Consider the following 1,153,433-nt stretch of genomic DNA (forward strand, 5'->3'; position numbering starts at 1 on the left):
TGAAGAAAATATTAACTGATTCTTGATATAAAAATATTTTAATATGAATGCAACACACGGTTCCAGTTAATGATTATTCATCAATGGTAGTAATATGGGAAGATTGTAAAGATCAATCAATCTGATAATATTAGAAATCAATAATAGTTAAAGGTAAAAAGTGGGAGATATTGTTATGTGGTACACATGAAAGAGGAAAAAGAATTGTGCTTGCTATATATTATAGAGAGGGAGCTTAACAAAAGAACAACTGGAACTAACTATAATGGGGGAAAGTTAAACATTTGCAAAAAGTTATGATTCATTTAGAAAAATATTATTATAAAAACAGAATTTATATAAAAATACAAAATAAAATATGGGTAAAATTCAGAATAAAATGAAGACTGTAATATCAGTTCAAAAAGTTGCACATCCTTATGAAATTCATAATGTAGTCTGTTTCAAAGCATTAGTCCTTAATTTTTAAATCATTAAAAAACATACCTAAAAAATTAAAGATACATATATTATGTAAATTACTGTTAAAAATGTGCTTTGTAAGTAGAATATTCTTTTATGCATTATCTACATATTTAGTAAATAGAAAATTTTCTTTAACAGATAAATTATTATTATTATGTTTTTTATTTAGCTGGTTTTTAAAAACCTTTTTAGTTATATGGTTAAAACTGTCATTTTATCTTCAGATTCATGTTTCCAGTGTTCATCACAGAAGCTTGTAAATTATAATTGCAAATACACACAATGCATTAAAGTGTATTTATCTGAATTATCATTTTGAAATGTATAATCAGCGTAAGAAAATTACTTTGAAGATGTAAAGATTGTTTTAAAATTATCCATCTAGTAACAAAGAAATGATCGGAAAGTATTTAATAAAAAACCAAAGGAATAGATTTGCAAATTATTTGTGTTGAAAATATCATTTAGTGACAAATAAATAATATTATGGTAAAATATGTATAATTTATGGGTAATTTAAGATACTAAGACTTGTATAAGGCAGAAATTACTGATTTTTACATGTCTATAAAATCTATGCTCTAGTTTATTTATTAATAATAAAAATAAAATCAGCTATTAAATGTAAAGTTCATAGATTCTACCATAGGAAACAGGAAAATCAACACATTAAAAAAAGTATGTTTAAGTGTTTTTAGAAATGACAACTGTGCAACTTACAAAAGTGTATTATTTAATTTTCATTTCTTTTTTGCCATGTTGGGCCACAAATTGGGTAATCAACAATTGAGGAACTTACAGTACTTAAAAAAGTAATGATAAACATATTAATATATCTGATTATATTTCATAAAAGAAAGTAATTTCCAAATTTTTTTTTGTAAAAGAAACAAAAGAAAAGCTGATTAACGAAAAACGAGTTTGTTCGATGGTTTTTTTTTTTTTGTAATTACATAAGCTATTTAAGCTATTGTGCTACAACTCCTATAACTTTCTGTTGATAACACCATTCTATTGAATAATTAATTAGGCCATGAAATTCAACAGAATCCACTATATTTATGTACCATACATAAGTAATGTATATAAAATATTTTTTTATAATAATAAATATACTTATTGCAGAGTGTTACAAAAAGGTAAACAGGTAGATAAAATAATAATGTATAAATACTAATTCATCATTATAACGTCAATATAATAACCATAATATATATATATATATTTTTTTTTTATGTATGAATATGGGAAAAATATTTTATATTATAATATAAATATTTATTCATTATTATTATTATAATTATTATTATTATTATTATTATTATGTTATATAAATAACAATATAGAATTTTTTTTTTTAATTTTAAGAGTAAAAGTGAGCATTTTGTAATTATTACCATCATTGATCATCATAATATTTTAATGAGAATCTTATACAATTATAACAGTATTGGAGCATTGTAACTAAATGTTAAAACTTAAATATTTCAATATAGTATTATTACATTAAATATGTGTTAATTATATAAAAAAATACACATATGCGGTTAAATATTAATGATAATATTTTTTTTTTTAAAGTTATTATGCAAAATAATAATACCAATCATAATAATAATAATTATTATTTTATGAAAATAATGTTTACCTTATTATAAGCACACTGAAATCAATATAATTGCATTAAAAAAAATCTTAGATAAAAATTTGCAACAAATACATAATACATTAATGAATATATACAAAAATACATAAATTGTATTTACTCTCAATATTTAACTATACAGTTAATAATAATTAATAGAAATAACAAGATTTAAAAAATAAAACCAGTAAGTAAGAGACAAATAAACATTATTACAATAATAATATGGAATAGATAAAACAGCTTATCTTAAAAATAATTAAACCGCAATTGGTCCTTAAATATTTGATTATCAATGGAGCATTTTTATTGTTTATTATAATAAGAATAATTATAATAATTAATTAAAACCTCCTGAATTACCAATAACCATAATTAATGGCAATAATTAATTAATAATAATAATAATCTTGCAATAATAATAATAAATCACACAATAATAAAGATTTGAATACCCTGTGAATATATAAATTATTAAATTTTCATATTACATAAACTTCTTTTCTTTCAACAAAAATATTATAAAATATTTATTTATATAACAGATTTTTAAAGAAAATAAAGGAAAATAATGATTTATTTAAAAAACTGAAATTATTTATATATATATATATATAAATATATTAAAATAAACATAATTAAAATTAAAAAAAAACTTCTTTTATAAATTATCATGTAACTTAATATGAAAAAAAGTTAAAAAGTAACAACATAAATGTTACATTAATAATAATAATTTATAAATTAAATTTTTTTTATTATAAACTTTTAAAACTATAAACAGATATTCCTGTTTTTATTATTTTTATTTATTTATTTTGAAATATTATATATGTATATATTTATAGAAGAAATGCACATATAAATATTTAAATATTTATATACTGCCTATTGAATAGTTTATAAATAATAATATTATAATAATTAAATTAATAAAATAATTTTACCTAACCTAACCTAAACGTGCTTACTTAATTAATAGTTAATGATAATATAATCAACAATAAATCGAATTTTCACAAACTTATAATTAAACGTTATAATAACATGAATAACAATTGTAAAACATAATTAAAATATTACTAAAATATTAATAATAATAAAATAATAATAATAATAATAATAATAATAATAATAATAATAATAATAATAATAATAATAATAATAATAATAATAATAAAAGTAATAAATTAAAGAAAGGTATGTATTTTATTAAGAAAAAATACATTTTCTTTGCTTTTGTATTATAATGCAGTAATTATGCATATTTATATATTTGTACAGACATTATATAACTTTCAGAAAGGTTTTGCTGCTTATTAAAATAGAGATTTAAAAAAAATAGTAAATTACCATAAAAATGGCTTGATTATTTATTTATGTTTTATAAGTATATTAAGTCTAATGTACTGCAAACATTAACGTTTAATTCATACAAGTATTTTATTAAAATATAATGATTATTTTGTTGTATTTTGATGGTGTTTTTGTCTCCTCTAATCATTTACATTCATATACTGAAATAAAATCAGGGAATTACTGAATAATTTTAAAAGGTGAGAAAATGCAAAGGAAATGTGTTGGCAAATAGTCACACTTTTTTCCATTTAATAATAATAAAATAATAATAGTAATAATAGTGAACTAATTTAGTTACAAATTTTTAAAACAATCTTTTAATAATTTTGTATGTCTCTCATTGATATTGCTGTCCCATGTGTGAAGCTACAGTCAGGTAAAGAAACGGGAGGTCCTATGTCAAAAGAACAGCATATTTTTATGTTCTTACATATTCTAAGAAATTACGTGAAAAAATAAGAGATATAAGAGAAATTTGTTTACAGTGAGACTAGAATTACAGTAAAAAAGTAAAATACAAGCAGTAAGCAAGAGTTAGTGGTAAAAATTATTACTTCATAAATGAAAATACTGAGATAATGGAAAAGAGAAGGAATACTGTGTTATTAAGGATGTGTAATGAGAGAAATGAAGAGTATTTGGGTAAGAAGGTGATAAAAACAGGAAATCATAGAAGAAGGTGGAAGGGAAAATTTAATCAGTCATGCAGAAAAGTGCATAAAAGAATATAACTCTCAAGAGATTGTGGTAATAGACAAGGTTAATGTAGAAGATCAATTTACAAAAGCATCCTTCATTAAGTGGGACTAATTAAATATTGTTGTTTATTTAAATTTGAGTTTCTTATTTCTCAGATATTTATTCTTGGTATTACTAATTAATATTTTAGAAATAAAATATTAGTTAAAATATAATTTCCCATTTAAGAGAAAATTATTACTGTATACAGATAATGTGCTTAAAGTAACAGGTGTTTTTTTTAAACAGGAAAAATTCAACCTTTAATATAAATTACATAATTTCAATTATTTATATTGTCTCCAAGAGACATCTAGACAGTATTTGAACTAGAGACCATCTGATTAAATACCAGTTAACTGACTCTTAACTTGCATGGTATCTAGTTAAATCAGCTAATACAAAACAATACTATAATGTCTGTACATACAGTAATAAAAATAAAGATAATAGTATTATAATAATTAACATTTTTAAAATTCTTCGTATGTTTAATTACAATTATTCATTTTAATATTATTCTCAAGGGATTATAGTGGAGGGTTTTGGGTTATGGTATATATATGTATATATATATACATATATATATATATATATATATATATATATATATATATATATAAGTTAATCAATTGTACAATGGGTGAAGGCTAATAGTTTATATATATATATATATATATATATATATATATATATATATATATATATGTTTATATATGTATGACACATAAATGATGTTATTATATACTGACAAAAGTGCAGTGTATGTAGTAATTGTAAATTATTATTATTATATTTATATATATATTTATTTATTAATTATTATAATTAATTTATTAATAAACAATAACAGGGGTCACGATGGCTGCCAGTAAAACAGAATGATGGCACAGGGTGGCTTTAATTGTTATATTTACATATACATTTGTTTCGGTTTTCCTTCTATAACAAACAAACAGTATATATAATTAAGAAGTGCTGTTTATATATATATATTACGTTTATATTTATATATAATAATAAATAATATAATACACGTGTTACAACATGTGACAGTAGCAGATAACAATATATACTCTTTTTAACAGCTGATTCTTCTGAATTGTTTTATATGTTGAACATTCATTGTATATTTATAAATACCATGCACTGCATGTTAAAAAAATTTTCTGTCATGTTGCCAACCATGTGCCAATGACCTCTCAACAACCAGAGCCTATGGACACCTAAAAAAAAAAAAATCAAAAACAAAAAACACCAAAAGTGAGTAAAAATTAAATAAGTAATATAGTACTGTGGTGAAGAGATAAAATTTCAGATGACTGGCAGTGTATTTCGACCATTTAACATTTTGGATTCACCTTTATTCCTTGGTACATAAATAAAATATCAAATAAAAACCTTTTATAATAATGACAAATAGTAATATAAGATGAAAAAAGTTTATAAACACAGAAATTTCATACTCAATTCCATCCAACACACACAAGTGCATATGCACATGCTTTTAAATAGTTGTTTTTTGTGGATGATATACATATATATGCTCTCTACTCCTTTCTGTGTACATTTATCTTTACATCCCTCTCTTCCCAGCAAAAAATAAGATTTATAAAATGGAATTGTTAACATTAAAAACTCAGATAAGTTTAAAAAAAAAATAATCATTATAAACTTTTTCATCAGAGTTGAAGGATGGATCAATTGAGCTAAGGATTAAAAATTTGCACAATTCTCAAAAAATAAATCAGCATATTATTATTATTTTTTTAATTATATAGTGCTCAAATGTTAGGAAACATAATTTTTTCTTTTTTTAATAAAAGAAAGATTAGTTTGGCTGACAGTCAGAGAGTTTATTAACAAAATGAATTGGAAAAAACAGTTTTTATAAACCAAACCACACTTAGTACACTAAGAAAAGTTGAAAAGAATGAAAGAATTATAAGTATTAGGGTAATATTTAATACATGAACAAAAATTATGGTTTTATTTACTTTGCCGACTATTTATATTTACTTTGCATTCTTATTGGAAAACATAAAATGACATCTTAGTTAGGCAGAACATATTTGCTAGTTTCTTAAACAAAACATGAGATATCAGGCCAGATAGAAGTTAATGTCAATTTAGAAAGTGGCTGTTAAAATTTTTAATTTTGAAAACTTTGATTTTTATTGTAAATAAACTTAAGAATTGGATTTCAATAATAAACTTTTTTTAGTTTGTAAACCAGATCTTTAGATTTTCTCTGACTGCCAGTGATGTTCTTTATACTCGATTCTAAGGACTTCTGATTACAACTCCTATAACTTATTCATAATATTTAATTTCTTTGTTACTGACAAATGGAGTTTGAAACACGAAATGCAGTTTTCGTAATGAGTATATTTACAATGTAATTTACTATTAAGGGTACTCTGAGTACAAGTTATGTATATTTATGTTTTATAGTTCATTAAGATATGTTGAAGGGAGAAGAAAGCAAGCTAAGTATACAAGATACAAAGAAATTATAGAAACAGGGGAATAATTCTAAAAATTCTGCTGATAATAAGTGAAAAGGTAAACAAAGGAAAAGGTTTGGTTGATCTTTGAGACTTACTTTGTATATAAAAATATTACTGGTAATTATAATGCAAGTAAAGATAATGAACCGAGAAAAAGTGACAAAAAAACAGAGCTGTAGACAAATTTTAGACATGATGAATGAAAATGGTTAACTGCAATTTATAAATATGTTATAAAGAAGAGGTTGAGTAAACTACTTTTGTGCATTTAAGTAAAAGGAAAAATTATAACTGAAGCTAATAAAAAAGAGGTAAAATTACTGAAAAATATTATACAGTTATATGAAAAAAGTTTTAAATTATTTGTTAAGGTGACTATTTCTTATAGTTATCCTTCTTATAATTCTTTATAATAATTATAAGTTTTATATAAAATAAATTTCATGAGTAATAAAATAATATATGGAATGATTAAAAAAATGGTTGATAACAGATAAACTGGGTAAAAGGCAAAATTATTAAACAGTTTTGACCTAAACTCATATCTTTCCTTGAGAGTGGTCTACAGAATGAGGCCTAGCCTTGTTAAGCCATTTCAATTTTCAGCCTACTGGTCCTCTTGGCCACTATTTGTTGTTAGGATTTAATTAATGGCACATAATGATCTGACATAAGAGTGTCACACAGTCACACATATGTTTTCACTTCATAAATAAAAGATTAAGTTACATATCCTTATGAAAGGATGTAACCGATTTGTTGATTTCATACCGTAAATTTAAATGTATAGAAAATACTAATAAATTCCTTTGAAGTATATGGCTTGAAGAGATAAGATGTTAGTAAATATTTATTTATAGAATAAAATAAATGATCCTCTTTTTAGATTAATTATAATGTACATCTACATTTTTATGGAGAGTGTTAAACAATGTTATTGAGTCATACAAAGATGTTGTTTTAAACACAGTGGTACTATGGATAACTAAGTATAATTTATCTATGTTTCTTGTGCTGTGACTACATGTAGTACAATTATGCTCTATGTTTTTGGTAAAGTCTAATACTTGTGACCTGAAGTTAAATAGATGCAAGAATTATCAATGTTAAGTTAAATATATGTTTAATAAATATTTTTTGAGCATAAAAATTTTTAAGTACATTTTAAACCAACTGATAACAATTGAGCATTACAACTCAATTCCAGATCTCGGTATGACAGCAGAAAAAATACAAATTCACAATCCATAGTATATTTTCATTACAAAGATTTTTCAGCCATTATATTAGTCAATTAACTCATTGAATAATTTTAAACATGGTTAATAAAGTATAGAAGCATAAGTGATAAAAGAAATCAATGGAAGATAGAAATGGATAAAAATGTGATAACTACAAAAAAAACTTAAAGTTTTAAACAAAAATTTTACAACTTTAGTTTCAAGTAGATATTGTTCTATTATCAACAAATAGTTTACAATAAAGCTTCAGGAATTTTGGTCAAAAGGTTTTCTCTGACAGAATTTGTCTGCAATGGTTAACATGAAGTTTAATTCTGAGAGTATAAAATATTAACAATTTCTAATAAAATCCCATATTTTGTAACAAAAAGATCTAATTCATGTTCCATTTTGAAATTACGAGACTATTTTGTTGAAAATGAGCACTATTTTAGATTTTTTCAGCACATTAGGTATTAAATGTAGTTGATCATTTTCATTTTTAGTAATAAAAACATTACAAAAATGAAAATGTAATTAATATAATTAAAAATAAATAACATTATGCTTAAAAATATTTATAAATATAGCAAAATTAAAAGGTTTAGTTATTTATGATTTAAATATTTTATATAAAATAAAAGTTTATTCATATTCTACAAGATGATTTAAGATAAATAACTGTTTTATTACAGATGTAAAAACTACTATGATCTGAAGAGTATTAAAGTTTGTCAGAAGTGAATAATAGACAATTTTAAATGAACATGATTTGTCAAATTTGTTAGATAAATCTACTAAAACCAAGGAATGAATAAAATAAATTGGAAGACAGACGGATATTCACAGAAGCAACTGTCATTGTTGTTTATTTTGTTAACAATGAACACTGATGTCAGTGTCGCAGACTGTTTAATGATTGATTCATTACATTACTTCTGCTATATGTTAGAAAAATCACTCTTCTTAAATATTAAGTTAATAAATAAATTTGCTTAATTCTATATGAATATATTTTTTATAATATTAAATTATTTTATTATTATATTTAAACTTTTTAAAACATTATTTAATGTCTACCATCCTATATGAATAAATAGCTTCTGGTTGGATTAAGTATTGTAAAAGATTAATTTATATACAGGTGATAAGAAAATATTACAATACCACTCAACCTATTGTTTGAGTGAATTAATACCATTGTCATGAATCAGCTGTAATGACAGCGAGTTTGGTGACAAACCAATTTTATCTATGTTCAATGTTACCATTGAATGGTGTGGTTTGATAATGAGCAAGACCAAATGTGATAGACTTAAAAATTGTTAAGAGACAATTATGTAATCTCAAAAAAAATTATAAAAAAAAATTACCTGCAAATTGAAACTTCCTACTCAATGGTAGCCATTAGTAAACGCAGCAGGTATCAACGGACCCTGAAACAATTATTTATATAAGAATAATATGAACTACAAACAATATGAAGTACAAAAAAAGAATATAATAACAATAGAACTAATTATTTCACAAAAATACATGCTGATTTCAGTATTTTGGTCTACGAAGCCATTTTCCAGGTTGCATACTGATTTATACAGGATGAGCAACTTAAAACCGAATCTAGCCTGCTTGCACTACAGTTAATTAAGGGTCAGCATTACCATTGGTTGTGAATTTTCAACACTCGTTTACTGTTGTTAACAGTTCATGCTTCAGTGCAGTACAGTTTTGTTTTTTGAAGTTGTGTGGTATTTTCCAAATACCAGTATCCCAGCAGAGGAATAGCATGCATGATTTGATTAAAAGATGGCGAACAATGGAATCGTTTTCAAACGCAAAACGAAATAGGCATAGCCGAGTTAGGCTCCAGACGCCATGGCCGATTTGCAAAGAAGAATCTCTGCAAATCTGAAAAAATCTGCACGAAAATTATCACACCAATTTGCCGTAAAATACAAATTTGGCCGAAAGATTCTTCACGATTTAAATTTGAAAAATATTATGTAAACAACTTAAGAGAACAAGCTAACCGAAACGATTAATTATTACAACTGGAATCTCAAAATAATTGTCGATGAACCGATAGGCCCGCTTGTATTTCAAGTCAAGCGAGGCATGGTTTCATTTACCTGGGTTTTCACAACACCAGGTATTAGATAACTGAAAATTTTCTCCCGATGTTTGAGCGTCCACTTCACTATAAGAAAATCAGTGTTCCTGATATCGTACAATGGAGGTAATTTTTTTGATGGGACTGTCAACGTAGAAGTGCACTGTACTAATTTCGAAGAATTCTACGCTTAGTTAACAGATCGTGTAAAAACTACGGCTTCTTCCAAAAAGACACACATCAAACGATTCGCTAGTACGCATTTATGCGCCTTTTTCAGAAGATCGAACTATCAGTAGAAGGCAATGGCCTCAGGGTTCGCAAGATTTGTCTAAATGCGATTTTTTTCTTTGGAGCTATTTGAAAGACAGAGTTTATGAATCAAATTCCTACAATCAAATAGATTCCATCACTAAAAGTCGACAGCATTGTTTTCCGTCAGTCGACGCTCAATATAATTTACTTAAGCACAAAAGCGTATTGCTGAGCAAGGTACTTCGAACATCTTTAGTAAAAATATGGTAAAAAAATAAACTTTTACAAATGTAAATACCAAATTTAATTTATGTTTTCATTTTTTCAATTTATTCGTAAACGTGTATCGCAACCGTGTTTAGTTTATGGACTTTAGGTTTTAAGTTGCTCACCAAGTACATCAACTGCCAGTTCAGTAATAAGAAAACATTGTATAAGACAGATGGTATGAAAAAGTATCATCCGATTTCAAAAGACTTTTATTCCGCAACTATTACCAGTAACGTAAGAACCATAAAGTTTATAAAAGAGGGGATTCTAGAGTTTTTCTTGGTTGCCGGCAGATGCCTCCCTTGTGATGTCTCCTTTCAGTCTGAGTCAGAATGGCAACCCCACAACAGAAAGCAACTACGTTCTCTGCTTCAACAATTGTGAGTCCGGGACAATTGTGCAGCGTGATTTTCGTCGATAATACCTCAACATTACACTTCCTGATGCTCAGAGCATTCGTCGTTAACACCAACAGTCTCAAGAAACGGAAAATTTGGGTAAAGGGAAATCTTTAGATCGCCCCGTGTGACAGACAAAAAGATTGAGCACATCCAACAATTTTTTACGTTGCCTAAGAAAGTCCACTCGTCGCGTCAGCCGTTCCTCATGTAACTGTCAAGCCACTTGACAGTCTCCGCAAAACACGTTTGACTCAACCGTGTTCTGCGGAGACGTTTTTTATTCAAATCATACAGGCCCTCCACAGAGATTATAAACGACTTGTGAAATTTTGTGAATTCGTCCTCGACAAATAGGAAGAAGATGAAACTTTTCATTCAGTGACTAGGCTACCTTTCCATTTAGATGAAAGGTGAACCGCTGTACGTAAAGATATGGGAATCAGAGCATCTTTTATAAAAATTTGGTTAAAATGTAAAATTTTTCTACCGTAAATAAAGAATTTAATTTACGTTTTAATTTTTCTTTTCATTCATAAAATGGTACACATCGCATTTGTGTTTATAGTCTGTAGTTTCAAGTTGCTCACTACGAATTATGTCACTGCTTACTATTGAACGATATTAAAACCGTATTATGTATTAATTCTGATATATCAAGGATATGAGAAAAAATAGCTCTACAATGCTAAAAATGTACTGTCTTTGGTCAGATAAATCAATTTTTCCTGAGTTTAGGTTTTAATGTTTCTTACAATATGAATTTTTCTTTACATGTTAGGCAGTTTGTTCCTTTTTTAATAATTACTTAAATCAGTGAATGAATAAGTTTAGAGAAATCTGCAGGATGATTTTGCCTATGAATTAATTTTGCCGCAGTTTAACACTAGTATACTAGTGTTAAACACTAGTATACTAGTATACTAGTGTTAAACTGTGTTTAAAAGTACTAGTGTTTAAAAAAAGTAGAATCAACTGCTACGGTTATTAGCCGCTAATAAATGTTAAAAGCTTGCTGGAAAATTACAATAATTTTCATAACCAACTAATATTTTTATAAGACGGATGACACTTTTAGGCTATGTGTTATGACTCCAGTGTTAATGAATTAGTTTCTAGAAGTAAGTGTAAAAATTAAAAATACAATACAGGAAGACTAGTATTAGAATACATAAAACAGATAATTCATTAAACGTAGAATGATGCAGGTAAGTTAAGAAAAAATTTATTACAATAGATAAAAGGCAAGACCACAATTGCACCAATTATTTTAAAGATTAACAGAAAACTAAGTATATTTTCGACAGAGCAATATCTCATAATCTTGCAAGTGCGATGCATTCGTTTTGCAGGGTTGGTATCAATCTTCGACAAGTGCTAATTTTCTGGTCTTAAAGTTAATTGGTTTTTTGCACCTTCTAAATAACAAGCATGAATCGCAAAATGAAAACAGAGGAACGCATCTTCGTCCTACAATATTGGTGAAAAGGACTAGCGCTAGATAGGGAATCTTGGAGAGCTGCATCAAACCAGTCAAATGACTGAAGACAAAAAAAAATTACTATTTTTTTTTTTTTAAATAAAAATGTCTATGAATTAATTATTCTTGAAGTAAAAGTATAAAATTTTGAGGTACAAAATTATATTGATGATTTAATAAGTTAAAAAATAATTTATAAGAATTAGTAATAATTTATTTACTTTTATTATTACTTTTTAAGTGTTCAATAATTCCTTGGAATAGTTGCGTGACTTGAAAAACTCATAAAATGGTTTTTTGTACTCAACTTATTTAATATTTTAAAACAGGAGGTTCAACAAAACAGAGAGAAACTTTTCTCGTAAAATATGCTGGAGGAAAGATTCAAAATAATTTAGAATGTAAAACTGTCATTTTCTAAATGGCTCATCTAAAAGGAATTATTTTTATGCGACCGTAAAGAAGTAGTTTTTTTTTTTAATGTAAAAAAGTGATTAATCTTTTTTTTTATACATATCGTAATGTTAAACTATAAACGGAATACATCTTTAGTAAATTACAAAAAAAATACATAAATTTGTTTCGGAAAAATAATGATTTGTTAATCTTTTTGCTCTAATATTCAATGAATTTATTAAGTGTTTTTTTAAATATATTTTTTAAAAACCGATGTACTAGAGCAGTAATGAATTTTTAACGTTTATCATCAACTGAACACTCTTTAATGTTACTAAGTTTAAAGAATGACAAAAATAAATAAGATGTTAGTAAATTATACTGAATTTTTACGTTTTGATTAGTTATTGATCTCCGAGGATCAATAATATGTCGCATGTTATTCTCATAATGTTCGAAGTAAATTTTAATGTCGTACACGTTGTTAATTATATTCACATTATCACAGTTACAGTTATCAACAATTAACATTAACTAATATTCACTTTTAATTTTGTGTCGTATAAATGTTATATGTATGTATGTATAAGTTAAATGCCATATAAAAAGAGTGACAAAGTATTGTATGACTTGCACAGCTTTTTAATTACAAGAAATTAAGTCTTATTTTTATTTTCATAATAAACATTTAAATGTAACAAAAAAAAATTGCCTAAATTTTTAAAAATTTTGAGTCTTATATCATGGGGGGCTTTTTTTATTGATTATAATTATCAAAATATTATTTAAATTTTAAATTAAAAGGGAATTTCTAAAACTATTCATTAATAGATAAGCTTAACAAATTTGCTTAGGTAAAGTTTTTTCTAAATCTAACATTCCCTCCAATAAAGGCTAAAACAAGAATGCCAAAATTTTCAAAAAATTCTGTGTTAAAAGTTCAGGGTTTATAGTTTTGGAAAGTTGTAGAAATTTTTTTGATAGCTTTATATATGTTATATAAAATAACAAGATAATTATTTTAAAATATTAAAACCGAAGGGAGATATTCAATTTTAAGAGGTGTGGGAGGGGGGTTAATTTTTTGAAAAATAAACTTTGGATTACTTATATATTATGCAATGTAGGTAAAAAATTTGCGAAAATAGTCTTTTCTAAAGTGTCTTTGAAGAAAAAAACAAATTTAGTTTTTTCGTGATATTTTTTTAAAACTTTTTCGTTAACCCTGAACGAATTTAAAAAAATAAGATATGATTAATGCACCATATAAAGAAATATATGTGTTAAATTTGAAGAAAATCGGTTCCGTCAATCCTGAGATACAAGGCCAAAAACAGTGCGAAACACATATATGCTTATACATGCATAAGTTTTTTGATTAGATGAACTAGTTGGACCATAAAAGAAAAACATTTACGAAAAACTCGGAACTACATTTTTAACATGATCACTAACTATATTCACCGGGAAAGTAAAATCTGTATTCTTACCATTAGGTACTGCAATTTTGTATATCTTTATAACCAATCAATAATGAATTTAGATGGTGATAAACTCCATTAATCTCTTTGAAACAAAACAGTTTATGGATTTATTTCTATCAGAAGATAAGTTCATAAAATGTCTTACATTTAATTAATGGGATATTTAAAAAAAAAAATGCAAGTATGGTGTCAGTGACGTCATATAACCCAAATTTTTCTACAGAATTCATTACAGTTGTTTCTTCAACTGAACACAAGTTTGATTTCAGTTTATATTAAAATTTTTAATTGAGAAGTGATGTCTTAGTTCTGTTCCATAAAAAATACAAATTTTGATTATACATTATTGATTCACTTATAGATTAACAATATTTAATACAGAACTTTAATTTATAAATCTTAGTGAACAGTGTTAGATGAATATATAACCAAAAAAAGAAAGAATATCAAATGCTTTTAGTTATTATTTATAAAACACATTATAATTCTCAAAACATATAAAACCGAAGCTTAAGAGTGTCAGACGGTGATAAAAAGGGAAGAAGTATTAAATGTTGAAGTGTGGTACAAATAGATAATGTAAGTTGTAGAAATATCTCAGTAAAAACTAGCGAGAGGCAAAAAATTCAAATGGTAAAATATTATTGGCCATGGAGTTAATATATTCTATAAAATTACCATAAAATTCTATTAATAAAATGATCGATCTAACAAAATAAGATTTTAGAAAAAAACCCGAAAACTAAGATTATGAAACTTTACGATTTTTGTTTTAAAAACAGTCTTAAAAAATTTTTTTTTTTGTTATTTATTTTATTAAATTTTAACTTAACAGTTAAGGAATCGTAAAGAAGCTTTAAGAGAAGCTAAGGTGAACTGAAAAAAGAATATTTTTTCTTTCAACTTCATATTGGGAGGACTTTACACGAAAGCTTACTTCTTTGTTTGCAACATTTTGTGGAGAAAGTAGTTATGTCTATAACTACTTTTTTTTTATTGTAAGCTAGAAAAGATTGTATACTTTCTTAGAAATGTAAATATTTATGCTTCTTCGAAACTAGTATACGCGCGCGCGCGCGTACACTCACATATTTGTTAGACAACTTTTATATTTTTATGACCAAAATTTCATTTTTGGCAACATGGCGTCCAATAATAGAAACTTATTTTGCGTAATTTAGTAAATAATCATTAAGTTTTAACAATATCGTAAACTCATCCAATATCAAAATTAAAATTAATAGAATTTGGTAATGCTTAAATTTTATTTTGCTTTAGTTATTTAGTTATTTTATTATCATAATAAAGTGGTATTTTATTGTGTCATTAAAAAAATAAAATTTTCATTCCAGTCAGTAGATAATAATACATTATGTAGATCACGCCATCATATTTGACGCATTTTGGATATACTCCATTTTCAAATCTAAACTTTTTAATATATATTAATTTTTATGGAAGTCCATATTACTGAAAATAGTCTTTCGGAAATTATTTATGGACCGTTACTCTATAGTGGTCATTCCTTTAATTTTATTACAGAACAAATCTTTTTACATATATTACGATAATCAAATTAATTCTTTATAAACAATGACATACTTCAGTAAATAATTTAATAACTCTCTGAAGAAGTCGATAGATAATAATCGATATACGTGAAGAAATTATACTTACTAAAAGAAGTTCTACGTTATTTAATTTTGATTGATGAGGTTTTATCTACGGTAAAACATTCTGGGTCGTAAAGCTACGATAGCTACATAGTTAAATAAACTAAACTTAAATTAAATAATAACTACTACTAAATAATAACTTATTAAGTTAAATAAATAAATTACATAGCTACATAGTAAAAAAATAAAGCTACATAGTTTTAACTATAGTAAAACATTCTGGGTCATAAAGCTACAGTTAAAATTTCGTAATGATTGGTTCAGTAGTTTTCGCGGATATCGGAACAAAAGAAAAAGGTTGTCCCTTTATATAGTAGTGAGATGAGATGAGATAATATAGAGATAATGTTATGGTAAATGAATACATTAGGTGTAAATAAATTTCACAAAACAATCCTTCATTCAAAAGCCGTTATTGAAAATCAATTTGAGCACATATTTATGCACACGTTGGAAGGAAATCTTTTAATTGTATTTTTAATTATTTAAAAAATTTATTATTTTTTTGAACGGTTTGGTAAAATGGCAACTATATCATAAAGTCTTTCTCGTAAGCCAAAGAAGTATTACTGTACTGAATTACATGAAAACGGTTCTATTGTCTAGTTTGGTAGGGATGGTGGGTATTTTATTTTGTAAGAATAAGTGATAATCCTTTTTAGCGAAGATTGTACATTGATAGATATAAATACAGGAAATTTTAATAATTTTATATATATATATATATATATATCATTATTATTAATTATTCATATATATATCATCTACATTACAAATGTGTTACTTATGTTAATAAAATATATTTTCATTTTTATTAAATATTTTAAGTTGTATATAAACCTATTATTAAAAAATCGCTTTACTAAAAAAATAAATTAATCTAAATAAATATAAATTATATATATATATATATATATATATAATTAGTTCGGTTACATATATACACATAAACGCGTAGGCGCGCGCGCTCTTACACACACACACACTCTCTCTCTCTCTCGCGCGCGCGCGCGTGCGAGAGAGAGAGAGAGAGAGAGAGAGATTGACTGGGGTGGGTTAATATTTTATTTCTACTTTATTTTAGCTATCTTCTCAAACTATTCGTTTTTTCTTAGAAATTATAAGTGACAAATACCGTTTCACTTTTCTAAATTCTGAAGTCCAATTGAGCACATCCAATAAAAAATTCCTTGAAGAAGGGTCTAGAGAAATAAATAATTTAGACATTCTCCCATCATAACACAACTCAAAGACAAACTTTACTCAGATCTGTGAACGCAAGAATACTTTCTTAAAGCAAGAACTAAAGAATTATTTATATTTGTAGGAAAAAATAAAAACTTTATTTTTACAGTATATTATTATAAGACAATTAAAATTAAAAGCGATAATAAAAAAAATAACGTCAAAGTAAATAAAAAGTAAAATCTATTTATTGAAATGAAGTATTTTGCTTTTATAAATGTTTTCAGAGTAGCTGAATTGGAGAGTGTAAATAAATCTGTTATTGAAAAATATTTAAAGATAACGCAAAAATATTTGATAAGTGTAATTGTTTTAGGTTACCACAGCTTTTAAATATTTTTAGTAAATTTATTATCTGTTAGACATTTATATATTAATATGATTTTAAACTTTTTTATTTAAAAACCAGTTATCTAAGAGAAAAAAATCACTGTAGTAATATAGAACAATTGTTTTTAAAAAAAAAAATAATATGTTTTTAAAAATAAGGTACGACTCTGCTATAACGCGGTTCGAAATAACGTTGATTCGGCTATACGGGAATAAAAGGATGTACCCAAAAAAAAATACTTACCAGATATAAAAAAAAAATTATACTCTTTAATAGGTATATAAACGCTTTACGTACTCAGAACTTGTATTTTTATTTCTCTACATTTTATTCTACCTAATATATTCTCATTTTTAACTTAACATTCGGTTTGTGTTTTATTTTATTTTATCAGTTTAATTTCGAAATAATGCGGTTACTCTCAAGATTTAATTTTTATTTGCGGGTAATCTCCAACACAGATGTTGGTATGAAGATGTCACACTTTCCAGCCTTGAAACATATATTAGTAACTAGATTGGTAGCATAAATAACCCTTGAATAAATATAAATTTGAATTAAGTAAGTGCGTAGCGTAATTAATCATTAATAGGATGAGGGCCTTGAATACGTGGAGTCTTTAATGAGTAAATCTGATGGTGGCTGAATAATTAAGTAAGCAATCGCTTGTTCAGGTGGCAAAAATAGTTTATATTGTTATCACATTCATTTCGAGCATCATATTGGCGAGTGCAGCGTTAGCCGTTCAGATGTCAGCGGATTACAGTATACCTACAAGCGCTACTCCCCACCAAGCAGGCTGACCGCGTGTACAGGCCGCCTATATAAGACTGTGTCAGTACTGCGGCGGCTTAATTCGTTGCCGACCACCGCCTGAAGAAAAAGAGGTTCCCTGGCCCGGGGGACCTGGCCGGCCCGCCGAGGGAGCCGCTGGGCGTGGACGCTGACGCTACCCTCCCGCCCCAGCTTACCGGGCTACAAGTGCCCTATCCTGCGCGCCGATCAACGGGCCCATCAGGAGGAGCCAGCCCAGCGTGGGATCGCTCGGGGAGAACCGCCTCGGCCGCGCCGGCGGAAGACAACCGACGGCAATCCGACAATGCGGAGCTCTGGGGGCCACCACGGTCATGCTGTAGTGGGGTTTCTAATGACGCTGAGGGAAAGCTCGGTCCGATTCCAACGGACGAGCCGCAACTTTCCAACTACAGCTGAGCCGACATTACCGACATCGCCGATATCGCTAGAGACCAGTTCCCGGACCCAACAGCTCTTCTCAGGGCTACCTCACATAACACACAAACAGCCCTTTTCAGGGCCATCACTATAAAAATCTCAAAACGCCCTTTTCAGGGCGACCATAAGGTTTTAAGGTGCTACGTGCCGCTGAAGCCATTCAGCGACAATATACATTGTATTAATGGATCTCTTAAATAGGTAAATCGCTTGTATTTTGTATCTTCTAGCTTGTATCTTAAGAAAGAAAATCGCTTTGTAATCTGTAATGGATCGGGTTCAGATAAGGATCTACCATGTTAAGCAGATAGCTTGAATATAGAGATACAGCAAGAATTCAACTTCTTATAATTGGTAACAAACATAGTTTTTGTACTGGTCTGCGTAGTATTCTGTTTAGCATTTTGACATCCGCAACACGTACTAAATTGTCAGTTCCTGTAAATGTTTTCATTATAAAACCATGTTTCCACTGTAAAGGAAGAGTACTTTCATTTGATATTAATACTAAGTCTTCTTCACAAATATTCCTCTTAGAAGTTTACCATTTGTTACGTTGTTGTAAGTGATTAAAGTAATCTTTTGACCATTCAATCCAAATAAATTGTGTAAATTTTTGCAATTGCTGCCAACGGCCTAAAATATTTACAGAAATTTCAGTGACATAAGGGTCCGGATATAATGGGCATGAATTTAAACAAGGTTTAATTTGCGTTAGAAAGGTGTATAATTCTTCAAAGCTAAGATCAGTTTGTTCTATGACACGGTGAAGATGAAACGTGACACTTTATGTCGCTTTCCTACAATCCACCGAAATGTGGGAATGAAAGAGGGTTAAATGACCAATCTATTCCTTGTGAAGTGGAAAAGGACTGAACATTGTATTTACTTCCGAAGTTAAGTTGGATACCAATTCCAAATGTACAGCCTTAGTTGAGAGGCATATAAATAGGCAAACAAAAGTTTCTAATATGGCCTATGATCTCTGCTTGCCAAGACGAATCACTAATGGAACACCATTACTGCGCAACAAGAGTAATTGACGACGCAACAGATGGTAACTGACCAAGAAGCGAAAGCTACGAATGATTTTTCCCATTAATAATCTAAAATCTTTCAAGTAAAGAATTGTGAAATAATTAAATGCCTCCATGTAAAAGAAGTAAATATTCGCTTTCGATTATTAAGGGTGCGTTACGATGTAAGACAAGTTGATGTTTGTTATTACATTACAACTTGGAATTCTGAAAGCGATCACCTGCACAAAGCATACCTGGTGAATATAAATGGATAGAGAGAGAATAATTTACTTTGTTTTGAAATCTATCTCTCAGATTGAATGTCATTGATTTCTGAAATAAAATATCTTAATTGTGGTATTCGTATAAATACAATAAGAGTGTCATTTAATTCCTAAGTGGACAATGTATCAGTGGTTCTTTCAGAAGAATTTAACTTCTGTAGCGTTACGAATAGATCTGAAACAATAGCTGTAGCTACGAATTAATCTAGACTGTGAAAAAATCTTCAGTAATATCATTAATCAGAAGTAGTAGTAAACGAGATATTCCGCTCTTCAATACCACACTCGCGTGAAGAAGTAGTCGTAACAGAAACAATTGTTATTTTCCCAATGAATTGAATGTTGTAAAACCAAAGTAAACCGTGCTACCATAAATTATATTTTTGAAGCCTTTCAGGGAAACAACATGGAGACAAAATATCAGCAGGGTTGTTAGATGAATTAATGTGATGTAATTTGGCATTAAAATTAAACCGTTGATTTTACGAAACTCGATTAGAAATAAACACTTTCCTCCTTGATGATTCACCACGAATCCGATGAAGTGCAATCGTGGAATCGGAATACAGATGAGTCGACCGAGTTAATAATAAACAAGCAACATACTTAAAGTCTTTGTACTGAAATCTGTCAAATTTAAATTGCTGAGAAGTCTTTGTAGTAAAATCTGTCGCAAATTTAAATTACCGAGGGATATATGGCGCATCCTAGGAAATGACAAGAATGTACTAGGTAGGGTATTGTTACTTCTAAAAAGGTTTAATATACTTAATAAAATCTAACCAGTCAAAACTTTGATATTATTTTGTTCACGTTTGATGTATTATCCTAATTTTTACGTTTCTTTTACTATTTAAATTTTATTCCTATTATTATCTTAGCTGTCGTAATTTTTGGCCCTGTTTTTCTAATATTTTTACATTCGAGAAGAAGCCTTTTGTTATTATTTTGACCCGGGTGATGATAACGCGAAAACGTGTTTTGTGAGTGGTGAAACATTAGACTTGAGGTACAGAGTAGGTTGGATGAAATCTTTCAATTTGAATAAATGATTCTTACATATACACAACTCTCATAACCTTTCTGTGATGTATTTGCGAATCCATGAATTCGAGAAAATCTTATAGAATTATTTTTCTTAATTGATCTATTAATTGTATTATTGCTAGCTGACTTTAATTAGATGTATAAATTTCTCCATTCGAATAAATATGTCGACCCATTGACATTTAGTTTGTCAAAATCGCTGCATAATATGTTTACATAAAAATACTATCGGTCCAAGTAAGCCTAATGAGTGGTAAATTCCAGTAACGTTAGACGGACATTTCTTTTAGTCAAGACTTCTTTTTTCTTTAATAAATTCGAATATACATTTGTCTGATTGGGAGTTCCATAAGATTCCTAATGTGCGAATTTTCCATCTTTGTTTAATAAAATGTTACATTTACCGTTTAATGGAATTATATTTGAATCGTTAGAAAACAATTTATGTAATTGAAATTCATATTGGTTTAATAAATAAGTTATGTCTGTCTTCAACCTTTTTAATACATCTAAATTTTCACATCCTTTTACAAGATCATCTACATAAAAGTCATTTATGTACATGCAACAGGGAATTGATCTCTGTTACCTTTAGCAGTTTGAAAAGATATCAAGAAGCCAAGAAGGAGGCACTGTACCATAACTTAAGGTTCTTAATGAATAATGTTTTAATTCTTGGTCAACGGAATCCTGCCGTAGAATTTTTGGTAAAAATCCTTGGGCGAGAACAGAATTTACGTATATATCTTCTTTATATCAGCAGTGAAAACAAAAATATGTTGCCTAATTCTGAGAACTAATGAGAAAATATCTTGCTGAACAAGAGACCAACTACTAAATGTATCACTGAGAGATAAATTATTTAAAGATTTATCAGAATCATTTTGACTTTTAAATTCGAAATGATGTGGTAAATAAAAGATGTTCAATTCAGAAATTAACCAACGTGAGAATTAAGTTCAAACATATGATCTAACTTTAAATGTTTATAGAAGAAATCATGAAACTCTTTTTGAGAGATAGATACGGTTAAGTTGGTTTTCCAAACTTAAGAGTCTTTGCTTAAAATTTATTTAAAAATCATTGTTTAGAGACTCACCAAGTATTATTTCTGGTTTACGTCGGAGTGTAACAACGAATCTGTGGGTTTCACAAATTTTGTTTTTATATGAAAAGTTTTATAGGCAAATTAAGTTCGACTTCCCTAAAAATTTCAATGAGGTACGAACATTACATTTGTTATTTAATATTATGTATAGCTGTTCTTTAAAATCACACTGTAACTTTACATTTTAAATTACTTTATACGTATTAAAAACATTGTTATAAAAATTTATTAAAGTTCATTTCAAGTTTCCCTAATTTAGGTTAACGTTTCTAATTTAGGTTAATGCCGGTCTCCGCAGCGCGAGTAGTACCGATTTTAATGTAAATCTTTATGAGAAAAGCAATGACGAAAATCGTTTCTCGATAATTGCCTTCGTTTTCGAGTTATAAGCAATGAAATTTGTAAAAACTGTAAAATTGTGGTAATAAAAAACGAGGTAAACGCCTGGTAATAACTTTTTTATTTTGTATTACCTTTAGAATTCCATCCGGTAACAAAATTTAAACATTTAATGCTGGAATTCATGCCCCAAACACTAATAACAGTCTTAACAATAATAAATAAGACAAACAATAATAATTATATAGATTAGCGTGTTGCCAAACAAGCTGCAGATGGAAAGTATTTCGAAAATTTCTTGTAAAATGATATGCTTTCAAAATTTATTGCATTAATAATTTAGGACCACTAGATTTTAAAATTAAATATTGTGACAGCCATTTATTTTGTAGGAGTATCGAAAATTATTAACTATTATTTATTATTATTATTAATGTTATTTATTATTTAGTAAATTTGATGGAATTTACTTTTTTAAGTTTGTAATTTGATGTAATTGTGAAGGTAATCTAAATAAAAAAAGTTACTAAAAGGGGTTTTATCTAATTTGATTACTACAACGATTTTTCCATTTTTTAAAATTTGATTGTGTATAACTCAAACACGAAGGGATTTATCGGGAAACAGTTTCAGCCATTTTTTTTTTCTGATAGAATTTTACATTAAAATTATGCATCACATGCCCACTTTCCTATTTGATTCAATATGATGGAAAACATTTTCAAACACACCGTACAGTAGTAGTTTTGTAATTATGTAGATCCGCACTTGTTTCCACCTTCTATTACTCATCAGTTTTGCAATATGAAATCATTATTATACTTTAAAATCTTCCTGTATAATAAATGGCATAGCCAAATATCTTTAAGCGATCTGATATCAGACAAAATTCACTTCCGAAAGTGGTATACTTGTTCTTAGGAATAACAAAATCCTATGCCAAATTTAATAGCTTAAAGGGAGAAGTGAACTAATTTTCTGTTGTTGTTGTCTTTATTAAGCCTAATATTTTAAGTTTTAATTAATATTTTAAGTTAAGATTTGGCAGAAGGGACTCTCCGTGCTGCATGTCTTGCGAGAGAGAAGACACAGAGGAGCACACCATATTTATGTGTGGAGAATGACATCTTTGGCGGACCCAAGCAGGCATCGACAGATTAAAACCCGAAAATTTGGTGTCCTTCATGCTGTCCTCAGAAGAGAACTGGAGGGCCTTCGACACGTGTGCCATGAAGGTGTTACGCGCTAAGAACACTGAAAGAGACGCCGTGGACTTTAGCGTAGTGAAGGGCGGACAGCTCCATCCGTGAGGGCCGGTATGCTTAGGTGTGCCGGTTCCGATCAGCGGATAGGGACTCCGGGGCTAGCGTAGGTCAGGGGTAAAATTTAGACCCGGTCGTCGGGCGGGGCCAAACACTTCGTGCGGCGGTTAGAGGCAGGAAATTGTTAAGACCCAGACCCGGACTCTGTGGCGGGGAAACGACATAGTCGGGCCTGGTTACTCCCTCCCGGGGATTAGAAGCAGGCAAAATAAAGATCAGAAGATCCGGCCGAAATGCCGTGCCGGATTTACTGCCGGAAGCTCCCTTGGAGTAAAAGGACACTTCGCTGGGCTGAGCTTTACTTAATTGTATGTTCGGTCCAGGGGAATAAGGTGAAAAAAAAAAGTTAGATTTTTAATACTGTATTTCATTTCGGCTTAGACACTTTATCTATGTTAACTGTGTGAGAAATGTCTAAGTTTTTATGTTTTCGTGCTGTTTGCTTAAATTGTTTAGTATAGTAACATCGTGTTCGGGCGTTGATAACAACCCTTTGTTGTGTGCCCATGAAAAAGATTTTCAGCTTCTCTTTGTAGCTCTAAAAATCGAAACAATTTTTAAACAAATAATCACTGAAAAATCTTTGGATTCGATTAGTTCAATCCAATCGCAAAGGTATCAATCAGTCTTAAGAATGTTTTTTAATTTCTTTTTTTTGAATTTTTAGCCGAAATAAGTGAAAACTTTTTAAAATCATTCTCCATGCCAAATAAGAATTCTTTGACGATCTGCTATTCTTAACTACGTCGAGAATACAGTGGAGGTAAACAATCCAAAAGTTTTAAGGTTCATGCAGCTTCCTTCTGTTCTTACAAAGATGATTATTTTTTATTTCGTTAAATAATTTGTAATATTGCATTAGTAAACTTTCATTTGTTAATGATGAAGTAGAAAAAAAATAATTCTTACACTTGCTTACACAAATGAAATTTAATGATTTTTTTCTTTTATAAAAACAATATTATTCTACGGATGAATTTTGAAATAATTTTAATAAAAGAAATTTAAAGATAAAAATCCGTAAGAAATTTTCTATAAATCAACTTTTATTTAAATATGTGTTCAAATAATTTTCATTAACACAGTGCTAATCATTTAATACTTATTTTACTGTGTAATCAATATCCCTTTGTTTTTATTTTAACCAAACTTATTATTATTATTTTTTTTTTTATAATTGTGTTTTGTGTTGTTGCTATGATTAAAGTTTTTAGCATGGTTTCCCTGATCTGTCCAGGAAAAATTACTTTGCTATCAATTCCTGAAGAGATCTGTAAAATGTATTATTATGTACAGATCAGAAAATCTTATTTTTATTAATTTTAATTGGTGAAAATCGAATTTTGCAATTTATTTTGGGTTAATGATATTCTAGTATTGGTGATACACTTATGTAAAGAAATGACTGATTCAGTTGTTTAGAAACAGTTCATCACGCAGCCAAACTAAAATTTTAATAGATTGGGTCTTATTATTATTAAAATATCCTGATCTTTTGTATGTGGAGTGTATCACAGCATTAAGTTAGTGTAACTTAATGAAAAAGGGACACAGCTACCTACATGTCGAAAAAATAAAGTTGAACCTTATTGATATCCCTTGGATTTCAGATGAATATTTATGAAATTTACCAAATAATAAATTAGGCCTTATGAAAGATATTAAAAATAAGTACATCATTAGTTTAAATTTATAAGAATAAATTTAAATACAATTAAAAAAATAATATAACTTACCGGGTTATAGTTTATAGGAGCCCTGCTAACAGCGATAGCGGGAAATCCAGAAGGTTGAGGACTAGCGGCCTGGACATAACCCGCTACACTGTCAGGTCCACTGGAGCTATAAAGGTCGATGGCTGGTCCTGGACCAGGGGAGTTTGCGGGTGGGAATCCAGCTCTAGGTGTACCCGTATGCGGACTGGCAGGAGGTCCAAAACCCTGGGCAGCTGCCGCTGCTGCCGCCTGATAATTATTCATTACTGTAACAAACATGAAAAAAACAAACAAATATAATATAACGTTAATAATAAAACACAAAATCAACTTAACAGTTATAAAATAAACAAGTTACGAAGTTCGTTAAGCTAGATGAAAAAATCGAAATTTAAAAAGAAAAATATGCTGGATGTTTGAGATGGATACTAAAATAAAAAAAATCTGATGTGGACACAAGATGACTCCTTGTACACCTATTAAATTACATACTCGCATTTTTTGCTCACTTCTTTTAAACTTATTTCATTTGAAAGTGAGGTGAGACACAATCCTCCAATTCTTTAATAAAGTGGACAGTTATACAATTGCTAAAATATTACTTTTTATTAACATCAGATACTTATACAATTATAATTTCAACAATATTACCTGAAATATTAGAATAGAGTAAAAGTTCCTTTGCTACTTTTTAAATAAATGTCAGTCTCATATCTATTTAATACTACGCTTTTTTAAAATTATTATGTTATAACCATCAACAAAATGAAAACAAAAACGAAACAGGAAAAGATTACTAAATTAAAAAAAAATATATGTATATGAAGTTGTTAGCTTCCCCCTGTTAGAATAAAATTGTTCTAATATATTGAGACCATGCTTAATATTTAAAAAAACAAGATTGGCTTTGGAAATAAAATTATTTTAACATATTAAGATCATGCTTAATGTTAAAAAAAAATTGTTTTTTGTAGCAAATTATTTCTAATTCTGAAAGAAAATAACTGTTGTGAATCAGTATAAGGCACCTAAGATCCATATTACTGTAGCTAACAAGGGGAAGGCACGGGCTTCGGGACACCGATTTGAACCATATTGCGTGTGTTAATAGTACACTGTTTATCTGTCTTCATCACAAAATATAACACGCAATATTGAATTATATTCAAGAAAAATGGCCCTAAAAATTTCCTTAGCATTTTATATTAGTTTATATATTAATTTTTTTTTCACGTCGCTCAAGTAGATATGTGGTGTAAGTTAGAACGTGTCGGTTGCGTAAACATGCACATATCGGTTCGAATCCAACTTCATATACATATACTTAAAAAATTTTTTTTTTAATTTAAATACATTGATATTAATAATTATTAACCTCTGATTGTAAAAATCTTTAATTAAAATGAAAAGTAAATAAAATCTTCAGTAATAACTTCTGAGTTTTTTTGTATTGTTATTATTAGATTATTATTTATTGTTATATGTTTTTTAATAATCAGAGGTTAATAATTATTATTAAATCAATATATTTAAATTAAAAAAGTGAACAAAAATATATGTATATTAAGTCAGATTTGAACCGATGTGCCTTTCCCTTGTAACATCCAGATATTTAATTAATTAAAATTTTATTTGGCTATAACTCTGGAACCAATGAAAATAAGTAGCACTTATGATATATCGTTGAAAAGCTATACACGATGGCTTATTACTGCAGTTAAGAAAAAGTCCAAAATCAAAAAATTTCAAAATTGAAACCCCGCTTTATTTAGATATCTGTCTGTATACACATTTTTGGCCTAGTCGATTGCAATCAAAAGGGAAGATGCACAACTAGATGTTCCAACAGTGCTAAATATAAAATGTCATCATTCTGCGGCTAATCGTTTTTGAGTTACGCGAGATACATACGTAGATACGTATGTTCGTACAGACGTCACGCCGAAACAATCAAAATGGATTCAGGGATGGTCAAAATGGATATTTCCATTGAAATCTGAAAACCGAAATTTTTCGCAATTGCAATACTTCTTAACTTCGTACAAGGAAGTAAAAATTAAAAAAAAATGAATTTCGCAAGAATCTATCTGTCAAAGGACAGGCAGATAAAGAATAACTTTTTCGTTGTAGGATTACAAAAAAATTAGTCTAAGATTAATAAATTAAAAAAGTGCTGGAAAAATCAATTATTTGGAATTATTAATGCAGAAGAAATACTGGTCTGTACTCTAAATTTAACAAAATCTACACAGTTTTATTATTTAAAGGAAAAATTTCCTTCTACCATTTGATAACAAATTCTGAAAATATGACAATATTTTTAAAAGATAAGGAAAAAAACCGTCATAGTTTTTTTTAAGGAAAATTGTTTTATCATTTAATAATATCTACTTCTAAAAATATGACAATATTTTGAAAAGATAAGGAATAACATATTATTAATAACAATTTTAACTTAGATTTGGGATAACATTTTATATTTTAAGGTTTTTTAAAGCAAAAAAAAAAAAAAGGTGTAAATTAATGTACAATTTCAGAATAGCCTCATAACCATTTATTAAAGATGTAGTTCCTAAAATAAATAACAACAGTTTTCCTCACTCTCGCTCTCTCTCTCTCTCTCTCACACACACACACACACACACACACACACACACACACACACACAATACACACATATAAACAAATAAAAAAAAAATATATATATTTATATATATACTGTTTATATTTCAATCCAAAGGGTGAACAATAGAAAAATACAAAACGGTAAAATAAAGAGAAACTATCTTTCTAAAAAGCAGACCATTTGGGAGAGAGAGAGAAAGAAACAAAAATGGAATCTAAACAGTAAAGGTAAATAAAAATGATTCCATATAAAATGACAGATACATGGTTATAGTAAAATGGGTTTGATACACTTTACAGCACAATATGAACGGAATAAACAGTAAGCGACAAAAACATTAAATATATTTCTTCCTAAAAATACAATACACGCACGACACAGAAATAAAGAATTTAAAAAAATAACAGGGTGATTCATTTTTATAAGCTAGCAAGGAAGCTATAACCATAAACCAGTTTCACCAACAAAACAGAATAGCATTCAATTAAAAAATAATAATTTATATTACAACCCATCTATGCCTTACTCATTCAACAAAAACATTAAAGTAATATAACATGAAATAAAACTGTAGTTATTTTATATTTTATAAGGTGTAAGAAGTTAAAATCCATATTTTATTTTGTAAATCTATAAGAAAAATATACTAAATTTAAAAAAACCAAACACATTTCTCACAAGAAAATGTTGAATTCTTCATTTTGTTTTATGATAATTTAAAATATATTCCGCAATATTTGCATAAATCTAGAACTTCGAACATATGACATGGTCTGTGAAAGTCATTGTAACTAAATCTCCTACAATTAAATATGATTAGAGCATATTAAAATTTTCAACGAACGAACAGTTCGTTATTTAAATTCTATATGTATGTGTATATGTAAGTGAAAACTTTTTGTCTCAAATTTTGATCTCGGATTCGAATTAAGCAACATTAGAGAATTACAAATATACAAGAAAGGCCGCGATCGGCCATTGGGTTCACCTCAAAATGCAGATAAAATTAAAATTTTGTAATAATCATTACGCAATAACAGTGTAAGTCGGTTCAAACACACTAATGTAAGGTTAACTAAAATATAAATTTTATAAATCAAGTGTAAGACTCCAATACGGCAGAAAAATTAACTTTTTAATTATTGAAAAAAATAATATGCCATAAAATCGCAAACATACGAGATAAATTATATTAACTTAGCGTATGTAGGACCTTAATAGAGATTTATTAAATCCGTAACAAACTCATTTACGCTATCTGCTGATTATTAAAATAATATTTTTTATTTAAAATTAGAAAAATATGTAGTAACTTTTTAATCGTAACATAATGGAAACGAACCAACGTCATATAAGACTGTAAATTATGGTTTTCGTAAATTGGGAAATCAAACAATAATATTCAAATACATTATACAAACGTGTAATATGCAATAATCTGAATTAAGAAGTTATAAATAATAACTTTGTTAGTAATAAATTAATAATTAAGAGAACAGTAATAACGATAAGAATGTTCGTTCGGGAAAGTCATAATAGACTTTCCATTAATAACTGGTTAATCATTAAATTAATCTCTACATGATTGAAATTATAAAATGAGTTGTGAATATGTATGGGTAGAGCTTTTATACTTACGTTGACCGAATAAACAATACACGGTAATATAATTGTACCCATTCATGAAGATACATAGAGCCATTAGTATATAATAAAGTTCAGCAATAAATATGCTAATTTGACGATGTAGACCGAACAAGTTGTTTGACGAACCTCGAATATAACTTGTTTAGATTAAAAGCGAATCAGTTTGTTTAGATTTATTAGAATTTTTCAATGTATATATGAAATTATTTTATATTGAAAACTGGAAAAATGATACTTGATATAAATTTAATTAGTTTTCACTTCTGGCAAATATTAAAAAATAAATAGTAATAAAATATTAAGAGGCTCATATCGATCATATAATCTTATCGTATGGCGTATATCTTTGTAAGATTTAATATTATAATAAATAATTTTATCTGAAGAAAAGTACTAGACTTAGCATATAATCAAAATATAAAATGCTGCATATAAAATATAAGTGCTGGAACTTTAGAAGAGAAATGGGAATGAAAGTATAACTTATTTTTTAATATTTTGATAATCAACTTAAATTAACATTATTGAAATACTTATAATTTAAAAGGTCTTGTAAAAGTAATAAAAAAAATATTACGATAGGTTGGGGGGAGTGAGAGAGAGGGTGAGTGAGGGAGACAGAGAGAGTAAGGGGGAGAGAATTTGAGAAACAAAATAATAGGTAAAATTAACAGTTTAAGGAGATGTGTAAAAAATAAACTAGAAAGAGGAAAAGTGAAAGGTTGGAGGAAAATAAAAATAAACTGTAAAAGGTGAAGGAATAAAAAGAAGACGAAAAAATAAAAACAGACGCAGAGAAGATGATAACAAAAATCAAACTACGAGTAATACTAATGATGATGAAGATGACGATGAAAAATAAATAAGAATAACAGTAATAAAAGTAGCAAAAAGAAACCATTGTGGAAAAAAACAATAACAAGGTTTCCACCATTACGATTATTATAACAAGGATATCTGTCTGACAGTGTTTTATTATTTGCTACAAAATATACCAGTCTGGTGTTTTTTCCTGATCCCCTCATCATCCTTTCCGATTTTTATTGCAATAAAATATGACTTTATCTGATTACCAATCCGCTCAACAATAAGAACGAAAATAAGAATAAAAATTTCATGGCAAAATCTTAGTTTTTTCCTCTCATTTTTTAAACTCATTCTCTTGCCCTTTCTACTTTATATATCTCCTATTTTATTCAAACCTCCTTACACTTCTCATCTTGTACAATAATTCAAATTTATCTTATTTTAAAGAGAACCTTCCCTTAAGAATTATATTTTTTTCATTGTAAATAATAAAGCAAAAATTACAACGTAGTAACAGATTGATTTGTATTATATTCAGGTTATTTATTTATTTTTTTATATATGTCTAAATTATTGCGCATATCCTAATTTTATAAGATTTAATATTAAAATAAATAATTTTATCTGAAGAAAAGTACTTAGAATATAATCAAGATATAAACAATAAACCAATGACGTTAAAAACCACATTTAAACACACTTAAAAAAACAATATATAATAAATATCAAGAATGCCCTGACTTATTTTTAAAAACCACGAATGGAAAAACGGAAAATTGAAACAGTTTAAATATATCGATGAAATTATAGAATAGAAGGTCTAAGATAAATCAGTTTTAAGAAATCGAACGAAAAATGTTGAATTGGCGAAATTTTTTACCGTCTGACAGAAAATATGTACTACAAAAATTTAACTATAAATTCAAAATTTAACCATTTGAACACCATAATTCATCCAGCAATATTGAACGCTGTATATTGTTTGACACAGACTTTTTAAAAGAAATATTAAAGAAAGAAACGAAATGTCTTTAAAGAAAATATTTTGTCCTATAAAAGAACAAAAACTTATGTATATATATATATATATATATATATATATATATATATATATATAAGCTATTATCAAAAATTTATTAGAAATTTGATGCATGAAAGGAGACTGACTTTCAGAAACCAGATTTGAAGAATAAGCGATATAAAATCAAAAACAAAAAAAAAAATCCTCCTTTTATATCTAGAAAGAAAAAATTAAATTGTGATAAGTCAAGAAATATTTAAATAAAACAGAAATAGAAATGCCGGACTGAACAAAATTGAGAATTAATTTTAAAAAAATCAGGAAATCTCGGAAACGGGGAATTTCTACGAAGAAACTCCAATACAAAAAAAAGTAGTAATTTAAAAATTTAAGAAAAAGGCTAATGAGAGGTTTAAAAGTATGGCAACAGAGAAAGGAGAGGGATAATAAATAAGTGTCATAGCGAGCCAAACTGAAAATTTTTATTTAATGTTTATGTATTACATTACGTTATTCTATGATTAAATATATTTATCCTCGTCTCTTTATATCTTTATCAATGAGTTTGAAGTTAATAACTCGCTTTATAATACGTATAAACACTTGAAATTATCTTTATTTTATTTCACAAACATTTTTTTGTCAAGCTATGAAGTTTTATTTTATTAATGAAACTATTCTAAAAAAAAACCAAAAAAAAAACCGATTAACTTATTCTGATTACATTTTAATTTAACATGTATGAGGAACGTGATAAACTAATAAAAAAGAAAACTGCCTAACAACTTATTTCTTCTAAATACCCTTAAACATCGGAATTTTTTTAAAATTAACAATTACTACATTACAGAATTGACTTAAAAATTAGAAAAAAAGTCTGAAAATGTTAATTTTAATAAAGTTGAATAATATATGAATCCACGAATTAAAAGTAACCATGTAGCCTTGAAAATAAAAGTTCTTAATTATGAATTACTACATTAATTTTTATATATACACAGGTGATTCAAAACTTTAAAAGCACATAACAATTTATTTAGATAATTTAAAGATTCGGTTGAGATCTCATTTCATAGAAAACACTTCAAGTTTGTCATCCAACATTCACTTTGGTTCGATATGGCTTTTATTTCTGATGTGATATATCCCATCATCAGTAGTCAATTTCATTCCAGACTGTAGCCAGCAAGTCGGGCGTTACCTATGCAGCTGCGGCGTTAATTCGAAGTCTTAGCTTAACAACATCAACAGGCAAAATTGGTACATAAACTCGATCTTTAATTAAACCCAACAAGAAAAAATCTGGCGAGGTCAAACCTGGGGAGCTAGGTGGCCATGCAATTGGACTTTCACGACCAATCCACCGGTCTGGGAATCGAGTTCAAGAAAATCTCGGACTTCTAGGCGGTAGTGAGGTTGTGCTCCGTCTTGCTGATAGTAATAACATTTATCTTGGTCATCAGCGTATAACCGAAGAATAAGAGAATTTTGCAGCATGACCAGATAACTGATACCATTTACGGTTGCCTCGTGGAAGAAGAACGAGCCGTAATATCTTTGTTTACTTGTTGGCTTAGGGCATAAAAAACATTGACATTAGGGCTATCACGAAGGTGCTTTAAAGTTTAATGAGGGATTTTATACCCCATATTCGGTCGTTATAAGTGTTCACTTTGCTGCCAATGTGGAAGTTGATTCATCATTAAAAATGACATTGTTTAATAATGTATCGTTATCTGCAATTCTACCCATCATTTCCACACAAAACTGCATTCGAGCAACTTGTCATCGTCTGTAATGTGAACTACGGTTAGTTTGTATGGCTTCAAGTGCAGTCGTTTACGTAATACGCCCCAAACAATGGTTTATGGAATGCCAATCTCACGTGACGCACGTCAAGTTGATTTTTTCGGACTACCTACAAAGCTTTCTATGAGTTGTTCCACAGCAGCTTCAGGGACAAGCGGGCGACCTGGTGAATTTGTGTTTGACAGAACAACCTGTCTCAAAAAATATTTTCGGCCAAGAGAAAATTGTATGTTTACTAGAAGGCTCCCTATTGTACTCTCTACAAAACTTACGTTGAGCTACAGTTGCCGACTGCAAATCATGAAACCAAAATACACAACGAGCACGTTCCGCACCAGTAAATGTATCTATGTTTAACAACACCGGCGGCCGGATTCGATACTAATGAACTATGCGAATCAAGACTGTTTTTCTATGAAATGAGACCTCAACCGGATTTGTAAGTTATCTATATAAATTTCTATATGCTTTCAAAGTTGTTAAGTCCTTTTAGAATCACACGATTGAAACTTAAAAAATCTGTTGTGGACACCACATGACTTCCTTGTATGCATATTAAATTGTATATACACATTTTTTTAAAATGAAAAGTACATAAAAGTTTATTTCAGTTCATTAATAACTTCTGATATTTTTTCATAATTTTTCTTTTATTGTTATTATTGATTATTAATTATCATAATTTTTTTTTACAATCAGAGGTTAATGATTGTTATTAAATCAATATATGTAAACTAAAAAAAAAAAAATTATAAAAAAAGAGATGAAGTCTCATTCGAATCGATGTGCCTTACCCTTGTAAGATCCAAATATTTCATTAATTAAAATTTTATTTGGCTATATCTCTGGAACCAATGAAAATAAGTACCGCTTATATATCGTTAAAAGCTCTCAATGAGGGCTTATTACTGTAGTTAAGAAAAAGTCCAAAATCCAATGTTTTTTTTTGATTTTGGGCTTTTTTTGGGTCAGTCAATTGCAATCAATAGGAGAGGTGCATAACTAAATGTCAAAACAGTTTTAAATCCAAAACTTTCGTTGAAATCTGAAAACCTAAATTTTTCGCGATCACAATCCTTTCTTCACTTCATACAAGGAAGTAAAAGCTAAGCTATTTCTAACCAGTAAAATCTGGAGAACAACGAACTTTTTCTTATTTTTTAGCCTAATATAATTTAAATCAATATGAGAGACGCAAAATGTTTTTAATAATACCAAGTAATATAGCATTAAAATTATACTGTAAAAATAGTTATACAGATAAATAATTGTTAATTTTCATACCCCATGGTAAAAAATCATAAAATTTTTCAAAGTAGCTAACAATCCTTACAATAACGTACGCTATTGTCAAGATAATTATGCTGCTACTAGAAAAACATATGTATGAGACATGTCAAAACATGGTAAACTATTGAGGATAAATTCAACCTGAATAATATGTAGCAATTTATTTTTAAAATACCTGCAATGCCGTGTTTTCAATAACACTTAAATTTATCCTTCATATTTTTTCTACAGATAGTTTTATTTTAGTTTATTTTAATTACAAAATAAAAAGAACTTTTTTAAAAATTCAACAAGATGGAATAGTGTCTAATAATTTTCATAACGCTTAAGGTTCCAAATGCTAAATAGACAATAATATATTTTAAGTTGTAAGAAAATAACATTGTATAATGAGAATTTGTGACTGCGTGAGAATGCGCGAACGTTTAGCGTTTATATGAGAAACAGTACCCGATCCAGGCAATCGTGGAATGTATCAAGGTAAACTAAATTGATGAATGAACGAGGTGGTTACAGGGAAAAAATAAATAAATAAAATCGAATATTATGTGTGCGCGTATGATATCAGATAAGCGTAAACCTGGATAGATAGATAGACCGTTAGGTACAATATAGACAGACTGGTGCTTTACCGCACTGTTGTAGATTTATCATGGCTGCCTTCCAAGCCGTCAAATATCATAATAAAAGTTGGAAACATTTTTACCCCAAGAGACACACGGTAGAGAGGTGATTTCCAGCAGAATAAGCAGGGAAAGGCTTCCTCTAAACCCCCTTCTTTTCCCCTTTAAACCCGGTTACCTCACCTCTTCAATGTAATGGAAGTGGAACACACAGCAACTTGCACTTTGATTCTAACCCCTCCCCTATTCCTCTAAAACCCATTCCATTTACCATCAACCCTTAAAAACCTACCACCATCACATATACTATACCATACGTCCCCGATAAAACTATTCCCATCGACTTATAAAATCTCAAAAGAAAGAAAATACCATTAATTCTGTATTTTCTCTCTACAAAACGTATAGAACTGTGTAAGTAATGTACAGATCTTTTAATTCAACCACACGTCTCTATAGAAATCAAACAGCAAATATTTAAATTGTAAACGAAATTTTAAATAAAATCATTTGTTTACGTTCAATTATTTATATATTTCATGAAAAATTGACTTAAGATAAAATTTTACCTAATTTTTATTAAGTGAAGGGTTTTATTCTTCCAGCCATTTTTTTTTTTTTAGTTCTTAAACATTTATGTTTTTCTGGTATTCTTTTTGCTTCTGATTCGATTTAAAAATCAAAAGTGAATTCGTAATTTCTCCTACAGCACTGTTTGATTGTACCAAAATCAGTTTATCCTTTGATACAGGATTTTTGTAGTTATGTTATTAGAATTATCAGTCCAACCAGAATTCTCAGCGAGTCTTTTCGAAAACATAATTTCCTTCCGTCTGTAAATCTTCATTCGTTTTAATTTATTTATTAGCTTAAAACTCATACCGTATATTTCTATCGATATTTTCCCTTTTGTTTTCAGTTTTTCCCATTTAAAATCCACGTAAGAGTCTTGTATAATGTTTTGTGGGTGGCAATTTATATTTAGAATCGGATGCTGTAAATGAAATTTGTATACACTTTAGTGCATATTTAAAAAAATTATTAGTTAAACTTTCTTCTTTATTACTTTACTGAGATTTTCCGAGCGTAAATAAATTTACATTTTCCCCAAGTTTGATTTGATTCTATTATAACTTAACACCTTATAAGCAGAAAAGCCGCAAAGGTTAACTACACAAGTTTGAATTTCTAGAAGTAATATTTCTGTATTTTTTAAAAGTTATTTTACTGTAAACTTGAATTTTTATAAAAACACTTAATTTTTTAAAGTCGATTTTTATTCCAATATGACGTTAGATCTTAGTTTTATAAAAGTGTAAAGGTAAGCGTGAATGTAAAAGTTCGTGTACAGAAGCTAGAAAAATATACAAAGTATAGAATAACGCAAAATTTACAACACAAATGATTCACTACTTGCTAAATTATCTGTTGTACTGCATTATTGGCTGTGCCAATACGCCAACTACTTCAGGAATTCAGGTAGAATTTACCTCACATCTGTGTGTGTTTACGCTAAGTGAGTAAAAAAGAGAGGACTAAAATAGCAAAAATTATATAGTCAATCTACAAAAAAGAGCTAGGAAGCTCATAAATGTAGCTGGAGATAGAAACTACAAGACAGGACAGGTAACCATCATCAAATAATGACAATCAAATAACAACAATATTTTTAATGATTTAATTTATAAATTAAAAAAAATTAACGGATATTGAACAAAACTTGAGTAATTGGATTTTATATGAAAAAGTTCTGTTTATTTTTATAAATTTTTTTAACAATTTAATTTTTACAAGATATTGATTGGATTTATAAATAAGATTGATTTTTATAAAAGAACAGATTAACGACCGAAATAAAGGTTTCTATGTAGTTTTATTGCGAAACAATAAATGTACCAATTTCATTTTCTTAGTATAAAAGGCTTCAGCATAAAAATTCTACATTAAAATAAAATTGTACTTATTTTTATTGCAATAAATAAAACCAGTCTTTTCAAAAATAAATTTTATTATTGAAATTTAAAAGGAATCCAAAATAAAAAAAATGGATTAGAGTTTATTGAAATTGGTTACAAAATAACCGATTATTAAATATAAGTACAGCTATTGGATGTCAAAAAAGTCTGAGATGACTTTATATTACAAAACTGAATATAATTATACGGTTGAAACAGATGTAGATATATAAACCTAGAAAAATACTTTAGTTTGAAATTTCTATCTGCAATCGCGAATCCCACAATTTACTTTAAAATTAGCAAGACAAATACAAAACAACGATGGTGAAACTCATTTTTTGTAACTATTCCTGTTTTTAAGATATCATAACTCCCTACTTACATCTTTATTTATAATATTAATTACATTTAACTGTTCAAACTTATTCAATTCTTGACTTGACTTTTTAGCATTAACAAAATAATCACGTAGTTGGTTGCTATTATCTTTGCGTGGTAACGTCACGAAAAATTTGCGTTGATTATTTCGAGTAGTGTTGTATTGAAAATGTTTTTCACTTGTAGAGGTATTCACTGCAGGTGTCACTGTTGTAGAGGTATTCACTTGTAGAGGTATCACTGCAGCATCAGTATTAATTTCTTTAATTTTCCAGAGATTCTTGATTATAACTGAGAGATATTTATGAGTGTTACAAGCAAGAAAATATGCGAGAGTACTGTTGACTTTAACGTTATTAGGACGGCGATCGCTAAATATATATTCTTAATTTACTTTCCTGAATAATATGATATCTGGAATTTCGAATGAATTTCCCAGGTAAGAAAAGACTCAAATAGAATTGAGCTCAATCAGTATGTAGTATGTCAGTGTTATTTGCTATGTTGAAATTGGGATCTGCTAGAAAAATATTACGAGGAAGATTAAGATTAGTAATGTCAAATGTGGTTGATGGAAGGCTGCCTGATATGTCAGATAAAACAGCACATTGCATTATGAATGAAAAGTTCTTACATCGAGAGTGCAATGTAACACTGTGTTTGGATTGAGATAATGAGTTATATTTTCCTGAAATGGGGAGATAACTTTTAGCCAGTTTAAGTTCTAACTTTCGGGCAAATTTATATGTGTAAAAATTTGCCTGGCAACGAGAATCTAATAAGATTCTACATTGATGATGATTACCGTATATTTCATTGGCGTTACATATGGCTGTTGATAAAAGTGTATTTTCGTTTGACTGATTATTAAATGAACAGTAGGTATTATTTTCAGGCTTCCTGCTATCTAAATTAGAATCATTAATTTTGTCCATGTGAACGAGTGTATGTTTTTTAGTACAAATCGTACATAACTTTTCTGAGTAACACTCATTAATCGAATGGCCTTTAAAAAAACAAAACAACAATTATTATACCCCAAAAAGTTTCTGCGTTCAATGATGGACAAATTTAAGAATTCTTTACATTGTTGTAAATGATGGTTTCACTTACAAAACAAACATTGCTTAGAATTAAATTTTGAATAAAAACTAACATTTCCTTTATATTAATTATTAGGACTTAAAGTAAAGAATTTGGTTGAATTATAATTACGCTCTCCTTTGGTTTCGTTATCTGTTTTCACTTGCGTATTTGAAGTGAATGCATTAATATTTTCGAGTAGTTGTCTCGAATTAAGAATTCGATAAAATTTTTGAAGGCTGGAAATGTTTCATTTGACAACTTTTCCTTACATAATATTGAAGTATTGTAATCCAATTTTGATGTTAGAAATTGGACGAAAATAAATTCATACTTGTTTACTGGAAGTTTTTGCTTCAAGCGAATTCACATTTGAGGAATAAATTTGGATAAAGTATCTACGGAATCTCTTTTTATAGAATCTGATCTTAAAATGCACTCAGCATTATGAAATTCAATTATATAATTTGTTGTCAAATCGTACCTTTAATAATTCTAGAGCAATAATATACTCGTAATTTTCGTTAGTTATTGGCAGATCTTTAATGATAGCTAAGGCTTCATGCTTCAAAGAAGAATTTAGGTAGTATAAGTTTTGAACATTAAATCATCTCTATTATGTATTAAATCAATAAATATATTAAAACTGATTATTAAATGAAAAATAGGTATTACTTACAGGCTATCTAAATTATAATCATTAATTTTATCCATGTGAACGAGTGTTTTTAGTAGAAATCGTACAGATCGCTTTTGAGTAACTGATAAAAATCTCTCAACTATACTCGAGAATCTCTGGAAAATTGAAGAAATTAATACTGATGCTTCAGTTAATGAAACCCCTACATGTGAACAAATTTTCAATCCAACACTACTCGAAATAATCAAGGCGAATTTGTCGTGACGTTAGCACGCAAAAATAATAACAATCAGCTAGGTGATTCTTTTGTTAATGCTAAAAAGTCAAGTCAAGAAGTGAATAAGTCAGAACAGTTAAATGTAATTAACAATATAAATAAGCCGGCCTCCTTGGCGCGAGTGGTAGCGTTTCGGCCTTTCATCCGGAGGTCCCGGGTTCGAATCTCGGTCACGCATGGCATTTTCACACGCTAAAATAAATTGTCATTCATCCCATTCTCAGAAGTAGTACTTAACGGTGGTCCCGGAAAAAACCAAAAAAAAAAAACAACAAAAAAAAACAAATCTATCTAGGGAGTTAAGGATTCACTTAAAGAAAATTAATGTTAATAATTTGGTGAAAACGACTGTTAGTGAAATTAATCGGAAGAAACTGCGTAAAGAAATTTTGTTATCTAGAAAAAAGGAAACTTAAGTCATTTCTTTAAAACGTAATGAGAATAATAGTAGCATTAATATGAAATTGTATGCGGTAAAAAGGATTGATATTAACAATAAATTAAAGGACTGTTCCTGTTTTTAAGATATCAACAACCAAAGTTGAAAAAATGTAATAACTGTGAAGAAATGAAATTAAGGAAAATTTTCTGTAGGAATTATTTTATTGTTTAAAAAATTTCAAATATTCTTATAATCAAAGTTCTATTCAATAATTCTCAAATAAATAGAAAGTACCAAATTATAGATGGTTCAAAAGAAGATGGGAACTACACAGATCTTAAAAATAATTTAGCTTGGAATAGAGAAGATTGATAACCGACAGGGTGTAAAGGACCTACCGAAGGGCATATAACCATATCATGTTGATCGTGGAATACCTTAGCAGAGGATAAAATCGGCTTTATTAATACACTTAAATCTTAATTTATTTCAGTTATTATTTTAAAATTTAATCAAATATTTATTATTTTTTTTAATTCTTTGGGAGAAGCTAAACTGAAAGAATAAGTTTGTTAATGATGTAGGTTATGATGACGATGAATACCATTTATTTTCTTTTTCAGTTTTTAACGCTGTTGTGAGTATATAAAATCGGTAGATTAAATATGCATTAATTATTGAAATAATGAAACAAAGCAAGTATAATAATTGTATATAAACTGATTTCCGATAAGTTACTGAATAAAATTTTGAATTGATTTGATGATGACTCGCATAAAATAATTACTTACTTGTACCAAACTGATTAATTCAGTACAACTGGAAAATGAAATAATCAAATAATTCCTGTACCACATTTTCCCTTGCTTTATTACCTTGACACAACTTGCACTTTTTTGAAAATTTTGTGGCTGATACAAAAAAAATAATAATAAAAAATATACATAGTTTTTTTTATCAAATTTTTTTTAAGAAATTCTTAATCACATGTTAATCTTGCAATTTAAAAAAGTAAAGCTGGATTCAAGATGATGAAAGAATTTTAAAAATTTCTCTAAAATATTAATTTTGTGGCTGTAACCGTTTGTATCGTTTAGTTTTGTATTACGAAGCCGTAATCTAGACTTCTATAATACTCAGGACATCCTATATACTTTGTGTATTCTCTTGGGAAATATACATTTTTTTCATTTAAATATGAAAATTTTACACGAAGAGAAAATGATATTTAAAAATTGTATCTTTTGTACAATAAAAATATCAGATCGTATAATTGCTAATTGCTGTAAAATTTTACGTTCAGTAATTATCAAAAATAAATTAGATGCGTGCGGATTTAATTTAAAAAAAGGTTAAAAATCGAGTTTCCGATCTCAGCCTGATATAATTATATATATATATATATATATATATATATATATATATGATATTAAATCGATAGTTCATTGTAGTAAAAAGAAAGTATTTTCTTTTAATACTGACGGGGTTATCTATATTCAAAAATGAGCTTTACCCTACGTAAAAAAAACAGAACATAAAAGAACTTTTCGAGTTTGTGATTTACAGACAAATTTTGTTGACAGAAAGTTTCAAATAAAAGGTTTTTTTTTATTATCTTAAAAACTTTTGGATATACATTTTTGTTTTAAAAATTTAATTTGCATTCTCTCCTACAAAAACATAAAATATTGTTAAAATCTAACAATGGATAAAACCAAAATCTTATCCATCTACTTTGTGACATAAAAAACAGCTTTTTCATATTTTCAAACACACACACACACACACACACACACACACACACACACACACACAAACGCCCACGCTCGCACGAGTGTTTGTATGTGTAAACTCATGTTGTTTAAATATGCCAGTGACACATCGTTTACTTTTTTTAGATTTGTAATCAGCGATATCATAAATCTTATAACCACACTTTAGCCTGAAGCTAATTTAATAACTTTTCCATATAATTTTTGAAAAAAAAGCTTCAAAATATTATTTTAAATATTAATAGGGATTGCAATTTAAATAAAATCTTTCAACTTATTTAATGAATAAAATGAAATTTTTAATTAACTTTTTTTTTTGTTTACGCTGAATTTAATATGTACCAATTGAATCAACTACTAATTTGGCTTTAGAGATGTTTTTAGTTTACGAAATTAAATAAGCCAAGGAAAGGCAATTTGATCGAAAAAAATTTGTTTTAATTTTATATAAGTTAGAATTAGCGTTAGTGATTGTTGTGTTTTATTAGATTCTCAACATAATTTAAATATTTATGAAAAATATTAAGCAAAAAAAAAAAAAAAAAATGTATCTTGTTTTATGAACCGTCAGTTTATAATCTTGAGAATTTCAATGACAAATATTAACAAAGAATAAGTTTAAAACCAAATAATAAATTCTTATTTGTTGTTAAAAAAAAATTAATTCTCTTTTAAGCAAAGCACTAAAAATTATTGTTATGAATGAGCCGTTTAGTCACTAAAAAATCTCCTATTGAACCGATCCTTGCATAACTGTGATGTACTCTGATAAGATATGCTTTGCGAAAAATCGACTGAAGACAGCAGTGTGGGAAAGTGAGCGACGATAAAGTACGACAGTTAAAGATAATGAATTTACACGCAACACATTATTACGAGATAGTCAGCGTTAAGTCGTTCTTCGTCTTTTTTATTTGGGGGCATACCATTTACAGTATGAATTTATCATCTCATCTAATGATGCATCAATAAAATGTTTTACATCATAACTGACGCATAACAATTTCACCCTTCTTGATTTTGTACGTTTAAACTACGACCCTGAATTTGCAAATATATAACTGTTGAAAAAGACAAGCTGTTTAAATTTTAAAAAAAATTGCGAGACTATTGTTAACTATAGTTTATTTTAACATTATTTTTACACAATTTAGTGGAATGCTTTCATATTATTGTTTATATTGAGTTCAGTTTAGTAAAAACACATTATCGTTTATTTATTAAATTTTTGTTTCTATTAAATAAATTTTCTATTTATACCTACCTTCACCCTGGTGGGATTTACTATTAATTTCTTTATATCTATATAATACTGCTTGTAATTATTTTTTTGAATAATTTTATGGATTTCTTTAACAGGATTCCCGAAAAAATTTATAATTTTTTAAAAATTTTCTTGCATGAATAAGTTCAATAAGGTTTAATTTACCTTCAATTTTAAAATAAAAATTTCAGTAATGAAATAAAATACACGGATTAAGAAAAAATGATTTAAGAGATACACAGGATTATTTTTTATATTTTAATTTGTTGTGAAGCAAAGTATTGGACTAATGGTAAAGATATACCTCTACTACTACAGACATTTAAAATGTTAGCAATGGATGAAATTAACAATCATACAAAATATACTGGATTTGATTTTTTCATATTAATGGTATTTACATAATTATGTTTACAGAAAGCAAAGAACAAGAAGAAAGAGATAGTAAGAAACAGGAAGATTAAGAAAAAAGGAGCCATACCCTAAAAGAAAAAAGAAATCGGTGTAGAAGCAAGATAAACAGAAGGAGGGCCAAAACAAATAACTATAAAAAAGAATAATTTCCAACAGCGAAATAAATAGATAGGCAAAAATAGAATAATACAGTTAATTGGTAGGTACTGCGTTACAATAACAAACATGTCACATAATTTCGATTGAATAATTTATTTTCTTTTTTTAATAAAATGAGGAGGATAAATTACTACTCTTTTAATAAAAAAAGACACGCAGTCAATTTATTTTATTAAATTACATTCCACTGGAAAATATAATAAAATTAAAATAAAGTAGGCTGATATTTTTCGTAGGTATTAACTCAAGTTATGTATTCTGCATTACTCATACTAATTTTTCTGATAGGTCTTCTTTTCTTATTTGAAACTCTTCTTTTTACCAGTTTATATAGCCTATACAATTTTCTGCTCTTTAGAAGACTTAATACGGCATTATAATGTAACGAATGATTTATTGATCGATAAAAATATAACAATATAAAAAAAAGTTTTATCAAGGGACTTGTCTATTAATGCCTTATTATTAATCTAATACTCTTTCCTTGTTTGGTTTGGTAGCTGGTTGTCATCGCCAATGTTGACAATGATTGGAAATTAATTTTTGAAAAAATCATTTTTATCCTTTTTTCAATTTTCTTTCTCTCTGTTTTTTTTTTTTAAATTTATCCTTCAAACTGATTTATAATCATACTTAGCACAAAAGACAAACCAAAATAAATTATGTTAATTTTTTATAATAAAACAAAACTGTCAAAAATTCTAAATGGTTTAAATAATTTGACCTCGAAGAAAATATTAATTTTTTCTAATAAATATTTGTATAAATTTTGAAGAAAACCCAACTTTTATTAAACTGCTAAAAACATTTATTAGAAACAAATTTTCTTTAAAAAATAATAAATAAAACGTTATTTAAAAAAAAATTAAATTCCTTTAATTCAAGAAATTTAAATTTTACGAATAAAAATATTATTTATTCCTATCAATAACATTAAAAATACAGCTCAAAGAATAGTTAATACGGTAAAAGGAAGTATAGGGAGGGTACAAAAGATGTTAAAGAGGTGAAAAGAACATAGTAAAAAAGAAAAGAAACTGGAAAAGTATTACATGACTTTCCCGGTCACACCAATGAAGTTATGATTAACAAAATAAAATTTAAGTATAAAAATTCCCAAATTTCGAATAAATGACTTTTTGATTTTAGGGGCTCCTTATTTAGGAAAAGTTAATTTATAAAAAGTAATCACAAAGAAAAAAAAAGAAAGAAAAAATTTAACAGAAAATTGTTTAAAAATATTGAAAACATAAAGTATAACTTTTATGAAAGTAATGAAAAAATTTGCTTCTCACTTCGGGTCGAAAATATAATATAGGTGCCAAAGCTATTTAAATTTTAATAGCCCTTTAAGCGATGAAGAAAAAAATTATTTTTAATAATAAAGATTAATAGTCAGAGCAAAAAATAAAAAATATATTTTTTAGAGATGGGGAGTAAATTTGAAGAAAAGTTTTCTAAAAATATTTATTCATAGGTTAAGCTTAAAAATTTATTTAAGTAATGTTAGAGAAAACATTACACCCCTTTCAGTAAAGGTTAAAATAAGAAAAAGGAAATTTTCAAAAACCTTTTCTGCATTTCATGTCTGGGGTCTACAATTGAAATAAATTGTAGACATTTCTTTATGAAGTATAACTTTCAAAAAGTTTTCGAAAATTAAAATGTAAACTCAATAACAATTTTAAGATAAGGGGGTTGATTTTATCCTAGTAAAAACTTTTTTTTTTTATTATTTATATATGCAATGTAGTTAACAAATTTTCTTTAATAAGGTTTTTTCTAATATGCCTAATTTTGAAAAAAAAATTAGCATGATCAATGCTCCATATATAGAACAATTTGAGCAAAATTGAAGATCAGTCGATCAATCCTGAGATGTAAGGTCAAAAGTAGTGTGACATACAAACGTACTCACACATGTTTTTTTGGTTTAGATAAACTAGTTGGGTTCTAAAACGCAAAGATTTGCAAAAAACCCTATGCCTCATTTTTGATATGATGACCATACTTTTCCCTTTAATATAATTATTGTAATTAAATTCGCCGGGAAAATAAAAAATCAGCTTACTCAATCTTATTGTTTCAATTATAAAGAGCCTGAAAGAATATTACATTCAAGTCCGATGTGATCTAAATTAATAAAACTTTCAACAAATATTTATAGTTTTAACAACTTCATATTTTATAATGTAAACAGTAGAAAAATAGATAAATTAGTCTGAGATACTAGTTTTATTAACTTTTTTGTAAATATAAAATTAAAAATTTAGATCAGTTATCCTTAAAAGAAAAAAAAAGAAGAGATTGTTTGTTTCAAATATTAGTTAAAATAATTTCAGTATCAATAGGAGATATCTTTTAACAGAAAGACATGTGTCAGAAGTTTTACTTTTCTCCCTTTTTACAAATGTAAGATACATGTGAGAATATTTTCATTGGTATTATGATAAAGTTTAATATTTTTCTGACCTTTACAAGAAAATAAAAATAAAAAGCTGTCAAAAATTTTGAAAGTTATCTCTAAAAGTGTACGGTTTCAATATGTATGTGTATACTAATTTATAAAGTCATATAGGGAACTAGGTTTTTTTATGTTGTGTTGAACAGAAAACAAGCTACGATAGTAAAAAAAATGACGATGCGATAAAGTTTTAGGTTATGGAACTTTTTTTGAAAAAAAAAATTAGTGGACAGGAGAGTGTAGTAGAGGGTTCGAGAGCAGATCAGTATGTGGGCGAGAAGAGGGTAGACGAAATATGTCTGTAGTCGAATTTACCCTTACCGAAAGTGATTTAGATAAATTGTGGGTGCGCTGTGAACTGACATACCTCTTCTAGAAAAGTAAAGTTTATAAACTGTCAAACTTGCCCGTTGGAGTATTCTGTCTATCCATGTATCTTCTTCGAAGACCTCTTCCCCTTTTAAAACATTCTTACCCATTACTCCTCCCACTTTATTCTCACCATCCTCCGACACTCTCCAGTTTCCTCCCGATACGAAATGTTTGTTGATGTTCAAACAAATGCTTTAAACTTGTAGCTTCAAGTCATTCTGACTTTTTTCTACACTTTTTCATCACCTATTCCCTCTTCCATATAACTATCATCTGACATTTTGACACTTGACATGTCGATCGGAATTTTGTGTCACATTCTCCTTTTATGCTCTGTAAACTTATTTTTATTTTATCTGAATTCGATCATGCAATTCGTGAAGGAAAATAGAATTTCTTAACACAAAAAATGTAAGAAATACGCACTCGCAACCGCGTACAAAACTGAAAATTGTCAAAAGATAATGCTACAAAGTGTACTCTTTTGTATTTACGAATATATAAAAAAAAATGCTATAAGTTTTTTTTAAATTTATATATTAAATGGAAGTATAAGTATATAGCTTACACAAACGGCGGTTACAAAAAAAAAGAATTGTATTACCCGTTGTTTTCATGATATCAAACGTAAAACAGAAAAATTCAGTGACGTAAAATACGTTTTTTAGATTTGAAGTACAATGCTAAATGAATTTTTTTATCAAAACTTGTAGAGAATTTAATTGTTAGAAAATTTATGAAATAAAGTCAATGAAAAAGAAAGTATTTTTTATTATTAAAATGCCGTTACGGTTAAAAGTAGTTTCATCCGAAAATTCTATGAACGGAATTTAGTGGTAATTTGTTAAACCATGGATAAAACCGGAGTCGTCTGGCGTGGTCAATAAGCTTGAGGTGTCGAACTCTCTGAACATGATAAGGACGCAGTCCGTGAGAGTATGTAATGTCCACCATACTGTCGAGTAGAAATTTTTCGCGTTCTCATTGTATGACTAAGCTATACCACCAGAAGAATGTTTTCACTTTCATCACAATATACCAGTTGACATTCAGATGAAAAATAAGCGCTTGGAAAGTTACCATTCTCATGGAATAGAATTTGTGGAGAATAGCATTTCACCGGGGAACTAATATCCGGAAATTCTTTGCTAGCCGTAACTTGATAACAAAGCGTTTTCGGACATATGAACGTTTTTCGTTATTTCAAATCTTGAATCGGTTCCCAAATTATTTCCTTTTACTTTTGAATTACTCTGTACTGCATATGTTACAGTTGTTTATTTTATAATACAGGTGATTCAAAATTCCACGGTAATCTCTCTAATGATGAATCTATAGTCAAAAAAAAGAAAAAAGTCCATATAAATATAGGTCAGAAAACGGTTCGTTAGCGAGTTTCGGCTCGTGAAACATGAGCTAAATGTTTTTGAACGAGATTTTACGGTAAGCGGCTTAAATTCCTTGGATTTTGAAGAATGTATCAAAAGAAGACATCGTTTTCTATCCTTAATAAAATAATTTAATTGATTATTTTGTTGATCTCTTCATGTTTCTTGTAATATTTCTCTGTCTATTGTATTCCTTACTATCCTTATCAGCTTTTGACACAAGTCATTTTCTATATGCTTCTTATTTTCTCTGTACAACCTCTTTCATCTCCTTAGTCTCGTATAATTTCCTTTTCTTTAGATACCTTTTCGACATCCAAGGACTTAAGCCAAAAACCATGTGTACGTAATTATGTCGCACTGCTTTTGGATTGATATCTCAGGATTGATCAAACCGATTTTCTTCAAATTTAGCAAAAATATTACTATATATAAGGCACGCAATACTTTTCCTGGTTTTTTAATTGCCGAAAAACATTTTTGTTTTCATTTAAATTTCTCTGTATTATATTCCACAGCACTTTTATATTAGTCTTAAAATCGTTTGAGAAATATAAATCCGTAAATTCACTCCCATCTGATTAGCTAAAATATGATATCTAATACTGTATCATCTAGTCCATTAAATTTTCCTTTAAAATCTAATTGGTCGTCTTCAAATAACTTTATTATACTCAATATTTTCCTTTGTTTTTGATATTAACGATATGTCAGAATAAAACATAATGACATTCAATTACTTTCTGTTAACAGTTGCAGACAAACCGACATGACATGCAAGGTACATTCGAAAAAGACAAAGCAGGTTAAAAGAATTAGTTAATAATGGGTATTGAAGTGGTTTCTTGTAGCACTATTATATATAGGGATTCACACCTCTACCGCAGTAAATCATATTTGTTTTATGATACGTCCTAATTTATTATAATTAATAATGAGACGTTCAATAAAATCAAAATGTCCTATGTAAAAATTAGTAAAATACTTATACCTGAATTTATATACATGCACTCATGGGTAATGTTTTAAAATTACATTAAAAAGCTTTATTGAGATTATAAATAATATAAAATGTAGTGTTTTTGCATAATAAGTTTTTTAAGTACAGACATAGAACGTTACCTACTAACGCAAGTTATAAACTGAAAAACATAAAGAGAATTGACTAAAGTGCAAATCTAGGGTCTTATGGGTTATACGACCACGACTTGTAATACACGCATTTTAATTCATTTAGAGGTTTTTTTTAATAGCATGTTTTTTCCCCTTAATCACTTTTCTTTTATTTATTATCTTTTTTAGGTACTATTTTTTATTTATTAACATTTTATTTTTTAGTTATTTATACAAATAACTAAATAACTTATTTTATCAAATAGGATAATTTATATACAAAACCCAACATATAAACAAAACAACGGCTTTTAAATTTTCTATTTCTAGTTGTTTTTCATTTATTTTTACTAATAGGAAAATTTATATACAAAAATGAACATTTATACAAAACAAAGGTAGCACGAATACATGAACATTTATTCTGGTGGCCAAAATACAACGACATCCTGCAGAATCTGCAAAAATAAATCTACTCCTTTGCACTTTTGGCGCCACAAATAGAACTCTAGAAGATCCCTATCTGTTCCACATTCCTTATTGTTTCTACGCTTATCAGCAGCCCAGAGCGATTCAGTCCGCTGCGCGCGCGTGTGTGGTGTATAGCTCACTTTGTGGGTCAACGAAATTTTGGGAATGGTTTATCTGCAAATGTCTGTAATTTATACCTTCGATTTGCGGTATTCCCTCATATGTTCGCCAACAATCGGAAACCATAGTCGTGCCTGGTGACTACGTGCCTACGTGCTCTTGGAGAACGGCAAGTAGACATTCAGCTGTCCGGTTAGGCACCGTTTACATAAAACATTGGTTTATTTCGACGCAGATGCCTCCGAAAACCCACTGTGTCGAATAGACCCTGCTGACGTTACATTTTTGGCGAGCGAAACATGACTCGTTTATTTCTACTGTAGTCCTAGGACCTCCAATTTTGACCAGATTAATTAATAAGTTATTTGCGCACACCTCACGCAAATAGTTTCGCCAGTCTGTGAGTTCATTGTTCGAAATTCCGATCACATCAATACAAAATTTGTTCGAAGAAAACTCCTTTGAGCAAGCATAAATGAAAAAAAATAATTTTATCAAATGGAAGTCCTGTAACCATTTTTTTTTTTCGGCAACCGATTGATGACCTGCATTCTCTCCGATTACAACGCCAACGATCATGCGTGTCCGATAGTTTTAAAACCATTTCACGGTTGATCGCCCAATAACGACGATTATGCAGTATGTTAGTTACGTTCTTGAAGGAATTGCACTGCAACTTCTTTATCCTTAATCTCGCGTACTAGTTAAAAAGACGTGTTTAAGCTATGATTGCTTATTACGGAATGAACGGCTATTAGAATAATTACTATATTACAAAGTAAATCAACAGAAATAAGATAAAATATTGTTATTTCTAATTAAAAATAAGAATTTATTATTATAAACGATGAAACTATTATAAACAGTGGATGACGTTGTTTACAAAATAAACTAATTCTGTGATAATAAATTCATAGTTTAATTTGTTATTGCACATATTTTTATGTTTCTATTTGTTATTATTTTTCTTTTATCAATCTCATACACATCATATATACATATATGATGTATATATGTATATATATATTTTTTTTTATTTTATAGTGGTGGTTGTATTACCCATGAGACCCCAAATCTATTTCAAATTTAAAGAAAAACAAATCCAAATGTTTGCTAAGATCAAATAATAAATTAAAATTAGCGATTGTCACATTCTTTATGAAAAAATATCCAAATTCACTTTTCACCCAAAAATAAAAAAAAATATTTTGCTGATAAAAGTTTATCAAGAAGTATAGAAATACAAGTAATAATCATCTCACCTACACCAAAACTTAATTTAATTTCAAATAGGATATTATTGTATATCATTAATTTAATTACGACCAATAAAATTTCTTTAGAGATATATGTTGAAATGAACAATGAAAATCCCATTGAAAGTGTGCACTTTAAAATACTAAGCACTGAATGAATTTAGTTGAAGAAAAGTAGCAATTTAAGATTGCTGGCAATACAACATAGAACAGCTAGCAAGCAGTATCAATAGAGTTCAGCGCAGCTAGTATAAAAGCCATTCATACAAGAAGCTTGTCTCCTGTTTGAACGGTAAGGAATTTGACGTGAAGAGAATCTCGTGAGGCGTACGAGAAGGGAAAATGAAGATTGAAGTAAGAACGGTATAGGGGAAATAAAAGAGTGAGAAGGGGATAGAGAAGGCTGGATGAGGACAATGCGGCATCATTATGAGCGCTACAACGGGATGGTGGTGCCTCAAGTCGGTAGATGGGGTGGAAGAACAGAAGGGACAGGGTGGTTCATGAGGAATGGAAAGGAGGTTAAGCCGAGGAAAGGTTTCAAATGATTTGCCCGAACCAAACCTCCCTGGGGTCTTCTACGCAATAGTTACAACCGAAGAAGGAGGAAAAGAAAAGAGAAACGGAGTAAGATTTGAGAAGGAGAGGAATCGCATACACTACTCCTCTTAAATTTATCACTTTAGCACGCTTTACATTTATTTATTTTCTCACTAATATCTTTTTCTGGATATCATACCGTACCCAGATAAAAAATGTACTCTTAAAAAACTACACTCCAACATATCTCCCACTTTTATTACACTTAAATAATAAACCCCTCCGTAAGAAATAAATTTTTAATCACAAATCTCCCCCTTTTTATGAAATAAATTTTTAATCAAGCATAAAACAAAAAGACTTTTATTTTATAGTCCAATTAATTAATTTAGTTCAAATTCCAAATATCCAAATATTAATTTTTATAAAATTGCAAATTATTCTTAAATTTAATTAACACCATTTTAAAACTCGCTTTTAAATAACCAGCAAATTATATAAGTTTATTCATAAATAATTTATGGCTGTGTGAATGAATTATTTCTTTGATTTATGTTACACTGTTCACACAATAAATTAGTTTTTTTCAAATTTAACTTAAGTAGACAAAACTTTAATCTTATAATCAATGCATACACAGCGTTCGCTATGAAAAGCTTACATAATGCTTACCTGTAAAAAGTAAGAAATAATATTTTTTTTTAAATGTTTGATATCAACAAAACTGATTTCCTGATTTCTATTGATCTAATTAAAAAAAGAGTAATTCGTAATTTTTAAAGATGAAAACATATTTTTTATTATGAGGAAATTTAACAGAAATCTTAAAGTATGGTGAAGTTGAAAGGAAAAAAATTACGAAAGAAATGACCCTAAGGGTACGTGGTACCTTGTATTTTTTAAAAATTCGATTATTTTTTTACGTTTTTGCTTATTTCAAATGTTATTTTATGCTTGTAAAACAATAAAAAAGGTAAAAATAATATTTTAAGTGCCAAAAGTGGGTTTTCTTGTTAAGCGCTACTCATTGAAAAATCCGAAGTTTAAAGTTTTACTTAAAGATTATTTTTTTTGTTGGAACTGTATAGTTATTATGAAAGGGAAATTTAGTGTTTATATAGAGAAATTTTGGTAAAATTTGAAATTTTGGTCCTATTCAGAAGTGGATGTGCTTTCACAATCATGAGCACCATGATTGTGAAATCTCCGCGGAGACTTGAAGAATGTTTTGTTAGAAAATGGTAAAAAAGATTTCAGGAAAGGGTCAACTGACAGATAAACTTATCAATGAAATTCAGGGGGCTGTGGTGTTACTATGCTGTTGATATGGTGTTGACATGAAGCGTGCAATATGGGCTATTTATTTTCATAAAATCTCGCCAGATGAAAACCTTTCACATGGGCTTTGTCTTTGGAACGTCATAGACTATCATCAACATGATGGACTATCATCGAATAACAAGTGCTGATAAGGAATCAAAAATGGTTTATTAACATGGAACTAAGAAAAAAATAAAAAAAATACTCAACCAGAATATAAGGATGATGAGAAAGAAAACCCAGACAGTGAGTTTTTTTTAAGACCTGATGATTTATATTTTCTAAGGTACATAACTTTATGGGCAAAAAATTTGCTTCAAAAAATAGGAAAACTGAATAAAAAGTGAAAAAACTTTTGTAGTAAAAGTATGAAAAAACTCAATAGCTAAAAGAAAGATCTTAAAACAACTGTGCTAAATTTCCCTCTTGAATTCATCTTGTGTCTTGAGATAATGGGTCTGAAGTTTGAAAAAATAACATTAACGAGATACAAGATACCGGGTGCCCTTAAAAAAAATTAATGAAATAACAGAAAATATAATGAAATAGAAAAGGGTCTAGGACTTAACTAATGGTAGAATATTTTATGATAAATGTCATTATAATATATAAAATATTTTAAATAATTTTAGTTAAATAACAGAGAAATTTTCTTTTTAATGTTGGTAAAACTGAAGAACAATGATTTCATGTTATTTTTTCTTCTTTTAAGTACAAATTACGGTATATTACAAAGAAGGAAATATCTTTTCAGTGGTTGCTACTAATCTGAAGAGCAATAATTTTAACAGCCTTTTGCCACTTCATAACTTTACTGTTAAATTTATTATTATACACACAGAAAAATAAATTTCTTAGCACGTAATAATATTATAGCATTGTTCATATTTCAAGTAACTTTATGACGAGGGTGTTAAAATAAACTCCATGATATGCATTTTTATTTTTAAAGCTTAAAATTTTATATAATTATACGTAAGATTTTCATTGGTACATTAAAGATAATGTTTTCTTACATTTGCATTAATGCGCATGCACAATACACTCTTTTTCTTATACAACAAAAGAATATAAATACTTTAAAATAAAATCTTTTCATAACCTAACTGATGAAATCAATTAAAAATAGTATCGATAATTAAATAAAAAACTAATTGTTTACGCGAAAAAATATAATTACATAATTTAAATGTGAAGAAAGTAATGTGATAAGAAGATAATCTTGAAAACCCTAAGGGTAAGGAAAGAATAACCTAGTTTTAATTATAATTAGGAAGGTTAATTTCTAATTAATTTAAAAATATGTTTTAATTGGTTAAAAGAAGATTAAGAAATGATATTTTAAATATCCCGTAAAAAACTGTATATAAACAACTAACATACCGCACCAAGAAGGTACTTTGTAACTGCCTATGTGCTTCCAATAATGTATTTTATTACTTTAATTGTAGATAAAGTACTATCCTTAATGTTACCTAGTTTACAAAGTTGGTTATAATTTTAAAAAAAACCCATTATGGTTAAAATTAAATATAAAATTCTAACTAATAATATTAATATTTTATTAAATTTTCAACAGAGACAGATTGTTTAATTAGTTAATAAACCGCTCCTAGCCACGTATTTTTTTTTAACGAATGCATATAACGTAAGATATATTAGGAGTTATCATTTTATTAACATCAACAAAATTACTAACACAAGATTGTTTCTCATTATAAAGATAGTTAATTTATTTTTTAAAGTTTTATTCCTTAAGTGCAGATCTCAATTTTGTATTTATTTTCAATGTATTCATACCAAGCTTTGCTTAAAAAATAAATATTGTTATTCATTTATCTATTTTAATATTAAGAGTACAGAATCAGCAACTATCGTTGAGAGCTTTTATTATAAAAATCAATAGAATAACTGAAAATTATTCGTTTATTAAGTACAAACAACGAAAATACTTTACAAACTATTTCAAAATAAATCTTAATAATAATAGCCCTGTACGGTGTGATGAGTGATAATTTTCTACGATAATTAAATGAATAAAAATTTTAGTTAAATTATGGTAAAAAATTGAAGAAAAAATCAATATACGGGAAATTATTATTTCCGTATAAAAAAATATAATCAAAATAGAACTTAATTATTATTATTAAAATTATTCGATATCAGAATGCAGAATTGTTAAAATTTTAAATTATCAGTAACAATAACAGAATATATTTATGTTTGGTTATACAGGCATTCATAAAAGTCAAATCAAAATGTTAAATTTATAATATGCATCACCACAGATCTGTTGCGACCAATGATCTGTAAAACCACAATGATATTTAAGCAATATAAATGGTAAATGATGCATACGTAGCAAATGTTATGTTTATATAACAATAACTACATAAAAGCATTGTAATATTTTATTTAGATGTATACGTACACATGCAAGCAGTATTAAATATGTATAACATCACAACCAGTTGATAAATATTTTAATACATTAAATTTCAATAAACGAGATAATTATTTAAAATTCAGATTAAATTTATATGCTAAAAGATTTTTATTAAAATTTCAAAAGGGAAAATATAACATACTAATGATATTTAATATTATTATAAAAAAAGTAAATCAGAACAACGATATATCTTACTGATTTCTACAAATCTCCGTAAAATTTTCATGCAAACTTATTATACTTAATTTCTCAAACATGGTACTGCTGATATGTTAAATAAGTAAATTAACAATTAATATAATCCACCTTACTAGCACGTTCATACGTTCCCTAGATCTTTCGGCTGAGAGATCTAGAGAACCTATCAACGTGCTGGTAAGGTGAAATATATTAATTGTTAATTTAATTAGTTAATATACTTCTAGCCATTAAAATGAAATAATTATGAAAATGTTTTGTTCAATTCAAAATATGCAGTATTTTAAAAACCAATCTGTGGAGTAAGTAAAATATATGTATATATATTTTTAAACAAGATATGGAATAAAAATAATTTAAGGAAAGTGTTACAAATTAGCTTGTAAAGGAAAAATGCACCCTGCTCAAGATATATACCATAAATAATGATGTAAATTGCTATATGCTATAGGTTATTCATGCATATTAATACATTAAAAATATTTACAACGTAAAATAGATTAAGGAATAAAAAAACAGATTAAAAAAAAGGCTGACGATTTATGGTCAAGAAATATAAATAAAAGTAATGAAACCAGAAAGTTAAATATTAGAAGCCTTTGGTATATGGTATTACAAAACAAAATATTGAAAAAACTAAGGGACGTTGATTAGAGCTATGAAACGGATTAAGATATTTAGTGATAGGTATTTATTAAAATACCTACGTTTAATTAATTTAACAGTTCAGGGATTTTTAAGAAAGAAAATAACTAAGGAAATAAAAAAAAATTAATTTTAATATAAAGGAATAATTAAAAAAAAATAATTAATTAATATTTTTGGCAATTAAAATAGTTAAACCAGTGTAATCGGAGAGAAAAGTCACCATTTTCCATGATAGAAAAATCCATAGACAATATTCCAAATTGAGCTTTTAAAACAATTTAAATGTTTTTGACATAACTTTATTGGTGTTTTGTAAAATAAATATTTTTAGGATCCACAAGAAATTTAAAAACAGGAAAAATTAATTAAAGGATGTACAATGTATTAATTTTTAATGATAAACCAAACTAAATTTGGTAATTATAACTTCTTTGAAACTCTTACAACACTTTCAGTGTTGTTTTTAAAACAGTTTTCACTGATTGATGCTACTATTTTATACTTTGCAATCAACTAATAAATTACTGGTATTTTTTTATTTTATTTTAGGAAGATATATATATATATATATATATATATATATATATATATATATTATTTGAAAATAATGAATTGTATATTTTTATTTATAAATCATTATTTTTTGTTTTGTTTGCCAAAATTCAAAATGTAAATGACCGCCAACCAGAACAACTAAAAGCATTATAAGAAGAGAAATTAAAATGTTACGTTAACTAAAAATTTCATCTGGTTTATTATTTAAAATTAATATATTTACGTAATTTTCACAGCTAAAAAAAACCCATAATACGGATTCCAATTTTTTATGTTTTTTAAAATTTAAAGAAATAACTTTCAAAGTTTATAATTATTTTTCAATGACATGATTCGATAAAGATTTACTAAAAATAATGATTAAAAACACCTCTTATTAAAAAATGAAAAAGCTTGAGCGCTTTCGGAAATTCTGATCATCATTAGGAAAATGATAACTAAAAATTAGTAAAATGTAAAATAAAATGTTTGCAACAGTTTTAGTCTTTTTCATTATTTAAATTATTGAACAGAAATCAGATGCAAACATTTACTATGATTTTATATTTCATTATTTTATATTCAGATGGCGTGGAGTCGAATTGCTCGAAACAATTTTACATTTACTTTGTTATTAAGAGATAATAATTATTCATATTTCAATATTAATTATGCTAAACGATTATGCAATGCTTGTTAAAATATTTTTTAATGCCTTCAGTTGATTTTTAGAAAATTATTTTCGGGAAAATACATTTTTGTTTAGCGTTATTTTTATATTTTTTAAAGTTATTTTACATTATAGAGATTACAATTTTATAAAATACAGATTGGACGGATTTTCTTATCCATAAAAAATCAATAAAAAAGAATTGCTACACGAATAGATATGTAATGAATTTTTCTTTAGAATTTAAATGGGGAACTGTAATTTATTGTTACAACTTTTTTCCAATTAATGAAACATTTTTCGAAAATTTGACTTTTTTTGAGTCCATGATTATAAAGTATTATTTCTACACGCACCAAAAAAATAAAATTTATAGATCTACTAATTTTGCCGCAAAAGTTACTTCCATAAAAATGTTAATCAATAAATATTCCAAAGACAAAATACAATATCAACAAAAAAAATTGCAATTAAATATTAATTTATAACTGTTTTCAAATCATACCTGAAAGAGCCTGTGTTAACAATGGTGTGTTATTGTTAGGTGTCAGTTGTCCATTGGTAAGATCCACTGTTAGAGACAAAAAAATATAACACATAACTGTATTAGTAAGGATTAGTGGATATATATTACATTCATTCAAAATTGTTAGTAATAAGATATAATTAACAATACATAAGAATAAAAAGTATCTATATTGAACTAAAACAATGATTATAAATCAGTATACAGGAGTACAGGCAGTAGCAAATATTAGAGCAAAATTTAAGATGACATCCACTGAAATTAAAGATTAAAATTTAACAGGTATTAAAATATTAGAAAATTATGAATATATCGTGCACTTATCACAATCAGTATAAAACACACACACACACACACACACACACACACACACACACACACACACACACACACACACACACACACACACAGAGAGAGAGAGAGAGAGAGAGAGAGAGAGAGAGAGAGAGAGAGAGAGAGAGAGAGAGAGACACACACACACACACACACACACGAGCGCGCGCGAGTGCTCGCAAACACACACATATACAAGGAGGTCGTAAAACATTTGTTTTCATGATTAAAATAACGAACGATTTGTTAATTCAAATTTTACAACATTTTGTCATCATTTTATAAACGGAAAAATTACAAGTCATAAATAGATGTATTCTATATTCTATAAGATGTTTTTACATCAAAATAAATTACTAATGACGTTTTAAAAGAGCGAGATGAAAATATAAATCCTATGAAATACAAATCTTTATTATTATTAATAATAATAATATGATTTAAAAAATTAGTAATATAAAGACAAATCTGATAACTTTTTACAATTATACAAATTAAAATGAAAATATAAAATTATGAAATATTGGAATTTTAGTTTAGTTTTAAAAATTATTACAAAAATAAATAAAAAGAGCTCTCTATGAGAAATAATAATTGAAATGCAATTCCAAAAAAGGGAAAACGTTAAAAAGTACAGTTTACGAAAAGTAGAAATTTAAATAAGATACGCATTTCGATTGTAAAAAAACCATTATAGTATACTCAAAAATGTTAATAATAAAAGTAAACATGAATTTAAAAAAATAAATAAATATTTATGATGCAAAAAACACACATTTATTTTATTTAAAAAAAAAAACTATTAACCAAAAATTCAAATTTGCTTTGAAAATTGAAACAACGTTTAGATAATATCTACAAAAACATGTCGTGAGTGATTCATAATCAACGCCCAACTAAAACAACTGAAGGTAAATTGATGAAAATGTTCTTACAGCGAAAGTGAACATTAAGAAAGAATTTTTTCAAATTCCGAGTTTAAAGGGTTAAAATAGAGTAAAAATGAAATTTAATATTTTTTGAATTTCTCGGTAACAAATGAAGATACCAACTTGAGTTTTCGGTGTGTGTAACCTTCATGTGAATATATAAAAATTAATATCTAGATTTTTTGAAAATCGGACCTTGAAAGGTAAAATATTTTGAACAATAATTGCAAATTTTCCCCATTTCCGACTATATTAAATGAGATATTCACTAGGTGTGGGCTTGAAGATACTTTTCAGATAAAAATCTAAAAACCATTTTTAATTTCGTTTATTAAGGGATACAACGCTGTACGGCGCGGCGGCTCAACCAACATAGCTACTGCGACTGTTACTGTATGTGCGACGCGACTGGCTGCATCTGTCTCCGCTTACTTGACCAAAAACATAAAATAAAAAAAATTGACCGCCACGGGAAACGCAAGTAATCATATAGAACGGGCGAAGCCGCGACGGTGATGTTAGTAATCTATAAAACTAATCTTTTACTTATTATCAACTTGGCTTGTCTATCGTATATTTAAAGCTTCTTTTTTCTAGATTTATTTTTAATGGACAGAATTATTTTTTGGTAAAGATTCAAAATTTGCTTAAAACATTTTTTTCTTTTTAAATTCATTATATTTTTAATTTTTTATATATTCCATCTTCTTATTTTTTACACAAAATTTTTATAATTATATTCTTCTATTATTGCTTTACATGATGATGATGATTCATCAACAATCTAAATGCGTATTTAGTTTCAAATCGTTGATTTTTTAACTGAGTTAATTTATAATAACAAAAAACATTGAATGTTATTAAGGAAAATAAAATCACTATTAAAAATCCTCAAAATAATAAATTTTAATACTTTGATTTCTAGTGTATTAATGTATTATTTTTAATAATAATAAAAAAAAAACAACTATTAGAGAATACAGATAAAAAATAGTAACAGTAAATATAACAATTACATAAAATGATAACAGAATTTATAAAATATCAAATTAAAAATTCTTTTAATAATTCCATTCCTTAATGATATATATATTTTTTTCAAAATTTCTACAATTAAAATTATTTAATTATTTTGTTCAGAAGAAAGTTCATAACAATTATATATTTAGGTTAATTAAATATTAGAACATAATAGATATATAAAAAATTTATTTATATAGTATTTTAGGATCCAATCCTGCTCTTTTTTTAAATATATAAATAATAAAGTAAACCTCCTAAAATATATAAAATATGTCAAAAAAATGATTTCTAAGATTATGTTAAAATAAATTAATCAACCCACCGGGTTAGTCTAGCGGTAAATTCGTCGTCGTAAATCAGCTGATTTCGAAGTCGAAGTTCTCAGGTTTATATCTAAATAAAGGTAATAACTTTTATTCGGATTTGAGAACTAGATCGTGGATACCAGTGTTCTTTGGTGGTTGGCTTTCAATTAACCACACGTCTCAGGAGTAGTCGACCTGAGTTTGTTCAAGACTGCAAATTTACCGATACAGTTACATTACCCTGATAAGTCGCCAATTACTTTAATTGTAGTGCGACTATAAATAAAAGTATTAAAAAAAATATCGAATATATTAAAAAAGAAGAAAAAGAAATATAAACTTTATTTAAATATTTTAACCTCAGTCTGATTTTATTATTTTGTATTTACTTAGTGCCATTAAAAAAAAAAAAACTCTTGCCTGCAGTAAAGTTTAATTAAAGTGCATTTCAATATATTTTCAATGAGTAAAACACAAAAATTCTGATTTCTTCAGATGAGAACAGATTAAAAATTATTTCAATAAATTCTCTTATGAGAATCGATTTATATTTATTTTAATTTTTATGCCTATAAAATTTCCGTTAAAATTAATCCTTAGCGAGTAAAATACAAAACATTATATTCTTAATGAGTATACATTCTTGTTTCAATTTTCGAGTTTTTATTTTTTATTTATTTTTCTTATACTTTTACCTCTACAAAAAAAAAAGCTGCCAACAAAGTTGTTATACTTTCCTGATATTGGTTATTTATTTTTATATAATGGAAAATTAATGACGGATAAAAGAAGTTTAAACAATTTTTGAAATCGTCACCTCCCAAGAAATTTTTTGATTTGCCAACATTTATTACTAAATTGAAGAAACTAAAAAAATTCCACTTAAAAATGTACAACCAATAAAATTTTACCTAAGATTTAATTTTTTGGGGTGGAAGTGAATTAAGATAAAATTTTACAGTAATGTTATAATTAAAAGTTTAAATAAATTTAAAAAAAAATTTTAAAAATCAAAAAAATTAATGATTTAAACTTTGATCGCTTGTCCTACCCACAATATTGCCCTCAAAGTATTTTTTGTTTTTGCATAGTACTACGCCTAGGAAAAAAAAGATTCGATCAAAAAATATGCAATAAATAAAAAGATAACATTTTAGATTTTTGGGGAAGAGGGAGAATTTGGGAGCAAGTTTAAAAAAAAAAGTAAGATAATCAGTACGTGTATATGGAGTTTAATACAAAGTGGCGTTATGTTTGCAAAATTTTGAGAAAATTGACCACAAAGAAACTATCTAACCCCCTGGAGATACTGACTTAAAACCTTTAATAAAAAATTGCGCCATATACAGAGTCTCTGTTCCAAATTTCACTAAAATCGGTTTATCCAGTCATAAGTTATTAACCTTCAAATACGCCAACACACGTACATACGTACGCTTTTACGAACATTATCTCCAATCTATTTTTTGAAGTCCCTGAAAGGTTTCTGGCTTTTGGAGTTATGAAACGTTAAGAAATGCAAAGATCTATACCATATTTGTTGACTGATTACCGTACTTTCCTTCTTGCAGCACAGCTCTAAAGTTATGATGGAGGGGAAAAAATCCCTACAAAGATTTTTGTAAATTTAATGGGTTTTACACATTTTATTCTACAAGGTGTTTTTAAAGTATGTCCTGAATAAGCAAGACGCAAAAAATAACAAGAGGCTATCGACCATAAATATTTCAATTTATTTCATAGCTAATATTAATATCAAATTAAATGTATAATCTATGTTACCTATAAAAATGAATTAAATATAGCAATTTATTATACTCTAATCTGATATAAAATAATCGAGGTAATTGGTTAATAAATTACAAATAAGAAGCTTAATGAAATTTTAATTAAAATAAAAATATATATATATATTAACATAAATATGTTATGATTTAATGTTCAGTAGCTCAATATATGGTTACATAATGTTGATACAAAGTATAATATCGTAAAATATCCATAAAGAAGTAAGTTTATCGGAGAGACAAAATATTCTGATTAATATGTAATATACTAAAAATGTTAACCTATGAATGGTATTAGTATACCTGTGTGTGTTGCATGTATACGATCGTATGTATAACAGGAAAGTTATGAATGCAGATACCGTATGATAATGAAAAAGAAAGAAGAGAGTATATGGATAAAATTTACGAAGAGAGAGCGAGAGAAAGAGCAAGGAAGTGTGCAAGCGTATATGTATATATGTATGAACGAGAGAGAAGTAAAAAAGACCATTAAAATTTTAGTATACTAGAAAGGATGCTGCTGGGAGGAACCAATGGAAGTGGTAGCGAAGAACGGGTGGCCGAAGCTTTATCTCGCGGCGTTAAACATCCCTACCATACCTTATATATATATATATATATATATATATATATACCTAACGTAACTCTGTGATGTTGATCTCAAAAAATATTTCACCCCAATGTAACATGGTTTACGACTGCGCTCTTATTATTTGATAAAACTTCCTTGGTGATGATGGTGTTAGTATTTTGGGGAGTGAGGAAAGGTGAACTCTGTGGGTGGTTATAATGCTACATTGGTTGTGGTCGGATAGGATAACTGGTTAGTTACGTAAAAGTAGAATTACTGGAGTTTTCTTTAAAGAGGCGCAGAGTAACATTTTTACCCTTCCTTTAAACCTTTACATGTCACGTTATATAAACCATTTTATCCTATTTTCTATAGTGCTTTTTGACTACTGTTTATGATTGTCCTAACGTGGGAATTATTCACAAATAATATTTCATAACTTACCCCTACTGTTTTTCATATCTCTCTTAATCTATCCACCTCTTCCTATGAGATATTTCTAACTTCTTTTCACTGCTATTTAAACATTCTTAAAGTAGAAGAAAAATGTAATTTTTTTAGCTCGTTTTTATTGTATAATTTATTTTAAAAGATAATATTTGTTGTAAAATAGTAAACTCACAATCGCAAATGTGATTTAATAATAAAAATAATAAAAAAAAAAAATAATAATTTGAGAAAAAAAGAATTTTAATAATAAAAATTAAAAGAGAGCAAAAAAAAAACAGGTGAAATAAAGGAAATAAATTTTTCCAAAATTTTGAGAAAATTGACCACAAAGAAACTACGTAACCCCCTGGAGATACTGACTCCAAACCTTTACCAAAAAATTGCCCTATATACAGAGTCTCTGTGCAAAATTTCATAAACATCGGTTTATCCGATCAATTTATCGGTTTATTTTTTGGAGGTAGAGAGTAAAATTTAAAAAAGATCCTCTAAAAATATTCATATATAGGTTAAACTTAACATTTGCTTAAGTAAAGTTTTCTCTAAACTAACACCCCCCCCCTAATAAAAAAGAAGGTAAACATTTTTAAAAAAAATATTCTGTGTTTCAGATTTTTTATTTTGAAAAATTTTAGTCACTTCTAATAGCTCTATTTATGGTGTATAAAATACCAAAAAAGTTTTGAAAAATATTAAAAACCGAAGGGAAATGCGGCAAAAGAAACAAAACAATAAACACATACTTCGTAGACTGTTTTTTTAGCCCAATGTGTGATGTACAAAATACCAAAAAACTTTATTTATATATTAAAAGAAAGGGATATAGAGCAAAAAACATATTTCAATTTTAAGAGGTGAAGGTTGATGTTTGAAAAAGAATTTGAATTATTTAAATACGTAAAGTAGGAAACAAATTTGAAAAAAGTAGAGTTTTTTTAAAGTGGCTCTGAAAAAGAATCGAAATTGGTTTTTTCGCGATATCCCCCAACCTACTTAAAGAATTTTTAAAAACAATCATTATGATCAATGCTTCATATATGAAAGTATTTGGGCCATATTTGAAGAAAATCGCTTTGATCAATCCTGAGATATAAAGCCAAAAGTATGTGTGCAAGACACATACGTAAGCATATGCAATTCATACGTATGTTTTTTTTCTACAGCTGTACTACAACGTCTGAATTACACGGCAATGAGATCCATTATGAAACAAACTTTCATTTTGATAAAGGTATTCAACCAATAAAAAGCCAACGAGAAGTGGGTATTGTTTAATGTATCAGCTGTTTTTTTTACTCTGATTTTAATCCGATTTAGCAGAGGTTAATTTGAAAGTACATCAGCAAGAGGAAAGTTTCTATATTATACTTTGTATGTTTTTGTTAATTATGTCGGATTCTGAGGAAGAAATATCTTTTAACACCGATCGATATTAAAGAAAAGGCAGAACTTATGACTAATGAATCTATTGCTACAGAAATGCATTTTTAATGTTTTTCGAAAAATTAAAAAAATATTCCGTAAAAAATGTTTTCTATTATTGATTTAAATCAATAATCTTAATATTTCCTAGCCGTAGAAAAAATACGGTACGCAACTTTCTATAATGGCTACTCTTGCGAAGTTTATAACACTTGCCAAGCCTCGAATCGTAACTTACTTTGCATACGTGCATTAATGGCTATCACATTATACACTCGTTCCATAATGTGTATTTTGGATGAACTAGTTGGACCCTAGAATGAAACCCGACACCTAGTTGCAAAAACCCGACACCCCATTTTTGATATTATCATCATACTTTCCCCTTAACATAGCTATTCTAGCTATGTTCGCCGGGAAATTAAAACATTTTTTTTACTTATAAGTGCTCACAAATTACTTTTAATATAAGGAAAATCTTTTATAATTTCTGATGGTGGAATGATTGTTTGCTATGTGAATGATTATAAATAATACTTTTTATTAATTATTATTATTTCGTTTTTATTAAGACATACAAAATAATATATAATAAGAAAATATAATAATTAATCTGTATGTAATGTATTTGATATCAAGTCCACACATCATTGTTGTATTCAACATTTTCTATTCCAGGTGAATTTATATGTTTCCTTATATGCTCCTCTTTTAATCATTCTTCATTTTCCCTTTCTAACAACCTCCACATACCTTATAAATTTACCTTTCTTATTAGGAATTATATTTAAAAATGATTTTATTATCCCGGATTAAATTTTTCTCATTTCCTACTCTAACTACTCATTTTACTCTACACCTTTCGTCAAAATTTATATAAAAAAACTCATTTATTTTTATAAAAAAAACCTGTTTTTTTCTATTTATAATTTCTATTAATTATTTTAATTTTTTTTTTTTTTAATTTTTATGGGCATCGACTTCTAAGGTCATTAGCCCTCGTCACAATCTTTAAAAGAAACTACTATCACCATCTGGATCGTCATATGTAAGGGTGTAAAGGGCCCTTACATTTTATTTAAAAGCACAAACTACACAAAACATTTAAGACATAAAGACAAGGACAATCACAAACACTTATGGGGTGTAAAGGGCCCCAATATTAAAATTTGAGATAGGTTCCCAAAAGACCATTAAATTAAAATTAAAATTAAAACTTATCCTACCGTATCTTTCTTTCTTTCTTCTACGAGTCTCATTTATAGTTTGTTTAAGCACCCTCGGGGCGACCAGAACCGCCGTTGAGCAGTATATCAGTCGCGCCAGGGTGCCGTGGCAGTTGAATCCTTCTTATAAACAGGCTATAGGCATGCACAGCGTACACCCACAGCCTCGCGCCCTCAATCCACCCTTGAGGGTCCCCCATGCCATCATCGGACACACCCCGACTCACTGCTCTTGAATGCAGGTGAGCCAAAATGGCCTAGGCAAGAGGGCTACCTCCCGTCACTATACGTGCCACGTTTCAAGACTCCCTTATGTATATATGCATACATTTAAAATTAAAATTAAACTTATCAATACCATTTTTTCTTTATATATATATATATATATATATATATATATATATATATATATATATATATATATATATATAAAATACCGCTTAGAGTTTCTTTTGTCACAGCTTTAAACTTTCATTTTTATAGACTTTTAAGAAGTCCACTGGCGTGTAAAAATGCAACTATATTTTCTTCATTTCCATTATCCAGATCAGCAGTAATATTATTTCTAAAACGGAACCTCTTTCTGAGGTCCTCATATATGGTACACTCTTCTATAAGATGCTTGATTGTCAGTGTTTTATTACAAACATTGGTCTCACTTCGCCGGTTAACAAATATAAATTTGTTAATCGCGTATGACCGATTCTAAGTCTGGTCACCGCTACTTGTTCACGGCGAGTCAACTTATAGTCGCTTTTCCATTTATAAGGAGAAGATTTTACTGTGTTTAATTTTGTATTTAATCTCCTCCATTCAGCATTCCACTTGTTTTTTACTATGTTTGTTAGACGGTTTTTAACATCTGCCACTCTTACAGGAAATGCATCCAAATCATCGCAGACTGTTGCCTTTCTGGCAGCTTCGTCTGCGATTTCATTACCTGTAATACCAGCATGCTCCGGAGTCCATACAAATACGCATCGAATTGCGACGAGTGCACTTAATGAATCGGAAAATATTAGCACTCTCTCTTCGCAATAGTGTTCAGTGTAGCGAAGAGCTTGCTGAATTGCAGTGAGTTCTGCCGTGTAGACACTGGCCACATCTGGCAGTCTCCAAAAGTGGGCTTCTTCATTTACATATATCGAGCATCCAACACCATGTTCGGTTTTAGAACCGTCAGTATAAATTCTAATATGTTCTTCGTAATTACTGACGGTTGCCAAAAATTCCTGCTGGATGATCACTGCTGGTTTCCTTTTTATTTCTCCTTGAGAGAGATCCAAACTTGTATTTACCGCTGGCAAGAGCCATGCCGGTATTTCTCTAGTAGAAATTGCTAGAGTCTCTGGTATAGCAATTTCATATTTTCTTCTTAATTCGTGGTACCTAATTCCGGCTGGTCTGGAATAGGTAGCACGACGTTCGTATAATGCAGCCATGGGATGATTCGTAAACAATTTATTATTTATATGAGCAGGGAAAGCCCATATATTTGCTGCATATCTTAACAAGAGGATCTCTCTTCTATAATGTAGTGGCATTATTCCGGCTTCAGACATCAGACTAGCCGCCGGACTTGTGCGGAAAGCACCTGTTGCGTATCTTATTCCGCTATTATGAACTACGTCTAACTTTCTTAAGTGCGACTTTCTAGCGATACATCCGTAGTCTAGTTTAGATTGAACCAATGCTTTATACAATCTCAATAATGTCTCTTTTTCTGAGCCCCAATTTAAGTTCGATAAACATTTTATAATGTTTAGGGCTCTTTTGCATCTATCACTCAAGTCCTGTATATGTAATCCCCATGTAAGGGATTTATCCAATACTAGTCCTAAATACCTTACGTTGTCTTTATATTGTATTGTATTATCATCAATTGTCAACGCAGGACTTTGATGAGGAATTCTCTTCCTACAAAAGTGTACACAGCACGTTTTTTCTGGTGAGAATTGGAATCCGTTATTCTTTGCAACTTCATTTAGAGCATTGATCGCTCGTTGCAATTTGTACCTCACCATATCAGTCTTGTTGCTGGCATATACGATTGCCAGATCATCAACATAGACGCTTTTGCTGATTTCTACTGGAATGGCTAATATCAATTTATTAATGGCAATGGTAAACATGGTACCGCTCAACCGCGAACCTTGCGGTATGCCATTTTCCAAGATTCTTTCACATGAATATTCATTGTTGACGCGTACTTGGAAGGTACGGTCATTCATGTAGTTGCTGAGGAGTATAGGCAGATTGCCTCGAATGCCCCATTCATGTATCTGGAGCATTATATCATGACGCCAGGTCATATCAAAAGCCTTCTGAAGATCAAAGAAGACTCCGACACAATGTTTCCTTGAAATAAAGCTGTTATATATAATGTCCTCTAAGCTGATCATTTGATCAGTGGTAGAATGGTATTGTCGAAAACCTGCTTGTTACGGTGATATCAGGTTTTCTTTTTCCAAAACCCAGACGAGTCGATTATTAATAATTTTTTCCAATATTTTCCCCATAGCACACGTCAAAGAAATAGGACGGTAGCTATTGGGGTCTGTTAAATTTTTATTTTTCTTTGGTACTGGAACAACATGAACTTTCTTCCACTGCTGCGGGTACGTTCCATCCCGCCATATTTTATTATAAAGTTCTAATAATCTACGCTTTGCAGTGGTATTCAGCTGCCTGATCATATTATAGTGGATTTCATCCGGACCAGCAGCTGTGTTACCTGCTTTTTCCAACGCTTTCGCGAATTCTTCCATTTTAAATGGTACATTATATGAGTAATTATACTCAGTTCTAAAATTTAGTAGACCTTCGAGTTCTTCTTTTTTGGTTCGAAAACCTTCCTCGTAGTTGGCCGTTTTGCTGGCCTTTTCGAAGTGATTGGATAACAGCTCTGCAATTTCATATGCAGTATCTTTTATTTCATCATCTTGAAGGCTAGTTATGGGAGCAAAATCATTACGCACACAAATCGCCTTCACTTTCCTCCAAACATCTGATGCAGTAGTAGTTTTGTCGATGGATGACACGTATTGCTGCCAGGATCGTTTTTTCGAATCTATCATAAGAAGTTTTGCATACGCTCTGTATTTCTTAAAGGCAACAAGATTTTCTACACTAGGACGCTTCTTAAAGGCGTTATACGCCCTTTTCTTTCTTTTTATAGCTTCACTTATTTCATCGTTCCACCATGGAACGGGTTTCTTTGTATGTTTCCCAGATGTTTTGGTTATATATCTCGATGCCGACAGAATTATTGCATTTGTTATGGCGTCGACATCGTCTCCGATAACTCCAGTTGTTTCTGGGAGTATCGTTTTAGCTGTGAAGCTCGTTCAGTCTGCCTTATCAAATAACCATCTTTTAGAGACGGGATATGTTTTTCTTGTAACATCAGTTACAATTTGCACCGGGAAATGATCGCTTCCATGCAGATCGTCTATGACATGGAAGCTATACCTCGGTGCTATCGATCCGCTTATAAGTGCAAGATCTATACAGGACGTCGATCCATCTCTGGCATTGAAAAAGGTTCCTGATCCGTCGTTTAAAATAATAAGTTCTGAATTCATCAGGAACCCTTCCAGTTCTCTTCCACGGGTATCTACTCGATCCGATCCCCAGAGAGAATTATGAGCGTTAAAGTCACCCACCAGTAAGACAGGTGGGGGAAGCTCGGAAATTAGTCTTTCTATGTCATCCTTATTCCAATCGTAATTCGGTAAGTATATGCTGCACACAGTGATCTGGAGCGGTCGCTTCATTCTAACGGCGACCGCTTGTAGGTTGGTGTTTAGAACAACCGCTTCGGTGGTCTATTATTTATTATTATTAATAAATTCGGGTCTATTAATTATTATTATTATTATTATTATTATTATTATTATTATTATTATTACTATTAATAATATATTATTTCATTTTTTAGTTTATTTTTAAAAAAATTTTTGCTTTCGTATTCATTTCTTTAAAAATATTACCTAATCTCTGCTATTACATTATGTTTACGTCATATATAATAGGACAAAAATATTACTCGAATTACTTTTGACTTTCTCATAATTATAATTAAGTAAATCATAAAATTATTAATTTTTTTAAAAATATTCTTTTAAGAATATATGGAGTGAAAATATAGAGGGCAAGAAAGCGGATAAAAGAGAATGGATTAAGAAAATAGTAGAGTATGAAATATAATGTTCTGAAAAGGATAAATGAATACAGAGAGCAGGAAAAAATAACAGACTAATTACGCTGTTAAAAAAAATGACTTGGAAAAACCTCACATTATTGAAGCTTTTAACTAAATTATGTCAACAAAAATAACGTAAGAGTTAACAAATTATTTTTAATATTAAGGAAAACCTTTTGTAATTTCTGATGGAATGATTGTTTTGCTCTGAAAATGATTATAAAAGCTTTGTAAATGAGTAGTTTAAAATTGACAAAGAATTTGATACTTTACTAAGATTAAAAAAATATGAAGTCATTATTCGAATGATATGTATTTATTAACTTTTGACATTTCGTTTAACATTTTTTGTTTAGTACCATTTTTGTTTTTTTGCAATTTTTTTAAAGTTTATACTTCATATATAGAGCTATTAAGAAATGTCTACAATTATTTTTAAATTATAGACCCCGGGCCTAAAAAAAAGTCTACAATAAGAAAAATAAATTTTTTTCTATACAAATTTATTTTTATTTTACACTTTTTCGAAGAGAGTATTAGGTTTAGAGAAAAATTTACACAAGAAAATTTGTTAAGCTTAACCTATATATAAATGTTGTTGGAAAACCTTTCATAAAATTTATTCCACACCTCTAAAATATATATTGTCGTTTTTTTTTTTAATTTTTTGGCTGCAACTCTTAATTTTTGTTATTAGTAGCCGGAAAAATCACCCAATACTTTCTCAGCTTTTTTTTGTGCAATTAGAAGTTAAATAAAGACGTTTTAATATATTTTATGCAAAATATAAGATTAAAAAAATACATTTTTTTGTGTAAAATATTCAAACTAATATTTAAATGAAATTATACAACAATATAAAATAGGCGGAAAAAATGAGTAAAGAACATAATTAAAATAATTACCCCAGAAGTATAGTAGTAAAATAATAGAACAAAAGTTTTAACATTTTAGACTTCATTTTAACTTCATGAATAAAACAAAAAAAGGAAAATTTTATTTGTATTCATGTCAAACCATATTTATACGTTTAAATGTATATAAATTTAATACAAATACTTTAGTGTAATAAAAGATAAAAGTATTTTATTATATATGTATAATATTTCCATTTAATTTCTAATTAATATCAACAAACAGGAATAAAACAATTATAAAAAAGAAAAGACTAGAAGAAATTTTTAATTTCACTATTATACAAAATAGAGTAATGAAAAAAAATTCGTTTGTCATGCTGTGATAGTTAAAACATTTTAGTCGACGTTTTGGGAACTCAATCAGGGTCCAACATCAAGGATTCTCTTTGTCAAGTTTAGGTAAACAGAGGTAAAAGCGGGTGAATCGTTCAGGTGGTCTTTGATCACGGATTCTCCCGCGAGTCTGTTCCTGACAAGCCGGAAAAAACTCACCCTTTATTGAGAATATACCCTTTTCTAACTCTATATACATATATATATATATTTCATAACAAGCGATAAAACGGCCAGGTATTGTTCGTATAGAATAGAGAATATATATATATATTAATGTATTGTTTGTCTAACCTCCTCATGCTTATAATACAGTATATATGCATTGTTTTGCATACAATTCACATATTATACACGGTACTAAAAACAACCTAGATAATTTAGTAAATAGGTAAAGTTAATATATTCCTATAAAGTTCTTTATAAAACGAAATACAAAATTTATTTACCTAATTAGTTGTTTTTAAGTAATCAATTCAGAGAACAATAGATAACTAAATCAACATACAAGAAATTAATTGTGGAATTTTCAACTCGGTAATCAAACAAAATTTATATTCAGTTTTTGTAACCATCCGTTCCATTCTTATCTAACCTTTTCAGTCAGTTAAATAACAAAAGAAACTTTACTAATCTAATGACATAATAAATAATTAAATATATATATATATATATATATATATATTGTGAGAATTGAGTTAGACCAAAAAAAAGATTATATTTTAGAGGTGGAGAATAAATTACAAGACAAATCTTTCTAAAAATATTCATTAACAGGTTAAAAAACAGAAAATTTATCACTTTAAACTTTTCTGCATTTTAGATCCGGGCTCTAAAATTTGAAAAAAAATTATAAATATTTCTTGATAAATCTTTTTATAAATTATAAATTTTCAAAAAGTTTTTGAAAATTGTTTTTAAACCAAATGGAGATAGAACAAATGAACAAAAAAGATATATTTCAATTTTAAAAGGTGGGGGTTGATTCTTCGAAAAATATATTTTTTTAAATTATTTAAATACGCAATGTGGATAATAAATTTTCCAAAATAAAGTTTTCTTTAAAATGCGTCTGACAAAAATTGAGATTGGATTTATTTGGCGATATTTTCCCATGACCACTTAACGAATTTTGAAAAAAAATAAATCAACGCCTCATAAAAATATTTGAGCCAAATTCGAAGAGAATCGGTTTGATCAATCGTCAAATATAAGATCAAAAGCAGCGCATCACATGTACGTACATACGTACGCACATACATCTATACATACATACTCGTATGCTTTTTAGTATACACGTATGCTAGATGAACCAGTTGGACACTAAAACGTAAAGATTCGCAAAAAAACCGATACCCCATTTTTGACATAATCCCCATACTTTCCCCTTTAATACAGCTATTCTAGCTAAATTCGCAGCGAAAGTAAAATCCTAAATATATTTATCTAAATCAATTATCAATTTTAAGTTAATATTCTAACAAATAAGTTCAACATTTTTTAACTAAGCTAACTACAGTTATATAATAAAAGAAATACATAATATAACCTAGATAATATAATTTTGTCTGTATTTTCAGCGTAATAATCACTGTAATTTTATATAAAAATGTTCTATGATATTTATCTATTTAAAATAAACTTTTTTTATTATATATAATAATAATAATAATAACATTTATTTTCAATTAAATAAATAATAATAATTTAATCGTGAATTTATTTATCTGGATTAATTCGCGGGTAGCAGATCAGGAATTCGCCCTTCGTTCTTTTTTCTAACAAACTAGCATAATAAAATATTATCTAGATAAATAAGTTAAGAAAAAAAGCAAAAAAAAGCAGAAATAAATTGTTAAAAGATTGATATATAATAATGTTATCATGTTTTGTTTGGTAGTATTGTAACCCCCCCCAAAAAAAAAACAAAGTAAAGTAATAAAATGCATTAAAAAAGTATTGTTCAGTTTAAAAAATAAAATGGAATTTATTTAATGAAAATATAACTAAAGCTTCTTAATTTTTGTGATTCTTTTATAAACATAAATAGAAAATTAAAAAAACAGAAAGAGATCAACATAAACAAATCTATATAACAACTAGACCACGAAACTACTTAAAAAGTCTACGTATGGCTTATATCGAAGCTAAATGTTGTTGGCTATTGGAAAGTAATATGGTAATAGAATACCAAAGAAAGAAAGAATTAATGTTCGGTAAATAGTATAATATAATAACCCTCGTTATTAATTAACTCTTCATCGAGGAAGTGTTGCTAATGCGACATATTTATTTAAAAGCTGGCGGTAGTGTGAAAAACAAGACAGATAGATGTAATAAACAATGAACCTATAGTAATTGCAGTTTAATAGAGCTTGACTAAATATTTAAAACAAACAAGAGAAATATTAAAGAAAAGGATTTACACCAAGAAAGGATTTTTGAAGTTCTAAGTGTAAAGAGCTAAAATGGAGTAAAAAGAAATTTCCAATTTTTTTTTCTAATTCCTCGTTAATAATATTAACCTGATTTTTGGCGTGTGTAATCTTCATGTGAATATCTAAAACCAATTCTTTTGAAATTCCAAGTTTAAAATTGATTTTTGAATCTCTCCGTAAAAAATGAAGGTATCATCTTGATTTTTGGTGTGTGTAATCTTCATGTAAATATCAGAAAACAAATTTCTACTTCTTTTGAATTCCGAGTTTACAGAGTAAAAATGGATTTTGAATTTTCTTTTTTTTAAACTTTCGTTAACAAATGAAGATATCACTTGATTACTGATGTACGTAATCTTCATGTGAAAATCTAACCACCAGCTTTTACAATTTTCTGAAATTCGACTTTGAAAATGGGTGAAGGAACGTAAAAAAATTGAAACTTTTCCCCATTTTCGAATATAAAAACGATATATTCACTAGATTCGGGCTTGAAAATATTCTTCAGATAAATATCTATAAACTATTTTTGGGTTTTTGAAATTTGATTTTTTAAGTTTTGCGACAGTGTACGGCGTGGCAACTTAACCAACACAGCCTGTATTGCTAGATATGAGACGCGACTGGGTGCACCTGACTCCGGTTATTTGACTAAAAAACGTCAAATAAAAATAAATTGACTGCGACAGGAAACGCAAGTACCAGCAAGAGGGGGAAAAGACACGACGGGGATGCTAAAGTTTAATATAACAAATTTAAACATGTATTCAATACAACTAGTACGAACTGTTTTTTAACAAACTTCACATTTATATAGTTTCGTAAAAAAAAAATATGCGTGAATAATTGTAAGAATATGTAGCTTACATATATAGAAGAGTAAAACAAAAATAACAACTGTAATTATAAAAGAAGTTTTAAGATGTTTAAAATTAATTAAATATAAAAATTTAGCTGTAATATTGTAAGTAACTCTAAAAAAATATTTCGAAATTGAGATAGAAAAAAGCAAAAGAAAAAAGTCCCTTTAACAATATATATAATAACAAAAAATATTTTTAAAACGTTAAGGAAATATTGATATAATTATATGTTATTTTCAGCGTATTACAAATATCAAGCCTAACTGTGATTCGAATTCAGATCCGTAAAAAGAAAAAAAGTAAAAAAGAATAAATATTTATTTATGTTACTTTGATACGGAAAACGTTTATTATCAATCTAGATTTCAAGAAAGGTTACTTATAAAATGACAAACTTTTTATGATGTTAATCATACTGTATGAATTGGTAGTGTATCAATTCATTTTGGAAATATATAAAATTTACTTTACATTTTACCTAAAAATTCCAAAGTGTATTATGTATTTCGGATAGTATTTTTAATTGGTTATAATCCTGTAAATTTAATACAACTGAAAAATTTTCAAGAAAAAATTATCAAATGATTAGTTTTAATCAAGCTGAGGAATGATAGTTTGAGCCTCATTCAAATTATTTATTTATTAACATCTATTTTTCCTCGATATTTTCATTGTCCACCGTTCAATTCTGGTCTGTTGATCCAATGATAACAAGTTAAAAAATCTATTTTTGATAAACAAACATTCTATTCCGTTATCAGTTAGCTGGGTACTTGAACAATTAAAGCTGGGTAAACACATCCCAATTCTATTAACATTATTTACAATTTTATTTAATGTATAATATTAAATTGTTTATTCTAAATTAGTTTTCTTATCGCTGCAGACGCTAGGTTGTTTTGTAGGACAAACAATATGTACAGAATTTTGTCGGCCACAGTAGAAATGGTATTCTTACTCTAACCCTACTTTGCACAGGAATATTTTGTTTACATCACCACCTTATTACAAAAGACAAAATTGCCTCTAGCTATCTGAGGACTTACGGAATATTAGACTATACGAATCAATGAGAACTGCATATTTAAGATTTTAAGAATATTAAATCTAGTCTATGTTAGAGGCTATTTAATCCGATTAGAAAAACCAAAACTGATGCAAACTTATCAAGCGAGATAAAACATTTTTTTAATAATCAAATTAACTAAAAAAATAGATATCTATGACGATATTACCCGTGAAAATTGTTATCATAGTAAAAAAATGTGTATCGTTTACTAAGAATAGTAATGAAAAGAAAGACTATAAAGATGCTTTCGTTTTTCATTACGTCTGTGTTGCAATCTGTTCAACTAGTGAACAATAAGCAATCCCCAATGTCCCAATGAGTTGAGAATATATGAAATGCAAATGAAATATAGTCTTGTACAGACACAGGCCGACCATTCCCGAGACGTGTGGTTAATTGAATCCCAACCACCAAATTATACCGGTATCCAATGTCTGGTATTCAAATCCATATAAAAGCAATTAATTTTTACTGGAATTTGACCCTCAGAAGCTTCGACTTCGAAAATCAGCTGTTAAACAACTGATTTGCGACGAGTTAACCACTAGACCATCCCACTAGACTAGATAGACTAGTTAATTCATCAATAGAAACTGTTAATATAAATAGTTCGTAACTGGAAAGAAAATAGGAAGAAAAAAGTATTTGTAAAATTACACGAAATTAATGTGTTTTGTATTTAGAAAAGTTTTTTAAAATCTTTAATTTTATTAAAATCTTCGTTATAATGATTAAAAAGGATTTCTTAACTTTAAAAAATATAATTTTGTATTTGTGAAGCTCCTCTATTCTATTTCAGATAAAAGAATTCCACTATCAGAAATCAAACATTTTTTGAATTCCTCTATTTTAAAACAAAAATATTTGTAAAATTCTTTCCATAGATGTAATCTCTAACTTCTAAACGAATTCCGTCTTCTAAAGTAGCCTTTTATATAGTCAAGTAAAAGGATCTTGGTTCGAATATATTATTCTGTAATTATGAAATTTTAATTGGAGGCAGCCCAATACATGGGTTAATGTAATTTAGTAACGATTGATTGTAAACATAGTGTTTTTTTTTTGTATTTTTTCTAACATTAAAAATTTTTTAGTTTTAAATAAATCATGTTTTGTTTATTATTAATTATATTAAATTTAGAAACCGTTATTGATGTTCTTTTTTTAAACTCACTATTTTTTTGTTAACTAAAACGTTCCTGAAAGTTAGAGTAAAATTTACTTGTATTGGTGAATTAAGTTATATTAATTGTTAGTTATAACAAATGTTATTAAACGTTTTTTTTTATAAAATCCTGTCATAATAATTGTATTATCAGCCATATTTTCAAGTAGATAAGTGAAAAAACCTTTTACAACGTCTCGCCTCACTTTACAATAAATATACTAACGATTTTACAACTCTTATTTGTTAATAATTTTGAAAAAATAATCCTAAAACGTATTTCCCATTCTGTCATAAAACAACAATTTATCTCTTTTCCCACTCAATAAAGTAATACATAATTTATTTCAATAAATATATACACAGAAGTTACAAACTTATTCTATGTATGTGTGTCTAATGTATGCTATCCTAATGTTAAGTGATAAATAGGAATAAAGATAATGAAGTACATTTATTTAGAGTAAAAAGGAAGTAAAAAAAAAAAATAAATAAGATAATAGATGATGGGAAATGATATAGAGAAAAAATCTGATTTTTAATATGAATAAAAAAGTAAGATAAGAGAGAAAAAGCAAAAGTATAGTGATAATGCTTTTAGTATTAGAATAAAAAGTAAGGAAAGAACGACTGAAGACAGATGAGAGAAATGAAAATATAGCAGATGAAAAAATACAGATATATCGAGGGAATGTGACAGAGCGCTGATCATACCGGAATCGTGATGGAAGAATGTTGTAAGGCATAACTGAATGCGTCTTCCACAAGCAAACAAGTACGCGTATTATAAAAGAGACACAGCCAGATAGTGAAAGAAAAAGTGGTTTATTTTATTATGTTTTTTTTTTTTTAAATTGGAGGGGATAAGAGAAAGCAGTCAAGTAGTCACATGATCAAGAGACAGACGTCTGTAGTAGAATTTTCCTACCTGTTACGTATGTTTTAACTCTGTCTTCCAACGAGTACATAGCAGGTGTGGGTGCTTTCCTTCCATGAGTTGGTAAAGGCGAACTGGGTGTCACGTCTGGTCTCTGGTAGTCAGGATAATATCCGGTGGTGGCAGGCCGTGGGTGCTCAGCGGCACTCGGGGTGGATGGTGTGGTAGCGGGGTTCGGAACGTAGTTGAATCCGGAAAACCCTGCGAATGTAAACCTAACCTTGGAATATGGCCTCTTATTTATTTTTTAGTTATATATTTATTTACTTACTTTGGAAAAATCTTTAATTAATGGAATCTCAATACTGCTTTTTTAATTTCTAACCGCTATCGAATTTAATAATTAAGAATAAGATAGTAATATCAACATTAAAAACATTATAATAAAATCAATGATTATTGCAGTAATTACTTCATTAATTAAAAAAAAATTCAGGGAAGAAAAAATAACGAAATTGGTGGAATAAAATTTCGTAAAATAATATGAACTGTAGAAAATACTAAGCTGGTTAGAACTAGAATTAATTAATGAAAACTAGTTTAAACAAAGTTTATTCACCGTAAATTTTATGTTGTATTTTATTTAAATTAATATAGCACGATAAATAATATTAATAATAAATGCAAGAAAGCTATTAAAGAATAAATGAAAACAGCTTCTCCTATTTTATTAGTTTAAAATATTAAAATACGAGAAAAAAGCGAAGTTTTAAATCTACACCTTTTCCATACGTATAAACAAACCACAAGTGGAAACAAAACGCTGTTGATGAACATTAGTATGTATACCTAGAATTAAAAATATATGTTTTTTATCGATAATTTTTAGCAGTATGAAAAAAATAATGATTTAATGGTAATATTTTGTTAAAATTCTTCAAAGATACTAAAATTAATAATTTTACCGAAAGAAAGTTATTTTTTATTTCTTGTATAATAACGAGTATTTTTGGAGTATAATAAAATAAAGTTAATTTTTATTAAACTAGTAATAAAACGAATTAATTTATTTATAAATATCAGAAAAAAAATTAAAAGAAAAACTTATTAAGGAGAAGCTGGATCAAAAAAATATTTTTCTGGCCCTAATCTCAAAAAAAAAATAAATAAATAAATAAATAAAAATAATTCCTTGATTTTAAGATCACGGGTATACTCGTACGTCAATTATAAAGATTTCAAAATAAATAAATATATTTAGGATTATTATCAAGATTTAGCAATTAACTGTTTCAGAGTTTTTGATCGCGAACATTTTTTTCTAATTGTATAATTAAATAGATCTAAATATATTCTTTTATTACCTCGTATTTTCGTTCTTAAAGATAGTCATCGACGATTGTTTTATTCATTATAATTCACTGGTAAAAGTTAATTCTGGCAATTTGAATTTATATCCAAAATTCATATCTCAAATGAGATCCCTCTTGTTTATGTCATTTTTTAATGTGAGAAAATTTTTTAACATCAAGATATTGTAATGAAAGTTTTAGAAAAACTTTTTTCACAAAGAATTATGTATGAAATTTTGATAAATTATAAATCAAAGCATATCATTTATTAGGTCTGAAAAAACTTCCAAATAAATCAAAATTATATTAATAAAAATGATAAAAATTAAGAAATCTAATTTGAAATGAAATCTTATTACAGTTTTCGAAAAAATATACAAAGGTTATTTTTGAGTTAGAAAAAAAATACAATCTATCTTTAATTACTGAATAGCACCAACTGTTACTAAAATTAAAAATTATGGCTATAGGTTTATGTTAAATGTCGTGTCAGTTTTGCTTAAAATGACAGTAAAATCTTGAAATCAAAAACAAATTTTAACTACATAACTAAATTACACTGCGTAAATAGTGAAAGTAACCTAATATTTCTGTTAGAGGTAAGCTGAAAAAGTAATAAATCAATGCTTGAGAATTTATTATAATTCTATTACCTTAAAAAAGTAAAAATTTCTTTATAATATTAAATAGATTGCACATAATTAAGAAATTATAAACATTAATTAAAAGCATTCCATAACCTAAACTTTTATTTACGTCTTTCACGAGCTAAATAATAAAAAATAGAAGTTACCTTGGACTTCGAATTCTAACACCAAATTAATTTAAATTATTTAAATTTGTTATTACATTAAGAAATGTCAAAATTATATTGTATAATACAAAATTAATTATGTTTTTAAAATTTTTCTTCCCTTTCTGACAAATAATTTAAAATTACTTAAAAATTTAATTTGATCTTAGAAAAGAAAGTTTATTTTTTTAGTTATTTTCCTAATGTGTACTTCTGAATCTGTTTAATTAGTGAACAATAAGCAATCCCCCCACGTTTCAATGAGAATTGGGTGATATGTATGGGATGCAAATGAGTTATAGTCTTGTACAGACTCAGGCCGACTGTTCCTGAGACGTGTGGTTAATTTAATCCCAACCACCAAAGTATACTATTATCCAGTGTCTAGTATTCGAATCCTAATAAAAACAATTAACTTTTACTAGCATTCGAACCTCAGAACCTTCGACTTTAAAAATCAACTGTTAAACAGCGGATTTGCGTCGATGAGTAAACTACTAGACCAGCCCCGATGACTAAGAAAAGAGTTTTAATCGTTTATTCGTATGTAAAAGCTATTAAAAAATTTTTTATTTTCTTTAAAATAGAAAAAAGAAAAATTATTTAGTTCAAAACATTGGAGTACTAAGAAATAAGAAAAAAAGAGAAACAAAAACAAACATTGGTAGTCATTCGCTATGTAAAGGATTACAAAAGCGATTATAATGATAAATCTACAAAGCAAACGTATAGTTCAGAAATATTGGTAGAATGCGTTCGTGAATCTCCATAAATAACATAAGCTGAATGGTTTTAAAAATTAGACTTATGTCAAGAATAACTTTTCGAAAAAGTTTTTAATCAGTTATCATTCAGATCAGTTATTACTGAGATTGTTTAAAATGTATAATCTATTAAATATTATACATTTGATAAATTCTATATATAAGATAAAAAGTTTGTAATTAAAATATTAAATAACAGTATTTTTGTTCGATTTTTCGTGATAAAGAAAAAGTACTTTCGTTTACGAAATCATTAAAACACAGAACTTGCACGAATTATCTAACCAAACTCTTAGCTTCGATGCTTTTTAAAAATATTTTTTCCATTTCTCCGATTAAAAAATATATTACTCGAAATATTAATGTTTTCTCCAATAATATATTTGATATTTTTTGAGTTCTGAATGTAAAGAAGAATATAATTCATGAAAAAAATTAAAACTAAGTAAAACATTTAATAATCTATGAAAATACAGTAAATACTCAACTAATCATTTTTAAAGGATAGATTGATAAATCATTTTATACGTTACCAACTGAAGTACACATTCTTTACAAGTGAGAAATATAAAATCATTAATTTTATGGATTTTAAAAATGTAGGCTTATATTTTTGAGGATCCCTTTACGAATAATTATGTCAACATTTAATATTTTAGCTATAAAAAAAATAATTTTTGTTTGTTTTTCTAAGAGATCATTTCAAAGAATAAATGTGAAAAATTTCAGCTTTTTAGCTACTCGAAAAAAAAGGAAAATTATTATTGAATGCAAGAATTATTGTTGAGAGTTAACAATATATACGTTAACTGATAAAACTTTGTTATTACAAAATAAAACAAAAATAAACACAAAAAATTAATATGAAAATTAGAAAGAAAAATTAATTAGAAATTAAAAGATTGGATTGCTTACATTAATACGCACTATCAGCAGAAAAAAAAAACAATTTATTGTTGTTAGCAGTCCAACTACAATGGGTTTGCGTTCGAAAAATTAATCATATAATTCTACTCTTTTTTTCCTGAAGATGACAATGCCGAAATGCTGGAGTGTTGTTTTTCACACGAGATTGTTGTAATGTCTTATTTGTATAATGTAAAATCACGGATGTGTTAAAATAAAATTGACCTAAAAATTTATTTATTTTTTAATTCTGCATAAATAGTTAAAAAATTAAGCATTCCTTTTGATGTTAAACGGATATTAGAACGGTCGGTAAAATTGTAGAATGTAGAATAATGTATTATTTGTAAACAGATTTAAATCATGAACTTATAAAAAATATAAAAAGAATGGGCTTTTACATTAATAATAATAATTTGAACATTAAAAATTATTAAAAGTTTACCATTTCCTCTCCTTATAAACAGATAAAAAAATGAGTCTATTAAAAAAAAAAAAAAAAGGATGTCTGCCTACTTTAAAAAAGAATATTAACAAAAAAAATCCAAATTAAAAGTAAATATATAACTTTACAATATTTTATAAAGCAAGAAAAAACATATTTTTAAGATGTACGAAAAACGTATATAATATATTTGTTAATTACTACTAAATATTACAATTAAAACAATTTAAGTATTGGGAATAAAATTTTTTAAAATACTGATAAACGCGTGGTTTCCTTTTTTTAAAAATAATTTTGAAATATAAATGTTAAATATTATAGTTATTATAGGTATGTACCCTGTACTGCGTATTTTGTATATAACTTAAGATAATAAACTTTTTAAAGTTAAAAAAAATTATGTGTATTTTATATTATAACTAAAATTATTTTATTAATAGTGTTAATAAGTTTAACGGAATGATAAATACATAATAATTAAAGCAGATAATTTTACTTTGCTAATGATAAAACGGATGATTTTGTTTAACTATTAATTGAAGAAATATTTGAATTATTAAATTCAGTTGTTTAATTAAATAATAGATTATATCAACTCATATTAAAACTACGAAAAAAATTGTATAATTTTTTATAAATATTAATCTCTTCTGTAAAAAAAGAAGTATTAATAATAATTTGAGGTTTGAAAAGAGTATTTTTCACGAGAAAAATAATATCTATCCTTTTTTTCTTCAACTTTTTATTCCCCTCAACTAAACCACCCACCATTAGACCAGGATTCCACCACCAATGCAAACTCGACATGCGCTCGTGTAAAATGTGTGAAGAAGGTAATTAATTATTATTAAACATAAGAACAATACCTTGGTGACTGTAATGTTACGTATAGTATTAAAATGTGCTACGGTTACAATCATAATATTTAAGAATGACCTTGAAAATGAAAGAAATGGATTGACGTAGTATTGCGTCACTCATTTCACTGTAGTGGTAGTAATAACTATCAGCTATTGTTGGTTATTGTATTATTACAATTACTATCGCGCGATTAAGTGATAAAATGGGAGCATAATTCATAAATTCCGATCTTCTATGCATACAGTATTCATATGAAACGATTATATTATTCATTTAACGAATATTGACTAATATTTCAGATTGTTTTAACGTGATTTAAATTTAAGTAAGAAATTTTATACATGTTTGAAAAATAATATTAATTTATATATAATGAAAAAAAAAGAAGCTCAACAATTCAAAAGAGTATATTTCTACAAAAGTTATTTGAAAATAATTTTAAAAAACATAAAAAAATTATAAACTACTCGATGACGTTACTGTGCCTTTTATGTCGTTAACTTAAAATAAAATTTATACTACGATCAATAAATAAATAACAAAATTATAAATCATGAAGGAATCTAAAAATCTAGCTAAACAAAGAATAAAGAATCTTAAAGTAAAATATAAATAAATAAAAAGGAATAAAAGAAATATAAAAAAATAAATAAATTAGGTAGACGAAAACTACGCAAAATTTCAGCATAAAAAAATTTGTATCAACTTTTTTTTAAATTACTGCTTGCATGCACAGTTCTAACATAATTCTAATAATTTAAAAATAAATAAATAAGTAAATTATGAATAAGATTAACAAAATAATAATTAAATTCATGCAAGTGTAAAGATAAAAAAAGACATACATATAACTTTGTGGTCACCATAAAACTCTTCCCCTAAATTTATTTCACTGATGTCTGAATAAATTAAAATAAAAGTTATATATTTTCATATAATGTTTTATGAGCTGAATAAATTTTTTTTGTTTCCTTTCTTCTCTTCGCAACAAAGAATTTTATTTATTCTTAAATAAAATTATATTATTTTAATTTAAATTTAAAATTTCATTTAATTAAATTAAAATTAAAATTTAATTAGTATTAACATTTGATCTCAAATTAAAAAAAAATTAATTTATATTAAGATATACAAATTTAAATAACCAACTATAACAAAATATAAAAAAAACTAAAAAAAAAAAAATTTTATAAAAAGGAATCGCATAGTTTTAATATTTGAATCAAAACGTTGTGATTATAAAAGAAGCAATTTTAAACTTTAAACTCAAAGGTTAAGAAAAGAAAAGAAGATTTACATTATATATATATCTTGAAAACCTTTTTTCATTTTGATGAGGCCTGATCTTAAAGGTTGCAATGTAAATTTAGAAAAGATTTTTCTATTTGTTTAACAATAATTGAGATAGAATAATTTAAAAAAAAAAGACTAAATAAAATAATTTAACCTAAAAGGAAATAAATCGTTTTGGATTCTGTTTACCATAATCTTCGTTCTTAATTTGTGTAATGTTTAAAAAGCGATATTGGAAAATAAATAAAAGTTAGTACTAATAACAGATTTTTTTTCTAAAATCCAGGAAAACTGAAATTCATTTTTAAGAGAAAAAATAATGACATGGATTCTGCAGTAAAAATCATGAGCGAACTACCTTCTCGATAAATCCTCATTTATCCTATTTCACTCTTAAACATTTAAGTCATTTATAAGCATAAAAGAATAGAAAAAAATATATTTAGAAAATATTTTTTATAGTAAATATACAAGGGTGGATGACAGACTGAAGAAACTAGGAAGTATGTTACATTAGAAAACATTATAATAAATATGAAAACCATAAAAAAATTCTTTGGAATATACATACTATAAATAAATTTAATTAAAAATGGGTGGTTGTGTTAAAATGTGTGTATTAAAGGATTAATCAAGGAAGAAGATTTGTAATTTGATCATCGAAGTAGGACGAGACTGTAAAAAAATGCTTGTTAAAATCTGAAAATAAAATGAGCAGATAAAATAAAGATTTAACTTGCATAAAAAATTCCTGAGAAGGGTTAAATCTTATTTTTGTGATATGGCTGAGCTAATTATTTCATATTAGATTAAACTTACAGCAAGAAAATACGTTTAACAAACTCTATACATATGCATACATAGCCCACAAGGTTGGTCTAGTGGTTAACCCGTCGTTGCTGATCAGTTGTTAATCGAAAGTTCTGATGCCAAATCCTGGTAAATGTTAATCGCTTTTAAACTGATTTAAATACTAGACAATGACTTTCGGTGTACTTTGGTGGTTGGGGTTCAATCAATCACACATTTCAGGAATGGCCGGCCTGAGTTTGGTACAACACTGCACCTCTTCAGTGGATTTCGGTGTAGTTTGGTGGTTAGGGTTCAATTAACCACACCTCTCAGGAATGGTCGGCATGAGTCTGATACAAGGCTGCACCTCTTTACATGTTATACATATCATCCTCATCTCATTGGGACGTAGAGGAGGGGGTTGCTTATTGTTCACTAGTTGAACAGATTGCAACTACACATTAGAATTTTTAAAAAAATAAGCATACGTTAAAAAAAACAAATCTCTAGAAAAACACAGTAACGAAAAACAAAACATAAATAAATTTTAAAATTCACACAATATTTAAAGTAAGTCATTCGAAAAAAGTAAAAAAGAAATCAGGATAAGAAAAGTAAAGAAAAAAAACTATTTTTTTAAGTGATTTTTTTATTTTTGTATACTGTAAAAAATAAATATTCTATACTATTATATAAAGGAAGAGGTTTTTTGTTTGCTGGGGGATAAACAAAAAACTACACGATCAATCGAAACCAAATTTTTTCTCATGTTTCTTGGGATAACTCAGAAGGATTTTTAGATATCTCATCTCGAAAAAAATATATGTATATGTGTAGACTGGAAATTTTTCGGTTGAAGCACAAAACTTTAATGAATTTAATTAATGATCTGTGAACTGCGAGTCTCCATAACTGTGTGAGCTGGGTTTGAACTGTATGATTCGAATCGATCGAATGAATAATATTACAAAAATAAGAAAATAAGATTTATGTTAAATAAAACAATATTAAATAAATTTAAAAAAATTCTGTTTAGCAATAATGGGCTTCCCGTGGGGGACTGAATGTGAGGGTAGAGTGGTGAGGTATGCGAGCACCTCATGGAGGGACTAGACCAATCATCACCATCAACTGGTAACAAACGGGGTGCCCCAGAGGTACTGTTTTGGGAAGTGCAAAGCCCCCTCTTGAACCCGGGAGGCCTCAAGGAGCCTCTGAGTTGACTCCGGGATTCGCGTGGGTTGACCTGAGGCCCGAGGGTCCAGTTTCTGGCTAGACGAGCCGGCTAGTATATGCGTATGAAAATCAAAACGATTAATTACAAAATATAAAGTTGTAAAGGAGAATCTAATAATATCATTAAGTAAAAATATACTAGTACATGAGATATTACTTAAATTAGTTATGTTTTATGACACATTTAAAGCAAACAATAATTTAAAACTACATTTAAACTTTTGAATTTAAAACAACGAAAACATAAAATTTTCCCCTTGGATAAGCCTTTAATGATAACGAACAGAAGGGTAAAATAGAATTTAACAGGTTATCATATTATTTAAGTAGCGTAGTGTAATCGTATTATTATGGAGGAAATATTTACAAGTATAGCATTCATTTTTCACACTAACCAGTATTATCAAGGAGAGTTACTTAAAAACTAATGAAAATATTTTCATTAAAATAATTATCTAGATAATATTTTATATACAGTAGATTATAGATGTTATAAAAGGAAATAGAAGCTATCAGGAACATAAAGATTAGCCGAAAATAGACGAGAATAGTGGTAGAAATACACAAAAAATTATCAATCCATTTAATAGAATATTGGTAGTTCATTAATTTGTATGTGTGTATTTTTAAAACTTACAGTTTCTTTGGAGATTATCGATACATAAAAAAAGCCATACAAGATGAATTAAAAATGGTATAATTTGGTCTGAATCCATCAAAACATCTAAAAGTTTTTCCAATACGTAATAAGCAATCTTTTCATTTTATTTATTATAAGCTAATTATTTTTTTCTTGCTTTTTAATTGATAATTTGTTGCTTGATGATAGAAATAAAGACATTTATTAAAAATAAAGTTTACTTCAATAATGGAATATTCATTTGTATAATGTACAGGTTATATCAATATACATCCTTAAATCTACACCAGTTAATATGTTGAAAACTATTCTTATAAAACACATTGATTCAGTCAGATAGTAAAAAATAATAGCAGAACTATATATAATATCAAAGCATAACAAAAAATAATTATACAAATAAAAATAAAATAAACATGGTTTATAATCATCCATATGAAATAAAATCTCAAAAATTTCGAAATAAGATACATGTTTAATAATTCTTTTTTTTTTTTGTTAAAAAAAGAAAAGCGTCTAACTTTCATGCTGACAGAAAAGGCACGTTACTTACTTATTATCTTGACCCGACGACCATCCCAAAAAGAAAACTTATCGTTACAAGGAAACCTGTATTGACAAAAAATCTGCAATATTCTATACCAAAATTATTTAATATAATTACATTTAAACTCCGGTACGTTAATTAAATAAAAATTTCTTTTTAGCTTGAAAAGATAATGAAAATTAAATTATACAAAATCAATAAAACCAGAAAAAATATTGATTAAATCAAACAACTAGAAGTAAAGAAAGTTAAATATTAAATATAGAAATAAATTCTATAGTAACAATAATTAAAAAAAAAAATAATGGAAGTTGAAAAAAAATTAACACAAAATATATGTATTACACTCGTACGTAAACATTTAATAAATAATAAAGTTTATTATTTTTGTTTTAGGTAAATAAAATATTTATTTATACTTTTCCTAAATAACAAAATAATTACGATAACCATAATAAATATGACAACAATGCATTGAATCAAATATAACAACATTGCAAATAATCTTCTTCCACGACGTATTAAATAATCTATAGAAACCAATAAATAACAGCAAGATCTAACTCGAAATCTTCCTAAAAATATATAATATTCATTTACCTAAAAAAAAATATAAATATATATATATATATATATATATAAAAGAAGGTGGCTGAGTGTGTTTTGTTTGATTATTTAAAAGGTTGTAAGATATTTAATGGTACTGAAATATGTAAAATTCATTTTTTTAGCTTTATGAAAAATTATGAATATCATGTACACCTATTGTAACTAGAAAAATTATGTAGAATATAAAATTAATCAAAAGTACGGAAATAAATGTGTAAATTAAGTGTATAGAAATAAAAGTAAGTGCAAATTCATACATTATGTAATATTTTTAAATGTATTCCTTTATTGTATATTACTAATGTTATAGATGTATTCATAATAAGGGTATGGTTGCAATAAAAATAATAACAGTTTCAGTAATGGTACTCCTTCATAGTATTAGTATTGGGGAAGGGGATATTGCAGTCGAATTGTAAAAACAATATAATAGTATGCCATATTTTATATGAACACACATATACAAGTACAATTCTTTTTGTGAATAATAGTAAAGTATGCATGAAGGGGGATTCAAGCTTTAGATACGATACGAAAGGAGGCTCGCCCGCAAGGGGAATACGTAATGCTGACACATCCGTTACCTAATGGAATTAAAATTGCTTGCGTTAAGGAGGTCGCATTTCTTCTAGAAAAGGACAGAAATAAAAGAAAAACAGAATGGAAAAACGAAGGGAAATGAAGAAGAACAAGAAAATGATGAAGGAAATAGTGCCGGTGTCAGTTTCAACATTTTTTGCAATTTCTCAGCTTTTTCATCCCTCTACTGGGATGGTCAGTCATACTATTTTTTTTTTCTACCGCTAGAAATGAACAAAACGTAGCTCCATGTATAGGTAAAACATATATATATTATAAAAACGTAGAAAGTAGTTTAAAAAGGACAAAAGTATATAAGAAAGAAAAATGATTGAAAAAATGGGTAAACGTAAGGAATGGATAAAGAACCTTTACAGTAAAATGTCAGTATTTTTATAACATTTGAAAAGATATTAACCTAACTCAACGTGATAGTATCCCAATAATTCTTTATAACAGAATACCTAAACACGAATAACATTTCATTTTAAAATACAATATGACAGTTAGCACGTTCTTAATCATAAATGAATAAAAATATTGAGTTTTATAGTTCTAAGTACAAGTAAATAAATATAGGTTTTTACACTTATGTTTTCATAAAAATAAAGTTTTCAGAATCAGTTGTTTTACTTCCGTTAAGTTAATATCAAAAGTTTTGATATTAATCTGGCGGGATTATACGTCATTCACACAGAAAGAAAGAAAAATAACAAAATATGAAAAGTTATATTTATTTTATTAGTTAGATTAAGTTTAATAAAATTTATAATATATATAAAATGTATAATCTTTTACTAGTTTTATCTTGTTTAAAACGTTTATGTGTAATCCTTCAAAATTAACTACAAACATAAATTGAAGTTATATTACATAAATACTATTTAAATTTATTTACATCTTAAGCTTGATGTAAAAAGCGAAATGGTTCAGTATACTATTTTTAAGAATCATAATGGTGATTCTATTAAAAGCAAGATTTAAATTGTCAAGAACAATAAGACAATAATTGGGTATCTAATCCATATATTTAAAGTATAATAGGCTTTTCAAGATATAATATTTTTTTTATTTTTTTTTGATTTTTTATAGGTAAGTTTAACTAAATAAAGCTTCCATTTTTATTTTAAAATTATAATAAAAGTTTTTGTCTATGAAGAAATGCATGATTTTGATTGGCTAAAGATATTTTATTTACAGACCGATTCGGTTAAAATTCGCATGGAGGAAAAAATTTAGCATTTTAAAAACCATTAAAAATTTCATTATAAACGATTAAAAAAACCCTATTTATTAGTCAATTAAAAATGTAAAGGTTTTTGTTAAATAAACCACTATATTAAAATTATAATCATTAGTTTTTTATGTTATCAATCTCAACGTTTCAGAAATGAATTTGAATAAAATGTTTCGTTAGTTAAGCTGCTTTCAGTTAAATGTAAATTTATAACCGAACTTTTACACTTCGATTCAGATAATCGTGTATAAAATAACATGATAATTAAAATATTTAATATCTTATTACTTTTAGTGAGAGCGCGCGCGCGCACACACACACACACAGAGAGAGAGAGAGAGAGAGAGAGAGAGAGAGAGAGAGAGAGAGAGAGTGAGTGAGAGTGATAGAGAGAGAGAGAGAGAGAGAGAGAGAGAGAGACTTGAATATTGATAAAAATACGTAAACATTCAATTATAATTATAATACACTATTAAATCAATATTTTTTCATTATTATCATAAATATCTAACAAGACACACATAGGGAAGGGAGAAAAAACAGAGTATTCATGCCGATATGCATTAACGAGTTGATTGTTAGGTAATACGAAAGAGGGTGAAGGGTGAGGTATAAAGTGAAAGCACACAGTGAGTAACAGAGACAGTTAGAGTGAGTGTGTAGAAGTAGTTTGGCCATCCATCAAATCGACGCTTCAACATTCCAAAATGGCGGCAACCTTTCCAAAATGTAAACATATGAAACCTTGTTTCTGATACTGCTTTTCCCAATAATACCCTATACTCTCTGAATCGGTAAACGGTGTACTGAACGTATTACTGACAGTCCATTTATCTAATAAGTATGTGTGAGTTTATGTATTCATGTATATTAAATTTACGCATACAACTATGTCAATGCATATACCGTTTATATATATATATATACGAATATATTCACTCATTTGTGGAGGCTTTATTGATGAAAGTACTTAACACAGGAATGTAAAATTTATTGGAAATATCGTCTGTTTATAATGATACAAAACAAAGCACCTTTAATAAATTTATAATGAAATATACTTACAGTTTTTATTTAAAAAAGAAAAACTTCAAATTTACTCAATACGACAATGGTTGCATGTGAAAAACTTTCTTATGTTTAGCATACGACAAGCCCCATCTTCAACAATTCTAGCCATATCTTCCTCATCCCTTGCCGTAAGAATTGGTCGTATCAAAATTGGTTTCAGACAAAATTTTAGGTAACGTTTAGAGGACTAACGACCAGTTTAAACCGATTCGATACTGTTCCTATTAAAGGAGGGATGATATTTTTTGTGTTCAAAATCCCATTTTTTCTACCCTCTGGGCCAGTGGTCGGTGATATCAAAAACTTTTACTTATATAAGTTTTAGGCCCTTATCCAAAGAATAGTAAGAATTTCAAACGAATTCGATATTTTACTTAATAAGAAAGTTATAGCGATATATATATTTTTTTAAATCCCCCCATTTCCACCCCATGGTCCGAATTTGTCCATTAACGAACTGAACCGAGATTTTGGGTCGTTATATTTTATGTATAAATTTGAAATTGATTGGCGGGAAATTACGGCAGTTATCGAGTCCACAAGAAAGTGAAATATAAATATATATATATATATATATATATATATATATATAAATGTATAAATAAACTTTTGAACTGACTGTGGTTTTGGTGTCTGGGGAATGTGAAACGCGAAGATATGTCGACATTTTCCGGAAGTCGAATCATGGTACCCATTACAATAGTAGCTTTCTTATGAACTACTTAAAAGGTTAGTTTTGTTAGCGGGGTTGAAGAAAATAAAGCATTAATTAATCAATTTGAAGAAAATGTAATGGATCTATAAACAGTTATAGTTATATATTTGGTAATAACAAAGGTTATTAATTTAATAATTACGTTCAGTTGCAACCAAATTAAATTTAACAAGATGATATAGCGTGTGTTAAGAGAAACGTGTGTGTTAAAACTTAAACGAATTTGTAGCATTAAATGTTATTACACAGAACAGCAATCCTCTACAGTAAATAATTTATGCAGGCATTTGTATAGTTTGAATTACCCACATGATTATAGTAATACATTAATGGATAGGGAAAGATAGATCAGGGGAAGGATAGGCTAACTCATATCAAAAGGGCCAAAGAGGGTGGATTAAATCCCTTCCCTATTTTGATGGTGGATATGGGAGAGAGGTACTACATGAAATCAAACCTAATCACGCAACCCCAGAAGCGGTCGAGTTTGTATTGGCGTTAGTGTTACCAATATAGTGGTATTACAGATTATGATATCGTTACTAGTTACAGATTGGTGCCTGTACGTACTGTATATACAGAAGATATATATATATATATATATAAACATAGTTCATGGATTGTAGATAAACGCATCAAGAGAATGGACAAAAACCCCTGCATTCTGTCCATAACAGTACACTACTGTTATATCTACACACAACGCGAGCGAGCGCAAGCGCGCGCGCGCGCGCACACACACACACACACACACACACACACACACACACACACAATCTATTTACCTTACTATTACAACCTCGTTATCACCATTACAAATCATATTCACACCGAACTTTGTTATTAACACTAACCACATCCCCTCCTCTTACCTACAGCTATCACTTCATCATTTCATAAATACATTCTCACCAGAGATATTCCAAAACCGACCGTTAAATGTTACAAACAAACTAAACAAACGAACACAAAATGATTTTTTACAGCATTATGCAAAAACCGATAACTGACCAAATAACAGCTTTTTACTTATAACAAATGAAAATGTGTACTCGTTTACCTTTTCCTATATTTAATACGTACAGATCTGTATACGAATTTTAATGTACTTTAAAGGCAGTCTCTATATAATCTAATATTTATCAATGAATTTATAAAAAAAAGAATTATTACATTTTATGAAAATATTAATTAATTAGTTACGAGAATGAATAGTTTTATATTAATAATATTTTAATTATTATGCAGGCTTTTTTATATTAGTAATTTGGATTACTGGATTTTTGAAAAAAAAAGTTTTATAAATTAAAAAAAAGTAGATATATTGAGAAACTCTGATAGTAACGGACATGGATCTTAGCTTAGCATATAAAAAAGTCCCTAATTAAGAATATTGAATACCTTTCTTTAAATAAAAAAAAATATATAAATCGAACTAATTTAATTTTGTCGTTTCCATTTAAACATTTAAAATTATTAATTATGAAATTTTTTATTATTATTTTTTAAAATTACAAATAAGTAATTTGTTATTTTCTGGGGAAAGTATATAATTTATATATTAAAAACGACTAGCTCAATATTTTAGCACTAAAATTTAATAATAATGAAGGAATTTAGGTAACGGATAAATAAAAACCTATTTAATTTATTGTAAAATAAAAACCTACGTTTAAAAACATGTAAAGTATATCCAATATTTTTTTATACATCGGTAACAAGTAAGTTTGTTTTGTGTGTGTGCACGGGTGCGCGTGAGTGTGAGTAATCTCCATGCGAGCATGTGTTTGTGAGATGAAATATAAGACAAACCTAAGCGGGTTACAATGCAAATAGACTTACTGAATGTACAAAAAATTATTTCACAATTACACTAGAATAAACATAAAGCTGTTTGATGAGTTTCTTATTTATGTTATAGAAAAAAAAGCTATAAATTCAAATTTTATATTATACATAAATTAGATTTTAGACTCTAAAAATAGAGTGATATCACTTTTTTCCTGATTAATTAATTTACCAAAGAAACTGTGTAGCTTGTACGTGGGAATATGGAAACTGAATTTTTGTAGCGCATGGAAAACGCAATAGCTGACCAGGATTCGAACCCGTGACCACCGGATGAAAGGCCAAGATGTGTCACTCGCCATTCTGTTTCATATTTCTGATAAAAATTCATTTCTTTTACTTTTTATTTATTTTATTTTAAAAAATAAAATAAGTATTCTTTGATATTTCCTCGAGTGTTCTTCAGGGCTTAGTGGTCGAGCCTATCCTCTATTTGATCTTCACTGCGGACCTTTCAGTTACAGACATTACCACTACTGCATTTTTGCTGACGACATGGCAATCATGGGTGTCGATAATGATCCAACTCAAGCCTCAACTAAGTTGCAATCTGAATTAAACCTTCCAGCTGACTGGTTGAAGAAATATTCATGACGAGAAAACGTGATTACACAGGAATTAATTTAGATGGAGGTTACATCCCGCGAGCTGAAAGTGTACGGTATTTAGGTGTTATTCTAGATCGTCGATTAACATCGAAGGTTCACGTTAAGGAAAAAAGGAAACAACTAAATATCAATTATACTGGTTATTAGGCAGGAAATCCCTATTTATCTCCAAACTATACCTATCTAAACGCTACTTCTCTACAAAGTGATTTTAAACCCGGTTTCGGGGTACGGCGAGTACCAGCAATTTAGAGATTATTCAGTGATTCCAGAATAAATTTGTGAGATGCACTATACAGGTGCCATGGTTCTTATGGAATAACTTAATAAGACTTATCAACCACGTAAACTACCTAGCTGTTAACCTCTTAAGACAATGGGGAAGATGTAAGGCGATTAAAGCGGGTTATTTTACTGGATCTTGGAACCTAATAGTCGTACTCAGGACGAGGCCTCATTACGCCTCATCAAAGTGTTTGATATGTTTGATTACTTATGTTTTAATGTTATTTGTTTCTATGCTCTATTATTGTTTTTATGTTGTTTTATTCATAGTACTAGATATTATTATGATTTATAGTTAATTACTGGTTGAACTTTACGTAATTAAGGTGTTTGAAGGAAATTATTGTCATAGAATTCACTTAAGGTTTATAATATACGAAGCCGATTGCAGATATAATTTGAGATAAAAAAAACTAATAAAAATGCAAATTACATGTCGACCAGTAATTGGGCTTGAAAAGTATTAATTATAAAATAAAGTACGATAGAAATGGAAGTGAAGCAAATATTAAATTAATAATATATTTTTTTTAAATAAAATAAAGCACATACATAATTATTTTCATCAGAACCAAGACCCTAAGGTATTTTCAGTGTTGTAAAATACATATTGGTATAGCTTGACATTTGACCTCGAATTCATAACTATAAAAATCATAAAATTACTTTTTTAAACTACATAAATTTTTAATTATATAAAGCTTCTGGTATTTTCTTATTCACAAGAAAACATTCTACAATATTTCATTTTCACGAAAAAATACATTTGTTATTTTTCGATTTTTTTCCCTTTTTTTCAATTTGAACTACATTTTTATATTTTTTGTTATCCCTAATGTCCCATTATCTCGGTTTAGATGGCAAGAATTTTTTTTCATGGACGAATTTCCTTTTTTATGTCAACCTAGGTATTTACTGACCGGTAACAAAATTTAAAAAAAAATCTGACAAAGATAAATTTTAATTATTTTTAGTACTGTATTTTGTGTTTTATCTATTAGTTTTTTTTCATAAAAACTGCAATATAAAAAATAAATGTAATAAATTAAATAATCTGATTTATTTTTGCATTTAATATTAAAAATACCTTTCGTTACTTTTTAATTATGAATATAATAAAAGTTAAAATATGTAGATAATAATTTAATACGTTACATTTTATCACATAAAGTATATTCAGACTTAAATTTAAACATTAATTAATTAAATTATAAGGAATGGAATTAATATATAAAAAAATCGGTTTAATTAAATTAGCACATTAATAAATTAATTACCTAAAATATTATTAAATTGCAATTATTATACTAAAAGAAATTAAAACAAGCAATAAAGAGACTCCAAGCAGAATAATGTCAGCATCATGTACAAAATTCTTGCAATGCTGTAAATATATTATTAATAAAGGTTAATTAGATTGAATTTTTATTGGTTTAATTGAAAAAAGAAATAAACAATGTACTGTACTCGTCCAGCTAGATTAAATAATTCATAAATTTAGGTAAATGTAAATTATTAAAAAGAATTTACGTATTAACATATTTTATAAAATTAAACCATTTAGTTATGAAACTATTTATTACATTTAACATAATATCTTTCATTGATTTGTAAAAATATTAAAAGAATAAAAATTATATAGATTTAAATGTATAATAGTAATAAAAAAAAATATACTTACGTTCAGCTGATAATATGCTTAAAAAAGTAATTTTTAAGCACATTAAAATATCAAAATTAGTTTTATCCACTAAGGATTACATTTAAAACCATAAAATATGTTTTATTTTTCTATGGTTCGTAAAACTATTGAAATTAAAAAAAAAATATTACCAAAACGATTAATTCTTAATATACAATTTACGAAAAACTGAAATAAAAAATACACAGTACTGGCAAATGATTAAACTTTTGAGATATTCTCCAAAGTATTTGTAAATTCTCAAAGTTTTTTTTTTAGATAGTTTTGAGATTTTCTAATACTTTTTAGATATTATTCATAATGTATTAAAATTATTCATAATTTCATTTTGTTTGAATGTTGTACCATGTAATCAAATCTTCTTAGTACTAATAAAGAAGCAAAATCATGGTGGAGAGAAACAATGTTGATACATACATACACACACACACACACACACACACACACACACCCACACATATAATATATAAATATATATATATATATATATATATATATATATAGAAGGATTAATTTTTAAAGCACGTTCCCGTGAAGGTGCAGTTTTGTCGTAAAATCATTAATAAATTATAATCTAGCTGGACAAATATCCTAATATCTAAACAACAACAACAATAATAATAAGAAAAACAATCACAACAATAAAAAACGACATAAATCACACACAAAAATTTTCAACATGTAAATATTAAATTCAATTATATATATATATATTTTTTTTATTATAAAAACTAACTAAATATCTAAAACTAAATAAAAAATACACGTAATCTACTAACTACATGACACTTGAAGAGCTTTTCTTTAAAAAAAAAAAAACAACTTTAAAGAAATTATAGAAAAAATAATTATAAACTTTTTTTAAGTAGAAACTTATTTAAAAAAAATTATTAAATCTTAAGAATATTACGTTTATGTATTTTAAAAGAAAATACATAAATGTTCCTACTTACTTCATCAAAATTTATTAACTGAGAGTCGAGACTGTTTCAAATATTTAATGGTTGTCATTGATAACTAATTACGCATTGTTCACCAACAAGCATATATTAAAAAAAATTGGTAAACAAACTAAATAGATCTAGTTTTTCAGTAATTACTCGGTAACTAATTTAATTAAAGACTTCGTTGTGGACTTAAAACACTCATTCAGTCAATTATGAGGAGTTTTAAGGGAACATAGCTTTTCTCAAAGGGGACATAGATTTTCTTATATCCAAAGCCTTACCTCAAAGACATTCAAATCAAGATATCTCAGCTACTAATTAAGATACTTAACTAATAAGAAAGCACGTATATATGCTCTCTAAACGACAAAGCAACTGTATCACTCTATATTCTGTTGTTAGTTACCGTTTCGGAATTTACGGAACCACAGACATGTTGTCTGGAAGTGTTATGAATCACCAAGTAAATTATCTATTTTAACTTTATTTATTTACTGATGTTGCAGAGCAGCATAGGTCCCCTGACGGGTGCTGCTATAAAATATTCGGTAATGTACTTACTGGTAATTATATAAAATACATAATATTATAGGCACTATTTTTTAAAAATGTATTAATTTATCCAAATAACATTTAATTTACTGATCTGTATTGGCGCGAATTTTTTTCTTCTACTCGTAATTAATGAATTTATTCACCATAGAAGCTTTGAAACTTGTACGTGGGAATATTGAAATTGAATTTTTGAAGCATAAAAAAATGCTTAACTGGGATTCGAATCTGAGACCCCCGGGTTTCTAATTTTCATTTAGTCCTCAACGGGTTTTTATTTTTTAGATAAATAAATTAGCAAATATTAAATGGTGTTTTTGAAATTTAGCAAATATGAAGTGGTATTTGTAAAATTCTTGAAGCCTCTATTACGTAGGTTATTTTGAAAGGTAGATTATTTTTGAAAGGTATTCCTTCTTTTTGCTGGCAATGAAAATGAAACACGAAGAAATTTCATTTACTAACAGCACAGGAAGTATCCAAAAGAAAGTTCTCCAGGATTTCCATGAAAGTTAATAAAAAAAAAATCTTTATAATTTATATTCTATTGTGTATAATATATAATAAACAAGCATTAGGTACATAAAGTGATAATTAATGCGTATGGAAACAATGGTGTAGGCCACGTTAAAGTGGGGAATAATATAGTGTAAACAGATATACGAATTGCTTTCTTTATATAAATCAGCTCTCAACTCTCGATTAACAGTGTAAAATTTTAAATATTAATTATAAGTTAATTTTAAAATATTTAAAATTCTATTAAGGATTTTCTAAAGACGTGTAATTTTAACTCATATTGTTTGTTGTTAAAAAAATTGTGATATGCATCATAAAAACACTTTATTAGTTTTTCCTTGTTTAGTCACTTTGTTTACTCAGGAAAAATGATAAAATAAAAAACATGTACATTTATGTGTTCTATCTAAAAAAAAAGATACAACAAAAAGAGAAAAATTATTTTTTATTTATGAAAATTATAATTTAATGCAAAAATTAATGCAGAAAAAAATTTCCTTTAAAGTTGTTATCCTAAGTCTACAAACTACAAATATACCTAAACTATATATTTATTAAAACACATTAAGCAATTAATATCTTTATTTTTAATAAATATATTAATAGTATTAATAAAAAATACACACACATAAATATATATATATATATATGTAATTGTAAGAAAAACACATCTAAAAATTATTGACTAATAATAATAACGTTATCAGATTAAGGCTATTTTATTCTAATTTATATCTAAAACTACGACTAATAATATTTAAGTTATAAAATAATTAAAGTTAGAAAAAAATTAACACCTGGCACATTTTTATTTTTGGAAGGCAATGAAATAACATGTTATAGTTAAGGAAGGATTTATTAAATATCTAATAAAATAATATTCAAAATAAAAATCTAAAATGAAAAAAAAATTAATATTTAATAATTTATGTTATTACATGTATATTATATGTTATAAAAATTCATACCACATATAAGTGGTAATAATTAAAAAAAAAAAAAAAAAAAAAAAATCAAATATATTAGAAGTATTCAAAGGTAATAAATTATTAATAAAAATCAAATCCTATTATCTCATACTTTACTTTTACTAAAAACAACAACCCCTATAAAAAAAACAAAAAGAAACAAAAGAATACAAACAAAAAATATACGGCAGTTATAAGGTAAAAAAAACTATCTTTGATTAAATTATACTATATCTATATTCGCATCTACAGTTAAAAAAATAATTTATTATAAATTATTAGTAATACTAATAACACCAAAATTTTAAAATTTCTGAATTTCTATTGCAAAAAAAAAACAACCTATCAATCTACTAATTTGTTAGTAAATAAGTAATATATATTTCTACAACTTGCGTACAACTAAAAAAAATTAAAAAAAGTGATTATAATGTTTTAAAATAGATTATATATTTCTCCCCTTACTTATTACCATTATGCAAATTAATAATTCTACTGAGAAATTAATGTGTTAATTAGGTAGGGTAATATTTAATTACTCAAATTACGCGGATAACAATATAGAAAAATTAATCACAACACATTAAATATAGATAAATATAGAAAAATAAAACTCTAAAACTAAAAATAAAGATTACTGGTATTACAGTTTTAAATAGTTCTAAAGCATTATGAAAATACTATAAATCAAAACAAATGTGGCTTAAATAAAATTGAAAAGATTTCGTATTTTATTTTAAAGAATGATGTATTAAAAGTAGGTTTAAAAAAAAACTGTCTAGTAACTTTTAGACAAAAACTATTAATTAATAATTTTGAGCAAATAGACTTTGAACCGTCTTATCAAAATTTCTCATGCCAGACCTTTACCGTAAAATTAACAAAATTTTCTAAACTTTTACACTACATGCATGGCCTTTTAAGCTAAATTCCTGGCTAAATATTTCGGTAACCGTAAAATAAAAAAAAAAACAAAGCATTATCTTGTGTATATTTAAAAACTTTTAAAAAGATTTAAAAGTAAAATGGAAGTTTAAAACTAAAAATGTATCCGTAACATTGATTTACAACTTTTAGAACTTATGAAATGATAAGTTATTATTTTTAAAAAGATAAATAACTAAATCACTTAAATAATATTAAGTTGAAAAGGTTTTTCTACATCCTTCTATAATTCAGTTACGAAACCAATCTCTACAATACAATATTAACACATGAATCAAAATTTATGTATATTTTAATTGAATCTTGGTAGCTGAATCTTGGTAACTAAATTTTGGCTCCATAAAAACAAAATCTAAATTTATATCAATTTTAATAAACAACAATGATAATTTTTAAACGTTTAACAATAAAATAACATGGAATTAAGTTGTTAAGATTTTAAAAAAACAAAAAAAAAAACAAGATATAAAGAGTAGAAAACTAGCTTAAAATATAGTTTCTAGAGCTAAACTTGCCTACTGTTGTATTCCCAACGGGTATAAGCATAAAACCTTTTTACCACCACCTCTCTTTCTAACTCGCCCCAAGTTACGACCACAAGAAGGTTTAAAATTAAACCACTCACTTTCGTTAACTATAATATAATTAAATGTTAAACTTGTTATTATAAAAAAATAAATGAATTTTTTTCACACACAATTTTAGCACTGATATAAATAAAATTAAAAGGATATACTTATAAAATAATTTTATATATAATTAACTGTAACGGTTCATGGTTATTCTAAAAGATTCTAATAATGAATTACTTGCTATACCAAGATTCATGCTACATGAATAAATAAGTTTTTAAACAAATTAAAACTAATTAAACATCGTAAAATAATAAAAAACAACAGTTTTAAAATTGCAAAATGACACTTCAGTCAGCTGAAATAACAAAATTTCAACGAATAGCTTTTATACAAGAAATCATTTATTTACAATTTTCTGAAATATAAATTAAAAAAGGTCAAAAAGGCAGACATAATTTGAAATGGGAAAAACAAACGAATTTTAAATGGAATCTAATACGATTAAATAAAATTTATTCCTGAAATATTTTTTAAATAAAATAAAGAAAAATATTTGTAACTAAAAATGTTTGAAAAATTTATTTTAAAAAAATCCTAGTTTATTTAACAATTAAAAAAAAAACAGCTAATTTATTTTTATAAATGTAATAAAAACTAAGATTTCTTAAATATATTTTAAACATTATACTATTTTTTCTTTTTAAAAGTTGTACGCACAGTTCTAATCACTAGTCGATAAATCTTAAATTGACGTAAACAAAACAAAGAAAAAATAAAACGACGTAACACATAAAATAAATAAGATTTTCTATATCTAATAACAATTTCTCAATCTAATGACAATAATAAAGTATGGCCGCCATAACACACACACTAAAACTTGTCTATTTCAATCCAAAAAGATATTTAAAACACATTCTAACTTTTGTTTTCAATTCTGCTAACTCTTCCACAGCTGTCGATTCGTCCATGTCCCCATACACTCTGCCCATTCTTCACAAAATTTCTTCTTCTTTAAATGCTAAATCTTCTTTTTCATTGATATTTTTACTGCTGGTTGCTTCTGTTTTTACTATTTCTTTAAAGACACTTTATACTACTGTACTTATTTCTAGGTAATGCGCTTTTACATTTCCAGAAATAGTCAAGGTTTTCTTTGTAAATCTAATGAAAAAGATTTACTCGAATTTGTTTTTAGTAATAGGATTTATTAGAATCGAAAAACAATGACTCATTTAGTTATATAATTAGTAAAAATGTTTAATATTATTTTTAAATATTATTTTTAACTTTTAATTAATTTAAAACTCTAATTAAATTTTTATTGAATTTATATTAAAAAAAATATACGTATTCGTAATTGTATACATTAGAAAATATTAAATTTATAAAAAAATTTGGTTGTTTAACACGCAAAAATGTGTAGCCTGAAAAAATAATTAAAATAGAAAAAACTACCACCTCATGAATAAATAAAATAATAAAATAAAGTAAATATATTTTGTCATATCAAATAACCTATTCGGAATTATTATTGAAGTTTACAGAAATAATTTAAAAAAAAAAACGGGAACGATTATTATTATAAATTTTAATTGAAATCGACACTCTATTCCTATATAAAAGTAAATGTGCTGAAAATATTTAAAATACATGAATGAAATCGTGTACTGGCTTTTTTTTTAATAAATTTTATATTCATATTTTTCAATTTGTAGTTTTATTTATGGTGTAGTTTAAATTAAACGTTAACCATAAATTTTTGTTAAATAAACCAACCTTTTAAATATGATAATTTTACAACAATAAATTTATTGATGTTCTTTAACACCGGTTGTACTCTTTCAGTGTATTTAAATAATTAATGAGATTTCGCAAAATCAGCTGATTTTCGAAGTCAAGAGTTCTAAGGTTCAAATCCTTGTAAAGGCAGTTGCTTTTATATGGACTTGAATGATAGATTGTGAATATCAGTGTTCTTTGGTGGTTGGGTTTCAATTAACTACACGTATCAGGAGTGATCGGCCTGAGTCTATTCAAGACTACACATTTACCGGTACATTTACAATTACACGCCAGGCTGTGCACAGATGCCTTGGCAACTCTGCAAAGTACTGTTGACATCATGTCACTGTGCTGTTACTCTGTAACGTGGTATTAATAAATAAATTCCATTAATTATGATTCTGAAAAGGTAATAGTACTTTATAACGGAAATTTTAATAAAGTTAACAGCTGAAAACACTTTGTTTATTGTGTAATATAACAATAAAAAATACAAATCTCATGAATGAAAGAATATTTTTGATTTATTTACTCCTTTCTATTCTTGATTCGTGAAATAACAGAAATAGCATTTGACCGAAAATCGTACAAAGAGTTAGGGTTAAAAATATGATAAACAAATTTCATAAAGTAGATTTTGATTAATTTCTTATTAAAAAAGATTATATACTAAATAAATAATATGATTTATCTATAAAAAAAATAATATATTCACGCGTTTGCAATATACTGAAAACACGAGTAGGGTGTCAAACAACTGTTTATATCTTTGAAAAAAAAATATAGCTGATTTCGTTAAAAAAAGTATTAGTATTCCAAGAAAAATTTAATATAGGATTGAAATTTAACTATTTGTGGTATTAGTAAAAAGTGATTATCTACGATATACAATTTTAATAATCTTTGTATTTAAAATTCATTTTTTCTGACGGAACACCGAAATCTTGCAATTTTTTCAATATAATAATAAATAGCTTTAATAAATTACTTGTTCAAGATTCTAAAGGTATAATTTGTTCGGGTTTCTATTAAATATCTTTCACTAATTGATTAATTATGAAATATTAACAAATTTTTTGTAAATGTATTGAAAAATCTTGCTATAACGTCTTTTGTTGTATAAACAAAACTGATTTTTCGTTAATATAAATATCCTAAAACAAATTGTTATAAATAAAAATTTAAATACTGGAAGCAAGAGATTTATTTCTTTTTAATATTAAAGGAAAAAATCATTCAACAGGAAAAGGGTGGAAAGAAATTAAGCCAAAAGAAATGTCTGTCGTTTGACAATACTTGACCAAAGCTAAATAACTCTTATAGATTACAAACAAGAAAGTGCTATATACACGTGATAGTTTGATGCCAAAGCATGGTAGGTTTACAGTGCGAAAACTGGATGTCAACAGGAGATCACAATTTTAAACTGAACTTTTAATTTAATTAATTAAGAAATTTAATTTAATTAAGAAAAAAGATAGTGCAGGAAAAAAATTGAAATCTGAAAAAATCAAATAAAGAAAATAAAAATTATATAAAATTTGCTAATGTAATATTACGGATTCACTGATATGAGAAATATACTGGTATATTTCGAAAAAAAACACTATAAGAAAAATGAATATAATGTAACAAAAAGTAAAATGATATTGAGTTAAATAAGATACTAGAACGCCTTTCATCTGGAAGATTCTGGGTTTGTATCCCAGTAAAGTACGCAAAAAAATCTTTTATAAGTAACTGTAAAATTAGGCAGTTAGTCTGTAATAGTTAACCTAAATAAATTATATACCAATGTAGGCAGTAAATCTACAAAGAACGGGCAATGTAAGAAAAATGTTTTAATGTAAGTTAGTAAAAGAATGGAGTGCTTTAACACACAAAATAAGCTTCCAAATATCAAATGCAACGTTACAACTTAATCTTTAAATATTGAAGATAGGAAAAATAGATAAGAATTGGTATTACAATAAAATTTTAAATGTCTCAGTGAAGATTTGGTTTTGATTGAAAAAACACGAGTAAAACCAAAATAAAAAAAAATACCGAAAAATTCCATCTACAAGAAAAACTAATTTGAGACCCACATTTCTTTAATTTCATAGTAGAAATGTAACAATTAAAACACCTAACAGAATTCAAAATATACAAAAAATGGTAGCAGAATTAGCCCAGAAAGGAAATGGAAGTCATATTTAACCAGTCACATGACTAAACCCACATAAGTAAAGAAATCATATCAAAGATGTTAAGCATACCGGGAAAATATTTCAACAACGATCAATTTATTTAAAATTGTCTTAGAACTGGTAGATTAATTAAAAAAAAAAGAAAGAATTTAATGACAAAAATACGAGGGATATCTCTAAAGTAAACACCGCTGGGAAATTTCTCTCCTAATGAACGATGAACTTAAAAATGCTGTTAATCAGTGGCTAAATGGACTGGCGGCAGAAGAATACGACGAGGGTATATTGAAGCTGGTGTATCGCTACGATAAATGTCTTAATTCATGTGGCGATTACGTAGAGAAGTAGTATAAGGTATGTAGTTTAAGACAAATAAAAAATATAAAGTTTTCAGAATAAATGTTTTTACAATGAAACGGTCTTTACTTTAGAGATAACCTCTCGTATATTTCTCATTCACTAACTGAAGAATAAATTATCATAATACTTGATGGGAATTAAGAAGAGATTAAAGTAAACAGTTAAGAATAAATTGGGAAAAAATTTTATTAGCGCTAAAATATTTTTAACATCCTAACATTAGAACCCATAATTTTTTTATATAATTTTATGCAGAGTAAATTTAAAATTATTTTTTATTTAAAAAAATGCTGAATAATAAAGAATTAAAATTACAAAAGTAATTTATTATCAAACTATAAAATATTTTGATAATAAGATCTGTAAAAATCACATTAATTTAATCTCACTAAACATAAACATTTATACCTACAAACATTAATAATAATAATAATAAAAAACGGATTTTCTAAACAAATATGTATAAATAACCTATACATAAAAAAAAAAAAAAAAAGATTAAGCTATAGGCTATTTTATGTAACCTATCTACTACATCATAGAAATGTAGGCTAACGTACATAACAAATACATGCAATGTACACAAACCCTATAGAAATAAATCTATTATAAGTTGTATACAATAATCTAAAAAACAATATTTAATATAATAAATATTATTATTATTATTACCTCTAATATCTAACAAAATATGTAATTCTAACTATTTATGTATGTAGTATTATAAAAAGAAAATACAAAAACATATTTACAAACTTTTTAATGTTATTTACAACTATAAGTTACAAAAAAAAAATTTATAAAGGATTCATTAATTTTATTAAATAAATAAAATCGTTTATAATTTTTATAAAAATGAATGTTTTCTAGAAAAGTTGTTATTATTTTCGGTCGCATAGTAAGAGTGGGTTTTCTTTACGTTTTAAGGTATGAGTAGTACGAAATGTATATATATACATTTAGGCCTAGGTATAAAATTTTTTCGCTCAATAATTTCCAAAACTACTTGATTAATTTCATTGAAATTTAGATATGCTGTAATAGTTTATCTGAAGTTGTACATAAGAAAATTTGATGAAGATTGGTTGGGTCGTTCTTCAGTTATGCTCAACTTAGACTAGGTGTATTTTCATTCGTAGTTATGCAGCGAGTCACAGTAATGAGCGAATTGAAACTTGTTTTTCTTTAATTTTTTATTTATTTATTTAATTATTATAGTGATTTTTTGAAGTGTAACTATTTTTTATGGATCAAAGATTTTCTTCTTTTTTTAGTAAAGTTTTAGATTAGAATAAGTTGATACATTTCAAAATAAAACAAATATAATAAGGAAAAGACCATCTTCTTAGGCAGAACTGCGCAAACATTTTTTTTGTGTTAATTTTATTCAAATATTTAAATATACTAATCGAAACAGATAAAGAAAAAAAGATTATTTACATTTAAGGCATTAATGTAGTTTTTTTTTAAAATTTTATTATGATTATGTAATTTTAGGATGATCTATTGGTTAACCTCAAAACTATAACAATTTTTAAATAAAAATTATTTTATTTATTATTTCATGCTAATAACGAATTTTTTTTTTTATAAATAGTGATTTCGTATTATCTGTTTGTTAATAAAATATAATACATAAAGAAATATTCATAATTATTTAAGCAAGTTAAGCCTTCTTGGTTACGTTTACGTTTATAGAAAACGAAATAAATTTAAATTGAGAATAAGAATTTATTTTGGAGCTAACAAACGAGGGAATAAAATCAATGTAGTTTAAAAAAAGAAAGAGAAAGAGAACTCTGAAAACCAATTATTCATATTTTTCAATCTAAATATAATTCCGCTAAGGACTTTATTAAATTTTCCTTTTCTTTAAATAAATTACCAGACTCAGATTTCAACAATTACTAAGTGAAACAATTAATAAAATAAAATTTAAAAAATCGGAGAATGGAAGTTTCCAATTTGTGAAGAAAAAAATGGCTTTTTTTTATTTGGTAAACCATCCTTTCATTTTATATTGATCAACTCTTACCACAGGAGTAGAGGGATATAGCGGGTGGGGTAGCAATTAACTGGCAGCCGGGTGAGATGTATCAGTATATACAGATGGTTGGGCGACAAAGACAGAATTTGAGAAAGAAAATAAGGGATGAAATCGTTAAGCGCGTGTGCGTGTGTCAGATTTTAACAGACCCAGTAAAGAGAAAAAGAAACATGTACGTCTGCATGTCCTTGTACGCTAGTATAAGTGAGAACAAAATAGAAAACAACAGAATCTGTATGTGATAAAACGGAAGTCAATAACACATGTTAACAGGAAACAAAGTTAAAATGATCGTTGATTACTGCAAGTATTTTGGCATATAGCCAGGACAGATGGGTAGTAAGCCACTAGTTGTAGCTTATTAACTGTATAACAGTTAACATCGACCGTTATTTTATAAAAGTTCTAACATAACGAATGTTTCTTTTGGTCATATTTATTAAAGATTTACCCAGCTGAGTTTTTAATTCCCTAGAATATACCTAATTTTTTTTGATATTATCGATAAGAGCAAAGTAAAATTGGTACTCAACCTTATAGTCAATATTAACTTTTAATTTTGAAAAATCTGATAATAAATCTATATAAGTTGAGGGAAAAATAAGTTCACGATTTACACAGGAATATTTTAAGTTTCTACATATTATCCGTTATTAATGTATAAAATTGTTGTAAAAATATACAGTAATAATCGATATTAACATCGACTCGAAAACATATCAATAAGTTAATAAAATTATATAAACTGCACATCGATACATATTATTCCTATCAACCGAATATGGCTAAAATATAGCTGTCAAAGCTGGGGTATCGGGCTTTTTTGCAATTCTTTTACAGTTCAATTAATTAATCAAGAATTCTAGATCAAAACCAAATGTATGTGCGTCTTTTGTCTTTTTACCTCAGAATTGACCGAGCAAATTTTCTTAAAATCTGACTCAAATATTTCTATATATGGGACACTGATCATTTTATTTCTTTCAAAATTCGTTAAGGGGGTGGGGGATGTCGCGAGAAACCCAATTTCGATTTTCTTCAGAGGAATTTTTGAGAAAATTTCTAAATCTAAATAGCAGTTTTATCTAAATCTTTAGTTTTAGAGAAAACATTATTAAAGCAAAGTTCTTACTTACACAATGGATATATAAACAATCCAAAAAAAATTTGTTTGCAAAAAATCAACCTTCACCTCTTAAAATTAAAATAGATGTTTTTTGTTCTTTTGCACTATCTCTCTTCAGTTTGAATATTTTTCAAAAATTGTTTGAAAGTTTATACTTCATAAACTTTCATTTCTACATACATGTATATATATGTGTGAGAGAGAGAGAGAGAGAGAGAGAGAGAGAGAGAGAGAGAGAGAGAGAACAATTAACAAATATCTATAATTTCCTTAAATTACAGAACCCGGATTTAATATACAGAAAATGTTTTTGAAAATTTTTTACGTTCTTTTTTTAGCCGTTATTGAAGAGGGTGAGATTTAGAGAAAACTTGAACTTAAATTTGTTAAGATTAAACCTACATATGATAATTTAGAGTATTTTTTATAAAAAAAACAGTATAAAGGCTAACAGCTGGATGTAAAATTTTTTAGTTTTCTACTAATTAAAACACTGATCAAAGAAAAATATTTATATTAACTTGTTTATTCGTCATACGTACGAGTATATTTAATAAATTTCTCAAACATGGTTACCGCTGATATATTTAATAAATTATAAAAAAAATATTAAAATATTAAAGTCCACTTTACCGGCAAATTAAGGGTGACTCAAGATCTTTCGGTTTATTTCAAAACTATCATCAGCAGTTCAAAATGTTACAATAAGTTAAAAAATTAAATCAAAGTCATAGTTTAAAATACTTACACAGTCATGTCTGCATGCATTCCAACAGTATACTCAAAAGTCAAGTATACTCAAAATTAAGTAGTTTGAGTATACTGTTGGAATGCATGCAGTCATGACTGTGTAAGTATTTTAACCTGCGACTTTGTTTTCATTTTTTAACTTATAATATTTTTACTCCTGAGGATGGTTTTGAAATAAACTGAAAGATCTTGAGACACTCTTACTTTGCTGGTAAAGTGGATTTTCATTTTTTAATAATTTTTTTATAATATATTCAATAAGTTACATTATAAAAGAAATATAAAACAAAAAGCAAAAATATAATCTTTAAATAAATAAAAAGGGAGTTATTTTTTCTAAACTGGAAAGATGTACCCCGAAAACAATATCAATTATCCTAAAACATTAATTAGATTTCAAAAAAAAAATTAAAGGTTAATTAGGAAGCCTAATTAAAAAAAAAAATTTAAAAACTCTGTTAAAGAATCGCAAGTTTTGTTTGTTGATCTAATATTCTTTGAAAGCATTTAACTAGTAGTCTAAAAACAAAGTCCACCTACTCTACAAATTACTAATAAATAATTTCATATTTTATCATGCCCATCGGGCTGGTCTAGTGGTTAACTCGTCGTCAAAGTTAATTGTTTTTATAACAATTTGTATACTAGACAAAGAGTACCGGTGTAATTTGGTGGTTGGAGTTCAATTAATACAAGTCTCAGGAATGGTCGGCCTGAGTCTCTACAAGACTTCCACTCACTTATGTCATTAACATACTTATCTCATTGGATCGTTGGGGGTGTTATTTATTGTTCACTAGTTGAACAGATAGAAACATACACATTAGAAAAATAAATAATATTTTACCACGTAATAACATAAATATAGGCCTACAAGAATAATATTTTGTTAAGAAAAAAAAAATTAATTATTTTTATTTTTAAAACAAGATCATAGTGATGCAATGTTGTAATTAATTTATTTTATATATAAATCGTTTTCATTAATATAGATATTTAATTGTTATAAATTAATAAAGCTACTATTTGAAATTAATACAGAAAATTATGAAGTATTTATCAGATTAAAGCTTCTGGGTAAACGTAAACAGAAAACATAACTGTAATTATTATATAATTACACTGAAATTTGTATAGGTCTATGTGACAAAGAGCTAAAGGGGAGGATTACACAAATCCAGCTGAAATTGACAATTTATTAATTGCCACAAAAATTTAAATTTAAATAATTCATGCTTATATCATTTCATTAAATGAAAAATGTGTGTAATTTTCTTTTTATGAGGACAAGTTTTGGAAATATATACTCTGAAATCAGTTATTAGATTCCTTTTTTATTTTATTTTTTTTTTAGTAATAGATTAATTATATAAAAAAAATAATAAATAAATAATAAAGAATTCATAATGATAGAGTTAACGATTAATCTGATAAATTATTGTGGATGAATTATATAGAAATTTAAAATTTCGTATGAAATAATGGTAATAGAGATCTATAAATAGTTTAAAAAATTTATACACATTTTTTTATAATGCAAAGTATATGTAATCATTTCTGTATGGTAAAAAATCTTGGGGATAAATACTTTTAAAAAAAATTAATTAATATGTTTTGCAAGAAAATTACACAGGAGAAGATTTTCAGTGAAGCATATTCTGAAGGATTTTAACCTTTATAATATAGAAAGAGTTGCGTTAACGTTTCATCACCAAAAAATTACAGAAAAGATTATTAAAAAAATGAAAAAACAGTTTTCTAGATTCTTACAAATTATCTTTTGAGTGTACGATTCATTAGTGAATTAAATGTATTTGATTGTGCAAATTTAGAAAAAAACTCTTTATAAAAATATAACAGGTTACAAAATATTAAATAAAATTATCAAAATAACTTTTGTAAAGTTCTTTATTAATTATGGAAATAACAGTATGGAAAAACAGTTTTTTAAATAATTCAAACGATAATTGAAAATTTTTACAATTATTCACTCATCATCAGTTCTAGTATTATGAGTGTTAATTCTTTTAAATATAGGTGATAAAAATATAATAAAATTAAGTACATTGAAAATTATTTTATTTAGATTGAAATAAATATGGTATATAAAATACGTTATATAAACTTTTTAAAACCGTAATTTCTACCTCATATAAAACCCTTTGTAATTATAAAAAAAATAGTCGTTTAAAAATAAATTTCCCGCACAGAAATATATTTTACAAATATATTTATTAATTTATAATAAACATTTACGTACTTAAAAAATATATATATATACGACTTGAGATTATACTACCATCAGGATTTAAGCTGAATTATAGTTTGGAAGTTTATCTTGATCAGCCTCAGAATGACAAAAAAAAATGAATAGCGTTCCATTAATTTAACTCTAACGAAAAATAATAAATCAATAATAATATTAATATTTAAATAATATGTATTATTAATATTTTAATCATTTTTTCCTTAAGATACGTTATAAAAGAGATATTTCTATTTTTGCTGAATGACAACATTTTGAAGAAAATATATAGTAAAGATTTAAGAATTTTAAAAACAGATAAGAAGAATAAAAAATAATAGAAAAAAATGTAATTTTCAAATGAAGAACTGAAGAAAATTAAGATGGAAACAGAGGGGAAAAGTGTGTGTGTGTGCGTGTATATATATATATATATATATATATATATATATATATATATATATATATATAAAGTGAGAGAAGAGTTACGTCAAGAGGACATATGAGATCCTTGCGGTTGGATTACTACAGAGTAAACAGGACTGGATAGAATATTGGACTTGTAGTAATAAAGTGAAGTCGAAGCGCGCGATTCTGTGCTTCTACGTTATTAAGAAGGCTGAGGCTGACTGCTGTTGCCATACTGCATCTCTGCATCCAAGAGGAAGAGCGATAGAACGTTTCCTACAACTCTCTTTTCGTTTTGACAGGGGTTGGTGGTAAAGAAAACCGAGGGGTTAGAGAAACTAAGTAATTCTAGATCCTTCCATCATCATCGTCATCCTATCTTTCTCTAAAAATATCACGGTACCTCTTCCTATCCATTACAATTATAATTTTACTACTGCCTTCCTTCTAAATCATCAAAAAGACTAATTATTTCACATACATAATATTTATTATTTTTTTCTAATTAAATCCTTTAATATTAAGTAAAATAATCATAAAAACATTTTTGTCTGTTATTTACCAACCAAAAAGGGAGAAAAATTAAGTAACAAAATGAAAGCATTATGATGTTTTTTAATTTTTTTTAATTTTTTTATTTTAATAAATGTTAATTATTAGTTTTAATTAAAAATACTCTGTTTACCACTAAATTTTATAACTGTGTTATTATTTCATATTGTAATTAGACTCATAAATTAATGTAATAATAAAATGTATTTATCCAATGTATATTATCCTTTATGGATTATAATATAAAAATTATATATATAATATAGGAAATTAAATTTAATTAAAACGGAGTAATAAATAATAATAATCAATAATATTCGATAATAAATACTGAATAAAGAGTATTAAAAAAAGATTAAAAAAATTAGATCTAGTATTACTTTTAGCTCTTAAAAATGTAGTAAATTACGTGCCCATGTCATCCTAATAAGAAAATTGTTTCCTGGATTTTCTTTAAAGGAAGGTTTTATTTCCGTAACCGAAGTTAAATAACTGATCTCGTTCATAAAGTTATAAAAACGTTGACAAAATATAATAATGATCCAAACTACTTGCAAAAAAATCTTCTATAAGATATAAATTTCTATCGAAATACAAAAACTATCTATTGTAAAAAGATCAGATCAGTAATATATTCGTTTTATAAATTCTTAAATAACCCAAAAATTGAATGAAATATTTTCAACACATTTTTAAAAAAGTACAACTGGCGTGGATTTACATGTAAAAATAAAAAAATTCATTTCCGTCAAAAATTAAACATTTTCCCTTTAATTTAATTTTTATAAAAAAACAATTACAGCCTATGCCGAACACCCCGTGGCTGAAATGCTTCTCAGCATTTCATGCGGAGATCCCGGGTTAGATTCCCGGTCAGGCATGGCATCTTTTCATACGCTACCAGTTTCCAACTGGGCTATGACCATAACTGTTTGTGATGCTCGCTCTTTCATAACAAAAAAGAAAAAAAATAGTTTATGTATTTTAAAAAATTATAAAAATTCTATTTTTAACAAATAATTTTAAACATTTTTAAAATAAAAAATAAAAGAGTCAATGTTCATTCTAATAAAATTATAGAAGAAAAAAAATTTCTTCATTTTATGGGGCCAAATAAGTGGGAAAATATATTCGTATGATTATGGGATATTACAGTTTAATTTTAATATTTACGTAAACATACAAAAAAGTAGATTATTTATTAGATAAAATTTATTAAACCACATAATATTTAAATTAATTAAAAATATTTCTTAAAAATTTTTAGTATTAATGACTTGTGCAGTAAAAAAGACGTGGAACAGGGAAGTAATAGGGATATCATTGATTTTTATTGTTTGAAATTTTTAGTTTTGCTCACTTTAAGACTCTTGAAGAGTTCTGCGAAATAGGAGTGATCTAAGGAGAAATTAGAAGGGGGGATGATAAAGTTGTTAAAGTGATGAAAATTGCAGAATTTTTTTTACACAAATTCAAAGTAACACGTTTAAAAACTCAATAATATTACATTTTAAAATAATAAAAAACGCAGTAATGTTATTGAAAAAATAATATTAAAGCATTGTTTAGTAAAGAAACAAAGATCATATTCCTTTAAGATTAATGGTAGATCAACGGATCAATGGACCAATAGTGAATTTAGGATTAATGACAACAATCTGATATGAAATCAGATATTTTTTTACATTGGCAATTGTTAAATTGCCTGAATTATAAGAATCTAATATAAATCGTAGAAAAAAATTATTATACTGAACTGATTATTTTTTCGAGATTTAAAAAAAAATACTTCTATGAACATCAGAAAATAGAAAATCTATGAAGTTATATAAAAATAAAAAGGTTTTCAGAATCCATTAATTAATCCATCATTTATCATCATCAGTAAAATTACTATCAGATAATCCATTACCATCGTTAATAGTAAAAAATGATAGTTATCACTATCAATTATTTTATATAAATGATGATGAATCCATGAATCTGAAAAGCTTTTAGTATTAATTGATAAACAATGATAAATTGATAAACAATGATAGTATGCTTGATATATATCAAGCATACTATTTTAGTTTGTTCATAGATGATTTTTGTTAATAAAAGAACACATATAAAATAAACCGATTTTTTTTATACCTTTTTTTAAAACTTCAATAAATTTCGAAGGTTCAAAGAAAGAAAGAAAGAAAGAAAGGAAGAAAGGAATGTTACAAGAGTTGTAATATTTTTATTCCTTAGTTTTCAGTTAATCACAAAAGGACTCCATAAAAGTACTCATGGAGGTAAAAAAGATAAAAAACCTGAAAACTTGATTAAAAGTAAAATAGAAAAAAACAGATGTTAAGTATAATTTTGCAAGCTTTAAAATAGGTTTTGCAAAATATTTTTTACTTAAACCTCTTAAAATAATTCCAAAAACCAATTTTATAGGACTCTTAAGAATCTTAAAGAGCAAATAAAATTACATCTATAAAATTTAAAAGTCAAGTTACTTCCTTATTTATACGGTTTTATCTATTATTATTCTGAATATGAAAACTTCAAACTAGTATAAAAACAGCTTTTTTGATGTATTAATCGACGTAAAATTTAATTTTACTCGAATAAAATCTAATTTGGAAAGATTTATTATTTTATTTAAATCTATTTACGATAAACCTAAAAATGAATTTGTTCCTAATATCATCATCAATTAACAATAAGTAATATTAATAAAATTTATGAATTAATAAATATTTTTAAGAAAAAATATAAATATCATGATAGTAGATTATAAATTTACTCTATTTAGTCCTGTAATCCAATATCAGATTAAATCTACTTTGCTTTATCCTAATACGTATTCATATTCATGCGGGTCAGACAATAAGTACTGAGATCTAACTTAGCAAAAGGCTTAATAAGTTCTTAGGGTATTCGATTTCAAACTTATTAAGCTCGATAAAGGAAATAACGCTTAGAGAATTAACGAATTAGTTTTCTACTAATCTATGCAAATATTAACTATATATCGGTTAGTTTAAAACTAATATTACTTAAGCAATCCTTACATAATTAAACGATAGTATTTTCTTAGATATTTAGATATGAATAAAAATGCAAAATAGAGATAAAAACACTATAAAGAAATTGTTAAATGTGAATCATAGTTAAAAATCCTCAAAAACAAATTACTTTGTGTATGTTCAACTACATATTGTCAGTTTTAAATTAAATTAAATTGAATCAGTTTAATTGAAAAAGTATACTTATGTTGAATTTAAATTAAATAAATTCATCGAAGCAAAGGTTAAATCGTAGATTGTATGAAATAGGATGTTAACTTATCAGATTATTGATGAAATTGACCTAATTTTCCGGCTGAGAATGGTATTTAAATTTTTACAAACTTGAATAAGTGTTGGATGGTTAATTTTATATTAATTTTTTTTCATATTCTCGAGTGAAATTAATATACATGGAATTTAATATCGACAAATTTTTAGGTTTAAACAGATTATTATTTTAGGAGTATTTTAAATAATTCAGTCCAGTTAAAACTGATAGCAAATAAAGGAATAATTAAAATTCAGTTTTAAAACTATATACCACTACACAAAACTGAAAAAACAAACTTAAAAAATAGAGAAACCAACGAAATGAGTTTAAAATATGAGTTATTAACTGTAAGATCCCACAACCAATTTAAAAATAAAAAAAGAAGGAAGGAAACAATAATATAAAATGTAATTCAAACTCATTTTTTTTATTATTTATATTATATTTTTTTTTTGGGCTTTATCTTATTTATAATACAATTTATTTTAATAACTTGTTACATAGATTGAATTATTATATGTTTTTAATATAATAATAGTATTAGCTGAACATGCAGAGGCGACATTGATTAGTATGTAATTATATGCTTAATTATTTTAATACGTATTTTGATAATTCAGAAGCCGGCCGCGCGCAATCGATAAAATTAATTTGCTTAATATAATTATTTATATTATAATTATTAATAATAATAATGTGATAATATCACAAGCGATGAGTATACATTATAAACGATTATTGCAGACGGTAGGTAAAAAATAATTACCCATATAAAGCAGTGATTAAAATTTTAAATTAATCTTTATTATTAAACTCGATAATATGTATTATATTATCACCTATATGACATGACAACAACAACAATAACAAATATTGCTTTTATATTTATTTTAATATACATATATACTTTTATAAATAAATAAATCAATTAATAAATATTGTGGCGGTTAATACGCAATAAAGATATAAAATGGATTAGAGTTGTAATTGACTTTTAAAAAAATAACGTATAAAAATTATTAGAATTATCACTTGAGATAAAAATATCACAAGAATTAATTAAAAAACAATTACCGTACGTATAATTATTGATAATATATCGTTTATAAAATAAGGTTATGATTAATGGGACGAATTATCGAAAAAAGCTCTTATGGCATGGCGTTTCATATATTTTGTTTTTTTTTTTATCTTATTTTATTTATTTTTTTATTATACATATATTTTATTATGTGTGTATATATATATATATATATATATATATATATATATATATATATAGGAAGGATTTAAGCTTCGCAAACATATTATTAAAAATATATATTATTATAATAAATATATATGTTCACGAAGAACCAACACATTTCTGCAAAAACGAAAAATGAAATGGTAAAAAAAAATTATATACATATATTTTGGCGTTTCGCTGAGCAATTGTCTCGGATATCTCAGATAACACTGAACTTTATATGAACTCACAATTTAAAAAAGAAAATAAAATGAAATTTATTTCTTAAGTAATAAATATTTATATATAAATATATATAATACTTTTAAAAATTTGCTGCAAAGAGGGGGCCTTCCCTAGCTCGGACTAAACTATAAATGGACACACTAAAAATGGTTAATAAATAATAAAAAAATTAATATAAAAAGTAAACATAATAAAATAAATAAAATCATTAAATGGTTATGTATATACGTAATTAATAATATTAAAAGGTTAAAAAAAAAATTGAATAACATAAATAAATAAAAAAATTAGGAAAGGGTTATATTCTTTACTGCTACACCATGCACTGTGAACAACTGTACCCCTAAAAATAAAATACTATAAATTTTTAACAAAAAAAAAAAATTATTTAATATAATACCATATAATAATAAGCACGCACTTTATCCATTTCCTATTTTTAAATGTTTTAGTTTAAAAATTACTTTAAGTTTATCCGAGATCATAAAAAGTATTTATTTGTAAAAAATAAATTAAAATACAAATCCACTTACTCGAACGGGAAATTTTTGCACCGATTCTACAATGATCTTTTAATGTCAAAATTAAAAAAAAAGTAAACTTGAAATTGTAAATACCGAATTAAACCTAACCTAACATTCTTCAAAATTTCATCTTAAATCGATATAAAAGTTTTGTTATTAATATTTCAAAACATGATTAAAGTAAAAAAAAAAAATGCACAGATGTAACACTTATATTTTTTACTACTCATGCTTTATGAACAACATGTAGAAATTAAAAAAAAAATGTATATTTATGTATATATTTAGGCCAACATTATATTTATGATAACAATAAGTTAGGTTAGGTTAGAATAAACCACACGAATGACAGGTGCAAAATTAAAAATTTTCCCAACAATTAAATTCTAATTCATTTCTAAAACACCCAAATACTTTCAAATTCCATGAAAATATTTACATAAAATTACAATTAAAAAAAAACAAACAAAACAATACTTGCACACATTCTTAAAAAAATACACCCACTCAATCTTCATAAAATAAATATAAATTAAAAAAAATATACATATAATACACTCAAAATAAAACAATATTGTAATGAAAATAAATACATCGTTATTATAACACATATTTTACAAGTATTTTGCATATATCACAGGTTGATTTAAAAAAAATATAATAATGAAAAAGAAGAAAAATGTTGTTAATATTAATAAAATTTTCATAATTATAACACTGAGGTATATAAATCTTCATTAATACATTAATGGCTTATAAAAACATAATTAAGTGGTTTACACAGATATTTATAATTTTAAAAAAACTTTACAAACTTCTTAAAAACGTTTTCTCTGCTTCATTAAAACAATATAAACGTGGACGAATATTTATTTACATTATAGAATTAAAGAATGCCTTAAGTTTATTAAAAAAAAGTCCATAATATATCTTAAAAGCAGCTTAATTTAATAAATTATTTAATAATTTAAATAATAATAAATTCACGAATAATTTGTACTGATATTTTACTAATTAATTAGTATTATTAGATTGATAACTTTTAAAAGATGTTAATATATCTATGGTATACATTTATAAAAAAAACAAAATTTATATATATATGTATATATAGTTATTAAACAGGAATTAGAAATTTATTAGTTGGTAATAAATTAAAAATTTTAAGCCAAAAATTACATGGGATTTTATTTTTCTAAAATTTTACTAGAAAACTCGGAAAATCTTTTAATACTGTTAAATTAAACATATTATTTAAAGAAATATATTTGAATATGGTAATTACTGTGTGCATAAAACAATAATTTTCATATATTAAATTTGTTATCCCAACTGAGTCTTCTAAAAAAAGCTTAGAAGTTGCCAATAATTAATAGAAATATTCAAAAAGGGGTATATACCTCATTGTATTTTTATAACCTAATTAAACAAAAATAGGAAATCAAATTTCTTATACTAAGTATTAACAGATAATATCACCAAACTATGTTTGTTAATCGATTATTTTTTGTTTTATAAGTTCATTAATGTACGGAATAAAACTATATTAGAGTGGTTCAAATTGTATAAAGAAAGATAAAACTTCAAACGATTAATATTCAAATAAAAACAGTAAATTAAATAGGATAAAAACTGGGAAATTAGGGTAGTTACTATTTAGTAACTATCTCAGAAAAATTGCTAGAAAGTAGCTGGGACAACAGGCAATTCATGTCAACTGACAACACACGTTAAACTACCAATCCTAAAATATATATAAACGTTAGTATATATAGCAGAACAATAAGTAAACAAATGAAACGCCTATATCTTACAATCCAATTAACCTATAAACAATTAAAAGGGTAAAGTTTTATGAAAAGTAAGTAACCTAAAACAGATATATTTTATCATTAATAATTTATATACTAAAATCAAGCTTAATAATACATTTTTAAAGTTCATTAAAAGATAAATATATAATAAACAATTTGTTAACTTTGGAAATCTGTTAGCTTAAAATGCTTTAGTATATTGAATAATTTATAAAAAGGTCCGAGAGAGGCAAGACCCGTACAGTTATTATGAAATAGAAAATAAAATTCTTAAAACAAAAAAGGAAAAATCCTCAACTACTAAAACAAAAAAAATATAATAAAATAGATGTTATAGAAAAATTTATTTAACTCGTAACACCAAAAAAATAATAAAATAATTTTATTTTATACAAAAAGGGGAAGTTTTAAACAGTAGCTATAATTTAATTATGGAAAATTTTTAGCACATCTAAAGACTTCGTTTTTTTAAAGCACATATTTAAGTTTGTGTGGCGGGAAAACGGTAGGAAGATGAGTTGGCAATTTATGTTGCTAATTTAATGGATATATGAGAAATCTACAACGAAAGAGAGCTTGAAGATCTTCTCAACGACAGAGATTACGCGTACAAATAAACTATATCCATTTTGCATTGGGCGGCTGCAGGAATTACAACCGACAATAAGGATTGATGTGAAGGTGGATCCGTTCTTTGGGTGGTTTGAACGGATTTATTTAAAAGCGCGCCACATACACTTAAAGTATACAAATATTAAAAGTAATAAATATTTGAGCTGTGCAGTACGCATATTTTATAACAATTGAGAATTGAATCCTATGCCTAAGAGGTAGAATAAAAAAAACAGTTTAATAAGGATAAAAATTAAAGATTAGAAAAATTAATGCTCTAGAATTTTCTTTTAAACAAAAAAATTGTTAAATTAAGAATTTTTTCCTTATATTAACAGGTAGTAAGTAGGTAAGGGATAAAACATGCAGCTGTAGTTTAGACATTGGAAAAACCGCTACGAACTCTACTAAATTCTATTCAATTTTTACGTATATTCATTACTACATAAAAAATATTTAACTTGAAAATCTGGTTTATGAAGTTAAAAAACCTATTACTATTGATACATTTTATAAAAAGATTATTTTTACGGGTTTTAAATACATTGTCATTTTTTAAATCTGGATATATAATACCTGCTATAAAAAAATTGATCATTTTAACATCCAGGACACATCTTAAAACAAGTTTACTAACAAGAATAATAATAATGTTGTAGCATTATCACATTTATAAAAGTGGTAAAGTGTAATATATAAATCATTTTACTTTGCCAAATATAGAAATATTTATCAAGTTAACTTATAGAAATTTTTATTTATAAACTATGAAACGGAAGGTACGGCAAGTGGTTAAAAATTACTAACAAATTATACTGAAAATTAATTCGTTCTATTTAAATAGTTCTTTCTATTAAAATAACGGTTGATAAAATATCGTAACATATTTTCATATTATACTGTACTCAGCTCATTTATTCTTTACATATTTTTCATCTTTTAACACTTTCCTTATAATTAGATTTTACGGTCAGAAATAGTCATGTAACATAAAATAAAGTCATGAAAAGGAATAAATCAACAGTTGTAGTTGATAAAGAAACTATTTAACATTACATAGATCCTGGTTTCGATTTCTAGAAATTTCTAAATTCTTTAAGGTTTAGCTTCATCTCATTAACTACAAAAAATAGTTCCGCAAGCTAAAATTATTTATGTATTTCACAATGTATAATTCATACATTGAATTATACATTCAATGTATAATTCAATTGTAATCATTAATCACAGATTATATTTTTAAAATGTTTATGTATAGATTTAATTTTGATTTCTTCGATTTAAAATTAAGATGTTCATGGGATGCGGTAGAACTGACACTAAACTAGTATCAATAGTAAGAGATTCATTTTTTTTTTGAAAAGCAAAATAAAAGGACTTTTAAATTACAGATTTTCATTAAATTTAAAAAAGAAATCTAATATTGTAAAATTAAAAACAAATTTTTGACGCGGTTTAGTGTAAGAACAAAATAATGATTTTTCTAATAATTAATCAAGGGAATTTAAAAATTATTCTAAAATCTACTTAGTTAACCATAAAAATTGATTAATATTAATAAAATAGAGTAATACCTATTTCAAGATAATAATACATCTAATGTTTGTTATTTTACGAAAAGTTTTATACTAAGATTACTTATTTATTTAAACTAATTATTTTTTACTTTACAACACTAACACTGAAACGCTAAGAAAAATTTTAATATATATATTTTTTAACCCTAATATGAATTTTTACTAATTATACGTTTTCTACGACTAAGACAGAATATAATGACTAATATAATGAATTGTGTAGCAACAACAAAGTTGTTATTCATCAATTCATTTTAACTATAAAAAGATTTCAATTTAATATTGAATTCTGTCCGTAATATTACAAAAATCTAATATAGAATCTACACGTTATAATATACTAATATTTCTTCTAATACACTAAACACAAGAGATAGAGATTTATTGATTAACGATAGCAACGCTAATTATTTATTTTAATTTGATTACGCTGGGATAAATACTACAGATTAACTATGCGTTAGAAGCCCATATAAGAGATACGATTTCTTACATAGCAGTGGTAAATATAATTTTTAAAAATAAAAAATGAAAAAGAAAATATAACAGAATTTTATTATTTTTTTTAAGATTTAATAAAAAACCCCGAAACGGCATTTCTAATAATTAAGAAACAAATACTTCCTAGAAATATTATTTAGAAAAAAATAAAACATTTCTAAGTATTTTTAATTTTTTACCAAAAAATATGTTCATTCTTATACGCATTTTTAAAAATTATATGTAAAACTCACTTAACAACGACAAAGTTAAAAGAATTACCAAAATTATGATTAAATTAACAATTTTACTTTAAGTACAATTTCAATATGTAATGGGACTAAATCATAAAACTCAAACGAAGAAATAAATTTAATAAAATATATCTGAATAAAAAAAAAATATTTTCATTATATATATGGAAGGAATTGCTCATAGTATAATAGAAAATAATGTTAATAAGCATATCCAAATATTTTATTACATTATTTTAATAATTACTACAAGAGGATTTAATTACTGAATCAAAATGAAACAGAAACGCTATTAACAAATATTATGAAAAATTATTTACTAATCAAATAATTAATCAATAGAATCCCAACAATCTATGACGTAACTAGATAGAACAAATGAAAGACGTACATGGAATAATATTTAATTAGTTTTTCTCATAAAATCAATAAAATCTCTCAAAATTATATGTTTTAAGTCACTATAAAGCATTACTATCTTTTGTTCTCTAGAAAATAAAATAACAAATTTTCTACGATTTTGTTTAGTAAAAGAAATTCTACTTTAAAATAACTGCATGATTCAGTTAGAACAATAATTGTTCTAACAATTATTGGGTATTGGGTATGTATTTTTAGGAAAAAAATTACAAATTAACATTTACTAATTAAATTAATTTCATATCAAAAGATTGTCGTTTAAAGGCAATAATAAATGATAAAAATTAATTAAACAATATTTTGAGCAAACATGAAAATTATTTTTTTTTTTAATATGATGTACAATTTTTAATATTATTACAATAAGTTACATGTAAAGATATGTGTAATAATAAAAAAAATATTTGAATTAAATTTGGCTGAAATGATTAGGAAAAATGTATTAGATGAAAAGTTATTTTAAAATAAGAGCAAACTTTTAGAAAAAACTTAGTAATGAAAAACAATGGTATAATAACATTTTATGAAATACAATTATAGTAACTCCTTTCTATGGGTATATTTATAAATTTGTAAATTTGATCGATGATTTCAGGATTTTATGATTTTGATATTTTTATATTATTTATAATAATTTATCAAGGTCAAATAATAATCTTACGATATAAATTGATAATTTTATCTTTATCAGTACAATGAAATGATTAATATCTAAGTTTTTAATTTATTTAGGACTGTTTTAATTATCGGCAGGCCTGAAAATAGAAATTTATTTTATTGGAAAACTAGAAACGTTTTAAGATTGGTCACGGAATGATCCGAGTAACAAAGATGCAAAAAACACGGCACCAATCATTAAAAAGAAATTATGGGGCGTGGTGCAACCGAACCACGCCCGACAATCATTAACTCCTCCTACTTAATACTGAACTGCCAGTATAATTGGTTAATCACCATATTGTGAAATTCTATAATTTTTCTTCCATATTAATAAGTACCCTCACTTCACATTTTTTAAAAGGTTGGTACTTATGTGCAAGATAGATTTTGTTTTACAATTCTATCCTCGGATTAAATATTAAAAAAAAATGTTTGGTCTAGCGATGAGTTTTATCTTGGTGTACAGCCTAGTAATGTAATAAAACTATTATTTAATTTATATTTATTTTAAAACTACTGGCTTTATTAAAATGAAGTGAGATGATATATAACTAGTGAATATATTTGATGAAATTTTATTTAAATAAAAGAAACTAAATTGAAGAGTATAATTATTATAGACATTTTTAAGTAAATTGTCTTACAGAATTATTTCTAATATATTACAAATCATCCAATAAAAATCTGTTTTAATCTTGCAAAATAGTTATTTTTGTAAAGTACCACGACGAGGGTTACATTTTTCCCCAGAAAGATTTACCAAAAATTTGACTTTATATTAAATAAAAATTGATAAATATTTAAAAACAAGTTGGATTAAATACTATAAAGTTCTCTCTATTTATGAGGAATTCTAAAATGAAATAAATATCTTGTTATAGTTTTAATTTTAAACATAATTGTGTGCATTAAATTTGTTCTACCTAGTCGTTTAATGATAACAATATTAATAATTTTATAAAAAACAATTATAATAATTAATTTATAACAAAATAAAATTTTAAATTACGGCTTAAAGGTTGTTCACAGAGGCAAAGCGTGCAGGTAAAGAGGATCGAAAGGGTAAGGTACTAGTGCCAGGTGATTGTTACCTGTTGGGTATGGGAGTCCGAAACTAGGGTAACCTGAATATCCGCGGCTGGCCGCGTATGCTGCATAAGCAGCTGCGGGGAAACCTGCAAAAAGAAAAAAACAAAGTTAATACATAATTTAATAAAGATTACATACATATAATACAAATCTGTACATACATATAATACAAATCTGTACACTAATATTTTTAATTAAATACATAATTATATTTAGACTTAATATTAAGTGGTACAGGATTTAAATTAATATGTATCGTATAAATTAATAAAGAACCAATCACACACTGAAGAACATATGGGATATTTTAAACTTACAAGATCTAGGCAAGAGAAAATATTACAATAATAATTATTCTATACCAAAGCTTATAGCAAAATTCAATCTTTTTTTACTTCATAAATTTTTTTTTGTAAAAATTTATTTGAAAAGTTATTCTTTAACTTCTTGGAAATTTTCTTTAATCGCTCTCAGTTTTTTGATCAGTTTATTATAACACCTACAAATATATTTTTTGATCATATTTTGTTATATCTAAAGAATAAAAGTTTCTTAAAAAAAACAGAAGATATTGCTGTAAAAAAAAGTAATACGCTGTTATAAACTATTTTTATACTTTGAAAAGATATATATATATATATATATATATATATTTATTTATTTAAGATACACAACATACTTTATGAATGTTAACTTAAAAAAAAAAACTCTAAGTTATAAAATATAACTTAACTACCTGTAATAAGTCATAAATAAAAATTTAGAAATTTTCATTTAACGAATAATTAAATTATTATTTGTATATAAAAAAATATATAAATATAGTTCACCTCCTGAAAAAAAACAAAAAACAATAAACAATAAATTTATTTAATTATAACAATATTATAACTAAATAACCAATATAAATATACGTTACATGAAAAATTAATGCCTGCAACATACCCACACAGTTAGAAACTATTTTTCAACACAGTAATTTCCGTATTAAAACTCAAACTAAAAGATTTTTTTAAAAAATATTTATATTTTATTTAAAACATACATATTTTATATAATTTTTAGTTTATGTAAGAGCATACACAAAAATTCATTTTAAATACGTATTTGTTATTCAGTAGGTTTGCAACTTATCAATAAATATGATAAGCTATTTAATTTATAAAAATAGTAAAATAAAAATTCAATATTTACTGAAATATAGCTTACTATAGTCAAAAAGCTTTAATGTGTAGCTATGAAGGAAAATGATAAAGATAAATAAATAAATTTATGTGTTAAGTATCTGTTAAGTAAATAAATTCATTTACTCGTTAAGTATAAGCAGGGTATTAAGGAAAGATATTAAATGAAAGTAATAAGAAGAAGGAAAATGACATGAATTAGAAAAATAATGAGAAAAATTGTATAACCAAAGATTAAAGGAGAATAAAAATGAATAAGAGAAAGGAATAGGAAAAGGATCGGTAAACTGACCGATCAAGTTGAGAATAGTTAAAAAGGAAGCACAGTATTGTAAAATGTGTAGAATCTGCCCTAGGATAATTTTACAATGACGAAGAAGAGAGTTATAAAAATTAATTTAAGCAGCATAAACTAGATTTATACAAAACAATAGCATAAATTTAACTAATCTTTATGACAATTATTTCTTTACAATTAATCTCATAAAAAAGTAGATTACAACAAAATATGTAATCAAACAAATGTAAAAAGTTTGCTTTTAACTTACTGTAAAATCTTTTAAATAATAGGAACATGCATATTGAAGTTAATGAGTCACTGTATTAAAAAATTCTGATTTGACAGAATCTAACACATAATAATTTAATATAATACTTATAAAAATAAATATAGCACTGCTAATATATGAGGAGAGTAGATGAGACTGTTAACGATTCACTTTAATGGCATTTTAGTCCCACATACTACAGTGTAAGGTCTTCATCTGGATCGTCGTTTGACGTGGAGGGTTCATGTGAGGGAGAAGAGAAAGCAACTTAACATAAGTTCAAGGAAATGTACTGGTTGTTGGGCAGGAAGTTGGAATTATCTTTGTCTAATAAGCTAGTTTTATAGTCAGCAATTTTGAAACCAATGTGGAAAAATGGCGTCTAACTATAGGAAGCAAGGAAAAAATTAAAATCATGTAGCTCTTTCATAATAATCTAGACAAATGAAGTGCTGTGGTTTGCTAAAAACACTGAAATCCTCGAATATTAGGGTTTACGGTTCCGTCAAAGAAGAAATACAATATGAACTTTGGTTAAATAACCAGGTTAAACACTTGACCGTAAACCTAGATAACGGTGAGGATGTTAGAAGACTTAACCGGCTACACGTTGTGAAACATAGTAACTCCGTAGTGTAATTACATCCGCTAAGTGTTATGCATTAATAAATCCTTTATTCCCTTTCTCTCTGTTTTCATTTTCATTTCTTCTTATCTAAGTGTTTCATCAATATGCTGTTTTTATGATTCTTGTTATTTTACAACGAAAAATGTAAAAAAATAAATTCTCACATTATTTAATTTGTTTGACCATAATAAACAATGAAACCTATTTGATAAGAATTTTAATGTAGAGTGAAGTTGATAGTCTCAGAACATTTTAGCGAAAGAGAAGAGAAAGAAGAATTTTTTAAGGGCAATCTTGACAAAGAGTACGGGAAAATTAAAAATATAACCTAGTAATTCCATATGTTCTATGAGTACAATTCTAACATTAAAAAGTAGAAAATTTGTTGCACACACAACTGACGTAACCAATAATATTTTTAAATAACTGGGAGAGCAATCTCATTTTGTACTCAAACAAAGCAAGATCGTATCAGTATGAATATTTATGATCGCCTAGAAATAAGATATTTGGTAATTGCCATACGCATTGAGCTGTAAATTTTTACACTATAATTAAGGAGCAATAAACATGTTATTCAATGAACATGCCACCATATGCAGTTTTACAACAAATTAAACTTTTTTAAGGATTTGAAATTTACTTTCTTGTCACTAAGCAGTAATTATTATCTTACAAAAAACTGTAATATTACATATACTATTTATTAAATAGCCGTAATTTCCATAGAGATAGAGAAATTTAATTTTCGTAGTAACAAAATATGTAAACATATTTTTGGTTATAAACATACAAAAAAATAACATATAATTAAATAGTAATAGTATGTTTATATAAATATAAGTAATAATAGGTTACATATAAAAAAAATACTATTTATTTTTATTATTAGATAATTATTAGTTATTAGTACCAATGATTTATATTTTTGAGAAGAGTAATTAAAATAAGAAGAGTAATTACTAATTATTAAAAACAAAAGAAATAATAATTTATAGTAAGTTAATGAGACCATCTTATATATATATATATATATCCGGAGCTCCCGGGTTCGAATCTTGGTAGAACATGTTATTTTACACACGCTACAAAATTCCGTATCCACCATATTCCACGTACAAGCTGTAAAGCTTCTATGTAATTTCATTAACCAAAAAATAAATATATATATATTTCTTGAGACGTAGTTAAATATAAACCAATGTGTAAAGCATATTAACCAGCCGGGTTATTCTAATAGTTAAAACTCGCCGTCGTAAATCAGGTGTTTTTGAAGTCAAGAGTTATTAGTTTTAAATCCAAATAAAGGTTTTGGATTTGAATGCTAGATTGTGCATAGCGGTGTGCTTTGCTGATTGGGTTTCAATTAACCGCACGTCATAAATAAAAAAATGAAGTATAATTAATTTTGCTAAGAAAACAAGATACCTGTGTTTAAGTTGAGGTAATTTTCTTAAAAGTGCAGGACAGAAATCATATTACTTATGTGACCTGTATTCTCCTGTGCCTTGTTTTTTTAAAGCCTTATTAATCTTTTTAATCGCAAAAAAAAAAAAATTTTGGCTAAATTTGGTACATGATATTATCAAGCATCATAATTTCTATAAAACAGTTACATAAAAGTCATGAAGTTCAAGGAAACCAACATAGAAAAAAAAAGATAAATTATAAGAATCATACAACAGTTCTTTAAAAAACCTATGTGTACAATCTATGATCTACTCTCAGAAGTTGTATATAGTGCTGGAATGTAATTTTTGAGGAATTAAATCACGAAAAAAGCTTTTAAGTTTTATTTTCTTTGATTTTTTATCAGGACTGTTAATAAAGATTTTTATAACTAATAAATTTCACGTCATTTCATCTTTTATTTCAAATTTTTGGTAGATTCTTTAGAAAAACAAACTGATATGGTTACAATCTTTCGATTCTTACATATTAATAAACAATTTAATAAGAATGATTAATAGTTAAAAATATTTTTAATGGTGGTCGGAAAGAAATGGAAATTGAAGTTAACGGAAATTTGGCTGAAACAGCGTAGCGTATTTTCGTGTAAAGTATAGTAACTGATCTAACATAACTGATCAAATAAATAAATTGTGAATACATATTCCGCAGTTAAAAAAATATTTTTTCATAAATCCACGTTAACTGAAATCCATCAACTCAAGAGTAATAAAAGAGAGTGTTGAATTATGAATTATCAAATTTATTTTTTTATGTTGCATTTACAAGTACTGATTACAAATTTTATCAATAAAGAATTCCAGGAGGTTCCTGGTAGATTTTAAATTCAGTTCTGATTAAAATAATAAAAACTTTGTTTTGGGACTGGAAAAATCTTTTTACTTCCTTGTACGAAGTAAAGCAAGTATTGTGATCGCGAAAAATTTCGTTTCTCAGATTTCAACAGAAATGTCAATTTTGACCGTCCTTTAATCCATTTTGACCAGATTCGGCGTGACGTCTGTATGTACGTACGTACGTATCTCGCATAACTCAAAAACGATTAGTCGTAAAATGTTGAAATTTTGGATTTAGGAATGTTGAAACATCTATTTGTACACCTCCCCTACCTTATGATTGCAATCGACTGAACCAAAAGTGTCCAAAAAAAGCCCAAAATTCCAAAAAAATGTTAATTTTGGACTTTCTCTTAACTGCAGTAATAAGTCCTCATTAAGAGGTTTACAGCAATATATCATAAGTGGTATTTATTTTCATTGGTTCCAGAGTTATACCCAAATAAAACTTTAATTAATGAAATATTTGTATCTTGGAAGGGGAAGACAGATCGGTTCGAATCAGACTTTATCTCCTTTTTCTTTAACTTAAATATATTGATTTATTAATAATTATTAACCTCTGATTGTAACAAATATTTTCACAACAATCTTCAATAACAATAAAAAAAAATATGAAAAAATATATGAAGTTATTAATGAAATAAAATTTTATGCACTTTTCATTTTAAAAAAAATGTGTATATATAATTTAATTTAATAGGGGTACAAGGAAGTCATGTGGTGACCAAATCAGATTTTTAATTTCGTTTTTGGTTGATGAATTATTTCACCACGGAAGCTTACAGAGAACATTGTATGTGGAAATATGTGAATGGCCATTTGTAATATATGAAAAATACTATCCTGACCAGGATTCGAACCGGAAAGCTCTCAGATGAAAAGCTGAGACGATACCACTCCGCCACGGAGATCCAACAATAAAATTTCTACTCCATCTTTTTTTTGGAAGATTAATTTACCATATAAGCTTGCAGGACTATATTGTAATCCTTCGGACTAAAAAAAAAAAAATTTGGGAAAAAGTTTATGGTTTAATATGTTTCCCATAACTGTATTTTCAATAATTTTAATTTCAATCAAAAAACACAATTTTATAGATTTGGTGTGAATTTGCATTATTAAATGATCAGTAAGAAAAATAATAAAACCTTATAATAAAAATTTGTACACATTTAAATTCTGAAAAAAATTAATGTTTGTTGTCATCTTAAATGCAACTAAACACTAAACAATATTCTCGAAAATTCCAGAAGATATAATGGATCTAGGATCCATTTTTAAATAAATGTTCTGGTTGAAAAAGACGTCAAACTACTAATTTAATGTGCAAACGCAATTGTATCCCTATGGTCCATAATTTATCTTACGGATTTCAGTATATCCTCATTTTACCGTCGTAGTAGAAATAAGAGCACAAACTACACAATTTTTTCGGAAATTAGTTATACAGTTTTGGGATCCATTTTTTAAAATTTTAGGTAAAAGAAATACGGAAAACGATCAATTTTGGCCCAAAAATATTTTTATACCCGTGCCCTGTAATTACGATTCAATAATATCAATATAGTCTCATTTTACCGTTAACAAAGAAATAAGGACGATATTTTCGTAAAGTGTAACTCAATCGTATTTATCTGAACATTTTTTATAATATTAATCAGAGAATTATGACTGTAATGTTTTCCAGGAACTTCTTGATCATTCTGTATAAAAGATTGTTTCTCACTTAACAATTATGAATAATCAATTGTTTATGATATTTATCACACATGCTGTTTGCACTGATGCAAGTTTCTTTTAAGTACTTTTTTCTTTGAAATCTTTACTAAAAATCGCCCTAGATGTAATTTATACAGACAAATACTACGTATCAATATAAGTAAAATCAATCCAATATATTTTCCAATGATAAAAAAAAGAAGTCACCATATATTAGGAAAGATTTTGAAAAAATCCAATTTTGCAAATCTTCCCGGATTTTCTGTAGCTTTTTTGAAAAAATTTACTCATACTATACAAAAAAAGGAGAAAAATTGGCATAAATCTTCAGATATAGCATCAGTAATATGTGTTTAATCCTAAGGTATCTTTAATATATTAAATTGTAATATTTTTACGAGTTAGAAACAAAAATGCTTGGATTATTAGGTATTGCTTTATTTTTAACTTCAATTTCTTGTAATTACTGTAACTGATATAATGTCGAATAATCTACCAATTCGGATGAATCCAGACTATTCGCCTTCATGTTTCGAGACCTGGATCAGGTTTTCCATAAAAAATTAGGAGGGACATTTTTCGGGATATTTCAATTAAAATATAGGGGGGTTCCTACAGTGGGATCGAAGTTTAAGAACAGCTTATTTAACGTTTAACGCCGAAAATAGTATAAAAATAGTATATGCATACATGATGGTAAAGAGGGTTGAGTTCTGTCGATTCATACAACTTGAAAAAGAGAGAGCTGTGTGAGAGATTGGCAAGAGAGGTAAAAAGAAAGATAAAAATACGCCCGTCTGAATTGGTAGATTACTCCATCGCCCATCCATTTGACAATTTTATAGAAAAACACGGAGTTAGAATACTCTGTATTTACAATATTAAAAAAAGATTTTTGCGTATAAAACTATAAATAAAAACTTAATATAATGCGTAACATTATATACTCACCGTCAGGTAGAGCCCCCAATGACCACATAAAATCTAGAATCAAAGAAAAAACAAAAACAATTACTAAATATGCAATAAAATGTAAAATAAAAATATTAGATTTATATTTTATTTCTAAAAATAAATGTGTATATAAACACTCCATGAAATTTCATAAGTACAAAAGAAAAAATGTTATTTAAAAATATATTTCATTTATATTTTTAATTAAAATATTTAATTATTTTATTTCGATTAAATATATATTTAAGAGAAGTGATTCAGAGCACATAATATAGTTAAATAAAAATAATAAATAATATTAAACATTTAAGCAATAAAAAATAAATAAATGAAAATTAAATATTTAAGCGATAGTGAAAAATACCATGCTTAAAAGCATATTAAAGCTTGAAAGTGCAGTAAAACTTTCTATACTACACAATTTTCAGAAAAGTCAAAGAAGGTATGTACTACAATTATCTAATTATATGTGAGTACGACCACTCGCTAATGTATTAAAATAATTTTTTTAAACTATAAAAAATACAAAAATATAACTATTAAAATACTTAAAATAAAATTAAAATTATAAAGACGAAAATCATTATTGATTTCATATGAAATTAAATTTATTTTGTATAATCTAATGCTAGAAAAAACTAACGTTACAATTATTCTTTGTTTGTATAAAAAAAAAAAAAACATTAAGATTTACAATATGTATGCAGTGCATAAGATTTTGTAAGTAACGTTTATTTTAAAAACCTGTGTTTCCTTCATGATTAAGTAAAAATCACAATAACTAGTAGGGTCTGAATGAAAGAAAAATTAGAAATTTTGAATTAAAAACGCTATTAAATTTGTAGTTAACAGTTATGTGAAATTTAAAATTTATCCGCTCATTAGTAGAGCGGGTAACATACTTAAAAAAATTATAAAACGTTTCCTATGCTTTAAGAGAAAACTTTGTTAGCTTGTAATTTAGCTGAACAATTGGTAATTTACAAAAATTTATACAAATATTAATTTCTAAATCAAACATTTAATTTACGAATTATTTATTAACTGTTTAAAAAATACTAAGAAGAAACGCAATCTATTCTAACCAATAAATTAACAATCTGTTTTCTAATTATCTGGCAAAAAATAATTAGAAAAAATTTCAATAATATACTCTAACAAATTTGAAAATCGCATGCGCAAATCATAAAAAATAATGTCTTATTGCGCATACAAGAGGGAACAAATATCTTTTGACATATCTACTAACATTTGAATGCTACAAAAAACTGTATGCCATACACATAGCAAAATACATAACTTTCTTCTCATTTTGTACTATCATTCTATTAGTAGATGATTTTAGAAAAAAATTACTTTAAAACTGCATAGGGTTTTATTGATTCCACAATTTTCGTTAAAAAACTATATAAAATAAGTTCACCATTATATCAATCAATAAAATAAAATAAAAATGAGAAAAATAGATTTCAACAATGCACTGTTTGTTTAAGAAAACAAAAATATTTTCAAATACTGCAAAGAAAAGTTAAAAAACGATAAATAAAAAAAGGAAAACAAAAAGGCACTGAATCACAAATTAGCATTGAGTTTTTAAGTTTTCTTTTTAACATAACAGTAAACAATTAAAATTTTGCAAAGGCCCAAAATCTGAGATATCCAAAAAAAGCAGTAGAATCAAAAATTTCCAAAAAATTTAATATTGAAACTATAATTCTCTCAACAATTATGTTTAAAACTTACATAAAACTCTTCATCAAGTTTTTTTGTTTTTGTTTTAAGTAACTGACGACGATGAAATTCTGAAACAATTTTAATAAAAAATTCTTTGTTTTTTTAGTAATGTAAAATTGTATTTTTTGTTAGGAATGACAATGACATAGGCAAAGAAAGGATTTGCAGCCTACTTCTACGGAACTACTCTACAATCTACTATCTACAAAAAGCAATTTGATTTGATAACAACAAACAAAAAAAAAAAATAATAAAAAAGAAAACAAATATTTTACATATAAATTTTTGCAACATTTATTAAGAAATACCTCTGAGAAAAAACAACAAAAAAAAAAAAACAAAAATCATTAACAATAAAAATTATACCTATATAAAAAATCCTTCTATAATATGTCCACTTAATAATTATAATAAAATTGACTAGTTTCACTACTTGGCTTAGAATACACTGAATTTTAATAAATTTTAAATGTAAATATAATACTAAAATATTATGAGTGATTGCTGTCAAAAAATAAATAAATTCAAAATTTATATTTAAATTCCCATAAGTATACTATAGCGAGAAATTTTGCTTTAAAAGATTATACTTTTTTTATTAAAGTGTTATCGTTAGAAATTATTCACTTACACATGCAAAGCAATAATATTAGAGAGCGTTATACAGCGACTGACACTTGGACCTTGGAAGTGAAAATGTGGCAACTGTTCTAACCACTAATTTTCAGTCACTATGTATCCAATTTTGCGTGTTTCGCTGTGGAAAAATTCCCATATCTTCGTTTATCTAATTAAACCAGAATTATTGTTTTTTTTTTAACAGAATATTATTTCGATGTTTATAAAAAGGCGGCTGTACACAAAAATAATTATTTTCAACAAGTCGCCTATACATTAAAACGTTTCTGTTACCATGGTAACTAAATTTTTGTAGAATTTATAGTAAAAAAAAAAGACAGCAAGCAATCATAAAACCAAACATTACACAATCAATGACTTTTGGTAATAGTCACTCTATTGATTATTGATTTTAAAATAAATTTAATAAGTTAAATTCGATTTTTATTTTATAAAATTTAAAGCAGTTAAAAAATATTTTATTGATTTAAACATTACTGTTATAATAATTTTAATTTTATTTATTAGACATACATTTATGTACATATATATTAAATCTGTACAACACCAAGAGTCACTGAAAATTCTAACAAAATTATTAATTTAAATTAAAAAAAACAAAAAAAAATCTAATCACAACTTTTTTTATTATGTATAGTTTCTTTAATGATGTCAGTTTCTTTATTAAATTACAAAAAAATTATTATTTATAAACTTACAGTGGGAAAGGGATTAACTACAAACACATTTAACACATACTTCTGTAGTTTGACATCTGACGTATTAATTGAGGAACAAATGTAGATTAACTATCATATGAAAATTAAATTCTCTATTGTTTAAAATGAAAAATAAACTATAATCAGTGGAAGAGTTCTTTATTTTTCAAGGCTTTTTCTTTAACAAATATGAAATGTAATCATAAGAAAAATTACGGAAATCATCGGTTTATTTAATTATTCAAAAAATAATTATAGATGCGTTTTTGACTAAAAATATTTATAATTTAACGTAATTGAATTACTAGACGTTTCTATTAGTGGTTTTTTTTTACACAGATACGTTCAGTAATATATTTAAATTGACTACGATCCAGTATAGAAAGTAAAATTTTTACAGTTTTGTAACGAGATGAACGTAGTAGCATTAATTTTTATGACAGTATAGGTGGGACTAAGAAGTCTCCTTTGACAGTTATGTTACGAAACGATTATTTTTTAGTTGCTATTTAATTTTTTAACTTTCAAAAAAAATTATAAATAAAATGGACGGTAAACAATCCATTTGATTATATAACTAGTGATGATAAATGTTATTTTTTATAAAAACTACAAGAGTGGAGTACTATGTTACGACAGTTCATCTTCACCTTTTTAGGAAAAAATCAAGTAATTTTGTTAACTGCAAAAAAAACTGACACCATTTTGCTAAATTCTTAAAATATAAACACCAATTTAAAATATAATTAAGACTATATTAGTTGAAAACTGATGCTTATATAAAATACAGAAACATGATTCATACCTAACTATCTGGTAAACAAATAACCAATCTAATCTAATTCATGGCAATAAATCATTATATTGTTATAATAATAATTTAATTATAATTATTAATATCAATATTATAATAGTAAAGTTATATCTAAATATTTTTATTTATTTGATTTCACATAAATATGCCAAAAAAAGAACTATCTAAAACACTAATAGATTGAATAAATCAAGTCTCTAAATTGGAATACTGTTTTTTTTAAAAATATGTATGAAGAATATTATGTTCTTTAGAACCTAATAATTTGAAGTATATTTCATAAATGCCATTTGAGATAATACATAAATATATATATATATAAATATCTTTTAATAATTACTTAATATGTTATCATATGAAATATATTTTGATAATTTATATATTATTAATTTAAAAAAAAATTAACTTTTATTATTACAAATATACACACATAATCAGGTAAAATATGTAATAAGACATCAATATTTCATATGTAACAATTTTTTCTTTAAGTTTATGTACAAACGTAGGTGTTCAAAATAAAAATTAGAAAAGAATGAGAAAGCGAAATTTAGTGTAATTTTTTTTAATGGTTTAGATTAATTTATTTATATTGAATATGAATATCATAATGATTTGATGAAATATGAAAAAACGAACAAACATTATTGATTGCTTTGTTTATTTAAAAAAAAACCCAAATTACTCTGGTTTATCGCATTTGATTACTTGAAATTATGAAACGAAATCGATTACTTGATTTTATGAAAACAAGTAAAGATTTTATTATATAAAATGTTAACATCCAGGGACAATTAAAATTTGATTTGGTAAATATTTTAAAAGATGAAATTGGAAAAAGATAAAAAAAATGATTAATTTTTTAGAGAAATACATCACAGTATCGTAACTAATTAAAAAAAAAATCCATTAAAAACACGTTACACGTACAAAAAAAAAAAATGATCTAAGATAATGTAAGAATGTCCTGTAACCTACAATTAAATTTTAGTATTTTAAACTAATGAACTAGCAACAAAATTAACACCTAAATAATACTGTTCGTTTCTACTTAAAAAAAAATTAAATACTTATTCCTAATTGTCACAGATATGTTAATAATTTTTATCCTCATTACCATTAATATGATTTAACCACTAATTAATTATATGCTACAGAAATAAATGTTCATAGCTATATAATTTATAATTGCGGTTATTTAAAAAAAAAAAAATTGATAAAAATGTAATTTCATAAAGAAAGATCTAAATAAAGGTAACGGAAAAAAATAAGGGAATGATAAAATTATAGTATACAATTATGCTTATACAAAATCATGATTAACTGCACATATTTTAATAGTAATAGATAATCAGGAACAGTTAAACAGGAAACCGAACACATCTTGTAAAATTACACAATCATTCTTGAAAATATCAACAAGCTTATACCAAGCTTAATAGTTTAAAGTAAAAAACAAAATTATCAATTTTGCTTTAACTACTAAAAAAAAAAATATATATATATAATGTATAGGGGATAAGTTACATAATGAACATAATTATTCTAAGATAAGCTGCCTGGGCAATTATGGTGCTTTAGTTGATTTATAAGCATCACATCTATAAAAAAAATACTGGAAATAGACTTGTAAAGCAACAAATTAGTATATCCCTTTTTGGGCAGAAAAATGTTATTATAAACACTTAGTGAGAATAAATGGATCAGGTTATATTTAAACAATAGGAAAATATAGAAAGGGTCCTTTCATTACAAATGACACTGAAATTACATTGGTATAATATCTAATTTCTGAACCCTTACACATTTTTGTTTTTAATAATTTCGAACTACTACTAAATTGTGTATTATGTAATATCCGCAATTAAATTTTAGCAAGTCAAGAAGATATTTTAGTTTAACTATAATCTATATTAAATAGAATTTAAAATAAAGATATTCTGGAATGAATGAACAAAAAAAAATATGCTATGCGAATAAAGAAAAAGCTGACTACAAAGTTGTTATACTTTCCTGCCATCGGTTATTTACTCTTATGTAGTGGAAAAATAGATACATAAAAAACGTTACCTAAAAGTTAATCGATATTTTTAAATTTTGATCAGTTCTCCTACCACCAATATTGCCCCCAAAGTATTTTATTTGGATCACTTGCAATACTATTATGCCTAGGAAGAAATTAAAAATAATTCTATTAAAAAATATGTGATAAATAAAAAAATTTTCCCATTTTTGGTGAAGGGGCAATATTTTTTTTAAATGGTAAGATAAGAATGCATGCATGTACTGAGCTTAATATAAAGTAGGGCTATTTTTGTAAAATTTAAAAAAAATTGACACCAAGAAAACTATCTATTCCATTCCCTGGAGATGTTGATCCCAAAGTTTTACCAACAAACTGCCCTATATACACGAGTCTCTGTGCCAGATTTTATCAAAACAGCCCAATCAATAGTTATTAAGCTTCAAACACATCAATACATGTAAATACCGCACGTACGTACAAACTCCCCTTTTTTTGTTTGTTCGGGTCCCTGGATCGTGGAACGTCGAGAAATGTAAAAAACCTAATACCCAATTTTTTAATATACTTTCCGTCTTGCAAGATAGCTTTATGATTCCAGGAAAGTAAAAGTGAAATATAAAGGGAAGAATCCTGGGAAAATAATTGATAAATTAATTCATATAACCATTTTAAACAACCCATAAAGATATTATCTAAAATATAATTAACATATTTAATATGGCAAAGCTATGAACATTGATTTCTTTATTCTACAATATGTAAATTTATCATACACAAAGAAAAACAACTAATTACTTTTTCTAAATTAACAATTCAAAATTTTACAATAATTTCACATAACACATTATGGCAGTGATAGACTGAAAAAAAGTAAAATTCAACACTGCAACGTGATTTTTATTATATTCCAATAATAATTATATTCCTTTTTTTTTAGAGAGCAGAAGAGATAGTAGTAAAATTAGCACTAAAAAATCTATGTTAATTTTATAATGAACTAATTATTTATTACAATTTAATAGTTAAAACGGAATAATAAACTTCTATCTAATATTTTATTATATATAATTATATTTTTAAAGAGATAAATATTAGTATGTAATAAATATTAACAACTTTTCTACACAGCAAAATATATTTCATTCATTATTTTCTCACTAAATATATATTTATATAAAATATATATATAATCTAAGCTAAATTTTCACATTTAAGAAAAAAATACATGTATAAAAAGCATGTCATTCATACAATTTAATATACCAAAAACATAAAATATAGAAAAAAAATAGATGTACGAGAAACTATTTATTACAAACATTTGTTTCCTTTAATTTATTAATAAAGTCCCCGCATAACTTACGTCAAAACGTTGACCAATCATTGTTGTGATTAATTGTTGTAGAACATGAACGTTATATTCTGCACACATATCTGAAACTCAGTTACATCTTTTCCAAAAGAAATAAACTTAAAAAAATTATAATTTGTGTTTTTTTAAAATAAATCAATAAAATCTACCCAACTACTTTATATTATTTTATCAATTATATGTTATATATACACATATATATTTATATTTTTTAATATAATATCGAAAAGGGGGAAAGGATAGAAATTGATTAATTATTAATTAACTACATATAATACACTGTTATACATTATATATTTTTATTATTACAAAAGAAATAACCATAAAAATAAATAAATTATTTTAATTATGAAATTTCATGAATGATATATTTTTTTATCATTCAAATAAATTTATGTGTAATATATAGTTGGAAATAAAACAGAAAGCTAAAAATAAAAGTGTTATTAAATGCTGGAAACAAATTTAAAAAAAAAAAATTATATCTCCTGTGTATTATATGTTTTCATTTTAATATGTAAAATAATAATTTAATTATTAAGTACATTTAATAAATAATAAAATGGAAGTTAAAAAAAAATTAATAAATAACGTATGTACAAAATAATATTATTAATAACTCATAAAAATACCAAAATAAATTCAAAATTATTTTCAGTTGGAATTACAAAAAAAAAGAGAAGAAAAGAATGAATTACTAATACATTTAGTGCTATATATAATTGCAGAATATTATATATATATATATATATGCTCAATAAAATTACATAATTTACTCAAAAATGTATTTACAAAATTATAAACTAATAATTTGTGACTACTAATAAATATTTCAAATCAAGGTGAAATAATTATTGAAGATTATTTATTTAAAGAAATAAACATTTATAATGATAATAATAATGATATAAATAAAAACAATGTGGTAATAAGTACAAGCGAAAATAAAAATTAGAACAAACCAAATAAGATTATTTTGAATTATTTTGGGACCATGCAAGGCGTAATAGTGAATAATAAAAAAAAAAAAAAACAAAAGTATAATCATAATTCATTTTTTTTATCAAAGTTTAAAAAAAAGATTATGTTATTTAAGATATGCGATAAATCACAGATATTAATTAAGATTAAAAAAATATTTTTTTAGTTTACTTTCTTTTATTATTTTATTTAAATATGATTAATACTAATCGAATTTTACTAAAATTTATTATTATTAAAAGATTTTTTTTTATCGCTAAACTAATAAATCTAAATCGATCTACTGTCTCAGAATGTTTATTTCTGATTTAAATCTGTATACAAAGAAGAAATATGTTAGTTGTATAAGCACAACTAAACTTATAGAAAATTTACCCGTAAATACAATCTTTTCTACAAATACTTATCTTGGTAAATTGTTAGAGTAAAAACATTATTTACCTTATCTATACCTTCACTCTTTATTAAACGAGATATTCGAAATTATTAAAACTATTTTCTAAACCTTTACTCTGAACTACTAGGGAAAAATTTTGAATAAATTTTCTGATCCACGTTAATTTAATTTATTTTTCTAAACGAAAAATTGTCTGATAAGGCGTTTTTCACAGTCTTCATTTTTTTTTATTATATTACTATGTATTAAATGATCTTTCCACTACTAAAAATAACTAGGTTTTCTAGGAATACAACAAAATTCTAAGTTTTGTTTTTTTTCTCTAAGAAAGGAACTGACTCCGACTAGACTACGAATAAAATGAAGGCAAGATTTGTACGATTCTGAAATTTTAACCTAAACATTTAATGATTTCTATGGTTTATTAAATTACAAAATAATATTTAAAAAAAGAATTTATTAACACTTCATGAAGTTGGAAATTAGGTTATTAATGTACAGTTAACGAGATACGAAAAAAGTGTATTATTGCTTTGCAAAATATTTTGGAACCAATATCAGTATTACCAATAATATATAACTGTCGAAATAAAAAATTGTCCGATAAAACACATCCATCGAAAAGCAAATTATAAAGTTGTTAATTTAATTATGGTTTTTTCATGGTAATAATTCGAAAGGTTAACTATAAGATTTTAGACCAACGTATATTATACAATTATTTTAATTTAGTGGAATTTTATTTTATTCTTATCTCTTAACAAAATTATAATTGAAAGCATTCTTAAATAATACATTTAATAACTGTTATACCAAAATTGATGAAACATAAAGAAAGTTTCTGTTTCTTTTGAAACAATCATCATTTTCCAGTTATTGAATTTATAGTTTCAAATACTTCTATCAGAAAAATATAAAATGTGTCAGTTCTAGAGAAAAAATAATTTGCAGACAGATGAATCAAAATCGAAATATATATTTGAAAAAGAGGGCTAGGGCTATATCACTTCATTTTTCCTCTGTCCGCCATTTTGAGAATTTTTCAATAAAAAGTTAGTTTTTAGAGCAAATTAAGATATATATCTTAATGATGTATTTATTGTACATATGAAAATTTTACCAGTAAATTCCAAAATAGCAATCATTTTAAAATCGTATAAAATGTAGATTCCAAAATGACGACCATTTAAATATTTTAGTTATTAATAGTTCCGTGAGTATTAATTGTCGAATTATACAATTTATTAAATAAAATATTAAGTTCTTATTGTGAAAAAAGGCACCTGATTTGTTCACATCGATTGACAAATATCTGAGATGACTGAAATTGTGAAAATGGATATCAAAATTATGACGTTAGAGAATTTTGTGCCTGTTTTTACATTCTTTACTAATTAAATCTAATTATATTAAAAAAAACTTCTATTACTAGAATATATAAAATTTCAGGCTACGTAATTTTTGGAATTCATTTTAACAATTTCAGCCATATATAAGCTGTTTATCAACCGATTTAAACAAATAAGAAGCCATTTTGTTAAAAATTAAAAGCTTAACATTTTACCGAATAAAAAATAATTCAATAAAAATAATATTATTTAGGGAGTTATAATTGATTAAAAAATTTAAATGGCCGCGATTTTAGAATTTAGAAAGGTTAAATTTTCAAATTTATTTCTTTTTATAGAAAATGTTGTCGGGTACTTGTACACCAAATGTCATTAATATATCTTAATCCTTTCTTAAGACATAAATCTTTATTGAAAAAAAACTCGAAATTGAAGTTAAAGGGAAAATGAAGTGAGATAGGTTGTTTACATAAATTCTTTTTTTGGACTGATATCCTAAATCAATCACTTAAGTTTGGCCCTCCCGGGTCACTCTGTATAACGTTAAGATAAATATACTGAAAAAATATAAAATGAATTACTTCTAAGAGATAAGGTATTTGATATGTTAAAGATTCTTTTTTCTTTACAAAAAAAATTCTATTTAACAGTAGTCCATAACTATTTGAGTAAACATTTTTCGTATAGTCTTGAAACGTGTACATCAAACCTATAATTCCTTACTAATATAAAGAGAATAAAGAAATATTGTTATACTTTTAATTTAGGGGAATATTATTATTTCTCCGTCCATACTACCAAAATATATTTAAAATGAATAGTTCTTCTTTTTTTTTATATTTACTTTTTAAATCAAGTTAAGCCAATTTCATTATTGTTATTTTTTTTATGAAAATTATATTTTTATTATTTAGATGGAAATAGAGCAGGTAGGAACAGAAATTTCTCACGGCATAATATTTAAATAAACAGTTTAAACTAAAACATAATAAATTTGGCTTTCTTTATTGTACTTTATTACTTATATTTAAGATAGGCAATATCATTAATAAGGAATGTGCATTTACCTATCTATGTGATAAAATAATGTAACATTTTAATAGTTTTATTATTCAGATACGGAAAAAATAAAAAATAAAGTTAAAATTATTGTATATTATAAGTTTAGTGCAAAGTATAATCTATTAATAGCAATAATTTCGAAGTCGAAGTTCTCAAGTTCAAATCCTAATAAAGGTAGTTTTTTTTATTCGGATTTGAATACTAGGTTCTTGAATACCGGTGTTCTTTGGTGGTTGGGTTTAACCACACGTCTCAGGAATGGTCGGCCTGAGTTTGTTCAAGACTACACATTTACCGGGAAAGTTACATTACATTGATAAGTCGCTAATGACTTTAAATGCGACTTAATATTACATTTATTATATATTTTATCCAATAAATTGAAAATTAATATGAAAAATATAGCAAATAAAATTAAAATTTAACAATTAAATACATTTTTTATGGGGTTTAAATTTCGATAAAAATAATTAAGAAGACTTTTAAAAATGTTTTTTATTCTTAATAACTAAAAAAAAGAAGCAAAATCAGGGATTAAAATACGGTAAACAAACCGGAAGCAGGTACGCATGAAAATGCATCTTCAAATTGAAATAAATTTAATAGAAAATAATGAAAAGAAAATCTTGAGAAAAATTCTAGGACCAATAAATATAGATGAAACGAATACAAATTCTGAATTAATAAACATCATTACAAACACAAAGAAACTGAGATAATGTCTGATTCCATCAGAAAAAAAAGCCAGAATAAATGATAACAGGTTCACAGAAACGAACAGACAAAAAAAGAACGAAAATAAATGGACCTCAAACATTCAAAAAGGCCTAAAAATATCTGAAGAAATAATACAGGATACAACTTTCAGAAAACTGGTTCGAGATTTCAAGAGTTTCCAAGATAAGGAAAGATAAAAGAAACAAATTCAACAACGTGAGGTTAGGAGAGAGAAAAAAATAACAAAGCGAAAGAATGAATAACTATTAGAAAACTAGGAAAGAAAATGCTAAGAAGAAAGATAAATAAACATAAAATGTTACTTTATTTGGTCCTCAATCGACACTCAAAAAAAAAAAAAAAAAAAAATTGAAATGCAAACATTTCTTTGAACTGATATAATATAATTGGATTAATATGAAATAATTTGAAAGATTTCACTAAAATTAAATTAAATATTAAAAAGAAGAAAATAAATAAATAAAAGAATAATAGAAAAATAAAGAAATCTAATATTATATGGAAAGATTTTATGAATAATTAATAATGATAAAAAATTAATGTAAAAAAACTATATAATACAGAGGTAGAATAACCATTAACAATTAAAGTTACATATATCAATACAATAAGAATTGAATATTTATAAAACAAAATTAAAATTAATTCATTATATTTTCATGTTAAAAAAAATCTCTCAAATCTAAACTTATAAAGGTACGCGATTTTTTTCTAGGGGCTAGTAGTACTGTTAATTTAATTCTTATTTCAAAATCAAAATGAAACTCATATATTGAATAAACAGTAAAATTATATCGTATTATATGAAATAATAAAAGAAACTGACGTCAGTATTATAAAAAAAAACAATTATTTCACGATAAAAATTATACGTTAAATGTCATCAAGGGGAAAAACAATAAAATAAATCATGTATGATGAAATGTATGATAAAATGAATAGTTTTTAAGAAATTTAATCATAATATTGTTTGCAAAATTAGTTACAATGAATCTGTAACATAATTAATAAACATAAAAATAAATATTTCAAATAAAATTAACGAATAGTTGGTGCTATTTAATGATTAAATGGTGAAAGTTGAAAAATTAAATGAATAGGAATTAAACACTTAACCTTGTATTGACTTAAAACTGATACAATATAAAAAATTGAGTCCAAAAAGGGGGACAAAAATATCACAATAGATTGAAATTGGAATTAAATTATAATGGCGCTAAAAAAATTTAATAAGTTTAATAAAAAAAAAAAAAAAAAAAACGTAAGAAAGGATAAGTTTAGTGTTATTAAAAGAAATTAAATTCTTTAGCGATACATTTATTTGAAAAGTAATTATAACAAATATTATAATAGAAGAAAAATAGATTGCCGATGATCCTGTGAAAATGTAGGAAAATATGTAAAGTTTATTTTTAAAAAAAATAAAAAATCTTTGTGCAACTATATGTTGTTTATGAATTTTTATGTCTATTCAGTAAATATATTCATTTTGTGTTTTATGATATTTACTGAGGTCTTGGCAAAGGAGTAAGGACGGGTCAGAGGGATATAGCAGCTGGTATAGTAGGGTGATACAAAGCAGACATATCAAGACCCTGTACACCAAGGAGATCAGTCATAGAATAAGTAAGTGTTGGTGGTGGAGCCGGTGCGGGAGGAGGTCTAAGAGCTGCGGCCGCTGCAGCAGCGGCAGCTGCAGCAAATACCCGTTTACAAGAAGCGGCTGCTTGCATGGCCCCAGTGACAGAATACAGCGAAGGGGTGCCCTGTGGGGCAGGAAACTGCAGGTAAGGAGTTGCGGATGCCGCTATAGGTGTCGGCAGGGGGTATGGAGTGTACCGATAAGTGGCTGCCGTTGAGGCAGTCCCAGAAGCAGTTGGTCCACTACCCGTCGGATTCACCATTACTAACTCACCGTATGCTCCGCGTCCTGCCGATCGTGTCTTCGCCAAGTTCGCTGGCAGCATCACTTCTTTTGGCTGTGCCTTCTTGCATTCAACCTGCAAAACATATTTAACTTCGTTATTATAAATTCAGAATCTATACAACAAAAATCCATAATTTTCCTGACCGTTCAGATCTCACGTCTGAACATTCGTACCGTGAAACATTTATTGGATAACATTTCAAGAAATATTTCTCAAACACTATAATATCTAATTTTCCATATTTATCACAATACTTTCTATCAGAAAAAAAATTATATCCAATAGTTCAATATTTTAGGAACAAAGTTTTATTAAAAATAACAAAACTAGACTGAGTATAAAAACTAACGGGGGATGAAGGCGGAGCTTAATTTTTAACTCTATAGTGAGTACACCCAACAACATCGTCAGACGTTGCCAAGTTGAAAACGTTACGTGATGCATTACCGACTGCTCCGTCAGTTTTATTTACGTTTCTTACAGCGCAACAAATAATAATACTTTTGATATTTTATTAATCCTACAGTAACTGCAATAAGGAGAACGTAGTTCTAAAACCTGTATCTGTTGTACAATTTTAACAGGAGTTAAGCATTTTTTATTTTTATTTGATTTTAAATAAAATGTACTTATTTATAAAAACCGTTAATTTCTACTGTAAATAGTAATCATTTATTTTTCTTACGTTTATAATCACGATTATGATATTTTTTTTTATATATCAGCCCACCGGACTGATCCGGTCTAGTGGTAAAACTCATCATCGCAAAACCACTTGTTTAACAGATGATATCAGAAGTCGAAGGATCTGAGATTCGAATTCTAATAAAAGTTAATTACTTTTATATGGATTTGAATACTAGACAGTGAATACCGGTGTGATTTGGTAGTTGAGGTTGAATTAACCACACAACTCAGGAGTGGTTGGCCTGAGTCTATACAAGACTGCACCTTATTTACATATCATATATATCATACTCATCTGATTAGTCCATGGAAGTGATAGCTTATTGTTCACTAGTTTAACATATTGCAGTTTAAACTTAATAATAAATATATATACTTTTTTTATTCCCCGTAATTTTACAAAAATTACATGTAATTATTTCACTATTAATCTGCTGATACAAGGAGAAATGTTCAAACTATTGGAAAAGAACCAGATTTAGTTATGTTGACTCATAAATTTTCTCTTTAATAGTTAAATAGAAATAATTACATAGAGCATGCCACTGTAAAAAATATTTATATTCATTTAAATTTTAATGAAGTTAAGTGATTTAAAATAATTAATTCCTAGTTTTGTTAAATATCCACAATAGTCGGCTTAGTTAGATTATTTTTACGTTAGATTTTTTTATTTTAATTCTTTTCTTTGTCTATTGTATAGGATTAATGAGATTTTAAAAAAAATTCTGTATGGTAAAAACCACGAAGAGTATGTAAATAAAAATGATTTTCAGAGTATTCGTGTTCTATATATACTTTTTTCTTTATTTTTAACAATTATTTCTAAAATCCATGAAGCCAAAAATTTACAAAAAAATTCTTCATCTGCTTCTTTGCAGAACATAAAATAAGTACTCTTCAGAAAGAATCTATTTCTTTAATATTTTTTTATTGTTTTTAATATCGCATTTATTTTTTCAATTTTTTATTATTATATTAATTTGAAAAGATAAAATACAAAACATTGAATTGGTTCACGTATTATTGAATAAAATGATATAAACTTGAAACTGGTTTATATACAAAGGTCATTCAATAATTAAAGACACAAACTGCTCTAGAACTGAAACAATTTATTTAATCAAAGCGACTTTTTTTAACTTTTCAACATAATCTCCAGCAATATTGATACACTTATTCAATCACTGAACAGCTTATTTATGTCTGCCGCAAAGAAATGTGCCTGGACGTTTTGAAATTTGTTTTTGACCGTTTTGTTTTTGACATTGTCAAAGCTATTAAACTTCTTAATTCGTAGTTCCTCATTGAGTGAACCAAACAAATGAAAATCCGATGAGGCTACGTCAGAACTGTATTGGAAGTTGAGGTAGTACATTCCGATGTAATGTTTTTTTTGCTTTCTCGAGTTACCTGAGCTATATGTGGCCGGGGGCATTATCGTCAAGCAGAATGATGCCTTGCACTGAGATCCATGGCGTGTTTTCAACACTGCTAGCTTCACTTTGTTGTTAAGCATGTGACAGTAGTATATGGACTGCTTGTTGTTAGTTGATATTCAAGAAAATCGACGAAAAACGGGTCTTTTCCATTCCAAAAGACTGTCATTATGATTTTTCCTTCTGATGGTCGGGTTCGAAATTTTTTTGGACAGGTAAACTGATGTGCTTCCACTCCATGCAGTGTCTCTCTGATTCCGGTTCATAATGGTTAAATCCACAGGTTGGAATACATGAGTGCATCACTTTTCTGCTTTTCACTTTGTTTTAGCTCTGTGAATATGAAAAGTCTTTTCTCCTTATGGAGATATGTCAACTCTCTTGGAATCCATCTTGCCGTTGTTTTATGGTACTTGGACATGTCAATGACAATAATACGAACTGAAAAAAAAATTACTAATAATTTTTCAGCTACAATCTCAACTGTAATCCGTCTGTATTTTGTATAAGAGAGTCAATGAGTGTTTCATATTGTGGAGTTGAAACTTCAATTAGACGTCCAGAACGGTGCTCGTCAGTCACCGAAGTTCAACTGTGTTTAAATATTTTTACTCTCCTATAAAAATTTCTGCGGTTCATGTAACTTTATCCGTATTGTATGGTTATACGAAATTAAATGATAACCAGTTTTTCACTTTCGGAAAGCAAAAAAAGAAAAAACGGATCACTGTACGCATTTCAACAAATTCGTAAAATTCAAGAAGATTCGCCATCGAAAAAAGGATTTTGAGGTTATAAACAAAACAATTCTTCTCAAAAAGCAGATCAAAAGTCAACACAGGATTACTAACTTTTTCTTTTTTTTTTAGCCTCCGGAACCACCATTATGTATTACTTCTGAGGTTGAGATGAAATGACAAATTTTTGTGAAAATGAAAGGCCGAGACGCTACCCCTCGCGCCATGGAGGCCAGCAAAGTTACTTTCTTACTCCTCTGAAAGTATCATAATCCTGTTACCATCTGTTTCACCTCAACAGCTATGTGTGTCATCTTATTGAATGACCCTCCTACAATTAAATAATTAACAAAAAACGAAGGTTTAAGAACAGTTGAATTTAACTGTCGGTATACAACATGTACGTATGAAAAGTGTAGAGATTCGCTTAGCCCAAAGTCATAACCACGCATATTAATTTTGCGTGAAAAATTCTGTTAATATTCAAGAATAATCTAATCGTCTACTAACAAAAAATTAATACAAAAATAATTAATTTATTAGTACTGTATCAGTATATGCATTATTATATATAAGTAGTTAAAGCACCGAAATAAACTAAATAGTTTAAACAATCTATTTCTCTTAAGACGTTTTTTTAGATATTCATACATTAGTCAATTTTTTTATCGTAATTAATTTTTATAATAAATGATGTCAAAGAGAAATTTAATAAAAGTTGGGTTTTGACAGAAAACAAAGTACTAAAACCATTATATAAAATATGATGTTATCCATTTATGTTAAAATATGTAGAATAAAGATAGAAAAATAATATTAACCAACGTTTTTTCAAAGTATGAAATGTGAATGTATCTCTCATCAGGTGATGTGAGGCATAGTATACGAAAAGAGTTGATGAGACGGCGGTTTTGGTAAAAGCTTAATATCATTTCAAAAAGAGAAAGATAGAGTATACGGAATGTATAGGAACTCATTTCTTTTTCTTTTACTAAAGGACGTCAAACCATTGTTGAAAACTGACCATAGTAGTTTCACATTTATGTGTGTATATGTGTTTGAACCGTATTATACGTATGTATCCGTTATGTTTTGTGATATTTGACAAATTCCGAGTCGGGCCTTCTCGCAATAACAATAACAATGGATCATCAATCAGAGGAAGGGTAAGAGCGAGTGAGAGAAATGCCCGCACTTGTGACGTCATCAGACTAATATATCACATTTCTGTCAGAAGACACGACAGTTCTGGCATGTTAACCACTCACTGCTACGCTCGTTCCGACATACCGTTCTCTTCCTTCGTATGATATGTTCTATTCCCATTCCTCTTTGAGAACGCATTATCGGTTTTTTTTTCAACCATACACTTTTATCATCTTGTCTTTACAATGTTTTCTTCGCTAATTTAATTTTCCTTACTTAGTTTGTTGTGTTCCATATTTATGTTGTTTGTATCGGACGACGAAATCATTAGCTTAACTACGTCTTATAAATTTCACTACCTAATAAAGAATTGGAAATAATTTTTTGTTTTTTTTTTTGCTAGAAACATCTATTATATAGACTTCTTATTTTATAATTTTAATTTTATTACTTTATATACAGATATTTTTTATTGCTTTTGTTATTAAATTTCCACTACAGCATTACAGTAGTTATCTAAAGAAAAGATTGCACCTAAGTACATATTTAATCTGTCACGTACTAAAGGTTTTGGGGTAAGTTTTGATTATAATTATGAGTTTATTGTCTGCGATTACAGTTAATTAAAAATAAAGTTAAGACAAATTTATGGTAAAATCATTGGAATTGATGACAGCTATTACACTAGTATAAGAGAAAGAAATCAGTTATTTTTTATTATTCTTTTCATTTCATATTTTTATTTATAGTAGCATCAATAATTAAAATTATTAAAGATTTATCAGTAATTGTAATGTATCTCTACCAGTAAATGTATAGTTTTGAAGAAACTCAGGCCGACCATTCCTGAGAAGTGTGGTTAATTGAACCCAATTATCAAAGAACAACACGATATAGTATTCAAATCCGTATAAAAGCAACTACCTTTATTAGCATTTAATTTGAACCTGGGAACTTTCGACTTCAATATCAGCTAATTTACAACGATTTAATTCGTTTTAAATCAGCTGATTTAAATTTTTTTGTGGGTTGATTTATTTGGAGTCAATTTCCTGAACAATGAAAGTATAAGTAAATTGTACAAACTAATAATGGGAGACATCCAGTGATACTTTCCAGGACAGTATAAAGATTTAAACAAAGTACGATACAATAAAAACGTATAACGAATAAAAATATAACTAAGCTTAATAAACTACAAACAATACTATAATTAACTGCTTTAAGAACAAAAATGTAAAAATGTAACATAACTTAACATAGCTATAGAGTACAATAAAATTATATAACAAATTAATACGGTCAGATATAAACTAATGTGCTAATAAAGCACATATAAGAAGAAATTTGAAACTACGAAACTTAATTAAAAAATAACAAAACAAAAGAGTTCATATTAATAAATTAAAATAATTCATAAATAATATCCGAAAAATTTCAGTAAGAAAAGTATGGTATTCAACGCACAACAACCTCTAGATCCAATACATGCAGCTTCTTCAGTCGTCTCACATCTTCAAGATCATTTAAAAGGTTATTAACCAGATAGTTTTCGTGCGGGTTAATCTTAAGGAGTATGTTGAACTTAGTCGGTGAATTTCTTCACGAATAGATGGCATCCCTAAGTAATCGTGGATTTTTTTGTTCTTCGCAAACTACGGCGCCTCCGAAATGTTCCTCAACACTTTGCTCTGGAACCTTTGGATGACTTCGATATTGCTATTGCTTTCCGTACCACAACATTGTATCCTGTGGGCCGTTATTAGCTTTAAAAACGTCTTACACAAAAATTTGCTATTTAAAGATAATATGTGTCTTATTTATTACAACCAGTTCAACCGTCTAAGCTTTATATTTAATTGCATTCTCTTTTCTCTCACGTGATTTTTCAATGTTAGGTGACGGTCCAAATGAAGTCCTAGGTATTGTAAATTGTCCAAATGAGGGCTGTGAAACTTATAAATAACAATTTTTTTTTATCCTCCATGAACATAAAATAAAATACTTTATTTAAAATAAAGTGGGATTTTATATTACAGATATTATATTTTTCATGGTATAAAAACACATTATAATTCCTCATCATTTCATAAAAGTTTTTGATCAACGTAAATCCGTAATGCGTTTGATTCGGAAATGGAAACAGTTATAGAAAGGTAATGAAAGAATGTGTGATAAAAGGGTTACAGTACTGATGAGAAAGTGGAACGGTGGTGTTGGGTGAGGGATTCTGTTAGTCCAGACAACGGAATTGATGGGGTTAATATGCAAGCAATCTAGTCCTTTCCAAGCAATAGGAGTACAAGGGAAGGGAAACAGGAGATGGTGGTGATGTTTGGCAAAACACGTGATCAATCTGTATCAGAGGGAAAGTAGTAACGTACTTCCCTTATACTATTACAAATCATTCAGCACGTGAATTTAACTATATCGTTCTATACACCGAAAACTAATACGATTCTAAATTAAAATTGGAATTTATAAAATATTTGGTTTTAATAAAATCCATTGAGGTACTTTTTTAATTTAAAAATCATTTGATGTTTTCTGAAAAAAAATTGTTTGTAATACGATGAATAAATTTTTACATTAAATAAAAAAAAAATTATAGTAAATATAAATGAAGCAATTTAGTAAACTCCCCTTCTGTATAATGTGTACTATTTTATCTATTTTTATCTACGAGTGTTTTATAGGATAGAAATGATAATCTGTAACATGTATAGCTGTTTAAAATATCTGGTAATGAAATCATTATTTTTCACTTCAATATTTAAAAAAAAATAAATGAAAAATATTCAGACCACGATATTTAAAATAAAATTAAAAAATTTTCTTTCATTAAAAAAAAATTATTTTACTTTCCGTCAAATATAGAATAGTTACATTAAAGTGGAAACTATGGTGAACGTGTTAAAAATGGATGTGCGAATTTTGCCTTTCGGTGTATTGAGAGGCTAATTCATTCCCGGACAGCCTCGTCCGGGAAGGGTGGGAGGATCCGCCGTCCCATCATCAACAATCGGGCGGGGACTCCCTTGTAGCACCTTTGGGGGGGAAGGTAAGACCGTAGTTCCGGTGAGGAATCCCTTTGAGGGTTCCTCATTAGAGGCGAGGCATAAAGACCGGAGTCCCGGGGGGGGGGGGACTCCTCTGGGGACCCCTAATTATAGGCATGACATAACCAACCGAATTCCGGCTGTCTGGGTTTGGCTTTGTTCCCGCCGAGGTAGTTTCAAGGCGGTGGCACCCCTCGGAGATGAGTTTATGTTTGATTGCGTGTCCGGCTCCGTGGCGAGGGGAAAATAAAGATGCAACGTAAAAAAAAAAAATAGTTAAAAAGAAAAAATGATGTACATGCTTCTATGATCGAACATATTGCCTGCCAAAAATCATATGATTTTTTTATCTATTTATAAACATAACAGCAAATAATAATAACAGTAACTGAACACGTACACATAGTTATGCAGAAGCACATAATAATTCTAGAGTAATAATTTCTGTATTAGTAAAGTACTTTAAGCAAATCCTAAATTGGACGAAAGCTTACTACAAATAATTCTTGGATGAGATCAATACTGAATCTACTGTCTATGTAACTGACAGGTCTTAAAAAGATAGAGTAACCATCTGAATATATGAGGAATAAGTAAGCTCTGAATAGCATAACTGTTGATTGAATAAGTGCATGGATTACACAAGCCACGAATAAAAGTCGTAGTTGATCGAATAGGGGTAAAGGAAAATAAGTGTAGAATAAACATAGATTCAAGCTTGAATACTTACGTAGAAAAGTAATCTCGTACGTAAACATAACCTTCAAATTAATATTTGAGTAGCATAAAATATAGTCTTGAGGCGAATGGCGTAAACAGCCTTGTATACATATTTTGATAAAATTGTTATACATGTATTACAGGATTTACAATATAAGTAAGTCGCTTACTAAGGGTAGTAAACTGCAAATACAACATCTGGACGAATTTATTTATTAGGAAAGTCACGGTAAAGTTGACAAAACTTCCTAATAAGTAAATCGCTTGAGAAAGACCAGAAGATTCAATCTATAATGAACAATTATGTATTGCTTCTCTTGTAAACTTGACGAAGAAAAAGAGAGCTTTTCAGCCTTTAATTGGTATTTATCAGTATTATTATCACAACCATGAATTCGAGTATAACAAACACAGTTGGGGATCAAGGGAGCGGAGCTCCGTGGCTAGCTTTTACCGGCTAGTATTCATAAAAATGAAACTGAACATCTAAAAAAAACTATGAATATCTTAGATTTCCTTGATGGAATGTACTTCTTGGGAATCAATTATGGAAATATGTCAAAGATTTGACTCTGGAAAAGACATTACGTTTCATACATTTTTAAAAATTATATTAACCTTTCAGACTTATCAAAATATCATTGAGTATTTTGTAGAACATCTGAAGAAAATCAAAATTTTATGTTAGAAAATTTATAAAAAATTCAAATAAAGATTATTAGTTAAAAATAACATCAAGATGTTGTTTACAATGTCGTAAAAATCGATATATCATTTTACAATGACTTTATATTCAAGCTGAAACTGAACATTTCAAATACATTTCCAATCAACCTTTTATAATAAGTATTGAAAAGTTGTAAAGCAAATTTTGATACGTATGAAAGATATACGGCATAGTTAATTAATTTGATTACGGTTTGTAACTAAATACCTTTAAGGAAAATAGAGAAATTACTACAATCTTCTCTAAACATGCTTCATTCTGGCTTAGATAGCCTAAACTTCCAACTTTACAATTAATATTAGCAGAAATTAAATACAATATTCTACAACAAAAAAAACCAACGCTTAATAAAATAATAACAAAATAACAATAAAAAGAATACATTCACTTTGTGTGGATGGATTCTTACATCTTACGTCATCTGTAGTGTCTGTGTCTTACATTCCAATCGACTAACATCACAGCACATTTTCCTCAATTTCATTTCTCTTTTGAAAATCCTCTAACAACTACAGTGAACTGTTTACATAAGACTTGTTAACATCATTCGTTCCAAAAGAACGAAGGAACATACCGTTGTATTTGAAGAATAAGAAAAAAAGAAGAATAAAAAGGAAGGGAAAACCGAAGAAGGCTGTATTTTTCAGACATAAATCACCAAGCATCTGGTCCCTGTTTGCCGCAATCCTTGAGGGATTACATTTCTCCTTTCAATGTCTTGTGCACACTTACTTTCTCTTGTTGTAAACGACATTCTAGTATCATTTATATTATTTTGTGAGTACATGGAGAGTGACAATATAAAAACTGATATAATTTATTACAATTTTGTACAAAGCAGAAAAAGAATGATTAAATAAAAACATTAACAATATCATAATTTAATAAAAAGATTGTATTTTGGGTTATGAACCCCAAAATTTAAGACCAAATAGTCAACAAAAACAAAAGAAGTTTTCATCAACATTAAATTCATGGAATACTGTTAAACACTACTGTTAGAATTTTAACAATAATTATTATAAAACGGATAATGATTTTTATATTTTAGAAATTTTTCCTTAAAGGAACTCGGTTTTGGAAAACGCTATGAAAATCATATATTTTTTAAAAAAAGATTACACTCAAAAACTTTTACGGAAAATTTTTTGCACATCTAAAACCTAAACTTAGAGATGCTATTTCGATTGTTAATCATCATCAATATGCACTGTATACATAAAAAAAGAAATAAATGAAAGATATCTTCTCCTTTTTATAGTAGGGGTGGTTTTTTTTAAAGAATGATCTAAATTGGAAGTTTAAAGTGGTTAGATGTTTTAAGCTAAATTTACAGTTACTATTGGAATTACATCTCAGACAACATCTGTTTATTTTTGTTTTAATTCTTACTTCAAAATTCCTCCTAAAAATACTCGTTTTATGGAATTTCGTAACAATTGTTTGTTTTTTATTTAATATATATGTATTTCCATTTATTTATTTGCATATCACATAAATTTGTTGTAGTGTCTACTGATGATGATGATGAATCTAAATGACGCATCTACGTTTATATGTTACGTGAAATTCTGTAAGGGATTTTAGTGAAATATTATTTTACAATTGATTACAATAATAGTTTAGAAAAAAAAATATTTGTACGGAAATCACAACATACAAATTTACCAGGAATGAATGCTGAAAATAATATTAAAATTTATTAGATCGAAGACTGTTGACGTACATATTGTTTATGTTCTGTTACCTAATCCGTTTTATTCTGTAAAAGTGTAAAATGTGAAAGAAAACACAGTAAAAGAGAACAGTTAGACGATTATTGAGTCCTCGTCATTGTCATGGTTTTGTTTTAATCATGTGTAAAAGACTTTTAGTAAAGTTATTATGCTCCAATACATAAGCGGGTAAATCGAATTCTTTCCTAATTAACACCTTACACCACATACCTAAAATAACAAATAGTGGACGGTTCTAGCAGTCAAACTCCTGCCCCAACTCTTACGAGACGTAAAATAAAATGTTAAACATCACTCGTTCATTAAATCGATGTTGTTTATTTTTATATAATTAATAATTTGCTAGCAAACGTTTTCATAATGAAATATATTCGCTTTGCAAAGACCTTCAAAAATTACTCGTGTAATTTTCATAATCTGCTTGTAACCCAACGAAGGACCTAAATTACATACGATCAGTGTAGATACATGAATTAATTTCTGTCCCTATGTATAAAGACAAAAACTCTTGCGCCGTTCTGCGCTAAAAGACTGACTTTTCGTTTACTACGCCTCTAATTCACAGTCAGAAACTCAGTGATTTTCAGAGAACAATGAACTATACACGTTCGATTAACAAGTGGACCCTAAAAACAAGCATCAAATTTAAACTCATTCCCCACTGTGACTCACTACATAAGCGCGTATGAAAAATTACACCGATAAAAAGTCAATATATCCTATGTTTTCTGCTGTCGAACTTAAATAGAGCGTAACTCAAGAACGATTAACCAAACTTCATAAACACTACTTCAGAAAAATTAAATTTCAGAAAAATTAATTTAATAGTTTCAGAGCCACAAAATTTTATACATGAATGGAATTTTTGTAATCCTCACGTACCTCAAAACATAAAGAAAATTCAATTTCACCTATAATTCTACCATGCGATCGAAAGTAATATCGTACGTTTCATCGAAAAGTCTGTAAAAAGGAACTGTTTTTTATTCTTGAACGTTTGCTTAAATAAAGAAAATTTTTCAAAGTTTTTTTTTACTTTTTAATTAATTTTTAACAAGCAAAAATTAAAAATTTCCAAGTAATTTTTTTTTTTAATTATAAAATATTTTTGAATTTTTTGTCTTTGTTGCATCAATAAAAAAAAAATAAAAAAATATTACGAATACAAAAGAAATACCGAATGAAAATAAACGCAAATAAAGCGATCGTAACGATTGCAGTTCATGTTTCAAACAATTTCAGGTTCAATGTAAAATTCAACAAAGTATTTGAAAAATCACAATTTCTTTGATAATAGTCATAAAATCACGACATCAATATAAATTAAATATTCAAAATTATTAAATATAAACAATGTTATTGAATTAGAGTACTTTAGGGTATATTAAAGGAACAGCGGTTGGTAGTCATCAGCAGAGATCATTACGTTAGGATGTTAAGATAGAGACAGATGGGATAATCATGCGATTTAGCGGAAGAAGCAAAAGTAATAAGAGAGAAAGAGAGAGAGAGAGAGAGAGAGAGAGAGAGAGAGAGCGTGAAAGAGAAAATTATAAGAGGGTGAAAGGGGATTGATGTTGAGGGGTAAACCTTTAATATAGAATGTGTAATTAAATGAGCGACGAGTGTCACAGGGTAACGGTACTATATATATACAGTACAGGGTGAGGTAATGTTGGAGAGTAACTAAAGTAGATAATGCTTTAATGATGCGCCCAGTTACTCTCACGTCAACACATTTCCTCTATCGTGTACATACGCACGAACTACTGCACCTACATATACATACTGGTTAAAGTAAAACCGTATTACAAGGTGAGTGAGAGACAGTTTAACGTTAATTTTCACGAATTGTACAATACACTGATAAAATTTTAAATAATATTTAAGAACTTATTCATATGCAGTAAATTTAATTATTAAATTATTAATTTGCAGTAAATTTATATTTAAAAATTAACTGTAAATTAAATTTCTTGTGACTAATTAGAGGGGTTTTTTTAATAATAAAGATTTTTCCCCAAATCACTTTCTCAGGTTATAAATTATTTTATTTAACGTGAAGAATTTTTGTTTATTAATAACTAGCTGACTCGGCAATGCTTCGCCATTGTTAGATTTGAGTATATATATATATATATATATATATATATATATATATATATATATATAAAATGTAAATGAACACAAATATTGATAAAACATTAAATAACTAACATTACGGAACTTCACAAAATGTAACCTTTCCCTTTTTACCATCTTCCCTTTTTTCCTTTTTCACTTTTCCCCTTTCTCCCTATTTCCCTTTTTCCATTTTTTAGCAAAAATATTTTTTTTCACGTAATTAATATATATTCTGAATATGAGTCAAATCGGACCATAAATACAATTTTCCGAAATACCCCAACGGCACCTAGAGGGTGCAAACTAATTCAGAAAACTTCGCTGGCGAGCGCACAACTCACCAAAGTTTCATCGCAATCGGATGAATGGTATAAAACCGCATACGGACAAACAAATAATCATATATATATAAGATTAATCTTTTAATAATAAACACTAATTTTAAAGGGATTAACAGATCGTAAGGTATTGCAACCGTAATGTCAATTTTAGTGTTAAGATTTACGAAGAACGATTTAACGGCAAGCTGATATGTAAAGATTGCTTGAACATATGTCGGTACCTAAATTACCTTAACATTCAATTCTTTGAATTTATCTATTCCTTTAAAAATAAATGATTTTCTTCAGAAAAAAATTCTTTGCAAGTTTTATTTAAAATTTGTAGTTTCTTATTAGCCATTTAATAAAGTTATTTTACGTCAAACATACAATAGTGTGTTTTACGACCCCAATATTTTGCCTTTTATCACAGGTTTCTTAAAAACTACTAAAAATACAGTTTTGGGACATATTTTTTTCAATTTACTAGGTCAGATTTCATTTAAAAATCACTAAATTTACCCTTTAATTTGGATCCCAAAAATTACAATCTGGCATAATTTTACTGAAAACGCAATGAACCGGGCGAAATCATTCGCCAGCCGACACTCTGTAACGAAGCGCGTTTTCGAACCTATGTTTGTTTGCACTTTCTTCTTTATCTTCACCAGTAGGAGGTGTACTCAAACGTCTTTTAAATTCTTCGTGATTCACTTTGTAAAAAAATGTATTATTTAATATTTAAAAAAAGTTTTTTTTTGAAGAAATTTAACGATTGTTTGTTGTAGTTTGGCTAAAATAATAAACGAGAGTAAATTCATAAGTTAAGCTTAATTAAAAAATATTTGAACGGTAGATATTTTACTACTTATTTATAGTTAGCTGTAGAATAAGGGCTGAATTACCAATGGGATTGGATATTGTAGTTGTAAGAATAAAACTAAAAGGCAGGCAACTTACAAAAAATAATAAACTACCTATATGACATAATTTTTTAAGAAGGCACTTGATAAAGTAAAACTCATTAAAATATTAACTGAGATGAAATTTAGGGAAGAGGTCTTGTATAAAATCTGGACATTAATTATAAAACAGTGAGAGAAGGAGAATATGAAAAACTCAAGTTCTTAATTCAGAAAGTAGTGCAAGGATTAGCCTTCTACTATTGCTCTTCAATTCGTGTATAGAGGTAATATAGAACGACACATTTGAGAGTGAAGTAATTAGGAAGAAAAAAAAATATATAAAGATATTAACATTCACCGATGCCTTTGTCATCGATACTTTTATCAGAAACCAGCAAATAATAAGTGACACAGAATTATTGTTAGGTGTACGTAATAATAAGGTAAATAGGTGTATATAATATACCAGACGTTATACAACGTTGCTATTTAGAATATTAATTGCAAATAATGGATGATTTAAGGTAGAGATCAAAAGAAGGATAATTCGAGTGAAAACTTTATATTGAAGTGTGAAGTTCTATTTTGTGATATAAATCTACGAATTAAAAAGATCTTGTAAAAAGATATTTGTGTTGAATGTAACAGTTTTTAGAAAAAAAAGGTGAACAATAGTAAATAAATATAATAGATACATTATACTTCTACGATTGTAGAAGTTAAAAAAAGTTATCTTGTTGAAAATTTTGTTGATCGTTATTTCAGGATTTTTAATGAAATAAAGTAAGCACTAATTAGTGGTATCTAATAAGTACGATAATAGTAATCATAAAAAGCCTTTTGATGGGATTATTAGACTTAGTAATAGTATAAATAAATTCATCACACAACCTAAATGAGACTAAGTATCATGAAATATCTTCATGATGTCATAAAACTTTGCTAACGCTTTTCGCATAAAACTTTAACTGATATACATATTTTTGAGGGGTAGGCAACGAAGGAACAAAGGAATAAAAAAAAATAATAATAATAGTAATATTACTAAATTAAACTTTGTTCAAAAACAAAAATAACACACATCGTGAGCGGCAACATAGACTGGAAAGAAAAGGGGATAAACAGACTCTGGGTGTTTCTAGTTGCAAGTATAAAAGTAGCAATAGAAGCCATTGTGTTAAGATTCATTACAGACTGCTATGTACTAAAGCTTACTTTGAAGCAATAGAGCGCTAAGTTACCATGGATCGTTGTTATAATATGTATTAACTTTTTGCTAAAGCAACTTTACTTGCTAACTGTAACGCAATCTTAATTGGCGGCAAAAGTTGAAAACAATCTTTCATTAAACTTATCGAACGAAGCATAACGGTTAATTGGGAATTAATAGCTCTCGACCAAATGACGCTGTAATATTAATTTACGGAAAGAAATATTAAAAAGAAAAAAAAACGCATTAAAATTAATTTATAAACAAGCAAAAAGTTTTATAAAAAGATCTACACAAACTAACCATTTCTTTCTTTAGAAATTATTTTACTTAAAAAAAAACATTAAAATTACGTAATTTATATACCAATCCAATAATTTTATTTTGATATTATGTTGAATTCACGTTCTATGTAAATTTATGCTAAGATTAACATTCAGGAAATTTTTTTAGCCTTATGATAAATTTTTACCAACTTCATAAAGGATGTTGCTATCCCAACCTTGATATCAGAATTTTAGATCGTTCAACATCATTTGGAAATCGCCTTTTTTATTTTTACTAGACAATTTTATTCAAATATTAAAAATTAAAAGTTATTTTTTATTAGAGAAGGTAAGTTTACATTATTTAATAATTGAGTTCAATAAAAAGGCAATGCCTGAGTTATAGGTGAACAATGACTGATCAATCAAATTGTAACTACACCAATATTTTTCAAATATGAAGGCTAGATTTTGGTAGGAGAAAACCAAGTCTCCTCATAGGCATTTGCTGTAATCATACAAACAAGCTAGAATTACCACTCAACTGGGAGCAACATTGTAAAATCGTCGTGCACGTGTAATAATTATTTACCGTATTTTCTCCAGTCATTTGGAAGCTACTCGCATCGAAGGAAATAATGGGTGAGCAAATGAGATGTTAGGTATAAACAGTTTTCCGATTATATTTTTAGGCAAGTCCAGCCCTTATCTTTATACCAGCGTTAATCTCTGAAATATTACAGTAGCAGGTTTACAACCTGTTTTGAGACATTATGCTATCAAAATAAATATACGTGTGTGTATGCGTGCATACAACACATACTCGTACAATCTTCAAAGACTAAAAAATAGGATAAAGACATTTCATAATATAAATAAATAGAGAAAATAATTAAACTTACCATTTTATTATTTATTTCATGGAAATGTATTTCACAAACTTTATCTACTACATCTTCACACTGAAATGTAACAAATCCGAAACCTGAAAAACAAAAAAAAAAAAAAAAATTATAAATATAATCATACGAAATAAATTTATGATAAATAATTATTACTATATATAATAATTAACAAGAAATGAATTAAAGTTCGATATGAAAAAAAATAAGACACTTTTTTTATTTATTGCCTTTCGTTATGCATTTCACTTCATTTGAAATAATATATCTATTTAAAAACTTACAGGAAATATTGAAAGATCACTTGTTTTTATAATTTTTAATTTTTTTAACTTAACTTTTAATTTTTTTATAGCACAATTATTTTTACGTTAAAATATTTTTCTATTTCCTTTTAAAATAATATTTTTTTAAAACAAAATACTATTAACTAAACTTAAGCATCAAAATTAAATTGAATGGTAAACTAATTCATTCTGCTTCTAAGTAAGCATTAAGATAACATAAATATTTAAAATAACCTTGAAATGCTTCAATTAGGGAAGTATTTTGCATAGATGGGTTTCTTAGATACTATTTTTTAAGTTTTATAAAAAATTAAAGTAATTATTTTATAGCATAAAAACTACAAAAAACTCTTTTCACGGAGAATTTCCAATAAAAATTTTCTACAGTATAATAAATTTCGGTTCACTTTAATCTTTACGTGTGAAAAACGAGGAAAATTCATTAAATACCTTTGAATCATTTTTTATTATACATTTACATATTGTACAGGTAGAAAGCATCATACAGTTTCTTTTTACAAATGTGTAAACTGCGAGTCTAACCGTTATTAGTGAACAGGTTATTGTACTAGTTCTACGGAAATCCTTTAAGATGTGGAAACTATTCTCAGAATGGATTAAGGACTACGTGCAATTGATTTAATTCTGTTTTCTGTTGCTATTTTTTGGTAAAATTTTAATATTCTTTATATTTTTGATTTTTACAAAGTTTCTATGTTTTTACGGTCCAAGTTGAAGGGGGAAAAGTTTTTTTTGTAGGAGATAAGTGGTTATCAATTTGTTACACAGTTCTTTCAGAAACTGAAGATCGACTTTGTTTAGTCATACCGATTGTAGGATAAATTTTATTCATTTTCTTTTATTTTTCAATGGAAAAAAGTAAAACTAAATAAAACGATTATTTTTTATTCAATAAGATAATTCTCAGAATTTTACAAATAATTAATTTTAAAAGATATTTTTTATCAAAACGGAAGTATATAATTAATATATTTATAGGTTATTAAGTATATAAGAGAATTATTTGAAAGATGTACCTCATTTAATACTGAAAATACGAAAAAACTACTGTTTACGTAAAAATCAAGTCTATGATTTGTGAAAAATTATAAAAATACTTCCGTTAATATGATTCTATTTTTGAAAAAAAAAACATGCTCAAAAATCGTTTCACCGGATATCTAATTTGTTTGTTAAATAATCATGATTGGTAAATAAAAGGAATTTAAAAAATGATATAAATAAATTTAAAAAAAAGTACAAAATAAAAATAACTATCAATGTTCATAAACTAAAATTAAAGAAAATGTTGACAAAAATTATACAGCATCCAAATATGAAATTGATATAAAGAAAAAATGACGATGATAAAATAATAATAACAAAATTACAGGTGTCCCAAAATCTCCACAAGAGGAAAAAATAAGCATTTTAAAAAAAATGAATTGGTAAAAATAAAAAAAACATGTTAATTTTTCCTATAAATGGAAACTTATGGGACACCTATGGTATTAGTACTAGTGTGTGTAACATAAAAATAAACTGTTGATCTGGGTTTCATAATATTTATGTTGAAACTGCACAATTTTTTTGTGAACAATTTGTTTGTAGGAATACTACTTTTATAGTGTTTTTCGTTCTTTTTAATTATTATTTTATTAGTATAATGTATTATTTTTACATTTACATTAAGTGTCGGTTTTTACATTCTCTTCTTTAACTTACAATGATTCAACCGTGTACTGAACTCTTGCAACCTTAATTAAACTCAATTCCGACGTCATACAATGGTGAAATTTTACCCAGCGATGTAAGTCTGGTGACAATATTCCATTTTTAATTTCATCTATATCTACATTTTATAAATCGAACATTTATATATAAGTTGCCGGAGATATAAGGGTAACATCTTGAGGAACATCAACCGATGAGATGTAGCTATCAATCTGACTGATTTGAAAAATATAATCTAAAGGTAAATTAAATGAGATATTACCGCTATATTAAAGAGAAACCCTTCTATGTCACTAGGTAAAATAAGAAAAAACGTTTTTTACAGATTCTATAACCAAGATACAAAAAGTAATAAATAAAGAGGAAAAATGATTTTAAAAAAATTCATTTAAGCATCAACTGTATTGAACATTAACCGAATCGAAAAATGGAAAAATTCAACACTATTTACAAAAACTGAAAATCTAGTTTTCATTCCTGTGTGAAACAGTCATCCTCAAACTTACCAATTAAAAATAAAGATAAAAAGTAGAAACGGTTGGATAGTATTGAAATGTGCCAATGGTTTGTTGGCGAGCGTATTTCTTTCAACTTGTGCCGCCCATAATTCAGTTATTCTTTAAACATATACACATTTTTTAATTTTCAATTTTCTTGGTTTATCATAAATATAGAAATATATGTTTTTTTTAATTAATTTGTATCGTCTTTTTGTATCTAATGATTTTATTATATTTACTTCAATAAATTCTGAGGCATTACTTCAATTTAAATAACGAGACTAATGCTGCTGCAGAATAACTGCGCATGCGCCAAATTCGTACGACCGACACTTGTGTAGCGTGAAGCCTTCTCTTTTGACTGTGGCCACTCCACTTTCTGTAGACATATTAGTTTGACCGAGCCTTCGTTTGGATAACACCTATCTTTTTGTTTTACCATCAAATTATAAGTGTTTTATTACCTAGGGCACTGTGCTCTTCCGGAGCACAGGGCAGCCAATTGCCTTGCCAAGTCTGCGCCTGCCAAGTGCGTCACCTGTACCTTGTTGAAAGGCAGTGATGCTGGACACCGGGACGGGGGTAGGCAGTGCAGAGCGCATGATATTTCTTGGGCGAGAGCTGTTAAAAATACAGCTTATGGCGACGCCTGAAGCCTTTGAGGACGGACTCTCCACCATATTGAACGCTTACGCCGGGACAGTTAAATCTGCATCATTTCTGGACGGCTATCAGTGAAGCCATGAGTCTTGATGAGTACAAGCTCGCGGTCCTATTGGTCCAGGAACCATATACCGTCGCGGATAAAATGGTTGGCTTCCACAGGATGGATGTTATTCATTCTCGTGGGGGACGGCCGCTCTCCGCGATCTTAGTTGGCTCAGATTTATTGGGTGTCTTCTGGCTGTCCCACTGGTCGATGAGCAATTCACTGTCATGCAAATCACGAGGGGCACGCTCGATCTCGTACTAATGTCGGGATACTTCCAGCTTGGATGGAGTATCGATGATTTGCTGGGGAAGTTGGAAAGGATTCTGGATGGTCTCCCGGGTACCAGAGTGCTGGTTGCTCTGGACACTAACGCCAAGTCTCCCGCCTGGGCTTCACCACTCACTGACCTCAGAGGCGCTGGTCTCGAACAATTCGTTAAAATCAGGAATCTCTACTTGATTAACGACGCAGAACAACCGCCAACTTTGTCTTGCGAGCTGGGGGAAAGTTACATCGACGTCACATTAGTGATGGCCGACTTGATCAGACGTACAAGTAGTGGGACTGTCTAGCCCGAGGCCAGTGTGAGCGATCATAGGCTTATAACCTATGAGATTGTTTACGAAGGCGGTCTAAGTGCTGCAGATTTGGGTTGTTATAAGCTAAGGGGCCTGGATCAGGACAGGCTGCGGCGCGATTGCGCAGCTGCGTTGCAAGGGTTGGAATGGTGCATAGAGCACAGGGAGGAGGTGGAATTGGTGGCTGAGCAATTCGGCCGGGCCATCAAGACTGACTGCGATAGGGTCCTACGGCGGTCTCGACAAATGGACGGACCCTTAAGCGGTGGCCAGTCAGCTGATCAGAGAGTGCCTGGAGCTATCATGACCGCCGCTTCCGGGGAACCATCTATTAGACGCAGGCGGAAAAGCGGGAAAAAGTGGTGGCCCTCTGACCTTAGTGTGCTGCGCGCAAAAGTTAGGTTCGTTAAGAACGGATACCAGCGTCGCCCCCTAACGGGAATTATCGTCGACGACGTGCGCGCTGAGCGTCTGCGGATCTACCGGCGGGTCTGTAACGAGTATGTTCATGCCATCAAGGAAGCCAAACTCAAGTTTTGGTAAGACTCCATGCGCGAGTTGCAGCCCAACCTCTGGCAGCTCGCGAAATCACGTTGCCGGCCAAAGCCATTGCACGTGCTATCCACGTTGGATGCGGGTTTGGAATGGCACCGCGCTTAGTCCGCTCACGCTGTTAGATAGCTCTAGGAGCTATTTAGGACACTGGTCGCTAAAGTGTTCTAGGTTCAGTAGCTTTTTGTGGCACTGACATTTTGTCGTATGCTTTAGGGCAACCGAATGGGGTAGTGGCGGGAGAAATGCCAAGCAAAAAAAAAAAAATCGCTGTTTTATTAGAGAAAAGAATTGTCGGGAAATTTCAAGCGAAACTTAGAAAAACCGCTACTGAAACTTATCTATTATTAAAAAATATGTGGCAATGAATGTTTACCACTTGCGCGGGTTTTTGAGTGGTTTAAGCGTTGGCCGAAGCTGAGGAGACGTTGAAAATGATGATCAAAATTCAAAGCGATGGTCAATTTTTTTTCCGATATTCATGGGATTGTGTACCTTCACTGGGTTTCTGAATTTTAGTCTGTTAATCAACATTACTACCTTGAGGTCCTTGCTCAACTCCGTGAAAAAATAAGAAAAAACCACCCGAATTGTGGAAGAACATGTCATGGGTTTTTTATCAGGACAACGTACCTTCTCACACTGCATTATCTGTAAACACGTTTCTATCCAAGTATAACATCCCAGTGTTAGACCATCTGCCATATTCGCCTGACCTGGCACCATGTGACTTTTATCTGCATTAAAAGGGATAAAATTTCAGACCGTTGAAGCTGTGAAAGAAAAAGCGGCACGCGTCATGAAATAGCTCACAGAAGAAGACTTCCGGCAATGTTTACAACAATGGCAAATTCGCATGGAGCGTTGTAGGGATAGAGGAAATGTGTATATTGAAGGGGATAATAACTAAATATGCATAAATTTAAAATAAAATATTTTACAGCATTATTCTCGTTATTTATTCTCCACACCTGGTATGTATTTTATTTTTAATTTAGATTCTAAATTTATATATTTAATTAATAATATTCTAGGTGTTTTTTTATAATATATTTTATGGTTTATTTAGCTATTTTATGGTTTTTTTTATCAATTTAGCTTTTCCTTTACTTATTCATTAATCACTAATAAGTGCCATTGAGGTACAGTAAATCAGGAGGATTGTTGATTCAGTGATTAACTGAATCGTTAATACAATTATAAATTCGTTTTGTCTGCAATTATATTTAAAGTTATGTTAAATTCTTATAAATTCCAGTAACCGTCAGTTTAAGTGAACAATATTTAGGGTTTTTACTAGAGCTGTAAATGTATTATTAAATCTCAAGTTCTAGAGAAAAAAAAACTTGTAATCTTGTAAATATATTTTATAATATTAAAATATTTTTATATTTTTGTTATGTGATCAATGATAAATAAAAATTTTGAATTAGCATAAAGAGACCAAAAATATTCTTGATTCTAAGCAATACATTTAATAAATAAAATTAAAAAAAATTAAGATAAATTCATATGCACATGAAGACAAAAAAAAGATGTGACTGATACTCGTATACAAAAATGAAAATAAGGATAAAAAATTATTAAAAAAAAAAAAAAATGTAAAGATTTATGGTGTGAATCGGTTTGAAAGGGTTTTGATACGTAGGTAGAAAAGGGTGGAGGTGAACAGTTTAGGATAGGGAATACAGCCGGAAATGGAACAAACTGTTATCAATGGTAAACACTTAACAAGGTGCGTCCACTGACAGCGCTTCAACAAATCAATAGCCACCACATTACATTCTCACACTCTAGCCCTTTAATTTCCCCCCTCCCCAAAATAAAGCTATCTCTCACTCTTCGTGGATTTACATCGTGATAAATCGAATGACAGCCGCATACCCTAGTCATACGATATTGAAATCAACTGCGCAGGAGTACCGACGGAACATTAAATACAATTAAAACCATTTAATATTAATGTAACGCTAAGTGTGAAATAACAGTTATTATGGTTGGAATAAAGTTATCCTGCGTAAAAGATAAATTTGAAAGATATTCTGAATTATATTTTTTCGTATAAATTTATAAGTTCTTTCACAATGTGAATCTGTCGATCGGCATGTGAATGTGATAAGGTGCACACGATAGGTCTAAAATCATCTTTATTCAATTTGAAATACTTAGTTTTACAATTATTTTGATAGATTACATAGTAGTCTGAATATTAGTTAGAAATATATCAAGTCACCGACTTGCACCGTTTTCCAAATTCCTTAACTTTATTCTTCTAATTATTTAAATTTGTACAGAAATTAAAATATTATATCACTTTGAAATATAGAATAATAAAACAGGGAAATATTAATAAAGAAAGAAAGGAAAAATCAAAGAAAAGGAATATTTTTTGTCACAAGAATTTGCTTACTAAATTTCTTTAAAAAATAATTTTTGAGAAGAAAAAGGAAAAACTAAACAATAAATTTTATTTCTAGGGGTAGAAAATATTGTTATAACTTATACACTTTAGTAAAACTAAAACGCAAAATAGAGATATACGCTAAAAATAATAAGGAATCCCTCTTAAAATTTATACTGAATGAAAATGTTGAATTTATACGTTGGTTTAGTTTTACGAAGTTAAAATATGATTTAAATGAATAAAATAAATCATTAAAAATTATTTTTTATTATTATTACATTTATATAATTTTATGCCTAATCTACCGTTTATTTATTCAGTTGATAAAATTATTTATTACTTAACTTTAATTAATAAGATGCACGATACAGATTTAAATTTATATTATTGTCGTAGGAAGAAAACAAAGTAGTTTGTGTATTTAGCCTCTTTTCGTTTGTCCTTTAACCAACCGTCCTATCGCAATTTAAACGAAATCTCCAGAATAATGGCAGTTTGAAAGTAGTGTATGTGAGCTCACAAGAGTAGGACGGTTGGAATTCCAGGTTGCAAGAGGAAACTTTGTTCTTAAGACGGTTTGTGTTCGCATTCAGATAGCGCGCTTTCTCATCAAATGTCGACCATAAAGTTTCAACCTCTCTTTTCCTCTTCCACTCGACTACCTACCCTCTACAACAAATACTAGTATTGCTATTGCTAGCTCTAGATGAAATCCCCTTTTGCAGAAATCCCCCATACCCTATATTTCCTCTACATCACAAAATCCTCTAACTTTCCTCCCTTATCCAACATTCCCATAACATTCCAATGTACACGGACAGATACGTGCAATCCTGTTAAACACCGGGAAATTTAACGTTGCGAGGGAAATTATTGTTCGTATGTCTTTTATTTAAACACACGTTCCTGCTAACGAGAATTACCTTGTAGTTAAAATTTTCTCATTTATTTCTCATTCGTTTTATTTTTCCTTTCGTTTTTTATTCTTAAAGAATAAAATGAAGAATAATTAAAAATAATTAGGAATATTTTCTTTGTTAATTTTCTTAATATTAAAATATAAGTAAATAGTTATTTTAACAAAATATTACATCACCAGTTTTTTCTCTTTTTTTATACTGATATGAAACGTTTTACTTAAGAAATATATTCCCAAATACTCTTTCAAAAAATCTCAGCATATTATGTTAAATAAAATATCGGATCTAACATTTAAAGTAATAATATAAAATTTTACAATATTTTTTTTAAATATTACATAGTCAAAGTTTCATTTACTTTAACTGAAATTTATTAATGTCAATATATAATGTTTTTACTATCACAAGTTAACATTTCACATATCAGTGTAAATTTCCTTTTGTTTCATTTTTATTGCGATGATTTTATTTTATAGGTAACTAGTGAAAAACTGTCAAAAACTACTTCACAAAAAGTAAAAAAAGAAAAAAGCTTAAACATGGTTTTCATAAACAACAGAATTATGTAAAAAAAAGAAATTGTAACGTTACAATACGTAACTGTACCCGATTTTATTCTCTTTCAGAAAGAATACTCCTGATCTATCTGCACTCCTGTAAAACTAAATTAAATGTAATTTAAGTATATGCTCCACACAACTATTTAAGTAACTGTACTACGTACATATATGTAGTTGTACTTTGCTTACATCTTTGGTACAGTAATAGAACCTATATTTTCACTAAGTAGGTTTTGAGTTCGAATCCCAGTTAGGTTTGCATTTCTCATACTCTATATTATTCATCTATTTGTAATTATATTTAATTATAAGTGGTAAGATTAAATAAATTATTAAAATTTGTAACAAACTAGTCTACTAAATTTGAAGCAAAAAATACAGAGTGTTTATAAAGAAATGTGGCAACCTTTGTATTTTAACATTGGGTGTCTATTCTGACTATAATTTCTAATCTGTATATCAAATTTCAATTCATTGCTACAGATATTTTTCACCTTATTTTCTTCATTTGTATGACTTATGTAAAAAAAAATGCTTTTCATAATTTTACTTCGTTTATTTTTCAATATTAGTCAAATTTAGGTGTTACTTTTTGTATTTCATAACAAATATAAAACTGAAAAACTGTCGAAAAAACTACTTGACAAAGAAAATACTTTTGAAGTTCAAATTAAATAATTTGCTTTGCATTTTGTTAAAAAATATAAAATTCTTTATACTGTAGTATTACGAGAGTATGCTTTTGTAACAAGAAGCTAATTAATAGTAATTTTAAACAATGTTTTGACGCGCTGTAAAATTGTTTAATTTCTCTAAACCAGGATGCTAGACTACTTTTTTTAAAAACATAACTGTAGAATTCATTTAACAACATGTAACTGTTCCTGCTCTTTCACTTTTGCATTCTCTCTTTCCTCTGGATTGTTAAACATAAACATGAGAATGACGTAAAAAAAATTTAACGTTACAATACGTAACTTTACTCAATTTTATTCTCTTTCAGAAGAATACTGCTGATCCGTTTGCAGTCCTGCAAAACTACATTAAATATAATTTAAGTATATGCTCCAATGACAGACAGATCTGGCGAGAATTTTGAGAAGTTTTATCATAAAAAGAATAAGGCGATAAAGAGTATAAAAAAAACCTGTATGAAATATTATATTAGAAAGTTTTAGTTAAAAGGAAGGTGAAGAGCAACAGAAAATTGTGTGACTGAATTTGGTCTTGGAGTTAGGTCTTTACGAATGTGAAGAAAAGTTTGATTGAGTGTCAGACGTCTAACCTCGTGGAGTCTATTACCACTGTTAATTTAATTTTAGTAGACTTTATTTATGCATGCAAGTCATCAGTGGACTAACAATTTTAATTAGTAAGAAATCATCATTGACGCAACGGGTTTTAAATTAAAAAATACTTGGCTAAACTGTGTTGAGGTTCAATCCCTTGAATTATATAAGCGTATCGTTTTTTAAAATTCGTTAAAAAAATTATGGAAAATGCTATCCAACAGGAATGATAATTTCCAGTTGGAAATTGGAATAATTTGTTATTAAGTATTTTCTACTTTCTTGTATAGTGTTGAGATTTAGGAAATAAGCAAAAACTCTAAAGTTTTCAACACAGTGAAGAAAAGAAGAGTATTTAGGACATACTCTGAAACAGGAAAAATGTTCTTTATTTCATTTAATAATACAGAGTAAGTTAAAAATGCAGTTGAAATGGCAAAAGAAGTGTTAGTAAGAGATTATTGCTTTTGAGATTGCAAGAATGGTTCCACTGTTCAACTTAAAAATTACTTAGAGCCGCCGCACATAACAAATTATGTTTGTCAGTGTGGTAGTCGACATTCAGTAGATGGTGACTTGTAAACAAGAAGAACCAAATCAGGAAAAAGCTAAATAACCCTTTTCACTAGAATGCTTTCCTAATTTCAAGTCGGTATTTTTCTGCACAATTAAAAAATTATAGCAAATTCAGAGTATCTTTAAATTTCTGTGAAAACTTATCAGAAGTAGTTGATTATTAAAGTTGAGGAAAATAAAATTAGAATTAGCGGTTATATTCAAGGAAATTTATAATTATTATTAAGCACTAAATGGAAATAACTTATTTTCCATAATAGGATAATAGGAATACACAGACGACCGAATATTTCTACAGACAATTGTATTTCAATTTAATACTAAAAAATTAACCAAAGATAGGACTATACTAACCGTTTATTACTAACCGTTTCTACCAATTTATATCTGTAGATATAAATTGAAAAACAAGAAAATGTTTAAAAACAGTTTATAAAAAATTACTTAAAATTTAAAACTAGGCGGCGACTTTTATTGGTAGATCATAAGTAAATACTGAAAAATTAGCATTTAATAAATAACATAAACAAATAACACAAAAAAGATACGTAATGATAACATGATAATGAGGATATAATAAAAACCAATATTTACGATTTTTTAAGATAAAGCAGTATAATTATTATTAAAAAATTAATTTAAATTGTTTTTTAATTTGTTTTGTTTTTATTTAATAATGAATTAATGATATAATTTATTTTTATAAATACATTAATTAATTTTCTTTTAATATACTAATTTCTAGGTCACTGGTTCTTTAACAATTGACATGGCCATCTACTTTAGATTTTAAGTAATCTTTTATAAAGAGTTTCTGAAAACTTTCTTATTTTCTAAATTATTTTAAGAAAACAACAATAATTAAATTAAAAAAAAGCTAATAATCTGTCTGGTTAATAACTGTATATACGGTGTGTAGAAGTGTTAGCCAAACTTAAAGATTGATTCACGATATCAAAATAGACAAAAAAAATTCGTGGACAAATTCCTGCCTTGCTTCATGTTTCTTACGGCCACCATTTTGAGTTTTTTTTTGAATAAAAGAGTACGAATATATCTTAAGAAAGGATTAAGATATTTTAATAAAATTTGGTATACATTTACCCAATATCATTTTTTACAAAATAAACACGTCTCAAAATTCAAAATGGCAGCAATTAAAATTTGTTATCCATTTACAACTCCATAAATATTACTTTTATTGAATCATCTTTTATTAAATAAAATATTAACCCTTTTATTGTGAACAAAACTACAACTTATTTGTTCAAATCGGTTGAGAAACAGCTGAAATATGGTAGAAATTGTTAAAACTGCAAAAATAATGCAATCTGAAGATTTTGTGCCCGTTTTCTCTTGCTAACAATAGAAACTATTATTAATTCAAATAGTAAAGTTAGGAATTTTTCATTTCAAATTTCTTTCTATGCCGCCTTCTTTGCAGACGTCAATTATTGTTAAAAAATTTTTGTTTTATGCAAAACCGCTCAAATTTTTCAAATAATAACTAACAAAATAAATTAAATAAAAAATACTTTAAATTAAAACACTAAAATAATAATAAAAATATGTTGTTCTTTAAATTTTAACATTTTTAAAAATAACTAAATTAACAATTCGGGACGTCCGGATGTAAGGCCGAGACGCTACCACTCGCATCCCGGAGGCCGGCCAAATTAACAACTACTAACAACTTACAAACCCCAAATTTGTCGCCTAGTGCAAAACATCGAAGTGACAGAAGAATCGAGTGAGTATATAATTATTCGCTTTACGTGGCAATTTTTTTTTAATTTGGTTTTATTATTTTTGAAATAACGTTTTCACGTTTTGTAAGTTTTTTCATTTTTATTTAAAATACATAGTTGTAAAAATGCTGCCTTTACAAAAAAAGCCGTTTACAAGAAACACAAATTGAGAAACATACGTCTTGATACAAGTAAGCAACAGTATACAGAAAAAAAAACGGTGAAAAAATTACTATCGAACCTGAATTAAGTCTTTTTAAGAATCTTGAAATATCTATCTTAAATTCACATATTTACATTCATTCATATAAAATAAAAGACTTAAAAAGGGATTTTTCAAATCGTTTTGAAATCAAGAAATGGATGTAGAGAAATGACTAGTACTGAGCATGAGCTAAGGCTCTCTGGAAAACGGAAATATTTTTTTAGTAAAATTTTTCCAACTGATCATCAATTTAAACAAGTTTAAATAAAAAAAAATGACAAAACAGTAGAGCCTACAGAGATATTCTAGTCATCGTGACAAAAAAAAAAAACCAAAAGTTATGACGACCAAAATAAAAGGGAAAAATATTTTCAAATTCTACAAGCTTTACAATATAAATTTTCAAAAAAAAAAATGTTCCGCTTAAATTATAAGAAAAAGTTTTAAAACAGGCCGTCAGTTGAAATATTTTTAAAAAAGATAATATAAAAAAACATTTTTTCTTTTCTTTTGCAGAGTTCTCCATAGAAGAGAAAAAGAAGAAACTATTGAAGATGATCCATTTGATGAAGAGTAAAGCTTAAAAACGTATAAAAAAGATAAAAGAAAAAAATCATACCACTTAAAATTGTTACCTTCCTTTCTTGAAGTCTGTAAAAATATTTTACATAGACCTTGCAAATTAAAAATCATAGAAAACGAGGTATTTAGTAAAAGATATGATTTGAACATACGAAAAATAAATACGAAGGGCTCGATTGAGAACCTCTTCCATTTTTTTTTTAAATTGGTTAATTATAAGAATTTTTCCCTAAATTTCAGGATACAAAGATAAAATTAGATGGTTACGATGGTTTTAGATAGATATAAACACAATGGTGCAGTTTTTAAAATTTATTAAATCACGCGAATAATTTAAATTACACGCTACAAGCAAAATAGATTTGTTGCTCATTTTAACTCTATTTATCGCTCTTTTTTTCGATTCTTACCACCGTATATACTTGGTTAGCATTAAGTTTAATTAAAATAATTTAAAAAAAAAATTTATTTCTCTGAATTGCAGAAAATATTTCTTTAAAATAACATAAAAATAAATATTTATTCTCAAATACGTATAATTTTTTCTCCGGTTTAATTTAAACCTAGATAGTTCAAAGGGCATACAAAAACATACACGTGGAAATATCCAAAGTATTGTTTATGTAACATATACAATAAATATATAAATATATGTGGTGAACAAACACACATGTGAACAAATAACGCCACACCTGGGTTTTCTAACAAGGTTCACAACCCTATACTACGGTAAAACACTACGCTGCTAACAAGTTCTCTAACATAAGTCTAGAATAACATTTCATTCATAACACCCTCTTGCTGTAAAACCATAAATAATATGGACGGCGTAACATATTCCCTTAGCCCTCAGCCCTTTAAATAAACAACCCTAAATTGCGCCACCACTGGTACGACCATCATCACTATTTTCAAACAGAAAATCCTTTCTAACACCATCCCTTCATTCCTAAGGGAGCGATTCTTACCATCTCTTGTCAAACATTTTTCAGTAATAAAGTTTTAACCGTAAAGTTGTTCCAATTTGTTTTTTAAATTATTCTTTATTAAATCTCCAAACATCTATTTTTTTTTTACACCCTGCCCGATTAAATATTCATATTTTTTAATTTTGAACGGTATATTTTTTATTGTTAAGTTTTGTTAATAAAATAATTTATCCGGTTAAAAATTTAAGACCGAAATTCATCAGAAATAAATAAACCAATAAGTTGTATTAAAATTCATTAATAGAATTAAAACAAGATTTCAAACAACTGCCTTCCTTCGGATATAAATGAATAAAAATGTGTGTAGAAATAACATCTGGATTATAAACAATGCTGTGTTAGAAAATATTTGGTATATATAATGATGAAGTCTAGACTTATTTACAACAGAACAGAGGAAAAAACCAGGCTATTTCACTTCTTATCGATTTTATCAGAGACCATTAATAAGAAATTTTTGTTTTAAGAGTTTTATCTTCACTTCACCGCAGCTCTAATCTTTCATGAAACGACGCTGAAGAGAAAAAAGAAGAGCTCTTGTCTTCGTTTCCTTTTTTCAAGCAAGTGAGAACCTTCAAACACAAGAGCACATAAACTTGATAGGTGTGATATTAATAATTAAAAATAGATCTCCAAACTAGAAACATTCAGAAAAAAAATTGTGAAGACAGAAGATGCATGATCTAAAGAATCAATAATCGCAAATAAATTGGTAATAAGTGTTACATCGATCCCTAATGTAAAATGTAAATATACTTCGGAGGGTAAAAAAAGTTACTGCGCTAAAAATTTTGTTCAAATTTTTCTTAGAACCTTTTATAACTTGAATGAGCTTATAAAGTTGAACCCAGGACCATCAGTTCAATAAATGACCGTAATAAATTTAATATTTTCTGCTTAAAGTCCGTTTAATTTTCTGGTTATGTTTTTTAATTAGATGTTGGCCTATTCAGTTAAATCATTTACAACATTTTTTTATAAAAATACTTCTCTTTTATTACGCAATAATAAAAAAGAGGTACTTTAATTAATTTTTTATTAGCATTACTATTATTATATAGCTACTTTTGTAAACCCGTTTCATGTTACGCAAAATTAATATTATGATTAAAGGGTTTTAATGCGTATGAGGTTTAGTGAAATGGTATTTAAATTACAAAGCTATTTTCTCGTATAATCTGCGAGAACCAGTTTAAATTAAAGAGGGTTGGGCTGCCTTCATATATAATGTAAAAATATATAAATATGGTAAGCGTGAAACAAACAAATGGTGGTGGAAAAGTATTTTTAATAGAGACTGTTTACGAGCCTGATTTACGTTAACTAAGAGATAAAGGGGTGAAAAAAAAGAAAGATCATATGCCTTCCAGTAAGATAAACGAATCGTGTAAATATAGGAATGTATTCAACAAGAGGTGGATGCCGTTCTCACTTTTTTTTAAATTTAATATACAACATTGATTTAAGCTTTCTAACTTGACCAATAAAAAGTCAGCAGGCTATATACTAGTTTTATTTTTACAGTACTTGATTATAGGTGCTTTTTTTAATAAGTATTCCCTAAGCCCTTTTAATCACAACCCTTTCTTTACGATCCTCTCAACTTTTGCGGTCGGTAAAATCGTATGCGTTATGCGGTTTTACCCTTCTTCGATAAAGCCTTTTATCTTTCACTACCACCGTACTTGAGGATGGATTTTTTTCACTTAAGTACCTAATCTAACAAACATTTCTTTTTTTTTAATTATACGGCACGGTAAATTTCTTGAATAATTAAATTAACACCAATCCTCTTTTTTAAAATGTTACAGTAAATGCAAATTCTGAATGAGAATAACAGAAATTTCTTCTGTTTTTTTCTCTTTGTAAAGGTTTGCTTCAGTAACAGTAAAACACCGAAATAATAATTATTTTACTAATATGATAAAAAAATTAAATTTCTAATTAAATTTTAACTTCTACTAACTTTTGACATAGCGATTAAATATAATATATTTTAAAGTAACCGATTTAATTTCATAATTAATATAACATTTAAATAAATTGTAAAACTAAAAATATTAAAGTTATTTTTTAAAAGAATTAAAATTTTTATTTTTATAAAAGAATATAAATTAATGAGAACATGTAAAAAAAATCCTTGTTCATCTCTGCTGCAAAAAGACCGACTATCGTTATTTTGTTTACCTTGAAAAAGTATCAACTAATTCTTATATAAAATTTTACAAAAAAAAGAAACAAAAAACAAAACTGATCCTTGAAAATATCTACGGGTCAAAAAGCACTACAATAAAAAAAATGTTTCAACTCACTCACCATTCTGACTCACTGCATAACGCGTAAAAATATACACCACAACACACTCAACATAACCTCAATTTTTGTTTTCGACCTTAAATCGAGCGTACATTTTACGCTAAATTTATATTAATATTATGGCACCCAATAAAAGTTATTTTTCTTTCAAAAGTCGGTAAAAAAAATACTGAAATTTAAAAATAGTTGGATTCCTACATTCCAAAATTTCGTGTTACCACTTTCATCAATTTTTTTCTTCGACAAACTTTATCCTATCCAAGATTGCAGAAAAAAAGAGTTTTTTAATGTAAATGACATTAATAGTTTATGAATATAATTTGTTTATTGTAAATTTTCCGAGTGTTATGATTAATAACAATACCGATCACAAACCATCATTTTAGCGAAGTTATGTCCACATCTCGTGATAATAACTTCACCATTCAGTAGTGGAGTGACTGTTCAATTATGATTTCACATGGACTTCTTTCTTATGTAAAAAAAACTAATTAATTATTTTATATCTATTCAATTTTGTATTCTATTTATTTTTGTATTTAATTTCCTTTTTTTAAATAATTTCTTAACTCGTATTCTATTATACTTATATGCATAATTTATTTTAATGTTTTTTCATAATAACCTTTATATTCATATCGTAGTATTTTCTGAACCCTCAGAGCTAGCGGCATCTGACGGAATGTACACGGAAAAATGGGAGTTTCAATTTCTCTTGAGAAAAAAGTAAACCATGTGATTGTAATCTGCGCCATAAGTTGGCTTGCTTTCGGAGAACAATAAAAATGGCAGACCCATTTTTTGCGTTAAGAGAAATATTATAAAAAATATGGAAAACGTGTCAATTAATAAATATTTTGTAGGGCAATAACTGTTATATAAAGAAAAATGCACAACAAAGTGGTCGTATTAGCAGTTATCATGTTAGTGTATGTTTTTTACTTCCTTATACGAAGTAAAGGAAGTATTGTTATCGCGAAAAATTCGGTTTTCAGATTACAACGGAAATATCCATTTTTACCACCCCTGAATCTACTTTGACTAGTTTCGGCGTGACGTCTGTACGTACGTATGTATCTCGCATAAATCAAGACGAATTTTCGTAGGATGATGAAATTCTGGATTTAGTACTGTTGTAACATCTAGTTGTGCACATTCCCTTTTGATTGCAATCGACTGAACAAAAAGTGTCCAAAAAAGCTCAAAATCCAAAAAATAAAATTGGATTTTGGACTTTCCTTAACTGCAGTAATAAGCGCCCTTATTGAGAGATTTTCAACGATGTATAATGAAAAAAATGTCAACCATGACCGGGATTCAACCAAGAATCTTCTCCGCTAACAATATGCTACTTCGTGGCGGAATGGTTCTTTTATCTTTTCGGTTCATTATTTTTTTCTGCTCTTTTAATTGGTACTTATTTTTATTGGTTCAAGAGTTATAGCTAGATAAAAGTATAATTAATGAAATACTTGGATCTTACAAGGCACATCGGTTCGAATCAGACTTCATCTACTTTTTTTTTAAACTTTTTTTAATTTAAATATATTGATTTATTAACAATTACCAACCTACGATTGTAAAAAAAAAATACAATAAATATTACTTCAATATCAATAAAAAAAAGATATGAAAAAATATCAGAAGTTATTAATAAAATAAATTTTTATGTAATTTTCGTTTAAAAAAATGTGTATATGTAATTTAATAGGCGTACAGGGAAGTAGGCCACATCAGATTTTTTTTAATGAACGAAAAGTCGCGAACTTTCATAAGAAGCTATAGAGTTACTGTGAATAACACACGTTAGTCGAGTTTGTATATAAATATATATATTATTCTGCGAAAAAAATTATTCTCAGTTTTAAAAGTGATACTCTAGTTGCATAGTACAAAATTGTACCGATTTATTCTGATTAGTAGACCAGCGTTCTTCTTTCGTACTTTCGTATTAAACATAGCAGCTGCTTTGTTATTGTTTGAATTATTTGCGCACTACATATTTTTAACTTTAATGATGGAATTTAATAAAACGCTAATTTTTTAATTTGTTTTTGTTGAAATTATTAGTTAGTACAGTATTAATTAAGTATTAGTCATAATTACACTTCCAGGAATTTTCACTTGGTACGTTTGTAATACAGAATTGAGCTTGTTTGGTTACTGCCTCATATTTGTAGAAAGAAAAAGGTATACTTATTAGTAAAAACATTGAATTTAATTACACGGCAACTAATTACATTATTTATCCAAAAAGAAGTTCGTTTAGTTTCTGATATTTACATGATAAGATACGATAAAAAACAAAACTAACATTTGATCATTTAGAATAATAACCCAGAGTAGAACAATTTAAATTAGTTTATTAGGTTTAAATAAATTATTTAATTATTACAATTTCATAGAATAACGTAGAAATCAGAGAATTCGTAACAGTAGATTAATCTCGGTAACTGATTGGTTGGAATCTCATATCACTATAAACAGATAGATAAAACTTTCTTTCAACCTCATTGGTTAAGTGGATTTTAACAATTTTTACTTTCCTACTACCCACTCCGTTACATACTGTATGAATAAAATTTTACTAAAAAATAATAATAATGTGACATGAAAATGTGAAGAAAAGAATAAATTGTTTCCTCTGAATTGTTATTTTAATGAGTTTTAATTTCAAAATTAAATTTAAATCTTAAAAAAAAGGAATAATCCTCATACTGATAAATTGCAAAAGAATAATTTTTATTAGTGTAATTAATTTTTATAATATTTCAAGGAGTTAAGGAATGAGAATACAGAACCGACCAACCATTTTAAGATTGGCATCAATGCCAAATGGCAGGAATAATCTCACATATTAAGATAAAAATTTTTGTTAGATTACATATTATCAGGGTATAAAACCCAATAAAGTTTTGTTTTATATATATATATTTAGATTATAAAATATCAAAAAGACATACGAAGAAGAGTAGCCAGTCGATTGTCTACTTCAATGACAATTTTTTTATGTTAAAGTAATTAGAAAAAAAAGACTGGTTATTTTAATCTTTTTATTCATTCAGTAAGATTTAATTCATTAATTTATAACTGTATAAATTGAATCTGTTTTATTTTCGTTTTTGTTTTAACTGTTTTAAATGATTGATCTGTTCCATTAATAAATTTTATCCAATCACAAATCGAGAGACTTTTTCAAATGACTAATTCATCACGTAATCTTAAGGGTTGTGCGTGGGGAATGAATATGATATGAAATTATATTGTAAAAAAATGTCAACCATGACCGGGATTCAACCAAGAATCATCTCCGCTAACAATATGCTACTTCGTGGCGGAATGGTTCTTTTATCTTTTCGGTACATTATTTTTTCTGCTCTTTTAATGCACATTATAAAAAGATGCATCACATTATGTTTTCCATGTAAATCTATTTTCTTCATAATTTTAAAAATGTCTTACTTGATCAATTCAATAAGTTTTATGATTGATTTGATAATGATAAGATCATTAAAAAGTTTCTAAAGGAAATTCTGTGAATAAATCTCAAATAGTTTATATGTCAACATATCACAAATCTAACTCAATATTTATAAAACTTTTAAATATACTAAAAAAGTAACATAATATAAAGGTTAAAATAATTATAAAACAATAAATGAACGATTAGAGATGGAAATATAAAAAAAAAGTTTTTAAAAAGTTGAAAATAAAGAAAAAGAAATCTGTTGTTTTTCTGCATAACTTACATGTAGTAAGGATTGTGTTAAGCGACCTACATCAAATTTATCTATCTTTTTCTTCAAGTTGGAAAACTGCCACACGGAAGAAACTTTGTACGAGGAAAAAACTGAAGGGTCACGCGGAGACGCATAAGTACGCGCACACTCACACACACAACCATGTTACAGTGAATTTATAAAACCAAAAGATATTTACGGGCAAAGTTTAAATAAGAAAGTAGTAGGAGTAGTGTTAAAGCCAGAGCTTGCCTAGGCTAAAGCAAAAGCAACCTGAACTCTGGTCGCTGTTGTAGATAGCAATGTTACTAAACTCATTGGCTATTTCTCTCACGTACTTCTTTTCACTAAATATCTTCAATTTTTGAGCTCTGCACAACCTCTGTAAATAATAAGATACCTTGCCTTACTTTATCATGGTACAATCCAGACTTCATCTTTTTTAAATTCCGATACTTTTTTCCTTACTACTAACTAAACTATATACTTTTTAAAATTCCGAGCAAGTAAAGTTCAAATTCAAATTAAAAACGATATGTATAAACCTAATCTTTCTTTTTAAAATGTACGTACAAAAAAATTTAAATCTCTGCTTCCTTTTTTTAAACATGTACAATAAAAATAATAAAAAACTAATGAACTTACAAATGTACTTTGCTTCAGCATCATTTATTAATAAAAACTATTATCTATTAAACACAATAATAAAACTGCATAAAAGCTAAACTTTCTATAAAACGTCAACCCATATTGCGAAACTGATCTAACAAATAAGTATTTCTTTATCCATAGATAATTATTTTATTTTATTATGTTTTAATTACTATAATTATTTTTAAAAAAATAAAAAAAAAATAATCTGATTTGACAAATTTTATAATTTCACTACTATACTTAAAAGAAAATGTACAGTTCGTTCGTTCCCGATAACTGTAAAAACTACTGAATCAATCATTATGAGATTTTAACTGTAGCTTTCTTTTGGTTCCAGAATATTTACAATAGTTCAGTCCTTAACAATTTCACTACTATATAAATCATAAATAAAAACAGGAAAAAACGTATAAATAAATAACGTCGAACATCTGTTAATAAATTTAATGTTGTCAATATCGATCGTTGTTTTTGTTAATATCTACTTTTTCAGGCATATATAATGATATTTGATAGATTACTAATATAAAATTTAATATTAGGATGAGTTCTAACGGATCGCCACCAGTTTGACAATGACCTTAAATTTAGTAAAACAACATTCTGAAGACGTCTATATCGATATCGAAATTTAATATTCCTCAAACCACCAAATTAATTTGTTTTTTGGTATATTACGATAGTTATACAAGCTTATATTTTTCATCATTTTATGTTATTAAGTTTAGTAAATCATATTATATTTCTCTGAAAAAATCGATATTAAGAAAGACAACGATCGATGCAGACTACACAAAATGATATAAAATATCAATTTGTATAGTTATTGTAATATACGTAAAAACAAATTAATATGATGGTTTGAAGTATACTGAATTTCGATATCGATTTTTTTCAGAAGGTTATATTATATATTTTCCTAAATTTAATGTCATTGTCTAACTGGTGGCGATCCGCGAGAACTCATCCTCACACGGGCAAAATAGCACTCTGTATACTTTTATATCATGAACTAAGAAGTTTACATAATTGTTGTAGGTTCAACTTTCTACTTAGTGCATAAAATAAAAAATAAAAAATACAAGTTTCAACTCGCTTATCACGTGACTAGCTGCATAAGCGCCAATGAAATAAACATCACTACACAGCCAACATTACCTCAAATTTTTTTTCGACCACAGATTGGGCGTAACTCTAGAACGACTCAACCAATCTTCATAAAATGTTCATATTCATAACTTCAGATACACTACTACATCATATCTAAATTTCAATAAAATTTAGTTGTTTTGCAGATTTTTGAGCCACAAAACTTTATACACGGGCCATATTTATATATATATATATATATATATATATATATATAAGGAAATCCCAGTTAAGTGAATAGTATTTTCGTACTCCTAATACCTCAAAACGTAAAAAAAAAATAATTTTCTCCCGTCACTCCCACCATGGGACCGAAAGTAGTGCAGTACTTTTCTTTGAGAAATCAGTAAAATAAAAAAATAATAACAACAAACATATCAACCTTTGTTTTTAAATAGTTTTACTAATTTTTTCATACAATCGTTTAACGAAATAATGGACCGTTGAAGTTGAACTACGGCAAAAAAATAAATAAAAAATGGAGTACAACATTTTATTTATAATAAACAAACATTCTTACAGAATTTTAAAAATAAATTGAATCTTTTAAGTATAATACAGTAAACGTTTAATATAGTATAGAACTGAATTATTTTCATTATTGGGTTTAAAATTAAACTCTTGAAAAAACAAGGTTTTTATTGCGTGACGAGTATTTTATAATTTTTTTAAACGTTTTCAGATCGTTCTGTTTAAAAAATATTTATAAGAAATTTTGCACTAAGATATTAGTCTTTTCTAGTCTAAAAGCGTTTAATTTTGAGGTAGTGCAGTTAACTGAACCAAAACTAAAACAGAATACACCATCAACATGATAATGGAATTAAACGACTTTAAACCAGGATAATTTAATTAACTCTTGGTCATACTTTTTACTGGGTCTAAATTAGTTTAATGCGTTCTACATCAACCGATAAATTGGATTTATTTATTTTAACGGTACGGAAATGCTATTCTGTATTTTCTTCATATATTCAAAAATATCTTTTTATAATCAATAAAATATAAAATATCTTTTTAAAAATGTTTTGAAATTTATGTAATATTTTAAAGTAAAAACGATATGCAGTAACGTTATTTATATATTAAATTATTGTAACTCTTTGTATAACAACACGTAAATTTTATTTGTAAATAAATTGCAAAGTGGTAACATCTTTTGATTTTAATATAAAATGTAAATACAAAAATATATAGATGAAGTTGTCAAGTTAGAATAAATTACTGAAAGTATGAAAACCATAAGGCCAGATAATTTTATGTATAAAATTCAGTCGGATTTTGATGCCACAGAAGGTAGAGGATGGATAGATGAAGAGGAAGTAGGTGGTGGTAAAAGCCATGATGGTAGAGCAGAAATGTTTGTTATTATTTTATGATATTCTTGAAATAAATATTACATCAGTTCTAGTACTCTTTCCCATCCATTTCCTCTCTGTCTTTATTTCTTCTATTTTTGTCAGTATATATGTCTGTCATCTCTCTGTCATACAGTAAAAGAATGATGATGATGATGGTAAAACAGTAATTCTCATCATTGCTATCATGCTACTGTGGCATTGAATATCATGCTATACCATGCTATGAATCCTATTTCAAAATACGCAGTGCTGTTGTACCGAAAAAGCAACTTGTAGTAAACTTGTCTTGGATATATTAAAGCTGAACTTGAGATGACAGCTTGTTTCTTATATGGAATTTGTTTTGTTGCCACTTTTCTCTATAACTAGAAAGAAAGAGAGAAGAGTAAAAAAGAAAGGACGAAGAGTTACAGAAAAAGAGAGGATGAGTGGATGTAAGAGGCCAAAAGAGAAAGATAGAGTGAGATTCCGTTGATTCGATTACAAACTCGGCTGTGTTTTCTCTTTTCTCCCATTCCATTTCATACCCGGCTCACAAACTCTTTAATACATTCGAACAGAACCAACTGGTAACTCCCTCCTCGCTTCATCCAAACTCAAAACTCACCCTTCAATCCGTCCAAAAACTCCTCCCCCATTCAAGTTAGAATAATTAACCCTATATCTTCTTCTATTTTACTTATTCCTGTCCTTTTCCTTAGAAAATGTCTTATTTTAAAGCAGTAACAACTTTCAAAATTCTAAAAAGCAAAAATCTTTGTTTGTATAACTTTACTCCCACTGATCCTTTCAGATTTATATTATATACCATATTATCCTACTCTACCACTCCTTTTGTGTTATATTATATACCCGTACATAGCTTCTCTCTATTATTATTATTATTATTATTACTGCTATTTTATTTCATAACTTTCTCATTTCTTCAAAAATGAAATCCTTACAATATTTGTTATTATTTTGTACTTATATTATGTACAACTAAAAAGGAATGAAAAACAAATTACATTACAAAAAAATAAGGAAGTGAGATAAAATCAAAATTTTTACCTTACCGTTTTGCTTATTGGAAATAATATACAAATTTGCTAATTAAAGTAAATTCTTAATTATATGTAAATAATGTTACGAAAATTTATTAAATAACATTTATACTTACATAAATAATAGAAATTTATTTTATTAGAATAATTGTTTAAAGATATTAAATGAAATTAAGAAAAATTATAGGAATAAATTACTAATACATTCTTAGGTTTTAATCCTTACAGTTTACTAAATTAATTTCATTAGAGATTAAACGAAATAAATAGTCTAACCTCTATTTCTATTAAAATGAATGTTAGCAAGCAATAATTACAGTAATTTATTCGATAAAAAATTTAATCAATTTGTTTTTTTTTTACAGAGTAGATTTAGAGTTTCTCGACAAATTGATTCGTAAGACAGCTGTTACCAAACAACATAAATACCAAACTATGCTCTACAGGTTATCATATCCATAACATAAATGAGATAAATCAAATCCACAGAACACCCAGGGAAAAATATATCAAGGGTAGAGAGTGTGATAAGGAATGAATGATAAATCTACAGATGGCTTATGAAACGAGACAAAATCCTATGAAAAAGAATATTCTAAACTTTTTAAATATTTGGCTGCTCATCTCTCTCACTATTCCTCGAAATATATTTTTACAGTAGCAGTCAATGATTCTATTTAGATCAACTCAAATTACTTTAAGCTGGAACAAATTAATTTTACTTTAAAATAATAAACAGTCTATTTATCAGTCTCATGGTACCTTAAGGAAATTTTAAGCTCATCTGACAATTTTATAATATTTTAAATATTCATTTAAATTATAAACCTTTCACAGAAATGTATTTTTTATTTTTTTTAATTTCACTTCATTTTATTTTTCTTTTAGAAAAAAGTTTCCAGAGAAATCATCAAGAAGACATTTAATCTTGGATGATTTCTGTGTACCACAACTCTTAGACTAAATTCTTAAGAGAATTTAAATGACCTTAAAAAAGAATACCACACTACAATCAGAATTTAACCCAGAATATCCTAATTCGAATTTAAACAAAAATTTACACCAATCGATACATTAAAAACATTCTATATGGATAATCATATTTGGTACTATGATCTCATACTTACATTTAATAATACTAGGCCAAGAAGGAATAAAATGAAATCGATATAATTGTAATGAAGATGAAAATATAGGGAATAGAAGAAAAATCATTTATCATAACAGTAACAATGAAAGAACTCTAGATATAAATCGCATGGGAAACAGCGAAAATGTAACAAAATAAAATTGATAAGGATTCATAATTATCAGGAAACCGAGCCAAATAGCTGAAAAACGATAAAAGATAAAAGAAATAAGGGTCCATTAAATAGAAAACAAAATATGTTGGAAATTTTACAAAATCAAGAGGAAAGAGTTAACAAGAATTAGGACAACAGGAAAAAAATGAAACATGTAGAAAAGGATGCGTTTATCTGTTGTATAGAACGAAACAAAATATGTTATTTGATCTTCACAAAAAATGATTTTTGTAAAAATCAAATAACATGTTTTCGTTTTCTTTTGTTATGGTGGTTTTTCATCAAGTAACGACTTCATCCATCGATTATTATTATTATCTAGGCCTGGTATCATTTCAAAAGCTACCAATTTCCCGGGCTAATGACTATAGCTGTTGATGCTCGCTCTTTTATTAAAATAAAAAAAAAAAAAAAAATTCGGTAGGTTATAAAGGTATCAAGATGTAATGGCAGAATTTTCAAATTTAAATTAATCCACTTAATTAAATCTATCTTAATTGAAAATGTATGAATATGTTTCCATTCTTAGTTAAAAAAAGATTAAAAAAATAAATTACTACATGGAAGACTAATCCACAACACAATGTTGTAAAATAAAATTAAAAGGAATATTGAATTCAAGAGGCTTGACTTTTAATATTAAACAAAGACTTATCTAAAGATATTTTCATTGTCACGAGAATTACACATTAATTAATAAATCGGTTCAAGGTCATTCATAACTGTTATGGATATTTGACCTAACAATATTCGTATAATAAATTGATATTAAATCATTTTAAACAGTAAGCTGAATTTTTCTAAGAAAATTTATGTATTTTTTATTTCAAGAGGCAAAAATCAAAAAGGGTAATTAAAATCGTAACGCCAAAAAATAATGCCGCAACCCTAGCCTATTAAAATGGATATTTATATACCCTTAAATAAAAAAATAAGTTTTATGGAAGCTATTGTAAAAAAAATTCTCTGCGAGAAATGAAACTTGGATAAAAAAAAAAATAATAACTTTGTTCGTAATGTAATAATTTTACAGTATGTATTGTAGCAAGAGGTTATGTATTCATTACGTAGAAATTTTACAACGATGCAAAGTTAATTATTTTTTAATTGAAATAATATTTAATTACTTTTCCATTTATTTTCAACTCTAACTGAAACATAAAACTAATTCATATTTATTATTAAAACATTTTTATTAACTATTCTCATAAAATATATATATATATATATATATATATATATATAATATAATTTAAGCAATAGTCTTTTTCCCGTTACAAATAACTGAATATTATTTCCCGTCTTCTTTACAGCTACACAAAAAATTTGTAAATTAGGATTCCTTAACACCCGATAAAATAAAAATCAGAAATGTTAACATAATATCACCGTTTTACAAAGATTTGTGACACCCTTACCAGGCTTTTATCTTAGGTTCTACGAATAATTTAATTCAAAGAGAAATGTCTTATTAAATATTTATCTTATTTAATTAAATTAAAGTAAATTTTATGGGCATAAATAGAAATTATCTTTAATTTTCTTAAGCATTCCTAAGGCGACGATTTTTGCGACTACGTAGGATAAATAGCAGGTAGAATTTAAAAATTAAACCATGAAAAACTCATAGGTTAAAATCTTTTTTTTTTGGTTAAAATGTAAAATATTCAAATATGTTTGATAATCATTTTAATATGAACTTGAAATTTTAATTTTTTTATTTTCTCGAGATGGTAGCCTTAAATTTATCTCGTCAATACAAGATTATTTATTTATTTTCAAGAATTTGAAAATAATAATGACATAAATATTGAAGTCATTGCAAAAAAAATATAGTTTGTACTTCCTTGTACGATAAACGAAGTATTGTGATCGCGAAAAATTTCAGTTTTCAGATTTCAACGGAAATATCCATTTTTACCATCCCTGAATTTATATTAATTAGTTTCGGCGTGACGTCTGTACGTACGTATGTATAACTCGAAAACGATTAGTAGTAGGATGTTAAAATTTCGGATTTAGGACTTAGGAATTTCGGTTTTAGTTGCGCACCTCTCCTTTTGTTTTTAATCGAATAAATCAAAAGTGTACAAAAAAGCACAAAATCCAAAAAAAATTGGATTTTGGAATTTTTCTTAACTGCAGTAATAACCCCTCATTAAGAGCTTTTCAACGATATATAATAATAAGTGGTACTTATTTTCTTTGGTTCTAGAGATGTAAGCAAATAGAATTTTAGTTAATGAAATATTTTTTCTTACAAGGGGAAGGCACATCGGTTCGAATTTGACTTCATTTCCTTTTCCTTTTTTAACTTTTTTTTTTAATTTTAATATATTGATTTATTAATAATTGCTAAACAAATGTGATTATAAAAAAAATTACGATAAATAAAAATTCAATAAAAACAATAAAAAAAATCAAAAAAATTCATCATATTAGTGAAATAAAATTTATGTACTCTTAAAAATGTGTATATGTAATTTATTTAATAGGTGTACAAGGAAGTCATGTGATATCCACATCAGATTTTCTAATATAAATATATTGATTTATTAATAATTATTAATCTCCGATTATAAAAAAATTATTACGATAACAAACAATTCAATAATAACAATAAAAAAATATCAGAAGTTATTAATGAAATACAATTTTATGTACTTTTCATTTAAAAAAAAAAGTGTATATGTAATTTAATAGGAGTACAAGGTAGTCATGTGGTGTCCATATCAGATTTTTTAATTTATTATCATTACTAAAGAATTATTTTCTTAAAGTTACTTTTACCCGAATGCTTCTCCTTCAGTATGGGAGCTCGCAAAATGAAAAATAATATTTCCCCGATTATAAATTTTTAATGCTCAAAACGTATTTTCTTAAACAATAAATACACTAAAATAACTTAGTACTCCTCCTCTGACGAAGAAGCTCCCAAATTTAAAAAAATCAAAAACGGTTATAAAATTTCGATTTTAATTTATTTAATATTAATCGTAGTAAATATTTTAATCATAAACAACAATCAAATTTTCACAAAGTCGATAACATATTTTTCAAAATTAAGTTCTACTAGTATTAAAGATTTTTGTTGTTGCATTTTTTTTTTGTGCATGTTAGCTTCAAAAATTTAACGATTTAAATATAATCTTATGAATAATTTTGTATTTTACGAGTATAGAAATAATCGGTTTTTTTGTATTTATTTATTTAACTCAGCCAGGACCCTCGCTGTATCTGTTATCTCTAGGGTTGTGAGAATAATACTGATAAATAAAAATTAAAGCCTGAAAAGTCCTCTTTCCTCCCTCCAACCTTTTCCTCGTTCTTGACGTAGAAGCTATGATATGCTCCTGTTGTATTCGAAGCTCCCGTTTGTTCAGGCGTTTCCAACGCACGGATTTTATTTTTCCACTTCTAGTAGTTCTATTATTCGAAAATAATTTTTTCAGTAATGATAGATTTCCATAGTAATGACTTTATTTTCTTGCTGTATATTTGTAAATTTAAATGCAAAATTTGTGGTAGGTTAGAGGCTACACTGAACGAGTAAAATTGATGATGGGGGTCGTTTGGTTCCCCTTTCAATTTGATAATACGAAAACACTTCTATCGTGGTGACAATATGTCCATGATTGGCATATTTAATTTGTACATTAAAGTTTCTATCCTTACGTGACCATGGTAGTTCTACAATTACATCCGTATGAACTCGAGAGGAATTTAATTGCTACTCGCGTCGCAAATTTATGCAGCTCGAGTTTGGGTCTAGCGTTCACTATTCCTGCAGATTAGATGATTTCGGTCGCCGTACAGGAACGGCGACCGAAATCATCACCACTAAATCCCGTACGCCTTCATTATCCTAATGATTGTGAGAATATTAAATACTTAAAGATATTCGTTGAAGAAAAAAAATAATCCTTTTACTTCATTATATTTACGTTGCCATGGTGACAGGAATATTATACTGAAGTATTCAATTTATGGCTTCAAACCTTCCCTGAGATAAGTATGCTGAAAATTTAAAAGTAATGGGTTGGTTTTTTCTCACGTGATCCTGTAGCAAAAAGATAAAATTTTGCATTTATATATAAGCTATATTATAAAATTAGACATAAATATTTTTACATAAAAATGTGTGAATAATTCAAAATTCTGATTACTGTTTTTCAATAAAAAGAAATTATTTTAAAACTACAAATAAAGGTTAAAATGATTGAAACCAAAAACTGAGCTGCCGGCTTTTTTCTTACCGTTCAGAAAAAAAAAAAATTAATAAATAGTTAAATTCTGAAGAAAATTGAACATTTCATTTTTATTTAGCGATTACTTGTTGACTAATTAATTATATATTTAATGAATAAAAATGGCATTTAAAAAATATTTAAATATAATATCATAAAAAATATACATTACATCCAAAAATAAATAAATAAAAAAAAAAAAAAAAAAAACTGTAGTATTCCAGAAAGGATAAACCAATTTCTATTAAAAATTAATAAAAAAATAGTCTTCCTTAAATATCTGACATGGAAAATGAAATCATTAAATAATAATAACAACAATCATAATAATATGATAAAAGAAGAGTATATGTAACTATAAATTTAAAAGAAATTTCGAGATGATTGAAATGATGAATAAATAGCGAGTTGTAATAATAAAAAAAGAGAAAACAACAGAAAGTCAATGTTCTCTACAATACAGAAAAATGTTTTATATAATATAGCTAACAACAGATAAAAAAAAGAAGACGGATATGATGAGGGAACTGAAAGAAACTGCGGTAGTGTCGATAAAAGAAGTAAGACAAAGAAAGAAAATGATAAATCCAAGTTAACAGACGCTAGCGAATGAAATAAGGGTAAGCTGAGTGGATGAGTGAGAAATACACTAAAGGGGGAGTAAAGAAGAAGGAATATTAGATCGGAAAGGTAGGGAGGGCAAAAATGAGAGGGTGTGATGGGTGTGTGGTGGTTTGAGGGAATGCGAAATAAGAGGGAAGGGATAGAGGAGTTAGAGATTGCAGTGTGAATTATTGAGATGTTCAGTACCATTCTCCCGTCCGTGGGATTAAATGAAAATGGAAATTAAAGTTTCATACTTGACCGTTACGTAGGAAGGGTTTTCTGGTTTGTAAACAGCATAGTGGCAGTGTTGGGCAGCGTGATAGTGCGGCTAGCAGTTAGAGCTTGTCGGCCAGAGAGAGAACTAGAATGGTGTTATGATAACCGAAGGGTTGCATTAACCGGTTATGTTTTCGCAATCCTTCTTTCTACTTTACCATTGGTACTCCTGTAAGACTATTAACAAAACGAAACCTATTTTCTCAATTTAACCTGACGGTTCCCAATTCCAATCCAAAATACTTGTAAATCCGTATAGTTTCATCGTTATTAATTCTACAAATGTAAAATCGCTGCACAGAACGCAGAATTAAAAATATGATATTACACAGAAAATATACAATTACGAGATTGTTCTAAAATAAAATGTTGTTACTTTTTAATTTTACCAGTCTAAACTGAAGCAAAAGCTACTAAAGCAAAAAAAGTAAATAAAAATAACAAATTTAAAAAACGAATTTCTCTTTAAGAGTTAATAGAATTTGATAAAATTACAATATATTATAATAGTTGTTAATAGGAATAAAATATTTTCTGTACATAATTTTTTTAAAACCTGCTGAGAATTTTCATTATTATTATTATTATTATTTTTTAATAAAAATAAAATAACTTACTAGTAATATTTTTAATTATCATTAGTTTATAATATAATCTACTGATGCAATCAAAATTAAATTTTCAGAAAACAAACCAATAAAAGATAAAAAAACAAAATAAATCAAAAATAAAAATTTCCATACGAATTGATACAAAATAATGCCTTTACGTATAAAAACCTACTTAGAATATCTAGAAGTGTACCTCTTCTATGAGGATGAGGTTGCGAAAATTAATTTTCTTAAACTGTAATTTTCAAGATTGTTTTATTTTTTATGATACTTTAATTTAAAAAAATATGATCATCTCACTAAATAAACAAAGGAAACAGCGTCATTTCTATTGTATAAAACGTTATTTCAATAAAAATTAATTATACTAATTAAAAATCACCTATACCCAGGCTTACCACACGTCGGAATTAGGTCGGACAGTCCTGGTTTTTTAGTGCTGTCCGGGGTTGCAAAAATGTCCGGGGTTTGAGAATGTTATGACTGGCGAGGATTTTTTCAAATTTTAGACCTATATGTTCGACATCGCGTTTTTTAAAATTCTCTTACGGTCGAGCATCTCTCAGCCGACCTTGGGGCAAGCGCTGATGTCGATTTTGACGGAGGCGTGGCTACCGGTCTCTCCACAACCTTTTACTTATTCATTTGGTAACACAACAGGGGCGATGTGTTATGTTGTTTTCGTGTGTGAAGTAACTCGTCTACATGTTTTTGATCATTTAATCTTTATTCGTTTTTTGTCTCATCGTTTAGTAATGGGCAAAAGAAAATGGGTGTTTAATGTTAACCTGCAACAGGAATAAAAATTGTTTAAATTGTATAATGACAGTAACAATGAACGTATTTATTGCACACTACGTACCGGAGAATTTTCTGTTGCACATAAAGGAAAGAGTGATAGTGAAGACCACGTGAAAACAGCTAAACATGGGTGCTATTAATGTTACTGCTTCAGCAAACATAAGAGATTTTTTTAAAGCCAAAGATGGGTATAACAATAACAGTGATCTGGAGTTTGTGCTGCCAAAGAAGCAACAATTTTATACCACATTGCCAGACACGAACTCAATTTCAAATCATCAGACTGCATATCTAAACTGGTTAAAAAGTTGTATGACCCAAACTTTTCATCTGCTAGAAGCAAAACCGAGGCAATGATTGTTAATGTTATTTCGCTATTTATATTTGATAATGTGTTGCGTTCTTTGGAAAACATTAATTATGTAACAGTAACGATGGATAGGTGAAACAGAAGTAAAGTAAAACTTGTTCCGATTGTTGTAAGATATTTCAGTCTGGAGGAGGGAATTCAAGTTAAACCTTTAAATTTCGATGTAGAGTCAAATGAAACTGCTCAAATTTTGACTCACTATCTTTTGCAGTGTATGAAAAAATACAAACATGAAGATAAGTTGGTTTGTTATACTGCTGATAACACTAACAGTAATTTTGGTGGTGTGAGGAGAAAGGGGGATGAAAATGTGTTGAAAAGTTCAAAGTGATTTAAATAGACCGATTTTAGGAATTGGTTGTTTAGTTCACATTGTATACAATTCAGTAAAAAAAGCATGTGATTCTCTACCCCTCGATATAGAAGTTATTGCTATAAAAATTTATAAATATTTTCACATATATACAGTAAGCGTAACGAAACTTAAAGAGTTCTGTGAATTTGTGGAAACAGATTATAAAAACGTATTATCTATAGCAGCACTAGGTTCCCTAGTTTGTTACCTAAAATAGAAAGAATTCTTTCCATTTTTGATGGCTTAAAATCATACTTCTTAGCTTGTGACAAATACCCAAAATTATTATTTGATTTTTTTGAAAATTTAGAAAGTGAACTGTTTTTGAAGCTTTTATATGGTACTCTACAGTTATATAATAATGTAGTTCTGAAATGTAGCAACAGAAACATTTCAGACATATTCTGAATTAATTTGTCAACTTCAGAAAAGAAAAACTCACAATTTTTTACAATCTTCTGCCATAGAATTGCTATGCACTCTAAAAGAAAATAATGATGTTCAGGAACAAAAATTCTTCTTAAACGTAGACAACTTTTATAATTCTAGTATCCAACACTTAGAGTTGTGGAGAACTAGTTTTGATAAAGTTAGTAAGTTTCAGTGGATAAATTTACGAAGTGAAATTGAAAAAAATAATACATCAATTTCATTGAAATTTAGATACGCTGTGGTAGTGTAACTTAAGTTGTGAATGTGGAAATTTTATGATGATTGGTTGAGTAGCTCTTGAGCTATGATCAATTTAAGGTGGAATAAAAGTTGAAGTTATGTTGATTTTGTAGTAGTGTATTTTTATACGTGCTTATGCAGTAAGTCACAGGAGTTGAAACTTCAAAAAATAATTTAAAAAATTTTTTTTACAACAGAGTTTTTTGACGTGTAACTTTTTTTATCGATCTTTTTTGTAAAATTTTGGATTAGAATGAGTTGATACTTTTTTTATTATTTAACAAATACAAATCCAACCTCTTACACTTACACAACACACCTACACACAACACGTACACCAATTTTATACACACACACATATATATATAGAGTGTGTTCTAAAATGATGGGCTGGCTATACTTTTTCGGATTCTACTTGTAAAACTAAACAAAAGATATCCTTAAGAAAAATGGCAATTTCTCCTTCGTTCTCCCTCTGTCCGCCATTTTTCTATTTTTCTATAATAATTTATATCTCAAGTTCGGATTGAAGAATCACACTAATATTTAGTAAGCGTCTTGGTAATAAAGAATTGAAATTAGCAAAAAATCAGGACTTAAAAAGTTTCGAAAATTACAAATGGCGGCCATGTTTATTTTTTAATCGGTTATATCTCCATAAATATTAGGGTCTTCAAAATTTATGTTATTGCTAAAATATTAAGACTTTTATTTTGAACAAAGTGACATTTTATTTTTTGAAATCGGTTAACAAATAGTCGAGTTATGGGAGAAAATTGATGTAATTTTTTGTCATAATTATTAGGTCTATTATTGTGAGGAAATTATTACTTAATTTGATACTAATACAGTAATAAAAAACTAAAATTAACAATAAATAAAAACAATTAATATTTCATCGAATTAAACGTAAAGTGGACATGAAAACAGACACGTAACTACATTAATTTTCTGCCATAACTCGGCTATTTGGCAACAGTTTTTAAAAAAAAAATCATTTTTTTTTAAATAAAAAGTTTAATATTTTAGTAAATAACATAAATTTTGATAAAACTAATATTTGTGGAGATATAACACATAGAAAAATAAAAAAAAGCCATTTTGTAATTTGCGAAGGTATGCAAGTCCTGATTTTTTGCTAATTTTAAAACTTTATTACCAAGACGCTTATCAAATATTAATGTGCTTCATGTATCCGAACTTCAGATACAAATTTTTATATAAAAATAACAAAATGGCGGACAGGGGAAGAACGAACGAGAAATTGCCTTTTTTTCATAAAGATATTTTTTATTTAGTTTTACAAGTAGAATCCGAAAAAGTATAGCCAGCCCACCATTTTTGAAACACTCTGTATACAATACATATACATGCATATAAATTGTTTAATTATCTGCTTCTTTTTGTTAATTAGAGTTTTTAAATTTAATATATAAATTTTATATATATATATTTAAACTTTTAAAATATTTTTTTTTTTTTCTAATTGAAGTACTGAGAATCTTATATAACATGTAATTATTTTTGAAGAACTGAAATTACTACCAACGTGGGACAAACCTGAAATGGAATTATGGAATTGTTTCTTTTTTATTTATTTATTTATTTTTTCTACAGGATATTAATCGAATTATAACATCAGTCAGTCTGATATCCCAAAAGTACGGGTATGACGTATCACAGTATCGTACGGTGTTATCGAATAAGTCGTTTATCATTTAGCTAGGGGCTACACCATAAGGTCAGTACAGAAGTTTTGAAGAGGGATAGCGAGTTGGGATTTCCAAAATGTCAGACGGACGAGGGTTTCAGTACGCCCCAGGGGGGTTCCAAATGTCACCCCCTCTATCTGCCATAGCTCAAACCCCCCGAGATCACCCCTTTCCAGTTGTCTATAATGTCAAGCAAACAAAGGTCACAAGAATTTAATCTGAGACAAAAGGCAGTACGGCTTTCTCTCTCTAACAATCTAACTGTTTTACTCTAATGTTACTACACTGTGATTTAGCGTTGATTCGATTACAGTATTCAAACGTATAAAGAAAAAGAAAGGAGGGCAACGGGTCCGGGAGGTGCAGGCATAAGAAAAAGAAAGATAAAGAGCTGCTAGCAACATTTTACCCTGTCAAGATCCAAAGCCAATTTCTTCTGATTAAATTAAGCAGAAATACTTTCTTCTAGCAGCAGTACAATATCTTTTCTCAATTTGATTCTAATATACAATGTATAGGAATTTCAAATAAACGTTTTCAAACATCAAACAATGTACGTGTATCGTCGCTTTTGGCCCAAAAATAAATGCGTAATAAACAACTTTAAATAGTGTAATTTATTTGTTTTTATACAATAGAATCTTAATAAAATTTATCTTTTCAACAATAAAAGATTATCAAAAGTGCATGATTTTTATTAGTTAAATAAAAAAATTAATATCTAAACTGATTACTATGTTTATTAAATGCATTACAGTATACCTAAATACACAAAGTTTTAATTTATTTACAAGTTGTTTGATTATTTGTGTGAAAAAAGTAACTCGTATACTATTTAGTTAAAATGCAATGAGAAATTTAAGTGAAAAAATTTTTTTTTTAGTGACATTCACTTTTTAATGTATATTATGTTGGATATTATAACTCATCGGTTGTATTTTCTTTTATTTTCTATGAAAGAAAGAATGACCAGAATCGTACCATCTAAAATACAACTAGCAGAAAAATTCTTTGCTATTACATATTATGGGAAAGAAACAATTTACAGAATTTTTTAAAAAAGGTATAAAAAAGATAAAAATACATGCTTATTAATTACGTCATATAATAAAACGAAACAATAAGGCACTCTAAAGGGATCGTACAAAACAAAAAACAAAAAAATAGGAGTAAAAACCTACCAATTAAACATAAAAACTAACCAAAAATAAAATTTTTTAATTAAAAGTGAATACAATTTACTGTGATATACATTAAATGAGGTAGGAATATTAAAGTGACCTATTAAAAACTAGTAAAAATTCAAATAATACCGACAATTGTGTTTCCTAGTTAAAATGATAGACTCATGTCGGATGACGAATACATTCAAGCGAATTGAGACGCTGTCACGTTTTGCTTGACTGATAAGTAAATATGTTAGAACGTACGAGTAACTATTACAAGGCAGTTATACAACGATTGTAAAGGAGCAACTTACGATGTCGAGAAATTGGTACGTCAACCTGGTATCCCTCAAATGCAAACGGCAAAGGACGATCTATATTTGACAACAGTTTTGCAACTGAGGATTTTTATAGCAATATATTATTTTTAAAGTTTCTTCTTGAAAACGACAAACTGATTATTTTACCATATTGCCATTAAAATATTTCATTAGGGGATAAGACATGAAATAAAACTAAGACAAAAAAATGGAATAATTATTCAAAAAAATAATTAATAAGCATCCCATTCCAGGATAATAATAAAATTAAATATAAATGATTTGCCTTTTTTACCGAGCTAAAAATACAATTATAAATCTGCACGAGAAGACCGTCAAAATTCAGATGATATTTAGCCCTATAAACAATACCCTGGTTTTGATCCCCGTTCACTATATGCATAAGCTATCATTTATCAATATGAATATTTATCTATATGAATAAGCTATTAATATCATTTCTCAGAGAAAGAATCTCTGAATTGTATCTCTGATGATTTATATATTTTTTAAACCTAATAAATTACAAACCAACAATTTACTGTATTTTTTTCTGATGAAAACTTACTTTTTTTATATTCCTTACGTATTTATGCTTATATATAAACCTAAAAAATTCCCTTTCGGCACGCCGGAAGGCGGAGGTAGATTTCACTGGTGCTAAGTAGGAGATAAAAAAGATTTTCACCTTAAAATTAAGAAAATATTCAAATTTACTCAAAACGTTAATGGTGCATATGAAAAAATGTTTTACATATTTAGCATACAAGCCCATCTTCTTACAATTCCAGTAAAAGTTTGGTCATTCCTTGCCGTAAGGGTTGGTCATATCAAAAATTGTTACAGATAAACGTTTTAGGCAATGTTTAGAGGATTAACGATCACTTTAAAGCGGTTCGATACTGTGTCTATTAAGGGAGGTATGATGGTTTTGTCTTCGAAACCCCATTTTTTCCACCCCCTGGGCCAATGGTTGGCCCAGGGGCCAACCATTGGCCAAAAAAAACATTACCAACAAAAGTTTTAGGCCCTTATCCAAAGAACCGTACGAACTTTAAAAGAATTTGATATTTTACTTAATAACAAAGTTAGAGCGATTTTTTTTTCCGTAAAAGCCCCTCATTTCGATTCCCATGGTCCGATTTTCGCCGTTAATAAACTCGACCGAGATTTTCTGACAAGTTATTTTTAAGAAACAATATGAAAGTGACTGGCGCAAAAACTACGGCAGTTATCGTATCCACAAGAAAGTGAAATATATATATAAACTTTTGAGTTGACGGTGGTTTTGGGGTCTGGGGGATGCGAAACGTGAATATATGTCAAAATTTTCCGGAAATCGAATCATGGTACCCATTAAAATAGGTAGCTTTCTTATAAAATCAACCTAAAGATCCAACCTGATATTTTGTTGATTTTAAAAATAAACATTTTTACTTTTATAATTAATTAACAAATAAGTTGTGTAACGATACTTTATAAAAATGATATAATTATATTAAACGAAAAAAGGACAAAAATCACAATATTTATAAAATGTAAAATATAAATTAATTTTGGTTTAATGAAAATGAAAATAAATCATATATATATATAATAAATATTACTTTTTTTAATTCCTTTTTATTTATAGTCGCATCAACAATTAAAGTCATTAGCGACTGGAGTGTAACTTTAAATTTACTGGTAAACGTGTAGTCTTGATCAGACTCAGGCAAACTCATTCCTGGGACGTGTGGTTAATTGACCCCAACCACCAAAGAATACCGGTAACCACGATATATTATCTAAATAAACAAAAGCAACTACTTGTATTAGGATTTTAACCTAAGAACTCTCCTCTTCGAAATCAGAGAATTTACGTTGACGAGTTTTACTACTACTAGACCAAACCCCGGTGATTTTAAAGAATTTTATTTGATAAATAACGTGATGATTTGTTTTTTTACACTGGTTTCTTAACAAAATTAAATTTTGGAATTTTATTTTCTAAACAAACCTATAGTAAAATTACTGTGGGTATATTTTTTTGAAATTTAAGTAATATTTCTACTACTATACATTACTTTATTTCATCGGTTATTATTTTTTTTTATCTAAGATTTCAGCAACAAAATTATTTTTCTGCTTTCAAAACAAACCGATCTATTTTTTATCCGCGATAAATAATAATAATAAAGTTCATAATGTTTAATAAAATATCACATTTTATCAACTATATTTTGTTAAAAAGTTAGAAAGGAAATAAAAGAGATAAATTCCATTAAAAGATCTGAGAGTCATAATGTCATATAAATTTTACTTATACATTTTTCTTTACTGTTACGTAACCTCTAAGAAATTTCATAAAATAGAACGAGTAAAAGTCTTTATTAGAATTAGAAGGACAAATTAATGAGGAAAGCACCGGAAAATTAACATGTCTTTCTTGGAACGGTCCCGTTTTTTTTTTTTGTTTAATTTATATAAAAGAACAAAATCATATATCAAATAAATACACTATATATTTCAATGGGATTAATTTACATAGAGTAATCTATAAAAATTATAAACGTCATTTAAACGACTAATAGTATTATAAGAAAATTATTAAGGCAGTAATAATTTACATATAGTTTATATGAAATACTGCAACGGGAGATAATAAAGAATAAGTACTGTAACCTTACACAGAAAAAGGATATTATAGTAACTTAAGTTATTATTATGAAGTAAAGGATAAAATTTTGAAGGTAAAGTTAGGTCCAGCAAAGAAGCTTTAAGCAGTAATTTTTCTCCGTAACCCGCACGGAGGTGAAGAGCAAAAAAAAAGAAAAAAAAGAAGGTTGCCGCTGTTCTTTGGATCCGGTCCTCGCCGAGGGAATCGCGTATCTTCCACTAACATAATTCTTGTTATGCCAGCCAACTACCCGTACCCAATACTCATTTTCTCCTCTCACTCACTGTAACTTAATATTACAAGATGCTACCCCTAGATACTCCTTTATTTTAATATTTATCTCCTTAATTCAATATTTCCTACCCTTTACTTATAAAGGCATATATAACTTAAAATGGCTTTTCACCAATTGAAAAATTACTATACTATTGAAAAGCCTGGATGATATATATTAATATGGTAAAATTATTACAATAGGCAATGCGTTTTTCTTAAATTATATTGTATAATATTTTTTAAGTCTTTTTCTCTATCTTTATTGATATAACAATTATTTAATTAAAAACAAAGTTATTCTTAACGCCTGCGCGCGCTGTATCTTTACTTTATTGCTTAATAACTTGTTTCATTAAAGCTTGGTCGATTTTTACTTCTCAATCATTTTTCTGGTACAAATAATTAATTTTAATTTCATTATTAAAAATTTCCCTTAAATAGAAGAAAAAAGTACCGTTTTCTTCATTACTTTTTAACTTCTATGCTTTACACAGGTATGCAAATACAAAAAATTCTAAACTCTTATCTTTTCCTCATTGTAATCGCTATATTTAAGTATACTTCACCTACTGTTTTTTTTTTTGCTACTTTTGTTTCAAGGAAAACGCTATTTCAGTCACAGAATATTGCTAAAAAAAAGTATTTAATAACCTGACAATTAAGATAACCACATTCATTATATACCTATCTACATCTATAAAACAATTTTTTTTTCACTGACTGACACCCTCATCAGTGCACAGCCCATACCGCATTTGAAATTTTACAAGTTACTTTCTATATGGAAGTAAGCATCCACGAAGAAAGGATTTTCCAAAACTTATCCCCTAAGGAGTGTAAAGGGGCTACATCCTCTACAGACGGGATTATTTTTCCGGTTAATTTCTGTACCATTGTCTGAGTAAAATGATTAATCTTTCTCTTTAATGAATATCTTTAATATCGCTTACTTTAAATTTAAAATCATCAAATTAAATTTCAAGAAATAAAAATGGTTGAAGAGATCTTATAGATTGATGGGAATATGGTTCCTCACGAAGTTTACATCCAGGGCGATGGATGTTGCCTGTACCGATCAATACCAATATTTCGGAAAATCAGACAAAATTAACAAATCTGATTACTGCATTATCTAAAATAAATTTGGTTTTGTAAAATAAGTTTGATTGATTTACTATTTTTATTTCCATTAAAGAAAAAAATTATTTTTTTATATTAGTTTACTATGCATACCTGTGTGATTCTAACCATAAATTCGTACTGAAATTACTATTTAATTTAATAATAACACATGAACCGATGTAAATGTCAACTTTACTTCGAAATATTTAAATATTTTATTGTTAATTATTATAGTAATTAGCTTAATTAGCACATTTAGCGAACTTTTGTTGGTTTTGATTTTTCATTTGAATGTCTACACTAGATTGAAAAAAGAAAAAAAAATATGCCTTCAAGAAAGAGAAGTAACCTTTCTTATTATTCAAAGCATGGTAAAAGAATGAAAGTATCACAGTCCTCTGAAACAGCTAAAGCGCGTGATGTTTGGTTAGCTGCTGACCGAGATCGCTACGCCCAGACTCGAGCTTAGCTTTCCTTTAGAGCAAGAGTATATCAGAACTTCTACGTCAAGAACGAGGAAAACGTTGCAGGAAAAAGAGCTTTTCAGGCTTAAATTGTTACTTATCAGTATTATTCTCGCAACCATGTATAGTATACCGAACATAGAGGAGTTCCAGGGGACAGAACTCCCTGGCTAGACGAGCTCTGACCGGCTAGTATACGTATATATATATTTAAAAATTGTAGGTACCAAAAAAAAAAACTGCTAAATTTACTACAACTGCGGAGAAAATATTCTAAAAATCAACTTATATTAATCTCTGTAATGGCTATTTTGATCTAATAATAATTGTTAAGCATGAAGATCGTTGGATCATAATCGTTAGACGTTTTTATAAATTTTATAAAAAAACGTATACTTGTCACATTATATAAGACGAAATAACGGTGTTTTTAATATTGTCAATTCACATTTTCATTATCAGATTTATCAAACCGAGCGAACCTAAGTTTATATTTTTTAATTTTTAAAAACATTTCTAACTGAATAAATGCCCTAGTAACTTATAATACTTCAAAAACACCCAAATTTTACACGGAAAATGAGAAAATATTATTTTATAGTTAATAGGTCATATTTTTAGAATTTATTGTACACTTAAAACGAGCGTGCGATCAAGTAAAGTTAAAACATAGAAAACCATACTTTTGTTAGTTTTTTTTCAATTATTTGAACAAATAATTTGAAAATGAGATAAAACCTTCACCCAAATTTCACCAATCTCACTACACCAATAAATCATTAAAAAACCGTATAAATAACCTAGAACTTCTTTTACTAAATTTAAGTCGTTGTAAATTATCTCTATCTATCACTGTTTATGTAAATAACGACTTCTTCAGAAAGTTATTGTCTTTTACTAAATTTAATGTCACATTATAATATGGCAGCGACCCTTTTTCTTTTTCTTGTTTAGACTCTGGGAATTACCGTTCAGGTATTACTTCGGAGGATGAATGAGTATGATATGTATGAGTGTAAATGAAGTGCAGTCTTCTACAATCTCAATTCGACCATTCATGAGATGTATGGTTAATTGAAACCCAACCAATAAAGAACACCGGTATCCACAATGTAGTATTCAAATCCGTATAAAAGTAAATGCCTTTACTAGGACTTGAACGCTGGAACTCTCGATTTCCAAATCAGCTGTTTCAGGAAGACGCGTTTACCACTAGACCAACCCGGTGGGTTTATATGGCGGCGACCCGCGAGAATTCATCCACACGATAGTAAAGCAGCATTTCGTAGATTTTTATATTTTGAAATAAGAATTTCCATGACATATTATCACATAATAAATGAAACAATTAAGCCATACGCATAACTGGCATAGATTCGACTTTAATTTGGTATTAATATTTCATAACGCCTAAGTCGGCGAAGTCACAGATAGGTAGAACTTCTAGGGCTACTAGAATTTATGATTGTAGACAGCATAAATCTATGCAAGAGGGTTCGCAAAGTATTATATTTATTTTATTTTATCATGTTATACGAAATTTTATTTTATTGAAAATTCGTTTTCATCTAAATTAATCTATTTTATTCGGCAAGTTGTGGATAGCGATTACTCTGAGGGAAACAGCCCACAAGTAATTACTAAAAAACTATTTTCAAATGTTAAAATTCTATACGCATATATTGCGCGAGCGAAGCCGCGACGGGAGTTGCTAGTAGACAACTAAAATTATAAATAGAATATGTATGATGAAAACTATTTGTTTCAAGATTGAAACATAAATACCATTACTAGGTAATTTTTATTTTTAAACACTTTATAACAATCAAATGAATTTTTATGATGTAATAATATTATTCCGTTATTAACAAACCTACATATTTATTAATTTTCTTCTCAGATTAAAATAATTACATTTCATACTCGATTTTTAATCATTTCCAGTAAAATCTTCCGGTGTTATGTAGTTTTTCAGTCTATAAGATATTTGCTTGATGTAAATTAACATCAAAATAAATTACTGCAATATTTAGGATTATATAAGGATCTTTCTCCGTTTATTTTCTGTTTTAATAAAATTCTTCATTAACTACGAATACAGTCATTCATATTGTTATTGAGAACTGGCAACAATAAAGAAAACATGATAGGATATAACTAGAGAGGAAAAATTAACAATAGTGTCATAAAAGAAAATGAGAATGAGATGGGTTTTAGGGAGAAACAGAAATTTATATTATTTAAATAAAGGTGAGAAATAAATATGAAGAGATAGAAGAAAAACAAGACTGAAAATGGTTGGATGGTTGAATCAGTGATTATGTTTTGAAGGTTGGCAGGATTGTAGCTTACAGTAGAGTGGAATATATATATATATATATATATATATATATAAAGCATAGCACTGTACAGGCAAACAGAGCTTGAGCAAGATTGTTAAATTAAGCCATTAGTCCACCAAGTTGTAGAAGGATGAAGCGGGGTTGCAGGATGGTAGGATACAGACCATCTGAGCATATTGAACTACAACTAAGGAATGACGGAGGGTTATAGAGTAGCGGGTAGGGGAAAGACTGGAGAGTGTATTTTGCCAGCTCTACTTGATGCTGCATGTGCTTACTTGCTTGCTTTTGCTTTTACCTAACAAGCCTCTTAATTAGACCTCGACTGTGACGTGTCTATTATATCTGCTTGGAATTCTATTTGTCCTCCGACATTATATAGAATATCTGTATTATACGTGTGAATATGGGTAGGTATTACAGATTGAAATTGCATGTTATTCTACGTATAATATTAAAATTTTATATAAAGGAAGACAAGAGAAATTCTACAAAATTATATTAATTTTATTAATAAATGATTATTTATTAATAAATAAATAAAAAAGCAGTAAACAATTACTATGCAAACATGATCCTTAGCAGTCCAGAAACAAAAAAAAAAATGGAAAATCAAATTAATTTCTTTTAATAGCTTTCTTTAATGTCACTGGGCAGGAAAGAGGCTGACATAATAATAAAATACAATTTCATTATTTTTTAATAGGTTACCCATTTTTAGAATTCATTTTTAAAATTTATTAAAATATCTTGTATTAATATATATATATATATATATATATATATATATATATATATATATATATATATATATATATATATATAAACTGAAAGTGAATAAAAAAGGCCAGATAAAAAAAAAAAAAAATAGCACTATTTTGATTAATATTAATGGATAAAACCGACCTCCAAGGCGGAAACTGTCTGCCTTTACCCGAAAGATTCTGGTTTTGAACACCAGTCAGAATTGATATCTTTCACAGTTAATTAATAATATCTAATAAAAAAAATGTATGATAATTTGGCTCAGCCTGAATTCTTTTCATTAATAAATAAATAGATCAATAAATAATAAGGAATGTCGAATTAATAAAGGAATTAGACAACTGAGTGGTGAATTATTAGTGAACATTAAATTTATGCAATGAGTTATTAAAAAATAGTACAAGGGTTTATTCAATTAATATAGGTACAAAATTATTTGTTTATTAATTAAAATAAAATAAATTAGCACCAATGAAAATTGAAAATGAACCAATAAATAAATTAATGAACACGTAATACGGTGAAATGAGATTAAAAGATACAATCATTTAACAAGAACGAAAGGGTGTGGAGATGCTTGGTTATTAGCTGACTGAAAAAAAGGGAGTTTTATAAGAGGAAAGTAACTTAGGAGTGCAGAAGGGTAGAGGAGAAACGACTCAGCATCCTGACCAGAGATTAAGACTTCCTGCGGGTTTCAATCTGCAGAGATGAACTGAAGCCCCGACCGAGCTTTGCAAGCTCTTGTTATCTGTGTCGTAAATACTCTCCCAAACTGCCAATAAAATCCACCATCAGTGGTACCACCTTACCACATACAAATACACATATCCGGGGGTTGCACCATACTGCAGTTGGTAAATAGATGTTCTTTTATGACGACATGGTTGCCAACCGAGCATAATATAATCTTAATTATTTCGATTTATTATAAACTAATAGAACCAAACATGGACTGTACATTATCAAATTTATACAAATATTTTCTAAATATTTTGCCAGAAATATTTTTTTACGAATGTTATTTTTTATTAAATTTTCATCACATTTTAGAAAATTGAAATTCATAAAACTTCTAAAATTAAGAATTTAAGTTTATTGTAGAAAAATCTTTCCCTAAAAGTACTATGCAAATATTTAAAAAAAGTCATTCCAGGAAAATTATTTAACAAATAAATGTACTTTACTCTTGATTTAACATTTTTTTAATTTTTTTTTTTAGAAATTCATCCTATTATACTATACTGTGTAAAAAATCTTTTTTTTTTAATATTAATAATATATCAAACAGTTTTATAAAAAGTACGTTGTCATTTGAAAAAAAAACTATGAAATTTTAATTTGTAAAGCTTTGTATTTACATAAAAAATGACAATTTTCGTTTTGTGTGTACCCTAATAGTTCAAAAACTATTCAACCGATTTTGCTGAAACTTTCACAACTTATTATTATTTGTCCTGGAAATGTTTACATGCTATTAGTTATCTAATATTTAATAATTTAATAACATTATATTTAATCACATAATAACTGTTTGAGGAAGTTGATACTGACACAGACAACGACCGTTATATACAATGACAATCTATATAGTCTCTTGATATATACGACAATAAATTTAGTAAAAAAAATTTTTGGCTATTAATTAAAATTTTTTTTTAATGATTTATATAGTAGTGGCACTGGTGAGGTCTGAATTGCTGTAATCATTCTGGCAATAGCGAATTATTGCCGGGTCCTGTAGTTAAACATAAAAAATCTATTTCCGTAGTAGAACTGGCTTAAATAAGATTAAATTTCCTATAATAGAAGTATCACTTCACTTACTACCGACAATATTTGTAACTAATTATACGAAACAGAATCGAAAATCATTCCTTTTTATCGTTAATGAATAAACAGTGTATAATAATCAATCATTTAAAAAAAAAATTCTGCTCAAAATAAATGAAGGCAAATCAAAACGCATAGTTAAAAGTTATAATTCTTAGAACATACTTCACGATTTAAGTATCGTAAGTTATGAACCCAATTACATATCAAATTTATATTTTATCAATTTCATTAATGATTCAATATTATTTAGACGTAAGTGTTTCATACTAAAATAAAAATTATAGCATAACTGATATTAATAAATATGTAACCTTAAGTAACAAAAAAATATAAACAAATTTTAAACAGACCTAATATTTAATGATTGGATTGCGGGATATTGTACATTGAATCTAAAAAATAGTGTAAATAACTTAGACGGAAAAACATACTTCACTGGTTAACATAATAGTTGATGATATCCATTTCTATAATAACGATATGCCATAGAAATACATCACGAGTAACAACGTAGCCATGGAAATACATATTTTTACATGACACTTAAATTTTTGGACTCCCTTTTACCTTCTTAAAATGCCATTTTTTAACACAAAGAACTATCAAAGAAAGGGTACATATTTACCACAGCGCAATTTATGTTAGGGTAAATTTAAAAACAAATATATATATATACACACTCAAACATCCATATATGAATATATTTGTATATTAAAACTAAGTAAGAGAAACGTACTACTTTTGTCTTACAATGAACGCATCCATTCACTGAATTGGTTAGCGAGGGGTTATGATAAATGTATATTTTAAAGTTGTAGTCCCAATTTACAAATATTTCATTAAAGAATAATCTTTATTGATGTGTTTTTTAAGAATATATATTATAAAATCTTAGAATTTAGAATATATATTTTAAAGAATATATCTTAAAATATTTTAAAATGTGTATCAATAATAACATCAAAGTTATTAGTAAAACTTCAAATTTGTTTTTCAAGTAGTATTTCTAACAGGAAAAGCAATGTACGAATGGAAAAAATGGAGTATAAGTACTGAACAAGGAGAAAAGGTGAAGATGTTAAAATTAGTTAATTTTTTTGACAAAAATCAAAAGTAATTTATAAAAAATAATGAATGATGATTTTGTGTTTAGGAAAAAAAACAACTTCGAAAGTAAATAAGCAGTAAAAACAGTTAAAAAAAGTAGTAACAAAATATGATAGAAAACATGACAACTAAGAATTAAATATTTAGACAGTAGAACACAATATGCTAGAAGTGGGGCAATTTTGTTTCTTTGGTTGTAAAATGTCAGAGTGGACGAAGTAATTTAGGCATAAAAAGCAGACAGGCAAAAAGAGTTTTCATGACAAAAAAGAAGTCTCTAGTAACAGAAGCTGTCACTCATCACCCTCTTCAGAAAACAGATAAGATCATCAGAAACAACACGATTAGTGAAAGGAGGTTGGAATAAAGCCTCTTTTGTCGCACTATCAACGCGTTCATTGCCTGAAATTCCAATATCGCTGAAATCCAGCAGAAGCTCACAGTTATGTTACGCTGTCATTTTAGATATAACAGACTGTATATCACAGACGACAGGGTGTCTGGAGTATATGTTTCTAATCGCCTACTAAAATCTTGAGATTAAATTTCCAGCATACAACTAAGAATAGAAAATAGCAAAACAACAGTCAACTGATGACTTTACATAAAAATTCACCAACCAAATCACAAAAGCGAAAAATCTTAACTCTTCTTTAGAAATACAATACTTAAAACATTAGAAAATAAGACATTTAAAAGAGCAATATTAGGAAACATTGATTTTAAAAACAAAGTTAAACTGAAAGACTAGCATTCCAGTCGACATAGATTGGCATCATAGTGTAGTTCAAAGAATGTAATAATGAACAATTCTTTGGCCTTTGAAATGTGAATATAAATAAGACTGACGTAAAAACACAAAAATATTTATTACCGTACGGAATTATTTTCTGTAAGGAAGGATAAAGGTAAATTAAATAATGTGTCTGTACTTTTTTCAATTTCATTCTAAATAGAAAAAAGCAACAAACTTTGTTGTTCCGTAATTTTATTTTTCTTTAATATATAACTGCTCTATCGAAAAACAATCAAATTCGATGGCTTTAATTGGTTATATGGAGTGAATACAAAAAGAGACGACACCCAGTGGTGCATTTTTAGTGATGAGTGGCTGCGGTGTACGGATACAATTCAACCAATTGCCTCAACGAAATAGTATAACTATATATAACCAACTTTAGAATCACCAACTTGGGAATCTATCTAATTAACTTGGTACTAAATTTTAACAAATTTGCCAACAGTGCATAACGCAATTTTTAAAACTATATAGAAAAGAGTAACAAAACTTTATATTAAAGAAAAAAACAAACTATATTATAACATACGAGTTCAATTATATGTTGCTAAACCTAAATGTCGTAGAAATATATCCATTTATGCAAAAAACAGATCTAATCCAAGGAAAAAATTAGCCACAGGCAATTCATAATTTAAAAATAAAATGGTTTCAACGTTTAGATGCGATATAACATTTAGTGTTGTATTATATTTAACATTAAAAAAAGATTCTTGTATTAAAGATTTGTTATATTAAATAATCTTTATTGAAAATATTATGTAAATTTTAGGAATTAACCAAGTAAGGAAAAAATAAATTATTTCCCAAGTTTATTTTTGTTTTAAAATTCATACCTTTATTCATATATTTATTTATATAAAAAGTGTTTCAGGAAGACTAACAAATTTTTAGGGCATGTTCTACAGGTAAAAATAAAGAAATAACTAATATAAATATAGACTAAATTCAAAATTACGAATTTCGAATTATTAAAAACAAGATATATTAAAATGTGACAGATTTTAAGTAGGTATTTAGTGAAAAAAACTTTTCAATATTACAAATCAATCGAAATAAAACAATAAAATCGACTTTAAAACAATTAAATAAACAGCTGAAAATGCCCTTTGCCGCAGTGAAGACATCTGCTCGACAAACAATATTTTATTTAGTTTCTGTAGAATTTATTCATGCCATTTCATTTAATAAAATTCGATGAAAATTTGTTTTAAAACATTCGTCTATTTATTACCAATTTAACAAAATTATTTTATGCCAAATATGAAATAGCATATTTTTCTACCCCAATTTTTTTGTCTTTACTGTAGATTTCACACAATAATTCCAAAAATACAGTTCTAGAACTACCTTTTAGATTTTTCGAATCGGGTTTCATACAAAACCGCTAAATTTATCCCTTAATTTTGATCCTAAGAATTACAGTGAAGGCGCATTAATCAGGCCGAAATCTTTTGCCAGTCGACACTCACTAACGACTTTCGCCAGTCGACACTCGTTAACGAAGCGTTTTCGAACCTGTGTTTATATGTCAACTTTCTTCTTTATTTTCATTCATAGAACATTATCTGAAAATTTATTTATTTCAATCTAAAAAAATTGTCTGAGTATGTTTGAAATTTAAAATATTCGTTATTTCACTTCACATATTTACCAATATGGTCACCCCCCCCCCACTATTGATCAAAAAAGGATTTTCTCCTTTTACTATTTTAAGATTAACAAAAAATGTCGCAAGGAAACATTAAAATAGTTTGCTTCTTCTTTTAATTTATAGGCATCCCTGTGCCTATAAACATTATATAAAAAAAACAAACGGACAAAAAAATTTATCTGTAAAAACTTTTTCATGAATTTTTATTTTAAATGTGCGCAGAGGGTAATTCCCTCAGATTTTTAGCGGATTTCCAAAGAATGGTTTGCTTGGCATTTCTCCCGCCACCAACCCATTCGGTCGCCCTAAAGCATGAGACCGAATGTCTGTGCCACAAACGGCTACTGAGCCACAAAACAGTTAAGCGACCACTGTCCTAAATAGTTCCTAGAGCTTACCTAACACGCGCGCTGACTAAGCGCGGTGCCATACACCATCGGCTTACGTGTCCCAACCGCTCACTTGTCATATATTTACTAAAATGGGTAGGCGCACCCCGTCAACTACTAAAAATATACATGACATCCATAAATTAAAATTTACTTCGTCTAGACAGCAGTTCGTTGCCACGCCTAGGTCGCTGAATGCCAGAAAGTACCTATCCACCATATTAAAGCGCTTGGAGCTTTAAATGGCTAGTTGTCAGCCATGTATCTCTAGGTTAGCTTCCGACAGCAGTGCGGTAAGAGTCTTTTCCCTTAAGTAAACTATTGATATCTGTTGAACATAGCAACCGCATGAAGGAACTCCCACACGGTCCGACAATGCGGCTCCTGCTACAGTGACTCGCCGCTTATGAATGGCCAATTTTCCCCTTGACTTCTAAGTTCGAGGGTGGCCCGGTCTGTGCCCCCCTCCCCACCAAGAGCAGGGCAGTGAAACATCAGGTGTTCATTTGACTGGACCTCCCCGTAGACGCACAGCTCATCAGTTGCCAGGCGGAACCGAAACAGATATTGGTTCAAATTAACATGGTTGGTGAGCACCTGAGCACCTGTTACCCTTAAAAACGAGCTCGAGGCATACCATCCCTCCGGATCCCGTATAAACTTGTACAGGGATCTTCCTTTAGTCGTGGTGTCCCATTGCAACTGCTATAATTTCATCGCGAGGCTCTGCAGCCTCTTCCGCAAGCGGGTGATGGGCAACTGAACGAAATTTAGATCCAGTGCATTGTAATCACCGTTCCGTTCCGGTACTAGCCCGGCCCGAAACCGCATCCTAAATACCTCGGCCTCCTGGCCTCTTCGCAATCTTTTCATGGCTGCCTAAACTTTCACCGCTAAGTCGATTGAGAGAGCCTTTCCCAATACGGTGGCAGCGTCGTAGGAGGTTGTTTTAATAACATCAGATCAAACAATTAAGGGTCTGCGCTGGACATTGTGTATATCTAACTGCATGATCGCTCCTATCTCTCTCGTTTTCCACGTTCCGTGCGTAGCTGATCGAATTACATTCATCATTCAAACCGATCGCATTAATCGCCAAGCGTCCGGGCCGAAAACCAAATTGGTCTTCATGAAGTCCCCCTGCCATATCTACACCATCGTTGGCCTTTTAGATATATTTTTATATCGAAAAATTTTTAACAATTGTTATTTTCTGTTTCCATAGTAAATTTTATCTGATTGTCAATTTTCTTAAATTCATATAATATTGAACATTAAGTTTATTTTCATTATATATGATTATAGTATCATCAACATAATATTTATACAAAATTATTTTATGGTGGGTTAGGATTTTTTTGATGTAAGTATCTTCTAAAAATTTATATATTTATAAGTATATTTTTGATTTAATTGCCGATAACGGTTCACCCAGTGCTAAACCAAATGGTTGTTTGAAAAACTGATTATTAAAAGTGAAAAAACTACATTCGCATCATAATTTAATTATATCAATTAATTCATTTATATGTTGTGTATTTAAATTTATGTTATTTTTTAAATGTTTTTTTTTTTTTAATGATTGTCCAACACAGATCATAATTTATCTTAGGCAAGCGTTGGGTCATCATCGATCGCCAAGATCGGCAAAATCGTTTCCAGAACTGACCCCTGAGGAACACTTGACTGAACGTCAAAATCTCAAATAATTCGTGATAACGTTTAACCTGGAATAAACGGCCACTCAGGTAGTTACGAACTAGGTAAAATGGTTGTGGTAAACTCAATTTCAGATCTTATATGTTGTTCAATTTCCGAAGAAAAGCGCGGTGTTAATGGCTTGTAATAAAATAGGAAATTAATATTAAAAAATTTAAAAGATACGATGAAAATAATGAAATGGATTTTCTTAGTCATTGATTCATATTGCGGAATATTTATTTTACAAAGTCAGCTTAACAAAAATTCTATTGTGGGTAACTAAATAATATTTAATAAGTTATCAAAACCTTTTGTGTTCATTGTTTTTTTTTTTGTTTTTTAACAAAAACAGAATTATCTCTCTTACGAAAGCTTTGATAGGTTTTTTTGTTATAATAAATAAGGGGTATTACATTTTCAGTATCTTTAATTCCTACGGTATGCCTTTTTTTGTTGTACATTATCTGGAAAAAACAAAGCTGAATACTAGAAACTAACGTCAAGAGGAAGTTGATTTCGCTTTTTATTTAATGCAGAACAAAAACGAACAAATACGATAGCAGTCGGGTTGAATTTTTTAATACAATGGTCTATCCGTTTTAAAAATGTTAGAGCTAACAACGATTTATTGTTTTAAATATTTAAAATAAATCCAAACAAAATATATATATAATCTTTATATTTACAACGCTGAAGTAAAGAAAAATAAAAATACAAATGAAAATAAAATCAGCATATATATAAAATACAAGGCATCTGCATAATGTCCAGAGCAGAAATACGCATCGAAACTATTGAACAATATTTAGAGCTTTTATGGCTACTGAAAGTGACATTTCAAATCTCTATGCCGTATTCTGAATTTAAATAACATTAAATTGTATGTAACTGCTATAAAAACTTTCTTTTTTTTTTTAAAAAAAGAACATCAAAAGGAAATATATTAAATTTCCATAAAACGTATTTTATTACGATATTGAAAAATATTGCCTACCAATAAAATTTATAATGCTAATTGTACTTAATGCTTCTTCTGCTTACCAATAATTTCAAAAAGTTTTATCATAAAATACATGAGAATACTCACTTGAAAAAGGAAAAAAACAAAATTTTCAAACCAATACTTCGATTTTCATGGTAAGGAAACTGTTTTTTTTTTTACTCAAAATGTTACTCAAATAATACTTTTATGAACATTTTATCAATAATTCCATGATTCAGTTAAATAGTTAATGAGTTAATTTTATAATAGTTAATTTATATAGTTAATAGTTAATTTAAAAAAAAAAATTAACATTTTGAAAATTTCTTTTTAATTCCGGATTTAATATTTTTCTATTAGTAAATTTATTTTTCCTGCGTGAAATATCTTTAATATTTTATTTACTTTATTATTTAATAAATCATTCATCCTACATACATATATATTGATTTTCCTTCAAACTTTGTATCACACGTAATTATACTGTTATATTTAAAGTGATAAAGTTGCTATTCCATTTCTCAGTCTGTTAGCATATATAATGATTTCTAATTGGTTAACTTAATTTAAACGTTTTTAGGAATTGAGTGACCGAAGTCCGTGTAGGGTCATTTAATGGCGCTTGATGTGGTGAGTATTTTAAGATTCATTTGAATTCTGTTTCTTAATTACTTGCTGAGATATCTCGATTTGAATGGTACTGAGGTAAGGTTTTGAGTATGAGAAAAGCTGTTTTCCCTTAAAACTCCTCTCGTAATTGAGTGAGCGAAGTCGGTGCTTTGCTGGTTATCTGAATTTGATGTAATGAATATTTTAAGATATTCATTACAGACCAAGTCTGTTACTAAATTAGTTACCGAGTAATTGTAGAAAAAAATGTAATTGTAAAAATTGTTCTACAAACATTTTTTTAAATAAATAGATGATTGAATAAAAATCATTGAGAAAAAAGTTTCATTTAAGCCGTTCTTACAAATGTTGAGCTAAACTCAGACACAAACCAGAGATCATTTGTTTAGTATCATGAAAAAAAAAGAATTTTTAAACATTATTTTATTTAATATAAATGTAAAAAGAAAGAATTAAAGATGAAAAGAAATACATAAAAGGAGAATTACTAAAATATGAAATGATTTCATAAAAATATCTTCTACAGTTTTTTTTTTTTTGAGTATAAAAAGACGTGTTGGTGGATTATAGGAAAACGTACACAAACACAGGTCCAGCAAAATTCCATGTCTTTGTGGTCACATTCCTGACTAGCGAATACACGTCCGGATTCTATCTAGTAACCCTCCCTTTCCTTTTCCTATTCACTACTTTACTTCCCTATAATATCCTAACCTTCTTCAATGTCATCAAATGATTTTCTGAGACAGATTTCATATATTTTATAACATGTCAAAATTTTTTATTGCTTATAAACCTTTCCTTAGTGTTACAACTTTCAATCAAATATTTTCAATCCTTTATTCAGTATACAATCCCACGTTTGTAGCCTACATAATATTTTTATATAAAAACATATATTCCAAATTATAAGGTATTTTTAAATATCTAAAAATATTTTTATTGATAATGTTTCTTCAATATAAAAAAAGGAAACACTTTTAAAAAAAGAGGAAATTTTATACACCTAAGTCTATTAAATTCTATTAAAAATTTTATTAAAAGAAAATTCTATAAAAATGAAAAAATAATAATTTATTTTCTTTCAAAAACAATATTAAAATAAAAGCTAATAATTCTAATAGAGGTTTGTGTTTATGAGTGGGTAGGTTTTTAAAGTTATCAAAACTTGGTGAAAGAATATTTAATAGCAAAATATCAGAAAACACAGTGAATAAAATAAGACGTTCATGATCCCATAAATAAAATTTTCTTGAGTGTAAAATAGGTAGAAAAATATTCTTTTAATGCTTTTTTTAAAAAGGCTTACAAAAAGTAGATACGTTCCGATTAAAAATAATATTTACTTAGTGAAATGTTCCATTTCTGAATATATCGATCCCGCTCACCAATTTTCATCTTGAATCACTTTTTCCCCAGTTAAGTACCACTGGATTCCTTTAATTTAAGATGGAAATATGATAGTCTCAATCTACGGTATCAAGTCAAATCTGGGCAACCGCTTCCTAACTGGAGTTTAATGGGAGGCAAAAGTATAATGTCCTTTTTGTCCTTTTTTTATCTTTTTGTTTTTTGTAATTCTTTTCTTATTGAAATTATTTGAATACAATTAAAACTTGTATATAACCGTTATATACTAATTTCCAGACGGTTTACAAGAGTGAATTCGAGTAATTCAGTTTAATAAAAATGATTATAACTTTCTTTTCATAAGTAAAATAGGATGTATCATAGCAAGGATGTATCAAAAATGATTCATCCTTGCTATGAGCAGGAATTTTATTCTAACAGAAATAAAAATAATAGCTTAAACATTTAATCATATTTTTATTAATATTTATTTTTCAGTACCCAACACTTTAGAACTTATACAAAATCTATTTTATATTCATTGAAGTTTACCTCAGTAAAATTTTCTCACTGATTTTCTGAATGAAAGAGAACCATTTTATTAATTTCAAAGTTTACTTAAAATTTTAAGGAAGCAAACAATTTACAATTACTCTAAATAATGTTGAGATATAAGTGATGTTTACGTTTTAATAGTTGCTTATAAAAATCTCCCGAACAATTAAATACGTACATGTAATAGTGAACGCAAAAAATATTTCCATCTGCAAAGTCATTATAACAAAAGTAACATCGTTTTTAAAAATTTTAAATTAGAAAAGAAATTTAAATACCTTCGGGAATTAAGCCCTCTACGCCATTTTTTTTTTAAACCATGTAAATATTTTCCTAAAATTTGACCAAACGTTGTATTGTTCTTTTTTAAAACAATAACTACTACAATTGTAATAATTATTATATACTTTTTAAAAACATGAATGCTGAATTGTTTCAACACTTCCAGAGTTACTAATAAAATTTTATTTTGACTTTTACAAAACTGTAATGGGATTAACATATTCTACTGAAAATCCCCTACTGACTAGATACACACTGTTTCATTACAGATGGGGTATATTAATTAGTTTCATTAAATTATTTGTTGTAATCTGTTATTTGTTACGACAATGACAAATCTGTTGTATTGCTTCAGAGGATGAGATGAAATGAAATTTTGTAGCCTGTGAAAATGCTATGCCCGACCGGGATTCGATCCTGGGACCTTGTGTCTGGTGGCCTAAAACCGTTACTTTATTGAAAATAACGTACGTTATCTATAATTGTTTTGCTTGAGAATAATCATTTTCATTGTAGAGCGTGTAGGTTGTTTTCGTTGTATAGCTTAGGTTAGTTGATGTATAATAGTATATTCTGCTCGTAATGGAAAGTAAAAGAACTATAGTTGCAAATCAGCAAAACATATGTATTCTCTGGTAACGAAAGGTTTCATTTAACGATATTTTACATAAGAGTACTATAAAAACGTATCATGTATTAAATTGAAAAACATTATAAAACGTTAAAAAATGTATTTCATTACTTCCATTTCATATTATCTGTATAAATTAAAACGAACAAGAGGGGTTTTTAGAACAACGTACAATTTCAGTGTAAATTAAAAAAATATTTTTACGCTTTTCCTGTTTTACGGCATTTTTTCATAGATATATTGGAAATATAAAATATAATTTATAAAACTGATTTTATAATTTATAACTGTAAATAAAATAAATACAAACCTGACTTTTAATCCATTGTAAAAAACGCTATCTTTAAAACCATTTACACGTTATAAATCTACAGAAAAAGTGTTCGTAGAAGGATTTTTGGATACAATTTTTTTTAGTATACTGCAAAGTATTGTAGTGTAAGGAAGTCAGATGACAAAAACAAAAAAAGAATATATTCCCATTGCTGCTGAGCTGATTCAAATGCCGGGCGTCAAATGTTTCACTGATATTAATTTTCCAAATTTCCATAATTTTCTTTTTATAAAGTTTCCATTAAATTATCATAAAAAAAGTTATAATAATATGCAATTAACAACGGTAAATACGTTTACTCGATATTAAACACGTAATTAACAATTTTTGAAACTATAATAAAAAACAATTCTTTGAAACAATCATAAAAATTAATCTAATAATTTATTTTATTACCAGTCGCCTAGAAAAAAAAGTTTGTAAGCTATGTTACGTGAAACAGAAGTTTGAGTCAAAAGTGGGATATAGTTAGGGTCAAACAGTCTTCATAAATAGAGCTTCTCTACAACTTGACCTCCTTTACAACACATCATTATTCGTCTCTAATCTGCGTCAACTCCCTCCATTTCACAACACTCATGCTCCTCAAATCTATAATCATTTTCTGCAGCCATCGTGTTGTGGGTCTATCTCTTCTTCTTGGTACCCTCATTTCTGCATCCAAGATTTTTCTTTTTTGTTCATATACTGCAATTCTCTGTAAATGACCCAGCCAACAAATTCTCCTACGTTTGATGAATATTATAATATTTCTTTTGCAATAAAGTTTGTTTCTTCATTATATTTTAATCTACAGGTTCATCATCTTCATTGAAAGATTGTTTACTCTCCTTATTAATTTCCTTTCAAATATTAGAGTGATTTTATGTTTGGTGCATTCAGTGTCCATGTCTCGCTCCTAAAAGTTACCAACGGTCTTGTTAATGTTTTGTACCTTTTAATTTTAGTATTACGGGAGAAATTAAATGGAGAGATAACGTAAAAGGTGAAGAAGTAATGAAGAAAGTTAAACTCATATCAGGGTCTTAAAAGTCTAATTGTGAATAAAGGTGAATGGAGACCGACATAGATCTTCTACCCGCGGCCTGAGAGCCGCCCATCTCAAAGGATTTTATGGCCCGTAGAATCAAAAAAATTAATTTGTCGCAAAATTGAATTTAATCAATTGGTAATAGTTTACGAGTTTCGTTAGCCAAGTGGATTAGAATATCAATTTTCTTCTCAAATAAAACTTTTAATAACTTAACGTTTTATGTAAAAAACAAAATGTTAATGAATAAATTACCTAAGAAATAATTAAAAGAAGATCACATAAAAAAGCGCTGAGTAAAAATCTATAAAAACTTCCCGAAATTCAAAACTAGTATGTATTGAGGTACGCTCTTTTGGTTAAGAACGACATGTAGGCATGTAAAAGTAACATAAATATTTATATATTGATTAATTTCTTGTTTGTATTAGATTGCGGCTTCAAATCAATACAGAATAGAAATATTAACCTGAGGGTGAAAAAAGATTGAAGATCCTTGGTGTAAGTGATCTCCCTTGGGGCAGGTAACTATAATATGAAGTAACTGGTAATATGATGATGGTAAATGAACAGGGGATCTAGGAAGATTAAAAAATGTAGTTTTAAAAAAAGTAGGAAAATAATTAAATGTAGTTATATCTATAATTAATAAATAAAACTACAACCATATGTATTGTAAATTCGGTCTTTCATTTATTACATATTCTGACGAGGGTAAACTTCAAATTTTTTTATAAATTATAAATTTAAAATAAATTACTGAAATAAATGTTTTAAACGAAATTAATATCTACAAACTATACATACGATTTTAATGTTTAATCAATGAACTATTTTCCTTCAATCGAAAAGAGGAGGATACCGTAGAACACACGATGTTCGTGTGTGCCTTATGATAGCAAGCCGGAGAGAATTCAGCGTGCTTATTGCAGAGAACATCAATAGGACTATGCTGCAAACCGATGTTGGTTAAGTTCATCCGAACAACGATGACAGAAGAGGTCATGGGTGAATAATTTCGTCTGAGTCAATAAAACTCCAGGCCAAAATTTGGAGACCGTTATAGTGTTAAGATTAAGGAATTTTAACAAGGGATATTGAAATATGTCTGTTGAGCTTTTTAGAGCTGCTTAATCCAGGGTGAAAATGACAGTTTTGATCGCTAACGTCTACATAAAATCCTAAGATGAATAGTAAAATTTCCACTATCTCTTAGTAAAACTTTTTTAAATTCTACACAATCTTTATACTAAACCATTTTTAAAATTTCAAGCAGACACTCTATTTCTTTTCTACCTCTTGAGAAAAAATTTTTTTTTAAATTAATTGACAAGAATGCTGTAGGAAAAAGATTTTAGATGAGAAAAAATTAAAGCAAGGTATAAAAAAAATATATTTTTAATCATGAACAACTGTTTTCTTCTGGGGTAAAAAGGTAATAATTAATACTTTAAGGAAAGTTCAACTGAAATATTTATAAAACACAATCACTTATGCACGAGTTAAAAAAGAAACTATTCTAGATAAAGGTTAGATGTGTATATGCTATTAAGTGTTGTGAAAATAAGGTATATCCCATTCAATGTCTGAATGTCCCATTGATTCGAATGTTATCAATTTCCGGGTGCCAAGTATCAAAGTCAAAACATACCAATACATATACTGTATATAATGATTGTAACAATATGTGTACATATGTACGTATTATACGAGCACGTACCTGGAAGCGAAATTATTCCAAACGTAAACAAGCAATATCCAGTCAATATGTAGGCCTTCAATGTAACAGTATGGTGCCCGAAACAAATACACATATCACATACAAACGTACATGTATAATGTTGATCGAAATGTAGATACACATATGCTGATGAATACAAATATATACTCTACAAACATTTTGTTATTGAACTAAATCAGTTACAAAAAATTTAAATAAAAACAAAATACCATGTGAACTATAAATTGTTAAGCAGTCATTCGTGTCCATTTTAGACTGTTAACCACCAATAATTCCTTATTATTTCTCTAAATATTTTCTAATTCTTCCCGGTTTTTACCGTAAATCTACATTTTACAGGATTTTAATTTATGTTTCTTTAATTATCTTTGTTTAACTGAATGTGCTAAGAAGAAATATAAAGTCTATTACACTTTAAAAAAAAGGTCTTAGCTTTTCTCTTTCAATTCCATATTTTCAAGATCCATACAATATTAAAATTGTAGTTCCATATTTATATAACAATTATAAAATTTTACCTAAATTTATCACATAATTTCATTAGAGTTGTGTGTAAATTTAAAGATCCAAATTCTCATTTAACAAATAATTGATAAAAGCTACAAACATAAAATCTCTTATAATTTAGTATACTGAAAAAAAATTGTATGTATAAAATATTTTAAAAGTTATAAAGTACCAGATAAAAAAAGTACTCTTTAAATTAATGAGGTCCCACGTATTAATTTTTACAGCTTGTTTCACAAGTGGTCTACAGTAAAGAAAAAGTAAAAAAAAAAAAAAAAATCACTATTTGGGGGACCATATTGAAACTAGCTGTAAAAAATACTAAATGGCTCTGATTTTGTTTATGTACATGTAATACACTATATACATAATATATAGAGTGATATTCTGAAAGAAATGGAAATAAGTTCATACAAACATATGTCCGAAAAACATTTTAACGAGTTACAGCTAGCAAAAAATTTCGCCCAGATTTCAGTTCCCCTGGTGAAATGAGATCATACTGAAATTTTTAAGGCGTTGCATAAAGGGTAAACTGTAGTTTTTATGATATTCAGCGTAAAATAGAAAAAAATTAATGTTGAAAAACACGTTTTGTTAGGTTTGAAGTACTAAAACTTTGTTATAAATTACTAATAAATCTACGTTCAAAAAAAAAAATCACAAAAAAAATCAATGACAATAAAATCTAACTACCAAATGCGTATTTTGCCCAGATTTCAGTTCCCCTGGTGAAATGAGATCATACTGAAATTTTTAAGGCGTTATATAAGGGGTAAACTATAATTTTCATGATATACAAAGTAAAGTAGAAAAACTTGGTGATGAAAAACACGTTTTGTTAGGTTTGAAGTACTAAACCTTTGTTAAATGACTACTAAATTCATATTTCGCCCAGATTTCAGTTCCTCTGGTGAAATGAGATCATACTGAAATTTTTAAGGCGTTATGTAAGGGGAAAACTGTAGTTTTCATGATATTTAGCGTAAAACAGAAAACTTCGGTGATGAAAGACACGTTTTGTTAGGTTTGAAGTACTAAAACTTTGTTTGTTAAATGACAACTAAATGCTTAATAAGTTTGAGATTACCAAAAATTGTAGAGAATTTAATTTTGAGAAACTAATGTAATTACGTCTACAGGAAACAAAAAAATTAATCATCTTTTATTATTTGTTAAAAACAAAACAAATATTTTTCTAGTAACTGGATAACAAATAATTTTTTGACATATGTTTGTATGAACTTTTTTCCTTAATTTCAAAATCTAGCATCTGTTCTGTTTCCTCCTGAATCATTTCTGAAAAATCCTTCAGGATTTCAGGTGATAAATGGATACGGAGTACAATTTATACAGTTAGAGGTAAAGTTGTCCGTTCGGATGGAAAGTGACTGAATCGTAATTTAATATATTCTTATATATTTATTACTTCAGGTGATGCTTATTACATAATATGAGATCATGTATTATAATAGACAAATAACATAAAGATCATATATAATTCATAAAGTTACTTACTAAAGTTTTCTGATCATAAATATTAAACATAATTTTGTTTACAAATAAAATATACTCGTGACTTATTTTTAAAAAAAACAAAAACAAATAAATAGTACATTAATTTTTTTCTTTTAAATTAAAATAATTTAAAAATAAGACTTCTTTGAAGAAATAATTTAAACTATTTCTTTTTTAAAATGTTTAATTTATTAAAGATAATTCCGTTGAATAGATAGTACGTAAAATATCAAACAAATTCTTTTGAAATGTTAAAAACAACCTGACTTTTTTTTCAATGATCTTTAAAAGTTTTCTTTATCATTATATAAAATTTGTTTGAAATCAGTATTTTATATTTTATTCATCCAAGTCATATATTTTTCTTAAATAAATACTATAGTGTTGCCAGATACGTTATTTGTTTTTATTTTTATCATTAATATAAGCTTCTTCCTTTAAGTAATTAAAAACAGTTGGTTAAAAATAGGCTGTCAGTATTACAACAATATGTTCTTTTAACATTTTAATTGGATAAAAATATTTTTGTTTTATTTTTTTGTTGTTGATGTCATTTTTATCTGAATTGATTGTAATTAATTACTGTTTTTGTTGGCTATTATTTTGATTTTTTTAATTCATTTATTCAATTAAATCTATTATACAACATTTCAAACAATGCGTCTACCTGATAATTTCTAAAATGAACTACTGTTGATTTACACAGTCGTATTTAAACAAGCTAATATTTTTTAAAGATCTCAGTTTAGACATGTAAAAAAGAGTTTTAATTATTAGCATCTTATTTATACGTATATTCATCACCTGAAATAATAATATTTTAGATATTTTTAAACTTATACTCACCTAATTTTAATGTCTCCATGTAATATTTTCGTAGAGATCCCTGCTTTATTAAAGAGATTTATTATTTTAATAAATTAATTAAAAACATAAATAAATTTTAAAATTACAAAGGTGGAAGTTTACTGTCTCGATCATTAAAAATAATACAATTAATTGTTTATTTTAAAGTTCGTTAATTTCAGTGACTGAGATAATTAACATATATTTCTGTAATTTTAATATTTATTAATGGTTTTATGAAAAATAATTTGTTACAATAAAAACATATTAGCTCTTAAGTAGCAGTTACCTCTAAGAAAGTAACACACAAACAAAGAAAAAAATTTAATAAAATAATATTTTTTATTACTAAGTTGTTAAGATGTTACTCGTAACATAACTATTGTTATGTTTATACAAATATTAAAAATAAACTCTACAAAAGGACTTTCAGTTTTACTAAAGTTGTAAATCTTATTAAACATTAAATCAAATTTATATGTATGCCTGTCTTCGATGATTCTATTTATGCAGACAATAAAACTAAAAACATTAAAGAATTTAATGGATTATTTTCATTTTAAGAAAGAACATATTATTGTAAACTAACAGTCCCTTCAATATAAAACGTAAAGTTATGAAAAACACCGGATCACGGTGACATAATCATCATACGTTCTCCTTTAATATAATAATAAAGTTATTATAACTTAATTATTATGTTATTTAGTACAATATAAAAAATCAAACTTCAAAATAGGTATTTCAGTTTTATTAAACTTGTAAATTGATAACACGAATTATAAACCAAATAAATTAAATAGATTTATTTATGCAAACTAATAAAACTACTAACATTAAATAATCGAATGGATAAATACCTCTTATAAGAATGTTGAATATGTATTAGTAAAATAAACTCCTACATAAATTTCACAATAATAAATATAAAAACGTAGAAACAATTAAAAAGAAATTGTAATTTAAGAATAATGAAAAAATTGTGCAGAAAAAATCAGGTTACGTAATTTAGATACAAAAAATGCATAACCAAAATATAATAAAAAACAAACTAAATGAATTCGATCTATAATTTTCAGACTGTTCATATTTTAATGACTAGGGAAAATCAGATTTCATATGTTAAAAAACATGAAATATATTCAAAATTATAATAAACATTCGATATGAACAAATACTATTTAAATTACATACGTATACCATTCTAATTTATCAATCAACCACCAATCTCACATCCAGTAATATAAAAAAAAACATACAACGCTTCTAGTGGCATTCTCTAAAGAAGCTTGATTAAACAGAAAAATAATTCAGAATGGGTAAAGAATTTTTATAATTTTTTTCGTACAGTAAATAACACTGTACCGTAATCAATATACAAATTATTTTAAATCACATTAAAATAATTGATTGAAGTTCGTTTCCTGTCAGAATATCCTTTGTGAATTATTTAAAATAACAAACAGATGAATATAAAAACCCAACCAAAAATGTAAAAAAAAGTAACAATAATTTATTTTCATTAGCAAAGTAAAAGACAAAAAATTGTAATGCAGGCTGGGAATGACTCCACATTTAGGATAATATTAACCACATTTAGAGTTTCTCTTCATCTCACTCTATTTGTACGAAAGTATAACTAAAAATTCCTGATGTGATTTATATAAATGTATTATTATGTAAAGATCAGAATAAAATAAAGATTTATTTACATATAGGTGCCTCAGAAATAATAAATTTTAATTTTTGCCCCATTGAAATTTGTGGTAGAACCTAAATATTGTATCTACTTCTAATAATTAATCAGAGAGTTGAACATAATAACCTAATTTTATTTTTAATATAAACATTTTTGTAATTATTAGATTATAAAAAATGTTTATATATATTAAAAGATAAAACTATGAAAGAAACACAAAACAACTTAATTTAACGAAATTATTCTTCACATAAATAATGATAAAGAAAGTATGATTTATTTAAAAATATATATATAATATTGATAATATTAAAATCATCTTATAAACTTGCAAGTTTATGATTTCTGGTAAAATTAACAAAAATAATCTCTTTTTAATAAAAAAAAAAATATACCGTAGAGAAAATGTTATTCTATGTCTAAGTTATAATGGATAATTTTCCTCCAGAGTTACTGTAAATTTACGCTCAATGATCCTGTCCTACCCAGAAGTTAAATTCTGTTCGTATACATTAGCGTGTTTGCGAGCGAAACAATAACCCACAATTTTTTCAAGCGTAAAAATGGATATCAATCAACATAACGTGACTTTAGAAATAAACCAAGTAATGAAGTGAACTATTTAAAAATTTTCAACTTTTGCAATTAATTTACCGAGAATTAAATCTAATATATATATATTAGGAAATTTTAATTTTATGTCACAAACATTTCATTTTGAAAAAAAATATATAATAATTTAATTGTGCTCCCTGAAGTAAAGTAAAATCTCATGATTTAAGCATGTTTATGGAAATAACATGTAATTAGAAAATAGTGTAACAGCGATTAAACAAAGACCAATTTCGGCTACAAACGCAATAAATGGAATTTTCATTCTAGTTTCAATTAGATATCATTAATATAATGCATGTATTTACAAATATGTCTTTTTTTCATATTAACACTTGCATAGTGATTTTCCATTATAAAGGGATAAGAAAAAAATTCTACAACTTTTTATGGGACGTTTCAAAATATATATATAAAAATCTTCTACATATATCAAACAACACCTCCTGTCTGTTAATCAATGCCCAGAAAAACTACTGAAAATAAATTGACGAAAATTTGTATACACGTACTTCTTACAGTGTAAGTGCACAATAAGGAAAAAAAATGAAATTCCGAGTCTAATGAGTTAAAATGGGGTTTCAACTTGTGTAATTTCCATGTGAATATATAAAAACCAATTTCTAGATGTTTTTTTAAATTCCACCATGAAAGGATTTAATGGGGTGAAGTAAGCGAATTTCGAATCAATCAATTATGAGATTTTGTAACATTGTGATAATTTAAGTTTTTTAATTCTGATTACATGTTTCGCGATCGAAGCCGCGACAGGAAACGCTAGTTATTAATGAATTAACGCCAACTTCAATTTAATCATTAACGTTTATTATTTGTTAACTTTATATTTGATTTCCCGGTTTTACCAATGAAAAATTCCTGATGTGTGTATGTTGGCCTGTATTTTGATCGATTCGTCAGACTGAATTGATTGCTTTGGATGGATTTTGGCACAATGATTTCTGTAAAATTTTATCCATAGGTAAATGTTTTCAGATTAATTTAATACTCCATAAGAAGCTATATCACTTTGGTTATGTACTCGTATTTGGGCAGTTTATTCAGAGTGGTGATTAAAAGCCTAATTCTTTTGATTAATATCTTCAGACTGAAAGTAACCAATTTTCTACGATAACTTGAATTCGGATCATTGATGACATTTAATTTTAATAAAAACTGATCAATTGGGTTGAGAGATGGTTTAAAAGCAGATCAGTTGTAATGAATCATACAACATTTATATGTTGTATGCATATTTTGCACGCTCCGTTGCTTTATTATTCTATTAGAGTAGAAGAGTAGCTTAGAAAATTCTGCTCTAATAGAATAATTTTTAATTTCATTAAATTATCCACCTATACAGTAGTTTGACGAAATTAGCCACAGTTTGCATGTACCTTTGACGAAAAAGTGAAAAATTATAGCACTAAAATATCAGTAACTATGTTTTTAATTAAAAACTATTACATAAAAATTATTTTATTTTAAATTATTTAAATTACTTTATTTTATAAAACTATTTCAATGTTATATTATTTATGAACAATAAAATAGCCCTTTTGACTATTTATTTAAATCATATTTTTCACCAAGAACTATTTAAAAATTAAGATTATCAATTTTAATTTACAAATGAATTAAATCGGTTAATATGAAATTATTTTTCTAAATAAGAAAATCCTTTCGTTATTATGGAATGTAACTGAAAAAATTTACTTTAAAATTTTGAGATAGTTATAAATTTGTTTGCTTTTTAATGTAATATATTTTGTATATTATAGGTGTTTAAAAAAATTCAAAAAGTAAATATTGCAAAATTCATAAATAAACAGGTGATATAAAAAAACTATTGAACCATTCCTTTTTATTCGAAAATAACACATTACACTCCTTTACGCAATAAATAACAATAAAAAATAATTCAACTTAATTAGCCTAAATTATTTAAATAAATAGTTTTAAAGAATTTATTCCCCATAGTTATTTAATTACAGTACATAAAGTGTAATGTAGTTTTATTAAAAAGCCATTACAATTTTAAAGATAGAAGAATCTCGAAAATGTTATGCATATTTGAATAAAATTTCGTCAAAATAAATAATACATTTATTCTGCTTCAGTACTTAATTATTACACATTATGTAGGTCACGTCAGAAACGGATAAGTGTGTAATAAATAAAAGATGAGGGAGTAGTACAAATAATATTAAAAAAAGAATTGTCAAGTTTTAGCTTATGTTAAACGAAAAAGTAAAAAATCTATTTTTATTTTAAAGAAGGTATTCAAAATTGTTATTATTTACTAACTTATCAGTAGTGATACTGAACTGTAATCAAATGATTTAATTACGTTTTAAATAAATGTAATGGAAAGATCTTTTTAAAGGGTCTCAAATAAAATAAAACTTGCCACAAATATTAGGATTCTTTTTCGCACTTCAAAGTATTGCATAATTAATTTTTCGTACATATCCGTAATTATATACATCATAAAAAAGTGAATATAATTATTTTTTGGAAATAATCAAATTTTGAAAAAAGTTAAGCGCACGATAAAATTTTTATTTATTAAATTTTGATCAGTCTTACACGATTCATAAATACGTGTCTAAAACAATATTTTCCCCTTTTTTAGTTCATCTTTGTATATACAAAATTTTTAAAACCCGTTAATCTGTAACTTAAAACGCTAATGTTTTACTTTTTATCTTCAAGTTTTGAATTTAGTGAGGTTTTACCAGTTTTCAATTCATATTTTCTTAAATAATTGAAGCACATATATGTAAAATAAAAAAACAATTATAAAAAAAAAAATCTGTGGTAATATAATATCTTAAAAACTTGCTATTGATTCTCTCACACGATGTTTTGTATTATATGTTTATAAAAAACCTAAGAACAATCGATATTAAAAAAACAAGCATTATATATATATATATATGTTAAAAAAAATTCTACGAATAACCGACATTAAAAAAAGAAAACAATATGGTTTTAAATAACTAATAATAATTCTTAAAATGATTTACTCATAATAACAGTAATAATACAAAAATATATATATTTATTCTTTAAGTGCTGTAATAATAAAATGTAGGTCTTATAACTACAATAATCGTTATAAGACCATTTTTGTTAAAGTTAAAAAAATAGAAAAGAAAACTAAGAAAGACAAATATTGAACAGACGAAGTTAGTTGATTGCTTAATCCTATTAGCAGAAACGTTGAAGGCGAATTTTCCCATCCCATCTTATTGCTTTCTCCACCGATACAAATAGCCTACAGATTTTCTCTAACTGTCCTAATAATGTAATTAGCTTACAAAGAATACAATAATAAAAAACAAATAAATAAAAACAGTTTAACAATTTTCACTAAATAAATCATTTTTATAAAATGTTAATAAAGATCCCTAGCAATTTATTTGCGTATTAATAAAAATTAATACACAAAAATTAACAAATATATGAATATCTCATTCAAAACAAAAATTACTTAACAACTAAACTAGATTTTATTACATTATTTTTCGTAACACGCCATTTAAATAAATAACTTAAATATGAGGATATCAAATGTAAAGAAACGATTATATATATATTTTTTAAATCAGGCGGTCTCTGTTTATTTTTATAATTGTATTATATTATATTTGTACACTGTCAATCCTTGATAGAATAATTGTTATAACCTACCGGGTTGATCTAGTGGTGAACTTGTCATCGCAAAACAGCTGTTTTCGAAATCGAGAGTTGTCAGGTTCAAATTTTAGTAGTCCCTTACTTTTAAACGGATTTGAATACTAGATCGTGGATACCGGCGTTCTTTGGTGGTTTGGTTTCAATTTAACTACATATCTCAGAAATGGTGGACCTGAGATTATACAAAACTACACTTCATTTACATTCAAACATATCATCCTCATTCATCCTCTGAAGAAATACCTACGGTGGTTGCGGAGGCTAACATAAAAAGGAAGAGTAATTATCTCTCTTATACATAAAACCGAAAGTTTATCTGTTTTTTTTTCTCCTCGCATCACACAAGAACAACCGGCCGATTGTTTTAAAATTTGTAGAAAACATTCTTTTTATCCAAGAGGAAAGATTTTAAGCCACAGATCGATTCCCTAGCTCCCCTTGGTGGTTGCGAATTAAAGATATTTGATAAAGAAACAAAAAGATTAATTCTTTTAATTCATTATTGTATTTCTGTCACCCTGCCAACAGAAAGTTATGAATTTTCCGTCATCTAAGGTTGTGTACTTTAGTTACATAATTACTATTCTGCTTTTTGTAATTTAGTTTCGTTTTCAGGTTCATAAGTCTGAATATTTTTTATTCATCAATATTATTCTCAACCGTGAGGTTAACGAGCATTGTAAAGGTCAAAGGAGTGGAGCTCTCTGACTAGACGAGAACGACGACCGAAGCGAGCTCTGCGGCTCTGGGGTAGGCCCAATAAGCCCGAGAGGCCTCTGGGAGCACCTAGGACGACGGGATTTGCCTGGGCCTCTGGAGTCCAGGGAGTGGGGTCCCGACCGGTTAGTGTATGTATTATATACACTAGTCGGCTTGTTCAACAAAACTATTTCTAATTACACATTCTGATCAATCCGTGACAAAATGGTAGTATCGCACCTTTCTTCTGGAAGATTCCGGGTTAGAATTCAGGTCAAGCAAAGTATATTTAATACTCTAAAAATTTCCTATTCGATATTCCTCACAAATCTTCAAGATTTTTTGGTGAATTATTCAATTAAAAAATAAAAAAGTAATCAGGACACCGAAGTAAATGGACGAGTTAAAAAATAACTAAAAAAAGAATCTTCCACAATGCTGGCTAATGTACGGTATTTAAAATAATAAAATGGAAGTTCGTTTAAGAAATCCTAAACCTTACTTTAATGGAAATAATTTAACAAAAAGTTATTCTTTAATCATTTCTATTTTTTTAAGGCAGAAGCCTTCATTTACCAGAAGCCCATTCACTGTTACAACTTTCTGAATTCGCAAGGATTTGATTAAGAGTTACATACATTATTATCATTATCATCATCATCATCATCATCATCATCATCATCATCATCATCATCATCATCATTATTATTATTATTATTATTATTATTAATATTATTATTATTATTATTTTTATTATTATTATTAATATTATTATTATTATTATTATTATTATTTTTATTATTATTATTTTTATTATTATTATTATTATTATTATTATTAAATATAGTAAAAAATAAAGGATACTTTGTGTCATTAATTAAAAACTTACGATTCTTGCAAATAGTAATGAGTAAAAAAACATAAATAAACTTATGAAGAATGGAATTAAAATATATAAGATTTTCTTCTTTGCAAAGAATTATTCGTATATTTAAAGAATATTATATTTAAGCTACCCAAAATATTCTCCTCATTGACTTAGGAATTAAACGGATGATAAAGGTTAAAAAAGTTTCATCTTTTAATAAGGTATTAATTCAGCCAAACGTAGACAGTCTTCTTGTCTACGTATTTTCCAATATTTTCATTGGCTTAGAAATTAAACAGGTGATTAAAGTTAAAAGAATTTTATCTTATAACTGGGTATTGACTCAGTCATTTTTAGTCTAGTAAAACCGATTTAAAACAATATTTTTTGTATGGTTAACTATTGAGGTTTTAATATTTTACTTTAAAAAATAACTGAAATAATTTAATAAACTGAAAAAACAAATTAATTCTCTCTCTTGGGTGTTAAACACTCCCTGATAATGAAATAATATTTAAGCTTAGTGCCTATTTCTTTGCGAGGTCTACGCAATTCACTCTGCCTTGAGAGTTATTGTGGTCCATAGTGACGACAGCTTTCTCATATTAACTGAGTAGGGGTGTTCTTGAGAGCTTGAACTGCAGACGATCTGAACCCATCATTCAAATTATCTATGACACCCTCTTAAGAGTAGACAAGACAGTGGAACTCGTAGGGGTCCCGGGCCATCGCGACATGCTCGGGAACAAACGCGCTGATGAGGCTGCCAAGAGAGCGGCAACAAATGGCCTTCGATTAGAACTTTACGAAGACAGTCGGTGTTAAACTAAGTACTCAGTGAAATACGTTCTTGCTGCTGTATCCACCCTCGGATTTACATGGCATCCGGGAGAACCTATTATCCCAAACAACAGAAGAGACCAACTCATCCTAACGCGGCTGAGGATCAGGCACACAAACATAACCACTCCCATTTATTTGGCTTTCCTTAGCAGAACTATGAGACGTGCCATGTAAAATTGTCCGTAAAATACTTCTCATATATTGCTTAACGTTTGAGTCTATTTTTCTACAATTAAACCTGAATTCAGATGTGAAGGATTTACTCAACCGGCAGAAATAGATCAAAAGATTGTAGCGGTTTCTCTGTGACAGAGAAAATAGTCTAATGGTGATGTTCCTGTTTTGATATTTTTTATCCCAGTGTTTGGTGTTTATTGTTTAAATAATTCTATTTCTATAGCAATTCTAAATTTAAATGACATACGTATTATATTTCTAATCCTAATTTTCCCACTTTTCTCCCTCTTGGGAGAAGCATTAAACACATGCTTTTTATGGAAGGTTATCCTTAAAAGTTTTACGCGAAATAAAACTTGCACGTTTTCACTAACGTACTTAGAAAAAGATTTCAAACGAAAATGAATATGATAACAAAGTTTATTTGATTACCAACGGATTTTCTAATAATTATACTCTTTGTAGCTACTATTTCAAAATGAAATATGTGTTTATATATATATTCATAAACTAAACAAATTAAACTTGAAAACTAATAGATGTAAATGAAAATGATTAGGATAACAAAGTTTATATGATTATCAACGGATTTTCCAATAATTATACTGTTTGTAGCTACTACTTCAAAATGAAATATATATATATATTCATAAATTAAACAAACTACATTTGACGATTTAAAGATTTATAAACATTATGCTCTCACGTAAAGTTTTAGGTACGTTTTAAATTTAATATACTTGCTATGTAATAAAACAATAGTTAACACAATTCTCTACGTATTCTCTACGTAATAATTTAATTTCAAAGTTTAAGTGTTAACTGGTACAAAAAATGTATATAGTGCAGTCTTACTGAGTATGAACGATTAAATGTTTTCAATAGAAAAAAAAATAGTAACGTAATAATAAATTTAAATGATAAAACGGGGTGGTTAAGGGGATTTTATAATGGTAAATTAATTTGACATACAGAATAAAAAAAAAAGGAAAAGAGGGGATGATAAAAACGTGAAAGAGTGAGACAGAATGACGAACAGAGTTGTAGATAAATAGAAAAAAAGACGGACGAGGTTGGTACAAGTTGTTTATATCTTGGCTTGAAAATTAAAACGTGTAGAAGGTAACGGTGTTGAACAGGGATATTAACCTATATTCTTGAAGCCCTGTCTCGAGGGACGTGTTAAGACCTTCCCGGCCGCAAAGGGGGTGGGAGCGAAGCAGTAAGCTGCTCCTACGCTATAAATAATCTTTAGCGGGCTACTTCACATTTGTTGTATAAGGGAGCTTTTTGTAACAAGTGAGAAATATCACACCATATACCCACACTCTTGCCTTTATGTCTTTACCCACCCCTCGTCACCACATACCCTATCTGACTTAAGTTATTCAAGTCACAACGAAATGAAAACGAAATTGCCGATTTGAGTTATGGCAATACCTCCCCAATCTTCCTCAAACCCCCTATACTATCAACCATCATGTTCTCTCCATTACGTCTCTACTTACTTCTTAAACACTACAAATGTATTTTGTTTTTTTATTTCAATCTTAAGTTATTCTTTTTTTACGATTTCCATAGAAACTGATTCTACTATATGCATCAGCTAACAAAGAAATTTAAAAAACTATTCCCTTTTTACAATTTCATAAAATTAATTTATTTTTATTCGATTTTAGTTAAATAAGAATCGTAAAGATTTAAATCTATTTCCTAAAGTAAGTAAATTTATAAATTTGCTTACATATAAATTTACTTTAATTCTTTAAATAGCCAAATTTTTAATTTTTTTCCAACAGTAAATTTGTTTGTAAGCCAATAAAAAACGTTATACGAAATTAAACATACGGTACTACAGTAAAATTAAAAAGAAAGAAAGGAAGAAAAAAATGCGTAATAAAAAATATTTCAGTTAATTTAAATCACTGCATGCAGTTAAAATATGGTAACGAACTGACTGAAAATATTGATTGAAAAAATTCATTGGTCAGTACCAATGAATTTTTTCATTGTTACTGACCAATGAAAATTTTTTCCTGGCAGCTGTGCCAGGAAATATTACATGAACTATTATAGGTAGTTCTTCAAAAAGAGAAAAGATGGTCACCGTCTTAGGTAACTTATCGTGGGACGATCGTACTAAGAGAACTTCAAGAAAATGAAAATTTCATTAATACGTAGAATATTGTACTTAATATAAGGAAAAGGCTCTTTAACATTGGCTTTCTCTTATGTCGAAACGTATACATTTATATCAGGGATTAAATTGTTAATTTATTATAAACGTATTACCCAATATAAGTATTATTATTTTATACAAAGTTATAAAATAAAAATAACTTTTAGAAAAAAATTAAAACAACGATTTCAATGTAGTATTTTTTTAAACGAAGAATAATTATATTAATAGCATTATATCTTTATTGATGAATCTATGGATCAATCAATAACTGAACGAAAATTAAAACAAAGAATCCTTTTTGATTACCTTTTAAAATTAACTCGAATTCATACCTGAGTAAAACGCGTAAAATTATTATAAAAAATACTGCCTTAAACCAAAAACTATTAATAACCTTTTATTTGTTTAACCCGATTCAGACGTTTACCAACATTTATCCATATCGATATTTTTTTCTTCAAATAATAGCAATTTCAGTCAGAAATGGGCAAAAAAACAACGGGTCTGTGATTAAATTAAAAAAGAAAGCTTGTACAGTAATGAATAACAAACATTATAACGCCAAAGACATAGTAGTACTAGTAAATAAAACTGTTTCAATTCTTTTTATCAGTGCAAAAATTTAAAATAATTTTCATAATTTAACAAGGCTGTCGTCTTGTTTTATGAGTAAAAGTCTATGACTACAAACTTTACTTTCCATTGAATTTAATTTAAAATATATATATTCGTTTTTATATTAATTTTTTAAATATCACTTTATTACCATTGTAATGATTAATTTTAATATCTATATACATTCTTACTTCCTTGTACGAAGTAAAGAAAGTATTGTGATGCGAAAAATTTCAGTTTTCAGATTACAACGGAAATAGCCATTTTGACCATCCCTAAATCCAACTTGACTAGTTTCGGCGTGACGTGTATATGTACGTATGTATCTCGCATAACTCGAAAACGATTAGCCGTAGAATGTTGAAATTTTAGATTTGGGACTGTTTTAACATCTAGTTGTGCCCCTCCCCTTCCTTTTGATTGCAATCGACTGAACCAAAAGTATCCAAAAAGGTTCAAAAACCAAAAAAAATTGGATTTTAGAGTTTTTCTTAACTGCAGTAATAACCCCCTCATTAAGAGCTTTTCAACGACATATGATAAGTGGTACTTATTTTCATTGGTTCCAGAGTTATATCCAAATAAAATTTGAATTAATGAAATATTTGGATCTTACAAGGGAAGGCACATCGGTTCGAATCAGACTTCATCTCCTTTTTTTTAATTTAAATATATTGATTTATTAATAATTATTAACCTCCGATTGTAAAAAAATACGATAAATAATATTCAATAATAACAATAAAAAAAAAATTAAAAAATATCAAAAGTTATTAATGAAATAAATTTCTATGTACATTTCATTAAAAGAAAATGCGTATGTGTAATTTAATAGGCGTACAAGGAAGTCATGTGGTGTCCACTTCAGATAAACACTTTATCTTTTATTTAATTAATAAAAGTACCTTTCATGACTGAAATTTTTGTTACAAAACTATTAACAATCAAAAAAATCATTTGTTAAAAGATATCCAAATTGGATATTTTTTATAAAGAAAAATGAGGTAAAGATTATTTATTAAGCAATTAGTACAGTAACTTTTAAAAATTTATTCATCTAATGTTCTAATGAATCTGTCTACTTCATTTGTAACGGAAAATATAAATTTCAGTGCAGTATAAAAACAAGCATGATTTAATCAGTTTTGCTCATTTAGTTCTATTTGAAGTTCTATTTGAAAATAGGTCAATTTGTATTTTCGTAACCTGATTATTTAGTTACCAATATAAAATGCAGTTATAAATATCACTTTAATTTTATGTTATAAAGGAAAAGTAAAATATATACGGTTTCACAATATAAACATCAAATATAGAATAAAAGAATAAAAAATTATAATTGCCTATATATGAATCTTCTCAATTAGCAAACAAAATATAGGGCGAGCACGCGCGCGGGCGCACACACACACACAAAACACATAACACATAAATTAAGTAATAAAAAGGATCCACTAAGTAGTACGGTAGAAATGAAAGAGGTAAGGTTCATCTCGGTGTAATTTGACGAAATGGGTTTTCACAAGATCCATGTATTATTCTTTAACTCCTTGAAAATTCCCTTCCTCTCACCTATCTTACTTCTTTAACGAATCACTCTAAGAATATAACGCCCATCAAAAGTATAACTAAAGGAAATTTAAACTTAATACTTTCATCTGTTCATTTCTGTCTAATTTTAATTTAATGTTTAAATGTAAAGGATATAAACGTTAACGTAAAATACTTCTTATTCTAATTTATCACTTTTCATTCTTTATACATGATTAATACAAATGACTTGACTTAGTAAGAAAAATAAACTTTCAAGAAAATTTTATAAGTTTTAAAGCTTTCACTTAAAGTTTATATTGTAATATTATTATCTCGTTGAAGATTTATTTTAGAATATTAAGTTAAAAAAGAAGTTAGTTTACAAATTACCACGTTGGTAGCGCATTAAAATTTATGTTCGGACACTAAAAAAAGATCAAAGTGAATAAATTTTTTACGTTATGTATAAATTTTAGTTTATTTTTTTTCGATTATTAGTTTATTTATTACTTTTTTATCCCGAAAAATAAGAAAAAACTAAGTACTACTGTACAGTTCATTTTTTTTCAACAATTATATAGAGATATAAATATTATAACGAAGAACAACTGAACTCGGGTAAACGAAATGCTCAAAATTTCGGTCTATCTTTAAAAAATTATGAAAAAGAAAAAGGAAAAAAAATTATTTCATGATTGTTTAGCGGCTAGACAATCACTGAAACAAATTATTTTTATTATAGATTCTTTTTATATTAAAATACTTATGTCTGGCTAAATATGTTGACACTAAAAGCATAAAACCTATCTTTTTTTTACAATATTTTATTAGAAGATCATTTAAGTTGTAATACTAGGCGCCTATATTACAAAAAAAAACCTTTGAAAGAACTTCACCACCTCATATAGATGTGTATGTAGATAAAAAAACGCGTTGTAATAAAGCTTTTTATCTACACCTACCTTAAATTTTAGACAATTTTTGTGAATATTTTAGCAAAATTTACCCTTTAAAAAATGTGAAATGTACCTTCAAACGTAAATATATTTAAAAAGTTTTTCACCGTTAAAAACAAATCTGAAGTTATCGTAAAAGTGACTTTTTTTAAATGAAGCTAAAAATTATATTTCTGTTACACAGAAAGCATGAGGGATAAGACACCAAGAAAATTAGTATATAAGTTACTAAAATGAACGGGGTTGAGGAAGGAGGTAATAAGACCACAATATATCATAACTTAAAGAGCTGTATGAGAAATAAAGTGGGATTCTAAGAGAGTTTTGATGTTATAACAGGGTTAAGAAATAGTGATGTTACTGTCAGAGATCACCGGTTTTGTAATAGTGATGGATGAAATTTGTTAAGAAGTAAAGGTATGACTAGAGAAATAAGTGGGAAGAAAAGCATGGTTATTTGCCGACTAAATTTTTGGATGGGGAGAAAGTGAAAATTAAGTTAAAAACATTTCTGATGTGTGGAAAGAAAGGATTAGGGCATGATGCGTGAAAAGAAGTAAGGAAGCAGGGAAAAAAATAAATAAAAAATGGAGAAAAGTCTTGCAAAAGATGAACTTCATAATAATACTTCCATATGTATTTATTTATTAAAATTATGATAGGTAAAACAAATAAAATTAGTGTAAAAAAAGAACAGCCATATTGTTCTTGTGAGAGAGCTCATAAGTAAAAAAAGTGCTTTGGATAAGACAGGAAAAGCAAAACTACGAGGAAATGGATAATTTAAAACAAAAGGCATAAAAAAATCTACAACTTAAGTTACCTGAAAAATATTTATAATAGGACCATTAAAGGAACTTTTTCTATAAAATAAAGAAAGAACAATCGAAATCGGTCCATTTGCTCAAGATTAATGCTTGAAATACAAAAAGAAAAACCTACTACATACGTGTAGGAATATAGAACTTTCTACTATTCCCTTTTCAAAATCAGTTAAAAAATGACTTTCCAGTTCTGTTAGTCTTAAATCTATCACAGTGTATTACCTGTGTTGTTATGATGTAATTGCTGTTCGATACAGTTAACGAATTATAATTTAACAATTAGCTATAAGATATTGAACTGAAACAAGATTAAAATTGCAAGTATACAACTAAAATTTAAACACTGCTAAAATAAACTCTTAAGGTTTAAAATTTGTAACAAATGTTGAATCATTATGTAGGAAAATCTTTAAATAAAATACTATTATACGATATATATATAAAACCAATTACATAAATTACAAAATAGTAGTATAATAATGTATTGCTTTTTCTTTTATATCCCCAAGTACTTCGCAAAGATATTTAAAGTGGTTTGTTTTTTTCATATGATAACTAATTAATCAAACGCTAGTTAATTGAAAAACTGTATAGATAATTTTTTCTTTTTTTTTAGTTTGGTTTAAATAACTCTAACAATATTAAAGCAACATCATAACGAACCAAGATTCTAACTTTTCCCGCTTTTTCAGTTATAAAACTGAGCGTAACTCAAAAACGACGACCAATCTCCATCAAATTTTAGCATTTACATCTTCAGACCTACTACTCAGCATATTTAAATTTCAATGGAACTGATCTCTTCCACTATGCTCTTGTACTTTTCTTCTAATAGCTGAGGTAGTAAAAATCTGACTCAATAGTTTTATACATTGAGAAAAACACAAAAGATTTTTATCTTTCCTGTCTACAGCTCTATGTCTGTTGTAGCAGCATAGCTATAAAGGGGAATTTACAGTGGTCGGCCAAAATTTTGGATTTTGGAGTGTTTGCAAATTTAGTTTCAAGACGTTATCGTTATGAGTTAAAAAAAACACAAAAAAAAGTTGTAGAAATTTCAGGAAGTCATAACATATATTTTTTGTAAAATATTTATATATAAATATATATATATATATATATATATATATATTTATATATAAATATATATATATATATATATATATATATAATATATATATGTAATATTCCAACGTGTATTGGCCAGTATTTTAATTAATATCTTCGGGTTGGTTAAACATAAATTCGAAAAAGCCTCTAAACATTTCTATTTATTGGGGTTTTAATGGCATTAAATGGACAAAATTAAAAAAAACGGGATAGTTTTTCCTTTTTGTAAAGGGATCGTAAAAAACTGAGGTGTAGTAGAAAAAAGTACTTAAACTATTTAAAATTTCAAAATATAAGAATGGGAAGCATGTAACAGTAATTCTGAAAAGTTTTTGGCTTATTACTCGTAAACCTATTGACCAAATGGCTGAACATTTTCCAGCTTTGGCCCGATTTTCGACAAAGAGGCATCAAGATACCAACTTTCTTTATTTGAGTAAATATAATAGTTTTAGTCTTTGAATAATAGTGACCCAAATTGGGCCAAATTTTTGTAGTAAATAATAACTCCAATAAATACATATTTAAGCCTCAAAAAACAAAGAGGTGAATATTATTCGTGCTTAAAATATCATTTTTTTCAACCTTCGTTTTCAAAATTGAAGATCAAATAGCATTAGAATTAATGTATACAACATGAGGGAACATTTTATAAAATTTGGGTTCCGCAGGGCTCGACTTAAGAATTTTAAACGCTTTTGAATTTTTTATAATTTCTTATGATTTTTTAAACCGTGGCTGTTATTAGAAATATTATGCAAGGTAGCTGCCGAACAATAAAGTTTGATTTTTTTTAGAAACTATACTCTAAATATCTAAAAAACGTTATTTGGTCAAGGGGTTAACTGGGATCCGACACTTTTTAATAAGATTTTTTGTTTCTTTTTTAATTATACTTTTAATGTAGGATAATTTTTATAGTAAAACTTAATTTTAGCAAGGGGGCTAAATTGGAAATAAATGTTTTTTACTAAGCATTTTGATCGTTTACGCAATTGTACTCTAAATAGCAATTTTTTTCATGTTATAAAAAACCTGCTAAATTACCCGATGGGGATAAATATTTAATTAATTTTAATAAATTTGATATGCATTTAATATAATGAATGATAATAAACAAGGCAAGGGTGGATGAACTTTTTAAGGAAGATAAATATTTCTTAATGTTTTACATAAAATCAAACTTCTTATCTTATAACGCATAACATTATCATATGTGTTTATAAGAATATTTTATTATGGAATAACCAGAATATAAAAACTAAACGCATATATTAATTTAGGACTAGTGGATAAGTGTGTTAAATGTTATGGAAGAAGTCAAATTTAAGTACTAATCACAATTTACCGAAATTTAGTGGTTTATTAAAGGAATCTTGCGATTGGTTAAATTGAAAATCGGGCGTGGTGATTGCTATCGTTGTATAACGTTAGAAAATAAGGGACGGGTAAGGAAGAGTGATAGAAAGATAGTACATGCAAGTGCGGTGGGTGGTCGGGAGCAGTACTAGATAGCGATGGTAGTAGCGGGAGGAACGAGTCGATTGAGGGTGGGAAATAACAGTGATTACTTCCGCAAACGGTACTGCCTTCAAATTAGATTCAATCCAGAGTTACTTAAACAAATTAACTGTTATGGTACACTAAAGGCAAAACGGAGAGAAGGGGAGAGGCAAAGCAATATAGATAGATTATAAACTACCTCATTACATCGACATATCGAGTCAATGTCATATTAATTATACGTGAAATTGATATTATCATATAAACAAAAGGAATGTAAAAGAAAAATAACAACTTAACAGCAGAAGTGTGAATGTACTGGTTGTGTATTTAAAAAAAAGTAGTTACTAATATATACGTTAGTAAATGGTATAATAATTTAGTAAACTGTATAAAAGTTACCAGTTTGGATAAAAAAAATTATTTCCCAACCCCAAAAATAAATCTACATTAAGTTTCAAAAATGTGGATTCAAAAAAACTGAGTGTCTTTAAAAAATTATTTAAAGTCAAAGTTACCTCATGTTCTAAAAGATTAAAATTCTAACAACAAATATCTTAACAATTATCTTCTAAATCCTTTAGAAAAAAAATACGGTTTAAAAAAATATCATTTACCTCATTTGTAAATGATATTTTTTATTTTTCTTCAACCCTAATCATTGCTAAATACTGAATTTTAAAGCATAATGATACATGGTCTCTCGCGATTCTGATAATTGAAGAATATTAAATATATAAAGAGTTACCTTTTCCGTCTGTAGTCTTTTTAAGGCGTTTTTCTCCAATTCGTTTTTTTTTTTCATCAAGTGTATTTCTTAAGTGCAACTTTTTATAAGGGCAGCGTTCTTTTGTCCCATCCATATTTTAAATTAAAATAAATTATATAAAGTTATAAATATTATACTAAAAGTGAAATAATAAAATTAGATAATAGTAATCCTTTTTTAAATTATTTTAGAAGAAAATTTATATTTTTGAAATCGGTGGCAAATCAGAAAGTTTTATTAAAAACTTATTCATGGTTTTTAAACTGCCATCAATTTTTGAAAGTAAAAATTAAAAGAATAGTTTAAATAAAGTTCACTTTTTAGCCAATATATAAAAATATTAAAAACGGTACACTGTATAAAAACTGTCTTAAACTTTTTGATGTGATTTTATTTAGAAAGCAAATAACATAGTAATTATTAAATTAACGATAGTAAAAAAATTAGTAAAAATTTAAGAAAAATATATAAAAAATGTATATATTTTTACGTTTAAAGAAAATCATAGTGTCTGCAAATAAAATTAACGTTATTGTTGATAAGAAGCTGATGATCTTAAAAATTTAAATGAAAAATACATATATATATATATATAAAATTTAAGGTGTCTAAAATCAATAAATCTAACTTTAAAATCATAGAATTTTTAAAAAATAAAATTTATTTCAACAAAAGACACTAAAATATAGGCATAAAATATTCCAGTTTTTAAATTCTAATTTTGATTTTTGAAATCGGTACCATATTAAAAGAAAAACGAAACTCTGTAACCTTTAATGCCCATTTCTGAGAGTTTTCGCCCAGAACGAAAACCCCCCAAAAAATATAACCTTTAAATTCTTTTTCCTATTTATTAGCATTTGCAATCGGTACCTCATAGGGGACCGTAGAAAAATTTGATTAATGATAATCAGGTGAAGAGAGGTTCCCGACGAAACGCCTCATTAAAACAGACAAAGGATCAACGCCTTATAAACTTTATTTACTACTATATACTTCATTATTATCATCCCTATACACCCACGTAATTTTATTTTTAAAATGTATCTTTTAATCTGTATAACTTGTGAACAATAAACAACCTCATGGTCCAGTGAGATGAGGATAACACGTAAATGAGGTGTAACCTTGTACTTAGGGCTACATTTCCGAGATGTGTGGTTTATTGAAGTTCAACCACCGAAGTACATTGGTATCTACTGTTTAGCATTCAAATTCGTATAAAAATAACTTAACTTTACTCTAGGACTGAACCTCAGAACCTATGATTTCTGACGACTATTTTACAACTAGACTAACCCGATTAATTTGGTTATTCTGATATGAAGTGACTATTAAATTGCCAGTTGTTTATTATTTTAATGATAATTTTCTTAATCTATCTTTTTTTAAATTTATTTAATAAGTTATTGTTTATGATAACAAAGAAAATAAATTGAGTTTCCTGCAAAACAAGTTTTTATTAGTTTAAATAACTAATCTGAACTTTTATACAAAATGTAATCACACAACTTTGTTCTCCTATTATAGAATTAATGATACTTTAAAAGTAGTTATAGTGTTGTTTCTTTTAAACGTCAGAAACATTTTCAAAAATCTAAAAATATATAAATCTTTCTTTTAGATTTTTACAAACAGTTATAAAAAAAGTAATAGTTATTTTACTTCAAAAAAACCTATGCGTAAAAGTTTTATAGTAAAAGATGCAAGGGTTGATCAATTAACTTATCGATAAGATGATAGTCGTGTATATGTCCGTTAAAAAAAAAAAGTACGGCGTTTAGTTTTAATAAAATTCTAAAGATTCTAACAACAGTTAAGTTAGATAGTTTTTTCTATGTACAGAAATAATTACTAGTCATAAATGGCAGGAAAAGAAGTTTTTAATGAATAAAAACTACCAAATTAAAAATGCAAACGGCCAGTAAGCAGAACACCAAAGTTGATTTTGTTGTTATACTACCAGTTACCATAACTATAGAATAGCGCTTGGGTGGTAAAATACAGTACTACTTGGGTCAATAATTCCGGTTACTTATCGATAATAAAGTTCTTCCTCTTTATTAATATAATAACTTACGGTATTTTAGTACTGCTTTAACAAATTAGACAATTTTATCATCAAGTTTGTCTGGTAATTACTACGATAAAAGCATTCTTCTTTAATGACTGTAAAATTAATATTAAATTTATATTACATAATAACAAAAACATCTTCTATGTATATTTTGTAAAGCGTGCAAATTTTACACATCATCATTCCAAAACTTATCAATAATCATAAATTACCATGTTTAATGTTACGTTAGAACGGTTAAACAATCTCATTTTACTAAAATAATTTTGCTCTTAGGAAAACCACATAATGTAATTTCATCCCATTAGATATTCTTCATCAAAAACCGATAAATAATATTATTTTAAAAAGTAAAATATTAAAATTTAAATCATTAAGCAGGATAACACCAAAATAAAAAAAAGTATTTACGTTATGGGTATCCAATTTTATGATGAATTCACCATAAAACCTCTAAGCTACATGTACATGTACATGTACATGGGGGATTATAAAATGGAAATTTTGTAGCTATAAAAAATTCAAACCAGGGATCTCCGGCTGAAAGGCCGAGACGCTACCGCTCCACCGTGGAGATCGACTTTTAGTTTATAAATGTTAGCCAGGTTTGTTATTATTTTTATTTAGAAAATGTTATACTTGTAATTATTTATTTATTAATAGCGTCTCTTATAAAATATTAGTGCTTAATATATGAAGGGGAAATAACTTTTAATCACATAGTAGTAGTCTTCACGATCGTAACAATATATAGTAATATATTACTATATATATATATATATATATATATAGAGCAATCGCATACGGATATACGGATTCTACTCGTATATACTTTACCTTAGCGTTGTATGCGTGCGAAACAAAAAATTATTTCAACATAGAATATATAAAAAATAAAATTAATATTCCTAATAAAACCACTAATATCTCTTTTTTTATTTACAAAGAAAAATACTATACGTAAATAGCATACCTCAGGAGGTTTTCAGAAAATAAAAAAATTATTTGAGGGCTATAAAAATCCTAAACAAGTATTATTTGAACGCTTAATTTTTCAAAATCTCATAGAATAGTCTACAGGTAATATACAAATAAATAGAAACAGGTTACGTTATCTAAATAACTAATTAATCAGTTTAAATACATAAATCGTATAACGATAAATCGAATAAGAGGAAAGAGAAAGAAGGATAAAAGGAAATAAGGGATAAAAGAATCCTTTTTATTTATTAATTTGTTAATATTTTACGGAACTAAAATGTACTATTTTTGAAATGTTATATTTGATGAGAATTTTTTTACAGAAATTTTACGTTAACCTTATCATGGTAATTTAAAAAAAAAACTTAACAAAAGTTTTTTTGTGAATTTATATCACACAAACTATTGTAACAGAGGGTGTGATCCTGTTAGAAAAATACAAATTAACAGTTAAAAATGTAGCTAATCATAAATGAATCTAATCGTTTTTACCTTAGAAAATTCACATCATTTAGTTAAAATTAGAACATCTATGAGGAATCCTTCATGAAGTTTATTGAAATAAAATCTTTAAATTATTTCAATTAATCGATATTAAATTTATTTGCTTAATGTAATTGAAGGTTTTCATTTTGTTAAAACGATGCAATAGATTTAATTTCTTATAACAAATGCATTTGTCTTTTAAACAAGTTTTTTCGGTACTTACGTATTAGCCCGTCCAAAATAACCAAAATGATCCCGTAACTTTGATAATACTTCAAAGTTAAGGGGTCATTAATATATTTTACATATTCAAAATATAATCATTATTGTTTATAATTATAGATATAAATTAACCAAACTTAACTATGTTCGGTAACCTCGACTAATTAACAATAATGTTTTCATTATTTAAATAATAATTAATTGCAATTAATAAATTCAGTCATTTATTATTTAAATACTCAAAACATTACTATGTTTATTAGTCAAAGTTAGCGAGTGAAGCGAGTATAGGTAAAGTGGTTGGTTAAAGGATAGAGGGCTGACAATCTCCCCGGACAAGACATCATTCCTATGTCCGGCAGATAGGTGCCCATTACATCCACTACGTATTAAGGTTGGTGATATTGTTGTATTTCAGATGGAGCTGCGAAATATTTAGGTGTGTGGTTGGATCACCGCCGCTCCGACACTGTGCATGACCGGGAGGTATCAGAGAAGACAGCGGCGATGGTGACTGCCTTGAGTAAGTTGTTAGGAAATGTGGTCGGCCCTCGGGCCTCCAAGCGGGCGCTTTATGGTAATGCGATTAATTCTGTACTATTATATGGTATTGAGGTCTGGTCACAGGCACTGAGGAGCGATTGAAATCGACGCATGTTTGAGAGCGTGCAGAGGAGGATAGCCCTCCGCATAGTATCTGCGTACTCTTCTGTCTGTCATGGCGGTGCTGCTTATTGCTGGGATCCCCCCAGCAGCTTGCCGCCATGTGGATTAAACTTCTCTAAGGGGGTATGGCTGAGATGCAAGATCGGATATTCTAAGATTGGCAGGCTCATTGGGATCGCTCCTTCACCGGGCGGCGGATTCACTGCCTGATTCTGCAGATGAAGCCATGGGTCAGCCGTAAGTGCGAGGTCTCCTATCGGTTGACCCAGGTCCTGTCTGGCCAGGCCTTTCCGGGTATATTTGAATGCACGATAGAGGGCTGAAAAAATTATGAGTAGATCCGGTGAATATTTTTTTTGGATATATTAAAGTCGTATAACTTAAAATCTACTAGTTTTCCAACTTCGATACGTGCTCATCGGTAAAAAAATATTGAAACAGGTCTAATGATAACCTTTTCTCGAAATTACTATTTCCAAAAATTTGAATTTAATCTATTTTTTCAATATTAGTAGTATAATTTATAGTTTATATATATTAGTATTTTTATTTATTTATGTACAACCAGTATTCTAATAAATCTTTTGTTAAGCTTAAAATTGATAGAATTAGATTGATGAAAAATAAAATTACTGGAAAAGTAACGTTTAGTATTTATAATATTTCAAACAAAACTCTGATTAAAAAAAAAAATTAAATGAATCATACCAACATATTATTTAAAAATTAGTCGAACAGTTACACCGAAGAAGAAATATTTGAAAACAATGGCAACTGACTTTTACCATTCGATTGGTTGTCAGAGGAGTGCTACTGCTGGTATTGGTGCTGTAGTAGCAGCACTACTGTTACGAGTATCATTTATTCATTTAGGGTTTGTACCATTAATCAAGGTCGGATATTCAATCAAGGTGTCGTCATACAGGGCATTACGCCATTATGTCGGCCCGTACGCTCACCATTTGTCTTCTCGTCACAACTCCGTCTATGCAGGCTACACTTCTCACAGAATCGTCATCCTTCTGCTTTACCTCCTATTTCTCATTCTTCTTCTCTTACACTCCCTCTTCTTCGCCCTTTCAACCCTCTCTGATACTCGTTTTCCTTTCCCACTCTTGCTTTAACAGCGGTTCAAATCAATTCCTCTGAATCTCTTCCACCAACCGATATAATGTTTACCATTTCGACCGATATAACCATCTAAAACATCAATTGAAAATTCGTATAATTCTTTCCATCTAGTGTAGTGTATGTAGATAGAAAGCCTATAAAAATATTTCAGTTTTTCAAAAAACTTTCACAAAAAATGAAAAATAGTTTACGTATACGTCCGTAAAAATTTATTTAAATGAAGTATCAATTAAATTAAGCTTCTACAAAATTAAAAAAAACAAAATTAATGATGCAAATTAAAAAAAAGGAAATTTTAAACATATCAATAAGTAGCGAGTTATTAAAAACATTGAATTGTAGTCTAAGCTATAAGAAATTGATTTTGAAAAAGAAAAACATTAAATATAAAATCTAAAAATAAAAAGAAAAGCCTATTATTACTAGTATTATTTTATTGTATTCTGGAGCAATACATATTCTACATATTAGCAGTTACATTTATTTCATCTTAAAATGTATAGAGTAACTAATATAAATAAATTTTGAATTTTGTAAAGTTTTAAAACTAGCGAATTCAAATTTCTTTATTTGATATTTTTTTTTTAGAAAAAGTCAGAAAAAGTCTTCATTTCAATAAATCAATCGGTTCACAATTTAAATTTGGGGAAATTCATGCATTTTATACAGTAAACAAAAAAACTATTGATTTTCTTAAAATTTAAACCGAATTAACACACGCATATTGTAGTGGGGGTAATGAATTATCAGAATATAACTGCAAATAAACAAACACCTTTATAACTATTGATGATATAAACAGCTACAAAAAGAAATTAAATAGAAAGGGATAAAGATATTAAGGTAGTCATGTAACATATATCTAAGTTTAAATAAAATATTAATTGAAAAATACCAAGAAATAAAGATAATGCGAAAAGTTTCTCCGATTTGCTACAAAAATAGAGGACGGAGCAAAATAACTTGGTGTACAGGAAACCGGGTTAAATACGCATTTACCCGCTAGCCGATTATAGGACAATTTTAAGTTTGAAAGAAAAAGATAGCCAATCAAAAAATAATCTATTATATACTGCAATACATATAGACACAATCACTTGTGCATAACAACCTACACTTAAGTGCGCTAATTATAAACAACTATCTTGTGTTTAAATGGAATTATACATTCGTTGCACTATTCTAATGTATTTTCACGTATTCACAAAGTTATCAATAAGAATAATAATTTTAGTTTAATTTTTTTTCTAAATTTTGATACTTTCAAGTAATAACTTATCTGTTTTCAAAACTTTACAACAAATTATGCAATAAAAATGTAGAAAGACAAAAGTTTCTTGAAGTCATTTTAGAAAGTTATAATATTCAATAAGTTTATGAAACGGAAACTTTGATAAAACTTTTATTTTTTTCTTAGATAATTAACATAATGTTAAAACAACATGTCACATTAGATAGGAAACTCAGCATTCTTGAGGCAAGAAATTAAACTTGTTATATCCGAAATAATTTCCAGTTAATATATATAGTTTTCTTTTTTGTAACTGATGATGTTTTAATGATTTATAAAAAAGTAATTTAATTTTCTTTAGTGTCTTAAAAGTTTTTGTTTACAAACACAAGTAATTGATAAAGAAGGACCTTGCCTCCTACTCGCTACGCTCATCAACGCTAAAGATTTGTAACTTTAGTAATATTATTTTTTAATTCATGAATTCAGTTCTATATTTTTGCTTTTTTTTCGTTAATACTTATTTTTTTATACTATGAAATCTCACTCTTTTTAAAAAAAATTCATTTAATTTTCTTGCTTTTAAGAGCAATTTCTTATTCAAATTATCTACCTTATTTTTGGTTCATTTAAATTTATTATTGATCTTTCAAGTTTATTCTTTTCTTCGGCAATTGTTTACAATTGAAATTCTTTAAATGATTTTTTTTACTTCCTTCAACTCAGCTTCACCTTTTCTTCAATATTTCATAAAAATTTCTTGCTTTTATTTTGTCTTTATCTTTAAACGTTGTGACTCGACGAAAGTTTTCAATATCAATGGTTATTAATATTCATCTAGTTATTTTGATACTTTTAGTTTTTTAACCAGATTTTTTTTGTATTTACTTGTGTTGCCAAACTGGGGGTGGTCTTGAACACGATTACGACGGCGGAAGCGGTATTATATAAATATAAAGAGAATATTACTGGTTGGTAACACTGCCAAAAATTTCTTTCTTCCATATTGCAAGTACATAAAAATAAAACTATTTTTAAGTACTGTAAGTACATAAAAAGATAAGTATTTTTTCAAAGGAAATACTGGAATCATCCTTTAGTTTAAACCATTACCATCCCAATTAACCCCATTACACCAAACAAGATAATTCTTCTCGTTTTACAGAAACAAAAAAAAAAAACCATTAAAGTTAATCGACTATTCGCGCTATGTTAATGAATCAATTATCTTCTACATTACTCCAAGAAAATTCCTAGGGAGCAAATACTGGAAATTATTTGAACATATTTGACCAGAAATTAATTTCCTCTGAAAATGTTACGCAACACTGTAATAAACCATTAGCGGCGTGCGCTGTTACAGTTCCTAGTGGTAGTTAATAGTTTCGTTTATAATATTTTAAGGCAAAGAAATTCAAATTCCTTACGAGAAGCGAAGCTATAATTGTTTCATCAAGAAATATTTTTGCCCCAATTTGTTTATCGTGAATCATAGTAAATAAATCTTCAATCTTTTATAAATTGAATAGAACCTCATGGAATAGAAGAGAATTTTATGAATAAAAACATGTATTTTGATTGATTTCACATGCTATTAAGAAACATGGCCATTAAGAAACACTGAAATATTTTTTCTTTATTAATTTTGTGATCATTTGCGATATAAATCGAATAAATACAGTTTTAATTCGTAGCTCAGTATATATGATTTTAAATGTGAAATATTTTTCGGCGTTGTATGATTTTACGAATTCTCCACAATAAATAGATTTAAAATCAATTTTATTAAAATAGGAAAATATGAATGAAATTGACAAATTTTAACTTGGAAAAAGCAATTTGTAAAACTTCTGCTTCTTTTAATTTTAATGACCACTCCAATTTGAAATAAAATTCAAGAAATTTGTACGGTAAGCTAGATTAAACTTTTTTATTATTCCCAGAAATCAATCGCTTTTTACTTACAACAGAATGGAAGAAAAATACTAATGTGTACTCAACATACAATCAAAAGATTTTTCGGGTCTATCCTGCTATAAATCAAAAATAAAGATTCAATATTTAAAAAGAAAGATTAATTTAACTAATTTCTTCTCATCTTAGTAAAACATAAAATAGAATACTCACAACAGAATTGCACAGTTATACAAAGAAATCTAAAAACAAATTATAAAGTTTCAGGGAGTTTTTAATTTTTAAAAGAATACTCAACTAAAAAAGAACTGTAAAATTTTTTTTCGGAAAAAAAATTCCCGTCTGCTAGAAGTGTTGAAGTATATACGTGAGTTGTATTCATAAAATAAATTTCATTATTTCATGCACGAAATATTAAGTTCATACTTTATATAGAAAAAAAAAGATTTCTTAATCAAATAGTGAATAATAAATATGAATTAAGACCAAGATTTATCTTATAAAAGAAATATAATTCATTTATAACATCAATTAATTATTCAAAATTATTTAAAATTTAAATTAAAAAAAAAAAGAATTGATATATGATAAAAATATTATAAATCAAATAAAAAAAGGAATGTTATTTGACGACGAAAATAGTAAAAGGGGGAGAATAAAGAAACTTTTAAACAGCCACTTTAGTAATTATACTGTTAATAAGAAGTAACTATTTCAGTTCACAACTCTTAAACAGTTAAGGCTAAAGTCAGAAAAGGACTTTGTTCTGTTCTTGAATAAAAGGCAGCTGTTGTCATCCAAAGTACTGGATAAAACTTATTTGCTGCTGTAAGTGTTTCTATCTAGTTTCATTCTTACTAAAACTGAGAGCAATTATTGGTTGGAGACAAAGAAGCGGAACTCAATTGAGCTCTACTTACAATCGAAGAAGATTTGTTAAGATGTGTTGATGGGTATTTATTCAAGTATAATAAATTATCGGAACTGTATTTTGCATAAAATATTACACAACACGATCAATAAAGTAAAATTATTAATAATGTAAAATTCATTTTAGAATAATTTTTAACAAATTGTTTTTAATAGATTTTTTTTCAGACCAACTACGAAGAACTACGCTCCTGGTCAGGGTTTGAACCAGAATCATTTGTGTGGCAGGTAAGCAACCAACCGCTTGTGATACAGAGATAATCGAAATTATATGCACGCGTATGTATATGTGCGTATATCTTTTTAATTTTAAAACTACACCTAAAATTTTCATTATTCCGAATGCTTAATTATAAATTACATATATAAAATAGAATTTCACATCATTTTGTTAAGTTCTTGTAAGCGTGTACAATCCATTTCATAATTAAACTTCTACAACTGACTTAGCTGCTTAGAATTGTTAACAATTATGAAACGAGCATTCCTTAATTAATAACAAACCACAAGAAAAAAAATTGCGATTTTTTTGTTGTTGTAACAATAAAGGTTGTTGATAATCTGGAAATTATTTAGGGTAATGCACGACTGTAATAAAATTTAATATTATATACATGTTTATTTTATCTCGTAGTTCGTAAATCACTTAAAATAGATTCATGCAATTTATAACACATATTTATCTACTTCCCAATTGTTTCATATTCACAATAAAAAAAGAATTCATCAACCTAAAATAAATATGTATACATACAATAAGATATTTTCATACAGTTATTCTAAAGCTATAATCTTGAACCTCCCTTTATTTTTGTCACTGCATAGCTATTATCCGTTGATGTATACACTTGCATTACAATAAAATTATGCAACGATGACGTAAAAAACATATTACCTTTTACTTAATTTATGCTAGTAAAGTAATATAAAAAGTTAAATAAATTCATCTCATTAACGGTAAAATAATCATACAATTTAAATTAGTAATCTGTAACAGACTGAAAATAAAATGTATACTTACATATTTGAATTAAATATTAAATTTGTGAGTTGCTATTTTTTTAAATGAATAATACAACACTGTACTATTACAAATCTATAATTACTTACGAAGCATTATATCTTTCATCATAAAAGGCAAAAAGTCTTACCTGAACAGAAATTATGAATTGTAGAATCTCATCACAATATTTATTACAATTTTATTTTAAAGTAATTTTTCTATGTAAAATTATTAATAATAAACAAAGTTTACGTAAAATTATAATTTATTCTACTTTCCCGGTGGATATAGCTAGAATATTAAAGCGAAGCGGAAAATATGGCGATCGTGTCAAAAAAAAAATGGGGTATATGGTTTATTGCAAATCTTCAGGTTTTTGAGTCTAACCTATTTCACCAAGACCAAAAAACATACGTACGTATGTATCACACTGCTTTTTGCCTAAGTTATAACTTAATACCTTATACATAAGGCCTTATAACTTAATACATTATACCTCAACCTTATTATTTGATTCTGAGAAGTTACTTAGATGATTGCTTCTCGAAAGTTATGTATAATAAAGTTCTATTTAACTACTTTGAAAATGCCTCAGGAGTGCCGCAGAGCTCGGTATTGGGATCAATTTTATTTCTAGTGCATACTGTTGACCTTCTTTGTCCAGGATCTGTTGCAATTGCATCGCATGCGGATGATACGCTATTTTAGCAGTTGATGATGACCGGTTTATAGCCTCGGAGAAACTTCAGTCGGCGTTGTATGCAATCAGTACGTGACTGCACAAATGGAAGATGAAAATCAATCCGGCAAAATCTATCCACGTTACCTTTACGACTAAAAGAGGAGTTTGCTCTCCAGTCTACTTGAATAACGTTGGAATTTCTCATACACCTAATAGGAGATAACTTGGCTTACACCTACATCGACGTATGACGTAGAGAGATCATGTACTAAAGAAGAAAAAACAGATTGACGAGAAATTATGTATTGGCAAATGGGTACGGGTTCTCAGTTTCAGTTGTCTCCGTCTAACATGGCCCTTCTATATAAGACCTTGAAACCGATATGGACATATGGGATTCAGCTATGGAGGATGAATAGTGACAGCATATTAACGTGGTCCAAAAATCATCGAACATGATATTGAGGAGAGTGACCCAACCGCCTTGGTTCATCAGGAATTCTGAAATACATGAATACCTGTCGATCCCGTATGTTCCGGATGAGATGACCGTTTCAGTTCTAAATACATGGTTAAGCTAAATAGATATGTAAATTCCTTTGCTTTGAACCTGCTAGACAACGTTGATGACATTAGACGATTAAAAAGGGATCATCTCCTAAGCCTTAGTGATGGTCATTGAAGATACGTTTATTTCCCGGTACATATCTTGTTATTATTTTTAACCATTTATGTTTACTATTGCTTTAACACTTATTTTTGTTGTTTTTACGCTATTACTGTTTAATGCTGTTCGTTCGTTTACTTTTCATTAGTTTATCTTCCTTTATTTATCTTCTATTTGATAAAAAAATTCCGTGCGATGTGGTCGACTTATAGAACCTAGTAATGATAGTACTTTTGACGTGAGTGTTTATTGGATCTTAGTTGTTACTATAAAGGTTTTATTAACATGGACGTTTACGATATTATAATTTTTTACTGTTTGTTTTCGCGGGAGGGTCATCATTAGGTTATCCTCTTTCATGTGATATTTTAACTTATTATTTATTTACGGTTTCTTCAAAAGACACAGATTGTAAATTTTTGTTCTACAAAAAAAAAAAAATTATGTGGGGGGAATATCGAGAAAAAACCAATTTCGTTTTTCTTCAGAGGAATTTTAGAAAAAAACTAATAGAGCAAATTCGTTAACTACAGTGCATTGATAAATAATCCCCAAAAAATTATTCAAAAAATCTACCACCACTTATTAAAGTTGAAATATATGTTTTTTGTTCTTTTCCTTTATCTCCCTTCAATTTAAATATTTTTCAAAAATATTTTGAAAAATCCGTACTTTACGTATAGAAAAGAATCTATAATCAAGAAATTACAGAGACCCCGTAGTTAAACTACTGATACGTTTTAAAAAAAAAATATTTTTCTTATTTTAGCCTTTATTGAATGGATTTACTGATAAAAGGGATTTACTGATATTGAAGGGATTTATTTATTGATAGATTTACAGAAAACTTTACTTTGCAATTTAAATAAATTGCAGTTTTTATTTAATAATTCACTGTAAATCTATGAATTTTATTTATTTTTATATTTATTACGTAGTTTATAATTTTTTTACTTTGCATATACGAGTAGTACTGTATACTTAATACAGTTGATGCCGTGAATATCTGCTTCAACCGACGTCTATTTGTGTTCAGTCTGTCTTCATGATAATTATTAACTTTTGCAAATAAAAAACTGTGCAAGGTATTCTGTGTGACTAGACATGACCAGAAAAACCGGGAAAGTCATGCAATACTTTGCCAGGTTTGTTATTTATATTATTTTTATTAAGCAACTGACAAAAAAGTAAAACATTTTTTTTTAATACTTTAATAAAAAATCGATATTTTACAAAAAATATCATGAGTTTTTAATTTTTTGCTGACAAAGTAGTGCACACACTACGAAAGCACTTCAACAAGAAAGATAGATAGAAATAATCAGCATTTAAAACATATATTTTATTGAATTATTATATACAACTGACGTTTTGTGAGCTATTGAATTTCATATTTTCCAATTAAAATCCTATAAAAAAAGAAAATTCACAAATTTATCTTGATTTTCTATTTGATATTTTAGTATAATGAAAGAACAGCTGCAGCGATTTAAACAAAATTACGTATAAATTTATCTTTTCATTGAAATCTTTTACAGTTTAGCATATACTTTCTACAATTCAAGAACATTCAAAAAGAAGAGCTTTTAGTAATTTACTGGTTTAAAATGTACTTTGGCATAAATAATAATATAAAAAAAGTTACTTTCCATAAAATTGATAAATTATTGTAATAGTTGAAATGTTCTTACAGTTAAATCAAGAATGTTCTTATCTGGGAAATTTCTATTAGTGATAACATCCTTAGATTGATTTAAGAAAAAAAAAGTATATTTAAATATACACATCAATTACAAAAAATGAAACGCTTATTAAAGTAATATACCACAGTTCATCAGTAAAAAGTTTTAGGTCCATAGATACTTGGCTTTCAGTTATAACTTACATTAAATCAATAAATATATAGTTTTTACATTTACTTACTAATAATGCATTTTGTAAAAAGGATTTTAAAAGAAAGAAAATTAAACATATATTAAAGTGGTAAACAATTTTCGTAAGAAAAAAAATGTTGAAATTTTGAATAAAATAGGAACTAGCAGATACAGAAGAAAATATATTTGGACATTAGGTTTCAATTAACCTAACATTGATGAACTATTATGAAAGGCAGAACAAATAAAAATATGAATTGTTAACTGAATGTTGTCATTTGTTCTCAAAATAAATATTACCCACTAGATATAATTCAATAAATTTTTTGTCTGTATAGAAGTGACAAAATATTAATAGAAAATGATAATTAAAAGTTAAGACTCAAGAAAATGATGAGAAGATATTTTCTTTGAAATAAGCTATGTGTTGTTATTGACAAAACATAAGTTCAAAAACAAACGAAACAGCTTTGAAGACCAGAGTAACTAGAAAAAGATAAAAAGGGGAAACAGATTGAAAGAGAGAAAGAGAGCTAAATAGACTGTAAATGGAATAGGCTGAGATTTTAAATTGCAAAATAAGGCGTAGTATAGCATAGAACATTGGTGGTACAGGAAGAATAAGAACTGGGGGATTGTAAATAAGTAAGGGGGATAGAGAGGGAGATTGAGAGAGAAAGAAAGTGATAAGGGGAGAGAGAAAGTTGGGTGAGTGGGCAATTACCTGCCCCAAGTAATTTGCCGGAATCTGTGATTAACGCAGCTACATCAGAACAACTTCCCAATCCATCTCTATATCCTGTACGTGTGTATGTGTACGAGAGTTTTGGCTATTTTATTTCCTTCTCACTCTCACAACTATCTCTATCTACTTATCTGTCTCTTTCCATCTATCTTCTACACCACTCTCCCCTGTAACCCTAATGTCAGCTTCATACCACCACCAGTAGTACTACACTTCTCTCAAAACTCAAATATCAGACTAAGAAGGCTACATTGTAAACCCACATTCTCTCTTCCTCTATCTCTCTGACTCTCTATTTAGCATATGAGAATATCAATACGCAAATATCACACAACCATATACCATATATTGATATTTACATGCACGTACAAAATGTAATTTTCCCTCTCCTTGATAATATATTAGTAATTTTATGCTCAAAAATAGAAATGAATAAATTTAAATTATAGATGAAATAATTAAGTTTAGATGTTCTGATCATTGGTAAAATCCTGGCGCCATATATAAACAAAATTATTAACATTAGGCGTGAGATGATATCTTGCCGTATTTCACTTATTTGTTTAGTCAGTCTGTCGGAAGAACGAATTAATTTTACTTTCCGGCGAATATAGCTAGAATATCTTTACTAATGGTGAAAGTACGGTGATCGTGTCAAAAATGGGGTATCGGTTTTTTTGTAAAATCTTTATATTTTATGCTCCAATTATGACATGATTTAGACAAAAAAAATTATGTATGTGCGTGCGTATGTGTGACGGAATACTTTTGGTATTATATCTTAGGAATGACCAAACCGATTTTCTTCAAATGTGGCCCGAATATTACTGTATGTGGAGAATTGATCATATTCAAAATTCGTTCACGGAGTGGGGAGATATTACAAAAAAGAAATTTAAATTTTTTTCAGAGGCACTTTAGAAAAATATTTTACTTAAAGAATAAAAGTATTTCAAAATTATGGAGTTTTATTTTTTGCTTGTTATATTTTCTGACTGCTAAAATAAGAAATTCGTACTTAAAAATTATAAAACACTTTCATTAATGATAATATAAAACTCCTGCATTCTAACTTCCCCCGTAAAGAAACCATATCGTCTTAGCCTTTCATTTTAAAAATATTATGTTCGATTCCCGATCAGATTTTCATTCCATATTGCCACAACCCCTGTATTTTAAAATTATAGTATTTTACAATTTTTATCAGTTTGATTCATATAATTTATAGGAAATGAAAGTGACTGTACAGAATATGGTATCCAAAACTTCTTTTTTATATTTACAAGATACCGAACTCCCCTTTCCAAAACACATTCTGACAGGTTTTAGCATCGCCAGCAGGTATTTTCCAATTAATTTGCATTAAAATTCACAAATACAAACATCAATCTAAAAAGATAATATTCATTGTATATATATATATATATATATATATATATATATATACCTTGTACTATTCATTTATATGCATGCCACACAAACTACACAATTTTTAATACTGTCAAACCCAGAAAACCTTGTTTAATTATTAAAAATTGTGATATTTTTTCTCTTTAAATCGTGTTGTAGTGTATAAAGGGAAATCGTCCGACAATTTATGATTAAATATTTAAGAGACCTCTATTATATATTACTAGTAAAATATGTGTATTTTACTTTCAACACACATACACACACACACACACACACACACACACAAATATATATATAAAAATATTTTATTAATATTTTTTTATTTTATCTTTTTGATTTTTCAAGCTAAAAGAATAGAATAACTTATCTAACGATATTATTTAGGGAAGTTAAACAATTTGTATTAAACTACTACTTTGAAAAATCTTTATCAATGTTTTCTAATTTAAGCTTATATTAGGAGGGTGTGAAGTCACCAACTATCAGTAATATGTAATATTTACAGGTACAAGTGTTATGAGATTATATTATACAACAATGTTTTGTGTAATACAGTAGGACGCTATGATATATTTTATAATATGTAAGCATGGTTTTTAATTTAATAAGATGATTTTTTTTCTTATTTACACGTTACGTGTAAATAAGAAAAAAAAAATTATAAAAAAAATCAACAAAATTACAAAGCTTGGAAAAATAATAAATCAAATTTATCCGTTAGGGTTAATCAATTAATATAATATACAGCGGTCTATTAATTTAACAGTTATAAATAAATTTCAATAACGTATTAAAACAGTTATGTAAAGGGAAAAAACATGAATAGAGTAGGAAGTTTTTTTAATAATAATAATAATACAATCATAGTTAAATATTCGATTTCGATAATAACACAGTATTTAACTGTATTTTTAAATAATGATAATGAAAAATTATAGTTAATTCATTTTATCTTATTATCTACCTACATGCCGGAGTTTATTTGTTTGTTTGTTCGTTTGCATCAGCATCATGTGAGAACCAGCCGATCGATTGCTTTCAAGTTTTCAGGATATACTTGTGTTATCTCAAGGAAGATTATAAGCCATAAATCGAAGTTCTAGTCCCCTTTTATGGTGAAGTTGGGAATTAAAGATATTCATTAAAGACAACAAAAATGAACCTTTTTCTCCATTAGATTCCTGTCACCATAGCAACAGAAATATAAAGTAAAATTACTAATTCAGTTTTCTTTAATAAATATCTGTAAAATATTTAATATTCACACTACTTTATTTACTTCTATTTAGTCTTTTGCAATTTAGTTTTTTCTTTTCAAGTATTTCTAAATTCTGTATATTTCCTTCTTTGTCATTTCCGTTCTCTTTTTTCTGCACATAACATCCCGTTTATTTATAATTTTTCTTTGTTTTTTCCATGCAGTTTTTTAAACTTTTTTATTATGCCTTCTAAGAAGAGATCGAATCTAGGACGATCAACTTCTGCAAAGCGTAGCCGAGTTTCACGAGAACAAGAAACCAAAGAGGAAAGAGATCAGCGCTTGGAGGCTGAAACGAACGTATAAATGCGAATGTTACACACAACTATGAAAATAACGAATGTGTCGGGGGTCCAGGCTAGGGAATGGTCCGAGCAAAGCGAGCTCTGACCTGCAGGGAACACATCTAAAAACTGAAAGAAGTGTAAAACCTGTTTGTCAATAAAGACAAATAAGATAGAGAACTAAGACGGATATAATTGTAAAAGTTTTCAAAAGGTATTACAATGTAAGCCACATTAGAACAATATTTAATATATCTTTCCTTTGTTAAATAAACAATAGAGCAAATAATCGCAAACAATCATAGTAGTAATACTGAAATTGAAATAAATTCTTGAATTTGAAATGGTAATTTACTTTGGAAAAAATGACGGTCAGGATAAGTCCGATGACAAAGAAAATATCATTTGTTTTACAAAGCGAAGGGAACACTGAAAGTAAATGAAAGAATAAATATTTTAAAAAAAAAAAAAATTCGAGTAAGTAAATTCATATACGTACTTTTAATTAATCATTTTAGGAATTTTTTTAATACAGAAAAGTAGTTATAATATAATGTAAATCAGAAAAAAGCGTAATAAATAAAGAAGAAGACCCAAAAGAGAAGTTTTGTTTTGTATGTTTGGAGCCATCTTGTTTTAAAAAAATGTGGAGCATGCATGTTGAAAAAAGTGACAGAAAAAGGTTAGAGACATTTTAAATGTGGGTGTGTAGTTAAATAACAAAAATTTAAGGGACAGGAAAATTTAAGAATGAGATAATCCTAAAAAGGATAAAGGAAAGTTAATTTTCTTTTCCGTAAATGTCAATTGCGCACAATTAAAAAGAGCAAAAGTCACTGGCTGGGTCATGTCCTAAGAAGAGGGATGTCTACTGACGGTTTGATTAGAAGAATTAGTTAGAACAGAGAACTTTACTATAATCATTACGGAAAAATTATTCTGTAACTATTTGCTTTATATATGCCATCAAAATCTTTAACTGTCGATATTGGGTCAAGATCTACATCTTTATCTGAAAATAAGAGAAAATAGAAGGGTTTTAAAACAAAAGGATTGTTTTTAACATTTTATTTTAACTATATAACTAATTCAGTAGAGAATGAAATTAACGAAAATACCAGTGATATACTCCGACATAAATAGTCCATAAACAAACAAGCAAGTAAGAAAGAAGCACGTGCATACAACGACCCGCCCATATATGTAAATTTATACAAAAGAAGCAGCAAAGAGAGGGGTATAGTCTGACAGAAAAGGAGAAAGAAATATATGAACTTTCCAGAATAGAGAGGGTGGGAAAAAGAATCTAGCTGCTGATCACGAATGAAAAAAAAGAATATTTCGCGTTATTTCATTTTAATTTGATCATATTAATTAAGATTTTAGTATCATTTTTCAGCTTTCTTAAATATTATATCATTACTTTTACCAAAAAGCCATCTTGTAATGAGTAATTTAATGTCATTTAATTATTTATTTATGAATTTTCACTAATATTAAACTACAAAACAACACAAACCATACTTTATGATCTTTACAGGACAAAAACAGCGTAATATGAATTAATATTGCTATCTCATTTCCATTAGGTTAAAATTAATCCATTTTTAAGCTTTTTATATCAAAAATTAATGACATTTTCATTAATTACGTCACCAACTTCTATTAAACTCTCATATATTTTTGGGAATAATGATAACTAGGACATGTCAAGTGATCCGTTTGACATTACGTGGGTGTAATGCTTACACAGACACAGAGCAGAGTACCATTTTCCATACATAATCACTTTATCATTAAGTGGGTGTTAGTTGTACTCCTACACAACGCTAACTTTGTTTTGTTATATTGAGTTTCCATTGGGTTAAAATGTAAAATAATGAACAGAAATCACTCAACTTCCTCTTCCTTTTTCCTAACTTGAAGCTGAAATTAAAATAGAGGGAGAAATAAATTAAAATTAAAAATTACATTATCTTTTCATAACACGTACGCATTGGCATTTCCAATTTACCACAATAGAAAAATTCCGATCTCCGTGACGTAGTGTCCCGGTATTTCATCCGGAAGTCCCAGTTCGAATCCCGTTAAGCAAGGGATTTTTTATACGCTATTGAAATCCCATTTCATATTTTCATGGCACATGCTTAGAGTTAATGTGAAGTATTAATCATCCTAAAAAAAAAAATATTTCATTTGAAGCGTGATCTGACGAAATTTTAAATAAGTAACTTTACATAAATACATTACGCTATTAGAATGCAATATTTTAGTAATTTTAGGATATTTTCCTATTAATTTCTCTATTTCTTTTCGAAAATCAATAAAAAATGTGTTAAAAGTTTAATTTTTAAATTACTTTTGAGAAAATTATCGGTTCATCTGAAATGATCTCTTCAATACGATTTTTGAGGGCAAAAAATAAGGTGAGACGATGCAGTTTTAAAATTCTTTCATTAAAATGACGGAGCAAAAAAATGACATACGAGTATATAGACTGCTATAATAACGGGTGAGATACTGATAATTTTTCTCCTTTTTTTAAAAGTATAAGCAACATTTTTTTTATTGTCTGAATGAAGTTTTAATTACAAACCTGTAATACAGAATAGAAAGGACTTTTAACATGGTAAATAAAATTATTACATACACTTTTAACACTTAAAAAAAAAAAAAAAAAAAAAATAGTAATAAAAAAATAAAAATAAAACCGGTGAAATATTGATAACTTTACTGCATTTTTTAAAGTACAAACAACATTTTTGTTGTCTGAATGATGTTCTAATTACAAACCTGTCATATAGAAAAGAAAGAACTTTACATGGTACATAAATGTATTATTACATACACTTTAACACCTAAAAAATAAAATATAAATATTATAGCTCAAATTCATGTATTCGTTAATTCTATTTGTTTTAAATAATTATTTTATACATTTTTAAATTTAAAAAAACTATTTATCTTCATTTCAGCGATAAAAATTTGTTTATTTAATATAAAAGTGTTGAATAGTTTACGCTGGGCCATACGCACAACGTTATTTAACCACTGTATAACATACTTAAATATTTATATGAATAGTTTATTTTAATAGCTAAACTTATTTACACTCATTTTTTTAAACTTGCTGTTTGGAGTAAAGTAAAATTTTAACTGAAAATTTTAGTGGCCTATCAAATTTTAGAATATGCATATATTTTATTACTAAATCCATTTTTGCCCGAAAAAATACAGCAGAGACAAAACCATGAGTTTCACGTCCAGTCTTTATCGCGTTCGTCTATCAACTGTCTACATACTTACGCATATCTCAACACAGATGGGACAAGTTACATCCTAAGGGGATTACGGAGTAACATTAAGATCTTCCGTGCTACAGTAATGTGATTTTTCAACTCCATGTCCAATTTACAACTGTACTTTCATGGAGCGTTAACATCTACGGACATGAAACAACTCTTATCTGACATTAATCTTAAACTTCTATTTCATCGAAAAAGATACATAACATATATTAATTTTTAGAAGCATTATGTAATACAATTTGAACAAAGTCAATTAACTAATTGCGAATAAAATTTAATTATTTTATATAAATTGTTGATTAATAAATATTACTTATATTTTGAAACTAAAAATATTTTATCATTTATTTCCCCACAAACAAAAAATGTAACGTTTTTCAAAATGTAATTTACTACTTTTTTTAAGGAAAAATTATAATACACAACAAATTCCTACACCCTATTTATTTGTTTAAAAATCCGTATCGTTATAGCTTTCATCACGCTTTCAATAATGTGCTATAAATATATACTACACATACAATAAAATGATAACTAAGGTCGTCTATGTGCAAACATCACGCAAAAACAACTGGATAGATTTTTATAAAACTTTACAGATTTATACCTTAGAATAAAAAAGAATGTTAAAACAGCTTACTGTTTTAACATTCTTTTTTATATCTACTAACTCTAAAAACAGATTATACTTCAATTTTCCTTCGTTCTGCTTTAAAGTAATATTATTCTAATTCCTCTTTAAAATAATTGTTATTGTTACAAGAATTGAAGATCTTAATAATTAAAAAAATGAAAAGTTCTTTCAAAAGGCTGAATAAAAAATGTGAATATCCTAACAATGAAAAAACCCCTGATTTGCTTCGAGGATGAGTTGATATTTACAAATAAAAATGTTTTTAACTATGACACAAGTATAAACCGTTTACTATCAGAAGACAATCATTAACCGGTACATTATCTTATGAACACCTGCACACAATAGCAATTATATGGCTAACTATTTATTATATGATCAATAAAAACAAAAGCACATCTTCCCGTAATACTTAATGTTCTATTATTTAGAAGCTTTCTTTTTTCAAATACCGCTTTATCTCGCTATTGATAAGGATTATTACGGTAATGATTAATTGAAACTTTTTATAATTTTTATAACTAGCCATCCTGACAAAAATAATTATCACTATAAAAATGATAAAGTATGATTTTAATTCTCGTATAATTTAAGTATAATTAAATTCTCGAATATAAGTAGAAAGTCATATTTAAATAAAATCTATATTGGTTTCAAACATAATTATTTTTTCAATGCAAAGTGCACTTATCAAACATTGATAAACATATATAGCATTCGAAAATGTAAACCACAACTCTGATTTTGTATAAACATGAGGTCGCTGTGTAAATTAAGCCTTCAGGCAATATTATCAGCGGTATTTTCCGTATTTTAATAATAACGCCCACACTTGCAACGCATAAACAAGTACAGGCGTTCTCTTCTACTTCCCTCTTTATTCTATACATACATAAATACACGTTCACACAAACTGAAAGTGCGTTCCCATCTGGATTATCCCTGAATATATGCACCTATGTATCTGATATGCGTAAACGTGTACGCGTACAAGTGTATATGTGTAAGTAAAAGTACGGCGTAAGCTTATGTGTATGTATAACATGTATAAGGTATATTCGTAGATTTCTGAACATCACATATTCAAAAGATGAGAACTACTTAGCTTCCTTAACGTTACCTATTTACAAAATGTTATCCTTTCCTATATATATAAACACACACACACACACACACACACACACACACACACACACACACACACACGCGCACATATATACATTTCTACTTGGTTTGAGGCGTCAAAGAGAGAGAAGCTTGTATAAACCGCAATTAAGGTACCCTGTATTCTCTCCTATCTAGTCTCGTCGCCTTTACTTCACAAAGCACGATCAACGATACAGAATTATAAACATAGAACTTTTCTTCCGGAAAAATTTCTTTCCAGCTTTTAATCTCTTATCCATTTAACCAGTATAACTTTCTCCCTCTTTATTTCTTCAGTCTTTCCTAATAATAATAATAAATATATATATATATATATATATATCCGTTTTTCAATTCATTATTTCTTTTATTTCGTTATTCATTCATCACTAATGGAAATTTATGGTTATCAATTTCAAAGATATGCTTCATTAACTCTGACCACAATAATAATTTAAATTTAAATTTATTTATGGGCAGACTACTTAATTCTTTTTTTAAATTATAATATTACAAATCAATATCGTGTAGTAATCTACATAATATATATAAATTAGATGCATAAATTTAACGGCGATAAAATAAATTATGAAATCAAAAAATAAAAAAAAATTTTTTAACCGAAATAAATTTATTAGAAAATAAAATAATTAGTCATTGTTAATATTTTTCAAAATACAACTTTGATGTTAATTTTGCTAAAATTACAACAACCTATAGGAAAATAGCTGCTGTTCTAGAAAACGCTAATGTTAAAACTAATTTCGTCGAAAAGGTGGGAATAAATAAATAAATAAATACATTTTTAAAGGCAACAGTCACAATTTAGGATACTTAGGGTTACCTAAAAGAAAAAAAAAATTGAAACTAAAATAAATGAGCATTGACTCTCTATAAATATAAATGACAACAGAAAACGATTATAGTCCAACACTGATTAGAAACATTTCACAAAATTACTTTATAAGAAACGAGTTTTATAAAATAAACAATAATAAACGGGGATTTATTTGGAAATCTATGTTATCAATAGTTATGCTTAAACATCAATTCTTATCAATTAAACGGGACCAATAATCAATAATCAATTAAACGGGAACTTATAACCTTTTTGAATTTTAAATTTATTAAATAAATTTTTATGAAAGTTTTCACTCTAAGAAAATTAGACGGTTATACCCTCCCGTAAAATTTGCTCATATTTCTTTGATTGTTTTAAAATGCACCCTATTTTTACCTTTTTTGAGATAATTGTATATATTCCATTTATATAAGAGGAGTACATTATGCTGGAAGAAGCAATATGAACTAAAAGTTAAACTGGTTTAGATATTTTTAAGTTAAAGTTCATCTTTTTTTTGGAAATGGCGTCAACGATAATAACAGAATATATTTTTTAATTTTTTTCTAAAACAAAAAACTGTTAATATTTGTACTACAGCGTTTCGTTCGTACGTTATTGTCTACAAATTAATTTTTAGATTTATATATATTATATACACGCGCGCGCGGACACACACATAATTCTATTAACTAATTTATATTTTTTATCTAATGACTAATAATTATGATAATTGTTTAAGAATTGAAATCGCTGTATACTTTTAGATTTTACGTATAATTTCTATAAACGTTTTTCTTTTTAATCTAGTTTACCTACTTACTATACTATTCTGTCTTTAAAAAAACGTATCTACCACCAGTAATAATAATAATTATATATATATATATCTGTATCTCTAGCTACTGCCGGGTTTGGTTGTGTGTGTGCAGGGAAATGCAGTTACTGCTACCGGCTTGTCAGGTCTAACGTAGCTACAGATGTAGTGCAATGTAATTGTAAATGTACCGGTAAACATGTAGTCAGGAAGAGACTTAAGTAAACCACTCCTGAGAATGTAGTTAATTGAAACCCATCCACCATAGAACACCGGTCTCTACAGTCTAGCATTCAAGTCCATATAACAGCTCCTGCCTTTACAACGACTCAAACATTACAACTCTCATCTTCAAAAATTGAGATGATTTTGCGATGACGAGTTTAACCACTAGACTAAGGGTGGGTTAATAATAATATTAATAACAAAAATATATAGAGAGTTTCAAGATCGGGGATAATTATGTAAAATTAGTCAAAGTTATCCTACCATAGACAATGATTTAGAAAATCACCATTTCCAAGGTCTACATGCGCTAATATTAAGTCGATGGAGGGTACACAATAAAAGGGGATGATAATATTACAATCTAATGGAAGATAGACAAGATGTACAGTATTAAAATGTAAAGAAGATTTAAAAAAAAAAAATTCCTCCCTTTAAAACTCTGCGTAACCATGCTGCTCCCTAACATTAACATATACTTGCACTTATATTGGAAACAGGATACTCGCACTCTATCTAGGTGGCAACTGCAGTAGAATAATTTTGACGAACAGAACATTGTAGATTCCATATTGTTTCACATACGAGTAGTTCTACTACTAAACTTTACTAAAACTGCTTGTTTCTTATAAATAAAAAAAAACACATTTTCTGATTTTCTGTATAAATTAAGAGCAGGTTTTAAGTTTCTTAAAGAAATAATACAAAATTAATAAACAACCCATTATTTGCAAAAATAAAAATATTTATATTTCATAAACAATATGGAATAAAAAAATGGAAATATTATTTCATTTATACAATATATTCTGATGTAACAGAATATCCTCCAATATTATTCAAAAGGCAGTGGTTTGGGTTCATTAATTTTTTATTTGAGCACAGTAATTAATCCTTCCTACAATATTCTATTAACCTGATTTAACTGTATTTTATTTACGTGATTAATTTTATTGCAGTTAGATGTTTTCTACATTTATAGGAATTATTTAAGTTGTTTGTGTAAAGCTTTACCTTCCCTAGGTTTTACGTACAGCTGTAGTTATATTTAAGCCAGATTAAAAGATATTATTACCGCTATGCTTAACACGGTATGTGTACTCTATAAAGAATTAATGATAAATTTTAATGTAAGAATAAATTTAATGTGAATTTTAACTATTCGCTTAACTCTTTATTTTGCACAGAAACAGTTAAATATATTACAGAATCAAGAAAGGGCTAAAATCCACCTCATCTGTGAGCACAATGTTATCTAAAGTTATTTTTTTTTACGTTTAATTCTTAAATAAAACAGAATTTAATGAACAGTAAAAAGTATTCCTAATAGTATTAAAAAACCCATTATTATCATATTTAAAATTTCCTTCTTTCTTTCTCTTTCTTACACACACAAAATACATACGCGCGCGCGCAGTGAGAGTGAGTGAGAGTAAGAGTGAGAAAGCTTAACGATATTCATTAAAGTATAATATAATAATAAAAACAATACAAAAGTCAGCATTATTTAAACAATGTAATGTATTATAAAAAAGGCAACGTTTAAAAATGTTAGCCTTCATGTTTCAAATATAATATTTCACATTTATTTTCTAACATGTGTCATATCTGTTGTAAAAAAACATACAATATATTTATATCAAGTTGTAATTTTTTTTTTACTTTATTCTCCAGTAAAGGGAAATTTACAAATCATTTACATAAAAGCATTCATGTGAATGAATTCCGTATTTAACTGTTGATTCACTTCCGAATTGTTTATTTTTTTCTTTCTTTTGTATTTATTAAACGGCCATTTTAATGTACAATATTCGGTGTTAATTATCAAATTTAAAAGTCGTTTCAAGGGAAAAAAGTATTCGTATGAAAGTTGGATATAAAATAACCGGAATTAGTAACAGTAAAATACATTAGCAAACACATTCAGTCTATATTACGATAAACATTAAAGGGTATCTAAAACAAGCAAAGCTGTAAAAATGCTTCGTTTATGTTCTCATCTTGAATTTACACTTACAGTTTATATACAAAATAAACCAAGGAATTAAGATCTGATTTAAATGCTTCTAAGCAACTTAAAGTGGTATTTATTAATTTTTTAGAGAATTATAATTTGTTACTAATATAAATTTTTTTTTTTATTAAATTTTCCTAAATAGACAATTCTTAAGAGATACTCTGACACTAACAGTGAAATTTTTTTCCCTACAAAGATACGTAAAGCAGAAAACCTATCAGCAGTCCAATTACGTAAACTGTAATACTAGTAATGTACGGTGTTGACTATGTTTACTCTAATTTCACGTGGAGTTATATAAAATGATTAGTTATATTTACTAAGTGCAATTATAATTTGATGCTTATTTGTCGTTAATAGTTAATTTTTCTGATCAACTGCAATGGTTGATGCCTTACCTAATTACGTAATTTTATTTTGGATCTTATTTTGAAAGCAGACATCCTTAATTTTCATTTTCTGAATTATTAATATCATTCTGTAAATTATAAATGCGTTAATAATTATATTAAATAACACAATTCAATTAAATTACAAATTTTTATTTTAATTTTAGTTATAGAAATTACTTTTTAACCTGTCTTATGTTATCATAGCTGTATCGCTGGCTGTGTACTAGTCAGTGTAGTCAATTATTTTAATCGTGTACTGATGTGCTTGTCACTATTTGTTATTTTCATCCGAAATATTTGATTGTCTTAATTTGAGGTGCCAGATAAACAACATGCTGTTAGTTTTTAAGAAGCCAAAGGAATTTTATATAATCTTACGTTTTGCTAAATTGTCACAATTTTTTTTTTTTTTGTTAAGCGAAAGGGAAGATAAATAGCGTTGTGCAAATTCTGCAAGTTTAAAGAGTGGTACGTGGCTGTAATCTAGCAAACTGAAACTGGAAGATTTTATTTTCTGCACGCATGAAGTATATAATATACCAGTTTTAAGTTTATAACGAAGAATTTTACATGGATGGTGTCGCGTAACAGATTGAAAGAGATTTGTGTGAGGACATGTTACTTTTTACCCAGTAATAATATGTGGTAATGATCTGTACATGGAAAGAGACGAATGCACTTTTTTAAGTCGAAAATACAATTTGAGTACGGTTTACTCTCTACAGTGGACGTTTGCGGAATTCTTCAGAAAAATAAAAGAACGTTTCGTATATGCGGTCCCCCATCAAACGAAAGACACGTTACAAAGTGTTACAAAGGAGTGTATTAGATCTGCGACGAACAAGTTTCTGATTGCTGGCAGAGTTAAAATGATGTACAGATATAGAATCTTACAAGTTTACAGATCAAATTCTTAATCACTCGGTTTTGAATTTCGAGAACCAATTACCGGGGAACATACAAGAACAGTGGAAATTGTATGGGCAGCAGGAGGGAAAAAACGGAATCGAAAGGAATATAGTACATCAGATCTACGATAGATTCCTAATTTTACGAATTTGTGGTGACAACATAACATCGAATGGACCCGTTCGAGCAAATGCTGCAGGATATTGCCTAATTTTGGCCTCCATAACAGTAAATATAAGAAAGACTTTTTTCACTATTATAATAGCAATTTAGGAAATCTGTGCGCTTCAAAATAAGACGTTTTATTTTTTATTAATCTTATAAATAACTTATTATTTTTGTATATGTATATATAATATATATATATATATATATATATATATATTACAAATTTTTTAATTATTAGTATCATTTTTTTGATATCGCCACATAAGCTTGAAGTCTATACGTGGAATACGGAAATTTTGTAGCGTATGAAAATGCAGTGACTCACCGGGATTTAAACCCACGACCTCCGGATGAGAGGCCGATACGCTACCACTCCGCCACGGAGAAAATCCTTTCAAATTTGGTGGAATGAAATAATTATGAAAAGTAAAATGGATGTTAAACAAAAACTGAATAAATTTAAGAAGAGAAGAATGCAAATTCTGCACGAAAAGTATGTGTAGATAAGCTACTTATCTAAAAAAGAAATCAGTGAAGCCTTTATAAACGTACAGGGGCAAGAAAAAACAAATGCTTTTTACCGAAAAAAATTACCATCCTCTTACTACATGAGCTAATGAAACTAATATTATAAAATTCTTACATGAAAATTCTTGTATTAACTATTAAAAAATTTGTTTTACAATGTGTTCTTTAACATGAGAATTTATTAAACAACGGGTGTTTTAACAACGGTTAGACGGAATAATATTTGTAATTGTGTTTATCTCCGAGTGTGTTTATTTACGCATAATTGATTCCTTTGTTTGTATATACCCATGTGATTCATACGAATAAGAAAGGTTCATCCGTTTTAATTAATCTTTGACGAGATATTTATTGATAATATATCGTAAATTTAATTAAAACCTGACACCAGGACTAGTTTATTATATTATAATATCTAACAAAGGGAAGTATTACAACTGATGTATTTTAATATAAATTATTTGTAAATTAGGAATGAAATGGCCAAAATAATTATTATGAATTTAATTCCTCTAATAAATCATCCACCTATCATTGGTGACTATATTAAGCAGTCTTAATATAACATAATTACAATATACCGTAAAATTAACACAAATCTGATATAATTAATATATAAGTTAGTTCCTGCTTTGTTATTGCTTTAGCTTTTACCCTGTGGACGTAACTATAATAAATCTATCTTTGTTAAATTAATTTAGCTGAAATAAATCAGTGGTTTTACGAAACTGTTTTACAGAAAGTTTGTCTTTTATATTAATTACTCTTTATTTATTAGTAGATACAATATTATTTAGCATTATAAATGACAATAACCTTTCATGAAATCATTCATTCCTTTTCTATAATTTACTGTTTCACAGATAAAATAGCTAAATAGAACAAACAGATATATCTTCTAATATACGCAACAATTAACGTAACAAATAATAATCTGAAGAGAAAAAAAGAATATAAAGTTTTGTTTAGGAACTTTTAAGTTATCTAATAAATTGTTTTATTGATGTATTGTTTTAATTGATTTTTCATTGTTTTTTTTATAAATTTTGATTATTTATTTTTCTAAAATATTTATTAATTTCTTTTTTAATATTGAAATTATTGTTTCGTTTAATATCTGGTTAAAATCTTCCACATTTTGATTTGTTTTGTGTTTAAAAATTCAAATTTGTAACGTTTATTTTTAGTTTATGTAGATTTTATTGAAATAATTTTACTCAGAATCAAATTTTCTATAATTTTGTTTAAGACTTTTATGTGTTTATTACCCATTTAACAAAGTTATTTTAGGTCAAAAATAACATAGTGTGTTTTGTGATACTTATATTTTACCTCTGATTTCTCGAAAACTACTAAAAATACATTTCCGGGACTTATTTTTTCAATTTTAATTTCATGTAAAACCACTGTACGTTTTGTCCCAAGAATTAACCTGGTTTAAATTTACCAAAACGTAGGAATCAGAGTAAAATCTTTCGCCAGTCGACACTTGCTAACAAAGCGTTACCGAACCCATGTTTATATGAACTTTCTTTTCTGTTTTCACTAGTAGAACATGTCCTGAAAATTTAAAAATAAATCTGTGGAATAAATTTGTATTATTTGTGCAAGAATCAGTTAGTTAATAGAGAGGAAAAAAGAAAGCACCGATTCTAAAAGAAATGGGATATTATATTCTGTCTTCACTGCTTTTCAATCTGTGGAATTTTCAATATGTCATAGAAGAACTGAAGAAAAATTTGTGGACAAAGTAACAATTAAAAAATTAAAAAAAATATATTTAGATTCTGATGATAATTTTATTTTGGCAGAAACGGAAGGTGAGTTAAAAGTAATAATCAATTGGTACGAACTGACTGCTAGGAGAGAACTTTACTTTAAAATAAGAAGAATAAAAAGTAATAAAGTGTGAGAGAAAGCATTATAATGAGGAAGTAAATATAAAAGAAGTAGTATAACAGAAAAGTGAAAATTTTTTTATTTAATGATAAAATTACTTAAGATGAACAAATTAATTTCGACATCAAAAACAGGTTGGCACAATCAATGAATGCTTTCATGGAACAAAGCAGTCTATTAGTAGCAAATATAGATCTCAATATTAGAAAGCCTCTACCGGAAATACGTTGAGTCAAGCGCTTTTTTTTTGGTAGTAAAACATGAGTAATAGTAAAATCAGAAAAAATAAAATAAATTACAGCGTTTACAGGGGTTTTTAAAACATGTTGATCGAATAAATTCAAAACAAATAAGCCTTAGACAAAAGAGAGAAACGAATCTTGTAAAGATACGAACTAGGTCGGTGGATCACAATATACTGACAACCAGGTTTAGTGAATTTAATTAATTCGGTTTAGGTATTTTGGATAAAGAGACGTATAAAAGGTAAAGAAGTTAAAGGGGAAAAAAGATTTCATTAAACGATTTTATTATAATTGAGGATGTTGGACAACTCCATGTGATAAATATTTTGAGATTCATAAGTTGAGCATAGAACAGAAAGAAATTAAGAATAACAGCCAACTGACTTATGATTCCAAAACAAAACATTGTTTAAAATAAAAAAAGAAGTTATTCCGGGAAAAAATTCAAATGATATTAACTATATAGGCAAGATAAAGAGAATACAAGTCACCCTCCAATAAAAAAATTCAGTGTAAAACAATTTATTTACAATAAAAAATTCTTAAACGTTATTATTCTCACAATCCCGAAAGCCAAAATTCTTAATCAAATAACATGAAGGTTTTATTTTTTGTAAGAAATTAGATTAATACTCTAATTCAATGCTGAAGATATAACATATCAACGAAAAACTGTTATCCGTATCTAAAAATAAAATCATTTATTTTATATTATCTTTTTTATTTAATTGTATTTACGAATATGGATCGTAAGGGAACCCCGTTTAAAAAACACAAGGTTGGTGATTTCAGGATCAGAAAATTGTTTGCAATATGTTTTAAATTACCCATAAAAGAACCTGCCTATCCTCGCACAACTCATTAAAAAATTATTTATGGGTTGATCTTAGAATTCACATCTCTCCCCCGCTCCAGGCAAGTAGATTATTTATAATTAAATATTGAAAAAACTCTTTAATATAATGTATTATTCACTCAGTTTATTGTTTTTTAGCATGAGTTGTATGTTTTTAATAATACATGATTATTTTGACGTCATCCTCACGCATGCAATAATCTTTTTTTTTATAGGTCATGTCTATTACAACAGCAATCGACTAATAAAATGAGAAACATTAAAATTTTCACAAAAAAACTCCCTTAAAATTCTTATGAATATTTAAAGACGTCTAACTTTTTATTTACAAAATTACTTAAGTAAAATAAACACGACAGTAGTCACTTTTTCTTACACTCTTCTCGTTATAATGAACTCTCGTGTTAAATGATTACAGAATGTTACATAATGTACGCTAAATGATTCAAATGTGTGTATACCTTCGCTGAAAATGACAGAATGGGGACCAACAAAAATGTAGAACAGGTTATATATTTTTAAAAAATAAAGTAAACTTAAGAAAATGAGATAAACATCTTTAAACTTAAAAAAATTCAGGAAAATATTATCGAAATTCTTAATTAGAAATAACAAAATTTCAGATGCTCACTTTTGTGACGAAATAATAGCATATTTGTCTTTCATTTTGAAGCTTCTAGGTTCGGATCTCAATAAACTTCTTAACTGTTATACGATAAAAATATTAACATAAATTTCCATGCATTATTCTTGTACTTATACGGTGAACTAATCATACAACAAAAAATAGGATTCAATGAATGAAATTTATAACTCTAGTAAAATTGAAACAAATCGCTTTTAATATCTTAATTTTTTGAACAAGAAAAGGGATTTTTGTAACAAGAAAGAGAAAAACCCAACAAAGGTTTTCCTAACTTACCCAGCTTTTTCGAAAAGTTAGAACAGGTATCTATTTAATTTTTCTAATAAAAAAAACTTAACTATAATATATGAATGAAAGATAATGGTAAAACGAGATATTTAAACTAATAGTCTAGTGCAAGGAAACAACCCTGCTGCTTTATGATTTTAATTTAAAAATGTATTTTAAAAGTAATTTAAAAAAGCAATTGCCCTTCCTCCATTATGGGAGTTTGATTAAAATCAAACACCATCAGTCAACTACATAAAAAGTATTTTTAAATTATGTGAAAACGTTTACCAATTCTGAGTAAAATTTTAAGGTATGGGACTCATGAGATCTATATTCCGCTGTCCTCTTGATCGATTGTGATCAAAATTAAATGGCATCGATTCCTAACATGCAAAAATCATCGAGTCAAATTTAATTCAAATCGATCTACTCACTTTGAAGTTATAAAAAAAAAAAACCTTATGTATATTACTATATATATTCTTCCAAAATTTTTCAATACTAAAGTTGTAGTTTTTCTTTTGTTAGAGGAAGACATCAAAATCTACAACACATCAACATTCTAGATTTTAATCCGATTAGTATACTTTCTGTTATATAGTACTCTGACATGATAAAATGTAACTATATAGTCGGAAAAGTAAAAATGATATAAACTCACAAATGGGTAATATTTATTTTAATAAACTAAATAATAAATGTTATGAAATTACAAGCGTCCAGTTTTAATAAAAAAATAATGAATAATAAACAATAGATATGTAATCAATAGAAACTCAAAATGTAAACAAATATATAACGTTACACAGATATGAGATCACATATTTAAATTTTTAAAAGAAATGGGTCAAAACAGAATGATATTTCGTGATTTCATAACGATTATTTGATTACATTTGTAATATGTTTATTTAAAATAACGAGTAGATTTCCCTTCGGTAATATTTAACGTAATGTTCGGATAACAAAATAAATAAACACTATTATATAAGCAACAAAATGACAATTAATCAGATAAATATAATAAATCTGATAAATAATACAAACGATGTCTAATTCTGGGGAATGCAATTAATTCATTTGTTTTTAAAGTTATACCAGATCAGGGTTACCATTACTGTACCTGTCGGAAATGTTAGCGCGTTGTAGCAAGCTAAGACCAATGATAAACAACACGCAGGTCTACACCACTTTCATTTACAGTCTTAAAAACGATTAGATCAATATCAAAACTTCGTACACAATGTTTAAAATAACCTAATATTTATGATAAAATTATTTAGGGGGATGAATAAATTTCTTATAAGTAAAGAGGGATGTGTCTCAGTATATATTACCTTTAATCTGAATTATTTAATTAAAAATGTGTTTTGTTTACTAATTTTTAAACGATCAACAGAAAAATTAAGTGTATTTTAGAGAGCTCGTAAGACAACATTAACAAATCTTAAATGTTATAGAAACATAAAATAATCTAAAGCAAATGCAATATTAGAATGGGCTACCACTCACCCAAACTAAATAATTGTTGCGGAATCTAAATATATATATAAACGACCCAGCCATGAATCCCGAATTTAAAATAATAAATAAATTTTATGAAAAAAAGTGACGTGTAACTTACCGGTAAAGTAAATGCTTACTGTTTTATGTAAAAAAATGTTATATGACACTCACCTGAAACAAAATAAAATTGCACGTATTAAAAACCAATTTTACCTGTAATAGGAAACAGCATTCATTAATATTTTGAACTAATCAATACTAACAAATTTTGCAATAAAATTTATGAAAAAATCTAACAAAAAGTTTACTTAAAAGTTTTTAAATCGTATAGGTCAATAATATATTTAATTCGTTATACAGATATCAACGATACATATTTAATAACATTAGTTTTGTACATATATAGTTCAGTAATGACTTATTTGCCAGTGCTGGTTCGATGATGTAACTGTTATTAATTATTATATTTGAACAAACTTGTGTTTGTTCATTTCTTTCTTTCTTAAACATCGTATTACTTTTCCTTTCTTTTTCTGTTTATCCTCCGGTAATTACCGTTCAGATAATACTTCAGAGGATGAATGAGGATGATATGTATGAGTGTAAATGAAGTGCAGTCTTCTACAGTCTCAGTTTGACCATTCCTGAGATGTATGGTTAATTGAAACCCAACCATCAAAGAACACCGGCATCCATGATCTAGTATTCAAATCTGTGTAAAAATAACTGACTTTACTAGGACTTGAACGCTGGAACTCTCGACTTCCAAATCAGCTGAATTTGGGAAGACGCGTTCACCACTAGACCAACCCGGTGGCTAAACATCGTATTACTGGAGTAATAATTATATTTAAATAGGTTTTTTTTAAAAAATTTTATTGTAAAATATTATTAATGCTATTTCAATATTATAAAATAAAATAGCATCTGAGGACTTTTTAATGTTTAAAGGCAATTTTTCTACAGATATATCTTTTATATAACTTTAAAAACATTAACACGTGTAGGTCATTGATATCTGACTGTAAAATTTATTGAAATGAATTCACTTTTATCAAAAGAAAACTTACATAAAAGTTGACGAGAAAAACTTTTACAGTATACTGACACTGATACAATATACAATCTACTGATTTGTTTAACAAGTAAGTAAAAGAAAATAAAAATACAGAAAAAAATTAATTTATATAAAATTTCGTACTTTTAAGTTTTTAAACTTAAAAATAAAACTTAATAATACATAAAATAATATAACACTTTATAAAATATAATCTAACTATTTGTAATTTATTTAATCTATTTATTTATCTATTTGTATTAGTTACTTTTTGTAATTTATACTGTATTATTACATTAAGTAAAATTTGCATTAGTGGTACATTTATTTATCTAAATCTCATTATGAGCACGTTCTTGTTTTGCGGGAACCTCTTATATATATATAGAAGGGTGCAAATTGGAAAGAAACGGGATTATAGGATAGTATAAGAGCTGGGACGGTTAGGCAGAAAAGGGGTTATATCTGCAAGTGAAATAAAGGGAAAGCAAATGCAGCTATCCTAAATAGAAAGAGAAGGAAAGAAAAAGAGACAACGAGAGAGTATTTGTGTGTATGTGTGAGAAGTGAATGCGGTATGGTCTATTGAGGCTTCTGAACCCTCAAACCAAGACCCAAACCCTTTGCTCTCATCCGACCAAGTCTTATTACCCTATAAACGAATAGGAGAAAGGATAAGGGCTAAGGGCCAGCGATAAGGGGTAAGAATGATGATAAGGGACACACATACACATAGACAGACTTAAGCTCAATTCTATAAACAAGCCATGTAGTTATGCGGTCAAATTTTTTGAACCATCCCCTAATTAATTTACCAAGATTTTATACTTAAAATTGCTGTTTAATATTTTTCTATTCAAATTAAATTTGATTAATAAAGATAATTTTTTTTACGTTAATATATATTTATATGAATTGATCTCGTAATTGACGATGAAAATTAATATATTACGAATGGTAAAATAAAATAATTTTCTGGCTTTCAAAAATAAAAAGCTAAAGATTTTTCACCTTACTTTACGCAAAGGCTTAATTTTGAAAAAAAACTGAAAAATTAAGCTTTAAAAAGAAATAAATAATAATTACCTTAAGGTAAAGTAAAAAGAAAAGTACTTTTATTTTTCTCAACAGCTTAGATCAATTTTCATCATTCTTTCCGATGATGTTAAGTGTAAAATGTAATTTACAAAAAAAGGAAGAATTTATGTTTTTGCCCTGAAGAATTGTAAAATATTAATGGAAAAGGGTAAGATGTTAAATGTCTTATAATTTCACCTACTTTAAAAATTCTCAGTTTCTTTTAAAATAATTTTAACTAATCAAAACGTATTTTATAAAGTAGTATATACATCAGGTTACAGGCTAAGTATTACAAAAAAAAACTGTTCAAATAAAAGTTTTTAGATTACACAAATATAGTACAATAATAAAATTGAGGAGTTAAGAACTTTTGATTTTATAGGATAAGAGTTATAAGGTAAACTTCGATACACATTACGCGAGCAACAATTCTAAACTAAAAAAAGAAGGAAAAAACAGCATGTAAAGACGGCAACAAACTTTGGTATTTCTACAGACAAAACATTACAGTGAAATCTAGCTCTACGGTAGAAAAGATATTGCATTTAAATCTAATTGGTTGGTCCGTGATAGTTGTTGAGAGCATTTCATATGGTAGGGTAACTGTAGAATAGCTCGCATTGTAATACATAGAAAGTCTCTGATTAGATTCGTTTACTAAAATGTACAATACCTAAATATAATAGATATGTTTTGAAAGGCGTTCAAAGTAAGCAGTAAAATTAAACGAAAAGGAATTTGTAATTTACAAAAGAACTTATGTATTAATTCTTATCTTACACAGGAAATATTAATTTGGATACATGCCTAGTACGAATTGGTTAAAACTTACTTTCATAAAGCTTACTATTAGATCATTCAATAAGCTTTAACTGATAAAACAAATTAATAAAATTTACAGTCTGGGGTGATTATAACAATATTAGATTTAATAAAAATAAAAATTAATAATAACAACATAATATAAAGGAAAAAATAAATTTACATAATAAAACATTTAATATTACGAAAGAGACCCTAACAGAAACAGTTTTAAAAGTTAAATTTTAATTAAAATATCAAAACCTTTCGAGACTATACAGGTGTAAGACAAGATGTGGTGTATTGCCAATTCTTTAACTGTGTTACAGAAAAGGTTATCAGAGAGTGGAATAAAAATTTCAAAATTTAAAAACTGATGATAACGATCAACACAGCCTTTGCATATGGATTAGTGTTACTAGTTAAAGATAGAAATGAAGAAAATTAAAAAAAAATAGTGGAATGTGGAAATAAAATCGGGCTTGAAATTTCTTACGATATAACAGACTGGTTCTCAAACAGCTAAAAAAACCCTTAAACAATTAAAATCTAAAAAAGAAAAACAATTAAATAAGTTCAAAAATTTAAATATTATATTTAGAAAATAATACATTATAATATAATATTATAAAAAAATATAATAATAATAATATTATAAAATTTAATAATTATATTATTTAAATATTTATTTGGAAATAATATCACCAAATAAAAACCGAATGTAAGCTGATATAGATAACAAGAAATCCCTTTCCAAAAATAAAAACTGAGACATTAAAAGACAGTAAACTTCGAGAATGCCTGGGAAGTAGAGAATTTAAAAAAATGTTAAAATTAGAAAAAAATGAATTTTACGAAAAATACACGGTCCGGAATGTGAAAACAATATTTACAAATTAAGATAAACAGAAAAAATTAATAAAAATTAAAAAAAAAAAAACAGGACATACAATGAGAAAAAAAAAATTATGGACACCTGTCTAGCAATTAATGAGGGCAGATTAACTAAAAAATTAAAAATTTTTTTTGTAAAATAAAAATAAGCTGTTTAGAGAAGCAGAAAAGATTTGAAAATACTCAATATACTAAAAAGCATAATTCTTAACACACAAACGTTTAGAATAGGGATAGATAAATCAGAATTTCCCGAAGAACAAAACCTAAAGCAAAATCGTAAATGGAGTGATGAGATGAAAAGATAGGTGATTGAAAGAATGAAGAATTTTTGCAAAAGAAAATTTCTGAACGATAAAAACGTGATCCTTAGAGGTCAGATCGAAAGAAAGATAAAGTAAAATGTTATAAATAATTTGATTCAGATGATGTAGTTGGTTTTCACCGAATAAAACTGAAAAATTTAATTTCAAAAACATTAGTTTAAAATTATTTCTTCACGATTAACTTGTGTGCTAATCTGAATTTTCGCTTAATATAAATAAAATATAATATGAAAGCTTCAGATGAGAGTTACAGAATGAGCAGATGGACCGTTACTAGACGATATTATATTTATGAATATTATTCTCCAAACGTTACAAGCGATTTAAAATAACTTCTACTTGTGACCTCTTAATTACTATTTTAAAAATTATTGGATCTGTAGTTTGCTATTACATGACAATGGCCAACCACACCTTGTCACTTAACCAGAAATATGAGAAAGTAGACAGATATCTTTTCCCGCTTAACAGATATTAAATAACAACTTTTAACCACATCAAAATAAAAATTAGCTACAGATAACGTAGTGAACAAAATTCATAACAGCCGCCAATAGTAATAATTCTATACTTTTCTCATCTATTATAGCGTCAACAAAATGTAAGGTGTAGTCAGTTTCCTTCCTGACAGTAGTTAAAACTCCTTTGCTAGGAGAAGGGAGCGAAATCAATCCCTACTTATCACAATTATTTTCAATTGGTATTAAACATTTTTCGCAAGAATAATTGGTTGATTTTTACAGTTTATAATTTAGTTCATCAGACACATAATCTAAAGATCTTATTTTAGTAAGTCTGAACAATTTCTTCGGTTGCTGTTAATTTTCAGTACACATCGATCCAAAGTTTGTTCCGATTTGGGCAGATCAGTAGTAATCAACATGGATTAGCGATGTTCCAAATAAATATTGCTAAAGTTAGGATAGATATAAGGAATATGGACATATAGAATTAATTTTTAAATGGAGTTACTTTTATCAACCTAAGGATCTGTATAAATAATTCTTCTCATAACACCTATCCATTTTTCTTATGCGTAATTCAACTCGGTTATGCTTCTATAGGTTTGGTTTCTAAATCCTGCTGGAGCCTAATCAGAACCAGTAAGTGAGTATTGCCTGAGGAATTATCTTATCTCTCTGTTTTCTGTTTAGTGGTAATACAAAAAAAAATAATGGTAACGTTTATAAAGTAAAATCAGCTTTTTTAGCGACCAAAAATAAAAGTAAAATTTTATTACTATAATTCCACGAACTTGTAATTTTGTATTAATTACCTCATCGTAAAATTACGGCGTTTAATTTTATTTAACCGTTAACAAATTTATTTTATACAGCTATCATAATTTAGTTTAAATTAACGGGAATAAAGTAATTAATAAAATTAAAATAAATAAGAAAAAAGAAATGGGTAACGGGAATAAACGTAATTAATTAAATTAAAATAAATAAGAAAAAAAGAAATGGGCTGCATTAGTAAATGATAAAATTCTTTTTTCATTCTTGAAAGCTCCACCTAATAGTTTTATTTCTTTGTTTAAATAAATGATTAAATTAAAATTTATTGGTCATTTCATAATATAGCCATATGAATATTTATAAATACAGGTAAAATAAACTAACTTAATTAACATTTAATTGAATTTCAGATTATTGTATTTTACATTATTGTTGGAGGAGTAAAATCGACTATTCTGCGTAGATGCGAATGTTGCATTAACCATACATAGATAGATAAATATGCATCGATTGTATAGTTAATATTATTGTATGTATATAATCATAATTAATGCAAGCACGGTGGTTATATATATATGTATATATATATATATAATATATATATGTATAATCAAATGTATGTATGTATGGGTGAAACCGATGCATCATCCGAGCCCTGGGGAACAGTCTGCTCCTGTCAGATTGTCTACCAACGAGGCTGAAAATCCAGTTAACTTAATTGAACCCCTACCCATAAATGCATATTATATAAATTAATGTATAGTATACTATATTAATAAAAAGTTTTAATGCGCAAAATATTCATTTAATATAGCGGATACTATTGCAAAGTAAGATAAAGAGGGACTTTTAATTGAAGAAAATTACGTTAAATTTTTCTAGGAAGATATTATAACAAAAATATGACTTTATAGTTGTTGAAAAAAATGATTTTCAGAAGTTTTTTCAATAATTAGATATTAATCATTAAAAAAACTTATAATCTAGCTTAAGCAATCGACTAGCAGAAATAATTTGTTTTTTTCTATAAAATCCTTTACCTTGAGACAAATTTACAATTCTAACTTTTTTTTTTGTATTTCGAAAGAATTGGAAAGCTCAGATTTAAGCGATAGGAAATATGTAGACCCTGAAATGGAAGCACAATCTCCAGATTGGTTCTTAAAGTTAGCCTAATTCCAACAAATCATAACAAGGATTTATTGGTTCTAGAGATAATAAAACTAGGCAAAATCCCGATTTCTATCCATAGAACCCAAAATGGGAAAAGTGCTATCCAGATAAGGAAAACAGATGGCTAGTAAAAAAAATTACAAGAAAGTCGATCGGGTAAAAAATACTTTTTATAGTAAAGAAAATTTTTCGAAATGTTATTTCTCTTTTTTCCTTATTAAACTGACAAAATTTAAGGTATGTTAATCAATCAGGTGTAACAGCTTTTCATATAATATTGGAGTTAACTATTTAATATTACTAGAATGTCAGAATATATTGGTGAAGGCAGAGCTATTAATTCCAAAATTCAATAAATTTTTTTAAAAGTAACGCACAAAAACTCATTGATTAAACTTAATTATACAAATTAAATATACAACAGGCGATACATGTTGTCCTAGATTATATTTAATAAATGGTATTAATAAAGCTGTAATAACTACAGGTATTCTATGTACTTCAATAGTCTTATGACAACCAAATGATTAGATATTTGGTGATTCAAGAAATTTGAAAATTATTTCGTTTCAAACATAAATAAAAAAATATATATAGGTAGATAGAAATGAAATATCAGTATAAAAGTAACAGAAAAAAATAAATTTCTAAAGTAAGAGTAAAAATAAAACAAAAAATAACTATGTTTATCAATAAGTTATGTATAAACATATGAAATTTATTTCGGTTACACATATATATAATTGTAACCGAAATAAATTTCACTAAAATAAACTCTATTTTCCTGATAATACATACAAGCTGAAATATGAGATGAGGAAATTAATTCAGACCAGGTCTGCGGTTATGGGAATTGTAAGGAAACAAACTAACTGGAGACTAGTAGCTTGGACTAACTGTTACAGTTTGATAACTGAACCGTGAAATTGGCCAATCCCAACCATCCAACGGGCTACAGATTGTACACTCTATACTATGCAGAAAGCGAATAGCCAAGAAGGTTGGTGCACTGGATTTTGACTTGCCCCCGTTATCCTTAAATGCTTGGCTTTTAACCTTTATAAAGGACTTCCTTTTTTATGACCTGAATATTAAATAACTTCAGTACAACAATTGAACACTTTTATTTTATCTTTTCTTTAAAAATGCTTTTATAACTTTATAAATTTGTCCTTTTATAAATTATGAAAACATGTACTTCAATTTTTTAAATTAATACATGACAAATACAAAATATGTTTTATCATTTATACGTAAATTTTAAAGATTTTAGTATATATCTATTCGTGAAAACATAATGAAAGGATAAAAGTTTTAGTAATACTATTAATAGATATAGAAGATTTTGTTACATTTTAGGATTATATATATATATATTAGTATAAAGCTTTAATTGCAGCAAGCGTTGAATAAAAAAAAAAAAAAACTATGAAACAAATAGTTCGAGTATGATTACTGAACATGTTAAGTATTTCTATTATAAGAACGAACTTTATAAATAATCTTTACTGCAGAGTGGTTTATAACTGAATTTTTCCTGTGAGGAAGATGTAAAACAATAATTCTTTTCAAAGTAATTTAAGAGTTTTGAGAAAAAACAAGGACTTCATTAACATGTTTTATTCGCTGTTGATATAGGGCAGATATACTGTATTAGGTTGAAAAAATAGCATACACGAGAAACAGGGACTGTTAAAAACGCAAATTTTCAGGATATTACATCATGATTTTTTGTAATTTTAACATCTGCAAAAAGTACAATATTTAAGATCTCAAGATGTTCCCAATCGATTTGAATTTTTAAAATTAGTTTGAAATTTAACTTTTGAAGCTTATTAAAAACAAAACATATCAAAATGTGGCAGATTTTAACGAGGTTATAATTTGGGTCAAAGAGTTACAGTCTGGCTTAATTTTACCGAAGACGCAGAAATCAGGGAGAAATTTTTCGTCAGCCGATACTCGCTAACGAAACGTTTCCGAATCTATGTTTATATGTACTTTTTTCTTTATATTGCCAGTAGAACATGTCCTGAAAATTTGTTACCTTCTTCGTGAATCACTTAGTATATATATATATAAATTTGTTTTAACATTTAAAAATTAAATGGGGTTCAATTAAACACACATGTCAGAAATTGTCGGCCTGAGTCTGTACAAAATTACACCTCATTTACACGTCATACATATCATCATCACATTATCGGGCCGTAAGTTGGTTGGGTATTGTTCGCTAGTTGGAAAGGATACAACGTAAACGTTACAAAATAAATAAAAAAATGTAAAAAAAGTGGACCGTTTCGTATATTTTGGATCCATAATAGATAAAGATAGGGGCTCGTCGGCTGAAATACGAAGTATTATCTTGAAGAAGAAGATGCTTACGATGTTGGCTGTTATTTGGAAGGATAAGGCAATAACGATGAATACAAAGCTGAGACTGCTCAGGTATTAGTCTTCCCAGTAGTCATCTACGGCATTGAGACCTTATCGATGAAGTTGGAATATCGGAGGGGAATTGATGTCGACATGTGGGCTTACAGAAGAATGCTCCGAGTCGTATGGACGGAAAAGTGAATGAACAACTCGATTATACGAGCTGGGTATACAGAAGAAGTTGTCCACAATATACTTCCAGCGAATCCTCCGCTTTTTTGGCCATATAATTCGTAGGCCCGGCAAAAATCTTAAGAAGCTAGTAGTACAGGGAAAATCGAGAGCAGTAGGTCATGCGGAGACCGCCAAAAAAGTGGCTGGATCAAATTGAAGGTGCGACAGGAGAAACGTTAGGTACACCGATTCGAATGAAAGAGGAATGTGAGCTATGGCGAGAAATTGTCAGCGGGATATCGGCTCACCAGCTATCAGACATTAGAGGAGGAATCACAGATTATATTAAAAAAAATTTAAATGCGTTTAATTATTTTAAAACGCTTTAATTTTTATTATAGATATTAGTTTCACAACCAAGAAAATAAAAGTGAAAGTGATATGTTGAATAAGTTTTGTTTAAAACACTTGCAGACAGAAGGAAGCAGCAAAACTTGCTTATTACATACGTATATTTATATTTGTCTAATTATAAATATACATACGATATAAACTAAAGCAAAAGTCATGTCAACTTCTAAGAATAATACACATAATATTCAAATAATATTATAATGTACGTAAGCAGAATCACAAACGGTCGAATCGTTACAAACAATCTTCCTGTAAGATTTCCCATTAAGATAATTGTTAGTTAAGCCTACTTCGAATGGTAGAAAATTTCCGACGCAGCAGAACTAAATGTAAGTTGGAAGGAGTACAAGTGGATTTTTGATATGAGATACACAAGAGGGGAAGAATATGAGATGTACTTCACAGGTACTTAAACGTTATTCCCTTTCCACATTCCCTTATTCCCATCACAACCCTCTTTTACACCTCCTTTCCCAAGTAGAACTAGGGTATATTTCCAAAACTGACGTTATCTCGAGATTCTCTTCAAACATTCCCGTTTTACTAGAATCAAGCTCACCCAATTAACACTTAACAGACACTGTTAATATCATTATAAATAATTTGATGAGGTCAGTCATTACCATTTCATGTAATACTTGATTACTGTGTTCGTAATTGTACTGCTCAGATATAATTTAACAACTTCTACCAAACTTTACAGTATACAAAATATATAATTTTTTCTTTACATTTTTATTTTATTAGACCTGTCTGAGTTAATTCTTTATAAAAAAAAAAAACATATGGCTAAACCGACTTTGATAACTTATAAATAAAATTGTTTCGAACTTTGGTTTTACAGAAACGATATAAAAATAAAAATAAGTTATTCACAAGAGAACATGATAAACATATTTATAAAAAATAATAATGGATCTTCATGAAAATATGAAATGAATAAAAAGAGATAACATTTAATATAAGAAAATGAAAAGAGATAACATTTAATAACTAAGACTAGAGTATGATAAGGATGTCTGGAATGCGAGACCAAGTATAATTTTTTTAAATATTTTTTTTTGAAATTTTATGTGAAAATATTTATGTATCACAAAAATTTAAACGCTTTTTTTAAACAATCGTAAAGATTATGTCCGAACATCAATAACATTAAAAGAATACTAATATAATTTGTATTTTCATCATCATCATTCTGTCTGTTGGTAGCTACTGTTTCAATCTGTTTCTGTCCCATGCTTTTCTTCTCGTCTCATCATAACCTTATCATCATAATATGGGAAAAAAAATTGTTTACAGAAATTTGCCTAAGAATTTTTAATTTGACGAGTAAAAATTTATCATTTCATCTAATAATGAATAGAATTTTTCATCATCCTAATTTAGGAACCGCCAAATATTTATACATTTGAGCTTTACATTTAAAAATAATGTTCAACACTTCCTCTATAGTCATTATTCATGAAAAAATTCCTACTTAGGTATTATTTGCTAATGTAAAATTAATATTTTAAAAACAACAGAGTACAGGATAAAGATTGTTCAAAATATTAGAAATTTTATGATAAATGTTACATCAAATTTAGAAAAATTAATAATTTAGAGACTTACTTATGTAAAAATATCTTTATTTTAATGACAAAAGAAACTTTTAATCGATAAAATGATATGCTGTATTAAACATTTAATAATGAACCCGATTATTTTAGCCATTACCACGAAAGAAATAAGAAAAAATCCTCAAAAAATATTGAAATTAGGAAAATTGTTCAAAAAAATTAACATAATTTTTTTAAAGAAAATGACATTAAAAATGTGAATGGTACCATACTGGCCGAAAAACTAAATTAAATATAAAAACCAAATAAAATGAAGAAACGTAAAAAAAAAAAATAACAAACAGTATATATATTAAATAATAAACAGTATTAATGTAAGTGTTTATAAAAATACACAAAACAAAACGAATGTAATCTGGTCGGAATTGTAAAAGACTACCTGAATTGAAAACAAACGAAAACAATATAATAAATTCAATAAAATTCAGACAGCTATTAACTAATTTAACTGCTATAAATAGTTTGTCTATTTCATCTCTATTTTTATGAAGAATACCACCAATTTTGCAAGCTAGTTTGTCATTTTCACTGCATAATATGAAGGCAAAAAGATATGATGAAACATGATGAATTATTTAGTGAGTGACGTATAATAATTTGACGAAATAAAAAGTTAATGAATTGACCATTACATAAATTAACAAAAAACGACGATTTCTTTATTTTGACATTCTTAACATAAATTTTCCTTAATAATGATTAGTCCATGCTCTAATTAAAAGAAATGCAGTCAGTCGATATTGTGATAGTAGAATATTTTTGTGTTAGTAATGCTTTTATTAGAGCTCCCATTGCGGCGGTAGCGACAACGATCCGACTCCGAAACGGACTGCTGCGTATATGTGTCGTTAATCAAAATAATGTTTATGATATGAATAGTACTAGTACGGCTAGTACTTCAGCTTACCTTACTCTTCAACCGCACCGATTCGGAGCTTGCATTCAGACAATACATTATGTTAGATACGTCGTATTTTCTTGTCAATCACAGATAACTATTCAAATCTATCGATTTTGTTCCGATAGTCTAAAATTAACCGGAAATATCGAATACTGAAAATCGTGTTCCGCGAATGTTGTTACTTAAGTCCATTATTTAATATAAAATGATGATATTTTAGTCCATTTATTTCGTAGATAGTTCTTATTTCGGGTTATATTATAATTTTGTAGTGTTTCTACATATATTTCTTAGTTATATTTTTCACTTTGTTTCTTTGAATTTTGGGTTTTTATTGTGTAAAATGTCCGCAACACAGGGAACTAATATAGAACCTAACCGATCGCGATATTTGTGAATATTTCGACAACGAGAGTGATAGTGAGTACACTTCGAGTAAAACGGAGAATGAATCAGACAATGAGGCACTCAATAATATAATCGATGATGAAAGAGATAATAAATTGGAAGATAATGATTACTTGGAAGTCAATCCTCCTGAAGAGTTGTAGCTGCTACCTCTTGCAAACCAAGAACTGCCAGAACCAAAACACATGCCACCCGTGAGATCTCCAACAATTGAGTATTTCAATTTATTTTTCACTGTAACTCTGTTAGAATTCTGCTGATAAAGAAACGAATCGCTTTTCAAAGGAGTTTAAAATAAACATGCAAGTTTAGCAGCTCAATGGCTAGAAGCACAGAATGCTGGTGACGATCCTTGAGGTGAACTAGGGTTGAGGAAAGTACCAGAGAATAAAGAAGCAAGATGCTATGTTTGCACATAAGAAGATCAAGAACTGTCTGTACCAGATGCAGTAAAGGATTGATTACATGGGGAGTGTTTTCCGAAACATAAATATTAAGAAAACATTTCAAAAAAAATAATGTGTAGGCTACGTACTATCAGGCTTCCGGAAGCTATAATTTTGCAATTAGTGATCCAATTTTCATAATTTTTTTTTTATTTTATAAAAAAAATTGATGTAGATATAAACAGTTATTAGTGCATTTTTGTAATTGTTTGGGATTATTTAGAATATTCAAAGAAACAACTATTTTAGTAAATTTAACCGTCCAAAACTAAAGTATATGATAAATAAAAAATAAAAACAGTAAAAAATATTATAATTTCTGGTGATAATCATATTCTGCAGAATGGTTTTTTTTAAGTGAGAAGTTTCTCATATTTTTAGATTCAATACTGCATGATTTATTAATGTACTGAAATACCACTACATAACACATAGTTGAAAAGCCTGACATTTTTAGCACATCCCAGTCCAAAATGCATGACGGCGAAAAGAAGTTCAATTGAAATTTCGAAAAGCATTAATATCCATAAACGTAAACTGAAGTCCAGGCATATTTCAAGACTAAATGATTTCTATAACTATATTTTTCTAACTAGGAATCCAAAAAATAACAAAAAAACCATAGATCCTTATATTACCAAAATCTGAGATAGCAGTATTCTTTCGAAACTAATGTAAAAAATTGTAAATATATCAAATATCGCATACTGCTTAAAGCGTTTTTACAAAATCACAAAAATAATAATATTGAAGAAAATTTTAACAAAGTAAACTAGGGAAATAGATACTCCATAAATCTCACTGATAAATATGCTATCTTGGGAGGATATATTATAAATCAAATGATGTGTTCAAACTAGATTTTTAAAAAGTTTCTTATATGAGCTTTTCCAACTTAATTTTTTCGGTTGAGTCAGTCTCTTTCACTGAATTTATCTTTCATTATTATTTCTTCTTTATTGAGATGAAAATAAACTTCTACTGTCTTTCTAAGTAAATTTGATTATAGCAAGACCTTAATGTAGATTTAAAGAATAAATTACATGGCATATTGGATGGCAGATTAGCATAGAAAATGTTTTTTTTTTAAGTAAACTTAAATTAATGGAAATGTTATAAATTTTTTTAAAAGTAATAAAAAATATTTAATAACAAAAAACATAATATGTTAACGAATTGATAAAAAATAATGAACCAGATTAAATAATAAATAGACAAATAAAATAAGCAGAAGAAAAAGAAAAAGAATGAACTTGTGTCGGAAAATAAGTCCATCTTTTTAAGGGACAAATTCTTTCATTTGGTAACTTTGAATATGAGACCTGAACGCAATTCATTGAGCCGTAGGAACGAGTTGTTCCACCCGTTCAATGAAGAGCTAATTTGCAAGTTAAGTAAGTTCCGACCCTCTACTACACTAAAGACAAAAAGATAAAGAGAGAGAGAGAGATAGAAAGTGTGAGGAGGAGAACATTAAAGCATAGATAGACTACTTGTCTTATCCTTCACCGTGTACCCTGAAAAAGCTTCAAAGCGTAAAGACGGTACTGAACTTCTGAATAGCATTTGCTGTAAAGCCCACTTATATTACTAACTCTTTCTGTGAAAGAATTAATGCGTTACAAAAAATTAATTTTAAATCAAAATTTTAAAAAAAATTATGAAATAAAATTAAAAAAATGAGATAGGTTATTTTATCTTGAAATAAGCACAAGATTTTTTAATTAGAAATGTTACTAATTTCATTTATAAGTTATTTACTAATTAAATATAAATAATGAAGGAATTATTTACTCCTTTAGAGAAGACACTTTAATACTAAAATAAGAATAAAAAACACGAATAAAATATAACCAAAACCTGACAGTGATAAAGGTATAAGTAACCAGTTCGTCAGATGAAGCTTGAGTTAATGATAAAGTAAGTGTATTACAATCTATCTTACGGAAACTTTCATTATTAAAAAAAGGTATATACTAATAAATGATATTAATTTAATTGGAGATATTACAAATTTTAATTTCTATTTCTTGCTTAATAAAATTATTTAACTGGAACAAAATAATAGTCTGGAGTACGAAATATATTAACATTCACAATTTTTCTTCTTTTTATTCTTAAAGATAATAAAATTTTTTTCATTATACACAAATTTTTATTGATAACTTCATTTTTTTGTCAACAACAACAGCATGAAGGATGAAGGAACTTTTCTATATTTATACAAGGCACTTCTGTGACCTGGTTTGGAGTATAGTTCGATTATCTGAAACCCATACAGTAATAGACTGTTAATTTAAATATCTGGCCTCTTTGATTTCCTTTCGAGTTCTGAATAGTTTATTAGATTTGAAAGTTAGCCACTGTGACAAGGAAAGTACTTCAACTTGTTTTTATATACAGCCAAATTTGGTTTGATTAATTCAGCCATCCGGAGTGTCCAAATTTGGTTTGTATCCGGAGTGTAGGGCAAGCCCGAAATACGAAGTACCAAAATAGCTAGAGATCATGCGAGGATCAATTCTGGTTTTGATCTGTACGTTAATTGTAAAACCAAAAGGGAATGGAACATAGTTGCTGGATTTCTTAGATTCTTGGCCCAGCGGAGGATAGCTGAGGGATTCTGATGATGTTATGGATGTACAGTAACCTGGGTAGCTAGGGGCCCGCTTGGTTGCTTACTTCGTCAAGGTAGGCGTTTTGGCATCCAGTAGCGGTTAGCTGAAATATTCGCTGTTAGGATGAGAATGGAAGCATGAAGAACTCTAGGATGGAGCTGCGGTGTGGGAGGTTGTAGGTATTGACCTCGCTCCAGAAAACGGATCAGAGCAGAGAGAGATAGGGTATGTTTTCATTAGAGGTTTATTAAATTCGTGAATCTGTTTCTTGATTTCTAAATAAATCAAGAGGATTCGAGTAAATTGAATTGTAAGAAAAATTTGTCGTTGCGATCAACACTTGTTTTGTTGGCATGAGGATACTATTTTTGGTGTTTAAAGATTCAATGAAGAAATGTTCTGAGTGCACAGTCTAATTGAAGTTAGATATAGGCAGAATTTTTATTTGAAACCTTCGGTGTTAGAGGAAGGCGCGGTAATCATGCTTCCGCGAATCGGTTAATTTCATAGTTGAGCGTTGTAAGTTATGATAGGTGGTAGTGGTTGAAAAGGCCATACGAAGGCGATAATAAGTTGTGTAAATACACTGATGGTAATGTCTGCCGAGGAATTAGCTTCGGTGCATCTTGACAGACGCAAAACTGATGACTATTGTATTACCAAGTTTAGAGGGTCTAAAAGACGACCTCCGGTAAAGCCAATCAGAGGTAGGAACAAAGGGGTTGGTATGGCGATCGTAAACGTCACAAGGTGGTGTCTTCTCCTACAGGGGTCAGGATATAGCGTTCTGGATGGTACAGTGAATAATCTTTTTGTTTGGTATTTTAATTTTTGTCATCCTTGAGGTATCTAAACGTACCACTCCAGTTTCTTTGAGAAACGTTCAATCACAACCGGTCAATATTTCTTTACACAACCAAGATTCTCATGTTAATTTAATAGAATAGCGAGAATGAATCTGGATACATTGTGCTTATTACATAAAAAACTTAAATCTAAGTGTCTGCGGCTGATTTTAAACAGATAGCAATAACTAAAAGATACGATTTAATAAAATTACCCCTCATTTTAGTGATGTAAATTCGTTCTGCTTTTGTTACTGCATTATTTTCTAATGTAAAAATATATTTATTACATTTTTGTTTGTTCTATTTATAATGTAAATTATTTTCTTTCTGTAATATGTATAAGTCAAGAAAACAAATTTTCCTTCTGCCAGTGTTTTTAAATTATTGTAGATTAATCAACTCATAAGAAATAATTATATACGTATAAAGGTAAAAACAAACAAAAAAAAAAAAAAAAAAAATTTATTAATACAAATCCAAAATTCTTATAAAACACAAATTATATTTTTCTTTACTTACAGAATTAATTTTTTTATTTTTCTTTAATAAATACAGGGAGAAGAGGTTTTTAATTATGATATCTTTTAATATAAGTTATATATATTAAAATGTTTCTACTTTTATTATTTATCTTTACCTTTTACCTTTGTATTTAAATTTAATTTTAATTTGTTACATTATATCTAATGATGATGACTATCTAACTTTTGAAATAAGTAGGTAAAATGTTCATATTCTGTAATTTTCATATATTTTGTGCGTTTTTATTTGCTACTTTTTTTTCAGCTAATATTGAAAGTAACGAATTTATTTTTTAATATCATTAGAAAATGTTTTAAGTAATAAGAGAAAAATCAAAATGTGTATACTCCTACATATATAGCAATTTAAAAGGAAAAAAAAACAATATATGTTAGTCCTAACAAAAGGAAATATAAATTGATATATTTATGTATATAGTAAGACAAAGTGACGTAATTCGATATACAGGTTATATTTTAGCTTATATTATGTTTTAAACAAGAAAATAATTTATAAATCTTATACGTATCATGAAAGAGTTCGTGTTGTTTAGACATTTCACAACGAAGACGAAATGAAAAAACAAACGGAAAGCATTTTCAGTTTATATATATATATATATATATATATATATATATATCAGAAAATGCAACGATGTACTATTCCAGTTATTCTAACCTGTTTTTTTTTACAATACTAAAATAAGAAAATTCATGCACGGACGAAAATAAATAGTTTTTATCTATAAAAGTAATGAAATAATTTTTAAATAATTACATTTTTAATGTTTACTGGTTATCTATCGATTACTTTTCTATCTAATACTTAACTAAATAAGTATAAATTAGATAAATAGTACTTAGTGAAGTATTCTTAAATAAGGAATACTTAGAAGGTTTCTAAGTAAGTTTAAATAATTTTCTAAATAGTATTTTGTTCTATTTAATTACAAGTTAAGCATGATTGTAATCCACTTTGAACGGGAAGAGAAAGAAATATTGAACATTCTAAAATTATATTGTTATATTTACATCTTTGTTTATTTATATCCACGGAAACAGTTAAAATAGTATAATATGTTCAATTAAAAATACAAATTAAAATATAATTTGCCTAAAATATAACCTTTTAGATGCAGCAGTGTTAGGAGGGGATAGTAAGACATTTAATGAAATAATCAATGAATTTTGCATACCCACTAAAATATCTTGTTACTAAAATTCAGGGAATAACAGTTTGACATTGATTATTAGCTATTGGATCAACCTACTTCTTACACGGTAGCAACAGTATGTATGTTGCGGAAATTCACAATGTTATTAAAATACTTCTCCATGTAAACTTATTCAGACAAATATGCATATGATCATGATCAAGATGCATATGAAGATGTAAATGAATATTGATGAAGTCGTTACGTTACTTCCCCTCCCACTCAACAAAAATCAAAACTCATTGGCGGTTTACTAGGTTAAAAAGAAATAGTTGTATTGAAGGGAGGATAATTCTCCTTTGCCATTGGTCATCAGATTCAAGTCCAGAACACCATTCTTTCACTACATTGGCTTTTTTCGAGATAAGTTACAAACAGTATGTTGTCTAATGATTGACTGTAGTGTACCTATACTACTGTAAAATTTTCATATACAAGCTACTAAAAGAAGGCTTACCTATATAAACTGATTTTTGACAGATACTTAGTATTTTCCTTGGGTATGTAGATATCGCATAAACATTAAAATATGTTATATAATTTCACAAGTAAAAAGTAAATAAAATAATCATAGAATCTGTAAATACTTACAATGTGGCAACAAAATTGTAATACTTTACTGATTTACTTATTTATTCTATATAGTGGAAAAATAACTGTACATGAAAAAAGTTACCTAAGATTTAGTTTTTTGGGGGATAATTTGTGAGGTAATTTTATTGCAAAATTATCATTATACGTTTAAATAAACCAAAACTAGTTTTAAAAATTCAAAAAATCGTTCTTTAAAAAGTTTTTCTGCACCTCCACTTCCAAAATCACCTTCCTAGAAAACGTTGTTATTTTTCTACGTTTACTATGTTAAATTGAAAAAGTAAAAAAAAAATTCACTAAAAAATGTACAACCAACAAAAATTTATCTACGATTTCTATTTTGGTAGTGGGTGGGGGGGGGGGGTAAAATTATGATAAAATTTTATTCTAATATTATTATTACTAAGAGCTTATTTAAATTTTTCTTGTTCTTAAAAAGAAATTTTATAGTTAAAAAATTCTATATTTTTAAACTTTGATCGGCTCCCTCACAACCAATATTGTCCCAAAACTATTTTTTTTTTTTTTTGGAGTCACTTGCAACAGTACTACTACAACCACGACTAGAAAGACATTAAAAAATTCGGTTAAAAAATATTTAATAAATAAAAAAAGGCTTTCTTCAATTTTTAGGAAAGGAAATGTTTTTTTTTAAATGTTAAGATATGAATGCACCCAACTACTAAGCTTAATATAAAGAGGAGTTATGATAGCAAATGTTTGAGAAAATTTACTCTTCCAAAAACCTTCCCTCATTCCCTGGAGACATTGACCTCATAATTTTACCAACAAATTGCTCCAAAATTCACAAGTCTGTGTACAAAGTTTCTTCAAAATTGGCTTATCCAACCAAAATATAGGGTTCAAACATGCCAACACACGAAAATACGTACGGACATTACTCTCAGTTTTTTTGTTGTTTTGAGGTTCCTGGTCACGTCGAGAACTGCAGGAAAACCCGTATCCCATTTTTTGACTGATACTTTCTTTCTTTCAGCGTAGCTATAGAGCCACGAGGCCAGGAAATAATCAACAATGATTATTTTTAATAATAATAATATCTGACGTAAAACACAAAAATTGGGAGTATAAAATAACACGTTTTTGGGTTTAACGTAAGTAAACATTGTTAAATGGTTAATTAAGTTAAATCTTTTTCAATTTGAAATGTATAAAATTTAATTCTGAAAAGATTCTGAAAAATTTTATTATTATATTAATACAATAAAAATAAATGGCCAATGTATTTAGTAAATTGGTACAAAATCAATATAATTATCAAACGAAAGTCGTAATCAGAATTAATTAATTAATTTAAAACAAAAATTTTCAAACTTTAAAAAGTTATTTATACAAATTTTAGGATAGACTTTAAATGTTCAGTATTTTAATTCCTTATTTCTCAGTAAAAAATACTAAATGCTCAGTATTTTATTTATAAGTTGCACAGATTTTTAAAACATTTGCACGGCCAAAATATTCAAACTGTTAAGTAAACAGCGCATAATATTAAACTGAATGAACGCAGTAAAAAACAACTTAACTAACATAGTAAAAAACTGGGCTTTTAGTGTGACAATTCTATAGTTATGTTATATTATATTAAGCTTTAAATACTCATCTTTTTTATTTTTATTTTTGTAAGTATGTTTAGCGAAGGAGCCACTTTATATTAATAAATAATGTAAAATAAATAAATAATTATTAAATACTCACCTAGTCTAATTTTTTCCCAAATATTTTAACTTTTTTTTACTAAAAGGTTAAGCATTTTTACTAAGCGTTTATCATCATGTTTTACTGGTGTTTATTAAATTACCGAATATTTTTCGAGTTTACCCAACATTTAGTTTTTATATTGAGTAATTTGGTATTTTACTGATCAATTAAATAAAATACTGTATATCTGTACTTTGTGTTTGGATAAAGTAATGGGGATTTAATTTATAATGATTTGATTTAAATTTTACGAAAAAAACTATTTCTCTTTTTACTTGAGTTATTTAAATAACATTTATAAACGTCTGTAAATTAATTCCAGTAATGAGAGACATCATATATTATTTTTCTCGCAAAATAAAGATACTTTTAAAATGTATGGAGATGGTTGTAAGATTTCAAATAAAATTACCAACCGTATTTAATATTTTATTTTAAATATTCAACCGTTTAGGTATATATTCTTTTAGAAAAAAACTGCAGGAGAAAGATCAGGTAAACTAGCTGGCCACAAACTAGTCAGTATTACTCTTTCACCAAAGAAATTCCTTAAAAGGTTCATTGTTGCTTTTGCCGTTTGTCATGTGGCTCCAGCTTGTTGAAACCATGAATTTCTCTCATTTAATTCTAAATGCAATAAATTGCGTTACAATTTCTTAGTATAATTCTGCAGTCAAAAGTGTTTTCAAAGAGTATGAAGTCAATTATTCTTCACCTGGAGATTGTACATCACACACCCAATTTTCAGTGGGTGTAGAGATCGTGAATGGATGATGTGAGCATCTTTGAAGCTCCAGTATTGGTCATTCCTTATATTAACTTAACCACTCAAATGAAACAAAATCTCATCTATAAAAAATACATTATTCAACACTTTAATGTTCCCCGAAAAAATGGATTAAACCATTGACAGTATTGGAGCCTAGCAACATAATTATCTGGGTGTAATTCATATGATATATGAATTTGGTACGGTTTTAAGCAGCCGGGTAGCCTTAAAGGCACAAATACACAGATATTTCTTTTAGTTGCGCAAGTTTTCGTAATGATTTGTTAGGCGAGTTTAAAAAACTTGCCCTAACATCTTCCAATATTTCGTTATTAAAAACTGAACTTTTCCGGCTACAGTTCTGATTTAAAACAAAACCAGTACAACTATATGTCTTTATCAAACGATGAATTGAATATTTTTCGGTGCATTTTTACCCGGGAACTGCAATTGCAAAGCTCTTTACCACAAAACAAAAGATTTAGTTGTTAAATAATTTTCCACAATAAAAATTGTTTCTTCCGTGTTCAAAACCATTTCTTCTTAATGAAAAAATACACATTCCCAAAAATAACTCACTGTTCACAAAAAATAAATAGAAAATTATATCAGCTGATAATAAAACAACAACAATAGGTAGTGCTGCCAACCTCTTCATCCGGAATTATTGTATTAACTTTTCTAATCGTGTTTTGCTAGGATTGGGTTTTAAAAGAAACACCCAGTATATAAAACATCGGTTAAAAAATGAAAGCAGCAATTTGCTATCTATTCTTTGAAAAAAATATTTTACTTTTATAAACTAAAAAAGAGCCGTAACATCCATTTAAGATTTTCAGTTTATCTCCGATTCAACCACTAAAATTAAATTCTAGTCACGTCGTTTAGTGCAACTATAGTACCTGCCTCAACTATCAGAGCACATCGTCTCTGCCAGCCTGAACACTTCAATTTTATCCCTTCCATTCGAATCAAGCTTCACTAGTCTCCTTCCCTAACAATTCCAAACCCCCTGACTCCAATTTATGCTACGGCCGCTCGCTTGAACTAGACCAAATTATGTCAATATATTTGACTATCAATTTGTACAATGTAACTTGGTACGGCCATTTTAGCATGCATAGATATCAGTACGATCCAGTTTGAAATGGTTTTATTTTTTATTCTTAAATTATGTCATGGGATTCAATAACAATAGGAATGAATTTATTGCTGAAATTACCATAAACAATGCATCTGTTACTTAAGAAATTTATAAGTCGGCACTAATTTGGTTATTTTATAATATATCAACTATGTTATAAATTTTCGTTAGTAGGCTAATCTCTTTTTTAAATATTTATTTTAAAATTAAACATTATATCATTTGTGGTTTACGGTAATTGGTTGCTTTTATTCAAAAATGATAAAATTTTTTGACGAATTCATCGGAAAAACTCAATCAATAATAATGGCAATTTTTATTTATTAAACAAACAAAAAGTAATTTCTCCACCGTTTTGAGTAACACTAATTATTAATCTATTCAGCGCGGTGTGGTAAAATAGGTGTACTGGCTAAGCCTAAGCCGTATGTCGATAGGACGAAATTAGCACTTCGAAAAAAAGTTAAAATTGTCAGGGTGAGATATCCATGGACTACTACCTTATATAAAATAAAGATTTATTTAATTTTAATAAATTATAAATATAAAAACAAATTATAAAATAAAAAATAGATGTATTTATAAAGTCCATATTAATTATTTAAATATAAAAATGAATTAATGGTATGGTAAATACCTTAAAAATATTCAAAAATTACTACAAAATAATTTACAATTCGGAAGCCGCTATTGAAGATGATTTTGAGCCATACTAATGGTACGTTAAACGAGATGAGATTAAGCGAGCTGTTTTGTTTTGTTTTTAATAAATATTATTTAAACGTTTGTCACTAAAATAATAATGTTCTCGTAAAATAAAAATAGTTTAATTGTATTTTAAATCAATTAGAAGATTTTTCATATGGTTGCGCAATTTATTAAAAACGGCGACGGTAGTATATGTTTAAGTTGAATTATACGAAAGCAGTTCCGTTTTCTGATCTGATAAAGGTGGGTTTTGCTATATTTTAAGAATAACTGATCAGCTTATTTAGCTAAGATTGGATATACATAAATTTAAACACAAGGCTAAGTTAAAAATTTAATTTTTTTTAAATATAGGTGGACAGGATTCATACTTATGGGTGCCAGATAACGATCTGACAGCCCATTTTTATATCTTAAAAACTTGTTCAGACTTTTTGAACTTTATAGTGATAAATAAAAAATTGATTTTTCATAATTTTTTTCTCACGCTTTGGAAAGTACCAAAACTGATTTATAGTTAAGTAGATTAGGTGTCAAATCTTTCTTAATGATAGGCAAAAAAACAAAAATCTTAAGGCAACGAGGGATTACAACGTTGCTGAAAGCTTTATTAATTAAAGGGGATAACAATAGTGTCTAAAATTTCTTTTAGAATACTAGCAGGAATATCATCAACACTCATTGGGAATATTTACCCTTTATATGTAAAAAAAATAATTAACAATAGCATTGAAAAAACATTTCTGATTGACGGAATAACTTAGAATAACCATAGCCAAGTGCATGAGATCGAATAACAGCAATATAAAATACAACAGACTCGTCAACGCGACATTAGTCCCTTGGTAGAGATCACTACGACGCGTTTAGTCATTAGCGCTGATTAAATGAGGTTTTTCTACCGGCTTCAACCCGAAAATTCTAATCAGAATAGAATCCTAATTTCAGTTAAAATTTATATTTAATCTTTTTAACAAAATAATATGTTTCTTTTAGTCTGTTGGTTTCTTTCATTTTATATATGCACTTTCCTTGAGGAAGGAAAGTATATATTTTTCACTTCGATATTTCCTGCACGATTGTTTTTGTGCATATATCTGAAATCAATTTCTTGAGAGACTAAATTAAGAAAAAACAAAATTTTCAGATCAACTATTATTTTTCTCATTACAAAGTAAATTTTTCCAAAAACGTGATAAAAAGTTTTTGGAAAAAACTGTTGTTTTCAAAACAGATTGAAAATAAAAGTATGGTACTATGGTATATTCATCTCATAAGCTTCACGTAAAATTAAGAAACGTTTTTTAATGTCAATTCAGCCGTTAAGTTATGCTGTGAGACCCACAACATCACTGCTGTGTATATTGTAACAGTTTACAATATAACTAAGTTATGTTACAACCTATAAGATCCATTAGCAGTTTCTTAATTCAGCAGTCATTTCGCTCGCTGTTAAGCTCTGTTTTCAATTGACAACCTTCAACAACAATTGACAACCTAAATTCTCCCAACCGAGATCTTTCTAATATTAAATTACTTGTAGTAGTCTTAAATTAGAATAGTACTGGAAGTTGTTATAAAACAGGAAAAATATTATCAAGTAACACGGTCTATTAGTGTATTATTTAAAAAAATATTTAAATTTTACAACTAATACAAATTAATATGAAAATTTTCTAAATATAGAAACAATAAGGAATTTTTTTAAATTTAAAATGACCAGCATCTATAAATTGTACTTAGGAAGACACAGAAATTCATTTATTTACACGATTATTCACTGTATAACTAACTGTCAGTATGAAACTAATTTTAGTATAATTATGCATAGGCTATGCAGAGATATAGTACGTCAAAGCTACAACAATTAATGAATGCACAGTAGTTCACTCGTAGAAGGCTGTGCTATTATGATAGTGGCGGGGTATTAATGTAGTGGGAGAATAAAGACAACCGATGGCAGAATAGGTTAAATCTAAATTAGTATTGGATTGGCAGGCCTGCTCTCTCAACGTATCCCCTCTATGTTTGACTCTAAGCGTTATACCTTCACGATCCGATGTAACTTACTGACACCAGACATATTCAATCTCCTACGCAGCAACTATTTTAAGATAACAGTCACGTGCTATACAAGGTTGTGGAATAAATATTATATATTATGTATACTGATAGTAGCACGAATCATTGGCAATGAACATGTTTGTTATTTATTTAGTTATATTTTTAGTATAAAAAGACGTTACCGATAGTAAACGGCCGTCCTGAAATTTTAAGCAAACAAAATTTAACCTTTTCCATTTCCCCTTCTCTTTTTCCCCTTTACCCCTTTCCTATTTTCATTTTTACTATATTCCTTTCCCTTGTTTCCCCATTTCCTTCCCTCCCATTACCCCTTTCCATTTCTTACCCTAATTTCTCTTTTCCTTATTTCCCTTTCCCCTTCCTCTTTCCATCTTTCTCCTTTTCTCCTTTCCCTTTCCATTTCCTTTTCCCGTTTTTCCTTTTACCAGTTTTCCCCTTTTTTATTTTACCCTTCTTCCCTTTTACCTTTTTCGATTTTTCCCTTTCTATTTCCCACGCGTAAATCGGTCCAGTAGTTTTTTAGTCTATAGCGGACACACATATCGGAAACATTGAAATCGTAAAATATTTAGCGTTTGTTGCTTTTACGTCCAACAGATAGCGCTGTTTTTAAAAAAAGTATGTTACCTTTCACAAGTGTGACATCTTAGGTATATAAATAGTAGGTATATAAAAACACGCGCGTATTCGAATCCAACGTTGTGTCAAAATTTCAAAGCAATCGGTGACGAACTTTCGGAGATTTAAGATTTTGAACAAACGAACATTTACATTTTTATTTATAGAGATAATTTATTAGATCATAAATGCTATTAAAAAATATTTGGTATGGTAAAATTGTATTATGCGTAAAAGTATTATTTTTTAAACATTTACAAAAGATTGTGTTTAAATGAAACCTCAGATATAATATCTTACCAACACCCACACGTTTTCTTCAATGTTATCCTGTACCACCCGTACTGCTCAGTTCCTGTTAGAAAGAGATACACTATTTCATAACCTTTGCCACACATATTCAACCCCTATTTTCTTGAATTTTACATTTATTTACCCGTTTACGCTGCAGAGACAGAAACAATAGACCATTCTAAATCCCCCTTTTTTTCTCTTTTTTTTAAAGAAGATTTTCTAACGGTATTCTGCCTCTTTCCTCAACGTTATTTTTTACCGCAACATTATTTGTCTTGAATAACATTCTGAATTTAAGGTGCACATCTTCGTGAAATATATACAAGCTACATAAAAATAATAAAATAAAGATAAAATTAAAACATTAGTAACTAACTTTACTGTCATGATTTTTTATTTCCGCACATTTTTTCAATATTCTATTTGTTATTTTGTATATATATATATATTTTTTTTTTCTTCTTAGCGATCAAATCTTCTAAAAATAACATTTATATAGTCCTGATTTCTATCTTTTCCAAATTTTTCTCCTTAACATTTCTTCAGTCCATCCACACTGTGTTTCATCTTCCGTTTCTCTGAATTCATTTACTATGTTTCTGAAAATGTTGTTTGTTGAAGATTTTAACATATTTAATAATTTAAAATTTTTTTCAATTTCTTTGAATTAGTTTATGTTGGTTTTCATTTTTTCGAAAAAGTTAAATATTTGTTTTTACAAATTTTACTACTTAAGTAACCATCATTTTTTTCTGAATTCGTTTATTTACAATCAGCAGCCACATTGAAGCTATAAGTAAGACGTATGACAGACCATCACTGAAACAGGATCATCCAGTGATAATCCTGAAAGAGTACAAAAACAACTAATATGAATAAATACAAGATAAATACTATAAAATAACTTAATAATTCATAGTGTCTGAGAATATAGTTAAATATTTTCCCACTATTAATCAAGTCAGGTCCGTAAATAGAACAGAAATAAATAAAATATTAACTTTAAGATAACCATACATAAATAATAAACGTAAGCATCCATAAATTTGAGTAACCGAAAATAAAACAAAAATAATAATAAGAAGGGTTATTTATTTTCAACAAACCACATCATCATAACGGTCCATCAATCAGATCAAGCACATGCAGTCTTTTCAGTCTCCTAACGTCCTCACTGTTTTCAATACATTCAAAGCTAGATGATTAACATGCTTCTTCAACCTGGACATATATCTCAAAACTAGGCGTTCAAGTTCTTCTCAAACGTATGGAATGCCTATGTAATCGTGGATCTCAGTATTCCTCGCGAACCACGGCGCTTGGGTTACATTACGTAGTATATTATTCTGGAATCGTTGAATGATCTCTACATTGCTGTTTCTGGTTGTGACCCAGAGTTTAATCTCCTAAGTCCATACCGGCTTCAAAAAAGCCTTGTAAAGCAGAATCTTATTAGATAAAGAAAGTTAAGATCTCTTACTCAATATCCAGTACATATTTAACACTGGCCATAATCTGCGCAGGAACAGTTTCTCAGACATTTTAGATAAAATCAGTAGTAGGCTTACAGGCCTACATGAAGATACTTCCTGCAAAGGTTTGCCAGGTTTCAAGATCATTGTTATCCGCGATTTTTCCATTCTGATGTGTAGCGAGTTGTCCTAAGGATTGCATTAAATAGTTTCTGTATGTAAGAAATAGCTCAAATTTGAGTTTTATTTTTCTTACTACATAACCTATTGTTTTAAAATCCACGGCCCAAATGTTCGAGTTTTGGGCCGTGGATTTTCTTAAAATTCTTTTTTCAAATTTACGAGATTTTTTCCTGAGAAATTCCACACCATATAAAGCTTCCAGAATAACTATTATTCTATCTTCACGTTCTTGTATAAGAATCTTTTATTGTAAACATTTCTTGTAAAGTGACAAGCCACTTCCATTTTCGGTGTTACGGGTTTATTTCCCTCTTTTCTAAAACATTCCAGATAATTATTTTGCGTAAATATTTTAATTTTTTGAATTATTCTTTCATTGTTTTATATATATTTTTTATTTATTATTAATATTTTTACTTTTATTGCATCTTTGCTGAGGAGGCATTTTCAAAAACATAAAGACAAAAGAATCTAAACAAAAAAATATGTTTCCTTGTAACGATTTTTCGAAATCTGTCCATTCTAGTTTCCATTCCAGTAATTTATAAGAATTGATAAATATAAAGACAAGGACCCTAAATGCATTTTAAAATTAAATAAATTGAATACTTTATTTTTTTATTGCTTATTGATCTCGCAGCATAAACTTGAAGCTTATCCGTAGATATGGAAATGAATTTTCTATTTATGCATGTGGTACGGGATAACATTGAAAAAACGTGTGGGTGTTAATGGGCAAGATATTATAACTGGGGTTTTGTTTAAATCCTTTCATCCGGAGATCCCAGATTTGAATCCCGGTCAAATGTGGTAATTTTCATACGCTAAAAATTTCCATTAGGTTTAAATGACTACAACAATCGATGCCCATACTCTCAAAATTTAAAATCAATAATTCACCACAGAAGCTTACAGTAAAGCTGATACATGGCAATAAGGAAATGGAATTTTTTTAGAATATGAAAAATTCCATTCCTGGGTATGATTCGAATCCCGGACGTCCGGATGAAAGGCCGAGACGTTACCGCTCCGCCACTGAGATCGGCATGGAAATCACACAGTAGCTTACTTTTTCCTTCTTTTTGTACTTGTCCGTTATCATTTTGGCCAAACTATTTTATTACCTAATTTCCAGAAAAACATAAAAAAGTGGCGGTAGTACATCAAGTTTACTGGTTTCAAAGTTTACCAATTCGTCTTCGACAAAGGTCTTTTTACCTTCTCTTGATAAAGATAATTTATTTATGTAATGTAACTTGTCCCATGTAATTTAGGATCTCTCATCACATGGTTTAAAAAAGTTTTACCTCTTTCTTCATTACTCTAATTGTCTTCGCACCTTTATCAATTGTTCTTAAGATTTCGCCATTTTTAAAAATTATGAAATGTTTAAAATGCACCATAAAACTTCATTTCAAAAGACTTTCAATTTCCTAAACGGGGTTATTAGACAATCTCCAAATCTAGATAGCAGTATTAAAACATCAAACCATCTCTAAAGCCACAATTTTTTCCCAAAATAAAAACCGATCTATTATTATCGTTTTATTTTCTTTAATTCCAAAGAAAGGTCTCATTATTAATTTCCGACTTACAAATTAGTCAACTCTATCTATTTCAGAATTATTTTAAAGAGATCTTTTCGAATTAACTTGAGTTTTATTAATTACAATGATTTTGATAATTTCACAGTTCAATTTGAGACCACTTTCTTAGCTTGCTGACGGCGAAATAGTCGTTTTTATTGCTTCCATGGAATCAAAGAAAATAACAGCACTGTTTAGCATAGCTTATGTTGTTTAAGTACATGTAATTCGCACTAAATTCCTAGCCCTTGCCTTATAATATATGTACTATCTGTATTACTATCATTTTAGAAAACAAATTAAAAAGCGTGATTTCACTGTGTGTTCATTCTTTTATGTTTATCTTTACTCTTTGATTCAAGCGGAAGTTTTAAAATTACCTCGAATCAACATGTTAAATAAAGTAAATTAATCATTTTAATGTAGATTTAGAGTATTGTTAAAATTAATAATGTTTCGAAATAATAAAGAAAAACAAGCTTCCTTAAATTACAATATAAGTTAATAATAAAACGATACATTTTATTGTTTTGAATGAAAAATTTTTAATAATTCTTTCTTATTTTTTTTTTTTTTTAAGAAGGAGAACGTTAATTTTAAGATAAAAAATATATATACAGTCTACATAAAATAAGAAAGAAAAAGACGGCGTTTGCTTTTATTTTATTCTACTTTTTTTTTCTTTTTTTTTTTTACAAAAGATCTGCCTAAAACCCAATATATTTTTTCCAAAGGCGATATTCCTTTATCCAACCAAAGGAAGTTCCTTTCCCAAAGGGCAATGAAGAAACATCGTAATACTTTAGCACCTCCTTTTTTCCAACGTACTTTATTCTAAATAATGTATATTCTTTTAAACAGACTTATTTTACTCCGTAAAAAATAATTTTTCTTTCTTTTTCCAAGGTAAGAAAAAGTTGTCAGATAAAATTGAGATAATACTTTTATACTTATTACAGCCTATATTAAATTAAAGGGAGAAAAAACTTACAATTGTTTATCGAGTCATTTATAAATGTTAACAAGTGGCACAACAATTTTAAACTCGTTTATTTATAATACAATAATATTTCAGTTAAACCAGAAAATATCGTTTTTAGTTTTATTTAATATTTCTACCATCTGTGCTGTTGCTAATAGAAATTTTGCAACGTTCCACTTTTTGTAGAGAGATAATTTTAATCCACTTGCAATTTATTGACTACATACTTTTGTACGTTATTATAAAACAAGATAAAACTAACTACACCTGCAATACTATTTATTTGTTAGTTAACAAACTTTAAAATATTAATTTCACTAGCTCTTTTTTGTAAATTAAAAACAATAGCTTACATTTTTATTAAAAAAAGCCTTAATTTTTATATCTTTATTTCGCACTAGCTAGTCAGGTTCACTTCGCTCGCTCTTCCCCTCTAGTCAGCCATTAACTGGACCCCACTCTATTCATTGTCCTCATACTTAGCAGAATAATATAAATAACAATTAAAGCTTGTATAATTTACAAAAAAACTATCAGTGAGTTGTAATTTCATCACAACAGTTTGGCCGGTACAGGATTCGAATTTTGAGTAATCTGAAGTATGCGGGTTTCAGAATAGTCACCCCCATCTTAAAAACAGAAGGTATAGGTAAAAAAAAAAAAAATTTTACAGTTCTTGGCGTTGACCGACAATCACCACGATGGTGACTACTTCGTTTCAATTTTTTTATTTTTTAAGTAACAGGAAACATGCGAAGCCAGTTGTGTTGCATACACAGTAACAGTGGCTGGCTGTGTTGGTTGCCAGCCGTCTCTATAAACGAAAGAGATAAAGCTACTTTTCTCTATAAACGAAAATTTAATTTAATTTTAAGTACTGTACGTAGTTTACAAATTCCATTTGACCAAAGGTTTGGTTATAATCCAGTTGTTATCCGGATGCAATATAAAAGCTGTGGTCATGCTAAATTTCGGCTTAATCAGTTGAGTAGTTTATGCGTGAAACAGTAACAGACTCAAGAGACCACTCACTCTCTCTCTCTCTCTCTCTCTCTCTCTCTCTCTCTATGTATATATATACATAGAGAGAGATATATCAGTTTGGTGTGTGTCTGTATGTATATATACTGGCTCTATTTGTCTATACATATCCCCCAACGATTTGATGAACTATGATGAAATCTCTTTTACTAACAACAATTTAAAAAAATGCATATCAAAGAGATTAATTTTAGTCATATTAAATAAATAGTTTAAAAAATTTCATCCTAGTAAAAGAAAGAAAAGTAAATTAATTTAAAAAAACTATTATCACTTAGTTTTTTCCTAAAAGAAAGAAAAGAAAGTTTTCCTTTCTTTTGTATCCGTTTGATAACTTTATGAGATCGCTGCTTCTTCAGAATGAATTTTTTTTATTGTAATAAATTATTTAAAAACACAACTATATTTTTAAATTGTAGAGAGATATTTTCTTTCAGAATTATTGCAAAAATAAAATGAATTTATCCTGCTGCTTTTATAAAATATTGATTGCAATTTCTGGATTCTGGCTAAAAATGATATTTTCTTGCCTACTTGCGAAGGGGAATATTAGATTTAATTTAATTAATAAGATTCATAAATATTACATTTAACAGTAGATTGTAATAGTATCAGAATTTTAAAAACAAATGACTTATATCAGAATATAATGTAAAATAACAGAAATACAAACATCTATCTTTATAAAACGGGAAAAAAATACTTATGCGTTTATTAATTTATTGTAATAAAAAAACATTTAAGAAGTAAATATTGCTGCAATAGTAATTCAACAGAGAAACACCAAAGAGAAGGCCATAAATAATAAAATAATTAGTTTTATTCGCACATTTAATAAATTTTCTTATGTGTGAAAAAATTCAGTGATGATTAGTGAAATATTGAGAATTTTGTTGAAAAAAAAAAAATTAAAATCTTAACGTGCGTGTTTTATAAGCAATAAAAAAATTATGAATAAATAGAAAATGTATTACAGATACAAAAAGAATATTTTTTTTTAGATTTTATATATGTACTTTAAACAGGTAAAAATCTGACTTTTATAGTTTTTATACGACTGCCCAAAAAGGAGTGTAATGGATATAGAGTGTATGTATATACTTTTGTTCCATCGTAGCAGATTAACGGCTGAACCGTTTTGAGTTGCCACGTAAGACATGGTCAACGCTAAACAGAATACGGACTCAGCATGGTAGGTGCGCCCATTTCCTGCATAAATGGGGTAAAACACTGACTCCCCTTTGTGAGTGTGGTGAAAATCAAACTATCAGACACATCACAAAAGTTTGCCCTAGTACAGCTTATGAAGGGAATCCTGAAGATTTCCTGATGGCGACTCCAGAATCGATAGCATATATTAGTTTGTTAAATCTTTGTTTATAATTTTCACTGTAATTGGTGTTATGTTTTAGTGCCATACGCTAAATAAATAAATAACGGCTGAACCGATTTAGGTATGACCCCGCGTTGAAATTCTTGTGTTACCGGGAGTGTCATAAGCTATATAAGTATGTATATGATATAGAAAATAAAACGATGCGAGATATTCGCTAAAGTTAACTCTTGCAAGTAGTTTATTAAATATTTATGTAACTGTGTTTGTTGTTTTCTTTATTATATCATATTATCAATTAACATAGTAGTAACTATGATAACAAAATATTTGAATTTTCCAAAAAATATGCATTTATATGTTAAAATAAATTAAAAAAATTATACTTTATACAAAATTTTCACCGAACACTCTTTATTCATCCTATATTAGTAATTGTTCTATAGCAAAGAGCAATGTTAGTCAGCAATGGTTTTTTTGGGCAGTGGCTTTTTTTAAAATTTTTAATATTTATCTCTTCTTTCAAATTTTTAATCATTTAACCTATTGAGCTAAATACATGTATTTGTCTTGTCTGATACAGCATCATAAAAAAAAATTTAAGGGATTATAATGCTTAGAATAATATGCGAAGCAAAGGACAATACACCCTGATATAAACGTAGTAATTTATAATAAATTATTGATAAGTTATAAATTTTAAACACCTTTTAAAAGAAATATTCTAAAATATTTATTGGTGTTTCATATTTTTCAAAAAAAAAATAAATAAATAAATAAAAATAAAATATGATTCGATAAGTATAAATTTTTAATTACGAGATTTCCGATTTTCAAAACAAGGCAAAAAGAAGTTAGTTCGAATAAAATTGAGAAACCAGTTTCTCAAAGTAAAAAATATTTTCCCATAAGGGAATAATAACAAAAAAAAAATAAACAAGCCGAATCATTAAAATATGGAACTCTTAGGCTATATATTAATCATAAAATTTTAATTAAGGCCTAAAGAAACGCATATAATTACTAACAATTTTATGAATATAAGGTGAGCATGCAAATAAAAATACAGGCAAAAAGAAAATCTTTGTTTAAACTAGAAGTTGTAAAAAAAACAATGAATTATTAAATTTTGATTCTTCGTTGTTAGCTAAAAAATAAATTAAATCTCAATGGGATGATTGACAAATTTTTTTGGTTGACGTTTTTTAATTGTAAAATTTCTTCATTTTTTTTTTAAATTAGAATGTTTTAAAATCAGTTTTAAGAAACTTTATTGCGATAATATTATTTTTATCAAATTAACGCCAAAAAAGAAAAATAACTCGCCAAAAAGAAGTTATCATTACAAAACAAACAAAAATTTTATTTAACTCGCCTGAAACTGAAAGAAAATTGCGATTTAAAATTTGCTGTAAGAAAATCTATAAATTTTATCAAATACAAACTATGGTACGATAATTACGACAAAACTCATTGTATTATTCAGATACAATAAGAAAATATAACTTATACAAAAAGGTTAAAGTAACAACAAAAAAGTAAAAATAACAAAAAGATGCACTGAGATTGCTCTTATATTAAATTCTTATAGCAAAACTCGAATTAAAATTAGTTAAAATATATCATTTTTACGGATATATTTATATAGAAAACATTCAGGTGAGCAAATAACGCCAAACACTAAAAGGAAACATAATGTCTTTTTAGTTTTCCCTTAAACTAAAGTTTTCAGTTTTACTTATTTTACGAATATCATCCAAGTCAGTGAATAATTTTTTTTTGTTTTTTTTGTTTTTTTAATGATAACATTCAAATAAGAATTGCCCAGACCGATAGAGTGGATTAAATTTTGATTAAATCATTAAACTCACGACATGTTTAAATTTTATAATTTCCCAAGTACATTTTCTATATCTCAAGAAAAATATGTTCTTTATAAAAAAATAATGTAAAAAATAACGATAAAAATGCAGACATACAGATTTCCGTGAGATATGTAGGAAGTAAATACGTACAAAGGTACAAAGGGCAATGATAGCGAACTCTGAATTCAAGTGAGATCGAAAGGAGCAGAGGCGTTGAAACAGGAAACCATTCAAAAAGTGGAAGGTGTCGCTGTCAGAGATGTTGGTGGGCGATCACACCCGATTTTCTTTCACATAAACAGTAAAGAAATTACTGCTGATGAAGTAGCCGCCTCGGTGGCAGCAGGTGCCGGCTGTGCCACTGGGGAGTTGAGGGTAACCTCACTGCGGCCGGCGTGCGGAGACACTCAGAATGCCACACTCAGAATCCCTGGTCCCGTGGCTCGAAAGTTAACTTCAATAAGAAGGATCCAGATTGGCTGGGTTAACTGCCGTATACTCAAAAGAGAAGATAAGTTGAGATGTTATAAATGTGGTGAAGGTGGTCATGTTGCGATGAAGTGCAGGGGTCCAGACTGTACCAAATTATGTTTCCAATATCATGGCGAGGACCACAAGAAAGGTGAGTGTCTCCAACAGGTCAGAAACACAGCAGACAAGACAGAGTCACGAGTCGGAGGTACTGGTGGTAAATATCGAGGAGAAAGCATGTCTCAGTAATGCGTTTACAGCAAATTAATGCAAACCGGAGCAGCAGAGCGATGGATGTCTGTTGGGAGGTAGCTACTAGGCCGACTGCTGACATCATCGTAGTCAGCGAGCCTAATCGACAGACTATGCAAGCACAAAGTTAATAGCAGAGGCGAATACGGATTTGGCTATATTGGTCATTTCCACTACAATGGCTGTGCATGGAACTGGTTCTGGGGTCGGCTATGTGTGGGTAGATTTAGCGGACCTGGTGTTGTATAGTGTCTACTTCTCACCCAACTCAGTTACGGAGGTATTTGAGCAGATGGTAGAGTTAACTGACGATATTGCGAGGTGGAGAGCGAAAGACGGACTAGTAGGTGGAGATTTCACTTCTAAGTTTCAAAGCTGGGGGTACCAAGTCAGCAACGGGAGATGTAACGGCTGCCAGGCTATCACAGACATGCTGATGATCATAGACATACGGATGGTGGTGGTCCGCCAGCCTCTGGGAGTGAGCAGCTGGTGCTCCTCGGAGTGATCGTCCGTCAATGGCCCCCGAGGGCTGTGTACATTCCCCACAGAGTAGGTCCCGCCCTTGTGCGACTAGAGGGGGAAGTCTTTTTAGCGGATGTTAGCCTCACAGTAGCCGTTAGAGCGGGCTTGCAGGAGGCTGCTAGAGCTTTTTCCTCCCTCCACGGAAAACAAAAACATACACAAAAAAAGGTACAAAATCAACTAGTTAACTGGTTTTTAATATATTTCTTCAAAAAGAAATATACTCCTGCATTTTTTCTTGGATGATCTGAACGATTCTTTTCAGTATAATTATTGGATAGTTTAAACTTAAATTTATCCAAATAACTTAGACAAATAGAAATCACATCCTTAGTTTCAATAAATGGAATTAAGAAAATAGACTGAAATTAAATTAATAAACTTATCAAAACCAGCTATAGCATTCTCAAAATGTCACCAATTTAATCAATTTACTGTACCACAATTATCTTAGGAAAACGAGCCCAGTAATTTATTGAAGCCAGCGGTATCTTTAAATACATGTACGTAATTAAATTTTCCTGTAATGGAATTCTTAAATTTTACGTTCAAATCCACTCAACGTGCGCACAAATAAAAATAATAGAAACAAGTCATGTACTTATTTCTAAGTTAACCAGTTAATATTTCTTGTTACTATGTCTGTATAAATGTAGATTTGAAAAATATATTATATAAAGTATATTTTCAATAGATTTCATGTTAATTATGTTAATACATATATCCATTATATTAATATATATATACATACGTTTTACGAATAACATATATTTTAAGGGTGTTAATATTAATTTATAATTGTAAAGTAGTACGGGTTAATATCCGGTTTTTCCATAGCATATATATCTATACATATACATCTACAAAGTAAGAAAGGACAGACAGTGAGTGAGAGAGAGGTGGGGATTGATATTATAGATTATGTGGCTGGGAGAGGAGTAGTGAGGTGGTAAGCGTACAAAAGAGGAAGGGTGGTTCACAGCAGAGTTGTAAAGGATCTGAAATACCATTAATTATAGGATCCTTTCTCACTCCACACAACTAAAGCGAGCAGAAAGGATGTACGGGAGGAGTTGGAGGAATAAAGAGGGGGGAAATAGAAGACGTGGTAAGGGGGTGATAGGAGGTGGTACGTGGTGTAAGACGAAAACAGTTTAAATTAAAACCCACCTCTTGCTGGGCGGGAAAGGGCTGTGATGGATTAGTATGCCAGTGTCTCTCCAGATTATATTATTATAATATTCGGCGGTAGTGATAAATGCTTTTCCTTCCATGTTTTCTTGCCTTGCTTGCTCCATCTTCTTCTTCTACTTATACTACCACTACCACTACTAGTACTATTACTACCACTACTACTTCATCTACGAACCTTATCCATTCATTCATCTATACCTATAAACTCTTTTCATCCGACTATTTGTTTCATGTATATTTCTCATTCTTAAAACAATTTGTCATAACAGATCATTTGTTCTACTTTTATTTTCTTTTGTAAAGAAAAACAGGAGGTATACACACACACACATTCATACTCATATCCACAGTTACATATAAAACTATGATAAAGCAGTTATATTATTCTGCTAATACTAACAGATAATCCAGCATAAAATATACATTATTAATTTATTATAAAAATATAGTTTACTAAAATACATTATATGTATACTAAATTACATAATACATACCATTATATGTTTTGCAATTGTGTGGAAGTAAAGAAAGCATAGACAATGCAGAAGAGAGGAAAGGTACTGGAATGAGGCTTTTGAGATATGTGTATAAAGAAAATAAGATGGATGTACGATGTGAGAAATGAGTAGTAATGAACTGGATTATAAAAGAAAGACCACTTATACGGGAAGTACACGAATAAAAGAAACTGGTTAGGACACGTTTTTAGAGGAAGTAGAATTTTTAAAACTGCATTAAAAGGAAAAAGAAAGAGACGAAGGGTGTAATAAATAGATTAAATGAAGATTGGAAACTAAAAGAGAATGAAGGAAAAATGGATGGAAACAGCGGTGACGTAAGGGTACTGCATCCAGGCAGAATATCAAATGATGATGAATAAAATACATATAGAAAAACTTTCTAATGAACTTTACATATCATCATAAGTTAGATGAAATATTACGCAAGGGATGAGGTGTGAAGATGAAAGTGTTATGTACTACTACAATGACCAAGCACTGAAATTTTAATTAAGTGCATAAAAATATCTACCTGGAAAACTTTCGGCAAGATCTTCGTCTACTTCTATAGGTGACGTATTGTGTATAAGTCAATTTATTTTTAAAGGTATAATAATTTATCAGAGAAAGGGGCGTAGATATATTAGTCAATATCTTTTCTTCATATTATTTGTATTGTTCCGTCTATGAGCACAATAATAAGACTTAGAGAAGAAATGCCTGTAATAATCTAACTTTGTGTTTATTTATTTATTACTTGGCAAAGCTAACCGTTTATCTATACAAGAGCAAGTAGGTGTGGTTTTGTTTATCTAGTCATAGAATCAGTGAAGGAGGGAGACAAAGAAAGTGACACACGATCTTATGAGGTGTAGTAAAGTAATTATTTGCATGTATACTAATTAGTTTAAGTTTGAATTCCAAATATATACCACAGAGAAATAAATGTAATCTTTTATATGTGACGAAATTGTATACCTTTGACACATTATATGTGACTTTGTAATTGGAGGAACTGACTTTTAAATGTTATTAATTTACACGAAATTATTTAACATAAACATAATATTATTTCAAAATAAAAACATTGAAAATGTTGTGAGACTATTCATAATTTTTTACAAATATTTAATATTTTCTAATCTAAATTTCTTGAAAATTATACATACATTTTAACAGTAATTTAATTATTTATATTTGTACGCGATACTTCAGTTTCGAATTATTTTATTGGCCCTGGTAAAAAATCTGATGTGAATACCACATGACGTCCTTGTAAGCCTATTAAATTATATATACACAATTTTTTAAAATGAAAAGTATATAAAATTTTATTTCATTAATAACAATGTGCCTTTCCCTTGTCAGATCCAAATACTTCATTAATTAAAATTTTATTTGGCTTTAATTCTGGAACCAATGAAAATAAGTACAACTTATGATATATCGTTGAAAAGCTTCAATGAGGGCTTATTACTGTAGTTAAGAAAATGTACAAAATTCAAATTTTTGGATTTTGGGCCTTTTTGGACACTTTTTGTCCAGTCGATTGCAATCAAAAGAGGAGGTGCACAACTAGATATTACAATAGTCCTAAATCCAAAATTTCAACATCCTAAGGCTAATGGTTTTTGAGTTACGCGAGATGCATACATACGTACAGACGTCACACCGAAATGAGTCAAAATGGATTCAGGGATGGTCAAATGGATATTTCCCTTGAAATCTAAAAACCGAAATTTTTCGCGATCACAATACTTCGTTCAAGGAAGTAAAAATAAATAAATAAAATAAATAAAAATTGTTTCTTACATTAACAAGTCTTAAATTATCGACTACCATTTTAGAAATGTTGGCTGCAAAAACGTCGTAAAATTGAATTCTTTCAAAAAATTTTATTAAAGAAAAGAAAAATTAGGTTTAAAATAATTGTAATTTAGTGTGTAAAAGCAAATTAACTCTCTCAATCCAACAGACTACCAAAGAGAAGCTGTGTAAAGAATTTTTGTTTACTTAATTTTATTTCTTTTAATTAAGTTTGAAGTTCACCATTTTCAATGAAATTAAACTTCTAATAATCCTAGCCAATATAATAATCTATTACATTTGGTTTTGAATAAAAACTGAAGTAGGAATGTTATTTACATTACCAAGAGTAATTGCACACTAAATAAATTAGATATCAAATGACTTTGATGGCGTTCAGTACGTTGATACAAAAAAAAAATCTAAATATTACGCAATTTTTATCCCCAAAAATATATATTTTAAATACAATAATGGTAATTTCTCAAAAAAAATCTCGTTTGTTACAATTTCCATAAAAAAATACACTATTCTTTAGATGAGAGAAAAAAAAACAGTTTATCAAAACACTGCAATGCGCAGGTAGTACGAAGAGTATCTAAGCTATATCAGTATATGATGACCAGCAATACAAAGTAAACGGGGTATATTGTAAGTACAGTAATGGTATATATAAACACACACACACACACACACACACACACACACACACACACACACACACACACACACACACACACACACACACAAACACACAAACACACATAAAGGCTGTTAATGGTGATTGCGGTTGTGATGTTACAGGTCCAGCTAACTGATAAACCCGTCCATTAAATTCTAACCCTTTACACACACCCGTTACCCCCCCTTGTACCGTTCCACTTATACTCAACGTCCTCTGATTAAAACCAACCACCCCGAACGCCGTTTTCATTTTCCTCCCAATTTATTTCGGGCATTCCAACTTAACGGGCTTTTCATTATAAACGCTATTTTATGTTACATACTAAACGGTTCGGGGAACACACATTATTGACAGTGTATATCGCATTAAAAAATGCATGCATTATGAAAAAAAAAAAACAATTTTAAAAATTGCAAAATATTCATTAAATCTAACACTTGCAATGTATACAAACGTATAACAGCCTATCCACGCCATTTAAATACACTTACTAATACGTTAAGCGACTGGCTTGTACATTATATTCTGTTTTACATTTAAATACCGGATGTCTGAAAAATAACTCTACATTCAAAATCGAATGTAGTTTTTATTTTTCATTTAACAAGGTATTATGCGTAATCTTGAAGCGACAAAAATTAAATTTTATTTCACGCATTCTTGATCAAATAGCATCTGCGTTACTGTTGCACAAGTCAAGATGTAATGAACCCGGGCTTCAGTGTTTTGCATATATAATGGCTCTTACAAACAAAATCATTGACTATCATACAAATAAATTATATCCGAATCTATCGTAGAAATTTTCCGAGTAACAGAAGCATACGTAGTGGTGTGAACAGTTTTTCGAAACCGAAAGCGTTTTGAAAGGATAATCACCAGTTAGGTCTAAAAAATGTGCCGAAAGCAGAGAAAGGATTCGACTATCTTTTCAATTTACAGTTCTGTAGTGGCAATAGTTGATTAAACATTTCTAAACGCATTGTGTCGTAAGCTATTGAAACTTTGTAGTTACAACTTCAGTTACTCCCAGAAATTAAACTTAACGATAAACAACAAAAGGTTCAACCTGTTACGATCATGTTAGATTTCATTTCTGCTGATGAAAACTATATGCAGCACATTTTATTATCTGCTGAAACAACATTTAATGTTCATAGAGTAGTGAATAATCATAATTGTCGTGTATTGAGCTCAGAAAATCCACACGAATCGATGAAATGCGTCTTCAATTGTCCGAAAGTTAATATCTGGTGTGGTAAGACGCATAACAGATTACACATTTTGGGCAATTTTTCTTCCATGAGCTGACTACTGCGTCTACTGGGATGTCTTAGTAAGTTTTTGTGTTTCCGCAGACTGAAAATAAGGCCATTATGAAAGAGTTGTGCGGACTGCACTCAACGACAGGTTCCTGGATGGACGGTGAGATACAGAAGTTTAATCATTTGCCCACCGCGAATTACCGATTTGACACCGATGGATTCCTTCTTTTGGGGCTACGTAAAAGACAAGAAATATTTTGGTGACGTAGTCAACTAACGTGGTCAATTGACAAGGTGCGCCAAAGAATTACAGCAGCCGTGGAAGCGATTCCTACAAATATGCTCTCCAGACTGTGAAATGAGATGGATTACCAGTTTGATATTTGCTCATACTGTGTTATATTAAGAGTTAAGAGGTAAAAAAAAACTTTAAACTTTATAATTTCATGCAATAAAACACATGCATTTGTAATTCTAAGTGTAATAAAGTAGTTTATTAAAAAACTGTAGAGTTATTTTTTTAGACACTCAGTATTCCTAAGGAGAAGAAAAATTTATATTAAAATATTTTTTAAAGTAAACTATTAGGAAAATTATTTTAAAACATTTAATTTTTAATTTATCGTTTTCAAACGATTATTATCGTAAATTAAAATATATAACCCCATTTATAGGCATACACCATTTCAGAAAATTTATAAAAAGAAAAAGAATTAATCATTCACTTCCCCTCCACCAAAACGTGTTGAATATATTCATCCGATAAACAAACTTCCAAATAAAATTAGATAATTGAAGTTAATAAGCAGTTTAATAAAAATAAAGATATTTAAGGCAATAAATGTGGGTTGAAGAACTCTAGTATGAGGTTTTAGTTGGAAAAAATGAAATAAAATAATTGAAGAAAATAACCACCTAAAACTGCTGTCATTCTTTCTTAACTGAAATCCTTTTAAAAGATAAGAACAATATAACCAGCTGCTTCTTCACTTAGTTTTTAAAGGAGTGTGTAACTTTGTACGTGCGTGTGTACGTGTGTAAATCTGTACTAATACATAAAGATGTATACACACAAGCACATACAAAATACCTCATGTATTTCTTCATGTGCGTCCATTACAACACTACCTAGCATCAATTCTACTAGTTCATTAAAGAAAATTTACTTCAATAATTAAAATTTTATCTTACTGTAAGTATCGAAAATATTCTCACTGACATTATATTTAATGTTCTTAAAAATAATAAATAAAATCATCCATAAATATTTATCAGAATGTCATATAAAATTAATCAGGTTGTTCCAATAAAATTACTTTAAATATTAAAAAACTTTTGTTTACCAATTAGTTTTTGTCATTAATATTTTGCGCAAAATTACAATTCTGAACAGCGTAACTGTCTAGTGGAACAAGCCATAGGGCTTCTTAGCAACCTAACAGAGTATATTTACTTTTTTTAATTTAAATTATTACATCATTAAAAAAGCAAAGCAACATTTTATTTTAATTCGATTTTTTACCGGTTAGTTTCTTGTGTATTTTAACACAAGACCAAGAACATTTCCGATTTTTTTATGAAATTTCGCAAATACGTTTACTTTTAATTAGCCGGAAAGACTTATTTGTAACGTTTTTCCGCTTTAAAATGGTAGATGCTTATTTTTTCATAGACTGGATGTGAAGGACCGTTTTGGTGATGAAAAAATTTTTTTTGCCTTGTTACAGAACATCTATTCCTTTTCGCAGCGGCTACGTGTTATGTAATTCAGTCTATTCGTTGTTCCTAAAAAAATCTACTTAACGATGTTTTTAATATAGTATAAATACATTTTGCTACTGGCTAAACCTTCTACAATCAATTACGATCAAAGTTTATGTTTTTGAAGTACATATTCTAACTTTGTTGTCGAAATCAGTGTTTTTTTAATTCATAAAAAAAAGAAACAAGAACTGCTCTTCAAAAAACTAAGAATATTATGTGTTTTTAATTATATTTGCATATTTTATATTATTATATAAATATTAAAAATATTTTTATGATTGAAGAAGGTCAAACTTTTCTCGTATATTTAAAATGTGCAAAACTATTTTTACGTGCAATCGTTTTTTTTTTTTTGTATTTGTTATCTTCTTGCCATTTAATAATCACTTGGAAAAATTAAATCATTCATCTACCGAAGGACTGATTATAGAACCATTTTCTACTGTTAACCAATAATATCTGAAGAAATATCGTGACGAATTGAGAATAATTATACAATTATCTGATAAACCAATGGATATGAAAAAAAAAATCTTTGTTATATAATAAAATGTATATTTTTGGTTACCACAGATCACTGTTGTTAAATAATACGGGATAAATTTTTTTTTCTGCATGCTGTTTGAATTTATGCAGGAATAATTACCACAAAAGTTGATGCAAATTAAAATACAACAAAAAGAGACGATAATTTGCTTTACATGTTGTAATACATTCTTATCATAGTCTTCAAATTAATAAAACTGATATTGTATCAGTTAATGTAAAAAAAAATTAAATTTAAGATTTAAGTATGCTGTAACATTTTCAAAATTACAAAAGACGGCTAAAAATTATATATAAATTAAAGTTTTAAACCGTACATGGCCAGAATTTTTATTTTATCATCAAGTATAAAACACTTGTAATCTAATAATAAATTTATGAAAACAGAATTAAAAATTTTAATATAGTTCTTTTATTCAGTATTAAAAACTAATAAGGAAAAAAATAAACTACAAAAAAGGGGCTAAAATCTGCTACCGTAATGAAATTTACCTTATGTTAAATTTAGAACTTTAAGATTAGATATTAATTTATGTATTCTCTCTAACGGCTGAACTGAGAATTATTTTATATAGCTTGTCTAATAAAGGTTAACTGACTAACTAAGTATACTTTAGCAGAGAGAACTGAAGTAGTAGTGACTACTAACAGAAAAGGGTTTTGTAAAGGTTGTTGCAAAAGCAAGCAACAGAGATGGTTGCGGATGCGAGAAAACGTGAATTTTTAAAAAACCCTCTCCCTAAACCAGGATAGTAGTACTACTGGCAAACGTACTGCAGGAAATTACCCTTGGCATCCACTGAATAAAAAACAAATCCCTAAACTCACGGAACTGCGAATAAAATCAGGAATACAGGAGGGTATCCGCTTTCCTGCGGTATGAAATTTTAGTTCCGGTATATTTAAATTTTATTAAAAAACAACTGTTTAATATGTTTTACTTTGATTTTAAATTACTACATCTATATAAGCATGATACACGTACTTAAAACACGAAAAAAGAAAGAAATAATTCAACTGTATTTTTAAACTTCTGCATAATAAATCATTATATAAAACATGTTTACCATACAAACATATTTACATAATTCTTATATAAAAATGTCGCAACATGCTGAAAATGTAACGAAAGGAAAGGTGAAATTGCTGACACGTAATTTATTAAAAATGAAAATGAAGTTCTTAGATATTTATTTAACAATTCGCTTTTACATTAATGGATAATATCTAAATACATTATCTGGAGAAGTTGGTAATAAGCTTTGAAGAAAAATTTCCATTACTTTGAAAGTAGGTTAATTAATATGTAATAATTATCAAATCTTATATCATGTTTCATCATGCTGTTAAAAAAAATTGTTTTATACAGGTTTTCAAAAATAATGATTACAATTGCTAATTAACTAAACATTATCAATGCTAATATTTAAAAAAAATTAATCTTTTGATGTCTAAAAACAAACGAAATGGGCCCGAGTGGCAAGGTAATTTTAATTAAAAAGAAGCAAATACAGGTGTACTACAATAGGTTTACTTGTTTGATTTGACTGATCTACCAACCGATCTTACAAATTTTATATTAAGATTCGAGTCAAGCTATAAAAAATATACCTATGTAATTAATTATTAGTGTATTTTAAATTCTAGTTAAAGAAATTTAAATTGTATTTTTTCTTTCAATCGAATAGTAACTTTTTTTTTTTTAAAATGATGGACTAATATTGGGAATAGTGTTTTTTTAAATACGAAATCAACTAGTTCAACTTTCCTCCTGCTTAAGAATAACAGAAAATACAATTGTCAAGAATTTTTAAACATTATTGCTTACAATAAATTCCCAAATAAGTTTTTCCAATAATTCATTACCTTAACCTCTTCCCGATTCCTAATGTAAAATTACATTCACGCTGTGGTTCTTAAGTTTTAGCCAGGTTTTGTTTTCTGTAGAAATATTACACTGGGAATATATATACCCCTGAATTAGGCATCATTCTTGTAATAGTGATTTATTAGTTTGCCTGTTAATAAAACTAATATCAACATAAATTAGATATTGCTACAGTTCCATAGCAATGTTCACCGACTGAAAAATTGTAAGTATTAACGTGTATCGTTTTACTGGTAACTGAACTGTATTTAGTACATGTTCAGATATTATTTTGACTTTCTTTAATATTTCAGTATCATTTATGGAAAATTTTATTTATTAAAATATAATAGTGTCGGCTGTTAATACAACATTTAGTGGCAAAAAGGTACTATCTCTGGCACACTTAAATTACAAAATCTTTTTTCGTTTCTGTATTATTATGAAAAAGGTTCACATTCATTAAAATTGTATTGTAAGACTAACGATATTTAATTTCATACAACACAATAAACCATTTAGAAAAAAGTATGTAGGAAAATATGGACAACAAAACAAAATTTCCGGTGAAAGTAACTGAAATGGGAAGGAGTTAAAGATCCATTTTAAAAAAAAATCAAGATCATAGATTCTAATTCTGTTGAACAGCTTCTACTTTCCGTTGTACAATCATTTTCTAAACCTAATGTATTTTTTTTTGCGTCTTTACCTTAGAAGGATTATGAATTCCTACTTTTACAAACAGGCAAGCTAGCTTACTCCGCAACATGCTGTATTTCAAATACAGCCCTCAAATCGCTTCCATATATCTCCAAAAACTCAACTTAGATATAATGGAGGCCTAGCTCAGACCTATTAGTTCAAGCAGGACCTTATGATATAGCAAGTTTTATTTAAAGGGGAAGGCTTACTGTCCTGATAATATAAGGCAGATCGAAGAAAAAAACAATTATAAACAATTTACGAATAATCAGCTAAGTTGCAATAAAATGAATTTCCCTCACAAAAATGTTCGAGCCACTAAGGAGCTCAGCTTTATTAATATTAAAATGAATACCTTAGAATATTCCTACAATTGTATATGTTAATATATATATTTTAGTGAAAATATAAATATTACTACTTACTACGTTTTATAAAAATAGTTTACCTTTTTAAAAATCAATGTTTTTCTTTAAAAAAAAATAAGTAAAATTCAATTATATATTTTAAATTAAAAATAAGTCTATATTGTATTTGTATAACTAACTCTGTAGTCTGCCATTTTTGTCACTTAAACTGCACAAAAATGAACAATCTTTTAATAAGTGTTTAAAAATGAAGTCTACCCTAAAAAGTAATTAATATTACATCTGTAAGATAGAAATGGATTATAAAAAGAAAGAAGAGATTTAAATATTAAAGGCATTATAAAATTACCAAACTGAACTTTTATAAAAAGTTAAACGCATCTAGGTTAATATTACATGGAAATATAATGTAATTTTTTTTTTCATATATAAATTGTTAAATACACTTAACCTTATTAGTATACAAACAAAAATCTTTGCTAAAAGGTTATTGAAATAGATTATAACTCTAAATTAGCTGAAAAAAAACCATCAACAAATATTATGTTTAAAATGTAAAACTAGATGACATTTGATTACTAACAATCATTATCAGTAATTAATTTTAAAAAATCGGGAAAATGAAACAATCTATTTATATAATTATAGCCAAAAGCGCAAAATTGGCCTAAATATGACCTAAAAGTCAGCAACTCCCTCCAATCAGATTGTCAAAATTTTATTTAAAATTTATGTATTAATTTTATTTAATATTGTTATATCTAAACTTAAATAAAACAATACTCGTTTTGGAGTATTCTTTAAAGGCTTGATTAGTTATTATTAATTATTGTTATATTATTTATTATGATTATTTTTTTTTTCTTTTAAACATTTTTTAGTTATGAAATTTATGAAAATTAATTAAATAAATTATCGGAAATTATTAATACTCGGAAATGTAAAATTATAAAAGAACATAATGAAAATATGAATAATTCATTAAAAAAAAAATATAATTTTTTATATTAATTAAAAAACTGTATAAATAAATATAATAATTAAAATTAAAATAATTTGTTTAATTAAAAATTTAATTAAAATTTTATTGAAAATTCCAATGAATAATAAAGTTTCATATTTACTCAGATAGAATGAACACAAAATAAAACAAACAAAAATATGAGAACAATGTAACAATAATTTTTAAACTATGCTTACGTAAATGTTATCAATTTAATCTATTAAAAACAAAGAAAGAGATGAAAGGGTTAAAAAAACCATGGAGAAGAGGAGTAATGTAAATGTACCATTAATGCAATACAAAATTCAATGGTTCGATTTAATTGTCTATTCTGTATCAATTATAATAGTAATCAGGGGTATGTACTGGTTCAAAACAAAAATTGAGTTCGCTGTAGATGATGATGATGATGATGACGACGACGACGACGGTGTTGTTGATAATGATGATGATGTGGGGCGTGCATGAGTGAACAAGTAAAACAGTAGCGGGCGAAGAGTATTGGGAGAGGATGGATAGATGGATAGATTTTTACGGGGAGGGGTAAGGTTAGAATGGACCCCAGACTCACATTTATTGTTGTTAAGTTGAATCGATTTATTAAACTGTCACAATTTCCGTACACCACTTTATAACAGCGTAATCTGCAATTTAAGCTGAATAGCAACGTTTGCAAAAGGTCGGGAATGCGTAATCAAAAGGCAAAAATGAATAAACAGTAGTCATAACGAGATGTATACACTGCACAACACATACACTATCATACATGTAAAATGGTATATACATTCATTCACGCTTGAGGTTGTTGTGTGTCTGTGTATGTTTGTGCGTTAAAATAGGGAGAACCTATTGCTAACAGTCCATCACTGAAAACAAAACAATTCCGATCCCCTCCCAACCATATCAAGTGTACTCCTTTCGAAAACCTCACCCTGACAAGCAAAAACCATCTAACCCATACCGTCAGCTGCTCATTACACTCGACTAACCCATTTTTTCCTGTGTGTACGAGCAGGATGAAAAATAAAGAGTTAACTCATCCCAATATCTATCATTAATCTGAACCCTAGATAAAAAATTCTTTTTTTTATTTAACATGTTTATGGGCATGTGAAATATTTTTAACTCGTGAATTTTTACGGACTTGTATAGAAACATAAAAACAAACAATTTAAAAAAACCGACCAGTAAAATTCTATTTCCCGCATACACTATAGCGCGCCCAAGTTAACTTACTATACAGTCAGAACGTTACCGCTAATCAGTTCTTTATTTTAGTTATAATACTGTACAATCATTTCCGATAAAAATATATTCCCAATTATTTCGTTACACTTAAAAAAACACAATTCATAAGGAGCCCACCGGGCTGCTCTAGTGGTCTTAACTCGTCGTCGCAAATCCGTTGTTTAACAGTTGATTTTCGAAGTCGATGGTTCTGAGGTTCAAATCCTAGGAAAGATTAGTTGCTTTTATACGGATCTGAATACTAGACAGTGGATACAGGTATATATTGGTGATTTGAGTTCAATTAACCATACGTCTCAGGAATGGTCGGCCTGAGTATGTACAAGACTACACCATTTACATATCATTCATAACTCATTGGGCTACGGAAAAAAAAACTCATAACTCATTACAAAAAAAAAATTATTAGTAATACGAGTTCCTTTTTGTTCTGCATCATAATTTGTTTTTAAAATTCGATGGAGAACATCTTCAGAGGTGTTATGATCAATAGGTTTTGATAACCGGAGAAGATGTTAACTAAAATCATAACCAAAGCATAACCATAAAACCTAAACCTTTGTTTATTAATTAATGTGAGCAAAACCAGCGTAATGATTGAAATATTGATATTCAATTACAGTCATCGTATTTTGTTTTTCTTTTTATGATAACAGATTATTATACGTATAAAAAATGTCATATCTGATCGTTATTTATACCCAGAACATTCCTAATGAAAAATATAATTTCAAACTTTCTGTTAAGATGATCAAAATTTAAATATTGATATATTAACTATTAATATGATTTTTTATTTTTATTTTACAAACAAAATAAAAAATTATCAATAACAATCGTTAAACAGTTGGAAAGAAAATCCACCAAAAATAACAATAAAATAAGAAGTATTAATATCAAATTAAATATTTACTATTAACAAATAAATATTTAAAAAATTTCTCTTGCTTCTCTGTTTCCTGAATGGGGAATTTTCAATACAATATGTGATGAGCAGCATCTTTCTATGCCTTGATGTGGAGATTAGCCTCTTTCCATTTACTTCCATGAGCTTGTTACGTTACTATTTGTTTGTCTTTGTCTATTGTTTAATACTGCTATAAGTGTTTTTTTTTGGTTTTTCATAAGACCTTTGTGAACTTGTACCTATTTGGTCGTATTCAGTACGAGTGTATTTATATATATGTATGTACTTTAATTATACCTTTATGTATATACATTTTATTGAGGGTATTTTTTGGAAACCAATCACATCATTTGCTTTTTGTAAAACGGTTTATTTGTGGCTTCTTACTCGAAACCAATTGTAACTGAAGATATTGTGAAAAAAGTTAATAAGAAAAGCAGATACGAAACGCAAATACAAAACAGTTAGATGACTAGCTGGCATGTTGAATATCATACATAATTGTGCTTTGAGGCCAAAATAAGACTGTAAGGATTACTTTCTTTAATATTTCAAATAATAGGTATATTACAGATAGAATTGTGTTAAGATTAACATTATTGACAACCGTCTCTAATTACTCTTTTATCAGTTTTATTTCAAAAGTACGAACAATTAGAACTGACATAACATAAGTTTATTATGACCACTTGATTGCGACGATATATATATATATATATGTATGTGCGCGCGCGAGCGCGCGTGTGTGTAGAGATTAGCAGTAAGTTGAGAATGCATTCGTTAGAAATAAAATTAATCAAGAGAATCATTCCATTTTTTCAAACATATTCTCAAAGACTTTCTTGTTTCTATCAAATTATTATAAATGTCTTCAATGTGCAATTATTGTTACTAATGAAACTGATGATGTTAAGAAAAAAATTAATATAATTTTACCCTATTCGTTTATATTATTATAATAGAAACTTTATTATCAGACTTTCTAGATATATAAGAGAGACATTCTTGTCTAAAAGCTGCGAGCAGTCAATTATACTTAATGTACAGAAAGGAATGCATTAACATTAAACAGTGAAACTAAAAAAAAAGAAACACACTCACACACACACATACACACACATACACACGAAAATAGAACACTTACACGCAAAATGTACATTAAAAGACACTACTTCATAGCTTATCGGCATAAAATGATCAACGAAAATTACTTTTACAGAATAAATAAGAATATTAAAATGAAATACGAGTAAAAGATGGATTAGTTACAAATTGATAGGTCATAAATTTTATATTTAAAAGAAATTTTTGTTTTGTAAATGAAAAAAAAGTAATCTAATATAAATATTTATGTAAATAAAAATAGAATAATAAGAAATTCTGTTTTTTTATACGTCAAACCTATTTTGATAATAACCAAATCTAGATATTTTTTAAAAAAATTTCGTAATATTTCAAAATTAAAAAGTATATTTTATTTTTTATTACTTATTCCAGCGTACACAGGTTATGTGATCTAAGAGAACTGATTTATTGAACATGACGTTTTTTCATTGAAGTTTTTCCTTATTTTATACCTCCACAATTTTTACAAGATGATTTTCCCTGACACGATGCACGTATTGCAGAATCATCAGTTTGTAGAGGATTCAGTTTACCTTCTTATCCAGCACTTTTGTGCTTTTTTTTTTTAAACATAGGAAAACGAATTAGTAAAAATATTACATTAGCATAACCTAAAAATGAAATAAATGTAAATATTATTTAAAAAAATAATTTGTTATCATAGACCAAAATGTTATTAGCAAATTAAAATGATCCGGTAATTTAATTTTAATTCCGACTAATGTATAAGCGTTTCTATTTATCCTATGGTTATAAAAATTGAAAAAAAAAACCGAATGTCAATAATTTTTAAAGTTTTATATTTCTTCAGGTAAAATCAATCATCACGAAAAAAAATGATCTATTACAGAAAAAATTCTATTTTTATTTATAGTCGCATCAACAATTAAACACATTAGCGACTTATCAGTATCTTTGTGAATTTATCGATAAACGTGTAGTTTTCAACAGTCTCAGGTCGACCATTCCTAAGACGTGATTAATTGAAACCAAAATACCAAAGAACACCGCTATTCACGATCTAGTAATCAAATCTTTTATACGTATTTGAATACTAGATCGTGGATACCGGTGTTCTTTGATGGTTGAGTTTCAATTAACCATACATTTCAGGAATGGTCGACCTGAGACTGTACAAGACCAGATTTCATTTACATTCATACACATCATCCTCTGAAGTAATACCTTACGGTGGTTCTGGAGGCTAAACAGAAAAAGAAAGACAGTAATCAAATTTACGATTTACGAGGACAAGTTTTCCATTTGACCAACCCGATAGGTTTAATTAATTTTTTTTAATCTTTTATTTGGATTTATAATTTTTAAAAGATTTTGCCATTCAGATGATTGTAAAAGAAAAAAAATTCCAAAACTGAAATAATTCACCATTTTTATATTCGGAAAATATGGTTGCATTTATTTTTAATTTAATTTTTGTGATAAAATATAGAATAATATGTATGTAAGTTGAATTAACGCACGTGTCTATTAGAATATCAAATAAAATTTATTTATTAATATTTTGTATATCGAATCATTTGTATATCAATATTTAATTGAACATGTTACACGTAAAAAAACTTATTTGTCTGACTCTAATATAATTGTAATGATCATCCAAAAAAGATTAAAAATAAAAAAAATTCTGAATAACTTTATATTTATTTGCAATAAAATATCCATGTTAATTATTTATTTTGAGTTTAATAGTTTTAAAGCTTATATAAATCAATAAATATTAAGTAATTTTTCTTATTAAATTATACTTACAATTACATACGCAAATAATTTAAATATCTTATACATAAAAGCTCTCTAAACAAGATTAGCAAATTTTCTATCTTTTTATTGCGTAACCAATCAAAAATCGACATTATGTTATTTAAAATTAACCGAAATCGCCTAAATTATTCTTATTTCTTTAGTATTAATATATTGTGTAGAATTGTATTAGAATAAGATTTAAAATAATTAATTAATTTTATTTCTTGAAAAAGCAAGCCAGTTATCTAGAAGCGGGACCGACATTGGTTCCTTATCTTGTCAACATTTTAATAAATAGATATAATTTTATAAGGAGTGGTGCAATAGCTTTCATTGCGTGTAAACGATTAGTTTTTTTATCGTTATTATATACCAGTAAATAATATTTTCATCTGCTATATTATATATGTGGTATTTTACTACTTAAATTGATTTGATACTAATTATAAATTAATCTAAATTATGAAATATGAGGAAAAAATTGATTTTGTACAATAAATGTAAAACAATTTTTAAAAAATTCGGTAAATAGTTTGTTCCTGCGTTAAAAATTATAATTTAATATGTGACTTTAATGAAAATAACACAATAGAAATATCATGTGATGTACATTGAAATAGAAATGATTGATATAGAAAGATATCGTATGTTAAAAGGTTATGCAGTCTATATTTTACATAATGATTGATGCTGCATTAATAACGTGAGATTCCTGTATAATTTTCTTAAATGCGGATTTGTCACTTAGTTTTGACAAGTAATAATTTATCGTAATATTTCATTATTCAAATTATTCCTAACTATAGGCTGATATGCTCAAATTACAGTTTTTTTTATTTTTAAAAAATTAATTAAATACGTTAATTGACATATATATCAATATTGACATATATATATATTGACATATATATGTCAATGACTGAAATGATTTTTTTTTATTTTAATACCTCATTTGATTTGTTTATTGTTAAGTTGAGATGAATAGGAGTTACTTTCTTCAACGGCTTATATATTACGGCTTATATATATATAATCAACGCCCAGCAAACACTAATGAAGATAGATTTTTGGAAATTTGTATATAAGTTCTTCTTACGGTAAATATTAAATACATATTAAGGAAGGATTTTTTGAAATTCCGAGTTTAAAGGGTTAAAATGGAGTAACAGAGATTAACAATTTTTTAATTTCTTAGTAATAAATGAATGACATCAACTTGATTTTTTGTGTACAACCATCATGTTAATATTTAAAAACCAATCTCTAAATTTTCCGAAATTCCGAGCTAAAATGGATTTTTGTTTTTTTTTTTTAAACCCGGCTATTTTTCTGAAATTTCATAGTAACAAATGATGATATCAATTTAATTTTTAGTGTAAAATTTTCATGTGAATATTTAAAAAACGGATTTCTAAATTTTTCGAAAATCGACCTTGAAAGAAAGTGAAGAAAGGTAATAAAATTTTGAACAATGATTGAAAATTTTCCCAATTTCCGACTATATTAAAGGAAATATTCACTAGATTTGGGCTTGCAAATACTCTTCAGATAAATATATTAAAACCATTTTTGGGTTTTTTGAATTTAAATTTTTTAAGCGGTGCGAATTTACAGCGCGGCGTTGGCGGTTCAGCTAACATAGCCACTGCTACTATTATAGTATGCACGACACGATCTGCTGCACCTGAATCCGTATATTTACTAAAAAACATAAAGTAAAATAAAAAATTATATATATTTATATGTTAAAATTTCCCATAGAAATATAAAATTGGTTAATAACTAATAAATAAGTTATATATTTTACCTTAATATTTAACTTTTAATTCATTGAACAAGTGATATTCACATTTGTTTTGTACATTACACAAAACATTTTGATTTTCAAAAGTTAGATAATTTATTTTAATCTGATTTTCACGAGACTTTTACAAGTGATATTATATTTTAATTAGATAATAATTTGCTTTTATTATATTATCGTAATATAATAAAATATACAGTATATTTCCTTCAATTCATAATAAAATAAAATGATATGAGCCCAAATATCATTTATAATAATAATAAACATAATAAATGTAATGATACTGTAGAATAAATACCACCAGTCCGAATCAAACTGTTATTAAACGAAAACGTACTGATTGAGCTAACATGTACTTTAAAACAGTAACATTTAAACTAGTATCGTAAAATGATAGCCTTCATTAATTATGTACATCATTTAAAAACAAATATAATTATTATCAATGTTACATTATTATAGGTTGAATCCGCGCGATTGCTTGCTTATATTAAAACCAATATCAATGAGCTAATAAATACACAAAGAGCAGGTTTATATATCATATTATACACTATAGATCATAAATTCATATTAGATCAATACTGTTTAATAACAAACCAATATCAGTGAGCTAATAAATACACAAAAAACAGGTTCATATCATATAATATTACATATGTTGCTTATTACATATTATATATGTAATAAGTAACATATATATTATTAGGTGTATTGCGTATTACAGAGCCTAAATGTAAATGCGGTCAGTACTGCTCAATAATACTATTCAATATAGTTTAATAAAGAATAAATTACAGTAAATGAATCATACTAACTGGAGCGTGTAAAAATGCATGTTCAGAATACGTGAAGTTATTAATTTTGCAGTAGGTTTTTAATTATCAGCCTACATGACAGTACATTCATATAAAAAATTGATACAGTATCGATACATACAGTAAACGAATTGATCTAGGTATTGGGAAAAAAAAATTTATTTCAGAAAATGACTCAAAAAAATAAGTTTCTTAAGTGACAAAACTAAAACAATTGTGCAATCAACTTGATATGAAAAATAAAAAATATCATAAAATGGATACATACTTATTCAAGACCAAAAGCAACCAATGTTTACTAGAGAAAGGTTGGAATTATTTACAGTTTTCTTTTTCACATAAGGTAAATTTATTGTAAGGCAACAGTATACCAGGACAGATGCCATCCAGCCGTTTAAGAGACACATTTTTACTGTTGACTAATTAAATTTTATTTGTTACGGTTTCGTAAACAGTATTACTCTTATAAAATTAAATTTGTATTACTTTCTCATGTACCTGAAATGTTTTACACACCTAAAATTCATAAAAAAAGACTGCGACATATAGTGTAAAGTGACATGTTAATTTACAATTTCCTAGAAGGTAAAAATATAAAAAAAAACGTTACATCAAGGAGAAAAACTTTACACTCAAAAACCCAGAAAAATCAAGAGCAAAGATTTGAAAGATTTATATAATAAACTTTAAATTACTGAAAATAGAAACGGATTATGCAAAAGAGAAGATAATAGATACATTAAAAAAAGAAGAAAATATGTCTTTTAAGTTTAGAAAGGGAAAAAATATAAATCTACAGTAGTTCTACTCGAGGTTTTTAAAGTAGCGTTGGTAATGCTAATAGTACAGCGAAGGGGCTAGTGTACAGTGATAGGAGGTCGTAGATAGCAAGAAGCCTATCATCTATTTAACAATCGATCGCCGTACCTCGCATCAACTGATCTTTCTAAACTTTGACGAATAATTTTATATGTAGAGAATTTAAAAATTAATAGGTGAAGCTAGGTATGGCAAAATGCAAAATTTAAGGCTGTTTGATATCTGAAAAGGTCTGTTAAAGTAAAGGTAACGTATTAGTCCTTATTTCTATCGATATATCTAAATTCTCACTTTCGCTGATAAACGGAAAAGTTTTGTTAACATTTATATTTGTTTCATCGTTCTGATCTACTTCAGAATACATTTAAATATCCCGTTTTTTGTAAATATAATAAAACATTGTTTTACTTGTTCGGATTAAATGAAAAAAAAAAAAATGCAAAAAGAGAATAAAATGTATAATAAGAGTTTTTACAATAATTCAAAACAACGGCACACAAATGTTTCTTGCTGGATCGTTACGTTACACGGTTAAAAGAAAGAGGACCAGAAAAGCTTTATTATTATATATAAAGTAAATTTTTCTTAAACTGAGTTTTTTATTACCACTAACTATAAAATATTCAAAGCTTAAGATAATTACCATAAAAGTGCTACTAAAAGGAATCTTTTTAATAACGTAGTAATACATAATAAATTAAGAAAAGCGATACGGTTCTTTCACTAAATGGATCACTTCATAAATTCATCCACATACTGGTTTATGGATTAAAATCAGTGCTAACTTGACATTTATAAAAAAAAGAAATTAAAAAAATAAGAAAATTTCTTGATTCACATCGTTAAAGTTATGATTTTGGAAAATTTTCTTATTACATCCCAGTGAAACTAGAAGTTTTTCAATATCCAACATCCCGTGAAATTAGATTTACTCGATTCATTACTTAAGTAAGAAAATGAATAAAATGAAATATATATATATCAAAAGAAAACATAGTTTAAATACGATTTAAATATCAACAATATTATTTTTAAATAATATACATTAGATAATATGAAAGCTTTTTTATAAAAGGTTGTAGGCTACAATTTAGGTATGATAGATACATTGAAACTAACAACATAACTAACCGTACTGGATAAATTCGCGTGCATTGAATGCTAGACAACAGTAAAGTAGAATAGAATGCTTTCAGTATATTATTGTTACTACAATAATAATAGTAGTAATAATAATACTAGTAATAATAGTGGTAGATATATTAAACAGTTGACTACGTTTCTAGTTGCAGAGTAAATTTCAAAAGGAAGCAACCTGGCAAGCTAGCGGACATCACAACGAATTATTGTTGTTTCTGTTGCTTATGAACTATTCATAGGATGATCTGTATATGGGATACACACACATATGTATATAAATATAATATACATAAAGCACAAGATAAATCGACAAATTATATATATATATATATATTATATGAACTGGAAATTAAATGATTTTTTACTGTGTGCGATTTGGAAATCATAAAACCGATCTTCAAAGAATATTATTAAATATGTTTTTGTAATCAAAATGGAAAGTATAGATAAAAATTGAAATTTTTAAACCAAGAACTACTACTAATAATTAATTATTATTTTAATTTACAATACGTAAATGATCAGAATATTATTACGCAGATGTATATTCTACGAATATTAAACAAGACCATGAGGAATACTTTTGTAATTTTCGGATGTCAAAAACGCAATTCTATAAAAATGGGTCAGTTAAAAATAAATCTATCTCTAATATTTTTTTAAGGGATTGTTGTAGAAAGATACATATCGCCGAAAAATATTTACAAATTACATAGTTTTTAAAAATATATAAACAGTTAGCGCTTTCGATGGCTAGCCATCACCTTCAGCATTTTACTATGGAAATAATGCTTTTTAAAATATATAAAACTAAAATAAATAAAAATTATAAGTTAAAAATTATTTTAGCTTATTTATGCATTGTCTTTGGGTATAAAAGTCAATACATGAAGCATACATACATTTTTAAGCGAATGCACGACTCTTGAACATAATATATATATTTTTTTTTTTTATTTTGACTTATTTTATTTTTATCTTATATCTTAAGAAAAAAATTATTACAATAATACAACTCTAAAGATGATAAGTAGCCATCGAAAGAGTTGAATGAAAACCTAAGGAATTAGTAATTTTTAATTATTTCATATTTGATGAATATGTGTGTGTGCATATATATATATATATATTTATGATTGTGGAAACATACTTTTTCTTGTCTACATTACACAATTTTTTGAGAAAGTTAACGTTAGAAAATATCGATACGTTTGTAGAAAGTATTTACAAATACACACCCATACACACACACACACACACACACACACACACACACACACACACACACACACACACACACACACAGAGAGAGAGAGAGAGAGAGAGAGAGAGAGAGAGAGAGAGAGAGAGAGAGAGAGAGAGAGAGAGAGAGAGAGAGAGAGAGACGTCAATAATTTATTAAAGGATTTTTTTAAATTTTATCTGACAGAAATCACACAATAAATCATCTAAATAGCAATATAAAATTTTGTTACAAAATTCTGTATTGAAATAAAAACTGCCTAATATGTAATTTAGATAAAATTTGGTATTTTATAAACGTTAATTACCGTTTCATGTGAAAGATTTTAGCCTAAAATATAAAAACATTATTCTGCTATTTACAACTTTCAAACCATTGGAGATAAAATATGACTATTATTAATATATTCGTCAATTATATATATAAAAAATGAGAAAAATTGTTAGATATTTCTTCTGAAGAAATGATAATATAAACGTAATACAAAATTCTACACAGCGATACTTACATATTATTAATATTTTTAAATAAATAATTTGCATTCGACTCATACAAACTTTTAACAAATATGATGAATGTTGTTGTTATGTGAAAAAAACACCATTAGTAAGCTTTACAAAATTATATATATTTTCTAACTAAGTTAAAAATAAAATTAATACAAATCAATGATTTTTTTTTTAAATAGAAAAGATAATTATCAATGGGAAGAATAAAGAAAAATGCCGTGAATTATTTGAATGACAGTTCTTCTGTAAAATGTATTGATTTCAGCGCAATCTGAGGAAAAAGAAGATATATGAAACATTTTTTCTACAACAGCTATATATATGGGCAAAAAATAACAATAAGGGGATACATAGAAACCCCAACAGAATACAACAACTGAAAATTCGTGTAAAATATTCAATAAGAGTGATCCCTAAACTGAAACGGAAAATTAAGTTAACGAAACAAATGGAATTACTAAAAACATTATATACGGATGAAATTTAAAGAGAAAAATTTTAATTTTGTGAGAATTTATTATTTACTTAAACGAGATCAAATATTACATCATTTTGATATCTTTCATAATTTAATAAGTTTATTCTTCAGAGAAAGTCATTTTAAATTGTAAAAATAATGAGAATGTAACAAAAATTTCCTTCTCTTGTATATATTTTGCGAAATCTCGAACGAAATTTTTCACCACAGCGTTAAGTCTTTTTTTGAAATGTAATTTCAGTACCGTATTGGTAATATGATATACTATTTTACAAGTATAAATAAATTCCAGTAAAAACAATTATAAATTGTAAAATAACATAATTTTAAAAATAATTTTGAAACCTGAGAAATGGCTATAGGAATTTTTTCCAAGATTTTCATATAATTTAATAATACTGAATGTGACTTCGGTTTAAAGCAATAAATCTCAAAGGAAAGAATAGGTGATATTTTCTTCGGGTGTGAGTCGAGAAGCTAGCAAAAGCTACCAAAAATCGAATCATTCGAAATCCTTCTCAAACCAGCTAGTTCTCTTCAGAAGTCCATAACAAAAGTCAGTTGATACAGTGACGTTCCCTGGTTTCCGACGTCCCCTCTTCTCAGTTCCATTCCAAAGCACCCCCCTCAAAGTAAGGCGAACAAGGGGAAAAATTGAAAAGCGTTCCACAGTAATCTGATAAAACGTCATTTCCGTCCCTGAGACGTCCAATAACAACATGGCCGACGTCAACCGCTCACTTACTCTCAGTCATACTATCCTTTTCCATTTTATCTCGGTTCTCTCTCTTACATTACTCTTTTTATACTTTTTTCTCTCAAGAATTCCACCAATAACCTCAACATCCTTTTCAAACAGCTCTGCATATTGACAGTCAAATATTCAAACAACCGTGTGCTGCTGTTTGCTACCACCTACTCTTACCAACCCCCTCCTCCGCTTTCCGTTCTATCAAGCTATTGACTCGTCATTCTTGGTGACGCCTTATCCATTTTCCAAGAACTATAAGGCTTATATGTTTTTTTTCTTAAATAATACTCTGTTTACAACCCATTTAAAATTTATGGAAAAAATTAATATTTAAACAACTTAAAAAGCTTTTACCATTGTGAAGAGCTTTTCTATTTAATATTAAAAAGAGAAAATTATGTTTTATAAGAATGATTTCTTTTGATAACGTTTTTCCATTAAGTGTTCTTCGAAATCTGTGCTTCTCTTAATAAAATCATTTTAAGTTCAAACGATTGTTTTATTTAAAAAAGTTACTAGAGGATAAGTATATATACATATATATGGTTAAATAACCAATATATATTTTACGATTGAATAATTTACCTAGACTGATTTTTAAATTATCTTTACAATAAATATATGATATATGAAAGGTTGATCAATTAAGATCTATTAAGAAAAGAGAATGCAAAATTGTGTACTACCGGTAAAATTATGTTTTATAAGAATGATTTCTTTTGATAACGTTTTTCCATTAAGTGTTCTTCGAAATCTGTGCTTCTCTTAATAAAATCATTTTAAGTTCAAACGATTGTTTTATTTAAAAAAGTTACTAGAGGATAAGTATATATACATATATATGGTTAAATAACCAATATATATTTTACGATTGAATAATTTACCTAGACTGATTTTTAAACTATCTTTACAATAAATATATGATATATGAAAGGTTGATCAATTAAGATCTATTAAGAAAAGAGAATGCAAAATTGTGTACTACCGGTAGTTGCATTAATATTATTATTACATGAGCAGCTTAAAAAACTATTCTTTAATGAAAGAATGCCTATTATAAATAATAAATCGCAAACTATAATTTTAAACATACACACAAAATATTTATTATTTAATCATTAAAAAATCGAAATACGCAAATTAAAAATACATATCATACAAAATTACAAATAGGAATCAAAGATAAAAAAGTAATAGAATTTAAAAGTTATATACGCAAAATTTTATTTATAAAGGATTATCATAACCTAAAAATCAACAGACGGAATTCGTATAAATATATTCCTTACAAATAATAAAAACTATGTTATTCATACAGATAGATATAACCTAATAATAAACATTACACTATGGTTAAAACGAAATATCGATACACAATAGAAGTTAAATTAAAAAAAATATCGATTACCGATCAGATATGTGAAAATTATTCAATTATATGAGAATTTTAAATATTAAATAAAAACGGCGGTGAACTTTTTTTATGTAACAATATATTAAAAAATTCATATGAATATAAACCTTTTCTTTTTTAGAGATAACATATAAACTCTCTCACAAAAATTCACAAAATTCCATTTCCATATTCCTACGTACAAGCTTCTCCATAAGCGTCTGGCGAATTAATTCATCAAGCAAAAAAAAATGTAGCAGGCAAAAATTTGTGATCAAATTTCTTAAAAAGGGATCCAGAGCAATAAAGCAGTTTCATATTTAAATATTCGGAGTTAATTTTTAACAAAAAATAGCGAAGAGAATAATTAAATTGATTAATTTTATTAGAATAAAAATCTGTTTTTTTTATCATTTGCTATTTCGTACATTGAAAAATTGTTAAATTTAAAGTTGGAATTTCAAGGGAGAATAAAAATTAGATCAAATAAAGGTGAAAATACTGATACGTCAACTGAAGATGAATATTTTTAGTAGAAAATACGTTCAAAAAAAATTATGAAAATTCAACGAAATATAGAGCAAAAGAAAAGAATGATGAAATTTTTACTCAAATTAAATTTTAAGTAAAAAAATATATTTACACATAATTTATATGTTTATAATCACTTCACTATTTCAATACCAATATTATCATCATTGTTGAAAAGAATAATTCATCCGCGTAAAGAAAGTAATTAAATCTTAATTTTCTAAAAGAATAACGTTGTATAACGAAGTATAACTACTTTTTTTCTAAAGTAGTCGCTTCCAAAATACAGATTTTGGAAGCGACTACTTCATTTGTCCTTTGCCAGAGCCAATATTGGAATGAAAATCGTTTAAAATTGAACATAGCGGCTTTTAAATTTACAGTCGACATTTAACACGAATATTTATACAGATGCGTGAAATCTATTAGAAATAGCTTCATTAAAACGTAGTAAACAAAACATAATTTGTTTTTACAGTGTGTATTTGTTCAGACAAATTAATACTTTTTATAATCTTAAGTCACGATATACTGCTATAATAAATAGAAGATATTAATCTTACATATAAATGTAAACGTTTGTGGGTATATCTGATTGTTTGCAAAATTATTACGCTAAAACCAACCGACCGATTGCTTAAAAATTTTCAGGATACGTTTGTGTTTGCCAGGAAAGGTTGTAAGACATATATTGAGACCTAGCCCCCTTGGGATAAGGATTTAAGATACGAAACAAAAATTAATTATTTTACTTCATTTTATGTACATCATCATGGCAACAGAAATATAATTAAATAAAATGACTAATTTTCTTTTTCTTTAATGAATATCTGTAAAATATTTAATATTCTCACAACCATAAATGTAACGAACGCGTCTAGGGTCCTACTACTTCTGGCTAGATTACTAGTATTAAACGGCTAAACAGATAGTATTAATATAAATTTGATATTTTCTGGATAAGAATTGAGTAATTACAAAAAAAGGTCTGTGCTTGAATGTATGAATGAATAACCTTTATCTTTCCACAGAAATATACTTAAAAATATTAATATTTAAAAAATCAACTTATTTATTATAAAGCCAAACGATTAAAATTATCACCTGGAAAATATGAGTATAAACATAAAAATATTTCAGTCACTGATAAAATTTAACCAGGTTTTCGATGAAGAAATGTACGAAATAAAAACAGTAATTTATGATCAAATTAACCAGACAGAATTAAGTAGATACAACGTGAAGGATAGTTTATACTAATTATTAATAAGATAAAAGTTGCAATGCCCACTAAGGACAAAATTTCGAAAACTAAATTTATATGAAAATCGATCATTAAAAAAAATATCCAACTCTTCAAATTGCATGATGCATAGGTAATAAAAATAACCGATTAAAAATTATGAAAATAAAAAGTAGGAAATTTATAGAAGCCAATTTACAAATAGATTAAACGTTCTGATCCAAGTAAATTATATTATAATTTTAATTAGATCTGATCGTATATTAAGAATTTATTTTCACAGGATGAAAAATTGTAAGTAAATTTAAATTTATATTCATTTTTCATATTTTAAAAATTCGTAAATTATTAAAAAATAATAGGAAACGTAACTGTACACTATGAATGATAACAACGTATTTAATATTCAGTAATAATTTTAAATAATAAAAATTAATCATTACGATTCACTGAATATAAGAGATAAAATTATTTTATTTTATAAAAGTTATAGGCTTATTTGAAGTATTTAACGATAAAACCACTCATCCATTAATCTATTATTTAATTATAGAGAAGGTATAATTAAATTTAGAAGAAAGGTGTATTCATCGCATTATACGAACGTATAATTGTTAATTTAAATCCACCTTATCACTTCAAACATTCCTCATTCTTCTTTATTTATTCTCTTTATAATTTTCTTCTCTTTCGTTTTATGAGCAAATATTATTATTATGGTTATTATTATTACTTCACTCATACTAGTTGATCTTCATTTTCCTCTATAAGCTAATTCCCAAGAATTTTATTAAAAGAGAAGAAAAATCATGAAATGAGTTTTCAATTTACATTTTCACGCCTAAATAGTTGTATAAAACGATGAAAGAAACTATTGTAACCAATATCTTTATTTTAAATTACTAGTACAATTTTTTAATTTACAGAAAAATATATAAATTATCTTTCCAAACTCTTAGTTGTACTTTAATGTAAAAAAATTCTTAAATTTCTTTCTCATAAAAATTATGTTTTATTATCTATATTAATATCTAAAACGAACTGACCAAATTAACAAGCCTGATTCTAGTTACCTTATATTACCAGAGTAATTCGGCATGTTGTAGCCCTTACACAATGATCGATCAAGTATGATTAAATAATTACGATATTTGTCAACTATGATCCTTTAGATGATGTGCTCCAAAGTTTCAAAGATGTGCGTGTACTTGATCGTTTGCGATGATCAAGGAAAGCAAACAAGTTTTGACATTTTCCGAAAAATAGATAAAACTGGAGTTTGAACTAGTATAAATACTTTGTTTGAAAAGGACGTTGTTGACGTACATTCAAAAAGAATTAGATTCTACTTAAAAAGATTCTTTTCCTTCGATTTAGTAGTAAAAAAGAAGCCGCTGAATTTAAACGTAGTAAAACATCAATTCAAGATGATGAATACGCTCAGGACGTCCAAAAACCTCTACGATCGACAATATCGTCGAAAATGCATTCATCTGCACACTTCTCAAGAATGTTTCGACTTTTTAAACAAGGTTGCGTTGAGTTTCATCGACGTTTCACAATAATATATGAAAGATATATTCACTGCTACATGCCAGAGCCAGAAAAATGATCATGGTTACAGGCTTTTGGAATTCTCGTGTATGGTGCTGATTGAGTATCTGGAAAAGGCAGGACCGCCAACGAGTTTTACTACTGGACCGACTGAAGGTTGCTATTCAAGCCACACCTGGCTAAAAAGAAAGTGCTATTTTTCAATAATAATGCGCCTGCATACATGCGGGGTCTGTTTTTCAACCCCAATCAGAGATTTGTCTTTTACCCCAGATTTCTCAAAAATTACCAAAAATACTTTTTGGGAGGTTATTTTTTCAATTTTTCAAGTCAGATTCATATAAAATGATTAAATTTACCCCTTAATTTAGTTTCAAAGAATTACAGTCTGCTAAATATTACCCAAGGCTCAGAAATCAGGGCGAAATCTTTCTCCAACTGATACTCGCTAACGAAACGTCTGCGAACCTGTGTTCATATTAACCTTCTTCTTTATTTACCCGTAAGACATATCCGGAAATTTCGTTATATTCTTTGTGGATTAGTCTACATTACTTATACTGCATACTTATTCCGTGGAGTCTGATCACTGTTTAAAAATTAAAATGACCATTTAGTTTTAGATTTTTTTTAAGTAAAACCTTTTCCTTAGTCAATTTTGTGTGCGATTTTGGTTTTCCAGTTAATGACATACTGAATGACTAATATTCGACTTACTGCAATGATATAATTGAATATATAACTGGAAAATTTATTATTTCATTTTAAACTGAATTAAATGTAACAGTTAATTCTACATATGCTTGAACTGAATAGTAGAAACTTAACAGATTAGGCAAGATTTATGTACTTATGTATCCGTTATTTTTATCTGGTTATCAGCCCGCTTTATCTAATCGGTTAGTAGAAGGGGGCTGACTACATTATCTGTAGTCATATTATGTGATTGAAACAGTGAATAACACAAAAAATTAAAACAAAAATGCAGCATAACAAAGCGACCAACAGCTTTATGTCGTAGTAATCAGTGAGTAACTAGGTATTTTCCCTTTATACAGTTTTAGCAACCAATAACAAGTAACGGTAATAAAATTATTATTATTAATAATAAATAAATGTTTGTTTGTTATTAAACTGATTAAATGTTCATTGACAATTAAAATCACCATCTCATACAGCCTAGACAGGCACCCAACTACAACATAGAATGTAGAAGTAATATTAAATTTCTCATCGCTGTCTAACTTACTGTACCCGAGAAAGTACCCTTAACGAAAGAAAGAAAAACTTGTTCAACTATTATTTGTTCGTTTTTCATAATTATTGTAAGTAGATGTGCAAAATTAGTAGTCATAACTTTGCTAACACTATACATCTAGTTACGATACTACCATAACGCATGTATGTGCTAGCAGCGTTGCATTCCTGCTTCCTTTTGCTGAGCAAATTTCTCGCTTTATCGCTCTATCTGAAGAACAATGAATTTCACGAAAAACTCACAAGAAACATACAGTGTTTTTATCGTTTAATGGAATACAGTTATTAACATTTGAAAACGGCGTAATTCTTAAATGTTGTAGCTCAATGTAGCGCCCCCTTCTAAATAAGATAATTTAAGCTATCCTTTGTTACTTCCGGACCAAAGACCTGTTACTATCCAAATGTTGGTTGTAATTAGTTGGATCTGTGAACCTGTAGAAGGGAACAAACAAACATTCGTAACAGTTAAATACATTATCACTCGCTCCTCTTTCTTTTTCTGTTTAGTCCCTGGAACTACCGTAAGGAATTACGTCAGAGATTATTGAGGATAATACGTGTAAATGTAAACTGTGTGCAATCTTGTCAATCTCAGGTCGACCATTCCCGAGATGTATGATTAATTTAAACCCAACCACCAAAGAACACCGGTATCCAAGATCTAGTATTCAAATCCTTATAAAAGTAACTGCCTTTACTAGGATTTGAACCTTAGAATTCTCAACTTCGAAATCAGCTGATTTGCCATGACGAGTTCACTACGAGACCAACCACTCCCTTCCATCAAAGTAGTTGGGTAATTATTCATACTTATAGGTAGGCAACGGGATTTCACAGGTCCAATAGTGAAGTAGATGAGAGTAGAATGATAATATTTGTGACTAAAGAATTGCTTACTATTACAATCAGTTTACTATTGTTGTATTTATAAAAAAAAATGAAATTAAGAATAGATTTTCTCCTTATTTTCAGAAAATAAAACTTCTATACTTCTAGAAAATATATCTATTATTTATTAGTGAATTAAAGAATCCATAATACATTTTAAAATATCACTTTAAAAAAAATCTTTATATAAATTTAATACAATGAAGTACTGCTTTGTAAAATACTAGCTCAACAATTTCAAAATTAAATATGAATAAACAATATGTATTTTTCTATGACTGACGTGTTTGAAGTATAATATATAAAAATATACTGTGTTCAACTTGTATAGAAAAGATATTTCTTTTCAAATTATTCAAAATAAAATAAAATATTACACTACAGATAAGGTACAGACAAGCAATTCGTTTTTTTTTTTACAATTTTTAACATTTTTCATTCCAACTTTAACCATGAATGGTTTTAGAGGCTGAGTACCTTATAACATATACTTATGTGCAGGAGTACTTTCAGAAAGCATTTGAATTACGATATTGTGAATGGTATTCAAACAACATATATTCGGGTTTCGGTAATATATCTTTACATGTGAATAGGAATAGAAATACAGCTTAAAAAATAAGAAACTTCCGTTGAAAAAGTGAAAATAAATCAAACTGTTTTTTTTTTTTAATTTATTTTTTATTTGCGATTTTCATGAATATTACATAATAATTTAATCTCAATAAATACAACCACCAAAATAAATCTTTTCTATCTATTATTTCATTAACACTAATATTTTCTTATAATTTAGAGGCATTAGAATAAACATTTCATTTTCAGGAATATTAAAATCTTGACACGACAGCATTCTTCCAAACAATAACATAATTTTTTATTTCAAATATTTTTGAGAACGTACAAATATTGTTCTCTTTTCTCCAATGCTACCGGTGGAGATTTATACAAAAAAAAAAATACATTTTTTATTTTTAATGTGTCACCCCTACTGGTCTTTAGCGACATCTACTGGGTCACATGTATGTAATATTAAATTAAAAAAATGCTGCATGTAGCAGTAAGAATAATTCAAGGGATTAACACAGATTTAAAAGACACATGTCTGATTAGAATTAGTTACTTATAATTGACATTTATATATAATACTGAAAATTCAAGTCCTTCAATAATTAAAATTTTATCACAGTAGGTCACATTACTTAAGCAAATTTGTAAATCTTGATGTATTTTGTGTTTCATTCTTTTCGTTTGATAGCACGCAAAGGCGGAAATAATGTGTTTCACAGATATAGTCTGGCAAATATTTAAATAGATTTCGTTTCTCTTTCAATATATTTTCGTAGCTGATGTTAGCTTGTCCTATTCTCAATTGAGTTATGTTACTTCCTGCGAAATGACCATGCAGGATTTTCTTCATAAGCACTTTTTCGTGTATGATGGAGTTTTTGAGGTTTGATCTGTTATTAATTTTCGTTACAGCTACTGATTACTTTCTTTATGGATAGTTTTTGAGCTTATTAAATTCGGCAAATTTTCAATTGTATAAAGAATTCGTGATATTCAGCAGCTTGTTTAGGCAACTTGTCTGCTTCTTCAATCGGTTTAAAGCCTAAATGGGATGGTATTTAGCTGAGTTTCATGTCTGCAGAAGATCTTATCGCTTTGATTAGGCTGTACATTTCGTTTATTTTTTGGATAATAGCATTGTCCGTTAATTTACGTTCTGTTTAATTTTATTAAATTTAGATTTAATTTCATTTTAAATTCTGATTTTTTTAATATTTAAATTAACCTTTCCAAAATTTCTTGTTTCTATTGATAATGTTTATTTAACAATCGAAATATATATTTAGTCTGTTGTACGTTTTCTAGTCGACAGATGGATGGAATATATTGAAGAGTTATACGGAGGAAATAAATTAGAAAATTGTGTTATAGAGGAAGAAGAGGAAGTCGAAGAGGATGAAAGGGGAGAAACAATACTGAGATCTGAATTTAAGAGAACATTAACAAATTTGAATGGCAGAAAGGCTCCTGGAACAGAGGGAATATCTGCATAAATACTGCGCAGTGCAGGTGAAGAGTCGATTGATAGATTATAAAACCTGGTGTATAATATTTACGAAAAAGAAGAAATACCGTCAGACTTCAAAAAGAGTGTTGCAGTCATGATACCAAAGAAAGCAGGAGCAGATAAATGTAAAGAATAGAACAATTAGCTTAACTAGTCATGCATAAAAAAAACTTAACTAGAATTCTGTATAGAATAATTGAGAGAAGAGTGGAAGAAGTGATAGGAGAAGACCAATTTGGTTTCAGGAAAAGTATAGTGACAAGGGAAGCGATTTTAGCGCTCAGATTAATAGTAGAAGGAAGATTAAAGAAAAACAAACCAACATACTTGGCATTTATAGACCTGGAAAAAACATTCAACAAAGTAGACTGGAATAAAATGTTTAGCATTTAAAAAAATTAGGGTTCAAACACAGAGATAGAAGAACAATTGTTAACATTTGCAGGAACCAAATTCTTCTTTAACATCACTAATAGCTAGTTCTATGTAAAGATTAAAAAGTAACGGGATATGGAACATCCTTGTCGGACTCCATTTTTTATTACGGCTTCTTTATGTTTTTCAATTATTATTGTTGCTGTTTGGTTCCTGCAAATATTAGCTATTGTTCTTCTATCTCTGTATTTGAACCCTAATTTTTTAAAATGCTGAAGATTTTATTCCAGTCTACGTTATTGAGTGTTTTTTCCAGGTCTATAAATGCCAAGTATGTTGGTTTGTTTTTCTTTAATCTTCCTTCTATTATTAAGAAGCCATAATAAAAAAGGGAGTCCGACAAGAATGTTCCCTATCTCCGTTACCTTTTAATCTTTACATAGAACTAGCAGTTAATGATGTTAAAGAACAATTTAGATCCGGAGTAACAGTACAAGGTGAAAAGATAAAGATGCTACGATTTGCTGAAGATATAGTAATTCCAGCTCAGAATAAAAAATATTTAGAAGAAACAATGAACGGTATGGTAGAAGTCCTACGCAAGAACTACCGCATGAAAATAAACAAGAACAAAATAAAAGTAATGAAATGTAGTAGAAATAACGAAGATGGACAATTAAATGCAAATTAGGAAGAGAAAAGATGATGGAAGTAGAAGAATTTTGTTATTTGGGAAGTAGAATTAGTAATGATGGACGAAGCAGGAGCGATATAAAATGCCGAATAGCACAGGCGAAACGAGCCTTTAGTCAGAAATATAATTTGTTTACATCAAACGTTAATTTAAACGTCAAGAAAACATTTTTGAAAGTATATGTTTGGAGCGTAGATTTATATAGAAGTGAAACTTGGACGATCGGAGTACCTGAGAAAAAGATTTAGAAGCTTTTGAAATGTGGTGCTACAGGAGAATGTTAAAAATCAGATGGGTGGATAAAGTGACAAATGAAGAGGTGTTGCGGCAAATCGATGAAGAAAGAAGCATTTGGAAAAATGTAACTAAAAGAAGAGATAGACTAATAGGACACATATTAAGGTAACCTGGAATAGTCACTTTAATATTGGAGGGACGGGTAGAAGGAAAAAATTGTACAGGCAGATAACGTTTGGAATATGTAAAACAAATTGTTAGGGATGTAGGATGAAATGGGTATACTGAAATGAAACTACTTGCACTAGATAGGGAATCTTGGACAGCTGCATTATCAAACCAGTTAAATGACTGAAGACAAAAAAAAGAAAGTTTTCTACTTACGATTTTACTGTAACAATCACTTAATATAGTTCCTTCTTTACACGTAATTTTACTTTTATTAAAAATTAGTTAACAAAATTTATTTATGGTAAAAAAATTATTCATTTTATCTAATTATATATTGAAATTTATTTTTCCTTATTTAGTTGTTTCAACAATTGTTGAATTACACTTTTACCCACAAAAAAAAAAAATGTTCGAAACAGAAATTATAATAATAATGTTACTAATAAAAAAGATAAATACGTTCAAAAATCACCTGAAAACCTATTTTTTCTGGATACTGATCTTTTTAAACACACGACCATATATTTTTAATTAAATTTATTTATTTTTATTAACATACATTTATTCTAGCTCAAATTGTTTGTTGATTTAATAGATTAACAAACGTTTTCACAATAAAACAAATCACTAAAAAAGATACTCGTTATTAGTTGGTGTACACAAGGATAACGCATAGATTTCTCATGGTCTACCAACACTAAAATATAATACAATGCACTATTCAAAAAATTATTTTCATGACTAATATTTTATACAGGTTGCAGATGCGTGGTAATGTTTTTGAATATGTGATAAAGTGTTGAAACTGATAAACCGTTTAAAATTTGTCATATTTTGCAATGTTTTTGAACAGAATAGTGAAGCCTAGTGAATACGCTTACCTAGTTTATTTAATTTTATGCAATATATTTTCAAACTTAATTATTTTAAATTTTTTTTGTTTATTTAATTTTTGTTTGGTTTGTAAATTGTCTTAATTTTTTGTTGAATGGATTTTAAATTATCATAACGATATTAACTTCTCTTGTGTTAGCTCATAAAAAATCCAAAAGAAATTTAAAGAAGATTCAATTATAAAGTAAATAAAAATTAAATAAAAGTAATTAAGCATGAAACAAAATAGAGTAATAATAATTTAAATAACATAAATACGCTGAAATTGTAAGAATGTTATGTATTATTTAGACAATATGAAAATAAAAAACATACGTTTTTTTTTAATGTTTTATATTAACAAAAATGTGAAACGTTGGAACTTTAACATATTCAGGATTAGTTGATTATAATAAAAAAAAGGAAGTATACATGATAAAAATAGTTTAAACAACAATCAAACGATATAAATCAGATAATTCATCTTGTTAAGTAAAAAATGTAAGCCGAGGTAAAAAATATTTTTAAAAAATGATTACAAATGAATGGAATTCATTTAATCAGAATAAAAAAATCATTATTGAAAACGGTTCGCTAATAGAGAATAAAATTAATCTTTTGCTAAGCGTGTTAAAGTAACTCAGCTAAAATAAATATCACTTAAAAAATGAAAAACTATTAATATACAGGATTTTATAATAGTGAAAAATAATAGTAAATAAATAAATTTATCTCTTAATATGCATTTAGAATTGAGTTCCAAACATTTATTTGTTAATTTCCTTGAGTTATCAGCTTTTGCTGATACGGAATGGTACAGTTTAATTTTCGCTCACTTAGAGAAAATAAATAAAAATATACCAGTATTCCTGAAATTGTAAATCTGTTTATTTAAATTTGTGTAGATTATAAAAAACTAGAATTATATTAACTGTTAAAAACTTCAACAATTTCATCCTAAGATTTAATTTAATGTACATCAAATTCTTTAATTTTTTATTTCTGGGAGAACAAGCTACCATTTTCTACTTTTAATACAACATTTTAATACTTTTGAAATTCAATTTTTATACTGTATTGTAATCTAGCAAAACACTAAACATAGATGATATTGGTAAAATATATAACGAAGAAAAAACTAGAAGAGTACGCGTAAAAAAAAAAGAATGTTAAAAACTGAAAGAGAGGTTTGAGGGCAGTATTACGTGAAAGGGGGGCTATATATGAAAACAAGTACTGAATTCTGGCCCAATGGTATTACAGTAGAATCACCTTGTTTATTTCTACAACTCCGCATTTGCATGTAGACGGCAAATTGTGTTCCTCTAACCGGCTGCTCCTGCTGTTACAGTTTTCATATTTAAATTCCGTCTTACGTGGCTCCACCTCTCTGCAATTACCTGGTATCTGAGTCCGTCCAGACGTTACCCCTTACCATCAACCATCCAACCATACTCAACCGAGCTCGCTATTTTCTTCACATTTAATATTAAAACGGTTTCCAACTTCTTCTCTTTTGTTGCCTACCTCCGACCATCTAAGCAGGTTACCCTTCTTCCCACTACTTACTAAACAATTCTATTTCTCTCTTGAATTTTACTGTTAATCTTAATAATAACAAAATCTTTTTACCATTTTATAATAAAATAGTACTTAAAATTGAATAGAAATCTATTATTGCTCACTTAGGATAAAACTATTGTTAATGCATAACAGTCATGGAAAATTATGAATTTTAAACCTATTCGTATATTAGTCACATTTATTTCTTGACCTATTTTAAAAATAACTCTATTAAAATAAATTCCATTTAACTACACTCCCCGGTGTAAAATACATTTGTTATTTATAAGTGTCTTTATTTTTAAAATAAAAAACAGGCTGATTCATTATTTACTTACGTAACTAAAGCAGTAAGAAAAGCGGAATTACAGGAAATGTTTTTACGTTGTTTTCATTTTTCGAAAATTGTTCTTTACCTCTGTTGGTATTATTGCTGGGATATTTAAAGCATTATATTTAACTAAAGAATATTTTAGGATCCAAGATTTTGTTACACATAGTAGACTGATGTGATGATTCTTCAATGAATTAAAGATTAATCCATTAACTAAAACTTTACTAATAAGGAAATATGAAACATTATTTAGTAAAAATAATATTAACTTGGTTTCTAAACGTATAAAATTATGAATAAAGTAACAAATGTTGGTTTTCATGTACAAACTAAACATGGGTGTAGGTAATACAAAATATTTAAACACTGTAATGCATGGAGAAAAAAGCCAAGAAACATTTTTGAAATTCAGTATTACATGAGAATTTTACGAATTACACACTGGTTAATAAATAATAAAACAGAATTAGGGCAGCAAGAAGAAACGAGTTAATGAGCCATGTACTGCATCATACTATATTATAATAATAAGTATTACTGCACCAATACATAAAAACTGTTAATGATAGGACTTAAGATAAACATTGTAAAAACTGAAGGAAACCAGATGTTAGAATACAGTATTAAAGGAACAACTTAGGATGTAGGAAATTGCAAGTTAAACTAGAGCGCAGAATTGAAAGAGAAAAGGAAACCAAGAAATGCACAAAATCAATAAAATATAATATAAAAAAGTTAATTTCATAGGCCGATTTATCATTAAATTTAATTTGTTTCAAAGAAAATTTATTGATAAAGAAATTACGTAATTTTCCGAATGTTTTTAAAAGGAAATTATTTCTTAATATACTTTATATTATAAATAATATCTTCTATTATAACCATATTTTCTACTTTTAAGGGGACTAAAAACAAAATCTTTAACAAGAAAGCGTGAAGATTATGAAGATTAATAATATTAATATTATAATATTAGAGGCAAGGCATAAAGACCGAGTCCCGGTGGGGGGTCCCTTTGGGTTAAGACCGAGTCCTGGCTGGTATTTTGTTCCCGACGAGGTAGTTAGAGGTTATGGTATTCCTCGGAGCCGAGTTTATCTTTAGTTGCGGATCTGTCTGGGGGGGAAGAAGAAAAAAAAATTAAAATAATATATTTTTTGAGCAATTTGTATTTATAACAATTAATTCAATTTCTACAACAAAACTGACTCGAGAGACTAATGTGTGTTGGTATAACGAACAAATATGGTAAAATATAAATGTAATGGGGACTATTATTTATACAAACTCACATAGTAATTCAATGGAAATCGAAAATAATATAAAACTAAAAAATAATATATACCGTTTGAAAACGCACATTTACGTCAGTTTTTGGTTGTGTTGCCGAGACGTTGACTATTCTAGAGAAAATGCAATATTATCTTTAAAGTGCGGAAAGATGTTAAGTATATTTTCAAAATTTTTTTGACAATAAAACTGTGATTACATAATTAAAAATTTCTTTAATTTATTGCAAGCTTGGAGCTAAATTGTAATCAAATTTTTTATGGATAAGACGTTCGTTGTCTGTCAGTTGCATTAGTAATAAATCATAAGATTGAATGTTTGTGGTATTGTTTTTGTAGGAAACCATGATTGTATACAGTTAGTAGTTTTGATACTAGAACTTCAGCCAACTGTAAGCTGTTCAGTTTACGAAGCTTGAAAATTTTAATTCTTACATCAATAACATTTTAGTGCAATAAACTACTTTTGTATAAGAAAGTTTTTTCAAAATTTAATGTCTTGCTGAACTTTGACGTAATATAACGGTCCAAGTAATATTATAAAAAAGTTCGATGACGTATTATTACGTTTTCAGTTTACGTGTCATTTTCTCTACGATTTTTCTATTAAAAAACATAATATTGTATACGCATATATTCCTTCTTTATTACAGTTTTTTTCGAAGCTGGTCTGCTAATGACAATCGTTTCAATTCGTTCGTTTATTATTGTAATTCACTGATTTCAATTATAGCACACTAATGTGTTTATCAAATTAAACACTCGTGTTTTTTATTAGTACAAGTTATATTCTGGTTGTAATAAGTTGTTTAACAAGCTATTTTGGATTTATTTCATAGTAACTAAATTATTTCTCATTTTTATTATTGCATAAAAATCAAGAAATGTCTTACTATATATAACATCTAAAGAAAATAAAACTTATTTTTTATGAAAATATGAGAAATAAATAAACGTAGAGGATTTTCACAGACAACATAATTTTTATATAAAATTTTTCGACAAGAAATATATTGAATAAAGGCGGAATAAAAGAATTCAACTATGAAAAAAATAATAAACACATAAATAATAATCTAAATCTACTAAATATATGAAGTACATCTGATACAATGAAGAGCGACCGAATTAATAACAGAATAAATAAACATATCCATCATTCAATAAAAATTTTAAGCTTATAATAAATAATTATATTAGCTACGACAGAAAACAGAGTTGTGTTTTGAATCGAGTTGGCGAAGAGGTCGATTTATGACATAGCAAGATAAGGGCTTGTACGAGTAGCGCATATTCCAGGGGTATGAGCATCGTTGAGGGTTCTCCAGCCCAATGATATACAACGTGACAGATGCAGCCGACATCCATGTCCGCGTAAAAATGTTTTCCCTCGTTTTGTTTTGATCATGACGAACTTCTTGCATTAATAAACTTTTTAAAAAATCTGGTGTATTTTGGATTTTTTTATAAACATAGAACCAAATATATATTTTTATGTATGTTTTTAAATAAATAAAATTTTTTTTGGGAAAAATAATGAACAAAAAAAGAATGATTTTAAAACCAAAATATCATTAAATAAATTTAAGAGAAAACTATTAAAATATATTCCATGAACATCGTTTATTAATAATGAACTAAACCAATTTGGTCACGAACGTGAAACGATTCAATTGTATTGCTTCCACAGGGAAAATCTAAAATTTATTTTTGTAGACTTTTATTTAACTTTGTGCACTGTATCGCATGACGGGATAGTCAGAATTTTGTCAGCAATATTTAATCTACTTCCAGACGAGATAGAAGGCTAAAATTTTGCACCTATGCTTGTTGTCAATGACAATGCATTGCAATAACAAAAATTTAATAAAAAATCTTATTTTCATACACAATTTTTTGTTTGCAAATAACGGAAATTCAAACAAGCGCACATGCGTTGGAAATACTTCGACGCATAGTGTGCTTTCAGCTACGCAAGAAAATGAGTAGCCTATAATGTGAAGATAGGTTATGTATGCGACAGCTGTTAACTAGTGCCAGTGAATCACTGTTCTTAGATTAATTTAAGTACAAATGTGTTTGGGTCAGTTATTCATTTTTTCTCCTGAATCGTCGCTATATGATGTTTCTTCAACATCAACTTTTAATAATTAGTAAACACGACACTCTTGATTTTTAAGGAGAAATTCTTCGAGGGAGCAGTTAATTTATTTACAGTTAGATACGTATAACCTGCATTTGTGTTTTTTCACATATTTCCTTTTTCTTAAACAAGAATGTAGATTCTTTATGTGCTACTTTTTTCAGGCAGAAGTGGAGGTGGAATCGGAATTAGTTTATCAATACGAATTTTATGGACCGAGTAAAAATTTGTCTAAAATACTGTTGTTCGCACTGGACTTGACTGTGTAGGGCAATAATTGTCATTTCATGCATGCAGTATTTATGATTCTTTGAATAGAAAAAAATCAAATATTTGGCAGGAATTGTTTTTGAATAAATTATTCCCATACCTACAATCAACGAAACTCTTTTTTCTCATTGTTCAATATCAAAATAATTCAATTAATTATGGATTATTTACTATTGCATTTGCTACATAATTATATTTCAGAAGAAATCCATCTACGATTGTCTACAAGTAAAGAGTTACGTAATCATTTATACAATATGCTTAAAAGTGATAAATTAACACATTTCCCTGAAATTGTGTCCGAGAAGTTTCGTAATAATATACTGACTAATTGAGACTAAAAAGTATAAATAAAATAAAAAAATTAACAAAATTTTAAAAGTACGTAAGATGCACTAAAAAATTTTTTAAAAGATTTTCACTTTCAAATTAAATCAAGAATAAATGCTTATAATACACTCTTTGATTAAATCCAAATAACATTTTACATTAATAATGATGATCTACAGATCTGTTTTCTATTCACGGTAGAGAATGTGCTTTTATGTGAATATTTATTTATTACATCTCAGCTACATTTTATTATAATAATGCATTAGTGAATAAATTTACTAAGAAAATTCCTTTAGATTTTATATCACGAATAATAAAAGAGTGGGGCGCCCTTCTTATATATATAGGTATGTATAAAATTTGTGATCGAAAATCTCTAAAATTACTTGATCAATTTCAATTTAAATTGGACATACTGTAGTAGTTTATATGCAGTTATGCATGTAAAAATTTGATGAAAATTGTTTGACTACATTGTTGAGTTACGCTCAATCTAAGATCGACAACAGACAACATAACCTCATTTTGAGGTTAAGTTGACTTTTTATTGGTGTATTTTTCATACGCACTTACGCAGTGAGTCATAGTGGTAAATGAGTAAAGTTGATGCTTATGTGTAGGGTCTACTCGTTATGTTTAATTCATTAATTAAAGGTTATAATAATTTAATTATCTTGTAAAGAGAAAATATATTTTAATATTAAATAATCAAATTATACCTCTTTTAATTTTCATATTTAATTAATGTTTTGTATATTTCTCGTGTAAAAAGTTATAGAAAATAAAATAACAAAAAGTATGTCTTGCGCAAAACTGCGCAAGAATGTTTTATATTAATAAAATTTAAATTTTATTAAAACTAAACGGTTCATTAACATAAAAATAAAATACACTGCATTATAAAACTGAAGTAATATAATATCTAAAATCGAATTATTACGTTCGAGTTTAAACAGATACATTTATTTTTTTGGTTGAAAATAAAACTGTTCGATTCAGAATAAAATTGTAATAAAATAACTAAACCACGGCAGAATTAATACATAGTTAAATAATTAGAGAAATCGTTTACGGAAGAATTCATTGTTTTCAATATAATAATATATTGGACTAAGTGGTTAGAATAATAGTAATTTTAAGGGTACAGAGGAGTAAAGGGAGGATTGAGGTAGTAGTAATAGAAGTGGCTAAAATATTTCAGTAAATCCCATTCAGTTTCCAATTACTAAACTGGAATGAATGCAATACAGCCAGGAAATATCCAATATAATCCTGGTTCATACGATTATATAAAGCCGTCATAAAATTTATATGCAACTTTGTTCTATTTAGGTCTAAAACATAACCATATTACACACTTTTACTACACTCATTACATATAGTTAAATATGTGGAACGTGTGCACGTATAACTTGACGATTCGTTTATGTATACATATACGATATTTTTTATAACAAATAAATATATATATATATATATATATATATATATATTTTAAATTATGCCTTTCAACCAACAGAAATAAATAATTTAATCAATGTAATAAAATTTTCCGCTAACTCAATAAATATAAAAACTATAGAAAAGTAATATATAAAATTTAATTTAAATGTGCAGTGTATCGCTGTACAATAAAGTGATACAGTAAACCATTTTATATGCTTAAGATAAAACAATAAAATAAATATAAAACTACCATCAATAATATAAGATATTAAAAAAAAGCTACAAAAAAAAATAAAAATATATCAGGTTATAGAAAAAATATAAATATTTTATTGAAATATTTATGCAAAAATCTAATAAAAATTTATCATCTTTCACTGACTATTATTATTTAAGTTATAACAATAAAGAGCGTTATTAAAGTTATTGCAATAAAAAAAAATTAATTAAAGAAATATTGTACTAAATAAATGGATAACAAACGGAGATAAAATAAAATAGTGTACAAAAGTAAAATAATTTATTTAAAAAAAAAATTATGCAACATTATTTTGAGATTAGATTGCCCAAAACAAACCGTTACACCGATTATTACAGATAGGGTTTAGTTTTAGACAGGACAAACAAGTGTTAACTTAAGTCAAAATATGTCATTAATTAAATTCAAATGACAAAAAATAAAATAAAATTGTGTAATTTTTGTTGGCAAGAATCTCTAAATTAAAAATTATACGGAATCATTATTATTAACTTTTTTTAAAGAAAAATCAGTATATATATCAAGAGTTATTTATAGTATTTAAATAAAAATTTAATACTGTCGTAAAATTAATCTAACCAAAGTTGTCTTGGAAAAAATATCACATATCAAAATATTTACCAAAATTAGAGGATAGAATATTTCAATAATATTAATATTCAAGTAAATATTATTTCCTAAAATAAGCAAAATGTTATTTAAAAAAAAAAATTTCTCTTTAAAATTGTAAATAGCAGTAAACTTTAATACAAGAATTTAAAAATTAATTTATGAAACCAAGAATATGAGTCCACTTTTCAGTAACGCCCATACAACTAAGTAATATTTAATTAATGAGATATATCTTCGTTAAATCATAACTCATGCCCAATAATACCGGTTTAATGAAGAATTTTAGTTTTTAATTTGTGAGAATTAAAGAGAAAAAAGGACAGTTATAGTTGCGCGGATGATTGTAGATTAATTCCTGTTGACTGGGCAACTAGCAAAGATTGTTGATTCCCGAACCGAAAGCCTTCTGTGTTTGCATTTTGCTAAATGTGAATTTGTATATAGTTCAACGTGAATTCCCCCGTTTCTAAGAAATTTTATTGTGATCTTCAAAGTCACAATAACATTCGTCGATGGCATAATCAGTTTGAAACAATCAGATCTCTGTATAAAGGGAAAGGGAAGCGTACGGAATAACTTATGGTATCTAAAGAAACTTTTAATTGTGTCAGAGAGCCTAACCACGAATAAGGAATGCCTTGATGGCAGTATGGAGTGTTTTAAGATAATGCTTACTTTCCGTCCAAATCGTTACAGGTGTTACACGGCTTTGAAACCTACAGATTTAAAAAAAAAACCTAGATTTCTTTGAATTCTGATGCTGTTTTTTTTCTGTTATTTTCGCTAATTTCATCGAAACCTTTTTATTCAAAATCATTTTGGTATCATAATTATGGGTGTTAATATGATTATTCAGTTTATTTGTAAGGCTATTTTCTTTTTTATATGCTATTCTTGCCGATTTCGCGATCGAAATGCTGCAGCATAAAGACAACTTTCTTGATCGTATTGTGTTTACTGATGAGTAGACATTTCATCAGAATTTAAAAGTTAACATATATAATTCCCAAATCTGGAGGTTAGAAAATTCTCTATGGACTCTTAAACTTCTAAGGGACTCCCAAATTTAAATGTTTTTTGTGCCTGACTTCCCGGCTTCAAGTTTACGGGCTATACTTTTATGCTGAAACAAGCGTAAAAAAAGTTGGATTTTTGGATATACTGGGTACACGGATCTTTCCTCCTTTGCAAACATGGACCAGAGAATTTTTTTGCGCAATTAGATTGTGCGCATCCTAGCTGGTATAACTTTATACGGGACAGTTGAAAGACGATTTCCTCTACCATTGAATCGGTCGGCAGGGACCCAATGTGAAAGCTGGTTTGCAGTGACTTCCATGGTCACCCGATCTGACACTATATGGTTTCTTTCTTTGAATTTTATAAAAAATCTTTTATATGATTAGTTGATTAGACGAACTCTCCGACCAGTTCGATGTGTGCCCAATCCGGTTGAAAGAAAGAATAATTCTTGGAAAAAACTCCTTCATTTTAATCGTGATTCATCACCGTAAGTGAAAGTTCAGAGACAACGAATAGCTCTAATATCCCGATTGATATTATTTTTTGCATACTTGTATATCCATTATGATGGATGATAATGTGTTTTGTACAAGCGAGGAATAGTATAAATGAATGGAACTCGAACCTGGGACTTCCGGATTAAACTCAAATAAACAGCAATTAAGGATACTATCTATTCAATTATTTTAATAAATATGCTCCATCGGATTCGCTTTTAATCTTTAGCTTTTAATTCTTTTTCATAATGTTTCCTAGAATAAAATTAAAAAAATAGTTGTTTTAATATGTAAATAATAATTGTTTTAATTATATTAACAATTAACGTGGTTATAAAATACTCAAACGAAGCTATTTAAAATAAATCTCATCATTCGGATAATTACGGTGAAAGTAAAATCAACAATAAAAGATTTTACTTGAGAATAAAACGAGCTATTTAAAAACAAAATATCTTACCTCTATGCCTGTTGGTCTGTTTATCGAACATTAGCATAGCATCCTCAATCTGAAACAATAAAAATTATAAATCAGCAAGTTATATAAATAGTTTTCAGAATAAATAAGAACTACATTTTTATTGAATAATTAATAAAAACAAGGAGAAAAAAACAAAAATAATGCAGATATTTATGTATGATTTTATGAGGTAAAACTTATAAAAGCAGCGTCCTAAAGAGAATTTGTGTTATATTTATTTTATAAAATTGTACTGCTACGTATCTGTAACCTTTGCATATTTTTTAAGTAATAAATATAATAGTTTATTAAATAACAGAAAATTATTTATTGGTAAACTCGTCGTCGTAAATCAGTTGATGACGAAGTTCTCAGGTTCAAATCCTAATAAAAGTAGTTATTTTTATTTGGATCTGAATACTAGATCGTGGATACCGGTGTTCTTTGGTGGTTGGGTTTAAATTAACTACATGCCTCAGGAGTAGTCGACCTGAACTTCTTTAATACGACAAATTTACCGGTACAGTTACATTAAACTGATAAGTCGCTAATGACTTTAATTGTTGATGCGATTATAAAAAAAATAAAAAAATAAAAAAAAACAGCAAATTTTTTCAGATATATTTTAATGAAAATTTACTACACGTTTCTCCTTGCAGCTTTTCATTGTTAAGAAAGCTTCAAAAAAGTAATATAAGCTTTAATTGAGCTTTGTTAATAAAAGGTGGAATACAAGAAGAAAATCAGTGTTCATTGACATAATATCAGCTTAAAATAATATTAATGTTGTTATAAAGCAGTCTATTTGTTTATAATTTTTTTTTAAAGTAAAATTAAATTATTTTTAAAGTATTAGAGGAAGTTAAAGACAATAATTATAAAAAGAATATATGAATAAAATAATTTAAAAAATAAAAACGGACTTCAAAAAATAGTAGTACTAAAAAGTTACAAATAATTATATTTTTATTTATTAAATAAAGTAAAAATATTTACAACAAATAACTATTTTTGAAGTCGGTGCCAGCCAAAACAAGTTAAAACAAAAAAAAAAACCTATGATCTATATAATACAGATCCTACTTTAAATAATGCAAAATTGGTAATGGAAGGTTTATTACAATAAAATGAGATCTACAAATATGCGACATACAAAAATATGACGTAAGAATACTTTAAAGTACGACGTATAACAATTGTAAACAATAATAAATGTTATAACAAATATTTTAAACAGAGGAATAAATTTACATGATGCCAAAATTACATTACGGACGATAATAGTTCACGAGTTATAAAAAATAAGTAAAAACAAAATCACAATTTTCAAAATATACGCACTAATACGTAGAAGTAGAATTATTCAAAAAATTTATAGGATGTTAACAAGAACAGAGATAAGTTAATGAGATATTTAAATAATAATCAACGTAAACATAAGTGCAAAAGGATTTCATTAAAAGGATTTTGAATGCCATGAAGTAAAAGCAAATATAATCTCAACTCTATACAAAATAAGTAAACGTTAGATTTAGAGATGAAATTTTAAGGCTCGAAACCTTAATTTAAACACAGCGCACAGGTATACGGGTGAGCTTCCTAAAGTGAATTAAAAATAGAAAATGATGAAGACTGTATAATTTTGAGATCAACTTCAATTTCAGCCATATAGCGCTAGAACAAATTCAGCCATATCTCCGCTGTTTATCAACCGATTTAAAAAATAAGGGGTTATTTTATTCACAATAAACAACTTTGTATTTTATATAATAAAATATTATTTAACAAAACTAATATTTAATGAAATATTAATGATTAATAAAGTTTAATGGCCGCTATTTTGAAATTATCAAATGAAAAATTTTCAAAATTATATTGTGGAAAATGTTGGGTAAGTACCGGGCCTGCAAACACTTTTAAGCACGATGCTGTACATTCCTGTTGACATCATCCAGAGCAGTCAAAAGGATTGCTTCACAATCTTTTCAATTTCTTGGTGTAGTTCCACTAGTGACCGTGCCTTCTTACAGGTATGTCCTTGACGGTACCCCGCAAGTAAAAATCTAAGGGAGTTAAATCAGGTGAACAGGGAGGTACTCAATTGGGCCCATTCGTCCTACCAAACGGTCCGGTACATATTTATCCAAGTAGACACGCAGGTCTGAATGAAAGTGCGGTGGGGCGCCATCTTGTTGAATAAGAAATGAAATTGTCACCAAACAAAGCCTAATAGATGATAAAATTAATGTGTTCAGCATCTAAATAAGCCTGGCCAGTAACCTAACTTTAAAAAAAAATTGATGTGGATACCCTTCCTTGTAAACCTTTATAGCTTCCTTGTACGCCTTCATGGCTTCTTTGTACACCTATTAAATTACATATACACATTTTTTTGCTACACTTCATTTAAACTTATTTCATTTGAAAGTGAGTTATAATCCTCCAATTCTTTAATAACGTGGACAGTTACACAATTGCATTGTGGTGGACACCACATTGCGTCAAATTTTTTTGTGGTATCCGTATCAGCATTTTATATTAGTTCAGCTTATATTAATTCAGTTTAAATAAATGTAAGTCTTATATCTATCTAATACTATGTTTTTTTTAATTATTATGATATAACCTTCAACCAAATGAAAAAAAAAACAAAACGATTAATCGGATGTTTCAACAAATCTGATGCGGACACTACATGATTTACTTGTACACCTATTATATTGTATATATATATATATATATATATATATACATTTTTTTTTTATATTGCATTATTATTTTTGTAATATTTTTTACAATCAGAGGTTAATAATTATTAATAAATCAATATATTTAAATTAAAAAAAAATGTTAAAAAAAGGGAAATGAAGTCTGATTTGAACCGATATGTGTTCCCATTGTAAGATCCAAATATTTCATTAATTCAAATCTTATTAGGCTATAACTCTGGAACCAATGAAAATAAGTACTACTTATGATATATAGTTGAAAAGCTAATGAGGATGTATCACTGCAGTTAAGAAAAAGTCCAAAATCTAATGGATTTTGGGCTTTTTTGGACACTTTTGTTTCAGTCGATTGCATTAAAATGGGAGGTGAACAACTAGATGTTACAACAGTCCTAAATCCAAAATGTCAACATTCTACGGCTAATCATTTCTGAGTTATGCGAGATATATACGTACGTACAGACGTCACGCCGAAATTAGTCAAAATGGATTTAGGGATAGGCAAAATGATATTTCCGTTGAAATCTGAAAACAGAAATTTTTCGCGATTTTACTTCGTAGAAGGAAGTAAATAATGTTCCAATTAGTCACTTTTCCTTTCCTTCAAAATTATTTTGCAAGCGCCAGCGAGCAATGCTTAGGCGTATAAACATAAACGTTGTTCAGTTTCAAATTCGTGTCTCCGTTGTCGTTGTCAAATATCCAATACTTAGAATTTTTTTTACTCCTCGAATGACACAGCTGTGTTGTGTGCAGCGATAGCCCATATCGCTGCACATTATCAAACGATTGGATCGTATTGCATAGATTAACACTAGCGCTATCTCTTGCTGTGCCTGAACGATAGCACTACAAGTTGAACCCGAAGCCAACGCGAACTGAAGAATTGTATGACACTTTTTTAGTGTGCGTACATTTTTTTTGAACAGCCCGTATTATACGCCGAATTTCATTAAAATAACTCAAATATACACATTTTTATTGAAAAAAAAAACACAAAACGAATGGGAAATTTAAGCGAGTTGGGACATTTTTTTATTTTAATGTCCTGAATTTTCTGGACCCCTTAAATTTGGCCAGCACCTCTCGGTATGCATAGTATAATACTAGGAACATTCCATTATCAATATTAAAGATCATAATTATTATTCCTATGTAATAGCGGTCTGCTCTGTGTAGTTATATTTATGCTTATAATGTGGTTGGTCATATATATGAGACTATGAGACATAATACTGGTTAACCCATAATATCAGTTGTTAACCTATGTGGCTACATGGTTGATTGTTAAGCATAAATTTACATTTCAGATATATCCACCCTCTGATATACTCCAACATGCTTATTCCCTTTCTCTATTCTAATATCTCTGTCACTCTCTCTCATATTCACCCTCTTATAATGCTATCTTCCTCTATTGAATGATCTCCTAACCCTATCCCATCCCTCAAAGTTATGTAAATGTAACGGAGAGCAATATATCTTGAACACATCCTTCTGTCATACTTGCTCTTGATAGTACATTGTACAGGCATACATAAATAAAGGGTTATATTTAGCTGAATGTATTAATTAATTTATAATGTAATTATTTAACGCTAAATAATTTATATACCTGATATTCTTTGAGTGTTCGAACATATAAATAGGAAAGCTAAAAATAATAAATAAGTAAAAATAAAATGAATATGTAAAACAAAATGAATTGCTTGGACTAGGAAAATAAAACAATAAACATTCGTATTATATATGTTATGATAATAAACGGCGTTTACTTTCTAGTTGAGACAAAAATTATTTTAAAAAAAAATACTTTACGTTATTTTTTAACACCGAATAAGCTGTATTTTTATTTTACACAATACTAGTTTTTATAAAAATTGTAACCCACCTGGTTGGTCTAGTGGCAAAACTCGTCATCGTAAATCAGCTGATTTCGAAGCAAAAGGTTATAAGTTTCAAATTCTAATAAATGTAGTTATCCACGATACAGTGATCGTGAATACCGGTATTCTTTGGTTGTTGGAGTTCAATTAATCACAAGTCTCAGGAATGGTCAGCCTGAGTCTGTTCAAGATTAAGCGTTTACCGGTACATTCACACAAATATTTATGAGTTGTTAATGACTCTAATTGTTGATGTGACTATAAATAAAAAGATAATAAAAAAGTAAATAAAAAAAAAAAAATTATAATAATTTTAAAACTAACAGAAATCATTTTATTTGGAAAAAATGTACTAACATCATTCTATCACAGATGACTACAAAAAAAGTTTTTTATCACAGCGCTTTAAAATTAAGTTTATGAACGAATTATACCTCCTTTTATTCTTATTAGATACTACACGTACACGCTTTTCTGGAATATGCATTCGTTATTAGAAAAACATCTTTTGATTGCGGATCACAACATTTTTATAATTGTATTTTAGTTTTAAAAGTTCATTTGAATCGTAAATAAATCAAACAAATAACTCTCTTTTTGCCCTCTTATGGGTAGAAATCATAATTACGGCGGAAGATCTTTTTTTTAAATAATCATATTACAAGATGCAGTCATAAGTAATAACTTGTATTACTGTTAATCTTTAATGAATTAATTTATCCTAAAATGAATGTAAAAGTTAATAAACTTTTTTTTAAAAGCAATGATAGAATTTTAACTTATTTTTGACATTATTCTTTTAAAAGCATTGATATGCAACATTTCCAAGCTAACTTTCTCAAAAATGGTTTATAAAGTTTTAATATGTTTACGCATCTACTCTCTCAACAACAAATAATGTGTAATTCCATCAGTTTGTCATGGCGCCAATATGGCCACGATTGACGTATTTAATTTGTACACTGCAGCTAAAGGCATTTCTATCCCTATGTGACTTGGTTACCTCTACGAAGACATCACTATGAACTCTTGAGGAATTTAATAGCAACTCGCGTTGCAAATTTATTGCAGCTAGAGTCTGAGCGTAGCGCTAACCGGGAATCACGGATTTCAGCTGTTTCAGAGGACCGAGAATACTCTCACTCTTTCAGCATATTCTGAGCAATAAAAAAGGTAACTTTTCTTTCTTGAAGGCGTATTCTTTTAATTTTTTGCAATCCAATATCGACAGCTAAAATAAACAATCAAAATGTTCGCTAACTTTATTCAATTCCTTCATATAATAAAGAATAAAGGATTAATGTTATTTTTTCAATGAATATTTTTATTTATATTAGGAATATCGTGTTAATTCTAATTGGAGATAATACCAAGCCTCTACGGTATAAATTTTTAAAGTTTTATTAAAATCAGTCCAGTAGTTTTAGTGTATTGCGAAGACAGGGACGACCCAAGTTATCATTTTATTATATGTAGTGATTCCACATGCGAATACTTAAACATCTTTGTCTGTTTATGTAAACTTGTATAATATATACACATGTTCAGCCATGTACATGTATAACTTATTAGATAATAATAAATTTCAAAATTAAAAATGTTATTTTCACTACTTTTGAAAACTAAGTTTACTTAGTAATTATTAGAGTTATGTGATAATGATGAAATAAAACTAAGAAAGGTTTAAATAATGACACTAGTGTAAATGGATGGATGTTTAGAAATTGAAGAAGAGTAATAATTTTGATTAAAATAAGGGTTGAGTGTAGTAAAATAAAATATTGGATAGGGGTAGGTTTATGGGTAAGGGAACTAAAAAATGTTGGGTAAGAGCATAGTGAGAAAGAGTTATAATAGTAAGAGTAATCTTGGTGGGGATGAGTACTGGTAAAGCAAGAAGGGCGGGGGGCGGGTTGTACTATAGGAAGGACAGAACCGTGTTGATTTAACCAGTCGTCATTTCGCACTGAAAGCAAGAGCGAAAAATAAAAAAATATAAAAAAAAACCGAATGAAAAGAGAGGCTGGGGAATGAGACTGACTAGCACCTTTTCAGATTAAACTGCAAGGGGAATAAGATAATTCACATCACAGCCCATTAAAACCCGGGCACTGTAATCCCACTCCGACCACCTAAAACCTCCCCATACTACTTTCTCCACCCGACAAACTCTAGGCTCTCTAACGCCGACAAAACGAGTTGAGGGGAAAATAAACGAGAATGAAAATGTTGTGTTCATTGGAGAAAAGAGAGAGTATAAGTTAAGAGAGAGGTTTTAGGGTCTAAAAAGAAAGAGAGTTAGAGAGCACGAGAGACTGCAAACTCAACAGCAAACTCTACGACGACCTCTCTCCTCCATTAACAGAAACAGAAGAACGGAAATTAAAAATGAATGTAGACCGCTTTATATTACTTGTATTGATCATACGTTTATATAATCATATGATTTTGTCCCTTTCTGTTAGTCTATTACTGTTCATTCCTTTAGCTCTGTGACCATTAAACAGATAAGATAACCCCTTTTAACGAAATAAAATAAGAAGGAAATAAAAGAAGCACAAGCAATGCATCGTCTTATCTATTTCCAGACCATTTAAAAAAATATCAACATTTATTTATAACTCTTGACATCAACAAAACAATCATTTTGTACTAAAAAAAAAAAAAAAAAGTCTGTATAGATACTATACAATACGTACTCTGTTTCATAAACTTTTACATAGTACAGACTCCTATACCACAACTTATAGTCACGTTTTTTAATGACTTTTCGAAGTAAAGAAGGGTGTTACTTTCAGTTGCACGGTTTGAGGGGGGTAGTGAAAATTTTCTTTACGTTTTAAAATATCAGGAGACGAATTACCATTCACTTAAATTTGGGTTTCCTTACACACATATATATATTTTAGGCCTATATATAAAATGTTGTGGACCGACAATCTCCGAAGCTACTAGATCGATTTCACTGAAATTTAGACATTCATAATAGTAAATCTGAAGTCGAGCATTAGACAATTTTATAAAGGTTGGTTGAGTCGTTCTTGAGTTACGTTCAAATTAAGGTCGAAAAAGATTTGAACTTACGTTGACTGTGTAGTGGTGTATTTTAGGTAGATTTCATACGAAAGCTACCTATTGTAATGAGCACTATTATTCGACTTCCAGAAAATTTCGACATATCTTCGCGTTTCACATCCTCAGACCCCTAAAGTCGAAGTTTTGTATATACAAAACATACATATATATGTATGTATATATATTTCACTTTCTTGTGGATACGATAACTGCCGTAATTTTGCGCAAAGAACTTTCAAATTGTTCCTTAAAAATAACGCGTCCCAAAATCTTGGTTGAGTTCGTTAACGGCCAAAATCGGACCATGGGGGGGCTTTTTCGAAAAAAACAAAATATCCTATAACTTTCTTGTAAAGTAAAATATCGAATTCTTTTAAAGTTCCTACTATTCTTTGGATAAGGGCGTAAAACTTGTCTAAATAAATTTTTTTTTATCGCGTAAGACAGAAATACGTTAATTTTCACAAAATAATTTTAAGAAATATTGTACCTTTGGTTAAGTAAAACTATGACAAAAATCTGATATAATTATAATAACGTATTATAAAATATTTATGTTGTTGACATTACGTATTGTCTTTTTCTATTTTTAATCATAGGATTATGATTTTAATGACCCATCAATCTTATTTCTTTTTTAATAGGATTTGACTTAAAATTTTCTCTTATTTTGAATTTTATCATTATTACCTAATTTTCATTATTTTTTTCTTTACATCACACTTAAAAAGCCTCTATTTTTTGTTTTTGTTTTGTGATTTACCTATAACTTTCTTCGTTTTCTTGCTATAAAGCGCTTCATGTAAACAAATATCTAATAAAATTTTTTTTTAATTCCTAAATTTACGGTAGATTTTTTCTACAATACATTACAACTGGGTTACACTAATCAAAAAATCTCTTTTCAAGCTTCTTTATTTGATAACCCACTTGATAAATATTAAATAATGTTTGATTTTAAATTAGAAAATTCCTTCTTAAATCTGTTAGTACGTATTGTTAGTCATTTTACTGTTTTTTATAACAATGAAATCCTGGAATGTCACTTACGTAGTCAAAAAGAATAATTTTTATTGTAATTCATTAGTTCCTAGAATCGCTAAAATCATAATCCTGTGTAAAAATAGAAAAAGACAATACACAATGTCAACGACATAAATATTTTATAATTTTTAATTGTATATAATTTATATGAATAAGTATAATCCTAAACAATGTACTGTCTCGCATTAAATTCACGTCTTTTAAGGTGTTTTAGAAGCATCAAAAGAAGGTACTTCACCTCATCTGTACTTCCTATCAGTCACAGAAACCGGTCAACTTCAATATTTGCTTAACCAGCATCTGGTAAAGTACGAAAATTTATTTCTCAGTAATCTTTTTGAAACTCCTATTATCTTTTGAGTTTTGAATTTTTATAATTATTAAATGAATCTTGATAAAATATTTTCTGAAAATGTGTTTTTATAGAAGGTCGTAGCATTAAGATCCAAAATGGAATTAGAAAACCGAGTACTCATAAAATGATCTGCTATAAAACTGATTTATCAAGTTATTCTTAACTGTTGAAAAACGAAGCAACAAAATGTTAATAATAAGATTTAAACGTACATACATTTATCTAACAATGTTCAAATCTGAAAAAACTTTCCAATTGAAATTTAAGTATTTTAATTCCAAAGTTTTTGATAACATTATCCGTTACGATATCGACAGAAATAATATTTCTTTCTATGCCTTTGTTACAAATAACAATACTATTGTTCTTTCCAAGTTACATTTACTGTAACAATCTAAACAACTTAGGTCAAATTGTATAGAACAAGAAGAAAAACAGCGGCATTAAAGTGGCATCAAAGAAAATCCTACTTAAATACATGTCGAAAAATAATCTAAAAATTGTATTATATTATACAAAAACGAAACGTTAACAGAAAACGCCAACCGGTTATCTTTTAGTCGGTAGCAGATATCATACATAGACAGTCACGTTAGTTGTTATACTACTAATCCTTTTCCATATTTTGGATCTAAGAAAAACAGTAGAAAGTTTCTCTACTTATAAAGTTGTTTTGTTCGTTGAGGAGATTTGAGATGTTTATTGTTGCGTGGCCGTGTAGTAGAAGTTCAGGTTTATTTCTTCTAAAAGAAAAGTTAGCGGACAGCGGGGCACACTTTTAGGCGCCACTCGCTCCCGTTCACCCAACGTTTCCACTCTTTCACCATTTTTTGTATTCTTCTCTAACCCCCCCCACACAAATACACCCTCCATCTACCAAACTAACCCTGTTCCCTTTAACACAACTTTGATTTCCCATGATTCTTTTAGCTACTAGCAAAACAATCTAACGACCATCTTTTACCCTTACAGTACCATTACTTTCAAACTGCCTTTGTTTTGGTTGCTCGTTCTTCGTATAGTGATATATTTCTGGTAATACTTTATTTTAAAATATTCAAGGCAGTAATTCATACCTATGAAAGATATCGTCAATAAAATGTATTATTTGTTTCTGCGTATATTTTAACTTGATGAATATTTTAATTACATATAATAAAAGTATACAAAACCATAGTATGGGTTAATTCTGTTAAAAAAGAAAATCTTGTATAAAAAAGTGTGTTTTCAATTATTAAATAACAGAAATTGAATATGGACACAATGACTAAGGATACAACAAACGAATTAAAAAAGCTGGCGAAATATGGCATTATTTTCCTGGCTGCGCTTATCAAATCCAGATTACCAAAATAAGATTTATGCACCAAAATTCCCAAGTTTCGAATAAAATAATTTTGTTTTTAGGAGCTTCCTTACACTGTGGGGAAAATTTAAGAAAAAATATATTTATAAGGAAGTGATCTCTAACAAAAATAAATTGTTTAAAAATATTGAAAAAATAAAGTATAACTTTTATGAAAGTAATGAAAAAAACATTGCTTTTCATTTTGAGACCGAAATGTAATATAGATGCCAAAGCTACTTTAATTTTATAAGCCGTTTAACTGTTGAAGAAAAATTAAAAAAAAAAAAAAAAAATTAATAAAAGTTAAAACAGTTAGACCAAAACCAAAAAAAGTATATATTTTTTATAGGTAAGGAATAAATTTTAAGAGAGATTTTTCTAAAAATAATCATATTCACCCTAACAAAGCTGCTTAAGTAAAGTTTTCTTTAAATCTTACACCCCATTCAATATGGACTAAAATCAGAAAAAAATATTTTGAAAAATCGTTCTTTCAAATTTTCAGCGTCACTAGGGTTCAGATTTTCCATCGTTGAAATTTCAGTCATTGCACAACGTTTTAGGCGGGTTAACTTATCTCAATAACAATGGCGACTGACAAAAAATGAGGGGGCGTATGTTAACGTGTTTTGGAATGTTAGTAGTAAGGATATGGAACTGCAATATGGCAGCACATATCGCTTTGTGTGATATTATGTTCTCCCGTGACGTTCCAGTGTACATTACATTTCAGCCGCCCCTCGTACATAATTTTCAAATATTTGCAAGCGTGATCATAGGGTAAAGTAGAAAAAATAAATTAATATAAATATCATTGGAAGAATAATAAAGAAAGAATTTTATTATAATAAATCTGGTAGCAGGTAAAAAAAAAAAACTAAATTATTTTTAATAAAAATTGTATCTTGGTGACGTATGTTTTAGTCTTGAATGATATTTCAGTCTCGGTGGTGAGCTCATATTACTTACAGCCATGAAGTAAGCTAAGGAAGGGTTGGCGCTCAACCCTTCCTTCTGCGCTAGAAGAACATCCGATTATTCATTTGTTTTTAGTAACCTCTGGCAATATTGACACTGAGTTACAATGACAACTAATTCTACCGATCGCTCCTGTAATTAACAATACTTCAGAAGTTATCTTAATAATTTCATCATTTACATGTTTGAAAATCATTAAATTTGTTTGAAATTTTATCCACCTTACTGCTTCTAAAAATTTGAATGAATGTTTTTAACGACGGTGCTTTTTTGTCAGAACAGAGGTTTTTAATTTATTACGAAACAGACAGAAAAAACAATTCTTAGCATGATTGAAAACAACCCTAATAACACTGAAAAACTCCTAACTCTTAAGTTTTATTAACATACATATTATTATTAATAAAAAATAAATAAACGAGTAAAATGTATATATATATATATAAATATATATATAAAAATTACGTAAAGAATTGGAATACAATTTAATTTTAATCTGTATTTTCATTTTAAGGATTAAAAATATTTTAACATCATTTAGTAATCAATTTAACCAAGCTAGCAAAACCACTAGATAAACTCTATCCCATTCCTGTACGTCCATTTCAACTACCACCCTTTTCTATCCTACCTTTTCACAGGAAGGATACCGCAGCACAGAGGACGCTCTGAATAATTCCTAGAGATAAGTGCCCACTAATGAACGTCATTGTTCTCCTCAATCCCTTTTGTATGGGTAGTGGCAGTAAAATTTCGCGTACGGTAGCACGGTTTATTCCAGTCGTGATGGTTACACTAGAACAAGCGGTAAACGAACCTTCCTTCTGTTTTAAATTACTTTTTTTCAAATTTTTAATCATTATATTGCAAATAGTAAAAAAAATATAAATAAACATTATTTTATAATCAAAACTGTAGTTTTTTTATTACGTTAACAGTATTGTTTAATATAATTGTTTCCTTTTATGTAGTTGTAAATACAGATATTTCAGTTTATTTAAACTTAACATTTATAATAATATTAATATTTATCATTTATTTAAACTAAATTAGTATGTAATATTGATTTTGGACAATTAATTCGTACAAAATAAAATTGCATGTATATTATTTCTGTAAAATACTTAAGCTCTATAAAATTATTTATATATATAAAATAGAAAATAATAAAGTGCACAAAAAAATTCTCTTCCAATAAAAATTGTTAATAGTTGGAACAGTAAAGAATATGCTAAAATGGGTGATAAATTTCTAATTAAAATTAAAAAAAGTACCGAAACTAATTGGGTGTAGTAATTTTTAAGAATAGTTACTCTTGTTTACATTAAAACTTCCGTATGTATGTCTACTGATATTCATTTAACACTTAAGAAATTTTGGGCCAATTTTAATGATATGCTGAGTTTTAAATAAAATTTAAAAATAATAGTAAGTGTAAATTTATTCAGCTAAACCCATTACTGGATGAACAGTAAATATTAAGTAAATTGCAAGTCGGAATCTTTGCTATCATAGTCAGCGCAACCTAGGTACTGAATATAAATGGTATCACAAATAAAATTTTGCACCAATTTTTATGACGTTTAATTTATTATATTCAAATAACAATGATAGACTCGAAAATTATAAATGTTATAATACATTTTTATTTACAGGTGATGCTCAATATGGGTATCATTTGATCTTTAGGCATGCCTGAAAAAGTATCAACATGTTCGAAAATACTAGGTTTAAGTAACAAAGGAGTGATTGCATTAAGAATTTATGTTATTTTTCAGTTCATCCATGATGTGAGTATTTTAAATGCATTGCTCTTATAAATAAAAATCTGTTGATGTAAGAACTGGAGATCTCGGTGGCCAGATGTGCTTTGAAATAAGCCTATTCCTGAAAATTCCGTCTAGAAATTTTAGTGAAAAATTGGTTGCGTGCGCTGTTGCTCCATCTTATCGAAATATGCTCCCGAAATTTCTTCCGCATTTAATTGGCAGATGGAAAAATAAATGATTATTTTGTTACACAATAAATTATTAACAAAAAAGCTCCAATTTTTTTAATAATTTTTCAGAGAACCATACTCGACTGTTCTGGCTGCTGACATGTCCCGATAAAAAAACAAATTTTATTTTAAAAAAAAGTTACATCAAGGAAGTCTTCTCCTTTAATCATTTATAAAATCCAAAATCGACTTTTAATATTCAACACGTTTGAGAAAATCAATATTGTGAAATTGATGCAATGAAATTATTTTTTTACGGGTACATTTCTAAATATTTAATAAACTTTCTGTTCACACTCCTCCTGGAGATTTCTTTTTGTTGTGCCAAGTTTCTGATAGATCTATTTTTTTTAACTTTTAAGTTATACGGTCAGAAATGTCATCTAACTTTCCCTCTCAGGATGGATGGTCTTCTAGACTAGGAGGCAATTTTAACAGATTCAGTCGGTCAAATTTCGCACAGCATAGCGAAGTAGATCACACTGTCTGGAAACCTTTGGTGAAAAATTTATTTTACACGTGTATTCAACAATCTAACGAAACACATTTTTAAACATAAAAATGCGCTGCATGCGTTAAAACCGTTATAAAACAATGAAAATAAAATATTAAATGAAAGTTTCAGTGGTTATTGAAAAAAAAACTAATATTAGCAATGAAATATGGAATTACCTGTTAAAATATTAAGCTATTAGTTTCATTACTGACACTATCAAAAAAAGTTCAACTGTATCTTATTGTTTGAGATCCTTTTTGTTTAGATGCACGATTACATTTGGGAGGCTCTTTATAATTAAAGTTAAATTTATAATTAATTGATAAATTTCATTAATTTTTTATTACCTTTGCATTTCGTAAAAAACTAAAGCAAATTGGCATTTTTATTAATGACTATGTTTATTTCAGTTGCAGCCAATTATTTTTATTTGTATCTATTTTACTCTTTTTATTGCATTACATATTAACGACGAAGTAAAAATTTGAAGAATTTGAAATCAAGTTCTGATTTTGAACCGAGAAATATCTGCTATTTCTTATCGAAAGTATTTGACAAAAGATTTTTCTTCTTGACAAGAAAAAATAATTACTATCATTTACCAAGAATGATTAGGATAGTTATAAAAAAGGGAAATAACATGATAAAAAATTAAACCCGTTCATCTTTGACGAAATGATTTTTAATTTCTTCTTAAGGTTTTATTTTTATAAAATATTACAATTTATGAAAATTCAATCAAATTCTACAAATCTTTTACATAAAACCTTTTGTATTTTATTAAAAATTAATTAATAATTAAAATTATTTGAATTTTTGGAAAATGATTTTTCTAAAAATATTGATATATAGGCTGCGCTTAACAAATTTTCTTAGTAAAGTTGTCTCTAAATCTAACACTCCCTTCAATAGAGGCTAAAATAGGAAAAATAAAATTTAAAAATTCCTTTTCTGTATTTTAGGTTCGAAGTCTATAATTTGAAAAAGTCGTAGACGTTATTTGGTAGTTTATATATGAACTTTTAAAAAATTTTGAAAAATATTTAAACCGAAAGGATTTAAAATGCCTCTGAAGAGAGTCGAAATTGATTTTTTCGATATTCCCCACCCCCTGACCGAATTTTGGAAAAAATTAAGACGATCAATGTTCCATATGTAGAAATATCCGAGCCAAATTTGAAGAAAATCGATTTGGGCATTCCTGAGATAAAAGCCAAAAGCAGTGCGACACAGATAAAAACATACATATGTTTTATTTTTATCTAGATGAACTAGCTGGATTAAAAACTGTAAAGATTTACAAAACCAGATACCCACTTTTCACTAGATCACACCTTCAATGGACTTTACCCTTTAATATAGCTCTTTAGTTTGTATTCGCCGGGAAAGTAGTAAATAAATATATATCAATTAAGTTAGTATTTTAATTAATAGGAAATTTAATGCTATAAAGAAGTTTATAGTTATTTTATCTTTAACAGTTAGGTAACAACAAAATAAGAATTGAGAGAAAGATACGAATAAAGGTGATTGTAAATGAAGCACTTAATGATCAGGGTATGGCAATATCAGTAATATTCACCGCAGCAACCAGGCCGCTACGGTCGCCCGACTGAATTGAAATTAGCGTTTTATGTTAATGGGACAAGACACTAGGGGACTCTGATCGGTACACAATGATCACCAACCGCGCAACGGGCTATAATCTACAAACACAAGCACACTAATATACCATATAAATACATACATGCGCTAACATTTACACGCTGAAATGCAGATGCATGAGACCATTTCAGTTTCAGTAATTCAAATTCAACTACTTCTGCACACTATTATTTCCAGTTGTTTGCAATTAAGTCACACTTGAATCTCTTTAAAACGTTTCAAGCGAATAGCATTTAGGAAACTATCAGATTACATTCTGTTTTCTGTCCGCTTCTCCATTACTAATTATAATAAAAACCAAGTTATCCATCCCTAAAGAAAATACTCCTTTCTATTATTACATTGCTCGTTAAATGAAATTAGCTTATTCAATTTAAGCTGACAATATACTGGTTTATTGAAGTTACTTTGATGAAAACGTTTACATTCAAATTGTTATTACTAAGAAATTAAAAACTGCAATTTCCTATAGCAATTTTAATATAATTATTTAAAAGCGAAAATATTATTTTCCTTTACTTTTTTTTTTATTTAAACGTTTATTTATTTCCAGTAAAAGTAGAAATACGTATTAAAAAACAAAACAATAAAAATATTTTTAATTTTTCTTTCTTGGTAGTTTTTTGGGGTAGGGTGATATGATGATGTTTTGTAATATTATCATTCTGCATTTAAGTAAACCAAAGAAATTTTTAAAAATTCAAAAAAGCAGTATTTTTTTTTTGCTCCCCAGTCTCCAAAAATTCCTTCCAAGAAAATCTTTTTGATTTTTCTACGTTTACTATGATAAATGGAAGAGAGTAAAAAAACAATGTTTTAAAAAATCGACAACCAATAAAAAAATGCCAAAGATTTGTTTTTTGGGGGTAGGGGTGAATTATGATGAAATTTTATTGTAATATTATTATTAAAGTTTTAAATAAACCAGAAAAAAATTCCAAAAATCGATATTTCTCATTTTTATCGACTTCCCCCTAATATATCTTTGGGGGTCAATTGCATTAATACAATGCTTCAGAAAAAAAAATTTCGGTTAAAAAATATGTCATAAATAAAAAGATAAGCTTTTTTAAATTTTTGGGAAAGGGGGAATTTTGGGGAACATTTAAAGAAAAACGATAAGATAATAAGTATTCTCGCATATACTGAGCTTAATATAAAGTGGGGTTGCAAAACTTTGAGAAAACTGATCCCGTAAACACCCCCCCCACATCATGGATATATTAACCCCAAACGTTTACCAATAAATTTCTCTTTATATACGAGTCTCTACAAAATTTCATCAAAATCAGTTTATACAATCAAAAGTTATAAAACTTCAAACAAGAAACCCAAAACCTATTTTTTGACTGATTAATGTACTTTCCTTAACAATTTCAAAAACATGAAAAAAATAGAAACAGAATGTGAAGATATAAAATAAGGAGGAATTTAAAATACATTGTTACTCTAATAATCGATGTATATAAATATACCAACCTCTTTGGCGGAGTGGTAGGTGCAGCGTCGATTATCCGGAAGATTCTAGGTTCGAATCACAGTAAAGCTTAGCATTTTTTTAACGCACTATAAACTTCATTTCTTAGAGATTAAAAAGAGAGTAGATTAACTGCAATTTCGCGTAAGCCGGTTAATATGGGAAGGAATAAATAAATACAGTTGGTAGCTTATTTTTTATGAATAAAAATATTTATCCAAAAGTTCGTTGATTTCGCTCGCATCATCAAAAATACTCTCAATTCTGTGTATTAACTAAGACCTACGATGTAATGTGAAATAACTCGTAGATACTCAAGCAAAATGTTATAAACCATTACCCAGCAGAATTCATCCGTCAACCCAGATGCATGCTTTCATTGTCTAGCATTCCTAAGAGAGTACGAAACCTGTAGAAACTGGCGTGTGTAGTGTGGCTGCTAAAAAAGCATGAATGTCTACAATATTGCATGTGTTATAGAAATATCAGATAGTGGTGTCTGAAGAGCACTTAATTGAATTACAGCATACCAGAATATGGAGGAAACCATACCTGACTAGCATTTGAATAATGGTACGTATGTGATTAAGATTAGGTATAATGGTAGAAATTTCTAGATTATATTAAATATTCAGAATAAAAGCATTAAAAGTGTTATCTATAAACCCCATCACGTACAAGTAGATCCTTTGGAAGCAATCTAGGTTATGTGAGATTTCATTTTTTGCTAGACAGACATATTTTAATAGTTTATTAAAACAAACAAAAGATAATTACATCAGTTTTCATAAATAACCTTAATGAAACCTATAAGTCGTTAATTAAAAAACTAATGGCCAAAAAGTACCTCTCGGTAAACCAAGCGCAAGAAAGTTTATCACGAACGCCTTTGTATTTAGAAGAATTAGAATATAAAACACTTTATTTCGATCTAAATTGTTAAAATTAGAATGAGTATAAGGTATAGTATCATTTAGCAGAAAAACTGGAAGAGATTATGAAAATCAATTATCAACAAACCAAGCCTACCCTGTTTTTCAGGATGACCGGGATGCAATATAATTAAAAATAAATTCATGTAATTTACCAAAATAGAATGTAATCATACAATATGTATAAACTTTTTAAATGATATCGGATTAACTAAATCCAGGAAATAGTAAAGTTTTATTTTTCAATAATTATGTCAGAGGATATGATAATTATTTATCATACAAATGATAAATATTGTGTATTCTTACAATAAAAAAAAGGATATATAAATTTATCTGACAGCTGTAGGTTGATTGTCTAATGCAATATAAGCTACTGTTGTACGACAAATAGTTAAAATAATCAGTTAAGTTGAAAAGTGTTTGTTTATGACGTAATTAATTAGTATGATGGATTACTTAATTCTTTTGTTGATAAATTATAACCTAGTAAGAGTTTATACATCATTCATGTTCTCATAACTCTCTTTTGCTTGCTGGATCTTTCTCGTTCTACATTAATTCCTTCTTTCTCTCATAGTTTTACCAATCATCAACTTCCATTCATCTTTTACGCTGTTAAACATATGTTTGAAATACAGGAGAGAGATTAACATTTTTCTGTAAACACACACACAAACCCCACCCACAAAAGAAAGAAGTAGGTAAATTGGTTACAGACGTCGTATTGAAAAATATACAAAAGGAGATAATTGAAAAAACTGGTGGCGTTAATAATCTGTCTAATATACTATGTTTTATTAAAGGTACATTAGATTAGAACTATTTCAGATTTTAAACAATTTCAAAACATCAACGAGAAGGTACTCAAATAGAACTTATTATTTTTAGTTTGTACTTATTTTATTGAATATTGTTTTGATAAAACTTTATTTTATTTTATACAGGAAGATATTCAATATAAAATGAATAACATTTTTAAGAAAATCTAAAAAACAAAATTAGAAGTGATCATTAAGAAACGTTTTTATCATCACGCTAGAATGTGATTTTAATCATTTTTTAACAACCTCAAAAATATAGCAAAAGCATTAATGTGTTTTATTTTTTATATATTTTTAAATAAATATATGTTGGCTCAGCTTCTAATGAACACTGTATTAAATTATAATTTAATTATTTGAATAGATTTCCTAACATATTTTGTTACAAAAAAAAAAAAAACTAAATCATACGAACGTATACCTAAAAACTCTTTTATGCGAATATATAACTGAGGTAAAATATCACTTGAAGCGATTGAAAATAAATCCTTTTAGATTAATGAACATATTCTTTTACATACCCTTTATTTTATTTATTTGATTAATTACTTCTTTAAATGTAACATTGGATTTATTTTAAATTAAAAGATAAAAAAATTCAATGAAACGGATTGTTTATTATTATAGAACTGTTACTTTGAAAAATTTATATTTCAGTTACTTTTTTCCATTTTATAAACAAGATTTTAATTCTTGATTAATTTTTTAAATTCTTATCGCATGTTTCGACATGCGATAAGAATAATGATAGTTTTTTTAAATTTTAAATTTCATGTGATAAAATGTACTATTTAGTAATAAAAATGGCAACGGTTCAGTTAATACGAGCAATAATCTCAATTGGACATTAAATTTTAGAATGATCAAATAAAATGATAGTTTTTTAATATACAGTTCTCATTTATACTATTATTATCTATACCACAATAAAAAGTGCATAATTTATTCTTAATAATTAGGGCAACATTAATGAAAAATAAAACATTATAAATCTTTACTTATGAATAAATTTATAAAAACAAAAAATGGCAAAGTATTGCATGACATTTCCGGCCATTAAAAGTAAAAATTTAGATTTAGAGAAAAAAAGAATTATATGCATTTTTTAGAGGTGGGAATAGATTTAAAAAATGTTTTTTCTAAAAGTATTTATGTATATAGGTTAAACTTAACAAATTTGCTTATGAAAGGTTTTCTCTAAATCTACAGCCCCTTCCAAAAAGGCTAAAATAGGAAAAAGGCATATTTTTCTGTATTTAGGTCCAGGGTTTGTAATTTTAAAAAATTGTAGATATTTCTTCATAGCTCTATATATGAAGTATAAACTTTCAAATATATTTTTAAAAATATTTAATCCGAAGGGAGATAGAGAAATAAAAGGAAAAAAAAACAATATTTAAATTTTAAGAGGTGGAGTAGATTTTTTGAAATTTTGTTTATGTTTTGTGTTTATTTATATATCCCCAGCATTGTAGGTAACACATTTGCTTTAATAAAGTTTTCTATAAAATGCCTCTGAAAAAAATCGAAACTGTTTTTTAGCGATATCTTCCCATCCTCTTAACGAATTTTGAAAAAAATAAATAATATAATCACTGCCCCATATATAGAAATATTTCAGCCAAATTTGTAAAAAAAATCGTTTTGGTCAATCCTGAGAGATAAAACCAAAAGCAGTACGACACACACAAACGTATGTCCATCAGATATGTTTATTACGTACGTACGTAGATATAAACATATATATGTTTTTTTGGTCCAGATGAACTAGTTGGATACTAAAATCTAAAGATGAATCAAATTGAAAACGAACAATTACGAAAATGTAACAATTTTAACTGTATTATCCGGAAAAGTAAAAATGTAATATTTAAAAGAATATTTAAGAAAAATGGGGGATGTAATTCAGGGACAAAAACAGAAAATTATAAAAAATGATGGAAGAAAATTCATTTCTTATATTCATATTATTTAAAGTTGAAGCTAGATTTTTCTAGAGGAGATGTAACCTGCACTAGGGGCTCTATCCTCATTAGCTTTAATGATATAAATGAGCCACCACCATTACTCTTCCAAGCGTAGCGCTGATGGTTTTCGGACGACATTATGGAAAGGTAAACTGTCACAGCGAACCTGGCCTATAGAACATGATTTGTCGTGACCTTCCCAAATTAACTCAATGTTAAAAGCAAATGGTTTGTAAACCTCGAAAAAATTCACCTTATACTTCTTGTATAGGGAGGTGATTGAATATCTCTGGAACAAAAGTTTAGCGAATTTGGAAACATTAGAACATCTACCAATTTCCATGGTAATGATACTTGATTGGTTGGTAATGGATTGATAATTGTTTAACTTGCCGTTTTCAAATAAAAGTTTGTTTAAAAAATTAACCGAGGGTATTATATTATATTGTCACTGAGAAGACGTGTAGATTAAACATCGTTAAAATTATATACTGCACTTGACTCATTTTTATTTAACAATCGAAATAAAATTTTAGGACAAATTTAATTATTTAAATTTGTCGTTACATTTCCTCTTCAAGTTTCAAAAAATAATTGTTCATATAATGTTTAATGGATTAGAAATTAATGTAAATCATTCTTCTAGAGCCTTCCGAGCCTGTTACTTCCCTACCAATTGTTGCTATATATAGCAGCTAACTATACCAAACATCAATATCTTCAACCTACTCACACTTATCTAACCAGAAACAAGCCGACTATGACTAACTAACCAAGCCGTAAAACCTCATAATTTGAAAGTTCTCCTTTTTACACTGTATTCGTCAGTATAATAAACTTTCATTGGATGTGAAATCAATAAATCTTTTCAAGAGAAATTTTTTTAAATATTTAATTGAAAAGTGTTATTCCATGGGCGAATTCAGAGTCTTTTATATATTAGTGAAGTGTTGATTAGAATATCATGCAAAACATCTTTATGCGTCATGATTCACTGACAATATTATTTTGTGTATATATATATATATATATATATATATATATATATAAATAATATATATGTGTGTTGGGTGCGCGCGCGCGCGCGCGTATATTCTGTATTCTTATTACCACGTTATTTGCTTCAGATTCTTGTGTGGCTTTATTGAGAAATAAGATTCATAATTATGATGATATATATATTTTTTTTTACTGTACTAAGTTCTCAGCTTTAATACAGCTGAATAAATTTAAATCAAGATGAGTAATACAATATGCATTTAAATTAAAAAATAACGCTAGAAAAATACATACTTCGCATACTTATAATATTATATTTTTATCAGTTTACGGAGAAGAAAATTACTTTTGTAGGAAAATCACGTTTTTATGTTCTGGTTAATTCACATAACTTAAACAAAACTGAAAACAAAAAATTACAAAAGAGAAAACGAAACAAAAAAACCTAATATAATAATAAAGTTAAACAAAAGCTTTGGTGTAGCTGAAATTGCAGCTAGAGTGGAAAACAGTTATGCGGTGCTACATTTTTTTTATAGTCCTCTTTTTAAGCTTACTCTCTACAGAATAAATTGGAGGGGAGAGCAGTTAGTGGCGGGAAGCTATTCATAAATTCCCGGAGAAATGTCCCGGAACATGCAAAATTGTCTAAACAATAAATAAACGTCTTAAACCTTCCAGTACAAAAAATCGGTAACAAACTAACATACTCGTACACTATTCGAGTTTCATCGATGAAGTCTATGGTTTTAGGCGCACGCACCACACACGCACAACCACACACACAAATATATATATATATACAGAGTGTTTCAAATAAACGTATGCACTGTCAATGGTTATAGCTAGAAAACGAACAAGGATAGAAATGTCAAAGCTATATCAACTCGGTTCAAAATATCTGTTTTTTATTGTTGTCACTCACTACTAGATTTTGTGTTATTTATGTCATAATAAACACTACTGAAATTCAGTTATCATTTTACCAGAAGATGTGAATTTTTAAATATTACTCGATAATTGAGAATGTTAAACAGATACAAAGGCATTAGGTAATGGAATTTCGTTCGCCACTGCTCACAAGACAGTTGAAAAAATTCGTGACACGTTTAAAGATAATGGAAAATAGTGGAAAATGAAAAAAAGGAAATTTCAGCGAAGCAAAACTTGTACGGTTAATGAAAATCTGCTTTAGTAATGCTAACCTTTACATGATCTTCTAACAAATCAATCAGGCAATGTTTTAGTAAGACAGATATGAAAAACACAAGTGTTTATAGAATTTTACGAACTAGTAAGTGGAGACCATACATCCCGAGACTTCTACATACATTAATGAAAATGATCCAGATAAGGCGAGTACAGTTTTGTGAATGGTATCGGGACAAGTGTAAAACAAATGTAGGGTAAACAATTACATTGCCAGTAGAAGGTCCAAAAGAGAAGCGGGAATATAGAATATCAAAAAAGAAATATGAATTAAAAACGTTTTATTGAAAATAACGGAAAATGGTAACGAAAGTAGGCAACGGCCTGGTTTATATGCAATGATAAATAATAGGATGTACATATATACTCGTTTTTTATTAATTTTTTTTATTTTTACAAATATATAATAAATTGTACTTAAAACAATACTCTACATGGTAAAATAAAAATACTTTTATCTTAATTTTGCAGTTTAAAAAAAATTATTTCTCATGGGAATTAAATAATAAAAGGCGAATCTCACTACTATTATACAGATTGCAAGGTACCACATTAGGAAAAATAATCAAAAAACTACTATACAAAGAGACAAATTATTTTTCGTTTGTTACCGATAACCGCTAAAACTACTGAATCAACCATAACAATATTTTAACTGTAGCTTTCTTATAACGCACGAAATGTTAACCGCAGTTCAAACCTCCCCAATCTCACTACATCATAAATAAAAGAAACTTATAAATAACCTAGAACTTAAATGTCGTTGTCTCTATCGATAGATGTCGTCTATATCTTGTCTCTGTCACTATCGATTTCTTCAGAAAGTAATGTGATTTAATAAATTTAAATGTCTTGTATATAATTATCATCAGACCACTGAGCTGGTCTAGTGGTTCTAACTCGTCTTTATTTAGTTGTTTAACAGCTGATTTCCAAAGTCGAAGGTTCTGAGCTTCGAATTCTAGTAGAGTTTAGTTGCTTTTATACGCATTTGAATACTGGACAGTAAATACCGGTGTACTTTGGTGGTTGGGGTACAATTAATCACACAAATCAGGAATGGTTTATACAAAACTATACCTCATTTACATGTCATATATATCAATCCCATCTCATTGCGTCATAGCGTGAGGGGGGTTATTGTACACTAGTCTATTAAATAAAAATTTGTGTTATTATCGTAATATATGTAAAAAATAAAATAATTTTATAATAAAATAGTACGGAATGGACGATTTTTATATATTTAACAAACTTTAGATGGTTTGAATTCGTTAAATACTGAGCTAAGAAGTTCTGTTAGGGTAACCTATACACTGACTCTTACTTTTAAGTTGGTATTAATATTTTCATAACGCCCGAGTCGACGAGATTAAAGAAAGGAAGAAAAACTTCTAGGGCTACTAGAATTTATGATCGCAGACAACATAAATCTACGCCAAAGCATTCTCAAACACTTAAAGAGCAACGTGTACGCTCGATTAAGAATCGAGTTTAACATTCGAGAAATATGTAAGGTCTCAAATCAGCTTTTGATTATCACTCTGAAATTGACTGTCTGAATTTGAAAGATATTCAAATCGTTAATATGATTAAAATATGTAGGCCTAACCATTGCAATGCCAAAAAATGAAATTATAAATCCTAGACTTTGCTGTGCTAGAAATTTGATTTTGGGAACACACCTTTTAACTTAAAATTTTATTTTTCTGCTAAGTTGTGAATAACGATAACTCTTGAGAACAAAAGAAAATTTTCCATTTATAAGGAGTGATTTTAATTACATTTAATTTTCTCTTTTCTTTATTCCTAATGTTTCTAATAATGTTTGTCTGACAATTTTTGACGTCTGCCAACCGTCAAAATTAATATAACACTATTTCAAATGTTTGTAGTTCCAAACGCATTTAGCGCTGGCGAAGCTGTAACAGGGTATGCTAGTTTATTTTTAATAGCATTACCTGTGAGATTTCATAACTAAACAGTTCTAGGTGATTTGATTCAAGATAAATCTCACTCCATAAAAATGACATAGAAACTGTTAAAATAATAAAAAAAATATCATTAATCCCAGAGAAAACATTTTGGGCTAGTTCATCTTTTTTTATTGTAATTCGTGTTTCTCAGCCTGAACAAAGATAAAAAAAATAATTTTATATACATACTTTATATATACATACATCAATGGATTTTTATTGCTTTAAAATAAGGAAGATTTTATAATTATCAATAAATTTAAGAAAAACATTCAAACATTCTTTCACGTTATTGCAAATAGTTCAACCACTCGTAAAAATATACACTTAAGATTAAACATAACGTTATCTTAAGGTACGAACACGGTTATAAAGTCTACATTTAATTATTAAAACATAGCTAAAAGATCTATGTACTGTTTAGACTGCATACCCGAAAGCGCGACGGTTTTAGACTGTTAAATAGAATAAGTAACAGTAATTTACATATAAGGTTAACTAATTTCGTTAAAAGTAACTTAAATTCGTCGTGAAATTTACTAATGAAATAGAAACTACCGTATAAGCTGTAACATTTTAACAGACACCTCATCCTTTGAGAATATAAAATATATTGTTTTATCTTACTAAACACTTTAACTTAAATTAATTTCATGACTAAAAGAGAAATGGCAGTAAGTTTATTAAACTTTGTTTATACAACCATAATTGTATACAATTTATTCCGCCTGCATTCTTTTTTATTTAGGTTTTTTTTAAACTGATACTGAACCGATTTTAAATAAATAGTAATTTTTTTCGTACTTTTTCTCTGTGCCAAGCCACTACTTACAGATCTACGATAACTTATTTTTCTTTGTTCATATATGTTATCGTTATAAATTGCTCTTTTACTTAGCTTCAGCAAGTAAAATTTTTCATCTATGTACACAAACAACCGGGTTCCAAACTCTCCTGTCGACAAATTTCATTAAAACTAAAATAATTCTTTTCTACAAAACCTTCAGTAATAAGTTTAAAAAAAAATAACGAAAGGAATATACATGTGTATATATAAATTGAATTAAATTGAATTGAATTGTACATGATGAAATATTAACGAAACAAATTCAGTTTATTATTTAAAAAAGTAGTATTTATACATATTTATATACTAATTTATTTAATTACTAGCCAAGCCAACTGGACCCCGGGGCCCAGATTGGCCCAGACGAATCTCAGAGCCAACCCAGAGGCTCCCCCGGGGCTTTCCGGGGACACGGGGCCTACTCCAGGGGTGCAGAGCTCGCTTTGCTTTCCATTCCCGTCTAGCCAAAGGGCTCCGCCCCCTGATCGCTCGTAGTGTTCATTACTCTCATGGTTGTGAGAATTATACTGATAAATAACAAATAAAGTATTCAGACTTTAAAGAAACCTGGAAAAAATTAAACTAAAAAAGCAGAATAATTATTGTGACTAAAGTACACACACCTTCGACAACGAAAAATTCATAACTTATTTTTATTGCCATTGTGACAGAAGTATAATAATGAAGTAAAAGGATTAATTTTCCTTTAATCAATATCTTTAATTTACTACTTCAGCCCCAAGGGGGCTAGAGCTTCTTTCTATGGATTAAAACCTTTCCTGGGATAACACGACTTTATCCTGAAAATTTGAAAACAATCGGTCGGTTGGTTCTCGCGTGATGCTAGAACAAACAAACTGTTCACTTTATATATATGATATATTATTTTTTTGGGGTTCAATTAACTACACATCTCATGAATGGTCGGCCAAACTCTGTAAATTACTACACCTCATTTACATGTCATACATATCATCCTCATCTCATTGTGCCGTGGAAAGTTTCTTATTGTTCACTAATTGAACAGGTTGCAACGTACACATTAAGAAAAAAATTGATATATATTTTATGTTTTGGGTTAAAGTTTGAAAAATTCGTGAAAGCTGATAAATAGTAGTTGGATAATCCAGTAATAAGATAATCTAGTAGGATAATCCAAATCCAGTCGGTTGTACATTAAAAAAATTTACCTGTTAAAAGTAAATTAAACCAATAATTAACAATATACTGTACGTAAATAAAATTTTTCCAACTATTTTAATGATACTTATCTAAATCATATTTAATAAAAATATAATTTCATAAAAAATTTAAATACCCTATTTTTCATTAATCAAAAAAATTTATCAAATATATATATTTATATTTATCTGATTTTCACAATTAAAAATATATTTGGTATCAGGAATCTTTAATCCTTTTGAATAGTAAAACAGTTAATAAAATATATAATAAAAATAGAAACACATTCTTGTTTATAATTAAAAAAATAACTTCTTTTCTAAATAAGGAATATCTTTTAAGATGAACGAGTATTTTAGATTAACAGACTACGAATATTTTAAAAACAATTATTTTTATATTAATTAATAATTTATTATTAAAATTTATTTTATCTATTAAATTATTAATAAGATATTAATTATTGTTAACGCAAATATTTTAATTTTATATACCCATATGTACATAAATTATTTCGATGATACAGTTTTTGAGATGATGGCTAGTAAGAGATCATTTTTTTTTTAAGGAAACCTGCATGAGTAATAGTTGTCAATCTATTTACGACTGGTTATAATAGTAATATGAAATGAATTACAGTGGCCGATTTTATAAGAGAGTTATATAATTAAAGATGAATATAATTGAGTTTTCTATTTATTTTCGTTTTTTTACAAAATGGCTTTCTTATAATAACTGCAGAAAATGATATTCAAAATTTTCTAGTATAATGAATTTATTATTTTAATAAGTACTTAATTTTATTTAAAAACAAATATTTGTAGGAATTTTTCTGTTAATTTTAAAGTGCTAAATCAATTTCCGTCAGTTTACTGTTCATTTGTTTAATTAAATTTAGATATTTTGTAAATGGTAACAAAAAAATTATGCTGCAGATAGTTTTATACATGAATATAAATTATAATGAATATAAAATTAAGAAAAAACTATTATAACAAAAAAAATAATAATTCAACAGTAGTAATAAAAGAAAACTAAAGCAATAAATAAATGAAAAAATAGTATATTAATATAAAAGGTGATAAAAAAAAGGAAATCCATGATATGAGCTAACTTAAAGACTGACGTCAACATGCGTCAATGGATCAAAAAAGGAAAAGCTGTATGATAAAAGCAATAAAAGAAAAAGATATAGAAATAAAACAAGAAGGAAACATAAATAAACGATAACGAAAGGGCAATACTAGCTAGCATAAACTATATCGGAACATAATTCAATGGTTAATGACAAAATATTGTATTTCTTTTTTTTGTTATAAGAGCATTCAGTTAGTTAATGTCAGGAGTTTCCACCAAACAATAGAGCCTAAAACTTGTTTCTTCTAGGTTTTCCGCCATTTTTCCACCACATTCATTCTATAACCCCCATACCATAACTCGCCGTTTGTTTTTCTATAAATATTTCTCCACTTTGTCCGACCTAACTCAGCTCGACCGGTAGTGCCTGGCCCCACAATACGACCGACGATCGACTGCATTCCAACAGTACTGAATCTAAATTCTCTACCCATTCCAATATACCCCTTACTTATATTACCAAACACTCCTCATAACGAATCTCCCCCTTCGAAATAGAAACAACCTTTGCGTATAACGCATTCTAACTGCATACCAAACATACTTTAATTAATATGACGCGAACACATACAAACACTTGAACTTTAAAAGAAAAAATTATACATTTTTAATTAAAGAAGATTTCAATTTGTTTTGCAAGTTATTACTTTTGTAAATTATCAGGGCTTAAAAAAATATTTTAATAAAAAAGATAAACGAAATTAAAAGAAAAAAGAAAACAAATATATTTAAAATAAAGCGGATGATTTAAAAATTAAATCGCCTTTATTTTATTGATGAATAACTAAATTAAAGTTTTTTTTTTTCAAAGTCCAATAAATTTACTTATAGAGTTTAAAATGATTATTGTGTAATGTGAAACCAGAAAATTTCTCACATACAAAAAAAACAAGAATTACGAAAAATAAAACTAATTTAGATGGGTTTGGAAAATCAAGAAAACTAACTACACTGGGGAACAAAAAACAATTTTTTTTTATCTCAGGAAGAAAAATACGTGATTCTGATAGTGTTTTTTCTCCTGAATTCAAATATGATATCGGTTTTCCCCATCACGCAAGGTTTCCGATAGACAGGCATTTATAATTTCAAACAATTCAATACTTTCTGCATTCTTAACTACACAATATTTAAACATTTGACTCACCTAGACAGTAAGAAATTACGATTTTCTGCACTATATCGCCTGTCTATATTAGCATCTCTCTTGATGATTCAACAATAATCGGCCAGCATATCAGGATTTCAGTCGCCTTTATACCTCTTTTCCATAGCCGAAATCTCCTGATGAATGTGTTCCCCTTGCTCTTCGTTCACTGAGCCAAGATTTTCTGGGAAGAAATTTAGGTGCAAGTATTACATATTACAAACCAAATTTTTATAAGATCGTTGACAATATCACGGTAATTTTTTGCCTTTCGATTTCCCAAAAAAACTCTGAATAACATTTATGAATGCTTGCCAAGCTGCTTTCTCCAGTGGATTCAACAGTTCCTCAAACTTTATATGATGCATTAGAGTTCGTATCTGTGGACCCACAAATATTCCTTCTTTAATTTTTGCATCACTAATTTTAGGAAATTTCTGTTTTAAGTATATGAAACCAATAGTATTGTCCATGGTCTTGACGAAATTCTTCATTCATCTCAGTTTGATATGTAACGGAGGTAGATACACATTTTCAGGATTACACAATTGGTCATGTTTCACATTTTTCTGTTCAGGAATGAGTGATTCGCGTTTAGGCCATATTTTTCTAATGATATAGTTTTTTCTCTCCCTACTATCCCATACACACAAAAAACAACAGTACTTTATGTAACGAAGCTGCAGACAAAGAATAAGTGCAATGATCTTCAAATCACCACAAATATTCCATTCATACACTGAAGCTTGAAGCTTTTCCAATATAAATTTAAAGTTTTCATATGTTTCTTTCATACTAGCAGAGTGAGCTACAGGTATTGATGGGAATTTATTGCCATTTTGCAGAAGCACAGCTTTTAAACTAAATTTAACATAGATATTCTGTCTTTTCTAGGTTCTTTTCAGGTTTCTACTAAATCTGAATACTTTAATTGTTATTTGTCAGTATTATTCTCACAACCATGAGGGTAACGAACAATGGGGGTGGTCCAAGAAGCGAAGCTCTCTGGCTAAACGTCAGTTCTACGGACCTGGAATAGGACACGTGCCCCGGGGAGGGGTTCACCTGGATCGACCGGCTAGGATAGGACCCGTGTCCTGGGGAGGGGTTCACCTGGGTTGAACGGCTAGTATATACAAAGATTTTTTACTGAACCAACTATGAAATAAAATACAAAATAATTGTATTTAAAAAATTTTAATTTAATAAAGATTAAAATTTATAAAAAGAAATAGATCTGGAAAAATTAATTAATTAAATTAAACTGTTGAGTTTTGTAAAGGGACGAAATAAATCTTAATAACACTACAATAACGAAAAACAATTATTTCAGAAAAATCATCAATTGCAAAAAAAAAGTAGCTTTTTACCAACAATGCAACGCTTTTTTGAAAGTGATTTACTAAACGGTTATGTACGCTCAAATGTTTCAGTTGATATCTTTTATGAATTCGTTTTTTTGTTCCATTTGGTGCATGTAAAACGAGATGAAAAAAACACATATTCTCAGGTTTATGGACTCGTAAAACGCATATATATTTTAATCAAAATATCTAAAAATATAAATTTTCAAGATCTTAGTTAATACCATACTACTTAACTTGAGTAGATAAAATCTTACAAATAAGAAACGAAAAATAATCAAAGCCATTAATACTTTGAATAAAACTTTTATAAATAAAAAAAGAAGGAATAAAAATAATAAAATAATTTTACATATTAAAAGATAAATGAGAAATCTGAAACATATATAAATTCCATTTTAATACGTCGCAGATTAATTGTCGCTGTTACATGTGTGAAACAGAAGTAACTTATACATACTGCAGCTAACGGCTGCAAAATTCCTCTCATATTTCAAATAAAACAAACTGAACATTAAACATTCCAAATTAATCGGAAATTACAACTATCATTATATATGATTTATTAATATTTTATCAATGGAAATACATTAATAATAATAATATCCATTAGTAATAAATTTTATATATATATATATATATTGTTTTATAAACATACATTGTTATATATACATTGATTTATAAATTAAAATACGGATAAGCCGAAAGATTGCAAAATAAATAAAGCTGTAAATAAATTTGTTATTATTTCTGTTTAATTTTTATTACATTCTCTAATCTTTTTTTTATGAAGTTTATGTATTTGTAATTTTTTGTTAATAAAATGAACAAAAATAACTATGGTGCGAGAGCCATTGGAAAGTTCCCGCCCTGATAAAGAAAATTTGTATTTTCTGAATAAATAAATAGGTTAAAAGAATTTAACCTATTTAATGAACATATATAATTTACAAAGGAAATTAAGATTACCAATAGTATAAACTTTTTGGATTCTACAGTAACTCATTTCGAAAAGAAAATATCAACAAAATGGTATATAAAACCAACATCGTCGGGGAGATACCTAAATTTCCTATCAACACAACTAATATCACCAAAAAAATCAGTAGTCAAGAATCTTGCAAACAGAGTAAAATTTACATACCCCAATATTATTTTTTTACATAAAAAAAATCTATTAATAAATAATAATTATCCGGAAAATATCATAAATGAAATATTTAAAAACACAACTTATAAACACTATAATATATCAGCCAACCATAGTAATAAAAATAATAAAAGTGAGAATTATGTTGCATTACCATATGTCGCATATCTGTCTCAAAAGATTAAAAAATTGCTACGGAAGGATTTCACAATATCCCATCAAAATTACAACAAACTGAATAGTATGTTTTCTTAATTAAAATCGCCGATAGAAAAAAATTAATAAGTCACCATAGAACACAGCATTCCGTGTAAAGATTGTAACGCTGTGTACATTGGGTAAACATCTCAATATCATAAAAAAAGAATAGAAGCCCATAAATAAAGAAAAAATGAAGTGACAGCACTCACTAAACGTACAATAGAATATAAACACTCGTTTGATTTCAACAGTACCAAAATATTAGACAAAGAACAAAATACACATAAAAGGACCACTCTAAACATGATATTCATCAAGAGAAATACAAACGCTCTCAACAATAGAATGGACATAGCCGGCCCAAGCAACATATATGTTAAGTTAACTTAATAAATAAAAAAAAATCATATATTTATATTAAAAAATTTAGTTTTAAGGAAAATGTTTAATGTTTGTAATTTTTCAGAAATATGTGCATTGTAAAAGTCACAGTACACAGGAAATAGCAATCGGGTTATATAAAGATATACATATAATTACCTAAAGATAAGATGAGTCATGTTTGAGTAGGGGGATCTTTTACAATAAGGATGGGGATAAAATATTGTTTCTAGGATAGGTTGATCAGTTAATTTCTTAGTACGCAAAAAAATTCTGTATGATGAGTGTATGAATGTGTGTATTGTCACCTGAGGAAGCAAACGTAGTGAATTTAATTTATAAGTTTTTATCGTTGATTGGTTAACCCAAGAGACAACATAGACCTAAGAGACTAAATAAAGATAATATTTGCAAGTGAAATATGTCTTGTTATATTTAATTCTATCCAATCAAGAGGAAAATATACTTAAATAAATTACATTAAAGTTAATATATATGTGTGTGTGTGTGTATATATATATATATATATATATATATATATATATACACACACACACACACACACACACACAAACAAAAACATTTTAAACCGAACTATTCCATAATTAGTTGATGCCACGTTAAAATATTCATAACATGATATTTAAATGTATATGAGTTTATCTGGTTTTCCAACATTTTGTTACGGAAGAGAGTCACTCAAAACTATATCTGAACTTTAATTTCAGTTAAACTGAAGTTGTAGTTTATTTATTAACTTTTATTTGTTTTATACATATATGTATGTATGTTTTTAACACAATTTATTCTATTACAATTACTATAAAATAATTGTAATATACAACTGAAATATTTTTACTTATTTTAGCATTATATTTTATTTTTCTTATGATAGTTTTATATAAAAACTCTTATATTATCTAAAATCCTATTTATTATTACTTAATTATAATTATTACATCATTAATACTCATACTCGTATTACCCATCAAAAAATAATAACCAAATAAGTTAAACCAGATGTAATAATAATAATTAATAATAGGTTTCAATAAAAAAAGAACTGAATAGTCATAAATGTTGAATTGCAAATGATGTAATTGTAAATATTTTAATTTGCGTTATTAGCGTCTGAATTTACAAATACAATCAAACATTATGAAGAACTTCAAGTACTGAAATACGTATTTATCGAAAAATTAATTTTTAGTAAATTATTGAAAATAGCAACGTGTCAAACGGTTACGGTATATATAGCTGGATACTGTAACTTTAGTAAACCTTCACTAAAGTATATATCATTTCTGTGAACAGCTCATTCACACATCCTAATTAAATAGTATGAAATATATTAATTTAATTCAACTGAAAGAAACAAATTCAGTAATATTCATTAATAAGAAGAATTTTTTAAGAAAACGTTCAGCTGAAATATTCTATTATGGGTGAACTAAAAATAAATCGTATTCAACAAAGTGGTAATGGAACAGCCGGTAAAAACTTCAAATGGTTTTTTCTACAAACGATGTAGAAAATTATTTCCCATTATTTTTTATTGGAAAGTATCGTTAACGTGAAGTCTCCCCCAAAAAATTAAAATGAAAAATGTACCTTATTCAAAATACAAGGAATCCATTGTTTTTTTAATCAATTTGCTATTTAAAATACTGGTTTCAATGCTTGTGTCATCATCAGTTTCAATATTGTTTTGTCTGAATAAGAGTATCTACAGAAGTCATAAAAAAAAATTATTGACATACTTTAGCAATATTTTATGCAAAAAGATAATGAAGGAAGCTCACTAGTAAAACCTAGAAGAACTGCGAGTCTGTCAAGTTTTTAGAATGCCAGCTCATGAAAGGGGAAAACAGAGCAAACTAGAAGATTTTTTTCAAGAAGTTTATATAAGTAGGAGTCATTAAAGTAGATATTTTTGTATTTTACTAAAAACAAATAAAAGGCAGTTATTATTTTGACGTGTATCTCCTCTATTTTATCAAGCTATGTTTTTTATTAATGAATTAAGACTTTAAAAACAGTTTATTTTTCAATTTAATAATGTTGTTTATGTAACGTTAGTACTATATTAGAAATGAGATTAATATTAATCGTTCCCATAAAAAAGGATGGTGCGTGGATTTTTATTTTAGCTGCTATTGGCGCAGAGCGGACCAGTGGTAAAGCGCCAGGCGGCTGTGCGCAGCGCACGAACGATTTATACTTCTTGATCCGAATGATTTATTAAAAAATTATATTTATGTTTTGGGGATAAAAAAGGAAAACACTGGGCTTAGAGCTGTGTTAAAAAATCACAACTCAAGAAGCAGTAAAAATGTTCAGGTTTTGAAATTTTTCGTTGTAAAAGATGTTGTTCTTGTTAGTACGCTAAATTCATCAACGTTATTTAGTTAGAACTGGCAAAAAAAATTAATAAAATCATGTGTAATGAAACAAACTATGTAACATTTTCGGGCAAGCCGCAGGCCCGCTTTTTTCCTAATATTGTATTAGAAATAAGATGCCGAATAATACATTAAATTGTTTATTTGTGCATATCTCCTCATTTTTCGTTAATTTACATAAAAGGGCAAGCCGGTTAATTGGGACTTCTGGTCCTGGTTCTGAAGTGGTTCGATTATTCTTAATTCACTGTATGTGTGGCGTTTTATATATATAAATATATATATATATATATATGTGTGTGTGTATATTACACACTTATTAATACGGTAATAAAATTAGTGAAATTTTGTAAACTTATTTTCTTACTAAAATAATATATAAAATGTTACAAATTATGTCGATTATTTCCAGTATATTTATCTAATATACTTATAATAAATTATATTAGTTTAAGATGACCATTAGATTAATATACGGGTAGCAATCTATTTTAAGTATTTCTAATTCATTAGTAAAGAGACAAAGGTAAAAGAAATACCAGGACGTAGAAATTAGCAATCTCCAGCAGTCTAAAGTCAGTCTACTCTAATTAATGATAACTAGTATGCTATTACAAACGTAAACCGCAACGTTAAAAATAATACTAATAAAACTAAGGCTTTTTACTATGATTACGCCTCAGTTCGCAGTCGCTTTTATTTGAACAGGTCACACAGTAATAGTGTGAAAAGGTTGTTTAAAACCCCTTTAGGAATAAACGTCCTAGAAAAAAGCAAAGAATAAAGGTTAAGTGGTTCCTACTAAACCTAATAGAGTTTAAAAATTGATATTAATTTTTATTAATGTTTTAATATTAAGATTACAATTATTGATCTATTTTACTTATTTATTTTTTATAAATATTTGGTAAGTTTATAATAAATAATATTACTTTAAGTTAAAAAATCCAGCAACTAAAAAATTTTGATAAAAAAAAAATAAATAAAATGATTATTTTTGCAAAATTTCGAGAAAACAGAACATTCATTCTCAGAATATGAAGAGGAAAAACATTTTCAAAAGTAATATTTTTTTTTTCATTTTCCTCGTATTTTAATTTTACAAAACAATAAAAGAAAAAAAATTCTATAGTTTAATCAGTCAATTAAATTATTTAATTCTATAGTAGCAAATCGCACAATTGAAAATAAACAGTTAAAAAATATATAAATTATAGATTATATATATATATATATATATTATATATTATTATATATTTATATATATAAATAAAATAATGGTTAAATAATAAATAATAGTAATATACGTCATCATCCTAACCAGAAGTTCTATACGCTGTAGAAACAGTAGCACTAAACAGAAAAGGACAAATTGAAAAAATTGGAAAAGAAAGAAAAAAATAATCAGAAAAACCTTTCGGTGAAAAATCAAAATCGACGAAAAAACTGACGTCAAAAATTTTGATTTATGAATTTACCTGTTTATAACGGGAAATCAAAAAAACCTATCCGACACGATGAGGAAAAGAAGAAATAGCTTCTACTGCCGCATCAAAAAGATGCCAAAACAGATTTTTGACTTCTTTATGGTCAGAAAGATCAAGAAATACTGGTTTAAGTACACTCATGAAGACATGAAAGAGCTAAAGATCCACCAAAACAACATAACCGACAGATAAAAGCTCAGAACGATACTGAAAAACGAAAAGATTTCAAGAAACATTCTCACCAGAAGGGGATCCAAGACGTCGGAAGAAAAGAGGAAAACTACCTTAAAAAGAATGAATGATATTAAAAGAAGAGAAAAGAACAAAACATTTTTATAAACAACTTTATCGTTTACCCAAATCTGGTGAATTTAAAGCATAATAAAAAATGATTACAAATAATATGAAATTAATAATTTAATTATATAATCTTCAATAATTTCAATTTTTACTCCGGAAATATATATATATATATATATATATATATATATATATATATATATTTATTCTTTTTTTCTTTATTTCTTTTTGAGATATCAATTAGTTAACTGGTTTAAATATTATTCTCCATTCCTTTTTGTTTTGTCCTCATGTTTAAACTTCAAAACACTTATTTGTTTCATTTATATCTTTATCAATATATTTACCGTCTAAACGTCCTTCTATCACCAAAATATCTTAATACACGGAACTGCAATATGTCATTTTACGAGATTTAATATACATTTTTTCCAATTTTATCCGATCGATTTGCATATCCTTTTTATAACACATTTCAAAGTTCCTATTATAAAACCTTTGAAATTTCCAATTTTCTTCTTTTTATTGTACCGTCCTCAACCGAAACTTGGTAAACATCATCATGAATATCTGCATCTTATTCACAACTGTCCTAAATAATTGATTTGATGTACAATTAAACCATTATCTGAGGTAAAGTGCACCATTCTTTGTCACTCTACAAATAACTTATAATATATATTTTTTTAATATCAGCAGGTTTAATTAAGAAAATCATATATTGATTTTATCAGTTAGCTTTTTATGTTCATTATTTCATTTATTTTTATTACTTATTTAAGTTGTAAAATAGTAAATTTTCTTACTTCTGGTCTATTGTATATTTTCTTATCTTAATATTTGAATTGTTTATTATCCTTTTTTTATCACATAGCAGGTCTTATATTTCGAAAGTGGACACATTCCTTAATTTTTATTTTCTAAATTATTAACATCGTTATGTAAATTATTTATAGATTATATAATAATATACATTATTAAATTAAATATTTATCTTATCTGTCGTAGTAATTATATTTCAGCCTGTCATATCTAATCACAGTTATATTGCTGACTGTGTACTAGTAGACGCGGTCAGTTATTTTAATCTCAAACTGCTATACTTGTCAAACTATAATTCATATTTTCTTCCATGGTTTTTTCTTTTTCATGTTTAGCCTCCGTTAATTACCGTTCAGATATTACTTCAGAGAATGAATGAGGATGATATGTATGAGTGTAAATGAAGTGTATTTTGTACAGTCTCAGTTCGACCAATCTTGGGATGTGTGGTTAATTGAAACCCAATCACCAAAGAACTCCGGTATCCACGATCTATTATTCAAATCCGTATAAAAGTAGTTACTTTTATAAGTCCTAGTAAAGGCAGTTGCCTTTACTAGGACTTGAACGCTGGAACTCTCGACTTCCAAATCAGCTGATTTGGAAAGACGTGTTCCCCACTAGACCAACCCGGTGGGTTTCTTTCCATGAGGTAGATGGACTTAATCTGTTAGATACCAGATAAATATAACATGCTGTTCGTTTTTTACAAGACAAAGGAATTTTACAAAATCTTTACGTTTTGGATGTAGGGTCATCAAATGTCTCTTTCGTTAAGCGACAGAGAAGATAAATGGCGTTGTACAAAGGCAAATTGTCGCAATTCTCGTTTAAGGATCGGTACTTGGCTGTAATCCAGTAAACTGAAATTGGAAGTTGTTGTTTATTTTCGGTACGCATGGAGTAGGAAATGCTTCGGTTTTAAGTTTTCTAACGAAGAGTATGATATAGGTAGGGTCGCTGTAGCTGTTTGGTAAACTTTTGTAAGGGAAATGTGAGCGGATATGTTTTTCCGTTACCCAGTAATAATAGACGGGAATGGTTTGAACGTAGAAATAGGCGAAGTTTTTTTTTTCAAGATCAAAATGCAATGTTTTGCCCTTGTTTTACGTTTTCCCGAGTTTGAGGGAGGAAATTTGCAAGGGAACAAAGAATGTTTCGTATATGCGGTCTCCGATTGAACCAAAACCAAATTACGTGTTTTTTTGTAAATAATAGCTATAAAGTAGTGTAGCAGATAACGAACGAATATAATTTCTGATTTTAGACGGAGTTAAGATGATCTTTAAATTTTATGTATCAAACTATTAATTACTAGGTTAACTTTAGTGATATAATTACTAGGGTGCATACAAAAAAACTAGAGAGTTTGTGGTTAGCAGCGAAAAGATGGACTCGAAAGGAGCGTGTTACATGAAGATCTACGCTAGACTCCTGTTTATGCGAATTCATGTGGCGCCAAAAAAAAAAAAAACAAATCGACAAGGAACCGTTCCATCAAAATTTGCAGGATGTCGCCTTGTTTTGCTTACAAAAACAGTGAATATAAGTAAGACTTATTTTTTATTATGATAACAGCAGTTTAGGAAATGTATCCACTTTTAAAATAAGACCCAACGTTTAATTTACCTTAATCTTAATTTTATTTATTTATAAATTGAATTTCTCTCTTAACAATATAATATCAAGTTATTTCATATTTCTTCCAGTCATTTTTAGATTCTTTTGAAAAAAAAAACAATGATATAAACGAATCTTAATATTTTGGTTTTTTATAAAATTTGTCTCCATATTACTTTCTTTAAAAATACAAATTGAAAAATATTGAGGACCAGTTGTATTTTTATCTTGTTTTTTTTTCGGAATGAGAATTATTTTTAACTTCATGTGAAACTATCATTCTTATCACAACAGTGACCGAGTAAAAAGTGAATATAACTATTAGGTGAAACACGCTTAATATTTCATATTTTATATATTTTAATAAAAAAATGTTTGCAGACTGCAAAATTGCTAGTATAAAAAAAAATCATCAAATTTTAAGCTTAAAAATGTTTTAAAATTGCTTTCAAATACTGGAGAGAGCGTCTGAAAATTTGCCAAAATCAATTTGTACATTTATTATGTTACATGCAATAAACATATTTATTCGTATGAATAATTAATTGAATTTATTATTCATATAAATCGTATTTTATTAATTTGCCTTCATTATCGAATCCTATATGTCGAAAAATATCCATGGAGATAAACAACCTTAATAAACTTTAATAAACAACTTTAATAAAAACGTTTTTCTTTTAAAATTCATTTTAAAATTATTGTTATATTAACAAAATTCATTAAACTGATGCATAATAATAATAATAATAATAATAATAATAATAATTATAATAAAGCTTTACTATAATGCTCCTTTACTTTGATAGTTTCTATAACAAATTTTTGAATTTATATAAAGGGTTTTACATGCTTTTGGCTAACCAATTTATCGAGTTAATGTTAAACCTTGTTCCAGATCGTTTTTATACAATTTATTAATAAATTAATTTCTTTTTATTATTACTCTTGAAATAATTACTAACATGTATAGCTACTAGTAGAAATAAATGGCTTAATAATTCAAATATAGATAAATTATTTTATTACGTAGCTCTACGGAAATATAAATATTCCGAATCTTTAAAAAAAAAATTATGCATCTAAATACTTCTAAAACAATAAAATTGTTGATATAATCAAGTGGAAACAATTAAAGGGTGATTATGGTTAAGTAAACCCCCGTGAGGATTTTAGTAGAAGAGAATTTTTATTTTTTATAAGTGAAAAGGAAAAGAAAAAAAGAAAAATCATGATAGGGTGAGGAACTTAGCGGATATATAGAGTTTAGAAGGAATTGAAATCATGGGTTTAATATTGAAAAACCGTTGGTTTTTACAAAGCTTTTGGGGGTGTAAGGGTTGAGTGTGTTGAATACATTTAAAGAATGCTTAAATAGAATAAGCTTTAAGCGAAGGCCCAAATCTAGTGGAAACTTTACCGGAGAGGTAACACCTTTATATTTTTCTCCTCTTTTTTTCCATTTATATCCCTTCCAACGATCGCTTTCCTAATGTTTAAACGGCTATAATGCACTTAAGTACCCCCTGGACTTTATCCAACTATACTTTACTTGCTCGATTTACATAATAAGAGGAAGAATTAAGTTAACCTAATTAAAAATTTACCTCTGTTTTTAGTCGATTTAAAAACAAAAGGCAAACAGATAATTAAATACGTAAATAGGAATTTAGTTCGGCGTATGTTAAAAACAATGGAAATTTATTGTTAAAAATTTACGATGTTAATGGGTTCGTTCGATTAATACATAGTGTATATATAACGCACAGATTACAAGCGAGCGAAGTCAGGTTTGGTATCAAAAGGGATGGTCGGTTATTGAAGTTAACAGTAATAATAGGAAAGGAGAAGAGAAGTTGCCGGAAGAGCGTTGATGGACCAAGATGGCGCCACTTCCGGGGCGATCGCCTTACTACACAACTACTACAGCTTGCCTTTCTAAAAGGATCTACTGGCGTTCGAGGTTATCTTTTTTCCACGCATAAAGAAAAAAATCCGTAAAAGCCTCTTTAAAAGGTTAAACTGACTTGAAGGCTATCAAGATAAACATGCAGTTATTTACACAAAAATGTATATATATACGTGGGTGTGTGTGTGTGTTTTTTAATTATATTTAAAGACTGAGCAAACATCGATCGAATTTTACGAAAATTCTGCCCCCCCCCCCCACACACACACACACACACACACGATATATATAGATCAGTGGCAAAAATTCAACTATATTGTAAACAGTTAAAGTCGAATCCAAAATGTCTAGTTTTGTAGGATAGACACAAAAGCTATTTGTAAAATGAATTTCACATAAACATATTTACAGACTTATCAAAGAAAAGTATGATATTACTTTTGGTCGCATGATGGAAGTTAGGATGAAAAAGAATTTTCTTTATATTTTAAGGTATGAAGAGTACAAAAATACCATTCACATAAATTGGGTTTTCTTATATATTTATATGTGTATGGGCCGATGTTTGTAGTGTGAAAATTTCCTAAACTACTAAATCAATTTCATTGAAATTTAGAAATATTGTAACTGTGAATCTGATGTTATCCATGTGAAAATTTGATGAAGACTGGTTGAGTTGTTCTTGAGTAAAGCTCAATAAATACGAAAAATTTTAAGCGGGACAAGATATAAGCGAGGTTTTTTATCATGCTGCTAGTTTGATCTAGTTCACTTTCTTCTTATAAATATTTTCAAAATTTTAAATATTAATGTTTGAATAAATCATTTTAAACATAGTATTTATTTTACATAAGAAAATAAAACAATTTTTTTTCTTTAATTATTTCATTACATTACAGCCATAATAATTTAATTTTATTATAAACAGAATATATATTTTAATATTAAAAAAAAAAAAAATCATTATTTTTTTAGTTGTCTCATTTTTTGTAAAATTTATATTAGAATGACTTGAAACCTTCTCAAACAAAAGGTCGACGGTCGTCTTGCGCATTTCTGCGCAAAATTATTTTAAAAACATTTTTAAGTTTTTTAACGTTTAATAATATATTTGTCAAAACCTTATATAAAAATTGTTATTAAACTATAATAATATTTCTTAGCGGTTCCTAAAAATATAAAAATTTTCAAAATTTAATTTTTCAAAAGTTTATTTATTTAATATATGCCATGTTAGCTTAAAAATATATGACACACAAATATTAGAATGGGCTAATTTACATGAAGCATTATCTTATAAAGCAGATACTATACAGTATATAAACTAATTATTGGAAATTAATCGATTTCTATATAACTATATAGTATTCATGAAACTAAGTATTTGTAGTGAATTTTCATACATCACGTATTTTTCTACATAAAGTTTCTTACATTTTTTAAATATCTCGTAAATTATATTACTAAGTAAATAAAATACGGTGTATAGGATTCTATATATTTTAGATTTTTAATTACCCTCAATATATTTTTTATTTTCATATAATTCTGCTACTTCAAATCAATTTTAAAAAAATATATATTAGGGAAAAATCTTTTCATTTTTAAGAGATTTAAACTGGTTTCCATTAACAGATTTCATATTGATATAATATCGATTTCTTTCTACAATACTCGAAAAAATACGTATATTAATATATATATTACGTATATATATATATATATATTAAATATAACTTAAAACAATAATCAGAAAAGCAAATTGTTACATAATTATGCAGCCGACAAATACATAATTGTTTTTATCTTGCCGATTCAAAACACGTATCTAAATCATCGGAACTATATGTATATTTTTTATAGATAATTTTAAGAAACTTTTATATTCGTTTTTGCCCTAAAATATAATTAATTGATACTGAAATACACCTTATTACGTTACCTAGCTAAAGATATAAAAATTAACTAATGTATATGATATTAATGCAGTTAAAAAAATAATAGAAAATTAATTTAAGACTGCATCTAAAAATATTGGATCAAAAATATCTCTGTGCAAGAGTATAATGTCAAAAATCACCGTAAATTAAAAAAAAAAAAATACTAGTAATTTAATAAAAGTATTGTTAAGTTAATTTTTAATTATTCTTTTATTTTAAGTAAAAAACTGTGTTTAATGATGAATTCATACAAAAAATTAACTATTTCACATACATACATGATTGCCATGATAAAAGATTTTAAATTTACGGAGTTTACGGAAGTTACGAGTAAATAATAACGGGTTAATGAAGTTACGGGAAGAGTGATGCAATTAGACAGTTAAAGAATGATATACTTATTTATTTATGTTTTTTAAATAATAACCGTTTACATAATTATGAGTTTAAATATATTATCGGATGAAAAAATAACTCCAAAACATGAGAAATACTTTTTGAAAATTTAGCTTCTTGCAAATAACTATGGAGAATTATCAATATCTTCTAAACCTTTATCTTCAAAATCTGATGTGGACACTACATGACTTCCTTATATGCCTATTAAATTACATGCACACATTTTTTTAAAATGAAAAGTACATAAAATTTTATTTCATTAATAACTTCTGATATTTTTTCATGTTTACTTTTTTTATTGTTATTATTGAATAATTATTTATGGTAAAAATGTTTTTACAATCACAGGTTAATATTAATAAATCGATATATTTAAAACAAAAAAAAAAAATAAGAAAAGAGTGAAGTCGAATTCGAACCGACGTACCTTCCCCCATTATAAGATCTAAATATTTCATTAATTAAAATTTTATTTGGCTATAACTCTGGAACCAATGAAAAAAGTACCACTAACGATATATCGTTGAAAAGATCTCAATGAAGACTTATTGCAGTTAAGAAAAAGTCCAAAATCCAATCTTTTTGGATTTTGGGCTTTTCTGGACACTTTTGATCCAGTCGATTGCAATCAAAAGGGGAGGTGCACAAGTAGGTGTTACAACAGTCTTAAACCCAAAATTTCAACATCCTGTGGCTAATGGTTTTTAAGTTATGCGAGATACATACGTAAATACAGATGTCACGTGAAACTAGCTTCGTAAAAGGAAGAAAAAAGTAATGCAAGACTTTCCCTGCTATTAATAATAAAAATTAGAAGAGTTAGACTATATTTAGACAGAACATATATATATATATATATTAGAGTTGGTGAATAAATTATACGAAACATTTTTCTATAAAATTCATATATAGGTTAGGCATAACAAATTTGCTTAAATAAACTTTTCTCTCTAAATCTAATATTTCCTTCAGTAAAGGCTAAAATAAAAATAAAAAAATTCCAACAAAAACATTTCTGAGTCGAGTTTGAAATTTTTAAAAATTGTAGACATTCTTAATAGCTGATGTGTTAAGTATAGACGTTCAAAAAAAATTTAATATTTAAACCGAAGGGAAATTGAACAAAAGAAAAAAAAGCATATCTTTCAATTTTAAGACATGATTTTTTGAAAAAAAGATCTGTTTGGGTTATTTATGTATTTACTGTAGTTACAAATTCTCTTTAATAAAATTTTCTCTGAAGAAATTGGGTTTTTCGTGATATCCCCACACCTTAAAGAATTAAAAATAAATTAATATGATGAATAACCCACATGTAGAAATATCTGAACCAGATTTGAAGAAAATTGTTTTGTCAATCCTCATATATAAAGCCAAAAGCATGCGACACGTATACATACATACATACACAGATCTGGGGTTTCTAAAACAACAAGTTGGACCCTAAAACGTAAAGATTTCCAAAAAAAAAAAAACGATACCTCATTTGTGACATGATCATGATAATTTCCACTTTAATACAGCTATTATAGCTTTATTCGCCGGGAAAGAAAATATACCTTGTATCGACTGCTAAAATTTTGTTGGACACATGTAGACAGACTTACACATGCATTTTTAAATGGCGGAAATGCGTATTATATGGAATGAAAAACGAAATAATTATGTTTCTATAGGTATTAGAATTTTACTTTCTTTAAAATATACATGATAACGAAACAAAAATTTTAACAATATCAAATTAGTATTTGAAATCTATAAACTTTCCTCTCCAAAAAAAAAAAGAAATCAAATTTAACACAAAGCTGAAGTATAAGAAATTCCTGCGAATAAATTAGATAATCCGACCATTTATAAAAAATATTTTTCTAACTATTCCATAAAAGCTGGAAAAAAATATTAAAAATTTTTTTTTTTAATATTAAATTATTTAACAGTTTAAAGGAAGAATATATTGAAACAAAGGGATTTTTAAAATTAAATTGATACCTATAAACTATTCTCACAACTTTAATAATTAAAAAAAAAAAAAAATTGAATTTCATACGAAATAACTGGATAAACTTTTATCTTTTAAAAAACAAAATAATAATAATAAAACAAAGGAAAATTTAAATGCTTCCTTTTTATACTTCTTGTAGCGAAAACGAAATGAAAAAAATAACAAAAATAATAGACTTATTACAAGGTTTACGAGCTATTAAATAAATTACAAAAATAATAATAAAAAGAAAGAAAAGAGAAAGAAAAGCAATTATATAAAACAAAAATATAATTAAAACTAATCGACATTATTCGTACAATGATGTACAGACATTTTTAGAACAGTAAAAACCTAATCTTCTTTGAAAATAAAAAGAGCGTAAAATAAAAATAAAAAAAAAAATAAAATAAACGGGAGTTTGTTTCTTCTGCCTGGATAGAGTTAATAGAAGAATAAAGAAAAGGATGGAATAAAGAAAGTAAGGGAGATGTTAAAGGGTAAAATAGACGAGAAGTGGGAGGTGGTAAAAAAAAGGAAGCGTGGAAGAAGAAACAGCACTTGAAAAGTGTAAACTTTCAAGCCTCAGTAGCAATTCTTTTGGCTAATTTAAAACAAAAAAAAGTTCCATTTGTAGAGTAGCGGCTCAACATAGCAAGAACAGCGCGATACTACTGTCGAATAACACTACTAAATAGGAAGTAAACAGTAAAAATAAAAAGGTAAAAAAAAAAAAAACAACAAAAATAATATTGTATAACAAGAAATATTTTCAACAATAAAATTCAACAATAAAAAAAGAAAAACACTACGGTTTCTCCCTAGAATACATTTCTAAGTTTCAGAAAGGCGTAAAAGGATGAAAAAGATTCAGGATTATATGAGAATTTTTAAAACATTCTGCAACGAAAAGGTAAAATGTTCATGAAGAAAGATGTTATGCAACGTCCATAATAGAGATAAGAATCGGCTTAATAGGAGTACAAGAGTGTTGTAGACCTTTGCCCATTCGCCCGGAACGAGCAAGCGAGACTGGTGCCAGCCAACCGAGCAGGGCTCATATATTTAACCTTCATCAGATGCAGTAAAGTTTACCGTGATAAACCCAAGACAACCAGTACAAAGGAGTAACACCAACCCGGTGAGAGAGAGTGAGAAAGGAGACCGTCAAAACTGAGACTACCGAATGGAAATGATGGTAAAGGGAAGGAAGAGAGAAGACTCTCTCTCGAGAATCCCAAGAGAAAGACAAAATGATAGGAGAGATAGATCCTTTGTTACTGAACCGTAATTAAACGTAAGACGATCAAGAACGGCTAAAACTTATCTTCTGTGTACCCTTTCGCTATTGATGCCTTAACCACAAAATCTTAGGCGACGTATGCTTATGTTAACACATTAAACTAGTAGTATAATCACTGAGAGCTTTTTATTGTAATTAATAATGTAAATAATTAATTATTCATATAAATTAACGATTATATCATATAATTATGAACAATTGGTATATAAAGATATTAAAAAACACATTACATTAAATTCCAGTTTTTATTTATTTTTTTGGGGATAAGTTTTCTTATTGAACAGTTAAAATTAAATTTAATTCCACAATAAAAATTAAACTATTTGAACTAGACAGGAAACGTAAATATTTTTATTTTAATATAAAGTATTAAAAATAAACGTAATGCTGAATTCTTTTCTAAATTTCAAGGTTTTAATATAATTTTTTGTTTGTGCCATTACATGGGCAAAATGTCTTGTAATCTAAAAAAATAAAAATAGTCTTTGGCAATTAGTAGGAAAGTCCCTACGTACAATGTCTCTGAAACTGAAGATGATATGCGCACTTAATTGAGGAAAAAAATCATTAGAAAATTATCTTCAATTTTTTTTTTATAAAACTGAAAGCAAATGTTGAAAATTTTTGCAAAATTTGAATATACAAAATACAGTTTAACATCTACAATTTTATTAAAATTATATGAGAAATTTTAATTTTTAGGGAACTACTAAACAATTTGTAGATAGAAAAATATTATACAGAAAATAAGGTGTATGGAAAATAATTAAGGATTGAAGGAAATCAACTATAACTTGATATTCATGTACGGAATAGAATAGTTTTGTACATAAATGGCACTTAAAAATATTGGTTACTTATATACTGTTAAGCATTTATTAATAGCAATATACAATACCAGTCAAAGACAATTAAAAAATAAAATACTTTTTTTTGACGAAACACATATTAAATGATTACAATGAAGCTTTCTAAAAATACTCAATAGTATTTTTGAAAGTAAATTTTCTTCCGGGTGCTCAAGTATTTACAATTGTAAAAATAGATTTATTTAATGTAAATTACTAAAAATAGTAGTCGAATGTGTCATGCAAAATTTAGCTTATTATCATTATTATTTTTAAAATAAATGATTCCTACATTAAATCAATATGAAGAAAATAAAAATCTATACTCTTTTTATTACCGAAGTGAAGTTTCTTCGGTATTTTAACTTTTTCAACTTGACTGGAGACAAATATTACAGTAATTTAATAAACCCCAAAAATAATTTAAAATCTACCTGGAATTCAAGATATGGACTCCGTACACACAATCTACCTTTAACAAACCTACTTCACATCCGGCATTTAAACTTGTTCTTGAACTGGAGAATAAAAGGGATAGCTTGGGTAAACTTTTACAAAGATAACAAAATTTAACTTTTGAGGGGGATGAAAATAATCCAAATTAGTGATTATAAAGAAATCATGACTGTGAATTTACGATGATATGACAAGCATCTCCCCACCAACCAGTTTCTTCTTTCAACACTTCAACCCCTTTTCTCACTACTAACCCCGTAACTGAATAAAAGTTATTTGACGTATATTTCCGCGTGTGTATTAGTGGAAATGATATATGAAGGGGTATTGTTCATCAGTAGTCGTTATTTCTCCTTCTCTTGTTAGTACTTTATGTATTTTTAATATAGTTTCATATGTATGTAAATTTTTTTGTATAATTATTATTTTATTAAATTAATCAATAAGTGTATTGGAGAGTATATATTTTCAAGATTTCAATATAAACATTTAATAAGCAAAACTAATTAAAAGAAATACAGGAATGATATTTAAAAACGTATTTTTCATTAAAATGAGTAAAAAAGAATATTATTTATGAATCATAAAATAAATAACAACAATAAAATAAGAACTAATAATAAATTGATTATAATATGTCAAAAGATAAAACGAGCTTACAACCCGCCTTCTTCTTGTTATATATTGGAAGGAACACAAAGGAAACGCATCGGCGTCGTTTTACCCCTCTTTTAACGTCCCGTACCCCCGTAGAACTATTCACTTTCTTATCCCTTCCATGAACTCACCCCCCTCAGTAATACTACCACACCCTTTGTTAATACTCCTTATTTAAGTTAAGAAGACTGAAATGCAGAAATAGAAAGAGCGAGAGAGTTTTAAGAAAGAGTGAAAGAGTAAGTGGCGATGTTGGTAGTGGAGTTGGTCTTATGAGATGGGGGTGGTAAAGAAGAGATCTCAACTGAACTAACTGCTTAGCTACAAATTTTCAGCAAATAATCCGTTCCTTCTCAATCCCAGTTTAAACAATCCAGTTGCTAGCTTATCTAATTAAAATTTTGAAAAGTAAATTAATTTATAATAATCACGTTAACAAAACTTTTCTAGAATGTAAATATTGTTGCTTTTTGCTTATAGCTAAGTCATTCTCTTATTAATTTTCATTAAGCTCAACTGACGTATCAGTTTTCAAGAAATGTAACAAAAAAAAATAACAACTGAAATAATTTAATAAACGAACGGAATTATTCATTTTAAAAGTTTTATTTAAGCTTACGTCAACTAAGTAGATTTACAACATTATTATTATTATGATAATAAATACTTTTTTCTTGTTATTAAGATCCTTTTTTATATTTTTTCCATCACCTTGTTGTTAATAGTTTTAACAACTTGTAAGTTGCAAGAAATATTTCCCGTGTTTCAATAATGTACAACTAACTTTAGTTAACTAAGGATATTTAAATGATAAATAGTATTGAAATTTTTTAAACGTTGTTAGGTATATATATATATATATATATATATATATATATATATATATATATAAGGAGGAGATGAAAAAATTTGGGAACTGATTCCAGAGCTAAAAAAAATGAAAAACGTTTATACAAACATATGTCCGAAAACGTTTTGTTATAGAAATAGAGCTAGCGAAAAGTTTCCATCGGACTTTAATTCCTCTGGTGAAATTAGGTCATACTGAAATTTTTAAGGCGTTTCGTAGAGTGTAACTTGATAAATTTTTATGCTTTTTGGCTTGAAAAATCGAATAAAACAAGTCCCAAAACTGTACTTTCCGTAGTTTTCATGACATCCAACGTAAAAGAGAAAAATTAGGTGACAAAAGACACACTTTCCTTAGGTTTGAAGTATAACTTTATTAAATGGCTAATAAATTTTGTTATCAAACCTTATATAAAATTTAATTTTGAGAAGATTGATATAAGTAATCTATGAAAAAAATCAACTTTTATTATTAAAAGCAAAAAAAAAAAAAACAAGGGTTAACAGAAAAATGTTATGGATTTGTAAAAATGAAAAACAGTTATAATTAATACACCATTTCATACTAAAACAACTTGTCAAGGAAAAGAAATTATCTGGAATTGTTTAATAATAAATTTCTTAAAGTGATTGAAAATTTCTCATAGGCGAAACGAATTGAAATGTACTATCAACATGATGGAACACCAACGCATTTCACAAATGAAGTAAGACAAGTCTTAGATGAAAAATTTACTGGTAAATGGATTGGAGGAAGAATTGGCCACCTAGATCACCGGACTTACTCCCTAAGATTACTGTTTATGTGGGTGGATGAAATAAGAGTAATGCAAGCAAAGAGTAGAAATACATGATAAACTATTGCTCACATTCTCAATCCTGTTGCCCTAGACAAGTAATGCAAAGATATCGTTAAGTTGGCGACAAAAAATGTAACGAAACCAGATGAAAAGTGCATCGATGTTCAATGGTGAAAGTTTTGAACATTTACTGTAAATTAATAAACCACAGTGAATATTAAAAAAAAAAATTAAAATACCTTTTGTTTAAACATATGTCCGAAAACGTTTTGTTATAGAAAGAGAGCTAGCGAAAAGTTTTCATCGGATTTTAATTCCTCTGGTGAAATACGTTCATACTGAAATTTTTAATGCGTTTCGTAAAGAGTAACTTCATAACTTTTTATGCTTTTTGACTTGAAAAATTGAATAAAACAAGTCCCAGAACTGTACTTTCCGTAGTTTTCATGTTTGTTTTTTTTTTAACTAAAGGTATTTTAATTTTTCAAAGGTGTAATTTTGTTGTACTAAAAACAGCTATAAATAAATAATTTACGTTGCTATAAAAATACATTTACTGTATTTTAATTTTTTTGTTTTACGTTGGATATCATGAAAACTACGGGAAATACAGTTCTGTGACCTGTTTTATTAAATTTTTAAGCTCAAAAAACACAAGAAACCGTCAAGTTTACCCTCTCACATAACGCTTTAAAAATTTCAGTATGACCTTATTTCACCAGCGGAACTGAAATCCGGCAGCAATTTTTCTCTAACTAACTCTATAACAGCGTTTTCTGGCATATATTTTCATGATATTTTTCCTTATATCAAACTCTAAAATCAGTTCCCAAATTGCTTCCTTTCCCTCCTGAATCACTCTGTATATATATATATATATATATATATATGTATATTTGTAACGATACGGATATAAAATATTAAACAAGTATTGAGTAGTATGCCTATCGTTCCACTAAATACGAATTCATTCTAAAGTAATTCCTGTTTTAATATTCCTTTTAAAAATCATTAAAGATAAAGGAAAGCGAGTAGATAAAATGGCTCACGCTCAAAAAAAAGTATCAGTATTAAAAAATATTATGCAATCATTTTTAGTATTTTTACCTCTAATTACAGTGTTCAAAGAGTGGTGCAATCTTATAGAAGAACGTTTCCTTCTTTTATTGCTGGTTTAACTGAGAAAAGCTAGGTTACACAAGGCATCAGAGAATATCCATTGTTTCCCAATACAATAGATATGCCAGTTAGTTATGCCCAGACCTAAAATGACTTTACAGAAAATTATGGTGTGGTCTCACCAAACAAGTCCTCCAGCAAGCGACTGTACGACAAGTTCCAAGAGAAAGGGAATGTGGCAGATGCAGCCAAAAGTGGTCCACAAAAAGTGCTAACAGCAGAAAAATTGATCGACGTACAAGCTGTATATTCTGTTAGTCCCAAGAAGTCTGTGCGATGCCTATCACTATCTCTTAGTTGGTAGTACCCACACGACATTGCGCAAGTGTTTAAAGATTCATTGGAAGATGTGCAGCTTTTTGTCAGTGGTTAATGTCATCTATGACACCTGATAGGAAATAATTCGGTGATAGGTTTTGGTCTGACGAGGCATGGTTTCACCTTGATGGATAAGTGAATACACAGAATTCATGGATTTTTTGTACGAAGATTCCACATTAGCTGCACGGGTCTCCTCTGCACAGAAAAAAGTTGGTGTTTGGTGTACAATTTCGCTTAGGTGAATTTTCATGACAATCTTTCATGGCACGTGGACATATAAATGGTGCAACAATTTATAAACATTATACTCGCAGACCGGCAAGAGTACACATTGTTTGAGCAGGAAAGTGTTACGGCTCATACAGCCTACAACACTATACCTCATTTGGATCAGTGTTTTCAAGGACAAGTTCGAAGGGGCTGTGGCCCCCTCGGTCTCCTGATTTATCCCCTCCTGACTTTTTCTTGTGAAGATGCCTTAATGATGCTGCTTACAAAACTCATCCTCACAAAAACTCAAACTCAAAACTCATTCCCGAATCCGTAAGCAAAATTGAACTATGTGTTACTGCAATTCATCAAGAAACGTTACAACTATGTTTAAGAGCATGCAACGTCGTATTCAATTATGTGAAACGCATAATGGAGGCCACTTTCAACAACTATTGTAACTTATTCATTTTCTCATAAGGATACATCACTTTTTAAACATTCTGTATTATACAACTAGCCGGTGGGGCTCGGTTCGCTTGCCTGACCATCTAGCCAGGGATCCTCGACCCCTGATGCATTCGTTATCCTCATAGTTGTGAGTATAATAAATACTTTACAAACACTCAGTAAACTATATAATATATATTAATTCTTAATACTTCATTATATTTCCGTTGCCATGGCGAAAAAAATACAATAATGATTATTTTTTTACCGACTTTTTGAAGAAAATTATGGTGTTACTTTAGGCAGCACGATGGGATTGAGGGTGAAATTGAATTTTGTTTACGTTTCGAGGTATGAGGAGTACGAAAATAGCATTCAGTCAAAATGTAAATATATATATATATATATATTGTTCTTCAGTTTAATTTAAGGATAACCTCAATTTGAGGATGTGTTGACTATGTAGTGGTGTGTTTTTCAAATGTACTTATGCAGTGAATCATAGTGGTTGGCAAGTTTAAACTTGATGCTTGTGTGTAGGTTATATTCGTTATTTACAATTGTTTCATAAAATTACGGTTATAATTAAATTTTCTTATAAACAGAAAATATAATTTAATATTAAATTTAAAAAAAAAATATTTAATAGAATCAGTAAAATCTCAAATTGAAATTTTAAATAAGATAGTTGTAAAAACAGGCCTAAAGAGATTTCATAAAAAAAAACAAAACTAAAATTATGGCAAATATTAAAAACCCTACAAAATCAGTTCGAACAGAAATAGGCCAAATTAAGATGGTTTATGAATTCAATTTTTTGAGGGAATAATTCAGAAGAATGGCCTTGACAAATCTACGATTAGAAACACAAAATCACAAAACTCAAAATTACACACGGAATTACAAAAAAATTATTTATAATAAAAATGCCTTTCTAAAACTCAGGTACTGTAATACGGTTTTAAAAACCACAATGTCTTTAAACCTGCGAATACCTAAACGTAAAAAGTAGAAGAGTTAAAAAAATAAGAATAATTCGGAAAATTCTCGGGCCAGTTCATGAAAACGGCAATTATAGACTGAGAAATTATAACCAAAAAATTTACCAACACACAATGAATTTAATAACAACAATGGAAAAAAAAAAATAATTTTCTTTTGACACCTTTTAGAATAACCAATAATCATCTTGCAAAAAAAAATTATTATTTTTATAAACGGGAACTGAAATTAAATGGATGAAAGAGGTTAAAATCAATATAAAAAACAAAAAAATCTCAGAAAATTAAATATTTGACAGGAAACTGTGTACAGACAAAATTTAATCAATACAGGGTTTTCAAGAAAACGAAAGAATAAAAGATAACGGTACTTAAGAATGGTTGAAAAAAAGAAGAGAACAGCAAGCTCAAAGAATGAGTGAAACTGCAAAGAAGGTGAAGATTGGAATTTGGTATTTCAATGGCCAAAATCGAAAAGAAAAAAAAGAATTATATCTCTTTTAGCTTCATCATTTAATTTTAGTTTATTTCTTGCGTAAAAAATTATACAAAAAATATTATAACAAATAAAATAATGAAAAGTTGATCTTCCGCAGAACTGCGCAAGAACTTTATTTTTTTAATGAATATCTTTAATTCACATCTTCATGCAAAAGTGGGCTAGGTTCTCAATTTATGAATTCAAACCTTCCCTGAGGTACCGTGAACGTATCCTGAAAATCTGAAAGCAATCGGTTGGTTGGTTCTCGCGTGATGCTGTTACAAACAAAAAACTTTTGAATTTATATATTCTCGTTAAGATTATTAGTAATTCACGGAGATCTGTTTAGTATTTGTTAGTATTATAAAATAATGATAATAATAACAATAAAGAACAATTTATAACAAAAGCAAGAAAATTAAAACAAAAACTAGTATTAGATGTTGCAAATATTTTAAATATTGTTGGGAACAATAATTTTTAAATTTACCTTCGTAGAGATTGAATCCTAAAAACATACGTGAAATTTCATGCTTAACACCTAGCATAAAAATAAATAAATATAGGATAAGCACGAGCAATAATGATTTGATATCAGCATAAACAAGCGGTACAAGATTTTTCACCCTACTGAACATAAAAAATAAAGTAGAATGCTGACGATGAATTTAAAGAAGAAAATATGAATAAGGTAAAAACGACAGAATGAGAAAAAATGATTGAGGCGTAGAAAAGTAGAGAAGAAAATATAAGATAAGTGATAAAGAGTAGGAAGTGAAGAGGTAGACGTATAGTAGACCACGATAAAGAGAATGCAAATAAACGATAAAAGTAAAGGTAAAAGCCTGACGATGACTAGTATAAGCTTCACACTCCTACTTTTCATATCTTATTGGACAAAAAACCAGGTGTAATGAAAATGGAAGTAAGCCGCTAAACTAAAGAATGAAAGCTCGTCAACCACATCATACTGAGCGGAAAATTTTAATGGCCCCCAACACACCGGTTCTTAACATTTTTTTCTTGTTCAGCAATATATAGATGGCCTCTAAATTAAAAACATAAACAATATGCAATGTACAAAAATAAATAAAATAATCAAACTGAAACCAAATCTAAATTTTTTAATTAATTATCCCATACAGGAAAATGAACGCAATATTTTTAGTTCCACATTCGAAGTAAATACTTTATTATTTAAAAAAGAAAAAAAAACTTAATCAGAGAGAAATAAAGATCCTGTCTTTATAAAAAAATCTTTTATTGCTTTTCATAAAAATAGAACAATACTAAAGGAAACGTTACTCGAAATAATTAATAAGTTGAGTAACGTTTTGTATTATAGTATCACATAAAAAGGATTTGAGAAACAAAAATCAAAAAACAACATATTACGGAGTAATTATTATTTTTACATATATTAGTTACGAGATATCTACCTATTGGAATAAAAGTTAATAATAATTCCCTAAATGGAAATAAATATCCACAAATGGAAGATTGTATTATTTATATGTATTGTATGCATTTGTATTGGATTATTTAAATGTTATTTCATTTTATTACAAAACTTTGTCCACTTTTAAGTAAGCACAAATGAGTAAGTAAAACATATAAGTGCTTATTTAATCATTTGATCATACTTGGCTTGATTTTATGTAGTGTATTGCTTTGAATTTAAGACGCACCTGTTTTACAGATTAAAGAATCAAAACTTCAGGTGCGTGTTCAATTGGAGGTGTAATGCCACATGACATAAACGCATAGTTAATAGGTGTAAAGCTGAAGTTTCTTAATTCGTACGCCTGTTCAATATCGAATGGTAAACAGGTGTATAGAACGTATACAAATTTCTAGAAAGATGACTCATCTCGATCTCAAAGAGTTTTACACCTCAACAGCTATGTCACTGTTGTTAATTTAGTGATTAGTCATCGTTCTGGAATTTGTACATATGCTCTATGCATAATGACAAACAATCTTACACGTTTCCTGTCTAATCTCCATTCGATGTTGAACAGTTGTACGGTATACCACTATAAATAGATCCGTTTTTTCATAACCGTTCCGTTCACTTATTTGTTGTATTTTTCTAGCCGTTTCATCATCATGGAAAAGCGTTTCATATACGATGCAGACTTTAAACGAAAAATTATTTTACACGCTAAACAGATTGGAAATCGTGCGACCGGTATACGGTTTTTGGTAAGCGAAGCGAATGTGCATCGGTGGCACAGTATGAAACAGAAATTATTTACGTGTAAACAAACGAAGAAATCTTTTTCGGAACCAAAAACGTAAAATAAACGGAAATCGATGCTGCAGTTTTGGCTTATTTCAAGGAACTCCTCACAAAAGGTGAAACGTTTCTTGAAATCACTGACAGGAGATGGACTGATGTTAAAGGTCAAGGAAATTACCAAGAATAATGGTCTTCAATTACAGCTAGTAATGGATGATGTGAGGAATTCATGAAAAGGCAATGTCTGTCATTGCGTCGCAGAACCTCCATTTGCCAGAAGTTACCAGCAGATTACGAACATAAATTAGTGCAATATCAACGTTACGTAATCGATCTGCGATTAAAGAAACAATACTGTCTCAGTCAAATCGGAAATTCTGATGAAGTTGTTGTTTGATATGCCACTAAATTACACCGTAAGTAAGAAGGGACAAAAACAACTAACGGTAAAAACAACTGGATATGAGAAATTGTTATGTTGATTACTACTACCGACGGGAATAAATTGTCGCCGTATGTAATTTAGAAGAGGAAAACTGCCAAAAGAAAGGTTCTGTGATGGTGTAACTCCTTTTTCTTTTTTCCTGTTTAGCCTCCGGGAATCACCGTCATGTATTACTTCAGAGGATGAACGAGGATAATATGTATGAGTGTGAAGTGTATGTAGTCTTGTACAGTCTCAAGGTTGACCGATTCTGAAATCTGCTGTTAATTAAAACCCAACCACCAAAACAACACCGGTATCCACGATCTACTATTCAAATCCTTATAAAAGTAAACGTAACTAGGACGCAAACGCTGGAACTCACGACTTCGAAATCAGCTGATTTGCGAAGACGCTTTCACCACTAGACCAACCCGGTGGGTTTGTGATGGTGTAACTGTTCGAGATCAACAGAACGCCTGGATGACGAGCGATCTAATGCAAGATCGGTTAGGATGTGTATGGGAACGTAGACCGGGTGGACTTCTGAAACGAAACAGTATGTTACTGTTGATGTTTTTGTAGTCATTTGTGTGACTATTAAATAAAACTGAAAAATGGGAAATGTAAACTGAAAAATGGGAATTTAGTCGTAATTCCTGGAGGTATGACAAGTCAGTTACAATCACTGGATTTCGAAGCTAATAAATCTTTTAAAGATCGTATTCGTGCACAATACAGTGGTTGACTGAAAACCAACATTTCCTTACACCGAATAGCAAAATTAAATGAACGTCAACAGCTACAATTGTAAAGTGAATTTCGAAAGCTTGGAATGATTTGCCATCATAAATAGTTAAAAAGTCATTCTTGAAATGCTGCTTGTCGAATGCACTGTGTGGTTCTGAAGACGATGTACTTTGGAATCGCAGTGACGCAAATGAATCCCAGTCAGATGAAACTGAGACAACGACTCGAAAACAACATAGAAAGTTAACGAGACATACTGTTTAGTCACGAAAAATTACTGTGATTAGTGATAAAATACCATACTCATAAAGCTAAATACGTACGTAGCTAACTACATTACATTTGAGGTACTATAATACAAAATTTAGTGTTAAGTGCTTTCGATTTAGATGTTTTACTGCATATCTGTATTATTCAATAAATTGTTGTAAACAGCGACTATTTAAGTTTTTATATTAATTTTTTAATATAGGATGAACTTAATGAAAAATACTGATATATACAAAATAAATATGATATATCGTATCTTACAATAAATAGATTATACAGAATTTTAATATTTCTATAGGATATTTTTATTTTATCCAGAAATCTAATAAATTTAGGGTTCGTCTTAAACTGGTAGAACAACGGTATATGAAAATATAAAAAAAATGTAAAAATAAATCTTGTTGATTAATATTTTCTCATTGTCTCAGTCCAATTGGGTAATTTTGGGTCAACGGTTTCCATCTATCAGTCGTTTCCAAGGACAGTTATTTCAGTTAGTAGCCCTTATTTAAAAAAATTAAAAACTGATAAATTTATGTTGAAAAACTGATTAAGTACTTGTATTATAAAAGGAAAATTTACCACGTTACGAATGAATTAGTAATTGTAAAAAATGCGCTTAAATTTTTCGCACCAGTCGGGTGATATTCAGTAATTTCCAAAGATAGAACGATTAGCTTTATTTTATTTATCTTTGTAATGATTACTCTTATGAGCAACAATTTACAATAATAGTTACGTAGTCTATTTATTTTTTGATCGTTACAGTATTTTAATCTCCACAATAGTTATGTAGTAGTTATAGAAGGAAAAAATTGCTACTACATTTCGTAGCAAAATACATAAAATTTCCAACAAATATATTGTCGTATGGGTTGAGCAGGTAAAATTGAACGAATCAACTTTCTACTAAACATATAATTACACTCAAACACTTTCGATAGTAGATTCATAATCAGTTAGTAAAATGTTTACAAAAAATCCTTTGTCACGTATAAATTCCCTTGTATTACATCCCAACAATTTGGTTAGGGTACGAAAGCGCTTTTAATAATAGGTCCATCTGTTTTATATATAAGTAAATGGTAATATAATAAATATATACCCTTAAATAACTTTTCAATTGTTAAGCATAGAATGAAGATTGGTAGTGTAGTGGTATGAAACCACTACACTACCAAGCTCCCAAATAGAGCAACCAAACAAATCGTAAAGGGAAAGTGTAGGATTGTGACAAATCACTTTAATAGAAATTGAAAAACAAAATATTGAGGAAAAAAACTTCAAATAACTTCAAAACTAAAATAACGGCCATTTAATATTTTTCACAGCTAGTTTTAACTGTGCGGTCTAAAGCACATTCCAAGTTAATATCTCATACCAAAGAATAGATCGTTTTGAGGTAGGATGATTCACTAAATCTCTTTTTTTTTCTATGTTTAACGTTGAAAAATTATTTAACTTTCAAACTTTTCCAAACTTTCTTGAGAATTAAGTATATTATGCATTCATTACTTTAATTTATATTCAAGCAGATATTACTTCAGAAGAATTTTTCCAGTTAATTACAAGATTATTTTCAAAGTAAAATAATAAAAATAACATTTTAATTGGTAATCACTAATATTTTTGTTTGTTTGTTTGATAAGGCGGGGCTACGATAAACAGCCTATCATGGATACTAAAAGAGGCGTGGCCTTGTCCAGCATTACAATCAATCATTGATTGCGTAGAACTTTCAACAGATCATAATATAATAAATTACAGTTAAATTTTATTTACAATTACTGTATTTATCAATTAATTAAAAAAAATTAAAATTTATTACTGTTATATATTAATTTATTAGTTAAAACTTAAAAAAATATTTTCTTTAAAATTCTAACAAGAACTATATACGATGATCTTGGACATTGAAGATAAAAAGTTTACTTTTTAATTTACATTATATTATCTGGATTTATATTATTTTCTTTATATATATAAATACATACATTTTAATTTCTACAACCAAATTTTTTCTGTAGCTGAACAGATAAAGAGTATATTAAAAAACAAATTTTTAGTAGTTTTTGAAGGATATAATATTTCAATTAATTTTTAAGTTATTCAGAACGCACTGATATTCTGATATGTTAATAGTAAATCTTATGTTAGTTATAAAATCAAAAATATATTAACTGCCACAAATAATTTAATACTTAGAACGTGTCATTATATTATATTTCATAAAAATAAAACTACAAAAATACTATTAATGAATTTGTCAGGTAAGTTAAACTCACAACAAGGGAGAAAAAACTTAAGGGGTAAAAGTGGAAGAGTTTATATGAGCAGAAAAAGAACCAGTGACCGGAATTAAGGGCGATTTTCCTTCCCTGTATCTCGCTAGATGCTGATCACGACCATGTTGTACAGTGTTTACCCGCCCGTGGAAGTAAGAGGACTGTAGGAGCATTGAAACTTCATAGACAAATGCTTTTTCGACCGCGACACGCACACTGGTATAAACACATATACACCCACGCGCGCGCACACACACACGCGCATGCACGCAAACACACGCGCGCGCGCACGCACAAAACACTCACCCATATTGCCGCGCAATGCGGCTGTTGTGGCTAGGTTAACACATCTAACCCCCTCGACAAACCTTACGTACAACAAAATTTCTGATTCCCCTTTACAGTATCTCTTCCCTGTTTTAGGAAGGAAGCATACTACAGGAAACCATTTAACTTTACCCCAAGGATAATACAAATTATTCAAACAAACTTAGGCTTACATAAAAGCATGTTCATATATTATAGTTCAAGATGAGTATTAACATGTAATAACGTTCCCAGACTTTGCTTTAAATACTTTGTTATATTAATACAACAGGATATAAAATTTAATTTATTTCATTCGAATCAATAAACACATAAAAACAAAAAATAAATAAAATTAATAAACCAGATCATGACTTGTTTGACTCCTTTAAGAATGTAAATTATTCTATCTGTAATCGTAAAATAATGTGATATACAAGTAAAAATTATTGACTTTCTTTTAATGTTATTTTTCAGCCCTTATCTAGATATAGGGTTGGAAATTTACAGAAGAGAGTAAGTCTAAAATTAGACGAAAATCTTTTTGTATATTTTCCGATATGTTGTTCTTTTTTAATGGTTTATTTTGTAATGATTTCGTATATTATCAGTTGGTTAACGGATTAACCAACAACTTAACAATCCATTTTTAATATGAGTGCATATTAAAATCCACAATAAAAAAGGTTCTGAGCGATTGACAGACAATTCATGCATAGGTATAATAATATTTTCTGGTTTTTCAATTCAGGCATAGTAAGAAAAGTGAGGTAATTTCCCGTTCCAAACATAACGAGCCAACTATAGAAAGCTACAATGCCAAATCCATCGAAATGGGAGTGTACAGGCTATAAATGACACCTTATTCTGTTAGTCACAGTGACTGGTTGTAGAATATCATTTTCAGATAACATGTGTTTTGTACAGGTGTTTTATATGACTTATAAATCAAAGAAAAATTGCTGCAGACAGTAGAAAGTAAGAAATTAATGTCTTTTCTGATGGTAAATATACCTCTGTATTTTTAATATTTTATACTATGTTTTTATTAGAGTTTACCATAAAATAATCTGATGAAGTAGACAACTCTGAGAAAGCATTAAACTTCAAAGAAATAAACATTTTCATTAACGTAGAAAATTAATATTCTGAACAACAAAATAAAAGCGAGAGTAGGAGACGAAATGACGGGAAGAATAGGGATTTGTTGAATGAAGCAGAGATTCTGCGTAAAATAGGAAATGAAGTTTTAGAGCAGGTGAAGAAATTTCAGTACTTAAGGAAGTTTATAACTGATGACCTGATTTACACAGTAGAGATTAAAACAAGAATATCAAGAGGTAAGCAGGCATTTAATAAGAAGGGAAGACTACTGTGTGGAAAGCTAAAAACGTAGCATAAGGAAGAGATTAATGAAATGTTTTATTTGGAGCGTGTTGCTCTGTGGGGCTGAAATGTGGACAATGAGAAAGGCAGACAGAAAACGAATTGAGGCGTTTGAGATGTAGGTGTGGCGCAGAATGATAAGTGCCACATAGCAAGATCATGTAATAGATGAAGTATTAATGAGAATCGGAGAGAACAGGAAAATGTTAAATGTGATAGAATTTAGGGAAAGAAACTGGCTAGGATGTTGTATGAGAAGAAGGTATGAGATAGAAGGTATGAGGTTGTATGAGATAGAAGGTTTGTGAACGGAAGGAAAGGAAGAGATTTCAAATGTTGAATGGCATTAGGAAAAGGGATAATATGCTGAAACAAAGAAATTAGGCAAAGAAGAGAATAAGGTGGAGAGCATCAGCCGTGGCAGGACCTGCCCTAATGGCAGAACAGTATGAATGAATGAATGAATTACAAAAATGGGAAACTATTCTCATGCATTTTAATAAATTTTTTTTAATTTAAATTTTAATAAATCTAACGTGTTGCATTGAAACAATTTACTAAACAGTACAAAATAACAATTTATAAATAAAAATCTTTAAAAACATAAAAGAATCGAATTTAAAAATATAAAATACGAGTTCTTTTACGTGAAAAATATAATCTGAGTGCTTCAAAAGTCAAATTTTTTAGTGAGTTATGCGTATGTAATAGATATAAATTAATTTTTATAAATTTACGAACTATTGGCAGTAGGTATGCAATGATAATTGTCTCTCATCTTTATTGCTATTATTGCTATAGTAGTGGATGCATTTACCTTTTATTTTCTTTTAAGTAAGAATTTATATAAAAATTAAGGTCAAATATAAAGTTCAAAACTTTGTTCGACGAATAAAAAATAAACCAAAAAAAAAAATAATAAACTATCGTTTTAGACAATCAAAAAACCATTTAAATTTTTACCACTCGAGACTGTCCGTGTTATTATTTTGTTAAATACGGTGAGGTTGATAGTTAGGAGTTCCTACGCGATGATTATTATTTATTAAAATTATACTTAAGAATAAAATAAGACAGTCGCGTTACAGACCCCAGTGTGCTGGGACGACAAGCATTCGCTATATGTGTGTTCAATTCACAGCCCATTACAACTGATATTGAATACTAGTATTAGTTTTTGTTGAAGCATTGTCATTTAATTATTGTAGCAGTTAACCGAACCATATGGTGTTTAAACAGTCAAGTGTTTAAAATAGATTTAAGATAACTTTTATCTTTCAGATTGAACTGTTTAAAGGGGATAGTTTATAAAAATTTTTGGTTTAATGTTATTTCCATTAAAAAAATATATTTTGTATATATATTCCCGTATATATTAGTGATTCACGCAAAAATTACTCAACCGATTGAGTATACCTGAAAAGAACAAAGAACTATAGTAGTTACAAAATGTTTCCCCATTTCAAGATGGTGGCCGTTTAAAGGTTTAAGATAACTGTCCCTTGCCTATATTGAACTGTGGATAAACCGATGGTCAAATCGAATTCAGAAACAACTTGCGGTATTTGAAATTAAATTTTCTATGAAAAAGGTCTTTTAAAAGTCTTTTTCGATATCTTTTTCGGTTATCTAGAAAGGTGCATTTAACGGTTCGACGGTATACAGCCAGGTAGCTCAACGAACAGAGCCACTGACATTGTGTGTGCGACGCGACTGGCTGCACCTGCCTCTGGTTACTTGACTAAAAAAACAAAATAAAAAAAAGCACCAAAATTAAAACTTGAGAAACGAAATTGGTCACCTCTTCGTGGTGTTTGTCAGGTAACGCTAAGAACCGTGCAAGTTAATTTTTTATCGGTAACCGGGCTATAACTATTATTTTTAAGGTGGGGCCAACTATTATGCAACCCGCGTCCTTCAGTTGATGTAATGTTAGTCTGGTGCTGACCAAACTGCTGCTCTGAAGCATTGAATAGGCGTTGTAAACTGAACAGGCTTTAGTTGTTAAAAGGCGTACTTGTATATTGTTTATCTCACAAATCATACATACTTGTGAGATTAATAGTACCTGTTGTATAGCCCAGTGGGGGTCCTTCTGGTGCTATCAAACTTGCTAGACTGGAAGTGAGCCCTGGACAACTAGTAAATAAATACAGATAGAAATACTTCTTTTATATATATATATATATTTTTTTTTTTAATTCAGTGTCTTTTTTATTTACATTTTCTAATTCCTCTAATGATGAAAATATTTTAAGATCAAAATTTGCATCAAATTTCAAATATTTAAACGTATTTTTCGAGTTTAATTTAAATAACTGTTTATTTAAAAATTAAAAATAAAATAAAAGAAAGAAGTCTTTACACATTAAATAAGTTAAATTATTTTTTTGTTACTGGTATAATGTAGTTGGTCCAAAAATTTAATTTTTTCAGTATGATATCCTCTGAATTTTAATACAAAATTCTATTATCATTTAAAAAGTTTAATTCGGAGAAAAAATAATTAAACAAAAAGTATAATACGCATGGTGCAACAAATTGAATTGTACCAGCTGTATATCATAATGCCTTATGAATAACTAAGGCTGTTCTGACATAATCTAATAAGATTAACAAACATGTATCATTGAATATAAGCACATATATAACCTATATGTATTCACGTGCGACAAAACTATACGTACATATATATTCACATATAAATAAGGGTTGCACGAGCTACAGTCAGTACGTACCAATTTCACAGATACATTGTAGGCAATTCTGCTTACTGTTTATACAATAGGCATATTGGGCTCAAGAGTCAAATGCTTTGACATAACAACCTACGCGTAGTTATTCTATATGCTAAATAGAATACATTGATAAAATATTGATGTATTGGTCTCACTCCTATTAATGATATCTAGGTCACATTGTGCATGAATTTAAGCAATATTCAATTAACTTTACTGTACGTAATTTAAAATTAAATAGTAACCGTTACATTTAGAATTTTGTTTAAAATAATTATTAGTAAAAAAATATACTTTATATTAAGCAAAAAAATTAATTTTTTTCCTTTCTGAACAGTTCACCTTGGAAACACTTAGATCATTTATTTATTGGCGGTTGTTTGTTTCCTTTATTTGTTCTTCTATAGCCCAGTAACTCTTCATTCTTTCTGATATTTCTTTCCTTCGTTCTTCAGAAAGTTTAGATCTGTTGTTTATTCGTTCTGGCTATTCTTGGAAAATTCTGTTTTCATCTTTTAAGATTCTCTTTAAACTTTCTCTTTCTCTTATAATTTCTTCAGTTTATTAGGTCTTTTTGGACTTATAAAAGACAAATCATAACAAAAATTCAATTAGCAATTTCATTTAAATAAACTACCGATGACTCTCGAAGTTTTGTCTATACTATGTATCTTTTCCAAATTTTTCTAAAAATAAATCTCTGTAAAAAACTTAGCTCATTAAAATAAGATTTTTTTACGTTACAACGAAAACATGTGATATTTTCTCCGAATAAATTTTGTTTTATTATTCGGATATTCATTAAAATATTATTTCGATTTCAGTAAAATATTCACTTAAAACTTTTCTTTATATATACAAGATAACATGTCATGAGTCAACGCTAAGATAATTGATGAAAAAGTTTTTCATAATTTCGAGTTTAAAGGGTTAAAATGAAATAACAATGAAATCTATTATTTTTTTTTTTTAATCTCTTGGTAAAAAATGAATGTGAATATCTAAAAACCAATTTCTATCGTCCTCGAAAGGAGTGAAAAAAGGTAAATTTTTTTAACAATTTTTGAAAATGTTCTCCCATTTCCAGTTGGTGAAACATCTGATTATTTAATAGTATTTGAAAATTATAATTTAGAATCATATTATTTTGGGATTTTCTTAGCAAATTAAAATTGTATATTTATTTTTTTTAAAATCATGTTATTTAATTATTTGACAGAAAAACTTTTGAATTGCATTCAATTTAAAGTAATTGTTGTGTGGAATATGCTTCTTACAACTCCTGTAACGTAATGTAGTATTCTAGATGAGTATTATTCGTATCTTCGTGACTTGCTGATTAACAAAAGTTTCAGATTTCTGGTATGTCGTATAATTAATGTTAATAATGATTAAACTATTCCGTTTAGTGAACTCCTGTATACTGGTTACAAATATTAATTTGACCTTACGGTGTAGAATAATCAATTTTATTATTGGATTATATGGTAATCAATTTATATAGAGTAATCATGGGACTTTTACTCTAACTTAATATTTTAGGTAAGATTGTTGAATTAATAATTGTGTAAACATTTGATGTTAATAAAAACTAATATTTTATCAACTGTGTAACTGTCCACTTTTATTCAACAACTGGAGGATCGTATCTCACTTTCAAATGAAATAAGTTTAAATGAAGTGCAGAAAAAATGGGTAATTTAATAGACGTGCAAGGAAGTTATGCGGTGTGCACTTCAGATTTTTTCATATTAATGTTTAAAAAAAGAAGATAAAACGTAAATGAATTTTTTTGAAAAACTGAATAATATATGAGAATTTTAGAACACATGATCTAGTCTTTTGGTCAATGACAACTCACCAACAGTCAACTCACATTTCATACTGTACCGAAAATATTGATTACAGTTTAAGTCTATGGTTGATATACCGATATATGACCATACATTGAAATATGGGGAATTTATCCCCATTACATTTTTCCTATAGTTTATTAACTTTACCATAAATTTAATTTTCGTTATTGTTAAAGGATTGTGCCTCACGGTCCCCTCAAACCCTTCCTGTAGATATATGTGTGTTTACAAGAAAATGTAGAAAAAAAGCACTACATCCTACGACAGCGAACTCAGCCTACCTTTGACTCTGCTGATGTAGAGAATGAAGAAGAATCTACAAAACTTACATTCACCATCCACCCTTCCTTCATCTTACAATTATTGGCCAACTGACAGCACATGTCAGTAGGCCCTTCCCTTCGCGAAAGAAGTGCATAGCACGCTTCAAAAACTAGGAACCAATTATGCGCATTCCTTCTAGACCGAAAGACACTACCACCGAAAAGCCTTCAGTGGATGGCCTGATCGTGTTGTAAGAAAAACGCAAATAACCTAATCTTTACGTTTCAACGCACAACGATTAGCGTTTTAAATTATATTTCTCTTATTTGCTGAATAACATGAGTCGATTCTCATGTTTGTCTTTAAACCACTATATATCATATTTTTTATGCTTTTTTCTTATCAAAATGTCTTATCCAAATTTGTTGTATAAAAAAATTATACTACATAATAATATTTGTTATTTCTTGTAATTAAATTAATGTTTGACACTAACCCGACATATTTTATAAATACGTCAACTTTCATTAATTTATCTATCCTGTTTTTAATATTTAATCTTTTTTATTACAAAATAAATTCAATTATTGAACGATTTTAATAATATTATTTTCCTATCTTATATCTTTTAGTAACATTTTGTTTTATTTATTTATATTACTATTGAATTTCTTTTATGTACTTTTTTCTTTTTTTTTTAATACAAGAAGATATAAAATGTTATACAAATATAAATGTAACATGATCAAACAATTTTTCTCATTTCCTTATTTCCGTTATCCTTACAAAAAAAAGAAGAAAAACTTCAGCTTAATCTACTCTGAAACATTTGATATTCTTCAGTAAAACGTAACGTGACTACCGATAGAATAAAAAGTGAATTAACTTTTATCTGATGGTCCATTACGGATATTCAGCAAAAGGATATTTGCCCATATAATCAATTTTTATTTTATCAGTAAACGAATAATGAATTTGAAGAATTTTTTTAAATAGACTATAACCTAATAAGGTAAATAAATAATATTTATAATTTTGTTTCAGTTTATTGTAAGCAAATTAAAATAAATCAATGAGGATATCCTAATAAAATTATATTAATAAACGCTTATTTTATTTACAATTGTTATAAAAGTATAACCTATAATAATATATCTCTAGGTTACATTAAACGTAGTAAACAAAGTAATTTTGTAAAATTTTTCGAATGAACTGACATTATTTTATCTTTTTTATTGTTATTATTAATTTTTTTTTACGAAAGAACTACCGTCCTTTCTTATTGTCTGAAAGTTGTTTTACCTCCATTGGAAAATACGAAAGTAAGTTGAGATAATAAGGCAAGGCGCCACAAGGCTTAACTTGATCACCGCTCTTGGATAAATTTTTCCCCATCCAATTCTTCTCTATATTTTTTCTTACATTCATTTGGGACCACGAAGATTGAAGGCCGACTCATTGATTTATAAATGGAAATTTTATATTTATTTATTTACTCTTAATACAAATTTTTTTTCTATTTTCTTTTTCAACATGTACGAATAAAAAAATACACGCATGAATACACATCCGGCGCGCACGCGTACACGTACAAATAAACAAAAATATATGGAATTTCTTCACCGAAAACGCAAAAATCTATTCGAAAAATAAAATTAAGTAAAAAAAGGAAGCGAAAATGTTTTAAATCTATTAATTGCCGTTAGAAAGCAATATATAAGTAATATGATTATTCAACGAGCATTTCAAATAGTGTATTTAAATGAAACGTTGGTACAATGTCTGCAACCAAAATGGCAAAGGGATAAATTTTCAGTTTTTAAAATTACTAAATTTAGTAAGTTCAACTAATAAAATAAAATAAAACATTAAATTAGAATTTAATTAAAATATATTTAAAAAATTCACAAATTTTTAAAATATTATATTTATTTAAAAAAATGAATTTTAAAACTTAAAAATATATATATTTTAACACAAAAATTGTTTTTATTCCCACGAGTAAATATATATAAATATTGTCATCTAATCATGCTGATCAGCTGATTTTTGATGGTCACTTATCACTATTGCAAAACTGAAGCTTACTACATTCTTGTGAAATATTCCATTTTGAGTATTTCATTACTACACTGTTAGTTTCTTATGAGAGTTTATTGTGATCGGTTTGCTAATTGATTTTTCTACCTCTGGCGCATTTGTAAGCCAATTTTGTTATTTACACCTTTTTGCCTTTTTTGACGGACTTATTTTTTTCTTTTCTGCCTGCAAACATCACTATCAACATGTCACCAATAGAACAGGAGAGGGTCACATTTTTAATGATGAGAGGCTTTGGTGTTAAGTCGTATAATGAATTTTTTTTAATTGTTCATTGCAACATTTAATAATCGTAACCCTATTTCAAAAGAAACAGTATCAAAAACCATCAAACGATTTGAAGAAACTGGAAGCATTAATAATACAAGGAGGCCTAAATTTCCAACAAATAATAACAAATCGTTAGAGATTACGCAAGAATTTTTTGAGAATCCTCATTCCTCCACTCAAACAGCAACACGAGAACGTAATATGAGCCAAAGTTCAGTGATTCATACATTAAAAAGTGAAAATTTCCAACTCTTCCAAATTCGTCTTGAGCAAGAACTTAATAAAAATGACTACGATCGAAGACTTGAGTTCTGCGAAATTATAATGAATAATATTTTTGCAGATCCTAATTTATTAAACAACATAGTTCATGATGAGGCCACATTTTTTTAAAATGGCAACGCTATACGCCATAACTGTCGACGCCGGATCGATATTAATCTCTACTGCTATCGTGAGGCACATACACAATATCCAGTCAAAGTAAATGTACGGGCAGGTATTGGTGGACGATTGATAGGGCCTATATGTATTGATGAAAATTTAAACATAGTGAAATATGAGGCTTTGCTTCTCGACCATATCATTCCAAATATTTGGTTTCATCAGGATGGTGCCTCGTCTCATTTCAGTCTTCAGGAGTGTGAAATTTTATATCCATTTTTTCATGGAAGATGATTAGCCAAAAACAGAATTCGAGAATCAGCACAAAATAGGGAATCATTGAATAATGTAGTATCATTCTTTTATAACTCACTGTCACACTGTCATACGTACAACAGAACGTTTCGAAAACTTATTAAAATGAAATTTAAGTAAATAAGCAAACGTTATGCTAAATATATAAATATTTTTTAAAATAAATTTATTTCATAATACCCATTTAATCAAATTTTTATACTTCCGGGTCAATATACAATAAATAGTAATGTAATCAAAGAAATAAATCAATGTGTGAAACACAATACGTATTTTAAATTACGAAATTGAAATACAAATATAATCCATACTTTAAAAATAAATTTAACATAGTATAATGATTAGAACAGAACAAAATAAATTAATATACTACTTAACATTAAAAATGTAAATATATAAAACTGTGAATGTTTAAGTGAATGCTAAGAATACATAAATTCATAAGAGTATTCAGTTGTCTTATCTTATGAATATTTTTTGATGTCTTATCATATGTTATCTTACAATGTAAATTAGTTATCTTAAAATCTAGTTAAATTAGAACGTAATGTTATCTTCTATCAGTAATGTTATCTTACAATGTAATTTATTAGTTATTATTTCTGCATTATGAAATTTTTTTTCTCATTCTTTACATCACAAATTTATTGTGTTTTATTTTATTTAATTTCAACGTCAATTTAAATAATTTTACATTCTGGTTCTATGTATTTTTCTTTTAAGTCTATTTTATTTAACTTAATTTTTCAAATTAAATTTTTTATGTTTTATTTTTTTTATTTTTATATATCTTGTTACAAAAATCATGTATTTTCATTTTTTATTTTTAATTAGTTTTTTAATAATCATCCTGTTATTATGATATGATCGCGGCTAGCGCCCAAAGCTTCTTTTGCTAGCTGCGTTAAGGATAAATATGTTGAATAAAATTGTATATGTAAGTTTCAATTGATAATAAATAAATGTCAAATTAGTTGAAATTTAAGAATAATTATTGTTCAGTTGCTAAAATAAATTCACAAAGCAAAACATGCTTAATAACCGATTATAAAAGAAAATCTTTAATCTAAAACTGTGACCATTTAACTTGTTTTTACAGAATTAATCAGTTAATACAGGTAAGTTATTAAAATTAAATAGTTAAAGTCAAAAGTAAAAGGACAAATTTAATGGAAAACAATAAAACTTCAGATGGACAATTCGAGTCCGGTGCAATAATGTACAATTTTTTTATTAACAGTTTGTATAAACTGTTAATAAACTGTTTATCTTTATTAATCACAGCCCTCTATGGACCGTGTTAAATAACTTAATGGAATAAGGATTTATTCCTTTTTAAACCACTTTTCTTCTCTTCCCAGTACTTCCTCATCCTCTCAAACTGGGTTATTCCATTTTTCCGACCAAGTGCTAGGCTATGTTTTTTATTTTTTCATTTGCGCAGTCATTAAACCTTCGATAATCTGGACCGTTCCGTTGTACTGATTACTTTAGGTTGTATGTTTTGTTACTTTCATGTCAACAGTTATTTCCTATTAACCGGTATTTTTGTGTCTTTCGATTTTTTATTAGTTATAAAATTCTTTTAACTAACTTGTAGTGGGCATTCTTTTGATGTCTTGAGATCATTTCCTTGATCTCTTAATGCATTCTATTGAAGGTTATGCTTCTATAAGCATAGCCTTTTTTTTCCAAAAGGGTATGAGTTTTTCTATTGTCTGGTATGTAGATTTCATTGAATTTTATTTTATATTCTTTCTGGGTCTTGGATCTTTCTGAGGATCTTTCTAGTAGACTTCTACTTCTACCAGTTCTTCTTTCGGAGATTCCTTTTTCTTTCTGGTTTGATTACTGAGGTATAGAGTCTTATTTTGGATTACATCGAAAATGATTTCTTGCTAAACACATCAAAATACAGCCGGTTTGTCAAATTCATATGTCTTGCTTTATCTTTCAGCGCTTCTTTTGGCAGGCCTATTGGTGTTATTGTTTCGCCAAGATATCAGAACTTCTTGACTCTATTAATAATGTATGTACTGTATTGGTATTGTCATTGTTGTTCTCAATCATAATTTTTCGAAAGAGATCGTTTGTTATTAATATTTTGCTTAATGGATAGAGGTAGAAATCATTAACTGTAATATTTTGTAAGAACTATATTTTTTCCGTTTATACTTAATAAATGTTTTACCATTATTATTTTTTTTTTATATTCATACATTTATTTTACGTTGTATTTAGAATTGCTATTAATAATTTCTAAGCTACTCTTGATGATGGGTTTAATAAACGAAATGAGTATGTATTATTCGATTTTAAAATTGTTCGTTAACGGTTTCTGTTTGCAATTTTCATACATTCAACTTTCAATTATAACTTTTTTTTTAAATCACTATCACATGAGATCAGTATTACTATTAGCACCGAATGTTTCAATAATTTACGTAGAAAAACAAAGGTTTGATTTCTTTTACTTGAAATGTTTCCAATTATACCGACAGGGTTATATAATACCGCATTTTCAAATAAAAACAATAGACGGACTCCTAAGTTTGTCGTAAAATTCTCGAATATTTAAAAATTAATGAGATGTGTTACATTTAATTCTGCAACTAATAATTACAATTTTTTACACATTTTATTTTAGTACTCAAGAATAATGAATGCCATTTCATGGTGCCATAAATATGCACTTTTGTAGATCTTGGTTGAACAAACCAAAGGCTGCGTACTTACACTATTACGTTAAAAAAAACAACTGTAGCTTGGTTTTATACCAACTTGCTTTGATAAATAACAACGTGAAAGCATATGTAATATTATTTACGTTTCGAACAGAGATTTGTTTTTACTTTTAGGAGTACCAACTAAGAAATCTTTACCTTTAAATGATTAACGTGAGATGGCGTAACGAAACAATTAAAATATCACAACATAATTAGTAAGTAAACAAAAATTAAACGTCCTACTCATAAACGTAGATCTTTATGGTTTAAACACATAATTCCCAATTAAAAATAATAATAATAATAAGCTCATACTATATTATAATAATAAAATAATTCTACAATTTTCAAGTTAAAAACAATCTTTCATTGATAAAAATGTATTATAGTCTATAAAACCCAACCAAAATTCAGGACATGAAGCAGAATAAAATATAATTAATGCATAAACATTATTTAAACAAGAAATTTTATTTAATACCAAAAATATGTATGTGTAAATAAATAATGGTCTTATACCACGAAAAATACTGAGTGATAAGAGTTTAATATTTATTTAACGGATAATATACCGAAGTGCACTCCAACCTAAAACTGGATTACACAACAGCTGAATGAATGGTATTTTACTCATGGAAGTTCACTGTATTTGGTCACGGCCTATACAATAAACAAAATTTGATTACAAGTAATTGACTTAAATGGACGCTGTTTCCACTTCTGTTTTAATATATCTCGTACCATTAGAGGTAAATTTATCGATAGACTAAGGGCGCTTTGACAAATATAAATAAATTCAGGGTTAATAAATTTTCATACTGGAATTGTTTTAGCAAAAAGAAATTGTTTTTTGATTGTGAAAAAAATTTAATTGTAAATTGAACAGTATCTTTACATTTTTCTATTAAAATATATAAATTTCATGAACTAATTTCACGAAAAAATAAAACTTAAAAATTAATTAAAATGAACACAAAAACAAAAATTATATATAGATATAATAATTTACTCACGATATGAGATCTTAAAAATAACCATAATGATATTTTTTTAATGCCAACTCACCTGTAACAGATAAAATAAATGAAATTAATAATATTTTAATAAATAAACAATATAAAAATAAAATATTAAAAAAAATATATAAAACATCCTTAATGGCACAAAACGTTCCACCAATAATCATAGAAAAAGTTACCAATCAACCGGCCAAATACATAGATCAATTAAAATATAGCTTTAAAAGTACTAGGAAAAACAAAACAATTTTTATCTTTTTTAGAATTGAGGAATAAAATAGTAAAATAACTCTTCACCTTTAGTGCTCATAAAAAAAACGTGAGTGATTAGCAGGAGTAACTGAATAACTATTTTTAAGTGAATTTTGTTATACAGAATATCATATATATATATATATATATATATAAAATCTAATATAATCTAGTCTATTTATATTAACGAAAAGTTCTGTGTTTTATTAATCAGGAATTACAATGTTTTTTTTAAAAATATTAACAGAAAACGAATAAACAACTAAATGTTTTGGAAAAAAAGAAATTAATGACAAAAGTCTCTGATCACCACTTAAAAAGGTAAATACGACAGGATAAATTGCTAAACTAATATACTGCTGGCGCACCAGCAGTTTATGAAAAATCTCACTTTGTTGTGTCTTTCTCTGAAAATTAATGGGTTTTCTCCGGCCAATAATGATTGTTTTTTTCGATTGTGCATTCCATTATTGGAGAAAATGGTTTCATTACACCAAATAATATTGAACAAAAGATTATTGTAATTTACAATCTGTTCTGCAATTCAGCTGCTGAATTTACTTCATCACCAGGCTTCTTAATGTGAAGAACCACAAGTTAATTTGCGTGGTAACTGTTCTTCCGCAACACACTTGCTATTGAGTCATAAGATACGGGTAGCTTCCCTTATGGAAGCTGTAGGACATTACTTCAAACAAGGCCAGTATGTTGAACTCAATATTTTCAGTAACAAATTTTTTCTGCCAATGTTGCTTTTTTCTGAAATGGCCCATTACTTCGTAGTTTTCCAACAAATCTTGCAAATGTTTATGGTGATTTGGTGTATATCAGGGTAAAGCTGTACAAATGTATTTTTCGCTATTATTGAATTCCTATTACTTAAAAAATAAATATTTAGCATATCTACTTTATCGTTATTATTAAACTGCATTATTAAAATAAAAATTATATAAATAACTGATAAATTAATATTTCAAAAAATAAACTAATAAAAATAAAGAGCACCAAAAACTAAAATATTAACTTCTGTACAATTCAAACTAAAAATGAATAACGGCGACACAATAACCGTCAATGAGTGCATTGTAACACTCAGAATTATTTTCAACAAAGCAAAAAACAGCTGATAATTATTTCGCATTAAAATTGTATTTATTATTTTTGTAAGTATATAATCGTCAACCCGTAGCTCCGTAACAGCTGTGTTTAGAGAAGAATAAAAATGTCTTATTTAGTATTATTTTATACTAAAAATATATATATAATGAAAAGAAAAAACCTACAGATATAAAATTTATTAATAAATTACTTCTTGTTAATTCACATAATAAATTATATCTAGATGAAAAATCTAAAAGCAACTTCTAAACATAAATTAAGCAAATAAAAATATTTTTACCAACTAAATTCACAATACATACTTGTACATGAATTCAAATCAGTTATACGTAAGCATTCAACTTAATTCAGCCGACGTATTAATATAAAGATTATTAAACAGGTATAAGAAATTTATCATTAAGATAATTATTATTAAACTGTAGAGAAAGATGCTGAAACGTTTCATTTTAAGAAAAAAAAGGAGATCCGAAACGTGAATTGATGAGTTGAAGATGCTAAAGAAACGCTAGTAAAAGGAATGGAATAAAAAGAAGATTGTGGAACGGGTTAAAAAAAAATATATAGAGGGAATTAAAGTAGGTACAGAAAAGGAGAAAACAGTTAGGGGATAGATTAATATCAAAATGAAAAATGACGTCACCAAGGACGATAAGAAGCACTGAACGAAAAGTAAGAAAGAAATAGTTAAAAACAAAACCAGCTAAAAGAAAGTGAAAAAAAATTACAGGGGGGAAAATGGTGATGGGTGGATTAGTGAAAAGAAATAAAGAAAGAGAGAGAACGATGGTAAAATGAATCATCAGTTTGCCTTCTCTTTCTCTGAACCAATATAATCATCAACATATATTTGTAGACGCAATGATAACATACGATCTTTATCAGTAGAACCCTCTTCTGTTATACGTTTTGGTAGATAAAAGTGACAGTGATAACTGAAAACAAATATGATGAAAAATTCCCTCTAACCCCTTTATTTACCGATTACACGTGCATGGAAACACAAAAACATAATATATTATAGCTCCCACGCAGACTATGAGATAAAAAATTTCTCAACACAATAAATTAAAAGAATGAAAAATCTGAAAATGAGGTATACACAACTTAACACAGATATGACATTTACGATTTATTGTTATAAAAAGGTGGTGTATTAATAGAAACTTCTTTTTAAAATAGAAAACGCTCAAAAAAAGCGTTTATGAAAATATTTTAATTAAATTTACAAATAAATGGTCTTTGAACTGATAAGTAAAAGATAATTACATTGTTTTTTCTTGCAACTGTAAAATAATAATTAACTAATAACTAATCATTACACAAAAAAAGTAAACATTACTAATAAATTTCTACTGAAGTTATCAAATAAAAATAGTCGACTAAAACCTATGCAATATGGTTTATCAACAATCCCAGTGGAAATAGGGAAAAGTTAGCTTATATACCACATCATTTTCCCAAGTTATTTGTATTACTCTTCTCTCTCTCACTCTCTCTCTCTCTCTCTCTGTTCCCCTACCTATCACACTGTCTCTCTCTCTCTATATATATATATTTAACAACATGTCGTGAGTGGTTGATAATTCATAATCAACCCCCAGTAAAAAGTACTAAATTACGAAATCTTGTAACAATGAAATTTAATATTTTTTTTTTAATTTCTAGGTAAAAAATGAAGATATCAACTTGATCTTTAGTGTGTGTAATGTTCATATGAATATCTAATAATAAATTTCTAAATTTTGATATTCCGAGATTAAAGAAGTTTTTGAATTTTTATTGAAACACCTATTTTTTTTTTTTAATTCTTCGATAACAAATGAAGATATCAACTTGATTTTTGGTGTATGTAATTTTCATGCGCATATCTAAGAACCAAATTCTATTTTTTTTTCAAATTCCACCTTGAAAAGGATGAAGAAAGGTAACAAACTCTGAATAATGATTGCAAATTTTCCCCATTTTTGACTAGATTAGGGCTTACAAATAGTTTTCAGATAAATATCTAAAGACATTTTTCGGAATTTTTTAAGGGTTGCGACGGTGTATGGTGCGGCAGCTAAACTAACACAGTCATTGGCACCGTTACTGTAAGTGCTACACGACTGGCTGCACCTGTCTCCAGTTACTTGTGTAAAAATCAAAAAAAGTTTTAACAAATTTAAAAGAATGAGAAACGAAGTACGATAACCTCCTAGTGGTGTTTTTCGGGTACCGCTAATAACTATGTAAAATACATTTTTACCCGTAATAAATACGAGTAACTAGTTACGACTTATATTTTTAAGATGGGGCCGACTATTCTGAAACCCACATTCATAGATCACTCAAAATTTTGGGTCCTGTACTGAACAAATTATAGCTCTGTAGAAATTACAGTACACTAACAGGCTTTAATTGTTATTTATCATCATTACTCTAACAAGAATGAGTTTAATGATCACTGGGGGGGAGTGGATGCAGGCGCGAGCCCTGACCGCGACAGGAAATGCAAGGAACCATATAATGCGGACGAAGCCGCAACGGGGTTGCTAATTTATATATATGAACACGAGTATACATAGGTTTGCATTGGTTTAAGTTAAACATTTTAATATTATGTAAAATAATATTCCAATTTAAAAATTATCAAATTCTGTCCCAAAGAATATAAATTCTCTCCTTTTTTTTTCTCGCACATATACACACATACAAGAGAACAGAGAAGGAATTTTTGGTAACGTACCTATGAAGATTGTAGTCAGTAAAGTATTAAGAGCGCTGGACTGTGAATGCGCCTTTCTAATCATACTATCTTCACAGTATTATTTCAGAATCTAATGATAAATAAAGTTTATTACTCACCTATATCAAATTTTGTTGGGATAAATAAAACACAGTAAAGTGATTATAATTTATTTTAATAAGAGTTCCATGGGCTAAGAATTAATAAGAGTTTTATATATTCATAAAATAAAAATACAAAAACATTAAGAATAAACAAACCGTAATATATTAAAAAACAAAAAAAAAAGTTTATTTTAAAGTTGGTACACTAGTTGTCCTGCCACAAGACCGTGGCTGTTTACTTTGTATAATATATCATGTTCTTAGTAACGGAGGAGAATCTTTTTTTTTGAATTAAAGAAAATTCGATTTTTTTCCAAGAAAAAAAACATACATCACTGCTAATAACCTTGAAAGTTTTAACTTTGAAATTCCTGTTTTGATATAAAGTTTCTTTACGTGAAATGTAAATTGTTAAGTTTATTTTTATTATTTAAAATTTTGAACGAAAATCGGTTATGGAAATGGAAAAAACTTCAAAAGTTTTTTTATACAAATAAACAGTAAACTGTAAATGAACAGTTACAGTATATAGACTGATGTTTTAAAGATTTTTAATCCAAACCGATAGAAAATCGATTACCATTTTAAATCATAGGTCATTTTTATACCTATATAGATATATAAGTATTTGAGTGGTAATTAAGTATATAACAATTTATAGAAACGGCTTGAAGTGACTAAAAGGATATTTGACATACAGCTTTTATAATTGGAATACGTGTAGAATATGAAATAAAGCAGGACTTCAACCGTATCATTCAGGATTTCATCTGTACACGCGCATCTATTGACATGCTACTCTACATGTGTTCAGTGACACTGGTTGACGATATTACTGAATGAAAAATATTTTTGATTAAAAAATCTGTTTGCATGTTTTAAGAAGTCATCATATTCAGAATTCTATGTAAAACGCGTATTCATAAATGTGAAATTTATTTTCATAATTGTAGATATCGGTTTGTTTTTCTCTTTTGTTTCTTTTTTATTTAGGGTTACATTTTTTAATTATTACACAAAGGTCACTTGTTTTTTAATAAGTTGCTTTTTCATACCGTTTTAATTTTTTTATTTTTAGTTACCAGATTTTTGCATAGCATGATTTTAATCTTCAGACTGAGTTTATGGTGGTTAGTAACAGTAAATATTAGTAAATGTCCATTATAATTCACGACAAAAAATATTATTAACTTACAGAAATTTTTTCTCAATAAAATAAATAAATAAATAATGTTTCATTAGATTAAATATAGATTAAATATGGTTTTACGAGAATAAGAAACCAAAAGAGGAAAGAGGTCAGTCCCTGGAAGTTGAACGAATATGTAAATGCGAAAGTTTTCACAATCATGAGGATAACGAATGTATCGGGAGTCCGATACATTGAGATATACTAGCTGTTCAGGGTTCGCTTCGCGAGCCCTGAACAGCTAGTATATTTTATATTTTTAAGTAAATATTGAAAATATTATGAGAGGTAAATTTTATATACATCCCTTATATCCATCGAGGATAAAAGAAATATAAGAATTTTTATAAAAGAGTTGGAAGCAACAGTTAAATTTTACTAGACATTTTGTTTCATTCAGAATGACAGAAATATTATAATACAAGAAACTTTTCAGCTGTAAATAATTCTAATATACATGCTCGATTAAAATATTGGAAAAAAAGTTGAATTTATTTTCTCTGATAGATAGTTGAAATTTAGAGATGAGACCATTAATGACAAGATTTCAAATTTCGGAATTGAAAGAGTCTTTCCAGTTGACGAAACAAGGCAACAGTTGTGTACTCACCCATTGAAACGTCTTTAAGATATATTAGCCTGATCTCTTAAAGAGTTTTCAGTTTTTCAGTGTAAAACTTTACACTACGCATTCGCAGTTAAAAATAAAATATAAAGAAAATTTTAAAATGGAATACAAGCAAATAATATATATATAGATAAATTGAATTATATTTGTAAATGGGTTAAACACATACTTAATTAATTATTTAAAAATTAAAATAAAACTAATAATAAAAAGCAAGCTGTCATTCAAATTTAGAATTGGAAAATTATTTGGAAAGTTTTCTTAATGGTATTTTATACTCTTCTAATGATGATGAAATAAAAAAAACAACAAACATATTTCTTTTGAAGAAAATTAAATATTCTATTACTATTATTCAATAGCAGTTATTATATCTTTAATATAACATAAGATCATTATTAATATAGTACAATATTTCAACTTATTAAATCATAATAAATTATGCAATTAGTCAGAAATATACAAAAATAAACGTCCGGGGGAAAAAAATAAATATATATATATATTTTTTTTAATTTTTTTTTTTTACCAACAATTTAACTAAACCGCAATGTGTGTACGTAGTTGGGTTTTGAATTGGCTTCTGTTGGAAGACTATTCACGTTGTTTTCATGCACAGGAAAGAAGGGTTTGGCGGGTGGGGAATGGATGGGTGGTTTTTCCCTAGACAGAGCATTTATGCATGACCAGGGAGGTATGGTTACGGGGTGGATTATAATAGGCATAATAGATAGTAATTAGCCCAGAGGTACATGGCTGCATTCACGATTACAACACACAACCGGCAACTCCTCTCTACTACCCCTCTTCTTGCAAACCATTCCACCTTTCCCGAACTTACTCACTTCACAATTTCTCCTCAATCCCCCCCCCCTCCCCCCTCAAACCGACCACACCGTTCAACCATTTCACATCCCTTGGGTTGAAACATTGAAATACAAAAACACCAAAAACACACATTTACATGAGCGCGCGCGCGCACACACACACAGGCGCTTACGCGCGCGCGCGTGACCAAATGTAATACACTCATCATAAATTCTGTTCTGTTACCGAAATTTTTATAACCTCTAAAACACAATTCAAGCGCACATTTTCGCATATGCGACATAATTTTGTACAGAACACTCCCCCCCTGATAATAAATATTAGTATCAAATGCTATAATACTCTCTTAGCAGAAAAAAAAAACATCATATTAAGTGAACGTCAGTTTTTTTTTACAAAATGTAAATTAAATAAAGGTAGATATATAGAATAAATGTCATAAAAAATAAAATAATTTACCTAAGAAATATAACACGTAAGCATATTAAAATTAGAAAAAAAAAATTTAGTTTGCTTTATACAAGTTGTATATCCTTTACAACGTTTCTGCAGGCAAAGATTTTTATTACTTTAGATGTATTGTTAAAAAATATTAAAATATATATATATATTTAATACAAAATTTATTAAAATTTTTATTATTTATTTTAATAGTTCTATTTAAAAATATTTTGTTAAAATATATCCCTTGTTAGAATTTGTAAAAATATATTACATCCCGAACAATATAATTCATTCAAAAGTAATTAAAATAGTGTTAAATTTAAATTCTGAAATTTGAAAAATGTTTTCAGTTTAAAATTTTTCAACAACTTTGATTTTATTTTGTCCTTCCAAATCCTTTGGTGAAAATGAATTTGAGTGAATAAATGATTAAAAACTTTTAAGAATCACCGGATCAGAAGTAGGTGGTTAACGTTATAAATCAAATTAAAAACAAAATAAAAATCATTTCAGTAAAATTAGCAAATTTTTTTTAGTCGCTAATTTTTTTTTTATAAAATGTGTTGGATAAATTATAAATCTGATTTCTTACTGAAACTCAACCCTTCGTTGTAGCGTTCTCTGGTCGTTGTCTCCATCTCAAAATCACCATTATTGATTTAATCTTTGAGAATCTAATTAATAAAGTGTAAGTGTAATTTTAAATAACCACTTACATAAAAAAGTATTTTAAATTCTGAACAAGTAAGTCTTTATTTCCTTTAATAAAAGTGATGTTTTATGATTTAATCGGTTGAGATATATTTTAACAAAATATTAAAAAAAAAAAAAAATTATTAAATAAATATTAAAAATTGAAATAAATTTTATACGAAAAATATTTTTTATTACCAATGGTAAATTGACAAAACAACTGCTTGTTTAAAAATTTGTTGTGAAGATACTATCTTCATTGAAAGAAATCTTCTTATAAGTTTTTTATCATTACAACCATTAATGTTTCAAAAATTTCTTACTTCAAATTATATTCCAATAAATTCCAGATACGTCTACGTATTAGTTACACGTCAAATATTTAGTTTTTTGGGGATTTATGTTTTAAATTCAAACCAAAAAAAGGATATTCCAAAACAAAATAGAAAAATGATTAGCCTAGATAAAACAATAAAAAATTTAACATAGTAATTTTTATAGCAAATTCATGAATTATTATATCTGTATATGGACGTGTGTGTATTAAGTTAATAGTCACAGTTCATTAAATTGCCTTTTTATTCATCAACTTATAATAATACCAATTAGGATAAACACGATTTTGAATCCTTTATCCGTAACACATTTTTATTGTAGTAATCAGAATTTAGAAATACAAATTTTTATAATTAACCACTTAAATAATTTTTTAAATAAAAACACAAAAATATTTTCTATCGGCTTTGTGCAATATTATGCGTGATTTTCTTACTTCATAGAAATTATGATTTTTGTTAGTAATACAATCAACGACATTTTTCAACACCTGCTTTAGTATATACTGCATTCGATAAACTTCTAGAATTTTTGTTGTTCCCTTACAAAAATTTTAATGCACTCATCTTATCTATCATACATACGAATTAAAAAAACATGCTATATTTATTTAATATTTTTAACCTTGTGCTATAAATTTAAGATTAAGCTAAATTAGAAAATCAGATATTCATTATAAAATAATTCATCATACGATACAGTATGCTATTTCCAACGGATTCAACCATCCCGTTGAGTACTATAATTTCTACGTTACATTGTGGTTTGCAGGTGAGAGAACGGTAGCAACGATAACAACCGTACAAACAAACAATATTTTGACAGGTTGTCTTGTTTAGACTTAACAGAATGTTATAATGCTACACCAGCAAGCACTCTTAAGTCCGAGGATGAATTGTTGACTACGTCCACAATAAACATGTCTCTGCGGTGACTGTTCCATGCATTTACAATGCTCAACCGAGCTGCTATACTGGTTTAGTATTCTCGCACAACTCCCCCCCTTCTTCAGCCTCTCATTACTAACCTATCTATCCTTCTCTATCTCATTCCATCTTTATCCATGTCTTTCTCTTTCTCTCTCTCAGTTGATACATGGTTGTTTAAGTCTGTCTAACTCACCTGTTCACTCCAACCCTACTGTTTTGTGGTCATGTTGTACCATGTGCCTCCCTATGCCGTACAGAAGGGAATGGGGGAATCGTGAAGAGGAACAACGGCGTTAGCAGGATGGGTCAAAACCAACGTTAAAACCGATTACTGCAACAAACGGATCTAACCCGACTTTCCATCACAAAGAACGGTATTCCAGCATTTGTTAACCGCATTCAGTATAGATAACCACTTTATATACTGTCTTGATTCAGTTACTTTGTAATCTTTTTACTTATTTTTTTTTTTATTTAAATCAAAAGGAGGAAAATGTTATTTAAATATTAAAAATAAACCTAATATTTTGTAGATTATTGTTTGTCATTTTTCAACTCTGTTATTTTTTTACGAATTATCTCTTAAATATTTTTATAAATAGACCGGCATTACAGGACTTTTCAGGGAAACCCAAATGTGTGTTTTTAAATATACGAACTAATACAGATCATCTGATACAAATTATATATTTTTTTTAAATTTCCCTCTAGTTTACATTAATAAAAAAACAGTGATTAATAATATGTAGGGGTTTAAACTAAAAACATTTTGTTAAAAATTACCTGCGTGGAAAATATACTATTTTTTTTTTTTAAATTGCAATCACCCTTTTAAAAATATAATTATTTTTCAGTAATATTTGAAGATTGTTTACTATCTAAAATATATTATAAAACAATAATCTTAACTAGATTCATTTTCTTCCTTTTTTTTTAATCACGCAATACAAATTCAAAGAATTCAGGAATTTTTATAATATGAAATGTATTGGTCACACCCACGAAATCAATAATATTTAAATCATTTCAATCTGAATTAGGTAGATTATATAATTAAAAATTATTTTTTGAACGGAAGACAAAAAAAATAAATTTTAATATTCTAGAAAAGTTGAACAATAACGGTAAGAAAATTCACCTTATTAAAAAAAAAAAAATTTTGTTTTTACGGTTTCTGACTATTAAAAAATGTTGAAGAATGCATAAGTACCTGAATACACAACTTTAATGTAAGTTTAACTGTCAACAACAAGAAACTATTTTATTTAAAAATAATTTAACATTAATTCTGTTAGATAATTTAGCATTGTAAAGCAAATTCCATTGTAAAAACCCCTTAAGAAACTAGGTATACATTTTTATATTAATATTACAAGATTTTTTTTTTATATGGAATCGAGTTGGGAGACATGTAAAACAATTTGAGCATCGAAATTACTCAGTGTTTTTAGTCGAAATTCTTTCGATCACTGATCGAAACACCATGATAAATAGGGACAAAAATATATAGATAAACATCTTTCAACAGTCAAAAGAAAAAAAAATTAAAATTCAATGCTAATTATGTCAAATAAAATCCAAGAATTTTCACCAATATCATTTAGCAATAAAGCTATTGGGTTACGAAAAACCTGCAAGAGTAGTCAACGGACTTATTTTAAAAAAAATTTAATTAATTATAACTCTTTCGTTTTTATTTTACAAATTTTAAACTCATTATTGCTGCGTTGGAAAACTTATTAACTTAACGAAGTATTAAAATTTAAGACATAATTTCACAAAAAAGATCTATTAATAATTACTTTGTTTTTAGATGAAAAAAAAAAAAAACAGGAAATTAAAGGTATCATTTTTGTTATTTAAGTAATACATATGTAATAACATCTTACTGCACTGTTGCCGTTAAGTTCTGTCAGTAATCCATCAAATGAGCAATCGAGAAATATGCTATAATTAAAACAAAAAAATACAGCGAAACCTTTTTTTAATCTTAGTTTAACGCGAAATTTTCAGATATGCTACACATTTACTAACAAGATACATGAAATGGATAAATGATGAACCGATTAAAAATTTAGAAAACCTTGAAACCACTATACCTACTGGTGAAGATACCTTCGTCGTAGTGTACAATCATTGTACAGATTAGTTATTGTTATTGTTTTAACATTTTTTAGATTTTTCCTTCTTCATTTTTTAAATAAGTAGTACTAAAAAATTGACGTAGCCGGAAAAGTTATGCAATTTTTCACAAAGCTTTCTGGCTACACCACAATATTTTCATTTCAATCAATTTAAACTCTATTTTGTTCTTTATGATAAACTATTCCTTTTTATTGAAAAACAATAATCAAAATTACGGCTTTCTTTTTAAACATTTTTGTGTAAAAATATTTTTTTCTGATTTTATGACAAATAGTTAAATAAATACAAAAAAAAGATTATTTCTATAATTGTAAAGGACTTAGTTGGACTCTGAGACTTGTTTAGAAATTTGGAATAATTTTTTTTTTAATAAAACAAATATTTTTGGTTACCACAGACCATTGGAATGGGATGGGCAAAATATTTTTAAAGTGGGGTGAAGGCATCCTGATGTATAAAATACAGATACAAAAACTCACTGTAACTCCTTTTCTGAAGCAAGATATAACTAATAAAAAAAAATATATATAAGGTTTTTTTTAGGAAGGAATGAATATTAAATATTTATTTCACCCTTTTTCCAATTTTTGCAAAAACTGAATACAGGTTTTACCCCCGGTAGTTCCTGTCTACCAAGTTTGAATAAAATCAGTTAATGGGGGATCCAGAGTTATACGACCAATTACAGGCCAACAAGGAGGTCTGATAAAAATAGATTTTTTGGCCTTGGGAACATTTGAATAAACTTTTTTTCCCAGATTATTTACAATTTATCTTTATCTATTCTGTTATTTTTTTGAATATCTCCTTAAACCACAAAACTTAAAAAAGATCAATTCTTTTACCCATCTATATATTTTCCCGTGTTAGCTACACCTGCTATTGTCGGGAAAGAAAAAAGAAACTAACTATAAATTATTTTTATGATATCCCGTCAATATATCATTCTATCGGCAGACTAAAAATTAATCTTTTATTATTGAAATAGGAATAGAAACAGCAATATATTTTTCTAATTTCTGATAGTAGAATTCACTAACCTGAAAATGGCTACAGATTTTTTCCAAAAATACTAAATTCTATTTTCAGAGAAATTTATTTATTTTTTAATAAGTGATACCCACTTTAACTGTCATAGAAAAAGAATTTAAAAACTTAATTTAAGTTTTTAAATTCTAAGTAAATACTAAGTAAAAAATTTTATTAAAATATCTTAATCCGTTCTTGAAATATGAAATTTATAAAAATGTAACACAGATAGAAAGCTAAGCCTTACCATTTTACGTTTAAATTAATTTTTACTTAGTTCTTGTTAGGAATAAAAAACGAAAACCTTCCGTTAACTTTTTTGTGCACCCGATATGTATTTTATAATATGCTTCCATTAAATAATTTTCATCACGTTCTATTAAAATTGATATATGACAGACAAAGCTCAGAAGACAAAATGTCATAATTTGGATAATTAATAAGCAACACATATGACCGTGACATAGTAATTATAACCGATAAAGGCAGTAGAAATAATGTTAATAAGAGAAAGAAAGAGAGAAAGATAAGTCGGATATTTTTGTTTGGAAGTTAGGATAATCAACCAGATTAGGGGTTGAGAGAACGTGAGAGCTGTGATAGAGAAGGAGTCTGTGAGTAGCGGTTAAGGAAAGAAGACTGACAGGATGAAAATGAAACCAGCAGTTAGGAACAGGTTGAGGAAGACAAGCGAAGGGTAGCGAGTTAGATGATATCCAGAGAGGAAACTATGTTGTAGAAGAGAGAAGAGAGGTTTAGTGGGCAGGCAGCTGGCGTTATAACGGTCAGGCTAGCGGCAGCAACGAGCAAACGGGTAGGACGATTAATTATATGCAGTGTGTAATTACCGAGGCGAGAAATCTGCCGGACACGTCAGCCACTTAATGGATGACCTACCTCTGGATCTACTCCCCTCTCTGCAGCCTCAACCCTTATCCCCCATCTATATCTGGATGAGGTGGAAAGGGCCAACTTTCAACGTTTAATTTAATCAAAACGTCCCCCCAAAACCCTTCTTCCTGCCACCAATATATATATATATATATACATATACCAAAATCCATCCTATCAAAAAACCCCAACCCAAGATACAAACTCCGAAATATCCACTAGACCGTGGAATTCCATATATTATATGCATATATACACCTCAACATCCGGTAATTTTAACGAATGTGGTATATTCGGTTAAGAGGAAACATGACTGGACCAATATTTATGTAAGAGCATGTATGTATGTAATTAGCAGATGGCCACGTCAAATCAAAAACGAGTTGCTTTTCCAACCTTTTCCATACTGTTCTCTATTGTTGGCCAAAATGTTTCTCTATGTACTATTACTATTATTGCTTGTGTGATATATATATATATATATATATATATATAACGAATCTGCTCACAACAGATGTCATATCGTACATAATGTTAATTCTCTTGTGAAAGAAAAGTCACTATAGAACACATTTAACAATTTAAAATAATAATAATAAACAAATATGACTAAAAATTCAGTTACTATGTGCTAGACAAAAGGTTTTTAAATGTTTTCAAAAATGGATTTTTATCAGTAAATAAATTCGTATATTCTGCAGTTCTTTAAGACATATAATGCAATTATATGTCAAGACTCATGTTTACAATTTACATTAGCTAAAGATCTGTTAAATAAGAGATGTTAATAAATTCAGAAACTAATCGCATTTAAATCTAATTCTACCTCTATCCATTCAAATTTATTTAATTTGATCAAATATAATTCATAAAAAGGTGTAAAGATATTAAAAAAATAATATCATTAAAGAAAAATTCCCCAAAAATTGTTTTTTTTTACTTCAGTTTTTAGTTATTTGACTAGTCTTATTATACATGTATATTCTTTCTTTTCTCTTCTACGCAAATCAACAAACCTTAAATAAAGATCTAACAGTGTAAAACCTCTCAATATCTATTCCACACAACCTAATCGATACTTATTATACTATTATTATTCAATAATTTTCTATTAGAATTAAATTCACTACACCTGGTTGCCATAAAATATATCATTAGTTACGTTCTACTTTTTACAACATTCTACCCGTAACTGCTTTTTAATCCCATTCATCTTAAAACATTTTATTTGGTATAGCGTACCAATAAATCTAATTTATTCATTTTATTATACATAACACGACAGTAAAAGTAAGGAACTGCTCCAGAATTTGGCTCTGAGGATCAGGAACACGTGAAAAAACTTAGATGAGACCAAGTGTTTTTAAACAAAGACTTGATAGGACGTTAACTGAAGAGGATAAAAATAAATTACATACGTAATAATAAAATATCAAATAATAATAATAATAAAACACGTATATAAAAATATGCATCGCAAAATTAATAAAAACTTAATTATTTTAAACTGAAATTATTTTTAGAACTTAATTATTACATGTATTTTTTAAACGAGAATATGGAAAATTCAGCTTTTAAAAAATTAGTATTATTTAAAACTTTTAAGAAAATAATACTGATTTTGTAAAAAAAAATTGTCTAATTTATTTTAATTTTTTTTCAAAAACTTTACTTAGAATCTAAAACTAGATTGACATTTCCATTGCTAAGCAACCATCATCAGTAGCTAGTGAGAAAAATACTACAAAAATAAAAATTTAATTAATTAAATAATATATAAATTATAATATCTTATCTAGACATATAATAAAATAATCTTGCATCGTTTCTGTCATGTGCATTACGCAAAAACTACTGGAAGATAAAACGTTGGAGGTTTTATATCTTAGAGACTTTACAATTTACAATTACAATAAAAAAAATTTTCACGGTATTCCTAATACGGATTAATATTAATTAAAAAAATAAAGAAATAATCTTTTAACTTCATAATATTTCTGTTACCAGGAAAAAGAAAAATATCTCGGGGTTCAGATCTATATACTAATCATCTAAACCAAATCTGCAAAATACTTATTATTTTATCAGTTTATTATTATTATTATTGTAGCTTAACGTAGCACATTTAGCGAACTTTTAAAGTTAAAAAAATATGCCTTCAAGCAAACACCTTTGTTACTATTAAAAGTATTCTAAAAGAATGAAAGTATCTCGGTCCTCTGAAACAGCTGAAGTGGTTGAATCTCGGTTAGTTGCTGACTAAGAGCGCTAAGCCTATACTAGGAATAGCAATAAATTTGCAACGCGAGTTACAAATTAAATTCATCAAGAGTACTGATGTCATTGTAGAGCTAAAATAGTCACATAAGGCTAGAATTGCCTTTAGCTATAATGTACAGGTCATGTACAACGGATCATGGATATATTGGCGCTATGACAGAAGCGCGTTCGTATTGTCGTGCTCGGAAATAGAAAGAGAAGGAACTAAATGCTCCCACCCACAATTTTACTCGCTCAGTGTACCCTCAACCCAACCTCTAATTTTGCGATTAAATTTACAAAAATACAGCTAGAAAATAAAGACGTTTTTATCGAAATAGATGATTAGTAAAAAAATTAATAGGACAATTACAAGTAGAAAAATACTATTGGGAAAATAATTATGTTGGAAAATGAATAATTTTGAACATTTTTCATGGAAACTTTTGATTCCGTACCCTTTAACCTATCGAAATGTCACCAAAGATAAGAAAGTATTTTTAAGCTACTCATACATCCAAAAAAGCCATCCGTGCGATGGAAACATCTGAATAACGGGGGCTTCGTCTATAGCAGGAGAGTATCAGAGGTTTTACTTCAAGAACGGTGAAAACGTTAGAGAAAAGACAGATTTTCAGGCTTTCATAGTTATTTATTACTATTATTCTCACGACCATGTGGATAATGAACACAGCGGAAGCGAAACGAGCCCTGACCGACTAGTTTATCAACAAAAAAATAAGTTTTATATTATCAATTAATAAAATGTTATTTATTATCAATAAACTATTTATTATATTTATGTATGATTTATTATAATAAATAAAATTTCATTTATTATCAATAAATAAATAACACGAAAAAGTATACATTTTTTAGTAAGAAATTATTTTTCTGTAAGGTTTCGTTAATATTGTTTATTTGTTAATTATTATTACGCATCAAAATTTAGAAAGTGTGTATACATTTGTGCCCAGTAATTTTACACGGGTGTCTCAACTAATGTTGAAACTACTATTAGCAGTTAATTAATGAATAAACAAATATGTAAATTACATTAACATAACGATTTTATTATTTAGAGAAAGCATTCAACAAAAGTGGTTAATATTCTTATTCAATATATTCAGCGATACGGACACGCGTTAACATTTTCCTTTTTCTTCAATGAGATGCGAACATCAAAAAAATGAAAAATTTCTGCAAAAAAATTAGGAGATACACTATAAAAATGTATGATTACTAAAACAAAAATAATAATATTATTATTTTTTTTTCTTTCTTGAATTTTTACGGGCATTGACTACTAAGGTCATTAGCCCTCGTCACGTTCTTAGAAAGAAATTAGTACCACCATCAGGATCGTCATATGTAAGGGTGTAAAGTGCCCTTACATTTTATTTAAAAGCACAAACTACACAGAACATTAAAACACAAATAACAAAGACAAGCACAACACTTACGGGGTGTAAAGGGCCCCGATATTAAAATTTGAGATAAGGTTCTCAAAAAACCATGAAATTAAAAATACAAGTTATCAATACCATTATCTTCTTCTACCTGTCTCGATTATTTGTTAATTTTAGCACCCTCGGGGCGACCAGAACCGCCATTAAGCACAATATCAGTCGCGCCAGGATGCCGTGGCTGTTGCCTCTCCATATAAACAGGCTTGCATGCATTTCGCCCACCCGTAGCCTCGCGCCCTCAGTCCACCCTTGAGGGTCCCCCATGCCATCATTGGACACACCCCGACTCACTGCTTTTGAATGTAGACAAGCCAGGGTGGCCTAGGCAAGAGGGCTACCTCCCGTCACTACACGTGCCATGCTTCGGGACTCCCATATATGGATGAAACTACCTCTTAGAGACTCTTTAACACAGCTTTAAAATTACCATTTTTATAGACTTCTAAGAAGTCCACTGGCGTGTAAATATGCAACTATTTTTCTTTCATTTCCATTAGCTAAATCAGCAGTAATATCATTTCTTAGACGGAACCTCTTTCTGAGGTCCTCATATATTGTACACTCTTCTATTAGATGCTTAATTGTAAATGTTTTATTGCAAACACCGCACATTGGTCTCTCATCGCCGGTTAACAAATATGAATTTGTTAATCGCCTGTGACCGATTCTAAGTCTGGTCACAGCTACTTGTTCTCGGCGAGTCAACTTCACGTCATTTTTCCATTTATATGGAGAAGTTTTTACTGAGTTGTTTTTAAATTTTGTTTTTAAACTCCTCCATTCAGTATTCCACTTGTTTTTTACTACGTTAGTTAGACAATTTTTAACATCTGCCACTCTTACAGGAAATGCATCCAAATCATCGCAGACTGTTGCCTTTCTGGCAGCTTCGTCTGCGCTCTCATTACCTGTAATACCAGCATGCCCTGGAGTCCATACAAATATGCATCGCTATCCTCGTTGATTTAAAACGTATAAAATGGACAGGATGTTTGACATTAAGACGACATCCTTAATGTTTTTGTTCCAAATTTCAACAAGTGCACTTTGAGAATCGGAACAAATTAGCACTCTCTCTTCGCAATAATGTTCTGTGAAGCGAAGAGCTTGCTGAATGGCAGTAAGTTCTGCCGAATAAACACTGGCCATATCTGGCAGTTTCCACCAATGGGCTTCTCCATTTACATATATGGAGCATTCAACACCATGTTCAGTTTTAGAGCCGTCAGTATAAATTCTGATATCTTCTTCATAGTTACTGACGGTGGCTAAAAATTCCTGTTGGAATAATATTATTATAGTTATTACTATATTATTTTTTTACGGCTAGACCATAGCAGTAAACGACCATAAACCTAAAAAAAAAATAATAGAGGGTTGGAAAAAACTCCTTATTTTAATGAAAAAGTAAAAAAAGGTTTTTTTTTATATTTAAAATGAAGGTCCTTCATCCGGAGGTCCTGGATTTGAATCCCGGTGAAGCATGGCATTTTTCGTACACTACAAAATTTCATTTCCATATCCCACGCACAAGCTTCAGGCTTATCTAGCTATATAAAAAACGCCGTTTTGATGGACCATCTTTTGTTAGTTTTGAGGTAAAATCATAATCCTGTCACTGTAGTACTCCATTATTTTCTTGAAAAAAAAATGTGATTAATGATTTTTCATAGGCTTCTTTTGAAGCAAAATTTATACTCTTAAGAAAGTTCTTCAGAGACAGAAACAAATGGTCTCTCGGTGTAAGATCAGAATTATATGGTGATCCATCAAAACTTTCCAGCCAAGCTCTCTCAATTTTGAGAGAGTCTCGTCGCCAAAGATGTGTGGGTTTGGTGTTGTCGAGATAGAAGACGACACATTTTCCTATTGATCTCTTTATCTCGATTGTTTAGACTGATCATTCAAGTTAACAGTCGAGCTTAGAATCACTTATTTGACCAGGCGCTCATAATGAAATATTACTTTCCCATCCCAACATACACGCACAAACAATATCACTTTTTGGCGTCAATCCTGGTTTTCCCATCGCTTTGCTTCGAAGGATTTTTTCTGTATATTATTATCGAACGTGATCAATTCTTCATGAACTGTTTCAAAAATGGTTTGATTTCTTCCGTTTGAAATTTTAATATTTTAAATTATGTAGCACCCAAACATCGAGTTTTTTTATTGTCTTTTTCAAATGATTTAAAACTTTATTTTCGTGGATAATTAGTTCGTTACTGATATCACAACTATTAATATGCCGCTCATGCTCAATTCTTTCCCGCGATTTCATCGACTTTTAGTCATTGGCTGACCAGAGCCACGTGAATTATTGATATAAAAATCTCCTAATAGAAAACGCTTGAACTAGTTTTGGGAATCACGTACTAATAATGCATCATATCCATAACATCACAAATTCTTTTAGCACTCTGAGCCACAATCTTACTTTTTCAAATAAAAGTTTTAAAAATTATCGAATTTTACTTTATTTTCCCTCATTTTTAAGACGCAATAACTTGGGAATACTTTCAAAAGCACTTCATATTTGATTAATATTACTAGAGTTATGTGATCCTAAAATCATCTACCGTGAGAATTCGAAGAAAATTTCTCCCTAACCCCTATAATAAATGGAACAAAGGCCTAACAAAATAAATAAAAAAGTATAAGTAATTTTCAAATAAACTCATCTTTAATAAACAAATTCTTCAAATAAACTCATCATAAGAAAACAACCGGGAACAATACAACGAACCAGAAAAAAAGATTTTTAATTTCCATGGAGAAGTACGAATATTAAAGAGAAAAACTACACGACAAACAATTATTGAATATTTATATATAAAATTTGAGAAATGGAATGGGAAGGAAAGTCAAAGAGAAACAGAAAATAACTGAACGATATGGCACTGAAAATAGAATAGGGGTGAGGTTATACATTACACAGATTAAATGGTCGACAGCAATCATACATCCCATCTGTCATTGAACTCGAATGGAACTAGTGGAAGCAACTTTCTTTATCTAATTACGGTACCCAATCACTTCTACCAACTGATTTACTCTCTTACAATTTTCCAACCCTGTTTCTGTTTCCCCATTTTATAACTCTAAAAATTCCCGTTTAGTCATTTAGAATGAATTCGACGTAAATTTCGGTCACACCGTTCGGTTTTAATTGAATAGAATAAATATACAGAAAACTGTTTTCTCTGTATTTTATTATAATAGTCAATTTTCCAAATTTAATAATTATCGAACCTTACACTTCATTTATCAGTGAACTGATGCACGTTAACTGATAATTGTTCAGTTTACGACTGAATGAAATTCCTGCCTATAAAATATCAACAATATCATTCAAAATTCATGTTACAAAATGTTCAGTTCAACAATGAGTAAATTATCTGGAGAAACCATTTAATTAATAACAAATCAGGCAAATATAAACCTACATTGTAAATACTACGCTCTATTTAAATAAATTTACTATGTATTATAATTTATAACGCTCTATTTAAATAAATTTACTATGTATTATAATTTATAACGCTCTATTTAAATAAATTTACTATGTATTATAATTTATAACGCTCTATTTAAATAAATTTACTATGTATTGTAATTTATAACGCTCTATTTAAGTTAATTTAATATGTATTATAATTTATAACGCTCTATTTAAGTTAATTTAATATGTATTATAATTTATAAAATATATTTCTAATTAATAACATAGAATTTGGGATTTTATATTGTAAATTTGCGTAGAAACCTATTTATTTTTTAGAAAACCTAAAACAAAACGGGCAAAAACAAATAACAGTTAAAATAATAATAAAAATAACAAGTAACAAAATCCATTTTCCAAGTTTTTAAATTATTCGTAACCTAAAACTTAATTAAAAACATCTACATTATTTGGAGCAACTTTATGTAGTTGGGACCAGTAGGTAGCTGCATCTCTTGAACGTACATATACTTACATCACCACATACGTTCACCAGAAAAGAATGTATAGTTTAGGAACCGAGAAATATATGGTAAGCGGAAAATAAACCAAGAACGGATAATTAAAAATTTAATTGTATGACAAAAACCTTGATCTGTCAAAGTTAAACCCGGATAAATCGACAGTAAATCTGTGTCCTATCCTAACATTATACGTCTTGTACAAAAGTTAGTTAATTTATGGCTAACAGCAATGAAATCGAGGTATGACATATTTTTTTGTAAAATAATTATTCCCTATAATAGTGTTATAAAGTACAGGTAATATTATGTTTACCAACAAAAAAAAGATAGTTGGAAACCAAACTATGAAGAGCTTAAAATAATGGAAAAAGAGGAAGGGCTCTTCCTCTTTTTTAAGATTTACGTTTAAAATGGTAAATCTTGATACATTAGGTATGTATTAAGATCAATTAAAGAACCAAAATTCCTGTTACCGATATCGTAAAATTCTCCACTTGTTGCTAATACTGCGTTATCAAAGTGCTATCAACCTTGATATCTTCATGAAAAGGTTTACCAGATTTCTACTTATAAAAAAAGGTATAAATACTTGGTGCGAAGTCAGAGGTAGTTCGAAAATTGTTACATCTACGAGATGCGACTGGAATACTATAATTAGGAAAAGTCTTTATCGACGATCAGTTTTGTTTTTTTTTTTGCATTTACTACCACATTTTTAGGTCCTTACAGAAAGAATTAGGATTTATGATATTTCCTTGAAAATGAAACCGCGAAAATTGAATTCTTTGTTAAAAATTCAATTATTGTTTAACACATACTTGCCTGATTTTTTTTTTTTAATATTTAAAACATTTACCTGGTTGTGTATGTGTGCGATTTCGCTAAATACCTTTACCATGTACAAAAGAGAGTTATTCCTGAACGTCAGTATAAGTTTCCTAAATAGCATAAAGGATTTGAATTAGTGAATGTACCGTAAGTTTCAAGAGATTTGGAGCTAAATGTCTTTAGTTTCAAGATATTTCGAATTAATTGATAAAGTACTTTTAAACGAACAATAAAATAAACATCTATATTAACTATGGCATGTTAAAACCGCCGCATCATGTGAACCTTGTTAAAAACCCCCAGTCTTGCCAATTACGTAGAAAAAACTTTTCCCTTGTTTTTCTGCTAGCAGTGTATTTTTACAAATCTCCCGATACTAGTACGGAAAGGAATTTGATTGGAGGGAAGGAGCAGTAGTTTTAAAACAGGATTCACGTAAAATCGGTTGATTCGGAAGGTGTAGTACGGGAAAGGAATGACAGTAGAAAAGAATAAGAATGATGTTTTTGGTCTACTACTCACTCCCTCATACTGTTCCACCGATTGCAGTACCATCCCCAATCTTCTATCAGTGAAGGCGCCCTTTAGGTTCCTTAATGGCCTAGTGTCCTGTGCCCTGTCACCATGGTCATCTTTTCATTACTCTGTGATGAATTGCTCTCCCTGATTGCAAACTCTGTCCTTTCCTTTCTCCCCCATATCATCCTTCTCCTATGTCCTTTACCAATCTAACGTCACTTCGACCACCCTTCGCACCCTTCGAGCACCCTTCTTCCCCTATTCTGTTAACCACCGCTCATAAATAACACGACGGAAACACAAGGTCGAGAAGAAATCCTTCTCATACCATACCTTTACAAAATTTCGTTAGACGTTTATGTAATACAAAAAAAATATATAAATTTTTTTAATATTATTATAACTATCTTCTTTTAACGTTATAATGTTTATCATTAATCTATTTTATTTAAAAAGTGTTGCAAACGAGAAATTTATTTTTATAAAAAAAGTAATAGGTTAAGATAAATATGATTTATCCTGTTGTGCATTAAAATTATAATAATGGTTCTTCAAAACTTATCTACCCACTTAATAAAATTTATTTTTCTCTCATTGTTGTTCTTTTCAATTAAAAAAAAAAAAACTTCTATAAATAAACTCTGCTAATGTCTTGTCATATTAGGACGACATATACAAAAATCATGATGTTAAAAGAACAACCGGTAGTTAAGACTTTTTTTTTTCATAAATATTAATCTACTTAACATATTATTAAAAAAACTTACATTATTTAAAAAAAAAGTAAATAAATAAATAAATCTGTTATTGTTTTAGATATATTTTAATAAAATAAACTTTAAAAAAGTAAAACCAATCTTAAATCTAAACTAATTTTTTTTTTTCAATTCTTCTTTAAAATTTGGCATGAAGTTGGTGCCGAAAAAACTAACTATAAATTATTAACCATTAAATACTAGATCCTGATACCAGTGTTCTTTGGTGGTTCAAAAAAAACATTAACAGTTTTGATGGATTTCAAAAAAAAATTTTTTTTTCATATATTAGACTATTAAACGTATAAAAAAATAAAAATAAATATTTTATAGAGATTAGTTTTAAAACTTAAACAAATTTAAAGTTTTAAAATGTAATAAATTGTTGGGATGATCACACACACACACACACACACACACACACACACACACACACACACACACACACACACACACATACACACATATATATAGTTAAAATTTAAGGCGTACAGAGGAATTATAGACTATATAAAGATTAATTTAAATAAATTTTTATATATATATATTGTTTTTTGTTTTTGTTTTTGGTTTTTTTAATTTCAAAAATAACTTAATATCACAATCACAACTTTGAAAATCTTACCAGGATCGGCATAATGTAAAACTGGATGTAAAACATAACAGCTTATGTTTGTAATGCAGAGGAGTGTTTTAAGAACATGTTACGTTATGGATAAGAAAACACTAAGAAGGTTGGAAATTACTCGTATAAGACTACACTACAGCGTGCGTACGTGAACAGCTTCTCACTACTTGAGCATACAGACGCACACAAAGTCCTCCTAATCTTGCTGCCTGCACTTGTATTTACTTTGTAGCCACACTACAGATTACCAAAACGCACAAACATACCCGTGTATCAACTCATGAAATGATCTCCCTTAAGCTAAACAAGCTTTACGAAGTAGATTTACCTTCTCTCCTACTGAACATGAGTTTCGTTGTTAGTCAACCAAACATGAATTTCTTGACCTACTTCGCAACTTTTATTTTTAACATTTAATTTAACAAGATGTAAATTCTGTAACTAACTCATAATAACGAAAAAAATAGTATCATACGTAGTTATAATTCTTCAAATTTTTACCAATAACTAATTTAACCATTTAAATGATGTTTACATGTAAATATGCCATTCTTATGCGGATTTGTGTGGCACATGTAACCACCAATTATATCAACACTGTAAGTCTGTTAAATCGTCGTATTTCTCCTGCTCGCTATTCTCTTGGTCAGTAGTTAAACTTTCTATTTGTCCGCAGGATAAATACAGTAACCTGATGTTGAAATTTTATTGCATTCAGATTGGTAAGCGAGTAGAAGGGATCTTTTCTGAAAAATAAACAATTTTAAAAACGTTTTATATTATTTTACACGTTAATCTCTTGCTAATGTAATATAGAAAGCAAACAGTATTCTAACACCAATTTTAATGTTTTCGTTTTTCAAAGCCACAAATAATTCTCGACTTAAGGAATTAGTAATGTAGCAAAACTATACTTGAAGTCTTCACAATACGTCAAAAAATGTTGCAGAATAGCAGTTAGTCGCGCTTTGGCAATCACGTATATGATAAGCAAACTATCTTCATCTCCATATAATTTTCTTCTCTTACCATCAAATACTCTATTATTATATCGTTTAAAAAGTTTTAAATAAAATATGGATTTTACTAGAATAATTATATTACATTAATAATCACTTTTCATTGAACAGATGTGCAAGAGCAGTAATTGTAAAATAATTAGAATTTCCACTGACGCTCCTTCCAATTCCAAGCTATTGAAATTAAAGTGATGGGGAGTTGTGCAGGTTATAACAATATGAGATTTACGCCTTATCTTTATTCCAATTAAAGATTAACAATGCTGGCTGTGAATTGATGCGAGGGTGTGGCTATTTATATGACGTCTCATAGTTTATTTTCTTCCCGTAGAAAAACTTACTATTATTTCAATTCTTAGAATTAAACGGTAGGTTTTACTAGACAAGAATTTTTCTTTATATACATCAGATCATTTCTTCTTTATATGTATTGGCAAAAGTTAAAATAAGCCATTAACACCATTTTAACGGACGCAATACTGCTAAATCATCATACTTGGTGAAAAACGGAGTTCTCTGAGGGAAGGCGAGTTTGTGCAAAATGTACTCTACTTTCAGTCTTTAAGCAAGTAAATGAAAAAAAAAATAGGAGTATGACATACAGTTTGGCAAATAAATTCCAGACGAGCCCTGCGCTCTACCTTTTCCACGCGTTTGTATAACTATGGAAAACATCCATAGTTATATAAATCGTGAACTTTTACTTTTATACAAATATCTCATAAAAATGCCTAGTAAAAAATAATACAGCCTAAAGGATCACCAAACTGTAATCAAATAAGGATTTATAAAAATATTTTATATAAAAAATGGAATTTATAGTAAGTATTAACAGACACCTGTAAATTTATAATAATTTTTGAAGATGGCACATGGAAAAGTAGTTCCGCTTATCGTTTTAACATTTCATTAATATATTTCATTGGCAACATTATACGACGTAAATATATTAGAAGAATAATTTATCAGGATTTTTTTCTAATTTCTCGCCATACTCATTACTTTATGTTACATTTGGGATTTGTTAAATGCACATCACTTTACAGAATTATGTAAAATGACCTATTCGGCGAAATAAGGATAATTACAAAATTATAAGTGAAAATGGGTTAGATCAAAGAAAAAAAAATGGCTATTTGGAGTACATTTTTAAGCAGAAGAAAGAGTATAAGCGATTAGAGGTATACAATTATTAGTTAAGAGTTGCCGACTTTTCTGTATAAAAAAAAGTAAGAACTGGTAAATATTACTATAGTTGTCATACCGAATGTTAGGAAAATGAATTTAAGAAAAACGTAGGAAGGGTAGGAGAAAATTATAAGAAAATAGTACAGAAAATCAAGTAAAAACACTATAGATACTTAGGTACTGTGTTGGAACGACATTATTTAAATTAGAATGACAAAGTAATTGGTAGAGCAATAACTAATGTAACACTTTATAGAAACTGTTATGTAGTAATACGGAAACAAAGGTGAACGTTGTGTGAAATTTTTAATGAACGGAGTGTACTCCTGCATGGATGTGAATTATGACCAATAAGAAAAAGGGAAAAAGAAAAAGGCTGAAATCTTTTGGAATGCGAATGTGGAGAGTATTAGAAATCAAATCGACAAAGGGAAATATTAAAAAAAATATTGAACGAGAATAAAAGCTTAGTTAGAAAAATTCAGAAGAGAAAAGGTAAAGAATTGGAAGTAGTAGAAGATGCAATAAAGAGTAAAAATTATAAATAATTTATAAATAATAAATTATTATTTAGAAAATGGCTGCTATTGCAACTCTTAAGCTGGGAATTAAATAAAATGGAGCTGGACATAATATAAAAGACCTTAGGGCAGGTATAATGATTATGATTGGAAGCTATTTCACTTCCAAATATGGAATATGAAAATTCCAAAGTAGTCACTCTTAAAGGATTACGAAGTGGAACTAATATGAGGAGTTAAATCAAAAAGGAATTTATGAAAAAAATTTAGAATTTTAATTTTTATATATTACATTTATTCTTATTTGATGTTTTAGAATGAAAAAATAAATTACTTATTTACAAAATGAAAGACAAATTGTTTATAAAATATCCAAGTAAAGAAGGCACTCATTACGTTTGTAAACAAATTCAGGGGGTTGAGGATATAAGGCAGTTCGATTGTTAAACAGCAACAAAGTGTAAACCAATTTGCGGAGACGATAGAGGATTACTATGCAAACCCGATCAGACAGTGAGCATCTCCAACCACACCAAACCAAACCTAAGATACCCATTACTATTGCCTCCCTACAAATAAAAGACTAAAAACAGAAGCGCAGACAGTTTCTGTTACACCATATTATATGAGGTAGAGAATTTAAAAGAAAAAAAAAAAGAAAAAAGGAAATGAGTATTTCATGCTCCACTGGATTTTCTCACTATTACAAAAGAGAAAAAATATAACCTTAATTTTCTTTCTGTGTAAGTACAAAAGTTACATTTAAATCTCGAAATCAATATTACAATAAAAAATAACTTTGCATACAAGTACTTGCTTAATAAAATAAAACTGATTTGATACGCAAATCATTATTATTTATTTAAAGAACAAAAGAAAATTTATCTCAAACTTTTTCGAAATTGTTTTAATCCATTCTGATACAAAAAAAAAAAAAATTTAAGACACTTATAACGTTTATTTCAATTTTCGAAAATTTTTTCCTCAGATTTTGAATCTTTAGATGAATTAAAAAATGAAAACGATCGATCGGTACGTTTTTTACGTATTTATGCATGCACTTCTAAGCGTATATAAAAGAAAAAAAACTTAAATCTGTACCTTCTATTTAATATTATGAATATTCTAATAAATTAAAAAATGGAAATCTACCTTTTCAAACAATCAATTATTTACCAAAAACTGTTAAAACAAAATCACGTGAATAATGATCTCAAACTGCAACTGGGTAAAATGCACGCTCGATTATTCAGAACACGTACATATAGATAAATTTTTTTTCCTTAATTATTTTGTAGATCTTCAGATGGATCCATGGCCATATTGGAATTTCAGGCAATGAACGCGGAGATAATGAGTCAAAAGAGGACTTTTACAAATCGCGTTGTTTCTAACAATAATGTCTATTTTTTTAAGTGGGTGGTTTGTGATGAGTAACAAAGTGAATGGTATGCTACCAGCAACAAACTTTGTCCAGTGAAGAACGCTGTCAACGTTGAGCTCTTCATGCAGGAGTAACAGTCGAGAGGAAGTTTTTATTTGCTGTTGGCGAATAGGGCATACTAGACTCACTCATAGACATCTCATGACTCGGATTTATGCACATGGTTGTGTTCGCTACGACTAACAACTGACTGTACATCACATACTTGTGGACTGTTATGCGGCGTTGCATCGGAAAATTAAATTAGAAGCTAACATCCGATGTACTTTAGAGTGCAATATGGCGATGTTATCCAATGTCTTGTTGTTTGTTAAGCTCGCGCTTCTGTATTCGAACATTAAATAATTATTGCGATTTGTTTTTTATAATTTTATAATGTGTTTTAGACGTTTACTATTTTGCTTATAGTGCGTTTTGATTGTTATTTTTATTTGTTTTATAATACTGTTATTAATTTATATTTCCATGTTACCTGACGTTCATGTTTTCCTATTTTGTCTATTATAGAATCATTGCTTCCGGGCACTTATAAGGAATCTTCGTTATGCGCCCCAATAAACAAAACAAAAATCAATTTTTTTTTGTCTCGATGTTTTGCCATCAGTTCCAAATATATAGAAACCATAAGAAAATTTGATCACAAAAAAATGATATGAATAGAAGTTTCCACTGAAACTCTTCAAAGGAGTACATAGGAGTATTCGTATACATTACATGTATGATAAGCAACATTCAGTGATTAAATTATTAACAAAACTATGAATAACATAAAAATAATAATAATAAGAGATAGAAGAATGGAATAACAATACTAAACACAATCAACTAACTACTAAATTATGAGAAGAAGCACAATAAGACTTGAGGGCAGAAACTTCATTAAAAATATAGAGAAATGGAAATTAAAATGTTTTATTAATCATTAAGAGAAAAACTATTTTATATCGAGGTGAATAATTTAAAAACTATAAGGAAAATTACTAAACCCTCTTCGTGAGTTAAAAAAACAAGAGTATTCGTTGCATTTTAATATAATTATTTAAAAATCGGAAATACTTGTGTGTTATTTTTTTATACGCCCATGATAAAGATTCTAGTTAATATCAATACTTACATAGAATCAAAATTTCTATGTTGGAAATTGAAACGATAAGAAGAAAAAAGTAATTAATACATTAAAGGAATGGCCAAAATGTTATGGCTAGATAACTTGAAGAACGTAGACTTAAATGGTTTGGATATGTAGAAAAAATGTTACAAATCAGACTCGGAAGGTGGAAGTGATGATGAAAGACAAGAAAACCCAAATTAACATCGAAAGATAAGATTGTAGTGGACCTAAGAAATAGGGGTTGAAAAAAAGGGAAAGCTATATTAAAAAGGAATGGAGGAGAAGGAATAAAGACAGAAACGCTGAAACCATGTAACTTGAGATAAGATGACAAAAAAATAAAGAGGAAGCATTTTGAGTGGACATGAAATCACATATTATAATTGACTATAGAGTGATTCAGAACGAAAGGGAAATAATTTGGAAAATGATTGTAGAGCTTGAAATAAGGTAAAACGTTTATACAAACATATGTCCGGAAACGCTTTGTTATAGAGTTATGGCTAGGGAAAAGTCACGCCCGGATTCCAGTTCCCCCGGTGAAATAAGGTCATACTGGAATTTTTAAGACATTATACAAGGGGTAAACATGAAGATTTATTGATATGAAAATCGAATAAAACAGGTCAGAAAATTGTATCATTCGTTGTTTACATGACATCCAAAGTAAAGCAGAAGAATTCTGTTACGAAAAACACGCTTTCTTAAGCTTGAAGTACGATAACTTTATTAAATTACTAATAAATGCATAAATTTTATCATCAAAACTTGTGTATAATTTAGCTTTGAGCAACTTTATTCAATAAAATCTATGAAAAACAAACAAAAAATCAACTTTTATTATTAATCTTAGCAGAAAAATGTTATGAACTGTAAAAATTAAAAACAGCTGTTTTTAGTACAATATGAATAGATTTAGTTATTTGAAAAAATAAGGTTTGCATCAGTGTTTGCCTATAGTTCTAACTTAACTATAGATAAAAAACAACTAAACCGCCCATCGTTTATTATTAATATCCACAAATTTATGATAAAAATGAATAGTATTCAAATTAATTTCGAAGCATTCAGTTTTTAATTGCTATAAATTCTGAACATTTTTCCGTCAAGTTTTGTTTTTAATAATAAAAGTTGAGTTTTGTCTACAAGGTTTGGTTATAACATTTACGCATTTATTACTCATTTAACAAAGTTATTCTGTACTTCAAATCTAAAATAACGTGTTTTTTGCCATCGAGTTTTTACTTTGGATATCATGAAAAAATCGAGAGATAAAATTCTAGAACCTAATTTATTCTATTTTCAGGTAAAAATACATAAGGTAAATTTATGCCAGGTTGATAATCATGTTTTGATGCACAATATATTATTTTCTTTATGTTCTTATCATCCAACCGTAGACTCACTCCCTCTTAATCTCTAAATACAAAGAGGAATATCCTTACCAATAAATATATTTATATGGAATAAAACCTTTTTTAGAAAAAGAACGACATTGTTGAAATTTTGAGTTTGTTCGAAACTTAACAATATATTCATAAAAATGGAATTTATTTTATTTTATCTTTAAATAAAAAAAAAAATTTACTAAGTTCAACAGTATATTGAAGATTATCACTGATAAACAAGTAGATTAGAAGAGATTACATATTTGAAAGTCGTACTAAATAATTTTAAAATAAAAAATTAACAAATTTGTATAAATCAACAATGTTACTACAATAATAAATTCTATGTATCAATTTTAATAATTGTGAAAAAAAACTTACAATATCTAACAATATTTGCAGGAAAAGTAAAAATATCTGTATAGTTAAGCTGTCATATACAGTACAACCGAGTCACAAAAATATACGCAATAAATAAACATTATTTATAACGATTCCGTTTTAAAAATGAAAGAATTTTCATTGCTACACTGCTGTCTAAAACATTAAATCATTTACAACAATGAAACGTAGAAATATATTTTTAAACAAGGCGGTGTTCATATTTTCGAAACAGTAAAAATAGAACGGGAACCAAAATAACAACAAAATAAAGGTAAAAAGAGAAAAAAAGATTGCTATAAAAAAATCGTAATATTCGTATATGTTATGAACCGATTAAAGATTTGTTATTTATGTTAATCCCTCCTCAATCTTTGTAGAACTATTTGATCTGGTTAAACGAATACCTTTAAAAATATTAGTAAAATAAAACAATTGGGTATCTTATCTTATTATTTATGTTACTTTCATAATTATAAAAACTGAAAGTTCATGAAGGTGTATTTTAACTGAACACGTTTTAAATTTTAATAAAATTTCATTGCTTATTTACGAGAGTAAAAAAAAAAATTTGGAAAAATTCTAAGGAAGCATTAAATTTATGTGGAATAAACAAAATGCAAATAATATTCGTAGAGCATAACTTCTGGTATTTTAGTTTTTTAAACTATACGAGTAAGGACATATCTTAGATTAACATCTATTTATTATTCTATTATTTACTTCAATACAACTATTATTTATTTACAATTTAATATACAGATATTTTTATGTGTAGTTTTTCACATAATTTAAGGAATAAATAAACTGGATAGAAAACCTATTAACCTTTAATTCTGATTGATTGGTTGGTAAACACAAGTGATATCTCATTTTGTTTACCGATTTTAAACAATTTTAATAATTATAACAGAAACCGATAAAATTAAAACTCAAAATTTCACAAATAAAGGCAAAAAAAAATATAACAGAATCCTAATCAAACAGCACAAAATAAAGATTTTTTTTAATATTTTAGTATAACAAATATGTTGCCAAGTACAACACAAATATACAAGTGTATCACGAAGTTCTCCTGGGACTTTCACAACCTATTCTACTCGTAAAAATAATGAAAAAAAGTTCATATAAACATAAGTCCAAAAATGCTTCATTTGCGAGTTACGGCTAGTGAAATATTTCGCTCGTTTTTCAGTGAAATGAACTTGTAAAAAATTTAATTTTGTATAAAATGCAGTAAGATAAGTTTAATAAAACAAAGAAAAGTTAGAAAAAATCGAAATTTATTCCGATACAGTACAATACCACATGTGTCAGAAAAGTACTAATTTAATGTAAACAAATATCAGATTCTTTTTTTGTGATGTGAAAAAATTGTATAAACAAGTTTTACTGTTAAAAATAGAAAAAAAACTGAAAATTAGACTAAAATTGTAAAATCAAAATTATTTCATAATTTTTTTTTATTAATGACAAAAATACAATAAATTATTTGAAAAATTATTATTTCAAAGTTGGCAATAAAATAACAGCTGATCAACAGTGCGCAATTCTCCACAAGGTACATTAAGTATACATCAGGTACTATGAACTGTGCTGTCGTTACCGAAGATTTTCTGTGAATTTTAGTTTGAATCATTTTCTGTGATCGGTTTGCAATGAAGTTAGCCATACTTATTTATAACAGAGGAATAGGCTGATAAGGTATTCATTTTGGCTATGTAATGATAAATTGCTGTAGTAAAATGCTGTGGTAGAATATGAAATACAAATTCCGAATCGCAGGATTCCAGATCCCAAAACAATTAGCACAACTTTTCACAATCTTCGGAAAACAGATTCACTACCTTGTATTCGTACCAGCTACGAATGATCTGTCCAGCACGACGATCTTATTTATGAAATTGTTATCGATGCAGTTCAACGCAGTCAAGGCGTCAGTACACGAAATTTTTCTAAGCGGATCGGAGTTTTGCATTCGATGGTTTAGAGGACACTTAAACAAAACAAGTTTTATCTTTATCATACACAATCAGTTCAACATCTATATCCAGGAGACGATCAGCTTGGAGTTATGCAACTGGTGGAATAAAAATCGACAATTCTAAAAGTATATTTTATTTACCGACAAGGCAAATTTCATTCGAGATGTCGTCAACAACTTCCGCAATTAGCACATACTCGAGTGGGCAGAAGTAAATCCTTATGAGACGGTGGAAGGTAATATTCAAAACCGACTTAGCATCAATGTGTGGTGCGGACTTCTTTACAATAAGCTGTTTGGACCATTCATATTACCTGATCTCTTAAATGCTGAGAACTACTTGCACTTTCTTCAAGAAGAATTCCGCAGCTGCTGAAAGACGTTCCTCTAGCGCTGAAACGCAAAGTTACTTCTAGCAAGATCTAGCATCTTCCCACACCTCTTGTACCGTTTCCACTCGCTTAAATCAACATTTCCCTGCGAAATTAATCAATCGTGGAGGTCCACCGGACCAATATTGCCTGAACTAACACCTTTAGATTTTTTTATCTGGGATGGATGAAAAACATTTATACAAAACAAAAGTACATTCTCGTGAGGAATTAATTATCCGCATTACGAATTACCCTGATCAACTTAAGGACATTACGGAAGAATTTAAAAGATCAAGTAAAGCAATACAGAAGGGTGTCTAGAAGTGTGTTGAAAATGGCTTGCTGATTTTTGAACATTTATTATAACTGGTACCTAAATATAATACATTTTTTTCTAGTGTAGTGTTTCTAAATAAAATTGGAATTTTTCTTGTTTTCCTATATTTTATTACACAATTTGTTCAGAATTAAATTCTGAATTAATAAAGTTTAGAATTAATTCAACCTAGATTTCTCAAAAACTATTGGAGATACAGGTTTGGAACCTATTTTATTCAATTCAATTTCAGGTCAAACCCCATAAGAAATTGCTAATTTTGTCCCTTAAATAATGTCCTAAAAATTCCAGTATGATGTTATTTCATCGGGTTAGATGAAATCCGAGTGAAATCTTTCACTAGCCAAACTCACAATTCAAGCACTTAGGACATATTATGTTTAAATGAACTTTTTCCATTATTTTCACGTGTAGAATAAGTTATGAATATCCCGGGAGAACTTCGTTATACGCTCTGTATAAGTAATAAAATTTAAAGACAAAATAATGATATAATAAGAAAAACACAAGCCTTATTACAATTTTGATTAAAAATTATCTTATATAGTTACTCTAAAAGATAAAACAGTACTTTAGGCTCCCTCAACATTTTCAAAAAAAAAAAATTGGTTACAATTTATTGGACGATTTTCTAAAGTATAAATATGCATTTAAAGAAGCAAAGTGTTAAAAATTTGTAAAACGAAAAAAGTAATTTTAAAGAATTATATGAAAAATTATTTTCTTACTTTTCCCCTTTATAAGTCTAGGATCTTTTCCGAAATATCTATTTCAGTTTATAATAACGTATTAATTTATAAATAATTTTAGAATATAAAGGAATGTCATTTTTTGCTGAAAGAATTTTACGAATGAAATTATTAATGTAAAGTTTTTTATTTTAATTATATGAATATAGCAACACTTGTTTATTTAGATATAAAAAAAAACTTAAATATAATGAAAATATTACATACGTTTATAAATTAAATCGTTTAATGTTCATTAAAAAAAAATTATATGAAAACATATATTAATAATATGGTTAAAAGAAGAAAACATTTTTACTAAAATACAAAGTTGAACAGTAAAAAAAAAAAAAAAAAAGCAGCAGGAGATGATGATAACGCAAAGAGAGAAACCTAACAACACTAAGACCTAACTCGACGACCACAGGTAATTAAAGAACCACTTTTTTTTTTAATTAGCGACGCAAGTTATTTCACTGAAAAACGGTTTTGTGAATTCCCTACCCGGTTTTTCCTGCTAAGTTTCAACTTTTAACTTTTAAACGTCATTGAATTTTAACTTTAAAAAATATGAACGAAGATAACCTTTCAATCGTTACTTTCTTTCCATCTTTTTCATTAGTTAATTGCTATATTTTGTGACAATTGTTAAAAAAAAGAATCAAACTTATAAAGCTTATATAGTATTTTATTAAAAGAAGGAAAAAAAGTCACACCAAAAACTGCTGCGACTGTTCTTTTTTTTATATATATCTTCTACTTTTCTATTAAATTTCTGCTTTATATTTTCTTTTTCAAATAAGTTTATTACTACTATTATTATTATAATACTTTATTAATTTTTCTACCAACTTTTTAATAACTTATTCTTAATTGAATCAGTACCTTTAACACAAGAAGAGAAAAAACTTTTCACAATATTGTAGAGACTTCTTAATTTTATTAAAACATAGCCTGTAAGTTAATAAAAACTTGTAATTAATAAATCAATTAATTATAACTTTAGTTAATAAATACTTCAACCGCAAGCATATTTACGGTAATTAAATATTTAACAAAAAGTTAAAAACAACAAATTTACACAAAAAACCAATACTACTTTTATTTATTTACTTATTTTAATTATGTTAACCTGCTTTAGGTAGATTAGATTAATCCTATGATTTTTAGCATTATATAATACAATAATAATATTTATTGTAGCTTTCGTGATTCGGGGTCCATCACAGATGCGTCGCTTGTTCGTGTAATAAATTTACTGCAGCTGGTTACACGAATCAATTGCTAGATAACAATGCGTTATTAATTATTAAAAAATAACAGAATGAAGATCGGAGACATATTGGAATGATAATCGGGGTAAGCTTTAAAATATTTGTTTTAGCCGAGCCAGAAACAGTCAACGTTCTACATAGGAGGGTGATAACAGTCTTCAGAATTTCGACAAACTACAAATAGATAAAATTTGTATCAAAACTTTTGTTACTGTCCCTTAACAATGAATATGATTTTTTTAAAAAGCAATTTAATGAAAATTTTAAACTTTTTAAATCTTATGTCAATTTTCTCTTTATTACGGAGACGTGCATTAAAATTTTATACGAAAATAGTAAAATAAAAAATAACAGTATTGTTTACTGACAATTATACATGTTACACTGATAACTTCGGGACTGAAAATTTACATTCCAAAGGGCAACGGTGTTTTCTGTGAGCGCTCTGCGCCCTGTTTTTTGTTATTTCTCTCGGATTCATAAAACTAAATTTAAAATTTATATTTAAATTTAAGGAATATTTATTTATAATTCAAGATTATGATGTAATATCGTTTAAATCATCATATTACATATTTAACGTAGTAGATAAATAATTTTGTAAAACTGTTACCTGTATTATCCAGTACGGCTTACAGATAAAGTAGCAATCTGGTATTGTATATTTGTTATTTTTCTGTGCTCAAAACTTAATGTGCCTGGATAATATTATTCTGTTGTTTAGGTTACTTTAAGTTAAGTGTGTAGAACAGTTTTTAAAAGTTCTTTATAGGTTACTTTTCTCAGGACGGCAAATCTGGTTATGGATGACCAAATTTCAAAATGGTAAGTGAAAGATTAATTTTATTAATAGTCGACTACTGCGTGTTTATTTGTGAGTTAAGGTGATATTTCATTAGTTGCCATGTAACAGTAACCTGTAAAATCACTGCTGAAAACATTGTTATGGGCGACCATATCAGTTAAACGTTTTCCCGCTTTACTCGCATTGTCGTACTGGAAAAGTGCTAGTCTTATATTCGGATGGTCTTAGATTCTAAACTCACTGAATATGTGGAAAAAACAACAAAAATCCCTAAATAGTGCATAAAAAATTAGTACGAGGCCCCTAACAATAATGACGCAGGATATCGAATGCTGATTTCCACATATTATCGTATGAGCAACATGAATTTTATAAATACGTATCTTTGTAAAGGACATTTTAAGTTTTAATTGAACTGATCCGTTTTTTATTGTTTTTCTCGATTTTCATCAAACTGTTATGTTCCTCATTTATTTTACATTTTTTATCTAAAAAAAATCCTATCTTTAAAATATTTAAACCGAAGAGAGATAGAAGGGTTTGATTTTTTGGGAAAAAAAGATTTTTGGATTATTTATATATGCAATGTAGATAAAAAAATTGCTTAAATAAAGTTTTCTCTGAAATCCCTCCGAAGAAAATTAAAATTAGTTCTTTTTGTGATCCCCACCCACTAAATTAATTTTGAAAAAAAATATTATTGTCCCGTTTATAGAGAATTATTTAAGAAAAAGTTTAAGAAAATCGGTTCAGTCAATCCTGATACATAAGGCCAAATGTAGTGCGACACACATACGTTCGCAAAGCACATACGTATATTATTTCGGTTTACATGAACTAATTGCACACTAAAACGTGATGATTTTCAAAAAACAAGATTGACCATTTTTAACGTGATCATCAATCTTTCGCCTTTAATATAGTTATCTACCTATATTCGGAAGTTAATATATATATATATATATATATATATATGAATTACCACTGAAAAATCTAGAAAGTTAAAAATGTTTAATGCAAAACTATTTTCCCTTTTAAATAATAAATACATAAAAAAAATAATTTTATTTCTTGCAGAAGTAGACTACTTTATTTTTTTACATAGGAATGTTGATGACAATAAAAATTGAGAAAATTTATTAAATATCATAATTCTGGACGACCTACAAAAAGATGAACGAAGAAATGGTATAAAAATGTTGAATAATGTATATATATATATATATATATATATATATATATATATATATATATATATATATATATATTAATAAAAATTATTAAATGGGTGAACATCACTGATTAACAATCTCTATTGGCCTATAGGTCCCAAACTATCAGTGGGCATTGAATAATATACAAGCTGGGAATTTGCAGTTTTCCCATTTGACGTCGTAACAATGACGACATTACAGAAATTAACTACAGCTTACCAATAAACATAATATAATTATCTAACAATGCAATTTATCCGAATGAACAATAATTACATAATACGCTTTAATTAATTAAGCAATCTAGTTAATATGACAGACTACGTATTTAACTGTTCATTTATTATTAATAAATTTCATGTTTGGTTCTGAATTTTTAAATTATTTTAGTGAATTTAATATAAATAAATAAATATGTTATTAAATGTAATTTTGATTACAAATGTTGCATCTACCACTCGGAAGATAACACACTACACCAAAATTTAAATCTTTTTTTTAAATATATTTATCACTTATTACATAAATTATCTAAATTTTTATTTAAATCTTAATCGGGATTAGTTTTTTGTTCAAATAATTTATCTGTGAAGTGTAAATCATGAAATTATACCAAAACGATAGAGCCCAATTTGTAATTAAAGATTAAAAAAATTATATGTAAGGGAATTTTGCTAAAATATTATCTTACATCACAATCACAATCTGCAGCTGGGTTAAAACACCCACTTAAAATTACAAATAAAATGTTCAATTAAAGTTGTTTAAAAAAATTACATATACATCCATATTTTTTTAAAGTTCTTTCAATAAAATACCACCTTTACCACATAAATTACAAATGAACGGAAAAAAACAATTTCTGGAAGTAGGGAGGTTAGAATATCTGATACTAATAACAAAAACAAAAAAAAAAAACGGTTATTGTAATTTATTACTTCAAATTTCATTATTTTCTGTTTATTCATTGAATCCCTTGCAAATAAAAAGGTAATAATGAAGGGGTGGAGTCCCCTGTAAATGATTTTTAGGGTTTAAAAACTTATAAGGTAGAAATTCATTCTGCATTTCCATTTAAAAGTTTTGTTAAAATTGTTTTGTCAGTACTTGCGTGATGATGAAACTACAACAAAAAAAAAACCGAACGAACACAAACTTAGATAAAAGCCTAATTTATTTCAATTTTGCACGAAACGCTACGAAATAACGAAAAATGTGTAACCTAAGATATTTTTGAAATACGGGTGTTTCGTGTAACATTCTTATTATTTGGGATTTTGTCTAACTGAAAAATAGATTAAATAAGATTTGTACAAAACTCTATTAAATGAAGATCCAGAATTTCCTAAATATGAAGGTTATAATATAAGGAAAAATTAAACAATAAGAGAGTAAAACCTTATACACTCAATCTGCGAAATGAACCCAAGACCTTCCGTCCTACCAAGCCTCAAACATATTAAAAAAAAAAAAGATAAGAAAAAATTACTGGATAAAGTAGATTGTCTATGATTAATAAAAATTATACGCTAATAAAATAAATTAGATGTGTAAAAGTAGTATAGTATAGTTGTAAACAACCAATCTCACCTGTAGAAAGCAGTCAATGTACCGATGTACGTACGTGTTTTTTTCTTTCTTTCTGTTTAGCCTCCGGAACCAGTAAGGTGTTACTTCAGAGGATGGATGTGGATGATATGAATGAATGTAAATGAAGTGTAGTCTTGTACAGTCTCAGATCGACCATTTCTGAGATGTGTGGTTAATTAAAACCCAACCAACAAAGAAAACCGGTATCCGCGATTTAGTATTCAAATCCGTAATATACAATAATATGCAGTTTAACAGGAAAAACACAATATAAGTAAAAATATCCCAGTAACTATTCACTTTTAAGAATAACATGAAGCAACGTTACAGAACACGTTAAAACTTGTCGTTATAATCCCCAGGTGAGTTGCAATTAGCTGTTTATCTAAAGTAGTTTTACTGCGCAACTGGACGACGCATCCGTCAGAGACAGTAGTTACCAGTGCCCACTTAATACTACTGTTCTGCCTCCTAACCTCTATTATGCGCGTTATTTTATAAATACTGCAAACTAACCTCTTAATAGTATAACATTAAAATTTTAATTTGTGAAACAGCGCAATTGGTTGTTACAAACCATAACCCACAATCATCTAACTATGCCCGCTTCAATTATTGTCAAGTAATCATTAGTAAATATTTTTATAAACTTAACTTATATTCAAATACACTAAAAATAGTCCTCTTAATTAATTTTTTTGTATGTCCTACAATTAAATCAAATCTTGAATACAGTTCTAATAGTTATTAAAATGTTTTATTTAAATAAAATTGATTTACATTTTAAACCAAATGTTGAATCACAATATTAAATCAAATATTAAATTACAAATCATATTGTATACTTAAAATAATTCATTCATTCGAAACAAAATATATTTTCCCTATTAATTTTTGATCCAATTATGGATAAGGTTACGAAATTCAGTCATTCATTTACAGTATTAGTCGGTCGTAATACTGCCTGGCTAGACAAGTCCAGAGCTCCGCTCCATGGACCACCGCATTTTACCTTTAATAAATTAAACTTTATTTTTTTAGTTTTTGTAAATATATTTAAATTGGGGTTACTGACACTGGTTACCAAAGTTTTTGTTGTTATTTAACACAACCAAATAAATTTTAATATTTAATTAAATTTTTATTTAACTTCTGGTTGTTACTGAAAAATAAAATTTAAAAAGTACTATTATCATCAAGTTACGTAGTAAACCGTACTGCTTATACTTTTCTAATATATATATATACTTTTTTTTTCTAAATAAAGAAAGATAAATGAATAAAACATTGTATGCTTAAGTAAGCTGACATTTATAAGTAGTTTAAATAACCGTTTACAAATAAAAACAAAATAAAAAGAATCAACAATGTATTAAACTTTAAATTAATTGTTCAGTATTATCAGGGTAACAAAAACAGTATCTAGTGATTGATCAGCACAACTTTATAGTAAATCGTCAGAGAGTATAAAGCGTATAAGGCTTGTTTATAGTAGTCGGCTTTAGTGATACGGGTAGTGATGGAACTAACTGCAGAACAACTTTTAGAGAGAGTAAATCCTCCGCATTCAATCATCAATTTTATACAGTATAGCTATAGAGGGAACAGTAATGGGGAGACACATATACCCACAGCTTGCTACTTGCTACACCATCACATACTCCTGCGCGAGCACACACACGAGCGCGCACAATTTTATATATAAAACAAAATTAACATGATAGATATTCTACTCCTGAAATCAATACCTACTAAATAAAAATAAATATACCATGTAGCTGAGTAAAAGATGAGATATAAAATCCAACTTAAAATAACCATTTATTTCAACTATCGATATTCGAAGATAAATATATAAATAAAATAAAAGGGACATTTTAAAAAAAGATAAATGTAAAATATACAAAACGATAAAACGTATTCTAATCTATACAGATCGTTACGTAATATCATAAATCATGTTTATTACAGTATCACAAATCAAAAACATTAAACATAGTAAATTTCACAGATATCACGTATTTCATAGCATTAAGCGATAATATTCGTAAATGTATAAATGTTAAGAGTAGCTTATATTTATAATTTTGTGTTTAAGTATGCATCTGCCAGGAACATTATAAAGTAAAAGCTGAATATAATTACGTAAAATGTATGAAGAGAATTACGGGTGAAACAAATATCAATTCTAAATTACACAAAATAATTATTCAATTATTTTTTAACTCAAAGGTTCTTACCATAAGAACCATTAATCTTGTAAAAATAACTGCTTATATTATAATTAATTTAAAAATAAAATTTTTAAAAAATTACATGATTTTAACACGAGTACTATCTTGAAAAAAAATCTCCGAGTCATTTCTCAGACTGATGTTAGCAAATCTGCAAAACTTGATTTTTTTGGACGTAATTTTCCTTAGTCTATCACTTACCATCGCTCAATAAGAACTAACATGCCATTTATATTTTTAAATAAATAAGAAAATCCATTATGTTGTTATAAATTTTGAAATACAGGCAATGATACATTTATTTGAATTTAAAAATATAATAACGGTTGAAATTTATAACCATTGAAATTTATTTATACGCACAGTGTTAATGGTTTGTAAAACAAATGGATAAAAACTGTAAGAAATTTTTTAGATTGTTAGATCTCACAATTATTGAACAAACTACCAGAATCGAACGAACGCAATACGAGTATATTGGTGGGCATTCAAACCGATTTATGGTCTAGAAGAATTGAATCTCCCAAAACCTGTCTTCCATCTATTTAAAGGTTACGAATACCGGTATCGACAAAAAATATAACTGATAATCTAATATCAAAGGACAAAAATTTAGGCTCTACGGTATACAGAGATGTAACGGACCTGCCCTACATCTCTGTATACTGTTTCCTTGCACTAACTGCGTTGTTTCTAACGATCTTGTCTATTTTTTGAAGAGGGTGGTTCGTGATGAGTGGCAAAGCGAATGGAATGCTACTATCGACAATAGACTCCGTCCGATAAAAACATTGCGCGTCACCGTGAAGCTCTTCATTCAGGAGTAGCCGTCGAGAGGAGGTTATTATTTGTCGTATGCCAATAGGGCACATTAGACTCACTCATAGACATCTCATAACTCGGACCGATGCACCTGTTTGTGTTTGCTGCGACTGCCATTTGATGGTATATCACATACTTGTGAACTGTTTTTATTATACGGAATTGCGTCGGAAATTTAAGTTAGAAGCTAACATTCGTAATATTTTAGAGAACAATACGGTGATGTTATCCAATGTCTTGTTTCTTAAGGCTGTGCATCTATATTCACATATTTGATTATTCCTGTAATGTGTTTCGCCCACGCGACGATGGGTGTTTCAGCCATACGCCCGTTTATGCGCATTAAAATTATTGATTTTAATTATTTTATATTGCGTTATCTGAATTTTTATGTTCGGTTTTGTTTGGCTAAATTGCTTATTGTAGTAATTTTGTGTTCGGGGGCTGATAACGACAATTCGTTGTGCGCCCAGAAAAAAACAGAGATTCATATTTCAAATACTTTTCAAAAACTCAAAATGCTTCCCACACTTTTCAAAAATTATTGAGTAAGGGTGTTTATTGCTCTACTTAATAAACAATAGTAAAGGTGTAGCATTTTATTTATGAACTTCCAAATTTTTAAACTCAAATCCCTGCCACACAGTCCATTTTTATCTTAATGATATTTACTTGAGCTTTTTAATATAAATTATCCGTACTTTAATTTAAAAAAACTCACCATCTATTTAATTTTTTACATCAAAGTATCTCTCGATTCACTGTGAAAGTTGCCAGAATGTTTTGAATATTTTGAATTGTTATTCCCTGAAGGGCTGATTACAGTAATACTCAACAAAAATTTACAAACAGTGATAATTTCTTCTTTCCAGCTGATTGATATATTTCTACATAGTTTGCTTTTTTTCAAATAATCTAACTTAAATTTTAATGAATGTTAACATATTAACTGTGTATTTAACATATGTTCAAGTATTTTCAACTAAAATCTTCAAAATTATTTTATTCTACTCGTGACTTTATTTGTTTATCTTTATACATATTTATTTCACAATTGCTTCTTCGAATTATTAATTTTTTATCTTCGTAATCGTAATAATGTTTTGTGCTATCAAAATGCTGCTCTGATCAATGCTTTTCAATGATTTTTCTAGATATTTCTAGACAAAATGTATAAATAATAAGTTTAATAACAAAATGAATTATGATCTAAATTGAGTAAAATATTTATTTACTTAATATTATTGTATTAAATTCATACTATTAAAAAAAAGTGGAAAGTTCAGTTTTTTCCGTAGGTGTAAATTTGAATTTAATTATTTTTATCACATGAATGTTGTGAAATTTAATTTTAATTTTGTCAATAAAACAATTAATATATGTATTTGTTACAATAATAATAAATATGCTTAGGTAACCTTATATAAAAAATCATAATTAATTATAAAGTTAATTATTTAGGTCAGTTTTTTCTCTTAATATATATATTAGAAAAAAGGATTATAAAAATGTAGTTAATTTTTTACTAGTAATCCATGTTGTTAGAGTTCTGCTTTTAATATAGTTTTCAGTATTAATTGATATTCTTGATGTTTGCTTTCTTAATTCCTTGTACGAAATAAAGGAAGTTGTGATCGCGAAAAATTTCGGTTTTCAGATTTCAACAGAAATATTCATTTTAACCATCCCTGAATCCATTTTGACTAGTTTCGGCGTGACGTCTGTACGTACGTATGTAGCTCGCATAACTAAAAAAGGATTGTGCACCTTTCCTTTTGACTACAATCGATTGAACCAAAAGTGTCGTAAAAAGCCCAAAATCCAAAAGAATTTGGATATTTTTATTTTTTTAACTGCAGAAATAAGCCCTCATCGAGGGCTTTTCAACGATATATCATAAGTGGTACTTAGTTTCATTGGTTACAGAGTTATAGCCAAATAGAATTTAATTAATGAAATATTTGGATCTTACAAGGGGAGGGCACATCGGTTCGAATCAGACTTCATCTTCTTTTTTTAGGTTTTATATTGATTTATTAATAATTATTTATCTCAGATTGTAAAAAAAAAATTCGATTAATAATAATTAAATAATAACATTAAAAAAAGAAGAAAAACATGAAAAATATCAGAAGTTATGAATGAATGAAATAAAATTTTATGTACTTTTCATTTTTTTTTTTTAATGTGTATATGTAATTTAATAGGCGTACTAGGAAGTCATGTAGTGGCCACATCAGATTTTTTAATTTAATTGTTCTGACTAGAGAATAAATCTAAGTTGTCCTCAGTTACCTATTATAACTATAAAACATAGTTATATGAACAGTTTTTAAAATAAAATAAATAAAAACACTGACATGATATTAATTAAATGAACGTTTTTTTTTCATAAATAAATTAATAAAAATATTGATAAAAGCAATATACAGTACAAGTATTATATTCAATCATTCTTAAATTGTAAGTACAGCACAGACTAACTAAATTGTCGATGCGTCTCGACTATAAATCGTTTCCTAATAATAGCATCTACTAAGGATTTCCTAAAAAAAGCAGAAAAAAGAAAACGAAGAAATGGAGCGACGGAATTCCAAACGGTTGGAACTCTACGTTGATTGTTTTCATTCTCGAGGGGCTCTTGCCTCACCTATCCTTACCCAACAACAAACCGAAAAGCTCTCTTCGTTCCATCCCCCAATGACTCAAATGTCTACGAAGTACTCGTATAAAATTGAACCTTTTTACTCCTTAAAAAAAGAAATCAAAGAGCATCCTGCTTATTATTTTAAGTGTTATTACACACCAACGCTCACAACTTATTATTATAATCTTACATTTTTATTTTAAATAATGCAAGCATTTTGTAATATTAGTAATGATAATTCTGTTAATAAGAACATATTGTTTTTCTGTCTAAAAATCAATTTTATATTATGTATGAAAAATTAGCAACAGTGGTAATACGAGTATTTCTAGTTTATATTGTCATTATTTATTTTTTACGAGGAATGTTTTTTTTTAATATCAGTGCGGTAGATTTTCAAATTCAATAAATATATGTTGTTATATTTAATTATATACGAGCACACATAAACTGACAGACGCCAAGTCTTATTTTAACTTTTATTTTATCACTTTATTTTTTTTCGTATTTTTGCTAGAAAAGTCAGAAATTGAAAAGAGAATAATATTTGCTTCGTATGCAAAATTTAACATAATAAAAAATCTTTTGGCTTTGATAGTAAAGGTAATCGATGTATCGACACATATTAGCTTTACAGTATATTACAATATACGAGAACTTACTGGTCGATAAATTTATATACATTGGGTTCATTTTCTTTACGATGTAATTCCTTATTACTTCAAAAGTCACATTTACAAAGACTTATATTTAATTTTTTCACAGTAGAAAAATTAGTGGTTTTATTTACATCATAACTTTTATTATCTCTAATATAAATTCAATTTTTGCTAAAAAGTAACGAAAGAAATTTTTCTTTCATATTACCTATAGTATATTATTTGGATTGTAGAGTAACTAATTACATTATTATCAAATTACACCAATTTACTATTTTAAATTTTACCTCTTGGACAGATATTTATAATTTTAATAAGATCATTTGTTTATTGACACGAAATTAATAAGATTGCATTTATAAATAATACAATACATTTAGTTTATAAATTTGACTATAGAGCAGTTCTAATGTTAAAAATGAAATATATAAAGAGTGATAATATATTATTAAGAGAATTTTAGGTGTTGATAAATAAAATAAAGCAATGTACATTCGTGTTTTATTGTTCAACAAGGCATTTAAAAATGTTTTATTTACAACACTTATTAACTTCAAACACGTTGTACATGAGCACCATTTGTGACGCGTAAAATTTCTAGATGATATTCAATTTCACGCCATACGTTACGAAGAATATCAAGAGTTATTCCATTAATTATACCTTCGATTCTTCTTTTTAGTTCATTGATGTTGACCACATTCGTTGCGTACACCCTGTTTTTGACAAATCCCAAAGAAAGACATCGAGTAGGAGTAAAATCAGGATCGAAGTGGCCAGGGAATTGGTCCGTCATGGTTAATCCGACATTGAAGAATTGTAAATATAGGTAGTCTTTACATGTAAACCACAGTGCGGTGATACACCAACTTGTTGGAAATAAACGTTGAATTGCCGATGTTCAATTTGTTTTATTATATCCTTGTGTAATATATCTAGATAACTAGCGGTAGTTACCGTTGGCTTGGAGAGGAAAAATGGTTCGATCACTACATAAGGAGTCAACGTAGACCAAACGTTAATTTTCGGGCTATCACATTATGCTTGTCGAACGGTATGAGGGTTCTCGCTATTTCAAATCCAACAATTATGACAGATAACGTGACCGGAAACATGGAAAACAGCTCGTCAGGGAAGATTACTTTCTCTAAAAAAGTATTATCTTCGTTCACTTTATCAAGAATGCCCATGAAAAAATTGTAACGGTGTGGTTTATCGTCATCTTCAACCGCTTGTTCCGACTGAATTTTTTACGCATGAAGTTTTAGACGATTGTGAAAAACCTTTACGATTGTCAATCGCGGTATTTCCAATTCAACACTCGCACGACGAATCTATTTACCAGGGCTTTTGTGAAAAGTTTCTCTTATTCGATCCGTAAATTACTGGGAGATGGGAGGTCTGCCAGCACCTTTTTTGTGTACTAAATTTCCTGAATCCTTAAACTGCTGATACCAACGTTTAATAGTCTTTAATAGGAGGAACACGCCCGTATTCTAATTGAAAACGTCTACGAAAAGTAATAACAAATTCTCTTTAATGTAACCATATTATGCACATTGCTTTCTTCTGCACGTTAGAAATTGCTCAAGTGACGATACTCGCTGTAGTGACCTCGCGCCGGCGTGTTGATTCAAGATCAGTAACTCTTGTACCTACACTATTTTTTTATTTAAATCTACGCTGCACTGTACTGTTTTTTTAATTTTTTATTAATCCTTAAACTGCGCAGAATAATTTATGTTCATCCTATACAGTAGAAGAGAAAAATAAAAATATATTAAATTCTTAGGGATATAGCTAAAACTAATATGTTCCTATATCCATTCATCAAAGAAATCCTTTTAAATTACAGTTTAAACATATCTTTACAAAAATGAAAAAAAAAATCAATTGACGAATAATATACAATAAAATTTTATAACAATACGTGTAATTGAATTACATGTTTAATAAGGAAATGAAGATAGATTTACATGTAATTATTTAAAAATTGGGTAGTGTGGAAAAACCTAAATGAATGTTAAAGTTTGATGATACCCTTAGGAAGAATGGTAAGTGAATGAAAGAATCCGTAAGAATAAAAGAAGTAAATGGTTAAACACCGTAGATGGAATGTTATAAATGGTAGAGGAAATAGAAAAGGTTAAAAGGAGTAGGAAAGAAATGATAAAGTGGGGGATAAAACAGTGACTAAAATTGAGATGGGTAACGGTGTGACATTTCGAAAAAGAGAGAATAAAGAGTTTTGTAGTAGATGGACCTAAAATTACGTCCGACGTACTTAAAGAAGGGAGGTGGCGCCATATCGTACAATAGTATAATAAGTAAGAAAGAGAAAAAAAAATAAAAGGGGAAGAAAAAAGTAGAAAAGAATAAGACAAAATGACTTAGGGATTAAATCCGATGTAAGAAAAGTTATTCTTTCCAGGGAATTTTTTATTACCCCCTAATGTAATGTAATATAATTGTCATCAAACAGCAAGCAAAACCAAGCTGTACTATACCACCTCTCCAACTTCTAACTACTTACTCATTCTCTACCCCTCTAATTTCTTTCTCCCCTCTCCAACACTACATGTCTCCTGTTTTCGTTTACAACAAACCGTAACATAATATAAGCTTTTATATTTACTGTCGTACTAAACTCAACAGTATTTTATACTATTACTTCAATTGTGTAAGGGTTTTATCCTAATTGTTCTAGCGTTTATATACCCACCAGAAATAAAAATAAAAAATAAAACAAAGAAATATAAAGTGCACTTCATTAAATATAAATCGTATCTACTTTAAAACGATAAATACGTAATATTCTTTAATTTATCAATTTTAATAAACATAATGGAATAAAAATAACGTTCTAGTATAACTTTGCATATAATTTTTATACTTAAAAATTTATAAAAAAGTACAATATAGACTAAACTAGTCTAGTTTTACACTTGTGTGTGTGTGTGTGTAAATATATTATTATATATATATATATATATATATATATATACATTAAAAGATTAATGATGTAAAATAAATAAAGTAAAAAGTGATATGGACATTATTGTAATTTTAATTACTAAATTTTTTATAGGCTCTTTTCTTTTGAAAAAAAATACTAACACTATTATTGTTGATATTTTTTTTAAGTCACAGCTCCAACGCGCATGCGAATGTGTGGGTGGGACACTGGATGTATATTTGGCTATTGATTACTTGGGTTAACGCTTTGTACTGTGTATATTATTATTATTCCTAATGTGTACCTTGCAATCTGTTCAACTAGTGAACAATAAGCAATCCCCCATGGCCCAATGAGATGAGAATGATATGTATTGACATTTGAATGAGGTATAGTCTTGTGCAGACTCAGTCCGACCATTCCTGAGACATGTGGTTAATTGAACCCTGACTTCGAAAATCAGCTGGTAAACAATTGATTTTTGACGACTCGTTAACAACTAGACCAGGCAGGTGGGGCTTTACATAAAAATATATTAAGAAATAAGACGTTAATTTAAAATTAAAAAAAAGTAAATAAATAGAAATAAACTGGATTTGAACAATTGGATATTGCTAATTTTGCAGTTTATTAAGGTGTTCTGACAGCTTAAAACCTTAAATTATTTTCATAATAATTTATTTTGAAGGGCGGTAACATTTTTTATACGGTTAAACTGTGGATTAAAGAAGAACAAATTCTTGCATAGTTCTACGCAAGACGACCAAGTCTTCGTTATTTTGTTTTCCTTTCTTTTCAAGTATTTAATCATTCTAATATAAAATTTAGAAAAAAGAACCTTTGATGCATAAAAATTAGTTCACGTCAAAATAAAGCACTGCAATTAAAAAAAAAAAAAACAAGTTTCAACTCACTCGCCTTTGTGATTCACTGCATAAGCGCACATAGTCAATATAACGTTAACCTTTTTTCTATCTTTAAGTTGAGTGTAACTCAAGAACGATTCAGTCAATCTTCATAAAATATTTACATTTCCAATTAAGACGCACTGCTACAGTTTATTTAAATTTCAATGAAATTGATCTAATACTTTTGGAAATTTTCAAGCTACAAAATTTTACACAAAGGCTTTTGTATACATATATATATAAGGAAACCGATTTTAAGTAAAGCATTTTCGTACTCTTACCTTAAAACTGTAAAGAAAATTTATTTTTCCACCCACTCCCATCATGTGATCGAAAAAATACCGAACTTTTCGTCTAAATTCTGTAAAAAATATTGGAAAGAAAAGTAATTTTGTAATTAAGGACATAGAATTAACTCTTCATGAAGGTGAATTTTTTTTAGGAGTATTATTGCATTTAATATTACTGTAATGATATTTTATTAATTTACTAGGATTTAATTACTGGTTTAAACATTTTAAAGTATTACTAATTAAGTACAAATAAATGTAGCATTGCTAACAAGTATTATTATTATTATTATTCGCTTCAGATTTTTATGGTCTGTAAATCGGTAAACGTACAAGATGACCTGTATCATACCTAAAAATCTAAGATAGTTAAAATTTATTAGTTACCAATATACAATTATAATGCTGTAATTTTTTTAATTTTTTATAAATTAAAAATATTACAGTTAATATTATTAATAAACTTCCATGGCCTTTTTTTTTAACTCAATCAGTCATTAAAAAAATTATATATACCTTAAAAAAAATTATTTTATTATAGAATTACAGAAGGAAAAACTTGGAAATGTGATATATCAATATCTGATATATATCCAGTACATCAATCAATCGATATCAATTTGACCCAGGGAAAGATTTGGTACTGTATGAGATGTAAATGAAGTGTAGTCTTGTACAGACTCAGGCCAACCATTCCTGAGATGTGTGGTTAATTAAACGCCAACCATCAAATCACACCAGTATCCATTGTCTAATATTCAAATCAGTTGTTGAACAAGTGATTTGCGACGAAGATGATTTGCGACGAAGAGTTTACTCTAAGATTCGATGGGTTAAATTTGAGGAGCATAAATTTGAAACTTAAAGTTAAATACGAATATTTTATATACCTACAGTTACATCACAGTATAAAAATTTGATAAAAAACAATAAAATAAAGGAAATAATTTAAGTACAGATTAAGTTATGCTGTCTGAGCCAATAATCATCGAAAGCGCAAATAATACCCCGTTTTGTCAATAGAAAAGGCTATTTGAAAACAATATTAAGTCCCACTGCAAGTTAATAGAAAGGATCGATGGAAATGTGTCAGAAATGCAAACTATAATAGTTAAAAAGGAAGTTAAAACTTTAAAAACACAATTATGTATAAATTTTAAATTAACGCGGTCATTCATCATCTATTAAAATCATAGTTATCTGTAGTTTATTGTTTATTAAATGTAACACATAAATGACGTATCTTTATATAAAATAAACAATTCATGTAATTGTAAATTCACTAATCAATCTATTATCATTCAGAAATGAATAAATATTCAAATTACGGAATAAAATAATTCTCATATATATACAGAAAAAAAAATAAAGGTATACAATTTTTCAGAATTTTCAAAAGAGTCGGATTATAATTCGTTCAAAAAAAAATGTAAATTTGGTAATGACCAAAAATTCAAGAATTTTTGGTCATGTAAAAATTAATACTTAAAATTTTTTGTCGTGTGACAAATATTAAAGAAGATACGTATGTTTTTTTTTTGTCTATATAGTTGTGATCTCTGCATGATATTCTCACGCTCTTCAAAGTAATATAACTGTTTTATTATTATTTACCATTATTATTATTTATTTAAAACCATTAAATAAATGGTTTTCGTACTGCGCTAAAAATTGGCGGTTTTCATTGAAGTATATTGAATTAAGCATTTTAATAACTTTGTGTTAAAAAATACATATCATTTTGGTATATCCTATAAAAGGAAAATTAATTACTGAAAGGAATAATTTCATCTTTAATACGCAGAAAACATAATTTTCTAATTACAAAATTAATTTTGGTTAAGCATACACAATTAAATAATATAACACTAACTATAAAGCTAGAAAAGTAAAATCATACGAAGTAACATAGTGTAAACAGCATAATCTAAACTTAATAACTTGTGAACGGCTAATCCAAAGTTAATTCAGATAAACATGAACCAGAACACTAACATAAAGGTTAAAAGAGACGAGGAAAAGAGAGAGAGAAACCAATGTGATAAAGTGTGGGTACATGAGGAAAGGGGTATGGTGAAGTTATCGTTATGTAGTGTTCGTGATACTGCATTGCATTGCCCAGCATTAGCTTAGTCTTTACTAACCAACTAGTACCAACCCCAATTACTTCCTTTTCCTAATTTACATATAAGAGTAATAATTTTGTACGATTCCTCTAATATTCTTTCATTTTCTCTTGTTATTACTGTATATCATAAGATTTTCTCTTCTGAAAATAGAATTACCAATTTTTAATAAAAATAGAAAATTAAATGAAACTTAATTTAAATTGGGTAGTAATAAAATAAATATTAACAAGAACAAAAATTAGTAAACAACATATATACACGAATATACATATTTTCTTTTTTGTTCATAATAAATTAATTTGCATATTTTTCCTAACGTGAATATTTTTAAAATTATATTAATGGGATTGAAAGAATTTAAACTTTCTTAAACATATATATATATATATATATATAAATATATGTAAAATATATATATGTATATGTGATTTGTTATTCTTTCATTCAAAAACTACTCAAAACACTGAGCTGAAATTTTGCATGAACATAACTTTTATACCTAAAAAGAACATAGAAATATTGCTGTTATCAAATGTTTCGTTGTTTCAAAATCGTGGCCGTTTTTAAAGGCTTGTAGTAACAACCGGATTATGTTCTTTGCCAATATTCAACTTTACTATGGCCAAACCGTTGGTCAAATCGTATTTGGAAACCACTTGCAGTATTTGAAAATAAATTTTCTAAAAAAGAAAGTTCCCGATTGTCTTTTTCTGTATTTTATTTGGTTATCCGAAAAGTACCTTTAAAGGTGCAACGGTGTATGAAATGGCGGCTTAACCAACACAGCCACAACCACTATAAGGTGTGTGCAAGTGACGAAAAAAAAACCAAATACGGTTAAATACGGAAATACGTGGTGTTTATTTGTCGGGTAACGCTAAGGACCGTGAAATACTTTTTTATCGGCACAAAGGACGGATGACCAGCTAACACTACTATTTTTAAGATGTGGCCGACTATTCTGAAACCCGCATATTTCAGATTACTCAAAATATTGAACCGTGTGCTGACCAAACTGCTCTGAAGAAATTACAATATACTGATAGTTTCTATAAATTTATCAGCCTTTAATTATCATTTTTTAGTATTATTCTAACGAGCTTGAACATAATAAAGACAGAGGGGATCCTGCGGGCTTCGTCTCCTGCTAGGAGGGCGAACAAAGCAAGTCCCCTGACCAGCTAGTTAATAATTAAAATAAAAGTAATTTTGAATGATCCAGAACGTCTCTTTAGATATCGAAAAGTGTGAACACACGCATATATATATGTTGTATGTTTTCTACTGACTTCTCATCAATTTTCAACGATAAAAATTCTCTAAAAATTTAGTTAGATATATTATTTGTTTATTGGCAATTTTCCAAAATAAATTTACGACAAAACTAAAAGAGCATTTTTTTATTTAATAAAAAATGCATTAATTTTCTTGGAAACTATATTACAACAATATCTAATTTGTTTTAAAATACTGTTATAAAATAAATAAAATTTAATGTATTCAACTAGGAATTTCATCCCCTAATAAGTAAGGAAAACTTTAAACAACAACTTTACCGGGATTTGAAGAGAATATCGACAAAATCAGGCAACCAGTAGTTCATTAACGACACAACCTTAACAATGGTCCTTATTTAATCATTTACTACATTTTTATTTTATTAATTCTTACCGAAAATTATTTTTACTGAAATAGTGTCAAATGTAACCTGTAAAAAAGTACGAATATTCAAGCATACGGTTGCATGAGAAATGACCATGTGTCTATGAAGTTTCCTTATTATTCCTTCACAAGTTTTTACTAGGATTTTCAATTAACTTAACTGTACTTAAGATTAAAGAAAAATTAGTTTAATATAAAGTTAATATGCGTAGTTATGACAAGATTACTTTTATTTCTTTTTCCGAAATGTATGTTAAAATCAAAAAAATTAAAAAAACTAGAAGTTAAATATATTTTGTAATTTATTTTAAAACATTTTACTAATATTTATTATATATATATATATATATATATATATATATATAAATTAAACAGAAAGATTTTAAAATAGGCTTAACTAATCAATCAAAGTTAAAAATAATTCTGTTTCATTGTTTTTAATCGATATAAAAATAAACATTAATAAAATTTATTTACTGTACTATTTTGTTATTTTAGGCAGTAATATTTTCTACAATTTTGTTTTTAATATTTATTAAACAAAACCTAGTAATAAATGTAGATTTATAATCGAAAAATACAACAAATAAAATTATATGTAATTTTTTTTTTTTAATTAAGTGGTACTTTTTCATTATCAGTTTTTCCTGCGAAAAAATAAAAGCTTCTTTTTAATATTTTAAGAAAGCAGTATATCATATATTTTCATAACTGCTATCTTAATTAGTCAAATACAATCTATAACAGCAGTACTTAAAACTTATATATTGACCTTGAACATTTAAACACGCTATCTTCTTCTCTGACGTCAAAGCTCGAACAAATAATTTCCATTAAGAAAAAAATCAACAACTAATAAATTAATGCAGGGTATCTCATAGAAGGAAATAAATATAATATAAAAAACATCATAAAAAAAACAATAACGGTATCATGCAATATTTTCTTCTTTATTTTGTTCCGATAGAATTTAATAAAGTTAAAATAAATATTTTTGGTTTTTAGTACCGAGTCACGTTAGAAAATTAAAAGAAAAATCTTGAAAATTATTTTTTTATTCATTTTTGTATTGATCTATTTTAAGTTCCACGCAATGATAATTCCGTTATATAAATATTATACAGGAAATACATTTAGAAACGAGTAATTTAATTACGTTTTATCAAAGCAAGAAGACGGATAAAAAAAGGTACATAATTTTTTTTTTTATTAATAAACTTATTGTTTCTTACAATTTCTATGAGATGTTTTATAGTTAATATTAGCGTTATGTAGTATTTCCAACTCGATGTAAACTATTCTTTTATAAAAATTTTCAAGTACAAAAATATTAAAAATAAAAATGACTGCTTCTGTAAATTAGGAACAATAAAATAAATATAAAAATATTATTATGAATACGTAAAATGTATGCGGGTCATAATCGTTTTTTATTACGAGAGTGGAATTGTCTAAAGATACAACCAAAAAATATTTAATTTCAATTATTTTGTAGCTAAAAATCTTTCTCAAGACAATTAATTGGTAAAACCGCATTCAAATTCATCTACCGTTAGATTTAGAGAGAGAAACATTTAAAAAAAAACATATATTTACTTTTAGCTTAAGTAAGCTATCAGGGATAAAATACAGAATAAAATTATAAGAAATACTGTTAAAAGCAAATGAAATATTTTTACACAGTAAACTGTATCTATTTACTACTATTGGTTCCTTGAAAACATTTGAGGGAATAAAATACTAGTAAATAATTAGTAATACTAAAGTAAGGATGACAAAATAAAAACGGATAAAGCCACTGTATAATAAACCGATTTCAGTAAATTTAATTTTTTTTTTTTAAATTTCATAAAAGCATTTATAGAGGTAGAAATAATCTCGAATTTAGAGAGGTAAATATGTAACAAAAAACACGCATCTGCTTAACTCAGTATTTGTATACCCAGCGTAAAAAGTAAATTACATTAGCCAGATTTTGTAAAATATCAATTTAAAAAAAGAGCCTTTCGAATATTTACCTTTTAAAATTTATTAAATGAGATTTAACACGTATCAATAACTCACATCCTGTTAGAGTTGAAACACCCTCTTATCAGTATTTCTCTTACCAGTTAGTTATCTTATTTTTAAAAAAAGGACTAAAATCCATTCCCCTAATATACTGAACATAGGATCGCATGATAAACTTTGAAAAATATAGGTTAACTCTATCTCAAGATATAAGACACGCGTAATTTTATACGTAATATTTTACTATTTTTAAAATCAATAACCTCAAAATATTTCAAATACAGTATACTGAATTGGTCCCGCATTTTTACCATCAACGTTATTTTTTTTATTGTTTATCTTCCCTCAATATAGTCTTTAAAAAGTTTATAACCTACGTTTGGAGAAAAACAGAAACTATTAAGTTTACATTATTATTACAATTTACTTAGCTCTAAAAATGATCAAACATTGAAAATTATCAAAAGAGCTCTCAACTTATAAATCTTTTGTCTAATGTATACGTTTCAGTCTGTCCACTATTGAACAATAAGCAACCACTCCGGCACATCCCAATGAAATGAGGATGATGTGTATTGTATTACATTTAAACGAAGTGAAGTATTGTGTGGTTAACTGAACCCCACCCAACAAAGTACACCGGTATCCACTATATAGTATTCAAATTCGTATTAAAGCAACTAGGATTTCAATCTCAGAACCTTTGACTTCAAAAATCAGGACTTGCGATGACGAATTAACCACTAGACCATCCGGTAGGCTAAATTTATGAATTGTAAATTAGTAAAAATACATTCTTAAGACGTATATAAAGCGTTACTAGATATTTCTTTAACAGCTAAGAAAAATTTCCAAGTCTGTGTAATTTTCAAAATCAAATGAAAAACTATTATATTATTTATTCTTAGAGATGATTTTTTTTTATATCGTTAAGTACTGAATTTAAATTTACATTATCAATATCGATAACAGTAAGAATGCTTTAATGGAGCATGCAATTAGGTATTCATTAGTTTTCATCTTCCAGCAAACTCAAGATGCTATAATAGTAGTGAATTTCACCGAAAATACTGCTATCCTAACCGTACCGAAAGAATCGGCAGACGTACTGAAAATTAGTAATACAATTTTGATAATGTTCAAGACTGGTAGAAAAAATGGCCAAAAGTGAAACAGAAATCATACGTGTTAACTATCATTAATTTACAATTTTGAATGCCTTACTGATTTCTCATAAACTAAAACGTCAAATATTTTTAAATAGATTTAGTCACGAAAGTATATTCAAAGAAAGAGCAAATAATTCACACAAAATAAAAAAAGAAACAAATTTAACGACTTCTGGGACTACCAACTAAATTATTTCTCCCCGAATATATACAAATCAGTAGTCGAACAAATTGACGTAAAATCTTTAGTTGTTAAAGAAGTGGGTTAGATCAAGCAATTGATATAACCCACAAAGTTCTTCGAATAATGAAGCAGCATCGTTATTCTGCACCGTCATATAAAAAAAGTAATATTTACAGAAACAACATATCCAATAATCAAAGACAAAATTTAAAAATTCAGAGCTAATTATGAAAAATAAAAATTATTTCCCTAAAACTATTTACCAATAGACGTGCTGATTAATAAAGGCAGTAATAGATTAAAATGGAATCATACATCATATTTTAACAACTATAAAATCAATAATTACCGTATTGTTTTTTAATTTTATAAATTATCAAAGGTGAGAGGTAACTCAACAATATTTTTGTTCCGTGGACAGCATGCCACCATTTTTACCATATAATAATGAAAGATTTTTGATTTGAATCTAAAATATACAAAAAATAATTACTAATAAAAAAATTAGGAAATTTTTAATTAAATGAGTATAAAAGTAAACGTATAATATAAAACCCAGCGATATAATAATAAAATTTTAGTGATAAAATATATATTAAAGAAATAAATATACGGGTCTATGCCTATACAAAGAAGACTAGGTCTAGTGTTCGAATTGGATAGAAGAAAGTAACGTAAGATATAGGACAGTAGACTAAAAAACAAAGTAAGGTAAGAAAAAAAAACAAGATGAAGGTAAAAGAAATAAGTATGAAACTGAAGACAAAAAGGTAAAACAGGATAATGTCGAGTATTTCATCAATGACTCGGAGAGAAAGAATTGCTCGTAGTGAAAAAGAAGAGAAAAATAAAGTACAAGCATAAAGGCAAAGAACAATCAGATAGAACGGCGGAAAGAATAATCGAAGGAAGACCGAGTTTAAAGTAGAAGGAGGGGAAAACACCCTTCCAAGAAGAGGGAAAAGCGTTTTCTGAGGCGAAGTACTTTTGCTTCTGCTGCTGCTTTTACTACTACTAGAATTACTACCACTACTCCATCGGGTTGACAGGAAAAACCCAGAGGTTTTCTTGGGAAACTCATCACTTTAACTCTTTTTATCCCCCCCCCCTTTTTTACAACAGTCTATACGTCATGTAGATCTTTTGAAACTATATATATACTTTTTACGATTTATTTTCCGCTTCTACAGCCGTGTGGTAAGCCGACTCCATAGATCAAATGAAGAATTTTGGGCCCACTGCATTTCGACGCTAAAATATGAGAGATAAAGGAGGGATTTCCTTTAAGAAATTGTTATATTTTGGAAACTATCATAACGCTTTTAAGATCTGCTTCATCACCCTCCTCCTCGCTAACAACCGTCACCTACAAAGATTTATTATCTACGTGTTTATAAACACACATCCCACAGGTCTAACAATATTACCACAACAATTCTTTCAGTATATTTACGTAACAATTCAAGAAACAAAATCATAACAGATATCATTTATGCAATAAAACAAAACATAAAGAAAAAAAAATCATTCATACAAATTGTAAATAATGTTAAAATAAAGTACTATAAATCATTCTTTTAAAACAAAGTAAAAATGAAAACCGTAAAATCTTCTTCAAGGTATTTTATTTTGGTTTCAAAAATATTATTATACAACATATACAGAGTGTTCATAAAAACCGTTTAAAGAATTAGGTAATGGTTCCTCATATCGAAATGAAGAAAAAACTTTAATCAATATATGTCTGGAAACGCTTACTTTACCGGCTATCCGCCATTTTATAGTTTTAAGGTAATTTTAATAGTACCGAGCTAAAATTTGGTATCCTGGTAGGATACCCAGAGGTTTATGTATAAAAATAATGAACCTGATCTCTCTATCCATTTCAAAATGGCGTTCATGTAAACTTTGGCACATTGACTTATTATTGATTTTTCATAAAATTTTCAGTTTTAAAATGACAATGATATTTTTCTTCGACTGAGATATGATAAAATGTAGTAGAGGGAAAGTTTTGCATCACCAACCCATCAAATTGTGGTCTATCATCTGTTCCACTCTGAGACCGTTTTCCTATTACGTAAGCATTTAGTTGCTCCTTTTTAACTTTCCCGGCGAATACAGCTAAAATAGATATGTTAAAAGGAAAAGTATGGTGATCATGACAAAAATGGCCTATAGGGTTTTTTTTTGAAAATCTTTACGTTTTAGGGTCTAATTAGTTCATTTAAACCAGAAACACATATGTATGGATCTTTGTTAAAAGAAACTTGTTACTTACAATGCATATATAAGTAAGCCAATTTTTATTTTGTTCTTTTGCATTGTCTTCCTTCGGTTTATAGATATTTTTCGAAAATCTTTTGATAACTTATAATTCATTATAGAACTATCAAGATATGCGACTGCTGACCTAAAATTCAAAAATGCTTTTTCGTGAATTTACTTTTTCTTATTTTAGTCTCAGACTCATTTTTATTATTTTAATCTCAGATTTAGAGAAAACTTTATTAATGAAAATCTGTTAAAAATTATGATTGTTTTTTTTTTTTTTGTTTCTTACTCTTAATTTTTATTGGTAATAGCTGGGAAAGTCATGAAATACTTTGCCAGCTTTTTTAGTGTGCTTTAAATTATTTAATTTTACGTTAGTTTTCGATAAAATTTATTTTTGTAGTTTTTCTTTGAAAGCTTTATTTACAAAAAAAAGGCATACAATATGTGGAAGTTATTTTTAACAGTGCTTACGATTGTTAGTATTACCCTAAAGATTTTTAAATAAATTACGATCATTAATTTAACATTGTAGTTTGTCTTTGTTACTTATTTTTTGTAGAGCTCAATTTGTTAAATTTAGTAACTATTTGTTTAACTACTAATAAACAGGACATTTATTGCGGAAATAAAATGAATAAAAAATACAGGAAATAAGATTAAAACCCACGATACATTTTTATTTTATATATAAATTAGCAGAGTTTATTTTGGATCAGGTAATATTTTATATTAGTCTATTAAAAACATAACATCAAACTGTTACAATAATTTATGATTTTTCTTATTTATCTTTTAAACTAATTTATCTTACAAATTTATTCGGCGAATAGTACGTCAAATAAATTTTAGTATTACAAGTATACAAAGAAAGTCTCTGTAAAAATATAAAATAAAATGTAATGAACAATATATAAATAAAGGAAGTGGCAAGTTAAATGTAAAAAGAAACGATCTTTTTACTAATCAGTTACGGTTTAGTTGTGTAATACTACACTATCTATTCATTCAGTATTACAGAACAGGTGCTTCATAAATGTCAAGTTTAAAAAACGATGATTTACTGGATCAAACATGCTGCATCAAACCTTTTTTATATTTTTGTATACATGTTTTTAAATTGGTTAAGAGATAGCAGCACTGATTAACACCTATAGTGACAAGATTTATCCATTTAAATTCTAGTTATTAAGGTAGACCGTATTATTATTATTTGTGTGTGTGTGTATATATATATATATATATATATATATATATATAAATAATAGAGATATTCATTTATTATTATGATTTGTAATCTGAGTTATGTATTCTGGTTTATTATTTTTTTTTAGAACATCAATTTTTCTGTCTTGTTGAAATACTATTTTTATACTTAATAATATTCTATTTTAGCAAATATTTAATAAGAAACACGTTAGAAACATAAACATATTCAGACAAACGATGTTTTTTTGTGAAACCTTATTTCTATCTCGAGATAAAAAAAAAATGATTTCTATCTCGTAAAAAAATATGATAATAAATTTTGAAAAACTAATAAAAATCAATAAAATATGAGAATATTTGTTTCTAATAACAAATATTCAGTTTTGAATGACACTACAAGCAAAGGCAAATGCGTGTTACAGTTGAAATTTACCTTTTTTTTGGATTATATTTGCATTGAAATTTTGCTTTAGTAGGGTTTTCTTTATAATGCTTCTGAAGAAAATCGAAATTGGTTTTTTTGTTGTCTCACCTTAACAAATTTCGAAAAAAGATCCACATATAAAATTATATGAGCCGAATTTGAAGAAAATGGGTTTTGTCAATCCCGAGATATAAGGCCAAAAGTAATGCGACATACATATGTACGTATCCTTAAACGTACATATTTGCGTAAGTACTAACGTAAAAAGGTTTATTTTGATTTAGATGTATTTTTTCGACCCTAAAAACGTAAATATTTACAAAAAGGTTGACATCCCATTAATGACATATTTTCCTAATGTCTACGTTGGAACTTGTTCATCTAGTGAACGATAAGCAACCCCTCCACGGATGACGTATGACACGTAAATGAGGTGTAATCTTACAATAACTCAGACCAACTATTCCTGTGAGGGTATGCTTAATTGAACCCTAATCCACAAAATACACCGGAATCCACTGCATTGTATACAAATCCATATAAAAACAAGTAATGTTTACTAGGATTTGAACCTCAGAACTTTCGAGTTCAAAAATCAGCTGTTAAACAACTGTTTTGACTATGAGGAGTTAACAACCATTAGACCAACCCGATCGGCTATTTATGACATCACCATATTTCCTCCCCTTTAATATAGCTATTGTAGCTAAATACATATTGTATTATAATATGCATGATATATATAACAATATATTATACATTATAATAACAATAATATATTATATTATTCGCCGGGAGAATAATAGTTACAAACAAGGAAATCTTCCATTTCATATGAAATAAATCAGTACGTATCGAACGTAGATTTAAGAATTATATAGTAGTAGTATTTAAAAAATTTCCGCGGGATGTAACGCACTATGTACAAGTAAAGAATCTGAAATAAATACCGATACCAATCTGTTCCTGTCCGTGAAAATAGGAATGTTCACCAATCAGTACTTCTATAAATGAAAAGTTTAACGTTAATGTCTTCATGGGTTAAACTACTTTCCATGTATTCTTAGAGTAGTAACTTGTTTTTTATTTGACCAACGTATTTCAAGGTAGATTAGTTTTGTCTTAAGTCAGTCATTTTCAACCAGTAATTGGAAAAAGAGTATATTTGTCATGTAAAGCATAGTGTAGCATACCGGTTTTCGACGCCGAATATTCGACGTTCAAATCCCGAATATACTTGAAAACTAATTCTTTCTCAAAACTATTTCAACTTATCAGGAAATACATTATACATTTAATATAAAAATAATTAACAGATAACATAAAAGAGCAACAAACACAGGTTTTAAGAGGTAAAAAAATTGCAGAAATATTTTGAAAATAAAATTTATACTAAAGTTACGATAATTACTAGAAATAAAAGAAGCTTCCCGTTATAAGAAGTAGAATGTATCACAAATTTTTCCCGGGACACTCATAACTTATTCTACTCGATAAAAAAGATAATGTAAAAACTACATATTATTATATGGCCTAAAATGTTTTATTTGAGAATTACGGGAAAGATTTCGCTCGAGTTACAGCGTACCCGATATTGAGATCGTACTGGTATTCTTAAGACGTTAAGGGGAAAAATACTGATTTATTACGGCTACTGACCTGAAAAATCGAATAAAATAGGTCCAAGAACAGTATTTGAAGTAGTTTTTAAGAAATCTAGGGGCAAAACCAATAATTTGGAGTAAAAAAAGCTATGTTTTATGTTTGATGAATAATAACTTTGTTAAATGGGTAATAAGCATAGAATTTTCAAACAAAATTTGTAGAAAATTTAATTCTGAACAAAATGGTGTAACATAAGTTGAATAAAACAAAGATAAGTCAAAAAAATTAAAAACTTTATTTAGAAACTGTACACTATGTTGCTCTTTTTAGTTCTTTAGGGCTGTACTTAAGTTGCTCAGCCGCATCTAAAGTGCAGACAATTAGTTCCGAAAAAGAATGGATTTCTGTTTTGTATACAATATTCTTCATCCATCCCAGACGAAAAAATCTAAAATTTTTATTTCAAGCCATCTTGGTGATCAGGAATGTGGACCTCTACGACCGATCCATTTCTTAGGAAAATGATTAAGTGAGTGGAAACGGCACAGGAGAAGTGGGGAGATGCGCCATTGTGCAATATGTATACTTTTCGTCTCAACTCTACAAAATATCTTCAAGCTGGCGTAAATCTTCTTGAAGGAAGTGCATCTAAGTAGTCCTCAAAATTTAACCAGTTGGTAATATGAACGTTCCAAACAGCTGATTGTGAAGAAGGCCGCACCATAAATGGACGCTAAATCGTGTTGAAAATTACCTTCCACCGTTTCATGAGGATTTACTAGAACTAAATCCTCATGAAACGATGGACGGTGAAGAAGGACTTACTTCTACCCGTGTATGCTCATTACGTAAGTTTTTGATGTCATCTAGAGTGAAATTTTCCTCGTCGGTAAACAAAATATACTTGTAGAGTTGTCGATTTGTATTCCACCAGTTGCCGAACTCGAAGCGAAGCGGAACGTCTTCTGGGTGTTGATGTTGAAGTGGCTGTTTATGGTATGGGTAAAACATTTTTTGTTTGTGTCCTCCAAAACAATCGAATGACCACCGATCCGCTTAGAATGAGTCGTGTACTGACACCTGGGCTGCGCTTAACTGCATCGATAAAAATGTGATCAATAACAGCGTCGTGTTAGACAGATCATTCGTAGCTGGTACGAATAGTAGATAGAAAATGTGTATACCGAAAATTGCGGAAAGTGGAACTAATTGTTTTGGGATCTGGAATCCTGCTACTCGAAAAACATATTTCACATTCTACTGCAGTATCTGTAGCATTACCATTACACATACCCAAAATGTCAGCGTATTCTTCAATTGTAAATAAAATAAGTACGGCATTACTTCAATGGCAAACCGACCACGTTCAAACTAAAATTCTCAGAAAAATCTTCGCTGACGACAGCACAGTTTACAGTTCCACATACTCAATGTACCTTACAGAATAATGCATTGTTAATCAGCTGCTGTTATTTTAGTGCCTACTTTGAAATAATAACTTTTCATTTTTTTTTTATTAAATTTTTGTTTACATTAAAAAGTAATTTCTGACGTAATAATGTATTGTTTATAAATAAAATTAGAATTTTTAGAACTTTTCTTTGTTTTATTCAACTTATCTTAACATCATTTTGTTCGGAATTAAATTCTCTACACGTTTTGTTTAAAGGTAACAAGGATTTTTACTACAAATTCTTGGTTTTCATCACTGATTTTACAAAAACTACTGCAGAAAACGCTTGGAATCTATTTTATTCGAGTTTTCAGATCAAAAACCTTATGAAATTATTAATTTTAGTTAACGTCCTAAAAATTTCATTACGACCTCATTTTACCGGGGTAGATCAAATCCTAGTGAAATCTATTATTAGCCGTAACTTACAAACGAATCTTTTTAGGAACCCATACGTTTATATGAACTTTTCCCATTATTTTCGCGAGTAGAATAGGTTGTGAAAGTCCCAGGAGAAATTCGTGATACAGCCTGAATTCCAGAAACCAGAATTTTTAATTTGTGTGAGATGCGATTATTCACAGCACATTTTGTTAAATTAAGCCAAAAATATCATAATTTTATATTAAAATAAGTAGCAATGTAGAACGGTATCAAATAGATTATATAGAGATGTGGTTGAATAAATGGCACTGTCACAGGAAATAACGGGACAGCTTGTATCTTAAGAAATCGGTTGTAAGATAGTTGTAGGTAACGAACAAAAGAGTATTGCCTGTCCAGCTGGGGTTTATTCAGGTCAAAGGATTATTTTGAGCCAATTTTTAGTGAATCGTATGTATTTACTTTGGTTTACCAAAAAATTGAAAATAATTATTATCATGCAATAGAAGCTTTATTTTTTTATTTATAAACAATCTATGTAGAATTGTTCAACCAATTACAAAATTCTTTGTCAGTCAGTTTAATGGTTCTCGAGTAATAAAAAAAATAAAAATAAAAGAAATGAGAAATTTAACTTTCCTAATATCACAGTTCTATACCTATGTCCCAAAAAGAAAAAAAGTGGGGGTAATGTTTGTACGTACTACGTATGTATGTTGGAGTATCTGAAGTTCAATAACTTTTGACTGGACTAACCGATTTTAATGAAATTTCGTAGAGAAACTGATGTATATGGGGCAATTTGTTGGTAAAGTTTTGGAGTCAATATTTTTACATATAGATTTATGGATCAATTTTCTCAAAATTTTGCTAACATAATCAATCCTACTTTACATCAAGCTCCGTACCTCTGTAGATGCGTACATGATATCTTACCATTTTTAAAAAAACTTTGCCCCAAAATTCCCTCTCGTTCCCAAAAATCGAAAAAAGCTATCCTTTTATTTATCTCCTATTTTAAACCGATTTTTTTATGTCTTCCTAGTCATAACAGCGGCGCAAGTGACCCAAAAAAAAATTTGGAAGCAATATTGAGGTTGGGGAAGCCGATAAAAGTTCAAAAATAGCCATATTTAAAATTTTTTTAAAATGTTTTTAGATTATTTTCATTATTTTCCACTATGTAAGAGTAATTAACCAATGGCAGGAAAGTATTACAACTTTGTTGTCAACTTTTTCTGGTTACTCTAAGAAACATCAATTTTATAGTTGCTTACATTCTCATTTATCTAACACTTATTAATCTAGAAAAAATTGGTCCTTAAAAAAAATTTAAAGAAAACCCCAATTACTGTCAATTCAGTTTTACACAATAAAGTAAAAATTATGTTTTTATTCCCTTGAGAACAATTTATACTTGAATAGTCAACATTTAAGATTAAAAAAAGCACCCATGTACCTTATTATATAGTACTACAAGATCAAATATAGTAATTTACACATATCTTGGAATAAGCGTCTTTATGACGTTTTTTTTACTTTAACGTTATATTGGTTAAAATAACAAAAAAAAATTAGGTATTTTTACCTAACGTCTGTTTATTCTTTTTTATTTAAACAAAAAGGTATTACCAGTATTTTACTATATTGTTTCTACAAAACGGTATAATTTATTTTATGTGAAGATAAAATATTTAATTTTCAACTAAATGGAATATTTCAAAAACGTGAGAAGAATAAGGAAAATACAAGTAAAAATATTAAGGGATTATATTTAATAATTACTGTTTTACTGTTTATATATAGAATAAAACAATACGTGTCAGTTATTGTTTGCTTAATGTAAAACGTGCTAATATGACCAATGAATGAATTTATTTTTTAATTTTTTATTTATTCAGGTTATATACACAGATTAATGCAAGGCTTATTATGATTAATATAAACATTGCATAATATAAAGCATGGAATCATTCATATGCAGAATGACAATTTTATGGCTGTATTCACACATAATTTTTACGATCCAACAATTTGTCATATATCAACTATTTACCAATCGATTTGAACAAATCACATGTCATTCTGTTCCGTGTCATTTTGTTCCCAATAAGACTTAAAATTTTATTTAATAAAACATAATTCGATAAGATTAATATTTATGGAGCTATTAATCCCCAATTTGGAATTCTCAAAGGTAAAATTTTTAAACTTTATTTATTTATTTTGAGTAAGATGTTGGGTGGATGTATAAGAACCTAATTAAAATTTCCCAATCTTTTCTTAAAATATACATTTTTATTAAAAAGACAAAAACAAAATAGCGAAAAGAAGGAAAAGGAGTGAGATAATTCAACCAAATTTTTTAAATTTTAAACCTCTAAGCCAGTTCAATAAGTAGCTCCCGGGTTCAAATATCGGTCATTTTCCAAACTTTACAAATTTCTATTTCACATTCCTACGCTCAAATATTTTTGTTTCCTTCTACGAAGAATTATGTCAACAGTAAATTTTTTTTTTCATAATTTACGTAACATTAACGATCACAATTAGTTATAAATATATTAGCATATCTGATAAAAATTATTTTCGTTATTAATTACGGTCATGCAAACATCTTACAGTGTAATTATAGCTACATTTTTAGAGCGTTATTGTATTATGTTGCCTAGTATATAAAATTATTTTTTAAAAAATCATATCCGAAATTTAATAAAGTTTTTTTGTGAAAATTATATGCAAATACTTATAATAAATAAAAGTGTATATGTTAAAAAAAAATTCCAATTAAGTTAAATAAGTGAAATCACCATGTCTTTAAAAAAAAAATTGCCATATTAAACAACTGTTTAACAGTCTCAGAATAGTAGATTTAAAAAGTAAAATAAAAATAAATTCTACACCTTAATTTTCTAAAGCGTCACAAAATAATGCCTTTTTCACGGCGGTAATAGCAAAAGCGCAATACAAATTTCTATCAAAATAAAAAAAAAAATATACTTTTAATTTAAAATGAAACCATATGTTGTACCTTTAATCACAAATATATTCGAAAAAAATTTTTTATTCATATGTTAATTAACCAAGGGACATATTATGTATGTAAATGTTTTGCGTTTTAATAGAATTGTCCAAGGTACAACTCTAATAAAAAACAATCGCTTAAATCCTTTTCTTTTTTTTCATTATTTAGAAACTTTGAATACACTTTACTAAGGATTTTAGCAACAAAACAAATAAATATGTAACACGATAGAAAGCATATAGAAAAGTGAATTACAATGAACAGCTTTAGTTATGAAAATTGCTATCTGAAATTATTAAGAACTGAACTGAAAATAACATTTGGAAATTAGAAGTGCTGGTGAAAATAAAGAAAAAAAAATATACGTTAATAAGGAAAGATGGAGTAGCAGATTACCTTAGAGAGGAGTGAAAAACTGCCCAGGTTGTGGGAGAATTACTTAGAGAATTAAAGATTGAAACTGTACAATATGTTATAAGATAAATATAATGAAGAATAACAGGAGTTTGGTAATTAAATATAAAATTTGTTTATAAGATTGACAAAAAAACATAAGATGTTTACACTGCACACAACGTGGTAACAGTACGCAAGTCCACTCCTGAACATTAAAATAATATATATTAAATCGTCAATGCGCCATCTACAACGCTCTGACTATAGTGACTTCAAAACCAGGTTTAGTAAAGTTTACTGGTGCCTAAGTATTTCACGTAAACATGAAGAGATACCTGTATTCTTTATAAAAAAGTTAAATTAGAATAACTGATTTTGAATTCTATTTGAAATTTCTAGAAGGTTTTTATTATTATTTTATTTTTTTTTTGCTGTTGATAATGAATTCATTTTATAAAATTCAAACTGGTGCGAGGAAATATGTACTCGAAATAATTTCAATAATAATGTATCAGTAAGGGTTATCTTCGTGAAACTTAGGTTCTGTATCTGTTGAAATTTAGAATTTTATTTATACTAATCCTTTTTTACAATATGCGTAAAAATCAATTATTGAAAAAAAAGAAAGGCTAAAAGAAAGATTAAAAAAAAAAGTACATTAGACATTTATTTATAATAAAAATAAAAACAGATGAAATAAAATTTCAAAGTATATAATTTAATACAAATATTTCGTTGTAGAAATAGCTAAGAAATCTTTTAAGATTTCCAAAAGGTTATATTTTTATGAAGACTTTAAAATATGTATTTTCGACAATAAAACCAGCAATAATGCAACTATATACCGTTCTGATGTAATGTACGTGTATAAAGCAGTTGTAAAGCTTCTGAGTTCAAGACGGAAGCGCCTTCACATCGTCAGTTATGCAACTTGCGTGACCGAGCTGCCCAACAAACTACATACCGGTGCGCCGTGCTGCACGAGCACCAATAACGAACGGTAACTGTTAACCCTCAAGTTTATTACAAACTCCATAAAACCCATGTTCTTGTTAGTCCTTTAAAGACTAAATTCTTTTTTTTTTCTTTTTTATTACTTTATTCATTCAGAGAAAGAAAAAATATACCAACCCAAACTGAAAATGTATAGGATAATGAAAATTTAAAGTGTTACAATAATAAACATTAAGAAGAAAAAAAAACATTAAATAATACTACTTGAAATATATAATTAAGTTAAAAATAAAATAAAAAATACAAAAGCTTTTTTATAACTAAGACTTACTGATGTATACTTCGGCTGTAGGTGTTCAACTAAAGTAATTAGGTTAAATCTTAAGAGTGGACTAAAAAATAAATTATATCTCATAATAAAATAAAGAAGATAACTTAAATCAATTCCTATTAGGTTTGTTGATTCGTTATCTAAATTTACAAAACACTATTCTTGCAATTTAATGACGTGTTTATAAATCAATAGGACTTTTCATTTTTTTATACTCATAAATATCATGCAGTTAAATTATTTAGTTGTGTTTCATGGTAAACGCATTCTATCAAAAAAAGTAATTTTGCATTGTTTAAAATTTGCATAAGCTTTTATATTTAAACGATATGCTTTATATATTATTTTAATTTCCACTGGCTATTGTTTTTACAGAAAAAAATTGGAGAAGATTTCAAGTATTAGATAACACTTGAAATAGTTAATACGGTTGTTGGGAGTTCAAGCGAATCACTAACACGAAGGTTGAATAAAGGTAAGGACGAAAGAGTAAATGAGCGAAAGAAAGAAGAGGGAGAGAGAAAGATAGGTTAAAGGAACAGGAAGAAATAGGGAGTAAGAAAGAGAAATTATCCTTCCAGAGGCTGGCTAGATGGTAATAGGTGTTGGACGAAGATAAATACTAGCTCTGATTGCAACATCTAGCCGTGTAATGAAGATACGACCCTCGTTTTTCAGTTAAATGAAATCGAACTATCAGTTGGGTCTTACATCGACAGTTACTCCATTTCCATCCCTTTCACCCCACCCTCTTCTTTCCTACTCATCCTCTGATAACCAGGATCCTTCTTCTAACCCCTCGCATTAAATTGGAAATCCAATCCACCTCTACTCTTTCACTAACAGTACGGTACCACCACTACCTAAACCCTTTATTATTTTAACGGGTGTAATTAGTACTTTTAGAAGGAGAAAAACATTCTAAACATTCCTTCGTCACGGCTTAATAATGGTAATATTTATAACAAAAGCAATAAAAAAAAAAATAATTAAAGTTGACAAATATACGCTATTAATGCAATAAAAATTAATTACTACCCTTATTTTATAAAATAATAAATTTACAAGTAGTTCTGGGTAATTTTAAACTGTAAAAAATATAAATGTAAAAGTAATATTTTAGATTACATTTATAAATTAATTAGTATATGTTGAAAATTTATCTAAGACAAGAAATATAAAAGCTGAAAAAATGTTTAACATAGTATCCTTTATGTAAAAAGGGCTATGCTAATAATTACTTCAGTAAATAGGAAAATAAGATTACGTATAAATTCGTATACAAAAATTCTAATTAAAATTTTATCATAATTGGTGATTATGATAGTTACAATCATCAACAGTAGACCCTGCTGAAAAAGTGTAAATAAAATAATAAATAATCGAATAAAGAAGAAATAATAATATTTTCCATAAAAAAAAGATGGTGCGTGGATTGGTTTGTTTGTTTGATGTACGTGTACACATTTTTATTTTAGCTGCTATTGGCGCAGAGCGGACCAATGGTGGTGGCCGGGCAGCTGAGCACACCTCACAAACGATTTATACTTCTTTATAGGAACGATTTAACTAAAATTATACTTTTGTTTTAGGGACAAAAAGGAAAAAATTGAGGTTAGAGCAGTGTTAATAAATCACAACTCAAGAAACAGCTAAAAATATTCAGAATTTTTAAGCTTTTCGTTGTAAAGATTTTTTTTTGTTAGTACGCTAAATTCATGAACGTTATTTAGTTACAGCTGGCAAAATAGTCATGTGTAACAAAACATAAACAATGTAACATTTACGTGGCGAGCCATAGGCCCGCCTTTTTTCTAGTAATAGTAAAAAGATCGATTGCATAAACATAAACACTATTTAGAAGTGCTATTAAACGGCTATAATAATAAGGAATACCAGACGTTTCAAGCACTTCCGATAGAAAGCATAAATTTATCTTAAAACCCTCTAACTATTTAAATCTCCAATTCAAATTATCTACTACTTAATGCTCGCCTCTTATATAGGTAAAACAGATAAAACTAATCTTAAGAAAGATCAAGATATTATAGAAACCTAAACCAATCAAAGAGATATCCCCTCCCGTGAACAAAGTTTTGAGGAGGGGAAAACCGTTTAATGTTGTTATGGCTGAAAACTTTCACAAAAGGATTTTTAATAAATTAAAAATTCTAAAAGACCATCAGATATTGGTTCCCTATTATTATTCAACGCTGCAATATCCTTATTACCATTATAAAGTAAATTTCTTAATTATTTAATTCCTCTTTATTTAGCACATGTTTACCGATTCAAGAAAAAACTGTGTAATCAATTTTTTTTTTTTTTTTTTTTTTTAAATCACTGTCTTTATGCGGAAGATTCTGGTTTCGAATACTAGTCAGGTTATTATTTTTTTAACCTCCGGGTCCGCAGTCATGCAATTCTTTCCGCAGAGGATGAGATGAGTGTTTTGTAGCGTGTGTGAAAAATGACATACCTGACCAGTATTCGAACTCAGGACCTCCGGGTGAAAGGCCGAGACGCTACCACTCGCGCCACGGAGGCCGACACATTTTTATATGCTAAAAAGATTTATCTATTATAAAATAACTATAATTTGACATAGCCTTGCTGTTTCTTTGAGAATAAAAAAATTATTTTATGTTTATTTTTGCTTGGAATATTATATTACTGCAAATTTTTAAATCAAGCACTTTCATAAGGCGGTAAAAGTATTTTTGAGATTTAAAAAAAAATAAATTGTTTTTAATATTTACGAGATTATAATTTTTTTATATTTAAATAAAATATTTAAGTTTTTCCAAATTTTTCGCTATTTTTTTATTATTTTTCTATCACACAGTTAGCAAATGGTAAATATTACTTTGAAACTGTCCATTTTAGATCATTTCAAAGTGAAAATAATTGTACTCATGTTATATGGTGTTTGTTTAATAATAGTGTTTTTGTACGATAGGATTGTTTTGGTTTCTTTTAGCTTCTGAAAGCTATTTCGTGTATTGTTTTTTTTAAATATGTAACCTATTTGTCTGTAAATTTGCCGTTCATGGTATTATATAATATATATAAAATGTGAATTTGTGTTTCTATTTATTTAAAAAAATAAATTTTACAGAATATGACTTGAATTTTTCCTAATAATAATTTTATTTTTACGACTATTTTAACCTTCGTGTATACAAAAGAGTTGAACATTTCTATGTATTACATTACTTTTTTTTTAAATTACGTGTTTTATGAACAATAATATTTTTTTATCGAGAAAAAGGACTGAAACAATTATAAAAAAAATTTGAAATTGTTTTTATCAGTTATTGAATTGGTCTGTATAGGCTACGTTTTATTCTAAAATTTGTATTTATTTTTGGGAGGAAAACAGTCAATTAATACGCAGAATTAAAAAATAATCTAAAACATTTTTAAATATTGTATTTAGAAACTGGTATAAGTTGACGTTTCTAAATAAATTAAACTGATTTTATGGTAGGATCATAAATGTCCTGTCTGTTTCTTTTCATGTAAAGTGCTACACACAAGAATTTGCTGAAAAAATTAATAGACACGCTGATTATTAATGTTTTCATCCATCTGCCATAACTGATTATGTGAAATATAAGACAATATTTTTTCAGTGAGCTAACTTTACAAATCAATATTAATGTAGAGGAAGATAAGTTTATTAGTTATAAACATAAAGGAGTTTTATGAAAAATCATTAAAAAAAATCAAATATATTTTAATTAATTGTCCTCTCTACTACCTACGTGGCGGAATTGTAAAGTTTTCATCCTTTCACTTGGATGATTTTGTATTCCAATTCCAATTAGGTATTTTTTTTTTAAGAAAATCGTTTCACACACCACAAAGGTTGATTTCTCATCTTATCACAAAAAAACTACTTTAATTGCTCTTTCAGTTGTTAAAACTAAAATTAATTTTATTGTTATTGAAAAATGTATAAGCTTGTGTAATTTTCAGCCAAACTAATCTAAACTTGTTCAAACAAAACTTTTATCAATATTCTTGGACAGAATACTGAACAGTTAAACCCTTGAATTGGATTCTTACTATACGCGTGTTTATCACAGTGTTTTAATTTCAATTTAAAGGTACCATTCAGTACGATTGATGCCGGTTTACAAGAAGTTATATCAACTTGTTATTTCCCACTTTTCTTATGTTCTAGGTAATTCTTTCGTTTAACATACGGTTGTTCATTGCAACAGACAGGTTCGTTTTTAGATGAAGAAATATTCCTCAAATTTTTATTACTATATAAGAACTTTTATTAGTTACCTGATAAAGTTATCCGTTCCACGTATTTTTTTACTTTTTAAATTACTGAATCAAATATCGATTAAAAAAGCGCTCAAATGCTCAGATTAATATTTTTGGTGGTTAAAATTTATAAAAGTATATATATATATATATATATATATATATATATATATACTTATAAAAGTATATATAAGTATATATATATATATATATATATATATATATATATATATATACTTATAAAAGTATATATAAGTATAAAAGTATATACATATATATATATATATATATATATATATATACTTTTATCTAACTTATATCTAAAAAAATCTTATTAAATCGTTCATTCTTATTATTGTAACGGGACAATTTTAACCACTGCCAGGAAAGGATAACAACTTCGTTGTCAGCTGTTTGTAAATATACTTTCACACAAATGAAAAGTTTTCAACTTTTAAAACTGAAAAATGATTCACTTCGGTGAATAATTGAATAAAATGTATTTAATTATCAGTAAGTAATTAATTAATTGCATATAATCAACCATTTCTGAATGTTTGAAATAAAAAAAAACTCGCATGAAAATTTAACCTTTATAAGTTGAACAGTTACTAAAGCTACAATAAAAAAAGTATGTTTACAATAACAATTAAATAATTAAAGAGAAGAAATAATAATATTATTAATAAAATTAATAAAAACAATGAAAAGAAAGAAAAAATGGTACAGAAATAAAACGAAGAAAAAAATCCGTAAATTTTTTTTACGACTTCAAACCATTGGCAATATTATGAAAATGCAAGCAAACGTTTATATGATTCGTAAAAATTATTATTTAAAAACACAGTCAATTAAAAAAAAAAAAAGAAAAGAAAATTAAAACTACAATTATGTAATTGAAGTATACGAACGATAATTAGAATCGTTTATAAACACAGATGTGACATGAGTGTGAATTATTTGTTATTGGAGTAATACATTACCCCAGTGTTAATCAACATTTTAATGTTCCCATTCAATATACGGCAGTTACCCCCTGCTCTGTTTTATTGAATCAGTATTATGTAACTCACTCTGTACATATATGTATGTAAATTTCCAAATATATATATATTCTGGTCTCTGTGTATTATTTATAACGAGAATCCACTTCCACTGATTGTTCTAAACTGATTCAAATATAAGTGAATGTACACAGAAAAAAACAAGCGCAACGAAAATACTATATCTCTTATCAGAATAATGTGTTCTAGCAATTTTATTTTAACAGGAAAAGTAATCTGTGTATGTTTATATAATTAAAAATACTAAATTATTTATTCAGAAAGACAGAAAAAAATAAATACATAATATTTTTTTAAATTATAATTTAAGTTTTATCAAAAATGATTTGGTTTTTTAATTTATTCCTTATTTCCCACTTTAAATAATAAATCATATTTTGAAGAATGAACTTAAAACTTGAAATTCTGGCAAAAAACAGGATATTTATATAACAACATGTAAATAAAGATAAAAGGTGGTTACTATAAAACAGAAAAAAATTTAATCTTAATGAAAACTAAACTGAACTATAAATAAAGACGAACTATACAATATAAAGAAGAATGAAGTGATAATTATGATAATAATAATAATAATAATGAAGAAAGTTAAGTAGGTATTAAAAAAGGAAATCTGTCATCATGAATTTTTACCTTTTCATAGAAAGATTGTAAAACAAATTTCATACTTATGAGAACGATCTAAAAAAAAAACATATAAAATAAACATATTAAGATAACTTTGTTCTTTTATTAGAAAAAATGTGAAATTTAAACTGGTTTATATTTACTGCTAAGAAATAAATTCAATCATTAATTAAATTGACATGTGACAGACAGGAAGAAAATTAGGAATTAAATATTACGTTGGAGGAATTAGACGTGAAAGAATTTTGATATTTCTACAGTAGATACTACGAAAAGTGGAAGTAACGGAACATCAAAATCAAGACTGGTATAACAAAGGAGACCTTTCCTTGTAAGAAATACTTTCACTAGTATTAAACATAAATCTAAGTATTAGAAAGAAATTCTTGTTAGTATGTACATGAACCGTATATATTTGCGCTGTAGTGAAACAAACACCATAAAAAATATATAAATTAATATACATGTATATAAATTTAAAAAAAATAATACTGTAAAAAATCAAAAAAATCTGATATGGACACTACATGACGCCTATTAAATTGTACGCCTATTAAATTACTTATACATATTATTTTTAAATGAAAAATACATAAAATTTTATTTCATTAATAACATCTGATATTTTTTCATGTAATTTTTTTTTAATTGTTATTATTGAATTATTATTTATCGTAAAACTTTTTTTACAATCAGCGGTTAACAATTATTAATAAATCAATATATTTAAATAAAAAAATAAGTTAAAAAAAGGAGATGAAGTCGGATTTGAAGCCATGTGCCTTCCCTTGTAACATCCAAATATTTCATTAATTAAAATTTTATTTGGCTATAACTCTGGAACCAATGAAAATAAGTAAAACTTATCATATACCGTTGAAAAGCTTTCAATGAGGGCATTTTATTGCAGTTAAGTCCAAAATTCAATTTGTTTTAGTTTTTGGAGACTTCTGGTCCAGTCGGTTGCAATCAACAGTCGGCGCAAAACTGGATGTTACAACAGTCCCAAATACAAAATTTCAACATCCTACGGCTAATAGTTTTTTTTAGTTTTACGAGATACGTACATACATACGTACGTACAGACGTCACGCCGAAACTAGTCAAAATGGATTGAGGGAATGTTCAAAATGCATATTTCCGTTGAAACATGAAAACCGAAATTATTCGCGATCACAATACTTCTTTACTTCGTACAAGGAAGTAATTATAAAAGAAATAGAAACATTCAGGATATTTTAAAGTTTAACTACGAATAAAACGGGATGGTGACGGACATGTAAGAAACCTACATTAAGACAGATATAATAAACATGGAATATTACATCTTTTATTCTACAGATAATTTAGCACCTATAAGTTAATTATTCAAACAAATTATTAAAAAAAAAAATCTTTATTTTTTCAAATTTAATAACTTAATCTGTTTTCTGCTTAATTAATTAGACATATTCCTTACTGATGAAATGTTTTCTTTTAAAAACATTGTAAAATAACAAAAAAAACACTGTAAAGAGTGTTTCCCCTTTAATAAAAGTCTTTCAAATTTTCTAAACTTATCGATGGACAGAAATATACAAAAATAGAGATCGAAAAATACTAAAAAAATTACGCGATGAGATTTTTCTACTTATAATAAATATAATTTATTTCAGACAAATATAGCTAGAAAAAAATGGAATATCGGTTTTTTGTGCAAATCTTAATTTTAAGATCCAACTAGTTGATATAGACCAAAAAAGAATTTATGTACGAGAATGCGTATATGTTTTCTACGTATGTGTGTGTCGCAGTGCTTTTTACTGTATATCTCAGGATTAACAAAACCGATTTTCTTCAAATATGGTTCAAATACTTCTATATGTGTGAAGCATGTGAGCAAAAGAACAAAAAAATTATTCCTGTTTTAAGAAATTGGAGTTGATTTTTGTAAAAAAGTCTTTTTGGTTTATTTAAATATGCATTGTACTTTAATAAAGTTTAAATAAATTGGTTTGAATTAAGTTTGCGCTTTAATAAATTTTCTAATAAAGTTTTCTGTAAAATGTCTTTTTGCAATATCTCATACCCCCTTAACGAATTTTGAAGCTTTGATCAATTTTTTTTCAACATTCATTTCTTAAAATTCATTCCTCGCCTTTAAAAACTATATATTCTGTTTTTTGGCTCTCTTAATTTTTATTATTAAAGGCCGAAAAAGTTACGCAACAATTGAGCAACCTTTTTTTAAATTTTACCTATTATAAAGAGAAGTATAATCAAATAGTATAATATTAAAACTTTGTAAATAAATTTATTTCAAAGCGTTTTTTGAGTGATCTTTGTAACCATCTTAGATTACAAAGATGGTTTTATTTTGTTGTTAAGACAACCGTAAATGTTCAGAAATAAGTTCTTTAATAAAGATTTTATTATTGAATTTGGTTTAGTCTGTCATTATGCAAGTTTAAATAAATAACGTCACTGACCGCTTCTCTGCATTCAGAAGAATATAAAAAAAATAATATTATTTTATTTAATAATGTAACTTTTAAATAAAAATGTCCACTTTTGCGACAAGTGTTATAAAATATACTCTTTTTGGTCGTGGCTAAAAATCAAATATGATAAATTAAAACGAAAAACCCAACATATTAAAGAAAAAAACACGGAGAGAAATATAGTTAGTTATATAAATATGAGGCCATGAAAAAACCCAAAAAACTCTACGATGGAGTTACTTATATAGAATTATTTTAACATAGGCAATATAATATACAAAAATATATAGCCTACATGTTTACTGTATCATTTCTTTCTCGACAGAGCATACAGTAACCAAGCAGAGATTTAGAAATACGTGAGTAAAAATATTGTGGTAGTGAAATAAGCAAAAAGTACTTTACTTACATCACGACTATACAAGTAGAGCATATATATATATATATATATATGCACAGAAAGAGGTGTAGTGGAAATAACGTAGTAGAGGGTTTACATATATTCCCAGCAGATCGCGCGCTAACCATTTGTATAAAGCTTACATACGGAGGGACCAAACAACGTAAGATTTCACAACATGTGTGTATGTGAGAAAAAAATATATATATATGTGTGTGTGTAGTAAAAGAAAAAACTTAAGATTGAGAGCGAGAAGAGATTTTGGTTAGAAAAAAGGAATGGAGAATTATATCAGTAAAAAGAGATGAAGAAATATCTCCCTAAGCGATTCAATGATTTGTGAAAAATATTGAAATGTTCCAATGAACATTGTATGTGATGTCGGGAGGAAAAGGGAAAAGGAGGTCTAATACGCTATACCAACGTCTGGCATTTACCTACTTCGTAGATCAATCGGAGTGGAAGCCACGCTACTCCCACCATACACCCTCCAATATACCAACCAAAAGAGCAAACCAAGAAAAGAAGAAAGAAATAAAGAAAGCACGTTATAGCAACAAATCGATGCTCTTTCTTATTTTTCTTAAATCTGTACCGAATACCGACTCCTCCCTCCTCTACACACCCGCAAATGCTGAGTATATTGAAATTTCATATTTACATTCGACGTCACCGCACCACCTGACTCAATAACATATCTAACATATATCTACTTTTCTTCTTTTTTCCTTTTATTTTTGTTTATTTAATGGAAATAAATTTGTTCTGTAACACATTACTTAAAGTGAGAAAAAACAAACAATTTATTTTTACGATAAAAATATAAGAAATCATATTATATTTCCTTTTTATGAATAATGCGCTTGATATCTGACGCCTACCTGATATTAAATTATAGTAAACAATAAATAAAACAACCGAAAATAATTTTTTAAAAATATTTCATTTCTTTTATTTATCCGCTATTTCGTAACGGTTGATTAATATTTATTTTTACATTGTCTAAAAGGAACCTTATAATTCATTTAATGTAACAAATATGATTTTTGCTTAATACGTAATTATGATAGAAACATAAAAATATAGAGTAAACCACGTCTATGTCAAACATATTATTCATTTTGTAGTTCATAAAGTATAATTCTTAAAGATATTAATTTAACTACGATTCAAATTCTAAGTATGTGAATAACTTTTCAGGATTATATTTCAGTTCCATCTTCATTGGTGTTGTAAATATTGTTTATCTTCGTAATTAGAAGTGATGAAAATCTTTTAGTACGTGATAAAGGAAGTTGATTTTATAAAATTTTATTTTGTTTGGATCCGCAATATCTTATTGGATGGGCTATGTATGGAAAAACATTTTTGTTTATTTATCAAATTTTCAATGAGGTAATTTATAAATACTGATTCGATTATGTAAATGCTTTCGTGTGTCTTAAATATATTTGCATAAATATAAATTTTAATATTTGTTTTTAATATCTGGATGAATATATACATCCAATTGTCCAATGTAATAATTTCTATTCCATTTTTATATAACAATAAAACGTAAATTAAATTTTGACAACTGATTTTTATTTTAAATTAGGTACCCTAATTTTGTTTTAGATTTATCTTACTGAAACACATCATTTTTACATAGAGATTTATTACTAGATAATTTGGATAGTTTTTAAATAATTTTTGGTAAATTTTTTTCGTATCTTTATGACATTTTATTTTAAACTAACGCCTTATTTAAATATTGCTAAATAAGTCTTTTACTACTATACCAAATATATTCAGATCTGTATTTTTCAGAATTATTACAGAATTTTCTTATACATTTCGTTCAGATATTTTTTTTTTTAAATTTGTAAACAAACTAAATGTTTTACCCATCGAATAATTTATTTAAAAAAGAAAAGTTCTTTAATACAATAAAATATATTTAAAAAAATTTAAGAGAAAACAAGGTTATGGTAATGTAACATCTCATAAATACGGTATATAAAACATATGAATTTATTTTATCTTTAGTAAATTGTATAACGTATCATTTTACCTTCGATAAAAATTCTTTTTATAGAAAAGCAAGATTACTAAGTTATGCAAAAAGTTTAACAGAATTTTTAACTACAAAAATAACACTTAAAAACATTCTTTGATACATTTTTTAAATTTAATTCAAAGAAGAACAAAAAGCAGATTATCAATTCAACGAATCAGTATTTTTTTCCTCTGTTTTTTAAAACTGTTTTGCAGAGAATATTTTTTGACTTGCCCTTGGTAAATTTCTTCTAAATAACATCAGTGCGTAATTTTTTAACAAAAAAAATTCATTGACATTAACACTGCAGATTTCTTCGTTTATTGAAGTGCTATTTAATGAATGATATATGGCCTAATTCTAATATGATAGCTATTTCTACGTGAAATTTTTAATTAAAAAAAAATTGTGTATTCCAGCAATTCGGAATAATTTATGCTTTTCTGCGTACATTTCTTATTTTTATTAAGACATAGGATTCTCAATAATACTTCACCGTAAAAAACTGTTTTATATGGACGGATATATATGGATACATTAATACTAACAATTTTATTAAATTAAACACAAACAAAAAAATTAATTTTAAAAACACACAATAAAAATAGAAGATTAATATTTTTATTCCTTCCAATTTTGAATTTCTTAAGGGTGAGATAAATTTAGAATATTTTGGTATTTATTACCGACTTTTCGAAGAAAAGTACGTTATTATTTCGATCCCAGGGGGTGAAAATAATGTTCTCTTTAACGTTTTGAGATACGAGGAGAACGAAAATACCATTCACTTAAAATTCGCTTTCCTTACATATTTATAAGCTTATATATAAGGGTGGACAGGGAGCGTGAAGGGAGGACAGATAGCCCTCTGCAGAGCTGGCGTTCGTTCGTGGTTGCATGGATGGAGGACGGTGATGATGCACGGGGACCCTGAATACACTGAGCTGGAAGGCACCTCCTGGGGCTGACTAATGCTTAAATACGGTTTCCGGCCTCTGGTGGTGGGGCGGGCTGGTGAGGTGGAGGTTTAGTCTGTAGGGCACAGGCTACATACGCCGTAACATCTGCGGAACCTGTTAGCGAGTCCGACATTTTCACCGTAAATGGGATTACTCCCTTAACCAGGCCTATGTATAAACTTTTTTGGCTCGAAAATCTCCAAAACAACCAGAAATCAATTTCATTGAAAATTAGATTTGCTGTAACAGTGTATTTGAAATTGTGCATGTAAAAATTAGATGAATAATGGTTGAATCGTTCTTGAGTTACGCTCAATTTAAAGTAAAAAAAAATTGAGGTTATGCTGACGGTATGTCAGCAAAACACCACTGACATCAGTAAATGTCAGTGGTACATTTTTCACACGCCCTTATCCAGTGTGTTACAGTGGTGAGCGAGTTGAAATTTGATGCTTGTGTGTAGGATCTATTGGTTAATCGAACGTATGAAGTGTCCTCTGGAAATCAGTGCGTTTCTGATTGCAAATAGTGATTGTCAGAAACGAAAATTCGGTTTACTTGCGCACAACTGAGTAAGAGGTTTTTTTTTAATTTAGTACCGACTTCAAAAAATCGATAATTTAATGAGTTGAAATTTTTCTTTTCAGTGAGTTTTACTAAAATCTATTTTTCCTTGAGAACAAAAGCTGTAAGAAATGATATTTATATTATATACAAAACAATTTCCATTAAAATAAAATTACGTGTAATAGATCTACTGTATTTTAAATACAGCTTGTAATCCTTTTTTATTCTAAATATAAAAGAAGTAAGACATATTTAATCTTTTTAAATTAAGATTATATTTTTACCTTAAAAGTTTTATTTCAGTAAAAAATGTGAAAGGAAAAAATTAACGAAAAGCAATATATTAGAATAAACTTTCAGTTTTTTTTTTTTTTAAATTCAGAGCAAACGTTAAGTGGTATACAAATTAAATTGGATTTAAAAATAAGTAAACTTTTTTTATAAAGATTGAAAAAATTTATAAACTTATTCATACTTTACTAAACCGATTAAATTATGTTAATTTCATGTTTTTAAGTCTAATTTTATTTTATAAAAAGAAAGAAATATAGACTTGAACTAAATTTATGTTTTGCTTAAGAAATTTGTTTAGAATTAATATAAATCTTATAAATAGAAACATGAATCACAGTAAAAAAAAAAGAAAGTATAAAAGTATTATATTGTATTTTACGGTAAAATACTAAGCACATTGTTACTACAAGAACTTACACCAAGTAATCAATATAAATTACAAATCGGAAACTGAAATTGAAATACATCTAAGCAATGATTGATTAATTTCATGAATAGCAAAATCATAAAATTAGATAAATATGAAATATTCCCGCAATAAGGAGAATTTTATTTTTCAAATTTAATACCAGTTAATAAACTTTAAAATATACTTTCATTACTTCTAGTGAAAGAGATATTAGCGATAAAATGGTATGTAAAAAACGTATGGAACAGAATTAACTAGACTTTTTCTAAAACTATGTTTACTACTGACCTATAAATCAACGTTTACTCATTTAAATAAATTTTCTTGAGAAACGTCACATTATCAGACACATTGGTATAAATTTTTACGCTAATATGAATATTAAAGAGTTCAATGCTAATCAGTTCGATTGCCAGTTAGTTCACATCATTTGGATTTTGTCAACCATTTCATCAAAATGATGATGATCCTTTGGTATATAATCAGTCAGGGAAAAAGAAAAAAAATGATATTACTCAAACAGGAAAATAAGGGGTCGGTGGGAACATTAAAATAATTTTCCTTATGAGAAGGGGTAGAATCTGCAATTTTCTGCAGTTTTTGCTGCAAACTACGAACTGTTTTCTTCATAACTATATTTTCCATTCATATTTTCTACTTTACACCCAAATTCTTTATGAGCAATTAATTTGATTTCGTAATTATTCATTGTAGCTTTCTTGGAATGTAATGTCTTTGTGTATCTCTTTCTTGATTAAGAAATTTAATTTTGTGATAGATAAAAAAAAATCATTTATTCGTCATCCGTTATAACAACATTTTTCAAATAATTTCTTTACTCTGAATGCGGTTTAAGTTTTACTTGAAGATGAATGGTATGAAATTATAGTCAGAGAGATTAAACTTATTTATCCGTAACAAGTGCGGTAGAAAAATTGGAAAGGTTCGTTATTTTTTTTGCTAGTATAAAGTAGGCTGCACGTATTTTCAACTAAAATTTACAAAATAATTTCTTTTTTATTTAAATTATAACTATTTATTTCTAGATATTATATTAAATATACACCGTAAAAAAGTTATAAGGGTGTAGCATACGTCCCAAAAATGTATCTTTTAGATTAGAAGTTGAACTTTAATTAGTAATTACGAACAGATCTATGAATTTAACCACGTATTCTGTTTGCGTATATGCAAGGGTGATTTAGTTTAAGTTTTGTGTGTGTGTGTGTGTGTGTACGCGCGCGCACATTTTATACGTATACAGGTAAAGGAATTAGGCAGAGAAATTCAGTAGTTGTGATGGTAGGTCCCAGATCAAGGACCACCAACTTTGAACATTAAGTGCCCTGTGGTACGGTTAGATTTCATAGGAGGGGAATAGAAGGCCTATAGGGGGAAGAAGGAACGTTATAAGGTAGAAGTAGTAGGGAAGGTTGTGGAAGGGTAGGAGTGATGCTGCTTTTAATAAAACCACGCATCTCCTTTCTCCTTTCTCAACCTCATCCTTTAGGATTACGAATAGAATACCTCACTTTCTATGTATAACCCCTGTAGAATCGAACGTCACCTTATGGCATGAAATCTATACAGTAAAAAAAAATTCTTCATAAAGATGGTAAGGGAGCAGCAAGTAGATTAGATGATACCAGAGTATCCGGAGATGTTTAAGCACCCGCGTGCACGCAAACACATACACACTGTGTGTGCACGGGGGAAGAGAGCACGAGCATAAACTGAATGAAAACATGAACCCACTTAGATAAAAATATTACCTCTGTACGATTCCTAAAATATGATATTAAAACAATAGCTTTTTAATGTTATATTAGAATAACATTTATCTGAAATATATTAATAATTCTATTTATGTGTAAGGAGGACAGACAGAATATAATTAGAAAGTTTAGTTTTTTGATGAGATTTTTTTAAGAATATTATTTATCTTAATTTTAGTGGTATAACATTACTTTTAAGTTCATATAATCATGCTATTACTTTACTCACGTATGGTTATCTCTTCTTTAAATTATATGTAATTTAGAATCCTTTATTTTAATTTAAAGCAATTTAATTTATTTTATCCTCTTAAAATTATAAATCTTCATAGTATTCTTATGAATGTTAAGGATAACAATAAGTTTTCAGGAAATACTTCCAGAATATCAAATAAAACGCATTTGACTGAAATTTTTATTTGTTATAATTTCATTTATATAGATTTTAAAATGAATGACTTAAGCAACTTGATAAAAGAAAAACATTAGAAAATCAAAATTTCATTTCATTTTAAAAATATACTCTTGTTTTGGGAATTCACATACAATTTCCATACGAACAAACAAATATAAAACTTTTTGAGATATTTGCAATACAGATATAAAAATGTATCGTTTCACCGATTTGATGTATTCCAATTATTATTTAGGATACTTCCTACAAAAAAACTAAGTTTTAAAATTGTACAATTATTATTAATTAATTAATAATATAGTTAAAGGGTGGATGTGATGACAAGAAATGAAGTAGTATTTCATTACAGTTTTCAGTATAAAAGGTAAAATTATTTAAAAAATCATCAAAAAGTGAGCATAACACTACATATAACCTTGACGTAAAAATATTTCAATCTCATGTTGTTAATAAGCCCTATAATAGCACCTTGTGGAACTCTTGAAACAATGAATATATATTTATGATTTACAAACAGGTAACTCGAGGTATTGTTGAAGGATATATTTATAGAGTTATAATAATAGGTCAAATATTTATTAAATTTAAAAAGTTAAGGAAAACAACCTGAGCATAAAGTGCTTTTTGTAGAAACGCTTTCATGTAAACTACTGCATCCCAATTTTGTTATGTGAGTTGGTAATCTTTTAAAACATATTTTTTATAAATCACAATCCAATTTTTATTTTATTTATTTATTAGTATAGAATAAAATCAGAAAAATAAATGGAATATACTCATACAAAATTTAATAACAATATGTAGGTTGTTATAAATTAATTTTAACAATATTATAATTAATTTTAATCCATTTTATAGTTAATAAAATTAAAACCACAAAAAATATCTTTTACGGTTGAAAGTATAGTGATAAATAATGTAGAATACTCATGTTATAATAAAAATATCAGCCCATTAATTGATTTATATTTATAAATAGACTATTTTTGAATAAATAAATCGCATCCCAGTTCTATCAAGTATAACAGTCTATATTGCCTCATAATTAATTGATTATACTTTTACTAACCGTCACAGAATTTATTGAAAAATAATAATAAAATATATTCAAATTAATGTGTAAAATTTTAATAAATGTAGTCTATAAAATCATACAATTAATAATTTATCACAATACGTGTACACCAATAATTCATATTAAAAATTAAAATAAATATAATTAAATATTAATAAAAATAAAGGTACAGCTGTTATATATTATGAAATAAATTCACACATAATCATAAAAATAAAAATAACAACGAATAAATGAATGTAAAATATAAATTTTTTATGTAATATATTTTTAATAAAAAAATAATGATAGGAAACAATATTTGAAAATATAAATGTTTAAAGAAAAAATATCGTGCGACTTCACTAGATCCCAATAAATATAATTCCATCGACACATCAATCAAATATGAAAACAAAATTATTTTTTAATCAGAAATGTAGGTAACGTTAGTGAATTGGTATGAGGGGAAAGGGTGAAGTGAATATATATATATATACACACACACAGACAGTCGAACACGAGTACATATATATATATATATATATATATATATATATAAATTGGGATGAGTTTTGATACAGTATGGGTTGGGTTATCAAAGCGAATTATTCATTACCTTGATGGAAATGGGAAGGTCATTTTTCATCAGAAGAAAATCTTTTATTAAAACCCTGGTTGGCTGGATAGAGGATCATAACAATAACCACTACTACTACATCTAAGTTACTACCACAACAACAATACAACAAACAGCTATATAAAAAAAATCAACCAAAGCAAAATAATTTTGTATCGTACTTCCAAACGAAAAATCTGATATCAAATATCAATTTTTTAATATTTTATTACTACTCGCTTATACTGTAAAGCTATTTTCATTTTTACATAAACCCCCTTTTTACGTAATACTTTATATATATGTAATATTTGTGAAAATATTACATTTATTACTGTAAAATCAAAGTAATATATTTAATTCTAGTATTTTGCAAGACAAGATGAGTTAAAAACATACTGAAAACCACAATTAAATCTGAGACTCCGGTTTCTAATTTTTTTTTATGGAAAAATTTCCTGTTTCAGGAAATATTTTCTGCAGTTATTTAAATTATAATTTGAAACTGCACATATTTACAGGTCTTTTCCATGGTTTTTATTTAAATATATAATTATTTTTCAGTTGGTTATTATAATAATATCCTACTGTTTAATTGGAATATCTGATTTTTTTTCAGAATATGTTTATTACTTTTATCGGTTTTAACAGTAAGCCTAGGATTTTTTTTGTACCCATGTGGAATATGTGAACGATTTATTCATTGTTTTAGCTAGTTTTTAAAACTAACTAAACAGAAATTAAAAATTTAATTAAAGAAATTAAAAATATTATTGAAAAAATACTTTTTATAAAATTATATAACTTGATAGTTTGGTTTACTATAATACGATAATGTAAAGATATAATAAAGCACCGTAATGTATAAAATGAGGGAAAAGTTGATTTCCCAATTATTATATGAAAACAGTTTCATAAATTTTATAGAATAAAATTAACAAAATCTATCTGTTTAAGCATTCAATCTGAAGCATGCTTCATACGAATTAAGCAGTAGAAACGTATTCTGTTTCTGAACAATTAATAAATTCCCTCTTCAATCAAAATCATCTTCACGAAGTGTATGAACTAATCTTGACTGATAATACTTAAAGTTTAATTCCTTTACAATCTTTTGCAAACCTTTTTTGAATATTTTCAAGCTAATGTAGCCCTTTTTGGTTGAAGATTGACGGCTCTTTCCTAATATCTTCGTAATAATTTTTATTTTCTAAAGTACAACTTTATAAAACTTTAGATTAGGTTTGCCTGATCGTCCCGCATATTAAAAGCTTCAATTTTTTTCAAATTATTATCAGCTTACCCAAATATTAACAGGAAGGAATTGATGAATTACGAAATTTCACACATACTTCCTTTATTAACAGGACCCCTATCATTATTTTTTTACTAACACTGAAGCATAAAAGCTCCTTCTTGTTTTATATACTCTACTTATACTTTGTTTACCTAAAATACAATTATTTTCAATAAGTTAACAAGATGGAAGTAATTCTTCCTTCCTTTTTTCCTGTTTAGCCTCCGGAAATCACCGTCAGGTATTACTTCAGAGGATGAATGAGGATTATATGTATTAGTGTAAGTGAAGTGCAGTCTTGTACAGTCTCAGGTTGACCATTTCTGAGATTTGTGGTTAATTAAAACCCAACCACCAAAGAACACCGGTATCTACAATGTAGTATTCAAATCAGTACAAAAGTAACCGCCTATACTAGGATTTGACCGCTGGAACTCTCGACTTCGAAATCAGCTGATTTGCGAAGATGCGTTCACAACTAGACCAATCCGGTGGGTTGATTACTACTAATAAAACTTCACACCTATTACAGATTGTAAGAGAATTTAAATACATGTACCGGAGGAACTTACTTATATCATACATCATAATTTTATTAAAACTTTTAAATTACTAAGATAGAAAAAAAATTTGGATATATCTTTTGTTTTTTAAAAATTAAATAAACAAGAATAAAAAAAAATAATATACTTAAAAATAAATATATAGAAAATTATTTTGAATAATGTAAACACTGCAACTGCAAGTCATTTTAACTTTGACGACTAGAGTCTATAATTAACTGTATGTTTTATATATATATATTTAATTGTTCTACTATGATTATTATACCTCATTTATCAAACTTCAAATAAATTTAATTTGGAAAAAATTGATGAAGATACAACCCCTTATTTGGGAGACTAGAAATAAACGGGCGAAGCCGATTATACTGAAAGTAATAGTGAAATTTCGTACATATTTTGCAAATATTCATGTTGAAACGTTTATAAATGATTATGACGTCATTTACATAGTAACTTAATATTTAATCAACACCATTGACTACTAATGTATCTATTATTAATGTAAGAGATATTATTGCATGCACGACTAACTATTTGCTTTTCGTATATATATATATATATATATATATATATATATATATATATATACACACACGGGTATATAATGTGCGTGTTTATATATTCGGTTATATAAATATATATATGCATGTATGCGAGTCTGTACATGCAACGTATAATGCATTATATTGTATACTTGTAGAGTAAAGCACAGCATTGGCGTACAGCTATGCCGTATGTTGTGAGCGAACAGAATAATATAGAAGAGAGGGGGAGTTTAGGGGTTGGAACAGACGATATTTCAGTGTCCAGAAATGCTGCTGTTGTGGGTTTCACTATCCAGGAGTGTGTGTTGTGGACACTTGTCCCGCATTCCAGTGGGGTTTAAGGGGAGATACAATGAGAAGGGGTTTGGAGTGATGTTGGTCGAGCTTATTGGAAATACCTACCAGCTCTAGCGCAGCAAAGCAGCTCTCCGCCACCAATACAACAGTACTAGGCACTTGTCCCCGAAGTGATCTTGCTTATTCCAATCCACACATATACACACAAACGCTTACAAAAACAGGTCTAGACGATGGCTTAGGTAACAGGTTTTTCTTCATAGATTTTTTTTAACATCATCTTGTATTTTTATCGTGACATAATAAATGTGAAAAATCGCCTTTTATTTTATAATATTACAGGGAAAATAAAAAAAATAAAGTGAAATTTAAAAACCCAAAATTTTTATTTGTACTAACGGAAATTAAATATTTTTATTTCCACCACAATTCCCTCTTACGTCTCCATTATCTGTTTCAAAAATGAAGTCTTCTTCATCATCTTTATAATGTTAAAGCACTAAAGACTTAAGATTAAAGAATCAAGGATGATTGAAAATCATCCACGATTCTTTAATCGGCCCATAATTTATATTCAATTCATTTGCAATTTCATCAATTTTAATTTGTTGAATATACTGAAACAATTGTTTACCCGCTTTGATAATATCATTGTTGTTTGAAATGGAAGGTTTACCTTTCTGTTATCCATCAAAGAGAAAAAACCTTCCTTTTTTTAAAATCATCAATCATTTCGTAAGCCTTCTTTTAACTCTCTCAGAACGGCTACTGAATTCTGGGAATAATATCTGTGGTTTCATCCTTTCTGAATTGAGTAAACGTATTTCTGCTTACATTTCTTTCTTGGCTGAACAGGACTCATTCTAAATTGAATTTTAAACATAACTATAAACAGCTAATAATGAAACAGCACTACTAATGAAAAAATGACTTACAGACGATGATTCTACATCTGTTAGGATAATTAGTGTTGCGAGATATTATTTGGTAGAGTAAGAAAAGTTTCACTTTACTTTTTGATTTTCTCCAAGTGTAAGACTAAAATATTGATTCATTTCTATTTTTATTGTTTTTATTTTTAAACAAAAAAAGAATAAAATAAATTTTAAAAATATCTCTTTTTACCTTTATTAACTTATCTTTTACATTTTTTTATTAAAAAAAAATTGACTAATTTTCATTGTTAGAGAATAAAAAGAAAAATCCTTCATCTTTTTTAACTGATAAAAATAAGAAAAATAAATTTACATAATTGCAGTCTAGTTAATCGATATCTGGTTGATCAAACATTATTAAATCAATTTCATAATATGCAATCTATGTTATATGTATATTAAATCAATCAAATAAAACTGTTCCTCAATCAGAATTTCTTTTAATCTTTATAGAATGTTATAAAATATTTAGTTATTTATTTACGAATGATATGAAAAAAATTGATATTAAAAACAATTTATGGTAAAATCTAAAGAAAAAAAATATTATTTTTGTGGTTAGTTGGAAAAGCCAGCTTAAAGTAGAATTTAATAGCATAAAATCAATTTTATAAATGAAAGATATATATATATATATATATATATAAAATACAAATATCCTTTTTTGGAATCTTACATGAAATCATCTGTTAAGGTTTTATGGGCGTTGATCTAGAAATGAAAAATTACAATGACTTGCTGAATAAAGTGTGATTTGTGAAATATAATATTTTACTAAATGTGAAATTAAAATAAAGACAGAAAAAGAGTGAATGAGTGAGAAATAAGTTGAACTGCTTAAATTTAAACAGAAGCCAGAGCTCGATTATCGGCTTTAATGTGAAATTAATGTTACCTCCTTCAAAGCACTATATTGAAGCATCATATTGAAGCCCAGCGTTATTGTACTACCATAACACGGAGTGATCCATGAAAAATGGATTTTAGAGGGAATATGTCGTGATTTATATGAAGGGCACATAACGTTTCTGGAAAATCTAGTGCTCTCTGATTCCTCGCTACTCTTTCCACCCCCTCTCCAAACATTTTCAGGGCATCAACCTCATCGCAATCTACGACTTTTGAAGCATCATTTCCGTGCCCTGTCAGCTGTCTACTTAGTTTTCTGTCTCCTCTCCCATCCACTAACCTCATCTACCACGCCTATCTTATAACGACCATGCAAATCCCATTCTGTTATTACAATTTCAGTCAAAATTTTGTTCAATCTTACCTTTTCTATAGTTTATTTATTGGCTTAATAGTTTAATCTCACGTCATTCAATTTAGAATATTCTGACATAATAATTATTATTATAAAAAACTTTACAAATCGTTATATACCTATACAAACACAAATGAATTTATATGCACTCTATTCATGCGTACGAATATCATAATACGTAAATATCCTTTAATTTACACAATTATAAATATAATCTCATACAAAATAAAACCTTTCTTAGTACTCAGTTCTCACTCACATAGATTATTTCCAATGATATAAAAAACTAGGTAAAACTGAAAACGATCTATCTTCAAAAAAAGGAGACTACAACAATAAAGATTTAAAAAAATATACAATGAAGTACAGAAACGGAAGATATTTTGAAAAAAAAAAGTGTAACTCATGTTAACTGCTCTCATGTGGACAGATCTTATTCCAGAATGAAATTTTTGTTAATCATATTTTTAGATTATCCAGATCAAAACAAAAAGAATGTCCTTTGATATCCGGTGATATTTTATCCCTCTATTCGTTGCAGAGCCTGGACAGCAACAGAGCGTGGACAGCAATCCCTTGCTTTTGGGTCTTTCTATTTATCTGCCGGGTAGTTATTTAATTTTTAGAGGTTATAAATATTAATTTTTAGTTTAATATGGACGGAGTTTTAGATTGCGTTCCAATCCTTTGTAGATCGTTTTAGTATAGAACTTTACACGTTATTCCTTGAGAAATTAGCAAGAAACCTGCATCCTTCTCCCGGTGCGATTCCCATTCAGTCCGCCCATTGAAGGCTTTTCAGTGCTAGTGCTTTTGGTCTAGCAGCAATTCACCTGGTGTTCTTGAGTTCTGTGAAGGGTCTAATGCATTCCCTTATCCTAATGATAATAGGAAACAATATATTACTAGTCTTAAGATATAAGTATGACACTTAAAGTAGAAGAGGATAAGATTTCAATTTTTCTAATTAATATAAGCACAAATAATAATAGATATGATAATGTACAGTAACCGGTTTATTATAGATAGATTCAGCAATTATTTTATTTTCATTTCATACCCTAAATGTTTCCAGGATGAAATGTTATAAAACATGTTGTAAGGCATACAGATTAGTCTTACTTGAACCATTTTTGTTATTATTGACAATTATTTTAAATATATTATCTTAAAAACCAAGTAATTCATTAAATATATGAACTATATATATATATATATATATATATATATATATATATATATATATATAATTTTTATGCTTAAAATGGATAGAGTTTTAGATTGCGTATGTAAACAAGTATATTTATACTTTTATATAATAATAGGTATATTAATTGTTTTAAATTATTTCTCCCCTCCTTTCTTATGTTCTGAAACATTTGAAATACTTAAGATGTAAATACATTGTTTCTTAAAATATACGTTCTTCGCTGAATTTCACTATTTGTCCCAGTACTTTGTACCACTGTTACCAGTTTGATGTCAAAATGGAACTATTAGCTTTCTCCGAGAGATCGATGAATACAACCAATTCTTATGGTGAACAGAGTGACAAGTATTATCTATTGGACTGAATATCGTCTACATTTTGAACATGTTTGCATGTTGGTATGCAAAAGATACATTTAACAAATCAATTAGAACCTTTTGTAAGCAATTTTACAATTTACTTCTCTAAGTAAACCTGGTATAGGTTCTTGTTATTTAATCAATCATCAAATTCAATAACAAATTGTGGCTTATCAGATTGTCTGCTTCATAATACACAACGTACATACATACAAGCTCTTTTAAATTATTTTATTAGAAAATTAAAATTCACATGATATTGAATAAATTCGCTTATAGAAGAGTTTGTGTATAAAAATTTAATATTTAAAAAAGAGTCAAAGATTTTTTTATCGGGACCAATTTTCAGTCATTATTATACAAAATATATTTTTTTACAATTAGGTTTTTTTTTATTAATTAAAAACAAGTTGTATACAATTTTCAATCATGAATTTAGTTTGTCAGTGCTTATATTAATACAAAATAAGTTCAGAAATAATTTTGGACAAAGTAAAAATCTAATATAAAACTTGATATTTACTTATATTTTGAAATTAAAACAATACAATTTCTGAAGTTCAGCTTTTCAATTAAAAAAAAAATTTTAATTATTTCAAAACATATATTAAATATAAAAATAAATGATTACCTTTTCTATATTTCAAACAGATTTAATAAAAACATTTTTGACTACTTAAACAACATATATTTGTTTTTAAATTAGACCGTTCGGGAATTTATGTTGATTTTTACAGCTTCACATTCATGAAGAGCATAGCTGATTTGACTGATATTAAAAAATAAAATTATTTTACTATTTGAGGATAGTTTTAAGTGTAAATTTGACAAGGTAATCCACTATTAGGTAGATAACAAGTTTACACGAAGTTTTTTATTATTATTTTTGGTTGCTGACTAAATCAGGTTAATAGGTTCTTACGTGGTTGCCACAATTAAGTACTAAAAAAACGATTGCTTTTTATTTCGATATTTCAGTTATTAAATTGAACTGACTGTACTCAAAATATGTTCTTTTAAACAGAAAACTTATTGCACCAGGATTTCCATAAGCAATCGAGTAACCAAACTAAAGCAAAAAAGGATTCTGGTTTAATGATTTTGTTTATTTCTTTTATGCTCATAAATTTTTGTCTGTATTTTTTTGGATGATTAGTTCTAATCACATAAGCTAGAAGCTTGTGAACGGGAATATGAAACGGAAACTTTGTAGCGTATAAAAATGCCTTGCCTGGTTGGAATTCGAATCCGGGACCTCCGGATGAAAAGCCGAGACGCTACCAAACTCCGCTATGAAGATTGGCTTTTTGTAACAGCATGAATAATACAACCTATTTTATGAAGCTTGATGGAATAGATTATTTTGATGTAACAATTTCTTCGATTGAAATCTTAACAATATCAGCTTTACTTGAAATACTTTCCATTGAAAATACTTTCTCTTCTTAACACATTTTATTTGTCAACGATAGGGTTGAATTTTTACTAACATAATTCAGAGGAACAGGATTAGAAAAGAAAAATATTGAAATAATTTTTTTTTATAAAATAGTTTTGAAAATTTAACAGAAGGTTCCATTTCAGATAACAATTATGCTATGTTATTTCAGGACAAATATTTGTTTATATATGAAAAAGACTACTGAAAATTTAACATAAAAATTAATTAAGCATTTTTATCTGGATTTTCTTTTTCATTTAATTAAAATTTAAACCAGTGCATATAATAATGCTTTGAATGAAATCAAACAATATTAATAAATATAATTATGCTTTAACAGTAGTAAATGATAACAATTATTTAAATAGTAATAATAATAATAATAAAACCATCCGGCTACCAAATATAAGTTAACATTTATTAAAAAAAATTATAATAAAAGTAGAAAAAGGTTAAATTAATTTAACTGATTTAATCATAATTAAATTAAATTACGAAAAGAATTTTTTTTTGTTTTGTTTAAAAGAGTTAACAAAAAATTAGTTATTAAGAAGATAAAATAGAAACATTTAATTTATGTATGAAAAGAGAGACAACTTGATCTTTCGTTAGTATACTCCGAAATAACAGATTACTTTTAAATGAAAATACGAGGAAAACAGTAATGTAGATTAAAACTTAGATGCGAACTTTTAATGGAGAGAGAGAAATTGTGGGAAAAAGAAAGAATTATGATATAAGCGAGAGAGAAGTAGAAGAAGAAAGTCCATGTAGTAGGAAAAGGAGGTCTCCTATTACTGCAGTTGAGGTTTATAACAAAACTTTGTTGAAATTTTAAGAGTAAAATCTGTTTCTAGATCAAATAATAAAGTAGTTAGTAATAAAGATATGCGTTGGGCAATAAAGTACTTCTTCTGTAATGGTGAGTAGAAAGGAAAAAGAAAGAGATACACAGATAAAAAAAAAAGAGAGTATGATGTTCGTAGTAAAGGCACGAGAAAAGGGTGTGGATGCGGTAGGGGTGACAATCTGTCGCAAAATGAAAGACTTAATCTAATTGCAAAGCAGATCCTCTGCGTACACACTGACTTCCCTAGGGTGCTGTCACCCTCTTGTATTACTCTCTAACACCCCGTTCTCCACCACCCATCTACCGACCAGATCATAACTCTACCAAACCTCACATTGAACTTAGACATACTACCTTAACATCGTAACTAACGTTGACAAAAATTTCAAAATTCCATAATCTGGGATTAAATTACGATAAATCTACCACGTAAATAAAACTATGTATACTGACTGAATTATAATCTTACTGAAATTAATGTGTGTGTTGATTTAATTTTATTTAAAATAAAATATACAGGAACGAGCGTGTGTATACGCACGGATGGAATAAAAGTAAAGGTAACATTACAGAAAAAATCTGGTTTAAAAATACACTGGTTAAATTACATAAAACTTTTCAAAACTCATTACCAACTAAACAGTTATATTAATAATTACGTAAATTAATAACAGGCATATAATATAATATATTTGAAAAGTTCTAATTACAATGGATAATTTACAACATTTAGTCATTAGTAATATCTTAATACAATAAATCTTATTATCAGCAAAAGTTGTTCTCCTCCATTTAAAAAAATCGACGCAAAAAAACTAAGCAGTTAATTTGGACACTCAGTTATTTAATACCTTGCATGATTGTAAGAACTATTCTTTAATATAACGTGTTTTCTGTTTTCTTGATAAACAGTAAAATCATCTACAACCACAAGGTGGTTGTAGATGATTTTCAAGCGATTTAGAAAAATGACGTTATACCAAAATATGACAATAATTCTATAACCGACTAGGGGAAAAGACGAATGGTTTAGTTTCTATCTACATTTTTTTATAATATAAATACCGTATATAATATACCGGATATACAAAAAAAGGATATCGAGATTTTAATTCGTTATAATAACTCTTGAATGAGGTGTACAGGGCTGATTTAAGGTTAGAACCAAAGAGAAAAATGACAGTTTTATTTGAGTGCATAACCCTAGATTGATTCCCTATTTTTCAGCTTGACAGCTTCACTAGCAAAGATGAAAACAGCATTCATCTATGGCATAATAAATTTTAAAGTTCGGATATCTGTAAAGAGAAGAGTACGGGATGACCTAGGGTGTCTGAAGAAAATACTGTTTGTGTCAGGGAGGTATTTTGGACGTAATCCTAAAAAAATTGTTAAGAAGACCAGCCGCGATAAGAACAATGCCAGTGATAATAGAGAGTAATTTTTAAAGAAAACGCTTCAATATGCGTTCAGACTGTTTAGAATTGTTTTAGGCTTTGAAGCACAAAGACTACGCTACACGTTTTAATTTCGCAAACGAAATGTTGCAACAAAAAGATGACGACATTCTCGATCGTACAGTGTATAGTGATGAATCATCATTTAATTTTAGTGGTAAAGTTAACATAGATAATGTCCGTATCTGGGAGTCAGAAAATCCACATGAACTCTTAAAATCTGAAAGGACTTCCCAAAATTTAAATGGTTTCTATACAATATACCGACGGCAAGATTACTACTGGTCGTTCTTTTCTTTTGCGCTGAAGCAAGCCTAACAGGAGTTGTTTATTTGGATATGCTAAGTACATCGGCTCTTTCCTCAATTGCAAGATGGACCTTAGAATTTTATTTATCAACATGCTGCGTCTCGTCACCGACATAGTTCTGAATACATGATCGGTTGAATGACATTTTCCCCGGACGCTGAATCGATCGACATGGACATGATGACAGAGCTTTTTCGGTGACCTCTAAGATCATTTTCCATTTAACTCCATGTGATTTTTTCCTTTGGGTTTTATAAAGGTCTTGGGTATATGCCTCCGCTACCTACTGATCTACTCGATTTGAGGCACAGGATTGAAGCAGCTGACGCTTCTATTACTCCAGACATGTTGGTTAAAGTAAGGGACGTACTTTCCTATCGGTTTTATGTGTGCCGCGTGAAGAAAGGTGCTTGCATTGAACACTTGGCAAAACACTGTTACTCTTTCATCTTTTTATTTTATTCATTACTACAAGTCAAAGTTAAGAGATACTAAACTGTTTTTAACCCCTGATATTCTATTTGTTTGTTCTGCATATAAATATAGTATAATAAAATCGGAATTAAATATAATTTAGCTGAAAAAACCAAACCGTCGCGGCAGTTCTTGTAGCCGGTAGGTTCGATGCTTTATTTTAATTTTTTTGAAAAATAGAGGAGAGTTTTGTACATATTTTTACCCAGTAAAATTCGATTTTATCTAGCATTAACCTTAAATTAGGGAATTTCACAAAATATGTCAAATTTTCCAGTGTTTTTAGAATAGTTCAAGAAAAATAATTTTAACTTCAAGTATTTTTACAAATAATACACTATATTACAAAAATAAGAATAAAAAACTTTCTAAAAATCTATTGCTTTTAATATTAAATTAGAAAAAAAATTAAAATTACAAACTCAGTCACATTTATTGTTCATTAAATTAACTAATCTTTTTTTTTAAATTTATCATGTACTATTGCATTATATTAGAATATAATGTATTATTTTCTTAAAAGAAAAAATGTTTATTAGCTATATAAAATAACTTAAATTTACACAAATATCGTAAATTTAAGAAGTAGAAACTCATGAAATTTAGTACGGAATCCAAAAAGACTGTTTTAAAATATTCAGTATTAAAATTAATAACGTGTTTACAACAGTTAACATGTTTATTAAATATTATTTCCTACAGTTTTACTTTCTTAATTCAGCAAGTATGAAAAGTTATTACAGTTATCATATTTTACTACCATATCTTTTTTCTGTGATTTCTTGTATATTTTTAACTTGTGACAAGTTTTTATAATTTAATTTCAGGGAATTAACTTAAATTAAAAGTTTAGATATATTACAATACATCAGGTTCTTTTATAATATGAAAGTGTATTTATAAAATCTTTTTAATTTTAAAATTAAATTAAAAATATCCTTATTTAAAATTCTATTTAAATAAGGGTAATACAAAAATAAAAACGATGGACAGATTTATTACTGCTTTTACATTCTTTTCATAAGTTACCGTCACTTTATTTGTATAAAAAAAAGTAAATCAAATTTATGATGAAAAATAAAAACAGTTATTCATAATAGAGAAGACAACGAACAATATCAAGAAAGACATCTGCAGGTGACAACCCTCTTTTACAACAAAAACAAATATACAAAACAAAACAAACGAAAGTTATAATAATCCAAAGAATAAACAAGTGAAATGAATAAACTAAACAAGAATAACAAATAATGTAAATGAAACAAAAACGGTAAAAATATGATATAAAAATAACGAATAGGAGAACGTCATACAATAATAATAATCTGTTCTTTTTATATATATATATATATAGGATTCCGCTAATGAAATTTAAAAAAAAAATAATTATAGAGAGTGTAATAAACAGATGCAAATCTGATGAAAAAATATGCCTAACAGTTCGTAACGTGATCTATATATTTTTATTAATTTATATTTAGTAGAGCGAAAAATAAGACGGGGGGCAAAATGAATAAAAACACAAAAATTACTAAATAAAACCAAGAATATATTATGAATTTGTGCATTAAAAATTCAAAATTTTAAGAAGGAAATATGCAAAAATTAAAAACATCTTCCTTTTTTATAAATTCAAATATATATTTTACAAGTCAAATGGTTAATTTTAGTGAGGGTTCATTGTAGTTTAATTTTTTTAATTGTTTGTCAATAATTAAGTCATTAGCGACTTATTATTGAAATGTAACTGTACCGGTAAACCTGTAATCTTGAACAACCTCAGACTGACCATTGCTAGCCCACCGGGCTAGTGGTGAACTCGTCATCGTCATCCCAAATCAGCTGATTTCGAAGTCGAAAGTTCGAACGCTCAAATCCTAGTAAAGACAGTTACTTTTATATGGATTTGAATACTAGATTGTGGATACCGGTATTCACTTCATTCACATTCATACATATCATCCTCATTCGTCTTGTGAAGTAATAACTTGCGGTGGTTCCGGAGGCTAAACTCAAAAAGAGAGACCGACAATTCCTGGGACGTGTGGTTAATTGAAATCCAACCACCAAAGAACACCAGTATCCTCGTTCTGATATTCAAATCCAAATAAGGATTTTATCGTCTATATTTAGATGAATCATTTGAAAGGACAAAGCGAAATTATGTTATTTTTTTGTTTTGTTTTATATAAGCATCCTTTAATATTTTTAACTCAAATTTTACAATTTAACTTTGCCTTTTAGTTCACATACATAATCAGTATATCTTAGTTTGCTTTAAATGCGGGCTGTTCTCTTGAAAAAAAAAATAATACACAACTAACGCTTTTAAAATCTCCAATAGAAAGTACTATAATGTATATTTATCGAATAAATGATAAATATAACGTACAATCGGTAAGAAATCATCTTTTTGATGTATATTTTATCTATTGGTCGAGTTAGTTTCAAACAATTCTAATAATTTTTTAGCGGAGGCATTAAGAAACCTTAAATCTACGATACAATTTTACTTTAAAACATGTTCATATTAGTACAAAGGCTAAATCGATAGGTTTAAATAAACATTATAGGTTAATGTTTAAAAAAAAATCATATGAAAAAATAAAAAGGACAGCTAAAAAGGAAAAAGTGTGAATGATTGCGTGGTATCAGCGCCAACTAAATCCAACGGGGAAAAAATCCTAGAATAGGATCAGAAACTAAAGCAAAATTGAAGAGAAACAGTGGAAAAACAAGGATAGACTAGGGAGAGAAGCCTAGTATTGAAGGAAGGGAACTATGGCAGTCAAGTTTTCCAATTTAATTGGAAGAATTCCAAGGTCCGTAACAAGGCCAATCCCCAGCTGGGCCAATCACGATATCACTAGTACGCGCAACATCACGCAAGCAAGCGAGCACAGACGAATTATCCTGTCAACGATAGTAACACACTCACACAGACGCATGCGCACACCTGACAAACATAAATAAATAAAGGAAAAAAAACATGAGCCACAAGCGATGCATCGTTTCGTTTGGCTTCGTAGACAGTGGTGCGCCTAGTGGCCAATACTAAACATTAAACAACACTACACTACACGACATCTGGCACTATTCCATTATAATTTCCTATCCACAACCGACCAGACCTACATCAGGAACAGCACTACGCTTAAACTAAGAAACAACGCACAGGACATCCGGCAAGCAGTCAGTTCAATCTACTAAATCATTTTTTAAAACATCTACGAACGCACATTTATAACATAAACACTTCTACAACAATAGACTGTTTCTAATAAAGAAAAAAAAAACACGAGCAAAAATAGAGTACAAGTTAACATGATTAGAATAATTAAAAATTAATTATGCTGACTTTTACCTTTTCTTTAACTTTGCATGATTAAAATAATTTAGTGACGCTGTGATAAGATATAGATAGGTGTATATATACTTTATTAAGATCAATAAAAGTTACTATGAATTCATTTTGAGAAAGTTTTACAAATTATAGATATGAGCTTGTTAATTTATCAGCTAAAGTTACAGGGAGACACTCAGAAAATTAAAAATTTATAATGAAAAAAGACTAAATATAGTCTTAAATATAGTCCAACCAAATTACACAAACAAAAAGAAATTGTTACTTTGACTTTTATAAGTGGAAATATTATAAATAATAAGATCGAAATAATAGTTATTTCGATCAGTCTAATTTTACAGTATATAATATATACTAAAATAAGATACATTATGAAAAACCAACTGGGGGGCCGATCGGTCATGTATGTTGCGTTTTTACTACTCCCTTGTTCGTTCCCGTTTGGATTATGGCTGTGTCGCCTATTCTTCAGCTCGTCAAACTGTACTTAAAATGCTGGACGGTGTGCATAATTCTTTTCTTCGGCTTGCTACAGGTGCGTTTAGATTGAGCCCTGTCGCAAGCTTACTTGTAGACAGTGGCGAGCCATCACTTTGCGATAGACGTGACCAGCTTTTGTTAACCTATTTTGCCCGTCTCAGCGGACAGCCGAATCACCCAGCCTTTGACCCAGTTCTTAAGAATCCTAATTTGAGGAAGTATGAGGACCGTACACGTTGTACTGCGCCTGTGGGTGTCCGTACACGACGTCTGCTGCAGCGTATGAATGTTGACACTCCCTCGTTCTTTCCATCATGTCCGTGCTCGAATCCCCCGTGGGGAATAAACCAGGTAAAATTTACGTTTGATCTTACAACGTATGATAAACGATCAACGCCACCTATTGTTTACCAGCAGGCATTCCAGTTTCTCCTCACCAAGTCGAACCCAGACGTGGTAGTATACACTGATGGGTCGAAACATGACGGTAACGTTGGTTGTGCTTTTGTTTTCAATGAAAAAACTTATATGTTTGGCCGACCCGGTGTTACGAGTGTGTTCACCGAGGAACTACTCGCTGTGGATAGGGCTCTAAGTATCGTTGGCCCTAAATATAGGAGCATTCTTATTTGCAGTGACTCGTACAGTGCTCTCCAGGCGTTGGAAAACCTTTATTCTGGACATCCTGTCGTCGTTGGCATATATGATAAACTCGCTGAGTTAGATAAACGAAACAGGGGGGTAGGTTTTTGCTGGATCCCTAGCCACGTTGGAATTCTTGGTAACGAGAGGGCAGATTCTGCTGCGAAATAAGCGTGTATTCAGCCTACTTTCACCACCCGAGTTACTACCTTTGATTTTATTAATCATATAAAACAATCACTGAGAGCAAGATGGCAAAGTGGCTGGACGGCTGCCGTCGATAATAAACTTCGACGGATTAAAGACTCAGTGTTGCCGTGGGGCTCCTCTTGCAGAAACTCTCGTCGCGAGGAAGTGGTCCTCTGCCGGTTACGGTTGGGGCATACGAGGATCACACACGAATATCTAATGTCAGGAGGAAACCCACCCCTGTGTGCACGATGCAACTGCCGCATGACTGTGCACCACATTCTCGTGGACTGCGTATCTTATGCGGCGTTGCGTCGTCAGTTTAATATGCCCAGCAGCATTCGTGATGTCTTGGGCAATGATGACAGGATTTTGGAGCAAATGTTTCTCTTTTTGCATAGTACTGAGTTACTGCAAAGGATTTAATATAATTATATATATTTTTTTGTAAGGAGAGTTTTTAATAATTTTAACCTTTATTTTCGATTTGATTTTTTAGTTCTATGTGTTTAATTTTACTATCTGGGGTGGGGATTTTTGCACTACCCATCAGAGTTAGGTAAGTCTTTCTACTTTCTTTATTCTATTATTTTATCTTTTGTATTTTATCAACTTTGTGATATTGGTTTTGGGTTTTATTTTGCCTTCTTATTTGTTTTAGTAAAATTTTATTAAATGATTGATATTACGTTTACACCTAGTATAGCTTATTATTTTGGAGTTATTTTACCGTTTTAATGATAACTACCGGGCGTTGATAACACCCAGGCGTTTTTCGCCCACAAAAAAAAAAAAAAAAAAAAAAAAAAAAAATCAAAAGCGCTTTTGTAATTTTCTATTGCGTCGGATTAAATATTTACTTTTACAACAGTGTTACCAATTATATCACGTAAAATTTCCCTTTACATTACATTTTGTAGTTCATGAATTTGCAATTTTTTTTACATATATATATATATATATATAAATATGATAGTTTAAGTTGGTATTAATTTTAATAGAATATTAATTACTTCCAAAACTTGTATTGTAAAACTTCAAATTGGTATTGAGCAACTTTTTGAAGCATCTAAAATGTTTATTATAGGTATGTTTTTTATACCTTGTTTTATTGTAGCATTAATCACATTTTAAATCAAATGTTCCATGAAATTTTATGTATGTAACTTAGATTGTAATTTAACATTGTTCATTTTCTTATATAGGTTTTTATTTAAGGATTATTCTTTTTAAAAGTTGTTTTTATCATACAATCCTACAATTTTATTTATATTTTATATTTATATTTATATTTATATTTATATTTATATTTAGTTACCTTAATTTTTTGATGAAATAAATTTCGAATCGTGTAAGAAATGCCAAGCTTGTTTGCAATTTGAACCCATAACCATGTGGTTGAAAGACAGAGGACAGAGACACTTCTACTCCACCACAGATATCACAAGTTATCATAAAGATTTCGTTCAAATCTTGTTTTTTAACTATTTTGTTTTTATTTTCCTTTCTATAGCGTTATATTATGCCGTAACTATAGTTATAACGGGAAAGAATATAGAACGGTCAAAATAAACAGGCCTATTTTTAAGTTTTGAGCCTCAAAAAAACATTAAAAAAAAATTTAACAAAAAAAAAACTAGACTAAAATAGATTGTAAATAATCTGCGAAAGAAATGTTCATCCAATGCTCTCAAGTACAAGAAATCTATTTTTGTTAGACGGACGGTTGTGCGTATCTACGAATGTATGTTGACCTGGTATTTGGTCTTATAATTCTGGACCCCGTTAACCGATTTTCAGTCTTGGTAGACACGTATTACCTTTGGCGGGAAAGAAGTTTTGCAAAAATTTGAAAAAGGGACAAATACTGGCCAAAAAAATTTCAAATTATTACTGGAGCACTTGGATAAATCATTTTTCTTACAAAAATTGACTTTTTTTTTCAGGATCACATATTCCAACAAAAAAAAAATTTAATATTCACCCCTCCACAAAAAATAATTTTATATATTTTTATTTTGTTAGCTATATCTTGGTTCAGAAGGTAACGGCAGTTTTTTGCATCTATATTTTCTACAAAAACTGGCCATCAAACTACTACAAAATCGTTTTGCCCATCCCACTCTAATGGTCTGTTGAAAACAAAAAAAAAATGTTTCTCCTGATTAGAAAAAAAATCATTTTAAATTTAAATCCATCTTGTAAGTTACCCATTGCATTTAAAATGTAAAAATCTTAATTTCTTGATAACTAACTCTTTAATATTTCTTGGAAAAAGATTATTTAAAAATTATCATTCCCTTCTTAAAGAATTACAACATTGTTAATTTTAGAATTTAGTTTATTTTCCGGCTACACCGGTCAAGTTATGAAATTCACTGTCGAATATTTTTATATTAATTTAATTTATTAAAGGGCTTTGATCTTTTTACTTGTTACAATCAAATGAAATTGCAATTAAAAATTGCGAAAGCACATTTAAAAGGCAAATCGTCTTTGGTTACTGATTTGATAATAATAAAATATAATAAATTTGATAATTAAATAACATAATTTATAAGTAAGTTGCTAAATACGGTGGACAAAATTATATTGCCTACGCAATTAGAATATACTAAAGATTCACAAATAAAAATCCTTGAACAGCTATGTTAGGTTAACTAAATAAAAATTAACCTTATTAAAAATAAATTAATAAAATATTGAGAGGAAGGTTTGTAGAATATGTGGATGATTATTTTGTATAGTGCAGGAGTAGGGTGGAGAAAATTTATGCATGACTACCGCTGGTTTAATCCAAATCTTGATTGACCTAGCCTCAGTTAATGATGTTTGTGATAAACCGGCTCCAAACAAATTACAAGGGAATTCAAGATCATTGTTATCTTTTCCAATTTAATGAAATTTTACCCATAATAGTACACTATTAAGAGTATTTTCCATGAAAACATTATTTAATTGTAATAATTTTATAAATGTAATTAAAATAAAGGTTTTTACAAAATTGAACCAAGTGAACAGATAACTTCGATTTTTAATGTTTGCTCGAATCATTATGGAAAAACAAATTTCATTCCTTAATGACAACTCCTTTTAAGAAATTAATAACCCATTTTTTGTTGTTTTATTATTATTATTATTATTAATCTTATGAATTAATTATTTTTTCTATAATTTAATTTATTTTTTATTATTGAATCATTTCCCAATGTTAGAATATTACATTTTTTAAAAATATAAATTGTAAATTAGTTTATCCCAAAATAATTAATCAGGATTTAATTTATACATTTTTAAAATTATTTAAATGCTGGTTTATAACCAACAGAAAAATAGTGTATAACTACCCTTAAAAATTTCTTTAATGAATCCTTCCAACGAATTTGCATTAATAAAATTAATATTCATATCCAACAGTAAATAAATATATAAAGATCACAACAAAAAATGCAAAGAATTAGTTATACATAAAAAACAGTAAATTTATATATCCCATAATATTATTAACAGAGAAAGAAACAGTTATAAGAAGATTAAAGCTGTCAAACAGCAATACACATACGATCTGAAATTTTCTTAGTAAATAAAGCGATAGAAAAAAATACGCTTTTAACTGTTAAAATGATAATTAATTTGAAATTGGGGATTCTATACAAAATAGATGATTCGCTGAAAGTTTTATAGGTTATAATAGTAAACATCGATAATTATAAAAAAAATAAACAAACTTCGATATATCTCGAACAAATCATTTATGCTATACGCAACGTAAATATTATTAATGTTCGCTTATCTTTCTTTTTCTGCTTAGCCACCGGACCCATCGTAAGGTATTGCTTCACAGGATGAATGAGGATGCATGTGTGAATGTAAATGGAATGTAGTTATAAAGTCTCAGGTCAACCATTCCTGAGATGTGTGGTTAATTAAGAGATAACCACCAAAGAACACCGGTGTCGACGATCTAGTATTCAAACTCGTATAAAAATAAATGCCTTTACTAGGGTTTGAACCTTATTACTCTCGACTTCGAAATCAATTTCGCTTATCTAGTGTGATACTTTATAAAAATTTAAAAGAAGTCCTTAACACAAAATCTACAAATTTTATTTACACATTATTTATTTAGGCTTCTAGTTATTTTTAAGAAAAAAATGATTTTTTTTTAAATTATCCAATTATTTGATCTAACAATAAAAAATTCTTATTGTTAAAAAACTATAGATATATCATCATATTAGAAATAATTGGAAAGCAACAGGCAACAATACACTGGAAAGCAACAGAATTTTTTTAAATAAATCCGAGTAAATGATAGACATCAAACTATGTAAAAAATTTTACAAGTAGTTACATTAAGTGATATGGAAAAACATAGTAAGGGATTTCTACTAAAATAAAAAACTGAAGACAATTACTCTAAAAATCCAGTCGTCAAGCAAACAAAAACAAAATAAAAAAAAAAAACAATATTTAAAGTATAAGTAATTCAAAAAAAGTGTTTCTTAAGAGCTCTACTAAACATGAAAAAGTAAAATAAATTCAAATAAAAATCAAAATTATGTCAATTTTGTCCACAAAACATAAAAATATCACTTACCCGGTTTTCTAGTTAGTATTCTAAAAACAAAGCATCTTTATGTATATAATCAAGAAGGATGTGATACACCGTTATGTAGCACAGTTATCCGATAAACATGTTGAATTATCATCAAATGTCTTGAGATAACCATACATTAACCTAGTGAATTAACCCAAAACACAAACGATAAAGCACAACTTCTTCACCCGAATGCCCAAAATAAACGATTTCCTCAAAATGAATTCGGTTTCTTAAGTCAGCCATCGATTCTACCATATTTGCTTCATGAATTACAGTAAATAACATAATGTATGAAAATCGGCTGAATGGAAACAAAATTACCGGGGCTATATCAGATCCTTTATTGTTTGAGACTCCTACAATGCCAGTAATCCAGCAGAAACTAATTGTATCGTAGTTACAAAGGAACGGAGGGGGTGGTGTAGCAACCGGACAGGCTACTAGGCGGGATCTTCTCCCCTCGGGGGACGGGTGGGAGTGAATCGAGATGTATCATAGTTACTGAGTACAGCGATAGATGTTTAATATCCGAATGATTAAATATATTAGTGACCAGGCAGTTAGTTCTTGAATAGGACTAACTGAATTACAGCACATAAGAACTGATGGACACATTTATGATCTGATGAATTGCCATGAGTGTGGTACACAGTTGGGTAGTAAATAACTGTACCGGTGAAAAAAAACCGAATATGTAAACAATCACATAGGAATTAATTGATTGATTTGCGTGCATTTCTCCCGCCATCGCCCCATTCGGTCCCCCTAAAGCATAAGACCGAATGTCTGTGCCACAAACGGCTACTGAGCCTTGAATCAGTTTAGCGACCAGTGTCCTAACTAGCTCCTAGAGCTAACCTAATTGCATGAGCCAACTAAGCGTGGTGCCACACACCACTTGCTTCGTGTCCCACCGCTCACTTTTCATATATTCTAAAATGGATAGGCGTACCCCGTTTCCTACTAAAATATATATGATATTTAATAAATTAAATTTATCTCGTCAAGACAGCAACTCGCTGCCACGCCTAGGCCACTGAATGCCAGCAAGTACCTGTCCACCAATATTAAAGCACTTGGAGCTTTAATTGGCTGATGTCCAGCCATAACTCTCGGGTAGCTTCCCACAGCAACGAGGTAGGAGTCTTTCCCTTAAATAAACTACTGATGCCGGTTGAACAAAGCAACGGCATCAAGAAACACCCACACAGTCCGACAATGCGGCTCACGCCACACTGACTCGCCGCTTATGAGCGAACAATTTTCCCCTTGACCTCTAAATTCCAGGGTGGCCTGAGTTCCCCCCACCCACCAAGAGCTGGGCAGCCGAACATCATATGTTCGTTCGACTGAACCTCCCCGCAGACGCAAAGATCATCAACAGCCAGGCGGAACTGAAACAAATATTGGTTCAAGTTCGCGTGGTTTGAGACCACCTGGGCAGCCGTTGCCCTTAAAAACGTAGGAGAGGCATACCATGCCCCCAAGTCCTGTATAAATCTAAAAAAGGACCTTCGGTTAGTCGTGGTGAGCCATTCTTGCTGCCACGGATCCATCGAGAGACTGTAAAGCCTCTTAATCAGGCGAGAGGTGGGCAACTGAACGAATTTTAGAACCGGTGCATTGTGATCACCGTTCCGCTCCGCTACAGGTCCGGCTCGAAACCGCATCCCAAATACCTCGGCCTCCCTGCCTCTTCGCAACTTCCACATGGCCGCCCGAACTTTCGCCAATAAATTGATTGGGAGAGCCTTTCCCAATATGGTGGTACCTTCGTAGGAGGTTGTTTTAAAAACAACAGTGCATACTATTAATGCTCTGCGCTGGGCACTCCTTAAAAATAATTGCTCAATTTCTGTCCAACCTATGCGCCCGAACGGACGCAGTATAAGAGGCCATACTTTCGAAGACACCTCAGTACACCATGTACAAATGACAGAGACGACGTCCGACGCTACTTGCCTAATGTGGTTGATAAACGGCAACTTCTCATCAAAGAAATCACCTAGGTAATTATGAACTTTAACTCGGCTGATCACACAGCCTTTATACTTAATGTGGGGGTTACGACTGTACTATAATTTGTCTGCACCCTTGAGAAGCATAAACTTCGTCTTGGCACAGAAATCTTTAAATTTTGCATGTCCATCCAGCTCTACGCAGTCGACAAAGCCGCATGCGCCCAGTCTTTTAACTGCGGTAGTGAATTACCACGAACACGAGAAAGTTATTGGCAAAAGCCTGGGCCGTGACCCATTCCGGGAATGCCAGTCTCAGAAATCCGTCAAATACCAGGTTCCACAGCAGGTGACCGAGAACGGAACCCTGCGGACTTCCTCTGCTGACGGACTTTTCCACAGCCAGGTGGGCATCTCTAAACAGAGCCGTACGGTTAGACAAATAGTCACGCACTACGGCCTGCAGGGCTACCGGAAATCACAAAGAAATATTCAACAAAACCACCCAAGCTTAAACTTATCAATATAAATTGTTTTAGTTTGATTCATCTGGAAAAGAGATTTAGAAGTCCTCGCATCAGATGATTAATGTCGGTTTTCTAATTATAACATGAAGCTGATGGTGTTGTAAAATTTTCCTACACAGAAAAGCATACTTCATATTTTTTTTTTTTTTATTACAGTAACATATTAAATAAATATATTTTTTTTAAACAAAAAGCTTTCGGCTAAAGATAGTTGTAATATTAAAATTATTTAAAATAATGGTGGGTAATATTTTTTAAAAATTCAATTTATTACTTTATACTGCATGTTTACAAATTTTCAACTGTAAAAATATTACATTATCTATATTTTTTTAATAAAAAAATTAATGAATAATAATAAAATAATAGATGTATAAATAGAATAAACAGAAAATAGATTAAGCAAAATAGAACAACAAATTTTCATAATAATATTAGTTTTAACGTAGTACGGATAATAATGATAATAATTATAATAATAATAATAATAATAATAATAATAATAATAATAATAATAATAATAATAATAATAATAATAATAATAATACGGGTAGCTATATAAAATGCAGGTACAGGAGTAAGGTACGACAGTCAGAAATTGGAACAAATTGACCCAGTTCAACACAACGTATATAGAAGAAGTAGATGAGGAAGAAGAGAGCGTTAAGGGTGGTTTGAAGGGGGTAGTTTTGTAGCCTTACCCCTTATCTTGTGCCACAGTAATGACTGTCCCCGCACAGTAACAGTAGGGACGGACGAACAAACGTTACGAGTTGAGGACGGTATATCGAAGAAAGAATGGGAGGAGGACAGTTAGAAAAAGGTAGGACGACAAAGAAGGGTTTACTGAAAAGGATGAGTAGAGAAAACCAGACAGAGAAAGGGTGACCGGAATTGAATTGAATTGAATTTCTACCAGATAAAACTCGACCACCATTGGCTTACAGTGCACCTTTAGCCACCCTTGACTAACACCATCAGGAGCCTACTATTACTTCAACCATACTACATTTGGATAAACAAAATCCCGCACATTATACAAGAAATCTTATCATAAGGCGTATATTTGTATTATAACGATAAATTACCAACCAATCCTTTATTTACGATTTAAGAAATTGATCAATTGTTACGACAAAAAGATACATTTTAATGAAATTTTATACAAAATATCGTCGGTCTCTGTTGAACAAAACTATGAATTATACCAGCCAAGAATTTACAGATTTAACATGAACTAATTCCATTCGACTGGAATTAAATCTAGATTGTTTATTTTTAGATTCGAATAAATTTGAATAAATAAGAATCAATTTAAGTGAAATTCTTGTATATTAAATGTTCGTCGTTGCTTTGCGTGGACCATCTTTCTCTTTGTGTACATCAGCAAATAAAATCAAAAGAAAACATTATATTATAACTAATTCATAGATTCGTAAAGATTAACGAGTATCGTAAAATAAAATTTTGTTACTTTAGAAATTATTACTTTACATATTAAGATACGATAAATAATTAATTCATGATATAAGATCGTTTTTTATATATGATATTCGTACAAAGAATTAATTTATTACTTGGATCTAACAAAAACGTATATATACGATGTATTTCATGTACCGCATGAAATAACTAAATTAGAAATGCTAATTCCTGCTAAATTAGAAATAACTCGGTGAAAAAATGAAACGGAAAATCCTTCACGCGTTCAATTTATCTGTTAAATCTGGAATGGGATGCTTACTATTCTTAACAACATATTCTTTCACAACAGGAAGACAATTAATTTGCTACTTTATGCTATCCAAACCAGCGTTTTTACAACAAGAAGCACCTGTCAAAGTTGCTTTCTCTGTTCAGTTACAGTTAAAAACACATGCTTGATGAATAATCTTAAGGTGTCACTTATAGAGTTTAACACTTGTTTTTTGTGTTATTTTATTTTGTGATATCATGCTGATATCCAACCGTTTATTTGGTTAATGAAAAGAAAGGGAAAATTCTTTAAGCCTTCAGTTTTGTTATTTAACTTGGGATGGGCTATTTGTTATTATTAAGGATGGGTGTGACACGTTGGAAGTAATTTGTGAGTTATTACAGGTTACCTTTACGTTTACGGGTGCTTAACATTTAATAAATAAATTTTATTTTTGACCATTTTTTGTCTTATTTAACTAGAAATAAGTTAACTATATAACAGAAATATTTAATGTAACTGTCTTACTTACAGATATCGATGTCGAGGAAACTGAATTATTCGTAGAAAAAGAAGGAAATTCAATAAACAGGGATGTATATAATGTTATTTCCTATGCATAAAAGTATACTTTAATGAAGATACTCTTTAAGAACTTTTGAAAAGTTAACTTATAAATCAAGGAAGATAAATTTTATACTTAGTTTTATAACAAGAAATGATAGAGTAAATACCTGACACATTAAATACGATATCTCCAACATGAATTTACGAAATACTTAAATATCGTGCTAAGTGAATTTTGAAGTCTACTAAGATATACTAACAAGTAAGTGTAAGCGAATGAAATTTGTTTCAAAGAAAAGTTGCAAGTCAAAGATTACTAAGGTAACTTTACTATATATTTTCTTGTAAAATGTCCTTATAAGTAACTAAATTTCAAGAATATTAATAATTTCGGTATGTTATTGTTTCAGTAAGGTATTATTATTATTATTATTATTATTGCGTCTTCCATTAATATTTAAGGACCACGAACACTGTGTATAAAAGAGTAGGCTGCTGTATGAATATTTGTATGTATGAGTGTGCATGTAAAAGCGCGGGAGAGAGAGTGAGAAAGTGTTAGCATTATAAGAGTGAGTAGCATATTGTATAAAGTTGAATATTATATTTCTTCTTTTAATATAAAGTGAAAAGTTAGCCATCACTCAACTTGCTTTATTAAGTATACGCTCCTTAAATTTCTTTACACCAATATTAATGAAAATCCAGCTCGATTTAATCTTTCTTATCTTTTAAACACTATGCCTATTTCTAGTCTTATAATTACAATTATAATAGTCTATAATAATCTTCACTATAATTATAATTATAAATATCTTATAATAGTAATTATTATTTGCAGCACCATCTATGAATAAGTTGTGTGTGTATATTTATAAATATGAATAAATGATTTAAGGACTCGTATTCTAGAAGTAAAACAAAAATATTCATTAATTCACTTAATTACCTAAATTAATATATTTTTAATATTTTTAATTATTATTAATTTTTCTTTTCTTTTTTTAAATGTTCAATCACATAAAGATCTCTGTAAATGTAATAAACAAATAACTGTAGAAAAATGATTATTAATTCAATGACAATGAAATTAAATCTCCTCTTCAAAATAATCTTCGGTACATTTAGGTGCTTGTCCAATTTTTCTATAAGCTTTCTTATTCCAGTAGTAAAGAATCTTTCGTTTCTGTGTCTTTCTTTCTTTGTTTTTCTATTTAGCCTCCGGAATAACCGTAAGATATCACTTCACAGGATGAGTGAGGATAATGTATGAATGTAAATGAAGCGTAATCTTGTACAATCTCAGGTCGACAGTTCCTTTTTTTTTCTTTTTTTTTGGGGGGGGGGCACCAAGGCTTGTATTCAGAGAACTTGGGGCAGTCCCCTGAGTACTGTGACACATCATGAGAAGACAAAGTTCGCTCCCGCTGGAAGCTACAGCCATGCAAAGCACCAGTGTGCACAGAAGTTACCTCACGTCAAGAAAACCGACGTTAAGGGAAAAAAAGAGAGCGCGGCAAGGGTCCACAGATGAGGAGGATCCTTTGCCAGAGCCATTGGGAAGTCTGATTCACCAACTAGGGCTCACGATGGCGGCACTTAAGCAACATATAGGGCCGGCTTGCCCAAGTATATAGGCACCCATGAAATGGAGGTAAAGAAGATTTATGAAGGCTTAAATTTAAATGCCTTGACTGATCTGTCGGCGCCTTTGAACTTAATTTCGCAGGCCACACAAACGACGTCCACCTATAGAGAAGATGGTATTGAACAAATACTCGCAAGAGAGCTAGATGATCAAGAACTTATTGAGTTATTACATAAGAGATGGCCCAACGTACTTAAGGCTAAATTGAGTTTGGTTTCTGAGCTGCCTTCTGGAGTAGGGGATACGTGTAGCTTGAGAGATGTTTGCAGAATTCGTGTCAGTGAAAATGATGATACAAGGAGTCCCAAATATAAGGCGGGGGATATTATGAAGGATGAGCAAACTGTCTTTGGAGAGGAGACAGAAGTGAAGCGGAGGAAGTATAAAATTTACTATGACTCTAGCATGGATGAGAAGAGTACTATGCTTACAATACTGAAAGCTCTGAGAAGAATTAAAAGAAATAATTATGAATTAGCATATATACTGCCTAATAATAGTATAGGAAACTATACTAAAAAGATTTTGTCGTACCTCTATAGGGAAAAAGAAGAAGCTATCAAAGTTCTGACTCTACATACGGACAGTGCTGATACCCAGGGTAGGCCCGGGCAAATGCGTATTAAGAAGTCAACCCCTCCTGCGGAGGATAGCAGAACATTAGTCGTCAAAGCTGCGGGTAAATCATATGCTGAGCTTTTGGGTGCCATGAAGACGGCGGTTGCAAAAGATGACTAAAAAAGATGACTAAAATCTTTTGCGGTTGCAAAAGATGCTAAAGACATAATTTCACTAAAAAAAGGAAGAAATGATGGGGTACTGGTAAGAATTCAGGGTTCTAAAAGTGCTGAAGAATTTAAGAGTATTCTAAAAAGTAAAGCTGCAGACCTAAAAGTGGATCTTAAAACAAGAGCCGGGCGTCGAACCATTGTCCATATCAGAGATGTCGAAGTAGATACCACTGAAGAAGAAATCTTAGCGGCAGTAACGGAAAGAGTTGGTGATATGGAGGACGTCAGGATCTCTTCAATTAGACCCGGAATCGCGGAGACTAAAAATGTTACGGTGATCACATCCTATAATGCAGCTGGTAGGATGGTGGAGCAGCGCTTACGTATCGGCTGGGTGAACTGCAGAGCCTTTATTAGGGAAGATGACGAAAAGTGATACAGATGCTGGGGCTCTGGGCACCGTCGTCAAGACTGTAAGGGCCCAGACAGACTGGACCTATGTTTTAACTGTGGCGGCAAAGGGCATAGGATTACGGAGTGTCGAGAGCCTAAGACCTGCCTCAATTGTGGAAGTCATGACCATCGGACTGGTGCTTGGGCGTGTTCTCATCATAAACATGACTAAACTCCTCTTAGCTAATGCGAACAGAAGCACGCTGTCGCATGACTTGCTCCATGAACTGGCTTTTGAACGTGATGTTGACCTGTTGGTGATCACGGAACCTAATAGATATGAATCGGCGAAATCAGCATGGATCGCTGACACAGTGGGTGACGTGGTCATCAGGAATGTAAGCAATAGAATGGCCCTGAGCTTTAAGGAGAGAGCTGAAAGCGTAATAGCGACGGAGTTGGATTCCATAATTATTGTAGCGGCGTATGTTTCCCCCCAACATCTAAATCATCGACTATGAGAAGTTTTTGGATAGCATTTATAAAAGGCAGAATAAGAAGTTTGTTTTGTTGGGGGACTTCAATTGCAAAACTGTTTATGCTGGCTGCTCGCACAGTAATAGACGCGGTGAATTAATGGAAGAGTTTATGGAATCGATTGATGGTCACTGTATAAATGATGGCACGCCGACCTATGAGGCTCGGGGTCATTACTCGATACTTGATCTAGTCATCATTGACAACAGATGGTTGAGGGATCAGTGTGAATTAACCGTCCTGGACAATGATATCGCTAGTGACCATTTATCATTACAATTGGTCATAAGAGATGGCACCTATACAGAAGTAGAAAGACCTATCGTGATTAGACCCACGGCTCGCCAGGTGGATAAAATAGTCGATAAAGTGTCACAAAGACTTAGCACTATAATTGAATTGACACCTGATACCCTCACATCAATTATTCAACAAGAGATGGACAAGGAGATAAGGGCCACCAGGAGTTGAAGACAAGTATACTGGTGGTCCAATGAGATAGCGTGCTTTTGCAATACTCTACAACAAGCTAGGAGGAAAAAGCAAAGACTAAGGATCAGAGGCGGCTCTGAATATGACACCGCAGTCAAGTGTTATATAGAGGCAAGACTTCAGCTTAATAGGTCTATCAAGAGAGCCAAAAGGGTTCATTGGGCCAGACTCTGCGAGGAGTTGGACAATGATCCCTGGAGCCAGGCATACAAAATCGTCACGAAGAAGTTCGGCAGGCGTTTACCGATATTGAGCGAGCATCACGCCAGGGTCCAGTTCGACGAGCTATTTCCGTGCGAAGAAGAAGCGATTGTCACCTTACCTGATTTTGAGCCCAGGAGATTTACACCTGCCGAACTGAATTGTGCCATTGGCCAGCTTGGCAATAAAAGAACCGTAGACAGAATTCCAGCCGCTATACTTAAAGGACTTTTTAAACAACGACCTTGGGAAATGACGGACATTGCCAGCCATGGGCTAAAGAATGACTGCTATCCGCGGTGCTGGAGAGAAGCAAGAGTTGTTTTTCTCCCCAAGGGTGGAAAGGAACAAGAGCAAGTTCGATACAGGCCGTTAAGCCTTTTAAATAATATGAGCAAGGTGATCGAGAAGATGCTTGCCGCATGGATTATTGAAGAAATTGAGCAAGGAGTGGGGATTAGCCAAAAGCAATATGGGTTTTGGAATGGTTTCTCCATAGTGATGGCCGCCAAGAAAGTAGTCTCCTGGATGACAGATGTAAGACCCGGCACCTGGAGGACGAGGGGTGTTCCATTGCTTGTCTTATTGGATATCAAGAATGCGTTTGGCTCCATTAAATGGAGCCATATACATAGAGCGCTATTAGCAAAAAATGTTAGTCCATATTTGAGGAGGCAAGTAATGCGATACCTCTCTGTTAGAACATGCAAGGTGGCAACGCAAGAAGGAGAAATGGAGATAGATATACACGGTGGAGTGCCCCAGGGCTCAGTTTTAGGCCCATTATTATGGGTCTTAACGTTTGATGAGATCTTAAATCTAGACTATCCTGCTGGGGTTGAAGTTATGGCCTATGCTGACGATTTGGTGGTCTTGGCGAGTGACAAGCATGAATTGGAGGCACAAGAAAAGGCCAATTTGGCATTGCAGATAATAAATGGTTGGCTATGTGAAAAGAATCTAACGCTAAATACTGGTAACTTACATTTTCTGGCAGAAGGATCATCGAACGGCTAAATATCAAGGTCAATGAACAAGTAATAGCAGAAACAGATAGATTAAAGTACTTGGGGGTCACCTTTCAGAGAAATGGTGCATTTACGGAACACATACACAAGGTTTGCAATAGGGCTGATAAGATGACTAAATCTCTTAATATTATTATGACTTCTCAAAGAGCACCTAAAGCGTCTAAAAGGAGGGTTGTTGCGTCCTCGGGTATGTCGTCGATATTATATGCTGTCCTTCAGTACGGATAAAGAAGAACTTGGCACGCTTAGTTAGGACCCATAGGAGACTGTTGCTTGGCGTGGTTTCCGCGTACAGGACAGTCTCCTATGAGGCGTTATGGGTTTTATCAGGAGTGCCTCCGATCGACCTTATGGCTAATTTCAGAGTCGAAAGAGATCAAGGTGTTGAAGTTCATGAAGCGAGGCATAGGCTAATAGAGAGATGGCAGGAGAGATGGAGCACAGCAGGCCCTGGAGACAGGACCAGAAGGCTAATCCCCAATCTAAGGAACTGGATACATAGAAAACACGGTGAAATAAACTTTTACACGTCACAGTATTTTACAGGACACGGTAGTTTTAATTACTATCTGCATAGAGTCGGTAGAAGGGAAACTACAGGCTGTATGTACTGTGACTGTGATGATGATAACGAACATACTTTCACTGTATGTCATAAATGGAGGGAAGAGACAGACGGTATTGACCTGTCATCTGATGGAACTGGCAGACTAATCAATAGCATGTTAAACAGTGAAGAAACTTGGAAAAAAGTTGAGTTGGTCATCAAAAGAATACTTATGCAGAAAAACAACGATGAGAGGAGACTAGGATTTTAAACTTTAGCATAGGGCAGGGTGGACAGCCTGAGTGGTGAGGGCTGACATGCCGAGGTGTGTCGGTTCCGATGATCCACTGGGGACTCCTAAGGGTTTTCCGTTAGGTTAATACCAAGATCTGAAAAGACCAAATCGCTACGTCACGACAACACATGGTATTGACGTGGCGATATACGGATGGGGCAAAATAACTCAAAAGAACTGACCGGTGGGCCGACCTGCCATGCCGGACTTATAGCCGGTAGGTGGGAAGGCCCATTAGGGTAGATGAAATGTGTGGGTAATAACCCAACCACCTAAGAACACCGGAATCCACGATCTAATAAATCCGTATAAAAGTAATTGCCTTTACTAGGACTTGAACGTTGAAAATCTCGAATTCGAAATCAGCTAATTTGCGAAGACGCGTTCGCCACTAGACCAACCCAAAGTAGCTTTAGACGCATTAAAGGTGACGCCATGATACATATAAGGGTGAATGATGATGATATTTATGAATGTGAATGAAGTGAACACTGATATCCACAATTTAATATTCAAATCCGTACAAGTAATTGCCTTTATTAGGATTTGAACCTTAGAACTCTAGACTTCCAAATCAGCTGATTTGCGATGACGAGTTCACCACTAGACAACCCGATGGGTTTCATTTCTGTCTGAGCCATTCTTGGTTTACTCAAGGTTGCCGAACTCTGTGAACGTAAAAACTCTTTAAGAAAACCGGAAAAAAATACCGACAGTTTGAAATCGGGACTATAAAGTGAACGTGGCTACACCTTCCGACCCGATTCTTCATAGCTTCCCTTTATCTTTTAGGAGTCGGGTGTTATTCTGCAGAGGAATAGGCCTTTTGAGAGAAAACCGGGACGTTTCTTTTCATTGCGGGTTTTATATTATTTTATAGCATGTCACAGTAGTATTCGTTACGGTTTGTACGCTGTTCTTCCAAATAATTACAATAAATTATGCCCTTCATAGTCCTAAAATACCGTTAGCATCGCTTTACCAGCTGATGCGTAGAGTTTGAATCTTTTCCTGGTAAACGAACTCAGATTTCCCACTCTATCCACAGACGTTTGAATTACAGCTAAAAATACTGAATCCGATTTTCATCACGAGTAATTATGCTATCTACAAAAAATTACCTTCCGCTAAAAACCTATTTAAAATTCGTACAAATGTGAATTCAGGTGTCTCTGATTTCAACCGTCTCAAAATTTCAATCTAAGAAATTTTTCGGTAATTCAGCTTATTATAGATAATGTAAATAACAGTGCCGATACTAGCACTACAAATTTCAGGAATTTCCTAAACCTTTATATGCGGCTCTTCTTGCGAATAAGATCATTAATGCGGTTTTGCAAAAAAATAAGTTAAAATCATGCCACCAGGCTTCGATTCGATGAAAATTCGATAACACTCCTGTCTAATTTAAACTGTTCGAACCACTTATAAAAATTTGGACGGTTAACACACCACTTACCGTATTGTTTTAACATCCGCAAACCAATTTAGTTTTCAGAAAATAAGAATCTTATTACAACACGCTAACCTTTCACGGTACATGTTGCAAGCGGAGCCGAGATTTTAAAATAAAACAGGTAATAATAAGGGAAATTCTTTACGAATAACCAATGATTTTATGTTAGGAGTGCTGACTGAACATTCAGACAATTTCAGGATATTCTATTAAATAGTTTGCCCGGTGTCTCTTTAATTATTGAACGATAACTAATTATTGAGATTTGTCTCGAATTATTGAACGATCCTTGTGTATATCACTTACTAATTCACGAAAATATTTTCTTAACTTAACCTTAAGGGAAAGGACCTTTCCGTATAACTACTTTTCCCTAGCTTTTAAATCTTAAAAACAATTATTTGGTATTTAGCACTGCTTTACAGGCATTTTATCGCTATCACTAACCTAAGACGACGGTGCTCGATTTACATACAACCGAACATTTTTAATAACATTAACTAAATAAATTAGTGCCAACCTTCGAACTATTTTTAAGGTCATAATTTATCACGAAAATAACTAAAAATTAAATAATCGAAAGTAATTAATAATTAATTCATCACCAAAGAAATATTAATTAGTAATTCAGTTAGTCAATTTATAAAAAAGATGTCGATGTTTCAAATCCATAAAAATTAATGTAATATTATTTAGATATTTTTAAATTTTCATATAATAGATAAAGAAATTAATTTTTATTAAATCTACACATTATTTTTTCGATTGTTCGAGAAAACTAAATATATTTTGGATGTACATTTTGTATATAATCAAAGTGTTTTCTTAACATTTTTTTGAAAACTTGATTCAAGGCTTAAACGAATAATCTATTAATTTAGACAACAAAAACTATATATATTAGAGATAATGTTTGAACTAAATATATAACATCTAAAAAAATAAAACATGTTACAAAATTTTTAATTTCACTATTTCAATTTATTTCTTCCATTTTGTTGTGAACTACAAAATATGTTTTTTGTAAAAAGGAATCATTATTTCAGAAGTAATCGAAATATATTTTAACATTAACGATTTTTTTAAAGAGTTATCGTAAAAAAATTGAAAATGATTAGTGCTATTAATATATCAGGTATATTCTGTTTTTATTAAATAAAATCTAATCTCGAAAATACTAAATTATTTTTAAATGTACATTAAATTAAATATTTATTTTACTGGACATATTATGTTGAATAGGAATCATTCATTAAAACTTTTTATTAAGAGGAATACAAAAAAATGTTACCTAGGAATGTATTAATATATTTTAGTCACATATAATGATGGTTTTTAAATTAATAATTGTACAAATGGTTTTAACGGATATAAATAAATGTTTACAAAAATAGAACATTTGTTTAGTGTTTAAACCATATTACTCTAACTATAGAACATTTATATATATTATTAAACTTCGTATTGGCAAATAGCCATTAACTGAAATTAGTGATGGCATATACATTATTTAATTTAATTTATTCTTTTAACTTTGCCAAAATTTTAAAGGAAATGATATGCACAACTTTCGCTTCCATTTTGTCATTTGTATTTATGTTAAATAATACATCTTTCTGATACGCAATGTGTACGTTTCTTCTTTTTTAATATATATTATATAGTTCAAAAATACTTTACATGAAACATCCGCCAAATTTTTTATTATTATTAAAATATTATTATTAGAACGTAGTAGAGTTAAGTAGATTTTACACCTGTAAAATTCAAAGAAATATGTTTAAAATTATTCAAAAGATGGTTTATTTAAAATTTATATCTTAAGTAAATAGGAAGTATCATATATTATAAGAAAGAAAATATGGGTGGGAATTAGTTAAAACACTATGCAAAAAAATACAAAATAAAAAGAACTTTGAGGTATAGTGGAATTATCTTTACAGCAGTCATCAGTAATATCATTTAAAAATACCGTATTTACTCGAGTACCCCACACTTTTTTTCTTGGAATTGAAGAAAAAATAAGGGTGCGGGGCTTACCTGAAACATAGCCTTTAGCCAGGATAATTTATATAAAGTAAACGTTTTCTTAGAAGTACCTAAATTCAATCACATAAATATAGTTACATTAGGCTATCGTTTATCAATACCGGATGCCGCTTATACAGAATACATCCTTAATTATTAAAATCCTGTTCATATTATCGATAGGAACGAAGTTACGGTATTTTTATAAAACTGATTCATTCTGTATAGGCTGCATCCGGTTCTAATGACACTACAGTTACAGTATCAGTTACCCATCGTCGTCTTGTCTATTCGCCATAGTCATTTGTATATGTGGACGGTTATGTGCATTTTATCTGTTTAGTTTATCTTGTAAAGTTTAATACGGTGATTTATTTTAATTAGGGCATTAAAATGAGTACAAAAGAACGGCGTCTATGAACTTTACAGTAAATGAAAAACTGCGCATTATAGAAGAGCCTGAAAAAATTGGAAATCGGGCGGCAGGAAGAAAATTTGACGTAGATGAAAGCTGCATTAGAGAATAGCGTAAGAAGAAACAAATTTTGGTGAAAGGCACTGGTAATAAAAGGGCTATTCGTGGCTTAAAACCAAAATACACAGACATAGAAAAAAAATTGTATGAGTTTGTTATGGAAAAAACGAAATGCGGTTATGCTGTCATGACAGAAATGTGTCAATCATATGCTCGTGAAATCGCTAAATCTTTGAATAAAATTGATTTTAAAGCAAACCGTGGATGGATAACACGATTTTTTGCACGAAATGATTTGTCAGTAAGACGAAAAATGACCATTTCTCAACGACTTCCAGACGCCTATGAACAAAAAATATTACATTTTCAAAAATAAATAATAAATCTTAGAAAAGATAAAGGCTATTTGCCTTCTCAAATAGGAAACGCTGATCAAACCCCCGTATATTTTGAAATGCCATTTGACAAAACCGTAAACAAAAAAGGTGAAAAAAGTGTTACTATTCGCACTGGTGATAATACAAAACAAAGGTGTAGTGTTACGCTTTGCATTACTTCTGATGGATCAAAATTACCTCCGTAAATTGTTTTTAAAAGAAAAACTCTTCCTACCGTACAGGTAAATGGAGTTATTAACAGAGCACAGGAATCAGGTTGGATGGACGAAACCTTAATTTTAGATTGGATCAGATGTGTATGGCAAAAGCGATCATGAGATTTACTTAATCAAAAAATACCGGTATGCTAGTAATGGATAGTTATCGGGGGGCATACGACTGATAAAGTGAAAGACATTTTAAAAAAGGATATGACAGACCAAGTAATAATTCCAGGCGGATTGACATCTCCATTGCAACAACTAGATGTCTGCATTAATAAACCGTTAAAATCTGCATTAAAAAACAACTATACAGTAAATGGATGGTTGATGAAATTTTCTTTCTCACGCGTACAGGAAGAATCAAACTCCCAGATCTTAACCAGATTTTTGTTTGGATAAAAGATGCTTGGGAAGGTATTTCCATGGAATTAGTAAGGAAAAGTTTTAAAAAATGCGAAATATCTAATGAACATGATGGTAGTGAAGACGATCACCTTTGGCAAAGCGACGTGGAGACTACCGGTAACTCTTCTACAGACATTGACAGTGCCAGTGATTAATTAAAAATAAAATCCCACGTTAAAAAGTGTATTGAAATGATCCTTTTCAACATGATACTTTCTTTTCGTTTTACTGGCCTACTGATTCTGAACTAAACTAGTACTTACGGTAATTAATTATTCATGTAATATTAATATTGTAATTTAAATGAACGAATTAAATGCTTTACATTTCGTATTTACGTATTTTTTTATCTTATCTGTTGTACTTTAAAATACCAATATATACTAATTTTTTTTTTTAATTTTCGGTCCGGAAAATCGGGGTGCGGGGCTTATTCGGGGGCAGGGGGTACCCGAATAAATACGGTAGTCATTATTAAAGTAAGAGGATGATTTGGCATTAGTTATATTCTGTTAAACCTTCTGACAATGGTGTTAGAAAACAGTGAAATGTTTTGCAAAGTTCACAGAAAACAATTTGAGAGTTTCACATAAAACTATCTAGCACACTATTAATAATATCTCGATATGTAAAATTACTTAAAAATGGATGAACCAACTTTGAAAAAATTTTAAAGATGAAATTGAATTACTTAATAATGAATTATTTATATAATCTTAAGCCTGGTACCCCGTTAGAATTAATATTTTCAATGATAATGATCAGAAATTAAGTATGTGATGGGACTTAAATATGACAAATGAATACAAAACCTTTCAGAAGAAATATACCAATCCATCATGGAAGGTTTATTAATTTTAAAATATTTACAGGAGATGTATAATGCTCTTCAAAACTGATATTTAAAAAAAGTTGGCAAAGTATTGCATGAATTACCCAGCTATTAATAATAAAAATTAAAAGAGTTAAGAGCTGAAAAACAAAAATCGGAATATTACATCTTTGGTGGGAAATAAATTCTAAGAAAAAATGTTCTAAAAAATATTCATATGTAGGTTAAGCTTAACAAATTTTCTTAAATAAAGTTTTCTCTAAATCTATACACCCCTTCAATAAAGGATAAAATTTGAAAGAGGACATTTTGCTACATTTTCAGGTCCAGGGTCTATAGTTTTGAAAATTTGTAAATATTCCTCGATAGCTCTATGTATGAAGTATAAACTTTCAAAAATTTTTGAAAGATATTTAAACCGAAGAGAGATAAAGCAAAAGAACAAAAATAAATTTTTGGATTATTTATTATATATGCATTTCCTCTGAAGAAAATAAAATTTTCGTTTCACGCCTCTGAAGATTACCAACATCCACTCACGATAACGAATTTTGAAAAAAAGAATAGATTAATTCTTTTTATATAGAAATATTTGAGTCAAATTTAAAGAAAGTCGGTCAATCCTGAAATCTGAGGCCGAAAGCAGTGCGATACACATAGATAAGTATGTAAAAACATACACAGGTATGCTTTTTTGGTCTAAATGAATTATTACTGTTCTTCTTGCTTTAATAAAACTACTCTAACTGTATCTTAGGAGAAATAAAAAAAAATTCCAAGGAAAAATTCAAACATGATAAAATTTCAACCTAAGAATGGAAATATCAGTTTAAAAAAAAATAAGTTTTTTTGTGTTTTTTAATTTTAATTTTTAAGATTGTTCAATTTATTATCATTCTAGTTAAACGATACTTTTTTATTCATATAAAAAAAAAAATATAAAAGTTCTGCACATTATAGTTTATTTTTTAAATGTTAAAAAACTAAACATTAACGAATACACAGTAGAGGTATGTATTATTATGTACGCTTGAGTGTTTTAAAAACTGAAATCTACACAAACAAAAAAATTCTTCATTTCAACATTTACTATTATGTTAGCGAAGCATTTTAGAAGAAAAAATATGCATCTTTATAAATGATGAAGATTTATGCAAAAACATAATAAAAAAAAAAAAAATTAATATATATGTAAAAAAATTCACCTGAAATTAAGTGAAAGACTGAGAATGTGAGAAAGTAATATAGAAAATGAAGGTAAAAAGAAAGAAAATGGTGAAAAAGAGTTATAAAAAGGGAAAAATGAATGCATTACGGAGAATGGTTCACGTTATATGATGGATTATACTGAAGCGTGTTGTATTATTTCCTGAGTATGTAAGTACGCGCATGTTTGTGTATGTGTCTATGTTTTTTATACTTTACAAAAAAGAAAAACGAAGAGAAAGAGCGATGGGGATTAAAGTATGTTAGGTTGCCTATATACTAGATTGCCCCCGAAGCTGAAGTTGAGTGAAGTTGTGAAAAATCAAGCAGTGTTATTACTACTACTACTTATGATTCCTACTGGTGATTTTGTTATGCTGCCGTACTGTTACACACTGAAAAAGCTAATAACAAAACTTTTCATTAACTTCGACTTTCAAACAAAAATTTTTTCCTATACTCACGTGAAAGAGTAATTTTATAATACGACACAGAATACCATGTACTGAAAAAAACTCTTATTTCTACAACATTTTCTAATTTAGAAGGTCAAAAAAAAATTGTAATAATTTAGATTAATAATAAAATAATCGGTGGTAATTACTTAACCTAAAAAATTAATAAATAACATAATTTACAATCTAATTTATTCAAACATGCCAATTCACATAAGGAAACAAATAAATCAATTTAAAAAAATAAAATATATGATTTCTTGTAGAATTCTTTAAAAAATTTTGATTTTTATTATTACAAAATGTTCTCTATTTTTTACCATTTTGTTTACTCTAACATATTTTATTACGCAGTCTTTTTCAATAAATTTAGACAAATACTGTAATAATACTAATTTCACGTAAAAATAAGTTTTTCGATAATAAAATTATAGTTCTATGAAGATATAGCCATAAAAGTTTAAGAAACTTTGGTATTAATAAATACTGGCAAACAAATGTTATTTATAAGCTGTAGGAAAATCAATAACAGTTACAAGATTAGTAATAAGGAAAGTTTAGACAAAGATGTAATCTATCTCCATTGCTTTATAGCATAAACATAAAAAAAGAATGAATAAAAAAAACTTAAATGAAAGAATTGATAGAGTCCAAGAAGGAAATAAATTCAAATCTACTGATAGATTTTTTTGGGCAGACACCAAAACTGAGTTGAAAGAAATATTAAATCAAATTACTTGGATTCATTAATTCGTATAAGAAAAATTTAGCTTGAAAATAAGAGAGAGGCTAAAATAGTAGTGGTATTAAAATACGATAAAAAGAATAATAATTAGGAAATAAAATATTAATATAGTGGTGGTACACAAAATCATAGAAATAGATTTTATGTAGTGTATTTAGATTTTTGTAGTAAAATTATAAATGATGGATGAAGTACCATATCAAAAGAAGGTTGGTAGATATAAAACAAAAGAAGTCACGCTAAATACACAATTAAGAACTAGAAAAAAATTCTTGAAAATATTTGTAACGAATGTACCTTTGTATGGCAGCTAAATATGGATAACAGAGAATATAGAAAGGAGAAACATAGAAAAACTTTGAAAAATCAGGTAAACTGATGAAAAGATTTCAAGACCAATCGGTGAGAAGAGAAATTTTTGACAATCTTAAAATTTTTGGCAGAATTTTAACATGAACTATGTTGTTGGGCCACGTATTAAGACAATAAAGTTTATTTAAATGTGGTAACTAAAAGTAATTATAGTAGGTAAAAAATAATAAGAAACAGACTGGAATATAGAAAGATATTAAAGTATGGAAATTGCTTCATATTTCAAAACTGAGGGCTATTAGGAGGTAAAAACTAGGAGATGGTAGAATCTACATAGTTAAAATGTTGATATTTAATGGTGAATTTAAGATTTTTGCCCTCCGTCTTGGATCAGCTACATTGAATTGAAATTTTTTTAAGCAGGAAGACGGAAATGTAATATATGATTTTAATGTAAAGTTTTACGCGAAAAACGATGGCAAAAACCGTTTCTCGATAAATACCTTCGTTTTTGAGTTATAAGTAATCAAAGTTGTAAAAGAAAACGAAAAAATCTTGAAAGTGATAAAACGAAGTAAAACACCGCGAAGTAATTCTTTTATTTCGTATCACAGAATTACATCCAGTAACAAACTTTAAAACGTTAATGTTGTCATTAATGGTCTAAACACTAATAATAACAGCCTTCACAGTAGTAAATAATAATAATATACAATACTATTAATTTGCAACAATACTACAAACTAAATGGCTAGGTCAACTGATATTATTTACTTTATCACAATATTTAATTTTAAAGTTTAGTTTAGGTATTATATTGGTTATAAGTTACTTAATACAATTGGGGCTGTATGATGCAGTTTATAAGTTGAAGTCATTACTTAATATGACAAAAAATTTAATCGTTAACATGGTTACAAGTAGAATTAGTATCGAATACATTATTAGATTTAATTAAACATCAATACTAATGAAGTAGATTTAGAAAATTTCATATTATAAGAACTTATTCTTTTGTAAAATCGTTTAAAAAAAACGTATCTATATAAAATTTTAAACGATCTCCAAGTAACTCACCAAAAAGGTTGTAATTTTTAAATTTCTTCAGTTTTCATTAAAAATAAATAAATACAACTTCTTTTTTGTTTTAAAGTACGAGTAGTATTATTAACTTAATTCTTTACATTTTTCAGCAGTATTAACATTTACTACACCGTAAAAACATTTAATTTATAGATCTACTCCAGTAATTTACATGAATAGTAATATATTGACTGCTGAAAATAATTACTATACCTTTACATCGACAAATTTTTACATAAAATTCAAACTAATTCCCTTACATAGAAGTTATTTATTCTACTACGATATTACACGTATTGTATTTTATCATGCTATTCGCATTCCAGCTAAATATACTTCACTAAAAGTAATATCCCACTTCTTTAAACGTATTTACTTATTTATTTTTAAGTGAATGTGATGAATGGATCCGTATATGTAAAAATAAGCTGTAATATTGTAAATTATACGAAAAATATTTACTAAGTATTGCAAAACAACTGTGATGAATACTAACGTGTAAATCAACTATTCGTTACTTCAATAACTCCTTAAATTAATTTTTACTATCATCAAAAATCATATTTTTCACCATTATCGAAAAGAATTAATTTTTAGTTTGGGCATAACTACACTTGTAATATAAATTATTAACAAAATAAAAAAGTAAAGAAATCAACGTTTTTAGTGAAATATTTTCTTTATTTAATTTAAAGCTTGATAACGTCTATTTATCATTAAGTACCGTGTGTTTCAAAGTGAATATCGGGGTTTTAAAGTTATGTAATATTTGTTACTTTTGACTTACATTGATAAATTATATGAAATAAAAGAGCAACTCAAACAGTTTTTTCTATGTGATCAATGTCAGCATTATTCGTCACACGCCACACATCCAGCAGACAGGAAAGTCCATCCCATACTTTATTCAGAAAGTCTGGAGTAATTGATACGACAGCTGCTTCAATCCTGTGACTCAAGACGTAGGTCAGTTGATAACGGTGGCACACACACTTGAACCTTCATAAACTTCCCAAAAAAAAAAGGGAAGGGGCAGATCGGGCGAACGTGAAAGCCAAAGCAAACAAGCCGTGTCATCTGGTCTCCGGTGACCAATTCAGCAGTCGGGGAGAATTTCATTCGACCGATCATGTGGAGCCACACCATCTTGCCAAATAAAGTTCTGCGGTTCGTAATGCAGTTGAAGAAAGAGCCATTGTTGTGGCATATCAAGATAATTCGGGATACGGCAGCAAAACATTCGGTTTTTGAGAGTCTCGTTCACGCTGCAATATTTCGTGAGGATTTTCTAATCCCAGATACGCACATTATGAGTGATTACTTTTCCATTAACATGAAATGTTGATTCGTCATTGAATACGACACCATAATGAAAGTCTCATCACGATAAAGAAAGATCATCACTATGTATCATTTCGTTTGCGAAGCTAGCGCGCAAACCATAATCTGTAAGATTTAGAGCTTGCAACAGCTGTAAACGATATGGATGCCGTTGTAAGCGTTTCTTTAAAACCCTCCACACAAACGTCACGGGAATTGCTAATTCACGGTTAGCCTTTCTAACGGATTTCCTAGGACGACGCACAAAAGATTCTCTTAGATATTCAAAATTGTCTTCGCACAAACTCGGTCGTCATGTGCTCTTCCCTTTACAAATTGTTTATACCATCTACGATGTTATTTTCATTCGCGGGATCACAACGAAACTTCAAATGGAATGAATGTTGAACAGTAATTACAGGTTCACCCTTTGCAAACTATAAAACACAGAACGCCGCTTTCTGGTGGGTGGTCGCTATCTTTGGGGTTCAGGAAACAGTTTGTGGGCTTGCGCACAGCTAAAACCTTTTGAGTTGCTCTCATTTCATATATAAGTAATCAATATACATGAAAGTTGAGAAATATTACATAGCCTTAAAACCCCGATATTCATTTTTGAATACTCTGTATTAAACCATTCTTTACATAAGAGGCACATGTATATTGTAATGTATACAGTTAACAGTAAAGATATTGAATATAGGAACACAATGAGCAGCCAACAACAAAATATTGTTTATTTTTTAACGAAAGTATTTTTTAAAAAATGTATTTTACAAAAAAAGTGAATGTTAATTCATTTAACATAAATGATTCATAATATGATTCATAATCATAAATTAATGAATTATGAAAGCTAAGTATAAAATATTATTATAAATGGACGCACAGTTTTTTTTTTTGGATCAATCCTCTTCTCTGAGTAACAAACTCGATAAAAAAAATGTTTAAAACGGGCAGAATATGCATACAAAATAGAAAACATTACGGCTTCATGTATCCTATATGTTTTATTCCAAATGTTATGGACAGGGAACAGGACGAATGAATACAATTGATAGAAAGGCGTAGTAAGAGTAAGAGAGTCAATGGAAAAGGAGAGGAAAAGCTAGACAACATTCCTAAGGGTAAACAGAGCTCAGCACAGAACAGGATGTTGCTTTTTTCAATATCGCATATGGAACGCGTTCCGTTCCCTCCTCTCTTGCCGTGTCGCTTCCTTCACCATCCCAAACCCTTCCCTATACTAACCCTGTTTCAAAACCGGGAATGCATAGAGCAACAGAGCTAAATTTAAATCGCGTATTTCCTCTGTAAACTGGACTCGTGAGCCTATGATGGAACGACGTATATGTATAGTAATGCATTTTGAAACATACGATGTTTTTGACTCAAAAACGTTCGTATAGGTAAAGAGATTCACTTTTCTTTCATATCAAACTATGTTCTCTCTTTTTAGCGGTACTTACATCGAAATAAAGAGATGGGATGTTGGGAGAAAGCAGTTCTTCTATCCATATAATACTATCTGTAACTTATTAAATATTGCAAGACTTATTTCAATCTGGTTTCAATTTCTCTAACGAAATTTTACAATTTAATAATAATAATAATAAAATTTAATTTATTATACGCATTTACAAAACTTTTTTTCAAACACTGTAATAAAATTGAAGCTCTTCTACTGATATACATCGAAGAAAGCAGAATCACCAATTGAGAGGCCAAGAAAGAAATAATATTTGTAATGTTATCTACATTAGCCTACCGGACTGGTCTAGTGATAAAACTCGTCGTCGCAAATCAATTGCTTAACAGCTGATTCTCGAAGTTGAAGATTCTCAAGTTCAAATCCTAGTGAAAATTGTTTTCTTTTAAACGGATTTAAATACTAGACAATGGATAATGATGTACTTTGGTAATAGGAGTTAAATTAACCACACATCTCAGGAATGGTAGGCCTTATTCTGTAAAAGACAATTCATTTACTTCTCATAAAAACATATCATCCTCATATCATTGGGCCGCGATGGGAGTTTCTTATTCTTCACTAAAAGCACAAGCGACAAAAACACAAATCATTTAATAAAAATTTAATTTAGCCTAAATTAATTAAAAGAATCAAACTTTTAAACATTAATTTAGGGGTTCGAGAAGAGTGTTCTTTATCGCCTATTTAATCTTTATTTAGATAATTTAATTTTATATGGAAAAGACAAGTACCACTATTATTTGCTGACGATATAGTTAAATCGTATTACAGTATATGGTTATCCTTGCTGAAACTGAAGATGAATTACAAATGAGTCTACGATCGCCGTGGATGTACCGATAAATTCTATCAGTAAAACGAAATTAATGGCATTCAAGGGAAAAGAAATCGTTAGCAGTAAGTTAATATTAAATGAGGTAATCCTTGAACAGGTTCGATCCTTTACTTACCTGGACTCTTGTTTAACTTTTGATCAAGACAATGATATAGATAATAAGTTGTATAAATTTCGAGCAATGTCTTGAACTAATCAGAAGAATCTTCAAAATAAGGCTAGCATCGAAATCCAACTAAACGTTTATAAGATAATGGTAACGACAATTTTATTTTACGGAAGTGAAGCCTGGGTGATGAAATCTCGAGATTACAGAAGAATCTAAAGCAGAGATGAATTTTGGGAGGATTACAAGGATTGAGTCACATGGATATAATAAGAAATGAAGGTATTCGAGCACATATTGTCTTCGTTAATGAAAGGCCGATTTATATTGGAGTAAATGGATATTTGAATCGGATGGAAGAAGATGGTATCCCGAAACGAGCTCTAGTGTAATCCTCCTTGTGGAAGACATAATAGAGGCCGACCGAGGAAATGATGAAGTCGGAATAGGTCAATGACCTAACCCGAGCAGGAAATGATTATGATTAATTTTTTTATTATATGTTAATAGAAGAAATTGAAATCTATTATAATCAGTCATAAAAGTTTACATTTGCATATATCAAATCGTTTGTTCTCACGTCGTTATATTTAAAATACATTTTATTTTATAATTATCACATAGAATTCAGGAATAAACATTAGAAATTTTAGAGGTTCCAACATGATGTGTACGTGTTCCTTGTAACTTGGTCTGTTTGTTTAATATTCACGTGAGATATTCACATGTTCGAACATGCATACGATACGTTTGAACCCAATATGCTCTGAATAGTGTAAAAGAGGCATAAGGAATTGGAGAACGTCAGTTTGGATTCAAATACAAAGCGTGCGTCTGTTGCCTTTATTTAAGATTTTAAAATCGTAGTTAAATTGAAAACAATAATAATTGAAGTTACGATTTTTTACTGTGCAGTCAAACGGTGTAACTATTTCCGTTTTTTTTTATTAGATTCTCACACAAAATGGATAAATCTGCGAAAAAAATGAAGTGAGCCATCTACATCCAGTGGATCGATTGGTAAAAGACAAAATTGTACAATGACATTTTAACTATGGTTTTACTTCACTGGATAGAAAGCCACAGTGGGTTGTTTACTTTCAAGTCCTCTCCGATGAAAACATAAAGCCATCAAAATTAATTCGACACCTGGAAACTAAACATCCTAATATAAAAGCAAACCCTTGGAATTTTACGAAAGAAAATTACTTTCACAAATCAACAAGCTTCTATTAGTAAATCAAGGTATACTTATGAAAATAAACTTAAAGATTCTTATCTAGTATCATTAAGAGTAGCTGCAATATCAACTGCAGCAGATAGTAAGGTTTTTCGTCTATGTTTACGCTAAAAACTAAATATAGGAATCCTCTTTTATTACTTGGAAACAATTTTCTTTTGTGTGTTTCTAACATACTCGTAGATCCCCATAAGGAGAAACTTTTAAATGATAAATAAGCGCAACCATCTCATTAATTTATTTTATATCTATACTTATAAATGTAAGTAAAATGTTAATGGTTTTTTTCCTCATAAAATATTTCATTATTGTTTACGAGTTGTAGGCTAATTTTGCGACTCCTTACTTTGCTATCACCGTGACCCACAGATTGAGAAATGCTATTTATGAATTCTTACTTTTACCTCAAAGTGTTAAAAAGTGTTAAAAAGTGTCAAAAAGTGTCAAAGTTAAGTAATCAGGATCAGTTTCTACAAATAAATAATGATTCTCTTTATTTTGTCACAATGAGAAAGTACCTATTTCTGATTTATAACGATGTGTATTGCATAAATTGTAAATATCGCATCACTATTTTGTTTGTAATAATATTGGAAAAAATATACATAATTAAATTTGTAAGAAAAACCTTTTTTATAAAAATAATAGAAACTAATAAAAAATGTAAGATGCAACCGTTCTCTAAAAATAGCTTTTGCTCCGCATACCTTGCTACCGATAGTTTATTTTTTGCCAAAGCTTCGATTATCAATCTCAGATAAATTTTAATGCGAAACACGAAATGTATGAAAAAATAAATAACTTGCTTTTATTTTAAATTAAACGTGAATTAGCTAATTTAATAACTAGTATTGTAAACACATCAGTGACTATAATCAGTTATAAAAGGCTGATAACTACTTAAAATGACTGAAGCTAGAGATATTGTTTATCGAGTAGTATTTATTTACGTTAATATTAAATTATTCAATTTTTCTTGTTTTTTTCGAAGATTTTTTTTAATCCTATCAAAGATTTACTTATGTAAAATTCGCATACTATCTTCTCTTCTATATCTTACGTTTTGTATTTGTTTGCATTATTTTATAGTAAACGTTCTTTCTTAAAATCCAGTCTAACGTGAACTAAACCACAAGATATTACACTTTTATTATCCATACACAACTACATAATCAAAACCTTTTCTCAATTTATTATTTACTTATTTAGTGAACTGAATAAATTTTTATAATTATAAGAATGACATGATTGTTTAATAATAAAAATGTAAATTATAATACAATTACAATATTACTCGTTTACTCAAAATTACCCAAAGAAACATAAAATTAAATTAAATTTCCCATATTTTACTTAAACATAAAATAATCTTGCAATTTAAAAAAAAAATCAACACACCTTTGTTTCTTGAAAAATATATAATGAATAAAGAACTAAAAATAGAAGTGAAACTCACATCTACTTACTATAATCGATTTTAAAGTATTAGAAATAAGTTCAAATTGGGTTGTATAGTGAAATTTATTTCACAATACTATTAAAAACCATATACGATATTTACTTAAGCATCAATAATTAAAGAAAAAATACTAATTAATACGTAATTTTATAACCACAATAGTCATGTTATACCTTAGAAGCGGTAGGTTAGCATGTACGATTTACGTGTTTACATGCCGTGAGTAAAATGGGGAGAGGTCTTATTTCATAGTTAGATTTCATATATATGTAAAATAATAGCGGAAATGACAACGTAGGTAAAGAGAAAAAAAAAACCTTTGTGGGGGCAGGATACATATGTATGTAATAATTTAGACGATAGGAATGCGTAATAGAATTAACGCAATGAAACGTAACACATTTGAAATTGTCGTGTCGCGTTAGTCGTGTATAGGAACTGAGAACAAATCTGCAGGTTGGATGTTTCGGTGAGCTGGATTGTTAACTCACAATGCCGTGTGTCGATGCGGTATTTGGTGAAGTAGGAAGGGGGTTAAAGTTGAAAAGCAGAGGTAGAATTTGTGAGGCAGAAGGTATTTTTCAGGTTGTGCTCTTTTCAAGTACTACTATTATTATTATTAGTAGTATTATTATTGCTGTTAGTAGCAGTAACAGCAGCCTGTACTCTCCGATATTCATATTCGAGCCAGAATTACGTCCCATTTATAATACAGGGGTTTGCGTGCACCCCATTCTATCTCTCTCTTCCTCACCCATGTTTTCTTTTTCTGTAGCAAAAATTACATTCACTAAGACTAATGGCATTTGCATAATACTCTGACTTTATTGTTTAGTAGGAACGAGTTAACACATAACGAATCGGTTACATGCGCAAACAAACAAAAATAGTACGCACAGTTATGTCATTTAAAAGAAGGAATGCAAAAACAGAGGTGTCACGAAGATGTCACTGTTAAAACAAGATATTTTCATAAAATTAAATTTATGTAATAAGAATACTTATTTACGTAAATAAATATATATTTAATCAAGACTCCCGTTTGGAAGTCGAGTAAATCTCCGTCAAAAAAAAAAGGTGAAAAAAATACAAGAAAAATAAAAACGGGTAAAACGGTATAGCCTCTTACGAATGTTCGACAATTTTCGTTCACTAAAAAAAAAAAAAAAAAAAAAAAAAAAAAACAGTAATATAATAACCGGTAATGACTCTTTCTTATCATTTTATATAAGAATGTATATATATATATATATATATATATATATATATATATATATATATATACATATAAAAGCTATTTTCAATATTAAATATTTATTAATTGACACGTTTTATATGTTTTTAGTATTTCTCATCATGTAAAATGAATCCACCATTTGTATTCTTCTCCGAAAGCAATCCAACTTAATTCGGCTTTACAAAAAAAAAAATGATGTTTCGTCTGTGTTTTGTCAGATAGCGCAGGCTACAATCAATCACATTTTTTACTCTTTTCTCATCATGAAAAATTGAAACTTCCATTTTTCCGAGTATATTCCAGAAGATGATGGCCCAAGATATCAGGGTTCAGAAAATACTAGGATGTATCAAAAGGTTATTATGAAAAAGCCTTTTACTAAATTATACAAAACATGAATATGAATTAATGAATTAAATTAAAAAAAAAATAATATAAAATTATTATTAATATATATAAATTAAATTAGCATTAATGAAGGATTATTAATTAACAAAAATCACAATAAAGAACATTATATTTTTTGTGTATTATTTTGATGAACGGTAAACACAGTAAAATTACAGATGAATTACGATCAGTTCGATGGTAAGGTATCAGATAAATGGAAACAATAATACACGTACGAGTATATTAAGTATATTTATTATTAGTAAATAATAAACAACAAAAATTAAATAATACACTATATGAAATAAGTATTTTTGCCAGGATCGACAACTACAATCTAAAATGTAAAATTATCCACTTGTTTTTAAAATAACTGATGTTTTGTTTCAAAATAACTGAAATTACAACCACCAAAAAATAATTCCATTGTAAAAGTGTTATTTCCTTATGACAAAGATTATTTATTAAATATCAGAATATTAATATCAAAAAAATTAGTGATTAGTAAAAACTCCCAGCAATGTAAAGGTAATCCTGAAAAATAAATTGTTGTCCCGTATCTGAAAAAAAATCATATTTTTAAAATTTTAAAGCTTCACTCGCCACAAGGCTGTTTCAAAATATTACGAACTGGTTTAGAAGACGACAAAAGCAACCTACTAATTCGTTAAGAACAATATCTAATTAGACAACATTATTTTGCTATTTATTATTTTGTAATTGAAACAGTTCCGTGGAGAGTGACCTTTTTTTTTTTTTAAATATCAATTTTTTTCGGATTCGGGACAAACAATTAGTTTTGAGAAATACCTTCACACTGTATGTTTCTGGGGTTTGTATTACTCACAATTTTTTTACTTCATAATGTTTTTGTTATAAGGAGATTCAGTAACACTTTTACAATGAGATTATTTTTTTTTTAGGTAATTGTGATTTATATATTTAAGAAATAAATAAATATTTCTTATTTATTTCAAAACTATGGAATTCAATAAAATTAATGCTGGGAAGATGATTTAAAAAACATTTTTTTTCAACATATTTGTATTAACACAGATAGATTTTTGGAAACAACTAATAAAAAATTATGTATAAAAAATATTCTTACAAAGACAAATCGGAGTCAATTAAGTAGAATATTCTAAAAAAAAAAAAAAAATCATAAAATGAGAGATAGAGAAAAACGTGAAAAGAAGCATTTTCTTCAATATAAATTCTGGTGTTCCTCCAGTAGAATATAAAGGCCTTCTTTGTTTACACTTTATTACGTTTAATATCCAGGACATAAGTTAGTAATTGTGGATCTATGTGAACTTTACAATACAATATAAACAATAGCGTTGTGATTGCATGCATAACCGCACACGTCAATTGCCATGGATCCGCAGATGAAAGCACAATGGTTAGCATGGTCTATTGAAACAAAAATCAGACACACAAGTTCGAAGTAATTTTAGAACGCGGTATAAATTAGAGTCACCCATTACAACATTTATTTGTTCACGGTATAATAAATTTACAGAAACTGGCAGTGTTGAATAAAAGAAGGGCATTTTCTAGGCAGACCTAGAATATCAGATGAAAAAACAGAGATCGTTCGTCAGTCTTTTGTTGGAAATCAGCTCGGAGTGCAGCGTGTGAGTTAAATCTTCCGCGATCTACCATTCAAAATGTTTTGAAGAAACGATTAAAACTGCATCCTCATAAATCACAATTACAGCATATTACACCACAAGATCTCACTGCTAGAAAGGAATCTGCGGAAATGATTTAAATAACTGAAAATGATGATTGTTACTTTAAAAAAATTATGTTCCCAGACGAGGTTACATTTAACGTGTTTAGAAAAGTGAAAGCGCAGAATTTTCGAATATGGGGATCAGAGAATTCACATCTTACATTTGATCGTATTATCTCTAGATAACCCAAAAATTAATGTTTGGTGCGGACTGCTTCATAATCTTATGATTGGACCTTTCTTCTTTGCAGAAACAGCAGTTAACGGGAATATATACATCGACCTGTTAAAAGGGTTTGTGTAACCTCAAATTGAAGAGTTATCATCGGTAATCATACTCCATAAAAATGGAAACTGCCACATTGGGGTATATTAGTGCATGAATCCCCCAACAGCACGTTCCCAAATCGCTGAATTGGACGTGACAGACCAACTGCTTGGCCACCTCCATTACCGGATATAAATCCACGTGATTTTTTTTCCTATGCAGTTTCATCAAGAGTAATGTATACAAAACTCGTGTAGTGAATATTAATGACCTTAAGAAGAGGATTGTTAACGCATTCGAACTCACAGATGTGGATATGTTACAACGGACATAGCATGAAATTAACAACCGGTTGGATATTTTGCAAATTACTAATGGTGTACACATTAAATGCCTTCGATTACAGGTAATCAAAAAAATTTCAGTTTTAGTGGCTTTAAATTCAGACCATACGTTTTTTTCTTAATAAATAAATTATTTACTCAATATCAAAGTTGTTCAGTCAATTCTTGGACACCCGGTATCACCCACTCGGGCCTCTAAAAAGATATAATTCACTTTAATAACATCGAAAAATAATAAAACAAATGGAAATTAAAATTTAAGAAGATATGTCAATACTTTCTTTGCTTTTAATAGCTGGAAAAGAGTTCAACTTTAAATTGAACTGCAAACATCTTTAAATAGAGGAAGTAAAATATTTAAAATATATATATGAATACACTTTCCATATATATTGTAAATTTATTATTGTTTTAAGATACATTACTTAAAAAATTTTATTTTGATAAGTAAGATAATATAAGACAAATTTGTCCTGAATAATGAACCAGACATTATATAAAATCCCTACAATAAAAGTATAAATTAGACTACGAAGTAAAAAATACCTCCAAAATTTACTTTCTACTTTATTTCTGTTCGGGGGAACAACTATGTGGCCCAATAACGTCAAAAAGTCACGCCAGAAATACATCAAAATTCATTAACAAGCAAACTCCTACGAAACAGCTAAGTCATTAACAGAATAAAACGTATAAAATAATCGATTTTCTACTGTAGAGCTTCATTTTGGAAGGCCTTCTCTTTCTATTATTACTTTTTTATAATTTTACCTTTACTTTGATTAATAAAATTGGCTTCAATAAAAAAAAAATACAAAGGTAAAAATTTTTTTAATAAAAATTAGGTAAAATTATTCTTTACATTTACGAAAATATTTAAATATTCCTAAATCAATGGCCCGATTATCAAAATTCAAATCGTAGTATACTTGCCAATTGCGTAATTAAATTTCCGTTTCATCATCTTTAAGAGTTTTCAAATTGGCTGTACGGCAGAAAGCAAGTTCCGTTATGTAAGTGGGAGATTAAATTTTTCATGTCTGTTCTATTGTACTTCTAACTTAGTTAGGTCATCCTTCATTCCCGCTTAGAGTAGATTTTTTCATAGAGGTTGGATGTAAGAGGAGAAAGGAGGCCATTTATAAAAAAATATTATTTTTCAACATGTTAAATTACTTAAAAAGGAAATTTTTCTACAAGTTCAGTAAATTTATTTTTCCCCTTTCCCTAATTAGACATCGTACGTTTTTGTTTCAAACACGATAATTTTATGCTTAATATTTTCGCTAGTCTTCCAGTCTTTCTCAGCCTTTTTCCAGTTAGCTGTACCCTAGCAAATTTAGAATACAAAATATACGCGCATCCCAACCATTACTAAAGAGCGTTCCCTTTCCGATTGAAATAAATCTTGTTGTAATCGACGCAGCTGTTTATCGCGGTGATACCATGATGTTGAAAAAGGTTTTAGAAAAAAACCTCAATCTGAAAATTGTCAAAAACGTTTTTGCTGCCCGGCGGGTATGCACGGACATCTCAATTTCCCCCCGAGGGGAGAAGATCGCGCCTCGTAGCGTGTCAGGTCGCTACACCCCTCCCTCGTTCCTTGCCAGTAATGGCTTTAACGGAGGACATCTTCTTGCCCACAAACTGTAACACATTCCACAGTGTACAGCCCGGCCACGGGGTATGCACGGACAGTGGGAATCCTGATGTTCTATATGTATAATTCACGTTAGATCAGTGATTCCAAAACTGTGCGCCGCCGGCAGCCGCGGCCTCTTCACAGGGACGCCGCGAAATATTGTAAAAGCTTCATAATTAATTGAACCAAGATATCTATAATTTTAATTTAATTTAATAAAGTAAAAAAAAAAAATAATGAAGATACACGAGTTTTATTTATTCTTATCTCTTAAGAGTAGTCATACTTTTACTTAGGGTAGGGCGCCATTGAAAATTTTTAACTGAAAAAGAGCGCCGCGACTCCGAAAGGTTTGGAAACCTCTGCGTTAGATGATGTTATATGGTCTTCTATATGGCAGTCAACGTGAATTTCTGCACAAGATATGTAGCACCGTTAATAAAATCAATAAAAATCTACATATCTCGTCTTAAACCTTTCAGATCCAATATACATCATATGTAATATAATGCGTTGTTTATATGTAATAAATGGACTATTAGCGCATTTTGATATCTATTATTATTCAAATCAGAATAAAAGTAACTACCTTTATTAGAATCTGAACCTTAAAATCTTGACTTTGAAATCACTTATTTACGACAAGTTTTACCACTAGACCAAATGGTGGGTTATCTGTTTTTATTTCAATAAAAATTGTTTAAATTATTGTTTGTTTTTTACTAAATTAAAATAATTTAAAAATTAACAAAATAAACCATTTTTAATTTAAAAGTCAGATTTGTTCTGTTTTCATTATATTTTATAACTAGTCTTTTCACAACACCAGGAGGAGTTCCAGAGACAAATCCCAGGCACTTCAAACAATATATTAGTTAAAAATTGATTTTAATAGAAAAATAAATCAATATACACAAATACTTTTTATTGAAACAAAAGGGAACATTATAATCGTACAAATTTTGACAAAACTATCCATTCACCTAATTAAGACATTAACGATATTGAATTTATGTAATTAAATATATTTTTCTATAAAGACACTGCGTTTTAAACTTCAACGAAGTTTAAACATTCATCATACTAACAAAATGTTTTTACAAATAAACAGATTGCAGAATGATTTTTTTTATTACAAAAAAAAAAACTTATCATACAACTGAGAAAAATGTATTTAAAAATATTGCAAATAAAATTTCTTATAATAGGGTAAAACACGATATTTTCCTATTTTTTCCATTGTATTGGAACACTTACGCTTAATTTTTAATATCTTCAAAGAGAAAGTAAAGGGGAGATACAGGTAAGGTAAGAGTAGATACGTAAAAAGACGAGAATAGTTTTTTTATACAAAAAAAAGAGAAATAGGAAAAAAACAAACTCTGTTCAAATTAAAACTTTATTTCAACGCAACGCACTGCTGCAGCAAAGATGCGCAATAAAGCTGTGTTCTTTGTTAAAGGATAAAGCTTCAATACTTAAAAATGTTATTTTACCATAGCGTCGTATTATTCCATTCTATTGTGAAATTTTAGTTAGATTTATTATAAAATTCACATACATTTTCCTAAAAAAAATTGTTTAGTAAAATTATTATTATACACTTGCTTAAAAAAATATTTGATAAAACTTTAGATATTTATGAAATTAAATGTCTTTTTTGCCTATAATATATATCTTACAAAATAGTAATACTAATAAAAACAGAAAGTAATTAATAAAATTGAAGAATAATAATTTATAATCATTCATAAACTATATCGATTCCTAATCTATATCTGTATATATATATATATATATATATATATATATATATATAGAGAGAGAGAGAGAGAGCGAGAGAGAGAAATTAAACTTTTTTGGAAAGAATAAAAACGATAGATTTATTATGGGGAATTCTAGAATATATATATACATATAATTCTTAAAATTCCTAAATGTATGCACGTATGATTTATTTCAGTGTTCATTTTATGTGCTCTAGAAGGAAATTAATTCCGAGCTATGGGAAAGGGGGCCGGTATTATTTATTACGTTGTAATGTCTTCTTGTTTTAAAGAGGGAAGTAGTTAAATGTTATTATGAAAACTAAGAAAAAATGAAATATTTATTAACCGTATAGTGAATAAATAAATGATCGACAACATATGATTTATATTAATGAAATAATAAGGGCCTTCATCCTTTTGACCGACAAAAATAACTAAAAGCGAAAATCCATAATCAAAAACTATATGTATTTTTTTTTTTATTTTCACAATTTTATTTAAATATGACAGCTTTTTCGATGAAAAGTGCCATCTTCATATTTTACGAATAGAATACAGTATTCTGTTTAGAAAAAACTGTTAAAAAAATATGTTGTTTTTATTTTTCAATTACTTCTTATATCTATAAATCGTGTATAAGAAACTTTTTTTTATTCGTTTACTCAAACATCTACCAATAAAAAATAATATTTCTTATATATATTAATTTCTGAAAAAAAAAAAAATATATATATATAAATTAATGTTTGTCTGTCCCGCATACGTTCCTATACCATTCATCCGATTTCGATGAAACTTTGGGAGTTGTGCGTACGCCCGCAAAGGTTTATAAATTAGTTTGTACCCGCTAGGTGGCGCTGGGGTTGAGATATTTAGATGTTGTATTTATGGACCGATTTGGCTCATATTTAGAATATATATTAGTTACGTGAAAAGAAATATGTTTGCAAACACTATACTCGCTATATAGTAGTCGGTGTCGAGATATTTCCGAACAAAAGAAACAAATATACAGACTTTCTTCTTCTACATATGTAAAAGGCAATGTTCGTATGTGTGTCCGCTATATACTGAAAAGTGCTGGACCGATTTACGCGCGGGTTTTTGCAAAATGGCCCGCATTGGAGAAGGTTTAAAGCTATTGAAATCCTCAATCTGACCAGTAGAAAGAAAGTTAGCAGAAAGTCAGCGGAGAAGCATGATCCCAGTAGTTTTACATAATGTATTTCTATAGTGGTAAAATGTATTAGAGGAATGAAAAGTGGATGGAAGCCATGAATCCAGAAAATCTACCTATAATGTTCTTCGTTAGACCTTTAATAATTCGCAATATAGTTAAAATAACAATAAAATTGGTTAAGAAAAATTTCTTTTTGAAAATAAAATTTTAACGTACTATAAATTAATAAATGGATTAAAAATAGAATAAAACATTATTATTGTTAATGTATAAAGCGTTATAAACAATTAAATAAAAACAAAAACAACGATTTTTTTTCTCTATTTAACTTGGATAAAATATAAATTATTTATCAGTTAACAGTTTGATAACTCAGCACCTTTTAACTGATGTTAAGTAAATCTCTTATTGTTTATATTGTTATCATTTTGAAGATTGAATAAAGAGAAAAGTAAAATAAAAGAAAGTAGAAAGGGACTAGATCTATGAATCTGAATTTGGATTGAGACAATAAGAGCTTTGTAGTCTCAATTCACGACTTTTCAATTATTCTCTTTTCCTTTTACGAGTTGTTTGCTCGTTCCTCTTTATAATTACTCTAGGTTTTTAACATCAAACCAAATTGAAGAGTGAAAATGTCAAAGAAAAGTGCGATTGTTGCCGCTTTGACCAAAAATAACGAGAAAGAGAGAAAAAAAAATAAAAAAGGGAAAAGAGAACAGCGGGATTTGAATGAAAATAAAATAAAGAAAGAGATACTGCAGAAAAAAGGTTACGTCTTGTTTCTTTAAAAGGATGGATGGATGGATGGATAAATGGAAAGAATGGGGAATAGGATAAGGAAAGAGAAATCTTATGGAGAAAGAGAGAAAGGATGAACCGGCTGAGTTAAAGAGGTTGTGGAGATGGGGCTCAAGAAGTCTTTAAGAAGTATGCAATTAAAATGAATAATGTAATGACCTGTCCTCAGTCAAGAGGCAGACAAAACAGGGCAAACACCTCATCCCTTTCTTTTATATCCCTTACTATAGCACCCATCTTTATAAGAAAAAAAAACTCTACGAAAACCCCTTCTTCTTCACTCTACCTCTCCCTTATGTCTAATACTACACTGCCTTCACCGATGTGTAGAAGTACAATCCAATATGCAATTAGGTCATAATCATTAGAATTTCTCTCTCTTCTTTAACATTCACTTACACACTATCTTTCCAACTCAACATCGTTCTTTATTGATACATACCTTATCCTTATCCTTAACCTTATCTCACCTTATCCTCCCCTAAAAATTTTTCATATTTTTCTTCCCCTTCATTGTTATAATTTTTTAAGTCTTAAAACCGTCTTTTCGTTTAGTTTCCATCTATTATCTCAATTTTTTGGTTGAAAATTTTAACAACTTGCATACTTATATGTCAAATATTATTATATATTATATTATATTATTATTATATATTATTATTATTATATTATTCGTATATATAAATATCAATAGAGCGAATTTGTTTCATAATAAACTTTTAGGATAGTAGTTAAATTACATGATTTAAGTGGTTGAAATAATCTGATGACTTTATGAGTAATGTCTAGTAAAAATATAGTTTTTAATATTGTAGCTCGAATAACAAATTTATATCAATTAAATAAATATTTTACTATCCCAACAAATATAGCTAAAATATCTATATTAAAGGGAAAATATGGTGATCCTGCTACTCCTATGGGCTACTGAAGTTTTTGCAAATTTTAGTTTTAGGATCCAACTTGATCTTTTATATAAAAAAACATATGCTTATATGTACAAATATACGTATGTGTCGCACTGCTTTTTGCCTTAAATATCAGGATTAATCACACCGATTTTCTTCAAGTATGACTCACATATTTCTATATACTGGGCATTGATCATATTCATTTTTTTTTTCAAAGTTCGTGAAGTTGTTGAGGTATATCGCAACAAAACAAATTTCCGTTTTCTTTGGAGGCATTTTAGAAAAAACTTTATAAAACCAAAATGTTATCTACAGAGCGTTCGGAAAGTTGCTGTGCAGTGGAATTATGGAACTGTTGTAACGAAACGTTCTTAATTACTACTTTGTATTTTTATTTCATTACATTATGGGTACGGATATACAGTAACTGGAATAATTTATACATTGCGTTATTGCGGTTTTTATTTTGTCAATCCTGCGTGGTCTCTTGCGATAGACTGCTTATTAAAAAAAAAATATAATGACGAGGATACCTACGGTATTTTAGTCAATAAAACGTTTAAACCATTGTCAATAATTTAATCCTTTGGCACGATCTATAGGTTTCAGTTATTGAACACATTACTTTGTAGGGGAAAAGTTTCAATTATTTTCTTAAAGCTTTACATTAGTAGCAAGTCCGATATCTTGCTACTGTGCTAACTTACGCATTAACTTTGATGGACTTCCGGTCATAGCATCCGGTCAAGCTGTTTCTGTTTGTTTAGTTTAGGTGGTCTTCCACTTCGATCAACGTTTTCAACAGAGCCTGTTGCCCGAAACTTTTCAGGAAACTTGTGCTTCACTAATCAGTATACTTATCACCTTCACGTATTTCGCATGTTCAGCAATATTTTTTTACGTGTTCAACGAGAAAATGCATTCCTCTACAGAAGAAACTATTACGTTTCTCGCAGTTATTGATTTCTATAAACGAAAAAATACGAAACGAAACGGAACAAGTTCAATCACAACTCAACAACTGACGTCTGGTTTATTACTGAGCAACGCCCAACTATTTCACAAGGCAACTAACCTAACGCCGAAAGAACAGAATGCACCACATAATTATAAATCATACTGTACAGCGTCTTTCCTAACGCACTGTACAATGCATATTTAATCCAAATAAACAACCCAAAAAAAAATGTTTATATATCCAAACATTTTTTTCAAAAAATCAACCCTAACCTTCTAAAATTAAAATATGTGTTTTTTGTTCTTTTTCTCTAACTCTCTTGGTTTAAATACCTTTCAAAATATCTTTGAAAGTTTATACTTCATACATAGACCTATCAAGAAATATTTACAATTTTTTTAAAACTACAAACCCCGGACCTATATTGTAAAATGTAAAAATGTAAATGTAAAAAAATATATATATTTTTTTCTTATTTTAGCATTACTGAAGGGGTTGTTAAATTTAGAGAAAATTTTACTTAGAAAAATTTGTTAAGTTTAACCAGTACATGGATATTTTTAGAATAATGTTTCTTAAAATTTACTCCTACCTCTATCAAATATATATTTTATTATTATTTTTCAGCTCTAACTCTTTTAATTTCTATTATTAACAGCTGGGAAAGTCATGCAATACTTTTTTCCAGCTTTTTTACTTATTTATATTGAGATTGGTAACGTCATTTGCTGGACAATTATAATTTAATTTTGTTAAATAATATAGCCTACTGTACATCAGCAACATTAGTGTAATTTTTTATTTATTGTTAAAAATGAGCGATATAATGTCCGCTTAAATATGCATTAATGTTTCTAACAATTTCTTAGTGAAATTACTGAATACTGAAACTTCACTACAACGAAAACAGGGGAAAATCAGAATAATTCACATAGTAATTTTTCGTTATAATGTACAGCATTTCTTCCAATAAATTTTAACATTCAAGAATCCAGAAAAGGAGTAACTATTAATAATATATGAAAAATTTTGTTTTTATTCTAAGGTAAAACGATTAATTTTAACGCTATAACTACTCTTATCTTCTTACTTATTTATTATTTTCACCTCACTTTTTCTTCAAAGCCAAATCTGCATCAGTGTGCCGAAACATTTTAAAGTAGTTTTTTTTTTTTATAATTATCGAATAAATGCATGTACATTTTTTTATGTTTATGAGAAAGTAAAATTACATCACTTTAAATTACGAATAAATAAAACAACATAAAGAGCTCTACTTCTGATTAATGAAGTACAAAAATTTAATTCTCCCTAAAAAAATTACTCTAAATGTTTTATACAGTACACTAATTTATACAATACATGTAAACATTTCATCTACAGTCTATGATCAAGGGTTTTTAAATTTAAAATAGCGGCATATATAATCATAATTATTTATAATTAAAATAACCTTAATAAACCATTTATTCTCTCTAATAAAATAACGTATGAGCCCTATAGAAAAGAAATTTTCTTTTATTTTTCAGTCTGTTTTACATAAATATCAAAAAATTGGATTCCAAAATGCAGTGACATACTCGAGTCTACATCGGATTAAAGAATAACACTTAAAAACAATGCAGCAATTTTTAAATTAAACTCGTACCAGAGCATGATCTGGCCTTTATATTATTAAAATGGACATTAAAAGGTAGATTTCATTAAAAAATGATCCTTAAGTCTCTCATTTAGATGACCGATACAAAAATATTTCACACATGTAAAAATTGAAAAACAATTTGTTTTTGCTCCTAATAAACTGTATAAGTATTTAAAACTTTGTTGAGTGGTTTATTCGCTTTTTGATGATTTAATATACATTTATTTGATAAGTTTATTAACTAATATTATAGAATTTTCTTTTTTAAATCGGTTTTAATACCAAAAATCAATATCTGATTATTAATGTAATCGTGTTGTGTTAAAAAGAAACTTTCTTAATGATCAATCTTTAACTTCTCATAGGTGTTGGCAAGCGTTCGAATTCAACCATAGGTAGTTACTTTTTATAATATTTTGTCGAGACAAAAAAAATTACAACTAAACTTTTATGTATCATACAACTCTACTTAATACGATGGGATTTAGTGTACAGGTAAAATGAAGGCCATTAAATATTGAAATTCACCACTTACTTATATTTTACCAAGAAATGTAATGTACCTAGAAAAATCGTTTAAAAATATCTTTCACCAAGAAACTTGAACGTGGTCAGTAATTAATACTTAATGATATAAAATATTATTACGGTAAATTAAATTAAAAAAAAGAAAATAAGTATAATAAATTTCTCATTTAGTCTATTTCTGAATATTAGTTGTGCAATTTATCTGAAATAAGTTCTCTACGAGAAAAAGAAAAAAGGATGATCAAAATATTAAATAAAATTTAAAGACAAACTTAAGAAAAAGAAAAAGAAAACAGAAAGATATCTTTTTAAACTTTAAACTGTTTTTGATGTGATTAATATTGTGCTTGAAGTAGCTTTTTCTTTTTTTTTATATTCCTTTTCTTTTTAAAATCAACAACATGAATAAACTCACAACGAGTGGGTAGAGAGAAGATGGAAAGAGATAGAAAATAACCAGGCAAAACAAAAACAAATACGGGCGTTTGAAATTTTTAATTTAACTTGTGAAATTAAATCTCTAATGGTTGTCTTATGCAAGCTTTCGTCTTCCTTATCAATTTTAAGTACTACTTTTGTGACAAAGAGGAATTACTTTTAAAAAGATAAAGACAAAGTGGGTTGAATGAGTTAGAAAAAGATAAAGATATATGGGGGGAGTGAAAAATAACTTGATGTAAGAGTAAGTAAAAAAGAAAATAAGAGATTTTATTTCATTATACATTAAAAAAAATAAATAACAGTTTCTTCATTTTTTTTAAAAGAGAAACATTACAAATAAGTAACTTAAACGTAAAGGCACAGCTGTATTTTTGAATGCTCTACAGTAAAAATTCGATTAATTTATACATGAAAGTAGGATGGGTCAGTGGGATGGTAAAGCTGTACACTTGCTTAACGTAGGGGGAACTCCTGAATTGCAGTAATATTTATTACCTAAACTCTGCCACCGTTCCCACTACCTCGAAAAGTAGCATGAAGAAGAAGGGTGAAACACTGGTGAGAGGTATAGCGGTGGTTCCTGAACATAAAATGTAGATCATAGAATACATTTATTCATTTTGTATTATATAACTTGCAATATTTTTTTTTTGTTTTAGCAATACAGATAAAATTAAAATTCCTTGTCCTTTCTTTTGTATTAAAACGGAATTACTGCGAATTTGTCATTACAGTAAATTCTCTCTCTAACGAATCCGACGGGGTTGCGTTATAAAGAAATTTCGTTACGGTTGAGTAATAATATGTTATGTCACAAGACAACGAGGAAAATAAATTCATTGGAACAGTATTTTAGTTATAATTACCAAAACGTTTTTTGATTAGTAAAATTCCAAAACATTTCTTAATAAAAACTGCACTGTACGTAATTAATTATTACACTACCTGTAATGTAATGAATTAATACATCACATGTAGAAATGTTGATCTAATTAGGCCAACATTTACAGCTTATACGAGGAAAAACGAGGTGTACATACAGTTTTCACTGCATTCTTGTTATGTAGTAAGTAAAGTTATTTCTAAAATTTATAAAAAGGAATAAACTAGCAAAAAAGATAAAGAGTAACTCGTTTCTATTCAAAGAGTTCAAATACTTTTATTACTAATACTCACAAAACCATCGAATCAAAAGTATTTATAGATAAATATTTTTCAATCGTTATAGGGGAATTTTGACTTTTTCTTTTTTGTAATAAAGAGCCTAAAATTCACTGAATGGAACAAAAATTGTAACAGGATCATTCAGTTCTATAATAATGAGGAAAGTTTTATTAACGAAGGGGTCTGTTAAAGAATTTACTGTACCTCGTATCATAACTAACATATATGTTATGCTACCATTTTATCAAAGATTTTCAGTAGAAAAGAAAAGGCGATACACAATTGAAATTTTAAAATATAATGTCGTTAAATTAATTCACAAAATTTGCAACATTAAATTTTATATCTGTGACATAAAGAGCACTGTCAACGAGAGCGCTAAGTGCTATGGTGTCGTTGAATTTATTACTAACGTTTGTATATCCATCGATAGATCTTTTTACCTAATTTTAATAGAAATGTTATTTAAATTTTATTTTTCATTTAGGAATTTCAAATTTCTCATTTGAATCTAATCGGCGTGGTTAACTTTTTTTTTAGGTTTTTATATTATTATTTTTGCTTTCACATATTTTTATATATTTCAATCACATAATTTTCAGATGATGAATTCAGTAGTGAATAACATATATATTATGTATTATTTGTATCATTGTGCAAAATTGTTATATTTTTCCTACACAGAACTTATTGTAGTCTGAGCAGCCATGTTTGGATGCCGCAGGTATAACAAATCTTTCGGGTTATTTATGGGAGTTTTCGTCTGATAATGTCTATTTTGTTTATTGTACTGTATGCAATGTTATATGAAGCTTTCTTATAGAATTTATTTTACGCTATGAATTTATTATTTCAATTTATCTTGTTCTATTTTTATCGTACAATTTGTGTAGAAATTTATCTGTCATTGTTTTATTGTATCCATTTGCTTCGTTTATAGCTATACTTTCTTGTGGTTTGTTCATTTTTGTAGTTTTTTTATGCGAGTGAAACACTGTACAATCTTTTTTGAGTAAGTCTGAAAAAATTAAGTTTTGTAACTATTACAATATAATCCTAAAAATGAGAGAATGTATGGCTAACAATCAAAATATCCTCATATTTCACATAATTTTGAATTTCCAGAGTCAAAAGTATATTTCGTTTAAAAACTTACTTATCCATTAAGTCTATATACATTTAAAGGCTTATATAATATAATTTAAGTTGGTCTCTAAATTAGTTTAATATCTCGGGAATGGTTAAACATACAAGAATGAAGGTATTTTTTTTTTCTTTTGCAAGGAAGGTAAAACATTTACAGAATTAAAAAAAATACTGATATATAGTATGAATTCACCAGTAGTAAATATATATAACCTACATAAAAAAATAAATTAGTAAAATAATAAATCTACATGTTTATTTCAGCAGTGTATACCACCAAAAAAACACAAAAAATAAGAAAAAAAGCAGCAGTAGTTATATAATTAATCATATCTCGGTGCGGAGTTGAAATTAAAAAATAAATTAGGCATGCAGAAGAGCTGAGCCGAGAACTTACTCGGTAAGCCCCACAGGATGAACAAGACTGCGTTCAACGTAGAATAAAGTTAATAACACAGCTGTTCTCAATATCCAAAAATATACATAAACGCCTATTTATTCCTAACATTACGAAAAATATAATAAAAATTAAAAATGTAAATGTGTTTATTAAAATAAAAATATAAGTCACGATAAACAAACGCGTATTATTTTTGTATAATAACAGAATGAATAATTCAGAATTTTGAATTGAATAAGAAATATTTTACCTAAATTTAGTAAAAAAAGGGGTAAATACTTATTTAATATGTAAATGATATAATTCTCAAATATACACTGAATTTATTATTTAGTTAATAAAAAATAGAATCTTGACAGAATTATAAATCATAACAAATTTTAAATTTTAAATAAATAATTTTAATTATTGAAAATAATCTGTAAAAAAAACAAACAAAATAAATAGAATTTCCATGAAATAATAATTTATTTTTAAGTAGAAAATTATTCATGGAATGTATTCAAATTAATATATTCATTTAAATACATTTGAATCAACATTTTCTAATTTTGAATTAAAAAACAAAAAGGTTGGATTTGATACAGCTTTATTTAGAATCGTATTTGAAAATTTGTTTTTAATCAATAAGGTAACCTAAATACTGGAATTTACTATAATGATAGATTATTTATTTATTTATTTTTTTTATTAAAAGGAACTTGGATTAATTTTCTAATTATTGGAGTGGTTTTATCCATTACTATTTTATGCAAAAAACACATGCTTCGATAAATGGTTATTGAAATAAAATTGCAAAAAAGAGAAACGCAAGCAATAAAAAAATTATAACAAACTACTTATTACGACTATTAAGCTGCTATTATTAACAGATAGTAAAAAGTTACTATAATTAAAATTAAAAAAAAAAAATACAACATATACCCTCTGACTATGTAAAATGTAATAATGCAATTAAACTGAATTTTTTTTTACTTATTATCCCCAGCTAGTGAAGAAAATGCATGTTTAATAATTGTTGCTTTATTTTACTAATTAATTTTTTTAGTCATGTTCCTATATTAATTACTTATTTTCATTAAGAACTAGTGTAAAACTGGACTGCATAGTCCGTGTTGCTATCTTGTATTCAGCAGAACAGAAAAAAATTAACAGAATACTCCTTCCCAACATTAAGGTGACAAAAAATTTTTTAAGAGTACTCTGTTTTGAGTTGGAAAACAATCGAAAAAATTCTAAGATAACCGTTGTAAAACTAAAAATTGACGACAATTTCATTTGATACCTTATTTACAGTAGGTGTTGAGGAAATAGAATATAAAAACAACAAATAAATGAAGAACAAAGCAGAAAAAAAATTAAATTAATTATTCAGGAGTGACATATGATTGAGTGAGTATTTTACAATTATATAGGTAAACTTATCCTAAATATTACAAATAATTGAAAAATTAATGTAAAAACAAATTATTTTTATCGCAAAAAATAAATAGAAATAAATAATAAATAAAGAGTAAAGTAATTTCAATTAAAAATATTTATTGCAATAACGAAATTTGAATATAAAATCTAAAAATAAATTTAATTAATAAATATGTTGATATAGAAAGATAAAATCATAAAAAAATAATCAGTATTTAAATAAATAATATATTTTTAAATATTAGACCCTGATCAAATAAACTACGGATATAACTTTATAAAATCGTCCAAATATGTCTATTAACACGGTAAGAAAGAAATTTATTGCAAGCAAAAACGGCTGTAAAGTGGTTGTAAGAGAGACAGAAAAAAATAAAGGAATATGAGGTAGATTGTGAATATTTGAATTAAAAATAGAGAGGAATATAAACAAAATGAGAATGAAGTGAAAGAGAGAATAAATGCTAGTCGAATTCATGAGTATAAAGTGATAAAGAGAGGTGTAAGCCGGACGCATTATCTATAGGAGGTTCATTGTTGGCTGACCTAAATGAATGACCGATATATTTAAGCCACCCGTAGTTGCTGAATTTAATGGTACCCTCCCTTTTAACTGGACCTGGAGGCATAAGGATAGGAGGGTACCGATGGCCAGTAAATCGGTTTTATAGTACCACTATTAATCTTGAGGGCCAGAGTAAAAGAAGGTTTTTTTTACAATATTTCACGAGATAATACCTTTAGTATAGCAAAAAGGATGGTACCATTGGAAATAGATGACGGTAAGAGAATATTGAGTTGTATTTACGATATGAATGTTCTTCCTTATGAATTCTAAATATGATTAATATAAATAATACGAAAATACTATAAGATAAAATTGATTAAATAATAGGTTAATAAATCTGTAAACTAATTACGAGAAATAGCATACCTCATTCTTTAAACAAAGATAATAATTTAAATTTTGTATCAATCCGTATAAATTTTATCACACATTTTCGGTCTAATCGTTAAATTGATAGGCAAATAAATCAAAGTTTCGTTAGCACAGTACTTAAGTAGAACCATTTAATGGTAGGATTTTTTTAAATTTATGCTGATTGATATTTGTAATATGGAAATATTATTACGGAGTATGTATTATACGTACATACTTCAACTATTACTTACTAGGCAACTGCGTAGCGACATTTTTACACCATTGACAATTTTGGTACGATAAATTAGGTATATTAGTAACACTGTTGAGAATCTAATAGAAGAATAACTATAATGGTTCAGAAAGAAATTAAAACTATATATTTTTTTTTTTTTTAGCAATTTATTTAGAGTCAACTAGCTTTAACATATGCCAAATTCCAGTGTAGATCTTTAAAGTTTAAACATGTAGTCTCCTCAATAGTCTTATTTTCCTCTCAATTTCCAAGTAAATTCAGCGCCAGATGATTCATATGTTTATCCAGTTTGGATATGTAGTCTTACTGATCCTCCGTACTAACACGTCACACCCCAAGATACCCGTGCACCTTGTCGTTTTTAACGAACCATGGAGCCCCTGATACCATCTTGAGCACTATGTTTTGAAACCAATAGATGATTTCAACGTTACTATTACAAACAGTCCCCGAAATTTTTAGATCATATCTCTATATTAGTTCAGGTAAAACCTTATTCAGCAAAAATTTATTCGTCAAGGATAAATGAGACCGTTTATCAAAGAGCCAGTGCATTCGTGCAAGTTTAGTATTCATTTGTCTGCTCTTCTCTATAACGTGATCCCTCCATGTCATTCGACGATATAACCCTACGTATTGTACCTTATCCCCCTCAAGGATGATAGTATTGTCCAGTTGAACCAGAGGACATTTGTTCCTTCACATGGTAATTATCATGCGACTCGATTTTGCAGGATTGACTTTCACCCTCCATCTATGCAGTCATTCGTTTATAAGGTCGAGTGCAGCTTGCAGTTTGCCCAATTAAGAACAAAAAGAAATATGATAGTCGCTCAAGTAAAATTATTATTTACGAGTGATGAATTTATATTCTCAATTATAATTTTTCTTCGTACAGTTTAAAGGGAGATTCTGAAGTATCCTAAATTACTTTTTTAGGGGAATCGTACCCTTGATCTTCAATATATCCGACTGTTACTCAACCAATGAACTTTGCAGTTCAAAAATTTCCGAATTTATTCCTCATTAATTCATATAATTAAATAAATATAATTTCTGTCAACTGTTTTTATGAGTTGTACCTTTACAATTAATTTTTTATAAAAAAAAATATAAAATTAATATTATATTTTTTATGATAATTCAACATTGAGAAATTTTTATTATTTCACTTACTAAAGCTGGATAATAGTTGTAAATTCAAAATTAATAAATATTAAGATGTACATCCGCACTGAAATAATATTAAAGATTTTAATAATATTTAAAAACAGATTTGGAATAGCTATGCCTAGAATCAGAAAATATTTAAAAATATTCTATTTTTCAAAGTAGAATTATTCCACTGTGACAGCAAAATCAAAGCATAGCGTAATAAACTCATTAAGTACACTGAAGATCGTTCAGGTAAAATTTCTATAAATTGCAAATATAAATTATGCAATGTTGAGTACACTTTTCTTGTAGACTTGACAAACGTTTAATCTGTCAAAAGGAAAATGTATATAGTTATTTAATCTCCCTTTACATTACAAAATTTATAACACTTGCATTTAAATAGTTCATTTTAAAAGTAAGAGGAAAAAATTAAAGTAAAAGAAGAAGTACGTGTTTCAGTTAAAAAGAAAAAAAACAGTTGATTTAAACGATGTAAGATATTGCCATCTAATACTTAAAACGTAATACTGTATGTTTTATTTTCCCTAACGCGCACATTGCAATCTATTAAACTAGTGAACAATATAAACAACCAACCCCCCTCACGGCCCAATGAGATGAGGATGATATGTATGATATGCAAATGAGGTGTAATCTTGTACAGAATCAGGATGACCATTCCTGAGAAATGTGTTTAATTGAATCCCAACCACCAAAGTACACCGTTATCCACTGTCTAGTATTCAAATTCGTATAATAGTAACTAACTTCAGTTAGGATTTTAAACTTAATATGACATATTTTATTTTAATATAATATCATATTAATGTTATAAACATATTTTTCTTGCGTTGAAACAAACATGAACGAATGTTTTCTTTTCTTAAGAGAATTTTATACATTCAACAATATGAAAGTCAAAGTTTTTATTTTTTTATTTATTCTGTTAATGTAAAAGAATAAAAAAAAAATCCAAAAATATAATATATTTATTAAAAGATATATTTTCTATCTGTGTTCTTTTATTTTCGATTTTTGCTAATTTGGTGACCAAGGAACTTCAATCTTCCTTTTTCATTGTGTACGTAGCGTATTTTTTTCTACATTCTGATACATTTAATAGTTGTTTCTAGATTAAAATATTCTTCTAAGAACTATATTTTTCATAACTGTGTTCATGTTAAACATTACACTCATATGTTATGTATTATTTTGTTTTAATTTTACTTTTTGACTTTATGGGAAGAGAAGTGAACGTAAGTTTTTTGTTATCAATAATTTATCAGTTTCAGTAAGTTTGATGCTATTTTACGTTCCTTTCTGTCTGTTAAACTTTTAACATCAATACATTTACTACATCCTACATTCTTAATTATCTGTTTTACATATTCCAATGTTTGTTTTTATATACATTACCTTCTACAAGTCCCTCTAACACTAAATTAAACAACGTGAACTTCTTATTATTATTATTATTAAAAGACTTGTATTCACATTTAAATAGTCATTAATTTTCATTATGAAACAATAATGACTTTTGCAATTTGACTTTTTTCTATGTCTTTCTACAACAAAGCTCTTCACACCAGACAAATAATTTTAAGAATTTCTTTCTAATTAGTTGATCTACATATGTTTGACAATAGTTTTTTTGTATGTTCTCTCATCTTATTTTCAACAGTCTACATTGGGCATTTGTATCACTTCATCCTTCTTAAGTTTAACCAAATTTAAAAGAATACCAAAATATTATTTTTTCATTTATTTCTGAATAGACTGATTTAATTTAAAATAATTGTGTTACAATAACCACCATTCACTTCCTATAATAAAAACGATTGTAATTAAAAAAATTATGTAAAAAAACAAACATTTCATGTAGTGTTCCTTAAATCTTTCTTACAAATTTAAGGTTCTACATAAAAAAATCTTACTCTATAGAACTCCATACATACAAATTTCAATCGCTTAAAGGATATTTATAATATAAAATATTAATTATTGAATAAAAAAACTAAAGAATAAGTAAAATATTCGTAATTAAAAAAAGTCTTAAAATTTAATTAGCTACGGTTTCCTTTTAATTATGTATAAATAATTAATGTATTGCATAATTAACAAACCCTAGTTTAATTGAATAAAATAAATTCAATATTAAATTGTTAGAGAAACTCTTGTAAAGTTTACGAATAACAAAATACTTCTCCAACAAAACTTACACAAAATTTTATTACGTGAACCATTAAATTAATAATCAAGAATAATTGATTCAAAAAAAAAAGAAGAAATACTATTCAGATTATGCTCCCTGTTACAAAATATTTTGAACTTTATCGATTTTTTTATCGGAAAAAATTATTTTATATCTTCTTAAAATTTAACCGGTCGTTACCGTGTAATTTCTTTCGTTTGTATGTTCTTCCAACACGACTACAGATTTTAAAATAATAGATATTAAAAGACTGTTTTTTTATCGAATGAATGATGTAGAATGAACAAATGTTTGTAGAAATAAAATGACAAACTGTGTTTTTCTTTCAAGTTCATAAATAAAAATTATCTGAAATTCATCAAATAGAGGCTGCTTTTCATTAAAATAACTTAAAAGAAAATTTCAAATATATATACACTATTTTATATAAATCTTTAAAAATATGAATCACGAAAAAGAATTATAAAATAAAAGATAATTTGTAATTTATATGAAAAAAAAAAAATAGTAAAAATACCAACAAATACAATTCAATAACATTTAAAAAAAAACAAGTAATAAATTAATTAAAGTTTTAATTTGTAACTAGAAAACGTAAAGTATAACAGAACACTAGATTAAAATTAAATTATTGAAAAATTTAACTATACTTGTTAAAACTAAACACATTTTACCTGAATTAAATTATTCTGAAAATAAAGGATACTGGAAGGGGATTCAGAAAGGGAATAAAGCAATGGTATTTGTATTTCAAACCTTATATAATATGTATATTAAAGATAAAATCAAATACACTCAAGAATATGATGAAGGATTACAACTATATTAATATTACTTTATATTATTTTACTAAATTACAACTATATAATTGTAGGAAGTAAAATAAATTGTATAAGGATACGAGATGATGATACAGCGATTTTAATAGAAGAGAGAAAATAAGAAAATTTAACAATTTACTTCAAAAATAAGAACTATCATAGAATACGATATGAAAATTACTAACAAAACATAAATAATAATGAGAGGATAAAAAAGGAATTTCTACGTAAAATAAATAAAAACGTTTCATAGGAAAAACATAACTATTTTTTAAACATAATAAAATTGCAAAAGTGTTACATAAATAGAGATTACAATGGCTTAGAAGGTATAATTTTTTTTAATTCAGGACGATAAATCTAATGGTTGTTTTCATTCATAAGGCAGACTAATATTAACGATTGACAACATTTCACAATAATTAAAGAAAAAGGATTCAACACGGAGGTTTTAAAAGACACATCAAAAAGAATGCAAGTAGAAGGATAATTTTAAAAAAAAGAAGGATATAAAATCCATAGGTATGAAAAAACACTGTAAGAAAACAATAATGTATTAGTTTGGACTTGAAGAAATATCTTGTGGAATATTATTTTTATTGTATACTTCTATATAAATGTAAAATATGAACATTACAGAAAAAGGTATAGGAAAAAGTCAGAAGAATTTGAAGTGAGAACATGGGGGAGCTAAATAAAATAGGCGGACGTAGTGAAAATGATGACCTAATAAGGAAAGGGATAAAAAATTAAAGCTTAATTAGAATAATTAAAAATATCAAAACCTACAATTTTAGACATGCTAAGAGAAGGAAAGGGCTGAACAATTAATTGAATATAGAAAAAAAAGTGGGCGAAAAATAGTAAAATAATCTACAAAAGAAATCTAAGAAGTGTCTTCAATCAGGAATTCCAAAGATGAGCTGAAAATAGTAGAATTAAGACAAAATATAGAGATGGATTTATGTAACGCTAAATTACCGTAGGAAAATGATAATTTAAGATACTTGGAAATTTATGTATGGCTAAAAATAATTTGAATTAATAAACATATTCCTAATACTGAACCAAAATTTAATCATAATAAGATATTTGATGGTCTTGGAAGGTCAATTAAGAATGAGTTTAATGGGTTTATTTTTCGTAGAGATTTATCGCAGAGATTATTATTATTTATTCGCAGAGATTTAATATAAGTTTATTTTAGTGGTCCTTCAAATGTTCTTGCAATGTTAGTTACTGAGATTATTGTGATAATTAAAGTTATTATTATTGTGATTGTAATATATATTTTATATATTCTAAAGAATTTACATGTTGATTTTTCTTCTACTAAATCTGTAAAACTTGATATTCTTGAATCTTTTAAGGCCACAAAAATATGTCACTCAACTTATAGTACCTAAAGACTTTTGTACTATTTTAATATTAAATATCCGAGACAAAAAAAAGGAAGTTAAAAAACAAAAACGTCAAGTGTAATAAAATATGTTGTCTACTCTCTGATGGGAAAGAATCTGGTACATAACAATTAAAGCATATATGTTTTAAATATTTATTAATTCGAATCGATTTTTGAAAATTCTCCCAAGAGATTTATTTTTCTTTTATAATAAAGGTAGCTTATAACAATTATCATTTAATAAATTTAAAAGTAATTTATTTACCCCTTTTGACTATTAAGCTGAAAGAAATAATTCCAGTGAACTAAAATAAATATATTATAGATTTATCCTAACGGAAAATATTTCAGTTGTCCAGAAAGTTTCATTAAATATATTTTTTCATACTAGTATAAAATCTAACGGAAATATTTCAAAACTCAAAACCTTTTTTACTGTATTTTATACAAATACACACAAGACTCAGCAAGATTACGTGGTTATGTAATGATGTGATGCGAGAAGGGACCGATAAATTATTATATCTCCACCTCCCATTTTGCTACACTAAAATAAATCTTAGATTTTAATAAATTAAATAAACATTCCTTCTTTTATAAAATATTTCAAGATAAATATTTTAGAATTTTTTAAGGACAGAAAAATGGTTGTCACACAACTTATAATATTTAAATACTACTTTAATATTAAATATCCTGGACAAAAATAGGAAGTTAAAAAACAAAAGAAGTTAGTTAAGTATAATAAAATGAAATCTTCAATAAAATAAAAATATATTTGTATATAAAAGAAACCTTTGAATGAACATGCATACAAAAAGTTCGATAAATATATTCTTGGATAACAGAAAATTGAATCAACTAAATGTGTCTTATGGATAAAATCAGATATATAAAGTAACTCAAATATCTCAAACATGCTCAATGTGAAAACGAATGAAGTAGATTTCAGATAAATATGAAATCAACATGTCATGTTAACATACAAAGTTTTTTTTAAAAAACACTGCCTCAGGTAAAATAAAAAAACAATAGAATTATGTATTTCTTTTATGAGTTTGTATTTCAGAGGGAATAAATATTGTGAGAGAGAAAATAAATGATGGAGAAGAGGGTATAACAAAAGTGAGGGGAAGGCGAATAAGAGAGTAATATATATATATATATGAGAAGAGAACGGAGGGAGAGGAGTTGGTATTCTCTTGTTTTAGCTACTACGGTGCTATGCGTACTGTTAGAAAATGACATCCTCTTCTCACCCAACAATTCTCTCTCACTTTCACACTCCAACAGACTTCCCCCACTCATTCTTACTCTAACTCTCTCATTGCCTATTTGCATTGCTGATGTACCATCTATTCAGATGTAGTGCAGTTCCGTGTTTTCAATTCCAATTCTCTGTCCTCACCTGAGTCAACACAGCATGAGGATTATACGTACTATGAACCAAATGATAATACTTTATTGAGACGTTCTGCTACATTTATCGCATTACATTTCTTGCAACAACCTCTCTCCTACTACTGTCTCTCATTCCAGTATATCTTAGTGATCTTACATTATTATTATTATTGTTGTTATTATTATATCATTTCCTCCCTTACACACTTAACAACTTATACGAATCACAATGCAGCTCAATGTGAAATTACATCTATATAATACGATTAGCAATATAACAAAAATAGTATAAAACAAATCATTAATACATGTATAATATATATTTATTTTTATTTTTTTAGTACGAGTATTAAGAAATGTTCATAACTGACTACTTTTTTACAGTTTACGTATTCTATTTCTCTTTTAGTGCTAACTGTTAATATTAAACATTGATAATAAAAAAAAATTAATTAAAAATATTGAAACTATCAAATAAGATAAGAAAAATAAACAAGTTTTGTTAATAATTGTAAAAGATAATAAATTAAAAGCTATAACTACGATTTATGTATACATTTTGTATATGTTATTATTACATGCTTTTCTAATATACCTAATTAACACGGAGAATTAAAGTTTAAAATCTAAAAAGAAAGGTTGAATTTTGAATAAACAACACAAGAACGAATTGATTAATAATAATAATAATAATTTTTTCACCCTTACATATGACGATCCAGATGGTGATAGTAGTTTCTTTTAAAGATTGTGACGAGGGCTAATGACCTTAGCAGTCGATGCCCATAAAAATTCAGAAAAAAAAAAAAATTTTTTATTTATTTACTTTATTTGGGATTACAAATTTCGATTGAAAAAACAGTGTTCATCTGCTCCAGAATAGAAATCCCAAATTTAAACACAAAATATGGAGTAATAAATAAAGTCCCTCACTTTAAGTACCTTGGGAATTTATTACGCCCAACAGCTCTGAGAAACCAAGTCAATTGGACCGTCTGCAGAAGGTCAGGAAAGCTCTAGGTTTAGTGCAAAATCTCTATAGCAAGTAATCCCTCTCGCGCCAAACGAAAATCCGGCATTACAACACAGTTATTAAACCCACAGCATTATATGCTAGTGAAAGATTGACCTTAAATAGGAAAACCGAAATAGAAGAAATAAAGAAACAGGAAAGGAAAATTATAAGGAAAATATTGGGACCGAGACAAACTGAAGAAGAATACTGATTACAACCGAAAGAAATTGTTGAAATATACTCTAATATCGAAACAGACATAAGGAAAAGACGAATGAAATTGTTCGGACACCTTTGCAGGCTGCCGGAAAACGACTGACCAAAAGAATAATCGCGTACTTAACATCATTAAAAGTTGCAATCTCCTGGCTCGTAGAAACAAGAAAAGATTTAGAACACGCCGGAATTACGCTAGAGGGATCATAGACAGAAACACATACAGAAATAAAATAGATAAATGGGAAGTTAAACCAGAAAATATACAACATCGTTCGAATTGGTCTGAAGAACGGAAGAAGGCCTTTTCTGAAAGAATGAAAGAATTTTGGAGGAAAAGAAGAATGCCAAGCAAAAGAAATATGAATCATGAATGCTTAACCTCTTCCATTGGGAAGTTCTCGACTTATAATAATAATAAAAATACCAGTTTAAAAGATACGTAAAAAATTTTAAAAAAGTTAACAATTAAATCATGTAAATACTAATATAATAACCTAGAACCGAAGTTTAAAAAACTTCATTCAGATTAATTTAAGAAGGTGGAAATACAAAATAACCGTACAATTTTGATGACTTTATTGGAAAATTTTATTTTAAGTTTTAATAATACGTAATTTATAAACAACGATAATAATTTGCTTCTTGTTACCAACATTCTACTCCCTTATTTATCTCCTGATATCCAGTATTTCTATCGACAAACTCATTAATGAAACTAACACCTACTGGTGTTAAAAATTCATTTGTTAATTTCTCTAATCTGTGTTAATAACGGATGTATTTAGTGAGGATAGTAATTTAGTAATATTCCGGTTTTTATTATTTTAATAACGCTACAGTAAAGTTTTGTTATTTGGTAATACTATACTAGATAACGATGTACATAACAAAATAAAATAAAAAGATATATAACTTTTCATCCAAGTGATATTGCTTCAGCAAATATATATGTAGTAAATTTTTAAAATGTGAGAATTAAAAACAACTTTTTGTCATCTATCTTTAATATCTGAAAAAAAAAAAAATATAAATTTTTATTTACTTACCGGGCCGAACTGCTCAAAGTAGTTCTTGACGTCTTCTAACGTGGTGGGGGCAGATAAACCCCCAACGAAGATCTTCTTAGTCCTCGTAACCATCTGAAACAATGATAAATTTATTAATAAAACAAGAGATTAATATTAAAAATTAAACAAAACACGACTTCGAAAAACATTGTTGCTGACAAAAATTGCTCTTTAATATAGAATAATTACTAAAATAAGATAATTAAAACATTTAAGATGGTGCGGGTGACAATTTTGTATATAGTATTTTTATATGGTGTAATTTATTTTTTTAAATTTATTTCTCTATATTATATAAATATATATATTACATATTTATATAGCCTATAACACCCTCGGTAAAGTATGGATTCCAACGCGGGGTCATACATCTAAATCGTTTCAGCTGTTGAGCTGCTACAGTGGAACAAAAATACATACATACATTGTACTTTACACTCCTTTGTAAGCAGTCGTGAAATAAATAAGTATTATAAAGATCATCTGCATACTTAAATCGACTTCCTTAAAAGACTCATCTTGAAAATATTAACTTTAAAGAACTGGGGAGCAAAGTAAGAAGTTGCAATTAAAACATACCGTGCCCTTGTACAACCTAGACTAGATTATGGGTCATAGCTTATAACTCAGCGAAATGTAAGTTTCTGCAATATTAGAAACAATACACAATGCTGCAGCAAGGCTGGCGACTGGAACGTTCCGTAGTAGCCCAATCGAAAGCATATTATACGAAGCAAATCTTACTCCACTAGCAGAGTACCGTAGAAAAATATTAACATTAAATTATGCCATGTAGATAAAATCAACAACATCTATCCTAGTTAATGAAATTATACAATCCATACAGTCCTCATTTGAATTCAAAAATATGAAAAAATCGCCTAAACCATTCGAACAGAGTAATAAAATACCGCAATGATCTCAGCATTACCAATCTTAACACAATGAAACGAGAATTTGCTAAAACACCTCCTTGGCTTCAATAAACACCTGAAATACTGAAAGAAAATATGGGCATATCCACACACGATTATGGATTACACAGACATACATATAGCCTACTAATTGACAATTACGCAGATAATGTACATGTTTCTATCTTCAACAGCGAAGGAGTTGACATTCTGCACGTACTGAAACAAAGTGACGAAGCAAATACAGAGAAAGTAATAATCTTCTCAGATTCTCATAGTACAATATCAGAAATAAAAGATAAATTAAGGGATAATGCAAAAAAGAAAAAGTAAATGAAACGTACAACCTAATCAAAGCCAAGAGACTTTCTACAGATATCTCATTCAGGCTGGATACCATCCCAATTAGGCATTAAACTGAATGAAGAAGCAAACAAGTTGGCTAAACAAGCTGCTGAATCTCAAGAACTCTCTGTACAATTGAATATTTTTCCGGCGCTTAAAGAATCTCAAAAACTTACCAAAAAAAAAAGTAATCAACAGCTGGAACGAAAAATGGCAATAAATCATACCTCAAAAATTCCTATCAAATACGAAAATGTATTTCTAAACAAAATCCTATTTGCTTACTCCCAGGAAACAGCAAATCATCTTAACTTGATTAAGAGTAGGACACGTTAACTTCAACCACCTAAGTTTCATTATGAAAAAGAAGCTAAATCTATGTGAATATTGCCAGGGTCAAATATTAATAAAACACATTACCGACTGTCCATATTACCAAATGAAAAGAATGAAACAAGATACCTCAAGATCTATAAAAGTTCTTAAAGTGACAATTTGCGAGAAAACTTTAAATTATCTGAAGGACTTGAATTTTCAGCGTTACATGTGTAAGTGTAATTAAATTACACCAAGTAATGTCGCTAATGACCAATAAGGTTGATGCGACATTAAATAAATTAAAAAAAATAATAATAATAATTAGAATAGAATACAAAACATTTTAAAATCAGGTATCTATAAATTACTTAAAGTTCATAAAATTGAAAAAAAAATTAAGTAACTGTTTAAAGAATTTAAAAACTATTTTTTTTATTTTTTATTTTTATATAAATAAAGACCCTAAAAGATAACAATGAAAATTATTTATAAAAAAAAAAGTATGACAATCAAACCATTTCAAATTAAAACTATACATTTTGTGCGAGAGATAATAAATTTCCTTGAATATCTCCTTTTGTTTATAATGGTAGTGATTTCTCAGCTTATCCTCCTAATTTGTCTTTTCCCCCTCTCTTTTCTTTGCTCTAATTACACTAATTTTTATAGGGGTAAAAATATATAATTTGAATATGGAATGTAATAAAAAATAAATAAAGTTAATGATGATTCCTTCTCTTTGTGTCTCACTGAATTTCTTCTACAATTTGTAGGTCTTTCATTATTTTTGTTAAGTAAAAACTTTACTAATAATTAATGTATGAAACTATTTTAATATTATATCCTATTTTAATTTTAAGAATAAATTAAAGAAAACTGTTTATTCACTGGAAAATTTCTTTAATACTTAAAAAATAATTTTAAATAAATTTAACAACGTGAATTTTTCAAGCATTATAAATACAGAATTAAGTAAAAATGGTTATGTTAGAGAAAACTTTTATAGTTAGAAATATTTTTAGTAATATTTACATCATTAAAACCAAAAACAAGAAATATAATACCATCTAATGAAGAAACAGAAAGAATCTCGTTACATATTCTGTAACGAAAGTAAAGAAAAAAATTTCGGTCCGTTTTGCTTTAATAAAATTAAAATTTCTCAAACACTTCTTCATTTTCAGTTGACAATTCTCATCTCTCAAATTTTTTTACAATATTTTATTTGGTTACTGGAAATTTAATAAAGTTGCCCATCAAAACCTTAACAATTGCTTTGCGACACCAGTTTTTTGAGTTTTGCTACAATTTTCTAAAAAAAACAACACATTTTTGAAAAAGCTTTCTGTTTAAGGTCCAGGGTTTATTTTTTGGAAAATTGTAGACCTTTTATGATAGCCCAATTCATAATATATAAAATATCAAAACATTTTTTTTAAATCATTAAAACCGAAGGGAGATAAACAAAACAAAAAAAATATATGTTTTAATTTTGTGAAGTGGAAATTGATCTTTTTTAAAAAAAAAAATTAATTTTTTTATTTTTCATATATGTAATGTGAGTAACAAATTAGAGAAAAGTAAAGTTTTTTCTAAAGTGCCTTTGAAGAATCCCAACACCCCCTTAACGAATTTTGAAAAAAGTTAATATGATCAATATATATGAGCCAAATTTAAAGAAAATCGGTATGGTCAATTCTGAGACATAAGGACAAACGTAATACTACACACATACGTACATGCATACATAGGGACATAGATATGTTCCTTTTTTTATCTAGAGGAATTAGTTGGACCCTAAAACGTAAAAATTAAAAAAAACCCTGATATCCAATATTTGATATGATTATCATACTTTCCCCTTTAATTCTAGCTATATTTGCCGGGAAAGTAAACGTGATGAAAAGTAAGAGACGCAGTTTTACAGCCTATTTTATGCAAGTATTCAGATAAGAAATCATATAAAACTATCAAATGTATCCCTTAAGTTAAAAATATTTCAAAATAGCTTCATTTTACTCTTTGAGCAAAGATCAAGGGAAAATTTTTCACAAGCTGAAACGTTCATTTCCACCTGTAGAAAATGTTTTTAAATATATCCCGTTTCTTGATTGGACATCATGCAGTTAATTAGATACAAACTTCATTAAATAGATTGTTATAAGAATATTTTCTTTATACTGTTTTTAAATGTCAAAAATGTAATTACAATGTTATAGAGAATATTTTATATATATATACGAATCCCAACAAGAGATCAGATTATATCACTTTTAAATAAAGTTATTGACATTAAAAATACTGTACACAGATAGATACACACAAATAAAAATAAAAATTGTTTTTAAACAAAACATTTTTTTCAAAGTTAGAATTAATTTATTGAAATTTTAAGTAACTACAGAAAAAGTCTAATAAGTTAAAAATAATATGTTGGTAGATTTTAGACGTATTACATTAATTGTACAATTTATGAGTGTATGTTCAATAATAATAGATGAAAAACTATACGTAAGATTGTTTACTTAGAAAATACTCTAAGAAAAGTCTCTCGGTTACTAGTAAAAAAGGGCAGAAGAGAAAGAGGAAATATAAGGAAGTATGTCACGAGACATACTTCTCATTCCAATTTGAGGGGATCTTTTTTGTGTGAAATCCATAGAGAGCTGTAGTAGTAGAAAAAAACACAGAAGAAAAAGAAATGTTTGGAAAGAATATATGTATATAGTATGCATGAATATTTTGTTATAGTAGAAGAAGCAGTTGCGTGTATGTACGAAAAAGAGGTAGTAGTACTAGTCGGTGAGGGAGGAGTGATAGGTTTAGAGGAAGGTCATACGTGCTAGTTATGGCATATCATTGTTTTCATATAATAAACAAAAACAAAGCATAACACAGAACATGGTTTTCTGCAACAATAAGTGCTGGTCCCTTGGTAGAAAACCTGCTTTTGATATTCCTATAAACGAAGAATAGGTAAGGTTCAGTTAAACGGAAACAGAGTGTGTAGAAACCCGCGTGCACGGAGGCCGACAATTAGTACATTTCTCAAGAGCGATAAGAGATGTAGTTGTATAGAAGAGGTGTGTGGAGGAAACAACGGTACGGTTTGTGAACTGTAGAGAGGGAGGCGTGCAGATTGTGTAAATCAGTTCTTTCTCTCTACCCCAGTTGCCAAGGCAACAATAAATGCGAATACCGCCGGCTAATAACTCATACTGTTACGGCTATTGCCTTTGTATTGGCCTGACAAAGGCCGTGTAATGACTGTATAAATTATATCAAACTCAACCCTACTCACATTCAGTATTTTCCATCTCGCTTACACCCTCTGTATATCTCACCCTCAGTCGCTGCTAACACTACAACTAGGTGCAATTGAAATTTATTAAACTGCTTTATGCTATCATTGCGAATTTGTATCCCAGCTTTTCCTTCCGAATATAGCATACATATATATGAATCTATATACGTATATAACATTCATTCCAGTCGGTCTATCGTGACCTGTGTCGGGTTAAAAGGAGGTTAGGTTAGAGTTAGACTAGGGTTAATTTCGTTTCTAACGGTTCACTGCTGGTAAACTCCTGAATTTCAACCCTCTTCTAACTCTATCTATATACACCTAAACTCCCTTTAAACCTCTTCCTTCCACGCAACGCCCCTTTAGCTTAAAGTCCGGTACAACGATTACGGGTCTGGATAGACTATAAAGTCGCCGCCGGCTTCGTTATAAACGTCACGTTTCCTAATCCAAGGTACGACCAAACCCTCCCACACACTTTCCTAACAAACACACTGCTTTTCTGCTTCCCTGAGCTACTTCTACCGGCACGATTCACCCCGTAGGAGTTCTTCCTAAACTCATAGACTGGACCTCATTCACAATAATATAAACAGTAAACTAAGCATTATTATATCCTGCATCTAGCAGTACTACAACCATTTTCTTCCGACTTATATAAGCAGACATTGAAACATACAATAACAATAATATTAATTATAATAACAACAACAACAAATAAATTTATAAATCTATTCACATATATATATATATATATATATATATATATTCTTTAATAAAATTTTAACGTATTCAATTAATAATAAATTACGTTGTACATAACTCGGTATATTTAGGCTTCGTGAAATTAAAGTACTAATTTCTGAACAAAACAATTATAATACGAATTATTTAGTTCACTGTATGGAAAAATCAATTAAATTATAATAAAATATTAAAAAATAAATTATAAAAAAAACACGACTGCCAAAAAAACATTTCTGACAAATATTGCTTTTTAAATATAGGGTAATTACTAATATAGGATAATTAAAGAGCATGTGGGTGACAATTTAGTATATAGTAAAACTTTTTTTTTAATTTTTTAATTTACTTAAACATTATATATATATATATTTTTTAATATAGCCTATAGACACTCCCGGTAACGTAAGAGTTACAACGCGAGTTAATACATCTAAATTGGTTCAGCCGTTGAGCTGGCACTGTGGAAAATCATAGGATGTATGATTCAGGGATGGATGATCCCAATGCATTCCTTACGTACACTACTTTTTGGGCAGTCGTGTAAAAATGGTACTTCCTTCAACATTTTTGCGATCGCAAAAAATTTCGGTTTTCAGATTTCAACGAAAATATCCATTTTGACCATCCCTGAATCCATTTGGACTAGTTTCGGCGTGATGTCTGCACGTACGTGTTCATATCTCTTATAACTCTCATAAACGATTAACCGTAGGATATTGAAATTTTGGTTTTAGGACTGTTGTAATATCTAGTGTTCACCTTCCCTTTTTTTTTGCAGTCGACTGCAACCAAAAGTGTCCAAAAATTCAAACAAATTTGGATTTTTCTTTGGTTCCAGAGTTATGGACAAATAAAATTTAAATTAATAACATATCTGTATCTTAGGAGAAGACACATCGGTTCAAATCAGACTTCATCACCTTTTTTTAACTTTTTTTTTTTTTTTTTTTTTACTAACATAAGAAAATAATAGGCTGTAACTGACCATAATTCGTTTCTTATTAGTACAAATTTTAATCCTTCACTCTCTGATAAAATTTAGTATTATTATTATCTTAATGATACTATGAATTGTTTTTATTTTCTTAATTAAATAATCAATCCTTTTATTAATATCCTGAAAAGATCAATGATATGTTTAATCAGTGAACAATAAACAATATGATACAAGTAACAAAATTATGAATGATAACCCCCCTATAAAAATGAACAAAATTAAATAATAAATAAAACTTAAATTATTGAACAGAACGGTAAAAATTTCACAGAATTTCTGTCTCATATATAACAAACAATAAAATAATTGTTTCATCATCTTTTAACATTAAAGGAGAATGAGGAGATATTACTGCATTGTTTGCTCATTATATGAAACGGATGTAAATAAATTTTATTGTATAGGATTCGGACAATACCAAACCCTTTGAATCGTCATCGGTTTCATTTGAATTTTACACTTCATCACATTTAGAATTCTGAACTTGATGAAATGTAAAACGTAAAAGGTTCTGAGAAGTGTTAGATGTATATAAGGTGTTTACATTACAGACACTTAAGTAATCACATCGTAGAATTGTTGCACTGTTATCTAATAAGACGATAGCCAAAAATTTTTTTTTAGGTTTTAGGAGCATTGACTTCTTTGGTCATTAGCCCTTGGCACTTCAAAAAAAAAAAAAAATAGAGAGAATATTTCTCTCCCCCCTGACAAAACACTAGCAACTTAGTCAGTAGAATAGACTTGTCAGTACAGATAATCTAATAAGTATAATAGTAATGGAATTAAAACCCCAAAAGAAACACAACAAAGAAAGGATGTAAAGCGTCCTTGCCACTTCAAATCACTAAAAGTTTTCACATTGAAACACTTCAGAAACACCTAAACCATTTCCAGGGAAATGTCAAATCTTCAAATCCTCAACATCACACGAATATAATTTCTTTCTTTACGCTATCGCCTAGGCTTCCCCTTAGGCCAACCTGTTTTTGTTTCCTTTTTCATCTTCCTGAAGGACTCTATTGCAAATTCCGAGGTATCTGAGACCTCGGAGATGGAATCATCTGATCCTCCGCAGTAAACCACTTTACTGCCGGCATCAGATGATACCGACTCTGATGGTGCGGTCAAGAGTGAATCAGAATCGAGAGACTCGATGCACCTCCCCCCCCAGAACTGCTAAAGCATGTGGAGCGGCTGAAATACTGGCCCTCTCCCCTATAAGCCTCCATGCTTACCGTGTCTCCAAATGTTTTTCTACATTTTCTTTTTCTAATAATTTTACTTCTATTTTCTCTGTTCCCTGTATAGGGATTTTTGCGATTTCTACTTTAGCTACAGACTTCTTGTCCATTTTCACTTCACTCTCCTTCGCGTTGGAACTTTTTGAAGGCTCATTCCTTGTTGGAGATGAACTATTTTGTTCAATAACGTCTGTTTTCGTCTTTTACGACTTTGGGCTGCTTTTTCTACTTGGTGGTTAATAGTTTGTACCACTAAATTATATTCACCTGAAGCGATTCCCTTTTATTCTGACCACTGTGCGCAGTTAGTGTCTATAGCCGGTTGCCTGGCTAGTTGTTATAAGATTAAGGAATTGGGAATTTAGTTGCGGAGATTCTTCTTGCAATCTAGCCTGATCTGAGTTCGCTGACGTAATATGGCTTTCTTGTTTCTTTTGTAACTTCTTTTTTCTTTCTGCCTGACTACGTGTTTTTGTTGGTTGTAAATATTTACAACTGTAACTTTTGAAAGACCTGTGAGCCTTGAGAAGGGCTTCACAAAGGAAAGTGCAGACCTCTTCTTTCTCCTCGTTTTACGGCTACTGGATTTCTTCTGTTATTAGGATACGTTATTGGATTATTTCTTCTGATGTTAGGATATATGTGTATAGGGAAGATTTATAATTAAATATTAGTTTAATTTATTTGCGTAATTTAGGGGGTCAGCAATCGCATGTTAGTGAATTTTCACAAAAAAAAAAATAAAACAAACTTTTATAACTTTCTTTTAGACACACATGCATATAGAAAGACTAGAGTTGACAGAGTTATTGCATAAAATGGGGTGTTGTAGAAAATTCGAAATCATCAATCATAAAATTATTAAGTTTATTACAATTACTTAATTATTAAAAATTATTCCAAATGTTAGCCTTTATCTAATTGAATTTTTAAAAATCCAATCATTTCACATAACTTAAAAAAATAATTTTTAATTCCTAAATGTATGTTTGATAAAAACAAAAATGTATTTCTGCGTAACTGATCTGATTGCCTGTGTCAGTGTACTTGTGATATATATTTATTTTGAACATCTTTTTAATTTTACAACCATGTTGTAAAATTAAAATACAAATTTCCGATACTTATTGTTCTGTTATGTTATATAATTAAATGTTGATCATTTCTTTTTCATCGCGTTTCATTGCATTTATTTAATATTTGTTCACTTTAATTTAAATTTTACTCTTTAAAGTGAATCCATATGGTCCATAATTGCTTTTCAACCAGAATCGGGAAATTACGATAAAAGTTTAATTTTTCGCTCCTGGACTGTTGCTAGTTTATTTTTGTTTTTTTACCTTATTCTAACATAAAAAAGTAAAAATTAAAGAAGAAAAGCGACACCCTTATCAATATTTTATGTTTTTCCACTGTTCATTTCAATTGTTTTTTACTACTATTATAAATTCCTGATTCTTAAACAAATCATAAATATATATATTCGACTTCTAAATCTTAATCCAAGTTTTCCTCAAACTTAAAAATATTATTCAATCTTACTACCAAATAATAGTTTGCAAATCTCTCTTCAAAAAAAAAAGAAAAAAAAAGTAATTTAAAATAAACTTATATGCCTAAGATATACTCATAATAAATAAGCTTTCTATATTTTAGAAGTCAAATATTCTCTCTATCTTACGATACGAAGAGAATTCTAATAACCAAGATTCGATAAGCAGATTTGAAGTCCAACTGACGTAATGGATGTTTCACCGCTACATAGATTGCGGCTTATACTGGTGTTCAATAGAGTATTTTAATTGAATGCTTCTTGTATTATTATGGGTAAAATTAAATTAGCTATTTTGCGTATAATGAGTTATACTTATCGATATAAATTTTAATCTCATTATGATATTTTTTCTCATTCTCGTTAATATGAAAAGATTTATGACAAAATATAAACAACAAAATATTAACTTACAAAAAAAAAAAAATCTCACTAGTATGAACGGATATATATTCACCATTGTATATCATTATCTTGCTTTGATTCTTATTTTATATGCACAACTTTATTTTCTCCTTCTTAATACTGTCCTCTTTTAATAATTTTTTCCTGTGCCATTGAAATAACTGAAATTTAATGAATAAAATGGAAGTAATAAGTGGTTATATTATTACAGGACAGACTATTTTCTAATTTATTAGTTAGCTGGGTAAAGAAATTTTCACATACAAAAGAATTCCAGTCGAGCTCAACAACGAGGTTATAAGGGAGAATGGAAAAAGTACGCCTACAGTAGGTGGTTTGAATATATGTATGAAAATTAATACGTTTAATATAATTTAAGGTTCTGATTTATAACTTACGTTAATAAAAATTGTTTAGATATTTTGCAGTAATATTAAAAAAAAAAATCTTCAACTGTTAAGGCCATTTCTACGTGTATTAAAAAAAGTGAACAATAAGTTAATACAGAATTCAAATAAATACAAAAATATGCATTGAGAATATACGAATAGAACGTAAGTATTAATATAATAAAATTATAAAGGTTTTTTAATGTTTGACCACACCAAAGAGAGGAAAAGGGAACTAAGAGGAAGTTCAAAAGAGAAAGCGAGAAAGAGTTACGTTTAAAATTATTTTCAAATTAATTACGATTTTCAGAGTCAAAGGAGGACTTTAGTTACGAGAAGGGCTAACTAAAAACAAAATTGAACGTTGGTTTGGACGGTTTTATATAGGGTTGTAAAGGGAAAAGAGATAGAATATACAAGAGTGAGAAAGAAAGAGTGAGAGAGAATGAATAAATTACAGGGGGGAAGGGGCGGATCAATGCGTTAGGTTAGTCAAGGGAACACTAGTGACCCCTAGCGGCATTTTAGTGGCATTACTCTGCATTAATTAGCGGACATTATGACCTAGTAGGTCCATGTAGTTTAGCGCGTAAAACTTGTCTTCAATTTGTCTATACTGCTGTTCAAAATTCCAATCGACAGTTACAACGCCCGTTGACAACTACCTTCTCTATGTAACGACCTCCCTACCCGTTCATCTATCTAAACCGAGAGCAGTTTAACTCAAAACAACAACGATAACAATAACAATAAAAACTGAACCGCCATACACAGTACTTGTACGGTAAACAAAATGAAATATTTTTTGACAAAAAAAAAAATGGAAAACAATATTCTCATATCCGTTTGAAACTGTCCCGTTTTATTAGCTGTTTAATAAAATATCTCGACAAACTGTAAGCTACCCAAAATTATTTAACCATTCTAAAGTTACAAGAAAAAAATACAATAAAAATGACAATAAACTAGAGTATCACATAAAACATTAATAACTTCTCATTACCGAAACATTTGTAACTCCAAAACATATCAGGCAATTCCAATAAATACGAGTTATAAACGAAAAGTTTAATAAGACTTTCTAAACGAACATTAGTTATTATTACTGTTCTCTCAATTATTAATTCATTTCTAACAAAATTATTATCTAACTTCTACTTACGCTATATACACTAAGTTAATATAGTTTATCTCTTTTTTTGGCAATTTTATGGCATCTTTATTCAATTATTTAAAAGTTGGTTTTCCGCCACTTTGGGGGCCATACATTTGTTTTAAAAAATAAATATCTATATATTTTGAGCATTTTAGTAAACCTTATATTACTGTTTTTGAACAAACTTGATAGCTTACACTGTAATTACGTAATTATTACAAAATTTTAATTTTGGCGGACATTTTGAGATGAACCGATGGAAGACTGATGTAGCTGCGAGGCTTAACGCACCAGGAACCGAACCAAACGGACAATCGAGTTCAAGACCCAGACAAACCTATATTTTACACTTTGAATATTATTAATTTATTTAATTATACTGCTCACCTGTGACCTCAAAACATAGCAGCAGTGGTTTAAAGCATTTTTTGGGGTGGGGGTGCGATTTTGCATATTTTTTCATATATTGTTATTTTTTTAAAAATGTGCCTAAGAAATATGACTTGAAATAGGCAAAATATGGAGATACTGAAGGTGATCTTGCTCTACAGCTTCACCCCCTTGACCTTCTAAATTGAAAATTTAATGACATCAATGCCCCATACATAGAAGGAATCTGACCAAATTTGGTCAAAATCAGTCCAGTAGTTTTGGAGATATAAGATAATTTAGAGGCCGAACATATGTACATCCGGGAAATTACCTACCAGTTTTTTGGGTTCCTAAGGTGTCAAAACGTCAAGATCGGTGAAAACGCAAATACCCAAAACTGGACCAATTACAATATTTTCCCTTCTAGAGCTATAGATCTGCTATAGGCTATCTGGACGAGAACGTAATATAAAGTACGACTGATATATTTTGTTAATTGTTTTCCCTTACTAATAAGGTTTTAACTAAATCGTTATTTATAAAAATAATAACCGTAACTAAGTTATTTTTGTAATACTTATTGCATTATATTTATTATTATTGCGTAAAATAAAACTACTAATCACTACTCATCTATATTTACCACTTACTAACGTAAATATTAACATTAATTATTTAAATAACGTTTATTATGTGTTATAAAGAAACATATATTTATTGTTCATCGATAAGAAAGCAAAATTATAGTTGTTATTAAAACGCTATTGCTTAAAGCATTACTTAAAATGAGGTATGTAATACATTTTTTATGAAATAAAAATATGAGGAGATTTATTTGTTGGCTAATTAGATCAATTTATTACTACTAGAAATATGGATAGAAATACAAATCTATTTGTAAATACAAAACATATTGTTTATAAACTTCAAAACAATATTAAGCTTCTATGACGAAATAATTAAAAATAATTAGCCAGAGAGCTCCGTCCTCTGAACTGCCGCCTTGTTAGTTATACATATGGTTGGGAGAATAATATTGAAAAATAACAATTAAAGTATTCAGACTTAACAAATACCTGAAAAAGAAACTAAATTACCAAAGACAGAATAGTAGTAACTAAAGTACACAGTCTTTTGACGTGGAAAACTTCATCCGCAAGGAGGCTAGAGCCTCAATTTATGGCTTAAATCCTTCCCTGGGATAACACAAATGTATCCTGAAAATTTGAAAGCAATCGGTCGGTTGGTTTTCATATAATGCTGTTGCAAACAGACAGACAAAACGCGCAACAAACTTTCGTATTTATATATTATATATGTATAACAATAATAATGGTAATAATTATAATAATAATAATAATAATAATAATAATAATAATAATAATAATAATGCACTTCGAAAAGGCCAGCAGAACGGCCAACTACGAGAAAGGTTTTCGAACCAAAAAAGAAGAACTCGAAAGTCTACTAAATTTTAGAACTGAGTATAATTACTCATATAATGTACCATTTAAAATGGAAGATTTCGCGAAAGCGTTGTAAAAAGCAGGTAACACAGCTGCTGGTCCGGATGAAATCCATTATAATATGATCAGGCAGCTGAATACCACTGCAAAACGCAGATTATTAGAACTTTATAATAAAATATGGCGGGATGGAACGTACCCGCGGCAGTGGATAAAAGCTCATGTTGTTCCAGTACCAAAGAAAAATAAAAATTTTACAGACCCCAATAGCTATCGTCCTATTTCTTTGACGTGTGCTATGGGAAAAATACTGGAAAAAATGATTAATAATAGACTCGTCTGGGTTTTGGAAAAAGAAAACCTGATATCACCGTATCAAGCAGGTTTTCGGCAATACCATTCTACCACTGATCAAATGATCAGCTTAGAGGACATTATATATAACAGCTTTATTAAAAGGAAACATTGTATCGGAGTCTTCTTTGATCTTCAGAAGGCTTTCGATATGACCTGGCGTCATGGTATAATGCTCCAGATACATGAATGGGGCATTCGTGGCAATCTGCCTATACTGCTCAGCAACTACATGAATGACCGTACCTTCCAAGTACGTATCAACAATGAATATTCATGTGAAAGAATCTTGGAAAATGGCATACCGCAGGGTTCGCCGTTGAGCGGTACCTTGTTTACCATTGCCATTAATAAATTGATACTTGCCATTCCAGTAGAAATCAGCAAAAGCGTCTATGTAGATGATGTTGATGATCGGTAAATACAAATTTGGATCTCTCTCAAGGAGAAATAAAAAAGAAACCAGCAGTGATCATCCAGCAGGAATTTTTAGCAACCGTCAGTAGTTACGAAGAACATATTAGAATTTATACTGACGGTTCTAAAACCGAACATGGTGTTGGATGCTCGATATATGTAAATGAAGAAGCCCACTTTTGGAGACTGCCAGATGTGGCAATTCAGCAAGCTCTTCGCTACACTGAACACTATTGCGAAGAGAGAGTGCTAATATGTTCCGATTCATTAAGTGCACTCGTCGCAATTCGGAACAAGAACATTAAAGATTTCTTAATTGCAAACATCCTATCGATTTTATACGTACTAAAACAACGAGGACAGCGATGCGTATTTGTATGGACTCCAGGGCATGCTGGTATTACAGGTAATGAAATCGCAGACGAAGCTGCCAGAAAGGCAACAGCCTGCGATGATTTGGATACATTTCCTGTAATAGTGGCAGATGTTAAAAACCGTCTAACAAACTTAGTAAAAAACAAGTGGAACGCTGAATGGAGGAGTTTAAATACAAAATTAAACTCGGTTAAAACTTCTCCTTATAAATGGAAAAGCGACTTTAAGTTGACTCGCCGAGAACAAGTAGCGGTGACCAGTTTAGAATCGGTCACACGCGATTAACAAATTTATATATGTTAACCGGCGAAGTGAGACCAATGTGCGGTGTATGTAATAAAACACTGACAATCAAGCATCTAATAGAAGAGTGTACCATATATGAGGACCTCAGAAAGAGGTTCCGTCTTACAAATAATATTAGTGCTGATCTGGATAATGGAAATGAAGAAAATATAGTTGCATTTTTACACGCCAGTGGACTTCTTAAAAGTCTATAAAATGGAAGTTTAAAGCTGTGGTAAAAGATACTCTAAGCGGTAGTATTATATATATATATAAAGAAAAAATGGTATTGATAAGTTTAATTTTAATTTTAAATGTATGCATATATACATAAGTGAGTCTCGAAACGTGGCACGTATAGTGACGGGAGGTAGCCCTCTTGCCTAGGCCATTTTGGCTCACCTGCATTCAAGAGCAGTGAGTCGGGGTGTGTCCGATGATGGCATGGGGGACCCTCAAGGGTGGATTGAGGGCGCGAGGCTGTGGGTGTACGCTGTGCATGCCTATAGCCTGTTTATAAAAAGGATTCAACTGCCACGGCATCCTGGCGCGACTGATATACTGCTCAACGGCGGTTCTGGTCGCCCCGAGGGTGCTTAAACAAACTATAAATGAGACTCGTAGAAGAAAGAAAGAAAGATACGGTAGGATAAGTTTTAATTTTAATTTTAATTTAATGGTCTTTTGGGAACCTACCTCATATTTTAATATTGGGACCCTTTACACCCCATAAGTGTTTTGTGATTGTCCTTGTCTTTATGTCTTAAATGTTTTGTGTAGTTTGTGCTTTTAAATAAAATGTAAGGGCCCTTTACACCCTTACATATGACGATCCAGATGGTGATAGTAGTTTCTTTTAAAGATTGTGACGAGGGCTAATGACCTTAGCAGTCGATGCCCATAAAAATTCAGAAAAAAAATTAATAAATAATAATAATAATAATAGTAATAACATAATTCGCATATACTTGTATCAACGTTGTGTATGTTAATAAAAATCATTAATTATAATAAACTAAAATTATAAATTAATACATAAGAAAGCAGTTCCTATTACTGTTATTACTGGACAGTGAGTGTTCCTTCAGAATGTAGAGGAAATGTTGATACGACAAAGTTAGCGCAGGACTCAATATTTTAAAATAAATTTCTATTATCATTAAATTCATTTTATTTTAAATTACTCATCAAAATTTATAAATGGTAACAAATTGTTATTTCTATTATAAAATTGTTTAGTACTTAAAAAAATCCTTTCCAGACAAATGTATCTTCTTTTTTAAAAAATGTCCACTATTGCAAAAATAATCACGAAAAAGATTTGAAATTTTGTGAGTGCAAAATTATTAAAATCAACATTTTACTGATATATGTTACAGCCTTGATTTATAGACGTTATATAGACATTAGGAGATTGCGTATGTAAAGAAACAAAAGGCAGTAAAATATTGTGTTTTTTCTTAAAATAAACGACGAGTTTATTTGGATTTTAAACAGTTCCTAATAAAATAACGTAATTAAAAAATAGAATTTAATATAGCGAATATTATAATATTTTTATTCCTATTGCTTACAGAATACTTCAAAACTTAGTGCATTTCTTCATTAATCAGACTATAATCATATTTAAATATCAAGATATTTTTCCTAAAGTTAGTATAAAAATATGAAACACGCTGAATATTCAACAAACAGTGTAGCTTTTTCAGTTCTTGTTAAAATTTATGTTTGATGTATACAAATCCAGGGCTTTACAAATTTCTGGTGTTAAAATATTGATTAATTGTTCATCATAATCGAAAGCGAAAAGTGTTTAGTTGCATGAAAGACCAAGGTCATACGACTAAATACGGTTATTACATGTCGGTCGCTTTGTAAACACTTTAAGATAAAATGTCTTGTCTCATTCAATATAGCTTTATATAAGGCATAAAAGGAAGACTTTCGCTTTTTAATCCCTATTTGTTGGTCGTTTATATTCTATGAAAAAATGAAACGATTTCAGCACACAATTTGAAAAAAAAACGAAAAGTAGTAATCAAGAATGGTAAAATGAACCCCAATGTTAACACTACTAGCTGCGCACAACAAAATTTGATACATCTATATTTATAGGTGTATAGGTGCATATATATATATATATATATATATATTATTATTATTTATATATTAATTTTATTTTTATAATCTTACATTGGGTGCATTTAGAGTACATGTAACACCAGTACGATAAATACGTATGTAACATATAATTATTTCAAACTGAAGATGTAAGAAAACTACGAATATTTTGCTCAAACAAATCTAGAAAAAGAAAGTTATTTATGATTTATATACAAAAAACAATATCAAACTAACGCCTAATTAGTCATTTTACTTTTTTATGATTTATGAGAAATTAATTTTATAAAATAATGTTGACATTTATTTGTCTGAAAAAGTCAAGGATGACTAGAATTCGAACCTGACAGTTTCTGGATGTAGCTTTCTGACAGAAACTGGGGGAACAATACTCGTAAATATAATAATAAATAAATATACGAATAAAATAATATATGCATATAAACATGAATCAAATTAAAAAAAAAACATAAATAGAGAAGAAACGGGATTTTCCTTTAATTGCATTAATGAAATACAGAAACAACAAAATCAGTTGATTTTTATTTATTTTACAAATATCCTGTGGTAGTGAAATAAACATTTTCTGTTATTTTGGCGGGAATCCAATCGGTGTGAACAGGACAAAACATACGGCTGATACGTTACTAGCGTAAACAAACGTAAACAAGCAAGCACAAGTATTTTAAACGGATTATGCATGATATATAAAGAGTAAAATAAGAAACAAATGATACAAGAAAAAGAGAATGGCATTTTAAAGTAAAATGAAAAGAGTAAATAATATAAGGGTAAATGAGGAGAAGGATAAGGAAGTGAAAGACGAGAAAACAGAAAGGACAAGTCTATCTGTAATGGTAAAGCAAGTAGAGTTTATGCAAAGCTGATGACACGGATGGAACATGGGATGCAGAGAATAAGGGTAAGTTCTAAGAGACGGAAGACGTGGGTAAAAGGACCTAGGACAGAGAGTTACTCAAGGAAAACTCTGGAACACAACAGCTTAAAAGTTAATCGGATTGAACATCCCTTTTCCGTGGCTAATAAGCTGAGATCTCTTGTCTAAATTTCCACTGTAACTTATCTTTGTGCACTAAACATTCAGATTTATATTAAATGTCGCTGTTATGTCTGTTCCTTTTTAGCTACTTATCTTTCTCTTTTCTTATTTCTCCAGTACCTATATCTTCGTCTCATCTCTGTTTTTCCTTTAGAATGGTTTATTTATTCCTTCCTTCCTTCCTTCATTCATTGCATACTTTCATTCTATCCTGTACGTACAAGCTATTTCCAACAACATAGAGTACATAAAGATGTTGTTATTCTTATCTTTCTCTATAAATCGCTCCCATTGTTTTCGCTATTTAAGTTTTGTTTTCATTTAAAATACTATAATAACAATAATAATAAAAATAATGTTAACTATGCAATTATATCGTAGTAGATGTCTGTAAAAGATATAAAAATACAAAACACAGTGCGTTCGGAAAAGTAACTTTCCGAATTTTGAAAGTGTAACGATGAGACTTTCTTAATTATAACTTTGTATTTTTATTTTATTATTTTATAGAAACGGGATTATTATTTTTATTATTTTATAATAACTATCCCAGTTATTTTACAATAACTGGGATAGTTTATAAAAAAAGGTGTTGAAAATAACCTCCTCCGACATCAATACAACACTGTACGCGTTTCAATTTGTTTTCAAACACGTTAACTACTTACGTAAATACCTTTTAAAAAATGTATGTTATAAATACCGTTACTGCGGTATTTCGTTCGCCAATCGTGTCTGGTCTGATACAATACAAGGTTTGTTTTGCTGTCTCCCATAGAAAGTAATTTGGAGGAGTCAGATCGTGCGTATGTGCAGACCCCAAACCCCTCGAAATAATTTGTTTATCAAAGACATTTCGTAAAAATTCATTGACTTGTTCGCTATGTGATTCTGTTAACTGACTAATGAACTTTGTTAAAAAAAAAGCACTATAACGATCACTACTAACTGTATTTTCAAAAAAGATTGGACCCACAATGCGCGTTCTACTCACACCAACCCAGACTCCAATTTTCGCTTCGTGTAAAGATTGTTCGAGTAATTCATAGGGATTAGCTGTCAAATACAGTCATACATTTTGTAAATTAATATATCCGCATTTAATTAGTGGTTTACAAAAATAAATAATAATCGAATAAATAGGAATAACCACGTATGTACAATCGTATATATGTGGGGTCAACGAATCCCACACAATACTATAGTCTATTACTTTACTATACTTTTAAGTTAGCTCGTTTTCAGTTTGTTTTTTATTTAAACTTAAAAAAGTCTATAATAAATAAAGTTATAGTGAATAAAGATTATTTGATAAGAAATATATGAGGTAAAGGACTAGCATCTTGATAAAAATGAGAAAAGGAATTCACAAAAATGACTTTTATTTGTTAACATGAAGTTGCCTGAAACGCGGGAATATATATTTATGAGTCAATTTATTTAAAATATCAGAATATTTTAATGTAATCTTTACCGTTAAAAAAAAAATTATTAAATTTATTTAGAATAGAGTTTCTACTGGACTACCAGTAGAACTTCACCTACTTAAAAAAGTAATAGAATTTTATATATTTGATGATAAAGTTTCAGTGCACTTAAAACAAATTCTAGAATCATTTTAAGATCATATTTTCTTTATGAAATCGGTAAATAAAAGAATTATTTTTTTATATACATTCATTTTATTAAATTTATGTTGATATATTTAATTATGTAAAAAACTATTTTTTCGTAACTAATTTATCATTACTATTTGGCAAAAGTACATTTTAATTAAAAATACTACATAACATTGGAATCTTTTGTTTTAAGTAAAAATATTAAGTCAAAGAACTCCACGCTACAAAGAATTCTTTGTGATTATATCACACACATGATCATTTATTTTAAGAAAAGCAGTCATTTTTCTGATAAATACCTTTTACGTAAAAAAAGAAATTAATAATAAAAAGATATAAATAAAAATTATAAATAATCTATTTAAAAAATACTTGGTTACTAAAAAAAAAAAAAAACAAAAAAAACATATTTGTAGCAACAGAAATGAAGTATTTTTAATTTTTATTTTTACCATCCGTTATTTGATGAAATCTTGATTTTTACAGAACTAACGTAGTTTCGTACGGTGTAAGTGCCAACAACAAGGTTCGTATGTAATCTCAAACAAGCTATTTACGTATAAAGAAACTAAAAGTTTTATTCTGCTTTTATTAAGTTAATAACAAAAAATAGTTCAGGAATTTTAAGAGTTAAGAAAAAAGTATATATATATACATACATACATACACACACACACATACGCAGAATATATATATATTCTGCGTCTCATCGAAAGGTTCACTTCATTTATTTGATATATATATATATACTACTGTACCTACCGAACCAATTGGATATATTCGAAAACGCAGCGATAGTTATGAAATATTTATATTCGTTAAGTCCTTATCTTATATAAACCGCACCTAAAATTTGAGAATTGTATTTTGTTAATAAAAAGAAAATGAAAACAAAATAATACATGTTTATATATTTTGTTTTTAGATTCTTTCTCTTTTTTTATTATGGATTTTCACAAAGTTCATCTATCGATTATAGGAATATGTATACTAGCGCTATGGAAATACCGAAAATAATATGATGAATGATCGTTAAAGATATTCTTCTAACTGTGAGGAATTTTTTCAGTTATTTATACATCGTTTGACAAACAATTCTACCATCATATAATAAAAGGATATTTTTTTAAAAGTTTTTTATGGGAAAATTAATGAACTTTTAGATAATATAAATGAAGATATTATATTTGTTTTTTACAAAAAAAAAAAGGAAACTAATTTTACAGGAGGTTGTTAAAATTAATCATAAAGAGTTTTAAAAACGAGTAGGAAATTACAATAAAATTATCTGTAATAAACAATTTATCAGTTGGTATGGTTCACTTTCTTGTCCTTTAAACCTCAGTGTCCTAATTTATAATCCAATGAAAAAAAAGACAATTTGAACGTAATTCAAATGAACATAAACTTAATTAAAAAAACTCACTCGAACAGACTCTTCATAATTTTAAATAGGTAATTTTTTATTTATTTAAAGTAACTGATATAAATGATTTATATAATCTAATTATTTTTATAAAAATTATTTAAAGATGCCTAAGTAAACAAGAAATTACGGATATCTAATGAAAAGTTGGCAAACTAATAAATAATTCTTGAATCTTTATTAATCGTAGAGAAAATAATGAACCTGCCAATAGACGGTAAAGTTACACAACAAATAAACTTGGAAAACTAAGCTAAAATTATTTCAATAAAACAACAAATTAAACAAAATAATGAGACTTAAATAATGAAAGAGCTCAAATACGTACACTTAACTGTTACTATACATGTCTTATGTCATTTTACTGACAATTTCAGATATAATTCTATAACGCGTGAAAACGGTTTCCATCTTGATAATGCCTGATTTCGAAGAAATAATGTTAAAAAATGTCAAGCCTTTAATTTGAAATAGTTTTTAAAAAAAACTTATATAAATTTTATTTACGTGCGTACTAATATTTTGTTAATCATTTGAAAAAAAGAAGATATCTGGCTCTCGTAGTGTTTACATTTAAGAAAAATATAAAAACTCATTTCCCCGAGTGAAAAATAAAATCTTTGTTATAAAATTATTTACATGCACATTCATTCAAGTGGTCTTTGACCGCCTTTATTTAATTATTATATTTCAGGAGCGTTTTAACAACCATTCATTATGTCTACTGTGAGCACTTGTATATTAGAAGAACTGAATTAATTCCATTTATTAAAAAAAAAATTGAGGTGAACTTTGGGAAATATTGAGTGAATTCTTTATCCCAAAGAAGAATTAGATATAATTAAAAGTATTCATGAATCCTAGGATAACTAGAAACCACAGATAAATTTAAAATATATTTATAAGTAAATAAAATAAAAAGGTTTTTATCATCCCAAAAAACTTTCCAATCTTTTAACTTTTCTTCGATTTTGACCGTTTCAAACTATCAAATTATGATTATTGTTTTACTGATACAGTATGAAACTAAAACATCGTTGTTTTTTTTTTGACAGATTAGCAAATAAATCTACATACAAAAAACAAATTTTTTCTTTATTTTTACTACAATTATCTGTGGAAAATCTATGGAATGAAAAAAGGTAAATTTTCCTCTTTTTTAATTTTTTTTAAAATGCCTAAAAATATTGTCATTTTAAATGTATTGACATAAGGTTTAGTGAACAAAGTACCTTATTAAAGACTTGGTTTGAGTTAATCTTTATTCAAATTTTATTATTTTTAACTAAATACTAAATATTATTTTTAACTAAATACCTGACGAAGATCCTGGATTTGCTTGACTTTTTTGTTACCTCGGGTATATCATCTGCATACACTCTATGTATGCAGAACGGTGGAGAACAACTATGATTAATCGTCGGACCACTCGCCCGTTCTACTTACATTGAGCACGACGGTGCTAAGGAGGAAAGAGAGGTCTATTCTTCATACGAGACGAACAGATTGGGTTTCTTGCCAGAATTGGATCGAAGAGAAACTGACTGACCCGTTTCCACTCGATACCCCTAGGGATATTGATTACGCGACGTACTTTTTGACGTCGGTCATGCAGGAGGCAGCATGGCGGTCTACACCTGATGATTTGCACTCAGCCAGACGCAATACCTATCCGAGGGAAGTGACAGAACTAATTGTCTCGAAGCGGCGTCTTCGGCGGAATTGGCAGCGTTTCAGAAGGCCAGAAGGTAGGACTCTTCTTAATAGGACGGCGCGGAGGCTGAGGAGGTTGTTGAGGACTATCAGGGACGAGACATTCAAGGGGTACATAGGAACTCTTTCTCACCTGAATGGGGACGGATACTCCTTATGGAAGGCTACAAAGAGGCTGCAACGATCATCAGGAACGTTCCCCGCTGTATGGAGGCGTACTGGATCGTGGGGGCGAGGACTGACAAAGAAAAGGCCGATCTGTTTGCTTCACACCTAGAGGTAACGCTCCGATCCCGCGATGCAGAGGGCCCCTGTGATGTGGATGTTAACGACTTCCTTGAGAGTCCGATGCCAATCAGCTTCCCTATTAAACCGATCTCTGCAAGAGAGATACTGAAATTAGCCAACCTAGGAAGACGATTAAGGAAGGCCTCAGGCTTTGACTTAGTGACGCACAAAATATTTGTCATGCTACCCCTTAAAGGCATCGAGTACATCAGGAATTTATTTAACGCTGTTCTGCGGACGTCTTACTTCCCAGCGGAATGAAAGGTGTCACAGGTGGCGATGATTTTGAAGCTAGGGAAGCCTGCACAGGAAGTTTCTTCTTACAGACCAATTAGCCTGTTACCGGTCTTATCTAAATTGTTTGAGAAGCTACTACTGCACAGGCTTAGGCCAGTGTTGGAGAGTAAGGGGATAATTCCGGACCATCAGTTTGGGTTCAGGTGTGGCCATTCCACAATCGAACAATTCCATAGAGTCATCAGTAGGTGTCTGGAGGAGCAAAAATTCTGCTCGGCGGCGTTCTTAGACATCCAAGAGGCCTTTGATAAGGTATGGTTACCTGGCTTACTCTAAAGTTAAAGCTACAACTTCCTCAACCCTATTTCCTAGTCTTGCTGAATTATCTTGAGGGGCGTTTTGCTCAAGTGAAATGTAATGACAATTTTCAAGGTTCTTTGAGATTGGATCGGGTGTCCCTCAGGGCTCTATGCTGGGCCCTGTGTTGTATTCCACATTCGCTGGGAACATTCCGGTCCTGGATGAATGCATCGTCGCCACGTTCACTGCTATCCTGGCCGTTAACGAATACCCTAGCCTAGCCTCGCAGAACCTACAAATGGCGCTGGATCGTGTGTTCGTGTGGCAGAAAAAGTGGAGGATTAAGGTTAGTCAAGGTAAGTCGAGGCACGTAACATTTGCCATGTGGAGAGGTGACTGTCCCGGTGCGTACTTCGATGGTGTTTTGATCCCGCAAACGGAGACTGTGCGGTATCTGGGACTTCACCTCAATCGTCGTTTGACCTGGAAGTGTCATGTGGTGATGAAGAGGAAACAGCTAAAAGTAAGGTACAGGGAACTTCATTGGCTGCAACGGAGGAACTCAGGCCTCACGTTATCCAACAAGATCTTTTTATAAGGCTATCCTGCGCCCAATCTGGACGTACAGAGTAGAATTGTGGGGAACGGCTAGTACTAGTAATGTGGAAATTATACAACGATTTCAGAACAAAATAGCGAGGGTAATTGCCGAAGCTCCGTGTTCATGCGGAATGATGAGATTCACGATTATCTGGAGCTCCCATCGCTTCGTAAGACTGCATAACAGCGCAATGTCAAATACCTGCAGAGGCTTTAGAATCATGTAAACCACTTTGCAATTAATCTGCTCGATAACAGCAGAGACATCCGACGGTTAAAACGAGCCCATGTACTCAACTTAGGTTCTGCGTAACAGTTTGGAATCTAACACCGTCAAGTTTAGTGGTGTCGTATCTAATTTCTTGTTACTTCTATTTCTTTTTCTTTTTTATTTGATATTAATGTTTGTTTTGTGGACTAAATTGTGCTGAAATTAATGGTTTGTGATCTATGACTGCGCTTGAAATTTCATATTTGACTTTAAGTTTGCTTGCAACTATTTATTTTGTATTATTTATTTTGGGGGTATAATTATAATTGTTACTCAGAAAAAAAAAAACTAAATACTAAAAAAGTATATTTTATTACTTTTCTTTTGAGAAAACGTAAAGAAAATAATAATAAGTAAGGTCATAATATTAATTTAAAAGTTTATCGTTGGTGGCTGAATTAAATTTAAGCTTTCATTAAATGCTTAATAAAAGTTCAAAAAAATTATTGGCGCAATCTTTTTTAAATAACTTAAATAAATTACACAATATTAGATTTTCTATTATTTTTCCTGATCATATATATATTAATAATTTTATCAGTTTAATGTAAAAAATTATTATTTTTTTATATTGGAATTAAGATTATTTATTTAGGGTCAGACGATAACTTGTTATAGATATGAAATTTCTGTTTTTAATTATACAGTCACATTTTAAAAATATGTTAGATGACGGTTTACCTGAATCATGTAACTTTTTTTTGGTATATTTTTTTTAAGTAATTTTATTTTAATACTCGTATATGACTAATACATCAAAAAATATTTGTTTCCTTTTTGAATTTCGAATGAAACAAAAAGTCTTATAAGAAAAAAAAAACTGAAAAAGTAAATAGAATAAATTTAAAAAAAATGTCTATATGTACTATTAGAAAGGAAATTTATTTTCCCTGTACAATTAACCTTTTAAATTAGAAAAAAAAATATATATATAATATAATATTAACAGTTACGTTATTCTTATTCATTGGTTTTAATAAATTATTAAAATTTCCATCTACTGAAAAACATAATTCTTATAAGAAAATAAAAATTATTTCTGAACTTATGGGCATAAAATGTAAGCCGTTTGATAATAGAAAGAAAAAAATAACTATTCTTATTAGAAAGTCAAGTTTGACAATAAAATTAATGATGTAGAAGACAACCATATAACCAGATTCAATATAAAAGTCCCAGGGTTTTGATTCCACTAAGCCTTCTTCAGTACATTAAACTACAAAACTTCTAATGAAAATGCTTGCGGATGATAGTTGATGCGCCCTGTTACGTTACAAACGAACCTTTACATCAATAACACTTTATTTCCCCTTCTGTGCACGCTTCAAGTAAAAACACTGCATCAACGGTAACCACGTTATTGACATCACTCTACTTCCTAGGAAACCGCCAGAAATGATTTGGAAGGAGATTTAAAATTAAATTTATACTCAGGTAAAGTATATTGATGTTTCATTTTTAATTGCAGTTGTACTATAGAATATTTCATTCACTATATTTTATATCATCATTTCTACTTGTTGTTTAAAACACAATAAAGAAATAAAAGTAAAAAAAAAACAAAAAAAAAACGAAAGAAATTAATTTCAAACTTGTGTATAAAATGTAATTATGAAACAAAGGGTAATGCAAAGTATTTAAAACATTACTACAGATTAATAACAAAGCGAAACGGTTTTAATACATGGCAACGTACTAGATTTTTATCAATATATTTTATAAAAAGTAGTTTTATAATATAGGTCAATATAATAATTAATATAATAACATTGTCAATAACATAATGGTGATAATAAAGACAAAATATTGTAACAATTAATTTATATTAAGAGTATAATAGGCAATGTACTAATAGATATGTGGACATTCTGTATAGATTATTATAATGCAGCCACTATTTGATAAATAGATATAATATAGGCTTGACTGGTGGACGGTTAGCGTCGTTAATAATTCAGTAATTGGTCAAACGCGCACGCACGCGCGCGAACACACACACAACCATGATGTGGATAAGGGTTGTAAGGGGGACGTATGTTGCCAATATACGTTGTCGACGTACAAGGGTAATGGAGGGGGAAATGACTAGGGTAACTGGACATTGCATTAGTTGCAACTAATCGGCGTGGGTTAGGGATTATGTAATAATAATAATATAGTAATATTAATAATAATAGTAGTAGTAATAGCAATAATAATTAGAAGGAGCAAACAAGTATCCCTATATGAGTACTTCAGCAAATGGGGTATTGAAATGTAATGAACAGCTCATTATGTAATGAATTATCTCATCTCACTACTGTATAAAGGGGCGTCTTTTTCATTTAACTGTAACTGCAAAGACTACTGAACCAATCATTACGAAATTTTATCTTTACCTTTCTTATAACTCTCAAACGTTTATACCACAGTTCAGACCTCCTCGTCAATCTTACTGCTATACAAATCATAAATATAAAAAAAAGCCTAACCTAGAACTTCATTTACTAAATTTTTGGTTATCTCAATCGAATGCCAATGTATCTCTATATATTGCCAATGTAGATTGTCATTGTTTATGTGAACATCGACTTCTTCAGACAGTTATACGGTTTTCTAAATTTAATGTCTAATCTGACGGCGACCCGCCAGAACGCATAGTAAAGTAACACTGTAGATTTTTTTATCTTGAACTATAAAATTCGATCAGGGTAAGCCATAAACATAATTGACATTGATTCGACTTTCAGTTTGGTATATTAATATTTTCATACTGCCTAGATTGGCGAGATCACAGATAGAAAGAATAATAGGGCTACTAGAATTTATGATCATATATAATGCGAATTTTTGCCAAAGCATTTGAAAGATTTGAAAAGCAACGTATACGCTCGGCTCAAAGTCAAGTTCAACCGTTGAGAAATATTTTATAAGTTGTGAGTATCGATAAATGAGAGCAAGAGCCTACATATAATTACTAAAATACTCTTTCCAATTTTTGAAGTACTGTACGCATTCAGCACGGGCGAAGCCGTGACGGGGGATGCTATATTTAATAATAGAGAGAACAATTTTCCATTTCATTTATTAAGTAGCCCACCAGGCTGGTCTAGTGATTAACTCGTCGCAAATCAGTTGTTTAACAACTGATTTTCTGAGTCGCAGGTTTTGAAGTTCAAATCGTATTAGAATTTTTTTTATACGGATTTGAGTTCTAGACAGTGGATACACTTGTACTTTGGTGGTTGGGATTCAATTAACCACACGTCCCAGGAACGATCGGCCGGAGTCTGCACAAGACTATACCTCATTTATATGAGGATACGTATGAGGGTCATGCACATCATCCTCATCTCGTTGGGCCTTGGGGAAGTTGTTTATTGCTCGCTAGTTGAACAGATTGAAATGTACACATTAGGAAAATAAATAAAATTATTAAGTAATGTTTTAACATTTTCCAACATATTCCTATTATTAATAATGCATTGTTTATTGCATGATTAATAAAAAAAAGTACAAAGATATGTCTTAAAATAATAATCTAAACAGAAAATCTTTACAATTAAAAAAGAAGGAAAACCAGTGATTTTGTGTGATCACCGTAATTTATATTTAGTTCATGTAACATAAAAAAAATCAGAATATTAAATATTTCATATTCATACATTAAAGAGTTAAAAATGAATGTAAATTTTTTAAACTGTTTATAGTGGGAGGAGTTTTAACGAATGATAACCAGAAAGTAATTATCAACCATAAATTAAAATATAAAGAATGAAATCATTGATAAGTTTATTAAACACACACACACACACACACACACACACACACACACACACACACACACACACACACACACACACACACACACACACACACACACACACACACACACACACACACACACACACACACACACACACACACACACACACACACACACACACACACACACACACACACACACACACACACACACACACAAACAAACAAACATGTAAAATGTATTGTGAAACAAAACTTATGTGTCTTGGAAGGATAAAAGATAAATCACCTCGATTTGAGTATAAAAAGCAATAAGAAAGACATAATAGTAAAGATAAAATGAATATGCAAATAAATAATAAACTAATTACTGATGTGAAATACATACAGGTTCAATAGAAATAAGCCCACCGGGTTGGTCTAGTGGTGAACGCGTCTTTCCAAATCAACTGATTTGGACGTCGAGACTTCCAGCGTTCAAGTCCTAGTAAAATCAGTTATTTTTTCACGGATTTGAATACTAGATCGTGGATGCCGGTGTTCTTTGGTAGTTGGATTTCAATTAACCACACATCCCAGGAATGGTCGAACTTGAGACTATACGAGACTACTCATACATATCATAGACTTAATTTACTTGAGACTATACATGACTTAATTTATACTCATACATATCATCCTCATTCATCCTCTGAAGTATTATCTGAAAGGTAACTACCGGAGGCTAAACAGGAAAAAGAAAGAAAGAAAGAAAGGTTCAACAGATATAAACAAATAACATTTAAACATAATAAAATCTACAACGAAAGTAAAGATAGAAGCAATCGATGATCAGCCGCCAAGATACTGGAGCAAACGAATCTAGATATTCTAACTCAAACGATTTTAAATGTATAAGTTATGAGTAAAGTTTAATAATGCAAACATGTGAAGTACTGATGTAGTCTTCGAAAAGATTAATATTCATTAATTAATAAAAATATAATAGAAAATTTAATTTAAGAAAAAATCCAGATCTTACAATCTATGTCACATTTTAATCTTATTATCTACTGATAAAAACGAAATATTGGGACCTAATTTAAAAAGAAATAAATATTAGGCGTTTGTGTTATCCATCCGAGGGAATAAAAATATAAAATTCTGACATCAGCCAAATTATTAGGTTTAACGTCAAATATCAGAGAATGTTGGAGACGTTTATAGGTTAACCCTTCTTGTTGTTCTGTACGGTTTTAATGGTGATATAACCTGTAATTAATGTCTATAAGTAAATTTTAAGAATATTTACTCAAAAGTACTGTATGATTTTTCATTTTTATTCTAGATTACAAAACTTTACATCGATATTATATGTAGAGTTCTAATTTAGTAATTTTTGAGATTTGTTGTTCAAAACGAAAATTCTAGATAAAATATTTACTGGTGTCCCTTACAAATAAATATGAAAAATTAGCTGTCAAACAAATTCAATCATATAGAGACTTAATTATATCTTAATTCAGGTTTAACCCCTTTTCACCTCATTGTACCCAGTTCTTTATCAAATTCACAGAATCAATCACTTTTTTATTACTTTTCCAAAGATAATTTCAAAATATTTTATTTTTCCAAGTATCAAAAAAAATAGTTTTTCAAGATTTCACTTTTTTAATCACTTGAAGGTTATTAAATAGGATAATTTATTTTTAGTATTTTTTTTTTTGTCATAAATTATTATGCCAAATTTCCGTTATTTAAGTTTCAGGAAGTTGCGGAAACATTGATAAGGAATGGTGGAATTGAGTGAAACTTTCATGAAGGAGTATGTGCATGTCCGTGCATAGGTGTGTGTGTGTGTGTGTGTGTATGTGTGCCTAAATCTATCTCTGCATAACATCTAACTCTCTTTCTATATATATAGAAAGAGAGAGAGAATGAGTGGGAGAGAAATTAATCATAGAGAAATACCTTCATTAATAAATAACATTAAATTAGTAAATTTTGGATGATAAAATTCATCTTCAAAAAAAGATCTCACATAAGATAATATAATATAATATAAGATAAGATAATATAATAATGACATTTATTAAACTTTAAAACCATTGAAAAATTCTTAAAGATACATTACATGAATTGCCGGACACAAAAAACACGCTGACTCAATATATTTATGTACATATTCATCAAAATTCGGTTATTATATACGTAGTGTACTTAATTTTGTGGGAAGAATAGAAAAAAATGCTGATTACAAAGTTATTATACTTTCTTGGCATTGGTTACTTATTTTTATCTACTAAAGAAAATATTATACATGAAAGAACTTTAAAAAGTTCAAAACATCGATATTTTTAAATTTTTATTGGCATCCCCTCTCCAAAAATATATTCCCCCAAAATTTAATTTTTGGCTTACTTATACTACTACTATGCTTATGAAGCCAAAAAAAGATCGGTTTAAATGTATGCAACAAATAAAAGATAGTTTCTGTTTTTTTATGTTTGGGTTAAGAGAATGTGGGAAAAATTCTTTTTTTAAATGGTAAGATAACCATGTATGCATCTACTGATCTTGATATAATGTGGGGTTATGTTTGCAAAATTTTTTAAATATTGACCTCACAAAAATATCTACCCCACTCCCTGAAGATATTAATCCCAAATTTTTACCCACAAATTGCTCCATACATACGAATCTGCGCAAATTTTTAAAATCTGTTTAACCAGTGAAAAGCTATTAAGATTTTAACACGCCAACACACGTACATACTACGTACGAATATTACCCGGCTACTTCTTTTTGTTTTTTTTTTTAGTCTTTGAATCATAAAACGTCGAGAAATTAAAAAAAAACCATACTCCATTTTTTGACTGATTAATACGCTGCAAGAAGTTTGAAGAACTACGATGCCATGAAAGTAAGAGATGTGACGATAATTTTCAGTTTTCTTGTCTATATTAAGTAAGATATTGCAATATTTTGTTTGGTTTTAAAAATTCAGACAGTTTTTTGAAGGAGAATAATTTTTACAATCCGCATCAAAAATAATTATTTAAAAAAAAGATGGAACCTACATTATAATGCGCTAAAATATAAGACATAATTTTGTCCAAATACTTAATCCCTTAGACAATTTTTTTGAATCGGCGCCCGCTTCTACAAAATTAATTTCTTCATGTAATTTTTGTCTATAATACCATATACATATACTACATAAAAATCAATACCGATATTACATCAGTGGAATTCATATTTATGTGCTTTGATTGCTTTTCAGTTGGCGATTATTACATCGTTTTATATACGCCATCAATTTTTTAAATAAAATAAGATACTGACCAAAGATAGTAATCTGATCCAGTTATAATTATGTTTATTCTAACTTTTTTCCTAATTGAACACTAAGTGAGGTGAAGGTTTCCCCTGTCTTTGTCAACCGAAGTATCGGCTGGCTTTAGCGAGACGGGTGAGCGGAGTTTGTTCTACTATCTAACTAGATGACATCATCCGATTACTAATAACATGACACATTTGTATATAAAATACAAACACAACACACCAGTACACTACATACAGCAGCTGGCGAAGAGCAAACTTTCAGCTCGCGTATTGCTTTCGATAAAAATGCGAATAAATAGTATAAAACTTTGGAGATGGCAAAAAAAAATATTTTTTTTAATTTTATCAATGAGGGGAATGATTTGAATGTAAATTCACAAAAGCACAAAGAAAGTACAGAAACATCATAAACAGCTCTTTAAATTGACAAATAATTATTAATTACTTCTTTTTGGGTAGGTAGAATGTACGTAAATACATTTATTCACATAAAAAGATATAAATTTCCTTTCATTGTGCAATAATTTCTATAATCATTTTTAAAATTCCTTCATTAATCGCATATAAAGTTGAAAGGTAGAAATTTAACAACAATAAAGGAACACGCAAAAGTCTATAAATTCTGATTCATTGTTAAACAGATATTTTAAAACATAAAATAATAATAATAAAAATAAATGAAAAAATAACTTAAAACTTTTCGCCACCAGGCACTGACTGACATAGCTTCTACTTAAAATACAATGAAATATCAAACTGTTCGGTAGGTAGGTTGTTAGATTGGTAACACTGAAAATTCTATTATAGATCGGTTTAATATTGTATTATACATTTCGAAGAGTTTAAATAAAGCTAATTACAAATAATTGTGTAATATTATAACAGCGGATTTTACAATTTAGAATGTTCCTTTTTGAAATATTTATTAAAACTGTTTTTAAGGTGGAAGTTTCATAGAAATATTTTATAGTAAATTCAGAAAACAATGAAATTTTTATAGCTTATTATATAGTTAGTTAACGTAATAGTACTAAAAATATTGCTATAGGAAAATTTTAAATTATAAATTTACCAACGAGTTTATTTTTACCGTATTCATTTATTTTATTTTGTTATCTTTTCAAAAATAACTTTGTGTTTAAGACAAATCTGAAAAAATTATCGCCTACTTAAGTAATTTTTTTTGTTCGTGCATTATTTATAACTAGCCAATAGTTAGTGTATTCGTGTTAACATAGATCAGCTCGTCTTGGTTCGATTGCTGGCACTGGTGTGAATTTTTTTCACCCTCATTTCAACTACCTAATTGTTAAAACACGTGATTGTAGCGTTACAACATCATAATATCAAAATAAATATTTTGTTCTTCAAGTAACATTAAAAACAGTAGGCTTCGTTTGACTTTAAAAAAAGTTAAGCTTTCAACAAAGTAGAATATGTTTTGTGTTTTTTTTAAATTTCTTTTAAGAGTTCCTCTCTTTTTACTTTATTAAATGCTCAGTACGAATTGAATTTTTAAATATTATAAATAAATAATATAAAAGGAGTATTAAATAAGCAAATATTTTTTGAAAAAGTTATTTTATTATTTATTTAGTCAGATGAAATTTAGAGGCTGAAACTGATATGAAAACTTTAACACACACGCATATAAATATATGAATATATATATGCATATATATATATATATATATATATATATATATATGAAGAAATAATTTAAAATTATCAAAATGTTTTTTACCGCTGTTGGATAAAAACATTTCTTTTATATGATTTACTTTTGCGATGTGAACTGCAAAATTAGCTTTTCCTACAAGTAAAGCAAAATTATTATTTTAACTATTTCTTCTTTTTAATTCTAATATAATTTCTTTTTTACAAAAATAAATAATAGATTTAAAACCAATAAGATCCTTTAAAAAATGACAAATTAGATTAAATTTTACGAAAAATATATATATTAACTCACCCACTTCCAATTTGTTGAAAATATATTTATTTTGCTCTTTGTTCTACTTGTATAAGCATTAATAAAATCTGTTTTAATATCATCTATGCGGTTCAGTAAGGTTATTTACCACTGAATTAAATTCATGCGAATTAGTTGGATAATAAATATCTCAGAAATTCACGGAAAACCTTTTGTAAATACTCGTAATACGTAAAATATTATCCTGGCTTGGGTTTTGGAAATTAACTTAAAACTATTTTACCCGTTACAAGAGATATTCTAAAGTAAATCATGGGAAAAAACATATGATATTTTAAGAGCAGTTATTCGGGAAGCATTTATAACCAGTTTTTTTTCATTTTGAAATATTATTTTCCAAAAAAAACAATTTGAATATATGAACCGTATGTCAAATTACAACTTTTACTTATGAATAGTTTTTGTAAATCTGCGATACCTTTTCGCCAACTCTCAGAGATATGGGATAAACTGTGTTGGCTTGTCACTAATTTAGTGTAATAGATTAATAAAAACAATGTTATAAATACATTTTTTTAAATATTTTTTTGTGGAATTTATTTTATTACATGGATGATTGGAATTAAATACGTAAAAATAATAAAGGTATGTATTTCAATAGAGGTAGAACAAAATTTTGTAAAATTATTTTACTTTTTTTTAAAAAAACGAATAATCATTACATAAGGTTATATAATTACTTTTTTTTTACACCTATAAGTTTTAAATTATGAACCTACAATTTCCATGAATACGCATATTTAGATAATAAAATTATGAAAAAAATAAGAATTACTTATAAATAAATCAAATTCATTCAAAACTTTTTTAAAACAAGCATCAATTAAGATAGAAAGAAATGTAAAACTGTAAAATGAAGGGGAAAACAAGAAAATATATAGAAATAAGTAAAAAGAGGTGAGTACAGAACTTTTGACACTTAAAATTAATTTTGACTGTTAGTAGGTGACTGAGGACTCAAGTTTGTTTCGAATGATAAACTGCTTTACCCCGGCAAACAATTTAAGACACTTTTTGTTCTGTACTGGACCTACTGCTTGCTAACTTTTCACCTAAATTCTCTTGAAAACAGCCTTTGTACCGTAAAACATTTTTCTTACTTTTGAATTTGTTACTGTTTGCTAACTCTCTCTTACTCTTTTGCTCCCAAGAGATAATAATCTTTCCTCTTGGAAGATAATACGTAGATATATTTAATTTAAACAGAATATAATATCTTAGAATAACAAGAAAATTTGAATCAAAATTATAACAAAAACTTTCATTTTAGCGTAAATTATACTAAGTTTAACTTTTATTATTCACTTATAAATTAAAATAATTTGTTTTCATACCCTGTATTCATGAATTTATATTTCATTAAAATTAATTATGATACAAAACAACAATAAGTTTGCCGATCTCCGTGGCGGAGTGGCACCGTCAGAGCCTTTCATCCGGAGGTCCCGGGTTGAACCCCGGATAGACATGGCATTTTTTCGTACATTACAGATTCCCATCGGGCTAATGACCGTAGCAGTTGATGGCCGTAAAAATAAAATAAAAAAAAAAAAATAATAATAAGTTATTACATTATAAAATAATAATAATGGTACAATTATTAAATAAATAAATATTTTATTCAAATCGCTATGTATTCAAGTGTTACATAAAATAAGTCCGGTAGAGATAGGCGTCTTGCTCAACAAATCAACAAAAAGAACTGTCCCAGTATTTTCCGGTAATGTTCAACCGAAGACAAAATACAAACTGTACTCAAGGAAAAACAGTGCTCTAAAATAGAGAATAATACGTAAAAACAGTTAAATTTCATAATAACGCTACAATTAATAAGTATATGTAGTAATAATAAAAACACACGTGAAGATAATGAATAAACTCAATATAAAATTTAAAAAAAATTTGAGATGCTTTAAAAAAAATTATTCCGTAGATAAAACAGGTTATTTTAATTACTGCTCATTAAAAGCTCAATGTAGTATTGTTTTATAAAATAAATCCTTTAATTTAAATAATATGCGCAAAGATTTTTTTAAATAAGTACTTGTAATCTCTTTAATAGTGTTAATATGAAACTTTTCTATTGTATAGTTTAATAGAGGTGTATTTATCTTTTATTAAAAACAAGATTCTTTTAAAATAATATTCATAATATAAAAGAATGGAAAAATAAGCATTTTTATATTGTAAAATAATATTAGCGTAGCGACTCGGGCTTTCATCCGAAGATCCCGGGTTCGAATCCCGATCAGGCATTTTTCGCACGCTAAAGATTCATTATCATCCATCAGTAAGCGGGCGTAAATCTTTTTTTGGTGTGTAATAAATATTATTTCTAAATTATTTGTACCTGTGCCTGGAAAATAACGATCTGATTAAAACAAATTTTGGTTTATAAAGTAGCCTCATGTTATAATACTGTATTTTATTTATATATACATAAAATGTATACATATCATAAAATCTATACATATACATAAAAATAATATACGTATATTTTTAATAATTACAGAAATTTTTCAAACTGGTAAACAAAACTTAAAAATCATTAATGAAATTACTGATTGTAAAATTACCTAATTTATCTCCAACTCTTGAGTGTAAGTATATATCAGCGAGGATTCATCCATATTTTAACTTACACGGCTACAACTTATGTAATTAATAATTTCTAATCCTGTTAAATAATTAACTTCGGAAATAGGTGCAATGGTATAATTTACAAAAAAGAGGGGAATGATGAATATTCAAATAATTTTAAGAAAGATCATACTAGACAATATAAGAACACGAAACCGAGGACAACACTCCTGTAACTCTCGCACGAGGACCTATAATAAAGAAGCGAGAATGGAACTTGATATAGAATGGAGAGGATCTGGATTGGAATATTCTAGCAATCCAAGATACTTAGGAGTCAGGCCAGGCTTTACCGTATAAACAGCACTGCCTGGAGTTGAAAGAAATCATCTAATAGGGATGTCGATGTGGCTCTGAATAATATAGTGCGCCTAGTAACCAATTGTCTGAATCCAACACCAGTTCATAGGATTTAACCTTTAGCTGTTATAGCACCTCCTAGAAAAACAGGGAAAGTAATCGAGAAATGGAAAGAAAAAACAAGTGACAGAAGCTAAAAATCATATGTACAAACATGTGGTTGTCAATTCTCGGCTTAACTCGAAAAGAAATAGTTTCATTCAGAGAACAGCATCTCTGGAGGTTTCACCAGAGATTTAGCGCGAAAGGTTGTGAACGAAGATGGCAATACCAAATGAAATGGGTCTTGTACCAACAAAAATAGCTGGACTTAGGACTAGAGCGATAGGTGTGATTGTGGGGAAATTCAGACAATGGAACTCCTGTTCCCAAGTATTGAATAGGCTTCTACGTATGAGGAACTGCTGTACCATGTGGCTAGGCGATCAGAGCTCAAATGAGTACTGGAAGTGGAGGGAAATAAAAATTAAAGTTTCTAAAGGCGGTGTAGCCCAGAACATCTAAGAATAATTTTTTAAATGAAGAGATTTAGCAAGATTTGAATAGATTTACCAAGTATTGAATAGGCTTCTACGTATGAGGAACTGCTGTACCATGTGGCTAGGCGATCAGAGCTCAAATGAGTACTGGAAGTGGAGGGAAATAAAAATTAAAGTTTCTAAAGGCGGTGTAGCCCAGAACATCTAAGAATAATTTTTTAAATGAAGAGATTTAGCTTCTTTACAATTATGCTTATTTAGCGTGTTCACATTGCATTAGAATCCAGTTAATGTTAAAGTAAGCATAAACAGTGGAGACAGTGTCATTAGTTATGTATAAATGCCTTTCTAATAGTTTAGCGCCCACAACCTAAGTGAAAAGATTAATGTTTGCTTAACTTGAAAATACTTCCGTAGAATGAAATAATTTTCTATTATTAACGTGGTATATGAACTGCTCAAAAATATCCTGTTGAATTATATTTTTCGTTACCGGTACCGATCTTTATGAAAAAATTATCTCAACACAAAATGAGGAATGAAACGATTGATTGATAAGTTTTGACTTAAAGCTTTAACATTATATTGACTGTATTTGTTATTCACTTTTAGTTTATCTGGGTTGTACTTTATATTAACTATTCTGTCATTTTGACATACGAGTAAATCTAAATGACAACACCAGATAAAAAGCTACTTTCTGTTTTTCTCTTTTTACATTTTTCACCCTAATTTAATAGATTAATTCCTCGTCCTCTTTTATTTCCTGAACTCAAAAATAGATTTCTTTAATTTATTATTACCTTCTGAAATTCTTCTTTGTTATTAGCTTATATCCTTGTATTCTGAAAAACTTCTTGTATTACTGAATTTTTTAAAGAAATTTGTAATTAAAAAAAAACAATACTAGGGGTGATATATATAATTTAACTGTCTTTAAACAAATCTTGTCCCTATTTGAAATACTATGTCATTTATTCGCTATTATTATTGTTGTTGTTATTACTATTATTAATATTAATTGTCATTATTATTTATTTATCTTATTTTTTATGTTCTTAGACTCATAAATTGTATTTATATAAACATTTTTAGTTATTATTTTATGGATATTTGTTTAAAAAAATACATAATTCTAAAACAAAAATTCACCTCTAATCAAACTTGTCGTTTAACGCAGTATAAAACTTCAACCTATTATAAATTTTAGTTTCTTCTAATTTGTCTTCTCTTCATTCAAATTAAATGGTATATTTATTTTTATTCTGAAAAAATTCTTAGTTTATAATTATAGTTTATATATAAAAATTAAAAAAAACATTTATTCTTCTAAAACAAATTAGTGAATCAAATTTTAGTGAATTAAATATAGGTGCCAATAATGTTTTAAATTACGGCGTATGGAATTCTAATAAGCATATTTTAAATATTGTTTACTTAAATAAATAACTTAATCTACAAATTATAAGAAAAGACTTGGCTACAAAAAGCAGAATTTAACTATTAACTATTTAGCATTCGCAGATGACCCTCTCGGACTGGTTGAAAACCACCCAGCAAATTAACATTCTCAAAGAAAAAGCTGAAAATGTAGGAATGCAGATCTCTTTTGGAAAGTCTGAATAAACGATCAATTTAAAGCCATCCCAAAAAACATTTGAGACGAAATACGGGAAAATAAGAAAAGCTTATATATTCAAATACTTAGGTGAATTAATTGAAAATAGTGTTTCAGAAAAAGAAGCGGTAAGTCTAAGAATCAACAAAACGAGACTAGCTTACCAGTTCACCAAATATCGGTACAACAAAAAACCTCTTTCTTTCTAAACAAAATTAAGATAATATATGACAGTAGTTTGACCTGAAGCCCTTTACGCAGAAGAATGTTTAACCATTGGGAAACAGGATGATCAAAGTTAACTGGGAAAAAGAAAAATACTGAGGAACATATTGGGACCAATCAAAGAAAATAGGCAGTACCGAAGATGAAATAAATTGTATACACACATTAAAAAGATTACACGCACTATCAGAAATTGCATTGTATTGTATGGACATCTACGAAGAATGGACCCAAACAGAATCGCAAATAAAATTTTCACACATTTCTTTAACAAAAAAACAACAATAACTCGTTTCAATAAAATGTAAACGAACACGGAATAAGGAATACCGAATAAACAAATTATAGCAGTTTTTCAGGAGAAAACAAGATATCGGACCGGAACAACTCGGGCTGAAGAAAGGAAAGAGAAAAACAGGAAGATTATTTGATAGAAACATGGAAGAACAAAAATTTCCAAAATGGATTGGATTAAATGAATTTCATGGTCCAAAGAGGATTATTTGAACAAAAAAAAATACGTTGTTTAACAATAATTTTTTGAAACAATAATACTTACTTTTTCATCAATATTTTCATAATTTTTTCCTATATATTGAATATTAAATGAAATAATAAAAAAAGGAATTTTCAATGAAAACACATAATTTAATAAAGGAAAAACAAAATACCTTTTTTTATTACTCAAGACTACTTTATGGATAATGATCAATCTTAATAATAAATAATTAATTACGTTACTTCTATAATTTAAAAATCAATACGATACAGAATCGTCCACATTATTATAGTATGTATTGGTTAAAATCACCAACTGTATTAATTGTAAAGCAAAAAACGTTCGATAAATAAAACAATTCAGTTAAATTGAAGTATCTAGTTTCGTGATCCGTCTGATAGATGAGAGATAACCCTTTAGGAGATCTGTAAAAGACTGAGGTAAGCGAGAAAGCCAAGTCAGGGCGTTTAGTTTGAGATAACTTGAGTGGAATGTTTCTCTTTTAGTTCAGAGTAATTGCAAAAGCATCACTATTACGTAGAGGGAATAGCAACACACTAGTAAAGGATAGTGATAGCGGTATCGGCAGAAGTAATAATAATTGCAACAGATGTGTGCGGCGGTGAAGAAAGCAACGGGAGAGGCGCCAGTAGTTGTTAGTAGAAGAGTGTTGATTAACCTAACTTAATCCAACTTGTACAGTAGGTTTGCTTGAGGGTTTGTTGTATCTTTCTGCTGTAGCTATGTAGAGTCCTACACTACTCAGAACTTGACTTTGCAAAAGAGAATGATAGAGTAAGAGAAATAGAAAGAGAGAGAGAGAGTGAGAGAGAAATAGTGAGCGGCTAAACTGAACAACTCTGTGCGGGAAGTAAACCGATTCCTTCTACCAAGTCGACCCCTTGCCTATTCTACGATGAAAACAAAGTCGACACAAATTATCCCTACGGATCGTTGCAACCCACTACCCGTCTATCCTTCCTTATATAACAAACCAAACTCCCTTTAAAACAACTTTCACCCCCCGACAGCGATCGGGTAAGCTAGAATTTAGGTGCAAACTTTATACCGGAAAAGCGCACGCGTACAAACCAGCATTACAGCTTCGTCCGGTAGGTCGGCTCCGGAACAAAACGAGGTTAAGTTGTTTGTGGGGTCCACAACCATTTATCATTCCCACCTCGGTACTAGTCAAAATTAATTTTAAGTGTCTAACTAACTTTAGATTCTCCCTCCTATGCCGGTGTCTATCCCTAATTCCACGAGTGGCAGCGATAATATTATCTCCATCATCTCACTGTTAACCCTTTTAAACCTTACTATATTTATTCCCTTGATAACCTAAAGCAAACATTATAATTTGAATGGAATTTATAAGATAGCTGTGCATAATGGTTATTTATTTTGGTCCTAAAATTGTAAAGAGAATATGCAATTAAAGAATATGTAAAAATTAATCAAGCGTATACGTTTTTTAATAAATAACAACAAATTAATTTTAAAGTTATCTTTGGTAAATGTTTATAAATTTTTCTGAATAGGAAATATAATCTGAAGGGAGTTATATTAAAACTGTAATTTTCATTACGGAATTTATTTAAAAAAAAGAAAAGCAGGTAAGAGATATCTATGTACTGTTATTGTAATAGGATTTGTAACTTAGCCTTATATACTATACTGTTTAGAAAGACTAAAACTTTGCATCATTCAAAAAGGGAAAACAAATTATTTATCCCTTGCCTTGATTTACAAAAAAAGCAGTACATCAGTTTTCAGCGAAAAAAAATTATTGTATTTAATCTAGAACAGGCAAGAAAAGAAACTCATGACCACAAGGCCAACGAATATCTAGTACAAAAATTATTTCGATAGAGTAATCTTTAAAGAGGTAAAACCACAGCTAACACATTCATATATACTAAAATAAAAATAATAATGCAAACTGTGTCAGTAGGAGTATGACTAATATAGAACACAGCATAGGTATAACTTTTATCTACCACCATTAATAAATCAGAAATACAGTACTAAAATATGATATTTGTTTTTATTTTTAATATTTTAATTTCTTATTATAAGTACCATTTTTGTACTTAGTAAAAAATCGTTGGTAGGTAATTTTACACTTTTCTAAAATAGTATTATTGCTTAAAACCAATTAAAATATGAATATTAGAATTTAAACATTCCATATACCATAATTTAAAAAAATATCTTTTGACAGCGCCTGTATTTAATTTAAAAAAATATATGTTTTTTTTCATTTTTCTATATAATGTATAATTTAACCAAGAATTTTTTTAGAATAAAAATACGTCTCGTTTATTTGAATGATTGAATAGACAAATCAACAAATTAACAATTTGAATAAATGGAACAAACTATTTATATATATTAGTAAATAAAATTAATTCTGGTGTGATTGAATCACTAATTTCCTGGAAACGGGAGCATATACAACTTTTTTATTAAATGTACTATTATTGTACGACCAGAGTGTAAATTTGATAACGGATGTGTTTGCAATACTTCTGGAAATTAAAGTATTATTAAAACATTTAAAATATTTTACGGTAAAAGGACATGAGAAAAATCATAATCCAAATCATAGACGAGCTCAAAAAAATTCTAAATAACACAATAATGAAAATTAATCTTTTTTAATACAAATTAAGACTAGGACATAGTGATACAGAGAATGTTAACCGAATGAATAAAATACAATGTGATGAAATTAAGGAAATAAATAAACTTGTAATGACCATGTTTCTGAAATTTAAATTGAAAGGCTAATGGATAAACTGTAGGGAATTCGTGTCATGAGAAGGACGCAGGCATTATTCTAATCTCCCTATATTAAGGAATAACCTGACTAAAAATACTTTCACACCCGTGTTCTACAAAAAGGATCGGAACGCAATCCAAAATTCTTTCACCTTAAAAAATACACAAGTCATTAAAATTAAATACCCGCCTGGTAAATAGAGAAGACTCAACAAACAAGGAGCTGATGTCCAGGATCTGTGATTAATAAGGGAATAAAACATCTATATCCTCGCGTTCCGTTAAGTTCTGACCGTTTACATTAAAACGGCTCCAATTGGCAAGTCCTTTACTGGAGGTAAAGGACTACTGGTTGGTTCACCGGAAGAAAATCGGACAGGCGTGTCTATAAGCGCTCTGTGTGTATATTCTGGCTACCGTGTATACTAAACATCGTCCCGTTGAAACACTGATCATTTAAAGTACAAAAGCAGTCATGATTTTATTACATCGATACAATAATATAATTTAAAATAATTTAGGATATAATCAATTTACTCTGATTTAAAACTCGTTACTGAATTAAATTCCAATAAGTGAGACTTAATGCTATTTTTAAGCAGATTAAAAATTATTTCTTTGTGAATAATTATCACTTTTATCCCTATCCCTAATACTCTCTTTCGTAAGGGGAAGATATTGAAAAAAAAGAAAACATTTTAGGAGTTGGGCTAAAACTTTTTAATATGGAATAGTAAACATAGCAATTAATTTTCTTTCGTAACGAATACACTTTCTACTAACTTTCAAGGACAATTCAGTAACCTTTTTTTTTTCTTAAAATTCGTTTATTTTAAAATTTATCGCTTAACAAAGCACAAACAAATTTTATTCTCGACAATGGATAACGTACTATCTAAATACGAGACCTTAGGCTACTTTTACATTTAACTTAAGAAACTGTTTGCTATTTCAACATAAAATAAGCTAGTCGTTCTCTCTCTCTCTCTCCATATATATATATTTTATAAATCTCTTTGTTCTAATAAATAATATTATAAATAGATCTTATAATTTTCTCATAAAAAGCCTAATAATAATTTTAAAAATCCATCACTATTATGGCTCTGGATATTTTAAAATATCTCCAGCATTTTTAACATTCATAATGCGTTGATGGCAAGCAGTATATTCAATATTAAAAGTAAGTAAAATGTGAATTTTTTCTGTGTTTTATCAATGCGTTTGATAGCGTAATAAACTTACATAATAGCAGTAAAAATGATTCTACAATAACTTTTAGATACAAGCAGCACTAAATTTTGTTGATAGAGTGCGAATAAAAAGAGTAATGAGAACAAAATTTAGAAATATTCATTATTAAAAGATAATTTTTTGGGTCCGAATGAGCCATTCATTCGGACACAAAATATTATTCATTCAGTAATCAAAAATATTTTTATTTGTAAGATTATTATTATACGAAAACATTACCTGTATTTATATATTAAATATGGACTAAAAAATGACATTTTCTATATTAATTAGAGGATTATCCGTAGATGAGCAACAAATTGAAATCTCTTTATGCGGATCCAGCTCAGTTCTGTGATTTCATAAAGCAAGATAATAATTCTTATAAGTAATATATGGAATAAATAGTATTACGTTTAGAAAATATAAATAAATAAAAATGAATTAAATGTTATGATGTAATATAATATAAAAGTAATCGATGATGTTACTAGTGAGAACTAACAACAATTAACAATAATAGAATAAAATTAAAAAAATATTTTTTATTTAATTCAAAAACATTTAAAAAATAAAAATAAACAAAAACAAGTAAAACAAAACAATTCGTACTAAAAAGTAAAAAATAAATTTGTTTTCAACACACCGGATTGGTCTAGTGGTAAACTCGTTGTCGTAAATGAGCTGATTTCGACGTAGTTCTCCGGTTCAAATCATAATAAAAGAAGTTAATTTTATTCGGATTTGAATACTAGATCGTGGATACCGGTGTTCTTTGGTGGTTGAATTTCAATTAATCATACGTTTCAGGAGTTGTATGCATGTACCCTTGCGAATGGGTTCGACGGCACGTGGCATCTTACAAGCTTATGGTAGCCCTGAAAAGGGCTGAATCGAGCTTCCCCTCAGCAATTGGTGGGAGCCCACTACAGCGTCAGTAGAGCCTCCAGAGCCTCGTTGTCGGGTTAGCGTCCGCCGAGAGCTTCCCCTCAGCAGTTGGTGGGAGCCCATTACAGCGTCAGTGGAGCCTCCAGTCTCAGTGGAGAGTCTCAGTGTCGGGTTAGCGTCGCTCGTTCCACCGGCGTGGCCGTGGCGGTTTTCCCGAAGCCATCCCATGTCTGCCCGGCAAGCTGGGACGGGAAGGTAGCGGCTCCGTCTGCGGGCCGGCCAGGCCTGCTGCTCCCGCTGACTTCTGAACGGCTAGCGTTGCGCTAACCACTATGAAGCTCGGCATGTATGAGGCAACAGTACATACACACAAAGATGTAATGCTATACTTATTAAGCCGACTGGAATTTTATATAACACTAAGATTTATTTCTGAGGAAATATTTTATCCCTCTGAACTGAGTTGGTTGAAATCATATTTGAACAAATTAAGTTTCCTTAAGCTACTAGTTTACTTCATAAAATGCTAATTTTACAGTTTTTTTTATGGCATCCAGTTTATGAAGTCAGGATTTATTAATTAAGGTCGCAAGATCTGAGGACACGACTGAACCATTGTAAGTTAAAGAAACTCACGTAATATTAAAAAGAAACAATTTTAAATTATTAACATACACAATAGCATGTTACGTGGCAGAAAATATACGCAATTAAAGTCCAGAAAATTGTTACATATTTTGATATACACCTTTTCCATGAAAACAATCTTTTCAAAAAAGACAGAACATTGTGAATGTATGTAGATATATATATATATACACAAACACGTGAACATCATGAATGATTGATTTATTCCTGCGTTACATTTCGCACGATTCAATATTGATGAAATAATAAAACAAAAACTTATGAATAAATATAAATAAAATATAAAATGTCAAATGATTTAAAATAGTATATTTTTCGATATAAATGAAAGGCATTATTTAAATTTCATATATATATATATATATATATATATATATATGATAAATAGTCTGTAGAATATAGTGACTGGTAGAGATGGGAAATATACGTTACATGACGGCGTAACGTCACTGTACTGTTGAACATGTTGCATGATACAGAGCAGCTATGGAACGAATCGACCAATCCGAAAAATGAACGAAGGAGCAAAGGTAACAAACAACAGCAAGCAGCCTTTACCCATCCACGTATTACTGAACAAAGTATGAATAACACAATACGTAACAACCCGATACACCCATCCTCCGATCCACTAATACATACACAAAGAAACACAAACACCGCTTTCAACTAACTACTAGTTTTCAAGTCGGAGAAACTTTCTTTGGATACAATAAAATCAGATCGATACTATTACACAGTTAAATAAACAAAACAGGAAGATATATGTTAAAACCAAAAGAAGATATCTCTAATAAAATAAAATTTATTAATTTATTGATTAATAAATAATTTAATCTCAGGATAATATTCTAATCTTTTTCAGGAAACAATGAATGTACCGGTTGTTTTATTTTAATAATTTTATGTATTTTGTAAGAGTTTTAATTTTTTTCTTTTTTTGATAAATTAATTCACCACAGAAGCTTACAAAGAAGCTTATATGTAAAAATATGAAACAGGATTTTGTAACGTATGAAATATGCCCTGCCTGACCGGGATTCAAACCCAGAACCCCCGGATTAAAGGCTGAGACTTATAGAGATGTGCGGAGTGAAATAAATCTATTTCAATGAAATCAATCAGTAAGTTAATGAGTACTTAATTTTTTTCTGCTTCAAAAAAAAAATGCAAATTTAATTACAAGAGATTTTTACAATTATATATAATATAAGCGAATTGAAAAGTTATTTAAAAAGTTTGATTTAGAGAGGGAAAAACGGGTTTAATCTATCAATAAGGCAGGAAAGTGTAACTGATTTAAACAAAGCTTGTTTTCTCAGAAGTTATTAACTTTATTAAAAACCTAGAAGATATTATTATTATTATTATTACTTATTTAAAATTATTACAGAAAATTCGATTCTTATATCATCATTATATATGAGCTGAACTCATTCCGATATTGATAGTATATTTAGGTTTAATTATAATTTAAAAACTTGAGACCAAAAAACTAATTACGTATTCTCGGATTAGAAAGACAACACACACTCATTAGTTCTTCAAATTAATGAATTAAATTAAAACATAAAATAAACCAATTCTTAAAAAATTCACGAAATACTAATACTCAAAATTCGACTTGGACCAAAGTTAACGGAATTTTTTTCCTTGCCATCAGTTTTCCTAAACACATTTTTAGGGAAGACAATTTTATTTAATCGAATTATTATCGACGGAAATTAACAGACAATCGTAATACATCTGATAACATTACTGGCATCAGAATTTATAACTAATAAAAATTAATTAAAATCCCCTTGTTTATTGCAAAAATCTTGTACTCGGCAAGAATCAACCGATTTGTACCAATGAATTATTTAATAAATCAATGATCTTAATTTAAAATTTCAAGACATCTACAGTAGATACCATATCCTTGATCATCGTTGGGATTAATGATATTATCTTAATAAAGGCTAAATTTTATAGAGTTAAAAATAAACAGTATGTTATTTCCTTCATACTTATTCGGATCTTAAATCAAAGATACTTTGCTGCAAAAGGACTTCATCGTAATTTAATACGTAAACAGGAATTATATATTATTTTTAATTTATTATATTTATATAATATATAATTTATTATATAATAAATATATTATATTTACTTATTATATTTTATTTCATATATTATTTTAAAGTGGGTTTTAATATGTAAAAAAATGTATATGAAAAATACAAGAAAAACGACTGACAGTCTTTTTTTAATGAATTAACTTGGTGGATTATTTTTACTCGATTAGTGATAATTCTCATCTAATACAACTCTAGTGAGGTAAATTTCTTTTATTTTGATAGTCCAACCTCTCCAGAACTAAGTAAGTTTGAAACTATAACAAATATCACGAGGGTAATAAAATATATTATACAATTAGTCTCTGTGATCGTTGAGTTAACCTTTTCCAATTTGTATTTCAAATGATATCTATCTGTTTTAAAAATAAAAATAAAATATGTTATTTAATTAATTATTAAAATTTAACCGTCATTTAAAAACGTAAATTGATAATTTCATATTACATATTAAAAAACTTAGTACATTATTGTCACAAACGGAATAATTTCGAAAACTTTCGTTTCACTTAGAAAACCAACTTAGTTTTGATTCTATTACACTTTACCCGAAATTTTTACTAGAGGTCTTAAGTGTGACAGCTTTTTTTGTCATTAAAAAGCTCAATATGCATAATTTAATATGCTGTGAATTTCTGTGACATAAACACAGGATCTAAATCTAACATGTTGATAATTTTAAATTATACTGACCTCTGTGGCGGACTGGTAACTCCTGTTTTCCACTTGGTTGCTGATTCGAATCCCCATTAGGCATCACATTAATCAACGTTAAAAATGCCATACTTCAATTATAAACTTCCGGCGAATTAATTATTAAAAAAAAATTTATTCCAAGTCGAATATATTTTAAAGGGTATCCTTCAAGGTTATACTTTTGGTCTTTTATCCGTTAAAATATAATACCAATAAATGAAATTTAAAAAAATAAATAAAACATTAATTCGTTGACAATTGAAAGTAACAAATAAAAGATTCTACAACCAGAAAAAAACATAATTAGTGGTTCCATTGCAACCGTAAAAGAAACATTTTATATATACGTTATTCTAAGAATTTTTTTGGGGGGGCGAAAAATGGTTTTGCGTTATAATCACCCGGACATGATGTATAAAAGGTTGTAGATAGCCCGATCTGAGGTACAGTTCATCCCTGAGCCAAACAATCCTAAGATAATAAACATCCTATATCAGGTGTAAGAGGGAAATTAAAAAGGTAATAGTTTCCCGTTGCCGTTTGTCACTAAATAAAAAAATGTAGTGACATATCTACTTTTCTGATAAAACATAAAACATTCTTTCCCGAAATAAAGGATAAATTAATCGGATGTTATAGCTGTTAAAGAAAATACACCTGAAGTAAGACAAATTAAAACATATAATTAATTAAATATAAAAAAAATAATTTAAAAAAATAAATAAGTTTTGGATTTTTATAACTACTAATAAGTATTACAAAAACTAAATTTATAACTGTCTAAACACAGGGAAAAACTTAGTAACTGTAACCAGAATTAAAATCGATGTTTTAATTACGTTTGCAAATTAGAGAGACGTGTGTATACAATTTCGCACGTACGGTTATAAACTAAACATGATTGTCAGTGTATTGCAATATGCACCGATAAGTGCATTACTTCAGGTAGTTAAACCATGAGAATAGTATGTATATTTGGTCTAAATGGAGTACAGTTATTGGTATAATTTTATGTTTGTGTCGCTAAACGTGAAATTAGACGGTTCACTGCTTTTGAGTGAACAATGACTTTGACAGATAGAAACTAACATATGTGTTTCAGTGAATACATTACTAGTCATTTTGTTAGATTACAAGTAAATAAGGTACTAAGAAAACAACTATCTAAACTAAGTACTCAAAATGAATTAATTCAAATAGTTTCATATATCTGGTATAAATATTTTATTTAAAACAATATTAATCACATCAAATAGTTTCATAATTACTCGTATTTCTTTTAAATACGAACTAAAGGTTTTACATGATATACTATTTAGTTTTCATACAAAGACTATTGGTGTTTGTAATGTTCATGTGAATATCAAAAAACTAATTAAAGATTTTTTGAAATTCCGAGTTTACACAGATAAATTAAATTTTTATTTATTTATTTGTTTTTTTTTAAACCCGGCTATTTTTTAAATTTCTCTGCAACTCGGATATTTCTCCGTATCTTGATTGTTGGTGAGTGGATTTTTTATGTTAAAATCTAGAAACGAATTTCTAGATCTTTTTTTAAATTCGACCTTAAAAAGGAGGAAGAAAAGTACAAAAATGTCGAATAATGGTTGCAAATTTCTCCATTTCGGAATATACTCAACATGATATTCACTCGATTTGGGCTTGCAGATAATCTTCAGATAGATTTATTTAAAATTCGATTTTCGTTTTTTTTTTAATTTTAGTATTTTAGGGAGTAAAAAAAAATTGTTTTTTACATTTTGCCGTTTTACGCTACCTATTAAATCAATCATTAAAAGATTTGGTAACACTATGATGGCAATTTGTTTGTTAATTCGAATTATGTATTTCGCGAGCAAAGCTGCGACGCGAACTCTAAAACCCAGTTAGGTGGTCCTGTACTTTCCTTTCTTTTTCCTGTTTAGCCTTCGGTAACTACCGTTTAGATAATCCTTCAGAGGATTAATGAGGATGATATGTATGAGTGTAAATGAAGTGTAGTCTTGTACATTCTCAGTTCGACCATTCCTGAGATGTGTGGTTAATTGAAACCCAACCACCAAAGAACACCGGTATCCACGATCTAGTATTCAAATCCGTGTAAAAATAACTGGCTTACTAGGACTTGAACGCTGTAGCTCTCGACTTCCAAATCAGTTGATTTGAGAAGACGCGTTAACCACTAGACCAACCAACCCGGTGACCAACCACCAACCACTAGACCACCAACCACAGACCAACCCGGTGGATTAGGTGACTAACCAAACTGCTGCTTTGAAGAAATTACAATAACTGATAATATTTTATTAATTAAACAGGCTTTAATTTTTGTCATTCCTACTCTCACAAGCACGTTTTAATGAACACAGGAGGGCACGGGTGGCAGAAAGCCTCTGGCTACACGGTAAGGGCAAATACGCGACGGGATATGGTCTTTTTATATAGAATCACTTAATAGAATTAATAAATCTACACAGCAGGAAACAGCCATATGTTCTTACTCCATGAATATTTTACTATGAATAATCCATAATATTTTTTTTGTAAAAAGTAACAAAAAAAATCGAACGAAAGATATAATAACTACAGTAGAACTAAGAATAAAAAACAAAAAGTACCTAAGGGATAACTAAATAGTGTAAGCGAAAATAAATTAATATAAACAAAAATTGTGTCATCTTAGCAACGTTTTTATGGTTATTATTTAAAGAGTTAAAGATTATTCTTAAATTTATAAATAAAGCAAGTGAGTTAAATTATTACTAATCGTCCAACTCTTAATAGAATTTTAATATAATCAAATAATATTGTAAACAAATTTTAAAAAATAGAACGTACAAAAAAGTCATCTCTACGTTATTACTTTGCATAAAAGTTAAAAATTAATAACCCGATTAATAATATGATAATTTTTGGAAGTTGAAAAATATTCTTTAGTGATAGTTTTCTTAATGTAGATAATTTTTATCTATATTTTATTAAAAAAAAAAAGAAAAGTATATTATATAATTTATTCTTCAATGAAGAATTAGATACGATTTTGTTCATTTATATTCATATATTATTTTATTTTATATTTAAATACAAGAAAATTCTTACTTTGTAATAAGTAAATTAATTACTGAAATATGTAAACTTTCAGAGAAAAAAACAAACGTGACAAAAAATTCAATATGCTAATTAATTATATACGCAAGTAAAATCCAGAAAAAAAGATTGGAAAGAATAACTACGTTGATGTAAAATTTATAATTCCAAATACAGTTGAAAACAGTACACAAAATGTACTTGTAATTACACAAAAATGAACTAAAATTTTTCCTTAAAAAACTATAAAAAAAAAAAAACATAAAACATTAACTTTACACAAAACACAACTATTGTTTTACTCTTTATAATTGAAATTTAAGAAAAAACTATTTTTATCTAATTATAACTAAACTTCAGTGTTTATAATTCTGTAATATATTTGTAGATATATTACATAATATATTACCCTATTACTCGTATATAATATAATAGGGTATTTATTTTAAAAAATAAAATTGAGAAAAATATTTATTAGATCTAAATTAACAATATTTTAAAACAAATTCCACGCAAAATTTTTATATTTCATTAAATCAATTTAAAATTAATAATTTTTAAATTCGTGGCTGCCATATCACTGAAAATTTTATTTTTAATGAAGCAGCATTTTACCAACAGATTTTTCAGCTATAAAATTTTAAATAAATATTTTTTTTTAAATTGCTGATCATATGATTAAAATTAAGATGGTACTGGTAGAAATCAACACAAAGCCGCACAGCAAAACAAAATTAAACAATACTAAGTACTTGAAGGTATTGAATATATAAAATAATTTTAAAATAAATTGCAATTGAGATGCCACTAATGAATAACGACTACATTATATTTCAGCAAATGTCATTTTCACATGATGAAGGGGATATAAAAAAATTTAGTTTTTCTTTAATATCTTTAATTATATTTATATAATCTTTAATTATAATTCATTGAATGAGTAGTATTTTTCTTTTTCTCTCTTAAAAAATGAATCTTTTAGTTTGATTTTAAATACATTAGGGAATCTTTTAAATAGTTTAGTAACTTATTAAAATTGACAACGAAAGCATAACGTAAAATCTAAACATTTTTAAATAATAAAAGTTGAAGTTACAATGATCTGGCTAAACAGTTTATAATTAAACTGAATGCTTCCTATGTCACGCACAAATTTATGTTTCGGAATACATTTTTCTTTCAGAACTATAAGTCTTAATTTCTAGAATCTCTTTTGTGTAGAGGAAAGGCAAATTGTCGCAAGATATATTTCAGCTAGCTAAAAAAAATCTTGATTTGCTCTTATCATGGATAACATGATCTGATTTCCCGAAAAATTATAGGTCAAAAGAGGATCTAATAAAGAGAGGAATTTCCAAAGACTCTAGGTGGATTTAAAATGTTCACCTGGTTCTACATTTTTCTCACTTCTCATTATTTATCCTTTCCTCTTATCCTTGATTATTAATTTACAAGGAGGTCAGGATATTCTAACTCGACGCCCAATCATCAGTTTGAGCCAAGGAGTAAAAATGAGTAGAGCTGTACAGCAAATGGGTCGTTGATATTAATGTGGTTTTCTGGGTACAACTTTGTTTATAGGTATATTCGCGGACTATTTTATTTCTGAAAATATCGAAACCGCAGTTCAAAACCTCAAAATCATTCAAAGAATCACAGCCAAATCTGGCCTTCCAATTTCGTTTGAAAAACACAATTCATTACAAACATTAAAAACTCTTCCCCAAACATATTCGAATGAACAACGATCAAATTTCTAAATTCAAGTAACTCGGGGAAACCACCACACCCAACATCTCTGAAAAAAAATCAATGAACGAATTTGCACGCAAACTGGGACTCGCATACCAACTCGCCAAAACTTCATAATAAAAAATGCATTTCATTACTACCAAGATTTGTTTCTATAAAATGTCATCCAACTCAAATGCTGGTATGCAGCAGAATGGCTAGGATCACTAACAAAACGCGACTTGAACTCAAAGAAAGTTCTTCAGGAAAATCCTAAGTCAAAGGAAAACTGATGGTAACTGTAAACTCTGAATCAACAAGGAAATCTATACACATTGTGAAAAACACACCGATTTAATCCGAAAATGCAAGATCCAATTCTATTGCTACATTTCTCGCACGAGTAACATAACTCCTAAAATACACAATCATGTACATTAAAACTCAAAATAGCAGTAGATAGATCGAAGTTATGCAAAACATAAACATTACCAATGAAGAAACAGAAATACGGAACACATTTCGAGACGAAATCAAGCACTTCAGTGGGTTTCAAGAAATAAAATAAATAACAACTTAGCCTGGTATGAAGAGAGAAAACAGCTTCAGTCACAAAAAAAATGAATAACTACTGGAGAAAACAATTGAAAAACATAGCAAAGTTGTTCAGGCGGTTCCTAGATGGCGTACATCGAGAGAAAAGAAGGTAGAATTTACATTTGTGAGATAGTGAACTTTTTTCTTTTGAAATATAATTTTTCCAAAATAATGTTTTATTTGGAATCGGAATAGTAATATTTTAACTAACAAAATATAACAATATTTAATACTTCCAATGTTAACGTGTATAAAATATTTTCTTAAGAATGACGAAATATTTAACATAGTTATTTCATAATTTTTAAACATTTTTACAATTCGTTTTAATTTTAAACAACCTTTCAGCTAATAAATAGAGAGAGCCGGTTTACCTTTTGAATATTTGAAATTGCAATTCAAAATAAGTAATAATTTATTACTAATTTTAAATCTCGTGTGCGTGTCCCACTATAACTATCGAAAGGCTAAATATATTTAAATTTTAATCCGTATTCTGCATGGATCGAACGCTTTCGCAATCGTTACGATATTGTGTTCAGAAACATATCTGGTTTTCCGTCTGAAGCAACCGAAAAATGGTTAAACACCGTTCGGCCTAAACTAAGGGAGAGATACTCCACTAATAAATTTAACGCAGATGACACGGCTTTCTTCTTCAAGCTCACTCCAGATAAGACCTTCAAATGTTCCGAAGGGAAGATGTCAAAGGAACTAATAACTCTCGTGATGCGGAAAACATGACAGGTACAGATAAAAGAAGACAGGTAGTTATTGGTAAAGCAAAGAGACCTCGCTGCTTTAAAAACGTAAAATCCTTGCCAGTGCAATATGAATCAAATTCTAAAGCATGGATGGCGTCCGAGTCGTTTGAAAGATTACTTCACGAGAGGGATTCAAGACTTAGAGCTAAAAAACAAAAGATATTTCTTGTTGATAATTGCGCTGCTCACTCAAATGCTTCAGTCGATTAAACTTATTTTTCTACCAACAAATAGAAATTCTGTTTTACAACCGTTAGACCAGGGCGTTAATCATTCATTCAAGGTTCATTTCCGTAAACTTCTAATGTTAAAGATGTTAGAAAACATAGAATTAAAGTTGGAAAATAATGTCAATGTACTTCAAGCGATTTTAATGGCCTCCGCAGCATGGAATAGAGTGACAAAACACATAGTATGAAACTGTTTCGCACACGCCGGTTTTTTCCTAGAAAATTTAACTTTAACAACGGATGGAAACGATTTTAACCGGTGGGTTAATGAGTTAGATTTGCCTGAAAATTACTGTTCCACGACTTAAACTTAAATTTAGTACAATTTATGATCAGGTAGAGACAGCTCCATCACTAACAGATGACATATTGGCCTGTGTAGAAGTTGCCGAAAATGGGAGAGAAACGGAAAGTTTGACGACGCCGAAGAAGAATTAAAATTTCCGATTGTTATGGAAGCTTTTTGTTGTTGCTTCAACCCTTCAGTGGTTTCTTCTCTCTGCTGAAAAAAATCAGAATTTAAAGAAGTCCTGAATACCATAGGTAAAAATATTGAACTTGCCGTTTACAACAAACATTCAAAAAAAAAAGACAGACATCACAGAATTTTTATCAAAAATGTTTTAATTGCTAGTTAAGTACATTTTTAGTACTTTTCCTACGTTAATTAATTTTTATAAAAACTTCTTTTGTAATTGCATTGTTAATTTCATATTACTCACACTGCACTGTTTTATTTTAACTATTATGTATTAAAGTTTTTTTTTAAATCACTTTACGGTAAACGATGTTAAATTTTCTAATGAAACTTAATGTAAAGTATAACTGTGCTTTTATTGTATTGTTCTATTTTATAAGAAATGTGTTTCTGAGAAATATAAAAACAAAAAACCTTACGGAGAATATAAAAATTATATTGAATACTGTACTGTATATAATTATTATACTGTATTCAATATACAATTATTATATTTGTAAATACAAAAATAAAAACCAACAAACATATAATACAGGAAAAGTAAAAAGTAAATTTAATGGTATTCAGTACAGTACTGGAAATTCTATTATTACGTACATGTATGTATATTGGCCGATATCGTTTTTAACGGCAATCGGCTATAGCGACCGAATTCACCCTGTCCCATGAGCAAAGCATCTCCAATGTCATAATAATAAATGAATGAATAAATAAATAAACCCAAAGAAATTAGCGTTAACTAATTTCATTATTAAGAAATTATTTCACTATTAATATAAACTCAATCAGAAAAAAATAATTTTTACAAAATTTTCGGAAAAAACTTTTTTTTTATTTTTAAAAATAAAGCAGACGAAAAATTATTTTGATAAATATAGCCACAAATATTATAAAAACGTCTATAATATCAAAATTTTAAATGAAAAGTTTTGGTAATACGATATTTATGTTATTGGACTATTTAAAATTAAAGTTTTAAGGAGTTTAAATTTCATTCTAAGATTTATTTTAGGTAATATTTGCGTATTGTTTATCGATTTATTACATTAAATTGAATTACGTAATATGACCGAGTAGTTGAAACATAACACTAATTAACGTACTTGGAAAAAAATCTTTTAATTATATTACTTAGAGAATTTATCAGACAACCAGATAAAATTTTAAATAAACACATGCGCAGTAATATTTCCGTAATACGGGTTTTACTAAAACAAAATAAATTTTCCATGAAGTACCATCTTTCCGCGCATGCGCTTGTAGTTCTAAACCATAATATATATAAATACACAACTATCAAAACATTTACCTTAAATTACAGTTTAAAATAAATTATGTTGATTAATATTTCTTTCAAATATACTTAATAAAAAAGTAAAATATTACAAAAGTTATCGAAACTTGTAAAGTAATAACAAAATTAATTATACTAAAAGATTTATTTATATAAACAACAAACATAAAAATTTAATACCTTAATGATACGAATACGAATGAATAATAAAAATATTGATGATAATTAAAAGGCTTCATGTAATTATAAACTGCAAACAAAACTCCTAATTTTTAAAAATTAACCCAATATTATACTACACAAAAATTAAGTTATTTAAATCGGTTTATAAATTAGTTTATAGTTGTAGATTTATGAAAATAACACCTGATATTCTATTTAACTATATTCTAAAAAGTTATATTTGCAAATAAAATATAAAATTGCATTCATCATAAAATTAAAATCTCATATATATATACGTTCATAGTTAACCCTGTAAATTGTACTCCGTTTTTAAGACAAAATTAAAATTTCTAAATATATCAGAATGATGTATAAATTAGAGAAATTAAAAAAAAACTTAAATGTAAAAAAAAAAATATTGTAAATTAGTAAACTTGCTAATATTAAAATCAATAAATTTTACTATAATTGTACAATATTAATTACTGTGATGAAATGTTTTAATTTTTGTCGAGAAACTAGAAATTATTCTACCATCAACAATATAAATTTTAATGGAATAGAATAAATTAGAATAATATATTTTTAATTTTGTTCATTTCATGAGGTCAACATGAACCTTTATTAACCACAAGGAAGAAGATAATATTATAAAATTATTAAATTTTATTTTCAATAAATTTATCACTTTACATTAAAAGTTATTTTTGTTAAAAATTAAAAGGCACAAACAAAATTGAAAAAAATAATGTTAATAAAAATATTAGTGTCATTCTTATATAATATTTAAAAAAAAAAAAATCAACAGTGTAAAATGTGCATTGTAATTTACGGTACACCAGAAGGAACTTGTTTCTACCTAGATAGAAAATGACTTCAGCAATAAGGTGTATAGTGAAAGGTATAGAAGCATACAGAAAGGGTTGCGGTTAATTATTGCATAGGGTTAAAAGAAAGAAGAAAAGAAAAAGGTGGCGAAGAAGAGGATATGAGAGGGGATCGAATGTTACGTAAGTTGGAGGACAGAGACACTTGAAAAGTAGGTTAAGAGGGCAAGTAGTGGGGATGAAGGTGTTTGGAGTGGGGGGTTTGTAGTGTGGATGGTGGGGGTATGTGGTATCGGAGTGGGAAAGGTAGGAGAGTGGGGGTAAAATAGCTGAGAAAAGGAAAGGCTAGAGATGAGAGGAATCTGATGAGGTGTACGTACGGTGTTGTGTTCTAGTCCAATACTGGTACTCACTGCCAGAGAGGGATCCGTGGTGGAGGCTGGTGTGTGATACGAGGAGTGTATCAGACGAGAGACGATGTGAACTGAGGCAGAGCCTGGCTGAGCTTCAACTGAATCCCGACTACAGAGGAGACGCGGGCGCGGGCCGTGGCAGTCTGTGCCCGGCGCACCATGGTACCACCCCCTTCCACGCCGCACAACCCTCTCTCTATCCCACCCTGTCACTGCCTCTTTAACCCCTCCGATCATTCTGTCTTTGTCACTCATACGAACATCCCTCTACCCACTAACGCCGCGGGCTGCACGATCACGTTTGTTGGCGTAAGATTCCCAACTGACGACTGGCTGGCCCGACCTTGCACTTACTGTGGAGCTATTTTACTTGTTTACAACATTTACCTTATTAACAGACCCTAACAATTTAAACTAGGATTACATGACATTCAAAAAATAAAGTTTCATTAAATAACAAATCAACCAATTCTATGAGTATAAATAGTTAAATGTTTTGCGAAAATTAACACAACAATAACAATTCAGTAAAAGATACAATTTAATAACAGGAATAAAGAAAAAAATAACCATGATTATTGTTTTTGTGAATAAAACGTAAACTGCTCAAATTTAAAAGATATACCTCCAATGAAAATTCCGTAAATTTTAAGATAATAAGAATAACATTTTTATTTATATAATGGCATTATGGAAAAATAATAAAGATTTAATGCATTACATAAAATACTTTAAAATATAAAGATTTTACAAAAACAAAGAATACGTACTGCTGGATCAATATAGTTTTCCATGTTCTATCATATATTCTTTAAGGAAGCTATAAAATATATGTAACAAGTATCGATACCCAGAATATAGAATAATATTAGTCGATAAATCTAGCAATGAAGTGTTCTTTTTCTTCTATTTTTTGAAACCATTATTATTTTATTTTTTTAAATAAATGTTCGTAGATAAGCGCTAAAAAGTCATAGAAAAATTGAAAAAGAAAATTACATTAAACATGTAACAATAAACAATTAGTAAAAAAAAATAAAATAAATAAATGAAATAAATGAATCGCAAGTAAAATTAACAGAGAAGCTTTGTGAATGGACAATTTTTATGAAACTTCACGGATGTAAGGTTTATTATCGCATAACTGCGCGGGTGAATTGTAGGAGGGGCTAAACCGGCACTCTTACTCTTTAACCAATCACGATCCTTTCTATACATCTCTCTTATAACTTAGAAACTACCACTTCCTCTCTCCCAATCATTTCATTATGAAATTTAGTATAAAGATAATAAATATTACAAATATAGATTTAAGATATTATCATACGAAACGTACTTTGTAAGTAAATAATAAAAAGTATGCCCGATTTATTGAGAAATCAATATACAAGTTTTGAGAAATACCAGTTTTTAATTTATCTTTTATAAAAATATAATTGAGACATTTTTTTCATAAAAGACGAATTTTTTTTTATAACAGTCCTATAGGTAACAACAGTCTAAACAGCATAACAGTAACATTTAAACAAAATTGCATAATTTACTTTCTAAAGGGAGGATTTTATATTTAAACGAATTTTCACCATTAAGCATAGAATGTCAACCAAAACAATCGTTATATGTTAGGATTACCTTTTTTATGAGTTATTTAGAGGTAAATATAAATTAATACCGAATAGGTGGATTTAAATCAGACGTTAACACTACTAAATTTCATATAAATTATGAGTTATTTTTATATTACTAATCTGTTACTAGTATTCCATCTCATTTGCGTTTGAGAGAATAATGTTGAAAGAAAATGGCAAAAGGAAACGTTTTCCAGTCACTGATCTGATCAGTGATTAATCAGATTGAGAAATATAAAATTACGTTATAAGTAGTTACGTAAATGTTAAAAATGACTTATAATTATAAAATAATATTTATCATAATATATTCTATATGATTTATAACATAAATAAATTTTAAAGAAATAAACAGAAGATGAGTGGGAATGATAAATAATAAATTAAAGAGGTTTAACGGTCTTATATAATCAAACTTTATCGCGATTACTATCGACAAACCAATCTTATCTTCATTACAGTCGTATTAATTCAATGCTAAACAAAGCGCTTTGCTTAGGTAATGTTGTTAAACTAAACAATCGGCTTATATTCTGAGATATTGTGTAAATACATACATATGTAAGCGAATATAATGTCGCTAATTTGATAATAAATTTACTGGAATATGATACTGATAAATATAGACTATACCTACGTTTCTAGGTAAACTTCATCAGTTAAAGACAAGATATCCCATTAGATTAAATTTTCTAAATCCGGTGATGTTCAATAGAAAAACATTTTAATCCCATGGTTACGTAATGTATTGACTGATGAATTTAAATAAATTCAATTTTGTAATAAATAATAAGTAATAATGCTAGATCTTTTTAAGTGTCACTCAGTCATTAAAGACAAATTGTTTTGGATCTAAAACGATAATGTAATCGCTTTAAAAAATGTAAAAAAGTAATTTTTTTATTTTTCAATAAAATCTTCAGCAACACATACTCGTACTTCTCTCAAATCTGAATCGGCTTATTTATGCCTGTTGCAAATAAATATTTGTCTTGATGTCGAAGCCAATTTATCATATTTTCTTCGACATCGTCATTAAACTTCTTACCACGTAGCACCTCTCTGAGTGGAGTAAACAAGTGGAAATCCATTCGGGGCCATGTAAGAACTGTATGGGTGTGAGGTAGTACTTTCCGATCAAATTTTTCGATGGTTTCTTAAGCTACCCGAGTTGGGAGAGCTCGGTTGCTATCGTGAAGCAGAATGATGCATTTGCGCTGAGATCTAGGGCGTTTTTACAACCTGTTGGCCTCGATTTTTTTCGATAATTATGTCAAAGACATAAGCGGTGTTTAATGTTCACTGAATTTCAATTGGATGTGCAGAATGTGTCACTGAAGTTTGAACGACATTGAATCTCTTTGCCAGCTGGTAAATATTTCTGCGGTTCATGTATCTTTGTGAAAATTGTTTGGTAATATGCGAACAAATGTTGACCGTTTTTCATCTTCCTAAAGAAGAACACGGATCACTGCCCGCTGCTCAATTAATTTACAAACTTCAAGAGGACTCGACAAGTAAAATGATATTTTGAGGTTATAAAAAACAATTTTACTCATACAGCTGATCAAAAGTCATAATAGAGTTCCCAGCTTACTGTTCTGAAAGTACTCTTGTTACCATCTGTTTTGTCTTTGCAGCTATTTACGTCTTTAATTAATGAATGACCCTTGCAGAAATTATTATAAATACATTCACATTATTAAAATAAAATTATATAAAACCGTTAAGCATGTTATGATTTAATTAAAATATATTTCATACAGATAAGTTTAGAATGGCAACAAAAAATAGAAAGTTTTTTTTATAGCTACGAACCTATCAATTAAATATATCAAAAAACTTCGGCAATGAAGAAAAAACAAATTAAATAAAAAAATAAAGCTATTTCCAATTTCCAGTTAAAAGAAACAATACTGACGTGGTGAAAAAAGTTACATAGTTATTTTTGTACAGTATCAGCACGTTTTAGTTAAAAGAAGTATAAACAGAAGGTGTCAGACTCCGAGTTGTATACCTGTGATATGACTCTTGCGTGCAGTCAACACTTAGTTGCTTTCCTTTTTTTTGCTACTAGAAATGTTAAGGGAAGGTGAGATAAATAGTAAAAAAGTGTGATCTTTTTACCCTATTCTCCTGGCACAGATAGTGTATGGTTGTAATTCAGACACGCATATATTATTTAATAGGGAAAATAAAGTTCTACTATTTTTATACCATATGTGATACATACAAATATAATATTTTAATACTTTTCATATTATTACATTTTTACACGCACTTCAGTGAATGTTATTACTTTGTATATAAATTTAACTGAACTCCAATAAAATATATGGAATTTTTTACAATATACATTTACTAATACAAAGTATAGAAGCAAGTACATTGAATCAACGTAAGGTAAAAACTTATTTCACTTAAATTTAAAATAAAAGGATTCTAGACACGTGAATACATACTCCTTGAATTTTTTATTAAGAAAGAATATTTATTAGACATAGTAGGAAAGAAATTTCACAAACTTTTTTCCATAAATGCGCACGAACGCCTGCATGTCATTTACTTGCATATAAAAAACCCACTCGTTTTCATACAGAATATTTTTCAGTCATTAATAAAATAATTTCGATTCTCATTTAAAATAATTTCGTTAAAAAAAATAAATAAATGTTTGTTATTATTTTCTTATTTTACATTGTGTGTGATCAATTGCTTATGACTGCTGTCCAGTAATAGTTAGTCTGAACGGTCTCTAATTCAATTGAATATTTGCTATAATGGAACGTACCGAATGTTTTAGGTTTGGACGAAGTTGTTCCTGTAAGTGGTTAGGAGAATTTTTTAATTTCTGGAGGAGCAGATTATATTAGTTGGAACAAGTAGTTATGTAGGCCAATGAAAAATAGTTCTTAAAAAAAAACGGTCAAATTTATGGATAAAAATGTCCCGAACGCTTAAAGAATTATTTTTTCTTCAGTTTGGTTGATATGCTTCTAGGGAGTTAGAGCATTCTTTTAAGCTGGGTTGTTTATCTTGAACCGTAGTTTCTCCATGAATAAATTGCTTTGTTTAAAAAATCACACCAATTTCCTTTTTTTTCCTAACCGCTTTTTTTACAATTTTGCGACGAGTTTTACAATGTTGCTTTGGAGGATACATATACCGTTAAAGTAATATATGTATCATTGTATCTGGGATTGATATGGTCTCGTCTCCTACGGCTATAGAATATGAATATTATAATAAGAGTGTGAAAAAATTAAAGTCTAGAACAAAATTAATTTTTAATATTTAAAATACAGCAGGGTAAATGTATTAAAATAAACACCATTATAAATATTAGTTTTACAATTCTATAATTATTTTATTACAAATTATAAAATAATTATAGTACACATACATTCATTAAAATATTAACACTAAAAATAAAAGGAAAACTTTTAATTCCATAAGTAGTTATTTTACAATTATGATAAGTTTAAAAATTTAAAACCTAAGTTAGGGCTTTAAACGAATTATATATGATAAAATAATACGTTTGGAAAACTTCATCTAGTAGAAATAACATATAGTCACCAAGAAATTCTTCAATGTATGTATATTTCAACTGTAGATATGAGTGTATAAAATATCCCTTAGGTATAGAAAAGACATCTTAGAACCCTCATAGGATAACCATTTAAACTGCATTTTTTTTTAACTTATCGATCAGTCGAATATTTTTTTCAGTTTTCTATTTATCTATGATCACTTCCAGTATTTTATGTTTCAGATATTAATTAGCATTCCTATAGCTATAGCGGCTTCGCCTGCGGTATATGATTCATTACTTGCTTTTAGAATGTTTAGCCGGTCATCGCTCGCTTCATTTGCCTTTCCATCTAACCAGGAGGCTCTGCCCTTTGGACTCCCCTGAATTCATTAAACTTATTATTATCAAAGTAAAAGCCTGATCAATTTATGAAAAGATATCAGTGTATTCTAATTTCTTCAGAGTAATGGGTTGGTCAGTACAGGACCAAAAATTTGAGTGATCTCAAAAATGCGGGTTTCAAAATAATTTTTCCTCCATCTTAAAAATAGCTGTTATAGTTAATTACCTGTGCGAAGGACGGAGAAAAATGTATTTTACCTGGTTCTTAGCGTTACCCGACAAACACCACTATAAGGCGAAGGCATTCGTTTATTTTTATATTAATTTTTGTTATTCAGTCAAGTAACCGGAGGCAGGTGCAGCCAGTCGCATCGCACATGCTGTACAGCAATGGCAGTGCTGTGTTGATTGAGCCGCCGTACAGCGTCGCATCACTTAAAAATTCAGAATTAAACAAAAAACCAAAAATGGTTTTTAGATATTTATTTGAAGAGTGTTTTCAAGCCCAAATCTAGTGAATGTCTCATTTAGTATAGTGGGAAATGGGGAAAGTTTGAAATTATTGTTAGTAAGTTTGCAAGTATTTTACCTCTCTTCACTTCATTTAAGGTCAAATTTCTAAAGCATCTAGAAATTGGTTTTTAGATACTCATACAAAGATCACGTAAAAAAAATATCAAGTTCACATCTTCATTTTTTAGCAAAATGAAAAAAAAATTAACTTGTTTTATTTAGCTGAAACACATCACATATGATCATCTTAAATATATTTTAATTAAATTACTTGCAGGTATTTCATATTAAATTATTTGTAAATGAGGTAATAATAAAATTTACTGAAATGAAATTTACTGCTATTTTAATTTTTTGCTAACAAATGAAGATGTGAACTTGATATTTTTTGTATTATAAAAATTTCATTTCAGTAAATTTTATTATTACCTCATTTACAAATAATTTAATATGAAATACCTGCAAGTAATTTAATTAAAATATATTTCAGATGATCATATGTGATGTGTTTCAGCTAAATAAAACAAGTTAAATTTTTCTCAATTTGTGAACTAATAAAAAATCTTTCTTAAAAATCAGAAGTTTGATTAAATAAAAAATCAGAAAATATGTATAATAAATTAAAAATTATGTATAATATATACTTTTATTTAAACGAATTTTAATTAATCCGATTTCACCGTTTCAAAAAGTCCATCTTTGAAAAAAACTTTTTTATAATCCATATTATACAGGGAGATTAGTTTTAAATACGATATCTATAATCATTACCAAAGGGAGGTATAAAAAAAAAACGGGAATTAAGATAGTGCTTGAGGCACACCATGTCTTAGATGGTAAATAGCTGTTTTATGCTTGAAAAAGTAATTTTATCTCAATTGTAAACTCTTTATCGTGTAACACTTACTACTACTATATTATATTTACTTCTTTTTGTCTCTTTTTTAAAATTAACTTTTTTTCTTTATAAAGAAACTGAGATAGGAAAGATGACAGTAGCGATTTTATGATTCGACATTTCATCTATCATTTTTAAATATAATTGTTTTTCAAGAGTTTATTTTCTTTAAGAAACATAAATAACAAATATTAAATATGATATAATAACAAATCCAATTATTTTTTAACTCTTATTTCGTATCAGATTTAATGTAATGTTAGTTTTTTTTGAGCAAGTATCAAATTATGAAAATTAAAAATTTATGACTATTTTTGCTATAAATTGTATTAGTAATAATGATGATGTGTTGATATTATTACATCCATTACTATCATGCATTTTTAAGACAATAAAATATTTTTCTGTCATCTCATTGTAAACAATACTGAAATTTCTCTATTTTATTTATTATTAATTTTATATCTAAAATTTATATTTGTTGAATGAATTAATTCTTCGTTAAATCTAAAATAAAATATCACTTTCTAAAAAAATCTCTAAAAAAAGTTTAGGGATTTGACTAAATCTTTTTAATTATTTTTTTCCATGAAGATATTTGGGCTTTTCATAAAAAATTTTGTATTAAAAAAAATCCCTTACGCAATTCTGTACAAGAAGAACGACTTTTCGCTTCCGACGCACTTACTAGTCAGAAACGCACTGATTTTTAAAGTAAAACGCACTACATCGATTATAAAGTAAACCATCACACAAGAATCAAGTTTCAATTCACTTACACTGTAACTCTGTATAATCGCGTATATAAAATACACCACTACTCAGTCAACATAACCTCAAATTTAGATTATTATATTAAATTGGGAGAAACTGAAGAACGGTTAAACTAGTCTTCATTTAATTTTTAAAACTTTAAATACTACTAAATAATATCTAAAATTCATCGAAACTGAAGTTATGGAGATTTTTGAGCCAAAACATTTTTAAACAGACCTATATAAAAATATATATTTAAAATAACATTATAAGTTTATGGTGTTTTCATACTGATACCTTAAAACGTAAAGAGGATTCATTTTCATCCCCCAAGTAATGCAGTACTTTTTTCCTAAAAGTGGGTAAAAGATTAATTTTACCAAACTTAAGTATATGAAATTAAATTATATTGAATCTGAACTAACTTTAAAAAATGTGAATCATACTTTAAATTTATTTTAACATATTTGAATTATAATAAATGAAAATATTTATTTAAAAAAATACTATTTTCCTGATTATATAAATAGGAAAAAGTTTCATAATAATAATTAGAACAATAAACCAAGAAAAAGTATATATATATATATATATATATATATATATAAACATTTTACAACAAAGAAAGTCACTGGTACATAATAAACTATAAAAGTTAGCAAACTTTTAAATTTCAAGAACTCACAATCACGTGATAAAAAGTACTAATCAGGTATCTCAAGTAGTCTCTTTTTAACTGTAATTAAGTGAAAATTAATTAAAGAAAGACCTATTAGAAATTCCTATTACAAAATTTGAAGTATTTCACATGTGACGTGCTAACTTCATAAGTAAATAATAATTTAAAGCTACACAAATAACTTTCACCTAAAATAGAAATTATAAGTTCGTAAATTTATTTTTCTGTTGAAAACTGCCGAACTTTAAACAAAGACCTTATTAATTCTCACTTTCAAACGTTTCATAAAAACAGGATACGTCATTCATACCTAATAAAAATGTATGAAGATACAGAAAGACAGATAATTTGAAAAATAATTGGGCTGACAGAATAACATTCGTATTTTTCATCATAATCCTACATTACATCAGCAAATATTTTCAATTGGAACAGCACAAGTTGTTTTTCAAAAATCTCAACCGAATTTCCGATGTGTTTGTGTGTGTGTGAGAATTTTAATAACGGCTGTTACAGCAGATTTTTATAAAATTAGTTTTATAGAAATTCCTCAGTTTTTTATAGTAGATGTACAGGTTATAAAAAACTAATGAGTGGATGGATGTAATTTATTTTTACAAAAAAATCCAAAACTTAAAACGCATAAAAATTGATGTAAAACAATTTTTTTTTAAAAGTAAAATCAATTATAGGAATACATACACATAACGTACATATAGAATATTTTTTAAATTAACATAAAAACAAATTGTTTCTATAAACATATAGAAATATATATGTTTTTCAGAGCTATTTCGAAACTTATATGCTGTTACAGGTGCCGTTGTTGTGGTGGTGATGATGATAAATAATAATTTTTTTTTTTTTCGGCGGGAGGTGGAAATGAAATTACGCACGGAGTGTCGGGCTCACGCTGATGGTATCACTATCAGCAGACTACCGACTAAAACCACTCCCCTTTCTTCCAGGACTCGATCCGGAACCCTTTAACACATTACTTCCGGTCGAGTTCTCCTATACTAGCCTGATTATGCTACCTAATTTTCAGGACTATCCAGGTCAACCTTTTTGGCCCCAAGAATGGTGCCGACGAATCGGGCTACACTTTCGGATTGTGGGGACTGTGCCCCAAGACCCGCCTCTAGTGTCCCTCGATCTGCCGCCCACCGAGCACATTTGAAAAAGGTGTGCTCAGCGTCGTCCCGTACACCGGGGCAATACAGGCAGTCGGCACTTTCCCTATGACATGGAGGTAAGCGCGGAAGTACCCGTGACCCGTTAAAAATTGGGTCATGCAGTACTCCATCTCTCCATGCCATCGCTCCGTCCACGGTCTGACCAGAGGAATAAGCCTTGCGGTCCATCGTCCTCTGGTCTCGTGGTCCCAGATCTCTTGCCGTGCGAGGAACGTGCGAGTGCGTACCTCGTTGGCAATGTTCACCCGGTCTTCGCCTGCCCGTCGCCTCCTGTAGATCACCTGGTGCTCCCTTGCTAAAGTAGCAATGGGTATGAACAACCACAAGTACTGCAGGCTCGGAGACCGTCCGATACGCGGGAGTTTCCGGTCAATCATCATACAGAAGTATTTTGCGGCCGGCTTGGTCTCGACAACCTCTACCCCGACCCGCAGGGAGAGAAGGGTGTCGATACGCTTCTTCGTGAGAACTTCGATTTCCGTTTTCCTGAGGGCTAGAGACAATCCATGGTCGTCCAGCATGCACAAAGTCGAGCCAGGCACCGATTCTGTGCATGGCTCGACTGAGCCTCAGTTGGGCGCGCTCCACGTCGCGGTCTGCAATAATAATAATAATAATAATAATAATAATAATAATAATAATAATATTAATAATAATGATAATAATAATAATACTGATAAAATAAGTAATAAATACTGATTTTTTATAAAAATGATTCAACTTTTCATTAATACAGTATCAAACGTTTTTCGACATTGGTACATTGTATTTTATTATACAATTGAAAAAAATGAAATATTATTGGATTCATTATTCATGAAACATTTTTTTTTTATAACCGCTCTAAAAATTACCAAAGAATATCACCATCAGTAATAGTATGCACTATCTTTGCTTAATTTTCCAAAGTATTTTATAAAAAAATGTTTGAGAAAAAAAAATCAAAGCATATCATAATTTTATCAATACAAAGTGCTGAATTACGTTATTTTATTAAACATTTTGTGTTAGTTTTTTTATTTAAAAAATATATATGCCAGAAAATTGGAAAATCATTTTAGAGTTTGAATATTTTAGAACAGGAATAAATATTTACAACCGTTTATAATTTTGTAAAACCTTCATTTCAGGGCTTCTGTTTAAAAAGTATCAAGATGCCTGCTTTTATTACACTCATTCCTTTCAAGAGCAACAAATATAATTTTCTCTCATCGGAAATTATTCAATTATTAGCGGACAGGCGGAGAAACTGGAAATTAGTAATAGAGGTACTTGTATTATAATAAAAAGATATAAACCAAACAAATAGATCTGTGATAAGAATACAGTAAAATCCTCAACTAAAAATACATTTTTATGAATAAATTTGCTTAGTATGTTTTTACATAAAAAAATTACATAAAATTTCAGGATAATAAAATTGGCTTTAGGCATACTGTTTTTTCACTGATTGCTAAATTAATTCTCTGAAACATGATATCTTTTTTCCATCTTATTTTATGTAAAATATAAATTTTCATAACATTAATTAATTTAAAAAAAAATCAATGTAAAGGATTTACAATGAAGAACGAAAATTCCTATTTGTTCAGTGTTAGAAATAGTAAAGAACCAAAGTTACACGTACGTTAGTTATAGTGGAATGTAACAATAAAGCAAATTGCTAGGGAGTAACCAAGCCAAGTTTGAAGGGCCATTAAGTTGTGAGTGGTAGATGTCTGTGGGTAGGTACGGTGAGGTAGTAGTGAATTCTGAAGTCTTTCCGGTACATCAAATCACATCACATTTCTCTAAAACACTTCAACAAGATGAAATATACTGAAAGATTCATCATTATTTTGATTATTATTATCTCGAATAATAATGAAGTATAACTTTTACTCGTAAAAAAAAAATTTTGAAAGATGTTTGTATTTAAACAAGTAATTTTTTCACTTATTAAGTCAAATTATATTAGAAAATAATTTTACGTCTAAGATATTATTTTCATAAAAATTTCAAAATTTACAACATATAAGTCAAAGTTTAATATAAGATAAATTTTAGTTAACTTTTCATCATACTAATATATGATAAATTTAATCTTTTATAATTATATTTTTCGAATACAATGTACTCCATTTAGTATCATCAGCCTTTAAAAAATAAAATTACTCTTTCAATCATAAAATTAGTCAATACACTATTTCAATAATTGTGAAACATTTGTTTATAAATTTGTGAAAATAATTAATCGATTTATAAAAGCACATTGAAATATAAAGTTTAAGTATATTATTATTCATTAACAAAACTTGAATATTCAATTATATTTTTTGTTTTTAATAACTATATTGTAATGCAATTATGACCAAAACCTCAAAAATCAATTGCTGGGTGAAAAATGAAAACTCGGCGATTAAATAAAAGTGAAAAAAGTATGAAAAAAAACAAAAATATAAACTAAAATGTTTAATAAAAAATGCAAGAGAAAAGTTCTTTCATTAACATCAGGTCTACCAACCACTGTGATCACCACATCCCTATAACAACGTAACCACAGAGCATACTCTGGTTGGTTAGAAGAGGTATAGTCTGTTTTAATAAATAATAAATGTAGGATGACCAGAACCGGGATGAGGATCCCTTTTGTATAAAAAAAGGGACTTATATCCTTTCATACAGTAATAGTATTTTCTTCATCATCATCGTCATTACTCTGTGTTTCTTATTCTGTTATGTTGTGGTTATGTTAGTGGTTGGATCTTAATATTAATATAGACATATATATATACATTTCAGTACACCATGAATAGTTCATTTTAAAAAAATTAAGTCGGCTCTTTTGAACAGTACTCTAACTTTTTCCCTTTCTTCGGCTGTTTTAAAATCACAAGTACTAAGAGAATATAATGAAATATATATATATTCCATTACATTATTTAAACTTGGTGAAGAAAAATTAAAATAATAAACACAAATAATTTTCGATTAAATTATATTAAAAACATGTTTTATTTAAATCCTTACGATGAAACTTCTTTGTATGTCTATGGGTTAGTTAAGAATTTCAATTTAGCTGCTGAATTGAGAAATTTTGTATACAAGTGTACTAATATTATATTTTAAATGTAGGAAAAATATGCTAACACAAAATATGTGTTTTTAGAAAAATATATTTTAAAAGACTTGGAATACACCTATTAGGCAATATAAAAGAAGCATAGACATTATATATTATTTTTAGAAATACAACATTATAAGAAAATATAACATATAGACTCTAATATTGCCCCCAAAGTATTTATTTTTTTTTTGGGTCACTTGCACTACTGTTTGCATAGAAAAACATAAAGAAAATTTGTTTTAAAAAATGTGACAAATAAAAAGATTTTCAATTTTTGGCGAAGAAGAAATTCTAGGGGAAAACGTTTTTAAAAATGGTAAGATAAGTATGCACAGATGTGCTGAACTTAATATAAAGTCGGGTTGTGTTGGCAAAATTTTGAGAAAGTTGACTCCAAAAACCATCTACTTTCCAGAAGATCAAAAGTTTACCAACAAACTGCCCCGTATACACGAGTCTCTACAAAATTTCATCAAAATCGGTTTAATTAAACCAGTTTCATGAAAATAAGTAAAAGATTATTGAGCTTCAAACACTCATACAGACCTACAAGTGTAGTTAAGAGCATCATCCCGCAACGCCCTTTTTTTTGGTTTTTCGAGTCCTGGGTCATGAAATGTCGCAAAAAACCCATACCCCGTTCTTTGACTGATTATCATACTTTCCTTCTTCCAGCATAACTCAAGAGTTTCTTGTGTTTTATATCTTAGATAAACTGAAAAAAAATTAAGATTTTTTTCTGTTTATTAGCAACAATAATGATTGTATGAAATAGAAATGTTTTAATGAAAATATAATAAAATGTATAATAAAAATAATTATATTCATGTTTAGACTTTTTCTTAAATCTTAAACCCTTTGTTGTCTCATATTTATATTAACTGTAATTTCTTGTTCGGTATATTTAAATGACGTCTGAAACTACTACCATTAATTATTTCTTACAATCCAATGTGCTTTTAAAAAATAAACAACTTTTAACAGAGGAAACAAGAAAAAGTAAAATTGTAGTCAAACATTTTTTTAATTATTTAGAAATTGGGTTATTTTCATCTAAGATTAAAGAAGCGCATAAATTAAGAACGGTAATAATTCAATCAAAAGCCCAAACAAGTTATTTTATTCAGACTTCAACAAACATAACATCTCGGTACCTTTCATAACTGATTATGTAATTAACGAAAGAAGGTTAGCTATAATCGTCCTGAATCTGTAAAATATTGCAGATAAATGTTCAAATTAAACTTATACACTGAAATTATATAATAAATTTGAAAAAAAAATATGCAAGTACTTAAGTGTATTGCTTAATATATTTTTTTTCTTTAAGGTTTAAAAGAGAGTGAAAATTCAGTAGAACTGTGAAATAAACATCTTTCTTGAAATATGTTTTACATTATTTCAAATAACAGTGTCTCGTAGTATTTTTCGCAAAAAAATACATATTTTTCCAAGAATATAAATCTTTATGTTCTTTATAATATTTTTACTTTATTATCTTTTATTAATAATATAATTTTAATAATTTATAAAAAAAGATATGCTTGGATTTTCTATTTTAAACAAAATAAAATATTTTCTTTCTTTATTAAAATAAAACCAACAAAATATCTAAAAAATATTTTCTACTTTTTTTATATGCACTTCTGTTATCATAAGGTAGACATTTCTTCCGTAGAAAAGTCAGTATTATTTAATATACATGCTTTCAGAGAGTTTTCAAGTAAAACATTTATGTGTTATCTGCAGCTTCTACCTTCCACTACCACTTTCCTTTCCAAGCTATCTATCCATTTCTGTCACTCACTTTTTTCTTTTTTTTCTATACACAAACACACGCATGCAAAACGCTTTTCTTACACCTTTCCTACACTGTAATGTCTATTCTTCACAAAATTTATTTTCAGAAACAATTTCAAACGTGTTTTAATAGAATACAGCAAAAGCTTTTCATAAATTTTATTCAAACCTTATCTAATTATTCATGCAGACTATACAATGTAAAGAATTAATCTGCATCTCTTTAATCTTTTTTAGTACTGCTAAAAGTACTAAAAGTAATAATAAAACCAATAGCAGAAGCCAACCATCAAGTTTCATCTAGTCTTATAATACAAGAAAAATAATTTTATTTATTTTTTTCTGTTTTTTCTTTCCAAGAAAAAATTACCTTTTATATATATATATATATATATATATATAGGAAAATATAATCTTAAAATCCCTGATTTAAAAAACAAACCATCACATTTAAAATTTTAAAATGTGATAAATATTTTATCACTTTTTAATTTTAAAAACATTTTTAACCACTATTTTTATTTATTTGTGGGAGGGGGTTCGCAAAACGTTGAATATATAATATTCCGGTCGAATGAAATGTTTGAAAAGTAATTTTGAGTAATAAATTCCCTTTTCTACTTAGTAAAATAGCATACAATATAACAAGAGACAAACGATTTTTAGCGCTCAACTTCCTCTAAAAGTAAACTTTCCCAAAATTTCCCGTTATATTTTAATAAGTAAAATTATGGATTTGAATTAAATTTGTAATTAATTTAGTACATTTTTCATAGAATATTTTCCATCTCAAACCAAATATGCTATTTTTTTTTATGAATTTGACTGATCTGACGAAAATATAATGTATTAGTTTATTATATTTTAATTCTTCCCATGTAAACAATTTTTGTATTTATAATTCAAAATTTTCAACATAAAATGAAGAATTTAAAGTATTAGATCCACCCTAAAAACCTCATGCATAAATCAGAGTAAACTATATAAACCTGACAACAAATAAAACCAATAAGTAAAATTATTAACGATTAGAATTCTGATGGATGGTTTAATAAATGGAAGAAAAATTAGATTTAAAAAAAGATATGTGGCTCTCAGACTAATCTTGAAAAGCACCCACAACAAAAGTAGTCATCTATTTGTAAAGTAAAGGAACTTATAGATTTGAAGATGACATTTAAAAAACATTTTTTACATTGGTAAAAAATATTTAAAATTTAATCAGGTATTATTGATAAGAGTATATGAAGAGATGTAAGGTTAAGACTTGTAAGGTGTAAAACTAGATGTAATATATCGGGTTTTTTCATACGTAATTTTTTTACGTATGAAACAGAAAAGTAAAACATAAGTAATTTTTTTTTCTAATGTGTACATTACAATCTGTTCGGACCATAAGCAACCTTTTCATAGACCAATAATTTGAGGATGATTTATGTAAATATGGCGTAATCTTGTACAGACTCAAGCCGACCACTCCTGAAACGTGTGGTTAATTGAACCCCCACCACCAAATTACACCGGTATCCACTGTCTAGTATTCAAATCTGTATAGAAACGCTAACGTTTAACCAGGATTTCAACCTCAAAATCTGCAACTTCGAAAATCATTTGTTAAACAACTTATTTGCGATAAGTTAACCACTGAACCAGGACCGGTTGGCTAAATGTAATATTTAAGGCAAAAGTATTAAGTTTAATGCATCAAGTTAAGGAATTAGGATAATAAAATGTTAAATACAAAAGTAAATGTAAATAATACAACAGAGGTTGAAGAATTTTATCTTTTAATTAGTAAATTTTCAAAATTTGCGAATTATGCTAAACAAATCCACAATATTACATACAAAAAGAAGCGTTATATAGAAAAGAAATCTGTTATCAAACACAATCTAAAAATTAAAAATAAATTTAAAAAAAATCTGTATGAAATGTAATATTTTTATCGAACACAAACAATAAGATATAAAAGAAGCCTTTCCAAGCAAAAACACATTTTAATGGATTCTTTATTAGCTGTAATTTAAGTATCTAATTTGAGGTCTTTTGAAATGAAGAGATTTTAAGAGACATTTATAAATTTATGGCAGGATCTTGTACAGTGAACTAGGCAGTTTAGCTAACTCTTAAAAAACCAAAATTAGTTTATTTTATTATAAAGGTATCTTTAGAGGATAAATACTGATAAATATAAATAGTATTATAAAGGATATAGAAAATAAGATAAAAAAACGTTACTCATCATTGTGACTAAATACCAAACATTTTGTTATGTTTAGTGGTGTATGAAATATATCCAACTTCTACTACACTGACAACACAAGCTTAAATTAGGTTATGTTCTCTGGTGTCAAACTTAAAGTAAGCGTAACTGAGGAATGATTCTACCAATCTTCATCAGATTTTCATATGCACAACTTCAACTAACTACTACACTATATCTAAATTTCAATTTAATTTATCCAGCACTTCTTTATATTTTGGAGCTACAAATTTTATGTTACATATACATAAATATATATATATATATATTTATTACATCTTATGTGAATGCTATTTTCGTACTCCTCATACCTCAAAACGTAAAGAAAATATAATTTCATCCACCAATTCCACCATGCGACCGAAATTAATACCATACTTTTATTCAAAAATTCGGTAAAAAGAATTAAAAATAGCATTATTGCAGTCAAAGGCTAACGATAAGAAGATAAAACCCTCTTTTGAAAAATGAAAATATAGGGTATTTGGGGTCATGACTTGTTACGTTTGGGTGATATTATCCATCCAAGTTTTCAACCAATAAAAACATACATCGATATCAACAAGATTTTTGAAATTGGGAGATATCCTCCACACAGTAAACATCTTTACTTATAACATATTGATAAAATATTTAATCACAAAAAATTCAATTATGTGTAAAACCAGAATTTATACAAATCTATTTTTATTTTTTAACAGAAGGTCGTTTATTTTTTCCCTCAGTATAGATTTTAGATCATTTCTTTTTTTTATTTCATTTTAAAATATTTAATTTAATTTTTCTCCACAAACTCGCCATTCTCCTTCTTAAATAAATTGTTTGATATCTATTTCGTGAAAAAAATATGTATACGTTCTGGAGTTAACAGAATATAGTACATAGACTGCCAAACAATGTAACAGTTTTGCATTATGTAAAATAAGCGAAAATAAACAGTTTACTTTCTAAAAGGAAAAAGAATAATCAATTAATAAAAATTAAAAAATAAAATAAAATAGGGACTTTAAAAACACATTTAAATTTGAATCCGGAAAAATTTTCTTTTAAGTTACCCTTTAATGTAAAATCACTGGAAAAAAAGAGTAAAGTATTGTAAAATAAAAACAAATTTTAGAGTTTCTCAATTAAAATGTTTTATATTATTTATTAAAACTTTTTTCTACTTTGTTATGCATTCATTTTTTCCAATTATTAAATTCCTGTTGCAATAAAAAATTCTAGTATGGTTAGAAATAATTAATGAATCTTTATTCCTTTTCCTTCTAAGCTATACATTATTAATTTACGAAAATTAATTTCATTATTTGTAAAAGAAATTATATTTTAATGTTTAACTTAAACTTAGAGGGGAACAAAACACTAAATTCTAAGAATTAGTTGAAAAGAGATTTTAAAAAATGGCCTAAATTCTTTTTTAAAAAATTCATATTTTTATGAATCAACGAACCTATAAATTTACAGTAAAGAAGTCTTTAAACATAGTACATTTAACTACAAAAAGAAACGAGTATTTATTCATTTAACGGCTTATTGCAAATAAAAAAAATTATAAGGGGGTAATTCAGGATGAAATGGAAATAGTTTTGGAATTGATGTTAAAGCCCCAAATGTTTATAAACACATAGTATTCATTGTACTAAAAACAGCTATTTGTAATTTTTATAACCTCACAACATTTTACTTTTAAATTTTACTCAGTTCAGTTTTTTAATAATAAAAGTGGATTTTTTTTTGTTTTATTCCATCAATTTTGTTAGAATGAAATACTTTATTAGTCCTTTAACCTAACAAAACGTGAATTTCTTCACAAAAAATATTTTTACGTTTGATATGAAAACTACGATAGATATAGTTCTGGAATCTCTTTTATACGATTTTTAAGGATCAAAAACATAAGCAACCATCAAATTTACCCCTTATATAACGCCTTAAAAATTTCACTATGACCTCATTCCACCGGGGGAACTGACATTTTTCGCTAAAACTCGATGACAGCGTTTTCGGACGTAGGTTTATAAGAACAATTTCTTTATTCTAAGCTCTAGAATCAGTTCCCAAATTGTTTTCCTTTCCTCTTGAAACATACTGTACATATACAAAATAAAACGACTAAATAAAAAAAATATTTATGTTATTAAGCTCTTTAAATTATTATAAATATGAAAAATAATTAATAAAAATGAGGATTTCTTTCTAAAAAAATAATGAAAATAAAACGCTTTGAATATTTTAGCCATACTCGTTATTTCCGCTTATATACCTACAAAAAAATTATATGCTTAAAAAAATCATAATCAATTCTAGCGCAACACATGATGTAGGATAACAAAACAAATGCAAGCACGAACATATGTACCGTACGTACGAACATACATTTATGCAGTCCATTACGGCGTTAAAAAAACCAGCAATATGAATACGGACAATTAAGGGTTGGAGCTATTATCAACTTTATTATGAGAGCGTAAAGTGATTTTCTCTTGTTTTCAAACTCATAGCTATATGCTAGCACAATAAAATTATAATATATATATGTACACATACATGAACGCAGTCATCCATCCATTAATACATATATACTAAACAGAATGTGCGAGTGGTTATAAACGTGTATGTATATGTATTTTTGTAGATGTATAGTTGTAAGAGTGTGTATGCGAGTTTATGAAGCAACAGAATTTGAAAAAAAAGCGTTATTGTCATTCAGTCAAAACTCACAGTCTCCTGCAATCCGCGTCACCTATTCGCATACTCCCACTATGAACCACCATTTTAAACTCTCACACAAATCCACTTCCATTTAATTGGAAAATTCAATGTAAAACGTTACCAGATCGTTCTAAACCACAATATGCATTATCCAACATTGTCTGATACCGATACCTAAACCAAACTACCCTTCCTATAATACTCCTAGCCAGTAATAAACACCAATCCACAACTACCCTCCCCTTTTTCAAATATAACTACGTAACCGAGTGACAGTACTACATTTTATAACAGTAACAATGGTATTAAAGGGATCGGGTGGAAAATGCTTTTCACTGGATCCAAAAATTTGCATAAATAATTAGAACTCTAACAGGCAGCTCTAAAACCCTAAAAATTTCTGTCTAATCCGTGCGTTCGTTGTTGTCAGTAAAGTACAATCTAAACACGAAACTGTTTTAAACTAGGCAGTCAAAATTATTTAATACAACAGCACTGTAAACCCGCCTACTGAAAACAATTCCGTCTATTAGTAACCAAATTAAATAAAGTAGTTAAAACATTTGAAACTAACTGTATTATAATCGTATCCAAGTAGACACGTACGGTTTAACACATACATATGCACAAAAAGGATCATCCTATTACAATAAAAGTAAATATTGCTAAATAAACATATCACGTTTTATGTAAAATTTTATGAACATATTATTGGCTTGAATATTTTTTTTATATTACTCGTAATTTACAATAAAAGTAATTTTTTTTTATCCTGGAAGCTTTTTCTAAAAAACATAAGAATTTTAACCTAATTTGTAAATAAAAAAATTAGCGTTAAAAACAAATCATAGTCAGTACAAACGTTATAATTTATTTTAACAATAAACGATGTAATAAAATAAGTTTCAAAACCTCATTACAACAAACACTAAAAGAGATCACTAATAAGATTTTCTTAGTTCCTTTAGTGCTATCAATGGAAAATCAACCAACAGATAGCCAATAATAATTAACATTTAAAGTACGTTATTTTAATCCATAATCCTTAAAAAACAAACGTGAGGAAGTAAACGATGCCTAATTCTACAAATGATTGGCTGTGATTGCTGAATAATATATTTATGGTTCTTTGAAGAAAAAAGAACAGGCAACCTTCACTGCAAAATAAGATTTTGGTGATCAATTTTAGATGAGAAAAAGGAATTGGTACCATGATTAAATAAAGTCCCAATTGATGATACATAATCTTAATAACAAAATTTTGGAATATCTATAATACTAGTATTAAAATTCCGGAAGTATGAGTTTTAATAGGATCTTTCTCTCTTTCTGTTTAGCCTCCGGAACCAGTGTAAGATATTACTTCAGAGGATGATATGTATGAATGTAAATGAAGTGTACTCCTGAGATGTGTGGTTAAATGAAATCTTGCTACCAAAGAACACCAGCATTCGCAATCTAGTATTGCGAATGCTTAGTGGAAAAAAAAGAAAATATATTGTGATAAAACATGTTTATTAAATGCCGTAACTGTATTCAGATGAGTAATAATCACTCCTGTTAATAATAAAGTCATTCTCAAGAATAACAAGGATACAATACTAGAATAATAACGACAAGTGAGAAACATTTATAAGTTTTTACCGTTGAATTTTGCATTAAAGTGAAAGTTACAAAATACAGTGCAAAATTCATTGAAATTGAGTCTTACAACTCCTTTCATCCTTTTTTCACCACATAGACTTTCCGTATATTTAACAGCATAATTTCAACAGAAATCAACTAATTAATTCCTTTTGTTGATCATTTGCTTTACAACCGTCATAGATATAATAAAAAGTGGGATAGATAGTGAAAAACAACAAACTAACCCTCTCCAATGAGAAACAGTATGAAAAAAACTAGGGTAGAATTTCGAAAATATAATAATATTTAAGAAAAAAATATTCCCTTCCAGGAAATATTTAGAAAAATATTCAGGCAAAATTCTTGAAGGAAAATAAGTAAAGTTGCCAATTCTTAGACAATTTTTTTGGTGGGCAGGAGAATTTGCCTGTCGTGTCCTGTTTTATAATTGACATTAAAAACTTTAAATTTACAACAGAATCGGAGAGGATAATGGGAAAACAGAACTTAATTTTAGATTGTTTATCTAAAATAAATTTAATACAATACACTTAAAATTAAAAAAAAAACGCTTAAAATCTACCTTACATATATTGTAACGCATATATTTATAATTATCAACAGTGTATTTGTCAAAAAATAATAATGTTAAAAGTTAGCCGATAGAAACCCGTACCAAAGAAAACGAAAGGAATAAAACGTGACATAAAATGAAATGTTAGGGGAGGAAAAAGGAGGTTAAAGTTCATAGTAAAAAGGAAAATACGAAAAGTTTCTTCAGTCGTTCGGTGAAGATTAAAGGAACAGAAAAGCAAAAGGTAAAAAGACGTACAGGTGGACAAGTCAGGTTATGAAGTGACTCAGGAAAAGGGAAAAGTAGGAAAAGGGTCCTGAAGTATGACTAAGTAGGGTGAATCGTTGAGTAGGGGAACGTTAGAGTGAGGCAAGGGATAAAGAAAGAGGAAATCTACGACAAAGAGAGAAGAGAAATAGGATGACTGAGTGAACAAGTAGGGGAGAACCGATCATAATATCCTACCTATGCTCTTTTATGTCGAATGTCTGACCGAAAAGGAACTTTTCTAGAAAAGGGTGGTCACTCATTCTACATCTTATTGTCTAACATTACCACGAAGCACCCTCGAGCAAAGTCAATTTCCGGTAACTCGGGATATTACGGGTCCGTATTACGCATCCTTTGTAGAAATCCATTTTCTATTTTCAACCCTCATAGAGTTAACCTAAAGTTATATTCTCCCACCATACAGTAGTTTCAATTTTAAAAAAATAAATAAATAAAAACATTGCTCAAAAATTTAGAAAATTTCTTTTTCTTTTGAATGTTTTTTTTCTATTAATCTCCTAAAAATATAAAACCAATTACTGAAATAAATTGGGTAATGAAAACCTCCTAAAAATAGTTAAAAGAAACAATAATGCAATCTAAATCTAAACGAGTATTTATATTGTTGAACAGTTGTCATTAATATTGGTTGATTCAGGGAAATTATTAGTAAATGTAGGAAAAATCATAAAACATAATTCAAATAAATATAACATATACACAATAAAAAAATAAACAAATAAAAAACCAATACCTACGAAATATTACAAATAATATTTCTACTTGTGTTCATAAAATAAAATATAATTATTAAATTAAAAAAAAAAATATTTTTATTGAAAATATTATAATAATGATTTAATCGACATGCAGTAGAGCACATCGTAGACTACACATACGTGGAAGAAGGATTTCTTTGTTTTGGGCATCTCATGAGGACATTAGAAACCATATTAATAAGAAGATTCATAGAAAAGCTATAGAATCGGAAGTAAAATAATAGAATGGATCACGGAAATAAGAGAAGGAACTGAGACTAATTCTATAAGATTTACAAAACAAAACAACAAACAACAGGAAGACGAAATTATGAAACAGATAAACGATACACAATGAACAGAGTATTTATGAATTTGGATAGAAGAGAGAAATCACAATGAATGAGGAGGTACTGGGAAATTCGAAAGAACAGAACAGTGCTCTCATTGAAGGAGATGACATAGATTGACTAAAGTGGTCCAATGAGACCGTAAAACTAAAATAATTTAGTCAACAATTGCTTGCATTATTATTATATAAATAAGTAATACATATAGTTTTTGTAGTGTACAATAAGTACTAATTATTTATTTAGTAATTATTATTAGCATTGTTTTTTGTCGTTAATGTCTTTTACGTAGTTCATATGTTTATATTTTATATATATATATATATATATATATATATATATATATATATATATTAAACACACAAAGTATCACGAAGCTCTCCCGGAACTTTCAAAACCTATTCCACTCGTGAAAATATTGGAAAAGAGTTCAATAAACATATGTTCTAAAATGCTTCCTTTGCGAGTTACGGTTAATGAAAGATTTAGATCGGATTTCAGCTACCTCGGTCTACTGAAATTTTTAGAACTTAATTAAGGAGCAAAGTTAGTGATTTCTTATGGGTTCTGCCTGGAAAATCGAATAAAATAGGTTCCATAACCGTATCTACAGTAGGTTTTGAGAAATCTGGGATGAAATCCAATAAATTATGGTAAAAACTAATTTTTATGTATGACGAACAATAACATTCTTAAATGGGTAATAAACGCGTAAAACTTTTGTCGGGAATTTAATTCTGAAAATCTGTGTAAGTTGAAAAAATAGAAAACATAGAAAAATTCGAATTTTATTTAGAAACAGTACACTAAACCAAAGTGCTACGTACCAATTTATAATTTTTTTTTTGCCCAATAACAATTATAATTATAATCGGGCTCTCCTGCGGAGCCATAAGTAAGTCTCCTGACAAAAGCATGTGATAAGAAGGTCCTTAAGAAACCCACAAAATAAATAATACACAATCGATAAATAGTTACAAGTCAAATATGAAATTTCAAGCTCACTCGTAAACCACAAACCAATAAGTTCAGGACCATATAGTCCACAAAACAAACATTAATACCAAATAAAAAAGAAAAAGAAAGAGAAGTAACAAGAAATTAGATAAGACACCACTAAACTTGAGATTCCAAACTGTTACGCTGACCCTAAGTCGAGTACATGGGTTCTTTTCAACAGTCGGACGTCTCTGCTGTTATCGAGTAGATTAATTGCAAAGTGGTTTACATGATTCTCAAGCCTCTGAAAGTATTTGACATTGCGCTGTTGTGCAATCTCACGAACCGATGGGAGCTCCAGATAATCGTGAATCTCATCATTCCGCGTGAACCACGGAGCTTCGGCAATTACCCTCGCTACTTTGTTCTGAAATCGTTGTATAATTTCCGCATTACTAGTACTAGCCGTTCCCCACAATTCAACAATCCAACACTAGCACGCCCAGCTGCCGCAGTATACGTTTTACGGAGAGATTCAGGCTCCGCATTGGCTGTCCTCGGCACCCCACGACAAAACGAAGGGAAGTTCTTATCATCGAGCGCTGGGCCGGCCACCTTGCGGCTAGCGGGTTCGATTCTCGGAGCAAGTTGCGAGTTCCAATTCGCCTTTCGCCTACGCTTCCTCTCCAATATCTCTTGATATACTCTACAGCCTCGTTAATTTGCGGATGGTCGGACTGACACAAGGCGCAGGTTGCAGGAGTGCTCCTGTCTTCTCTGGGACAGTCAGCTGTCCGATGGCCCTCCCCACATTTCACGCAGCGGAAAGACCTCATGCAATTGTTCTTAGTGTGCCCATACTGCTGACCCATGCATTGCACGAGGCCTGTAGGCTTCAGTGGCGTCTCGAATGACACCCTGCAATTGGCAATGTACTCCAGTTCAAAAATGGTCTTATTGTTCTCCTGTGGCGTGCATTTATCAAGTACTTCACCCGATGCCCATGGCCTTCGATTTCGTTCTTTATCATCTCTAGTGGAATAGAGTGGTGCAGGTTTCTGATTAAACACGAAACACTCGTTGATCCTTCCTTGTGAAAGTATGACCTACCGGACCGTGTTCTCGAACAACATGTATAATCTTCTTGTACGTCTCGATGTCCCTAGAGATTATTCTCAGCTGCTTACCTCCAACCAGTCGAATGCTGTAATCACTCTTGCTCACGTCCGCTTCCAGCAGCTCGTACAACTGCAGCGCGTCGTTTATTCCGTAAAGCACAATTGGAGGAGGCTTGACTGGCTCAGGTTGGGTCAAAACTTCCGCATCCTCTAGTGGAAGGCCACTAATCTTATTCGATAGTGGTAAGTCACCATTGCTAGGACTCGACTCACTGATTTCCTCCTTGGCACAGGTATCGTTCTCCACTGACTAGTAGTAGGCTGGGACTCCATGGCTACACTCTCGTTATCACTCGACGCACCTGACAGATTGTTCGCCAAGTCGTCTCTAATAAGCCTTCTGCGCGCAGCTCTCCTCGAGTCCCTATCCAACGACGTTACCGGACCACGTTTCCTGGACGGTACACGATAATCTACGCTATCAGATAACCCTCGCCTACCATATCTGCCGAAGGCAGCTGATTCATATCGTGCAAAAACTGAGCGTACATAAGCATAAACTTGAAACAATAAAAAATAAACAAAAAAATAAGCAAAAAGTAAACAAACAATGAACAATCTTGTTCATCTTGTTCAACACTATTGCTTGTTTTTTTTAAATCCGTTTTGCTTTAATATAAATAATGAAATATTATATACGTACATATTCACCAATAATCAGAAAAAAATTGTTAAATTATTTTAACTTACGTTATGTACAGTAGATGTTAATCGAATTAAACTCACCTGAAACATAAGATGAAACATTAATTACAAAAGATATAAATTTTAATTATATTAAAATTATCAAAGCTTTATGATAAACAACCTTCAAAAAATTTAACCTTTAAAAAATAAAAAGCCTGTATAAAACTTCAAATAATAACGGGTTCGTCTTTATTTAATCTACTAAGTGAATTTGTTTTACATAATTACTGCTAACAAATTCCTAAAAAAAATCATCAAAGAATAAGAAAATTATTATAAAATCATGTTTTACATAGGAGAAAAAAGATAGAGAGATATTTATATTACATTTTTTATTTAATATTCAACAAAATACCATGCGTTTCTTAGCAACATTATAATATATAAACATTATTTTAAAAAATCTCTATTTCAACCTTATTAAAAAATTGAACGATTTTTTAAGATGATATAAAAAAAAAATAAGAATAAATAAGAATAAAAAGAAGAACTGCTTATATCTCTTTAAATTCACCCTAGGCTTTATTTAAAATTTAATAAAAAAGAAATTACGTCTGACGGGCGAGGATGCAAAAAGGAATATTAGCGTCAAGTGAATGAAATAACCAACCCAACCGGCGTTCTTCTCTTCCTGGAGGAGGTGCTATATTATTGAAGAGGTGGTAGGAATGGGAGGGTGAAGAGCAGAAGAAGAAGATTATAAATTGGAGCCAAAAGTAACTCGGATGTTTCTAAACAGAGCTATTAAAAAAGAACAGGAGCATAAAAAGAGAAAGATAATGTAAAATAAAGATGGAAAGAAATAGTTGCTGGCTGTTTGTATATAAAAAAGGGATAGTAGAACAAAACATGTACAAGAGTAAAAGCTAGCAAGCAAACACATGGGACAAGGGACAAGCGTGCGCCGTAGAACAATTTATAATATCCACAGATGTGTCTCATTCGGAGACCTTAGGAAAATAAAAATTGGCTCAGTCCGGGTGATAAATCATCAGTTTTGCCCCCGCCATCAACATTCTTACCCAGCGCACCAAACCATCCACACGCTCATACTTACATACACACGTCAACGTACAATACTGTTCACCCATAATACATAATAAAAAAAAAGAAAAAAATACAAGGACCTATTTGCGACTCTTTAACGATTCAATTAATTAAACACCGAAATTCCTTAATAAAATATTACTGGTACCTAAACAATTTTTGTCTTGGAACAAAAAATAAAAACAAAATCGTTTCAAACTTTTAAAATTAATGACTTCAACTGTAGATACATTACAAAAAACGCGAATTAGATATTATGCTTTTAACATAATGATGAATAAAAAAAATGATAATAAAATTCTTACGGGTTAAGTACATCTGAAATATCATTCTAAAATAGAAAATTAATTTTTTTTTTACTAAATCATTCTGAATGTTAAATAGTACTTTCTAATTAATGTATCCAGAAAATATTGAATAATTTTCTCAGTGCCCAACAAAAAATTATCCTATTTTTTAAGTACATTATGAAATATTTGAGTGACTTATGTCAGATCATCTAAATCTGTTTCAGTTACACTTTATGAAAGTTCCTTATTTTGATTAACTTTTGAGGAACTGGTGAAAAAAATATATATAAAAAAACCATTTCTGATTTCAATTTTTCCTTTTTATTTGTCATTATTAAAGGGTAACTAATTGTTACCCTTAAATTATTAATTTGTAATGATTAACATTATCACTTAATAGATATTTCTTTAATGAATATCCTTTGAAATTTAATGGATTCTTGTATTTTTTGTACGTTGTTAATCTGGAAGTGATACAAGTATTGATTCTGATAAAAATCCAGCAAAATATACACAAAACCAGAATAAGTTGTTAATTTTTTTTTTTTTTGAGGTAAATTTTGCTGTTTAATTTTAGATTGAGCTCATGTAAAAGAAGATAGGAACACTTTTCCTATAAGAGTGATAAGGGTAATTATTGTAGGTTTCTGAACAAAATTATATATACCTGAAATATCATTCTATAATAAAAAACGATTTTTTTCTTTGTCTACCATTCTGGATATCTAATAGTAACTCTAGTTAATGTACTAGAAAAATACTTCATAATATTCTTAATGACTAACGAAAAATGGTCTTATTGTTTAAGTACATTGGGAAATAACTTTAGACTACTTATGAAAGATCAAAATTTGTTTCGGTTACAATGTATCATTGTATACACTAAAAAAATATAATTAAATAACTGAAAGTGAATGAATAAGGTAACCTCAGATTATTTCCTTTCAGGAAAATAAATAAACAGTTTTAGAAAGGAATAAAAAATTTCAAACTGAGGAAAAACTGAAAATCTTACTTTTCCAGAGAGTTGTTCTTGCTTACTGGACATTTTGATTTAACAAGTAGGGATATAATTGAAAATCACTGTAAATATGCGTGGAATTAAAAATAAAAAAATTGATTCTTTTATCGTTGTACAGGAACAAATTAATTTTTTTCCATTAACCACCTCGAAAATGTCTTCAAATACTTTTAATAAGGAAGAATAGATTTATTAGATAATATATGAATAAATTATCAAATTATTGATAGAAATTAAACGAAAAACCAATGTTAAAAGCTAAATCTTATTTAATATTAATACTTCAAAACGCATTCGAAATCAACACTTGTAAAGTATTATTAACAGGACTCATTGCATCGTTAGAGTAGTTTAAATAGAAAAAAAATAAAAAATAAATTGATATAGGAGATAGAAGAGTCAATATTTCAAAAAAATACAGTGAAATATTCTTCTGTTCATAACAGTATAAATTTTTGAAAGATATTAGAGTTTACAATGATTCTTTAAAACTTAAGCTTTAAATCTCATATCGCTTATAAATTGTTATCTGCTTCGATAAAATACAAGAAACAAATTCATGGAATATTTATTACAAAAGAAAGCAGAAAAAATAAAGTATATTATAACTCAACCGTAATTAAAAAAAACAACAAAATAAACATAAATTTATTTGTTTAAATATTAAATCTACAGCTGCTGAATTTATAGCAATCATCGTCGGATAGTATAAGATGAATTATATTTTCAACGAATTTTAGTTTGTTATTTTGGACCGGGATTTCTTGGAATTTCAAAATTCTAACCAAATTCGGGTAAAGAATAAAAAAGTATTACAAAAGGAATATCAGAAGAACCAACCCATCTGGTCGGGATGTTGGTCAAAATAAATTATTTATTTAATTAACTATTTTAAATAACAGAATTCTACAAGGTAAACTAATGTTCGTTCTGGTAATGCATGCTTGCGCATTCTCAACTGATTTTATATTAGATGGAATTTTATATTTTACTATAATATATAAATATGTATAAACAGACAGTATACAATTGTGCAAAATTTAGGGAAGCGCAGAGGTTGACTTTTGAACCAGACTGTACACAACAAATGGGCTGGATGTGATTTTGACGTGGGGATTTATCATTGCGTTATCCTCCTCCCTCAGGAGTGGGGAAAAAACACTTTAAGTACAAACAGTCTGTGTTATGGATCATGATAATAAGAACCTCTTCCCTCATTCACAATCTCACTCCCTCTCTCTCATTTTATTTCCATCGCTTTTCCTCCCGGCATCCTAAAATTCTCTTCCCCGTCTACTTTCCACCCTTATGTCACGCCTGATAGCCCTGCCTGCATGGATGAGGCCAAAACCTCGACTACCTACCTAATTCAATGCAAATCACTTCAGTAAGGCACTATTTACCTCTCCATTCCCCCTTCTCTCATCAATTTCTCCCCCCTCATTTTATCCCTACCACAAGTTAACCCTCCTTAAACAGCACATCTTTCCGTGCACCAAAATATCTTCTTATCTCCTTAACTGCCATTAGCACGTACGCCTATTTGCTTTATTCATTCTTGAGAGAAAAAAAAAAGGTATTAAGATAATAAGGGACTGATTAACCTAAATATTAATATATTTCATGAAATTTCATCAGTTATTTTTTTTTTATTTCTTTTTTATTTAAAGTTTTAAATTACTAAATCAATACTTAAGCTTTATTTTAAATTAATTAACAATGGTGGCTGTACAAAAATATTAAAAGAACAAAAAAAACTGTAAAAGCAGGATTAAATATAAAAAAGATGATATAAGGACTATAAGACATAATGGTTACTACAAATCAATAAAAGATATTCCTAAAAATTTAAATGTTAATCGAGAAAAAGAACATATTAAGATAGATCAGCCTGTTGGCATAACTTTGGTAAATTTAAAAACTATATTTTTGAATTGGGTTCAAGTCTTAATAAATGTAACAAAAAAAAAAATGACTGAAAAATAATACTTTATCTTATCAAGTACTTAATAGAAACAAATTAATTTGCTTAGCAAAAAAAAATTTCTTTCTAATAATGCTTCATCAACACAAATATTCTCTTTTAAGAATTTTTTATAATATCGAGGATTAAATAATTTAATAACTGATGGATTTATTTAGGATAACTGTCGCAATGTCATTTCATTTAATTAAATACGTCTGTTTTATCACAATTAACATATATATATATATATATACACACACTGCATAATAAAAACATAGGTTGCATCATTAATCCTTCAATTCACTAGGTGTGTGGGGGTACTCAGAAGTTAATAGCTGACTTTCTGAGTAATAAGAGATCAAAAATGCTGTTTGTTAATTCTGAACCTGTTCATAAATCTATCACAACGTTAGTCCAAACAGGATATGAACAATCGTCATAACAAAAAATTTAGAAAAACTAATCTGCGATTCAAAAATTTACAAGTTTGTCATTCATACCTTCCTTTTTGTTATTAACAATAAATCAGTAAAAATTATTATTTTTCTTGTTAATATTCTAACAGAACTTCAGGCTTTATAGGAAATTCCTATAGAATTTTATAGGAAAAATTCATAGATTAAACCCATATACTAATTAAACTGTTAGTCATCTGTTTCTGGAATATGATGAACGTCAAAATAATATAAATTTTAGTTTTAATGAACATTTTTCCTCATTTAGAATTACAGATAAATAATAAGTTTTAACCTAAACTTTTAGTAAATTATTAAAAACCAACCCATGATATACTTTTCATTTGGAAATTTACTAGATAAGATTTCATCTGGACATCATAGAACAATCATCATCAGGAAATAATGAAAATTCGGACATATATAACTTCTTTTTTTCAAATTGCAATTTAAGGTATTCTGGGCAAGTGGGGCAAAAACTATACCTATAATAAAGGATTATTTGACTAATTGTAGTTATAAAAATCTAAGAAAATCAGTCATTACCCGATATTAACTGATAACCGATTATAATATTGGTTAATAAGAAACTAAATGTTTGAAAAATGATCATGTTACGAAAAGTTGAATAACAGACTTCAATAATAATACAAAAATTATATTGTTGAACAAAAATAAGAACAAATAACTAATAGAATTAAAACATTTTCCATTTTGATAATAGTTTTCAATTACATGAAAATTAAGCGGCTATCCCCTCTCTATTTTTTGTTCAGGAGAGGTGATATCTATTTTATTAATTTAAGTTTCATATTATCTCTAAATCTTTTACGAGATAAATTATTATCTTATCCAATCTTTATAAAAAAAGGTGTACATTAGATAGTTGAGCAATCTGAAGTAACAGTCTTAATGGTTTATTCAGCTTTTATTCTAACTTTACGCTTTCGATTGGGATTGCCTAAACTAAATTTTGTATTTTTTAATTTTTTTCTATAAAAATTATCAACAATATTCGTTTTTATAAGAACTATTTACGCAATTAAAATTTATTATTATTTTTTTCGTTTAATTATTATTTTAGTAATAATAAAAATTAATTTTAGTTTAACAATCGAAATATCTATCTATTTTATGATTTTCAAAAACCTTCATTGAAACTGGTTTTGTGTGTTTTCTAATTCATTTAAGTAATTATTTATAACAGTTCTTTCTTTTTATTTAAAATAATTGGTTTATAAATAAAACCGAGTAATTAATAATATTAAAATTTTGTATAATTTGGCTTCGAACTTTACATCCTCTAAATAGAAATATAAAAATCTCAACTTTAACTCCTTACCAACAAAAACCCTTTAAAAAGGTACATATGTATTAAATAAAGTTAAGATTAAATTTCTGTTTCTAAAATCATTGTATACGACCTGGTAATAGCAATGAAAATTTATACAACGCCATATGATACGGTACAACGATGTAAAATTTTTGACAAAAAAGGAAAATTCTTAAATTTACTTTTAAAGATCAAACCTTTTTATTTTTAATATTTTATAAATTCTATCAATAACACTTACAATATCAATAGACAAAAAGTTAAACTGTTCTTACGTAAAAGTTTATCATAATGCCGTAAAATAGAAACTTTAGGAATCAATCAAGGATAACGTGTGTTATAAAAAAAAATACCTTTCCTATATAGCGAACTATAAAAATAACTTACGAAAAGATAAAAATAGAGAAAGATACTGTAGTAAATAGATAAATATAGAAATGGTAAAGAAAAAGATGGAGTGAAACGATCAAACTCTTCTGAACAGCACTTACAGATTTATGTTCATTTGAATTTTCAATTCTCAACTCTTGCCTGGCTGTAAAATGAAGCTTTACGACTTTTCAAGCAGGATTTTCCAACGGAGAGTAGTAAACTAGTAAAACTGTATAGTAAGGTTAGCGCAAAAGTAACAAGGGAGTAACACTCGGAAATGTTTACACCTAACGCAATTACCTACGTAAAAGTTATAAATTTATTATGACCTGTATATAGTACAAAGTAGACTTGACCAGAAATAATTTTCGTCCTCTAAAAAATAAAACATAACTTGAAACATAAATTTTATTATTTTCTCAATATTTTTCTTTCTAACTAAATTAATGTAATTATACCTATAACATAACTCATAAAAAATTGAATATATAAACAGATTCATTTTTAAAACATTAAAAAAAATACTTTTAACATTTTTTTTTAACATATACAGAATGTTTAAAATGTATAAAGTTAAATTCTACGAGCGAATTAAATAAACAAAAATTTACCTATAGTGATATGATCTAAAAAACTGTGCTTTGTCTGTATGTTTTAAGTTTTTTTCGTAGAAATTCATAAATAAAAAACGGACAGCGTATATTTTAATGAAATTTTTAAAAGTTAAAGCTGTTTTCTTTTTGACTTATGCATATATAAACAAAACTTATGCCTTCTAGATTCAAAATGAACGGTAACAGTGAATTTTCAAACCTATCACTTATCTTTTAATTTTGTTAAGTTAGCTACATTTTATAAAATAAAGATCAACGTAAGCATTTTGTAGTGAAAAAACTTATCCTAAATATTCAATTACCATAAAAAATTAAAATTAAAAAAACTGGCAAAGTATTGCATGGATTTCCTAGATATTAATAATAACAATTAAAAAACGTAAAAATAAAGTTTAAATTAAAAAAGCCAAAAAATAAAATATATATTTGATACAGGTGGGAATAAATTTTAAGAAACATTTTTCTAAAAATATTCATATGTAGGTTAAACATAAAAAATTTCTGAAGTAATGTTTTCTCTAAATGTAACAACCCCTTCAATAACGCTAAAATAAGAAAAAGAAAACTTTCAAAAACCTTTTCAGTATTTTAGATCCCCTGGATCTATAATTTTAAAAAAAACTTGTAGACATTTCTTGATAGCCCTATATATGAAGTAAAACCTTTTAAAAATATTTAAATCAAAGGGAGATAGAGTAAAAGAACAAACAAATATATATTTCAGTTTTAAGTAGTTGAAGTTGATTTTTTTTAAAAATGTTTTTTGAATTATTTATATATGCATTGGAGGTAACAAATTTGAAGGTAAATGGCTCTGAAAAAAATCGAAAATCTCCCTACCACCTAAACGAATTCTGAAAAAAAAAATGATCAATGCTCCATAAATAGAAATATTTGAGCCAAATATGAATAAAATCGGTTTGGTCAATCCTGTAGATAAGGCCAAAAGCAAAACGACACATACATCCGTACATACATGTATTCGTACATATATTTATACTTACGCGCATACATAATATTTTGTTTTTTTGCTTAGATGAACTAGTTGGACCCTAAAACGTAAAGATTTACAAAAAATCCGATACTCATTTTTGACGCGATCATCATCCTTCCTCTTTTAATATCTTGCTAGTTTTCGAGCTATATTCGCCGGGAAAGTAAAATAATCACAAATTAAAAAACTATAAAAAGATCCCTTTACAAGAATTCTATTTAAGATCTAAAACTAATTAATAATTAAAAACTAACCATCTGTAGACATTAAGGTAAAATAGAGTATACAAGAATATAGATACATAAAGGAAATAAAAGTATTGCCAAAAAAAAACTTTTTTAAATATCATAAAATTAATATATGTAACGAAGTTTTAGATTCAGGGTAACAAGAAAAAATGTTTTGTTTTAGGTAATGTCTATCACTCATTGGATCTATCAACGAAGAGCAGGTAAACCGCAGATTAATTAAGACCTCCTGAGATGGCTTGACCGCAAGCACGGGGAACTGGGGAACGAGTTGACCCGCTTGCTTTTTCTGGTTACTGGTGTTTCAAAGCATACCTGTACGCGTGGACGATGAGACCCTCAGCGGAATGCGACTATTACGGGAAGCGGATACCGCAGAACATACGGTGTTCGTTTACAATCGGTTCCTGCAGCATGTTGGAGGGAATTCGTCGTGCTTTTTCCAAATAAAATTATTAGTGCTATGCTGCAGAACGAAAGAACGTGGCACACGGTAAAACGCGATCTTCGTGAAAATTATTCATACGAAGTTGGTGGATGAAGTTTAGTATTAAATCATTACCATGATTTTCCCGTGGGGCTGTGTTCATATTAAAGCAAGTCCGGCCCTAAGGAGGAGGTAAGATAAATGTAAAAATCAAAAACCTATCACTAAAACTGCTACCCAAGTTAAAATTTTAATGGTTTACTTGATTTCAAGCGAAATTTAAGCTTTTGATTGGGATTTCTTAAAACAAGAAAAGCTTTTTGCTGCAATTTTTACTCTTATTCTAAAATCATTGTGAGAAATACTCGTTTTATAATTCGAAAGTATTACTTATTTGTCAATGTTTTGTTTCACATCTTCAATGTAAATAAATAGAGGATAACAAAAATATACGCTGCAAATTTAAAAGCAATCGGTCGGATGGTTCTAGCATGGTGCGAGAACAGACAAATATTCGGCTTTATGTTTGTATATTTCGTTACTAACTCAGTATCTACAGAAGAAAATAATCGAAACATCTAGTTTAGATTTTAAGTAAAATTTTTGTAAATAATTTTGTAGGGATCCCTTTCTCAAATTTTTAATTTATGTACATAAATTTTGATGTGAATATATATATATATATATATGAATATATATATATATATATATATATATATATATATATATATATATATATACACTACTGCCAGTCGCGATAGCTCTGGGGCTCCATCACCTGGACCCCTGGGGCCCAGGCAAATCCCGTAGCTGGACTTAGAGGGTCTTCGGCGCCTACTTGAAGACCCGCAGAGCTCGCTTCACTCGCCATTCTTGTCTACCCAGAGGGATCCAGCCCCTGAACCCCTCAATGTTTTTACACTCATGTTTGAGAGGAGTATTCAGGATTATAGAAACCTGAAAAAGGAACTAAATTATAAAATGCAGAAAAGCAGCGATTATAGTAACTAAAGCACACACACCTTTGACGACGAAAAATTCATAACTTATTTTTGTTGACATGGCGACAGAAATATAATAATAAACTATAAGGATTAATTTTTTTTACTTAACGACTATCTTTAATTCACAACTTCACCCCGCAAGGGGAGTAGGAACTCATTCTATGGCTTAAAACCTCCCTGGTATAGCACGAATGTATCCTGAAAATTTTAAAGCAATCAGTCGATTCGTTCTCAGTTATTTTAGTTTTTATTTTTACTTTCATTTTTTCTATATTTATAATACTATTGCCTATTATCTGTTTATTATCAGACACGTAGATGGAGGGAAAACAGTTTTCAGACATGTATTTATAGAAAACTATTTCTTTTTTTTGGATTACCAGTCACTTACTAGAATTTCGATAAATAACTTTGTAAATGCGGTATACGCACGTGGGTTCATCTCTGAATATTTTGATTATTTCATAATATTAGAGTTATTCAACATTTAGATAAATTTACAGAAATAGGAAACGTAACTGCACAGAATTTGTCTAATTTTAATCACATTATCACTTTGAGCAGAAAAATCGACTTTACCCTACAACAGTCATTTGGTGGCAGGTTCTCAATTTACCTCATTAAAGTTAATTTTTTAATGTATGCTGCAAAGGGAAAAAGAGTGAAATAATAATCTGAGGTCAAGAATAGATAAAAGTGTACAGAAGAGAGAAGTGTTGATTCCGAGAAAAACAGGCGTATAAAGAGGCTGACCTATATTTGCAATATTCCAAGTAGTAACGGTAAGCCATCCGAATCCGTTGAATACTAAGAACCAACTTTTCCGGCTAGTTCTATTTTCTAATCCACTTCATAAAAAATTTGCTATTTCACATATATAAGCCATTTCGTAGAGTTTTTTATAAAGTGAAATTTTCAAATTCTACTTTATCAATATCACTTATAATGTCTGTATTGTTTTGTTTTTAAATGCAATTTTTCAAACCTGATCAAGCCGTATCAAGCAAAAATTTATTAGAATCAAAATTTCGGTTGAGAATTATCAGTAGTATCCCGAATGCTTTACATTCTATAAACCTTTGGAATATCTTTTTTTAATGAAAGATGCTGAATCAAAATCAATCGTATCCAAAAAGTCAGTCCCATTTTCCCGATCATTATCCTTTTTATTATCAATTTTCAAGACAATGTTAAATATTGATAAAAAATAAAAGCTCAGTGTATAACTTTAAGGAGGTACTAAAATTCGATCTTTATATGATTTTCTTTGTTTAAACTATTATTCACCTACAAAATAAATTAATTTCGTTTTTTTTTCTTGTGAATTAAATTTCATAGTGTTCCTTTCAAAAACGTTTTTCTTACATAATTCAGTAGAAGAATTTTGAAAAAAAGCAATATCTACAAAGATATATTTTTTTGACATCATAGATTATTGTTGCTTAACAATATTTAAATGATGTCATTCTGATACTCAAAACGTTTTTCACGTAAAAATTTAATTAGGTACCTGAGATAACTAGAAAATTTTATTGAGAAAAATAAATATGACATTCCCGTATTCAATACGTTAACCGTTCGGTAGCACAGCTTACATCATTTTTATTTACTGATGGATTATTTCGCCACAAAAGCTCATATAAGTGGGAATGTGAAAATGTAAATTTTTAGAGTATAATTCCCAAAAAAAAAATTTACAGTTTTTACACAAAAATAATTTCTTTAACAATTTAATTAAATTAAACTTTTATTGTAATACTATCAAAATATGTACAACCGGGGGTAAATTTATAGAAGGAAAAATTATCAGTGATTACTGCGTAATATCTACATTGCAAACAACTCCTGGCTTCTGTTTAACTAATCGATTAAAGTTTTAAAAAATTTGTTAAAGTACAGTCCCTTTTTAATCAGAATATTTTTAATTAAATATAAGAATAATAACAAATATATTTTTTTAATCATTTAAACAGTTTACTATATTTTAATTTTTAAATTACCGTACCACAAAAAATTAATCATTAAAAAAGTCTATATTTAGTGTTCCTTAAAAAAAAAAATGAATAAATGAATGAATATAAAAGGTAAAATTCATAATAAAAATTCAATAGACTGGTAACAGTGGTTCTATATTTATACAAAACCAGTTTTACAAGTGAGCTTGCAGTTCGTCGTTCTCATATATTATTATGTTTAGGTGACTCAGACAATAAGAACTAGTTGTCTGTTTCCTGAATTAATTTTCAAGGTCAAGGTAAGAATCAAAAGACCTTGTACTGTCTTGATCTTGCCTATATTTGTAGATTAAAATATTTATGCATCTATATCTGGTCAGTAACGACGCGCTAAATTTTGACAGCTGATTGGCAATCTACAAAATTACCTTTTTTTCTTTTCTCTACATGTACGTATTAATAATAAAATGTTTCATATATATTTTAATCGTTTATTCAAACTAGCTTTTTAAACATCTAGCTTGCTTATATTCAGCAACCAACAATGTCTCTTTTTTTGGCCTGTGTGAGAACTAATTGTTTTTATTTCATTCTCTATATCTGTCTGTTGCCTTTCGTATTTGAATACTTTATACCTGGAAACGAAAACTCAGTTTTCCCAATTACTAATAAAAATAAAACTTTTAAAAAACCGATTTTATTATTTTCATATTAGATATCCATCAGAAAAAGTTTTAAATGATGTAAACATAATTACGACAGTTTAGAACATTAAGTTTGAAAGCTTTTAAGTATATCACTGAGGTAAAACATGAGGAATGCATCACAATGAATTCATAACAAAATTTCACCCTGTTATCAAATTCATCTACAGAAAGTGATAAACGTAATTTTGATGGATGACGTTTAAACTGCAATCTCTTTTTAGAATATAACCCCTTTGATCGGGGTTATTTACATCATAACGAAAATCATTTTTGGATGATGTTTGAGGATTCATTACTAATATATTCGTAACAAGTTTTTTTTTTAAATCAATTAGTTTTAGGCATATCTGATTTGGAGTATTTCCAACACTTTCGCTATTTTAAAATTTTATGTTGAATTTACACAAGTAACTATTTCTTAATAATAACGGAATAAGAAAATCTTGTATGGAATTCTTCATGGACGGAGCGTCCATGAAGAAGTATTATTTTTATTATTACGACTATTATTTTTCTATCTACATTGACAAAAAAATTCTTTCTCATTTTTATTCCTAAACGCTATTAATTCAGTACACATACAAAAAGAACGGAACACGAGAATAAGAGTTTTATCAGCTAATTACTACTCGCAGCAAAACCGAAATTTCCCATATGTTATAGCATCTTAATCTGTATGAAGGGTAAAAATGACTTTCAGCTCACCGTATATATATATACAGAGTAATTCACAAAGACGTAACAAACTTTCAGGACATGTTCTACTGGTGAAAAGAGAGAAGAATGTTTCCGTTAACATAGGTTTGAAAACCCTTCGTTAATGAGTGTCAGCTGGCGAAAGATTTTGGCCTAATTTCTGCGCCTGCGATAAAATTAAGCCAAACTGTAATTTTTGGGACCAAATTTAAGAACTAATTTTAATGGTTTTATGTGAAATCTGCCTGAAAAAGTAGGTTACAGAATAGTATTTTTAGTAATTTTTTTTTTATAAAGTTTTAAAGAAAATTTGTATAGAATTTGATTCTGAGTAAAATGAGTATATTGAGTAAATGAGTATATTATTTTTAATAAACTACGAAATTCTTACTTCTGTATTTAGTTTCTTTGGACTTTATTCAAATAGTTTTACTCAGAATCCAATTTTTAAAGAGTTTTGTTTAAAATTACAATGTCTTTATTACAAATTCTTTAAAATTATTTTCTTCCTAATATGTACGTTGCAATAGGTTCAACTATTGCACAATAAGCAAGAGCCCTCCCTTGACACTATGAGATGAGGATGATATATACGACATGTAACTGAAGTGTAGTCTTGTATAGATTCAGCTCAGCCATTCCTAAGAGTGTGGTTAATTAAACCCCAACTACCAAAGTACACCGGTATCCACAGTCCAGTATTCAAATCCGTATAAAATTAACCAACTTTTACTAAGATTCGATTATTACCCATTTAAAAAAATTAATTTAAGCCAAACAAATACTAAAAAGGCATAATTGATTTTCTATTTTTTTAAATTAAATATATATTTTTTTCATTTAATGTGTTTTCCGTTTTAGTAATCTGTGTTAAATACTTTCTAATGATATAACACATATTTAAATATGTATAATTTTAAAGGTTTAATTACAAAATCGATATAGTTATTTATAAAAAATACCATATATGAAAAATTTAAAGATAAATCTTAATAAGAACAATAATTATACTTATTTGTTGTTGACAAGTTACTGTAGTTTTCAGAATAAATAGAAATATACTAAATTTTACTGCAGTTATTTAAACATCACGTCATTTCAAACGAAATGGGAAAACATAAAAAATATATATATAAGTTTTATCCAACATAGACATACACTTACTTATATTATCATAATCGAATCCTGGTCAATCTTGGCATTTTCTGTAAACTACAAAATTCCTCTTCCATTAATAGTTATAACAGTGTGATTACTCTGTAATAAAAAAAGGTTAAATATTTAAAAATAATTTATTTCATCCGGGTGTCCGGGTTTGAATCCCGGTCAGTCGTCTTTTATCACGGGTTAATAATTATTAAATCAATATATTTAAATAAAAAAAAGAAAAGTTAATAAAATATATTAAAAAAGATAAAAAAAAAACAAAAAACCAAGGAGATGAAGTCTGATTTGAACCGAATTCTTTCGGAAAAAGAACCGAGTTCTTTTTAAGATCCGAATATTTCATTAACTAAAATTTTAATTTTGATTTCGATTGCAATCAAAAAGGGAAGTGCACTACTAGATGATATAACAGTGCTAAATCCAAAATTTCAACATACTACGGCTAATCGTTTTTGAGTTATGCGAGATATATACGCATATATATATATATATATATATATATATATATATATATATATACGTACATACAGAAGTCACGTCAAAACTAGTCAAAATGGATTCAGGGTTGGTCAAAATAAATATTTCCGTTGAAATATCAAAACCGAAATATTTCCCGATCACAAAAATTCCTTGACTTCGTACAAGGAAGTAAAAAGTTATTTCTATGGACAAGGGTTATTTTCCCCCCCTACTCCCTCGGGCCGGTTATCCAATTAAGTATACGCAGCCCGAGGAAGTGTCCTTTTACTCAAAGGAGGCCTCCCCACCCACCGACTGTATGTCCGGCACGGTAGGTCAGCCCCCCCGGTCGGATCTTTTCTTTTTTGTTTTCTTTACATTGCTTGCCTCAAATTCCCAGGGCAGGAACCGAGTCCGACTATGCCGTCCCCAGCCCCAGCCCCGGGAACCGGGTCTCGGTCTTTTGGTGTTGCCTGCCTCTAACCCCGCAGAAGGTAGGCCAGGCCCGACTATGTCGTTCCCAACCACCAACTACGAAGCCGAGTCTCGGTCTTTACATTCACAGTCCGATCTCGTAACGCCTACTCGCGGTCGTAGGTTTCATAAAGAGACAATACTCATGAATATCCTAGTTCTACAATTAATTCAGTCTTTATTAGTACCCCATACGTCTTTCAGTATCATTTTTCTCTTTTAAAACTAAAAAGGAGAATTTTTCAAAATTATTCCAATTTTGTCTAGAACTCAATATGAAGCTGATTAGTTCCTCGGGTGTGAGATTCTGTATTCCCGTGCGAAACCTAAGTGTTGTCCATTTATCGCATTCAAATATTGTATGCTCAGCTGTGTCATCGCGTTCACAGTACCGACAACGTGGAGAGCTTCTTTTGCCAAAGCGGAATAAATATTGCTCGAAATTTCCATGTCCAGAGAACATCTGAGAGACATAGTAGCTGACCTCGCCATGCTTTCGTTTGACCCATTGGCTAATGTCTGAAATCAACCTTTTTGTCCACATAACCCCCTCATGTTGACTCCATCTACGCTGCCATGCCTGTATAACCACTTCAGAAGCATCACCCCGTTCCATACCCTGAAAGCGAAGCCAGCGTTCCAAGACCTGGAGTTCTATGGGTTTTGTGGACGCCAGAACGCACGCCGTCTCATAAGATATTGTGCGGTATCCGAACATCACCCCAACTAGAGCCTGTCTATGTAGACTCCTCAATCGTTTAGCATTCCTTTGCGTGAATATGGCTCTATACCAAACAGGTGCAGCATACAAAAAAAAGCCGAGGTGCATGCGGAGACTATAACCCTACGTTTAGATGATCTTGGGCATCTCGGCTAGCTAATAGCCTTTTGAGGGCTTGTAGTAATCCTTCGACTCTCTCACATCTATATATTATATGAGCACTAAAGCTCAAGGTTTTATCAATTATCACTCCCAGATATTTAGCCTGATTGACACGTTCAAGCCTATGTTCCCCTATCTTAAATTCAAGTTCTCGCAGCCGTCTCCTTCCCGCCAACATAATATATTGACTTTTATCTGCTGAAAGTGTTAATCCTTTGTCGGTTAGCCAGTTATTTACGATCTCTCTATGGAGAAGGGTTATGCAAAAATAATAACACTAAAAAATCACAAAACAGTTAAAAATGTATTCTTTTTGCTCTTCCTTTCTTGTGAAGTTATTATTCAGAAAAAAACTGATAGTTTTATTTGTTATTTCTATCTTGCTAAAACGTGAACCGTACATGGGCGTAAGGAAGTTATAAGTGTGAGTGTGTAGAGTTCTATATGTGTGTGCTTGTGAATTACGGAGTATTTACTAGTATAAAAACTGATTGATTTTTTCTGCGGTCTGAATCATGTATTATTTTTATAACACACAAATAACAAACATTAAACATTAAATAATAACACATTTTTTTTAAACAAAATTCAAACACCATAGCGTGCTTAATTTTTTTACTTTTAATAAATACGTCATTTCTTCATTTCAGATATGTAATTTCTTCCAGTTCTGCAGTAATTTAAGGTATTTTAATAGAAATTTTGAGATGATAAGTTACATAACAATGTGCCGAATATTTTCACTGTAACATAATTTATTTTCATAACTTTTTTTTTGTTTTTTACTTTTACATATTTTTCTTTTGTCTACAAAGACAAAAAAATTAACTTCCTTCCTCTGAACTTTCTATTCATTACTGATCATTCCTTGTCAAACCCATAGTTAACGAAAAATTTAATTGTTTTCCTTTTGACTGTTTGGTAATGTTCCAGATTTTTAGTAGAAACCTTCTTTTCTTTTTTTACTTCTATTATTGTATAAGTTTTCATTTAAAACAAAACCATATTGTCATTTTCATCGTAACTGTCAATGTCATCGTGTTCTTTTTACTCTATCTTTCTTGTGAAGTTATTATTCAGAAAAAACTGATACTGTTTTAATTGTTATTTCTATCTTGCTAAAACGTGAACCGTACATGGAAGTTATACGTGTGAGTGTGTAGAGTTCTATATATGTATGTTTGTGAATTACGAATTATTTACTAGTATAAAAACTGATTGACTTTTTTCAGAGGTGTGTATCACGTATTATTATTTTTTTCTTCTAGAAAAACTTTCATACTGAAGTCTTATTCTCACGGTATGTCTTGTAATACTTTCCCTCAGATGTTTACATTTGTTTACTCTTTAAGTAACACCTGAATGTTACTTTAACATATCAACTGTTAAAAGTAATAGTCTCAAATCTTCTGATTTTACATAAATAGGTAATAAGTTTAGTCACTTTCAACCGGAAAGTTAAGATAATATGTTTTATCTACATCTAAACGTTTATATAAAATATATGTTACGTTTTATCATGATTTAAATTAGAAGAAATAAATAAAAATATAAGACTTGCCACTCTCCATTGGATCTATTTAATATTGTACTATTCTTTTTACCTTCCTCTTTATCATTTATTTAAACAGCAAATACATTTATTTTTATTTAGGTGTTAGCTTAAAATTTTACACTTAAAGTGGCCCAAACTCCTTAACAATTTGTACAAGCATAAATATACTTAACTATGTTAAGAATAATGAACATTTCAAAATACAAGCAAGGTGATGAAAAATAGTTTCTCTTAGAATTAGAATTAATTATTTTCTCCAGTCTTCTAATTATTTCTTTCTATCAAAAGAGGTGAATTGTAAATTCTACAGTGTATATAGATGTGCATAATACCCGGAAAAATGTGATTATAAGAGAGTATACAATAATATTGAATATTTTTATGACATATGTTATTGAATATTTTTTTTGTTTTAATTGTTTTGTTAAGACTCGATGTAATAAAATTAAAGAATGGCAGGATGGTGGAGCAGTCTGCTCTTACCTTTGTAGATGGATGATAGACAGATTGAGGCCAGGAAAAAATGATTAATTCTAACTTTTTAAATTCTGTTCTCTACTCTTGATTATATTCAGTTAATATATTATGTTACAGTCTACATTACGTAACTTAACGATAATATTCCTATTTTAGATTCAGAGTTAATAAATCTATCACAATTAATTTTAAGTATAATTTTTAAAGCATAACTTAAATTATTAATTAATATTAAATGGTTAAATATAAATTATAACAATGTAGCATAAAGATATTCATTACTTATGTTGAAATTGGATAACAACGAGTGAGTAACAGAAAATATAATAAAAGTAAAAGAATATTGGACAAGATTATGAAGAGAAAAAGTAAAAAAAACTTGATGAAGGGAAAAAATATGATGAGAAAACCAAAAGAATTAGTTTCGCATGAGTAACTTCTTTTTGCCAGAGGAAGAGACGCTGCAGAAGCAGAATGGTTGGTTAAATTTTTAACCCATCCTTTTAATTTTTATCGATAATTACTCGTTTGAAAATTTTATACTTTACCGAAGCAGCCAGTCCATAGATCATAACACTAGGGAATATTATCCAGGTTTTCCCCTTACATTTTCATGATTCTAACTCAGCAGCAACTCCCTTCAGCAACAAAACCAACGGCAAAGCTAGAGAGAGCTATGGGGGTAAGCTAACGACCTTCTACTGGGAAATCTGTTCAGTTATTCTCCACCCATCGGTTTCGCGCCAAATTTCATCTTATAAACTTTTTCCCTATCAACATGATTTTCTGAAGTCATATTCCATTGCGGTTTATAATTTTTTTCCTTTTTTTACTATATTTTACAGTAACTTATTTTTATTATGGAATCCATATTCAGTACATCGACAATGTACATTTTAACATAATTTTTAGAATACAACTTCATATATTTTCTTAATTATACTTTTCTACTAAAAAATATATAAAATACCAAAACGATAAAAGTACATCCTACCTACACTAATCAATTTAAATATTTCTAAAAAATGCATGAATTTATTTTTATTTTATTTTATGTTTAATTTCACAAAGTTTCAAGACAAAAGTTTGGTTCATATTAGAATTTTAACAATGAGACTTTAATAATATCAAAATAGTAGAAAAAGTTTAGGATCTTTATTGAAAATCGTACTCATGACACGTACATTTATTTACAAGTATCATACTAACTACTATACACAAAATGGCCGGTAAAATCTTATCCTTAGCCTAAAACATGTTTCAGACCAAAATTACGAATGTTCAGAATAAAATAGTATAAATCTTCCAATTATATATTAATAAGAATTATGATACTATAATTATCCAATGTATAACTGGATAGTCTGTTCAACACATAGATCGACACATACATATATCACGACGGGGAAATTTGTTTTTTTAAAGGAAGCTTAAAACAGCTTTTGGATAATATTCTAATATCTAACAAAAAAAAAACAACAAAAAAAACATTTTTTGTAGATATTACTTAAGCTCGAAAATACAAAGCCACTGTTTATTTTTAACATACTGTTGTTTTTTGTTTTTTTTTTTTTGTTTAACCTTCGGGACCACCGTTAGGTATTGCTTCAGAGGATGAGATGAATGATTGAATATAATGTTATTAAATATACTGAATGAGATGAATATACTGTCGATAACCGGAGTAAAGTTAAATCGAACATCTAATTTATTTATCTCGAAGGTCTCAGGTTTAAATCCCGATCAGAAATTGTATTTTTCATAGGTTAAAAAGTTTCTACTCCGTATACCCGCATAAAAACTTAAAAAATTTCGTGGGTGAAATCATCCACAAAAAAATTATGAAATAGACATCCTTATTTTTAAAAACCCCTCATGTACCCCTTTGTATGGATTTGTTTTCTTTTGTGGGCGCTAATTGTTATTAATTATGCTGTTTTATTATTTTTGTTTCAATTCTTGGCTGCCATTATTTAAAGTTTGATTAAATAACTATTATATATTGTTAAGTTGTAAGATCCTGAGTATGCATGCGGCTTGAGTACTGACTACGTCATTGAAATAAAATAAATGATTCTACTGATATTAATTAATAACAAAATTTATAAAAAGAATTATATAGAATTAATTAACAGAGGTTAAAAATACTAAAAGAACATTTCTATATTCCGTTTAATTATAAATTAAAAAAAAAAACTAATTATTTTTAATTACTATAAATAACAATAAAAATAATAATAATTAAAATATTTACAATAAAGCAGTTGTTTATAAAATAGAACGCGGAAAAAAAAATATATATCAGGAAAATTTATTTACAAGCATGTAAACACAAATGAACAAAAATCAAATTATACTGATCAAATTTTGAAAAAATAAAAACATATTTTCAATTATAAACATATCAATAAAAACAATGAAAAAAATTAAATCCCTTACAATTGAAAATATAAATGGTACTTTAAATAGCGGCCTTACTGATTATCTGTTTAAATACCAAATTGATTTCATTTTAAAATTTAGGAATCCTACTTGAATTAAATGCCTCAAACGGAAAGAATAATATAATAGGAAATTTCTTTATCACAATGACGTATATTAATCTCCGGTTATCAAGGGATGGTTATGTGGGTTTATTGTGAAAGCGATTTAATTTCGCTACCGACGTTAATATGAATGTTTGGAATTAGCTGACTAACAAACAAGATGCCAATGAGTGCCTGCAACTGCGTGGCAATCTACCAGGAACCAGGACATGTAGAAACAGACACACTAAGCATCTTTACGAAAATGACGGGTTTTGAATGACGTTGCGAATAACGTACTTGCCGATTGAAAGTCAATATGGGTGTCGGTACGTGGCCGAAAAACATTTGGACCTCGGCTTCGTAACCGCCATACGTTTTCTATAGATTAGGAGTTCGAACTATCTAGTGTAGCTCGGTGTCACCCCGAATCGGGTACAGTTTCGCATAAAGGAGTTGACTGGAATAATTTCCTTAAAGAAATGTGAATCGACTATATTGAACAGCACAGGCAAGATAAAATGGAGAGGGGAAACGGTATGGTCGTCGAAATCAATGAGACGATGTTCTCAAAGCGCAAAAATCGTGCTGGTAGCGTCTACTAGCAGCAATGTGTTTTCGGCAGCATTTGTCGTGAAGACGGCGAGTCTTTCATTAACAAAGTTCTGATAGATCGATTCGAACGTTGCAAAATGCTATCAGAGACGACATTAATGGTGGGACCATACTGTACTCGGATTTCATATAACGTAATTTCTGTCAGGACACGGTGCCTTTAGGGAAAGATTAGCTAGGTTCGGCTTGGTTGATTCGGGTTTGTTCGGACTGTAGGGCCGATGTCACTGTGGACATGTCTAAAGGACCATGTCCTTTATGTCTGCCCGTGGTACGTAACTGAACGTACCAGAGTTGGTAGGGAACTTGAAAGAGTAAATTCTTTCCTGGATTTGCGGGTTAATAGGAAAACCCGTAGAGAATGGTCAATAGCGGCTGGCTTCGTTAGGTTTCTCGCCCAGCGAAGATAATTTAAATGATAATCGACGATTTTTTGTACCTTTAATTTCTTGTATATCGTTGTCGTTGAATGTAGGTGAGGGGGTCTGATTATGCTGAGTAAAACCCCTGGTGCCTAGGGATCCGTCTGGGCGCTTGATTGGCCGAAGGTAGGCGCACTGGCATCAAGCCCCGGTTAGTTTTGATTAAAGTTTAAGGTAATTAGTTTTTAAGGTAATATGTAGTGTATCGTGATCGGTAGGGTGATATTCACACTACCGAGAACTAACCAATTTGTTGCTAAAGTGATAAACCCTGCGACAGAGCTGTAATGGAAGGCGGCAGGTCTGTTCTCGCTCCAGCAGACCAGACCAGAAGTCCCGTATCAGTTAAAGTAGAGTGTTAATTACGTACAATGAAATAAGGGCAAAAATTAAGTCTAAATTACCGTAGTTGCGAACAACATTTTGTGTGGTATGAGTGAGTTAGTACTGAATTAGACTCGTTTATAAAGTTATGACATTTACAGTCATTCGTAGCTAGTTTAATAAATTATTTGACTAGGCGCGGAGTTTGCGTTTCCGCGAACTCCGTTAGCTAGTTCTGAGGGTAACAAGTAAGACAGAATATAGATGATTTTCGAAAGAAGCCAGCAGCGAAGCCAAAGGCTGAGCGAAAAATCACTGATGTAAATATCTACCGAGGCATTTGCACCGAGGGCATCCCAACTGAGGCCTGGCTGATGATTGTCATATGTAATCAGTTAGAGGTTTAATGAAACGATATCCGATAAAGCCCATCAGGGCTATGAAAGGGGGAGGAATGTGGCGATCGGGATTGTCACAAGGTGGGTGTCTTCCCTTACAAGGGTTGGGATGTACACAGATTCCTGGCGAGCGTACTAAAGCAAAGACCTGGAGGGTCCCGTCATTATACTATGAATCATCGGTACCATTTTGTTGATCCTAACAGCGGCACTCATACTCAAACCATAGAATGTTTATGGGGGGTCACTGAAATAGCGAATAAAAAGCACAGGAGAACTGATAGGCATTACATGGAATCCTACTTCGCTGAATTCTTGTGACGAATACTCGAAGTAATAAGGCACACTTGGCCACCGGAAATCGTCATTTAGAAGTCAGTATGTATTTTTTATTTGAAATTTTTAAGCCGCGATAACGAAATAGCACTTAAATTAACCATGATAAAAAAATTAGTCCGAAAATGCTACTGATTTAATAGGAACAAGTGGTGATGCTGGTATTAATAAAATACCAAAAAAGGAACAGAAAACCACAATGAATGTAATTAATGAATAAGTAAAATTTTGAAAGAGATGATTAGTTAAGGGAAATAATACATTTAATTAAAATTATTCAAAATTATATAATATAATCTTAAAAATATAATCAAATGTTTTACAAAAAAACAATAATTTCATTATATATTTTAACACCAGAATAGTTTTATTATATACCAATGACTGAAATGGGAAACATACATCTTCTGTGTGTTTGAATATATTTAAACAATTTTTTAATTATACTTCATAAAACAATGTTCTGAAATAGCAAATATTTCTTCAAAAGTACTTATAAAATATAATAAATAAAACACGTAAAAGATTTTTTAAATTTTAATAAAATACATATATGCATTAACTTAAGTATCACATAAAATTAGTCTTTCATGGAATAAAAGTGAAATCATAAATAAAAAAGAACAATATAAAGTGTCGATACACTCACTTTTATTAAAGAAAGTGAAAAAAAAATTTTAACGTTCAAATGGAACTTAAAAGATCTCATTCGTGTATATTATAAAACCTTTGTGTGTGTATGTGTAAGTATGAGTGTTTGTGTGCATATAGCTGTATATAGCTCATGTGATTGAAAAGTTGGATGTAGGATAAGGAAACTTGAAATATTAAAGAGGTGTCGTTATGCAAAATAAATGAACCATTCCAGGAATTGCAGTAGCATACTGCTGCGGGGATTGAAAAGACGCTGATGTGATGTGAAAGAATGGGGTGATTTGTGACAACTGCAGCCCCATTAAGGGGTGAGTGCGAGGGTTAGAGAATATAGAGAGGTTATGGTGGGGATAGACCTAGTGGTATATGAGAATTGGTGTGGGGTGAAAAGGGGTCAGGAATACATTCTACTATAGCCTATAGAAAGTAAGGTGCTAGAGGAAGTTATATAAAACCCTGTAAGTATTTCCTTGTTTAACTCAAAAACTTTCTATGTCGATTTAAACTGAATCCGTTTAAATTTAAAAAAAACCATCTCCCCAAAACTTAGCTTATATAATAACATCATCAATAAACCGTATATAGGATATTTTATGCTACTGGTAAAGCGTGTAGAATAAATATAACCAGAGTATTATAAAATTAAATCTATTATTTTCTATACCAATTTTATTAGGACTAATGAAATTAATTATAAAATAGTTTATTTGATCACAAAACCTTAAAACTTGCTAGTATATAACATGAACATTTTGTACACTCTCAATTATGACTAACATGATGGGGATTGGTATCTGCATATTTATCGCTATTGTATGTATCTATGCGTAGTAGATATACAAGTAGTACATAACTAATCTATAAACATTAAAATCAAAAGACATCTTTTTTTAAATTTTGGTTGTAATTATCCATGGTCGCTGAAGAATTAATTTATCCCTAGAATCTTTATAAAATTTCTACAACTACATCCGCCGTCGCGGCTTCTCCCGTGGTAAATACATACATAAATTAAAAATTAGAAATATTTTATTACTAATTATGTGTGGGTTGTTGCTCTGAGTCATCATTATTCACAAATTTCCGGATAAAATAAGATATTTAGCAAAAGAATGTTCTCCCAAAATCGAAATTTTTAATGAAATCAGAATCAAAGTCCAGGAGTCTCATCATTCAATCTTTTAGCACTAAAATGGTTTTTTAAGTCCGGGTGTTTCATTATTCCATATTTTAGCAATGCAATGGTTTTATATTTTAATAAATTTATCGATTTAAATATCTTTAAAATTTAGATAGCCAATTTCAGAGTGATAATAAAAAACTGATTTGATATCTAACACATTTTTATATCTCAAAGATATATCAGCTTCATTTTCAACCGAGCGTATATGTTGCTATTCAAGTCTTTGAAAAGATTCTGGCGTAGATTCACGTTGTCTATGATCATAAATCTAGCACCCCTAGAAGTTCATCTTTCTATCTCGCTGACCTCGCCGATCCAGGTTCAAGAAAATATTAATAACAAATTGAAGTCGAATCTATGCCAATTACAGTTGGCTTACCCTGATAGAACTTAGTTGAGGATATAATAAAATACAGAGTGCTACTTTGCTTGCGAGAGGATGACTTATCGCGGGTCGTCCCCAGATTAGAAATAATATTAAATTTAGTAAAACACCTTATAGCTTTCTGACGAAGTCGTTTCGATTTCGAAATTCAATATTCCTCAAACCATCAAAAGTTTGTTAAATATAAATATTTGTCATTCCCTTTAATTTTATTATCAAATTGATCTGTTTTTATACTTATAAACAATTATACAAATTGTATCTTTCATAGAAAATTACATTAAATTTAGTAAGTCACATAGTAACTGTTTGAAGAAGTCGATATTGATTTAATCAGTGACAATCGTTATAGACAACAATGTTAAATTTAGTAAAAGAAATTCTACGTTATTTATTTATACTTTTTTTAATCTATGATTGAAACAGTTGTGAGATTGGAGAGGTTTGAACTGTGGTAAATATTCCAGGGGTCGTAAGATAACCGCCACAACTAAACTTTTATTATTGATTCAGTAGTATTCGCTGTTAGCTGTCGGGACAAACGAGAATGACATTGTCTGTACGATGGTGGGTGATGGAGCGATTATTTCAGCAGTTGTACAACTGTTGTTTCGATGGCATTTTAATATTAATCGAAACGATTAAGAGCCATTAGCAGATACTATTTAAATCTGCAAGAATTTTGAAGAAAATATTTCAGTATTAATCAAGAAACCTCCTAGTAAATAAAAGAATGTACTTACACCTGAAATCATCGATACTGTAACTCCTTAATAGTTTGAAGTCCCAAATAGTTTACCATCGTCATTTAGTTTCACTTGACTTGTCCAGCAGTGTTTAAAGAATTTCTCATTCGGATTTACAGATTCATCCGTGTAGTCAAGAATAGAATACATTAAATGACAAAGGTTGAATTACTCGTGTGTCTTTTTGTTACCAACTTTTGAACTATAAATATTAACAAAGAAATTATTGAAAATAAGCAAAAAGGTAATGAATCACATTTTCACTTATGTGGATATGTGAATAAACAAAAGTTGCGGTATCGTGCGACAAATTACAGACACACAAGTAAAACTGAAGAATATTAAAATTATTGTATTGTATACAATAATATTCTCTGAAATAATGACCATTTTATTTTGAGGGCAATCATGGGAGTACTTTTACAGTGAAATATAATCAAAATGTAAAACTGATTGAAAAATTTCAATCAGTTTTCTCAAAAAGCGGAAAACCCTTGTTATGTAGTACAATCAATCCAGTTAAGTGGTTTCAACAAGATACAACGATCAGCAAAACAGCTAGGTAATCAATGTACAGTAAAATAATTGTTTTAGACCCCCTTATTTCCAAATAAAATGATTTTCATTGGCCAGAGATCTTCGGATCTTACTGCACGCAATTTTTTTTAGGCCTGTTTTAATGTAAACTATTCACTGAATTATCTCAATGAAAATTTGAAGAAAAAATACGTCTCGACTTTACCGAAATTTCTGTGGATATTTACATCGAGTGATCTAAAATATAAAATCACGACTTGAAGAATGAATATATTGAACTGGTAGTCATCTTTAAGATGTAGTATTTAAAACCAAAAATGATTTTAGGTATAGTTAGATAAAATACTAATGTTTTGAGAAAATTATTTTTTAAATGTACAAATAAAAAACATTTATGTTGGAAAACTTACTTTGCCTGGTGTACTTGGCCTGACTTATACCGAAGGAGTCTCAACTGTCCATATGCCGACTATTTAGCTCTCGTAGTAGTTGCCAGGTTTGAAAGAGATGTTATCTCGAAAGCGAATTGTTCAATAGTCATTGTTGACGAGTGATTGACTAAGCAGGGTTCGAGTTTATCTCCCCGCAAAACTAAAACGTTGTCTTGGCTGGAAGGAGGCGGATAGAGCCTATGAGTTTCGTGGTGAAGGGGCACTCCATAGTTCCGGACAATGATGTAAAATACTTGGGCTTCTGGATCGATCGTAGGCGTTCATTTTCTGCATATATCGGCCAGGTTGCGAAGAAGGCTGAGAAGACGATCTGGGCTCTGAGTAGGCTACTCAGAAATGTGGTGGCCCTAAATCTACCAGTCGTAAAATACGTACATGTAGTTAACTCTATAATTCTTTATGGAATACCTGTGTGGAAAAAAGAAATGAGTTCAAAGAGAAATGTACGTAAATTGGAGGGTTTACAGAAGTTTATGGCCCGGAGAGCGTGCTCAGCATACAGGATTGTCTCGGCTGAGGCAGTCTTTGTTATAGCAGGAACGCTACCAGTCGAGTATCTTGCTAAAATGAGATGCGCAAATTGTTCAGATATGAAGAAAAGCAAGGCGTACGACCTTTTGTTAGAGCGAAGGCAGGTCCGTTGGAGTGAATCGTCCATCGTTGATCAATGAGGTTAGACCATGGGTTCTGAGAAGAATTTGTGAGCTCGGTTAAGAGCTCATATTGTTCTTGACGGGCCACGGCTGTTTCCGCCAATAACTCCACAACTTCAAGAAAGTGGATGATAATGCGTGTCCATATCGCGGAGACCTGGATGCCGTGGAACACGTTGTGTTCTACTGTTTACGTTGGGAACCCTTGAGGCATAATGACAGACATCTGGGTCCTCTCAAACCAGAGAATATAATAGAGAAGATGCTTTACAATGAGAAAAGATGGGATTCCTTCTCTCGTATGGTCACCTGTATTATAAGGAGTAAGAATAGCCTGATAAAGTCGTAAATATTCCAGCTGCTACGTGAAGAATCATATCGGTAGCGAGGAGGGATGGACAGCTTTCTGCGGAGCTGTAGTTCGTTCGCGCTACACTATTAAATACCAACGGCGATTAGAAAATCATGTCAATCACCTGGCAACCAGTCTGGCTTATAACAGCAAGGATGTCTGAAGATTGAAGCATCTCCCCGTGCTGACTTGGGGAATAGTGAATGACAGATTGCAATTACTATCACCGATACTATTATTATTTATGTTTACTTTTTTACTATTCTGTTTATTGTTACTTATTCATTGTTCTTGTTACTGTTTACATTGTTATGTGTCTATCTTCTCGCTAACGGCATTTGTTGAGCATAACTATATACGTGTGCACACGTGTTAACTCTTATTTATTCGATTGATTATTTATTTGTTTATTGTTTATTTTTGTCAACCACGAAGTGAATGCGGATATATGTCTGTGCGTAAGAACTTTGCGTATAAGTTTAGTTATCTTTTTGTTTATCCTTAGATATTAACTGAATTATTATGGGAGTTCATTAAGAATCCCGTATCGCGTGATTATTATTATTATTATTATACGATTAACATGTAGTTCCGCTTTAGGAACCGACTGTAAATAAATTAGTTGTCGAACAAAAATAGATTTATTTAAAAAAAAAAAATCAAATGGAAATACAGAATTTTCTAGTTTTTAGACAGAAACAGATAACAAAAATTTTAAATAAATTTCAATACTTGTTCAATAACATAATTTTAAAAATGAAGAATGTAGGATAAAAAAATACTTACATTCAACATAATATTAGAAAATGTTTAATTTGATTGAAAATTCAACGAAGTTATAAGAAAAAATATATTACATAAATAGATATAAATCGAAAGTATTTAACTGAAATTAAGAACATAATTTTGAAATAAATATATAAATAATATCCATTTATTCATTTCATCTGTCTTAAAAAAAAATTTGATCCCTACAAACTGAAAATTTTCGGGAGTTTCTCTTTAATCTAAACAAACTAGCAATAAAACGTTTTTTAAAATTCAGCCACAAGGTAACCACTCCTGAAAATTTGGTCATACTTCAACTACTAAACCGAAAGATCAATATCAATGGAAAGGAGGACGTTGTATATTTCTTAAGACATGAAAGTCTCTCAAGCAATTAATATTAATTTTTTTTTAAAATTTCAAATAAATTATTAAAAAACTAAATATAAAGATAAAATAAAATAAGATAAAATATTATAAAATAAGTACCTAGGGAAAAATTACTTTAAAATAATAAAAAATATAAAAACAATCATGAATATACATAAAGGATGTAATTTAATACTCCATAATTGCTTTCATTAATAAAAAAATCATTAAATAGATTTTTAAATAAAGATTACAACTTAAACACAGAAAACAAGATTGTATAAGTACAATTATAAAAATACATAACATAATAATAATAATAGTAATAAAACTAAAGAAACATTAGAGTTCAGCAATTTATCTCGTTGACTATTATTCGTTGTTCTTTCTGTCTCATGGTTTTTTTTCTATTTATAAAACATTTAACTATAAAAGCAAAGCTTATTCAAACAACAGAAATTGTATTTATTGTCCCTTTTTTTTATTTTAAACACTTTTTTTCTTTTACAAACATTTAAAAGCACAGTTTAAAATGAAAAAATAAAAAACTATAACAACAGTGATACAGTTATAGTAATGTTGCAAAAACTGTAACTAAATCCTTCAGTTAGAGTGTAAAATGAAATTATAATTAAAAATCCGCATATGGTTTACTGCATAATATAATCCTTTAATTAAAAAGTAAAAAAAATAAAAAAAAGATAGGATATAAAAAATGTTGAATAAATAAGATTAAAAAAAATTCATAAAATTTCCTGTACTCATTATGTACTTAATTTATTTATAAATTATAATAGAGTATAATAATCCCGACTCGATTAATTAAATTTCCCGGTAAATTTTAAAAATAGTCCTTAATAACTTTTTATTACATACTATTTTTAGAAATAATAAGTATAAATAAATAAAAAAATGAAATAAATTTAATGTATATTCTTTGCTAAATTAATAATTTATGTATAAAAATGATTCTTTAAAATAGCATAAAACATTTTCAGATTATAAAAATAAACCGAAAAATGACTGTTAGGCGCCACTACAAGTAAATTATGTATGCAGGCAAAAGAAGCTATCAATGCATTTAAATATTAATAAAATAATAATAATTAGACATTAAAAATATAAATTAAATAAATAATATTAAAACAGTATTTTTTTCTTAAAAATAAAAAGTTCATTTCTACAAGTAAAAAGATTTAAAAAAAACATGATATTTAAATGAATAATGAAAACATCGGTTTATTTCTATTGCGAATTAAAAAAAAAGCCGAAAAAAAGTTACACAACTTTCCCGGCTTTGGCCTTGAAAGATTTATATTTAAATCTAGCTGGTCCCCCTGGACCTTTCTGTATTCATTAGGCTCATGCTTGTGAGAATAATAATAATAATAAACAAAAATTAAAGCCTTTTCAATTTATACAAAATACCAGTGTACTGTAATTTCTTCAGAGCAACAGTTTGGTTAGTAGAGGACCCGAAACTTTGAGTAATCTGAAAAATATAGGTTTCAAAAGAATCGGGCTTCATCTTAAAAATAATAGACATGCTAGTCATGGCTAGTTATCCATCCTTTGTGTGGATAAAAATGTATTTTACCCGTTTGTTATAGTTACTCGAAAAACATCACTAGGAGGTGACCGTACTTCGTTTCTCCTTTGTTGTAATTTTTATAATATGTTTTTTATCAAGTAATCGGAGGCAGGTGCATCTAGTCGCGTTTCACATACAGTAAAAATGGCGGTGGCTGTGTTGGTTGAGCCACCGCGGCCATACACCGCCGCATTCCTTAAAAAATTGAAATTCAATAATATCCGAAAATCGTTTTTCGATATTTATTTGAAGAGTATATGTAAGCCCCAATCAAGTGAATATCTCACATAATATATATAGTTCCACATATATAGCGGAAATGTGGAAAATTTTCAATAATTGTTCAAAATCTTTTTTACCGTTTTGAAAAGAATGAAAAGTTTTTTTAGATAGTCACATGAAGATTACACAAACCAAAAATCAAGTTGATATGTGATTGATTTATACGCACAGAAAAACTGTAGTTTTTTTTAATATTGATGGCTTAATTTTGAAATATTAAGCGTAAAATTATGTAAAAAAACTAAATATTCAGTAAAAAAATTTGGGTCCGATTTAACCCCCGTAATAAAAACATATTTAGTTTAAAAACTTTACAGTATTAAAAGTATAACTGACAAAAAATGTTAATGCTCACTAAATCGTGTCCAGTTTCAACTGATTCCCCGTTGACTAATGACTTTTAAGTTATCTAAATTAAAGTGTATTTAAAGTATAATTGCTATAAAATTAAAATAAAAATTTTTAGTAAAAGAATTTGGATCCATTGATTACTTCTGCTTGACACAACTTATAAAATAGATAAATTATCAGAAATTATACAACTTTTTTTTTAAATTCTTAGCCGGATCAGATGAGACCACCTTTTATTAAAAAGTTTCCATGTCGTCTACATTAATTAGGGATACAAATGGATGATTTTCAATCTTGAAGATTAAAGTTTAATGAACAGACGTTTTATGTACGCATACAATTCAGCCCCCTTTTATTTTTAAAAGGGGGAATTTAAACATTTTCTTTATAAGAGTAATTTTTTATTTAAGTTGGCCCCATTTGGTACAATGTTATTCAACAAAACTAAAAAAATTATAGTTTAATAATAATAAAAAAATATAGATATCGTGATTTCCCATTATCTAAATGGGTTGAAATTTTGTGCCAAATTTCATTTATTTTGATCTACGGGTTTTCGAGATATGAAGCAAAAAGAGTTTAGAGATAATCTCCTCAATCCTTAGAAGAAAGTGCTTTTATTGTACCAAAGGTTAATTTTCTACGACCATTATACATAACGTTCAAAATAAAAAATATAAATCTACTCTCCCACTGATTTTAAATCTGTTGCCATCAATGGCAAAATATGAAAATATTTTGAAGAATTTATGTTGAGCCAGACCAGGTACAATAATTAAAATAAAGGCCAATACATGTAAAGTACGTAGATAGTAAATTTTCCGTAAATTTTTACAATTTGTTTTGTGTTTTTTTCACTAAGGGAATTTTTACATATCGATATTATCAATAACTCAAATACTCAAAAAGGGAAAGTTTTTTTTGTAATATAAAATTGGCCGTTCTTCAAATTTTTATCAAAAACAATGAAAAGTTTGGGCCCATCACTAGACTTTCCGTTTATAACTATGCTGCTGTTCTAACAACACAGCTCTAGCCAGAAAGTAAAAAAAAATATCCAAAAAAAATCTTCAGAACAATCGACTGAAAATAATTTTAAAAGATTTAAAGAAAGCAATATTATAAGTCTAATTTAAGAAAAAGGTGTTAAAAACAAGTAGTGTTGTCAAAACTTTCATTTAAAATTTATTTCAGCTATTATTAATTATAAATAGGCCTTTTTAAGCTCTGCTGAAGTAATTTACCAGGCCGGTTGCCTCGTCTGTCAATTTTAATCAGTTATGAAACTTTTAGCTTCAGTAGTAATAATATGAATACATCATAATTAAAATATATTAAAAGAGAATACTGCATACCATGGTAATCTAATAAATAAGAGCTTTTAGTGTGCGACTACTTTAAATCGTGATAAATTTTTAATCCTTTAAAAATTAAATAACTATAAATTTTTAATGAAGATACAAATATACACCTGATGATAAATTTTATAAATAACAAATTTTTGAACAGTAGTCATTTAAAATAATTTATTCAAATTGTGTCTGTAAACCTGAGTAAAATTATAATTATATATTTTTTACATAACTGGTAAAATGGTAATTTTAAAACTTTAAAGTACCTGACAAAATATGTTTTTAAACATACTTTAAAAAAACTATATATTTTTAAATGTTTATTTCATCATAGAAAATTACAATAAAAACTCAATAATAAAATACAGTAAGATATGGGTAAATCTTACCACAGTAATAGTATACGACTCTGTAATCATTATTGCATTCAAAGAATATTATATTTTCCATAATAAACGTTATTCGCTGTTTTTATTCAGTGAATAAAAACAATAGTAAACACGGTTAGTAAACATAGTGAAGTTATGAAATGTTATATAGTTTCTCGTCAAACAGTAGCCAATGAAAAAGAGCAATTCGCTCAGACACGTTTCGGGACTAGAGCTAGTTCCGTCAAATTCATTGTATACTCGTATATGGCTACAATATAAACAACGTGCATATGTATGTTAGTAAAATGAGTCGTTTGAAATATGACTAGGCCATAACTTAACGAATCCAGTTTCTTTACATAAAGAAAAAAATAAACTTGAGAAAAAATAAAGTGTAACTGAATCTTTCCAATAAATTATGAAAACAATATTAATAGATAGTGCCATTTATTCTTATTTGTAACTTACTTGTCACAATATAGTCTCTCTTTTTTCTAGGTAAATCATTTATAATAATTATTTTATTACAAGATAATAAACCAATAAAATGTTATTTCTATACTACAAAATTTCATATTATTATATAATTATTCTGGATGGTATCGCTCGTTATGCAAAAAAGGCTCCGTTAATACATGGCTAGAAGGTATGATTATGGCTTTACGATAAAATCATTTAAATATCTGAGAAATTTAGTAACTTGAAATAGAAGCTGTAGAGAAAAATTAAAAATCAGAATGTTTACAGCGAAAGAGCATTTGAAAAGATAAATATTACTGAAAGAAAGAGACCACCTTTTATCATATATTTCTGGATCGAAGACGTTGAAAAAAAAAGAAGAAAATCGTATTTGAAGCTTTGAAATGTTGATATGGAGAATAATGAGAAATTAATATTATACAGGATAGGTGAAAAGAAGAAAATCATAAGAAAGAGTAAAATCATTTTGTCTGGGCGTATCCTACGTAGTTATCATCTTCCATAAAAGATTCATAGACAGAATAAGGTCAGGAAAGGGAAATAATAGTAAGTAAAATGACTGTTATGCGTGTAGACAATACGAAGCGAAGAAGCTGTAACATAAAAAAATAAATGCCACTGACTGAGAAAAATGAAATTTAATACCCATCGAAAAACTCACCTCACCTAGATGATTTTGAAAATAAAATGCGGAGAGTTATTAATAACAATTATAAATAATAACTTGTTTAAATTTGATTTTAAGAATAAATTAATAAAATAAGTGAATAGAATTTCAAAAATAAAGTTACTCTTTAAAAATTAAGTTGTAAATAATTCCCAGAAACAATTATTTTTTAATTAACTTGAAAATTTATCACATTATTAATTTAATATTTACTTATTAAAAAAAATACTAAACAGTAATGATACGTAAACAAATTTAACGTCAAAGTCTCCAACTATAACAACTGTACTAAACGAACCGACCGTATAACTTCAACTTGTATGCCTCAAGTCACGGTTAAATAATTGAAAATTTGTGAGAAGTATAAGTTACAATTTCCAATTAGAAATCAAAATTTTGTCAAGCCATCAGAAACTCGAACATCGAATATCAATTACAAAATAAATCTAAGTTTTACTTATAATAAAAAGTTACGTTTATTAAAAAAACAAAAAAAAAAACTATCAAACCATGAAATGAAACTTTTTCCGTTATAAAGTCTTTTCTGATCACAAAAAATGATCTTAAGCTACTGCAACCCCGTTTTAATAAAATTTCTGTAACTAGCGAGACAAATTTATAAAAAAAATATAACGTAAATATTTCATTTCGCAACAAATTAGATTATAAATAGATTTTCTTTGAAAACGAGAGGTAAATTTGTATAGTAGAATTATTTTCTATTAACACCTTAAATATATTTATCTTTTGTTTACGAGTACATATACAGAGTATCTTCCGAAGAAACAAAACATGTTTTTGGACATATTCTACGTTTGAAAGTAAAAGAAAAGTTAATATAAATATAGGTCTTAAAACGTTTCATTTAATAGTTAAACTTGCAAAATATTTCCCCCTGATTTCTAATCCGAGGTTAAAATGAAAGTACACTAACATTTTTGGAACTTAAATTAAAGGATAAATTTAATGTATTTTCTGCCTCAGTGTTTAAATTACAATCGGTTCCAATTTACCGGAATCATAAGTAAATTTGAATACAAAAAAGGACATGCAGAGAGATTCTTGTTGAAATCCCTCAAAAAGCTGTATATGTATACAAATCTTATCCAGTACACATAAATATATAATAAACAAAAATAATTACATACAGAGATGAGTCCAAGGAACACTGAAAGAGTTCAGAACACAAAAAACAAAGAAAATACCAAAACAGTATTATTAATCACACAAAATTTTTATTAATAACACAAAGAGTAACTAATCAAACAAAGAAACAGTGAAAGGAATTAAAGAACCAACAAAACAAAAGTTCTCAAAAGAATATTTACGATGCACAATACCTAGAGGTAGCCAATTCACCTCAAATCTCGTAGAATTTACAGATTTAATACATGCAGTTGCTTTAGGCGCCTAATGCTCTCGCTGTATTCAGGAGGAATATAATTTTTGACCTGAAAAATTCAGTGAAACAGCCGTTCCCAAATTGTACCTTGAATAATTCTTGAGAAAATTAATGTAAAACATAAAAAAAATCGGTGCCAAAAAAATCACGTTTTTTATATTTAATTTGCAATAAAATAGCTTTTTTAAACTGCTAGAAAAATTTTACAAAAAAACTTTTGCAGAATTAAATTCTACCGAAGCAAAAGTCAACTGAATGCGAGTGGTTTAAGAAATTTGACTAATTAAAAACAAAATAACTGAAACGTGATTAAAAAAAATCTGTATTATTTATTACTTTTAACTAGACCCCACAAGAGTTATAGTTCCCTTGATTTTCAGTTTCGGGGGACCTGTTTTATTCAATTTTTCAGGTCAAAAAACCATCAAATTTACTCCAAAATTTTAGTTTATAAGAATTTCAGTAAGAATTAATTTAATCTTGGAGCAATCAAAGCAAGCTTTTTCGCAAACTGTAACTCGTAAACGAAACATTTCCGAATTACACTGAACGTTTTCTTTATTTTCACTTGTAGATCAAGTCCTAAAAAATTTTTTTGTTTCTTTCTGAGATATTGTATAAATTATCTCTTATTTCAGACTATATAGTACCTAATTCGATCAAATTAAACCGAATTTTTTTATTAACGTTAATTATTCCGCGATTTTTTGTGGATAGTTTTCAGATTAAATGATATACAATGGATGGTGTGAATATTTAAAGAAAACATTTTAAGCGCCTCTTGTTTTGGTTTGAGTAAAAATAAATGAAGCCGTCTGGAACTATTTAGAAGAAAGCCCATCTGCCTCCGAATTATTTATTCTAATCCAAATAAAAATTATTAAGATAATTTTTAATATAAAATAATTTAATTGGACATTTAGGAACAGACAGAAATACTTGTTTTCTGTTCACTTAATACATTTTTAATAACAATATCAGTATCATAGAATTTTATTATACCGTTCAATAAAAAGATACTTTAAATGTAGTAGACACTTACAAATATTTGATAAAAAATAAACAGTTTTATTTATTTTTTATTTATCCGTCATAAGAAATAAATTTCTTGAATACAGATCTCTTTCTCTATTGAGGAAATGAAATGAAAAAAAAAGAACAATTAAGACAGCTAAACAAAGATGACGTGCTTCTGTTCGACAATCCCACAGCATTATTTGTGAAGCATATAAAGGGGAAGGGAGATAATTTCTGTTCGTCGAGACCATCCCCCTATCGAATGGTGGGGAAAACCAAAAATCAAGTAGAAAATCCAGAAGGAGATAAGAAATCAAGTACTGAATTATATTTTTAAAAAAACAGGTCAAAGGAAGAAGGATGAAAGAAACTTAGAACCTGGAATTAGCGTTAGATGAGGGTGTGCACTAATTGAGCACATACAAAATAGGTAAATCTTGTATCATATCAATAGATATTGTATTGGAAAATAATTTAATGCACTCTTTAATTTTTCCTTATTATATGATAAAACATATCCGATTAAAGAAAAAAACAAAACAAAATTTGGTGGAGGTCGAAATATATCTCTTTGGTACATAATTCTAAAAATTTCTTCTTCGTAGCATATACAAAGAGGAAATATACCAAAGTAATTGATAATATTAGTACCGCTTTTGATAAAATAGGATACATAAAGGAAAATGAAACAGAATACATAGACTACACAGACAAACGAGCGCCTTTAAATGTGTAAATATATAAGCACATTAAACAACGCAAAATATTTGGAGTAACTGCAGCCACTGAAACAAAATGTAACCAAACAAAATGTTATCCCTACTAGAGTTGTAACGTAGTCTACACTTAGTATCCCATACCACAAAGCAAGATACGGGAAACCTAACCATCCCTACATCACAACACATACACACAAACACACATATCCCTTGCATATAGTTCGCAGACAATGGATGTAAAGTGTAATGGGTAAAACAAAAAGGACCATAAGACCACAGCGGAAGTGCAAGAAAGAGGAACCGGAACATAGTAGAACTTCCCTCATTGTCGTTAAGAAGGGAGCATATAACCTTTTTATTCCTTAAATTCCTTTTATTTATATTATAACCTTTTTATTCTTTTATTATATACCATTCCTACGTCAGTTAAGTCATTATAAATAATTACATTTTGTTAAAGAATATTAATTATATGACTTAGAAGTGAAAAAAAAGGAATATTTCATAATCATTATGAAATAATGAAATTATAACAAAAACATTTTACATAAATTATTATAGTGTTATCTTTCATTAATAAATTTTTGGGAACTTTTTTAGATTAAATAAAAATTACTTAATTCTTGATATCCTAGAACAGAACTTCATATTTACCAGTTCAAAAAAAACAAATAAATTTTCAGCTGTAATGAAGAAAAACCAGATAAACCATAATAATGTTATTGGTAATTTATTCCAATTTTAATGAAATATTATCAACATCTATAAATAAGTAAACTAAAATTTTCATTTAAAATGATGTAAACAGTTAAAATCATGACATAAATTAATTAACTTATTAAATTCAAAACGTTAACTTCATAAAGCTATAAATCCCTTTATAAAATATTATAAACATCTTACTGTATGGTATACTAATGAAAAATTCGGAACTTCTACCGCAAAGTATCAGCAATTTATATGTAGAGATGTCCTTGAGATTATCATGTATGTTATCACGGCTGACTTTGATTGGTGTATATTGTTTAAACATGCTCTACTTTTCGAATAATTTCATAAATATTAAAAACAAAAATTATTCTCTGGGGAATAAGTGGTTAATTTAATTTTGTACTATCGATTAAAAAATTAGAAATCTAATTTTTATTTGAAAAATACTAAATTTCAGAACTTCGACACACACACACAGAAAACAATTTTTTCTATAAAAATAAAATACGTTTTAAAAAATACTTATGCTGTATAAATATATGAAATTTACAATACAAACACACACACACACACACACACACACTACATAAATATATAATTCGTATGGCGACAAATGGAGAATTAATCTCTCTTGAATTAGATAATTGAAAATTAATTAATCTTTTGAACTACGGTTCGGATTATTATAACAGAAAATTAATAAAATATTATATAATTAAATTGTTTTGAAATAAACAAGATTACAAATATTTGTCAAAAATCTTACCGCTGGAAGTTATTTTGTTAATATATGATGTTTTTATGTAAAACAATATAAAAAATTATTTTTATTGTAAAAATAACTTTTATTTTTAAAAAATCCAGAGATTTATTTAAAAAAATCTTAAATTTAATTAATTAATTATGAATTTAATTAAAGCCAGAAAAAAGTATCTTCACGGTGTTTTTTTTTAAATTTATTAGCAGAGAAGTTTTCTTTCTGCACTGATTTTAAACAGAATAAATGATTATTCTGTTTAAAGCAGAATAGGAACAGAATACAAACAATATAAATAATTCTTCTGTTTAAATTAAAAAATCAAATTCGTCATCGTAAATCGGCTGATTTCAAAGTCGAAAGTTCTAATGTTCAAATTCTAATAAAAGTAGTTGCTTTTCTCTACGGATATGAGTAATAAATCATGAATACCAGTGCATTTTTGTGGTTGGGATTCAATTTACACACGTCTCAGAAATAGTTGGCCTGAGTCTGTTCAAAACTATACGTTTACCGGTACATTTTACACAGATTTTGAGGAGTAGCTAAATGACTTTAATTGTTATGCGACTATAAATAAAATATTAAAAAATGAAGGAATAAATAATTAAGAACTCATAATATTGTAGTACAAAATTATAGAAAAAATAATGTGTCGTAAAAACCGTTTTAAAAAATTTGGTTTTAAATCTCATGGGTTTTTAATATCTACATATATAAAAGAACACGTCCTGACTGACTGACATCAACGCCTACCAAAAACTATTGAAGTTAAATGGATGAAAATTCTAATTACAGTGTAAATACATGCTTGAAAAGGATTTTTTTTGGAAATTCCGAGTTTAAAGTATAAAAATATGACAATGAAATTTACTGTTTTTTTTTCTCGGAAAGAAATGAAGAAATCAAGTTAATTTTTAGTGTGTGTAATTTTCATGTGAATATCTAAAACGTTTTGTTTTTTTAAATTCCGAGTTTAAAAGGTTAAAATAGATTTTGAATTTTTTTTTAAACTACAAGTTTTTATTTCTCGGTAACAAATGAAGATATAAACTTGATTTTTAGTGTCTATAATTTTCATGTAAATATCTAAAAAGCAATTTCTACATGTTCGAATCCTTGAAAGTGGTAAAGAAAGGTAAGAAGATCACTGCTTACAAATTTTCCTCATATCCGCACTATACTGAACGAAATATTCACTAGATTGGGACTTGAAAATACTCTTCAGATTAGTATTTAAAAACGATTTTCGTTTTTTTTAAATTTTAATTTCGATTTTTAAGGGATGCGATGGCGAATGGCGCAGTAGCTCAACCGATACAGCCCCTGTTACTGTATGTACGATGTGACTGGCTGCATCTACCTCCGGTTACTGACTAAAAAACATAAAATAAATGTAATAAAAAAAAAAATGAAAAACGAAGTACGGTCACTTCCTAGTGGTGTTTTTCGGGTAACGATAAGAACCGGGCAAAATATATTTTTACTCTTACGAAGTACGGGTAACAGTTATTATATTTTCAAGATGGAAGCCGACTGTTTTGAAACCCACATTCTTAGATCACTCAAGGTTTCGGGTCCTGAACTGACCAAAGTGTTGCTCTGAAGAAATTGCAGTAAACTGATATTTTTTATAAGTTGAACAGGGTTTAATTTTTATTTTTTATAATTATTCTCGCAAGCATTAATTTAACACCGTGGGGGGGAATCCAAGGAGCAGAGCTCTGTTGCTAGACGCAAGGATGAATTAAGCGAGTTCTGACCGGTTAAACATTCCCTTACCGCAACGGGAAACGCAAATAACCACATAGCGCGGGCGAAGCTGCGACGGATCTGTTAGTTTAATTATAATATTGATAGGAAAATAGATGAGATAAGAATTGAACAACATTTTGTAAAAAATAATTTTACTTGATAAAAGAAACGTGGAATCTCAGAATTGTTTTCCATTGAAAAAAATATTCATGTAAAATCATTCTACATTTGTTACCACTTGCATATTTTTGAAAAGCTACGTAGCTGACAGCTTCTAGTAATAAATTCGATTACAATAATGATTGAAATTTTTTCTTAAATTATAGCGATAAAAACGAAGGACAAGGAAAGACAATAATTTTAATAATGATGAAAAATTATTCAACAAAACTGTAGATTCAGTTTATAGACGCAGACTTTAATTTCATTAACAAAAGATTCTTAACAGAAAAACAATATATAATTTTTTACTATGAAACTATATAAAAAATAATGTCATACAAACTAAAATCTTGTCCGAGAAGATCTTTCAACAATTACATATTATTACCATACATTATTTAAAATATGAAAATTTTTAAATATCAGTATTGTTATTACGTAATAGTCAAAAAATGGATTCTAAATCTCGAATTTCTAGGTTAATCGGTTTAACTAAATTGAATATAGAAAACGTGATTTGAGTACCTCCATAAGGTTATAACTGGTACTCCAGAACGGAGATTATATGAAAAACCTCTTCCACAAGTACGTATAAAACATTCCATTGTACTCATTTATGAAATAATTATAAAAAAAGAATGAATTTAAAAAAAAATAAATAACCAATTATCTGAAAGTTTATTGCAATTCAATTCTCATGAAAATAATTAGATAATTTTACTGATTTAGTCAGCTAATTAAAAAAACACAAAAGAATGTACCGTTTAGAGTGGGTGTAATCATTATATGACCTGTTATTTGGTGGTATGAAATAATAATAAGCGTAATTTAATTTTATCGGAAATTATAAAATTAATTACAAATCTAACAGTAAAAGAGCAAACGCTCAATTTTTTTATTTTTAAATTAACCTTGATAATCAGTAACAGCTGAATAAAAAACATTAATGTCTACATTAATTGATATTAGATTATGACAAATAAAACAGTAATAATGATAATAAAATACATAAACTGATATGAAATTTATTTTCAACTGCAATATTATACGTTAAAAAAATACATTACAAAAAAAAAAGTAGGTCTAATATTATTTTATAGGTTCCACCATTGGTATAGTTGCTAAATTGATTTTAAGGGAAAAAACGATCTACGTGTTATGGGTTTTATTACAGTTAAAATAGTACTCTTACTAGAACGTACCTAAATTGAAAGGCAGCGTAAACAAAAAGGTTTGACTTTGCTATGGTTATGATATATGCTCGTATAAACGACTTTCTAATAGTGTAGCTTAACCTAATCGAATAAATTTGTTAAATTTATTATCTGAAATCAAAATTACTTTTTCGTAGTTAAAGTAAATTATTAGTTATAATCTTAAAAGTATTCATTTAAGATAAGGATATATTAAATTATAATAATCAATATAAGCCGATTTTGAACGATATAAATTGGATAGAAAATGTATTACGTTGATGTTTATCTTACATTTTCATGAAGTGTAAAAAAAATTTAAAGTACAAACTATTAAGATTTTTTTTTTTTAAATGGCGTAAAATCTAAATTTAGTAATTCAACCTCAAGTTTAAGAAGTATAGCCTTACTTTCTATTTAAAATTTAGCAAATAAAACTAAAAGATTACATGAAACTGAAGAAGAAAGATAAAAATATATCAAACCAGTTAAGTAATATGAAAATAACCTTAATCATTCAATTACGATCGGGCTGTTGTTAAAAACATCAAACCCAACAATTATGAGTTTAGTTTACATACGATTTACGCACAGAATGTATTACGATTTAATTTAACTTTTTTTAATCCTGATATAATAAATTCTGTATTTCGTATCTCCTCTATTAATAACTTTTTTATTACTACTATATGTAGGGCAATTCTTTGGTAATAATAAAGTGTTTTTTGTTTTTATTTTTTATCGCAAATACTCTAATTATGATACAATGTCATTCATTTCCGTACCCGCCAACAAATCATTTCAAAAGTATGACATTCCAAGGAATGTATTCCTTTACAATTTTTAAAACAATCACATTCATTCACTATGCTTCCAGTTCATAACACTATTTTCCGCCTTACAAATGACACATCTAGATGTAGGACACATATTTATTCAGTACACAAGAGCACCAAGATAATCATGGCCAGTTTTTATCCTGAACATGGCCTCACTCTCGTTTCTAGAACTGTCAGGTATAATAACTTTATCCTTTACCAGCGAAGACCATCTTATATTTTCAGTATACGATAGGGAATACTGTCGATTAGAAACTCTTATTTTAAAATAAATTAATAATAAAAACGGATCATCAAATATGAGAGAATTAGAAAAAGGAGATCTTAGCAAAAAAAAAAGGTTTTTACAAACTGTACGCTATGTATTTCTGGACACTAAATTAAAAATATGTTCTTAAACACATATGTAATCAAGCAAAAAGTACTTAAATAAAAATTGTATTTGTAAAGTTGCATCCTAAACTACAATTTGTGAAAATCTAAAAAAATAATTTTTTAATGAAACAAGATCTTTGTAGAAAAGTTAGTAAAAAATACAAAGGCATTAAAAAGAATATATCTCGAAACAATCGATAGGCTGAATTTACAAATCAATCAATTAAGTACATGTGAAATTAATAAAACATTTTAATAAGCAATAGGAAGTGTAAAAATTCATTACAATTTATATGAGGTTCTTAACGTTCTAAAACCCGTAATTTTTAACTGGGAAAGTGGATATAACTTTATAAGGAAATACAGATTACACTTCAGTATTAGATAAAAATTACAATTTATCAAACTAGTTTTTAATTTCCCGCCGAATACAACTAGAATAGTTAAATTAAAAGAAAAAGTATGGCGATCATGTCAAAAATGAGGGATTTTTTTTCAAATATTTACGTTTTAGGATCTATCTAGTTTATCAAGACCAAAAAAACATATTATGTAGGTGAGTAGTTATGAAGGTCGTGCGTATGTGTGTTCCATTGCTTTTGACCTTATATTTTATGATTAACCAACCTATTTTATTCAAATTTGGTTATAATATTTCTATATACTCGTATGAGGCAGTGATCATTTTCTTTTCAAAATTAGTTTATGTGGGGGGGGGATAGACCTTCGAAAAATGCAATTTCGACTTTCTTCAGACATTTTAGAAAAAAAAATAATTAAAACAAATTTTTTACCAACAATGCATACATAAAATAATATATATTAAAAAAGAATTTATCAAAAAATCAATCGCCACATCATAAAACTGAAATATATGTTTCTTGTTCGTTTGGTCTCCCTTCGGTTTAAACATTTTCAAAACTTTTTTGAAAGTTTATATATATATATATATATATATATATATATAAACATATATATAGATGTATTAAGAAATGTCTTCAGTTTTTAAAATTATTTTTGTTATAAGTATAAAATTTAATTTTATGTTTAATATTATAATGTGTTATTAAGAACATTAAAAGATTTGGTTACAAAAAAAGGTTTTTTATCGTGTTAATAAATTTTTGTGATAGTTTTGTAAAACTATGAAATTATTTTATTATAAAAAAACAAGTCAGACTTTTTATGTTGGAACTGCAAAAAATATTTTACAATGAAAAAATGTATGTCACGCAATACTTTGCCAGCATTTTTTACATTCTATCTGAACCTGTTTTGCTACATTACAGGTAAAAAATAATGGTTGGTTTTATTACAATTTTCTTTACGTTATTTAATATTTGGTTAACTAATGTTGTAGAAGCCTCTGAATATCTTTAACAACTTTGTTGAATAGAGGCATACACTAGTATTCAAATCCGTATAAAATTAATTGCCTTTGCTATGATTTGAACGTTGGAACTCTCGACTTCGAAATCAGCTGATTTGCGAAGATGTGTTCATCACTAGACCAACCCGGTGGGTAGAATATTAGTAATTATGGTAACTAAAGTACACACCTTTGACGACGAAAAATTCATAACTTATTTTTTTTGCCATGTTGGTAGGAATATAACAATGAAGTAAAAGGATTAATCTATTTTTCCCTTAATGAATATCTTTAATTCACAACTTCACCCTCCTTGGAGACGAAGAAATAATGAATATTTTTAATATTTTAATCTTCAAGGGAGCTACGGTCTCGGTAAATTGCTTAAAACCTTCCCTGGGAAAACACGAATGTATTCTGTAAATTTAAAGGTAATTGATCAGTTGATTTTCACGTGATGCGATAAAAACAAGCAAACTTTATATATATATATATACATTTCAGAATAACCGTGATATATTAGATCAAGAGTTTACCTGATGCATGCAAAAGTTGGCCTTCAATCTACTAACAAATATCTCGTTTGAACATTGAAAATTCAGTGAATGTTTGTAGAAATATTATAAGAGCACCTTATTGCATCTACCAAAACAGCGCGCCCGGGAACACCCTGTTTATTAGCAGTTAATGGTGATTGGTTTAGCCTCCCACGAGGTGCTCGCATACCTCACCACTCTAGACTCTCACGTAGAAGCCAAGGGAAGCCCATTACAGTTAAAAAGAATTTTTTTACAATTTATTTAATATTATTTTATCTAAGATAAATTTAACACTATTATTTTTGTAATAATATTATTCATACGACTGATTCGTATGATTTAGTTCAAACCCAGCTTACACAGTGATAGAGACTCACAGTTCACAATTCGTTAATTCAATTCATTAAAGTTTTTACTTCAATCGGAAAATCTCTACTATTACATACACTCTTTTTCTTTCTCTCTTCAGTTACTCCAACAAATATGGGTAAAAATTTGGTTGTGGTTGATCAAGTAGTTTTTTGCTTATCCCCAACAAACAAAACTCCTCTTTCTCTTTATATAATAGTATAAATATTCGTATATTAGTAGTATATTCGTATAGTATAAATATACACTTGTGTTAGAGAAAATACTTTAACATAAAGAAAAAAATGAAATTGCTTTTCATAACTGAAATTAACCATAAATAATAATATTAAGTTTTTTTTCTAAAACTAACCTAATTCTGTTAATAGTTGTAAGTTTTTCCTACATAAAAATTTAGGGTATAATAAAAACCACTGCAATAATATAAATATATATATATATATATATATATATATATATATATACACACACACACACACACACACACACACAGTATCGAGAGTATATGCAGTAAATGAATATGAACAAAAAAAAAATATGTATTTTTATGTCAAATAATCTCATCTTGATAATATGTTTGAATGGGAGAATTCTATTAAACCGTTCCTCAACAACAACTATTGTTTGGTTTGACTCGTTAGAATTAAACTGTGTTCGAATCTCTCTTGCACACAGTATGAGGGAGTTATATAGGTAAAAAAAAAAAAAAATAAGAGAGAAGGATAAGGGAAGTGGTGATGTACTAGATAAAAGAGATAAAAAAGATAAGGGAATGGTACTCCCCTTCCTTTACCCACCATAGTTCATTCTATTATATCTCAACCTTTTGTTCATCACATTATTCTTCATTCCCATTACCAAACTCCATTGCAATTCTTGTATTTTATCCTGATAGAAACTAGTCATATTTTATATATATATATACTCAACGACCATTTCTTCCCCATTCCCTTAAAAATACACTAAACTTTTCATCGATATATGATGAATTGACCAGCCATTTTTTTTATTCCTTTTTCTAACCACCATTTTCTATTTCATCAAAAACAATTCTATAATTTATAAATATCAGATAATTTATTTGTTTTCAAAGGTTTCATTTTATTTATTTTTTTCTTCATTTTAATATTTCCAATGAAAAGAACTGTCAAATAAATTTTATTGGAAAATTTATTCTCATTCTCTCTTTGTCCGTTTTGTGAGTTTATATAATTATCATTAAAAAAATTGCATAAAAAATATTTGATTCTCATACTGGAATTTTTGAGTGACATATATCAGATATGAAATATATCAATGATAAATTATTTCAAAAAAATTAAACACATGAAACTTTCGATGACGTGTTACCGTTTTCATAGCAAGATTACTTTAATTTTAATTTTACATACTTTGTTAAATGACATAGTTCTTAAGATAAATGTAAAAGCACTGAATCTTAAGAATTCTGTTTCTTAGAAAAACCAATGTAAGTAAATAGTTTTAATAATTTCATACTTTATCAGGTAGGAGACAAAAATAAACATGTAACAGAGAATGGCTAGAAATTTTTGAAACGCAACTAAAGAGAAAGATGGTAAAGATTGAATGTACTGATAAGGTAAGAAATAGAATGATTCTAGAACAAAATGAAAAATGGAAACAGTCTACTAAAAGTGTCAAGAAATGAAAAAAAAACAATAAATAACAGAGAAAAAACAATAAAATCTATTATTAGAAACCTGCCTAATATAAAATCATCTTTCATTTAAATATGCAAGAAAAAAATTTATTCTAGTTAGGATTAAGTAACGAAATGAGGAAAAAATCAAAATATATTATGAAAAATAAAAAAAGGAAATATAAAGTTTGTAACATACCATTACAAATTAGTTAATATTTAATGCTTTGTATGGGATTTTTTTTTATAAATGTGACATATAGATGTTAAGAAAGAAATAGAAGGATTTTAATAAAATTTTGTGAAGTTTAAATTAATTTGGGAACACCCAAGGTAAGACCAAAAGATGATGTAACTGAGCACCTAAAAGAGAGTGTTTGAAGTAACAGAATAACCGGCAAAAGGTTGCATAACCTTCCCTGCTTCGCCCTTAGAGACTTATACTTCAAATACGTCATAGGGGTTTAAAATATTAATAAGTTAATTATGCCTTACTTAGAGAACGTATGCTTAAATCGAAATGTTCAAAAATGATCGAAATGTTCAGAAAATACATTTGGGTCCGGTTAAATTCCATTGATCAAATGACATTTTACCTAAAAAAAATTATGAATTATTAAAAGTATAAGTGAAAAAAATTCTTAGTAAAACATTTTTGGCTCCAATTGACCCCTTGATCAATGATGATAATAAATGACTATCATCAAATTATATTGTATTTAGAGTATAATTGCTAAAAAAAAAAAAAAATGGCACCATTTGAGTCCCTTTACTCGACAGTTGCCTCATTAAACATTTTTAATAATAGCCAAGACTTAAAATCAAAGTATCAGAAATTTTAAACATTCAAACTATATTTTTATTTTATAAGACAGGTGCCATGAACTCCTCCTTTAAATATTTCCCATATTGCCTACAATAACGCCAGATACAGTTTGATTAATCTTTAAAATTAAAGTATTAAACAATATTTTAATTACGGATCCATTCAGCCTCCGTTTACTAAAAATTGTGTTAATTGGAGTAATTATTTATTTTAATACGTTAGCTCAATTTGGTACAATGTTATTCAGGAAGGCTAAAAATAATAATTATGATTAAAAATTAAAAATAAAATAAAAATAAAAAACGTATGGATACCGAAATGAACACTTATCCGACAGTGTCGAAAATCACACCAAAACTAGGATATAAAATAAACAAATATTTTTGCCAACAGGTTTTCGAGATATGAGACAAAACTGTTTAGAAATAATATACTAGATATCCCTCACTAGGAAATCCTAATGACTTAAAGCATTTAATATTTAAATACTCGCAACATAAGAAATACTACCATTGTACTAAAGTTCAATTTTCTACAACCACTGCACAAACATTTAAAATGGCGAGAACTACCTCTCCCTTTTCTTAATTTTATCTAAAATTTAATCCCTCAATGCACTACATATAGAAAGGTTTTTTAGCCATTTCCTAAAATTTTATGTTTAGCAATATCGGAGTGATTAATAATACAGGCCAAAAAAAAGTTACATGTTCCAGAAAAACTTTTCTTTGCGTTTTTGACACTAAGAAGATAAATTTAGACATTTGTAAAAACCACAAAACCGAAAATTTTGGCCGATCTCTATATTTTTCGTTTATAGCTATGTTGCTATTGCAGCAACAATAGAGTTATAACTGGGAAATTAAAAAAATATTGCGGAAACATTATACATGAACCATCGAGCCCTATACGATAATAGGTGAGACGAAGATAAAAAATTCTAATCCTAAATTTGTAAAATAAGTAGAATTTTTCTAAATTTGAATGATAAAAACTATATCTCGATATTAAAAATTTCTATAATATGAAAAAAAAACATAGGCATATTCTGACTATCTAGTAATTTTTAACCCTTTTTTTTGGTAAAATTTACCAAAATATTATTAAAAATCGTTCACTCGTATGATGATTATATGGTTGCGCTCAGTGTTACGAAAAGTCACTAAAATATTTACCTCAATTTTAATCAACAACGCTAAAATTAAGTAGAAGTGTAATTATCAATAAAATACCAATTAATAATATACGTTTACTTAAAATTATTTAAAAAATCTTAAGATTTATCCACAAGATTTTTTGTTGTAATAAAATTATAGTCTTTAAAAAATTTACCATATTTAACAGTTCTTAACTAATTTTCGTATCTTAGCATGCACTTTGAAAAAAAATTATAAAGAAAAATGATTGTTTAAGTATAATATAATAATAAACGTGAAACGAATACAGAAGAAAAAATTAAAGATGAAAAAAGTTAATGACATGACTAAAGAAATACGACTCTACATTTCTTCAACTTAATAAGATTATTTGGCTGAAATTTAATGGTCTCAACTTTGTACATTGTAAAACAAATTTCCTCCGCACCATTCCCAGTTCTCCACTCCTTATTATTAATTACAAGAGTTTAACTAGACGGTAAAAAAAACGGACTTGCTAATTGGTACGACTGACTTAAAGTAAGCAGCAAGCATCCAGGCGGTAAGAAAGAAATAAATAAATGAGGAAAAGATACATAGAAAGTAACGAAAAAGCATTCGACGCAGTTTTGTCGTCATGACGGAATATAAACGTTTAAAAACGTACTCTTAGACCTTAAAGAAAATTGTTTGTTAATTAACAAATTAATTAATTAATTAACAATATTCAGCTAAACTTTTACTGGTTTTTATTTTTCAACGTACTCAAATTAATATCACGCTATCGAAAACTGCTATAAATTTCATTAAGAAAAAAAAAACAAAAAAGAAACGGAAAGTAACCATGTTTAGTCCATAGACTACATAAAACTAGAATAAAGCAAATTTGTTTAAATAATATATCTCTTGAATTTCCTCTGTAATAAAAATAATAATAATATTAATATGGCTCTCTTGAATGATTCTGTTCGCCCTTCTCGCACAATCACTCTCCCACATCCGTAACATATTTCTCATATTTCATTAACATTATTAAAAAATTATATAATTTAAAAAAAAATTATATAATAAAATCTCTTTAAAACAATCTTTTCTTAAAACACTAAATTTTTTAATGAAATGAAATGTCTGCCATATTTCCGCTTTTATATCATTCAAAAGCACCGTTTTTAAGACAGATATATAAGAGAGAAGAAGTAAAAATATTTTTTTCCGAAGTTTTATCAATCAATTAAATTATATTTTACCTGATTATTACAATTACTTTAAAAAATCACTTGTCAAATAATTTATAATTAAATTTAAACGTGTTTGTAAATTTAAACGTGTTAAATTTATAATTAAATTTAAAAGTTTTTTTTTCTTCTAAAATTAAATTTAATTATATAAATTATACTTTAAGGTTTTGTTCAATACAATGTTTCATGTATATATAAGGATAGGAAATATGTCACCCGATGTTGAAGGAGATTATATAAGAACCTTTATATTGGACCTGCCAAACGTCTCCTGAAGAGTTGATCCCCGAGTTCATAACAAGTAACGATCGGGTGAAGAATGTTGCAAAGGACGTTACTCAATTCAATGAACAGAGCGACGCGCGGAGGCACATAGCGTGATCAATAAGGACCTTTTGCCTACTTTCCATCATCATTCGCCTTTGAATGAGCATGTGAATGAATGAGAGTGGATGCAAATAAGGTAGGGTCAAGAGTGTAAAGAAAAAAGGAAGGTGCAATTTTTTCCCCTCTACATAAGCAACCAATCCCACAACAAATTGCTTACTTGTTAAATAGCGGTAAAGAAAACGTTTATATTTTGAAAGGAGATAAATATAAATTACTTGGTCAAATTTATTAACCAAAATTTATATATTATATTATTATAATTAAAACAACCCACATTCAACACCACTTTTTCACTGTTGCTTAATCTAACTCTTGTTTTGTATCTCTTTTTTATCAACTTTACTCTTCAAGGTTATATAGTAATAGAGGTTTTATGGAAAAAGTCTTTATATCACAATCTTTATTGTCATTAAAAGTGATCACTTTTATGGCTAAGGGAAAACAACAAAAATTAATACTCCTTTGAATATTTTTGCGTATTCATATTTTCGATTCCTTTTGTCTTTTAAAAAATTTTATATGTTAAGAGTATCAAAATATGAAACAAACTTTAATATTTGTATTATTTTGTATTATTCTGATATATTTCAAGCTCTAAGAAGTTGGAAAAAATGTAATGAGTCATAAAAGATAATGGAAAGTTCGGTTGTATTACTAATGTTTCACAGATCTGACTTTGTAATGGTAACTATACCAACCAAACTATATTAGCCAACCGAATAAAATAGACTTTTACGAATACGCTGATAATTAAAAGTTGACTGATATTTGTAACATGAGTAGTAGTACTGCTGGTAGTATACCAAACACTTATATTCCTAATCTTTTCACTTAATAATTCTACTACTCGTAACTTAGATTCGAGAATTCGGACAAGAAACAATGCTGTAGTCGTCCTAAATTATTTGAACCAATTAAGAAGTTAGCAGTGAGAAAAAATTATTCGATTATTTAGTGATTGTTCTCTAATAGAAGAAATAATGTACGTTAAACTGAGATGTACAGAATTATTTTTAGTTTTTAGAAATCTTTTAGTAAAATGTCAATCTCATTCTGATGGATAATTACAATCAATATCTCTTTAAAACAGTCAATTGTAAGGTCTGAACAGCTAAATAATTGATATTCTCTATGACTCGATATCAGTCATTTAAGCAATATTTCCATTTCAACGCCCAGTAACATTAAACATAATTGAAGCAAAGATTTATTTCTTACAATGAATGTAAAGTAACATTTTATTTTTCAAAGGATATAATCACATATATTTATATAACAAAAAATTATGCAAACGATATTTTAACAGAAACTGGACAAAAAAAAACGGTAATGAAAATATTCAAATTTTCATATAATTCAGTCAAATTAACGGTAAACCATATATTTAAAGAAGTAAAAAATTCTTCGGTTTTCTGTATGAAGGTAAAAGATTCACCAAATTATTTTATAAAAAATAATTTACTTTCGGAGGATCCTAGAAAGAAACTGTTACAATTTATGGTGATTACAGATCTCTATAGTTGCTTTGCGGCTCATCTGATAAAAAATTAGAATATGCATATCTCCAAAATGTATCATTTGCAAATTTGCATTGAAGAAGTTGTGTAATTAGCTTTTTTACACTAAGAAAGAATGAGTGACATTTGTTCAAATTTAAAAACATATTCAGTTGATAGTATTTTTATTTGGAAATAAGAGTATATATATATACATTTGTAAATTTAAACTGTACAGATGAAAACCCATAAAATTCTGATTTAAAAAAAAAGAATAATATCATATTTCTTTATTTGTAAATTTAAACTGTACAGATGAAAACCCATAAAATTCTGATTTAAAAAAAAAGAATAATATCATATTTCTTTCTTTCTTAATCTACTACTTTATTTTGCTCATTATTCTATTATCACCAAATTCAAGTTTTCCTTCATATTTATGCTACAGCTTGTTTATGGCCACTTTAAATATAATCACATTGTTAAGTTGTGGAAACTTTCAAAATTATATTATTTGCATTAAAATTTATTCATAAATTTTAAGATTATCCTTTTAATACAATTTTACTTTTATTATTTAAGTCTTCGTTATTATGTATTTTCATCACTAATTCAAGACGTCGGATTTCAAATGAAAACCAACTTTATATTTTTATTTAGCCAGAATGAAAAACTGCCTTTAATAAAATTATTAAAAAAAAATAATCCAACTAATGATATTATCAGTAATTTTACTTGAAATAATAATTTAATTTTTAATCCCGCGACCAAAAGATAAAATAAGATTCAAAATATATTATATATTAATACATTACACAATATATATATATATATATATATATATATATATATATATATATATATATATATATTATACATATATATATATTAAGTCTATTCCGCAAAATTTGTTTGCACATCAAAATATTTTAAAACATATACAAAAAAAAAATATTCACTACTGTTGTAAATTCTTTAACTCAAATAAAAATTTGCTCTTATAGTTGAATTTGAATTTCGATCTAACATGGCATTTACTTCCCTGGGATCACAGCTATGCTGCAAGAAAGAACGTATGGCAATCAGTGAAAAAATGGGGTATACGATTTTTACATTTCTCAACGTTTCACGACGCAGGGATCCCAAAAGACAACAACAAAAAAAATGGGAGGTAATGTTCCTACTTAAGTACTGTGTTGGTGTGTTTGAAGCTCAATATTATAACTTTTGACTCGATAAACCGATTTTGATGAAAGTTTGTACAAAAACTGTTGTATATGGGTAAATTTAATCAATTATTGGTCTATCTTCAGAGAGTGGGGAGAGATAATTTCTGTGGTCAATTCTCTCAAGATTTTACAGACATAACTCTACTTTTCAGCTCATTACATACGTACATGCAAAAAAATTGTTGCTTCCAATTCCTTCCCTTCCCCAAAAATTGAAAGCAATTTATTTATCCCATACTTTTAACCGAATCCTTTATATGTCTTCATAGACATAGTAGTTATGTAGACGACCAAAAAAAAAAAAAAATACTTTAGGGGCAATTTTGTGGACGGGGGAGCCCATAAATGTTTAAAAATATCGATTTTACGTAGTTTTTTGGTTTATTTAAACTTTATTAATAATATTACAATAAAGTTTCATCATAATTCATCCCCACCCCCAAAAAATAATTGATTTTTTTCCGTTTCTTCTCTTTAACAAAGTTAACGTAGGCAAACGAAAAAAATTTCTTGATAGGTGATTTTAAGGGTGGGAGCAAAAAAAATAATAAAAAAATAACAATATTTAAAATTTTTTAAAATTGTTACATGTAAAATTATTTTTTCATTAGGAAGTATAACAACTTTTCCGTGAGCTTTTTTTTAAATGCTACAAAATTCCTATTCCCACCTATGCTCCTTTTGTGAATTAATTCATCAAAACAAAAACCTAATTTAAATTCTCCGTGTAATTAGATAACTTTGATCGTTAGTATTCAATTTATTTTTAAATTTTTAGAATAAATGATCTGATAATGGATTAAATCAACTTTTTAATTAAAATTCACTTCATATTCTTTAGGTGAAATGTTATATTTAAAATCAGAGTAATATGAACGTTTAAATTCAATCTTAACAAATTTTAAATTAAAGAATATTAAACCGAAGAAAGTATATAGAAAAAAGAATAACAAGGTAGAGCGAAATTTGGGTAGGGAATTACATTAAATATTCTAGCACGTAGCAGTAACAGTGAAGTAGCGGTTTTTCTTACTGCACTGAACTGTTCAACTTTTATATCGAAATTATCTACTTTTCTTGCTTTCTTCAACCAACCAAACAACCCATATCTTATACTAGAACCTTAAGACTGAAAGTGAAAAAAGTAAAAATGAAAAAACGTGAAAGAATAAAAAAAAGAACAAACGTAAAGGAAGAGCACACAATAGGAGTATAATACTCTTCGATTCGAGATTCCCTATCAATAGGACCAACACCTGTGCATTTGCTTCACTTCTGCTACGTTATTGCGAACCTAAATATTTTCCCTTTGTCTTCTTTCATTCTGAATTTACTATTTTTATTTCAATAAAACAGGAGCTTTCATAGCACAGTTATAATGCAACTTGACATAACCGCTGTACTTTGGTCAGCAGTTTCTTTTCTTCAAATACTTTCCAGGAATATAATCATATTACTTCACCCAATCTGATATCGTAATGTGTGTAGTAAAAAGAGAGAACCCTTTAATAATATACCTGAATACAAATGTAATATAAACAAAAAGAAGTAACCTTATAATATGAAAATAAAAAAAATGTACGGAAAACCACTTTAAATTTCTTATAAGACCATCTGTATTCTTTATAACGAAAATCGTTTCAAAAACATATTGTATACTAGGATTCAAATTTATTCTTTATTATAAATTTAATTAGAATAAATAAATAATAAAAAAAAAAATCCAAAAAATGTATCAAGTAACTTAATAAATAATTCATTAAATTTTTTCTACAAAAGAAGAAAGAATTAAAAGTTTACAAAAACTATAATTTGTCTTATTAATTCATTAAATTTTTTCTACAAAAGAAGAAATAATTAAAAGTTTACAAAAAACTATAATTTGTCTTATTAATAAAAACTAATAACTTTAAAAATAGTTTTTATCAAGAAAAACAAACAATAAAGATGTGTACAAAAAATATTACTTTTTAATAGGATCGTATATTTTTCATAATCAGAAAATACTTAAGAAGTAATATATAACTAAATGTAAATAAAAGAAAAAAAAAATATTAATGTAGAATATTTATGAAACACTTAATTGATTTCATTATTTATTTTCTTACATATTATTTCCACATTGTCTACTGAGTATAATTTATTAATCAAAATATCCATCAATAGTCGTATTTTAAATGAAAATGTTTTTTTTTTACTTTTGATTTTTATTTGATTTTCAAATTTAAACTAATAATTATGTTGAACAGAATGAAAGTACTTGTAGACTTATGTATCATGTGCATTATGATGGGCTCGTTATATCTGTATCTAAAATTACGTTATTTCAGTGAAGAAGCGGACAGAAAGCCACTTCCATCATAATTTTCCTAAGGAACCTGAGATACGATATTTGTTAGTCTCGAGAATAACTGCACAGTTTTGGAAATTTCATGAATCTAATATAAGATTATCTATAACCATTGAAATTATCTAACCTTAATATACATAATGATACCCATACATTTATAGAAAAGATAACAAAAAGAAAAACACAAGAAATAAATAATAATAAAAATTAGTGTAATGAAAAGGTAATGAAAAATCTTATGATTTGTAGTGTTATATATTCAACCTCGTTGTAAGTAGGACTTCTGAAATAAAATATTTATGAAGATCTGATATTTTAAGTTAGTATTAAATATATGAAGTGAAAACATATTCACGTTCATATATTTTATGTTTGGTTACTGTATTCAATATACAAATACGAAACTTTGTGGCGCGTCTGTCTGTCCATTTGCAACAAGACTGCACGAGAACCAACCGACCGATTGCTTTCGAATTTTCAGGGTGCATTCGTATCATTCCAGGAAAGTTTTTAAGCCATAGATCGAGGCCTTAGTCCCTTCAGGGATGAAGTTTTCGTCGTCAAAATCTGTGTATTTTGGTTATTACTTCTCTGTCTTTTGTAATTTAATTTTTTTTTTCAGATTTCTATAAAGCCTGAATACTTGGGAAGCCTAAGCGCTGGGAAGTATACCATTCTCACGAAGATTATTTTAAATTCTACAAAATACATTACGGTTTGGAACTGCTCGTCCACAAACTATGTCCATAAAAGTTCACTTTTTTGTTTTTCATAAATGGGGTTAACTGTATTTAGGCATATTTATGTAGCTCCTGGAAAAATAATAAACAAATGAAATGCTTCATTGTAAAAGAAAACAATATTTGTTGATTTGAATTGTTATTGAAGGACTACATTATTTGAAGATTTAAATTAATGATGTATGCATTGCATTATACGCCAAAAAAAAAAAACATTTACGAACTAGATACACTATAATCTGTTTTTTTATATGTACAACACAGTTACTAATGTGTTTAAAAAAACGCTATCGGATTTGACTCAATTACCCACAAAGTGTTATTTATGCTGCCATCTAAAGTCATGTTGAACGTAACTTGCCTTTTTAATGCAATCCTTCGAACAAAGTATTCCTGTCAAGAATTGAAAATATCCCAGATAACAGTGGTTTTGAAACCAGGTAAACCTACGCAGGATGTATCTTCTTATAGACCTATAAGCTTATGCCTACTCTTTATAAGGTCTTTGATTGGTTCTTCCTTCTGCCTTGGCTTATTTTAGTAAGAGAAGGTGTTATACCCGACCATCAGTTTCGCTTCAGGAGTTATCATTCCACTATCGAACAGACACATAGAATTATTAGTAGATAATATCGGTATTCCATACACCTGCAGTGTATGGTACCTAGGTTTGTTTGTACACGGATCGTCGTAAGACATGGAGAGGGCACATAAGTGAGAAAAGAAAGCAACTAAACATTAAGTTTAAGTAGATGAACTGGTTACTGGGCAGTGGTCTCTGTTGTCTCTATCAAAGTATTGTTGTATAAGATACTCTTGAAACTGATGGGGACCTACAGCATTCAAATATGGACTACAACATGTAACAGCAACGTCGAGGACATCCAGTGGTTCCAGAACAAAATAATCAAGTAAATAACAAAAACGCCGTGGTATTTGAGGAAACCAAGATTATCTGGGATTCCCGTACGTTCGTGAGGAGATTCAGCGACTAAGCTCAAAACAATTATCTAAGTTGAATACATATGTAAACCATCTTGCTGCGAATTTGTTAGACAATAGCGAGAATGTTAGCCGACTGAAAAGGCTCCATGTGTCGGACCTGGTAGTACAACCTGAGTGCTAAGATGATAAGTCTCTCAGTTATCGTAGAATAATGAATAAGATGATAACGTATTAGTGATAATTAATACAGTTGTTGGCTCAATTATCTACTGTTTTATAGAATATTTATTAGTTATTATTTTATTTACCTATTTCTGAATTGGCTTATTGTGTTTTCCAATTATTTTATTGTGATTTATCTATGTATTGCTTAATCATTTTATTGTATTTTTCAGACATGTGGTCCAGACTTATAGTTATTTGTATGCTTCGAGGAGTATCACTGGATTCTACTTGAAGCATACAGCGGTTATGAGGAAGCAATTAATAGAAGGAACCGATTGTAAATAAGGAATTACTGGAAAAACAATAAAAAGAAAAAAACAAATTTCATCGTTTAAACAGAAAACAAGTTTCCTTTCAGTTTCTAAAGCTTTTTAATTCAGAATGTATGCCCTGAGCTGATCACCCTAAGCTTATTATACATACACATACATACATATATATTATACAATATATATATATATATATAAATTTAAATTTTCTAGCTCATAAATAATAGAATACTAAAATAAACTTCTTTGGTTTTAACATGTTCAATAATTCTCCGTTTAAGCTTTCAACTTGAGTCCAACCTAATGAAATTATGTAAAACGATAAAAACTAAAATGTATCTGTAAAGTGAATAATATGTTTATTTCAGAAATTATTTTAAAAAATTCATTTCTTTCGTAAAATATAAATATTTCTGCTACCAGCTAGTACGCATATAAATTTTAACTGCACTAGTTTATCTGACTACGTATTACATTAAATAACATACTGAAATAAAACATTAATACAGAAAGGGTTAACGCTGTATTTTTAATTCGTATAATGTTGATAAAATATCTACTTTAAATTTGTGGATTTAATTTTTTTTTTTACCACAAACACGGTTATATTAATAATTTATATTTTATTTAACAAACCACAATCATAATATAATTTTTTTCATCTAAATTTCCGTTAATAGCCAAATAAATAATAAAATATCTCATTTATTTTAAATTTAAAACACAATAAAAAATTAAAAATGAAAGTGTAACAAATTGTTGAACTATCATCAACATATGTATAGCAATTTGTAAAAGTCATTAAACAAAATTAAAACAAAAAAGAGAATATCGGAAAAAAATATTAACAATTAAAAAATAACTTTAAATACCATTGTTTAGGAAACATTACATAATGTATTTCTATTTCTGTTAATTAATTATTTTTAATTTAAAAGATTATATAATATTGTTTTAGAAAATCGACTAGGAAGTATTAAATTAGGCTAACCTGTTTCATAATTTTCATGGTCATGTTGGGCAGTCCGAATGATAATTTAATTTTTTTAAACAGTATATCAACTTGTATGGTTAAAAAATTATAATGTCGTGTCACACGTGGAAAAACACGTTTTCTTGTGTGTTTCGTAAATGGTTTTTTAGTGTTTTATTTCATTATTAGTTTTTTCAGAATTAATATTTATTCCCTATTAATTTATTTGTTGGTAAATGAAATATAAATATATATATTTTTTGGAGATTCTATTTTTAATAATAATTTTTCATGTTATTATTCATAAATAACAATAAGCCCATCTCCATGACAAATTTGTAGGGTGTCGGTCATTCATCCGGATGTCCTAGGTTGAATCTCGATCAGGCATGGAATTTTTCCTTACGGTCAAAATTTCCAATTCGTATTCATAAGTTCAAAATATAAGCTTTGAATTTCGAAATGAAGCAAAAAAACTAATCTAATTCTTCCATTTTTTTAACAGGAAATTAAATATATATATATATAAGCTATGTGACGTTAAACGAAAGAATTATCAGTCGAAACCTTTCGAAACCATATGATTTAATTGATGGAAAAGCTTTTTTTATAATTTATCGTGTTTGATTGTCAATTGAAATGAAAAATATTTTACAAAGTTTGAATGACGGGACAACAGCTTATGTTTGGTGTAAAGGTGTAAATATGAGATATAGGAGAAATTCAATACTGCTTGCTCAGTCCATTATTATTTTCACTTTTTCTAAGTGGTTCATTTAAGGCATTGGGGGAGATATATCAACGGGAGGAAAAAACATAAGGATATTATTATACGCGGATGACATAGTATCTGGTACTACTTGACAGCTTCAGTACATGATTCATTATGACTGTTAATTATTCTGAACAATGAAATTTAATGGTCAACCTAGAAAAGTAAAATATAATGGTTTCCAGAAAAGAAAAAGAATGTGTCAATAAATATATATATTTCGATTTAGTTTTACATTCGCAATGAATATAGAGTTAAACTTTAAAAATACTGTGAAATTCTAAAGTACGACTAAATTTTGGATGGTAAATGCGTTACAAAATAAAACTGTAATTCCCTGTGACCATAGAGCGCTATTTGAGACTGATTCGTTATCAGGTCATATGCGTATCTCTACAAACATTGTAAATACGTAACTTTCCTAGATTTCCATAATTTCTCACTTTATAAATTATTTTCCCAAAATAATGTGTATTTACTTTTTTGTCTTACTTTCTGATCCCATCTTAATTAAGTATTTGATAAAATTTTAAGTATTATCTAAGGATATAAGTATATATTTTATTGTATTATTTGTGCTGTACTGTTTTAACACAGAAGATTAAATGAAACCGTTCATAAAAATATATATAAGATAAAAAGTGATAACACTTCTGGAATGAAAATAGAACGAAATATGCCACAAATTACATAAATATTTAATAAAACTTTAAACGTTATTGATGAAAGACCAAACGGTAATTAATATTTATTTAAAGCACTAATACCGTATTTATTTGTGAAATATACACACCTTGTTATTAAAAGATTATGAAACATTGTTGAATTAACTTGCGAAATAACTGCCAGTTATAAAATTAAAATTATTTCTTTGTGAAATATTAATATAGTATTTTTAAGTAACGAATTTAAAATAAAATATAGTTTATTTATTTTTAATACTATTTGACTGAAAAAATTAATTCGAAATATACATACAATTTATATAAATATTTTTGCTCATCAATATTTTTTTGTATCGTGAAATGTAACTATAAATTCAATTTGAAACTCACTTACATTCGCCGTTTTCCTCCTCAAAAGCAGGCCTGTATTTATGGTTATCCATCCAACCCTTTTCCTGCGTAAACTGTAAATTTACCTGGAAAAACCTTCACTCTTTGGTAGAATCTTTCTTTCCAAATAACTTCTCTACCATCTAAGTTATTTTGAATACTAAACTCCTTAAATATTTTCTAAACAAATTCACTTGAAATTACACTATATGATTTTACAACGTTGTCAAAATCTAAAGAACGTAACTGTTTTTTGGCTTCATGAGTAGGAAGTATTTCATATTTATATTCTACGATCCAGTTCGCATAAAACTTTTTTATTTTTATTTAAAATATTTTGATTAATAGATTCGACTGGCTTTAACACTGGTATTATACCTCCAGAAATGATAAATGGATTATATTTTCCAGTAACCAATATTCTTATTTCATTTTTCATCAGATGACCTTGGAAAAGTCTTCATAAAACATATTTAGTTTTTCTGGCAATGTCTTTGTTATCTATCCTGCTCTTTCCTTGTAAAGAGCAGGATAGATACTGCTCTATCTTTACTATATCTGTTACTCTGACTTTACGTCGATAACCTTCACCTTGAAAAGTAAAACAATTCATTCAAATGTACTGTAACATATGAAAATATATCTGTTTTCCTTTTTCTGAATACTGTTAATTTAAAAGAGAATCGTTGTTTTCCATACCCTAATGTAAAAATTTAAAGAAAATTAATTTAATAATGTTATACACCTTTCTAATTTTTAAGGACTTCAGTTAAAATACAAGAATACGAGGATTACTTGAATAAATATGGGATTTAAAATAGAATCAAGTGAATTTACAAAGTTACGTCCATACTATAAAAATGTTATATATTAAGCGAGATATCCAGTGTCATTCGCTTAGTTGAGGTAAATCACAGTAGGCTAAATAAACATATTTTATTTATCACTAGCATACTCCAACGCGTTTTCGCCCGCGCTATATGCGTATAAACTAAAATGAAATTGGAAATAGTTTTTTAGTAACTAGTTGTGCGCTCTTTCTCTGAGAGTAACCGCTATTCGACAACTTAGCGGATAAAATAGATTAATTAAAATGAATAGTAAATTTTTAGTTGTTAAATATGTAAATAGTGGTCATTCTCTTTAATTATATTATTTCAGTAGTTTTTTTTCATATGTTTGTATTACGATAACACAATTCATGTTGTATTAGCAACAATATTTTAGTGTTTTTTGTCTTCTAGTTTGATGCAGCTCTCCAAAATTCCCTATCTAAAACCTGGAATTTTTTTTGTTTTTATTTAGTGTATCACATCATAACTAAAGAAATCGATATTGACAAAGATAACGATCGATATAGACAATGACTAGAAGAAATGCTAGGTTATTTATTTAAATATATTTTTTTAATTTATTACTTTAAGTAAAAAATAGTTAAAATTTCATAACGATTGGTTCAGTAGTTTTCACGGTTAACGGGAACAAAGAAAAACGAAAAATTCATTGTCTTTTATTCAGTAGTGAGATTTATTCTCTACATAAAAATCTGAGAACTGAACATTATTAATACGGCTTCTTTTTAATAATATTGAAAATATATACCAGCTAACAACAACGTAACTGGAATATAAAACTAACAACAAAATTATGGGTTCCTAATTTTGGAATTAAAAACGTAGAAAAATAGAAATCATGACTACCGGAGGGATGATATTGAAAATTGTATTAGAGAACAGTATTAAGGGTTGGTTCCTTGAAATGAGATGAAAAGGAAACAAAATAAGTATGAGTGTATAAGAACGGAATGGAAAAAACCAAGAAGGGTGTAATAAGGGTATAGCTGGATAAGATGGTGTTACATGAATAACTTAAACGTTTTTTCTTACCATTTTCTACCGGGAATATTAAAATAAAAATAAGCAAGCAGAATCAAGAGCGGGTGAAAAAACAGTAATAATAGTAGGTAAAGGAAGAGCTAATCTGAGTCCGAGCATGTCTCTACATTAGTAACCGAACTATGCACCTTTTATTCGAATTAAATTTCGTATGGATAAGATCGGCCGAGGGTAGTGAACCAAAAAGCAACGAACTAAACCCGGGGTTTGAGAACTGGTGCAAAAGTAGTAATAGTAACAGAATGACGACGTAGATGACTTCAATGTTTCCATTCCAGTTGGGAAATGCCCTTAGCCTGTTCCTGTTATACTGAATGAATAGAGTAAGAAGAGAAAGAGAGTGAACGAGTGAGAGAGAAAGGAAGAACACAGTTTTCTTAGCGTTATACTAAAGTGAGAAAGGGGAACGTAAGGAACGGCGCCATTTCAAGCTTTTTCATTTTTGGTCAAAAGAATCTTGCTATACACCTTTTTGAATATCCCTTTTTCGTTCATTCTTTATTTTCTTTCATTCGTTCATTCATTCCATTTTTTATTATGTCTTTCTTTTACCTTTCTATTTCTTTCTACTCCCATTAGCTACGGACATCACTTAATACATTCCATATCTATTGACACAATAAAAGCAATCAATATGTAAATTAAATTTATTTTTTTAAATTAGACTACTTCTTTTACTATACAAAAAAAAAAAATATATATATATATATATATATAAATATTCGTATATATAAAAAAATATATTTTCAAACAAGAGATAAATATTACATTACAAAAAACACGTCTTTCCATAAAACATTGCTGACAAAAATTGCTCTTTAATGTAGGATAATTATAAATATAAGATAATTAAAGAGCGTGTGGGTGACAATTTTGTGCACAGTATTTGTATATAGCATGATTTCTTTTTCTAATTTTTTCAAATTTAAACATATATATAAATAATCATAATTAAATCCTATGACACTCCCGGTAACGTAACAATTCCAACACATATATCTAAATCGGTTCAGTCGTTAGACTGCTACGGTAGAGCAAACATAGATACATACCTACATACATTCCAAATACATTATACACTTTTTTGGGCAGTAAAAAAAAAAAACATTGCAACTGAAAAGAAACCAAAAAAATAAACTTCTCTCGACTAATATTAGATGTTAAATTTAGTAGTTTTATACGAAATCTGACCTGCAAAATTGGAAAAAATAGATTTTAGCACTGTTTTTTAATTATTTTTCGAGAAATCTGGCGTAAAAGACAAAACATTGGTGTCGAAAAATACACTATTTTATGTTTGAAGTAAAATAACTTCGTTAATTAAGGAATAAACACATTATTACATAAAATTTTAAACAGTCTTTGCAGTTTAATTATTTTTTGTTGTATTTTTTTTGTGTTTGCATTTGTTATTTTTTTAAAATATTTTATTCTTTTGTTTTGTAATAATAAATTTTATTTTGTTTAGTAACTAGTTAACATTTGCCACGTTCTGATATGTTTTATTTTTAATAAACTCGGAGATTCTTACGTTTGTATTTCGTTTCTATGAACTTATTCAAACCAGTTTCCTTTGAATCAAATTCTCTACAAATTAAAAATTTTTATGTTTTTATTACAAGTTAACACTTCATGTAAAACATAAAACAGTGCGTTTTTCGACGACAATATTTTGTCTTTTATCCAATATTTCTGGAAAGCTACTTATACTGTTCTAGAACCTATTTTATTTTTTTTCATTTTTGAGGTTAGTTTTCTTATATAACTGCTAAATTTACTGTTTAATTTGGGTCTCAAAAATCACTGTCTGGCTTTATTTTATCGAAGATGCAGAAATCAGAGCGAAATCTTTTACCAGCCGACACTTCCGAACGTAATATTGTGAACCTACTTTTATACAAATTATCTTATTTATTTTCAATAGGTAGAGCATGTCGTAAAAGTTTGTTACATTCTTCATAAAACAATCTGTGTATATAAATCTAAGTTGTAAAATTATCTAGAAATCGCCAATAAATTTATTCACTAAGAAAGTGTAGATAACTACAACCTTGAAAATGACTCACTATATGTATCATCCCTAAGTCATCAAATCAGGATAATTCAACTAATAACAAAAAATTATATTTTAAACATAGAACAGATCAAACGTTGAAATTAGTTAATTAACTGGTATTTTTAATTTTAGTATGTAACTTTCAGAGATGGAAATACAACACTGACATCTTTGCAATCTCATTACTATAAGTAAATGTGTAGATATCTCAATCAGTTGAATAATAAATAATTATTTGTAGTAAAACTGGATGCTTGGGGAATACGATAGATATGCAGGAAACAAAAAAAGATTTATATGGAGTTTGTGAGTAGGGAAATAAATATTATAATCAAAGGAAATCGTTTGATAATAAAACATAAAATAAGTGAATGAAGTCAAATGACATGCAGATGAATTTCACTAAGCCGTATTTAACAAATCGTTTATATAGATTAAGATGCAGATGGTTCACCGCAAGAGAATCAAAATCATTGGCAAGAAAGTAATGGAATGGTGAACGAAGCAGTAAATGAATCAGTTATGTATATATTCACCCAGTCACATAATGTTTATAAGGGAATATAGAATGGGGGTAGGCGGATGATTGTAAGTGTTACAAGATTTGTAGGCTCCATGGTAAAGGACAAGGGATGTAAAGGAATGGGTTAGAAGGGAAATGTTCACACCAGGCAGTACCAAACAATTGCTTTACTAGACAGGCAGGCAGCAGTCTCTTCTGAGGACACATTCAAGCCCATCCGACTGTGATGAAGCCTAAAACGACAATGCTACAACAGAACACTCAACTAACAAAGATTTTGGAGGGGGAAATGGGATAGAAGGGCGTCAAGGATCTCACAATAAACTTCATTCTAATACAGTCACACTTTAATACCACATAACTTTGCTCATACGCACTAGCATGGATAACTACACATAAATACATGAATAACCCTTAACACAAACGTTCCTGCCTTAATACTCGAATAATTTGATATATCGTCTAAGAAATCATATATAATATATACAAATTATATTTTTTTATATAATGTTATACGATTTAAAGAATTGACCGCAATCTTTTTTGTATTAACCTTTACAATCGTAATTATTATCTGTTATACCAAATGTTTAACTACAGCTGGTATCAAAAAAGTGGTTTTATCCCGAAGAGAACCCTCAGTCAAAGTTCAAAAAATATTCCATACGGAAATTATTTCGAAACTTCATTTGTTTTAATTCAAGCTAAATTTCTTTACGTTATACAAATTTCCACTGTCATACTCCCCACACACAAGATTTTGTTTGTAAGCTTCTGTGGTGAATTGATTCATTAGTAAAAAAAAATAATCTTTTACTAACATTCACCAATAACATTTAAATTGTAATGAACAACAGGAAAATGAACAACCATTTTGACTTTTAAAAAGCAATTCCAAAAAAAAGTTACATAAATTTTATTCCTTTTGATTTTGATCACTTGAAATATTTTACTAAAGGAAATTTTTCACATATAAATTTAAAAAATGTTTTGCCAAAATGTGCCGAATCACTTTAACATTTTGGTTGATTATTTTTACTTTATAAAAATCGTTCTGAGTGGATAATAAATGCAGAAATTATCCATTTATTTATTTTAAAAATAAAATAAATTGATTAATAAAATTATTTATTTTTATTACAGAAAAAAGAAGCATAGTAAATACATCAAGAAAGAAATATAATAAATATCCTTAAAATTTCATTGGTGTAAATTTAATTGTTATGTATCTTTAAAATTCATTCTTTAAGCTTCTTTAAAATAAGTTAGCTGTTTACTTGTAATCCCTAAAAAATAATGAAAAAAACAGATAAAATTTAAATAAGAGCTTAAATAAATAATTGACATATCTCTGTCAAAAAAAAAAAAAAATAATAATAATTTCTGGATTTTATTTTGGAATAGAGAGAAAAAATCTTACAAATCTTATATATATATATACAAAAATTAATATTTGTTTGTTTGTCCCGTATGCGTTCCTATATCAATCAACCGATTTCAATGAAACTTTTTTGAGTTGTGTACACTCCAGCAAAGGTTTCTGAATTAGTCTGGATCTGCTAGGTGGCGCTGGGGTTGAGATATTTCAAAAAATTGTATTTATGATCCGATTTGGCTCATATTCAGAATGCATATTAGTTACGCGAAAAGAGATATTTTTTGCGAAAAAGGGAAAGAGGGAATGTGGTTCCGAGGGAAAGGGGCGATGATGGGAGAGGTGTAGAGGGAAAAAGGGAATGGTTAAATTTTGTGATGTTCCGTAATGTTCAGTTGTTTAATGTTTTATCAAATTTTCTTTTGTGTTCATTTAATCTATATGTATATATATATATACAAACACTCAAATCTAGCAATAGCAAAGCATTGCTGGGTCAGCCAGTTATTTATAAACATAACTTTTAATTGTACGTCTACTAAATACACAGCGCCAGCAACAAAATTGCATCAATCTTTTAATGAAATCGAGATATTATAAAATTTTTGAAAAATGCCTAATAACTCAAGAGCAGTTTCACTATTTTTATTGAGATTGGATTTTTATTTATTTATTAATTTTGAAGATAAATTTCACACACGGGGATCACGTAACTTGTCACTTGCGGAATACTGTTTACTCATTGACCATGTTATTACTATATAAAAAAATTACTACGTAAAATAGGACGTTATTTGTTAAGCTATACCGGTCAGACATTAACTTAGTTGTAACACAAAAAAAAAAATTAAAAACAAAAAAGAAATAACGATAAAATAATAAGTCAGATAAGATCAGTGGTTCTCTTTAAGTGAAAACTGATCCAGACAAAAATTATACATATGAACATTTTTGATTTACGAAAAGGGAAACACCCAAAAAATATTGTATTACATTTGGTTCACACATTACATCACATGTGCTCAATTTGAGCTCCCTGTCACGCAACACACATCGAGCCTGTAGTCCGATTTCTGCCAAACACGTTGTAACACGGGGTGCTCCACTAATGCAATGACATCTGTGATGCGATTGGTAGGTGGTAAAGATGGCAGATAAACCTGTTGTTTGACAAATCCCCAGAGAAATAAGTCACACGGTGTATAGTCGGGGGAACGTGGAAGTCAAAGCGAACGTTCAATATCGTCACGGCCAGGATGCCCAATCCATTTTTTTTTCGTAGTTGCTTATTCAGTTCAAGTCTTACAGTTACGTGAAAATGAAGTGCTGCCTCATCCTATTGGAAAATTAGACCTTGGATATCGTGTTCCAGTTGTGAATTTCTGTGGACTTCGTATGCAACTCTCTTTCACACGCTCCAAAGTTGCATCGCTTACTGGTGGATGGCCGGTTAACTTTCTGCTTAGAGATGCATCACCTTGCTCCTCAAAGTCAGTGTACCACTTACGGATATTATGCCCACTGAGTGTATCTTTACCAAATTCTTCTAAAATTACGATGAACAGCGATAAGATGCTGACAGATGTGAAAATTCAGCACACAAAAAGCTTTTTTGTCATCGTTGGCCGCCATTTTCTCCTATTTCCCTAGAAACGAAGTCAATAATTATATAGCAGCTGTACCATTCACTGAAAATGTTTTAATTTTTCCTTCCATTGAAACTACTCTCATGTGTCTGAGTGCTATTACATGTGAGTTATTCAAGTTTTGTATAGGGGAAGATCATTTGTAATAATAACCTTGTATATAAAGATACTGAATATAAGCTTTAAGAAAATTTTATTCTTTTAGAACATTAATTACTTGTCTGGTTTTTATTATTCTTTACTATTTATTTATTATTCTAGTTTCATATTATTCTTTAATCATTTTATTTAGTGGAAATCTTGTAACCTAAAGATATTTATTTTAATCTTCATTAATTCTCAGTCAAATCTTGCAGCTATATTATGTTCAGTATATCTCAAAATTACTATACTAAATAATAATTATAATCTTAAAAATCCTTAAAAGAATAAAACCTTATGATACATAATTATTGACGTAAAATGAAAGGAAAAGACATGCAAAAATCCTTTTCAAATATGTTACTTAAAATCTAAACCTAGATGGTAATTTCGATAGTTAAACAATCATCATAAATAGAAAGCGGAAGAAAGGTATAAATAAAACTCTAAATAATTAAATGGAAAAAATGAATATATAATAAAAGAAAAAATTAACTAACAAATAAATAACGCTAACGAAATTTTAATAAAAAAATTAAACTATTGTAAAATAAATTATTGTTGTCATTTCATGCAATCCTATTAGAAAACGTAAATTTAGATTAAAAACATCTAAACCAATGACACCACAAGTTTTCAGATCGGTCAAGACTTAATTCCCGCCTCTGATATAGATTGGATAGATAAAACTTATCTCAAGAAATATTTTTTGAACATTAAACCAATCAAAACGATATCTCCACTCGTACAAAGATTTTAAAGGGAAGGGATAACCCGTTCAATATTTTTCATAAACGATGTTCATCGTCGATATGAAAGATTTTGTATCAGTATCGATAAAACTGATTTTACAATTACCTAATTTTTATTTATTAAAAAAAATTATTTTAAAACTACTGTTGTTTCTGATAAACTAATTATGTGAATAAACTACAATTTTTTTATTTTTTTTATTTACTTTTTTTTATACAATTTTTTCTCTGAACCTTATTTTTTTTTTTTGTTTAATAATGGTTAATGGAAATGAATATCTAGATTTAAATTTTAAGTGAAATTTTTTAAATGGTTCTTCAGCGCAATCTTGTAGTCCAGTTTATTAAACAATATTTATTTAAAGAATATTTTACATCTTGTATAATATATTTTCTTCCGACATTACTTGATCCTTCATTACATTTTATTATCACAATTCAAATTTATTTATATTCTTATTTATTATTAAATTAAATCTCCCTCCCTTGCTATTACTTCATGATACTCAGTATCCCTTTTATATGTTCCGTTTATCTTCTAATTCTAATAAAATGACAAAGTTATAAGCAGATTTTTTTCCGCCTACTAGAAATTTATTCTCGAATATTTCGCTTTTGTACTTGTATAATACTCCGATGTCTTATTCTTCTTTGATGTATAACGCTGAAAATTTATATAAACGTAAGACAATAAATAATATCAAGTATTACAGCTGTTCATCATTACTCCATTGAATAAAACGAACGTTACTTGTTTTCTTTTCACAAACAATAACGTGGCAAAGTCAACTGAAAAATCAGCTGATTAGACTATCAGCTGATTAGGTTATCTTGTTTTTATAACTCTGACATCACTTATCCAACGAAAATAGTAATATAACTTTTTCTGAATGTGATAGTTTTCAACACTAAACATTTAATTTAATATGTCTTTGTATATATCGAGAAATATTTTCTATATCAATTGTCATTACTTATATCGATCGTCGCCTATGACAGTATCAATTTCCTTTGACAGTTATGTGATTGTCTTTTTTAAACGGTTTTCAACATATGGAACTAATAACATGTAAACACTTCCGAAACAAATAATAAATTCTGAAATTTTCAGCGAAATTGGTGAAGTATTTTTGACTTTTTAGGGCACACACAAACAAAGGTTGTTTGTATATACTGATTACAATATCTGTTTTAAAGTGGTCTATTTTTAATGCATATAGAATGTAATATTATTATTGTTATTATGAATTTTTTTTTTTTAATAATATTTAATGATTTAAAATAAATTAATAGTAAATTAACAATTTACATACAAAGTGAAAAATTTCCTGTCACAATGATAAGTCTTATTTTTAAGAAAAAGGAATCCCTTTTTTATCTATTTATTTCATTTATTTATCCTCTCGTCGGTAACTACAGGCCTATACTCAGTTAAAGATACCCAGATCCTTAATTGTTGGATAAGAAATAAATTTTATAGCGCATGAAAAAGTGCCAAGCTTGACCGATATTCGAACACAAAATCTTCCGGATTAAAGTCAAAGATGCTACTACTCCATCATGGAAGTTGGCAGTATAAATATAATTTTAGTAATCTGTAGTTTATAATAATTTAAAATACAACAGTATTATTAGTACAATAAAGGTGACTTTACGACTCTTTATAAAATTATATTTCTCTAATAGAATTCGGTAAACAGAATCAGTGCTGCTCCTTAGTGTGGATAAACGGTTCACTTATCAAGTTATAAAATAACCACTACGCGTAAGGAAAATAAGAAGTAAAAACATTGTAAACGTCAAGTTGATATTAAAATATTTATCGTTTTGGTTTACTAACGAATCTGCTAGCAAAAATATGTTTTTAATTTGGTAAATATTTAAAAAAAATATATATATATCGTGGAAAATAAGAATGTAAAATTGATAATATAATGTTTTATTAAGCAACATTTTAATTTTGACTCATTTCCTAAAAATAAATCATTATAAAAGAATAAAATATGTTTGGAAATTATAAAATATTTCTGTAAAATATAAAATTATAAAAATGAATATGAAAGTAACTTAGCAATACGAAATGATTTATTTTTAATGTTTTTCATCCCGATTCACAATGAATAGCAGACTTACTAAAAAAAAAAAGTGAACTACTGTGCTCGAATGGGGTGTCAAGTTTATTCATATTATGGGTAACTAAAAGAATTGGGAACTAATTAAAAGAAACGAAAATGATATGTACCGTAGTGTGACTTGTTAAAACCACAACCATGAGCAAATTAACTAATCTATCTTGTCAAAACAAGTCTTATAAAACTGTACGTGCCATAAATTTAGAATAAACCTACCGATTTATTTTTCTGTTCCATTTATGACAAATAACCTAATTCTATAAATATCCAGACGAAAGATTTAATGGTTAGTTCTTCTATTACTAGTAAATTTCAAGTAATATTGGAATTTTTATAATAAATAAATCGTCTTATTAAACACTGATTATTGTTAATTTTTATAAAAAAGATTCAAATATATTTCAATCCATTAAATATTCAAGAATTTCTTTCAATAACACATATTTAACATCTATTTAACTCTTAAAAGTTTACAGTAATAAATAAATATCTGCGCGGTGGTCCGTGTGTTATAATATCAAGCAGCTGTTGGCTGAGTAGTAGTAGGAAATTTGGCTACATTTATTAAATGAAAAGCCTACTTGATAGTATATTTAATATGTCAACACAGAAGCGATTTGTTACTGTATAGCAAAATGAATGCTTCTTGAACGAACATTTATTTTCTGGCATATATCTAACAATAAATTGTATAATTATGAAGTTTACCGGCATACTTACAAAAATAAATAGTTTAACAAATTTAAATTTAATATTCAAAATAGCATTCTAAATAATATGTCTGTTCCTATTTTTAAATTACGTAAGCTGTTTGTTAAAATATATACTCAAGCAAACGCATTCACACAAACGTATTACAGGATAGATGAAACTTGCAGGTATATAAAAAACACGTGTTTACAGTTTCCCTCTAATTTGCTTCGTCTGTTTGTCCGCCGGTCTCATCCACTTCTCACTCATTCTCTCTCTACATGTACACACGTGTGTGATTGTATGTCACTGTGCATTTTGAGGTCAGATGCGAGAGAGCACCAATTAGTTTTCACCAATGATATAATTTATTCATTAATTTATTTATTGCCTCAGTATCTCTCTCTTTCTTTTCCCAGGAGAAAAGGTCATTTTAAATAATGCAATTGATCTCTGAATCTTCCTATTTTCCTCCATGATTTTTAGATACACAAATTCATCGTTTATTTTTGCATTTCCAAACATTTTTTTTATAACTTTCATTGTAGGTTTTTAATTTAATAACAAAGCATTTTTGTTTACGTTACTTCCAAAAATTTCTAGATTTAAGTTACATAACCTGTATGAATTTTTCCTCTTTAAATAAGGTAATAAAAATGCCTGCTGATAGATTCAAATAAATAGTAATGGTTAACGCAAAACCTTATTTTTTAAATATTTTATGACTAAAACAAATACATTAAGCGTATTTATTATAAATACGTATTTTTAACTTAAAATTCACCTACTTACCGTTTCTACTATGGAATTTCTAATTATTTCTAAAACGAATACTCTTAAAACGATGACATTTTTCTGATATTAGGCAAAAATGCTGAATATTTTTAACCAAACGCTGAAATTCGACACATTTCTTAATAATACATCATAAAAGAATAATGTATGTGTTCAAGTTATAAAATATTTCTGTTTTAGGAACACTGAAAAAACTTTACTAACAATAAATTAACGTAAACTTATAAAAATGAAAGTAACTTAGAAATAATAAATGATATATTTTTACTTTTTTCATTCCAATTCACAATTGATGGAGTAGTTAATCAACAAAAGTAAACCATTACGCTCAAATGGTAACAGGTTTATTATGCTTAACTAAAGTAAATTAGGGGCCAGATCATACAAAATCTTTACTCAAAAATAAATAAAATAATTCAATTAATTGAATCTCGAGGTTGACATTACTGTTCGATTCTTGGAATTAAAATAATTTCTACCGTACTACATAAATGTAAATGACATATTCCTAATCACTCAGTTAACCTCCAAGGCGAGTGTAGTCTTAGTGCTTTTCATACGGGTTTCTGGGTTTGAATCAAGATGAGACTTTACATTTATTGCATTTTACAAAATCTATCGTTCCTCACTAACTTATCTTCATTCAATACAGGTAATAATAGTAGATTATTAAACGAATGGATAAATAAATAAAATGTTTTTACATACCTGTATTAATTATTTTTACGGCTGGTAAAAATTATCAGCAGAAATTCATTTATTGAAAGAGTACTTGATCTGCATTGTATCGGATATTTACAGTAATAGGTGAAAACGAATAAAAAACGTGTTTGGCCTGTGGATTTAATAATAAAATAGACAAAATTGTAAAGATTTCATAAAAATCTTACTTCTAATAAGCTTCCATATATTTCAACATAATCAAATGTAGCAGAAAGTAACCAAATATTTTTTTCCATTCAAAAGATATACGTGATCTCAGCCACTAATGTTTTTCTTTACAATTAAAAAAAATTTCGGCACGCCGGATGGCGGAGATAGATTTCACCGGTGCTAAGTAGGGGATAAAAAATATTTCCACCTTAAAAGTAACAAAAACAGTAATTTTATGAATTGGATTGTATTTTTGTAAATTTGTTTTAATCAAAATAGAGAATCCAGAATTCGTATATGAAAATAAAAAAAAGGAGAAAAATGAAACTTTAGTCAATGTAAGTAAAATATAAAAGTGTATGAGCAATATATATATGCGTATATACATACACATCTGCTTACTCTTTAGAAGGTTAAGGTTCAAGACAGATTTTTTTCAGAAGAAAGAAAAAAGAAACTTATGAATAAAGAGGTATGATATTATCTTTCACATGCAAGTTGAATACATACTCGTATACCTTATATAATGTAAAAGATTAAAACAAAATTCTTTCCTTTTTAATTTTTTTGTTATTAATACTACCACGTTTGACTTTAGCTGATCCTTAAAAATTAAAATCCCTTTCGGCATGCCGGAAGGCGGAGGTAGATTTCACTGGTGCTAAGTAGGGGATAAAAAAAAAGTCCACCTTAAAGTTAAGAAAAACTTCAAATTTACTCAATACAATAGTTGCTTATGAAAAAAAGTTTCACATATTTAGCATACGACAAGCCCACCTTCTTACAATTCCAGCAAACGTTTGGTCATCCCTTGCCGTAAGGGTTGGTCATATCAAAAATGTTTCAGACAAATGTATTAGGTAATGTTTAGAGGAGTAACGACCACTTTAAACAAATTCCAAACTGTGCCAGTTAAGGGAGGTATGATTTTTTTTTGTCTTCGAAACCCCATTTTTTCCACCCATTAAGCCAATGGTTGGTGATATCAAAGAAATTTACTTAGATATGTTTTAGGCCCTTATCCAAAGAACAGTAGGAACTTTAAATGAATTCAATATTTTACTTAATAAGAAAGTTATAGCGATATTTTGTTTTCTCGAAAAAGCCCCCCATTTCCACCTCAATGGTCCGATTTTGGCCGTTAACGAACTCGAACGAGATTTTGGGCCGAGTTTTTTTTTAGAGAATAATTTGAAAGTGATTTGCGCAAAATTACCGCAGTTATCGTGTCCAGAAGAAACTGAAAAATATATATAAACTTTTGCGCTGACGGTAGTTTTGGGGTCTGGCGAACGTGGAACGCGAAATATGTCGATATTTTTCGGAAGATGAATCATGGTACACATTGCAATAGGTAGCTTTCTTATGTAATCTACCTAAAATACAACCCCACAGACATATATATGCTAACCTGATCTTTGCAGCTGCGTAAGGAAACAACATAAATTACATGAAAAATTAGTATAAAAATAATGGACCATAAAACTTATACCAATGTAAAATTCCGAACATAACATTCTGGAAAATATGGAAATATAAATTTTGTAAACAGGAATTGTACACAACGAAAATTTTGTACGGACAATCACACCCAATTAACATATTGCTTTTATTTTCCATTACAATACAATTCTGAATATGTAGACTAACGATTAGAACTTTTATCCATATTAAACTAACAAAAAATAAAAAAAATAAAGCGATAAAAAAATTCAACAATCATTTAAATGGTTTAGTTTTAATAAAAAATAAATTATTTAAATAGTTTTTCATAGTACAATTCTCTATTTTGGTGTTGTTTTAGCTGACTTTTATAAATTCTTGTAATGGTTTCTAGGTAGAGTATTTACAAAAGTTAAATTTGACTTTAAATCGATAGCAGAATATTTGAAACGATCGTTATCGTAGCGATACCATCAAATAAAAATATATGATATAACGAGGAGTGGTTGAAATGTAATGCACTGTCGCTCATAGTTCACAAATAAAAAGAGATAGTTAAATGAAAAAAAATATGTCATAAAAAACCATACATTTATTTTTCCATGTACTCATTATTTACAGCCAAACATTTCTCCCAACCATAAACCAGTTTTTTCATTCAACGCATTCCTTGATCCACGATCTCGTTGCATTCATCATTAAGTTCATCATCCGTAGTGAAATGACTACACTTAATATCCTTCTTAAATTGCTGAAAAAGTCGCCGGTGACCAACCCTTTCAAAAAATTCCTTAAGTTGTTGTTTTATTTTTTGTTCTTTTCTGTAAATTTTCGTGGTATTCACCATGAAAAGATGTTACGATAGCCCAGTTATGGAATAATGTGTCCAATTCATTGTTTCAATATGCTTAGGTTAGTAGCGTTGCGTTATGTGATGTGAAGGTAATTTTGAATCAATTCATCCATCTCCTTTTTGTACTTCACATCAGACACAGAAACAGGTCGAAAACTGTGAGATTCATTCTAAATAATAGTTTTAGCAGCTTTTGATGCGCGAAATTTTATTTTCATCTACTCAAAGTATTTCGATCAACAGTTTCATCAGCGTAAATCATTTTTAGACGATAATGAATTTCATTTTTTCCGGTGTTAAAATTCAATCATTGCACGTTGTTTTAGGCGCGTTGATGTAGAAAGCGTGAGCTATTCTTTAACAATGATGATTGATAGAAAATGAGAGGGAATGGCTCTACGAGTTTTGGATTGTTAACAGTTGAGGAAAAACTGCAAGGTAGCCGGACCTGTCGCTTTGTGCGACATTTTATTCTCCGATTACATTCTAGTTTGTAGTGTATTTCAGCCTCTACTGGTACATTATTAAACAAATAAGTAACAATGAATTTCTTATTAAAAAATTAACACAGAAATTTCTTTAAAATAAATAGCACACTTACCTTTGGATGTGCTCGTCTTGGGAAGGCAACTTTAGGATCGATCTGAAAAAAAAAAACAGAAATTTATTTATAAATGTCATTATTAATACTAACCAAATATATATATTAAAATAATCAAAAGTTTATACAAATTTAATATTTTTTAATAGGAAATACTGTCAATTATATCTGAAAATTTAACAGAAGCTTTGTTATTTCATTTTACGTGACATTGACAGCAACTTTTACCAGTGTCACTGTTTATGACTACAAACGTTTACAAGTTATTTAAAAAAACGTTTGACGTCAAGTAAAAAAGTAAATAAAAACAATCCATCGGTTGTATACTTTAAATGTAATTCGGTTGTTCGTATGAATGAATAAAATTCATTCAAAATTTATTTCTATTTTTCAGATTCTCATTTAATAAATGCTATTTAACGCCCATAAAAGTCATCATCAATGCATGATTTACTGTTACTCTGATTATTAATTTTTAAAATTATGAATACATAAAAAATATGACAGGGAGGTGTCACCTGACAACCGTGTTTATTCAAAATTATATTAAATAATTCTGTTGAAAAAATTTAAAAAAGATTGTAAAAGATTTATTTGATATAAAATTAAAAAAAAAAAATTAATTTATAAAAGTCAGAATCAAGTCGGTCAACTGTCAAAAATGTATATTTTGGTAATTTACTCTAAAAAATGTTATTTGCAATATTAAATTTGTTTATTTCAAATCGTAAAAACCAATATTAACAGAAGTAAACATTAAACGATAAATATTAACCGTATTTAAGATGAAACGTACCAGTAATAACTACAACTTAATAAATATGCAAATCTGGTATGGATTCGTCAAACTAAAACTCATAAATAAATCAATAAGCAAAATATAAATTATTAGGAGAAAAAAAATTTGTTTAAATAGAAATAAAATTTACCGATGATTTTAGACTTTAATAATTGCAGAGATAAATTTCGAATTCAATATAATTTTTTACAAATTTTATAAGTTTTTTTAGACCTCACTTTTATAATTAATATTTTTAAAGTTTAAACCACTCTAATATATATACAACTTTTAAGAATCATTAAATGCACCGGTACAAGTGAAATCCACAAAAAATGATAATGTTTCTTACGTAAAAATTATTAAAAAAATAATAAAAAGTAAAATAACTTATTTTTATTATTTTGGTATCTAAATTTAAATTATTTTACAACAATTAATAACATTAATAAATAAACTAGTCGGCATTCCGTGAATTATTTAAATTAATTGAATCTTCCATCATCAAGACTGTATCATATTGTATTACTGCCAAATAGTCTATGTTTCTAGTCTGACAAATATTTTAGGAACATCTAATGAATAAACGGGTAGGTAAAGAAGGATATTTTAACCGACCAACAGAATAAGGTCAATCCATACCAATGTTCAACTATTACGTTACATCGGTCGCTAGTGTGAGGTTACCGCAACGCAGTTAAATTCAATATACCTGTATCCGAGTACGCACTCATTAGTGAACTGACAATTGTTAATGACAATTGATGAGGTCTGAGGACACAACTGAGGTCAGAATCGCTGAATTTGCACACGTTGCTGTTACGTTAAAACCGATGTTCGTGTTCTCCTCCGTACCACCAAACCAACATAGAGCTGACACATCTAACGTAAGTAAAGCTTAAATAAACAATAAACATTTTTAAAAAGTACTAACAAAATTCTTATAAGTAGGATTAACACAATTAGTAATTTGAATGAAATGGAGTAAAAAAAGAAGATAAAATATTTCAAAATACTAAATAATATTAAGAAAATTATTTTCATTTGCGTTTTTTTTTTTTTTAAATACACTGAACTAAATATTTCGTGAGCATGTTTTATCATTGAAGAATTCGGGAAAAAAAAGAAATTAAGAAAATATTTTCTTAAAATTTCGTATTAAATATCTTTATTATATTTATTCTATAGATATAATTATTAAAGTTTAAAAGCAATAGTATTAAAATAGTAACTACTATATGTTCCAGTAATACGTTTATTTATAACCAGATAACTCAACAACGTTTGAACCGATTTTCATGAAACAGGTATCAAATAGTTCGACTCAATCATTACATGAAACTGGAGAAATATAATATAGTTAAATAAAAAATTTTGGCTAAACGTACACTCCATTTTAACAAAACGGGTTAAAATTCATCAAGTACATTATGAAGTAAACATTTTGAATATTAAATTATTAATAAAAGAAACATAATTATACGGTTTCATTACAAAATTCACCATGAAAGATAGTAGTAAAAAATTTTAATTTATCTTCTTTTAAATAAATAATCATGATAAAATTATTTTTAACTATTATTATGAATTTACCACAGTCATACAAACAGAATATAAAATAAAAAATTATAAAATACCGATCATGAAAATAAAACCATTATTCAGTCATATGGTTTTTAGATAAAGTTTTTATTGAATAAAAATAAATGAAAAACGTTAAAAAGATATACAGAATGAAAGAATGTAAAATATTAACAAATTTATTAAAATAAATGATAATAAAATCATTAATTATATCAATAAATATGTAAAGTTAATACAGATAAGTAATTTAAGGTATATAAAAATGCTGGCAAAGAATTGCATGACATTCCCGGCTAGGCCGGTCAAGTTGTAATAACTAAAATACGATTTAAGCATTAAAATTCCCAAATTTCGAATAAATAGATTTTTGAATTTACAGGATTCCTTACTGTGTGGGGAAATTTATGGAAAATATATTTGTAAAGAAGTAATCCCTAAAAAAAAAAAAAAATAAAGAAAAGTGTTTAAAAATTTTGAAAAATTAAAGTATAACTTTTATGAAATTAATCAAAAAAACTGCTACTTATTTTGTATCCAAAGTATAAAACAGACGCCAAAGTTACTTCAATTTTAACAGCCCTTTAGGTAGTGAAGAGAAAACAATTTTAATAAAAATTAAAAGAGTTGGAGCAAAAAAATACAAAAAAAAAAACAGAATACAAATTTTTAGAGGTGGGGAATAAATTTAAAGAAATGTTTTCCAAAAATATTCATCTATTTTTAATATCTATTTTTAACATCTATCTATTTTTAATATTTAAGTTTAACAATAAGCTTTTGTTATGAACAAAAGGAAATTCTCAAAAACTTTTCTGCATTTTAGGTCCGCGGATTATATTTGAAAAAATTGTAGACATTTCTTGATAACCCAAAATATGAAGTATAAACTTTGAAAAATATTTTAACTGAAGAGAGATAGACCAAAAGAACAAAAAGCATATATTTCAATTTTAAGAGGTGGAAGTTAATTTTTTGGAATCTTGTTTGTATTATTTATAAGTGCACTCAATATAAAAACTTTGCTTTAATAAATTTTTTTCTAAAATTCCTCTGAAGAAAATATAAAATTGGTATTTTAGAGGAATTATCCCCCCTAACGATTCTTTAAAAAAAATTAATATCATCAATTCCCACATATAGAAATATTTGAATAAATTTTGAAGAAATTCGGTTTCCTGAAGATACAATTTTTTCTCGAAATGCGTCAAAGACGAAAAGAACAATTTTACAGAATGATTTAATATTATATATTCATAAATTCTACGAATATATTTTAAACACTAAGGAGACCGTTAAACATTAATGATAATTATAAATTAATAACCATAAAAAAAAAATTTGTTTTTATATTTCGTGACTTGTTAACGAATAAATATAATGTATTGTATCAAACAAACTGAATCATACTGTGGGAATGTATTCCCTAATGCAATAGGTAACAAGAATATATATCAACCGACGTGCAATGATAACAACATGCAATATCCCTGATTTAGTTTGTAACAATCCTCCAAATCCTCAGAGTCGGTAAACCATGTATTTGTGAGCTTATTAGTTCCCCGTAATATCTCACTGCTTGACTATATATAGATACACTGCAAATAGCCATCCGTCAAAATGTAGTTACAATTTCTGCGAATCACCACTGTACATTTGGCAAAAGCGGAACAGGCTTCAGCTCAAGTGTATTCTGTTACGGGAGCTAACCTAGACAGAATTGTAAATATCATTATGTGTAAATAATAGTCAGAGATTGCAACATTAAACAATTGATTGTACTATGAATAGCAATACGAAAATGTAAAGCTATGAATAATTTTAATAAAAACATGTACTATTCAGCAGTTTTAGTAAATTACCTGAAAAGTTTACATTATTTCTATACCAATTGAACCAAAATCATTAAGTATAATTTCTACAGTTTTATAAAATAATACTGTTGTACTTAATAGCTTACGATTAATATAAATATTATATAGGAATATAAAAATTATAAAAAATAAAAATAGGAATATAAAAATAGTAAGAGAAAAGATTATGGAAGTGCAAGAATTTTATTATTTGGGAAGTAAAATTACGAAAGATGGACGAAGCAGGAGCGATATAAAATGCCGAACAGCAGAGGCGAAACGAGCCTTCCGTCATTAATATAATTTGTTTACATCAAAAATTAATTTAAACGTCGAACATTTTTGAAAGTACATGTTTGGAGTGTAGCTTTATATGGAAGTGAAACTTGGACGATCGGATTACCTGAGAAGAAAATATTGGAAGCTTTTGAAATGTGGTCCTACAGGAGAATGTTAAAAATCAGATGGGTACATAAAGCGACAAATGAAGAGGTGTTGCGGCAAATTGATCAAGAAAGAAGCATTTGGAAAAATATAGGCTACATATTAAGGCATCCTGGAATGGTTGCTTTAATATTGGAGGGACAGGCAGAGGGGAAAAATTGTGCAGGCAGGCAACGTTTGAATATGTAAAACAAATTGTTAGGGATGTAGGATGCAGGGGGTATACCGAAATGAAACGACTGGCACTAGATAGGGAATCTTGGAGAGCTCCATCAAACCAGTCAAATGACTGAAGGAAAAAAAATATACTTTATCTCGCTTCAGTTTATTTTTAATAAAACGTTTTGGTTTATCCATCAGGAAATCAATTACATTTATCAATCATGTCGAGATTTTAACAACTTGATCTGAACAACATTAAGTGTTTATTTTACTTATTTTAAATGGTTAATGTAGTTTCTAATTATCACGTCAATTGTCATTTGGTTTTAATATACAAATGTGTTATAGATTTGTGTTAATAAATACGATAAAAATTAAAGTTAATAAGCTCGTTAGGTTTATAATTTCTGAATCTTCAAACCACTTGATTTCAAACGGACTCAAACTAATTAATTAGTATTTATGACACGGTGTCTCTTCGAGTGAATACAACTTTTCAAACATGCGTTATTTATGTATCCTTCAACTGAAAAGTTAGGTTAAATTGAAAAACATTTTTAGATTCATGTTTATACTAATATCAAATTGGCAGAGTTAAGCACTTCAGTAAATTAAATATTTAATGTTTAAAATAATGTAAAATATTTTAACTTAAAAAAAAAATTTGTAGGTAACAAGAGTTTTTGCACAGATGAAATTTTCTTTTTTCTGATTGTCCTGTCAACACGCTTTTATTCTGTTATATTAATTGAGCTTATATTACTTTACAATTTCGTTTTTATTTATTTATAATTTTTACATTTTCAAGGTTTACAGAAATTAGTGATTGAATAAAGTACAGCCTGTGATTAAAAATGGACAATGACGGGAAAGATTTTTATATTAAAATTGTATTACTACAAAAAAGTAACCATGAAAACCTTTGATGACAATTCTCTTTAAATTCCTTATCTTTCATTTACTAATTTACCCACTTATTCATCCAAAACATAACTGACATAATTAAAAATTATAGGTAAAAATTAATACAAATATACGGATTAAATTTTCCATTTTTTTTAATCCGTGTTTATACCCAACATAAATAATTTAATTTTTATGTTTTATAATACATGGTCTCGAGAAAAAAATACAGATATACCAAAGTTAAGAGGTGAAGAATTTAAAGATTTCCACCAAATTTTCAAAGGATCTCTGATCACTATTATTATTCTTATACTTCTGTTATTAGCATAGTTTCTACTATCTTTCTTTTTAATTACGAAACCTGTATTGCTTACTTTATATTTCTGGATGCAAAGACGGATACAATTTTTTTTTAACATACTAGGTATATAAATAAAAGTTGTGAAGAACGATTGCGTAGTTTTACAAATACAAACTGATATGGTCACCACATGACTTCCTTATACAACTATTAAATATATATATATACACATTTTTAAAAGTACAAAAAATGTTATTTCACTAATAACTTGTGATTTTTTAATTTTTTTGTTATTGTTATTATTGAATTATTATTTATTGTAAACTTTTTTTACAATCTGAAGTTAATAATTATTAATAAATCAAAATATTTAAATTAAAAAAAAAAAAGTTAAAAAAAGGAGATGAAGTCTGATTTGAACCGATTTGCGTTTACCGTATAAAATCGAAATATTTCATTAATTAAAATTTTATTTGGCTATAATTCTGGAACCAATAAAAATAAGTACCACTTATGATATATCATTTAAAGCTCTCAATGAGGGCTTTTACTGCAGTTAAGCAAAAGACCAAATTCCAAAATTCCTGGATTTTGTGCTTTTTTGGACATTTTTTATTAGGACTACTGAAATAAAAAAGAAAGGTGCACAACTAAATGTTACAACAGTTCTAAATCCAAAATTTCAACATTGTATGGCTAATCGTTTTTTATTTATGCGAGATACATATGTACGTACAGATGTTACGCCGAAACTAGTCAAAATGGATTCAGGGATGGTCAAAATGTATATTTCCGTTGAAATCTGAAAATTTTCGCGGTCACAATACGTCCTTTACTTCGCACAAGGAAGTAAAAAATTTCAAAAAAGTTCACTTCTATTATAATTAATGAATTCAGTGTCAAAGACAAATTTCTAATAAATTCTATAATATCAAGCTACAAGACTGACTGAAATAATCTAAAATAGTTTGCACAAAAGGCAGGAAGGGGAAGAAATTACCTCACCTAACTGTGAGTTTATAAGAATACATTCATAGAACAAGAATGTATTAATACGGATAGACTAATCTCTGTTGCCATGGTGACGGAGATATAATGAAGTAAAACGATTAATTTTTGTTTTTTAATGAATATCTTTAATATCTTAGCCCCAATGGGGCTAGGGCTCCGATTTTTGGCTTAAAACGTTCCCTTGGATAACAAAATATATCCTGAAAATTTCAAAGCAATCAGTCGATTGGTTCTGGCATGATGCTATTGCAAACTTTTTCATTTATATATATATATATTATTAAAAAAGCTTTAGTAAACAGATCGCATCGTAATACTGCCGGTACTAAAAGTTGCTTTGCAGAATAAGTTTGATGAGAAGAGGGAGAATCATTATACGCTCAAGTCTTAACCCCTAAGACCAACGATACAAGCAAAGCAAACTGGCAGTGTTACACCGTAGTAATACAACATGTAAGTAAAATAAAGCGGCAGAATATAGCCCACAAGGAATTTCTACTCATGATTTACAATGTAGCTTTTATGGCAAGTAATTTTACAAACCTGAATAAGGTGGGATTATACTGGCCCACCCAATGTAAGGCTACAACAACCTTTCTGATCCGTCTCTTCCTGCACATTAACCATAACTGCTTACTTAATAACCCTGTCTAATTATCTTTTAAGGCTTTATTATTTATTATAATAACTATTAAACCGTATAGTTATTCATGACATAAATATTTTGAATTAAAAGTTTTAAAAAATATATATGGTAATATATAACAAGTACACCTGAAATTTGTTCTTTTTTTGCAGAGTAGATACGTATAAATAGTAACAGGTAATAAAGAAATAGAACATATTTCCACTAATAATAATATTTTTTTATTTCTATTTTCACTTAAAACAAACAAATTGCTTAAAGCTATTTATTTAAATATTTTATAAACTAGTTAAAAAATTACGTAAAAATAAATCATACATAAAAGTAGAAAAAAAAATGCATAGTAAACTTTAATAAACCCAGGTCTAGTTGTTAATACATATCATCCTCTGAAGTATTATCTAAACGGTAGTTACCGGAGGCTAAACAGGAAAAAGAAAGGTCTAGTTGTTAAACCCACCGGGTTGGTCTAGTGGTGAACGCGTCTTCCCAAATCAGCTGATTTGGAAGCCAAGAGTTCCAGCGTTCAAATCCTAGTAAAGCCAGTTATTTTTACATGGATTTGAATACTAGATCGTAGATACCGGTGTTCTTTGGTGGTTGGATTTCAATTAACCACACATCTCAGGATTGGTCGAACTGAGAATATACAAGACTACACTTCATTTACACTCATACATTTCATCCTCATTCATCCTCTGAAGTATTATCCAAACGGTAGTTACCGGAGGCTAAACAGGAAAAAAAGAAGAAGGTCTAGTGGTTAACTCGACATCTTAAACCAGTTGTTAAACAGCCGATTTTCTAAGTCGAAGGGTCTGAGGTTCAATTCCTAGTAAATGTTAGTTGTTTTTATACGGATCTGCATACCAAACAGCGGGTACCGGTGTAATTTCGTGGTTGGGGTTCAGTAAACCACATGTCTCAGGAATGGTCGGCCTGAGTCTGTAAAAGATTACACCTTATTTACATAAATCATCCTCATCTCATTTGGCCATGGGGGTTGCTTATTGTTCGCAGATTGTTGTTGAACAGATTGCAATGTACAAATCAGGAAAATGTAGAATAAAACAAAAATAAAATATATTACTTTTACAGATAGGCATAATTTTAAGATAGAAATTATTCCGCTCTATACCAAAATATTTTAAGGAACTGAAAGGAATAGAAGAGATAAAATTGGGAGAAGTAAGGATTCGTTGTATTATTCTCCCAAACACTTCACACAACTGAAACAAATAAAAACGTTCACTCTTAAGGACAGATTGCTCATTAATTTTTGTCAAGTCTAATTTAATAAATTTAGACTAATTTCCCGTGAATTTTCTGGAAAATTTCTATTTCTTTATCTAAATAATTGAGCGAATAATAAGACTATAGTCGAAAAAAACAAAACAGAATTACAAAAATAGACTAAAATTCCATTTTATCTGGAATATCAAAACTAAAATAAAAATGCTGGAAGAATTATTCTAAACCGTTTTGCAAGGATCCACTACTACGGAGTGAACCCGGCTCAGTCTGAATCCGGATGAAGCGTGGTGATGAAGACAGCAAGAGTGAAGAAAAGCTTTGCCAATTAACCATGCTCCTTTTCTAACTTTTACAATTAGGTCACTGCCAACACATGCGACTCCCTCTGGCGAGGGAAGTGCATCCTCCAACAATTAAGGTCCCCAAGAAGCGCATTCCTGCTAGACCGGAAGGCGTTAGCATTGAAAGGACTTCAGGGGACGGACTGAAGGGGAATCACGCCAAGAGAACGAAGCACATATGCGACGCTAGTCTCCCAAGGACTGCCGGTAAATCTTTTCAATCTGGTCTACAGAATCAGAATGCAATACACAACTCCGTCCATAAATAAATTTAAAAAAAATTAAATATAACCGCCAAATAAATAATTACTCGCCCGATAAAAATAATGACACAGTAGCAAGGGATTTTTGTCCAGGCTCTGCGATTATCAGGGAGATACATAAATCTCCCGCTATCCTTGCGTTCCGTTCCAAGCAGAGGTATACAACATTAATGGTTATAGTATCAAATAATTATAATACATACAAAAATATATTATTAGAAAAATCCTAAATGAAAGTAAGTAGTTTAAATGTCTACTGAAATTGAAAAAAATGTATTAAAATATAGGAAATTTCCTAAAAGGTTCACAGAATTTTTGAAGTTAGTTTCTATTGCCAGCCGTTACACAATAGCTTCTTAAATTTATTTTTTTCATAAGTTTTTTTTTTTTAAATAACGTTTCATGGTTTATTAAGTTTAATTGTATTTTATTTTTCATTCTAAAAGTAAAAAGAACTGAAATTCTTACACGGAAGACAAAATCTTAATTATTCTTCCACTGAAGCTACGGCGTAAGAAGAATCTTTTTTTGTACTTTGTGCCCTTTTTCTCAATACAGATGCAAAACCTAATTGAACAGTAAATATATAAACCGATTATTACCAACAGAAAAACCAATATTTCTCCATCTGTTAAAGAATTTTGTAAATATTCTGGGGAAACTGATTTTCAGTGCATCATGTATTTCTTGTTTTCAGTTAATTCTAAATATTTTACGTCTAATTTCAATAAAAATCTTTGAAACTCTATCATTTTTTTAAAGATATTAAAAGAGATAAAGTTTTAACTAATACAATAAACAGCGCAAAAAAGTCCTAATTAGACGATTTCTTATTAAGTTAAAACTTAATTTAATTGAATTTATCTGTTTTTCAAAATAAACGTAAAATAATGAAACTATTTTTAATATTTGTGACAATTACATAAATTAGTAAATATGAGATGAAAATTAAACAAGTAATTCTACTTTTGCTAACTTTAAGAGTAAAATGTAGTAACCCTTTTTTTAAGTGATATGTTATGTTAGTACGTAAACTACCTTCCAGTAAATTTATTAATTTAAAGATATTAGTATACGTCTCTGATTGGCTGAAATCCAAAATGAATTTAGTGCAGCTACAATGTAGCGTTGTTTTTTAATAATGCATGTACTGTTAATGTAAACTATTTGTGTATAATTTCATAAAGAAGTATTTTTACGTGGAGATAAACCATTAAAAATGAGATGTAAATGTTATAGGTTCCTACATCCTATAAACAACTCGCAACAAAAAGCCATAACTGACTGTCAGTCAGTCTTGTAGTAAGATATTGGTTTTTAATTATGGTATAAAGAAAATCAATTGTAACGCTTTGGGCGTTAATAACTAAAAATAAAAACTAGTTTATTTAAATTTTATTACCACGTATTTATTATACTATGTATTTAATATATATTACTGGGGTCAATGTACCTGAGTGGAAGGTTTGTAAAGTGAAAACGAATTAATAAAATGATACAAAAGAAAAGTTTTAAAAATTGTTATTTTTTACTACTAGATTCGAAAATGTTGGAGAAATCATAAACCCTTCATGTAATTTGAATAAACAGAATCATTTTTTCAATAAAAAAAATCATTCATTTTAAGTTCAAAGTTAATTAATTTTAATCATTCATTTAAAGTTAATTTTATACAATTATAATAAATATTTATATTTTTTAATGAATTACGATTGCTATTTTGAATGGAAGAAATTAAAAAAATCCCACTGAAAAACATAAAACCAATAAAAAATTACCTAAGATTTTTTTTTTGTCGGGGAGTGGGTACAATTACAATAAAATTTATTGTAATAGTATTAAATGTTTAAATAAACTAAAAAAGAAATTGATTTATTTCAAAAATCGATATTTTTTAAATTTATCGTCTCCTAATTTAGATGGGCTAAATTGTCGTCATAGTAATTTTTTTTATCACTTGCACTACTACTATGCATAGGAAAACAAAAAAATATTCGGTTAAAAGTATCTTATAAATATAAGTTAGCTTTTTTGATTTTTGGGGAAGGGAGAGAAAATTTAGAGGCAAATTTCTTTTTATAATGATAAATAATTTATTTTTACAATGGTTAAAAGAAATTTAAAAAGAAACGTAAAATGTAACGTTTTTTAATGCGAACTATTTGTGTCATCACATATTGTTAGTGCGCATATTAAGTTCAGTACTTATGTACTGAACTTAATATGAAGTGGGGTTATGTGAAAATTGACCCCAAAAAAACTATTTTCCCCACCTACTGGAGATATTGACTCAACATTTTACAAAAACGTTGCCTCACTTATACGAGTATCTCTGTCAAATTTCATCAAAATCGGCTCATCCAGACATTACCCCTTCACTACTTCTATTTTGTTTTTTGGTGTCCCTGGGTGAAAATACATCGAGAAATTAAAAAAACCCCATACCCCATTTTTGATTGATTATCATACTACCCTTCTAGCAGCACAGTTCTAGAGCTACGATGCCGAGAAAGTAAAAAGGTTTTTTATAATATATAAAACAAGTATTTAAAATCTATCGAAAAAAATCACTATGGTTACTAAATATAATAATAGAATATTAATATTGTACAGTATTATTTCTGGTATAACATCTGACTTTTTTTTATATCGGTGCATAGAACTGAAATCAAAGATTATAAAACAGGTGTGCAAAGCAAAAATAAATTTTGAAAATACAAAACTTCTTGGCATATTTGTGGTACGACCATATGGTCGTCTGCCAAGACAGATGTTCAAAAAATTAAAAATTGTTCGTTACATTTAAAAAAATAAATAAACAAAGGAGACAGTAGCTAGCCTTGGACGAGGCTAACTACATCAGACCGATGTACTGATAAACGGTTCTGAGTAATGTCGGTGTACGAAAAGAAACATGTTAATTTGTTAACTAGATTTACGGTCTATAAATTTTATGGAAATCTGCAGAATGTGGTTTTCAGTTGTTGAACGTCAAGTATGAAAGTGATGCGAGATTATTTTAGCCAGCTCATGTCGCTACTTTAATTCACGCTGAGATAACCCTTTGTATAAAAAAGAAAAAATATTTCGTGAACAAATAATTTTTTCATCACATCTTTCTACAAACAAGTTGGTGATTCTATTGTTGTTAGTAAACCCATACGGTAATAGACTCGCACGCTGAAATTGGCTCCTATATTTACAGAACACTGATTATCTTTATACAGACAATCTTAATTTTACCAAAACAGTACTTTCCATTTAATTTGTTTTTTAAATAATTTCCAATCAGTAAACAAGCATTCTAGTGTAGCTAATCTCCCGAGATGTAAGTGTGCGGTAATTTCTTTTTTAAATATTAAAATAATTTTTTAAAATAATAAAATAATTACGGTATATATTTTTTCAGTAAACATATTCCTTCACAATATGTTTATTAACACCTCATTAATTTCCAAAACGGAACCTTTCTTAATTAAATTGAAGACGATATACAAAGTGATTCATGAAGGTTGTAACTGAAGGATGTAATTTTTAGGACATATTCTACTGATGAAAATAAAGAAGGAAGTCATAAAATCGTAGATTCGAAAACGCTCCGTTACCGAGTGTCATCTGGGAAAAGATTTCACTCTGATTTTTGCGCCTTTGTTAAATTAAGCCAGTCTGTAATTCTTGGGATCCAAATTAAGGAGTAAATATATGAAACCTGATACAAAAAATTGGTCCCAGAAACTGTAATTTAAGTAGTTTTTGAGAAATCTGAGGTAAAAGACGAAAGATTGGAGTCAAAAAACACATTATGGTTGGAATAAAATAACTTTGTTAAATGGGTAAAACACATAAAAGTTTTAAATAAAAATTGTAAAGAATTTGATTTGATAAAACGGTATGAACAAAGTCGACAAAAATTTATACCATTCTACACGTTTCCGAACTTATGATTATGTGAACTTTCTGTTTAAATTCACTAAAAGAACATGTCCTAAACGTTTGTTTCATTCTTCGCGAATTATCCTGCATTATACATTTATTTCAGAAGAATATAATACAGTGAATTCTATAGTTAAAACTGCCTAATGCATAAAATGTTTAAGTTTTTGCAACATATCAAATCCTTACATCTTTTACATATAATTATAATTACGATAAATAAAATAAGAAATATAAAATTTACTTATAATGAACAGTGTAAAACAAGAAGCATCTTCTATTTTCCTTCATTTTATAAATGTACATTCTTTAATAAAAGGATTACTGATTTTAATAAAATATCCTTTTGTTTATCTTCTTTTTTCAGAGAAATTTATTACATGCAGCTTTTACAAACAGTTTTTGATGCTCAAAGTTTAAAGTTAAATTAACGGTACTTTTATACGCTTGATTAATCTTTACACATTCGTTTAAAGCAGCATTACTCTCTGAAATAGTAGATTCAAAATATATTTTTTTCCCCAGCAAATAATACTGGTGAGTTAAAAAATGCAAAACAAAATGTCTTTAAAAATCATGTTTGTGTAGGTTTGCATGTTTATTATTAAAAAATCTGGTCCTTCTGAAGCGAAATATTATAACATTGAAATATACGTGACGAAGAATGGCAATAATTTTTTTTTTAATTTATTTTATTTCAAAGGAAAAAAAACATTTTGTTACAAACTTACGCTCATAAAATAAATTAAAACTTTACAATATTAATTAATTAAACAAAGATACAGTTGAAGCTAGCAGAAGAAAATCTTGAACGCTGGCATTTACTGATAACGATTCAAATATTTCCTTTTTTTTATCTAAAGCGAGTATTTATAACATAAAAATTCTTCTAAAGAAGCTCAATATATAAAAATAACGTTTAAAAATACCACGCAAAAACCTAATTACAAATCTTTGTAGAAATTCCTATCTTTATTTGAGAAGTTTTGAAATCGACTCTGACATGTTACGATTCATTAATAGGATAAAGGAGGCTGACTTTTTCCGAACTTACAAGACTTTATTACAGCGTTTATTGTCCTATGATTTTTCATTTTCTGCGTTGATGAGAATTTTTTTCCCAACTCTCAAGATGATAGATCGTTATTTATTATCGAATATATATACGCGTATATCCTTACAATGACAAAATATCAACGTAAGATAAATATGGAATTTAAAAACAATGCTATCAGATTCCTGTTTCTTAAGTCCAGTATTAAAGGACGAATTGGTAAATAATTTGGTACATATTTTATAGAAGAAAATTCTAAATGGAGATTTAATAAAAAAAATCTGATGTAGACACCAAATGACTTCCTTGTACGCCTATTAAATTACATTTACACATTTTTTTCAAAATTAAATGTACATTTAATTTTTTATTTCATTAATAACTTGGGATATTTTTTTCACTTTTTTTTATTGTTCTTACTGAACTATTATTTACTGTAAATTTTATTACAATCCGAGATTAATAATTATTAATAAATCAATATATATTTAATTTAAAAAAAAACTTAAACAAAAGGAGAATAAGTCTGATTCGAACCGATATGCCTTCCCCTAGTAAGAACTTAATATTTCATTAATTAAAGTTTTATTTTGGCTATAATTCTACAGCCAATGAACATAAGTACTACTACTTAAGATATATTTTTGAAAAGCTCAAGTAAGGGCTTATTACCGCAGTTAAGAAAAGGTCCAAAATCCATTTTTTTTTGGATTTTGGGGTATTTTATACACTTTTGGTTCATTCGATTGCACTCAAAAGGAGAGGTTCACAAGTGGATGTTACAACAGTCGTAAATCCAGAATTTCAACATCCTATTGCTAATCGTTTTTGAGTTCTGCGAGATACATATGTACGTACGTATGATGTCAAGCCGAAACTAATCAAAATGAATTTAGAAATGGTCAAAATGTATATTTCCGTTGAAATCTGAAAACCGAAATTTTTCGCGATCACAATACTTCCTGTACTTCGTACAAGGAAGTCACAAAAAAAAAAAACAAGCAGATTTTTTTTAATATCAGTTTAAGGTTGTTTTTATTTCAGAATAATTTCTTAGGACATGATTAAGTGATGTTTATAAACATATTCAATGAATAGGAAGATACCAGTAATAAATGAAACATTTAGAGCATCTAAATTATACGACTGAAAATTCAAGCCAAAAATAATGACTTGCGCAAGCTGTGAGATGTTTTGTTCAAGGATGGCGAAATTTAAGATGACGAAACATACAAAAAAAATATATATATATTAAACTATACAGAAATGGTTAAATTGTACAATTTCCAAAAAAAATTACAAAACTTTCTTTTGATTAAAAGAAAAAGTACTTGAATCAAAATAATATTTTATTTTAAACAGTCACTAGTGAACCTAGGTAATTAAAAGATACATGAAATGCTTGAATTTGTTAATAGCGGAAAGAATATCGTTTCGTAAAATTTATTCCATTTTTATACTAATCAACACAGTATTGTTGTAACCCTAATAAGAATAAAAGCACACTTAAAATATTCAACAAAACAATAAAAGGACATAATAACTTTTGGACAAAATATACCCTTTTAATTCTCTTTTCCTCCTTAACAAAAAAAAGAAAAAATTAAAAAGAAACCGTAAGCAATAAGAGGGTGAAAGAACATAGAAGAGAATTCAGGGTGAGATGAAATTGAAGGTAGAAGTAACTTACGTTAACTGCATACTAATTAAGGAATTCGATTCTTTAACACGGGATAAACGTGCGCGAGTTTAGAAAACTAATGCCATGCAAGAAAGAAACTTTTCTATTGGAATTCCCACAGTGGTAGTGTAGGCATTGCTATTACAACTATTTCCAGCACGAACCGTAAACTCAATTCTATAATGTAGCATGCAAAGAAAAGTAGTTTTGATACCACACACACACACACACACATATATATATATATATATATATATATATATAGATACATTTTTTTTTAAATGGGGTTTGAATAAAAATCAAATGTACTCTATATTTTATAGCATTTTTATGAGCATATTTTCTTATAAAATCACAACCACAAAAATTTGAGAGATTCATGGACTTCTACAATCCCTACAGTTTTTCATCTACTTTTTTACAATGAATCAAAAAATATATAACACAACGAAAGATAAATTACTTTTTTTTAATTTAAACAATAAAAAAGTAAATTTTAAATAGCTAACCATATAAAATATCATAGGTATGATATTTTTTTGTCTTCGAAACTCCATTTTTTCTACCCCTGAGCCAATCGTTCGTGATATCAAAAAACTTTACTTAGATATGTTACAGGCCCTTATTCAAAATTAGTAAGAACTTTAAACGAATTCAATAGTTTAGTTAATAAGAAAGTTATAGCGATATTTTGTTTTTTCGAAAAAGCCCCCCATTTCCACCCCCATGGTCTGATTTTGGCCGTTAACAAACTCGAAGGAGATTTTGGGTCGAGGTTTTGTTAGGGAATAATTTGAAACGTAATTTGCGCAAAATTACGGCAGTTATCGGGTCCACAAGAAAGTGAAAATATATGTAGATATATATCTATATATAAATATTTGAACTGACGGTTTTTATGGGGTCTGGGGGATGTGAAACACGAAGTATGTTGAAATTTTCTGGAAGTTGAATCATGGTACCCATTACAATAGGTAGCTTTCTTATGCAATCTACCTAAAATTGCAGGAAGAATATGTTAACAAAGAAAAGAAAATAGAAAGAGGAAGGATATGAAAAATAATAGTAGAATGGAAGATATAAGAGAGAACTTATTTGAGCGTTCACTAGTTCAAGAGAGGAAATGAGCCAACGATTCGAGTTTATTTTATACCACTTTACTACTTTTATTCGAAGAAGCATGTTCTTTTAAAGCTTTCTAATTCAATAATATACCTACTGGGATACATTATCTAGAATCATTTCATAAATGAAATATTCATTAATTAAAATATGTCTTATACCCTAATCAAAAGACAGTTATTATTAAATTTGTAAAAATATAAATTTCATGTTTAAGAACAAACCACCAGTAGAATTTACGAGCATAAACGCCAGTTTAGTCTGTAATCTGTGAGCTAGTCTTATTTTATACGTAGTTTGAAAAAAAAACACTGGGAATGAACCACTGAATTTCTCTTAATCATGAATAAAGAAGAAAAATTCTTAGAAATACGACGGATGATAAAGTATAAAAAATATTAGTAAAATTTCAGCATTAAATTATTTATTATAAAACCTATAAGTAGTTTATTATATTCCTAGTAGAAATAAGTGGGAATTATTAGTTTCTGTTTAACAGCCATGTTTAAATGATTAAATCTCACGAACAATATCCATCCAATCTTCGGGTTTTTTATCATTTTTTTCCCCGATAAAATTCCTAATATATGAATTTAAAAAGAGGTATCTTACGTAAACCGTAAGGAATCGAAGTTATAAAAAATATTTATTTTTGAACTGCATAATCCCCAGTAGATCCATTTTCCAAATTGATACGGTTTTTATTCAAATTTGTCTTCTGACTTGAATACGATATATAGAAATTACCTACAATAAAATTTTTTACCATAAATATACACAATAATTTTAGTAAATTATGCCAAAGGAAAGTATATTGTAACCATTTTATTAATTTTAGATATAGATTTTTATCATTTAAATGGTCAAAATATACTTTCCCTTTCCTAAACTCATCTTTTCTAACCTTTTTAATTTATCATACAAACCACTGATTCTGTCTTCCATAAAAATAAAAGCACAAAATACCGAATTATACATCAAGAAAATTGCAATACATATGTTCACTTTTCCATACGATAAAATCTTATTAACTTTATACATATAAAATATATGTATGTATATGTATACTATTACATAAAGAGGAAGAGAGTTTTTATTTGTTCGGGTTAAACAAAAACCTACTCGATCAATCGCAACCAAATTTTTACCCATATTTCTTGGCATAACTGGGAACATTTTAGATATATTCCATCTAGAAAAATCGCTAATATAATATATATAGTAGTGGTGATTTGCGAATTGAGCACAAACTTTAATGAATCGAATTAATGAACTGTGAACTGTGAGTCTCTATCACTGTTTGAGCTGGGTTTGAATCCAGCAATCATTTCATTCAATCGAATGAATAATACACTATTACAAAAATAACAGAATTAAATTTACGTTAAATAAAATAATATTAAACATATGAAAAAAAAATTTGTTTAACAATAATTGGCTTCCCGTGGGGACTGAGATGTGAGGCTGGAGTGGTGAGTTACGCGTGCACCTCGTGCGAGACTAGACCAACCATCAACTGGTAACAAACGGGATGGCCCTCGGTCGCTGCTTAGGAATTTGAAAATTCCAATAATAATTATCATATCTTTGCAAAACAATCATTTTGAAAATTGTTCGTTTTTCAAAATTCAAACGGGGTATTTGTTAGTAGGTTGAAGGCTAACTTTTGCATGCATCAGGTACACTCTCGATCTAACAGATCACGGTTATTCGGAAATGTATATGTATATACAGTTTGTCTGTTTGTTTTTTATCGCATCACGGGAGAACCAACCGAAAATTCGCACGATTTATTTGTGTTATTCCAGGGAAGGTTTTAAACAATCTACAAGGCCCTAGCTCCCTTCAAGATTATTATATTTCTACCACCATTGCAAAGAAATAAGTTATGAATTTTTCGTCTTCAAAGGTGTGTGTACTTTAGATACCATAGTTACTATTTTTTTGTAACTTTCTTTTCTTTTCTGGTTTCTATGAAGCCTGAATACTATATTATTATTCATCAGTATTATTCTCAGAACCATGACGACAACGTACAGTGCGGTGATCCAGGGGGTGGGCCCTCTGGGTAGATGGCATGATGGCTGAAGCAAGTTCTGCGGGTGTCCAGGGCGCCAGTCCCCCTGACAAATGGAGTAAGCCCCTTGGCTCCAGGATTGACCTGGGCTGACCGAGGGTCCAGGTTCTGGCTAGACGGGTCTGCTAGTATATATATATATATATATATATATATATATATTATTATAGAAATAAGAGACAAGGGTTAAAAAGAATAACTCAGAATAGAAAAAAATGATAGATAACAACCTAAAATCAGTAAAAATAGCTGATGAAAAGAGAAATAAACATAGAAACGGAATCATTTACTAAATAAAATATTCTTACTGACCAGGTATATATGATAAAAAAAATCTGATATGGACACCACATGACTTCCTTTTACGCATATTAAATTACATATACACGCTTTTTTTTTTAGAAAGGAAAGTATAAAAAATTTAATTTCATTAACAACTTCTGATATTTTTTCAATTTGTTTTTATTGTTATTATTGAATTATTATTTATCAACAATACGAAGTTAATAATTATTAATAAATCAATACATTTAAATTAAAAAAAATAAATTAAATAAAGGAGTTAAAGTCTAATTCGAACCGATGTGCCTTCCCCCCTTGTAAGATCCAAATATTACATTAATTAAAATTTTATTTGGCTATAACTCTGGATCGAATAAAATAAGTACCACTTACATCGTTAAAAAGCTCTTAATGAGGGCTTATTACTGCAGTTAAGAAAAAGTTTAAAATCCAAAAAAATTTGGATTTTGGGCTTTTTTGCACACTTTTGGTTCAGTCGATTGCAATCAAAAGAAGTGCACAACTAAAAGTTACAACAGTCCTAAATCCAAAATTTCAACATCCTAAGGCAAATCGTTTTTGAGTTATGCGAGATACATAAGTACATACGTACAGACGTCACGCCGAATCTAGTTAAAATGGATTCAATTACGGCCAAAATGGATATTTCCTTTGAAATCTGAATTTTTCGTTAACACAATACTTTCTTTACTTCGTACAAGGAAATAAAAATGAGAGAAAATCTACTCAAGTGTAAATATTTTTCCCTTTTTCGTAGCTAACAAAGCAAACGTCTGATTCAATATATTTTATTGATGGGAATGAAAATTGAAATGAAATTATCACTTTTATGTTTTAACGCAATCATTAGAAAATAAAGAAATAAAGTGTCATTTTATCTGTAATAAAATTGTATCAGATTTATCTAATAGAAAACAAAATTAGAAAAACTAATATTTATAAACATATTAAGGATTTAAAAATGAACATAGTCGAGTCACTTTAAAATTTAGAAACATAATTTTGACAATTTTAATATTAGATACAGAGTGTAATCGGATTTCATGAAATCTGAGCAAAATATTTCACTAGCCGTAAATTGCAAACGAACTATTTTATGATATATGTTTATATGGTCTTTTTCCATAACTTTCACGACTTGAGTAGCTTATGAAAGTCCCGGGAAAACTTTGTGATACAATCTGTATATTAAAAATAAATATATGCGGATGTTTAACAAACAAAATAATCAGATTGACAGACGGGAAACAAAGGAGTTTTTCAGAAACCTCAAAATTTAGCTAAGGAAGTTCGAAAAACTTAATTTATTTTATCAATAACTACGGTATTATAACATAAAAATAGTAGTACAAATACAATAGTAATGCAAATAATTCTCGGATTCGAATCTCTGAAGGTATGGCATTTTTCATATGGTACAAATTCATTTCCGTTTTCTCACATAGAATATTCTCTGTGATCATTTAATTTATCCACAAAAAAAATCAAAAAATTCTAAATAAGTTAAAAAACATTAAATTAATTAAAAATGAACTATTTTTATTAATTTATTTTAATAACATGCTTTCTATTTATTATTTTATTAATTTAAAAAAAAGTGAAGTAGGATATGAAAAGAAAAAAGAAATGAAAAGTTGGTATAGTTTATTCTTGAAATTTTTAAGGTAACAATTCTAATATATTGTAAATTTTAGTGAAAATATCTTCTTTGAATGTTGTTTCAACTGAACACGCTAGTAAGCAGGTATCATTTATATCTATCCAGTCCCTTGTTGTATTTACTCCCTGAGATGTTCATTTAAAAAAAAAGAAAGTTATAATGCAAGGATGAGTGTATATATTCATTCGCGTATATATATATATATATATATATATATACGGTATGTAATACATAGAATACTGAACAAGAGAAAGCCCAGTTGGTGCACTGAGAATTGAAATCAAAGGGTTGTGAACGGTATGGTACTACTACTATTTGTTGCTATACCAATAGGGTAGTACTGTTGGTACTGTTGTACTCCTTATAACAGTGGAGAAGATAGAATACGAAGGGTACCCGGCAAATTTCTAATTTTCCTCAGGCTTGTAATTGGCCCGGGGAAATCCTCATAGCCCTTTATCCGGGCACCCTGCCCTACCGACATCGCTGCTACTCGTAAATTATTTGGGGGTAGCTTGAGAAAGAGTAGACCCCGCACCTAAAACCCGTACTACTATTCACCCACATTTACTCCTACCCATTTCACCCCTTCGATAAATTCCGAACTCTCTCCCTCTTTCTCTCTCATTCTCTTTCCGCACCACTAAGCAACGAAGAACTCCATTTCTAACATGATATTAGAAGCCGGCCTAGATCGGCCAAACAACGTTCATATCTCCAAAACTATTGTCTGGATAAGTTTTACCAATCTTCCATCTTCTAAAAACCTCTTCTCCCTTCATTGCTAATACTACTAACGCCTGCTTCCTTATCTACAAGACAGAAATATGTCGACCCTCCATTATAATAACACACAACAACATCACGGCAAACTAACTCTCCATCACTGTACTGTATAGCACCGTCTCTCTCACTCTTTAACCCCGCACAAACATCTTAAATTCCATCTCTTATAACACAGCTACCACATCTTTAAGGAAACTTATCGTGAACTCTTACATAAATTATATTGCAATATCTTTATCTTTATCTTATCTTTATTATCTATTGCAATACGTAACTGTAACTAAAAACTCTGTTACATAAAGTCTAATAAGAACTTTTAAAGAATAAATTTCATTTTCAGATTACACCATAAATGAAACTAATATTTTTATCAAAAATTTTATTTAAAAAATTGAATACTCTAATCATATATGGAAAATAGATTTATTATTTATGATATACTTAAGTAATGTAAATAAAATTAACAATTAATAATTTTTTTTCAATTTATTATAAATAAAATAATTATATTTTAGAACAGTTTTATTATTTCTTCGTGTAAGAAAACTGTAAGATTGTTTGCGATTTTATACATGTTTACAAAAAAATTTACGTTTTTGTAATCTTATAATAATTTGCACCTTACGCAAATTCTATTTTTAATTCAGCCAGTATTTTAAAGGGTTTATTATGTTTTTAAAATATCAAAATTTTATGCTTTTACTACTAAAGCCAAAAAAGTTATTTATATTTTGCTAAGAATTAGTTGTAAATTCATGTTGAAATCAAATATCATTTTGAAAATTTATTTTTTTTGCTTTATATGGACATCGATTTCTAAGTAATTAGACCTCGTCACAATGCTAAAAAAATACAATTGCCAGGAAGATCGTCAGATGTAAGGGTGTATAAGGCCCTTACATTTTAATAAAACGTTTATTTTTATTAAAAATTAACCTAACGTCACACATTTAAAAAAATTCACACTTGTAACATTTTCAGGATGTAAAGGGCACTGACAACTACACAAAAATAAAACATTAAACATACAATAAAATAGAACACAAAAAAAAGTTTGACACCATGCAAGTTTGGGAACACTATATTTGGGTGTAAAATGGCTTCACAGAGAGGATTCTAAGTCATACATACTGACTTCGTTGAAGGCTTACTATAAATGCTTTAGTAGTATGTTGGCATGTACATAAACAACTATTTTCTATTTGCAATTTTCTAAAGCAGCAGCAATATTATTTGTTAGACCATACCTTTTTCTGAGGTTTCATATATTGCTTATTTTTCCAGTAGATGCTTAACAGTAAGTGGTTATCACATACATTGAAGATTGGTCTTTCTTAGCCGATTAAGAAATATGAATTTGTTATTCGCGTGTGACCATTTCCAAATCTATCCACCACCTCCTGTTCCCGGCGTGTTAGTTTCGCGCCGCTCTTTCATTTATATGAAGTAATTTTAATTGCATTTAATTTCATATTTAGTCTTCTTTACTTATTACTCCACGTGGTTCTGATAGTGTGAGTTGACGATTTTTAACGTCAGCCACTTTAATAGAAATTATATTCATACGCTTACAAATTGTTGCCCTTCTGGCAGTTTCATTTGCGCTTTCATTTCCTGATATACTAACGTGCTCTGGAGTCCATACAACTCACACCGCTGACCCATTCGGCTTAATACAAATAGAATGGAAAGGTTGTTGGCGATAAGGACATCCAAAATTATCTTGTTCCGGAAGTAGCATTTAGTGCGCTTAAAGAGTTGGAACATATAAGACTCTTTCTTCGCAGACGTGTTCTGTGTGGTGAAGAGCTTGCTGTTTAGCAGTGAGCTCTGTCGTACTTGTCATATCTAGCAGTTTCCACGAATGAGATTCTCCATTTATATATGTTCAGAATCCTACACCATATTCATAATCAGTAGAACCATGGTAAATATTTTCATATACCTCTTACAGTTACTGATGATTGTCGAAAATTCCTGTTGGAAGATCATTGCTGGTCTCTTTTATTTTTCCATAAAAGATATCAAAGCTTTTGCTTGTAGATGACAAAAGACATGGAGGTGGTATTTCTGTCGTAGAAATTGCTAATGTACCGGCAAAGTAATTTCGTGTTTTGCTAACTCACGATACCGTATTCCGGCTGATTTGAAATAGATAGCGCGGTGATCATGTGAAGCAACCAAAGGATTATTAAAATTTTTATACTTTATATAGGTAGAAAAGGCCCATATATTTTCTGCAAATCTTAATACAGAATCTGTCTTCTAAAATGTAATGGCATTATGCCGGCTGTAGACATTACCAGTCACCGGGCTTGCACGGAAAGTGCCTGGGGCATATCTAATTCCGTTATTATGTATTATATCTTACTTTCTTAGATGCGACTTTCTAGCGGAATATGAATATGCAATACACTCGTAATAAAAGCTTCGATTAAACTTACTTTATGAAATCGCAGTTATATCTCTTTTTCTGAGACCCAATTAATGTTAAGTGCTTTCTTGCCACTAAGATTAAAATCCTGTATGTATAGTCCCATGTAAGGGATTTAACTAATGATAACCTAGAAATCATAAGTTTTTTTTGTATTTAATAGTCTGGTCATCGATGGTGAAAGCAGGACTACGATGAGGAGTTCTCTTCCAACAGAAGAGTGCATAGCGTTTTCTTTGATGTAAATTTGAATTCGTTATTCTCTTCATATTCGTTAACGACGTCAATCGCTCGTTGCAATTTATACTTTACCATAACTGTACTGTTACTGTTAATAGGATTACCAGATCATCAACGTAAACCCTTTATCTGATTTCCCTGTAATGGCTAAGAACAGTTTATTGATGACGACGTAAACAAGATACCGTTCAACGACGAGCTTTGTGGTATGCCATTTTCCAGTCTTTTTTTCTGACGAGTACTCAATATAAACCCGTACTTGAAAAATAAGGTCGTTCATGTGATTGCAAAGTAATACCGGTAGATTGTCGCGAATGCTTTGTTCATGTAATTCAAGCGTTATTCCACGACACCAAGTCGCTTCAAATGCCTTCGGCTGATCAAAGAAGACTCCTAGATTGTGTTTCCTGTTTATGAAACTGTTGTATATACGTAGTATTCTCTAAATTGATCATTTGGTCAGAAGTTAATTGGTACTGGTGAAATCCTCCTTGATGCGAGGAAAAAAGTTCTTCTCTTTCTATAGTCTAAACGAGTCGATCATTTATTATTTTTTCGGAGATTTTTCAGGTAGCACTCATCAAGGAAAGGATAGCAATTACTGGGAACAGTCAGATTCTTATCTTTTTTTGAAACTGAAATAAAATATATAGTTTCTTTTACACTGCCATGGGTATATTCATCCCGCTATTTCTGATTGTATTATTCTAAAAATCTAAGATTGTAGCGGTAGTAGCTGTCTGATGATGACGTAATTTTTTCCTCTGGTCTAGATGCTGTATTGCCGGTTTTCTCCAACGCATTCACAATTGTTCATCTATTTTGAATGGTAAATTATAAGAAAAATTCATTTTGGTTCCAAAATTTAAATGACCCTTAAGTTCTGCTTTTTTTTTATTTTTATAACACTTGTCATAAATTGCCATTCTATTGGCTCCTTTGAACTGATTGATTAATAATTCAGCAATTTTGTTTTGCGAATCCACTGGTTCATTTTCAGATTGAAGGCATGGAAGAAAACTTTGTACGCCCGTAGATAGCCTTTGCTTTCTTCCAAACTCCTACCGTAGTAGTATTTCTGCTAATGGATGACACATACTGTTGCAAGGGTCATTTTTTGAAGCTTTCATAAGTCTTTTCGCAACGTCCTGTGTTTTTTAAAGGGAATTAGGTTTTCCTATGTTGAATGTTTCTTTTATACGCTTTTTTTCTTTCTTTTTATCGCTTCACTTATTTGATCATTCCACCACGGAACGGTTGGTTTCTTGAGTTTTCCGGATGTTCTGGGAATATATCTTGATGCCGAATCAAATATAGCATTAGTTATAGCGTTGACATCATTTTAGATAACTCCAGTTATCTCGGGAAGTTTCATTTCAGCAGTGAAGCTCATACATCCAGACCGTGCACACCAGTACGCACCTTCTTCGGCAAGCTAGGTCTATTAAAAATGAGAACATAAGAAGTAGAAGGTAGAATTTCACCATTCCTTCTTACCCTCAACCTTTGGTACTTTATTACTCCCTACGTGGACAACTTTTCGACTATTTCTTGCTAGGAACAATTAAGTAAGTTTCGATAACACCTTTTGTTGTATTGCGGATGCTGTGAAGATCGACACGTACAGCAAAATCACCTATTTTGCTTAAAGCAAGAAACTTCTGCGAAGGAAGGTCACTGCCTGTTCGACGTAGACCGTTAAAAGTTTTCCATAATTTTTTTACTAGGCCACCAGGGCAATTAATTATTTCAAGAGCGATAAGAAATAGTGCTTATACGCGCAAAATTACCATCTTCCATCGTATTCGGTCTGGGTGAATTGTGCAATATGTGCAGTGATTCCATCTGTAACTAATCAAAGCTTTCAGGGCTCCCATGCATATACATACTTGGGCACTTAACTACATGCATGTCATCGAGGTGGGGCATGTGGATAACGGAAAGGTGTCTGTTACACTAGGAAATTAAAATGACACTGGCCACCATATCGCCAAATTTAATGGTGGTATAAGTCCATTTTCAAAATTCGGAAATGTATATGTTCTGCAGGCGGCCAAAAAATTCAGTCCGTATAATGACCTGAAGATAGAAGTCCGGTAAACTAAATGATCGCATTTCCGAGGAAAATGCTGGGAAACCAGACCTGGATGTGGAAAGTAGATAGTATGTTCCGGACGCGGGGATTATCTACCTCAGAGCTTTATTATATATTTCTTTTTGCATTATATGAGCATCAACGTCTAAGGTCATTAGTCCTCGGCATACTGTTTAAAAAAGGATAAAATAACCAGTTCGATCGTCAGTTGAAAAAGATATACAGGGCCCTTATATTTTAATAAAACATAAAACGAGACATTTCAACAAAATGCACACATATGAATAATACTTAAATGGTGTAATTGGCCCTGATAACTACACAAAACATAAAAATAAAACAGACATCAAACTTACATCTCAAAAGAAATACATAAAAAAATGTTCCAGAATATCATGTCAATTTTACAATGTTCGGGTGTATCACAGAGGATTCTGTCAAACATAACTCATATTGTCTTCGTCGAAGTTTTACTATAAGCTTAGTAAATTGCTGGCAAGCAGATAGACAACTACTACATTTTCTTCTTTGCCATTCACTAAATCAGCAGCAATATTATCTCTTAATCCGTACCTCTTTCTGAGGTTTTCATGTATTGTAAACTCTTCCAGTAAATGCTGAACATGCGTTTTTTTAAGATGCTTCTTTTATACTATTATTATTTGTATTCATTCTATTTCAATGACGTTATACTCTAATATTTGAAATTATACCTTCCTTCGACATTTTACAGATATATACAACATATTTATATTAAAATAATTTTTAAAAAGAAAAAATTAATAATTATTTAACATTAACGTGAAATTTAAAAATAAAACCACTCGATAAACAGTATACATCTAATTAATTTTTTGTAAGAAATACTTCTGCAAAGAAAGAGAAATCTAACTTTACGTAATTTTTTTGGAAATGAAATAATTATAAAAAATATTAATAATGAAATTCCATCATTTACCAATAAAATTTCTAATAATAATGCGAGTAATTTATGCGGTTAAGTTTTCTATGGTTATCATTAGGAAATAATTTTACTTAAGTCAAACTTACGTTGTGATTGTCCGATGTTGTTTTAATCTTTTTCTTTATTAAAAAAAAATTCCAATTTTTTAAATTTTCTATAATATTTTGTGGAATATTTTATCACTACATATCATAAATTTCTAGTCATCTTTTTTCTGATAAATATTGAACAAACTTTACACATTTAAAAAATATAATTTCTTAATTTAATTTAATTTATTTTTTCACCCTGGATTAAACAAATAAGAAACTTTTTGATCAGTTTTAGCGATAAAAATTAATATACAATAAATTTTCTGATTTTAAGGAGTAAACACATACAAAGTAATAAAGTTTAAATGCAAATTATTTGAAAAAAAAGTTAACGGGTAACGATTATGTAATTATTAGTTATATGCAATATATTATTACTATTCAGGTTTGTATAACAGTTACATATTTAAAGTTCAAAAACCAACCTTTAAAGTTGATTATAACATTGATTAAGATGCTGAAATTCGTACACTTAAGTAAACTTTAAAAAATAATAAAATTGAATTTTTAATTATCATTTTCAATAAATTTAGATTTTTGGAAGTATATGTTAAAACAAATACTATCAACCTCTCAGACCAACATTGACATATCTAAAAATATAACGTTAAAGATTTAAATACAATTTTTTTTTGTATTTTGTGATTTTTTTTACTTATGTACGGGTAAAGTCTAAAACAATGTTTTCTGTATAAGAAAAAATTGGTTACGATTAACACAAAGGTAAAAAAAAATACTTATTGATAAAATAGAATAGGAATCCAGAATGATCATTTAGTAATCACTAAATGTGATCAAGCGTTAAGAATGGAAAAAAAAAATTTTTTTCTTTTAGTTTTCCAGCTAATTTTACTGAATTTTCGTGCTAAAGTATTTTGAACATTTAATGAATTCTTATCATTACACTATAAAAACCAGGAATAAGTAATAATGAAACAAATAAAAATTATCTTATGATCTGGAAAACCTTGAAATTGTTGAAAAAAAACCATCTCCTCTTTTTGAAACCGGTTAAAAGTATTCAAAAGTATGTAAAAATAACTACTGTAACACTTTTTTTTATGGGGAATCAGTTTTAAGACATAAATAAATAAATACAGAGTAATTTTTAGGAACTGAAATAAAGTAATAATAAATAAAAAAATAAAGATAGAAATATAGGATAAAAATTCTCGATTTATGTGCTAGATAAAAATAAAATAAATAAATGTGCACAGAGGAGTAGAAAACAGGTTTAATATGGAATAGATACATTCAGTTCAATATAGTTAAAACTTCTCTTCATATACATCGACAAACCAAGCCCGAAGAGGCGCTATCAAAAATCTCTTTTGAGTCCCATATTTAAAGTGTGCAGCTGGTGTTTTTTGCTACAGTATATTCTACGGTTTTACCCTCTCCGTTCCAGATGTTGGCAAAACGAATTTCTCTCTTACCCTATCGGTTTCCCTCTCCCTCTTTCTCTCAAATACTATCTTTCTCTATAACCGACCTACCAGCATGAAGCATAAAGAAAGAATCTTTCTTTCTATCTTTTTCTGTGTTGTTTTTATTCTCACTTTCTTTCTCTTTTTAAGGATTAAGTCAAATAATTGTGGTATCATTTCTCCTGAAAATGAACCGAGCCAGTAGAGTAGAGGAACCAAACTACCTCTCTCAAATTACTCTTAAATCCTTTAGCCAAACATTCTATATAATGCGTTGTACCAGTTCCCTCTATAATAAGTATTACATTTCTCATTACGTAGTCTCTTAACTAACGAAAATGTTATTCTATTTGCGTATAAACCGAAATTACCTTCGTATTAAAACATAATTTCGCTATACGAACATTTTACGGTAATGTTTTTCAATCTTCTTGTATTACTTTTGTTTTTTTTTTTTTAATATTATTTAAATAAAAAATCTAATTTGGTTTCAGATTATTGTTCCAAAAATAAACTAAAATTTTATAACACTAAAATGTATTACGACAAAAAGTTACAATAAAATTTCCTTAAATTCCTTTCTATCAAACTACCCTAATTTCAAACTATTTATTACGTACGCGGAAATAATTTTAGAAAATAGAGTATTGCTTTTTTTTTATACATGAAAATCCTACGAATAAAGCAAAGCCTAAACTTTAAAAATACTGTGATATATATACACACAACAATTAAAATACACTGAATTTTTCATGTATGGTATATAGACTTTTTAATTTTAGTAGTTCTTCCCTAAAATTTTCTAAAATTAATGAACTGAGGAACTTTATGAAAATGAACATTAGTTTATGAATAAAAAAATACAAGTAAAATAGAATATATTCATATATATATATATATATATATATATATATATATATATATAACTAAAATAGATAAGATTAACTGACTGTCTTCTAAGGAAGAGAGTTTTTGTATCGAAAGCTTTAATATACTGAAGAATCAAATAAAGGTGTAGAACAAATAATACACCAAAAAACATAACATTTTTTAAAATGAAGTGAAAGACAAGATTACGCTCAAAAACGTTTACAGAATTTTTACTTAAAATCTAAGCTATATATTGGATTTTAAGTAAAATGTTTTCTTTTAAAACTTGATTATGGAAAGACATATCTCTTTCATTTAAGTTTCATATTATCTTTTCTTTACTGAGATAAGTTTTATCTGTCTCATTAGTTTAGATACGTTTAAGCTGATTCTATGTTTTTCCATTGGGATTGCGCAAAACGACAATTTTTTTTTGTCAATTAAAACTTTTTTTTATTATTATTTCATCTTTCATTTTTGTATATAATTTTTTTATTTTATTTTATTAAAATAAATAATACAAATTTTTACGATTGTTAACTTACAAAATAAATTCCTTTCAAAAATGAAAGGTTTTACCAAAATTTAACTAAAATATATTTGATCTAATTACATTATACATCAGTTCAATATAACAAAAATCCGAGTAGCTTTATCTTGTTTGAAATTCCAATATTAAAAATTTCTTTGATAATACTTTATATTTCATATAACATATACAGACTGAAGTGTTAAATTCCTGTTATTGGGAACAGACTAGAAACGGTGGTCGATGAGTTGGTTAAAATTCATGGAAAATGCTATACCACTTGTCTACGACAGCATAAAGCTAGACTACACTGAGCTTGGGATATCCAGGCCCAAGTTACAACCGTGGTGAATAACAAAAGGCAAATTAGAGATATGCTTACATTAATTCAGGACCACTAAGTGATGTATGTGTATCGAGGCACTTAATTTGTGTAGTACACATTTAAAGTAAATGTGTATTTCTTTCATCTAATTTCTTGGAAATGTAGGAACAGGAATAGACCTCTAACGCGCAGTATGATAGAGTACTGGGAGAAAGTAAGATGTGTTTGTTTACAGTAGTACAGTAACAGCTCGAAATTTTACGGATATACGATGGGATCAATTATTACACGGGTGAACCTACAAGATGGATATCTGTTAGCACTTAATGGTTAAGTCTATAAACTTATCATAGTCTAATGTTGTAATCGATTGATAATAGGACTATGAGCTGTATAGTTATCATTAACAAATTACAATCCATGTTAGATTGCCGAAACAAAACTACTAATTAATTATCTCGATGGATTTTCTCAGTTTTTAACCTCCCACTGTCTGATCTATTAATTTTATTATCCACAATGAGTTAACGCGATTATCCAAATTTAATCAGTAACGATCTAAGACCCTCAAATCCTGCAGTAAGTATTACTGGAATAATGCTCACCTGCCAGTAAAGTCTGACTGACCTACGCTACTTATGTTAAGCTTTTTATATACACCGACATGCAGATGAACTGCCAAACGGACAAATGTTATGGAATATTTTCTACCAATTACAGCAAAATCTGAGCATAAGAAGAACTTTCTACACCCAATATAATTTATTTTTTCCTTATACATATAAAGTGAATTGTCCTACAAAGGGTAACGTTTGACGCTGTGCAAGTCTATACGGTATTACCAAGTGATTGATGTTTATTGGTGAGCTGTAATCACTAAAAGCTTCTTCTATATTTTTGAATATCGACATAAGAACAGGTACCGCTTGTTTATCATTTGAATTTCGTATTCAAATATTCACGTGCAAGATGATCCTTTAAAGGCAATCAAATTTTCTAAATTATTGATAGCACAGTGTTTTTTATCAATTTATGGTTTATCAAGAAAATTCATGGATTTCAATGTAATTTCGATTCAGTCTCAAATGTAAAAAATATTTAATAAATTTTTAAAAACATAACCACAGATCTCCGAATGAAAGTAGAATAAAGTCAAAGATATTGTAACAACACCAGTATTCAATTAAGAAGAAAGTATGAGAAAATGTTTATGAAAGAAATCCAGAAGGATACTAAAAGGAATCCTTTTCTTAGTCTAACAGGCCCGTTTAACAATCGTTCTTGTAATACTGTAATAGGCACATCTTCAACAGCTGTTGTTCGACGAGAAGGATTACCGGAGCGTAATAGAAATTCATAAGAAAATGTAAGGGACGATAAGAAGTCTCACGCTTCAACAGGGTATATAAATGCTGTTCGGACCAGTGGGAAAGTCAGTAGGAAGGGTGTGCTGCGAGATGTGTTCGACGCGTTTGTGAGACTGCGTTATCAGTTAGCGTGCGAGTGAAGTGCACGTCACAAACATTCCAGTGTGGACAGTGGGTGAATGCAGGAAGTTGTTTGGTGAATAAGTGAAAGTGGCAGTATTAAATTCATTCATAAATTGTAGTGTAGTTTATTGTAAACAGCAACGGTATTTGCAGTAAATAGAATTGTCTTTAGTCAATGGGACAGTACTCCGGTTTTTATGATTTAACTACCTTTAAAAAACACCCTGTCCTTATTTAAAATACTATTTTATACGTAATTTATTTCACTATTATTATTATTATTATTACTACTACTACTACTACTACTACTACTACTACTACTACTGTTATTATTATTATCTGTTGTTTATTATTTTCCTTTACTATTGTTAATATTATTATTTTTGATTTGTTTCTTCTCCATGTTTTTAAACTAATAAGTTTTATTTATATAAATATTTGTATTTGTTAGTCCCTCAATATCCTGATCAAGCCGCGAACACGCGACAATATAAACAATATTGCGTATTTTCATAATAAAAACTTTATTGAGTATAAAAGTTTGTAAAACACAGGGGAAAACGAACAATTTGTCAAAAGTTTTTTTATATATTATATCAATACTATATAACAGCGTCAATCACTAAAACTTGCTATAAATCAATCAGCTAATACATTCTATATTCAAAGTAATTATTTCCTCTACATTTTCCTTTACTTTCTACGTACTTCCTCCATTAAGCAGCAGCATTATACACACTGGTTTAAAAGAGAAATGACTAAATGACTTTATTGTGTTACACAATTCGTACCAGGTCTTTCTTAATCTGTTAAATTAATGGGCATGCAAGAGATACCAGGCGCAATTGATTTCTGTGATTGTAATAATGTTCATTACACAACCAGACCTATTGTGAATAGAGTGAATAAGCACTGATTATTATCTGGATTTAGGCAGACTTAGCATACTAATTTACCAAACATATATCCCTTTGTTAAGTAGGCAATGGGATATTAGTTCACTCTTCATCCCAGATAAGGATGGGTTGGAACACTTGAGATGCTTAAGAATGGATGTGACATTTTTTTCAAATACCTTTATCTTGTGTCAAATGCCCTGCAAGTATACGGTTACGGCAATCGATATATAATTTAACCAAACTATAGTTTACTCAAACGATGGAGCAGCACTAATTCTCTTTACCTTATACTACAGACGGGTAGTCTAAAAGTCGTATCGGTTTGAAGGTATTTGTACGTTTACGTAACAATCTGATTTTGTATTTTAAACACTCAAAAAATTATTTCAACACAGGGCATTTTTATTTATGGAGCAAAGTGTATCTTACATGACTTACTGAAATGTTATTTTTTATTAATGATTTAATTGATGATTAATAAAATGTAACTTGGTAAATTTATTAAACATATTTGAAATATTAATTTCACAACTACAACTTTATACGTTATTATTAACAGAACGATTTTAAAACACATGCAGTTATAATTTTCTACTTTTATAAATGGAATTAATCAAAATAAACGTAACAAAAATAACTGTAAATTTTACTGAATAGCTTTGAAAGATATTGACACAAAAAAAATTGAATAATGTTTTTACTATCAAGAGAAGTTATTGTACTACTGACAACAGATTAGTAACTTAATATTAACTTAGTTTTTACATATAAATTGTAAATACTATAACTGTAAGTTACAAATTATTTTCAAAAATGTTCATATTTCATTAAAATTCTATACATTTATATATATAAAATAAAATTGAACTATAAACGATAGTTTAAACATTCAAAATAAAACGAATTAGTTAATGTGAAATTTCTTTAGGAATATAAAAATTTGTACTAAAATGGAATAGGAAGTGTTCGATAGCAAAATTATTTATATCGTACGGGATAATATTGAGAATATATAATTTATTACCTCTGGGAGTTAGGAAAGTTTGGTGTATAAAGAAAATTTGGCATTATGAGGGGAAATTACTTGAAAATAGTGGACCCAGTTGAACAATTATGATTTAAGTTGTGCAGATATTGTGTAGAACAGGAAAAAGGGACTTATCGGTTTTTAATGCGGTCCCTATGGAATAACGGTGTTGGTAGGTTTTTAGGAATGAGTAGATAGGGACAAAGTGTGGGGAGAGAGAAAGAGTGAAAGGAGAAAGAAGAGCGGTGAAGGGGAAGAAGTAGTGGGAGGTCTTCTGTATTTAGTGCAGGGGTTCTGTGGTTTGATAGCCGGGGAAATTTATGAATGTATGTGTGCTGGCAATATCTGAAATTGCTTCCCGAGAGAGCTCGCGATATTCTGCTAAGCTAGCTACACCAAATTGAAACAGGAAGCGTACAAATGGAGACCTCCCTTATCCTCTCTCTCCCTCCTTTTAGTTTTTTGCATTCTCTCAATTAAAATTTAGCAAAGGTCTGGTTGGAATTCGTTTGTTTCGTAAAGTTACAAGATTATAGAATGGCACCACTTCACATTATTCTAAAATGTTATTGTGTAAAGATAGATTCGTCGGTTTTTGTGCGTGCCACATCTGCTTCAGTATACATTAATTTTAAAATGTATGAATATAAAAATTGTCTACACTTCTTTAAAATAATACACACATTACATCTGTGCTTATAATTTAATACCCGTATATATTTAAATACATACAAATGTATATTTATATAAAAAATTAATTCACTCAAGATATTCTTTCTTTTTTTTTATTAAGATCAATTTATATTTTAAAAAACTAAATAATAATAATAATAAATTCGTTTAAAAAATGTGAAAAAAAATTCTACTTTTTTCAGAAAATTTGAATAGGATGTCAAACATTTTATTAAGATGTCAAATCCTTAATTTAGTGTCAGCTTCAAAAGTTAACTGAAAATTTTTATTTAAAAAAAAATATTTTATTGAATATTTTTTGTTAAATTTTAAAGACCTATATATCAAAGACCTATATCAAAAGACATTTCTGTCTGCTTGAATAAAAAGCCATTCATAAGAAATGTAGAAAAGATTTTCTCAATAGATGAAAAGAATAAAGAAAATTAACCAGCAAAGAAACAATACAGATGAATGATGTAATGGCTTCAGTAAGGCTCTCTGGAAAGCAGGAATAAATATTACTTTAACCTTAAATTTTCTTACTAATTTTTACGCGAAAATATTTTAAATATCAGAGTGGCTGTACATAATTACATTAATAATCTAACAATGATAAAATAACAAAAAAATGAAAATAGTCAATCCAAGAAATAAAATTTCTTGGTAAAAAAAAAATCTGACAATGGATTATCTGCACTAACTTTCAAGACTGTCAGAGCAACCTTTCCAACAAATTCATTAATACTGATGCATTGGCTGCATAAAAAAGGGTTAAAAGTACAGATCGAGCTGAGGACCTCATTTGATGAAGCTGATTAAAAAAAAAATCATTTTTAAAATAAAATAATTTTAAGAGATATTTTAGTGAGACAATATCGATATTTTTGTAGTAAAAATATGTGTTCAAGAACTTCCCAACATATTGAAATTATGTACTCTTTTCTAGCATCTGAAACCTTTGAAATAATTTTAAATCAAATTCGAAGTACGTTTTATGTTTTTTTTTAAATACAAACAATGCGAAAAAGTTTGGTATCTTTATTTTTTTTCTATATTTTTATATTAAGTTAATTTTAGTTATTTTTTCGGCATATTCTTTTAAAATAATACCTGACTACTGTAAACATTTTAAGTTCATATAATCAGTACATTTAAGATAAAGCCACAGTTAAAAGGTACTTTTTCAGAAAACGACATAAAAAGCTGAAATACATAAATCATACTATCCACACTAGTTATCTATCATACCATTCCTAGAATATAATCTGTTGTTTCTTTAAGAAATTTTGGTCTACTTAACGTATTTTTTTGAAATCAGTGTATTCAGTTGGAAATAATACCATTTTCTATAACTTGATGCACCAAAACTTTAAATATATTTACTGTCCTCAATGTAAATGTTAAATGAAAGAATAGCGTCGTGAATTCCTAGTAGAAGATTAACTCCACCAAAAAAAATTGCCTTTGGGACTCTTTTCTTGTAAAATAATTCAGAAACACATTAGGGTTTTGCGTTTTCCTCAAATTGCAACGACAGAAAGTATTAGACAGAACAAGACATAAAGACAGAATAAGTCACAAAAGGCAGGTTTTATTTGTCTATAATTGCCTTTGGATGATAATAATTTAAGTTTAAATCATTCTGTCCCTGTAATTTTTGCATGAATAAAATTCCTCAAACCGATTTTACCAGAAGAAGTGGTGTGTTGAATTTAGGTCATTTCAATTTTTATCATAATAAAGTTGAAATTTATCAATTTCTTAATTTGATAATCTACTATTACTTAAAAAAGGCATTTCCATCATAATGTCTCAAATATTTTGAATGATTATAATTGGAACCTTCATGATAACAGCCAATTTTTAAAAACAAATGTAGTTTTAAAATATTCTGGATAATTGACAAACAGGAGATATGAATGATTGCGTTTGTATATTTATATACTCGTCTAAAAATAGATTAATTTTGATTGAGATATGTTTTTTAATTAGTTTATACTAAATGGATTTTAATAGGAAAAACATATATTCTGTTAATATTTGCTAAGGTACCAATACGTTTAAAAATTTCGTTCATGTAAATCGTTTTAAAATGATTTTACTTATAGAATTTTGTAAAAAAAATATCGCCTAAAAATATTTTAAAAAATATGTGGAAAGATACGTTTTCAACACAAGAACATATTAAAACATCATAAAAATGATATCAACCGTCAAAGAAAACAATCATTTAAAAAAAAACAATAGTACGAGTAAAGTTTAAAACATAAGGTACTGCCTCAGTTTCTTATTAATAATATCGAAAAATGTTTATCAGAAATCAAAGATAATTAAGATCATGTGGTAGAAGGAAAGGTTACAATTCTCAAACGTAGAATGGGAATAAACACGCAATTTGTAGATTATTTACAAAATTTGGTATGCCTATAAATGACACTAATGTTCATTCCCAAACTATATATAGTCACTAGGGAAAAATAAAAATCATTATAATAGACGAAGAATGTTGGTAACTACATTTTAAATATACCTTGCAGTGAAATTTCATTCAGACTGCTTCAAATAATGAAATATTTGAGGCTTTTTTTAAAGAAATAAATTATTTTCATTCTTAAATACAATTAAACAAAACGAGATATTAAAACTGTTAATTGAAAATTAAATAATTACTTATATTTTAAGCATTATTTATAATTTTAATTTAATGCTAATGGAAATAGATTTTAAAAACAATATTAATAAAAAATTAACCAGGTTTATTCAATTTTTGTGAACAGAATCAATCATTTTGCGTACCGTCTTAAAGATGGGTTATAATAAAACCAATAGTATTCTGTTCGTTAAACACTGAGGAAGAATCGTAGTAAACAATTAAGTGCAAAGATTATTATTATTACTTTTATTACTTCTCTCATTATCATTCAATTTTACTGAATATATCAGATTAATTAATAAATTGTTACTAATTAGCTAACAATATAATAACTGTTAATATAATACTACATACATAATCAACTTGAACCAGTTATAGCAGTTTTAACACATTATTGAATATTCAGTGGATTAGCTACTGGGGACGTTCCATATTAGATAAGATTATAATTACTGCATTATTAGCATAAAGTGTGTGTTGTCGAAAAGTAGCCTTAGGCAAATAGATGAGGCTATCGGTATAGTAAATCACCTCGACTGTACGTACGTGACCATTTTAGTTGTCACAAACAATTACCATTATTACGTATTTTGGCTTGGATGACATGTAACATAACATCGAAGTAGGAAGGCACCTCTAGGGGATTAACTTTAGCCTTATATATGTTAAAAATATTAAAAATGCTGAATATTTAATGAGATATCATTAAAAATAAATATGGATTTTTATATTATTTAATTTACGTTGTATTGATTCATAATTCAAAATAACTGCCTATTTAAACTATGTGAGCTCCCTTTTTTCACTAATTAATCCGATTTTATAATGTAAAGTAAAATGGACAGGTGAAAGAATAACCTTACTAGAAAATACAGGGAGAATAACCATAGAAATGACAGTTAATGTGCCACCTAGAAGAGTCTTTCTCTGTGTAATGTATACTTATCCCGGGATTTCTTGCCACCTGTTTTTCTGATATTTCATTCCAGATTGCGCTTTCAACCTCGCTGCACCTTTCCTTAACATGTAAAATAGCTTATCGAAAGCATTGGACATTTTTCTTTCGCTCGTTCCTTCTAAATCTCTCTAAAATTTTTATTTCTTTTTCAGTTCAGTTAATCAACTCTCATTTTAAGCAATTAAAAATATGGTAATTTTCTGTTTTAGGTCTTTTGAATGGTCCCACCGAAACTGCTGGATTGTCGTCATATATTTACTTGATAATTTAGTCATTCATAAAAGCATCAGTTGCACTCTTTCTCATTCATTTCTAAAGGAAAACAATGGCAGCGATTGACTGCTTTCTTATATATAAATAAAACTTCCTAGTTTTTTCTTAATATTGTGTTATTCATTTTTGTATCACCTATACTGTGAAATAAAAAGTAATTAATTAGGCATTCAAGTTCACTTTGGAAAGGATTCATTAGTTATTATTTAATCATATGAGGGAAATTCTTTTGTAAAGCATTTTATAATACAGCTATTTTGAGGTATTATATTGAAATAAATAAATACTAACCTTTTAACTTTAATTCATTATGTCTGAAGTAATCAAAAAATCCAAGTTTTCAAACATAATTATTTGCAAAACCTGTATCTGGTAAACTTTCCTTTTAATTTTATTTTTACTTTTTGAAAATAACTTCAGGCTAGAAAATTTAATTTAGTAACTTCATCTGAATTTTATTAATGTCTTGATAGATACTGTAACTGACTTATGTTAAAATACGCGATAAAATCAAGAAAATTAAGAGGAATTTTTTTTTTATAATGGTAAGAAACAAATAATATGAAAAAAGTACAATCGTTACGTTAATTATAAAAAAGATATACAAAACATACTTTCGAGTTAAATAACAGCCTAAAAGAAAAAAAACCTAATCTAATTTCATAACTATGTAAAAAAAAAGAGACTCTGTTGTTAATATAAAACATACGCATTTTTTATTTAAAAAGATGGAATTACCATAGTATATTTTTCATTACTGTTCTATTATGAAATGGTTTAAGTGGAAAAAAAATAAAAAATGAAAGGGACGTCACGGTAATTAAATTTCATCATAAAATGAATTAACAACTGAAACACACCCACATCTATACACGCGCGCGCATACACACACTACATATATATATTCATATACATACATACACACAGATATTCGTTTATTATCCGAGAATGTCGTACATATATTTAAATTATTGTTATATATATATATATATATATATATATATCAGATAAAATTATGAAATAACAGTAAGAGAGTAAGGTTTAAAGTTTAAATGGAATGAAATAGCACCTCCTAGTTACGTAATGATTTAAAAAGAAGAGAAAATGTTTTGCGAATGAAAAGGGGTAAACATATATGTGTGAGTAAATGTACGTGTGTGTATGTGCACGCGCAAGAGAAAATGAAGTTGGTACTGGATAAACAGGGTTAATCCAATAGTGAACGCATTGCGTTAGTTTGCTGATCAACCCCACTTTGAAGTGAATAAGAAAGACAAAGAGCGAGGTTTGTAAAATGTCAGGGGAAGCCAAATGTACGCACTGCAGCCAACCAACCTCTTCTGCAATATTATCAACAAGCGTTACAAACATAACTAGTATAAAGCAAATGTCGTATTTCCATTAAAAATTAAAATTTATATTAATAATACTTTTAGATAGTACCTTAGTCGCTAGCTGATATAAATATAGTATTAATATTATCTACTTAAGTAAATTTAATCTCACAGTTTACACTTTGTACAACGGAACAATGTAAAGTTCGGTATTCTACTGCCTGTCTACATACTTCGCATTCGATAAGTTAAAGTTACAAAATTTACTTCGTAAGACGCTGTCTAAAGATCGGTTAATATCTTAGCAAGCCTTAATAAGAATTTTAATAGAATGCCTAAAAACGATTTTCATTTTAAAACAAAAATTTCTAATCAACTTTTTGGATTAAAATTAAGAGAAAAATAGTATGGTTTTTCATTAAGAGTTATACTTTATTATCTAAATTTTTGTGAAAAATTATCGGTTACACTCTTTGAAAGTTTACTTTCAATATGTTTTTACAAGAAACTATAATTTTTTTATGTTTAAGTTACAAAAAATCAAGATAAAAGTAAAAATGTTTGGAAAAAAAAATATTTTATCGATTATTTATTTTCCTATATCAAATAATATTCAAAATAAATGCACAAAAACAGGTAATCTGCTAATAAAATAACATCTTTTTCATATATCCTTGCTTATAATTTTATTATAACTGATTTGTATCCTGCTTTAAGAAAGTAATTTCTCAATTAAACTTAGTCATATTAAGAAATGTAAACAATTTTTAAAAAAATTATGTGATCGGAGGACGAAGAGAAAAACATGGTACTTAAAAATAAAAGTACTTTGTGAGAATGAGACCTTTGGTTATCTAAAAAAATTCAAGAACTAACACAGTTTGCTGGTATAACAGTCTTAATTACGATTTAGCACTAACATTCAAGTAGTAATAATATAAGGTAATTAAAATGGGGCACAGGATTCCCGCTTCTGGAAAACTGGTTATTACTGAAGGGGTGAAACGATTTTCTTACGATAGAAAAATAAAGAAGTCCTATGAAGCTTAAGAAAAGGCAAAAGTTGAAAATAAATCACCGATGAAAACGACTACCGGGACATTTCCATCGGTGGCATCCTGACGAAGGCCTAACTACGTAATCGGTATCTGAGGGTGAATAAGACAATCTGCGGTAAAGGGTAGAAGCAGAGTGGGGTGATGTGGCGACCACAATCGCCAAAAGGAAAAGGAAGGTATCTTTCTCCTAAGTGGTTAGGATGTATGTGGAGTTCAATCCGGCATACCAGTAAGCTCGTTCATTTAGTAGTATTCTTAACTAAAGCTTAGAAAGCGTAAACACTAAGATGAACAATAATTCTATTTGGGTTGTCTCTGTGGTATTGACGTTGTTAATAATGCAGGGCGTTCAGATAGTTTCTGTGCACTGGAATTATGGAAGTGTAATGATGAAACTTGCTTAATTATTACTTTGAATTTTTATCTCATTATTAAATAGAAACGAATATTACAATAACTGGAATAGTTTAACAAAGGTGCTGAAATGATATCCTCCGATATTAATACAACACTGCACAAATTTAAATTTGTTTTTAAACCTTAACCTTTAACCAGCTGATGTACTAGAATGTCTCGTACGTATGCTGTTATTGCAGTTTTTAGTTCGTCAGTCGTGCGTGGTCTGTTGCGATGCACTACTTTTTCGCTGCCCCCCCCCCCGTAGAAAGTAATCCGGAGGAGTCAGATCGGGCAGGCAAAAAGCCCCTCGAATTGATTTGTTTATCAAAAACGCTTCGTAAACACGTCATTAACCTGTTATCTGTGTGCGCTGTGGATCTTGTTAGCACCAACCGTTACTGATTTCCACTTCCGTTAACTGATTTATAAAGTTTGTTAAAACAGCACAATAACTAAAAATATTAATTATAATTTCAAAAGAGATTGGATTTTTAATGTGCGTTCTAATCTGTAAAAAAATATAATTTCGAGGATAACTACGGAATTTTAGTCTGTAAAATAATTAAACCATGAAAAATAATTTAGTCATTAGGCATGATCAGTATGTTTCATATCTTGAACACACATTTGTAAGGGAAAAGTTTCAGTTCTTTCCTTACAACTTTATGTGCGGTAGCAAGTCCGATATCATGCTTTCATAACAAACACAAAAGGCAACCAACCTAACAGCGAAAGAACAGAATGCACCACATAATTCTAAAGCATACTGCACAGGGACTTTACGAACACATTGTACGATGGACAGCATTGTGTAACATGACAGGACGTCGCAGGTAGCAAGAAGCCAGTTTCCCGTCAAGCAGTTTATTACCAGGTTGCACATCAACGGCGCTTTCTAAACTTTGACAATGCATTACTATAAAGAATTACGAAAAAATATTAACAAGTTAAATATTCCGTTCATAAAAAATCTAATTAAAATCTAAAATTAGAGGTCATGTCGATATAAAAAAAATTATAATCAGCAGTTTGTAAGTTAAAAGAATTTAACAAACAATAAATATAAATTAAATAAAAGTTGACAATGATGAAATAATAATAAAATTATAAAAAGTTCTAAAAATTGTTTTTTTCCCTCCGGGCCACCGTTAGGTACTGCTTCAGAGAGGAAATGACAATTTTGTAGCATGTGAAAATGATATGCCTGACCGGTATTCGAATCCAGAACCTCCGTGTGAAAGACCGAGATACTACCCGTCGCACTACGGAGGGCGGAAAATAAATAAAATAACTTGCCGTAAAATCCAAAGCGATGTAGTATAATATTGGCAGGTTATCTAGCTATTAAAAAAATAACTAAGCTGTTGTAACAAAGAAACATTGTTTTTGTTTTCTATTTTCGAATTTTTTCAATAAACTTTCAGCATAGTTCGTTCTTTGAAATTATTTTTTCAGAAAAAAAAATAGCATCTGATTATTTTACATAAAACTCTCAGAAATATTTCAACACATTTTTGTAATCAATGAAATATATAAATTTTTTTTTAACACTATTTTTTCGGCTTTGACATTACAGTCGTATTAAAATAATTCATAGTTTTTCTTGAATAATTACTGAATATAATTGAGCCTAATTGAATTACTGGTAGTTGTTATTTAGAATAAGGTTCTATTAAATATTTTATTGTTCAATTAAGTAGTTCCATGTCCCATACAATTAATTCCAGGAAAGGGGGAAGATTTTTATTTGAAAAATAAAATTCTGGTCCAAAATAGGTTTTTTTTTGTTTTTATAGGAAAAATTTGATCTCAATGGAGATAGTTAATATTTTGCTTATCCCGTTCTGATAAAAAATGCTTCGATCTTTTTTAATGCTACGAGCAGAATGGGTGTCCAAACCCTAGAGAAAGGATTGATGCTAATCTTTGGAGAAGTACATAAATAGTTTCCAGTGGAATAGATCATTATGTATTTCACCGTTCTTAGTATATTTCCGCTCGGACCATGCTGAATACAGTGGCCTAGGACCCATACCTTCTAGTTATGTTTTTATAAATCATGTGATTGTTCTAGATCGTTTTGATCGATAGATCTATTTGTGATTATGTTGGAAAAGTCCACTTTTTTCTGAAATAAAGCACAAAAACTCCAATGGCTGAGATCTACGTCATACAAATCCGTCTCTTCGAGCCGCTGTTCAAAGAGGAACAAATATTTCATGAAATTAATTTTTTTAAAGCTGTTAATCTTTTTATTTGTTCTGAGATGGATTTCTGATGAAAAATATGTAATCCCCAAGAATAGTCATCAATATATTTTTCCTCATATAAAATCCTATATATATATATAAAAGAACATGTTTCGACTGACTGATTCATTAACGCCCAGAAAAAAACTACTGAAGAAAAATTGATGAACATTTAGAGATATGTTCTGCTAAGGGCAAACGTACACACTAAGAAAGGATTTTTTTTCTAAATTCCGAGTTTAAAGTGTTAAAATGTAGTAAAAATGATATTTACTATTTTTCTCGGTAACAAACAAAGAAATCAATTTTGTTTATGGTGTGCGTAATCTTATGTAAGTATCTAAAAAGAAATTTCTCGATTTTTCGGAATTCGACCTTCAAAGGGGTGAAGAAAATTAAAAAATATACTTTCAAATTTTCTCTGAAAAAATTTTTCAGACTATGCTAAACGAGATATTCACTAGATTAGGGCTAGTAAATACTTCTCAGAAAGAAAAAGTAACTTAAATACAAGATTGAATAAATATCTAAAAACCATTTTCGGTTTTTTTAAATTTCACATTTTTAAGGGGTGCGACGGTATACGGAACGGCGGCTCAATCAACACAACCACTTTTACTGTAAATGTGATGCAACTAGCTGCACCTGCCTCCGGTTACTTGACAAAACGACATAAAATTAAAAAAATTAAATGAGAAACAAAATACAGTTACCTTCTCGTAGTGTTTGGGGTTAACGCTAAGAACCGGGCAAAATACATTTGCCCGGCTATTACTACTATTTTTAAGATATGGGGTCGACTACTATAAAACTCGCATTCTTCAGTCAAAGTTTTAATGTCAAATTCAATTCATCGATAGTTTTTATAAAGTGAAAAAGCTTTAACTTTTAATTAACGTTATTATTATTATCACAAGATAAGTTTAATAGACAAAGGTGGTCCAGGATAAGAAGAAGGTTAGCAACCACTAACTGGGAAACTGACTTGGGATACGCAAGTAACCATACAGGGCGGGAAAACCCGCGACGTGAATGCTAGTATGCTATATATATATATATATCACTTTCTTTAAATAGTATGTCTTATTCATAAAAGATCTTACATTGGAAAAAAACAGTAAGTAAAACTTTCTGGTTTTTCGTAAGATTGAAACCACTTGTAGTATAAAACTGAACATAATACCCTTTTTTGAACTTTTAAACAAACTGAAGTTATAAATAATAACTATAAAAAATAATAACTATAACTATAAAAAACTAAAGTTTTTGCCTTTTTGAAAAATAATTAACAAACTCCATTAAAATAATTTTCACAGTGTTTTACTTATTTAAATGGTAAATCTGTCTAAAATCAGAATATAATTCAATAAATTATTGCTAAGTTTATATCTTAATAAAACCGTTTACGTAAATAAGAAAATGCAGGAAGTTTCAGGAGGGAAAAAGATACTGAAAAATAAGTCATTCATTAGTAAAGTACAAAAGAAAAAAATTAAAGTATGATACAAATAATGAAAAAATGAGTTTTTGAAAAGATTGAGGGGTAGTAGTTTTTTAAGAGAAAGAATACCTAGTGTCGGTTGGGGGGCAAGAGGAGGTTTGGTAAATTAAGGGGTGTGGGAAACGACACCTGACGACTTCCTACTTGCAAAGGGTATTCGAAGGGCGGGTGGGTAAGTATAGAAGAGGAACGGTTAGAACATCGATAACAGTCCAAGCTTCAAGCTTGAAAACGAAGGGAGGTGAAAGAAAAGGGCACAGGAGGGCAAAGTTAGAAAGAGAAAGATGGAATGAGGAGAAGAGGGACGAAACACACTGCGGCGCCCTCTTACTTCTGCTACGAACTAACTTCCTCTTTAAGTCTTCAACTTCTCTAAATTAATTAGCAGAGTCCCCTGGAACGTAAACTCTCAACTGATGATTCTCACGCTCCGTTCCTCACAACCACTCCTCGCCTACACCCCTCATCGTTTCCTTTTACCAAGTTCATCCTCATAATCTACCTATAAAGCCCACACGTGTAAGAAACCATACACTGAAACTAAATGTTTTCTTTAACTTTATTACTTTAAAAACGCGGAAAATACAGAAACAAATACATTTAACCCGTAAATAAACACCGGCTTGAACTTTCTAAAATCTCAGGGAAAAGAAATAACTTTATGATTTACGGAATAACTTCATTACTTTTAAATTCTGTTAGATTATAATATATTACATACTGTAATAAACTAAGCAAAACATTAATATATATATTAACGTTATATAAAAAATAGAAAAAAAACTCAAATTTCAAAATAAATAAAAATTTAAAAAAATAAAATGAAGTCTAACCAAACTAAAGTAAAAAGTCTGTTGAAATATAGGAAAAAAATTAATTTTTAACTATGAAATATCTTATTTATATTAATCTTTAAACAAGACAGCTGCAGAATTTATTTGTATAGTAAAATTATAAAAAATAAATAAAAAGGAATGAAGGAGGTATCTAATGAAAATAATAAAATCAATTTTGTTTTAAGAAGTGTGCATACTATTAAATAATATAGATCCAGGAATTCAAAATTCTTTAAAATATTTCTATGGAGTGGACTATACTACAATGGTTAAACATGGATAATAAAGTAACTAAGAAAAAAATATATTAGGAGTTTTGAAATACAGCACCAAAGAATATTGACTGAAAAATTAAGAAATGATATTTTTAAATATGGAAAAACTTGAATTTAAAAGAAATTTGTACAGTGATAAAAATATATGTATATAGTGATACCCAGAACCCAGGTTTATTTATTTCGACAGTACAGGAATTTATATGATCCTAGAATTGCTCCAAGAAGTAATAAAATTAAAAAAAGCTTTGTTGCGTGTTTCAATAATCAAACATTTTTTAAAACTTAAACTTTTCGAGTTTATAATCTTACTAAATCTTCCGCTTGCATAAAACCTATCAGTAACAGTAACAGTAACAGATTTGAACAGGACGTAAGGGCTTCGCTGTTCAATGTTGAGGATGTAGAAGTACTGCTTAGAATTACAATATAATTAATTAATGTAGTATCCATATGCATATGTTCAGGAAGGCAATATATCCTTTAATTATTTTGTGTTTTTTTTCTTTTTGTTTAATTATTTTTCTTTGTCCTGGATTCTGCTATAAAACTTTTTATAAAGGTAGCACACTTTTATCTAGGACTCCTATCATTTACTTATTTAATTTTTTAATATCCTTACATAATTTGAGTTACTCTATTATTTGTCTTAGTTAAAGTTACTATTTTATTTTTTTAAGATATTATTGTTTTGTTTTTTTCAATTATTCTAGATTTTTCAGATTTATATACATATTTGGAATTTGAAAATTTTTGGTCCGAGTTATGAATGTGACTTGGTATTTTTATGTTGGTGAAAATAAATTAATTTGTGATCCGAACCGAAATTTTAGGGAAGGAGAAAAATAGGAATAACAAAATTAGGTTAAGAACGATGTAAGGTATATTTTTCATTAAAAAAAAATAAAAAATACTATAAATAAAAAGGAATGTAGAACAACGTCAAAACCAAGTCAAATGCAAATGCAGGTGCTTTTCCCATCAATAAAAAATAAAAAATAAAACACACACACACACACACATATATATATATATATATATATAGGTGTATCTAATAAGTAGAAGATATTCTAAAATTAGAAGATTTGTAATTTAAAAAGAAGTAAAATCTGTTAAATTAAAAAGAAAATCATTACTCTGATTGCACTGAAGACATGATTCTAAAAAAACTCCTAATCGTAATATAAAAAAATGTATCAAAAACATTAAAACGTAAATTTTACTTTAAAAAAATATAGAAAATAAATAAAGGCAGATGAATATAATATTTGTCAAGCACAATTAGAGTTTTATAATATAGAAATGTCACCAGTAGTGATATGTGGAACTAATAGAATTAATGATCACATTAAAATTGATTAAAAAAAAAAACACAATATAGATTCGCTGAGTAAGAGTGAACTTTAAAGGCGAAGTTTGGAAGAGAGTAGAGGGGATATATGGGAAAAATTCAGTCTACGTAAATTACTTGGATAAAATCAACCAATCATCTGCACCACACAAACAGTGGTGGTAAAAGGCTGCTTGCAAGCGTCACTCATGGGTATTTGAACTTTCACTTGATTGCAGTTTATACATAAGACACCTGAAACATTTTCACTGATATCTTGCTACATACGAATAAACATTAAGTTGTAGAGAAATCTTATTTAAAATAAAATTATCAAAAAAAGTTCAAAAACCATACAAAAACTTACAAATCTGTTTAATTCACATTCAATAAAAGATTAATCAATAACCAATAAAAATATATAGGAGTAAAAATGAACAGAATAACCCATTTCACAACTAACGATATAAAATTGGTCAATATGGGAGTACTACAGCCCTTTTAGTTCCTTATTAAGGAAAATGAGGTATTTTTTACAAGTATAAAAGATTCAAACTAGTAAACTAGGAACATCTGGATTAAAAAAAAAAGAAGCTAGATCTTTACTGCAAAGTTATTCTGAACAGAATATATCTCCTTTATAAAGAATATAATTCACAATTATAATTCCACTATAAGAGATATAATTTTAATACACTGTATTAGTAAAATTTAAAACATTATTCAATTTTTTGAACAATGCCACGACTACTGGTATTTTGGTATTTGATCGAATTATTTTTATTTAATTTAGTCTCGTTTAATTCAAATTCTATATACTGCATTTTTTATTTAATATTTTTAATAAAATTCTCATAATTATAACTAAGAGGTATATTTAAAGTAATTTTAGGATGTAATTAAAGATACGATTACTTTTAATTTTACTTAATGCCAGTATAATTAAGTTACTGGGGCTTAATTAATAGGAATCATTAAAGAAATGGCCAACTTAAAACCGGATAGGATAAATTATTAAACTCTAAGAGTTGTTATAATACAAGTTTTGAAGCAATTAAAAAAAATTATATTTATTATCCCATAAATTTATAAAAATTGTTAGAATTATAAAAAAAATAACAAATTATAATATCTCAATAATTAATAACAATTTTCAAATAAATAAACCGCATGAGCGAAGTTAGTTAGATAAGTACATTAAATTCAAAACTCGTAGGTACGTAGGCAGTTAGGTAGGAGGTAGAAATGTAGCCAATAATATTTAGCGACTAATTTGTGAGAGAGCTGCCAAAATTTGTAATGTAGTTTATTATAAGATTAGCTTCACATCATTTAACCGTCAAATTGATAGATCTAACCATGAATTTAGTATATCCTAAATATATAATGCAACTACAAAATTTTATTTTATAAACCTAATTTTCCATAATAAAATATTGGATTACATCATTGATATCTGTATTATTTTTCTGTGTTGTATAAACATATGCAAAATTAGTTCAACTTCATGGACCACAAAATTTTGCTTATTTTTTTTATAAGGTATGTAGTACGTTAGAGGAGTTTTATATAAAACATAGTATACAAAACACGCTTACATTATTGTATTTAATTAAAATTTACGGTTTTATTTCTTTTAGTTAAATTAAATTTCATTCAGTTTTATGGTTTTTCTTTTATTAATTAATTTGTTATTTTACGACCGAAATATATTAAAAAAGTAGCAAAATCTAATAATTAATAAAAATTTTACAGTTAACATAATTAAACTGCATTAGTTTATATTTAATGTAGGCGACATAATACATATTCATCAACCGTTTTAATTTTTATTTATATAGTTCAGCTTTTTCTGCCTTACAACTAGCAATATAATAGTATATTAAATTTATTAAAAAATCACGGGCGTTCTTACCTTAGTTTACAATTAGTTATTTGTTACCCTATACATTTTAATTTAATTACTCAACCATATATATATATATATATATACAGGGTGTCCCATATAAAACGCAACCCAACCTTATATTAGTAGGTATTGAAATAATAAAAAGGCATGTGTAAATGTAAATGTAATTTTTATTATTACCATCCATTACCTTACATTTAGAGTAAATGTTGGAAGTGGCCGCCATCTTCTTGAATACAAGCTTCAATTCTTTTTACAGCGTTTCTTGCAATTTTTTTCGAAGTTTGTGGCTGGATATTTAATACAGCTTGTTCAATATTGACTTTCAATTGTTCAAGTGTTCGTGGTTTGTTGCTGTAGGCTTTTTCTTTGAGGTAACCCCGTAGAAAAAAATCTGCCGCAGTCAAATCTGGAGATCCTGGTGGCCACAAGCCTCGCCCGATAACACGATTACCAAAGAATTCCTCAACGAAATCAGAAGTTGATCCTGCGGTAGTACGATGTCGCACCATCATGTTGTAGCCAGCAGTGTCTGTCTTCCCCTTCCAAGAGTGCGATGAACTGAAATAAAATATCCTGATATCGTTCTGCATTAATGGTGTACTCGAAACAAATAGGACCGATTATTTTCTTCCGCGATATCGCGGACCACACGCCCAACTTCTGCCGGTGCAATTGATTTTCGTGATAAACGTCGGGATTTTCAGCACTCCAAATTCTATTATTTTGGCTGTTTACGTAGCCATCCAAATGAAACCGTGCTTCATCTGTGAAAAATAACGAATCCATAACATTAATTCCCTCACGCAGAAATCAACCGAACCGTTGACAATATTGTAGCCGTTTTTCTTTGTCGGGCTCAAGAATTTGATGAACCATTTGAATGCGATAAGGTCGTAATTGTAATTGTTTGGTCGCCCGATGAACACAGTTGATTTAGACAAATTAATTTCAGCAGACAAACGTCTGATCGATTTATTTGGCGAGGCGAGTAATCGGTCTTTGATTTCAGTGACTGTATCTGTATTCAAGACTGAGGCAGATCTTTTGTGTTCCTTGTTATTAACAGAACCAGTCTCTCTAAATTTTGCAACTAACCTTAATACTGATGTTTTGTTAGGAGCTGGTTTATCTGGGTACTTATGGCGAAACAAATTCTGCACTGCAACCACTGATTTCGTACTGAAGTATGACTCAACAATGAAAACACGTTCATCTAGCGAAAACACCATCTTGTCTCTAGCAAACACTGAACGTTATGATTGCATTGTTGTTACTGTCGGTAGTGTTCTTCTGCATCACCACGATGTCAGATGTTGGACGAGTCTATTTCAGTAACGAGTAGGGGAGTAAGCTTGACTTTTGAAATTTCATGGATGAGTGATTGATGGGTTACGTTTTATATGGGACACTCTGTATATATATATATATATATATATATATATATATTTTAATAAACTTTAAAACTAAAAAAAATAATATTATGTAAAAAAATAAAAATATCAAATAACTTTCTAATAACCAATCCTTTCTCTTATGATTTTTCTTTGTGGTTTTTTTTTTTAATAAGATGTTTTCAAATTATCAAAAAACGCCAAATAACTTCTATTTCGGTCAGGATTAATTATTTTTATAAAATTTAAATAAAACTGATCTAAAAAAATGTAATAAAAAATTAACCATTTATTACAATCAGATTGAAGCGTATTTTAGAGGAAAAATTTTATTTTAATAATTACTAAACAGGAGAAAATATTTTGTGAGATCACATAATACATTGATGTTACTGTGGTCCACTCCTTGAGACATGAAGCTAACCAACCGTTTTCCTGCAAAAATTACTGCAGAACATCTGTAGTAACGTGAAAAATTTAATTACATTTTTATTAATTAACAGTTACTAATTCATTCACGATATGATTTTTTTTCACCACTAACCTTATTATCTTATTTATCTTAATAAATAAATATTAACAAAACGATTTTGTAATTTTGAAAAATAATCATCCTTGGATTGAAATATTTCCAATTATTTGAAATATATTAATCGCCGAATATTTCATGGATAATTGGAAAAGATTTCTTATGCGAATATTAATTACATAAGTAAATTTTATTACTTAAATTTAATTAGGTAAATTAGATTATCCGGCTGATAATAGAAAAAATATTTGTATAACCTTTTTTTGAGTTTTTGACGTGCGTTTTAAATTAAGTTAGATTTAAAAGTTGACAAAAAAGGGTACTGTTCTTTAGTTCTTCTACGGTTTTTTTGTGGAAAAATTTTAATTATGAAATAAAACTGCATAGATTAACAGAAAAGTGACTGAATGTATAAAAAAAAACCTCACCATCTGATTTTTTAATTTATTATGTACTTAATTTTGACAAAGAAACAGTTCGACTACTGTTTTTTTTTATAAATATTTTTGTTTGGAAAAATATTCAAGTTAAACTTAAATCGCAGAAAAAATTTAGTAAAGTAATTAGATTCCTTCCGTTAACGAAAAGATTACTGGGAAATCTTTGATTATTTATCAGTTATTATGAAGCAAGTTACTACGATTCAAAAGCAGGAGAATTAATTAAACTTATCGAGTAAACTGGATTCCAGTTTGATAGATGATCTTTGATCCAGTCTGACCTGTCATTCCTGATATTCTTAATGATTTATCGCACCTCAAGTATAAATTAACCTCGATATTAGAAGTATAGTTACAAACTTCATTTCATTGTTAATAATAATTCACCACATAAACTCAAACTTTTAAATGAAAATACAAAATATTTGTATGAAAAATTTCAATTCTAACCGGAACCCGAAACTATAATTCTCTGAATGTAAGTTGAAAGTAACTCATTACTTTGCTAAATAGATCACTGGTTCCTTCCTTTGATCTCAATCAGTTTTAATGGATAAATGCATCCAAACTGGAACTGTGGATTTCCATGCTGGAGTTATAGTATCTCTTCCTTTAAAAGTTAGATTCTAACATTTTAAATTTGTATCCTGTTAGCTGAGCTTGGTATTTTTCAAATCTTACAAATTATCCACGCACAAATTTATACATTAAAACAAAACAAAAATAATAAAATTCTTCTTCTTCTTTGATCCTTAGCTGGCGTTTGGATTGGATCGACTCTTAAGTCTGCAGGCTGCTGTGGGTGCCAATGGCTGTCTGATTTCATTAAGGAGACGCTTGCACGCATGGCGATCCATGGCCGTTGTCATGGCCTCATTAAGGTTGAGGCTCCGGTTCTTTAAACCATCATCGATCTGCTTGATCCATGTTTTCCTTGGATATTTCGGTTGGACTTTCTAATGGGTGGGTCAATCATGCCAGAGGAGTTTGTGTGGTAGTCGGTTTCCAATCATTCTGCAGACATGGCCAAACCATCGCAGCCTTCGTTTTTGAATCTGTTCCTCGACTGTTGGCAGTTGACCGCAGCAATGGCGGATATCCTCATTTCGGATGTGACCGCAAAGTGAGCCTCTGATGATCTGGCATAGGTATCGTATTTGGAACACTTCAAGTTTGCTCAGGTCTGTCTCTTAAGTCGTGTCCGCATTTCTGCTCTGTACAATAAAATTGGCAGGATTAAGATCTGGAAAAATGAACTCGGGTTTTCAGCGAGATTTTGCTTTGTTAGCACAAGTATCACTTCAGAGAAGAAAATTGTGCAGTTGCTTGAAACTGACGGTGGATTTCCGCCGTAGTTGTTACTTTCTTCTCCTGAATCAGTGATCCCAAATATTTGAATTCTTGCATTAGTTCAATTTGCAAACTATCCAATTGGCTCGTGAGCATTCTGTTGTTAGTAAATGTAACTTACCCGCATTTATTTTCAAGCCATAAGATTGGGTAATGCGGGAGATAACATAGAGAATATCAATGGCCTCAGCATCACTATCAGTGAGTACGCCACTGCCATCGGCAAACATCGAGTCGGTCAGCTCATCAAGCCATCCTCTCCAAACTGGATTCTGCCCTGGAAAGCTCTTCGCATTTTGCAGTCAACTACGATTTTAAAGTGCTAAAGAGGATTGGGGAGACAACCTCTCCCTGGCGGACTCCTGTCCGGATGAAAAACTCCTCAGATAGCTCATTTCGAATGCGTATATGACTAGACGATCTATTGTAGATCTCCTGGAGAAGCTTGAACTTTTTTGGAGGGATAAGGTCTGTCTCCAGTCCCTTCCAAAGTACCAGCCAGTGGATGCAATCAAAGGCAGATCGAAAGTTGATGAAAACGATAACTTCTCGTTTTCCACATTGAATTCTTTGTTCAATTAACTGACGACTGGTCTCAGCATCCTCGGCTTGGTCGAAAGCCGGCTTGACCATCGCAGATTTTTTTCTCACGAAATTTCTGCAAGCGAGACTGGATGACCTTCATGAAAACTTTTCCAACAACAAATAGAAGACTTTTTCCGCGGTAGTATTCGCAGTCTAGACTAGTAAAATTGAAAAATTACACCTAATCAACCTTGAAAATTGTTTATGATCAAAAGAAGCTTACCGAGGAAAATCCTTTTTCCAAAGATAACAGAGGAAAGATCCAGACTGAAATCTAACCAGGAGATTCACCAAAATCAAGAAAACTTAGAAACAAAGAAGAGAAAAAGAAGGCTAAATTTTCGGGGCATATGATCAGAATGGGTAATCTCAGATTAAGTAAAAAATTATTTTAATAAGGTGTAAAAAGAAAAGCAAACGAAATAACCTGAAAAATGTAAGAAGACCTCCAAAAAATAGGCTTAAAAGAATAGGGCTGTTGCGATAGAGATAACTTTGGAAGAACAATTTATAATATAAAAGTTCTTGTGGCCGAAAACAGGATAGGAAGAAAATGGACACATGAGGCAAAACAAAGCCATGACATAAAAGTGGGAAAAGTATGGAAGAATAGAAAAGATGCTAGAAAAAAGTGAAATTTTCGTGGTCCTAAGTTGGCTTTTTTGCATGAAAAGAAATTTATTAGATGTTTTTCACCTCATTGACTGCAAAAAGGGAAAGCTACTTCCACAGCAATCATGACAAAAAGAGGATATTTTCTTAAATTAAAAAAAAAATTCTGTTATTTCGAATATTTTTGTCTTAAAAAATATAATGGGGTGGAGCAATTAAATATATACAAAACAATACAATAAATACTGCTTAAATGCTTAAAACAACATTATATTTTTCCTAAAAAAAAATTACATTGCATGTGACAATTTTTTTTTTTATTTTGCATAGTAAATAAATTGCTGAAAATTTTTACAGATGAAAACATCTGGATACTTGAAATAAAGTAATAGGTATAAAATTATACTCGTAATGTTAGAAAATTTCATATATATAAAATTGTATACGTATATAAAAAAATGAATGCCCAAAAAAACTGACCAAGAAGGGAAGGGAAAAATATGAAAACAAAGAGAAAGCGCTGCTAAGATAGGTAGAGAGGGTGAAAAAGAGAGAGAACTTCCACTTCTTCAATATGAACACAAAATAGTAACGTCATCTGGTTGTCCCTTAAATTTAAGTCTGATTTCAGACTGCCGGTTTAAGAAGGAACTAAAGTAAGAGAGAAATGTGAAAAACAAAGAGAGAATGATAGAAAAGCGTAGAAATAGAAAGAGATAGAGAAACTATTACAAAAGGTGATCTCTACACTTGAAATTCTTGTGACTCACAATAATATTCTATATTAAATTCTGTGACCCATCTGTGTGGAACTTAAATTCAGAACTACCAACATTACAAACTAATTTCATTCACAAATTAAAATTCTCTCAATTAAACCACAGTGTTATTAAACCTTTGAGCTTATAATATATTCAATTACAAACTACATAAATTAAATATGAATCCTTAAATTTTAAATAAAATGTTAATATATTTTTAAGTATTTTGAGATTTAACAAATACACCGCAAAAAGTGGAATAAGCTTTGGGGTAAAATCATAATAAATAAATTTCTAATCGTAATGAACAAAACCCTTCATTTAATTAAATCATGTTTATCGTATGTTTAAGATGTAAAATATTTTAATATTAATTTTTATTAAAATTCAATAAAAGGTTCCAGTAAAACCGATTGTAAAATATTCATAAACTGTGCATTCATATGGTAAAATAAAAAGGCAAGAAAAATTCTTAATCTTCATGAATCTTATTAAATCCTAAATCATTTTAGCTATTCTTTTATCCATCTAACAGCGCTATATACTCTTTAGAATATATTTATGTAGTTATTAATGATTTGAAAGAAAACTACGATTTTAATTTAAATGATTGATTGATTAATTTTATTAACATATAATTAGTTTAATACAATAATTAAGAAAAAATAAATACTTTTCCTTAATTTAATAGGCCTATACAAGGTTATAGAAATAATTTTTTGCCTGTTTTTATATCCTCCACTAAATGTAAATGTTCATCCACTAAAAATTAATAATAGAAAATTAATAAAAATTATCAGCTTGCATTACGATGCGCAAGTGTACTGCCGGGTTAATTGTCTAGAATAATTCGATTGTTTTCAATGGATTTTTACAAATGAGGTATATTTTTTATCAAAATAAAATTCTTAATAAATTTTTAAATAAGTAAAATTTTATCAAACAATTAATTACAAAGATATTTAAAATTAAAAAGTTAAGATGGCCGCTATTTTGAAATTTTTGAAGGTGACGTTTTCAATTTTTTTTATTTCGTAGTATAAGACACTAGTCTTAGATTTGCCAAACGGTTTACCCGTTTCCCGAGAAATGATTCTTTTGTTGAAAATCACAAAATGGCGTCCAGAAGGAAAACAAAGAAAAATAGGACTTATGACAATATGAACTTTTTTTGCTCAATTTTGTGTCCTGAATCAGTACCTGAAGTTTGGGGAATACGTCCCTGAATATTCTGTACACTGGCCAACATAAACAAGACTACCAAAAGGAAAAGTAATATATATACATAATGCCTATATAAAGGCTAAAAGAGTACGGGATTAAAGAGGCCACAGGGAAGCCTCGAGAAAATTAAATTTCTTAGAAATGCTTAATACTATGACTTCGCTTAATTTTTGTTTACATTTACACAGAATACTTTTTTAAATATACTTATAATAACTTATACTATAAAAAATAATTATAACATTTTTTTAACATGCAAATTTAAAAATATTATCTCGTTAAAAATTTAAATATAATTGGTGTTAAAATCAAGATTCAATTTTTATCTCATTTTTTTAGTAGCTATAGAAAAACTATTCATAATTCATTTTTTTTTAAATCACTTTTTCCATTGTAAAACAATATCAGTTCTGATTTATTCTCCAGAATTTTGTAAATATTGGTCCAAGGGACCAACTAATGAATAGAACTCTGTGTTATTACTATGTTATTTATCAATACGCTCATTTATACGTAAAATATCTAAGAAGATAAAGTGAAAAATGAATAAGTAAAGGAAAGAGTAAAACAGAATAAAAGATAAATAATAATTTAGAATAAATTTTTAGGCTAATTCGCTGAAACGTTGAAATGATAAAAATTTATTAATACAAAGCTAGAAGAATCGATCAAAGTTGTAAAACATAGCAACTGGAAAAAAACCAAAAATTATAGATGATTTAAAAGGGAATCATGACTTAAAAATTTAGGTAAAGGTAAAGGAAAAAATTCAAAGGACCGGACTTCAAGGCCGAAAACAAAATGATCAAGACTTAAGAAGATTCCGTCACCAACTACTTGTTTTTTATCATTATTATTAATTGATAATTTTAAGAATATTTCTTTCTTAATTTTAAATTATAATGTACTGCCAACAATTAACTATAAAAAATTAAATGTACTCATATTTTATGTAAAAATCCGTCTAAAAAATTTAATTACATCTTATATTCTTTTACACTTATAAAAAGTTAAGGTCATGGTTACAAAAAGTGTAAGTAACACTTTTTTTTAATAAAATAATTTTTCTCAAATAAAATTACTTCTTATGCAATTTAAAATAAAAATTACTAAAAAAAATTTCATTATCTTTTTTTTAATATTTAAGTGTATAAAATAAATAATTTTAATAATTGGTTATTATACATTAAGTAACGTGATTTCCTTTATCTTAATTACAAATGATTTAAATTTATTATTGAATAAAAAAAATAATAACTACTGCAGAGATTAATAGTCGTCAACATCTACGAATATGTGTTACAACATAACTTAAACGGTACTGACGTCAAATATATTATATCAAATACAAATCCGGAATACTACTGATGACTGTCGGCCATATGGGGTTTCATTAAAGTATTTAGCTACGTCATTTATTTTCAATCTATTTTATAATGAATTAATTTAAATAAAATTGATGAATTTGATAAAGGGATGAACAACTATACTAACAAAAATGATATGAAATTAAAAACAATCAATGGAGTCATAAATCGATTACTTCTCGTCACTAATATCAATCTGTATATAACAGTTTCTTGGGAAAAGAATAGGAATTGTAATAAAGTAAATTAAAAAAGTATATATATATATATTTCTCAAAAAAAAACTTTAATACACTGTACGTCAAATTAAATAAATTACTACCTAAAACAGTAGATTAGAAAAGTCTTGACTTTTACAGATAAGATCTCAAAAATAGAGATTTAAAAAAAATTAAAAACCTATTAAAATGAAAAAAAACATAAAAAAAGATAGTGAGAAAATAAAATGTAGACAACTCAGGAACTGTTGAACAACATGGAGTTATAACACAGATACGAAGCTACAGAATGCAGATGTGAATTAAAATGAATCCCCCATGGAAGTGGGGTACATAGAAATTATGATTAATTTTCAAGTGAACTAAACACCATTTACCTCCTGGCATATAGTCGTTATATTTCCTTATTGTAACCAAAATATAACATAAAATGGGAACGCAGATTCAATATTACTTAAATGTTCACCGAATACTAATTAATTTTATGTAATGAATGAAAGATTAAAGGAAATCTTTAAATTAATTAAAATTTTTATAAAACATTTTATTTTTACCTATTAATTTTTGTTTTCCCTTTTGTATTTATCAACGTCTAAGATAATACGTTGAAGAATAAATAAAGAAATAGTTTCGTTGGATTTTCTTAAAATTAAATACTATTTCTACTAAAACTGATGTAGATAAATTAGATAAGTTTCGATTCTTTTGATCAGGTATACAATAAGAAGTTTCGTAGAACTTAAATTTTATAAATAAAAAATTTGTACATGTACTGAAAGGAAAAATTATTAATTTACAAAAATAAGACAGCTGCATAAATCAAACAAGATTACAGGATCTGAAAATGTCTAATGAAATCAGTTATTAATAAAACATGAAGTTAAGAATGTTAAAGAAAAATAAAATTATAAAAATTGATTTTGGTTGTAATAAATATGTCAGGAGATTATACTAGAATAAAACTGTATTTCTATATAAATGAAGCAGTAAGATAACTGATAGCCAATGAAATGTAGTTTTTAATTATATCACATTCTTTTCGTTTTAACGATAATTTCATTAAACTATGAATAATTTCAAAAATCGTAAAGAATTACAGTTCATCTGGTCTAATTCTATTTTAATTTGCTGGTTAAATTCTCACTTTTTGAAATTGAAGCGCTGTTCTGTCGTGTAAATCGCCGTTTGCTTTGAATATAGTTTATATAAATAATATCGATTACGTATACGTATATGAGAGTATAAGGAAAAATAAAGTTACCAAGATGACCAAAAAAAAAATATTTTTTCTGTTATTATATCTGGAAAACGTTTTGCGAGATTTTTAATATTCTAGGAATGATCTATAATAAACCTCAGTCTAGTATAAACTTTGTTGGGTACCACAAAATTCTAAGCAGTCATATTTGATATCTATCGTAACGAGACTTAGAGGTTATTAGAAATGCCACGTTACAGGTTACATAAACTTTGTTTATTTTAAAAACCAATCACAAAAATGGGGAGTGTTTGTAGAAAACAATGATAAAATTACGTTCTCGTTTCAATAGACAAAATGCCGCATCTCGATTGATTCAAAGATTTGAGCGTATATATTCTGTCAAAAATGACACACTGCGTGTGCATAAAATTTCCGGTTAGTCTGCACAAAACATTGCCGCAATCAGTGAGAACGTAACAGTTAATCCTAAAACATTAATACGTCATCGAGTACAACAATGGAATATTTCACGGGCTGCAGCGCAACGAATTCTGACAAAGACCTTCATGCATACAAAATTCAATAATCGCAAGTTCTGCTTCTTAGACACGATCAACAACAAAGAGACTGTCAATTGAGTGTTGGAAGTGGATGATGAATTTCAGCGGAGAGTAATTGTTGGACCATCAAAAGGGATGCTCCACAGGCGAAATATAGCAGAAAATCGTCATTTCTTCCCTTCTAGATGAGTCTCAAATGTTTGAAAATTGTGCAATTAAGAATACAGAAAGTATGAAAATGTTTTAAATTATAAATTCTTGTCACTCGTAAACCATACGTGATGAGGAAAAACCAATATTATATTTGAATTCAGTAGAAAAAATATTATCAGAATCACATATTTTTATTTCTGAGATAAAAAAAAAATATTTTTTGTTCCCCAGCGTAATATTTAGTGACGAGGCTCATTTCTACCTTAACGGCTGCGTGAATAAACAGAATAGTCGAATTTGGGTCAATGAAAATCCGAGAGTAGTTCGCACGCATTCCATGCATCCGCAAAAATTATAGTGCGTAATTTTGGGTTGGGGGCGAGATTGGGTTCTATTTCTTCGAAAAAGAAGCTGGTGTTACTGTTAGAGTGAATGCCGCTCGTTATCGTGCATTGCTCAAGAATTTTTTGTCAGAATAGGAAGACATGGACATAGACGTATCCAATTATTCAATTAATAGATCGCCCAGTTATTGCTGACCAAACTTCCAAATTATGTAATCTCTGGTTTTGGAGATCAGAACTGGCCAGCAAGGTCGTGTGATCTAACACCTTACGATTAGTTTTTGTGGGGTTATTTGTAGAGTAACCTGTATGCCAATAACCCACAAACACCCCTACAGCTGAAGAATGAAATTCGACGTAAAAACTGACTTATAAATTTATACATGTGAATATGTACTGGAGAAATTTATTAAAAGAGTGGACACCACCCGGCAAAGCCGTGGCGGTCGTTTTCCAGACGAAATATTCAATATTTATCCTCCTAAATTACTTTATATATCAATCAAAATATTAAATACTGTTGAAAAAAGTGAATGCTTTTCTTAATTAAAATACCGGTTTCAACTGAGACTTTCTTTACAATCATAAGTTAGCAATCAGCAATAAGTTAGCAATTTTATAATAGTGGTGCTCGGTAAACTTTGTTTTTTGATAATTTTCAGTCACGTTTCTCTACCACGCCTACTGACGGAGACCAGAAACCAATTCTTTCTCCTAGAAAATACTCACTTTTACTCTTATCCTCCCTGTTAAGCTACCACAATTGTAGATAAGAATGTCAATAAATAAAAGAACGGGATGAGACTTTATGTTATTTTCTGTTAAAATATCTTTCTTGGAATTGACAAATATATTAAGAATCCAACAAACCGGAAGATGATTTCGTGCAGAAAACTTCGTTTCGAGAACCGTGCGCCAAAATTTCTTAACTGTATGCTGTATTTCTTTTACACTATTTTCGTTTCATTCTTAGAAATAATTTAATAATTTAAAGTACTGCATTTTTAGTTGCAGTAATCATATAACTGCAAGCTCACTACAATTAAAGATGCAGTTTTTCAATATTATTAAATTCCCACATTGCGGACAATAACGCATTGCAAGTATCACACTGTGATTAATCAAAAACTCATCAGTTTTTTTTTTATTAGTATTTGTTATACCAATAAACTTGTTAAAAGAAAACCTACAATTATTATACGAAAAATGTTGCATCGTTGATCTTCTCGAGACCATGAATGTACTCAAACTGATTTAGGATATAAGCTTATTACCAAGCAATTGCTTATATTAATTAATAATAATACTCTTACCTTACTAATTTTACTTTTCAGACTATTTTTATTATTTCTACTCAATAAGGTAAATGTCTTTTAGCTTCAATAAAATTGCAGGTAACAGAGTAATAACAAACAGTTACTAATAAAATACTGCAGATATTTTAATACCAAAGAATAAAACGGAATTATACAAGTTAATTTTAACGTATGACAAAAGTGGATAGAGGATATAATAGGTATATTATGTACAACAAAGTAAACAAATAAATAAAATTGAAAAGAAAAGGGGGTAAATGAAAATCTATTAACAAACAAATGAGTTATTAGTATAATCCCAAGTAATAAAATAATTAATTCCGTCAGAGATGCAATATATCATTATTGCGTAGGTAATAAAATTGTAGAAGACAACGAAAATAAAATACAAAACTGTAATAAAAAATTTACAGCATCTGGAACGTATAGTAATAGCATTTAATTTAATAATACTGTAAAATCTACAATGAACGGTAGTTAACTTTTACAAAAGTAAGGCCTATACCATTAATTAGAAAATGTTCTCAGTTCAAATCATTTGTGGGCTCTGGGATTCACTATGGTACATTATAACACACTAAAATTATCGTCATTAAGCACTTTACATGAACTTGACAAATATTGTTTAACACACATTACAGTAAAATGTAATATATCACATTTAACCGTCTGGAAATAACTGCCACCAAGCCAGCTGCGGTTTCCTTTCCCAGTGATTCACTTTTATAACATTATTATAGCCGTAAACAACTGAATCCAGACAAACGCCGGCACATACAGACAGTCACACACATACAGGTCGTGGAACTTCATCCACAATCGGGAATTGAAGAATTTATAAGTGTTAAGTAAATCTCATAAATACAAAAAAATTTACCAAGAATATGATAAAATATGGCACATGTAATAGTAAATACGTAAATGTAAAAAACGTATTATTAATATACTTATTTTTAACCAATAATGTTTTCTGCAGACATAGAGCAGTAACATTTTGTTATTTAGGTAGTAATATTAAAAAATGTAATAAGCAATAATATTACTAACAGTGGTAAAGATATTATTATTAGTTTAAATAATACCTTGAACGGGTATGAAACCTGTATTGTAGGGGAGAGAATTTATTTCTAGTGCTAAAGAAGAATTCTAATATGAATTAGTTGAAAGACGGGATACGATAGAAAAAGACTATCTCAGAGGAAATTTCATCGATATAAAGTATAAAAAATAAAAAATCACGATAGTATAAACAATATTCGAAAAATTGATTGCTTGATGAAAGGATATCGAAAGTAGTGGAAAGGTTACCGAGGAAGATCCCACTTCCCTATGTAAAAAAATTTATAATGGAAACTATTAAGTACAAAACAAATATTAAAAAAAAAAAAAAAATTCGATTGGAAGACTGCTGCAGATCAAATTGCGAATGCAACCAAAAATAGAAGCATAAATTTAAACATTTTGACTAATTAAGAAAGATGTAAAATACGAATAATTTTGTGCAGAAAAGGAATCTAAAAATTAAAAAATTTCAAAAGTATTTGTATTGATTTCATCAGGATTTACGGCAGAAGAAAAATAATTTATGAAAAAGAGAGAAAGAAAAATAATAGATCCTTTGAAAAGTGATATTGAATAGAATACAAAATAATCTACGAGCAATTAGATATTAGCGTTGAATATTAGCAACTGGATCTCCTCTCAACACCTCGTACAGTAACATCGATGTACATCGTGAGGAACTCTCACAATATCGTTTGAATATTTTTACCAATTATATATGTACATACATACACACAGATACACAAAGAGAGCGTTTCAAAAGGTTCCGGCTATATTTTATAAGCGTTTTTCTCAATAAATAATGAAAATTATTCATAAAAAAAAAACATAGATAAGGAAATACTTAGTTTTCGAGTTACGGTAAGTTAAAATATTTTTTTTTTTGTCTCAGAGGTATAATAATGCGGTATTTATTTACAAGAACGCAATTGTTATTTTTATTTTTTTATCTATTATAAGGTAAATTTCTATTTGTTAATGTAGTTGCTCACATTGTCATAAATTGAATACCTTTTGAGAACTCTCTATGAAATTGCGTAAAAATTTAAAAAAATGAATAAATTTTCACATGTTTTTGAAGAAAAAAACATTGTAAAATTTTCAGATAAATAAAAAAATATATTTTGCTCAGGATAAAGACTTTACAAGATTTATAGCAAAACTTTTTTCAGAAGTGAAATAATCTATATTACTTGTAAATTTCCTAGAACTACAGGAAAACTTGGTAAATCATACTTTGAATTTATGATTTTGACAAACACTTAGTATTATTTGTTGTTTTTTCTAGTTATAAATGTTATTAAGTTTTAACATTCGTTATTGAATTCAGGGTGTTCTAGAACGAATATAATAATTTATTAATTTAAATTTTAAGAGAAATTTATTCTGTTATTGTAGAATAGCATACATCTATTAGTAACAGGAGTAGTAACAGTAGCAGCAGGAATAACAAGTAAACTAAAACCAATAAAACTTTAAAATTACACGCGGATGAAAATTTGCATTGTACTCAAATTTACTTTACATTGGAGCTTTTATCAATTATAAATAACATTTTATTTCCAGGAAACCTTGCAATTAGATGGAATTCAGATAATAGAAAAATTAAACTGTAAGGATAATAAAATACTAAAAATCTATTAAATGCTTATAATGTTGTAGCTTTACAAATAAAAATTGAAAACACAACTAAAACTAAAATTTATTTAATAATATATTAGAAAAATAAACTGTTTCCATACCTTTTTACCATCAAGTTCGTGGCTTCCTTGAGCTAGGACCTTATCTACGCTATTAGGATCTGCGAAAGTGATGAAACCAAATCCCCTAGAGAAACAAACAAGGAAAAGAAAGATAATGAAAACTGCACAACAGCACAAAAATATCTATAAATTTATATACCATAACCACGGTGTTATAAGAAATACAATATATATTTATTAATGTTTTGAAAGTAGTTGAAAGTTACATAAAATATTTTACATAAGTGTATGTTTTTTTTAAGCATACAATTATTTAATGAGATCTTCACATTATCAATACAGTAATTTTAATTATAGTATTAATATAGTTTAGGGGCAGCATAGTAGAAATTTCGTATTTACAACATGAAATTCAAAGCAATTATTATGTAAAAAGTGTCTAAATATTTCATTAGCTGTTTCCATAGCAACAGTACCCCCACCATTCAATTCATGCTAACTGATCTAACCTATCACGAACACTTCTCTAAAAATTAGGTCTATAATAAAAATAAAGCATATTTGTTAAAATTTAATCATGTAATGATTCATTTAATTTGAAATAATTCGTCTAAGATCTATTTAGTTATTACTATTCCTATAATTTATTTATATTTTGCTACATATTAGATACATTTTATAATAATATTTTAGATTTCATTATATTATTACATAAATACTTTTTTTTTAAAAATAAACAGGATGTAATTAATTATCAAATACACAACTAATTTATAATAATAGATTATTTATTCAACCATTGTGATGGCATTTAAATTTAATGAGATCATTATTCACTAACATACTCTAAATGTTGGTATAATTAAATTTGTTACATCACTCAAACTGTTGCAATTAAATTTTGTAAATTTCAACTCATTATCATTATTCATCTATTTCAGTGAATGATGTTTATGTTACAGAGACAAATTTACCACTTCTTAATTTGAACAATATTTAAATTTTGTTGAATATCAAAATTTTAATATTATTACATTATTTATGTAGTGTCGTAATTATTAATGATTAGATCTTCAATATAAACTTAAGCAAGCTTAATTCAAAATAATTTAATTTAGTTTGTTGTTTACTACAGACTGAGTTTTACCAAAATAATTTTAAAGAAAAAGAAATGAAATAAGTTCATACCAGAATAAAAACTATTTTGAAAAAATATTTAAAACCGGTTTTGAAAAAAACAACATTAAACCGGTAATTATAATTTAATTAATGTAGCCAGAAAAATAAAATTTTGTGATAAAAATTTATATTCTCGTAAAACTAATAAATGACGTATGTTTGAAATTATTGCTGGATCAAGGTCTCAATACATAAGGTTATACGCAAGCATAAGGTGCACATAAACACAAAACCTCATTTCAAAGTCAATATATGTAAACAATTGGGTGACCACTACCAACCGTAACTGTTTTTTTTTTTTACAATCAAGTATAATACTAAAAATAAAATTTAGTTACATTGTAATGAATAAATATTTCGTCTTAGTAGGATTATATATTTTCATACGTGTTTTTTAAAGTGATTATAAATATATTGCTTAGTTAAAAGGAAGCATAGAACCCATATTCCGAACAACAGATAAATCTAAATTAGCATTAAATAATGTTTTAAAAACGCCTCATATAATTTAAAAGAAGAAAATGAAATGTTAAAGACTGTGTTACAATGAATAAAAAAATAAAAGATAAAAAAAAAAGTTAAAAATAAAAACCCTTATGTGCAGAGAAACACGGGTTTTTTATTGAGAAAAAATCAATTATTTAAAGAAAAACTAATCGTAAAATTAATTATTCTACACATTCTAAATTGTAAACAAGAAAAAAACTTTCAACGTTTTTATAGAACCGTACCGTAATTAACAATTATCAAATTCAACGGCAGATATTTGGAAAGGAGTCATAACGGTAATGAAAAAACAGAATCAATCAATTCAGAACTATTTATGTCCTGAGTGGATAACTATTCAGCTAATTCCTTTGCATTATCCTTTACTGTTACGTCCACTCTATTTTTTAAACCCCTGCTACTGGAAAAAAATAAATTCGGTTGAAAGCATTTTTGTTAAATCTTAAATCCATATAAAAAAAATTATTCAATAAAAAAATTGATGAAGAAAAAATTACAGGATTTAATTTACACTTATTATAAATTTGCAATTCTTAGTAACTATTTGATAATGAAAATTTTAAAATAAAAACTAATTAATGTTATCATAGATCTATTAATATTATCACACACCTAATAACACAACATAATATGACACAAAGTTCTCACATTTTTATCTGAAAATAATAAAAAATCGTAAATTTACTTTAGAATAAATGCTATTAAAATTGTAGATTACCAGAAAAATTATAAATTTGCTTTAAAACGTGAAACGAAATTCCATGTTTTACGTTTTAATCTGAAACGTTTCTGTTATTTGCGTTTTACTAAAATTGCAAATTTTTTTCTGTTATATTAACTGCACTGTTCCACACATAGAAGAAATTCATATGTATATTTTTCAGTTCAATAATTATTATTTTTTTAAAAAGGGGATGTATGACGTATTACAGAAAGTTGAGAATACATAATAATAAAATATTTAATTTTTCTAACTATCATCTGTATACATTTATTCTACAAAGTTGAAGCAGTGTTATTACAGGAGACAGGAGTATTAATTTTATCACTTTTCACTGAATTTTTCTCAGTTTTTCTTACGGATATAATGCTAGTAAAATAAAAACATGAGAAAAAAAAGGTACCAGAAAGAGTTAGTTACCTTCTCTGACAGTATCGGTGTTAATTAAACAGCTCCTATGTAATTAGAAAGATTTTATAGTTGTAGGGCTGAATAATATCTGTATTTTGATGGGCTCAACATGGTTATTTGTTACTGTATATTTGGCTCGTAGTAGAAGACAATTGGAAACTACGTTACTCCTCACTTTTATTATTAAACTTTTTCACGAGAAGCTTGTTACTGCTAGTTGCTTTGTTATTTCTTTGTTATTTCTTTCAGACTAATGATTTATTTCAGGTCTCTTGAGACTGTTATTATGTTAATGGTAGTTAACAAATAAATTTGACACGTTATCACACTTACCATATAATACTTGCATTACCGATACTGAATATATTTTCGTAGAGAGAATATTTTACATTTATTTTCTTATTTACAGTGTAAAAGGTAAAGACTATTTATTACCATTCTTATTCCTTTCTGTCTAAACTTTATAAAATTAATTACTTAAAAACGCATATTACCGCTATAAATTTATGTCGCTTAAGTGTAAATATAAACTCTTACGTCCAACAATAACGTAACACGACAAAACCAGATCTGAACAACTATTTACGATCAAGAAAAAGTTTATAACTACACATAAATAAATAAATTAGTAGATTTAATTTATTAATAAAAAATAATTTAATAAATATAAAATATAATTATTTATTTGCAGTAAAATGTTATTGATACATAAATAACAGCTACCGATAAAGATCACTATAACACGATAAAAAAAAATTCATGCAACTAAACCACAACTGAATCGTTAAGAAGATAACTGAGGGGAGAAGCCTAAAACAACTACCATACCTGTGTATACTAGCATGTGTTGTATCTAAGCACAAACATAAAATATAAATCCTGAAAAACTAGTCAGAAGATTAACGGACTACACCACCACAAGAACAACAATAGCAAATCTACTTAGTTTTATTTCAATCCTTTTTAAATTGAAGTATTTGAATCGATAATTAAATTCATTAACTTTTTTTTAAGAGCAATGTTTAAAAACATAACGTAGTAGGAACAATTTTGGTTACTTATAAATTAATGACCTATAAAATATTACAATAAAAGTAAAAATTAATTTTATTAATCCTGGCATATCTGTAAATGTTAGCATTATTAATATTACTAAAACTTAATATAAAATTTAATGAAATATTTATCTATTATGAGTCAATTTATGAATGAAATAAAAGAATATTCTTACAATAATCTTGCAAACTTAAACAATAAATAAAGAGGTCATTCATATAAATCGGTTCAGCCGTTGAACTGTTACGGTGGAACAAACATATAAACATACATACACCCTAAATACATTACACTCCTTTCTGGGCAGTCGTGTAAAAAAATTGAAAAGAAGAAAATAATTTATTTTACTGTAACAATGTTACAAAATTTATAAACAATCGTTTATATAAAATTATAAACAATTTCGTACGTATAATATAACTTGTCAAAACTAAAAAGACTATCTGGCATGAGGTACAAATCAGTCTTTAAGCTAGCATAGTTATTCTCAAGATAACAAGCATTTTATTCCAGGCTCACTAAAGAAAGCTAGGAATTAAGTGGATTTCTTGCTGCCAAAAATACTGTATCAGTATGCCAAGACTACTGAAATACATTAATGTCCAGTTTTACAATGATTATTCACCATTCAGTTTCACAGAAACTGAGGAAAGAGTGACTATTATTCTCAGAGAAAGCAGCTCTGATTAATGCCCTATGTATCTCAAGAACTTTACGTGCGTCAGAGGCATAAGAAACTTCGGGCAGATAGTGTAAAACATCAAATTAAGGTACTTATTCAGTGAAAAAACAAATTAATTTTATATAAATTCATTAAACATCTCATAATATAATAATTAAAAATGTATCTGGCTTATTTAAAAGGTAGATATTAGTGAATTACAATATCCTGTAAAAATATTTAAAAAGTAGAAATACAAAATATCATAAATTCTTTCATTTCTATACTGCGTTGGTAGATAGTAATAATCGAGATTTTATCAAATAAAAATACTCAAATTTGTCATTGTGGCTGTGTTTTAACAATTGTTGCTATTAAATTATGAACTTAACATCAAACAACGGTGGTGATATAGTGATGGATAAGATATAAATAATTTTAACTGGGACTGGACTTATAATAGTTTTTTCATATTGAGTAATATATTTTAAAATTTTTTATTTCTTTTAGAAACTGTGAAATTATTTTTTCCAAAATTAATCGCAAATTCAAAAATATTGATTTTCATGGAAATTTTCAACTTCCTTCAGATTTGCTGTTTTTTCATTCAAAATCGGTTTACATTATTTAAGCTTGTATGAAATATTTTGTACCCATTAATTTTCTTTTACTTTGGATTTCAAACATGTAAGTTGTTGAAATAACATTTATTATTTTGAATTTTGAGGCTAGTAATCTACTTACCGAGACAATTTAGAAAAACGATGCTATTTTTCTATGAATAAATTAAATATCAATAAAGTAGTTTATAGCAAAATTAAAAAAAAATAAATACTTTTTGTATAGGAAAAATGTTTAAAAGTATCTAAATACAAAATAACTTATTATATTTTTACTCAAAATGTTTGAAATAATAATACAATAAATTATGTTTTTTACATAAGAAAGATGGAAAACACTATAAGTCTCTAGGCAGCCACTTTGTAAGTGATTGAAAAAGACAATCGTTGGTAACTATGGAAACAAGCTGGTGACATTTGAAAACGGATTGGAACCAGTCGCGTCAAGAGTCTTGTTAGTTTCTGGGGTTTTCCGTCCTTCCAAAATAACTTCAATTTTAAAAAACAAAACAGAAGAAATATCTAACAATTGTTAACTTTTATTGAGTGAAGACTTTTTTATTTTACTATTTCGGTTTGGTTTATTAGTTTTATAATCCATTTTACATTAATGCAACATCAATTATTCATATTTTTTTTATATTACTATTAAACGATTAAGTTTTAAGGTATATTAAATGATTAGCTAAATTAAAAAAAAAATAATAATAGATTTATTTTTTTTTATTTTTTTTTAACTGAATTTTTACGGGCATCGACTGCTAAGGTCATTAGCCCTCGTCACATTCTTTAAAAGAAATTATTATCTCCATCAGGATCGTCATATGTAAGGGTGTAAAGGGCCCTTATTTTATTTAAAAACACAAACTTCACAATAAACATTAAAACATGAAAGACAAGGACAATCACAAACACTTACGGGGTGTAAAGGGCCCCAATATTAAAAAAAAATAAAAATAAATTAAAATAGATATTATTAATGTAGCAATTAATATAAAAAGTACTTTAAAAATAATAAATTTCTTTCATGTTTTTAATTATGTTTGCTTATGAAATGAGTAAAAAATACATATTAAGATTATATTGTATAGAAAAACACATATATAAAACTTAAATTTAACTAATTTTATTTCATGCAGCATTAAATAATTAATGAGTAAATTGTTTTTCAAAAATAAACATTAGAAAAAATAAATAATTGATACATATATATATATATATATATATATATATATATATATATGTATAATAAATACATACGTATAAAAATTTATATTACAAACCCTAAACTTTATTTTCCCTATTCTATGTAAATCATCAGCGGAGCGAGACAGATTCTGTTTTCATGCGTTACCGTTTTGTTAGCAAATTGAAGAGGGAAGTTTTGTATTTACACAAACTTTATCTATATATATCCAGTTATTTTGACGAATTTTAACAATTGCTGATACTGCATTTTGTCCGCTGAACGTTGTTTGATGTTTCCAAAACTTGATATGAACGGAAATTGTGCGTTCACAAATCAAAATGGTTGTGAAAGAGTGTACACACATACGTATATACACACACACGCACACAAAACACGCTTGTAAAATCAACGTAATTCAGTTCGTAAAGTTAGGCAGGAAAAGTAAATATATACATATAAGTTCAAATAAAATATCTATTAAATCTGAATACACAAAGTTAACCAAATAGTATCGTAATTCTTTCCAGAGTAAGGTATTTCAGTGGTGTTTCTTGCTGGAAGCTTTTCCTTTCAAATCTATAACCATACAATCAATTTTTACAACAATAGGCCGGTTAGTTATATGTTTGTCATCTAAGACTTACTTTTCTTAATTTTTTTTACTCCCTTTTAACAATAACTGAACTAAATTTTGCGCTAATGTAAATATTGCAAATATATATATATATATATATACATGCATCTATCATTTAATTTCCACATATAAAATATATATGTTATATGTCTTGAGCCAGGTCCCTAACTACACCATGAACATATTTAATTTCCTCTATTTTATGTTAAACTTTGAGTCCTGTTGGCATTACGTTTTTAGGTTGTCTACTTTTTACTGTTTTTCAGTCTCTTTTCTTTATATCCATTACAAACTGTTCTAGCTCTGTTTTAAATAATACTTTTTTTCTAATAGCGTGTTCCAAGCAATTAATTGGAAAACTCCAGTTAACTGTAAATTTAGACGTAGTAAAAACATAAAATATATTAACAAACATTTTTATTATTTGTAATAATATATCTAGGTATCACAAAATATGAGTATTGTTCAATAACTAATTACAATATATACAAAATATAATTTCTGACCAACCAATTGCAATAAACAAAATTTGAATCAATCATATTTATTTAATTTTTCAACCAATCACATGAGTGAATAGACCGACGAATCAGAATAAATAAAAATTCAATTAATCGTAATACGTAATTAAATTGTCTAATTGGTGTGCTATAAACGGTGTTGATATAATATATTAAACAAAAACAAGATAATTTTTCCTATAACTAACAACGAAGTAATACAAAATCTTTTACGAAATATCAAGTTTTCACCAATAGTAGTGTTGAATATACTTTTAACTTTACTAAAACTTTGTCGATAAGAATGAATAGTATTTGTTAAAATTTATTAAAAATTTTGTCCAAGTTTATTTAAAAAACCATTCTGTTGTTATTTAGTCAATACAAAATTTATTTCAATCATTAAAAGAAATAAATGTATAGATTAATACTCTAATTTTTACTACAAGAAAACCAGCAGATTCTGCAATGCTAAACGTGTGAAAGTTAAAAAAAAACCTTTGTTTATGATATGCTAAATATATAAGTAAGAGAAATTTAATAATTAAATAATAAAATCATTTTCTTTGCTACTTTCCATTTTTCTTATTAACGTACAGGAATGTCTTTAAAATGATATTACGATCTACATAATTACGTAAAATCAGATGACAATTATTTTTGTACTGATGATCTAATCGTTATTGAGGATTTTTTGATCTTAAGATTGAATTTTTCAACAAAGCCAAGGATCGGTTTGTAATAAATTGTTTTCTAATGAATCAAGAACAATCAGGAAATAATTTTTTAAATGAAAAAGAATGTTGAAATAATATATATAATATGAAATTTATTTTCATATTTCAATATATTTTACATAAATTTCGCTGACAATTAATTAATTACGCATGTTTTCTTTTTTTTACAGAAGAAGCTGTCGGCATACGGATAATTATTACTTTATCGTTCAATGAAATAAAAGGCGATTCATTTACTAGGTCAAGAGTAAATGAGATTCTAATTTGAAAAATATTTTCACCTAAAAGTACATATATATTATTATGAATAAGTGGATCCTTAATATGTTGAATAAAAAAAATTTAGAAAACGTATGCAATGTAAAATTTATTAAATCTTTAGCACTAAATATAATTTTATCAACTGCTTAACGTCGCTCATTCGCTTACTCCACTTGGGTTGGTTCCATTTCTATATTTATATTTTTACTTTTACAAATTCCTGTTTACCTATTATCGATGATTGTCTAACAATCAAAAAACGCTTTAGTTTTACATTTTCCTTATATTTTGGAGTTCTATTATAAATAAACAAAAATTATTATTTTATGTTTGAGAGAAAATTTAATATAATAAATTTTGACTACATATCTACTGTTGTTAAAGCTGATATGGCAGACTTATAAATATACGGAAAGAAACAAAGAAGCGGGATCATATCAAGAAAGAAAGTGGAAGGGACAGTGAGGTTCAACGTTCACGCTAGCTGACTAAGCGTATTTCAAGAAAAAATGTTATAACATTATTATTATTTTTCAGTAAAACCAAATAATAAAAGTATTTATTAAACTATTTAATAAATATGATATATGTTATTTAATAATATGAAAAAATAATACGATAAATATTTAACATGAAAATAAAATAAATTAATGAAGAAGAAAAAAGATAAGAGATTGTTTCAACTAAGCATTAGAGACAAGGATATGGTTTATTATAAACACTGTTTAATATATTTTTAAAATAAATTAAATTTTTAAAAGCTTAAAAAATTTATCCATTAATTTATAAGGTCACAATAAGATTTCATATATGTATAAATTCATGAGAGTTACTTTTATAATAAAAAGAAATTAAAAGAATAAAAAATGTAAGAAAAAAAATAAAAATTCAAAGCAAATGTTTAGGGATATGTTTAAGTAAATGTTTTTATAAAAAAGTAAATATAAAATGGTAAATTTATTAAATCAATCTGGGGACTAATAAAAACAAGATTTCATTTGAAAAAATATCGTATTGGATTACCTTCATATCAATCTATTAGTACTGAAATTAAAATATTGAAATAAATTCATATCCATCGTAAAAATTCACAATTTTGACTAAACTCTAAAAAGGTTAATTAAATTTTAGTTCCAAAAAGATTTTTAGATTGCCTTATGGAGTAAAATAAACTAAAATTTAATTCATTTTTTAACGACTTTTCAAAGAAAAGTACGGTATTACTTTCGGTCCAACGGTAGGATTGGGGAGTGAAATAGAATTTTATTTACGTTTTGAGGTATGAGGAGTACGATCATAAGATTCACTTAAAATGTAATTTCCTATAAAGAAATAAATAAATAAATATACACGCCTATGTATAAATCTCGAAAATCTCCAAAACTACTAAAACAATTTCATTGAAATTTAGATACGCTATATTAGTATATCTAAACCCCTGCATGTTAAAATTTTATTAAAATTTGAGAAGTCTTTCTTCAGTTACGTTCAATTTAAGGTTAACAGACACATAACCTCAAATTGAGGTTATGACTTTGTATTCGTGTATTTTTCATACGCGGTAATGCAGTGAAACACAGAGGTGGCAAGTTTAAACTTTGTTCTTGTGAGTACATACGTTAATCAAACGTTTGTAGTACTTTGCACTATGAAAATTAATGGGTTTTTGGCTGCGAAATAGTGAAGGCGTCAGAAACGAAATGTCAGTCTTCTTGCGCAGAAAAGTACGCAAGAGTTCGTAAATTTTATGAAGATGGTTATTAAATAAAAACAGCCTTCCATTGTTACCTTACCTGTCTTTTATGACAATTTTTTTTCACGAACTTTTCATCACTAAAACAAAGTAATACAATCTAATTAAGGCCATTATTGATTATTTACTTTCGTATAAGGAGATATTTTCTTTTCGTATGATTTAATTCAATTATTTTCGCTGATGTCTAATCCTGATTAAAGATTTTTCGATCTTAAGATTGAATTTTTCAACAAAGCCGATACTTGGTTTGCGAATAAGCTTGATTTTGCAATGAAAAGGAACGATAACAGGAAATTATGTTTTCAGTGAAACAATATGTATGTAGTAAATATACAAACCGTTTTTTTATTTTTTTGTGAAGCAAATCGTTTCCCTGAATTTCTTTGATTTTCTTTTATTTTACCCTTTCTTGCATGAAATTTATGTTATTCACTTTTGGGGGGGGGGGGGAGGCGCGCATATTTTTTCAGCTAGGAATTTTTGCTGAATCAAAAGAAAGCAGACAGAATAAATCTAAAACAGACCCATTGTTTATAAACTGAAGAATTATTATTATTGCTAATATTTGTTTAAATAATATATATTAATACATTTTAAAAATAATTTGGATATTTATATAAGAGAAATGTATACAACAACACTATTATTAGATCCAATCTGCATGCCCGTTCTAGAATAAGGGGAAGTAATCTATTGCTGTACTGTAGGACTTTTAATTTTTTTTGCCTGCCTCCATCAAAAATTTTTCATTAACTCATTTCAGAAACATTATTTCCAATGGTTAAATCCTTTTTACTCAACTGAAAAATTTCTTTAGATCGATTAGTCATGAATTTTCTATAAGAATAGTTGTATTGAAACTGATAGTTTAAGGCAATTATTTTGCCGTAAAAATCAATTTAATATTACCTTTAAAATAGATGAAGTTTTAAATATTCACCAGAATGTCGAATTGAAGTTAATGTAAAAGATTATGTGATCTACTATCACTAATGAAAATAGCACAAAATGTTTAAAAAGCGTATTTTAGATACAAAAGAGAATATCAATTTAAAGGTAATATTTGTATTTTTTTTCTGATTCATAATGGGCATCAAACGAAAGAAATAACAAGAAACATTCTATTATGTTTTATGCCAGTAAAAGAATAAATAATAAATTATAATTCTTTTTTTTTTTTTAATAACTCACCTAATTCAAAAGTATCCTCTTGCTAATTAAAAAAATTAAACATAATACTGTGTATGATAATACCACTGAAAGTTTATACTGCTTCGTTAACAATTATATTAGAATCAGCACTTTGAATAATTTATCTAAATAAAGGAAAATCTACTTATTCAGCGGAACTTTGTAATAATAATTTTGATTAAAGAGATTCACGCATATATAAACACATAATATATATGTGTATCGATGTGCCTGCCTACAAAGTAAAAGACCGAACACAGATGAGTCATTTTGAAATGCTGTATTTGATTAATTGAAGCTGAAAAGGTTGAAGTTGATGAAAAGGAAATATATAAATGGAATCAACAGTAAAATATTACTGAAAGTACCGACGAATTCAAGAATAATCAACAGTAAGTTAGAGTGTAAGTAAGTGTAATACATAATATTTTACGTACACCGTTGATCTGTGAAAATATTAATCTCTGAATTAATTTATATATAATTCCGACGTCTTCATAAATTTATAAAATCTTGAATAAATATTGTTTTACTATATTGCAGAATTACGTGGTTTAGCATTATAAATAAATTTTCATTTCGTTTAACTCTATACACACATCCAGGCTTAAATTTTAAATAACAAATTTTAGAAAACGACTAACCATTTATTAATTTGAGTAAATTTAATTATTTTCAATTTTATCAAAATATTTGGGTAATCATCAATAAATGATTTTATCAAAAAATTGGAGCTGTATTACTATAATTACTGCTTTTGATCAGATATTACTACCGTTAACACATGATTAAAATTTTTATATTCTTCCCCCAAAAAAAAGTGATAAATTAATTTTATCTATTACATACTGACGTAGTCAATCAGCAAAAGATAAAATAAAAGAGTCAATCAGCAGAAATAAAAAGGACATTAAAGAAAATAAGCATGGAAAAAGGAACTCCGAGCTTGTAGTTTATATATTTACTACAATACGTAGTAAACCTATTATTATTTTTTTTTTAAATATTAAAAAACATTTTTAATTATTTATTATTTCATTAAAAAAAATCTAAATTACGATTTAATTTTTTTTTATTTCTGTCATTATTACTTTTTAAAAACATTGTAGTCAGATGGTTTAACTAAAGAAAAAGTATAAAAGGTAAACAACATTACTATTAATTTAATTAATTTACGTTAAAAAAGCTTTTAAAAGCTTCCTATTATATGTTTAATTTTTTTTTTACAAATTTAGACGACCGGAAATTCACCTGTTAATCTACTAATCTTATTACGTTATTTTAATCACATTTTCATTACATTTTTTTTAGTTTTTTTGAATCAATGTTATATCAACTAAACAAGATAACCTTCAATAGTCATTAATGCTTTTAACAAATTAAAAAAAGAGATATTTTCAATTTGATATATCTCTATGTATTTTTATTTTCCCGGCGAACATACTACACCTCGAACTAGAATAGCTACATTACAGGTAAAGTATGGTGAACATGTCAAAAATGGGGAGTGTTGCATTTTTTGAAAATATTTATTTTTTAAACTAGTTCAATATTAGTACAGTATGTATGATAAACCGTTTTTAATTTTCCATTTATCGAGATTCTGCCTGTCAATGTCAATCCAGATAATAGGAGTGCCAGTGTAATATAATACATGTGTTAGAGCTCAGTTGTAGCATTAATTTCTTTAAATTTGCCATATATTTCTGTAAGAGCTTTTAGTAATGTTTAATTTGTCCTTACTGTAAAATATTTTAATATGCTTATTGAAGATGTATACTGTTTACCCAATGTGGAGTTTTGAAAAGTTATAGAAGTTAAAACGGCAAAAATTTGCATACTCTTGTAATATTCTATTTGTTCAATTTGAATGTGTTCTTGTATGATACTTTGATTTGATATCTATTCTAAAAGTTTAATTTGTTTTGTTGACTACAATTATTCACGAGTTTTAACTTCACTTGCAACTATGATGTAAAAGCAACAAAAATCAGTGTTAGATATTGATTGAAAAGCCAAATTATTCTTATTAACTTGTGCAAATAATACAGTACTGGGGGGAGCCAATAAGATAAGCGATTTTAAAAGTCTGATACCTTTTTACTATGCAATAAAAAAAAATGTACATATTGGTAGTTTATTTGTTAGCATTTAATTGAACCTTAAACCATATTAAGTTCTGAACAGTACGTGTTGAAGAATGTCATAATTTTAAACTCCCATATTTTTCCACGACACATTACATAACCACAGGAAATACGGTGGTTTGCGACGAATCTTTTTCTTTAACCTCTTCATTGTTTAGTGGTATTTACTCTTCAAATAGAGGAAAAATCGCATACTGTGAGATCCGACTACATCGCAGACCAAGGGGTATCGCCGTTTCTGGAAACAATTATGTCCCAAATTATTCAATTAAGTCAAACATATTGCTCTGACGTGAAGATTATAGCATTCCCATGATTGTCATCAAAAAAATATGAACAGATTATTTTAGAGGATCCTGTGGAACATAGTTTGGTGAATTTTTTACTGAAAAAGGATTCTTTATACAATTATAGGATTATTTGTTGCCTAATACCGGGAGTTTTGATTATATTTTACTTATTAGCAAGACTGTAAATAACGTCTTTGTTAATATTTTTAAAATTTAAATGTCGGAAGTTAAGTCATACGATTAACTCGAGAAACATCATTTGGTGATTACACGACTTAAATCTTATACAGATTCTTGTGGTAAATCCTTATAAAGAATCCCTTTGACCACGATTGTTCAAAAAAACAAGTAAAACCGAATGATACTGTTCAGTCGGTTTGGGATTTCTTGTTCAACGATAAACCAGTTTCTTCAAAGTTCTTCAGCCAGACTTTAATCGTTTAAGTTGATCGCACCACATAATTTCGATAGATGTTGAGGGTCAGAAAATATAGTTTTACAGCCATAAAATGACCTCCGTTTCTGTAGAATTCTGTAAGCAGAACCAACCTGTAGTTTATCCATCCAATAGTTCATCAAATCTAATTTTTAATGAAAATGGGATCTATAATTACCGGAAAAAGTTGTGTTTTTATTCGACGTTTCATTGACTTATCTATACATAGAATATTCACAATCTTATACAAATTATTTTTTAATATACACGAATAGCAAAAAAAAAAAAAAAATACATGCAGGGATTTTCTACACAGCTGAAATTAAAGGGGGAAAAAATTATGTTTTAACTTACACACATAATAAAATATAAATTTCATCTATTTTCCTATTTAAGAGTTAATTTACTGCTAAAGGTTTAATTTTAGGATCTTTAGTTTACAACTACATTTACATCAATTTGTTTCTTTAAAAATAACAATATTGCAATCACAAAACTTATCTAAACAGTAAAATTTTCAACTAAAGAAACCCGTAAGACCGTTAAAAGACGGCACGTAATAAAATTTGCACTGTAACAGGTATTCAGTAAAGTAATTGGTGAAGTCAGTTATTTTTAAAAGAGTCATAATATAAAGAATAAAGAGCTACTAACCTACTAACATATATGTCAAGATGGATACTGAAAATCGTTAACATTGTTATACTATTTTTATTTTTTAAAAATCGGAGTTGTTTTATTTATAAAAAAAAAAAATTGTTACTAATGCACCTTAACAAAGTACAATAAGTTTTAGTCTGTTTTTCCTTTGTTACGTTATGCTCAGTTATAAAACAACTGAAACCATTAAAATATATGAGAAAAACTAAATTAAAAATAAACTTAAGAAAAATAAAAATTTGAAATTAATTTTTAAAAGTTGTTTGGGTACAATAACGTTACTTCCTTCATAATAAGTTACACCTCCTTGAAGGCATGATAGCATCTTTTCCCTGTATCTGGAAACTTCTTATTTAATCAGGATAAATCAAAGCACGTTACATTCGCCATGAAAAGAGATGACTGTCCCAGTGTGAACATGGATGATGTTCTGATCCCACAAACAGAGACTGTGCGGTACCAAGGAATTCACTTAGATCAGCGTTTGATCTGGAAGTGTCACGTGAGGATGAAAAGAAAACAAGAGAATATAAAATACAGAACACTGCATTGGCTGTTGCGGAGGAACTCACACCTCATGTTGTTCAATAAAGTTCTGATTTACAAAGTTATCCTACGACCAATCTGGACTTATGGCGTGGAGTTGTGGAGGACAGCAAGTAATAGTAACGTAGATATTATACCACGATTCCAAAACAAGGAACAACAATTGCAGAGACGCCATGGTTCACACGGAATAAGGTTCAGGAAGATCTGGAGCTTACGACGGTTCGTGAGATTGTGAGACGGGATATCAAGTACTTGATTGATATCAAGTAAATATCATTCTACTTGATGTCAGAGGGGACGTCCGAAGTTTGAAACGTCTCCACGTGCTTGATGATCTAGGGAGCTACTGGGTGACAACTTGCAGTGACTATCGCCAAATCTAGTGATGTTATTTTTGTTTACTTCTTTATTTATTTATTTTATTGCTTAGTAACAAGTTCTTTGTTCTTTGTTCGACTATCTATCTCTTAATTAGCTATTTGTTTTTTTTTTTTTACTGGCTCTTTGTTTCTATTTGTTAATTGTTTGTTTTTATCGACTATGAAGTGTTGATAGATATATTTTTTTACTAATTAACTTTAATATTACTGCTTACTGGTAACTCATGTTATGGATTGACTTATTATGGGAGTTCCTTAAGAACTCCGTATCATACGCTTATTATCAAACTATTTACTTTATGGAGCCGATTTTAAATATACTTAGTTTTGGACAAGAGATTTTTTTTAAAATCGTGATCACGAATATCACTTTTTATTTAAAATAAAAATTCTATCTACAAAAACAAAAGCTAATTAACCGTAAATAATCGATGGATGAAGCCTTTAATTGACGAAAATCCATCATAACAAAACAAAATAAATTTGATTTTCAAAAAAATTATGTTAAAATATCACAAGAGCTCTTTCAGTAGACAATACCTTCCTCAGGTGACAAAAAGAAAAAGGTAAACAACTGCTTTTGGTTAACAGCTGTTGTGATTTTTTTTAAATAATTTTGTGAAAATCAAATAAAATATTTGTTAACTGTAAATATACTTAAGCCATACTTGCTACCAAGAATAGATAACTTCTTTTTAAAGAGTATTTTATCCATTCTTTATCTTTCTGTCAATTCTGACTTAAAAAAAAAAAAATCGTAAAAATTCCGAATTTTAAAGATAACAGGAAATGCTTGGCCTCTCAGAGCAACAAAATTAGTTCTAAACATCGAATAAAACGATGGAAAGTCCACCATTCTCAAAGATCAGTCCAATCACAAAATGGCCAAATCAAATAAGAGATCGCCTGAATTTATAAGCGCAACTACTTTCCGAACTCTGAAAGATATGGTCCACTTCAACCTCCTACGAATACAAACCTGTAACGGTTGATATGATCAATTTTTTAAAGTTATTTCCACCCCTCAATTTACTAAAATCTGCCCATAATACCAGGCATTATGACACCCGGGTAATTCTGAAACAGGGATCAAAATACGGTCGTTCAGTCGAGCGGCAAACTTTCGGAATTTAGTTCACTGCACGGAACCGAGCGTGCAGCGGTGATCCGGATATTCAATGGATAACATAACGTGGAATAATTTTTTCCTTATAGAGGACCCTTATAGAGGAATTTTAGTAACGAATGCCCTTTGTTATATAAGTTGGGTTGAGTATGCATATGCATATTCTACCTTATTTTGAAAGCGCTTTAGTTCGATTTTGGAAATTGAAATATAGAGTTCTGAGAATTAGAGTAGTTATTTTTTTATACCTGGTAAAATTCAGCGGTTAAATTTTAGAGTGTTTAATTTATTCCTCCTTTTTACGGGAAGCCTTATACTGACATCAATTTCCTTGGTGCAAGCTTGCGATTGGAATTCAGATTTAGTTATATAATTTCCGATCAATTATTTCATGTTAATCAGTAAAATAAGAAGTATATACATAACATAAAGACAAAATTATATTTTTCAAGAACGATCAGTTATTTATTATAAATACGATGAGAAATTCCTTAACAATCAATTCAACGTTTTAAAATGTAATAAGTGTAATTAAGAAAAAAGCTTCCAGTACTACAGCTAAAGTACTAGTTAAATAAAATGTAATTATTTATGTTATGATAAGATCGATTATATAATTATATTTTCTTTTACCACCACTGACTTGCGTATAAATTTAATTAGATATTTATATAATTTATTCGTAAATAATTAACATTCTAAAAAAAGAAAGACATTTATGCATGAAAGTGGTTTAGTTGCCTATAAAATAAAAAAAAAACCACGAATGCAATTTTCCACCACATTTTTTTCTATCATGACATCTTGGGTTGATAGAAGGTTTTTTAATGGAATTTCAAGTTTAAAACTGTTATTATCTCGAAAAAGGATTTAACGTTTCACGTGAATTTTATCACAAATCTTGTCACGGCCTTGTCATCACTTTAAATAAACCAATAATACTCACTTTTTTGGAAGGTTAATGTTATGTTTTATTATTTTTTTATTTTTTACTTTTTTTTTAAATATCAGTTCCCTTACATATAATACATTCATCATTATTATTACATTTATTTATTTTTTTAAAGTTGCTGAAACCGTGAAAGATAGGTGTTTTAACTTAGATAATTTAAAATTATAAATATTGAACGATGAATTTCTTCCAACTTTTCGACACATCATACAACTTTATAAAATTTATTTTAATTTTTTATAATTTATAAACTTTGTTTACTTCTATTTTTTTTTTTTAAATTGCATTGTTTTATTTACTATAATAAATTTATTTTCTTTATTAAAGGAAACTGTTTATTTTCACGAAGATAATTATAGCACGATTGTATTAGCAGTAATAATGATATTAATTTTGTATTTAGTAATATTTTACCTATTTCTTTATTGTTTTATTAAAGTGTTTTGGTTTCATTTATAGTATTATTTTATCCTTAATACAATACTCTACTTTCCAGCTTACGATTTTTAAATTAAGTTGTAGGAATGTATACTTCTGATATATTTTGAATTATATATTGTACTAATCTTTTCCAAATAATATATTTTCAAACGAAATATTGAATATAAAGCATTATTATTATTATTTAAAATCATAAAAATTTCTTTACAGTAATATTTAAAAATATATTTTATAATAAATAGTAATTGTTAATTTAATTCACAGCTGTCTTAAAATTCATCAATAATAAATTAATTAATTAAATTTAAAGTATAAATAAATAAACAGTAAATCTGTAGGAAAATATAAAAAAGCTTACAAATAATATATAAAAAATAATTTCTAAAGTCTTGCAGTTTGTAAATTTCATGACAGAATTACAACTTGTACATAGAGAAATACATCGGTTTTTTAGTACGTGTAAAACATGCATACTTGTATATCATTCAATTTGCATATACAGCAACGCTTCTAGTTAAAAAAATCTGATGTGGACGCCACACGACTTCCGCCTATTAAATTACATATACACATTTTTAAAATTACGTAAAATTTTATTTCATTAATAACTTCGGATATTTTTTCATAATTTTTTTTATTGTAATTATTGAATTATTGTTTATCGTAAAACTCTGTTTTTACATCAGAGGTTAATAATTATTAATAAATAAAAATATTTAAATTAAAAAAAGGAGATGAAGTCTGATTAGAACCGATGTGCCTTCACCTAAGATCCAAATATTTCATTAATTTAAATTTTACTTGGCTATAACTCTGGAACCAATGAAAATAAGTACAACTTATATCGTTGAAAAGCTCTGGATGAGGAGGTCTTATTGCTGTAGTTAAGAAAAAGTCCAAAATCCAAATTATTTTGGATTTTGGGCTTTTTTGACAATATTGGTTCAGTCGATTGCAATCAAAAGGACTTCCCCTTTTCACAATTAGATGTTACAACAGGCCTAAATTCAAAATTTCAACATCCTACGGCTAATCGTTTTTATTTATGCGAGATACATACGTACGTACATACACGTACGTACTAGACGCCACGCCGAAACTTGTCAAAATGGATTCAGGGATAGTCAAAATGAATATTTCCGTTGAGATCTGAAAACCGAAATTTTTCGCAATCACATTTTTACTTCCTTTACTTCGTACAAGGATGTAAAAATGTTGAATATATTTTTTATCTCTACAATCAATTGTTTTTAAACAGTTATATTCTTGAAAAAAAATTAACAAAAAACTATTAAATTTAACAAAAATATTCTCTAAATCAGGCGTTTAACAGCTGATTTGTGATGTCGATGATCTGAGTTCCAAATCTGAGTAAACATAAGTTATACTTTAGGAATTTTCGAACTGAGTGTACGAAACTACAAGTCATTTATTTCATGTCTAACACTGTAATGAGAATGTTTCCTCATATCATTGGCCATAGGGTTACTTATTATTCACAGATTAAATAGATTGCATCGTACACATTAGGAATAGAAAATAACATTTTATAATGAAAAATGATAACATTTTATAATGAAATACTATTAAAATTCGTAAAATAAATCACTTCTTTTTTCAAATCTGGCTTACTCTTTAAATCTAACAGAAATTTAATTTAAAATTAAAAACATAATAATGATGATTTATTTTTAACATCAAGTTGTTTGTCGTTTCCATATAAGCGTGTGTTAAAACATTTACTAAAATTGCTTTTATAAATTAGTATAAACGTCCTGTAGTTTACTTCATTTTTTACTGGCCTCATAAAATCACAAGTTGTACTGTTCTTTATGATATATTTATAGAAAAAAGAACTACTTACCGTAAATATATGTATATATATATATATATATATATATATATATATATATATATATATATATATAGTTGTCGTTTTTCAAACGCATATAAGGTATGAATTACTTTTTTATGGTTTTTATTTTATTATTTATTTATTTTTACAGAAATAACACTTCAGAGCACCTTTAACTTATCCTTTCCCAGTTTTTTAATGTTATTTTTATAAGGTATTCTTACTTTTATAACTTAATTCAGGAAGTTAAAAGTTTCGTTTCAAGTCCACTACTTACTTACTCATACTTTACTGTGTTTAATGTAGAAGATATAATTTGTTTCGTTACGTTACAGGTTTTTGATTTTTATCTATACTGACATATAAATATAATTAATTTATCATTTCATATTTTTAAAATAAAATTATATTTTATTCAGATGATAAAATTATTGTTACTAAACTGCATACAAATCATATTAAGAATACTTAGTTTATTATTTTACGAATAAGAAATCGTTTCAACATTTTCCTGAAAGATCCAAGAGAAATTATAGAATTACTGTGATCAGCAACACTGCAAATTAAAAAATTATTTATAAAAAAATATAAAATTTGGTATTAATATATAAACGTTAATATTTTATGATGTAATTTAAATGAAATTATGCAAAGATAAAATTGATGTAAAATAAAGTAATTCTAAAATAATAATTTATAAATATCTGAATACGAATTGATTCCTAATTTTATAAGATCAACTACTTTATAATGTATACAGTATTATTGTACAATAACACGTATTTATACATTACCAAGTATTAAAAAATATAACAAGTCATATTATTATTATACAATAAGAAGTACTTAAAAAAATTATAACCTGTTAACAACGCTTAAAATTTTACATTAAGTCCAAAGAAGTAACAAAATTATTATAAACTAGCAGGTTAATTGGTATACAGATGTAACATAATTCTGAGACCACGAGTATCAAATCTGATACGTATTTTTTTTTATTTCATGAAAAACAGGTTTTAAGATATTATATTCCTTTTTATGTATATAATAAATGAGTTATCTTGTAGTAAACTAGTAATCTTATATAGCACTGAAATATTACACTTAATCAAATATCAAAAAAAGGTTACTAAGGATAAAGACTGAAATCTAACAAGGATATCTACAAAAATCAAGAACTAGAATAAGGCTAAGGAAAAGGTTAGATTTCTTGAGACGTATGATCGTTATAGATAGAAACGGATTAAATAAATAAATCTTTTTTAGTAAGATGTGGAATATGAAAAGCAAACTAAACAACCTGAAACTGATGGAAGAGGACCTCCAAAGTACATGCTTGAAAGAAAAGGAGTGTTGCAATAGAAATAACTTCTGAAGAATAGTTTACAATATAAATGTTCTTGTGGTAGATAGAAGGACAGAAAGAAAATGTGCAGATGAGCAACAACGAAGCCATGCCGAAAAAATGAGTAAAGCATTGAAAAAGAGAAAAGAAGTGATTTTTGTGTGGTTCTAACTGGGGCTTTCGCATAAAAAAAAAAGAAGTACCTTACTTTAACGGAGAAGGAAACTTTTCATACCTCTATACAAAAAGAAGCAGTCCAGAATCGTTTACAAATAAGTAAGAGTTTAAAATGTGAATGAAGGTTTCGAAATTTTAATCAATAACTATCATCAGAAGCTTTCAGAATAATTAGAAAAATATAAAAAAAAATTAATTAAAAATAAAAGTATATTATTAAAGATAATCTTTCACGTTCGACTTAGACTATCCAAATCGATATCTAATACGTTAGTTTACCAAGTATTTGATTTATTGTTATTTTTTATTCAGTTGTTTTTCCAATAAAAATTCCAATAAAAATATTGGATTTTTTCGCACTTACAGCAGCATACGTTAATTACATCCTCATTATAACACATCAACTTGTTTTGTGCGCCATTCTCAGGTATTTTCCCAGATATATTGAAATATTCGAATATCCGATAGTTTAGAAATATGTATGACTATGGCGCCAACTTACACTACATTATTTGTCTTGAAAACTTTATTATTTTTTTAACAACGTAACTACTCATAGATTTATTATTCCATCAAAGCCAGTAAAGTATACACTATGTTGAAAAAATGTGATACCTATCGCGTTAAAATATGTCGGAAGGGTTAAATATTTTTTTAAATCCCTATGCCCTATTTAATAATGAAAATGGAGTATCGGGTCTTTTTGAAAATCTTTACGATTTGGGGTCCAACCAGTACATATACACCAAAAAAACGTATGTATGTATGTATGAGCGTACGTATGTATGTACGTGTATGACGCACTGCTTTTGACCTTTTATCCCAGGATTGACCAAATCGATTTTCTTCAAATTTGGCTAAAATACTTCTATGTATTTGAGCGAAATATTTAAAAAAAAAAATATATATATATATGGCTCTACTACTTCCTTACATCTATTTGCAAGAAAGATGTAAGGGGAGAACAGATGTAATATGGAATATAGAGACTATGTATAACAAAGACTAAGAGATTGTCAATTTTAAAACAACAAAGAAACAATTTTTAATATAAGCATTTTATTCATATTACATATTTTAAACTAAAAAACTAAAATCATTTAATTATATATATATATATATATATATATATATAAATATAAATTTTCAATTACAACCAATACGTAAATGATTAACTATATATATTAATTTTCAATATTATAACCAATATGTAAATCTATATTAAATATTTATTAATTCTGAAGAGCCAGCGGCGTTTGTGGGAAAATCTAAAAATGTCCTGGAAACAGAGGATGAGGTAAACAAAGGGGACAGAATATTGAGAAAAGAGTTTGTGACCTATCACTGAGCAAAGTGTAGGGTAAAACATCCCCAGGTACTGAAGATGTTACAGCTGATAAAACCAGCGGACAAAACTAACACTAAAAGCACTGTATAAATTAATAAGTGATTATTTATGAAACTAGATTGTACCTTTGCCAAAAAAGGCTTCTGCAAAAAGTAAAAAAAAAAACTTGTAGAAAATCTAATTCTGCAGTGTAATGTAAGTTGCTTTATACGTACCAATTTATAAAAAAAGTTCAAAAATAAACCCTTCATTTTCAAAAATGTCTCGGCACGCATCTGTGCTAGTTCGGTTGCTCTTTTTAGTTCTTCAGTCGTCCTTAAGTTGCTCAGTCGCATCTATAATGCGGACAGTCATCGTTTCGTATACAATATTTTTCATCCATCTCAGACGCAAAAATCTAAAGTTCTTAGATCAGGCGATCATGATGGCCAGGAATGTGGACCTCCACGACCGATCCATTTCTCAGGAAAATTATAATTTAAGCGAGTGGAATTGGCACAAAAGAAGTGGGGAATCGTGTGCCATCGTGATGGATGTATACTTTGTGTCTTAGCGCTAGAGGAACATCTTCAAACAGCTCCGGCAATTCTTCTTGAAGAAACTGCAGTAAACTAGGCATTTAAGCGGCCAGATTGAACGGTTCAAACAGTGGACGTAGCTGGTACGAATATACATAGTGAACCTTTTTTCCGAAGATTGCGAAAAGTCGCGCTAATTGTTTTAGGATCTGGAAACCTGCAATTCGGAAAAGGTATTTCATATTCTACTGCAAGAGCTGTAGCTTACCATTACACATCCCAAAATGAATACCACATCAGCGTATTCCTCTGTTATAAATAAGTACGGCATTAATTCAACGGAAAATCGATCACATTCAAACTAAAATTTATAGAAAAAATTCGCAAACATCAGCACAGTTCACAGTACCCGATATACTTAAATACTCTAAATGAAATCATTCTGTAATGTACCTTACAGAATGATTTCAACGCTAATAGAGTATTGCGCATTGTTTATCAACTATTATTTTATTGCCAAATTTCAAATAATAATTTTTCAAATAATTTATTATACCCTGTAATTAATTTAAAAAAATTGTTATCCAAGTAATTTTTTTTATTACAATTGTCTAATTTCCAGTTTTGTTTTTAATTATTTAATAGCAATTTATTTTTAATAGCAATCACCCGGATAGCTGAAATCCGAGCGAAATATTTTACTAGCCGTAATTACAAAGTTAAAATTTATTCTATTAAAAATATGTAGTAATTGTAGCAGGAGGAATGAGAATATCAAAGAATATGATATTATACATCCAATTAAAATAAATCAGGCTATTAATGAAATATTTTTTAATAAACAAAAATAAAGATAAGTAAATGAAATAGTTACGTTATCAACTCATAATAAATATACCAATGTAATTTTTAGATTATTCAACTTAGATATAAAACACACACAATTCACACTGTACCATACCGTGTATTTATTATGTGACGTGAAAAACAGGTTAACATGTAATCTGTTGTTATATTGTTTTAAGTGGGTGTATGTTTCCAGATATAGTTTAAAAGCTCAGCCGAGTTGAAAGCAGATTTAAACACTAGATTGAAAACAATAATATGGTTAAATAAAATGAATTATTACAGTTACGAAGATAGAAACAGAAATGCATGTTTATACATCACTTGCACATTAACCCTTTAAGCGTCAACATATTAAATACCAAAAATAAAGGTCAAGTCTATTTTAGATCCTAATCTTTCTGTTTTTAGACATTAATTAAATAGTTATATCTCTTTTTCTGAATTTTGTTAAATGATAATTTATAAATATATGCCTTAAATTATTTTATTTATAAATACAAAAGTATTAAATTTCAGTTTACAATGTAAAATTGTCGATCTATTTTTTCAAAGATAGACAATAATGAATTTATTATTTAAAAAGTTCATTACAAAAACAAATCTGGGAATTAAAATTAGACATTACATCCATGATTTTTACATAAATACCCATGTGTTTTTTTTTTAGTTAGATATTTTTTCATAATAGGAATGTTTTCCTTCTATACGAGGCTTGGTAATAATCTTAAGAGATATTTTATTTTTCGTAGACGTAAATTTATTTACCCATAGTAATATTGGTAGAAGAATATGATTTTTTTTCAATCTTTATATTATTACCTTACGTGAGACAAGCGTCAATTTATTAATTATTCATGACGATTTGAAGAAAATAAAATTTTTACAAGATTTTTTTTTTATCTTTTAAATTTCCTATTAAACCATTTTTATGAGCTCATGGGTGTCCTTCGAAAACGAAAGAGAAAAGCATCATAGATCGAGGTATGTATAAATAATACATACTATACAAATCGGCTTTCAAGCTACATATATTTCACTCAAGTTTACTACGACAAATTTGAAATTTCTTTTTATTTTATTTCTTTTTAACCGTATTCTTTATTTTTTTTTACAAGTTCGGACAAAAAATCAGTACCGTTAGAATACAGCAAACTGCTAACCGATCATTATTACATTGTAAGTAAAATCAAAAATTAAACCTATCTTATTAATCCGAAATAAACCATTTAGGTGGCGCTGAGGTCGCCATATTTAGAAAAATTACATTTATGGACCGATTAGGCTTATATTAAGAATATATAAGCGAAAAGAAAAAGTTTTGTAAACACTATACCCACTAGGTGACGCTGGCGTTTAGAACAATTGTGTTTATGGACCGATATGACTCATATTCAAAATATAAATTAGTTACAACGAAAAAAGGGAAAAGGAAAAATGGAAAAAATGATGTAGAAAGGATATAGAAAATAGGGAAAAAAAGTGAAAGTGAAAGGTTAAATTTTGTAAAGTTCCGTAATGTTCAGTATTTTAATGTTTTATCAAACGTTCTAGACTGGAATAAAATGTTCAGCATTTTAAAAAAATTAGGGTTCAAATACAGAGATAGAAGAACAATTGCTAACATGTACAGGAACCAAACAGCAACAGTAGCAATTGAAGAACATAAGAAAGAAGCCATAATAAGAAAGGGAGTCCGACAAGGATGTTCTCTATCTCCGTTACTTTTTAATCTTTACATGGAACTAGCAGTTAATGATGTTAAAGAACAATTTAGATTCGGAGTAACAGTACAAGGTGAAAAGATAAAGATGCTACGATTTGCTGATGATATAGTAATTCTAGCCGAGAGTAAAAAGGATTTAGAAGAAACAATGAACGGCATAGATGAAGTCCTACGCAAGAACTATCGCATGAAAATAAACAAGAACAAAACAAAAGTAATGAAATGTAGTAGAAATAACAAAGATGGACCACTGAATGTGAAAATAAGAGGAGAAAAGATTATGGAGGTAGAAGAATTTTGTTATTTGGGAAGTAGAATTACTAAAGATGGACGAAGCAGGAGCGATATAAAATGCCGAATAGCACAAGCTAAACGAGCCTTCAGTAAGAAATATAAGTTGTTTACATCAAAAATTAATTTAAATGTCAGGAAAAGATTTTTGAAAGTGTATGTTTGGAGTGTCGCTTTATATGGAAGTGAAACTTGGACAATCGGAGTATCTGAGAAGAAAAGGTTAGAAGCTTTTGAAATGTGGTGCTATAGGAGAATGTTAAAAATCAGATGGGTGGATAAAGTGACAAATGAGGAGGTATTGCGGCAAATAGATGAAGAAAGAAGGATTTGGAAAAATATAGTTAAAAGAAGAGACAGACTTATAGGCCACATACTAAGGCATCCTGGAATAGTCGCTTTAATTTTGGAAGGACAGGTAGAAGGGAAAAATTGTGTAGGCAGGCCACGTTTGGAATATGTAAAACAAATTGTTAGGGATGTAGGATGTAGAGGGTATACTGAAATGAAACGACTAGCACTAGACAGGGAATCTTGGAGAGCTGCATCAAACCAGTCAAATGACTGAAGACAAAAAAAAAAAATCAAACGTTCAACTGTGTTCATTTAATCTACACATATTTAGACTCAAATCTAGCAATAGCGAAGCATTGGTATATGTATAAAAATTAATGTTTGTTTGTCCCGTACGCGTTCTTATACCATTCATCCGATTGCGATGAAACTTTAGTGAATTGTTGTGCGCACGCCTACGAAGGTTTCTGAATTAGTTTGGACCCTCTAGGTGGCGCTGAGGTCAAGATATTTCGAAAAATGTATTTATTGTCCGATTTGGCTCATATTCAGAATATATATATATTAGTTACGTAAAAATAAATATTTTTGCGAAAAATGGACCCTTTAAATGGCGCTGGGGTTGCCATATTTAGAAAAATTTTATTTATGTACCGAATTGCCTTATATTAATTACGCGAAAAGAAAAAAATTTGCTAAAACTCCGCTATGGACTAAACCGCTATGGACCAACTTACGTGGGGGATAAAGAGAAAAAGGGAAAATGAAAAAAGGAAAAAGGGGAAAAATATAAAAAAGGAAAAAACTTACATGGAAAGATATACCTCTGCAAAAAATGGAGTATCAGAATATATATTAGTTACATGAAAATAAATATTTTTGCGAAAAAGGGGAAAAGGGAAATGAAGAAGAGAATAAGGGAAGGTTGGAAGAAGGGGAAAAGGTAAAGGTTATATTTTGGGAAGTTCCGTAGTGTTCAATTTTTTAATGTTTTATCAAACTTTCAATTGTGTTCATTTAATCTATATATATATTACTCAAATCCAGCAATAGCCGGGCCAGATAGAGTTTGATAAATAAAGTGGTCTTCTATAAAAGCAAGTTTTCCTTTTTGCATATCTTCTTTTTTTATATCGGTAATGTTATTCTCAATGAGGTATTTAAATAGTCTGTTTGAATTTTCATCTAATAAACGTTGCGTTGTAAACAGAATATTATGCTGCTTCAATAGTCGTATTATTTACGTTATATCATGTTGTAAAAAAAATCATTATCAAAAATTCCAAAAACACTGTATGAACAGTTAAATTTATAATCTAGATTCTTTTTTCTGTCATTTAATATTACATCTCCACGTATTTTGTCAAAAATCGCGTCCGACGTAATACCACGTTCTACAATTTTAGGATGTTATTTATAGAAATGTTATAATCTCCTAATCTTATAATAATTAAAAAAGTGTGTCTAATAAATAAAATTATTTTTATCTTAATATGAAAAATAAAAAGTTTATTGTAATTTAATTTCCTAGTACATTTTATGTTAAAAAAATATGAACAAAATGAAAACGGTTATGACTGAAGTAAAATGGACCAGAAAGATATATTATGTACATATGAGTATTTACCAACAAAGTAAATACTGTAAAAGATAAACCAAAGGTAAAAAATGAATAATTACTTATAAATTTAAAAAAAGCTGACTACACAGTTGTAGGACTTTTCCATCACGCGGTAAAAACCGCGTTCTGGGAAACTCCTACTGCTGTAGGTTGTTTCTGATGCACGGCTTACACACACATTCACACATAACTTTATTTAAATAAATGTTTTCGTTTTTTTAATTCAATGGTTCTAACGCCAGACAGACCGCGTTACTTCTTTACACTTTAAATATTAATTACTTATTTAATTCTACCGCTCACCTGAAACGTCCAAACAAAGCAGTAGCTTAATTTATTTTTGGGGTAGGGGTAGGATTTTGCAAAAAAAATTGTTTGCAAATATTGTTATTTTTTAATTGTTAACAAATATGACTAGGAAAAAATATGAGCTTAATAAGGTGAAATCTTCTGATACTGAGGGTGACCTTCTATAGTCTCACTTACTTGAAGTCGAAAATTTAATGGCATTAATGCCCCATATATAGAATTAATCAGACCAGATTTGTTCAAAATCGGTCCAATAGTTCCAGAGATATAGAGGTGATTTAGAGGCCAACACCGAATACACACACGCGCCCAAATTTGACCGAATACAATACTTTCCTATCTAGAGCTATAGCGGCATCCAGACGGAAAAGTAAAAGGTGTATATTTTTATTAAAAAATGAAAGCTTTTATAATTTGCTGTATCATATATATTTTCAGCGTGAATAAAAGAAAAAAATGAGAATTACTTTCATTCAACATGTATAATAGAATACAAGAGATGGTACTTAATGAGAATGTGATTAAACAGGTGTGAAATTGATGTGGTAAAAAACTAAACGCGTCATACCAGCTACGAAAGCAAAAACAAACATTGCGCTTGTTAGTTTTCAATTAGAGAAGCCTGCCACGCTAAATATCAGTAATATACTGCACCAAGTATGGGTCAACGGTAATCTAGCAGAATTTCAATGCAGAGTTATCACTTTATGGACACAAAACGGTATGGAGGTGCGATTGAAACTAAGTGCTGGGTATGGGGACTTAATTGACTGAGCGACATGCGTGACCCAACGTCGGCTAGAAGGTTTGGAAGGATGGAAAGCCTCCCACATGTCTGTTTTGACACATCATTCATTCACCGTTGCTGTTTATTCTATCGACCGTTTATCACGTAGAACTGGCATCGTGTTGTCGCCAACGTCACAGGTGCGCGAACATGTATCTCACACGTCTGTCATTTCATCACACTTTCCTACCGACTCTGTTAAATGTGTGTGTGTGTATGTATATCTCTCTCTCACTGTAAGTGTGTGTGTTTGTGTGTGCATATATATATATATATGTGTGTGTGTGTGTGTGTGTGTGTGTTGTACGAACGCATTTGTGTACTGGTCTGATTTGTCTGAGTATAAGGGTATATATGTATGAGTGCGCGTCAGAGATATAGTTATTGTTAGAAGGTTAATTAACTTTGAACGTTTATATACGTCTAAAAACTATTTTTAATATTTTTAAACATTATAATTTTCCTTAAATCATAACAATACTTTTTACCCGACTACCCGGCAGCAGTATGAGTGTTTGGGTCGTCTACACCATTTTATAATAAGCAATTATCACATTTTTGTCAAATATCCAAAAGATGGAAGTTACATGACAATTGAAAAACCCAAAATGCCGGTCGGTGTATGAAATTTGTAAGTCAAAGCAATTTAAACAGGAGTAGCAAATGTTAATTTAAATAATTTTTTTTTTTGAAAGTAATATCAATTTATACGTTTTTAATTATATCTAACTTTTTACTTTATATATCTTTCGACATATATCGAGTTAGCGTACTCCACTAATTCAAATAAATCGTTAATTACGTATTTCATTAAATTTTCCGCAGCTGTTCTTATGCTTCTGTGACATAACACATATTTACATATATAAAAGGGTATAAACAAATTATTCCTTTTTTTAGTGGCTTAAAGAACCAAACTTACTAATTTTGTACAAGGTATAAGACTGAGACAAGTGGTATAGAGCCTCTCGTTATTGTGAGAATAACTGTTTCCCTCTCAACTCAAACTTCACTGTCTTTGTCCTTTCATCCAGTTATATCATTTTTTTTTTCTAGGCGAAAAACGCTTAGGCGTTACCATCGTCCGGACACGACATATTTGTTTCAATAAACAGATATTATATTTTATACGTCTTCATTAGAATAATAAAACTTCGAACTGGTAAACGGCAATTAGCATGAAGAGTCGATACACACTACAGTAAACTAAATATCAGAGTATAAACAGGAGGCCTTAATTAACAACACCCGGTCAACAATTTCCTTAGCGTTGCCCAAGATTCGTCGAATGATTCAGAGCAATTTATATTTACGAACCAAGGCCGTGTAACTTATGCAATCGATAAGGATGTAGCGCCCAGTCAAGTGGTTGTCGAATCGTGTGAATAAAATGAAGCGTTTTCTCCTGACATTACAAACTTGTAACTGGGATAAATGAGAGTATCTCAACCCCAATCGGTAGAGGACTACTTCCTCTCGGCAAAATTTTCTGCATGAGGGCTCCCATGGCAACACAGTATCTTTGATAAATCTAAGTTTGTTATCAACTGAAGCAGTCCAATCACCTTGCCACTTTGCAAGAATTGTGTGTTTATACGTTGTTTGTACACAATTAATTAAGTAAGATGTAGTAATACTAGCGGTGAAGGACGGTTGACTACATGGTTTTTAGCGGCGGCATTTGCATGTTCATTACCCGGAATTCCCACGTAGTAGGTATCCATCAGAAAATCACTTGTGCGTTGCGGTGGTTCAACCCAGCATTTATACTATAGATCTCGGTAACGAGAGGATGTCTAGAATACAAATCTTCTAAAGCTTGGAGATCACTGCACGAGTCACTGCAAATAATGATAAGGCGGTATTGTGAGGTAACGATATTCAAAGCCTTATTGGTAGCGTACAGTTCAGAAGTAAATACACTTGTAATATTAGATAGACCAATCATATAGGTTCTGCTATTAAATGCACATCCATCCAATGGTATCATTCTATTTTTATTCATCTGTGTGTACTATTCGTTTGGGTTTGTCTTGAAGAGAATACGGTAAAACATTTATTGAAAGACAATAGGTGAAGTAAGATGTTAGAAGTTAGTCTCGTCTATCCCAAAGTTATGGTTTACCGCACTCAAGTATGCTAATGAGAGGGCTTGATTTAAAGGCACCTGTAGCAAGACAAAGAAAATCATGATGTACGGCATCTAACATCTACAGCACGGTATGACGCGCTGAAGAGTAGGTAACGCAACCATAATCTAAACGGGAACGAACTACGGAAACGAACTCGTTTTTAATTGTTTTATTTGTTTGACCCACGTAAGACGGCTATCAAAGAATAAATATAAAAACTTAACATCAGGAGAAATAGAAATTAACTTTCCATTCAGAAAAATTTCCGGAATGAAAGAGTTCCACAGGCGAGAAAATACTATAAATTTTGTTTTCTCAGGTGAAAATGTGAAGTCGGTAACCTTGGACAAGCTTCAAGGCGAGAGATAGTGTTCTGTAGTAGTCTCTCTGCTGTGGCCGTTGAATGGGACGTAATATATATAGCAAAATCATCAACAAATAAAGAACATAAAACATGCGGCTGCACACATTTAGTAATAAAAGATGTCAATGGCAAATAAGGTGGCACTTATTACACTTCCTTGAAGCATTCCATTCTCTACGGTGACGCTACCTGAGAAAGAATCTCCAACACGAACACGGAAAGTTCGGTCATTTAACAAACACCTAATAAAAGCAAGCATATTACCCTTGACTTCCCATTCTTTAAGGGTGTCTAGAATACCACATCACCAGACCGTGTCGTGTGCCTTTCTGATATCAAAGAAGATAGCGATGAGGCGCTGCCGAAGTAAAGCGTTTTGAAGAGCTACTTCCAATGACGATGAATGGTCAATGTAAGATGTTCCTTGGCGGAAACCACACTGTTTTGGAGATAAAAGCCCATGTCTTTCTAAGTATAATGTAAGCCTACGGTCCCCATTTTCTCCATCACTTTTGCATAAAACGCTTGTCAAGAAGATAGGGCCGTAGCATGAGGAGTATAATTTGTCTTTACCAGGTTTAAGTACTGGTACAAAAATGGCTTCTGACCAGGTGGAAAGACCATTGCGGAGAATAAACGATTATAAATACACAATAGGTGTTGTAGTGTCGATTTAGAAATTGTGAGAAATACTGAAACGAATGTTGTCAGGTCCATGAGAGATGTCACGTGAGTTTTTAAGTGAGTGTAACAACTCGTTAAATGTAAATGGAGCATTGAACTCACCGACCAAAGCACCAACGTCTAACGATAACACTTCCATCTATAACTTGTACCTCGGAAATTCATTAGTTTATGATGAGGTGAGAGACACCGAGCGGAACCAATCGGCCAAGATAGTTGCCACTGTAGAAATCGACGAAAGGAGTTAGTTCTCCTTCGTGAACGAGTCCGAGAACCGATTGTTTTAGTGATCCACAAGTTGGACGGAGCTTCTTCCAAACATTAGTCGTGGGAGTAGTGTGTGAGATTTTAATTTTGGTCCCACGAGTACCGGCGATATAACGGACCACTCCAGCAGAGCGCACGCATACTGGAGCTATAGCTAAATACAACTGGGTTCGCCCAGGTTCCTACAGGTTTTACATCGTTCGAGACTCACTACGTAGAGCCATTCAACCATTGGCACAATAATTTCCATCTTGGGTTAAGGTTGCGTTTCGGTAGATGTTACAACACCACCGGGTGTAAATGTAAGAAAATTAGGACGTTGTACAGTTGTGTAAGCTTATGTGTAGTAATGTGTAGTGTTCTTGGTGTAATGTATGTGTATAGTGTAAAGTGTTCTGCAGCTGTGTGTGTAGTGGGAAGAAAAGCTGCAGAGACTATCCCCGTAAAGACACCAATCCCCAAAGTCTTAAAGAATAAGTCTCCCCGTTGGGGAGTCTTATTCTGAATCACTTATTTGTACCCAACATCCTTCTAAGTTGAATCATTACAATGGCTTTTTTGGTTAATCATGAAAATTTAGAGGAGGAAAAGTGATAACCTGAGCGAAGCATAATTTTATGGCTTCTACAATTATCAAATATAAAAATATTATAATTGTAAAATAGTAAAAAAACTAGTAAAAAAATAAAAATAATGATTATTAGATAATATATGTACGATAGGTTGTATATGTAAAGAAATAGGAAAAGAATATTAAAAAAAAAATAAAATTAAACCAGAAGTTAAGATCAGCAAACAGAATAATGGTAGAAGGAAGAAAATTAAAGAGTGGATAGGATTTAGATTTTTTAAGCAGAATTGATTAACAGCCCGTCAAGTTGTGAAACTTAGTTAAGTTAGGCGCGAAAGATGCAACATTAGTAGCAGTGGCAGATATCGAGCTCTTCCTGAACGATGTAGAAATATGGTGGGACATTAATGAATCTTTTTTTTCAAGGGAGAAAACAGTTCCGGCATACATTAATTACGGTATTTTGTTTATAAAGTGTTAGAAAAAGAGAGTTTATAGGAAAAAGAGATAAAATTAAGGTTGAAGATAGTAAAAAAAAGGATGTTTTAGTAAAATATAAGTGGATGAAGAAGGAAGGAGAAGTTATCGGTGTTTTGTGGTGGATGTGGTGGTGATATTAGTAGAATTGGAGGAGGGGGACAAAATATCGTAAAGGATATAGAAGAGCAAATTTGTATTTTTCCTTGGACAGTGATCAGGGTGAGCTAAAACTAATATATCACGACTAATACACGAACCACGTCGCTCTTCTCCAGCTTCCCCCATTCCAAAAACTCTTTTGAACCCATTTCTCATACTCTCTGGGGTAATGCTAACATGAACCCCCTCTTTTTTCTACCGATTCTTCAACTTATCCCCTCTCTACTACTTCAAGCTCCTTTAACCCCTCAATATCACCAGCTACCACTTTTCTCATTACTATAATTGGGTTGCTTAAAACCTACCTCAGCGTCTCTCTTTCAACGCAGAATTTAATTCCTTACATTTCTCATTCCAGATAAGATACAAACTAACAGAAAAAAAGCGGTTAAAAATTTCTACTTTCACTTTGAATATTTTTTCCACTTAATTTAAGCTACTGTAAATTAAATTAAACCTAATCTAAATATTATTTTAATTAATTTTTTATAGAAAAAATCATTTAATTTAATTTTAAAAACTAATGAAAGAAATTACACTAAATCTTTTGTATTGGTATAGATTGAAAATATAAGAAAAGTATTTGTGAACTTATACAAAAAATTAAATTAGGTTAAACCAACAGGAAGAATAAATACATTATAGAAATAGTGTTTTAAATGGTCTTTCTTCTTTTTATTACTGTTTTCTTTTATTTTGCTATATCAGCAGAAAATTTACGTGTACTGTTACGAATACAATATCTGAAAGATTAAAGAAAAAAAATTAAAATAGAATAATTACATGTGTTACATTATTTTCTACCTAGCAATTTTTGTAATAATATAGAAAAATTAAAACATTTTGATCTAAAAATAAAGTTACTTTTCCTATGTTGTAAATCTAATCTTACTTGATACTTTTTGTGATTTGAATTTAAGTAAAAAAAAAAAACCTTATTGATTTATTTATATCATATCAGAACATTATTTTAATGAAATCCAAACATATAAATTTAAAAATGGTTTGCACAAGTTATACATTAGTTGAACTTTTTATTTTATTTGTTATAAATTTAGGATTAAAACTATTTAAGGAATAAAGACAGAATTATTAAAATGTTAAGTTGACGACTTATTAAATTAAAACAAACAGTGACAGCAAACTTTTGACGCAGTAATAACTTTTATATTGAATCTGTTCTAAATTGCACTTTTACCCGACATTTTTTTATTCGTTATAACTATTTTTATTGTATATTTTATTAATAGAATAGCTATTTATTAATTTAAGTAGATAGTACATAATAATCCTTTAATCCAGCACAAATTAATCTTTAAGTAAAAATTATTACATCTTAAATAAACAATCTTACCGAAAAATAAATCCTCTCGTCATATTAAAGCTTTGGCTATTTTTTTATAATTTCCCATTTTCTCACTCAAATTACTACTCAACAATTTAGCAAGTGCAATGATGATCAAAACCATATATTACAAAAGAAGCCAAAGCAGTCACAATGATGAGACTACTGAGCTCAGCTGATTTCTAGATTACTTTATCACATTCTCTACTAATAAGGTTTCTTAAGATAGTAGAAGGATAAAAGGTCAGTATAGATAGATAGAAAGAAAAAAAAAGAAAGAGGGAAATAATAGTAGAAACGTAAAGGCCTGTAAAAAAAAAGAGAAAAGAGACAAAGTGACGTAGTGTCAGCCACTCTACTGATTGGCTAACTCTCATGGGTACTGATCCACTAAACCCACCTTTTCTCCTAACACCCGCCGAGTCACTCAAACTCTGTTCTTTTACTCTCTCTCTTTTTCTAACAGTCTAAACCTGTATTGACGGAATAGTTTTACCAAAGAACATTTCAAACTTATTTTTATAAAAACTATTGTATTATTTGGATTCAAAAAAGAAACAATAAAAACGTGTACTGTTTAAAACAAAACTTTAATGTTTTGCCATAAAGAATTACGCTACAATTATATAATAATTAAATAAAATGATTTTATTAAATCTTTACTAGCTGAAAACCCACAATTCTAAAATCAATTACAAATCAGTAAAAATTAAATTCAAAGAGGTGTTAAAATAAAGAATTAGAATAAAAATGTATTAATATGGAAAAATTTATCAAAAAATCTTATTTTAAAACGAGCCAATTTAATTATAAAAAATATATCGGGTGAAAAACGTAAAACTGAATCGAGCCGCCTCGAACTGCAGCTATTTCAGTGTCACCTTTAACGCTGTTATCGTCGCTGCGACAGCTCGCACCACTATATATGTTACTGCTCGTCCATTGTTGTCAGTTGTAAACTTTATGCTGCAATGCAGTATAGTTTGGTTCTTTGCCGATGCGTTCCAAAAGTCCTTATTCGATTGAGAAAAGAGCTGTTACATTAAAAATGAATCCTTTCAAAAAAAAAAGCCATATTTTTGCGTTCTGGATATTTTCAAGAATATCAAATCTTGTAGAAATGCTGCATTATGTTAGTCAAATATTTGCCGAAAACGTTCCTAATACCGGTATCCCTGCAAACAATAGCGTACACAATTCGATTAAAAAATGAAATACCACCGGATCGGTTTCATAGATAAAACGAAATAAGCAACTTATCATTAGGACTTCAGAGGCCAAAGCCGATATTTAAAGAAGATATTCAACCAGTTCGAAAAGCTTTATACGTACGTTATCACAAAACATCAGTGTAAAACACACATTTAAATCTGAAACCGTAACGTGTAACGACTATGCAACAATTTAAGATAATAAACTGAAAAGTTTTGATTATTGCGACTGGCTTCTCAAAAACATTGTCGATGGACAGACAGACCTCTGCTGTATTTTATGTTGCACGGTTTCATTTATCTGGGTAATATTATTTTTCACGCCAGTCACCCGATGACTGAAAAAAATCATCAGATTTTTGGTCGTCCATTTCACGATGAGGAAATCACTGTATGGTATGCTGTTTCCGGTAATCGTATAGCATGATCAATATTTTAACTGGACTGTCAATACAGAAGTGTAATGTAGAATTTTTGAAACATTTTACTCCGTTAAAAGATCGTAAAAAGAGTATGGACTTCTAACAGGACGTAGTAACGTATCGGACATCAAACGATTCACTAGCACGCATTCATGCTGCTTTTACAGAAGAACTGTCGGCAAAAGACGATGACCTCCACGTTCTCCAGATTTGTCTAGTTGCGATATTTTCCACTGAGACTATCTGAGGGATAAAGTTTATGTAGCAGGGCGCGCTCACTCCGAACATATTTTCTAAAAATACGGTAACTATGTTATTTTTAATGTAAATACAGAATTTAATATACTTATTATATTATGAAAGAACAGTAAGATCACTGATATAAAAAAAACATCCTGTTACCATACAATGGATCTCCAATAACCATAAGACATTTCTGTACATGATCAAATACTTATAAACTTTCAATATGTTTTTGTTTTGGAATTAAATATAAAGAAACGTGTGAAGAAGATTATTCCTATCATTTTTTAGTTTAAATAAAAATTAATGGAAATTAAGGTTTAATGGAAGGCGAGAAAAAAGTATAATAATAAAAATAACTATTAGAATGAAAAGAAAAGGAAAAGAGGACGAAGAAAGTAAAATGCGAGTAAATAATATATAACCTTCTCAGAGTAAGGTTTTTAACTATTTATAGTACACAATCAATTTATTTAGATTATGTTGATAAGCGTATAATAGGCGGTAACTTTATTTTTATTATTATCATTTTAATTTAATCTTTCTATACATAACTGCTATTCAATCTCGCCTTGCTCTCTGCAAACCGTTCGATGTTTGAGGCAGTTCAAATTAACGTTTCCTGAAAAACTTTTACCTCTAAAATTTGTTTATATTATAAAATCATAGTTTCATTTGTTGTGCGGTGTATCATTTCGTCCTGTTGGAACCATGTATTGTCGAAATTATATAAATTCTTGTCAAAAAAAGTCATTTACCTTTATCCAAGAGCATTCGCTGTACAACGTGAGCACATGACCAAAAAATAACAAGTAGTGGATGAATAATGAATTTCGCTTTTGCTCCGCAATAACGAGAAAAATTGGATTCCCTTTAAAAATTATTTTTTTGTAAAAATTGTTGTCAACTCCTTTGTTCGATAACCAACGAAGCATACAATGATGATTAATGAAATTTTAATTGAATGGTCTACATATAATAAGAATGTTTTTCTAATTTTATTAATAAGAATGATCGGATTCAACATCTCACTATTACGCACAGTACCGGCCGCCAGATTGCAATATTAGCTCTCAAATGTACGCTAAACTCATTTGAAAACAACAAGCCGTTTATGCAACAGAAGGCGTTTTATGTTCTACAACTTAGCAAGACAGAGTCAGTAAAAATGGCTTAGCGTGCGTTTCAGGTTCGATCTACTGTCGAGTAAGAACAAATAATCTTCGTTGGTAAAAACATTTTGGAGAATCGAAATATAATGTAAGGGAAAGAGTTTAGGGCCACACACTTCAGAGGAAGAGAAGCTATTCAGCGAAGTCCGAAAAAGTCCACTTCCCGCATTAGCCGAGAACATGTGATCATTCATATAACTGTTTTGCGTGTTTTGATATTTACATTTCAAGTCATACCGATTACAACAGGTATAAAATACCCTATAAATATAATATAATACCGTTATACAGGTGTAAAAATAGTACGTTTTGTGACTGTAACACATTTTTATTATGAATCATATCTGCTTGGAATCGGGCTATTCTTTTTGATGCACCATGTATATCTATCAGTTTTATATTAGTCAAAAGTACGTATATAACATTTTTTTAAAGATGCTTCAGTATGACAACTCTTACATTATCAAAACATTTTTTCTGCCAATTTATTTTTCCATCTTTATTTATGCTTTAAAAATTTTATAGAAAGAAAATGATCGATTTTGAAACTTTTTTATATTTTTAAAAACCTTTTGATCGTGGTAATTGAAAAGAGTAACAACTTTCTTGATGAAAAGTTTTTGCTTTTGCCTTTTTCTCTTTTATCATGTTGGACGAAGAGTGGTTAGAAAATGTGGACGTCAAGTATTTGGGTAGCAGAATTACGGCAGAAGGTATATCAAAGAAGGTAAGTCGCATAAGCTTGGCCAAGAATGGATTTAATAAAGACCTTAGAAAAAGACCTTTGTATGAGGATGAGATGTTGGACAATGGGGGTTTTAAGGAGAGCCGTAGATTTTTAAATATGATGCTACCGCTAATTGGTAAAAGTCCGATGGTTGGATAGTGTCCGGTGAGGTGTTAAGGGAGGGACGATGAGGTTAAGCCTGGTCTCTTAAATTTCTTAAAGGAAAGAAGAGATAAACAGGTTGGCTATTAGTTAAGGGATGATTGGTTAATTAAAGCAATAATAGAAGATACTGTGGAAGGGAAATACGTTAGAGGTAGGCCAACACAGAAGTACATCTATCAGATTATGGGTGATATGGAACTTACATGAAGTTGAAGGGACTTGCGGAGGATCGTGATATATGAAGATAACTGCAAACCAAGCCTAGGATTGACAACAAAAGAAAAAGAATTTAAAAACTGTGTATGGATAAAAATTAAATCCTACGCAATTAAAAACATTTTTTTTCTAAAACAGAAAGAAATCTCCTTGACAATCCAGTTCGAAACACATTTTTTTCAGATGAAAAGTAATTTCCAACCATTCTTACAACATACTTATAATTACTTTATACGTTATTAGAATAGTGGAAATTTTAATTATTTTTTTTTTGCAAAACCTTACCTTTTATAATAATCATAATAAGTAACACACGAATTTACAGGTAGACTATTAAAATAACTATTTATTCTTAAATTGGATAAAATATTTTATTTCATTCAAACGATGTTACCTTTGCAATGGAAGAATAACGTAAATACAATTTCAAATAAAAATGTAGAGAAGTATTTAAATATTAATTCTTTTTTTCTGGAACATAAATTAGAAAGAAATCTCCTCGACGCAATCCAGTTCAAAACACTTTTGTTTCACATGAAAAGTGATTTCTAACCATTCTAAAACATACCTAAAATTACTTTATACGTTATTAGAATAGCAGAAATTTTAATTTTTTGTTTTTTTGGAAAAAGTTTACCTTTTATAATAATAGTAATAATTAACACACGAATTTAGAGGTAAAAATATTAAAATAACTATTTATTATTTAATTTAATAAAATATTTTATTTCATTGAAACGATGTTACTTTTGGAATGGAAGAATATCTTAAATGGAATATAATTTCAAATAAAAATGAAGATTTGTATTTAAATTTTAATTTAAAAATTGAAAAACCTAAGTGTCATAAAAAGATAAGAAGTTAAGAAAAAAAAAGAGTGAATGAGAGATTTAAAATAAAAAATAAAAAAACAAAAGCAGAAAGGCTTTTACCAGCATCAGTTCGAATAGCTACATAAACATACATAGCCCGAGTAGTAACCTAGAGCCGCCTTTGTATTGTTTTTTTTTCCCTTTTTTTTTGTCTAGGTATATATACAGTTGTACAAGTACAGAGAAAATTCTCCATTCTATACTCTGCGCCATTAAGTTAATGAGAATACAACCAACCAGTACAGGGATGCACGTAGCACAAGAGGAGTTGAACACAGTAGAATATAACATGCATTTGTATTGCAATCACCTAAAACCCCACAAAAAAACCGGACAGCCGTATAGACTGATACAAATATAAAGATTTAAAACACAGTCAGAGATAAGCGATGTACAAAAAAATCAAACACTTTTTACGACATAGATGATGACAAGTTCAATGTATCACTGCTATCATGACATGACACGAAAAGCAGACAGAAATTATTCTGTGATACTACAATAATAATAGGCAATACTTGTCAGTTTTAAACCAGAAAGAATAAAAACCATTTTTGATATGTCATGATTTACAAAAGAGATTAGAAAATATATTATTTTTTATTCTTTGTAATATTTGAATTAAAATAGATCATTCATTACAGATTATTAAAAATGTCTAAAAGGAAACTTTAAAAAAAATGATTGCTCAAATAAAAAACCTAAAATAACACAAAGAATACTTGTAAAAAAAAAACAATTGTAAAGGTTAACCATCAAAATAGAAACGCCGATTGATAAAGGGCCATCATAAATAATAGGCTGATAATTGTAAAAGTAATATAAGTAAAATAACAGACCATAAAAAATAAAATTTATAAAATTTAACTCGTTGATATATTTTTAATATTAAAAAGTTTCTTGAAAATTATTTTCCATTTAAAAACATCTAAAACCAAAAGTTTGATGTTTCAAAAGGCTAGAGGACATATGTCTTTAAGTTATTTTCTCAATGTGACACATTAGAGTTATACCTTGTTTGTGTTAGAAAGATTTTAATGTTTTGCTACAATATTTCTGCAGGTTTTTCTAAGATTTCAATCGCGTTAATTACTGCCTCCAATTTAAATAAATTCACCATTAAAAGATTCTTGATAAATTCTGACGTTATATATGTATATATGTAGTTGCTGCTACGTTTGTAAATAATTGATTTGATTTGGTTTTACTTCTATATTATTTGTTGTTTTTGGATTGAACAAAACTACTTCGTTTTGACTATGTTTGTGTCGAAAATCTTTCTTAAAGGTTTTTTTCGGTATAACTCAAAAGTGACGTCTATCTTTTTATCTTCACGGAAGAAATTCTCACGGATAAAACGTACGAACTCCATTTTTTTTTCTCAGTGACAAAGTCCCTTTCTCTTGTTCATCTATTATACGTATTATTGTAAATAGCGTGAATACTGATGCTATAATTTATATAGACGGCTCAAAACAGGATAATTTTGTTGGTTGTGATTTTATTGTTGGCAATAGAACAAAATGTTTGGCATTCCAAGCAATATCGTCAGTGTTTTCAACGCGGAGCTGTATGCTACTAATAAAGCCTTAAACATAAGCCCAACATTTCGAGACGTACTTGTCAGTTCAGATTCCATGACAGATAATTCAGATAACTGCCTGCACTTGCCGTTCAGGCGATTATTGACATTTACTCCAGATTTTTACTCCACTGTTTGTGATATATAGTCTATTACTTTTTAAATGACTTATCGTAACACAACTGTGAGCTTCTACTGGAACATCATCCATATTGGAATTTCAGGCAATGAGCGCGCTGATAGTGAGGAGAAAGGAACTTGTTTGAAGCCTCCTTTCAGTAATCGTGTAGTTTTGAATGATATCTTCTGTTTTCTACAAAGGTAGTTCGTGATAAGTGGCAGAATGAGAATGGAATGCTACCATATAATGGGGCACACTAATCTTACTCATGGATATCTCATGACTCAGACTGATACACCCGTCGCTGCAACTGGCAATTAATGGTACACCACATCCTTGTAGACTGTGTCTATTATAGGGCACTGCGTAGGAAATGTAAATTAGGAGCTAACATCCGAAATATTTTAGGGAACAATATGCCAATGTTATTAAATGTCTTGCTATTTTTTAAGGCCGTACATCTATTCTGTTATTTGATTGTTACTCTAATGTTTATGCAATTTTCTGTATGCCAATTGGTAATTTTGTTGTTTTAAGTTAAATTTTTAATATTGCATTTTATTGTGGTCTTGTTTAGCCTTTTGAGGAATATTTCGTATTTTTAAAATGCACAGTTATTTTTTTTTTGTATGAGTAGTTTAATTTTAAGTTTGATGTTGTTAAGATTAATTTTTTCCTATAGTAATATTGTGTCTGGACGCTGATAACAGAAAGAATCATTTCTAGAAAAAAATTCACACATTAATAAATCTACATTTTCACTCCCAAAACGAAATAATTCTTCTCCATTCTTTATGCACTTTTCTTTTCACGTACTTTCATAAACATATGATTATAATATAACATCAAACCACCATGGCTACCTTACACATTTCAAAAAAAATAAGGTACTTGCTTTTCAAAATTAATCGTCTTTATTTACACACAATTCAAATTTTTTTTCAATTTTGTGAGTCCTTAAGGAGAAAACCACGATTCCCATCAAAACTTTTTAACTCTGATAAGAAAAATTAATAATTGAATCTTTTGTTCCAGTTAAATTTTCAATACTTCCTAATTAACTACTTCTAACAAAGTAAAATGTTTTAAGCATATTCCACAACGATGACAATAATGTATGAACTAACCGGCTGAAAATGAACGCAAGCATATTGGAGATTATCAAAGTTAGAATAACACAATTTTTACCCATTCCCGACACTGAATCTTCTCTAATATGTGTGTATCCGTTAAAACATTGGCTATTTCTGTTTCGGCTTTAAAGCTAATCTAATCTTATTAGTTAAAATTACTCTTCCTCTTGGTAGCCAGTGCGTTAATATAATCTAGGTCATACTGTGATAAATTAATTCAGCCTAAATTAATTGTATAACAAGAACAAATCAAATTATAACGGACAAAAATAAATTAGGCAGATTTTCATTATACAGAACAATTGTTATTGCAAAAGTTATAACACGACGAATACAAACTACATCTAATTTATATTCACATACATTCTTATTATATACAAGGGTTTCCTTTCATTTAAATTTGAGATTATTAGGAAATAAATAAATTATCAACAAATGAAAATATAATTAACCCCATAGAAGTTTCTAAAGAAGATATTGGAAAAAACATTTCAATTTATACGTAACAACCAAGATTATAAATTATTTAATTAATTTCACAAATTACAGTCAAATAATGTAAAATTATAGTCCTAATTTTTAATAAAATTTATATAAAAAAAAATTGTTGGTATAAATATAACATTTCTTTCAAAGATCAAAGATAGTAATAAACATTTTCACGAATAGTACAACTATTTGCTGTTGGGAGGTATTTGACGACTATATTAAATTTTAAAATAAAAAATAATAGCATCCTAAAAAATTGGTTTGAATATTTATTAAATCATTTTTCTTCCATAAAAGGAAGAGAGAGATCTTTGGATGCTAAAATCATGTATTTTACAGATAGAATTTTTATGTATATAATATACTATCTCATCGCGGCTTCCCACGTTCTATATGTTATTTGCGTTTACGTCGCAATCAATTTTTTTTTTTATTTTATGTTATTTAGTCAAAGTAACCGGAGGCAAGTTTAGGTAATCGCGTTGCACAGTGACAGTGGCTATGTTGCTTGAACCGCCGCTCCGTACAACGTTGCATCCCTTAAAAATCGAAATTAAAAAAAAACCAAAAAATAGTTTTTACATATTTAACTGAAGACTATTTGCAAGCCCAGATCTAGTGAATATCTCGTTTAGTGTGGTCGGAAAAGGGGAAAATTTGCATTCATTGTTCAATATACTTTTATCTTTCTTCATCCCTTTTAAGGTCAAATTTCAAAAAGCTAAAAATTAGCCTTTAGATAATCACATGAAAATTTCACACACCAAAAATCAAGTCGATATCTTCATTTGTTAACGAGAAATTCCAAAAATATCTGGATTTCAAAAAAACCCTCAAGAAATCCATTTTAACCCTCATAATTTCAAATATCTAAAAATTAGTCTTTAGGCATTCACAAGAATATTACACACACAAAAAATCAAGCTGATATTTTCATTCGTTACTGAGAAATTCAAAAATTAGTTAATTTCATTATTAATCCTTTTTAACCATTTAAACTCAGAATTTAAAAAAATACTTCTTAGTGAGCACTTACATTGTACGAAGAACGTGTACACAAATTTTCATAAATTTATCTTCAATATTTTAACTGGGCGTAGATTATAAATCACTCATTACATGTTGTTTTCAATGTATATATATATATATATATATATACAGTGGATCCCGAATAATTGAACCACCTCGAGACCGAGACCATATATACAAATACAGTTGTACGTAATTATTAAACACGGTTTTGTCGACTTTTCAGAATTTTATTTCAAGTAATAAAGTTACACAAACAACATTATTTTAAATAACAAAACGATGGAATTGTGTTACTAGTCTTGCATCATTAATAAACGAAAGCTTGATATAATAAAAAAAAAAAATATATACTTTAATGTCATTTACTTGGTTAACCTTCTTGAAAAAATTATATTTTGGTCTGTCATCTCTCTTTCATTAGCTATAGTTCTACAAATTTTGTATAGACTTCTGCCTAGCTAGATTCCTTCAATATCTTCTTGCACAAAATTTTGTTGAACTCCGTCAATGAATTTTTTTGCATTTAGTATTTTGCAGACCAGTAAGTACAAAATCTTTCTCGTAATGATTAAGATGAACTCGCATAGCGACTTACATAACTAATAAAATTGTATTATTTTACAATTATTTTAGTTGTAGTATTACTACTACTATAGGAGTGTGAGTATTTTTGTAACTGTAATATTAGTAGTAATTTAGTATTTTTTATAGTAACAGTATACATTTTTAGTAGTAGTATTTTTTTTGTAGAATAGAGAAACTTACGAAGTAGTGGGCTTTATAAGCAACAATTTGGGTCGTTAAATTTGGGCGTATTTGTACAAGAATTAAACAAATGTTCCTCTTTTGACAAAAATGTCTCGATTAAACAGTTGCCGCCAATAACCGGTGTGTGAGACTTTGAGTACGTCTTGTGAGTCTTTATGAATTCCGGCTAACAGGATCAGAATTCATAAATATTAATAAAACGTATTCTCGTATACATCAAAACTCAAAAGAACAATAAATGGATCGACGATAGCCGTAAAAAATATGCCAGAAACAAACATCATCGATGAAGAAACACGACCGGAACATATCTCTAGACAAAATCAATAATTTCCAGTAGGATTCAAGAATCAACAAAACGAGTCAACAACAATTTTGCGTTGTCCAAGAGAAAACAACTCCATTCACAAAAAAATGAAAAATTACTTAAGTAAACCAGAGGTAAAGTTGTTCATGCGTCCATAGGAAGGCCTAAATAGAGAAAAAATAACCACATATATGTATATTTATAAAAATATATGTTTGATTTTTTATACAATTAAAAAATATTAAAAAAATCACAAAAGTATTTAAAACTTTCTTACAGGATAGAAATTTCTTTATGGCATTTGCATGTATTTTTTCAATGAGTAAGTTATCATTAAAAGTTATAAACAGTTAAAAATTTATGAAAAAATAATAAAAGAGGAATTTAAAACAAAAAAAAAAAACATACACAAATAACTTTATTTATAATATAATTTAACAAAAATAATATCTATATATATACGTATTCTAACTAGTTGTAACACGTACGTTTTACTAGGATATTGAACAAAAATTATCTACAAATTTTTGTATTTATTTAAAATTGTAAAATAATTCCCCCGAAAATAATATAATCTCTCGGAACGTTAATTTCTTTCATTATTAAAAAAAATGTTAAATTTATTCTTAATTTTGAAAATGTTTCAAACAATTTCACCTTTTTATAAACATTTTTCATTAAATATTTAGGGCGTCCAATAATTTTCCATACACAGGAAAGATAAAGTACAAAAGCAAGATACTAAATATATATATCATCTCAAGTAACGTACCACAACGCCATTATAAGCATAACTCCAGCTGCATATAGGTGTTCTTCAGTTATAAAGCACATGCATAGAAATGTGTTTTCAAAACAATGGTAGTTATGTAGCGCATATTATATAAATAAAAATGATTTTCATAAAACAACTTTTCTTTTCTATGTAAGGAAACTTATTGGACACTCTGTACAAGTAAGCATATAGACGCCATTACGAGAGACATTAATATCGATGAATCGCTTAACTTACTGAAACGATTTCTTTTTATGCTCATTATTTTCAGGTTTTATGAGGTTTGGTAGAAGGAATTTTGTAGGATTTTTACGGCTTGATACCCTTCCCTATTACTACAACCATCTGAGAGTAACGATAATATTGAAACAACTTAATAAAACGTTATAATGTTAAATTTCACATTTTATGTCATTAATTCCTTATACATCACCAACCGAATAAATTGATAAACGATTAAATCTTGTTATTTAGTTACTGGACAATTAATAAGATAAAAATCAAACGAGGAAATTATTTAGCGGAACTACATATTGTTCAGAGGTATCGTAATCCCAATAAGAATTTTAATTTATAAAACACTATTTTATAAATTCTGTTTGAAATTTGTTATCAGAGGTTATTGAATGATTAAAACCACCCACTGAAAAAAATTATTTTTCAGAGTTAATAATTTCTGAGATTCAACAAGTAATTGAAGGTTGTTCATTCAACTGAATTGTACTTTTGAAAATAATATATAAAAGTAATTTAGCAACATAATTCAACATAATTTGATGGATCATTCACGTTTGCAAACCTTGTTGTGGATCTGAACTTTAACGGATACATCTACTGAACGTAAAATCAATAGATGTAGAACCAACTAATTGATGGAAACAGGGATTTCTCCTTAATATTAATAATAAGTAAGCTTGCTTCTAAATCAATAAGACGTGACGTATTTACGCGTCCGTTTTTCCATGTTGAAAATATTAAACTTAAAAATTTTTAATTAACTTAAACTTTTTAAATTATTAAAAAATGTTTCTTACGCCTATTTCTGTTCCTCTTGTCCACAGACAAGAGGATTAATTGTGTTCCTCTAGTCTGTGGACAAGAGGAACATAATTTTTCCAATATGATATTATATATAGCAGCATGGAAATTTACTGTAAGCTTTCGTCTTTAATATAAAAATGATTTTTTTTTATGATATTTTGATCTTGTTTTAGTATTATTGTTCTGGTGTCGTGGATATTTAAAATAAATTTCTTTAAATACAAGTAAAATTCGCCAATAAAAAACTTAGGTAAGTTACCCTAAAAGTAATATAATAACACATATTTTTTAATCAAGTTTCTTTAGATACTTTTTTAATATCATATATTATAAATTACTGTTAAAAATACATAAATCTTATTTAGATTTATAATAATAAATTCATAGATAGAAACAATTCATGTAATTTAGAAAATAAATCTAATAAAATTAAACAATATAAAAATAGTAACCTTAAGTAACTGTTCGAATGCGAATGTTCTAGCATATTGTTAATTTCCATACGTGAATACATATTGATGATGTCAACAAAATAATAAACAGTAGGTTTATAATTAATAATAAAACAGAGAGAAATCGAGTTAAAGAAAATTAAATTTCCTTACACAATAAAAATTGTAAAACCCCTAAAATATTTCAAGGATTTGGGAATGAAATATCATAGAGTAGATGTCATAAAAATCATATGAAAAAAATTAAAGCTACATTTAATAAACAAAAGTAATTTAGGAACATAATTCAACAGCTTTTATGGAAAATTCACAATTGTACATGTTCTGGACTTAACTTGTTTTAGACCTATTTTTTCACGGACACGTCTTTTGAACATAAATTCAATTGAAGTATGTTAAACGAATTCATGATAAAAACGGTATCTTTTTCCTAATTACGAAATAATATTATTAAGCTTGCTTCTAAATCAGAACCTATGTCGTAATTAAACGTCTGTCTTCCCAAGATGGTATTAAAAAACATGCGAAACTTTTAAATTGTTTAAAAAATGTTTCTTACGCCTATTCCTGTTTCTCTTGTCTGTGGAATAATATTTCAAATATACTGTTCAAATCTATAAACAAATTTAAGCTCAATTTTGTTTCAGAAGGATATTATCAGACGATAAAATTTATAAGATTCATACAGTATAATATAAATTAGCTCGTTTCACAATAATTTATACCAAAAATCAAAATTATCACTTAGTAATCAAAATTCAAATATATTCAATCAGTACTAGTGAATAAAAACTCTGATTTTAAATGAAAATAATAACGATGATGATACTGAGGTTAAAATAAGATCAGGAAGAACATAAACATTGACATAAAGAAATAGGGGTGAAATGGTGAACTTAAGGGAAGAAAAATTCGACTAATAAAATGTTAACGCTACATTGGAGACAGTCTGATAAGATGATTGGCTAGGCTGAGTTGGATGTTAAAATGAAAGAGAAGAAAAATACTCCTTTAGAAGAACATTTTTTGTCGGAACATATATATGTTTTTTCCCTTTACTACATTTCCTCACTATCTTTTTCTATCTGTTGATGATGTCAGCATAACAGAAGAAGCAGAAGTTATTCGGGAGATGAAGAAGAAGAGGGTTTACTGCTGCACATAAAGTGCAGCGTGCCTTAAGGTTAGGATACTATACTATTATTTTCTACATAAACTTATCATTCCGAGACGGTCTGTCAGGATAGTAACTTAATAGTAGTAGGAGTAAGCAAAAGAAGTAGCATTTATATCAGCTGCTGAACGTACACGAACCAGATGGTAAAATTTAAAATACCTGGTTATGATTTTAGGATGGACTTTTTACGGTTAGGTTAGGATTGCAAAAGAAAGGACTGGTATATAAAAAAAGAAAAAGAACCAAAGGGACAGGGGTAGATTTTATGGTTGCGGGTACTGCTGCATAATGCAAGCTGCAAGACACGACAACATTAGATCCTCCCTAACCAGTATTAACCCTCCTTAAGAAAAGGGTGGGTATGGCTATCATTCATACCCTCACATCTATCTAATCTTATCAACAACACACTTTTTCCCCTCCATTATTCCCTTTAACCAAAAGTCATATATCAATATTTATTAACAAACGGTATTTGTATGTATATAATATATATTTTTTAATATTTTTCCCATCTTCTTCTAACTCAGAATTATTTTTTTATAAAATGTCACGAAATTTCTTGAATTAGGATTAAGGTGGATAACTGTTATTACTCGTATTTTTAGTCCTTAAAAATCACCAATAATGAAAAAATTAACATAATTTATTAAAAAATCTAAAAACCAAGAACCTTTCATACAAAAAACGGGATCGACAAAATATTTATTGATTTTGTTTTTTGTCATAACACATTGAACTAATTTTTCTCTAACAACTTTTACTTAACAATATAGAAAATAAGATTTCTTTTTTCGATTTTTACGAAAGAAAAAACTCACAACTATTTTTCAGTCATTTATTCTGTTGAATATTTTATTAGATTTATGAAAAGAAACCGTAGATGATCTTGAAAAAAAAAATATGTGTCCTAGATTAACCAAAAAACCTTAACGTAACAAAACAGGAATGTCATAAAAAATTTAAAAAAATTTAATAAATCTTACGCAATAAAAATATGCACGTAATGAATTCTCGTTTGCGCAATAAAAATTGAATAAAGAAATAATAAAAAAAAATTATTTTAATGTAAAAAAATTGAATTTTCTTTTCCTTAGAATTTATATCAGAAACTAACGTGAAAAGGAAAGATAGAAGCAATAATAATTTCATAGTCTTTCTGTAGTGAGCTAGACGAACAAAAAAATTTCCGAAAGTATGTAAGAAGAAATATTGTAATACTTTCTACCTTAATATTACTACACCAGATAAAAACTATTAGTATATATTGCCTGTGTGTTTTTTAGTATGCTGTTTAAAATCGATTACGTTAAATAAATATTATACTATCCCATCCCAAATTGTTCGTCCCAGGCTGAAGTAAAGTTTTTTAAAAATAAAACATTTTTTTAAAAACAATTGAATAGGTTTTACGTATACATATACACACAAACACACACACACACACAAATATACATATGTACAGGTATGGTCTAACGGTTAGAAAAATCTTAAATGCAACTTTTTTAAACAAGTGAATTGGACATGGCAAACCAATCAACTGACCTCCATGGCCGCCAGACTTCTATCTCTGGACTACTACTACCTGTAGGCCACTTGAATTCATTAATATATAAACAAAAGTTCAACACAAGAGAAGAGTTATTAGAACTTTCATTGCGGTACAACTAATACAAAACACCATGTTAAAACAGAGAAAGCCAGGAAAAACAATGTTCGTCGTTAGAATAATGTATCCACGGTGTTGGAGGTCATTTTCAGTGTTTTATTCATTGTTTATAAGTTGGTTTTATTATTTGGGTTTGTGTTTATTTGTTATTTATCTAAAATATTTAATTCTTTTCTTTTGTAATATTGAAAACGTTTTTATTTTAATGTCTAGTTAAAAATCTGCCATACTTTTATTTTAATAAACATCAAAATTCTTACGTTTGTATTTAGTTTCTGTACACTTTATTCATATCATTTTACTCAGAATAAAATTCTCTACAAGTTTTGCGAAAAACTTTTAAAGTTTATCACTCATTTAACAAAGTTTCATTACGGAAAAAATAAAATATTATGTTTTTCAATCCCAATCTTTTGTCTTTACCCCAGATTTCTCGAAAATTACTACAAATACAGTTCTTGGACCTATTTATTTCAATATTTCAGGTAAAATTTCACATAAAACCACTATAACAGCTTAACTTGGGCCCCAACGATTATCGTCTGGCTAAATTTTACCGAAGGCCGCAATTGCTGTAAATCAAACAAAATTGATTGGGTTTTTGTGTTAGCTTTAAAGAATGCCTCTCAAATTTTAACCCAACAGAAATAAATTTGTTTGTAAAAAAAAATAGCCAAAGCGAAAATGATGATAGCATCAAGGATGATTAGTATACATTTACTTTTATAAATAAATTAACAATTAATACAATCCACCTTACCAACACGTTGATACGTTCTCTAGATCTTATGACTGAAGGAATATAAAAACATTCCTTCATTATACTAGTAGGACCGGGACGTCATGACTGTTTTTAAATTATAACTATGATTTTCTTTTTAAATTTGACTTTTAATGCATTAATTTTAACTCCTGATGATGGCTTCCAAATAAGCCAAAAGATCTAGAGATCATATCAACGTGCTGGTAAAGTGGATTGTATTAATTGTTAATTTATTTATTTAATATATCAGCGGTAGCGTGTTTGAGAAATTAATTTACTTTTATTTAGGAAAGATCAATATTTTAATTTAAATAATTCCAAAATAAAGAAAAGAAATTTAGAGAAGTAAATTAACTACGATGTATTTATTTAAGTAAATATACATAATTATAAACTGTAAATAAAATTGATTAATCAAATATATAGAATAAAACTGTATTTTTTTCTTTTTCATTAAAATAATTAGAGAAGATTTCACAAAATAAGAAAGAGTAGTCCGTAAAACCACAAGGTAACAATTAGTACTGTATAACGATAACTCTTTGGTCAGAATAGATTCGGTTGGTAGGTTAGATTTTAGCTGGGGTAGAGGATAAAATAAAAAAAGAATAAGGATGGAAAATATTTCAGAAGGTACAGATGGGAAAAGGACCGAGGGAGAAAAAAGGTAGAATGGAGATAGATTTCCTCTATTACAGATCTCAAGGGAAGTTGGAAGTAGAAAAGAAGAGAAGAGAAATGGTAGAGAGAGAAGAAAAGATAGATAGACAGATAGAGAAAGAAGATAGAATGATAGAATTAGAAAAAGAAGTGAACAGAAAGCTACTAACAAACGAGCCGCTAATTTTTTTGGCCTTTTCCTTTTTTTCAACGAAAAAACCTGAAGCAGATAATTAAACGATCAATTAAAGAACAAACTCCATTTCAACGTTTGACTTTAATTAAATGAAATAAAATATGAACAAATAATTTATCAATAAATCGCTTATTTAAATTAAATTTTACATTAATGCAAATATAGAATGACAGCGATGTACACTCAGTAATCGCAATTAATTGTTTTGAACCAACACACACAATCCATTAATGAGCATTTATGTTACTATTAAATTAATAATATTGAGTATTATTAATTTTTTTTTTTATATTAATAAATATCAATATCAGCAGTTAATAACATTTAAAAAATGATTTTCATGTAATAATAATGGTTTTTTACGGACAACTATAAAGGCCATTTTACACTAGAATAGGCTTAGATTTCTACCAAACACTTGATGAAATTGTCTACAGGCAACACACGCGCGCGTGCGCGTGTGTGGGCCCTATACCTTTCCGATAAATTTGAAGGTTAATATAAAGGAAAAAAATTGATGGTGGCATTAAATAATTAATCAATTTTTTATTAATAAAAGCAGTTTCATTTTATTTTTCTTAAATTTTGTTTAAAAACTAGTATTTTTTTAATAGGTTTTAATTTTAACTGATTTTTCAACGATATGAAATACGTGAAAACATCCACCCTGTTAATTTGCAAAATAGTATTTTTTTCTCATTTTCTTCGCTCAATTTTATTTTACTTTATTATTTTTTTACTTCCTTGTACGAAGTAAAGGAAGTATTGTATCGTGAAAAATTTCGGTTTTCAGATTTCAAAGGGAATATCCACTTTTACCATTTCTAAATCCATTTTGGCTAGTTTCAGCATGACGTCTGTACGTACGTATGTGCACCTCCCCTTTTGTTTACAATCGACTGAACCAAAAGTGTCCAAAAAAAGCCCAAAATCCAAAGAAATTTGAATTTGTGACTTTTTCTTAACTGCAGTAATAAGCTCTCATTGATGGCTTTTCAACAAGATATCATAAGTGGTAGTTATTTTCATTGGTTCCAGAGTTAAAGCCAAATGAAATTTTAGTTAATGATATATATCGATCTTCGTTCTTCAGACTTCATCTCCTTTTATAATTTAAATATATTGATTTATTAATATTTGCTAACCTCTGATTTTAAAAAAGCTTCTACGATGAATAATAATTCAATAATAACAATAAAAAAAAATATATGAAAAAATATCAGAAGGTTTTAATGAAATAAAATTTAATGTACTTAAAAATGTGTAAATGTAATTTAATAGACGTAAAAGGAAGTCATGTGGTATCCACATAAGATTTTTTTATCAAAGTATTTCAGGGTTTTTATCAAGGTATTCCAGGGGTTAAAATTTAAACTGTAACATAATTCAATAAGCGAGCTTCCTATTTTCATGCAGCAATTATAATACATCGCCAAAAATAATGCAAAATACATAAAAACAAAATGCACTACACTGTATACGTTCGATTAATCAGTAGATCCTACACATACAAACATAAAATTCTATTTCCTTACCACTCACCAATCATCATCAAAGTTTCACACGTACAGCTTTAAATACAGTACTAATAGATCATATCTAAATCTCAATGAAATTAATCAGGTAGTTTTCGAGATTTTCGGATGACAAAGATTTACACATAGGTCTATATACATATATATATAAGGAAACCCTAATTTAAGTGAACAGAATTTCTGAATTCCTCATACTCTAAACGTAAAGAAAATTAATTTTCACCCCCACCAACCATGGGACCTAAAGTAATAAAGTAATTTGTAAAGTCAGTAAAAAGTATATTTTTATTTTCAAACACCATTTCAACGTTGATATATAATAATCGTTTTCTTTTCATATTTACATAAACAACATTACTCAGGTTATAAAAAAATATATATTTTTAAATTTTGATTCATTATCTTTAGAAATTAAAATTGGACTACTTAGATAGAAAATTGCCGTCAACTGGAAAAATTTTGATCTAAAAACAGGTAAACGTTGTAAGGACATAGAAAAAATTTTTTGTTTTATTATTAATAGGAAAACTTTTTATAATTTCTTTTGCACTTTCACACAGGCAGAAATTCGAGTGATTAAACTGTAGTTAATAGAAATGTTCCTTAGTTTTACTTCAACATATCCAATCCTCGAATCATGATAATTTCAAATCGTTCAATACTAATGACACTTTTTAAATTATTAGAATTTTTTCTTCCATGATGAATTTTGAAACCAATTTAGGAGAGCATCTTTCTAAAAGATGCTACCGGTAGCTAAAAGCTCTTCCAGAAGGAAAAGGTTCAATAATTAAAAAAAAAAAAAAAAAAAAACTAGTTAAATAGACAGTAATTTACCTTAAGTTAATAAAAAAAAAGTTTCAGGATTTAAATAAGTTCCTCTACTTTTTATTATGAAGTGAGAGTTATTAAGCTTTTTACTCATCCTGAATACAGAATTACTCCAGTAATTTGTATTTTTTACGTAATACAACTGTTTTGGAGACTGAAAAGAAAAAAAATAAATTAAGATAATTTGAGAACTATCAGAGGTTAATTCTTGGATATGTATCGAATTTATTATCGATATTACAAGGCTGAGCGTGTTTCAAGAGAGAAATGAAAAAAGTTGATTTACCGAGGTCATTTAACACAGAGCTAATTTTTATTAAAATTATCATTGAGAAAAAATCCAAAGATGGACAGTAAGAAAGATGAATCTTACGAAAACTGAATATATAATAACTTGGAAAATTTAATAATTTACTTCGTTTACAATTTATATTTATCTAATAGATATTTCAACAACTCTAAGAACAAGATTACATGTTTATTATGTAAATGAAGTGTGGTTTAGTACAGACTTAGAAAATCCAGAAATAAGACAGTGACAATTACAAGGAAGTATTACATAATGGTATTTAAAACTTTTCCACAACTCAATCAGATAATAATAGTAGAAAGAGGAAACAATAAAGTGAAAATTAAGAACTCGGAATAAATTTAACAACTTTAATAACCTAATTAAATTATTTTCATAATTAGGAAAAAAAATTAATTAAAAGAAGGTAATATAGGTTAAGACGAGATTTAATATAACAGTGCATTAAATTTGGTTTTACAGAACATAATTCTAAATTTCAAGAAACAGGATTATCTACTTAAATTTTATAGTTTTTCATTAATTTTTTTAAAGGAAAGTTGCCACGTAACACTTATTCCTTCATAAAAAAATCAAACTACGAAGTTGTTATACTTTCCTGACATCGATTAATTATTCTTACATACATAGTGGAAAAATAATGATTACATGATAAAAGTTAAACAATTCAAAAAATCGATAATTTTAAACTTAAATCGGCCACCACCCAAAATTGCCCAAAGAAATTTTTTTGGTCACTTGCATTTCTACTATGCTTAGAAAGACAAAAAAAAAAAATAGATTAAAAAGTATGCAAAAAAAGATAGATTTTGTCGATTTTTTCGGAATGAGGAGAATTTGGGGGCAAAATTTTTTAAAAGGTAAGATAAGCAAGCACGTATATGCTGAGCTTAATACATAGTGGGGTTATGTTTGCAAATATGCTGAAAAGATTAACCCCAAAGAAACTATCTAACCCACTCTGTGAAAATATTGTCACCAAACTTTTACTAATTGCCCCATATACACGAGTCTTGTGCCAAATTTCATCAAAATTGGTTTATCCAGTCAAAAGTTATTAAGCTTCAAACACCCAAACATACCATAAATACTTGCGTACGAACATTATCCCCACCAACTTTTGTGGGGGGTTCCTAATTATAAAACGTCAAGAATGGAATAAAACACAATACCCCATTTTCTGACTGATTACTATACTTTCCTCATTTCACCAAACCTCAAGAGCTATGATGCTAGGAAAGTAAAAATAATATAAGATGTGCAAAAATTAAACCGACTGTTTAAGGTTGTGAGCCATTGCATTGAAATTTTGAAAATAAAAACGCCACAACGCCAAATTACTAAATCAAACAATAAATTACATTTGATTTATTCTCTCAGTTTTCTTTAACTCCGTTAATACAAAACAAAAATTTAATGTAGGAAAAATAGATTGATGAGTAAGGAACAGTTGATGTTACATCAACCAACCACAAGTATGCTTTTTGTCTGCTGGATGGAAAAACCAAATGATTATAAATTACCTTATGAGACCAGATCCATTTCTGGAGATGATATAACCATCTTTAAGAAAAATAAAAAAAATTAATATCAGGGAAAAAAAACTAAAACTATTTTTTTACCGTTGATTTCTTAACAGAACTTATTACATTGTTTTCACATTAACATACCAATCCCGTAGCGTAAGCGATATTGCATCTACAAGTGATATTTTATAGAGAGGAATTATAAATTTAGTAAACGTATTTACTCGCAAAGAAAGTAATTGTATTTTTTACTCCTTGTAATCGAGATGAAGCGTAATAATAGATCCTTGAGAACGATAGGAAAACATAATGCGACGCAATTAATTAACCATTTTTTTCTTTAAAGAAAGAAGAGGATTATTTCTGACATTACCTCTACTTATTGATATGATTAATCGCTTAAATAAAAATCTCGTAAAAAATCAAACAATAATTAATGACTGGCTCAATAAAATAAGTATAAGATTTAAAAAAATGGTAGACTTCAGAAAAAATATTTTTTAACAACTCTACATCAGTTTGAATAAGCATTGAAAAAAAAAGATAAAAAATTGGTTAAATGTTATACGCGTTAATAATGCCTGAAAACGTACAGAAAATCCATTACAAAAGAAAACTGAGAGAAAAAAGGAAATAAATTTAGCATAACGCTGACATTTTGTTCCAAATGATAATCGAATATGGTACACATAACAATCTAGAAAAGATACGACTCTAAGCTCCCGTTAGTAACAGCAAAATTTAACTTCCAACTCAGCAGTATAAAAAATAAATTTTCTCACCCATTACACTCATACACATCAATGCGAACAGTGTCACTTTGCAAATTACACGCACATTATTATGTTATCAGAATTGTTCTCATAGATATTTAATTATGTTTCAATTAAACAATAAAAACAATTTCTTTCATACGTTTTAAATATATGTTTAATTTTAAGGTTCTTAAAGCAGCTTTAAATAATTTTGCTTTTACTCGTAAGATAAACAACATTAAAAACACGTTTTCGAGGTTATAAATGATATAATAAATTTATAATTGTGTTTTTTTTTTTTAATTAAAATAATTTATCAGGTTAACCATCTAAAAAAAAAGAAAAATATATTTAAGTCTATTTTCAAACTAACAGGCACATTTAGGATGGGAGTACCACACCGGTTCTATTATTGCTAAGACAGGCGGTTTGCGGTTTGTTATTTTTTATTACTAATGGTAAGAAGAACGACTGAATGATCAGACGTCAAATCAATGTTATTCCTAACTTCGTGTACATCGGCGAAATACCTGAGGTTACAAAAAAGTCTAATAAGTCTGGGACCTTGGTCGGATCCGACAGCCAGTTCGTGGGTTGGTGATATAGATAATGCGACGTATTACTTGAACGCAATTCTGTAGCTTGGGGGTCGACACTAAAGGATAGACAAGGAGAAGCACAACCTACCCGACGGAGGTTATGGATCTTATTTCTACCAAGAGGAGACTTAGAAGAAGATGGCAATATTACAGAAGGCCTGAGGATAGAACATCTATGAACATGGCTGCTCATAGGTTAAAACGACTGCTGAGGTCTATTAAAAACGAGACGTTTAGGAACTTCATTGAGAATCTCTCCCTTTTGCAAAAGGATGATTCCTTACTATGGAAGGTCACGAAGAACTTCAATAGACTACCACCATCTTTCACACCATTCAAAACGATGGATGGGTCGTGGGCTCTAAGCGACAGTAAGTACTAAAGCTGACGTATTCGCAAGGTAACTTAAGAAGATATTTCAGCCTTTTGACATACGAGAGGAAGATGAAGAAATAAACGAATTCCTGAGTATCCCAGTTGCTATAAGTCTTCCTGTTCATGTGAAAACGCTTTCGTTAGCAGAAGTTCTGTGAGTAATGATGAGAGAAGGGAACTCAAGGAAACCTCTCGGGTACGTCTTGATAACGAATAAAATGCTTTTAGTGCTTCCATTCAAGCCTATCCAGTAAGTAACACATTTATTTAATTGCATTCTTCGAACTACAAGCTTCGTGACGGAATGAAAGGTGTCGCAGATGGCAATGGTCCCAAAAACGCGTTAGCCAACCCATGATCTGACTTCATACAGGCCGATAAGCCTGTTACCAGTTGCATCGAAGGTATTTAAAATATTACTTCTTCTGAGGCTATGGCCGACACGGAGTGTTATTCCTGATCATCAGTTCGGCTTCAGATGTGGTCACTCAACAATCAAACAAATAGACAGGATTGTCAACGTTATCAGCAAGTGCCTAGAAGAGCAGACGTATTGCTCGGCTGTATTTTTGGATGTCCAGCAAGTCATTTGATAAGGTCTAGCTTCCTGGCCTACTCTATAAATTGCAGAAGAGTCTTCCTCAACGAATTACTTGATTCTATACAGCTATCTGCAAGGATGATTTTCCCAAGTGAGTTAAAATCAAGACTTGTCTGAATCTTTGATACTAGGTCGGATGTTTTTCAGGGATCAGTTCTGGGGCCGGTTCTATACTCTGTCCTCATACCGGACCTTCCGAATTTAGAGGACCGTTGCATCGTTTGCGGATGACACCGCCGTGTCATCCGCCCCTAGCTGTAAATACCCCCCCCCCCTAGCTGAATACGCCCCTAGCTGTAAATACCGATCCTATCGTAGCTTCTGTAAAACTGCAAACTTTTTTCTCTCTTACTCCTTACGCCGGACCTGAAATTAAGCATACAACAGCGTAGGGGGTGTCCTTTCTACTCTAACAGCACTTCCCATCTACCGGAAGTATGTCCGGCATGGCAGATCGGGCTGCCGGCCAGATCTTTATTTTATATTATATTAGTAAGTAATTACTATTAACAACCCATTACAGTAATCCCTGTGCAGTTTTTTAGCAGTGTTCCTATATGAGGCTATCCAGCTTCCAGTTGTCATTATACAACTACCCCAAGGGGACCCCGAAATGAATTTAATAATTTTAATTATTTTTTAGTGTTCATACGTTTTTTTTTCTCGAAAAATCTACAAGTGTTCTTTAATCATTTTTACTTACCAATAACAGATAACTAGATTTTCTTATAAATATTGGCTTTTTTCTTAACGTACCTGAAACAAAACAACAAAAAAACATTTTTTTATTATAGATAAAAAATAAACGATAAACTTAATTTTAAAATTATTCAAATTATAATGCTGAGTTCAATTAATATTTTTTACACTTTTTTAATTTTCATAAATATGTTGCTGTTTTGTATTAAATAGAATGTATTTGTAATTCCTGAAGTACTGATGATCAGCGTGGGTAAAACAAAAATCATCATTATTTTTTTTTTTATAAATAAACCAGCAAATTGATAAATTTAAAAAAATTAAATTTAAATTGGTATCTATTTGTATAACTTTTATCAGGTGAACGAAAAACATAGTAATTTTTTGTACTATACCAGCTCATTTTAGAGAATAGTATTTACCACTGGGCAAAGAAAATTATTTTCCACTTTTAAAAGAATGGAGTAATTAATTTTTTTTTCATGTATTAAATTGATACAACCTTTTCTAAAATAAAAATGTCAAATAAAAAATACGGCCATAAGCATAAAACTTATTATACATAAATTGGGATGGGGAATTAAAAAAGTTATGATGTAAAGAAATAAATTATACATAAATTAATGGTTAAAATATATACGTATATATGTATACGAGTATATACACATATTTAACATAATACTGTCATAAGTAATTAATTACGGATACGGTAGATCTTTTTAGTCATAATTACGATGAATAATTTGTTACGAAATTAATTTGATTGGTCAAATATTTTATAGTTAAGTTAAACATAATAAAATTATTATAAATTATACAAAATGCATGATTCGTTAAGTTGTTAACAAACCACGCCTACAAAAAAATTTGGGGAACTGAATGCATTTATTTAATTAAGTTACTTATTAATCAATTTGTTAGTTTATTCATAAAAAAAAAAATAATGATGATTTTTGTTTTACCCACGCTAATCATCAGTACTTCAGGAATTACAAATACATTCTATTTAATACAAAACAGCAACATATTTATGAAAATAAGAAAAGTGTAAAAAAATATTAATTTATACATAAATATAACATACATAAGCCGTAAATGAGTTACCATTAAACGCTCAGTAGCTACTTCTACTTACCCAAATTGAACCTGTATAATCAAAAAAATCTCATTCTACTGATAAAATCACAAGCGATATATTTTAATAATTAATTTAAACTGAATGAAAAGAAGCATAGTGAATTACAATTTAATAAAATTTTCTCAAAAAAAAGCTACCAATAAACTGAATTTGTTAAGGTTTCCAAATAAACAATATTTAGTAAATTATTAATCTCGTTTTGTGAATAAATATAAGAATAAAAACGCAACTTATAATGTATCAGTTAACTATAAAAACAGACTATAATTTTGTACATAATGTTTATTTATAGTTAATTTTTATATAATTATGCTTACCATAATTAATAAATAAATTACATTACAAAATTTGAATGAAATAAGTAAAAATGGTTTTAAAATTATAAATTAACTCTAAGTTAGATATAAATAAATAATTACAGACGACAGAAAAATATAAGAGATAAGAAAGAATTAATGTAATATAAGATAAACAGATAAAAATTAGTAAGGGATGTTAAAACAAGATTACATAAATAAGAAAATTTAATAAAATAAAAAGTAAACTGTTATATTAAAAAAAAACTATTATTGAGCTGAAGGAAAAGATAAAATATAAAGAAAGAGCTCCTGAAATGTAAAGTCCATAAGAATATATGAACGTAAAAAAATGATTTGAAATTTTATAAGTATCTGGAATAGGTGTAAGGAAACGGTATGAAAATGAAATGAACGAATAAAAATAAAGATACAAGAAGTAATAAGATGAGAAGGTCGGTGCAATTACAAGCAAAAATGTAACTGTTAATGTAAAATTTTATTAAAGTAATATTCAAGTGAAGGAAGTATTATAAGAATGGATAAAATTATTATAAATAAAATAAGTACAGTGCTGTAAATGGGATTATAGAACCTGCTTAAATTTAATATAAGGAAAATTATTACAAATTACAAAAAGAAAACATAAAATGATTTCAATACCTATTAAATGAAAAGTAATAAAATAAAACATAAACTTAAAAATAATACAACAAAAATAAATTATTTTTTAGAAATAAAAAATGTTTTATTTCTAAAGGAAACACAAATAAGAGTAAAAGTTTTCAATACTGCTAGAAAATCATTTCTTTCTGATGAAAGATTCAGATATATAAAGGTTTTATATATCGTATTAATATGAATTCTGCATTAAATAATATGCGAACAATATTTATTTATATACATATTTAAACATTGAACATATCTAAATAACTTCAATGTAACGCTTTATATTATATACAAAGAGGATGATATTGGATTAATCTAGCTACAGGATTTATTACAGCAGATGTAACAACAATCTCTATGCTTTTGCACATCAACAATCTCTCTCTCTCTCTCTTCATTCACTTCCTCACTTTCTCTTATATGTAGCAATTCTCAACGAGAAACGAAACAAAGGTTTTATGAAAGGAGGATCAGACGCGTATACGCGAGTATACATATACGCGTGCACACCCACACGCATATAGATGGTATTAGGATGAAGAAGAGAAGGTGAGATATAGACAAACGCGGAACAAACGCACGTCACATAGACTAGAATAGAGTAGCGAACTGGAAGATGGAATTCAACCCCGGTGCACGCAAACGAGAGTTTTGTTCGTCGCTGAGTACGGTGAAGGGGAGAATTGGAGGGGGTGTCGGTTGGAACAGAGTACATGGTAAGGGCGTAACGTCGTACTTTATACCAAGCCCTAAGTCACCAACCCTTGTTTCATTCCATCAGGTTTGTCATCATAGCTGTGGGGAATCGCTTTCAGAAATGAGTTATACCAACAAGCGATGGAAAAGGACGCCGCCCCTGTCCTCTTAACTACCCTTTATATAACATTACAGCTTGTTCAATCCAGTACTGGCATGTTTATGTTTATGGTGAATATTGCAATAAAATATTATACCACTCAACTATACTCCATAATGTGATACAAACATAAATGTTTATAAATTTCTGGCTGTAATCAAAATCTCTGTTCTGATTTCTGTAATCATAACAGAAAGGAATATTCTAATCAAACAAGTTGTATAGTTTTCACTAATAACTTAGTAATGAATTCATGTCGTTAATCAAATTCAAGGTATTTAAGTTAATTCGTAGGATTATATATTCTAACACCGTTCTGAAATTGCAGATTTCAATTTTTCAGTTTTACTGCAATAATAATAAATGTTAAGTTAAGTACACCATCATGCCGGAAGTATACTTCAGATATCAGCGCTACAGGAACATCTTCAAGCATCTGCGGCAATTCTTCTTGAAGGAAGTGCAAGTGGACCTCAGCATTAAAGCGGTCAGGTAATATGAACGGTCCAAACAGCTGATTGGAAGAAGGCCGCACCATACATTATATGTTGACGCAAATTTGGTGTTGATAACTGCCTTCCACCGTTTCATGAGGATTTATTTCATGTATACCAATTGCACAAGTTGTTGTCATCTCGAGTGCAAATTTACTCATCAGGTAAACAAAACATAGTTGTAAAGTTGTCAATTTGTATTCCACCAGTAGGCCGGCTAATTTTTGAACATTTATTAAATTGCTACGTAACAACAATCTGTATAATATAATTATATAAAACAATAATATAATTGTTATATAAACATTTTCCATTATTTTCACAAGCATAGTTGGTTATGAAAGTTCCGGAGAAATTCGTGATACAACCTGTATTTTATTATACATTAATATGAATACTATTATAACTTCTAAATTACGATAATTAATAAAAGCAATTACATTTAATGCATTTAACTTACTGTATACAGAAAATTACTGAGCACTGAGGCTGTTTTAGAATTTCGATAAAATAACGAATATATATCGATAAAAAAAAATTTATTTGCTCCTTTCTGATTAATTGAATATACGAAGGTTCTAAAGTAAAGACCACTGGGAAATTTCTCTCCTTAATGTTGGCGAACCTGTGTCGATCATGGCCTTGCTAATAATCTACACATTTCATTGTTTTCTGCAAGTTGTCGCGTTGTAGTATCTTTGATTACCTGTGAGTTACTACGTTATAAAATGAAAAGGAAAATCGATATTGCCGCCGACTGTGAAATACGAGGAGTCATAGGTTTTTTAAACCATCAAAACGTTAAGGCTGCTGAATTTCATAGGCAGTTGGTTACTGTGTACAGTGATAACGTAATGACTGAATAAAACGTTCGAAAACGGTGGGAAAGGTTTAGAAATAATATGCATGATGAAGAACGTTCGGGGACGCCCTCGATATTCACCGAGGATTTGTTGAAACGCGTCAATGATGAAATTAGAAAAGATCGTCGCTCAACGATTTCCGACCTGGCCCGACCTGCTTTGGAAATTTTGTGCTACACAGAAAAAGGTGATGAGTATCCTACGCAATTTTTACCGGCGATGAAACATGGATTTCGAATTACACGGCAGAGAGAAAACGGCAGTCAAAAGAATGGCGTCATACTCAAACACAAACCAGACCAAAAAAAGTCAAGCCACAGTATTTGGACGCAAACTGATGGCCACAGTCTTTTGAGATCGGTTTGGCATACTGGTGATTGATTTCATGCGACGTGCAACGACTATAAATGTAGAAGCCTACTGCGAAACTATATGTAAGTTACAACGTGCCATTTAAAATCGTCGACGTGGGCGGCTGACCGACGGCTTCGTCCTGCTGCACTCCAATGCACATGTTGCGAGTCCGACACCTGATTTACTGAAAACATTTTGACGGGAAATTTACGATCAGCCACAATATAGTCCGGACTTAGCTCCTTCTGATTACCATTTGTTTGGGAAATTGAAAGATTTTAGTACGGTAACCAATTCGCGAGTGACGATGAACTTAAAAATGTTGTTAATCAGTGGCTAAATGGACTGGCGGCAGAAAAATAAGATGAGGGTTTATTGAAGCTGGTGTATCGCTACGATAAACCTCTTAATTCATGTGGCGATTATGTAGTGATTAAGTCGTATAAGATATGTAGTTTAAGAGAAAAAATATCTATAATTTTTTCAGAAAACGTTTTACATTGAAACGGTCTTTACTTTAGAGATAACTTCCCGATAATAAATAAAGATAATCGTTTTATAACATCTAAAAATATAAAATCTAAAATATTAAAAGTAATAATTTCTAGATGTTATTTATTGGAAAATTTATAGAATTATAACAATATTCTTTGTTCAGTGTTAAGCCCAATTTTTTCAAGTTTTTTTTATTAAATAAAAAAAAAATTGAAAAACTTCGTTTAAACAAAACAAAATCATTTATTTTTAAATATTTATTAGTTTTATTTATTTATTATTTTTTTTATAAAATATTTTAGAAAGAAATGCGAAGGTGAAAAACTTGCATCATCATATAGAAATGTATGCACTTCAACGACGTAAACAGAATGCTACTGATTATTCTCTTAAGTGTACGTACCGTTTTCATTAAAAATTAACCAATGTTTATGCAAGTATTCCTATTTTTTTATTATTTTAAGCCTTATATTACTTTGAGAAAATAATTATAAAAGGTACAGAATTTTCTTCCAAATAAATTTAAATATTAAAAAGTTTATTAATATTTATTAAGATTAATTAATAATGTAGAATAAAATGTGCGTTTTATAGAATAACTTGAAAAACATCTTATCTTTGTTCAAATAAGGCGAAATCTACGAACGTAAATATAGTTTTATATAGAATGAGTAATCAAGAAAAAAATTAAAGCTGTAAAAGTTAAATATTATTAAATATTAATAAACAGGATTATTTAATTCTTTTTCCATGAAACATATTTCTTTTCCATTTTTATATTTGAAATTTAATGGGTAATCTCTTTTATTTTAAATAATAAATAAATAATCAGAACAAATGGCACCTAGAAAGCATGATTTAGCAGTCAACCTTAAATAAATAAATATTTTTATCTTTAGATATAAACTCTGCTGAGACTGATCTTAAAAGCGTTTTATATTTTTACAATATTTAAGAAATATTAATTTTTATAAGATGTTTCTGAAATAAAGGTTTTCATAATACTAGAAGGAAATTGTTTTTAAAATTAAAATATGTCATTTTATTCTATATTATCAAGATCATTTTCAGATCTTACCGTAGCCTCTGTATAGAAAGAAGACCTCCGTTGTTTTCCGAATTTTTTTTTTGAATCCAAACTAGTCTTCATCTACAATTTAAATACTTGTAATATTTTAATTAAAAATAAATCACAAATAAACGAATAAACCGATATCACAAATTTAAAAGCATATAAAAATTTATTGAGAAAACTTAAAAATTTGGTTCAGGTCTCAATTCATAGAAAACCATACCAAGTTTATCACCCAACATTCATTTTGGAACGATATGACTTCCATTTGTAACGTGAAATACATCCCACTTGAAGTCGATTTCATTCCAGTCTGTAGCCAACAAACCTGGCGTTACCTCTGCAGCTGCGGCGTCAATTCGAAGTCTTAGCTCAACAAGATCGGCAGAAAGAGATGGTACATAGACCCGACCTATAATGAAACCTCAAGAACAAATCTAGCGGGGTCAAATCTGGGAAACAAAGTGGCTATGCAATCGGACCTTCACGACCAATTCACCGACCTGGGAATCTAGTATCAAGTAAATGTCGGATTACTAGGGGGTAGTGAAGTGGTGCTCCGTTTTGGTGGTAGTAATGGTGTCAATTTTGGTCATCAATCGTTTAACTGAGGAATTAAATAATTTGGAAGCTTGCTCAGATAACGATATCATTTACGGTTGCCTTCTGGAAGAAGAACGGGCCGTACAGTCATTTTTTTTTTGCTTACGGCACAAAAACCATTGACCTTAGGGCTATCACGAATGTGCTGCAAAGTTTCATTAGAATTTTCACTACTTCATATTCCGTAGTTATGGGTGTTCACCTTGCCACTAATGTGAAACATTGACTCATCACTAAACATTTCATTGTCTAAAAATGTATCATTGTCTACAATTCTATCCAATACTCCACACAAAACTACAGCCGAGCAACTTGAGTTGCTCTGTAATCGTCATCTGTAATGTGTTGAACGGTTAGTTTGTACGGCTTCAAGTGCAATCGTTTACGTAATACGCGCCAAACAGTCGTTTGAGGCATACCAGAGTCTCGTGAAGCACATCGAGTTGATTTCTTTGGACTATGTGCAAAACTGAGTTGTTCCACAGCAGCTTCAGGGACGCGTCGGCGGCGTCCTGGTGATTGTGTATGTTTTCAGAAACACCTGTCTCAATGAAGATTTGATACCAAGAGTAAATAGTATGCCTACAAAGAAGGCGCCCTACTGTACTCTCTACGAGAATTACGTTGAACTGCAATTGCTGACTGCATCAACGTGAACTAAAAACACTCACTCAACGAGCACGATCCACGTCAATAAATGAATCCATTTTTAACAACACTGGTAACAGCGCAGGTGGCTGAATTCGGTACTAATGAACTATGCGAGGCAAAACTTGATGTGTTTTGCTACGAAATGAAACCACAAATCTGTATGTAATCTAAATAAATCTTTATACGCTTTTAAAGTTAAGTCTTGTTGAATCACCCGGATTCTTAATAAATAGAATATACAATAAAATACACCTAAAAGTATTTAAAGCGAAAATCAATTGAAAAATAAAAGTAAGCTTAATTTTTAGGAAATTTTATGATTTGAAGCCTAGTAGAGGAAAAAATTTACTAGAAAAGTAAAATGTCACTTAAAACAGTTCTGTTATTCTTTCATGATGATATATCAACTAAATGGACCAACATTAGATAATTTCCATATTTCAATTCCTTGTAAAATCAAGGTTATTTCTTGGAATAAAAATTAAATAACACAATTAAATAAAGTTTACATAAAAAAAAGGAAGAAAATTATCTGTAATATAAAAGAAATACGAATCTACATGTATTTCTATTAGATATTATGACAATGAAAATATGCAGACGTAAATTTAAGAAAGAGAAGAAATAGAGCAAAAATAAAAGAACGAACCTACCGGCCTTAAGTTAAACTGCTTCTAGTTTGGCTTTCAAATGAGATGGATAATATAGGCAGGATCGAGCTGAAGCTATCAAAGTTAACATATTCCCTATTCACTACTTCTACAGTTCACCACATCTTTCACGATATAACGTATAACGTTTTAAACGTTTCCCTTTTATCCTTTTGAACTCTGAACTAAGATTAGTGATGTCCGAAATAAAATGTAAACTCGGTAAAATGTACCTGCATAAAATGAACTCTACGTACATAAATAATAACGCAATAAATGCAATGAATTTTATATACGATTAATAATAATATAATTTATTAACAAATAATAATAATATATATTTAGATTAGTTTTCAATAAAAATGTTCTTACACAAATAATGTTACGATGCAATGATTATTATTACATTATTCATAACTCATTATGACAGACCATTTCTATAATAATTATAATAATTTTAAAAACTTCATAAGTTTATTACATATTTCAAAAATATTTTAATGAATAAAATTTACATAGTATTACCCCGGTAAAACGTGACCTTCGGGAGACAATTGTTATATCCGAGTTATACCGGATTATTTCGAAGATAAAGTGATAAAGTAAAGAAAGCAAACCAAATGAATTAATTTTGTAACATAATTAAGTTATTACCGAATGTTATTGTTAAAAATGAGATTATTACTGCATAAAAAAGATTTTCAAAAATAAAAATACAGTAAGTATGCATTGTGCAGTATTTAGATTTTTGTGGCTGTGAAAATTTACAATGTGATGTGTTAAAGTTTTGTAAAATAAGAGTATAAAATTTTCATTTTTTTTTTTTTTTGGAACGGTAAACTACGATAATTGTACAGTCTTTTAAGCATTTTCCTTTATAGCCTAATATACAGAACTGTAGTAACTGACTTGAATTCATAATACCGTAAAGTAATACAGTACTACTTTATTAGAACACATTACTACATAAACACAATACATCTGAATGTATATAAGCTAACACTTAATATTTTGACAGTTATTTGAAAAAGTAGGAAGTTATTTTTGTTTGCTTGGAGTTCATTTTTTTTTACAGCTACGTGTAATATCACAGAACTAAATGCGTTAGGGTATTTATTTATTTTATTCACTTTATTACTAAATACGAATATGTAGTTAAAATGTATTAGTAAGCAACTATACACCTATAAAATTTTGTTTTTTATATGTGAAATCAGTTCGGTTTTTGGAGGACGTCCTTCTATCTACGTTTTTTGAATCGCGTTATTGCAAAGACGTAATGTAGTTAGCCAGCAAATTAAATTACTTTTTTTCTGAAACAATTAAGAAGAAACAAATACTAACCTTTCAATTTGGGAAAGGAACAGCAATATGTTCAAATAAATCTGGGTTTTTTTTCCTCTACTCCTCTAGGTCGGTCCGGACTGTTGGGTATAACTCCACCCAGAGGAGTGTCTGGTTAAATAACTCTGGTTAATCAATAACAAACGTAACTTAACTCCACCCAGAGGAGTGTCTGGTTAAATAACTCTGGTTAATCAATAACAAACGTAACTACTCTTCAATGATTTTGTAATGATCAGTTTAAAAATATTTTGTGATAAAGGCTACTTTTCCTCCAAAGATTAAGGAGTTATTTTAGAACATGTTTTACCAAGTTCCATTTTACACAGATTTTGTCTATCCCTGGAATTATGGGATCTTAGTAAGTAAAATTTGGACTGTTTAGCCTGATATTCACTTAAGAAGGAGACAAGTCAAAGTATGTTTCTAAAAAGATAAATATATCTATTAGTAAAATAATAAACTTCAATCCAAACTATTAACGTTACACTGATATATCATTAGGAAATTGATAGATACTTAGAAATGATATCAGAAAATACGTATGTTCTAGAGAAAACAAAAGGAACTCCAGTTTGTTTTATACTCGCAGTACCATAGTTTTGTAAAAAAAAAAACTGGATAATATTCTATAGTATATGTTTAAATCTATATTTTCATTAGAATAAAGTTTTCTCATGACGCAACCGTAAAGTCCTTTACTACTAATTGTTCCACATGTAAGTAGTTCCAATTTGAGCAAAAAACGTGAGGTTTAAGTACGAAACTACACAAAGTATTTTTCGTACGAGAATTATGATGTTTATTTTATAGTATTTTATAGTCAGTCCCTGTGAAGAACAAACTGAATGTATCTCTTGTAGGGTCGAGGGAAACCTGTATTTCGATGGGCTTGTTATGCAGATAAACCTGGTATGGTATGTACGTTTTTCCTGAAATGGTTATACCATTTTGAAATATCTAATTCTGGAAAAATATTGATGTAAGTAAACCTCAAAAATGTTCTATCACTAGTTATATTTTTTTACTTTTTTTTACATGTTACAAGTGTAACTAGTTAATTTTTTCACATTTTTACATATTCCAAATGTAAATTAAGTGTTTAGTTATTAAAATAATTATCTTTCAATTGTAGAGCTCTTTGTTATTGTTAGATAACATGAGTGTGGGTATTAGATTATAACAAGCGTGACAGAGTTTTATATCTACTGTGTATGTGTGTGGTGGTATGATAACTTGTAGTAAAGTGTTTCAGCTCTTATTATATTCTACCTTTTTAGAAAGTGTAGTATATTTTAAGTCTAGGGAGTTTAGTTATTTCTTACGCTCGTACTCTGCAATTAGTTGAAATGTAGTGTTTTAAAGAGAATCATAGACACTACCCGCAGTTATCTGAACTCCAATTATTGCCTTTATCCGCAGTTCTTATCTTCTCTAAGCTTCCCGTTGTAATCAGATTACCTAATTAACTAAGCCTGGATGTCTTAACCTATAGCCCAACAGCCTATTCGGACTCTACAACATATTGCTACAACTTCTTTCTTCTCTTGTTTATCTTGGTTCTCTTTAAGCTTAAATTTATCAACCCACCTAAACAACAACTTTCTACTACAACATTAACAAAGCTTACAAGTAGCATACCCTAAACAGCACTTAAAATAACAGAATTATCCACATTTTCGTTATCAGAAAGCGCATTAAACAATTAAAATGAATTAAACCATCTACCTTTCATTTCCTAAATATATATTTAATAGCTGTAAGCTTATTTTGTTCAGACAAGTTCTAGCTATTAAATTTTAATTCCTTCCTTTGTTTATCTTTAATAATAATAACTTTTTTTGACGAGGGAGGTAGAAATGCGTTTACGCTCCTCCCACTGTGGTCTTATCAAACCGCTATCAGCACACTACCAGCTAAACCATCCCTCTTTCTACCAGGACTCGGCCCGGATCCGTTTTAGGCATTACTTCAAGCCGAATTCTCCTATTCTAGCCTGAAAAGGCCGCTACCTAGTTTTCACCTGGCTCAGGACTAACCAGGTCGCCGTTCTTGGCTCTAAGAATGCCATCGACGAATCGGGCCACACTCTCCCAGATGCTCAGATCCCCGAGCATCATCGGAACCACGTTATGGGGACTCAGAACTCTGATATCTAAATCTAGTATCCCTCAATCTGCCGTCCACCGAGCACATTTGAAAAAGGTGTACTTGGCGTCGTCTCGCAAACCGAAGCAAAGAGGCATTCGGGAGACAGCGTTTTTTTCCTATGGCATGGATATAAGCGTGAAAGTACCCATGATCCGTTAAAAACTGTATCGTGTAGTAACCCTCCTCTCCATGCCGTCTCTCTGTTCACAGTCTGACCAAAGGGATAAGGCTTGCGGTTCATCGTCCTCTGGTCTCGTGGTTCCAAGTCTCTTTCCAGGCGAGTAACCTGCGAGTCCATTCCTCTACCGCGGTGGTCTCCCGGTCTTCGCCTGCCTGGCGCCTCCTATAGGCGCCTGGCGCTCCCTGCCAAAAGAGCAACCACCCGAACGCCGGCAACCACCCGAATTGATTTTTTTACATTACTACCATTATAAGAGGAAACTGTTTTTTTCGTATTAGCAAAATGACGTCAATAGTAGACTGATGAACAATTACTCTGATATAAAGCGACATTTAGCTATGTATAGAATACGTCGGTAAAGGGGGTTTCTCTTTACAGGTCACGTGTAATCTTTAAGTTAATCACTTAAGGAACATACGATAGGCCAACTAATAATTGTTTTCTGATAATGGTTTGTTGAAGATAAGATGATTGATCAACGGACAAAATAAAGTCTCCGGTGCTTGAATTGATTACGTAAAAAATCATTCTCTCTTACTGGCTACCATTCAGAATGTAGTCGCTCTGTTATTTGCTCTTTTCGAATGTCTACCTTTTTCTTCTGTTACATATAAAGTTATTATTTATATTTATTTGCAAAGTACCTTTGATTTTTATTATTTAACTTTTTCAGTAGTAACGTAAAAGAGAAAAAATTATATACTGGGGAAAGTTATTTATTAAAATAACAATATTTGATCTTTACTTTAAAAAAAAACTCTTTAGACACAGGAGCAACCATGAAAAAACAATACGAAACAAAATATTATTCGGCTATTATTCCTCATTCTTTTTGAAAATCTGTTTTTTTTTTTTTAAATTATATTTATTATTGCAGTATATGACTACGTTAATATGTTTAGGCTTGTGTTTGCGTATCTATGTGTTCAGAATTGAAGATATTTTTAAAAATCTATACCTAATACGTTTATTTTTCTGAACGTTTAATTTCATTGAACAGTGAAAAAAAAATAACTGAAAGCAATATAAGTCCACGAGTAAAATTGTGAAGGACCCGTTTTCGATCTGATGTGGTAAAGGAAAGAAGGTGGCTGATGGCAATCTCCGTTCTCAATGTAAACACAAAGACGTGAGTTGTCTTAGTGGAACCTACACTGTTATTTTTGGAACCTAACCCAACCGACGCCAACTAAATATACACGTCTTAACTCCACCCTATCCATACCTCCTCCTCTTACTTCAAAAATCATTGCTACCAAAACTACCATAAAAAAAAGAAAAATTAGAAAGAAAAAGCAATCACATAACCCGTTGGATTTAAAAACACCACAATTAAGCTATATAAGTTTTTCTTAATTAAAATCTTCCTTATGTAATATTTCTTAATTAAACAATAATATTATTAAAGTAAAGAGTGGATAAATTACTGCTTTGCTCCATTTATAAGTCATTCGCATTTCGATTGAACCCGTATGGGACTTAAGCAAATTTATTACTATCCACTCATACCGTTGCTTGAAAGTAATTTCAAAAGATTTTTTAGGGCCTTTAGGTTGCCCTCTTTTGTGAGTGAATTCTATTAGAAAAAAATGTAATCTCATTATATAATTTAATTTACTAACCATTTGGCACCGTTGGTATAAAAATTAATTTTATTTCTTAACGACCGACTTTTATGAACGTAACAATTTTTCATTTAAATATGATTATAAATTTTAATTTGAATTAACAGCTTATGGGAAATCCCTGATGATGGAGTAACGGCTGCGAAAGTACCAAATATGCATTTTTAAAATTGTTGCTGTAAAAGTGGAACGTTAGTTTATACAATCATTATATAACGTGTAATCTTAATAAACAACCCAATATCTAAAAATAATTTTTTTTAACACTTCCTGTAATTTGAGGATCTACTGGAACAGTTAAGGGGAATTAAACGACTGCTCATATACTGTATCTTGTCACAGTTAATCTACTTAGTGGAAATTTTTTTATTAATTAATGGTTGAAGAATAAAAAACCAAAAGGAAGTGGTTTTAGGTCAATAACAGATTAAAATAAATTAAAACAGCTAAATTTAAATTCTAATAAGGAGAACGTAAAATAGCAGTGATTTCCAGAATTCAACTTTTAGTCCAGGGATACGTATGTCATACCCTGGAACTACTGCAAGCCAAAGAGTAAAAAAAAATTATTAAAAACAAAATTTGCTGATATTTGTTTTATTGATAATTAGATACTTGTTGTGAATATGAACTAGTTGGACTTTGTTTAAGTTAATTTAATGCGATTATTTCAGGTCTGAAGGAATTAAAAATTGAAAAAATTATAAATTTACCTAGAAATATAGACGATCAAACGCGTGCATACAAACATAGGGAAGTAAATAACCAATACTAAAGTTTGGTCTACAAAATTTCAACTGATATATCAGAATTTTCTATCTATGTTATAACTTTATTTTGAAATACAGCTGAAAAACGTTAAAAATGAAGTTTTAAAAATTATTTCTAATCGCAGCTGCCAGTAAATGGAAATTTACTGCAAATTTTGGTTATAAGTACCAGTAATGAAACGCGTTATCAGTTTGAATCCTTTTTAGTCAAAAAAAAAAATTACGAAGTTTCATCTGTAATTAATTTAATATTCTTTTCATACCATAATATTTTTGCATATTACGAAAATATGCAAAAATATCCCAATATGAATGTCAGTTTTAATCCTTTTCTTTTTAATCTCTACACAGTTGTCTCCGAAGTGATATAAAACATATTCAGCCTAACATTACTTTTTTGGACACAAATATCATCTTCTAAGGCGGTTAATACATTAAATTATTATTTCATTTATTTGATCATCCGTCGCTGGAAAAAATCCTCCAAATTGTGTTGATGTACTTAAATACCGATTGCATTAAATAAAGTATTTCACAAACAGTTCAAAATAAAAAATAGTTACTGAATTGGATTTTTTCAGTCATGTTTATCTATCTTCTTACTCATGAGCAGTTGCATCAGCCGTCCGATAACTTTTGTTTTATTTCGAAGAAGAATTTACCCCTAGTTATGCTATGGTAAGTTACTTCAAGACACTGCAATGAAAACTGTGATTGCTAAATGAACAACTATTAACTTACATAACCAAAATAGATCGCACACAAACTTTAGCCAAATACGAACACAAAAAAAAATTCTTGGCCTTATTAAAAAAAACACATTTTTTTATAAAAATAGAAAATATTGACATACACTTTTGACAGTCATAAATGACAGACACTTTTCAAACACAAGATCTCAAGAAACCTAACTTTATATAAATCATCCATATTTAGATTTATTATTTATAAATTACTCAATATATTTGTGTCACCTGAAGACCATACACAAGAGTTCAGGTTTATAAAATACTTAGCATATATAGATAGATCACAATCCAATCACTGACCTATTCTATAAAAAATAAATACAAGCGAAAAAAAAACATCTAAAAAAATCTCTTCAAATATATATTTTATCTAAAAAACAGATTTAGATTAAAAAAAACTCAGGGAAAGTAACTCACAGATTCGAAAAAACTGGGTACAATAAACAACAAAAAAGACATTTTAAACAAACACAATGTCCTGGAATATATAAATTATATTAATATTTCAATTACACAACGTCAACATTTGTCATAAAGGATGTAGTTTCAAACAATGATACAACGAACACAAAATAAACCCGATACAGCCACATAAAGTAGTCATTTTCCAGCTACCTTATGAACATAAATCACAAATTTATCGATAGTAATAATATTAATATTGTAAACATAAAGAAAAATAATTTCATCTAAAAATTATTAAATATATAAAACATGTAAATGAAAACAATTTACTAAATGATCAAAGTTCAAATCCAACACATTTTTCTACAAAATTCTAAATATAAGATTTTATCCGCCTAATTAAAATAATAAAACTAGCAATAATTATGGCATCAGTGTGAGAACAGTAGTACCAATCATTGAAGAAGATGTACGTCTTCTTTTTGTCATCTTTAATATCACAAATAAAAAATTTATTTTCAATTGAAATAATTGTAAAATAAGTTTAAAAAATATCAGATTATAAAGTCTTGTTTCAAACGTGGTTGAAAACGTTTAAGTTTTTTAATTATTAATTATCATTGGACTGTTTTAGTATATTATACATATATGTAATTTTGATACTCAAAACTATTTTTATATAAAATTTCAAGATAATAAATTGGAATATTTAACGTAAATATAATATTCCTACATTCTAAACAGCCTAAGCTCGGAAGCAGTTACGTAAGTTCATTTGCCTATATTTTCCATTCCCATCTGGACGTTGTTTTCAAGCAGTAAAATTTCTTGCAAAGATGTTTTTTAGTAACATCATCGTTTGTAAATTTGAATCATGACAAACACGTAAGGAGAGGTCGCCAAGAAACCCCTTATAAAAGCATATAAAGGTTGTACACATTATTTATAAGAAAAGCACTTGTATAGGTGATCCAAGTAAAGTTCAGTTCTTAATATAGAACTAAAAACAAATCAAAGGAAGGAAAAAAAGAAATGTAGCGCTACTTCTATTTACCGATGAATATTTGTATTATCTATAGTGTTGTTTTCGTATATATTGTGTAGTAATGATATTTTTATCCGTATTAAAAAAAAATTAATTTTCAATAGATTTTACAAATAGTAAACTAAACTTAAAAGATTATCTGGAATCACTTCAAAATTTCAGTTTCTGAAGTCAAATAAAAGATTGATTATTGATATTTACTTGTTTTGAATTTGAATTAAAATTCGGAAATTAGAAATTTAAAGTCGATTTTGAATAATTCTCTTTTATTTTATAACATTAGACTTAGGTAAATATTTAACTTTTAAAAATTTTGCAAAATTACAAAACAACAAAGGATACAATTTTATTTTAATCAGTGTTTATACAAAAAAGGAATAAAACTATCTTGATGAAATTACTTTTTTAAAGTTAGAATTACTCTAAATTAGAGCATCTTTTCGTAAGCGTATAATAAGTTATTATTAGTCGTAACTCCGTAATAATTTTATTTTTTAAATTACATCTTTGTCGTTATATATAACTAAAAATTGTTATACGTAGACAACATGTAAGCACATACTGTACGTTAAAACTGGCTAAATTTCTCTTTTAGCTTAAAATACATATATATTATGCAATTAGATAATATCGTTGTGAAATACAAAAGACAGACAGAGTTATAGAAAGATATAGATATGCTTTGTATCTAAATAAGATTATTCTAAGAAGCTGTAACTAGGTTTTAAGTCCTTTGTGTTTCATAGACAACACTAATTCCGTTTCGCTACATATATTTCATTAAATAGCTTCAACTTTACTTCTTAGAAGTACATATTTATCAATTCTTTATCAGTTTTGTTCTAATCTTAGAGAAAAATAAATTAAATTAATTAAAACAATAAATTCCTGGAAAATTTTTTGTATAAAATTATTGCTACGTTTTATTAAACGGAGTATTATATGAAATGGTATGCGGTATAAAAAACATTAATTAATTTCTGACTACGATTCCAAAATGTAATACGTTTTCATGAATTAACACATGTATAATCATCCACGGAATAATTTTGCCACGTCACATCAGATTTAATAGAAATATTTTTTCCTGATAGAACTTATTTTATAGTTACAAACAAATGTAGAACTATAAATTTCAATATAATTCATACATGATATATAACATTATTGTTAATCCCATAAATAATAAAAAGCGATATGATTTTATTTTAATAAATAAATTGTATTGTTTGGCAATAACTGAAAATAAATAAATAATAATGGAAAAAAATTGCATTAATATTAAAATTCAACTAAAATTATTTTCTAGTCATCTAAATTTTCAATCAAAAGTAATATTATTTGATAAAAAAGGACTACAATAGAAAAAACTAAACTTTTGATTCCACTTCAAGATAACAGTTTTATTCAAATATCGGTCTTCAGTAATTGATAATGATCCCGTGAGTTTCAAAATGAATATTGGGATTTTAAAGTTACGTAATATTTATTATGTTCTCTTACATTGATAAGTTATACATGAAATGAAAGAACAACTCAGTTTTTGCTGTAAGTGTTCAATGTGAGCACTATTTGTCAGACGGCATACATCCAGCCGATAGGAGAATTCATTCCATACTTTAAGCAGCAAGTCTGGAGTAATCGATGCGACAACTGTTTCAATCCTGTGTCTGAAGTCGGGTAGATCAGCTGGTAACGGTGGTACATACACTTGATACTTTATAAACCCCCAAAGAAATAATCGGAAGGGGTGAAATCTGACGAACGTGGAGGCCACAACAAACAAGCCCTGTCACTCTGGTACTCGGCGACCAATTCAGCGGTCGTAGAGAATTTCATTCACCCAACCACGTACAGCGTTATGCAAGTGAGGAGGTCCACCATCTTGTTGCCAAATAAAGTTCTGTGATTCGTAGTTGAAGAAAGAGCCTCTTTAGCATATCAAGATAGCTCATTCCAGACACACTTGCTTCCCCGAAAAAGAACGACCCTTAAATTGCCATCGGGATACAGCACAAAAAACATACAGTTTTGTTTATAAATGCAGCCAGTAGTTTCAAATGGTTTATCCCATCTAGGAATATTATTTTCAATCGGGTGATCACAACGGAACACACGTTGAATGGTAATTAGAGATTCATACTTTCCAAACTGCAAAACACAGAACGCTTTCTGTTGGGTGGTAGCCATCTTTGCTACTAGCGCTTTCAAGCGGAAGGTACATAAAACAGTTTATGCGTTTTACCACAGCTAAAACTGTTGACTTCCATGTCATGAATAAATTAATGAAAGCCCGTGAAACTTGAGAAATATTACATAGCTTTAAAACCCCGATATTCATTTTGAAGCACGCATATAAACAGTAATTTATATATAGAGTTTTATGTTACTAAAACCGTGAAGACATAAAATCAATGTACTGATAGGTTTGCGAGAATTGTAGCGTAAACAATAGTACTTTCTTTATTCATTGAAAAACTTTTGCATTAATATTAAACTACTTGTAGTACTTAAAAAAGGAAAAATTTTTTAGAATAAAGTTTTCAGCAGCAAAGTTACAACAATTTGTTTCTTATTACCAATTTAAATAATCTATTCTTTTTATCACAGTTAAATAGTAAAGAGCCTTAGACACAAATGATAGTAATCACAGTTGCTTTCTCTTACATTAATGATGTTTATGATACAGACAATTCCTGTGGCGAACTAAGTAATAATGTAACTTTTATGACTAAATATCATCAGAATTCAAATTCAGTCTCCACTTTTTTTTGGAATAAGCCTAGTACGGGAGCAAGTCATAAAAAATGGTAGCCTTACCACTTTCATGAGTTACGGTAATTTAATTTCTGGCCAAATAAAGAGATATAGTATGTCATCTAATAAACATACATGCATAAACAATACTTTTTTATTGTTATATTCTAATAAATTATATTACAGTTATTTATAAATTCATAGAGGTAAAGGAATTGTCCACAAAAATTCAAAGTTTTGGTTATAAATACTCGAATCCTCTAATGATTTCTGTCACAAATAGTGACTATCATTTTATTATTTATCATAAGCCTTCCCGATGACAATATATTTTATGATTATTTATTAATAACACAGTTTTATAATAACGACGTAACAATTCAAATAAGTAAAAATAAATTAAACTAAAAATACATCACAAATTGTTATATCACAACATGATAATAGATAACCATTTATTCAAAGCAAATCATAAGCGTGGAAGTTATATTAGCAAAGGAGTTCATTAAAACAAGACCCCAACTAATAAACATATCTGACAATGTAGGATCAAACATTATCGTAAGCCCTAACAAATATACACCTGACAAAGTCACTTGGTTTATAAATCATCAAATAACCGCACTGGTTTACAAGTTTAACGATGTTGATGTACTTTCAAATAGCGCCCATATTTATTGTTTTCGCTTGAATAGCAAATATAAATGTTGTGCTAATAGACAATCACGTACAAAGAAATTTATAGTTTTCATACAAATAATTCAAATCAAACCCTTTATTTCAATACTCTCTTTTCAGTACGATTATGTAGTATAATAATAAAAGTCCATTAATCAATAGATATCTATTAGTGTAGTTCATAATTACCTGATTTTTAATGGAAAAATATATAAAGACCTAACGGGTCTACTTATTTTATTTATTTTAATTGTAAATTATTTATAAATAGCTGAAATTCCCGAAAAAAATCTGTTTTATATATTTCCGATAAATCAAAACAAAGTCAAAAATTTCTATAGATAATATGTTTTTTTGTTTATTTTCTAGCAATATTTTATATTTGTATACAATTCATACGATTTTAAGAGTTTATAAGAAAGGGGTTTGAACAAAAATTATAATTTTTGAAAAGTTTTCTTCAGAAATACTTAAAACGTGTGTATCCATTATACACACTACTTCAATTTAGAAGAGGGATTTCTATTGAAAATCTAAGTTTACGAGATATTTTAGCTAAATTAATAAAAATGCATATATTGCAACAAAATCCGGAAAGTTTTTATTCTAAGGAATTTTAAAACGTTTACAAATGAACCTATATCGCAAATGAACCTTAATTTGTACAAAAATAATTCAAAAACTAAAAAAAGTTCAAAGATTAAAAACTATTATAAATGTAAAACTTGATGGCCATTTTAATATCAAACAGTTACTAAGTAGATTCTGAAGTATTTGTTAGTATATATACATATATAGGCGTGCGCGCATGTATGTATGTGAGTAAAATAATTTAATAATAAAAGTACCTCTTTTCAATATAAATAATCACATAAAACGACGGACTTGAACACTTTACACAGTACTCATTCAATAAAAGATATTTTAGACAATCTGTAAACGAAAGATAAGCTTAAAATCAATCTACATTACCGAAATTTCCAGTAGTGTGTGGGAAGTAATGCGCAATACGTATTAAAAATTTTCAGTGGTTTTTATAATTTTCAAGCTATTTTTCGCTTTAAACTGAGCAATTATGGTGACCATTACACCATCCCGCGGGTATGTGTTATTTGTGGGAAAGCGGATCATCGGAGAGATGAATGTGCTATTCACGGATGAGTTGCTGTCCTGGTGTCTACAGTCTTTCTGGAGAGTGGTTGCTGTTTAATGTCTGGCTTTCTGGTTTCTCCTGTATGGTGGCGTTCTGGTTTATTTCAGTACCGTGAAGGTTGGGGTAGTGATGGGGTGCTGGATAGCCTCTTATGAAGTCGGCGTCTGTCCACGCTTGTGTGGGTGGCCGTCGGCGATGAAGCATGGGAACTCTGGTACCCCGGAGCTGGTAAGAACGAGTCCCGGCAGGGGAGGCTTGTGGGTCGCGCTTGTTAGATGCAGGCACTTGAAGGACCGAGTGCCGGCACAGCTGATCTTCGGGTTGTTTCCGTTTGAGGCAGGCAATGCAATACCGAGTCCCGGTTCCTAAGGTGGGTCGTTGAGCACGACTTTGTCGACCTGGTAATTTCACACTTGGAGTTAAAGGCAGACATAGAAATCAAGATCCTACTGGCGGGCCGTCTGCCATGCAGGACTTACAGCCGGTTGACGGGGGGCTCGTTAGAGTAAAGGACACTATCTCAGACCATGTTTATTCTTTACGTGGGTACGGCCTGGGGGAGAAGGTGAAAAAAAGGAAGCTATTTTACGGTAAACATTATTACTGCTTAGAACAGTATTGTATTTTTTGTCATGTTTTTATTATTTTATAAACAAAACAAAAATCTACTTTATAGCATTTCGTATGTGTATAAATAATCATCTAATTATAATTATTATTCATAATCATTTTTATTTTATAAGGATTTATTACTTTTTATATCTACTAATGAGTTTTCACAAACAAATGCTCACCATGTTATATATTTTAAATAATATTTTTGATTTTTATGTGGGTCTAAAGTTTATATAAACGTTTGGTACAGCCTTCAGTTTACTTAAAAAAAAATAAATCTTAAGACCATTAAAATTTACCTCTTCTATGTATAAAAAGGTTGAAAAGTGAATTTACGCCGATAATTTCTAAGTGAAGTTTTCAATTAGAAATAAAATTAATCAAAACTGATAATTTAAAAATTTTAAAGTAAAAAATTCTCTAAAATGTGGTGTTTTTCAAACTCACAAAGTCTTTATAAATAACAGAACATGTAGGGTAAAATTTTCAAATCTCTTGGATAGATAGCTGTTTCAACATACTTTCACCACGTCTTTAAAATGTAAATTACAGAATCAAGCCTATGTCCTTTGCTTTAAAAATAACTGCAGGAACTGCAGCAACCTGAACATAAGATGCAGCCTTCAGTGCTCTGCTTAGCACGAATTTTCTAGCATCGAATGATCTCTTTAACTCGTTGATTGCTAATTCTTCCTTATAAACAGGACAATTCCGTGATCTCGCAGAGTGATGCCCATGGCAACTGACACAAACCGGCGGATCTCTTCACGGATCATCCGGATGTAGCGGGTCACCACAAGGGTAGATCTTTTCCTAGTGTATCGAGCCGCTTTATGTCCAAATTTCTGACATCCAAAAGATTGCATGGAGTCGGGATTAATTGACGAACGTCCAGTCTATGAAAGCCTGCATTTATCTTTACGGGACACTAGCGTTTGTTAAACGTCAAGAGATGCGTTGCGGAGGGTACAACTTTGTTTCGTCACGTGTTCTGTCGTCTTCAAGCTCCTTGTCGACAGAGTTCCTTTACAACTTCGTCTTCAGTGCAGTAAATTCTTGTACGCAACTACATCTATGGAGGTTTTAGCGCACAGTGTGGTACAACCTCAATGTCTAAACGTCCAGTCTTCATGGATTTGAGTAGTTGTAACATCTTTGTAGATCTTTGATGGTTTCAACAAACAATCCCATAGCAGTCTTTCATGTTTAATAGCTTCTCCTGTAGCTTCAGTAATTGCTATTTTATTTTAATAATTGTTTAACTTTTGCATTAGATTTTTCACCTTTAAAGCAAATTTTTACGAAAACTATTTTTCTTCATAAATAATTACTTTATGTATTATTTTTATATTCGTTTAAACGTTTTCTAACACGTTTATTTTTTAAACGATCTTTATTACTAAACATATCTAGATTCATTTGCTCAGATGTAAAATATAACGATGTTGAAAATTTTTAATTATAACGAAATATTATAAATAATTTATTATGGCTGTGATCGTTTAATCAACATAAATATTAAATTCTACTAAAATTTCTGAATATCACTTACTTAACGTCAACTTGACACATAGTTATGGTTTAAGTTACAGTGGAGGGGGGTATAACTGATAGGTAATTTCTTGACAGGCATGAGCAATTACGTGATTACACTCTCGCCACAGGGGATTGGTAAAATCGACTACCAATTAGTATTAGCATATAATGTCTGTCATCTTATCTCTCATGCTCCATTTCCTCCATCAGACAATTATTATTTATTTGATAACTACATATAATATTTAGAATTATTTTTTATACTTAATTAGCCATTTCATTGAAAAAAACTGTATTTTCTAATAGATAAGTTTAGGAAAAACGAAAAAAAAATTGAATACAGAAAGCGCAGTTTGACAGGGATTATTTTCCTAGAAAAGGTTAATTGTCTTCAAATATATCAAATAATATAAAATAAGTTAAAAAATGTTTGTTTGATATAAAACTAAATGCTTTATTTAAAATAAAATATTTTAATACAGTCCTACATTAAGAAAACAAGTTCCAATCGCGATATTGCCATTATAAGCTAAAGCAGACTTGCATTGATTCATGTTCAGGAGATTTATTAAACGAAAATCATTAAAGGTAATTTTTATCTATATTATTAAAATTTCATAGAGAATATTTTCGTTTTCAGATAATAAACCTACATAATTTAATAAATAAATACTTCAGTATTTTAACTCACTTGGTAATTATAAATTCTATCTTACTTGCAAAAATGTAATATTAAATACTCGTACTTAAAAGTTAAACCGTAAAAGATTTTTTTTTTTAAACAAGTATATAAAGTTCAATAAAAAAAAAACACTGCGTAAAACGATCTCAGCAATAAATTATGGTTACCGTAGATTAATTTTTAAAAATATTAAAAAAAAAAAAACAAATAAATACTGCTTAAAAATAAATATATATGTATATCTTCACATCATGGATTACTCTCCGTTCCGGGAACAATCTGTTTCGCGCTTTTCCAATATTTGTGAAACTTCCTAATGTTCTGTAAATATTGTATGTGCATGCTAACTGATCTGCACATGATTAAATCAATTTGGTTTTTACTTTTTAAATTTATCCAATGAACCAAACAAACTCAAACCTTTTCTTCACGAGTATTATCATTAGTCAACCGATTTTCTAATGAATAATCCACCACGATTAGCAATATTCTCACTTTAGCTTCTCTAATTCTACTCCACCCTCTTTTAGAAGGATTCCAAGCTTCACAAAGGTATATAAATACTGGTACCATTATCGTTTTGTAGAATTTCGATCTCTGTTCTTTTCTCATATTTTAGGGTTGTATGGATGTCCGAAAAATGTGCTTGAATTTGCTTAATCTGATTTTAGCATCATTACCAGAATTGAAAAATATATTTGTGACTTCTGGTGAATTCTTATGTTTAGCTTAATCCAAAAGCCCCCCTCCCTTATTTGTGAGACTATTTACGTGTAGTTTGTATGCAATTTTCTGTCGCTTATTATTTCATCTTCAACTCCATAACAACAAATCTTTAACTCATTCATTATTTTAAAATTTTGTTTTGTGTTTCAAGAAATCCTTGATCGTTTTGTAAATTACATCATTCTGCATCGATTTCCGGCATTGTATCTAGTTGTGAGAACTCCTCAACCGATTCTGATATAAACATTTTTAGAGTTCTATGAAAGTTCCGCAAATGTGCCTAATTTATTTTTAAATTACGGAACCTTAAAAATACAGAAACAAAATACACACACACACACACACACACACACACACACACACACAAAACGCATCTTCGGAATGTAAGGTTACGTATCCGACATTCAGTTTCTAGCATTTGGTGAGCCGGGATATCAACTTTCGCGTTCTGGGCCACACGTCCTTGCCACCATCTCCTTTCACAATTCATACACGGAATTCACCTCTTCGTCAGTTGAAAAGCGGTTTCCGCTTATACGATCTTTCAAAAGGGTGAAAAGAAAAAATTCACTTGCTGCCAGGTCAGGATTAAAGGCAAGATGGTACAGAATATCACAACAAAAATTGATGAGGAGATTGGTTGTTCTACGGGCGGTGGGGAGCCGAGGATTATCGTGCAGCAGACACACTCCCTTTGTCACCAAACTTCTTCATTTGTATCGAATGGTACGACGCAGCTTCCGGAGGGTCTCGCAGTATCTGTCAGAATTTATGGACTGACCTGGAGTCAAAACATCGATAAACAAAACTCCTTTTCTATCCGAGAAAAATGTCAACATGGTTTATTTTTCGCAGATTGTTGCGTTTTGGATTTTTTTTTCTGACGGGGAACCAGTATGCCACCACTGCGTAAACTGCTTTGAACTCGATTTGTTTTGTGTTTTCTCAGTACCAACCGCGCGCACTGTTTTCGAAAATGCAAACGGTTGGATACCGTTTCATCTAGCACAGTTCGAACGACGTCTGTACACATTTCATGAAGTTCGTCCACAGTCAAACGGCGACCGTTGCCAATCAGCAGTTTGAGTTTGTCAACAAATTCGTATCACAATCAACAGTCGTCCACTCCTCTGTTCATGAATGTTTGTTCTACCATCTTTAAACTCTCGAGATGAGATCGCCGTAAATAGAAACAATTTTGCGGTGGATGTTGGCGGGCTTTTCATTTTTTGCAACAGTGAGGTATGGGATGAGGGGTATCACTTCACACTTGGCAGGATAGAGAATTTTCCGCTTAAGAATCGAATCTAACGTAACCAAGCTACTGACTGACCCCCACCTAGAATTGTTCTCTTCACTTGGACCTCCCTTTCACGCAGAAATGCCAACTTTGAAAATAGAAATTTCCCTCGCAGCTACGATATTAAAAATTCAAATTTGTCTTCATAGGACAAAACAATTATTGTCAAATTTCTAAAAAGTCAAATTTAAAAGATAAAAATTTCAGTTATTAATGTAAATATGTAAGTTTTTAAAAATGAAGAAACCAAATTCAAGTCTGGTAAATATCTGTTAAGTTAGGAATTTAAAATATTCTCTAGAAAGAAATTTTTAAGTTATTTCTGTATTTTTTAAAAAAATACATGCAATAAGAGAAATTAAATGATTTGTCTTTATAAATATAAACACATATTTCAAGAAAAATCGAACGATAAAAGTTTTTAGCTCTTATTATTATTGAGCTTAACGTATGAAAAAAGACTGTTCATATAAATACATTTTAAATCAATTTTTGGAACACGAAATTTGCCCCAGTAAAACAGTAATAATGCTTTATATGGAAATAGAAATTTAAATCTACTAGGAAAATAAGTTGCTTGTAGATTTCAAACAAAATTTTTCCTGAAAACACTTTACTTCTGAGTAAACCTTTATATTTTTTGTTCCACTGGTTAAGAAAAAAGCAAAGTGGTATAGAAAAAAGAAATCCAACCAGTTAAAAAAAAAATGAAAGCTGAAAGGGAAACAACTGTAGTAGTTTTGATGTGGTGTGACACCTGCAGCGTAATGAGCAAAGGGAGGGAAATAAGAGTAAATAGAATAGAGAGTGATGGTAAAGAAAAGGAAGAAAGGATGGAAGGAGGTTAGAAGTCGGTCTATGCCCTAATGACGTCCCTTGGTGCAAGGTGTAAGTAGGAACGGTAGATGTATTGAAGAGAGAAAGGGATAGAAAAAGAAGTACGGGTTGTAAAGGAAGAAAGAGCGGCCCGGGGAAGTGTATCCGGGAGAAGGGAGACTAATTCAGTTAGAACTGGGCAACACCTTGCCTTTATGTCCAACTGACCCCTGTAAGGGATGAAAGCTTTAATCAACACACTCGACACTCATAAGCAGACACTAGGGTTGAGCGACAAAATTCCTCCGTAACATTCCACATAAAACTCCATAACATAACTTACTACAAAAAAAGATGGGTTAATAAACATACCAAGCCTTTTCCCAAATAATGTAATGAGAAAAATAATATCAGGTGAATTATATTCATATTAAAATTGCCAAAAATATGGAAATTTTGAAGAAATAAGAATTATTCTATTACAAAACATTCTGTCTTATTTTATAGTATGCGTCGTTAAAAAGCACTCAGACTAACAATTGCTTCCAAAACCAGGAAATAAATGAGTACGCTTGGCATCATAATGCTACGCCACGAATCATAATAAGTAGAATGTTTATCCAAATAATTTTTGGAAATACTTTTGACTTCATAATAAAAGATTTCTGATCCACATCAAGACAACCACCTTAAATTTTAATATCATCTGCTAATACTACAGAATAAGAAATTAAAAAAATAATTCTGAAAGATTTGCTACGAGATATTCTTCTCGTAAAAACATATTTCCGTCTATTTAAAAAACGAGTCATTTTTTTAATTTATTTTAATTTTTCAGTTAATTAATCGATAAGTTTTCTGAATTTTCAACAAAGTACTAGTTTTTAGAAACTTATAGTATTTTTTAATGAGACGATCGAATTTTTCGTTATTTCATTTCGTTTGAAAAGCATTAAGTCATTCTAATTTGAAATTTTACAAAAAATGAGAAAACTAATAGAGGTATACTATTTTTTGTACCCAGTTATTTTTTATCTCAGCCTGGAAAAAGTTAATACGAAGTTTTGATTTGACTTCTATTTTCAACTACAACAACGAATGAAACTGTTTATTTTTAATCTCACATCACACACACGCATATATATTGAACACGATATATATATATATACTGGGTGTTAAAGTCTGGCAACCCTTAAACTATTCAACAGTTAAACTACCTAATTACGATCTATTTTTCGGTATGGGACAACGTACCTTGAATGGATTGCTTATTATTTGGGTAAATAACCTTTTCAGATTGTTCAATTATTACAGAAAAAAGAACCATAGGATTAATCATTCTATTAAAACCTTATGATTTCAATTTAGAAGTATCATTTTAATTTTATTAAACTCTCGTCAAACGAAAATTATTACGGATGAAATTACATTCAGTTCAAAATAACTTTCTAAGGTAAAAGATATAAATATACGTAATATATGAAATAATCTTACTTTAATAAATGATTTTGCATATTTACATAAAAGATAAGCGCTAAACTAATATAAAAAATAACACAGGAAATCTCAAAAATTGCTTACAAAAAATATTACTAAAATACTGATGGTCTTTTCTATCGTTAAATAATCAGTATCAGTGAATATTGGAAAAATCTAAGTAAAATAATTTTATGTATTTTTTCAGTATATGGTACATATTCTTTTCAGTATATTTTTTATCAAATTTATTATTTACAGTCGCATCAACAATTAAAATCATTAGCGACTTAACGTAATGACGTAATAACGTAATGCGTAATTTAACTAAACAGGAAAATGTGTACCATTATTCCTAGTCCATCGGGCTACTTACTCGTCAACGTAAATCAGCTGAATTTGAGAGCTCTAAAGTTCAAATGCTAGTAAAGGCATTTTGTGCCATTAGCGCCACTGTGCGCCAAAATTAACCACACATTTCAGGAATCGTCGACCTGAGACTGTACAAGACTACATTTCATGTACATTCAATCATCATTCTCATTCATCCTCTGAAGTAATATCTTACGGTGGTTCCGGAGGCTAAACGGAAAAAGAAAAAAGAAGGTCCATCATTCCTGAGATGTGTGGTTAATTGAAACCCAACCACTAAAGAACACCGGTATTCACGATGTAGTATTCTAATCCGAATAAAAGAAACTATATTTATTAGGATTTCAACCTGAGAACCCTCGACTCCAAAATCAGCTGACCTACGTCGACGAGTTTATCACTAGACCAACCCGGCGTATTTTTTCAGTAGAGTAATTATGATTTATAAATAATTTTAAGATTTTAACAAAATAATTTTCTTGTTTTAAAATGTTTCATATATTATTTAGTTAATAATTAACATATTGATTTCAGTAACAGTAGTGTCATCTCATTATAGATTCTTAAGATAATTTCTCTGCGTTTGAAAAATATCAAACTTGACAGGAATACGAATTCAAAACTCTCCTTTACCTGTTCTGTGGAGTTTAATTAAAATTATTAAACTTTTTTATTCATAACTTTTCTATTACCAAGGAAACATAAAAAAAATTGAAATAACTTAACAACCAAGACAAGGTAACGATAAAATATAAAATACAGATATAATATATTTAAGTTACATAATAACTTTTATCTTTTAACGGACTTGAACTTTCCAGATGATTACTATAAGCGCAACTGGCCGAAACAAAAGTATAAACCTATATCATTGTTTGTTTTTGCCAACTGGCTAAGTATCAGAAAATAATACAAGTGGTAGTATAATGAAAAAAAAACACCACTTGTTCTCTACTGTTATGATTTATATCACGTGTGTGTTATATAGTATATGGTGAGACATAATTCATTTTAATTAATATTAATATTATAACTATTTATACATTCTAGAATCATTAAGAAATTCGTTACAATAAGAAATTCATTAAAAATAAAGAAAAAAATACCAGTAATTATGACAAAAAAAAAACAGACATATTAAAACAGGAAATAAAAACAAACCTGACTGCGGAATCACTTCATACTACAGCAAATCTTTCGTAATTATGTTGACACAAAAAATAATTTATTACAAAGAATGGACGGAGAAAACCTCAACTGAAATTTTTTTTAAACTCATAAAGGTATTCATTAAAAAATAATTATATATAACGAAGGAATTCAAATATTTTTTATAAAAATAAACAATATGCGGTCTTCTTCCTTTAGTGAAATTTTTTTAAGCGCTAATGTAGATCTGTTTTTTAATGATTTATTTTACATACAGTACATCTACATATTAAAAAATTAGAAAAATATCTTGATTAAATTTATTTAAAATAATTTTAATAATAGTTTGGTTTTTGTCTTTATTTTTTATAAAAGTAATTAAATGTACAGAATGATTCAAGAAGAAAGAAAAATAATTTATAACTGATTCTAGAGGTTGAAGTAAGGAAAAAAGGGAATACAAATATATGCCCGAAAACGCTTTATCAAGCGGCAGCTACCGAAAAATTTCATCCGGATTTCAATTTTACTCGGTGAAATGAGTTCATACTGAAATATTTTAGCTGTAATATAACAGAGTAAACTTGGTGGTTTTTTTATGTTTATCGACCTGAGAAATCGAATAAAAGAAGTCCCATAACTGTATTTTCCGTAGTTTTCATAATTTCAAATGTAGAACAGAAAACATGGTGATGAAAACACATTTTATTAGATCTGGAGTACAATAACTTTGTTAAATAACTAATAAATGCGTGAATGGTATCATCAAAACTAGAAAATTTAATTAAGAAAAAAAGATTTAATAAAATGTATAAAAAATTAACTTTTGTTATTAAAAACAAAATTTGACAGAAAAATGTAATGAATCTGGAAAAATTAAAATCAGCTGTTTTCAGTACAATAAATTTCGACCTTTGAAAAAACTCAATAACAAAGCATTTTTGGACATACTGTAAATGTCCAAAGCATTTGTGTGTATTTCTTTCCTCATTTCAAGCTCTAGAATCAATCCCCAAATTATTTCCTTTTTCTCCTAAATCACCCCTATATTTTACGTAGAATATATGTTCATATTAAACATTTTGTAAATTATCACATACAGACACACACACACACACACACACACACACACACACATTTATTGTAGGTATCAAAAGAAAATGTGGTGTGAGTAGTGAGTATTAAAATAATAAAAGCCGCCAACGAATGATTAAATTTGTTACGAATCGTAAAATATAAATATTTTTTAAATCCTCATTTCATGATCTGTTAATTCACACGACGCTAAATGAGTTTCAATCGATTTTAATGTTTTGTTTGGGAAAAAAGTTGTTGACCACTTGGTTTAGTTTTTAAAACCGCCAATTATTTGATATCACTTTTAATTGAAACGAAACGTTTTATAATTATTTAACAGAATTCTCTGTAGCCATTTTACATTTTCGGAGAACAATTAATATATACTTAAATGAAATTTTACCTTCCGGAGGATTTTTTAAAAAATAATTTTTTTTTTCACTACGAAATACATATTTAGTGAAGAATATCCTAAAGAATTTAGGAAAAACAATCCAGACAATTAACTTTAAAAAAATAGTGATCCGTGAAAGAATCGTGAAAACGGATAATGGGTGCGGAATAACCAAAGGGATCTACAACAGAAAATGCCTTCCCATAAAACGAAAACATAATATCGAGGGGCGTCGCTAGCGCCCCCTCCGACAAGTATGAAAACTTGATAAAGAGGCGGCTCTTTGATCTTTAAAATGGGTTTTTACGACACCTTTCGTACTTTTAAATTCATTTTAGTAAATAAATAAGCATGATTGTGGATGTAAGAATTGCGTTTAAGAATCTTGAATAAAAACGTAATCTTATGCGCAAAATAGTTTTTCAATTAGCATTATTGTTTTATTTATTGGAGCCCATCAAAGTGCAGTAACTAAACATATTCCGAATTCAGACTTCCGAGTGGTCCCACCGACCAACTGATCAGATGATATATGTATTATACATGAGATAAAAAAAAAGAAAACCTTTTTACCTCTTAAGAAAACGATAAATTCTAGGTGTTAACAAATATATTTACAGATATATTAATGCATTTACATAGAATTTATGTAAATAAAACATCCATACAACCACATAAGGTATTCAGCCATCTGAAGTCGAGTATATTTTACCTCGAACTAATGATGCTCCACAAAATTCAGTGACATTCATTCGATCATTTTCATAAAATAAATCATTTCGATCATAGAACAGACGCAACTCGGGAAACTAATACAGTCTACAAAACAATGCGACTAAGGTAAAATATGTAGCCTAACATGACTTACGATCAGTAATAAAATGTATTGCATTTTTAATCAATTTCTCACCATCAACTACTGTTTTTAAGCCTAAGAAATATTTTTTATATCCATTTTATCTCTTGAATGGGAAACAAAATGTAAAAGATAAACAGTGTTTTACAAACATAATGGTTTATTTTTTACGAAAAAGATATTTTGAAATTGTAAAAATTAAATAAAACTGCTACAATCTGAAACATCGTTAACTTAGCTATGAAATAAATATTGTAAAGATCTAGGAATCCACTAGTTTAAGCAATGATTTTTATAGATCATTTTATTTATAATTTTTTTGTGAATACTGTCATATACAGAGTGATATTAAAGTATAGAAACAGCTTCATATTTTAAAACTGAGGGATACTAGGAAGTAGAAACAAGTGCGGATCTGTACAGTTACAAAATGATGATGTATATCATAAAGTAAATTTATGGCATTTTGGATTTTTTTTTTCAATTTTTTCTTCAATTCAATTTTTTCTTTTAAATACAGAGATGGATGTGTGACATATGATTTTAATGTAAACGTTTACGAGAAAACCGATGGAGAAAACTCGATATGTGTTTGTTTTTTGAATGACAAGTAATCAGAGTTGCTAAAATGGGAAAAATCCTAGTAGTAATAAAACGAGGTAAAACGCCCTTTTTATATCAATAACTGATAAGATAAATAAAGAAAGAATATTATTATTATTATTATTATGTAATAATAATAATAATAAATATATATAATGTTAGTTTGATTATGTAAATATTTTATAAAATAAATAATCTTATATTTTTTTTAAATTAATTTGCTGAGTCTTTTCTGAAATGTTTTCAATGATTCTTATATCTATATATATAAGTTATATTTGCATATATAGACATAAAAAAAATTATTACTATGTGGAAAAATTTGAATACATAATAGAAAATAAAAATATTTATAATCCCCAATAAAAAATTTCTGCTAATATGTGATGAAGGAGGTAAATTTAAAAAAAACCTTATACATTATACGTTTCCGGATTTTTTCTTCATTTATCTACTTTTTAAAAAGTTACGATAACAACTGGATAAAATGTAATTAATTTTATTACATAGGGTTATATTAAATATGGAAATGAATTCAAGTTTAAAAACCGAGCGATACTAGCAGGTAGAAACAATGCAGATACACATAGTTACAAAATTACTTTAACGTCTATATGCCTACAAGCGCCCATGATGATGATGAGGTAGAGTGTGTATACGAAGAGATTGATGAAGCAATTAAACACGTAAAAGGAGATGAAAATTTAATAATAGTTGGAGATTGGAATGCAAGCATTGGGAAAGGCAAGGAAGGAAATATAGTGGGTGAATACGGGCTGGGCAAAAGGAATGAAAGAGGGGACCAACTTATAGAGTTTTGCATGAAGTATAATTTAGTAATTGCCAACACCCAATTTAAAAATTATAATAGAAGAATATACACATGGAAAAAGCCAGGTGTTACTGCAAGGAATCAGATAGATTATATCATGGTTAAGCAAAGATTTAGAAATCAACTTGTTGACTGCAAAACTTACCCTGGAGCAGACATTGATAGCGACCATAATTTGATGATAATGAAATGTAGATTGGGGTTTAAAACCTGAAGAAAAGGTGTCAGATGAATCGGTGGAATTTAGAGAAGCTTGAGGAACAGGAGGTAAAGAAGATTTTTGAGGAGGACATCGCAAGAGGTCTGAGTAAAAAAGATAAGGTAGAAAATGTAGAAGAAGAATGGGAGAATGTTAAAAAGGAAATTCTTAAATCAGCAGAAGCAAACTTAGGCGGAATAAAGAGAACTGGTAGAAAACCTTGGGTTTCAGACGATATATTGCAGCTGATGGATGAACGTAGAAAATATAAGAATGCTAGTGATGAAGAAAGTAAAAGGAACTATCGACAATTAAGAAATGCTATAAACAGGAAGTGCAAACTGGCGAAAGAAGAGTGGATTAAAGAAAAGTGTTCAGAAGTGGAAAGAGAAATGAACATTGGTAAAATAGACGGAGCATACAGGAAAGTTAAGGAAAATTTTGGGGTACATAAATTAAAATCTAATAATGTGTTAAACAAAGATGGTACGCCAATATATAATACGAAAGGTAAAGTTGATAGACGGGTGGAATATATTGAAGAGTTATACGGAGGAAATGAATTAGAAAATGGTGTTATAGAGGAGAAGAGGAAGTTGAGGAGGATGAAATGGGAGAAACAATACTGAGATCTGAATTTAAGAGAGCATTAAAAGATTTAAATGGCAGAAAGGCTCCTGGAATAGACGGAATACCTGTAGAATTACTGCGCAGTGCAGGTGAGGAAGCGATTGATAGATTATACAAACTGGTGTGTAATATTTATGAAAAAGGGGAATTTCCGTCAGACTTCAAAAAAAGTGTTATAGTCATGATATCAGAGAAAGCAGGGGCAGATAAATGTGAAGAATACAGAAAAATTAGTTTAACTAGTCATGCATCAAAAATCTTAACTAGAATTCTATACAGAAGAATTGAGAGGAGAGTGGAAGAAGTGTTAGGAGAAGACCAATTTGGTTTCAGGAAAAGTATAGGGATAAGGGAAGCAATTTTAGGCGTCAGATTAATAGTGGAAGGAAGATTGAAGAAAAACAAACCAACATACTTGGCATTTATAGACCTAGAAAAGGCATTCGATAACGTAGACTGGAATAAAGTGTTCAGCATTTTTAAAAAAATAGGGTTCAAATACAGAGATAGAAGAACAATTGCTAACATGTACAGGAACCAAACAGCAACAGTAATAATTGAAGAACATAAGAAAGAAGCCGTAATAAGAAAGGGAGTCCGACAAGGATGTTCCCTATCTCCGTTACTTTTTAATCTTTACATGGAACTAGCAGTTAATGATGTTAAAGAACAATTTAGATTCGGAGTAACAGTACAAGGTGAAAAGATAAAGATGCTACGATTTGCTGATGATATAGTAATTCTAGCCGAGAGTAAAAAGGATTTAGAAGAAACAATGAACGGCATAGATGAAGTCCTACGCAAGAACTATCGCATGAAAATAAACAAGAACAAAACAAAAGTAATGAAATGTAGTAGAAATAACAAAGATGGACCACTGAATGTGAAAATAGGAGGAGAAAAGATTATGGAGGTAGAAGAATTTTGTTATTTGGGAAGTAGAATTACTAAAGATGGACGAAGCAGGAGTGATATAATATGCCGAATAGCACAAGCCAAACTAGCCTTCAGTAAGAAATATAATTTGTTTACATCAAAAATTAATTTAAATGTCAAGAAAAGATTTTTGAAAGTATATGTTTGGAGTGTCGCTTTATATGGAAGTGAAACTTGGACAATCGGAGTATCTGAGAAGAAAAGATTAGAAGCTTTTAAAATGTGGTGCTATAGGAGAATGTTAAAAATCAGATGGGTGGATAAAATGACAAATGAAGAGGTATTGCGGCAAATAGATGAAGAAAGAAGCATTTGGAAAAATATAGTTTAAAGAAGAGACAGACTTATAGGCCACATACTAAGGCATCCTGGAATAGTCGCTTTAATATTGGAAGGACAGGTAGAAGGAAAAAATTGTGTAGGCAGGCCACGTTTGGAATATGTAAAACAAATTGTTAGGGATGTAGGATGTAGAGGGTACTGAAATGAAACAACTAGCTGGTTATGACAGGTACATGTATAATAGAAGAACATATTACATATAATAAAAATACAAAAAACTAAATCAATAACCGGATATCAGACAACTGGACAATAGATGGAAACAATTACGTACTGCGTAAAACGAATGTTTGTACAATTCATGTGATTATACGTGCACTGATAATAAAAGAGATAGAATGAGATGATGAGAGATGTATGTAGCAAAGAGAGAGAGAGAGAGAGAGATAGAATCTGAAGGGGTTTGGAAAAAAGAGAACTGATGCTGTAGTGGGGAAGTGAATTGAAAACTAACCATTGAAAAAGTTCAGCACTTCATTGTAATAGTGAGAGAGAAAAGTAGCAACTTGATTAAAGCATACAAAAAAAACCTCGTGAAAAAACGGAATGGGAACATGCCTAATTTATATTGCAAAGTGAAACGATATCCGTCAGTAAAAAATAAGAGGAAAAAATGCCTGAGGGTTTAAAATACTGAAGATCTTTCAAAGCGTATTTTGTAGTTAAAACTCAACTCGTTCATCCTACACAGAAATCCATCTAGAACATTATAATTGCTGCGATAATGGCATTAAAAAAAAATTTATAGAAAAAAACTAAATGAACCCGCAATAAACGATAAAAGAATAATAGCAGGAAAGCAGATAAATTAGCTTACTTCTTCTACTTTAAAAAAAATATTTATAATTCAAAATTGGCTAAAATAATTGTTTCTTAAATTCTTTTTTCTGATACATGAATTATTCATATATGATCAAATTTTCATATTAAATAAAATGAATATATATATATATATATTTACACACAAAACCGGACAGGGTTCGCTCGCTCCCCCTTCCCGTCTAGTCAGGGGCTGCACCACCTGGACCCCCGCAGTATGCGTTTTGCTCATGGTTGTAAGAATAATACCGATTAATAACAATTAAAGTCTGAAAAGCATTCTTTCCTCAAACATTTCCCTCGATCTGAACATAGAAGTTCCTGTTGTAAACGAAGATATTCCTGTTGGTTCCCCTTTCCATTACCCTAGATTACCATATATCTCGGTAAGGAGTCAAGGTAGAGAGCTGAAATTTGAATCTGTTATAAAACGAATAGTCTATTAATTTTTACATCAGCAAACGAAATAAAAAAACCGTGTTAGGTTGTCGTCCAAAAAAAAATTCACAACTTATCCTCTAAGTGAACAAAGGCTTAAATCTGTCTTAAAACCTTCTTTGGGATAACAGGAATGTATCCTGAAAATATGGAAACAATCGGTCCGTTGTTCCCGCGTGATGCTGTTGCAAACGGACAGAACAAGCCACAAGCTTTCGCATTTATGTTAGACCAATAACATGTAAACATCCCCGAAACAGATAATAAATTACGAAATTTTCAGCGAAATCGGTTAAGTAGGTTTTGAGTTATTAGCGCACACAGAACACGAAGATTGTCTTTTATTTATATAGATTTAAACTTAGATTGGTGGACATTTCAGAAATTAAACAATGGTAGTGGTAGAGAGACTAGTCGTTTATTTTTCATATCTGCAGTTAATAAATTACTCATGATAGCGAAGAAACCAATGAGATTTAATCTAGAATTAAAAGCACCAGGCAGACAATTTACATGCGAATATAAACTAAAAAATCATGTAACAAGTTTTTCGACAATTTCTCTGTCAATGAATAATGAAAAAAAAAAAATGATTTAAAATGAGAACAGAATAAAATTTGTACACCGAAAAACGTAGTTCCTACATTTATTTTATGTGTAAGTATTTATAAGTAAAGCTAAATGAAAGCTCATATATAATACTGAACCACGCCGTAAGTCATTTAAACATTCACTGAATTTTATGTATAAAGAATTTTTTCTATTCCATAAAAATTATCTAACTATAGAATTAAGCCGGCCTCCGTAGCGCGAGTGGTAGCGTCTCGGCCTTTCATCCGGAGATCCCGGGTTCAAATCCCGGTCAGGCATGGCATTTTTCACACACGCTACAAATACTTCTTCATACTCCGTCAGGTGTTGATTCATTGAATCAACACCTGATTTCGGAGGTAAAAAAATTAGAGAATTTAGTTTTGACTGCATTAAATAAATAAATATTTATTAACAAAAATTTACTCACAAAAATAATTTACTAACAAAAATTATAAATTAGTGCATAATAATAAAGGATAAAAATTTCCACCAATTACCTGGTAGGAAAATAATGGACATACCTTATATAAGAATAAAACTACAAAGTTAAAGATAACGATTTTGAAAAATAGTTAACGTATATATAATTTTTTTTAAATAAATAACTAGAAAATAATTCATTACTTAATCAAATGTTAAATAGATATGCAGAAAACTCAGGTTATCATTCAATTATTTAAAAATTTACCAAAAAAGTAAAATAGCTTCTGTGAAAAGAAATCCTTAATTTAGTTTTAAATAAATTCAACAGAGGATTTTTTAGATTGTTGAATTTAAATTTAATATTTTGTTGTGAAAATACTTAACTTTATTTGTTTAAGTGTGGTAAAAGTGAATATCGTATCTTTTACGAGCAAATCAGATTTTATTATTTAGCAAAGATAGCACACTGTAAACAGAAACGCATGTATCTACTAAATTTCATCTTTGGTAATATAAAAATTCTAAAACCTAAGATAATTTTTATATCTCATCACTTGCACAACACATATAATGTATTACGCAAAATAAAAATTAAAAACTAATAATCAAAATCCTTACAGCGTTCATAAAAGAATAATTACAAAGATCATAATGCTGTAAGGACTCATACACTCATATATCTTTGTACACTAAAATTTCACTTATAATTATCGGTAACTGGAATTTTTCGTATTACCAGCGGTTACATTAATGAATAATTACATAAATATTTTGCTATAATAACATGCAAAACAATCTAAAATGCAGGTTTATGCCATAAAAAAATTTAATTTTTATATATATATAAATGAAAAATATATAGTGTCTCGATAAATGCCGGTATTTTATTTTCGAGAACTCACTTTTTTGTCAACAATATTTGATATTTTTATTCTATAATAAAGTACAATAAATATACCTGCCAAATGACCGTAATGATTCTTCTGCCAGCAGGCGTTTAAAAAAAATGTAAAAAGATTTTTCCAGTACACATCCTGATGTCTATAAATCAATTTTTTCAATACAGTGCTGAATTTCGTTGTTCAACTTTAGCATTGTCTGTAGGTTATGAGTATACACTTTTCTTCTTTTTTTTAACGTCCGGATCAACCGTTAGGCATTCATCAGAGGATGAGATTAATGATTTGTAGCGTGTGTGAAAATGCGTCCTTGACCGGGATTCGAACCCGGGACCTTCGGATGAAAGGCTGAGACGCTCCCACTCGCGCCGCGCCACGGAGGCCGACACATTAGTATACACGTTACTCTTCATTAACCCCACAAAAAATAATCCCAAGGTGTTAGATCACACGACCTTCCTAGCCAATTCTGATCTCAAAAAGGAGAGAAATAACCTGGAAATTTTTTCCGCAGCAACTGGACGGTTCCACATACTGTTTTACCATCCTGTTGGTCGCACTATCCAGTTGGAACCATGTATCTATCACGTCCATATCTTCTAATTCTGACAAGCCATTCTCATACATCGCATGATAACATATAGTATTCAATGTAACAATTCTAAAAGATTCATTTTAATGCAATTCATCGGTTTAAAAGAAATAGAGCTCCATCATTCCCCCTGTCCAAGCTGCGCTCTCTGTCGTCACTTTTTGTTCATATATAGAATCCGTGTTAACTATTTGAATTAACCTTGGATTTTCACCGACCCCCAATTTGGCAATTTTGTCTATTAACGAGCTGTTAAAATGGATAAGAGCCTCGTCATTAAAGATTATTTTCCCTTGAAATTCACTGTCTAGTTCTTATGTTCCAACACGCAGCTGACGAAGTCTGTTCATTGTTGGTGGCCTCTAGGAAGCATATATTGCGCCAATTAAATTTTGTTTTCATGAAGGAGAAGGTCTTTTGTCAAAATTCGTTTTACAGCAGCCCGTAAAATGTTTAATTGTTGTGCTCGATGGCGTATTGATGTTTTAGGATTAATTGTTACGCTCTCAGCCACTGCAAGAATGATCTATGCAGATCGACCATATAAGGCATATGCGGTGTATAATCTTTGAAGAAATACGTGCGGTTAAAATTGTTAATCAACTGTTCAACAGTTGGGCATTGTGTCTACCGAAATCAGTATGTAATTTTTTTTACTGTTTCCGCCATACAATCTTTATTTCTGTCGTGGGTTTTTACAATAAATAAACGGTACTTTTACAATAAATAGCTTTGACATCAAATAAAAAAAATGTAAAAACATTTGTAACATATTGATAACAACCATTTAAACATTCTAAAAGTTACATAATCCTTAAAATAACTGTTGAAACAGAATTTTAAAAAATATAGATAAAATTAAATAATGTAATTTAACGTTCTTACTAGCTGTATTCACAATATAATGTGAAAATATTAAATATATATGTCTTCTGGACATCACTAGAGTTTTTCTATGTAGCTTTCACCCATGAAAGTTACAAAAAATATTTTCCCATAAAGCTTTTTTAAAAGTTTTCTTATGTATATAGTGGTAGCGTCTCAGCCTTTCATCCAAGGTCGCAGGTTTATATCCCGGTCAGACATAGTATTTTTCATAAAAAGATATCATTTAATACAAAATTCCATTTCTATATTCCACGGGAGGCTTCAAAAGCTTCCGTGTAATTTCATCAACCAAAAAACAAATAAATAATATAATAACGTATGAAAACTTTCAAACAGGATACATTTGATACAAAGTTTTAGAACTTTAGCAATTAAGTGCTGTACGCGAAGTATATTAACCGGTAATTTAACTGGTAATGATTAAGTTACTCGTTTTAAATTTACCTAAATCAAAGTGGAAAAACTGATACGCTACATTTCCAAATATAAGTTTCCAAATGTAAGTGATATAAAAAACATTTTAATAACACACGAATTATCTTTAATTTATTAATATTACATAAACATATAATCACGAATACTGTGGATGAAAATTTGCGAAAAAATTAATTAATAATTAAAGAAATGAACAATTTAAACCAGTTTAAAAAATTTCGTGATAAAAAGAGAAGTAATCATTTCTTATTTCACTTCTTTAATAATAAAATCTATATTTAATCTAACATAGGTAGGTGATATATTGAATTAATTTATGCAAGATCGACTGCAATATAAGAGATCTTCAAGAGCTCAGATTTGTTTTTTGAAATTCTAAATTTTATTACTTAACAGAGTAGCAATCTTGAATATGCATCTAACTGTAAAACTTTTAAACAAATATCAAACTAAAATAAAGGGAAGACATATGCATAAATCATACAGATAAAATAACTCTCACATATTACCATAAAATTCAGAAAACAAAGAACAACTAAGAATATTTTTGAACAAATATTGAGAAAAAATACACACATAAAATTATTTGTTACCATGATGTGTAAATACAAAAATATAGAATGGACAATGAAATCCTTCAAATAAAAAAAAATTTCCAATAGAATCCGCATCAAATAAACAAAATCTAAAAGTATATGTAAGCTATTTACAAAAAATAATTGTTAATTTAAACATTCTAAAAGTTAGGTAAAGATTAAAATAACTGTTGAAACAAAATTTAAAAAATATAGAAAAAAATAAACGCATTTCAACGTTGTTACTGACTGTATGCATACTAGAATGTGAATTTGAGGTGGGCAAAGGTCGGTTAAATGCGATTCTAATGGATTCGTTCCGAATGTAAATAGCCAGTTAGTTAGTCAGGGGGATATTGGAAGGGGGAGAGAGCGAAAAAGAGATAGAAACAGAATTAGTAAAGGGTAAAAGAAGAAAAGAGTTAGAATAGGAAGGAGAACAGAATTTAAAATGAGAAAGAATGATAGAGAGGAATAGTAAGCTAGAAAGCAACGTGTTTGGGCTAATTCCAGCCTACAAGATTGGAGTGATTAGTGAGTGTACAGTGCAGTGTACAGGGGCCCAATGTTTGTGCAGCCAACACTCGCCCATTTCGCTGGCACTTGACTGTTTTAATTTACTCCCCCTCAAACCCCCTTCAACTTACATAATACTAGCAACACGATTCAATCAATACACAAGCACACACTGCAAATGGAAAGGAAAACTTTACCACATGTTTCCATAATCATGTCTTGACTACATAACGATATTTTTCATACCATATGGTACCTCAAAAAGAAACTCAATTATTTTAGCTACTTGACCGGATGGAGATAATTCTCTGATACATATGTAATTCTCTAATACTATAATTTACAAGTTAGAATTTTAATATTATTGCTTACTACATCCTACACGCTTATACCTACTTGATCAGTAGAGTGTACGGCCAGTATGATTCGTTTACAGTTATCTTTATTTCTTAAAAAAATTACATTGTAATCTTCTCCTTTAAAAAAAAAATTACCATATTAAATTTCATAAGATTATTTAACTTTCAAAACTTTACAGTAATTTTAAAAATCAAATTCCTGTTCATTCTACAGCTTCAAGGCTTTTATACTATCTAACTCTATTGTAAACAATTCCATATACCAATTTAAAGGAATTTTACTTCAAAACAAACTAATTATTCTTTCATTGATAGTTTGTTATGTAAGTTCTTTTCCATTTTCTATCTACATAACGGACACAAAGATGATTGATGTAGTGACGCTGACTCCTCACACAAAAACATAATTTAGAGAAAAAGAACTGTACATACGCTCTTATTAACTGTTAGCTCTAGAACTAATGTGAACCTATCCTATCCTTTAAATTAGGGTCATTTAGTAGTCTTGTCTTTAATTTAGAGTAACTAATTTTTAAAATTAAACATATACGCGTAATTATAAGTGAAGAGCATATAATTAACGGTAAGCTTAATTTGCAGGAGCATTAAAATAATAAACACTACAGCCGTGACTGAAAGGGTAGGAAGGAGTTACTTGAGTTTGTAAATATTTTGGCGGGAAAAATAAAATTCCGTTCAAAAATGATGTATATAGTCAGAAAACAGAAAACAGTTTATTTTAAACAAACTTTAAAACCCGTTTAAAAGATTACAGTTAAATACATAATTTTAACAACGGAGCTGTCTTGCAATAAGTAAGCTTAGCGTAAAATATTCTAAAATAAAGGCATTCTTTATTTTCAAGTATGAGTTATATATTTGGAAATATCTATCTTAAATAATCTAAAGGGGTTTAGACAGACCAGTACTGTGTGAGATTTTAACTTTAATGTAAGAATTTTTAGTTCGTAATAAATTATTGGTAATTTCGCTTACTATTATACTATACATTTTTTAAATTATTATTAAATATTTAACAAATAAATAAAGTGGTTCGATTTACAAATAAATAAATAAAATAAAAATAAATGTGTAATAACAATAAAAAAACAATGTGATTGTAATTAACAATATTTTTAAATTTAATGGTAAATTTTTCAAATCATAAATTAATCATTTTGGCTGTAAATTTTATTTGTGTGCAAGAGACTTAATTATATACAAATTTTACTTTACTCCAGTATTAATAGAAATAATAATAATTTTTTTTTTCAGAGAATTAATACAATGTTAATAGAGAATTAATTACCAAACAATACATCTATTCATAAGGATTAATGTAACGTTACATTTATCTACAAATTTATTTTCATTGAAATATCTAATACGTTAAATTTTATGACAATATTCTTCTCAAAGTAACGTTTAGAGGAATTATTCGTATTTTAAATAATTATGTTAATATGTAACAGCAATAAAACAACACACTAACAGGAACACGTAATAATGGCAGTAAATAAAGCAAAACGAAAACACACTTCGTTATTATAACTCCATTGAATTCATCAACAATATTAAAAAAACACGTGTTTTGCAACGTTTTTGTTATTTTAAAAATATAATTTTTACAGCTGTAATGAATTAAGAAAGAGAATTAAATCTTCGTAAAAATTCAACTGAATTTTATTAGTTTGCATAATATTTTAGCTTTATTTTTACACGGTTAAAAAATATTACTGAATATTTTATTACTACGTTAAATTAAGTAAATTACTCTTCTAGAATTTATCTCATTACTTTTAATATCTTTAATAATAACACTATAATTACAGCTTATTAATAATAAAATTTATCATATTTTTGTAGCATGAGATATTAAAAAAAAAAAAATAACAATAAAATCATAATGATGCGAATAAATACAAGAAAAATAAAATTAAACTAATAAAAAAAAATAATGAATAATTTTTATAAATGATGTTGAGTACATTAAAAAAAAAAACTTTATGTAGACATTTTACTTGACCCCAATTAATAACACTCGTAATTAAAACATATGATATCTTACAACTACTAATGGCTTAATAGAATAATAATAGTACCGTTTTATGAAATTTAAATAAGACTGTAACAGTTGCGATGAGTCATATAACGTTCAGAGAACCTGGCAATGACAGATGACGCTGATTGGTGCTCCCACAAGTGATTTAACATAAGTACTACCTCCTCCCGACGTTAGTTTTGACACTTCCATAAAATGAAAATTTTTGTTTCATTTAATCTTTATACATAAATTATTTATAAGTAAACGTATATCGTTATATGCTATCATCGTAATTTTTTTATTATCGGAAATATATTTTGGATTAACACTAAATATTGTCAATCTACAGTAAGAAGCTTACATTAGGACAACATAATCTATGGCGGTCTTTTTTTTGGTCTCAGTATTTGTTTACAATCGGTGAAAATAAGAAACCATAAGTAAATCTAATCACAATAATAACTTGAAGGGGGGGGGGGTCTCCAACGAAACTCCTCAATAAATATACGTAAAACAATAATTTATGTATAATAAATATACTTGCACTGATTCAGTCCATAATAAACTATAAAAGTATATAAAAGCCTAAAAAAAATCAAACAACATTACACAGCAAAAATAAAAGGCAAATAAAACAGTACCATAATTAGCTAATCAAAGTAAAAAAGAAAAGAAATGAAAACTCCACTAAAGCAGTTAGAAGATGTTTATCACTTGATGGATGGTGACCCAGCACAAGAATCACTCAGACTCTCCCAAGTCCAGCACATGAAGGCGTTTCAGTCATCACACAACATTAATTTGGACAGGAAGTTCACTTCTAGGAAGTTCATATGATTGCCAAGCCGTTGTCTGTATATTTAATCAAACCGCTGGATTTCTTCGGGAACGAAAGGCAATCCCAACGAATTTCGTTAATTCTGGAAACCACGGCGCCTATGTAATGGTTCACGCCAATTTACTCTGGAATCGTTGCATAATCATTGCTCTTCTTCATTGTAACACATAGTTGTACCCTCTATATCTAAATTGGTTTCAGAATAACTTTGTATATTAATAGTTTGTTGGATAGCGACATCAGCGGACTCCTGCCTAGCAACCAACAAAGTTCCTAATACCCGATGTTCAGCTGTTTTATTTTTCATCTCACGTGGTTCTTCCATATCAAATTACAATCCAAGTGAAGTCCAAGATAACGCACATGCTCCCAGGTCAGGATGAAAACGCCACGCCGTCTAGCTGGACCCGGGGACAGTCACCACTCCTCATCGCAAATGCAATTTGACAGACCCGATTTATTGTGATTTAATTTTATTATCCAGTTTTCCAGCCACGCACCGATTAGGTCTAACAACGATTGGAGCCTGGCCGAGAGTAGATGTGGATCTTAATCAACACCTAGGATCACCTGTGTCATCAGCAAGTGAGGAGACAGTGACATGATCCGAAGCCGGAAGATCCACAGTAAAAATTGAGTACAGAACTGGTCCCAAAACGGGAGCCCTGAGGAATCCCCGACCTAACATCAAAGAAATCACACAATTTCTGGCTGCGCCTGACATGGGAGAAAACGTCCATCCAGGTAGTTACGCAGAACTAAATAGAAAGTTGAGGAAGGCTATCTTTCAGCACATCCAAGAAAGCCGCTGAGCAGAATTTATTCTCAACCAGGCACTTGGTAATGACATTAACGTCACTGTGCGTCTATGAAGAATAAGAATAAGTGAAGAATAAGTTCACTTTGAAGCCCAGTTGAGGATCCGGAATAATTTCTCCTAAGTCCTATTTCTACAAGACCCTCTCGCGGTCATTTGGAGACAAAACAATAACTCCGAACTCATGCATTGCCAATTATCTTAAATTATAAAAATTAACCTAAATTACAAATCTTTTAGCAAAACAACTAGTCACATTAAGTCAGGCTAATATCAAATTAAAATAATTATTTGAATCAGCAAAACTAAGACAAGCTAATACAAAATTAAAAGTAATTATTTGTAATTGTAATTTTATTATTTTAATGTAAAGAAAACTGATCGTAAAAATAGGTCACTGAAAACTCTGATTCTCTCGAAAACTAAAGCATCAAATTTGGGAAAACGCGTTCACCACTAGACCAACCCGGTGATTAAATCCTATAACTAGTCTGTATCCATGTAATACTATCTAAAATAAGCCTAAATACAAAAAATATAACGTAATTATTGACAGTTCAGGAAGCAAATTAATAAGATTTGAGATTATTTTATTTTTATTTCAAATTAATTTTTTCACTGTAAACCACGATATTTGCAAGTCCTTTTTTAATACTCTATTTGTTTACAGCCACTTTACAATTTTTTGTTTGTTTTTTGTATTCAACTTATTTCATCTGCATCTACATGCAATTCCTCCTTCATTTTAATTTTGTACACTATCTGTACACTTTTTTTTTCATATATTGTAATTACTTATGGCAAATAACTCCTTAAATTTTTAACAAATCTTTCTTCTAAATAGTCATCTCAAAAAGCCAAGCCTCTTGTTTTTCTAGTTTTTGGAAACACAATTTTTCTTCTTCAATAATATTTGAATATAGGTTTAACAACCGAAGTTAAATAAAATAGCTATATAATTAGAAATCTATGCATTCCATTGAAGTATTATAGGTATTAATAAGTATTAAAAATATAGAATTTATTATATAATAAAAGTTAATTTTATAAAAACGATTATTATGTGTTGACATGGAAATAAATAAAAAATATACTCAAGAGAAAACGAACGGGTACTGCATTTTACGACTTATAAAAACTTATGATAAAACGGTATTACAAAACAAAATGTAAAAAGGAAAAAAATATAATATGAGATAGAAGAAACTGTATGAAAGGTGTGAAGAAATGGATGTGTATATAAGTTGGAGAAGGGAAGAGAAAGAGAGATGGAATTCAGCTCTAAAAGAGTCTGGCCAATTCACAGTACAGGCAAGCAAGTGAAGATGAATGGTTGAACAGTGTGTAAAGAATGGACAAATGGATGTAACATATAACACAACAATTTATTTTTGTAATTTTAAATTTAGAATAGGACAAACGTTAAATGTTAAAAATAACGTACAACCATCTTAGGCCCCGGGTGAACCAATTTAAAACAACCGAAAGTGACCTAAAATTCCTTATCGCTAACAAAAATAAATAAAAGTAGAATAAAAAATTACAAACAATTGCGCAAATATAACTTATCATCAATAAATAGAATAGTAATGAGAAACAAAAAATTACACATAAAAAAAAATAAAAATATTTCTACTTTAAGCTTTCATCAAGTACAAAAATACTTGGATGCTTAGACGTACACACAAGAAAGCAAACAAATCTGCTTATATACATATACAGAGTGATTCAGAAGGAAAGGGAAATAATTTGGGAACAAATTCTAGAAATTGAAATAAAGAAAAAACTTCATACAAACAAATGTCCGAAAAAGTTTTGTTATCGTGCGGCCAGCCAAAAAGTTTGACCCGATTTCAGTTCCTCCGGTGAAATAAGGTCATACTGAAATTGTTAAGGCCTTATATGAGTAAACTTGACGGGTTTCTTACGTTTTTTTACCTGAAAAATCGAATAAAACAGATCCTAGACTTTATCTCTCGTAGTTTTCATCTTATCCAACGTAAAACAGAAATAATCGTAAATTCTATTATCAAATCTTCTAGAGAATTTAATTTTGAAAAAAATTATGTAATAGTGTATAAAAAACAAAAATATAATCAACGTTTATTATTAAAAACAAAATAGAAAACAAATGTTAAGAATTTATAAAAAAATAAAGACAGCTGTTATCAGTACAATAAATTTAGACCTATAAAAAATTAAAATACTTTTAATATTCTTTACAAAACTACTCGCTGTAGTTTGTCAGTATTAGTTTAAGACATTAAGACATTTATCGTAAGATAAATGTCTTAAAATTCCACTATTGACATTGATGCCCTTTTCAACTTGTTTGCTTAAATATTCACTGCCCACAAACTGATAACTTCGCGTTTCTTAACGAGAGCAACAGCACTGAGAATGCGAGCGATCAGTTCATTACTTCTGTCTACTTTTTGCTTGCATACCTCGTATGCTAGAATACCTAGTATCAGAATGTTAGAATGGCAGAAAATTGCAACGTCAATAGATAATAATGTTCTTAGAATCTAAAATAATAACAATGACGATAGATACATAGAGCAGTAAGCGCTAATATATTGAACACAACTCTGCACACTATATAAAATTACTAAAAAAAATTTGGTATACAACACCGAAATAGTATGATGGTATGATCTTGGAACTTGTCACGAATCACTGAGGTCCAGTACATGAAATCTTTTCAGCCGTCTAACGTCCCTACTGTTATCCAACAGGTTTACAGCTAAATGGTTATCGTTTGTATATTAGTCGTGATATGTAAATTCTGCTGAACCTTCAAATTTCCTCCTGCATGAAAGATAAATGCAGGAAGTCGTGAATCTCGTTGTTAATTGCAAACCACGGTGCCTTCGTTATAGCTCTCAGCATTTTGTTTTGAAATTGTTGGATCACTTTAAATGTGATCCAACTTTTAATACTGAATAATTAATTAATTATATTACAATAAAAAAAATCATTAATTTTCGATTAAGTTTATGTAAATAAATTAAATGAAACCTAGCTTAAAAAAGAAACAAATAATTCAATTTTTATCTTAATAAAGATGTAAATATAAGAAGAGTATATGTAGGCGTACACGCTAATTATTTTACTTTTAAGCTAAGGCGATACTGTTTAAATTTGTTTTGTAAAACTTTAAATTAGAATGAGTTGATATTTTTCAGAAGGAATTTTTCAGAAATAAAATTACGGAAAGTCGTTATAAAATGAAAAAAAAAAAAAACATTCTTGCGCAGTAAAATTTTCTACTAATTTCATTCTTAATTATTAGGGATTAAATGTAATAATTTCATATTAGAGTTTCAGGGACAAAGATATTAAAATAGAATTAAAAAAAAGAGGTAAAAGAATTTACAATAAAAATAATTAGACACAACATATTAATGTAAACAAAATAATATTTTGTATATAAGATTATTGTCCCTTGTATAAAGAATACACGTTAGGGCTCACTAGTAGGATGCGCAATGGCAACTGGCTGACATGACGTAGTTGGCACGAATAACTATAAGTAACAGGCAACAGTCCATATACTTCGCAATTTATATTCATTCATATAATTTATACTTATTGTCATCTGCTTAGGTAAATGCTAATAGTATCTATGTGGAAAGTAATTATTAAAAGATTATTTTTTATTTTGTTTTAATTTAATCAATATTTTTATAAACCTTAAATAATTGTTAATGTATGGATAACATGTTAAATTAATTAAAACATTAAATAAATACATTTTATGGTTTACAAAATAAATTGTAAATATATTACTTTATTTTGGAAGTATAATAGCGTGATATTATTGAATAGTATTTAGTTTACTATTTCTCAGTTAAATAAAAATCGCATTTAATATCTCTCAAATAATAGACATACAAATATAAATTTCAACGGTGTGTAACTACATACTAGTATAATACAGTATGTATTACATAAAATTAGGTAAGCGTTAATTAAATCTTGACCTTCAGAGTATTTCTGTAACAATTGGATGTTCTTAGTAGGTAGGAAACTAATCTTTGTTTTCCTATCATAAAAAAAAAAACAGATTGTTATATTAATAAAACGAAGGTCAAGCTATAAGTAATATGAAATAAATTGTACAAAATAATCATTTATTTATATAAATTATAATTAATTCTAATTTAACATGATAGTTATATTAAAATGTATATAAATATTTTAAATAAGATTAAAATAAATAAATAAAAGTATTCCTCAAAAATAATTGTTTAAAACTCCAATAATAATATTTGTTAGTAATAATTGTAATTAAAATATAATTGTTAATTTTTAAAGAACTACTTTTATTTATAAGTAATTAAAACTTCAGATGTTAGATGTATCGATATAAATAATTTCATTGTTAAATTAAAAATTAAAAATAAAAAAGATTTTTACTAAAGACGTTACGAGAAAATAGTAGATATTTAAATTTAAAAACGTGTATGATATGGATTCCTAAAAATTATTTATTATAACCATTTTACATAACTTAAAAAAGGATGTATATATACGTATATAGAAACAGAGAGAACTCAAGGTCATTTATTATTGTATCTATATTTCAGTTAGTACAATAACCCAATATAAATGGTCACTGCTTAAACTTTTAATATTTTCATTTGTTCTCATTCATAATTATTTTAGCACATACAAATATTTATGTTTGATTTATTTATAAAACTGATAAAAATTACCATTAACATTTAAATCAACGAAATTCAATTCAACGATGGAAAGAAGTCAAAGTAAAGAAATAAAACATACTGTCAAAAAAACTTTTCTTTTTTTTATAAAAAAAAATAAAATAAAATTCCTTTATTTTAAATCTTGCACTGCACAAATAACAGAGACTGTTAAAATTTATATTCACGATAGACTTAAATCACACTTTCAAACAAAAATTACGATAATGGTGGTTTCATAAAATCAACGGCTCCAAGTTTCTATAATCCCAGTTAAAGACCTTTGATCTTTTATAAGTCCACCCACATACTAACTCGGCATTTAGAGTATTGCTATTCGTGTGATATCTGGACACCATCTAGCCTCTTTAAAAACCAAGCGAAATCCCGACCTCGGTAAACAGACTTATTGCAGATAGAATTTCTTCTATCTACAATGAGAATCGAATTTAAGATTTCTATATATTGGACATTAAAATGTATCAATACAATAGTTATCAGTCTCATAACAATGTTTTTTTTTTTTTTTAATTTATTTATAAATAATAATTTAACTTGCAAATTTTTTAATTATGAACTGTATTAAAACTTTTGTGTAATTTAAAACCATGAGTAAAAATATGTAAATTAGTATTAGAATTACAGAATGATATGTAAAGAAAGAGGACACTAGATAAAGATAATATAAAAAACCAAATATATGTATACATAAATACAAAAAAGAAATATTTTTCTATAAGTGGATATATATGTATGACTGTGGATATATATATATATATATATATATATATATGTATATATGACTGTTTCAGAATATGGAGATCGATTTAAGGACGGGTAAAAGCAGAATGGAAGCTGTTATATATTATAAAGTCGCTTAAGAGACTGGTTAGGTTTTATACATATTAACTAAGAGTATACGATCTTATTTCAAGCGACTTAATTTAATGTTCCCAGTAAAGTATCTTTTTTTTAATGGGAACAAAGGATTAAACAAACATGGTACGAAGTAAATTTACGGTCCTGCTCGCGTGTAACGCTGTTTATTAGTGGCCGTATTGGTGAATGTATGTAAAGGGTAGAAAGGAAAGTGGTAAAGAGAAAAGGGGGTAAAAGAGAGAGAGAAAGAAAGAAAGACCCTGGGAGTGACACAGGTTTTGAGAGGTAGTAAGGTAAGCTTAAGTGAGGAGAATGTGTGTCTAAGCCTGTTAGGAGCTAAGTGTGTGTATGGGCTAGCAAGGGAGAAACGGCAAACTTGATTAGGGAATAGCCAGGCTCAGGACAACGATCACAGCGTCCCCCCCTTCCACACAATGTAGAAACCCGTCCCTTCTTATCCATCCACTTCTTGTTACACTTCTCTTCCTTTTCTATCTTACATCTACCTATCCAACGCTATCCGTTTCATTCTCCCTGAAAACGATCCTAGTTTTCAACCCAATTCTGATTTTACCCAATGACTCAATGTTCAATTTTGAATTTTTTTGTTATTAGATCAATATGACGATAATTTTTTTCGAAATTTTGCAGTACTTTTACTGCACCCTCCAACACTGCAAAAAAAAAATTACGAGAGTTTATGTAAAATATGGTATGCATATACAAATACCAAGTATGAAATATAATTATCCGAAACACTAGACCAGTTTATGTTGTATTCAAACATGTACCATTCATTTGAAATTTTTTCTGTACATGATAATAAATACATATTTTAAGGCTGAAAAAAAATATTAAGCTAATATATCTGTATATACTCGTACATATGTGTATATATGCATGACTTTTCCGGCTGTTAATAAAAATTAAATGAGTTATAGTTAAAAACCAAAAAAAAAAAAAACGGATATATATTTTTTACAGGTAAGTCATAAAATTGTCTAAAAACATTCATATACTAGAAGAAAAGCAAGCCTACGGTCCGCCACGAATAATTTACATGGTTTATGTTTCATTACACATGATTTTGTTAAATTTGTTTGCCAATTATAACTAAATAACGTTCATGAATTTAGCGTACTAACAATAACAAAAACTTTTACAACGAAAAGCGTCAAAATCCTGAACATCGTTATCTGTTTCTTGGGTTGTGATTTTTTAACACAGCTTTAACCGCAATGTTTTCCTGTTTTATCTCCAAAAAATAAATATAATTTTAGATAAATCGTTCGTATTAAGAAGTATAAATCGTTTAAACGAAGGAATCATTCGTGCGCTTCAATCATAATAAAAATGTGAGCACATACAACGCACCATGCTTTTTTATTGGAGAGATATAGGTTAAGCTTAAAATATTTGCTTAAGTACAGTTTTCTCTAAACCTAACATTTTCTTCAACAAAGACTAAAATAAGAAAATTTTCAAAAACCTTTTTGAGTTTAAGGTCCGAGATCTATAATTTCAAAAAATATAGATATTTCTTGATAGCTCTATAAATGATGTGTAAACTTTCTAAATTTTAAAAAAATATATTTAAACCGAAGGAAGATATAACAAAATAACAAAAAAATATATATTTCAATTTTAAGAGGTGGAGGTTGATTTTTTAAAAATAACTGTTATTGGATTATTTATACATGCATTGTAAGTAACAAATTTCCTGCATCAATAAAATTTTCTCTAAAATGCCTCTGAAGAAAATTAAAATTGTTTTTTCGCAATATCCCCCCATCTCCTTAACGAATTTTGAAAAGGAAATTAATATGGTCAATGCTCCATATATAGAAATATTTCAGCCAAAATTTAAATATACCGGTTTGGTCAATCGTGAGATATAAAGTCAAAAGCAGTGTGATAGATATACGTGTAAACGTATGCACAAATATATATATATTTTGGTCTAGAGAACATATATATTCATGATCATATAGATTATTTTTTCTGGTTTAGATTAACTAGTTGGATCCTAAAACATAAAGATTTACAAAAAATTCTATACAAAAAATCATTTTTGACATTATCATACCTTCCCCGTTAATATTCCAGCTATATTCGCTGGGAAAGTAACAGAGAGTAAAAGGAGCAAAAATATATAAATTTACGGTTAGAATTTTACTACTTTATCCGATAAAAACTTTTCATCAATATTTATGCTATAAAAGGTTTATTTCCATACAAATAAATGATAAAATATGGTATATATATTTTTAAAAGTTATTTCGTTTATTAAAAAACATTTATCAACATAGGTTATATATAGTTTTCTACGATGACCAAAGAAATAAAATAACAGTAATGAACTTTAATACTTTGTTATAAAAAGAAAAAATCCAAGAGTTGAAAGGTACAAGAGTTTATAAATCTATTACATGCCTTAAGTGATGATAAACATTTAGCTGACAACTTGTAATAATGGAATCCATATTTGTATGCATAGATACATTAATTAAATCAAATAATTTACCCCCGAGGTAAATTATTATGAACTACTTGAAGCATATTAATTAAACTGCTACCAATTAATTATAATATTGTTAACATATTAACAGATAAATATATTCAATATAACGCAATGTCATATATAGCGTATTACTCAGAAAAGTATTTCTTACATTATCCTAAGAATTACAATCATATTTTACTTGTAAGAAAATGTTACAATTGTAGGATAAATAAATAACAGAAAAAAGGAAGAAATGTGGTAAATATTTATCATGTAATGAAAACTTCTGTACAGGTTTAATACAACAATACGGGTACTGTTAGAAAACAACAGTCAAAATATGTACTTGGGTCTACTTGACCAAAATAAAGTTTTTTCTAAAGTGCCTCTGATAAAAATCGAAATTGTTTATTTCCCGACATCCCCCACCTTTTGAAAGAGATTTGAAAAAAATATTATCAATGCCCGATATATAGAAATATTTGGGCAAATTTGAAGAAAATCAGTTCAGTAAATTCTTAGATATAAGTCCAGAAGCAGCTTGTATGTACACACAAACTTACGCACATATACATGTTTTTTTTTTTGTATAGATGTACTAGTTGGACATTAAAACAGAAAAAAAATTATAAAACCCGATACCCCATTTTTGACATGACCATCATACTTTCTCCTTTAATACAGATATTCTAACTACATTCGCTGGGAAAGAAATAGGTTAAATTATTTTCTTCCGAAAAATGACTCGCCAATACCAAATTTTTTACTATGTAATGGCGCTTCTAAAAAGCCCTATGGATTTATATTGTTCCAGTACGATTAATTTATATTTTAATATAACAGCTTTAATAGGAACCATACTTCATCATTGAAATAATTTGTTTAATACTGACCTGAAACGTAAGCTTATTTCAGGATTTTTCAGCATTCGGTTTATAATGTCAACTTCTTCGACCGTTGTTATAGGATAACCACAGTGCGCACTATGTCAAACTCTATCTTTACGAAAGTTACCGAGCAAACATTTTAAACTCGATTTATTCGCAGCACAAATTTCAAGAGATATTCTGTAATAGTGTTTTCGTATCCATATAAAGATATTTTTCCAGATCTTAGAACAAGGAAAGCTTGCTATTTAACTAAAGATACGTACGCCTAACTTAGTAAAACAGGTTCAGCGTTACCAATGACAATAATAATAATAATAATTTCTACTTAATATCCAGTTGCCGAGAGATACATTTTAAGATATTCTGTTCCATAACATTTGGACCACTTGTGTTGATAGACAAATGAGCATCTAAAACATACCTTTTTGACATGTCTTCTAGGTATGAGAAAAAAGAATTCATTGAAAGTACAAGGAGAAAATTGAAGCATACCTTCCCTCAGTTAACGAAACGAATCCACCAAAAACTGTGCATAGGATTTATTATATAAAGTTAATAGTGTTATTCAAAACTCCTTCCGAATTTCATCTCAATTATAGGGTGAGTCGTGAGGGAGAAGTACTATGATAAAAATAATAACAATAAAGCTGTAAATTATTTATATAATTTAACAGAATTTAAACAAATTCAGTTGCTTAATCATAAACATTTAAAAAACTGAATAAATAGTTAAAAAACCGAAATTTTTAATGTAGTAATAAATTAGACTTCAATATGAAAAAAACTGAAACTGATATACTGTTACGCCATCAGAATTCAAAACGTAACAATAAGTCAATTCTAGAAGTGAATTTTTATTATGTTTACCATAAGAAACGAATAACTTGTAAAAAAGTATCATTACTTTCAAAGAAAGAAATTTTGTTTGGTGCAACCTACTCGTCAATACCTGCTCTAAATCGTTTAAAACAAAAATATACATTTTTTCTCTATGAAATGTATAATTTTTAAGTAAAAGTAAAATTTACCTTTCTAACTACATGAGCTCATTTTTAGTACCAATCAAATACTTAAAACTTCATTTTTATTTCAGGACCTCAGAAAAGATAAAAATATTTTCTGGATAAATAAAACATTTTAATTATTCAATTCCAAAAACCTAGAATAAATGAGAATGAGAATTATACGTATGATATTAAATAAAAACGTCAGCTTTAATAATTCACTGTTCTATATTCTACGTGTGATTAAATATTACACTGATCGAAATTTAATAGAAAAAAGAATATTTTCAGGTTTGGGATCCCGTTGAATATGCTTAAAATAAATATGCAAAGTCATTATTATTTATAAATTGAATTGCTGTTTATAATTAAACAGCAGCTTATATACTTCTGATATAAACAATTGGAACTTAATTGAAACAGCGTAAAAAAATTGATTAAATTTTGCTGGTGGTTATTTTGTTTTAAATTTAATCAAGGTTGGAATATTCTGAAAAAATAAATGTTTGAAATTTAAAAAAAAGAACAAAAATCACTAAATAAAATGTATTAAAGAGGATATTCCGTAATCACTTAGCAAAGAAAATTCGCTAAGCTGAATAAAAAAAAAAACATTCAGTATACTTTGCCTGCGTGAAAAACATATTAAAATATAACAAAAAAAGCGTTAAAAAGCAATCTTTGATAAAATTTTAATCAGTTTAAATCAAAAGAGGAAAATCAGAAGAATTTATAAAGAAGTTCTATGAAAAATTAACTACTCCAGTCTAAATATGTACATGTTTAAAACAAAAAAAAAATTGTTAGAAGTTAAAAAAAATTACTTTTAATCTGCATAATAAAAATAAATAAATTACCTTATTTTAATAGAATAAAATTTGTACGCTATTTTAATTAAAATAAAAATTTCATTTTAAAATATTCTTGTTCCGAGATAATTTTATTTTAAGATATATAAAATTGAGCATGAAAAAATTTACAAGTATTTACAAAAATAATCTTTTTTTCTTGATGAATTAATTCACCACAAAAGCTGAAAGAGAACAGCTTGTACGTGGGAATATGGAAATGGAATTTTCGTAGCGTATGAAAAAATACCACGCTTGACAGGGATTCGAACCCGGCACCCCCGTGTGAAAGGCCGCGACCCTATCACTCCGCCATAGAAATGCATTACGTAAATCTTCTTTACCAACACATACAACATACGGATGGATACATGAGATGTTAAATATTCTCATAAACCATGCTTATTTTTTTTATAAGAGATGAGCTTTATTATCAGTTACTGAAAACTAAAAGATAAAATGCTCAAAAATTTATTTGTAAAATAAAAAAGCCGGTAAAGTGTTAATATAACATTTTTTATATTCCAACAAATAAGTTATGTTTATATAACATAACTTTCTCAAATTCCCCTTTGATAGATCTTTATTTAAAAAACGCCATAGGATTTTAAATACTAATGTATTTATTATTATTACTTATAATCAATTATAAAATAAAAAAATAATAACGACTTTGAAAATCGATTACAGGTAATTAAGTTAGTAAACAATCTTAGATATGGATTTCTGATATTTCACTAGGTCATAGAGGGTGCTAAATGAGCTAGGGTTTACCTCTTGTAATTTTTACTTCGACCTTGACTTCAAATTATACTTAAATACTGACATGTCAGCAACGATAAAATGAAATTGATTTATTTTTTCATCCTGATCCCGAAGGGGAAGACACTCTCCGCCAACCCCTCCGTTCCGAGCGGTTTTGGGCTTTACCGGAGGTCATCTTCGAAACCTCGGCTTTTGACTTATTCCAGTATAATGCCGGTGGCCAGGATGCCACCGACACGAATGCCACGAGTGACATTCCCATCGGTGTACTACTATTTAATAAACTCAAAACGATCTCACACAGTTCACTGGGTCTTAAGCAAGACTGAAAATACCTAACTAAACAAAGGACATAATAAAACTACCGATCCGTAGAAGGTAAAAGTGCGTTCAACACTCAACACTAAACATAAAAACAAAACATAAAAAATATTACGCGGAACAATTAGAACACAGTAACATTGAAACAAAACAAAGACAACAAAAACAAAAACATAATTTATAAAACAAAACATCAACAAAAAGAGAATACAAGGGAAATCCAAGCAGCGCTCTAGATCCCATCAGTAATTCTTTCCTTTGCTAAGTACACTATAAAATTCTCCACTATTGCCCATTCGGCCTGGCTCCTCCAGTTTACATGGAGATCCAACGCTGAGCCAATAAGATCAAGCCGACAGATGGTCTCCGTACGCATTAACTCGTACTTCGAGTACTCATGAAGAACATGGTAGGTGTCATCCAATTGTCCATACTGAGGACACCCCCGAATCTACCAGGCCAAATTTCTGCACCTATTTGCACCAATTTGCGCCATTTCTCTAAAACCACCATCGCAGGAAAGAAATTTACTTTTGCAGTCACATTATAAAAAAATATGTTACACGTTATTTTTATTTTTTGATGATTTTGGATCCTCGTCCAAAATTTAATATAACCTTAGCCAATCGTTTCTTTATATAAAATCTATTCAATGATATTAGAAAAAACTAAAAAAATGTAAAATTAGGTACATCTTATTCACTTGTCTAACGAGGCATAAAACTTAACAAAATTAAGATCTCAAACGAATAGAAACATATTGGTCTTATTTGGTATTTAATAGTTAAGATGGTTAAGAAATACTAATATAAAAAATGAATAATATAAAAGAAATATTGTTAGCAGATAATTACATGTTACTTGTCCAATACTTGGACAAATAATAATTACGTAAGTTAAACTAGGAAAAAAATTTTAAATGAAATTTTAAACGTAAAAAAAAATAAATTTTTGTAATAAACGAAAAAATCATCCACGGATTAAGGAAATGAAAATCAAATGAATAGATAAAAAATGTAAAGTTCATTTTTTTATAATACTTCGAATTCAATAACTTGGAAAAAATGGAAATTGATTCAACTGCATTTATTTAAGTTTAAATGATCATTCAAAGATGTAATCAAATCTATATAAAAATTGTGATAAAATATTTTATCTCAAGAAAATAAATTAGAAATACTCAAGATTATAATATAAAGATAAATACATAATAAAAAAGGAAATTACATAGTTTGAAAATACAAATTTAAAGGATTATTAAAACAGATAAGAAACAATCTTGAGAAAAGTATATAAACAATACCGGAGAGTCATGTCACGTAGAAGAACAGCAACAAAATTTAAATAAAAGAACAATGTGAAAAGCAAAAGAGATAATATAAACCTACACGAAATTGGAAAGAGTTTACCGAGAGAGAAAGTATGAAAAAAAGCGATAAGGAAATAAAAAGTGAGAAAATTTATAGGTAATAGTTAACATGACCTGCTTTAGTATTAAATTTGCAATCAGTGCCTAATCTGAATTTTTTTTCTTTTTGCGAACCGAAAAGAATAAGTGCTGTTAAAAATTTCAGAGGTCAAGGATTTAAGTTCAAGCTATCAAAAAAAAAAAAAAAAAAAACATTACGAACCACTAGGACTAATCATTAGTTGTTCGTAAGATCTTTAACAATTTAACTTAAGAAGATTTACATTCAATGTAATTAATTTAAATTAGTGAACGGGCTAATGGTCGGAACAGGAATGGATGCTCACTAAAGAAGAAAGGACACTGTGTAGAAGAAATGGTGGTAGTTCAGCTGTTTGGAATGAGAACGTATAAAAAACAAAGCTACCACAGTATTATTAGATCAGCAAAGTAAAAGAAACAAGCAAAATAGTAAGGGAATGCGTTAGTAACGAAAAAGAGATACGTAGAAGTTCACGACGGTAATATAGTATCGCTTTGTAATAAAAATAACCACACATCTCTCAACTAGTTCATCTCTATAATAGTAAACATGTCGTGTTATACAAGACAAACATTCGTTTTTTTTTTTCTTTTTATTTCACTAGTATTTTATTACTTTTTTGTTTTGTTTTTCATTACACTCGTGCACGTATATCATTAGAAATATTTCTCTATCTCCTCTCAACAATAACTCCTGTCATTTTCTAAAACGATATTTTATACCAATGTTTTTCACAACTTGTCTTCCTTTTTCTTTTCGGTACGCTAAAAAAATTATTCGAGATGACAAACTTACGGGTTTGAGCTAATAAATTCATTAGAGCATAATATATATCATTATAAACATTTCATTTTACTAGTACACTTTATAATTTAAATGTTTTACGAGACTAATGTCAACAAACTGAAAGAACTTCATTAAAATTTAATACAAAAAATTATATAGAAAGATATTTACTAGTAAGTACGGATTAAAAACAAAAATGTTGATGTGTTATTTTTAACTTATTAGTTTGGTTATCTCTTTCAAATTTGCAAGATACGTTCGTGTTATGCCAAGGAAGGTCACAAGCCGTAGAGCCTAACCCCCATTGAGGTGAAGTTGTCAATTAAACATATACATTAAAGAAGAAAAGAATTAATAATTAAATTAATTTCTGTCACCACGGCAATAAAAATAGCAGTGAAGATTGAATTTATGATTGAGTCACGATCTCTTTGAAATAGCTGAAAAATATAAGACTGGGAAAAGGAAGAAATGTTATACTTCATTTATCAAAAATCAATCAAATTCTATACAAAAAATATAATATACATTATTATTTTTGTCGGTAAGAAAAAATATCGTTTTTTATCAGGAATTCAATATATAAGTATTCTATAAACACCAAATTGTCTGTGTCTTAATAGAAGATGCAGTTCTGTTTAGTATCCATTTATAAAAATTGTAAATTCACCGGAGACATAAAACAAAAATTAATATATATTTTTACTTCCACTTTTTGTGTGTATAATTCCTAAGAATGATTTTAATTAGCACTGGGTTTCACTAAAAACAAAATTTTGGACCTTTATTTTATTAAGGTTTTTAATTTATTTCGAAAATTGTTTATAGGCTGCGTAACAATGGCGAAACAGCTGTTTTAACGAAAATCAGAATGAATTTTAGTTGGACTGGATTTTTTTTTTTTTTTAGAAAAATACATTTTTAGCATCCATTCTCTCTCTCGGATCCATCCTTCGTGGCGCAAGTGGTAGTGTCTCGGCCTTTCATCCGGAGGTCCCGGGTTCGAATCCCGGTCAGGCATGGCATTTACACACGCTACAAAAATCGTCATTTAATCTCATCCTCTGAAGTAATACCTAACTGTGGTCCCAGATGTTAAAAAAAACATTCATTCTCTCAGAATGCAAGCTTACAAGAAAACCAATAAAAGAAATTATGAGTAAATGATTAAACACTTTTTTCTTTAATTTTTTTTTATATTTGCATATGATACGTCAGGATGAGTTATAGGAAAAAAAACAATTATAAGAAGTTTAAACGTTTCAGTTTTAATGTCCATGGAAATTTTCTTTTTCGCTCTTCATTCACCGATCTCCGTGACGGAGTAGTAGCGTCTCGGCCTTTCTTCCGGAGGTCCCGGATTCGAATCCCGATCAGAAACGGTATTTTTCATACGCATTAAATTTCATTGCCATATCCCACCCAAAAGCTTCAAGCTTATACTATGATATCATCAAGCAACAGCAAAATAGAATGATTACCAATTTTACAAAAATCTTTTTTATAAATTTAAAGTGGAAGTTCATTCCGATATCTAACTGGATAGTCTTTTTTAGGATTTCACTTACTGAAATATATCTCACTGAAAATACATCTAAAGTAAAAAAATTTACCCGGCGTATATCTGAAAAAAAAAAATGTAATTTAGAATTTTTACTGTGGGTTACCTTTCAACTAAAAGAAAATTATAAATCAAACGCTAAAACTGATAAATTTTATTTTTCTCTTTGTTTATTAATGTTCCTTTTGAATATTACCACAATTCGGTGTGATACAAATGCTAGCAATTTTTAGAGGTGTCTTTTCTAAAAAAAATTGTGGAATAGTAGCAAGGGCTACAATTATTATTTACTTAACTATGTGTTTAGATTACCTAATAACTATTACTTTAAGGAATTTTTATGCAAATTTTTTACAATTATTTAACAATGAAAATTTTGAATTTCACTCAAGGAATTTTATTTAAATTCTGATTAAGTACAAAGCTAACAGGCTTTAGCTTTTTGTTTTTTTTTTTTAATTAGTTACTCAAATTAAATGTAGTAATTGTAAAATAAAAAATATTGCAGAGTTTCAAAAAATACTAAAAGATAACAAAAATAAATATTTGTGCAAGTAAAATGGTAATAAATAGAAAAGAAGTGAGATAGGTTAGATAGTAAGGCGAAAAATAAACTGATGTGTCATCTAGACTTGGACGTAAGTTTTAAAATGAATCGATAAAAAAACTAGAAAAAGTTGGATAACTTGATAGGCAGTGTACAAGCAGAATAGAGGGACTTTTGGCCTAACGATTCCAGCCTGTTGACATCCAAGAACAAGACTGATTTTTTGAAATCGAAATTAAGGGAACGCCTGTTAGTGACATACACTAGATTAATACGGGCCGTTCTCTACTCCTTGGTTGCTTTAACTTCAGCTAGATTTCCTTGCCTGTTTTTTTCAAGAAGACAGATCAAGATGGAGACGGAATGAGAGAGTAAAACTGAGAAATAAAAAAGATTGTAAGCAGAAAGAGAGAGAGAGAGAGGGAGAGGAAGAGAGTACCGAAATATAACGTCCCTTTAAACCTCCTATTACGTTTCCAACTCTGTAATTCCAGAAGACGTTACGTTATAAAACTTTTTTCTTACTTTTCTTGAAAATTATGCTCTTTCAACCAAAAATAATTTAATGCGTCTATTTAATTTACACTGCGATGGTTCTTTCTTTCACCTATTCTCACAATCTCTGTTATTCTCATAATGCCAACGCTAAGATTTCTCTATGGATAATAAAAATGAAAGATTTATAAACAAAAATTTAGGAAAAGAAATCTTTTGATTTAATTTTTTTTCTTTCTCATAATTTTACTTATGAATCTCATAAAGATGAATAATGTACTCATGATGTTATTATATATTAAAAAAAACAGGTAATTGTCTATAAAAGTAACAGTAAAAGTAGTTAATTATTTTAATTTTTTAAGAGGAAAAAATTGAAAATTGTAATTAAAATTCATAATTACACTTTTTACTCAATAATATTTAAAAATTAAGATAAACCTTACCTACTTCAATTAAAATTATAAAAAAACGGGTGAAAAAATTACTCCAAAAAAGAATTTATTAATTGGTTATTTAAAATTAGAAATGTATAATATAATCATATAACAAAAGGTATATATAAATAATAGATTATACAGCCCTTCAAAATTTTTAATCTACTATTTTTATACAATTCTCAATCATAAAATTATAATTTACTTGAAAATGTACTAGTTACTTTCCCGGAGAATACACCTTAAGTAGCAACATTATAAAGGAATACGGTGTTCGTGTCAAAAATGGAGTATTTTGTCAATCTTTAAATTTTAGGATCCAACCTGCTCATCAACCAAAAAAAAAAGTTGTATTTGTGTCGCATGTGTGTCGCACTGCTTTTGGCCTTATGTCTCGGGATACACTAAACTGATTTTCTTCAAATTTGATTCAAATATTTTTACATATGGGGCATTGATCATTTTAATTTTTGTTTTTTCAAAAATCATTAACGGGGTAGGACGATAAACCAAAGAAAAAACATTAGGTTTCTTCAGAGGCATTGTAGAGGAAACTTTATTAAAGCGAATGTTTTACATAATATGCATATATAAATAATGTAAAACCTTTTTTTATTAAATTCAACTCCCACCTCTTAAAAATGAAACATATGTTTTATGTTCTTTTGGTTTATCTTCCTTCTGTTTATATATTTCCTAAAATTTTTTAAAAAGTTTGTATTTCATATAAAGAGTTATCAAGAAATGTACACATTTTTTTTTTCTTTAATTAGTTAGATTTATAAAAAACTTTACTTAAGCAAATCTATTAAAAGCTCAAGTTACACATAAATATTTTTAATAAAGATTTTCTTAAAATTTATTCTTGGATTCTAAACAATAATTTTTTATTTTTTATTTGATTCTATTATTAAATTTTGTAAAATATTTTTCATCACTTAAAGGACTTAAAATTAAAGTAGATTTGGTATCTGTATTATACTTCAACCTCAAAATTTGAAGCCAATTTTTTTCATTACTTATACTTAAAACGAAAATACAATATTTTAAAACAACTCTCTTTTAAATTCATTTTTTGTTTATGTATCTCTTTTTTATAAATAAACCTTTCCTAAATTTACCCAATAAAGCATGAAATGGCTTAAACTCAAAAAAGGTTTATTCAAAATCTGTAGGCAGATAGATCTTTGATGCTTAAATTATACACTGGTAATCAAAACTTTACCGGTGTAGCCGAAAAAGTCATCCAATAATACTTTGCCAGCATTTTATTGTTCGTCAGGTACCAAAAACCTCACAAAACTAAATTTGTTTTGTTTTGGTAGTGTTAAACATATTTTAAATCTCTGAGACTCATAATCAAATTTCTGAAAAATAAAAAATGAAATAAAAATTTCAGCTTACTGTATTCTAGAAATGGGAGCATAAGCATATCATCAGTCATCGGTTAAATCCCTACTACATCCAAGAAAAAGTTGAATTTTTTTAAAATTAGTACTCAAACAATCCTGTTAAATCTAAATTATTTACAAAAGTACTCAAATAATCCTGTTAAATCTAAATTTCTAGAAATTCTAGATTGATTAATCTCGAAAGTATATCATGAAGTTCTCCCGAGACTTTCACCTATTCTACTCGTGAAAATAATGGAAAAATCTGTTATAAATACATGCCCTGAAATGATTCGTTTGCAAGTTAGTTAGTGAAAGATTTCGCTCGGATTACAGCTAGCCCGGTGAATAATTCCAAGAGCACAATTCAAATAAATTCATGGTATTTTAAGTCACGGTATTTACCCCGGTGAAATGAGTCGTACTGAAATTTGTAGAACGTAAATAAAGTAGCAGAAATAGTAATTTCTTATCTTTATTGACCTGAAAAATTAAATAAATTCTAAAAACATCAATAGTAAATCGAAGATAGCAAATGCGATGATAAATTCTAGACAAGTAGGTACTAGAATTCATACAAGTTCAAAAATATAAGTAAAAGAAAAATTAATAAAAAATGACATGAGAATCATAAACATAAATATGAATACTTCAAGGATGCATAGTTCAAGAGTAGAAGACTTGTCCTGAGCATCACTTTCTTATATTTTCTAGGTGTAATACATATAACCGCTTAAACTACCTAATATCTACGCTATTGCACAAGAAATTAACAACATCTTGGTTTACGTGGTCATTAAATATTATTTTTTACTTGATTACCCATTAATTAATTAATTTATTTATTTATATAATTAAATTATTTAAAGATAATGAATGAAGAAACATTGGCTAGAAAAATTTTCAACTTCTTTGATAACCTCAAAAGTAAAAAAAATGGCTTCTACAGATAAAAACGGATCTCAAAATTTCGGAATAAAATAAGAAATTTTCAAGATAAATTTTCAAGAAAAAATACATAGTTTAAAAGACTTAAAGTGGCTCAAGACGGAAGAGACACACATATGGAGAATCAAAACAGGATAATCAAATCACAACAGGAGAATCACATATGAACACAGAGAAAGATTACGAAAAATGATGACCGAGAGACGACGAAAGATTAAAACCTCAAAGGAAAATAAGCTTTGTTCACGCGGTACACTGATACCCTTTTCAAAAAAAAAAAAAAAATCATTTCAAAAATAACTAAAATAATTTATTATTGAAGATATATTGAATTTATTCAAATTCTAGTTCGAATACAAAAAATTCAAGGTGAAAGGCATTTAAGGGAAAATATATCAAGTGGTTGCTGCTATCTGTACCGAGCTAAAAAGAATTAAAAAATTTGGTTTGGTTAAAACATTCTAACAGCGCAAAAAGGAAGTGATGTAGAAATGTTTTTTTTTTTTGTATGATAGCATTTCAATTAACATAAAATTAAATTTACAACTCAAATTTAGGTTTTGCGGTTGGTTGATGTTGATTTCTGCAATTGATATGTAATTAAAAACATGTTAGATAATGACTTTGAAATATATTAAGCATCTCTATTGAAATATAAACTTGTTTTCCATTAAAGTAAATCAATAGTTTTATGAAAATATCTATTTTAATTAATATAACATAATTAATACGCTGATTTACTTTTATAAACCATCCGGACGGTAAAACCGCAAACAATAAAACAAGGATAAGCTTTATTTACAAATATCTTGAACTACGAGTATTTAGAGATTTCTGTTCCACAATTTAAACCACAGTTTTCCAGACACTTTTGCAAGCTAATTCAGAATAATACCACATCCTATTACGTACTTTGTATTTTATCATGGTTATATAACAATGAAATTAATATTTTCTTTAAATTTACGGTATGAAATATATAATCTATTTTTGTAAAAACAGAATGTAAATTTAATTTCAAGATTATATTCAAACATGCACTTATTTAAATGTTTATTACTATTCAAATGCAATACGAAAAACTTAATAAAAAAAAAAAAAAATCAGTTATTAGTACTGCCATGTTTATTCATATAAAAAATTGTTCTATTTACTTTTTAAATTTGATAGTATATTTTTATAAAAAATACGGGTACAATTTAATTCTTTTCTTTTCTTTGATAGCTTATTAAAATCTGCCACTTTTGCTATCTTTTTTTTTTTAATAAACTTCAAAATTATTATGTTTATATTTAGTTTCTGAAGGCTTTATTCATACCATGTTAGTCAAAATAAAATTTTCTAAAATATGTATATTATCTATTTAACATTTTACGCCAAATATAAAAAGTTCTAGGACCAATTTTTTCAATTTCTCAGGTAATATTAAATATAAATTTACCCCTTCATTGGGGTTCCAAAATTAGAGTCTGACTGACAGAAATCAGAGGGAAATCTTTCACCAGCCGACACTCGCTAAAGAAGCATATCCGAACCTATGATTATTAGATTTTCTTCTTTACTTTCCCAGTTTAACATGTCCAGTAGAAGGTTCTTTATTTTCAGCAATCGAAAGTTTGTTACATTCTTCGGGAATCACTCCGTACAAAATTTTAGGTTTTCAAATATAATTTTTGTAAATTTCTCCTATTATATCTTTTCAATGATTTACTCATAAAATCTTATTTCTTCCTGTTTCTTTGTTTAAAATATAAACTAATATTGAATAGATAAAAATTTGCAATTGTTGGATCTAAGGTAATGAATACATTAAAATGAAATTAATTTCAAGATGTCTTAATAAAACTGTAAATTATCCGTCTTTACGATTGAAACAAGTATAATTTGGTAATGATTATTAAAAAGAAAAAAAAATACTACTAAGGAAAATTTTATTTCATATAAAAAATTTCAGAACCCTTTGTAATTTTTTATATATTTTTCTATAATCATATAAATAAATAAAAAATAAACAATTTATTCAAATAATTATTATTTTATACAAATTAAAAAGGAGATTAATAATTATATAGGTTAGTAAGTAAGTAAGTAAGAGTACATTTTCTATTACACTGAGATTACAAAAGATAAACTACTCCATAATTTACCTGGTATCGAAGAAAATATTTCGAAAAACCGTATTACAAGAAATTCTAATTCGTGTTACGAGGAAAAGACTAATATATAAAAATAAAACTGGTTTTAGTCCGTATAATAATGCAGAAAAATAAGTAAATAAAATCGTCAGAGTATAAAATAAGAATAAAAAAAAAAATATTTATTGAAAAATATTTAAATACATATTTAAATGTAGGCTTTAGTAAAAAAAAAATATATACATCCTGAAACTTCAGGTTTATCTAATTAGTATTACTTAAAATTCATCAACAAAGTAAATACTTTTTTTCATAAAATTGTGTCTTTTAAACCTACCGGGTTGATCTAGTAGTAAACTCGTCGCCGTAAATCAGCTGATTTCGAAGTCAAGAGTTCTCAGGGGTTCTAATCTTAAAAAAAGATAGTTGCTTTTATTTGGATTTGAATACTAGATCGTAGATATCGGTGTTCTTTGGTGGTTAGATTTCAATACACAAGTCTCAGGAATGGTTGCCCTGAATTTGTTCAAAACTAAAAATGTACCGGTAAAGTTAAATTTCACTGATAAGTCGCTAATGTATTTAATTGTTGATGCGATTGTAAATAAAAATTATTAAAAAAAAAAATAATTTAATTTAATTTGAAAATATTGATCAGAAGATTTATAAAATGGTTAGTAATCGATTAAAAATTACAATGGAAGTACCTTTACGTAATGTATCATATGGGTAACGTAAAAATATCTCTGCCATTTTATTAACCGAAATTAAATACTGTATTTTAATTTAAGACAGCCAGATGATAACTGAAAATTTACAACGCCGCCACGGAGATCGGCAATTTACTAAATAACAGGTTCTATGCTGATCATATTTCCTGGTTCTAATGATCTGATAGCCTATTATTTTCTAATGTCTTTCGATGTATTCACAACATGTAAGGGATAAATTATTTAATTAGTTAATAAAGAGAAAATACATGCTACCTTAATTTTTAAAATTGTAACAGCTTGAAGAAATTAATTGTAAAAATATAATAATAATAACAAATTTTGTTAATAGATTTATGGCAGTAATCATCGGTATAATTACAGTTCTTTTTCAGTTCATATTTGTCTAAATAATATGAAACACAAACCACCTGTGTATATAAATTTGCTAATACTTTGAAAAAACATAACGCATGTCTTTTCTTGACTATATAACAAATTTTTACTGATAAAAACACGAAATTTTCAATCTTTTTATTCAATTTGTTTGATATACAGAGTGTATCAAGAAGTTCTCCCGGAACTTTCATAACCTATCTACTCGTAAAAATAACGTAAAACGTCATATAAAAATATGTCCAAAAATGATTCGTTTGCCAGTTACTCTATTGAAAGTTTCGATCGGATTTCCGCTATCCCGGTGAAATGAGTCCGTACCGAAATTTTGAGGACGTTTAATCTGGGGCTGAATTTTAATGATTTCTTATGGCTTTTGACCTGAAAAGTCGAAAAAAAAGTCCTAGAGCCGTATCTGCAATGATTTTTTTGAAAAATCTGGGATGAAAACCAATAAATTGGGGTTATGTTTGACGTACAATAACTTTGTTAAATGGGTAATAACACATACAATTTTTAAATAAAACTTGTAGAAAATTTAATTATAAACAAAGTGGTGTAAGTTAAGTTGAATAAACAAGAAAACGTAGAAAAAATTGAATTTTATTTAGAAACAGTACACTAGACCATTATACGTACCATTTATATTAAATGTTCGAAAATGAACCCAACATTTAAACAGATTTCTTGGTAGGCTTCTGTACTTTTGTTGCTCTTTTTAGTTCTTCACGGCTGTCCTTGGGTTGCTCAGCCGCATCCATAATCCGGACAATTAATTCCTCATAAGAACATACTTTTGTTTTGTATATTTTAAATTCATCCCGGACGCAAAAAACTAAAGTTGTTAGAGCACGCGATCTTGATGGCCAGAAATGTGGACCACCCCAACCGATCCATTTCTCAGCGAAATGATGATTTCGGTGTTGAAAACTGTTTCCACCGTTCATTAGGATTTACTTCTGCCAATGTATGCTCATTGCGTAAATTGCTGACGCCATCTCGAGCGAAACTTGCCTTGTCGGTTAACAAAACATACTTTTAGAGTTTTCGAATGGTATTCTACCAGTTGGAGAACTCCAAGGTAAGCTGACCATCTCCTGGGTTCCTGGGTGTAGATTTTGAATTGGCTGTTTATGATAAGGATAAAATTTGTTTTGCTTAAGTGCTCTCCAAACTATCCAATGCGAAACTACGATCCGCTTAGAAAGACATCGTGTACTGACGCCTAGACTGCTCTGAACAGCATCGATAATAATTTTATCAATACCAACCTCTCGTTGGACAGATCGTTCGTAGCTGATACGATACTAGGTAGTGAACCTTTTTCCCGAAGACTGCAAAAAGTCGCGCTAATTGTTTCGGGATCTGGAATCCTGCGATTCAAAAAAGATATTCATACTCTACCGCAGCACCTGGTAGCATTACCATTACACACGCTCAAAATAAATACCATATCAGCGTATTCCTCTGTAATAAGTACGACATTACTTCAATGGCAAACCGACCACTTTCAAGCTAAACTTCACAGAAAACATTCGCTAACGACAATAAAGTTCACAGTACCCATATACTTAATGTACCCTACAGAATGATTTAAACACTAATACAGTATTTCGGCATTGTTGATTAGCTCTTGTTATTTTTTGCCAACTTTGAAATAATAATTTTTCAAATAATTTATTGCGTATTTATCATTAATAAAAAAATTATTATCTAATTTTTATTTTACAATTATGCAATTTCCACTTTTTTTTAAATTTTTTTATGGTAATTTTTAACAGCAAATACTGTTTTGAAAATTTTCATAAATCAAAAAAAAAAAATTGGTGTTTGTTTAAATTATTAAATTAATTTCACAAATCTAATAAACAACTGTTTCTAAATAAAATCCGAATTTTTCTAACTTTTCTTGTTTTATTCAACTTACCTTACACCATGTTTTTTTTTAGAATTAAATTCACTGAAAGTTTTGTTTATAAGTTTAATGTATTTATTACCCATTTACCAAAGTTATTGTACATAAAACATAAAAAAATAGGGCTGTTAATCTTAATTTATTAATTTTAACCCAAATTTCTCAAAACGTACTGCAGATACGGTTTGGAACCTATTTTATTTGTTTGTCCAGGTCAGAGGCGATAGAAATTACTAATTTTGTCCCCTTAATTAACGCCCTAAATATTTCTGAACGCCATTTCACGGGTTAGCTGAAATTCGAGCGGAATCTTTACTAGCTGTAACTCGCAAATGAAGCATTTTAGGACATATGTTTATATGAACTTTTTCCAATATTTTCACGAGTGGAATATGTATTGAAAGTCCCACTAGAACGTGTGATACACTCTGTATACACGTTTTATTAAGAAAAAAATAAATATATATATATATTTATATTCTCGAATGAAAGATTTAAGAGAATTTAATGATAAATCAAATAAAAAAAAAGAAGTTATTTTGAGAAAAAAATGAATAAACTAGGCAGAGAACGCCTTACGTTTAATTAAAATAAAGGAATTAACATTAAAAAGAGACTATTTAATCAATGTTACGCAAAAAAATGACGTATTATTAAATTAATTTGTAAAATAAATCTGATAAAATATTAAATTAAAAAGGAAAGAATCTTACAAACATCAATAGTTTTACTTTTAATGTAACCAATTCCTTTATTCTGAGTCGTAAAATTGACTCATCTACATTAATTAATTCAATCTAATAATTTACTTCTTTATTAAGAATAAATTTTGAAAGCATGTAATGAAGCAAAAGACAGTCGTTAAAAATGTTATTGTTCAACCTACTAATTGATAATAATTGGTGCATTTAAAGTAACAATGAATTAATGTAATTAAGCTTTCTATTAGTATAAATTATAAAGAATTAATTAATAATAGAAAGGAAATTAAACTATAAACAATATCAAAAAGATTTTAATAAATTTAAATATCCTTAATAGCAACAAGAACATTTAAAAAAATGTGAACACTATTAAAAAAAAAGAAAATTAAGCCAAATAATATGAATATTCTTTTATGAAATACCTGAAAAAATTAAAGGAAGACATTACGCTGAAAGGAGAGAAAAAATTTATTTTCAAGGAAGTTTAATAGGAACGCAATTTGAATGTTTACGCTTTGACATCGTTCGTGAAAAAGGTGTAAAATTATTACAAATTTAAATCACATATTTTCAGATCCTCATGGTTCTACGTACAACAATTGGAATGAATCACCGGGAGTAGAACACCAAATTAATAAACAATACTCAAGGTACTAAAACCAGATAAGAAGTCTGGTGTTAATAAAAAAAAAATTAAAACAATTATTATAAAAAGTTCGTCTAGTATTTACTGATATATAATTTTATTTAAAATACCTGTAGGAAGAATATTAGTGTAAATAGTGTTACAGCAAAAGAAAAACAGAAAGTTACTTTAAAAATGTGGAGGCTATTAAAAATGTGAACGCTGCGGTAATCATGACAAAACATAATCAGAACGGCAATACGTTGTATATTAGAATATGAATCAACATGAAGACATCATTAACATTTTATTTACGTAGTATTTTCCCCATATTTTTTTCCCAAAATCTACAGCAATTCATACTTGAGTTGTTTTTTTACAATAATAGTTTTAAAGTTAATTTTTTTTTTTACTTAACTGAATAATTTTTTTATGAGAATACTATTTTTACTATTCGTGCTTTTAGTACCAAAATACCGTACGTTTCCAGATTTACATTATTTAACTACTTTATTTATATTAATTAAATTTACGTTAGCCATATAATTTTTATAACTTCAAAGAAAAACAACAAAGTTATTGTTCAGTATTAATTTCCTTTGTTCATAGGCATATGATGAATGAAGGAGAATAAAGATAGTCAGTTTTATTATTGGTCAACGTAAATAAAGGGAGGAGCTTAACGTAAACTTAACTTGCCAATAAAATTAAAACAATACGCTGAGGAAAATCGAACATTATTATTCCAATACAATAATTACAACATTTATAAAAAGATATTAAAAATTAATATATAAAGAACGATTATTAACTTAGTATAAAACTAGAGGTGGAAGATGAAGAGGAGATAAATAATTTTCCACATAACGTACATATAGATTATATATGAACTTACAACGTATGCACACACAAGGATTATGGATGGGTAGTTATACAATCTCTGTATTAATTATGGATTAATAACCGGACATTCCAGTAGTGTATAGCAATAACGTTAACGGACAAAGGACTGTTGTACGTACGTATATTGGTACATCAACTATCGACTCCACCAAGAACAATAACTACCTCAACAGCAGTATTACTATATATTACAAAATATAACGGAATTTTCTCTATATTAAAGAAATAATTTAAATCAAATTACAATATACTCGTAATAACATAATTAGATAATTAAATTAGTAGCAACCACTCAACTATCGACGTATTTACATAAGATTAATTAATTTCATTATGTTAATTAATAATGTTACTGTAATTAATCGTTGTTGTAATTATTATTATTATTATTATAACACCAGACTATTTGCCGGTATGTTGATCTGTTAATTTATGTTGGATTACATATTTCAATGAATGAAATAATAATCGATAATTAATAAAAAAATATATATATTCAAGAATTAGTTAGCCATAATGTATGGTAGCAAAAAATGATCAAAAAACTCTGTTTTTATAAAAAACTGAAAAAAGCCAGCAATGAATTGTATAACTTTCCTGATTACGGCGATCAAGTTGTGCAATTTATTTTTTAAATTGAAAGAACTTTCTGGTGTAGCCCGATAATTCAATCATTTAAGTTCTACTTTTATCTTTATGGTAAAATAATTCCTCTTTACTGAAAAACAATATGGTAAAATAATTCCTCTTTACTGAAAAACAATAACCAGAATTATGAATTTTTTTTTCGTTTTGAAAACAAATTGAAACGCGAACAGTGTTGAATTGATGTTGGAGGAGGTCATTTTCAACACCTTTTATAAACTATTCCAGTTATTGTAATATCCGTTTCTATTAAATTATAAAATAAAAAATACAAATTAATAATTAAGAAAGTTTTGTCATTACACTTCCTTAATTCCAGTACACACAACTTTCTGAACGCGCTGTACAGTATTAGAATGCTAATATTTATCTTATATGACGTTGTAGTAATTATATCTCCAACTGTTTTATCCTAACATAGTTATATCATTGGCTACGTACTAGCCGGTGCAGCTGATTATTTCAATCACGTACTGAGTGTGTTTGCTGTGAGTGTCGCACTATTCGTTAGTTTTATCCGACATGGGTTTAACTGATTTGATCCGTGAGGTGGCAGATAAATAATACGCTGCTAGTTTTTTTAGGCCAAAGTAATTTTACATAATAGTTTTGTGTACAGTGTCATGAGATCCTTCCATTTTGGCTACAGGGAAGATAAATGGCGTTGTACAAAGGCGAGTGTTGTCACAATTCTGTTCGTTTAAGAAGCGGTTTGCTTGCCATTCATCAAACTGAAATCGGAAGTTGTTTACTTCCTGTGCATAGAGTTGGGAATGTATCAATATTAAATTTTGTAACCAAGAATTTAATAGAGTAGTGCCGATTTATCTGATTTTAAAACTTTTGTAAGGGGTGTGCAAAGACTGTTATTCCGTAACCAAGATATAACAGGCTGGGATGGTCTGAACGTAGAAATAGACGGATCTTTTTTTTTTCAAGCCGAAATACAATGTGAAGACGGTTTATCCTCAGCAGTTGGCGGGAATTTTGGGAGAAGTAAAGATTGTTTCGTATATGCGGTCTCCAGTATACCGAAAGACAAGCTAATGTTATGAAGGAGTGTATTAGACCTGGACGAACATAATTTCTAATTGTTATCGGAACTACGATGATATTCACATTCTATAAGGATGTACATTAAATTGTATATCATTCGGTTAACTTTCGAGATCCAATTACCGGGGTGCATGAGTTAGCGGACGAAAAGACAGAATCGCAAGGAATGAGGTACATCGAAATCTACGCTAGATTCCTATTTATGAGAATTCATACGCCAACGTATCGTCGACAGGGACCCTTTCAATCAAATTTTGCAGGATATCGCCTTATTTTGACCTCCACAGTAGTGAATATAAGCAAGACTTATTTTTTTACTATTATAATAGAAATTTAGGAAATGTGTCCGCTTTCAAAATAAGACCCAAATAGCATTACATTTTTTTTACAAAATTTTATGATATTTGGTGGAATTATTCCGAAGTACAAAGAAAACTTAATTAATATATACAGATAAATACTCATAACTCTAATTGAACAGGTTTTTTTTATTTTGTTAAAACTAGAACTGCCGAGAAATGCAAAGATTCGAATGAATTACTTTAATTAACTTTTGCAATAATTTTCTTTTTTTTATAACTTTATTATATTAGCTGGAAAAGTAAAATCTAATATTACTATTGAAATTATAACGACTTTCCTAGTAACTAAATATTAATTATTAAACTACGATACCACCGTAGGCTAACCGGCAACCCGTTATGTTAACTTCTTTAATATAACAATAACAACCCTCTATATAATATATATATATATATATGTGTGTGTGTGTGTGTGTGTGTATATATATATATATATATATATATATATATATAGAGCTCAGTATTACTATAAATTTAGTTTACATTATACACATATAACAATAAGTTATGATAGTACATAGCGCTGCATACTGTACAACGCTGTAAAGTCGTACAATAATGTAATGTTTTGCTTAGAAAAATAACTCCTTCGAACACTTTACACCTCCCTCCAGCAATTCCATGATTTCCCACTTCCTTTCCATTCCATTCCCTTTATCCAGGAAAACATCTCGTCTCAAAGGGGTCACTCTATGGCTGGAACAGACGAGGTCGTATGTTTTGAGAGAAAATACACTACGATTTACACCAAACCGAGCTAATGGCTTACAACTCCCTCTACAATCATTTTCATCTTCTCTATTTTACTTCCACACACACACACACACACACACACACACACACATCATCATTCTCTTTTTCTGTTTATTCTACCTTTACTGTTCCCTTTTATCTTTATATATATATATAATAAAAAATTAATTATTATTATCAAAAAAATGATGGTAAATATGTGTTTCGAATATTCATATAAAAAAATAAATAAATTATTTACAGGTTATTTTATTTTTATGTAAGAATTAAACAATTTTGTTTTTTGTTTTTTCTATTAACATATATAAATTTCAATCTAAATTTTAAACTTCAATAATACGATAGATTTTTTAAAATACTAATTTTTATTAAGATAAATCATTTATTAATTATTAATCATTTAAAATTTAGACCATCATGTATAAACAATCATTAGTAAAACCTAATCTAAAATAAAAAGATAAATTCAAAACACAGAATTTGTCCGATTTTAAAGAATTTAAAAAGTTCTAAAACTTCTGTGTTGGATATTTGCTGACTTCCGTGGCGAAGTGATCGCGTCTCGACCTTTCATCTGGGGGATACCGGGTTCGAATCCCGATCAGGCAAGGTATTTTTCATTCGTTACAGAACTCCAGGCTCCTTTCCCATTAATCAATGAATTAATTCATCATTACAAAAAGTACTAATTTTTTATTATTTCACAACAAACTTAGTTCGGTCAAATCGGTCTGCCGTATTAATTGAATACAAAATAATAAATTACGGTCGTATAATATGAGTAACATATTCAAAGCTTTTTTCTGCAAAGAAAATAGATGAAATATGCGCGAAGAAAATATTTTAATTTTAGCAAAACTAATGTAGTTTAAAAAGTAAAAGATGCTCATCTTAGAAATTTATTTGTTGTAATAAATTGTTACAACCCTATACGACTGATCTGGTATAAAACAGACTAAAACCATTAGTTTTATTTACAATAAAATAAGATAGAGGCATATATAATACAGATTTACACAAAAGAATCGGGGTTTAAACTATTTAATGTTTATTAAAGTTGACTTATAATAATAAATCACAAATAAAAAAAAAAAAAAACAAAAGTCAAACTCTTACAGTTTTTCTCGACAAATATTTAATATGAGCATCGTCATGCGGCATATATGCAGCCGATATGGGAGTTCGTCCCATACTTTAAACAGCATGTGTGAAAAAATGGAAGTGTCAGCTGCTTCAATCCTACGCCTCAAATCGGGTAGATCAGTAGGTAGCAGAGGCACATTTAAAAAACCTTTTGTAAAACCCCAACGGAAAAAACCACATGGGGGTCAGATCGAGTGACTTTGGAGGCCACCTCATTCAAGCTCTGTCATCGGGCTACCGAACAGGATTGGGGAAAATGTCATTCAACCAATCCCAAGCAGAGTTATACTAGTAAGCAGGAGCACAATTTTGTTGCCAAATAAAATTCTCTGGTCCATCTTATAGGTGAGGAAAGAGCAATGTACGCAACATACCCAAAAAAGCATCTTCTGCTACGTTTGCTTCAGCGAAAAAGAAGGCCCCGTAAAGATATCGTGAGACTTTGCACAGATAACATTTAATTTTAGGTAGTCTCTTTTGCAATGTAAGAGTTAACGGGAATTTTCTAATCCCTAGATAAGGACGTAATAAGTGCCAGCTTATCTGCTAAATTGAAATGTTGACTCGTCACTAAACATAATACGATCAAGAATGTTATCTTCATGCTGAAAAATTTCGAAGTCGGCATGCACAGAGTAGTAGATAGGCCTCTAATCCTGTAACAGCTGTAAACGATATGAACGTATATGTAAGAGTTTCCTTAAAACCATTCACACTGACATCACTGGCATTGCTAGTTCGTGGCTGGCCTTCCTAACGAACTTTTCAGAACTTCGCAAAAAAAGACTCCCTGACACGTTCAACATTTTTTTCATATACCCTCAGTCATCCAGTACTCTTCTCTAAGCGACATCTGATCATTTCAATCTGATTATATCATCAACGAATATTATTGTTAATTGAAAGATCACAATTAAACTTTATATGTGAATCACGTGGAACTGTAACAACAGATTCATATTTAGAAACTTGCAAAACACAGAAGGCTTTCTGTTTACGAGTTGCCCTCTTTGCTAGTAGTGCTTTCAAGCAGAAAGAAAGGTGATCCAATCTAATGCCACGCGCGCAATTATAACTGTTCTTTTTGTTTTTTCTACTAAAAAGTATACTTGTTGACTCTAGATCTAAATCAACACTATCCATCTCCATTAAGAACTATTACAACAAATTGAAAGCCCGATATTCTTTTGTAAACACACACATATGTGTATATACATTTGTGCGTGTGTGTGTTTATATATATATTTTTTTACACACACACACACACTCGGTTTTCAATCACTTGTAAATAACAAATTGCTAATGCTCCACGTGCCAGAACTTTTTGTTTGTTTGTCGCAAACTAGTTGCTTCCTTAATTGGAACATATTTCTTTGAACTCTGAAATTCATAGGAAAATGCCATGTTCTAAGAGTAAGTTGAAAATATGCGATAATAAAAAAAATTTCTTCTAGTAAAATGTTAATAAAAATTTATTATTCAAAAATATTTATGTTTTTTTTTAATAATTCTACTATTTAAAATTAATTGTATCTTTAAAATTTGTTGATATTTTATACTTTCAGACCTTCTATGAAAAACAAAAGTATTTTCCATACCACTACTTAGAATGTGGATGAATAAATGTGCACATCGAATAAAGACTACAAGAAAAGAATTCTCCATAGAAAGGTTTTTTATAAATCTTCTTTTTACACACGTGTGTATAGCATGCTTAAAATCATACCATAATTCGGGATTTTGCTGAAATGAAAGAAAAAAATTTAGTACGGTTTTCTTTAACTTACTAAATATCTAAAATTATTTAAGTTTCAACGTTTAAAAGTTTTGCAGCAATACATACGATCAGAAATAAATAATTTATTTTAAAAATGGATCAAATATTAAATTATGTATTATGCTGTTTGAACATTCAATCACTGATATGAAAACTTATAAAAACATAATCAATCCTATTGTTCGTAACCAGACTAAACAGACTATTTTGTTTATATATATATATATATATATATATATATATATATATTTAGATATAACAACATGTTAATCAAAAGTCTTCTCAAAAGTTTCACAAAATAAAAGTGTTACCTACTATATCAATCGACCAATCTAATATTCATATATAATACAAAATTTATAAACATTATACTTGAACTAACAATTAAAAACGTCGAATCTAAACAACGTTATGTTGTAATACGGTTTGCTAAAGACAATTGAATACTATGTACACTATTTTTAATTTTTTAACAGGAAATTAATGAATGTGAGATCTAGGTAGCTTTATCCTAAATAAAGCTCCAAACGCTCTTGTTTAGAAGTCTAATTATTTGTATACTCGTGTTGTAAATATACACAAACATGTCGTCTTAACACGTAAAGCTATGTATTACAAGAGATATGCAGAACCTTGCCGTCCGATGATAAAAAACACACGATTGTGTTGTGCTATTTCTCTACCTGACACCTACCTAGTGATAGTAGCTAGAAAAGGTATTTTCATGTATATTGTTATAACTGCCCCATGATTATTACTTTTCTTATGGGGAAAAATAAAGTACTTCTTAAGATGTGAAATATTTAAAAACTATAATAACTGAAGAATTTTTAATAATCCTCAATTAAATTTTTGTTTTATTAAGTAATTTAATTTGGAATTCTTAAATATTTTTACAAGATTCAGTGAACTTGGGAAGCAAAAATAAACTCGCGTGTGAATCGTGAAAATAATCAAAATAATAATAATAAAATGTTTGTTATTCAAGAAGGGGGAAATTTCATTATAAAATAGGCTACGATTTACGTCAGAACTTGAATGGAATTAAATAATCGCCTCCGTTACCTTAAATTATCATAAAAAAGTAATTTATAGTTCACGAAATCCTCATGAAAAGAAAAAAATGTCAAAGCAATCACGCAAGTCAATAACTTACAGTAGATTACATGTGAAGAATTTCTAAGTTAAGGTATCAAGATATAGAAAAAAAAAATCAGGTTGAAGGGGGGTTACTGGATTTCAAAAATTCCAAGTCTAGCTCCTAGGAGTCCATAAAAACCAATTTTAGAGTCCCATAATGGCTTATGATAATGACACATTGCGCATCGCGTCTTTTCACCTGAAAGAAAAATATTGATATACGCGCCGGAGGAGCAGTTTGTGAAATTTATGTTACTAAGAGTTCTCATTCCCTCATACTATACTTCAAACCCACCCTGCTTTTGCCGTAATTCTGACCTCCTGTGGGGGTGATATTTCCATTCCATCCTCAAGTTTCCTCATTCCTCTAGCAACTAACATTACTATCACCATACATAACGTAAAAATCTAAATTCTTATTTAAAATTATTATTTATAACAACATCAAGAAACAACCATTATAAAACTTTTAGAATTATTTGAAAAATAAATTACTTTAAAAAGTATCTTTCTTTTCCTTATATTTTAAATCGTTTAATAGAATAAAAAATGCAGTAAAACAATGTTAAAAAATAATTCCTCGTATCTCCAAATTTATTTAACCGTATCAACACGTGATAATGTAAATAATTATTGTTGGTGTAATGACTGGTTATTTTCTTTGTCAATTGTTTTTATAGAAAAATAGTAACAAAAAACTTTTAAATTATTTATTAAACGAGAAAAAAATTATAAAAATTAGCATAAGTTGAGTCCTATACTAGGCATTTTGGACAATATTAAAAAAAAAGTTAAATTTGTAAAGAAAATTTAAATTCTTACCATTCAACTAACGTCTCAGGAATTTTGGACGATATTGGAAAAACCTGTGTAATTTGTGAAAAATTATAAATTTTGTTTCCAATCAACTAACATCTCAGTTAAAAAATAATAATGATGAATAATTATGCTATGAAGTCGGTAATTTTTATTAGTGAGAATTTTCTAACCGTCCTGAATCGTCTGAAATGGTTTGACAATTATTAACACCCAGATCGCTTTGAATTAAAAAAAAAAACAAATGTTTCCTAATAATTTCAAGTAGATTGATTAAAACGTTTCAAAAGATTTATTAAATTAAAAATAATATTTTTTTTGGTCGAGTGGGCTTTAATAAATGTTTTTTTTTTTTTTTTAAATAAGATTCTCTTGAACTCCCATATCCGACTGTGGTAAGAGTAGCTCGAGAAGATCCTCTTTTCTGTTGCTGATTATGGACAGTTCCCAAAAAAGTTTCAAAGATGATTGAAAATTTTCTCCATTTCCGACTATGATAAACGAGATATTCACTAGATTTGGACTTGCAAATTCTCTTAAATGTCTAAAAACAATTTTCGGGTTTTTCTGAATTTGTATTTTTTAAGGGGTGCGACGGTGAACAGCGCAGCGGTTTTATCGACATAGCTATTATTACTGTTACTGTATGTGTGATGCGATTGTCTACACCTGCATCCGGTTACTTACTAAGAAACATAAAATTAAAGAAAATTGACTGCGACGGGATACGCAGAAACCATATAGAGCGGGCGAAGAATTCAATCCCCATATAGATGGGGAACATTCTCATATATATGGGAATACTATAATATATGGTAACTAGCATCCCCAAATAGATGGGGATGCTAGTTACCACATTTGAATGAAAATTATAATTTTTTATCAGATCGCATCATTATATACAGTAATTTGCATTAATAATCTCTATTCAAATCAATGATGGATAAATTTATAAGTATTTGACGACGTTTGACATGATATCTTACGATTTATATAAATATTTTAATAAGTAAAAGTATAATAAAACCTTTTTCAGATATGAAAATGACGAAGCGTTTACAATTAAACAATAATTGTGAACACACTATTTTGTTGGTTTATAAATTATTATTATTTTTTTTTTAATTGACATATCAGGGATATTGTTATCAACATTTTTAAACTTAATACGAAATAAAAAAAATTCGGGGAACTTCTTTTGACAGAAAGCAACTGATTATTTATCACAGCCAATAGAATAAAAGCATATTCATTAAAGCAATTCATTCCTATTACACTTCCTCTTCTGTCGTCTTCATTTACGAATGTTTATATGAAATACCTACACAAAAATAATTTTTATTTTTTTATTTCAATCCTACTTTTAAAACCATTGTTAATAATTAATTAAATTTTTATGAAAAAGACTATTCATGAATATATAATATTTTCATAATAATAATAAAATCGAAACAAAAATAAATGTAGTAAAATAAATTAAAAATTTAAAAAAAGATAATTAATTATTCCAATTATATTACATTAAGAGAAGTTAAGAAAATTTATCATATTATAGTTTGGCATAGTAATTTACATTGTTTTATTCAGAAATGTTTCTTGGCTAACGAAACAGTATCCCATTTTTGAAATTTAATAAATACACTAATTTTATGATACCAAGACTTCCGTAACAAATATAAACAACTGCACTCGGGCTGTGTTCCAATTTAAAACACGTGATTGCGTTCTACTGCTATACAATGTAATTTATGTACATTTACAATAAGATTAGTAAAAACTGAACTTGATTTTACAAATGTAGGGTACTACATAACAAAACATAAAATTCCAAAATTTTATTAAACATACTTTTCTAATAACTTTTAACCCCAAAAAGAATGATCAATAAAAATGTTAAAAAGACTAAGTAGACTGAAATGAATTTATTAGGCGTTAAATTAAATGTGTGGTAAAATTTCCACTTTTACAATTATTTTACATGGGAACTTGATTATATGGGTCAAATAATAATAATATGATCTTTCATATTTATCGATTTTTAAGGTCCCTAACTCCACAAATTTGTTTTATAATTTTTTTTATCATATATATATATATATATATATATTAAAGGACCAATATAATGGATCAGGGTAACGGATTTCTTCCAATTATGAAGAAAGTCTGAGAGAATAATAATGAAAGGAATCCAGAAAGGAACAAAAAGGGATCCTTTTCTCAGGCTAACAAATCCCTTTAACAGTCTGTTCTTTGTAGTAAAGATAATAGCACCTCCAACAGCTGTTGTTCGACGAGAAGGGTTGCTATACTGGAATAGGAATTTATGGAAACATGTAAGGGCGTGGACGGTAAAATTACTACGCTTCAACAGTTAACGAATAGGCGGGTACTGGTTCTGCAGGCCAGGGGATGTAGATGGTGCCAGAAATCTGCGGGAACAGTCAGTAGTTAAGCGAGTAGTCCTGTGAGGCTGTAGTCGCGATAACAGCTAGTGGTTCTGTGGAACCGTGTTCGACGCGATTGTGTGATGGCGTTATCAGTGAATATAGTAACAATGAGTGAACAGTACGTCACAAGCATTCCGGTATGGACAGTAGGCGAATGCAGGAAGTTGTTAAGCTAGTTATTGGTATCTGTAGTGAAAGTGATAGTACTAAACTCGTTCATAAAGTGTAAGGTAGTTGTATTGTAAACAGCAAAAGTAATAGTATTTGCAGAGAATGGAATTGTATGAACTTTAGACTTTTCTAATCTTATCTTGTTGTTAATAGAATATTAAGTGTTAATATTACCGGTCATTATAATATTTTTAGTTAACTGGACTGGACTGTATTCTCGTTTTTTATGATTTAACTATCTTTAAACAAACCTTGCACTTATTTGAAATATGTTGTACGTCATTTATTCACTCTTATTATTGTTATTTTTGTTGCTTATTATTACTATTATAGCCTTATTATTACCGATTTATCTTATTTTCCATGTTCTTTGAGTAATAAATTGTATTTAAATAAAGAATTTTTGTTGCTACTCTTTCAATATCCTGATAGAGACGCGAGCACGCAAAATATGTATAAAGCCTGCACTTATTTTATATTCAACAAATAGGAAATGGTTAAATAATTTCTACGTTATAAAGCGATTAGATAAAGGAAAACAAACGGGTGTCCTTACAGATTTTCTAAGTTATGTTATGTTTATTCATAATTTGGAATCTTTTATTTTTATTTTGAATGGATAATTTTAATTTCAGAGATTATATATCATTTCGTATATCCTTTAAAATAAATCTGTGGTATCTTATAAATCTATTTGGTATCTTACTGTAGTCTAAAATGATTAATGCTTTGTAATTTTTATTATTTTCTAATTTTACATGATATATTGCGGAAAATTTGCAAAATTCTTTAAAGAATCGCAATCTTTAAGACTGGTTAGATAATTGAGTAGAAAATGTATAATCATAATCTCAAAATGATTATTTAGCAAGGTAAAATATCAATATCTGAATTGCTTGTTTTATACCATGGTTGAATTCCACAAGTCAAGATTGTTTTTATAACAGTTTTTATGTCAGAATTTTCGTTTAAAAGGAAAAAATCAGCACTTCCCTGAAAATCCAGTAGACTTATTATCTGAGGAACCATTTAAATTACAATCATGAAATTTAATTTAGGTTGTAAACATACTGAAAAAAACATAAAATAAAATTCGGCTGACAAGTGAGAATATATTTAGAGAATCGGATTTGGACTTAAAAATTTCATTCGTTCCGGTTCAAAATTAGTTTATTATGAGATGAATTATGATTCAATTTACCTTAAAATACAAATATGTATATATATATATGGCTTAAAATTCGTTTACTTTACGAAAGGTTTTACGGCCCAGATGAATAAAACAACTTTATACTTATTTTTTTACACAGATCTATAATATCTACGTAGCAGATAAACTTAAGGCTGTTCATGAACAAAAAACATTTTAATTTTGAGGATTTTTCATAGACGTAGCAGCAAATATTTTTGATTTTAAATAAACAATCTTTTTTTTACAAATATGATTAATTTGGAGATACTTCAATAAACGTAAGATTCAAATTAGATTCAAAGTCACTACCTGAAGTTTATCAATTCAAAGTAGTTATTTCAAAACTAAAATGGACGTAAAAATGTGAACCTGAATATATATTCCCACCAGTAGATCAAGCTTAGAAAATTACTTTTATAATTTAAAATAATAAATTTACAACCGGTTTTCTTTGGTGGTTGGGTTTCAATTAACCGCATGAGTCTGTACAAGTCTACACCTCATTCACACGTCACAAACAAGAAACGCGACTGCCTACGGGCCCCGAATTCAGAAAGCTGCATGGGATATCTGGAGATTTCCGGAATATTATGATGAAAATAAATTACTTTTAATAATGATATTACAATTTTTGCATTCATCAATCGGAGGAAACTAGAAATTACATATCTTCTTTGAAATGAACGCACATTTTTAAACCCACACTTTACTTAGAAACAAAACTTATACATTTTTAAATAATGAAATGTTTCAAGATCGGAACATTAAAAAACTTATTTGCTAAGTTCGTTTGTCTTCGCTTCAACTCAGTACGAAAAAGGAACCTCTTTAATTTGAGATAACGGATAAATTTGTCCCAGAAAAAGGGAATGAGATCTTATGTAAATGAGTTAAATTTGAAGATAACCATTTTTAAAGAGCGAATCTTGCAACACTGAACTTTTTATACGTAATCGATTACGATTTTTATGCCAGTTTAACACGGATATATAAATGTTATGTAATAAAACGAAATGAATTTTAATGATATTGCTCCTAAGAAATTTATTTCAAGACGAAGTTAGTTCAAACGAAATAAATGAGAATGACGTCATTATTATCAAGATGAAATAATTTCTACTGAATAAATTGAAAATATAAAGATAGAATGGTAAAGAATAAATTAAATAAGAAAAAAACCTAAAATAAATTGTTACAACCTAAATAAATAACATTAATTTATCTGTTTGATTAGACACAAAACGTTACTTAGAGAATAAACAGAAACCTCCAAGAATGCTTCACACAAAATCAAATCAGTTGTTTTAGGATAAGAACACTATATATATTTTATCCTATTTATAAATAATTTTATTTTGCGTTGTTTTTTTATAATCTCTATTTTCATATCCAAGTTACTATTTAGTATACGGCATATGTACAAAACAACTTTTTGTACAGTATGATTTATTAATTTCTATTTTCTTATCTAGCATTTTGGCTAAAGTTTAACGCATAAAACAAAAATATGTCGTAATTCTGTTAAGCAACACACAAATGGCACACTTGTTTGTCACATATTATTATACTGATGCACAATACGTGTAAGCCTTCATATAACCTTTAACAATGTTAATCTTTTATTGTCAGAAAAGAAATAACATTATTAAAATAACTTCTCGTTTATTAGTACTCAAAATATTATAATAAATTATAAATAAAAAAATTAAAGAGAAAATTAAATTGGTAAATATTTAAAATAAGTAAGAAAGACAATGAGAGCTTTAAATATTTAGAAATGAAATGAACAGTATTTAGTCTAAGCCCAAGAGGACGCTTAAATATCATTCACTCAAGTGTAATTTAAAATAATGCTATTATACGAATCCCATAACCTCATAACAATATAATTATACTCAAAACTAAGTCAAGTAGTACAAAATGACAGTGATATGAGTTCATTTAAATTCATTAATTATTTATTATATATAAATATACTTTCAAATAATGTTGATGCTGAACTTTTTAAACATTAACATCCATTAATACTATCTTTATTACTTAATAAATATTCTGGATAAATTTTTATTATAATCTTCTCAAATAGCAATATTTTCTAAGTTACAATATTTATTTATAGTTTATCTCACGATAAAGATTAAAAAACTATTCTTTGAGAACTAGTTGGTTTGGGACAATATGAAACTGTATTAATGCAATGTAGATTATGCCTTTTATTTCTTACACCAGAATAGGTGATCTTTGAGGTAAATGTACAGTTATATTTGAAAATATACAACTCTGAGTAATTACTTACCCGTTTGAAAAACTATTGAATTCATTGAAATCACAACTGGATGCCATAATATTTCAGTTTAGAAATATACGTAGCGTAGTGGTAGCGTCTCGGCTTTTCATCTGGGGATCCCGGGTTCGAATGTCTGTCAAGCATGGTATTATTCATACGCGACAGAATCTATATTCCCACGTACAAGCTTCAAAAGCTTCTTTGATGAATGAATTATGAATTACTTCATCAATTTTTATATATTACTGTAAATTTATTATTACAGAAATAAAAAAAAAAATAAGTTTAAAACTATGTGAAATTAAAAGAGTTAATTTAAAGAAAATGCTATGGCCTTAATGTAACGACTGAATGAAAAACAAAATGGCATGAATTTAATGGTTATATGTATCATAAATCAAATCCAGGAATGACCTAGTCATTCTCAAAGGTAATAAGCACCCAATACCAGCCTTACTAAGAAATATGAAGAGTGACGTGGTTTTCCGTAGTCCTTTTCACAAGGCCCAACAGCAAATTCAAAGCCAACAGAAATTCAAGTGATATTCAACCCTACAAATAACATCTTTACCAGAGGAACTAGGTGTATAGTAAACTTTGTTACTATCAGAAAAAGAGATTCTTATCGGTGTTTGTTATACCTCAAATTTTTAAGTGTGTCACAGTCGTGACACCGAGACAGAAATTTAAAAGCAACCGATTTATAAAAATTTATTTTTTTTAATATTTGTACTTTATATACATTGTTTTAACTCAGCAGAGTGATTACAGATAATAGATTGATATTCCACAATTTTTAGAGTAACTAGTTATTAACTTTATTTTGTAATAAATAATAAAGATATAACTTTTGAAATTTCATATTTTTGAAATTTAAATGGAATGTATGCGATTTTAATAGTTTTTTTAATATTCTGATAACTGATTATCTTTATTACACCTAGTATTTTTATCTAAACAGTTTTATTACTTTAATAAAAAAATAAGCAATAAATTCTGTATGGTTCACGTTAAAAAAATTAATGTACTGTAAAGAATTCTCTTTTTTCTTTTTTATACAATTTTATGTTACATCGTTTGAGTTAGTATAAGTAATACACTGAGATATTTTTAAAATAAAATATTTAGTATTATACGGCCCGTAATATAAAATAATATAGATTTCAATTCTTGTCCAATTTAATGAAAGTTTATGAGTATAAAGTTAGAAAAAAAAATTAGTTGCAGTCTAAACTACTTTAGCCGGCATCTAAAGTTGAAATCTATATCTAAATACTCATTAGGGAATAAGAATTCCACTAATTATTACTTTGAAATTTACTTCGGATTTTATAAGGTAATCTTCAATCAGACCTAAATTATAGCTTTTACTTCCAGTTTTCTCTTATTGCATTACAAAATTTTCTAATTTTTTTATCCTGTCTGAAACCAGAAGAAATTTAATACAGTACGCATAAGGTTTCATTACTTTGATTTGAGAAATAGAAAGATACTGTTAAAAAAATTTATTCAAATATCTTTTGATTTGAGAAATAGAAAGATACTGTTAAAAAAATTTATGGGTAACGTAATTTGTATGGCATCAAAACACTATCAATAAAAAGAACATAAAAACGAATAATACAGAATTTGTACGTGTATAATAGAATAGAGAATTTGTTCTATTAAAATTTTATTTTAATAGAATTTCTTTAAAAAAAAAAAAAAAAAAAACTGACGGACCATGTATAAAGATTAATGAATTCAGTCACTTTACGGAAATCTACAAGGAAACTGTAAACCAAGTAAAAAATTAGAGTAATTGAAACAGATAATCAAGGATGTAGAACGTAACAAGCATTTAGACGCTCAGAGATGGACAATGGATAGAAAGAAATGAAGTACATCAAACCAGTCAAATGAGTAATGACAAAACAGATGACTTAAATTTAGTGCTGTATTATCCACTTACAATTTTGATATATTTTATTTTAATAAACTTCGAAATTCTTACTTTTGTATTTTGTTTTGCAGACTTTATTCAAAATCATATTTTCTACAAGTTTTGTTTAATATCCATTTAATCAAGTTATTTTACGCCAAAAATATTGTGTTTTTCGACCACCACAATTGTTTTTGCTTTTACCTTGTTTTTACTTTTTGTTTTTGCAAGGGTTCTCGAAAACTACAAAAATACATTTCTGAGACCTATTTTTTTAAATATTTCAGGTCAGATTTTTTTTATAAAACCTCAGTTCCAAGACTTACAGTCTACCTTCATTTCACTGAAGACACAGAAATTAAAGCGAAACTTTTTGCCAGCCGACACTCGCTAATGAAGCGTTTTCAAATCTATGCTTATATGAACTTTCTTCTTTTTTATTATCAGTGGAACATGACCTAAAATTTTGTTACATTCTTCGTGAATCATATTTCTTCTCGAACATTAGCTACTTTTCCTTTAACAGGAAGCATTCTCAAAACCACATAAAAAGTGTAAACATGCCATTTCCACCACGCAATAGCCATTGCGAAATACATCCGACAATTTTTTTACTTCTTCTCTGCTGTAAATTTATAAATCTACATCAGTTTTTAGCTACAGTTTTTTTGTAAATCATAAAAAGTGGAGTGATAGGAGTCATGCGCCAACAAATGATTGTTTCCAGCCTGGTTTAATTCATACAGCAAGCAAAACACAATAATGGTTATCTGGTTTTTAGTAATAAAACAACACAGTCTTGTATGATTCAGGCTTTCTCAATACATTATTGATTAATGCGTAATTACTTGTAAATTAGTATACGTGTAATATAATTTAAAATAAGTAAATTAATTGCGAAGTATTAACACTTTTACATTAAAGAAATATAATTTATTGTAAAATTAAAATACAAAATAAAAAACTAGTGGCACGTGCTGGTGACAAACTGCATCATAAATTTGGATGCTGCACGATTATTTTAAGAAACTTATACTTAACTGATAGTAAATACTCTCTATTAACTACGAAGATTATTCTCCACATTTTACTGATTAAATCGTTTTTTCAATTCTATTAAGTTAATTTAAACCTCAAATATAGTTTTATATCTACTAAAATTGTCGTCCTTTACCTTTACAATTTTACTCTTTTTTTGCTTGATGATATCGATATATAAGACTGAAGCTTGTGCGCAGGATATGTAGATGGAATTTTGTAGCTTATGAAAACTGTCATGCCTGACCAATATTCAGGACACGGGACTTCCAGATGAAAGGCCTTAACGCTACCAATCTAATATCTTTTTTGTCTAGTTTTTAGAATTTACAATCGCTACCTCATAGGAAACCTACCTCATATGAATACAACACTATAAATAAAACAATAAATTTCGCCACTATTTATGCCTTCTTATAGATTATATATAGATACATACATATATATATATATATTTGTAACTTGTTTATGATAAAAATTACGGAAAAATTATGGAAAAAAATTACGTTCGAATATATTATCTATTACCCATATCAATTATCCTGGATTTCATAAGATATTGACTATCAAATTAATTGTATAAGTTTCTCTATACGGTATTATTAGAAACGTTTTTATGCTCCTAGTTTAAATCTGAATTATATATTTTTTTTTTCTATTTTACTGAAAAGGCTTATTAAATCTATATTTAACTGTTAACTACTAACGCATTTTGGTGTTCATTATTTTATAAAACATCTTACTAAAAATATTAACACCCATCAATAATTAGATTTTGTTATTGTTTTTAGCAAGTATATTTAATAATTTATGAGCGTAAATCAATATTATTTCAGTCTATAGTTTATAAGAAATATTATAGATTTCAAACTGTAGTAAATTTCAACATTTGGAAATATATTTTTGGATTAACTATTTTATTATCTTACATGAAATGATTTTTCTACGAGTAAATTAAAAATCCTGTAAAAAACTTGTCTTTTATTATATCTATATAATTATTATATTTAAATTCATAATTAAAATATAAATAAATAGAATAGTTACCGACCGATAAAATTATTATATGTAGATTCAATTAATATAATTATATAATAAAAAGGAAAATATTGTACGACTGATATGGAACTACCTGCTAAGAAAATACTCTGTATTAACAGGTTTAGATTAGAACTGTTTCTCGGGGATTTATCCACCATATTTTTTTTCTGTTAGTCTCAAGAGACAAAACACACCTGAGCCGATCTTGTTCAAGGATAAAAAGAAAAATAAAGTTGAGAAAGAGGAAAAGACCACTGAAAATTTAGACACTTTTCAATTTTTAAGATGTTACATAAGATCTGACATCTATAACATTGCATAACCAGCAAGCTACTGACGGTAGGACGCTGTTTGGTTACCTCAACCTGCCGGAAGGAAACCTTAACATCTTAAATATTTTATGAAATATCAGAAATGTTCATAGAGTACAATTTCTGATATTTTTACATAGTAAAATGAAAATCCTGTTTCATCTGCTTCATTAAAAATAATTTTTTTTTTTCAAAAACAAAAAATACAAATGAACTGTCTCTTTTTTGAGTAAAACTTCACACAAATGAAATATTTTGACAAGAATATAATAAAAAGAAGCTAAGCAGATATAATTTTACAAAAAACAAAAAAAAAATGCAATTAATTCAGAAAGGAATATTATAATTTTTAACAGAAATTGCTGAGAAACATTCAATTTTCACTTCAAGAAATGTGTGGCCAAGTGAATACATTATGGATAAAATATATCAAACGTTATAAATAAACTGCATTGATGCCCTATATTAAAGCATAAACAGAAATACAGTAGTAATTATTCGATATGCAAATTATCAGCTACACAATTGTGTCACTAGAATTTTTGACAGATTGTAAAGATTGTAAAAACGTCTAATAAAAACTTTTTTTTTAAATAACCTTTAAATGACTTTCTTGAATTAACCTTTAAATTAATTTATATTGACATATCTGCTATATCTTATAATTAAAATAATACAAATTTGATTTTTTATTGGGGGGATTTCAGTTTTTAGAAAATGTAAATCAAATTCCGTGGCCATTTTATTTTATCTTTATGTGTTTTTTTATGCATAATTTTTATTATACCTGTGAAGGTTATTTTATTTATTTTTTTAATTAAATCGGGGGAAAAGCAGGATTTTATACGTATTATTTTAAAATCTTTTTTAAAATAAATAAATGTTATTGATAAAATTTCTAAAAAAAAAAAAATATGAAAAAATTATTACCAGTGATAAAATTGGGTGGTCTATAAAATTATAAATATTTTCCATATAAAACCGGAAAATAATCTAATAAATAAAAAATCCGTACAACTTGTAAAAATAATATAAATTTTTTTAACCAGTCAAGATAAAAATAAAAAAAATAAGCGGTAACCAGTTAAGATAAAAAAAAAATAAGCGGTCCAATTACCTAGGTAATATTATAATAAAAAAATAAAAATAAACGTCCTGATTAAAACTTGACCAATTGATAAGAAAAAATTTTAATTAAATACAACATACATCATAAAAATGTATGAAAATAAGTTAACTTCCCAAGTTGAAGCAATTTCAAAGAAAACGGTACAGGAATTTTTTGTTTTATACTATCACTTTCATCCTTTTAAATGACTATGAAGTACATAAAGAAGCTTAAATACTAGAAGGTCGGATCAAAAATGTTTGAGGAGTAATGATGCTCACTATAAATAAAGAATAATGAAGAGAAAAAAGATATATACCGTATTGTTGACTGCATTTAAAATTATTCAGCATTAGTTCTCTACTATCTCACGTTATGTCGTTGGGATAATGCAACAAAAGGACTGGGAAGCGAGGGGATGAGAGACAGCCCTCTGTGGAGCTGCCGTTCGTCCGTGCTTGCACGGGTGGGCGGTAGTGATGAGGCACAGGGACTCCTGAAACCCCGCGCTAAGAAGACCAAGTACCGGTCGGGGTACCCCCTTTTGAGGCAATGGCACAAAGACCGAGTCCCGGCTTCCGGGGTGGGGCCCAGGAACGACATAGTCGGGCCTGGTTACCCCGCCCTGGAGGTTAGAGGCGGGGTACGAAGAATAAAGTTCTGTCAGCTCGCCTGACGGCGAGTCGAACTGTCATGCTTGAAGGCATCTCCCGGGGCTGTGTTATGCTTAATTGCGGGTCCGGCCCCGGGAGGAAGTTTGTGAGGTGGAGTTTTAGTTGGTAGGGCGCAGGTATACATACGTACATTAACAAGATCTTGCGGAACCTGTTAGCGAGTCCAACACTCTGTCCATAAATGGGATTCCTCCCCTCACCAGGAAAAAAGGAAAACAAAGTGTGCTCAGCATATTGGCAAGTAATGGTATACTTAGTTAAATAAAAAAAAGGCTTCGAGAAACCACTTTATTCTTTACTTTTTCTAATTATCTGATTGGGATACATGTTCTTCTTGAGGATAGCTGTGTCATTAAGGAGAAAGATAAAGAAGAATATATATATACATAACGCTAATATATATATATATATATATATATATATATTAGCGTCCTCGCCACTGCTTTGGCGGAAATTATGGTTACTTGCGTTTCCCGTGGCGGTCAGGAGATGGTTAGCTGGTCAGGACTCTGCTCCCTGGACCCCTCTTATGTTCATTAAACTGCTTGTGAGAATAATAATGATCAAAAAAATTAAAGCCTGTGTAATTTATAAAAACTATTAATGTATTGTAATTTCTTCTAAGCAACAATTTGGTTAGTACAGGACCCAAAAATTGGTTTTTAGATTTCCCGTCGCGGCTTCGCTCGTAAAATACATTATCGGAATTGCAAACCTAAATTGCCATCACAATTACCAAATCTCATAAAAATTGATTCAGCAGTGGTAGCATGAAACAGCAAAAATGTAAAAAAAAGCAAAATATTTCTATCCCTTAAAATATTAAAATTTAAAAAATTCGATATTTAGTTTTAAATATTTACCTGAAGATTAAATATTTAGTTTAGTATAGTCGGAAATGGGGAAAATTGAGCAATCATTGTTCGAAAATTTTACCTTTCATCGCCCCTTTATTGGTCGAATTTTGAAAAATCTAGAACTTAGTTTTTAGAAATTAGAAATTTAGAAGTATGTGTACATGGAGAGTAGTATTGATAAACGGTGAGATCACAGTCCAGAAATATTTTCCGGCTGAAAAATCCAGATCAGCCTTCTTCCAATTTTAGAACGTTTTCTTGTCTCCAGACCTTTTATTGAACCTGCGTAAAAAGAATGCTGAGATGATACGTTTTTTCTGTCCAGTGGCGTGGGTTGAATCCTCGACACTCATTGAGGCATTATTAAAAAGCTTGCAAGCCTTCGAGATGTGGTCTTTAAAAGTGCGTTGGACGGACAGGGTAATTAACGAAACGATTTTGAGCCGGATAAAAAAGAAGCCAGAAATTTTTTAAACAATCAAAATCCGGTTTTGGCTACATTATGAGACAACCAACAATAAATAATCCCTGTTACATCTAATTATCTAAGGAAAATCCAAGGAAAGATACCAGGACATCGTGGTCCAGACAGGAGTAGTATATCATAGCTAAAAAAATTGAGGCAAGAGTTTGGATGTCGAGTACATCTCTTTTCAGGATAGCGATGAATAAAATTTTGATCGCTAACATGATAAGAAACATTCGCTGAGCGGATAAGTCGCAAGAAGAATAGTAGTTTACTAACGAAAACGCAGGTTACAAGAGGTAAAAATATTTAACCTCCTTAAGTATTGTTTTTATTAATTACCTTTAATCAAAAATATACAAAAAAAATTAGAATCACCAGTTTGAAATAATGGACTCTCCTTTACATTAACCGCATTTACTCTTCCATGTTATTTACATTCAACATAGTTCAAATTCACTTAAAAATAAAAGAATGATGACAAAGTATATTGAATGAAATTAAAAAAAAAATTACATTAAAAAAAAAACATAAAATTAGTCCTTGTGAAAAAATTCAATCTTTCAAAACGAGACGCAAAAGAATTGTAATTCTTTTTAGATTATTTTGTTTACTATTGTTTAAGCGAAATGCAAATTAAAAATTTAACATTTTATTTTAAAAATATATATATATATATATAAAGTAAATACTATAAAACATTTTAATTTAATTTCATAATATAAGGGATGAAAGTGTTCTAAAAATTCTAGGAAATGAAAAAAAGTCACGAAGTGTATGAAAGGATATCAAATTGATTGGCAGAATAAATTAAATAGAGGAAAGTAAATTGGCATGTTAAACTTGTTATACGAAAGAAATTGAACAAATAATACTACTGAGTAACAAAATCCAATTTTAATATTATTTTATCAAATATATTCTTATAAACATTTTCATAAATTTATCATAAAGTTTTACCTTAACAAAAGGATTTCACATACAGATATTAACTGGATGTACTCTATCTTTTCCGTTTAGTTTGAAATTCTAAAACCTTAATTCTTAATCCGAAAAAACCGAAGGAAATGTTTATATTCAACTTATGAAATTTCATTTTATTACTTAAATTTGTTTTGAAAAAATAAAGGAAAAATAAAAAAGTCCTTTATGGCGGCTATTTTTTAACTTAACTGTAATTTTACACCGTTGTAAAACGTACAATAATAATTTAAAAATATATATTTCCAGTTAACTAAGAAAAAATTAGTTATTGAGAAATAAAAGGTTGTAAGTACAGATTTTTTTATCACGTATGTTTAATCCATAAAATTATAAATGTCCAAAAAGAGTTATTTTCCCTAGTTTCCTTTAAATGTGGTTTTTTTTTTAAATAACGGTAAAATTATTTTGGTTATAGATATATAAATGTAAAAATGCGCGTTTTATTGTTTTTAAAATTCCATTTTCATATCCTATGCACAAGCTTTTAAGATTACATGACGATAATCTATAGCAGCACGGGTTATATTCATAATTGGTGTTCTATTTCTCATGCAACTCTTAAAAGTTGACATCATGATAACAGACAACAAAATAACAAACTTTAGAATTTTTATTTTAGTAAACAATTACAAAAAACCGTTAATAATATCCATTATTTGCAATGTAAATAGAAGGAGATGTAAGCTTGGATATTAGCCTATTTTAATAATAGTTCGAACTTCACCCACTCACTTCCGTCAATAAAATTTTAAAAGATCCAACACATGGTTTTTAAACTATATCAAAACAAAATACAGCTGCCACATTTTTTGTGGTCAAGGACATTGGTGCATAAAAATAACATGGAATTTACGAAAAGAATAATCTATTATTATTTAAATTAAACTATTTTTAGGATTACATTTAGTAAAAACTATTATTTTTTTTACTTTATTTTTTAGTTAAATCTCGAAATATTAGGTTGTCTAAAAAGTATTGAGCCTTTAAAGTATTGAGCCAAAATAAAGTATACATTTATTTTTATTGGAAAATAAAATTATGAAACCATACATGCACCAATTTTCTCCTTGACCTTCTGCCATTTTTCTGGCAACACCATAATCCATACGCTAGAGGTTCTGTGGTATCTGGTCAAAAGATTTTGACGTAGTTTTCACAGGCCTCTTTTGAAACTAACTTAACATTATTTAGGTAACTCTGCAGAAACCGAAACAAATGACAATCTCACGATCCCAGGTCAGGGCTAAAGAAAGGATGCATTTAAACCTCCCAATCAAGTTGTCCCAATTTCTGACGGGTCGTTAAAGATGTATGCGGTCTGGCGTTGTCAGCGTGGTATACGACACCCTTTCTATTGACCAGTTCAGGTCGTATTTTTTAAATTGCTAGTTGCAATCACGCTAATGTCAAAAGAATAGGTGTGAGTTTATCGTTCTGCCGGGCAGCAGCAGCTCGTGGGCACGATGTCCTTCCAATCCCACCAGGATTATCTTCTTGGACGTCATTGTGGGCTTTGCCAAAGACCGTGGAGCTTCTATTTTCTTCGACCACGATCGTTTTCGCGCATTGTTTTCGTAGGTTATCTGCATTTTATCACTCGCAATCAACTGCTTTAAAAATGGCTCGTTTTTGTTACGTTTTAGCAGAGATTCGCAGATAGAAATTCGATCGAGTAAATTTTTTCGAGTCAAATCATGTAGCATCCAAATGTTCAGTTAATTTTTGTATACAGCTTTCTCAAAATGGCCTAAAACTGTTTGGTAATGGATGTTTAGGACATTGACGATATCATCACAGCTTATATACTGGTCTTCTTCGATTTTTGCAAGACGTTATCAACAAAAATTATCTCGGGCAAAAAAGGCTCAATATTTTTTAGACTACCTATTATTTATTTCAGATATCATTTTGCTGACTGAAATTCCAAAAGAACTGTCAGCTTTTTTTCAAGAAAACACCAAGTACTTAACACATTTATGTGCAAAAATTTTCCTCAGTTCATTGCGCTAAAAGCTACTTAGTTACGTCACTTCAGCAAATAAATCTCTTAGAACTTAAATCTGCCAAGCAGCAATAGGTATTGAGGGACTTTGTCACACTTAATTTTTACTATCGTCATTTATCTACCGTTATCATATATTTTTTTGATATTTATTTACAAATATAACCGGAAATGAAAAGTGGAGTTTATCGTAAAAGCCAAAATATGAATTTCAATATTTGTGAATTTGAGGACAAATGTAATTCACTACAGTTAAATAAAAAAAATAGTATACTGTTTTAGAATATGAATCCATATAAAAAATTTGTCGATACAGCAACAAACTTTGTCAATTTAACAATTAAACAACAAAATAAAATTCTTAAAACGTAAAATATCTAAACAAATAAATAATACATTACTAATAAAAACAGACAAATGTAACAGTCGGTATCGTTGCTATGCAACAAAATTTACTTATTTTTTAAACTGTTCTCAATAAAAGTAATTCGTTTAGTAATCATCCAGTACAGTGCCAAAGGAAATAATTTAAATTGCATCCATTCCATACGTAAACAACGTAACCGTGTATTTACCACTTCGACGTAAGAGGTAAACCATATACACAAAACATTTATAGGTTATTGATTTTTTCATCTTTCATTTTATGAAATCAATCAACATTTAAACACCATTATAAGCAAATAAAATTTCAAACAGTACTTATTATTACACCTTTATCCAAGGTAAATCAGTTGGTGTTATTTTTTATCAAAAATATTTAAAAAATTAATATAAAGTTATAAATGTAAAAATTACTAACCTTGATCGTCTCGTTGTTGGATCTTTCATAACCATGACTTCTGTAATTTCCCCAAATTTGCTGAAATATTCTCTTAAGGATTCTGAAAAAAAAAAAAATCACTAACCAATTTAAAAATAATTATAAAGATTTAAATTGTAATACAAAAAAAATAAATTCATATGAATTATAAACATTTATTTTAATTTTTTATGTAAGGTCAGCATGAATTTAAATTAAATAATTTATTAAAAAATGTCTTTTAACTTCTGCAATCCATAAGATCCGTTCTATTAAACGTGGCTTTTGTTGTTGATATTTTACTTTCTTTCATATCTTCCTGATCATAGGGTACGATAACTTCAAGCGTTCCCTAACAGCAATTTGTTGGTCTGGTAATCTGTAAATCATATTCGCTTTCGTAAATTATCCCTCAAACTTATAACACAAATTCTGAATATTGTGATAAGGTGAAATCATCATCACAAATCAGCAGATTTTGAAGTCAAGAGTTCTATGGTTCAAATCCTAGTAAAGGCAGTTACTTTTATACAGATTTGAATAGCAGATCGAGGATACCGGTGTTCTTTGGTGGTTAAGTTTCAATTAACCACATATCCTTATTCATCATCTGAAGTAATACCTTACGACGGTTTCGGAAGCTAAAATGATGGTTTCCTCAAACATCGCTCAAATAATTCTACGTATGAGGCATAGATCAAACTAATGTTTTTTTTTTTTTGCAAGATTCATTAAATGGTGAAGGGATATCGCGAAAAAACAAGTTTCGATTTCAAGTTTCAGATGTATTTTACAGAAAACTTTATTAAAGCAAATTTGTTACCTACAATGTAAATATAAATAATCCACAAAAAAATCAAAAAATCAACCCTCACCTTTTAAAATTGAAATAGATGGGTTTTGTGATTACAGGTACTCCACCAGTGAAACTGAGGGCTCAGATGTTAACTCACTTATACAACGGCATGCCTAAGACTGAAGTTAAACGTGTCTTACTGGATGAATGACAGTACGGTGGAATGCCTCCGCAACGGGAGTACGGACGAGGCGAATAATACCGCGAGTACATTAGTGGGTTCTGCAAGGCTTTGGGGAGGTGGGATTTTACCTTTCCCAGTTAGACTGGACATGGCGATTTTAATGTTGCTTTGGTAAGAGGGATTCCTCTGACTGTAGGCATGAACTACTGAAGTAGGTACTACTTCAGTACTACTGTAGTATGTTAGACAAAACTGAACATACTATTTTTCGGTGTAATAGGTGGGATGTTATGGGACTGAGTTGGCCACCACTGAATTGACCTGTGAATACATGCTAACTGGAAGGAGACAGTGGGAGCCGGTTGTGAAGTTAATTACGCGGAACTCAAGATCGGGATGCAAGGGAGTGGGACGGCGTTTAATAGGTAGGGACTACGAGGGTAGCCTTGTTCGTGAGAAGGCGGCTCGCTGAGGTGGGCCGTCTTTGATGAGCGACCAATAGATCCCTCTTGCTGGGAAACAAAAGACCGTAGTCCCGGCTGAAGTCCTCCTTCACGGGAGGGCACCGGTTAGAGGCGAGGCAACATAAAAAGGACCGAGTCCCTGCCAGCGAGGCATCCTCTGTGGGGCACGGCATAGCCACATCTCATGGAGTCCCCCTGGGAGTTAGATCCCAAGGCACCCACTGTAGCTGCGCAATGCTTCGGCGCAGGACCAGCCCAGTGGTAAAAAAAATAAAAGGTCGATTATTCCTGAGACCACATCTCAGGAAACCAAAGAACACCGATATCCACGCTCTAGTATTCAAATCCATATAAAAGTAACTGCCTTTAGTAGAAATTGAACCTTAGAACTCTCGACTTCAAAATCAGCTGATTTTTGATGACGAGTTCACCACTAGACCAACCCGGTGGATTAGTTATGTAAAGTACCTTTACAAAAAAAAAAATTATACATGTATAATTTTTTGTGCATTAACTCTTAATTTTTATTATTGATAGCCGGAAAGTCGTGCAATACTTTTCCAGTTTTTTTTAATATTATAATGAGAAAGATGAAAAGAATGAATGAAACAATAAATTAAAAAACACCAGACTCTTGCTGAGAATCGAATCGAGCCTATCTGATCCAGAAGTTAGTGTGCTAACCACTTCATCACTGGCCAGCCAGTGGTCAGTTGATAATGATTATCTAATTTATGATATCTTTATGAAAAAGAAAGTTTGTTAGTTTTTTCCTTTAATGAAAATAAGATTAGTAATTAAATTAGTAAACGATAAACTAAGGTTTATCATTTAAATTCCCCGTGAATAGTAATAAGTTACAACTCTCATGAAATTAATTTAATTTGTCATTGTAAAGGGAATGTTAAAATCGCAAAACGGGATAGTAACAGAATGTAAAGGTTAAACTAGAAATGTAGAGAGACATTGGCGTTACTTCTCTCGGTTAATTACGCTTAAGTAAGTTACGACACGTTCTATCGTGACGATTGTACCTAAAACAAAAACTGTTTTTGTGAGTAACTGTTCTACATTTACTTACTAGTACTGCTATGTTAAGATCGTTTTATCCTTTTTATCTTGTATTATAATTGCTAAGAGTGGTATATAAATATTTTTGGCTAAGTATTTATTGCAATAAATTTTGCTGACATTAATTTCCTAATGGAATAAATTGAACAATAACTAACATAATATTACTACTTTATACGTTGTTTGAATAAAATTAGAAAAGTAATTTTTAATGTTTCAAATTATTTTGCAACTAAATAAAATGTCATGTTCTCAATTACAGTTACAATGAACTAAATTACAGTTGTAACTGAAGTAAATTACTACTCGTAGAATAACAAATTAAATTGTAATTGTAATGTACCCAAATCAATAAAAAACAATCGATTTACAAAGAATTCTAAACAAAAACCAGTCCTTATACAAACTATTTCAAAATTGTTGCCGAACGCTGAATTATAAATTAACTTAAAAAAAAGCTCCTAACATATGACAATTTTTTCATAAAAATTCATTTCTATCGTAACAGAGTGAGATATTTTACAACCATGCCAACTTTTAAATCATTAATATATTTATTCATATTAGTTAAACTATGTTTCTTTTAATGTAATGTCTTAGGCACAAAATTATAAGATTTATTTAACCAAGTTATGGTAGGAAATCAGAATATTTTTTTTTAATTTTTACCAGTTTTTGTTTATTCGCTTACTTATTTTACTGTAGATATATATATTTTTATTTACAAATCATAAAGAAAGACAGTTTAAGGATCAAATTTTTTTTTATATATAAATTTTTATGAACAATACAAAAGCATAGACTAATTAAAAACGAGACTCTTTTGACGATATATAAAACGTTTTTCATTATGTTTGCACGGAAATTCACTTTCCAGTATTTTTCTGGCTTAAGAATCTTAAAATAAATATTCATTATATCAGTAAATTTAATTTAGTTGGCCAATTTTATTTAAAGAATATAAATTTAAAAATATATATATTCTTTAAATTTAATGAAAAACAGCTACATTTTTTTTGTTAATTTAACGAAACAAAAACGTAATTAATATTTTAGAGAATTTTAAAATGAGATTCTGGGAAAACTTTCTATGGTATGTCATACTTTAATTGGAGAAAAACAAATTTTAAAAATACACTTGCTCTTTTATTACGAAAGCAGAATCGGAATAATATATTAGTGTAAGCAAAAAAATTAAAGCCTTTGCATTGCGTAGTTTAAGTAGAATTAATTATTTTTTTTAATTATTTTGTTCATCAAAAATAAAATAATATACATAGGTAAGTCCTGAACAAAGGTACTTGTGTAAAGTCAAAAGATGCTATTATTTTATAGTAACTGAGTAAGTTAATATTAATTTTCCTAAAAAAAGACTTGAAAGATATTTTACCCTTTAAACTGAAAATTAACCTTTTTTGAAACAGATTTTCTAAATTATTAAAAATGAAAAAAAAATATGTAACTAGTTTATCATTTTTAAATATTTGAACAAACGAAAAATTGAAAAAAAATTAATAATAACTTGTACTGATATCTTTACTTTCCTGGCCTATAGCTGTGCTCCAAGAAGGAAAGTATACTAATCAGTCAAAGAATGAGGTTTCTTATATTTCTCGACGTTTCATAATTCAGGGACCCCTAGAAAACAAGAAAAAAATAGGGGGGTACGTGTGCTGGCGTGTTTGAAGTCTAATAAACCAATTTTGATGATATTTTATTCAGAGATTCGTGTATATGGGGCAGTTTGTGGGTAAATTTTTGGGTCAATATCTCCAGAGGATGAGGTAGATAGTTATTTGGGGACAATTTTATAAAAAGTTTTGTAAACATAACTCTACTTTATGTTAGGCTCAGTACATGCTTGCGTACTTGTCTTAGCATTTAAAAAATATTCCCCCTTCCTTCAAAAAACGAAATTTTTTTTTTTTAAATTTCCCCTTCTCCAAAAATTGAAAAATCAACCTTTTTACTTATTGCATATCTTTAATCGATTTTTTTTTTATTAAGTTGTCCTACGCATAATAGTAATGCAAGTGACCCAAATGGGAACTATACTGCCGATGGAGGAATCTATCTAAATTTAAAAATATCGATTTTCTTTAATTTTTTAAAACTTTTTTGCGTATTTTCATATCATTACTTTTGCACTATATAAAAATAAAAAACGAGTGCCAGAAAAGTATTTACAACTTTGTTGTCAGCTTTTTTTTAGAAATGGATGTTCTTTACTCCAAACAATTGTTAAGATCTTTAAACTAGTTTAATTCTGATGACATTTCATCTAGAAGAAAATAATTAATCAATATAAAAGATGTTTAGAGAAGAAAATAATAAATCAATATAAAAGATGTTTAGCGTAAAAAAAAAAAATCATTTTATAAAGTTTATAAAATTTAGATTTTTGGGAAAGAGTTTAATTTTATAATTTTCCACCCAAATATTGAATAGGATTAATTTAATTAGTATTATTATTTTTTTTTGTAAAATTTAAAAAACGTAAGAAAATACGATACGAATAACTCTTTTCCAATACGTATACCCAATACTTCGAGTATAAGCTGAGAAAGTAAAATTATCAGTAATGTAAGAAAAAAAAATTACAAATGCCAATTTATTTTAATACATATCTACTTTTATTACAATTTTTATAAAATATTTATATTTTACAAAAAAAAAAGAAAGAATATTACTGTTTGTATACGTTAAAAAAATACCTAAGTAAAATCTTAAATGAAACGCTAATGACGTCCAGCTAACCAAAAGTTTATTTTCAGATCGATTTAAAAATAACTGCTTCTTGTGTTTGTGATTTTTACGCCCTCCTAAAACGTTTTTGACCGGTACTGAGGTGTTTAAAACAAATTTCGAAGTTAATTTTTCTTTTTTAAAATATATTATCCAAGGAATGAAAGAACAACCCCATTAAATAAATTCAAACAAGATCGGTTATATACTTGGGAATATAAATTGTTTTATTTATTATCATCAAGAGTAGCAGTTAGTACCACTGATTTTTAAAGTTCCGCTTCAAATATTATAAAATGCCCACCTGGCTAGTCTAGAAGTAAACTCGTCTTTTCAACATCAGTTGTTTAACAGCTGATTTTCGAAGATTATTAGATTCAAGTAAGAGTTAGTGGCTTTTATACGGATTTGAATATTATAGAGTGGATAACGGTGAATGGTTGGGGTTTAACTAACCAACAACTTAGGAATGGTCGGCCTAAATCTGCATAAGAGTACACCTCATTCACATGTCATACATATCATCTTCATCTCTTTTGGCCGCGGGGAGTTGTTTATTGTTCTCAAATTGAACGTATTGTAACGTACACATTAGGAATAAGTATATATTCCTATATAAGTGTATATTTATATATCTTGCCTGATGAGCTATCTTTATTATTTGGATACTGATACGTTTTTATGTGTTAAAATTTTAACATGGCTAAAACTTTTCTGAAAATAATAGTAGGTGAGGGAAGTTTACATTTTTAATATTGATTATAGAGCTTAATATCGTTATTTAAGGTATAAAATAGCGGCATTACATTGCATAGGTAATAATATGATGGTGATATGGTACAAAAAGTCAAACTCTAAATTTATTGGAATTTCGCCAAACGGTATTTTGTAGGATACTTTAAAACTTAGTACTACATTTTCTGTTTGCTGTAATTTCCCATTTACAAAATCTAAAAAGTGTTTTTTTTTTTTAACGAAATTTGTTATTCGAACCTTTTTGGCAATAATTTCTCCTTTAGAACCTAAATGGAACGATGGTAAAGGCAGACAGACTTTGAAACTTTTTGGTGTAGGAAAGAATAATTAAAGTGCCACACTGGTGGAATGTTGATGAAAGTAAAGAGACTGACATTTGTAGTATATGTGCAGTACAGATCTAATGACTTGTTAAGATAGTTAGGGAGGATGAATGGCAAAGACCGAATAAGAAGTGGTTGAATTATTGAGATGATTTCAGAAACATGGAGGTTCAAAGATAGAGAAGAGATGAAAGAAGAACAGGACTAGAAGGCTTTCGTAAAGTTAATAATTCTTCTTGGGTTTTAAAACCTATTTATACAAAAATAGTGGTAAGGGTAAAGTTTTAGAATACTAAAAAATGAAAAATCCGAACAAAAATGGTGGAATAATCTACGAGGATTTGAGGTGGAAAAGTTGTAGAAGTTTGCTGAGAAAGAAATGGAATCCTCTTGTTAAAGCCAAATTTAGTATAATTGCCATAGACCAGAAATAAAGGCAAAAATATAGCACTGTTTTTAATAACTACCTACAGTACGAAAATTTCCAGTGAAAATTTATCCCTACAGGTTTATCTTGTGGGGTGATATTTTTGCTTCTGTTACCATTCTGGAAACTGAGTTCTACATTTCTACTGATCTGAACACTAGGAATTGTAATAATTTATTTTAATAGAAAACAAAGTTTTGCTGTGAACAAGTAAGTGGTAGTGTTAAACAAGGTCTTTTCACAGATTCAACAAAAGCAAATTCATTATTGTACATATAGTATTTCATTACAATCTGTCTATATTGCTTATGAAAATATGGATTGTTGTGAATTTATCCGTCATATTCAATAATTCCACTGAAACCGTTATACTACCAATAATATTAGTAATAAATATGTGAACGTGGCTCGAATCACTTCAGTGGAAGTCAGAAAAGTTGATTCCAAAAATGAGTAGAATAAGGTCGATTTGAAGTTTAGAAACTTTGAAAATTCACTCTATAATTGAAATATTATAAAACTTTTCATTTGGTATAAACCCTTATTCATTACTCCTGTAATATTCAACCTTCACGAGCTTATTCGATCAGTTTCTTAACACTAAAATATGTAAATGATTTAAAATATTATAAAAAAGTTATAAATTTATCTTAATCTATGGTAGTAAAAAAATAGAGAATAGAAAGAAAACTTAAGTTAAATAAATAGAAGGCTATTTAATTATCATGTCAAAAAAGAACGAGAAAAATAATGTTAAAATAAAAATCCGAACTAAAAACTGAAAGAAAGAGATTAGAAATAAAGGTAAGTTAACTAGACATTATGGAACATAACATGTCACTGGTAAAATGCCAAAATAACGACGGGCCACTATTTCTGTACAATTCCTTCGCTGAATGGAACAGTAGACAGTTGAAAGTTACTGTGAAGAAGTATAACTCATTAACTTCCAGCCAACAAACATCACTCACTCATATATATATATTTTTTTTTTTTTTTTTTTTACAAAACTGTATTATTGTCTCAGTTGCCCCTCATAACCACAAAATTTCTCTACCACTCTACATGTATATATTTTCTATTATTATGAATAAACTTATATTTATTTTTAGCAAAATAATTATTAAAAATAACATTTTTTCATGATTATAAAACTAATCGTCGTATAAAGAAATATTTAACCGTGTAAAAAATGAGAACCGTATAAATAAAATTAAAGAAAAAAAATTATTTCTTAAAATTACATAAATCTAAGATTTGAAAACAGATTTTCTAACAAATAGTAGTGAAACTAAAAGGAAATGAATTTTTAGGTTGTATTTTTTCTTTTATTTTTCCGTTTCACCTCCGGAACCACCGTAAGGCATTACTTCACAGAATGAACGAGGATGATATGTATAAATGTAAATGAAGTGTAGTCTTTTACAGTCTCAGGTCAACCATTCCTGAGATGTGGAGGTTAATTAAAACCCAACCACCAAAGAATCTATTTAACATGAACTGAAATGTAGCAATTTGTTTCTTATACCCATTTTTTTGTTTTTACGAGAAACTCTAACATCATCAGTTTTTTCTTATACTCAAACTTAGTTACTGGATTAGCTTATTCAAATAAGAAGAATTTATAACGGGCTGGATTAATAGAAGCAAGTGAGATTGTAAAAAGTGTATACAAATAATTGAATTGAATCAAAGACTATAGAGTTTCAGGCTAAACGAAAGGTCAGCCTTTAAAGAGATTATAAGATTATCAAAATTTTAAACAGACGAAAGATCTGTGTACATAGATTCGTAACATTTCAGAGGTTCTTAAAAATAAAAGTAACAAAAATAAGGTAGAAAAATAAGTTGATGAATACTCAACTTAAAACACACAATTTCAGCACCGAGAATTTAATGAATTTGCATCTATAAGGAAGTTTAAAGAAACTAAATAATTGAGTGTGCTTAAAGGTCTTCTGGAATTCGAAAAAATATTCTTTACCCTAAATTCTTCAATCAATTTTAAATTTAGTTTTTTTATCTGAATTTTTTAAATATTATGATCATATCAGACAATACCATTTTAGTAATACAATACTAAAGAATTCTGGCAGCAAAACAAGGAAATTACATTTAAATCTCTTTGTATACACCTTACGTATGCAAACTAACTTACAAGAAAGGGATCACAAGAGATAATTTTATTACAAAATTAAATAATAATTACACTAATCAACACAAAATTTGTATCTATCATGTTACAGAATGTTTCCCACTGCAATTTTGGTGCTGATCAAATATGCTGTTGAGATTGTTTTTAGGTTTTACGTAAATCTTAAATTTGTAAAACTTATTTTGGCCAACTACTGGTTAAAATTAAGAATAGTTTCTGTATTTTTACATTTAAACAATATGCAAACATGATTAATAATGAATAATTAAATAAATATATAAACTGTATCATGAGAAGTAGACACGTACAAACAGGTCTGACATCATACAGTTTGCCTACGTTGCCAGACATCTGCAGTTGCCTACGACATAGCTTAAAATCTTATTCAGCCTAAAATTACTTGTCTACACTGTGTGTTGTGCTGCACAGAGATATTACTATTTTGCTATATTTAAATCTATTCTTTATAATACAAAAGCGATTTTTCTCAATTTTATTTGCTACAACATGGTTTTTGAAAAGGTTCATGGATATTCAAGTCAGCCAAAAAAGTTTTGTTGTGTCTGTGGTAAATTTACGCCTAAATCTCAAAGAAAGATCATTTCTGAATTGATAAAAACAGCTTATAAATTTCATTTTGATTGCGCATCCGGGCATGAAAATAAAATCGGGGCGCCTTATGTTATTTAAATATTGTAGTATCCCCTTCAACTGAATAGGTGAAGGGGAAACCACGAGCCTTGTCATTTGTGATCAACTGCTGGTTAAAATTAAGAATAGTTTCTGTATTTTTTACTTTTAAACAATATGCAAACATGATTAATAATGAAAAAATAAATAAGTATATTCGATGTATCATGAGAAGTAGACACGTACAAACAAGTCTGACATACAGATATCTGTTGTTGCCTACTACAGAGCTTAAAATCTTATTCAGACTAAAATTACTTGGCGCGAAAATAAAATCTGCGCGCCTTATGTTATTTGCATATTGTGGTATCCCCTGCAACTGAATAGGTGAAGGGGAAACCACGAGCCTTGTCATTTGTTCAACTGCTGGTTAAAATTAAGAATATTTTCTGTATTTTTACTTTTAAACAATATGCAAACATGATTAATAATGAAAAAATAAATAAGTATATTCGTTGTATCATGAGAAGTAGACACGTACAAACAAGACTGACATACAGATATCTGTTGTTGCCTACTACAGAGCTTAAAATCTTATTCAGCCTAAAATAAAATCTGCGCGCCTTATGTTATTTGCATATTGTTGTATACCCTGCAACTGAATAGGTGAAGGGGAAACCACGAGCCTTGTCATTTGTGATCAACTGCTGGTTAAAATTAAGAGTAGTTTCTGTATTTTTTACTTTTAAACAATATGCAAACATGATTAATAATGAAAAAATAAATAAAATCTGCGCGCCTTATATTATTTACATATTGTGGTATCCCCTTCACCTGAAAAGGTGAATGGGAAACCACGAGCCTTGTCATTTGTGATCAACTGCTGGTTAAAATTAAGAATAGTTTCTGTATTTTTACTTTTGAACAATATGCAAACATGATTAATAATGAATAAATAAATAAAATCTGCGCGCCTTATGTTATTTGCATATTGTGGTATCCCCTGCAACTGAATAGGTGAAGGGGAAACCACGAGCCTTGTCATTTGTTCAACTGCTGGTTAAAATCAAGAATATTTTCTGTATTTTTACTTTTAAACAATATGCAAACATGATTAATAATGAAAAAATAAATAAAATCTGCGCGCCTTATGTTATTTACATATTGTGGTATCCCCTGCAACTGAATAGGTGAAGGGGAAACCACGAGCCTTGTCATTTGTTCAACTGCTGGTTAAAATCAAGAATATTTTCTGTATTTTTACTTCTGAACAATATGCAAACATGATTAATAATGAAAAAATAAATAAAATCTGCGCGCCTTTTGTTATATGCATTATGTGGTATCCCCTTCACCTGAAAAGGTGAAGGGGAAACCACGAGCCTTGTTATTTGTGATCATGTGCTGGTTAAAATTAAGAATAGTTTCTGTATTTTTACTTTTGAACAATATGCAAACATGATTAATAATGAATAAATAAATAAAATCTGCGCGCCTTATGTTATTTGCATATTGTGGTATCCCCTGCAACTGAAAAGGTGAAGGGGAAACCACGAGCCTTGTCATTTGTGATCAACTGCTGGTTAAAATTAAGAATAGTTTCTGTATTTTTACTTTTGAACAATATGCAAACATGATTAATAATGAATAAATAAATAAAATCTGCGCACCTTATGTTATTTGCATATCGTGGTATCCCCTTCACCTGAAAAGGTGAAGGGGAAACCACGAGCCTTGTCATTTGTGATCAACTGCTGGTTAAAATCAAGAATAGTTTCTGTATTTTTACTTTTGAACAATATGCAAACATGATTAATAATGAAAAAATCAAAAAATCTGCGCTCCTTATGTTATTTACATATTGTGGTATCCCCTGCAACTGAATAGGTGAAGGGGAAACCACGAGCCTTGTCATTTGTTCAACTGCTGGTTAAAATCAAGAATATTTTCTGTATTTTTACTTCTGAACAATATGCAAACATGATTAATAATGAAAAAATAAATAAAATCTGCGCGCCTTTTGTTATATGCATTATGTGGTATCCCCTGCAACTGAAAAGGTGAAGGGGAAACCACGAGCCTTGTCATTTGTGATCAACTGCTGGTTAAAATTAAGAATAGTTTCTGTATTTTTACATTTGAACAATATGCAAACATGATTAATAATGAATAAATAAATAAAATCTGCGCGCCTTATGTTATTTGCATATTGTGGTATCCCCTGCAACTGAAAAGGTGAAGGGGAAACCACGAGCCTTGTCATTTGTGATCAACTGCTGGTTAAAATTAAGAATAGTTTCTGTATTTTTACTTTTGAACAATATGCAAACATGATTAATAATGAATAAATAAATAAAATCTGCGCACCTTATGTTATTTGCATATCGTGGTATCCCCTGCAACTGAATAGGTGAAGGGGAAACCACGAGCCTTGTCATTTGTTCAACTGCTGGTTAAAATCAAGAATATTTTCTGTATTTTTACTTCTGAACAATATGCAAACATGATTAATAATGAAAAAATAAATAAAATCTGCGCGCCTTATGTTATTTGCATATTGTGGTATCCCCTGCAACTGAAAAGGTGAAGGGGAAACCACGAGCCTTGTCATTTGTGATCAACTGCTGGTTAAAATTAAGAATAGTTTCTGTATTTTTACTTTTGAACAATATGCAAACATGATTAATAATGAATAAATAAATAAAATCTGCGCGCCTTATGTTATTTGCATATCGTGGTATCCCCTTCACCTGAAAAGGTGAAGGGGAAACCACGAGCCTTGTCATTTGTGATCAACTGCTGGTTAAAATCAAGAATAGTTTCTGTATTTTTACTTTTGAACAATATGCAAACATGATTAATAATGAAAAAATAAAAAAATCAGCGCTCCTTATGTTATTTGCATATTGTGGTATCCCCTGCAACTGAAAAGGTGAAGGGGAAACCACGAGCCTTGTCATTTGTGATCAACTGCTGGTTAAAATTAAGAATAGTTTCTGTATTTTTACTTTTGAACAATATGCAAACATGATTAATAATGAATAAATAAATAAAATCTGCGCACCTTATGTTATTTGCATATCGTGGTATCCCCTGCAACTGAATAGGTGAAGGGGAAACCACGAGCCTTGTCATTTGTTCAACTGCTGGTTAAAATCAAGAATATTTTCTGTATTTTTACTTCTGAACAATATGCAAACATGATTAATAATGAAAAAATAAATAAAATCTGCGCGCCTTATGTTATTTGCATATTGTGGTATCCCCTGCAACTGAAAAGGTGAAGGGGAAACCACGAGCCTTGTCATTTGTGATCAACTGCTGGTTAAAATTAAGAATAGTTTCTGTATTTTTACTTTTGAACAATATGCAAACATGATTAATAATGAATAAATAAATAAAATTCTGCGCGCCTTATGTTATTTGCATATCGTGGTATCCCCTTCACCTGAAAAGGTGAAGGGGAAACCACGAGCCTTGTCATTTGTGATCAACTGCTGGTTAAAATCAAGAATAGTTTCTGTATTTTTACTTTTGAACAATATGCAAACATGATTAATAATGAAAAAATAAAAAAATCAGCGCTCCTTATGTTATTTACATATTGTGGTATCCCCTTCACCTGAAAAGGTGAAGGGGAAACCACGAGCCTTGTCATTTGTGATCAACTGCTGGTTAAAATCAAGAATAGTTTCTGTATTTTTACTTTTGAACAATATGCAAACATGATTAATAATGAAAAAATAAAAAAATCTGCGCTCCTTATGTTATTTACATATTGTGGTATCCCCTTCACCTGAAAAGGTGAAGGGGAAACCACGAGCCTTGTCATTTGTGATCAACTGCTGGTTAAAATCAAGAATAGTTTCTGTATTTTTACTTTTGAGCAATATGCAAACATGATTAATAATGAAAAAATAAAAAAATCTGCGCGCCTTATGTTATTTGCATATCGTGGTATCCCCTTCACCTGAAAAGGTGAAGGGGAAACCACGAGCCTTGTCATTTGTGATCAACTGCTGGTTAAAATCAAGAATAGTTTCTGTATTTTTACTTTTGAACAATATGCAAACATGATTAATAATGAAAAAATAAAAAAATCAGCGCTCCTTATGTTATTTACATATTGTGGTATCCCCTTCACCTGAAAAGGTGAAGGGGAAACCACGAGCCTTGTCATTTGTGATCAACTGCTGGTTAAAATCAAGAATAGTTTCTGTATTTTTACTTTTGAACAATATGCAAACATGATTAATAATGAAAAAATAAAAAAATCTGCGCGCCTTATGTTATTTGCATATCGTGGTATCCCCTTCACCTGAAAAGGTGAAGGGGAAACCACGAGCCTTGTCATTTGTGATCAACTGCTGGTTAAAATCAAGAATAGTTTCTGTATTTTTACTTTTGAACAATATGCAAACATGATTAATAATGAAAAAATAAAAAAATCAGCGCTCCTTATGTTATTTACATATTGTGGTATCCCCTTCACCTGAAAAGGTGAAGGGGAAACCACGAGCCTTGTCATTTGTGATCAACTGCTGGTTAAAATCAAGAATAGTTTCTGTATTTTTACTTTTGAACAATATGCAAACATGATTAATAATGAAAAAATAAAAAAATCAGCGCTCCTTATGTTATTTACATATTGTGGTATCCCCTTCACCTGAAAAGGTGAAGGGGAAACCACGAGCCTTGTCATTTGTGATCAACTGCTGGTTAAAATCAAGAATAGTTTCTGTATTTTTACTTTTGAACAATATGCAAACATGATTAATAATGAAAAAATAAAAAAATCAGCGCTCCTTATGTTATTTACATATTGTGGTATCCCCTTCACCTGAAAAGGTGAAGGGGAAACCACGAGCCATGCTATTTGCTGTGCCAACGGTTTAGCGTGAACCTAAGGTCCACTTCACAAACTTCTATGTTTGTATGATAAATATATTTAGATTTTCATTTAAAAGTAGAAATTTCGTAAAATATGCAGATGTATCCTCAGCTCTAAAGACAGTATACCACACGTAGAGGAGTTACCTGTACCTATACGAGCACCTAATCCGACATTGCTAGAACAATTTGAAAGTGAAGCAGATGATGTAGAGGTTACTGAAGAATTTCTTTTTTGATGAAAAACCAACTTAATAATTCAGTTCGCTGTTGTATTTTATTGCAAGCTGAACTTCTGGGTCTAGACTGCAATAGTGGAATATTTAAAAAAAAACCACAAAAGGTACTACGCTTAATGAATCTTTCAACTTATTTTACTATGAAGGATTCATTGTCCGTTTGTACTGACATCGATATCCTGATGAAAGAGGTTAGAATTTAGCATATTTCTGAAGAATGGCGGTTATATTTCTGAACACAATTACGGTTTTGTTCTGCTTGAGTTACTAAAAGCATGACTTTCTTCTGGAAGAAATTCTATTGAAATCGGTAACAGGAGTGAAATTCGCCGTATAAAAAATTGCAAGCTGCAGGAAGGAATATCGTAGTAAGAAAAAGTAAACGGATTATGTTTTAAGAAAAATTAAAGAATAAGAAAATAAATTAGGATAAAAAAATACCACCTATTGCCCTGGAAAATTACAGAGACAGTTATTTGATGATTGTTTATACAGGAATTATAAGTTGAATTCTTAATGTATAAAAAGTTTTGTAAGTAACCCTAGCTAAATCTGTGTTACGGTTTTACCGAAGTTATGTTGGTAAAAATAAAAATCACGTTATAAAGAAGAAACTGATTGAAGACTCAGAATCATTTGGAATTTTTTTTGGAATTCTTTTTTTAAAATTTGATGAAAAAATTGTGCAGTACATTACATTAGTATTATTAACTTGAGACATCGTGAAATTACTCTAGAATTTTACCTGTTAAGCGAAAATATTTTCTCAAAATAGATTTGTTTTTTCCTAAAATGTTCCCCAGTTAAAAAAGAAAAGCAATTTTAATTTCAATAAATATTAAGAAATATAATGGTTTAAATATCTTAAAAAAAAAAAAATAATAAAGACTAATTTTTTAGGTAAATTCCTCCGCTTGTGGTAATCAAAATGAAATATTTAAAAAAATGAATCTTTTTTAAAAAGGTGAGTAGTACATTTTTTCAACAAATTGAAAAATTTTAACATATATTGCTAGGAAACACTAAATAAATTTTTAAAATAAACGTACCTACAATAAACGATCAAAGAAAATTCTTTAATACATTAAAATATCCATAAATTATTTTCTTAAGAAAAGATTACAGTAATATTTAAAACAAGAAGGTTATTTAAGCGTTTTGACTGCAACTGTCATAATATTAAACCGCAAGAACTAAATAAAATTTTTGGATACTTGCCTGAAATAAAAAAACAGTCGGAATTAAGAAGAAGGAGGCTATATATTATTATTTAATAGTTCTCATAATATACTGCATATAAGCAATAAGGTGATGTTCAAAAACGTTTTATAACACATTGAAAAAATATCCATACAATTTGTTATTTTTAAACTCTTTCTCTTATTGAGAAATAACAGTACGATTAAAGCGTTTAATTAAGTTTTTAAATAGTAATTTAAATATTTATTTAAAAATACTTTTTATTTAAATTGAAACACCTATTATCCATACTACAATTAAATACATTTATTTATCGTAAACTTATCTATAAGATATATTACGGAAAAAAATGTTATATAATAAAATTATATATAAATACAACGGTTATTAAAAATTGTAAAATACAAACTAGTAAATTGAAAAAAAATTATAAAGTATATTTCAAGTTTTACGTTGGCAACATTATTTAAAATATACTTTCTTAGCTAATTTTGACTGATTGAATGCTTCATTAAATCATCTCAGTTATTTTACGTAATGAGTTTATGTAATGTCACAAAAAAACCTTCAACTAAATCGTTCTTCACCATAAATCTTCACTACCTGATAACTCTAACGCTAATAATCTATCGCAATAAGAAAATTCAATTCAATTCCCAGTTTGCATATTATGTAGTTATGATTACTTAATAAAATCACATGATTAAAAATGGAATAAACTTCATCTTTTACTTTTCTTGGTACAACATAAAATAATTTAAACTCATCATAAAATTATTATCTTTGTGTTGCTAATATTTTCGTTCTTTCAATCCTCAAATCTATTTTATTCCTTAAAGAATAACCGCTAACATTTTCGACATATGTGTGATATATTTCGGTAAGTACACCTCTCTACTTCTTACTTTAAAAATTACCATTAAGCTTAAGACGATATCAATAGATTAATATTCATCCAATACCTCAATAATGTCCCCAACATTAAATTAACACTTGTAAATCGATAAACAAAATTGCTTGCATCGCTCTGTTTTGTAACTTCTGCATTCTACCAATTTGACCCTCATTACATCCAAGCAATTCTGAGGTACATAAGGTCCTACCATACTTTTATATAAATTAACAGCCTGAACATAAATTAATTTATTTCTAATTCTATCTAACACAAATACTTTTTTGAAAATTTTTACATATTTGATTAACATTTTGAAGAATTTTAACTTATCAATAACTCCTAAATACTTAATGTATTCTACTCTTTCAATATCTTGGTTATCTACTCTTACTGAAACTTGTTTTTGATTTTTGTTATTTAATACCATAAATTTTGTTTTGTTTGCATTTAATTTTATTTAGACTCACCCATTCGGTAATTCGGTAAATAACCGAAAAATCCTTTGGAAGAAAAATGTCTAATAATCTGTAGCAGTAATTAAAAAATTTAGTTTTTAAAAGTAATAATTGAAGATTAGCAGATGTTATGACGTATGTAGCCTGAGCCCTACCGACTAAAACTCCACCTCACCAGCCCCCCTCCCGAGGCTGAAAACCGCATTTAAGCATTAGTCAGCCCCAGGAGGTGCCTTCCATCTCAGTGTGTTCAGAGTCCTCGTGCATCATCACTGTCGCCCATCCATGCAAGTTCTCAAGTCAGGTATTCTTCACCTCACTTTTTGAGGTCTTCGCTGATCTTCTGTGTTCTGCTGGAAGGTCCGCATGTTATTATCGGGAAGCCTCGCCTCTTCATTTGAGCTGAGTCAGCCAAGGCACCCTAGACATGATTGCATCCCGTTTCTTTTCACTATTTTTTCAGCTGTCCACCATGCTACTTCTCTCGCAGAGTCTTTGTGACTCTACTGCAAGCCACTCTCTATCTTCCCTGAGAATGGAAGATATACAATATACTCCAACACTCGGACAATATACTCCAGCATATTGCCCGGCGTCAGTTGGAGGACCCCAAGGTCACTCCGTATCGGCACCCACTTTCCACAGTCGAAGAAGGTGTGCTCTAAGGTATCTACTATCCCCGTAGTAGACACACCTAGGGTCTGCACGTAGCCAGAATCTGTGCAGGTAGGCTCCAAAATCGCAGTGGCCAGTGAGGAGTTATGTAAGATAGTAATTCAGCTCCCCATACCTTCTGCTTTGCCACGATTAAATCCGTGCGTTGAGCCTGCAGGTCCACCTGCCCTTCTCCGACGTGTCACACTGTTCTTGCCAGGCCGCTGTAAGCTGCTGCCTGGCTTCTCCTGGTGCCAGTCCTCTACGTCTCTTGTCCTGTTCTCAACCAGTAACCTCACTGGAGGTAGTCCTGTCAGTGCTCGTACCGCCTTCACCGAAACCATCCTGTACGCCGTTGTTATACGTAACGCAACCCTGCGCTGTACGGCTTCTAGCCTCCTCTCCTTTCCTGCCACTCTCATCGCCTCACACCAAGCTGGCGCGGCGTACAAGACGATTTCTTTATCACTTAAAGAATTATATCTTCTTTCAGTAATATTCATCTTCGATTAAATGGAATCAAATAATGGGCGAAAATATATTACACAGTAAACGCAATCTTCAACGTCAAGAACCAATCATCCGGAAAAGATGTTACATATATAAAGCTTCATCATAAATCGCCACCATCCCGAAAAAGAAGCTGACAACAAAGTGTAATACTTCCAAAAATCGATACTTTGATTCACTCCCCCACCCATAAAATATTTTTTGGGGGTCTTTTGCACTACTATGCCTAGGAAGATGTAAAAGAAGATCGGTTAAAAAATATGCAATGAATAAAATATAGTTTTTTCAATTTTGGGGAAGAGGGAATTTTGGGCAATTTTAAAAAAAAATAGTAAGATAAGCATGCACGCTTGTACTGAGCTTAATATAAAGTTGGGTTAAACAGTACGAACATTGTCCCTCACCTTTTTTTGATTTTTGGGATCCCTGGGTCATGAAATACGTCGAGAAATGGAAAAAACCCATAGCACAATTCTTGACTGACTGCCATACGCAAACTATGGCAATCGGTAATAAATCAATTTAAAATATACATAAAAATAATAAATTTCAATAAAATATAATAATTTATATTTTATTAATTTGCTTAACAACATACTTAAACTAGGTATTAATAAACGTATTCTACGAAAACTGTAAAGGTGTGGATAAAATAAAAAAATGTTTAACATTGGTTAAACATTTTAAAATGGTTGTAGCCTCCAATTTTTAAGGTGAACATAAATAGAACAAATAGTTGTCAAGGTGAACAATAATATTTGTCAAAATAGTACGCGTTAAAATTAGAAAAATGTACCGTAACCATGTGGTTATTTGGTCGAAGCTTATTTTTTTTAAATTTACTCGCTGATGAACTCTGTACAAACAAATTAAATTAATAATATTAATAGCATTTTCGTAGGCTTAGTTTGTTGTTAGTTGTCTTAATAAATACTGGACTTATTTAATGTCAGCGCTTATACAACCAATTTGGTTGTGTAACTAATTTTTTTTTTTAATTAGAATATTCGAAATTGGATTTTCTTCGTTTATTTCATTATAAACATGGAATTAATCATTCCCAAGAAAAAATTTGCGTTCTAATAAAAAATACTCAAATATGTGACAAGTGAAACACTTCTTTATAAAATGTAAACAGGATGAGCTTAAATTTAAGCATCTGATCCTTGATTTAGAAAACTAGATGATATAAAATATCAAATAAAATCTGAAATAACAGCTCTCGTTAAATCAATAAAAATTCAGTACAGATATAACAAAAAATAGAGCTGAAAAAAACAGCTGACGTGTTACTAAATTATTAAGTTATTACTATAATTAACAGAAGCTTGTTTTCTCAGTTCATCTGACATCTAGAAATCGCATAATTTATACTTAACAAATATATATTTTTAAGTAAAATGCACGAATACAAGAAAGATGTTTTTATAAGAACACACAAGCAGCTTATGTAAGAAAACTATGTATAATATATATAAAACATATATACAGGTAAAAGAATAAAGAAGAAGGAAGGAAAATATAAGAGGAAATAAAGGGCAAAGAGAAAAAAAAAGACTCAATGAATAATTGGTGAGCAACCTAGTGGCCCCAAGTTTGGGCAAGGTAGGTAGGTAGATAGGTAGATAGACGGAAGAGTATCTTGCGTGTCCAACTGTAGAGCACGCTATATCAGCCATACCTTATTTTACCCTCTCCATATTTTAACTCATACCAAAGCCATTTACCATCCATCCTTAGATCCTTCGTTCTTAGACCTTTGTTTTCAACTGTAGTAATATTAAGGCAAGGTGATGTTTTATCAACAATAGGGACTATTTTTTTCTTTTCACATGTTTATTCTTTGGTATGTATTTATGTACTATCTCTATGCACGTGTATTTGTCATCCTACAATTAAGTTATAGAAAGTGTAACTTTTTAAACTACATTACCTCACGTATAATTTTATTGATTTTCATCAATCCGTTTACAAAAAAGTTATTTTTGTAATATTAAATTAAATTTGTCCTATCTTTTTTTTGGAAAACTTTAATAATATTGAAATAAAAAATCAAACAGATCTCAGGAATTATTAAATCATCAATTTCAACGAAATTATCTAATAGCTTGATAGAATCTAAATATAATTTTAATCGATTTTTCATTGAAATTTTAAAGGAATTATATACAATTTAGGTGAAAACAAACTTATCGTTCCATAAATTAGAAAAAAAAACTGTATTATCGCTCTCATTATTTATCAATATAATATTTTTATTTAAGACTTAAAGAATCGATAAATAACACCGATCAACAATTAATTTGTTAAATGAAAGTGAATAACCGATTCTTATAGTATTTTTCATCCTGATTTCAAATATGAAATCAGAATTATTCTTGTATCAGGTTTAGTTTATTTTCTAACTACCATTCTTATTTTCAGGTAGTATCATGCATGAATTCCATAAGCATAGCATTTTATGAACGTAAATACGTTCACAAATATTCTCGTCCCCATGCGGCCAGTACCACAAAGCCAATAGCTTCCAATTCCAGTATCACGAGGAACATAGAACTTAGATGAAGATGAAAATGTTGAATCTTGTGCTGACATATCAGACGATGAAGAAAGAGATTCAAAATTTTTAGAAAATAAATATACTGAACCCCATTTAATTAATCAGTCAGAATTAAATGATCTAGTTCGTGATCTAAATTTATCAAAGAATCAAACAGAACAACTGGCATCAAGACATAAAGGATGGCATCTTTTACAACTAAAATAAGTGCTTTCCGTGACTTTCAGAATTTGAACATATCTTCTCTCAGTATGAAACTTGTATTAATCAGGATTCAGCATGGAAAATATTTATGGCATATTTGTTAAGATCTGGAAGTAATAGCGCTTTCACTTGGACTGCAACTTGGATACACTAAGTTCTGTTTCTTTTTGTGTAATTGGAACAGCAGGGATAAGAAAAACCATTACATAAAAGATCAGTGGCCAAAGAGAAGGGTACTGATTGTAGGAGAGAAGAATGTTGTTAGTCAGGCATTAGTAAAACCAGAAAATGTTTATCTTCCACCAATACACATTAAGCTAGGTTTATTAAACAATTTTGTTAAAGCAATGGATCGTAATGGTGCAGGCTTTCAGTTCCTAAAAAAAAAATTCCCAAATATAAGCAACGCTAAAATAAATGAAAATATATTTGTTAAACTAAAAATAAGAAAACGAATGAGTGATCCGATGTTTAAAGAATGTTTGAATGACATGGAGGTTGCTGCATCGAAATCATTTCAAAATGAGGTAAACAACTTCCTTGGAAACCATAAGGCCAGTAACTACTGAGAACTTGTGAGTGAACTCATTCAAAACTACAAAGAACTTGGGTGTACTATGTCACTCAAAATTAATTTCTTACATTCACGTTTGAATTTTTTCCCTAACAATTTCGGTGCTATCAGTGATGAACATGGAGAACGCTTTCACCAAGAGATATCTACAATGGAAACACGATACCAGGGAAAATGAAACCCAAAAATGTTAGCTGATTACTGTTGAAATCTTAAGAGGTATTTACCTACAGAAAATTACAGCAGAAAATCCAGAAGAAATATATTTTAGGTGAGTATAAAATGCATGTAATGTATTACATTACTTTCACCATAAATTTTTTTGTTTCAAAAGAAATTTCAATTAGAAAAAACTGATCCCGATAGCAAAAATCTTATAACATATATGAAATCAGCATAAAAAATACTATAAGAATCAGCCACTCACTCATTTAACAAACAAAAAATTAAACTTTGTTGATCAGTGTACTCGATAATGACTAATTAAAAATTTAATAAATAAATTAAATTAAATTGACAATTTTTACACATTATAAATTTCATACATCATTCCGGCATATAAACCTTAATTTGCCAATAATTTAACTCAATTAAAAAAAAAAAAACATAATTAAATAAAAGTCATAAAATACAATATAATATTGAAAAACTATACATCTAAAATATTATACTTATATATAATAACTTATTATATACTTATTATAACTTATATTTGAAACAGAATTACGTAATTTATATTTGAACTAAGAAAAACTAAATCAGCTAAAAAACTAAGATTTTCAAAATGATTTCTATGTGATTTCTACCTGCTGAAGCTCAGCAATGTCTAGAAACTGGTAAAAAAATTAGTTTATTACAAATTATAGGAACGCGTGTGCATGTAGAAACACGCACAAGAGATTTACATAATAAACAGTAATTGGGTAGTTAGGAAATTTATTTTATCAATAGTGAAGTAGAAACTTTACTGCTGAACGATAAGGGGACTATCAATCAGTCAGAATTAAAATTTTGTTGAAAATTCTTTTTGAAAATCTTCACTCATAATTATTGTTATCCCCATTAAAATTTTGCTTATTCGCAAGCATGCTACCTTATGTTTCTTAAAATATATTTTATATACCTAAGAGGCTTGCACAAAGTCGTAGTGGGCAGTCAGGATTAGATAATAATAGTTTAGATATTTTAACGCTTTTTACTTGGACTGCCCAGAACAACGGAACAACTTTTTTCTTTTTTCTAAAATTCTGTTAAATATATTTTAGTATTTTTTAAGTCCTTAGACTTACTGTAAAATACTTATATTTTAAGCATAATTTTTGCGCTGGTTGAAAGAGTATTTTAGACCTGTTTGTGGGAGAGGTGAAGGAACTATACTTTTACTGAGCCAGAGTGGGGCGAAACACATACAGGAACGCGTGTGCATGTAGAAACACGCACAAACGTCTTTGTGCAGTTTCAATTCCTCACGATTCAATATACTTCCATCAAATCCACTCACCAATATACCCAGAGGCAAGCTAAATAAACTACTGCGCATCAACCAACTACGATTATACAAAATTATTACTTTTTTTTGTTTGTCAATTTATAACCGCTTATTATTTTTACAGTTATTTTTTTAAGTATCAGTTTAACATATGGTCCTTTTTTCATAGTACCACAGCAATTTAGTTACTGCAATTATTAAAGCAAAACATTTTAAGATAAATACTAAAATTAATTTTTAATTTGCAAACAATTCATCATATTTAAAAAACATGAAGCAAATGTATTTTTATTATTATTATTATTATTACACTATACATTAATTATAATTATCATCACGCAGAATATTTGTAAACAGGAAAAAAGTAACGTTTTATTATGTTTATAAAATATGTACTTAGCCTTCAAACAACACCTGATGAACTGTACGTATTTTTTGCAACTACACGACATTAGCATAAATATGTAAGTCTTATAATATTACAAAATTTTATTATGGATATCAGGATGGAGGGATGTAGAAAAAATTTAAAATGATGATGATGATGATGATAATAATAATGATGGGAAAGTAAAAGAATAACTGAGCTTGTTGGATTTTGCTGGAATAGCAAAAAAGAAAGAAGAAAAAAATAAAAACAGTGCATAAAAGTTAGAAGTAGAGATTCCAACTCCTCCTCAGGGTCTGGTTAGGCCTGCCAGAACAATGGGTTATTATCATTGGCGAAGTTTTAATTCAGTTTGCAACTTTGTTTTTACATTCAACTACCCTCCTACGACTGTACATATACTTTTGTCCTTTTTCCTCCCTTTATCCCCACTACCATTTAAACAATTCCCCTTCCACTTCGTATTCGCTCGTTACTCTATCTATATCTACATTCCCTTAATTTCCATCTCTTCCTTTCAACTTTTCTAAATTTCCTCCAAGTGAACTACTACTGTGTACAGGCACATTTATTATTATTATTATTACTATAATCGGGGCTATTACTTTTACTTTAGCTCAAAACTACTGTGATTTTTCCAAAATAAAATGATGACCCACTACTTAGTAATGCTCACTTAATTCTAAAACACTTCATACTATTACACTTTATCAAGAGGTTAGTTTAAGTTAATATTACGGCCAGGGGTTGGGTTATTTTCTTAAACACCGCGAGAGAAGCTGGTTTTAATCGTTCCCAAAGGAAGGTTTCCCTTTTGTACAAAGTAAAATGTCAAGACCTTATTCCGTAGCCTACCCCATACAACTACCACCTTTTATATTAATACTTCTAATATTATTTCTTTTACTACTAGGCTTTCTTATTATTATTACTATGTAATACAATTATTATTATTATTATTATTAAAAGAACCTAAAGCAGTCACGTCCTTAAACACTAACGTTATGATCCAGTTTAATATCCTTTCCTTACAGAATACTTGTTATTTTACATCTTATATTCGCTCCTTAAACAACTTAACAGTCATTAAATTATTTTATTCTCTTTCCGTCTTACAGTATATTTCATGCTACATTCAACTTTTCTTTAAGTTGTATAATAACAATAATAACTTCAGCATTTTATCTTTATGTAGTAAATCGTTTAATTACTTAAAAATATGTAATATATATGTAATAGTAATATATAATACAATTAATGTTTAATGTATAATTATAATACATAATATATAATTAACATTTTAATTAATCGGTTTCATAATAATTATTAAACATTATAATTAAAAAACGGATACGTTACTGTTCAGATCGTTCATATATGCATAAGATGTATATATTCGAGATTATATATATATATATATATATATATATATATATATACATAACATACCGACATCATTTTGCTTCAGAAATATTTGATGGTAAAAATTCATCGTATCACTTCTGCTTAAGCAAACTTATTACTTTGCTTTAAAATTATGAAATTTGACATAGCATAACAAACATATATATAGTAACAGGATAAAAAGAGGTAGAAATCACTAGAAAATGTTAATAAATTCAGGTGGTACACGCACACTAGTAAATATAAAATAGACTATAGTAGATGTAATAATACAAAATGATAGTTTAAGTAAGTCTAATAGTTGGAATTCTAAAGACAAACCTACAAAAGATAAAGATTTCAAAATTAATTTTTGGTTGATTCACAGTGAGAAGAAGCATGCTTTCAATGTAGAAAGCGTGCCAGGATTTATAATAAAATTGTTGAATCTACTGATTCCAAAAAGGATATATTCATTAAGATTTGAAGAACTGTAATGATAAGAGCTAGATAAATGGCGACGGTAAGCTATCACACGAATAATTTTATGCAAAATTATAATAATTATTCTATTGGCTGTTCGCATAAGAACACTGCCGGTCTGAAATATCATGTATCAAAAATAGTGACTAGGATAAAATTTTTAGGCGAATAGAACGTGTGATGGAAGCTGTAATGTACTAGATTAAATCAAATAGTAAATAAAAAAAACAATACAGGAATTAAAAGACAAATTTTAGAACGGAGTAACTATTAAACGAAAAGGATTAAATATTAAGATTTCCGATGATATGAAATCCTTTACGTAATATCCTGAAATTATCATTGTAATGAATTTATTTCTAGGAACAAAAATCAGTATAAAAATAACAGTAAAACAAAGGCAATAAAATGTGACAAAATGGATGATAATGACTGCCTAGATATTAAGATCGTGAACATAATACCGAAAAGTTTACAGGATTTTGATATTTATGGTATAAAATTTCCAAAGATTTACGCAGTAACGTGGAGATCAAAGGCAGACACGATGCAAGGAGATAATCTGCTCAGATTTCATGAGTGCCTTACAGGCGATTAATGACATATACTTCAATTACCTTATCCGTTAGATTCAGTGTGTTATTTCCTAAGTGACTCAACATAATACAATTTTGTACTTCAGCGGGATCTGCAGCCACATTGGAATTTCAGGCAATAGGCGAGCTAATTGTGCGGCAAAAGAGGCTTGTTTCCAGCCTCCTTTCACTAATCGTGTTGTTCGAACGATCTTATTTTTTTCTGAAGAGGATGGTTCATGATGAGAGACAAAGTCAATGGAATACTACCTACACCATTAACAATAAACTTCATCCAGTTAAGAACACTGAGTCACCGTGAAGCTCCTCATGCAGGAATAACCGTTGAGAGGAAGTTATTATTTGCCGTTTGCGAACAGGGAACTATTACAAGCACTTGTTTATGCTTGTTGCGACTGCTAACTGTACACCATATCCTTGTGGATTGTGTCTCTTATGGGGCATTGCATCACAAGTTTAAAAAAGGGTGTTTTTTTTTCTCTGCTCCCCTGGGTTGGACCTGCAACCAAGCATGTTGATATTAACTCAACTCAAAGGAGCATCCTGTGATTCTAACGATTCAAATAGTTGATTATTCATATAGTCTTCATAGACTATATATACCATTTTACGTATGCCGGATGTTTCTAAGTTATAGGATTTTTTCCATAGGATTTTAGAATCTTAATGATCCTGATGATGTTTGCTTCGTTGTCCACCCCATTTGGTTAGATAACAATAATTTACCAAAATTTTCTCGTCTTCCGATCTCTGTCCGTAAAAGCATTTTCGTACGTTTTTAATATTTGTTATATATTCCGTTCTTTTTAATGGAAATTTATAAGCCTACCTTTTTGGCCAATCAGACAATCAAAGTTCAGAATCTCCCTCACATATCCCAGTTAACTTTCTTCAGGCTAGCTTTCTTCCATTCTCTATTTATTTATAACAATTTTAGAAATAAGCAATATAATGTTAATCAGTTTCAAAACACTCTTTTTTATATAATTTGGGTAATTTAAAAACGAAAGTATTCTTGATTTTTTGCGAAAAATGCATTGTTTTGCCGTAAAATGCATTTAAACATTTAAAAATTACACAAAAAGAATTTTTGGGCGTTTTTTAATCTTTAAAATTTAATTAAAGAAAATGACATTTCGATATTCCGCAAGTGAAATTTGAAAACTCAAAATTTAAACTTTGTAAAACTACATTTGTTTTTTCAAATTACATTAAACTATTTTGAGTAAGATGACTTTCAATATGTCCATATGCTGTTCTTACGCTTACCTGGGTAAAAGATAGAGCTACAGGATTTAAAGTTTAAAGGTATAACTATTTCCAAAGTGAGCAACTTTTTTTAATCGAAAGTTTATGTTATCAATATATCGTAGATGAATGTTTTCACGAAAATATGTTGAGGGAACTTATTTGTTTGTAACAATTTAAAAACAATAAAATGTTGGTTTTTTGATTCTAAACCACATTCTCTGGGAATTTAAAGACTCAAATAAATTCGTTCATATTGTACAAAAACAGAAGTAATTTTTCAAAGTTGAAATTCTGAGCATTAAAATGTCACTTGCAGATTCTCGAAATTTCACCACCTTTCTAAACTTTTATTATCAAAAGAAGCCAAAACTTCCATTTTTTTGTAACTTTTAAATATTTATATGCCTTTTACACTAAAATAACGCATTTTTCGCATAAAATACTAATAATACTTTTGTCTCTAAATACTCAAATTACACAGAAAATTAGTTTGGAATCGAAAAAAAAATTTAACATACAGTTTTAAAATCCTTATAAATAAATAGGTTCTCTGAATATTCTCGTGGAAATTTTTGACCAAGATGTATTTATTACATTTTCGATTAAAAAACGTTCTAGAAAGTGAGAATGAGTTAGCCATTCTGACCCATAAACCACCCGCCTAAGAGGTCTTATGAATAAATAACAAACAGTGTAAAAGAGATAATTGTGGTATATAATATTGTAGAGACTATTACTGATGGATTATATATTTGGACATCAAGATCTTGTTAATTTGATGATGCAGGGATGTATAGAGGACAGAAATTGCAAAGAAAAAAATTGTAATTTATAAAGGAAATAGCTGACAATGTAAGATAATAATTTATGTTGGGATTATAAGATTACCACAGAACCGAAAGAAATTATGGAAATTATCATACCAGTCTAATATCAGATGACGTCAAATAACCTATCTTTAAATAATGCCGTATGTTGTACGCTTAACATAAATTTTGAAATGTCGATAAGCCCAAACAATCCGACCGCTATTTTCAAGATATTTTGATAATTTGTGCTACGAAAGATATTTGAACTGTAGCGTAACGTAAAATATGAAAACGACTCTGAAAAAAACAATTACAGTTTAAAAATATATAGATATAAAACCTTACCTCTGGGAAAAGGTTTACAATTTCGAAACAATTTTTTCACATTCTGATTTTATCTGAACAGTGAAACATTTAACAAAGAGAAACGGTTTTAATTATTCGTTAAGCACGTACTTTTAATTAATATTAAACAGTTGTTTAAAAAAAATGCTTTTACATAGCTGATATTAAATATGATATAAGTATATGTATCAAATATGATATCTTAGATTATATTTCCAGATATAACAATACCAGATATTAAAAATTTAATTAAACCGCATGACTTGAGGCAATAAAAACATTTGGTTTATCATATCAACTTTTGTAAATTAAAAAATATATACATTACGAATATTTTTTTAAAAACCCACGATCCTGATACATCAGTTGGATTGTAGTGATAAAGTAATTAATTCATTCTCTGTTCTAAATTTAAATGTGCATTAAAAAAATGGTAAATATCTGACATATTCATAGAGATTCAAAGATTAATAATTAAATGGGTAAAACTGAAAAAAAAAATCCAATTAGCTACAATTTATTTAACTAATAATTCTACCATATTTATTTACACGAGGAAAATGTACGCAGTTAAATAAAATTTATTAAATACTAAACTTTAATAAATTATTATTATTTTTTATCAATATAAACTTGTGTATTTAAGGAAATACATGTGATATTATTTTAAAGAATAAGGACATAATACAATGATAAAAAAGAAACGTTTTGGAAAATGAGGCGACAAAAATAAAAATTATATTACAGCTGAAAAGTTGTACAAAGAAAGAAAGCATTACAAATTAGAAATACCAGATAGCATTTTTTTTTTATTGAGGGAAATACATGCAGCTTTTGGGATTAATACAGAAAAAAAAAACGAAAGCTATAAATAATTTTAAATGTAATGTAAATTTAGTAGGAATGGAATTTTGGTTAAAATAAAATACCTGAAAACGGTTTTCAAAATTAGACAAATATATATTAACTAAATGAAATTAAGGTAAATATTTTAAATATAATGTTTACAAAAGTTTAATTTAACATTAAAAAAAATCAATTAGAAACGAATATATGCAGTGTATCCATTTCGGATTCTTATCAATATATACTGTACACATAATATAGAATAACATATTTCAACCGGTGAGAGCTGTTTATAGAAATATTCCTCTAAAATATAAATAAATAAACATATATCTCCCTATTATGTTTTATATATTATAATAAATGCCGATATTTGTTCTTCACCGATTAGGTTTAGTTCAAAAATACATATTAACCATAATATTAAGGTGTATCGCGAATTATATAATGAGAAAACGTCAATTGTTTTGTGTGTGGCGTTTTACGAGTCGCTGTTCAAGGTCAAACTTACCTACATCATCACAAAATGCATATAGATACTGCTAACTAAAATTAATAATATACCTGTTCATATTATAAAAAGTAATTCTGTAAACGCAATGTAGTCAGATAACTAAAATTTGTATATATAAATATAAATATATATATATATATATATATATATATATAAAAGGGTGCCCCATATAAAAAATCGCAACTCACCTATGTTAGTGGGTATATTTAAATAAAAAATACATTTGTAAATAAATCAATTAAATATTTTATTTCCTAACATTCCGATACTTTAAACTGTAGAGTAAGTGCTGGAAGTGGCCGCCATCTTAATGAATACACGCTTCCACCCTTTTCATTCTCTTTTTTCTGTTTAGCCTCTGGAACTACCGTAAGGTATTACTTCAGAAGATGAATGAGGATGATATGTATAAATGTTAATGAGTCTTGTTCAGTATCTGGTCGACCATTCCTGAGATGTGTGGTTAATTGAAATCCAACCATCAAAGAACACCGGCATCTACGATCTAATATTCAAACCTATATAAAAGTAACTACGATTTGAACCGTAGAACTCTCGACTTCGACATCAGCTAATTTGCGATGACGAGTTCACCATTAGACTAACTCGCTGGTCATCCTTTTCACTGTGTTTCTAACTGTTTTCAGAGATTATGGGTCGATATTTTAAACACCCTGTTCGACATTGACCATCAGTCGTTCAAGTGTTCGTGGTTTTTTGCTGTAGGCTTTTTCTTTGAGGTAACACCAAATAAAAAATCTGGCACAGTCAAATTTGGAGATCTTGGTGGCCATAAGCCACGCCCAATAACGTGATCACCAAAGAATTAGTTAACGAAATCAGAAGTTGAATTGCGTAGTGTGATGGTGAATCGTCATGCTGGAACCAGCAGTATCGATCTTCCTCTTCGAAAAGTGTAATGAATTGCAATAAAATATTCAGATACCGTTCTGAAATAATGGTATACTTGAAGAAAAGAGGACCAATAATTTTTTTTTTCTTGATATCGTACACCATACGTCCATTTTCGGCGAGTGCGATTGTTTTTCATGAGACTCGTGGGCATTTTCAGCATTCCAAATCCTATGGTCGTTTACGTAGCCGTACAAATAAAACCAAGCCTTGTCTGTGAAAAAATTCGAGTCCACAATATGTCATCAATACTGTCGGTAAATCCTCTGACATTCGGCATTGGTCATTTAATGCTTTCTTGATTTGCTATATTTAATTTTCAGTTTAATTTCAGTCTCACGTAGTCTTTTGCGTTACTTTTGAACACGTTTAACACGTTTTGAACACGTACTGCGATATTTCTTCTAAATAGAATTTTTACAACTTTAATTACGAATAGTTAGACCTTTAAACAATATTTATCCCTATCATAGTTCACGACGTAAATAGGATTTGGTAGAGAATTCCAACGTCACTTCCAACGTTAATGTTTTGTCACATTTAAGTCCAGAGAAATATGAATTTTAGTGCGCACCGAGCGACGCAAAACGAGCCTAATTTACCCACACTCTCCTCGTTCTGGCCGATGCAACAGTGCGCTAAAATCGTGTCATTTATAATCTCTCTTCCTTCATTTGTAAAAGAGTATATCGTATAACCGTGGATTTTTTTGTCTTTAGAAGATATTGCAATTTTAAACGTTATATGAAAACGTAACGTCCGATTTTTGATCGGTGGTCTACTGTCGCCTTGAAAGGAAAGGTGTATTCCACAACAAAAATTTCAGAATTTTATTTTCCTAATGTCAGAAGTTTTATCCATATAAAGTACGTACATTATACATATGATGTATATAAACGTCATCACCGATTTTATACGTAATAGAGTTAAGCTAATTTTTTAATGTTCAACAAAACACGAACAAAGATGGTTTTTCTAACCATAGTTCTAGTCACTATAATTTGATTATGTAATATTAAAAAAACATAATTTTATTTAGGAAAATTTGTTTAAAAAATAAATAAAATAATTGCAAGTAAACAGATTTTGACTGTTAAATAACTTAGATAAAATGGAATCTATATAAATACGCAAAATTTAAAAACGTGCCAGAATCATATCGACTGTATGATTCTAATCACAGAGTGAATATTATTAGACTAGTTGTAAGACAGTAAAAAGTATTCGTAATAGAATAATAAAAAAATTACTACATATATTTAAATTCAATAAAAAAAAAAACACGGCACAGAAATACAACAAAATGAGCCACGGTCAACCGAAGTGACGTTTGAATAACAAACTGCCCTTAAACTGTTATCTTCGTACAAAGTAAACACTTAAAGGAAGCCAAACATAGGTTGTGGGTTACCTAAACGTGTTAATGACTAATTTATCTGACTAATAATGATTAATTAATCTAGGGCATTAGCATTAATGCCCTCGAGTGGTAATGGCTTACAGAGAAATTCTAGTAGGTAATGTTTATTAAAACAACGATGCCATAAATGAAGCAGGAAATTCTATAATATTATATAGTTTTGAGAATTAGAAAAAGATTGGCAATTGTAATGAAATAATTTGATAGGTTTATTGTTAGGGAGAATGAGAAATTATTTATTTTAAAAGTGTCATATATTAACAACTGTTTTTAGAAAGCCATACAATATAGTGTAGATGTGAAAAATTGACATATAAAAGCGAGAAATGTAAAAAAATTGAGGCATCTGAAAAAAAAAATGCTCTGGAGACACATGAAACATATTTTAATGGAAAGACGAACTTAGAAACAAATCGAACTCGGATAGATTGAAGAAAAAAAGAATATTATTCAAAGGTGCTTCAAACAACATGTATTGGCCAAGAAAACCTCTTAAAAAAATAAATGATACCATGAATAAAAATAGAAAAATGTGAAGGATTATAATTATCAAAAAATGTCAATTTTGGAAGAGTGAAAAATAAAAAGAATTAAAGACAGTACCGTTTTTAGGGATCTGCCAGAGCGCAAAACAACTCAATATTATTTACCTCTTGCTCAGCAAATTATGATATTCTTTCTTAAGATTTATTTAGTTAGATTATTTGCAAATGAATGAAGTGTCATCCATTTCACGACGAGACGCTACAATTTACAGTCATTTAAAATCACAAAACAGAGGCGTAACCTAAATCAACCCATCACCAAATTGTGTTACATGAATTAGGCAGCTGTAAACGAAGGGTGACGTCAATCCGTTCGCCAGCCTTCTCAGATAAACGATCACGTCTGCATCATGACCAAACCGGACTATGTTAAAATTTAATGTAATAAATAAATAATTGTTAAAGTTTCCTATCCACCTTTTGTTACCTTTAACATAAAATTCGGTTACATAGAATTTTCATGTATAGTTTATTCTATTCCTAATCTCATTAATATTCAATTTTTTTACCACTACATATAAATTAAAGACTGTAAATGAAAATTGTATAATAATAATAATAAAACAGTATGGCAAATTTGAAGGTACTTTTTATAAATAATTATGTTTTTTTTTATTATTTATTTAACTAACAAGATGCATTTCTCTTTTTTTTCTACTAAATTTAAATAGTCTCTGATCATCTTTTTACCGACATTCGGAACCTACATGTAAAGAGTGGTGGTTAGACTGTAAAATGACATAACAGAGCCCTTTTACCTGTCGAGAGGAGTACGACAGGGATGCATTCTTTCTCCGATTTTATTCAATATTTACGACAAATATGTCATGCGGAAAAGCCTGAAAAACTGTCATGGCGGTATACGAATAGGAGGCCTACATATAAGCAACTTATTAGTTGCTGCTCATACGCCTTTTTCGCAGGCTCTGACGTTGAAATGAAAGAAAGTGAAGCACTAGGGTTGAAATTTAACATCGTAAAAACAAAAGTTGTGATTTTAGACAGAACCAACAATCTTCCAGCCAGTGATATGCTGTATGATTTTGAAAAGGTGGACTCTTTCGTATATTGACTCTTTCGTATATTTAGGATTCACAATAGATAAAGATTGGGGCCAGTCGACTGAAATACGAAGAAGTATTATCTTGGGAAAGAAGGCGCTTACGAAGTTGACTGCTATTTGGAAGGATACGGCAATAACGATGAATACAAAACTGAGACTGCTCAGGTATTAGTCTTCCCAGTACTCATCTACGGCGTTGAAACCTGGACCATCAAGGTGGAAGACCGGAGGAGAATTGATGAATTCGAAATGTGGGCCGACAGAAGTATGCTCCGTGTCGCATAGACGGAAAAGAGGACGAATAACTCGATTATAAATGATCTGGGTATACAGAGGGGGTTGTCTAAAATATGCTTCCAGCGCATCATCCGCTTAGTCGGTCATATAATCCTTTGGTCAGGCGAAAATCTTGAGATGCTAGTCGTACAGGGAAAAGTTAAGGGCAGCAGATCACGCGGAAGACCACCGAAAAGATGGCTGGACCAAATTGTAGACGCGAGAAAAACGTTAGGTACATTGATTCGAATGGCAGAGGACCGTGAGCTACGGCGGGAAATTGTCAGTTAGATATGGTCACCAGCACTCAGACAAGAGATGAGAGATCACTGATGATTTCTCATAAATGATTAACATATAATAATAACTTTTATATATATCCAAAAACTTCTAAAATATGTATTTCAAATAATTCAGTGGTGTTTTTAATCTGCTTTACTCGTTTACTCTTTCTTCCAAAACCAAATCAATCCATTTTCGGAACGTAATGTCAGTGCAACGCAATGTATTCTCGGAATTTTTAAAATACTAAAAGTAAATTCTCCCTTTACCAGTTTACAATTATTTTTAAAATCTTATTCCAATTCTATTTATTTTTTATTAAAATGACTATTTATCAGAACTGGCTTTTTTCATGAAAACATTTATGCACATCTTAAAAAAGGAAAGTAAAATATAATAATAAAATACATATAATTATTACATTTAAAACTGCCGAAAAAAATGTGTAGATGGTTCTTCCCACTTTTGTGATCGTATATTCGATAATAAAAAGAAAAAGTAAGGTTGTTAAATAACCATAAAAGTCAATTTAGAAAGAGAGAAATACAGTAGTTAAGAATCCGGGAGAATTCGTATATTTGTTCATTTAATTTGTCAATCTTGTTTTAATATTGTATTAAAAATCTCTTGTGTGTTAATTTGTTCGGGTGAACGCGTTCGCACAGACTCATTGCTCCATTTTAACATTTCATCTATTTTATATCTTTATACACTTACTCGCTCATCTCGTACTAAATGGATAAATTCCCTAATCCCAAAACCTTTAAATTGAATAGAAAATATTCCCAGTACGTAATCATCTGGGATTGATGAAATGATATTATCATACCGTTAACAACAAACAACGATATAGATCTATATAGATAGTCAAACATATACACGACATTACCCTGACTACAGTTAGGCTAACAAGTCCCTCTACAACATTATATATAATAACAATAATAATAATATGAATAATAATAATAATATTAATAAATACACCTATCGATATACTCTGTTATGCGTTATATACCTATGTATAGTAGGCCAGTACTCTCATTAGAAAACCATTAGCAACAGATATTTCCCCTCTTTATTTACTATACATCACCCCGCTCCTAATCATACCCCTTACTCCAGTAAATCTTCAGCATCCCACTATTTAACAGTCTCTTGCTAGCTACTGCTAACAAAGGCTCGTAACTAGCGAGTAATAATACTATGACGCCTATTTCCAGCTACATCAAAAGCTTCTATAGTAATATAACGTTTATCGATATTAATTTAGATATTCTATAACATAAAAACGATTTTAAATACTCAACTTGTTTAATTAATAATAATTTTATTACGTAAATAATAAAAATAACAATCGAAATATTTTAAATTATTAGTCTTAATTAAAATAAAAATCATATAACTGGATAAATTTCAATACAATCAGTAAAATTGAAAATGTACAAAAGACAATTATTATTATTTATTTTATGAAAATAATTGCAATAAAGTGAAATAAAAAACCCTCATTAATCGTTTACAGAATACTATTACTTAAAATAAACATGTAGATAACGTTCCAATTGTTAATAAATCATAATTATTTGATATCTTTTACACCACACGTATAAAAAATAAATAAATAGCAAATATAAATTATTTTATTTTCTATTCGTAACCTGTAGGTTGCATATTCTTCAACTTGTGAACAATAAGCAATCCGATGACGAAATGAGATGTATGACATATAAATTAGGTGTAGACTTGTAAAGACTCAGGTCAACAATTCTTGAAATGTGTGGTTAGTTGAACCCCAGCCACCAAAATACACTGGTATCCACAGTCTAGTATTCAAATCCGTATATATATATATATATATATATATATAAAAATAGAACCGACATCAAAAGACCATGTGATGTGATGCACGTATATAGAGTGATAAGATTCCCATTGTCCCTACGATGCTGAATATTATATGTAATATATATTGGGAGATATATATTAAGACGAGATCTCGATTTCTGATGATTTTTATTAACAGTGCTATATATTTTGTGCAGAAACTCACATTATTTGTCCTACAGCAGACCACATAACATCATCCATCGTGACGCATACATATAGAATATCAGGATTTCCACTGTCCTTACCTACCCGCCGGATGGCGGAAAAATATTTTTTTTTTAATTTTCAGACTGGTTACATTGTGTCTAGAACCTTTTTTTCAACATCCTGATACCACCGCAGAAAAGCAGCTGCGTCGATTGCAAGGTTTATTTCAATCTGTTTAATAGGTAAAAAGTTACACGAGAATAAAAAGTTTAAAAAAATGTACGGATACATAACCTCCTTGTTAAAAGTCGGTTAAAATGTAACTTACTTTTACTAAGAATTTAACCTCAAAACCTTCGACTTTGAAAATCAGCTGTTAAACAGCTGATCATTGATGACGATTTTACCACTACCGGATGGATAAAATATAATTTAATTAATTAAAAATGATAATGAAGTAACAAATGGTAATTAACAGATATAATCACAAGATATTACACCATCTAAAAAAAAATTATTGCTAACTTTGAAAGTCACATTTATCGTTCAAAAACGATTTTGAACGGCGTTTGCTTAAGTTCAGTACAAATGGGAATTCAGCTTCTGTGATTTTGATTCAATTGTCTTGGAACCGACCTTGAACAAGATTTATGGTAATTCAACTTATCATGGTTAATAAAATATGGATAGTGTATATATTTGTACAAAAAAACTTTAGAAATTTTCAAAATTTTTATGCCTTCGTCCTTGCTAATCAAAGATTCCAACTATATTCGCTTAGATGAAAAAAGATTGATGACACTTTTTCTGCCCGATTTAAACTTGTTCACCCCTTTTAACTCTTAATACCTTTATACTCCACTATTTTAACATCTCGGAGTAAATTTCAACCTGCTTTATATCTTCAGAAAATAAAAAATATCTTATAACAGCATGCTTGTTCTTCTAGCATGTTCATGCACACATTCTACATTTCAAGCAGAGCCGACATTTTAAAACAAAGAAAAGAGGCTATAATAATGTAAATATTTTTCTAATAGCTGATATTTTCTATATCAGGGATGGCTTGAACTTCAGACAACTTCCATTTATAATACTAAAAATTCAGCTGTCATTTTTCTCTAATTACTCAACGAGTGTCGTACATTAACAACAATTTTCGTTAAACGAAAAAAGAGAGTCCTATTTTTAGGGCTAAATTTCAATGAGCTTGTCGTACTGATATGCAGAATTATATTCAACTCAGTAAACTAATTTACTCCTCAATTTTCTAAGCACAAGTGACATAAACTTTTACGTTATAGAAAATCACTTTCATTATTTTAAAACCAAGGAAGTATTTTCAAATACTACTGCAAAAAAAAAAAAAATTCAATGGAAAGCATGCTCTATATTAGTGGATGCTAATTGAAAAAGGAAACTGGGATAAAACCATTATAACAGGAAATTTTTATGTTTAATTTCAATAGTTGATTTGAAGAAAAATACTGATCATAGAAAACTGGATAAATATATTCCATACAGCTGAAGTAATACGCAATAGCAGCTGTACTCCATACATCAAGCTGGAAAGATGAATTCCAAACAAAGTATTTGTTTATAAAGATGAAGACGAAACTTGTGTCGCACGGGGTGGTCTTAAATAAAAACACTCATTTTTTGCAAAAAAAATACTGTAAAACATTTTTACAAATATTGGATTAAAAAAACCTAACCAGAAAAAAGTCTGAAAAAACAAATAGGCTTGCTGACAAATTTGGGCAGACAGGTTTAATCATATGATTACAATTTCAGAAAGGTTACCAACCAAAGACTTAAACGAATTTATCATTCCTTTTGAGTAAAATTGTTTTATCACTATTTTAACGGAAATTTATAGCAAAATACTGAAAACATCGATACTAAATTGTATTGTTCGGGCTTTATATATAAGTATATTTAAATAATTAGGAACATATTTTCCCTTACTGTTACCAGTTAATAAACCTGCTTAAAGATGATATCACTTTTAAATGATTTTAAATAAAGAATAGTAATAAATCTTAAGAACAGCAATTAGTGAAAGCATCCTACCAAATATAATGGAAAAAATCAGAATAAATGTTAAATATTATTCTTCGGGTAAATTACTAAAACGTTACTGCTTGAATATGTATAAATATATATGTAAATAAATAAAAAGGGGGAATACGAATGAAATATAAAAGAAAAGCCTTTAACAAAGGTTGATAGAAGGAAGATAAAACACAGAAATAAAAAAATAAAAAATAAAAAATTCTGCGACTTATAAACCGAATCTTGTACGATATAACTCAATCCAACTCAAGGATGTTATCTTTCCTCGTGACTGTTCTAGCTTCATAATAACCTGTGAAAAAATTATGACGTTCTGCCAAGAACAAGATCCTTGAAACTCTGTACTGTACACGTTAACACAAGAAAAAATACTCTCATTTTTTTAACAGATTTCAAAAAAGGAGGACGTTCTCAATTTGACCTACATATGCATGTTTAAAGCTTATTCATGAGTAGACATGGATTTTAATGATTAATTTTTTTTTTAATAAAGGTAGTTTTCTCAACTGTTCCTCAGTTTTTCGTACACGTAATATCAGTGGAAGAAGTTTTAAACAAAAAACTATATGTTCACATAAAAGATTTTATAATTTTTTTCCAGTCATCATTACCTTTTAATGGACTGTTAATGGGTAAATAAATATTGCCTAAATCAGTTTATGATATTCAAAGTATTTAAAGTCAAAATCATAGAAATTAGTGGTAAAAAATTGAGGTAAGAAATAGTTTAAGTAAGAAACTATATTATTTTTTGAGATCAATGCTAAACTCAACATTATTAAGTTGTAGAAGGCGTCTGTTCTTAATTTAATACCGAATTTAAAACACGACATTTGTAGAATGGAAAAGCTTTATTTTAATTTTCTTTTTTCAGTCAGTTTTATTTTTGTTAGAAATATTATTATTTACGACGATTTTGGTGAACTGATTTGCATTGAAAATTACAATAGAACTGTGATTAAAAAGAAAAATCATAACGTACGAGTAATTCAATAATTACAGTATAAAAATCGACTAACACGAAAATATAAATAATTTTAATAAATTACCAATACAATAATGTTTTTATGCTTGCAGTTGTATTCTTTATGATTAGTAGTTGTAAAACAGAAATAAACTTTATCATTTTTAATAACGCACTGCTAACGTGTCCAACTTCATTTGAATTCGTAAGATAAAAAATTTATCAATAAATGGGACTGGTCAATTTTGCTTCTTTAAAAATCTGTTTGCACATTTTTCTGCAAACTTATGGAACTAGGTATGAACAGGTTGTATAATTTAATATACATGAATATGAACATATTTTTCCATGACAGACAAAAATAATAAACATCTTGTTATAACAGTGTAAAAAAGTACTAACCAATTTGTCCCAATAAATTCATTATAATTAAGATAACCAATAATTCGATAAAAAATTTAATTAAATTGAAAAACCAAATTAATTCGGAAATAACTTCAAAAAACATACAAAATATACCGATAATAATGAAAAATATTATCCATGCATAACAATTTATTATAGGAATAACACGATGTCCACAGATCTTAGACTATTTATTTCATTTAGACATTTTTCTATTCATAGTCGAATAAATGTATCATTTCCACACAATGGAACTAAGTATTCATTGATTGTCTAACGTAACATTTTGATCAAAAAGTAAATAAAACGAGTCAAAACTCAAGAACGTAATATTACGTCAAGAGCGAATAATACAGATAGAACTTAATATTACGTATAGGACTGGGATGGATTGAATATAGCTCAATTTTACATTCGAGTATGCTAAAACAAAATATTTCCTATTAATTAAATATTCTTGGTTTATTTCTCAATGTCCGCACTTAATTACTGAACGTTTTAGGAACAAAAATATTTTCCCGTGTGTGGTGTAATTTCTTAAGTCGATTATATTTCATCAAAGAAATAAGATAATAGTTCTTTTTTTAAAGATCAATTATATGTTGTTTTTTTTCAAGAGCTGAATACAAAAAAAGAATAATTAAATAGTAAAAAAGAAAGAAGGTTTAGGAAATATCTAGTTGAGAATAGCTGGTAAAATAATAGGAAAATCTTATAAAACAAAAAAGAAAACCAAGGTAATAGACAATTTGAAATAAATGAAGAATATTGAAAGATAAGGAAAAATGAAGAAAAAAGAGAAGATAGGTAGTGGAAAAATAAAAACCATCAAAGATCGGTAGAAATGAAGAAAACTTGACAATATTGAAGACGTTATTAAAAAAAAAAAAAAAAAAAAAAAAAAAATGTAATAATAAATACCTGCAATATTATTAAAAACTAATTTATTTATTTTTTTAAATCGTAATAAAATGTGTTAATAATCAAATTAGAATATCATAATGTTAGTGTCCAAACACGAAACAAACATTTCGATCCATGTACGCAATAATACATAGAGTCCTACTGGTTGATCCGTTTAATAAATCGTGACAATTAATTACCTACATAACTGATAAATGTCAAAATGACCTATGCACATGAATAAGTATCCAACTGGTATGAGCATAATACCCACATCAAATTGAATATTCAACTGTTCATAATTACCTAACTAAATAGCTAAACATTACTAAAAGACCAATTTAATTATGTAACCTATATGCACAAGGAAAATCCTTCATTTAAACACTCATTGCTAGAATGATAATAAATCAAATTATAAATAATGAAATAAAGAAAAACTGATAGTATTTTTAGTAGGTGTTTTTCATTATTTTACAATTTGAAACAATTAATAATATTACAAAAAAAACTGTTGTTTAGATGTGAGAACGATTTTTTTTTTATAGTACGTCGTCACTGAATCGAATGTAATTATAGCGAATGACACCAGAAAGAATTAGAAAATTCATAGCAGTATTTTTTATCAATAAAAATTATGGAAAAATAAAATAAATATCTAAAAACAAAAAAAGAGTTGTTTAAAAGAATTACTTTATTTTTACTTTAAACTCTCGGTGAAATTGTGCAACTCTTTTTAAAGGTGCATAATTTAATTAATTTTATTTTTGTAATTAAAATAATAAAAAATAATGTATTTAAACTTAACAGAAAAATATTATATACTTTCAAAACTTTCCTAAATTAATTTAAATCGTCTAATGTAAACACTTTGTAACCTGTCACTTTTAAGACACAAGTCATTTACATAGAATCTCTACGGACCACTTCTATTCTTTTCATCAACCATTCAATTTTTATATATGATATTAGAAGAGGAAAATAGTCTTTATAAATTATACCCTAACCATACCAACAATTTTCTTTTCCTGAAAAAAATAAAAAATACATTTCTTTATTTTTTTACCTACATAATTTAAACTTACTTAACATAAATTTATTGTACCGACTAAAAATTAATTACTTACAAATTTAATTATTCTTCTCTATTAGAATGTTTCTTGAAAATACATTATTTCAATTGTAACAATTGTATTTAGGTTAAACATGAACAATCGTATGGTAATCACTATATTTAACTTGAAATGTATAAATTATATCAAATAACGCATTGTTAAGAAAATAAGCTACGTATCGGATTCTAAAGAGTATGTGTGTGTGTCCTATACATGGGTATAAAAAGAAAGAAAACATTTTTTATTGAACTTAAAATATAAAACCGTAACAAACAAAAAAAATAACAAAAAATAAGATGAAAGAAGAAATATAACAAAAGAAAAAAGGCAAACGATGGAACACAAAGATTGCATTAAGTAGTAATGGATGGATGAAAAGGCAATTTAAACGGTAGACTAATAGAATAAAAAAGGAAAATCGAGAAAATAAACTCAATGAAATATTCCATAAAACGGCAAAACGTTTGGTTAGGACATTTCTGGCCAAATCATTTTGTAACTTGTGCGAATTCCCCCCTTTTTCCATTTTATTAAGCTATATTGACTACTTTTACTTGCCTTCAGTACAAAGAAAGGAAATTTCTTATAAAAAGAAAACTGTGCATGTAGTTATGTAACTGTATACACACAGTAAAAATGTTTATCAGTTCTCTTTTCTTTAACTTTTTCTTCAGTTCTACAATCAACAATTGTCCTATTTTTATATTTATTCATTCATAATGTCTCTGATATAGTATTACTAAGATAAGAATTGTAAAAAAAAAACCTCTTTATAGGGTAACCTATTTAATTTTATTATTTTAATAGTAATGCGATAAAAATGATTCGTAGCATTATTATTATCTTACTAAAATCAATGTAATAATAATAATAGCAATAATAATAAAAATGTTTTTCTACACCAATCTTACAATGTTTGAATTACACGGCTGGAACCTGTATCATAATGACGGTCGCTATGAAACAGATTTTCATTATGATACAGGTGTTCACCCAATCAAAAGTCCACTCTTTTCAATCACTCACTGACCAATCAGAAGTGGGTATCTTTTAATGTATCACTTATCAACTTTGAAAGTACACCGATAGGTAACTAAGTTTCTATATTACACTGTTTATCCTTTTGTTAATTATGTCGGATTGTAAGGAAGAAATGTCTTTAACACGGATCGAAATTAAAGAAAAGGCAGAACTTTAGAAAGCACGGCTAATAAATAACCTATTGCCACAGAAATGTATTATTTATTGCCTTATTTTTTAAATTAAAAAAAAATTCTAAACAATGTATTCTAAGTATTGATTTAAATCAATAATCCCAATACTTCCTCAGCCATAGAAAAACATTCGATATGCAACTTTCTATAATGGTCATTAATGCAGTCTTGCGAAATTTACGACATGATCCTTACACTCGTGCATTAATGGCTATCATTAGAGGCTCATTGGAAAATATATTTTATAACATGCAACGTCATAGGAATTAATCAACTGTTACAATTTAAAAAATTAACATATAGATAATAGTGATAATTAAAGATGAAATCTATATAAAAATTTTCGAGATTTTTTAATTACAATTTGAGAACTTACAGACATCTTGTTAAACTGTGTTTGATTTGAATTCAAAAGAAACAAGATTATAAATATTCAAGCAATACATTTTTTGTGTGTTTTTTTTATTACTTCTTCAAATAAAGCAATTCCAATAATACTTCTATTAATATTTTGTACATAAATTTCCACTAGTGGTCTCTCAGCAAGTTTTTATATCAGATAAACCATCAGAAATCACCTGATTACGAATTAAAATGTTTTCAGATTTGAATCGTATTAAAGCTAGTTGCTTTTATTTAGATTTGAATATCGTGGATACAGGTGTTCGTTGGTGGTTGGGTTTCAATTAACCACACCTCTCAAATACGATCGGCTTAAGTCTGTACAAGACTACACCTCACTCACACTTCACGAACAAGGGACGCGACTGCCTGCGAATCCCGAATCCAGAAAGCTGGATATGCAGGGCTTCCGGAATACTCATATAAAACTAACTGTAAGATAAAAAACGAAAATTTAATAAAAAAAAAGAAGTAATTTACGATAAAATTGTTTAATAAATGGCATGAAAATACTTTAATTTTATATAACTGTCTTTGTTAATATTAATTCTAACGTTCTGTTTCCTACTTCAGTCTTGCGAAAATATTAAGAAAATAAAACTCTTCTTTTTTGATTTATTTTTAATTTTTCTTTATTCCAATAATTTTTTCAAAACAGAAAAACGGTTCTACTTATGTGAATAAAAAAAATAAAGATTAAAAACATAATTTGTAGAGAAATTAGAAAGGTATTTCAGCATAAAACTATAAGAATGAGAGATTACATCCGTAATTTTTTTTAATACAACAAAAAAAAATTGACAAAAAGTAAAATAATAATGATAGAATTGTTTATGCTGAAGAGTAAACTTAGTGAAGTTACATGTAGAGGGATGTGGAGTAAATGAAAAATGTTCAACTATTAATTTACGATGAAATATAATATTGTTCATGAAAATAGTAACTTAAATTATGTTATAACTACAGTTTTTATAACTTTAAATGTTTTCAGAAGTGATTATTACAGTGGATGCATAAAGAGAGAAAGCTGTTTTGAAAACTGCATTAAATCATTGAGTCATTTCAAGTTACGGTTAGAGAATATATTTTACATGTATAAAAGGAATAAATGCGCGTAAAAGAGACGAAAATAGTATGGAGTAGTTATATTAGTACGGTTATAATATAGGGTGTGCGAAAGAGAAAGAAAAGTGGTTGAAAATAGGGCACAAGTTAAGTCGTTACATGGGCTATAATGGCCGAGTAATTTCAGACGTGTGGAAGACCAAAGTTTATGACAATTAAAATGCGTTCCAAGTGTTATTCGCGCAACTGCACTTAGCTCGTGTTTATATTCCATTCAGAATTCTACTACTTGTTTTGTTGTGTGTTTCTACTATACACTCCCCTTCCTACGCCTTAACCCTTCATCCTCTTTTAACTGAACACACCATGCACTCTCAGCGCTCAGTACATGTATATGCATTTACTAACACACCGCACTACCAAATCTCTTCTCCCCAACCTCCGTATACTATGACCTCTGAAACCAACTCCCAACAACACTCTCAGACTAACGACCATTTTACCTAATATACACATATACAGTGCAAACACATATACACATGTACTCACTGATTAACACTTTGTAATTACATGGTAACCATGAGAGTAGCAAGCAATTTACTGGTAACGTTTAGCGATAATTAACTAATTTGATTTAAAAAATGAGGTAGCTATAAAAAAAGAAACTATGCTATAAGTCTGTTTCCGCTTAGATTTAATTTAAGAAGATATTTCTTAAAATAATGAAGTGTATAATAATAAAAATGTTACCTAATTGAATTATCCTAAATTGAAAGAAAATGGTACTTTAGACGAAACGGTAACAGTGAGAGTCTTAAGAAATTTTCCAAATAATGAAAACGCATATTTCCTAACGGAAAGTATAATTATACTCGTTATAAGTAAAAAATTATTCAAAAACAGATAATCGTAAATGAGAGTTATATTAAGTGACAAAGATTGCATATAATTTTGGTTTACACGGTTGATCAATTTGAATTCTTGTATGTCTTTCGACAAAAATAAGATGAAGTCTGATTCGAACCTATGTGCCTTCCCCTAAGACTAATTTGGTTATAACTCTGGAACCAATGAAAATAATTACCGCTTATGATACATCGTTAAAAAGCTCTCAATGAGAGCTTATTACTACAGTTAAAAGTCCAGAAAAAGTCCAAAATCCAAATTTTGTTTAGCTTTTGGGCTTTTTTGGACAATTTTTGTTCAGTCGTTTGCAATCAAAAGGGGAGGTGCACAACCAGATGTTAGAACAGTCCTAATCCAATATTTCAACATCCTGCGGGTAATCGTTTTTGAGTTATGCGAGATACATACGTACGTACAGGCGTCACGCCGAAACTAGTCAAAATGGATTCAGGAATGGTCAAAATAAATATTTCCGTTGAAATCTGGAAACCGACATTTTTTGCGATCACAATACTTCCTTTACTTCGTACAAGGAAGTAAAAAATATTTATTATAGTTATTTTTTTAATTTATCTTTAAATCTATTACAACGCTTTGTTAGTTAATATAATTCAACATGTGTTTTAAAGGAAATTTCATTTTTTTGGAGCGAATAAAGCAAAATAGTAATAATTACAAATAAAAGAAAATATAAATAAATTTAATATTTATCATGAACAAATTACACAACAAAATATTTTAACTATATTTTATTGTATATATATGATTCATATATATATATATACATAATATTATACGTTTTTTATTCTATGATAAATAAGTTCACAGATTTAATATACAAAAATTAGTAATAAGTATTAAATAAATAAGTAAATTAAATTAAATTAAAGTATTACTTTATAAGTATAAATATATGTAATAAGTGTTAATAAAAACGTAGGAAGGGTATATACAGTCTAGAAATGAAATAAAGATAAACGTTTGATCTTAGTCCAACAGTTCCCCGGGTTCAGGAACATCACTTGTAATACCTCCTTCCTATCACTTAAATCTTAATTCGTACTTGCAAATCACACATCCGTTCATGTCAGCTACCTCTTACTCGGTTAAATATGTATACCAATTTTCACGTTAGTTAAACGTTAAACGAGAGGTGCTTTTGACAATCTCATGAAACTCACTTAAGCTATGACTAACAAAAATGTGTGTGTAGTAATAACCAAGCCTATACTCCATATTACTAACTTTTACCTAAAGAACAGAACAAAATTTGATGTTGCTCATACGTTAATAAACCCATTATCTAACAAACCCGTAAGTTAAATAACTCAAAGTATTTGTAATTTGTTAATTAAAATGTTTTTTTTTTCTGGAATCCGCTTATAAGTTGGTGTAACTGGTCATCAAAATTTTATTTATCCTAAAGAAATCTGACGACGAAAGAGAAAAAATTATATTATTTCTAAATTATTATAACAGAAACATAAGGAATCGCAAAAAAATTTATTAAAAATTGGATAATATTTTAAAAAATTTAACCTCTCCTACAGAAGAATACATATGTACAAGTAAAAGTAAGTTAAATGAATATATTAATTATATTACATAAGAATTGACGTAATTAATTATTAATTATAATATTCTGTTTTAATTTTTATAGTTTAATAAGTACTAACGATTAATAATTTTTTTTTTTCGGTAATTAGTGACTAGAGACGGATAAAGAAACAAAATAATGTTTCCTTTCCTATTCAATATTAAAAAAAAACTCGATAAATATATCTTGTAAATTTGTATAGAAAGAAAAAGATAAATTCTAAATCTCATTTTTTTTAAACTTATTCTGCTTTAAATAATATTCATAAAAATGTTTCGAAGACTTAAGTCTACAATCTTTTATATGTAAGGATAACCATAAAAAAAACTGAATCAACAATAATTTAATTAATTTCGCATTTTTACTTTCTTGTACGAAGTATTGTGATCGCGATAAATTTCGGTGTTCAAATTTCAACGGAAATATCCATTTTGACCATCCCTGAATCCATTTTGATTAGTTTCAACGTGACGTCTGTGCGTACGTACGTACATATGCATCTCGCATAACTCAAAAGACGACTAGCCGTAGGATGTTGAATTTTGGATTTGGACTGTTTTAACATCTAGTTGTGTACCTCCCGTTTTGATTGCAATCGACTTCAACAAAAATGTCCAAAATCCAAATCTTTTGGGTTTTGAAAATTTTCTTTACTGCAGTAATAAGCTCTCATTGAGAGCATTTCAACGATATATCAAAAGTGGTACTTATTTTGCATTGGTTCCAGAGTTATAGCCAAATAAAATTTTAATTAATGAAATATTTTGATTTTACAAGGAGTAGCACATCGATTCGGATTCGACTTCATTCCTTTTTTAACTTTTTTTTTTTAAATTTAAATTAGTTATTTATTAATAATTATTAACCTGTGATTGTAAAAAAAAAAATACAATAAATATTCAATAATAACAATAAAATAAAAAAAATATGAAAAAAATATCAAAAGTTATTAATGAAATAAAATTGTATGTACTTTATATGTAATTTAATAAGCCTACACGAAAGTTATATGGAGTCCAAATCTGATTTTTTTCTATAATTCTATTCTCAAGAAACTCTATGACTGAAAAATCCTAGAATATAACTTTTTCAGTTTAAATTTAATGAAACGTAAATATCAGATACGGAAGGTTTTAAATTCTGGTCAGGCTTTGGCATTATTCATACGTCACAAAAACTTCCTTCATTATCGATTTTATGGAAAAACATGATCGAATAAGATACGGAAGACCCTAAAGGTATAAATGGATGATATATTTTCCTGTGATTATAATCTAAAACTGAATAAATCAAAAACCAAAGACATGATCTGTAGCAAGTAACAGAAAGTTACAGTAATAAAAGTATGACACCAAGCGACTTAATTAAGTACTTAGGAAGTATTATACATCATTAAAGAATCAACAAACAGATAAAATTGAGAATCTCAATTAAAGAAATACAAAAAATGAGACTCTATTCCAGTAAAATTTGTCTCGAAAAGCAATTTCTTAAAAATATATATATAAACTTTTTGATCAGAATTTTGTATCGTAAATTTATGCATTACTTTTTAATAAAAATACTCAAACTTTTAATTATTGTTTTACCATCCATTTGTCATAGGAATTTCCTACAAAACTTAAAAAATTTCCTGAAATTTATAAAATCACAAATTTATTCATAAAACGGAATTAGTACACAAAATGCATATAAAACTAGTAAGAATTTAGAAATGAAAATTAACATAAATATTGATCAAAAACATGAAGTACAATAGTTCTGTTGTGCACAAAATGACTTCTGAATCATGTCATAATATATACTGGCCATATATTTGTTTTTCCTAAAATGGATAATGAGGTAAAGTTTTTGTAACGTATGAAAAATGCCAAGCCTGACCAGGATTTAAAACCTTACGTATCTGATATTTACGTTTAATTAAATTTAATATACTGGTCATATATATATATACTGTAGGTGTTATAAAATTGAATCAGCCAGTAAAACCAATTACGCACGTCATATTTTGAACATGAAACATGAATATAAGATCATACAGGCTGTAATATGAATGCGTAGGAAAGTTTACAAGTACATAAAAATAAAAAATTGCTCGGTACAGAACTCAAAAATGAATAAATTAATTTTGAATCTAATAACATGTTTTATGCATTTTGGCAATAAAAGATAAAGATTAGTAGAATTTTAATTATTTCAGGCCTAAACTTAGACCGGATAACACGGCAATTTGCTTGTGTGCTTCTCGTAAATATATTCCTATATGTGATTTGTGTTTTTTTGTAAATGGGACTGACGAAACGTAATTTTTATTCTCTGATGATGCTGTTACATTGGTGAAGTGAAACATGTAGGAAATTCCTATGATAAGCGTATGGTAAGACGATAATTAAAATAATATGTGTTTTTAATAAAAAATAGCATATATATTTATATGTTACATATTTGTATGTATACGTATATTATTAATAATAAACTATTATTATACAATTTACTATAATTTAATAATATTAAATATACTAATATTATTTGCATATTATTAATAATCTATATGTACGTGTAGATTGTAGCGTTGAATAAAAGTGAAAGCTGAAATACCGTAGTATTAAAGAAATGTGAGAAATGTGATGAATATAGACGGATGATGGAAGTTAGAATGACAGGTAGAATGTCCAAGGAAGAGATACTTGTAAGAGCAAATGAAAGGTAGTTATTTTTAAAAAATATGTTAATCGATCACATTTTAAGACATGATGGGCTGTTAAAGATCATTATCGAAAGAATTGCAGAGGCAAAGAACCACGGTTGAAGAAGCAGATTAATGTACATAAAAAACAATTACGTATGATGTCAGTTAGTTACACTGTTAAGAACTTAAAGTGGTAGGACAGTACTTTAGAGACTTGCTGCAAACTAATCTGAGGATTGATGATAACTAAAGAAAGAAGCTATTGTAATTGGATATTAGACTTTAGATTAAAACGAAATAAGGGGATAAATAAATAACACAAACAAATAAAATTTAAATAATCCAAACACTGAATAATGATAAGGTTTTATACAGAACGAAGGTACTTATAACATTAAAAATTAAATTAAATCTCGTTTAACCGATTCCGCTATTTCTTTAAATTTAGCAGATTAAGTTAACATCTACTTATCTTGTAAACAAAATCAAACATGACAAATTAGTTATGCAACTTGAATTTTCTTTTAAATGATAAAAAAACAAAGATTTGTAATTACTGTTAGTAATAATTTAACACGTTCGAAGAAAATATTAAGTAAAATCCATTTGAAAAACCTAAAAAATTAACAAGATCCCAATCCGAAATTAATCCCTTAGCTGCTAAAGGAAAAACAACTTTCATAATTAAATCGGAAACTTTCGTAAAATAATAATGGGAAGCATAAACTAAATACGAATAATATTGTATTGGGAATCTCCAAACGTCGTATACGTTCTTAAAATATACTTTACGCTATAAGCAATTGGGTTTTAACGTTAAGGTTTTTTTTATCAATTGACCAAAATATCCCATTAAATCATATATGAATTTCACTTCTGATACTGAGAAGTAATTTTACATAGTGATTGTAATCACAGAATTTTTATTAAAACGTCATGGAATGAATAAATGAATACGTAAAATTTATGAGAAAGAAGGAAGGAAGAAAAATGCATATTAGCTGCTAAAAGAAATATATGATAAGTTTAGAACCTTTAATAAAAAAAAATCAATTTTTTTTAGTCGTTATGATTAGAAAAAAAGATTCAATTAAAAACCTTTATTTTCATTCCATACGATTGAAACGAACCGTTTCGATTCCAACATAGTAAAAATCTGTACGTTTGTTAGATTTATAAGGTAACAAAATTACTACTAAACACATAATCCTTTTTCTTTTCTTTTAAATTTTTTTTTTCTTGGCGTACGTAATGATCTGATCGCAATCTTATTCATCACATATATTATAATAATATACATTACAAAAATAAAATGGTTCACGCAAAGAGGTACTTTGGACATAAACAGAGACCAGTGATTGATCATGGAATAAATAAAAATCCGTTAACATTGTTAGTAAGCTATCAGTAAACTAGCTGTCACGGTACAGGGAGAAACGCATCTCGGGTTCTAGCAGAAGCTGCAGGATATACTGAAGCAACTGGACGATTACTACCACAAAAACGCATTAAATCCTAATCCCACTAACACGCAAGTATATGTATTACATCTGAAGAGTGCAAAAGAGCGCTATAGGTTAAAGATCACATGGAAAGGACACAGGCTGGAACATAGCGACAACCCGGGGTGCAGCTAGTAATCATGTTAAATTGAACAATAACCTTTAAAAAACATTGTGAAATTATGAAGGCAAAGATAGAGACGCGGAATAACCTGCTAAGAAAACTGGTGACGTCAAGATAGCAAAGCCTAATCTACTACGAACCACTGCCTGGCCCTAAGTTTCTCGGCAGTCGAATATGGAAGAACAGTATGGAACCGGTCTACACATACAGCGCGGAACAGTACCTCACGACAATCACTGGATGCCTTATACCAATGAAAGTGGAAAAGGTCTATGCAGCATGTAGAGTAGCATCGCCAGAAGTACGCAGATCAATCGCCACCGATAAGGAAAGAAGGAAGATGGAAACCGACATACATCATTCTATGTACGGGCAAGAGGAAACTTCTGCTAGCCTGACATCCAGGAAAAGCTTCATCATCAAATCAAAATCTCGTCATCATCATTAAATCTCGTTTAACCGATTCCGCTAGTTCTTTAAATTTAGCAGATTAAGTTAATATCTACTTATTTTGTAAAAAAAAATCAAACATGCCAAATTAGTTATGCAACTTGAGTTCTTTTTTTAAGTGATAAAAAAACAAAGATTTGAAGTTACTGTTAGTGATAATTTAACACGTTTGAAGAAAATATTAAGTAAAATCCATTTGAACAACCTAAAAAATTAACAAGATCCCAATCCGAAATTAATCCCTTAGCAGCTAAAGGAAAAACAACTTTCATAATTAAATCGGAAACTTTCTATTAAACTTTGCTATAAAATTTTTATTACACTTTGCTATAACTAAATACGATTAATAGTGTATCGGGAGGTTCCAAACTTTGTATACGTTTGTAAAATATACTTTATGCTATAAGCAATTCGGTTGTAACGTTAAGGTTTTTTTTTATCAGGTGATCAAAATATCCCATTAAATCAAAAATATAAGCTACATTGGAGGGGAGCGCGGAAACAACGAGACTAAGAGATTGGGGAGAGGGCACAACTTCAACGTGCCCGATAAAAGAGTACATAGGCGTGGGAAGAAAACTACAATGATCCAAGAGTGGAAAACGCTAAAACGTCAACGAACTGGTTGTGCCACAATCCAAGTCAATTTGAAGAAATGAGGCTTAACTGAAAATGAGTCTTATGATTGCGGAAAATCAAGATAATCAACACCTATTCCGCTGCCCGCTGAATGTAGTACTTTTCGAGGAACAGGAACTTTTACGGTCGAGCATCGAGATTACTGACGAAGCCATACCTTCGCGGTACGCTGTACCGTAAACCCTAAACTGTAAATAAACATTCTTTTTGGTTCTTTTTACAATTTTTCTATTCTAATTATTTTTGGTGGAGAAATAAAATATGACACGCGTTTTGTTTTTATTTTTACGCGACTTAAGCTCATCCACAGGCTGCGAAGGAAGCTCTGTGAAATTAGCTGAAAATTTTATTAAATTTAAATATACCGTAAAAGTATTATTGACACGTTTATTTGTTTTACTATAATGCATATTAAATACCGTGAAAAAAATTTGCCGTGAAAATATTTTTACGAATATCTGTAACGAAATGTATTACAAATCATCTATCTGTAACGAATAATTTTGTAAATAAATGCAGTTAGATACAGACATGAACTTATGTTACACAGAATTAAGGACTGAACTAGAAATTATTATTTTTGATTGTTTTTTTCCTTTTTGATAGGTTTACTCAATATCTTCGAGTCACTGAATATTTTATATGAATATATATATTTGTTTAGTTTAAACAATAAAACAGATTTTCCAAACAAAAAAAAAAAGAAGAGTAATAGCATATTTAAAAAAAACCTTAAATAAGTTTTTTAAACTCATTTTGTGAACAGGATTCTTTTATAAAGTTATCTGAAAATAAACGTTTAGGTTATAAGATGAAATTGCATAAAGAGAAAGTAAATAAAAAGTAGAATAAAATCGTCTTTTTAAATTTATATATTGTATCGTTAAATGAAGCGAATTATTAAACTTCAAACTGATTGGAAAAAAAGATATGATTAAAAAACTTTTTTTCATAAAAATAAATTAATTTTTTGTCTACTAGAAATTATAAATCTGATAAAATTCACCTGGACGAATTGATAATAATAAAAAAAAGTTAAGTGTATACATTTTAAAAGTACAGTAGAATTATTTATAAAATATTTTATGCCCATTTCCTAACTCTTTGCAAAACACGTAAGCCGGCATGATATATACTTTTATATATATATTTTTCTGATACTGCACAAAAAGCAACGAAGAAAAACAATGAAAGAACAAATTTTATTTATTTAACGAAAATGGTAGAATTTTATACAGTGTTTAAATGATACCGACTGCAGAAAAGCTGAAACTCTTTTAAGTTGTTGAGAGGTCACTCGCTACATTGCAAACAACTTCGTTGTTGAATAATATTTTGTGAGTTTCATTTGGTTGCTTTCATTGTATAAAACAGCAAGAGAGAACAGTGTTTGTAAATGTATGTACGTATATTCACAATACTATACAGTAAGAACAACTGTACAATACAGAGTCGTAAGGTAAGAATTTACAAGGGTTTCTTTAAGTATATGAGGGCAGTTTGGCGTACTATTCTGGGGTAGAAAGGTTTATGTTTCTTCTTATAGAGCTTGTTTATGTTTCACGTGAGCCCTTATCATCGGGTGCCTTTTATTTCAAGGGCATAGTATATAGTATTGTTGAGTGTTTTGTAATAGTATAAGTACAGTACAGTCGGATGGTGGGCCGGTCAAGCTCAGATAGGCATGAAGTGTGACCCAGACCGGGGATCTGGGTTTTAGCACCCTAACATGTTCAACCCTCCTCTCTGTCTATGCATCGCCTCGCAAAGCGACGTTTACCGTTGCCATCTAATCTAATAAATTTCTTTACTCTAAATTAAATTCCTTTTTTATCATAACTAATCTAGCGCGTACTTTTTAAGTTATATTACTTTTTCTAATGGGCTATATAATTTTACAATTCCTCGCATAACAAAAGCATTTAGAATTTAATGTACAAAATACCATCTTGCCTTATTTAAAATTAATTTATGTTACAGTAGTTTTTATATATATATATATTTAATCATAGGTATTCAAAAAAACAAAAACGGGAATGTTTTTAAATGTTAGCTACTTCATCCGTAACGTCTGTACTCGAATTATCTACACCAATATAACGCAGTATGAAAGAGGGAAATTTGTAGCCCCACAAAGGTAAAATGATGGTATTCATTCTGAAACTCTTTTAATAAGATTCAGTAATCTTAACTAGACCAACTGGTAATAATGATGATGAAGACTGCTTTTAAATTCAACTATAGAAGAAAGTCCGGCTTTTTTTTACAATTATTAGTTATACAGTTTGACGGTAAATTATACGTCCATAAAAGTCAATACACTATAATAATAATTAGGTAACAATTAAATGTTTTATGACATGAAATAAGAATGAAAAGAGCAAGGTAAATTAACTTCCTACGTACCATTTCATATTCTAAAGTTAACAAGTTCATTTTTTTCCTGCTCTCCCCAACCGGATAGCCAATTAAGTATACTCAGTTGGGGAGAGTGTCCATATACTCTAAGGAGGCGTCCCCCGCCCACCGATTGTGCGCCCGGCATGGCAGGTTAGCCTCCCCGGTCTCGGATCTTTTTCTTTTTTCTTTTCAGTGCCTGCCTCTAATTCCCCGTTTCGAAGGCGAGGTCCGGCTATGCCGTCCCCCACCCCCTCCACGGGGAACCGGGACTTGGTCATGATGCCTGCCTCTAACCGACGATGCCGGCCCCAGAGCCTCCGAAGATCCCCGGTACCAACACCGCTGGACGGGACTCGGTCTTTTCTTTTCCCTTCCTCACTCACAGTATCCACAGTAGTTCCATCTCCATCATTGGAACCCGCAAACCTCGGCATACGGGCCCTCCGAGGATGCACTGTCCTCCCCACCCTACACAGTGCCTAAAGTCCTTGACGCCTCGCGTCTTCCTCTTTCGTTCGGAGAACCACTGCAGCGAAGTTTGCGAACCAATCCCAGTTATTATGACCCGTGACCGGTCATTATCTGCGTCATGTAAAAATTCATGTTACCTTGTTCCTTGTTTAGCCAGTTATCTAAATTAGGTATCAATTGTCTAGTCCATGCCCCAGTCTGCAATCCATCCCATTCATTCTGCCATTCACTCACAATGATGTTTTCCACCTCACTATTTAGCATTCCTGCTGTTCTCAATCTTCGCTTTTTTATTAATAATTCTATGGGTGGCACCTCCGCCAGAACACACAACGCACCATATGAAATTGTACGATATCCTGCTACTATTCTTATTAGTGCTAGACGTTGTATGCTCCTCAGTTTTCGCATGTTCCTCTGTACATTTATTGCTTCTCCCCAAATTGGGGCAGCGTACAGCATCGATGACATTACCGCTGAGGTTATCAACCTCCTAACCGACATTTTGGGTGCGTTATTGTTATTAAACAATCCCCTCAGTGCTCTGGTGGTGGGAGCAATCCTTTTGCATATCATTTCTACATGTGCACTAAACCTGAGGTTCTTGTCCAACACAACCCCCAGGTATTTCGCGTTATTAACTTCTTGTATGCTCACCCCTCTTATTTCCACATTTACATTCCTAATTCTTCTCCGATCCGAGAACAGAATGCATTGGGATTTTGCCGTAGATATCTGCAGCTGATTGTCCCTTAGCCATTCATCAATCTGGATCAAGGCTCTATTGGCTTTATTCTCTAAATTGTTTATATCCCCGTCTTCTACCAGGATTGCTACGTTGTCTGCATACCCGACGATAGTCACATCCTCCAGATAGTGTAACCTGAATACTTGGTCGTACGTAAAAAATGTTCCACAGCAGGGGACCGAGCATGGACCCCTGCGGAACACCCCCGAACACCCGATAGGAAACCAATCCTTCTACTGTATTAACTTCAATATACCTCTCGTGTAGGTATTGTCTAATTTGATTAATTACATAGCTGGAAATGTCCATTCTCATCAATGCTTCAACTATAGCAGACCCAAAATCACTGTCCCAAAATTATTTTGGATATCTAACTCTATCATTAGGGGCAATCGTCTTGTTCGCCACAAGTTCATATTACAAACAGTTTGCCATACTTTGGCGATAACCAAGAAGTAATTAATCTACCTGAATTCTTTGAGTGTAATGTACACGATTCGCACCAAAAGATAGATAAAAGAATGTAAATATGAAATTTATAAAAAAATAAAATAAAACTATCCATAAAAATTATCTTTAAAACTTGAAATCCAGTATAGTAAGAACACTGCAATCGGTTGAGCAAAGAAAAATGAAATAATAAAACTATTTTAAAAGAAATCTTTAACTTTAAACCAAAAAATATGTAAAACTCTTGGAAATTGATTAAATTTTATAATTTCTAACTTCCGCTAAAAATAAAAAAAATAAAAATTATAAATTAAGAAAGAAAAATGTTTGTGAAACAATACAAAATTGTTTTCCTGTATTCATAAATTAAAGAAATAAAATCAAAATCTTACGTAGATAACAATTCATGTATTGCTTCTAAAGTTTTTTTTGCACTTTATAGTTAATAAAACACTTGATTAATTTGGTAGCAACTACTGATAATTGTGTAAAAAAACAAACATAATAATAATAATAATAATAGAATTTGAGACGGAGTTAAAGCGTCTCCTTCAACAGGCAGTTCAATTTCTCCTTTCAATGATAAAACCCATAAAACGTGTTGGTCCTTACTTTAGATTGTTTAAGCAGGGATTCCGCAGGGAAGCGTCATAAGACCCTTGCTGTTCTTAATATTTATAAATATTTTCCTCAATTACACCACTTTATCAAACTCCTATAATTGATATACTTGTATTTTACAGAATATAACTTATAGTTCAAAAACCTTTCAAGAAAGGATGTTATTTGCTCCACTTCAACAATCTAAAAGATCTTTTGATCAATTTAATTAATTAATTAAATAACAATTACTAATTAATCTAAGTTAATGAATCTTTCTAAAATAAATATTACTCTGTTGATTAGTTGTTAAATTACGCTAATTACTGAATCTCTTTTTGCAGCTCGCTTAACAAGTATTTAAGTATGGAACATATTAAAATATTTAATAGCTAACGCGTTAAAAACTACAATTAAGTACTTCTTTTTATTATATTTGCATAATTGCATCACTATCATTTCAGAAAATTTATTTACTATTTTTGTATTAATATGTACTATAATCAATGATTTTTATTTTTAATTTGTCTTTGTAATTCTGCTTCAAAACTTTCCAACGATTTCCTATGATCTGTCCTGGAATAAGTTGAAGCAGATTTTTTTTATTAGTGGAATAGAAAACCAATCATATCTATCTAGACCTGTATAGATATATTTACTCCAGAAACAACAAACTTACGTCCAGTTAGTGTTTTGAAGTTAGGTGAATTTTGTATAAAAAAAATACCAATTGACTGGGATTTTAACCTAGAAATTTCAGACATAAGAATGAAATATTTATTTATTTAATGTTCATGTGAAAATGGTACAAATACGGGACTCTCTACTTATTAAGTCTCTACTTATTTTAAGTTCTTATATCCAGAACTGTCTTCTATTTTGTGTTATCAGAACAAGACAAAAACAGAATCAGAAAAAATTAATAAAACTTTTAAACAATATCCATTTCATTGTCCCAAATTATTATTTTTCTAATATCTCTGAAACATTAATCGACAGAATGGTATATTACTTATCACTAAATTGATAGAAGTTAAATGTGTAGTAGCAAGAAAAAAAAATCAGTATAAATGTGAGACAAGCATCGCTGTTGGCCATCATTCAGAATGGGTGTGGTCATACTCTTACCACCAGATAAATTTTCTCCCTTTTTCAACCGTAACCCCTGTGTTTCCCGGTACTCCCTAATCGAAAGGGTTATAATGCAAGAACGTATACAAAAAATATTTCCTAACCACTCATCTTATTTTAAAATTATATTCTTACTTAAAAATAAACATACCCTAAATACTTATATTAAAAATAAAACATTATGCAATAAAATTTAACCTAAACTATTTGTAATTACTAAACGAACTCATCGGTAAATGTACTGAATATTAAGTTTATAGATATAGAGGTAAGTCTGAGTAGAAATTTTTCTCTTCATAATTTGTTTACACCATCTAATTTCTTAAATATTTTCAAATAAACATGGTGATTAAAGTTATCAAATAGGCTTATAAAGTATTTGAACATGACGTATAAACAATCGATTAAAAAAGCACACATTTATTGAATTTAAAAACAAGGATTTTTTTTTAATCATGTACATGTGATTTTCATTTCAACTATAATTTGCTTTCTAAAAGTTTGGCCATATTTGTAGTTTTAAACATCTAGAAGAGTTTAAAGCGTAATAGAGGGAACAACTAAGGCTTAATATTAATAGCATTAAGTGGCGAGTAGTGCTACGGGCAATTTGTGATTTAAATTTCTAACATAAAACCTTGTGTCAAGTTAACAATAAAATTTAATTAACAAGTACGTCATAGAAATACAACCCGAAGGATACCGAAAGCAAGTAAAGGTATAGAAAACAAACAACACGATGATCCCTTTAGGGACACTATGTGAGACATTAATCTACAGAGTATTTAGTTGTTATCCTTTACATTCATTACAAACTCACGCATGTTATTACACTGGTTTAATTCCTCAGCATTATATTATATTTGTTTGATAAAGCTCCACTGTAAACGTACTTACAATAGTATTGCTAGATTAAAATGGTAATTACAGATAGAGCTGAAATTAAGATGTCTATAAAAGATTTGATAAAAAAAAATCCAAGCAATATGTTATTAATGCACAATGCTTTAAAAGCAATACCATTTTATTTATAGTTCTAAATCTATTAAACTTCCAATGTAAAGTACAAATAAAAATTGTAAACAATCCATTTTTACAAAGAGATATTGCGACTTTTGGGCAGAAACAAAAGTGACTAATTGAAATATTTGAGTGACTGGTGAAAAAATTTGGTGAAGTTAAAAAAAAAATGTTTTGTTTGGAATATTCCAAAATGATCTTATAATACTTCTGAAATAAATGAAATCTTACGAAACAATTTTTTAATTATATTTTTAGATGATTAATTTACCAATTATCTCAAACTCTTATGCGTGCGAATATTTTATAGAAGTTTTTAGCGAGTAAAAGATGATCAGTAATTCCATTATATAGGATATAAAAAAAAGGTTCCGTTTGTAAAACCCTCTGCTGAAGAGGTTGGTAGCAGCAATAGAATAATCTTACATAATGGTTAACTTGCTGCATGTAACGTTAAAGGTATTCCTCCACTAAAACAACGGATGCGAAGAGAACTTGTTTCAAATCATTTATTAAAATCGGTTAATAAACATGTGGGATATGGTTGAATTTTTTAAATGGGATAGAAAAATTATGTAGTCTGAAAATGTTATACTTGTTCTCACTAACTAATACTAGGAATTATGAGTTATTATTTTTAATTCAGTAATGAAAGAAAGTAAAAATATAAAGAAAATATACTGTATAGTTTTTGCGACCAACTTTAACAACTTAACAGTTATATCTCAGTTGTTTACCAAGCGATTTGCACAAATGAGGTGTCATTTTGTTTACAAAAAAACAAAGGTTAAACATTTTCTTTAAAATATACGTTCTTAAGATATAAACTTTTTTTGTAAATAAAAACGATATTAAATGACGGTAAAGGGAAAATGAAATGAGGTAGAACATTTGTCTACGTGAACTGTTCTAATATTCAAAATCGGCCATTGAAGTTTGGCTAATACCTACCGGGGCACTCCGTGTATTTTAAAATGCCCACCTCTCATTTCTTTAAAGAAAGTTTTCATTATATTTAAAAACATAAAATTAAGATGCAGTGGTTTTATTAAATTTTAAAAACTAACAAATTTGAAAAACCTAATAATGCTTAATTTTATAATTGAATTAAATATTTTTCTTTGAATTTTTTTTTCTTTTATTTATTTATATTTTTTTTTAAGTCGAACGCTGGTGCTTAGAATGTAAAATACTCTTTTATATCCCTGTGTTTTCCATTGCAAACTAATTTTAACGATGAATTTACTTTCTCTTTTTTTTGTCACCTAAGTAAAAATTTTTGTTTTCCTTTTGAACAAGTGACTCAATTACAGTATGCTAATATAATAATTAAAAGTTAAGAAATTTATCACCTAAAAACTGCCGCTCCCTTGATACATAATTTATTTTAATTTAATGCATTAAATTTCGTTTGTTAGTAAAATCTTTGATGATGGAATATATTTTTCATACTTCCTTTTTTTTATCTAATGAAAAAAATAAAATGTTGCTATTTCATTAATTTTTTTCACAGAAACTGTTATATACGTATAATACTTTTAAAAGAACAAATTACTATTCTATTTTCTTTACGTCACTAATTATTTTAATTGATTGTATAATAATCCATTATTTGAAGCAAATAAAAGACTCTTCTTTCCATTTAAAAAAAGTCATTAAAAATTCTTGAAAAAATACAACAATGAAAGAACTACCGAATGTTTAAACGTTCAACGCACTATCGATTGTTTACCATTAATACAGTTCAATATCTGTATTAAAATATTTTCACCTTTAAAATAATTCGTGTCTTATTTAATAAACGTAATCTCTATGCTCTTAAATTTATTCCATGCATTATAATTTCCTTATTACGTTCAAATTTAAAACTTAATTTTCTTAAAATTTTTTTTCGGAATTATAAGAATTTATGAAAAACCAATAATCCAGTACTATTACAAATCATATAAAAAAAAATAAAAATAAAAATGTTCATTTTACAATATTTTTTTAAAAATGTTTATTTCTTAATAACAAATAAATATCTCTTATTAATAAAAAACAAACTTATTGTCTTAACCGCGTGAAATCTGAGAATTTAGGTATAAAAAAAAAACTTAAATAGATTAGACATTAGCCAAAAACAGCACACATGATTCGAAAATAATAATTATTATAACGAAGGGCACGAAAAATTCCATTTAGTTTAAAAAAAACCATTAATTATTCTGTAAATAATGTCTCTTTTAAGAAAAAGTAGACTTAAAAATAATCGAAGAAACATGGAAATAAAAAAAAATTGGAAACACCAGAATTTCGAATATTAGAAAAGATGAAGGACGTAAGTAGCTTAGTGATAAAATAGTAAAAAGAGTAGATGAATAAAGAAGAAAATGACAGAAGATAAAGGAAAGAGAGAAAGATAAATATTAAGAATTACAAGGAATTAGAAAAGAATTTCTCATCAACTTTAAGCTCAGTTAGATAAAGGTGAACAACAGGCTGATGAGTAATAGAGGTGATGCCATATAAAATATTTCTTGAAATACACGAGAAACTGTTAACTGTGTTACGAAACTCACAAAAAATAGTTTTTACACTTATGATAATTTCAGTTAATATAAAAAGTAATTACTTTGTGTGTTTTCTTATAAGTGAATTAAAGCTTGAAATAATGACAGTTGAAATATCGAATAACTAAACTACGAAGGCAACAGTGAAAAAGATACAACCAATTCACTGCAATAAAATATGATCATATAAAGGTATAAGAGTATTCATTAAAGCATATTTCTGTTTAAAACAAAGAATTAGCTTCCTTTAATTGCAGAAAAAAAAATTATATAATCACGTAGACATGAATATCATGTTTCAAATATATGTCGATAAGAGAATTAAAAAAAGTTGTCAAAATATTGCGTGCAATTTCCAACAATAATAAAATTATTATTTTTATAATGCCGGCCTCCGTGGCGCGAGTGGTAGCGTCTCGGCCTTTCATTCGGAGGTCCCGGGTTCGAATCCCGGTCAAGGATTTTCATGCGCTACTTGTCATTCATCTCATCCTTTGAAGCAATACCTAACGGTGGTCCCGGAGGTTAAAAAAAAATAATAAAAATTAAAAGAGTTAGAGCCAAAAAACCAAAAAAATAACAGAATACATATATTTTAGAGGTGGGGTGAATAAATTTTAAGAAAAACTTTTCTAAAAATATTCATTTATAGGTTAAGATTTGCTTAAATTTTCTCTGAATCTAATACCCCATTCAATAAAGGCTAAAATAAGAAAAAAAATTTTTCAAAACAAATGTTCTGCATTATAGGTCAGGAATCTACAACCTTAAAACAAATATAGACATTTCTTGATAGTTCTATAAATGAAATATATACTTTCAAAAAAAGTTTGAATCAAATATTTAAATCGAAAGGTGGTAGAGGAAAAAAAAAATATATACATTTCAATTTTAATTGGTGGGGCTGATTTTTTGGATTATTTATACATCCATTGTAACAAATTTTCTTGGATAACAAGTTTTTTCTAAAATGCCTTTGAAGAAAATCAAAATTAATTTTTCGCGATATCCCCCTAACACCTTACCGAGTTTTGAAAAACAATTAATAAGATCAATGCCTCATACATAAAAACATTTGAGTCAAATTTGAAGAAAATCGGATTGGCCAATCCTGAGTTAGAAGACAAAAGCAGAGCGACACACATAAGTACAAACGTATGCACGTAAATACATACATAATGTTTTTTTGTCTAGATGAACTATTTAGACCATGAAACATAAATATTAGCAAATACCCGATACCCTATTTTTTACACGATCATACTTTCCCCTTTAATTCTGTGTATTTATATATTGCTATTCTAGCAATATTCCTATTTTATATTTGCCAGTAAAGTAAAAACTTGAAAAAGGAACTGGATGGAATTTTTATATTTAATCATGGAAGTGTATTACAAAGAATATTAAATGATACGCTATAGGACCACATAAAATATATTTTATTAGAATTTATACTCTCGACGCTGGATTTTATATTACAACCGAGATTTTATAGGAGCAATGTGTGCAAATGACAGGTAATATTGCTAGTATTAGATTAAATACGGATTACTATAAAACGTAAAGTACTATTTCATAATTTTAACATGAAATCTCTCTACACAGAGAACATCAAACAAAGTTATTTAAAAATAAAATTACTCCATTAAATAAAGCATATAAAAATATACGTAATATCAAAATTCTAAAATAAGCTAAACTGTATGGTCTGTGATAACTAACACGCTTGATTTATGAATTCTATATACCTTAACGCCGTTCATGTAGTGACATCTGAAAGGATTTGGAATCAAATCCCATCCCCACTTAAATATACTATTAAACTATACAAAAACGCAAAGATTCCAATAGTTAATAAATTATAAAATAAACTTACGAAATATTATGATTATACAGCTCAGTGAAAAAGGAAAGAGGAAACAACTTCACTCCGCAGATTTTTAATAAGCCTGTCATTGAATCTTGTCATTCGTAGGAATAATTTTCTCATTCTAAGGAATACCAGTAATTTGTGAGCTGTATCAGATCACATACAATCGTTATAGTTATCGCATTAAAATACTTATTAATTTTTAATTATTCCTTTATAACTTCTGGTGATGATGATGATGATTGCTTATTGCTCAAAATGCGAATCAATACTATGTATTTACCCACATGTAAATTTTTATCTTTCATTCCTAAGGTTTTACTAGATGTATGGTTTTTAAGGGTTTCTTTCTATAAAGATTTATAGTACTTTTATAGAAAGAGTTTAATAATTATATATATATATATATATATATATATATATATATATATATATAAAAGTATTATATATATATAATTTGTGTAGTTTAAAATACTAATTCTTTACTTTTAAATATATTTATTTTTTGTAAACATAGCAGTCGTTTATTAGTAATATATTAACCTGTGAATCTAATATTAATTTTTTTTTTGGCAGTGTAAAACACATCAAAAGTGACTTCAGTTTGCTAAGCAACTTTTAATTCACCTATTAAACCATTAATTCAGAGCCTATTTTGTTATATTTTTATGGAACTAGTGGATGAGATATGATATGGAAGGAAAAATCAAGAAGTACAGTTTACAAATTCACTCACTCAGAAAAAAATACATATGTTTGCAATAAATTCCAATTTAATTGCCTTGAACTTAAATAGGATAAATCTTGTAAAAAGAATAGACCACCTTAAAAATTTATAAACCAGTACACTAATATAAGATTAGAGAACATTTAGATGTTATCCGTATGGATTCTGGGAACTAGTTAGCCCAACTAAGTTTTGAATATCAGTTGTTTATATAAAATCGATCTCGATTGGCTGCTCAGAAATATCGTATGTGCATCTTAACTGTAAGCATAGCATTGATAAAGTATAGTAATTTTTTTTAAGTTTAATTTTCAATAATGATTGCACATGTTTAATTACTTATTATAATCAGAGTCTTTTTTCGGTTTTTTTTTGAATATATAGCATAAATTAAACAAAAAAAAAGCAATATGAATAGTTTATCATTTGTAAATATAGAAAAATGTTATTTTGTTAATCTCCTCGTTTTTAATTAATTAGTTTATTTCATAATTTCTTTTCCTGTTAGATAATACATTAACTTCATTGGTGAAAATTAAGGTTTTCCTCATTGAATATTCTAAAGGTAAACAGATTCGATTGGCGAAGGAGGAAGTAGAGGATTGTAGATTTGTTAGAAGCAGTAAGCATTTCTCCCCCACCTACCAACCTAACCGTTTTTCCGACACACCGTCCCTCTTGTTTTCGCTTCGGCCCCCCGGGGCCATCTAAATAGCGTCTACCACAAGAAGATTTGTCCCTCAATTTCCTGCCTCCTCGTTTTTTTTCTCATTTTTGTTCTTCTTCTAGCTGTACGTTCGTCTAAAGGCACCATTATTTATATTATCGGGACGTCATTTCTTATATTGTTTTATCGATTATATAATATATATATATATATATATATATATATATATATTCGTTTTCTTTTTGCATCCATCCATCCACCCATCCATTATGGCATTTCCCATATTCTTCCTGCTCCGTCCTTGTTTGTTTCACATTTCAAATTGCGTTTACGTCCCATTCATTTTCTTTTTATAATATTTTATTATACGACAGCGATTACTTTTTACTTTATTAAATTTTATTTGACATTTTCTTACAAGAGTATTTTTTTATAGCTAATATTTTGATCCCTTTTGTGATTACTCGATAAAAAACAGTTTATTCGTTTTAATTTATGTATGTAATAATTCATTATTATTATTATTATCATTATCAACATTGTTGTTTTTGTATTTTTTTGTTATCTACTGAAAAGAAAGAAATACAATTTATCCTTCAATCTTTTTATCTTGAACACATAATACTTTAAATAAAATAAACTTAATTTACAATAAATAAATACAAATATGTAACGTAAAAAAAATATTTAGCTTTAATTTAAATCAAACAGCTTACAATTTAAAAGTGTTCGAATTAAGTCGAACTAATTTAAATTTTTTCCTTTTATCTTTATTTAAAATAAGAGCACGCAAAAACGCAGTTCGTATAAATAAAACATTTTGCTGAAAGGTAAGAATGAAAAATACTAGTTTTGCTAAAAATAATTAAATTAAATACAGAAAAAGAAAATGGAATAAAGACTGTATAGCGTGTGCTAATGCTGTAAAGAATACGGAAATTCTTTTTTCCTTAAGTTATTAAAAAAAAAATTCATATTTTAGCACAAAAATAATTTGGATACCTGTCTCATCATTTCGATAAACTTAGTAATAATTTTAAAAAATAGCTAGTGTTAATGAAAGAAATATTTTTAAATAACCTATGTTGATCATATAATGCTTTGTTAAAAAAAAAAGAACTCCCACTGATCTTAAATGTAAGAAACATGGATTACGGGGCAAAAAGGAAAACTTTATCTATAAAATAAAGAATAATTATTGAAATCAATACACTTTGTAATTATTCAGTACCTATCAATAAACCATATGAGTTGAAACACCAACTTTTATTTTTTAAGTAAATTAAAAAGCAATATATAAGGGTGAAATTGTAGTATAAAAATATTAAAAAAGATGTAAATATTTTAGTAATGAAAATTAGTTAAAAATTATGAGATAAAAATTTGTAATACATAATGATTAATTACTTTTAATAATTAATTCCATTATTTAAATAATGGTATATGAAATTTGTATTTCAAGTTTTTCTTCGTTTATTTTTTCTTTTCTGTGAAATTTCTAGATTTTACTAATAGTTTTAATAATAGTTGAAATTAATATATAATGTTGTAATACTACTAAAATATTAGGTAATACTGAGAATTAAATTCAAATAAGTTTGTATGCAACAACAAAAACTAATTGCTAATTATAAAGAAAAACACACGAATAAAGATTCATAGACAATATATCCAAAAGTTCATTTCTTATATAAATTAACATTTCAGAGTTCGAAAACTATTAAAACACAGTTTATAAAATGTATAACTTATCTCTTCTCCTTAATTCTTTAATTTATGATGGATTAACCTTAACAATGTTCCACCATATATAGGATTAAATAAAAACCTTGGGTCTCTTGAATTAAAATAAACAAAAGTATAAAATTAAAAAAAATTAAGATAATCTCAGGCGAATAAAACGAAGCCGTACATATTTTCGGAAAAAGTTTTACTTTTATTTAGTTGGTTTAATAAAAAATTCTTTACTAAGTAGAAGTCTTTGTTTTAACAAATTTTCATTCAAAAACTTTAATTCCTAACTAAAGCAATATTAAAAATAATCTTTACAAATACCTTTGACTAATTTGCATTACACTTCTATTGAAATAACGTTAAAAGACATTAATTCTAGTCTAACAAATAACCAGCCAATTGAAAATTCTTAAAAAAACCAAACAACCGGAAGTAATGTTAGCCAAGTATACTGAAAAGCAGGATATGGGAGAATAGAATAGACTGCGTTAGAGGCTGGCAGTTTACATTCATGCGAATCTACATGAGTATGATCGATCCCGTTATCATGGGAAACTCACACTGACACACACTCATACGTACACAATACGTATACATACAAGCCCGCATAGGCTAATTACGCCTAACATCCCTTTGCATCACATCGATTCTATTGGAGTGAGATGTAACATTTACGTGCTTTGAATTCTACAATCTCAAAATGGCTCAATACGTGGTTACAGGAGTATTTGAAAGCGCATGCAGATTAACACATACAAGCCCTTCTCCGTATATTGTGTGAAGTAGTTAAGTGAGATAGACAGGTAGAAAAAGAAACAAAACTTAGCAATTTATCGCAAAAACTAAAAGAAAATATGAATTAAGTGTGTAATTATTTAACGTATTTTATAAAACAGGATAAATTAAATAACTAATTTATTCGTAAAGAATAAACAAATTTGAATATTAGAATCTCCATAATTTTAATTATTTTTTTAAAATCAATTTTAATGGTGATAGAAATTTTTTTTACGCATTTGGTGATTATGCGAGAACATTTTTAACTTATGAGGCCAAATTACCAACTTAATAATAATTCAATATTAAAACGATGGTAGCGCCAAGTAGAAAAGTACAATTTTATAAAAATGTATACAAATGTTTTGTTGTATTTATGAATTTACGCAGTCCAGGATTTTTCATTATGTAGTTGCAAGTTTAATTGAAAAATAAGATTAAAAAATTTAATGAGAAACAGAAATTTCATCGAAAATTATAATTTCTATTGAAATTCAGATAAAACATTATGGATAATTGAACTAAAATAATACATTACGTTGAAGTAGACGATGATAACAAAAGACTGATTGTTATATGTTGCCTCGTTTAAATGTAGCCTAATAAAATAATGAGATTATAAATGAATACGAGAACTGTATGAAAGTTCTTATTAAAAGATAATATTTTATGAAACATTTTTTAAATAATATTCTGTATGATTAGAAATATAACAAGAGGAACAAGCGTATGCTTAACATAAACATACTTTTCTTAAAAAGAAAATAAATATAATTTAATTACACAACCTTAAATAAATTAGAGTAGTCTTTTAATGAAGATTAAATTACTTACGTAAAAAGTAATCAAAAGAACAAAATAGTACAGAAAAATTACCTGAAACAAACAAAAGAAACTGTTAGTATAACAGTTTCTGAATTAGTTTCTAAATTATAACTGTAGTATAATTATAATGTATCGATATACCTGGTCCAGTGTATTGTACCTGTATCTTGAACCCGTTTCATTCATGAAACATAATACAAATATGATCTGACTTAATTATATTAATTAAAACCCCGTATTATTTAGATAAGATTAACGTATATATATATATATATATATATATATATATATATATATATATATATATATATATACCATGTTTTATGGTTTAGATGTAATTGTGAATTTGATAAAACAAACAAAGGTGGTAAAGTATTTCATGACTCTACCGGATATTAATAATAAAAATTAAAAGGGTTGGAGCCAAAAAAACAAAAATCATTAAATATAATGTTTAGAGGTGGGGAATAAATTTTAAGAAAACGTTTTGTAAAAATATTCATATAAAGGTTAAGTTTAATAAATTTGGTTATGCAAAAGTTTCTCTAAATCTAACACTCCCTTGAATATAAGCTAAAATAAGAAAGAGAATATTATCAAAAATAAGTCTGCATTTTAGGTATAGGGTCATTTTAGGTTTTAGGTAGTAGAAATAACAAAGATGGACCACTGAATGTGAAAATAGGAGGAGAAAAGATTATGGAGGTAGAAGAATTTTGTTATTTGGGAAGTAGAATTACTACAGATGGACGAAGCAGGAGCGATATAAAATGCCGAATAGCACAAGCTAAACGAGCCTTCAGTAAGAAATATAAGTTGTTTACATCAAAAATTAATTTAAATGTCAGGAAAAGATTTTTGAAAGTGTATGTTTGGAGTGTCGCTTTATATGGAAGTGAAACTTGGACAATCGGAGTATCTGAGAAGAAAAGGTTAGAAGCTTTTGAAATGTGGTGCTATAGGAGAATGTTAAAAATCAGATGGGTGGATAAAGTGACAAATGAGGAGGTATTGCGGCAAATAGATGAAGAAAGAAGCATTTGGAAAAATATAGTTTAAAGAAGAGACAGACTTATAGGCCACATACTAAGGCATCCTGGAATAGTCGCTTTAATTTTGGAAGGACAGGTAGAAGGGAAAAATTGTGTAGGCAGGCCACGTTTGGAATATGTAAAACAAATTGTTAGGGATGTAGGATGTAGAGGGTATACTGAAATGAAACGACTAGCACTAGATAGGGAATCTTGGAGAGCTGCATCAAACCAGTCAAATGACTGAAGACAAAAAAAAAAAAAAAAAAAAAAATGTCGACATTACCGTTTCTTGATACATAATTATATAGTATTACAATTTTTTATGTTAACTTTCAAAAATTATTTAAACTGAAAGGTGATAGAGCACAAGAACATAAAAAATATATTTGGTTAAAAACATATATTAAAACATAAATTTTAAGAGATTGGGTTTGATTTTTGAATTTTTTTTTAGATTATTTATATATGCTGCAATATAGGTAACAAATATGCTTTAATAAAGTTTTCTCTAAAATGCCTTTATTCCCCATCCCCTTAACGAATTTTGAAAATAATTAATATAATCAATGCCTTATATATAGAAACATTTGAGCCAAATTGATTAGAGCAATCCTGAGAGGTAAGGCAAAAAGAAGTGCGACACATACAGAGTATATATGGTTTTTGGTCGAGATCAACTTCTTTGACCCTAAAACTAAAGATTTGCAAAAAAATCCGATACCCCATTTTTAACATGATCATGATACTTCCCCCTTTAATATAGCTATTCTTGCTCTATTCGCCTGGAAAGTAATTGTTAACCTATTATCTTTTTACTTTGAAAAAATATTATCAACTTGCACATGAAGTAAAAAAAAAATTAGTATGCATAATGCTTTTTTGAACCAGTTTCCAGAAAAAACATGTGTTTTTATTCAGTAATAATATCCGAACTACATGAAAAATCTGAATCAGCGCAGCAGAAACTGATTAAAATCCACACCGATTGCTCGGTCAGTAAAAATAAACTTCCAAAATATTTTGAAGACTATATTTTCAGTTAGTAGTATATTTCGTTATTTCATCTTTCTTATTAAAATATATATGAATCAAGCCTGAAATAATAATTCTAAAATGAAGTAAATATATATTTTATTGTAATTCTATAATATCTCAAATAATGTAATGAGTAATGAGCACAAATACTACAACTCCAGTAAAAAACATATTGACGATGCTATAGTTAAAAAAAAACAATTAAATCAGTGAAAAATGTACATGAAGAACTACGTATGCTTGTTTTCCAAATAAATAAACTTCTACTAAATATAGATTATAAAAATTATATTAGATACTGGAAAAATGTAAATTGTGATTAATAATTCCATTGCATTAAATAAAATTGAGGTCAATAAAGATTCTAGGTTATTTTTCAGTTAATGTACTTCTTGAAACGTTCCTGTCAACCATAAAAAAACATACAAAAAACGGTGAGAAAGATTAACACGTGAGTTAATATGTAACTATTAATAACAATAATATTTTATTCTAATTTAGGTATTATTGTAGCAATAAAACTCAATTTAAATATATTACCCTCAACATTATATACAATAATCGTATATAACAAAGTACGAGAACATGTTTGATTAGGAAGAAGAAATTAAACCAAATAAAAAATAATACATCTAATTAAACAATTAAATTAAAAAAGACAGATTTTTAAGACAAATAAAAGTACCGTAGATTTTAAGATAAAAGTACCGTATAAACAGTGGTATTTTTAGTAATTATTTAAGGCACATAAAGAGACTAGGGAAAAGTAATTCATTCCCAAGAGACGAAAAAACATCGGGAACAATTTAGTTCCCCTAAGTTATATGTCCAAGAGACAATTATGTAATGCCTCTTGTTTTTACAAAGAACATTTATTTCACCTACTCACACAAATTTACACATTCAAATAAATCTTATTATCGACAGTAGTTTTAGTTATCATTAAAACGCTTTTATTAGGCTACTTTTTTTTTATTGTTTAAAGATTTATCTGGAATTAATACTTAGAATGATAAAATATAATTTTTAACCTTTAACCTTTACGTTTGAAAGGCTTTTAACCTTTACATAATGAAGATGGAAAGATTAGCCTTTACATCTTTTGACAGCGGACATAAACCTCATTTCATATTACATCCCATTTCATATTAGTTGGTATCGAATAAATGACTTGCATAGGAATATTTAAATTTAACTAAGCACATTGGATTTCATTTTTCTACAGCAGCTATAAATTTATATTCACGTTATTATTTTGTATAAGTTGTAATCGTACCCTTCAACAAGAAACATTTAATTACTTAATCGTAAATATTTAATTAAATTATATATTTTTAGTTTATATTATTATTTTGCCTTCTGTTAAATGTGGTTTATTTTACCATATTTATGGAATACGTTTATACTGATCCTTTTTACAAATTACCTTGAATATTTCTTAATGTTTTGTTCTAACATTCTATTTTAGGATACGCAGAAGAACAGAAAATATTACTTGTAATATTATTATAGGTAATAGTAAAACAGTATTTCGTAATGAAAACGTTTAAGGCAAAAAAAAACATACATTATCAGAAAATATTTTTTTTTGCAGTTAAAAATGTACCGGATAGCACATACATTATTGTGTATTGAAGTTACTTTGACACGTATCGGAAAATTGTAACTGATTTTTTTTAAAGTAGCACTCACGAAACTTTAACGAGCGACATAATTTTATAAAAGCACCGCGATAAGATACTACTAAATAATAATTACTATTTAGTTAAAAGAAAATGAATGCTAGTTGATGTGTAATAATTCAGTATCAACTAAAATGGGATAGGTTATAAGTTCATTTTGTCCATATATGTTACCTGTATTTATATATTTATACTAAATTTACCCACACTAAACTCGATTAAAAGAAACACTTAGAATTTTTTTTTATCAAGAAAAGTATTTTAACCAACACGAGTCAAATTCAAATCAAAACAGCGTAATTTAAATTTACTTTTTTTGAAAAATCATACCGTTGGAGCTAAATGCAGAAAAATGCTAAGTATAATTTAAATGACATACAACAATGAAAAATAAATAACGTAAAAACATTGAAATAAATGAAAATGTTTCATGAAACTATTTAAAAAATATTTACTTAATAATACATTAGCACTCTATGTTGTAACTCTATTGGTGTTACCTGAGTGCTAAAAGTATTTTTGAGAATGGAAATACAGCGAAACGCGTTAACCACGAATGTTAGAGTGACAATGCTAGAATGGTCAACAAATAACAAAAAAACAATTTCTGGAAACGGAATAGTTTTTTTAATTTTTCTGGAAATAGAGAATATATTTAAAAAAATGAATTAATGATATGTTTATTACTAGTATTTTGGTAAAATAGAGATGAAAAGCCGAAACAAACATTCTAGTATTAATAATAAAAGTTAAATATTTTTTAATGTTTTAGTAAATCATTTTACTTTCCTCAAAATTTTGAAAATCTGGTTTTTACCGTTAAATTATTTTTATTATTATAGTTTTAATCCTAATAAAAAACTCAAATGGACAATTTGAACGGTACAACAGATCATCATCTGTAAATAACTTTCAATGAAAAAAAAAAGACAAAAAATAAGGAAAATATCTGAAACAGTAAAAGTAATATTCCAGTGATTTAAATAATTAGAAATAAATGCACAAAAATCAATATTAAACTAAAAAATCACACAGAGTTATAACTGCAGACTAATAAATAAATAAATAGTCACAATTCATAATAATACATGCAACAACAAGCTGTTCATGACATTTAATTTACAAGTCCTAACTTGATAAGTCATACTAAACAGCTCATACATATTTTACACGATTTAGTCACATCTGGTGTAGTCTAAGGTTACACTTGTTGAACAACGCACTCAAGATTTCAGGACATGCACAAGGTGTAACATTGTTTTACTGCAGAGATCATGTATTTCAGTGTCAATGAAATCTGCATTGTAGGTACAATATTATGCTTTGTTCTTATTTAAAACGGCAGGAATTTAAGATTACTAATCTGATTGTTTATCTGTGTAAAGTATAAGAAAATGATACAGCAAAAAAAAGATCTTAATTTTTAAGTTACATTAAACTTTAAATTACATTTAATACGACAATCAAATAACAAGAAATTATTAACAAAATGTGGAGCAGGAATTTTAGGATTTGATGTAAGAACTGGTATAACGGGAAGGAGATCGGATAAAATAGTAGACGGATAGAATATATTGATATAAGATGTAGTTAATTCCGATTAATACTGATACTGAATGTTTTCAATCAGCCTAGTACCTTACCCAAAAACTGTAGAAAACTAATAACGATATTTTTCGAACTGAAAGGGCCTGTAATTTTAAAAACTCAATTCACCCCAGTCATACTAAATTTAGGTGAAAACCAGTTTTGTAAAAAAAAAAAAAATTCAAGAGCCATTTAATATTCGTTTAAATACCCAATTCCTTTCTTTTAAATATAGGAATGTTATTTGATTAAATGCCTTCCTTAATTTGTAGATTAACGAACACGATCCATTGAGTTCCTACAACTACGTTACATTCTAGCGGGAACTAGGTGATGTCACAATGGACGGGCTATGAATTTTTACGAAACTATCCGTATAGTATGGCGTGGCAACAAATGTTGCAACGCTAAATGTTGCCATTTAAGTGGGGCATGGTATTGAATTCTTGCAGCAGTAGCTGAAATACAAATAAAAAACACAGGGGAACTTCTTCTATGCACCACTTGTAATTCTACTCCACCCAATTTATTTGGCTGGTATGACAGGAGATGAGAAAACGTTTCAGAAAATACTTGGTGCAATAAGAGATACCCGGTCACCGGAAGTACCATGTAGCAGTCGATAAGTAAATTTTCTGTAATCTTTAAGTTGAAAAATGCAATAACACGTAAATTAACAATGAATAAAAAATTCGTTAGAAAAAGCCACCGATTTGAAGAGTACAATTGGTGGTGCCGGTATTCGATAAAACTACCAAAAATTCGCTTCAGTAGCTCGGTTGACAGCAGCTAATTCAAGAATATACAACGTAAAACACTACTGATACGCGGATTGGGATCGAATTTTAAGTCACAACATTATTTACACAAAAATGAAAATTTACATTTTACAGTTGTTTCTGCCAATCTTTTACGTAAATATAAATTCATTCTATAATATTTTTAAATTTGATACAATAGTTGAAGGTTTTTTTTTTGGAGAAATTTTCGTTACATTCGGAAGCAAAATAATTAAGTGAAATGGAAGCGATTTTCTTAATTAATTCGTGTTAAATTCTGAAAGAAGAAGATTTTTTTAAATAGAAGCAATCAAAAATACTAAAACTGAGAGTTAATCAACAACTTATAATTAAAAAAAAAAATCATAATTTATATTCTAACGAAAAATTTATATTCTATAATTTATCTAAACTAGAAATATAACGTCGGTTAAAAATTAACAACTGCTCCTGCACTGATGTTTTTACGACACCGAAAAACTGTTGCAGTTTCACGCCGTGCTTCTTCGTTAAATGTTTGATTTAAATCAACCTGCATAGCAAAATATTTCAAATTTAATATTTTAAAAAACACATGATTTCAATTGAAAATATAATTAAGATTAATATGTAAAATATACCGAAGAAGTATAAGAAAAAAAAATATACCGAAAAAATACGAATACACTATGAATTAAAATCCATAAATTTACACGGATTAAAATATGTTTAATTTACAAATAAAGCTTTTACCATTTAAAAAAGTAAAAAAAGGTTTTACTTCTTTTCCTTTCAAAAATAATGGATAAATTTAATACAGGCGATTTCAACGTCATCTAGAATGAGGTCTTCCTGAATCCTGGCTGCTCACTGGTTTATACTACATGTTAAAACGTTGTACAGTATAAATGACAGAACTAGTGGAAGCGTGGTGGTTACATGAGTAGAATATTTATTACGTATAATTGTTTTTGTGCTTGTGTGTACTTCAATATTTTTAAACGTGTTAAAAGTTTTTTTAATAAAATCATTTTTCCAGACCAGTTTTAATACTAAAAGTATTGCAAATCTGATTTATTTCTGGACTAATGATTTTTAATTGATACTTAAGCCTCAATTCCTTTCGTAAAAGCTTGAATGAAAATCGTCTTAAAACGACTCACATTAACCAGTATTTCTTCCAAACGTATTTTTGAATTTTTTTAACACAATAAGCACAGTATAAAGTCAGGATACTCAATTCATAAAATTTTATTTTTTTGAAAAAAACTTTGTTATATATATATTTTTTAGAAAAATATTTAAAATTCAAATTATGTGGATAAATAAAAAATTTAATTTTTAATCTTATTAAATTACTGGAAGTGGAAGGGTTAAATTTTCAATTATTTTGTAGCATACCTTTCAATAGATTTTAAAAATTTCAAGCGTACCAGAAAAATTAATTCATCTGCGTAATGCAATAAGAAATTAATATTTTTTTGGAAAGAAAAAAATTATTTCCTGATTTTATCTGTAAACGCGTATTTTTCAATAATAATTTCAATGTGAAAAATGATCAGTTTTCGTTTATAATTATAAAAAATAATTTTATGAGAACAGAATGAATAAAAATCATATAACTATTCTATAAGATGAATGTAAAAATATACAGATAACAGGATCATTACATACAATTAATAATTAATTCGGTTTAAGAAAAAAAAAGAAAAACTAAAGTTAAAGAGAGAATAGACAATAGTGTGGCGGAAATTCTACAAGTAGCATTTTAAAAGCAATTCTATGTTGTCCTTGAGTTGAGATCATTCTATTCGGAGTTCAAAGTTAAAAGAGGGGTAGATGGGATGTTTGTAAAATACACAGTTAATTCCAAATGAAATATCGCTAACAGCTCAGCCAATCTGAATATACAGTACGCACAACCGACTAGTTGAAAACCAAACCATGAACAGTAATTATCAACTTCTCAATTCGTTCATTAAACTGTATCACAGTACAATAAAACACAAACGAAAATGCAAATTGTAAATAACAGATTTAAGTAAATAATAATAATTAAATGATAGAAAATTTAAGGCATTAAACACACTAACCCAAAACGGTAAAATATCTTTAGTAAACCCTGCTTGTTAAAACATTTATAACGTAAGTTCTGTCTATATATAAATTAAACCGTAAACGACAATCCATAAATTTATTCGAGTATTACTTATAACTTAACAAATTAATCGTACGCTAAAATTAACGATTTATTTATTCAAACGGATGACTATCTTTAAACCCCAAAAGTATTTTAAACCGACTTTTCTGAAAAATGTATCTCTATTAATGAAGTATTACGCGTACTCCTCAAATACGCGTAATACGTCATATTACTGTCGGTCACACGATTTGATTGGGGGGTGAAAATTTATTTATGTCATGAGGTTTGAGAAGTACCAAAATACCATTCACGTAAAATGTAATTTCCTTTTATACATAAATATATATATAAAGCCACAGATTTTATACATAATCTATATATATGTATAGCCTGTGTGTAAAATTTGTGGCTCGAAAATCTCCAAAACTACTACACCAATTGCATTGAAATTAAGATATGCTGTGGTAGTGTACCTGAAGTTATGCATAAAACAATTTGATGAAGATTGATTGATTGAGCCGTTCTTGCGTTACATTCAATTTAAGGCCGAAACAATTTGAAGTTATGTCGATTGCAATTTTGCAATCTATTCAAACTATCTTACAATGAGATTTGATGACCATGATTCATCGTGTTTAAGATGCGTAAAACTAATTTTGAATCAGCTACAGTTAAATTTAATACAAAATTTTACTGAAAAAAAAAAAAACAAAAAAAACCAGAAAAACTGTATTAGATTTATTTATTTTAAAGTTTTTATAACTTTTATCTCAAAATTATTGTTCTGAATATCAATTAAGAAATGTTGTGTATATTTTACTGTATTTTTTTTATGTTCTTAAATAATTAGATAAAACATAATATTAGTTTTATTTTCCATACTTCAGTTAGTCAATCAAAAATAAAAATGAATTTAATAAAACGTTTGTCTATTATTTATTACGACGAACAAAATGTAAATTTTGTAATGAATATCACTTATATTTCAGTGAGCTTGTGATGATATTATGTGATACTACATTCGATTCAATGAAGAGGCAATGGGAATTCAATTTACCCCTCAATCCTCCTAGTAAACCTGCCACTGGATGCCTGTTATTCTTGAAAATGGTAATTGCTTTGTAGCAACGTATGCGCCATGTCAGATCGTCTATCCATCCCCATTAGTGTTATGTTACTTAATATATGAAACAGTTATTTACAATTTAATACGATATTTATTTTTCATTTAAATAACGATATGAAATATAAAGTTTTAAATTTAATAGAATTATTACAGGTAAGAGAAGCAATTAGAAAAAAATACAAAAAAAAAATTACAAATATATATTTGATTACATATAAAAAATTATTTTTTAAAAAAGCTTTTATTTAACTAATATTAATATTAACATTAATAAAAAAGGAAACAAATTTAAAAACCCTCTAAAAAGTAAAATAATAAGAATTAAATCAAATTGAGAATTTTAAACAAAAAAATATAATATATTAACAAATATAAAAATGCACTGAAAAGTAATAAATTATATCTAATAAATAACCAATAAATAAATGTAATAATTATTAAATTTTGAAAGTAAAAGTAATGAAAATATTCAGTTAAATAAAAGCGTGGCGCAGTTTCTATAATTTATTTAAAACAACACATCATTTATTTTTACAACAATTAATCTTCATTTTCATTTTCAATAACGACCCGAGGAGGCGGAAAGATCTGCTGGAACCTCTCCAGTTGAGACTGACTAGCTACAAGTAACAATCTAGGAAAATGCATCCACTCGCTTTCTTTGTACGTGTTCTCACATAGTTGAAGTTCATCTTTGAATTCTGCTTGTAATCTAAGCCAAACTGAACGCACTGTTTCCGCTAAAAGTGTTTCATTTTAATTAATTATGAATTTTTATTTAATGAAATTATAATTACGATTACAATTATAGTAATGATAATAATTAATAATTTTTAAAATTACCGTCAAAATGTAATAAATTTGTGCAAGATTTATAAATTTAATTTTTATTTTTAATCTTATTAACCCTTAAAGTGCAAATTTAAAACATTAAAGAATTAAAACTTGAGTTATTTTATTACAGATAAATAAAGTATATACATATACTAAACAACCTCATTAAACAAAAAATATATTTTCAAATACAACAAATGTCTATAAATACTTATTCGAAAAAAATGTTATAAAAACTGCGCCTCCCTTTTATTTAACTAAATATTTCATTACTTTTATTTATTGGTTATTTATTAAATATTTATATAATTTATTTTTTATTTTTCAGTGCATTTTTATATTTGTTAATATATTATATTTTTTTGTTTAAAATTCTCAATTTGATTTAATTCTTATGTTTTACTATTTAGAGGGTTTTTATAATTTTTCCCCTTTTTTTTATTAATGTTAATATTAATATTAGTTAAATAAAAGCTTTTTTTAAAAAAATTATTTTTTATGTGAAATCAAATATATTTTTGTAATTTTTTTTTGTATTTATTTTAAGACTAAAAAAAATGTAAAAATATTTATTTTTATATATCGAAGTTACATACGTGTACCAAATTTCAATCATTTTCATACCATAGTTCATGAGAAATGAAAATGTTCAACTAAATGCATGAATTTAGCGTAGGGGTAGCCCGTGGAGGCGTGTGGGTGGGTCATATCAAATTCCGACACCGTAGTGCTGTAATGTCATCGAAGTTACATATTTGTACCAAATTTCATTGATTTTCATACGATAGATCAAAAGATATAGCAGTGGCAAGATTTGATTATTCCTAAAGCGAGTTAAATAAAAGCTTTAAAAAGCTAAAGTAGAAAAATTGTTTTTCTTTAAAATGATAAAGAAGAGATTAATTAATTAATAACAGAGATAATAAGAGAATAATTAATTTCTCTATAACAGTTACCAAACTACTGTTTAACATTACTGATAGAGATGCGAACTTAATTAATTTGAATGAACTAACATTTCGATTTATATGCATCTTAATACTGGTTTTTTTTTGCTTTAATTTATCTCGATTTTTTTAATGTTGCCTGATATCTTAATGTCTTTTTAATGTCCTTTTTCAATAATAATAATAAAAACTGAAATTGCTGACTTATAAATAATTAAGTAAACTATAATAAATAAAAAAGATATAATGGGAAATTTAGTCGTATCATTCATATAAATATAAACCAGAGCAGGATTTTTTATGTTGTGTAAAAAAAATAATAATTTAAGAAAAAATAATTGATCGGCGCCTCAACCAACACAGCCACTACCACTGTAACTGTAAGTGCATCGCGACTGGCTGCACCTATCTTCAGGTACTTAATTAAACAACATAAAATAAAAAAAAAAAGAAATTGACCGCGACGGAATATGCAAATAACCTTACAGCGCGGGCAAAGCCGCAACGGGGATGGTAGTTACATACATATCTCTTACGCTGCTATTTAGACGATAAACAGTTATCAACTATTAGTGTACGGGAAATTGTTGGTCAAAATAATGTTAACTTAGTTTTCAATATATCACCAGTTGCGTACAAAGTATTGTACTTCCAAATTGTAAAGTCTAGTCTCAATTAGTGTTTAGATTATATTAATATATAATAAAGTTAGTAGGTGTGTCTTTTCAATACGCTTCACTGATCGTTTACAATAATACAATATACAATGATAGGCGCGGTAACATCTTCCGTTCAGATCACCTCTAAGCCTGTACATCCGCGCTCCCTTGACACCACTTCCCATCAATTGTAATAGCCACGAACATAACACGACACATTGTAAAAAAAAAAAGAAGATCCATAGATAAATTAATGAATGAATGAAACTGTTGACAAATGAATGAATGAATGAATGATAGTTTTAATATATGAATAAAGTACGCAAATTTATATATTATTATCAGCAGGATAAAATTGAATTTGACATATGTTAATACATGAGTGAATAGAAAACTTCTTTGGAATTAAACAATTATCGATGATGACTGATAAATTATTTGCTTCAATTCAGAGATGCAAAAAAAAGGACGAATCAATTACTGATTGTGATGAATACAGTTGATACTGATTATGGTTTTTCTAACTTTTATTATATTTTTAACATTTTCAAGATTGTTACTCTTTGGAAAATACTAATAATTTTCTATTCTTTCAGGAATGTCACATTCTTGGATGCATTTCCTGTAAGAGTGGCAGATGTTAAAAACCGTCTAACCAACATAGTAAGAAACAAGTGGAACGCTGAATGGAGGAGTTTAAATACAAAATTAAACTCGGTTAAAACTTCTCCTTATAAATGGAAAAGCGACTTTAAGTTGACTCGCCGTGAACAAGTAGCGGTGACCAGACTTAGAATCGGTCACACGCGATTAACAAATTTATATTTGTTAACCGGTGAAGTGAGACCAATGTGCGGTGTTTGTAATAAAACACTGACAATCAAGCATCTAATAGAAGAGTGTACCATATATGAGGACCTCAGAAAGAGGTTCCGTCTTACAAATAATATTAGTGCTGATCTGGATAATGGAAATGAAGAAAATATAGTTGCATTTTTACACGCCAGTGGACTTCTTAAAAGTCTATAAAATGGAAGTTTAAAGCTGTGGTAAGAGATACTCTAAGCGGTAGTTTTATATATACATATAAGGGAGTCTCGAAGCGTGGCACGTATAGTGACGGGAGGTAGCCCTCTTGCCTAGGCCATTTTGGCTCACCTGCATTCAAGAGCAGTGAGTCGGGGTGTGTCCGATGATGGCATGGGGGACCCTCAAGGGTGGATTGAGGGCGCGAGGCTATGGGTGTACGCCGTGCATGTCTATGGCCTGATATAAGAAGGATTCAACTGCCACGGCACCCTGGCACGACTGATATACTGCTCAACGGCGGTTCTGGTCGCCCCGACGGTGCTTAAGCAAACTATAAATGAGACTTCGTAGAAGAAAGAAAGATATGGTATTGATTAGTAAAATTTTAATTTTAAGTTCATGGTCTTTTGAGAACCTATCTCAAATTTTAATATTGGGGCCCTTTACACCCCGTAAGTGTTTGTGATTGTCCTTGTCTTTCATGTTTTAATGTTTATTGTGAAGTTTGTGTTTTTAAATAAAATGTAAGGGCCCTTTACACCCTTACATATGACGATCCTGATGGAGATAATAATTTCTTTTAAAGAATGTGACGAGGGCTAATGACCTTAGCAGTCGATGCCCGTAAAAATTCAGTTAAAAAAAAAAAAAAAAAAAAAAAAGAATTAGCATAATCAACAAATTAATTAACCATTTAATAACTAGGATATCCCGAATTAAGCATTTCAAGCACTGCCAACCAGTGACCGAGTCAGTCAGTTGTTGATATCTGTTTTATAACAGACACTACTAATTACACTGATATTTCTGATGCTACCTTCAACATAAACCAGTATTGAAAAACACCTTTACATGATATCTTCCAAATTCTTGAAAATTTACTGATTTAAATTTTTTTTAAACGATTTTAAATTAATTTCAACTATGAAACAACGTATGTGCAGCAAAATTGTCTACAGATAAAAGTGTACAAATCACGACAACTCTTCAGCACCTACCAAATATGTTTTAAAAAAGATAAAAAAAACAAATTTCACTGGAAAGCACTTGAATACGGATTATAAATTGAATGACTTAAATTGCAAATTTGCTGGGTATTTTTTTTTTTTTTTTAATGGCATTGACTAGAATAATTACAGCTAGATCTAATCTAAAAATTGACAGTCTGATATCGCATGGTAATGCAAAGAAATTTAATATAGAAAAAACTTTTACGGATAGTAGGAATGTTCCTTTAGAAATATTAACTTTTGGGTGGCTTTAATTTTCTAAGGAAACGTTAGTTTTCTATATAAACGTTATATATTCTTGGGTATATACTATTATTTAATGGACAATCTGGGTGAATAAAATCCTTGAAGAGTATCGTGATGCTTTTATCTTCGGCAAACATGCACCAATCGGTTGCCTGTTTCACCCTAGATCTGCTAGTTCACCCTAGACCTGCTGTCTTAAGGAACCCGTGAAAATATCTCTTTTATAGGGTTATTACTCTCCATGCCGTAATTCTTCGCGGGTGGATTGTTATTTCCCTCACCTTATTAGTTTCCATATCCTTGTGGGAAGGGCGAGCGGGATTTCTTGTACTGTCTAAGCAGATGACATCAACCGATTGTTAATAACATGGCACATTTGTACATAAAATGCAAACACAACAGAGTAGTACAGTAACATGACTAATACACTACACACAGCAGTTGGCGAAGGACAAACTTTCAGCTCATTTATTGCACCTGTGGAAGATGAGATTAACTGGTTTGGTGAGAGGTAAGTAGTTGTAAACTTAATACTTCGTTTCTTTCCTAATGATAGAATTTTCCTAACGGCTGAAGGGTATAATTGGTTTCTGGGCATCTTAGTATTAATAATCCCTTAATATATAAATGAAAATCGTACTTAAAAAAAAAAATTTTCAAACTGTGCGTGTTTGATTTTATTTGATTCGTGAGATATTCTAGAAGGGTCCAGTTGTATAGTTCAGGTTTTTAGTCTTAGGGCCCCTAGCCAACTGCGTCCCTCGTTTGTAGAATGAATATTTGTTTAGATTCTTACATCGATGGATCTTCAGACCAGAATATCTTGTTACAAAAAAAAATGCAGTAGGGAAAAAATATCGAGGAACCGTTTAGTGTTAAGGTGTAACTATTTCGGCTGGGCTTCACTCTATAACCCTTCTACATGCGAAATAAAGCTCCAAACATCCACGCTACTTCGTCACACTTTCCGCACTGACGGTACATAATCACAATAGTGGAGAAAATTGTGTATAGAACCCTCTTATTCTTATTAATAATCTGAAGAAAAAAGCTTGAGGATACAAGTTAAAAACGAATTAAAAACTGGTCAAATTAATTTTCAATTTGCAAACAACTAAAAGGAAGGAACCACAAAGAAAGATCGAAGTTGTAGTAAATAAAACTGATTATAATCAACAAAAATGTGTCACGAAAAACAAAGACTGATGATGCAATAAGAGAAATAATGTAGACTAAAATTCTTAATTGTAATGTAATGATAATTAAAAAGTAAGTAAACAATCCATCAAAATATAATTCTAAATTTATAAACATAAAATATATAAAAGAAACCGTCACTCTTATCTACTAAGTTTATCATTAAACATCTGATCAATTTTCATTTCTCTTAAACAATCAATCATGTTTTTTATCGTTTTTTTTTATTTTTTATTATAAAACCCGAAGTCAGTCAGTCATTCAAAACCATTAATAATTATCTAAGTATTTCATTTTTATCCATGTCATTCTTTAAATTTCTTCCCATTTATAAATTTTTATGCCCGCTTATAAATTTGAAAAATAGAATCAGATATTTCAGTTTTATAATAAAAAAACAAGTAGAAAATTGAAATAATCTCATTTAAATTTTAAATTAAGTAAATTTGTCATATTACATGACATTCGTTACAAGTAGCAAAAAAGAAGAATGAGAAATAAGAAAACGCTTCCTTTTTTTTTACACATAGTATAAAATGTGGTGTTTTTTTGTAAGGTGTGCTTAAAATTAGTTAAAAATGAAAATAAAAAGAAAGAAATTAAGAATAAAGACGGAAAGAAAGTAAAGTATTAACATGTTTCCGTGCTTTACATAGACTTAAATGGAATTTCTTTTAGTTTTCCCAAGTAATTAATTATGCCGCACGCAGTACTGTAGTAGTTGTGAGAAGCCTGGATAAAATCTGTTACCGAAAGCTAACGCCCAGATGAAAACTGGTACAGAATTAACTCTAGCGTTTCATAAATAAATCAACTTAACTCTTCTGGCTGTTAGAAGACGTGAGAGAGAATTTTTCGACTCGTTTCTTTTTCTCCCGTTTTCCCAAGTGGGCTCTTTAAACTGACTTTACCCTGTGTATATTTCTTAAGATGAAACAGCGGAATTAAAAAAAAAAAAATAAGAATATAGACAGCATTATCAAAAACTTCGTTTTGTGTTACGTTCTCTTTTGTTTTACGTAGGTTAGTTTAAAGTCATAGATTTTATACTCCTTATAGTAAAATATACGATCGATACAACTTGCAATATTGAAATGTTTTATAGCACAGCGTAGTCGTGAAAATAACAAAATCAAAGCACTGTATTTCAAAAATATTTATCAGTAAAGACAACTTTTGAAGTTATTATAAACCTTATCTTTTCATCCAGGGATGGTAGAATATGGCATTTTAATAAACTTATAAAGAATTCCTTAATAAATGTTACATGTTAAAAGAAAATTATTCTTAAATCTAATTTGTAAGCGTTCCAATATTAATAAACGCTAATTTTAATAAATATTAAAAACTAATATTGTCTATCTGTTAAATAGTTTCCGAAAAACGTTATATTATTAAATTAACATACAAGAAAGTTTACACGGGATACCAGAGAATAACAGAATTTGACGGCTAAAAAAAACAACAGATTAAATTCCACAGTTGGTGGTCGCTAAAAAATATGTAAGCTGGCCAATTATATGAATGAAACTAAACTTTCAATTAACAAATGCTTCTTTTGAACAACAATAACAACTTTTTTAAGCCTGTCCCGTTGATATAAGTATATAATTAAAGTTAATATACAAAAAACCGCTTACCAATAATTGAATTCGAAGCGTTTAAGCGCTTTCAAAATTAAATTTCATGTTCAGGAACTCTCATATTCGTCTTATTTGTAATAGGAGTTAAAACTTAACATGTAAATTATAAAATATCGTGGTATTTTCTTAAAACATAGGCTTTTTACAACAATTGAGACCACCAAATTGAGAGGACGTTCACGTTGACATAATTTTATAACATATGACCACCATCTGCTATGTTTTAAGCAAATACCACGATTTTTTATAATTTACATGTAAAGTTTTAATTAGTATTACAAATAGGATGAATATGCGAGTTCCTGAAGATGGAATTTAATTCCGAAAGCACTTGAATACTTCGAATTCAATTGTTGGTAAGGGGTTCTTTGTATATTAACTTTAAATAATAATAACACTGGCACTGTCTTTCAGAAACTTTTTTGTATCAAAACTTTTATCAACTTTCTGTTTTTCAAACACATGGCTAATTGCAGATGACGATGAGCTGATAGTATAGGATATTATTACGTTTAGAGTTGTAAGTCGGGTGAGTTGTAAATGAAAATTCAATTTTACTTTAAAAAAAAATAAAACAAGAGAATGAAACTGATAAAACTGGTAGGAATTGAAATAAATAAAAAAATTAGGAAATCGAATATTTCTTGATTTTTTTTTTTATATACATATATATTTTTCAGTCAGGAATCTACTCATGGTCATTCATCCTTAAATTAATATAACAGGTAGAATTTTTGGGTCAATTACTCTGTTAATGAAGGACCTCATTACGGAAAAAAATACGCAAAAATATTTTAACAATTTTTTATTTACTGCGAATCATGAAACACTGAATATAATAATATTGTCCGGCCTAAGTAGCACACTAATGAAGTTTTTTTTAACGAAAATTGCTAACTAAGAAAAAAAATGTATTGTTTATTTATAGTTAAACGTAACAGAAAAATCTTATATTGAAAAATATTATCTAATAATCCTAAATCGAATATTAATCTATAATTTCGTAAATGCAGTCAATTTTTACAAAAAGTAAAAAATATTTCTTATTCCAGTAAAAACAAAGCTATTGTTTACTACTCATAGTTGTATCCGAGAAGTTTTTTTTTGCTTGATGAATTAATTTACCATAGAAGCTTGTACATGGAAATATAGAAATGAAATTTTGTAGCGTTTGAAAAATACCATGTCTGACCGGAATGGGAAACCAGAACCCTCAGATGAAAGGCTGGTTGAGACGCTACCAATCGACTGATTTGATGCTATAATATATTACTTATGGTCTGGCTTAATATTTTTTTTTCTCAGTTTGGTTATTGTGTCTCCATTCTCAACGGGAAATATCCATTTTGACCATCCCTGAATCCATTTTCACTAGTTTCGGCGTGACGTCTTTTTTTACGTACGTATATATGTATTTACGTATGTGTCTCGCATAACTTAAAAACAATTACCCGTAGGATGTTGAAATTTTGTGTTTAGGACTGTTGTAACATCTAGTTGTGCACCTCCCCTTTTGCTTGCAAACGACTAAACCAAAAGTGTCCAAAAAAGCCCAAAATCCAAAAGAATTTTGATTTTGGACTTTATCTTCTATGCGACAATAAGAGCTTTTACGATATATCATAAGTGGTACTTATTTCCATTGGTTCCAAAGTTATAGCCATATAAAATTTTAATTAATGAAATATTTGGATCTTAGGTGAAGGCAAATATTTAATTTAAAAGTTAAAAATCCATCGTAAAAATTTTACGATGAATAATAATTCAGTAATAATAAAAAAAAGAAAATAAGTGAAAAAATATCAAAGTTTTTAATAAAATAAAAGTTTATGTTCTTTACATTTTATAAAATGTGTAAATGTATTATAGGCGTACAAGGAAGTCCTGTGTTGTCTACAATAGATCTTTTATTTACACATAGAGAGGAACATTAAAGATATTTCAAACATGCTTTCCCGGTGTTTTATTTGTTCTTTTTTTCGAAATAATGAATTTTTACATGCATCATAGTTGACGGCTGCTACGTATATATTCTGTTTATTAACAACTCATTTTTTCCCTGCCCCCAGAACAAAATTTCGTTCACGAAATAATATAATATATAATATAATACTTACCTCTTTTTTAGATTTTCAAAAACGTTACCTATAGGTTTCTAATGTTTTACCTTTTAATTAAATTCAGCATTATTTTTACGAGATTTTTGGCTGAAAGTAACTGAACTTGTTTTTAGCTCATAATGTATTCCAAAGAAAAATTACGACGTTTTGTTTTAATATTCTACTTATGAGGAGTATTTTTTAATGGTACTAAACATTAAAATAAATTTTTTAAATTGGAAATTTAAAGTATAAATTATAACAATTTACATTTAACGAACATCATTCACCAAAATTAAAAAAAAAAATATTATACTGACTTACGGTATAGTACATCAAATTAAACTATTTAAAGTATTACATTATATCAAATTAGAGCATGATTGACGGCTAAAGGATAGAATAGCTTCGTTTTATACGAGCCAGTGATCGACCGACGACCTTGTAACTTACTTAAAATTATAACACAATTGGGTGTGGTCAGCGTATTATTTAGCAGATACTTGTAACCTATATTATAAGGCAAAGACTGAACTTGCCTATTCCTTTATTACTGTTATTATTATTAACCATTTTATCACTTGTTATTGGTTTGTTTTCCACTTTTTCTTCTCACCTATTCAAACAGCATATCCTAAGTATGTCAGAAATCCATTTATTACAGTATTATTTAAATAAATTTCCTTCATCCGCTGTCATTTTTTGTAATAATTCATTATTTATTTCAAACTACTATCACTGAAATAATATATATTTCTGTAATAAATGTGCTACTAAAACAGAGTAGATTATACACGTGTAAACTAATGTTTACAAATAAATTAACATATATAATAAAAAATTGTTTACCTTTTTTAAAAGTTTAATAGTAAAAATATAGTTAACGTTTGATATAATTCCATCTACTTCTGAAATATATTTTTTTGTCTACTAAATTATATATGTATATATATATACATAGGTTAGGTATGACATTTTTGACACGTAAAAGATTCACTTATCATTATCAGTAACTATAAGGGGCCGTAAACCTGTTTTTACTGCATAAATAAATAGATATTTTTTTTTTTTTAACTTATATGGGCATTGTCTTTTAAAAGATGCCCGTAGAAATGCCGACGATATTAGTGGGATGCCCTCGACACATATTTAAAGAAAAAAATAATATGAGACGTTTGAAAAATGCACCAATGTAACAACTATACAGTGTAAAGGGCCCAGATTTATATAAAACAAAAATAATACTACGACATTAAACACACAGTAAAATAAAATACACAAAAAATGTTGGACTATACCATAATTCGTAATAAAAAGAAAAAATAATTCTGTTTTCTAGAAAATTATTTTTTTGTTTATTTAGTACTAATTGCTTTTTTTGGTCTTTTGAAGATTTAAAAACTAATTTTTTTTTTATTTTTTACTTTTTAGTCATAATTAAAAGAAATCATAAACTTTTACATAATTTATATTAAAATTCACTTCAACAGCTATCTCATCTACTCATACTGAATCGACAGTCAAAAGAAAATCGGAAGAATCGGATCGATACCTGCAACTTATCGATTCCCTCGATTCAGTACCCATCCTCAAGATGTTCCTCTTGTATCTCCAATAACTTATACATAAATATTCTATACATAAAATATATATAAGAATGAAATGTTGGATTATTACCCGACTTACGTCGGTGTGTTTAATTTCACCATTGTAGGTCGTCAGCAAATGAGTTTAATAAAGGTTGCAAGATTTGAGAACACGGTTGAACCATGTTAAGTTAAAGAAAAGCACGTAAAAGTTAATATTACAAAGATCAAAATTTCAAGTGAATAATTATAATTTTATATATCATAAGTTTTGAGTAAATGTCGCTAATTAATTTGCAAAAGATATTTTGTCACCTATCTTTAACTTGTTTTGTAGTTTAAAGATGCAAGTTCGTTGTAGTAACAAAATGAATTATCCATAGCGTAGCGGTTTAAATATTTACAAGTACATCGTAACTTTTAAACAGATGAATGGATTTTATGAAACTTTACATTATTCTAAGAAAGAAATATTCTTCTATGTAGGAGAGATAATTATTATAATTGAAAACTTCCACCCTAATAGTTTCTAAATTTCAAATCTTTGAAAATATCTAACGTTTTATTAATTTTAACATAAGAATAATTATATTTATTAAAAAAAAAGTAACATAATAAAGACTTCAATAAAAATTAATCAGAACACTCTAGTTGTATAATTTAAATTGTCTTCAGATAATTTACAAGCTACGTTAACTAGAGTTAAAATTTATTCCTGTCACAACCAATTAAATTTATTACAGATGATAAAGTTTCCTCAAAGAGAAAAAAGATCAAAGCATTTCTTTTTTTATTATGCATTAACTCCGTGAGATATATACATAATTTTTTAGACATCTTGAACCACTTTATTCTTATTATAATTTGCTTATTTGCATAATGTTTATTTTTTTGGATTTTCACTGATGAACATATACTTTCTGTGTACCTTTTTCTATACCTAAAAGGTAACGTTTATGAAAAAAATTGTTTATTAGTAAAACCTTTTCACTATTTAATGTATTTTAATAACAGTAAAAATAAATGAATGTCCAAATAAATAGACGTCAATGTTATAATGATATTTTAAAAGTTAGTTGGTGGTACTGTCATGTTTTGGCGACTAGTTGCTATTTCTTCATTAAAAATTTACCTAATATTAATTTGATATTAGTAGATTATTATTTAGCGGCAATTTTAATTATTATGGTCACTGTATCAGATGTTTATTTTATTGAATGATTATGTAAATCGGACTTTACTTCAAAGAAACATATCAAAATAATTATCGGTATATTTATCACGATTTAAAAAAAATCTTGCAATTTGAATGTAGGATAAAAAAAACTGTACGATGCAAGTTGGAATGAAACGAGAAACTGGTTCAACTGATTCTAGGAGGGTAAGAAAGTGCGTAAGAAAGCATTAAAAGTAATGCTTTATGGGCGAAATCTTAGGTTTATCTTAGGTTCACCATAGATTACTGGAGTACGAAAAAATTAAAATACCTATAGCTTCAGGGAGCCAAACAGTATAAAAATTTGCATATTACTGACATGGAGAGAAAAAGGTTTGTGATACTGAATTAGCGAGGAAATTGCTCTGATATTAATCCCGTTCAAAATCATGAGGCGACTAAGAACAACTAAACAACTCCGAAAACATTGCTATTTCGTTTAAATAAAACTATGGTTTCACATGGTAAAATTCAAGAAACGTGTAAAAGTCTGTTTCCAAATGGAATAAATAATTCATACTTTTTTTACTAAGCGGAGAAGTGTTTTATTTTCAATGTGTAAATTAAATGTTACTTTACTGTACATAACTGTCATGAAACTTAAAGTCAGTGTCATAGTTTCGAGCCTTAAGGTCAATCTACAAAGAGTATCATACTTTTTTTACGAAAATAATTCAAGAAAGCTTTCTCTCTCTCTATTTATATAAATCATCAAATAAATAAGGGCAATTCTAATTCATGGACTCACTTTAGTAACATTATATTTCCTGATATATTTTATCTGACTGATCTATGGAGTAGTTCAGAGAGTAGGTCCGAAAGTTTCGAATAACATAGTTAGAGCGCATGTAGTTGCGTAAATTATCGCTAGAGTGATCGCCGCCACTACGAGTCGGTTATGAGTAAGATGGCTTCAGTGTAACGTAAGATTTTCTGTGTTCTTGAGTACGGTAGATCTCAGTCGGCAACTGTAGTGCAGCGTGCGTTTCGTCTCCGATTTAATAATGACCTTCCAACAAGGAAGAAGATATGCCGTTGGTTTCACCAGTTAATAAACTGGATGTCTTTGTAAAGGCAAGAGCACGGGCCGAACGTGTTTAGAAGAGGAGAACATGAGACGAATTGAAGAAAGTTTTGTATGAAGCCCAACAAAGTCAACCCATAGAGCGAGCAGAGAACTTGAAATGCCTCAACCAACTGTCGGGCATGTTTTCCCGACAGTCGGTTATTTTTCAAGCCTTGATCAAATGCTTAAAAACACAATGAACGACACTTTTCTTCCGCGTATAATCTTTAGCGATGAAGCGACGTTCCATCTCGGTGAAAAAGTGAACAGACACAATGTTCGCATGTAGAGTCTGCAAAATCTCCATGACGAACTGCAACATGAGAGAGACTCCCCGAAGGTTAATAATGTGTTTTGCGCATTATCGCAAACAAAGGTTTATGGACCACTCTTTTTTTGCGAAACACACGGTTACTGGGATAACGTACCAGAACATAATGGAAAACTGGCTTTTCCCTCAACTAAATGAAGGTTCACAAGACTTAATTTTTCAAAGGACGGAGCTATGCCTCATTGGCACCTAGACGTTCGACGCTATTTTAATGAATCTCTATACCATATATGGATAACACGCATTAAAATGAATGAAGATTCTTCAAGATCACCTGATCTCACACCATGCGACTTTTTCTCGTGAGAGGTTTGTGAAAGATGCAGTTTACGTACCACCTCAACCAACAAATCTTGCCGACCTGCGGAATCGTACAGCTGCAGTGAACTCGGTAACACAAGATATGCTTCCTCTCGTGTGGGAAGTGTTAAGCTACCGCTTAAAAGTCTGCCGTACAGCCAGAAGGTGCAACATTGAACATTTATTAATTGTATTGTAAACTTTATTATGTCATCAAATGTAATTTATTACTTCATATTTGTCATTAATTCTTCTTAATTTTGAATACAGAGTTACAAAACTGAGTATCATTTAGAATTACCCTAAAATTTCACCTCATATATTTATTATCGTGATATTTTGTTTAAAGCAAATTATTGATAACGAATTTTATGTAGGGTAAGATTAAGACTATATCTAAATATTTACACAATATTTTTAAAAAATACAAAATTTTTGCGTCAGTCAAAATAAAGTTTCCCATAAAATATTACATTAACCCACATAACATATAACAGCTGGTGGGTTTTATAACCTAAAGTTATATTATAGATTTATATTTCCGTATTCTACGATGCTGTTTATTACAGAAACTTAGATTATTACTGTAATTTTTATTACGCACATAAAGAGATATAGTATCCTCTATAAATAACATTGACTTCTTCGAATCACGTGCACTGGCAATTAAATTCTATGAAAAATTTTATTTTCAACTATAAATTCTAGCGGAAAATAGTTATTCGGTAACTATAAAAAAGATTACGTACGTTCAGGATCTATTTTTAAAACTGAATGAAAAAATTATAAACAATTGTTATAATATAAAAAAAATCAAGATAAATTTATAAATAGCTTTTATAGTTCTTTTAATAAAAATTAATCGAACAAAAATGTTTATTTTTTAAATTATCTAGCTAAAATATATTGATTGCAAGGTTGCAGCAATCTCTAATGTCTTCATAAAGATTTATAACAAAAAAGTATTCTGGTCAAACCTAAAAACACTTTTCCTGTATAAATTTTAATTTTATAAATTAGATTATATTCATATAACGCACATATCAACACACAAATAGAAAAATACGTTGGTACAAATGTAAGGTTGATAAAAAGGTGTCTTTAACAAGATTTTGGTATAGTAATTAATGACAAGTTCTTAAATCAATAAAATTTTAGCAGTAAAATGTTTATGAAAAAAGAAATTTAATAAATATTATTGGCTTTCTATTAAAAAAAAAAATATATTTAAATAAAAAATATTTAGTAAACCTGCTAAAAATCTATTTAATTTATGAAAATAAATTAATTAAAAGTCGTTCTTGTTTGCTCGCGCGTGCGTGTTTAGGATTCATTTTGACCATGTACGCATTCATTACTGACCCAAATATTATAATTCACTCAATAGTCCCTACAATGTTCAATTGACTTTAACGGCCAATAAAAGTAATCTGCTCAATTTAAAAGCTATGCTAAGAATTAGCTATTTGTCTATTGACCTAACCAGCAACAGTTTAAAACTGTTATAAATTCCCAATTACTCTTTATATCTAAAATTTAAGGAAACGCTTCTTTCTACAGGTTAACTACGAAAATTTTGCTGTTTAAATTGAGTTGGAAAGTAAACAGTGAACTTTTAACTATATATTTTTGTATGATTAAAGAAAATTGTCTTACAAAAATCTCTTATCTGTATATACCTATGTATGTAAATATCTGTTCTACCTATAAAGCAACTGTCGTGACTGACTGATTCATCAAGCCCAGAAAAAACTACTGAAGATAAATAGATGAAAATTTGTGTATATGTTCTTCTTACAGTGTAAATGCACACTAAGAAAGGATTTAGTGTTTTTAAATTTACTGTCTTTTTTTCTCTGTAATCTTCATGTGAATATCTAAAAACTAATTTCTAGATTTTTTGAAATTCCGAGTTTAGAGTTAAAAGATTTAATTTTTTTTGAGATTTATTTTTTTATTTTATTTTTTCGGTAGCAAATGAAGATATCAACTTGATTTTTGGTGTGTATAATTTTCATGTAAATATTGAAAAAACAATTTATAATTTTTTGAAATTTGACCTTGAAAGGGGTAAAAAAGGCAAAAAAAACTTCAACAATGATTTTCCTCATTTCCGACAATAATAAACGAGATATTCACTAGATTGTGACTTGCAAACTATCTTCAGATAAATATCTAAAAACCATATTCGGGTTTTTTTTAATTTCGATTTTTTAAGGGGTGCGGTGGTGTACGGCGCTGTGAATCATCCAAAACAGCCACTCTTACAGTATGTGCGATGCCACTGTCTGCACCTGCCTCCGGTTTCTTGACTAAAAAAACGTAAAATAAAAATAATTAAAAAAAAAAAAATGAGGAGAGTCACCTCCTAGTAGTGTTTGTCGGGTAACGCTAACAAACGGGCAAAATAGATTTTTACCATTACGAAGTACGAGAAACCAGTTACAACTAATATTTTTAAGATGAGGCTGACTGTTTTGAAATCTACATTCTTAGATCAGTCATAGTTTCGGATCTTGTTCGGAGCAAATTGTTGCTTTGCAGAAATTACAATACACTGATTTATTGTTATTATTTATACAATTATATACAATACAATTTATCATTATTATTCTCACAAACATGAGTTTAATGAACGCAGCGGGGTCCAAGGGGAAAAGCTCCCTGGCTAGACGGGAAGTGTGAACCATTACCGGCTAAATATCCCCTGATCGCTACGGGAAACGCAAGTAACCATATAGCGCGGGCAAAACCCGCGATGAGGATGCTCTATTTTTTTTGGTCTCATAAGTATTCTTCAGGCATATATTTAAAACCATTTTTGAGTTTTTTTGAATTTCGACTTTTAAGAGGTACGGCGCGGCGACTCAATAAACACAGCCACTGCCACGGTTACTGTCTGTGCGACGCGACTGTACTGCATCTGCCTCCGGTTACTTAACTAAAAAACATAAAATGAAAATAAAATTGGAAACGCAAGCAACCATATAGCCCGGGCCAAGCCACGACGGGGATGCTAGTGTGTGTGGTGTGTGTATGTGTACGTGTGTGTGTGTGTGTGTGTGTGTGTATGTGTGTGTACACATATGAAACGTGCATTTATTGTAATTATGTAACATTTTAATGGTTGGAGAAATATTTAATTAAAATGGTAAACCCCCAGGCTTAAACTGTATAAAGCTGAATTTCCCAAAAGGGGAAAGATTCCAATAAAAAACTACATTTTCAGGACTTATGTTTATTTTCACTTTCAATTAATTAAAAAAAAAAAAAAAAACATTCGAAAAAATTTAGTGAACCTAGAAAATCCAATACTCTTTTAAATTAAATTTCCACTTAATTTCACTTTTAATAATAAATATCGACCATTTGTATGTCTAAACACGGGAAAATTAATTGAAACCCTTACTTTACAAAATAAAAATGGAACCCGTCATCAGAAAAAAAATCGACACCAGTAAATCAAAATTAACGACTAATAAGAAAAAGCAAAAGAAAAATGGAATAAAAATAAAAGAAGATAAAAAACGAAAGTGATAAATCAGTGTAGAAACATTTTGAAGATAACAATGTCTTCAAAGGAGTTAACAAGGAATAAAAAGGGGTAGAATGTACGAGTATGGCGGTATGGGATTTATTAAATTAAGGGTAGTCGTTTTCTTGTGAGATGGATGAACTAAAGACAGGATAAATCCCTCTTTTTCTCTCTCCTTCTTTCAATCCCCCTTTAGCCACTTTTGCTCTTTACACAGTACAAACACACATACACAAGCGGAAACGATTATTTACTTTTATTTTTCTTATCTACAAAAGTTAACTCTTGGTTTACCAATAAAAAGCAATAAAGTTTTCCAATTGTTAAAAAAAAAATCGATAAATTAATAACGGTTAATTCAGTTCTGCGTTAAAGAAATAAATATTAATCGCTTAAAACATTACGTAAAACATACTCAATATCAGAAAATAAATAAAATATTTATAACAACAAGAAAAACTAATAATAATTTTGAGAAAGGGTAATGTACCCACAAGTAATTCTACCCACACGTAATTAAAAAAATAATAATTAGACAATCAGCAAAGATTAAAAAATTGAAAACAGATATTTTACTTAAATAATACAACTAAAATACATAGAGTTTATAGTAAAAATATAGGATTACGAAACGGTTCAAAAGGAAACGTTACCAAGATATACTCGTATGTTAAATCGTTTAGTAACATGTTATGAACAAATACCACGAGAACTTCTAAATTATACAGAAACCACTTTCTGCCATATGTGGAAAAAATGTGTATATTTCTCCAAAAAGGTATCACCAGAGATTATTTTTTTAATTTACAGGAAAAGACAATTATTCTATTTTCCTGGCACATAGCTCTAGAGCTATGCTGAAATAAAGAAAGTATGGTAATCAATCAAAAAATGAGGTATGGGTTTTTTTTGTTAATTTCTCGACGTTTCATGACCCAGAGACTAAAAAAAGGGGGAGGGGGTAAATTTTGTACGTACATTTGTACGTGTATGTTTAAAGCTGAATATCTTTTGACCAAATAAACCGATTTTGATGAAATTTGGCACATATACTCATGTATATCGGGCAATTTGTTGGTAAAGATTTGGGATCAATATCTCCAGATGGGATAGATAGTTTCTTTGGGGTCAATTTTTTTCAAAATTTTGCAAACATATACAATAATTTATTGTATAAATTTATTTATTTAAACATATACAATAAATTTTGCAAACAATACTGTACACCAGTATTGTTTAAACATTCCCTGTGTAGGCACGTATTATGGTTTCATTCTATTTTGTGATTTACAGAATAAACATAATGGATTAAAACTAATAAGTAATATACATTCTTAATATTAATAAAAATTAAATAAATAATATTACGATATTGATGAATCAATACGTATCGTTGAACCCAAAGCATTGTACAGGCGGCAATTCTTACCAATTCATGTCACTGCATTATTATAAGTTGTTGAATCTTCGAATAACATGACTAATTTTTATAGTTTGAGAGTATCTAATAAACTTTTCATATGTCCGTTGGCCGGGGACCAAAAAATATAAACAATGTACATTCACATAACAGAATTTACTTACATTATTTTTCACCAAAGCACACTAATTCACGGATATGAATTAAATATACAAGTAGCCATATTTTTAGTAAATTCTTTATTAACCTTTATACGTATAAGTGTAATTAGCAGTGTGATGTGTGTCGTTTGATATATAAATACTAATTAAAATTAGTATTTATATATATATATATATATATATATATATATATATATATTCTAATATATGAGTATATATTAGACCAGTATTTTCTAACTCCTTTATTTTGAGGAAAACGTAATTAAAAATCAGATAAGAAAACAAAATCAGTTTTATTATAAACATGTACCATATTCATCTAGTTTTAAACGTTTACAAATTTTAACTTAATAAACTTACTAGTTTATTATGTAAGACAAGAAAACGGCTCTTTTTTGAGTGGTTCCCAAATTGCTATTTATTTATAAGATACCTTAAGTCTAAAATAAAAATACAGAAAGCAATTTTCATTGCTATAAACAATTTTCTGTAGTTATTTAAGTAGAAAATACAAATAATCAAACAAGTTTTTATTTTCAGAGATTCTCTTTCTCCAATCTACAGACACATCCGGTTTTTATGCCAATGAAAAATTTCATTTTTATTGGCCTACTGAAAGTCTATTATACATACTGAATAATTCTCGAAGAATGCAAAAAAATTTTCAGGAGGTGATCTACTGGTAAAAATAAACAAGATAGTTCACATAAACATAGATTCGGAAACGCTTATTTACCAAGTGTCGACTGATTTCTGCGCCTTCGATAAAATTAAGCCAGACTGTAATAATTGGAACTCAAATTAAGGGCTAAATTTTTATATGAAATCTCACCTGAAAAATTGAAAAAAAAAAAAATAGCTCACAGAACTGTACTGGTAGTAGTTTTCGAGAAATCTGGGGTTTAAAGACAAAGATTGGGTCTAAAAACACACTAAGTTATGTTTGGTGTAAAATAACTTTATTAAATAGGTAAAAACAAATAAAATTTTTAAATAAACTTGTAGAAAATTTGATTCTGAGTAAAATGGAATGTTTAGAAATTGTGATAAAAATGCCGTTATGATTATTACTTCTCATCTTTTATTTTACGAAAAAATACATTTTCTATTAAGAAATTATAATTTGCTTGCAAGTCTTAAAAGAAGATTTTCAATTTTAATTATTTTAAAATTAAATTTATTTTTAATAGTTTTAAAGATTTTCTATATCATGAGAAACTGGTACTACAACAAAAAATATTTTGTGAACAGTAGGAAACATATAATGCAAAAGATAAACAGCTCCTGTTCGTTCAAACCGGCCATCTTAGTGGCAGTGATAAAATTTCCCAACGTAATTTGCAACGAGAAGTGGTGACATGTTAAGCACTCAAATCCTTTTTTAGGGAAAACGACCCAGATCCTTTTTGGACAGGTTTCGCTTTCCCCTTTCGAATTTAGCTCTATCTGACAGTTTCCTTTTACAACCAAAAGTGTATTGCCCTTCCGTTTTATATATAACTTTGCAACATATTAAACAAGTCCATTAGAAAACTTTATTCGATTAGATTTTAAATTCATGACTACTGTTCTTTTTGTATGGTAGTCTCATTTGGAATTTATTCTTATTCATTGAAGTATATCTTAATACTAGCATAACTTCTTCGTTTTTTACCCATTATTTTAATAAATTAACCATTTGCGAAGAGAGAAAAATGTTTATATCATGTCATGATGAAATATAATATTTTTAACATCATATTAATATCGATGAAAACAAATCGTAACTAACAATATTTCAAAATAATCGTAATATATTTTTTACAAGTAACGAGCAAAATCAAAAATAACAAATTTAAGTTACACTGTTTAAGAACTTGGCACAGAACGGAAAGGAACAGAAAAGTTCATCAAACCTGTCGAACGATTTATATAAAATAGAAACTGTCAGATTCTTAGGTATTACTTGATTGGTACTTTTGGTCGATTAAAATCACATTTTTAGATTAAAAACAATTCTTAGCAATTTTTTCTAGTGACTTATTTTTTTTCTAGGATGAAGACAGCCTTTTTCTACTTTTTTTAAAAATACATTGAGACAAGTACAATTATAATGGCATTTTTCTCTTAAATAAAATAGTAAATTTAAGTAACATTCATTACCGACTAACGAAAGTAACAGAAGAACAATCAATTTCTATCAAGTAAACCCATAGGTTTAAGAAATTTAATTTCTTTTCCTTGGATAGGCCTTCAAGGACCACGCAGATACTATTTCATGTAGTTTCTTTCTTTTTCTTCATTCTTTAGGACTGTTTAGTATTTTCTTCAGTCCATTCTTCTCTGTTTTCAGCCACAGAAACCGCTAATTCAAGAATTTCCTTTCGTATTGTTTTCGATCTAGACGGTCATTTTCTGTAATATTGTACTTTTTGAGCTCTTCTTTCATCTTTTTAACATAGCTACCTTGACCTTTATAATTTCAGAGTTCATTGAGAATCTGCTTGTTTAGCCTTGACTGGTTCATCCGGACAATGTGTCCGTAGAATTTTAGTAGTTATTTTTTATTGCGACTTCCAGGTCTTCAATTTTATCATGTATCTGATCTCAGTCTATGGCCTTGTGTTTTTCTTGGACCATACATCTTAAAATTTTTCTTTCTATCTTGAGTAAATTTTTAATCCAGTCATATTTATAGTTTACATCCTGTACAAGATATATAATGCCTTAATTTTGCATTTACAGAAAGGTTCTTTTTTTGTAAATATTTTTTGTGTACAAGTTTAGTTGTTCTAATTCGTGTTGTTTGGTCTCAGTCACTGGTTTATCTGTTCCGTTTCTACTAATTATTTCTCCAAGATATTTAAAATGGTCTGTGATCTTAACTTTACCATACTTTCTTACTATTGTTTTTTTCTATTTACTGGCATTGTAAATATCACAAAAGTTTTATTTATAAATAAATATTTGAAAATATGTAGTTTATTTTTTTTATTTTTGAAATATCTATTTTTTTAAATTTAAAATCATTGTAAAGGCATCATTGTAAGGCAAAGGCGACGGTGTGTATGCATGCTTAACCGTTTTCTTATGGATTTTTTTCTAACAAAAGATATTCCAGACGGACTGCATCATCTGGATCGCTGTCTAAATCGTGTTAAAATCTTGAATGTTGGACCAATTTCCGTAACTTTCTTTTTCTTTATTACTTTTTTTTAATACGTCACGAAGTGTTATTTAGTTTAAGGGTTAAAACTTAATATTAAGATTACTTCAGTTAAGAGAGACGATACTCTTCGTTGACCTTATTTATTTCTTGAGCATATCTACCTATAATTCTTTGCATTTAAAAAATAATAACTTGAATCAAACCATTATTTAAAAACTAAAAACACTTATCCAAAATACTCTTTTAAGACATAATCCTAAACTATTTGATTTTATAAATGGAAAGTAAATCATTAAAAATATGATATGGTGGAAAAATCTAAAGGTTGTACGTTCATTCATGTTATTATCTTGTGACGTGTTTAAAGCCGTCATGTGAAATATTGTGACAATAGAGTGTTTCTTATGTTACAGAAGGGTTATAATAGTATTTAGTATAAGATACAGTCAGTCAATATAAAGTGACATCATGCAAATTTTACAGTACTGTCAAGAAGGAGGTGATTTGAATTTATTTACTGAGCATATTGTACTTTAAAAAGAAACAAACATACACTCTCACAAATGCACTAAAACGTACAGAAACCGGTTGAAGGCAGGAAATTGGTCACGATGAGACGAATTGTTCTTTTTTCATCCTTCCGACCCTATCTCCGTAATTAGAATCTACAAAAAAAACGGTGGAGAAATGATAGTGTTGCATGTATGTATTTCTGTGGGTGCTCTAACCTTTACAGTTATTAAAACCAAGCAATAGTAATTCTCAATGTTATAAAACCTCTTTTAATTATGGAGGAAATTAAGTTTCTCTATGAATTAAATATGTTAGAAAAAAACATTAATCAATTAATTAAAGCAAATATAAAATGATTATATTCACTTAAATAATAATGTACCAAAGTTACCTATGAAAAGTGTATTGCATTAAATTAAAAAGAAACCCGTCCTTCATCAGAAAAATAATATAAAGAAACATAATTCAAAGTACTAAAATTATAGTTTTAAAAGATCAAAAAGCTACATTATAAAAATATTGAAAAACATAAAAATTGACGAAATAAAAAAGCTAATCTGTAATTTTTAGCAATGCATAGGTTTTATAGGAAAAAATTATTTTCTACTGATTACAAAGCATCATGAAAAAGATGGAAAAACGTTCTTTAGAATTGCATTTCGAATTACCAAATTAATAAATAAAAAAGGATGCATATTATTAAATAGGAATAATATATACCATGGTGAAGTAGTAGTTTATTATCTTTACAACCGGATGGTTCCAGGTTTGAATACTGGAACCAAACAATTTTTTCATACACCAACAAATTTCAGTTACATTTCTACTTTAAGCCTTTTGGTTAATTAATTATATATACTAAAATTAATTAAATAAAAACATAAAATCATTACAGAAAAAAACTTATTTGGAAATCGTTAGGCAAAATTATTTGAGTACATATTATTTCATAAAACATAACAGAGTAGCATAGTGTCGTAATGTAAATGTCAATTTTAAACATATTGAGGGGCAGATCTAGAATTTAACTACTAGATATTTGGTAGATAAGAATTGTTTTATTACGTGATCAAAATGAAAACTTAGATCAATGTTTGAAAATTTTCTTCGTTTTCCAGAAAACTTTATCTACTATTATCAGAAGCCATATCAACATTTTTTTGTGGAATTCTTGTTCGTTTTGAGGTTTGTAAAATTTCTTGGTATTCCTACGTTATTCGTACAAATTATCTTACGGAACTATTTTTTTTTAAATCCTTTTATCGCAGCTATTAGAAATAATTGTTTATGATTTAATTTACGTTGAAGAAAATCTGAATATTTTTCAAAATTTTCTTCAAACATTCTTCAACGTATGTAGAATATAAGACTCTTACAGCTTTCTTTTTGGCAAAAACATTGTTTGTTGAATTCTCTGGAATGTTTAAGCAAAGAACAGTAGGTAAATCCGATTTTAATCAGAACAATCAATAAAATTAATTTTGTTTTTTAATCCATTTATCACAAAAATTTTAATTAACAGATATAAAAATAATTACCGGCAATATGATGTGAAAAATAAAAATAAAAAAAACCATGCATGTATTTAGTTATGGAAAGAGATAATTTATGAGCTGAGAAACTTAAAAGCTTTAGATTTATAATTTACCATTATTGTTTCTAAAATTTAAGATTCATTAAATATATTACACGTTACATTAAATTTAAAAATAGTAAGTTAAAAGAAAAATAATAAACCTTTCATCGAACCAGGTACTATACAACGAATACCAAGAAAAGATAGAAGAATGAAAAAGCCTGCTCTGTCTTCAGATATGCGGAAGATTTTGAGGCGGAGAGCGCACGTTAGAGGTAGACGAGTAGACTGTTTCATTTTGTAAACCTTTTCTCAATTTAAGCCTTCTGAACCTTTAAAGCTATACCTACCGCTCATCCCACCATCTAAATCTTCACATTCTTTATTTCCTTTTCTTTTTTTTATTTCTATTTCACTCTTACACTGATATTAACTTCTTTCAAATAAAAATGATACTTCCTATTCACTTATTCTTTTTTTTTCTCTTCTTTATTTCCTTTCAATATCTTACTTCTACAATTTATTTTTCTTTTTATCCACGCAACGCTACCTTTGCAGTCTTCATATCTCTTTCATCTTTCCATAAAATTTCATCAGGCAGTTCTGTAGACGTTACTAAAATATACATATAAATAAAAAAAAAACTAATCAAACTTCATGATAAAATTAAAAAAGATATACATATACATGGTATTTTTTAATAATTTATATATATGTACACGTTTTTTTTTTTCATAAATATAAAATCAGTAAAAAGCAGCATAATCTGCATAAAATGAAAACAAACAACGTAACACAGTAAAAGAATCACGCTTTATATTTCCAGTAATTAAGTTAAGAATATAGGTTAAATTAAAAAAAACTGATTTATTAAAAATGAATTTCATAAAAGTTTTAGATAAATATTATAAGTTATAAACTTATTTTATTATGCGGTTAATCATTATGCGGTAGGAAAATCAGTTAATTTTTTATGATTTTAATTTTCCTAATTTAACTAAAAACAAGGTAATAATTTTATATAAACTGTAAAATTAAATAAATTTCATATAAAATATTTCTATTTTCAACATTCTACTACTTTTTTTGTTTTCTGATTTTCCAAATTGAACATAATTATACGATGTACAACATTATTTTTCATGAATTTCAATATTATTAAACAATCCATATATTTTCCTCTATGTAAATCTGTTTCAAACAATTTTTGTTTAAAAAATTATAAGAACTGTATATTAATTTCATTGGATGAAAACGTTAAGCTTTTTAAAATACAGCATATATTCAGTTAAATGAATACTTCATAGTTAGATAATTGAAGTTTTAAAATTGCATAAACTGATACTACCCGATACATAATTACTAACATAGGTAATGAATAAACTAATCATTACGACGTAGTAAAAAAGCTGAAAAGGTTCGCATAACTTTTCCATATTTATCCTTGACAGATTTTTATTTCAAACACGCCAAAGGATTTTTAAATATTGATGGCTTAATTATGAAATACTTAAGTATAATTATGAAAACGATCAAAATGTTCAGTAAAATAATTTGGGTCCGATTTAATCCCCTTCATAAATTATTCTTTTCCTTAAGTGAACGTTGCAAACTGTTTAACTATTGAACAATATGCAAACCCCCCCCCCCACCCGGGAACAATGAGATGATAGTGATGTATATGACATCAAAATGAGATATAGTCTTGTACAGACTCAGGCCGACCATCCCTGAGACGTGTGGATAATTGAACCCCAACAACCAAATTACACCGATATCCGTTGTCTAGTATTCAAATACGTATAAAAGCAATTAACTTTACTAGGATTTGAACCTCAGAACCTTCGATTTCGAAAATCAGCTGCCAAATAACTGATTTGCGACGAGTTAACTACTAGACCAGTCCGGTGGGCGATTTAAACCACGTCATAAATTACATTTTTATCTTAAAAATTATGGAATATTATAAGTATAATATTTGAGAAATAAATCAAAATTCTTAGTAAAACATTTTGGCTTCTCCAGTTGGCCTCCTTGACGAATTAACGTGTTTATCATAAAAATTTTAGTATATAACTGTTAAAAAATTTAGTAAAAATATTTGGGTTCCATTTGATCTCCTTGCCCCACAGCTGCCTTATAAATATTTTTAATAACCGCTAAACATGAAAAACAGATAGTGCCCAAAAATTAATAAAAAATTTAAAAAGATTTTTTTAATTCTTAGTGGGATCCCACAAAACTTCTTTATTAAAAAAAAATCTGACTTAAAAAAGATGACGAAAATTTCCTCTCCACTTTTTTAATTCTGTCTAAAATTAAATGCCATTAATGCTCCGTTTGTAGAAATATTTTGAGCTATTCTCGAAGAATTTTTGTTGAGCCCGTCCTTAGGTATTATCCTAATCAGCACATGTATATATCTTCCGAAAATTTCGGTAACTGTTTTTTGTGATTTTGTATTGAGGAGGTCTTAAAAAGTCGACATTTGCAAAAACTCAGAATTTTGGCCAATCGACATACATTTCCTTTATAGCTGTGCTGATGCAGTAGCATTAGAGTTATAGCCGGTAAAGTAAAAATAGTTTGGCACCATAAAAATTGTAATAAGGTAACTTATTAAAAACTATAATAAATAATCATTTATAATGACATTTAGCCCGGCAACCCACATATTCTGTTAGGAATGAATAAAGTCCCTTAAAATAAATTTTAAATCTAGTCCAGGGTACCTGTTTTATGGTTGCAAGGAAAAACTGTGAAGCACTGTATTCATCTCCATAAATGCTGATAATCTAAAAATTCAGTTCGGATGAATCCAGACTATTCGTCTTCCCGGTTTTGAGATCTGATTCGGGTTCTGCATAAAAAAATTAGGGGACGCCTTTCGTGAAATTTCGATTGAAACATCGAGCAGACCTCCAGGGGTGTCAAAGCTTTGAAAAATACGACTGTCTGAATTGGTAGTTTATTCCATCGGCCATTCACTTTATCAAAAATTCAAGTTGCCAAGAAATTACACCTTCGTTCACAAATTAATTTATTCAACCGTCAAATGAAATTTTTATGTTACCTAGATTTAGTATATTCATATGTTGCTTAAAAACTCAGCTCACTAAAGGAAATTTATTTTCATTATGAGAGCTGAAATAGCTTCGTTTGTCTATTAAAACAGTGGCTACCGTATTTAAACTGATATCAAAAAAACTTAATAACATACTTAAACGTTCACATTGAATTTTTTTTCTAAATATTCTTAAATATTAAATTTTTATACAATCTACAAATCACGTTAGGCAAAAAACAGAATCGATTATTAGTAAATTGAAAAAAAATATATGCATGATATAATTTCCAACATTTTACGTAATTCTGAAATAAAATATGCATCACACTACACATATAATTTAAAATTTTTTACATTTATTTTAATCAAGCAAGTTTAATTTACCTACTACTACTACTATAAAAAAATATTAAATTATTTTTAAAAAAATTAGAACAAGAAAAAATATCTTATTTTCTATATCATATTTAGGCTGCCTGACAATTTTAAAAAGCTGAAAGAGAGGGAAATATATTCATACAATTTATAAGAAACAAGAATGGAAATAAACCTTAAGGAAAGCCTACAGTAAATTGGAATGGGAAGATTTTCTAGCGGAAAGGATTCACTAGAGCTAAAGCTAAGGAAATGACCAGGGAGAAACAAGATGTAGAACTCTTTGTAAAATCTCTTTTAGAGCCATTAGGTAGAAAAGGAATACAAAATAAGAAAGTCAGATACAACAATTAAATACGAAATCAAAATAACTACAAACAAATATAATAAATTAGACAAAATCGATTTTTAATTGGGATTAACGAATATCAGGCAAAATAATGCAAAAAAAAATTAATTATAAATTTAAGCTCGAAAAAGGTGGGGAAAAAAAGAACACGGAGATGATTGGTACAGTTTAAACCCCAAATAACATAAAAACAAATATGCGTAAATATAACGATGATACTATGCATAAATAAAATGTGGAACAGCTAAGCGAATGAAAATTTCAAATAATAGAACAATGGTTACAGTTGTTATATGTATACGAAAGGCTTTGGATTCTTATCTTTTTGCATAGATGAAGAATAAATGCATAAAATTATCAAAGGCATACACTAACAAAGTAGTTTCACTTTAATCCTTGCTCCTTTTCTGTCCCTAAAAATGGGCTGAACGATGCCAGAAACCAGATGGATTGTAACCATGTTGAACGACGAATAAAACCTACCATACGGGTTTATGCAGTAACTATGTTACATTGGATGACTGACGTAACCAAGTAAGTAGCAAGTTTACTCTTGGGCGAAATGGAAAGTAATATTTCGGTGTGAAAGCTGTTCATTGTTGTGTTTATAATTAAAAGAAGGTTTAAAAAGATGTAAATAACGGATATTTCATCGTAAATTTCTTAAGGATCCATCAACTATCCGGAACTAAACTAATGATGGCTTGTAGATGTTACCAGCCCTTTCACCTGTTCTACCTCTGACGTGCCACTAGCTTGACGTGGCAAATGTACATTATTAATTTTTTTTTTCGCATTTTAAGAGTACCAACATTTTCGATATTCATCATTTTTATAACATAAACAAAGCCTCATTTCGGATTTATTTAATTCTATAATTTTTTTTCATAACGGCTTACAATATTGGCTGAATTTGGTGAAGTGCATAAATTTCTTTAACACTTCATCGCTCCAACAAAGTAAAATTTTTATTGAAATGTTGTACTACAATACTAAAAATGTTAAATTATAGATGCAACAATTAAAGAGGCAACATAAAATAACATCATAAGTAAAGAATAATAACTTTTGTTTGGGAAAAAGGGAAAGGGCTAATGACCACACCAGTCGATGCTCGTAACTCCCCTCGAGAAAAAACTATTCGCCGATTTCAATGGCAAATGTTAGCGTTTCAGTAATTCATTCGGAGGTCCTGGATTCGAATCCCGACCTTAACGTATTAATATCAATCTTATATCTCGTCAGAAAACCTTTTTTATGAGTACGAAAAAGGTAACAAAAAATACACTTAAAATTTTCTAAACTTTACACTAAAATTAAAAGTTACTAAACGTTATATAACGCAGAAATATTATGATTTATGAAATAAATTTTAAAAAACACTACTTAAAAATATGTGGTATGGACAACACATGACTTCCTTCTACGTCTATTAAATTACATTTACAAATTTTTTTTAAAATGAAAAGTACATAAAATTTTATTTCATTAAAAACTGATATTTTGTTACTTTATTTATTTATTTTTTTGTTATTATTATTTACCGTAAAACCTTTTCGCAATGATAGGTTAATAAATCGATATAAACCAATGATAGGTTATGATATATTAATAAATCAATATATTTAAATTAAAAAAATAAGTTAAAAAAAAGAAGTCGGATTCGAATAGATGTGCCTTCCCTTATATCCAAATATTTCATTAATTAAAATCTTATTTGGCTATACCTTTCGAACCAATTTAAAAAAATTCCACTTATGATAAATAGTTGAAAAGCTCTCAATGAGGGCATATTGCTGCAGTTAAGAAAAAGTCCAAAATAGGAATTTTGAAAATTTTGGACACTTTTGGTTCAGTTGATTGCAATCAAAAGGGGAGGTACATAACTAGATATTACAACAGTCCTATATCCAAAATGTCAACATCCTATGGTAATCTTTTTTGAGTTATACGAGATACATACGTAGATACATATATACATACATACATATGTTCAGACGTCACGCCGAAACTAGTCAAAATGGATTCCGGGCTAGTCAAAATGGATATTTCCGATGAAATCCGAAAACTGAAATTTTTCGTGATCACAATACTTCCTTTACCTCACACAAGGAAGTAAAAACAGTGAAAAATCATCATCAAAGAGAAATATAGGATATCGAAAATTTTGTAAGTGAACATTCTTAGCCGATTTTCGTAATCACCCCATCAAGATTTAACTTTTTTTACTCGTAATTTCACCTCAACGCAGCTATATAAGTAAGAGAAAACAAAAGCAGACTAAGATATGAAGGTAATTTTTAGATTAAATATTTCTTTTGTTTATGCATACAATTCAAATAATGTTAAATATTTTAATTTAGAGAGATTAATTCTCTTCATTAAACTACAAACATATGAATTGTGTATATATTTATATATGTACATACTGCTGTAACGATTGAAACCCACTTTATATTACACTGGTGTTGCTTTTTTCCTTTGGTCAAAATAAATCACGTAAGACAAAAATAAAAACAAATTTTACTATTCGAATCTGAATCAATAGAATAAACTTTACGATGACGTGTACTTAGAAATAGATATTAGATCTACATAGCTATAAAATGGATAAATAAGTATTGCTAGTAATATAAGACACGAAAAGAGGGGTCAAGCAAAGGGCAAACCGGTAACGGGGTAACTTTGCTGGCTTATTGATTGGCCAAATATCAAGACGACCTGGATATGGTGTTTAGTAATCACGCAACTTGATGGGGCGTGGTTCACTATGGCCATCTTCCTTTCCCACACACCACTTTTATCTCCTCTGCACGAACCCTCAGGTCGACTCGACTACTTCCGGCAAGGGATGCAAACCTCCCCGATAACACGTATTTGCTTGCTACCAACCGACATTCTACTATTACTACCTGCAACATATAAACCCTTCTTATCAATATTTTTCATTCCGTCAGATAATACTATTATTAAGGAAGTAGATGTGTTTATCTCTGCTACAACACTACATCACAACACGTTCTCCATTCCTCTAACAACTAATTTCACATAAACTAAAACACTATTTTAGTTTCTTTCTTTTAATAATAACGTAAACAGAAGGTTACCGATTTAATAAACAAACTTTAATTTAATAAATGTTATTAATATTAAAATACTCACAATTAAATATAATCTATTAACAAATTAGCTGCTATATTTATATATAGAATTATATTAAAGAAATACTTAATTTTACGCATGGATTATCCTTTTTAATGTTGATAAATATAGAAAAAAGTGGTGCAATGTAAAAAAAAGACTTTACGCCGACACTTATCAGCCGGTCCTGTGTAAAAAGGCACATGTAGCGGAACAGCATATGCCCTCCCCCGTGCTATAAAGAAGTAAGGCATATTTTAACATCAGACGTTTGACTAGTTTGATGAACTTCTCAATTCCTTTCTATTACGCACTAAAGCTTTTCATTTAAATATATTAGCTACATCTAAAAACTATAATTACACGTTTCATTTATTCTAATTTAAATCTCTCTTTAAAACTGTTTTCAGCTCTGCAATTTCTTCAAGCACGAAAGTAACTAATACTAGTTTCCTAGTTTTTAATTTTTACAAATTTCTGGCATAAACATCTTCTTTTTCAGGTGGTTATAATACCTTTTCATATATACTACTGTATCGACCTACTCAATACGTTTTACAAAATTACATTTGAAAAGCGGGTATATGCCGGTTTTTTTTTTAATTATAATTTGTTGCTTCGATAAAGCAATATATACTTTTAATTCCATACGGCCACACCGTATATATATATATATATATATATATATATATATACACATTTATTTCTATTCTTTTTTGTTACGTTCAAGCAAGAGAAATTTGAATTTGCTAAATTTAATGAAAGTGATGAAAATAGTATAACAAAGAAGAATATTGTTATTAATAGCACCTTATTACAAACCATTAATGATACTCTATTGCTATTTTTACAAATGGTACAAAAAATACTTGCACGTGTTTTTGATGACAACCTAAACTAAAAGCTTTTCGAAGAAAAGTACGGAATTACTTACGGTCGCATGGAATGAGTGGATGGGGTGAACATGAATTTTCTTTTCAAGGTCTATATATAAATATATATATATATATATATATATATATATATATATACACGAGGGTTGTCTGAAAAGTTTTAAGCCTCAACATGCAGATGGCAGCACTCGTCAACAAAAGTTAGAGAATGTATTCGCGCATGCGCTGAAAGATACACACTAAAATTTCAGCCATTTTTGACCCTCAGTTGTTGTTCGATAATCGTGTAAGTCATTGTGAGTGTTTTTGTGAAAATGGGAAAAACCGTATATCGTGCCGTGATCAAATACCTCCATTTGAAAAACAATACGCCTACGCAAATTAAAACCAAGTTGGACGTTATTTACGGGGTGTCCCATCATTTGCCAGATTGAAAAGATTAGCAGCTGAATTTACACATGGTCGTACCAGCTTGGTTGATGATGAGTGTTCGATACGGCCAAAAACCGCAACCACCACTGATATCATCGAAAACGTTCACCATATGATACTGGACGGCCGACGAATTATCGTTAGACAGATAGGAGAGGCTATGGGTATATCGAAAGAACTGTTTGTCAAATATTAACTGAAGAATTAGACATGCGTAAACTATCTGCGCGTTGGGTGCCGCGCCTGCTCACTTTGGACTAAAAACGCATTCGAATGAACTTTTCCAAGGCCCTGCTGGAGCAGTTTAAGCAAAACAAGTCAGATTTTTTGCGTCGATTCATAACTGTAGATGAAATGTGGATCGACCACTACACTCCTGAGCCAAAATGATAGTCAAAACAGTGAACTGCAAAGGGTAAATCTGCCCTGGAAAAGGCGAAAGCGGTTCCACCGGCCGGGAAGGAGATGGCGACTGTTTTTTCTGAATAGTAACGGAATTTTGTTTATCGATTATCTTCAAAAGGTAAAACAATAACGGGACAGTATTACTCATCATTACTTGACAAGCTATAGGCAAATATTCCAAAAAAACCGGCTACATTTATAGAAGAAGAAAGTGCTTTTCTATCAGGACAATGCGTCTGCTCACACTTCGACGGTCGCCATGGCTAAAATTCACGCATTGCACTTTGAATTGGTTGACCACTCACCGTATTCACCAGATCTAGCCCCAAGCGACTTTTTCTTGTTTCCTAACCTTAAAGTTTCGCTTGGAGAAAAGAGATTTTCATGGGACGAGGAGGTTACCGCATACGTAAAGGCCTATTTTTCGGAGAAACACACCAGCTACGATTTGAAAGAGTTAAAGAGGTCAAATTAGTAAAAGTGTATGGACTTGAAAGGAGATTTTGTTGAATAATAAAATTATATTTGACAGAAAAAAACACGTGTTTCTATGTCAGGCTCAAAACTTTTCAGACAATCTAGGTATAATATAGATCTGTGTAAAACATTCTGTGGCTCGAAAATCTCCAAAACTACATAAATTTACTGAAATTTAAATAAATATGCTGTAGTAGTTTATCTGAAGTTGTGCACGTGAAAATCCGATGAAGATCGGTTGAGTCGTTCTTGAATTACGCTCAATTTAAGGTCAAAAAAATTTTAGCGGGGCACGTTAGAAGCGTGGTTCTTCATGACGATGCAAGTTGGAACGTTGACATTTCTTTATCGCTACCTGCTAGTGCTATCTGCTGTTAGTAATATTAAACCAAATTTAAAAAAAAAAATATTAATAACCTAATCAAATTAACGGAAAATTTAGAGTTTTTTTTTTTTTTTACTAATGAATTAATTTGCCACAAACGTTTAAAAAGAAACTTGCTGCGGGAATGAGAAAATGGAAGTTTGTAAATATATATATATATATATTATAGCGTATATAAAAATACAGAGGTATCTGTAAGTCTGTTATTCTTTCACGCATAAATATTCAACCAATTAATCTGATATTTTGCATGAAAATAGTTTATATACGTGAAAAGAACATAGGATTTATACCAAAAAGATTTTCTTTAAGAAATTAAACTTAAAAATAAAAAAATTGCAAAAAATTATTGCCGTTACGAAATATTTTGCCGTTTCAAGATGGTAGCTTTCTTAATGGCTTCCAGTAACAACCTATTTATGTTCGTTGCCGATAATCAACTTGGCTATGATCAAATTGAGTATTGGCAAGCAAAATCAAACTGGAAGACCATTTGCAGTATTTGAAATTAAATTTTCTACAAAAAAATATATCTTTTTCGATATATCTTTCGGTTATATAGAAAATTAGCTTTAAAGATCGTGACGGTGGACAACGCAGCGGTTCAACCAACACAGCCACTGCCATTGTTATAACAGTATATGTGTGACTTGTCACGCGTGGGGCTGCACGGTGCAGCCCGTATACTTCAGATCACTAAAAGTTTCGAGTCTTGTGCTGATCAAATTGCTGTCTTGAACAAATTAAAATACAATTACAGTTTGTTTATAGATTGAACAGCCTTTAATTGTTATTTATCAGTATTATTCTCACAAGCATAAAGAAAATGAACTGGGATCCAGGGTGCCCTGCCCTCCTGGCTAAAGGGGAATTTCCTGGCTGACCGGCTAGTGCTTGATAAAAAAACATATTGTTAATAAGTATGAAATGTAGTACAAAGGACTTAATTAAAATAGTAAATATTTAATACTGTGTATAATGTTGCTAAGATTCAATGAATTAAAAGTGAATAACCAAAAATTATACTGTTAAGTAAAATTGCATTGAAAAAAATTTTTTTTATTTTTACTAAAATCAATAATTCCCACAATTTAAAATTTTATTCTATTAAGTGATTAATATTTAAATATGGTACTGATCAAGTCTGCAATATTAAAAAGTAATAGTCATATAAAAAATCTTAGAAGTAATTTTTTAGTCGAAAAAGATTATTCCTATTATTAGTATAATATATTCCCTTTTCAGTAGAAAAAACGTAAGTTATGCATACATAATTTTCAATATTAACCTAATAAGAACATAGTAAGTTTTTATTAGTGCACTGTCTTTTCCATAAGATTTAATAAGTTAGGTTTTGGGAGGCATATCCTCGTTGTCATTGGTTGTATTCATTACAAAAAACCAGTACCAGTTGGGCACAACATGGCAAATCGTCACGAAGCGCTACAGTTACTTGCCGTAGCCTGTTTAGCGAGCCAATTGGAAACCGCTTTATGCTTCCTGTTTTTACTATGTAAGATAGTGATGTGCTAAGTATTTTGAAAGTGAGCAGGGGAAATAGAAAGTTTATCTATAATCTGAAATCTACGATTAGGCAAATCCAGCCCTTTCATCTCTTACGGCGTTCTACTCTAAATATACAGGAGGAAGTGGTCACTTTCCTTTCTATCAAGGTAAAAACCATTCGATCACAATTTAATTTGATTTGACTTATCTGCAGCTTCTTCTTATTCAAACAATTATATCACAACTACGGTATTTAAAAATATACATTATATAATTATACACTATGAATACGATTGGTGTAGATGAATCCTAAAAATTTCAAATTTTTTATTTTCTTGTAGGATTTGATGTAACTATCTTTTTATCAGTTTTTTCATGAAATATTTAACTCTTAATCAATATTATGTTATTGGGTTATGTTGGGTTTTTGTTCTACTACAGAACAATAAGCAGATTACTAATTTTCGACAGATAGAATTTTGTAAAAAGTAGGTAATTTTCGTTTTGTAGCTCATTGTAGAGTTTCAATTCAATTTTTTTCCAGTTAATTTTTGTAGTAATATTCAAAATATACGTTTAAGGTTGTACATTCTCGCACAATTTTGGAGAAGGAAATTAATGAACCTGAAGTACAGGTTTGTTATAAATTTACATAAAATTATGTTAAGATAAGTATAATTAGTGATTCAAATCTTGAGATGTTAGGAAATGTTATTCCCAAATTATTAAAGATATATTGTTTATTCTACCTTTATCTGTCAGGTGGGATCTTCATTTTTACAATTTTCACATTAGCAACCACGTCGATGAAACTTTTCCTAATTAGGTAAGATGCCAAGAAAGAAATGGTCATTATTTTCATGTGATTTACCACCTACGTATTTTTAATTTTGACGAATCTTTAAGAAGATGGCATTCATTATCTTCAAATCCAAATGACCTAATTCTACTCTATCAATCTATTAAAAACTCAGTTAATTGTATATATTGGCACGAAACTTAATTGGATAAAATCTATAATTCAGTAAACTGTGCGGAAAATTCTTAAGGACAGAAATAAGACGCGTTAAACACCTTTTTCTTATAGTAATAAAAGAAAAACTTACTTTTAATCTATTCCGTACATATGATTATCAAAACAAATTAAAGACATTTAAATATTAACTAAACATTACTTGAGAGAGTTATAACTGTAATGCAAGAGTAAAAGACACACATATCAACCGATACGAGACATAGACGGAATCTACTATGACGAATGTATTCTGATGGATTTTCATTAGTAAGGCACTCTATCAATTAGTATCTAATTGGTTTCTCTAAACCTTAACCTCTGTACCAATCCGAATATGTATACGTTACGTAACGCGCTTGACGGTATGATGACGTTCATTTACAACTAAAGTTAGATATTCTGTATCGTGAATTTATTGACTCAACCTAGGGTTACTAGTAAAGGTTTATTTGCGTATGTTAATTTATACGACTTGCATGTTCAAATAATAATTAATAATCGTAAGAAATAAATAATTAATGTTGTATGTAAACAATAATATATTCAATCATCATCAATGTTAAACAATAAATGTAATGATGTATGATAGCCTTTATAATAACAATAAGCCTCATTTAATTCTATAAGTAGATATTTACATCCAAAATTAAGAAAACGGGGATACAAATTTTCAAAAATTTTGAACGATATTTAAAATGAAAATAAAAATGTTGTACTGAGGAAGTGATAATAAGCCTGTGCGTACAAATACTGATAAATTATCCTTGCTCACTCACGTAAATTATAACTGAAAAAAAGATATACCAGTTAAATAAGTACTCTGTGTATTATAAAAACAGTATAGATCGAAAAAAATATCACTAGATTACATAAAGAAATATCTTGAAATAGAAAAATCGAAACAAAAAATATTTATTATTATATCATTAGATCCTTTCTTTATTTTCCGTTTTAAAAAATATTCACTAGGAGAGATGAAATATTCGTCTAAGAAGCTATGAGAAATAATTTCAATAAAGTTGCATTAAATCTATAAGATTAATTACAAAAAAAAAAAATATATATATATATATATATATATATATATATATATATATATTTATTATTATTATTATTATTATACGAGTATATAACATTTTCTTCTAAATAATTCAATAATATGAATAAAATAAAATTGAAACGAAAACGAAAAAAATTTAATCAAACGAAAGAAAAATAAGCGAAAGGGAATGATAGGAGAATATTTTTTTTATGACTTGACTTTATCCCCTACTTGAATTAAAGTAACTTAAATATATAAATAAAGAAATAATATATAAATCTTGTAGCTACAAAACCAATTATTTTTATTCCGAAGTACTTTTTTTAATAATAAATTGACGTGTAATAAAAAAATTACAAAATCTGTTTATTATTGTTAACCATAAATTAACTACAATACTAGCAAACCACATAAAATGCTAAAGGATCTGTTGATAAAGGGTCACAATGTCTTTAAAAAGGTTTGAGAATACCCAACGAAAAAATAAATGTTTATTTATTTAGATAGAAAAAATCATGCATTTCTATTAGAAGTAATTTATGGTATATCAAATAGTCACTTAATTTTTTGGAAAAAGTGTAAGGTTTAGCGAGTAGTTTTTTGTAGATTAACAAATTTTTAATCGACGTTTATAATTCATCAATTTCGAATAAAGTTTAACTTAAGATAAAGGTGCCTTTTGTAAGGTATAGAATACTCATTTCCAACGGTTGAACTCCATTTTTTAAGATTTTTCTTGAAGAAACAAAAATGGAATGTAAATGTAAAATCATTATACAAATGTGTTAAAATAAATTATAAAAAGATATAAATATCAATCAAACTTAGCAGATGAATATATAATGAATTGAGAAGCCAATAAACAAGAAACACTTATAATAAAACAGATTAAATCTATTAATAAGAATTTTAAAACTCAGAGAAGAAATATAAAGCAAAAAGAAACGAAAGAATTTCCATTAATTGAATAAAAAATTAACAGATTAAATGATTTGTAAGTAGCAACGTATTGCCAAAATAAAATAACAGCTTCATTTTATGGAAAGAGGGTGAGATACATAAACTATCAAACGAAAAATATATAGTATAAAATCTATAAAAATTTGATATAATACTTATTTCAAGGCTTTTATGGGATACAACTTAAAGACACTAAAATACTTATAACAAATCAAGAGTAACTTCTTTAAAAGGACACTGACCAGTAGAGATGATAAACTTCAATTACGGGAGGAGGGTATAGCCGTTCGGTTACACCCTCATATCATATATTCTGGAAACGGGGTACTATAATTTCTTGGAGATAGGACATTTTTTGTTACATCATTTTTTTTTGCAGGTCCGATCTCTTGAATAATCATGGAATGGATGGTCGTCAATCCTAAAGGTGGAGGGTTATTTATTATGTAATGCAGTTTTCCGAATATATATCGTCCTTGCATACCGTTTCCTTACACCGAGTCCTTCTTTTCCATTATTAATTTTACACGTGTAGGTCTGACTCAGCTATAACTTTCTTACTCATAGTGCCCAGATTGAAAGAATCAGTTTGTCGTTGATATCAGGTAATAATGACTGTCTATAAACGACTCAGGGATACGACTTCCTGTTCAATGATTGAACAATAAGCCTAATAGCTGAAGCCCATTCCCATACAATCAGGCATCTTAATTCATTCTACAATAGAATACACAAGTGTAATTGAAAAATATCTGTAATAATATTCAGAAAGAAAAAATTAGGGATAAAATGTAAGACGGAAAACAAAATGAAAAACAGCTAAATAATTATTATATCAGAATAAACCAAAAAATAAAAATTGGAAGATAAATGTACAGATTGAAATTACATCCAGAAGATACAAAGTGTATCTTCTGATTCAAAGTGTAGGAACAGGAGGAGTAAATATGATAAATGATTAAGTAGTAAATTTTTCTACAGTTTTTAAGTGTTATTTTTGTTTTATTTTAATCCCAGTTGGCTGGAAATAAGCCATGAAAAATTTTAAAAAGTACAGAGAATTTACTTGACATTAATATTTTTTAACAGAATTTTTACGGGAGAAGTAAACAATTTTTAAAAAGAATTTTGATCTTACGAGTATATAAATTAAAGAATATAAAAAACATCATAAAATATGATAAATGATACAAAACTTTTTATTTCATAGTAAATAAATAGGCCTACATATAAAAAATTTTGTGATAAATAACTCTCATTTGTTAAAAACTCCTGAAAATATATCCCCCACTATCTACATATAATTCAATATCTCACATTACTTTGAAATAACATATTTCTTAACAAAATACTTGAAAGGTCGTTGGAAACAGTTTGAAAAGAATATGGTTATGGAATAGGGTGAGGAAAATGGTAGGATAAAAAGAGTCGGCGGGGGGTGGTATGGAAAGAGTAAAGGATTAAGTGGAAGTCGGTGAGAGGTGGTCGGCTATTACTCAAGCGATGTCCGACCGCCATTTCAGAAACAGTGCACCCAACCCTACCGGGTCCCATCCTACGGTTTTTTTTCTTCGACTCACTCAAAACCCGGGTACGGTACGAGAAAAATACGAAAACTTTTAGAAGGAAAGTTGGCGAACCGACCGGTCGGACTCGGGATAGAAGAGTGCAATATACAAAGAGATAAAGATAGAGTGAGGAAAATCGGTAAGGGGAGGAGAACAAAAAAAGTTCAATCAAGTTTTAGTCGACGGCCATAAGAGGGAAACACACAGAAGTAAAACGAGTGCTAGGTAGTACCTTCTCTGTATTTCTCTACCGTCAAACTCCTAAACAACTTTGGCGCTCAGTAGAGGCCCTTCTGTGTACGCCACACACATCAATAGTGCTTTATCACTCGAAATTTGCAATACAAACGCATTTGAAACTTTGATTCTTACCATTCCGTCTCAATTTAATTCAACTGCACGTTCACCCTGCCTTTTCTCTCTAACTCTACTTACCAATTTACGCCCCAATAAACTCAAAACACTTGCTGCGATTGCACAAACTTTAAATTGTAAATCACAACCTAGAGTACATTCCAATGATGTTGCTACGTTTTACTCATAAAAACGTGTTGGTCGTTGTACTTTTCATCCTATAGATCTCAGTTCGTTTACAACAGATCAGCTGCTGTTAACGCAATTTACTCCATGTTTATTATATTAAAGACCAACCTACATCGAATAAAAAAATTGAAATTACAAATAGATAAAAACGACGTTCCTAAAACTAATTTTTACTGAGAGGTTAAGAAATTTTGTTAATCCAATCGAGCTGATCTTTTAAAACGCTTGAAAACTGTTATAAAACCCAGGAAAAAATTAAATTTGGATGTATAAAGAAGGTTACTTCAAAATACCCAGGATGCATTAAATTACAATCAATGCATTAACTTTTTTATGTAGTGATTGTAAAGGATAGTACTGGAATACATATGGACGTACTGGATATTAATTTCACGTCTTGCTATACCGTCAATAACACAACCTACCCATTTAAAGAAGGAGTTTCATTTTAAAGAAGGAGATCATATAAAATGTATATTTATTTTTGTTTAGCTGCTATAAATCAAAACAATTTAAGTATATATAATTAATCACAGTATAAATCTCACAATCGCATCATTGTTGATATAAAAAATAATTTACTATCATACACTGAATAACATGATCAAATTCCGTTAAATTTATCTTATTTTGTGTCAAAGTTTTTACGCATTAATTATCAGTAGTTTTAATTTTTAGTGCATCCTTATCTTCTTTAACATTTGTTTATTGTCTTAATGAAAATAATTCCTTGTGTAACAAACAATTACTAACATCACTGCTGACAGGTAAAAGCTCAAGGTCACCTATTTTTTTTTTTGTACGCTTTAATTCCAAGTTTAAATTCAAGCATAAAATAGTGTTAATGTTTATTCTTTTAAATATTATGATACTGACAGAATCTTATCAAAGATTATATTACAGTGAAATTTTGACGATTTAACTTTAAAATTCTCTAAAACTTAAAATTTTATTTTATTAGGCTGAAATTTAAAAAATGATCCATTGTAGATTAACATAGTAAATAAAAGTGTACATTAAAAGTATTATTTTAACACCCATTACCAGAATTATATTATAAAGTTTCAGCTTCAACATTTTTCAAGCAAAATTGTTGATATATACAATTTAATCAAATTATAAAACTACCTTACCCAGAAATTTATAGCGATTTCATTTTTTAAACAAATACTTTTTTTTAAGACATTAATTTCCAGTTCCCGTATAATTACTTACATTTATAATATACATATACTAGCCGGATTGGAGAGCCCCAGGGCCGGCCCTGGAACCTCCGGGGTTCTCTCGGAGGTCTTCCGGACCATGGTCCAATCAATCCCCCAGCCCAAAATCCGAACCAAACCGAGACCCGTCAGGGATGCATAGTAAGTTATTCAATCTTCTTTGGATTTCCTGATCCCCAAATTCGACAATTTTGTTTATTGACAAAACCGGTACGAAGAAAACGTGTCTAATCGTTAAAGATGAATTTTTTTCTCGAAAACCCTTTACCAACTCTCGTTAAATTGTTATTTTTACCATTTCCACGCGTTGTTCAAGTGTGTACTTTTCTATAATTTAATCTCAAATGTCTACTGATAACAGCATAAAAATATTTCTACTCTGCTTATACCACGAAATAAATGGCGACAAATTAAAAATATCAGTTCATTTTGGAACACTATATAATATTAAAATATATTACGTTGAAGTAAAAGACTAAAAATTTGTTGGAAAAGATAAATAGAGAAAATAATTTAATTCGATTTATCTTAACTTTAAACATAGAGAAAAACATCTGACTCATCAAATCTCATGGGGAAATAACTAAAGGGTTGGTGTTTAACAAAATAAAAATATAAAGAAACGAAATAAAAATAAACACTGACCACTTGTAAGAATTGCAAGGTACTGTTGCAGTTTATCCGCAATTTTTTTTTCTAAGTCTTGACATTTCATGAAAAAGACACTGTAGCAAAAAGAATGGAACACAAAATGCTCGTAGGGTATCATATGAGGTAGGGGAAGGAATTTAAGTATAGAGGGGGAAAAGGATGTGTATGTCCAGTAAGACTATTTGGCGCGGATTAAACTATCTCTACTCAACACTTTTTCTCTTCTGTGAATAATGCGTATACTTGATTTTACTTCATTCACATTTTTTTTTTCCCCAACTCCTTGTATATGAGGTATTTGATTTAAATTTTTTTATTATTAATTAAATTTAAGGCACTTTAATGTTCTCTCACGTTCATCGTAAAAAAAATGATTTAAGAAAATCTAAAATTTTATCATCATCTCAATGAGTAAACAAATTTTTATTACCAGATTATTATTGGATCAAACTAAATATTTTACAGCTAAAAAAGTAAGAATTACTTTTTCGAACCGTTCAGAAAACTTCGTATTTAAAGAAGCAATGGGTAGAACTGTAGCAAGTTTTCAATAAATTATACAAGTTTAAAGCAAAAGGCCTTGATTAAATAAAGAATAAAATTATATGTAATTTTGAGCATAATATACGTACTGGAAAATAGTAATTTATAAAAATATTGTCTACATCTACGCGAATAGTTAAGTGTAGACGTAAAATCACTCTTTCAAAATATATTTGGTTAAACTTTTCTGGTATTGCGATGTAATTTTTGTTATTTATATTAGCATTTAAATAAATACAATTTCCACTTAAGTGAATGAAAAAAATTAGTTTCAAATAGGAAACAAAAACCACTAATAAAGGAAATAATTCGCTTTTCATTAGAAAGTAAATACCACTTCTTTTTTTAAATATTTTAGTCAGCTAATATCAACTTATTACCATAACAGAGCTATTTTAAAACAGATAATTTAAAAAGTTATTAATATTTTAATATCATCTGCTCAGCTTGTAGGGGTTTGGCTTTATAAATTATTAGCTCAAATACTGTCAATTGCCATACTACATATCAATTCGATTTACTTTGAACTTGCTTATACAACCATACAACAAGCTTCCCATCTCTCTCCATTTCACTTCAGCAATCGCGAAACAACTGTATCGAAAATTGATCAGTGTACTTATGTATTGTATTATTTATTACATTAATTATGTTCAAAATATTTCTGCGATCAATTAAGATCTAATCTATAGATATTAATAAATATAATTTGTTTTTCTGTTTATTAAAGTGTCAAAAAGGCAAAAACTAATTTTCACAAATAAGGTATTAAAATGTCCGTTTTATATCTGTATTTTATGAAATAAAAACATTTTAATCTGGTATTACTTGAACGTTAAACAAAATTGTTACGATTAATTAATAGGTACATACATATAAAACTGCCAAATTAATTTTCTCCAGCATATAAAGATATTTTTAAATTTTTGGAAAATATTTAATATTTTTTGAGTGAGGGTTATAAAATTGATTTAAGGCTAGAATAAATGAACAATTGTAGTTGCATGCATGCCCGTAGATTGATTCCCTATCGTTCCACCTGACAGCGTCTCTAGCAAAGATGGCGACTCCTGAACAGAAACAGAATGTGTCATTCCGGCGTAGTCCTAATAAATCTGTTATAAAGTCTAGCAGGGAACTAGTAATCCCCGTGATAATAATGTGGTAATTTTTAAGGGAACGCTTACATAAGCGTTCAATCCGTTTATAAATTTTAGAGGCTTTGAAGCCTACCGACTACGCTGTGCGTGCCGAATTCACGATCGAAATGTTGCAGCTTAAAGATGATGACTTTCGTGATTGTTAGTTTTGGACTATCATTTCATCTTAGTGACACAACCATAATATGAGTATCTGAGATTTAGTTAGGAAAAGGCATTGTAAGACTTAAAAGTAGGGATAAACTCTTAAAATACAGAGGAGTCTACCCAAAATTAAATGTTTTTTATGCGATTTCCCAACTGTAAGTTATCGGCTGTTTTTTATCGCTGAAGGGACCGTACCAGTTCTCTATTCGGATACTGCGCTTAGATGACTCTTTCCTCAACTGCATGATGGACCAGATAACAAGATTTTATTTGGTAACAGGATGGTGTGCCTCCCACTGGTATAACTCTGTACGGGATCGGTTGAATGACGTTTTCTCCGACCGGTGGATCGGTCAGCATGGACCCGATAACAAAACTTTTTTACGGTAGCCTTCAAGGTCATCCAGTTGAATTTTTTCCTTCGTAGTTTTACAAAGAATCTTGTGTATATGCCTCCGCTGCTTACTGATCTACCCTATTTGAAGCACAGGCTGTCGCTTTCATTATTCCAGACATGCTGGTTAAAGTGTGGGATGAACTATCCTATTACTTGGATGTGTGCCGCGTGATGAAAGAAAATGCGTAAAGTGGTTTATTGAAACAAAATCAGACGCAAGTTTGATACAATTGTAGAACTTGATATAACGTGAGCCACCCTCTAAAACAAATATATATTCATTCATAGTATGATCATTAAAAAAAACCAAAAAAAACTGCCATTGTTAAACATAAGAAGGGAGAATATAAGATAAAAAAATGGAAATCATTCATCAGTCTTTTGTTCGCAGCCCTGGTACGTCAGCTTGGAGTGCAGCGTGAGATCTACCATTCACGATGTTTTTAAGAAACGATTAAAATTGCGTCCTTATGGGCTGCAAATATTGCAGCACCGTACGCCACAAGATCACACTGCTTGAAAGGAATCAGCATTATAAATGATAATTGATTCCTTAAAAAAGTTATGTTCTCAGACGGAAGCTACATTTCACGTGTCTCGAAAAGTGAACGCTCAGATCGTTGGAATATGGGGGCCAGAGAACCCACATGTTACACTTGACCGTATTATAGATAACCCAAAAATTAATTTTAGGTGCGGACTGCTTCACGATCATGGACCTTTCTTCTTTGCGAAAATCGCAGTTACGAATGTCTATCTGACTTGATGGAAGAGTCTGTTTATCCTTAGCTTGGAGAGTTAAAACCCGAAATTACATTTCAGCAAGATGGAGCGCCGCCACATTGGGGTTTATTAAGGCTTGAATCCCTCAACAACGAATTCCCAAATCGTTGGATTGGATGTAATGGACCGATTATTTCTCGACTCGGTCACCGGATATAACTCAATATGTTTTTTCTATGAGGTTTTAACTAGGATAATGTATTCAAAACTCGTGTAGTGTATATTGATGATCTTAAGAAGAGGAATGTTAACGCATTCCAACTCATAGATGCGGATATGTTGCAACGAACACGGTATGAAATTGATTACCGGTTGGATATTTTGCGAAATACTAAATTACTCTGCACACACTGAATGTCTTTGATTACATGTAAAAAACATTTTCAGTTTTAATGTTTCTAAACTCATGCAATCCGTTTACCTTCATAAATAAATAAATTATTTACTCAATACCAAAGTTGTTCAGATAATTCTCGGACACTCGGTTATTTTAATATAAATAAAAATATTTTAAAAATAAAAGATTTTCTAATTTTATGAAAGTTTATTTTGGGAAACAAACGATTTGGAATTTTGTGAAAGATAATAAAAATCACATTCTTTTCACTGTATATTGCATATCTAAGATAACAAATATCGTTAAAAAATATGTGTAACATTAACTTAGTACGCTAAAATTATAAAACAGTGTAATAAAAGTTAAGTTATGTAGCACGCATAAATTTTATGAGTATTAGTTAGCAATTCTACCAATATAGCTCTTCTTAACACCAATGTAATATAAACCCCTCTATGCTGAAATTAATAATATAATGACTTCGAAAGCATATATACGTTAACCAAATTTAATTTTATTACACGAATACCAGTACTTATTCATGGTTTTGTATAAGGTAATAAAATAAGCTTTATTACTAAAATGTTGATATACATTTTTAAATATTTTGTTGATAAATAATTAAAATCAATTTATAGCATGAAAATTATCTCCAACGTTCTTTAATAATTTACGTCATATTTTTACAAATATTTTAGTATAAAAAATTCCTTATAGTAACTTTTTAATTTATTTTTAACACTCAAAAATGATTTTCTTAGTCACGTTACGTATATTAAAAAAAAAAATTTACTGACGTGTAATCTATCGCACTTCATGTGCCAGAATGTGGTTATCTTCATGTCCACTTCATGTGTTATTTTGGGCAAAAGAAAATCCTTATTACACGACAAGAGTTGGAAAGAAATCCACCGCACGTCATGATATAGGCTGGAATGACAGCTCGTCATTTGTTTGGGCCTTACTTTTTTGACGAGCCATGGAATAAATAAACTTGTTTAGAGATGCTGGAGGCATGGTTAATACCACAGTTTGGAGAGAAGGATCTCATGGAACAAGTATGGTTGCAGCAGAATGGAGCAACTGCACATTTTTCTCTATCAGTCCGTGCGTTTCTGAATGAAAACTTTTTTCCAGAAAGGTGGACAGGCCGCTATACCACAAATAAAGAATTTCGTGACGCTACAAGGAACGCCTTCCGTAACGTAATACCAGAAATGCTCCGTCGCATGTCACAAAGGACGTGGAGACGTATAGAATTGCGCGTGTAACATTAGGACGAACAGATCTACTAGACCATTAAAAATGAATACTGTGTATCAAGTGGGTAAATTAAAATAATTCATTATTATATGGCATTTTTCATTTGTAACTATTATAAATAATCAGTTCTAACTTTAGGAGGTATGGTGACTTCCCAGCCACTCTGTACATTAAGAACAACCCATTTTCGTTTTGCCTTATAGAAACAAATAAATAAATTTTTTATAAAATATTACGTGAAAGAGTATACAGTGATATTTCTCAAAAATAAAACAAATAAACAATACTGATAATTTTATTTACCTAATATGAATTTGATTTGAAAAACAAAATAATTTTAAAGGTAATCAGAAGTAATCAACACATAATCGGAATAATTAAATAACAAAATAACAATCGGATTAATAATCATATCAGAAATAATCGTAGTGTCCAGAAAGTAAACACATAATCAGAATTATAGTAAGGCGCAAATATACTAACATCATAATTAATTTTGTATAACTCGTTCAAGACACATACCATCTTCCCGAATTATTCTGTAACCTTACAGTCGTTCAACTTAGGAGGCTGAGCATCTCCAACATCAGGATCCGATCCCTACATCTACCACGTGAAGTGTTTTGAGGTGTCTGATACCCTCAGAATTTTTCTCTAAAGCTACGGAATTTTCCTCAGTTACTAGTAGTGTTCCATAATAGAATGGAAAATGCTTCACAGCTCCTAGTGAAATTTAGCTTGCGAAAACCGACCATCTAGGTAGCTATGCAACAATAAATAGAAAGGATGGGATAGTCATATATTAAATTTGTATAGAAGTCCATGCAACCAAAGACAAAGGCCTTTCGTGCATCCTGGAAACGCTGCCGAAAAATATTCCTTCATTTCTAGACAATACGTGATGACACTAGTAATCATGGATTAGTTCGACAATAGAGTGACCAATTATAAAACCAAACTGATGATCGGGTATCACACCACTGCTAACCAAAAACAGTCTACAGTCTTCGAAAGAAAAATCTTTCGAATACTTTAGATATAACCAGCACCAAGCTGTGCGAGATATCTATGTGTCTGTCCAGTATGTTTGTGCTTGAAATGATATCGTGTTGATATTCTGATGCGTTTTGCTGTATTTTGTGTGATGCGCGCGTGATGGTTGGATTTTGATGTTTGTTTGTGGTGACCAATCGTGTGTGTGAGCGTTTACCTCCCTCCTGAAGTAATGCTCTATTAGCGCTTTCCAGGAGGGATGGGTTGCCAGTGGTGGAGGTTTAGTCGGCAGTGCGTAGGAATATATACGCACTTAATAACATCTTGCGGAACCTCTTAACGAGCCCGACACTGCTTCGGCGCCCGAAAAGGGGGTGTCTCCGCCTCATATGCCTTTATGATGACATCCTAGGCTACCAGGTTTTAGAGCCATTGTAATCTGATAAACCTTTAATTCTGTCTGGAAATACGTTGTTCGAGGATAGCGTTGATGAGGTATCGTATACATAATACAGCTTTAGTTTTATCGGTAAACTCAATGAAATCGGACAATTCATGAACGCAGTAATTTCCATATCCCTAGAATTTCGTTAGGCTTGAAGACTTTACTTAAGTATGTAGCAAATACTTCGGCCTTCTGACTGTCATTATGAGCCCAAACATGATGCCCTCAATGGAAGAAATAAGGAGGGAGATTGTTTAAAACTACCTTACGGCTATCCATAACGAATAGTCATCTCTCTTATGATGGGGCAGATTCTCGACATGGTCCTTGAATGACTCATTTTTGATCGCCTTCAGCAGCTTTAGTCTGCGAGCAGTCCTATTCAGACACGTTCTATCCTCAGGCCTCCTGAAGCGTAGCCACCTTTTCCAAATTAATCTCTTAGAGGCAATAAGTTCTATCACTTCTCTTGGGTTATCCCTATCTTACCGTCCTTAATGTGTCCCATCAGGCAAAGAGCGCCACGCGCTTTCCGTATGGTCGAAGCCAAACGTCTCAACATCTATATAATCTACGTATTTTAAAGATACTTCTACAGGCAACACGTTGTCTGCCTACCCTGAAAGGATTCCTAGCCTGTTTTCCTATTACGAGTGAGGAACTTTTCTTCTTTGTAATCATTGCGCTTAAGATAATTGGTAAGTGGTTGGATGTGGAATAGTAATAATTCTTCACATCAACATAAAAGAAGGAAGTTCAAAAGCTAACATAACATAATCAGGAACTTCGTACGATCTGAAGGCCAATAAGTTTGTTGTAGCCCAGATAAATGTTGAGTCACATATTATCGAGAGCCTCCTTCAAGGCCCTTACACGAGTAGTTATGAGACGTAATCTCCAGAGTACTTCGAGTCCCCTCCTACGATGAATCGGCAACGTAGTTCAGGATAATCACAAAACATGATATCCGAACTTCCATGACGAAGTGGAAGTTAGATCCCAGATATTCATAGAGGTCCAAACCAGTCCAATATCTCAACTCTGATTCGTTGGACGTGGGCATTGTCGACAGGAGGAAATTCACTGTATTTTAACCTAGATTTTACCAGAATAACAGTACTTGCATGTGCCAAGCCCTCTGAATGGTTGGTCATGTGCACAAAATAGCCTGAAATACGTAAATAATTCCGTTCAGTAAAATGAGTTTCAGTAACATCCAAAATAGAATAAGCGTTTCTAATTCTTTTCACCGGTTCACAATACCATTAATAATTCATGTCACGATTTTGAGATTCTCCTTATTAACAGAGTCTAGATATCACTTTTGTTGGGAGACCAATTAGATTGCTGATCTATTGCGCCAAGAATTCGACATCAGTCAAAGCTTCTCAAATTTACCTGCAGGAATTGAGTCACTATGGTTCTTGTGTATCACAGCTTTTGCAAACACCGGGAGAGAACAATGAAACGTTTGTAAGAAAAAAAAAGTGAAATGAAATTTCACAATTATACGTAACAAATTTGTTGAAAATATGGCGAACTGAATATACAAAAATATCAAAGGCTTATTAAAAGATTTCTTTCTAAGAAGTAGTCTGATAGGGACGAAGCTCCCTCCCTCTCGGCTTTTTTACTTACAAAAATCCGAAAATTTTACCATAAACGAAGAATATTTCATAATTTTTATAAATATATCGCTAAAAGTATTAGACCACTACTTAGAAACATAAAATGTAATTAAATTCATTTTTCCGTTTACCTCACCTCATCGAGAAGTAATTAAAAACAAGAACAAGGAACTTGATTCAAATAAGAGTAGTAAAACAATACTAAACATTAAAAAAAGAAAAGTAAAACTTTAACATTTTTAATCCGAATAAATCATCAAGGAGATAGGTGATCCAACAAAATTAATGCAGCGAATATTAATTTTCTTTGGATTCTTCTATACATTTTTATATACCTTGAAATTTCTATTAAAAAATAAATTTATATATAAAATACAAACAGATTACATATAAATCAAATTTATTTTAGTTAGACAACCACGTATTATCTATTACAGAAATTGTGTGTATGTGTCTCTCTTTCTCGCGCGCTTGTGTGTAAATGCGCTGACAAATTCCATGAAATATTGTCCTTATATTTTATAAACAATTTCACGAAACGCTTTATATTATAGTTAATTAGGTTTAATATTTGCTGGCTTGTAGTAATATTAATAAATAGCATGGTTGAAGACCACACACATTTATTTTTGATTTATAACCTGCACGGTACATATGTGTTTAATATATAGGGCATTACTTTTTAAAAAATTCCATGGATGATGTAAAACATCCAGATTTAAACTTATGTAAAATAAGAGTAACAGCAAAATTTTATAAGTTTCTAAACATCAATAAATTAACTAAAATAAATCGCAGATTTTCTTAGAATATCAGATCGAACTATTAAAAGAAATATTAATGCAGGACAGAACGTATGATCTACTGCTTTGGGGAACTATCACCAAAACTAAATACTTCAATTCATGCTTAAAACTCTTTAATGGTTGCCCGTGATAAGTTAAAAACCAATCATGACACAATGATCGTAAAATTTCTCAATAAAAAAAAATATTCTAAAAAACTGTAGAAATTTCAGCCAATACTTTACATACTTATCGAACATCATTAAATCAAATAGGTAAATAAAAGTAAAGGATTCAAGCGAAAGCTAAAGTTTAGTATGCGTGAATGCTAAGTGTTTACAAAAATATTGCACTGAAAAAGGAAAATTAATTATTTAAAAAAGGAATAAAAAAAAGAAAAAGGAATTATTTTTCCGCTACGCCTTTAATACATTCCTTAAAACTTGTTTTTTTAAATAGGCATCTAATTCAAATAAATTTCATCTTTCATATCTCTATCAGTCGTAACTCATTTAAAATTTGGCTCCGGCTTCAAAAAATAAACATCCAAAGATTGTTTTGAAGGGGTAGTGGAAAAATTATGTTTCGATTTTTCCTTTCCAGCGTATTAATTTTTTTTTATTTCATTTTTTTGTTTTTCAATTATTTTCAAAAATTATTTATTATATTGTTTTTAGTTTTGTAACTTCGAAGTTGAAATACTGGCAAACTTAATGTTTACAAGACTTATCGTAAAAGAAAATCACATTCTCTTGAAACAAAACAGGCCTCGTTCAAACTACTTAAAACTTTAAGGGAAAGGATGTGTAGGATTCGGAGGTAAGGGTTTGATATTTTACATTACCAAACGCTCTCTAAAATACAGGAATACGTGAAATATAAGTTGTCAAAAGAATCGCAGTATGAAAGGGAACGTCGTCATTATTTGATACGCAAGCGCCTTTCAAGTGAGAATCAAAAACAGAGACCACACAATTTTTTTTGTTAATTCACAAACGTTTTCCAGAGTGAAACGCCCGAAAAAAATTCACATCGAATGACTGTTGTATGAGAACATAAATGAGAAAAGTTGCAAAATAAAAGAGTTCATGAAAGAAATACTCGTATACAGAGAACGCTTAAAGTTCGAGTAATCTAAGGCACCTATTCAATGCAAAAGCTTTTAAAAATTCAATATGAAAAAATATACTGACAAAATCATTAAAATACTAATAACTGTTTAACCACCAGGAATTACTGTTCAGGTATAACTTCGGAGGATGAATGAGGATGATATGTATAAATGTAAATGAAGTTTAGTCTTGTACAGTCTCAGTTCGACCATTCCTGAGATGTATGGTTAATTGATACCCAACTATCAAAGAATACCGGTACCTACGATCTATTAATCAAATCCGTATAAAAGTAACTGCTTTTAGCAGGACTTGAACGCTGGAATTCTCGACTTCCAAATCAGCTGATTTGGGAAGACGCGTTCACCACTAGACTAACCCGGTAATAACTACTGAGATTGGAGGTTTCACTTTACCTTTTTTTTAATGGTCCAGTACCACTAGATAATAATATGGCACCAATACGGGATCATGGTGTACTGTTAAAAAAAGCTTATCCAAATTGGTGGACTTGATAAATTGTATATAAACGTACAAAAAAATGTATATATATATATATATATATATATATATATATATATATGAATATATATCCGTTTATCTCACTTCTATACTTTCTTAAAATTACTTTTATCAAAATTTTAGACTTCTTTAGGGGTTTCTCTTCTTTTGATTTTTTTTAACGGTTTTTATAACTTGTTTTTTGGAAGTATAACTGTTTTTTACTTAAAAAAATTAAAATATAAGTAAAAAAAAATCTTAGAAGATTAAAACGGAAGTTAAATTAAAAAATAATGCTTTGTCATTTCTTTTTTTAATTTTGAAGTCGAAATTCGATGAAAAATTAAAGGGTTAGTATATTTTGATAGGTTTTTTTAATTTACCCCAAACTTCAACATAATTTTTTTTATTTGTCGCAGTATTTAATTTACAATTTACAAACAAAAAAAAAAATATTACATGGCGAGATGGGGTTTCAATTGAAATCCCTCAAAGTATACATACGTATCCATATCTTATATATTATACATAAATATATAACAAACATAATAAGTACGTACAAAGATGAGCCTAAAGAATAAATCAAAATCCACAGTTAAGGACATAAAAAGCAAAGAAATCACCAAAATATAGTTTTATCAGTCACAAAAAGAATAACTCATCAAACATTGAAACAGTGAAACAAACCTAAGAACCGACGGAAGTAAGAGTCAAAATGAAATGAAGAATTTTGACGATGCACATCACCCTAGGGTAGCTGTAGCTGACTCACTTCAAATCTTGGAGAACTTACAGATCTAATATATGCAATAGCATTGGCGACAATCAAAATATAAAGAAAAGATATTAACCACAATTTTTTAATGTGTACTTGCATATTTCAAGTAAGTTCATTACTTTAAAAAAAAAAATTATTTCATATTTAAAAATGAGAATAAAACGATAAAACAAGAATATTTATTTAACTGTGTTAATCGCAATATATTTCATTGGATTTAACTGGTGTAAACTTTTTGGGAATGCGCTTAACGTTTCCGGTATGAATGATCCTCTTTAAATACCAAAAAGTGTGTTTCTATAAAATATTCTACATATTCACACAAAGTTAAAAAATTTTCCAACAAATTCCTTTTTCTTTTATCAATGAACGTATATTATAAAAAAAATGCTTATTGATGAAATAAAATCCTATTTTTATTTAAGAAAAATTATGATATAACAAAAATACTAAAATTGACTGATTTCTTTAACAAGTAACGTTACGAAAATTTGCAAAAGGTGTACCCTCTACGTGAACTGAGTTCTTTTATATATTATTCCTACATTACCCTAAAATTAAAAATACTTTTAATAATCACAAGATTTCATTTAGTGAAATAATACTTTTAAAAAAAAAATAATTTATTTAAAATTAAATTAATTGTTTAGTAATGTATTTAAAGTTGAAAATTATTCTGAATTTAATTCAATCTCATTTATCTATGGAAAAAGTAAATAAATAAAATTTCAATTATTTAGGTTAAAACAATAAAAAATTAATAAATTTATAGATAACATATTCCTTAAAGGAGATTTTTATTTGTCTACTATAGAGATAAGGCTAAAACATATCCCTACTGGTTAAAACTTATTATTTTTAAAATCTAAACATCTATACGAGTAAGAGCTTTTTATAAATCCTATCACATTATAGAAATGTCATCCTCCTAATATATTTCCGCAATCATTCGATTTGAACAAAAAAAAATATTTTATACACAACTTAACATCCAAAATATTCATTATTAGTTAAATAATTTCTGAAATGTAAACTAAACTAATACGATTGTTTATATTTTTGCGAGATGTGCGTTTGTATATATATACCATAATATATGGTGGTGCTTCTACGGGGTTCTACAATAATCATAAGGTCTACCACTACAGTACATGTGGTCTACCGTACATCATTCTTTATACAACTGTATATAATTTGTACATTCAATGTTAACTAGACGATTTTGGCGAGCGAAGCGATCATTGTATTAAGTTTGTTGTGTTGCGTTAATAACATCGAAAAAACATGTTATCTAACCAAACTTAACCTAAGCTCGGTTTCCTCGCTAACCTAGTCTACTATTTAACAAAAATATACAAAAAAAAATTATATACAATGTATATTAATTTACTATTTAAAATAAATTAGGCGAAACGCTAACAGAATAGGTGAAACGGTGCTACTTTAGACGTCGTGATCCGATTGTGGACCGCATACTAAATAAGCACCATACACACACACACACACACACACACACACACACACACACATATATATATATATATATATATATATATATATATATATTTACATAACTTTTAATCAAACACACTTATTTGCAATAATAAAGTAATAATAAATACAGCAACAGAAATAAATACAATTTTTAATAATTATAAATATGGTACTACCATTTTGTACATAAGTACAACAATATACGTACATAAATGCACAAAAACAGCCCATAGAAGATATTTTAATATGAAGAAACTAATTAGTAACGACTAAAGAATCTGCAAAACGTACATTAACTAATTTGTATTTATGCATTTCTGGGACCTCAAAAATTTCAAGACATAAAAGATAATTTTATTAGCGATATAATACGTTCCCTTTACAAGTACTAATAATAATAATAATAATACATTAAAAAATTAAATATATATTGATGATAAACGAAACACCATAAAGATTGAAAGAAAGAAGAATGAATGACGTTTAAAAAAAACCATTCAGGAATCTCTTCCTCAGAAGGAATTTAAGCTTCGTAGGAAATTCCGTTGCAAGATAAAAGAGGCTTCTTATCAAAAGCAGGATGTATATCTATTTATAAGTATGGCATGTATTGTGGTTTCCATAATAAGTGCCAGGCTGTTCCTCACCTATTCATACATGAAACCCGGTAACGCAAACACAATCTCTCCTTCTCTCACTTTTAACACACATATACAAATAGCAACGCCACGCGTGCGTACAAATAACAATACTTGTCAAAAAGTATTAAAAGAAATCACACGTGTTAAAAATTCAATAAGGATAAAATATACGCTCTTCGATTTTTTTTTTATTAGTTACACTACAGTTAAAAACTGGTAAAGATTATTAATATCCTAAAAAGAAAACAAGATTTTTTTTAATAATGTTAAAAAAAACCTACGTTATAGTAACTATATTAAAAAAACAACAAATAAAAAACCATATAATGTTTGTTATATAAACACTTCTCAACTTCAGTAAAACCATAAATTTTATTTTATATAAAGCGACGAGTAATGTAACTTTTATGTGAATAATATTATCATCACATCTAAAATACCACTTGGTTTACAATCCATTACAATTAGCTTTGGTAAGGTTATGTAATGCAAGTTGCCGTTCTACTTTATGAAGGCGTTTACTAGGAATAAATAATCTTAATTTAATGCAGAAAAACTTTCTTTATTTCATTTTATTTATTTTAAATTCAACGTACAAAGAAAAAATCTTACAATTTTTTACGATACCCATTTATTTAAATTTCATTCAAAGATACATTTAATTATCAAATTATTTCGTGATGCAATTAATCTTTTAATAAAAAGAATTATATTTGAAAAAAAATATTGTGTTAAGAAATCCTAAAAACTATAATAATGTTAAAAATTTGTTTTAAATTTATTATTTTTATTTTATTTTTTTATGAATTAGATATATAATAAACAATATTAAGTAAATACAACCTTTCATCCAGTAGGACCGGTGTTCGAATCCAGGTCAGATATGATATTTTTTTCGTACGCTACAATATTCCCTTTCTATATTCCCAAGCACACATGCTTCAAGTTTATATGGTGACGAATTAATTAAAAAACATATAAGTACAGTAAATATACATAAAAATTAGATTTCTACGAAATGAATTTGTTTCCATTTCTGAATTTAACACTGTTTTCATGTAATACAAGGTGATATAAACAATAAAAAAAAAGTACTGGGTCAACAGGCACCGTCGTTGGATCGCCGCTGTGTTTGTTATCCTCATGGTTGTGAGAATAATACCGATAAATAGTAATTAAAGAAGGAAAAACTTTCTTTCCACCAATGTTTCACTCGTTTTGACATACGCGTAGAAGTTCTGATACTCCCCAAGGTGCTAGGGCCGTGATCTATAGTTTAAAACCTTCCCTGAGATAACACGAATGTATCTGAAAATTTGAAAGAAAACGGTTGGTTGGTTCTTGCGTGATGCTGATATTTCCCCTCATACTCCCCCAATTATTTCGAAAACTACCCAGTTTAGTGCAAAGTGGCAGTTGGTCATTTTCTTATTAGAGTTGTGCTACACACACGTACACACGAACTCAACATTTTTAATAGTACAATTACTTAAAAACATAGGCATGTTAAATATTTTGTAAAGCTTAAAACTTGAATTTATAAAACAAAAAAAAGTACCAAAGAGTTTTATGTTTATTTTTCAAATACAATATAACCATTTTTAGAAACTGTAAATAATTTTAATAAATTTATTGAAAAATAACAATATCTTTGTGTTTCTTCACAATTAAATAAAATTTAATATATTTTATTTAACTACAGAATATTTACAAACTTTTTTTAATATTGACAGGAAATATATTTAAAATTATTTTTAACGCTTCTTATTTAACAGATGATAGTCTACCCACAAAACTTCTTTTAGTCAAAAGCTTCTTTTTCGTTAAAGCTATTATTTACAATCGTGGTTATAAGTAAACTAATTTCAAATAGAATTTACTGTAGGGAAATGTATGATTCCAAGAATTATCTTCCTGCCTTTTACCGAAGTCTTAGAAATCAGGGCAAAATCTTTCGCCAGCCGACATTCAAAGCGTTCCCGAAGCTATCTTTATTATACTTTCTTCTTTATTTTCACCAGTTGAACATTACTGAAAGTTCGTTACATTTTTCGTGAATCACCCCTATATGCATACAAAAAAGTGTATATACATATACATATATATGTATATACAGTGTATATACATACACACATATATATATATATATATATATATATATATATATATATATATATATATATTATATATATAATTCTAAGATCTTTTTTCAGTAAAACGAAAAGATTCTGATAAAGATAAATGGATTGTGATTTCGATGCCGTGACAACGAAACTTGAGAGGAGGAAGTATTCGATCAAGATAGATGGCGGTAGATAGCGAAAGGCTGTGAAATCCGTAATAAAATAAATTAAAATAAGAAAAACTTTCTATCAACATAATTCTTTTTTTTGTTAATTTTCCCTTCTTGAGTAAAGATATTTATATATTTTCCATTTACGGAACACCAACGTGTAACTTATGATTTTACAGAATTTGTCGCAGTACCTTACTAAGTATAACGAACGTAAAGTTAATGTAATTCATCACGGACGTAAAATGATTAAAGTAATTTATAAGAATCACTATTCCTGAAAGTAACGTTATTCTTTAAATTTTATGCCTATAGTAAACACAGAGATTGTAGTTTTGCAAAGTTGAACGTCAAATTAATTCTAGCAGGGTTGTCTTGATCTTACGCAATAATACGGTATATTCAGCTAAATTAAAAGACAACCAGAAACCACCTCATCCCTCACTTTTCTTATTGCACATGACAGAGGATGCATTAGTTTTTGTTTTTTTTTTTAAATTAATAATGGACAACTCAATCCATATTTTATTTCATTGTATTTCAATATATTACCTAAATATTTTTTATGATAGGTACCAAATCAATCATTTTTTTTTCATTCAGGCAATCTTCAAACGAAGTTTTCATAATTTGACTTTCTTCTTTCCCCAAAATTTCTTCAATGCTTTTTTTGTATCTCTTAGGTTATTATTTTTTCTTGAAACTTAGATTCATCAATCAATATATATTTATGTTTACCAGGTTACACAGTAACAGCACAGTGATATGATGTCAGCAGTACTCTTCAGAGATGCCAAGGCATCTGTGCGCAGTCTGGCGTGTAATTGTAAATGTACCGGTAAATGTGTAGTCTTGAACAGGCTCAGGCCGACTACGCCTGAGAGGTATGGTTAATTAAAACCCAACCACCAAAGAACACTGGTATCCCCACAGCCTAGTGTTAAAATCTATATAAAGGCCTTTACAAAGGGCTCGAACATTAGAACTCTCAACTTTGAAAATCATCTGATTTTGCGATGACGAATTTAACCACTAGACTAACCCGGCGGATTAATTTCCTTAAGTATCTCTTTCATATATAAAATTTTAGTTTATTTTTAGTTCTTCGAGATCTCTTTGGATCCGTTTGTACCAATTTGTTTCGTCTTTTTTTTTCATTAATAAAATCAAAAATGTTCTTTATTAGTCTATTATTGTTCATTATATACACATGACGGTAATTTTTTTTCTTCTTTATCTCGTTGTCATTTCACTATTCTCAATTTCTAGATATAATTCTTCCGCTATTTTAGCTAAGTATTCCATTCTTATATTTCAGACCATATACTTTTCGAGGATTCTATTTTTTCTAGAGAATGTTTGCAGTGTTTGAAAACCATATAATGCTTCTGAAGGATTACTGTTTTATTAAGTTTTCTTGATAAATTATTGTACAGGTTACCAATTAAATGACACGCAATTTTCATTTTCTGTACTCTAACTTTCATTCGTTTTTTTTAGTCCTTATTACTTCTCCTGAATATTTGAATTAATTTAACTTTTTGACTGTTTTATTTTCTGATATATTTAATTCTTTGTAATTAATTTGAGTATCGGACAGCCGTTCTGTTTTTTCTTATAAAATACTCGTATGAAAACCTATTTTACTTGCGAGTTTTTGCTATTTTATTCGGAATTTTTTTAGATGCTACTTCTCTTTTTGCTAAAAGTACTATATAAATTTTATTTAATTCTCTTTTTCTCTTTAAACTACGAAAAAACTTTACAAAATTTTTGAAAAAAGCCTTTGAAGAATATAAACAGCAAAACTATTTTCTAAGCACAGTACACAAGATAATAACACTTTTAAATATGAAAACAATAATGAATTAGATACATTTAGGTATGTTTGTACTACGTAATACGTGCACTACTCAGTAACACATTTCAAATATATAACGTAGAAGTTGTAATGGATCCCCGAAATACATTTACTATTTAAATTTTTTTTAAATTTAAATGGATCACATTTCTTTACACTGAAGTAATAGAAAATAAATTAAAACTGAAAAATAAAAATTCAAATATTTAAAAAATTGGAAAATATTTCAATTTTGGTCATATCACCCAAAATAATTTTTATTATACTTGCTAATTGAAAAATATTAGGAAATGCTACGTAATGTACACAAACAAGAAATTATTTTATTAGATAAAATAACAAATACGCAACAAGAAAAATATATAAAATTGTATTCCAAAAATTCTTAACGTAACTTAATATCGCTCAGTAATTAATAATAAAAGGTTACGAGGTACAAGATTATTTTACATTACACAGTTACTTTTAACAATTACTACATAAAACGAAAAAAAAGATAAATAAATAAGATGTAGAGGTAAAAGAAAGAGATTAAATTTTCTTTTTAAGAGAGTAAAGAAAAGGTCAGGCAGGGACAGTGATGAAAAATAAAAACGACAGTTACAAAACGGACGTACAAACAACATTTAGTACAGAAAAAAGGTTAGTGCTGATGTTGAAGTATTTACCAGGGATAAATTATGAAATTAATAACTTTTGAAGGTTACGACATGAAGAGGAAATTCATTTTTCCCTCTTAAAAGAATCAAGGGACATCGGGTAAGGACGAACGTAACCCAGTTGTATTATTATGTCATAGGATGATAGTGATGATGTTTGTGGACGGTAATAGGTCGGAGTCGGTGAAGAGCGAAGGAGTTTAACTTCCTTTCCCTGATGAGAAATAATAGGTGGAAGGAGTAAAGGAATGGTAGTAATGGTGGGGGGATAGGGGAGAAAAAGGACACAGGACATAGAAGAAGGTTTCGAATTCCACAATGTAATTACTTTTGTATCTTTATTCTTGAAAGAAATAACCTTCCTTCTAGACTTATTGGGGAAATAAGATTTATTATAACTACCTATCAACTTGACACTCATGCAATTCGGGCAAGCGCATTAATCAACGGAGCAACTTTTATATAGTGATAAATTACATTATCCACCGTGTGAGAGAGAGAGAAAGATTCATTCAAAACATCATCCCTCTCTATCACTCTTACTACTACTTCTTCACTCCACCCTTATTTTAAAAAAAAAAATTAGGACCTAAGTAAGGGTGTACTCTGCGAAGCTATATTTCCACTTCTTTTATCGCCTCAACACCTGATTAATTTGTGTATTCAAATTTTACTATGAAATTACCTCGCCCTTATTATAATATGAAATAGATGGGAGTAAATTCTTTATCCTTATTCTGCGTCGATCGTTTTTTTCTGCTTTTTTTAAGGATAAAAAGATCCTTACGATTTATTCTCTTAATCAAACAATCCTATTCAAGAAATCTTATTCACATTTTATAATGTATACACAAAATAAAAAGTTTTCTACGGAATTGATATGTAATTTATTATACCTGAGTAGTTATTATTTTTTAATAAAATAAAAAAAGACATGTTAGAATATTACTGGTATGTAAATTAAAAAATAAAAAATAAAACACCTACTGTAAAGATTTTAAATTCAATTTTAACATCATTAATTATTATAACTAAGTAATTTAAATGCCAATCTCCGCGGTGGTAGATGGCATCTCGGCATTTCGTGCGGAGATCCCGGGTTTGAATCCTGGTAAGGATAACTTTTTCTAGGATTCGAACCTCAGAACCTTCAATTTCGAAGATTAGTTGTTAAACATGTGATTTGCGACGACGAGTTTTCCCAGTAGACCCGTGGATACCGATTTTCTTTGGTGGTTGGCTTTCAACCATACATCTCAGAAATGGGTTACCTGAGACTGTAAAAGACTACACTTAATTTACATTTACACATGTCATTCTCATACATCCTCTGAAGTAATACCTTACGGTGGTTCCAAAGGCTAAACAGAAAAAAGAGAGAGTCCGGTGGGCTAAACACACTCGCGCGCACGCTCAAAAGCGTATATATGTGCTACCAATTTCCACCGGGCTAATGATCATAAATGATGATGCCTGCTCTTTCTTAAAAAAAAAAAAAAAAAGAAGAAAGTAACTCAAAATTTTAATTGGTTAACCATATCATCAATAACTAAAAATGTATAAAATGAAAAAAAAAAAAGATTACCATAGTAGAATACATATTGTACATTAGTTTTTATAAATAAAGGATTAAACAAGATAATAAGATTGTTTAAAAAACAACTATTAAAAGAAAAATTATTCATAAAAACTAAATAGTAATAATGTAAAACAAAGTATACTCATAACTTTTAAGCAATAACCACATCCAGGAAAGTAAAAAAAAAAACAAGGGAAAAAAAAATATATACACACACACACATACGTATATATATACAGTTTTCCAGCTACTGCCAGATCCAGTCTGTGGTATAAGCAAATGCGATTACAGCTACTGGCTTGCCAGGCCTGATGTAGCTACAATGTAAGTGTAAATATACCAGTAAACATGTAGTCGGGAACAGTCTCAGGTCGATCACTCCTGAGACGTGTGGTTAATTGAAACCCGATAACCAAAGAACACCGGCATCCATAGTCTAGCATTCAAACCCATGTAATAGCAACTGCCTTTACAAGCACTCAAACCTTAGAACTTTCCAATTCGAAAATCAGCTGATTTTGCGATGACGATTGGATTTTTATATTATATATATATATATAAATATAAAATAATAAATATATATATATATATATATATATATATAAAGTTTAAAGTGATTTTGTTACCTTAAATAACAACTAAACCACTTCAACGTCCAAGACAAACTGCTGCCACGCCTCTTTGCATGCCTCATAGGAAAAAAGCATGCCTCTTTGCAGTTCTCAAGGAAAATAGGTATTCCTTTTATTATTTCCTATCAAATCTAATAATATTAATAGAAATATTTTTTAGCACAGGAAATATTTCCAATATAACCGCCGGACCTTCGTGCTTTCTCTCACTACCTCTCCCGAGAAAGATAGACTCTTTTCTTATCTTACTATGTATATAAGAAACATACCATAAATACGGTTTGAACAGTTCGGTCAGCACTGGACTTTAAACTTTCCAAAGTATGTAGATTTCAGAATAATTTGCCCCGATCTAAAAATAGTAGTATATCTGGTTACCAGTCCTTCGCACGGCTAATAAAGTACTATGCACGATTACGGTATTGCCCGACAAACATTATGAAGAGGTGAGAATACTTCGTTTCTCATTTTTTATTTTTGTAACCGGAGACAGATGCGGTGCTACCGCAGATTGATGATTGTTAGATGGGTGGATACAGCCTCCAATGAAGAGGTGTTAAAGAGAGTTAATGTGGCGAAGCCTTATCTCTTACATGTTTTAAAGAAAAGAAGAGACAAATAGGCTGGCTAATTAAAACAATAATAGAAGGTACTGTGGAAGTGAAAAACGCTAGAGGTAGGCCAGAGGTACCTTTAGCGTTCTTCCCTTCCCTTTTCCCTCGATTCCCTTGATTCAGGTACGTCATGGGAGGTATATATTGTGGAACTTACAAGGAGTTGAAAGGAATTGCGGAGAATCATGACGTATGGAGATCAGCTGCAAACCAATCCTAGGATTGACAGCAGAAGAAGAACCGGTGCCAGGAGCAGCCTGTCTCATCACACACTCAGTAACAGTTGCAATGGCTGTGCTGGTTGAGCCGTGCACCGTTGCACATTTAAAGCTACTTTTCACGATAAGCAAAAAAATATCGAAAAAGACAAGAGTCCTTTTTTATATCACATTCAGTTTAAAATACTTCAAGCAGTCTCCGAATTCAATTTAATCAATGGTTTGGCCATAGTGAAGTTGATCAACAAGGAACATGAACCGGTAATTATTACAAGCCATTAAAACAGCTACCATCTTGAAACGGTGAAACATTTTATAACGCCAATAATCTTATGTTTTTTCAAAGTATAAAAACTATGTTCGTGCAAAATCTCAGATCCAATAATTACAGTAGTTTTTGCGTGAAAAAAGTAACAGACTTTACTAAATCTATACAGATTATTTTTTAGAAACGGTATTTCGCAATACTATATTATTTATGTTAATTTTGTTTTCATTTATTTAGTTTTTCATTTTTATACGTCACCTATTTTAATTATGATGTATTTATTTATGATTACTTTACAATAGAAATAATTTAAAAATTTAAGGAGTTTTAATTACCTTATCTATTAAAAAACCTGATTGTTTTAACCAAGAAAAAATACATAAAATAAAGAATGTTGGTTTCATTGTAGATGTTTGATGGATAGAACGAACTTTTCCGGAAGGTTATTAGCTGGAGGTGCATATTTTTTTTTTGAATGAGGGGTTTGATGGGACGAATGTTTTCTGATTTTTTATACATATAATTATTTTAAAGTAATTAACATTTAATTTTTTAACTGGCTTATATTTAGTTCAATTTTTTCATGTTGGCAACAGTCTGTGCAAATTAACTAAAGTTTTTGAATGCATAAATATTACAAAACTGTTTTAAATTATTACTCTTATTTTTGATCTCCTGTAAGAGATCAAAAATAATAGCTAATTTACCAAAAAAAAGTTTATTCGCGAAAAAAATAATATAAAACCGCTATTCTAACGTGACATAAAGGTTAAAAATAACATACAGTATTACATATTTATATGAAAAATGTTACTAAAGAATATTATGACATCAATTTCTTTTTCAATGAATGTAAGGAAAAAGGAAGTTGATTACAATTTGAAAAAGATGAATGTGTGCAGTGAAGCATGTTTAAAAGGTAAAAAAAAAAATATATATATATAAGAGGAAGTAAAATGTTAGCCTAAAGCGATCGTAAAAAAAGGGGGAAAGCGAGATGGTGATGATGTGAAGAAAAGAAACAAAAAACCCGAGTCCAATGGAGTGAACTGAAAGACAATAACGGTGAATATAAGGGAACGAAAATGTGATATAAAGGGAAAGATAAGAATAGAGAAAAAAGAATAAAAAATGAAGCAAGATATAAAAAAGTAGAAAGAATATTCATTTGTCCATAGTATATGATGATGTATATTTTTTTAATCTTCGTGGTTTAATTTTTTAAAATTACACAAAATAATCTTACCGAACATATCTATTCACAAGTAAACCGGATAAGTACTACGAAACTAAAGTTAAAAACAATTGGATTAAGTAAATGATATTGTATCCATTTAGTAATTAAAAAATTAATCATAAAAACGAAGAAAATATTTCATATCTTAAAAAGTACACAATACATTAATTATTATCAATTCCATACTCCTAATTGTAATTTTAATAAAAATCAAATTTAATTTAAATATTTTACTAATTAATTCATTACTTTCATTACAGAAATCATACAATAGATTACATCATATTTCATGGAAAACTGTTATCTGAAAATAACTAGTGTTTCGTAGAAGCGTATTTTTAATTGAAAATTACATTTTTAAGTGCGGTTAACGTTTTTACTTTTAATCAGATTTATAATTAAAACCACATTAAAATCCTAAATTTTAATTAAAAATTGTTATGTGTAATTATGATTTTAATGGTTCTTTAGAAAAAGGTAATGAAGTTAACATCGAGTTAAATTTGGATCCAGATTTGCCTTAATAAATATTTATTACATATTAAATTATTATTAACTTTTTTATTTTAGAACATGAAGAATGTTTTGTGATCAGTTTATAAACCAAAGATTTTCAGTAAATAAGAGAAAAGTTTGATTTAAAAAAAAATAAATTTAATATAGTACTTCATACCTAGACGTATTTAATTAATCAAATCACGTAATGAGTACATAACCTGATAATGATTAGTTTTAAACAAATCTGAATTATATTATTAGAAGAATAGAAACATATATGTAATAAAGAAAAAGAATAGTAAATAAATTAAGAAGATAAAGAAGAAATAGTTAACAGAAACAAAAAATACAAAAACTAACTGTACAAAAACTAAAAAAAAAATTCTATCAGACTTTATAGAAAAAAATGTTCAAAAAACAACATGTTGGCCAATCCCAATCGAAAACAAAGTTCTGATCAAAAAGTCTGACTATTGGCACTTACGATTCAATCTGCCCATTGCGACCTAATGAACACTCTTTTATAATAAGATAAAAAATTGATTTCAACAAAAGTAAAGCAGAAATCTTAAAACAATCAAATTATTTTATTCCCTTCCATGATTCCATTTAAGGGAAGTAGTAATATTTTCATATGATATAAAATATTTATAAGAAATTTTTTTTTTAATTGCAAAAAATTCTAAAGGCGAACGGGGTACAATGGTACAATTAATAATAATTATATATTTTGCAGGTGTTTACAGTTTGTAACAATCTCTTCTACACGTGCACTTTTTTAAATCTAACACATAATTAAAAAATTATTTTTCACAAATCGATACAAATACATAAAAATGCTTATTTTTGTAGCAATAATAATAATAATTTTAACAAAACGTAAAAAGTTAAAGAAAAAATAAACTTTGTCTTGTATGATAACAAAATCCTACCTCAACGATGTGACATGAAAAAATAAAGAGTACTTGTTTGATTACTTAAAAATGGTGGTTCAACCCACCTTAGTGTAACACCATACTAAATATGTGTACAAATGATATGATAACGTTTTAACAATTCAAGAATAAATCTTTGGTTTGTTATCGATAAATTTATAACACAAAATGTAGGACACCAAAAATTAATTACTAATAAACAAAAAAAAATTGTATATTTTATGCAAAAAAAGAAAAGAAAACAGAAAACATGAGTGGATGGAAAAGAATGTTCAACAAATCCAGGTTAATGGAAAGTGAATGCGTAGCATATGGTAAAGCCGTTTATAAACCATATTATGGTGAGATGGATATCCTAAGATAAATGTTGTAACACTAGAAATCTTTGCTCATCGATTAATTAACGGAAGAATTAGATATAATGCATTTTATTACTCGACGTATGGTAATTAAGAATTGCAGTACTAGCGGCATTCAGAGTCTAGCATTTAAAAAAAAACGATAATGGACTTTGATGAATTGTTACGTTGTACAGAGGGTAATGACTGGTTATTCTGTCGATAACTATTGTATAGCTGCTTGGCAATATCGTTTGCAATTTAATTACTGAAGTAATAATATGTTGTTTATTCTTATTACTACTACTACTACTACTACTACTACTACTACTACTATTACTACTACTACTACTACTACTACTATTACTACTATGTATTTCTTTCACTTTAATTGTAATCTGATTATAAAATTTTAAGTTCATTTTTGTTTATTTTCTCTATGTAATGGATTAAAAGAAAAAGAAAGAATGGAAAAATAGGATAAAAAAAAATGATTAATTTGTTTTGTATTTTTTTTATTGTTTTGTAAAATTTTTAATTTACCACTTCATCGATCTCCGTGACGGAGTGGTAGCGTCTCGGCCTTTCATCCGGCGGACCCGGGCTGGAATCCGGATGGTGAGGCATGGCATATTTCATACGCTACCAAAATTCCATTTTCAAGTTTCCAAAGCCTCAGGCTATTGTGTGGAATTAATTCATCAGGAAAAATTTCTCTGATCTTTATTTGTAAATGAAACAATGTTGTTATCGCATCTCCTCCGTCAGTTATAGACAGTATCGTAAATATCTGCGTTTTTGTTAGTATTTAAGTTCACATCATTATTTTGTAACTGAGTTCCAAAAAAAAAAAAAAAATAATTTATTTGTACATTTTATTAAGATTAATTTGTATCATGTATTGCTTTTATCGCAATACCGCTAGCTTCGTTAGCCAAGTAAAAAAGATAAGATAGAAAAGAAATATACGATATTAAATCTTAAATAATTCTTGTCTCACAGGATCAAAATATTGTATATCGTTTTTATGATATTGTATATCGTTATATCAATTGAAAAACACCGTTATCTTTGGAATTATATGTTGAGTGATCATAGTAATTAAAATAAATTTTGCCTAAAATGCACAAAATATTTCAAATAATCTATAGTTGAAGCCATAACTTGAAGATCCATCATAACAAAAATAAAACAGAATATGTTATCTGAGGAAGGTATTGGGGAACGAAACAGCTGCCGTGATTTTTAAATAATATTTGTGCAAACCAAATTACATACTATTTTTTTATTTTATTTTTGTTATTATGAATTTTCATCAAGTAACGGCTTTATTAATCGATTATATTTGATATATTTTAGCTTTTCACACCAAATCTTTTTTTTATTATGATGATTTAATAGATAGTTCAAAAGATAAGATAAAATATACACAAAATATGTTGTTTAATTTTGTTTAAACAAAATTTGTTTAAAAAATAACAGCAGCTCTTTCGATACAGCACCTTCCTCAGATGCTATACCGGAGGAAATCAAATAACATATTTTGTTTATTTTTTTTTTTTTGTTAAAAGATTTCTTTCTATATAAAATCTGAGTTACGGTATACATTCTGTAAATTATACTGATGTTTAACTAACTTCTACTTACTTTCTAATTTTATCTTAATCAAAAAATGAACGGGAAGGTAACTATTACGCCCCGTTTACTTGAAATTAACATTTTTAATTTTCGAGATAATTGTGTTATCTTTAGTATGTATTCATTACACTCACAAAATACATGTCGTAAATCTCTTACCTCCTCAGTAAACTAGGATACCATAAAGCGGGAGTAACTAAAAATCTGTAACCACCAGAGATGAGTGAACCGCAAACATGGAAACTGGGATACGAGTTGACTTTGTACCTGATCGGTCATTGTTCCTTTAAAGTATACCTGAGCTTGCGGGCACTGAGAATCTTCGCGAGTGTGACTATTGTGGAAGGGAAGACATCGTAAAACACATGGTGTTCAAGTGTGATCGGTTCCTGTCACACAGAAAAGCATATCTAAGAGAATTCGACATACTTATCCCAGATAACAATATGGGGGCTACGCTGCAGACCGAATGTGAATGGCACACGGTGTCGAAAGTGTTGGTAGGGTTATCCGCACAAATTTGAGTAAGTTCAGGGGTTAATTCCCCCTAATTTTTCGTTTTGGCTGCGTTTATATACAAAACAGGTTCGGCTCCAAGGAAAACTCATCGGAAAAAACAAAAAATCTGTAAACTAAAAAGTTAATCTTATAAGTACATATATTGCTCGCGTGTATATGTGTATAATTATCAGCATTGATAATAAAATAATATTACAAAAAAACTTCACGCAAAAGATAAGCCACAAAGATGATTTTTTAATAGCAACATTTAACTAATACTAATCCCAATTAAATTTAAATACACATTTAAATAACAGTAAATTAAATTTAACAATAACAAAAAATATTTGTATCTGTAATGTTTAACATGAAGTTATGTCATAGAAATGGTAAGACAATATTAAATTACTTACAACATGTGTTTGTACATCTGGACGTACCTTTTCTACAGTAATAAGTATATGCTAGTACTAATAAAAAAAACTACGTATAGGCATGAATATATCCAATTATTTTGTTACAGTTTTAAGGTATTTGTTTTATTCTTTTATTTACATTTAAAAAATTGAGTTAGATAGTAGATTAGGTAGGTAGACGGGCTCTGTACAAATGAAAAGAGTGATACCGGAATGGAAGGAGTGTTGATGTCGGCTGATGGAAAGGATGGACGACGGGTGGTAGAAAAAGAGGGGATAGGGTGGAATGCAATCAAAACTGAAACAGTCTCTTGCGAGTAGTGATGGAATAGAAAGGGTGTGAGTTTTGGTGCGTTAGGATAGAGAAAGAGAAAGTTTGGTATTTGATATCGAAAACGTTGAAGTGAATGAAAAGAACACGATCGAAGATATGAGAGTAAATCGACAAGGAGGTAAGGTTCAGTTAGTTTTGTTTTTCGGACGGACGAGTAAGTGAAAGGGGAGAAGAGGTAATATTAGAAAAGTGGAAAAGGATAAAATATAAACGGAAGTAGAACAGATCATAAGGAAATTGTGCATTTAATTCAAAATGATAGAGCGAACTAAAAAGGGAGTTTACAAATGAGGGAAAGAGGGCAGAACCCCTCGTATACTTTCCTCATCGAAGCGTTTCCACGATGAGGACGACTGTTAAGAGAAAAATAAGAAAATTGTTACCGAAATTGATTGCTCCATTTCTTTCCCGAGGGCAAAATTCTTATAAGTAACTAAGATGATGTCGGGTGGATATAGACGGACTGAACTTTATAATACAGCCGACGAAAACCAATTAATATTGTTATTCCAAAACACTGGATAATTTTAATTTAAAATATTTTAATTAACTTCATCTGGAGCGACAGCAGCGCTGGGAAAATAAGGATACTGCTTGAATAACATCACAAAAATGAGTAGCTTCTTTAAAATCATCTGATATTTTATAATTAGGCATCAACGCTCCATTTAAGAAAACTGTATTTATTACTATGATAGAAAAGGAAAAAAAAAGATTTAAATTATAATAAAAGATTATACAAGAGATATTGAAAGAAAAATAAATAAATAAATTCTAATATTTCTAAATGTAAATAATATTATAAAGATATTGTAGAAATAACTTCAATTCAGAAAAACAAATACATACTGTATTGAAAAGTTCATTTTTCGAATAAAATGAGTAAACACATGGTTTTAGAAATAAGATAAATACAGTACAGCAAATATAGTACAATACAGCAATAAATACACTACCCAAAAATGCAGGAAGATTTAAAGCATTTTTAATTATATATTATCCTGTAAATCTAATAAACTGTATTACATTAAGTAAATTTTTAAAAGCAGCCTTTCCTAAACGCAAATTTTATAATATAGTAATTTTGTATGTATGCTCATCATTATTTTCAAACATTAAAAGTCGAAGTTTTTACTTCGACTTTTACAACAGTAACAATAAAAACTTTTTATAATTATTTTTTTAAGAAAAACTTAATATTTTTCAAACAGTTTAGAATATTGTAATAAAAACAACTTTCACTTAAAAATACTTCACGACATCTGTCAGAAAATAAACAGCGAACGCACATACATATATATATATATATATATATATATATATATATGATTGGCTCTATATATATATATATATATATATATATATATATATATATATATATATAGAGCCAATCATGTTAACTAATCGGTTTATATAAATTAAGTAAAACAGCACTTACCCCAACCAAAAAAAAATCATGTAAATACTGAGTTTTATTTCATATATGATATACGCACATCTCAAGGCGAAGAGGTTCTTACCTGAAAAAAAATGATAGACTATAAAAATAAGAATTTAATACATATTTATTAATAAAATTAACAAAACAAACACATTACACGAAATGTACAATAAAATATAAAAAATAAATATCACATAATTCAGAACGAATTTCATGCACTTTTTTTTTAATTATAATTTTTAGCACCTTTCTTTAGTAATGTTTAATTTTTTTCAGTTTCAGAAGGTTGTATTTTTAAAAAAAAATATTTGGTAGGAATGAAAGGAAATTTGATATCAGATTCCGACTAAACAATTATCAGTTTTATTTTTGCTTTATTCAGCATCATCTTATGGCTACTTATTAAACAGGATTATCTGGAATCTACACTATCTCTAACAAAACTTAATAACGTGTAGGTTTTTGTTATAGAAAAATAAATTAATCCAATTTATTTTAACATATGGGGTATTATTATTATTAATGAGTAACGTAAAATTAAGCGAGTAAATAAACACGCCTAATTGAAATTAACGAATTAATTAATAAAGTTTTAGAAAAAACAGTACATTATTTACTTGACTAGATAAAATAAATCAATTAATAGAAAATTATTTGAAATCGAATTTATGTTAAAGATTAATTAATTTAAAATAATATACGTAGTAATGTTTGATATTTAACATGATTTAAATTATCTTTTACGTTTAAAAGATAAATTGATAAAGCTAGTTATAATGAGTTTAGTAATATTAATTAACAATTACAAACGTTTTTACTCATGTCACCCGGCGTTACAGTCTATAAATATATTTATAATATGAGTACAAAGTGTTTGTTTAGCGTAATCAATTTTGCAAAGTTTCACCTGTTGAGAATTTACAAGTACATTAGATTGCTTTTGAAATTGTGTTGGTATTTCTTGTTGCTAACTCGTCGCTTGTTCCAGTTGTCGTAGTAATAGTAATAGTAGCAAGAGCAACAAGGAATTCGAAAACAAGAGAGAAGTAAGTAGTTACTATACGTAGGTAAGATGGCAGAGGTGGAAAACGAGCTCAGTTTATTTACTTGCGTCTCTTAAAATTTTATATCAGTAAGAAGTTAAGAAACATCCGTGAAAACTAAACAATTTCGTATTCAAGTTTCAATTTAAAAAACTTAAATTCAGCAAAGAGCTTCTAGAGAATACAAACAAATTTATATTTTAACAATATATATATATATATATATATATATATATATATACTATTTTCATGAACTTATAAATAGATTTGCAGAGTTTTATGGAAAAATATTTTCGCATACATAAGAAGCTTATGATCATTTTGAAAGGTAAATATCACTAATGGTTTTGAGGGTACAGAATTTTTAAACAAACGAAATAAAAAATAGTCTTTATTTATGGAAATCATATCCTAATAAGGATATGATTTCCATATCCTTATTAACCACCAAATACACAGACACCAAATAAGTTCAAAAATATTGGAACTTATTAGAAGTTTGGTTTTGGATATTGTAAAAATTAATTTACTTATGAAACTTACACATTCTTTCGTATGTAAATAAAAATGCTAATTCCTCATCAGAAAGTATCTTGGCAATCTTTTCATGAAATGTCTATGGAAGTCTATTTTTATTTTAGGAACTCACAAAAAATGAAGAAAATAAAAAATTACAAAAACCAACAAAAATTCAAACAAAGAAGATATAATGCCTTCATAACACATGTAAATTCTTAAATAGAGAAGTTACAATATTAATTTTTAATACAATTTTACAGAATAGGGCAACATGTAAAGAAACCAATGTTGATAAATCCTTTAGAATTAATTATTGATTCATAATCGGGAATTAATTCAGGAAAAAATAACTCCTGAACTATCAGAACCAATAAAGAAAAACCGAACAGTAACAAAAACCTCCACATTACATTTGAAGTCCAAGATAACTTTACCAAAATTTTATGGGGATGAACTTCGTATTGTTCAGAAAAAATCGATTCAACAAAGGAATAAATTTCAATATTCAGTAGTTTGAGAATGGTGCCGGCGCCAAACCTAAGTACTGTCAAGAAATAAGAGAGTAAATAACAAAATTAGAAAACAAGTAACAGAACTACATTCATAAAACCACAAAAGAATAATAAAAGTTTAACTACCTTCACAAATTATATGAAAAGTAATGCTTTCTAACAAAGAACGAAAACTGTTGACAAGACTTACCTCTACGTTCGGAATTTTTAGTTTTTAAATAGTTAATAATCTTTCTTACATAATAAAATTTCATTTCACGAAAACCGGATTGAAGTCAGACAATTTGTTAATAAGATGCAATAACACATAAAACGTAGTAATTGGTCGGAAAAACATACACCCACTAAGCCATCAAGGATAGCAAACGAATAAGAAAAGACGAATCAGTTGTTAGTCATACATTACGTCACACAACCTCATTCACCAATCAGATTTAAGAACAGCCGAAATAGGGCAGATAGGAGTAGTCATAGAAAACAGTTTTTGAATAACATCTAAGGAATGCCTTCTTATTAAATGAACCAGCTGATTCAAGAAAATAAGCCTTCAGAGTATAATTACGCTAGACATTAACTTTAATTGAGAGAAAAAGAAGAATATTATGAAACGGTTTCGTCAGTAATCTAGATTAAAAACATATTATCATTAAACAAAATTGGAGAGAGATACATACTTATGGAAATAATTGAATTTTATATCAACAATTTACTAAATCTACTTTCAGTACTTCACCAGAAGGAAAAATCATGATTCTTGACAATCTTCTTTAATTATGGTATTGTTAGAAAATTGATGATAATAATAATACTATTATCAGAGATATTTCGATTTATCTGGTAATCGAAGGTGAATTTATATTTAAATACTGATCAAGAAATAATGGGAAAAAGAAAAATTTAAATTCTGATCAGGAAATAATGGGAAAAAGCAAATATCATTCAAAAAAATAAAAATAATATTACCAATAATATTCTTCTAAGAATGAACTGAATTGAAGGATTAAAGAAAATCTCAAGATCAATTTAAAGTTTTGTAAAAATGAGAACGATTTTATTGGACTGAAGGGAAATAAAAATCAAAAAAGTTTAAGTGACTTTAGCCCTTCGGGACTCGTAACTGAAAATCTATATATAGTTATACTGAGCGATACTCTTTTATCTAATCCGTTATATACAGTATACTAATAAAAAAGGATAAGTGTAAATATAAATTATAATAGACAATTATCAATTTTTTTTTTTTTTATTATTTGTAACTAACAGATATACCACTAATACATACAGATACATTGATTAAAATAATTCAACAAATTCCCACCGGAATATTCATTAACATACTGTAAAACTAACTTATTAAAATTATTTAAAAAAATACTTCCAAATTTATTTTAGTGCATTTTGCCGGAATGTTAACCAAGAAACAAAATTTTCAATTCTAGAGAAAAACATTACTTTTAAACAAATAATCTTTTTTCTGAATAGCTTCCTTATCGAAATTTATGAAGACAATAATAATAATAAAGTTATAAATCAATATCAATTAATAAAAGTCATTGTGTCATTAGGTAGACGCAAATCCTTGTTAACACTAAACAACCGTTTACTAAAGAAACGAAATTACTTTGTGATGTTTTGTATCCAAGATAATCACTCAATGATGTATTTTAGGAATTAAAATCAGCTGGTTAATATACAGCAGTAATAAAACAGCAGCCTCAAACATACCAGAAATCTTCGATGAAAATTACTCAGATAGGTACTGTTCCATACTCTATCGATGAGTTTGTTTACTTAAATTTTAAGATCAATTATAACAGTACAATAGCTGTTTTGTAAAATCTTAAATAATAGTAATAATATATTTAAGGATATTTGAGTTGCTAAACCTGACTGTTTCTATTTACGATTGATATATTTTATTAAACCCTTTCTTTGATTTTAAACTAACTATTTAATGCTCAAAAAGGACTGCTGAACTAATTAAAAAAAAAAAAAAACAGAAACAAATTCATCAACAGAATCATGTTCATAAATTCCGTTGAATTATAACGACACGTAATGATGGAAACTGCATCCATCCAAGATTTCAGAAATTCAGCTTAGAGAAGTCGGCAGGTTTTTCTTTAAGAAATTAATATTTTATTAATTATTTTTTTAATTTTCCGTTTCGTAAATTTTATTTCTCTGTTTGACAAAAAAAAAGTTAAAAAAAAATAATCTGTTACAAATTTTATTAGTAATTTTTATAAATTTTTGTTATGATTTTTATTTAAGAAAGCATTTAGTATCCTTATTAAAAGAAGTTTCCCATTTTAATATAAAATTATCAATAAACCACGAAAAAATTTAAAGAAAAATATTAGATAACGTCATTTATTCTTACACAATACTTTTTTATTTCTTTACGAAAGTCTACTTGTTTCATGATTAGATAGTAAGAAACTGATTCAACCACTAATTAATAGTTTGTGAGAGGGCTGATAGAAAACGTAAAGATTGTTTATAAATTAACAAATCTATTTAAGTAGAGGGGTGGGGATGAAGGATCAGCCAATCAATACTCATTTAATTTTAAAGTGCAGGGTCACTGAATATGACCACGCCCCACGCAATTACCGCTCGGCCAATGCAGTTGTACGAAAAATTTTTGAAGCAGTTTTGTTTAAACAGTATTAAATCTTCTGTCGTAATGGTGTTTACATAAGAATTATACATGCAATAGCCGTTTTTTTATACTAGTCACCGCATTGAATATTCTCAAAAAAAATCAAATGAAACTGAGAATATATTGTCGGACAATAGGGTATGGTAACGTAAAAATCAGAGTGAATATTGGAAAATCTAGCTTATTGTACGAACAACACGATTGAATCGTCTTTAGATTTTATTTCCATTTTTATGTTTTCACGTAACGGCAATATAAACTGTTCCAATTTGAATGTGTATTATACTGGAATGTTTCTTAGCTCAGATTAATTAAATCTGAATTGGAACTTTGTTTTTATTTCATTCATTGACAACAATATGATGGATTATCATAACTCAAAAAATAAATTCAAAACAATGTTTGAAATAAATTTTTATTCCTACTTAAAAAATTGTTAAACTGAAATTTAGTTTGTACCTTTGTTGTTTTTCTTTTTTTCAGAGTGCTCGAGTTATACAAAGATTAGTTAGTTTTCTCTGAAATATAAATATTGCAAAACTTCGAGAAAATTTTAAGCTTTTTACTTTAAAAAAATTATTTAACGTTTGAAATATTAATCATTTTTAATTAAAAGCCATCTAAACAATGTATCTGTTTATTTGTTTTAAAAAAAATAATGTAATATTAACTAACATGATTCATAAATCACATACATACGTTTTTCTTTAGTTTTACACCGCCATTCCAAGTATGATTCAACCTTCTACAGATATGTCAACGTATTTCTTTCTAAACACTTTTATTTTCTTTTTTTCCATAAACATTCTTTTTTATAAACACAATTCTATTGTTTATAGAAATATAAAGAATTACAAGAATTTCTTTTCTATGAAGTTAATCAAAAATCGTATACAGAAACATTAAATTTAAACTATTTTATTTTTAATTCATTTGCATTTGTATAGAAACGAAAATATACAGAAATTTTAATCCAATAATGAGAATATATAAAAATGTCCATCATGAAATATATTAGAAAACAAAAAAAAAATCCCTTTAGGCAAACCGGAAGGCGGAGGTAGATTTCATCGGTGCTAAGTAGGGGATAAAAAAAATTTCCAAAGCCCCAACTTCTTACTATTCCAGCGACATTTTGGTCATCCCTTGCCGTAAGGGTTTGGTCATATCAAAAATTATTTCAGACAAAAGACTGATACTGAACCGATTCGATACTGTACCTATTAAGGGAGGTATGATTTGTTTTTGTCTTCAAAACCCCATTTTTTCCACCCACTGGACCAATGGTTGGTAATATCAAAAATCTTAACATAGGTTTTCGGCCGTTATCCAAAGAATATTAAGAACTTTAAACGAATTCAATATTCTACTTAATAAGAAAGTTATAGCAATATTTTGTTTTTTTCAAAAAATACCTCCCTGTTTCCACCCCCACGGTATAATTTTGCCCATTAACGAACTGGAATGAGAGTTTGGGTTGTTATATATATCAATCTGAAAGTGATTAGCGCAAAATTACAGCAGTTATCGTGTTCACAAGAAGGTAAAATATATATATATTTGAAGAATATATATATTAAAAAAATATATGAAAAATATATATAATATATAAACTTTTGAACTGACAGTGATTTTAGGGTCTGGGGGCTGTGAAACGCGAGGATATGTCGACATTTTCCGGAAGTCTGAACATAGTATCCATTACAATAGGTAGCTTTCTTATGAAATCTACCTAACAGATTAGAATTAAGCTTAATGACGTGATGACGTGTCTATAGCTACGATTTGTGTGTGTATGTATGTATATATATATATATTACATCTTTACTTTTTTGCGCTGACCGAATTTTGAATTAAAGTCTCACATTTAGCCTACAATGTCAGGATATGTACGATTTTTGACAAAAATCTTTATCTATAAAATATATAAGATATAAATTAGATTTGGAGTACAATATTTATCTAATATTAAATATTAAATTTAATAATAAATAAATGAATTCTTATCTCCTTAAAATACGGATAGAATTACTAATCAGTATTATCGCGATTTTACGACAATTTGAAGCTCTCCTGTAGAGTTGAAAGTTGCTGAAGTCGGGATGACCCTTCAGCGTGAAAAGGAAACCACACAACCTAGTTCTTACAGAACTATTTGTCTGTTACCGGTCACGATAAAACTTTGTATAGAAAAATAACCTGTTGCTTATTTTCAAAAACTTTTTATGTTAAGAAAATTACTCTATTCCTAACCATCAATTAAGATTCGAAGAAATTCATTGAAGTATAGTACAAGGGTGTAGAATTGCAAAGATTATTATAAATGAGTCAGATAAAGTGCAGTGTATTTTAGGATTTTTTTTTTAAATTAATTAATTTTTTGGCAATTTTTTACAGAACTATTGTATAGGATAAAAATTTATAAAAAACATACTTTCCTTAAAAGTTATTTTTTTTTTTACGAGTCGGAAAAATGCCATTTGCGCATCTTCCATAAATGGGCGAGGGGTGGCAGTGAATGGATTTCTGTTAAAAGACTTTCAGGAATTCTGTGTTATATTTTTGAACCACAGGTCTTTTATTATGTAAATTTCACACGGCCAACCTTCCAGAACATTATCCAATAATGAAACTGAATTTTCTCGAGTAGAAGGGAATTCTAGCAAATGAGATATCACCACTGTAGCGTCTAAAACAAAATTTTCTCGCTCATTCAATTTCTCATGGGTTGAACATCCACGAAAAGGGCCATGGTATCACTTTATCTTCATTTTTTCCAAAAAAAGCAAAAAAAAATCTCTCCTAGAATTTTTTTTTTTTTGTCTTCAGTCATTTGACTGGTTTGATGCAGCTCTCCAAGATTCCCTATCTAGTGCTAGTCGTTTCATTTCAGTATACCCTCTACATCCTACATCCCCAACAATTTGTTTTTTTTTAATTTTCTAGCCTGCCAACCTTTTTTAAGCTTCTAACATTCCACGCTCCGACTCGTAGAATGTTATTTTTTAATTTTCTGGTGACCCCTTCCTTAGTAGTCCCCACCCGGAGATCCGAACGGGGGACTATTTTCCCTCCGGAATATTTTACCAAGGAAGGCGCCTCCATTTTTGCTATGTGAAAATGCAGAGAGCCACATTTTCTTGGAAAAAAAGCAGCTGTAGTTTTCCATTGCTTTCAGCTGCGCAGTACTCAGAGGACTGAGTGATGTTGATACGGCCGTTTAAGTCATTGTGACTCACGCCCCTAACAACTACTGAAAGAGCTGCTGCCCTCTTTCAGGAATCATTCCTTAGTCTGGCTCTCAACAGATACCTCTCCGATATGGTTGCACCTTCGGTCCAGCTACTCTGTATCCCTGAGCACTCAAGCCCCCTCACCAACGGCAAGGTCTCATGATTCATAGAGGAGGCTCCTAGAATTATTAAACGAATATTTATGTCTGTATTTTCCAAGAAACGTTTTCCTAGATCAAATAGTTTTAAACGTATAATTTCAGAAAAATTCTTTGGATATTAAGCAATACTGAATTAATGGGGAAAGTAGAAAAATTAAATTAGCGATTCGTTATATAAAACGTGATGATCAAACCTGCTGTTACTTTAAATCATGATCCTACTACTTTAAATCAAAATTATAAAACAAAGTCGTATATGAAATTCGTTTATTATCCTTAATCAAAATTATATTTTGCTAAATGAAAATAGAAAATGTAAATATAAGGAAATAATGTAAGGAAGGAAAAGAGAGGGTACATTTAATTATCTGTACCAATTTTTTAGTGGTTGTAACAAATGTAAAGTAACCCAAATACATTAGGTAATTGAAAGTGTGTTCTATGAAAACAATAAATGTTTACTAAGCGAACAGTCTTCTGGACTGAATAGAGTTGGAGTGTCATTTGCAGGCCAGAATGTTGGTTGCACTTCAGTAGGATTGTAATGCTGGTTTGGAATAGTTTAATCCGCTCAAGTAGATGGGAATGGGAAACTGAATCATTCCTTCATTATTTTCTCTAGAATGAGTGTATTGAAATTTCCGATCATCTTTTGTTTTTGCTGAGCTATTTTCAAGAGAGTCTTAAATACAGTTAAATAACAATTAAATTAAACTTCAAAGCTTCCAGTAACAAATTATTCCTTCAATTAGAATTGAAATCAATGACAATGAAAAATACGACTTCAAAAATATACAGAAATAGTATAGGTTAGAAACAAGTAATTATTTTTTAAAGGTAAAAGTAAAACAAAGTCACGATAAATTAGCCTAATAGTAACAATAATCGAGAGAATGAGTAAAAGATAAATCATCGGAGCAAATTTTTCAATACAAAGAACACGACGGTCAGGCGATTCGAACAAGGAAGAAACAAATAACGTTGTTCTATTTGACCGTGAAATCAGTGAAGGAACTTTATCCGTCTATCTCGCTTGCTTATTCCATCTCTGTTACTCTCAACAGAAGTGACAGTGCATTTTAAAGGTCGTTCACACCTAAAAGCCGCAAAGTAAAAAAGACAGACGACTGCAAATCTCTCTGTCGTAAACCTGTACATCTCCACTACTTTTATTACTTCTCTCTCACTCTGTACACATGCATGTAGGTATGTGTAAATATATATATATATATATATATATATATGTATCACCCACCATAGAAACCTTTTTTGTCATTCACTGTAGAAAACATAGCCAACGTTCATTATTTCTACCTTATTATATTTCTATTTTTAAATTTCATGTTTTTTTTTTTTTTAGCCCATACCATTCAAAATAATGGTTAATGATTCGGAATCAAATAACTTAATGCGGATTGCAAAATAGAATTCGTATATTTCATATTAGATAAGCTCAACAAATCCCATTCAAGTTTAAATTCTCCGTAAACATAATTAAAATACCATTACACTGTAGAAGAAAGAAATTTTAAAACATTTAACTGTGGAGAAAACGACAATATTATACAAATAAAATAACTAAAAACAGCCATTTTTTAAACCCTTAGATATATATATATATATATATATATAGCGAATATCTATCTTTGCTAGTATTCTTGCTCTGTGCTACATGCGTTTCCATGTAAAACCGATAAAAAAAAATTATACCCGAGTATTCTTCATTTAAAAGTCTATAAGGAATTTTTAGATATTGACCCGCACCATTCCATTAATTTATTTAAATGTTTATTGCAATTCAAATGCAATACGAAAACTTTAATTGTTGTAATCAGTTGTTAGTATTGCAAACTTATGAAGTAAATAACGTCAAACAAATTTACATAAAATTAGTTTTGAAAATTTAGTTGTTTATTTTTCTAAAATATTTAATTTTTTTGTTTTGTAATACTGAAAAATTTGTTTCGTTTAATTCCTAGTTAAAATGTTCCACATTTTGATATGTTTCAAAAAAAACTTAATTCTTACGTTTTGTATCTGATTTCTGTTGAATCCATTTTACTCGGAATCAAATTCTGTACAAGTTTTGTTTAAAACATTTGTTTATTACCCGTTTACAAAAGTTATTTTACCCCATATTTCTCAAAAACTACAAAAAATACAGTTCGGGGATATATATTTCAATTTTTCAGGTCAGTTTTCATATAAAACCACCAAATTTACCATTTATTACAGTCTAGCATAATTTTACCTAAGGCACAAAAATCAGGGCGAAATCTTTCGTCAGCCGACACTCGCTCGAAGCGAAGCGTTTAGAACCTATATTTATATGAACTTTCTACTTCATTATCACTAGTACAACTTGTCCTGAAAGTCTGTTACATTCTTCGTGAATCACTCTGTATATTTTACAAATGTACTGCGTATATATTCTATGAAGGTAAGAGTCATTAGCTTATAAAAGAGATGTCAATAACATAAACGAAGCATAATAAACGATGTTTGAAGTAAACAAATACATAACTAATTTTCGAACAATTTAATATAAATTTTTTAAACAATATAAATTTCGGGTTATTATTTTTAATAAAAATATTCTTGTTTAAAAAATGATAATAGATAACACTTTTAATAAAAGAATTCTTGGTTACCTAGAATAATTTTTTTAGGTAAATTTCATAAGAAAGCTACGTATTGTAATGGGTACCATGATTCGACTTTCGGAAAATTTTGACATATCTTCGCATTTCATATCCATGTCAATGCAAAAGTTTAAAAATATATATATATATATATCACTTTCTTACGGACACGATAACTGCTATAATTTTGTGCCAATCACTTTCCTATTGATAAATAAAGTATAACGACCCAAAATTTTGATAGAGTTCGTTAATGGGTAAAATCGGACCATGGAGGTGAAAATGGCGGGCCTTTATTGAAAAAAAAAATATCGCTATAACTTTCTTATTAAGTAAAATATCGAATTTCTTTAAAGTTTCTACTATTCTTTGGATAAGAGCCTAAAACTTATCTAAATAAAGTTTTTTGATATCACCAACCATTGGCCCAGGAAGTGGAAAGAATGGGGTTTCGAAGACAAAAAAAATCATACTTCCCTTAATAGACACAATGTCGAATCGGTTTAAAGTGGTCGTTAGTCCTCTAAACATTACCTAAAACTTTTGTCTGAAACAATTTTTTATATCACCATCCTTTACGGCAAGGGATGACCAAACTTTTGCTGGGGTTGTAAGAATTGTAAGAATATGTGAAAGTTTTTTCACATATAACCATTGTCGTATTGAGTAAATTGAAGTTTTTCTTAACTTTAAGGTGGAAATGTTTTTATCCCTTACTTAGAACCGGTGAAATCTACTTCCGCCTTCCAACGTACCGAAAGGGATTTTTTTTTCAATTGCATACAAAAATAAGGTATTAGATTATTGTTTGGAGCCAATAAATTCAAATCCTGTAGAGCGACATTTAATAAGTTAATAATTAAGTGTATTTATATAATTTCTGATTCGGCAATCTTAGCCAAAAAAGAGTTGTCACTTAAGTTATACGACAGTTTTTCAACATATTATTTCGCCTTACGAGAATGGATAGCCAAAAAAATACAAAAATTACAGCCCCTTTCTTGCATCGGCGGAATAGCATACCTACCCATTACTGAAGTTAGATGCATAATACGCTAATATGATTATAATATCATAGAACTTCTCCCAATCTATTTCAAATTAAATTAAAAGATTTTCTTTTATAGAAACAATACACGTATTCTACTTTAAATTATTGGCATTATCTATAACCATATACGTTCTTTATTTTACATTTAATTGTATATTTTGTGATGCTGATCAGATCAAGGTTTTACCAGGTTTCCCTTTAACCATCCCTTGAAATGGTAGGGGTAATTCCTTTTTTGTATTCATGGAATAGTATACCTACCCACCGAGGCATACGTAATCACATAAAATTGATGTATATTTACTATTTCACTATTTATTTTATTTTATGTATAAAATAAAATAAATAGTAAATAATAAATGAAATAAAATAAATCACAAGGTTTCATTACTAGAGACATGGTTTTCTAAATTTTTTATAAATTAGTGAAGTTCATTTAAGTGTCACCAATTCTGCCTAAGCTAACGAAAACTCCTGAATTAAAATTCCATTAAAATTATTCCTAGAAATTTTCCACATCCTTTATTACATAAGTATCTTTTGTTTCCATTTATTACATTATAAGGTCGCCTTTTATACTTATACATTTTACACACAAAAATCTGATATAGTGTAAAGACACATCAAGAGTTCTGGTCCGGTGAGCAAATTGTGAAATTCTAAAATGAAGATTTAGTCACCCTTGAGTTGTTACATTACTGTCTTTTTAACCTACGCTTGCTAGTATAATTGTTATTCTATGTTTTCGCAAAGTTACATATTACGCTGTTGCGTTGCCGCTTTTCTAATTTACTTATTTAATAATTAAATAAATGAAGCTATCTAAAAGTAATATAAAATAAAGAATGTAAAAAATTGACAAATTCGTTTATTTTACTTATATGTATATATCTGTAAGCACCAATAATATTTGATTTTGTGTAATGAATTTTTTTTTTTAAATATTCACATATTTCAATCAGTCTAACTGTTCGTTTCGTGTCTGATGTTGCTGCTTTTAACGCAATGTTAAATATGATTCATGTCATTCTTAATATTATAAATACGACTAAAAGTAAAATTTTCATACTGCAATAAAATGCACAATGTTACATAATATTTTGGTTCAAGATTTAATGAGTAATCAACCTGATTACTATAGCTATATTCCAACTTATAAAAAGATTATATTTTATACCATACGTTACAGTTACGACTAATTATGAACATTCACCCGTAACAATCTTGCAAACTTATACAAATTGTTATTGTAATATATGTTACAATAAAATTTCTTAGACCACTACTAATAATCGTTTGAATATGACTAACCTAGTTACACGGTATCACCTAGACACAAAGCATAGGGGAGTAACAAAACGAGTGAAATGGGCGGCAATTTGCTGCACCCGGTACACAAACTTCAACTACCGCTGCTAGTGTACTGTACTTATATTAAACAATGCTGCGGGTCTGCGGGTTGACTTCACTGATCTGAATATCTACCTTTCTCTTTTACTCATTTACTAGCTCCCTCATACATTTTCATACCGTAACAAAATGTTCCACCACCATAAAACTTTATAAACGAAGGATTTAAAAAAGAAATGACAAAAAATAATCTTTCAAAAGAAATTTTTTTAAACTACTTAAAAAAAAGCTAAAAAAAAAGATTTAAAATCAAAATCCCTTTTCAAACAGCCGCAAAAATAATCCATCGAATACTTATAAAAAACATATGCTATTCTTTTTTTTTTTACTCTCTCCAAGATAAAAAGATATTATTTCTAGAAAGATAAATGGTAGTTATATTTAAATATGACATTACATAAAATCAAACCACATAAGTGGAAATTTAAGAAAATTCAATTGACGAAAAACTAATTATTTAAAAAAATACAAATTATTTAAAATAGTAATTACGCTAAAAATTGCAAAACTTTATTACTGTAATATTTTACTTTCAGGCAAATTACAAATTAAATACATATATTAAAGGGGAAGGTATGGTGATCATGTCAAAAATGGGGTATGGTTTTTTCTTTTTGCAAATTTTTACGTTTTAGGGTCCAACTAGTTCATTTAGACGAAAAAACATGTATATGTGTCCCACTGCTTTTGGCCTTATAACTGATTTTCTTATAACTGATTTGACCAAACCGATTTTCTTCAAATTCCGCCCAAATATTTTTCTGTATATGAGGCATTGATCATATATTTTTTTTCTAAATTCTTTAAGGAAGTGGGAGATATTGCAAAAAAATTCGATTTTCTTCAAAGCATTATACAGAAAAATTTATTAAAGTAAATTTGTTACAATGCATTTACAGAATTTAAACAAAACAAAAAATCAACCCCAACCTTTTAAAATTGAAAGATATGTATTTTATGTTCTTTTGCTCATCTCCCTTCGGGTTAAATATTTTTCAAAATATTTTCAAAGTTTATACTTCGTATACAGAGCATCAAGAAATGTCAAATTGTTTTTAAATATAAGCTCCAGTCCTAAAAAGATGCTGAAAAGATTTTTTGAAAGTTTTCTTATTTCAGCCTTTATTGAAGAGGGTGTTAATATTAACAGAAAATTTATTCATGTAAATTTATTAAGCTAAACCAACAAATGACTAATTTTAAAAAAGTTTTTCTTAAAATTTATTCCCACTGTTCTAAAAGTACATTTGTACTTTGCTTTTGTTTTATTTTGATTCTGTTTTTATTATTTAAAAAAAAAAAGTATTTTTTTTAAATCTTTTGTATCACTTAAAGAGCTGTTAAAATTAAAGTAGTAACCCACCGGGTTGGTCTAATGGTAAACTCGTCGTCGGAAATCAACTGATTTCGAAATAGAAGTTCTCAGGTTCAAATCCTAATAAAGGTTCAACCTAATCTAGTACTCAAATCCTAATAAACTACTTTTATTGAGATTTGAATACTAGATTGTGCATGCTGATGTTTAGATGTTGGTGTTTTTTTTATTGTTTTTTTTTCTCTACTCCCCTTGGCTGATCCGACTTGGTATTACGCCACCCAGAGGAGTGTTTGATTACTCTAACAGACATTCCCACCTACCGGCTATATACCGGCATGGTAGGTCGGCCTGCCGGTCAGCTCTTTTGAGAGTTCTTTATTGTTTTTGCCCTTTTTGACACCACGCCATACCAGGTACGTCGTGGCGTGATGTCGGGTCTTTTATTCTTGTCACCTAATCCTAGTACTCCCTTGGAGTCCTCAGCGGTTCATCAAGATCGACACACCTCAGCATGCCAACTCTCCCCGCTGAGGCTATCCGACCTTCCCTATACTCTAACTAGTATCTCAAGTTCCTTTCATCCATGTTCTTTTGAGATATCACATGTCTTACAAAATCAGCCACCTTCTTCCATTGTACATCACTTCGTAACATATGTCTTATTATCTCGCGTGGGCTCTTTCCCACAATACCCGCATTATCTCTAAGAATTGCCCGTTTATTACACTCTAAGAACGTATGTTCTACATCGTCCAGTCCCTCACAGTACATGCATCTTGGTTCTTCCCGTCTACCCACCTTATGCAGGTAGCTATTAAAATTCCCATGTCCTGTGAGGAACTCGGTCATGAAAAAGTCAGTTTCTCCATGCCGTCTCTCTATCCAGGTTTTAATATCTGGTATTAGTGTCTTAGTTCATCTAGCCATGATGGTGGTTGGGTTTCAATTAACCACACGTCTTAGGAGTAGTCGACCAGAGTTTGTTAAAGACTACAAATTTACCGGTACAGTTACATTACACTGATAAGTCGCTAATGATTTTAATTGTTGATGCGACTATAAATGTAAGTATTAAAAAAAAAAAATTAAAGTAGCTTTCTGACCTATTTAATATTCCCGACCAAAAATGAGAAGCCGGTTTTTTTTCATTACTTTCATAAAAGTTATACTTTTATCAAGTTATACGCCGTGACCGGTTTAGCCGGGAAACGTCATGAAATACTTTTCAGTTTTTTCATCTAAAAGTATAGAAATTTTAAAAACATAAATTCTGGGCTGATACTGTGCCATAGTAATCGACAATTTTTTTTTTTTTTAACAAAGATCAAAATTACAACTCTTACTCTAAAATATTTACAAAAAAAATAGTCAACAAAGGCGTTAAAAAATGAAAATATTATTGATCATAATGCAAAAAATCTTCGAGTTTAGAAACAAAAAGTTCAAAAAAATTTTTTTTTATCCATTAAATACGTTTCACTATTTTCTAAAATACTAAACGCTAAATGACTCGGATAGTTTTTTTATTAGTTGTTCGTATTTTTTTAATATGTTTTTAATTTCTTACATAACTTTATTAACGTGAATATCTGTATTGTATATAAGAAAGATTTTAACGCACTACGAGATATCCTTAACCTTACATAATTCGTTTAAAAATGTAATTCTATGTAAGTAAACTAATTATGTGTTTTATAAAATTACACAACTTTAATTCATATAATCTTAGCTGTGGAATACTACTAAAAATTAAAAAGTACTTTTACATAAAGATGAATAAAAAGTCTATCAAAATTAAGTTATTTTTTTTTTAAGAGAAACTAACTGATATCATTTGCTATTTGACTGACCGTAATCACACCAAAAAACTATTGTCAATCTAGTGCAGCTTTGGCCGACTACGAAAGGACTCGTAATTCATTCGTTTTTAGTGTATTATACTAACCGAAACGCGTTCATATTTTTCGAAAAAATATTACGATATAATTCATCACCGTGCGATCCACAACATTGATATATATATATTTTTTAAATTAAATTTAAAAAATTAATCGGGTAAAAGCATACTAATGTAGAAATTAAAATAAAACCCATAATTTTTTATACAGATAACCAAAATAAAAACAAAAATTATACGAAACAAAATAATTTTAAGTAAATAATGATTTATATCTTCTTAGACACAAATTAAAAGCTAACTTAGACCAATTTATAAAAGCAAAGTAAATGAAGGTGTATTTTATAGTTAAACATATATATATGTATATTGTAGCGTGATGCTTAAGCCTGAATAAGACATTATTGTTGTAGTAACACTAGTGTTTCGTGACACGATGATAAGAAAATGTTTAGAACAAACACTTCTAGGAAGAGATGTTATATGGATGTTAAGTATTGTTGTGCTATATGTGTAAGATGTAATAATAAACAAAAATAAATTTAACAATGCCACGTGTATCATTGAATTCGATCGACCGTGCAAGACTATAAAAAGTAACACAAAGACTAAGAATGTTTAATACGCCTACCTACAATGTACATTAAGTTTTAAAGAGAAAGAGTGTCAATGAAATAAACAAACAAACTTTACAATCATCATAATTATTATGGTTAGAAATTACTTCTAGTATCTTGACACTGTAATGCTATAATCTGAAACATATTTGTTAAATCCTTAGTTTCAATTTATTTGTTTATTATGTTCAAAACATCGTCTATCTCTATAATTCCTAACTCCTGTAAATTATTTTAAATACTTAAGTGTTAAGATACGATAAACTGTCGTAGTTCTGAGTCTACTAAGACAATGTAAAATACGGTATATGCTTCTTTTTTTTAACTGATTCATCTCAGAATCTCGTCATTTTGATCTTCCATTTAGAACAACCAAGCTAAATTAAAATTTTTTTTTGTAACACTGCATTATAAAAAAATGTATAATTATCATCTTCCTCGTATTTTTAATGTAAGTTTTGGTGATGTAAAATGATACACCGATATAAATGTTTCTTTTTTGTATTTTTTTTTTTTTTTATTCTCCACGAAAGCTCTCTTTTCTTTTAATGAACTCTTTACTACATCCATAATAACAATGTTATATAAAAAATATTATTTTACTGGTAGATTATTTTCTACAATTTCTTAATATTCAAATCCTAATCATCAGGAAGACTTTTATGGTATATAAAATGAATTTTTATTACAAATTATTTTATTAAAACAACAATAATTTCGCGTATTTACATATGATCGAATTTTAAAATTAAAAAACTGGCAAAGTATAGTATCACTTTCCCGGCTACATTGGGTCAAGTCATACACAATAATTTGCACAGAAATTTCATTGCAAAATTCATTTCTAAATTTTAGGTCCGAAGTCTATAAATGAAAAAATCTGATGTGGACAGCATATGACTTCCTTGTACGCCTATTAAATTACATATGCAATTTTTTTTTTTTTTTTAATAAAAGTACATAAAATTTTATTTCATTAATAACTTCCGATATTTTTTTTTATTGTTATTATTTATCGTAATTTTTTTTTATAATCAGATGTTAATAATTATTAATAAATCAATATATTTAGATTAAAAAAAAAAAACAAAGTTAAAAAAAAGGAAATGAATTCTGATTCGAACCGATGTGTCTTACCCTTTTAACATCGAAATATTTCATTAATTAAAATTTCGTTTGGCTAAAACTCTGGAACCAGTGAAAATAAGTACAAATTATGAGAGAAATATCGTTAAAAATTTGACAGTGAGGGCTTATTTCTGCACTTAAGAAAAAACCAAAAATCCAAAAAATTGGATTTTGCGCTTTTTTTAACACTTTTGGTTCAATCCATTGCAATCAAAAGGGGAGGTGCAGGACTAGATGGAACAACAGTCCAAATCCAAATTTTCAACTTCCTAGGGCTAATCGTTTTTAAGTTATGCAAGATATATTCGTACGTACAGACGTCACGCTGAAACTAATCAAAATGGATTCAGGGATGGTCAAAATGGATATTTCCGTTGAAATCTGAAAACCAAAATTGTTCCCGTTCAAAATACTTCCTTTACTTCGTACAAGGAAGTAAAAAATTGTAGACATTTCTTGGTAGCTTTATATAACTTTCAAAAAAAGTTTGAAAAATTTAACCTAAAGGGAAATAGAGCAAAAATAACAAAAAACTATATGAAATTAAAGTTTTCTCGAAAATTCTTCTGAAAAAAATTGTTTTTTGCGTTATGCAGAGATCTCGAATTAACGAATTTAGAAAAAAATGATCAATGCGCTATATTGGAGCCAGATTTGATGACAATTCGTTTGGTTAATCCTGAGATATAAAGCCAAAATCAGTGCGTCACAATACATACATAAGTACGCACATACAAATATACATATATTTTTTTTTAATCTTGATGAACTAGTTGGACACTAAAACGTAAAACCTTTCACAAAAAAATCGAATACCATTTTTTAACGATCATAATTTTCAATGTAATATAACAATTTATTCTAGCTATATTCGCTGCGTAAGTAAAAGCCCCTTCTGTAAATTACTTATCGTTCTATCAAAACTGCAATATTGATGAAGCAGCATATATAGCTGCTTCATCAATACTCCCCCCCCCCCCCCTTGGATTACACTAATTGTTTTATAGTTTTTTCTAATTGTAATTATATGATGATAAACGCAAAACAGAAACAAGTAAAACAGCAAAAATAAAACCTAACAACAACTGTGTAAACATATTAAAAATTAAAAGTGGATGTTTAAATCAACTGTAAATAGATATAAAAGCAGAAATAAATGAAAATATAAATTCGGAAAACAATTAAATGAATATTAAATAAATAAATAAACCATCAAAAAATAATAATTGTGTGTGTTTAATACCGCATTCCGTTTATGTGTTAATACCGTGTGTTTAATACCGGAAGTGCGGTATTAAACACCTTTAAACGGTATTAAAGTGAAAATTTTTATGGCGATCGTAATAGTTTCAAAATATATATTATACTAATGATCTTAATATTATGTGAATACTGTATATATATTGATGTAAATTGTTACATACAAAGTGACTGAATAACTCTTCAATAATATAAATGTATACACTGAAAGATAGGTATAGTAGTTACACGAATAATTACAAGTGCACCGAACAACATAAATGCATTTAATCTAATAGTACTAATAAGTACGATGTTATTTAAATTATTAATATGCGATATTTCTTTGTTGCTATTATGTTTATACTATATGTTAGTTTGAGTTAATCCAAATGTAAATTTAAAAAAATTATTAAATTACAATTCACCAAAATTTCATTTTGAGTTTGGACTGCCCAAAAAGATAATGTTTCATTTGTAAATAAATAAATAATAATCAATATAAATTTTAAATATGTATATAGAGTGATTCACGAAGAATGTAACAAACTTTCAGGGTATGTTTTACTGGTGAAAATAAAGAAGAAAGTTCATATAAACATAGGTTAGAAAACACGGAGTGTTTCCGAAGACACTTCCTAACTTCGTTAGCGAATGTCAGCTGGCGAAAAATTTCACCCTGGTTTCTATGCTTTCGGTAAAATAAAATTAGACTGTAATTTGGATCCAAATTAAGGTGCAAATTTAGTGGTCTTATATGAAGTATGGAAAAAAGATATTAAAATTTTCAATTCCGTACAACTAATACAAAACAACCCTGTTGAAATATGGAAAGCCACCAAAAAATATTTTTCGTCGGTCACAGTACTGTATCCACTACGGCGAACGAATTTTTTAGCAGTTTATTTCATTGTTCCTGTTGGTATTATTGTTTGTGCATTTATAAATATTTAATTCTTTTGTTTTGTAATATTTAAATTTCTTTTTCACTTAATATCTAATTAAAAATCTGCTACATTATGATATGTTTTGTTTTTAATAAACTTCGACATTCTTACGTTTGTTTTTATTTTCTGTGAACTGTATCCCTACCATTCTTCTCAGAATCAAATTTCCTACATGTTTTGTTTACAACATTTACGCGTTTAATACCTATTTAAAAAGTTATTTTACGCTTTTCGACCCCAACCTTTTTTCTTTTACCCCTATATCTCTCGAAAGCTACTATTAATTCAGTTCGAGATACTATTTTTTTCAGTCTTTTTCAGGCCAAATTTTTAAGATAAAATCACTAAATTTACCCTTAATTTTGGTCCCGAATAATAGTCTGGCTTTATTTTACCGATGGCAAAGAAATCAGGGGGAAATCAAATTTCTTCCTTATTTTCATCGATAAAACATATCCTAAAAGTTTGTGCATACTTCGTTAATCATTCCCTCTCTTTCCCGCTCCATATATATGGAGCGGGAAAGAGAGGGATATATATGTATTTATAGAGAGATATATATATATTTAGAGAGGATATAAATATATATATATTTATATATTTATATAGAGAGGGATATATATATATATATTTATATATATATATATATATATATATATATATATATAAATTAAAATATTAATATTACTTATATAATTGTAATTTGTATCAATTAATTTAATTTTACATAATGGTGATGACTGTTTAGTAATCAATACGTGTATTTTGTATAATAAAACGGATTATTAAAAGAAAAGTATGCATATGTTATGCACCATCGTGAAGAAGTTATGAGTACCATAATACGAGAACCATAATTCACTATAAATGAAAAATGTTATATTACATTTCAGAGTAAACTTCTTTTATTGACCAAGTTGAACCGTAGATTACTATATGAATTATTAGGATATTTCAATTACAGAAAAACGTTATAAATAGCCGGGTAAAATTCCTATTAGAAAATACACGGCAAAGTAAAAATATCATTTTCAGAAATAAAATTATGATCATGAAAACTTTTATTGCAAACTTTTCCGACTATTTAACATTTGAATCAAACTCTTTGATTTACTCATTCTCTTTCCTCTTTCTCCTTAATACATATTTGTTCAGACTAAATAAAATAATCAGTTTCGTTTCTTCTGTTAGTGAAACAAAAATTATTAAAATAAAAATAATTGTTAAAATTAAAACGAAATTATTAAAATAGAAATAATTTAACAAAAATTAATTAACAATGAATAACATACTGGTTTTATTCAAATATAAGTTTCATCTAGTATTTAAAGTTTATTTTCTGTAATTAAAAATCGTCATTGCATATCTCATTAAATTCATCTACATACATAATTTAAATATATATATATACGAGAGAAAAGAAATTTATTGACCAAAGAATGTTTTGAGCCGTCGCTATCAAAACAATTCAACGAAATACACATTTTACGGTCATATACTATCGAGTGAATTATAAGTATCCTTCACGATGTAAGATTTAAAATGTTTAATTACGTATATAGAAGACTATGTTAATCAATAATTTTAAATTTACCTCAACAATTAGTGACTAAATTTATAAGACTAGTAACCAATAATCAAGACAAAAGTTTAGACTACTTAATTAATAATTAAAATTGACATAATTTTTTTTTAAATATCCTTTATATGTCTCAAATATATAAAATTAATAAAATTATCATAATAATAAGGTACAATTCTTTATAACATTTTTTAAAACGTTTTATGATTTTCTTATGGTTTTTTTTATTCTATTAAAACATTTAAATTAGAATTATTTTTAACATTTAAAGAATTATTTAGTAAATTAACTACAAAGATTATTAAAGAAAATTTTAGGTTAACTCACTTTTCCAACTTCATATTTTTTTATTATTACACTACATTAGCATAAGAATATTTTAAAAAGTGATTGAAAAATAAAACTGAAGAACAATAAAAATATATATACACACAGAATGTTTCTAAAAGAGGCCACCAGACTTCTGCAGTGGCTTTCTTATATTAGCAGGTTGAATGCCACACTGAAAAATGCAACATTTTCAAGGCTGCTACACTTATTTTGCTAAACATATCCACCAGTGCTACCATTTTTTTTTTCAATTTCAATAATATTTTTTTTACACTATTAGTTATTTTTCATACCAATTTCACTTCGCAATTTTACTTTTTTAAATATTCAAAAATAAAGTTGAGACATCAATTTGTGTCTCATAGCAACCGTGGATAATGAGACACCAATTGATGTCTCAGAATGGTAAACATATTTTAATTGAATTATAATATTTTTTACTTACTAAGAACTGATGGTATTTATTTTTAATTCTATAACTCCAGATTTGTTTCAATACCATTTTTATTAATTACTATACTTTTTTAACATAAATTACTGAAAGTCATACTTTCTGCAATAAAATCACATCTTACTGATAATTATGCTTTTGAGATTTTTAAAGTAAATTTTGAATTTAATATTTTATAAGAGTACTTCGTATTAAAATATAACTAAACTTTGTCAGTAAACAACTAAAATTAATTCAGATTTCATTGCAATGCTTTTCATTTATGTTTATTTTTCTTTTATTTGGTGATTTAAAAAAAAAAACATTCTTTAATTTCAAATTTAAAGAAAAGCATATAAGCTACATACAACACAATAATACACAAAATTCTATCTTTAAAATAATATGTAATTTGGTACAAAAAATAAAAAATAAAAAATAATATTGCATCGTAAGTGTGACATTACATTGAGACGTAATTTGATGTCTCGTAGCAATATTGGATTGCGAAACTGAGACAGATTATGTCTTGTAGTAATAATGGATAACTGGTTGAGACATCATTTGATATCTCAAGGCAGTCAACCTGTTAAAATAAAGAAAAAAGTTCCTATAAACATAGGACTGGATATGCTTTTTTCCCCGCTAGCCGGCATTTTGTTTTTTCACTAAAAAAAACAAAAATCTCCAGAATGGTTTTAATAATTATTATACTGAAATTTGTCAAAGATAAGGACCTATTGTTAGAAAAATAAACAATCTTATCTAATAATATTTTTCAAAATGGCGGTCATTTTAAATGTTTAAATCCAAATAGTGCGAAAACGATGAATTTTATTAAAAGACCACAACTGTCGAAAAGTTTTATTTTTTAATTTTAAACAACTAGCATACTTGGTTTTTTCTTGTTCAATAAAATAGCAACGTTACTTACGTTATTTGTATATCATTATTTGCATAACAGAATGTTCGAACTAACGCACAACAACATTTCATTCGTGATTTTACATTATCTATTGTTAAAAATAAAAAAAACAAGAGATGCATTAAAATCCAAGTTTTATTAATCAGCAAATATTTTTTTTTTTAAATTATTTAGAGCTGTTGTTAAAAGCACTCTATTTGTTGGTTTTAATATTATTTAAAACGGTTCGATATTCTTGTCATGAGCAGACGGATATGATGTTTATGTACGGACGAGCCAATGGTAGTGGCTAGAAAGTAGGGCAGTTGTATTTGGAAGCATTTTTAACCGACAACAACCTAATCATCACACATTCCCTTCAATTTTTCGAAAATTTTCTGAAAATGGAACTCTGCACATTAAAACAGAGGACCAAGGAAGACCACAGCAAACAAGAACAGATGCTCTACAGGAAAAAATTTAAATTGCTTCGAAGAAGATCCACATATAAATACTCGACAGCTAGGAGATATGCTACAAGTAGGATATTCAACAATGTAGAGAGTGCTGTACGAGCAGTTGTTGTACCTATACCAAATATGACGATTTCAATCATTTGCACCTGCAAATTACCCAGTTAGAGTGACTTTTTGCCAGTGATATCAACAGCAGAATGCCAGTCCCATGTTCGCTGCTTCCGTGTTGTTCGAGTATACTAATGAAGCTACCTTTACCAAAGATGGCATTACAAACTTGCATAACAATCATGTGTGGCCAGATGAAAATTTCCAAGCCACATTTGAAGGAAACCACCATGAACACTTGATAGTGAACGTGTGGATTGGCATCTTCGGGGAAAGCTTGTTGGGCCCTCACTTCCTGCAACCAACACTGAATGGTAATAACTATGGATAGTTTATAGAAAATAAACTCCCTCTACTTTTGGAAAATTTGCCCTTGGAAAGAAGAAACAACTCCTACTTTATGCACAAGGGTAAACTAGAACACTACACACAACATGTGAGACAGCTACTTAACATTACGTACAGGTAGAATTGGATTGGAAGAGGCGGATTGATACTATAGCTGCTAGATCACCTGATTTGAATCCTATCAATTTTTATGTGTGGGGGCATTGAATCTTTGGTTTATTCAGCGCCTATTAATGATGTTGAGACTCGTCAACGATTCTGACGTTACAGAATCATATAACGTCATAAGGAATCAACCTGGGATTTTTGAATGAGTACGCCAGCCAATGGAAAAATGTGTTGTATTCTGTACTACCTCAAATGGAGGTCATTTCGAGCACCTTTTGTGATTTTTTCTTTCTATTTGTGGATGTTTTAGGTTCCTGCTGTAAGCTTGTTTCATGCATTTTTCAATACATCTAATTTGTCAAAAATAAATTATTTATTTCTCAAAATATTTATCTTTCAAAAAATGTCCTCATATTTATGATTATTAATGTATTTTTTGTTCAAATGGTGTATTCACTTACAGTAGAAGGCTTGGTTATTTTATAAAGCAAATTAAAAACAAAAAAACCGAGCTAGTTTGTTTAAAAAAAATAAGACTTTTTTGGCTATTCTGGTTTTTTAATAAAATTTATCGTTTTCGCGTTATTTAGATTTAAAATTTTTAAATGTCCACCATTTTGAAAAATTTTATTACATAAGATTGTTTATTTCTGTAACAATAAGTAATCTCAGTAAGTACCATGCCAAATTTCAGCGTAATTGGTCAAGCGATTCTGGAGATAAAAATTATTTAATAAAATAAATAAAATGGCAGCTAGCAAGAAAACAAAGCATTTCCGATTCCATATTTATACGAACTTTGTTCTTTATTTTAATATAAATAAACCGCTGCAGAAGTTTGGCGGCCTATTTTACAAACACCCGGCGTATAATCATTATGTATATATATATCGACGTCTATCATTATCAGTGCTAATGATAATTTTAGTATTTTAATAACTGATGAATCTAAAGAATTTGAAAGGCCTTATTAGATTGAAGGTGAGGTCAATCTTGCTTTATATGTGTGTAACTGGTGGTTTATAAATACTAAATATATATGCAATATTTGATATAAAATATTTCGTAATTCCCTAGTTACTTTCTTTTAGAGGATTAATACTCAATAAACAGCTAATCCCAGTAATGAACAAAGTGAAGGAGTAACTGAAGTTGACCATCAACTGAAGACTGATAGTACACAGATTTTTAACAATGTATTTAGTATAGTTAAGAAAGCAACGGTAAACTACTTAATTCCTTAACTTTACTTCGTAGGCCTGGCATGGAGCGCTTGTTATCTTGAGATCTTGAGTATATCTGTGCCAGTTTCAGATGTGATTTATACCGCATGTCAGGTCGTCAAATACATTCTCGGTTATCACATCTACCATATGTTAGATTATTAACATATGTTATATAACTGTAATTATCATTATTCATGTTTGATATTAATGACGTAAACTTAAAATAAATTTTCATTTATGTTATTATTCTAAATCCTTTAATTGTACTTATTATTAGTTAAAGAACTGATTAATAATAATAATAATAATAATTAGTAACTACGAGTATTATTAATAAGATGTATAGCCAAATTAGAACTGTAAAAATAACAGTATAAAAAAGCACATTTTTAGTCGATGATTTTGTCTTGTATTTTTTATGCAACGAAAATTTTCTGTATTCATTATAAAGTACTTTATACATTTTGTTTTTTTTATATACGTTATTTTTAATAAGAGTGAAATTATAATAATTATTTATATCGACTGATCGATACTTCGATATTCCTGAATTATTATTTTAATAATTCTTCAGGAATTATCTGTTATCTGTTATTTAATATTCATAGTTTTATACATGTATATGTATTTATATATATATTTTTTTTTAAAGCTGTTGAGAAGATGATAACTAGTCATCGAAAGCGGTCTAAGAAATTTGGAAAATTAATTTGACTTTCATAAATAATATATTGGTTTAATATATTACATATTTTAAAAAGTTAAGAAAACAACAGGAGGCAAACCATGAAAAAATAGAGTATGGGTTGTATTGTACCTAAGGAAAAAAGGCAGACGTGAAAAGTAAGCGACTCAGATAAAAAAGATTGAAATCTAAGCAGGTAAAATAGCACGTTTCAATTTTCTCACGACTGACAAAACAGACAAGGTAAATATTTTATCATTGTTTGCAAGACATTGCTTGCTCCAACCCCGTAAAAAGAAAAGAAGTATATATTATAAAGGAAAAAATTAGACAACAGATCGTTCAATATATATGTAGATTTTCTGTGTGTACTAGGAGCATGCGCGCGCGCACACACACACATATATACAAGTACACATAAATTTAACAATAATAAACTGTTTCACCATACTATTAAAAAAAAAAAAATGTTTTAAATATATACATAACTGTATTTATCTAAAAACTTCAAATATGTCAGAAATTTTAATAAGAAAAATTGTAACATTTCACAGTTTAACTAACAAATAAATTGAAAAATAAATTAATTGCTTTATTCTTTTTATTAGGTAAATAAATATTTATAAGAAGGAAATCAATAATTTAAGATGTACGTAATCAAACAATTTATTAAGTACAAACAATCGATTAACAAAATAAAAGTAGTCATCAAGTGAAACACTTAAAGGGAAGTCTTATATTAAAAGACTGAACCATAAAATAGAAAATAAAGTTGTGAGAAAACACTGTAAAGAAAAATAAGGAATAAAATTTATTAAAGCAAAAGAAAACGCAGAAAGTTAATACTGTTTTAAGGTTTCTTTATCACATAAGAGGTCGTATATATTTCGCTACTTTTCAGTAACCAAATTCTAAAGGTAACTGAAATTGAATCAATTTTCATAAGCTAACTGAAACTCCTTTAGTTATAATTATTGTTATTAAAAACTGATTATACTAAACTTCATGGAATAGAAACACAAATAAATGTAAAAAATAAATAAAACATCCTGATTGATTTTCGCATATCAAATGTATGAATCTGAATTATTATTATTCAATCTTTTTGCAATTACCTTTAGCAACATTAATGAAATTCCGTGTTTTTAATCATGATAAAACCTGATGAAAAAAAGTTTTGAAACCACACTTTTACAATCCTCCCACAAAATATACATAAATATATTGTTAATCTTCCCTATTATATTAATTTGAAAAATAAATTTAACGATTAGGAAATGAATGTCAAAAATTTAGATATTGATGTTTAAATAAGATAAACTAACCTAAAAGTTATTTGTAATGAAATAAAAAAATAACAAATTAAATTAACAATAAAAATATGTTAAAAAGAAGTTAAATGAAACCAGAAGTCAAAGAACTTTATTAATTTCCAAAAAAATATGGGTGAATCAATGAAAATAAAAGAAAAAGCGGATGCTTTAATTATTTGCCAAAAATATTAGTAAAATAATGAAAATAACATAAAGTCAAAGCGAATTCATATGAGGTCTCTTACACAAAGAAATATATTAATATTTAGATTAAGGAATTATAAAGAAGTTATTAAACATATTTTGTAGTAAAGGGCAATAAACTTTATAAAAAGAAGAATGAAAGAATAGGAAAAATGAAGCCCTTTAAATTTTGAATTTTTGAGGAGAAAATAAAAATTTAATTGGACCAATAAAGTTAGAAACGAAAATATGAACATAAATCTAAAAACAGTTGCTACAGTATTGGAAGGAAATGCAGGTAAAAGTAATGTGGGAGGAGGAGAAATCGGTTAGTATAAACTTGTTACTAACGAAATAGGATTGTATTGTATCATTTCTTTTATCTATTTACATTAGTTTTGCAAAGACTGAAATGATATAATCAAATGAACGAATTAAAACGATTAAATATTCCTATTTGAGTAAAAATAGGAACGAAATAATAATTAAATTAAAAATCTTAAAGAAATATTTATAATCAACCTGTTTATTTGTAACTTAGAACACGCAGAGAAGACAGCTTATTGCAACTTGATTTATTTGTTGTAAACGATAGTTGAGTTGTGTTAACATGAATTCCATTCGTTAGGATGAAAGTATTAAAAGTCAAGAAGATGCAATAAAATTTTTTTCAAGATCATGGTGTTTGGAATGAGCCATTAAAATGTAGTAATGTTCATGAAATGGTATCGCAATTGCATTATCATCAGGAATTACCTGGATGAAGTGACAGCTGATTCATTCATTACTTGTTGAAAAATCCAATTGAAATCGGTGGCCTGGGCATTGCAGTAGAAACTGACGAGAGCTTATTTTCCGTAGAAAAAATCATACTGGATGTCAACTTCTTGAACAGTGGGTTTTAGTGCTTCTGAAGGGAATCAGAAATAACTTCTTGCAGTCTGTTGATAATAGATCGGCTGAACAACATCCTGGAAATTTATTCTACCTAGCACAATCATAATATTGGATGAATGGAAGACCTACAATCAATTACAAATTATAAGCTACGAACATAAAACGGTTGCACGTAACGACAATTTTGTTGATTCTGAAATGGTGACGCATACCAGCGTGCAGTCACGATTGTGCAGTGTGGCACGAAACGCAAGATGTCTGACTCGTATCTCCGACGAGTTTATGTGGCGTCACCGTTGTGAGGGTTGTGATTTATTTTGAAAGAATTCTTTCATGATAGTGTATCCTATTGGCCTCCAGAATAAAGTGTAATAAATAATTTTGTGGAGGGTCCAACGCTTTCCCTTCAAAGAGGGAGTCTTGTGATGGCTGTAGGCGATATTCTGGCTAGTAATTGTGCTGAAAATGTATCATGTAGGTGAAAAGAAATTATAGAAAATTATCGGTTACAGCTTTGTTAAAGTTTTGTAGCAAATGTATTTTTTTGTTTGTTTTTTCTTAGAAATTTTTCAACAGCTATTTTATATACTTTGATGCATATTTTTGGTTGCTGGAATACAACATTACTGAAATTATTCTAACGTACCCTACTCAAGATGCATATATTAAAATTCATAGGCACAAATTTCTTGAACAGGCTAATAACATTCACCCAACCTTACTATATTTGTTCATATTGAATTATTACAGTTCTTTGGTATTGGAAACCAAAGTCGCTTGATGAGTTTATCAAAATTGGTAAGTGGAAACAAAATACGAAGACAGATTCATAATATATACAACAAAAAAATTACTTTAATTAATGTTAATAAATATGAAATTACTAAAATGATCACAAACAATTTCAAAGTATATTTTATTTTTACAGAAATAAAAAAAGCCCAGTATGTCACTAAGTAATCAGAGGTTTTACAGTACAAATAAATTTATTCAGGTTTCAATAAACTGACAAGGCATAGTAGAACAACGAAACGTTTCGTTGACGTTTCAACGAAATGGTCCGTGAAAGTAGAAGATGTCAACCGCTGCGCTAATAATACTATTCCCTGCGTTAGCTCTCTCCTATCCCCAAATCAATATGTTTATAGAAATCAATTTTAATATTTTTTAGCCCCCAAAATACAAAAAAAAGCTAGATCTGAGGAGTTAAACTCATTTTTAATTATATACCCTTTTGAGACCCAAATTCTAAAATTTAGTAGCAACAATAAATTATGATTGTTTATAAAATATGTGTACCATACATGAACGAGAAACTAAAATTCTCGAGGAAAACCAAAATTTCAACTAAAATCGTCAGTTTTGAATTTTATTATTCATTTTAGAAACCAACTTAAAAAAATGTAATGTTCATCTTTCTAAAAGAGCCCAAAAACTCATACGAGTAAAATTTGCATTAATTTCAGCTGATACTTAGATAAGATGATTTGATGTGGAGGTTCCAGTTCGAATCTTTAATAGTGTCAACTCCGTTAAACTTCTATGATTCATAAAAGACACCGTGCCAAATTCTAAGATTTTTATTACAGCTAGTCCCACGTTTTTAATAATAATAATAATAAAAAAAAAACAAATAAACGTGCATACGAATGAACATTTATACGACCGTCTCACTTTTTTTCCACTTATCGATGTTTAATTAATCCCTGAATTCAAAAAAAAAAAAAAATGGGAAATATGATTACTTCTCCCATATTTACGCGCAAATACACTAATGTAAGTGGAAAAAATTAACTATTTATTAATAACATAATAATTTTGAGTTTGCTTAATCTCATTTGTGATAAGCGAACTATTTACGCGTTCAAGTTAAATTTGTAACACCAAATTGCAATACGAAATATAAAAAATTCTAAAAATTTTACATACCCGACTGTTATATATAACAAAGGAAAGTATTGCATTCATTCAAAAATATGACCTCCACAATTTTATCATTCTTTGGGCTCCAGGAATATCAAAACGAGGAAATTTGTGAAAGTTTTTAGTAAACAAAAACTTTTATGTGTGTCACCTCCTTAAATCGCATTATTTATCAGTATCATAGTATTAAAAAAAAATAAATAAATAAATTTGGCAAAATACCTTCTGTATATATAAAATATTGATTGGCATTAAAATTTAGTGCTGATATCTAACATTTTGAGAAGATACTTTGTTTAGGAATGGTTTCTATCTTCTCACATATAAATTTTGGTGAAAAACTTATACTTAACTAAATTTCAAAAATTTACTTCATAGCAAACAGATAAAACTGTTTTAATTCAGTTTTAACTGTTTTAATATTCAGTTTTAATCTTTAGGTTGGCGAAAGAGCTTCACGAACAATTTAAAAAAAAAAAATTAACTTAATATATAATCGACGAACCAATTATGATGCTTATAAATTTATTTAATTTTAACAAAAATATTAACTGATCCTCTTGTTAAAAATTTTTAAACGTCCAAAACACATTTACACATTTGTAATCATGAATAGCACTTATTAACGAATGGTGTGGTATAATTATAAAAAATAAATTGATCGTAGTCCAAAATATAGAAGAATAATATTATTATTTTACTACACAAGTTTTGGATGGAATTTTCTGAAATGCATTCATACACAATACCAATTTCATCAAAAAGAAAAATCATGAAGTTACATTACGGCTAATGAAAACATGAATTCCATAAGGTATAAGATATAAACCATTCAATACAACAGATGAGATAAAGTAAAATATACAGAGAGTTTATGAAGAATGGGTACTGGATGAGTATTACGAGAAACGCAGACCGTTCAGGTGTCATCATCCATTTAGTTAGTAGTTACCTGGATTCTGGACGAGTTCCAAGTTATCTCAACTAAATGTAGCA

General features: G+C 28.5%; 1 protein-coding gene and 1 long non-coding RNA gene across 2 annotated transcripts; one reads left to right on the plus strand and one right to left on the minus strand.

Moving 5' to 3' along the window:
• Window positions 1-4,989: 4,989 nt before the first annotated feature.
• On the minus strand, window positions 4,990-972,848 carry Rbp6 (RNA-binding protein 6). Its single transcript, XM_075364169.1, has 13 exons — window positions 972,770-972,848; window positions 815,169-815,253; window positions 750,313-750,354; window positions 591,127-591,219; window positions 356,817-356,865; window positions 161,315-161,397; window positions 145,324-145,408; window positions 131,596-131,628; window positions 124,259-124,342; window positions 57,848-57,913; window positions 25,671-25,915; window positions 9,311-9,373; window positions 4,990-5,433 (listed from the first exon to the last, which is right to left on the minus strand). Exons 1-12 carry the CDS (start codon window positions 972,802-972,804, stop codon window positions 9,332-9,334), a joined length of 942 nt encoding a protein of 313 aa, XP_075220284.1. The 5' UTR covers window positions 972,805-972,848; the 3' UTR covers window positions 4,990-5,433; window positions 9,311-9,331.
• LOC142323871 (uncharacterized) lies at window positions 819,600-823,698 on the plus strand. The gene is made up of 2 exons (XR_012756176.1): window positions 819,600-819,773; window positions 823,515-823,698. It is a non-coding gene; the product is annotated as an uncharacterized LOC142323871 (long non-coding RNA).
• Window positions 972,849-1,153,433: the final 180,585 nt, after the last annotated feature.

Source organism: Lycorma delicatula, chromosome 4 (assembly GCF_047948215.1).
Source record: "Lycorma delicatula isolate Av1 chromosome 4, ASM4794821v1, whole genome shotgun sequence".
Classification (NCBI taxonomy): Eukaryota; Metazoa; Arthropoda; class Insecta; order Hemiptera; family Fulgoridae; genus Lycorma; species Lycorma delicatula.

What these genes read in the sequence shown, in the direction of transcription:
- Rbp6 (XM_075364169.1), bottom strand. Translation starts at nt 972,804, where the DNA reads ATGGTTATGAAAGATCCAACAACGAGACGATCAAG. An exon ending in ACAGACCAACAGGCATAGAG is followed by an intron (nt 161,398 to 356,816) that starts GTAAGATATTTT and finishes TTTGTTTTTCAG; the next exon opens with GTTTCGGATTTGTTACATTT. An exon ending in GGCAGGACGCGGAGCATACG is followed by an intron (nt 131,629 to 145,323) that starts GTGAGTTAGTAA and finishes CTTTGATTCTAG; the next exon opens with ATTTTATGTGGTCATTGGGG.